General features: G+C 41.3%; 1 protein-coding gene and 1 non-coding gene across 2 annotated transcripts; both read left to right on the top strand.

The window, feature by feature from the left end:
- Positions 1-385,586: 385,586 nt before the first annotated feature.
- LOC126355995 (glycine receptor subunit alpha-2-like) lies at positions 385,587-1,037,289 on the top strand. Its single transcript, XM_050006618.1, has 11 exons — positions 385,587-385,780; positions 482,748-482,837; positions 654,596-654,684; positions 686,253-686,320; positions 834,093-834,316; positions 948,094-948,176; positions 949,770-949,904; positions 958,541-958,732; positions 963,291-963,359; positions 1,011,865-1,012,091; positions 1,034,764-1,037,289. Exons 2-11 carry the CDS (start codon positions 482,773-482,775, stop codon positions 1,034,905-1,034,907), a joined length of 1,296 nt encoding a protein of 431 aa, XP_049862575.1. The 5' UTR covers positions 385,587-385,780; positions 482,748-482,772; the 3' UTR covers positions 1,034,908-1,037,289.
- On the top strand, positions 578,850-578,926 carry Trnas-cga (transfer RNA serine (anticodon CGA)). The gene has a single exon. It is a non-coding gene; the product is annotated as a tRNA-Ser (tRNA).
- Positions 1,037,290-1,153,433: the final 116,144 nt, after the last annotated feature.

Raw genomic sequence — 1,153,433 nt, 5'->3', positions numbered from 1 at the left:
CAGGTAACCGTCCATAATATTCACTATCACTAATCAGCCAGTTCATCAGAGTTTATCAGCAGAAATTAAACATTTCCAAGAGGCACTCATTATGTTGAACACGTGCAGGTAACAGTCCGTAATATTCACTATCACCAATCAGACAGATAATCAGAGTTCATCAGCATTAATTAAACATTTCCAAGCAGCACCCATCAATGTTGAACAGGTGCAATCATGAAGAACAGTTTGAATGAACACACAATTGCTTTTACAAAATTATAATCAATGCTCTTACACTAAACATAGATATTATAATAAACACACAAATGATATCAGATAATTGTAATATTAACTATTACAAACACACAAATCTCAGTAAACCTGTAATATTTATGGGTGTCAGAGTAAGCCACAACAGAAAAGTAAAATAATATTTAGGAGGTAGGTCAGTACAAATTATTTGGGATTAGGAAAGGAAACACACAAAACACACTCACTCATCTTTCATCCACATTTAAATACTACTATGTAATTGAATGGTGTTAACTGTGTAAATTCAATTCTGTCCAAATTTGATGTTCAATATGTGTATCAAGTAGTAGTGGTACAGTTTATTTCAGTCTATAATAGATAGCCAACATCATAGTTATCATGTCAAGACCAATGTTTACCAAGCCAACTTTTTCTTAACAACTGTCAGTGTGGCATGATATGCAAATACTTCTTTTCTCCAAAATAATTTATATATATATATATATATATATATATATATATATATATATATATGTGTATATTGCTTACTGATTTAACAAAGTGTGTGTGTGTAGACAATCTTACTTCCACTTGAGCGCTCTAGTCTGCCATCTTCATCCTCCTTGTTCCACATAAACCAAAAAAAAAATATGCTCCTCACTTACTCTACCTCTTATCCATCAAAACTCCAATAATCATCAACTTCACACAATCTAAATACCTCAATAATACCCCTTCAATACTTCGATACATATAAACCTTATCGCCAATATCATTTCACTTCCATGACAACTCTTTCCTCTAGTCATTCTCCTTGAACAAGTACAGATAAAATCATAGTGCAAACTTCAATTCATAATCCCATACAATTCGAAGACACAATGTCCACACACAACCTATGGGTTATCCATCTGACCCAAATCTTATAGTCATTATGAATTATAAACTACATATTGGTTACCTTGTCCGTCATTATATAAAGGAAATGCATACATGACCTCCAAAAGTCTTAATTTGAATAACTTTCAGTAAGTAAGTACAAGTACGGAGTGTGAATGATCGTAATATTTCACAGTGTGTACACCACTTCAAGGATCAGGGCAAAACAGAAGCAAACATGTGGAGTATTTCTTGTGTCAAGAGTCACTTGCTCACGAACAATGCAGTGCAATAACTGCCAATTATGTAAACCTAGTGTTTGTATGTCATGTCGTTAGCTTCCTCCATTTTAGCATAAATTTATACAACTTCTATAAAACCTCCAGCTCATGAGACTTACGTGAAGGTTCTTGTACCAATGTCGTTCGTAGAATTATAGCAGTTCATTTCCTTATCTTAAAATATACAGCACTGAGCGTAAGCAAAACATGCAATAGCGAGTAAATATACCAGTAGAGAAGAGAATGTTAACAAGTGTATGTAGCACAGTCCCTATAATGATTCTCTGCCAAGCGAACAATTTATAATTAATACCATAGTGTGACCCAAACTCCATGTTCGTACACCGCATATCAGCATTTCCATATACCAAATTAAAGAGTAGTTATGACAACAAAACAGAAATGTGTAAATATGCAATCCATACGCAAAGCAGCAAGTATATATCTTACATAATAAACAGGTTATGAGCATCATATCAACATAAGCAAATAAATGTTCATACGTAATCTTAATAAGTAAACATAAAGGCGGAAGCAGATAAATCACAAAGTATAACTTACATACATAACCATATCAACACAATTAATCAGGTGACAACTATAATTTAAATAAATAAGCACAGCAGGCACATAATTAAAAAATGTGACATCAGTGAAAAAGCATAGCAGACAAAGGATTCACATTACACACAAGTAACAACCCTGTTCATTAATAAAACATTGTCCAAATCAGAAAATGTACGCAAGCATGTCGCTTCACAAGTAAATTCATATTACATAAAATTTAGCACAAAGTATAAATCACATAATCGCGAGCAACAAATCACGTCTAAAGTACGCACCTAAGTGGAAATATGTTACCAGAAAAATTAACTCAATTAACAGTTACCTTTTTACTTTATTAGTTTCTTCTAAGAAATTACTTCTTCCTGAAATTTTAACGTCGGACACACAGAATTTACCTGAAGTTCTTAAATATTTTATACAACCGTATCCTGAAAAATTCTGAACCATAATAACATAATTCATCAAGTCACTATAGCTTTATAATGAATTTAATTGGAGAAATTAGACTGCGTATATGTTTACGGGTGTCAGTGCATTCGCACTGAGCGCTCGATCAGCTGTAGGTAGACGTGACGTAAGAAGTAATTGTTTGCGGTCAACGACTGCCTTGTGCGGCGCGCAGCCTTGACTGTTGCTTTGAGTATGTGCCGCCACCAGAACACGGCGCGGTATCCTTGTATTCTCAGCGTCTTTACGTATAACTATTAGTTTCTCAAAAGTATGTCATTCCACAAAAATTTTAACGTTCGATATATGTATGATGTATTCCCTTAGAGCGCCGTGATTGAAGAGTTTCTACTCCGACAGTGTTATCATGAATAATTTTGCGAACCCTATATGGACCGTTATAAAGCAGAAAAAATTTGCGACACAAGCCTTTTCCTTTGTGAGACGAACGATGAGACTTAATTAACACCTTTTGACCAACTGACAAGGCTTTTAAACGACCAGGACGTTTAGCTGATTTCTATCTTCTAGCAGCTGCAGATGCAAAATTTTGTAGAGCCAGATTGACAACTTCAGAATGCCGCAGTTTCCGTGAAAGCGGAAAAGGAACGATTTCAGAAATGCGATTTGTCGGAACTTTATTTTTTTAAAGTCAATATAGACGGTAAAGAAGTTGAATAATTAGGGAGTTCATTCAGAATTTTTTGAAAAATATGAAGATACTGATCCCACGTTCTGTGATTCTGATGACAATAAAGTCTACACAATTTATTGATTTCCTTCATCCATCTCTCTGAAGCGTCAGATTGAGGGTGAGAGAGTGAAATGAAAATTGGTTTAATCTTACGACGCCGTAGGGTACGAAGCCAAATTTTAGAGCGAAACTGTGATCCATTACCTGATATAACCTTTTCAACATGACCCACTTCTTTAAGAAAATGTTTGATGAAAACATTAGATAATGAACGAGCTGTTGCTTTTAAATGTGTAAAACACACCTATTTTGACGTCAATTCCACTGCTACCAAAATGTACCTAAAACCAATAGTTGAACGAACCACTGGACCGAACAAATCTACTGCAGCCATCTCCTTTAATTTCGCTGGAATGATAGGAAGCAACGGTGCTCTGTGTGAAATAGTTGGCGGCTTAGCCTTTTGACATAATTTGCATTTGGCAAGAACAGATCTAATACGTTTTTCCATATTACTGAAGTAGCAATTCTCTCGTAATTTATAAAAGCATTTTCTGGGACCAAAGTGTGCATAACTGAAATGTGTATACCAAATCAATTTATTAATCCGCTCATCAGGAATTCAAACTAACGAAACAGAGTTGTCGACAAATTTTCATTTAAAAAGAATATCATTGCGAACTACATTATACTGTCTAATGGCTACGCTTTCCTTTCTCTCCACTTCTCCTTAATGTCCTTCCAGATTGGATACTTGTTTTGCTCGTTATCGTTGTCCTGGAGCGAAGACGAACTAAAGTTTTCAAACGCAACACCTTGAATTGTTTTCTTTGCAGTCCTCCTCAGCACTTTGTTTCAAACCCATAGGTGCACGTGATAGAGCATCAGCAATAATATTTGAAGAACCCTGTATGTAAACAATACTAAAATCAAATTGATGTAATTACAGTGCCCATCGGGGGAATCTTCCATGTGTTAATTTTGTTGAGATAAGAAATTCCAGAGCTCGGTGATCGGTGTAAACTTTAGTATGTCTGCCATATAAAAATATGCGAAATTTTGTGATAGCCCCAACAACAGCCAAGGCCTCAAATTCAGTAATCGAATAATTCTTTTCTGATTTAGAGAGAACACGACTTCCAAATGCAATAGTCATCTGTTCCACAACGCCGTTTTCTTCTATCTCTTGAAATAAGTGTGCACCTAGGCCCCTGTATGATGAGTCCGTCGCCAAACAGATATCTTTAGATAAATCCGGATGTGAAAGAAGTGGAGCAGCAACTAAAGCATCACAAAGTTGTTCAAACTCTCATTCAGCTTCTTCATCCCAACACCAATTACAATTCTTTCCAGATAGTTCACATAAACCAGGTGTGGCCAAATTGTCCAATCTAATAAAGCGTCTAAGAAAATTACAGACACCAAGGAAACTACGAACATCACGTTTTGTGGTAGGTACAGCATAATTACGAATAGCGTCTAGTTTCTCTGGATCAGGAAGAATACCTTCTGTAGAAATAATATGACCAAGAAATTTCACCTGTGAACGACCAAATTCAGATTTTTCCAAGTTCACTGTAATGCCAACTCTTACAAAAATACGTAATAATGAATACAAAATTTTGTTGTGCTCATTCCAAGAACGTTTAGCAATAAGAATATCATCAACATATGAAGTAATATTGTCACGAAGATAAACAGATAATATTTCGTTTAAACTACGAGTGAATGCTGCTGAAGATACAGTAAGTCCAAACGGTAATTTCCGAAATAACTTTTGGATAAAATAGTCATATCAGGTTCATCTTTACCGACTCTCTAGATAGATTGATAGTTGAAGAATTGTTTTGACACATACAAAGAATAGTAAAAGAGTAGGCAGCGGTGCAGAAAACTAAAAGGGAAATAGCATCACTACACCTCGGTGCCCTGTGCACGCTACAGCACATATTCACTTAGTGTAACGAATCCCCTGATGACTTAAATAGCCGCAGATAAATTACAGTTTGTGACTTAGTGGACAATTTGGTGGAAGTGCGTACATAAATTGATCTAACCATGAACATGGATGTATGTCATTCTTAGAATTGCGAAAGATCTTAAATTTCCGAACAGTTAAAAAGTGTTTATACTCAAAGTTTTCGCCCCGTGCCAACAAAGAATTTCCGCGTCTGTCCCCGTCCCAATGTCGATTATTGTCAAGTTCGCGCGCCAGGCGCTCTCTTGTTGCTTCTCGTAAATGAAATAAATTATTTTCTTCAAAGGCCTCTGCTATCTGTGGTTCTAAATTTCTTCTGGTGTCTTTTTCTACGATTTCGCTTTCAATTTGTTTGACTTGCTTTCGTAATGCCTCAAATTCCCTTTTAACGCGTTCATTAAGTTTTTCCTGATTTTAAAAAGGTTTATTTATGTTCTGGTACTCTTCGGTTTCTGCAAATGGCAATGGAGCTGTATCATCTGAATCTCAGTCCCCATTTAAACTAAGACTTGTCAGTTTATCTGAAATCTCCTCAACTCTTTCCGATAAGTCACCTATTTTCTCTTTCTGTTTATTTACGTCTTCCGTAAGAGTCGCGTCTCTGGTTTCAGTATTGACATATTTAGTAGTTATCTGTTCATACTGTTGTGTTAGGGTATTTATTCTGTCATTCGGTACGGATTCCTCGATTCTCTCAAATACTTCTTCCTTAACGTGTGCAAGTTGTAAATTTAACTCTGAAACATTTTGTACTATCACGCGATCTCTTTCTTCCTTTACTCTATCCTGTTCCTTTTGTCTAATTTCTATTCAAATTAATCTGTTATTGTGAGCATTTCTTTCTTTAATTCATCTTTCATGTTTTTTAAACAGGCCTCTATTCGTGAGTCTAACCGTGTTTCCATTGTCTCCATCTCTGTTTTGATTGTTCCTATTTGTGAGTCTAACCGTGTTTCCATTGTTCTCATATCAGTTTCTAACCGCCCTGCCAAAGTTCCCATCTCTGTTTTTAATTCAGATCCTAACTGTGATCCCAAAGTTAATATTGCACTCATCAGCTGCTCCATAGTAACTGGTTCGAAATTCTTTTCACCCCTAACATTTCCCGCAAAACCAACTTCTTTCGTCATAGATGTAAGGCTATCTCTGTTTGATACTATTCCAGATTCTTCTGTCGTTAATCTTGTAATCTGAAAATTATTTGATTGTGAAGATATTTGAACTGGTTCCGGACTATTTTGCCGACTTAGTAAATAGTTTTCTGCTTCATTATTTATCATACTGTTCTCCAGTGTTGGCGAGTTCGCCATGTTAACATTTTCTTCATGCTCCCTATCCATCATTTTTGCCTTTTTCATCGATCGCGTAATCATTTCCAAAACATACAAAACTTGTCACTATAGGAAACTTACACACAATATGACACTATATCACCAACAGTACCATTCACACGAAATGCTTCCCGACAAACACGACTAACGAACAATTGAAATCATAATTGCACAAAATTGTCAAACCCCTATACAAGACATCAAAAATTAAATTCTGCAAACATACCATTAGAAGAATGACAAGACTACTACAAATGTTCAATTACCAAATCTACACATGCAATATAGACTACAATTACTAAACTACAAATTACTACTCCAATACTACTGTTTGCTATTTTTACTATCAAACGAATTCCAAGGGACGATCCGAAGCAGCGGTCGCCACGTGCATGGGGGCTTAATTAAATAAAATGCAAATAATTTTAATTTTAGTCACTGTTTGTCCGATTACGAAGTCTCGTAACCGGTTGGCCCTGACTAGTATTACTCCGCAATCTGACTGCATAGAATAACAACAAAGAATGAAAGGAAATTTCCGTTAACACAATTAATTAAGTCCCTAGCAACTATGAAAGCAACGAAACAACAAAGCACAAATATTACTGTTCTGTGTGTGGAAGTGTCATTCAACGTACACATATGGCTCGGTTCTTCCTCAATAAGACAAGATATTTTCAACACCATTTACACTGAAGTATTTAAAAAAAGACAGAAATACTACAATTGCATATAGAAACCAGAATTACAGTCTAATACAAGAACACGAGCCAGATGCTTTGTTGACTGAACCTGTGACCAAGAGGCATTGTTATTTAGGACATATGAAATAACAAATTTTACTTTACCTCCATATATATTGACGAAAAATACACTCTGATAATCACACCATCCCCAGTCGAACAACATATGGTGTCTTGCCCAACAGAACAACTGCACACGACATGCTCACAACTCGTACTCTATCGACATCGTCTCAACAAGCACTGATCACGGCTACCTCAGAACTACTACTGCCCACAGCAACCTCCGATCCACAACTGCCAGTGGAGGCGGCTGAATAATACTCTTTGGCGCAATTTCGGGTGCTGTGACTCGGTGTAGCCACCTTTCAAATGCTTTCTAGGAGAGGCAGAGGATCAAATTTGGCAATAATTCTTTATACACGTGAGTAAAATTTTAGGAAGATCGTGTTTCTGAAGAGCAATATTCAATTACTTACAATCGTGCAATACTATCTCCCAGTTCCAGGACATAAAGCTACTGTGGAGAGAGTATTTTCTTCAATGAATGATGCACAATGGACAGATGAAAAGAACAGGATGTCGTTAACTTTAGTCAATGTAATGTTTCAAATTCAGTATAATATGAAAAATATAAGTTGCATTGGCTTTCACAGACTCATTGAGTTACAGAAAGTTCCTTTTTTATGTTCAATGTTCTGAAGATATGACTAGTACAAAGCTTAGTGTTTATTAAATCTCAGCTGCAGCAACACATTTATGTATGTTTCTAGTTTGAGTTTAATGTCTTAAACAATAAGTTATGTAAATTATTTTTTCATTAATGAAAGCTCCTTTGCTGATGGCGTTAATGCTTGGACCATGTCCTTGGTTTTGGTTCTTGGATTATGGCAACCCCACCCATTGTAATTCTGAACTAGTGACTTAACATTGTTTACTCGCATGATTGTACTGAGTGAAATATTGTTATTGTTATGAATAACAGTAATAACACCCACTAATCATTCAAATGATCATAGCTGTAAAAACTGAAAAGTGAAGAATAATAAGATGTTTTCCAAAGCAATATATCTATATGAAGGAGCTTTATTCGCAGCAACTGGCTTCATGTCAGTACAAAGGCAACTGAAGGTCGTTACTGACGTGTAACTGTTAATTGCAAATAAAGTACTTTCATGCAGCTGTGTGGTTTTGGAAAACACCTCATCATATTTTTATTTTTTTATTGTTTATGATAACATGAGTAATTAATGAGTGCACAATATTCCATTGTTATTCATAATTATTCTGAGCTACGCAAAAAGATGTTTGTATTATTCTTAGTAATCGGCTACTTTGAAGGTCTTCAGTTGCCGCAGCGAATAAAGATACTACTGGTCAAGACATAAAAACGGGGTTATTTCGTAGGCACAACCATAACCGCTGCATCTCTTGACACTTTTGTGCAATATATTGTGAAAGTTACATGGTGCGTCTTCCACTATGACGGAGTTAACGACATACCTTACGCCATGACTTGAGATGCCAAGAAAGAGCGTGCGACCAGCACCTCTAATTGTGTCAAAGTCCTTCCTTGTAGTTAGAACTACTTGGTCGTGTTTCTTAGTGGTATACTTTTAGTTGTATAAAATTTTTACATTGTTGCACCTAAACTGTCATTTTTCTTTTATTGTGAAGAAAATTTTGGTCTGCAAGTCTATGGCTGCATCTCCTAACCCGAGGGCACATTCGTATTCAAACTGGATTATGTATTCGACTTGAAAGATGTCAACACGGTGATCTTTCGAGGCTTATAGAATGTGGCAGCTACACACACCTAAGAAAAATGTGCACCACCCCGGTTCCAGGACTCCTGAAGATAGACGTTGACCGTGGACATGTGTCACGGGTACAGTCCCTTTTACTGTTCAGAGATGTCACTAAACCCGCCCAAACATATAAACAACCACACATGAGCAGCGCCTATTAGACGGAGGGGATCCGACAGCCGATCACTTCCAGTACTTCTACCAGGAAGGAGGTAAATGACACGTGTAGTCTGCAGTTCAGCCACGCCTAGACGATAAATACCGCGGTTCGATCTTTTCCGCATTGTTACCTTCTGCCAGGAAGGGCTCTGAACAAGGGAGGTGTCCAGACGTCTCACAGTGAACGAAAGCCATGTTGTTCGGACATGGAGGATGTACAGAGAGACAGGAACTGTCGATGACATGCCTCTCTCAGATCGCCCAAGGGCTACTGCGGCAGTGGATGACCGCTACCTACGGTTATGCCTCGTAGGAAACCTGACAGCTACGCCACCATGTTGAATAATGCTTTTCGTGCAGGCACAGGACGTCGTGTTACGACTCAATCAATGCGCATTAGGCTGCATGTTGTGAAACTTCACTCCCGACGTCCATGGCGAGGTTCAGCACTGCACCAACGACACCATGCAGTGTGGTACACATGGGCCCAACAACATGCCGCACGGTCTGCTAAGGATTGGCATCACGTTCTCTTCACCGATGAGTGTCGTATATGCCTTCAACCAGACAATCGTCGGAGACGTGTTCATAGGCAACGCGGTCAGGCTGAACGCCTTAGATACACTGTCTAGCGAGTGTAGCAAGGTGGAGTTCTCCTGCTATTTTGGGGTGGCGTAACGCGGGGCTGACGTACGCCGCTGGTCATCGTGGAAGGTGATGTAACGGCTGTACGATGCGTGAATGCCATTCTCTGACAGATAGGGCAACCATATCGGCAGCATATTGGCGAGGAATTCGTCTTCATGGGCGACAAATCGCTCCCCCATTGCGCGCACCATCTTCATGATGAACTCAGTAATGAGACAAAGCAGCAGGCTCTGCCAGAAATATCGACTTTTAGACCATGTGACTAATAGTATATTTTAATACGACAGTACGCTATCTTAGGCAGTTTATAACACTTATAATTCCTGCTAAGGGCACTTTGAAGCTGAAATCATGATTGTGTATGCGTAAATGTAACAACATAAATAAACAACAATCTAGGGGCTGTACTAACTTTAAATAAATATATTATGTCTGTGGCCCCGCATTATGAAACACATCATGAAATAAGTTTTTGTCGACAAAGAACATGAAATCACTGCAGATGAGACACAGAGCTGGGTTTTCACCGGATCATGTCACGAACAGATTTTTTCTTTAAATTTCGACAGTGAACGGTCATGTAACAACTTATTTAGTCCAGAAACGCTTGTTGTCCATCTTTTCCTTCATGCAGTACTCGATCGTCCGATGTATAACGATTACTCTCCTACATACAGATAATAAGTAGATATTAACAAATTAAGAAGAAGTACTGTCAAAATCGAGTCACAAGCTTAAGATTTTTTGCGATAGGAAATACTGCTAACACAAATTGCCATTTTCAAGCCAGAGATAATCTTTGAGTCATTAAATAAACTAAGTTCATTAGAAAGTATGACGTGTTCCATTGTAAAAAAGGCATCAATTTTGAATGTACAAGATGGTGCATGGGTAAAGGAGTAAGTCAGTAACGTCTATATGCTATTTAACCGGATTTTAGGTATTACAGAGCTCTACTCGCCATAAAACTCTGTAACTGAAGAGTTAACAATATTCTCCAAATAATTCCGATTTAGTACATGGGACTTAAATGTGTACAACTCTTAATGTTTCCAGATGCTGCGCAAAACGCAGTCTCACATCTCAACAAGTAAAACGGTGTAAGAGGGTGAAAAGTGCCTCTTTCTACATGTGATTATAAATTCAGTTACTTAATTGAAACACCGATCGGGAAATATGTGTTTGTATGTACTCTGTCCTCCGCGTGCGGCGCACTACCTTACTTGATGAAACATGTCGGCTTCAGTGGTGGCAAGCCTAGGGAACTATCCTCGAAGTATCCCATGAACTGACTGCAACCACAGGTGACAAAGGTGCGACAATAGCATCAGCTTATTCATAATGCTCTAAACTTAACACTGACTAACTGTATGTTGGTACGCATTCGGAAAGTTCATTCATGAACGTATCAAATAGTGGGCCTTTAACTGGGTCTAATTTACCTCCGATGCTTTAATAACAGGTAGTAGCATCGTCGTCCGGGATAAAAACCACTGAATACTGGGGCTGGCAAGGTGTTCCGCTTATACAGGCACGATTGCGGTATCTGGCACCAATGAAAGACGACCGAAACGATGCGCTCTCGGAATTTGAGCAACAGCTTAATTCCGTCGTCGAACTATTGACGTCACGTCGCCCGAGGAGACGACTCCATGTTTGGAACTGAAGCTCCCGCCTACCTACAAGATCCACGCCTCCATCTTTGCTTTATTTCGATATCGAAACACCGCTCTGGCGCCCTACTAAGCTTCTACCTCCAGTACACGTCGAAATTGTTGCTGCTTATTATAATCTCAGCCATCTACTTTATGACGGAGTCCCAGTCAAGTGCAATTCTAGAGCCAGTGTTACATTGCGATTACATGTACAAAATTTCGATGCTCGCCTATCTACGTTTAAATACACAATACACTTGGACCACTTGTACGAAGTACATACGTTTTCGTCAGCAGAAGAGAATGTTTGGCGACATCTGTCAGCTGCAGCCACCTTTAGATAAGAAACCTCGCAGTGTGCACAAGAGTTGTCATGAATGGCTAATCCATTAGTAAGTATTTTCATAACTGTGTAGTTTTTTTAATGTAGCTCAGGAATAAAACACCCTTTTTACACATAACAGAGAAAGTACAGAATACAGCTTCCTGTTAATAAAGCTAGATGTCATAATCCTAGGTACTTGCCTACAAGTTTCCGAGTATTTCAAAGAGATCATGTGTGTATAATATGGTTACCGTGACACCATGTGTATCTTATTCTCTTGCCACATCCGATGGTATGATGCTGCAGACTAACGTTACAAAGTAATATTTACTACGTCAGGTAATGTAAGTAACATAATTCGTAAATTTATTATCAGAATATCATGAAATTCGCAATCTGCAATTTGCATGTTTTCTAGTGGGGAGAGAATACAGATATGCAATAAAGCGATCTTTTGAAATAGTAGAGCATTCTAACTGCTTCATGATTATTGTGCAAATAGAATGACTTCTAACGAGATAACAAGATGGGCACGTGTCGTCAGGTTGAATAAATTAACGCGGAGCAGACCATTGGGAGTTTTAAGTGAGATGTTGCCCACTGAAGGGCAACGAAATAAGTCAGGGAGTAATCTTGACATTGACGGAAGAGCAGCGATACGAACACAGTAGATTCTGATGGATCACTGAAAGCCAAAAAACGCAATTTGTAGATTATCAGTAGTTACCAGCTACTTACCATCAGTGACATGAGAATTGAATCGTTCACAAATAATAGGAATATTTCAGTAAAGGAAACCGATTATCTTTAAAACAAAACTCTAATGCAATTCGTTTCCAGATAATACGTGATATTAAATATACTGTGGGACACCACGAATGTTTTCAGATACTTCTTAGAGTGTTCGCCACCTTTAACGATACTACGAAACTTAAAACTACAGAATTAAATAAAGAGCAAATCTACGTAAATAGTTTCGTGAGAAGAAACAAAACTTTTCACACATTTCCACAGACGCTAAGTGAGCAACGTGCTTAACGTGCTTAGTGCGGAGTCACATTATTCGCGGAAATTAGCTTAACTCAAGTAATTATGCAAGAGAAACTGTCTAATTTTTTGGATGATTTTTCACGCGAAGTGCACTCTTTTTTCTCAATTAGCGCATTCCTGGCGGTGCTTACGGCAATGGAATTAAATTGCAGCTGCGGATGGTGCTGCTTTTGAAGTGAAATAGAGTTGACGTGATACTAATGCCTCTAGAGCAATATAGCGCTTACATCACGTTCCCCCTGCTACTGACTAAAGTAATTCAGTGCATGCTGTCAAGGCCGGTGTATGCTTTGAAGGCCGGCGGTTACTTCGTCTAGTACTTACAGTCTGAGAGACCGAAGTCAGTGTATATTGGAAACTCAAAATGGAAAATATTCATTCGCTTTGTCAAACGGAAGGGATACTTTTGCTTTGTACAAACTGACACGAAAGCATACACCACGAAATAAAACTGAAACTAACATATTAGGAACTTCCATAGGGAGCAATAGAAATTTGTAACCACTGTTAATTTTGAAAGTAATGAACAGGATCAAGTAAACTAATATATGGTTTCCGACCTTGTAACAAGTGCAATAATTGCAATAGAGAGTTATGTAGCCCGTCACATATAGTGAAGCATTTTGGGATCACATTATGAATGGTAGTGCCTTGTATGTAGCTCATTATGCACCTATAAATTTTGGAATTCATTGCAGAGTCTATGCTGTTGGCAGTGTTACATTTCCTGATGTTTCCCGCATATAGGAACGAAAAGTTAGTAAATATTTATTAAATTTACCGTGTAGTACGTAAGCAACATTAGGCGTCAAGTTGAAAATAATGCCTCTACGAGCATTACAACGCTTGTCATTGACGCTTTGTTCACCATATTCAACATTAGATTTACGGATTATGAAGATGCACAGTATACGCTCTAAACCAACAATGAATAAAAGGGTGTTCTATAAGTCTGTTGAAAAATTTAAAATAATTGGGTTTGTAACATGTTACAGAGAAATATGTCCATATTCAGAGTTAATCATGTGCTGTTCCTAGCGGGCCACAATGGCCGGGCGTTCTAGGCAATCCAGTCTGGAGCCGCATTGCTGCTACGGTCGCTGGTTCGAATCCTGCCTCGGGAATGGGTGTGTGTGATGTCCTAAGCTTAGTTAGGTTTAAGTAGTTCAAAGTTTACGGGACTGATGACCTCAGTTGTTAAGTCCCATAGTGCTTACAGCCATTTGAACCATTTTTTTGTGTGTTCCTAACAGATAAATGATGCCTGTGTAATGCTTGGGACGATCATAATCGCTTACAGACTAATGTACTGCAGTCACTAAAAGTTCATGCATGCACACCATACCACTACCACTATACATCTTTTCTACACACACTGAACGCCAGATTAGGCGGCTATGGGTAAATAATCACTCTTCGAACCAGCAAAGTTTTCCCCATTGCTAATAAAGCTGGTTACTGGGTCAAGAGAATTGCCTCGATCCGACGCATCCTTCCGAATTCCCTCCGAAAATTCTAGACCCCTAGTACTATAAACTCGATGCTTGTAAATGAAAAGTAGTGTTATAATGGAACCTAAATCCCTTACAGAAGATAGGAATGGTTTTTTCTTTTTACAGTTGACGTTTATTTGCGGCAAGCAATAAATCAATAATAAATACAAAATTGCAAGATAATAACATTTGATACTTCTTAATTAAAGCAGCAATTATGGCCTCGGAACAATTATAAGAACTACTCTCCCAAAACTTCAAAGACAAATAGCCGCATAGGGCTCTTAAAGGGGTTTAAAAAATTTTATTCCAGTACTAATCGGAGTAGCATTTGAAAGGAACATCTGCAGCTGCAATTACTAGTTACCAAATCACAAAGCCAAATATTCAATTTTCAGGAGAGACCAACTATGATAGTTAAGTGCCAACTCTTATTATCCTGCGATATTTTATATTACATTCATAGAACGATACAATACGGATGTAATGACATAATAATTAGAAAAACGACTCAAAGATTGACCAGTAAAGAAAGTAAGCTCAGAGTTTCCAAATATTAGCACAGTAAATACAGGCTGAGATAATGTGATTAAAAAATCTGAAGACTAATCGTGGATTAGCTAATATTTCCCTTTTCAAGACAGACGTAGACTATTTTGATGAAAATATTAACATAAGAGCTTGTACATAAGAGCAAAAGATAAACAAACTGAAGAAGTACGGTGCTAGCGCGAACAGCTCCCTTAATGTAATGTCAGGAAGCCACAAACATTCTACAAACCACCATGCTGGTGAGTAAGAGCCACAGGTCCCTGTGGCCAATCACCGCCTTACACAGAGCACTCATGACTCAAAACTAAGAGTTGTTAACAAAAATGCATCACGTGAAACACGAGCTAAAAGGTACCAGTACAGAAAATGTAATTCACCCATGAATTCATAAACTAATGGCATAAAACCTCCAAACGTGCCATAATAATCAAACGGTAACGTCATTTAAAACTGCGCAATAGCAAACACCGCTTACTAAGACGAAACGGTAAAACGATGCCGTAATAATCGTCTCCCCGAGTCCATGTTAACTGAATAGGGTGAAATCATTAAACTGATGAAGTAATTTCTAATAGAGAAACGGTGAGTAAGTCATCAAAGTTAAACAGTCAGAAACTTGTTGGTGCCAAACTGAAATTGCTATGAGAAACAGAAGCTTACTAAATTCCCAGCATTTAAAAGTAAGGCTCTCTTCTAAAACACAGTTTTAACAGAACACATTAATTCGACAAATTTCGTTAAAATAATTAAAATATCAAGTAACAAATCCTAGAAAAATCCCAAGACAATGAAAACAACCGCATAATAAACCGGATTTACCACAGATCGTATGAGCAACGTAACGGCTCTAAATAGAAAATTTCATTAAACGCTAGGGTAACAACAAACAGCCTGAAGACTCTCAGGAAACTAACATAGATTTGAGAGTCTCCAGGTTTAAGGTACTAGACAACTTGTGGCGTGAACAATTGACAGTGAGGCAAAACTTCAAGTATCACCTACAATGGCAGGCAGCTACTGTCAATACATGCGGTAAAAGTACTAATTCTTAAACAACTCAGACAGACCAAATGTGGTTCACAATAATGATAACGGGTGAAATATGTTTTGAGATCCACAAACCGAGAGTCACAGAGGTGGGCATATCACAGCGTGTGAGATATCAACCGAACTCCAGCATCCAAAAGCGCACAATGGAAGCTTTGATGCGATCACTAACAGAACACTTGCAACTAATCAGTCACCCATAAATAAGGCTAACGACCCACACAGCTGATGGACCGACCCCTGTCCGTTTTGGCCTCTTGGCACGTATCCACACACTCTTCTTCAGACATGCTGCGGCATGTTTTGAAGACTCCGTGCCAGCGATAATTCTCAGGAAGCTAAGGGTAATTCATGCCACCTAGTGGGCAAATGGAGGGGGAAGAAAAGATGACACTAAGTTACCGAGGCTCGGTATCCCTCAGTCAAACTGAAGGAACCCCGTCTTTTTCTCTTTTAACAAGGGGGAAGCTAACCAACCTTCTTCACCTGGCTACGATGAACTTAAATATTTTACTAGTAGTGAGATTATGAAGCGTTTCATTAACTGGGCTGACAACCCTAAGAAAATAAAAAGGCCAGACCAATAGCAGAGCAAATTTCCTTGTAATTCCACTATACTCTCCGCCATCCACAATGAAATTGCGCAGCAAGAACATATGCCCTACAATGTCTCGGAAATATTGCCTACGCTGATTGTAGCGTCTCACTTGACGACAATGGGTTAACTCAGTTTTCTTCCTCGCCCTGTCCCAATTCTGTTTAATGACTTCAGAGGAAAAACACACAGGCAAGAAACCATTTATACTCCACAAGGTGGACAGAGGAAAATTAAGAAGGTATGCAAATGTTAGTGCCTCCAGAACAGCTCTAGAGGTCTCGTGCTGTGCAAGGATTAAAGGCGAAATTGATCCAAGATAGTGAAGTATCCCATTTGGTCTCAGCCTCAGCATGGTAAGTGATGAAGATGACCTTCAAACAAGAGCGTCAGGCAGCCCACACCAAGGAAATACGTTAGTTCAGTGGCTTGAAGTGCGTTATACCGTAGCTACTGCACTAGGAAGCAACCAGACAAGCCGGTGAAAACCAGCGACCATAACCAATGTAAAACGATTTCCCCCCTTAGTGCATGGAAGGAAGCCCACATAACCAATAAATAATTTATCCATGGGACCCTGCTCCCTTTCGGACTGTGGAAGACCTTTACGTGAGTTGGTGCTGGGTTTACTCACTTCACACGGTTCACAGTCGCCTACTAGATAACGGATATCCTTGTATAAAGAAGGCCAGATAAGGCGATTGCCACCTTAGTCAGGTTCTTATAAAGGTCCAAGTGTTCACCCAACAATGAACTACGAAAATGATACAAAATAGATGGCACAAGGTTAGCTTCGTCCGATCTACCAACTTCACGATAGCATTATTCCCTTTCTTAATGAATAGATGGTTACCAGTTTGCAAGCCAACAAAAGCTTTTCGGTTTTTCATTGGTCCTAGACAAGGATCCTGATCATGCTTGTCCTGAGGTCGGTAAATACCTGAGGTATCTCATTTAAGACACTAAAAACAGGAGAACCGCCGAATAAACAACATCCCACCAGTTCCATAGTCTCTTCACCATAAATGCATCTAAGCACATCAGCAACCTGGTTGTCGGTGCTTTAATATGACGCTCCTTGAAACGGAAGGTAGCTATACGGACATCTCAACTTACAGTCCTACCGGTCTTCCTAGGACGCGGCAAAACTCAGCGCTAGCCGTGGTTGCCTTTCTCTCAATCAAATTCTCAGTGCTCGAGATAAAATTTGAAATTTCCCAAGACCAAATAAGACAGCGAAGGCCTCACACTCGTACACCGAGTATTTAAACTCACGTCTTACTAACCTCCTGGAGGGGAAAACTAAAGGATGCCAATCACCCGAATCTTCCTGCGGCAATACCGGCGTTGGAAGCATCAGTCCGACCTATGAACCTCTTCCAAAAGTCCTAAATGGCCAGTACAGGAGAGTTAGTGAGAACAGGCTTTATAGCTTCAAATGCGGATTGCTTACTCTCTGCACAAACAAAATATTCTCCTTTTCTTTAAGAAAACGAGGGGGTAGCAAAATTAGGAGTGAACGTAGTAAAGTGATTGCCCATACCGATGACTCTAGTCACCCCTTTCTTATTCTTGGGAGGAGTGAACTGTTTTGAATGGGATGTACTCGCTTGATCAATCCTGATACTATCCCTGGAAATAAGGTAACCCAAAAAATGAATATGTTGCCTGACGGGAGTAACATTAAATGGTTTAATCATTAGTCCTGCAAAAAGGAGCCCCGTCAGTGCCTGCTCAAGATGAGAAAGGTGTTCATGGAAGGAGCTACTGTAAGTAACAACATCAAGGTAATTATGTACATAGACGAACTTAGGATCCTAAAACGTGATCTAACAGTCGTGAAGGTACAGGAGCCCCGGTAGTCGAACCAAATGATACCCAATTAAATTCATAGATGTCAGAATCCGCTTAAAATGTGGTCACCTGCTTGGATTCCTCGTTCAGTGGTGTCTAGTAGTAGGCTTATTTTAAATCAAAAACCGAAAAAAAAATCGAGCACAGGCAAACCAAGTGAAACAGTTAGATCAGACAATGGAATTGACTCCAAAACTGCTTTCTTATTAAGGACTGGCCTATAATCCTCGCCCTGTCCCTTAGATACGAGGAATATGGGTGAAGCATACGGAGAAGTTGACAGTCTAATAACTCCATTCCGCAGAATGTCGCCAGTTCTCTACCTCTATACTCTCGTCATAGGAGGCGAAAGATGATAAGGAGCTTGATGCATCAGAATATCATCTACCAAATGGAATCCGTTTTGAAACTTCTCTGTTACATCCAGTTAAACTGTAAGTACGGTAAGAAGCTCGTCTAGGACACCAGTTAACTGTGTAGCCTGACTATCATCAAGGTGACCTAAGTTCGAATTCCAACTGACCTAAGATTGAGACATTATTGTTATTAATGACATGACAATATTCTGAGATCGACAAAATTTGCAGAAAAAGGTATTGCTAGCAAAGACTAGAACCAGATCTGTGTGTTTAATGACATCAAACCCAGTAATAACTTGGAGGACTAATATTTAACTGTAATGAGTTTACAGGCCAATAAAAATTGCGGATACATATGCTGCCCTGCACCTCACCTAACAGAGGCAGCTCTTGTCTGTTGGCGACACGGCGTCTCTGGAAGGAGGGGCTGACAGAACACAACTCACACAATCTGCGACACTCGGGATAGCTAGTCAAGTAAGGAAACTGAACTTCCAGAGTCCAGAAGCTAGAAAACGGATTCTTGGTTGACACGAACACAAAGGTATGGAAGAGCCGGCTTACCAAAGTCACAAATACATGCACAAGAAGCGGGAGGCTTGCTGACAAAAGTTTTACCCAATGCTTCGTTGCGTCAGCTGTTAGGTCTTGACTCACGTCAAACCGGACACTCACGCACCAGTTGGTTATGTGCCCCACGCCGAAAACAACGTTCACCAACTAATGAATTGAAATGTGACTGATAAACTACCCTCTGAAATAAAACAAACAGACAGAAAGCCCCTATCCTGCTCCCACTGTTCATTCGCAAATTTATGCGCGTCAATTCAAACAAGTAATTCATTTAACTTAGAAAAGATGGTAGATTTGTGGACAAATGCAAAGAGCGAACGATCCTCCGTTCTCATGCCTTCCAAAATATTCGAGAGAATAAGTCGCTCAGTAACGTTCACGTTCAAGGCGGAAACAGCCACACGAACCCGGTCAGTATATTGGCTTACTGTCTCATTTGATATTGGCACCTGCCAATAGTGCGCACTCTCAAACTCGTTACGAATGCGTGGTTGTAACTTACTTTCTATCATGTGTACCTGATCTCGAAGAACTTCAGGCAACACATTGCTCAACAATCCTTTTAACAGTGGACAGAACAAGGAAAGTACCACAGAATTCGAAACTATCAATGCACTGGCTTCGATCTCAAAGCAGACAGGAAACCACAACACTTCCCGAACCTGATTTCATGATCGACAGAACACTCGCAAACCGCACTGAGCAAACACGTAATCGGATAGGGCACTTGGCAAAATAATCAGAGACCGACCTAACACTGCCTAGCGTCTTTATATATCACAAATCCTGTGACAGACAGAGCTAAATTACGTTCTTCACTATATACAGCACTATGGAACTTAGAACTACTTAAACCTAAGTAACCGAATGACATCATGCATATCCATGACCGAAGCAGGATTCAAAACTGAGACCGTACAGTCCAGTCCAAATCTATAAATCTTTCACCTTAACAAATAACTGTCGAACCATGAAAATTAACTGACAACAGTTACGGTCTAGTACGATTTTCTATTACATGCATGGAATGAATAAAGTACGTGAGCGATGGGAAAATATTTAGGAAAAACATCTCAAACTTTGACCACTAGAGAAAGTGAGCTCAGAGTTTCCAAATATTAGCACAGCAAGTACAGGCTGAAATAATATGATTAAGATGATCTGATAATTAATCATGAGATAATATAACCCTTCTCAGGATAGACGTGGAGTATTTGGCGCAAAATATAGAAATAAGAGCTTGTAAATAACAGCGTAGGCTAAACAGACTTCTCTTAAGAAACACGCTTATAGGGCGAACAGCTCCACTGACGTAATGTCGGGCAGCCACAAACACTCCCGAGAAACACCATGCCTATGAATAAAATCAACAGGTCCCTGCGCCCAAGCGCCGCCCCACACAGCAGATCTGTTACTCGTAAAACTAAGAGCTGTTAACAATAACTAATCAGGTGAAACATGAGTTAAGTTAAAAAATGTAATTCACCCATGTGTTAACAATTTAATGGTGTAAAACATTCAAGTCTGCCATTATAAACAAAGAGTAACTGTACTAAATATAGCAGAGAGCAAACATTGTTTAGTCACATGAAACGGTAAAATGATGGAGTAATAAACGTCTCCCATAAAGCAACTTAACCGAATAGCTTGAAATAAATCTCAGGAAGTTACTTCAAACAGAAAAACAGTTAATAAGTCACCTTGGGCTATACAGCCAGAGACTTGTTTGCTCCAAACTGAAATTTCTTTGAGAGACAGAAGCTTATTTCTAGGAAGTGCTACTAAATTGCTGGCATATACAAGGAATCCTATCTTCCATGGGCCTTCGATATCACGACGATCTAAAACAGAGTTTGAATGGCATACATTTGTTCGACAAATTTCCTTAAAAGAATCAGAAGATTAAATACAATAGACAAGAAAATATCCCAAAGCGTTAAAAACAATCGCTTAAAACTAGAGTTACAACGGAGCTTACGACAAATTTATCGGCAGTATATACCAATTTCACCAAACACTAGTGTAACAATAAAAGGCCTGGTGGTACACAGGAAAATAACACTGACTTGAAAGCGAAGAAATTTCAGGTACCATACAACTTGTGCCCTAAATAACTAACAGTAAGGTAAAACTTCAAGTATCACATACAGCAACAACCAGCCACATTTACACGTGCGGAACAAGAAGTAACCATTAAATGAATCAGACTCAAACCACTTATGGTTAACAGTAATTACAGCAGACGAAAATGATTTTGAGATCCATAAAGCGAGGGTCACAGAGGAGGCATAGCACAGCGCAGGCGATATCAGCTAGTGTTACACAAGAAGTGTTATTGCGAAATTTCAGCTCAGTGCTAAACGCCAGCATCCAAAAGCGCGCAGTGTTTACATAAGAGAAGAAAATTCATCTGTAGCACAGCGAATGACGTGGTGAAATCTTCGATGCAGCCACTAACGGTACATTCGCAACTAAAGAGTCTCCTACGAATAGAGCCAACGACGGGCCGACCGCTTTCCGTGCTGACCTCTCACCACGTACCCAGACACCCCCCAACTCCCCATACTCCGGCATGGTTTCAAGACCCAGGGCCAGCGACAACTCACAGGAAGCTAAGGATAATTCATACCATCTACCGGGGAGCCAGGAAATGAAAGGGGAGGAACAGATGAAATGACACCTCCACCGCTCAGGAACGCTTACTAGTGACATCACGTCCTAGAGATTGGTGAAGAAACCAGGGACATTTCCACGATAGCTGCTCTGATATTACGACTTCAGAATGTACTTGACGAAGCAGTATCAAGACAGCTCAGCACAGTGACTTGTTACGCCAAACCACAAGCCCATTCGACGACAACCAACTGAATAGACGGGTACGTCTATCTGTACAGTGAGCCCATTTTTTTTTAGTTCCATTGGTAATCGAGCCCGAATTCATTACTGTGATCTACACAGTCACTGTAGCTGTTCTGTTGACGCTTTAACGGCTTATCATTATCAGTTCTTTACACTACTCCTATCGCTTTTTCATGTATTCTGCTGCCATTTCTTATTTTTTCACTAACCAACGTACTGCCACGGTCACCTCATATTAAAGCAAATCGCCTCACGCTCTCTGACGCAGAAAGCGCCAAGAGCAGTTATAATTTATAGCGCTTGAAAGCGGGACAGAGAAAGATTTATTAACACACCCATTGTGAATGAGGTACGTCACTTGAAAGAAGCAATCACAGTTGATAAAAATGCTTATAGATGACTGCAGGATTTATTGTGTACTCTAACACGCACTGACAACAAAATCCACAAAATTCTCGACGACGTTGATTACGCTGCTCACGCATCGAAATGTGACGCAAAACGCGCTATTTTACGCATGTTACGTGGAGTTATTGAACGCAGTTTTCCGAAATTCCTTCACCAGGGAAGACGAATGGAATATTCTAGAACTTGAAACACGAACATCTGCTAACATGAGTTTCTTAGAAGTAGATACCTTAGGGGTTGCAAAGCAACTCAAATCGCTTGATACGGGAAAGTCTTCAGGTCCAGACTGTACACCGATTAGGTTCCTTTCAGATTACGCTGATACAATAGCTCCCTACTGAGCACTGACATACAACCGCTCTCTCACCGATAGATCTGTACCTACAGATTGGAAAATTGCGCAGGTCGCACGAGTGTTTAAGAAGGGTAGTAGGGGTAATCCATCTAACTACAGACCTATATCATTGACGTCGGTTTGTAGTAGGGTTTTGGAGCATATACTGTATTCAAACATTATGAATCACCTCAAAGGGAACGATCTATTGACACGTAATGAGCATGGCTTCAGAAAACATCGCTCTTGTGCAACGCAGCTAGCTCTTTATTAGCACGAAGTAATGGCCGCTATCGACAGGGGATCTCAAGTTGATTCCGTATTTCTAGATTTCCGGAAAGCTTCTGACACCGTTCCTCACATTCGTCTTCTAATCAAGCTGCGGTCCTATGGGGTATCGTATCAGTTGTGCGACTTTATTCGTGATTTCCTGTCAGGAAGGTCGCAGGTTCGTAGTAATAGCAAATCATCGAGTAAAACTGAAGTGACATCAGGTGTTGCCCAGTGAAGCGTCATGGGACCTCTGGTGTTCGTGATCTATGTAAATGACCTGGGTGACAATCTGAGCAGTTCTCCTAGGTTGTTCGCAGATGATGCTGTAATTTACCGTCTAGTAAGGTCATCCGAAGACCAGTATCTGTTGCAAAGCGATTTAGAAAAGATGGTTGTATGTTGTGTCAGGTGGTAGTTGACGTTAAATAACGAAAAGTGTGAGGTGATTCACATGAGTTCCAAAAGAAATCCGTTGGAATTCGATTACTCGATAAACAGTACAGTTCTCAAGACTGTCAATTCAACTAAGTACCTGGGTGTTAAAATTATGAACATCTTCAGTTGGAAGGACCACATAGATAATATAGTGGGGAAGGCGAGCCAAAGGTTGTGTTTCATTGGCAGGACACTGCAACAAGTCCACTAAAGAGACAGCTTACACTACACTCGTTCGTCTTCTGTTATAATATTTCTGCGCGGTGTGGGATCCTTACCAGCTGGGATTGATGGAGGACATCGAAAGGGTGCAAAAAAGGGCAGCTCGTTTTGTATTATCACGTAATAGGGGAGAGTGTGTGGCAGATATGATACGCGAGTGTGGATGGAAGTCATTACAGCAAAGACGTTTTTCGTCGCGGCGAGACCTTTTTACGAAATTTCAGTCAGCAACTTTCTCTTCCGAATGCGAAAATATTTTGTTGAGCCCAACCTACATACGGAGGAATGATCGTCAAAATAAAATAGGAGAAATCAGAGCTCGAACAGAAAGGTTTAGGTGTTCGTTTTTCCCGCGCGCTGTTCGGGAGTGGAATAGTAGAGAGATAGTATAATTTTGGTTCGATGAACCCTCTGCCAAGCACTTAAATGTGAACTGCAGAGCAGTCATGTAGATGTAGAAGTAAAAAGAAACCTGATGAATAAGGCTCACACATCCGTTAATGATATATAACCTGCTGCAAATCGTCATGTCAGCTGTATTTGTGCGTGGCTGATTAGATGTGGAGCCAAAGCATTTAGTTGATAGTATCGCTATGTTAAGGATCAAAGAGAATTCACACTCACGCAGTTGGCGACAAAACTGAATTATACAAGCTCAGTTGGATTACTTCGTATCTATTAACCCATCCGGTCTCCGAATCCGGAATCACTTAATCTATATTTATAGGTTGCAGTCACGCCCTCGGCGAAGAAGTAGATGCTTATAATAGTGTAGTAGCGACAAACATTCTCAGAATGTATCGTCACGATATCTGCCAACGCTGGTTATTCATATCAAGCAAACCGGTTTTTCAGAAGGTGACGTGATTAATGCAGTTGATGGAATTCATAGGTTCAAAAACAGACGCAGCGCTTACTGGGCAGAAAATATGCGATGACAACACAACGTCGACTTCAACTTCCGCGGTTCCTGCATCTGGTGTCTGTGCTGATCAGATACATGCATTACGTTAAGGGAAAAAGCTTCAGTCCATGACGCATTTTGCGGGATGAGTGGTAGGTACTTTGTACTAATTATCGAAAACCACATCATAAGTCAAATGCATCGAAGGTCTAAGAACTGTAGCACTGAGAAACATTTAATAAAATAGACACAATTACTACAAGCTTAAGATTTTTGCAGGCGGCTTAGTTGTGCATCGAATGACTAACAGGACTAAGTAAACTTGCATGATATGTGCTGCACAACGGAAGCTAAACATCTTTTGTAAGAAACTCTTTGACACAATATCTAAAACCTACCTGCCTCCGACCATAGGTAACATAGTGTTTGCAAGTTCGATTCTGATATTAGCTCCTCCCGACTGCGCAGACTTATCAGTTTCCAAATTAGAGGAGTATGGCCTAATTATACGACTCCGGACAGCGAGTATGAAGGTGAATACTGCTCCGAGCCACAACCCAGATTTCCAAAATGTATTAAGAATATGGTACAAGATCGCATGCTGCACATAGTTGTAGTTGGTCCATGGACAAATTCCCCAGAAGACACGCCCACCGAGCATTTAATTGGGAGTGTTCCTGACTGGAAGATTGCAACCAACAGTCTGCGTGAAAAAGATGGGAGCGTGTCGGGGATGTGATACGTTACAAGGCTCAAAGCATATAAAGGATTTTAAACAAAAAGTTCTTATTATAACTCCACCCAGTAAGTGGGAACGAAGGCTTAATTAAATAAAATGCAAGTAATTTTAGTTTTTAGTCGCTGTTTGTCCGGTTACGCAGTCTCGTAACCGGTGGGCCCTGAATAATATTAGTTCGCAATCTGACTGCATAGAATAACTACAAAGAATGAAAGGAAATTTCAGTTAACATAATTAAGTCCCCAGCAACTCTAAGAGCTACGAAACAAGAAAGCATAAGTGTAGCTGTTCTGTGTGTGGAAGTGTGATTCAACGTACACATCTGGCACGGTTCTTCTTCAATTCGACAAGATGCTTTAAACGCCATTTACAATGAAGTAATTAAAAAAAACAGAAATACTATGATTGCACATAGAAACCAGAATTACAAAGAACACGAGCCAGATGCTTTGTTGACTGAACCTGTGACCAAGAGGCATTGTTACTTAGGACAAATAAAAAAAAAATTATTTACCTTCATATATATTTACGAAAATTATACACTTTGATCATTACAACATCCCTAATCGAATAACATATGATGTCTTGCCCAATAGAACAACTGCAGACGACATGCTCAAAACCAGTACTCTATCAACATCGTCTCAACAAGCACTGATCACGGCTACCTCAGAACTACTACTGCCCACAGCAACCTCCGATCCACAACTGGCAGTGGAAGCGGCGGAATAATACTCTTTGGCGCAATCTCTGGCGCTGCGACTCAGTGTAGCCACCTTTCATATGCCCCTCCTCCACGGGCTAGAATTTGATGGTATTTTTGCCAGCATTGGTGGTGAAAACCCACAAAATTAGTCCAAAAAAATACCGACAAAAATAATACATGATATTAATAAGTATCTATCACATAACTAAATAAATTTTGGCTTTGCACTGACCCTTAAATAACCTAATATATAGCCGGCTGCGGTGGTCTAGCGGTTCTAGGCGCTCAGTCCGGAACCGCGCGACTGCTACGATCGCAGTTTCGAATCCTGCCTCGGGCAAGGATGTGTGTGATGTCCTTAGGTTGGTTAGGTTTAAGTAGTTCTAAGTTCTAGGGGACTGATGACCACATATGTTAAGTCCCATAGTGCTCAGAGCCATTTTGAACCTAATATATAAAATATAGTAAGGAATACAACTTCTTGCATACATGTGATTTTACACGCTAGTTTACACATGTATAATTCAATCAATGGTACCAGCAATGACGAACAGGTGTAGGTAAGAGTCTCATAAAATTTCATACACAGTAAATACACAAAAAATCAGTTTATACAAATATTCACATAAAATGATTTGAATAGTTCAATAAACAAGTAGAGTAGTTGACAGTTCCAGCAGTGGCACTGAGCTATGGTCAACAGGTGCAAATAGCAGTCTCATAACATTTCATAAGCAGTATTTAAACAGCTATAACAATGGCACCCAGAAATGGCGAGCAGACGCTGACAACATCAAGTGACATTATGTCAGTAGCAGCAGTTCCATCAGTGGCACCCAGCAATGTTGAACAGGTGCAGACACCAACAAGCGACATTATCTCAGTAGAAGCAGTTCCATTAGTGACACCCAACAATGTTGAACAGGTGCAGACACCAACAAGTGACATTATCTCAGTAGAAGCAGTTCCATCAGTTTCACCCAGCAATGTTGAACAGGCGCAGACACCAACAAGTGACATCATTTCAGTAGAAGCAGTTCCATCTGTGACACCCAGTAATGTAGAGCAGGTGCACACAGCAACAAGTTGTATTATCTCAGTAGAAGCAGTTTCATCAGTGGCACCCAGCAATTTTGAGTAGGTGCAGACAGCAACAATTAACGTTATCTCAGCAGAAGCAGTTCCATCAGTTTCACCCAGCAATGTTGAACAGGAGCAGGCACCAACAAGTGACATCATCTCAGTAGAAGAAGTTCCATCAGTGGCACCCAGCAATGTTGAGCAGGTAACCACAGCAACAATTAATATTATATCAGTAGAAGCAGTTCCATTAGTGGCACCCAGCAATTTTGAGTAGGTGCAGACAGCAACAATTAACGTTATCTCAGTAGAAGCAGTTCCATCAGTTTCACCCAGCAATGTTGAATAGGTGCAGGCACCAACAAGTGACATCATTTCAGTAGAAGCACTTCCATCACTTTCACCCAGCAATGTTGAACAGGTGCAGACAGCAAGAAGTGACATCATTTCAGTAAAAGCAGTTCCATCTGTGGCACCCAGCAATGTTGAACAGGTGCAGACTACAACAAGGGACGTCATTTCAGTTGAAGCAGTTCCATTACTGTCACCCAGTAATGTTGAGTTGGTGCAGACACCCACATGTGACATCATTTCAGTAGAAGCACTTCCATCAGTTTCACCCAGCAATGTTGAACAGGTGCAGACAGCAAGAAGTGACATCATTTCAGTAGAAGCAGTTCCATCTGTGGCACCCAGCAATGTTGAACAGGTGCAGACAACAACAAGTGACGTCATTTCAGTTGAAGCAGTTCCATTACTGTCACCCAGTAATGTTGAGTTGGTGCAGACACCCACATGTGACATCATTTCAGTAGAAGCAGTTTCATCAGTGGCACCCAGCAATGGTGAGCAGGTGCAGACACCAACAAGTGACATCATCTCAGTAGAAGCAGTCCATCAGTGGCACCCAGCAATGTTGAGCAGGTGCTGACAGCAACAAGTTGCATTATCTCAGTAGAAGCAGTTCCATCAGATTCGCCCAGCAATGTTGACAGGTGCAGACACCAACAAGTGATATCATTCCAGTAGAAGCAGTCCATCAGTGTCACCCAGTAATGTTGAGCAGGTGCAGACAGCAACAATTAACATTGTTTCAGTAGAAGCAGTTCATCAGTGGCACCCAGCAATGTTGAACAAGTGGAGGTAACAGTCCATAATATTTACTATTACTAATTAGACACTTCGTCAGAGTTCATCAGCACAAATTAAACATTTCCAAGTGGCACCCATCAATGTTGAACAAGTGCAGGTAACAGTCCATAATATTTACTATTACTAATTAGACAGTTCATCAGAGTTCATTAGCACAAATTAAACATTTCCAAGTGGCACCCACTATTGTTAATACATGTACGCACAAACAACAGTTTGAATGCACACACAATTTCTTTTACAAAAGTATCATTAATGCTCTTACACAAAACGTAGAAATTATAATATACTACAAATGGTATTAGATAATTTTCATATTAACTATTACAAATACACAAGTATCAGTAAACCTATAATATTAATGGGTGACAGTGCAAGCCACAACAAACAAGTAAAATAATATTTATTAGATAGGTCGGTACCAATCATATGGGATTAGGAAAGGAAAACACACAAAACACACTCACTCATCTCTCATCCACATTTAAGTATTAGTGTGTAATTAAATAGTGTTAACTGTGTAAATGCAAATCTGTCAAAATTTGATGTTCAACATGTGTATCAAGTAGTAGTGGTACAGTGAATAACAGTCAATAATAGTTAGTCAACGTCATAGTGACCATGTCAAGACCTATGTTTGACAAGCCAACTTTTTGTGAACAACTGTCAGTGTGCCATGATATGCAAATACTTCCTTTCTCCAAAACAAAGTATACACTGCTTACTGATTTAACAAAGTGTGTGTGTGTAGACAATCTTCTAGTCTTCTAGTCTGCCATCTTCATCCTCCTTTTCCATATAAACCAACAAAAAAAATATGCTCCTCACTTACTTTACCTCTTATCCACCAGAACTACAAAAATCATCAGTATCACATAATCATAATACTTCAATAATACCTCTTACGTCGGTACATATAAACCCTATCATCAATATTATTTACCTTACCTCTCGTCCACCAAAACTCCAATAATCATCAACTTCACACAATCTCAATACCTCAATAATACCTCTTCAATACGTCGATACATATAAACCTTATCGCCAATATCATTTCACTTCCATAACAACTCTTTCCTCTAATCAGTCTCCTCGAACAAGTACAGGTAAAATCCTAGTGCAAACTTCAATTAATTATCACATACAATCCGAAGACACAATGTCCACACACAACCTCTGTGTAATCCATCTGACCCACATCTTCTTCTCTATATGAATTATAAAATACATTATGGTCACCTTGTCCATCATTAAATAAAAGAAATGCATACGTGACCTCTAACAGCCATTAGTTTCAATAATTTTCCGTAAGTAAGTACGAGTACGGAGTGTGAATGATCGTAATATTTCACAGTGTGTACACCACTTCAAGAATCATGGCAAGACAGAAGCAAACATGTGGAGTATTTCTTGTGTCAAGTGTCACTTGCTATTTCAATTGCTCACGAAGAATGAAGTGTAATAACTGTCAATGGTCTAAACCTAGTGTTGGTACGTCATGTCGTTAGCTTCCTTCCTGTTAGCATAAATTTATAGAGCTTCCATAAAACCTCCAGCTCATGTGACTTCAATGTAGTTTCTTGTACCAATGTCATTCGTAGAATTATAGCAGTTCATTTTCTTATCTTAAAATATAAGGCACTGAGCGTCAGCAAAACATGCAATAGCGAGTAAATTTGCCAGTAGAGAACAAAATGTTAACAAATAGATGTAGCACGATTCCTATAACGAGGCTCTGCCAAGCGAACAATCTATAATTAATACCATAGTGTGACCTAAACTCCATGCTCGTAGACCGTATATCAGCATTTCTATATGCCAAATGAAAGAGTAGTTATGACAACAAAACAGAAATGTGTAAATATGCAATCCATACGCAAAGCAGCAAATATATATCTTACATAATAAACAGGTCATTAGCGTCATATCAGCATACGCAAATAAATGTTCATATGTGTTCTTAATAAGCAAACATGAAGGCAAAAGCAGATAAATCACAAAGTATATCTTACATACATAACCATATCAGCACAATTAATCAGGTGACAATTATAATTTAAATAAATAAGCACAGCAGGCACATAATAAAAAAATGTGACATCAGTGAAAAAGCATAGCAGCCAAGGGATGCACATTATACACAAGTAACAACCCTGTTTACGGCTGTCAGTGGATTCGCACTGAGCACTGGATCAGCTGTAGGTATACGTGGCGTAAGAAGTAATTGTTTGCGGTCAACGACTGCCTTGTGCGGCGCGCAGACTTGACTGTTGCTTTGAGTATGTGCCGCCGCCAGAACACTGCGCGGTATCCTGGTATTCTCTGCGTGTTTACGTATAACTGTTAGTTTCTCAAAAGTATGTCATTCCACAAAAATTTTAACGTCCGATATATAATGTATTCCCTTAGAGCGCCGTGATTTAAGAGTTTCTACTTCGACAGAGTTATCATGAATAATTTTGCGAACCCTATATGGACCGTTATAAAGCAGAAAAAATTTGCGACACAAGCCTTGTCGCTTGTGAGACTAACGATGAGACTTAAATAACAGCTTATGACCGACTGACAAGGTTTTTAAACGACCAGGACGTTTAGCTGATTTCTCTCTTCTAGCAGCCGCAGATGCAACATTTTGTAGAGCCTGATTGACAACTTCAGAATGCCGCAGGTTCCGTGAAGGCGGAAAAGGAACGATTTCAGAAATGCGATTTGTCGGTGCTTTGTTTTTAATATCATTATAGGCGGTAAAGAAGTTGACTCATTAGGGAGTTCATTCAGAATATTTTGGAAAATATGAAGATACTGATCCCACGTTCTATGATTCTGATGACAATAAAGTCGACACAATTTATTGATTTCCTTCCTCCATCTCTCTGAAACGTTAGATTCAGGGTGAAAAAGTGAAATGAAAATTGGTTTTATCTTACGACGCCGTAGGGTACGAAGCCAAATTTTAGAGCGAAACTGTGATCCATTATCTGATATAACCTTACCATCATGTCTCACTTCCTTAAGAAAATGTTTGATGAAAGCATTAGATACTGAACGAGCTGTTGCTTTGCGTAAAGGTGTAAAACACACATATTTTGATGTCAATTCCACTGCTACCAAAATGTACGCGAAACCATTAGTAGAACGAACCACTGGACCGAACAAATCGACTGCAGCCATGTCCTTTAATTTCGCTGGAATGATAGGAAACAACAGTGCTCTGTGAGAACTAGTAGTGAGCTTAGCCTTCTGACATAATTTGCATTTGGCAAGAACAGATCGAATACGTTTTTCCATGTTACTGAAGTAGCAAGTTTCTCGTAATTTATGAAAGTATTTTCTGGGACCAAAGTGTGCATAACAAAAATGTGTATACCAAATCAATTTATTAACCCACTCATCAGAAATGGAAACTAACCAGAGTTGTCAACCGATTTTCGTTTAAAAAGAATATCATTGCGAACTAAATAATACTGTCTAATCGCTACGCTTTCCTTTCTCCTCCACTTCTCCTTAATGTCCTTCCCGATTGGATCCTTGTTTTGCTCCATAGCGATATCCTGGAGCGAAGACGAAGTAAAATTTTCAAATGCAACACCTTCAATATACATCAAACAACAGTTGCTTTCTTTGCAGTTCTCCTCAGCACTTTGTTTCAAACCTATAGGTGCATGTGATACAGCATCAGCAGTAATATTTAAAGAACCCTGTATGTAAACAATACTAAAATCAAATTCCTGTAGACACAGCGCCCATCGTGACAATCTTCCATGTGTTAATTTTGCTGACATAAGAAATTCCAGAGCTCGATGATCGGTGTAAACCTTAGTATGTCTGCCATACAAAAAGATGCTAAATTTTGTGAAAGCCCAAACAACAGCCAAGGCTTCAAGTTCCGTATTCGAATAATTCAATTCTGATTTAGAGAGAACACGACTTCCAAATTCAATAGTTTTCTGTACTACAACGCCGTTTTCTTCTATCTCTTGAAATAAGTGTGCACCTAGGCCCTTGTATGATGAGTCCGGCGCCAAACAAAAATCTTTAGATAAATCCGCATGTGAAAGAAGTGGAGCAGCAACTAAAGCATCACGAAGTTGATCAAATTCTGATTGAGCTTCCTCATCCCAACACCAATAGAACAGTTCACATAAACGAGGTGTGACCTAATCGTCGAATCTTACAAAATCGTCTAAGAAAATTACAGGCACCAAGGAAACTACGAACATCACGTTTTGTGGTAGGAACAGCATAATTACGAATAGCGTTTAGTTTCTCTGGATCAACAAGAATATCTTCTGTAGAAATAATGTGACCATGAAATTTCACCGGAGAACGACCAAATTCAGATTTCTTCAAGTTCACTGTAATGCCAACGCTTGCAAAAATACGTAATAATGAATCCAAAAATTTGTTGTGCTTACTCCAAGAACGTTTAGCAATAAGAATATCGTCAACATATGAAGTAATATTTTCACGAAGACAAACAGGTAAAATTTCATTTAAACTACGAATGAATGCTGCTGTAGATACAGTAAGTCCAAACGGTAATTTCCGAAATTGATAACAGTTACCAAAGACTAAAAAGGCAGTGTACTTTCTACAATCAGGGTGAAGTTCTATTTGCCAAAAAGTTGCGCGCATATCAATCGTGCATAAAACTTTAATTCCATGGAAATGTTGAAGAGGTTCATCTAAATTTTGTGGATGGTCAGTTTCACCAATGATGATATTATTTATCAGTCGGGAGTGCAGAACCAAACGAATTGACTTATCCTTTTTAAGAACGACGTGCAATGGGCTAGTATAAGGACTGACTGCTGGCTCAATAATGACTTGATCTAACATGTATTGAAGTTCACTCTTAACCTTGTCTCTGTAAGCCAAAGGAATAGCGTACGTTTTTCCTCGAAATGGTGTGTGTTCTTTTACTTTAAATAATAATTGTAAGCCTTGTATAGTTCTTGTGTGATGACTAAATACTGTAGCATGTGAAGTCAAAATTTGGTGCAATTCTTCTCTTGCAACGTTATCTGGGACTTCAACTTTCTTAACCTTTTCATTAATTAACTCTTAGCTATAAATTATATCATCCATCGCGTCTCTGTGTCTATTGTCGTTGTCATGAATGAACACATTCTCATCATAATGCTCAGCGATAACATCACAAGTAAGAAACCTTAAATGTTTTGTGTCTGATTCAGATATCTTTGAACACTAGAAAAATTTCAAACATCTCGGCATTCCGGCAACAGTCATTTCACACTTCAAAATTGCCTTATGTGTGTTAAGAATCTACATACCTAATATAATTTGTATATTGAATAACGGAAAAATAATAAAATTAGCAGAAAATTCATATCCTTGACATATTAAATTTAAGTTGGTCTGTTGTTTAACTTCCACATTTTTTCCATATATAGCTACTCGAATTGTAGTTTTAGAAACAGGTAACACAGGACAAGCAATAGTTCTAACACATATACGAAAAACTGATTCACTAATAACATTCAATGGGCTCCCAGAACTTAAAACTGCAGTGAACTTATTCTTACCCACACATACTTCAATAACAGGATGTATAAATGCGTCTACATTGTTTTCCTTTTCGTCTCGTAAAATGTCTCTCATGTCTTCCAGGCGTACGTAGTCTAAAGTCATAGTGTTATTGCTTTCTGAACCGTCTATATTGCTCCCAGAAGCCGAAGCTACAAGTCATTGTCGATTGTTTGCGTCACGTCTTTGATTATTCGCGTCATTTCGCGGATCAATTTCTACGATTTTCACTTGTCTCTCTGAATTTCTGTCACGCGGAGGATTCCAGTTAGATCCCTCCTGTCTGTTAGATGTAAATTCTTGGTTGTGTCTGTCTGCATGACTACTTCTTGTGTAATTTCGACTGTCACTTCTAAAATTTTTTGTTATATCTACTGCCCTGGTTATTTCAGTAGTAAGAATTTCTATTATTGTATGAATAATTTCTGTCTTGATGATACCGGTTACTGTTTCCGTATAATTGATCATTCTGGTAGGAATTTCCGTTATTATAATTGTCTGTGTAATTTCTGTTAGAACGTCTGTTTTTGGCATAAGGCTGGTATCTATTATCCTGTCTGTTTCGTCTGTCCTTCTCAAAATTACCCATATAACGTCCGTTCCGATCATCATCGCTTCTCTCCGAAAATCTTTTGTGATTATCGTTACTGGAAAAATTACAAGAAGTCCCGTCGTCGTTGTCATACTCAAGTTTTTGTAGCAAAGTCTTAAAAGTCTCAATGCCGTCTTTACATCTTCCGGCTAAAGCAATTTGTCTTATCGATTGTGGCAGCTTAGTTAAGCAAATGCGAATTAATTCAGTCGGGCTATAAGGGTTGGAAAGGAACTGATCCTTTCGAATCATATCTTGAAAGTATTCTGCCGGCGTGCGGAACTCAGACTGTTTAAAATTACGCTGCATAATAAGACTATGTTTGACTCAGTCCTGCGTGTTTTCGGACCAATATGCCGATAGAAATGCATGATAAAAATCAATTAATTTATTACAATCTCTAATAAGTGCGCGAATGCGCGTCGCCGGTTCGTTTTCTACACTCCTGGAAATGGAAAAAAGAACACATTGACACCGGTGTGTCAGACCCACCATACTTGCTCCGGACACTGCGAGAGGGCTGTACAAGCAATGATCACACGCACGGCACAGCGGACACACCAGGAACCACGGTGTTGGCCGTCGAATGGCGCTAGCTGCGTAGCATTTGTGCACCGCCGCCGTCAGTGTCAGCCAGTTTGCCGTGTCATACGGAGCTCCATCGCAGTCTTTAACACTGGTAGCATGCCGCGACAGCGTCGACGTGAACCGTATGTGCAGTTGACCGACTTTGAGCGAGGGCGTATAGTGGGCATGCGGGAGGCCGGGTGGACGTACCGCCGAATTGCTCAACACGTGGGGCGTGAGGTCTCCACAGTACATCGATGTTGTCGCCAGTGGTCGGCGGAAGGTGCACGTGCCCGTCGACCTGGGACCAGACCGCAGCGACGCACGGATGCACGCCAAGACCGAAGGATCCTACGCAGTGCCGTAGGGGACCGCACCGCCACTTCCCAGCAAATTAGGGACACTGTTGCTCCTGGGGTATCGGCGAGGACCATTCGCAACCGTCTCCATGAACCTGGGCTACGGTCCCGCACACCGTTAGGCCGTCTTCTGCTCACGCCCCAACATCGTGCAGCCCGCCTCCAGTGGTGTCGCGACAGGCGTGAATGGAGGGACGAATGGAGACGTGTCGTCTTCAGCGATGAGAGTCGCTTCTGCCTTGGTGCCAATGATGGTCGTATGCGTGTTTGGCGCCGTGCACGTGAGCGCCACAATCAGGACTGCATACGACCGAGGCACACAGGGCCAACACCCGGCATCATGGTGTGGGGAGCGATCTCCTACACTGACCGTACACCTCTGGTGATCGTCGAGGGGACTCTGAATAGTGCACGGTACATCCAAACCGTCATCGAACCCATCGTTCTACCATTCCTAGACCGGCAAGGGAACTTGCTGTTCCAACAGGACAATGCACGTCCGCATGTATCCCGTGCCACCCAACGTGCTCTAGAAGGTGTAAGTCAACTACCCTGGCCAGCAAGATCTCCGGATCTGTCGCCCATTGAGCATGTTTGGGACTGGATGAAGCGTCGTCTCACGCGGTCTGCACGTCCAGCACGAACGCTGGTCCAACTGAGGCGCCAGGTGGAAATGGCATGGCAAGCCGTTCCACAGGACTACATCCAGCATCTCTACGATCGTCTCCATGGGAGAATAGCAGCCTGCATTGCTGCGAAAGGTGGATATACACTGTACTAGTGCCGACATTGTGCATGCTCCGTTGCCTGTGTCTATGTGCCTGTGGTTCTGTCAGTGTGATCACGTGATGTATCTGACCCCAGGAATGTGTCAATAAAGTTTCCCCTTCCTGGGACAATGAATTCACGGTGTTCTTATTTCAATTTCCAGGAGTGTAAATATCCACACATAAATCCCAGTTTGTGATATAGTGGCCAATTTGGTGGAAGTGCGTACATAAATTGATCTAACCATGAACATGGATGTATGTCATTCTTAGGGTTGCGAAAGATCCTAAATTTCCGAACAGTTAAGAAGTGTTTATAGTCAAAGTTTTCTCCTCGTGGCGACAAAGACCTGCCGCGTCTGTCCCAGTCCGAATGTCGATTATTGTCAAGTTCGCGCGCCTGCCGCTCTCTTGTTGCATCTCGTAAATGAAATAAATTATTTTCTTCAAAGCCCTCTGCTATCTGTGATCCTAAATTTCTTCTGCTGTCTTTTCCTACGATTTCGCTTTCAATTTGTTTGACTTGCTTTCGTAACACCTCAAATTCCCTTTTAACGCGTTCATTAAATTTCCCTGATTTACGTCATGTTTATTTATGTTCTAGTACTCTTCTGTTTCTGCAAATGGCAATGGAGTTGAATCATCTGAATCTCTGTCCCCATTTAAACTAAGATTAGTCAATTTATCTGAAATCTCCTCAACTCTTTCCGATAAGTTCCCTATTTGTTCTTTCTGTTTATTTTTCGTCTTCCGTAACTGTCGCGACTCGGGTTTCAGTATTGACACATTTAGTAGTTAACTGTTCATACTGTGCAAATTTTTCTTCCTTATCGTGTGCACGTTGTAAATTTAACTCTGAAAATTTTTGTACTATCACGCTATCTCTTTCTTCCTGTTCTCTATCCTGTTCGTTTTGTCTGATTTCTATTGAAATTAATCTATTGTTGTGAGCATTCAAAATCGGTTGTACTTCTTCTCTAATTTATTTCTTTAATTCATCTTTCATGGTTTTGAAACATGTCCCTATTCGTGAGTTTAACAGTGTTTCCATTGTTCCCATATCAGTTTCAATTGTTCCTATTTGTGATCCCACAGTTTTTAATTCAGATCCCAAATTTAATATTGCACTCATCAACTGCTAAATATTAACTGGTTTGAAACTCTTTTCACCCCTAACATTTCCTGCAAAATCCACTTCTTTCGTCATAGCTGTAAAGCTATCTGTGTTCGATACTATTCCAGAATCTTCTATCGTTAATATCGAATTCTGAAAATTTTTTCATTGTGAAAATTTTTGAACTGGTTCCGGACTATTCTCCCGACTTATTAAATTGTTTTCTGCTTCATTATCTCCTGTGTTGGCGAGTTCGCGATGTTAACATTTTCTTCATTCTCCCTATTCATCATTTTTGCCTTCTTCATCGATCGCATAATCATTTACAAAACATACAAAACTCGTCGCAATACGAAAATTACACAGAATATACCAACAATACCATTCACACGAAATGCTTCCCGACAAACACGCCTAACGAACAATTAAAATCTTCATAGTTGCACAAAATTGTCAAATCCGTATACAAAACATCAAAAATTAAATTCTGCCAAAATACAGTTAAATGAATGACAAGACAACTACAAATGTTCAGTTACCAAATCTACACGTGCAATAAAGACTACAATTACTAAACTACAAATTACTACAACAACACTGCTGTCTGCTATTTTTATTATCAAGAGAATTCCAAGGGACGATATGAAGCAGCGGTCGCCACGTGCATGGGGGCTTAATTAAATAAAATACAAATAATTTTAGTTTTTAGTCGCTGCTTGTCCTGTTACGCAGTCTTGTAACCGGTTGGCCCTGAATAATATTAGTACGGAATCTGACTTCATAGAATAACAACAAAGAATGAAACGAAATGTCAGTTAACATAATTATTTAATTAAGTCCCCAGCAACTATAAAAGCTACGAAACAAAAAAGCATAACTGTAGCGGTTCTGTGTGTGGAAGTGTGATTCAACGTACACATCTGGCACGGTTCTTCCTCAATACGACAACATGCTTTAAACGCCATTTACTATGAAGTAATTAAAAAAACCAGAAATACTATGATTGCACATAGAAACCATAATTACAAAGAACACGAGCCAGATGCTTTGTTGACTGAACCTGCGACCAAGAGGCATTGTTATTTAGGACATCTAAAATAAAAAAAATTTCTTTGCCTTCATATATATTGACTAAAAACACACTTTGATCATTACAACATCAGCAATCGAATAACAAATGGTGTCTTGCCCAACAGAACAACTGCACACGACATGCACACAACTAGTACTCTATCGACAACGTCTCAACAAGCACTGATCACGCCTAGCTCAGAACTACTACTGCCCACAGCAACTTCTCAAAAAGCTCTGCCAGTGGTGGCGGCTGAATAATACTCTTTGGCGCAATCTCTGGCGTTGTGACTAGGTGTAGCCACCTTTCAAAGTATAAAAAATACTGGTAAGGAATAAGATCTTGAAGTATAGATCCGTTGTGCTAATAATATTTACTTTAAGTCACGTAATGAAAATAAAATGTATTAGAATAGTCTTATCCCACAAATATCCAACTCGAATAGGAATCCAGGAAAGGACAATACAGGTCCACAATATTACTTACCCTCAAATGCATAACTTGAACAAGCGGAGTGGTGCACCCAACTGTTTGTGCTGAATGAGAAAGGCGATTACACCTTTCCTGTTTTGCAGTTTTGCCTCTAACTGTCAAGTACAAGGCACCAGAAACAATGTCCAAAATGAGATTAAAATGAAAAATTTCCAACAAAGATTTCTTGGATGTACATGTTCGCCTTTGTTCCTCAGATTACTGATTTGCATAATTATGAATTTGATTACCTTTAGAAAAAACTCTTACGTTTATCACAATGAACAATGATGAGATCAAAATTCTTCTAATTGATAGAGGCCAATCCGAAAGCCAAAACGTTGAGGAGAAGTGCAATACTGTACAGTCGAAACATTTCATAGCAGTTTAATGAAATAATTGCATGACACTCACCCAAAAGAGCTTCTAGTAAATCCTTAAAGCTACAGTTACAACGACGAGTATATTTAAGATATTACAAATGTGTGTGCCTCATAGCTTACATGAAAAACAAACGAAGAGACATCTATCGCCTATTGACAGTACATGTGCCAACGTAATGAAAATGGATGAAGTAAAACAAGCACTGATCAAGTTATAATAAGACATAATTTTACGCAGCTGACAGCTACACAAAACAATCAACCAGCATATCTAATGATCCGGTGCCTACAAGCACATCACAATGGCTCTTGAACATGTATATGACTAACTGGGCGCAGAATCCATATGATATCGTACACATTCAACCCACTAAAGATGAAGATTCTAAGTAGTGCCTGCAACATAATAAACTTCATTAATACATTTCCTCCCACATAGTTTCCGTATCACTTGACTTGAAGAACGTAGAGAAAAGCAGAAAATCAAATGAAGTAGATTTTATTAGGGAATTTTTGATAAATAACGACGACAGATCAACAAACATTGCAGGGGTCGTAACAAATGGTCTTAGGTACCATGAAATGGAATAGAAGAAAATAAACATATCGCATAAAGATGAATTCTACGTCCTAGGTGTGATCACACGAACACCAACTTTGTGCAACAACTCCTAGATGGTAATTCCTGCGCGTTATGTATTATTAACAAACATTACAACCTAAACATGTTCGACGCTCCAACAGCTCAAGTACCAGCGCGGCGGCACCCTTAGAATAAGAAAGGCAGCCACGCAGTAAGGTGCTACGAAGTGACGTTATGGCATAAGCTCGTCTGACCCGGGAATATCGCAAGTACCAGCTTGGCGTCGCCCTGACAAAGAAAATTACAGTCGCCCACTAGTGTACAATTTTTTCGTAGACATTAAACAACAGAACAACATAATAAGAGAAAGACACATACATGCTGCACACGAAACAACACACCTACCACAAGGTATTATGGTCATTGGCGTGGCTCATTTTACAGGAGATTTAATCATAGAAATTAAAAAGAAACTGCTTCCATCTAAAATGGCCAGATTGCATATATCGCACGTATCAAAGAAACCGGAAAGCAAGAAAAAGGCAGAAACCCTCATATGATACCAAAGCCGACGTTCACCATTAACATTTGCATCATTTTGGAAATCCGTGTTGCAGTGAGAACAGCAAGGATGTAAGTGCTAGGGCAGTCAGAGACAGTACACTGTCATCAACGAGCACTAGGCCAGTCCACCACCTCCTCCATATAAAAACTCGGCCGTGATATTCAAGTATTTTGTTACTCCCAGCTACAGTGCCACGTTCCCTTCTCTGTGTGTCACAGGGTCCCGCAATGCCAAGGACGCCACTTCTCTGTCTGCAAAACTGCTTGGCGTGGAAAGGCTACCTCAGCGACCCATGCAATGTAGTGCAGTGTACAGCTGCGGTGTTTGACGATATCAGGATAAGCCAGCAGCAAACTCAGCGGCATTAATCCCTGTCACCTGAGCGCTGCTCACTGGGAGCCGCATGGTGGACACTTGCATGCTTCTTTTGCTTCATGGTTAAGTTCGCGGGTCCAAATCCACATGTTGTCTCCTGCAGGCATAGGAAAACACTCGACAGGAGACGTCCACAAAAAGTAATAGCATATTGTGCTGTATATGAATGCGTAACTTTCTTCATGTCTACTCTCTACAGAAGTACGGTCTTGCTTCCTTTTTGGGTGAGTGTCCGGTTGGAAGTGCACTGGTACTGGCGTCCTGGAAGCAAATGAAACAGCACGATATTTAATGACCGAAAAGATTGTACAATTACATCATTATATAAGAGAATTATTCAAATGGGTATTCGTTCTTTGAAATACCATTTATAGAATGTGATTTCATTTTGTGCGATGTACCTGTTTGATCCGTGTTGATAATATACTCCTTGTCAAAGGTGGGTATTAAATTTCGAGTTTGTAGCAGGAAAGAATCTGCAACAGGCAAGATTTCTTCCAATGGCACTGATTCCTTTCATGATACGAATTTTGTTACTTTCCGTTGACGAATTCTCGCCACCCATCGGCTAGAAGCTTTAAATTCAAAGTTTTCATATTATGCGGCCGGTGCGAAAGCGCATTGTTGCTGATTTCGAGTGGTAACTTGCTGGTAATTGTGCCTAACTTCGAAAAAAGCCCAGGAATATTTCGCTGTGTATCTGTCAAATACCGATCCACCCTTTTTAATTTCGTATTCCCATTGTGATAAATAATCTTTTTTTTAAAAAACAAAAAAAACGAAATCTTTTACTTTTCAGCGCCTGCAGACTACGCCGGGGATGAGCTTTCGTAATGTTGAGGCATTGTATTTCGTATTCTAGCGGAATATACGTAAGCTCTTCGGATTTTTCCCTGGGGGTTCATACTCGCCCGAAGAATCGTCCATTGTATCTTCTTCCAATTCTACATCTTCACCACCTTCAATCTCGTGAAATAACTCTTCTTCAACCACGATAGCGTTTTCACTCAAGAAATATATCACAGTGTTGTACAACTTCTGTGCCATCAGTATAGCTTCGTGTGGAATTGACGGCGAACCCTCGTAAATCGTTTTCATCCAGCAGTGCATTGAAATGAGTAACTGCATCTTTAATCAGTCACTTAGATTTCTCGCTGTATAGAGAATCGTCGGTGATATCTTCTACAAGTCCGTCAGAACTCGCGATGTGTTCACTTCGAAGCATTGTAACCAGAAAACGTAAGCAACAGAAAAAGTTTCACACACGTGTACTCGTTACAAGCGCGCAAAAGCAGCTGCTCTGTTTGCAGTCCAGGGAGCGCGGATGCGCGGCTATCCCTTCTTTCTCCAAGTTTGTCAAATGACCCTTTGTGGGGACCTTCGTGTATAGCGGTCTCAAGAAACTGTAGTCGATCGTGTACCTGTACTAGTCGGATACAAGCCGTATGCTCCTTTTCGACGGATGTTATGTATAATATACATGATAGAATTGAAATATTGTCAGTATACAATACGCATATTTGAAGGAAATAATTTGGTTTGAAAAGTTGAAAATATTAAAACAACAAAAGTTTTCAATTTGAACCTCATTCTATTTTTTTCATAATGAAAAGTAAATAGATACTGTGAAAATAGGAAGCACGGATTGTTACCAATATCGCATCGGCCACCGCGCCATTCGATTCAGTGAGCGGACGCATGGGTATTATATACTGTAGGACTGAAAGTTTCGGTGAATTTTTCTCGCGAATGGCTGACCATCTGGCCGTATGGCTGGGGCATTGTAACACTATGGGGTCCCACTCCGAACTTCATTTACCAACCCGGCACTCCCCTTGTTAGACATTAAAAATGACCACTGGCCGGCCGCCACAGAGACTAAGTTCGAGTTGTTCACTTAAGGTGGCCAATACCCTTCATTTACCAACCCTGGCACTCCCCTAGTTAGACATTAAAAATGACTACTGGCCGGCCGCCACAGAGACTAAGTTCGAGTCGTTCACTTAAGGTGGCCAATACAACCGACCGCCTCTGACAACTGTAAGTCCGGCCATTTACACAATATGGCGACACTGTTAGATGCGGAAGTGTCAGGAGAAAGTGTTGTCTACTTCCGAGATGTCTTTGAGTTGGGTGCGCTCGTGGTCTAGTGGTAACCGTTGTGAGCTCTAAAGATCCAGGCACGGTGGTGCAGCGTGTTCAGTCAGAGGACCGATTGTCCTTTGTAATAAAAAAAACTGATTCAAGGAATCAACGATCGACTTGAACGGATGTCATGTGAAGTCCGGACAAAACAAATCAAACAATACCGAAAAAAATTAAAAAGATACAACATAAAAATTAAAAAGCTGTAGTCGCGTGTTCGCGTCCAACTGTGTGTGTGTGTGTGTGTGTTTTGTCATTATTTGGCCCTCGTCTAAAGTTATGAATCTGATTGAACATCGAAGACAATGGACTTCACATTCTATCCACCATTAACAACAAATACTTCAAGAACAATTCCGCAGGACAGCTCGTGACTGCGTCGCGACCACAACAGATTACGCTAGAGTATTTCCTCTCGCTGCAGCGGCTACCGGCCACCGAACAGACGCCACCCGCAACCTGTAGTCGTGCGACGCTGTCAGTGTGTGTAACAACTGCCATTCTCGAATTTTAAGTTATAGTTATCATCTTGTTGCTTACCACTGGATTTTGCATACTTGAAAATCATGAACTACGGTTAAGCGTTGTAAAATTGGGTCGCAAGTGGAAAAAGGTATAACATCTGCCACACAATATTTACTTTTGGTATAACAGAGTGGTGAACGCAGAGGAGGCAGCTCGTAAGATTAGAACTGTGTGTGGAGTGAGGGCTTTTGGGAAAAATACACCAGAAAAAGTTATTATTGTTTCAATAAAGATCGTTCTGGCGTGAATGATTTTCCGCATAAAGAAAGTCTCGACTTTTGATATAAATGATGCATTACCATTTAAGCATCATGTGACATTTACATTTAACAGAAAAGATCCAGAAGTGTGGTGTAGGTGTACTGCATGCACTATTCCCAAACAACAAAAATCAACTGAGTGACTATTATATCAGTTTTGCTTGAACGTCATCAGGTCGCTCGTTGAGCATTCCTACGCAATACTGTTACTGGTGATGAGCTATGATGCCTGTATCTTCCTAAGAAGAAATGAAAGGCTGAGCCTTACCAAAAGACGTAAACTCGAGCAAAGAGTAGTGTGAACACAATATTTTCCATAGGATAGCTCCAAATGTGTGTTTTGCACTACGAATTTTTCCCCAAGGGTTTGTCCATCAGAGCTACCACTTGGTGAGACACCTTTTGGTCGCAGTGTAAGAAAATCGACCTACAAGACTATATCACGTCCGGCACTAAAATGCACAGTGAAAGTACCAGAAATAGAAGAGGGTCGGTAAAGAGCAGTCAAAAAAAAGAGCACAGTTAAAACAATTTTTGTAACGTCAGGGTATAAAGCGGCTGATCAATTCTTTTCATTAAATCGCATATGTCGCGTTTCTGCTTCAGTTAAACCCGATAAGCGTAAGTATGTTTAATTACAGGTTCTGGCTGAATGTACAAAAAAATTGGAGAGGCGAAAACGACCGCAGTTCTCAGTGTCAGTTGAATGTAACTTGCTGGCACAGCATGAGCGCTTGTGTTTACCTTTGGCTGGCGGCGGCAGTGGCTGTTGTCGGCGCGGGTTGTCAACATGAGAATCTATTCTAAATTCCTCTCGACTGTTAAACACTAGTCGGATAAATTTCCTACGTTTTCCGTGAAGCCGAGACGCCTAGTTATTCCCTAGCTACTTTCATTGGCATGGTACACACTAATTGACTGGAATAGCATGTACGTTGTTACCCTCCAATCGCTTGAATGCGTTATCTGTCAGTGTTCAGTGGGATTCTCCATACTAGGAGACTTTGCAGTTTAACTGCTTACGAGTTGAGACAAGCCTGTGAAGAAGTATTCACATAATACCTCTCGAATTCGTCTCAGCGTTGCGCGAGTCGCCTTGCTCAAACATTCGACGATTTTCTGCAAAATGCCTATAGCAAAGCTGGTGGTCAGGTGTCCTCTTTCTGGCCAATCACAGCTTTGTACTTATTAGAGCTCAACCCACTAGGGTTTTGGAGCCTATCAAAGGCATCGTTTCTGTCGTAGGCCACAGTTTAGATCCTATTATGTAATATTGAGATAAATGGCTTTTTCTTTGATGCGAGTTTAACGTAGGTGGCTTCAGCGAGTCTTCAGTGATATGAGTTGGGTTTCTCTGGACGCATATTTTGCATCTCCCTCCGTATTACCATATAAAGGCTTTCCGAATGGTCGTCATTAAAAGTAGGGACAAGGGCTGCTTTGGCCAGCGACCTAAGCAGTGCCCGCTGCATCTCATTTCGTCTGCTAGGTCTCCTGATGTGAGATTTCAGCCACACAGGGCAGCCATGCCATCATAAAATTCTCCTTCCCTGAGAACTGTATCTCGTTGCTCAGGTCGGGATAATTACTTGCAAGCAATTACTAGAGTGAGAGTTAGAGGTTTATATTCACTAAATGATGGCTTATTTATTAGATATATGTATTAATAAAATTCGTTCAACTTCTTGTAATTATTTCATGTGGCATATCGATTTATCTGTTATTGTCTCACGAGTTGGTTGGAAGGTTTGGTATTTGTACTTGTTAGCTATTCCCGTATGTTGTTCCGTTGGGTATCTTCCTCTTGAAGCTGACTGATATTTTCATAAATTTTCACATAATAGGGCCTACATTTACCATCGCCTATACATCATCGTTTATTCTTTTATATCATACGTCTTATCCATATACCCCTCAACTTGCATATCGATTTCTTTCTTATACATTAAAGATCAATTGTTTATTACCGTCCTGAACCTGCTCCTGTTATCGGTCATTTGTGAGGGAACTAGACCGACCGATGGTCGAATACTGACTGCGGAGGTTGGGCGCAGCCATTCCAGTCAGAAGTGTCTACAATGTTTACAAAGTGGTCGGTATTTTGCCGTTTTCTATTCTGAGCGTAATCAGAGGCGCGGTCTCGCTGATTGTTGCTAATGCCGCTCTCATAGCCGTTGTTTTCATAATTGTTATTTATGCGTAGGTATTCATTCCCGTTCCTATCTCTTTGTTGTCTATTATCGCCAGGACGGCGCTAATTATTCAAACCAATACGATTATTTCTTGATGACGAGCCAGGGTACCCTGAATTGTAATTTCTATTATTTGTCTCTTGGAAACCTTTACTTTGACGAATTCCGTATCCTCCATTACTGTTACACCCCTGCGGTGTATGAATACCAGTTGCATTGTGGATTGCCGTACTGATTTCTCCTCTTACTCCTCTTGTTCTTGCCGTTACCGTGGTCACGATTATCAAGTCCTGTATTTTTCGGTGGACTCCGTTTTTTTATGTTAAATTTACGACCGTGTGAAAGAATTCCACACCGCGTGAAGTATTCTAGGTCATACGTTGGAACAGTTAACGAATGTTATGCCGCGAACTACTCTTTAATATTCTAGAAACATCGACATCTGATGTCAGATTGCTCCAGTATCTCCTCTTGTTCATAAACAATGATGTGTGTTCTCTAGGATTCTTGTGAGAAGACTGTGATTTTTCTATGTATTATTAGAACCGCGCCTATCGTGTCTGGTGATAACCTAGGCATTACACCATGAGACTGTGGCACTGTCCTGCGGCTTTTTGGTGGTGGCACTGCTGCGAATGGTGACACTGGCACAAATGTTTCGTTGTTTTCAAACTGTTGTTCTTCACTTTTGTAATACTCTGACTTTTAAGAATCAACGATTCTGTGACTTATTGTCTAGTATAGCTTTTCTGTTTTTATCAGCTACGGAAGGCGGTTCGTTAGATCTGTCTATTTTATTGATACGTTTAGAACTCTTTTCATATATCTATTCATTTTACCGTGAATTTTATGTTCTCTTCATTTATGATCTCTTCAACCGCATCAGCATAAGATTTTTTTTCCGATGACGCACTTTTCACCAGGGGTTGAATAGCTATCAAACACGATGGCCTCAGCTATCTCATTTAATCATTTTATATCCTTATAGTGGCGGTTGAGCCCGGTTTTCAAAAAGGTTTGTCCAAAAGTCATGTATACTAAGAGTTGCGTGAGTTTTTGTACGTCTTCCGGTAGATTTTCGCACGCATACTTCATTTCAGATACGAATGTTTGAATTCTTACCACTTGTGCTAAGCATTCATGAGCGCGTTGTTAACTACTGTGCACCGTTCTAAGTTCCTTAACTTCACCTGCACTTTGACCTTGATCTTCACTCATATTAGAAAGATTTTTTTTTACTTAATTGTACATATTAGTAAATATTATATCTTATTAATTGGTTGCATCTGGGCAGCTGTGTGTTCAAGTTACTACGCGAATTTTCGAAGTCGTTCGAAAGTGTCGTGATCTTTTGGTCTAAGATACTGAGACTTCATTCTAAATTGCCAATACCAAACGACAGGTTTTTGATTTTTGTAACCAAATCTGTAAGAAACTCTTATTCATTTGTATTCTGTAAGTATTCTTCTATGGCTCATAAGGGCGAATAATGATTGTGTATAGGCGTCTAATACGAGTATGTGTGTATCCGTTCCCTTCACGCACTATGGAAGCCGAATAATTTCCTAAGCCTGTTGCATTGTTTCTACTTAAATTATTTGGAAAAGAGACCTTCAGTGTTTATGACTGTGAATTAGCCCTTCGACTGTTACCTATGTGACATAATTTGATCTAACCTTCTGCCCATTCACTGCAGTTGAGTTCAGCTGTATATTGTTTTTGACTGTGATATTAGCATGCTATTGCGATGTATTGCCGTTTTCATTACCTAATGCATTAGATTCTGATACAGTATTTTCGTAATCACTGCTTTAAGTATTAATTTTCACGTTGATGCTTGACTTCATTTTTACTGAGAATTAAAGGTACACACTGTAACTGAATTGTTGAAATATAGCAGAAACTCAATAGTTGTGAAAACTTTCACTCGTTCGCGATAAAATGCCCTCTCATTATATCATTGTTATGTGTATAGAAATCGTTTACTAGTGCAACGGAAAATCAACTCTACCACAAATATTGCTCCCTGCGACAAGGCTTTAAGCAATTAAGGATCAGGATGTTGTGGCTAAACCGCTTTTGCATGCCGTGATTAGTGGAATATTCCTGATCTTAGCTTTGGCTGACGAACTCCTGTTTACGTTCCGTAACGATAACTTACTTGTCTCTGGCAAAAATTTTCTTCAGTTTCCTGAATTTAAATCAGTTGTTACTGGTAGCATTCTCCTTTTCCCATTGTATCCTCACTGTTGAATACGTGAAATACAGGCAGAATACAATTAGTATTTCAACAGTCACAGTTACAATCACTTTACTTTTTCCCACCGATCCGAAGATCGCGGCATCAGGTCTGTGTTCGATAGCCAGTGTATTCTGTTCTATTATTTGTAACTTTCTGGATAACAGATTAGAGTTTTTCAATTGGAAATGCGTTCTGACTCGTAACTATGAAGTCTTGAATGGAAGTTAATGAAACGCTTTTACCTCCGGTTGACGAACAGACATTATCAAACATAACGGAAGTAAAATTTCTAGGAAATTCAGTAGTAAATTTTCTTAATTGTCTTTTCTTAGCAGTGCAAAACTTTACCTCTTCATTCAGTTGCGATGGTAGTCTGGAATACAGTCGCGTAGAAGCATCTAATTGTTGACTGTGTCGCGTAACAAAAATTGAAAATTTGTGGTAATGTCTTATGGGACCAAAGTGCTGAGCTAATCGGTCCAGAAGCTTGCACACAGCTTAACCGAACTGAAACTAACTTACGCGAAGGGCAACACATACACTTATGCCCGAGGGAGGACTCGTACCTCCGACGGGGGGAACCGCTGCCTAATAAAAGAAACTCATATTGCTATACGGTAAGATGAGCTGTTTCAAGTAAAGAGACACTGTAATTTATTTCACGCTATTTATATCAACCCAAAAGCCAATATTATTAAGAAAACTCTTACAATAGGAAGAGCAATAATTTTATTGTTCGCATCCTCTGTTCATCAATACACACCACAGGCTTCTCTCTTTTCTCCGAGTTAAAAAAAACAGTCACGTCACAGAGCCACCTCTCTCATCTAAAGGCATCTCTGCTGCAGTACGTTGCTTCTTTTTTGATGTTACGTGTACCTCTTTGGAAGCATCTAGCAAGTGCAATTACATAAATTAACAGTACACAATTCTGGTCAAAGTTGCCGATGGTACCAGTCATGTGTGCACGATATGTTCTTTCTTAGGTGCACTTGTGTGTGTTTTCCTCGCTGAAAAAGTCTTTGACCGAAAACTGTGATGTGTAACAGTCTTTTCGTTGTGCCTGTCTACAACTCAGCGGGACACCTTTAAGGTGACTAACAATCTACCGTTTCCTAATATCGTTGATATTCCAACCTGGAGCGTCCATTGTTTTATAAAATAACAAAGAGAGGAGCAAGATAAACGTCCTTAACAAAACATAACTGTTTGTAAGAAACTATTGTTCTGAGACTGAGAGAGACATTGGGGGAGCAGTTGTTTGGGTAACTTATTTGTGAAGTGATATTGTGCACTGCAGATCTCAATAAAGAGTTTGGAACTCTAGACTTCTTGTGTTACGGAAGGGAGTTACATCTACATCATACTCCGCAAGCCACCTAATGGTGTGTGGTGAAGGGTACATTCGGTAACACTGTCTGATGCCTCCAACCCTGTTTCACTCGCGAATAGTGCGTCGAATGAATGGTTGACGGTGAATCTCTGTATTGGCTCTAATTCCTCGAATTTCCTCCTCGTGGTCAGTACGCGAGATGTATGAGGGGGGAAGTAATATGTTGTCAGGCTGCTCCTGAAAAGCGTTCTTCCGAAATTCAAATAGTAAATTTTTCCGTGATTTGTAAGGCCTCTCTTGTAAAGTCTGCCAGTGGAGTTTCTTTAGCATCTCCACAACGCTCTATCGCCAGCTAAACGCTCCTGTGACGAAACGCGCCGCTCTTCGTTGGATCTTCTCCATCTCCCCTATAAGTCCCAGATAGATTATCAAGAATGAAGAATCGGGATAAAAAGCACCTTATAAGCTACTTCTTTCGTGGATAAGTTACATTTTCTTAAGATTCTTCCGATGAATCTGAGTTTGGTGTCAGCATTTCCCACGATTTTTTCATATGGCCATTCCACTTAAGGTCGCTCTGGGCAGTTACGCCCGGATATTTTACGGCAGATGCTGTCTCCAGCTGTTTCTACATCAATAGTGCAGTGTACAGTGGTGTATTTCTTTTCCTACGTATGTGCAATGTGTTACATTTATTTACTTTCAGGGCAAACTGCCAGAGCCTGCACCATTCATCAGCTCTCTGCAGGTCGTTCTGAAAATTCTTACTATCATCTGGCGTTGTTACTTTGGTATAGACAACTGCATCATCTGTGAATAGCCTTATAGAGCACCCGACGCTTTCTACAAGAGCATTTATACTGGAAGCTGCAACGGTCCTATCACACTTCCCTGTGGTACTCCGGATATTAACTTTACATCTGTCGATTTAGTTCCGTTAAGAACGACGTTTTCAGTTCTGTCTGCAAGAAAGTCTTGAATCCACTCGCAAGTCTGCTCCGATACTCCGTTAGCTCGAATTTTTTCGTTAAACGGCAATGCAGGACGGTGTCAAATGCCTTACTGAAATCAAGGCACACGGCATCAACCTGAGCGCCGTTGGCCACTGTGGTGTGGATCTCAAGGAGGAACAGAGCAAGTTACAAAATGAAAATACTGGAAATGAACTGAACATACATGTCCTCACAGAATGGACTTGGAAGTAGGCCTATGGAAAACTTTCAGCACAGAATGGGTCATTATCAAAACTTTCTACTTAACCCAAAATTAATTAAGCTGTCAATGTGTTGTGTTCAACTTGTACTTGAAGGAATTTGTTGTTTTAGGTAACTCATGATCAGAGGGTTGGCAAGATAATTTCGCCCTCAAAACTATACATGGTAGTCACAAACAAGCCTCTTTATCACCGACATCGGAAAGAATATGCAGCTAGTATATTTCGAAAGCAAAGGCAATACCCTTTATATTTTAGAAGAAGTCGAGATTTGCCGTACTCTAAAATGATTCCCTGATTCTATCTTTAATACGCCGACAGATCTGCAACAGAAGTGTCTTTCGGAAAATATGGACGGTCTAAAGACGTAACCATTTCATTATAGCCCACTTCTTTATTATCACAAGCATTTAGTTGGCCAGACTAGTCCTTTGCTTTTATTCACTAATATCTATTGCAGTTGTGAAAACGGGAAATTGTGATACCACTCGGGATTTATCAATATTTTGCATTGTAACTAGCCACTTTCAGTATTTTATAAATTGTGTTTCTAAAATAGAGAATTTATATTATCACTCAAATTTTACTAGTATGTTGCATTTTAACTATACACTTTTAGTCTTTTTAGTAATGGGACTCAATCACCTTACAAGTTTTTTAAGTAGTTTAGCGCAAGTTCAGCCACCCCACACTCGTCACGCCCTTTATAGCGACAGGTTTTGTTACCAGCGCCTCTGGCGCCACCTCTAAGCTTCTTGCTCGCAGCACAGCCGTCAGCACTGCCTTGCTTGATGCCGCTCGTCCACGTTTCTGCTTGTGGCACGGTAAGGCTCTCCTCGTATAGTGGGTTCATACTTTGATATCGTCTCGAAGCATTACTAGCTTACAGCTTGCCTTGAGCCGCTTAGGTTTTATCTGCACTTTATTTTACAGGTTCTGCTACTCCCTTCGATTTAAGCAAATACTACCACTCTTAGCGTGTTGTTTGTTTACAAGCCGGCCGGTGGGCCGAGCGGTTCTAGGAGCTTTAGTCAGGAACCGTGCGACCGCTCGGCATGGATGTGTGATGTCCTTAGGTTAGTTAGGTTTAAGTAGTTCTAGGGGACTGGTGACCTCAGATGTTAAGTCCCATGGTGCTCGGACTGTTTTGTTTGTTTACAACATGAAGCGAATGATGAGGAGTGGCTCTTAGGCAGTTATCTTTCGGCGAAGACCTATTCAAGAGAATCTTTGTACTTTTCAAACACAGCTCTATAATACTAATTTTTACATCTCCTTTGTTCATTACCCCTCTTGTTAAAGATTCTTTGTAGAAGAATTTTTCCTTACTTGTACAGATAACCTGACGATGCGTCTTCTAGTGGCGCGAAATCGGATAAAAAGTTTTCTACAGCTAATGGGCATTATTTCGTTCAAAAAGGTCACAGGCCCATGAGCTTGCAAGGGTGCTGCATAATAGATTGTGCTGACATACAACTCTTAGGGAGGAAATGCGATGCTTTGAGCCATTTCAAATTTAGTTACCACTTAAGTTAGCCAGTTAGCCCGTGGCGCGAACAGATTCAAGCCGCCCGTCAGAGACGTTGTCGACAAATGTGTGCTTCCTTTGGTTTCCTTAATTCGAACAAGCATGTAGTACAAATATTGGACGCGAAACGTTAGTAAGAATCGAACTCCACCCAAAGGCAGAGCAGTCTCGTACGCTACTTTCTTAGCTACAGGAACAACGGTCGCAAATCGTATCTGGCGGGCCGCTTGTAATTGCGCTCCTTGATTGGGTTACTTCAGTGTTAATTAAGTAGGAGACGGCGCAGTGTATAGAATATTTTTCTTAAACAATCACTTTTCACCACAGCCTACTCTGCGAGACCTTTACAACTGTTTCATACCACCCTGCATAGTTCCTTGTGAGCCATACAACAAAATTACTTTTTTTTCGTCAGGGAATACACAGACATTTATAAGGAACATCCTGCAAAAAAGATTATGCAGCAAGCTTCTTGTGACGTTGTCGGATGGTATTTTCATTAAAACTATGCTGACTTTCTTAATCTTCGGATTCTTTCCAAAAACCAAGTGAACAAATCAAACGAAGCCTTTCTTTAAATGAGCAGAGTCGATTTCCATTCCAATAACTTATTTACCCTCCAACACGCAGTGCACATGTATCGCAGTACAGGTTTTTGGCATTAAATTTTCACCGACCAATTTAATCGTGGATGCAAACTCAATGAGTGCTACAACAGGAAACGAAGAAGAAGAATCACATAGGGACAACAGAGATACTGTACCGCTGCAGGAGTATGACCTACCAAGCATGGAAGAGGTAAGAGTCATCATAAAACTGCTGAAGAGGGGGAGGCACCAGGAATAGAGGCATACTTGTAGAGACGCTGAAGGAGGGAAGAGCTACTCTACTTGCGAGACTATACGAACTAATCGGCTTAATCTGGAAGAAGGAAAGTATTCCAGAAGAAAGGAAGGGTTCTGTCATCTGCCCTATACTAAAAGGGGGAGACCCAATGAGATGTAATAACTGTGGAGGAATCACACTACTATGTACAACTTACAAGATGTTGAGAATGTTGTTACTGAAGCGACCAACACCACACATCGAGAAAGTTCTGGGATTCCAACAAGCAGGTTTCAGAAAGCGAAAGTCGTGTGTAGACCATATACATACAATACGGCAATTGCTAGCAAAGAGCTGGTAATTCCGCAGAAAAGTTCACTGCCTTTTTGTGGACATCCGAAAAGTATACGATAGTGTGAATAGCCAAGCAATATGGCAAGAACTGGAAAGGACTCAAGTTCCTTGAAAACTCATAAAACCGACACATATATGCACCCAGGAGACAACATACATAGTGAAAGTAAATCGAAACATATCAAAGAAGTTCAAGGTGAGGACTGGAGTGCGACAAGGACACGGCCTCTCCTTTTTTCTGTTTAACCGGATACTGGAGACAGCACTGAGAGAAGTAGCAAGCCTAGAAACAGGAATACAGCTGGGGAGATAGATCAGCACCTTGGCCCTTGGGGATCATGTAGTTTTAATAGCAGAGAAAGAGCAAGACCTTGTTCAGATTACAATAACATTAATGAAAGAGGCAATGAGCACAGGTGTGAAGTTGAATATGGACAAGACAAAATATCTCGTAGTTTGCAGAGAAAATGATGACAGACCCTTGAAGGTGGAGGCCAAAGTCTCTGAATGGGTAAAAGACTTTAAATAACTTGAGGCCATACAAGAATCATAAAAGAAGGCTGTATACATGGAAGAAGCCTGGAGATACTGACAGGTTTCAGATAGATTATATAATGGTACGACAGAGATTTAGGAACCAGATTTTAAATTGTAAGACATTTCCAGGGGCAGATGTGGACGCTGACCACAATCTGTTGGTTATGACCTGTACATTAAAACTCAAGAAAATGCAAAAAGGTGGGAATTTAAGGAGATGGTACCTGGATAAACTAAAGGAACCAGAGGTTGCACGGAGTTTCAAGAAGAGCATAAGGGAGCAATTGACAGGAATGGGGGAAAGAAATACAATAGAAGAAGAATGGGTAGCTTTGCGGGATGAAGTAGTGAAGACAGCAGAGGATCAAGTAGGTAAAAAGACGAGGGCTAGTAAAAATCCCTGGGTAACAGAAGAAATATTGAATTTAATTGATGAAAGGAGAAAATATAAAAATGCAGTAAATGAAGCAGGCAAAAAGGAATACAAACGTCTCAAAAATGAGATCGACAGGAAGTGCAAAATGGCTAAGCAGAGATGGCTAGAGGACAAATGCCAGGATGTAGAGGCTTATCTCACTAGGGGTAAGATACATACTGCCTACAGGAAAATTAAAGAGACCTTTGGAGAAAAGAGGACCACTTGTATGAATATTAAGAGCTCAGATGGAAACCCAGTTCTAAGCAAAGAACGGAAAGCAGAAAGGTGGAAGGAGTATATAGAGGGTCTATACAAGGGCGATGTACTTGAGGACAATATTATGGAAATGGAAGAGGATGTAGATGAAGATGAAATGGGAGATACGATACTGCGTGAAGAGTTTGACAGAGCACTGAAAGACCTGAGTCGAAACAAGGCCCCAGGAGTAGACAACATTCCATTGGAACTACTGACGGCCTTGGGAGAGCCAGTCCTGACAAAACTCTACCATCTGGTGAGCAAGATGTATGAGACAGGCGAAATACCCTCAGACTTCTAGAAGAATATAATAATTCCAATACCAAAGAAAGCAGGTGTTGACAGATGTGAAAATTATTGAAAAATCAGTTTAATAAGTCACAGCTGCAAAATACTAACGCGAATTCTTTACAGACGAATGGAAAAACTAGTAGAAGCCGACCTCGGGGATGATCAGTTTGGATTCCGTAGAAATGTGGGAACACGTGAGGCAATACTGACTCTACGACTTATCTAAAAAGCTACATTAAGGAAGGGGAAACCTACGTTTCTAGCACTTGTAGACTTAGAGAAAGCTTTTGACAATATTGACTGGAATCCTCTCTTTCAAATTCTGAAGGTGTCAGGGTTAAAATACAGGGAGCGAAAGGCTATTTACAATTTGTACAGAAACCAGATGGCAGTTATAAGAATCGAGGGACATGAAAGGGAAGCAGTGGTTGTTAAGGGAGTGAGACAGGGCTGTAGTCTCTCCCTGATGTTATTCAATGTGTATATTGAGCAAGCAGTGAAGGAAAAATATTCGGAGTAGGTATTAAAGTCCATGGAGAAGAAATAAAAACTTTGAGGTTCGCCGATGACATCGTAATTCTGTCAGAGACAGCAAAGGACTTGGAAGAGCAGTTGAACGGAATGGATAGTGTCTTCAAAAGAGGATATAAGATGAACATCAACAAAAGCAAAAGGAGGATAATGGAATGTAGTCGAATTAAGTCGAGTGATGCTGAGGGAATTAGATTAGGAAGTGAGACACTTAAAGTAGTAAAGGAGTTTTGTTATTTGGGGAGCAAAATAACTGATGATGGTCGAAGCAGAGAGAATATAAAATGTAGACTGGCAATGGCAAGGAAAGCGTTTCTGAAGAAGAGAAATTTGTTAACATCGAGTATAGGTTTAAGTGTCAGGAAGTCATTTCTGAAAGTATTTGTATGGAGTGTAGCCATGTATGGAAGTGAATCATGGACGATAAATAGTTTGGACAAGAAGAGAATAGGAGCTTTCGAAATGTGGTGCTACAGAAGAATGCTGAAGATTAGATGGGTAGATCACATAAGTAATGAGGAAGTATTGAATCGGATTGGAGAGAAGAGAAGTTTGTGGCACAACTTGACCAGAAGAAGGGATCGGTTGGTAGGACATGTTCTGAGGCATCAAGGGATCACCATTTTCCTATTGGAGGGCAGCGTGGAGGGTAAAAATCGTAGAGGGAGACCAAGAGATGACTACACTAAGCAGATTCAGAAGGATGTAGGTTGCAGCAGGTACTGGGAGATGAAGAAGCTTGCACAGGATAGAGTAGCATGGAGAGCTGCATCAAACCAGTCTCAGGACTGAAGACCACAACAACAACATACTCAATGAAAGGAACGCGGTAGATCATTAAACTACGTCACGAATCCAAGCAGGAAATAGATCATGGTTTGCTCTGGAAAAGCTATTAAAGTCTTTCTATCGATAATCTCAAAGACCAAGATCTACAAGAAAATAATACAGCCTGTGTGCTTATATGGAGCAGAGACCTGGGCCATCACCCAGAAGATGGAAAGAAAACCCCTCACATTTGATAAAGGCATCTTGAGACAGATTTTGGGGCCAGTGAAGGAGGGAGATAAATGGAGAAAAAGATGTAAAAAAAACTGAGAATGGCAGGAGCTATAAAAGTCGATTGATATCGCAGCAGTGATCAAAGAAAGAAGACTGAAGTGGTATGGACACGTAATGCGTCGAGAAGACCAGATCGTCAGGCAGGTAGTGGATGAAGATGTTAGAGGCAAAGGGCCACGGGGAAGACGACGACTCCGATGGACTGATCAGGTCAGAGAGGATATGAGTATGCTGGGACTGTCTGAAGAAGAATACATGGACCGAGGACGCTGGAGGAGGCTGATTGGTGAGGTCAAAGACCAACTGCGGTTTTCATGGCCAACGCAGTAAGTAAGTAAGTATGTAAGCTATCATGGCATGAAACATAATGAAATAGTATTATTAACTACAATGTTATCCGTTAGATGCCTGTGTGCACGGCGACCGTTGAACATTCGGATTTAAAGGACAACAATCAGTCGGAAAAAATCGTAGTTTATTGGCAGATTTATATGTAGACTGTAGCACAGTCATCATCGCTACATTCTCAGCAGTGTCAGATATGTAAGAACGTGTCAGAGCATATAGTTGTGACAGATGAACACTGGACTCTGTAGGATACTAAACAAACTAAGCCAGTGTTTACTCAGTTTTGTTTCTGCCATGTAGAGTCTCGTGTAGTAAGTCACCAGTCAATGCGATAGCATTCTAGTACCTGTACGAGCATGATGGTTCTGATAATGCAGCGATGATAACGACGTTGTAGTCGAAATCTCGATCTGCTGTAAATTACAGACTTGAAGCGGCTGACTACTTTCCATAAAGTAAGGTATTATTAGTTATATGAATAGTGCGATTTTAGTGTAACTGTTCGGGGAAACCGGCGTACTGTTAGACATATTGGATGCAAGGAGTTTTGTATGAGTAAACGCTTAATATAAGAATTCAGGAAGCAGAGAGAGAGTTTTTTTTTCTTCAAGAGTAAACCGCCATTTGACGTAATGTTAATGTACCTAATTTCTGTACTATCTAGAGTCCGGCTTTTATGCCACTTCACGTACAATGCTAAAAATTCTTAGATCATTAACATGTTGTGTCCGTTGAGGAAATTCAGAGCAGGTAAACAAGACTAACGCAAGTGTTTGACATGTGACTGTAAAGGAAAAGAATGATCTATGAACGTTTAGGATTGATAATGACATAAAAGCCGAAATCTATGTATCCAGAAGATAAAAGCAGTAATGCAAACTCATATAATGGTTCACTATTTAAAAATTGTTGCATGGTTGTAGCTCAACACCATCGGAAACCTTTTTTCAGTGGGACTGATTTCGCGAAGGAAATGGTAAGGTGTCACGACAGGCGTTTAAACCACCGTTTCTGGAGCAGTGTCCTACTACCCTCTTTCATGGTGAAGCAATCGCCAACTGTTAGAACAATTTATAAAATTTTCTAAGTATTGTGGTTACACTACGTAAATACTTTGCACACGTCGCTGTAACTGTAATTTACAAACACTGCAAACATAGAAACGGTTTAGCATTTTCTTCTGTACACTGTTTATATGTTTAGAATCCTGGTTTGTGTTTCACTGTCGTTATTTGTGCTCATCAGCACTCTGCTGAGTCAACAGTTTCGTAATTAAAAGTCGAGTGACGAGTTCACTTGAAGTGTATCGTAAACTACGGTAGGGTTCACCATTGGCGCTCAAGTAAATGAATAAACACGAACTGAAACTTGCGAAGCGTTTTTCACTATAGGATTGCTGTCAACTGCTTCGGAATGATGGTCTATAATTCGACGATAATCATTCACTTCGTGTTGATTTTCAAGATGAATATTTACCCTGTAACCTCACACCTGTTCAGATTTCTGACGTATTAGGTGAGTTTAGAAAGGCACAGTATACTTTTCCACCCGTATCTATGGAGCAAACTGCAACCATAAAATTATCTGATAATCTTTGAGACTGGATTCGCAACTTGGAAACATTGTCCTTAAAGGAGTGAAATCCTCGTATTAAAAGTAATTTCGGGATTGTGGCAAACAATATACGAGGCGAAAAGTTCGATGATACTTCGTGACTTTTTATTGAATTCGCCTCCCTTGAGACGAAGATATTTTTGTAACCGGGTGTGCTTTATATCGTCGAAAATTGGCCCAACAAATCTACTGTTACTTCTGACGGGAACACTCAAATTTCAATTTTGCATCAGCTACGATATCAGATCAGGATACTTTGGGGACAGCTTACATTACCATGAGGAGATAACTGTGTTCACACCTTTTATATTAAAGATAGTGCTTGCTAGTTGTATACTACATCACGGTTGAAAATATACCATTTTAACATTCGGAAACTGTGAGCGTACTGCGGTAAAGATAAACGTGAAACGTCATAATGGTATAACATTACACATTGTAGACAGTACCCTCCACTTTTTTCGTTAGAAGGGCAGCTGATGGTTATAGACAAATCGGCAATGGATAGAACTAGTATTGATGCCTCTTTGGCATCAGTCTACACCAAAAGCACAAAGATAAGCTGGAGAAAGGTCTGTTTTATAAATATTTCCGTGGTTTAGTGAAATGGTTCATAATTTCCCCTTGTGCAAGTATACATGGTGATTACGTGACGATATTGCAGATACTCGTGGATGATGCAAAAGAGGAAATGCGTAAATTTCAATCAAGTAACCCTCCTTCGGAATTGAGTGCGTCGAAAGTATAAGTGAAAATCGTTCTCAATACGTGTGTGTGTGTGTGCAATATATAAATATTGGCTCTAAAATTAATTCTTTCATGTCTTTCAGAACAAGATATATGTTCCACAATAGCAAAGATTAACAAATGCTCATAACTCTTAAAGTCTGTATAGGTACGTATTTTAGAGCACACGTTTACGTAATATTTTTTCTTATTTTGGCCCATACCATGACCTAAGAATGTTGCATGCCACAAAATATTAACACCAACATTAACCGGTATTCCTTTGTCGGAGGTATCAGAACATTTTCGCTGCTAACATTTGACTCGGGAATTTCGGAAAATAGCCTCTTACGTCAAATTGACACATTTACCGTTCTCCATCATCCCTGAAAGTTTGTAGCATCATCACGGAATCATCTTGTTTAACTTTGGCATTTTGTATTGTTGGTTGCAATGTACTGTGAAGCCTTTTGGAACTCGCAGACATCCATCCACCACCTAATTCTCTTTCACACTTCGGTACACCCTGCTCCCAGAAATGGGCAGATATTGCGGTAAAGGGAAGGTCAATATTTTTCGAATTCACCGAGCAGTTGTCACTACCGATGGTGATTGTGTATCATCTATAGTCCAAGATTTGATAGATAAAATAAGTTTCTACGTTGCACAGTCCGTTAAATCTTGGCGCACGCCTCGGTCAACAACCACAATACACGGGTTAAACAGAACACCAGTACTTCAATCCAGCTAGATCTGCAACCCTCTGAAAGACAAATTTCCATACAGTGTTTGTCGTGGAAGTTACAGCCGGGTCTGATCATTAAGAGGGGATAACGCACCAAACACGTAACACTCTTGGTCGAAGGACGTGTCAGCCAGTAGTGTAAAGGTAACCGTCGCGCACCGTAGTTGAGAATCCGCGAGTTCGAATACATTCACTGCTACATTATGTTCGGTCAGAGATCTGGTTGGCCTCGGTAATAAAAAAAAAACTGAGTGGAGCGATCGACAAACTAACTTCAACGAATGTCATTTGACGTCTGCAACGACCAAACACAACGATCAGTATTGGACAAAAAAAAAAAAAAAAAGAACAAGGGGTAGCACCTTTCATCAGTAATCAAAACGTACTCGGTCTTCAGTTCTAAAACGCGTCACCGCTTAGGTTTTGAATGATAATCAGCACTGGCGGCCGAAGACGTCTCTCACAAACGTCACCCTCATTATGCCTGCGGCCTTTTAAAAGGGGGTGGAGGAGTGGACAGAGGTTCAGGGCGCTCTCTTGTCCCTGGGGTGGGAAGCTGCCCCTAAAGGCGGAAGAATCAGCAGTTATCAAAGACATGAGATGCAGAAGGCAATGGAATCCGCGGCATCAAAGACACAGGACGCGTAATCACAGGGCATGTGGCCAGTAATTAAAGTGTCATAATGATTTCTTAATTGTCAAAGTATTCTGGAACAGTCCCCCATTCGGATCTCTGGAGGTAACTGTCAAGTGACCATGAGAAAAAGACTGAACAACCAACGAAAGGATAACGTTCTACGAGTCAGGCCGGGGATTGTCTGAATCTTGAAAGTGGTAGGGAAGCCAAAAAAATCTGTAAAGGGAAATGCAAAGGCTCAATCTAGGTACATTAGGTGTCAGTGAACAGAAATGGAAACAAGACAAGGATTTCTGGTCAAATGAGTATAGGGTAGTATCAACAGCAGCAGCAAATAGTATAACAGGAATAGGATTCGTTGTGAATAGTTCAGTAACAGCGTTGTTCTTATCAGAATGACAGCAAACCAACACCTTCAACGTTAGTTCAGGTATACATGCCGACAAACTGAAGATGAAGAGATAGAGAAAATATATTAAGACATTGAAAGCGTAATACAGAATATAAAGAGACGTGGAAACTAATAGTTGTGAGGGTGTACTACATAGGGAGGGGAAGGAGTGCGAGAGAAGGTTACGGAAGAATATGTGCTTGGGACAAGGAATGAAACAGATGAAAGACAAATTGAGTTCTGAAATATATTTCAGCTACTAGGAGCAAGTACTCTCTTAAAGAAGCACAAGACGAGGATGTATACTGCGAAAAGACCAGGTGATACAGGACGATTTCAGTTCGATTACAACATGGTTAGGCAGAGATTACGAAATCAGATACTAGATTGTACACGTACCCAAGAGCAGATATACACTCATATCACGACTTAGTAGGCTGAAGTTCAACAGATTAATCAAGAAGAATCAATACAAAAAGAAGTGGGATACGGAAATACTAAGGAACGACGAGATATGCCTCACGTTCTCTAAGGCTATTGGTACAACAATAAGGTAAAGCTCGGTATGCTGTACAGTTGAGGACGAATGGACATCTCTAAAAAGGGCAATCACAGAAGTTGAAAAGAGAGAAATAGATGCAAAGAAGTTAAGTACGAAGAAATCAGAGGTAACAAAGAGATACTTCAGTTGACGGACAAAAGAAGAAAGTATAAAAATGTTAGGGGAAATTCTGGAACCGAGATATACAAATCGGAGAGAAATTAAATACATAGCAAATGCAGGAATGCTATGACGAAATGGCTATATGAAAAATTTAATGTGATTGAAAAAGAAATGATTGTCGGAATGACTGGCTCACCATATAGGAAAGTCAAAACAACCTGAGTGAAACAAAAAGCAAGGTTGGTAGTATTAAGAGTGCAACGGAATTCCACTGTTAAATTCGGAGGAGAGAGTGTACATATGGAAAGAGTACATTGAAGGTCTCTACGAAGGGCAAGATTTTTCTGATGTGATAGATGAACAAACAAGAGTCGATTTAGATGAGTTAGGGGATCAAAAATTATAATCAGAATTTAAGAGACCTTTCGAAGGTTTAAGAGCAAATTAGCGGAAGGAATAGATAATATTCCACCAGAATTTCTAAAATAGTTGGGGGAATTGGTAAGAGAACGACTGTTCACATTGGTGTGTGAAAAATATAAGTCGGGTGACATACCATTGGACTTTCAGAAAAACATCATCTGAACAATTCTGAAGACTGCAAGAGCTGGCAAGTGAAAGGATAATCGCACTAACAGCCTAATACCTGAAGCATCCAAGTTGCTGACAAGAATAATAGACAGAAAAATGGAAAAGGAAATTCTGGATGTGTTAGATGACGGTTAGGTTGGCTTAATAAAGGTAACGACAGAGGCTGTTCTGACGGGGGCTGTTGATGAAAGCAATACTAAGGAAAAATCAAGACACGTTCTTAGGAATTGTCGACCTGGAAAAAGGGTTAGACCATGTAAAATGGTACAAGAAGCTCGAAATTTTGAGAAAAATAGTGGTCTGGTATAAGGAGAGACGTGTAATATACAATATGTATAAGTGCCAAGAGAGGATAATTAAAGTTCTCGACCTAGAATGAAGTACTCGCAATAGAATGCATGTAAGACAGGGATGTAGTCTTCTGTCGCTACTGTTCAATTTGTACATCGAAGAAGTAATGACGGAATAAAAGAATGTTTCAGGATTATAATTAAAATTTAACGTGAAAGGATATAGATTATTAGATTCACTGATGACCTTGCAATCCTAACTGAAAGTGAAGAAGAATTACATGATCTGCTGAATTGAATTCGCAGTCTTTGAGTATAGATTATGGACTGAAGGTAAATCGAAGAAAGACCGAAGTTGTGACAAGCAGCAGAAATGAGAACAGCAAGAAACTACCTAGGCAGTAAAATAACCAATGACGGACGGTGCAAGGAGGAAATCAAAACCAGACTAGCATTGGCAAAATGGGGTATTCCTGGCCAAGGGTAGTTTGCTAGTATCCAACACAGTCCTTAATTTGAGGAAAAAACTTCTGAGAATGTACATTTTCAGCACAGCATTCATTTCAGACGTGGTGCTACACACCAAAGTTGAAAATTAGACGGATCGATAAGGTAAGAATTGAAGAGGTTCTGCGCAGAATCGGAGAGGAAACGAATGTATGGAAAACATTGGCAACGAGAAGGTACAGGATGATAGGACATCTGTTAACACATCAGGGAATAACTTCCAGGCTACCGCAGAGAGCTGTAGAAAAAGACAAATATTCTAATACATCCAGAAAATCACCGATGGCGTAGGTTGCAACTGTTACTCTGAGATGAAGCAGTTGGCACAAGGAAGAAATTCGGGGCGGGGAACTTCAAATCAGTTACATGACTGATGAAATTTGTGTGATAAGGAGTCAGCCGCTGTGGCCGAGCGGTTCTAGACGCTTCAGTCTGGAACCGCGCAACCGCTACGATCGCAGGTTCGAATCCTTCATCGGGCATGGGTATGTGTGATGTCCTATGGTTAGTTAGGTTTAAGTAGTTCTAAGTTCTAGGGGACTCAGATGTTAAGTCCTATAGTGCTCAGAGCCATTTGTACCAAATTTTTATGTGTGTGTGATAAGGTTCTATGGGACCAAACTGCTGAGGCCTTCGGTCCCTAGAAAACTGATGACTCAAAAATTAAGAAATAAAAAAGTCACTATTGATGATCCGAGAGGAGTGTTGGAATCTTCTTTCTGAGCTTTCAAGTTGATTTGGGCGTACAAGGCTATGTGGGACCGAGAGGCTCATACCTTGCTTGTAGCGCCTGTAGAGCTACAACGATAGTTCTGGGACAGTTCAAACCTGGTTGCACGAATCGATGTCCGAACTGCTGATTACATTACATATTTTAGGTTCTTTCGGTATTCCTTAAAGTCTGAGACGTTTGCAAAGTTCCTCCACATTAAATTCTTCGCAATATCCTTTCATTTGATGTTTACTCGGTCGGAGAGCCTGCGATTTCTTAGGCGACAGTTCCATGAGTGTTAATCATTTCACATCAGACATGATTTCAGTGTTAGTGGTGTTGCATATGAAGCAATGAACACTTTCGAAACCTTTTACAACGTTGCATAGTGACATTGGTTCAAATGGCTCTGAGCAATATGGGACTCAACTGCTGTGGTCATCAGTCCCCTAGACCTTAGAACTACTTAAACCTAACTAACCTAAGGACATCACACACACCCATGAACGAGGCAGGATTCGAACCTGCGACCGTAGCAGTCGCACGGTTCCGGACTGCGCGCCTAGAACCGCGAGACCACCGCGACCGGCCACGCATTGTGTGGCCACGATCTAGATCCGTATTGTATTTCCGACAGATTAGCACATTCTAATTGGAAATATGTTCACTTCAGTTCCACATTCGTGTCTCAGTACTGATTTAGGCCGATTTCCTGCCAGACTGAGGATTCGCTAAGAACTCCTTTGAGTGTGAGGTCACAAAAGGCCAAAGATTAAGGCATTCTACGCCCTGCGTATTGCCTGCTATGCAACTGCAATATTAATTGCTAATAGCAACAGGGGACGGGACTGAAGTTATCCAATGGTGAGCACAGCATCAGCCTACGGATCTACATCTACATCTACATGACTACTCTGCAATTCACATTTAAGTGCTTGGCAGAGGGTTCATCGAACCACAATCATACTATCTCTCTACTATTCCACTCCCGAACAGCGCGCGGGAAAAACGAATACATAAACCTTTCTGTTCGAGCTCTGATTTCTCTTATTTTATTTTGATGATCATTCCTACCTATGTAGGTTGGGCTCAACAAAATATTATCGCATTCGGAAGAGAAAGTAGGTGACTGAAATTTCGTAAAAAGGTCTCGCCGCGACGAAAAACGTCTCTGCTGTAATGACTTCCATCCCAACTCGTGTATCATATCTGCCACACTCTCTCCCCTATTACGTGATAATTCAAAACGAGCTGCCCTTTTTTGCACCCTTTGTCCTCCATCAGTCCAACCTGGTAAGGATCCCACACTGCGCAGCAATATTCTAACAGAGGACAAACGAGTGTAGTGTAAGCTGTCTCTTTAGTGGACTTGTTGCATCTTCTAAATGTCCTGCCAATGAAACGCAACCTTTGGCTCGCCTTCTCCACAATATTATCTATGTGGTCCTTCCAACTGAAGATGTTCATAATTTTAACACCCAGGTACTTAGTTGAATTGGCAGTCTTGAGAACTGTACTATTTATCGAGTAATCGAATTCCAACGGATTTCTTTTGGAACTCATGTGAATCACCTCACACTATTCGTTATTTAGCGTCAACTGCCACCTGACACAACATACAACAATCTTTTTTAAATCGCTTTGCAACTGATACTGGTCTTCGGATGACCTTACTAGACGGTAAATTACAGCATCATCTGCGAACAATCTAAGAGAAATGCTCAGATTGTCACCCAGTTCATTTATATAGATCAGGAACAGCAGAGGTCACAGGACGCTTCCCTGGGGAACACCTGATATCACTTCAGTTTTACTCGATGATTTGCCGTCTATTACTACGAACTGCGACCTTCCTGACAGAAAATCACGAATCCAGTCGCACAACTGAGACGATACCCCATAGCTCCGCAACTTGATTAGAAGTCGCTTGTGAGGAACGGTGTCAAAAGCTTTCCGGAAATCTAGAAATACGGAATCAACTTGAGATCCCCTGTCGATAGCGGCCATTACTTCGTGCGAATAAAGAGCTAGCTGTGTTGCACAAGAGCGATGTTTTCTGAAGCCATGCTGATTACGTGTCAACAGATCGTTCCCTTCGAGGTGATTCATAATGTTTGAATACAGTATATGCTCCAAAACCCTACTGCAAACCGATGTCAATGATATAGGTCTGTAGTTAGATGGATTACTCCTACTACCCTTCTTAAGCACTGGTGCGATTTGCGCAATTTTCCAATCTGTAGGTACAGATTTATCGGTGAGCGAACGGTTGTATATGAGTGCTAAGTAGGGAGATATAGTATCAGCGTAATCTGAAAGGAACCTAATCGGTATACATTCTGGACCTGAAGACTTGCCCGTATCAAGCGATTTGAGTTGTTTCGCAACCCCTAAGGTATCTACTTCTAAGAAACTCATGCTAGCAGATGTTCGTGTTTCAAATTCTGGAATATTCCATTCGTCTTCCCTGGTGAAGGAATTTCGGAAAACTGCGTTCAATAACTCCGCTTTAGCGACACAGTTGTCGGTACAGTACCATCGGCACTGCGTAGCGAAGGTATTGACTGCGTCTTGCCGCTTGCGTACTTTACATACGACCAGAATTTCTTCGGATTTTCTACCAAATTTCGAGACAATGTTTCGTTTAAAGGCATCTCGCATCGAAGTCCGTGCCAAATTTCCCGCGTCTGTAAATTTTAGCCCATCTTCGGGATTTCGCGTTCTTCTGAACTTCGCATGCTTTTTCCGTTGCCTCTGCAACAGCGTTCGGACCTTTTTTGTGTACCACGGGGGATCCGGTCCATCTCTTACCAATTTATGAGGTATGAATCTCTCAATTGCTGTTGCTACTATATCTCTGAATTTGAGCCACATCTCGTCTACATTTGCATAGTCAGTTCGGAAGGAATGGAAATTGTCTTTTAGGAAGGCTTCTAGTGACACCTTATCCGCTTTTTTAAATAAAATTATTTTGCGTTTGTTTCTGATGGATTTGGAAGAAACTGTATGGATCCTAGCTACAACGACCTTGTGATCACTAATCCCTGTATCAGTCATGATGCTCTCTATCAGCTCTGGATTGTTTGTGGCTAAGTGGTCAAGTGTGTTTTCGCAACCATTTACATTTCGCGTGGGTTCGTGGACTAACTGTACAGAAAAAATTTCGGAGAAAGCATTTAGGTCAATCTCGGAAGATGTTTTCTGCCTACCACCGGTTTTGAACAGCTTAGTGGACGAGTAATTAATGGCAATGCTACAGTGCTAGTGGTGTTGATAAAAAGCAGATCAATGGCATCGAGGTACACAGCAAATAATGCATTATATCTACAGCAATAGTTGCCGAAGTTGGCATTTCGTCAGAAAGAAAACCAAGGAATTTCGCAGAGTGAGAAAGAAGTGGCAGATCAAACCTTAGTGTTTCTGGAACTTGTGTCAGTAGAGTGAGGGGCGTCCTATACGCTTGACTGTGGAGACAACGTGCATGAGGAGTACGACGATAACGGTACGTGCTTAACAAGTGAAAGAGATATTGAAACATGTGTCAACACATGTAGTTCATTATCCTAGTCCGACAGGGACCTACGAATCCCGTCTCGAGCAGTAGAGGACAACCGTTGCCCAAGTAGCTGGTACTAAATATAATTCCGAACATGGATGGTCATCGGCAGCATAGTAAAAAAACAAGTACGAAAAAATTAGGAATAGGTCCGCTGCGATATAATTGTTTATGGCATAAGAAAAACCACGGATATTCAAGGGAGAACAAGGTTAACTTGTTACAAAAACAGATATTTGTTTGTTTCAAGGGTGTTTGATACGATTTACAGCATATGAATGGTAGTGACCTACTACTTTATGCACATCAGACTGCATACGACATATATTACACTCATTTCAAGGGAAAGAGCCCATGGTTACATAACTTGAAACAGTGCTACAGAATTGCAAGAAGCAAGGTAACGAAATTTCGAATAAAATATCAACTGCACGGTGCACAGCAAACTACGGAATCTGACTGAAAATCGTTCAGTAAGGAACATTTTCCTCATCTCCGAACAACTGGAATTTGAAGAGGAAATGCATATGAAAGGAACTCTAGAATTCATATGCTCGAAGAGGGTTAAAATCATTACCTTAACCCATCTGTACCCAGTTTGCGGTCCTATAAAACGATCAAGTGCAAACCTCCTTGCAATACCTTCTCTCCATCTTTAAAATTCTCCTGCAATGCAATGCCAATTTCCTGGAACTCATAACACACACTGAAACTCTTGGCCTCCATGAACTAGAGCAACAAGCAAAACGCTATCTCAAAAAACTCTCCACCTTGCATACTTCCTATTCCGGTCTTGGAGTAATACTGTCCACTGCCTCTACAACAATCCCGTATCTCCCCGCCCCCTCGCTCCCCCCTCCCCCAGGCCCCTCATAGCTGACAAATACTGTCTCACAGGCCTACTGCATTTAACCATCCAAAACTCACACCACCACATAGAATCCTAAACCTAAACAGACCGGAAACACAGTCACGAAACTTTATTCCAAAAGCCTTAGTCCCACACCAACATCAACATTTCCCAAAGGCTTCACCTTCTGCTCCACGTCCAAATTAGTCATGTAGGATTAGGTAAAGTCCTTGTCTCCTTCTCCCAGTCCCTACAGTGGAAACTGTTTTTCACCACCACCCTACCAATCACACTCAACCAAAGACCAGTCCTGAAAGCTACCTGATTCAGTCCTATTCTCCATTCAATCATGATCCAACCACACTGCCCCAAATCACTTCCAGTTACCATTCCAGAATCTCTCAATCTCGATCCTTATGTCACCATCATTCCCCAAATCAACATGCGAACTAATCTTACATCCACAGAAGGAACCAAGCCCACAATCTAAAAACTCACTCTGACCTTTTACTCCTAACTGCAGATAATGACTCGACCACTGTTGTTTTCAAACGCTAGTATTACCTGGCAGAAGAACTCCATCACCTGCCAGATACATCCACCTGCAAACCCTGCCACGAGGACTCTATTCCAGAAATCCAGAAGGCTCTCCAGTCCCTCCCCTAATGCTTAGGCCCATCACAGAACCTCTCCCAGGAGTCCATCTCTCTCTTCACCCCTATCATTCGCAGCATTCCTACCTTCTACATGCTTTCTGAAACTCAGGACACCCCATTGTGGCTGGCTGCTGTGGCCAGAACAAGAGAATATTTGCTCTTATAGACCAACACCTTCAGCCTATTTCCCACAAACTGTCCACATGTGTAAAAGATACCAGCCATTTCCTCCCCATGACACTCCACAGTTCCACAGTTCCTATTGCTTTACCACTTAGTGCCTCCTTGTCACTAGTGATACGAGCTCCCTTTATACTGACATTCTTAATGCTCATTGCCTTACTGCTATTGAACAGTATCTTTCCCAAAGCCTGATAGATCCCAATCCAACAACCTCCTTTCTAGTCGCCATGGCCAACTACAATCTCACCCACAATTACTGTTTCTTTGAAGGGAATACGTCTCGGATATGAGTATGGGTAGCCACATGGTCATTCAACCAGTTATTCTAGGCCAGCCTCTTTGTGGGCCATCTAGAGGAATCCTTCCAAAACATCCAGAATCCTAATTTCCTTACCAGGTTCAGATTCCTTAATGTCACGTTCAAGATCTGGATCAAGGGTGAGGACACCATATCCACATGCCTCCAGAACCTCAACACCTTACAACCCCCCACCCACCCCTTCCATTCGCTTCACCTGGTCCTACTCAACCCAACAAGCCAACTTTCTAGACATTGTCTTTCACTTCAAACACGGTTAAATCAGTAGGTCTGTCTTTATCAAACATACCAACCACAAGCAATACCTCCACATTGACAGCTGCTGCCCATTCCATACTGACAATTTCCTTCCATACAGCCTAGTACCCTTGGGTGACACATCTGTAGTGACAGGCAGTCCCTCTTGAAATATACTGAGGGTCTCACTGAGGCCTTTACAGACTGTAATTACTAGCCCAACCTCCCAACCATTTACAAAAACAAATCTTCCATGCTTCATTCTTGCAGTCACCCATCACCTCCCAAAACTTCACCATCCAGCCACAGAGCAGTATTCCCTCTTAACTGTGTCGTCCAAAACTGGAGCAACATTCTCCACTTGTGCTTTGACTACCTCTCGCTGTGCTCTGAAACAGGAAATTTCCTGCTCATTATCCTTCCCACTCCCCTCCCACAGCGGTATTCTGCCGTCCACTGAACCTACACAATATACTCATCTATCCCTACGCAACGCCTGCTCCCCACCCTTGCCTCATGAATCATATCACTGTAATAGATCCAGATGTAAGACCTGTCCCATACTCCCTCTGACCACCACCTATTCCAACCCAGTCACAGACATCACCTATCCCATCGAAGGCAGTTATAGCTGTGAAACGAGTTCTATGATCTACAAGCTACGCTGGAACTAATGTGCTGCATTCCACACGGGCGTAACGCCCAACAAGCTGCCTGTCCACATGAATGACTACAAACAAACTGTGGCCAAGAAAGAACTGGACCACCGTGTTGCTGAGCGTGCAGCCCAATATTACTTCTTCATTTCAATGACTGCTTCACAGACTGTGCCATATGGACCCTTCCCCACAACGCCAGCTTTTATGAATTGCACCGGTGGGAACTCTCTATGCAATACATCATACATTCCCGTAAATCTCCTGGCCTCAGCTTTCGTTAGTCCTTGTCCTCATCCACCTAGCACATTCCCTGTTCCCATTCCAGCACTACAACGCAGCTCTCTGTCACACCAACCCACCCAGTCGTTTTACTTCTCTCCTTTTCCATTACTCCTCCCTTCTTCTGTTCCCTGCTGTCCATCTCAGTTTCCGACTGCACCCAGCTGCCCCACTCTCGCTCTACTTCGTCCTGCATAATCCCCAACCTTCTCCTTGTCCCTACCCGGCTGCCTGCTACATCACGTGTTGCAGCTGCTCACAGTCTGGCTTCAGCTGCTATGAAGCGTGAACTGTGGTCATGCCTTAGAGCAGCGTTTGTGTAAAAGTGTGTGTGTCTGTGTGTTTGTGCGTGTGTGTGTCTACTGTCTAATTTTGACAGTCTTTTTGTTCTGCCAATCTGCGGCGACACCATGTCCGGTATATGGTGAGTAGGAACTATCCTTTTCATAATACCGCTAGGAATTATGAACGATGGCTTTCCTGTCTATTCCGGTTGTGTTCCAGACGTCGAACACGCTAATGCATGGTTTGCAGCATATGAAAAGTAGTGGTTTGATGCGTAAAGGATAAATTTTATTTTCTCACAGTAGCAGGAATTGCAGTTGTACTCAGTATTAGAATCATAGCATGCAATAGCCAAGTCGAATGAAAGCAACGATTGACATAAAAACGAAAAGAGATAACTGGGATGAATATAAACATGACTGTACTTGACAGTGAAGAGACCAATGAGTATATCCGCTGTTGGTCTAAAGAAGGAGCAGTTCTCTCATACTACTGATTTTCATGTCATGCAGTATATCATGGGTTTTGAAAATGATCATCCATTTACCACCATTTGATATAATTGGATCACGCGTACTACAATGAGTGGAATGAATGGTGCAAGCTTGCTACTCTCTCGGTTTTCAATCACATTGCTTATCGATGGTTTTTTTTAATTGTATGCATCAGCTTAGAAGTCGATAAGTGAGTCTAACACGAAACAGGTAAACAAGCTGCCATATAGACTAATTCCAAAAAAACCTAATAACTAATCTAATTCCCTGTAGGTGTCATATAATACCACGGCTGTGGTTGAGTGAACAAAGAAGTTATGAAACAATGGTAAACATGTCAGATTTATCTCGTAATAGTGACGTTAGCTGGGTATGGTTCCTAGACGTCAGGCAGCGCCAGGAAAATAGTTTGCAATAATTCATGCTCTTTATTGTTACCCCTTTTTGCCGCAGAGTACTACGTTAGTCTGCTACTCATCACTGTGATGGCTATGTTGTATTTCGTAAAGCACAATACCCATGCTAGCCTGAAACTGGTACAGCTACAGTCTGCTGTGGAATGTTTCACTTTTATTATCAAATATGTATGGGGCATTACAATATGTTAATTATCATATAAATGTAGTATAATCAAGACGAGTGTTGTGTACATAGAAATAGTTACCTGAACTGATATGTTTCTTTACTTGTGCGAACAATGAGTTCCCATTGCATACTGTCTTGTTATTCACTGTAGTATTATAACGTCCTCAGCGTACTACAAGCTATGTAACAGTATATACCGCTTGGTTACAGCGCTTCAATTCCTCATCGACAGCTGACCATGGACACATTGTTACTAAGGCTCCAGACGTGGAGGTATCCATAGATAAGCATTATGCAACTGAAGACATGCAGGTTTATCTATGCCTTAGATTGTGAAAGAATGTGGAGTGGCTATAGGGGGCCTGTCATGCACCATTCACCGCCAGAAAACAGAAGGTAGCAATGATGACCTACTACGACCAGGACGACCTCGCGAAAAATTGGGAGGGAGTGGGGGTTATGACAAATCCAGGAGAATTACTAGTAAGAGAAATAGAATGGAAACACAAGCACATAATCTCACTCATTGGGTAAAAATTAAACAGAAAAATATATGTGCTGCTACAGTGAAAAAAGAAATGATTTGTGGCAGCTAGAAAGAACGTGTGGTAGCAAGAAACCCTTCTAAAGCCCTTACATATAAATAAAAGACTGGAATAGGCTAGAAAACGTAGTGAAGGAGTACATGAAAAGCGAAAGAAAACGTCGTTACTCACAGATTCGAAACATTTGGTTACAGAAGAGGGACATCTGTTCGTCGATTTGAAGGAGAAAAGGTGGTCCATCAGTGCATTATCCCTGCAGTTACGCACATAGTAGTTCTGTTACAGTGTGCGCGTGTTTAGCAGGAGATAGCTTTGACTACGTTGTGAAAATTGAACGGTGCATCAGCCAGAAGCACTAGCATCGCATACTTCAGTATCATGCAGCATCAAATTCAATGCGCTTGACAGAGAAAGGGTGCCTTTATTGAAGGATATGAAACCAAAACATCTGTCGGCGTTCTGTGAGAAGTACATTCCATTAATGGAAGAGCCTAAGATACTGAAAGATGTGTGTGACTGTCCGATAGCTCTGTATAATGTTACTGTGATGCATGAAATGTATTCACTCCTTTAAATATGAATAGGCATCACCTATGTAGGGGAATGACGACAGTTAAAATGAGTGTCGGAGCGGGAATCGAACCCGCTTGACACGGGTGGTCACCGTAAACGGCTTTCGCTGTCTGTGCACTACTCACTGCGAGACCCCAAGTGTGATGTACACATATTATGTACATTATTACATGTCAGGGACCGCTATAGTTCAAAGTCACTGCCTGCTGTCGGCGGATAAATAGCTCTCTTCATTAGTATGTTCAGCAGTACCTGGCCGCTTTCATCATAGGGATAATTTTGGTGATGGATTAAACTGTTTTATTTATATATGGTACTAGATTTCTTCTTTTTTGGGGTTAAATAAAGCACTTAAGAAAACTTTAGATCAATGTATTTATTATTGGATGGTCGTAGTTAATTGTGTTTTTCACATATTCACATATTCACCACAAAGATATTTGACAGCTGTGCTGGAGGTATAGGCCAGTCAGTGTACCCAAATTCATGCTGATTGTGACCACTAACAATTTTTCCATTTCTCCCCCTGAGTTGTACTAATTAGTAGGTAATCCTTTCATACAAGCCCCTACTTTCATTACCACAGAAGTTAAACGACAATCAGGAAAGCCTTCAACGTATACCTGTTTTATAGCATTGTACACTGATAAATCATGACGGCTCCACGTGATAACAGGAGACTTGATATACGCAGAAACCCACGAAGATACTGACTGCTGTACGAGACCCACGAATAAATGTGTGTGTAGGAACGTCCTTGTAATGGAAGAAGAAGAATGATAGCTTAATAGCAGTCTGCATCGCCGAAGTCAGTGATCGTTAAAACCTCAAAATAGCATTATGATCCCGTTACATACGTCTCTCTAGTCCCCAGTGAACTATCAATTTCAAACACGAGAAAAATATTAAATCCAAAGCTATTTTGTGTTGTAACAAAAGGGAACAGCTACAAGTATCAAATAATTCAAAATCATGTGGTGCATGAACGCTGATCACGTCGATTTATAGCAATGTCTCACACTGAAACTTACTAAATGAGCTTTCCATATTTAATACAAATGACACTGCCAGTTTTGCCAGTTTCTTTGCAGATATCTTGAGATATTATGATGGCTTCAAATTCAAAGCACATATTATCTACTAAACTCTGCAGGAAGTGTATTATTTTATTTCTAAACTCTTTTATTTATGTAGAGTGTTTAAATTTTTCATATTCGCTAAGGTATTATTTTTGTACTGTAACGAACAACCCGCAGTAGTTGACGTAAAAGTTTTCCTTCTACTCTGTGAAAGAAGTCTTAAGACACATAATGCTAGATTCTCTTTCAACGAATTCGATTGTCTGGAGCAAAATAAGCAATAACTGAAGGCGAAATTCCGATGATTAATTCATTCCGTGGAAGTCCTTAAGGCATCTGAAATAAAATGGTATGCATTAGGTATGAGAACCAATGTTAAAAAGTTTATTTTTTTCTAGCAGGATTTTCCACAAGTAGGGTAAATTAAGTATGTGAAAAATGGCTGCTAGATTTTCGTTCGCAGTTGTCGATACACTCTTTCTAACATCTGGAACGTCCAATGGCTTTTCGGTAAACAGGAGGACCAACGTGCAGGAAATATTTTATGGCGAAAAAAAACATTGTGAGTGCGGATATTGGTTTAACTTGTATAACTAGAAAATGAGGTCACAGCGTGCGGAAAGAGGATTAACTGACAACCGAATTCCGCAGGGTTCCGAAGCTGGTGAGCAAACAGTGCCATATGTAACTGCCGTATTAAAAGTTGGTTTAAAGTTAACATTGGCTGTAGATTCCGAATTGAAAACTGAATTTCACAGTGAAAGCAAGGTGGCGCACTATAAAGTAATAGAACTCCACTTATGTACCAAGCTTTAATTCAATGTTATCGATTTAACGAAAGCCTAATTGTTCACCTGGAAGTGGACAGCAGCTGTTAGTATTACACCAGCAAATGAGTTTCTACACTAATTGATTTGTTCATTTAATTATCATGATCACGTTAGTGCCGTGAGATTTTTTATTATTCTAGGCGCCTAACAGGTTATGTCGTTCGAACACATGCTTTTAGGTGAAAAATTTTTGCAGCACATTAGTATGTATAAATGTTCATGGAATATAATTGTATACACACAAGTTTCGAAACTGTATTTCTAACCGTACATGTACTGGAAGATAAAAGGCAAATATTAACGATCAACTAACTGAGGAAAGAGAGAACGTGTTGACATATGTCATACATTTCGGGTAACAAAATTGTGTCTTAGAAATTTTGAGCGAGATATACAGAATTTTCCTTACTTCAAGAGGTAAGATAATAGTTGACTTTTGAAACTGGGGACATTTTTAGTTTTTCAGTTGTTACGGTGTAAGTCATTCAGTTGTGACCTCATCCGACACAGACAATGCCGTCACCTATGCAGGCACACGGACAACGCCGTTACGGATGCTGTCACGGTGCTTCACCAGTCGCATTGTCGAACCGATACAGGACTGCTGCGCTGTCGTTCTGTCACATCCATGCAGTTTGTCTGCGGCAGCGCTCCAGGAGGCAGAGGCAGTATTCTTCAACCACTCATGAGTCATTCACCAGTGAGTCATTCTACAACGACTAGCTTTTCGGAACTGTTCGAAGACTGGACACTGAGTCAAGTTGCACTTGTTTGTGTGCTCTGTCGACGAATTTGTTGTTCTATGATTATAAGTGTCAGTGTATGAATGAGTTTCAGTCAATATTTTAATAGAGCTTGGTTGGCTGATCACCACTTCACATTCCGTATTCGGGGAAGCTACCAACAGAAAGACTTGACGCAATATTTCTAGTAATATAAAGAAATTGCCACACTTCATCACACTAATTATCAGTTATCTCCTTAAAATAGGACATCATTTGCAGATTTTCGCCATTCTTGAGATTTTTTGGGGTTTTGGTATTCAAGAATGGGCTTCACTACACCGAATTCAGTATGTAGCATTACTGAGTTGTATCTTACCCGTAAAAGCTAAGAAGTTTCGATCGTATTCGTTTCTTTCGATCATAATGTTGAATTCTAGGGAACAGTTACGTTCGCCAAAGGCATATCAACTTTTGCTTTTATTTGTGTGTGTGTGTCTGAGTGCGTGCATGATGCACTTTATTAGGCTGTAGAAATCACAGAAACAGGGGGTATTAGACATTTAAATGGAAGCATGCGCGGCGCTGGATGACCCTGTTGCTAGGGCATCCTTCTTATTTGCACAATAACGTTACTTAAATGTTACCATATTTTATCAATAAAAAAAGTTCTACGTTTTACCAAATCTCACGAACGCTCTCCTGTCCAAAATATGTGTAAATTCAGCGTAGTATTTAACGTTTTATCAATAAATGTATTTCTTTTCATTTCTGTAAGAAAGACAAGCAAGACTTCAGGTCAGGATATATCCTTCGTTCCTAATTGAGTTATTCAGTTACTCCCTTTGAAATATTGGTTCACATTAATGAAAAAAATGCGAATCAGATTATAGGCATCAGATTACAGTCATCAGAACTCACACACATCAGCGTGGCCCATAAACTCCTGTGAATAAATGAACAACACAGCGATACAGCAGTGTGTCGTTTTTTCTGTCCTCTTTGAGCAGAGGTATTGAACTATCGCAGACAAATAGGGTCCTGTGCTACGTAAGAGGTACACAGATGCCCCGACGGGATGCCAGAGCATAACTTCTTCAATTCAACTCCATGCTGTAACATGAGTCTAGAGAGTAGACTGGACTTTGAAGTCACGCGCGGTTACAGACTGTATGTGAGCATACAGTTCGCAGTTGTGTCGCGTACAAAAGCAGAAAACGGTAGTGCATTGGAGGAGCTTTCAGTACTACTCAGGTGACTCCTGTGAAAAGGTGTCCGACATGATAACGGCCACAAGGTGGAATTAACTGACTTTGAACGCGAAATGGTAGTTGGAGATAGACGTATGGAATATTCCATTCCGGAAGTCGTTTGGAAATTCAATATTCCGCTATCGAAAGTGTCAAGAGTGTGCCGAGAACACTAAATTTAAGGCATTACCTCTCACCAAGGACAATGCAGTAGTCGATGCCTTCACGTTACGACTGAGAGCAACGTTATTTGCTTAGAGTTGACAGTGCTAACAGACAAGGAACACTATGGAATGAAAGCATAAATCAATGTGGGGCAATGTTGCGAAATTTGGCGGTAATGGGTGAACCGTGAATTTATTTTCAAAACTTTTCTTAAGAATTTGCTTTATTTACTAGCGATTCATCAAGAACATTAACACATTTAATCACATTATGTGAGCGTGGTAGTAGTGGCCTGTGGATAACTGACGAAAACAAAACAAATTTATTTCAACAATGGAAATTTTATTCCTGTAGGAGGGAGGGAAATGGTACAAAATACTAACATTAAAAGATTAACTTGCCACCGAAGGTGCCACTTGATTAAAAAAAAAGTCTTACGGTGGAAGGGTGGCAACTATATATACTAAAATCGCGATTTAAATAAAAACCCATGAAATGCAGTCTTACATAAAATATTCAAGGTTGGCCAAACAAGCTCTACATTACACATATACCGCCTCTCAAGATAATAGGCAAGATAAAAACATATTTCAGGAATTCGGCCGTTACACTTCAGCAATAAATTCGTTAACACACTGAATCCGACGAAGAGACGCAGCTATTAACGTACGGCAGACCGACGGACAGACATACAGACACTAACTGCCTAACAAATGCGGACGGGAGACAAATGAGCAAGCTAGGGACGAGAGACTGACCAAGAAAACAAGTAGAATGTAACAAGTCAATGAAACAACATACTGTAAGTAGGCTGTCTGGATTTTTACGTTGGTAATGCAACGTAGCGCTCTATATGAAAATCACTGACTGTGCTCTGTGAGGCCTGTGGCTGGTTTGCATTGTTGGAATACTTGAAATTGTAGTGTTGGGCAGCTGGATGTGAACAGCGCGTAGCGTTGGGCAGTTGGAGGTGAGCCGCGAGCAGTGGTGAATGTGGGGAGAGAGATGGAGGAATTTTGAGAGCGGATGATCTGGACGTGAGTCCATCAAAGAGAGTAAATTTGTATGACTGGATGTCGTGAACTGATATATATGATGACTTTTGAATGTTATTAAGGTAAATACTGCGGTGTCACCGCCAGACACCGCACTTGCTACGTTTGCTAGGTTTAAATCGGCCGCGGTCCGTTAGTATACGTCGGACCCGCGTGTGGCCATTATCAGTGATTGCAGACCGAGCGCCGCCACACGGCAGGTCTAGTCTAGAGAGACTCCCTAGCACTTGCTCCAGTTGTACAGCAGACTTTGCTAGCGATGGTTCACTGTCTACATACGCTGTCATTTGCTGAGACGACAGTTTAGCATAGCCTTCATCTACGTTATTTGCTACCACCTAGCAAGGCGCCATATTCAGTTACTATTCTGAACAGATAATATTGTGAATCAGGTACCGTCAAGAGCAACGTTCATCATTAATGGATTAAAGTTAAGTATCCGACTAATTACGTCCGCTTTCTGAATTCTAATTCCTTGTCATGTTCCAGACCTCACATCAGTATAGTCTTTCCTTCCTGACGCCAGCCTGCGTGGGTTAAAAGCGTGCATTTCGGCCTCCACTAGTAACACGGTGTTGGCTCTTCTGCCAACACAACAAATACATTGTTTGTTCTCTATCAAAATCATTCTTTTGCTAAGTATGCCTATAAGTAGTTAGACTTCTTTATTTAGCTGGCAGTATTGGCGCTCTCTGTATTGCAGTAGTTCGAGTAACCAAGATTTTTGAGAGGTAAGTGATTCATGAAAGGTATAGGTAATTGTTAGTAGGGCCTTTCTTTTGTAGGGATTATTGAAAGTCAGGTTGCGTTGCGCTAAAAATATTGTGTGTCAGTTTAGTGATGATCAGAGTAAGTAAAGAGAGAAATGTCTGAGTACGTTCAGTTTCGCTCAGCTGTTTGAAAATCAAATAACGTAAGGGGTTTATCAGCACAATCATTCATAAATTATTTTCAGGGGATGTTGCAATATCACGAATCACTTAACGTCTAAAAAACTGCTATGTCTGGTGAAGGCCTGACGCAACACCCACAAAACGTTCTCCCGTACCATTTACTGCCAGCCGCTTCAACGGACGCAGGAACGCTACCCGATCTCCCATCTCACGGCGTCGCAGCTCGCACCGGGCAGACCGATGTCGTGGGTTGACTCCTGTTGTTCTCGTGTCGGCCGAAAAGCCACTACCCCTCGCTATACGGAGCGGCCCACTGGACTTACGTGGCGACCTCAAATGCGCCGACGCTCAAGACGAACAAGCCATATTATGTCTCTGTGCGCGATCGACCAAACAATCGATCCCATGACCATTGCCCGAACAAATTCGAGCAGACAGGCGGCCTAACACATACTAGCACTCCGCCCCACACTGACCCGGCTGACTAACTGACAAGACTCGCCCCCTTGCGAGCTCATAGCGCCCCTTAAATGCACTTGAGCAGGCTACCTTTTTCCCTTTCCCACCAGAGGGAGACACCAAAGCTGCGATTGCCACAGCAGTACCACCACCAGCAACGGAGGACGACTGCTTCACACTATGCGCTGCGGCGCGCTCTTCAAAACAGGAAATTTTACCATGGCTCAAACGGGGTATGGCAGCAGATCACTGAGCTGAGTGTCTTTCCTAATTGCACGACGTCGCCTGCAGTGTCTATCGTGGGCTCATGACCGTATTGGTTAGACCCTAGACTAGTGGAAAACAATGGCCTTGTCAGATGAGTCCTTCTTTCAGTCGGTAAGAGTTGATGGTACGTTTCGAGTGTGGCGCAGACACAAAGAAGCCATGGAAACAAGTTGTCAGGAAGGTACTGTGCAAACTGGTGGTGGCTCCATAATGGTGTGGGATGTGTTTACATGGAATTAACAGGGTGAACTGAACGGATCATTGATTTGAAGTGGCTATGTTCGGCTACTTGGAGACCATCAGCAGCCATTGAGAGACTTCATAATGCCAAATAACAATGGAATTTTTATGGATGACAGTGTCCAACACCGCCAGGCCAGAGTTGGTGGCGATTAGTCTGAAGAACTTCCTGGACGATTCGAGCTATTCAATTCATGCCACGACGAGTTGTAGCACTACGCCGGGTAAAATGAAATCCGACGCGATATTGTATATTATCCCATGACTTCTGTCTTCTCCGTGTACGCAAATGAGGGAAAACCAAGTTTATGATGGCCAGACAGGGAACTGAACACTGATAATCCCGAATGCGAATCCAGTATCTAAACTAGTACCCACTCTACACCTCCTAGACGTGCAGATGCCTTGCATGGATATACATGAGCTCCTATAGAGATTCGCCATAGATCTGATAACGTTGTTACTTACTGAAACCAATCATCCGAGTATATTTTAGTGATTTAGGGGATATCCTTACGATCACTACAATGTGTTTCTCTGTGGATTAATGGCCATTTTTAGGTCATAATAATCTGGGGCATAAGTTGCAATATCTGCCACGTGATTTCTTTAACGCTGTAACAAAACTAACAAAAACGTGTAAAATGTATCCACTGTTTAAAAGTCCATAACTGGCAAATCAATTGACGGAGTTGTCTCATCTTTGGTAGTGTTATAGTTTGTAGTTCCGGCAGTCGCCACACAAGCATTGCAGTGCATTGTTTTGTTTTGTCAGATGACTGTTGCCAGATAATGTTTTGTTCTTAGTTGCACCTACTTACTCGAGTTAACTTGGCTGGCGCAAGGCTTACATTCGATGAAAGGAAGTCAGTTTTGAAGTGGTATTTTAAGTACGAAAACATTAATGAGGTTGAACGGCAATGGCGAAATGAGTATCAAACAGAGCCACCGACACGTTTAACTATTCGTCGCATTCGACACAAAATTTGAAGCCGAACGCGGTGTTAAAGATGTACAGAAACAACGATCTGGACGACCTGTAACAGTAACAAGTCCAGCTAACTCCCGTTCTGTTTTACAACAATTTACTCGCTCACCACAGAAGTCTGTGAGACAGTGTGCCCGTGAAACTGGAGTTAGTTGCTCAGGTGTTCGGCAAATTTGGAAGAGAGCAAAGTGAAAGTGCTACATCCCACGACTGCTACACGCAATGAACGAGGACGAGCCAGATCGTAGAAAGGAGTACTGCGTTTGGTTTACTAACATGGTGCGCCACGGTGAAGAGTTTGCACAGACAATTGTGTGGACTGATGAGACACAGTTCAAACTCAATGGTACAGTAAATCGCCACAATTTCATCTACTAGGCTTCCGAAAATCCGAGCGTCCATGTAGACAAAGCTGTGAATTTGCAGGAGTAAATGTGTGGTGTGGGTTGTCTTACCAGTGCTTCATTGGGCCATTCTTCTTTGACGACACAGTTACCGGTGAGGTATGGACACGGAAGAGTTTACTTCCAACAAGATGGTGCCACAGCCCGCTACCAAAATCGTGTTATGGCGTATCTCGACGAAAATCTATCGGGAAGATATCCGTAGAGGTGTTGTGGAGTATCCACCACGTTCTCCAGACCTACCCCTCTGGACCTTTACCTGTGGGGAACACTAAAGGACGTCGTTCATCGGTAAAAGTCACGCACGTTGGATGAACTTCGAAAATCCATCGTACATTCATGTGCAAATGTCCAACTGAACACGTTGCAGTCAGTAGTTCGTGCTGCAGTTTTACGGCATCGGTTGTCGGTGGATGTTAATGGTGACCATTTCGAGCACCTACAGTGATATCTTCAGGTTGGAGTTTAAGCTATACTTTCACCAAACATGACACATCTCCGTCAATTAGTTTGCAAGTTATGGGCTTTTAAATAGTGGATACATTTTTTTGGACCGCTCTATATTTACGCAGTCCAAATTTGGTAAATTACTTGCTGGTCTTTACCTGTATAGGTATCCAGAATATTAGACATGAAGCCACTGTTGCAAAGACTTTTGCCTATTTTACTGCATCGATGTCAGTTTTGAAACTCAAAAATTAGGGGCCGGTGAAAAATTGTGTTGTCGCATTTTCAGAGTAGTTACAAATTTCTTAATTGATAACACGCAGCGTTGTAAAATATTTCCATGACATTAGTAGTAGAAGATACTGGTACATCTAGTGCGATTTCTCCGCATTCAGATGCTGTGGCAGATACTGACGTTTGTTTCCAGCACTGCAATAATATATCTCTACAAAAGACAAGGTTTAGATGCTCTTGTTTCTTCTCCAGATTTATATGGCCTCCGATCCCTTCGTCTCCTGTCATAAAGAAACTAGAAAAAGACACAGACAATGAGGTTTGTCTCCTATCTAACCTTACATGTCAACAGAAGTAGGATACGAGATACTGGCAGAAGTAAACTGTGAGAACGGGGCCTGAGTTGTGCTTGGGTAGCTCAGTTGGTAGAGCCTTTGCCCGCGAAGTGCAATGGTCCCGAGTTCGAGTCTCGGTCCGGCACACAGTTTTTTTCTGCCAGGAAGTTTCAGAAGTAAGGTAATTTTTATAATAAGCCATAGTGATAGAAAAATAAATATATAAATATAAACAATAATTTTCTTAATTTATGTTGAGGCCCAGTATTACTCTACCTGTTTCATGAAACGCTCCTTCCAATCTCGCCGTTTCAGTCGCAAATTTCTGATAAGTGTGCTCCGGCACACTGGAATGATTGTCTTGTTTCCGTATGAAGCAGTGTTTCGCTTCTGTTTTTCGGCGAACGGTTTCGGCTCTATCATGTTGAACATTTTACGATAAATGCATATTGTTTCTCCTTGGTTATGTGTTCGTAGAAGGTTTTGTTGAAGGCACGAACGTCAGCTTCAGTTAAGCCTTTGTACGGAAAAGCGTTTGGCTTAGATTCATGATCGAGTTTCGGCATCGCAGGTGGTTACGGACATACTTGAAAAAAATTAAAATATCGAAATCACTTTATACAACAAGAGAAAGATGGTGAATCGGCTTGTCGGGTGTATAGGTTACTAGCTTAACTTTTTTTTAATCGCCTGTCTTCCTTCATGTGGTTATCGAGGCTTTTTCCATGCCCCAGGTGGGCTATGTTGTGTTACAGTTCCATCTAGCTGTCAACATGCTCAGAAACCACAACTACAGCTCGCAAAAGACTGACTAGTGCTTCCTCAAACACCCTAGAGGCGAGGTAGCGACATTGGTATGACACGGTGCTAAGAATTATGGTTGATGAATACGTACTACACGTTTTAAAAGGGATGATATGCAGTAGTTATTTTCACATTGAAGGATCCGAAACTCATAGCAATATTCAAAACCTTATATTACAGCAGCTGGTTGACTTAGGCTAGTTTGCTTTTCTGCAAGTGGTAGAGTTTGATACCAATAACCAAATGGCATACGTAACTCAATATGACCGAAACTCCCACGTGCCAAGTTTTGAAACATACCAAGGTTAATATAGGGAGTATTTGGGAACCAGTGCTTTATCAAATATGTCCTGTAACAGGTGTACTACACTGGACGGGTCGTTGACTATTGAATATCAGAAAATACATAGTAATGTTCTTAGTAAGAGTAGTGACAAAGATCGAGGAATTCTACCAAATTCATGGACTGAAACAAAGAGATAGAGAGAAAGAGAAAGAGAGAGGTGGATGGAGAGTTGCGTAGATAGGTGAGGAGAGGTGATGGCAGAACCGAGAGTCATCATCAGAGCTAGTCATAGGCTGAGAGAAAGTTTGGGACTAATGGGCGCGGAAGTGCTGATGCCTGCGCCGTAGGGACGCTGTACTGAAGGGCAGCAGTGCCACAGACGGCTAATGATACAGGGGACAGGGATTGCTGAGTTCAAGGAGCGAATATTGGGGGATTGCGGGGGGCGGGGGGGGGGGGGGGGGTCGATAGCAGGGCGAGTGGTAGGTTACGTCATGTAGGGGGATCATGGTCGGGTAAGTTGTTGCGGATTGGGAGTTTATGGATACGGAGCAGGGGTTGGAGGCACAGATGGCGATGAGGCAGTGGGAATGTGGAGCTGGGGCACCAATCAGGGCGGCAAGATGGCAGAGGGACACAAGCAAAGTGACAGATCCACAGCCACAGAGAAGTCTCAAAAATTTCCAATGTAAGCTACAAGAATAATTACGGTTTTCTAGCCCGATTAAAGATGAAAAAATGTGTACAACATTTCTCTCAGTGAAAAGAGCTGCTGAAAACGGTATAAGGCGAGTAGGTTTCGTTTTCAATAAGAATGTGGAGGACAGAGAGAGCTACTGTGAACAGATCCTCACACCATTCTTCATTAGATGTCTTTTCTAGTTTCATTTTGCGATTATCAGAGTACCCGAATGTAGAATCGGAGCACTCTCCGTAATTTACCATTGGAGAGAAAAACGCGAGCAATAAAAATATACACTGTTCAGTTACCCACTGAAGGCGTTTGTATAAACCACTTCCGATTTTGTTGTTTGATATTGCTTAAATATCCCGTCTAGTGTTAGTGTCTTCGACCAGCCGTCAAAACGACTTGAGTTCCAGGTTTGATCCCAAACACTACTTAAATTTTGAATAAAAATCGTCATCAATGGCTACCGAAGGGTTCTGGCATAAGAACTCATCTTCGTCATCCATACGGCCTTGTGAAAATGGTGGAGGAAGGACAGAGGCTCATATCACCCACTTGCGCTTTGGGTGGGAGACGGCCTCGCAAGGGTGAAAGAACAACAATGATTAATGACTTGAGGATACAGAAGGCAATGGAGAGCACTGCATTAATGACACATAATGTGTGTCTAAAGGAAATGTGTCTGTAGTTGATAAAACTTTCAATATGATCTGCCAATTGGTAAAATATTCCGGTTTAGTCCCACATTCAGATCTTTGGAAATGGACTGTAAGGGTGAAAGTGACCATGAGGACGAAATGGAATAACCAACAACGGGACAATAATATTCATCGGGTAGGAGTGTGGAATTCCAGATGTCTTAGTGTACTGGGAAAGCTAGACTAGAAAATTTGAAAAGGGAAATGCAAAGGTTCAGTCTACATACATGGGGGGCGAGGAAGGGGAAGGGGAAGGAAGGAGGGGGGAGGTTGGGGAGGGGACTGTGAAGTGAAATGGAAAGAAGGTAAGGATTTCTTGTTAGACGAATATAGAGTAACATTAACAACAAGAGTAAGCTACTGTGACTACTTAACTCCTCACACCACTCTTCATGACATGTCTTTATTATCTAGTTTACTTTGGCAACTTTTAGGATAACGGTCACAATGATGGGAGCCTAACATAAAGATCATGTTTCGTTACAAAAATATTCTGACCATTGGCCTAGCATGAGGAATACCGGTTACAAAAACAGAAGTTATTTAATTACAGAAAGAAAATTGTCATACTGAAATAATAACAGCAAAATTCAAAAGAGTCTTGATTTATTTTTCCCATTACACAAAATCTTCCATAACGATGTCTACGTTCATCCAGGTTTGTAAGTAATGTTTGTTTAACATTCACACCGTAGTAACCATTGCTACGTTGCGTTTCATCACTAATGAAACAGGTAATTACTGATCACAGGAATCTTTACATTTACGTTCTATTCTCAACATGTTTCCCCACGACCGTTCTTGATTATCAGACACGCCACTGTATCTACCAAAATTTTTTCAATTATTGCCTCGCTCCTTTCCGCGAAATAAGGAAAACACTTTCTTCTACAAAACGACGTAACCCTTAACTATCAATGACACTTTCTAGTACATTTTTCACCGCATGAAACATATTTTCCGTTGCAATGACGGACAGCCATCAGCTGTATAATGGAATGACGGAGGTGAAAATTAGGATATCTAGGATTTCTCGCAATAAGCGAGCAGTCGAATTAACAGCTTTGGCTTTCGAATCATCGTTCTATACCAGGATTCGAAACATTATTTCCCGCTCCTGCCATACGCAACGGGTCGCCCTGATCGCTTCGCACTGCATTGTTCTTCTGTACAACACAGGACTGCAATCTTGTATCCCTTGAATGTCATTTGCTTCCTAAAGAAAAAAGCTCGAGGCCTTTATAATTTCACTCTGTACAGTGCCTTATTATATGCAAAAACCGAAAATAGAATCCAATTATTACTCTCCGATTGCTCTATGCAGTATCGCAACGTCTCTGTTGAAGTTCGATATGACCTGTCTAACACTGAATTGGTCTGAAAGTGGTTGTAGCATCGCCCTTCCCTTCTATCGACAATGTTAGAAGTATATGACCGTGTAAGCATACTGGAATAAAATTTTCAAAAGGCTGTCGTTCCGAAGATTCAATATAAATTCGATAAATGAGGGGGAGATTAACAACAGGATGCCATATATGACAACTTATTCGGCATACTTAATTACTGTAAAATTTTATTATCGCTGTTCGAAAGGTTTCTGCTATCATTTACGTACTGTGCCAACGAGAAGGGATACCACGTGGATCGGAACACAGTGGTAAGAGTTAATGAAATAATTATAGCTAAAATAAATACGGTCGCCAGCCCAATTGGGCAAAATTTCTGATCTGTAGGTGAAATAATAAGCCGAACACTCAATTACTCGAACACGCGCGGCAACAGAGGGCTGTACGCACGTTAGCAAAATTTGCACTCGAAATATTATTAAGTGATAGAGCTGAAATTTTGAAAACATACAATATAACACTTACATTAATGGTTACTTATTGTTGTAAGTGACAATGGCGCTACATCACAATAACGTCTACTATTTTCGTATGAATTATGAAAATGGCAAAAAATTATTAAAAGAAAGTCAATTGACTTCTGGACAGGGAAGTAGAAATTGATAATTACTGTATCAAAAGGTAATTATTATACTTTAGCATGACTGCAAGTCAAAATGTCAACCACAACTTTACTAACAACAAATTACAGTAATCACTGATGTTTGCACTCACTCATTAATTCTAGTTAGTGCTTTTGTTCATAGTGCCACGAATCATTTTAATTTTATTAGTTGACTTACTATTTGCAACAATTGGATCGCCTCTGATTAAAGTTCAAATTCAAAGTTAGTGAGACTGAAGTTAATGAATGCTTTAAGTTCAAATCTTTAGTCTCACACAATCATTTAGTTTATAAGCAAAATTAACTGGCACTGCGATTTTCATTTTTCATAAACGGTACTCGGATTATTGTTGACAATAGGACAGGACGGGAACCTACTTGGTGAATTATTTTAGGAGAACCACTGGTAAACAGTTTTGATTAATCTATGGTAATTATTCGCTCTCAAAACACCACAATGCTGAGTAACGCCGTTAAAAAACTAGTTTACAATAAGCGGTGATGCAACACGGTTACTTCGGTCCATTCTCGCCGTGAGGAAGTTGCTGACGACGATACTGCTTCTGGCTCATTTCCATGACAACTAGCGAGCACGGGGGCTATTGGCAATGATATTGGTGTGGCGGGTTCTTGATGTTGCTGCAAGCCAATATTTACTCCGCCCACGCTCATCACTTGCCACGTGCCGCTAAACAATCACTCCTCCAGCACAGTGCACGCCATCCATGCGTCCGCACTTCACCAAGTCTCACACCAGAGTTCTCTCTCTGTGTAGCGCGCGCTCTGACGTTAACATTCTAGTGCGTCCGCAAACACCGCTAATCCAACGATACTTATTCGTTTACAAAAACCTAACGTTTGCCTAACATTCCCTCAGTTATTACTCAGCGATATTTACATAATATACATAAATGATTATACAGCAAAATAAACATATTACTTCCTACATTGTTTACATATAAATTTACACAAAGATAAAAGCAAGTATATAGACAATAATAAATGGTCAAAGAGCACATCGGCATGAAAGTGTTACATGTGCCCCACATTTCATGAGGCTTTCCTAACAAGGACAGGTTCAGGAAATGTCCAAATACAACCTGTACTGCAGATGTGCAATGAAGTTCGTGAGTCTCTGTGTTGGTGTAATTGTTTGTGTAAATTACTTAATACAACATTACATTATTATTTACTGAAACAAAATCTTTCAGATATAAATACAGTACATTACTTATAAATGACAGTAATTAATTTTTTCAGTCTTAAAAAATAAGCTTTGTACAATTAATGAGCAAAAACATCATCATTAGTATTATAATTCATTTTACAAATTACAGGGGAAACAAGAAAATCATTATTTACAGCAATGAATAAAAATTACATGAAAAACGCATCGTATTTCATTCTAACATAGTACTGTGCTTGCAGCACGTAGCTCCAATAGCAGGTTACCAAATTTGTAAACAGTCTCATACAGGTGAAAAGCACGCAGAAAATTCCAGAGAGGAGATGCAATAAACATATCGCTCAAAGGCCAAGGGTACAGCCATGCCGCGGCGCTTGACATGAGCCGCCAGTGGCCCAGACCAATACCAGCATTGTTGCGTGCCCCACGTGGCACTTCACATCTCGTGTTTGTTTATGCGGTGCCACTGCACGAAGTGTCCGATCACATTCCATTTCAAATATCACTCCCGAGTAATATGAAATGAGTCTCTCACACAATATCACAGCGAAATACACACTTTATATATATATATATATATATATATATATATATATATATATATATATATATATATATATATATATATACACTAAACCTCTAACAAACCTACTACAAAGTTTATTTACAAAGTTACTGAAATATTCTCTGGTTCGTGCAGTCAAAATTCGTTGCTTTCGTTTTGAACCAACGTAAAATACACCAAATCAACATCAACGCTCAGTACAAATAATAGAAACAGTTACTAAAATTACATTTGAACATTGCATATTCTTTTAATTATTTCGTGGCTGATACAGATTTAGGTCTACCACTTCACGGACACCTAATGTCTTGCCTGAATTTGGATAGGCTAAACGGTAAGCGTTAGTATGAGGAGCGCTAATAACTCTGTAAGGCCCGTTATAGACAAATTTAAACTTGGAGATCTCAATATCAATGTCGCTTGACTTCTCGTGCGTTTTAGATAACATGAGGTCACCAACCTTAAACTTCACAAATCGCGCATTTTCATCATGGTGACATATTTGTGCTTCTGCTTCCTTTCTCATCATTTCACATAACTGTTCCTTCTTTAAGCTCACATCAATATCAAATCGTGGGGGAAAGTCAATGATCGCTTCAACCAAACTTTTGGATTTTTTATTCAACACTGTTTCCTCTGGCGTAAAGCCTCTGGATTCATCGAGTTCATAATGGTTTCGAATTCTCCCACATACCTGCCCCAAGCGTTATGATTATGGTAGCAATAGGTCCAGCACAATCTCCCTATCTCACGCATGTATCCTTTACTTGGATTACCGGCAGTGTAATATGCCAAAATGTGTACTACCTCTACTCTTTGGTTTCTCAGTCCTTCAGTCCATATTTTTGAAGTAAATTGTGCACCATTGTCGGAAAGAACGGCTTTCCTTAGCCCGATTCGCACCAAATATTCGTCGGCAAGTTTGCTGTAAACTGCCTCTGCTGTCGCTTTCTTGATGGGTTAAAGTTTTATATACGTGGAAAAAGTTTTCAATACTACAAATGTATATGCAAAGTTGCCTATAGTCCTTGACAGCTGTCCGTGGAGATCCACACATACCATTTCCAAGAATTCATTAGGCCTTATACTTAGAATGGGACCTCTATAGATGCTGTTCGGTACTTTAACCTTTTGACAGCGATCACAGGTTCTTACTCTCTCTCTGTCACTTTCTTCAGTCTATTGTTGAAGTGGACAGCCTCCGCGATCTTTTCTGCACACTTCTTAGGCCCGCAATGGCCGTAAACAAGGTGGTAATAATCAACAAGTTCCGTAATATACTTCTCTGCCCAACATAAACGGCAGTCTTCTGTGTCAATATCCTTGCGTAAATACAATACGCCATTGTAAATTTTGTAATATTTTCTCAATTTCTCTCCTACCTCGGATTTCTCATCGTACTTAGTTTTTAGAGACTTCAAACACTCATCATCGTTCTGATGGCGGCTCATGTTCCTACAGAAACCTTCAATCTTTCTACGCCCTTCTACTTCATTAAGTATAGTAACTATAGTATGCCGTCCGTGTCGTCTTCCACAGTTTGTGCTTCAGATTCCGATAGACGAGCCAGAGCATCAGCTGTGCAGTTGTCAGTCCACTTTACATAACATATCTCGTAATGGAATTGTTGTAAGAACACTGACCACCTGGTAAGTCGTTCATGCGACAGTCGACATTCCTTTAAATATGTCAGTGCCTTACGGTCGGTTAATCACTACTATTGGCAATGATTTTAGCGTGGCGGCTTCTTGATGTTGCTGCAGCTAATGCTTACACCACCCACGCTCATGACCTGCCACGTGCCGCTAAACAATCAGTCTTCCAGGGCAGTGCACGCCATCCATGCGTCCGCACTTCACCAAGTCTCACACCAGAGTTCTCTCTCTGTGTAGCGCGCGCTCTGACGTAACATCCTCCCGCGTCCACAGACGCCGCTACTCCAACATTACCTCAGCGATTACTCAGTAATGCTCACACAATATCCATAACTGATTATACAGCAAAATAAGCAAGTTAAGTCATACATCGTGTATATATAAATTTACATAAAAATAAAGGAAGCCGGCCGTGGTGCCCGAGCAGTTCTAGGCGCTACAGTTTGGAACCGCGTGACCGCTACCGTCGCAGATTCAAATCCTGCCTTGGGCCTGGTTATATGTGATGTCTTTAGGTTATTTAGGTTTAAGAAGTTTAGGGGACTAATGACCACAGATATTAAGTTCCATAGTGCTCAGAGCCCTTTGAACCATTTTTTGATAAAAGCAAGTATATATACAATAAAAAATGGTCAAAGAGCACATCGGAATAAAAGTGTTACATGGTTGCCGGTATACTATATCCTCTCAGTAGGCAATAATTTGTACACTCTTCTTATGATTTCGCTCATGAGAATCTTTCCTTGTCACTGAAGATTACTGATTATTTTCTGTAAGTCAGCATAACTTTCGCATGTAGGACCATAGCTACTTTGGCAGCATCTCCCCAACCACTGGCTTCAGCCACTATAAAGTAGGTCATGGCATCCTATATCGTAAGGATATTCTTGTACCTCGGTCCTTTTCTTTCAATGAACGCACTGTACCAATATCACACCTTTCGGGAATGTGTTTAGGCGTCTTTGTAATAACTAAAGAAATCTTTATAAATTTCTTTGTGAAGAAATTTTTTTGACAGCTCTCGAATTTCTGAGTATATTTTCCTATATCCTGCTTATTCGCTCATATGTTCTTATTTCACCCAGGTGTCCCCCAGTGTTTTACTGCCGATTTTTCATTTTCACTCATTTTTTTCCGCCAATCTCGACTCAGCATTATTTCGTTTCTGGATATATTCTTCAATATCCTCGTTACTCCTTCCACATTTCCAAATGTAATCTGCTATATTAACATCGGCTCTGCTATCTCAGGTTCTGTGTTCTTGGCGCTCACGCCTGCTGCAGGCTCGCCTGCGTCTACAGCCCTGCGGGCGGTCTCTGCCTGCCTGTCGGTCCCTCACCCGTGCTACGGTTTTCTCTTGAGTCGCATCTTCACCTGATCTACTGTTGCCTTCCGGTTGTGTCGGTGTGACTTTTTCCTTTTTGACAATCTAGTGTATGATCTCATAGTCCTATTAATCCAGCTTCAGTGTAAACGTCGCCTGTCTATGTGATGGGTCTGATATACTACCTGCCTACGTTAGCAGGTTGTGGTCAGTAGGAAGCCGGCCGGAATGGCCGAGCGGTTCTAGGTGGTACAGTCTGAAACCGCGCGACCGCTAAGGTCGCAGGTTCGAATCCTGCCTCGGGCATGGATGTATGTGATGTCCTTAGGTTAGTTAGGTTTAAGTATTTCTAAGTTCTAGGGGACTGATGACCTCAGAAGTAAAGTACCATAGTTCTCAGAGCCATTTGAACCAATTAGTACGAATGAGGAGCTTAATGCCAAATAAATACGGTTTAAGGTAGTTTACTGCCCAAGAAATGACTAACATCTCCGTTTCAGTTGTAGCGTATCCTTTTCCGCCTTACTGAGAACCCTTGAGACGTGTGTGACAAATACATCGCTTCCGACTCTTCCCTCACTCAGAGATTCTCCCATAGACGACTCATTAGCGTCCGTGGTGATGATGGAGTCCGTTTTCAATGTCCGGATATTACAATATTAGTAGGCTAATCAGCCTGTGCTTTACATGCAGAAAAGCGTTTTCCAGATCAACACCCGAGTTTTAACATACTTCTTTCTCTAACAATTCATACAGCGTCTTCGCTATTTTGCTGAAGTTGATAATAAAGAAACTGTAGCACCCTATATCGCCTAGATCGGCCTGCAGTTGCTTTGTTGTTTTGATGTTTCGATATTCCTTTGCTATTCTGATCTTCTCTGGATCTGGCCCTAAGCCCTCCACGGGCACGACGTGGCTCAAATACATACTGCTTTTTCCAAAATTCTCCCCTATCTGGCTGTAGGTTCAGACCATGAGGCCTAAGTGTTCAAATACTTCCTACAGCCAGACATTGTGTTCCTCTAAGGAGGAGCGAAATATCACCACCTAATCCAAGTAGATGAACAACTATACACCTTGTAATACTATCATAACGGATTTCATTAATCTCTGAAATTTACTGGGACTCGTTTTAAGGTCCATGGGCATTTGTTTGTACTCAAGATGCCGGCATATCGTACTTAAAGCCGTATTTTCTCGACCCTGATGGGAGTAATAAAACCTAGTGTCAGCCTTCCGCTAAATCGAGGTTCGAGAAGTTCTTTGTCTTTCCTAGACTATCCTTGGCAAGAGACAAACTGAAATTTGTGGGTCTCAGTCAGTGATCTATAGTCCAACCACCACTTTGCTTTTCATTGGCATTGATCCTCTGCGGAATCGTAATCAATGGTAGGTTCGTACTACGTTTGCTTGGTTCTATGATGTCAGCCTCAAATACAGTTTCTCTCTCGATCGATTGTGCTTGTGCTTGTGCTTGCGATATTCGGTAGTGTCACAAACATATCACCCTGACCTTTTTTCCTCCAGCAACCGTTTCATTTAATATCAGTATAATACCTGTCCTGGAAAATGGAAAATATCGTTGTACATGGTGCTTAGCTCTGCAATGACTGATATCTGTTACATGAACAAATGACTCACGCTGATACTCTCTTTTAGTATACTGTTTCTCGCTTTCTATTGCGGCTTTTCTTTACTATTAGAACTCCCCTGAGTGATTCCTTCAGTGCCTGTCATACCAACCTATCTTCATCTGTAGTTTTCGTCACACTTGTTAGACACTCTCACTATTCTATTATTACTAATACCTCGGACAGTTAAACGCCCATGGTGATCTCAAGTATTAGAAAGATAGTCTCTCATTCCTTTCGCCTCTATTTTTATGCGGCACATCCATTCCCTCTTGGTGTCCTATTTCTTTAGCCATTATTTCCTTTTGATAGTGACTTTTTCTGTTGTTTCCGGCGATCCCTGTTGCTTCTCTCTGTTATGTATAGTTTTCATTCTGTCGCTACTCGCTCTCGCCTTTCTACATGTTCCTTGCTTCACTCTCAAGTCTTTCTCGAAAGAGCCTTCAGTTTCCTTTGAATGAACTGTGTAGCGCGCAAAATTTCAGTTCGTCTTCATTTCCCTGTTCGCCTTCCGCTCCGCGTCTGGCCTTTTTCTGAACATGCCTTCTTTTTCCTGTACCTGCAAAACAACGTCAGTAAATTCCCAACCTCTAATACCTAATCTCGCTGTACACATTTTCATCCTTTCCCAGTCTTCCGATTATATAATTAATTACGACTCTATTAATCGTTGAAGAAGACTGGATCCTAACAGTCCATCAAACGGAAGAGTCACATCTTCCTCAGTTAGGTACAAGAATTTCCTCTGTTGCATTCCGCTTCCTGTCCATAATCTCAAGGCAAAGGTATTAGTGATTCTCCGAATTCTAATACGCTCAGCCGGCTTATAAATTGCACCGTCTCTCCAACTTCTCGGAACTGGGCTGTCTACGCCACTGCATTCACGAAAACTCACAAGCGCTTATTAGTGCCTCCCTGGCGCCCCATATTAATAAATTCATTTCCGTTCTTGCAGTCTACTGTTAAAATTACCCCATTCAAGACGCAAGGCGGCTGCTTTCTTATGTTCTTGCTTAGTTTTACTGGATTTTACTTTTCTTATGCACTTTCTGAGCAGGGCATGCGCTCTCTGGGCTGTTTGTTGAATAATGGTCGGTCCACTTGCATATATACACGTTATGGTCTTCATTTTAGCAAATTGGCCACTACAACTTTGGCAGTTGCGCAGCGAGTAACTACCTACACGCGATACATCCGTTTTCATGCCAGTTTCGGATACAACCGGCCCTACTTTCCTTATTATTTCATTTGTGGCACATTCTCGTTCTCTCTGAGCTGGCTAACGGCACGTGAAGCACATCGAGGCCTCCTTATTGTTCATAGGAACACCGCCTCGAGTCATGATACGTCGGGTCGAGGTTATATCATTGTCTCCTCCGTCACAACGCTTTCTGTAGCCTCTGCTAACATTAGCTGCTCTCTGGGAGCAAGCATTATGGCCTTTTCTGTTGTCATCTGAAATCCCTTGCATAAACGCAGCATTATTTCATGTGAGTACTGTAAGTAGGCTGTTTAGGTTTTCTTATTGGTAACGCCGCTTAGCGCTCGGTATGAAAAATCACTGGCTGTGCTATGCGCAGTCTGTGTTTAGTTTGCATTGTTGTCTGCCATTGTAGTGTTGAGCAGCGGCAGCTGGATGCTAACAGCGCGTAGCGTTGTGCAGTTGGAGGTGAGCCGCCATTAGTGGTGGACGTGGGGAGAGAGATGGCGGAGTTTTGAAATTTGTAAGAATTGGTCTCATGAACTGAAATATATATTATGACTATAAAGGTAAATACATTGTTTGTTCCCTATTAAAATCTTTCATTTGCTAACTGTGCCTATCAGTAGTTAGTGACTTCCGTAGTTTGAATCTTTTATTTAGCTGGCAGTAGTGGTGCTTGCTGTATTGCAGTAGTTCGAGTAACGAAGATTTTTTGTGAGGGAAGTGATCTGTGAAAGGTATAGGTTAATGTCAGTCAGGGCCATTCTTTTGTAGGGATTATTGAAAGTCAGATTGCGTTGCGCTAAAAACTATTGTGTTTCACTTTAAGCACAGTCTTGTAATAATTTTTCTAAGGGGACGTTTCAGTATAAGGCTGCGTTCTAATTCCGATTCCGTGTGGTACCTCTAATAGTTTTCTGGAGTGGTGCTGCATTGTATCCAGCATTGAGCCTCACTGTGCTACGCATTACCCACTATACAATGCATTCCCTACGTTCCTGCCGACTTGCAAAATTCTGACATGAATATAAACCTAGTATGTTTTGCTAGCATTCTTTTGTACAAATGTGACATGCACGTCTTACAAAGTGCTCATTAGGTCTCTGACTAAAAGCTTGTTACTTGCTAAGCCAACCATTACATTTTTATCAATTTTAACGCAGCCTCATGCTACTTTGGGTCGATAAGTACAAATGCGATGTCAAGCAACTCATCTAGATTAATATTAGGGCGATCGAACGATTGTGCTACGAATTTTTGCGCATATAATAGAATGGCAATTTGTTTACGGGGTGACTCTTTCACATCTGTGCCTGTACTTGAAACATTATCTCCATTCCGTACAAGCCTACTATGGTTTTTATTTTTCATTTTCTTAACTCACAGTGGGAATTGTTACTGTTGCTGTGGCCTGTTTGCTACAATGCGTTATCTTCGTTCCTCGCACTGCTGTCCATCATCGCCGCTGCTTCTGCTCATGCTTGCCTACCGCCACCTCTCGCCGCCAACCGCGACCTCTTCCCTCTGTGTGCGCTGCCGTCGTTGGTACCTGCCCTCGTGTAGCCTGTGACCCGTGCCGTCGTTGGCCGCCTTCCAGGATATGGCCGCCTTGGCCTGCGTACCAGTACTGGTTATTCCAGTAGTATGAAGATGGTGAGGTTGCATACACCAAGAAGCGTAGGAGGCTTTGAGGGAGACCCGCACCGCTGTACTAGTATAATTGGGTTCTAAATGGTGTTCCGACATTTTGCTTAGTGTCGGGCTGAGTAGTTTAGATTGCCAAAAAAAAGGCAACCTATACCGGCAGCTCGAGTGCGACAACAATCGCAGACTACTCCATGACAATCAACACCCGACACTATAACAGGCTGTGGTGTCATGTGTTGCCCCAGCGAATGGCCTAGATGCTTGGGGGCATGGAGACTCAGGAAGACCATCCACTTAGATAACGCAGAGATGGCTAATTGAATGTTTTAATGAATTATGGGACTGGGTCGGGAAAACGCAAAAGTTGAACTACATCAACCTGTAATGTTCGTTTCAGCAGAAGTTGAATGAATGATTCGATGAAATTACAGTATTCATGACTATAAAGTTCCATGGACGGAGTTACGGTGCTAAGTATGCACACCAGCAGAGCCACAGCAAAATATTACAAGTCTAGACCCCATGACTGGCCTACATGGAGGACGTCTGTCTGTCGCAAAAATTACTTTTTTTGTGTCTGGTGCCCCCGTCTTTCTATTATTACGCTATCTACATACCGTTTCCACGTTGGCAATACGAGCCACCTCCCTGTTATGCAATGTCTAACTACATACGGTCACCGCTAATGCTCTTCAATCCCTAGCAGCTATGACGTGAGTTCACAGGAGCTCCACGACTTCCTGTTATGCATAACCATGACCTGTGTGGTGTAACATTTTATCATATAGGACGAATGTTTATGCGTAATGCGACAAGTGATTTGTATAACTGAAAGGCTCCTTACCTCTGCGTGAGACAGATTATCTCTGAATTTTGATATAAAACCTTTGTGGATAGAATGTGGAGCACTACCTGTACAGTGGACTTACTTACTTCGGATTTAGAATTGCGGAGAGTATGATCGCAGTGCAACTATAATTAGCAGCACTGTTATAAGCTGCCACTTAAATATGAAATGAAATTAGATGAATTGTGATAACATTTCATCTCATACAAGAGGATGATATATACAGGAATGAAGCTACGAAAAACGCTGATGGAAAATTATAATTTCATGAAGGAAAAGGTGCCTTCAATTCCTTGGTTATATTATCTTCTTGTTTGTGGCTGGGGACATTGTTTGGTGTGCCGTAGTTCGTAGGGAACTTTGCATCATGGTAGAGCCTCTGGGCTAGCATCACACTATAAGTTGTGTGACCCATACCAGAAGTATGCGTTCCATAGCGTTTTACATATTTTCAATGGCCAGCCAACGTCCTTCTTTTCTCTAATCAAATTTCCAAAAATATTTTCAGTATTTTCACAGTGTCTTAGTTTCCCACGATAAAAAGCCTCACAACTCATAAAGTCTTGTTTTTCAAAACATTTTCAGTTGTTTTGACATGTTGCACATACTGTGATACCTGCAGATGAATGTTTTGACATGTTGCACATACTGTGATACCTGCAGATGAAGGTTCAGCGGTTGTCTCCATTTGTCAGGTCCATGTAAACAAAGAACCTTCCTTTCTGCAGTTTTCTGGTTTCATGGAGTCCAGGAGCATGTGTCTTCCAGACATACGAATGGGCACGACACACAGAACTGAGCGTTGGACGCTTAATGTGGCGTACCCAGTTGATTTGAAGCCCTGTATGTTAGCAGTAGGACTACTACCAGCTGTCATCAGTTGTTCTACTGATGAATTCTGGTTACAAGTCTAAATGAAATCATACGTTTCTCTCACCTCCTCACTGCTTCTTTTGTCCTTCCCCCACATTCAATCTGCTACTGATCTCTTGCGCAACGCGTGACAAGGAAACATATCAAAAATATTATTAAATTGTATCCTCAATTGACATCGTACAGAAAGTGTTAGGTGGGTGAGGAGGACATTGAAACCATAGAATATTTATTATTAATGGTGTAACCGCTATAGAATACGTGGACATACACTATCATGGCTAAGTAACGGTCATCAGTCAGCTCGCACGATTTTATCCGAACTCCTTTTATTTGGCTATGTTATCAGTCCACCTCAATGCACACAGCACAACGTGTTCATCAAATTGTGTAGAGGCACAAGTTGCCTGCTGAAATAGGGAATGGAAGCCAAGTGAGTACGCCACTTACCTCACTTCCATTACATTTTCTACAGATATAAGATAAACATTAATTGCAGAATGAGGCTTAATGAGCTTCATACCCTGTTTTTAAACAATAACGACATTCTGGAGTAGCAAACGTGAGGGACCTTACGTTTACTAAATTTCATTCATAAGAACTCGTCTAAAATTAGAAGGTGCAGAAGTCACAGCTCCGGGAGGAGGTACAATGATCATAGATGATATCATTTCTGAAGTATATGAAACATCCTCTACTGCACGTTGTAGGTTCCGAATTGTTCCAAGCAGCGTAGCAGTTGATTATTTAAGTCGGTGGTGAGAAGACGGAAATTAAAAAAGGGGTCCCTCGTTTATAAATCAATACTCTAATTTGACAATAAGCTTTGTTTGCAATGTCTTCATTAAGACTTGATTCTTAGAAAAATACAGAAAGAGAAAGACCGATGAACGGAAGTTACCCGAACCTTGACAAAGTCTGATGGTAATTCTCCAATTACCGCAACTTAGTCGTCATACGCAGTTTGTCGAATCAGGAAGTGTATGATAGTGTTGTGGAGAGAAGTCATCTATTTGATGTTTTTGGTTATTATAGAAGTAAACAGTGCTATTAAGCACTGCCTTGTCTCTCTTCAGACAACGGTAGCAGCTCAGAGATCAGTATAGTTCTCTAGGAGACACAAATCAGGATATTTCCGACAGCAGAGTCGCCACACTTACATGTATAGTAATATATAGGGTGGTCCATTGATAGTGACTAGGCCAAATATCTCATGAAATAAGCATCAAACGAAAAAATTACAAAGAACGAAACTCGTCTAGCTTGAAGGAGGAAACCAGATGGTGCTATGGTTGGCCCGCTAGATGGCGCTGCCATAGGTAAAACGGGAATCAATTGCGTTTTTTAAAATAGGAACCCCCATCTTTAGTTACATATTCGTGTAGTACGTAAAAAAATACGAGCGGTTTTTGCTGGACCACTTTTTTCGCCTTATGATAGACGGCGCTGTAATAATCACAAACGTACAAGCACGTGGTATCACGTAACATTCCGCCAGTGCGGACGGTATTTGCTTCGTGATACATTACCCGTGTTAAAATTGACCGTTTACCAATTGCCGAAAAGGAGGATATCGTCTTGATGTATGGCTATTGTGATCAAAATGCCTAACGAGCGTGTGCTCTGTATGCTGCTCGGTATCATCGAGGACATCATCCAACTGTCCTGACCGTTCACCGGATAGTTATGTTAATTAACGAAGCAGGAATTGTTCAGCGACGTGCGAACCGTCAGCCACGATCTGCAACAAATGATGGTGCCCAAGTAGGTGTTTAGCTGCTGTCACGGCTAATCCACAAATCAGTAGCAGACAAATTGCGCGAAAATCGGGAATCTCAAGAACGTTGGTGATGCTAATGCTGCATCAGGTTGATTGCACCCCTTACCATGTTTCTATGCACAAAGAATTGGATGACGATGACTTTGAGCGTCGTGTACAGTTCTGCCACTGGGCACAAGAAAAATTACGGGTCGATGACAGATTCCTTGCACGCGTTCTATTTAGCGACGAGCATCATTGATCAACAGCGGTAACGTAAACAGGCGTTAATATGCCCTATTGGGGAACGAAAATCCACGATGGCTGCGACAAGTGGATCATCAGCGACCATAGCGTGTTAATATATGGTGTGGCATTATGGGAGGAAGGATAATTGGCCCCCATTTTATCGATGGTAATCTATATGGTGCAATGTATGCTGATTTCCTACGTAATGTTCTACTGATGTTACTACAAGATGTTTCACTGCATGACAGAAAGGCGATGTACTTCCAACATGATGGATGTCCGGCACATACCTCACATACGGTTGAAGCGGTATTGAATAGCATATTTAATGACAGGTGAATCTGCCGTCCCGGGATTTCTTTCTGTTGGGAAAGCTGAAGGATATTTGCTATCCTGATATACCGACAACGCCTGACAACAAGCGTCAGCACATTGTCAATGCTTGTGCGAACAAATTCGGAAGGCGAACTACTCGCTGATGAATGCATTGAGGTTGTCGGACATAATTTTGAGCATTTATCGCATTTGTTGGTGTTTACAGGTAATCACGCTGTAACAGCATGCGTGCTCAGAAATGATAAGTTCACAAAGGTACATGTATCACACTGGAACAACCGAAAATCACGCTGTAATAGCATGCGTGCCCAGAAATGATAAGTTCACAAAGGTACATGTATCACATTGGAACAACCGAAATAAAATGTTCAAACGTTCTTACGTTCTGTATTTTAATTTAAAAAACCTACCTGTTACCAACTGTTCCTCTAAAATAGTGAGCCATATGTTTGTGACTATTACAGCGCCATCTATCACAAAGCGAAAAGAGTAGTCCAACTAAAACATTCACATTTATTTACGTACTACACGAATATGTAATAAAAATGGGGGTTGCTATTGAAAAAAAAACCCAGTTGAATCCGTTTGACCTATGGCAGCGCCATATAGCGGGCCGAGCATAGCGACATCTGGTATTCCCCTTCAAGCTAGGTACGTTTCGTTCTTTGTAGTTTATTCATTTGACGCTTATTTCGTGAGATATTTGGCCCGGACACGATGAATTAACTACCCTGTATATGAATGTAGACAACTCACAGGAATTTCCGTGCTGATGTACCTTACACAGAAACTCTTGCGGGACTCAGCCAAAACCTACAAGCAAGAGATTAATGGGCAGTGGACGCGACCCCCTCTCACAAGTTTAGAATTCAGGTCGTATGGGAAGCATGTTCAGATGGCAGAATCGGTTAGGGTGACCATAAATAGACATATCCGCGTTCGATTGTTGGTCCAGTGTAAGTTTCCATTTGTCACCGTTGAATTATTTAAGTGTCCACATGCGGCCGATGTCTTAATGTCTCTTAAGATCTTTTCTCTCTCTCTCTCTCTCTCTCTCTCTCTCTCTCTCTCTCTCTCTCTCTCTCCATCTCTCTCTCTCTCTCCATCTCTCTCTCTCTCTCACTCTCTCTCACACACACACATATGTATATATAAAGAAGATCCGACAGAACAGATATCACATAATCTATATCGAACTGACGTATTTCATGATGCAATGTGTCAATGCTTACAGTCATGTTTAAGTGACAGAAAGCAAAGAATCATTTACAGGGCCAGCCTCGGCGTGAAACACTTCACGCACGTGGCGAGCGGGATCCGCAGGCTACTCAAGGCCAGGCCTGTCAGTCGGCTAAGGTCGGTCCCTTTCGGAAGTACCTGAAACAGCCCAAAATTTAATTTACCATTGCGGTGAAACATTTCTCGGTCAGCAATAGTCTCTGAGTTCGGCAGAATCGTGTGTCAATGTTGTTTAATCTTCGCTATTTCTTCGTGATAAGAAGGACGTTCACAGGTCCAGTGGCTGTTTGAACAACAGGGACCGTCGTCGCAATACTTCAAAACTAATGGGAATGGGAAAGATAAAAAAAGGGGGATGAGAATTCTCAATTCGCATAAGCAGGATATTTCCTATGAAAAGATATCACAATACCTTGCAGAAGGAATTCAAAGATTTAGTTGAAAACGATAAGCCAAGAAATTACAGTAATCGACAGAAGGGATTCCGTACGTCACAGAGCACTTTACGCTTATTCCATTGTCACTTGTTACGGTTTTCGATGGAACTGAAGAGTATTTGCTTAAGTCAAGAAACACGCCTGGCGATTTTTCGATTGAAAATTAGCTATTGCTCAGTTTATGAAGGAGGAAGTAGTTGAGGAACTAACATGCAGAATGGAGTGCAGGCCTCGCATTTTAAATGGACTTAATAGCACACTGCCCACCGTAAGACATTGCAAGTTATCATTTTTCCGATTTGACGGGAATGCATTTGAGAAGAAAAGCGCGTTGAGGAAGGAACACACTCCGGCAAAGACAGTCTATTTCCCTAAGCTGAAGAAATATCCCGCAGTGTGAAGAAGTCATTGTTGCCTTGAAAGAATTATGAAACCTTGTAATCAAGTTAAGCAGGATTCGGATACGACTGTGGAAGGGACCGTAATCAATTACTATTGGTTCCCTTTTGCAATTACACATATTTATTTTTAAAAAAAAAATCATTCCAGACTCAGAAATAAGTAAAGATATCACACGTTATTAACGAAAGAATAAACAACTGTGAAATTAAAAGTGCTTTGTGCGTTACAACTTACCAAATGAGCAAAAAATACAGCCACAGCAAATAATGTTTTAAAAACGTTCCCGATTAGAATTTTAAGGCAAGTAACCAAAGACATGGCTGAAGGCCTTTAACTCCAAGAACCGCAATTATAAAAAAATTTTACAACCACACTGTAAAAGAACACTACAATAGCAAAGGTTAATTTAAAAAGACACGCAACTGATCACCCAATAGTTGAAACAAAATGGTGGTAAACTTAGTAGCATAAACAGTTAAACAAGCTGTAACGCAAAGAATGGCAATTATATCAAGAATTTTAGAAGCCTACAAAAAACAGTAAATACAATAATAAAACATAAGGGCTAGTCACAGAAGGTGCACCAGGAACCGACCTCTGAGTAGGTTTGGCCAAAAACACTTTCGTGAGAGATGAGAGACAGCCAGGAGTTGCATTCACTTCATAAGATGGTAACCCAGACTACTGGCAGTCTAACGAATGACTTATGATAATCTTGCTGAGGCTACCCGACGTCCAATAAACCAAATGCAAAAATTTAAAATACGCCAAAGCTGGAACCGGTGATCTGGATTGCCTACGCAGAATACTTTGCTTAGAGAACTCGGGACAATAGAGAAATGACGACCACCGGAGTAAAAGAATCACCAACCAACCTAAATCAAGAAAGCTGTCAAAACTATACGCCTCACCGGACAGCAGCGGCATGGTGAGGAAACGTACACTAACACCCAGCGTAGGTAACTGTTGCATTAGCGGCCACTAGGCAGGAAAAATACCGCTGGTTGAACTTAACAATTAGTAACCAACTGTTCGTAATAAATAGTAATTAGAAGTCCAGGAAAGCTACTAAGATCAGCCTTGCCCAGGCCCTCCACTCGCTGCTCTCCGCCTCAGCAACATTACGAGCAGCAACACGAATCCAAGTCACTGGAGAATAGCTAGATATTACAGTGATGGAGGTTTATCTACCTGAATGCAAATGCACTAAACTTAAATCTTGCAGGATGCGGTTTACGATGAGGCTGTGCACCCTCGTGACCACAGGCCTTCGATCCGGCAGTCCATGTGCGTCACCAGCTATCTCGGCGTGTTCTCGTTCTGCATGGATCTGGCTCCTCGTGAGTCCCTAACCGAAGTCCACATTGACTCGATCCGGAATAACCACAACGTCGCCCCAAAGACAGGGTCTTAACTACTTCATATCGACAACCGCCGCTGCTGCCACTGGCAAGTGTTGCATGTCCAGGGAACGTTTGTGAAAACGTAGTGGCGCCATTCAGCACGAGAAGAAGACAAACAACAGCAACCATATCAACTAAACGTTACGGTCTGGCCTCCAACAAAGAGCACCAAAATGAGCCGCAGCATGACTCAAAATATCATAAAAGAGAAACCCGGTGGCCGGGAGTTAGGAGATCCTGCTAGCGGCTTCATTTGATTAAGAGATTTAGAGGGATCTAGTATTGCTTACTGGTACGGTTGTCCCTAACCAGAATATTTGTTGTTGTTGTTGTTGTCTTCAGTCCTGAGACTGGTTTGATGCAGCTCTCCATGCTACTCTATCCTGTGCAAGCTGCTTCATCTCCCAGTACCTACTGCAACCTACATCCTTCTGAATCTGCTTAGTGTACTCATCTCTCGGTCTCCCTCTACAATTTTTACCCTCCACGCTGCCCTCCAACGCTAAATTTGTGATCCCTTGATGCCTTAAAACATGTCCTACCAACCGATCCCTTCTTCTAGTCAAGTTGTGCCACAAACTTCTTTTCTCCCCAATCATATTCAATACCTCCTCATTAGTTACGTGATCTATCCACATTTTCTTCAGTATTCTTCTGTAGCACCACATTTCGAAAGCTTCTATTCTCTTCTTGTCCAAACTAGTTATCGTCCATGTTTCACTTCCATACATGGCTACACTCCAAACAAATACTTTCAGAAATGATTTCCTGATACATAAATCTATATTCGATGTTAACAAATTTGTCTTCTTCAGAAACGCTTTCCTTCCCATTGCCAGTCTGCATTTTATATCCTCTCTACTTCGACCATCATCAGTTATTTTACTTCCTAAATAGCAAAACTCCTTTACTACTTGAAGTGTCTCATTTCCTAATCTAATTCCCTCAGCATCACCCGATTTAATTTGACTACATTCCATTATCCTCGTTTTGCTTTTGTTGATGTTCATCTTATATCCTCCTTTCAAGACACTATCCATTCCATTCAACTGCTCTTCCAAGTCCTTTGCCGTCTCTGACAGAATTACAATGTCATCGGCGAACGTCAAAGTTTTTACTTCGTCTCCATGAATTTTAATACCTACTCCAAATTTTTCTTTCGTTTCCTTTACTGCTTGCTCAATATACAGATTGAATAACATCCGGGAGAGGCTACAACCCTGTCTCACTCCTTTCCCAACCACTGCTTCCCTTTCATGCCCCTCGACTCTTATGACTGCCATCTGGTTTCTGTACAAATTGTAAATAGCCTTTCGCTCCCTGTATTTTACCCCTGCCACCTTTAGATTTTGAAAAAGAGTATTCCAGTCAACATTGTCAAAAGCTTTCTCTAAGTCTACAAATGCTAGAAACGTAGGTTTGCCTTTTCTTAATCTTTCTTCTAAGATAAGTCGTAAGGTCAGTATTGCCTCACGTGTTCCAACATTTCGATGGAATCCAAACTGATCCTCCCCGAGGTCCGCATCTACCAGTTTTTCCATTCGTCTGTAAAGAATTCGCGTTAGTATTTTGCAGCTGTGACTTATTAAACTGATAGTTCGGTAATTTTCACATCTGTCAGCACCTGCCTTCTTTGGGATTGGAATTATTATATTCTTCTTGAAGTCTGAGGGTATTTCGCCTGTCTCATACATCTTGCTCACCAGCTGGTAGAGTTTTGACATGACTGGTTCTCCCAAGGCCGTCAGTCGTTCTAATGGAATGTTGTCTTGTTTCGACTCAGGTCTTTCAGTGCTCTGTCAAACTCTTCACGCAGTATCGTATCTCCCATTTCGTCTTCATCTACATCCTCTTCCATTTCCATAATATTGTCCTCAAGTACATCACCCTTGTATAAACCTTCAATATACTCCTTCCACCTTTCTGCCTTCCCTTCTTTGCTTAGAACTGGGTTGCCATCTGAGCTCTTGATATTCATACACGTGGTTCTCTTCTCTCCAAAGGTCTCTTTAATTTTCCTGTAGGCAGTATCTATCTTACCCCTAGTGAGATAAGCTTCTACATCCTTACATTTGTCCTCTAGCCATCCCTGTTTAGCCATTTTGCACTTCCTGTTGATCTCATTTTTTAGACGTTTGTATTCCTTTTTGCCTGCTTCATTTACTGCATTCTTATATTTTCTCCTTTCATCAATTAAATTCAATATTTCTTCTGTTACCCAAGGATTTCTAGCAGCCCTCATCTTTTTACCTACTTTATCCTCTGCTGCCTTCACTACTTCATCCCTCAGAGCTACCCATTCTTCTTCTACTGTATTTCTTTCCCCTATTCCTGTCAATTGTTCCCTTATGCACTCCCTGAAACTCTGTACAACCTCTGGTTCTTTCAGTTTATCCAGGTCCCATGTCCTTAATTTCCCACATTTATGCAGTTTCTTTAGTTTTAATCTACAGGTCATAACCAATAGATTGTGGTCCGAGTCCACATCTGCCCCTGGAAATGTCTTACAACTTAAAACCTGGTTCCTAAATCTCTGTCTTACCATTATATAATCTATCTGATACCTTTTAGTATCTCCAGGGTTCTTCCACGTATACAACCTTCTTTCATGATTCTTAAACCAGAATATTTACTGGGCCTAAAGTCCGCATAGTCGTACGCACCCAGAATGGGGAGTAAACTTGCCCACGTTGCCAATATGCACCTGCCTCTGGGTAACATTATGGACATACACATCTCCCTGCTAACCTCTTAAGCCTCGCGGATTACGGTTATAACGACCAGCTTGTTTCTTGTGATCCTGAGAATATTGCGCCTCGCACGATTCCACTTTTCCTTGACGACCTGAGGGGTGTTCTCCACAGGCATTAGAGCTTGATTCCCCATAAGTTCAAAATGGGGGAATTAACAGGTTAAACAAACATGAAAGAAACCGGAGTAGCCTTCAAAGCCTCATAGCTGGCGGTATTGAAGGCAAAACTAAGCCAACGGAGACTATAATCCGACTTACTGTGAGACTTCTGGGGATAGGTAATCAGTGCGGATTTAAGGTTATAGTTGATCCCTGCGGATAATACGGAGTCGTAGCTACATGCTTAACACCGCTTTGAAAAGAGAAAGCCCTGAACGGTGCCGAAAGACCGGTGCATTATCAGTAACGGTTTGCTTACTTGGTTCAAAAACACTAAATACGTTAATTAAATGCGTAATGGCGTTGCCAGCAGTCACTAGGAAGAAGCCAGATGAAACTGGAAAACCGCTCGATAATACGTAATACATACGGTTGGCCTCTTTTGGTGCGAGGTAAGGGCCCCACACACTCAAGATGGAGTTTCTCTATGGAGCAATACTCACCCTCAGAGCTAAGGAACCCGTGTTGCAGAGCTTTATTCAGTTTGGCAATACGACAAAACTGAAACCGAGAAACCATTTCTCTAGCGTTTCGGTCAATAGGTGTCCCTGAATCTTCTGCAAGGACTTTTGGGCTACAAAATGCTCGTCAATCAACGAGTTACGAAAATAAGGGAAAACCGGGCTTATTATGGTGCTTGGTAGACAGATCTTAACCTCCTTGGTACGGCCCACCCTCTTACACAAAATGACTTTCCTGATATTGTATTCAACCGAAAGGAGTTTCTTAACCGGTTCCCAAGTGCGGTCGAGATCCTGATGGTCGGCAATGTCACTAAACAAATGAGGAATACTGCCTAACATGACATAACTAAAATTTTCATCCTCACTTATTCGATGTTCAGTAAACATATGGCTGAGGACGTCCTTGAGAGCATCCTCAGTGCCTCTAATGTTCTTAAACTTGAACTGAAGCGCAGAAATGTGTACCATCCACCTCGCGATATGGCCAGTTTCACGCTGCTTAAGGTTTGATTGTCAGTCTCTAGTTGAAATACTCTATGTTCGAGACAAAACCAGTACTTATCCAGAGCAAACAAGACAGCCAATGCCTCACATTCGTAAACAGAATATTTAAGCTCGGCGCTGGGTAATCGGCGAGACACGTATGCAATGGCTGTCTTTGACCTTCGCACTCCTGGCGGAGGACTGCCCAAATTCTCGCATTATATGAGTCGGTTTGGACAGTAAATTTATTATTAAAATCAGGCTCTCCGAGAAGGGGAGGATTGGCTATAGCCACCTTAATGTGCTCAAACGTTGCCTTATTAACAGGCCCTCATTCAAAACGCACCCCTTTCTTTACGGCGCAGTTCTTTTAGAGGAGTCGCCAACTGTGCAAAATTAGGGACAAAGCGCCTAAAATAATTCGCCATCCCTATGAACTTGGTATCCCTCGCTTATCAGTGGGTGGCGGAAGGACTGTCAAGACCTTAGTCCGCTCCTGATCGATTCAAATACTCTCGCCTGATACTAGGTGAGCTAAGAAGGATATCTGCTGCCTGGATGATGCCACCTTATTGGGTATAACAGTCAAACTTACCCGCTGCAACATAACAAATTCTTGCTGTATATGTTCCAAATGCTCTTCAAGCGAACGACTATAAATTACCAAATCGTCCAGGTAATTGTAAACACAGACTAATTTCAAGTCTCCAAGAATATTATCCAGCAAACGAGTAAGGACGGCTGCGCAAGTAGCCAAACCAAAGAGGACCCTAGTAAATACAAACAAATTCCAATCAGTACAAAACGCTATAATGTGTTCAGGTTCTTTGGGTAAGGCAATCTGGTAGCAGGCTTGATTGAGATGGAACACGGTAAACCAATTACCCCCAGCAAAACAAGTAAAAGAGTTACGAAGATCAGTTAAGAACCAATTCGAGGACAATCTTCTTATTTATGTGACGGTAGTCAACCACAGGCCGGAAGTCCCGCCCCTGATCCTTAGGGACGAGGAATACAGGGGAGGCATAAGCAGATTTAGAAGGCCTAATAACTCATTGCTCAAGGATTCTGGAGCCTTAGTATCTTCATCTTTGGCGGCGAGAGGCGATATGGGGACTGCCTGACGGGAATATGATCAGACAGATGAGTATGGTAGTCAAGAACATTAGTAACCCCGAGTCTGTCACAGAGAAGCTCGGGACACATCCCCAACAAACCACTTTCTTCAGAGGCCTGTTTTGAAGAAAGACGGGTGTGATCAAACATTACCCTTAGCATCAACAGTCTACACTCCTGTATCTCGATGCATCTTATGTTTAGTACAACCTTAGAACCCAAATTTCCGACCAGAAGCGAACATAAGAACAAAGGTGTACCCTGAATAATGGCAACAGCCTTGCCGCAGTGGATACACCAGTTCCCGTCCGATGACCGAAGTTAAGCGCTTTTGGGCTTGGCAGACATTTAGATGGTTGACCATTCAGGCCGCCATGTGCCCTTGCCATTCTTTGGAGTACACTCACCCTCATGATGCCAATTGAGGAGCTACTCGACCCCGAATAGTAGCGGCTCCGGTCAAAGAATACCATCAACATGACCGGGGAGCGGTGTGCCGCCGCACGGGATTAGCCGAGCGGTCTAGAGAGCTACAGTCATGGACTGCGGGGCTGATCCCGGCGGAGGTTCGAATTCTACCCCACGCATGGGTGTGTGTGTTTCACCTTAGGATAATTTATGTTAAGTAGTGTGTAAGCTTAGGGACTGATAACCTTAGTAGTTAAGTCCCATCAGATTTCACACACATTTGAACATTTTTGAGCGGTGTGCCGACCACACGCCTCTCCTATCCGCATTCTCATTTGAGGATGATACGGTGGTCGGATGGTCCCGACGGGCCACTTGTGTCCAGAAAACGGAATGCTTTTACCCTGAATAATCCAAGAGAAGACCAGTTTTACCAATAAAATCACATGTCAAAATTAAATCGACCGGCAGCTCCTTAACCAAGGCCAAAGACAAGGGCCACGAGAAATCCCCAACCGAGATATTCCCTCGGACCAACCATGCAGATGCAACACCTGCCCATTGGTAACCCAACCAACCTCTCCGCACTGAAGAAGGGACCAGCCTAAGTCTCGCAAGATGACCAAAGTGAAGAAACCATTCCGAGCTCAAAAATGAAAAGGAGCTACCAGAGTCCAAAAGGTCACAGATAGGTTTACCACCTACTTGAGAAGAAATATAAGGCAGTGGGCATGATGATCGAGTAGCGACACGGGCACACGAGTGTTTAAAGGCTAGACCTCGGGGTGGCTGCCGAATGGGGCGTCATTTATTGACTCTGGATGTCAGCAGCTGAGCGCAAGTATGAACTTAATTCCATGTTCTAATGCACCTAAAACAGTGCTGTGATCCCCGTTAGCAGATTCAGCTGATGTTGGTAATCCAGAGTCCCCCATGATGACGCCCACAGGCTGAACCTTAACCTCACAGTGTCTACCGTTCGAGAGCGGCAACGCGGATATCGCTACAACAGCGGCACGAAGTTCTCCCCAAATGGAGGGATAACCACAAAAAACAAAATGACACTTATGAGCCGCTCGCATTTCCCTCAGGATAATTGAAACTAACACCCATTCGGGCTTGTCGACTAACAAGGCCAAACAGGCCATCTTAACACTTTCCACATATTGATGCTACTCCTCCCTATCCTATTACATCTGCCAAATATAGCGACACTCGAGCTGTTTACGAACTCCCATGATCAATCTTTCGCTAATCACAGGCTCCCTCAACTGCTGCAATGAAAACTCTTCTGCCATAGCTCTGGATATTCAGGCCCTCAATTCGCCTATAGATAAAGGATACAATAGAGGCAAAAGTAACTGAAGCGAAACACTAAACGCATCAGCGTGTTGCTCAAGGCGAACCAACAAATATATCAACCTTTCAATTTGCTCGAGTCGGTCTACAGCTAATTCTGTGATGTCTCGAAACAGATACCCCAGGGGATTAGACAATTTAGCAAACGTCCCGACTAACCCCCTCAGAGGACATAAGGGCGTTATTCCTGGTCTAGCTAGCGCACCCCCTGGAAGATGACAAATCCTACTCCCCAGTCCTCTCCCCTTGAAGCTCTAAACATGTGAACTTAAAATGCAATTCGTTAACGAAGGACTCAAATTCAGCAGTTGATTCCTTATCACAGTCCTCTAATTTTAATGCTCTTAAGTCAGAAATCCGGTAGGGCAAATGTATCAACTGTGCCTGCACATTGTCTGATCTGTCTGCCACTAGGTTGAGTGCTCTCTAAAATGCCAATATTGTCTTCGAGACTCCTAACAGCTTTAAACATTAATTCAATGGTTGCCTTCTCTCACCCACAACATCCGGCGTGGCGTCAACCAGCTGAAGAACGGCTGCTAAATGGGGAACACTACCGTCAACAGGCTGGCGTCTTATTGCTAGCTCATAAATGAGATGGTCCTTCCTCAATAGGCGGAACCTGGGGCACTGCCTGACTGCCATTTCAGAGTTGATCACCTAAAACAGAATGACACACCAAAGGCAGATATCGTAAAATAGTAACACAGTTTACGAAATCTACCAACAGTAACTGAAATTGCGATATTACAGTAGTAACCATGCTCTGCTACCAGGTGAAACCTGGTAGTCAAGAAAGGCAGGATTCAGTTATTAATGTTGACGGGGCCGGAATCAGTTACTATTGGTTCCCAATTGCTATTACACACATTTATGTTAAAAGCTAATTCTAGACACAGCAACAAATAAAAATATCACACGTTATTAATGAAAGAATAAACAACTTTCTAATTAATAGTGGTTTGTGCGTTACAATCTACCAAGTGAGATAAAATATAGACACAGAAAATAATGTATTAAAAACACACCATTGTGATCCCAATTAGAATTGTAAAGCAAGTCAACAAAGTCTTTGTTGAAGGCATTTACGGCCAAGGACGGCTATTATAAAAAAAATTTAACAAACACACTGTAAAACAGCAATACAATAGTAAAGATTAATGTAAAAAGGCACGCAACTGCTCGCCAAACGAGTGAGACAGAATGATGGTAAACTTGGTAGCAAACCATTGAAACATTCTGAAACGCCAAGAATGGCAATGATATAAAAATTATATAAACATACAATAAAACAGTAAATACAATAATGAAACATGAGGACCAGTCACAAACGGTGCACCAGGTATCAATCTCTGAGTAGGTCTGGCAAAAAACACTTTCGTGAGAGATGAGATAGACAGCCAACAGTTGCATTCTGTTCACAAGATGGTAACCCAGACTAGTGGCTGTCTAACGAATGACTAACGATAATCTTGCTGAGGCTACCTGACGTCCAATAAACCAAATGCAAAATTGAAAAAATACGCCAAAGCTGGGACCGGTGATCTGGACTCCCTCCGCAGAATACTTTGCTTAGAGAGCCCGGGACAAAAAAGGAATCACTACCACCAGAGTAGAAGAATCGCTAACCAACCTAAATCAAGAGAGCTGTCAGAACTGCGCGCCTCACCGGACAGCAGCGGCATGGCGAGGAAACGTACACTAACATCCAGCGTAGGTAACTGCGGCATTAGCGGCCACTAGGCAGGAAAAATACCGCTGGTTGAACTTAACAATTAGAAACAAACTGTTCGTAAGAAATAGTAATTAGAAGTCCAGGAAAGCTACTAAGATCAGCCTTACCCAGGCCCTCCACTCGCTGCACTTCGCCTCAGCAACATTACGAGCAGAAACACGAATCCAAGTCACTGGAGAATTGCTAGATATCACAATGATGGAGGTTTATCTACCTGAATCCAAATACACTAAACTTAAATCTTGAAGGATCCGGTTTGCGAATAGGTCGTGCAGTCTCGTGACCACAGGCCTTCGATCCGGCAGTCCATGTGCGTCACCAGCTATCTCGGCGTGTTCTCGTACTGATGGACTTGGCTCCTCGTGAGTCCCCAACCGAAGTCCACACTGACGTGACCCGCAATAACCACGACGTCGCCCCAAAGATAGGGCCTTAGTTACTACATATCGATGACCGCTCTTGCAGCCACTGGCGGACACGCAACACTTGCGAAACCAAATGGTGCCAGTCAACATGAGAAGAAGACAAACAACCTCAACCAAGTCAGCTAAACGATACGTTGTGGCTTCCAAAAAGGACGGAAACCTACGAAAAGTAACAATGCGAGCCGCAACATGGCTCAAATTATAAGGATACCGTATAAAGATTTTGAGGACACTTCCAGCTTTACATCTGTTTCCAAGTTGTTTTCGAGACCGTTTGACATTTCAGTCGAAATGGCCCCTGTGCATAAGCAGTTCCAACTGAGTGACGTTCTAGGTAATTAAGGTTTAACAACAAATCTTTATGTGTAAAATCTGCTCATTAATTAGCATTTTTTCCTTCATTAGTGCTATATAGAATAATTTCCTCTTGCAGTCACATTCATACAAATTATGCTTTGGAGCATCGTAATAAATTTTCTCTCGATAAAAAGTGTTAAGAAGAAATATTCTCAGTTTGAAGATAATGCTAGCACTGGTAATTATAACAAAGGGGAACAAGAGTAACCTTAGCTATTCACAACTTCACGTAATTCTTGTAGTCACACGACTATTTGTAGAATTTTCACAATGAAAAGTGTTTTGAAAACAAGTGGAAATCACCTTATCTTAAGATCTTCTTCAAAATGAATATTAATAAATGATTAGATTGTATCTGCTGTGCTCGAAAAACGTTAATTCAAATTTATTCTAGAATGAAATGGAAAGGAAACTATAAATATGCAAGTATTAGGAATTCAGGTACATTTCAAGAAGAAAATATGTATTATTCATAATTCTGCTACTACAATGCCATTATGGCAAACTTTCGCAAATAAACCACACAGGAAACGCCAATAACTAAATAACTCTGTAAGAGAAGCAATCTTTGCTAGGACTGATAACGATTTTTAAAATGTCAGTATCCATTTTCTCTTGCGTCGAAGCTATACATTTAAGTGAAGAACCTGAATGAAACATCATGTTGTATATTGGCTTGCGTTCAGGTGTCTGCACAAAGTTCTTTGACAATATAAGGTCATTAACTTCTGCTTCCTGTAAATCTTTACAGAGACTGAGGAAAATGATGAAATAGGCAAACACTTTTGACTCCTACTTGTGTACTAAAAATACAAATAACCACTGCTGGGAAATTTGTGGAACAGCTTTGGTAATATTTTTTGGTCCATAATGAATAAACCGAGATAGTTATCGTCTGCAGCTATTGAAATGCATATAAACAACTTTTCTTATGAATTCTCTTTATTGTGCTAATAATTTCACAGTGCTATATGTTTCGGTATGACGCGACTCAATTTTCAGTTACTTGCCATCGCTCTGTGGTGTATGTTTCTACAACATGAAGTTTATTTATTTTTAGACGTCTGGCAATGGCCGACTGTGTAATGAATGTCAGAAACTGGTGTTTACTTAGTTTTATGTAACTGAAACTTAAGTTTAATCCACTCGTACTCTGCCACCCGTGTGTCAGAGAGTCAACCAACTCAATTCGTAGGAAAAAAAGGTCAATCAAACTGGATCAGAGCGAAGTTAAGTCTCAGCACAAAAACGTGCTTTTTTACGTCTGTTCCCTTCACAGACTAGCGTTTTTATGCTTAATGAACATATTCATCTATTTCATGTATGTTTTTTACGAAAATATTTTCCTTGTATTTGCAGTTGCACGTTTTTCAGGATTTCAGAAAAATACCAAAATTTTTTGGATCTCAACTTCGCTGTAGGCAGTATCCCCAACGTAAATGAAAGTTGGGCCCAATGAATGTTGGTTACGTTCCCGTGATGTTATGACCCTAGAGGACAGTTGCGTTTTATGCCATAGCAGTTTCATCAAACACAGTGATTGCTTATGAATATTTTATTCACCTATGAGCAGCTGCTTGTTGTTGGACTTGTATTATTATGAATACTTTATTCACCTACCAGTTGGTGCTTGCTGCTGGACTTGCTTTACTTTCCTTCACCCAGTTATCAGTTCTTCTTCCAACTCTCCTTTAAAAAAAAATTCTATATGGTATTTTCAGCAATAAGTAGCATTAGTTGATTTTGAATGTAATTTACAATGTTTATAGTAAAAATGCTCTTTGCTGAAGGATTGTTGAGAGCAATTCAAGATTCGGTGAATTACGAGAAATTTTCATTACGTTTTAGTATTTGTGGTAAGACAAAAGTAATGATTACTAAAATTCATTGAAGAGTTTTTGTTTGTCAAATTTCAATACAACGATTACCTGTTTGTAATAAGTGGTTCAGGATATTTATCTCCTAATTTAAGGCCACGTACAACCGTTGGTGTAGTCAGCATATACAAATTCATATACATAACAAGACGCTGCTAAGTTAGACACAAAATTGTGTTATATGCGCAGAATAACACCATAAGAAGTCATCGCTGGGTTCTCTAACTAGGAAACGTGTTTTACATTTCACTTTTCCCTTGGGAAATTATCTAAGATACGCTAATGATTATTAATAATCACTGTATTTTGGCTGAGTTGATATATCGTTTACACAAGATATACTTGCATAGTGAACCATGATTGAATAACATTCTAATGTTCGCTATTATTGGCGTAAACTGCAGGAAGAAAATCACCCACACCTGCAAAAACTTAGACGCAAAGGATTTTAATATTTTTAATTACTTTGTCAACGACGTTTAATAAGGACTGTGTAGACATATACATATGCTGGAACTTAATTGTCTCTATGATACACTCTTCTGGCTTCTATAAGGCTGTAACTGCTTTTACATTCTATTCAGAATCGGTCTGTAGAATTCTACAAGATGTAGTGCATATAAAGCTACATAATAATTTGAATATAGTTTTTATTCTAAAGTATTTAGAGACCAACGACAATGAGAGACAGATTGAGAGAGGAACACAGTGATAGGTTCAGAAATGATAGACCGGAATGATAATAAGAAATGATTCGAGAATGATTATTGTTAACTGAAGTAACTATTCACGTATATAATATCTTGTAGGAGGTTGTGTATTTTCTTTACATTCAGATTGTTTGGCCCCTGATGCATGCATAAATCGGTTATTTTTCATGCACAATGAAGTGACACTATTCTGTGCTTTCCATTTTAAATTCCAGTTACATTATTTCATAGAGACACAGATACTCTGTTACAAAACTGGAGGAATACACTGTAGTGTAAAAATTTCCATTGCCTCGGTATATAGATGTGCTTTATCATACGTGACGATAAATGACAAATTCTCATTTTATTGGGCATGTAATGATCTAAATCAAATAAATAAACTAAAACCAAAGTAATAAGGTAAAAGTACATGATAAAACTCATACTATTGGCAATACCCATACAAAAAGAAAATGAGGAAAATGTTCGGTATTACAGAAACATTCGTATGTTGTTTGTAATTAATTACATTATGTAGGTCATGCTAGTAAATTGTGCATTATGGCTCTTCCATGTTAACCTCCTACGACCCAGAAAGTATTATGGATACAACTGATACCCAAAGAAGAAAGCGTTGATAAAGTTTTGCCATACATATTCAGGAACGTATTAAATAAAGAGACAGTGCAAACAGTCTTGAAAGCCAATTCTGAGTAACTGAAAGTACTAAAACATTACTATATAATAGCTCAATATTTCTGCGGGCTTCCCACCACAATCTTACAGCAAATGATGAGGTGCCAGATGATCAGTTCCTAATACCATTCTTAATATCGAGTTGTTCTATGTATGTAATGTGACATTCCAGAACATATTCAGCTAAAAAAAATTGTGTGCAATGTTTAGCAAAATTTCACAGCTTTCTCATAGCAGTGCGTCTGATTTCAACGACATCAGAGGACATCTGTAATGGAAAACTCTTTAAATTTGCAAACAGATATCATAGGATCTGGAATTTTCTTAACATTAGTTAGTTGCCAGTACACAATATAGATCATTATTGGTAGCTATTACGACTCCTTTTCTTTATTCAGAGTGTAGCAACTATCTTGACAAAAATAGGGCGTCGTTCTTCCTCTCTACCCATTTATGTCTTTCAAGTGCAGATCCCCCATTTGGTACAATACTAGAAAGAATGTGAAAATAAATGCCGAGTGATATGAAAAGTATAGAACACATAAAGCAATATATACACTGAGAGAAGCAACAAGTAGAAATTACTGGCACCAGGAACTTTATGTACTAACGTAATTCAAATGGAGAGTAGTACCTAGTGATGTGAATTCAGCAGTTAAACTTCGCGCGTAGCAGATAAGATTGTAAATAGAATATCTTATGCTCGCTGCATTGGTGCTTTTATTAACTGCATGGGTAAAAAACGTAAAATAAAAAAAAACAAGCGTAGGACTGGAGGCTGTAAACAAGGAACTGGTCAGGGGCGATGAAACGTTGGTAATACATCGTGATGACAAATCAGGCTTCGACACGTCGTTGTTTCTGTGGAAGGTGAATGTCGTGGGCCTGAAGATGGCTGCACACATGTGGCCACTTATTTCTACACATAACTCTGGAAAAAAATCTCTTTTCCTCCATGTCGAATTTCCTATAGCAGGCACATCCAGGTGGTACAGATCAAATTATTGAAGGACCATGAGAGGAGGAAAAAAGAAATCTGTGGTGGAGGGGGGTCGGGGTGGGGGAGTGTTTATGAGCTAGGGTAGAACATCAACGAATTTCTGCTGGTCACCTCTCCTGATCACAGAATCTTCACTCAGTAGATACAGGTCAGTGGGTTCAGCAAAGGTTACGCATTACTGGTATAAGCAGTAATAGGTAGCCACGTGACACATTAGGCAGTGGCGATGGGGGCTGTTAGGCTGATGTCAGACTGCGGCAGTGGCAGCGGCGCCTCCCTACCTTGCGCCATCACAGAAAACCGTCCTCGGTATCCTCCCAATAAAGGAGAAATCCATGGATGTCAGCCTATGAGCCTTATGAAAGAACGGTCCTAAATGGTTCAAATGACTCTGAGCACTATGGCACTTAACTTTAAACGTCCACTCAGAAAAATTATACATGACTGTGCTTAAATTGAAACACAATATTTTTTAGCGCAACGCAATCTGACTTCCAAAGATCCCTACGAAAGAATGGCCCTGACTAACATTAACCTATACATTTCACAAATCACCTACCTCACAAAAATCTTCGTTACTCAAGCTACTGCAATACAGCGAGCGCCACTACAGCCAGCTAAATAAAATATTCAAACTACTGAAGGCACTAACTACTGATAGGCATAGTTAGCAAATGAAAGATTTTAATACAGAACAAACAATGTATTTACCTTAATAGTCACAATATATATAGCAGTCATGACTTCCAGTCTTACAAATATCAAAACTCCGCCATCTCTCTCCCCACGTCCACCCCTGCTGGCGGCTCACCTCCAACTGAGCAACGCTACGCGCTGCTAACAGCCTACTGCCCAACGCTACAATGACGAGTATTACAACAATGCCAACGAGCCACAGTCTGCACACAGCACAGCCAGTGATTTTCATACGGAGCGCTATGTGGCGTTGCCAATAAGAAAACCTAAACAGCCTACTTACATAGCCCCAACGCTCCCCACAAAAAATTTTACAAATTGTTTTGGCCAGTGTCCAATACAGATTTGAAAAATTTTTTCATTATTACAATAACAAAGATATGAAATGCACACACTTATTGATACAATGTTGGTCAAAAGCTAAAATTTTCTCACAGTCCATAAAGACAGTCCTGATCATTCATCACAGTAAAACTGCAGTGTTTTTCTTTTCTCAAAGTCTGAGTATTAAAAGAAAATGCACACGGAAGTAATGGATTTCCATGGAGTCCTGAAGAAGTAGTGTTGTCCTTCCAACGGAAAGACAGTGCTGACTCTTGACATGCAGACAGGTAATGGGCCACAACAGAGCAAACCCACAGCAGAGTCATTAAAGTTTTGAAGAATACTGGTAGGTAAGTCACCACAGAGCAGACGCACTGTAGTCCTGAAGAGATTATGGTATTGGTGGGCCACCAGAGGTGCAGACCCACTGCAGTCCTTGTAGAGAGGACCAGCATCCATCTGTTACTACTGTGCAGGTGCTCAATTACCATCGAAGAGTCTTGCAAAGAATATAGCAAGCCCATCAACCACGACTTCTGCATGCACAAAGTTTTGGAATTGTCCTTAGAACCAGCAATGCTGTTAACCAGTCCCTTGCTCACTTATCAACTCACGTGCAAACACTAACAGTCCCTACTTCTCACATATTGTCCATATACTATGACCAACAGAAACGTGGGCAGTGATGTGTAATTTACAAGTTACTTAACTTGATGAATTGGTGTCAATTACAATTTTGTAACATGAGAATACAATAACAAAGGTACAAAATATATCATTAAAGAACATAATAGTACAGATAACATTTGCAGTAATACAGGCTATACAAAAGAATCGAAATAACATATACATCAGTGTTACAGGAATTATGACATGAGTACATACATCAAAGATCAGAATAACTTTTGAAACATCAACTTCACACATGAGCATTAGAACAAAACAGAATAAATAATGTTTAAACATCTTTACAAAGTAAATAGCATGTTATTGATGCAAATTATATTTGAGGATAACAGTATTTCTCATCATAGTGAATGTAGCTTAGTATTATAAGAGAAAAAATTCTATGAAACAGTACACAGAGACAGGAAGAAAACAAATGCACAATGGTACACAAACACATAGTGGGATACACAAAAGGAAAGGACAGGGTTTGTTTTCAGGGTAACATTTGGTACTGCAGTCCAACCCAAAACTTTATTCCATAGATCGTCCCTCTTATTTCAACATTTGCTCCATCAAAAAAAAAAAAAAAAAAAAAAAAAAAAATCCTATCTAAGCAAGCTTTCTGTATTCTGTTCACATCCTCTTTCAAAAATAGTTTTTCTCCACTATACACTACTTTTTTGGCCAAACCATTTTCTTATAGCTTCTCAATGCTTTTCTTCCAATTCATCATAGTTAGTTTCTTATGTAGTCTACCCCCTCTTAAGCTAACTTAAGCCTACTGAGCTCAGATGCTAAACTAAGGGACGACGCAATGCAGCAGCACAAAACAATTAACAAAAACAGTAATGACAAAAAAATGCAAATTGGCAGAAAAAAGGCAGCAATATAGGACTTAGCAAATGCAACATTACAACTAATATGAAGCAATGAGCAGCAACAAGAAAAGTAAATCAGTAGTAAAACTGGCTTAACAGACTAATACAAAGTGAAATTCAGTAATACTATGCCTGGCAAACAGCAGCAACAAATGCTATAAATTATATCTGAACATGACAAAGCTCAAGCAGAAATAATAGTACACTAAAGACAACAATGCAGATAAGGGAAATGTATATTCACATCTTAATGTCTATAAATTAAAGTGGTGCACCACAAAAGCTAATTATATAAAAAATTACCAAGTAGTTGAAAAGAAAATTAAGTATGGAGTGACTGTTATTAATCTCTTCTTATTGTTATTTCCTTTCGAAGTGCTCCTTTTTCGAAGAATGTGGATCATAAAATTATTATTTAACCGATCTGTTGACAGAAAGTTTTCACATTAAAAATGTATGTAATTTTATTTTATAAAACCAATGCTGTAACACAGCGGGAAAACAGATATCAAATGAAATAAGCAATTATGCAAAGTAAAGAATAAAAACATCATTCAATAGCTATGTGGCATTTCATAAGTCAGTGGAAGTTCTCTCAACTCTCGTAGACAGACACTTGTCATAATCAGGTGTGCAGATGTCAGAATGTTTCCAAGTAATGAGCGTGTCGTATTTGCGGTGCTTTCTACAAAGGAATGTCAATAGCGAGGATAATGGCCTCTTTTTTATCCCCACCTGTGCCTCTGAAAGGCACACACTAATGGCTTGTTTCCAGGTGGCTGTCGCCCAGCTGGGCGCCCACGACGCATTACGTGCAGCTGGTCACTTAACTTTCTTACCGAAATATTTACGACACCAGTTTCCGCTACAGTGGCAGTCTCATGTAAAAAAATTCACAGGTCAAGAACTTGCGTTACACATCTGTAGAAACAAAATCCTATTGATATAACAGTGTCCAAAAAATTTTCGTCAGCATTGTAATACATTCACGCATTTAGATACATTTCATAGCTCTTAAAGTACGATTCTTGGTTTCGAACAACCTTTTTCACAAACCAGAGTCCCTAACCACTACTCATTATTCCTTACCTTATTACACATATACATATTCGTCGACACTTCTTCAATATTTCATCATAACAGATATGTAGCATAACCAAATAACTCATATAGCATCAGCTTAAACATACCTCAGCAACATAATTCACATCGTCGTCATAATAATAACATCACAACACCTCAGTCAAATCTCAAAAACGTTATAGCTCTCTGCAATTATTTCAAAACCTAAAAAAAATTCTCTGCTCATGTCAAAAGTGTCATTACCTAAAACGTACTTTAAAAATCATGATCTCGTACCAAATACATCATTCAAAGCTCTCATAGTATCACAATGGTTCTGAAAAAATATGAACATTTCACAAAGTACAGACAAAATACAATTTCATAAGTGTGAAGTTATCCAACCATATAATTACGTAAACATCTGTCACTGATGTAGTAAAATAAATATTTGTCTCTCTCAGTTAAATGATCACATAGCTGTGTAATTCTGTGTTAGAGAAATGTGGTACCGATGTGTAAAGTTGTATAAGCAAATACCATATTAGCTAGGGCTCCTTGCTTGTGCTTGCCAAACACATGGTACACAAGGTAAGCATGTACCCCCCTGAGGATTATTGTAATTATATCCTCAGGTGTTGCCGATTACAGCAATGGAATGAAATGTATCACAGAAAACCTTTGTATCAATGTACTTCAAATATCTTTAAAAATAAATGTTTTAAGTACAAAATTAATCACTCAAATACGTTTACTGTAGCGCTAAACTGTGCGTTTTGTTGTAAGATAATCTCTGTGGAAGTGTCGTAGTTATCGTCCTCCGAAAGCTAAGTTCTGCAGAAGTCAATGTACTTACCTCATGATAAAAGTGAAATGCTTTACGTATAGATATCGTACTTACTACGCTTATTGCCGTGATGAAGTAAGTACTGTACTGTAACGTATTGTTGTGCTACAGAAAAGGCTGTCTCATTGTAGCTATACCATAAAGTTACTACTAAAACATGTTTTCCTTTCCAGAAGAATTCAGAAAAACTGTGCAGATATAAAACAGGTACACCGCAAAAGCACAACGTAAATTGTGTCACACATTAGTAGCGTCGTGATATAATCATGTAGCTATCAAAGAAACCAAATGCTAAGTCATCTTTAATCTCACAGAAAGTACTTCAAATAAAGAATGTCTTTTCAAGTAAACCAAAATGTAGCATTAAAATTTCATTAGCGGTGCTGGTAAATGTTCTAAGTATGTGAGCCTTATAGTCGTTACGTAATCGTGCAACTAAGAAGCAAGAATGTACACACACAATAACACTGTGTCGTCTATTCACAATGACAATGCATTCGTAATTTCTGTTTAAATAAGTTCTCTTGGTTCTTGACAGGATATTTAACTTCAAAACATTGTTGCATGTAAACAGTTTCTCAGTGTGACAAATTGTACTAGTAGCGTGAAGTGAAAATTTTATGGCAAAGACTAAGTTAAAAAGCAGATTATCTCTCAACAAACGGTTTTACATGTGAAATGTGGTGCAATCGTTTACTCTTCCTAGTACGCAGAGTTTCAGTTTCAACGCAATTATCATGTGGTATACGTCGGTAAAGAATAGTGGAATTCTTCTCAAGGTTAGCGTCTATATTATTTTTCTGTGAGCCAGCCGGCGCACGCGGCTGCCTGCGGTGCGAGTCATTGTCTGTTTCTTTGTTGGCGCGCGTCGTTATTGGGATTAGGAGACCTAACTTCTACAAATTCACCTTGTCGAGAGGGCCCTGTCCTGTAGGAATCCCGCCAGTTCTGATGCAATTCAGGTCTGTCATTTAGTCGGTAGTTTACATAGTTTCTTGTTTGTCGGTCATGTGGTGGTGAATTTATCCCGGAATTATCACTGCACTGTGGACCGTTGCGTCTGAAGTCATTGTGTCTCCCGTGATAATAATAGTTCTGGTTGCCATATTGTCTGTATCTATGATTGTCTCTGTCATATTCATTACTACAGAAATGCGATCTTTCTCTGTAACTATTATTACTCTTCCAGTGGTTGTCATATGGGAGGTGTCTATTTTGGTCACGATTTGTGTTGTGAGGATATTCTTGTCGTCTCCAGTTATTATTTCGTTCATCCCGAAATTGCAACGGATGTGATCAGTAATTGTTGTGTTTCTGTTTTCGCGTTCCGCAATTGTCAATGTCAATTTCTAGTTCTTGTAACAGTCCCTCAAAAGCTTCAATGTCGTCTTTGCATCTTCCTGCTAAAACAATCTGTCGTAAATGTTCAGGTAATTTGCTTAAGCAAATGCAGGTGAGTTCTGAGGGGCTGTATGGGTTTGAAAGGTACTGATTCTTATGTAACATGTCATCAAAATATTTGACAAGACTGGAAAATTCAGATTGTTCAAAGTGTTTCATCATCATGATGCCATGTTTTACTCGCTCTTGTGTAGCTTGAGACCAATATGCTGAGAGGAAGGCATGATAAAATTCTCCTTCGCTGTAACAATCGTGAATGACCGATCGCATTCTTACAGCTGGTTCATTCTCCAAGGAGCCACACATAAATTCTAATATGTGCTCTAATGACCAGTTGGGAGGAAAACAATTATAGAATTGATGGAGTCACACTTGTGGATGAATGTCGTTGCCAGAATTCTTAAATATTTTGAATTTACGTGCAGTAATGAACAGGTTGTAGTCAAAATCATCGTGTCGGCGGGTAGCATATCGGTCATCGGTACGTCGTGTCGGCGGTTCCATCTCGAAATTCGGTGTACGTTGCCAATTTCTTTCATAATTTCCGAAATGCCCTGTGTTATTATTTTGTGGCTTTTCCGTATTTCTAAGCCCCTCTTCCCGTGTTGGAGCGTGAGTGTCCTCTGAAATACGTAATTCTTGTATTAACTGTGTCAGCTGATCTTGCACATCCTGGATTTCTCTTTGGTGTTGTGTATTAATTTGATTCTGATTTTGTTTGAATTTCCTAATTTGTTCGCACTCTTCTGTATCATTCAGATCATCATCTACCTTTGCAGATAAGTTAATGAACTGATCCGAAAGTTCGGCTACTTTCTCCGATAGTGTACTTATTTCCACAGTGTGTTTTCCTGAACCGAATTTCAGAGTGTCCACTTGTGTTGAAATCGTGTCTACTGTGTCCTTTAAGTTTTCCTGAGTTCTTGCAAGTTGCGTAACTGAATCGGTGGATGCAACTGAGTCCATTTTAGCTTGCAAGGTGTCGTGATTTTCACGAACAATAGTTTGCAGTTCTTTTGTGGTTGCTTCATGATTCTGTAATGCATTTTCATGCCGGAAAAAAATAGGTTGAAAATGCTCACAAATTTGTGTTTTTACCTCATTACAGATTTTTTGGCATTTCGATTCAATGTTATGTAAATTAATAGTTAAATCTTCACGTGTTTGTTCAAGTGTGGTGTCTAACGTTTGAAGCTTTTGCTGTGTTTGTCTCTGATTTTGTTCCATTTGTTGCATTAATTGCAATAATAATGTATTAGTGTCTGGAATCTGTTCCTCTATGCTTTTCGGCAGTGCATTTGCACCGGCAACATTCACATTTTGACAAGCAGAAAATGTGTCTTGACTTATGCGAGAAAACGGTGAGGACGCAAAACCTGAATGCACAGTATTTGCAAGATTGTGTCCTGTCATTTCGGATTCCTGACGAGAGCTGTTGCCGACCGATCGATCGATAATGCTTCCCTGTTCACTAACTGTTTCACTGCCTACACCATTATTTGCAGCCCGCTCCATTTCCCTATACACTATTACCAAATTACTACTTTGAACATTAGTGAATTCATTACATGGTGGCGCTAACACACTGCTTTTGCCTTCACTGTCATTTCTCAGTTTACTTTATAGCCTAGTATTACGTTTTTCACACGCCATTATTCTCACAATATTCCACACGATAACACAGAAAAGCACAATTTGAAGAGCCAAAACAAGAGAACACATTAACATAGCACTGAAAATAACATTTAGTTAATTGCAAGCGCAGCTGCGAAATACTTGGTGCAAATCTACATGCATGCCACAACTGTTTTATTGTAGAACAATGAAAGACTACAACTACAAAGGAGATTCTCTCTACAATTAAGCGCTAACAATAAACAAAATCTACACTAATTACACAAACTACAAGACAAAATCAGAAGATTCCAGTGAGGTATCCTGGAGGTATCCTTGGCTAAGGGTCGAGAAATGAAACGTCCCCTTAGAAAAATTATACAGGACTGGGCTTAAACTGCCACACAATATTTTTTAGCGCAACGCAATCTGACTTCCAAAAATCCCTACGAAAGAATGGCCCTGACTAACATTAACCTATACGTTTCACAAATCACTTACCTCACAAAAATCTTCGTTACTCAAGCTACTGCAATAGAGCGAGCGCCACTACTGCCAGCTAAATAAAAGATTCAAACTACTGAAGGCGCTAACTACTGATAGGTATAGTTAGCAAATGAAAGATTTTAATACAGAAAAAACAATGTATTTACCTTAATAGTCATAATATATATAACAGTTCATGACATCCAGTCTTACAAATTTCAAAACTCCGCCATCTCTCTCCCCACGTCCACCACTGCTGGCGGCTCACCTCCAACTGAGCAACGCTACGCGCTGCTAACAGCCAACTGCCCAACGCTACAATGGCGAGTATTACAACAATGCCAACCATCCACAGACTGCACACAGCACAGCCAGTGATTTTCATACGGAGCGCTACGTGGCGTTACCAATAAGAAAACCTAAACAGCCTACTTACAAACTTCTGAGGCCATAAGTCCCCTAGAACTTAGAACTGCTTAAACCTAACTAACCCAAGGACATCACACACATCCATACCCGAGACAGGATTCGAACCTGCGACCGTAGCGGTCTCGCGGATCTAGACTGTAGCACCTAGAACCGCTCGCCCACTCCGGACGGCGCGTCCTAAATAGGAAGACTGCAGAAGCTGAAGTCAACTGAGTTGTTCGCCTTCCGCTGTAGTGGGTACAGAAAATGGGGTGTGCATCTAAGAGTTGGCGCGCCATGCTGAGAGATGCATCGAGGACTTCGTCTATATGTGCGACATGAGCGCTAAACTGCTCTCTACACATGCCGCTTGGAGGTCCTAACCACTCTCTCGGTCTCTGAACGGGATTACTGGTGGAATGGCAGGTCGACTGAATGATTCCTTCGTTCGCAAATCTTTTAATGAGTTAGAGCTCTATACGAAATGCTGAGGACTAGAGTGTATGGCTCTAGGAGTGGTACTTCGTAGCTGGTGGTCGTAAAATTAAAGAGGAAAGCATTAAGACACTGAATCATATTCAGCTAATCTACTTCCATTTCTATCATGCAATCTACACATGACTGGCGACATCACTAGATGTTGTCGAAAACTGGATGGAGTGCTCGCAGACAGGAACATCAAATCTACGTTGATATAATGCATAAAACTCTTCATCTACCTACTTATCCTCCCGTCTTCGTACAGCAATGAAGTCATTTCTGGAAAGAGCTACCAACAAAACATTACATGGTAGGAAGCTATAATGCTGTGTATCTCTGAGTCTCACTTAGTGAAATAGAGAAAGAATACGAGCATCTCAGTCGGGTGGCAGAACTTCGGTAGAGTGCTTTAGAATCTCTTTCCAGCTATGTGTACGATGTGCATTGCCTAAAGAGCACTGAGAGGAAAGGACTATTTAGTAATGCTATAGTCACTAAATTGATGTGAATATCCATAATTGAGCCATGCATGGCTTATGTTCATTCCATTAATTTTTTGTCACCTTCTAACACGGTAGTGCTAACTCGTTTTCTGATTCAATTTACTGGTGTCACAAACATCCTGACTTACTTGCCCGTGAGTGGCAACAGCAGCGCGTATCGATAAGCGCACTGTCGTACCATGTCTGGAGCGACTGATAGTATTTCCGGGTCGTTATGTGTAGGGTAGTAAATGAGTGGGAGACGCACCAGCAGTGCAGTCGCGACGGAGCAGCAGTCGCGCACGGATTAGCAGTCCAGTCGGTCGGTTGGCATGGAGCAACAAGCAGGCCCCCGTCCCGAGGAGTCAGACTGAAGACTCTGGCTTTGTGCACGTACGGTTGGAGTGTGAGGTGCTGCTTGCCAGTGCTACGATGTAGATCGCCCACTGGTCTTGGACATGAAAGTTGAATCCTCACTTAACTTACTATCGAACATCAACTGTTTACATTTCTTCGTTTCATCCTGGTTGTCGCTTTTTGGAGACTCCCGCGAGCAACAATGTGTGTGAGTAATAATTTCTCCGTGTACATGCCGCGTCAATTCATGATAAAACTCCAAGCTTTCGACCACTACCTCCATGGTCGTCGTCAGGGCTAAAACAGACTGTTCTGAACTAGCGAGGTTCCCACTTTTATATGCAAAGGACGGCTTCTGATTGGCTGGAATACGTCATAGCAACAGCGATATGGCGCGTAGTGAAGTGGTGACCTCTACTTCCATAGATGTAGTTACTATCCCGCGTTGCTTGCAGCTCCATCCCTTGAATCAGGAGGTTTAGTGCGAGAAGTTTTTCTCTGCCATTTTTCTTTATCTATTGCACACTTACAAGTGTTGCTAAGTGCACAGCCGTTGTCTCTGTTAAAGTTACTATCGCTAAGTCAAATTTCGACTTCTTCCCGGATCACAGAGTCCCAGTAATTCGACGTGTGTGCTATTACCCTGGTTTCTTCAAACAAAATCTTATGCTTGTTAAGCAGGCTATATTCAGCCACCGCTGATTTTTACAAATACCTGTATTTCAGGTGGCGTTGGTGCTCGATGCAGCGGTCGGCAACGGTTCTTATAGACTGGCCCACGTAATTCTTGCAGCATTCGCAAGGAATAGTATAAATTCCCGGCAACCTTAAGCCGAGACTATCTTTGACTGGTCTCAACATTTCCTTAATTTTCCTAAGTGGTCGGAAAACTGGTTTTATTCCTTGCCTCTTCTGGACTCTGGCTATCTTGCTCGATGTAGCACCGCAAAAAGGAAGCCGCGCTATGTGTTGGTCCTCTTCTTGTATGTGGCCGGCATCGTGGCTTACTTTCTTGGACAATACTGATTTAATTTCACCGGCAGAATAACCATTCCTCTTGAAAACAGTCGTCAAATTGTTAATCTCGTGACCGAGGTGGTCTTTCTCGGAAATAGTCCTGGCTCTGTGTACTAAAGTATTAAGCATAGCTCTCTTCTGAGACGGATGATGGAAGCTATGGCTATGCAGATATAAGTCTGTATGGGTGAGCTTCCTGTACACAGAATGGCCCAGTCGTCCATCCAGCTTTCGCTCCACCAACACATCTAAAGAAGGTAACTTCCCTTCCTTCTCTACCTCCAATGTAAATTTTACGTTTGGATGTACACCATTCAAATGTTCGACGAACTGCTGCAGCGTGTCGCTGCCGTGTGGACAGATTAAAAAAGTATCGTCGACGTATCTGTAGAAGCATGAAGGGCGGAGGTGGGCACTGCTCAGTGATCGTTCTTCAAAGTCCTCCACGAAAAAATTCACTATTGCTGGTGACAGTGGCGAACCCATGGCTGTTCCATCCGTCATTTCATAATAATTTGCACTGTATGAAAAGTAAGTGGTCGTCAAGGTATGCCGGAACAACTTCAAAATTTCTGAGGGAAAATTAGCAGCCAACAGTTGTGAAGTGTAGTTCACAGGTACTTTGGTGAACAGAGAAACCACGTCGAGGCTGACCATGATATCACTGGGGCCTATCTTACTCTGTTTTATGATATCAACAAACATTTTTGAATTCTTAATATGATGTGGGCAGTGACCAACTATAGTCGCCAACAATTTAGTTAAGTGCTCTGCAAGCTTTTAAGTAGAAGAGCCAATAGTGCTAACAATCGGTCTCAACAGGACGTTCTCCTTATGAACCTTTGGCAAAACCGTACAGTCTTGATGGCCTAGGTGCTCGCGGCCCTAAATTCTTCACCAGTTCGTCGGAGAGCCCAGAGTTTTTTAGTAGCTCCCTTGTCTTCCTCCTGAGCGCTGATGTGGGATCCTGTCTGAGAATCCGGTATGTGCTGTCCTCCAGTAATAATCCAACTTTCTTGTGGTAATCTGTAGCATTGAGGATTAAAGTGGCGTTCCCTTGTCAGCAGGTAAAACAACTAGATCTTCATCCTTCTGCAACATTTTCAGTCCTTGTCTCTCCTCTCTGCTGATGTTTGCCTTAGGCGGCTTGGATGTCGCTAAAATCTGGCTAGTTGCAAGCCTTACGTCATCCTCTGCTTCTTGAGGAAGATGACGAACAGCTTATTCCACTCCACTAATAATCTCAACCACCGGTAACTTACGTGGAGCTGGGGCAAAGTTCAATCCTTTACTGAGAGCCGAGATAGTAGCTTCATCAAGTTCCTTCTCAGCTAAGCTGATAACAATGCGGTGAATGCCGTTGGACCCAGTAGTTCCTTGATCACGGTTAAGCCCCTCAAATTTACCGGCCTGTTTCGCCGTAGTCCTGCTTAAATTGGCTTGTTGGTGTGCCGCCAAAGTCATATCCATCCATTCCCAGTCCAATGGTGAGAGGACTCCGGCCAGAAATAAATGGCAACTAAATAACAGACGAGCGTTCATGTCTAGTTCATACCCGGTATGAAATGGAATGGGTGGAAGAGGCAAGGAATAAAACCAGTTTTCCGACCACCTAGGAAAATTAAGGAAATGTTGAGATCAGTCAAAGATAGTCTCGGCTTAAGACTTCCGGGAATTTATACTATTCCTTGCGAATGCGGCAAGAACAGTTGCCAACCGCTGCGTCGAGCACCAACGCCACCTGAAATCCAGGTATTTGGAAAAATCAGCGGTGGCTGTTTTTTTTTCTTTTCTTTATTGTTATTTTAAAACCTGTACAACAGCGAGGATGTCAGCAGCGTTCTATGCTGCTCTTCAGCCAGAGGATACCCAATGAGGAAATACAGAATGATTACACATAGGTTACAGAAGGGTGGGCAAGAAAACAATTGACACAGAAAGACAAACACGGAGCCGTTCACATTCAACGATAATCCGCACTTGAAACTGTTGACACGGCGCACAAACACTGAATACGGCGATGGCACAGGTGAACACTGAACACTAAACACGACGGCACACACGAGACACTGATGCTGGTGATCTCCGGCGCGCGAAAGTCCACGTAGCGTGTGCGAGTCCGGGGAACCTGACAAGAGGGGAAGAAGTGCGGGAGGAGGGGTGGAGAGGGTGGAGAGGGGAGAACAAAGACGCCAATGGTTGAGGAGATGGGAGGAGGAGTAGAGGGACAGGGGAGGGGAAGCCCAAGGGAGGAGTGGGGAGAAAGGGAGGAGGGAGGGATGGTGCCCAAAGGAACAGACACAATAAGAAGGAAGGAGGATCAAACGTGGTAGGAGTGCTATATGGAGAGGAGGAGGACATCATCAGGGAGGGGGAGCTGGCCGAAGCCACCTTGGGAGAGGGTAAGGAGGATGGAGAGATGGAGACCAGGTGGGATGTGGGAATACAGGCGCGGCAGCGGGTGGGGGCGAGAGAGGATGGGCAACACAAGCAGGTGAGGAGGATCGAGTTTGCAGGAGGTATACAGGATCTGTATCCTCTCTTGGAAAAGGAGGAGGTGGGGGATGGAGCGAGATCATACAGGATCCACGTGGGGGAGAGGAGACAGATGCGATAGGTGAGGCAGAGAGCATGGCATTCAAGGATTTGGAGGAATTTGTAAAAGGTAGGGGGGGAGGAGATCCAGTTCGGGTGGGCATAACAAAGGATAGGGCGGATGAGGGATTTATAGGTGTGGAGTACGGTGGAGAGGTCCAGACCCCTCGTATGGCCGGAAAGGAGCTTGAGGAGATGGAGTCAGGAGCGTGTCTCGGATTGTCCAGAGATGGGGGCTCCAGGAGAGTCGACGGTCGAGGGTGACGCCAAGGCACTTGAGCGTGGGGGTGAGGGCGATAGGACGGCCATAGATGGTGAGATAGAAACCAAGGAGGCGGAAGGAAGGGGTGGTTTTGCCTACAATGATCGTCTGGGTTTTGGAGGGATTGACTTTGAGCAACCACTGGTTGCACCAAGTGGTGAACCGGTCAAGATGTGATTGGAGAAGGTTTTGGGAGCGCTGCAGGGTGGGAAAAATGGCAAGGAAGGCCAATTGGAGAAGGTGGACGGGAGTTGACGGCTGCGGCATGTCCGCCGTATAGAAAAGGTACAGAAGGGGAGATAGGACGGACCCTTGGGGCACACTGGCGGAGGGAAAAAAAGTGTAGGAATCCGTGTTATGGATAGTGACGTAGGAAGGACGGCGGGAGAGAAAGGAGCCGATCAGACATACGTAATTAATGGGAAGGATGAAGGTTTGGAGCCTGAAGAGGAGACCGGAATGCCATACGCGGTCATAAGCACGTTCGAGGTCCAGGGAAAGAAGATGGCAGAGCGACGGGAATTAAGCTGTTCGGAAAGGAGATGAGTGAGGTAATGGAGAACGTCGTCGGAAGAGAAGGATGGCTGAAAGCCACACTTTGTAATCGGAAGGAGGCGGTGCTGGCGGAGATGCTGGTGGATGCGGTGGGTGAGGATAGATTCCAAAACATTGTCAACACCGAGGTAAGGCTGATAGGACAGTAGGAGGAGATGGTGGATGGCGGTTTACCAGGTTTAAGGAACATCATGATATGGGGTTTTTTCCACAGGTTGGGGTAGTAACCGGTGGACAGGAATACATTGTTGAGCCTGGCCAGGGTGGAGAGGAAAGAGATAGGACCTACACGAAAGTGACGGTAGGTGACCAGGAGCGGTGTTGCGTTTGGTGCAGAGTGTAGCAATGAGATCGTGTGTAGTGATAGGGGCATTGAGTTCTGTGTGTGCAATTTTCTCTAAGTACTGGAAACCAGATGCGAGGGGAGGGACAGAGGTGTCAGGTCGATCACAGACATCCAGGAAGAGGGAATAATCCAACTGGGGATCGTCGGAGAGGTAGGAGGCAAAGTGTTTGGTCTTACTAAGGGTGTCAGGGAACAGCTTATCATCATGGAAAAGAGGATAGTATGGGGAGGGTGTAGTTCCAGTAAGGCAACAGAAGGCTGACCAGAACTTGGATGAGTTGATAGGTAGGGTAGCATTTAAACGGGTGCATGTCTGTCGCCAGTCCCGGCGTTTCTTCGCCGTGAGCAAATTACGAATGTGTCACTGGAGTTGCTGGTGGCGTCGTAGTGTGTCCGGGTCACGCGTGCGGAGGAAGGCACGGTAGAGACGACGGGATTCACAGAGGAGAAGGATGGCCTGTGGGGGTAAGGTCGGATGGTGGGGGTGGATGGCGACAGTAGGGACGTGGGCCTCCACAGCCTCAGACAAGGTCTGCTGGACAAAGGAGGCGGCATGGGTTACATCATCAGGGTGGAGGCAGGTGAAGGGGTGGCTATTGACCTGGGTGGAGAGGGTATCCCGGTAGGCATTCCAGTTGGCACGGCAATAGTCATGGACATACTTTGGGGAAGGTCATTACGAGGATCGGGGTGGGTGCGACGACAGTCAGAAACGGTGAGGAGAGGTCGCTACCAAAGGGCTCCAGGACATCCATCGTTATGCGGCCAAGGAGGTTAGGGGAGGAAAGGATAACATCGGGAGTGGAGTTGGATTCGGGACGGGTGTGCTGGGGGATGGGGATTAGGTCCCCTTGAAGGGAGGAGAGGAACCAATGCTACCGCCGTAACTGGGCGTCGGAACGACTATGCATGTTGAGGTCGGCGGCGATCACGTAGGAGGAGAAGGTACGGTCAATGTGGGAGAGGAAGTCGAAGTGAATACAGACGTTAGGGCGGACATAGATGGTGGCGAAGGGCAGGGAAGAAGAGACTAAGGATCAGGTGTTCGGTGGGGTCGGGAAAGAAAGGTTGAAGCCGAACTGGGATCTGGCGGTGATGACCAATGGCAACTCCGCCACTCACAATCAGGAGGGGATTATTGGAGCGGTGAAGGAGATAGGGTGACGTGTGGACGGTGTAGTGGGGTTGGGAGAAAGTTTCATTGAGAAACGGTGGGTGACAAGGGTGTGCAGGAGGAGGTTCTTGTTGGCAGGAAGGGAGCGGATGTTGTTGAAAAGGATTCGGTGCTGTCATGCCATGACAGGGATTTAGACAAGGGTGTCAAGACGGGAGAAAGAGAAATGGGCCTGGTTGTTGGAGTAGATGGCATACATTTTTAAGGGGAATATGGAACGGGCGGCGAGAGACACCTGTTGGAGGGTGTGAGGGCGCTGGAAAGGGTGGACATTTTGTAGGACAGTGGTGAGAAACCTGATGATGTCGTCAGCGGGGGGGGGGGGGGGCGAAGGGAATTGCCAGGAGAAGTGGGGGCGTCCAGAGGACAGACAGGTACAGTGAGTTCAGGAGTGGTCGAAGGGGGTCAGGCTTTACACTTTTGGGATTAGATGCGATTGTGGGAGATTGCAGGAGGGAGGCGATTGTAGGTTAGGGCACTCCCGGAGGAAGTGCCCTTTTCTACAATGCGGGCAGGTGGGGGCCTCACGGCACTTAGCTGTTGTGTGTGCGTTATAGCGCAGACACCTCTGGCAGGGTCTGAGGATGGGAATGGGAGAGGTCGACCTTATAGCACTGGTTGAAGAGGAGCTCACCCTCCTTCAAGAGACAGTCAATGGAGGTAGTGTCTTCAGAGAAAACCCGCATAAGGCAGGTGGGGCCAGCCGAGTTGAAAATGTGGCGGACCGCCCACACCTACAGTGTGGGATGCGCCTTGACCTTCGCCAACACTTCCTCCTCCGTGATCGACTGACTGAGCTGAGTGATCACAGCGGTGAGGGTCAGAAGGCGATGCGAGTGTTGGGGTTTGTGGGTGGGAGATGGAGATGGAGCAAGGGTGAGGGAAGCGTTGGGGCCAAAACGGGTGATGGGGAGGTGTGAGATGATGTCAGTATGGAGGGTAGGGCTGGGGGAGAAGATGAGAACGGAATCACGTCTGGGAGTGAGGAGAGAGATGGGGGCACCAGGGACCTGTTGACGGGGGAGGAGGGAGAGATTCCAGGCCTCGAGAAGGGAAGGATCCTGATTGGAGAGGAGGTATTTGTATAAAGAGGGGGGGAGAAGGAGGAGGAGGAGGAGGAGGAGGAGGAGGAGGAGGAGGAGGAGGTGGAGGGAGCAAAGCCAGGCAGGGAGATAACCATGGCATTCTAGGATGGGGAAGGAGGATCGGGCGGGGCCTTTTTGGGAGCGGAGAAGGTGGTGGTGCCACTGGGGCTTTTAACGATGGCAGAAGGATGGGTGGTGATATGAGGGACGGGAGCTATAGGGAGGTGCGGGAACGAGCTGGCCCCAGCTTGGACGCAGCAGACAGCGCCGGAAATGGTGACGGTGAAGGTGACGGCGACGGTGACGGCGACGGTGGTGGCGGTGGTGGCGAAGGCGATGGGGAGAGGTGGGCATGGCCAGTGGCCCGACGGGCCACCACCCGAGCTGGAGCTGCAGTGACAGGCTAGGGGTGTGGGGGGAAAGGATCAGACAGAGAGGAGCTGGAGGAAGAATCTGGAGAGGGGGCGACAAAGAGCGAAGGCGAAGGGAGAGTGAGAAGAGGAGCGGTGGCTGAACATAGCCTGCTTAACAAGCATAAGATTTTATTTGAAGAAACCATAGTAATAGCCCACACATCGAAATACTGGGACTCTGTGATCCGGGAAGCAGTCGAAATTAGACTTAGCGATAATAACTTTAACAGAGACAACGGCTATGCACTTAGCAACACTTGGAAGAGGGCACTGGATAAAGAAAAATCGCAGAGAAAAACTTCTCGCACTTTACCTCTTGATTCAAGGGATGGCGCTGCAAGCAATGCGGGATAGTAACTGCATCTATGGGTGTAGAGGGCACCACTTCACTACGCGCCATATCGCTGTTGCTATGACGTATTCCAACCAATCAGAAGCCGTCCTTTGCATATAAAAGTGGGAACCTCGCTAGTTCACGGCAGCCAATTTTAGCTCTGACGACGACCATGGAGATAGTGGTCGAAAGCTTGGAGTTCTATCCTGAATTGACGCTGCTTGTACACCGATAGATTTTTACTGAAGAAATACGTCGTGAAAGAGTTCGTAGCCAACAATGTGTGTATATTAATTTGACTAAGATTCCAGCTGTCTTCCTGTGAAATTTAACTTCATTTATTACCTGTTACGGAAGTTTTCCAGCAGTATCTTCTGCCTTGTGGCCGTTGACGTTTCGGTTACCAGCCCTGGTCATTGAAAATTTTAGGCCGTGTATTTTCCTCGTCATGTTATTGCGGTCCAGCGCAGCGTAAGTTCGAGAGATGAGGTGTTACTGGTCCATATTATGTGTGTCGTGTATTGAAATCTTGTAGTCGTTTTGCTGCTTGGGTGGAGCGGAACTGATTTGCTGGGTTGGTCGGTAGGCTGCCTGTCGGTTAGTTTCCCTCCAGATGAAGAAGACGTGGGACAGGCTGCCTGTCTCACCTCAACGGGCGTTAGTGTTATAATCCCAGGTCGACCCTTGGAAACTTCTCAGCGCCGTTCCTTGTGTGTTATTTAAAAATTTCCCTGTTCGGATTTTAGTTATTTGGTTGTTGTGTGGCTTTGAGCCGAGTAACAGTATCTCTTAAATTAATGTCCTTGTCTTGCCCTTAAGACATGAGATTGCTGTTCTTTATTTTATATGATATGTTTTCAGATACGGCCTTCTGCTCTTTAAAATTGAAACTCTTTTTCTAGGTATTATTTAAATTATTTGTTGGTGAGCGGCCTTCGCCTGAGTTTTAAGATCTCTTAAATTAATATTCTTCTCTTGCCCTTAAGGCATAAGATTGTTATGTTTTCAATGGGTCCTGAAACTCCTCTTATTGCTTAATATGCGACCTCCAGCCTAATTCCATTAAAATTAAATTGTTAAGGCCTTCAGCCGATTACATTGAAGATTTATAAAATATTCTTGGGTGAAACCTCCAGAAGAAACTTGTATTTCAATTTTGCTTAAGCAGAGTGTCTTGCATTTTGAATGTGGCCTTCAGCCGATCTAAAGTTAATCAAAGGAGGTCCATTAAAGTTTTCAGTGTTTTGCATCCTTGTTAGAATATTGTGTGTTGATAAATAAAGTTTTTATGTTGAGCGCAACTTACAGGAACTCATTTTGTCCCCTTTCCAAAACCTAATCCGCACCGCCCTGCTATCCCGGGCTTTTCACTGGTAGCAGAGCATGGTTACGTTTGTACTTGCCATTCCAGTTGCAGTCAGTTTCACCCTTGTATCTGTTGTGTGGCACCTTACTCTGTTGGTGGTTGATTGTTTCAGGTGTATTCTAATGGCGGTCAGACAGTGTCCAGGGATCGGCCTGCTCTGGAACGACCATCTAGTTTACGAATTGGCAATAAGGCGCCAACCTATTGAGGACAGTGTTCCGGATTTATTGGCTCGTTTGCGCGCTGCCGTTCTGCGTCCGGTTGACGTCACGCCAGCGGTGGTGGGCGAGAGGGGAGCGGTCACTGAATTTTGTTTGAGGCTGTTAGAGGCCTTCAGGACACTATTTGTGTTTTGGAAGAAACCCAACCTAGTGACAGTCATCTGGATAGGGTGCGGGAGCAGTTGACGCGTTTAACTAATCGGATAGCAGATTGGGGCCTGTAAGCCTTGGAAGGTCATTATAAAAAACTAGCAGTTCAATTGGGAGCTTTGATTAGGGCATTACAGTTTAAGCTTACGTGTTTAGAGTTGGATGTTAAGAGGACTCATGAGTAGGACTTGCTGTATCAGGGACAGTGCAAGAGCCTGCCTGGAGGTGGTACTGTTATATCCTCGGTAAAGTTAGACGCAATATTTGCCAAGTTGCCTAATCCTCTGACGTATTTCTTCAGAGATGTTTCTGAATTAGTTACGGAGTGTCTTGAACAGATCGAGAAATTATTGTGGTTGTTGGTTCGCCTTGAACAACAAGCGAATGCCTTTCACGCTCCACAACAAGCAATTTTGTCTCTGTTGTACCCGCTGGCGAGAGGTGAGCAGCTGAACCTCCTCTCGCGAGCCATGGCAGAAGGGTTCTCCTTACAGCAATTGAGGGAGCTCTTGATTAGGTAGAGGTTGACCACCGGAGTTCGAAAGTAGCTTGAGTGTCATTACATTAGGGAAGTTCAGCGCGATAAGGAGCATTTACATCAACATGTCGATAGAGTTCAGATGCCCTACTTCGCCTTGTTGAAAAAGAATTGGTGTCCATTGTTCTTAGGGGAATGCGCGCAGTGTATAAGTAACATTCTGTCTTCCATTAGCAGCCTTTAACCTGGGAAGAGCTCCGTAACGCGGTTGTAGAAGTGTCGGAATTGACAGTTGGGAACAATGTACGGCACGATGCTAACGGGCAGACCGGCAGTGCTGGTTTCCAAGTCTCTACATCTTCTGAAGTCATTAGAAGGAAACCCCGGCGTTGTTACACGTGCTGCAGTACGGTTCATTTGGTGCGCTTTTGCGTTCAGTCTCGTGCACCTAGAGCCAATAAATGGCTCCGGGCTTGGCAGCAACCTCGGGATCGAGCATTTAGACCCTGGCGTACCAGTGTTGTCAGTCCTTCATCACAGCACTTGCCTTACGTTGGTTCTCGAGTAGGTATCGAACCGATTTGTGCTTTTTTGGATTCTGGTAGCTCCTTTTCATTATTTAGTTTCGAGTGCTTTTTGGAATTTGGGCATCTTAAGAAACATCGATTGGTTTCTTCTCTGGTGCAGAGATATCGAGTGACCAATGGCCAAGTGTTGCCTTTACACGGTATGGTCTGAGGGAGTGTTTCGTTGGTTTTTTTTTCCTGACCTATGTCGTTAGCTTTGGTTAAGGAACTGCCGGTTGTTCTAATTTTGGGGTTTGATTTCATCTATAAGACCGGATTAGTCTAGGATTATTCTGAGCACACCTTTTTCTTTAAGTTTGCCCCTGTAGATTAATTTGGTTTTTGTGAATGCGCTAAACGTATTGTCCATCGGAATGTCCGCGCATTCGCCGTTGAGGCAGTGGCTAATGAGTTTGATCTTACCGATCTTACGCCGCATGAGGCTTTTCAATCATGGGATATGTTACACTGTTTTCCTCAGCGTCTTAGTGACAACTTGGGGTAGCTTAATGTTCTTAATTATCATATCCCTCTATCTGTCGATATCCCGGTCAGGCCGTCCCCATATCGCCTCTCACCCCAAGAGATGAAGATACTCAAAGCTAAAATTTCGCAGTTGCTCCAACAAGGCCTTCTACATCTACTTAATCTTCCCCCATATTTCTTGTTCCTAAGGATCAGGGGTGCGATTTTAGTCCTGTGGTTGACTACCGCCGTTTGAGAGCTAAGGCTGTCCTCCAATCGATGCCCCTGCCTGATCTGTATAATTCATTCACTTGGTTTGCCGGCTCTAATTGATTTACTGTTCTTGATTTGAACCAAACGTACTATCGTTTCCATTACCTGAAGAGTGTAAACATGTTACTGCATTGTGTACTGATTGGAATTGGTTTGAGTTTAACAGAGTTCACTTTGGTCTAGCGACATGTACGGCTGTTCTCACTCGTTTGCTGGATAATATTATTGGCGACTTGAAGTTAGTTTGTGTGTATAATTATCTGGACGACTTAGTTACCTATAGCCGTTCATTTCAGGACAATTTGGATCATAGCCAGCAATTTCTTTAGAGATTATGGGGTCCCGTGTTGACTATTAAACCTAGTAACATGATATTAGTCAGGCAGCAGGTCTCTTTCTTATGTCACATAGTGTCGGGTCAGAGTATTCGAATCGACCAAGAGCGCACTAAGGCCTTATCCGCTTTGCCTCCGCCTACTGACAAGAGCGGAATTGCTAGCTTCACAGGCATGGTTAACTCTTTTAGGCGTTTTGTCCCAAATTTTTCTCAGCTGGCGGCATCCGTGAACTAACTGCGCCGGAAGGGCGTGCGTTTTGAATTGGGACCTGGCCAGGAGGCTGCGGTCGAGCTCATTGAGACAACCATATCCACTCCTCAGGTTCTCGGAGTACCAGACTGTAATAAAAGGTATATAGTCCAAACTGCACCACCAAATGCTGGTACTTCAGCTGTTCTCCTCCAGGAGTTCGATGGGCATAGGCAGCCATTAGTCTACGCGTCTCGTCGGTTAACTAGTGCCGCAGTTAAGCACTCTTGTGTACGAGTGCGAGACGTTGGCCGTTTTGTTCGCATTGGAGAAGTACCGCTTCTACATTGAACATTGGGTTTTTTAGCTAGAAACCGAGAGTCAGGTGTTGAGCTGGGTGTTGGCTGTGCCGCGTAAAACTGGCCGCATTGCCGGGTGGGAGGTACGTATTTCGACTTTTCAATATGAAGTTAAACACGTGACAGGCTCTGAAAATGCGGATGTTCTTAGCCGGATATTCGCCGAATGGTCTCCTAGTGAATAAACCCGGGAGAGAGAGAGGGGACAGTCTTCATTGTATTGTGTTGGGTGACATTCCCCTTTTGTTCGATGATGACGCTCAGCATCAGAACAAGGTTCCTATTTGGGGCCTCATTAAGAAACGCCTGTTGGCGGGAGAGTTGTCGCGTGAGTATGTTGTTAAGAGTGGTATTCTCTGTAAGAGGGTAGGGGGTACTAAGGAGTGCTAGATCAGTTTGCCAGTGGCCTTGGCGCGCCCGATCTTTCGTTACTTTCATGATTCGTTGGTGAGTGGGCATTTGGGAACATATTAGACTCTCCAAAAAATCAAGAAGCATTTAATTTGCCCTCCCCCCCATGGACCGGTATGTGAGAGAGATGGTATCCAAATGTTGCTTGTGTAATGTAGCTAAACACAAGAATGCTCTTCAACAGGCTTTGTTGAGTACTGGGTGTCAATCCTCCCCTATCCACAAATTTTATAATGTCGCAAAAAAAAAAAAAAAAAACGGAGTAACAGAGGCGCCGTAGCGTAAGCGGTTATGATTCTAGACTGTTACTTGGACGGTCGTAAGTTCGAAACTTCCCGAACTGTAAAATTTTAATATCTATACTCGATTCGAGTACATTCGAGAAGTATCCACAAATGACAGAATCATTGCACTGGAATGCTCTGTAGCTGTATACACAGAGTGGTCCATTTATCGTGACCGGTCCAAATATCTCACGAAATAAGCGTCAAACGAAAAAACTACTGTGAACGAAACTTGTCTAGCTTGAAGGGGGAAGCGGCGCTATGGTTGGGCCGCTATGTGGCGCTGCGATAGGTCAAACGGATATCAGTTGACTTTTCTTAAATAGGAGCCGCCATTTTTTTACGTTTTGGTGTAGTACGTAAAGAAATACGAATCTTTTAGCTGGACCACATTTTTCGCCTTGTTATAGATGACGCTGTAATAGTTACAAACATATGGTTCACAATTTTAGACTGACATTTGGTAACAGGTAGGTTCTTTAAATTAAAATATAGAACGTAGGTACGTTTGAACATTTGATTTCGGTTGTTCCAATGTGATGTATGTACCTATGTGAACTTGTCACTTCTGAGAACGCATGCTGTTACAGCGTGATTACCTGTAAATACCACATTAATGCAATAACTGCTCAAAATGATGTCCGTCAACCACAATGTATTTGGCAATACGTGTAACGACATTCCTCTCAGCAGCGAGCAGTTCGCCTTCCGCAATGTTCGCACAAGCAGTGACAGTGCGCTGGCGCATCAGAAAAAAATCCGGGGACGTCAGATCAGGTGAACGTGCGGGCCGTGGTGTGGTGCTCCGACGACCAATCCACCTGTCATAAAATGTGCTATTCAATACCGCTTCAACCGCACTCGAGTTATGTGCCGGACATGCATCATGTTCGACGTACGTCGCCATTCTGTCATGCAGTGAAACATCTTGTAGTAATATCGGTAGAACATTACAGAGGAAATCAACATGCTTTGAACCATTTAGATTACCATCCGTAAAATGGGAGCCAATTATCCTTCCTTCCATAATGCCGCACTATACATTAACCTGCCATGGTCGCAGCCATCGTGGATTTTTCGTTTCCCAACAGCGCATATTACGCCGGTTTACGTTACCGCTGTTGGTGAATGACGCCTCGTCGCTAAATAGAACGCCTGCAAAAAATTCGTCATCGTCCAGTAATTTCTCTTGTGCCCAGTGGCAGAACTGTACACGACGTTCAAAGTCGTCGCCATGCAATTCCTGGTACATAGAAATATGGTACAGGTTCGATTTTGATGTAGCATTCGCAACATCGACGTTTTTGAGATGCCCGATTCTCGCGCAATTTGTCTGCTACTAATGTGCGGATTAGCCGCGACAGCAGCTAAAAGAACTACTTGGGCATCAACATTTGTTGCAGGTCGTCGCTGACGTTTCACATGTGGCTGAACACTTCCTGTTTTCTTAAATAACGTAACTATCCGGCGAACGGTCCGGACACTTGGATGATGTCGTCCAGGATACCCAGTAGCATACATAACGCGCGCCCGTTGGGCAGTTTGATCACATAGCCATATAACACAATCTCTCGTCCTTCATTTCCCTTTAAAACTGTAAAGCTGTCGAGACCCAGGCGAAGTTACGTTCCTACAGTGCCGCATGAGGAATCTGTTTGGGCAGCAAGGAAGACCGATGTCTGGATTACCCGGGGTAACCAAACAGTATGTTTCCACTGCGGACGACCGGGACATGTGGTGCGCTATTATCGAGAAAGGCGGCGGATACTTTATGACGCCCGCGCCAGAAGGCAGCAGACCGATCGTAGCCGACGCGAACTCCGGGAAGACGAAGATGAACAAGAGGGTGTGGCTGCAGGACGACGTAGGCATCGACGCAAGCTAGCCGTTGGAGAGGACGCTCCCCAGCACGTCCATCAGGGTCTCCATTGCCGTTTATTTATTTTACTCAATCATGATTTCGATTTTATAGCCATTCTCAAGTGCTTCTTGTTAAAATGTATCCGACTTGTTTGTGACATATCATAGAAGACACATATTTCTTATCTGTCAGACAATTTCTCTTATTACAGGTCACGAGCACATATCGAAGATACATAAGATGGCTGACAATGTACACAGTGAAAAACAGTAAACACATAGCACGGCGTTTCTAACAGCTAATATATTCCTGTGATGGGCATGTTAAATACGCCATACCGTACGGTAACGTCTTTTCACTGTAGACATTGTCAGCATATTGCGTATCTTCGTTATGTACTCGTACCCTATAACACGATAATTGATTTCAAAGATTTAAAATATGTTTCCCCAACAATGAAACGTCAGAGATAGGTCAGACGTATTTTAACATTTGATCACGCACATAAAAATGACTATAAAGCATTATTTAAGTTTCTGTAAAATAAATGAACAACTGGAAATCAAATGGTGGAAATCACTCTCAAACAATCTATATGGCTGTGGTCCCTCACGATGGAAAGACCGTTATCATTTTTTATGAAATATAAAATGACACAAAACTATCTAACAAGATGGGCACCCGCACATCAATAGTACTATTTACAAATTAAATATGTACCAGGGAAAAAGTATATTATTTCTGACACGCTTGTTGGATTACGGGAAAATCTAGGACAAGTAATCAATTCAAATGGAATCATGAAACAAATTTGTATGAACTACGCTGCCAGAAAAAAAAAATTGAAGCACCCAGAAGTAGAGGAGGAAACGAATTGATGCTGGTGCTTGATATCCTGGATATCCGCAGCGGTACCGCATATGTTATATCAGGGATCGAGCTGGGGATCTTGTTGGCGAGGAAAGTGCCTAAACATCGGCATGCAGACAGTGTTTTATAGTCCAGATCTCGCAGTGCCATACCAAAGTCAGCAATTGAAGTCAATACGATAGTAGTCAGCGAAGACTTGCTGCAGTCTACACCGACAACGGGAGGCGCTAGCAGAGGCACGTCCTCGCTCCCAGGGCCACTAGACGATCGCCGATATAGAGCCGAGCGTGGAATCAGTCAGCTGAATTCGTGACCTCCGAGCTAGTATAAAACGTCACCTAGTTTAGGACACATTTGTTAATCAAGTCTTAGAATGAACTATATTTCAGAACTTCAAAAGAGGTGTTTCGTAAATGTGTGCATCACGTGCTGCTTCATTATTGACAAAGAGCTGTAAATATCCAGTACACTGCTGTGGCACTGGTTTATATAAAGTTAAGAAAATATTTTTGTCATAGTATTTTATATTTTCCTGTTCCACCCCACCATCTCCCAGAGCACCTACAGTTACACTGGACGACTGCAGTTCCGTCAGATCACATGAGACATTTACACAGACATGTACTATGCGTGGACGAGCATTGTCGTGTTGAGAAACGACACCACCATACTTCTGGATAAGAGAGAACATACGAGGATGCAGAATGTTTCTGAAATGTAGTGCCATCCGAGTTCCCTCAGTGACTACCAGCTGTGACCTGAAGTCATACCCAATGGCATCCCACACCATGATGCCAGGAGCAACACCATGTGCCTTTAAAAAACTCTGGAAGAATGGGCTTCCTCCCTGGGTCATGGTAAATCTTGCTGACGATGTTTATCTGTAACAGTGTAGAACCTCGAAACATGGAACACAGATCGATGCTATTCATCAGCGATCGATGCTTCCCATTCATGGCACTACTCAACATTCAGCCATGTGTGTTGCAGTGTTAATGCAGCCTATACATAGGATGGTATTTGTATAGTCCGACTCATCCTAGCTCTTACTAGTCCCTGATCAATATCGCACAATGAGACAGAATGTTGCAGTCTTTTTAATTTTTTTTTTACTTGTACCCAAATGGCAGGTGCAGTGAGACGACACTGCAAAGTTCTTTGTGCACATTATAGTAACACGTAGTCGATTTGAAACCGGACGACGAATATGAATATGCCAATTCTCACACTCCGTACAACAGTGTGCCGCGATCACATCCAGGCGTCACACAAAACTTCATACTGCACATTTAGATCAGCTGGCCAAATGGAGACCAGAAATGAGGCATCTATATTAGATACTGATAATGTGTTGGGCGTTAATAAAGCCGTTTCAGAGGAGCACGTGGCAACTTCTTTACTGTGATCACTCTTCATCTGAAGATGTTCACGCATCTTGGTACCAAACCTGGCATGATAACAACACTAAACAGGAACAACACAAATACATCTGCCGGGCATTTTACCTGTGACAGAGATATACAACTCTTATAACTTACATACTAGCCAAGGTCGTTTACGATTTTGAAGTTATCATGAAATTCGACCATCTCCTCAGTGATTCATTTTCTTTGTTGTGATGTGTACATGAAGACTGTAGCGGGTGAGAAAGACATTAAGAATGTGTTAAGGTATGTTAACGTTGAAAAGGATGGAGATGAGATCAAGGAATTAGAGAACTGTGGAGATCCCATAGATTTTAAAAACCTCACAGGTTACTGTAAGTATCAGGTTGTATTGTACTAGAGGGAGCACATCAGGTAATGTCACTGGACGTTGTGTGTACTCGTTACTGTAGTGGATGACATAGTCATATATATGCACTTCAGCTACGTGCATGTCGGACACAAAACAAGGTTCGTTCAGTAAGCAACAGCACATGATTTAGATTGACATGGATAGTATGGTACTTAAAACACCGAGAAACAAAACCCAGCTAAACAGTGCCAGGAAGTTTTGTATCACGTGACATATGACAAACAAGGAGAGTTAATAGCATTAAATCTTTCCGGTCCGCTACTGGACACTAAATGAAAATGTTAGTAATTACTTGTTGTCTTGATGTTTTTTTAGAAATATGTCAATTTCTATACACTTCTGAATGCTAGCAGTAAGATAATGTTCTTGAAATTCACGGAGTATTATTTGTACGTGCTGTTAAGCGAGCCACTGTCTTAACAGACAATGCCTCACAGTTACTATTGCGTGAATGGAAAATATTTTTGGAAGAAAATAATGTCAAACCAACTGTAACTTCTGCTTCTCTTCCCCGATATAGCCGGAGGGATCATTCAATTGGGATCTCTTTGAACATGTAGGCCACACTGTGGAAAATATAATCGGAACTGGGCTGAAAAATTACATCATTTCGAAAATGTAATTAGAACATAGGCCAATGTAGTACTGCTACCTGCCATGTAATGTGTTATTTGGAAAGAAACCATGCAGTATTTCTACACTTCAGCTTTAGTTTCCGCCTATAAGGGAACTCACGCAAGAAAAACTTCATCAAACAGAATTGGATGCTACGAAACACGTAACTGCAAAATGCAAGTGTAGCCCATTACATACGCAGTCGGTCATTTGGTGATGGTTAAGTCACATACTAAGTCATCTAAAGGAAATGAGGAAATACGACAATTTCATTGTTGTAAATTTAGTCTGTTTCCGACTAGAGAAAGAGTCCATCCGAATTTCGTTTGAGTGGAATATATTGTAATCGGCAACGAATGTGGAGCTTAACACGTGGAGAATGTTGTACCCTATTGTCGTCATGGAAAAACGAATAAAATAAATACACTGCTGGAAATGGAAAAAAGAACACATTGACACCGGTGTGTCAGACCCACCCTACATACTCCGGACACTGCGAGAGGGCTGTACAAGCAATGATCACACGCACGGCACAGCGGACACACCAGGAACCGCGGTGTTGGCCGTCGAATGGCGCTAGCTGCGCAGCATTTTTGCACCGCCGCTGTCAGTGTCAGCCAGTTTGCCGTGGCATACGGAGCTCCACTGGTAGCATGCCTCGACAGCGTGGGCGTGAACCGTATGTGCAGTTGACGGACTTTGAGCGAGGGCGTATGGTGGGCATGCGGGAGGCCGGGTGGACGTACCGCCGAATTGCTCAACACGTGGGGCGTGAGGTCTCCACAGTACATCGATGTTGTCGCCAGTGGTCGGCGGAAGATGCACGTGCCCGTCGACCTGGGACCGGACCGCAGCGACGCACGGATGCATGCCAAGACCGTAGGATCCTAGGCAGTGCCGTAGGGGACCCCACCGCCATTTCCCAGCAAATTAGGGACACTGTTGCTCCTGGGGTATCGGCGAGGACCATTCGCAACCGTCTCCATGAAGCTGGGCTATGGTCCCGCTCACCGTTAGGCCGTCTTCCGCTCACGCCCCAACATCGTGCAGCCCGCCTCCAGTGGTGTCGCCACAGGCGTGAATGGAGGGACGAATGGAGAACTGTCGTCTTCAGCGATGAGAGTCGCTTCTGCCTTGGTGCCAATGATAGTCGTATGTGTGTTTGGCGCTGTGCAGGTGAGCGCCACAATCAGGACTGCATACGACCGAGGCACACAGGGCCAACACCCGGCGTCATGGTGTGGGAAGCCATCTCCTACACTGGCTGTACACCTCTGGTGATCGTCGAGGGGACACTGAATAGTGCATGGTACATCCAAACCGTCATCGAACCCATCGTTCTACCATTCCTAGACCGGCAAGGGAACTTGCTGTTCCAACAGGACAATGCACGTCCGCATGTATCCCGTGCCACCCAACGTGCTCTAGAAGGTGTAAGTCAACTACCCTGGCCAGCAAGATCTCCGGATCTGTCCCCCATTGAGCATGTTTGGGACTGGATGAAGCCTCGTCTCACGCGGTGTGCACGTCCAGCACGAACGCTGGTCCAACTGAGGCATCAGGTGGAAATGGCATGGCAAGCCGTTCCACAGGACTACATCCAGCATCTCTACGATCGTCTGTCGTCTTCAGCGATGAGAGTCGCTTATGCCTTGGTGCCAATGATAGTCGTATGTGTGTTTGGCGCTGTGCAGGTGAGCGCCACAATCAGGACTGCATACGACCGAGGCACACAGGGCCAACACCCGGCGTCATGGTGTGGGAAGCCATCTCCTACGCTGGCTGTACACCTCTGGTGATCGTCGAGGGGACACTGAATAGTGCATGGTACATCCAAACCGTCATCGAACCCATCGTTCTACCATTCCTAGACTGGCAAGGGAACTTGCTGTTCCAACAGGACAATGCACGTCCGCATGTATCCCGTGCCACCCAACGTGCTCTAGAAGGTGTAAGTCAACTACCTTGGCCAGCAAGATCTCCGGATCTGTCCCCCATTGAGCATGTTTGGGACTGGATGAAGCCTCGTCTCACGCGGTGTGCACGTCCAGCACGAACGCTGGTCCAACTGAGGCATCAGGTGGAAATGGCATGGTAAGCCGTTCCACAGGACTACATCCAGCATCTCTACGATCGTCTCCATGGGAGAATAGCAGCCTGCATTGCTGCGAAAGGTGAATATACACTGTACTAGTGCCGACATTGTGCATGCTCTGTTGCCTGTGTCTATGTGCCTGTGGTTGTGTCAGTGTGATCATGTGATGTATCTGACCCCAGAAATGTATCAATAAAGTTTCCCCTTCCTGGGACAATGAATTCACGGTGTTCTTATTTCAATTTCCAGGAGTGTATTGCATACGTTCAACAACTTCCTAGGTACCTGTAGCGTATTTTACGTTCTTTTCTATACGGACAACGGTTTAGTAAGCTGGCATTCAGCAGCTGTTTCACGGCAGGCTGCTGCACTCAACTCGCTCGACCTCCTTGCGGAAAATATTTTCCGCCGGGACTCACACCTTGCTCCCATTCACGATGGCAAAACTCAGCAGTGGTTAAGAAAGAGAAGACCAACATTTATGCCCCAGCCGAACGATTCGCCCCACGTACTTCACCCCTTTGCTGGAGCAAGTTTCGCAGTTAAAAGTTGCTGCCGCGTCCCCTCTGTATGTCAAACTTGGAGGGAAATTGTAGTGCTACTCCAGTCCCCTGCTACTCTAATTCTCTTATCCCCAGTCATACACGAGATTTATTAGTGACATATATACGACATCTTGGTGCAAAACAACGAAAATATATGTGAGTTTCTAAATGGAGAGCTTAGGGTTACGTTTCTCGGTGCTTGGAGCTTGTGCTTCGTATGACGTTGTAATCCGTAATATATTGTCTGTATTGATTGTATTTTTGTATGTTCTTTTACGTATTTCATGTGCACATGTTCTTTGAAAATGTAATAACTTTAGGAAATACCGGGTGGTCAGAGACAGTTCGAAATTTTCGTAAAGGTGACGCAGGTTAGTTTGCGCTGAGTACTTCTTAAGTAAAAAATTCGATACGCAGCGCCTTTTTCGTGTTACGTGGCACTGAAGTTAGACAATCAGGCCGTTGTGCGCACAAATACGAAGTTTCCGCCACGTGTGGTTACTGTCACGTGTTCTCATAGCATAAATGATAGCAAATGCGACCGCTCAGCCTTTTTGATGACGCTGATGAATTGGATCACTCTACGATCCATCCCAAGAGAAAATTTACTTTCAGTTACTGCTTTAGCACACCCGGCCAGAGAGCAGTGAATGTTAAAGTACCTCTTTCGGGTCGGGGCGGTATCCTGGTATTCAATGGAACCACCCTTGCGGCTTAACGCTCGTCCATTCGAATGTAGACTGGTGGTGCGGCATGCGGCCTTGTTTAACAACGAGGATCGGTGTGCCGGTACCTGCAGGTTGGTTTTAGATGTTTCTCACATCTTGCTAGGTGCGCATCTGGCTGCTACCCAACTCCCATCTCAGTTACACGATTCTCAAACATTCCGAGAACTTAGCTTACTTCCACATGAGTAACACTACACACAGACAATGTGGGTAGAGATATTGGGAATTGAGGAGGAGGATGGGATAATGTGGTGGCGACAGGTGGGGCATCCTGCCATGCCCTAACTAACCACGCCAAATCCGTTAAAATCTATGCCAAGAATGTGCTGGTGCGGGACGAAAGTACAATAGAGAAGAGCAAAGAAGTCAAACCGCTCACATTTTCAGTTGCACACCACACTGCTTAGACTTAGGTTTAGTGCACAATATATCAGTTATAAGCACGACACAGTTTTAATGTTAAATTAAATATATTGTAATTTTGGCTTTTTCCTTGAAAAATTGCACGTTTTTGGTCGTAGCTTTGCTCTAGCCCCTTTACCATAAGTTTTTCATTTACATAAGGAATCCAAAAACAAAATTTTTACACACCTTTGTGTGCAGTATTCTACAAGGGTCGGTCGCAGACACTCAGTATGAATAAATATTCGGAAAAACGCCGGGAAATGTATTGAATTTTATAGTAGCGTGTCAGAAGAATAGTGAATAATGAATAGTAAATAGGGAACGTCGTCCACGAGTGAAGCAAAACGAAAGTTGACGGTTGATTCGGTTCTTATGAAATGAATTTGCTACTATAATTCCATAATATATTTCTACAAATGATAAAATACACTAAGAATACAAAAAAAATGGTTCAAATTGCTCTGAGCACTATGGGACTTAACATCTGTGGTCATCAGTCCCCTAGAACTACTTAAACCTAACTAACCTAAGGACATCACACACATCTATGACCGAGGCAGGATTCGAACCTGCGACCGTAGCAACTAAGAATATATCTCAAACCATTGTGCCTAGTGAAATGCATCGAGCTGATCATCAAATAATTCTAATGACGATGTAATCCATCATCAACAAGGAGAGGACTTATTATCAGTGTAGCGGGCAACAAAGAGGAACCTGGCGCAGGTGACATATCTCTATTGCCTCTCCACATCTAGTGATCAGCAGTTAAATGTAATCACACTAAGCATCATTAGGTAGAAACAGCAACAAAGTATACACTCTTGTTTCACCTGACCACCTCGGATACTTATAATACCTTGTTTTGCTGTGTTGTGTATGGATTTCACAACACACATTTCCAAATGCAAGACTGTTGTTCGACGTGGAAAATATATTCAAAGCACACCTGTCAATACGTACGTGATATATAGGAAAGTGGCCCAGAAACTAATACATTGAAATTTCTTTTCAACAATTCGTTATTCAACACATTGAGACTTACACTCACGAAATAATGGTATTTTATCTACACATTCTATTTTTCCACCTAACCTCCATCCCGTACCATGGCCTTCCTCCAGCCCAAAACGAGGGCATGTATACCTTGTCAGTACCAATTGTTGTCCTGATTGTGGAGCCAGTGCTTGGCTGTCTGAATCACCTCCTCATCGTGTTCAAAATGTCTTCCACGAATGGCATCCTTTAATAGTCCAAACAAGTGGAAGACCAAGGGCGTTAGATCAAGTGTGTTATGTGTGACAGCCATGGATGGCCTCCTCGACCGTTGCAAATCAAGGAGCTCGGTCGAACCACACTCCTACGACCTTCCACTCCATGCCCAGCGACTGACTGTACTTCTTCCGACAGCAAATGCCCCACAGACTTTGCATAATCGAAAGTTGTCGCGCTCACACAGGAGACTTCGTATAATACATACGTAACGTTTCACCTACAAAGCATTGTTGTCGGCTGAGAAAAAAAATGTGGTGCATTATCATATGAGCAACAATATTTGAACTTACCTCTGAAAAATATCTTGACTAAAAACACTTTTGAGCAGTGAGAGACCACTACACACTCATTCCTTTAGCTTTATGTGGTGCTTCGACAGCCGGAAGAACCGTGGTAACCACATACTTGGTGAGAAAGTCACAAATTTTATGACTATGAGTCTTATGTCGGCCTTTAAGCGACCCACTACTGTTTATTTCCTTTTCCTAGCCTATTCTCAACTCTTAATGTCAGAGCAGCACTTTTATTCAACAACTGCAGTTATTTGTTGGATATATTCATATCTCTGTCTTCCCCTATAGTTTTCAAGATCTATAGGTCCTTCAAGTAGCGTACAGAATGTTCCTTGATGTTTTAACACATGTCCTGTGTGGAATAAGGCATCCACGTCGTACACACAGCATGCTGTTGTTCTTTTTCAGTTTCTGGCGTTCCCGCTTGGTTTTTATACGTAGTTGATATAACCCCTCTCCCTCTTGTTTACTCCTATTGCTCTCAGAACATCGAACATTCTGCACCATTTTTCGAACGATTTCTTCAGGTAGACGTGTCTCGATTTTTCTAAAACCTTGTATCCATTATGAAGCGCTACGTCACAACCGGCTCTTCAGTTCTTTTGGATTTCCGGTAGCCACACTGGTTGTCATTTAACAAATATCAAATTTCATTACCATTCTCCTGTACATTATTTTTATCAACTTTTTAAATGCATGAGCTGTTAATGTGATTGTGCGATAGTACGGTGGTGTATCTTAGATGTCCTAGATTCTACAAAGTAACTATAATAGCTTTTTGTTACAGCTACCTTAACGATTATAGTCATTGTGAAGGAGTGTTACGTACCCTTTCTACTTTATTTGAACACAAGTCTATCAAAGCTCTGTTAAAGCCTACTACGGGATTCACTACATTTTCCAGATCGACACCAATTTCCTTTTTTGTAACATCATCCGCACTATCGATAAGATATTCAGAGTACTCTTTAACACACGTCCTCTCCCTCCTCTGCATTTAACAGTGAAGTTACAACTTCACTCATCATGTCGTTGCCTTTTTTTAATGTCATGGATGGCTGTTTTTACTCTACTGTATTTCGACGACCTTCTCTTTTTCGATATCTTCGTGTTTTTTTCCTGTAGTTACATCGCTTTCGATTCATTGGTCCTCTCATTTATTTCATTCCTACACTAATTGCAGTACATTGTTGATTTCTGACATTCGATGAATATTTTTGTACTTCTTGCTTAAGTCTATCTGTCATCTGAAATATTAGTTCCGGTATCTAAGGTTAATTCCTAGTTACCTATCGTTTTCTTAGAGCTGTGTCTTGCTCTTCAATTGAACTGCCAAGTGTGGTATTCATTATCGCAGAACTTATCTTCGGTTACACGTAAATGACGGGTCAGCCGATTACACACAAGCACTGCCAGACGTTACCCACACAAGTAGCATTTTTCTTTTTAGGATGCAACTAGGCAGCATTACATTCTAAACTCTGCTCAACATTAACTTCTGTCAGATTCTGGTAACAACTGTTTCAACGACCTCACAGCAGGTACACCTCGCTGAACTACCTTCATGACAAGATTCTCTTTAAATAGAAGTGCATGGGGGAACTGTATATTTTGTATGTGGCTACCAATCACATTGACAGCTCCAAACTGAAAAATAAGTCGCCTTTCCAAGATGGCAACAATTACTAAGGTGGGCCAATATTCACGCGTTCGACACTGCCAAGACACTCTGTGGCCAGTGTCCTACCAAAGACCATCCTCTCTCGCACGATTACACATTCAACTAAAATTGGCGTTTGAGGAACGTATAACGTATGATCTCTCGTGATACGCCATTGAAAAACTCCCGAATACCACAGGTCGAAATACCAACGCAACCTTACATGATATCAAAATGAACGTATCAAATCTTATCTGACATTCTATCTTACAAATCAGAGAAGTTCTGTTCAAACAGTATGGCTCCCAGTGGATCAAATGGCGCTAATGGATGGAAAAGAAAGCTTATTTGTGAGTAGCAAAGCAAAAGGAAAACCTCTTTTCTCCTTTTTCAAGTGGCCTTCGTAAAGCAGTATCAAGGAGTACAGTGACAGCTTGAGTCTCATACTTTTGCCTAGGTGATATGAACATTAATGTCAGTAACGTGAGACAATGTGATGTGACGGTATCGTCAATAACTCTTACGTAAGACATATTGTATTTTGGCGCAAGTAATTATTTGCATTTTTTAGTAAGAGTGATACACAAAGCTCCCAAAGACTTACAATAAATTAATTCAGTTCCCTATTCTCCCAGAGGTCTTCTCAATGAAGATTGGGTAGCTGATGCAGGCTCAGAACATCGTCCTTCCCTTCGTATAGGAAACTGAATTGAAACAGGCTAAATTATCAGCATTTACTTTTGGCATAGGGGAAGAACGATATGGAAACAACTACAATACAAACGTCGACTGTGTGTATACAGCAAATGTCATCTAAATATGAAAAAGGGTTATGATGATCTCTCAATTGGCAAATTATTCTGGATTAATATACGATTCTGATCAGCGAGAGGGAACGGTCCATCGACAGGCTACTATGTGAAAAATATTAATAATATTATGAGTGACATTCTGCGAGTCGTTTAGTGGAGTTTAAAAAGTTGTAATGTGATAAAGTGGCTACTAGTCTAGAAACGAAAATCGAATACAGCAGTAATAGGGATTTGTGAAGCAACTACTGACGAGTATTGAGAGTAGCAGAAAATAGGATAACGGGCGTGGAACTAGTTTTGAATTAGCTATTACGGCTAATAGTGAGTTATTGTAAACAGTTCAGCGATAGTAATAGTCTCGTCATAACCAAAATAAAACCAACTATACTTTACCTGTACAGACCGATGTTACACGTAGGTGCTGACGAGATACAACAATAGCGTAAATTAGAGTGTGAGGGCAGATGAAAATCTACTGTCTGTGGGAGGAATAGTCTGCATACGGAATAGAAAAAGAAATCGAATTAATATGGCGGTCATAGGGTATCCAGTGTCAGAGTTAGAGTTTGAGAGACTTTTCGATGATTTTAAATTTTCAGAAAGTCTATAGTGAAAAAAGGATGATATATAATGTGTAAAAACCAATAAGGAACAATACGAATTGAGTTACAAGCACTGGGATTACGATTATGAGGGATGTAATGATGAGATGAAGTCTATCTTCTTCAGTATTCAACAACCATATGGAAGACGCACTGAAGACTATGCTACAAACATTCGGAAGTGGGATTAAAATCAGAGTGATATGGTATCATTAATAAGACTCTATAACGAAGTAGGTAGTGTAGAAACATTTCTAAGGACATGCGGAAGAGAAATAACGATAAATCGTTGAAAGTAACACATTTTAATTTCCGTATGAGGGGTTAACATTTGTTAATTGCTTACCATATTTACATTCCAGGTTACAAATGTTCATCAGAGTGACAACCATCTACATCCACGAGAGCCTAGAACAGCATTAGAGATAGCTCAGCTACTGCTCCAAACATCTCATGTGGAATGTAGGCTATTTCCCACGTTATGTACGTCTTCAAACTCCGAAGTGTGTTAGCGTCCCGTTAACAAACATTGTACTTCCCATGACCCCGCAGACATAGATCACTGGAGTTTAAATCTGGTGGCCACGCAGCTAGAGCGATCAATATTAACGAGAGAAATTTGAGATGTGAGATTGTAAAACACAAGAGATGTGAGGTTGGAAGAGACAAGAAATTTTTGCAAGGTTAACTTGTCTCCATGATTAACATTCAGGGCTTCAAAAGAAATACACAGTTTAAAGATTAATACAGAAATACATGTTTATGCAACAGTATACAGTTAATTCTAGATTCTGTTTGGCTTTATGAGTAGGATTAAAACACCTCGGGTCTGTAGTTACAAATTGGAATGCTGTTCCACACTGGAGGAGTAAGTCCAGAATAACGGTCGTTACTCAAAGCTACAGAGCTTTGCTGGTGAGAACCCAAATTCACTCTCTACAGTAATAACTTGCCCGAAGAATAAGAATTACAATCAGCTCTTAAGTCACACGTAAAGAAAGGTGCTTATCAGTCTTCTTCTGTCCCTCAATCGTTGGCTGTATAGTAAATACTGGCAACTCAGAGTACACCAACCAATGCAGTAAAAGTAAGGAAGATGCCGATTCTGAAGATGCAATCTCGTAAACACAAAATGCAGAGGGAAGTGGCAATTCAGACATGGTAGGCACGCTTTCCACATCCATCCGTAAAATGGTGAACCGGACCAAAGTCCTCGATGAGTAGCCGCCGTTACTATGAAGATCAGCAGTCAACCCCTGAGGAGGCATGCAGGCGCTTAAATCTACGCAGCGTGCGGTAACGCTCCCTCTCGCGAGCCGTTGGTGCACCCTTCTCTAGGAAACTATGGCCAGAGAGTTTTAATAGTCGGCAGTAATAGATTCCAACGTACGCACGGCTGAATTGGCTACCCTCCCCCCTTAAAATGAAACACGGGAGGGTGGAAAATATTGATAACTGTGTAGTCTGTAGTTCAGCATACTAATTGTTAGGCCCAATCTTGTGCGAGCTTTTTGTGCCCTAACGTTTTTCTTGATGGATCGATCGTAGTTAAGGTGGCTTACAGAATTTTACAGCATCTTATGGACCAACAAAACCATGAACCTTTTTGCTAATAATTTCTGACTATCCCTTCGATGAGCCCAGAAGGTTTTTAAAACAACCACGTCTTTGACTTTTAGCGTGATGGAACACTACGCCCTGACATACTTTGCAGTTTGTCTGTAGAGAACCAAGTGAATACAGTTGTTTGCAGCTTGCCAGTTTCCTTTAGTGACGTGAGGGTCAGTATCATTGGGAAGGAGATCATTTGCCTACTATAGATTGGATATAGATGAACTGATAGAATAGTTAAGAATCAACGCAACGGATGCTGTTCTTTAAGTTTCATGAACGACAGACTGAAATTAAAATTAAGCCAGCTATTGGGATGGTCCCCCTTTGACTAAGATTGAGAGGGAAATGTAATAGAGACCGATTACCGATGGTGTTTAGGTCGTACAGCATAGATGGCTGTAGGTAATAATGTGTGGACGTGATATGAGAACCTGCATTACTAAAATAAAATTTCTTACATTCCGTGACAAAGAGACGGCACGTTACTACTGATCAGAAGTTTGGAAGCCAGATAAAGAGAAAATATTTTCGCCAGATGCTGGACTCAAACGTCGATTGTCATTGCTTTACTCCGAACCAACCAAACAAAACGAGTAAATGTGTCAGCCACAACAAAGATAATCTTGTTACTGGTTTTTGGTATGGAAAAAACGCCGGAGATAAATGACAAAAAGCTTATCGATAGAACTCCCTTCCCCGTTCGAATACAAGAAGTCTCCACTTATATTTGAATTAGGTTTGGCTGAAACTGATCATGCTCAAAATAAAATTTAAGTTTTTCAAGACCGAACAGGACAGCCAAATCTTAAAACTTGTGTGCTAAATACAGAATTGAATATCTGGAGAGTATAAGGCCCATCAGACATAGGCCACCGGCTAGCGTTCATCATCACACTCCTGAAGTGACATCGCAGCGATTCAGGATTGAGATGCGTCAGTCTCATCTTCACACTCTAAATCAGGAGTACCCAAGACAGTAGCGATTCTTAAAGCCACGGCCAAGGCATCAAAGGCAGCAGACAAACATTGAATCAGCAGGGAGATTTGACGAGAGCATAAATAGACTGTAACGCATACACAACTCTCATACTTTGCCTGCCTCCACAAGCCGTTCACAGGCTACAGCCACTACACGCTGTATTTTTTAAGCCGGTTTTCCCTTATTGCAACAAACCTGCTGACACCATGGCCTCGCACAAACCCTGACAGCAATGTTAATCAGACAGTTGTTGCTTAGCTGTTGGGAAAGTCACTTAGCAAGGCTGGGACCGCACAAAACGCTAACAGTGAGTTTTCCAAAACTAGAATCCTGCCACTGGATCCACACATTTTTTAAGGATTTGTACTTCATGGTGACTGAATCCTATCCAGATTCAGAAACTAGGAGTGAAAAACACAAAATGACTTGACTAACAAGTGAAGAACTCCAGGAGCATCAACACAAAGTAATGGGAAAAGTGCACCCCTGAATCATTAACCACACAAAATAAATCTGTAGTACGCGAGTGCCACAGACCCAAACGATATTTTTTCGTGACAGCTGCAACTCTTGATTAGTAGCTATGCCTGAAACTGTTTAGTTTATGTCCAAAAGTAACCTAACGTTATAGATCATGTGTATGTACTACGGGTTACCATTCGTTTGCAAATGGTTTAAAAATTAAAATATATATTTGTCATACTAAATATCCCATGCTAATCAGTGAATGAAGTAGGACATGAAATCACCAGTAATCGTACCTAGTACTGTCGGCGATTTACTGGCGATTTACTGCACAGTCACTTGCAGAATGTATGGGACGAAATGACCCTCTCGATGTTTCTTATGGACATTTTCTTAGAAGTTTTGAATGAGGTATCCCGTGTCTTCGTTGGCTCCTTTCGTAATAATAACATTTCTTTTCACAACATTGAGGTGATCATGTCAGTCTTATTTCATGGCTTTGTCACTAAACAGACGTCACAGAAAAGTAAATTAAGTTCTGCGGACATGGGTACAACCTAGCTTAAGAGACTCTGGCTGATTCACACATGCGCCAGATTGCTACTAATGTTGGAGACAAGGAGGTACACCGCCAAATTCCTGAGGTTCTTAGGCGTTTGAAACCGTATATGGCGCGTCACTGCACATAAATTTGAGATAACCGTATTTGATATTTTGAACAGAAGTGTAAGAGAATATTTCTGAATTTGTCACCTACTGCTGTACACTCACAGACAGGCTGAATGTACTGGGAAAAGGTGTATGTGTGACGCCTGAAAGTTGTCTTTGGTACTGTAAGTTTTGGTGACTGCGTCTTACAGTCCATTTTAGTATTTTGGAAAAATATCGACAGAGACAAAGTTACTTGGGGTAACATAACTAAATGATCAAAAGTAAATTATTTCTCTGTAACAAGGAGCCGTGGTCATAGGTCCTTATACCACAGATTCTTATGCAGATATCAATCTGCCGCATCTGGAATAATGTAGCGTGGATTTGTGTTCTCTGTACATATAGATATTTGTGTAATCATCCAATTGGAAGCCACCATAACTAATTAGCTGTAGGACTGACAGACGATCATTGCCTGTTCAATAAAGTTACTAAGGAAGAAATCTTCTTACAAACGGTTGACAACTCTACATGCTTCTGAATAGGGTTTTCGTGAAATGTGTGTTGTCGATTTAATAAGGTGAAACATATTCTCGTAACAATGTCAAGCTTACAAATTACTCTGCTCCTAACAATCTTAACCAATTGATAATTTTCATCTTCTTGTAAGAGACATAGAGAACCTACGTTGTTTATGCCACTATTAGCGCTTATTGACGTGATTCATTGAGGAGGCACTGTATAGGTTCTAAGAATACATTTTTCCACGTTTTCTACTATTGGGACATCACTCATATAAAACGAAACCATACTGTGATTGTATTACAAATGCCAAATAAAAATGTCTCGAGCTAAGTTTGTACTAGTGGTGTTTCATAGCTCTTCGTTTTAGTGTAATAAACACAAATCTTCATTGGATCAAGTTGAATATTTGTACAGATACAGTAATGATAACCGTAAAATGGTATTTCCTTCAGAAATTGGACTTACCAATGTTTACGTATCTACTGACTTAACACATATTTCTTTCCCAGTTCTGCAGAGCCGATTACAGATTTTTAGCCCTTATACAGACAGCAACATGATACCAGTTCTATATTCTGCAAAATGGAAAACAGACAATTTAGTTAAAAAACCAAATGAAATTACCATTTCTTCTCGGCAGTTCCAGTTTCATATCAATAAAAGCACATAACAGCTTCCTGCATACGGGACATTATTAAATATTTGGTCCGACGCCAGTCGATAATTAATTCTACCCAATCGTCACCGCTGCCTTCCAGTAATAAATTCCCTTGTCGAAAGGCAGTGACCAACTGTTCTCACCCACATGGGACACATCTCGTTTCCGCTGATTGTGAATAAATCGAAAATTCCATTGCTTTTAAGTGATTGGGAGTGCAAGGCGCTATATTTCTGTTGTCACAACACAACAGCAGCAGTCGTACGCAGGAAACGGCGGCACACATCTGCCGCAAAAACGTGACCAAGCACATTGCGTACACATCGTACAGCGTTTTGAATGGGTCGCGATATGTGTTTGCTAGCGTGACTATGAATTCAGGACATACACTGTACGGCCGGAAGAGAGCTAGTACTAGTTATGATTCCAAAGTAACAATGAAAATTAAGTTTTTTACCGCTGGTACCCTGTTCTGTGATGAAAGTCGTGCTCAATAAACTAGTCTAGTGCGTTTTCCGGCTATGGCTCAGCGTATACATGCACGCGTAAGTAATGTGTAACAGCTCGTTGATGATAAACTTTTTCGGTTCCCTTGTTTTTATTACTTCTCTGGTATATAAACGTGCATGGACACTTTACTGGGAAAGAATGAAGGTTGTCCGTTAGGACACATTACAGACAATTATCTACGAGTCGAAAGGGTTAGGTTCATATGCATCATTTAGTGTATAATTATGCTTTACAATGCGGAACTTCGACGTAGGTGGCAGAGTGCGTAAACAACTGGTCTGTTATTCGGTATAAGATTCCTGTCCGGCACAGCAGATTCATTTTGAACAGTGTCCGATTGTCTGACCTTGTAAATAATCTATTTAAAGACCGGATCGTGTCAACAGCTGGGCACTTCCCCGCCTGTATCTCCATGCATTGTGGTCTTCTGTATTTATGCAATCTGTAAGAACTGTAACAGGGGTTGTAAGAGTTAATTGGTTATGTCCGGCCTACGGTTATCTGTTCCGGATTCGTGGCACATTTGAGGAAGCGTGAATCCATAGTTTCTGGTTACATGAAGATTCGCTAATTCCGTCATTTATTCATAGACAAAGAATGTTGGTCCCCAACCATGCTGCACGTTTAAAGTCACGATTTAATAAATACAAACTGCCGATGTGGCTTCTAGGGTACGAAATCGATTGTTAAATAAACTATTAGCAATAGCAGCCTAGTGGATACTTTTCAAGACATCTACTTATTGTTGCGGTTGTCCCTAACACAAGATAGTGTGTAAATGCAATTTCAGTTTACCCTTGGTGACTCGCTTGCGGTTTTAACCACATGAGTGGACATTTTCTCGAGTGTCATTACCCAACCCTGGTTTGTTGTTCGTCTCAAGTCACCTCTTCATCGACGTGGTGCTAAACTCTGCCCTTCCTCTTTTTCCTTGTAAACATAGCTTGCAGGAGTTATAATATTGCGAGCTTCTGATCAAACATGAAACTCCTTTGTAATTTAAGTTAGACCAGACCCTCATATTGTCAGGTCACTATATGTATGTTTTCCTTCGTGGTACTATGTCTGTGACATATGATGATGAGAGGAGGAAGAGGTTGGAATATAGAGCCACAGCAGAGCCTACTATTCATAACAGCACGAACGTGGCTGCCTTCTTGACTCTGTACATGGGAACCTATATTTTAAATGTGACGAAATACGCAATTTTTTTGAGATTAGAGTCATAATATTTGCCAGGGCACTTGGGATAAAAGGGGCATCTTTTGACACTACACACTGACACGTCCAAAAAGGCGAGAAGCTTCTATATATTTTAGTTTTGTCTTTACGAGTATATTATCGTTGGAATTAAGTGACCTTACGGTAAGTCTAATTTACTGCCCCGTCGAGATGTAGATGTTGAAATGTGAACGACTAAGCCATGTGGAATAATGGTAGGGGTTGTCGAGTGGGTATGTCTACATTTTTTTTCGGTCATTAGTCTTCTGACGGGTTTTACGCGGCCCACCACGAATTCCTCTCCTGTGTTAGACTCTTCACCTCAGAGTTGCATTCCCAACGTACGTCTTCAATTATTTTCTGGATTACTCCAGTCTCTGTCTTCCTCTACAGTTTTTCCCCTCTACAGCTTCCTCTGGTACCATGGAAGTCATTTCGTGATATCTTAACAGACGTCTTATCATACTGTCCCTTCTCCTTGACAGTGTTTGCCATATATTCGTTTCGTCTCCGATTCAGCGCAGCATCTCCTACTTCCTTACCTTATAAGTCCACCTTATTTTCAACATCCGCCCGTAGCACCACGTCTCAAACGGTTCGATTCTCATCTTTTACAATTTTCTAACAGTCCATGTTTCACTACCATACAATGCTGTACTCCAGACTTCCATTCACAGAAATTTCTTCCTAATATTAAGGCCGATGTTTGGTATTAGTAGACTTCTCTTGGCCTTGAAAGCCGTTTTTGCCAGTGCTAGTCTTCGTTGCTTCGTCCGTTATTCGTTATGTTACAACCTAGGTAGTAGAATTCCTTTACTCTATCTACCTCGTGACGTGATGTTAAGTTTCTCGCTGTTATCATTTTTGCTACTTCTCATTTCTTTCGTCTCTTTTCGATTCACTCTCCATCCAAATTCTGAACTCATTAGATTGTTCATTCCATTCACTGTATCATGTAATTCTTCCCTTTCACTCAGGATAGGGAAAATTGGTTGTTTTAATAATCAGGGATTTGGTGATTCTTTTAAAATTAGAATTACTTTCATATGGGGTTGTACCTACAGCTGCTCAAGTCAAGTCACCTGCAGCTGACCTGTAGTTTTTGAGTTTCTGTGAAATAAATTAATGACTTTGAGTCTCATTGTGTAAATCTTCTCTGTACTTTTCTTAAACTCTGTTGATGACAAGTTAGAGATTAAATCATTATTTGTTTCAGTGTCTAATTCAGAATACCAGTTGCAAAATTTCTCTGCCTTAAAGTTGTGTTATTGCTTAATTTTTAAGATGACTGTGCTACTTTTTTCTTCTTTCGCCTCATGCAGAGTATCCACAGCAGCAAACACCGGATTAAATAAAGTTGATTCCTACGGATCTATGTTAAGTGATACTGTAATAAATGTCCACAGTACAGGGATATAAGCTAAGAATACGTGCTGTATTAATGTAGTAAAATAGAACTTGTATTATTACAATTATACTATAATTATTGTGTGTCAATGTTGCTCTTAGGTTTCTATTCAACTTTTTGGCACCAGGAAGTAAAAATGTTTTCATCAGAAATGTGCCCTCCCCTGACACTTTACCAGAAAAAGCTGCAACCTTAGCAAACATTACATATTCTATTGTAGAATGTAAAATAGTTAGGAAACTAATATTGACCCAGATAAAAGAGGGCTGTTTACCTTATTCTTCCAAGAGAGCATTTCATCTATAAGAAATATACAATAATATGAAGACAGATACAGTGGTATCAAGATTTATTATTGTCTGTATAAAGTGTTTAGTGTATACATTGCTGTCTATGTAAACGATGAATTTTTTTTTTGGGGGGGGGGGGGGGGAGTGGTGTGCTGAGCACTGGTGTTGGCATATTTTCACTAAGATTTAAATGAATCTTCTGGGACAGGATACTTTAAGCAAATAACGTGTTTTGGCATGTGTAGTAAATACTGTCTATTAACAAGAAGTGAGCAGCAAGATTGTTGTGTAAAGCAGATAACCACACATCGTGCAGAATGCTGTTTATGGATCTTACAATTTTTACTCCCCAGTATCTGCACTCATTAATGATTTTTCTTACTGATATAGAAAGTTTTATCTGAGCTGTGATTTACTTAACACAAAACACGGCAATCAAAATCATTTTCATGTGCACTTTGTATTCTTGCTCAATGTACCAAGCAGAGTAATGGATGCTGCCAAGGTATGGTATTCAGCAAACTTCCATCTAACATCAACCAAGAAATTGAGAATTTCTGCTAGTTAAACAGAAAACCATACATAAACTAACCACTCTTTTCTTTTCTTGAAGATCTAATGTGAATACGTTTTTTAAAAAATGAGTATTTGGTTGATACGAATGTGTGTTGTAAAGGAATATTTTAAAAGCCCTCATGAACATAAATTAAGGATAATGCTGACACCTCGTGAAACAACGTTCTGGTGGGAGGTTTGCGGGTTTAAATCACCTCGGGGTATGACCATGCGGTGCATTTGTCCTGCGGTTGTCGTATGGTGGCGCTGGCAGCAGCCGACATACGCAGAGGTGTGTTGGTGCATGTGAGAGTACGATGCAGCGAGTAAGTGTGCAGACTTTTTCAGACGTGCTAATAGTGAATGTGTGTTAAAATGGCTCAAAGAACACATATTGATGACGTTATGAGGGGGAGAATACTAGGGCTCGTCAAACACAGCAGGTTGTAGCACAGGCTATCCATGTACCACAAAGTGTGAACTCAAGATTATGGTAACGATTCTAGCAGACAGGAAACATGTCCAGGTGCTACAGTACGGGACGTCAACAGTGTACAACACCACAAGAAGACCTATATCTCACCATCAGCACTCGCAGATGGCCACGGAATACTGCAGGTAGCCTTGCTTGGAATCTTGGCTCTGAGCACTATGCGACTTAACTTCTGAGGTCATCAGTTGCCTAGAACTTGGAACTAATAAAACCTAGCTACCCAAAGGATATCAAACACATCCATGCCCGAGGCAGGATTCGAATTTGCGACCGTAGCGGTCGCTCGGTTCCAGACTATAGCGCCTAGAGCCGCACGGCCACTCAGGCCGGTGCTCAGAACCTTACCTCAGCCACTGGAGAGCCCGTAAAGCCTAGTGTCAAGAACACGGTACATGGTCATTGGAACAGTGGTCCCAAGCTATGTTCACGGACGAGTCCATGGTATAGTCTGCACAGTGATTCTCGTTAGGTTTTCATCTGGCGTAAACTAGGAACCAGATACCAACTCCTTAATGTCTTAAATGTTGCTAGATATAAATGATTGGAAATAAATGTGCACCGGTGGTCTTTAAAAGACAGAATTCAACTGAGATTGTACCTTTAAAAACATTCCTCTCATCACGTTACGTAATACCAATTTCTTATTTTCTGATGTATGAAGCCTATTTATTTCGGACGATTTACATGAAATATTTTAATGGGAGACATATGTCAGTGTTGTGTGCGGGTAGTATTTCGTTACGAAATGTTCCCTTTGCTAGAGAAAAGTACTTCCATCTTAAGTATTAGTTGTGTAAAATCTGATAAATGATATGCATTTCAGTGCCACTCACACGACTTTACAGACAACATTTCTACACAGCATCAAGTGGAGATTTCCTTAGCAGAGTGACAAATCTTAGCAGGGATAATAATTTTTGAGGTCAAACGAATTGTGTCGCTGACAATAGGTAACTGGTTTTATATGTATGATCTACCTGAAGTATCACTTATAACTACACTCCTGGAAATTGAAATAAGAACACCGTGAATTCATTGTCCCAGGAAGGGGAAACTTTATTGACACATTCCTGGGGTCAGATACATCACATGATCATACTGACAGAACCACAGGCACATAGACACAGGCAACAGAGCATGCACAATGTCGGCACCAGTACAGTGTATATCCACCTTTCGCAGCAATGCAGGCTGCTATTCTCCCATGGAGACGATCGTAGAGATGCTGGATGTAGTCCTGTGGAACGGCTTGCCATGCCATTTCCACCTGGCGCCTCAGTTGGAGCAGCGTTCGTGCTGGACGTGCAGACCGCGTGAGACGACGCTTCCTCCAGTCCCAAACATGCTCAATGGGGGACAGATCCGGAGATCTTGCTGGCCAGGGTAGTTGACTTACACCTTCTAGAGCACGTTGGGTGTCACGGGATACATGAGGACGTGCATTGTCCTGTTGGAACAGCAAGTTCCCATGCCGGTCTAGGAATGGTAGAACGATGGGTTCGATGCCGGTTTGGATGTACCGTGCAATATTCAGTGTCCCCTCGACGATCACCAGAGGTGTACGGCCAGTGTAGGAGATCGCTCCCCACACCATGATGCCGGGTGTTGGCCCTGTGTGCCTCAGTCGTATGCAGTCCTGATTGTGGCGCTCACCTGCACGGCGCCAAACACGCATACGACCATCATTGGCATCAAGGCAGAAGCGACTCTCATCGCTGAAGACGACACGTCTCCATTCGTCCCTCCATTCACGCCTGTCGCGACACCACTGGCGGCGGGCTGCACGATGTTGGGGCGTGAGCGGAGACGGCCTAACGGTGTGCGGGACCGTAGCTCAGCTTCATGGAGACGGTTGCGAATGGTCCTGGCCGATACCCCAGGAGCAACAGTGTCCCTAATTTGCTGGGAAGTGGCGGTGCGGTCCCCTACGGCACTGCGTAGGATCCTACTGTCTTGGCGTGCATCCGTGCGTCGCTGCGGTCCGGTCCCAGGTCGACGGGCACGTGCACCTTCCGCCAACCACTGGCGACAACATCGATGTACTGTGGAGACCTCACGCCCCACGTGTTGAGCAATTCGGCGGTACGCCCACCCGGCCTCCCTCATGCCCACTATACGCCCTCGCTCAAAGTCCGTCAACTGCACATACGGTTCACGTCCACGCTGTCGCGGCATGCTACCAGTGTTAAAGACTGCGATGGAGCTCCGTATGCCACGGCAAACTGGCTGACACTGACGGCGGCGGTGCACAAATGCTGCGCAGCTAGCGCCATTCGACGGCCAACACCGCGGTTCCTGGTGTGTCCGCTGTGCCGTGAGTGTGATCATTGCTTGTACAGCCCTCTCGCAGTGTCCGGAGCAAGTATGGTGGGTCTGACACACCGGTGTCAATGTGTTCTTTTTTCCATATCCAGGAGTGTAATTAAAGTCACAAAATACTATAAACCGGTTCTGCCATATGCTCCACCTACAATGTAAGTTGGTTATACAGATCAGATTTAGTGCTTGGTGTTAACAGCATAATTAATGACTTTCATACACTGAAGCGGCAAAGCAACTGGTATCGTCATGCGTATTCAAATGCAGAGACAGGTAAACAGTCAGACTACGGCGCAGCGTTCGGCAACGTCTGCATAAGATAAGAAGTGTCTGGCGCAGTTGTCAAATGGATTGCTGCTGCTACAATGGCAGGTTAGCAGGTTTTAAGTGCGTTTAAACGTGGTGTTATAGTCGGCGCACGAGCGATGGGACATAGTCTGTCGGAGGTAACGATGAAGTGGGGATTATCCCGTACGACCATTTTAAGAGCTTACGGCGCATATCAGGAATCCTGCAAAACATGAAATCTCCGACTTCGCTGCGGCCGCTAAAAGATCCTGCAAGAACGGGACCAACAACTACTGAAGAGAATCAACGGGACAGAAGTGCAGCACTTTCGCACATTGCTGTATGTTGTAACGCTGTTCCATCAACAAGAGTCAGCGTGCAAACCATTCAGCGAAACAGGACCCTGCATGACAGTCGACTGTTCGAGCTGGTGTGAGGCTCTATCATGGTGTGGGGCGTGTGCAGTTGGAATGATATTGGAACCCCTGATAGTCTAGATACGACTTTGACAGGTGACATGTATGTAAGCATCCTGTGTGATCACCGACATCCATTCATGTCCATTTTGCATTCCGACGGACTACGGCAATCCCAGCACGACAATGCGACACCCGACACTTCCAGATTTGTTGCAGAGTGGCTGCAGGAACACTCTTTTGAGTTTAACTCTTCCCCCGGCCACCAAAATCCCAGACATGAACATTATGGAGCATATCTGGGATGCGTTAAAGCATGGTATTCAGAAGATATCTCCATCCCCTCTTACTCTCACGAATTTATGGACAGCCCAGCAGGACTCATGGTTTCAATTCAATCCAGTATTACTCCAGGCATTGGTCGAGTCCATGCCACATCGTGTTGTGGCACATCTGTCTGCTCACTGGACCCCTGCACGATAATAGACCGCTCTACCAGTGTTTTTAGCTCTTCAGTGTATATGGCAAGAGAAGTAATTTTTGTCATTACACATTTCAAAAACGGATAAAAATCTAACAAGGGAATGGTGCAATAAGACATGTGGAAACCTGTTCTGAAATTTGTACGCAGGAAGAAGAAAACTAAAGAAACGCACTGTCCATTATTCAGCTTCTAAGAGGCACTGAATGTATTAAAAAAAAAAAAGAGCTGACAATTGCCAGATTCGTAGAGCGGCAGGCGGCAGTAGAAATGTTCACCCCTACTGGAGCTGTAGCAACTGCGGATGCGCATTAGGCACGGTGAGAGAGCGCCCGCGCGCCCACAAACACACACACACACACACACACAAAATCGACGCCGGCGGTACATTTGTAAACAGGAAACGCGATACAACGCAATCGCAATTTTTTAAAGGTCGTTTCAGTTTACCGTTTGTTGACAGTTTCTCTGACACTACAGTACGCAGTTACTATTCTCGTGAATTAGCCACTAAATTGACATCTACTACAAATTATCAGTTGCTTTTTAATGTGTTGGTAAGTATTGACAATACAGATAAAGTTCAATTAATATTTATTGTGATTTCGTAAAGCATGCCTGAAACTAGTACCTATTTTTTCTTTCGGTTTCGACAGTAATGAGGAATCCAGTTAACGTTCTCAATTTAGCAATGATGAAATATGAAGAACGTAGTTTCCAGCCTAAATCAGCTACTTCTCCTGAGGACGCACATATGTGTCATTTTCTAGTAAATTTCTTTGACATTCATTCGAATGATATTGTCATTTTGTTTGAAATTGTGGATACGTTAGAAGAAATACGAAATAACTGAGACGACGTCAGTTGTGCGAGTAGCGGTTCGGGAAAAGGATACATTCCAAGTTTTAAACAAATACGTACTGCAGTAGCTTTCAGCGACAACGAAAACCAATATGGCGGCCACTGAGTGACGCGCGTTTCTTCGGCTCGCGAGTTTTTCCGCTCATTGAAGGTGTTACAGAGAAGTGCGGCAGTCCACAACGTGTGCATCAGACTAAACAAGTGTTACTTGCCGTGGTGTATTGTTCTCCGTTGATTACCACAAGTGATAAGTGAGTGAAGAATGGGAAGAGCACGAGTAAGCGGCAGCAGGCGAGGCTACAGGGGTGTAGGCAGCGCGGGCGCCCGGTCTCCGGCGGCAGGTGAGGCCCCGCTTCCCGACATCGGGGAGCTCGTCCGGTCCCAGGTGAGTGCGGCGCTGCACAGCAAAGACACGCTAGACGTAATCGTCCAATACATCACGGACTCCGTGACGGCCGCGGTCATGGACAAACTACAAGAGTCTGTCGGGCGCAACAGCACCGAAATCCAGTCTCTTAGAAAGTCCTTGGCCGCACAAGAGAAAAAAGCCGCCGACCTAGAGGCTAAACTGTCTGCTGCCACCGATGAAATTGAGCAGTATCAGTGAAGGAACAGCTTGCGCTTGTTCGGGGTAGCTGAAAACGATCCCGAAAACACCGACGACCTGGCCATTAGCCTCGTGCGTGAGAAACTTGGCGTGCAGATCGACGTGGCCGATATTGACAGAAGCCACCGTGTTGGGCGCAGGATACCAGGTGCCATGTAACCGAGGCCCATAATAATTAAATTTGTGTCTTACCGGAAAAGAGCTGAAGTGTTTGCTCAGAAAAGAAAACTCGCCAAGAGTGGGGTTACCCTGAGGGAAGATCTGACGCGCGAAAGACTAAAAGTTTTGAACGCTGCGATCACACAGTTTGGCCTTCAAAATGTATGGACCCAGGATGGCAGGATCGTAATCAAGACGGAAGGAGGGAGGAAAACGGTGACAAACATGTTCGAACTGAAAGACTGAGCGAAATCTCGCGAGACACAAAGTCTCATATTGTAATCTGTCTAATATAAGTTAATTTTTTTATTCTTTCTTTTCATTTTTTTTAGCTTAAATACTGCTCCGTTATTTCTATAAGTACCATAAGTACTCTATTTAAAATCAGTCAATTGTTTCACAAAAATATTGTTTCTTTATTTGTCTATTATAAGTGCTCATGTATATTCATATTGTCAGTCAAATGGGAATTAACATCCTCCATTAACAGGAATCTCCTTACAACCGCCTTTCTATATCTGTTATTTCCATCTTCGCCACTACCACTACTACTACTGCTATCTTTTTCGTAACTACTACTGCCACTTTCCATCTTTCTTTTCACTCCCTTCTTCGATACTTCCAGCGTGTTTTTCACCTTTAGTCCACAGACGCTTGAGTCAGTCACGACCTTGGACAAACCTGTAAATATGTCTTGCCCCGCGAAATCCAGCTTTTGTCCCTCTTCCGGCCAGCAGGTAAACGGAGCGCGCTCGGTCCTACAGGCGGCCACAATGGGACGGACCGGTTCCGGCGGCGGGCTCTTTGTGGCCCACGCGAACGCGCAGTCGCTAACGGCTCACTTCGACGAGTTCTGTGACCTGTTCTGCCAATCGCTGTTCCACATTATCCTCGTCTCTGAAACTTGGTTGAAACCAAACATTTCTTCCGACGCTATCCGAATCGCTGGTTACTCTCTCCTAAGGGCAGATCGTGAAACACGATGTGGGGGTGGTGTGGGTGCCTATGTTCGCTCTGATCTGACACCTACTGTGCTATGCACATCGGATGCAAAGGGTGAAGGAGAAGCAGAGTTCTTGTTTTTCGAAATAAATACATCAAATCAGAAACTGCTAATTGGAGTAATCTATAAACCTCCAAACGTCGGTGCCATGTCCTCCTTTCAGTCTGCCCTGTCCTCACTCGTGACACAGTATGAACACATAATCATTATGGGCGACACAAACATCGACTTACAGTTAAAATCTCCCTCTGCCGAAAAACTAAGGCGACTGTTCCACTCCAATGATATGAGTTTAACACCGCTGGACCCAACTCATCACACGCCACACAGCCACACAATCATAGATATAATAGCAACAAAGCGACCAGATAAAATAATCCGCGCCAATCAGACATCCGCTCCGGGACTCTCTGCTCATGACGTGATATTTTTAAATTACTCAATGCATACTACCAAAGAAAAATCTCACCTGGTAACCTACAGAAACTTAAAAAATGTTAACCATGACGCTCTTCAAAAGGATTGCTCAGACATCCCTTGGCATGATATAAACGATGAACCGACTTTAGACGAAAAAATTCGGCAATTACGTCGCAAAATTATTGCACTGTGTGATAAACATGCTCCTCAACGCACTGTTAAGGTAAAGAGAGCTCCCGCTCCGTGGCTCACCACTGCATTACGTCAGTTAATGAATAAACGTGATGCTGCACATAGGGCCTTCAAGCGTAACCCAACTCCCGAGGCGTACGAAGCTTATAGGAAACTCCGAAACAGAACCAAGCAAAGCGTGAGGAATGCCAAAATCAGACATGCCCGCTCTGTCGTATGCGGCATATCAAAACCTGCTGCACTGTGGAAAAAGCTGCGCGGTTTCGGTATAGGGAAGCGAAGATCTGACGCTGTTTATCAAGCGTCTGCAGAAGAATTAAACTATTTCTTCTCAACAGCTGCAAACTGCCACGCAGCGACAAATTACCAGCCCCAAGATATCAATCTCTCGAGAGACAAGTTTTTCCTAAAACATGTCACTACCGGCACAGTACACAAGGCAATTATGAGAATCTCTTCCGAGGCAGTAGGAAATGATGGAGTGAGCATTGGCATGATTAAGAACGTCGTAGACACTATTATTCCAGTTATCACAGACATCTTCAACCTGTCTCTTGTCAGTAGTACATATCCTACTGAGTGGAAGCAAAGTTTAATTAGGCCTATACCCAAGACTGACAACCCTAAGTCGCCAGGTGACTACAGGCCGATCAGCATACTACCTGCAATTTCTAAAGCCCTAGAGCACATCGTCCATGAACAACTGACGGATTACCTCAAAACTCATAACATCCATGACGAATATCAGTCAGGCTTTCGAAAGCACCATAGTACAGCAACCGCATTAATCAAAGTAACTGATGACATTAAACATGCTATGGACAGACGTGAAGCTACTATCCTAACACTGCTTGACTTTAGCAAGGCTTTTGACACAGTTGACTTCGATATATTACTAATTAAAATGAAACAGCTGAATTTCTCAAACAGCGCAATACAATGGTTCGACAGCTACCTCAAAAACAGAAGTCAACAAGTCATTTGTGGGTCGGAAAAGTCATCATGGAAAAGCGTGCGCTCTGGAGTTCCCCAAGGCTCCGTCCTTGGTCCACTACTCTTCTCACTGTACATTAATGATATTTCTTCAGTGATTCACTCCTGCAACTACCATCTTTATGCCGACGACATCCAACTGTACATAAGTGGAAGCCCCAAAAACATTGCTGGCGTAGTAGCGAGTATGAACGCAGATCTTTGTTCTGTTTCTCGATGGGCACAGAACCTAGGTCTGAAACTAAACCCCCAAGAAATCCCAGGTCATACTTATATCTCATCCAAAGTTAATCAGCCGGTACTTTCGCGAAACAGTCCCTAAAATACTCCTCAATGGTACCCAACTACCATACCAAAAAACAGTAAAAGACCTTGGAATAATCTTAGATGAACACCTAAACTGGGAAGAACAAACAGTCACAGCTTGCCGGAAATCGCTCTCCTCCCTACATGCAATTCAAAAGTTTAGAAAAATATTTCCAACCCATGTTAAACAAAAATTAGTCCAAACACTAGTCTTGCCTAATCGTTACTACTGCGATGTAGTTCAACACGGCACAAATAGTGAAAATTCTGGATGCCTCGAGCTAGTGATGAATGCTTGCGTTAGATACGTGTGCAATATTCGGTTGTATGATCATATCAGTCCTTCATACTCCCAGCTAGGTTGGATACGCCCACATACGGCACGCGATCTCCTCACGATGTGCTTACTTCATCGATTTCTTAGCCACTGGTGCCCCCAATACTTATCTTCTCACATTAAACACCTATCATCATTCCACAATCGCAACACCTGATCGGATACGTCTATCGTCTTGGCTGTACCTTTACATAACACAAAATCTTTCTCCGTGTCATTCTCCATCTCAGCCATACGACTATGGAACGCGCTCCCCTGTTATCTGCGTCTTATTCAGAACTACTCAACATTCAAGAGGGAACTCAAAGCTTACATATTAGGGACGGTATAACCACCATTCTTGTGCCCCTCCCATCTCTTTCTTTCTCCTCTCCATCACAGCTTCAAATTTTACCGTTCTATTTCTCTTCCTCTAACCTATCTACCTCTTATATATCTCTTTCACCCCATTCTATCGTCTTATGTCTCTGCTCGATGAGAATAACTCACAAGCTGCAAGAACATAACGAGAAAATTCCCAACTAACAATGGGACTGACATTCAGAAAAGAAAAGTATGTTTACTTTCATATTATTATTATTATATATTATTATTATTACTATTATTATTATTATTATTATTGATTGATTGTTATAATTATTTTTTATTGTTATAATTATCATTGTACTACTGTTATAATATCTATTTTTTTCTTTAACATCAATACTGCATAATAGGCTATATGTCCTTAATGTTAAGTAGAAACTGTAACTCGTTCAACCTGAGTATGCCTGGTTAGGTGTAAGAGAGGGCCTGAAGGCCCTAATCTTGCCAGGTAAAATAAATGCATAAATAAATAAATAAATAAATAAATAAATAAATAAATAAAAGGCAGTGGAATACCGGTTAAACGAAGGTGGGAAAAAACACTTGAACTTACACAGTGTGCAAAAGGGTTTTCGTTTCGTAAAATCGGAGCATGGACTGTAAAAATGGAAGAATGAGTTACGTGCATGAAGTAAGGAATATGCGTCAAACAGAAACCCGTAATCATCAGAATGAAAAACTGGTCTAAAGATACAGAACTGTTCGTGAGAAGCTATGCACCGTTACCTATGAAAATGTACGAGACTGGGCCCCTCGCATTGCATCTAACGTGAACGTTGCTAATTTCCAGGCTTCGTCAACCAGGCTACGCACGTTCAAGAAATCGTACAGAATAGGAATTTGTAAAATTATCAAGTTTATGTCACGTAAACCTTCAGAGCAGTTGCCAATGATAGACAATGCTATAGAGAAATTCATAGCTGACGTAAAAACGAAACTTGCTGTTATCCACGCAACTGTTGTTTAGAGCGCTGGTCAGTCAGGTTTCGTGAAAGAACTACGTGCACACCGCACTTTATCATTTCGGGCTGAAAAAGAGACGGAGTATGTTGCCCAATCAATGAATGCAATGACACATTTGTATACGATAATACCAGTCATACGTACGAGTTGTTTACTGTTTCCGCAGCTATATATCTGTCTTCAAGAATCGCAAGGCAAATCAGGACCAAAAATAAAAATTTGACTATTTAGTTGCAAAAATCTCGCAACCGTCGTGTCAAAATCTGGGTAAAATTGGAAAGAATAATTTTCAACATTTCGTTCGAAACGTTTTCCTACCAGCTGCAGAAACTTGGTCATTGCTTTTGTTGGATTCATGGTCTGAACATAGCGACGCCTCTCTTTTTGTGGAGGACGACAAAAATCTGTAGATGTAACGTGGCTTCAGCCTGGAACTACTAGTATTATTCATCCTCTCGTTAAAAAATTTTTTCGACAATGGAAAACATATTTCAGGAAAGTATCAGAAACATAATTTCCGACACCAGTCTCTCATTTCAGGTTTATCAGCGGAACAGCATTCTTAAGCTCCAGTCATTTGCGCATTACCAGTTTCCTTTGCCTTTACGAATTTCATCAAGTATGCGGCGCAATATGCAGAACGACGGCCGGGACCACTTCTGACTCCGTCCTATTTCTGTCTAAATAAAACTAGTGGTTACTACGAAGTGCCTTACTGCATCAATTTTTCTTTTGTCCAGGAGCCCAGTGCAAGAAAAATGTTTGGTTTTGTCGTTCAATAGGCACTTCGCATTTTTCTGACGACTAGAGGGAATAAATAAAGAAATGTTTCGCTGATAGTAAAATGCACAACATTCAACCATTATTTTAAGGAATGACCTACAGGAATTATTATAAAACGTAATACTGCAAGACACATTTCATTTGAACAAACTACAAGTCCTCATTGATGGACGTCGTCTGTGACATCAAACACTGCATTAATTTATTTTCTCTGCTTGTCACTTTTATCACAATTACATGTGCAAGAATTAAACTGTCGTTAAGAAGTGAATCAAAAAAAAATTTCTGTAGTTTAAGCCAGGTTTTCACCAGCAAACAAGCTAACAAGCACTAGCAAAAGAGAATTCTTTCTTGTGTACGCAGTAGGCCTCTTGCTGGTCTTTCAACTGAATGCCATTGCAGCTTTTACCTGTCACTAACCTTCCCCAGTTGCCTAATCGGAAAATTGAAAACTAGAGTTTAACGTGGAGCCCGACCCACAGGTCTTTCATGGGCTCTCCAGTACGTGTGAGAAATGAATCCTTCGTTAATCATAGAGAAAATTCTGTGGTCTGAATGGCATTTGATCCGGCCTTCTCTGAACCACGAAGCGTGCTTGGCCAATGGACCATTTTTGTTTTAGGAAAAATAAAAGAACGTGATCATTAGATCATACATGCGTTGTAGAAACGCTAGCTGTGTCATCTCTTGAGATGATGCTTGACGTCGGCAATTAGTGTTCTGCTTAAAAATTTCCCCTCAATGGTGATGAGAAACCAGTAAAATATGGCACGCGACACACAAGGAAAATTTTGTAACAATGCTAAGGAATGACGGAGATGCAGTTCCGTGCAAAATGCACGATCTCCATGCATGTCACGCTTCCACACCAATTCAGACGCTTAATTTCTTCTTTCCCTGCGCCATTTTGTATACTCCATTAAGAACAGTGCGCTCGCCATGCAAGGCAATCCTCACTGAATAGCGAAGTTTCGCATTGTTTCTATAACAAGAGAGAGTTGTATCATGCACGCCGAATATTAGTTCCAAACCTATAAAGTAATAACACAACGTTCATAGACAATGTTCGATATCTCGTCTTCTCTTTCATTCCCTCTTGTGTAAACGATTCTACACGTACACAAGAGAATGTTAGTAAAATTTCTGCAAATGCTCATTCGAAAGTATTTGCTTCCATTCGCTACACTTGTAAACGAAGTTTTATGTGCTTAAAATTGGTGTCTGTGAACTCCGGATAATTCCGCTACCCGGTGTTGCGCTACAGATTCTCTGAGTCGCGCGGTAGACGAGCAGGTCTAAACAAACTGCTGTTTCTGTAACTTCAATATTTTTTTTTAGAAAATACTTGCAGTGACTCTTAGCAGCTAAAATTTTGGCAGTGAATTTCTATCGTTGTCTTCCTCCCATGTAAAAAAATTTCAGAGTAAGAAAGAAAAATGGCTCAGAGCATTATGGGGCTTAACACCTATGGTCATCACTCCCCTAGAACTTAGAACTACTTAAAGCTAACTAACCTAAGGAGATCACACAACACCCAGTCATCACAAGGCAGAGAGAATACCTGAGCCCTCGGGAATCGAACCTGGAAACCCAGGCGCGGGAAGCGAGAATGCTACCGCACGACCACGAGCTGCTGACTTCAGAGTAATATTCGATATGTTTTATTGGACCGTTCATGTCTCAGTTGTGAAAGGGAACTGTTCAAAATCCTTGCAGACGTGTTTCATGAGTCGGAAGCTAGCATGGATATTGGTTGGTTGGTTGTTTCAGGGAAGGAGACCAGACAGCGAGGTCATCGGTCTGATCGGGTTAGGGAAGGACGGGGAGAGAAGTCGGCCGTGCCCTTTGAAAGGAACCATTAAGGCATTTGACTGGAGAGATTTAGGGAAATCACGTAAAACCTAAATTAGTATGGCCGGACGTGGGTTTGAACCGTAGTCCACCCGAATGCGAGTCCAGGGTCTAACCACTGCGCCACCTCGCTCGGTGGATATTTGTCCTTGGATGTAAAACTTGGTAAATGTCTGAGATTATCAGATGACTTATTGTTAATATCTAGCTCACTACACAAGTATAATTAATATATTACGCTACCTATCTTGATATCGATGCCTTATCTGTACTTGATTAAGCAAAATTTAGAAAAGATATACGCTTATTTTGTGTAAATACCTGACATTATGCATATAAACAAATTTCCATTCTTACAAAAGCATACTAAAGCATTTCAGACAGGCCTATTCTTGTGGAGTCATCAGAAAACTAAAGTTACATGTGAAATTGTTATTTTGTCTTCCACTCCTGTGGAAGCGCTAAACTATAAGAATTCACAGCGCAATACAAAGAAGAAAAAAAGGTATTCACTATGGAACAATGATTCAGTCGCTTTTTGGGAACAAGTATTAACGCGTTTCAACTTGACCACATGTAAAAACGATAACCGTTGCTTTATTAGTAGGAATTTCGGAGAAGCTGTGTTTACTGCACTAGTACATGTGTAACAGTAGTACTAAGGTTCACTGATTTGTCAAAATCAATGCTTCATTTAAGCTATAAATGAGAAAACTTTAAATTTTAGCTCCAATTCCTACAGTGCGTAATGACAGGAACTCTTTTTCTGCCCCAAGTCACGTGACTTTGATGTTGGTTTAAAGCCTAAGTAAAGTGATAGGGACATTCGCGGTCTATATTGTGTATGGAGATAAAAAAATAAGAGAGGCTGCATTACGTCACGAACTTGAAGGCGATGTCCGCCATCTTCACTAGTCCAATACATTAGGATCACTCCATTCATACTTCCATAGTTCACTGCGGTGACACTTCCCCATTACGCCACTCTCACTGTGTCGTATTGCTAGAGCAAATACTGATCCAAGAACAGAAAAACTTTCGAAATTGTCTTCCTCACACTATGTTACCAACGTACGCTCTATAATTTTCAGTATTTAAAGCAGTAGTTGCGCGCACGCGACAGAAATACTGAACAAGAAGCACTTGTAAATAGTAGTCTGCTGATATTTCGGGCTACTTAAAACAATCCTCACATTCTGGTTTCAGAACAACGTACAGTTTAAGTCTGTAGTGCCATTTCCCGTCTTTTATTACCTCCAGGGCCAGCTTCCCATGTCCCAAACTCCTCTCGCAATTAATTATTATTCATTGTTCACATTTCCTCCCCCCTTCGAAAAGATATGGGTTAGATCAGCTGGAGACCGCGGTCATGTGTGTTTATGTGTCTTAGTTTTGTGTGTAGGATGATTGAATTTGTATGTATGTTTTGCTTCCTTCCTGAAAAAGGTTTTGGTTGAAAATTAATGCAAACACTCTTTTCGTCCTGCCTGCCTTGTGCTCGGCGTGTGAGTAGAAATCTGTTTGACAGTATCTCCATGACGTTAGTTGCAAATAATGCAGTGCACTTCATCAGGAACCATGATGTAAAATTACAATTCCGGAAGAATAAATTACATTCGTTACACAAAATTAAGGTTGTTTGTAGCGCAAACAGGGGTTCACAATGCTGCAACCTAAAGTTTTTATCCCTTTTCAATTGATATAACATGCCCGACACAGAGAAATGTAAAATTAAGTACTAAACTGAAGAGTTTGTCTTTGACAACTCATATTTTACAGAAGATTATATACTAATGTAATGTGTAAATAATTATGGGTAGGAGTTACTGACTGACACATGTCTGTCTTTAATTAAAAAATATAAAAACTTATAATTAATCAGCATGGAGGGATATTTACATAAAGAAATTGATGTTAATACATAATGATTCGTTCCATATCTTTATGATTTATCGTGCAAATGATACATGAACATGAAACTAACAAACTAAATCACTAACTATTGGTACATCACAAAGCATGGTATAGGGTTGTTGTTGTTGCTGTGGTCTTCAGTTCTGAGACTGGTTTGATGCAGCTCTCGATGCTACTCTATCCTGTGCAAGCTTCTTCATCTCCCAGTACCTACTGCAACCTACATCCTTCTGAATCTGCTTAGTGTATTCATCTCTTGGGCTCCCTCTACGATTTTTACCCTCCACGCTGCGCTCAAATACTAAATTGGTGATCCCTTGATGCCTTAGAACATGTCCTACCAACCGATCCCTTCTTCTGCTGAAGTTGTGCCACGAACATCTCTTCTCCACAACCCTATTCAATACTTCCTCATTACTTATTTGATCTACCCATCTAATCTTCAACATTCTTCTGTAGCACCACATTTCGAAAGCTTCTATTTTCTTCTTGTCCAAACTATTTATCTCCCATGTTTCACTTCCATACATGGCTACACTCTGCACAAATACTTCCAGAAACGATTTTCTGACACTTAAATCTACACTCGATGTTAACAAATTTCTCTTCTTCAGAAAAGTTTTCCTTGCCATTGCCAGTCTACATGTTATATCCTCTCTACTTCGACCATCAGCAGTTAGTTTGCTCCCCAAATAGCAAAACTCCTTGACTACTTTTAAGTGTCTCATTTCCTAATCTAATTCCCTCAGCATCACTCGACTTAATTCGACTACATTACATTATCCTCGTTTTGATTTTGTTGATGTTCATCTTAAATCCTCCTTTCAACTGCTGTTCCAAGTCCTTTGCTGTCTCTGACAGAATTACAATGTCATCGGCGAACCTCAAAGTTTTTATTTCTTATCCATGATTGTAATATCTACTCCGAATTTTTCTTTTGTTTCCTTCAATGCTTGCTCAATATACAGATTGAATAACATCGGGGAGAGACTACAAACCTGTCTCACTCCCTTCCCAACCACTGCCTACCTTTCTTATCCCTCGACTCTTATAACTCCCATCTGGTTTCTGTACAAATTGTAAATAGCCTTTCACTCCTTGTATTTTCCCCCTGCCACCTTCAGATTTTGAAAGAGGGTATTCCAGACAACATTGTCAAAAGCTTTCTCTAAGTCTAAGAATGTTAGAAACATAGGTTTGCCCTTACCTAATCTAGCTTCTAACATAAGTCGTAGGGTCAGTATTGCCTCACATGGTCCAACATTTCTACGGAATCCAAACTGTTCTTCCCCGAGGAGGGCTTCCACTAGTTTTTCCATTCGTCTGTAAAGAATTCGCGTTAGTATTTTGCAGCTGTGACTTATTAAACTGATAGTTCGGTAATTTTCACATCTGTCAACACCTGCTTTCTTTGGGATTGGAATTATTATATTCTTCTTGAAGTCTGAGGGTATTTCGCCTGTTTCATACATCTTGCTCACTAGATGGTAGAGTTTCGTCAGGACTAGCGCTCCCAAGGCCGTTAGTAGTTCCAATGGAATGTTGTCTACTCCGGGGTCCTTCTTTCGACTCAGGTCTTTCAGTGTTCTGTCAAACTCTTCATGCAGTATCGTATCTCCCATTTCATCTTCATCTGCATCCTCTTTCATTTCCATAAAGTTGTCTTCAAGTACATCGCCCTTGTATAGGCCCTCTATATACTCCTCCCACTTTTCTGCTTTCACTTCTTTGCTGTGATCTAGGTTTTCATCTGAGCTCATGATGTTCATACAAGTGGTTCTCCTAGCTCCAAAGGTTTCTTTAATTTTCCTGTAGGCAGCATCTATCCTACCCCTAGTGAGATAAGCTTCTACATCCTTACTTTTGTCCTCTAGCCAAGCCGGCTTAGCCATTTTGCACTTCCTGTCGATCTCATTTTTGAGACGTTTGTATTCCTTTTTGCCTGCTTCATTTACTGCATTTTTATATTTTCTTCTTTCATCAGTTAAATTCAATATTTCTTCTGTTACCCAAGGATTTCTACTAGCCCTCGTTTTTTTACCTACTTGATCCTCTGCTGTCTTCACTACTTCATGCCTCAAAGTTACCTATTCTTCTACTGTATTTCTTTCCCCCATTCCTGTCAATTGTTCCCTTATGCTCTCCCTGAAACTCTCTACAACCTCTGGTTCTTTCAGTTTATCCAGGTCCCATCTCCTTAAATTCCCACCTTTTTGCAGATTCTTCAGTTTTAATCTATAGGTCATAACCAATAGATTGTAGTCAGAGTCCACATCTGCCCATGGAAATGTCTTAAAATTTAAAACATGGTTCCTAAATCTCTGTCTTACCATTATATAATTTATCTGAAACCTGTCAGTATCTCCAGGCTTCTTCTATATATACAGCCTTCTTTTATGATTCTTGAACCCAGTGTAAGCTACGATTAAGTTGTGCTCTGTGCAAAATTCTACCAGGCGGCTTCCTCTTTCATTTCTTAGCCCCAATCCATATTCACCTACTACGTTTCATTCTCTCCGTTTTCCTACTACCGAATTCCAGACACCCATGACAATTAAATTTTCGTCACCCTTTACTATGTGAATAATTTCTTTTATTTCATCATACTCTTCTTCAATTCCTTCGTCTTCGGCAGAGCTAGTTGGTATATAAACTTGTACTACTGTAGTAGGTGTGGGCTTCGTATCTATCTTGGCCGCAATAATGCGTTCACTATGCTGTTTGTAGTAGCTTACCCACATTCCTATTTTCCTATTCATTATTAAACCTACTCCTGCATTACCCGTATTTGATTTTGTGTTTATAATCCTGTAGTCACCTGACAAGAAGTCTTGTTCCTCCTGCCACCGAACTTCAAAAATTACCACTATATCTAACTTTAACCTATCCATTTCCCTTTTTAAATTTTCTAACCTACCTGCCCGATTAAGGGATCTGACATTCCACGCTCCGATCCGTAGAACGCCAGTTTTCTTTCTCCTGATAACGAAATCCTCTTGAGTAGTCCACGCCCGGAGATCCGAATGAGGGACTTTAATCATACAATAAAGCTGCATGCCCTCTTGAGAAATTACGGCCGTAGTTTCCCCTAGCTTTAAGCCGTTCGCAGTACCAGCACAGCAAGGCCGTTTTGGTTATTGTTACCAGGCCAGATCAGTCAATCATCCAGAGTGTTGCCCTAGCAAGTACTGAAAAGGCTGCTGCCCCTCTTCAGGAACCACACGTTTGTCTGGCCTCTCAACAGATACCCCTCCATTGTGGTTTCACCTACGGTACGGCTATCTGTATCGCTGAGGCACGCAAGTCTCCCCACCAACGGCAAGGTGAAATGACATTCAAAAGTAAAAATCAAGCAGATGATCAAAGTGGCCTACATTTCAGTTGTGCTATGTTTTGTTGTTCCTGCAAAACTGGCAGAGTTACTGGCGAGAAATATTCCGGAAAAGAAGCAAATTGGCTAATGCGGGAAAGGTAGATCTATACCTTAAACAGGTTACGCTATCGTTACTAAAGGTTACTTACATACACGTCAAACAGAAATATCCATTTTAAGGGGTCATAAGCATTTTGGACCGTTGTATTCATCACATTTACACCATTCCACAATGATGGAAGATGTTTAAAAAATTAGATCTTTATTTACCCTGTAAATCGTTATTATTGGCCACAATGAATGACACATAGATAAGACTTCAAACTAAGAAGCTATGTATGCAACAGTGAAACTATTACACCCACAATCTAATGGAACAAGAACTCTATTCTGCCTGGAGGTATAAATCTATGCAATTCCCTATCTTTGATATTTCATTATTTGTTCAGTTTGTTGACATGCACAAGGTACGACAGCATGCACTGCATCTTTCCTCATTGCACACCTTTACATGTTTACAAAGAACGCACAGGTAAATTCTTTGGCAACGTGAACATTATAAATGTTGTGCATACGAGTTGAAATCTGAAAATGTGACCAACAAGAAGCAGTACCAGTAGCCAAACAAGGATTGGCTTCGGAGTTGGAGTGGAATAAGCAATAATAAAATGTAGCCTGCTAATATTTTCGGATACTTAAAATGGCGGCAGGCCCCGCCTACTCTGGCTTCAAAACAACCTACAATATAAGTTCACAGTGCCATCTCTCTTCTTTTGTTACCTCCATTTTCAGACTGCGGTTCAACCTTGTTGTTATACGTGAGCAATCGGGTTTTGGTTTAGTAGAAGTAAGAAGCAGATTATGGATAATTTTGGATGTTCTTCTTCTTCTTCTGCCCCTTTAGAGCCCTTCAGGATCACGTGGGGCTTGTTTTAGACATCTTGTTTCTTACCAACGTGTGTGCATTTACTATTTCATAGGTTTTGTTTCCTGTTTTCATTGTCTGACATGCTCTTCCATGCAGTGATACTATCCAGTTATCTACAATTTGCTACAAAGGCTGAGCCAAAGATAAAAGGTTGCTCTGGCCACAACACCGCGTTTCCATTTGTGAATTACATATCCCACTGATTCCATCGTGCTTTCGTCCCTGACTCCTCTTTCCTGTAGTGCCAATATGCCAATCCCAAGTTACATAATACTTTCAAGAACTTGTTTTAGCTTGCCCATATTCACCATTGTCTGTATGCTTATGGTTTCCATTTTAAAAGTATGTTTCAGTCTGATTTTGCGTCCGTGATTTAGATTGGATTTTGAGGTACTGGTGGGTTCGCAGTTTTATTTCTCACATGATGCAGGCTCCCCAGAATCCGATAGCCTGCTTACGCTGACCTTCATCAGCGAGAGGCATTAGCCCCCTTGGGTATATTTGTAATTACCACATGGTTCATTCCTTCCTCACAAGCCAAAGTTTTAACTTTGGCTACCGCATTTGCAGTAGCATGGTTACAACTGAGCTGGTTAGAACCAGAGACTCTAATCAGGCCGCCGCACTGCGATCAGACGCCTTTTATGCCCGACCCACTGGAGCACAGAAGCCACTGTGTTGTAAGAAGGGTCATCCACCTTGATGACCTTAGGATTCGCCAAATCTTCTTCTGAAAGGAGTGGCCAGCTTCTTCCGCCTCTCAAGCCTTTGCCCTTTTCACACTACAATTTTGATTAAGAATCATATGAAAAAAGTATGGGCTTAGGATAGGATAGAGGATATCGATAGCTCATTGTGGGACACACTTTGTCTGTCTCTACTCCTTTGGCTTGTCCGGCTTGGGTGAGCCTTCTGGTAGCTACGCTACAGCCAGCATAGCCCTCCGGATCCTGAGCATGCTAAACTTCTCGCCCGCACGTTAAGGCGGTGTCCCCTTACGAGGAATTTTGCAAAGTATGTTACGGAATAATATAATGTTTATTGGTGGGGGGGGGGGGGATTTGTTTTACCACTGGTACGATTAAATTCTTTGTGAAAAATGGATTACTTGTCATGATGTAGATTGTTTAATTTGCGGCAGCGGTTTGATACTGCAGCATTCTTGGTTCTTCAGACATCGAGATCAGGAATCTCTTTGCTTCTCATTTTTGTGTTATGATTTATCATTGTGTGAGAAGCAAAATTAAATTCTGGAATTTTGGTGAAAGAAAGATTGTAAATTCAATTTCTGTAATCGTTAAAATATAGTTACATGATGTCAAAGAACGTTTAACTATTACCGAAGTTTCATTAAGTGGTATTGTGTCAAATATTATGAGATTGCTACTGAGTTCCCATAATCCAGCTTCATTGTCCATATCGCAAGAGTGAATTAATTTCAGTTTATTGGGAACCCCTATCAAAAATTGTGAACCAAGGTTGATAGCATGTTTTTGAAGTATCTAAGTAGGTAGAACATGCAGCCTTGTATGGAGACGCACTGGAGCATGGCGTTATCAAGTGCGACTCAGGTAAGTCATACAGTGTAGAGAATAGATTCTAACTTTAATTAAATTTAATGGAAACCAACGTTAGTCTCAAAGCAATCTTTTTTTTTATCAAAGTTTACAGTACGATTTTGTGATGGAAGTACTTCCTTAAATACTCGCAGTTTGATTTCTCACTGTGTTCTCTCAGTTGTATTTGTCACCAACAGTAGGCGTTAAGTGGCCTAACCATTTAGATTCACTTTCAGTCACCAAACTAAATCAAAAGAGATTCATTTAATGACGTTACTTCTACGTTCGGGCATCGGAGAAGTTTCTGTGATTTTTTACAAAGTTGTCAGGCAAAAGTTTCTGTGATATTTTACGAAGTTGTCAGGTAAACTTTTCTGCTCTCGATTGCTTATTACTTGTAGTACATTTATGCTGCTGCGCGCTTTACTAATGATCGATTTTTTTCTTAAATCTTATTATGATAATTTCCGAAAATACCCTTAGATATTTTTTTAAATATTTTTCTTTGCTGTTGTAATTACCGTGCTACGCATCACAGTTAACAGTAAGTCCCGCAGTAATCGTTCTTAGACAGTCGATATGCAAAATTCCTGTAACAACAATATTTAGCTTCTGACGAGTCATTTATTAATGCTATAGAGGTCAGTCCAGGCACAACAGTGGTTGACATAAATGATCCCGTCTCAGACAGTAAGGTTACAAGGAATATGTGCACTAAACAGAGCTTATACAGGGTGGTCGGCAACTGACGTTACAGACTTCTAGGACTTGTAGACGGGAGTGAATAGATTGTATTTTGAATAGGAACCCATGTCCGGAAACGTCATCCAGTGAGACTACAGAGCTTCAAAGTTACAGGCTCGGGTGTCTGTAAATGTACATATATACGGGATGATTCCGTGATGATGTTACAGACATTCTATGATGATGGAGAACGATAAATGCATTAATTTGAAGTGAGGATCCCACTACTGGAAGCGAAAGAGTCGAAAGTTATAAACGAAAACAGTTCTGATACATCTGACAGTTGAATACATGTACTGGCTCTACTGTTGCGAAGAGTGTAGGGTTGGTAACTTCCAGTGGTGGTAGTGTGTTAGAAAATGAGAAAAAATGTATAATAAACGTGGGCTCTGAAATGCGTACCTTAACAGCTATGAACACTGGCTCAGTACAGAAGAAGTGTTTCACGTTAGCGAAGATGGTCATAGCTCCTATAACTTTGAGGCTCTGTAGTCTCGTTGGATGACGTTCCCGGACATGGTTTCCTATCCAAAATACGATGTACTCACTCCCCTCTACAAGTCCTAGAAGACTATAAGGGTAATTTCCGATCTCTTGAAAGAAAACGAAAAGAAAGCTATAATACAATCTGAAGAATGTAAAGCGAGGTGTCAAAAGAAAAGTAGGCAAAATTTCTATTAGATTAAAGGAAATTACAAAATCATAGACACAGTTAGAGCGTCGGTTTTCTCAGAGAGTGACTGAGGTTGGTGCAAAATTTAAAAAAAAAGTTACAGATACGTAGCGAAAAGAGGAAGCTTCACTCTTAGAAAAAATTAACACAGTAGTTCCTTGTGCCACTGTCTCAAAGTAGTACGCAGATCACAAAAGCATTCGGAACAATTGGAGAATTTGGAAACAGAAAGAAATAAAATTGACTCAAGTGCAGAGAAGAGTTTGAAACACTGAAAACATAGATCGATGAAATTTCAAAGTTGAAGAAATCTAAGAAAATACAGTCACTCAGTAGACACACAACGAATACAGTCTAGATAAGCAGAAGGAGTTCAGTCCATGGAGCGTTTTAAGGAAGGGCAGATGACGGTAAACAGGCAGCATAAACAAGAAATAAATAGGTTACGCACTCATCCAGCTGACACTGAAAAGATTTTGACGCAAGAACAAGAGACACGTGAGTGTAGTGACAGCTACCACGGTCAAGAAGATCTCGTGCAAGAACAACATTTTGGCATACTTAGACGCAAAGGGACTTCCAGAATGAACATGAACATTCACAGAGGACTGTAATGACTTAATAAGACACGAAGGATTTGACTACCTCGGTTAGGAAGTATAAAGTTATTCGCAATTGTATCAATTATTTACATCCCTTAGAGTGGTTCCAACAGTTTAGTTTTTCAGAATGAGATTTTCACTTTGCAGCGGAGTGTGCGCTGATTTGAAACTTTCTGGCAGATTAAAACTGTGTGTCGGACCGAGACTCGAACTCGGGACCTTTGCCAAAGGTCCCGAGTTCGACTCTCGGTTCGGCACGCAGTTTTAATCTGCCAGGAAATTTCAGTATAACTTTTCTTTACCACGAGGTTTGTCAGTGACATGCTAGTTAGCATTTATTTGCAGTATTTTTGGAGGTGAAACTGCTATGCGGATGACTCCCATAGTAAGACAATACTTTTCTTTAAAAAAATTCAAAATGAATTTCTTGCAACATACTGGTCAGAGACAACAGAACGTAGTATCAAGAACAAACTTATCACTTTTCCAAACATGTAAAATTCGCCAACTGCAACCTTGACGCAGTTTTTCGAGCACTTGGTATCACAGAACCAATGTATGACAGGATTGTTTAGTAAAATTTGCTTTCATCCTGCTTTGTCTTTATAGCCTCCCAAGACCTTTGTTACTTTGCTGATAGAAGGTCAGAGAGAAAATATCTGGGCATTCCGTGTCGTTTTAAAAATACTTAAGAGTCAACAATCCGACTATATTTAAAAAGCAGCAACTTTTATCAGGACAATCGCAGTTACATTAACAATAGGAATAGGGGAACTTTCAAATCATTCAGTGACAACAGAGACAGAAGATACAGGAACAAACAACAGTACCTAGACCAGTATCAGAGACGTAACAGTTGCAATAGAACATCACAGTATGACCAGCAACAAAATCCGAAACTTTATCACAACAACAAGCACTTTCGACGTTCAAGAGGCAACTTGAACAATCGTCCAAAGCAATATAGCAATTTTGCACACAGTTTCATACATCATCCCGGTTCCCAGAACTCCTGAAGATAGACGTTGACTGTGGATATTGTATCACAGACACGGTCTCTTTGACTGTTTAGAGATGTCACTAAACCCGCCCAAACATGTAAACTACCTTTTGTGAGCAGCGCCTATTACACGGTGTGGGTCCCACAGCCGATCAGTTCTAGTCATACCACCAGGAAGGAGGTACACGGCTCGAGTTATCTGTAGTTCAACCATGCCTAGACGGTCAATATCACGTTTCGATTGCGTCCGCATTTTTACTCTCTGCCCGGAAGGGCTCTTAACAATGGAAGAGTTCAGGTGACTCGGAATGAACCAAAGCGATGTTGTTCGGTCTTGGAGGAGATATAGAGAGACAGGAGCTGTCGACAACATGTCTCGTCTGGCCACCCAAGGGTTACTACGGCAGTGGATGACCGCTACCTACGGACTATGGCTCGGAGAAAACCTCACAGCAATGCCACCATGTTAAATAATACTTTTCGTGCAGCCAAAGGACGTCGTATTATGACTAAAACTGTACGCAATAGGTTGCATGGTGCGCAACTTCACTCCTGGCGTCCATAAGGAGGTCAATTTTTCAACCAAGACACCATGCAGCACGGTACAGATGAGCCCAACAACATGTCAAATGGACCGTTCAGGATTGGAATCATGTTCTCTTCACCGATGAGTGTCGCATATGTCTTCAACCAAACAATTGTAGGAGATATGTTTGGAGGCAACGCGGTCGGGTTGAAGCCTTAGACACACTGTACTGCGAGTGCAGCAAGGTGAAGATTCCGTGCTGTTTTGGGGTGGAATTATGTGGTGCCGAAGTCCGCAGTAACGGCTGTACCATACGTGAATGTCATCTTGCGACGGATAGTGCAACCATGTCGGTAGTATATTGACGAGGCACTCGACTTCATGAAGGACAATTCGCACCCCCATCGTTCACATCTTGCGAATGACTTTTTCAGGATATCGACATCGCTCGACTAGAGTGGCCAGCATGTTCTCAAGACATGATCCCTATCGAACATGCATGGGATAGATTGAGGAGAGCTGTTAATGACGACGTGATCCACCAACGACTCTACGCTAAATCGCCGTTGACACAGTAAATAAATTATGCACACTCTACTTCACAAAAGGTATATTCAAATCTTTCTCAACACTATAAATTCCTTACCTAAAGATTCAATTTTACTCTTTCCAAATTTGTGACAGAAAGATAGGTTACCACCTGAGAAAATCTGAGAAATACTTAAAACATAATAAAGTCACTGAAAAACATAAAACAAGCACTGAAGGTGAAACGTCCCCTTAGAATAATTATACAAGACTGTGCTTAAACTGACACACAATATATATATATATATATATATATATATATATATATATATATATATATATATTTGCGAAACGAATTCTGACTTTCAGTAATTCCTACAAGAGAATGGGCCTGACTAACATTACCCTATACGTTTCACAAATCGTTACCTCACAAAAATCTTGGTTACTCGAACTACTGCAATACAGCGACCGCCACTACTGCCAGCTAAATAAAAGATTAAAACTACGGAAGGCACTAACTACTGATAGGCATAGTTAGCGAATGAAAGATTTTAATAGAGAACAAACAATGTATTTATCTTAATAGTCATAATATATATTTCAGTTGATGACATCCACTCTTACAAATTTCAAAACTCCGCCATCTCTCTCCCCACATCCACCACTGCTGGCGGCTCACCTCCAACTGCACAACGCTACGCGCTGTTCACATCCATCTGCCCAACGCTACAATGGAGAGTATTACAACAATGCCAACCAGCACAGCACAGCACAGCCAGTGGTCTTCATACAGAGCGCTACGTGGCGTTACCAATAAAAAACCTAAACAGCCTACTTAATAGCCACCATGCTCCCGACAAGAAATTTTACAAATTGTTTTGGGCAGTGGCCAATACAGATTTGAAAATATTTTCATAATTATAATAACAAAGAAATTAAATGCACACACTTATCGATACAATGTTGGTCAAAAGCTAACATTTTCGCACAGTCCATAAAGACAGTCCTGATCGTTCATCACAGTAAAATAGCAGGGCGTATAGTGGACATGCGGGAGGCCGGGTGGACGTACCGCCGAATTGCTCAACACGTGGGGCGTGAGGTCTCCACAGTACATCGAAGTTGTCGCCAGTGGTCGGCGGAAGGTGCACGTGCCCGTCGACCTGGGACCGGACCGCAGTGACGCACAGATGCACGCCAAGACCGTAGGATCCTACGCAGTGCCGTAGGGGACCACACCGCCACTTCCCAGCAAATTAGGGACACTGTCGCTTCTGCCTTCGTGCCAATGATGGTCGTATGCGTGTTTGGCGCCGTGCAGGTGAGCGCCATAATCAGGACTGCATACGACCAAGGCACACAGGGCCAACACCCGGCATCATGGTGTGGAGAGCGATCTCCTACACTGGCCGTACACCTCTGGTGATCGTCGAGGGGACACTGAATAGTGCACGGTACATCCAAACCGTCATCGAACCCAACGTTCTACCATTCCTAGACCGGCAAGGGAACTTGCTGTTCCAACAGGACAATGCACGTCCGCATGTATCCCGTGCCACCCAACGTGCTCTAGAAGGTGTAAGTCAACTACCCTGGTCAGAAAGATCTCCAGATCTGTCCCCCATTGAGCATGTTTGGGACTGGATGAAGCATCGTCTCAGGCGGTCTGCACGTTCAGCACGAACACTGGTCCAACTGAGGCGCCAGGTGGAAATGGCATGGCAAGCCGTTCCACAGGACTACATCCAGCATCTCTACGATCGTCTCCATGGGAGAACAGCAGCCTGCATTGCTGCGAAAGGTGGATATACACTGTCCTAGTGCCGACACTGTGCATGCTCTGTTGCCTGTGTCTATATGCCTGTGGTTCTGTCAGTGTGATCATGTGATGTATCTGACCCCAGGAATGTGTCAATAAAGTTTCCCCTTCCTGGGACAATGAATTCACGGTGTTCTTATTTCAATTTCCAGGAGTGTAGATCTGTTGACAGAAAGTGTTCACATTAGCAAATGCATATAATTTTATTTTATAAAACCAATGGTGCAACACAGCTGGAAACCAGATATCAAATGAAATAAGCAACTATGAAAGGCAAAGTATAAAAATATCATTCAATAGTCATGTGACATTTCATAAGTTAGTACAAATTCTCTCAACTCTCGTAGAAAGACGCTTGTCATTATCAGGTGCGCAGATGTAAGAAAGTATCTTTCCAAGTAATGAACGTGTCGTTTTTGCGACGCTTTCTACAAAGGAATGTCAATAGCTAGGATAATGGTCTCTTTTTTTCTGTGCCTCTGAAAGGCACACACTAATGTCTTGTTTCCAGGTGGCTGTCGCGCAGCTGGGTGCCCACGACGCATTACGTGCAGGTGGTCACTTAACTGTCTTACCGAAATATTTACGACACCAGTTTCCACTACAGTGGCAGTCTCATATAAAAAATTTCACAGGGCAAGAATTTGCGTTACACATCTGTAGAAACAAAATCGTATTGATATAATAGTGTCCAAAAAATTTTCGTCGGCATTGTAATACATTCAGGCATTTACATACATTTCATAACCCTTAGAGTACGATTCTTGTTTTCCAACAACATTTTTCACAAACCAGAGTCCCTAACCACTACTCATTATTCCTTACCTTACTCGTCGACACCTCTTCAATATTTCATCATAACAGAAATGTAGCATAATCAGATAACTCGTATAGCTTCAGCTTATTGATCATAAACATACCGCAATAGCATAATACACGTAGTCATCGTAATAATAACATCATAACACCTCAGTCAACTCTCAAAATAGTCGTAGCTTCGTGCAATAATTTCAAAACCTAAAAAAGTTCACTGCTCATGTCAAAAGTGTCATCTGCCTCAAACGTATTTTCAAAATCATCATCCCATACCAAATACATCATTCAAAGTTCTCATAGTATCACAATGGTTCCGAAAACATATGAACATTTCACAAAGTACAGACAAAACACAATTTCATAAGTTTGAAGTTATCTAACCATGTAATTAGTTAAACATCTGTCACTGATGTAGTAAAATAAATATATGTCTCTCTCAGTTAAATGATCAGATATCTGTGTAATTCTGTGTTAGAGAAATATGGTACCGATGTGTAAAGTTGTATAAGCAAATACCATATTAGCTAGGGCTCCATGCGCTTGCCATACACATGGTACACAAAGTAGGCGTGTACCCCCCTGAGGATTAATGTAATTGTACCCTCAGGTGTTACAGATTACAGGAATGGAGTAAAATGTATCATGGAAAACTTTCTTTGTAATTCGAAAATCTTGAAAAATAAATGGTTCAAGTACCAAATTAATCACTCAAATGTGTGTCCTGTAGCGATAAATGTTCGTCTTCCTGTAAGATAATCTCTGTGGAAGTGTCGTAGTTATCGTCCTCCGAAATATAAGTTCTGCAGAAGTCAATGTACTTACCTCATGATAAACAAAAGTGAAATGTTTGCGTATAGATATCGTAGTTATTACGTACCTTACCCTGATCAAGAAAGTACTATAATGTAACGTATTGTTGTGCTATGGAAAAGGCTGTCTCATTGTAGCTACACCACAAAAGTTACTAGTAAAACATGTTTTACTTTCCAGAATAATTCAGAATAACTGTGCAGATATAAAACAGATACACCGCAAAAACAACATTGTAAATCGTCACTCATTAGTAGCGTCGTGATAAAATCGTGTGGTTGTCACATAAACTAACCACTGTGTAATCTGGTATCCCACAGAAAGTACTTTGAATCCAGAATGTATCTTCAAGTAAACCAAAACGTGGCATTAAAATCTCATTAGCAGTACCAGCATATGTGCTAAGTATGTAAGCAACTAATAAGCAAGAATATACAAATACAACACTTTGTCGTCTGTTCACTATAACAATGTATTCGTAATTTCTGTTTAAAAGTGTTCCCTAGGTTTTAGACTGGATAGTTAACTTCAAAACATTGTTGAATGTTAACGGTTTCTAAGTCTGACCAAGCATTCCACCACTGCTGGCGGCTCACCTCCAACTGCACAACACTACGCGCTGTTCACATCCATCTGCCCAACGCTACAATGGAGAGTATTACAACAATGCCAGCCAGCGACAGACTGTACACAGCACAGCCAGTGATCTTCATACAGAGCGGTACGTGGCGTTACCAATACAAAAACCTAAACAGCCTACTTACATAGGAGAGAAATAGCTATAGAAGGGGAGATGCAACACTGAGGACATCAGGGTGGGTCAAAAGGTGTTCCTTCTTTCTTGTCAATTATCATGCAAATCGAAAACCATGTTTCCTCTTACTATGTAGTGTAAAATTTCATATTTGCCAAATAGAGCACCCAAATGCGACTGATGTCGAAACATGGCTCAAAAGGAAACTGAGTTGTTCACAACACTTTTCCTACGTACAACGTTTTGTAAAGCAGTTATTTGGACATTACTTTTCTCCTAGTTGTTACACATTTGTTAGTATACTCATATTGTAGTACAAGTGATCTTATGTTTGACTAATGTATTACTTTAAATATGTAGAAGTTCAGTCATAAGCCTTTTCTTCCTATATAAGTGTAGATCGTAATTTTGTTTTTCTAACTTATAGAGAACAGGTTGACCATTTCTCTGTATTCCGTTGATTGTATGTATTTTTAATATAATGTGTTTTGCTGTTACAGATATAAATTACACTGTCACTGATAATGAAGCTGTCTAGTGGTGTGTGCCGTAGAAATAGTCGGGCAAAACTATATTGCAGAAAAAGAAGCAGTAACTTACAGTCAAATATAAATGCGTAATAACACAAAACCATGAGTGCTCGTTGGTAACATTGGGTACTGTGTAAAGTGATGGACCTTGTCTTACAAGCTGACACACTGATATATGTAACATTTGGACAGAATTTAGCTACTGGTGTATAGGATGCAGTTGTGAAACATCTGGAGAAGTTTTGGTTGTATTTTACATATTTTGTTACTAATTGGCCGAGTTTTCTTATTTTCAGCACAGAGCACAGAATATCATAACATAGAGTAAGAACCATGAGTAGAATGTCATGTGATCTTCTTTTGAGTAATATACAGAATGTGACAGAAGAAGTTATCAGTTTATGGTGGTTACTGGTTGAAAGGTAGCAGTTGGTGTATTATGAATTATGTATTTGAGGAGATACATTTTAATATTTCCATAGATATGTAACGACGTAGGGAGTGTTAGGGACTACTTGATGATCTGATTGTAATGGACACTTTCAGATTTTGTGGCTGAATAATATTTGTCTGGGGTACGAGACTTCTCATGCATTGAGACGAGGTGTATGCAAAATTTGCTACTTAATGTCTCGAACATTGTCACAGAACTTTTTGACCTGTAAGCATTTTCTATGCGGGTAGGGATCATTATGAGATATGACACGTCTGTTCAGTTGCTTTGTTTGACAACTGTTTAGTTTTGATTTTCCTAACAACTAGAACTTTCTGGCTTAACAGCTTAAGGATTTTTTTTTATTTTTCCAGCTTACCTTAACAGATTGATAAGTGTTTACTAATCATTCAACACAACTTTTGTTTACCTTATTTAGTTATAGCCCTAAGCCATTTTTCTGGTGTCACTTTTTCTTTCTAGCATTTGAGGCCTGCTAAGCATTTGCTTTAGAAGACAATGATTAATTAGTACATGCGTAGAATTAGCTGCAGTGACTGTATTTTACTTCCGTTTGGTTTGTGATCGACTGATGACTGACGATTTAATGTGATTAAAGTCTTTTGGCGTACAACAACCATCTTGTGCACAAAACTTTACACCCTTCCTTCATCCATTTTCCTTCTGGTGGATACTCTAGGTAGAAATTTTTGTATTAGGTAGTATTATCTTTTGTGGTAACTGAACACTGTAAGTAAGAAAGCTTTAAATAACCTCTTGCTTTTGTAATTATATTCTGGTAGACATTTGTACGATAAAGTTATGAATTTTATTTTGAATTCGTGTCATTTGTGCGTAAATGTTTTATCCATGTTTTGTTAACCAGAATAATGTATAACGCTGATGTAAACAATTTCTTTTATGTCACTATGGAACTTTTATAGTAATTGGTCAGCGTTGACTACATATTGTGTACTGATCTTGAATGCCATCACCGAACTCATTCTTTTATGGGATCTTGTACATTGTTTAAATAAATACATGGTAACACATAGACACATTTCAGTTTTTATTCTCACTTGCGTATTTACTAATTTGTAAATAAGCTTATCTACGACTTTTTAGCTGAGTCACAACGTTCTTGGGAACATTTAACAATACTCCTCTGCGCCGTGAGACAATCATGCCACGAAAGGAATATTTTTACAACAACGGTATGTTAGGTCACTTCAGTACGATTTGTATAATTATTTCACATACATCTGGCGAATTAACGCTACGTTTCCGCCTTACTGTGAAACTTTACAGTCCTCTCGGCACAGGCATTGGGTCTGAGTTGTCAGTGGAATATTTATGGAACAATGTCGCATTCTCCGTGTTTGCTCTTATCATTCTGTCAGGTAAATCAAAATAATGATTTAAGTCATACAGTCCTTATACACTTCGACGAAACATGTTTACTTCAAGACACAATCCGACGAGTTTTCTTTAGTGGTGTACAGGCTAGATTCAAGTTGACGATGCTTTTCAGTTCTTCATCTTTGTGACACAATAAATTTTTTAAGAGTGGAAAGTAAACCAAACAACAAACTACCATGAATGATGTTGCTGCATTTTTTTTTCTTAACGGTGCTTTCAGCACGCTGATGTTTATGGGACTGTTAGGCGCCTGTTGATAACGATTTAAATCGATCGACCACGAACTGGTTGTGCACCTGTGAACAACGTGTTTTTAACAGTATATCGAGGGCTATTTGGGCAACGGTTTAAGACAACTAAATACAGTTTTAAATATTTAAGTACTGTGACTTACGTTATGTTTTTATGCTATAAAGGGTATGATTTCTTTATTTCTATTTGTATTTTGTCTTTTAACTTCCTTAGCGGATTTTGCAGTCCAGACTTTGTTAATTATAAATTTCATCGTGAAAAACCTGGCTGGAGAGGCTGAGGGATAGTGAATGCCCTGTATATAAATTATCTTAGGAATTGTTCTTGTTTTGGATGTGTGAAATTGTATTCGTGAGGTTTGAATTTCCTAGATATGCGCATGGAGCCTCGGCAGAGAAGCTGCGCTACCACCGAGATGAGTTAGAGGTGATATTTTTTCTGCAAAGATATGTGCTAGATTTGTCTGTTGAGCGCAATGAAAGGAGTGGAGTCAGACAGTCGTGCTTCGGTGTTGGTTGTGAAATATCGATTTTTGGTTTAGTAGCAGAAAGCAACAAACAGCGGCGAATTTTTGGAATTTCACTATGGAGTAATCGATAGTAGTTTGTAGAGGGAAAACAAATTTACTTTCAAATTGGTACAATTATATTCTTTGTCGACAATGGATTACATGCAGAGATGAAGTTGGTTTTATTTGCAGTAGCAGTTTGATACTGCTGCATTGTTTCGTCAGACATCCAGATCAGGAATCATTTTGCTTTACATGTTTTGTTACGATTTATCAATATGTAAGAAATATATTTAAGATTTTGACACTAGAATTTTGTTGGAGAAAAGGTAATATGTGCGAAGTTCAGTTTTGGTAATTCTTGGAATATAGTTACTTGATGTCACAGAAAACGTAATTATCATTGAAGTTTCATTAAATGTTACGAACTCAAATGTCGTCAGATTGCTACTGAGTTCACATGACACAGAGTCATCGTCCATATCCAAAGGATCAATAAATTTTCAATTTATTTCATACCACTATCAAAACGGATGAACCAAGAATGATAGCAATGTTTTCAGAAAATACATTGCACCTTTGCGTATCTCAGTAGTTTTATTACGCAGCTGTGTTATCGAGACTCGTTATAGCTACGAGAGTAGATTTTTGCCCGCCTTTATCCACTGCGACTCAGGAGTGTATATAAAGGTTCTTCTTTTCGTTAAATTTCACACGAAAAACTTTGCTTTCATAGCAATCAGTTTATCATGGAAGTTAGTAGTCAGATCTTGTGATGAGACAAAGTTTCAGGCAATGCATCATTTTCCTAAAATTCTCGCAGTCACATTAATGTAAGCATTCTCGCAGACGAATTTTCTCACCAACTGTAGCGTTACGCAAGCTGTCAGCTTTAAGTTTCGGCATGTTAACCATTCAGTTCTGGAAGCCTGAAGCTTAACATCTAATAGACAGTTTAACATCAAAAACAAAACCAACACTACTGATGGTAATTTTGAAATTTTACAAGATGTATTTTCCTCTTATGTGTGTGGGTGTATTTGTTTTAATAATATTAATTAAAAAAGTAAATAAATGAAAACTTACACCCATTCACCTGCCCCCCTCCCCTTGCGCCCCTCCCCCATCACCCACACCCACACACACTCACAATGTCAGATACAACCCTCAAAGTTTAAAAATTTCCGCCCACATGACTTTTCAAATTCAGTATCCACTACCTTCTATTCTTAGCTCGTAAATAGCCCACATTTCACGGTTCAGTACTAGCTACCTTCATTTCGCAGCTTGTAAACAGTGAAAGTTAAACAGTGCAGTTTGTCAATGCGAAGATTATGAGGAAAGAATAGAAAATTAGTGAAATATGTTGCACACACGGTAATAAACGCACAAACACTAATACACAACCTTTTACATAGAACTAATTAACGTTATGCATAACCACAACATCCCCGGTTGTAAAATTCTGAGGTTCATAACTTTTACTACATTACGTTCAATATGGTTGCAAACTATGAAAGGAAATTAACTTTAATGCAAAACAGAAAATAATAGCATATAGTAATAAGAAATTTGCAAATACTGACCCAAATTTCGAATTCACTGGTATGTTGTAATTAAACTATCCCTACTTGAGATGGTCTTCAAGAAAAGCAATTTATCGGAGAACAATGGAAGTTCGATGTATTATGTTTGAGAAAATTCAGAAGGGAAATAAAATTAACCATTGAAAGAAATGTATCTTAATTTTCACATGAGGGAGTGACATTTGTTAATTGCGTAACATGTTAACGTTACAGGTCACAAACGTTGCTCATTGTAACGACCATCAGCATCAATGAAAGCGTGTTGCTGTCACAACACTTTTGGACCATGGAATGTTCAGCTGTCGTGACACAGCTTGCACAGAGATTGAATATCGCACATTACTTCCAGCATTCTCAGTCATGCCAACAGTAATATCTCCTGCAATTTGTGGCGTAATCAGTCTCTTCTAGGGCCAAGTTCCGAATTATGTGGTAATTCGAACTTCTCAAGCACGTTCTTCAAACTCAGTGTAGAAAGAGGACCTCTTGGCATTCCTTTCATGCATCACTACTCGCGAATAGGAGCAGCATTGCTGCTGTTGTTTTCATAACACTGTTTTACGAGTAAACCCAAGTTTACCAGGTCCAGACAATGAGGACTGTCTGCAACTGTAATGCACACAGACGCTTGTGTTTCATTCACACGTCGCCATAGCTGGACCGGTACCTAACGGCAATGAAAGGCTTTAATACTACCAACAACGCAAATCCAGCTGTGCACAGTGTGAACAACATTCCCACAAATTTCGACGACCACACGATGAATAGTCTTCTATGTTCTAACAATGCCACCATTTGCAAAGTAGGATAGAAATCAGATTAATAGTGTTTCCCGCTCAGCATATGTTCACTTTATCGGGCAACAACAACGTTATTGACTCTGGATGGTATCCTCAGAATGGAAATAAGGAAGTCACTGTAAAAACGTCATTAGTTTTGGCACTTATCTTGAATGGATTCCCACGTAGATTTCGTCGAAGTTGTTATGGATCATCTTGTTGATTCTAGGGTGATTCCACTTTGACTGCTAGAAGGCATATATCTCTATTTTAGTAATATTTGAAGACCAAACAAATGCGATTTTCAGGAAATTCTTGATGATCAAATAATCCCAGATCGCAACAATGGTATGGTAGGAATATTTTTTGACTTGGTGTTGAGGATCCACATTTTTATTAAACTTCTCCTAAATTCACATATAATTATTCTTCATTGTCACGTCATCAACAAAACAGTTTTGTATTAATCTTCATATATTTACTTTCCAGTTTAACCAAACACAAATCTAGACTGTTCTTTTACAAAGCAAAATAACAACTTACCTTCTGCAAAATGAAACAAAGACTGCTCTGTGCACATTCGCGTCAAAACGGTTACAAGTAAGTTAAAGATTATAACATTTTCACAGAAATGAATACACACAAGAACCATATAACTGTAATATATCGATACATCGCAGTACCTATTCATTAATAAAACCAAATATGAGTATCGTCGCAAAAATATTTCTGTTCCTTCGCGGAAAAGTAGTACGATGTTACTGGTATCGAGAACTGGGGTTGGAGTGCAGTAATGGTCACGTAAATAAAGAACCGTTACAATGGACACTGGCCCAGGTAGCGATAGTTTAATTATAACACTCTTGTGTGTGTCTACGAGTAGCAAATAGCAGTTTTCTGATGTTTAATAGAAAGAAAATAGATGATTTAGATACTTAAGCAACACATGTTTGGATAATAGGAGTAAACAGAATATTGTGTTTAGCTCAAGGCTGATCGTTATCAAACATAGACTCAAGACGCTTTTGTTAGCCATGCGGTCCACAGAGGCGGTTCAACCACATACAGGCCTGCCCACACAGAATGCGATCTGCCCGTGCGGAAAGTGACCATGAGTCGCGGTGGGCGGCCCACGTCCTTGAAATGCGTGTTGTTGCATCGTGTCAGTCACACAGAGGGCGAGCTTAACGCCGCGACGATCGGTAAGCCACCTCGCATGTCTCAAAATACATTTCTCCGGCGCAGTCGATGGCTGTGAGCGTCTGCAAGGCACATTTTGTGTCCTGTTCGTAAACTGAGCTGTGCCAGCGGCGGTGGGAGGCCGATCTGTCGTATCGGTGAGCATGCGGTACACTAAGTGGAAATCATGCAGATAGTTGAACTTATCGAACAGGTGGGGAAGTACAACTTCTTTTAAGACACAAGCCATGCAGATTACAATATTTTTTGGAAGTAGGCTGGAGCATGAAAAGATATAGCAACCGAACTGGTTCAAAATGGTAAACACTTCAGCAAAAAATATAATTTTCACATATGCAACATGTTGTATAAAATGAGATTAAGTACGAATAACTACCGTAAATTAGTTTTTATCAGTTCTTAAAACGTCTGAAAGCTATTACAGCAAGTGTGTAAGGAAGCATGTGATTAAACGAAAAGTAAAACGTAGAAAAACGAACTTCGTACAAGCCAAATATGTGTCTCATCAAACTAAAAATATCTAGTGGTGTTTCTCATGCCAAAACGAATTCCTACCATGCTTGTTTCTAACGCTTAAAACCGAAGAAGTTATTCCGCCAACTTGTTTGACAACGAATAATACACTCCTGGAAATGGAAAAAAGAACACATTGACACCGGTGTGTCAGACCCACCATACGTGCTCCGGAGACTGCGAGAGGGCTGTACAAGCAATGATCACACGCACGGCACAGCGGACACACCAGGAACCGCGGTGTTGGCCGTCGAATGGCGCTAGCTGCGCAGCATTTGTGCACCGCCGCCGTCAGTGTCAGCCAGTTTGCCGTGCCATACGGAGCTCCATCGCAGTCTTTAACACTGGTAGCATGCCGCGACAGCGTGGACGTGAACCGTATGTGCAGTTGACGGACTTTGAGCGAAGGCGTATAGTGGGCATGCGGGAGGCCGGGTGGACGTACCGCCGAATTGCTCAACACGTGGGGCATGAGGTCTCCACAGTACATCGATGTTGTCGCCAGTGGTCGGCGGAAGGTGCACGTGCCCGTCGACCTGGGACCGGACCGCAGCGACGCACGGATGCACGCCAAGACCGTAGGATCCTAGGCAGTGCCGTAGGGGACCGCACCGCCACTTCCCAGCAAATTAGGGACACTGTTACTCCGGGGGTATCGGCGAGGACCATTCGCAGCCGTCTCCATGAAGCTGGGCTACGGTCCCGCACACCGTTAGGCCGTCTTCCGCTCACGCCCCAACATCGTGCAGCCCGCCTCCAGTGGTGTCGCGACAGGCGTGAATGGAGGGACGAATGGAGACGTGTCGTCTTCAGCGATGAAGGTCCCTTCTGCCTTGGTGCCAATGATGGTGGTAAGCGTGTTTGGCGCCGTGCAGGTGAGCGCCATAATCAGGACTGCATACGACCGAGGCACACAGGGCCAACACCCGGCATCATGGTGTGGGGAGCGATCTCCTACACTGGCCGTACACCTCTGGTGATCGTCGAGGGAACCCTGAATAGTGCACGGTACATCCAAACCGTCATCGAACCCATCGTTCTACCATTCCTAGACCAGCAAGGGAACTTGCTGTTCCAACAGGACAATGCACGTCCGCATGTATCCCGTGCCACCCAACGAGCTGTAGAAGGTGTAAGTCAACTACCCTGGCCAGCAAGATCTCCGGATCTGTCCCCCATTGAGCATGTTTGGGACTGGAAGAAGCGTCGTCTCACGCGGTCTGCACGTCCAGCACGAACGCTGGTCCAACTGAGGGGCCAGGTGGAAATGGCATGGCAAGCCGTTCCACATGACTACATCCAGCATCACTACGATCGTTTCCATGGGAGAATAGCAGCCTGCATTGCTGCGAAAGATGGATATACACTGTACTAGTGCCGACATTGTGCATGCTCTGTTGCCTGTGTCTATGTGCCTGTGGTTCTGTCAGTGTGATCATGTGATGTACCTGACCCCAGGAATGTGTCAATAAAGTTTCCTCTACCTGGGACAATGAATTCACGGTGTTCTTATTTCAATTTCCAGGAGTGTAAATTTTTAATTATGGGCATGTAAACGGCCAAACGCTTAAAGAATTCCTGGAAATGTATGATTGTCGTGATTTCCGAAAACTCTTATACCTGCAATCGGGTAAGGTACCGAGAATCTGCAGACAAATGTTCCACGAACGAAGGACAGCCTTGGAAAGCCTAAGTGAATCATCTACAAATAATGATATAAATATCGTTATTCAATAATACAATGAGTTATAATATGCCAAGTTGTAGAATGACAGTTTTCAGAGGACACAGGACACATAAATTGAAAGGGCATATATTACATATAATGAATACCATTTTTCCGCATGCACAAGGAATCTTTCGTTTCAAGGGAGAAACAAAGCTCTTGGACGCCTTGAAAAGTTTCTCTTTCTTCTCACACTCTGGATGCCAACAATGGGTACCGCATCTTCATAAATATCGGGACTGACAGCAAGGTTTGTACGAAAGGATGAATTTTAATAGCATCTTCTCTAGAGGCAATTTTTTGTTCATTTCCGCTTAAATATGAGCAAATATGAAGACAGTTGACTCAGTTTCTAACTTGTCTATAGAAATAAATGTCACATTAAATTTGTTATAACAATAAAAACTATTAAGCTGCAAAATAACATTGCAAACTGAATAAAAGTAACAGGTACACTTACCAAATCTTTATATTACCTTCCAATTGTAATGATTATGAAATAATATAGCTAGAGCCGAAAAAATATAAATTAAGAAGTGAAAGAGATGAGTGGAACTCGCCACCATTTCAGTGTTTAGTGTCACAACACACCTGTACATCATCTACGCAAAATTTGTCTTGTGAGTTTCTTGAAATCGTGTAAGTAGTACGCCTTGCTACTTACACGTTATGTTGCCCTAATTGACTACGGAGAGGGTACAAAGTTTGAATCAAATGCATGGTACGAACGTTGTGGCCTCCCCTGTCTATATAGTATTCATTCCATGTTTCGTCTCAGTGTTCTTCACTGCCACAGAGGGTAGGAAATGATCAGCTAATAGTAACATAGATATCCTTTCACCCTGAACTATAATTCCACATTTGAACGTTTCATGCCTGTTTGAGGCGTATTATGTTCTTCTCTGATGCAGATTCAGTGTACGCGTATACGCGCAGTGGAGTAATGGAGCTACGTGCTGCGTAGGAGCCGAGCGCCTATGTTCCCGAAAGTCCGCTAAAAGCTTCTCGTGAGCGAGTCGGGCACGTTGTGGCCGCCACAGTGTAGTGCCGAGGCTCTTCGTATTTAACTTCGTTTTAAGTTCTTTATTTTCCCAGCGCCAGTTACAGGAAGAGTTGGAATATGAAGTGGCAGTAGGAGGAAGTAATGGGCGACAGGTAGTGGACAACTGGATAACTCGGTTTTCGTAGCTACGCTACTGGGAAGTGGAGATGGCCCACGTATCTACGAACATCCTTTCTTGTCTTCCCATCTCGCTGGCCAGCCCTTAAAGCCTTCAGCTGTTAGGCATATACTCGGACAAAGACTGAGAGGTGTAAGACAATGTTTTGCATTAAGATGCAACCTTTCCGCATTCCGAAAACCCACCGAGCCGTATCGATTATTAACTGTAGTCAGTGAATAATCAATTTCTTCAACGAGAGTTCTCATCCTCTCCCTTAATCTTTTCGCAGATGAAAATATTATGTTTCAGCCGTACTCTTCGTACAGGAAAAAGAATTTCTACGCTTCTTACAGGCGTCCGATTTAAACGGAACAGACACAATTATTGGTTGTAAGCTGATAACATGCAGGAAGTTCCAGTTTTAACGGGTATTTGACACATCGCAAGTGATTCTCCAATCGAGGGTCGCCGCGGGAGGCCAAAACAAGGTTTTCTTATATAGTCCAAATTATAGCAAGACTCAGAGAGAATGAATCTCAACATCAGCACGCTAAAATGGCAAATGAATTCGTACAGGATAATCAATATGTACGTATTGTCACCGCGATGAACATTTGCTTTCTCAGAAGGTGTACCGTTCGCTACCGACAGTATTACGTGGCTTCAAATATGTTTCTGTTTCCAAAAGAATAACTGGTTTTAATACTGAATAGGAGCTTCCAATCTGAAAGACATAGGCGTTTGCTTAAAAAAATAAAATGAAATAAGTGTGTATATACCATACCTATTACGTCCAGATAATGCAACAACTGGAACCAGCATATTGATTGCAAGTAACACATTGATAACTCTAGAGATAGTGCGTCTTGCCTCTGAGCTTATTCCTACGGCGTTTGGGGTAAGTCAACCAGTGGAACAGGCAACTGAAAATTACTTTATTACTGAGACCTAATAACAGAAATTATAAAATAAAGGAATTGGTTCTGCGACCTTTCGTTTACCACAGCAAAAGTAGCAAGGGTTGTATCTCAATCGATATACCAAGTACTGATTTAGTTCCTTGATGCTGTCGAACACAAAATATAGCTATAGTTTAAGCAGGCATATTGTTAATCTTCTCGAAAAAAGGACAAATTTTTTTAAATGTTTAATTGGTAAATTTATGTGTGTACCGTAAATAAGATTATTCATTAACCACACTACTAAGAATTAAGGCAGAGAAGCACTCTCGAACTCCTATTGTTAAATCTATGCATCAAAACAGTAATTACGTAAATAAAACAATAGTTCAGGACAGGGGTATGGCATTGCTACCCTCAGTGAAAGTGAACAAGAGTTACAGGATCTGTTGAATGGAATGAACAGGCTAATAAATACAGGATACGGATTCAGAATACACTTTGAAAAGACAAAAGTAATGAGTAGTATGGCAAGAAGTACTAGCTGATCGTAATATTGTGCATTGGGTGAGCATTATAAACCAGAGAAATAACGGACTTCCATGACAAGGATGTAGTTTTGTATTTGACACCGTTTATATCTGTTTCATTTCAGTATAACATGAATATTATATTATGACTTATTTATTTTCCTTTGTAATATATTTTTCTGTGAGGTATATCTGTCGATAATAGTTGTTTACTGCCACAAATATCGTTTCCACAATTTTTTTATGTTTTTAGCTGAAATTCTGCTCAGATAAGATCACAAGTTGTGCGTAATGTCTTAGCGTTAAAAATAACGGGAGCTGACGCTAGTAATAGACGTCGTGCGATGTTTTGAAGCCATATTAGCCGCCCTACAATATTAACACATTATTTTTTGCAACGAGATTCTTTACGACTGCCCTTAGTTCATAATTTTCGTTGTTTAAATAGTAAATATTACAGTGCTTATGCTAATAAGACAGTTAAATAACGTATTTCTAATGTTTCTCTTGTCTTAAATTCATATTTTATCCAGTTCTAAAATGCATCTACCCTATTAAATGAAATTTTCTCTTTGTTTATACAATTCGAATAACTAAGAAGAACAGTGTGTGACGTGAAAACGATGCTTTCGTAATAAATTAAAATCCTCTTTTACTGTATTTGCATCGATGGCTCATGAAGCTAGAACTCTAAAAATAAGGAATGTTTTCCTACTGGTACTGGTTCTTACTCGTTACATCGTCAACGTACAAAACAGTTGCACAACATCTCTGCGTTAATGTTTTGAATAAACTTATCTTTCGTTTCCTTGTTAACCCACAAACGTGTGCAGTGAGTAAAGAAGTAAGCAAGGCATGCTATAATTGCTTGTGGATACGACACGAAATGATATTGCAGTGCCTGTGTTATCCCGAATTACGATGTATTGTTCCCCAGGACATGCTTGCATCACCAAAGGAATAGGCATTGCGGCGACTACAGCCGTCACGACGTACGTGAAATGTATTTGCAGTTGCGAATAAAGACTAGCATCGAGCTGTATAATGGAATGACGACAAATAAAATTCGTATAAGACTGGAAACAAGCGTACAGGTCAGAAGAAATTGGCACTACGGCGATTACACCCGTCTGAAATACATGAAATGTATTCGTACTTGCGGAAATGGAATACCGTCAGCTGTGTAATGGATAAAGTTGTGCCAAATCGGAATGGATACCGGATTTCTCGCTTATCGTGAGCGATTGCCGTATCATTTGGGTATCCATGCACGACTCATGGTCAGACTCAAACTTCCATATGTGGTCAACCCCGTGTCTACAACATTATATCCATTACGAGTACTCCCGTACAGGGGAGACATTTGACTTGAAAGTTGCTTGCTCCGTGACGGCGGATAAATATTACACATCAGTGCCTGTGTTGTTCCAAATTACGATATAATATTCCTTAGGACATGTTTGCATACTTTTGATACTTGGGCTATGAACTGCTCTATTTAAAAAGTAGCTCGAGAGAGTCATAGGGTCGAACCCCGCACTGCTACATTGATGCGGTACAGCTAAATCGAGGTAAACATTAACCTGTAGCTGTGATCCTGCAGGCAAATACTCTACACACTCGCTAGAATTGCGATTTAAGAAATACACAGGTATACGGAGTAAGTATAAAATGAATAATTTAATAACAAAGACAGTATTATTACGTCCCTAATTGATGTAGAAGACTGAGAATTAGTATAATTCTTATTCAAGAAAGGCTACCTCAAATGAACGGGATGTGGTACTATGATATTGAGTAAAAATACCTAAAGGAAATACCACTCAGTCAAGTTACATTGAGAGCGTTAGGCAAATGGTAGAAAAATTTCCCAGACTAAATAGTTATCAAAATATGCGAAATTAACTCCATTTCACAACTGATGAAATATTCACCAGCTTCAACCTGTTCAGAGTTCAACATATAATTCACTAATTGACACACATGATACAAACAACAGTAACTCTTGCTCTGTCGATCCTCACATCTATAAGACAGCCGTAAAAATCACAGTAGTGAACATTCAGATATATCGAAATATAAAGTCCCTTCAGAAGTTAAAGTATACTGGCAGTCGTTCACGCCCACAATCCATTACCTGCATGACAAACTCATGCACATTACTGCAGGCAGATCTGACTTCTTCCAGCGCAAATGTGAAAGTATCCACATCGTTCCCTTGCGCTCTTCACTTTGGAGGACCTGTCTCCATTTGACACCTATAGTGTTGTGCTACTGTCAGCTTTTCCATTGGCCGAAGACCATTCCCACCAAGAATACATAATTCAGAAGCTATACAGATATGATTTGACAAACGTGAGCGTTTTCCCACTCTAAACTAATATATTACACCTATATTTAAATAAAGAAATGTTATAAACGTTCTCTCACACTATCATAATTTAGAGTAATTACAAATAAAGTTTTGTCCACAAATAAAGAAGCCAGTAGTCATGTGCAAATGCGCTCATGATTATTGACAGTAAATCAGCATGGCACAATTAAATAATTATTAATGTCTTATTGACAGAAGTGTCTTGGTGTACTCTTTTCAACAGTGTGTCCACCATCACACTCTGAATTAGAGAAGTTTATAATATCAGCTGCAATCAAATATTTAAGAAAATTGCACAAGCATGACAATATAAATGTAGTGATGCTGTGAATGTGGCGAATACGATATTCTGACAAACATTTGTTTAGTAATAAAGATATAAAATATGTAAAAAAACATGAACTACAACAGATACAGATACATAGATTACATCAATGAAGGATATAGTGCAATGCTAGCATTCAGGATATCGGACGTCGAAATCACATGAAGCGTCTAAACTTGTTAATTCAGAGATTCATTGTGAAAATCGTTCGTCAATGTAATCAATTAGCATGCGTTATTTTAAAGATATTTAAAGTAAGGTTATATCGTTGGATTTGCCTCATTTTTCTGGGATCACCGTTGTATCCAAATCAACATTAATACTTGACTGTAAATTATTATAGACTGTCAGAGAGCTGTAAGGAGCCGTCTTTCAATTAGCCTCCCTTTGCTGGCAGCATAGTCAGCACACTTAAGCGATGGATGCAACGTCTCATTTCCCTCATTTCCCCATACTGAGATTTTAACTGCATCAGGTCCTTCGCTAGCGCATGTGGCTCGCCTGGAGCATCCACAGCAGCGCGCAAGAGTGATGTCCAACCTGGAGCCGCAAAGCTTCCCAAGAATTTCACCTTATCTTGAACCACATTAGCTCGCCAACATTTGCGTAACGTTACAATGTCAACCAAAAATTATTTTTGAAATACCGAAGCAACAGTTCTGAAAGCAGGTAACCCACTATACACAGCTCGAACTTGTAGCTTACGAATTTTCTTGCTTTGAAATATACCGCTGAATTGTCATTCAATATGTGGGCAATAATAGCAAAACTAGATAAATTGATTTTTGGAAGAATGTTCCGGCAATTTGCAGTTCAATAAATGTTGCCTGTAGGTTCTTCTGATACTACTAATGAGCATTCTAACTAATAATTCTGTAACAGCCAGTGCAAAAGACGAAATTGTGAATAAAGACATGGTCTCAACAGCGTAGATCTTTCCAAATGGGTAGTTTGCTTCAAGAAGTATCTAAGTAACTTTTTTTTTAGTAATGATAGCGTCAACTCAGTAACATGTACATCATACTTAAACTGCTGTTTGCCGGGCGCGGTGGTCTAGCGGTTCTAGGCGCGCAGTCAGGAACCGCCTGACTGCTGCGTCGCAGGTTCGAATCCTGCCTCGGGCATGGATGTGTGTGATGTCCTTAGGTTAGTTAGGTTTAAGTAGTTCTAAGTTCTAGGGGACTTATGACCACAGATGTTGAGTCCCATAGTGCTCAGAGCCATTTGAACCATTTTAAACTGCTGTTTCACATACATTTTAATAAACATTTAATAAACAGCATATGCTTCACACTTAGCTTTCATCCTAAATTATAATGAATTTTTTCTCAAGAGTAGCCTGTCTGTTTCATTTCCCAAATATTTTCTGTCTGGATCTCTTTACATCAGTCTTTCAGCAAGAACGAAAGTGAACACCATTCAATAAACGAAAAATAACACGAGGATGTCATTGACATATTTCAGGTTGGTTTGCTTCACCTCATGCACCACACACTGAAATAAGTTGAAACCCGAACACTCCATTCATACACAATGAATGTTAATTACTGAATATTCGGTCGCCGTTAAGTATTATTAATGAGGGTCGAGCTAGTTTGTATCCAGAATCCATGTGGCTTCTTCCCCCAGCTTAGCTCAAACGTCGTCTTCTTACACACTGCAGATAAAGAAGCTGAAAATTAACTCCACTTTCTCATTCAGTGCACAACATACACTCCTGGAAATGGAAAAAAGAACACATTGACACCGGTGTGTCAGACCCACCATACTTACTCCAGACACTGCGAGAGGGCTGTACAAGCAATGATCACACGCACGGCACAGCGGACACACCAGGAACCGCGGTGTTGGCCGTCGAATGGCGCTAGCTGCGCAGCATTTGTGCACCGCCGCCGTCAGTGTCAGCCAGTTTGCCGTGGCATACGGAGCTCCATCGCAGTCTTTAACACTGGTAGCATGCCGCGACAGCGTGGACGTGAACCGTATGTGCAGCTGACGGACTTTGAGCGAGGTCATATAGTGGGCATGCGGGAGGCCGGGTGGACGTACCGCCGAATTGCTCAACACGTGGGGCGTGAAGTCTCCACAGTACATCGATGTGGTCGCCAGTGGTCGGCGGAAGGTGCACGTGCCCGTCGACCTGGGACCTGACCGCAGCGACTTACGGATGCACGCCAAGACTGTAGGATCCTAGGCAGTGCCGTAGGGGACCGCACCGCCACTTCCCAGCAAATTAGGGACACTGTTGCTCCTGGGGTATCGGCGAGGACCATTCGCAACCGTCTCCATGAAGCTGGGCTACGGTCCCGCACACCGTTAGGCCGTCTTCCGCTCACGCCCCAACATCGTGCAGCCCGCCTCCAGTGGTGTCGCGACAGGCGTGAATGGAGGGACGAATGGAGACGTGTCGTCTTCAGCGATGAGAGTCGCTTCTGCCTTGGTGCCAATGATGGTCGTATGCGTGTTTGGCGCCGTGCAGGTGAGCGCCACAATCAGGACTACATACGACCGAGGCACACAGGGCCAACAAACTGCATCATGGTGTGGAGAGCGATCTCCTGCACTGGCCGTACACCTCTGGTGATCGTCGAGGGGACACTGAATAGTGCACGGTATATCCAAACCGTCATCGAACCCATCGTTCTACCATTCCTAGACCGGCAAGGGAACTTGCTGTTCCTACAGAACAATGCACGTCCCCATGTATCCCGTGCCACCCAACGTGCTGTAGAAGGTGTAAGTCAACTACCCTGGCCAGCAAGATCTCCGGATCTGTCCCCCATTGAGCATGTTTGGGACTGGATGAAGCGTCGTCTCACGCGGTCTGCACGTCCAGCACGAACGCTGGTCCAACTGAGGCGCCAGGTGGAAATGGCATGGCAAGCTGTTCCACAGGACTACATCCAGCATCTTTACGATCGTCTCCATGGGAGAATAGCAGCCTGCATTGCTGCGAAAGGTGGATATACACTGTACTAGTGCCGACATTGTGCATGCTCTGTTGCCTGTGTCTATGTGCCTGTGGTTCTGTCAGTGTGATCATGTGATGTATCTGACCCCAGGAATGTGTCAATAAACTTTCCCCCTCCTGGGAAAATGAATTCACGGTGTTCTTATTTCAATTTCCAGGAGTGTAAATAAGAAGTGAGATTCATTTCACCCTCTTATATTATCTAATACAAGGTAAATGGGGACAGCTGACCACACATATACTGCCTCCCTGTGCTACTTATATAACAGATCTAATACTCAACTTTATAATTAAAAGATGCAATACATCTATTATCTTGAAGATTTCGAGATCTTAGATTTTATTGACCTCTTTCTTGAGCATTTTCCGCTCCGTGGAACACCTGTCTTTACCACAGCAGGTAGGGGTCGTCTGACTGCTTCTCACTTCTGTACAGTCACTGGATCGTTTGCGCCCAACAGTGGGGTGCTCACGACTTATCGACAACTATCAGACAGAATATATGTATCTAAGGATACATATATATCTCTCATTCAAGGAATGCAATATATCGCTACATATCCTTCCACCAAGAAAAAACATGTCCTGACCATATACTCAACTTTAATTATTATACAAGTTTAAATAAACAGACACAATAGCTCAGCTATCAGTTTCCGTTTCACTTTAAGTTGATCAGTGCAGCATGTATTTCTTCGTGTTTTGTTTTACCATTAACACATGGTTCATTCTAAGTTGTCAGGAAAATCTCTCTCTTTCTTGGAGAAGGTAAATATTACTTTTAATTCTAGGATCAAACGTCAAATCACTCTAAAATTACCTTCTGTCCACAGAAAAGTGCAAATTACTTATCTTTAATAAATTTATTTATTGTGTCTGCTGGAAGGGCTCCTTTATCATTGGTCTGTACCCATGTGCTAATAATAATGTTCGTTAACATTTCTCAACATTGCCCTTCCTGGGATTAAGCAGTGTTTCCTCTAACTCTGTACCCTCTCTATCGTGATGTACGTCCCTTCCCACACAGTGGTTGTGGACCTCTCCTCCTTGGCTCCACTCGAACTGCCCTTCTATGAGGCAACATACCCATTAACTCCCATAAAGTGCACCACATACCTTTTCCTATTTTTTGAGAACTCCAATACTCCTCACTTGTGTTTTTCTTTTATATACCTCTACAACTTCCACAAACAAACTCCGGTTTTCTCAAGATAATTGTACTGCCTAACTGTTCTTCCTATCAAGACTCTCTGGCAAAAACCTTTTCCTTCTACATGTTAGCCTGTCACTCTTACTTTCGGCTTATTCCGACTCCTGACCCCTTTATTCCTCCCCTCCAAGAAGATACAAGACTAATACTTAAAAAACTATTTTTGTTCATATTATGTTTCCCATATCTGCATGCGATCGTATGTATGATTGTACACTGGTTGCAAGTGTATGTATGTTTATGAAAGTTTGTGTTAGTGTTTGTGTGTAAGTGTAAGTGGTGTGAGTATGTGTGTGTGTGTGTGTGTGTGTGTGTGTGTGCGTGTGTGTGTGTGTGACTTCTAATGTCTGCAAATGCTACACCTCCCCAATAAATGAAAAAAAACCAACCCACAACGCAATCATTAAAGCTCGAAGTTAAAGAAATTACCTGATTCACATTGTCCAGAGTAAAAAGACACGCTTGAATGTGTTTTCAGGATGATGCTCTGTTGTTTAAATCTCATTTTTGTCAAGGATGTCGATCGTTTTCCATACCTGCAGTTGTTTGAGATGATTGAATGGTTGTACAATCGTACCTCCTTTATCTTTGTCATTATTATTATTAAATGTTTGTGTTTGCGAGTTTCTTAAGTTGTGTCGATATTGTTTCGGCTTCCCTCCCGGGTAATGGGTCACTTGCGAATAATTTACTTCTCGTTTCTTTTGATAATTTAGGTTAAACTTACTGTTTTCATGACTCTTACCTTCCAGATTTGGACTATTCATTTCACTGTTCTTGGTATTTAGATTTTCCACAACTGATCACAACTCTTTTACAATAGCTTGTTGTTGGTACAAATTTCTTTACGTAAATAATGGGGTAGCAGTCTCACTAATATTTTAGCTAAATGAACATCGTCCATTGCGTTGTCTAAATACTTATGTCATGTTAAATGCCACTCAATATACTTTTTGAAACTTCCCTAGGAGCTATTTGTAGTGGTGTGGGTGGAGTAACTCTAAAGAAAATTTTTTATTATCGTTTGAGAACACGATTTACTAATTTTCTCGTGAATAACCTTTCGTGAAGTAAATTCTTACGAATGAGCATTGCCCCACTCAGCGGCATCTGCTACTAGACAACGTAATGAAAGGTGTATTCTCCAAGAATTCTCCCATTTTTGAGTTAAAGATTTCGAAAAAACATGTAAGAAGTATGTTGGCTGTACATCTGCTTCAGGTTTAAGATTTAGGAAATCCTTGAAACAGTTTCATGCCACTGCCTAGTTGTTGTCCTAATAACGTATTTGCATTTAAATATTCCCTCTGCACTGACATTCTGTGATTTCTTGTCTTTTTTTAGCTAGCTCATTCCACAATCGTATAAATTCATTATGTGAATGAAATATTTCATCTCTTGAACGCTGTATACTATATAAAGTTCGCGCACTCAAATTTTATCTAGAAATTGATTGTTTTTCCTCCGATCCCGTAGAGAAATGATGTGAAAAAAACTAAATCTCCGATCTCGCTCCTTTGCTCTGAAAGTTAAACACGATTTTCTCGTATCTGATTGTGACCCTTTAAAAGTTTACACTTATTTACTCGAAATTCTAGCAAACTCTCTGTATCAGTATGAATTTTCCGAAATCTGTTCTTGAATTTAGTTTTTAAAAACATTTTATGATCTAGTGTATTCGCTTAACACTCCTCCAAATGCTCAAGTTTCTCCTCAAACTGAGATAATCGGTCACTATTTCTATATGGCTGTATGTTATTATTAATCATTTGAAATTTATTTTGTATCTTCTTATGATTTTCCTCATTAAGAGTTTGCATCTGTTTATTAAATTCGTCGAATTTTTCCATAATTATTTCTAAATCCTTTTCTTCTGACTTGGTCATATTTCTTACAATAACGGGCAGAAACAAATATTTTACATCCCGCCTCAGTACCCACATCGCCTACATTGATATTTTTAATTTAAAAATTAATTTTATTCTATTCTTGACTTATTGTATCACTTTCAACATAAACAATTTTTTGAACTGGTCGCAAGCACAGCTCACCGTTAACTTTGTACTGTGGCTGCCGACGGCCTGCGCGTCTACTGCTATTCGGTCACGACTGCGTGCTGTACATGTGCTGTGTGCGGTCTGCAGTCTGTGGGCGACTGCGTGCTGCCGACCAACAGCGTGTTGGCTGCAGTGTACCGACGACTGCGTGTGCGCTGCTATCTTCTGACCACTGATTGTACATTGCGTGCTGTCGTTGGGTCAATATTGGATCGTATCCCCCCCCCCCCCCCCCATCAGAATTCTTCTTCCTTTTTAACTCAATTTTATTATTCGTTTCTGATTTAGTATGACATCTGTACCATATAGAACGTCTTCTTGTTTAGTCCCGTTGCATTTAGTATCCCGTTTTATTTCCTTCTCGCTTTCCTAAGAAATTTTCTTCAGATCTGTCTTTTTCCTTGCACTTGATCTGTCTTTTAGCTGCTAAGGTCGTCACGTGAAGTGTTTCTAGGCGGTTTGCACTCCTTGGTTGGTTAGTATATTTCACTTCATGCAACAAACTAAGATGCCACCTGAATATTTCTTTTATATACGTTGAACTTTGCTTACTGAATATTCGGTCGCAGTTAAGTACTATTAATCAGTTCCAGTTTAGTCTGTGCCCTGACTCCGTGTGCCTTCTTCCTCCAAGTTGGCCAAAATTTTTCCTCCTTACGGGCTGCAGACAAAGCTGCTGAAAATAAACTTCTGCTTCACGTTCACTCCACCACATAAATAAGAAGTGTGATTTATACATCTTCTTACATCATCTTCAAAATTACAGTTCAGTACATGACAAATGAGGACAACTACCAACTGGCACACAGCCTCTAGGTATCGCGTGCATAACAGGTATGATATTCAAACTGATAATTAAGATTTACGATACATTTATTATCTATGACATTCCGCGTACTTAGATTTCATGCAGGACTTTCTTCCACACCACCCGCTGGACGGAACTCCTATTACCACTTGAACAGGTGGGGTCGTCGGACTAGTAACCATTTCAGTACAGTCACTGGATCGTTAGCTTAGGTATCAGCGGTTAGAGTTTAAAACACCTCCTTACAAGGTTCTGCTTACACTTATCGACTATTGTCAGTCTCGAACATTTTCTCTGACATATGTTTTCATGGACATGATACCTTTCGTTCGAATAACGGCATGTAGTACTACGTATGCAACTACAGAACTTATTTATTTACACATCCCTGGTACAGGAGGTGAAATTCGATAAAATAAACTTGTCACATACAATCATGAACGTAAGTGTGCTTAGAAAGGAGTATCTTAGGTAGGGGGTGATATTTTGTACCGTTTACAGGCACTAGATCTGGATCGATAAGATAATACGAATGAGAAAAGGTTTAATGAACTGATGTCCGGAAATGCATGGTTTACGTCCTACATACATTTTATTCAGTCACACTTTTCTACAGAGATTGCGGTCTAGGCACAGTTCTAGCAGTTATGGTTTTTCTCCTGGACGGTGGTAGTGTTCCTCACACGTCATTCCGTACGCGCTCACCTGACATAGTAACTGGTAATGTTGTTTTCGATTATTTTCTCTAACTGACTCACCTTGTAGTGGATGTGACACAGTGCTGTACACTATGGTTACGTATACGAATTGAGAGCTTGCCGACATGATGCTCATTTACGGAAAGGCAAATTGCACCGGCCGTCGGGCAGTAATGTTGTATCAGCAGACCTATCCCCTAGGATAACAACCACAGCATTCAGTGTTTGCAACAATGTCTCGCTGTTCGTCTGGGACAGGGCTGTCTCAGGAAGGATGTACCCGAAATAATCGGACATCAGATCTGGATGCAACGTCATTAACACTGTGGAAGGTGACCACCCTGTCAGTACCAGAGAGATGGTGTGCCAGTCGTATGTGGAACAGTATGCAGAAACCACACGTTATGGTGACAGAGAATCATCAGCATCCGTGCAGCCACAATGTGTAGGTCAGATAATTGGCGACCATATTGTGGGACCAGTTTTCCCTCCACGTCACCTACGATGCCGGGACTAATGGTGTTTCTTGCGGGCGACTTTCCTCCCCTGCTGGAAGAAGTGCCATTAATGATTCGAAAGGTTATTTGGCTACGTGTTGGTACTCCAGTTCACTTCGCCGTTAACGTCAGGACGCATCTCAGTTGCGTCTTCCCTGGTCGATGGATCGGACGAGGGGGTCCAGTTGCATGGCCTGCTCATTTACTTGATCTCAATCCGTGCGATTTCTGCTTAGGGGGTCATCCCAAAAGTATCGTGTATGCAGAACCCGTTCCAGATGTGGAGACACTGGTGCAGCATATTCAGGCTCCTTTGGAAACTGTTCGGATACATGTTGGCCGATGTGACCGTGTGAAACAGAACATGCCACTGCGAGTACACGAATGCGATGAGGCACATGGAAAACATTCTCTACATGTGCTGTAACTGTGGCTGCATGGTACAGCGCGTATTGCACCATAGTCTCTGCAACTACATATGACTGAATAAAAGTCTCTAGCATGGAAACAATGCATTTCCGGACGTAAGTTTATTAGAACTCATTTGATCCGTATCCTCTCATCGATCTATCCCCAAAGTTTGCATCGATTGGAAAAAAATCACCGTTTATAAGAAGGGTGCACATAGTCTAGGTCCAACAAAATTATAAATTTAGTTCATAATGCCGTCTTATAGACGAATGAAAACACTATAATGTGGAAGTCTCTTTTTTAAAAAAAACTATCTGTGTGGTCTAAAATCTGTATTGAGATGTTGATGTACTTAAAAAATCGACCCACGTCCACTCGGTGCGGAGGAAGATCCATTACCTACTTACAACTATTTTCTTCGCTTGTATCCTTCAACTTACTGTGCTATAGCGTCATGTTACTGGCTGTGGAGCAATCTTTGCCAATCACTTGCACATTGTAAACAACGTTCTTAATGTTACATTGTTTAATAATCAAGCAAAGAACGTCTCCTGTGTCCCTTTATACTTCCAAAGTACGCTGGGAAATCAGTTTTCATCGGTAAGCTGAGCTGTAACACTCATGTGCATGAAGTTGTTTCTTAAGTGAAATAAAGGCATCATCAATTTCCGCGAGTGAAAATGAACATCCCAGTCCTGTGTAGAATACAACTACAAGGACAGAAACGTACTAAAGTCTATTTATGATACTTCAAAAAGATTATGGGTATGTGCTAATTTTTAGGGTTACATGTGAAGATTATGACAGCTTACGATTGAGATGTTTCCAGAATGTTACATTTATAGGATGAAAAAGTTTACTGAAACTGAGTGTCATTTTTAACATTTCTATAAGGTGCGTAACAATTGAGATGGAGTAATACAACATGTTCAGCTATACCCACCAGCATTTTTGTTATTGTATGGAATTACCAACAGACGTCTTATTATTGTTAAAAATGTGTTGACTACTATAGGAAGAGTACTTGTGAAGAGCAGAGGAAAACAGAACAGGAAAAAACAATTAAATGAGAAATCTTTTCTAAAGCGCACCAACATACACGTAGACTGAGAAGCCACAGATGAAGTTGCAGCATTCATGATAGCAATCTGTTATATTTATCAGAATATTTTAATATTGGGAAGTTGTATTCAGAGAAATATCCTCCAAAACCTGTGATGTACGAACAATATCGACTTCTTTTGGGTCTCACTACAACATAAGTTTCAGATACGTCAGAAATGACACATGTTGTTTGTGTGTTAAATTTGTAGCTAACTTTTCTAAATTCAATTTCCAGACAAAGAATGAGGAAGATATAAATCAGATACTAGTTTAGAATAAGTAGGAAAACATCTAACGACTTCAAATAAAATACATAAGAAAAAAGCAGATAAGTTTTACAAGATTAAATGTTGAGTACGTTTGAAGTTAGAGTATTAGTTATTGAGAAAGGAATCTGTTTGGGTTACCAGAAGAATCTTGCTCTTTCTATATTTGAACTAATGAAACGTATTACAGCAGATAGCTATCATTTTAAACATTAAATTTAAAGGACACAAACTGTCATTTTATAGTGAGAAACTTACACGACACTAAACAATCTAAACACCAAAAAGGCATTGTTTGGGTCAACTAACATGGCGTACGTGGGCTTCAAGTTTTTAATGCCAAGACAAAACTCTTCATTTGCCTTTTAAATCGCAGTGCTAACTGACTGCATCCCTGCACTTTGTTTCTTTCCCTTCACTAGTTGCAACACGTACTATCTGTATATTAATATGTTTACTCTTGAACTGTTTTTTAGGAGTTTCGTTAATCTTAATTTTAATTTCTTGTAACTACCCGTCTTCATTCTTTAGGAATTAAAATCGTATAGTTGGGGGACAATTTTACTTGTTCTTTAAATGGGAGTTAGAAGTTCTTTATTTTACTCAAATGCGCTGAAGCTTCAGTTGGATTTGCTCATACATAATGGGTGAACGATAGGGGGCAAGTGCCAGAAGAATCTATGACACAGTAAAGTGATTTAATATTCACATCTTCCCCTCTCCCTCCCACAAAAAAAAAAAAAAAAAAAAAAAAAAAAAATAGAAAACGAAAACGAAAACTTTACATGATGCGTTGGGCAATTGCCACTGGGAAAAGGGAATGTATTGATATCGCTACAACGTGCCTGCGTGGCCACGGTTTATTGTCTCCAGAATGATCTTGGCCATTTACGTGCAATCAACATTTAATGACCAATAAGCAGTATCTTTCCGAAATTCTCCAGTGGCTGTTCATGATCAGATATCGCAAATTGAAAAACTGCTGTTCAAAGCGAAATTACAGTCCACTGTATTACAATATTAACGCACCACACACTACTCTCGAAGTGTTGCAGCAAGTCACCACCACAAATAGAGTGCATCATAGATTTCGGGCTTGCAGCAGGTCGTCGTAAAGTTCTTCGCACGATGTTTCGGCTGGAAAAACTGCCAGCCATCTTCAGGTGACGTTCTCCGTTCCGTCTTATATAGTGCGCTGATAGTACTGCTGCGCATGCGTTGTAGTCACGGAGACAGAAGGACCACACCGCCCAGCAACGGCGCCCTCGCTGTTGGAACTGCGAAACTCAGGTGCCGTCGGTATTGTCGCTGGCCGCAGGTATCGATGTCTTCTGGCGTCTTCGTCTCGAGAAAATTTCTGTGATGGCGGGATTCCATGCAATATTCAATTGGTAACCATTGTCCCGGTTCATTAAATTTCCAGCAATGCGTATTTCAAGGGATTCTTTAATAGTGGAGTCCCAAAAAGTTGTTGCTGTGGCCAAAATCGAAGTTTTGTCGTACTCCATTGAATGTTCGTTAGAAATACATTGTTCTGCAACTGCAGATTTACTGGGTTGCAGTAGACGAGTGCAACGTTGATGTTCTGTACAACGCTCTTCCACAGTACGTGTTGTCTGTCCTATATAGGCCACACCACATTGACACGGTATTTTGTAAATTCCCGCCTTCCGCAGTAACAGATCATCCTGCACCGAACCCAGCAAATCTGAAATCTTAGAAGACGGTGTCGCCATGGGCAGCCCTCTGTCCCCTCTGGTGGCTAACCTTTTCATGGAGGATTTTGAGGAGAGAGCACTTGAATCAGCGGTTTGTAAGCCAACAGTTTTTGGAGGTACCTCGATGATACTTTCATAGTCTGGCCCCACGGAGAAGAAAAGTTAATGAAGTTTTTTCATCATCTTAACTCCATCCATCAGAATATTCGATTTACCATGGAACTAGAGGAAGACGTTGTCCTTCCATTCCTGGATGTTCTGGTTAAACGGAAGAGTGACGGCTCGTCGGGACATTCTGTTTACCGTAAGCCGACTCAAACTGATTTGTACCTGCATTCTTCCAGTTGCCATCACCCATCCCAAATCATGAGTGTACTTAAAACCCTTGTGCACAGGGCACACACGGTGTCGGATGCAGAGAATTAGCCTAAGGAATTTGTACATTTAAGAACGGTGTTCAGGGATAATGGTTACTCGACCTGGCAAATTAACAGAGCCTTCTCAACTAGAGCCAGGAACCGGGAAGTGGATAAAGAAGAGAGTGCGCCAGCCAAGTCTCTAGCATTTCTTCTAAGATTTCAGATTAGCTGGGTTCGGTGAAGGATGATCTGTTGCTGCGGAAGGCGGGAATTTACAAAATACCGTGTCAATGTGGTGTGGCCTATATAGGACAGACAACACATACTGTGGAAGAGCGTTGTACAGAACGTCAACGTTGCACTCTACTGCAACCCAGTAAATCTGCAGTTGCGGAACATTGTATTTCTAATGAACATTCAATGGAGTACAACAAAACTTCGATTTTGGCCACAGCAACAACTTTTTGGGACTCCCTTGAAATACACATTGCTGGAAATTTAATGAACCGGAACAGTGGTTACCAATTGAATAATGCATGGAATCCCGTAATCACAGAGATTTTCTCAAGACGCCAGAAGACATCGATACCTGCGGCCAGCGACAATACCGACGGCACCTGAGTTTCGCAGTTCCAACAGCGAGGGCGCCGTTGCTGGGCGGTGTGGTCCTTCTGTCTCCGTGACTACAACGCATGCGCAGCAGTACTATCAGCGCACTATATAAGACGGAACGGAGAACGTCTTCGTCAGTCTTCGTTCGGCTCACCTGAAGATGGCTGGCAGTTGTCCAGCCGAAACATCGTGCGAAGAAGATTACAACGACCGGCTGCAAGCACGAAATCTATTTGAACAATTGATTCGCCCGGAAAAATTCAATTTTTACAGAGTGCATCATAAACATGTATTGTAATAACTAAGTCGGAGTTTGCTACGTCGCAACACTAGTTAGATTTTAAAGATTGTCAGAACGTGCCCTCAGAATCAATTAGGACTCCTCAATAAATAGTTGGATAGTGGTTCCCCCCTCAGTTCTCACAATGAAATTATTTTACCTCGAGTGAAATATTTAATCAGACTCATTGTTATTACATAGTAAGGCATCCTTCATTATTACTTCAATTATTCACAGAGTGAACCACTGTCTAGTATTCTACAAGCAGAAGCTAGTAGAACTAATAAATCAAGTATCCAGTAAACCACTAAGTTACTGAACACTGCTATTACTTCACGTTCCGCTATTTCGCTGTGAATATTCGTCCTATAGTTCGTAATTGTCAGCATCTATGCCCAGTTCACCTCAGTGTTTCACTGATGACTCTCCCCATAAACCACACAGTGTAGACTGACCCTAAAATCAATGGTAAACCATTATGGAATCATTTAGACAACACGTTTAAGTAGTTATTTCAGATTGCAGCCGTTCTTCATCTGGTGGTCCGCTCTTGTAATTTACTCTTTGCCGCTCTAACTGCCAATGCTTTCCACCGCCAACACGAGTAGTACCTTTGCTGCTCTAAATCGGAAATCCAGATATGGCATCTGGATTTGTATCCTACGACATTTGTTCAAATACGGTCTGTAATAAGCCTATCATAATAAGAGATAAATATTTCCCCGCCATGGTAGCCGAGAGCGCTAATCCCCTGCTTCATGGACTCGGGTAGGCGTGCTGGCCCCTTATCGAATCCACCCGGTGGATTGACGAAGAGAGTCGGTATGCAAGCCAGCCTGGATGTGGTTTTCTGGTGGTTTCCCAGATCAGACTAGATGAATACTGGGCTAGTCTCCACGTTCCACATTTGAAAACGTTCGCTCCATTCCATGGCCTGTACTAGATGCAGACAGCTGGGGTACACTGATTTCGTCCCAGGGGTTTCCAGATGGCGTCAGGAAGGGCATCCCGCCACCCTCTGCAACTAACGCTGCCAAATCAATAGAACACGCCGACCCTGCGTGAGGCGGGACAAAGGGCCCAAGAAAGAAACAAAAAATAGATGGATATTTAAGACATTTCCTCAGAATTCTATTGCAAATATGAAAAATCTACCATCACCACAAGTAAAATAAAACACACCTTACACCCAATACAGTCTACTTACTATGATGAATTGAAAATGAAATTAGAGAAACGATGAAACATCATTCGTGATACATCAAGGAAGATGACATTCGAACATGCTGATCTAACTATTGTTTCCTGCTGCTACAAACAGATGAGTATTTCCTTACATGGAAAGATCATCCAGTCTCCATCACTTCGGCGGCAAAGGTTTTCGAAATCAACAGCAGGTGCTTCAGTCGATAAGTGTATGAAAAATTACGGGCAGGGGAAAGCCTGCACCCAAGAAACAAATAGGCAACCATTCAATTAATTTCAGAATATTGTCCCAGTATTACTAAAAAAGATACACCTCCAAAGCCTGCGGCAACAACCAATTCACGAAACTGAATTATCAGTGGTGATTGCCTGTACTCTGCAGAAAAATGAAGTTGTGTAAAAAAGAATACAAGTGATACTTATACATATTCGTTACAGCCCCTCGAAAGTTCTTATTGAACATAAGGGACATAAAACTACTCCGATAAAGGTCGGTAGACGTTAGTTGGACATGAGAGTAAGGGCGTCGTGTGCGGTTGGCTTCAAAAATCGTCTTCAACTACTTCTGTCTGGCCGTAGCTGAGCGAGGAGCCAGGGAACTCAACAAGCAGTAATCTAATACAGCTTGTCGCAATGCTACTCCGGTTAAACTATGCTTATGTGGATCCAAGGTGACGAAGAAAAGTTCATTCTGTAAGCTAAGAAGGCAGCTGACCTCTGCACTAATCTTCACGACTGATCAACATCAAGCGTACTAGAGGAGACACTGCGTAACAATTGGCTGGAAAGCATGCTTCCGCTAGTTTTATTACCGACCATACAGGGGAGCCAGCGCTGATCTGCAGTTTGGCGGATTTGTCTTCCATGCTCTTAGGTTGGCTATTCCACGGTGTAGCCAATTCGAGAATGCCGAGAGAAGAATGTTTTCTTTCACGACAGTGTAGCTACGGAAAAAATTAGAATCAAATGGATTTTTTATTTTATTTTTAAAGACCCATGTCATCCTGTGATATTTATAATAACTTACCTTGCAGGTATCAGATATTTATTTTGACCCTGTCATCTAAACGTCCAACATTTTCGTGATTCATTGGTGACTCTAGAATGTCGAGTAATCCTGATTTCTGAGGAGAAATGCGCATATTAATTGCATCAACCCACTTGTTGCTGTTGTTGTGGTCTCCCGTCCTTGGCCTGGTTGATTGACTTCTCCACGTTACCCTATCCTGCCCGATCCCCTTCATCTCTGAATAACTGCTGCAGCCTAAATCTTTCTGTAGCTGCTTACTGTATTTATTTCTTGGTCTCCCTCTACGAGTTCTACCTCCCCCCCCCCCCCATATTTTGATTAAGTACTAAACTCATGATCCCTTGAAGTCTCAGAATGTGTACTATGAACCGACGTCTCCTTTCGGTGAAGTTGTGCCACAAATTTCTTATCTCTCCAATTTTATTTACTACTAACTCAGCAGTAACGCGATCGACCCATCTAATGTTCAACATTCTTCTGTACCACCACATTTCGAAACCTTTAATTCTCTTTTTGCGTAAACTGTTTGTCCCCCGTCTTTAACTTCAATACACGGCTACAATATGAACAAATATCTTCAGATTAGACTTTCTGACACTTAAATCTATATTCCATGTTAACCACTTTCTCTTCTATACAAATGCATTTGCTGCCACTGGCAGTGTACATTTTATATCCTTTCTACTTCGACAATCATCATTCATTTTCATGCCAAAATAGAAATACTCATCTACTACGTTAAAGGTTGTCCGCTGCTCGTGATCTCGCGGTAGCGTTCTCGCTTCCTGAGCACGGGGTCCTGGGTTCGATTCGCCGCGGGGTAAGGGATTTTTCCTGCCTCGAGATGACTGGGTGTTGTTGTGACGTCTTCATCATCATCACTCATCCCCATCACGGTCGGAGGAAGGCAGTGGCGAACCACCTCCACCACGACCTTGCCTAGCAAAGTGGTACGGGTCTCCTGTATTGTACCCCTACGCTCTGTCAAGACGCATATGAACTCATTTCCAGTTCCATACTTTATGTGTTACTTTCCCTACTGTTATTCCCTTGGCAACACCTGATTTAATTTGGAATCATTCCTTTAGCCTTGGTCTGCTTTGGTTGATTTTCATCTTATATCCTCCCTACAAGAGTCCGTTCATTCTGCTCAACTGCTCTATCAAGACCTTTGCGGTCTCTGGCAAAACTACAGTGTCGTCGGAAAACCTCAAGCTTGTTATTTCTTCTCCCTGAACTTTAACTCCTATTTCAAATTTTTCTTCAGTGTACATGTCGAATAACATCGGGCACAGCCAGCAACCACATCTCCCTCCCCCCCCCCCCCCCTCAGCCATTGCTTCTTGTTCATGCTCCCTGACTTCTAAGGATTAAGGAATGAAAGAGGAAACCGCCTGGTAGAATTTTTCACAGAGCATAACTTAATCATAGCTAACACTTAGTTCAGGAATAATGAAAGGAGGTTGTATGCATGGAAGAACCCTGGAGGTACTATGTAAGTAGGCTGCTTAGGTTTTTTTTAATTCTTAACGCCACGTAGCGCACTGTATGAAAATCACTGGCTGTGGTGTGTGCAGTCTGTGGGGGGTTTGCATTGTTGTTTACTATTGTAGTGTTTGGCAGCTGGATGTTAACAGCGCGTAGCGTTGCGCAGTTGGAGGTGAGCCACCAGCAGTGGTGGATGTGGGGAGAGGGATGGCGGAGTTTTGAGAGCGCATGATCTGGTCGTGTGTCCAGCAGACACAGTAAACTATTAAGATAAATGCATTGTTTGTTCTCTATCAAAATCTTTCATTTGCAAAGTAGGCCTATAAGTAGTTAGTGCGTTCAGTAGTTTGAATCTTTTATTTAGCTGGCAATAGTGGCGCTCACTGTATTGCAGTAATTTGAGTAACGAAGATTTTTGTGAGGGAAGTGATTCATGAAAGGTATAGGTTATTGTTAGCAAGGGCCATTCTTTTGTAGGGATTATTAAAAGTCAGATTGCGTTGCGCTAAAAATATTGTGTGTCAGTTTAGTATTGATCAGAATAGGCAAAGAACGAAATGTCTGCGTACGTTCAGTTCTGCTCAGCTGTTTGAAAATCAAATGATGTAAGAGGTTTGTCAGCAAAATTATTCATAAATTTTTCTAAGGGGACGTTTCATATGTCGCCGCATAGCCGAGGGTACCTCACTTAAATCTTCTGATCTTTTCTTGTAATTCCTGTAATTAGTGTAGCTATTGTTTATTGCTAGAGCGTTATTATAGAGATAATTTCCTTTGTACATGCAGTTTTTCATTGTTGTACAGGTAACAGTTCTGGCATGCATGTAGATTTGCACCAAGTATTTCGCAGCTGCGCTTGCAATTAACGAGATATTATTTTCAATGCTATGTTAATGTGTTTTTCTTATTTCAAAATGTGCTTTTCTGTGTTGTCGTGTGAAATATTGTGACAATAATGGCGTGTGAAAACGCAATACTAGACTCCAAAGTAATCTGAGAAATGGCAGTGAAGACGAAAGCAGTGCGTTAGCGCCACTGTGTAGATGATTAACTAATGTTCAAAGTAGTAATTTGGTAATTGCGCTTAGGGAAATGAGTGGGCTGCGAATAATGGTGTAGACAGCGAAGCAATTAGTGAACAGGGAAGCATTATCGATCGATCGGTCGGCAACAGCTCGCCTCAGGGATCTCAAATGACAGGACACAATATCGCTAATACTGTAGATTGAGGTTTTGGGTCCTCACCGTTTTCTCAGATACGTCAAGACACATTTTCTGCTTGTCAAAATGTGAATTTTGACGGTGCAAATGCACTGCCGAAAAGCACTGAGGAACATGTTTCAGACACCAGTGCATTGTTATTACAATTAATACAACAAACGAGACAAAATCTTCAAAAGTTAGACTCATTGGAACAAACGCTTTAACAAACACGTGAAGGTTTAACTGCTGAGTTACTTAAATTCGAATCTAAATGTCAAAAAGTCTGTAATGACGTAAAAACACAAATTTGTGAGCATTTTCAACCTATTTTTCACGTCATGAAAATGCATTACAGAATCATTAAGCAGCCATAAAAGAACTGTAAACTATTCTTCATGAAAATCACGACACCTCGCAAGCTAAAATTGACTCAGTTGCATCTACCGATTCGGTAATGCAACTTGCAAAGACTCAGGAAAACTTAAAGGACACAGTAGATACGGTTTCAACACAAATGGACACTCTGAGGAAATTTGTTCACTATCGAAGAAAGGAGCCGAACTTTCGGATCAGTTCACTAACTGACCGACAAAGGTTGATGATGATCTGAATGACACAAGACCCATAGCTTTCACTTACACAGAAGAGTATGAACAAATTAGAAAATTCAAACAAAATCAAAATCAAATCAATACACAGTACAATAGAGAAATCCAGGAAGTACAAGATCAGTTGACGCAGGTAATACAAGAATTACATATTTCAGAGGACACTCGCACTCCAATACGGGAAGAGGGACATAGAAATAGGGAACAGCCACAAAATAATAACACGAGGCACTTCCGAAATTATGAATGAAATTGGCAAGGTACACCGAATTTTGAGATGGAACCGCCGAAACGAAGTAACAATGACCGATGTGCGAATCGCCGACATGATGATTGTGACTGTAAGATGTTCAAAACATTTAAGAATTCTGGCAACGACATTCATCCGCAAGCAAGACTCCATCAATTCTCTCATTGTTTTCCTCCCAACTGGTCATTGGAGCACAGGTTAAAATTTATGTGTGGCTACTTAGAGAAAGAACCAGCTGTAAGAATCCGATCGGTCATTCACGATTGTCACAGTGAAGGACAATTTTATAATACCTTCCTCTCAGCATATTGGTCTCAAGCTACACAAGACCGAGTAAAACATATCATCATTATGATGAAACATTTCGAACAATCTGAATTTTCCAGTGTATGAAATATTTTCAAGACATGTTGCACAAGAATCAGTTCCTGTTAAACCCATACAGCCTCTCGGAACTCATCTGCATTTGATTAATCAAATTGCCTGAACATTTACGACACATTATTTTGGCGGGACGTTGCGAAGAAGACATTGAAGCTTTTCAGGGATTCTTACAAGAATTGGAAATTGACACTGACAATCGCGGGACGAGAAAACAGGAACACAACAATTACAGGTCACATCCGTCACAATTCCGCGAGGAAAGAAATAATAAATGGACACGACAAGTCTATTCTTACAACGTAAATCATGACCAAAGCAGACACCACCCGTATGACAACCGTTGGCAGAGTAGTAATAATTACCGATAAAGATCGCATTTCCGTAGTAATGAATATGACAGAGATAACCATAGAAACAGACAAAATGGGAACCAAAACAATTATTATCAAGGGAGACAGAATAACTTCAGACGGAACAGTTCAGCGCGCAGGCACGATTCCGAGAGAAATTCTCCACCACGTGACCAACAAAAGAGATACTATAGCATCTACCGACATGACGACAGACGATATAACCGTAACGACAGACCTGAACTCCATCAAAACTGGCGGGATTCAGACAGGTCAGGGCCCTCTCGACGAGGATAATTTGTAGAAGTTAGATCTCGAAATCCCAGCAACGACGCGCAACAAAAAAGAGACAGACAATGACTCGCACCGCACGCAGCCACGTGCGCCATCTGGCTCAGAGATAAATAACATAGACGCTAACCTTGAAAAGAAATTCAGCGTTCTTTACCGACATATACCACGTGATAATAGCGTTCAAGTTGATTTGCTGCGTACTAGGAAGAGTAAAGGATTGCACCACATTTCACATTGCTATAAAATTTTTCACATCACGTTTCTAGTACTCTTTGTCACACTTAGAAACTGTTAACACGCAACTATGTTTTAAAATTAACTATCCAGTCTAGAACTTAGGGAACATATTTAGACAGTAATTACGAATGCATTGTTATAGTGAACAGATGACAAAGTGTTGTTGTGTGTGTACATTCTTGGTTCTTAGGTGCACGATTACGTAACGATTATAACGCTCACATTCTTGGAACATGTAGCGGTACTGCTAGTGAGATTTTAATGCAACATTTTGGTTTACTTGAATATATGTTATGGATTTAAAGTGCTTTCTCAGAGATATCAGATGACACAGTGGTTAGTTTATTTGACAGCCATACGATTATATCACGACGCTACTTATGTGTGAGAGAATTTACATTGTTGCTTTTTCGGTGTATCTGTTTTATATCTGCACAGTTTTTCTGAAATCTTCTCTAAACGAAAACATGTTTTAGTAGTAACTGTTTGAAAACCGAATAATGTAAGAGGTTTATCAGCACAGTACTTCATTAACTTTTCTAAAGGGACATTTCAACTAGGAGGATTCAGATAGATTATATAATGGTATGACAGAGATTTAGGAACCAAATATTAAGTTGTAAGACATTTCCAGGGGCAAATGTGGACTGTGACCACAATCTATTGTTTATGAACTGTAGATCAAAACGGAAGAAACTAAAAAAAGGTTGGAATTTAAGATGATGGGACCTTGAAAAACTGACTAAACCAGAGGTTGTACAGAGTTTCAGGGAGACCATAAGGGAACAATTGACAGGAATGGGGGAAAGAAAGAGAGTAGAAGATGAATGGGTAGCTCTGAGGGATGAAGTAGGGAAGGCAGCAAAGGATCAAGTAGGTAAAAAGACGAAGGCTAGTAGAAATCCTTGGGCAACAGATGAAATATTGAATTTAATGGATGAAAGTAGAAAATATAAAATGCAGTGAATGAAGGAGGCAAAAAGGAACACAAACGTCTCAAAAATGAGATCGACAGGAAGTGCAAAAAGGCTAAGCAGTCATGGCTAGAGGACAAATGTAAGGATGTAGAGGCTTATCTCACTATGGGTAAGATAGATACAGCCTACAAGAAAATTAAAGAGACCTGTGGAGAAAACAGAGTCACTTGTATGAATACCAAGAGCTCAGATGGAACCTAAGTTCTAAGCAAAGAAGGGAAAGCAGAAAGGTGGAAGGTGTATATAGAGGGTCTATACAAGGGCGATGTACTTGAGGACAATAGTATGGAAATGAAAGAGGATGTAGATGAAGATGAAATGGGAGATACGATGCTGCGTCAAGAGTTTGACAGTGCACTGAAAGACCTGAGTCGAAACAAAGCCCCAGGAGTAGACAACATTCCATTAGAACTACTGACGGCCTTGGGAGAGCCAGTCCTTACAAAAATCTACCATCTCCTGAGCAAGATATATGAGACAGGCGAAATACCCTCAGACTTCAAGAAGAATATAATAATCCCAATCCCAAAGAAAGCAGGTGTTGACAGAAGTGAAAATTACCGAACTATCGGTTTAATAAGTCGGAGCTGCAAAATACTAACACGATTTCTTTACAGGCAAATGGAAATACTGGTAGAAGCCGACCTCGGGTTAGATCAGTTTGGATTCCGTCGAAATGTTGGAACACGTGAGGCAATACTGACACTACGACTTATCTTACAAGAAAGATTAAGGAAAAGCAAACCTACGTTTCTAGCATTTGTAGACTTAGAGAAAGGTTTTGACAATGTTGACTGGAGTAATCTCTTTCAAATTCTGAAGGCGGTAAGGGTAAAATACAGGGAACAAAAGACTATTTAGAATTTGTACAGAAACCAGATGGCAGTTATAAGAGTAGAGGGTTATGAAAGGGAGTGAGACAGTGTTTTAGCCTCTCCACGAAGCTATTCAATCTGTATGTTGAGCAAGCAGTAAAGGAAACAAAAGAAAAGTTTGGAATAGGTATTAAAATCAGTGGACAAGAAATGAAAACTTTGAGGTTCGCCGATGACATTGTGATTCTGTCAGAGACAGGAAAAGACTTGGAAGAGCAGTTGAACGGAATGGACAGTGTCTTGAAAGGAGAGTATAAGATGAACATCAACAAAAGCAAAACAAGAATAATGGAATCTAATCGAATTAAGGCGGGTGATTCTGAGGGAATTACATTAGGAAATGAGACACTTAACGTATTAAAGGAGTTTTGCTACTTGGGGAGAAAATAACTGACGATGTTCGAAGTACAGAGGATATAAAATGTAGACTGGCAATGGCAAGGAAATCGTTTCAGAAGAAGAGAAATTTGTTAACATCGAGTATAGATTTAAGTGTCAGGAAGTCGTTTCTGAAAGTATTTTTAAGGAGTGTAGTCTTGTATGGAAGTGATACATGGACGATAAATAGTTTGGACAAGAATAGAATACAAGCTTTCGAAACGTGGTGCTACAGAAGAATGCTGAAGATTAAATGGGTGGAACACATAACTAATGAGGAGGTATTGAATAGAATTGGGGAAAAGAGGAGTTTGTGGCACAACTTGACCAGAAGAGGGGATCGGTTGGTAGGTCATGTTCTTAGGCATCAAGGAATCACCAATTTAGCCCTGGAGGCAGCGTTGAGGGTGAAATCGTAGAGGGAGACCAAGAGATGAATACACTAAGCAGATTCAGAAGGATGTAGGCTGCAGTAGGTTTTAGGAGATGAAGAAGCTTGCACAGGATAGAGTAGCATGGAGAGCTGCATCAAACCAGTCTCAGGACTGAAGACCACAACAGCAACAAAGGACATTCTTATTTCACTGGTGTTTCTGTTAAGCAGCAGAATCTTTAGAACATGTGAAATGCAATACTAAAACAGAAAATGCAAAAAAAAAGCTTATCTCAATTAGTGGAGGCTCTATTGTAGGTAAAGCCAGTTTAACAAACACACTATTGATAGTGAACATACATTTACGTAATATCAGTCTCAGTATGCCTAGTTAGGTGTAAGAGAGGGCCTGAAGACCCTAATCTTTCCAGGTAAAATAAATGCATAAATAAATAAATAAAATAAATAACATAGAGTACTACAGAATATACTTGATTTAAATGAATAAGAAAGTCTCAAAACCTCTCAGAAATAGCGAAAATGAGTAAGAAGATGAAATGTAGTGAGAGGCGAACCTGCAAAACATTACTCGTCGGTCTACTTCTGAGTCTCTGTTTATTATTCTACACTGAACTTCCAAAATTTGCAATCTTGTCTGCGGATGTTACCATGTTCTGAATCCTTCAATAGCTGAAATGTTATTAACTAACACTAGATAATAACAGATCGTACCAACAAAACGTGTTTTTCATACGTCTTCAATGCTCCTTGCCTAGAAACGGCATACTTTCAAGATACACAAGTTAAAATTTGTAAATTATTTAGGCACCAATAAGAAGTTTCCTGTCAATCCAACACAATGCGTCGTATCAATAAACGTCGTGTTTTCCCGACGTCGGTTTTGTTGTGCTTTGAAACGGGATAGATAGAATGTCCAGATGATCCATTCGCAAACTTAGAGGCATTCTAGAGGAGAGTGGGTACATAATACTTTGTATAGGAGCCCATGTCTCGAAACGTATCGTTTCCGTGCTAGAGTCGTTTGAAATCATGTTTGCTAGGTTGGTTTGCAACAGCGTAGTCATGATGGGGAGTGCTTTCGTCGGATTGGCTGATGTCATTTGACGGCCATCCCACCTCTCTCAACGGGATAGAGTCTCCTTCACGTGTCTATGATCGTTAGAGGTGGTATAATATGTTGGAGGTGGGATAGATGTAGTTGTTGACAGTCCACAACATAACAGGCGGTTTTGGGAGCAATATTCACTGCATGTGCATTTGCTCATGTACTCGTTCACGGGTTTTCTTCAGTATCGTGTAGTAGGGCCTCTTCTAATTCGGGTGTGTGGCGTATCCCTGCAACATCAGGTCGCGCTTGCTGACGGTGCGTAATTGTGGCGAATGGGCATGCGATCGTGCACAACGATCTTTATAAAACCGACGTGCAGTTCTTTCATTACCACGAGATTCACCATGCAGAAGGATCATGTCGGCGTATTCTGCAAACGTGTACTTAACTGTGTAGCTCTAACACTCGCAGACAGCTGAATGAAACTCGAACCAGGTCAGAGAGGTTGGATAGACGTCAAATGTCATCAGCCACTGAGACGTAAGCACCGCCTACCGTGACTACTCTGTTGCAAACCTAACTAGCATTCATGCTTTCATACGGCTGTAGCGATGGCTCGTATGTCAATTATACTGATGCTCATAAATTAATGATAATGCTGATGCATTATGAAACAATGGTTTGGTGGGCGGTTTGCGGGTTTAAATCACCTCGGTGTGTGACCATGCGGTGAATTTGACCTGCTGTCGTGGCACGGTGGCGCTGGAAGCAGTCCACATACGCAGAAGTGTGTTGGTGCATGTCAAAGTACGGTGCAGCAAGGAAGTGTGCAGACATTTTCAGACGTGTTAGTGGTGACCGTGTGTTCAAAATGGCTCAAAGAACACATACTGATGATGTTACGAGAGGTGGAATACTAAGGCGACTGGTAGCTGGTCAAACACAGCAGGTCGTAGCATGGGCCCTCAGTGTGCCACAAACTGTAATTTCAAGGCCATTGCAACGATACCATACCAGCAAACAGGAAACGTGTCCAGGCGCTACAGTACGGGACGTCCACAGTGTACAACACCACAAGAAGACCGATATCTCACCATCAGTGCCCCCAGACGGCACAGAGTACTGCAGGTTGCCTTGTTTGAGACCATACCGAAGCCACTAGAACAGTTGTCTCGAGACACAAACTCTACAGACAAATGAACAGACGTGGTTTATTCACCCGGAGACCTGCAAGCTGCATTCCACTGACCCTAGTGCACAGGAGACCACGTAAGGAATGGTGTCAAGAACACAGTACATGGTCACTGGAACAGTGATGCCAGCTTATGTTCACGGATGAGTCTATGTATGGTGTGAACAGTGATTCTCGCAGGGTTTTCATCTGGCGTGAACCAGGAACCAGGTACCAACCCCTTAATGGCCTTGAAAGGGACCTGTATGGAGGTCATGGTTTGATGCTGTAGGGTGGGATTATGATTCATGTACGTACACCCCAGCATGTCTTTCACAGAGGAACTGTAACAGGTGTATGGGAACGTCATTTTCCACCAGAATGTCTGCCTTTTCAGGGGTGCAGTGGGTCCTACTTTCCTCCTGATGGATGATAACGCACGGCCCCACCGAGCTGCCATCGTGGAGAAGTACCGTGAAACAGAAGATACCAGGCGAATGGAGTGGCGTGCCTGTTCTCCAGACCTAAACCCCATCGAGCACGATTCGGATGCTCTCCGTCGACGTATCGCTGCACGTCTTCAAACCCATTGCACACTTCAGGAGCTCCGACATGCACTGGTGCAAGAATGGGAGGCTGTATTCCAGAAGCTGCTCGACCACTTGATCCAGAGTATGCCAATCCGTTGTGCCGCCTTTGTACATGTGCATGGTGATCATATTACATATTGATGGCGGGGTACATGAGCAGGAAATAGTGTCGTTTTGTAGCACATGTAGACGGTTTATTCAATTTATCACCAATATCATGGACTTACAGATCTGTTTCATGTGTGTTCCATGTGTGCCTATTCTACTAGCGCCAGTTTTGTGTAGTGTCACGTTGTGTTGCACCACATTCTAGATTTATCCTTAATTTATGAGCATGAGAGTGGATGGCGTTCTTTCTTCTCCTTCGTCTGCCCTTAGATACAGTTGCAGAATATCTGTTATGCTCGATATTGCTCTAAACTTCCTGCAAGACTCCCCTAAACAAGCCTTTTACACTTTGACATCAGAAACTCGGCACGCTCAACATTAAAGCTGGAATGTATGGCCCGTGTGCTGATGACTTAACTGTTGTTAAACAGGAGGGGATTGGCATTGTTGCTGGATATCCAGCTGCATCCTCCTGTATTCCGTAGTTAGGCTCCTGAGAAGGAGCAGAGGAGTAAATCAGTAGCAGGAAGGCATGAATCGTGCAGTTCACGGACACGGTGTTTTGGTATGGTATCGACTAACGGCGGCGGAGTGGAACAGTGCTGGCTCAGCTCGCTTCTTTAGTAGTGATGTCGGTGTTTATTGGAGTACATAGGCAACGCGACCTCTTGTACCGACCAGTCAACGTCAGCGACTATTTGATCAGATTGTTAAACATAATCTTCAAGTGCATCAACATTCTACCAATAAATTTCAATACATTCCCGAAACTGACAAAGTTAGTGATCCATATGATTACGCAAACCTTATTTTTCAATACCTAGTCCTACGTAACACAACTGAATATACCGAGTAAGACTATAGTCACATAACATTTTATTATACAACATATTTACAGATCATTAATTGTATACACGAGGATGAGTCAAATGAGAAGCTAAAATGTTTTTTGCAATATTATTTATTGTGCAGAAGTGGTAAAAAGCTGTATGACTGTTCAACATAATCTCCACCATGCTCAATGCAAGTCCTCCAGCGCTTACAATGTGTATAAATTCCTTTAGAAAAAATAATCTTTTGGTAGTCCGCGCAACCACTCATGCACCTTGTGGCGTACCTCTTCATCAGAATGGAACTTTTTTCATCCCACTTCGTCTTTCAGTGGTCCAAATATATGTAAATCACTTGCGGCAACGTCTGGTGAGTATGATGGATGGGGAAGACACTCATAATGCACGTCTGTTGTACAGCCAGTGTGGGGCCTTGCATTGTGGTGTAGCAAAAGGACACCTGCTCACAGCAATCCACGTCGCTCTGATTTGTTTGCAGGCCGCAGATGATTTGTTAGGAAATCTGTGTATGATGCACTGGTGACAGTGGTCCCTCTAGGCATGTAATGCTCCAAAATGACGTTTTTCGTCCCAAAAGAGAGTCTGCATAACCTTCCCTGCTGATGGTTGTGTTAGAAACTTCTCTGGCTTTGGTGATGAGGAATGGCGGCATTCCTTGCTCGCTCTCTTCGTTTCCGGGTGGTGGAAGTGAACCCAGGTTTCGTCCCCAATAACGATTGTGGCAAGGAAGCCATTACCTTCTCGTTCAAATCGCCGAAGAAGTTCTCTCATTTCAGGGTTCGGCTGCCGTGTCACTCATCTTGCAGACACTTCATGAAACTGGAGCACATCATGCACAACGTGGTGTGCTGACCCATTACTAATCTTTAAACATGTTGCAATGTCATTCAGTGTCACTCGGCGGTTTTCCTTCACTATGACTTCAACTGCTACAGTGTTCTGTGGAGTCACAACTCGTTGTGCCTGACCTAGACGAGGAGCATCTTCCACTGAAGTCACACCATTTGCGAACTTCCTACTCCAATCGTAGACTTGCGGCTGTGATGAACATGCATCACCGTACTGAACCTTCATTCGTCGATGAATTTCAATAATTTTCAGACCTTCACTACGCAAAAACCGAATAACAGAACGCTGTTCTTCTCTGGTGCAAGTCGCAAGTGGGGCGGCCATCTTTATACTGATACTGCGACGGTCTGTGTGCATCTGCACTATGCTGCCTCCTACAGGCCATTCTGCACGCTGTATGTAGCACGCCTTCCAACTTACAGGATAACGGCGCGAAATTTCGAATTGATGGTACAAATTTAAGGATTTCATTTGACTCGCCCTCGTGCAATTGTATGTTGAATAACATCTTATATTTTGTTTAAAGGAACATACGTCTTTCTAATGCCTCGAATTTTTGTCTCATCCGCTTTTTCAGTTACTTTGATTACTTTATTATTCCAGACGCAGTCCTCACTGTACTGCGAACAAGTGCCACCAAGAGTTTGTAACCCTGATACTTCAATAATTCAGAGTGTCCGCGTGCGAATAACAGCACTGTCGTTTGGCTGTCAGTACTCCACTGGTGTGCGCTGAGTTCATGTTGAAGCACGCCGATAAGATTAGGTCTGAAATGAGCAAAATAGGAGGTTGATTAAAACAGAGCCGACTACATACGAGAGTGTATTTCATGCCTTACAAAGCACAACACCACCATCGTTTATTGCCAGGCTAGATGTGGTTATTGCAGACGCTTTCATTTTCACAGTTTAACCAGTTTTTGAATGTTAAGTTCTGAAAGCAACTTTACAAATGATTGATTTGAAAGTGCTTTCAGTTAAGCAGAGTCACGGCCAATTTCCTACACTTGAGGAACTCAGTATCTTCCTGTACACCTGCGACAGTGGCAGAACTAATACTCAGGACAGCATTTACCACACCAACATTGTTCGCAGTGACTTGTACCCAACAATCCAAGGCATTACGTATCCGCAAGTGCAGTTCAGCGATGAGCCCTTCCAGTGGTTAGTCATGTATCCGAAGTTTGTGGTGGAGCTGCTACCTTTTTAAATAAGAGGCCCCCAGCACACCTCTAGGTTCCATGACAAATAACAGTGATAAACTATATATTGTTTGTTTATACTAGGTCTCTAGATTAACACAGTGTTGTAGTTGTGTTCTCTTGTGGAGATGACGTAATGTAACGTTATTACATAGTGGATGCCACGACCTGCTACTCTAAGGCGATTCTACATTAATGTTTCATCGACTGCATAATTAGATTGAGATATGCAGCTTGTACAAATTTATGTCGATATGTCCTACCCGTTGGTGACCGTAAGCTAAAAAAATATTGATCATCCTGCGATCGGAAGATGTCTAGCGCTTTTAATCGTAACATATAACCAATGACAATAAAAATTGCTATTTAGGAGAATAGAAGATTTTTTTATGGATCCAACTGATGTAAACAGCAGTTATGTGTCTGGTTTGATGAGATATGCTAGGAATTCCTCTCCTGTGCTAACGTCTTCATCTCAGAGTATCACTTATACCATAAGCCATCAATTGTTTGATGGATGTATTCCAGTCTCTCTCTACCCCTACTGTTTTTACCGTCTACAGCTTCATTTAGTGCCATGGTGGTTATCCATGATATCTTAAGACATGTCCTATCATTCTGTCCCATTTTCTCGTCAATTATTTTTTACATCTTTCAGTCTTCTCCGATTCTGCTGGCAACCTCCGGTAACTCTTCAATTCCTTTCCCTACAACAACTTTCCAGTTTCCGGTGAGTATTAGATTTTCATATCCCTTTACATACTGAGTTACAAGCTGAGTATCCTCATATACTTCCTCTGTCATTTCGGCTTGTGCTTGTGACATCGGCATGTGTACCTGAAGTATATTTGTTTGTGTTGGTTTGCTGTTGAATCTGATGAGAACAACCCTATCACTAAAAATTTTCACAGTAACTCACTCTGTCCTATATTCCTCTTCACAAAGAACGAACTTTCGTTATTCCATTTTCTGCTGCTGCTGATATTGCTCTATAATCGACTGACCAGAAAACCTTATGTCATTCCGCCAGACTTCACTGACCCTCACTATATCTTGATTGACCCTTGAATTTCGTCTTTCAGATTTTCCAGATGTTCTAGCTTTCCTGCTAAGTTCAAACTTCTGACATTCAATGTCCCGACTCGAACAACGTTATCCTTTCGTCAGTTATTCCAACTCTTTCTCGTGGTTACCTCCCCATTGGCAGCTCTCTCCCAGATATCGTAATGTAAGCTAATGTTTTTCTGAGGGAGAGGGCTTCATAACAACATTTTTTTCAATTACAGGCCACATGTCCTGGTAATACACAATATTTGTTAGTAATGCAGCGGCTTCCATTGCCTTCTTCATCCTTATTTTGTTGATCATTGCTGATGCTCCCACCAGTTTGGGGCAGTTCCCCACCCAAAGACAAGAGAGACCCTGATTATCATTCCACTCTCCACCTCCTTTGACAAGTCTGTAGGGAGAACTACGGAGACTTATTATGCCACAAGCTTTCGATCGCCATTATGATTTTTATAAGGAAAGACTGGACGTTTTGGTTATTACTCAAAGACGCCACTCATAGACGATGAGTGAGGAATTAGGTAGATATGGCCCAACATTAGGGTGGAGAAACTCTGCCGCAATATAGTTAGGGAGCTACGGTATGCTGAAAGTCATTATAAAGGCTAGTGGCCTCTAAGCTTCTCCGTCAATACTTTTCAGAAAATTCTGAACGCCAATGAGACTTCCGCTTCTCCATTCCTGTTACAGTTCTTAGGCATCTATATCTACAGTGTCCCAAAACGTTGCCTTTAAAACAGTTAAGCCCAGAGGACAGCTCGTTGTTGATAGAATATTCTCCAAAAAGTCTGGCACTTAGCAACTTGTTTATTTGTGTATCTTTCAGTATGTCTCTCAGGAGTGTTTCGTTGCGGTGCCTCTTGCTAGACTTAAGTTTCCCAGCATGTCTGTCTAGAAAGACACTTTTTCATATGAACCTTCTGCACATTCAACAACAATAAATACATTATCTAATGAAAGGATGTGATATGGTATTCTCATTTCTTTTTCTTACATTCTAGATGTCTCTTAGGAGTTTGGATGTTAATACTGCCCAACGGACTAGCTAGCCACTTCGAGTAAATTTAAAGGAATTGGGCTTCATCTAAGGGCCACGACCAGCTACGGAAGTAAACGCCTACCTCGTCAGAGATGCGTTTGTCTGGATAAGCTTTAAAAAAATGATGTTCGGCAGGTTGCCAAAGGTTGTCGGCTGACGACTGTTCCGTTCCATTAGCCATCCTTGTCGTCGATTCGCGGCACACCTTGAGATTGGGACTCTTTTTATAGAGGTTTTTACCATCTTCGTGCCAAGGCAGTTAAGTTAAGATCCCTGTCCCCTGTGGCATACAAAGTTTTGTCACCACGTAGCATGTTGGTCTTTGGAGCGTGCCCATGTTCTGCTGTTGCAGAGGAGTGGGGTTTATACCACTCTTACTGCAAAAGAGTAGCAATTTCAGCTATTACTGATGGAGATAAATATCAGTCACGCACTCTTGTCTTTGAATAGACTAGAAAGACTCAACGATTTTGAGTTCTGCTGGCTGTGGTGGCCAGGGTTGATGCGACAATTCAGTCTCGTGTTCACAAAACCAGTACTGAATGATGCGAGCTGTGTAAAAATGGCCCTGCCGTCTTGGCTCACAGCATAACCGTTGTGGAACAAACACTGCACCATGGCATGAACCTAATAAGCCGTAATTGTCACATGATCCTTGGCAGTAATGCGCCTTTGCAGAGCACCCATAGGACCCATGAAATACGTTGATACAGCTCCTTAAATCATTGCCGAATCTGTGCCATGCTTCACACTTAGTACGTAAATTCGGCCAGACAACAATACTTATCTTGCCAAATGACATGCTCTCATTGTTCCACCGTCCAGGTTTTATGGTTTCGGTTTCATGTTTTAATGATATGGGTGTTTGTGTCAATGATGAGCCGTTTTGGAATATTAGCTCGCCCTGTATTTCCCTGCATCAGGAGCTACCGTCGTGTTGTTTCTGGTGCTGACAGATTTCGCGAATGCGACATTCTCTTTCGATGTATCTTTCGCTGATGTCGTCTGGCTTTTCTTAACACTCCCCTTCAGTGAAGATCTGTCATAATGACTGTGCCGTGTCGTGTATCGACCTATAGCGCCAGTTTTCGTATGCATTTATCTTGTCCTAGAGGGCGCATCTAGGAGGTCTCTGGCGAACTCGCTCTCTCTTTCTCTCTCCCACCCCCATCCCCCCTCTCTCTCTTTTGCAGACACTCCACCGAGGAGGCAGGTGGTGTCTGGGAAGAAACCTCGTGGGGCGTGCGGTGCATTTCGCTGTTCGGTGTTGGTTGTGCTTTCAACAGCAGCCATGTTGACCGCGTTCCGCCATAGTTAGTGGTATCGCGGCAAGAGGGTCCTTTCCCACCGTGGTCTAAGGTCTGGTGCTGCAAACTGCCGTCTGTTCCCGAGTTATACTCCAAGTGCTGCTGCGGAGCCGCAGGATTCATGTTTAAGTCGCTCCTTTAACACCAAGTGAGGAGCTTGTAGCTGTTGCTTACATTTAACAGAGAAGCAGCTTTATTGTAACTGTAGTTACGACAAGTTACAGCAGCAGAGTGTCTTCCGAGGAGCACTGAGTGGGGTATTTTCGTTAACTAATGGACCTCTGAGAGAAGCCGATACCCGGTAGTTATCAACTATAAATCATTTGATTTGTTTTTCCCTTGGTAAAACTTCCTTCTAATAACATGCTTCATCGCGTTGGTGCTTTGGTGAGACAAACGAATAAAGGCATGCAATCTGACAATCAGTAAATTTTGCCGTTTTGAACAGCATAAAGCTTGATCTGACTTTTAACGGGCCATCTGCGTTATTACAGCCAGCCGTATGGAGCTGGTGCAGCCCAGGCTCTCTTAATTTTAGTGTAATTCTCTATTTAAGACCGGCAGTGCTGCCCTTAAAACAAAAAAAAGTAATTATACTTCCTGTAAATTAAGAAAAATTATTATAACTTATTGTAGCTCTCTGCTATTTCATCTGAAACCAAGATTTTTTTTCTTGTACTTTATTATATTGTGAAACTTAATTGTGTTCCAAGAAGGAGTGCAGCTAATCCTAAAATATAATCCCCATGGAATGAGATTCATGCATTAGCGGTCACGCTATTTTGTGCATATTAATTTTATTGTGTTTTTCTTAGAATCAGTTAATTTGGGCTATTGGTGTATGTTTTAGAATCAGTTAATTTGGGCTACTGGGTGACGTTCCTGTTGAGTGTCATGGATCTACAACTCGATGTAAACCACTTGCAGCATCAAAAGGTGGCACCGAATGTTTTCTAAAAACTGCATCTTCAAATTTCTTATTGCAGTTCTTGTATACGCTAAAGTTTCATCTTCATGTCTCTTATTAGGAGTTCAGTTGGGTGTAACTGTGAGTTTTTGAACATTATTGCATATACTGCTGAAAATTTTTAAGAGTTTTCTGATTTTACTTGAAGCCTCTACCCTTAAGATTATTTAATTTTTCTCACAGATGCTCTATGCTCATTGATGTAAGGAATATTTGGTAAGTTTCACCATATCCATATCAATGCCTTGCAGTACTTTCAATTTATAGATCGGTAACTGAAGCCTTTGGTCTTGGGGGCCAAACTTTTTAGTATGTTGAGCTATGTGAAATTTTGTAATCTTAGTATATTGTATGCATTAACGAATGATATTCTACCATCTTTTGCTCAGGCCTTCCTTGTTTCACGTTATAAAGGCGTACTGTGGCGTCTCAATTTCTCAGTACCCACTTTCATGCATATTGTTAGTTAGCAGATGATGTTTTGTTGCTTCCCCCGCATGCGCTATAAATCTTCGCAATGGTGCCTTTAGAAACAGCAAACACTTCCGCCGTGGAAGCACCCACTGTACGAGAACCAACAATTTGGCAACATTCGAATTAACAGGTCTCCAACATAGAACACTTACAACTACACAGAACTCTTTGCCAACGGCTGGCACTTGCAACATACGGAAGGGAATGTACGTCGCCGTCCGTTGTCAGATACCAGTTTGTAACCTGTAGGATTGGCTATAATTGGCATTTACGGTGAAGCACGCATTTGTCGAATGTGTTTCCACATTGTTGACCAAGTCCTGTATAAGAGTGAAGCAGAGGTACAGGAATCAAGTAATACCTAGTCCCGGATATCCCGGTGAAAATTTGTATAATGACCATACCCATATTGCCGCAAATTGCAATAACATACTTAAGAAACATCAGCTGAAATTACAAAAGAAATGGACAATACATAAAGTGAAAGATACAGAGGTTGTGCAGTAATTAAGGCATGCAAGAATTGAATCAGACAGAAAAGAAACGTTTTGGGAACTTGCCACGTCAATAATAACAAATGGAGCTATTGTCGCATTAGGAATAAGAAAGTTAGAACCTGAAAAGCCTTGGATGACTGCATAAATATAGCATCTCGCTGAGAGAAACGAACAGACTAAAAAATAATAGAAATGAAACCTTGATCGATGTAAATCAATAAGAAACAAGATAACAACAATGTGCCCTTCGAAGAAAGAAGAGTATATGGGAGAAATCATTAAAGATATAGATGATTTTAAACGCAGGAAACGGTGTGAACCTTACTCCAGTAAGAAACTGTTTCAACACAAGAAGAGAATCAAGAGTAACACAGAGATAAAAGTGGCATGTAGCTATTAGACGAAGGACATGAGAGTTGCAGACAGACAGATAATATTGAAAACTTGAACAGTGGTACTGGATCTGGAAGTTTAAATGAAAATATCGAAAATGGAGAACTAAGTAACTAATTTTGTTCGTGAGTCCATTGGTAACAACTTGCAATGTCATTCAATTCATTTACGCTGGTGTTATTTTAAGTTAAAGTTAAACAAAAGTTTCCTTAATATAGAAAAAACAACGTCTAAAAGCAAAAGCAAAGAAAACCAGGGAATTTAAAAACAAAATAATGGGCAATACGCGCTTCCAAACTAAACGTGTCCCTCTTCAGGTGCCAATTTATGCAGTGCACGACATTTTAAAGCCAATACAACATACAAGGTGTTCGGAATACCCCGATACAAATTTCTAAGTCTTGTAAAGAGGAGTGAGTAGGTAACATTTTGAGATGTAACCCATGCCCGGAAATTTACCGTTTCGTGCTAAAACTATCTGAAAATATGTTTGTAACGTGACTACTTTTACAAGTAACTGACGAGGCGTCACGCAGGAGATCGCTTGTTTTACTGCTCCACTTGTTAATAGCCACACAAGTTGCCCGTGAACTGATTAACGGGTTCTCTGAACTTCCAGTTAGGTAGTGTGGTGTCTCTATGGAGCACCACAGTCGCTCCTGCTGAGATGATGGTACCCTTTCTCGAGGTGGTGGCGAAAACGCTGTGCGATGGAGTCGGGCCTTGTAGGGAACAATCTTGATGAAGGCAACGAGAAGCTTTTCTAATACTGTGAGCTTCGCCATACAGATGGATCAAGCCGATGTTTCCTGGAAACGTGTACTCACTCATGTTGCTTTAACACCCGAACTAGGTAGAAGAAGTAGGATGGACGTCAAACGGCATAAGCCGATCTAACGAAACCACATCCCCCCTTCCCTAGAAACACTACCCCCTTACATTCTCATAGCGAACATGTTTTCAAACGGCTGTAGACAGAAACGTTGTTTCTGGACATGGGTTCCTTCCCTCTACAAGTCCTACAAGTTTATAATGGGATTTTCCGAACACACAGTATATAAAACTTCACTAAAGTGCTGCATTTACATATTCAATTAAAATGAAGCACAATATCTCAAATTGCCCTTTAGTGCAGCAATAGCATATTCGATAAATTGATTAGGAACTGCAGCGGAAATAAATGTAGATCGTAAATATTTCTTTGTAGAAGCAAATAATGTCTTTCGACCACGGTTATTAATATAAGATAAAAAAATTATTTTTTCACAATAAAAGAACATATTAATTTGCCCATTTTCAATCACAAAAGTTCAAGGTCGTTACCAGGGTGCCTAATTCGTGGCAGGTGTACTTAAATGAGAGCTGTAGTGCATTTTACCATTATGCCATCAGGCTGCTATCGGCACAGGGAAAAGTGTGTTGCGGTCTGTTAACGGCGTCTCCTAGCTACGTGAAGGAAACGGACGGGCATGCTGTCGACGGCTGGTCTCTTTTTCTTGTGGGATAGTGGTGCGAGTTCGGTATGCAGTGCATGTCTCTGGTTGCTAGCGGCGTTGGATGTCCGAGGGAGACGTCTACCAGAAAATACCTCTTATGCCGTCTCGACCGCAAGTGTTCCTCCAAGGCGACGTCTTTGCACTCTCCAGAGCTTTGTTCATGAGTGTTGCTAAAAATTCGATTGGTTGGCTCACAATCCTCTTTTGATCAATAACGTTATTGTTCACTAATATTATTAAACAATTTTGTACTATCTAATGTTTTAAAGTTCTCAAGGTTACAAGGAAGGACCACACGTAGTCCTCATTGCGGACAGAATTCCTTCACTGGGCAACCTCCACGTCAAAGAGTAGACATTCTGTGTCCAGAACATTCCTCACCTCAAGAACAAGCTATAAATTCTGAGTACATACAAAAGTCAAAGTACCGAACTGGAAATTAATGGTAGCACGAAAGAAGCAAAAGTAAAAAGAGTAGTAAGAAAGGCGTGTCCTCCATGACCTTACTTATTTAATAGGTTGGTCTAGGAGGCAATAAGAACAATGAAAGAAATGACGGCAGGAATCAGAGTATTGGTACTGAAATTCACAGCGTGAGGCCTGTCGATGACGCAGCAATAGTGACAGACTCAGAGAAAGATCAAAATGAAATTCTTAAGGTTTTAAATCAAGATATAACAACATAGAAACAAAAAATACATAACCAAATATGGTTGTAGACAAGAGAGGAGGTAGAGGTATCACAGACATAAAAACAGGCAATTATCAATTTTCAGTATTTCAGTAGCATCGGGGAGGAAACTACAGATGTCTCAAGGAAATCAAGAGAACGACAGCACAGCATTTTCAAATAAGAAGAAACTTGTAAGGAACAAGCACATCGGCTTTGACACCAATTAAGGATTCGTGTAGACCACTGGGTGGAGGGCCATGACGTGTGGATGAGGAACCAGAACGTTAACAAAACCGGAGAGAGATCGCCTCGAAGCTGCGGGAATTTTGTTCAGGGGGAGTATTACAAGAACTAGCTCGACTGACAAAAATGCGAATCAGATGGCTTTGAAAGAAATTGGAGAAATGAAAGAACAATTGTAAGCTATAGGCCACCGGAAAGCAAAAGTCTTGAACACTTACCTGGACACAACATTTTTCTGTGAACCATTATCGCAGTGAAGATCATTGGGAGCAAAACGAAGCAACGACTGACAACGTTGTATTTAAAAAATATCATCACGTGAGACAGGATGTCCTCAGTTCGTGGAGACGAAGGGGGCTGAAGAAGAGAACATGCTGTGGCGGCAGGGACTAGACTTAACGTGTTGAAAGTAGAGGAAGAAGAAATCCAGCTGGCTCTGTCTTCTCATCTGCTGTTGCGTGGTGTTCCTCAGTTAAACGTTCTTGCAGTTCGTCTCATAAAATACGCGTGGATTTTTTTCTAGCTTGTCCTAAGAGCCTACAAATGAGTGGAATATCTCGATGGTAGCAGAGATCACCTAAATGTCTTACTTTCGACAGACTTTCCTGTCATCTCCAAGTCTTCAAAGATGTTTGTTACACATCTTATTCATTGCGAGTTATAACATTAACTGTGTTGCCAGATTAGTGGGTAAAATGTAGTGCATCCCACAAAGTTTTGTCACAAATATAACATTTACAATTGAAATGCACCTTGTGCACATGGTTATGTCATTCCTGAAAAACCTTTTTACAGGGTGGACAAAAACTGTGTCACGAAACATTACCCTGGACAGCCGATGCCAGTAGGAACCAAAATTACTAGAGTTGTGTAGCTGGACTATGCGCAGTTTTTAAACTGGGTAATTTGGCGCCACGCGCTCCAATCAACCGTGAGATTGCCCTGTTGCTGTTTGTCGGTTGACGGGCAGCGCTATTGTTGTCGGTTCACACATACAATCGTCCCTCGCCCCGTCACTGCCCCAACGTGATACGCACACGTGTAGAATAGATCTTGCTGTTTGTCTCCTCCTTACGTCTGAGGCATTCACAAATAAGCTTAGATTTGGAGCACCTACACGTCACCTGCAGGTTAGTCGTACAGTAAGCATGGTGGCACAGTATTCGTTTGACGAACAACGACACATTGCTTTTGTTTATGTTCTAGTCGACAGTAATGCGCAAGAATCTCGACGGTTGTATAAGGAACAGTACCCAGTCGTTGGGGATTTTCTCTGCCCGGGGAATGGGTGTTTGTTTTGTCCTCATCATTTCATTATCATCACCATTCGTGAGAGTGGCTAGATTGGACTGCGAAAAAATTGAATTGTGTAAAAATGATGACCGCGAAATTGATATTAACTTGAATGTCGTAAAAATTAACTCAATTAATTGCGAGGGAAGAAACAATTGGAACAAGCACGAATGCCGGTTTCCAGGCGACACTACAAAAATTAATAGAGCCTTAGGAACGTAGTGAAACAGGACAGACAGCGTGCATTATATAAGCCTGTGTGATAAATAGTAGTTCCATTAGGAACAGAATCTTGTTCAACTTTGAGGACGAACCAGTAGTAGAAGCACAGAAACCATCCTCATACCTGGGGAAGGTAGGACGTAAGGAATAAACCATAGGTAGGCAAATAGCGACAAAAGAGCCATTCTTCAACAAAAGAGCTCTAACAGCATTGAATAGTGACACTGAGTAAAGGAACTACTCCATGACATTTTAATCTGAAAAGAATACGGCAGTGAATAAAAATGTGAGCAATGGAAAACGTAAAAACAATTAACTGCTAGCACTTTAAAAGTGATATTATGCAAAGAAATTGATAGGAGAAGAAAGTAGTAGTTGCTTGATGCAGTGCTGTACAAGAACGTCAAATATTACATTTTTACAGCCGAAAAGATAAGAAGTGAAGAACTGTAGAGGACTATAGAAGTGTACTGCAGAGAGATGGATCTGTCACGTCCTCCGGACTAGTTAACGTGTCGCTGAACAGTGTAGTAAAGGTACACATTAATAAGAGCAGAACTAAGAAAAACAAATCATAGATGTTCTTAAGAATGTATGTCAATGTGAAAAGATTAGCACAAGATAGAAAGACATGGAGAATATCACGAATGTAAGAATGTTTGGATGCAATAATTTTGCAGGATGAATAATATAGTACGTAAGAGTGGCTCTTAATTCCATTTAAGTTCCAGATATCAATAAACTAGTAAGAAATAACATATAACGGAGTACTGATACACAGGCTCTGTCACAGGAAAGTACTACTGTGTACTTTCTGACCTTTATTATATACCTAATTAGCATACGACAAATATTCTACTACATACTCTGCCAGAATTGTTGGAACATGTTCCACTGAACGTCCAACGGCGAATGTGGTACCAACACGATGGCGCACCTGTTGACTTGGCATTTGGATGAATCCTTTGAGAGAACTGTGCAAAGGTGCTGCCCACTATGCAATACCTATCAAACATGCATATGTACAGCCAAAACCCGTAGTGTTGTCCCGCCTGGAACATCCACAACTTTGGCCACTACAGCTTTTGCCAATAAAGGCCGTAAAACTTCAAACTGACGTCTCTTTTAACTTGATGCCACAAATACGAGTACACAGAATTCGTTGCCATGACACACACACACACACACACACACACAAACACACACACACACACACACACACACACACACACACACACACATATATATATATATATATATATGGTAGTCCATTGATCGTGACCGGGTCAAATATCTCACGAAATAAGCGTCAAACGAAAAAACTACAAAGAACGAAACTTGTCTAGCTTGAAGGGGAAAAACCAGGGGGCTCTACGGTTGGCCCGCTAGATGGCGCTGCCACAGGTCAAACGGATATCAACTGCGTTTTTTTAAATAGGAACCCCCATTTTATTACATATTCGTCTAGTACGTAAAGAAGTATGAATGTGTTAGTTGTAACGCTTTTTTTGCTTTGTGATAGATGGCGCTGCAATAATCACAAACATGTGGCTCACAATTTTAGACAAACAGTTGATAAATGGTAGGTTTTTGAAATTAAAATATAGAACGTAGATACGTTTGAACATTTTATTTCGATTGTTCCAGAGTGACACATGTACCTTTGTGAACTTATCACTTCTGAGAACGCATGCTGTTACAGCCTGATTTCCAGTAAATACCACATTAATGCAATAATTGCTCACAATGATGTCCGTCAACCTCAGTGCATTTGGCAATACGTGTAAAAACATTCCTCTCAACAGCTAGTATTTCGTCTTCTGTAAAGTGCGCACATGCATTGACAATGCGCTGACGCATGTTGTCAGGCGTTGTCGGTGGATCACGATACCAAATATCTTTCAAATTTCTCCACAGAAAGAAATCCAGGGAAGTCAGATCTGGTGAACGTGCGGGCCATGGTATGGTGTTTCAATGACCAGTCCACCTGTCATAAAATATGCTATTCAATATCGCATCAACCGCTCGCGAGCTATGTGCTGGACATCTATCATGTTGGAAGTACATCGCCATTCTGTCATACAGTGAAACATCTTGTAGTAACATCGGTAGAACATTACGTATGAAATCAGCATACATTGCACCATTTAGATTGCCATCGATAAAATGGGGGAAAATTATCCTTCCTCCCATAATGCCAAACCATTCATTAAACCGCCAAGGTCGTTGATGTTCCACTTGTCGCAGCCATCGTGGATTTTCCATTGCCCAACAGGTTACCGCTGTTAGTGAATGACCCTTCGTCGCTAAATAGAACACTTGCAAAATATGTGTCATCGTCCCGTAATTTCACTTGTGCCTAGTGGCAGAACTTTACACGACGTTCAGAGCCGCCGCCATGCAAATCCTGGCGCATATAAATATGGTACAGGTGCAATCGTTATTGATGTAGCATTCTCAACACCGACGTTTTTGAGATTCCCGATTCTCGCGCAATTTGTCTGCTACTAATTTGCGGATTAGCCACGACAGCAGCTAAAACACCTACCTGGGCATCATCATTTGTTGCAGGTCGTGGTTGACGTTTCACATGTGGCTGAACACCTGTTTCCTTCAATAACGTAACTATCCGGCGAATGGGCCGGACACTTGGATGATGTCGTCCAGGATACCGAGCAGCATACATAGCCAAAGACCGTTAGGAATTTTGATCACAAGAGCCATACATCAAGACGACATCGTCCTTTTCAGCAATTGGTGAACGGTCAATTTTAACACGGGTAATGTATCTCGAGGCAAATACCGTCCCCACTGGTGGAATGTTACGTGATACCACGTACTTATACATTTGTGACTATTACAGCGCCATCTATCACACAGCGAAAAATGTGGTCCAATTAAAACGTTCATATTTCCTTACGTACTACACGAATGTGCAATAAAAAAACGCAATTGATTTCCGTTTTACCTATGGCAGCACCATCTAGCGGGCCAGCCACAGCGCCATCTGGTTTCCCCCTTTAAGCTAGACGAGTTTCATTCTTTGTAGTTTTTCCATTTGTTGCTTATTTCGTGAGATATTTGGTCGGGTCACTATTAGTGGACCACCCTGTGTATATATGTAATACGGGATGTATCAGGCGGAAACAGTTACAGTATGCATGTTTTCCTCCTACAGGATTGTACTGTTCTTCATATGTTATGCCTGAGCTCCCTCTCCCGCAACAGTAATTGGTAATGTTGCGTCGTGTTCATTTGGCTTGCAGACTTACCTTGGAGTGGATGTGATACAGCGTTGTACACAATGGTTCCAAATTCAAATCGAGAGCTTGCTGACACTGCGTTCACTTATGAAAAGGCATATGGCAACGGGACGGGCAAAAGCGTTGTATTTGGAGACCCATCCGCGTCAACGACAACCACAGCATCAAATGTTTGCATCAGTGTTTCAACTGGCTCTGAACACTATGGGACTTAGCATATAAGGTCATCAGACCCGTAGAACTTAGAACTACTTAAACCTAACTAACCTAAGGACAGCACACAACACCCAGTCATCACGAGGCAGAGAAAATCCCTGACCGCTCCGGGAATCGAACCCGGGAACCCGGGTGCGGGAAGCGAGAACGCTACCGCAAGACCGCGAGCTGCGGACGCAACAGTGTTTCGCCGGATGTCTGAGATAAGATCGTTTCAGGAAGAAGGAAATCATGAGCTCGAAATGTCCGGATATCGGACTTGGAGGAAAATGAGATTAACGCTGTGAAAGGCGACCGCAGTGTGAGTACCAGGTAGTTACCCTGCTAGTACAGCGTAGACCAGTCGGTCTTGTGGACATTCTCCATGACAACTGTTACCGTTATTACTTACAATATGTGCAGGGCTTACTAGCGACGAACTCTCATAGTAAGGAGTAATTTTGTCACCGGTTTCTTCAGTCATCAATCCTATTCACAGGTGAGACCTCCGTTATCTGGAGTAGTATCTTCAACGTTCATAACAATCATCTTTGGGATAGTGTGCAGAAACCCCATGGTATGATGACAGTGAATCATCAACATCTTTGCAGGCGGAATGTGTGGGCTGTGACAATTTGTGACCATATTTTGGGGTCAGTCTGCCAGTCACGTAACCTAAGTGGCTACAGGTATCGGAGTATCTTGGGGGCGACTTTGCCTCCCCTTCGAGAAGAAGTGCCCGTGATCATCCGAAGGGTTATGTGGCTGCTACATGGCGGTACTCCAAACCATTTCGCCGTTAATGTCCGGACACATCTCAATCTTGTCTTCCCCGATAGATAGATTGGGCGAGGGGGTCCAGTTGCATGGCCTGATCGTTCACTGGATCTCAATGGGGGCGTCTCAAAAGTATCTTGTGTGCAGAGTTCATTCCAGAGTTGTAGACATTGCAGCAGTGTATTCATGCGACCTTTGACACTGTTCTGATGAATCCTGGCCTATTTGAACGTGTGGGACAGAACATGCTACTGCGGTTTCACGCATTCCACGTTGAGCCACTTGGAAACAGTTTTCTACACGTACTGCAGCTGTCTGTGCGTGGTACAGCGCGTATTAGAACGCAGTCTCTGTAACAATGTATGACTGAATAAATGGTCTCTAGCATGGAAACCATGCATATATGGACTAAGTTCTTGAGACCTTTTCTGTTCCGAATACTCTCATCAATCAATTCCTGGAGTTTGTACGCGCTGGAAAACACCCATCAATATACAGGGTGTTACAAAATGATACGGCTAAACTTTCAGGAAACATTCCTCACTCACAATGAAAGAAACTATGTTATGTGGACATGTGTCCGGAAACGCTTACTTTCCATGTTAGAGTTCATTTTATTACTTCTCTTCAAATCACATTCATCATGGAATGGAAACACACAGCAACAGAACGTACCAGCGTGACGTCAAACACTTTATTTCCGGAAATGTTCAGAATGTCCTCCGTTAGCGAGGATACATGCATCCACCCTCCGTCATATGGAATCCCTAATGAACTGATGCAGCCCTGGAGAAAGGCGTATTGTATCACAGCCATCCACAATACGGGCACGAAGAGTCTGTGCATTTGGTACCGGGGTTGCGTTGACAAGAGCTTTCAAATGCCCCCATAAACAAAAGTCAAGAGGGTTGAGGTCAGGAGAGCGTGGAGGCCATGGAATTGGTCCGCCTCTACCAATCCATCGGTCACCGGATCTGTTGTTGAGAAGCGTACGAACACTTCCACTGAAATGTGCAGGAGCTCCAACGTGCATGATCCACATGTTGTGTCGTACTTGTAAAGGCACAATTTCTTGCAGCACAAGTAGAGTATCCCGTATGATAATAACGTGCTCCATTGAGCGTAGGTGGAAGAACATGCGGCCCAATCAAGACATCACCAACAATGCCTGCCCAAACGTTCACGGAAAATCTGTGTTGCTGACGTGATTGCACAATTGCGTGCAGATTCTCGACAGCCTACCCATGTTGATTGTGAAAATTTACAATTTGATCACGTTGGAATGAAGCCTCATCCGTAAAGAGAACATTTGCACTGAAATGAGGATTGACACATTGTTGGATGACCATTCTCAGAAGTGTACCCGTGGAGGCCAATCAGCTGCTGATAGTGCCTGCACACGCTGTAAATGGTACAGAAACAACTGGTTCTCCCGTAGAACTATCCATACAGAGACGTGGTCAACGTTACCTTGTATGACAGTAACCTCTCTGACGCTGACATTAGGGTTATCCTCAACTGAACGAAGAATTGTCTCGTCCATTGCAGATGTCCTTGTCGTTCGAAGTCTTCCCAAGTCGCGAGTCATAGGCTACATCTACATCTACATGACTACTCTGCAATTCACATTTAAGTGCTTGGCAGAGGGTTCATCGAACCACAATCATACTATCTCTCTACTATTCCACTCCCGAACAGCGAGCGGGAAAAATGAACACCTAAACCTTTCTGTTCGAGCTCTGATTTCTCTTATTTTATTTTGATGATCATTCCTACCTATGTAGGTTGGTCTCAACAAAATATTTTCGCATTCGGAAGAGAAAGTTGGTGACTGAAATTTCGTAAAAAGGTCTCGCCGCGACGAAAAACGTCTATGCTGTAATGACTTCCATCCCAACTCGTGTATCATATCTGCCACACTCTCTCTCCTATAACGTGATAATACAAAACGAGCTGCGCATTTTTGCACCGTTTCGATGTCCTCCGTCAATCCCACCTGGTAAGGATCCCACACCGCGCAGCAATATTCTAACAGAGGACGAACGAGTGTAGTGTAAGCTGTCTCTTTAGTGGACTTGTTGCATCTTCTAAGTGTCCTGCCAATGAAACGCAACGTTTGGCTCGCCTTCCCGACAATATTATCTATGTGGTCCTTCCAACTGAAGTTGTTCGTAATTTTAACACCCAGGTACTTAGTTGAATTGACAGCCTTGAGAATTGTCCTATTTATCGAGTAATCGAATTCCAACGGATTTCTTTTGGAACTCATGTGGATCATCTCACACTTTTCGTTATTTAGCGTCAACTGCCACCTGACACACCTTACAGCAATATTTTCTAAATCGCTTTGCAACTGATACTGGTCTTCGGATCACCTTACTAGACGGTAAATTACAGCATCATTTGCGAACAATCTAAGAGAACTGCTCAGATTGTCACCCAGGTCATTTATATAGATCAGGAACAGCAAAGGTCCCAGGACGCTTCCCTGGGGAACACCTGTTATCACTTCAGTTTTACCCGATGATTTGCCGTCTATTACTAAGAACTGCGACCTTCCTGACAGGAAATCACGAATCCAGTCGCACAACTGAGACGATACCCCATAGCTCCGCAGCTTGATTAGAAGTCGCTTGTGAGGAACGGTGTCAAAAGTTTTCCGGAAATCTAGAAATACGGAATCAACTTGAGATCCCCTGTCGATAGCGGCCATTACTTCGTGCGAATAAAGAGCTAGCTGCGTTGCACAAGAGCGATGTTTTCTGAAGCCACGCTGATTACGTGTCAATAGATCGTTCCCTTCGAGGTGATTCATAATGTTTGAATACAGTATATGCTCCAAAACCCTACTGCAAACCGACGTCAATGATATAGGTCTGTAGTTAAATGGATTACTCCTACTACCCTTCTTGAACACTGGTGCGACCTGCGCAATTTTCCAATCTGTAGGTACAGATCTATCGGTGAGCGAGCGGTTGTATATGAGTGCTAAGTAGGGAGCTATAGTATCAGCGTAATCTGAAAGGAACCTAATCGGTCTACAATCTGGACCTGAAGACTTGCCTGCATCAAGCGATTTGAGTTGCTTCGCAACCCCTAAGGTATCTACTTCTAAGAAACTCTTGCTAGCAGATGTTCGTGTTTCAAATTCTGGAATATTCCATTCGTCTTCCCTGGTGAAGGAATTTCGGAAAACTGCGTTCAATAACTCCGCTTTAGCGGCACAGTCGTCGATAACAGTACCATCGACACTGCGCAGCGAAGGTATTGATTGCGTCTTTCCGCTTGTGTACTTTACATACGACCAGAATTTCTTCGGATTTTCTACTAAATTTTGAGACAATGTTTCGTTGTGGAACCTATTAAAGGCATCTCGCATTGAAGTACGTGCCAAATTTCGCGCGTCTGTAAATATTAGCCCATCTTCGGGATTTCGCGTTCTTCTGAACTTCGCATGCTTTTTCCGTTGCCTCTGCAACAGCGTTCGGACCTTTTTTGTGTACCACGGGGGATCCGTTCCATCTTTTACCAATTTATGAGGTATGAATATCTGAATTGCTGTTGCTACTATATCTTTGAATTTGAGCCACATCTCGTCTACATTCGCATAGTCAGTTCGGAAATGTTCGGAAATGTTCCGTGCTCCCAAGGACGCCGATCAATTGCTTCGAACGTCTTCCTGTCGGGACACCTTCGTTCTGGAAATCTGTCTCGATAGATAAAAGCGTACAGCGCCACAGCTATTGCCCAGTGCTAACCCATACATGAATTGGTCATCTGCCAACTCCGCATTAGTAAACATTGCACTGACTGCAAAACCACGTTCGTGATGAATACTAACCTGTTGGTGCTACGTACTGATGTGCTTGATGCTAGTACTGTAGAGAAAAGAGTCGCATGTCAACACAAGCACCGAAGTCAACATTACCTTCCTTCAATTTGGCCAACTGGCGGTGAATCGAGGAAGTACAGTACATGCTGACGAAACTGAAATGATCTCTAACATGGAAATTAAGCGTTTCAGGACACATGTTCACACAACATCTTTTCTTTATTTGTGTATGAGAAATGTTTCCTGAAAGTTTGGCCGACCTTTTTGTAGCACCCAGTATACACAGAAGAGCCAAAGAAACTGGTACACTTCCTGATATCGCGTAGGGGCCACGCGAGCATGCATAAGTGCCGCAATACGAAGTGGCATGGACTCGATTAATGTGTGAAGTAGCGCTGGAGGGAACTGACATCATGATCCGGCAGGACTGTACATAAATCCGTAAGGGTAGTAGAGATCTCTTCTGAATAGCACGTGGCAAGGTATCCCAGATATGCTCAATAATGTTCATTTATAGGGAGTTTGGTGGCAAACTCTAGGCGCGCAGTCCGGAACCGTGCGACTGCTACAGTCGCAGGTTCGGATCCTGCCTTGGGCATGGAAGTGTGTGATGTCCTTAGTAAGTTAGGTTTCAGTAGTTCTTAGTTCTAGGGGACTAATGACCACAGCAGTTGATTCCCATAGTGCTCAGAGCCATTTGAACCATTTGGTGGCAAACGGGTTTAAACTCATAAGAGGGTTCCTGGAGCTATTCAGAACGTGTGAGGCGTTGCACTGACCTGCTGAAATTGCCCAAGTCCGTCGGAATGCGCAAGAGAAATGAATGGATGAAGGTGATCAGTCTATGTGCTTATGTACATGTCACGTGTCACAGTCGTATTTACACTCCTGGAAATGGAAAAAAGAACACATTGACACCGGTGTGTCAGACCCACCATACTTGCTCCGGACACTGCGAGAGTGCTGTACAAGCAATAATCACACGCACGGCACAGCGGACACACGAGGAACCGCGGTGTTGGCCGTCGAATGGCGCTAGCTGCGCAGCATTTGTGCACCGCCACCGTCAGTGTCAGCCAGTTTGCCGTGGCATACGGAGCTCCATCGCAGTCTTTGACAATGGTAGCATGCCGCGACAGCGTGGACGTGAACCGTATGTGCAGTTGACGGACTTTGAGCGAGGGCGTATAGTGGGCATGCGGGAGGCCGGGTGGGCGTACCGCCGAATTGCTCAACACGTGGGGCGTGAGGTCTCCACAGTACATTGATGTTGTCGCCAGTGGTCGGCGGAAGGTGCACGTGCCCGTCGACCTGGGACCGGACCGCAGCGACGCACGGATGCACGCCAAGACCGTAGGATCCTACGCAGTGCCGTAGGGGACCGCACCACCACTTCCCAGCAAATTAGGGACACTGTTGCTCCTAGGGTATCGGCGAGGACCATTCGCAACCGTCTCCATGAAGCTGGCCTACGGTCCCGCACACCGTTGGGCCGTCTTCCGCTCACTCCCCAACATCGTGCAGCCCGCCTCCAGTGGTGTCGCGACAGGCGTGAATGGAGGGACGAATGGAGACGTGTCGTCTTCAGCGATGAGAGTCGCTTCTGCCTTGGTGCCAATGATGGTCGTATGCGTGTTTGGCGCCGTGCAGGTGAGCGCCACAATCAGGACTGCATACGACCGAGGCACACAGGGCCAACACCCGGCATCATGGTGTGGGGAGCGATCTCCTACACTGGCCGCACACCTCTGGTGATCGTCGAGGGGCACTGAATAGTGCACGGTACATCCAAACCGTCATCGAACCCATCGTTCTACCATTCCTAGACCGGCAAGGGAACTTGCTGTTTCGACAGGACAATGCACGTCCGCATGTATCCCGTGCCACCCAACGTGCTCTAGAAGGTGTAAGTCAACTACCCTGGCCAGCAAGATCTCCGGATCTGTCCCCCATTGAGCATGTTTGGGACTGGATGAAGCGTCGTCTCACGCGGTCTGCACGACCAGCACGAACGCTGGTCCAACTGAGGCGCCAGGTGGAAATGGCATGGCAAGCCGTTCCACAGGACTACATCCAGCATCTCTACGATCGTCTCCATGGGAGAATAGCAGCCTGCATTGCTGCGAAAGGTGGATATACACTGTACTAGTGCCGACATTGTGCATGCTCTGTTGCCTGTGTCTATGTGCCTGTGGTTCTGTCAGTGTGATCATGTGATGTATCTGACCCCAGGAATGTGTCAATAAAGTTTCCCCTTCCTGGGACAATGAATTCACGGTGTTCTTATTTCAATTTCCAAGAGTGTAGTAGTTGTACCAGGCGTCCCACATCGCTTCAACTGCACATTTCCCACACCATGACACAGCCTCCAGAAGCTTGAAAAGTCCCCATCGATGATGTTCCGTTGACTGGTTCGCACTTGTTGATGGCCCAGCACTGAAATCGGCAATAATGTGAGGAAGGGTTGCACATCTGTCACGCTGAACGATTATCTTCAGTCGCCGATGGTCCCGTTTCTGTTGGGTCTTTTTCCGGTCAGAGATTTGATTGCCTACCGTATTCCTGATATTAACGGTACACTCGTGAAATGATCGTACGGGAAAATCCCCGCTTCATCGGTACCTAGTAGATGATTTGCCCTAACACCTGTGCGCCGACTATAATACAACGTTCAAACTCACTTAAATCTTGATAATTTTGCAACTGTAGCAGCAAATAACTGATCTAACAACTGCGTCAGACACTTGTTATCTTACATAGGCGTTTCCGACCGCAGCGCCGTTTTGCGCCTGTTTACGTATTTCTGCATGGAAATACGCTTGCATTTGGCGCTTCAGTGTATGTGTCTGAGGGTGTTCAAATGTCTCATAGCACTATGGGACTTAACTTATGAGGTCATCAGGCCCCTAGAACGTAGAACTACTTAAACCTAACCAACCTAAGGACATCACACACATCCATACCCGAGACAGGATTCGAACCTGCGACCGTAGCGGTCGCGCGGTTCTAGACTGTAGCGCCTAGAACCGCTCTCACACTCTGGCCAGCTGTCTGAGGGTGTGTTTGTGTATGTATGTGTTTGTGTGTGTGTGTGTGTGTGTGTATGTGTGTGTGTGTGTGTGTGTGTGTGTGTGTGTGTGTGTTTAGAGTTAACGTTGGAAGGATATCAATGAGCAGTGAAAATGAAGAAGAATTACTAGATCTGTTGAACGAGATGAACAGTCTAACGAGCACAGAATATGAATTGAGAGTAAATCGAAGAAAAGACGGAAGTAATGATAAGAAGGAGAAATGAGAATATCGACAAACTTAACATCAGAACTGGGGATCACGATACAGACGTAGTTATGAATTTCTCATACCTAAGCAGCAACATAAACCGTGATGCACGGAGCAAGGAGGAAACAAGAAGCAGACTTACACTGTGAAAAGTGCATTTCTTGGCAAAAGAAGTCTACTAGTATCAAACATACGCATTAACGTGAGGAATCATTTTCTGGGAGAGTACATTAGGAGCACAGCATTGTATGGTAGTGAAACATGGACTGTAGGAAAACCGGAACAGAGTAAAATCGACGGCGTTGGGAATGCGGAGCAATGTAAGATTTTTTAAAATTGGATAGAATGATATGGGAAGAAATGAGGAGGTTCTCCGCAGATTCGGCGAGGAACGAATAAATGGAAAACACCGAAAAAAAGGAAAAAGGTGATACGACACCTGTTAGACGCCAGGGAATAACTTCGTTGGTACTAAAGGGAGTTGTAGAGGGTGAAAACTGTGTAGGAGTACAGAGATTTGAATACATCCAGCAAATGGTTTAGAACGTGGGTTGTACGTTCTACCTTGAGATGTAAAGGTTGACACAGAAGAGCATTTCGTGGTGGACCGGATCAAACCTGTCAGAAGCGTGTAGTCTCGAAAATATAAACAAAAATATATACCTACATCCATACTTCGCAAGCCTCTTGGCGGTAAAAGGGATACTAGTGTGTACTTACCATTAATCCTATTACTAAGTCCTCTTCCTGTTGCATTCACGCATGAAGTGCGGGGAGAATGGCTGTTTAAATGTCTCGGGGCACGTTGTAATTAATCTAATCTCCTATTTGCTTTCCCAGCTCGGGAAGTACGTATTGATTTGTAGTATATTCCTGGAGGCATCATTTAAAGCACTTTCAGGAAATGTTACAAGGTAGCTTCCAGTAGATAGTTTCCGTCTATCTTCAAGAGACTGCCACCTAAGTTTCTTTAGAATTCCTGGGACTCCTAAGTGTCAAATAAGCCTGTGGTCTCTCGTGCTGACATCACTCATATACGCTACAATTCCCCTGTCAGTCCTGTTTGGTAAGATTCCCATACAACTGAACAATGTTCTGGGATGGCTCGGACCAGTGTTTTCTAAACAGTCTCTCTTGTAGAATGATTTCTTTTCCATACTACTCTATCAAAAGTTCGAAGTCTGTAACCCGGTTTTCCTAGGGTTAAAACTGTGCAATCATACCATTTAGTACCCGTACAAAGTGTTACATTGTGTTATTTGTATGAGTTGAGCAACTGTGACTCGCTGGTGGTATACTCATAGTATACTAGGCGTTTTAGTTTTGTCAGATGCGCAATTGTACTTTTCCGAACTTTTAAAGGAAACTCACATACTCTGTGCCATTTAGGAATTTTATCAACATCCGACTGAATATCGGTACACCTGTTTTTAAAACCGTAATCTTTACATGTCTCTGCATAATCTGCAAAAAATGGTGAGGTGAGTATTAATATCGTCGTAAGATAATTAACATATAACATGAACAGGAATGGTCCCATCACACGTCCCTGAAACACACCCGAAGCTGCTACTACTTTTGTCGATGGCTTCATCCTCGACAAGATTCCGTATCCTCCCCATTACGATATACTTAGTCCAGTTACAAATTACGCTTGAGGGAAAAATACGAACAAGGTTTCATATGGACGACGTATTCGGAGTCCATGGTGGTTGGCATGGGAGTCGTCATACTGATCGAGGTACCTCAGTACGTTTATATGTTATATGATTCTACAACAAATGGATGTTAAAGATACAATAGAGTGGTTTTGTGGATCAGTTGTACTACTCTTCTTGGAGACTGCTGTGACCGGTACGGTAGGGTCTGGAAAAAAGAGGTGCTATCTCAGTGGCAAATTCAGTACATAATCTCACGGAATCTGACATGGATGCCGACGAACCCTGGAGCTTTGCTCAATATTATTGATTTCAGCAGTTTCTGAAGACCACATACACTAATACGTATATCAGTAATTTTTGAAATGGCTTGAAAAATTAAATTAAAAATCCCCGACTTTCATTTGTAAAGACACATTTGGAAATCGAGTTCAGCGTTTTCCTAAACTCAGTTTCAGTCCTTTCGCGTTCTTTGACCTCTCACTTCGATTCCTAATAGCGCAACACATGGAGAGACATCCATGATTTGCCAGACTCATATAATGATTTCAAGATTACGTATCATGTCCATAAGTCTTACTTTTAGAATATATTTCAGGCCTCCAAGACAGCTTAAAACAATCTCAAATGTTCTCAAGCCATTACATTAAAGTGCCTGAAAAGAAGTGTTAACGTCCAGATCATTCTTCTGTATACTGAACCGGGAAACTAAGACGTAAGCAAATCAATACATATCTACAGAAATATAAATATTCCTAATTATTATACTGCTGTCCGTAATAGTGGCATTACTATATGCAAGCTTCATCGCTGCTCTATTACGGCTACGTAGCTCCTTCGTTCATTAATAATCTTAGAGGGCTTTGATTCTTTTGTCGTAAAAGTTTTACTGTAAAAATATCTCTGTGGTAGACCACCACATTCAGCATCCGCGTAGACTATTTTACAATTTCAGTAGGTCATAAAACGTCATGTAGGTGCGGTGGATTCCGTAACGCTTAACCTTACAGAAGGAACGGCTTTCCTATCATCGACCGTTTCTACATCGTCGAGTTACGGATCACCGGATGCGGAAGTGGCTTTACTCACATGACAAATATGTCCCTACTGCCAGACAAACAGCGGAATAGCAACAGAAATCATGAGCGAAATCAGAATGTAATGGAGCTGGTACTCAGGGACACCGGAAACGGCTACTATCAATAACCGCTGTCTGAAAACCAGTGTCGCTACACGCGGTTTCCAGTATGGATACGAAACTGTAGAAATAACTTCAGCTAAAATTATTTATACATGCATATCTTATATTCAAATAAGTACCAGTCTCGTAGAGTATTTATACTGTTCGTCATTAACATTTGACCTGACAGAACATTAAATTTTAGATTTGGTGTCAATTCTTTTGAATGTATGCGAAATATGAGTGAAATGTATTCAGACAAGGCATATAAGATGTCGTCTCACATGCGATTTTGAGGCATAACTCTTTTAAGATTCCTAAAGGTTATAATAAAAGAAAATTTTAATCTCACAGTACTATTACTGTCGAACATCGGCACATATAAATAGATTACACTCTATCAGAAAATACCAAAATGTTCATCACAATCAGTACATGAATGTTTGTTTGAAAGATACGATTTATTTATAGTCTAACCACAGTTTAGTGTCAGCAGAAATACACAGGTACTCGTAAGCGTTACATGGAAAAGAAATGCGCTGATGTCATTACAGGTTGTTGATATCAATGACGATTTGCAGCTGCCTGCTGCATGTCCTTCTACTTTATACGACTTCGGCTGGCTCGCTTAATTCATAATGAATGGTTATGAGGACTTCACACAGCCCTACCACCGAGCGGAAGAAACCTCAGACCAGACGGGAATCGAACCCACAATCCCGTGTTTGAGTCAGCAAAGTTAATCACGAGACCAAGAGCCGCTGGCATATCTCCTTTAATTGGTTACCAAATTATGAAGTAATTTATATTTTCATCTCAATAAGACATTATACACATTAAAATCTAAATCTACAGTTATTTAAGAACATATTAGAAGATACTTGATATGATTATCACAATTGTCGTTTCTGAATTGATGATATAAACATAAAATAAGGAAAACTAATCTGCGAAGGAATACTGGAGCCAATACATTAATGTTAAAAATACTTTATTTTTAATTAATAATTTTCCGACTAGTTGGCTGCGGCCTGCCACTGGTTCCTCACCCGTGCCAAACGTTTCATGTCAGGGCAGCAATTGCAACCTACGTTCTCAATGATTTGCTGGATGTGTTCCAGTCTTCCTCTACAGTTTTTACCCGCTAAAGCTTCCTCTGGTACCATGTAAATTATTCCTAGATGTCTTCACAGATGTCGTGGTATCTTGTTCCTCCTTCTTCACAGCGTTTTCCATATGTTCCTTTCGTCGCCGATTCTGTGTAGAACCTCTTCATTTCTCAGTAAGGAATTCTGCTATATCACCACGTCTTAAATGCATCAATTCTCTTCTGTTCAGGTTTCCTAACAGTAACTGTTTCACTTACACAAAATGCTGTGCTCCAAACGTACATTCTCAGGTATGGTATCCTAACATAAAGGCCTATGTTTTATACTAGTATACCTCTATTGGCCGGGAATGCCCTCTTCCGCAGCGGTAGTCTGCGTTTTACGTCCTCGTTGTTCCGTCAGCCATGAATTGTTTTTCTGGCCAGGCATCGGAATTTCTTACTTCGCGTTCTTAGGCTTGTGATCCAAAATTCAGATATTACATTTCTCTCCGTTCTCATTTCTGCTACTACATTACCTTATCCTTTCTTCGACGTACTTTCAGTCCACATTCTGTACTCATTAGACTGCTCATTCCATTCACCAGATCCTTTAATTTTTCTTCACATTCAGTGAGAACAACAATGTCATAATCAAATCTTATCATTGATATCCATTAGGCTTGAATATACAGCCCACCTCCACCCCCCTCCCCCAACTTAAACCTTTCTTTTACTTCCGTTAATGCTTCGTCGATGTACAGATTGAATAATGTGGGCAATAGACTACATCCCAGCCTTACCAGCCTTACACACTACGTTCTTGGTCTTCCAGTCTTATTGTTTCCTCTTGGTTCTTCTATATAACCTGTATTATCGGTCTCTCGCTTTGGCTCACCTCTATGTTCCTCACACTTTAGAACTTCTTGCACCACCTTTCTTTGCAGACCGCTTTTTTCAGGTTGACAAATCCTACAAACTTGTCGAAGTTTTTCAGGCTTGCTTCCATTATCAACCGCAACATCAGAAGTTTCTTCTGGTGGCTTTACCATTCCTACAGACAAAACGATAGAAATGTAACTATTCGTCAGTTTTCTTTCCTCTTCCATTGTACATCGTTCTTATCATCAACTTCCATGTATGATGTTTGACAATTTTCACGCATGTCGGCTCTTGCTGCATTGGGATTTGTGTGGATTCTGTTTTTGCGTAACACTGGTGGTATAGTGCCAGACTCTAATCACCAAATATACAGCCGTTTAGTTGCGAGCTTCCCCAGTGATTTTAGATGTTCCGTTGGAATTTTATTTATAATTCGTAGGCAGAAAAAATATTTCTCATTTCTGGTATTGATCGAGTCTTGCAGGAGATTTTCCTTGATTGTAATCAAATTCTGGTACTACAAACTCTCTCCCGAATATTTGTATATGGGACTCCTTAAGCGTTACAACAATTGCACGTAATAACCACTATGCGTTCGTGCTGTGGTGTGCATGACATTACTGTTGACTCCCATAGGTTTGAGTCGGAAGCTGATGTCGTGAGTATTATGCTGTATCTTAATTCTGTTCATTCACTGAGTTATCTGCAAGTAAGTCTGTTTGGAAGACGTTGCAGCAACACCGGTATTAATGTTGTTGGATTTAACGCTCAGCAGTAGTAAAACAGAGGTGATGGATGGTGTGATTTATGGTGCTCCTAATTTTACCGCGGAAAGAAATGCTAAGTATTCCCATCTTGTATGATGTCTTCTGGTAGCACAAATGCTAGCACACCATGAGAAGGAAAGAAGCAACGTATTAAGAGCACGCATTAGGTACAGAAGAGAAGCTTCTCAGAGAAGGCTAGGAACTTCAACTTTCCAGTAACATTCCAAAACTGACGATGCTAAGGTCTTTTGCCTTATTTTCCCCATTACATCGCGCGTATTTGCTGAATACAGCGGACAGGACACCAGCTCGTTTATGTTACCATCAAATCGCACTTTTGTACCAAATGACATTTTGTGTGCGTGAACATCAACAACCGGGTTCAACTTTGTTATCCCATTTTGACAGGAAAACCGATGGATAGTGGTATCACTTGTAGCACAACAGTACGTGCGACAGTTAGATTATCTAATTCAGATACTTTATAGAACAAAAGTTTTTGCATAATTAGATCTACTTGAGTCAACAATACTTAAACTAATGATACACACAAAGTGGAATAAGTGCACATATTATACCCTGTTTCCTCATTAGAACTTTTATGGTAGCCAAATTAGAAAACAGTGTACTCATGTGAAACATTCCCTTTGACCGAAAACGTCGGAAACTGGTTCTACACTCCTGGAAATGGAAAAAAGAACACATTGACACCGGTGTGTCAGACCCACCATACTTGCTCCGGACACTGCGAGAGGGCTGTACAAGCAATGATCACACGCACGGCACAGCGGACACACCAGGAACCGCGGTGGTGGCCGTCGAATGGCGCTAGATGCGCAGCATTTGTGCACCGCCGCCGTCAGTGTCACCCAGTTTGCCGTGGCATACGGGGCTCCATCGCAGTCTTTAACACTGGTAGCATTCCGCGACAGCGTGGACGTGAACCGTATGTGCAGTTGACGGACCTTGAGCGAGGGCGTATAGTGGGCATGCGGGAGGCCAGGTGGACGTACCGCCGAATTGCTCTACACGTGGGACGTGAGGTCTCCACAATACATCGATGTTGTCGCCAGTGGTCGGCGGAAGGTGCACCTGCCCGTCGACCTGGGACCGGACCGTAGCGACGCACGGATGCACGCCAAGACCGTAGGATCCTACGCAGTGCCGTAGGGGACCGCACCGCCACTTCCCAGCAAATTAGGGACACTGTTGCTCCTGGGGTATCGGCGAGGACCATTCGCAACCGTCTCCATGATGCTGGGCTACGGTCCCGCACACCGTTAAGCCGTCTTCCGCTCACGCCCCAACATCGTGCAGCCCGCCTCCAGTGGTGTCGCGACAGGCATGAATGGAGGGACGAATGGAGACCTGTCGTCTTCAGCGATGAGAGTCGCTTCTGCCTTGGTGCCAATGATGGTCGTATGCGTGTTTGGCGCCGTGCAGGTGAGCGCCACAATCAGGACTGCATACGACCGAGGCACACAGGGCCAACACCCGGCATCATGGTGTGGGGAGCGATCTCCTTCACTGGCCGCACACCTCTGGTGATCGTCGAGGGGACACTGAATAGTGCACGGTACATCCAAACCGTCATCGAACCCATCGTTGTACCATTCCTAGACCGGCAAAGGAACTTGCTGTTCCAACAGGACAATGCACGTCCGCATGTATCCCGTTCCACCCAACGTGCTCTAGAATGTGTAAGTCAACTACCCTGGCCAGCAAGATCTCCGAATCTGTTCCCCATCGAGCATGTTTGGGACTGGATGAAGCGTCGCCTCACGCGGTCTGCACGTCCAGCACGAACGCTGGTCCAACTGAGGCTCCAGGTGGAAATGCCATGGCAAGCCGTTCCACAGGACTACATCCAGCATCTCTACGATCGTCTCCATGGGAGAATAGCAGCCTGCATTGCTTCGTAAAGTGGATATACACTGTACTAGTGCCGACATTGTGCATGCTCTGTTGCCTGTGTCTATGTGCCTGTGGTTCTGTCAGTGTGATCATGTGATGTATCTGACCCCAGGAATGTGTCAATAAAGTTTCCCCTTCCTGGGACAATGAATTCACGGTGTTCTTATTTCAATTTCCAGGAGTGTATTTGGTGTTTTCTGATATCTGTACGTTGATAGATGTGATATTTACCAAAATCTTTTACTGTATTTTTTTCATCAGTGTTTCTATAAAAGCAACGCAAGTTACAGCATGTAGCAGCGTGGATTTAGCAGTGGCATCTAGAAACTCGGGAAGATTGTTAGTCTCCTGTGGAGTTAATACAGCACATTTATCCGTACAAACGCCCTTACAGTTCATCAGAAATGAGAGTTTCAGGTGTGTTGTGTTAAAGACTTTGATATTGCCTTGGTCTAATCTATTCTTGATGTGCTGTAAGCCTGCATACAAAACATTGCGGATAATATCTCACGTCATTTCTAGTCGATGTGTGTTGCTGTTCCACTTGCATATGGATCGATTGGAGAAAGAGTATGGTCCTCCGTCAAGTAACTTTAAGCGTGCAAGTGTAGTGAATCTGTGGGACCTGTACTCTGCAAGACGGTAAAAGTCAAGTTATGGTGCACATATCTTAAACTACTCTTCGACTGAGTACTCTAGTATTAGTTGGACAATTAAGTTATCGCTCCTGAATTCTGGTCAGTCTTAAATACAAGGTGCACTGTCTGCTGATCACAACACGCCTGGCTTGTTTAGATAAGTAAACGTCCCAGGCTCATTCTATCCTGCAACGTACTGGCCGATGGTTCAAAATGGTTCAAATGGCTCTAAGCACTATGGGACTTAACATCTGAGGTCATCAGTCCCCTAGATTTAGAACTACATAAACCTAACTAACTGAAGGACGTCACACACATCCATGTCCGAGGCAGGATTCGAGCCTGCGGCCGTATCAGCAGCGCGGTTCCAGACTGAAGCGCCTAGAATCTCTCGGGCACAGTGGCCGGCTGGCTGAAGGTCTTAAGTGTCGTGGCTTCTTGTCATTACATATTACTTGAAGACATATCAAACTGCCATCTTCTGCCATGGCACGTAGAGAGCGGTGTGGTGTAGGTGATGTCAGCCGGTGCCAAGACAGGACTCACGCTCGCCGGGGTATGGACGTAATGGTGTTTAAATAAAGATGCAGGACAATACCTCGTCCCTTTCCAAAACTACATGCGACAGTGACGCGTGTTTGACAACCAAACAGATTGCATCAGTGAGTTACTTAGTCTTAAAGTTTGCACGTGAGCTCTAAACTTTGACAGCCAGCAGACATGCCATAATTTTCAATTTGGGATAATGACTTTTCTCACAATTTGAGGTTACAGTAGGTGGTGTAAAGGCATAAATTGGTTAAACTGGAATGTCAGGCGGGTTGAGAGGCTTGTTGGAGCATGGCGCAGGTGAACTATGGATAAGAGAAGGGAGTCAGCATGGAGCAGAGGGACCTTTTCCTCCCGGCGTTTCTTTGAGATGCAAAAAGTGGATAAATTCAAATCTGGAGCCGGAGAAGCAATATGCCGTAATACGCCTCTGAGGGGCCAGTACTTCGTTATAAGGAGACGGACAGGTCTAGGCTGATTGTAATGTCATAGAGCCAATGCCAGTATTGGATTCTGACGTTATAGAGCTGCGCCGGTATATCCCTGGTCGCCATGTTCGATCACCATCCTGTATTTTTACTGTAGGGATCCCATCCCAATGTTCCAAGTCTTGGATTCCAACGGTGGGTGTGAGCCATCTTTTATCGCCACCTTAGATTCGGACTTCACAATCCAGTGGAAACGTCTCCTATCATTATATTTTGCGTAAAACGTACAATACCACGAGTAACGGTACTTGAGCCAGGTCTTTACGTGAGATGTGAATTGCTCACTTCATGGTATCCCCACTGTTGACGTATATTTTCGCAGGCCGCTGTGACCGAGCGTTTCTATGTGTTTCAGTCCCGAACCGCGCTGCTGCTACGGTCGCAGGTTCGAATCCAGCCTCGGGCATGGATGTGCGTGATGTCCTTGGATAAGATAGGTTTATATGGTTCTAAGTCTAGGGGACTGATGATCTCAGATGTTAAGTCCCATAGCGCTTAGAGCCATTTCTACCATTTTCTGTATATTTTCCCTGTCCTTTGATGAGTCTTACTTATTGTCATTCGTTTAACATTCAGCGCTTGAGAGTTGAATAATGCAAAATTTTGTGCTAAATTCTGATCCTGCCCTATCGCGTCCTACAACGTTTACATGGAAATGAGCACCCGTAATGACAAGTTATGTAAAGGATACCGCAATACGATCGATTTTATAGTGCGTTACGAACAGAATTCGAACGAAATCACTGATATCGTGCTAGGTTCATAACATTTATTTATTTTCCAGCCAAATTGTAGCAGTACAACGCGAAATTCACTTACCTTATCAGTCCACCTAATTTTCAACATTCGTCTAAAGCACCACATCTCAAATGCTTCGATTCTCTTCTGTTCCGGTTTTCCCATAGTCCACGTTTCACTACCATACAATGCTCTACTCCTGACGTACATCCTCCGAAATTTCTTCCTCAAATGAAGGCTGGTATTTCGTATTAGTAGACTTCTCTTGGCCAGAAATGCCTTTTTTGCCATAGCGAGTCTGCTTTTGATGTCCTCCTTGCTCCGTCCGTCATTGTTGAGGAATGACGGTTTTAATAGTTGTATGCTTATCACAGACCTATTAATCTCTACTGACCTTTGCTTGTTGTCATTTTCAGGTTCATTCTGAACCAAGAAAGCAATAGGCTCGGTTTCCTCAGCAGTTTCCGAATCTCGTTACAAACCCTTTTTTGCCCCGCTGTCTACAATTGTATGCATTAATGTCTGCCCTGTATTAGCTGCAATAGAATATTTTTCCTCAATTGGAACCACATGTACTCAATTTTTGAATATTCAGCCATTTCGACGTGCATATATGTTGCCACTGGTTGGGCGAAAATATTAAAATATCAACGACTTCAACAATTGAATCTAGCAGTTAAATTTTTACTTTTAATATCTGGTACCAGTCTCATTTTTTATTTTATGCGTTACGAACATGTTCTGTTTATCTTCAGACGTTTATACATACATACAGACAAATGTTACTTTAAAAATCAATCTTAAACTAGATTAATCAAGAACTCATTGCCCATTGTTTGTTACTGTAGCGGCTAGTGTGGATTTTGGGGGGGGGGGGGGGTTGGGAAGTGCATGGCTAGACATCGAAATCAGTGATGTCTTCTGCTGAATTTCTTCCTTGTGGTTGACTGTGTATTATATCACAGCCTGTATAGGATGCAGATAGATTTGCATCAGTTATATGTTACGAAAGTTGTGTGAAAGCCTTTCATATGACGGTTGATCACTTGCGATTTCGTCATCTTGCTGGTTCACTTGCATCACTGGTGTGATGGTGGAGCCGTTGATTGATATTACACAATTGTACATAATATTTTGTCACTGATTGCCAATTTAGTCCATTGCAGGGATTACTTGGACCTTATGCACTCAACATAAGATGGCAGTTTGTAACATGTGAGTCTGTATCGATTACCGAAGTTTTCTATCGATATACTTGGTACTGACAGATTAGTAGTCAATTATTTACAGCGACATATCTAGAATCTATTGAGTTAGAACTGGCTTAAGACTGTTACAGTAGTAATGAAAGTGAAGCAGCAAGTTGATGAAATTGTAAGTGATCAACTGTCATATAAAAGAGATTCACACAATATTCGTAACACACAACTGATGCAAATCTATCTATATCCTTTACAGGCTATGATACCATACATAGTCAACCATAAGGAAGGAAACCAACAGACGACATCACCGATTTTGATTTATAGCCATACAATGCCCCCCTCCTGCCCCACAAATGCCAGACCAGCCGCTACAGTAACAAACAATGAACAAAGAGTTGTAGATTAATCTAGTTTAATACTCTTTCTTTTTAAATAACATTTCTCTGTATATATGTATGTATGTATAAATGCCTGAAGAAGAACAGAACATATTCGAAACGAATAGTATTATGTTAAATTTAACATAAAATAAATAGTGTCTCGTAGCAGAAACTAGAAATTAATAATTATCCCACACAGTCACGGTTTTCCAAACATAGCCATTATGGCTGAAATAATTATGATTCATCAGCCAATTTGTAAACATATCTCATACATATAGAAACATTACATTAAAGTTACTTAAAACATGCCTTGTTATAAGGTTTAAGAAAACCTGTCTATACAAAAACATAGTACCTAAATATGTGACCATTGAGACTAACTGTAAATCTGTCGCAGCAAAATGTGCTAAGGCTAGAGGTGAGAAGTTCTGCCTAAGATATGAAGTAAAACAGTTATATAAAAAGAAGGAGGACAACTGATTAGCTTACAGCACCTGTCTGGAAATTTATTAGCACATCCAGCACAGATCCCATTACTCCTCCTTGGAAACATAATAAAAAACACATACAATAAAATAAATAACACACATCAAAAGAAGCTTGACAATTTAAGAAATAGAAACAAGCCGCCTATAGATAAATATGTAAAGTATATGTAAAGATTAGATGGGTAGATCACATAACTAATGAGGGAGTATTGAATAGGATTGGTGAGATGAGAAGTTTGTGGCACAACTTGACAAGAAGAAGGGATCGGTTGGTTGGACATGTTCTGAGGGATCAAGGGATCACCAATTTAGCATTCGAGGGCAGCGTGGAGGGTAAAAATCGTAGAGAGAGACCAAGAGATGTCTACACCAAGCAGATCACTGATCAAAGTTTCTGCAGACAACACTCTGTAGGGTTCAGATGGTTGCGGAGCACGTCGTTGATGGCATCAGAAGGACGAAGGATAATCGAGTGAAGGCGGTGTTGAGCAGATGTTCCAGAAGTGACCCACAAAATCGATGTGAAGGCGTTGACAAGGCACTGATGGATTCGTACAGCTGAAGAACTGCTGCTTGTGCACTGCCAGGTTCTGTGCACTCCGAGACACTGTCCAGTCATGGGTTCAATGTCTCGATCCATGTCGGTCCAAGAGCTTTTCTGACGGGCGTGTTGCTTAGTTCTAACTACACCCCAATGTCCTTCACGAAGCAACTGAAAAATTCTTCGGCGCTAAGACTGAGGGATGATGACGCTCGTCAGATCATTCTCCGTGTGCAAGAGGCAGACCCTCTAGCTACTTGCCAAGATGTGGCGGATGCCGAAAAAGCGGCGAATGGCGATCTGACGAATAGAAGATCTCGAAGAATCTTACCCATCCCGAACACGGCGAGGACGCAATCCTTGGCTGACTATTGAGCAAGAAGTTTGGTGTCAAGTGGAAATGCCTGAAGGGCTGCCTGATCTGCATCTTCAACTTGCAAACACCCGGAATCCAAGGAATCAAAGGCTGCATTCTTTCCTGCAGGCAGCCTGGAGAGAGTGACCGATGTTTGATGTTTCACAGTAGCCTGAAATATAATATCATACTCATAACTCGATAACAGGGTAGTCCATCTGTTGAGTTGAACAAAAATGTCAACGGCTTGTGGTCGGTGACTACGTAGAGCTTTCGACCGTACAAGTATTGATAAAATTTAGTCATTCCACATAGGAACGCTAAGGCCTCTGAGAATAGTTACGTTTGGTAGTCGTGAGGTCGATAGATGCGAACGCAGTGGGACGTTCACACCAACTCGGTCGAAAAAATCGCACTTATGCCATAAGAACTTGCATCAGTTGGAAAGAAAAGATGCAGAAGCCACCCATCGGAGAGAAGAGCTCGTTTAAGGTGCTGAAATGCCTGATCGCACTCTGTAGTCCACTGGAGCGGTACTCCTTTACGGCGAAGCCAATGGAGCAAAGCGGCGACTTGGAGGGTATCCAGCAGAAACTTGATGTAGTAAGACAGTCTGCCCATAACTACCTGGAGTTCACAAACGTTAGTAGGTGCAGCAAGACACTGGACGGCTTTCAAATGAAGATGACGGGATGGATACCCTGTCTATTTATTACACGTCCGAAATGCTTCAAGAGCAAAGAGCGTACTCTGGCTTCTTTTGGAACCTAAACCAAAGTCAGTCAAGACCTGCAATAACTGTTGTAGGTTTGATATTTGTTCCTCAGGAGTTCTACCAGACACAACGATGTTATCCAAAGTGTTTGATAAGGACGGAACCTAGCATACGGAAGACGTTGAAACTGCGTCCTGATAACCGTGTACTGTATGGAAGCGTCATCCAGCGGTAGCTGAAGTTACGATTCAGTGAGACCATCTTTGGAAGAATACCTTCCTGCATTCAAGCAGACTACCAAATAGTGAGTTAGAAGGACTGGGAGTGAATCAACAACTGTCTGCGGATTAAGCCTTGCCTTGAAGTCAGCACGAAGCGTGAACTTTCCAGTGTATTCTTTTATCACTATCACTAGTGATGCCAACGGAGATGTAGAAATAGTCCTAATGACGTCAGTGTTCTGTCGCCTAGGCAATTCAGCCACAACGGCGTGTCTGAGCGTTAGGGTACCGACCGGGCTGTGTGAAACTTAAGCTCCGCATCATGTTTAAGAGTGGTAAGGGCTTCGAACCCCTTAGCTTTACCTTGTTCCTCTTGGAAAATGTCGGAGTAGTTGTCACCACAAAGTTTTGCAATCATTGAGTCGTCACAACCACAACCAAGAGGGTCGGAGGCAGCGGGTTGGAGTCCAGGACCTGCGAAGTCAGCTTGGTGGAAGATAAGTTTCGATATTACTTTCGGTGTAACTATCGAGTGATGCGTGGTGGCTTGTGGCACAATAGGCGTACACTGGGCAACCGAATCCGCCTGTGAAAGTTCCAGTCCAGTTACCGACAACGCACAGATTTCGTTAGTTAGGCCTGGGAACCACTGAATTCACCTGATAAAGACTGGTAGAGACAGAATCGATGTCCATACGCTTCCGTGTGCTAATGGGCATACTGTATTGACAGTCAATTGAAATAGTACACCTTTTTCCGCCCGTAAAACATGTAGCGTAACGGAATCGAGAGTCCTTTGTTTGATGTTGGATGCCAAATTGCTTGCAAGAGTTATTACTGTCAGTACGGGACTTAAAGGAAAACCCGGCGCTAAGTGTTTACAGCATTGACACACACTCTGCGTGACTGTCAACAATGTTTAGCACGTCCTGGAGGGAATGATGTTGTTGCCGTAAGATGGCTGCAAATATTCTAGAATCCGACAAGTTCTGCACTGTCGCGTCTCGCAACGCTTGAGAATTGTCATTTTTAGAGCAGTCACAAATCGACACTCTCGTAACAATCCTTTTAGATCCGTGACCCACTGACAAGTCGACTGATCTGAGAGATTAATTAAATGAAAACTTTGAACCGTGCAACTGCTACTAACACTTGTTTTCATAATAACTTTCTAGCAATGAGAGGATGCAGTCCATCGACAATTGTTCAGGACGGTAGTCAGAACTGAGTTTCAGGCAAAGGTCATAGGTATAGGTGCCTACAAAGGATAAGAAAAACCTTTTATGTATCTCTTGTGTTGCGGTACAGATGCTGAGATGTACCTCCAGCTGGTGTTTATAAACGTCTAATTTCTCTTGCTGTGGGTCAGACTGGCGGAATGGAGATATGACTGGAACTGGTAGTACAGGTAGCGTTCGCAGTTGCTACTGTTGGTGCAGCTCAGTATTCAGTGCTACACATTGATTTGATACCGCAATAAACTGTTTGCCTTTTTTACCCAGCAAATTAAAAACTTCATAATGGAACGGCAGAAAAAGGATATTGTTGTTCTAACATTTCAACAACTCTTTTGCGACGACTCTCACTAAATATACTAGCATGAAAACGAAGAACATGTGGTCAAAATACACAAGCGAAAGCAGAGACCACAAAACAGGACCTAAGAGCAGTACACTGTACTGAGAACGGAATATATAGATCCCACACAGCTAAAAAAAAAAAAAAAAAAAAAAAAAAAAAAAAAAAAAAAAAAAAAAAACCAACTCCATTCAGACACACGGAAACACTAAACACTATCAAGTCGTTGACAGATGAAAAAAAAAAAATCAAAATCTCGGAACTCATTGCCAGAGGACCGATTAGAAGCCTGTAAAATCTGTTGTGCCCCAAACACAAACCTAATGGAACGAACGACTTAATTACATTGGCGCGCGGGATTAGCCAAGCGGTCTCAGGCGCTGCAGTCATGGACTGTGCGGCTGGTACCGGAGGAGGTTCGAGTCCTCCCTCGGGCATGTGTGTCTGGGTTTGTTGTTAGGATAATTTAGTTTAAGTTGTATGTAAGCTTACGGACTGATGGCCTCAGCACTTAAGTCACGTAAGATTTCACACACATTTGAACATTTTTGAACTTAATTTCTGCTTAGAAGATTTATTCTGAAAACTTAACTGAGCGTAAAAACTCGTGTCGAGGTCCATAGCCAAAGTTCATGTCCCGTAAACACTATGACAGTAACAGCGTCGTGACTGAGAGAGACCCGCTCCATACTCCAGGAAGCCCACCAGACGACTCCCCTTCCGTGTCGCGACGACGCAACTTAGTCACATGGGGCTGCATCCCGATTGCCTCCGTCGACTCCAGCGGTATGACGGTTGCATCTCGTGTGGCACCTCCACTGTCAGCACTAGGAAGTACGCCGTACTGCTGCCACTGGAGGTTGGCACACAGTGTTCTAGAGGGCGATGCCCGCGTCTTACGTGAGCCGACCGCGCTCTATGAACGCACAACACAACAAATTGTACTCTCGCTGTATCGTATTATGTTGCTGTTTATAATGCCCTATCCTCACCCAAGGAGAAATCCTCATCACCTTCCAGTTTCACTTTACTGGCATCCAGTATATCCGGATTTAGCTTTCGCATTCGCTATTCAGATTTATTTGCCTCACTACCGTATTCATTCGTATGGCACTTCAAGCTCCGACTTATAGAAGGTTACTCTTTTGTTGATTATTCAAGCTCTCTTGTTCTAGTCACCTCCCCCTTGGTGGTACCCTCCCAGAGGGCTGAATGGGGATCTAATATTTAGTCCACAATGTTTTGCGAATGGACAGATAATCATGACATTTTTTTTTCAATTACAGGTCGCATGTCATGTTGAGACGTATTATGTGTCTTCGTTGTAGGAGTAACCATACTTTCTAAAGGGGTAAGTTTTAGAAATCAGCTGCTGATCTCCTTATTCTAGTATTATGAGGAATGATTATGATTACGTAAATGAAAATGTAATAGTCTCTTAACTAATATTGTTTTATCTGTCCTCAGCAAATGTAGTTTTATATAACGAAATAATAAATTTAATTTATTTACCAATTATTGGCATTCAGTGCTCTTCTTCAGAAGGTTAGACCTACCGCGAGTGTCAATATTAAGAGTGATACAGAAAAATTTAATGGTCATGGTGTTTATAGTATCTGTACAAAAGTGGTGTAAAGAAGACTCTCGCCACTGGGATAATTTTTCAGCAGCATTATAAAATATAAGTTGTTCTACTTTCTTCCACATACGGACACCATCCTGTAATGCTTCCATATTCTTACTCATGTGCAAAACGTTTTGTCTATAACAGCTGTTTCATATCAGTAACACTCTGTAATCTTCAGGGTCTTCCACAAGTTGTGAACATTCCGGTATATCTTAAGGTAACTGAGATGAAGCATCTGCTACTACGCTGTCTTTTCCACAGACATGAACTATTCCATAATTGTATTCCTGTAAAAACACATCCCAGTGAGCCAGGCACGAGTCGTACAGTTTACCTGTTGATGATTAAAACTCGAATGATCACAGAAAATTTTAAAATGTTTCCTATAAATATAGTAGTTAAATTTTTAACTGCCCAGACTGTAGCTAGAGTTTCGAAGTCTGTGGTGAAATAAGCAGATTCCAGCCCATGAACTGTACAACCAGCAAAATGTTTTACACAAAAATCATGTTTACCATTTTCCTCTTAAAAATGAAACAGCAAGCAAGGACCCCCTTCCCCCGCCAACCTAAAGAAGAAAGAGTCAGTGACTACACTGAAAAGAAGAAACCGCCAGTGACAATAGACAAATCTTTTGACATGTGAGAGCGACGAAAAATTTCATACTTGTATAAAGTAAGTTTGAGTACATGGGTCCTCTTGACAGTTCGTTGATCAAAACCATTATGCATTTTCTTTAATACACTTAATAATGCTTCACTATTTACAGATTGAACAGACACAGTGTCTAAATTCGAACTTAATCCCAGAATTGCTTTAATCTATTTTTTAGTTTTTGGAATTGGAAAACACTTTATAGCACTAATCTTGACTGTATTTGGTTTTGTATCTGTAGAAGAAATTTCATGGCAAATAAACTAGATTTTGTTTTTTCCAAACTGTGGCTTCTGTAAATTTGTGTGAATCTGGGATTTGGAAACATCAGTAATGTTCCCTGTAGTAACTCAATACAATCTTCGCAAATGGGAGCAGCTATTAATAAGTCTCTACATATAAGGTTACCATGTCTATCAGGTCAGTCCGTAACATATTGTACCATGCTGTGGTAAAGATGCCTGAACTTACAATTAACCCAAAAGTAAGACACGAAATGGATAGCTTCTGTGCAAGTATGTAGTATGAATATTCTGTAAATTCTTCCAGGAGAGGCACTTGCCACAATAATGTTTCACTCGGTATTTGTAAGGTAGATAATCACATGGGGTTTGATAGTTTTTCATCTAGATTCTCTGGCACAGTACTCACTGGCACAATTATTTCGTTATTAGCCTGCACGTAAAGAACAAGGTAGACATCTCCCCAATCTTTTGTTACTGCTATAATAAGACTGCAATAAGGTGACTGTGGTGGTTTCATAATTTTCCATTCTAACATGTCGTATTATTTTGGTAACCTCCTCACGTTTTGCTTATGGATGAGGTGGGAATTTTTGCAATTCGTCTTGTGTGAAATTACTTTCATATGAGATTGAAAAGAGCATCTGATAAATGGCTTCTTAAAAAAGACATGTATATACCTCAACCAATTATTCCTTAATTCAGCCTGATATTTAGAGTTAATAGTTGAAGATGTAATTAATAATAAACACATATTTACATTAAAGAAAGCACCTCTGCCACTAACCAGTAAGCACACTGGGTGGTTTATCTTCGAGCATTTCAACGAACTGTGGACAATCTACCACTCTATTCTATACAACATACACTGTCAATTCTTAGATGCAAATTGAAGGAAAGGTAGTAATGGATAGATCCTCTTGCATGTGCTCCATGAAAATGATGCTTTTGGCAAGATAAAGAAAGAGGATAAAGAAACTTCAGTCTAGCTCGCAGGAAAAATGGTGCTGATTGTTATGAAGGAAATTACGCCAAATACAAATTTGTGAACAGAGAGATCATGCAGTGATGAAAACCCACTCAAAATTATCTCATTATCAATGTAGGAACTGCAAATGGCAATTATTTTGCATTTGTCCTTCTAAAATGATTAGAACACAATCTAATCATGATCCCAACACATATCGACACTAATTACCAATTTTATCTGTCTTTCACCAATATTTGGAAACGTATAGGCATTTAGTTGTATATCAGTAGTTAACTTACAATAGCTGCGGAAAATCTTGATACAATATTATCCTTAAAATCTACACCAATTGGGAGGATTTTCTGTCAGTAGTACTATTTGTACTTGAGTATTTATTGTATCCAGACAATGTCGATGTTTAGTACAGAAAATATGCAACACCTACGAAAATATTTGTTTGCTTTAGAAGGACCGATGACTGGGCATTATCTTGGATGTGTCTCATAATGCCTCATTATAGATTACATATGGAAATTATAGCTAATACAGACACAAAGCTAGAAGACATTCTTAGTATTAATCTGTATCTTATACGGAGTATAAACTGTGGTAATGAAGACTGCCTGCTATAATATGCCCCTATGCCCCAAGGTCAATGTATATGTTCATTATTTGCATACAGAATTTAAATCACACTTAGTATTTTAGTAGAATAACTCTTGATTGTACTTGATGTGTCATCAAAATATAAAAAGGGTGTCATAGGTTTGTAAACCTATACCTCATATTGTGCAGATAATTTATTTAATGTCTTTTCACAGTATTGGGTATATAGCCACAAGATGACATTTTAAGCTGTATGTATGACTGTTTTGAAAAGCTGAATTTTAACTTGGTACTTCGTGGATAGCGAGTAAACACTTTGCTTCAGTTTGAGCTTACAGCTGCACGGGATTAGCCGAGCAGTCTAAGGCGCTGCAGTCACGTACTGTGGATCTGGTCCCGGCGGAAGTTCGAGTCCTCCCTATGGAATGGGTGTGTGTGTTTGTCCTTACGATAATTTAGGTTAAATAGTTGAGTAAGCTTAGGGACTCATGACATTAGCAGTTAAGTCCCATAAGATTTCACACACATTTGAACATTTTTGCGCTTGCACAATGCCAATCCTGTGTGCAGACTAAAATTTCGTGCACAAATTTGAATGCAAAATAAACTAAGTGTATGATCGCCTTAAATAAGTAAATAACGTAGTCCTGGCCTAAATGAATGGTAGGTTACTAAGGGAAAGCGGCACATTAGTACTTCGCACCATAGTCGCAAGGAACTATAATATTTTATGGGAACTTATTTCTTATATTTAATTATGAATTCTTTTTCAGCAGGTGTATGTGTACTGTAGTGGTGTCAGACGCCGCATGTGTCAGGATGACCAAATGTAGTGGGAAGAGGTAGAAGGCACCATATTAAAACTTGGCGCGAATTTTCCAAATGGTTTATTGTTTCCAACTACAGTGTCCTCGTTCCCCTTGGTCTCTGTCACAGGTCCCTGCAATGCTGAGGAAACACCCCAGCAGCCCATGCAACGTAATATTGTGTCGTGCTGGCCTTTTACACCAATGGAGATGCGGCGGTGTCGTTAGGTTGCGCTGCAGTCGACTCAGCAGTCTGCGTCCCTGTCATCTCGGCTCCTCTCGGTGTGAGCTGCAGGTGGCCAGCTGCGTCTTCTCCGCCAGAGTGGCTGAGATTGCGGCGACAACGAGCGCCCACGATCTGGGATCCGAATCTGTGGCCCCTGCCCTGGGATGCCTCAGGCGGGTGTGGGAAGCCAGGACGACTGCCCACAGTAATGAGCCATGGTGTAGCACGCCACTGGTTGGATACGAACTCCGTGTCGGCCTCAGAGGGTCGAGCCAGCGACCCGCTGTGGACTCGAACGCTGGTGCACCATCTGCTGCTGTGTGTAGCTATTGGTGCGACACGCTCCGCGCCGAGGGGTGCTGCTACACTTGAATGAATCTCGTTAGAAAACGGCACCTATTTATACTCTGCTGTGTGCCTCTTTTTTGCTAACTTGCCACTTCACATCATCTACACATAACACTTAGGCTGCCCAGTGGCCCTCTTCTACCTGTGACTTGCACCATGAAAACTGCAGAGTGTAATTTCTCTGGTAGTTCTACATGCATGTGGTCTCTATTTGCCTTCACAACTGCTGGTATGTGCAACTCACTGCAATCTGACCCACACCTGACAGTAACGTGTGTTCAGAATATCTCTCAAAACTAACTTTCCGTATCCTAAACGGTGGTGCCGCAACATTATTCCTCTCCTTGGAAAGACCTGCTCCCTGGGTCGACCCTCACTAGCTCTTAACTCGTTTGGGTCGGCAACTATGACATATTTCCTTACTGTTAGAAAACTTAAATGTGGTCTAGTGCCCCTTAAAACCATTACATGTAACAGAACTTAAAATTTTCTTACTGGACGACTACTGCTTGATCAACCCCTTACCTGCTTGTCTCAACCCCTCGGTATCCAATCCACTGGGACTTTCGCTACCCTTAGTTATCTTGTGGAATTAGCTATCCGCCTGATCAGAAAGAACACCACACATAACAAAGTGAATGTTGCGATGGCACTTTTCACAGAGGTGCTCAAAATGATCGTTATTTGCCATTGCCTTTCCCTATACTGAGCAACATGTTGAAAAAGTTATTCGGCTGATATGTGCCTCTTTTGATCTAAAATTAACTGGTTTACGGATCTCAACAGACCTGGCTCTATGATTGATTTAACAAGGTTAGATTCTGCCTTGGCAATAACTCTGAAGTGGCTTCTGGCCAGTGCAGCTGTGGCTGCTCAACATTCCTGAAATTGATCCTGGCAGGTGGAAGGTTGGTTCTATTATGTTACACATAGTTACATTGATTAAAATTCCGCTCCCCTCGAGCTTTATACGTTTCGCCTGCAAATACTCCCTGCTCAAAGAACTTGCTACTACTACCAAATTCTCGTAGGTGGAGAAGATATAATGCATCCTGAGCCATTGCAAGCTCAAATTTGGTTCCACGATGTTCCTAGGACAGTCTATTCTTTCCCCTGTGGCTAAAAATAGCTGCACTAAACGTGTGTTCACATTGGTACTTACCACCCTGGCTACACCTAGTGTTACTTTCCTCTATGGCAGCTTTGTAATTCCTCCCTTGCCATCTTGGCGTACCGGTTTCTAGTTGCCGAGATCAGCAATACCTCTCTAGTTTTCACTTCCATGAACTTGATTAATGCTATCACTTCACTGGATATGGGTACCGTGTAACAGTGAAACCTCTCTTTCTTCCTCATAACCGGGAATTGGACCAAAATACACACTCATGCGCGGTCGGTTGTTGCCATAGCTGTTGAAACATGGTAGAAAAACGGCATATTTTGTTCACTGGGTTCCATTATTAAATATAAGCCTTGACTGTAGTTCCTTCTGCGCCTTGCACAACCCCCGTAAATATTGGTCCGGCGGTAACACATCTGGCCTTGCAATGCGTGATTCAGCGCTTCTTGCAGATTGGTTATTACTCCCTGCACATCCCACACATTGTCAGTTACTCCTTTCGAAACTCTGGTTAACGTCACCCTGCTATCTAGTACTTCCAGATGCCCCTGTGGGGTACCGAGATTACGATTTATTACGTCTTCCGATGTCTTGACGTAATCCACTATGTTCCCTGGTGATGCACATAGGAACCGTGTGTTATTCAGGAGGTCCCCTTTCAATGTTCCTATCTAAGATGCATGTCAAGCTTCTGTTGCCCTACTCTCCTCTGCGAGTTGCTTCACCGCTTCCACCGTGTTGTTTAGTTCTTTAAAATTTTTCCCCCTGCGTTCAGCTCTCCTCGTTTCCATCTTACCCGTGGCACTGCTTCCTCCATCCGTCCTACCTTCCTCGGTAGCGTGTTATAAGCCTCATAAAATTTCTTATACTTCCCTGTAACTTCCTTCAACATTCCATTGCCGTCTGGACAACGCCTAAAGTCTTCGAACACTTCCTGAAGCCTCCTTACTTCATTCCGCATTTCCCTTACATTCCATACAAACCTTAATTCCCACTGGTGACTCGACACCACCACGTTTCCCTGGATTGTATACCGCACACTCCCATCCAGGTGCTGCACCGTAAGGCTTCCAGCCCGATGATGAAAGCATGAATCACCACCACCGCCCTCCTTTTCAGTGACCTGAGGACAGGGATCACCATCACCCTTCCTCCCTCTTAAAAGGAATGCTGTCCGCAGCAGGCTGTAATCCCAAATACATACAACACATGAAAATGTAATGCCTAATTAATTTATGCAAACCTAATGATACATAAAAAGAAAACAAAAAAATTCTAATACTCTACTACATTCTGAATAGCAAAGCATACGCTAATTCATGCTATACTCTATTTTCCTGAATTTCCCTGCGCTGATGACCTCTCTTCACCCTCCTTTTCTTCCACTTTCCTTCCTGTGACACGCCTGAAATCACATCCTGGCAACCCTTAAATGGCTGCAACCACCCAATGTGTACTATCGTCGTTCTATTTGGCGGATGAAGCTTAACATGAATGGGAGATGTGATTTCAACAACTTGGTATAGCCCTTGATACCCCGTGAGGAATTCTTCGTTTTTATTTTCGCGTATAGGGGCTGGATAGCATTACCCATTGCCCCAATCTATACTGCGATAGAATTTCTTTTCGCTTTACTGCATGTTCCTGCCTTTCCAAAGCCTTCGTATTCGCCTTTTGTACCCGTTTCCAAACATCCCGAATTGTCTTTGCAAACTGACGTACAGAGTCACCCGTCTTTCCTTTCTGTACCATCACCAAATCAAACGGTGACGGCATTTATAGCACACACACTACCTCATATGGAGACAAACCGGTATATCAATGGACTTATGCATTGTATGCGCGTGCAGTATGCTTCAAATACTCGTCACACTGACGGTGATGAATATTCACATACAAACTCTGTATCTTGCCAGTTGTTCTGTGTACCCGAACTGTCCTTCCGCTGGCCTATGGATGCAATGCGCTCGTCCTCCACTTGTTTAAGTCCAACAGTTTACACAGCTCCTTCATTAAATCCGACATGAAGTTGGTCCCTTGGTAAGTAATTATTGTCTCTGGTACACAAAACTTCAAAATCCAGTTGTTTACTAATGCTTGCGCAACCATTGCTGCCTGTTGATTTGGCGTACCCACCACCCCCACGTACCTCGAAAAATTGTCTATTAATGTCAGAACGAATCTGTTCCACGATGGTGTTCGCCTGAAAGGTCCTAAGATATCGGTACCCAGCAAAGATACTGCACATGTTGCTTCCGGTAATGATTGTACCTGCATCTGTTTCCGACTTAAATCTGCTCCCTGCGCATATGGTAACCAATTCTTGACATACTGATCCACATCAACTTACCTACCTCCCCACAAATATTTCTTTACCACACTCCTATTCGTCGCTCTACACCTTCCAAGACCCGATAAAACGTGATCATGTGCTTCCTTTAAAACCTCATCCCTCCCCTTCGCTGGCACCACTACCCTTGGCCCTAACTTCGTTTCCCTGCACAGAAAACCGTCGTACACATTAGACTATGGCTGTATCCGATACAGTTTACAATCGTTGTTCACGTCCCGTAATTCTTGGCATTGCGCTTGTTCATAACCTATGACTTCTAATTTCGCCACCTTCCTACCAAGAGCACCCGCATTACCATGCTTCTTCCCAGGCTTGTGAACCAAATCGTTGGCGAACTCACTAAGCCTCACAGCTCATCGAGCAAGTCTAGTGAACGGATATTTCAACCCCAAGAACCACTTCAGCGCAGCATGATCTGTTACTACCCGAAATCTTCTCCCATATAAATTATATTTAACAATTTGTTTCCATAGAGTACGCTAAACATCTCTCTCACTGTTGTTGAGTAATACATCCCTGCTGCATTCAGTTGTCTAGACGTATAGGCCACAGGATGTTTTTCCCACCATTTCCCTGACTAAGAACAGTCACTAATGCTTGATTCGATGCATCGCATTCAAAACATTCATGGTGATGTCTGTTTGTTCTATATCGTGTCTCCCTACCAGTTTCGCGCAACGACGCTCTGAGCGTATTCTTTTAGGGATTTGACTAGTTTGTACGTGGGACCTGTTGCTGGTAAGGAGACGCTAGACCACACATGACATGTAGAATTAAGAAGAGTTCAGTGAGATATAACCAAATACTTAATGATCTCAGCGTCAGCTCCACTGCACTCCCTGTAAAAGAATCTCAATACTAACTAAATTTAGTGGAAGGGGTTGAAGGCTTTCCTATTTTTAGTTAGCTGGTAAAATAACGCAGAAAAAGCAGTTAGTTTACTATTGGAAATTTTATTCTACTCACAAAACATCGTTTATAAATTGCACTATTGATAAAAGGAAATGTTTTAATACAGGATGGTAAAAACCAACTGCGTTCAACAAAAATGTGAACGAATATTCCCTGAATGGATTTTCAAGTTCTACAATGGATCGAAGGATGACCTATGCCATATCATGTCTATAATCTAGGTTTCATATAAGTTTCACAAAAGAGAAAACTATCAAAATGGTCTACAGTGACCCTCGATTATCTTTAATTACTCATCTAACTTGTCGTAAATTATAGTGGCTCATGTGGCTTTTCAATACCTATATAACAGAAAAATCATATCGTTTCAGATTTTTACTTCAAGTGGCAAATGTAAACACCATGAGCTTTAATTGACGATCGACACTAGTATTACGCAAAACGGGGGTGTAACAGATGAGACTTCTGCAGTTGTGAGTGAAGCTTTATGCGCTGTTATGCGGCATCGCGTGCGTTCATTCCCTTGTTGGTGTTCGTCAGGTAGCGGCGGCCGGGCAGCAGTCATCCAGCTCGCCGTCTCGGAACTAACTCTCCTAACTTCTCTTTACTACAATTTACCGAAGTTGGTTTAAAAAAAACTATCTGGCTGTGTTTTCATCTGACCAATCAGGAACTCAATGTTAACCTTAAGCTCCGCCTACAAAAATTCTGTCTATCCAATGAGAAACGTTATACTTTTCGTGGTGGGGCAATGTTTTTAAAGTTTGCAACGTAACAGAGATGCGAAAAAGTCTCACGCTAAAACCAGCAGCTGGTGTGGTCCTTTTAGCGTTATCGTGAGGTCTATACTGTTCTTCTGGAGGGCTCTATCTTTTAACATGGGCTGGGGGGTGGTCCTAATGTAACAGACAGGCGAAAAAGTCTCACGCTAAAACATGCGGGTGGTAGTGGCCCTTTTGTGTTATCGTAAGATCCATACAATTTTTCTGAAGGGCTCTAGATTTTATGATGGGCTGGGGGGTGTTCCTTGACGTTACAGAGACGCGAAAAAGTCTCACGCTAAAATGTGAGGGTGGTAGTCTTAGATGTAGGCTGGCGACGTGGGTGTCCAGTCCGTCTCTTATCATAGGTCCTTCTAGCTTAACACGCTTCTGCTCTCAGCTTCTGTTCTCGTTTCTCCCCTCGGAACTGCGTCGGTCTCACGGTAGGAAGGTAGACAGGCATTTAGGAATTCTTGTGTTAGTCTGTGGTATTCCATTTGCTCACTCGTTACTTGTATTACTTTGGTTAATTTAATGTCACGATTTATTCGGACCTATGTGACATACTACTAGATTTGCTTATTATGTCAGGGTTTTCATGGAAGGTGTTGGATTTGCCTGACACCTTACATTTCACCACCCTTCGAACTTAATTTTTGCACTGAATTTAGGCAATGATTGAATAGTTGTCTAAGACAGTCAAATATTTTCTAATTTATCTCCATTTCGTTGCGTACTGTTCAGCCACGTTATTCTGTTCTGTGCTATTTTGTATTACTAATTTACATTCTTATATTCCTCCACATTATAATTAAAAAAGACAAGAGAAGAATATTTTTATGCTATTATTAATTTTTAATTATTTTCTTTCTTTATTTAAGTGTAAAGTTTGTTTTTTTAAGAAGTTTGTTATCTAAAGTCAGGAATCTTTCACATCGATTTTCTTATAAATATTGTTTTTATAAATGTTGTAATTAAGTAAAATCTATTCCTATCACATTTTCTAAACATCGTGTACAACTAAAATATTTATGTTTCCAGACATTCATTTCAACATTGTTACACTAACAAATAAGAATTATTTCCAAGAATTGCTTTGACAAAGAAATATACATACACAAGTATTGAGATATTATCCTAATAAATGGTACAAATGTTAAAAAAAGGAAAACATCCAACAAGATAATTTTTTATTCTTTGCTTTTATAAGGAGAAAATAAGTAAAATATAGTTATTCTTTTATTTTTATGAGGAGAAAATTAGTGGTATATTGTGTCTTTGTAAACTGTCCATTTCAGAACTAATGACTTATTTTTATCGATAGTCTATTTTTTTACTTAAGTCCATAGTCAATGACTGTTATTTTGGTAGTTTATTAGCTGTCTGGTGTGCTTAACTTATTTAGTTTTTCACACGTTTCCTTTGCACAATTCCTACATCACATAATTTGATTTCACACATTCACATAATCCTATGAATGTTCAAGCATGAGGTTGGCGAATGTTTTTACACGAACATGATGGACTTGAGCGAGATGGATGTGGGCAAGTATTTGATGTATATCTTCGTTCGTCGTTCCTTGTTCGCTTTGCAAGTGTGTGTTGCTGTTGTAGAGGTCCCATAATGGAATGGAGCTGTGAGTGAAGAATCTCGTGGTTTCCTGGCTTTGTATGCGTGAAAGTTATCTATATGTGTGGCTGAAAGCGGTCGTTTTTCGTTGTCATACTTCGCAGACGACTAGTTTATAATAGGATAGGGATTGGGGAAGGTATGTCGTCTATTCTTCACCCATCTTCTTTCTTGGTCTCAATCTTGCGAATCTTCAACTTCTGTTCTTCCTGCTTTTTCTGTGCTTCTTACTTGCTTCTTGGTTCTTCTCTGGGCAGGATATGGAAATATTTATTCATAATTAGTCGCTTTCATTTTCTCCTCCTAGTAACAATTTGATAAATTGTATGGGCGTGTCATTTTTACTTTGTGGAAGTTCTTCTTCAGTTTCGTGCATTAGCATGCTGTTTAATAGCAGTAGTGTGACTTTTACACATATTTTTTGCCAGCGGTGGCTTGCCCAAGCGGTCTTCTCGTCGGGCCGTTTTTTGCTCGCTCCGCTGAGTCGGGGGCAGCCCAGGGTTTACGAGACGCAAAAGTCTGGTGTCTGCTTGTCTGTCCGTGCACCCTTCTGACGTTCAACGTCCCGTCGTTCGCCTCCCGTCGCTACAGGGCTCCAGCACCCTATGGTTCCTCTTGGCAGATATACAGCAGCCCATTTCAGCTACAAGGGCCTACTGTTGGTCTCGCTGTCCTCGTGTCTTGCTAATTACATCCTTTTCTTTCTTGATACTTCTCACGTTGTAACTTGTCGGTCGTTGCATCTCTTCCTTGCTGAATTTTTTACAATGGTTCATACAAAAAGGTTTATTTACAATCATCTAACATATATCTAGTACCTACTTGTTTTATGCCTTCTTAAAAAGCTTTACAAATTTCGGCGCCCTTTCCATGTTACAATTCTAAGATATTTGGAGTCTTAATGTCTACTCAAGAGTCCTCAAATAATTTTTTTTATTTTTGTGTAGTGTCGTGGTGTATAGCATTTTAGTATTTCATGCTGTTAGACTATCTATGCTTTATCCCTTCACCTGAATCTATGGTACTATTGGAGTTATTATTGAAACTACTTTCTTTTTCCCACCTTCCTATCTCTTCATACTTCTTTCTCCTGACGATCTTATCTGCAACATAATCGTGAAATATTGTGCTGATTATTTACCAGCAATAAAATTAATCTTCAAACTTGTACTGAAAGTGTTTAATACTGCCAGCCTTAGGTAAAAGTACCTCTGCTTTATCTCGTAAAATACCCTCTAATTCTCTTTTACTGTGTTCCGAAATACCTTGAACTTCTTGCTATTTTTAGTCGATTTCTTTATGAACTTCTAACATAGCTAACACTTGGCTTAAGAATCATAAAAGAAGGCTGTATACATGGATGAACCCTGGAGATACTAAAAGGTATCAGATAGATTGTATAATGGTAAGACAGAGATTTAGGAACCGGGTTTTAAATTGTAAGACATTTACAGGGGCAGATGTGGATTCTGACCACAATCTATTGGTTATGACCTGTAGATTAAAACTGAAGAAATTGCAAAAAGGTGGGAATTTAAGGAGATGCGACCTAGATAAACTGAAAGAACCAGAGGTTGTACAGAGTTCCAGGGAGAGCATAAGGGAACAATTGTTAGGAATGGGGGGAAGAAATACAGCAGAAGAAGAATGGGTAGCTTTGAGGGATGAAGTAGTGAAGGCAGCAGAGGATCAAGTAGGTAAAAAGACGAGGGCTGGTAGAAATCCTTGGGTAACAGAAGAAATATTGAATTTAATTGTGAAAGGAGAAAATATAAAAATGCAGTAAATGAAGCAGGCAAAAAGGAATACAAACGTCTCAAAAATGAGATCGACAGGAAGTGCAAAATGGCTAAGCAGGGATGGCTGGAGGAAAAATGTAAGGATGTAAAGGCTTATGTTACTAGGGGTAAGATAGATACTGCCTACAGGAAAATTAAAGAGACCTTTGGAGATAAGAGAACCATTTGTATGAACATCAACAGCTCAGATGGAAACTTGGTTCTAAGCAAAGAAGGGAAAGCAGAAAGGTGGAAGGAGTATATAGAGGGTCTATATCAGGGCGATGTACTTGAAGACAATATTATGGAAAAGGAAGAGGGTGTAGATGAAGATGAAATTGGAGATATGATACTGCGTGAAGAGTTTGACAGAGCACTGAAAGACCTGAGTCGCAACAAAGCTCCGGGTGTAGACAACATTCCATTAGAACTACTGACAGCCTTGGGAGAGCCAGTCCGGACAAAACTCTACCACCTGGTGAGCAAGATGTATGAGACAAGCGAAATACCCTCAGATTTCAAGAAGAATACAGTATTTCCAATCCCAAAGAAAGAAGGTGTAGACAGATGAGAAAATTACCGAACAATCAGTTTAATAAGCCATAGCTGCAAAATACTAACATGAATTCTTTAAAGACGAATAGAAATACTAGTATAAGCCGACATCGGGGAAGATCAGTTCTGATTCCGTAGAAATACTGGAACACATGAGGCAATACTGACCTTACGACTTATCTTAAAAGAAAGGTTAAGAAAGGCAAACCTACGTTTCTAGTATTTGTAGACTTAGAGAAAGCTTTTGACAATGTTGACTGGAATAGTCTCTTTCAAATTCTAAAGTTGGCAGGGGTAAAATACAGGGAGCGAAAGGCTATTTACAATTTGTATAGAAACCAGATGGCAGTTATAAGAGTCGAAAGACATGAAAGGGAAGCAGTGGTTGGGAAGGGAGTAAGACAGGGTTGTAGCCTCTCCCCGATTTTATTGAATCTGTATATTGAGCAAACAGTAAAGGAAACAAAAGAAAAATTCGGAGTAGGTATTAAAATCTATGGAGAAGAAATAAAAACTTTGAGGTTCGCCAATGACATTGTAATTCTGTCAGAGACAGCAAGGGACTTGGAAGAGCAGTTGAATGGAATGGACAGTGTCTTGAGAGGAGTATACAGTATGAACATTAACAAAAGCAAAACGAGGATAATGGAATGTAGTCGAATTAAGTTGGGTGATGCTGAGGGAATTAGATAAGGAAATGAGACACTTAAAGTAGTAAAGGAGTTTTGCTATTTGGGGAGCAAAATAACTGATGATGTTCAAAGTAGAGAGGATATAAAATGTAGACTGGCAATGGCAAGGAAAGCGTTTCTGAAGAAGAGAAATTTGTTAACATCGAGTATAGATTTAAGTGTCAGGAAGTCTTTTCTGAAAGTATTTGTATGGACTGTAGCCATGTATGGAAGTGAAACATGGACGATAAATAGTTTGGACAGGAAGAGAATAGAAGCTTTCGAAATGTGGTGCTACAGTAGAATGCTGAAGATTAGATGGGTAGATTACATAACTAATGAGGAAGTATTGAATAGGATTGGGGAGAAGAGACGTTTGTGGTACAGCTTGACAAGAAGAAGGGATCGGTTGATAGGACATGTTCTGAGGCATCACGGGATCACCAATTTAATATTGGAGGGCAGCGTGGAGGGTACAAATCGTAGAGGGAGACCAAGAGATGAATACACTAAGCAGATTCAGAAGGATGTAGGTTGCAGTAGGTACTGGGAGATGAAGAAGCTAGCACAGGATAGAGTAGCATGGAGACCTGCATCAAACAAGTCTCAGGACTGAAGACCACATCAATAACAACAACATGAGTTGAGGCGATTCCCTCATTTGTGCATACCATTCTAATTCTTCATCCTCTTTGTCTCACGTCATTCTTAATTGTTTGTTTATAACTGGTATTTCTTCTAATTTTAGCTTTTGCTCAAAGAGAAATGTGACATTCCCGAATGTTTCGCTACCTTTCCCCATATCTATTTTCGCTCGTCTCTAATTTAAAAAGTCTGCACCTATAATCAAATCTACAGTTAGTTTAGGTATAATCACGAAGTTGGCTACGATCTTTTGACCTTGGCGCGAAAGAGTTAACCATGTTTGGCTCGTAACTTCCGCAGCATTGTTTCTAATAGGACCTCTTACTTTAATCTTACGTGTGTTTTCAGAACTGGCAATTACTCATTGGCATTACACTGCATGATTCAATTTTCTGAGGTCTCAGTCAGTTCACTTCCGCTATCAATTACAATGTTGACTGGGATATGCTTTACCATGGCCTTCACAATTGGTTGAATTTGAAAGGGTTGGTTCTGTTCTTCTTCTTGCATCAACGAATCCTGCACTGAATCATACATGAGTCTTTTTAGGAATTTCCGTTGTGAATTCGAACTTTCTGTAGGATAAGCTTCGACTGCTACTTCTCTCTCTTTTATTTCCTCTTCTCTATTTCTTCCTTCATTTACGCTTTCTTCAACATCCTCTACTTTTTCCTTATCCTCGTCTATCTTCTCCTTCTTCATCGCTACTTCCACATAATCGCATCTAAATGCACTAATTATCGCTTCATAGTTTCCTTCATTACATACGTTGGGTCGTGTGCCCACTCGTAACTTATTTTCAACTTCTGTCGACTGCGCATTATTCTCATTGAATTCGCTTTCCCTGGTTTCCATCTCAAATAGCTCTGCAATACTCATTACTTCGTCCTTTCCTCCTACATTCGTTGTGCATGCCTCTGGTAATTCATTTTCCTCGTCGGTATTCTCCCAATTAATTTCGTCCCAACACGATATTGTTATTTTCTTGTCTTCTTTTTCATCTGGTCCCTGCGGATTTGTTTCTTCCTTCTTCTCTTCTCGTGATAAGATTTTTACTTCTCTGTTCAAGGTGCTGCAATTGTCCTGGGTCGGTGCGTCATTCTCTTTGGCATCGGCACTTAACTGTCAATTCGAACGTTTATCGGGGTTTCGTGGTCTTACCTCGCCCTCTTCTATCTGTATTCGCTTTTATTGTTGAGCTTGTTGATAGTGGTTTCTTTCTTGATAATTTGTCGGTCTATTGGTTCTCCAGTACCCGATCCGGTTGTCGTTATTCCCTTTGTAATAGTTGTTGCCGTTCCTGGGTGAATTATAGTTATTGCCATATTCTCTTCTAAATCCATAACCGGTTCTTTGTTGAAATCTATTGTGGTTTCTTGGTGCGAAGTTATCACGTGGTTCGTAATTATTGTTTCTTCGTACTGTGTCTTGTGGATTCCACTGCTTTTGCTTTCGTTTTCACGTGCACTTCGTCTTTTTCTTGCGTCATCTTCCGAAGATATGAACTCTACTTCCCTTAGAATACCTGTAAATGCTTGCCTCCGCGACCTATTAATGATTTCTAGTATTTCAATGGTAGCTTCATCGCGCATAATGTAATCAACTCTCCGTCAATGTATGGTACATCTAAGCATTGATTTTTCTTTGCCATTACTTCGAAAAATTTCACGGGACTCTTCTCTCCTGAATTTCCAAAATATGGGCTCTGCAATAATTCGTACTTCACTCTGTTGTGTGCTTCGCTGGACCAATATCGTGAGAGAAACTTCTCTCTGAAATCTTCATACGATCTGCATGTCGCTGCAACATTTTGCATGATTTCTGCGACTGTTCCTGACATGTGTGCACATATAAAGTCTAATTTGTGTGCTAGCGTCCAGTGTTCTGGTAATCCTACTCAGAATTGGTCAATAAAAGTTCGTGTGTAATGAGTTTCCTTCTCGAAAGTGCTGAAATTTTCTGACTGTGAGAAAATGATCGTTGTCGTACTTCGTCATAGTTCCATATGAATTTCGCGATTCTTGCCACTTTTATTTCTGATCATTTCTCCCGTCGTTCTTTCCGGTTGTGGTAGATCCATTGGATATTGTCCACTGTAACTTTCGCCTACCTTTTCGTAGTATCGTTGGAGTGGTACGCAATAATTTTCTTCCATCGGTTGTGAACGTGTAGATGAATGCATTGCACTGTACTCTTCGCGACCTGGCTTTCCATTTTCACGTATGTTACTTTCCACCTGTGATTGGAATCGGAAATGCGTAATATCTTCGTCAATTGCTTGTTTTTCCGGTGCTGTTACAGACTCTGTGCTTGTTCGATCCTGTTCACTACGCTCTTCAATGGTTTGCAACAACTCTATTCACAATTTCTGAAATTGTCGCTTCGTTTGCGCTTCTATTTTGACCCTGCGGTTATCAAACCTTTTCTGCACTGCTTTTGTGATACGGTTGTGTAACACACTGTTTTCAACAATGTCACGCGCTGTACCTGCTGCTTGTCTAGTAATTACGTTTATCTGATTCTTTAGTTTCTTGACTTCTCCCTGGGTGTTGTTACGTGATGTTTTGATCTCGTCCTGAGTGTCATTACGCAATGTTTGTAAGTCCACTTGTCAATGTCTGTTCTCAATTGATTTTGACCTGTTATTAAGTGTCCTATCACTTCTCGGGATTCTTTTGCCTATTCTTTAATATGACTTAGGTGTAACTGAATTTTTTTTGTTTTGTTCTTTGATCTCGCGCATTTGTTTCGTGGTTTCTGCATTCTGAATTTGAATTTGGTTCGCTATGTCTTTATTTTGCCTTGTCATGGTTTCCGTAATTTCTTGTAATAATTCTGCCAGATTGGTGGGTCCTATTGCGTTTTCTTCCGACGTCCTACGCTCTGTGTTTTCGCCCAAGTGTTGGTTCGCAACCGATTGCATTGAACTGTGCTGTGACACGTTTCTGCTCGCATTCCTTGTACTTTGCGATGAGGGAGCTCTGATTACATGTACTACGGGTTCATAGTATTCAAGACGCAAGGTAGAATCATCATCGACTGTGTCACTACTTTTCTGCTCCTCTGTAGTATGCTGACTTACGTTTCTATGCCTTGACATATATTATCCTCGTTATGGTGTGTTATCTGTCCTATTTCTCGCGATACTGCATCGTCTGTTGCACTGTCCTCTTTTCTCTGTCTATTTTCATGCTGGGCCTCTACCTCAATACGGTCAAGGTCTCGATCTGCCACTGCTAATCTTTCCGAATACCTTATTTTCTGTTTTAAAAGCAATTCACGCGCCCTATTTCGCGTCAACATGCGCTCATACGATCTCACGCGTTTCATAAACTTTCTGTTCACACGACTTGACAAACCTTTCACTTACATGTTGGGTCAGAACCAACTTGTCAACGATGTATCCGCCACCTGTGCTTGCATTGGAGAGAAAACTTAATTCTAACAATATTAAAATTCATAACTTAATTATGCTATTGCCTCTGGTACAATGTCTAACTATTTGTTGAATAGTTTCTTGCTACCTATCGCTGCTGCTACTGTTTTCGACTATGTATAACTTTAGAAAAAGAATTACTACGAAAATTTTTCAGCAGGATATTTTTCTGACCGAGTAGGCATGTGTTCGACCTTCAATTATTGTATTTTACCATCCTGGCTGGGTCACCATTTTCTAAACATTCATGGTGGTGTCTTTTTGTTCTATATCGTGTCTCCCTACCACTTTCACGCAACGACACTCTGAGCGTATTTTTAGCGAATTGACTAGTTTGAACCTGGGACCTGTCGCTGGTAAGGAGACGCCAGACCACACATGACATGTAGAATTAAGAAGAGTTCAGTGAGACTAGCGATGATATAACCAAATACTTAATGATCTCAGCGTCAGCTCCACTGTACTCCCTGTAAAAGAATCCTAATACTAACTAAATTTAGTGGAAGGGGTTCTAGGCTTTCCTATTTTTAGTTAGCTGGTAAAATACCGTCGAAAAAGCAGTTAACTTTACTATTGGAAATTTTATTCTACTCACAAAACATCGTTTATAAATTGCACTATTGATAAAAGGAAATGTTCTAATACAGGATGGTAAAAACCAACTGCGTTCAACAAAAATGTGAACGAATGTTCCCTGAATGGGTTTCCAAGTTCTACAATCGATCAAAGGATGACCTACGCCATATCACATCTACAATCTAGGTTTAAATTAAGTTTCACAAAAGAGAAAACTATCTAAATGGTGTACAGGGACCCTCAATTATCTTCAATTACTTACCTAACTTGTCGTAAATTACAGTGGCTGATATGGCTTCTCAATTACTATATAACAGAAAAATCATCGCGTTTCAGATTTTCACTTCAAGTGGCAAATGTAAACACCACGAGCTTTAAATGACGATCGACACTAGTACTACGCAAAAAGGGGGTGTAGCAGATGAGACTTCTGCAGTTCTGAGTGAAGCATTATGCGCTGTTATGCGGTATCGCGTGCGTTCATTACCTTGTTGGTGTTCGTCAGGTATCGGCGGCCGGCGCAGCAGCCATCCAGCTCGCCGTCTCGGAACTAACTTACTTCTCCTTACTACCATTTACCGAAGTTGGTTTAAAAAAAAAATATCTGGCTGTGTTTTCATCTGACCAATCACGGTCTCAATGTTAACCTTAAGCTCCATCTACAAAAATTCTGTCTATCCAATGAGAAACGTTATACTTTTCGTGGTGGGGCAATGTTTTTAAAGTTTGCAACGTAACAGAGATGCGAAAAAGTCTCACGCTAAAACCTTCAGCTGGTGTGGTCCTTTTAGCGTTATCGTGAGATCTATACTGTTCTTCTGGAGGGCTCTATCTTTTAACATGGGCTGGGGGGTGGTCCTAATGTAACAGACACGCGAAAAACCCTCACACTAAAACATGCAGGTGGTAGTGGCCCTTTTTGTGTTATCGTAAGATCTATACTGTTTTTCTGGAGGGCTCTAGCTTTTAAGATGGGCTGGGGGGTGTTCCTTGATGTAACAGAGGCACGAAGAAAGTCTGACGCTAAAACGTGCGGGTGGTAGTCTTAGAGGTTAGCTGGCGACGTGGGTGTCCAGTCCGTCCCTTATCGTAGGGGCTTCTAGCTTAACACGCTTCTGCTCTCGGCTTCTGTTCTCGTTTCTCCCCTCAGAACTGCATCGGTCTCACGGTGGGAAGGTGCGACATGCATTTAGGCATTCTTGTATTCGTCTGTGGTATTCTATTTGCTCACTCGTTACTTGTATTACTTTGGTTAATTTAATGTCACGATTTATTCGGAGCTATGTGACATACTACTAGATTTCCTTATTATGTCAGGGTTTTCATGGAAGTTGTTGGATTTGCCTGACACCTTACAGCATGCTAGTATAAAATCCTTTTCAAAATCTGGAAACACAAGAACCGGACCTGATGTTAACACGTCTTTCAGTTTGTCAAACGCTTTCTGACACTCTTACGACTACTCAAAGTTCACACCCTTCCCTAGCAAAAGCGTCAATGTTTGCTATAAATCTGCAAAACCCTTCACGAACTTTCGATAGAAATCGCATATTCCGATCAATGACTGCACTTCCTTAACTGTTTTCAGTTCCCAAAAATCCCTTACTGCCTGTACCAACCTCGGATCTGTTAGCTCTCCGCCCTTCCTGATAATACGACCCAAATATTTAACCTCCTCTCATGTAAAATGACACTTCTCCAGGCTCAACGTCAAACGAGCTGCTTTTAACCTCATAAAGACTACTCGTGACCGCTGTTTACGTCGCTCCATACTACTTGAAAACATTTAAATGCCATTCAAATAGACCAGACACTTCCGCCGTTTCAGACCCCTCGAGACACTGTCTAACAACCCCTAAAAGGTCGCCAGTGCGATTTTCAAACCGAATGGCATTCTAATCGCTTCTAGCTTTAGAGAAGGCAGTTTTTGGACGATCCTCTGGACCCACCTCTAACTGATGTTAACCACTTGTCAAATCCATCGTCTAAAAGCACTGACACTGTCCTAAGTGATCCAAAGTTTCCGATATGTTTGGAATGGGGTATGCGTCCGTTACTCTCTTATTATTGAGATATGAGAAGGCGCAACAGAACCTGTATTTATTAGTTCCGTCTGTAGATTTTTAGACACAACGACAACGTCCGCTCACTAGCAACTATTACTGTGCTCTGTAATACCGTCCGCAAGCTGCTGATCAATGAAATCGTCCACAAGCGGCTGAAAATACCTCGGTATTCTCTAGGGATACGGTAAACAGGTGCTTAATTTCCTGTTGGTATCCTATGCTAAAGTAATGGAGTTTCTGGTAACGGTCCACGTGGAGAACACAGATCCTTAAATTCCTACAATACTTCTTCCATATGCTCTCTTTCTTTGATCGCTTGCCTACCTCTCGAACACCTGTCTTCGACACCAGGCACTTCCAGATTTGCTACTAAGACTCCTTTCCTCAGATTCGCGTATACAGCGCTAGAATTATCCACGTTCACAGGAACTACTGGCCCGTCGTTTCCCTCCTGCACGCGAACTACACTACGTTTCACAAAACAACAATGTGAACACAAAATTTCATTATTCTACAATGGTTCAATAACACATACCGTACCCACATGTAAATTCGACTACACACTTACCCAAAGCGACTTCCCAATCTCACTAGACACACACTCATGCGAGTTAAGCGTTAATGCTGATTTACGCCCTTCAGTTGGTTGATACATTACGTTGAACGCCCTTCGTGACAGCTCTGCTTTGACAACCGTTTCCCCTAACTGGAATAACATTCCACCAAGTTCCACAGTTCGCTGATCAAAGTCAATTTTGGCATCATGTTGATGCATGAAATCTACTCCTAGGATCATGTCATAGTCCTCGCTTACCCATGGTATGTATTAAATCGGACTTCCTCTATTCGAAAGTCAACTGTCACCGACCACAAAGGCGTGACCTCCTTATCCCCCACTCCACGCAGCTTATAACGTGATGGGTCTAGCTTCCATCGTCGCATTGTATTCTTAATAACCACTTACACTTGCGCCAATGGATCCTACCACTGAACATTCCACCTGTGCATATGTATTCGTAGCACTGAAATTAAACGGGAGCTCCGTTAGGTGGGTCTTGGGCCCCCTCTGTCTTTTAACGATTGTCCACTTCTCCTATCTCCACTTCTCCCTCCACCACGCTGCTGATTTCCACCCCTTCTTCTATTCCTCAGTGACTTTGTACATTGCTTCTGCACATGTAAGGTATGAAAACACATATAAAATTTTATATCTGCTGTAAACACTGTTAACCTCTCTTGTATCCCTGTTGCCACATCGATTTCCTCACATTGAACTGCCAGCAAAATGGCCGAATACAAATCTTTCCGAGCCCCTTCACGCACTTTCCGTGACGTAAACGCCCGTAACCCTCTCAAAAATACGGCAAGTGCCCTTTGCTCGGCCTCCTGCTACAGAACACTATTTGCTTCATCGCTCTGACCCAAGTCGTAAGTATACTCATTAATTTCCCTTATCCTGTCCGCAAATTTCTCCATCGACTCATCCTACTTGTTTGACTTTGTACTTAACCCGTCTCTCAAGTGCTGTGCGCTATTCTGTTTTCTTTGTAGCTTTGTAAAAGCCCTTCCTTTAACAATTAAACTTTCCTGCCTTCCTTAAGGCATCTGAGCACTTTACATAAGTTTTCGCTTCACCCATTAATCTACTCTTGGCTATATGTAACAACTGCTCATCAGACCAACCATTCATCACCGCAGAAACTCCAAGCCCTCACAAATGAACGCACATCCTGAGATGCCTAACCAGAAAACGGAATAATCAAACTCGCAGCAGCTGTATTAATCTCCTGCACCCTAGACAACAACGACTGATCCATTGCGCTTCTCAACCGCGTATTATTAGCTGTCAACTGTGCTATCTTTTCCATCAAAATCCGCACCGCTTTTAGTTCCGACTCACCTTGCGTCCTTGACTCTTACATTGTGTTGCTTTGTTCCCAGTTAGTCCCAAAACACAACATTTAAGTACAAGAACAACCTGACTTCCTACACCTCAGTATCATCATACTGGGTAACATCATACTCAAACCAACACAAAAGTAATTAAATGTCACGAGAAAAATAAACCTTACTCGCGCAAATACACTAACATTTACTCTGACAGAAAAATAATATGCCTAGGCAAAACATCTAAAATGTGGCTTGCCAGGAGCAATAATCTATGAAACAAAGGAAAGATAAGAAAATGTCCAATACTCAAAAGAAAACAGGTAAAAACACACCACATCTTGTGACCATAATACAGGTGGTGGTCTCAAATGTCTTACTGGACGGACGACGTCCGCTATTCTGACACCAAATGTAATAGCTGCTTCCTGGCGGTGGCATATTAAAACTTGGCGAGATCTTTCCAAATGACTTATTGTCTCCAACTACAGTGCCCTCGTTTCCCTTGGTCTCTGTCACAGGGGCCCGCAATAATGAGGAGGCTCCCCAGCAGCCCATGCAACATATTGCTGTGTCGTGCTGGCCTTTAACACCAGTAGAGTTGCGGCGGCGTCATCAGGATGCGCCGCAGTCGACTCAGCAGTCTGCGTCCTTGCCATCTCGGCTCCTCTCGGTGTGAGTCGCAGGTGTCCAGCTGCGTCCTTCTCCGACAGCGTGGCTCTGAGATTGCGGCTACAACGAGCTCCCACGATCTGGCATCTGTTGCCCCCATCCTGGGATGCCTCCGGCGTGTGTTGCAAGCCAGGACGACTGCCCTCAGTAATGAGTCATGGAGTAGCCCCCCCACTGGTTGGATACGAACTCCGTGTCGGCCTCAGAGGGTCGAAACAGCGACCCACCAGGGACTCGAATGCTGTTTCCCCACCTGCTGCTGTGTGTAGGTGGTGGTGAGACACGCTCCGCATCGTGGGATGCTGCCACACTAGAATGAATCTCTTTAGAAAACGGCACTTATTTATACTCTGCTGTGCCCATCTGTTCTGCTAACTCGCCACTTCAAATCTTGTACGCATAACGCTTAGGTTTTGAAAATGTTTTGGAATTGCGTGAAACTATAAGGCACTTGGAAGCAAATTACTGTGCTAGAATGTGTAGAAGAAGACAACCATGGTTAGTACGCGAACAGTAACATTGTACAAAATCACACCTAACTTAGTCGAGATGCGAAACTGTTTTCACGCTTGTGGTGCTGTGTGGCAAATTATTATCCCCTCCGAACGTCACATGAGAGCCAATGTTAGCGTGCTCACTAAGCAGCCGTATTGGTCAATTCACGATCACACGGCTTTGGCGTGGAGTAATCGGCAATACCATCTGTTCCAGCTAAAAGTGAAAAAAAATCTACATGAAATATTGTGTGCTCGATCATTATTGACTTACACTGCACAGAAAATTTAGGTGAAACAATGCCAAACGCAGACACTTTCTCGGTGTTGTGGACACTGATTCCATAAGACTGCCATTAACCACAGCAGCTGTCTCAAGGCAGTTTAAATTGTAGAGTATTGGACAACAAGTAATGCTTTATAGATGAAATACTGGAAGTCCTCGCCCCAAGCCAACCATGGATCCACTATTGCTGTTTTAATCAGTCTTCGTTATCACTGTATGCATTTGAAAGGTGACTTGTGTGTTAACAAAGTTATTCCTTTGACTGCAACGAAAGAAAGTCGTGCATTACGTACTTCCAAATTCTTTGTACAACTCTTGCATGTAATCTGATTAATATGGAACACCTGATATCTCTTTGAGATGCCAACTACGTTGACGCTACCTACCTGCTGTAATGTTCAATCTCACTGTCTGTATCCTGGGCATGATGAGCCCTGGTACAGCCGACCACTGTGACCTCCATCCTATCCTACCTCTCCTAATTCCTCATATCCTACCACGCTGTTTAGCGCCCGAATATCTCAAACCACACACATACACTCCTCATATCCAGTGCTATAAAATATGAACTGAAACCATTTTCTCGTCGCACGAACACAGTCTGTTGTACAACTGAAAGTTATACTGTGCTACCTGCATCAGTAAAGGAATTAAAAATGGAACCAAATATCTAAAGACCTATACATCTCCAACTACATTGATTTGGTGAAACATAAATGTAGCAGTGATAATAATAAAGTGTGCACACCGAAAATATTAAGACATTTGCAGTATGCCACTTGTCCTATGAATATCTTTCGTCAAACTAACTTGTCATGAATAATATCCCAAAGTCACATCATCTGTACTACGACTCGAAAGGAATTTTAAAGGGAGATAAATTATTTTTCAGATGACCTGTAATCTTTATAATCATGTAACGTCTTATATTCTATAGGTCCTGTCTCAGTTTCTCTTAAGTTTTCCGTTGAATGCAACCAAACCATGGGGGTATGGGTTGGGTGTGGGGGCAAACTAACTTAATTAAATGTTCGTGAGGATAGAACTAGGTCTAGACTTCAGAAGTAACTCTGGCAGTAGAATATAGTAAAAGGAAAGACGAAGGTTTACATTTCCTGTTTAAGAAATCGATTATGCAGGAGAATCGTACAAGCATACCGTCCTTTAACCATCACATAGACTCTCATGTGAACGATACAGTAAGAGGCATCCCTGGCAGAGAGAGACAACTGAAAGAATTGAAAACAAATAAGTCGCCAGGTGCGGATGTAATCTCAGTTCATTTTCACAAAGAGTACTCTACGGCACTGGCTCCATACTCATCCAGCGTAATGTCCCTAGCAACAGGATAAAAGAGCAGGTGACTCCTGTATATGTAGAGGATAAGAGAGTGGACACGCAAAATTTTTGTTCTTTTTGTGGTCTTCAGTCCAAAGGCTGGTTTTTTGCAGCTCTCCATGCTACTCTATCCTGTGCAAGCCTCTTCATGTCCGAGTAACTTTTTCAACCTACATCCTTCTGAATCTGCTTAGTGTATCAATCACTTGGTCTCCCTCTACAATTTTGTCCCTCCACGTTTACCTCCATTACTGAATTGGTGATCCCTTGATGTCTCAGAAAGTGTCCTACCAAGAGAACCCTTCTTTTAATCAAGCTGGGCCACAAATTTCTCTTCTCCTCGGTTCTATTCAATACCTCTTTATTCATTACTTGATCTACCTGCCTAATCTTCAGCATTCTTCTGTAGTACCACATTTCAAAAGCTTCTATTCTCTTCTTGTCTAAACTGTTTATCGTCCATGCTTTACATCCATACATACACTCCATTTAGATACTTGGAGAAGTTCTTACACTTAAATCTTCAGAAACGTTTTCCTTGCCATCACCTGTCTACATTTTATGTCCTCTCTACTTCGACCATCCTCAGCTATTTTGTTCCCCAAATAGCAAAACTCATCTACTACTTTACGTTTCTTTCTGAATCGGATTTCCTCGCATCAGCGGACTATTACAGGCGAAAAACGTTAATTTCGTTTTTTCTCTATTTTGAACAGATTCACAGTTTCTTGAGATCGTAAAGCTCCTGTTCTTGAATAAGCAAGATTTTAAAAGCCACCAATTATACTATGTGGACTATGGATGAAGAGCAAAAGGTACATCCCATATTTGTCTGTTCAAGAAGGTACTATCATGTGGAACAGATTTCCAGTAATGTGACTGCCTTGAAGATTTCGTGAGCAACAGAACCCATTACAGCGAATGTTCATCAGAGAGATCATCAGGAGTGTCCCGGAGGATTATGACATGATCGATGTTATTTTCTTTGTACATAAATAATCTATTGTTGTTTGCTCATGATGCTTTGGCGTACAGAAAGATAGCACCGTTTAATTGCTATACGAGGATCCAAGATGACATAGACAAAATTTCTAGTTGTTGTGATGAATGGCAGCTAGGTCTAAACGTAGAAAAATGTAAATTAATGGGAATGAGTAGGAAAAATAGTCCCTTAATCTTCGAATAAGGAATTAATAGTGTTGTACTTGATACAGTCATCATTTGACTATCTGGTGAATTCATAGGAACGAGCAGTTCAGTACTGTGGCAATGATGACAAATGGTCGGCTTCAACTTATTGGCAGAATTTTCGGAAACTATAGTTCACCTGTGTTACTCTAGGGCGACCTATTCTTGACTACAGTTTGTCATACGCACCAAGTCGAATTAAAAGGAAACATCGTAGAAATCTTGTGGCGGCTGTTAGATTTGTTATGGGTGGTTGCAAAAGAAAAGCAAGTATCACGTAGATGCTTTTGTAATTCAAATATGTACCGCTGGAGGAAAACGACATTCTTCTCCAGGGACAATACAGAGAAACGTTTTAGGGAACTGTCATCTAAAGCAGATTTCAGAACGACTATACTGCCATCAAAGTAGCAGGGTTGAACCTTTAATAGCGGCCAATATTTATTTACATCTCTTAAAAAGTATGTATGTGTTTCAGAGTTCTACTGACCTTCAAAGTAGTCACCAGCATTGTGCATAACACGTTGCCAGCGATGTGGAAGTTGTAGGGTACGGTTAGCAGTGCCAGTTGTGTTGCCAGACGAATTTGTCGCAGTTCTGAAGCGTATGCCATGAAGTGTTTCCTTCAGTTTAGAAATCGAATTGAACTTACGAGGGCTTAAGTCGAGGAGTGCAGTATATGGTATAGCACTTAGCAGCCCCATCAGTCAATCAAAGCAGTAAAAGCTAGCACTGTTCTTGCTTGAACATTGTCCTGCAAAATGATGGCCACATTCTGCATAAAGTGTAATCACTTCTGTCTCTGAGCTGGTCCTAGTTTCTGTTCCAAAAATGAACCACATGTAGTTCATTGTTCTAATGGGTCCCGCTCCCAAATAGTATTCCTTTCAAAGGGGATAGTGAGGACAATGAAGCTCTGCATGATCTCATATTACTATTGGCCAATCGCTGAAATGTCCTTGTCTTCAAATGTTAGCGACGGCTTCTCTGGTATCTCATGGCCAAGATCCAGCATTCATATACGTCGTGAGCACCTGGTTTTGGAGGTGATTAACTGTTTAATGCGATACATGGACATCTCTGTTTCTTTAGTGAAGCCCTGTGATTGAAATTTGTTGCAGGTTCTCGCCTATAGTTTTTCGTAGCTTTCGCTAGCGGCTGTCATTTTAGTCTATGTTCTTAATGTGCATCAGAATACCTGGTAATTGGAACATGCCCCACTTATTTGTAGGACAACTGTAAACAGGCTCCTCTTTTCCCAAGTTTTAACTCCATTGTCACCTAGCTACTCGTAAATAAAGATTATTTAAAATCGTAACCTTGCTTCATAGTGATGGCTTAAGCGTTGAAACGGTTGTAAAATTGCCTTGCTCACATCCATTATCTTAGATTACAGGAATGTCTAGCTCAGATGTTATCTAAATCTTAAATTCCGTCGAATGTTTAAAGTGTCATTTAAATGGCGGTATTTCTGGTCCTTGTTTCACAAATAGGCAAAACAATTGCTAATAGTTTCACGAGCACCTCTGGGGAAAAACTTAAATATTTTAAACATTTAAGAACCTGCCAAATATTTAACGGTGGCATGACAGTTCTGTGCCTGCTGCAGTTTTCTGTAATTTAATCGGTTATTGTTCTGTATATTATTTGATGACATTGAGGAAAGTGTGGTTGAATGTCAGTATTTGCTATACTTAACACCCTACTACTCGCAGATCTATATCTTCTGCTGTCTCATACAGCATTCACTGCATCTACCGGTATTGATACACAATATGATATAGGTACTGAAAATGATGACCCCCACATTAGTTGGCAATTAAAGTAGATACCAAATGGTTTAGAATCAACCTGCACACAGATACAGACTTGTCTGGCAATGGAGTATGTCCATTGCTCAATTGAAAACCTTTTCACATGCATCATTTAGCCATGTTTAATCCAGCCTAGATAAATGGAATGGAAGCTTATACAAATGTCATTTTCTTACCGAAGGGCTTGAAAGCAAACATAGTCCATTTATCGTCGACATACAGAGTGCAAAATAAAGGATTTAAAATTTGCAACATGCATAAAGCAATTTGTCACTATAATGGCAATATGTAAATTGTTATTGGTAGTAAGTGGGCCCCTTGAGCACAATAGGAGAGAATTTAATGATCACACCAGCACACACACAAAAATAAATATAGAAATTATATCTATAAAAATTGACTCACATAATGAAGGCAGATCATAAATTTTTCAGGAATTATGATAATTAGTAATATCTAGTTAAAAATTCCTTTTACCATTTAATCTGGCAATTTAAACTGTTTGTGACTCAAAGAAAGAAATTAAAGTTTTTGGAATTTTTAGGCTTTCCTCTTCTAGCTCTAGTGAATATTCTAGTTCATATTTTGTGACAGGAACACAAATTTCTGTAGATTCTACTACAGTTTTACCTGCATTTGGAAGTGCATCTTTCATTTCAATTCTGTCACCGTATTTATCAACCCATCTCAGAGTAGCATCTCCAGAACTTGAACTTCATGTAAAAACCAATGCTAAATCTCCATCACACATCACTCCTTCATAATATCTGAAAAATCCACCAAACAAATCAAGTAGAAAAAAGTATTTCATTTTTCTTACATTTTACCTTACTATTATTAAGGATACGACCTTTCAGACCTGCAGTTCATTCATTTAAATGGAATAATTTTAGGAACATCATGCAAGTTCTTCATTTACTTTAATAATTTGATTATAAAATCCTGTCACACTCCCACTACTATCTTCTTTTATATCCCTGTATAATTTTACACTACTTGCAATAACAGATATACTTAAAATATCAACTTCTGTAATGTAAATATTAGGATTGTTTGAATGAAAAAATTTATCAAACTTTTAAAATTATACTGACCTATAGGAAATTATATGTTTTCTCCATTGCAATATGGTTTATTATTTTTCGATGTAATGTCAAAGAAGTTTTATAAAATCCAATCAGTGTAACACATACAGGTACAGTTAACATCTTTTGGAGAACAGATGACTTATCAATTAACTAAATTAATCTAACCATTAACTACTAAAATTCTTAATTGAAATATCAGTAATTGTGACCTCAAATTTAAAATTCGTGAAAAAAATTGAAAAAACAAACATCATAAACTTTTATGAAATTCTATTCCATGTGGAGTGATAGGACCAAGTGATTGTTGAAAATTGACACTACTGATTTACTATCATAGTGTATCCCCAGAATGGATGAACTGGAATAAAATTAATCATTTGTATGTTTCTTCAAAGAGTATAGACCAATCTAAATATCGAGAATTTATAAAAAAAGATGATAAAAATTGAGGGAAAAATTGATAACCGTTATTGAAAATAACGATGACATTATTCTATTACAGGAGTGTCTAGATAATTCAGTAGCAGTTTTGGCTCACGAGATTCTCGAAAATTGGAATATAGGTAGAGAATAGTTTACTAGAGGAAGACATAAAGAATACACTGTTTCTATTTATGTCCAACATATTCAAGAATACTTGTACTGCTATTTAGACATCGCCTAATTTTTTTTAACATTTACAGACAACATGACAATAACTATTGTCATTAGTATGCTGGAGCTGCTTTAAAGTTTGGTGACTTTAAAGAAATATTTACTAAATGTTGAAATAACATTAAATTCGGTTTTATAACAACTATGATACTGAGTGAAGGTATGTTCAGAAATTAAATTAAAAATTTCATAACGATAGGATTTGTTTAGTTAATGTTCTCTTCTATAAAAAATGTTTGCAAGATATGACCCAGAAGTTGTTAAAACTGCCTGACATAATAGAAGAGTAAAAGAACATTTAAAAAAGGAATTTAAAAACAGGACATGAAAAACTTAAAAGAGATCAACCATTTGTTTATTCAGTTTAATGAGGAAAACAAAGAATTGAAGGATTAGGTGATAATGTGTTAGAATCCATTGAAAAAATTTGGGAAGTTGATAAACAAATGGCTCCTAATTCACATTATGAATTAGAAGAATTCAGTGATATACCACCAATGAAATAATATGAAAATACACAGTGTGACTAAACTTTAAGCAAATCAGAACTACAAGGTTTATAAATGAAATATGAAGAATACAGAAGAACTTTCAGTTTTTGGATTAAGACCTATTGGTACAATCGAGTCTGTTGGTAAATCCCTGGTAGAATTCAATGGTGATAAATGAAAACTAGGTGATAGGTCATGTAAGGTATAGGTGGATTAATGAATCTTTTAACTAAAAAGCAAATAACTATGGAAGACTTGAATACGTTATTTAGCTCTAAACTAACAAATTAAGCAGATACAGTGTACCATTTGAGAGCATTGTTTTTTTTCTAAATCTAAATAAAATCAAATCAAGTAGGGTATGAATTAACAACAGATTTAGACTCAAGTATAGATGAGAAAACAGTTGAAACTTTTATTTCAAATATTCAGAGAAATCACTAGAACATGTCTCAATGAATGGTGTCCATCAATTAATCGGTAGATTAGTATAAATTTGTAGGGAGGAAGTAGGCAGAAATAAGAATAACAATATGGAAATGAGAGAATAATGAAAATTTTGATAAATAAATTTGTTAATTTTATTATCAACAATAGAAAAGAAATTCCATATTTGTCCAGTATTTTGAATAATATTCCTTTAACAATTTGGAATATTAAAAAGCAAAACGCATTAATGGGAGCTTAGTCAACTGCAGATTTTGCACATAATCGAAACAGTGCTACCACATGCTCATTTTCTGCACACTTCTCCTTAATAGCATCCATCTTTAAATAGAGGCTTTTGCTTCTTCTTTTATGTACCATGAGTTCCGCTACAGTCACTGCTTTGCGGTATCATTCAATGATGGACTCTTAATATTCACTGAAAGTGACTCACAAGAGCAGCAAGTATCGATTTGCGGCCGCCCAAAGCGTAAGTTAAAACGCTCATTGAAAACCTTAAATAAATGCTATATGACACCCTGCTATGAGGATATAACTTCATGAACAGTTGGTACATACATTTTACAGATAATTCAGGATTTAAGTAATACGTTTCTTTGCTTGAATAAGGTGAGATTTTCGTAGGGAATGTTTTAAAATGCTCCTCAATTATCGATAGGACTTCCTGTGATGTTGCATTGGTTGAAGCAGTACATCCGCTACTGTCACATAGGCGAACATTATTTTTCACACAGTTACAAATTCGTCGGACACGTTCACTTGTCATGCCAAAAAGGCTACAAAATGTCTTTTAGTACACTTCAACCCACCCATCATCTCCTGTTACCAAGTGATATCGATAATTTAGTTCTCTTCGGGGGTCTTCTGTGTACCACAACTTCTTTTCCGATCAGGCCTGCAAGGTAACCATCTTGTGTATACTTTCTCTCAAAATCGAGAAATTTAGTCAATACATCTATCTGTTCATGTTCAGAAATCCGCTTGAAATTCAGTTTCTTACATCTGAAACTTATTAACACATAATACCAATGTAGGGAAATGTATAAGAGATGAAAAAAAATTCTTTACCTAAAACCAATTATTTTTATTGATAGAGTAAATTATCCATATGATATTTACGTACCATGAAACTTACAACAGACGGGAATCACTGAGAAGTAAAAAATACACAGGCAAGAGATTAATTCACATAGCCTTTCAACTTACCCACAGTCAGGTCCTATTTTTACAGCATTAATTTCACTTCTACTGTTATTCATGTAACCAATTCCCTTCGTTCTGGCTGCTTTTATATTTCTTTTATGTATATTTCCGGCTGCGCACCTCTCTTATTCGACAATGCGTGTAGATAACCCAAAGAAACGTGTTCTATAAACAAAACTAAACAACAATGTGTATGCAGCTGCTACAACAATGCACACAGGTAACAAGATCACAGGCATCACATGTGCTGCCATCTGCATGGATTCTATTCACTACATGAAACAAGATCTGTGTATGTTCGTTTGGTGCTGCCATCTGTCATTTCTTGCAATAATAATGTAACTCCTGGACTCATGTTGTTATGGCAAAGAACACGAAAAACTATATGCCGGTAAAAGCATTAATATTTGTAGGACATGTGTGATTTTGGCATAGATGCTACATTTTAGTATCCTGAAGCCTTCTCTGCATATATCTAATTTTTGCCAAAAGGTGGACATGTATTGTTTTTACAATTACTGATTCATTTTGATGTCACTATCAGTGTTAAATCTTTCTTAGGATTGACATATTTGTATGATAAACGTAATAAAGCATATAAAACCAAGGACAAACATAAATGCAATATAGAGAGAAAAATCTGTGTACTATGCAGTGGTCTAGAACAGGAAACTCGAAAATAAGATTTTGTTTCAAAACTACAGTAGACATTGTCATATTGAAGAATGCCTAAGATATCACCAACAAGTCTTTCATATAGATTATAAATGTAGAGGATGTAAAAAGATTTTTTGAGAACTATAATAAAGAACATAAATGTGGTTTTGAACTTTGCAGAAAATGTAATAAAACAATAAAAATAGAAAATCATAGATTTTACACCAATAGAAATTGCAAAAATGGGGAATTTGTGAAAGAAAATTTGGTGAGAATTTTATAGTCCAAGTTGTCCAAATTGTAATAAAGGTGGTTGTTATATTAATGGAGAATTCGAATATTACTGTGTACCTCAGTGCTGGAAATGTGCAAAAATAGTTGCTTTGAATGGGTTTGAGTGCATTGTACCTGTGCAATAAGATACAAATGATTTCATTTATGAAACTCCGAAAGGAACATGTATACATATTCCGAATCTCATAATAGTTCATAATTTTAAAGGAAGTGCTGTTTATAAATTTAAGACGAATTATGAATTCTGTAGATAGGTGATACCTGGAACAAATAAGTATTATGCGTTCTTACCTTTCTGTGCTAAAGGACAGAATTCACAGTTGATTTTGAACAAATGTGTAGAACACAGGAACTAATCTGATGTTACTGGGGGTGAAACAATTAGGTTTAAAAATTATAGATGGCTGTAATTTTGTACAAGGTACCTTATACTGTTTCAAAAAGATTTGATTTGAAAGAAATGATGCAAAGCTGTTTTCCCCATTTACTCAATATACTGGAAACTGAAAATTACATAGGACCAGTTCCAGATACTCGATATTACTGTGTTGACACTCTGAAATCGAAAGATACAGAAGCATTTCCCAAATGCAATAGCTTCACAGTTAAAGAAAATAATGTATTACATATGACAGAAGAAAGAAATTAATACAGTAATACTGTTGTAGGTATATTTCGAAGAGGTTGTTTGGAATTAAGGAACCAATTTCTAGAGATAGCCGATACTGATCCATTGTGTTACTTAACAATTGCAGGTGTTTTTGGCTGTTTACATATCTATGCAATCGCTGTATTGGATAAATACTAAAAAGATCAGTCCCAATGTCACCTCATTATGTAGCAGCCACTTACATAAGATCTAAACGAATGCTACTTTCACAACACTATATTTACATTACTTATTTCATTAGAATAACACAAAATCTCATGAGGGTAACTATCAGCAACAGTTAATACTTAACCTGTCATTTTTCTAAATAAGTGTTGAAAAGATCACGCTCTATCATATTGTTCTTACTTCTCAGCCACCAAGTGCGACATATTAAATGATGCTTACTAGCACAACTAGCAACAACAAAGTGCATTTGGTAAATAAAGTTCATGTTATATCTATTGTCAAGTAACAAATAATTAAGTTAAGACAGGTCCCAACACAACAAAATATGCAATACTTCCTATAACGTACTTTACATAGCAATATCAGTTTTGTAATTGAATTTAGCCCATGAGGCGTAAACTGTCACTGTTATGTGCTATAGTAATTTTAAACATCTAGAACGTCACAGACATGAGAATAATTAAGGATTGTAATTGTACATAGTTTTACTCATAATAATTTCATGTTACTACTTAGTTCTACACAACATTAATATTACAAAAAATGTCGTCAAAACTGTAAACTTCAGGCACAGCTCATAAAGGGCGCCTTATGCAAAACCGATGTGTACTGTGAAAGCAACATATAATTTTACGACAGTAATGTTTGAACTGTTTAAGCATTCACTTGAGCTTGAACAACTGCTACAATTCCACACTGGTATGTAATGTTGAAATTAAAAGCTAATGATGTGATGGACTTATAACTTTGGTTAATCACATTTTAATATATATTCTTGTATTTATTTAGCATTGATGATGACCTCACACAGGTGGAAATCTGATTTGCATTTTGACTATAAATGGCATATTAAAGCAACTTCATTCTACGACTGATTGCTGCTCTACCTAACCCAAAGAGAAAATTACAGTAAAGAATCCATTGGCAGGTTAAACAGTTTGAACAATCACAATATATCACATGCCCTCCATGGTGGAGAAATAAATAGAGCTGGGGCAAAAGTATATGGATTTGATAAAGAAACTTATACTTTTTGTGAATACCGCAGTTGCTTTTGGCATGGATGTAAGAGATGTCTTAAAAGAAAAATAATGAAACAATGTATCACCTTTATCAAAAGACTTTAACAGGAAGTGCAGAAATATTATGTATGGGGTATAATTTAATAGAGGTATGGAAATGTGATTAGCCAAACTCTCCATAGTATAAGAAGCTTAAAAACTTAAAACAATTACTAGAAGTTGAAGAACCATTGAATCCAGAGATGCTTTCTATGTTGGTCGAATAAATGCAAAAAAAAAAAAAAAAAAATGAAGAGTGAAGGCACATGATGTCAGTACAAATTAAAATATATTGAAGTAAGTAGTCCTTATCCTACTGTGCAATCTTATGATTCTTATCCTATAAAATATGGATTGACCAATATATTAATCTAGACATTAGTATGGTTCAAAAATATGTAGATTAGTGCCACCTAAACGGTTGTATCGTTGAGTTTTACGTTTCTGTGGCAAATCTGCTCAAGAAAAAATTGATAAATGCAATCACTAGACAGGAACGATTTTTGATTGGAACTTCGATGAGTGATGAAGTGAAGAAAGTTGTAGAAAACGAATATAAATTATTACATCTCTGTGAAGTAAGGGATTTTAGAAACAAAAACTATATATGATTTAAAAATTATGTGAAAGATTTTATAGACATAAAATTAGAAACCACTCCATGTGATTTTGAAACCAGTGAAAAGTATATCAAAATAGTTATAGAGAAATTAGATACAAATTTAGATCCTAAAAGAATAATGGAAAATCCAGGAAAACGAGTTGTTGCTAAGATATGTCTTAATTCTTTATGGAGGAAACTAGGGCAAAGGCAACATGTGTGTCAAACAGAATATGTGATAGATTTACAGCAATTTTACAAGGTACTGTAGGATGCTCAATTAGGTAGTGTATATATGAATTTTATCAATGACAGTGTGGTTCAGGTGAAGTTCAATTTCAAAGACTATTATGTGGAAAATAATGCACACACAAATATTCTTATAGCTGCATTCACTATATCAAAGATTGTACGATATGTTAGATAAGACAAGAGAATTGGTAATATATTATTATACATATATTATATTATATATTAATAACTGGAAATTCTGTGGAAAAAGGTTGTATGCTAGGCGAATAGACAGATGGATTAGGACATAACTGGTTTACAGATTGAACTGCGACTGGCCCACAAACTTGTAATAAATAGAAAGCTGACAGATACAGAGGTGAAAGGAAAGGTGTTCATATTTAATTATAATAATATCCAAAATTTGAATGGCAAATCCTTGATGGGATTAATCAAGAGTGAAGTGAATGAAAAGATACAATTAGCTGAAATTCAGTTCACTTGAGATATTGATACTAAAAATCTAGTCAACAGACAGGTTAAGAAAGAAATCTCATTTTAGTGTGAAAAAGGAGTAATTATAGCTAATTATGACACATTGCATTATGGATATTAAAAACGATTTATTATGCTACATCTTCTAATGTAAGAATAAAGTGAATACCATATTTCTTGTACCAATGTTATAAATTTATTAGCTGGTCCCTACCTTTTAAACCTGTGATTATTGTCTTTAAAACCTGTAATTATTATAGTGAATAGGCTTTAACGTAATTTTGTATTAATTTTGTTACATTATTTACTTGTAAATTATAATTTGCTACTTTTTTGCAGAGAAAAAGAGAATCTGAGTCTTGTATCTCTCCCATAATTCTATGTCAGTCTCATCGTAATTATTAAATCTCATTTTGTATTCTTATTTATAAATTTGTTTTAATATATTAATACTGCAATATCATTGTGACTTCATAAATGTTTAATAATTGAAGTTAGTTTAAAATGTTCTTTTCAGATATTACATTGAACTTATTTATCTTTTGGTTTATTATTTTTATCAGTGAAATGTCAAATTTATATTCATCCCACATATCAGTCACAATAATACACATTAAAAAAATTTAAAAATAATGATAACGAATTTCACGATCTTCAGTTCATTACTTTAATGATTAAATTTTTTAATTTATTTCTGTGCATGGGTGGGTATGATCATTAAATTATCTCCTAGTATGCCCTAGGGGCATACTTATTACTGTTATGATACTCTCAGATGTACAGAGAGGTAACAAAAGTCATGCAAGAGCGATATACAAATATACAGATAGCAGTAGTACCATATACACTAGGTATAAAAGGGCACTGCATTGGCCAAACTGTCAACTGTGCTCAGGGACTTATTTGAAAAGATTTACGTGATTATGGCGACATGACCGGATTTAACACAGTTGGATGCTGAATGGCAGTTGGAGCTGGAAGGGTAGGACATTACATTTCGGAGATTGATAGGAAATTTAATATTCAAAGATCTATAGTGTCAAGAAAGTGACGAGGATACCACATTTCAAACATTACCTCTCATCATAGACAATGGAGTGGTCGATGGTATTCACGTAACGACCGAGAGCAGCGTTGTTTGCTTAGAGCAGCCGCTGATAACAGTCAGCAACATCGCAGATAACCTGAAAAATTAATGTGGGACGTATTTCTAACAGTGTCGCGAAATCTGGTTTTAATGGACAATGGCAGCACACGACCAACAATATTGCTTTTGCTGAAATCATGGCATCGCTGGCAGCGCCCCATGTGGGCTCGTGATCATATTGCCTTGAAAATCTTGGTCCTGTCAGATGAATCCAAATTTCAGTTGGTAAGAGATAATGGCAGGTTTTGTGTGTGGCGAAATTACAGCTAAGATATTTCCCTGTTGTTGTATATGGCTTATGTCGACGATATGCTTCTTTTCTTTCTGCTGCGCAAGACGGACTCTCCTTAATCCACGAATATACTGGCGGTCGGCTGATATCTAGAAGCACCATCTTCTGCAGAACAGAAAGTGATTCTGCTTCATATGATCCCTAAAGAAAGTATTTCTTCTTTGCCTAGATTTCGCGTTATGTAAGCACGAACTTTATAGTATATTCTCTTTATTTAGATCAAGCAGCGTCATCTGCACCGTCTTCTGCAGAATGGAACGTGATTTGGCTTCATGTGATCCCTAAAGACATTATTTCTTCTGTGCCCAAACTACGTGTTATGTAAGGACAAACTTTATGCTATATTCGCTTTATTTAGATCAAGCAACTTTCTTAATTTTCCATTTGTTCGATGGCTTATGAACTGTGATAGTAATCTGGTTAGTGTTAAAATAATAATTACTTAATAGTCAGCTTGCATTGAGTAAGGAACAGTTTTCCATCTAAAAGTGAAGTGATATTTCCTCAACACAAGGTCAAATTGATCATTGAGTCTCACATTCCTAGCATTGGAAGTAATGTCGTGGGTACATCATCTAATAAGATGAGAATTACCTGGTCTATAAACTCGACAACCCCGTCTCTTACCGTATCATTTACTTCGCAGACGCCTATTCTATGATGTGCCTTAAGGTGCTTGTAACTTACAGCACGTCTATGTAGTTGTGAACGAGAAGTGCGAAATTGGTGGCTGCTAAAGTGCTGCTGCAGAACTGTGATCTCCAGCGGGACACAGCACTGTAACATGGGAAAGCAGTGCAAACCACCAGCCACAACAGCGTGCACTAATTGAAGCTGTTGCAAGGGCCTCGCTACGATATCGTAGCAAACAACTTGTCTAGTTTTGTCTCTGACCTCTTGCTGAAGGGAGTTCCTCACTACAGCACAAAACAATCATGATGGTTTAAATGGCTCTGAGCACTATGGGACTCAACTGCCGTGGTAATTAGTCCCCTAGAACTTAGAACTACTTAAACCTAACTAACCTAAAGACATCACACACATCCATGCCCGAGGCAGGATTCGAACCTGCGACCGTAGCAGTCGCACAGTTCCGGACTGCGCGCCTAGAACCGCGAGACAACCACGGCCGGCAATCATGATGGCATGTGAGGAAGTTAAGTAACCCAATCTGCCACCCTATTACTCGCTGTCGTCATCCCAATGTTGTCACTAATTTTGAGATATAAACCTCTAGCGTATGTACAGACGACCTTTGCAGATGGGAAATGACTAGGAGATTGTAGTAGCCATGGTGATAATATTAAAAACTTGCTGAAGCAAAATCGAAGACCATTTTCATGCCTTTCCGTATTTCACATAAATTCCAGATTTAGTACACAAAGGGTTAAACTCCTGACTAGACACAGAGCTTTCAGTGAATACTCATAACCCCAAAAGCCGTAACGCATATTTTTTTATGGGAACTATAAGTGTGTGGAGATATAGTAGAAATTGTACACAAGTCTGTTTTGCAAGAAAGTAACACTTCTAAGTACCGTCAAATTACTACAGCGACAGAGACGTAACAGAAAAATGAAAGGTACAGATTGACAGAGCGTTATGAATTCAATGTTAAAAAAGGATTCACAATTAATTATTTAAACGTGCTTGTTTCCATGTATGTTATTTTACCTTGCCAATCCTTCGTATCTGCTTTGTAAGACTTGTATGAAACGGGAAACTCAAGCTTTTACAGAATAAAGAATCATTTGCGTATTTCCTACCACTGTGCACAGATAATGAAGTGGTGGTAGGTAAAGCTATCATTTTCCATCAAATATGCTTTGGCTGTTAAAACTTTGGTTACTTTCCTGACATGTCTTGGGCCGTAACACTGCTGGAATACTGAGTAAGTGAAATCATTGCACTGTTAAAGTTTGATAAAGTCCATTGCCCATCTTCTTGGCAACTGGGTTACATTTGTATCCATTCGTCTGCCTCAGTGTTTGGGTACACTACAACTGCTTCGATGAAGATATTTGCTGGTTGTACACTGTAACAATGTTAAAATTACATGAATATTAAAGAAAGGGGCATATAACTCAAAATAGATCATGGAAAGAAAAGCTATAAAGGCAGACATAACGAGTGTAGAGATATTCTGAAACTGTTATAGATATGTAGCTAATTATTTATTTCAGTCGTTGTTAGAATGAAATAGAGGCACCTATACTAAATGGCATGTGTGACTGATGTAAGTAATTAGCTTAAACCAATTTTGAGAAACTCAGAAAACATTTATTGAATCACGAAGGCTTCAATAAATTCAACTGACTTTTGAAACTTTGAAAGTCATCAAGGGCTGGCAGTCTAATGATCATTCCCAATGGAGATGTCTTGATTTAAACGAAGCAGCCATTATGTTCAATATTTCTCATCAAAAAGCAGCTACATATGAAATCATTAATGCCTCTGACACCTGGTGCCATCTGGAGGTCACCAACTGTTATTAGCCTGGCATAGTGGCAACTGAAGTGATAATGAAGTTTTTTTAATATGTCAGCCCAATCTATGAACTGGGTTACGGGAGACCAAACTTATTTTCAGGGAGGCTTTGGTCTATTACTCAAAAGATCCCTACATTTTTCTAAGTTGCTGTATATGGTAGAACTAAAATAATGACCATTTATATGCTGGTAATTTCTATGTTTCGCTATTTCCTTACATGGTTTTACTGATAAACAACTTTAGGATTTCATCTACCTAACTTATATTTTTCACAATGCTTAGTATCAAAATCGCGGGATATGTCTTAACATACCATGAAGAGATGTTTGGACATTATCTCATACACAGCGAGTCGCGGAAGAAAGGTAAACGCTTTGAGGTTTGATAGTATAAGTGATTCTGGAGAAAAATCTGTTGTATGGACATATGTCCTAAAGAAGAAAATGAAGGCGATAGTAAATCACACATTAAGATCTATTTTTTTTCAGTGGATCCAGAATGATCCTCCTCCTCCATATTAATATTAGCAAATAGAAGGAACACTTTTTTTAGGACTAATAAACATATTGATCTCAAATTTGGACTACATGTTAAGTGAATATTTCACTACACAGAGGTAATGCCATGTTAAGAAATATTTATTGGTTTTTGTTTTACAATTTTTTTAAACAGATGCTTATTTTTTATCCAAAATTTAGCTCTTTCTCTTCTAAAACTCTGAATTATACAATTTTTTTACAATTTACTATAAAAACGAAGGAAACGTAATAAACAATGTTGTGAATAAATTTCAATGATGTACTGTTAGCACTTTTTGAGAAAATGTTCCTCAATGATAAAGATTTGAATGTTACGGGAAATGGCTTCTAAAGTTTTTTAATACATTCCTGTCCCATATGATGGATTATCTGCAACCTCTTCTTTTCCCAGTGTTAGTTTCCTTTTCACTCGTCTTTTCTTCCCTTTTCATGAATGCTGTAGGGTTTTGTCTCTTCTTCCTGCACCCATTAGTCTTTCTTCATCAATTAGGAGCATTGTGGAAATGGTGTTGTGTCCTGGTTGGAAACCTGAACGTTTCAGCATATAACATTTGATAATATTTTGCAACAGCATCACACACTCCAAAATGCAATATTTTTATCTGTACAAACACTCTTTTTGGAATCCTAATCCAAATTAAATTATTTACACTTCAATTTGGATTTTGTGTTTTCCCATGTAAACACTTTCCCAATAAACTTGTCTGTGATAAATCCCTGAATATGGGCTTAATTATATGAATTACAGCATTTGGCTAATTGCGTTTAGTGGCATATTCCTTCATGATTGGTATTTACACCATGAGTCATCAAGTGAGGGGCACAGTGCATGTTGTGGGTGCACGTTTGTTGATGTAGTATGAAAAAATAATGAGTACACTGCTCTACTCATATGCTCAATGCTTCTCGTATTTTGCCTAATTGCACACCCATAAGACCTCTGCAATTTATCAATTGCTTCATCTGTCAATCTTCTTCTTCCTACAAAGGTCTTACCATTACTAAGCTTCTGGGATCGTAAAGTCAGTTTTAGGTTGTGGAAGCGAGCCCCCATACACTTCTGCACATGTCCAATGCACTCCTGTTTTTTAATGTTTTCATTGCCATAAGGTTAGAGTTCCTCTACAGCTTTATATCTCTTAGAATACCATCTCCTAGATAGTTAGTGCATCATACATTGTACCACTCCTGTGATCTGGGAAAAATTGCTTCCACACCCTCTACTTTCATCGCTCCACTTGTGCCATGAAAATTTGTGTCACCACTTTTACTGTGTCTGTGCTTGGTATTGCCCTTACATCTACAATGCTTTGAGAGAATAGCAACATCAATTACTTTGCAACTGTCTCCACAGGTAGCTGTCACAACCCTATTTAGAGATTTATAACCTCTACATTGCCTTGATCCATCTAAAGTAATAGTCAGATCTTTACAATTCCCATTATCTGTCACAACTTCTTCAACTCCTCTCTTCATTGTTGCTTGAGCAATATTTTCAGTAGAAGATCCCACAAATTCATTATAAAATCCAATCTTGGTTGGTTCATAATTCCACATAACATTGTCCCTGCAGCACTGGCCTTGCCAATGCAATGCAAGCCATACACTAGCCTAACATTATATCATACACCATCTTTCCACTAGTACCACTACGAGGAATACTGTTAGAATTACAAAACAAAACTTCTGCAGCACATTTGTTACACTTCAATAACATTTTACATGCCATACTAATGTGTGGACTTATTTCCAATTCCAGTCCTCTTTCTTGGCTAACTTGGCATAATAGGTTATGTTTCAAAATATTAGAGAGCAAGGAAATATTAATTATATAATTCGCATCATTACTATCACTTCCTTAATTTTCAAATTTTTCTTTGCTGTCACAAAGATTCTTCCTGGACGATGATTTATCACATTCATTTTGAGTAGTCAGAGAAGCAGTCTGAGCAGCATGTCCCTTCGAAACAACAAAGATTTCTTCTTCCACTCATTGTGCCTTTTCTTAAACACTCGACTGCTGAAATGGGGAATATTGATACCTACAAACCAAATACGTGAAACAGGTACCAGCAAAATTCGTCAAATATGCAAAATTTAACAGCTAAACAACACAAAGCAAACCCCACAACACACATGGTATAGCGTATATGTTTATTGATATGAACAGTCACTTGTCACAGAGATAGAACCATAAAACGTTGGAAAACAAAACACTGTCTAATTCCGCAAAAATACCCTGCTTCCTGCCAGCGAGTGGTACCATCAAATATGACACACCAAGATGCTACAACTGTATACATGGCGCGTCATCTTTTCAGCGTTAAAAAAGAAAACACACTTAGAATTCACTTAGAAGGATGAACCTTGATTTATATTATTCAGAAAACTCCAAATAATTGTATAATGAAGAAACCAAAAAAACGTTAATTTTGTCATATTCATCGTTACGACTAACCTTAACTGCATACATTTTCTCACAGGAGATGTTCAAAAAGTCCACCTTCAATTGCAATGCATTTTGCAGGCCTTGGAGAAAGCTGTTGTGTCTCTCATTTGAGCTCATTCAGAGGTCTCTTTACTTCAGGACACACTTGTCAATTCTAGCGAGAAGAACCCCATTGTGTCCACTGTGCACTTGGAGACTTCACTCTTAAGTGAACCCCACAAACAGTAACATGATGCAGTAAGACCAAGGGACATTAGGGGTTAAGAAATTACTTTACAGTTACAGATCCTATTGAAAAACTAATAGACAAATATCATGTCTTCTTACTCCGCATATGTGATGACCTGTGTCATTTCAATGCCCTGACCCATACTGTTTTGACATTATGTATCAGCACTTTAGTACACAGGTGCAACCACTGCAGGAACAGCAGGCCTAAGGCGTATCAGCACTTTTGGATTTATAACTTGACAGCTCTGAAAGGGTCATAGATATGGTCAAAAATATGTTTCTCCAGGCCCTAGCGTATTGGCTAACCTGCATGGTACTTGTGTGAGAATAATATTGGCCTTACAAATCAATCTACTTTGCATACCAGGATACATGTGAGGTGCAACAAACGGTTGTGCAGACCCCATTATGTAGTTTGCCCTGCATTATAGGTGTGTTGTGTAGTAATAGTATCATCATGCTTTGCTGGGGCAAATAAATTATTTTTAAACCCCTTCATCTGTAGCCAACCCTGAAAGGTGGGAATATTGTGGGAGTAGTAATTGCCAGCTTTGTTGAACAATATAGCAGATGCTACACCTGCCAATGTGATGGCTTCAGATATGGTGTGATGGATAAAAGAAGGGATCGACAGATTGAGGGTCAGGAGGAAATGGACGGATGGGAGCAGAAGGAGAAATGCATGAGATGGATGGGGGGAAGGTGGAGAAGGAAGAGGGATGGTGGAGATGGGAAGAGGCAGGGGAGAAAGTTATGATCAGATACAGGGTGGGGAGATATGATCAGAGAGTGGGTGGAGGATATAGAGTAAGAGAGTGGAAGGAGGACAAGAAGAGATTCAGAGAATGAGGAAGAGGGGGAAAATACTGATGGAAGGAGTTGCGTTCAATGCAAGTGTCAAATCCACATGTGGGCAAAATCACAGGGAAACTGCTAGATATAAAATTCATGGTTGTGACCTTATATGTTGTTAACCCTTACCCATGCACCCTCTATGTAATGTATCCTCCATCAATAAAAAGAGATATTTAAAACTCATTCCACCCTCTTTCACATTTTCTGTTTTGTTACATGGACTGAACACCCACAGCAGATCGTGGGTGAGACACTTACAAATAGTATTTCATAAATTCACTAAGGAAATCGCACTCCATAAGAGCAGGCGACTGTCACATAAACTGACAAAAGAATTTTCATTTGTAGTGGTTTACATAAGTCACCCGTTGTCACTCCATTTTTCAGCAGCTAGAACTAAATGACATTGCAGTAGATAATTATTTCACTGTTGATACTGTCAGATCGTAGTTGTCACTATTTATTTCTTCCACTTTTCTAATTAATCCCTTTGCTGCTCCTACATTCATTACCAACTACAGACATAATGCTAGAGTATAGCACACTGTGAAGTGTTGTGGTTTGGCCTCCATGTTACAGTGGAAAAGACGAGTAGCCATTGTGCTCCATGTATGCTAATCCACCACTCACCACTGACAGCCATTGGGTGAAGCTAGGTGTCAAATATGTACAGCTCCTTTGGGTTTGCATCCCAAATGTGTTCAGCTGGACTGAGGGCAGGTGAATTAGTAGGATTCATAAGAACCCTAGAGCTATTAAGATGCAATGAAAGAGTCATGGCGCTTTACTGAGGTTCATGTCTCCTGCGTGTGCTTTAGATGATGAAATGGGCGCTATCATACGGTAACTTCCTGTTTGTTCCACAATAAGGAGCAGTGGCAGACATAGCTCAATCATTATTTCATCTCATGTGACTATTAACTGATGCAAGAGATTACATCTCCCATCTAGCTGACACTGAACTATTGTCAGGTGTTTTCCATCAAATGAAACACCCCCTACCTTTGGGTTCCAGCAGATACCTTAAAACATCAGTCCATGTAATCATTTTCAACACTACCTTTCCCAACTTATCACAATAGACTTTTTCGTAATGCATCTATACAGAATGTGGGTTTATGAGTTAATGTCACTGTACACTGAGACACATACTGTGTATGTTTTGAAGTGTAACTGATTTTCATCACACTCGAAAACGCTACAGAATTTAGAAGAGCAAAGCCATGCACTAGCAATAATGAGTTATCTCTATGTTCTGACAGTAAATTAGAGCATGTAGAGTGTGAAGTAATAAAAGACTTCTACTGGTCACAAATATAATTATGAAATTGAGAGATTCGCTGTGGGAGATGTATGGCAATGTTACTCGAACCAGGAACATGGAACCTCTTTCAATGGAGTGTTTTACAAAGGCAATATTTTAACATGTGAAGAAGGTGTACGAAATTAAGAATTAATAGAAGGTAGGGGAAAGAAAGGTGTCCTATTCAGAATGTGATAGGCTTTATACTATCCGAGAATGGTGAGGGATTTGAAACACTCCCTAATTAACCCACCATTATTATCCAGTTGATTATCGCCCATAACTTTAAAATAGTTTGAGGGTGTGCAACTGATAAAACCTGTTCGGTTAATATTTGCATGGGAGATGTTTCGTATCTAATACAACAAAGATAACTCGGTGACATACAGTTGTTAAACAACTGTAAATGCGGTCAGTTGTTCTAATGAAATCCGCCCTAGTCGTTTGGCAGCCAACAACTTACTTGCTCAGTCTTACCACTGACTACTCTCTAGTGCACTGGGAGCTCAACAATCGATAGTACCGACTGCCACCTGTGAAAGGCAAAGATTTATTGTTCTTAGTATGTAAGGGGCGGTTAACCCTTTATAGCCCCCTCCCCCCTTACACCCACTGCCGAAAAGAACTTCTTTGGAACCCAAGGTGGAATAGAATGTAGACAGAGTTCACAGTGACAGAAAGACAGTAAACATATACATTCACACACATCAAAATTTACTAGTTGGATAGGAAATCCTCTGACTCTAGTAGTAAACTGCCTCCTGAAAACCGATTCCATCTAATTTACAAACTATCCTAATGACACAACTCAAAAATTGTAATTTTTTACAACAATACTAGGAGATATAGATTGTAAAAAAACTTCTCTGCACCGCAATTGATCAATTATAAAATGAAGGAGCCTATTGAATCATAAAATAAGAAAACAATGCTCATTTCAGTTTGTGTCAGCGAGGTTTTCCGTTTATAACACTACCAAAATCGTACTACATTAGCGTCACACATCACAGGAAATAACAGACTAATACCTGCATAACCTAATACATCAGTGGTCAAAAACTTAGTATCTAACAAATAATACTTAATGCAATTGAAGGTAAATGACAATAATTAACTCGCTGCTCAATAATACAAAATATATGAATCAGTGTGGTCATTGTAAGATCAATCTCTAGTAAAATGTCGTACTCAGCTGTCACAAATTGTGTTTCCTGGTTTAGAGTATCTGTTGCTAACACAGTTTTCAGGATGGTCCATATCTAGGTCATATTAATACATACTACAATATTCTAAATACTGATATTTCTCACAGTATAATGGATAACTATATCCTAGTTCCTATACATAGTTCATCCCTTAAATACGGTTATGTCTGTTATCATAAAAACGTGCAATCCAGAATAGATACAAATATAGTAACTAAAAGACAACTGGCACATGAACACCAGGTCTTATGACCATTATTCTCCAAATAAAAATAATAAGGAAAAATCATCCATACATACATATGTGTATGGCTAGATAGGACCTACTTCATAGTCCTGATTTCCTCTTTCCTTGGGTTGCTCTGATCTTCACACAAATATTATCTCTTTATATTTTCAACATGCTCCTTGCCATGCATTCGACTCGTTTGAGGATATTGCAGCTCCACAGTATGGGGGTATTCGACCTTGATAATTCTATATAGTCCCTTGAGTAAATGGTTGAATTTATGGATTTAAGAATCTGCCTTCTTCGACTTATCAAGCACTTTCACGAACACTAGGTCTCCTACACTGTAGATTATTGGTTTCACCAATTTATCTTGTCTTTGCTGTCTGCTTATCGCCTTCTCCCTCATGTTCATTTCTGGTTGTTCCTGTTTCCTCGCCCAAGTTAGGTTACGTTCTTGTGGATATTCCACCATCTCACAAAAACACTCTCAGATTCCTGATTAAGTAATATTTCACAGGGTGCAAAACGTGTTGGCTCAAATACTTCTAGGTATTCCTTTCAAGTACCATGTTTCTTGTGAAATAGGTCCGTGGCAAATGATTTAACTCCTTCATCATCCTTTCAGCTAGGTTTGAGGCAAGTCTGTTTCTATAGATAGTGATCTGTTCTATTTTATACTTATTCAACATTTCCGTCTTAGTATCAGACTTTGTATCCATTACCACTCAGGATCTGTTTCAGTTTACAGACATTGCTGAAGTAATCTTTTAAAAACTTATTAATTATAGACTTTCTGGTCGCTTTATTTATTGGATAAATTTCACAAATTTCGATACTAGTTCTTCTGGAACTAGAACAGGTCCACTGCCATGATGCCGCTAACTGATTCTGGTATGACCAGATGCAGGTAATCTTTATGATGAACTGTAGTAATTTTAGTTTTATGATAGGTATCCCAAGTCCTCTTCAGCTTGAGTATACGCCTTCCCATGTAGTTGAAGATGCAGTCCTATTTCAGTTTCCCAAGTCGTTTCTTAGGTCCATAATGGGCTTTGCTGTAATGTGTGCACCAGGTTATATTGTGTATTAAATGCTTTGGTAGACATAATCTCCAGCTCTCTTCATCCTCTTTTATTTTCCTTTGCAGTATTCCATGGTGGATATAAAAGTATGTCCTAATCTTTTCTTCACCAGCACATCTATACTTTCTCTTGATTAATTTCAGTTTTTAATCCTGGTTCTGCTCACTACATATGTTCCTCAAGAATCTCTTCACAAAATCTTAATGCTGTACTGCCTTCACTAAATTTATCCGAATTTCTCATCCTTCTGCTCAACTCACAGCTGTTCCCCAAGAAACGAGTGGCAGCCTTGATAACACAGTGGGTATGGTATGTCATTTAACAGTCTTGTATATCACTGCAAAGTCATAATCTTGCAACGCCAATGCCCATCTTATCAACTGGTTGTGTGTGAGTTCACTTGTAGTTAAGAATGTAAAGGCTTTGTGGTCCATGACCACTATTACATATCATTCTGCTACATAATAAAGAAATCACTTAAAACCCCACACAATAGCCAGTGCATCTTTCTCTCTAACACTATATCTCTTTTCCTATGCATTCAGCTTCTCTACCAGAGGAATTGGTCTTTATCATTTCTTTATCTCCTCCTTTCTCTATCTGGTACAAATGTATACCTAGTCCATAATCTGAGCTATCCATTCCCAAATAAAGGAGTCCAGAGAAATCAGGATGGCATAATATATCTGCATCACACAATGTTACTTTAATACCTTGAAATTCTTCTTGACATTTGTCACTCCAGTGCCAGGTCATTTTGGATTTAGGAAGTGCGCTCATGGCCGCAGTGGTCTCGCGGTTCTAGGCGCGCAGTCCGGAACCGTGTGACTGCTACAGTTGAGGTTCGAATCCTGCCTGAGGCATGGATGTGTGTGTTGTCCTTAGGTTAGTCAGGTTTAAATAGTTCTAAGTTCTAGGGGACTAATGACCACAGCAGTTGAGTCCCATAGTGCTCAGAGCCATTTTTTGAAAGTGCTCTCAGTTTGGGATCAGAGAGTACAGGTTCCTTCAGAAGATTTCGATAGAACTTGCATATGCTCAAGAATACTCCCAGTTACCTTTTGTTATGAGGAACAGGAAATTGTGTAATTGTTTCGAGCTTACTTGAGTCAGGATAAATATCTACTTCGGTAATTATAAAGGCCAAGATTTTGAGATATACCAAATTCTGACTTATCCTAGTCTGCAGTCATCCCAGCTTCCTCAAATGTCTGTCTGCAAGACTCTCTCGAGTTTCTCTAAATGTTCTTCCCAAGACTCAAATGTCATTAGTGTAGCATCTGCATAAAGAAATCTTTTCCAATGCTTTAATGAATTCCATGACAAACACGTTAAGCCCAAATGGCAATATTATAAAATGGTAATATCTGCCAGCATAAGTGAAGGCGATATGCTGATGTGACTCAGTGGTCAGATGTATTTGCCAGTTCCTGGTGGTGAGGTCAGTGCTACAATCTTTACCCCCTGAAGCATTTCTATCTTTCTACCTTGTGTCACTCTGCTTCAATTATTTTATTTACCATATGTGCATCTGAAGGTTTTATCATCTTCCCATCTTTCTTCTCTACCACAAATAATGTACTATTATACTGGCTCTTGGTTCTCTAAAAAAACCCAAGGTCAACCATTCTTTGTATTTCCTCTTCTACCTCTTACCTTTTGCCTGAGGAATGGAGTACTGTTCAACACTGAAAGGCTTGTATTGCTTAATTTTCAATTTACATTCTGCTTCTTTCATGATCCCTGGCTGCTGAGAGAAGACTTTGCTGTGCTTATGTATGATCTCCCCTAACCTCTTCCGAATCTCTTCATCCAAAATGTGTCATGTCTCCTAGTTTCTTGCCTGTAGCATCTCCACTATACTGATGGCCTTGCGCTTATCCCTTGTAGAATATCAGTACTTGCTCATCATATGCCTGTTCTTTGTAGGCCTTTCCTAACGACATAAATTCACCTATCAGAACTCTTCTTCCTCTTCTGACTTCTTACTTTCTAGCAAGATCAATTCTTCCCATTCTCCCTCATGTCTTTTCACGCTCACATGCCTTTATCAAAATTCATGATTTATTCTCCTTCGTTCATCCAGTCAGTTGACAAAATATCTGCCATGTTAAGACGTGGTACGACCAAAAATATTGCTTCATATTGTCTGCCCTCTAATTGCTTATTCCTTAATTGGATTATTTTTCACATGTACAGCATTTACAACTGTGGTACCATTTACAGGAAAACTAGGTAAGAGGCGTTGGTATTTAGTATCTGTTCATATAGTCTTTGAGATATAGCATATGCTTCACTCTTGGTGGCTACTAGGTTGAGATATAGCATACGCTTCCCTCTTGGTGGCAACAAGGGCATCAACATCTAATCCATACAACTTTATCCTGACTACAGGTAACCTTGATTCTTTGGAACTCTGTTCTTTTTGCCTCATGAGGTCTTTTCTCTGATCTCCATCATCTGCCTAATCAGATTTATATGGGTCCTCCTTTGTCTCTCTCCCATCCTGACCTCATCAGGTGCACGTTTTACTTTACTAACTCTTTTCCTCCTGATCTTGGACCTCACCATTTATTTGCCTGCCACTTTCTCTCGCTCACTGCTCTCCTGGAATATGCCTTCTCTCTCCTCACAGTCTTTCCCCACCTCCCTTCTTATTTTCTTGTTCTTATACTGTTATCCAAATCTTCTCAAGGACAGTGTCAATCCTTTCTTGGATTATTGGTCTGGTTTCCTCGAATTTCTGATTGGTGGTTCTGATTTCTTTATTGGTGGCTTCAGTTTTAGCTTAAATATTTCTTGGGATATTTTTTTGTCTTCCTTGATTTAATGCCTGGTTTCCCCCAATTTCTGATTGGTGGGAACAAACATTGCATCAGTCTTTTCTAATATCGCCAATAGTTTATCCTGCTGTCTGCCCTCTACAATGTTTGATTTACTACTCCTGGGTTTGATTGGTGTCTCGAGATAATTGGTGGAATGTGGTAATAGGCTTTTTATTGACAGTACACAGTCAATAATTCATAAATCATCTGTATCCTCCGGTCTTCCTCTCAGTTTCTACCTCTGGAATCCCCTGCTTGCTTTCAGTAGACGTATGTGGTTATCTATATTATAAACCAGCAATACTGTAAATTAATCCTTGGGTCACCTTAACACTCTGGACCACCTGAAAATTTAAACAAAATAATGGCAGCAGTACATCAACAAGCTCAAAACAGAAACAACAGCTATTTGCACTGGCTATAAAAAAATCTCATTGACTTACCTGAACTAAAAACCAAGTTCATCACCTCATACCAAAAAATAAAAAACCAAATAACATAACCAAATAACATTACAAAACTTGTAACCAACAGTTAATGCTGTAAAATGATTCTATAAAATCTATTCGCTATTGCCTTGCTGGTGAAAACCAAAAGAAAAAAATATATGCATTCATAGACTCACAATTGTATAGCCAGAAAATTCCGAACTGGAAGGAAAAATCATCATACAATTTTTGTAGCATTACGTGACTAAAGTTTGTTATATGCTCTGCAGATAGTGCAGTATAAATTATTATTTCAAAAGCAGGCTGTCTTCACTCACTGCACGACGCAAATGGTCGCCACGGAATTCGATGTTGGCTGAGTGCCATGTTTACCAGCAGCTGGTCGCACTAGTAGTCACATCGCCGCCGCTGCTGTTGGTGATACTGGATCGTTCCATGCAGCGACTGTTGGCCGACACGTCGTTGTTGCTGTCTGCCCAGTGCAGTGCGTGTAGATGTGGTCATCAAAGTTCACTGATCAGGAGCCAGATGGGGATGCAGACAGGACACTTCCAAGCTTCGCCACGAGATGTCAGACTCGACAGCATGTTAGTCGCTACTCAATTTAGCTTGTATATACTGTCGAAACTATCACCTGGCTGGAACTAGTGCTGTGTATTACTTTCTGAATGATGTTCGTTGATGCCGCTGATGGGCTCGTTTTCGTGACACCACTCAACAGTAACACAGCCACTCGCATTATCGCCTGTATAATAGTTTATAGATCCACATCAATTTACACGATTTTAAGACAGTTTAAAGCCAGTTTAGTACGTAACGTCACGGTACTACACTTCTCTGATATGCTTGGAATGGATATACGGTCGGTTATGTAGTGATAGTGTCTACCCACGTCTCTCGTTGATATTCACTTTCCACTGTTTTTCGCGCGAATTTCCCTTCCACAGGTTTTTTTGCAGTATAACTGTCGTCTGGTACTGCCAGTTACTTCAGTTACGTTCTATTAATTACATTGTGTTATCCTACAAATTTGCAATTACGTCATAAAGCACTGTCTAAAGTTTCTGACACTGGTTTTCACAATGAAAACCTTTATAGAGTACTCTTTATCGAAGATTCTTCTTCACGCAATATTTCAATTGTTCTTGCATATGTAAACTAATGTGATGTTTTCGTTACCACTTGAACTTTTGCTTATTGTCTTAACAATGACAATGTTCTGTCGTTATAAGCATGATTAAACCATTTATTTTTATTCTTCTTCTTTTATCGTCTGTGCGAAAACTATACAATATCTTCTCATGGTCGCCACGATGAAACACTCCCTACTATACCGACCGTTATTGACTAGTGGACTATAGCTTAACAGTTTAAAATACTTTACTGTGAGCAACTGATAAAAGAGATTAGTTAATATTTGCATGGGACTCGTTTCGAATCAAATGTGTCAAAGCAAGTGGGTAGTAATAATCAATACATACTTTGTGGTTAATGTTCTGTATCTTTTGTCTAGACAGCACAAATGTGGTAGTTACTTCCTTTGTCTGACAAATTAAAAACGTTTAACTAATTATTGGTGGCCTATTAATGTCGTCACACGCCAATGTCCTACATGTGGGATTGAATACACAATCCTAACTCAATCCAAATAATGGGTGTCCAGCACAGTTGTCGCTTAGTCTAGGTGTAAAAATGAAGACTTAAATACATTAGACAAATCTCTCAATTAACGCCATTTACGTATTTGCTGGAGGTCAGACCCACGGCTTTGAGTAACACATACAGCCGTTAAACTACTGTAGCCAGCCGGTATGGCTTAGCGGTTTTACGCGCTTCAGTCTGGAACTGCGCGACCGCTACACTCGCAGGTTCGAATCCTGCCTTGGGCATTGATGTGTGTGATGTCCTTAGGTCAGTTAGCATTAAGTAGTACTAAGTTCTAGGGGACTGATGGCCTCATATGTTAAGTCCCATAGTGCTCAGAGAATTTTGATCAATTAGAAACAATTGCAAATATGGCCGGCAGTCCTGCCGAAACCCGCCCTGCTCGCTTAGCGGCCAAAAACGTACTTGCTAGGAGTCTCAACACTGCCTACTGTCTGGCGCACTGAGCGCTCGACTATCGACAGTACCAACTGCGACCTGTGTGAGGCAAAGATATGTTGTTCTCAATACGGAAGGGGCGGTTGACCCCTTACAAGTTGTGTGGTAAGAAACAGGCTATAGAATGTGTGAAACAGTTTATTCATATGTAGGATAGGAGACTGTTATTCAACAACAAATGCACACAGCGTAATATAAGGAAAAGGATATTATCAGCCCTAAGTTTTTGCCTGGCAGAGATTTCTTATGCTTCTCAAAGCGATTTTCTGAAGATACAGTTGGGTATATAAAAGGCGAATACATATAAAAATGTAAAAGTAGCAAATGATCAGTGTTTGGTTCTAAATTCTTCACCCTTCCCCTAATTAAGAACAATATCATGATTCTAGTAGTACTGTACAAAGCTAATTGAAATAGTATGACCAGACAAATGTAATTAAGTCGAAGGACGGAGACAGACTGTAACTTACATGAAGGATTGTGGAAACATATACTTCATGGATGTAAAGCATGTCTTAAGAAATCATCTTTCGGCCAAAATGGGAGTACTGTTTGCCTGTTGGGAACTCATAACAAGCTTGGTTACCTAAAGATACGGGAAACATGTTAATGAGACCTACTCGACCCATCGTAGGTAACCGTATGCTATTCTAGTAAAGCTGTTACGTTTCATAATTTAATAAATACATGTATCTAATTATTTATATTATTTGTAGCCGTAAAGTAATAGTTATCACTTTAATGAAAGTGTGATGTGGTGCTAGTACTTCTCTATGCTCTCTGCGTTCAATACGACACATGACTCTTTCAGTACAACACATGACTTTGTCACAAGAATGTGTCTGTAGGAGTATGCAATTCGGATGTTCAGAAAACGTTGCACCTCAAAAATGACCTTGTTATCAGTTTGCCAATGATTGTCACTCAGTAGTTTCGTCATCTCAGCAAAGAGTAAGAAACCACTGGATGTCACGTCATGAGAATACGGGAGTTGGGTAAAGTTTGCTAACAAGCAGAAGCTGATTACGTATGTGACTGTGTGCAGTTTGGCAAAGGCTGTGGCGTTGTCATGGAGTGAAAGCACCTACTTTGACAGTTTCTTATGAAGCTCCATCTATGTAATCTCCCGTAACCCCTTCCTGACGCTTCTATAAAGTTTTGCTTTGTTTGTTTGCCCGTTACGATCATAATTTATAATAACCACTCCATGGTAATACTAAAAAACTACACTCTTCATATCTTTCCCCAATAGCCGTTCGTTCCTTGCGTATATCGATAATTAGATCCATATATTCCCATTGCTTGTGGTTCGGTAATAACTACCATTATTTCAGCCTCTCAAATTGTGGTGTGAAGCGAATCGTTTTCACACATTACGTAATTTCTTTAAAAATTCAAGGCCGTACTGATAAATAATGCCTCCAAGTTTCTGAAGTGAAAATTTTTGAAGCTTTATAAGTAAAATATACATTAATAAAATTCTACATATTTTCTCCACATGTCTACATATTAGCACCCCAAGCTGCTAGAGGGCTCCGAGTTCTAGGATACAACATGGCTGTGTGTAACGTAACCACGTCGGTACGTGAGAAACAGCGTGTTGTGATCGTGTTCGTCTACAAATAGAGCACACCCTCCTACAGCATGACAACCCCACCTGAATCATTAGTACTGCAACATCTCCAACAATCGGACGCCTTGGCTTCACTGTCATTCTCATCGACCATCTTCGATAAACTCCTGAGTTAGCACCATCCAATTTTCATCTGTCCCAAAATACATAAGGGACACCTTCAAAGTCTTCACATCGACAGTGATGAAGCGGCGCAAGCAGAGGTTGTGGATTTGTCAACAAAGTCAAGCTCTCAAGAGTGACAATATCAACAAATTAGTGGGGGAAACGTGTTCGTCGCCAGGGTGACTATGTTGGGAAATAAATATGCAGACATGAAGAGCAAAAGATATAGAGTATTAATAACGTTGTGTTCTTTAAAATACGAGTTTGCACATAACAATTAAGAAGGATTACTTTTGAACAATCTCTCGTCAGAAAGAGTTAATAAACCGAATTTACGTTTGGTCACTGTCCAATATATGTGGCACTGTAATCGCACAGAGCAGCACGAAAAGCAATTTTTCATTCAAAATGTAACGCATGCCATCTGCCGCTATCCCTTTTGTATAGGGTCATTCACAGATCTTGAAGCATCGTCAATAGCCTAATTACGCAGGTGGTTATAGTTCTACAATGTCCTTCACTTGGATCTCATCCAGATGTTACTTCCGCCTTCCACTTCACAACTGGCGAGAGGGAAAGAGCAGAATCCTCACATGATTTCCCACCATTGGATGAATTTTACTTGGTAATGAACTGTCGAATAAAATGAATTGTGACTGCACAGTAGCGTAGTGTATTCATTTCAAACGTAAGCGCCTTTAACGCCTATTTTAGAAAGTCGTATCAGAAATATACTTACCAAAGTTTACATGTTTACTTCATTGAGTTTCATATACAAATATTTCAAATGGTATTTTGATACAAACAGTGTCTCAGTGAGGCGTCGAGCGCCCTCCACGTTGTTCTCGCGTTGCATGCAGTAAGAGACGGAGCTCAGGCGGGTGAGGAATGCGCACAGCTGCCGGGGAGTGAGTGGTGTCGCGGCAGGGCGAGTCAGCAGCCGCCGCGCCTCCGTCGCCAGGCACGTTCCAGCAGTTGCCGCGAGCCAGACAAAAAGAGATGGCGGGGGTGATCGATAGCGTACGCAGCGGGCGCCGCGAAGGTGTGGCGTTAATGAGGAACCGCCGTGATGTGTGCACCACAGTGGAGGCAGCAGGTCAGTTATGTGCCAGATCTGTAGCAGCTGCCTCACTCCTTAAAGCATCGATCTGGTTGCTAGAAACTGCATTCTTCGTGTGAAACTAGCTCCGCCATGTACCGCAAACAATCAAGAGTGTTGAAGTGCACCAACGGTAAAGCATTTGACACGCTTAACCAGTTATAGTCTTCATAAACCTGTCGTAAAATGCGTAGTACTGACTGTTTCCACTGCTCCAAGTTAATGGATTCGCCCAGTAAACTTTGTTGCTGGAGAGTTTGAATCGTATCCGAATCTAAGGTTGGTCCACACTCCTAGCACCGTATGTAAGTGATTATCAAAGAACTAAATAAATATTCTTTCATAGCTCGAGTGCTGACCAGATTTCCTGTTGGAGAAATTAATTCACTACAAACTTGAAAGCACCGTCATAGATTGTTAATACAGATTCGGATGACAGTTATCTCTCTAGTACTAGGTAGAATATACGCAACTATAAAAATATCTGAAAAGTGCCGCGCGGGATTAGCTGAGCGGTCTATGGTTCTAGAGTCACAGACTGTGCGGCTGGTCCTGGAGGAGGTTCGGGTCCTCCCTCGGGCATGGGTGTTTGTGTTTGTACTTAGGATAAATTACGTTAAGTAGTGTGTAAGCTTAGAGACCGATGACCTTAGCAGTTGAGTCCCATAAGATTTCACACACATTTGAACATCTGAAAAATCCTGAATACACTATACATTCTACATTTTAAGTGTATATGGCCTAAGCCGTTGTTGTCATATTGCAATCAGTGAAAGGGTGCTACCTTTCCACCCAGTTTCTTGTGAAGTAGTATGACATTAAAGTTAAATACCATCAAGATAAATACGAAGCACTAAATTCCTCATTTAAAAGTCTGTTAGCGCATGACGATACTGTTAATTACCACAGTACTCATTGACCCCGGCACACATTCAGACAATTTCTACAGCGCACACTCGCACAGTAATTGTCCATGTGTACCATGGACAATATTTCTTTCTACTGAAGTAAACTCCGATTCAAAGAACCAATTGAGACTGCTTAATGCGAGTTAGCCACCAGGTCTTTACAGATTTCGTGTTAGCTTCTACATTTATTACACAGCTCAGATAGAGAATCTCTTGAATGGGAATGACCTCAAGCCATACCACCGTACATAACGGGAAGCCTTATGTACGTGAGAGCCAGCTTCGTTAACATATCATATGTTGGAGTCAATAAAACCTTGTCAGCCGCTAAAGTCTGTCTTCATAGATTTTCGAAAGGCATTCAACAATGAACGATTTCATCCACTTATAAACCACACTTTGGCCTATGATAGCATCTGTGGCCACAAACAAAATGAGACTAGGTGCCGGGAACTTGTTCAACCACTGTTTAAAGTCTGAATAAAAATAATTTGCGATACATGTCGAGTACTTGTGATGGATGAGGTCATCCTTCTTTTGCCAGCGGTCTTATCAAAGAGGGTAGAGCAGTACACTGAGTTTCGGTATACGCTCCTGTACTTAGGGTGGGAAACTGCCACTAAAAACGGAAGAAACAGCAACGATCGACGGCATGAGCGTGCAAGGCAATTTGAGCCATTGTACTGAAGACACTCAGTGTGTATTCACTGGTTATGTAGTCTGTTTTTGGAAAAAGAAAACTACTATTACGATGTAACCATTGGCCAAAGATTCCGGTGTAGGATCCCAATCGGATCTCAGTGAGGGGAATACCAAGAGGACGGTGAACGTGAGACAAAGACTTAATAACATTCTGCGAGTCGAATGCCAAAAGCCTGTATCAAGCATGGAAAATAGATAAATCTGAGAATCAAAGATTCAGTCTACATGTAAAGTGTGTTACTGAAGTAACATGGAAATACGGTAACAATTTCAGATTTTATGAGTAAATGGGAATATCAAACGGCAGGATATACAAGTAGCTATATGACAGTGGTACACATTGTGATTAGGAAGTTAGAACACATAGTGAGTTAATCTCATACAAATCCATGCAAAGGGAACAACAGTGTAGACATACAACGACGCCATAACCGAAAGACAAAGAGCTGGATAAGGTCTATATGGCCTCTGAACACGTGATACGACATGCAGAGGGAGACGAAAAACTAATAATCAGGGGAAACTGAAACGTTGTAGCAGGGAAATGAATTGCTTCTAAATATTAATGATCTGTATCTCCTGACGATGTCCTTGGTGGGCGCTCGTTTATTTGCGACAGTGTAGGAGTTTGCTTGCAACCGCTGCGGATGACTGGCGGCGGCTGAAAGACAGGGCGCAGCGGCTCGTCAGGGAGGCAGTCGGTATCGAGCATTGGGCTGTGAGTGGCGCGGCGGTTGGTTCGGCAGTAATGTTCTGTGAGACACCCTGGCATCTCTGTGACAGCGGAACTGGTATCTGGATGGGGCCTTGGAGCACACTTGGTTGTCTGCGCCCGCCGTATCCAATCCGGAAAAGAGGAGAAGTTGCTGCCTTACTGCGCTGCTCGAATCGATACTGAATAATTAAGCTGCTCGCAGTCTAAGTGTCCTGCCTTGGGAGCAGTGTGCGGTTGTGTGAGCAGGCTTTCTAAGCGGCTTGTGCTGTCGTAACCGGCCTTGCACAATGACCTTGTGATCTCTTGACTGATTTTCCATTAAGAGAAGGTTTCTGCTCATTCCAGTAGTACTAGTAACCGTAGTTAGCCCATCATATGAAAATTGGTAGTAGGAGAAAGGGGTTTATTGATTTTCATTGACACCAAGCGGTGGGATTCGGGACTTGGTGTTCAGTTGTAAATTCTTTTATGCAAATTTGTTTAATCTATAGTATCAGAAGAGTTTTTAGAAGTAAGTTGGTGCCTAGTTGTAAAATGTTTCTTTCCCTGCTTCTTCATTTGGACTCATTGAGTTGGAGATGAAAACAAGGAAATGATTGTGTGAGGAATTTCCTTTATTATTACTTGTCATGCATACATATTTCAGAACGAATTGATGGATAAATTGGGTGACCAATAGTAATACTTGTCGCTGTTAACTGATACGTTAGTGCTAATAATTATCTGAAACTATTTTTATAACATTGAGCAACAACTGCATCTAGCTAACAAGTAGTAGAGCAAAGGAGAGGAGAAATATTTATGTTGTTGTTTAATTGCTTTTAAAGTTGTTTTTCTTCCTTTTAAAGAAAGGAGGGGATAAATTAAAGAGTGCAGCCTCTTGTAAGGTTGTTACCTTGTCGCTCTATTTAATTCTGATTTAACTGTTGCAAGTTCATCAATTTGGATAGTAGTCAGTGTTTATGCGGACAGCAATGGAGCTTGTTTTTTAATTAAAAATTGAAAAGTGTATTCTCAATTGGAATCAGTGTTTCTTCTCCTGCAGCTTTTGTGGCCGGCTTTCCTACCTACCAGTTATCTCTGAAGAGGACAATAACCGAAATAGGACACACAAATACAAGATGAAGTAACGTATCTGAGAAAAAATGAAAAAGAAACAGTCGTCGGGATGAACGCTCCACTCTAATTAGACGAAAGTCACAATAATATTTTCTGAAAATTGATAGAAAGGCGTCCATAGGCAAAGTGCAATAGGAATTCACCAATAAATGGAGAGGAAATGTCACATACATAATGGAGTTAATTGATGGAATGCGAGAGAGTAAGGAGCTGTTTCATGGCGTGATAAATGAAAAGATGGAAGTTAATGTAAAAGATAGTTGGACCTAGCACAGCAGTCAGGTTTTAATAGAGCTTAGAGAGACTAGAGAACAAACATGGCGGAATATCTAAAACCACTGGAGGAAATGGCCACAAGATGATTATTCAAGTTTGTTTATAGATTCTGAGTCAGGAGACATATCACAAAATTTTTAGAGAAATTTCATCAACGTTGACATGACGGCATTTCAAATTTTACCTTTATTTTTATGATTTCGCTTTAACATTGCCATGAAATGTTTAAGAACAATTTGTTGTTGCTTATGCGGCGAACAGGAACGTCGCTTCAGCTAAGGTTGTTTCTTCCAGCTGAACGTGATCTAGCAGATCTGGCAACAAAATTCTGAGTGTTGACCCGTCCTCAGTAGCCAACAGGTAGCGTGTTAGAGAAATTACGTGTTGATTTTCGTCGAAGCGCGACGCCTCCAGTCAGAAGCTCTTTCCTACTGGCTCTCGGATGGCAGTTACGTCAAATCTCAGCTAATCTCCTCATTTCTCGGACTTGGTTCCAACACAAAAAGTGACATCTTTTCCTGACCATGTTCATTCACTGGCTAACAGTCTCCCTGGCCGACTGGCGTGCTCCCAAATGTATTACGCCTAAAGGCGATAGTACGTTATATTTTAATTAACATTTTTATTTCATGAAGACGCGTTGCGTCATCCACATCGTTGACAGTCCTTACCAATGCTCTCTCTGCATCTGTAAACATACTATCCTAAATAGCAAAAGCAGACAAGTGTGAAAACAACCGAATAATCGGCTTAATGTCGCATCCATCAAAGTAGGTGACAAAAATTATACACAGAAAAATGTAAAAGAAAATTTAAGGACTCTTAGATGATCATTGTTTTGTGTTCAGGGAAGGTAAAGGCATTACAGAATCAGTTCTCACATTGTACTTAACGATGGAAGCAAGACTCAAGAAAATGAAGGGGACTTCATGGAACATATCGACTTAAAAAAGGTTTCAATAATGGTAAGGTGGTACAAAACAATTGAAAGTCTCAAATGAATAAGCCGTTAGAAAACGAATTGTAGTATACAATATGTACAAAAACACAGGGGGGAAAATGAATTTGCAAGAAAAGGTTTCAGTGTTTTGCCAGTACATCTGAGAAGTTATGACGGAGATAAAAGTCTTGTTGAGAAGTGGAATTAATATTGAGAGCAAAAGTAAATCGATGTTAAGATTCACACGTCACATTTTTATCCTCTTAAATTTAAGGGAAATTACAGAACCGGTACTGGAATGAACAGAATAATGGAGTACACAGTTATATATAAATGTGGCATAGACACTGGGAAAACAGGGTACGAAAAGGCACGAAGCGTTTAAAAGGCGGTGCTTTAGAAGAATGTGCAAAATAGATAGTCTGTTAAGATTAGAAATGAAGAGTTTATACACAGAGTCCGCGAGGAAGGAAACCTATGAAGACCACTGAGAAGAAGACCTTGTGGTAATACATATGTTAAGACATCATTGAACAACTTTCACTGTACTAGATGGTGATTTAGATTGAGATGAAGAGGTTCGAACTAGAGAGGAAATCATGGGGCACTGCATCAAGCATTTACAAGACTACTGATCGTCTTGAACCCTCTAAATAAAACCATTCATCTCAAGGAATCGAGAGTCCGATAATTTTTGTTTAAAATATACCATCGCGGTATTGCACTCAACAAAATGTCGTCCATTATCAATAAGGATTTCTGATTCAGATTTACACCTATTGAAAATGTAAATATCGTATGTTATTGTTGGTTTGTATTTCCCAAGCAGTGGGTCCAGACACCCAGAGGAAAGGGTATTTTTCCTCCTCGCTCAGTGGATCCTTTCATATATGAAATATGAGAGTTTTGTCGTATGTACATTTGTAGAGTCTAATGGATGACTTATGGTGCCGAGCTATTTTAGTGTTGTATAACTCGAAATAACACTATGAGAGTAGGGAGGGAGTGTAATCTGGTGCCGGCGCACGCCCTATGCATCTGGCGTAGCACCACGGGATTAACGTCATCTTCCGACCGATGGAGCATCATCAACAGTGTCACATGCTGTCATGAAACAAGCACTACGTCATTGTGAGAGATACAGAGGCTAGTGAGTGTGCCCGGACTTACCCCAGTTCACTACTACTATCGTCACGTCACCATAACATGCCCATGTGTAGCATACAAGATATTGCACCACAATCTAAGAACGAAATTGAAAATTGAAATAACTTTTCCAAACTGTTTCAATGAATGCTTCAATATATCAAGGTTAAAATTGTGAAGTCTAAGAATGATCTAAAGAAAATATTTAGGTAAATATATTGTTTTAAGAAAAAATAAGTATCGCTAAATAATAAGGCTACAAAGCTAAAAATTGCTCAAAACATGCAGATATATGCGAAACTCAAAAGCGAAAAGTCGCAGCCTGATCAGAGCAACATTTTGGTGAATATCGACGTTTTTACGAAAATTTTAAGGTGCTAAGTATTAGATTCATAAAGATAAAAATTCGTATGTAGCATCAATTTGATATAAAAAATTTACTATGTGACTCCATTAAGCTACCTCCATTACTTATCAACTTACTTACAAAAACTAAATTTGGGACGAAAACCTCCCTATTTACAACAAATTAAGTATGATATGAACGTGTTACAAAAAGTTCTAACTACAGCACACTATTTCACTCATCCAATAATAGAGCTTTACCAAGTTTCAAGACTCCAGTGTAAATAACAATCACTACAAGGAATTTAACAAAAGCAGTTCAGTAGTCATGTTCTACTGTCGGTTTTATTTTTAAAAAAATCTAGCTATAAAGTTTAAATACAGTCGAGCTCAACGTTTTTCAATAACTAAAGCCAACATTGTTCCATTCATATGAAAATTAAGGCGATTTTAAAAGACAGAGATTAAATTATTTCGTGTCAAGAAAGATTCCATGCATATGCTGCTACCTGCACCTAGTGAGGTTGGTTGCAGATGTTCTGTTGCCACTGTATATAAATACAGCCAGTGAGTCAGTAGGGAGAGACACTTTGCACCGACATCCCAATCTATCCGCGTCAGTCAAATGCCAGCATACGCTGTGCCTCGGATGACGTTGGAGGCAGGTTGTTACAAAAGTGTTTTTGGTGAAAGTAGGAAGTGACCTAATTTGATGGAAGTAACTGTTTGTGTGCCGCCTGAAATAATGACAAAACCGTTTGCAAATGGTGACATTATTTTCCACATTTATGCCGATCTATGAACTTTAGGTCATTACAAGTCAGGGCGATAGACTATTTTACTTGGAACTTCCAGCATAGGTCTCCTCAGAACTATTAATAAGCCTGTTTCCGATACGGATATTATAATTATCACTAGAGATATTATTATGTATTTTGCATATGAACATTTAATGAATATATAATCAGTAACAATGACAGAGATAGCTTCTTGATCGTGTTGAGTAAATGAGCATGTGGGAACATTTTCTAGCAGTGAGCACAACAAGGAATGTGGATTAGCAAACTGGAAATTATAGTCAGGCCCCACAACGCCTTCCCTTCGCGAGACACTGCCTGGACGCTTTGTAATGGCTGGTGATCTGGAGTCTCACACAAACACATCTCCTCGCCTTACAATAGAAATACAGGGATATTATTCGCCAATAGAATTCGAATCGACTCACCTCCTAATCGTTCGTTACCGCACAGAAATGAGTAATCGATCTCACCTTCGGTGGCGGGTTGCGAACATCTAAATATTCTGTAACAATGGGAATAGACAAGCATTGCGTTTTCCCCTCTCCCTACTTTTATAAAGTGTGCTGGAAACCAGTTTGGTTTCTTATGGTTCTGAGATGTTACAGGAAAGCCCATTTGTTTCTAACTATTCTCTACCCTCACTATGCTGTTCTGATACATGTTAAATAGGATCCATTGTCAATAGTCTTTAACTTGAAACTCTACATTTAGCAAATTATCTATTAAGTGAAATGTTATATATATATATATATATATATATATATATATATATATATATAAAACATTTCACTTAATAGATAATTTGCTAAATGTAGAGTTTCAAGTTCGAATCCTGCCTCGGGAATGGGTGTGTGTGATGTCCCTAAGTTCTAGGGGACTGATGACCTCAGAAGTAAAGTCCCATAGTGCTCAGAGCCATTGAACCATATAAATATATTTTTGTACAGGTAATAGTACCATACTGTCAAAACAGATACTGAAAATTCCATAGATAACCCGGAATTTAATAGAAATTATATCATAAGAGGGAACTCAAAACTTACATATTAGGGACGGTATAGCCACCATTCTTGTGCCCCTCCCATCTCTTACTTTCTCCTCTCCATCACAACTTCGAATTTTACCGTTCTATTTCTCTTCCTCTAACCTATCTACCTCTTATATATCTCTTTCACCCCATTCTATCGTCTTATGTCTCTGCTCGATGAGAATAACTCACAAGCTGGAAGAACATAACGAGAAAATTCCCAACTAACAATGGGACTGACATTCAGAAAAGAAAAGTATGTTTACTTTCATATACATAGTCATTATTGTTATAATTATCATTGTACTACTGTTATAATATCGATTTTTTTCTTTAACATCAATACTGCATAATAGGCTATATGTCCTTAATGTTAAGTAGAAACTGTAACTCGTTCAATCTGAGTATGCCTGGTTAGGTGTAAGAGAGGGCATGAAGGCCTAAACTTGCCAGGTAAAATAAATGCATAAATAAATAAATAAATAAATAAGTGCGTTATATTATTTTTTTCATTTTGTTGGTGTGTCCGGTAATATCTCTATGTTTTTTTCTGTTTTTCACGCAATTTCTTCGGTGAAGAAAATTCTTTGTTTCATTGCACGAATGAAACGTGAATAAATTCTTTTAGGATAACCCTAGAAAACGTGCTTGGATCTCCATCCTAAGTGATTTAAAATAAAGAATTGTGAAATTTAGGGAGAAGGCCTTATTCCTCGTGTAAGCATTCAATATAGGTACTGTAATAATGCAGGAAATATCGGTTAGTTTGTTTCATTTGCATGTAAGGTTATCCGATATAGTGGCCATTGTCGTGTTAAGGACAGAGAGCGAAAACTAATAACGTACTGTTATAAAGTTTATGGTTCGCTCCGAGCGTCTAACACCACACAAAATCTAAATCCGAATGTTGTGTACCAATAAGACAGCAAACTCCCGTATCTTTCCGGCGAATCCATAAATGTTATCTTGCTGTCTGTCAGGAATTATACATTCAGTTATTAATTTTGGCTTTTAAAGCTTATAATACAGAGATATTTTCGTTAGAGAGAACTTCGTTATGAAGAATAAGTTTAAAGAATATTTTCACCAGTACTACTCATAATTTAAAAGGTCGAAACCAACAATTTCCTCCTTCATGAAGATGTAAGCTAATACTAGCTGCTTGTTGACTGTTGTTTCGTCATTGGCGTTTCCAGTTGTAGTATATCCACTCTGATACTTAGATTTTGATTAACGAGTGTTACATCCAGTGGATGAAAATCATTTAGCCGGTATTACGTCAAATCTGCAGGACATGCCTTGTCATGAACGATTTATAATCGGAAAAACTGTTGTAACATCTCATAAGCTGTGTTATCACTAACACAACAGTAGAGATTTGCAATATTTTTTTTCATGTACGCTTCATCATAACATCGGTAAATACACTAACTGGTTCACTAACTTCCTGTAACGTGCCGTAACCGTGGCACTAATAGTTAACGTTGGGCAAAGTCAAATAATCATACCATATGACGCTATGAACTTACTGTTCTATTAATCGACAGACATTAGTGTGTAATGGAATATGTTGCCGACAGGTTAAAAACAATAGTACCGCTGTAAAATCGGAGCTGCGTTAGTACACGAATGGCTTTTCCGAATCTTCCAAACATAATCGAGTGAAGGACTCGAGAGTCTACCACATTTGAAGCAAATTCTATGCACGTCAATGTTTTATGGAGACTTTGAATAGCAATCTGAAGAAGAGTAGCAGAATGTTATTGAGTGCCTGAGGCTATGTTAATGGAGAGTACTTTTTGTCATATGTGTAATTTACCTCATCTATACCAACACGTTTTAAGGGTCTTTTGTTTCTTAGTAAAGTTTAATATTTGAGAATACAATAACTGTGGACTTCCCAAACTGGTCAAAAATTTTTGAAATTTGTGTTTCTAATGGGACCAAATTGAAGAGGTCATCGGTCCCTAGGCTTACACACTACTTAATCGAACTTAAACTAACCTATGCTAAGGTCGACACACGCACCCATGTCCGAGGGAGGATTCGAACCTCCGACGGGAGGAGCCGCTCGGACCATGACAAGACGCCCTAGACCGCAAGTCAAACTGGATATGGCTGATGTGAGATAGTCTAAAATGTGTCTGTTCTTAAGATATCTTGTGAATTGGCAGGGCTTGAGTGGAGCATTAAGTGGCGATTTCCCATCTGTTGATGTGGTTAAACTCTCTAGTTGAAAAGAATTTTAATAATCATGAGCAGGGCGTTTTCATTAGATCACTCGTAGATTGTTTGTATAAGCGTTTTATGGTTTAGCAACATTTTTGTTGTTGAAAATGTTAAGAAAATTGTGAATGAAACTCATCAACAGCGGAATAAATAGCAACAGACAACGCTTCTTCTGTCGTTTAATATTATGAACAGATTGGCAGAGGTGTCTTGTGGTGAATACGATGCATACCTTTATACCACGTATACGAAGACATACAATTGCATGAGCGACAGTCGATTTCATTTACTACATATTCTTCTCCTATGCCATTCGGAATTATTCCTCTGAGGGTCGTCCTTGGTAAACATACTAGTCGCCTGTTGTATCTGTTGACAGTGTTAATTGTGGTGGAGGCGTCAATGGCTGTTTCCAAAGTCCGTTGTGTCTTCGTACGCAGATTCACAAGGAGGCGCGGAAAAATACGTTTTGCTCCGTTGATGGTTTAGCATATGTGCCATTTGCATATGTAGCGCCTCCTGTTGATCTTGTGGAGAATGACAGAGATTCTGAAGTCAGCCAAGGACTCGCTAGTGGCCAGCCTTGAGCCACTACATTTGTCTGATTTTGGAGCTGCGCGATTTCAAACACGTTTCTAGTCGGCATAATCTCTGCCAAATTCCGCATTCCTGTCCTCTGCCCCCCCCCCCCCCCCCACCCAACAACCTTACGTATCATTGCCGTGTAGTGTGGGTGTGGGCGATGACGTGGGAAGGCCCGCACTGTGCTTTGGTCGAAATGATGTAGGTGAACAGGTGGCTATCGCAGAAAATGCTGTCCAGCCCTCTTCCTGTTATTCGTTTTCCGAATTTGCGTGAACATGTGCCCAAAAATTAGAAATAGGAATAGGACTAAGATCCACAATAACAGTAGACTGTGGCACTGATGATGATGATGACGCTGGTGGAGATGATAGCTCGAGGTTGATGAAGGATATCGCTGATGGTGGCAACAGATGTGGCGTCGACGGTTGCGAAGGCTGCTGCGTAGGCTAGCAGGGATCGGGTTCCGTGGACAAGTCTTCAGCGGAGTCTTGCAACTGTATCTCCCGTATCGTCAATGGCACCCTATTGGTAGCTGGCTGAGTTTCTAGCAGTTCCGCTGAATAATGAAATCCCACGGAGGATCAATGTATTCAGGTGTTTCAAGTCGATTTCGGTGCCATCTAGACGTGCCTATTTCGCTTTAAATTGTCAGCTTCAAGTTCCGTACCTTGCTGTAACCCGATAGAAAACGTTGCTGTATTTGCGAAATTTCTCTCTGAAATTTGTCTCTCAAGTAGCGATTTGAGGCGCTAACGGTATCGGCAATGCGATCACCATTATCAGCCAGCAAAGATGGCTTCTGCCTCAGAATGGCAAGTGCATGAAGAGTGTTCTACAAATACCAAGGTGAGAGCGGAATCAGGAAAGCCCAGTTAGTAATAAGGTTCATTATTCTGCAAGGTTTGCATAGAGGGGTTGAGCGTAGCGTCTTGGCTGCGTGTGTGGTCATCAAGGCAGCGGCTGCTACGTCAATGGGACTCCCTGTTCCGTGGCGCTCTCTTGGCAGTGCCTGTTTAGGCAAAGCAAAGGGGCTGCCGCAGCCAAAGTCCGTGGCAGAAGCGACGACTGTCATGAGATAAGCTAAGAACCTCTGGCAAGCAGTAATCGTTCGCCACAGCGGCCGAGTGAAGCAAGCCGTCGTCGCCGATGCCCTTTACCGGACCCAGGACCCTTAGTGTCGCCTAGTGCCGGGCGAAGACACTGTAGACGAGGTCTTGCCGTCGTGGCACCGGGTCGAAACCTGGTACTTTCAGGTACAGCAGCGGCTCGTAGACCGGAGCTAGCTGATGACACTGCTACGAAAAGTTAAAATTGGTTGGCCCCATATTGGACTGTCAGCGGTAGTCTTCAGTGTTACGGTGTCAACATCCGTGCAGAGGTGGCTACAACCGTTCCGTCATATTACCGGAGGTAAGCAACCTTCGGGGGTGGACAGTACCCGGATGGATGACCATCTATGTTCGCCGCTCGCTGTTTAAGTGTTCCACGTTGGCCTTACACTAGAAGAGACAGGATGGGCGTTGGCGTGAGTCCAGTATCACCAGTCTTAGAGCCAAATGTCCCGGATTCAATTCAAATCCTCTTCGCTATATGCCTTGAAGTGAGGGGCGCTGTTTTGGTGATATATCCGTCGGATTTGGATGTTAAGGTCGGCGGCCGTTGGTGCAGTTAGAGAGCAATAGGCCATGTGCTGGCCCTCTACCGTCTGTCATTTACAACGTGAAGATGACCCTACACACACACACACACACACACACACACACACACACACACACACACACACACACACACACTCACACAAACACACACACATGCGTAACCGTTAGCGACACTTAATAGTTAAACTTACGCACGCAAGTCTCATAGTTCGTGAAGGAAACATACCTACGTGTGCGAAAGATAGGGAAAACCTTTTCAGTTATGCTGCTGAACCTGCCCTTCGGGGTCTCCCAGCCATTCAGCCCATACGACTTTACTTTACTTTACTTCAGTGTTACGGCGTCGGCTGTAATCACTAGTCCGGGAAGCAGTCTCAGTACATGTGCTGCTAAGAGCTGTTTCTCAGTCCAGATACATAGTGACAGGATCCTGCATCCGGTTACGTAGGTGACACCGCAAATGCAGTGTTGTTCCAAGACATGTGGAAATCCAGTCCGCCCCCAAAGCAGACTCGCAGTATTTTGGCACTCAACAGCACGATTTCATAGACAGCACGCGTCTGAATGTGATGTGACGACTGGACTACAGTTGCTACTGCGGCCGAGTGTACTGGTTTTGGCTGTTATAGAGAATGGCTTGAATAATAACGAATGTTAATTTGAAGAGATGATGTCAAATAGTTATGAAGCAGATGATTTTTCTGTTTCCCTGAAAATGGTTACGTTTGTCATTCACCTACATGTACGCAGTTGCCCCGACAGTGGCTGGCACCGAACAATTGCTCGTATTTCAGAGGCTCAGTTGACAGTTAACATAATGGATAGCACAACAGAGGGAAGTTACAAACAAGAAAAAATGCTTCTGTTCCGGTAAAATATTTTATATTTTTCCTACAGTAACACACAATAAATTGGTGAGGTATCCTGAAATTGTCTAGGTCTCTGTGTTCTCCGTTACTACATTTTCATTTCCCAGGGTGCAGCAAGCGGAACTAAGGCATTTTTCGCCGAGCGCTTGCGTTCGATGTTTACTCGAACACAGCTCCGGTAAGACGATGTGCGTATTATTCATGGAGGCATCGGTATACTTCTACGTTTTCCAGAGACGTACGGAAGCCAGTTATATTGCTGTGCTAAACTACATTGCTTTCTATATGAGCTTAATGCGATTGCCGGGCTCTTGTTCTCATCCAATATGAAGGTTGATTATTGAAAGACTTCTTGAGACCAATATTATTATTTGATTATCTCTTTGTATGTTGCATATTCTAAAAGATAGCATTGGAAGCGACTTAATTTATAGCTTTTATTGCAAATCACGTCCGATCATGTAAGAGAGTCATTTCAGAAACCCATAGAAACGACGATACGACCTTCGTCCACAGGCGCTGAAATTAAAAACTGCAACATAACATACAAAGTGAAATAAAAGTTTTACTAACAAACTGTCTCTTTCAGAGCCAAATATTTGGTAGCTGGTGAATCCTAACAATAGCTCTATATTTCTGTTTCGGTTGCTATTTTTCATTAGACAGAATTTGGAGCACAAAAATTAACGGTACCGAATCCAGTTCCTGGAGTGACTCTTATACGCTAGGATGAGATGTGATTTGTAACTTACAGTATTATATTGCACACTCAGTCTAGCGTGAATAGATCGAAGAGCGGTACAGTCAACTGAGGTCAACTGAGACAGATTTTCAGAAACAGAACTTAAAATAAGCTTTGACACAATAAAAGCGGAAGCAGAATTCCAAGTTTGAAACAGACGTTAATTCTAAAGTCAAAAAAATATATTCGTCGTGGCGGAAATGTTCGATGCACTTGGCAAGGCAGTCACAGCCCGTTTCACAAGAGCATTACAATGTCGATAACTCTGAATGTACTATATATTTGTTCATTTCATGGAAATTCCTCTGTCATGTCGACTGCATGTTATCATCTTCGTTTCATTAAGATCTTTGTTTGTCGTGCTGTGCCGTTTTCTCTCTTCGCGACAAATGCATAGTTTTATTTGCGTCTCATTCAGCCAACTGCTCTGGCGAAGTTTCTAGAATTTGCAAGTCCTCCCCTTATCTCACCAATGCCCCCTCCCCCCTCCCCCCCAAGAGTGTTGTTTCCTGCACCGCAACGACGTCTGTTAATTGCAGAACTTTATCTATAGCCTCCTGTACTGCAGAGATGTGCTTCTACTTTGTGGACCAAATTGTATCCCCTTAGTGCACTCTCGACTCTACGCAGGACACAGATATCATGCTGGCCATTCTACTAGTTCTCATTTGTAACACTTTACTCACAGTTAAAATGATGTTCACATGAGAAACTACACATAGCATTAAAATATTCGGTGTATAATGACGGTGAATGTCCTGTATGACCCTCATCAGGTTTCGGAAAACATTGCAGTTCCACATTAACACAATAGGGGACGAAAGTGAAGTACGAAGAAAACAGAGAAATTTTCGATTAAGTGGCATAAAACAAAGTGGTTATAAAGGAAAACTGAGCAAGGATCACAAACAATGTTCAATAAGATTAGAAAATTGAAACCGATATGACTCGTTTCTTAAACATAAATGCACGACAGCAAAAACCAGAGGCTCGATAAAATCACACTTGGGAAACTTATTAGTTATTTCATATGCCGATAGAGCGCTTTTACAGAACTGAGGCAGTTTTGCAGGCATTTTAGAGGCGGCAGGTCTGTTTTGCAATCCGTTTCTGAACTCACCGAGACTGTATAAGATCTCTGAGGTGATTCGTTCAAGGTCTTTCGTCAACAGTGTGCCGTCGTCGGACAGCAAGTCAGCGCCGGATTTTGGGATGGAGTACGTTGTGCTGTTAGAGGCAATTGGTAACCCCAATCTCGGATGGTTGTTATTTGGGCATCTTTTGAATGACGGCGAGAAACATTAAGATCATTGTCATAATTGAATTCCTCTTTCGTCAGTATAGCTTTCTTTATGTGCTGCCCATATTCTAAATTCGTCTATGGAATGAATTATTGTAATTTAACACATTTCGGAGAGCTAAAGATTGCTTTAGAGTTTTCGAACAATTTGTCATCGAAAATGTATTTAAAGATAATGAAGCTTTCAGGAGGTTTAGATTGTGAACTGACCCATATACTCCGGTTGTTCACTTAAGTAATTCGTGGACAACTGTGGAGTAGTTGAAGCTTCATTAATGAACCCTAAAGTTAAACACACTGGCCCAAAAATTCTTAGTCGCGGCAGTCAGCTTTCTTATTCCCCAGAATCCCAGGATGCCCCCTAGTTTGCACAAATGACAAAACAGTGTCGTTTCTTTGTACGTCTCATACAGCCGCAGTTGTTTTGTCTGTTTAATAGGAAAATCTTTTGCAATTATCATATGATGTCCGTGTTTGCACCGCGGGGAGAGAGTCAGTTACTTTTACCGTGTCGACAGCTGTGAGGGTTATACTACATATTGTTATCCTTCCTTGGCTGTGAAACCGTTCTCGTAATTTGTCGCCGATTTCCGTAAGTAAAATAATCCATTGTTTGTACATGGAACAGCTCCATATACACAGCTGACGGGGTCATCGTATTTGAACGTGTCTCTATATACGAAATGATTCCGTGATGGTGTTATGAACTTGCAGGGTAGATGTAGAAAGACAAATGAATGAGTTTCAGGCCAGGGAGCCTTGTAGGAAAGCAACTGAGTATAAAGTTCCAAGAAAAACCCTTTCTTAACCTTTGACTCTGGAAAACAAGTAACAGCACTATGTTTCTAAAACTGAAAGGATGGCAACTTTGAGAGATGGTAGTATGAACCAAAACAAAACAAAAATCTTTAGAGAACATGGGCTCTAAGTTGCGGGTGTTACGGGTAATGGGAAGACTTTCAGTAGAAGAGATGTTATTCATAGCATAGAAGATGGGAAAAAGCTCATAACTCGTACGGTATGCATTTTACAGCCAATGTTCACTAGGCAGTTCTCTTTGTTCCGGGTCACACTGCCACCTCTGAAAGTTGCCTACCCTACAGTCTCAGCAACAACACTGTAGGTACAAGATTTCAACTGTCTGAGGTACTTGAACGGTTTTCATTTATAACTTTCGAACTGGCTGTTTCTGGTCCAGGGTCCCTTACCTAACATTCATACATTTACGATCCCCCATCGTCCGCAAACATTTATAACAACATTACGGAATCACAATATATACCCGCATGGCACTTATCCACTATTGGAGAAGGATCTCTAAATTGTAGCTATTATTTACAAGGTTCTTAGAATAGTCCGTTAGCCGTGCCAGCTGCTATACGTACTGCGTGCTGGGAGACACTTTGACTGTTACGAAGCAACGATTATGTATGTGGTGTCACAGACGGTGCGTGTGTCTAGCTCCGTGCATTTTACATACGTACGGAGCTCTCGAAGGTGAGTCTTAGTCTGGCAACTGAAGCGCCGTCTCCTCACCGAGTAGACAAGCCGAGTGGGCGTCTTAAAAGGTGTGCGAGGTCGGCGTCGGTTCCTGCGTGTGTGTCCTGACACAAGATTAAGTGGGCAGCTGTACATTGGACGAAAGAGTCGCCTGGCCGCGGGTGGCGCCAGAGGCGTGAGATCCAAGTGGTCACTTCCGACAGCACCTGTTAAATTCAAAGAACTAAAATTGCTGAGCACATTTCAGAACATTGCCCGTAGCCGTGAGCTTGTGCCACGAAGCTTAGTTTAACATATATTCCAATCAGTTCTGTACTGTTTTCCAGACTTTGTTCCTTGTTAGTTTGTACTAGGTATTTGCTATAGTTCCTGACACACGTGAATAGAGTGTTTTTTGTTTTGCTTTTTGTTTTATATTGAGTGGTGTGAGTTTACGATCATTGAGCTTTCATTTAAATATATGGCCGAAAGAGCCAGCCTACAGGAATTGTGAGACGAACCGTGTCCTCCAGGAACGTTTGCCAGGAAGGGCGCAGAATCACCACGAGATGGGGAAATTCACAGGCGTCTGTTGCCTATTGAGGACTAAGCGCTGCAGTATGCTAGTGAGACAGATGAGAACCAACATCATAGGGAAACCCAGTAGAAGGATTCTGTGGGCGAGGAGACGTAGCCGTGTTAAATATAGCGTACCTAAGATCGGCCATAAAGGGAAACATTTATGAAAATTATTTAATTCTGTAGTAATGCCGGGAATCAAGCCACAAAAATTTTAATCTGCCATCATCCATAAATTTTCATAATGTTCCCAATAAAACTTGAATATTGATTATAAGGTGAGATTGTGGATCTCACTAAAGGCGTGCACGAGATAGCCCCTGCAGTCGCACGATCCTCCGTGCCCTCGGTAACTCAGATGGACAGAGCGTTTACCATGTAAGCAGGAGGTCCCGGGTTCGTGTCCCGGTCGGAGCACACATTTTCACCTGTCCCCGTTTGAAATACATCAACACCCGTCGGAAGCCGAGGGTATTAATATAATTATAAACTCATAATGGTTTAGGATTTACTGTTAAATTGAAATGAACGAGTTTTGTAACAAAGACCTGAATGCTTAAATCTAAAAGCTTTGGTCGATCTTAACGATCGACATTTCATTTAGATGAGCTTCATTATAATGACAAACGTAAATATCAACTCTGTAAATGTATTTGTTAAAAAGATATAGTATATTTAAATTATCGGTATTTTCATTTAAGCATCAGATCATCATTTCCGCCACACAAAACACATTGAACGATGACAGCATGACACCTTAGTGAATCGTTATGAAACAGGATATTTCTTGTGTAGTTTAGTGCAGAATAGTTACTTTTGTTCATTATTTATCAGGAAGCACATTGGTGCAAGGCTACTGGCCGTGAAATTCAAAGTTAAGAAAGAAATTGTATTGGTTTTATGTAAGAGAATTTAACGTTAATTATGTAATCGGTATTATTGTTACTTTATTTAGAACATGAAAGAAATCAAGTTTTGATTATTTAAAGATGTTAAAACTTAAATAATATATAATAAGCTGTAGCCAATCAGATGGACGGCTTCAGAAAAGGAAACTGCCCTAGTCAGGTGAGCGATATTCGACCTAGACACCAAAGAGTACAGTTGGGCCTGAGACACCGATTGGCGCGAAAGCGGACAGTCAGTCTTCAGCCAGCTAGGAAGTGAAACGACTTATAAAATGTCGCGTTGTGTAGTATCGTGTTACTTAGTCTCTGAGCGGCGAGCAGCCGCGAGCCTGGTGTGAATACTAACCTTTCGCCTCATAGTTAACGGGGTGGAGTATCAAACTTGTATTTCACGATGATATTGTGAATGATCGAACTGTGTGAACTGGATACGCGCCCGAGTGTAACAGTAACACTCAATAACACAATTTTCGCTGATACTTTGGTTTCTGAATAAACATTATTGTAACCAAATCACAAATGTGTAGACTACAACACCTATGGGCAGTTAATTTAGTTCCCGATACTGTCACTACTCTAACTGTTTCTTATGTTAACTTTGTGTTTCATAAACTTGCCACCAGCCAGACAATTTAATCAAAGGTGTTGTATGACTTAAAGCAGTTTGTCACCAGTTTTGTGCCTGTCGATATGAAGTGCTTTATCAGACAGAGTTAAGTTTTCTTCCCTTCGAATAACCTCAAATTAGAAAGCACTTGGGGGACTATTTTTCAATGCCGCCAAATTCCCAAACATTTTCAATTTCAGTTTTCAACGACAGTCCTCTCTGGTGTTTCCTAGTGGCTATAGGCTATTTGCCTATTTCGGCAACCTTGTTTCGTACACCGATTGGACCACTGTCGTTCGTGACTATGACGTAACAGATTTCTCGGCACCTGGTTTCCCGGGTTCGATTCCCGGCGGGGTCAGGGATTTTCTCTGCCTCGCGATGGCTGGGTGTTTTTTGATGTCCTTAGGGTAGTTAGGTTTAAGTAGTTCTAAGTTCTAGGGGACTGATGACCATAGAAGTTAAGTCCCATAGTGCTCAGAGCCATTTCTCGGCAGTAGCAGCAGTAGTCACACACGCATTTCGTGGACAACAGCGTTTCAGAAGCTATCGCTTTTGGAGTATAGCCTCTTATTCAACAAGAAACTGAACTGATACTCTTCTCCATGGATAAGGTGGAACTGTCAAACCACGTGTTCTTTCGTAAAGATTTTGTCTTGCAACATAGTGCAATTGCAGAGGAAAATCAGTAACGGCATCTTTCTTGCGAAGTTTCACGGAGCTGAGTCCACGACATTCCACAAATTTCCGGCTATTTTGGTTCGTAAGCAATCCGTAGTGCTAACAAAATATCAAACAACTTTCCACTCTCCATTACCAAGGAATTAGATTTCGCTTTGTGAGCCTATCGACACTTGAAATTGGATCGCTTTCACTCATTACTTATCACAACCGAAAAGCACAAACTACACTTCTGGAAAAGGAAAAAAGAACACATTGACACCGGTGTGTAAGACCCACCATACTTGCTCCGGACACTGCGAGACGGCTGTACAAGCAATGATCACACGCACGGCATAGCGGACACACCAGGAACCGCGGTGTTGGCCGTCGAATGGCGCTAGCTGCGCAGCATTTGTGCACCGCCGCTGTCAGTGTCAGCCAGTTTGCCGTGCCATACGGAGCTCCATCGCAGTCTTTAACACTGGTAGCATGCCGCGACAGCGTGGACGTGAACCGTATGTGCAGTTGACGGACTTTGAGCGAGGGCGTATAGTGGGCATGCGGGAGGCCGGGTGGGCGATCCGCCGAATTGCTCAACACGTGGGACGTGAGGTCTCCACAGTACATCGATGTTGTCGCCAGTGGTCAGCGGAAGGTGCACGTGCCCGTCGACCTGGGACCGGACCGCAGCGACGCACGGATTCACGCCAAGAGCGTAGGATCCTACGCAGTGCCGTAGGGGACCGCACCGCCACTTCCCAGCAAATTAGGGACACTGTTGCCCCTGGGGTATCGGCGAGGACCATTCGCAACCGTCTCCATGAAGCTTGGCTCCGGTCCCGCACACCGTTAGGCCGTCTTCCGCTCACGCTCCAACATCGTGCAGCCCACCTCCAGTGGTGTCGCGACAGGCGTGAATGGAGGGACGAATGAAGACGTGTCGTCTTCAGCGATGAGAGTCGCTTCTGGCTTGGTGCCAATGATGGTCGTATGCGTGTTTGGCGCCGTGCAGGTGAGCGCCACAATCAGGACTGCATACGACCGAGGCACACAGGGCCAACACCCGGCATCATGGTTTGGGGAGCGATCTCCTACACCGGCCGTACACCTCTGGTGATCGTCGAGGGGACACTGAATACTGCACGGTACATCCAAACCGTCATCGAACCCATCGTTCTACCATTCCTAGACCGGCAAAGGAACTTGCTGTTCCAACAGGACAATGCACGTCCGCATGTATCCCGTGCCAGCCAACGAGCTCTAGAAGGTGTAAGTCAACTACCCTGGCCAGCAAGATCTCCGGATCTGTCCCCCATTGAGCATGTTTGGGACTGGATGAAGCGTCGTCTCACGCGGTCTGCACGTCCAGCACTAACGCTGGTCCCACTGAGGCGCCAGGTGGAAATGGCATGGCAAGCCGTTCCACAGGACTACATCCAGTATCTCTACGATCGTCTCCATGGGAGAATAGCAGCCTGCATTGCTGCGAAAGGTGGATATACACTGTACTAGTGCCGACATTGTGCATGCTCTGTTGCCTGTGTCTATGTGCCTGTGGTTCTGTCAGTGTGATCATGTGATTTATCTGACCCCAGGAATGTGTCAATAAAGTTTCCCCTTCCTGGGACAATGAATTCACGGTGTTCTTATTTCAATTTCCAGGTGTGTATGTTCCCTTGGCAATGCTTTAAACATTTACCATAATTATCACTACCTGATACGTGTCATCGACATAAGGTCCCAAGCTCTGTCACTATTATCGTTAGGGACCCACGAGTTGGACTGACAATCACTGTTGGTAATTACCGAGATTAAAGTCTGATCTTACTTAGTTAGCTCGTCTGGTTTCTACTCTATAATGTGATTGACTGTAATTCGTCTTGATGACACTTTACATCCCTTAATTCTATCTGATTCGACCTAGCTGTGTTAGGCTTGTGTCAGATTGGTAGTTGTTGGTAAGCTATTCAAGAGTTAACAGCTATTGATGTCACATAAAGGCATTATCCATTTTAACTTGTTTTGCCTCTTATTTGTGGAGGTTAAGTTAATTACTAGTGTCTTGACATGTTAGAAATATATTTCTGGAGGCAGAAATGTAATGTGTAACTTACAAAATTTTAAACAATCTTTCACTTTTGTCAGCTAGTTATTGTTTGTGTGTGTCAAATGTGTTTCATTTTTGTGTTTCCGAAGCACCGGTGACTGTTTTATTTGGCCAAACCCTGCCGAACGGTATATAAATTACTCTGATCTTGTGCCGGATTGGGTCTAACCAATATTCAGGTGACTGTAAAGTAATTATTGGACATCTGCTGTCATTTATGATACTCTGTACCCATTTGCCTGTTTTGTATCTTGTCTTCCTGATAGCAGCGCGAGCCGATTAAAATAAAATTGACTACCCGGCGCAAGAACCAAACAGCTCCAGAATATAATAATTTTTAGTAGACACAAAAAGCCTCATAAGAGGATTGCATATTGATAACGTAAGAGTTATCTAAGTCCACTAGCTAAGGTCAATAGTAACATACATATTGAAACTGAAATGATGTGGGTTGTGTCAGTGGTATTCTCTCAGTTGAGTCACACAATTGCTGGACCTGTCTTGTTTCATGCCTGGGTAAAATATATTTGGAATGGAGAATACAAAAACTTATACTAATTAACTGAGTAATCAGTGTAAGTTATTTTATTATTATAAGAAGAAATACAGTGAGGGCAAAAATTTTTACAGTGAAACACATTTATATACTAAAAGCAAATTTCTCATTATTTAGTAACAACATCATCACCATGTGCATCATCACTTCAAGTTGAAAATACCTGGTTGTAGAACCACAAACAGTCAGTTGGAACCTACTTCGAAGCAACATTTTTAACATCCTTTGACTTATTTGCATTGACTTTTAAGACAGTTGGATGTAGGACACTTCATGTACATTGTAAGGAAAGAGTAGGTTCAGCTTTCTCCAAAACGAAGCCAGACCTCACCATCGTACTCGGACTGACACTACGCTATATTCCATTTCTGTTGTACTGAACGTATCTATAGTTCGACAATGTGAAGTTTGCACGTTTACAATGACTGAAACTTGTTCTCAAGAAGATTCTGATGCGAGCTGCATAGTCCTAAACATTGGTCGTATTGCATCATGGACAGTGAACCTGCGACCCACAATCTGCACCAGTGCACGATAATCTTTCGGTTAATACAGGGTTTTTCTTATAAATGAAGTCACTGAAATATCTCTAAAACTACACATTAGATAAGAAAAGTTGTAATTCCAATTTGTCTGTCTAGGATGGGGACATCAAATGATACTACACTCGACCCACCACCCCATCTCATGAGTGGGCGGCGAGGGGAAAATTTCAAATTTTGTATGGGAGCACCAGTTATTTATTGCAGAACACGATTCTACAGCCAAACCTACATACGTTTTGTTTGAAGCATTTTCTCCTTTTCACCACTGATGGCGGTGTAATCAGAGGAATGGAAACAGTCGTATTTTACGACATGCTACTCAATGGCCCTTGAATATCCAATGGCACGTGGGAACCCACTTCCATGATGCGATGGTGGAATAGGCCAGTATCGTAACTTCTGATTGGGAATCCCGTTCGCAAATTTGCATTCCTCAGACATATCGAAGATGGGAATATACGACGCGTCACTCTACTCGTAGCTCGAGGCGAAAGCTACTCTACTTTTACAATCAAAGTAAGTGTTCAAATGTAGCACGGCTATCATCATCATCATCATCATCATCATCATCATCATCATCATTGATTATGCCTTTCAGCATTCATTCTGGAGCATAGCCCCCCTTATATAATTCCTCCATGATCCCATATTCAGTGCTACTAACATTTGTGCCTCTTCTGATGTTAAACCTATTACTTCAAAATCATTCTTAACCGAATCCAGGTACCTTCTCCTTGGTCTGCCCCGACTCTTCCTACCCTCTACTGCTGAACCCATGAGTCTCTTGGGTAACGTTGCTTCTCCCATACGTGTAACATGACCCCACCATCTAAGCCTGTTCGCCCTGACTGCTACATCTATAGAGTTCATTCCCAGTTTTTCTTTGATTTCCTCATTGTGGACACCCTCCTGCCATTGTTCCCATCTACTATTACCTGCAGTCATCCTAGCTACTTTCATATCCGTAACCTCAACCTTGTTGATAAGGTAACCTGAATCCACCCAGCTTTCGCTCCCATACAACGAAGTTGGTCGAAAGATTGAACGGTGCACAGATAACTTATGTCTTGGTACTGACTTCCTTCTTGCAGAAAAGAGTAGATCGTAGCTGAGCGCTCACTGCATTAGCTTTGCTACGCCTCGCTTTCAGTTCTTTCACTATGTTGCCATCCTGTGAGAATATGCATACTAAGTACTTGAAACCGTCCACCTGTCCTAACTTCGTTCCTCCTATTTGGCGCTCAATCAGTTTATATTTCTTTCCCACTGACATTACCTTCGTTTTGGAGATTCTAATCTTCATACCATAGTCCTTACATTTCTGATCTAGCTCTGAAATATTACTTTGCAAACTTTCAACTGAATCTGCCATCACAACTAAGTCATCCGCATATGCAAGACTGATTATTTTGTGTTCATATATCTTAATCTCACCTAGCCAGTCTATTGTTTTCAACGTATGATCCATAAATAATATGAACAAGAGTGGAGACAGGTTGCAGCCTTGCATTTTCCCGGAAACTACTCTGAACCATGAACTCAATTTACCGTTAACTCTAACTGCTGTCTGACTATCCATGTAAAGACCTTTAATTTCTTGCAAAAGTTTGCCTCCTATTCCACGATCTCGCAGAACAGACAATAACTTCCTCCTAGGAACCCGGTCATATGCCTTTTCTAGATCTATAAAGCATAGATACAATTCCCTGTTCCACTCATAACACTTCTCCATTATTTGCCGTAAGCTAAGGATCTGGTCCTGACAACCTCTAAGAGGCCTAAACCCACACTGATTTTCATCCAATTGTTCCTCAACTAATACTCGCACTTTCCTTTCAACAATACCTGAGAAGATTTTACCCACAACACTGATTAAAGAGATACCTCTGTAGTTGTTACAATATTTTGTTTCCATGTTTAAAGATTGGTGTGATTACTAGTTTTGTCCAGTCTGATGGAACCTGTCCCGACTCTCAAGCCATTTCAATTATCCTGTGTAGCCATTTAAGACCTGACATTCCATTGTATGTGATGAGTTCTGACTTAATTTGATCCACCCCAGCTGCTTTATTGCACTCCAATCTATTGACCATTTTCTCCACGTCCTCAAATGTGATCCTATTTCCATTATCATTCCTGTCCCATTCTACCTCGAAATCTGAAACATTACTGATCGCATTTTTACCTAGCACGGCTATCTTTAAAACATTTTGTGACCTTCTTTTCAAATGCCCATAAAAAGGCCAGAAGCACACACGTTTCTGGTGCGACCGTCTACGTCTACAAGGCCTGTTGTCACTTTTTGGTAGATCTTATCTTTTAAAAATACCAAGGAAAGAAATTAAGAGCCGTTAAATCTAGTGACACTGTGTAATACCTCCTCCGCTTCAAATGCGTAATGCGCTGGACAGCCGTAATGCTGAAACGACTTACGTTGTTGGACGTCCGTGGCAAAATCCTGCAGTAGTACTGCTAGTTCGTGTTCCTAAGGCGTTCGACATGTGCGTCCATTCAACATGACGTCGACAAAATGCGAACCAATGAGTTTGTTCCCCATAATGCCACACCATACGTTAACCGACCAAGGAAGTTGATGGTCAACTTGATGTAACCAGTGAGGACTGTCTACACTCCAGTAACGCATGTTATTCCGGTAAACACTATTATGGTTTGTGAATATAGATATATCGGGAAAAAGAACGTGGGGGGTCGTCTGCATTTGTTGACTTGCCCATTCACAAAACACTACCCGATTACGGAAATCGGCGCCATGAAGCTGTTTTTGCAGTGACACATGGTGTTAATGATACTTATGACCATTCATTATTGTTACAAAACTCCCTACGTACGTACCGAAATCGTGGTGTAACTGCCAGGGGCTGATTCGTTGATTGTGGTGTAGTTTTACTAGTACAGCTTTTTTAGTAGCTTATCCTGTAACAAGTGTACTTCGATATCTTTTGCTGGTCTGTACGCTGTCTTCAGACAAAAAGGCGTTGAAACCTTGAAAAAGAACGATCGAAAACGAATCTCTGGTTACGCTCGGCCTACAGTGCTACAGTAGCCTCAATATTTCTCCTACATCGTACGTACATCAGGAATATTTCCATTTTTTCATGTGTGGTTGTAACATGCATTGTCCATTTATTGGTCTGTTATCCAAATGACGAATAGGTGTGAAGGCAATAAACACTGCGCAAGTATTATAGTGCTTTGGGCCGTTGCCTGTTACGCGTCTGCAGTAGGCCTGGGCTCCAGTCGCATTGTACTGCCCGTTACGGTGCGCCGTAGTTCGCCACACGGCTACGGTGGCGCTTTGGGTGGTGCACTGTTCGACATGCCTGAGGAATACAACACCGAGAAAGGCGTTTCCAATTAGAAGTTATGAAATACTGGCGGGTCCTATCTTCGCGGCATGGAGGTGGGGTCCCATGTGCTACTGTATATTCAATGGCCATTGAATAGCATGTCGTAAATTATGGTTGTATATCCATATCTATTCCACCTATTACAGCGCCATCAGTGGCGAAACGAAGAAAATGCATCATACAAAACGTACATAGATTTTTCCGTAGAATAGTTATCTGCAATAAGAAAACGGGTAATTCACTGAAGATTTCAAAGTTACCCCCGCCACCCACGAAAGGAATGGGGCTGTAGGTCGAGTATGGTAATATAGGCTATACGGATTCAAAACCGACAAATCGGAATTATAACTTTTGTTGATGTTATGTGCAGATTAAGAGATATTTCAATGTCTCCAGTTAAAATGAGCACCCTGTATATTCCACCTCGCTTTCGCATTTCCTTCTCAGTTACACCAAACTGTGGTCGCAGGGGAGATAGCTGTGTCCAGGCTCTGGACACCGGTGTATCATTTTCTTAAATGCTCCAGTTTCTTTGGCACCCGTGTATACAGGAAAGTCAAAATACAGAGTTCCTTATTCTGCCTCGAACTATTATCCGAGAACAGTTACAAGGCTGTGAAGTCATGAGTCATCTCTCTCCGTATGACATGATTAAGCATGGTACTCACCTCATTTTGATCCCTCCTATCAACAGATTCATCGTAAATATAATGGACTGATTTGCCTATCATTCCATATTGCATGCAATTTGCAAAACATATCTCCACTCGGTAGCACTAGGCGTAGCAAATTTTGCTCAAACTCAAAAGAGAGAACTTCACCAATGTTTCCATTTCCCTTAGACTGCTTTGTTTTCTCTTGAAGATCTTGCTAAATTTCCTCACTTCTCCGCGTGTGCAGCTCTTGTTCAGTCTTCATTATTATTCCGTATTCTACACGAAACTCAACCGAAGTGGCGTCAACGAAAAAGATTTGCAACTCAGCTGTCGAACTTCCGCAGATGGAGACACCTGGTCATCAGTGCAATACGATCATTTTATTTTGATAAATTTAATAGCGTTTCTTCTAATTTCTTTCACTAGTGCTATAAGAACATGAACTATAGAAGTTCGCAAGAAACAGACACGGGAAATTACAAATGTTACGCATTTATTTGAGAAGCCAAATATATTTTATTGAAGTCTGCTGCACTTCGAAGAGCACGGGTACACGGTAGTATTTTCAAACAGTGTTACCAAGTCTCTGTTAAAAATACTCGGAACATTTTACCAATCATTAATTCCTCAACGACAGATATCCACTCCGTTTTGATGGAGTCATTTGAGAACTTCTGTGTCAATGTCATCATCGTTGGAATCTTTTTTCCCCATATGTTCTTCAGCCCACTGAAAAGCTGTAAATCGCAAGTAGCAAGATCTGGATTTCCTGGTCAGCATCTCCCACTTCAGTGCTACCTTCGTCAAGCTTTAGGCACAAATTCGATATGACCGGCCACGACTTTGCGTTTGCTACATGTGCTGCAAGAATTTCACAAAGAATCTGTGTGCAGTTTAGCCCTCGCCCACTTGAAGCGTAGTGTCCCGTATATTATTACTTTTTAGTGTATGTCACTCGCGCATAGCAATACATTCGCTTGACAGAAGCCCAAAGCCTATCTGGTGTTAGGATCCCAGAAGCACAGTGTTGCTGCGGCCCTGGTGTTTGATGGCAATGGCCCTGATAGTGACTGATGGCTAGTTGTTGCGGTGTTAATGTGTATATCCGCTGTTATAACTGGTCTTTCTGTTGCCGGGTGGCGTCTTATGAATAGGCGTAGTGGATGGATACCTGCTTAGCATGCGGTGCACACGGGAACAGCGATGCAAAGTAGCATCAGTTAGTGACACCCATGGAGTCACAAGCGATGCTGGTGCCGATAAATGTACTGTTCAGCTCTGTAAAGTCCGGCAGATGCTAACTTGTAAACAGACTGATGAGTATCGTTTATCGTTTCGTTGCAGTGTTGGTATACAATCCCATGACATCACTTCCTGTGAGCACCCTTTCCAGCACACACAGTAATGTAGTGAGAAAACAGGCGTGATCTCGGTAGCCTGCATTTCACATGGTAACACTGTAACTGATAAGCAGTAGGTTATCACAAGCAATTTTAAGCCACCTAACGATCCTATGACACGTGGTGTCTTGTAACATATCCAGTGTCAGCTTACAGACTTGGGCCAGTTGGTGCCACCACTCTCTCTCGTTTGGAAACCAGCTGGAATTGATCAAGTTGAACCAGGAGAAAGGTCCACACAATTTTGACAATTGTACGAAATGCATTCAAGGTCATGACGTAAATCTGTAGTGCTCAGTTGACAAAATTGTGGGAAAACTCTCTCAGCTAGTGGAAGCGCAATAAAATGGAGAAATGAGTATCAAGCACCATTTTGTCCCCCCTTATCAACTTTTAGAACTCCGTCACTTTGTGTAGGGTCCTTTGTTCAATGTCTGTTCATCAAGAGGAGAGGTTTAGGTCTCTTTTAAGCAATAAATCTGCAGTGGCAGCATTTGGAGATAATAACAATGATATAACAGATTAACTTTGAGGTTCATTGGAGGATGTAATTACAGTGACATAACGAATTAATTTTATGGTTCATTGTTAAGAATTTATTTTCCTGGCATACAATTTCTACAACAACTTTTTGTTGCATATTTACAAATTTACATGTTTTTGATGACATATCTCATAGTGTTTCCTGAAAGCTATTTTTTCTTTATGTACAATAATTTGCAAAGATAACATTTTGAAGTTTCTTTGCTGATGTATTTAGACTGCAGTTTTTTCGTACACACACTGAGTGTCTCTCCTGAGTCGGCCACAGCCTTTTTTATGTTGCTTTGTCATATAACTACGTTATATGCTCAAAAAATACTGTTCATTACATTTACCATGCGATGCCTAACGTCGATGAAAAGAGGTGGTTTGGTCCCCATTAAAAGAAGACACTATTTAAACTGGGATTTTACGTGGCCTTCCCAGAGAGTAGTCCCAAATTAGCTGGTTTATTTGTTTACAACATGCTCCATTATAGCTTTTTGTAATATTTCATGTGCGTATTGTGTGTGTGTGTGTGTGTGTGTGTGTGTGTGTGTGTGTGTGTGTGTGTGTGTTTGTGTGTGTAGTGTAGTGTAGTGTAATGCAGTGCAGTGAAATATTTGTGTTTTATGATTATGATGAAAGAAGGGAAGGTGTGAAGCCAAGTGCCAGGACGTAGTCTGCTTCTTGCGTAAGGAGGCCGCCAAGCTTACCGCCACCATCTGACAGACGGATAACCGTCAACAATGTCACATGCTAGCACTTTATGAGACATTGCTGTGAGTGAACCAGAACATTGGCCCAAAGTCCGGCGATCAGAAAATTTACACTACCACTTCATCGTTCTTTGCCGAACAAATACTCGCATTGAAAATTTGTTTCATCACAAGGATCTGAACTGCCTAACACCGGGTCGAGCGCCGCCGCACAATCGCTCGATAGATACATAATTTCTTAACTTTTTGTCTTTTTTAAATTTTTTTATTAGTGAGAAGGCATTTTAACAACTTAAATATCATAAAACCTGTCAACATGAAATAAACTTATTGTGTTCTATACAATTCCGAATTACTTCACGCAGTCATCTTCCTTCACAAAAGTGAACTGAAAACGTCTAAGAACAAATAACGTAATAGAAATTTCTATTGTTGTATTGCTTAAAAAATGACCACATGGGCAAAGAAAATCAGAATAAAGACGAAAAACAATTCCTGCACGCCAATCCACACGCGCTTCCCATCTGTGGACAACGTTCGTCACGTTGGCCGAGGAGGGTGTGTCTCCCAAAATTGTCTAGTGTGATATTATTTTTGTATCGATATATTTTTATATATTTTGTATATTAATATTGACAGTAAAACAGGAAGCATAACCAACAATCCAGCGGCGTCAACACCGCCCTGACCCATGCTGACTTTTACAATGAAGTATACTAGGGTGAGTCAAATGAAAACATTAAATATTTTTTAAACATTATTTATTGTGCAAAACTGTTACAAAGCTGTATCACTTTTCAACATAATCTCCCCCGCGCTCAATTCAACTCCTCTTGCGCTTACAAAGCCCATAAATTCCTTTGCAAAAAAATTCTTTTGGTAGTCCGCGTAACTACTCACACACCGCGTGGCGTCACTCTTCATCAGAACGAACTTCTTTCCTCCCATAGCGTCTTTGAATGGTCCACACATATGGAAATCATTTGGCGCAAGGTCTGGTGAGTATGGTGGATGAGGAAGACACTCAAAATGCAGGTCTGTGATTGTTGCAACTGTTGTACCGGCAGTGTTGGGCATTGCATTGTGAAGTTGCAAAAGGACACCTGCTGACAGCAAACCAGGTCTCTCTGATTTGATTGCAGGCCGCATATGATTTTTTTACGATATCTGTGTATGATGAACTGGTGACAGTGGCAAGTAATGCTCCAAAATGACGCCTTTTTCGTCCCAAAAGAGAGTCAGCATAACCTTCCCTGCTGATAGTTCTGTTCGCAACTTCCTCTGTTTTGGTGAGGAGGTATGGCGCCATTTCTTGCTCACTCTCGTCGTTTCCGGTTGGTGGAAATGAACCCATGTTTCATCCCAGTAACGGTTCTTGCAAGGAAGCCATCATCTTCTCGTTTAAAGCGACGAAGAAGTTCTTCACAAGCATCAACACGTCGTTCTCTCATTTCAGGAGTCAGCTGCTATGGCACCCATCTTGCAGACACTTTGCGAAATTGGAGCATATTATGCACAACGTGCTGTGTTGACCCATGACAAATCTGTAAAAATGCTGCAATGTCATTCAGTGTCACCCGACAGTTTTTCTTCTCTATGGCTTAAACTGATGCAGTGTTCTGTGGAGTCACAATTTGTGTGCCTGACCTAGACGAGGAGCATCTTCCACTGAGGTCAAACGATTTGCCAACTTCCTACTAAATTAGTAGACCTGCTGCTGTGACAAACGTGCATCACCGTACTGAACCTTCATACGTCCATGAATTTCAGTAGGTTTCACACCTTCATTAGCCAAAAACCGAATAACAGAAACCTGTTCTTCCCTGGTGAAAGTCGCAAGTGAGGCGGCCATCTTTATACTGACACTGTGACGGTAGGTGTACATCTGCACTATGCTGCCACCTACAGGCCATTCTGCACGTTGTTTGTAGCACGCTTACCAACTTACAGGATAATAGAATGAAATTTAGATTTCTTATTACAAATTTTCGTACTATATGAGTATACACAAGAATCACTCGGCAACGGCGAATGTAACTTAGAAATTTATAAATGATAAATCGCAATTAAATAAAAGCGGCAGGTAGCATCTTAACGACTTTAAGTGATGAGTACGATAGCAGAAGTACCTTCAAGAATGCGCTTTATTACTGTAAAACATTTATTGGTGTCAATTAAATTAAATTAAATTAAATAGAAGTTGAATAATAGGGGAACAATATATTCCTACTTTACATAATTAGTTGCGAACAACAACATAGCTTGTGAGATGTTCACTTCTAAACCCAAACTCCAGAAGCGACGGAAGTCTCACAAGTGGACAAGTCGACACTATGAAATGTTTCTATCTCCCTTGACCACATGAAAACTGCTCCACTCTCCAAGTCTTTCCCGCGACTGTGCCTCGGTCACGCCGTACCGTCCTGGACTCTCTGCCCAGCACCTTCTGTTCCCACCCCCCCCCTTCCCCTTCCTGTGCATCTCACCTTCGCTCCACACTGTTCAGAACTCCCTTTTGACAAGCGCTGTTACTGGCCTGAGCGCTCCAGCCATGTCTACAAACCAATGCACACTCACAAACATAATGAAACACATTCGAAATACTGGATTTACATTTAAATGACTTGAAATTAAATAAATATTCCTATGCCTGGACCATAAACACGCTACAACACACATTATTAAATACATAAACAAATTAAATATACATATATCAAAGGTATAGAAACAAAAGGTAGGCCTCAGCCTATTGTCTCTGTGCTTTCTAAACCACAGTAAACAAATGACCAATTTCTTCATGAATAGTATAAATCGGACATTAACAAAGACACAACTGAATAAATATATTTATAACCATTCTGACATTGTTTTTTCGTGTAACTGTGGAGTACTAATGGCCTGACGCGATCGATAGTAATTGGCCACTTGGACCTCCAATAGCTCATGTACTATTCAAGTTACATGCCTGTAATTTACACCAATTTATGTTTGCACTTATAACTTTCTAAAGACATGTCGATCGACAAAATCGGATAAACAGCTTAGATTTTGGAAATTCGTTGCTGGGTGTTACTTGCATAATTTATCATCACATACTAAACTTTAAACTAATAAGGATACTGAAATCCTGATTACATCATCAGAACCATCATGCAAATAACGGTAAGTGATATGTTTCTTTTTTATGTATCATGATGCATCTGGCTACTATTAATTTGTATACAAACTGTGAAATGGCTGTCATTAAGGTTTCACTAATTCCACCATCTTTGGTACTCCCGGCATGTCTCTTCACTCAACACAGCGTCACCATGGAATTGCTTCCCAGCCACGCAGTCCCTACACCCCAGCTAACGGTTGGCAGCATGCGGTCAGCCTGCAACGCGGCCTGTGTGGTCACGCCATCTCCGAACTTAGAATATTCTGAAGGTGCCATAATTCGCCCGTTATCTCATACACCTTAATTTATTAACATTCTGGCTTGCCAGAATATTCAGAAGTCGCACCCTTCAGTTCATACAAGTACATATAAAACTTATTTCAGAGAACAGAATTTAATTATTAAAATGCAAGGCCAATAATGTTTATGAATATTTTGTATTGGTGTTGGAGCAGCATGAGCTTCGAAATAAACTAAGACAAACACAAATTATGAACTAAACGGCATATTAAATAAATGCCTGCATTTCAGTTATGCATAAAAAAGTTTTGGATAATAAATAAACCCAGCGTTAAGTCACCTTCTTACACTAAATTTTCTGTAGCGCTACAAATGCCCACAAGGATTTTAGCAAGAAGTGCTGATCAAGACACATCAGTGTTTTGACCAAGTGCTTCGCAGAAATGGTGTCTTTTCTTCTGAATTCCGAGATCCATCATTTATCGTGACAAATCTGTCTACAACGAAAACCAAAAGTAGAAACCCATCAAAAAACCACCTCCCGAAACCCAACCACCAACCTCGCTAAAGATTCCCTCCTGTTGAAAACGATACTTTAGGAAAAAAGTCCCACGGCAAACGACTGAATCACAGTAAGCTCAAATTCCCACAAGTTCTATTTCATTGACTTTAATAAATCCTTCTTACCTCCACCCCCCGCTCCCCCAAAATTCATCCACATACAATTACAATTTTAATACCCTTCAACTTGACACCAAATTTCGTTGCCACACTCTCATACAAAGCTTAAATCAATACATATTTTACTTAAATCCACGAGGTCACTGGCCTCCACTCAACCTCAGTGCAACTTCCCTCTCTTGCTCATGTACAGTGAGACAATAAATTAACAAATTACTGATGAATCCCGAGGTATAACATATAAATTATCAATCCAAAATTACTATCACTAATTACAGATTAGAACAGTTTTCACTTCTGCCCTTTCCCTATAAACCCTTAGCAATTTTAAACTTCTCTCGTTTCCACAAATGCGGCAGCAACGACTATAAAGTTCTACCATGCCAACGCCAATTACTCCCACTAGAATCACTTACCTCTTTCATATATCATTTTGTACAAACTTCATTACTGAAACTATCACCATCCACACTATTTACTTCAGTCCACTCTAAATTTTCTGTTAGTTCTTCCACACCTTCCGTCGATTCACTACCCACAGCACGCATAAATTTACTGTTTTTTCCCCTCCATAATATCGATACTTGCAGCTTCTATAAAGTTACACATCAATTCACTGTTGAACACTTTATCTTCCTGAAGTACTACTTCGTTGCCTAAGCAATCAAGTCCATAAATATTAATCTCAACAACCTTATCTGCTGATACACCATTTAAATCACTACATAAATTCATCTCAGAAACATTACTTTCCTCCGTCAACAAATTAAATGTACTTGAATCGTACAAAACTTTATCCTCCACCACTACATTACACAAATTGCTGTAAAATTTTGGGTCTTCCAGACTTGCTACATTCCGCTGTGATCGGACAAAAATCAGCACACACTGCCAGTTCTACACACTTGTCATCCAGATTAACCCCCGATCCTATTTTACGTACATTCTCACATTCACCCACTGACAAAAGTTTTACACTACTGGCTATTAAAACTGCAACATCAAGATGAAATACAGATGATAAACAGGTACTCATTGGACAAATATATTATACTAGAACTGACATGAGATTACATTTTCTCGCAATTTGGGTACATAGATCCTGAGAAATCAGTACCCAGAACCACCACATCTGGCAATAATAACGGCCTTGATACGTCTGGGCATTGGGTCAAACAGAGCTTGAATGGGATGTAGAGGTACAACTGCCCATGCAGCTTCAACGCGATACCACAGTTCATCAAGAGTAGTGACTGGCGTATTGTGACGAGCCAGTTGCTCGGCCACCATTGACCAGACGTTTTCAATTGGTGAGAGATCAGGAGCATGTGTTGGCCAGGGCAGCAATCGAACATTTTCTGTATCCAGAAAACCTGCAACATGTGGTTGTGTATTATCCTGCTGAAAAGTAGGGTTTTACCAGGAGCGAATGAAGGGTAGAGCCTTCGGTCGTAATATATCGAAATGTAACGTCCACTGTTGAAAGTGCCGTCAATGCGAACAAGATGTGACCAAGACGTGTAACCAATGGCAGCCCATACGAACACGCCTGGTGATACGCCAGTATGGTGATGACGAATACACGCTTCCAATGTGCGTTCACCGCGATGTCATCAAACACGCATGCGATCATCATGATGCTGTAAGCAAAACCTGGATTCATCAAAAAAAATTACGTTTAGCAATTCTAGCACCCAGGTTCGTCGTGAGAACACAATCGCAGGCGCTCCTGTCTGTGGTGCAGCATCACGGCTAACCGCAGCCATGGTCTCCGAGCTGATAGTCCATGCTACTCCAAACGTCGTCCAACTGTTCGTGCAGATGGTTGTTGCCTTGCAAAGGGACACATCTGCTGACTCAGGGATCGACACGTGGAAGCACCATCCGATACAGCCATGCGGATAACATGCCTGTCATCTCGACTGCTAGGGATACGAGGACGCTGGGATCCAGCACGGCGTTCCGTATAACCCTCCTGAACCCACCGATTCCATATTCTGCGAAAACTCATTGGATCTCTACAAACGCGAGCAGCAATGTCGCGGTGCGATAAACCGCAATCGCGATAAGCTACAATCCGACCTTTATGAAAGTGATGGAACGCATTTCTATCCTGAGACGAGGCACGACAGCAACGGTTCACCAGGCAACGCAGGTCAACTGCTGAGTATGAGAAATCGGCTGAAAACATTCCTCATGTCAGCACGTTGTAGGTGTCGACACCGGCTCCAACCTTGTATGAATGCTCTGAAAAGTTAATAATTTGCATATCACAGCATCTTCTTCCTGTCGGTTAAATTTCGCGTCAGTAGCACGTCATCTTCGTGGTGTAGCAATTTTTATGGCCAGTAGTTTAAATCCACCCATTTATCAATAAGTTTCTTTTTGCCTTCATTTGTGACTAGAAACGCGTAAATTCCTTCCTCCGAATTATCAATACCAGTAGTTTTATCATCATTTCATAAATTAACATTACTCTGTTACTTTAAACAGAAATCACCTATCTCTGCCGATATATTTTTACGTCCAACTGCTGGCGAGACCAATGCTAATCCTCCGTTAGTAACATTTCCGCCGAAACACAATCAGCTTCACTTGCAACTGGCAAGACCAAAGCTACGCCCGCTTTTCGCTGACTCAAAAATACTTGCTACTACAACATTGTCCTTACTGCAGTGGCTACTGTTTGCTAATACCTCTTCAGAACTTTCCACACAATTTGCCTTCACAAAATTCATTTTCTCTTTAATTTATTTTTGAACACTGAATCTTTCCATTCATCGCCATTCACACACTCATTCATTACACTTTCATAACCTATATCATTCCCCGCACACTTATTCACACTACTTTCACTGCGCGCGAATTTCACCCGTAAAATCTGTGTTCTTTACTCGGATCCCATTCACAGAATTTATCACTCCTGTTCGTTCTCCAACCATTCTGCTCATTCCAGCTACTATCACTTTGAGAATTCCTTTGATTTCTATCACGATTATTATTTTGGTGGTGATTATTTGGATTCCTATTTTTGTAACTATCACCTGGTTTGTTCTGAGGTTTGTACCTTAAAGCCCTCTCTAATTTCTCTACACAGTCTAGAAAGCCATCCGCAAAATCACATGGACTATGGACCAAATCCAGCTGAAATTCTTTCAGAAATCAGCTTTTTAACCTGGTGATTTCCGTTAAAACCCCCAAGGGCTTTTCACATGAATAGGCTTGCCAAGTTCGGCCTTGTAAAAACCTCTCATCGTCCCATTACCGTACCTGTAACTCGGACCGTTTAAGAATTCATTTTGGATCCGCGTCTGTTTTGCGTACCTCAAAAATTATTTAAAAAAAAAACGCTTTTCATACTCTTCGCACAATTCGCACGAACCACATTTAAAATTTGCCCTAGACTGAGGGTCTCCCTCCAAATGCAATTTAACGTATTATATTTTCGCTTTGTTCGACACACCGTGAACAAAAGTGTCTCTACATGCAGCCTAGAACTTTACTGGGTGATATGTTCCGTCATCTCTCCAACATTTCACAAATCCGGTATTTGCCCGAGGGATATTTATAACCGGCGTTGTCTGTTGGGACGCTAATGAATTTAAATCATTTTTTATCTGTTGCATTTGTTTTTTAAATTCATTTTGACTATTGATGCTGCGCTTTATCTTATCTTTAAATTTGCCCACTTCTTTTTGCCCTTCACCTACAAGATTGGCAATGCCACTAATTGCTAAATTTATATCGCTTTTATGAGCAACTTGCGCTGCTATACAGAGGCTTAACTTGCCCTCATGTTACGTCCGTATTTTATCCATTTTTTCCAAAAGATTTTTTTCCATCGGTTTTAGATTTCACTATTACATCTTCATCTGTAATTTTCTCCATATCCACTTGGACATATTTTAATTTATCATCAATTGCTTTTCAAGGTTACCTATAATGTTTTCAACTTCCTCTTTCATAGCAGAACCGATTTTACTTCGCAATGTACCCGTATCAGACAAAATTGTATATGTATCTGTATGAACTGTACAGATATTGTTTGAAATTGTGTTCATATTATTTCCCACGGTACTGATACTATTTCCCAATCCCAGGATCATTTGCATTAACCGAGACATCATATCTCCCCACATTCATTCCCCTTACCTGAATTCCTACTAGCTACACTGTCGCACTCTAATTGCAGACTTACCGGCTCACTTCCGTTTTCAGAACTTCATATACTAGGTGGCTATCTTATATCCGTGAGATCTATAAGTGGAACTTTAACTTCATAGTTAAACACTATCTCACTACATGCACAGGCGCTTATCTGATCTGAGATGGTTCCCTCTGCCATAGTGGTGCCATCGGTTGAATTGGAAGTCTACATTAAATACTGCCCTGGGGTTCCCGAAGGTATTGCTGTGGACCTGCGTCCGCCACTGAAGAAGTCACTTGATGTAACTGTACGAGGTTACTGCGTGTTGCTGCCGTCTCTGATACCACTGTCCGTTAAAATCGTTAACTGCTACCACTCGCTGCACAAACTTATTTAGACACTGAGCCCCACGCTAATTGCCTTTACCATGACAGATCAGGTCCTCTATCGATAGCATGTCTTAGTTGTAAAAATTACTGTTTAATTTCAGTATTTTCAGACACCCATTTGCGGAAAAAACCGATCTCACACTGTCTTTTGTGAGAGGTTCAGTCTACAGATATCTGTACTGGTATTGCAAAGGCGTTTCCACATCGCATTGTATGCTGAATAACAGAGAGTAACAGGCTGCACGGGATTAGCGGAGCGGTCTGACGTGCTGCAGTCATGGACTGTGCGGCTGGTCCTGGCGGAGGTTCGAGTCCTCCCTCGGTCATAGGTGTGTGTGTTTGTCCTTAGGATAATTGAGGTTAAGTAGTGTGTAAACTTAGGGACTGATGACCATAGCAGTTAAGTCCCATAAGATTTTCACACACAATTGAACTTTTTTTTCAGCAGAGGAATTACCACTCTGCAGGACATAAATCCCGGACGAGAGCCCACTAGCGAGCTTTCAAATGAAATATGGTGTGGTGGCCCTCAACTACACACCTTCCTACTAAAAGCTGAAATTTTTAGAGTTTTTTCAGGTTTCACTGTCTAGGGGCTGGGATATGTAATTGCCGCATTACAAGCCAAATGCTGCTCAGTCTACAGTTTACAATATGATCATACACATGAATCGAATGGTCAGAGGATTCTATCACTCTGCAATGGCGAAAGAAACGTAGAAATTTATAAATGAGACATCGCAATTAAATATAATCTGCACTTTTTAACGACATTAAATAATGAGCACGACAGCAGAAGCATATTTAAGAATACCCTTTATTACTGTAAAATACTTATTGGTGTCCATGGTCCAGCAATTAAATAAAATTTAATTTGAATAGCAGAGGAACAATAGATTCAAATGGTTCAAATGGCTCAGAGCCATTTGAACCATTAGAACTACTTAAACTTAACTAACCTAAGGACATCACACAACACCCAGTCTTGAAGAGAGAAACAATAGATTCCTACTTCACATAATTAGTTATGAACAACTACAAAGCTCACAAGACATTCACTTCTAAACCCATACTACGTCTTCACTGCAGAAGCCACTTAAGTCTCACAAGTGCACATGTCAACACTACGATATGTTTCGATCTCCCGCGAACACACGCAAACTGCTCCACTATCCAAGTCTTTCCAGCGACTGTCCGTCGGTCTTGCGTACTTTCCAGGACTCTCCGTACAGAACCTCCTGTGTCCTGTGCCATCCTCTCTAGAAAACCCGTGTCCTCTGCATCTCTCCTTGGCGCCGCAGAGAGCTGTGATGGGCTAGAGTGCTCCCGCCATGTCTTGAAGCCAACGCAGACTGACAAACATAATGAAACACATGCGAGATACTGGATTTACATTTAAATAACTTGAAATTATATAAATATTCTTACGCCTTGACCTTAAACACGCACTAAGAAAGAGGATTAAACAGATAAAAAAATAAACAAATATCAAAGGAATAGAAACAAAAGGTAGACCGTAGCCTATTGTCTCTCTTCTTTCTGAAATACAGTAAATAATTGACCAATTTCACCATGAATAGTATATATTTGACATAAACAAAGACACAGATGAATAAATATATTTATAAGCATGCTGATACCGTTTCTTCGTATAACTGTGGAGTACTTATGGCCTAAGGCGATCGATAGTAATTGGCCACTTGGACCTCCATTAACTTGTGTACTATTCAAATTACATGCCTGCAAGTTACACCAATTTAGGTTTACACTAATAGCTTTCTGAATACATGTCAATAGAGAAAATCGCATGAACCGCTTAGATTCCTGAAATTCGTTCTGGGTGTTACTTGTATAATTTATCGTCAGATACTAAACATTAAACTAATAAATATACTGAAATGTGATTACACCATCAGAATCATCGTGCAAATAATTATCACGCACATGTTTCTTTTCGAGGTATCATGATTTATCTGGCTACTATTAATTTCTATACGAACTGCGAAATGGCTGCCATTGAGACTTTATAATGTCCATCATCTTCGGAACTTACGGCGTGTCTCCTTCATTGACACAGCGTCACCATGGAATTGCCAGCCACACAGTCCCTAGAAGCCGGCTAACGATCGGCACCATGCGGTCGGCCTGCCAAGCGGCCCGCTTGGCCCCACCAACTCCGGACTTAGAAGATTTTCAGGGTGCCACCACTCGTCCGTTACGTCACAGTTTGCGTAAGTAACTGCAAATTATGTGTGCTTGTAATTACTGTGTATACTTGTGTGTTTTGTGTGTGTGTTTTGTGTTTTGGGGTCCTTTGAGTTCAGAAAGGAATGGCTGAAATGTAAATACTATATGTAGAAATAAAATTTAATAATGTCTATGGATTGAAAACGGGCAACATAGCATTTAAGCTCCTCCCTTCTTTACTGTGTTTAGCGTAAAAAAAGGCGGCCGGGGTGGCCAAGCGGTTGTAGGCGCTTCAGTCTGGACCCGCGCGGCCGCTACGGTCGATGATTCGAACCCTGCCTCGGGCATGGATGTATGTGAAGTCCTTAGGTTAGTTAGGTTTAAGTAGTTCTAAGTTCTAGGGGACTGATGACCTCAGACGATTAGTCCCGTAGCATTCCTTGTCCAGTATGGTGTTTCCTGCTACGTTAAATATTCTAAATCCCGTCCTTGTTTCTTCCACCCACCACGTGCGGTTCTTTAATGTGGAAATGAAGTCAAACTTGTTCTTCTTAGGCTATTGTTATTCATTCGGCACATATGAAAATATAATATTAATGTCCTGTTCCTTATTGTGTTCGCGATTGCTTCTGTGTTACCATATAGATCTTCATTTTTCCTCTTCATAAAGTTGTTATCTTCGTGATTTGTGGCCCTAAAATTAGTCTGAGTGTTTTCCTTTCTTTTTTACCAGTTCATCTTGTTCAACTCTCATATTCAGCGTCAGGCATTTGGATCCGTAAAGTGCTTCCGATTTAATTAATGTTGCGTATTGCTTAAGTATTGTCTGGAATGACGTGGATATTTTATTATATCGATTAGGGACGAGTTTGTATGCTAATTACATTTTCTTCGTTCTTTTTTTACTTGTGGTGTTATCTAACAAATCTGATTGTCTCCATTCTCCCGAATACGTAAACTCGTCAGCTAGTTTGAATTTTCCATATTGTATTTGCATGCATGTTTTTCTGTTCATTGTATTCCATTTTTTCATATGGTATTAGTGATATTGTTTTAATTGCAGTTTTGTTAAGTGTTTCTATCGTTGCCTTGGTATCTGTCTTTTCCTTAGAAATTACTGGAACATCATCAGCAAAAGCGAGACATTTCTCCTCAAATATTCCTCTCCATTGTCGAATTGATTCTCTTGTAAGTCTATATCCCACTCCCTCATGACCTGGTCTCAGAGCCGATTGGCGAGAAGTGGAGAGAGCTCATCACCCTGCCGAACACCAGTATTACCTCTCAAGGGTTCAGAAACCTCTAGAAATTTAATTTCTGAAGTTGTCTCTGTGAGCGTCTTTCGACTAGTTGTCTAGTGATTTTGTCGATATCTGCGTCTTCCAGTGTCAGGAGAACTGTCTATCTACAGAAATGTATGATTAGATTAGATTAGATTAATACTTGTTCCATAGATCATGAATACGACACTTCGTAATGATGTGGAACGTGTCAGGTTAATAAAAGATGTCTGTACAAGGTATTGCATTACACAAAATATTGCATGACACTAATGTTTAAGCTAGTTTTTTTTCTTAATTTATATCTAAAAATTCAGCCAGTGAGTAGAAGGCGTTGTCATCTAGAAATTCTTTTAATTTATTTTTAAATGTTGGTTGACTATCTGTCAGGCTTTTGATGCTGTTTGGTAGGTGACCAAAGACTTTTGTGGCAGCATAATTTACCCCTTTCTGTGCCAAAGTCAGAATTAACCCTGCATAGTGAAGATCATCCTTTCTCCTGGTGTTATAGCTATGCACACTGCTGTTACTTTTGTACTGGGTAGGATTATTAATAACAAATTTCATAAGTGAATACATATACTGTGAGGTTACTGTGAGGATCCCTAGATCCTTAAATAGATGTCTGCAGGATGAATGTGGGTGGGCTCCAGCAATTATTCTGATTACACGTTTTTGAGCAATAAATACTTTCCTACTCAACGATGAATTACCCCAGAATATGATGCCATACGAAAGCAGTGAATGAAAGTAGGCACAGTAAGCTAATTTACTGAGATTCTTTTCACCAAAATTAGCAGTAACCCTAATAACATACGTAGCTGAACTCAGACGTTTCAGTAGACCATCAATGTGTTGCTTCCAGTTTAACCTCTCATCAATGGCCACACCTAAAAGTTTTGAAACTTCTATCTTAGTACAGACTTCTGTTCAAAGTCTATATTTATTACTGGAGTTGTGCCATTTACTATATGGAACTGTATATAGTGTTTTATCGGAATTTAATGAGAGTCCGTTTGCTGAGAACCACTTAATAATTTTGTGAAAGACATCATTTACAATTACATCACTTAGTTCTTGGTTTTTGGATGTTATCACAATACTTGTATCATCCACAAGAAGAACTAACTTTGTATCTTCATCAATGTGGAATGGTAAGTCATTAATATATACCAAGAACAGTAAAGGACCTAAGACAGAACCCTGTGAGACCCCGTACTTGATAGCCCACAGTTCGAGGAATCAGCTGTTGTTTTAACATTACATGAATCACTTATTTCAACTTTCAGCATTCTTCCAATTAAGTATGAATTAAACCATAATGATTTAGCTTATCTAAAACAATTCCATGATTTACACAATCAAAGGCTTTTGAGAGATGACAAAAAATACCAGTGGGTGATGTCCGGTTATTCGGAGCATTTAATATATGATCAGTGAAAGCGTATATGGCATTTTCTGTTCAAAAGCCTTTCTGAAAACCAAACTGATATTTTGTTAGTACTTTATTTTTACAAATATGGGAGGCTACTCTTGAATACAATACTTTGTCAAAAATTTTTGATACAGCTGTCAGCAGAGAGATTGGCGATAGTTGTTGACATGTGTTGCATTCCCCTTTTTATGCAATGGTTTTACAATGGCACATTTCAGTCTATCGGGGACATCCCCCTGCTCCAAAGAGCTATTAAATACGTTGCTGAGAATCCCACTTATCTGTGGGGAACAAGCTTTAAGTATCTTGCTGGAAATGCCATCAATTCCGTGAGAGCTTTTACTTTTCAGTGAGTTTATTATTTTACTGATCTCAGAGGGAGTGCTTGGTGGAAATACAGTTGTTTCAAACTGCACAGGTATGGCCTCTTCTATTAGAAGCTTTGCCTCTTCTAGTGAAGATCTAGATCCTATTTTCTCCACAACATTTAAAAAACGATTATTGAAAATATTTTCAATTTCTGATTTTTTGTTAGTACACTTGTCATTCAGTTTTATGGCACTAAAGTCTTCCTGTGCTCTTGGTTACCCTGTTTTTGAAATCTTAGAACGTAACTACTATGTTAAGGTTCCGCATTGTTCAGATCCTGAGGATAGTTTTCAAGTTAAAAATTTTCTCTGGGCACAATTTTTTTTTTTTTGAATGCTGCTTGGTAGCCGCCAGTTCGTAAAAAAGCAAAAAAAAAATATTGTAAAAGCTTCATTGCCAAAAAAGTCGCTTGTTTATTAAGAACCCTGATGATAATTTGTTACATCATTTTTATTAACTGCTAGTCCTGTAGCTATTTAAATATTCTTTAGCGGAAATGAATCTCTCCCCATTACACTCAAAAGTTGAACATCCAGTGAGTTACTTATTAAATATGATACATGTGGGGAGGAGTGGATGCCTGTATATAATAGGGCTATTTTATTGTATTCCCATTGGCTGAGAGGGATTTTCTGTATATTTTATGCCGTATGACCTCTGTAGATCTCTGAAACGACCTTCAATGTCAATTTCCCTAAGATGAATGGTTTCCCGAGGGAGAGAGAGGCGGGGTACCAAGTCACCCAATAGTGCAACCTGACATCAGATGTGATGAGATCCTAATCTGGTCCATATCTGGCAGTGAGCACCTACTGCTTATCAGTTACTGTGCTACCATATCATAAGCCCGTACAGGTAAATCGAATGTGGACTACTGGGGTCCTTCAACGTTTCCCAATGCATGCCAATGAGTTTCGGAAATGATCATCACTGAAAGTGATTCGTCTCCTGATGTTTACCTCTCTTCATACTGGTACTGCCGTCCTGCTCAGTTATTGTAGGCCATAGCAGAGAGAGAGCTATGGTTAATGTTGCCTACATGTACGTCTTTCAAGTTCAAGTTAATTTTGCAATAAAAAGCTACAAACAATCAAAATAAAATAAGAATGCTCATTCATTTGATTACTGTTTTGTTACTTATATGCTATCAAATACCAATGCAATTCGTAGTTTTGTAATGTATAATTCAACATATTGTAGCATCGAACTAATAGCGCAGCAAATGTCGCCATCAGGCAGAAATAAATTTTCGTGTTGTTGAAAGAAAAAGTATGGAGTATGAACAGAATGCGTTGATGGCAGCAGTTACTGAAAAGACAGAAACCACAGACAATGTAGTAATTAACTAACTTATTAACACAGCCCCAAGGTCTCAAAATTACAAGTCCTCTTCCATACTACTGTCCCCTCCAAACTATTGATGGGTTTTCGTAGAAATGCAAGCCGATTTGGAAAAGGAACGAAGACGTTTTCGCTGTGAGACAAAGAGAATTTTCACAGTAAAAGCAGTATGTAAATAAAAGAATGTTACCAACCGCAAGTGTTCAACGGGAGCTGAATGCGCACCTGTCACACTCACACGGTGAATGCTAAAATCTCCTTTATCACAAGTGTAAATCAGACTAGCCTTGCAAAGAACCAGCGAAAATTGAGAATGCAGTGTAGGACTTTACGAGTAATTATGTATGATACCATGTAGTATGTTAAGGTCTACTATGTGCATCGTGATAAAACTGAATTTGAAAGCAATTCGCCCCAGTAAATGTAGCTTGTGACAAGATCTCAGTAAACGTACAGACAACGTGTTATACGTGGTCACGATTTTATAATAACTTACTGTTTCACAATTAAATAAGTTGCACTACTTGTATGAGAGAGCTGTGTGCATTGGTTCTGTGACGCAGTATGAGTATGCACTGTCTTCGTATGTCTAACCGGGATGTCAGATTTCATAACAGAACATGAAAATTATCTTCGACTATGTGAGCACTACTGCAGATATACGACACTACATTCGATGGCGTATTAGTCTCCAGGAAGCTGAAGGCTTATCATTCAAGCGTGAAAGCATAAAGGTAAAGAGGTGAAGCCATAAGAAAAGGTGAGACACCTGAGAATTACGGTTACAAAACTGCGATTAAGAGAAAGAGAATGTTCAAAACGAACTTCTTTATCACCGGATACCCATGTTCCGGCTAATGATGTCTCCGCGTTTAGCTGTGGGGTACTGTGGAGACGAACTATCGTCTTCCTGCTACCATCAGGAACTCCAGAAAAATTCTTAAAGGCTCTTTCCCACGAAAATGGTCCACAGCCGGAAGCTCACGGAGAGCATACCTGCCATTATTCAGTACATTTACCATCTCCCAGTAACAATATCCAAAGTTAATTATTACTTTGTTGTTAATTTAAGAATCGTAGCATTAAGTCTAAGGGACACTGTCTTAGACTGACTATTACGTAAGCGAATACTTACAGTTCGACAGTTCAACCTGAAAAATTTCTAGTTTTTTGCAAATAATGGCTTTGAATGTCGGAAGCCGGTTATTTTTCTTTCTGCGTTGCCCGCAACGATTTCCTACCCTGTGCAAATACCTTCAACCACATTCGACGCCCTCGGTTATTTTCCATCTACAAGGCGTGTAAAAGTCTTCTCACCAAACATAATAGAGGTAACGTCAAGGGAAGAATTCTTTTACAGAATAAATGTGAACATTTTATCTCTATCAGATGTTCTTCCCCATAGAGTGAGTTATTACCCATTGAAGTTTGATACAAAAACTTTGAAACACCCTGTATACTGAAATCTCTGGCTTCCCCAATCACTGGAATCTCTTAATTCCTCTACGAATCTCCAAACTTCGCCCGAACAGTCTTCTGAAGACCCAATGGTAGCGACCGATCGCAGTGTCTTCCTCAGCCGATAGGGGGCTTTGGATGCACGGCGTTCTCCTGGCCGTTGTCAGTTTTCGTCACTGGAGACGCTACTTGTCAGTCAAAGAGTTCCTCAGTTGGCCTGAGCAGGGGTGACTGCACTTCTCTAGCCAAGAGTGAACGGCAGAGCTGGACAGTCAACCTTCCAAATGATGGCCAAGCCTGACAACGGTTAGCTTCGGTTATATGACGGGAACCGGTGTTACCAACACCGCAAGGCCATGAAAAGGGTTCCAGAGATGACATGTATCCTGATATGTACTATAGTCTGAGTTTCTCAAAGTACTACATTCTTTGCACATTCTGTGAAGCACTTCATCTTGTCTGATCAGCAGAGCTACTTCCCAGCATCCTTTCTTAGTAGTACCTATCAAATGCTTCCATTATCTACTTTTACACTTTACCCTCAGTATATTATTCACACACTTTAAATCCCTTACTCCAGAGGTACATTTTCAGAACGTTCTAACATTCTTCCTCAAGTTAATAACAGTTTCACACTATCACACTTCTGTTAAAAGATTAGTGTTCTCTTTGTTTGTGCTAGAGTGTCTTTAAATCATTTATAAATTCCTTATTTTTTCCGTCTTTCGTAGATGAATTTCTACTAAAGGAATATGTAAAAAGTAGTGGGTAGGAACCGGAGACTCACATCTGTGTATCTAAAATGATCAGCATGTAACCAAGCTTCCAAAATAAATTGTGATGAGAATGTAAGTTAACTCATTCCACTTCGTCACGATTTACCGTGCAACTGATCCTGCGAACATAGAATCAACAAAATAAATTCTCTGTCTTCGATGGTAGCACCTGTTTTATTATGCTGTCTTCAGTTTCGATGTCAAGCTTTGTCACTAACCTTATTTCTCTTGATCCTCAATATTTTTGCCCTTATACTGTTTACTCTGAATCAGTATTCAGCAGACAGCTACTGTTAATGCAGCAACTTCTACTTCTATTAACGATAAATGCAATTATTGCCCGATTTCGCAGATGATGGCAATGCCATCAGTGACATCTGCTCGCCCACAATTTTTATATTCTCCCTTTATTTCTCATTTATTTCTTTCATTGCTTATTCAGCGCACAGTTTTAGCAATAGAAGAGATCAATTATATCCCAGCTGCACATCTTGACTGATCTGGGAACGTTTCTGTTGCTGTTACATCTCTAGTATTCTCTTTTGATTAGTGTAGAAGATGTTTATTTCTCTTATTTGGTACGGAATATACGTAATTTCAATTTCCCAAGGAATTCAAACATCTCGGATCCCTTTAGATTCTCGTAGCGGTTTTTTTTTTTTTTTTTTTTTTAGAAAATAGACCGACGGAAAAAATCACAACACGAAGAAGGTGTTTTGTGACATAAACGAAATTTGGTATTCGGGTTTCTGCATCTGAGACATGATTTATATTCAAATATCGCACCAGTTGCATAAGAGTGGCGCTAGTAGGGCAACTGTGAGGATGCAGATCAGTTTTGTTTTAACTACACGCTACAATGGTCATGAGCGTTAGTTACATTTGAGATAAGGCGTGGTGAGTTGATGTTCGCCAAGAATGCCTTTAAGGGGACATAGACGCCATCATCGTCATCTTACTGTGTTTGAACGAGAATCTTGATGTTCCTTCTGCGATACAGCAGAAAGACTTGGTAGAAATGTTGCCACTATAAGTGATTGGTGGCAGCGGTGATTACAAGAATCAGCAGTGGCAAGAAGACTGGGTTGCAGACGGTCATGTGGCATTACCGAGAAGGAAAAATATCGTTTTTGGCGTATGGCTCTGGTGCATCATACTGCATCTGCAGCAGCTATTTGGGCAAAAATTGGTACCACAGTGGCCCGGTAAACTGTTAGACGTTGGTTACGTCAAGAAGAGTTCCGAGGCAGACGACCTGCAGCGTGCATTCAACTGAACCCAAACAACCCTCATTTTCGACGTCAGGGGTGTCACCGGAGGGCAGGGTGGACGTCTGTTGTGTTTTCTCATGAAAGATGGTTCTGCCTCTGCGTCAGTAATGCCTGTGTGTTGGTTAGAAGGATGTCAATTAAGGCCCGGCACCAAACCTGTCTGCGGCCTAGACACACTAGACATATTCCTAGAGCTATGTTACAGGATGCAATTTCGTATGACAGCAGGAGTACTGACGTCGTTGTTCCATGTACACTGACTTAAAATTTGTACAACGGCCTGCTGATTCAACTTGCTGTGCCCCCATTGAGGGATACTTCCAGGGAGTGTTTCCCAACACGATAACATTCGCCCAAAAAGCTCTGTTGTAACCCGACAAGCTCTGCTGAGTGTCGACGTGGTGCATTGGCCTTCTCAATCACCAGATCTGTGTCAAATCGAGCTCGTATGGGACATTATCGGACGACAACTGCAACGTCATCAGCAACCAGTAATAATCGTCTCTGTATTGACCGAACAAGTGCAACAGGCATGGAACTTCATTCCACAAACTGACGTACACACCGGTACAACACAATTCAAGCACGCCAGTATTAGTGCATGCATCTTTCTGGTGGTTACACCCGGTTCTAATATACCAGCATTCCAAATTTTCCTATGGATAATTTCGTACGTACTTTCACCTGTGATCTTACAATGTTAATCACTTAAGACGTTGCCTAGTCAAATACATTCCCGAAATTCCATTACCCTACATTAATTATTTTTGATGTTGCGACCTTTTCCGCCAGTGTGTTCTGAAGGTGTTTCGTGGTTACGATTTCGCTACTTTAATTTCGTCTGTGATTGCTGATTATCCGTTTTAGACATGTAAAAAAACATAATCGGTTGACAGAGTGTGTAGACGTAGCACGATAGCATCTCAGATAAGCTAGACTGTTAGAAATGAAACTAGCACGGAATTATGGAAGTGAAAAATTGGTGATGCTGCAGGATAAGGGAATTAGAATTTTGTTTCCGTTTGACAGTTGTTAAACCATTCCATTGACTGTCGTTAGCTATGTTTGAAACTAGTATTTTATGATTATCTCAACCTGAGCACAATGCAGTTAATCCACTTGGAGTATAATTTCTTGTGTTGCCTCCAGCCCTATTATTATTCCTTATACCCTCACAGTTTTCACATTTACATTGTCATTAACCTTGTGGTAATTCGTGCAATGTTTGCCGTAGCCTGTTCAAAATTGATCGTACAATTTTTGTATTCTGTTTCTTAACCTTAACTCTACAGGCTTTTGTACTGGTTTTTACATGTAGGTTACGAACACTTTTCATTATAAAATCAATAACGCTATCAAGTGTATCATAGTATACATAACGTTTGTTGGCTCTCATTTCTTGCTACGTTGCACCATACAATGTACTATCGAAACAATCCATTTCCCTTTAATAGGGAACTGCCAATGCGATTGTGCAGAAATTCCCTGCATCGTTGTTGGTGAGTAGCGCGCCTCCCGGTGGGAGCGCCCAGCTGCGGTGTCCCCTGCGGTGTGCAGTGGCTGGCAACACTGTTACATTGTGTCCCTTCCGGCAGCAGCTCCGGTTGACCTGCATATATATACCTACACTTCACGTTTCGTACGTCAACAGGCCACTGTTAAGAGGGCCCCTAGCTGACATTCAAGTTCTGTTTTCATTTCTCACCTTTCAAGTAACAATTTTTCGCAGGCATGATCCCAGTAAACAAGCTAACAGCTGAAATACATGATCACCAATTTTTTTTTTACTATTTCGCCACAATTAAACGGTATCAGGTTGCTGAAGCGTGCTAATTTTAAGCATAAAGGGAGAAGTGCTTTGTGGTATCTCGATAATTAAGGAATGAGGGCTCCAAACTAGCGTAACGAAATGTCGGTCTACACACATCACTATAAGAACGAATTATGTCATTCATTTGTATATGAAGCATTTACTGGTTCCGGAAACGTGCATACATTTCCTCCCTTTATGTGCCTAATTAAATTTTATACACATAACTCTGGTGACGTAAGCCCTCCGCTTCGAAGATTTTCGAAATTCACCTACGGCTCGAAATGATGACAAGTATCATGAAGAGAGGCGTAATATGGGCGCAAATAGTTTTATCTAGCCGCGTGGGGTGGCCGTGCGGCTAGAGGCGTCATGCCACCGGATGTTCGAATCCTCCCTCGGGCATGGGTGTGTGTGTGTTGTTCTTAGCGTAAGGTAGTTTAAATAGTGTATACGTCTAGGGGCCGATAACGTCAGCAGTTGGCCCCCTAGGAATTAACACACATTTGAACATTTTTTAGTTTTATCTACCAGTTAAAATCTGTGAAACCCGTAGTAGAATGATTTAATCACTAGTAATTAGGTACATGTATCCGTTATCACCCTGCTGACTGTCGAGAAATGTTAAAAAGTTCAATCCCCCTAGCAAGGTAACGGTTGGTGTTTCCCTTTGTGATAGAACCGAGATCTCGTATTGGTGACCAACGATGTAATCTTCCAGACAGCGGTACCATAAATACCAATGAGTCTGATATCTCGACAACACCATCAGAAGTCTCAAAAACAATGTCCATAAACCGCTTAACACTCAGTTGTCTTAACGAACAATCGGTATTGGCAAAAATCAGTAGCATATTAGGAGTTTGTCATGAAATAATATGTTCACATAACAATTTGATCGGGGGTTTTGAACACTGTTAGGAAACATTTGCTGCTTTGTAGTGTCACGACTACCATTGATGGATTGATGGATTGGAGACTGGATTTACTTGAATGTTGTTTAAGATTGCCTCTAATGCCAAGTGATATTGCTCCGCACAACCATATGTTTGGTTTCTATTAATTTGCCCAAGTAAACAACCTCAATAAAATACCTTAATAGAATCCCCTGCAATGATTAAGTTTCCAGTAAAGAAGACGTAAATTTGTCAGATGACTGCTGCGGGCGCCGCTAACAAAAGAATTTATCTTAAAATGGCTCTGAGCACTATGGGACTTAACATCTATGGTCATCAGTCCCCTAGAACTTAGAACTACTAAACCTACCTAACCTAAGGACAGCATACAGCACCCAGCCATCACGAGGCAGAGAAAATACCAGACCCTACCGGGAATCGAGCCCGGGAACCCGGGCGTGGGAAGCGAGAACGCTACCGTACGACCACGAGATGCGGGCAATTTATCCTATAACGTTAGTCAAGGAGTAAACAGATACAGGTCAGTGCACCACTGAAAAGCTGCAAAGGAAGCTACATTATTGAGAAGTAAACTAGGAACACTTCCACATCAGCTGAGTTTGTAAAATAAACCAATGATCACTGACTTGAAAATAACCATCTGCTGATGGGATACGTGGCACCTCTCGTTCCATGGCCGTTTTCCCTCGCCTGTACCATGTGCTTCTCAGTTTCCCGAATGTTCCTCTGCCTAGAAAGCACTGCTGCGAGGCGGCTCAGACATTCTTTGCTATGTATACGCAACAGATTCTGCCCATGTTATTAGCAAAAGGAACTTCTCCCACTTGCTGCTGGTTCAGTAAGGCCCATATCGCGTCTTTTACATTCTAAATTAACGGTTTAGGAGGAATTTAAGGAAGTATGAAACTGGGCTGTTGCAGCACTTTCAGACATGTACATATCACGCCGAACAGACTTCGGAATGTCTCAAACGTTCTGCAAAGCCATTGATTAGCCTATAGGGTCGTTAACTGAATAGCGATGGTTTGTCACTTGTGTTGTAGAGCTGGGCCGTACAACCTTATATATTTATCTGTCTTTTTACCAATACGACCATGTAGTCTGTTAGTTGAGTCAGTTAGTTCATGGGATCTATTTAACAAATAATTGCCCACATCTTACAGGCGAAGACGACACAACATATAAAATCTTGGATAGTTAATTTCATATATTTTTTAATAGTGAAGTTGCAAACTGCATTGGTCAATAAATTTAATTAAATGCACCTGGTGGAAAGACTCCCAACAGCAGTTTCATCAGATTATATCAAGCTCCGATTACCACAGCTTAGTCTAACATACCTGACGAGCTTATGGTTCTTATACTTCCATACATCTTGCACTCACGATTCACAGCTTAACCCTGCAGTGGAAGCGCTGTAAAAAGGAGCATAAGTGGACTTTTTGATTATATTTGTACTCGTATGCCGTTGTCTCAGCTAAAGAAGAAAACATGGCACTTTGAAACTGATTTTATTTCATGTTTTGCACGTTTTTCATAACACTGTTTATTAAAAATGATCAACAAAAAGAAATTACAATTTTAACTAAAAGAACGTCATTGGCTACGACTCAGTTTAAAGAATCCGTATTTTGATAAGCAGTGATGTAATCACGCCCCATTTCATAATCATATCATGTGGCCTACTAGTGGTCGCAGATAGAGTGGTCCAGTGGCTCTGATACCTGACTTTGACCCAGGAGGCCCTGGTCGATTCCCGATTGTAGACGTAACACTATGACTGGGGAGTGAAGTGCTGGGCTTTGTGACTGAGACTCTCTTCTGCTAAGCAAACTTGTCCTAAATCCTTCTGTTTCAAATCTCACCAGCAAGCCATTTTCGGTCATCGAAATATGAAGAAAATTTCAACCAGCCGACGAGTCAGGACAAATCCTACACCAGACATCAGAATTTCACCCTGCTCGACCAGTGTTACGTCGATATCAGTGACGGAGCGATTGGGTTTACTGAGGGTGGAAGACAAATGCACAAGCGACTTACTTCTGAAACAAAGATCTGAATAACTATTGGGAGCTGTTGTACGTTTTACTTTCCTTCTCATTCAGCATAAAAACACATCTGGCAGGCTAAATTCATTTTTAAAACAGACCAAACAAAACATTCAATCGACTCACGATTTAAATGTCTCATAGGAAATTCATTCCGTGATCACAGATAATTGAGGACAGCAAGCAAATGTAATTGTGGTCTCAATGAATATTACATGTCAGTACTGATACTGCAGTTAATTTTGTTACCATACAGTTGTTAATTCGGGGACGCCAATTTGCGCAGACAGAACCACCTAGGAGTACTGAGTAAGTTATCAGAAAGTTGATGATTTGGCTACGCTACTTTGCGTGAACAGAACCACCTAGTGGATATCAGTAACAAACAGGTTAGATGGTAACCATAGGGTAAATTAACAAAGAGCATCAGTAGCAGAGTTGATAAATACATAAGAGAGATATTAAAAGTTACTCAGTTGGCAGTAGCGGGTGCTATGAATTGCTAAAAAAACGAGAGGCCGCTCACTACGATGCCCACATTGCTCGTTTGATGTTCACCAACACTAATGGCGCTTGTCACTTACTCCATCACGCAATAACCCTCTTACCTTTAGGCGGCTCTAACTGCAGTCTTCAAAGTTGTCAGTATACAGCGGGGAAACTTCTATGTAAACACACAGACTTTAGCCTGGTCAATGCTGACAATAGAATAGAAGCATATGATAGTATATTTGAATGTAATCTGCACAGTAACGCTGATTCACCGCTGGAACAATCAGAACCGCTTTAGCTATAGGCCTTTGCGTTTAACAGCTCGAAGCACCCACTGAGTAAATTAGATCACATGCCATAATAAACATATGTTGTTCTTCACAATCAATCTTCACTAGCCGGCCGCTGTGACCGAGCGGTTCTAAGCGCTTCAGTCCGGAAGGACACTGCTGCTGCGGTCGCAGGTTCGAATTCTGCCTCGGACATGGATGTGTGTAATGTCCTTAGGTTAGTTATGTTTAAGTAATTCTAAGTCTACAGGACTGATGACCTTAGATGTTAAGTCCCATAGTGCTTAGAGGCATTTGAAACTTAATACTTCACAGCAATCGAAAGGTAATGCCAAACATATATCCACACTACTCAAGCAAGCCACATATCAACGCAACGCATCAATGTAAACTATAAATGTATATATACGAGCACTGACGACAGCTAAGAAGATAAAGAGAAGCTCACAAAACACAGTGATTCAACACTCAATGCTCGCTCGGGCATACAATTCGTAAACCACACGTCCTTGGACGATGCCAATTTAATCCACAGTGGTACTGCTGGTGTTAATCATGAAAACAGCATTCAGTTAAAGTAGCTTAATTTTCCAAACAGTGCCACAAGCAAGGCTGACATTCTCCCAAATGGTTTGCAGAACTAGTTTCCCACAAATAAACGGACTGGACAAATCATGCTATCACAGTTGTGAATGAATATAAAATGTCAGTCATATTTCACAAACTCAACGATTTCACTACACAGTTGCCAGTACAAAACATCAGGCAGATATACTATTGATATATATAAGGTCTGTTGGTGATGTGGATTTAGAACCCACGAATTTTAAGACGTCTGGTCGTGTGTTTAGTACCTATATATCTTCCAGTTCAATGAAAACAGTGTCAAATACTCACGTGTTTTAATTTAGTAGATAATAATACGAATATAGGTCATGTACGATAATTCAGACTATCAAGTACATACATTATGTGATCAAAAGAATCCGAAGCTGAGTGAGAATGACTTACAAGTTCCTGCCGCCCTCCATAAGTAATACTGGAATTCAATAAAGTGTTTTCCCACCATTAGCCTTGATGAAAACATCGCAAGCATACGTTCAATCAGGTGCTGGAAGGTTTCTTGGGGAATGGCAGCCCATTCGTCACGGAGTGTTGGACTGAGGAGAGGTATCGATGTCGGTCTGTGAGGCAGGGCACGAAATCGGTGTTCCAAAACATCCCAAAGGTTTTCTATAGGATTCAGGTCAGGACTCTGTGCTTGCCAGTCCATTACAGGGATGTTATTGTTTTGTAACCACTCGGCCAGAGGCCGTGCATTAGGGAAGATGATCGATGGGGTTGAAAGATGCAATCGCCATCCTCGAACCTCTCTTCAACAGTGGCAAACAAGAAGGTGCTTAAAACATCAATTTTGGCCTGTGCTGTGGTAGTGCCACGGAAAACAACAACGGGTGCAAGAATACATGAATAACACGAGCACACCGAGCGAGGTGGCGCAGTGGTTAGCACACTGGACTCGCATTCGGGAGGACGACGGTTCAATCCCGCGTCCGGCCATCCTGATTTAGGTTTTCCGTGATTTCCCTAAATCGCTCCAGGCAAATGCCGGGATGGTTCCTTTGAAAGGGCACGGCCGACTTCCTTTCCCGTCCTTCCCTAAACCGATGAGACCGATGGCCTCGCTGTTTGGTCTCTTCCCCCAAAACAAACCAACACGAGCACACCTTAACATCACCGCTTCCTAAGTTTGCTCTTCACACTACACATGCAGGCAGATGACGTTCACCGATCATTCGCCATACCCACAGATTACCATCGGATCGCCAGACTGTGTACCTTGATTCGTCACTCCACGCAAAGTTTTTCCACTGTTCAATCGTCCAATGTTTACGCTCCTTACACCAAGCGAGGCGTTGTTTGGCATTTACCGGCGTGATGTGTTGCCTATGAGGAGCCGCTCGACCATGAGATCAAAGGTTTTTCACCTCCCGCCTAGCTGTCATAGTATCTGCAGTGGATACTGATGTAGTTTGGTATTTCTTTGTGATGGTCAGGATAGATGTCTGCCTATTATACACTACGACCCTCTTCAACTGTCGCTGGGCTCTGTCAGTCAACAGAGAAGATAGGCCACTTCACTATCAAATGGGATACAGGGGACCTAGGGATGTTTAGGAGTGCGGAAATCTCACGTACAGACACAAGTGACACCCAGTCACCTGACCACGCTCAAAGTCCGTGAGCTCCGAGGAGCTCCCGATTCTGCTCTCTCACGAAGTGTAATGACTACTGAGGTCGCTGATATGGAGCACCTGGCAGTAGGTGGCAGCACAATGCTCCTAATATGGAAAACGTATGTTTCTGGCTGTATCTGGGTACTTTTCATCACATAGTGTAGTTATGACCACTCTGTAACTTTATTAATGTCAGTCACTGTTTCTTTTCATTTACTTGCGTTTGTTTACCTATTCGCCTGAGTGGCTTAAAAACTGAACACCAGTTCTTTAATAGCACCTAAATGGCCATTTTTCCACTAAATAAAAAATATTTGTTCTTCCTCTAATCACGTTAATTTATGTTAGCATACATCTACTACTCAAAATATTACTGCCACCAGTGAAATCCTGTGCACACTCCATTGTCACCACTACAACTCGCTAATGAATGCACGTTTGCCAAACTATACCGATTGACGTGGTTGAGTTACGTTATACACATATGGAGATATCGCACATGGCTCTGAAATTCATCATAGTCAGCACTGGTTATCTGTAAAGTTAATTTATTCATAATTAAAGCCAATATCTTCTCAAGAATATTTAAACTTCTTAAAAATTAATATAACTCAGTTCAATAAGAAGACTTCATTAACCCACCAGAGAAAAGGGATTCGAGTTTAAAAGTTACCGCATAATATTACAACTTTTCCAATAGCGACAGGTGAAATATCTTTAATCGATTGAAGCATTGGCTGACAATCGATTCTAAACGTAAATAAATGTAATCTATTGCTTCTAAATAGGCGAAGAATTTCACCACCGACGACTACATAATTTGTGAACAATCACAGGAGACAGTAACTACCGCAGAATACCAACGAGTAACTATCCATAGCTACCTGAAGGAAAAGCAGATACCTCATTGCTATTCATAGAAACAACCATAAAGAAATGTTATTCATGGACGTAAGAAATGACTTAAAAAATAGTTTTTCGAGCAATTCTTGAGTATTACCAGTCTGTTATTATTAATAGATTGGATTAATAAAAGATATAGGGAAGGTCTAACAGGTAGCAGGGTGTTTCGTTACAGCATCATTAACACACAGCGAGCAATGGTCAACGAACTCCCTCACAAACGGAAAAAATGAGGCATCGGGCATTACGGAGAGGTTAGTTTTACATTTCCTACAGAGTGCCTTCCAGGAAACGAAATGATTTAAGGATTGGAGCTAATTAAGAGTTTTGCTGACCACGCGCCTGTTGCGAATGGAATAGGGATATCTGGAATAAACAGTAGCGTCAATAAATCCCTCGAACACACTCCGCATAGCAGCTTGCGGAGAATATATGTAGATGTAGTTTAAGATAAGTTCGAAGTCCCTGTAACTGTTTCCAGACACTTCAATCTCCTGATATCCATAATGTGACTTGCATTAAGTGCCCTGATGGATTTACGATAGTTATGTGTTTTATAAAAAAGGAACGGAAGGAAACAAATCTTTTCAGAAATAAGAAATATTGAAGTAATTGGAAGGAATAACTTGACAGATACAGGAGACAAGGTTTAAAGGATGTACTTGCTGCTAGCGCATGCGCCGTCGCGGTTAGTAATTTCATTGTAGCCGAACTCGGTGCACGTGGTGGTGGCAGAGGAGACGGAGGGCCACAGACGCCGTAGGGTGTGGGAGGCGCAGGCGCCGCGCGGCCGCCAGCTGCCACCTGCGCGGCTGCGTCTGGACAGCAGGCAGAGCACGGCAGCGGCGCTACGCGAGCCACCAGTCGCGCTCCGACGCTCGACGGTGGAGCACGGGGCTGCCTACATCCCAGGCGGCAGGCAGGCGCCACAGCGCCGCTACCCGTCACACGCTACCGGCCGCATCGCGGGCAAGGTGTTACACCGCTGCAGCCTCGTGGTGATTTCATTTCTTTCTGTAAGTGAACAAGGGAAAACTCAGTAACCTACAGTAGTGTTACGAAACTATTTATCCAACTATTCCATGAACTGTGGTTGGAAACGACTGAGCTCTTGTCTGTTGAGATTCTATTGACGACCTAGAAATTCTTTGAAAGCATGATACTGTTGGTGACGAATATCTGAAGAAGCTGAAGAAGCTAGTACGTCATGTTTACATGTCACATTAGCATGTTCACACTTATTTTTGTAAGGAATAGGATTTTTAATAGTGTGACTATTATCGCATATGATAGACATTAATTTTCTTCAGTTTATTGTTCATATTTAGAACACATTTGCTCTTTAGCTAGGCTATTTTGGAATTTACAATGTTACGTTCTTCCAGTTCCTTGCACTGCACAGAACATTGCATTTACCGCTGTTGTTGGTACCCATTGCTACCACTAGTTACTCATACATAATGTCTTAAACAAGACTGGTTGTACAGAATGATGCCAACTGCATACAAGCAGATTTCTCTCCATTTCGTAGAAAATACAATCTTCCATTTTCTAAATTAAAGAACAATAATGACGATCAGATGGAGGGAGTATGAAGTATGTGCTTGAGGAGAACAACACTAAGACAAGTTGTTATACTTCATTCTGTTACGTTATATTGTGTGTTACATTGGAGTCTATGTAATATTTACATACAAAGCATACTGGATATGAGACAGAACAATGTGTGTTGATTCTTTCAGCCTGATATGTATAAATATGCCATGTGGTATGATTAGAAAATTATCTTAGCTGTAGGGTTGAAAGGCTTCCATTACAAATGTACATAATGAACCAGAGCTGTAAGGTCACAGGAGACAAATTTTCTTAAAATTTTACGTTTGGTAATTCTTAATGCAAAAGTTTTGGCTTGATTATGAATGAATGCTGTCTCTAATTTCTGTGAAATCTGTATTGATATTCGCCGTGTATGTTGACGCACTGAATGTGTCATACCAAAATCGAACAGGTACAAAAGCCTAAAAATTTGTCAAAGAGATTGATTTTGTAGTTTCTCTTGTGGATATAGAATGGGGGAGGGAGGGGGGAGGTGCGACTGATTTTTTAGTTGTTCATGAAGTACGTTTTCATATCCTGAGGTGCTTGTTTAGCAGTATGTATAAACTTGTCAGTGGAAGCAAACCCAACGAAGCTGTTTCTTGGTTCAGATTTACACAAAGGTTATCATCATAATGGCACCTACATATGTAATATATAAAATGCTCAAAGAAGAATATCACATTGAAGATATCTAACACTAAGTATTAACAAGCATGACATTAGACAGAATTCGTTTATACGACTGTGTAACTATCCTGATATAGTAAAACACACAGTTTTAAATATTTATCTTATCACGAAGGTCTCTTACATTTGATGATCCTCAGATTTCAATTCTTGAAGTCAATAGCAGCAAAATGGACCAAAGCATCCAGTGTTAAATGAAAGACGTGTTAAGTTCTGTATGGGGCTCTTAGATACTCTGAAAATAATTTCAATCTCAGTACAGTGCTAAACAAACATGAAAGCCTTTCATCTGACAGTGATTCAGTTAACCAAACTAACCACATTTGTTACGGAAACTTACCAGAAAACGAATTTAATATGAATAACATCAGAAATTTGTAGACTCACGGCACTGAAGGTCAATCAATAGTATTTGTAAATTCGGATTATAGATTTACGATTCCTAAGTAGTAGATGATGATGGAAGTAAATTAAACATTCTTTACTCTCTGTATTGCACTGCAGTTATTTTGTGAGATTAATCTCGACTATAGTCATTAATTGTGCAAAATGATATTATTACCATATTTCTGAATTGAAAGTTTCAAGACCTGTTTCTCTGCATGTTGAGTTACTCACTATCTCACACACAGAAATCCATGACTTTAATGATTATTTGCTTATCTCCAATTGCATATAAAATGTGACGATATGAAGAAAGTAATGTGATGGATGGTTGCAAGTAACATAATATAACGAAAAACCAAACAAAGTATTGACACAATGTTAAAGTATCCCAGTTAACCAAAATCCCCCATGTGGAATAGAATGAAAGAAACACAGCTTCCTGTATACTAATTGGATTGTGAATGAACATTATGTAAATTTTATTTATTGATTCCTGGAGGTATCTCTTTGCATCATGTAGTAAAGTGAAATGATGCAGTTATATTTAAAATATTCAGTTACCCTGTTGTACACAAATGCTCAGTTCAGATGATTGACCGTGATCTTGCCATTAAATAACGCTGAAATTTATTAACTATATCTGCCACTCATGATGTATATTCAATTAATGTTCAATTATGGAACAAAACAGCCACTTACAAAGGCAATCACAAACTGTGTTATGTGATTCATCTCCATATTACACCCACCCTCATGCAAGATCTTAAATATCCGATGATCGTTACTTGTATAATTGAAGTACTCCATAAGATTTTAACATAATCGCAAAGATAATCTTGTGTCATTTTCGACATGAATAAATTTCTCTGGTATCTGGTATGTCTAATGCAATCCCTAAGTTTACTTTTATCTGAGATTGGTTATGAAACTTATTAAATGAATCATTTAAAATCCCCAACATTATCTTTGTCTAACGATACGTTGTCCTACTAATGTTCGGCTGGTGATGAAGATAAAGTGTGTCAGGCATGATCATACTTGTAGAATCATTATATCGTGGTACTTACAATGAAATGCATTTCTATTACTTTCTGATAGTTGATTACTCTTCCCTTGTACGTAATATAGGCATAGAATTTCATCCCCTTCATGTTTCATCGTCGATTTTCACCTAGTACATGTACCTCAGTTCCATAATCGTAGGACTTCTTTTATTAACATACAATATCGATTCGCTGGTTCTGACAGTAATGGACCTAAACCAAAACTCTCCAAGACCCATCTACGTGATCGCTTGTACTATCCACTGTTACTTCAATCTGTTCAGAACTAAAACTGGCATTTGAGAGATTGCACATAGATCTGTTCGTTAAGATTTGATAAAGATGCATTGTTTCATAACAACTACTTTACGAAATTAAATCTGAATATTCCCTATGTGATATAAGCCCTACAAGCACTTTTTATAACAACATGTTCTATGAAGAAATTGTATGTTTAACTACTTAGTGGCTTTTTTTCATTACAGTTCACATCTACTTTACTGTTCATAGTGAATATCTTAAAATTTGAGTTTTCAAAGTAACGTTTCCTAAACAATAAAGACAAGGCAAACGTTCTCAGTTACTGCAATATTCTCCATCTATATTATGATGGAAAAAAGAAAACTCACTGAAAATGACAACTGGAGATCGAAACTGCTCTAATTACTTCCTTTATCACTAAATTATACTGGCTGTGTGCAGGGAACTGTAATGTTACTTCATCGCTTATATCTTGTAATTCATGTTTCTGTTGTATCTGAGTATGGATTTTAGAAAATTTACTGTCACTCTCACCAGCTAAAGTAATAATCAGTTAATGACCATACCACTTCCTTAGTTGTTATTTTAAGTAGCTGATTCAAAACTCATTTTCGGTAAGATCCTCTGTGAAGAATAGACGTGATAATTTTTATTTAAGGCATCTGAACCTTTATTGGCACTCCTGTTGAAACAAATTTTTACTAGCTGTCATATTACTGAGAGGTGGTGTAATCTGTATTACACATGAATGTGAAGTAAATGTAGATGTGATTATAAAATATAATACTTTAAAAAGAAGGAAACAACAAAAACATCTTTCTTACAACACTAATATGAAAGCTGTTGATTGATTGTACAGATATTCCCAGCTTGGACACTGACATATGTACTTTCAGATCATATAGAATTTGGAGTTATAATGTAAGTGTAAATATTATCCTGCTAAAGCGCCTAAGTACTATTGAAAATGCATTGAAATATTCAGCTAACCTCATAACACACACAAACTGTTTTGATAGAGATTTTTTCAAGAAGCTTGTGTCCAAATAAAGATTCGCACATATCGGTGAATACTAGAAACACAGGAAGAGCGTTAACGATGAATGTCACAATGAAAATGTGGTTACCAGTTTGTCAGTTTGAATTCTCGTTTTGGTCATCAATTACTGTGGAAGAAAATACTCCATGAAATAATGACTCAAAATGATAAAGAAGTTTATAAATGATCCTTGATCTTGTAATACAACTTATTACGGCTAATCGCTCAGTTTCATTGCACACTTTACACTGTTCAATTTCAGCCAAAATCAGATGTACTAAAAATTTTAAATTTTAACACATTAATAACAGTATAGTAAACGAACAGTGAACGAGACGATGAACCACATATCAAGTGTTGTCATACACAATCGGATAAGATGAATGTGACTCTACCAGTCAGATGTTACGTCACTAAGGTATTGTGTTTGAAGAGGGCAAATACCAGCTTACTGTAAAACACATTTACCAACAAAGGTAGGTTATGTGCACTGTGGAATCATGAGCATCCATATTAGAAAAGTAATTCTTGCCATATTAAAAAATATACTGTCTACCTTTCGGTCAATACTCGCCTCCAAAAATCGTCATTTGTTGGCAAAGTTTCAAAAATTTGCAATTGTTTATCAGTAACCTACACCTTTCATTTATGTATCTTGTGACGAGACGCTAAGTATCAGGTGATGAACAACAATATATTGCACGTTATACATATTGCATGTTATATATAGATGTCAACAAACATTTGTAACAGTAGTGTACTACCGGTTTTAAGAGATCTGATATAGGCTAAAGCAGAAACTGATCGTGGGTGAAGTGGAATTGAGCACATCTAGACTCTGACAAACTTACAGAACCAGTATGTATATATCTATGTATATTTTCAAACGTGCACTAGAGAACTTAAGGTCATATCATTAGTACTATCCGCTGAAGCAATCAAATCTTATGTGTTACTGTCGTCACACATAATGTGCTAAGAGCTGTGACAAAGAAATGGTTTTTAAAGTTGTCTCAAATTGTACTCTCATGATCCAGCTTGAGGAGACCATATTTCATTTACATTACTTGATTAATACAACACATCACTGCCCATGTGATCAATGTCATCAACAAAACACAGATAAATATCCCGCCATTAATTACTAAATCGGTCATTGATCCCGAAGAACCGACTACAATTCAGAATAAAACCGGTCAATGTGAATCAAAAATGTGTGTAGTAACTTTGATTGTTATGCACTACTGATTCCTGTAAGAGGGACAGTCTCTTATGAATATGACTACTATGTATATGAAGATTTTTAACTGGTGATGTCTGTACCCCACAAGCACCAGCATCCAAAACACATCAGACCAGCATATGTACACAAACCTCATAATACCAAGGACACTGAAACACACATGGTGCAACACGTTAAAATGATCTAAATGAGGAAATAAATACAGATGACATAAAATCCAAAATATTCATCGCCAATAAGAGAAAGAGAAACTTTGTTATCATGGAATATTTTTAGCTTTCTTGCCATTACATGCCTGTTTAATTTTCAAACAGTTACCAAAATGTGATGTTCGTGATTGGTAGAAAGATATAATACCGTACAAGGAACTAGCTAAATATACTTCATATCAGATTTCTTGTGTACATTGAGGACAGCAAGTACTATTATTAATGTCTGTGGGTCTAAGGTTTTTTGTGAATTCATCCATTAAATTCTGTGGAAGCACAACACATTTCCGAAACACTTCCCGTTGCTTCACACAATGATGTGCATCTTAACTCTGCGAACTCTCAGATGACCTACCGAACGAAATGTAGAGGCAGTATGTAAATACTATCACTTTTAATTCTATTATCTCATTCACAGAACTAAGGTCTCACCTATAAAGATGTGTGACAAGTAGTAAAGAATAATGATATACAGATAAATATTTAATATAAAAAGTACTGAAACATGTATACCCAATAAACGAGCAATTTTCCAAGCAACTGTGAAAGTGTGATTTCTAAAAACACACTCACTTCGGTACTAAATCATGTCATAATTGGCAAAAAATTAATTTTAAATGCAGAGTCACAATCCTACTGGGTCAAATTTCATAGTGGTAAATTTAGCGTGAAATCCAATAGTGCGTCAGTGCCTTACATGTTACAGTTTACTGTACACTTGTAGATGGCAAAGGAAATGTTCTACATGTCGTCCTCGAATTTTGAGTCAATACCACACTCGTCTCTATAGTCACTTACGAATTCTTTAAAATACCTATGACGATCTCGTAATTCCTGACAATAACGCGGAGTTCGCTACACCATTTCTTCAACCGTATCAAGGACAGTGTTATTGACTTCACTTTTGAAGTGACAATATAAAAAGAAAAGCCTGAGGTCTGAGGCGAGGTTACCTTGGAGGCCGAGATACAGGTACAGCCTAACCTATCCATCCTGGACCACAAGTTTGTATTTGCTGTAGTCTTACATTAGCAGAGGAAGGTGCCGCTTCCCCATCATGCATCTACCATGTTCCTAAGCCTATGGTCACAGAGAATATTTGAGGCCCACTAGATTATTACTTAATCGACAAATTCGTTTTTGAAAACTTGCACTCGTAATGCCATATTCGTAATAACAGGAACTTTGCTGTCGACTCATTTTTGTAACCTTCTTTACTGGAATGTCTGTGAGTCTCCTACAGTATACTCTTTCATGTTTCAGGTTCCACTATAAATTATGACCAATTTTGTATTGATACTGATCAGCCTAAATATTATGACCACCGACCTACAATCAATATAAATCTGTCCAGCCGATAGTAATGTCACCTGGCGAGTAGTGACTGCTGGTCAGACACACGCACAGTGCATGCAGTATCAGTGAGCGTGCTGTCCATGTGTAGAAAGGGAAGGCGCACAATCTAACTGATTTTGACTGAGGACAGATTGTGATGGCCTGCAGGCCTGGAACGAGCATTTCGGAAACTGCACGACTTGTCGGGTGGTTGAGGAGTGCTGTGGTGTCTTCAACACGTAGCCAAACACACGGGAAATTATTTCCAGACGTCATTGGGTTGGGCGGCTACCGCTCATTACAGATGTCGGACTGTTAAAACAGGATATATGGTGAACTGTGGCGGCACTAACATCAGACTCTAATGATAGGCAGAATACAAGTGTGTGTGAACACATAGTGCAATGAACGCTTTTAACGGTGGGCCACCACAGCCGGTGACTCATGCATGTGACAATGTTAGCAGTATGACATCGGCAGCTACGGTCGCAGGTTCGAATCCTACTTCGGGCATAGATGTGTGTGATGTCCTTAGGTTAGTTAGGTTTTAGTAGTTCCAAGTTCTAGGGGACTGATGACCTCAGATGTTAAGTCCCATACTGCTCAGAGCTATTTGAATTTTTGAACCACTTCATGACGATCGTCTCTCGAGGTCTGTGGCACTTTTCAGGAAGAGAATGCCCCAAGTCACTTAGCAAGGTGTGTGATAGAGTGGTTCGAGTAACATAGTGGCGAGTTCCCATTGATGTGTTGGCCCCGATCTCGCTAGATTCAAGCCCAGTCGAATGCATCTGGGATATGATAGAACCTGGCGTCAGAGATCATGTTCTCCCTCCCTGGAAATTATAGGAATTAGGTGGCTTATGCGTGCAGATGGGGTGCCAACTGCATCCAGAGTCCTAACAAGACCCCATTGTTTTAATGCCAAGATGCGTCACTGCTGTTATCCATGCCAATTGGGGACATAATCACGATTAACCTTCAAAAATGCATTTGTAAACTACATTCCCAGTGTGAATATCTTATCTTCTGCTACTAGATGAGTATGCTCCTCACCTTAAGTCAGTTTGCTGTCAAATCATAACAGTTGCTAGTAAGCGAATGATAGTATATTTTATTGGTAATTGTGGCTCATTAATTAAGCGTTGGATCTGTTCTCTATTTCAAAGAAATTGATATTACCTTCAGTAAAGTGTACGTGTACCCAGTATTCTAGCGAAGCATAGGTCGCTACGTCCTCAGTGATTTTGCGCACTGATCGACACTGCCGCTTGCGAGAGCGGGGAGTCCCAAACCCAGATGAGCGCTGGGATTAAAACGGCGTTACAGCGGGCAACGATGCGCGGCCGAGGGCATTCAACCGTCACAACAAAGGGAGGGCGTTTTAAATTGCTTCGTTAGTTGTATGCACGCAGCCACTTCGCACTCCTAATTAAATATCAGAGTTTTTAAAGGCTCGTACCCTCATAGAATTGAAGGCTGTCGACGACTCTGGATAAGTACTATATATACTATTAAGTCAGTTTTGGTAAAGGTAAACTAAGAGGCTGGTTGGATTTCTTTTCGAACAATATAGACAAAACTAAACATTAATACATTAAACGTTAGAGAAGTCCTGAAATTTCCTCCTGGAAAATTAAAAACAAGCTTCCTAGAGGCTATATGTACTTTTGCTCAGCAAATGGTGTGTGACAAAAAGTTTCCATCATTAGCCCATTCCACTTTAGCTGCAATTTAAACTGTCCTTAACACAGTAAAGAAGGGAAAGGAAAAATTTATTCCATTACTAAGAGTTTATCCTCACTTCGAAACATCACCAAGTGAAGATATCCATCAGATTGTCATGTTACAGTGTCATGTATTGTCATGTTAGTTACAATGGTAAATTACTATGATGCTCCGTCCACATTTTTTTTCATTGGTTTCTCAGTAATATGGTCTTCCATTTAGTTACCCAAAAATCGTGAACTATAAATCCCATCGCGAAGGATTATGGAGAGAGGTGTACGTTAACTGTCAGAAGAAATCTCAGGATCCCCATGTAAATTATGCGACCAACACTACGATAAAATTGCGTAATTAGTTAACAGATTTATTTCTGCGTCTTATTTTTAACGCCCTAAAAGTTACAAAATTTTGTATTTTATTAGAGTTTCGCTTGGCTTGAGAAGCCACTGTTCTGCATCATAGACTAATCACGATAATACATATCCATGGTTAAATCATATTTTAAGGAGGAAAACAGATCGCTTTCAATATATCAGCCATTGTAATCGGCCCTGCGCCCAACTCTGCCACAATTCAGACATTACGCAGTTATTACTTACAGAATGTAGAGCTCTCGAACTTTTGCGGGCACCGGTCCTTTGCCGCTCGATCCGCGCCACTGCAGCCACGTAAAGCTAAAACGCTGAGTACTATACTTGGGAGTGTGTAAGACATTCATGAATTACTGTTTTCGCAAGGCTAACATGATTTGTTCATTTCGTCAAAAGGCGCTGTTTTTAACATATAGTTGTTGCTAGAGATGATTTGAACATTTTTGTAATGCGATACACAAATGCAGTATAGATGTATGTTACGAATGAGTTAGTCATTAAAGAAGCAGTGATGCGCTATTTAATTATTAACGTATCTGCTGTATTTTTCTCTTCATTTCGAAGGTGTCACTGTCAAACAGACGTAAAATTAGCAAATGTACTTTTTTCTCCAACATAATTTGTAGCTTTAAATTGTGAATCGAAAATCGTTAACGTCATATATAATTCTTCAGTTGCTTATGTTTACCCAGTCTCACTTGTTTTCATTTGACAACCTCGTATTCAATCGATATTGTTTTGAGAATATTCCCATTTCGATGTTTTGCAGATATACAACTGGATTCAGCTGCCCCTACCTGTGTGATTTATGCAACACAAAATGCCCTGAAAAAACCGCGTTTGATATTTTAATATTCTCTTACTCGCTACGAGCTAACAGAAAAAACTAGGAGTGTCATTTTATAGGAAATTTAATGTAGGGAGTATTTTCACTGTGATATGTTTTCGCTGGAGGCCGTAATTTTCGACTTAATGAAGGAAAACGCGTTTGAATATCACTTTTGTACGTTTCATTGAATAATTCGAAAACTACAGCGTCTAGCGAAAACGTATCTCAGTACAAACATTAACTGCATAATATCTCTTACAAATATATACTCCTTATATTTTCTTTGGAACAAAGATTTGCGCATAGTCAGGGAAAGAAGATGAAATTCGTCCTTGTTTTATTTGAAGACCCTCTGGCTTGCATAAACCCCACCTGTAGGAGGAGCAGAATTACGTTCTATATCTGCCGAATATCAATACGACAATACTGTTAAAACAATATCGAAAGAATACGGGATAGGCAAATGAAAACGGGAGAGACCACAAATATTAAGTAAACTGCTCATAGTTTCAAAAGTAATCATGATACCTGTTAATACTTTTATTTCACTGTGAGACAAGACGGCCAAGACCCTCATGGAGAAATGTTTGTGGTTTCCTACAATGCAGTGATTATGCCCAGGCGTGCATCTCTGCATCCGAATCAAATCAACAGCCGCTTACGTCTGTCTTCAGTGCTTCAAATTTATTGAAACCGCATGGGGAGAAATCCGAAGCGGCACACATGTTACCAATGCTGGTTGGGCCACGTTACAGAATTTCTCTAGGAAGCCTTTACACATCTTCCATACTGTCCATACCTCTCTCCATGCAATTTACATATATTTGGAACGCTGACGAACGATATTCGTGGTAATCGCTTTGCTTCGGATGAAGAGGTGCATGCCTGAGTGCGACCGTGGTTCCGCAGGCAACTGGAAACATTTTCATGGAGGCACTAACCGTCTTTGATCCCTGTGGGATGAATATATTGACAGTTATGGGTGCTATGTTTCATATAATAAACAGTTTACTTACATTTTTCCTTGTGTCTTGTTTTCATTTGCCGGGTTCTCATTATGACAGCGAGGTTCCTTATTACGCACTCATGACACTGTTTTGCATTTGGAGTAACATGTTGTCGAGCAAGGTTTTAATAGACTTTGGGCAGATGTCCCCATTTTTCGCGTCTTCTAAACCCCTAGAATAAGTAGTTCTGGTTCTAACCCCGCAGTACACTACTTCGCTCTCGGGCGTTAGGCGGTAGCAGTGGGGCAGGGCTACTGACAATCGGGTCACGTGAAACTTTAAATGTTGTCCTTCCAATAGGTCATAACTGCGTACTATGACATTATACTTCTAATTTTAGCTTGGAGGCAATTGCTGAGGGTGACCTCTTTCAAGTGCTCTTTTTCCTCCTTTAAGTATGAGGTCAACTTCAGGACTTTTTCTTGTCAGACACTGTTTTACCTACTAATCAATATAAACTCTCTAAGTAACTTCACTGATTTCAGAGAATTATACCCGCTGTCTACTTACAGGCAATATTGGAAACAATTAATGGTTATTTGTTTTCCTGAATTCAAATATTATAAGGAATCGCATAGAGAGTTAGTAAACAGATATCCGTGTAGTCCTGCATTAGTCGTTCAGACACATGAACTTTATTAAAAGCTATGGTTCGCCTAGTTCCCCGCTGTATTCTCATTCCGTAGTTCAGTTTCCTTGAAGCTTACAGATCGAAGTAGTATGCATTTTCCTCCGCTCGTCGGACAAGCCAATCAAGACGAATTATTTGAAGTATATAAAGAGAATAGAAGCTTTCGAAATGTGGTGCTACAGAAGAATGCTGAAGATTAGATGGGTAGATCACATAACTAATGAGGAAGTATTGAATAGGATCGGGGAGAAGAGAAGTTTGTGGCACAACTTGACCAGAAGAAGGGATCGGTTGGTAGGACATGTTCTGAAGCATCAAGGCATCACCAGTTTGGCATTGGAGGGCAACATTGAGGGTAAAAATCGTAGAGGGAGACTAAGAGATGACTACATTAAGCAGATTCAGAAGGATGTAGGTTGCAGTAGGTACTGGGAGATGAAGAAGCTTGCACAGGATAGAGTAGCATGGAGAGCTGCATCAAACTAGTCTCAGGACTGAAGACCTCAACAACAACAATAAAGAGCTTTGAAGCACCTTCCACTGACAGTGCTAACTTATTGATATCTACACTGCAATCAACCAGACAGTTATTATTACTGCTTATCAACTACGTACCTTTTTCTATACATTTTGTCAGTAACTCCATGCTAATGAGGGGCCTCTTAGCTAGTTAAAAAATATCTGTGATATGTTGTAGCCAGCATACTTGTGGGACAATAAAGACATTACTGATGCCAGTAAGCGAAGCGTCAGTTAAAAGAGATATAGAAATGGAATATTTGAGGAACCTTTAAAATCGGTGAAGTTAAAGAATATACGTTTGGTGCCCAGCTCTTCATCATGGGTACGCAGGTAAGTGGACACCGATAGGATGACGATGTTTCTTAAGGGAACCACTACTGGCTGTGAAATTACTAGAACATCTGAAGTTGTTACACTTGTGAACCACTAGTAGCGAAGGGTATATATAGTTCCTAGACCACTCTCCTATTTATTGAGGGTCTGTACTATTCATCATTCTGCAAATTCCCTGTCTGAAGCTCGACTAGTAAAGCTGTTAGTGACATAATATCTGTAATTTTAATACAGCTAATTTGTTTATCGTAAGTGACCTTAAGGAAGACCGTTGTTGCTTAATATTAGTTTTGTCCGAACTTCCACCTAATAGACGGTGAACGTGAAACTAATAGATATTTTAGGATCTACCAGTGCCTGCTGTTATAAAACAAAGTTGCGACTGAGCAGCCGTTATTTGAGGGTAAAACACTCTTTCATACTCTACTACAGCTTATATGTCATACATATTTGCCCTGTGAGCTATTAATGTACTCTAAAAGGCGTAAGTTCCCCCATCTTCATCGGTATTGCGCTCGTTAATGGGGTAGGTCCTCCTATTATTGCTTTATTTTGTCACTTTATTCGAATGTATATTATTTTATTTGATGATTAGTAAAATGATGTCCAAGCCTAATATAAACCTAAGCATGTTAAATGACGGTACAAATGTAGCTCACTCTCATGTTTCCTTACAATTCCCGTTAACTATTTTACTACATTTACCACGATTTGCTTTTTACTTTAGCGTGATTCACGTGAATCGTCCACCGTAGGTTACTAGCGTAATGGTGTGTCAGCACTAGTTTGGAAGTGTGAGTGCCAGGCCATCGGTGCCTAGGAATTACGATTACAGTTATGAACAATCCATATGACTTATTCAGTTATGAGTAAATTTCACCAACGACAGATTCATTTCCTATATGCTTTCCGACAATTTTTCACACAGTGTGTAAACATATCATCAGTATTTCCCCGGTTGTTCGTATCTACTTAGAAGGCGCCGAATAAAACAGCAGTTATAAATTTCTATGACCGATACTGCCAGAGTTTTTCTTCGGAGGGCGAGACTGGAAAGGGGTGCTCTCAGTGTCGTGAGCCCAATTAAAGAGCTACTTGAATGTGACGTTCCAGCTCCAGGTTACGTTAGCAGCCAAAGCCTGAGAGAGCGGTGCGCTCTACCCACGGCCCTCCATACAGCATCCATTGACACCACTGGCAGAGGAAGACACGGCGGTCGATCGGTGACGATGGGCTGGCCAAGGTCTGTGGACTGAATTCACGTTTACGTAGTGGTAAAAGAATTCAACCCTATGCAGATCCTCTGATACTTATCATAGGATCTCAAAGACTGTCTTACACTTTCACTCAACCTGAGTGACTTTCTAAAGCCTAAGACATCTACTGGAGTTTTATGCATTCCCAGTTAGTTCACAAAGAGACGTCAGAAGGTGTTAAAGTTTACATTAACAGTGTCAGTGACACTACTGAATTATTCGCTTTGTTATTCGTTCGTAACTGTCGGTCGAACGTGGCCCTGAGAACCATGTTGCAGTGTTCATGACACTACCTGAATTTGCATTTAATTTAAATTTTGAGGATTCGTATCACAAAGTGTAATAGCGTTGTTGGCGTATAATTGATAACGATACTGCAGAATTTGCATATTCATCACACAATCAACTGATTACCTCTTTTATTCAGTAACATCAGATAGAATGTTCCATAAATAATTGCAAACACTTGTAATGAATTACATCCTAGAACTGGAACCTTAGATAACATGTGGTAATGTGGGTTGCATGTACTCCTGAAGCTTTGCTCTCACTTGACAGTGATATGCTCCTTTCATCGATAGTAAAGAGGCAATTTGGACAATTACTATAATCTGTATCAGTATAATTCATTGCAGATTGACTTATTCGGTTCCTAACTACTCTAGCAAGGAGATTATAATGGTTCTTAGCTGTAGATGTAGACTTTAACTCTTGTCTTAAAAGCAGGACAGTTTCGTAATTTACGCCATATTAAGGCGAAGGCACGTCCTGACGTAATGAAGAATGGAAGTACATCCATGTTTACCTATTTATCTGCTTGGTCAGTGTCGTTGTTTGCTTTGGAGGCATGTCTGCCACAAATTAATAATGGGATAAAGAATGACTGGGCTCTCTGTGGAGTCAGAGAAAACTTGGAAAACACTGACAAGAAAAAGGGACAGGATAATAAGTCATCTGTTAACATATCAGAGAATATCTTCCACGGTAATGGAGACAGATGTAGAGGGAATCAATTGTAGAGGAAGACAGAGGTTGAACTACATGCAACAAATAAGTGAGGACGTTCGTTACCAGAGCTACTTTGAGATGTCGATATTGGTACAGGAGGCAAATTCTTGGCGGGCCTCGTCACACCATGTCAAAGACTGATGACGAATTTGAAAAACAATCTCCTTAAAAATCAAACAAATTATTTATTTCCTTTGATTCACTTAAATTTTGCTGATTGGACCAAGTGATATACATGTATCAGACAGTTTCATCCCTTGTGCTTTGGAGAAATTCAAGTGCTGAACCACTTAACTCAACGTTTTTTTCATCTCTTCTTGTCACTGAAACAGTTTTCTGTGCCCTGATACATTTCGTTATTTTGTAATACAAATATTTCATTCTATACGGTAGTTTAACGATTGACTGTATCTTAGTGACTGTCTCCACTGATTCTGTAGTTCTGTCGTGAAAAATAAATAGTCTCCCAGCTATTCGCTGATACACATTATTCATAAAATAGCTTAAATTAAGGCAGCTTTAAGTAGAGCATTGCAGCCGTCCCTCGTAGAATAATGTCAAGTATGAATTCAGTATTTTTTCCACACCAACCAGTGGGAAGTCGGTTTATGGCTATAAGAGTGAAGCAGTAAAGAAAATGTATGGCACAATGAGCAAAGTAATTAAACGCCGTCGCTCTACTTGACAAACGCACTTGCTTAATTCTACATAAAGTCACACAAAACAGTATAACGATGTAAAATACAGGAGACATCAAAACTTGAATTTGATGGCCGTCAGTAGGGATGTGTTTAGAAAAATGTTCTGCGACATAACGTAACCGACTTCATTTCTGTCGTGTGTTTCACACTACATAAGTTCTTTAAATTGTGATTTGAAGCAACAAAATGAAAATTTAAATTTAGCAGATTTAATTACTTTGGAAATAAGACATGAGACACTATTTCAAAAGAATAAATGTTGCTGATTCTCAGAACAATGATCAAAAGACGAATTACAGTCACACAATTTATAATGGAAAACTCTGATGATCACAGTGCTGTTTAATGTGTTAGTAGGTGGTCTGATATTTATTGCTGATATTCGATGGGGACATTGTTCCAAGCAGATAGCGTCTGTCACCACAGCCTACACGTACCTCTAAATGTATATAACTTATTAAATCCTCGACATCACTAAACTATTTGTATAGACAGTAATTGCGAACAGTTCCTGCAAAAAACTTGATGCAAGTATTTATATCTCTAGAAACCTTTACAGTAGTAATCAACAGAAAAGTTAAGACTGTGTAACACATATACCAATACATCTCTTGTGACTGTAGATGTTAACTATTAATGCGGGAAGGTTGTTATAGGGTTAAAACGCTGTGGTACAAGAAGCATTCGGCCAGATACTGCTCTATAACAGCGTAAATGTAGTGCCTCTTAACTATGTATATTATTTATTTTCTAGGACGGTAAAGTATCGGATATACAAATTGTGATATTGGTTGTACGTTAAGAAATAATATGGCAAATGACAAAAAGAAAGTAACAGAGATGACTAACGACAGACGTGAGAACATGTACTACGTAACAGTACTCTCAGTTACGTGTTAAATAGTTTCAAGAAGAAGTGGAACAAATTTGAGGACCAACCATATCTATAGTTACTACACTGAAAATTCATTAAGGGAGCATAATATTGGACACTGTTTTCACCAGACGCTTCCTGTTTCCATTCGTTCTTTAGTTTACTAAATATGCGATAGAAGATGAGGGTAAGGAGCATTATTTAGTAAAACGAATCTGCACAAAAAAATTGTTGGCTTAACGTCACAACAATAGAGCACTAAAAATCTATGTATAGTGTTACAATCGTACGATTACCTATATGGGATACAATAAGATGCAACTACATTCCTCTCTTACTGCACATAACACATTCGTGTTGCATTATACAGTCTACTGAGGGCAGTGGGAGCCTTACAGACGCGGAAGACCCATTTCAAAACACGGTCAGCTAAGTGGTTTAAGTACTGTATCCCTTTCCTCCACTAAATTATAGTAATCTTCTTACTGCTGAAAAAGTTCCTGTGTCAGCTTATTTTACCAAGTTCAAAGGTAGACGGAGTGCTGAGTTCAAAAGAAGAAATATTTGTTAGGAATACTGTTGCAGCTCCGAAATAAACCTGCAAGATCTTTAGCAAAGTATAAAATATTCCTCTAAATCATTCCGACATTAATACATCAAAGAAGCATAACCTACTTCTCATTAGAGTGAGGTTCTGAGACCTTTAATGAATTTCATTTTTTAATGTAGAGGTGGATGTTTCAATTACGTATTTGTTTAATTATAAGAGACTGTTGTCTTAAAATATCTTTATTAATGCAAGTAACTTAAATACTCCTCAGTGAAAACGAATTGCCTTATACGATGTATATTATTTCCAAATATTATATTTGAAATGGGTGAATCTCTGACGTAACTTAAGTAGTAGGGTTCTAGGAAGTGGGATTAGTAAGATGCTGAGCGAAAATAAAGTTATGGCCGAAGAAACTTATTTATTTACCACAGAACCACGTTTTTAATTAGCCACTTGTTGGTACCCAAATCTTGTCCACGTTTTCTCAAACAACAGTCTCTGTAATACAAATCAGCAGGTTGCTGACATTGGAAATAACACACACGTCTGTGACAGACAAAACAGATTTTAGCAATAGTAAATACTTACTTGACAGAGTTAAGAGTTGTAATTTGGTATATAAGTTAGTGAATCATCCAGGGGACGGGAATGTTATCCTTCTAATGCGTACAGCAGAATAAGAAATTATTTACTCCTTTTAACAGCAATATTTGTAACATGCGTTGACAGGTGTCCGAAACGTAGAATAACATACGTGCCTGTGAAGCAGAGTGAGACAACCATCAGCAGTTTTTATGAGTAACAGAATACCGGGCAACCGGAGTGCCTACAATACGTAAATTAGGTTATTACAGCAACGGCTCAATTTAGGCCGACCTCTCAGACAGTAGCTCGCCAAATTCCGAAACATACGCAGAGGGTTCAGATTAAATTTACACATGTGAATAGCAGACAATAGGCACACCCCCAACTACAACAGAAACATGCTGGCATACAGCTGAGTCCATTCGATCCCGTAGTACCAAAAATAAATTTTTTTTGCAAAAGGCTCTCAAAAATAGGGAATTGCACAAACTGAACAATTCATTTACAAACACATACGCCTTCTGAAACTGAGACCCTCTTAGTATTATATAAATATTTAATTCCGACAGCTTCTTATCTCCAGAATACTGATCCTCATAAATTCATTAGGTAAACGTAGCCAATAGAGCGAACCGAACCGTTTTATCATCAAGTAATAAACAGCATTCAGAAGTCCAAACAAAAAACGGAAGGGGAGGTTGTTTTTATGTTTTCTCACAGATCATAACGCCAACAAACAATCATGCTCACCGCTATTCCTGTAACAGACCAATGCAAATTATGCACGGAGTTTAAATCTACATCCATCTAAGAACGCAGCTAGAAAGCACCCCGAAGTACAATCCAGAATATGACCCATCACCACACAAGAAGGGCAGAGCTGGCACTCCCTAATAAGCGAAGGCTCAATCCAAAATGTGAACAACCCCCATACAGGCCTGATGAGTGAACACCACAGTTCTCTGGTACAAGCTGTAATACCAGGTGCAAGCCACGATAAAACGGGAGACACCATGAAATTAGTGAAACCCCAGCAAATAACGCATTCTTTATTTCCTTGCCAAGCCACGAAGGCGCTGCCGCTCGAGATGTCAAGCAAGCAATAGCTAATCACCGCCATACAATGAATTTACGGCTGCAAACTCATTCGACATGCCGCCACACACCTTGATATATCCCTCCTCCCTGCCTTTAAAGAAAACACCATGGGAGAGAAGGGGTGATGAGCACTAGCCCACTGAATTCAGCGGGTGATTTGCTGTTCAGTATCCCCATTACTAGACGTAATTTAGAGCTGACTTAAATTCGCCCTGAGGTGCCTCCTCATGGGTCGATCCTTGATAGGAAACTGACTGGCGATCTAACCCTGACGAGGTTGTATGGCCCCACAATGTGAGGGGGCACATTAGAAGTAACCTTCTGCCTGGCATTACAATAAGCCCCCCTCCACCCCCCCCCCCAAAAGAAACCATCACCCACCCTTAGGCAGGGTATTCCGGGCAGCCTCCTTCTGGTGGGCCAGGCGAATATTGTTCCTAGCACCTTCCCAGTTTCTCTTGATGACCTGTATTTAACGTCGTCATGAAGAGGAGCTTTTATTGGTCATAGATTTGATAGCAGCGAGTTAAACGGAATCAAAAACATCTTTCTTGCCGACATAGTCTTATGGGTTTCGTGCATAGCGGTGTTAAATGAGGAAATAGTCTCCCTGATGGACTGATCCCACTTGGTCAGAGGCTGTGAGTGAAAACAATCACTATTTACTTCATGTTACGATTAACTCGTTTTGTGAAAGATAACTGTGGGTAACAGGGATCGCTTGTGATATGAAAAGTACCACTGCTAACAGAAAATCTCCCAAAAGCGTCAGAGAACTTGAGAGCACCTTAGGTGCCGGAAATATCGAAATGATTTTGACCATACGCTGAATGGTAGCCCAGGTTGTCATGGATTTACACTGAATCAACCAAACAAAGCAAGTAAATGCGCCGTCCATCAACCGCATATAAGTGTGGGGTAGCAGCGCCAAATATTCAATAAACAGCTTCGCCACCTGATTGGAATTCAGCTTTACCATCTGGGTATTAGAACTAGGTCTAGCCATTTTACATTCTTCGCATTTGTTGACCAATTTCTTTACATCACCATTCAAAGTTGGCCAAGTTAAATGTTCTTTAATATACATAATGGTTTTGTAAACACCTAGGTTTTCCCTGCGTACAGACAGATTTAGGTATTTAAAAACTGCTGAAATGAGTTCTTTCTGGAGAGAAATCGTAATCTTCCTGTCGTAGTGGGTACGATAACTTATGACGCCTTCATTTATGGAATAATACGACACCTTGTACCAAATCTAAGCTGTTGTTTGACGACCTTCAATCGAACATTCTTGTCTTATTTTCTCCCGCGTAGCCAAACAGCAAGGTAATCTCTCCCATCAGAGCAGCAACATATAAAGGCTTATGGTAAACTTGCAGGGTTTCAACTACTTCAGTGTAGCTTTGGAGCATGCGATTGAAATCACCACCCACTTGATGGTCCAATACTCTGAAATGATTTACATCAAAACAGAAGACGGAAGTTTTAACAATCCAGAGGTTTATTCTAGTCATTACCCAAGTCCATATTCTGGTTATTCCCTTACAGCTGGAATCATTTGTGTTTATGATAGAATTTAAATTCCTCGTGTTCGAACGGACAGCCAACTCCGACAGGTCATACACTTCTTGACTTCGACGGGGACAGAGATCTCGAAACACATGTGGCCAGCTTCCACTCCCCTGTACATTCATGGAGTAACATGACCATTATCCCCGAATTACAAGCATTGATTTACAAGGTAAATTTGTGTTAGAAATCAGAAACACCCGAGAAAGGCACAGCAGCCAACAGTATATCAGTGTGTCCAACACCGATGAATGTCAGTCCTCTAAACCGAAACTTTAGATCTTGGTTCCACTGGCCAACACTATTTGTCCCATTACCAAAACCTCCCTCTCTCTGAGAGCTACATTTACTTTGGGAGTTTTGACAGTCATCCCTGCTGCTTTCCGTAAACGACGCAAAACTTGGCATACATTATAAAGTTATTTACAAATGTCTTGCAGAACATTAAAACGTCTAAATGATTGTAAATACATTTAAATTCTAGCACTGCTCCTTTCCACCCCAACACTGGATCCTGATAATATACCCGACAATACTGTTACTCCAGTACCTAACCCAAAAGAAAGACGACTACATTCAAACAAATTCCAGTCCACAGAAAATGCAGTGAGGAGCTTTGAACCGTCAGCTAACGGCACCTGATGATAGGCCTGACTAATATCAAGCATGGTGAAATATTTGGCTTCCGAAAGTTGGGTAAAATAGCTGTGGAGGCTAGCCAATGGCACCAATTCTAATAATTATTTCTGATTAAGGGAGCAGTAATTAACTATGGGGTAATGAATCTCATCATTAGGCCTTGGAACCAGAAAAAAGGAAAGACGCATGGCAACACTGTCGGCCTAACCACATCAGCCGCTAACAGGTGATCAAAGAGTTAATGCAACATCTTCATTTCAGAATGAGACAACCAATAACGGGTTTGGGGACACGGTTTTCATCTGTAAACTGACCTTTGTGCCCAGTCTTATTGGCGACTCCCAGATTATCAGTCAGTAGGAAAATCTTCCAAATGCTTCCGGAACTTAACGAGGGTCATTCTCACTCAAATGACTAACAATAAAAGGGGAACTTCTTCTTCGATTCCATCCACCTGTCAAATATAGATATATTATGAAGTAAATAGCTTGCATAAGGCTAAAGCCTATAAAGGAACTTTCAACTTGCATAACCTACAACACATCCCGTCCTCTTTTAAAAATGGCAACACCTCAATACGACAGTCGACGAACCCTTGACCACGATTATATTTGTCAGCCATGATATCGTGTAAATCGGCATACTAACACGGATATCATCCAACAACGACAACAACTCACCGTAAACCATACGACACTGGTAAGGTACGCTTTGTAAGAAAAGTAGCCTACAATATTGAAAATGGTTTGTACAATACTGATGATTTGAAATTGAAGGCATACTAGCTCATATGTTACATGACACAAGCAAAGAACAAATTTGCGTCGGATAGGCCTCTATCTTATCGCAGGCCTTAAGTGGTTCCTGGGACTTCCTACTATGAGCAGTCGCCTATGGCGTCAACTCGGTTTCACCGGGTCACGGGATGCTTCAGAGAGCCGCATTAAATTACCTCACTAATCGCATGGCAAAAATGTTTTATCAACTGTCAGTCGTTTGGACTTAATATTGGAGTGTGTGTCTTTTGCTGCAAAACGATCCGGTCTCAATTCCGAGAATCCACTACTTTCACCACTAAACGGGTTTTTTGTGCTAATTAATTTAATTCAGCGACGGTTTAAGTTTTACTAGTGCAGAGAATAAGCGACCGGTCTTCTGGAAGAATACCTTCTAGAATCTTGTTTACAGCTTCAATATCTTTAAAAATAGAATGAAGGGCCGACATGGCCATCCTGATATTGTCAACATTGAGGGCGAGTTGGTCACTGACATTGCGAATAGGATAGAAATGTCGGCTAGCCAACTCATTTATTATTGTACTCTATAAATTGTACCCTATCCAGTTTCTACGAAACTCAGCCAACAACATGCATTTATAATGACCACAGATACTATTTTGCTTAATCTACCATGGTTAAACGGGTAAAAACTTTGAAACACAACAGAATAAGCCATTCGCAGAACTTCAACTGGGATTTGAAAACGAGCAATGAACCACAAAATGTCTGTAATCTCACCTCTTGTGCCTATTGCTAACCTGCTGATGCTTTGTATAATGGGGAAAAGTGGGTTAAGTAATTTATTAAATAGCTTCCATTTTCATATAGTATTTCTATACCAGATTCCAAACCCCTCACAGTGAGTGGTTGGGTCAGGAAGAGAACTCTTTAGTTTATGCCACCCAGAAGTATCTTGCTAACTTAGCATACTTGTATCAACCAATCAATGGATGAATTATCCCACACATATTTAATGAGAGAGAGCTATTTCACGTCAGTATTTAATTCAATTGAATCCTTAATGTGTTTACCCAGGTAGTTAAAATGTACCTGAATCCAAGGATCTGTGGGCGCACAGCCCCATCGCTTTGAAATTGTTCGACAGTCGCCCCCCAACCCCCACCTCCCTTTCCCTGTACTATTATTTGGTTTCAACCTAACACTATAGTTTCTATAGTCTTCACCTTCAGGCTGAGGCACATTAATCACCAGCACTAGAGAGAAGTACTTAGGTATTTACAAAAAACTGCTGTTTATGCTAGCGTTTCCTATACTTATACTGAGATCGTTTCTATAGATTTTAAAACTACGACTCCTCGACAATGCACATGAGTTTTCAAATATTCAGTATTCGGCAGAAAGCAAACCACTGCACATGGTGTAGGCACCACCTACCTCGCCTGTGGTGTTAGGAGTGATGTTGATGTAGGAGTCCAGTGCAGTACACAGGAGTTGCTAACTCCACTGCATTTCCATGAATGGGTAACTCGCATGTACAAGTCATTCTGTAGCAGATCTTTGCTAGATATGGTGTCCCTAACAGGGATCGCCAGTCCACGGGTGATCCCAATATTCATAGGGTCCTGCAGCCCACCAGTTAAGCAGTATAGCTTGGCAAGAAGTAACCTACCGAACCAAGGGGTCAGAACCATGCCACAATCACAACCAGACACTGCTGCTATTGAACTGATAGGGATCCAGATTTTGGGAGTAGTATGGGGCTTTATGTCTAATGCATTTGCTGTTCTAAAACAGCAGTTCCTGTGAAACACTTCAGCAGGTACCTCTCACTGGATGTACTGTATAAGTCTGTGACAGGTAGAATATACTGTAGGATCAATAAATACCAAAACATGAAAGTGAAAGATTTAATAGTAGTAAAGTTACACATACAGTTGCGAAGTAGACAAGGGGAATGTTATGCCACTAATGTGTACAACATAAAAATGAAAAAGATATATCTTCCCTTTACCATCAATTCATGTAAAACCGATTAACTGGTTTCCAAAAATTATATACCACACAAGCCGTGATACCAAGTGGGGCTCTAGGCAACATTTTAAAAGTGAGGAGATATAGTTATGGAGCAGTGCATCGGCTTATATTGAGTCCTGTACTTGCAGAAATTCTTGGCCTAGAGTTGCTGAACTAACGTTTCTTCTGCACCTCGAGTGGTGGTGCCTCGGCAGCTTGGCAAGAGATTTAAGAGCACCTACAGGCTGATACGAGATCTGCTGCTATGGTTCTTTTCCTGGAGACTCTTGTTGTATCGTGACTTATAAGTGAAAGCCATGGTGTTCGCTCAACGCATCTGTAAGGTACATGTTGAAAACGAGGGCACAACAATCACCTACTGCGGGGTCGCAGCTCTGTCCTGCCTGTGCAGTGCCGGGTTGTATCCTGGAGTTGGACGTCGGGCACGTTCCATCTGCCCTGGCAGGTGGACATGGCCACATACACCGTCCATGATTCGCTTGGCCCCAAACAGGAACGACGATGGGCGTCATTTCTCGCGGGCAATTACTGGTCATGGTGCAGTCAGTTCTAAGTGACGTTTATTCAATACCTCGGTGTTGGGATTGTTGTACATGACTAACTCGACTCGGTATGAACATAAATACTGTGAAAACTATAGTCTGCAGCTGAAATGAAATCTTAGTGCAGAGGGGAAGCAGAAGTTAGTAAAGCTTTATGGAGTGATATTTATCGGAACGCGATACTTGTTTAATCTTAGGCTAGTTCATTCCTGTGTCCCGCCGATCTGCTGTTTTAATATAAAGTTTCTTTCATTTACGTGCATTCTCGTACTGCACTAACTGCACTACTTTTATTTCCAGATTCCAATTATTTGTTTAGCAGGCCACTAATATGGTCTTAATCTCCCACAGTCCTTAAAAAGTACTTAAGGATATTTAACTTTTAAATCAGCCGAGAACTGAGAATCCGTTTAGGCTCCGACAACAGGGTTCAATCTCTTAGAATAGTTTGAAACCTTCCTGTAGGTGACAGTTGTCAGTTACCGAAAGCGTCCGATAACTGATTGGAAATGTACTCCATACCAAGCTGAAACAGCACGTCAATGAACACCTTGTTGTAATACTCTGATGAGGTTAACACAATAAATTGTGATATGTAACTGGAGTGACTACCACAGTTCCATCAACTACAACTGAATGAAATTTTATAGCTCTAAGCATTAAAAGACTATGACATATCGAGTGTTTTGCCTGTATAGAAGGACTGCAATAGATTCGTCCAAACGAGTCTACACCTGGCACCGCATGTGACGGATGTGAATAGAGAAAACAATAGTGTAGGTCATCAAGGCTGTTCAATCAAACGCCCTGATTCCTGTTGACCGAAACCTGAATGAGTGAAATCAACTCTTGCTGCGGAATCTACTTCCGAATCATCACAGGAACACCGCGTGTCTGCATTACAGTCTCGACACACAGCGGATAGACATCACATAGGATGTCGGTGCACTGGCCGCCTTTCATCAATAGAAAAGAGGTCAGATCGCCACACGGAGGAACGCACTACTCATCACCGTCGCGCTCATACGTATTTTAGCCCGCTGAAGAGCAACTTTAAGGGCCACTGTGGCCGAAAGCTCGTCTCCAAACGTCCGTAACGTGCAGTTACCTTTGCAATGATCACTCGGCAAGTGGTAAAGATGAATCTGCATACACGACCATGGGCTGTTTGTGTCGCGTTTACAAACAGTTGTCACAGTGAGTGGCATTCGTATCTTGTCCCTGTTGGTTAGGATCTACATTTACAGCCAGTGTTCTTATTCCGTTTTATGTGGCTGCAAGCGGTAGAGACTTCCTTGTAGGTATGTTGCATGGACCGCTCTGTCATACCTACACTCTGGACAACGTCAGCTTCGGTTTGATCATGGGCACAACAAAACACGAGAGCTCCATTCTCCCGTACTGTCACGTCTCCATTTCGATTCACCTTTCTGCTATGGTTCCATACGACCGACGTAGGTATAAGCACTATTCAGCTGCCAAAACCTGCACATACATAACCGATTTAGGATAAAATCTGACTACCTCTCGTAGATTATTTGCAGGCATTGCTGTCATTTACCATCTTGTAAAGTCATCACATGATCAAAACGAGTTGTAAAACGACTTAGATAAGGTATCTGGATGACATAAAAAGTGACAATTGGAAATAGATAATGAAAAGTCTGAAGTAGTCCACATGAATAGGAAAACGAATCCGCTAATTTCACTTAGACGATGAATCAAACAAATCCGTAGGCAGTAAAGTCAACTAAATACTTGGTGACTACAGTTACAAATAACTTTAAATGGAACGATCACATAGATAATGTTGTATAGAAAGCAAACCAAAGACCGAGATTTACTGGCGGAACATTAGAAAATGTAACAGATCTACTAAAGAGATGCTTACACCGTCCTTTTCCTTCCTCTTCTGGAGTACAGCTGGGCGGTGAGGGATCCACATCAGATAGGACTGACACAGGACGTCGAAATAGTTCAAATAACACCAGCTCTTTTTGTACTGCCGAGAAACTGTGGAGGGAGTGTCATGGACATCATACGTGAATAGGAGTGGCAATGATTGTAACAAAGACTTTATTAATTCGTAGGGAGAAATAATAATCATAATAAAATAAGAGAAATCAAACCTAGTACAGAAAGAGTTGTGATCATTTTGCCCTCGCTCTATTGTAGATTGGAGCGATAGAAAAGTAACTTAAAAGTGGTTTCATGAACTCTCTGCCAGCCACATAAGGGTGAGTTGCAGAGTAATCGTGTAGATTTAAATGCAGATTATAGCCTTATATTAGTTCTACACCTACTACATCGTTCCAAAGGAGCCTTTTTAGGTGGTGACTAATATTTTATCTGAGAAGTTTGTGTGCTCGTAGACAGGGTGACGCGGACACCGTAGACCAAATATTGAAGGTTGCTTAGCGATATATTTCTGTAAGGGGCATCGTGGTCTATGTTGGCTCTTAACAGACTATTATAATTTCTGATTTGGTTTCTACGTGCAATGAGCATGTGCAGAGTATTTGAAGAAGGAGAAAAAGTCAGTTTCAGCTGCTCAGAAAACCTTTCATTGGTTCCCTTTTCTAGTTTCAACAGTTTAAACCATTACCTTCGGAAGGTGAATAGGCTGAAATCATTGTTAAGCCAACGTTAAAAATAAATATCGGGTGATAGTGACCTTTGTTATAGAACGAGTAAACAATGACATATCGTAAAAACCATGGACCTTGCTGTTGGTGGGGAGGCTTGCGTGCCTCAGTGATGCAGATAGCCGTAACGTAGGTGCAAGCACAATGGAGTGGTATCTGTTGAGAGCCTGGATTATTGATCTGGCCTCGTAACACTAAATAAAACGGCCTTACTGCGCTGTACAGCGAACGAATGAAAGCAAGGGGAAACCACAGCCGTAATTTTTCCCGAGGGCATGCAGCTGTACTGTATGGTTAAATGATGATGGCGTCGTCTTGGGTAAAATATTCCGGAGATAAAACAGTCCCCCATTCGGATCTCCGAGCCGAGCGGGGACTACTCAAGAGGACGTCGTTATTAGGAGAAAGAAAACGCGTTCTACGGATCTGAGCGTGGAATGTCAAATCCCTTAATCGGGCAGGTAGGTTAGGAAATGTAAACAAGGAAATGGATAGGTTAAACTTAGTTATAGTGAGAATTAGTGAAGTTCGTTGGCAGGATGAACAAGACTTCTGGTCAGGTGAATAGAGTGTTATAAATACGAAATAAATAGGGGTAATACAGTAGTAGGTTTCAAAATGAATAGGAAAATAGAAAAGCGGGTTAGCTACTACAGACAGCTTAGTGTACGCATTATTGTGGCCAAGACAGTTACGAAGCCCACGCCTACCACAGTAGTGCACGTTTATATGCCAACTATCCCCGCAAATGACCAACAGATTGATGAAATGTATGATGAGATAAAAGAAATTATTCAGATAGTGAAGGAAGACGAAAATTTAATAGTCATGGGTGACTGGAACTCGACAGTAGGAGAAACAAGAGAAGGAAACGAAGTATGTGAATATGGAATGGAGTTAAGGAATGAAAGAGGAAGCCGCCCGGTAGAATATTGCACAGAGCATGACTTAATCATCGCTAACACTTAGTTCAAGAATCATGAAAGAAGGTTGTATACATAGAAGAAGCCTGCAGATACTGGAAGGTCTCAGATAGATTATATAATGGAATGACAGAGATTCAGGAACCAGGTTTTAAATTGTAAGACATTTCCAGGGGCAGATGTGGACTCTGACCACAATCTATTGGCTATGAACTGTACATTAAAACTGAAGAAACTGCAAATAAGTGGGAACTGTGGAGATGGGACCTGGATAAACTGAAAGAACCAGAGGTTGTAGAGAGCTTCAGGGAGAACATTAGGGAACAACTGACAAGAATGGGGGAATGAAATACAGTACAAGATTAATGGGTAGCTTTGAGAGATGAAATAGTGAAGGTAGCAGAGGATGAAATAGGTAAAAAGATGAGGGCTAGTGGAAATCCTTGGGTAACAGAAGAGGTATTGAATTTAATTGACGAAAGGAGAAAACATAAAAATGCAGTAAATGAAGCGTGCAAAAAGGAATACAAACGTCTCAAAAATGAGATCGACTGGAAGTGCAAAATGGCTAAGCAGTTGTGGGTAGAGGACAAATGTAAGGATGTAGAGGCGCATTTCACTAGGGGTAAGACAGATATTGCCTACAGGAAAATTAAAGAGACCTTTGGAGAAAAGAGAACCACTTACATGAATATCAAGAACTCAGATGGGAACCCAGTTCTAAGCAAAGAAGAGAAAGCAGAAAGGTGGAAGTAGAATAAAGAGGGACTATTAAACAAGGGTGACGTTCTTGAGGACAATATTATAGGAATGGAAGAGAATTTAGATGGTGATGAAGTAGGAGATACGATACTGCGTGAATAGTTTGACAGAACTCTGAAAGACCTAAGTCGAAACAAGGCCACGGGAGTAGAAATCATTCCATTAGAACTACTGACAGCCTTGGGATAGCCATCTCTAACAAAACTCTACCATTTAGTGAGCAAGATGTATGAGACAGGCGAAATACCCTCAGGCTTCAAGAAGAATATAATAATTCCATTCTCAATTAAAACAGGTGTTGACAGATGTGAAAATTAACAAACTATCAGTTTAATAAGTCACGGCTGCAAAATACTAACGCGAATTCTTTACGTACGGATTGAAAGACTGGTAGAAGCCGACCTCGGAGAAGATCAATTTGGATTCCTTAGAAATAATGTTGGAACACTTAAGACAATACTGACCCTACGACTTATCTTACAAAACAGATTAAGGAAAGGCAAACCTACGTTTCTAGCATTTTCAGACTTAGGGAAAGCATTTGACAATGATGACTGGAATACTCTTTTTCAAATTCTGAAGGTGGCAGTGGTAAAATACAGGAAGCGAGAAGCTATTTCCAATTTCTACAGTAACCAGATGGCAGTAATAAGAGTTGAGGGGTATGAAAGGGAAGTAGTGGTTGGGAAGGGAGTGAGACAGGGTTGTACCCTATCCCCGATGTTATTCAATCTGTATATTGAGCAGGCTGTAAAGGAAACAAAAGAAATATACGGAGTAGGTATTAAAATTCATGGAGAAGAAGTAAAAATTTTGTGGTTCGCTGATGGCTTTGTAATTCTGTCAGAGACATCAAAGGACCTGGAAGAGCAGCTGAACGGAATGAACAGAGTCTTGAAAGGATTATATGTGATGAATATCAACAAAATCAAAACAAGAATAATGAAATGTAGTTGAATTATGTCGGTTGATGCTGCGGGAATTAGATTACGAAATGAGACGCTTAAAGTAGTAAATGGGTTTTGCTATTTGGGGAGCAAAATAAGTGATGATGGTCGAAGTAGAGAGGATATAAAATGTTGACTGCCAATGACAAGGAAAGCGTTCCTGAAGAAGAGACTTTTGTTAACATTGAGTATAGATTTAAGTGTCAGGAACTCGTTTCTGACGGTATTTGTATGGGGTGTAGCCATGTATGGAAGTGAAACGTGGACGATGAATAGTTTAGACAAGAGGAAAATAGAAGTTTTCGAAATGTGGTGCTACCGAAGAATACTGAGGATTAGATGGGAAGTCACGTAACTAATGAGGAAATATTAAATAGAATTGGAAAGATGAGAAATTTGTATCACAACTTGACTAGAGGATTCGATCGATTGGTAGGGCATAATCTGAGGCACCAAGGGACCACCAATTTGCTGTTGGAGGGCAGAGTGGAGGGTAAACATCGTAGAGCGGGACGAAGAGATGAATACACTAAACAGATTCAGAAGGATCTAGGTTGCAGTAGGTACTGGGAGATGAAGAAAGTTTCTAGGGATAGAGTAGCATGGAGAGCTGCATCAAACCAGGCTCTGGACTGAAGACCACAACAACAACATCGAAAAATACACGTGATATATCCAATGAGTAGCAAACAGGAAACTGTCAAGTCGCAATCGTACATGGTATTTAGGATTTGACAAGTGATCCTTTTCTATTCATCGCAAACATCACTTATATTTTCCGATTTGCCTCCGTTTATTAATCATGTAATATAGAACAATATCTTACGATTTTTATTTTTCGAGTTGTTTTACTAATGATTTGAGTTGATTCCAAATGTGAAGATGACGGTTTAAACTGTTGAATCTGATAAAATAAACCAAATAACGTGTCTTGTGTAGCTCACAACTCTGCTTTCACCTTACCCGTATCAGCATATCGTTTGATTCCGTGTCTCACTTTATCTCTGTGTCAGTTATCCATTGAAAACATGTATGTGGCAGTGAAAACGTGGACGGTATGCATTTTGTGCATCCATTCGCTCACAGTCCTTGTGTTTAACAACAATAACGGCAACTTTACTCTTCACCGTCGAGCTTGTATTCATTAGTGGTTAGGTTTGCCTTTTCGGAAATTTTAGGTGTATGTTAACAACGATACACAACATTGTGGATAACTTACCAAGGATCTGCTCTCGTGTATAGATCTGTGAAATCAATTGAAGAACACCACAGCAGTTTTGTTCAAATGATTTCTGAAAAGTTGGTTTCGATTAATGGACACTATCATGTCGTTGACCATTCTGCAGGATTCCGTTTGCTGTCATTGATCCATCGTCACAGGTACGAGAACCTGTCGAACATTTAGTACTACATGATATTAATAAGTAATATCTCATCTAGATTGTTCTTACTTTGCAGGGGAAGCTAGTTGACATTTGAAATCTTACGGCTGGTGAGCTACTTGCGATCCCTTGTTAATATCATTAAATTTTAAGTGGATGTCGGGGTTATCAGTTGCACTACAGTGGCTATTAGTTCGTCTAATGGGAAGTATCGACTGTTTCCCAAATCAAGGTACTGGCCAAAAGTCTGAATCACGTAAATGTACTGTGAAGAAATCCTGATCGAGAATAGAGAAGCGGATCTTCAACATCTCCTAAATACGACTACGTTCCTAATTATCACAACACTGAAACCTCACACGCAAACATAAGCAAGCTCTGTGTTATGAACTAGTCCCTTTCTGATAGCAAAAAAGCAAAGTCGACAGCAAGGTAGGGAGGGAGATAGGGAGAGAGGAAATAATATTAAATGCATGTTTAACACCATTCACATATCACTTTTTCTCTAGAATAACGGCAACTCGCATATTACGAAGCTTCTGATAACTGAAGGAATGTTTTAATTTGAGGCCATCACAACAGGACAGCGACTTCTTGCACTTCGGGGGTCATCCGAAATTTCCGAGCTGCAGCTTGGCGCGGCGAGTTTTCCGATACGCCATCCTCTTACTACTGGTTAAAATATTATGTGTGTTTATATTTCGAGAGTGCCTTTACAATATTGCTAGCTTTTCCCCGTATTACTTGCTCATACGTTGAGTAATCGAGATCCATCAACATAATACCTTTTCCTTTAATGACTGCAGTACTTACTAATAACGAAAGGTTACCACAGTACTGACAACAACAATAACCTGTAGTAGTTTACTGACTTATGGTAATGAGCAACGATTCATTAAACATGAATTTCTGGAGTGAGCTTCCATTTCATATTTATTAAGAGATGACGTCGCCGTACATTGCCGGGATGTGATTCGCAAAATGTTAGGGAAGGGAATCTATTGTAACAGCAAAGAGGTTCAAATTCCTCATTCAAACTAGAATGGTGTACCAAAGAAATGTTATTATCTTCATCGTACATAACCAGATCGCAATTACCCATGTTTACTGTCTGTACAGTTCATTAAAGTTATTTCCCGGTTCTATTAAAAAGTAAATGTAAATGATATTAGGTAATTTACGTCGATTCATCATTGAATACATAATTTTAAGACATTCAATACGTTAAGGCAATACGTCAAAATAGATAGCAAACAATTAGAAAGAGCGTCCAGAATTACAATATTTCATCAGATAAGTCAAATAATTCTGTGGTATTTTAAATGGAACACTTGTTTACATCACCTTTAAAAAGATGTGGTTTCTTATAATACAAGTCATGAATTTTTAAATTATTAGAACGTCACTCTATTGAAACTTGCAACCTACGATATATCGCAGTAAAATTATGTACCCCTTTGTTGAGTCTCAAAATAAAAATGGAAACGAGGCGGTGTATTTGAAATCGAATTACGTGACAAGGTATTTAAATTGAGATTTATGGTCAGAGCTAATGATGTTTGTATCGCACAAAGTTAACTGTTTATCTCAGGAATTCATCTCAGTGTCATAATAAATAACGTAATGCACTCTCACCCGATCAGTTTTTACCAAATCCACGATATACCTTGTTTACTACGTAGTGTCAGAGATGTAATATAGAAGATGTATTCTGGTTTAAATATGTGTAAACATATTTAATCTATATAGTCACTGGCAAGTCTGGGAACGTCTCTTTGAGATGATAATAAATATGTAAAAATTATTTACTGTTATGTATAAATAGTGCTGGTTTTCTGCGTATCAGATTCGTGCATACTGGTCTATAACACAATAATCGTTGGCGTCAGGCCTGTTCATGACTGGCTACTATTAAACCTCTGGACCACAGAAGCGCCGGCCGGTGTGGCCGTGCGTTTCTAGGCGCTTCAGTCTGGAACCGCGTGACCGCTACAGTCGTCGATTCGAATCCTGCCTCGGGCATCGATGTGTGTCTTGCCCTTAGGTTAGTTAGGTTTAAGTTGTTCTAAGTTCTAGGGGACTGATGACCACAGATGTTAAGTCCAATAGTGCTCAGAGCCATTTGAACCACAGAAGGACTTGCAAACGCCGTTACGTAAGTAGTAATTGGGATGTATTACGTATATAGTATAGTTCATTAGAAGAGATACTTTAACTTAATTAAATGGTCAAGTAGTTCAGCTGTCATTATTGTAGTTGTGGCGAAATACAATGTGACGCTGGCCGTGGTAGAGGTTGAGCTGCTTTAGAATTTCCGTATTCTGTTAACGGAATCTAAGTAAAACTTAAGTATTGTGTTGTAACGATGTTAGTAATTGCTTTTGAGAATGCAGAAACAATTCAGCCATCCTTCTTATGATACCGTGAAAGTGTCCTTAACTTATGAATTGACATTGGCCCCAAATCTCGATACGTTCTCCGATTAAACAGCTACGAATTCTGTCATGACTGTTTGCTGTAATTACTTGAAAATATAAAATATTAATATGATTAACGAACGATGTAGTGAACCGAAAATTCTCATCTATTGCATGACATGATGTGCAGATTACTAACGGCATTTCCCTTTTTTGGGATCCAGTAATTAAGTAACAACGGGGATCATGCAGTGAAATGAAACGGAAGAAGATTATGAGATTAAGGGTTAACATGTGAGTGAAACAGATAAATTAGTGGATTAAAACATGAAAGATTTGCTTTGATTAAAATACCTTCTACACAAATTACAAATTTCATAGATGATTTGACCGGGCGAAAACACAATTTAGATATTAAAACGAAGGAAAGGGTAATGAAACATCTCATCGTTCTTCGTAGAACGTCGCTTCTCTTTCTGGTAACACGGTGCGAGTTGGCAGCTCCCTCGGTTTCCCACGGTTTTACAGAAAGTCCCGGAACTCTCTTTTCGTTGACTGCTCGCTGTGAGGTGCTTAAGCGAAGCAGCGGTATCACAAAGTCAGGTGGCTGATGTAGGTCAAGGAAATTGCAACTCTCAATTCAGTGCTACGATCCCAAGTATTAGATGCAAATCATTCGTCTACTTAACAGGGAAATGGGAGAGAATAGATCATAAAGTGACAATGAACGCATGGGAGTAAGGAAGAGAATCAAAGCGACCACGTTAGCGATGGGAGGGTAAGTCTCCACGTCCTCTTATTCGCATTCTTTCTCATCAACTGTAATTCACTTCGTGTCACTCTCCTTAGCTCACAGACTCCTAGAATTGTCCTCCTCTTAGCGTTGTTACTGGTAGACTAAATCTGCAGTTCCAACCAATGACTAATCACAAATTTCGTGACCTCGCCTCCAGTGCAAGGAGGAGATTTTCTGTCTTGCGTGGACTGGTGTGTGACTTGAGAATTGGTGTTATTCTCACGTGCTCACTGTCGAGGCTCTTCCAAACACTGATCGCACGTTGATCCCATTTCTTTCCCATTCCTTGGTTGCTGTCAAAGCGGCCCCACAACCTTATTTGTAATCGGTATCTCTATGTGAGAGCTGGACATTCTTAAGCTTGTGCTTCTTCCGAAAATCTACTGGCGCTCGCGTCAAGCAACGTTCTTACCTTCTGTTAGACATCATTTTCAGGAGGCAGACCCTTGTTCTGCAGTTCTTTCGATTCACCCACACGGCTTAGTGAATTGTTGCCGCTTTTGAGTTTACCCTTCGTCTTAGTGCCAGCAGCAGTCCATGAAGTGTAGGCAAAATTTTTCACTTTTCAGGGACCACACTGATGCAGCAGGCCTGGAGTTTCACACATCTCCACGTGTGCATTTCTGATGTTTTTGATGTTGATGTTTTTGTGTAAGATTCTCTCTCAGTTTGTGGTAGAATCCACGAAATACCGGCACGTTCCTCGTTGTCCAACTGGCCCTTCCCAAAGTGTTTATTCTTAAGCGAGCTGAGGACACAAGCGAGCCTCCCAGGCATGACTGAAAAATACCCACATGTCGACATCGCTGGTGGTCAGTGTAGTAGTCTGACATCCCCCCCCTCCCCCCCCTGGCACTGGGTGGCATCCGAAGTTCCGTGGATGTGGGTATTTCAGTACCATCATCAATCGTTGCTTCATATCAGTTAAAATGCTGTATTCCCCATAAACCGCAAGTTTTTCACGTTGCGTATCAACTCAGATCAATCCTGGATACCAAAAATTTTTTTGATAATGTAATGTGGTCATAAAGAGTCACAGAATGGCTACATACAGCTAATTATTATTTGTGTACAGTGTGAAGCAGACGTAGTGAATGATCTCAGATGGAATGAGTTTTGCTCAAGTTTAATAAAACTGCTGGCTCTATGTCTGTTTATCAGCACTTGAGATTTTTTATGACTTTACGATTTTCTCACATTTTACTTAAGCGTAAGCTGTGCTCGAGAATTTTTATCACTTAACGATTTTCATGCATTTGACTTGAGGGCCCGGTGTGCTCTCTTCGATGTCAACCCATTGTAAAGCTATATTTCTTTTTACCAAGATAACAGTGAATTTGGAGGAGGTCAAATGTCTTTGAATGTATAGCAGCGGATCACCAGTACCCATCAATGCCTTACAGCAAACGGAGTCTTTCTATAATTCACGGCCAGGAGGCAGGAATTGGAAATATTTTCAGTTTAATTGACTAAAACCAAGCAGACGCCGTAAAAATTGTGAATATAGTCCCCGGGAGGGCCTAAATGTGAAATAGACGGCTTTCCAAAACCCTACTGAAGAGTTACTACATTACTGTGATGCTTAGTAAAGCAATTGTTGCTATACAAATTCCCTCGAATCCCCACTATCGCCATCCAACCTACCAATAGACCCATGATAGCGCTCAATTACTTTTAACCAAACGCCAGAAACTGGACGTGGGGGAAAATTGTTGACAATATCGATTGTATGGGAGCTGGCCACTTTCTCCAGCTAGGAAAATCAGACGTGTCAGACAAAAACACTAACTTCTTACCCATGTACCACTCTAACAGACTGCGAGATTGAACTATTGACGTCTACCTACCTCTCTAGTGCGTAAATATTCTCGAACTAACTCATTTTTTCTAACACTGCCGATAAAAGGGATGTAACTCTTATTTTCGACATAATCCTTTGCTGCTGTCATAAGTTTTTGTTTCACTAATTTTTAAATTTGATGCTTCGCTCCAAACAAGGCACATGGGTGTTCAGTGCAAAGCTTTCCTTATTTCGATGCAGGCAGACAGGACGAAGTGATACTCGGGGAATTAATCGTCCGTTCGGCTTAATGAAGCGTTAATAAATAATATTTAGAGTGTACCAGCTATCACCGTGCGACTTACTTTAAAGTTGTGGACTATAACGTTACGGTAGTAAACAGGAACTCTGAAACTGTAAACCACAGCTGTAACGGATTTGGTTAAAGAATAAGGATAATATTATGCTGAAGTTTTGGACTATTCCACAAAGAGCGGCACTAACACTGTGTATTTCTAATATATTGAAGCATGAAATCAGCAAATTAAGAAAATGTAAATGGTACCCCGTACTATTTCTTGTTCCGTAGACTGTATCGGACGTTTGAGTGGCACCAATTTATAACTCGGCTAATTTCCTGATAGCATCAGCTGTTTGACATACAGTCCATTATTCACTGTACTGGCTTTGTTTCACCCACAAAAGAGACAGTACATGTATTTTAATGACTGTAAAACCTGTAAATTCCAACACCAACATCATGCAGTTCTGTGTATAGGCCCTCAGACCACTTTCTCGAAGCAGTTCCCTGTTACACAAATGGTACTATTTTCAAAGGGAAACTACGTGGAACTAAGTAAGAAACTGTTTAAGGCATAAGATCATTTTTCAAAATTTTACTTTTACATTCCGAGATACAGGTTCCGCAAAATTTTAACGCGTATAATGATTCAGTCATGGGAACCTGAAGTGTAAATCTACATATTCTCCCCATCTATGTCTATGGAGTGGGTGGCAGAGAGTGGTTCTCGTTCTACCATAAATTATCTTTTCTCACAGTTGTATTCACGGAGGGAGCGCTGGAATAATGACTGTTCTAAAGCCCCTGCGGGAGCTGTAATTAGTCTGGCGTTGTTTTCGGGGTCTCTATGGGTGCAACACCTAGAGTTTACAGCATATTACTATATTCTTCACTTATTACTGCTTATTGAACATGTGTTCCCCTTTACAGGAGAGTTGGCGACTGCCAGTTCATGTATTTCACCTGCTCAGTAACACTCTCCGGTGGTTTAAATAAATCTCTGACCACTCAATCACCCTTTCAAATAATGGTTCAGATGAGTCTGAGCATTATGGGACTTAAGATCTGAGGTCATCAGTCCCCTAGAACTTAGAACTACTTAAACCTAACTAACCCTAAGGAAATTGTTAACGCTTTCGTGGACACTTGTTGACAAACTGCCTATTGGCTTCTGTCTCGGGTTTTCGGCCGACGTTCATCTAATGATTTTACTGACGTTTCGCCAGCACGAGTGGCTGGCATTGTCAAAGCTTCACCTTCCATTGCCGGTGAGAAAGCTCGGCTCCAGTTCACCACCTGCAATGGATGGTGAAGCTTTGACAATGCCAGCATCTCGTGCTGGCGAAACGTCAGTAAAATCATTAGATGAACGTCGACCGAAGAATCCGAGACAGATGCCAATAGGCAGTTTGTTAACTCTAGCAACAGTACACACAGCTATGTCCTAGACAGGATTCGAACCTGCGACAGTAGCAGTCGCGTGGTTCCGAACTGAAGCGCCTAGAACCGCTCGGCGACCGCCGTCCGCTAATCAGCCATTCTTTGAATTCTTAAAGTATCCTCTGTTAGTCATACATGGTAGAAATCCCAAGCGCTTGAGTAATATTCTATGTATGAGCCATATACTCATGTACATTTTCTTTACTTTACGTCTATGGTCACAAACGTCTATCATCAGACCATTTAGGACCGTTGACGTGAAGTAAAGGTAATTTATCTATTTTCGGTCACCGTCCAACATACTCATGTTTTAAAAATAATATCCTTGATGGACTAATTTTAATTTTGTAGTATCCAAGGACAAACACACACACTCATGCCCGAGGGAGGACTCTAACCTCCGGCGGGACCAGCCACACAGTCCATGACTGCAGCGGAATCTGTTCCAGAGTTAGGCACCGTAATACTGCTACGTGAGCATTTTGTACTCCTCAGGCTGCCATGAGACAGATCGAGTTGCTCCACACCAACCCCGCATCAGTGCTTCTCAGCCAAATGTGTCCCAATCCAGCCGAAAGTCGCTTGCACTGGACCACTGTCCCTTTCCACCCGACGTTACACGAGTCCAGTCTTGACGTCAGACTGGGCCTGAACTGTGACAACCGATCGCTCCAGGCTGCGCATCAGCTTCCGTCCTGGTTCTGACTCCAACCTGGGCACCGGCCAACTACAGCCGGCGGCCTCCATCGGCCGCACCCGGTAGTAGGCACTGTCGCGAGTCTGCTAGCACCCTGTAGCCTGATGCCCTCTGGTATCATACTGCGCTCAGCCCCGTGAGCCGTTCAGCTCACTCTAGCGAAAGATTACTTATCTTCTTAAAGCATTCTCTGGCTTCACTATCACGATGAAGCCGGCATTATCAGTCCCTGGGTTCACCCATATTCAGCGTCCTGACGGAGTGGTAGCCATCTGGCTATCATTGGGTGACTACATAGCAATCAGTTACCTGGACTCCTTCACACAGAATTGAGCTGATGCAATCATTTCAGCACAGATCATGAAAGAAGCACATAAATTAAAAGATGTGTACGGTTATACATAAATAAATTTTAATAACTATATTGTAATTACAGTTTATGTGGAACAATACAACTATACATAATAGTCATTAACATTGATACAACAACCCTACGCCATAGGAAGAGAACGGTTCAGTATAGAAATTCCTGCGTTGCTAACGCATCCAGTTTTCCACGATGTCCTGCAGTTCTTCGGCACAGATGAACGACCGATATTTCAGAGTTTGTTTTAAGGTACCGAGGATATGTGAGGCACAAGGCGAGATATCGCGGCTGTAATGAGAATGTTCCAGGCTCTGCCATCGAAATTTATGATTCAGCATCGAGGGTCTTCTAGGTCACATGTAGCTGTAGTTCATGGTGGTCATGATAGGATGGTAGCTCGATATCAAAAAAATATTCCAATATCACACACGAAATGATATGCCTTTAGTTATCAATGTGTGATGTTCGTCAACAAAAGAAGACAAATATGGAAAGAGGGCTAGTTTGAAATCCATTTCTCCATTCGGAAATGAATAGCAGATGCCAAGTCGATTTGACTGATTGCCAAACACAAACAGACGGGAATTTTAAATAAATTGTAGATTACCAAGCCCATGTCACAAAATTTATTCTTTTTCGTGAGTTAATATCAATGAGGTCTGAAGTAGTGGCTTATCATTTGAATAACGTATTCCTAACTGTAGCTGCACGTTCATTCTTCAGTCTAATAATGGTAGAGGATTTGTCACTAATGTTATAACTGAACTCGCAAATTTCTGGACAGAACCGAAAATTATGAATGGAAAACCAAGGCACAGCCAAAATCAGGGTCCTGTTGAACGTGCCTCCAAGACACTAAAAATATGACAAGTTAAAGGACTACAATTCGACGTAGTGATCGGAAGGATTAAGGCATGTGCAATTTATCAAAAATTTAGCTTACCACTCTGGCATAAAACAATCGCCTTACAAAGCATTATTCTGAATCGAAACAAGAGTAGGACTTTGCACTTCCTCGTTAGCTCAAGAAATCATAAATGATATTCAGGATAAAGATGACCTATAAAAGGCAATCGAAGATAGTAATACTGCACAGTTCGAAGACAGCGATGATGATAACATTGTCAAAATTGACACAAGCGACATTCAAAATGCTAAAAAAATTTTCACAGAAAATAAAAAAAAACTGAAAAATCCCATCCACCATCTGACATTGGAGAAAACGTAACCATGCCTATTGCAGATCTAGATAAAGGCAGAGGTGACCTTCGAAACATTATTGGAGTAATACTTCAAAGGACTGATGAGGGCCTCTACAAAAATGGCACCAAACATGGCGTACTTCAAAAACATTATTGCAGCTAAAATTTTATTAAAATTATCCATAATTTTTTGTAGCACACTATTTATAAACATTTGTTTTAAGTTCTTTTTTTATTTCTTTAGAACTTATTTCGACGTCTGCATCCAGAAGTTTTTAGATGTGGGAAATATTAAGCAGTATATTGAAATATTTCTAAGGACTGCAGCCAGAAAACATTCTGTTGGATCGGACAAGGCTTCGTGAAATGCAGTGGCATGAAAAACTGTACAAAAAACAAAAGCAATTGCAAGAAGAACAAGGTACTCTGCAATTCTAACTGCCACCAAAGTGAATCTTGCAAAAATAAGTATAGAAGAAAATTGGAGATAAGGTGATATCTGTGGATGGATATATGTAAGTTGACCTAGTGACAGATGTGAAATTACTTATATGTTAATAAAGAACTATAATGAATCAAAAAATGGTTCAAATAGCTTTGAGCACTATGGGACTCAACATCTAAGGTCATCAGTCACCTAGAACTTATAACTACTTAAACCTATCTAACCTAAGGATATCACACAGTTCCATGCTCGAGGCAGGATTCAAACCTGCGACCGTAGCGGTCACGGAGTTCCAAACCGAAGCGCCTAGAACCGCACGGCAACACCGGCCGGCTTAATGAATCATATTGGCTATTTTATTTCAATTCCTTTATTCGATATCACACAGTTCCATGCTCGAGGCAGGATTCAAACCTGCGAACGTAGCGGTCACGGAGTTCCAAACCGAAGCGCCTAGAACCGCACGGCAACACCGGCCGGCTTAATGAATCATATTGGCTATTTTATTTCAATTCCTTTATTCGATTTACTTTGAAAAACACAAATTGGGTGAAATTAGTTCAGACTAGGACGTAACAGCTTGTGTTCCCTGCCGCCGTTGGACCAGCAGCTGCCAGCAGAAAGTCGTATACTCCTAGCTCACTCATTTGTTACATAGTTTAATTCTTAATTTCTTTGCGTGTATTTGGTACGTGCATTGTTTAATTCATAAATTTCGGGCGTATTATAGTATTTGAGAGTTGTAGCATCGCGTTTTAGTACCTGAATAGTGCAAAATGGCGTAGTCTCCTTCCGCCGTCGAGCAGTGTGTCAGCAGTGCGCAAGTAGCAGCATTACTGCATTTACTAGGCAATCTTGTATTTCAATAACCGTTTAAATTTTGTGTCTATTTCTTTGTGCTCTCTGTAGATTAGTTCAGACGTTCTTTGCACAACAGTTTTTAGCAACGATAAGGACTGCAACTGCTGTATTCGGATGCAGGCTGAGTTGGCATCCCTTCGCTCCCAGCTTCAGGCAGTGTTGGCTTCAGTCACACAGCTTGAGGCTGTTGCCAATGGGAATCACTGTGGGGTTCCGGATGGGGTTTGTTGGGGACGGCCAGCTCGTCCCATGCATCCCCCTATCGGACTACGACTGTGGCTGCCCAGCATACTGCCCATATTGAGGCTGATCCCTCACCTGTGGTAGAGTGGGAGGTCGTCTCGATGTGTGGCAGGGGGCGAAAGACATTCCGGAGGGCTGAACGGAAGGCCTCTTCAGTTTGTCTGACGAACCGATTTCAGGCTCTGACTCAAGCTGATACTGATCTACGGCTGCTTGTGCTGTTCCAGAGTTTGCCCCTCAGTCTGCAAGAACCGGGCGGTCGCAGAGATTGAGCTTACTGGTAGTTGGGAGCTCCTACGTTAGGCGCGTAATGGGGCCCCTTAGGGATATGGCAGCAAGAGAGGGGACGAAAACCAATGTGCACCCCGTGCGCATACCGGGGGGAGTCACTCCAGATGTGGGAAGGGTCCTTCCGGATGCCATGAAGGGTACAGGGTGCACCCATCCGCAAGTGGTCGCTCATGTCGGAACCAATAATGTGTGTCGCTATGGATCGGAGGAAATCCTCTCTCACTTCCGGCGGCTATCTGATTTGGTGAAGACTGCCAGTCTCGCTAGCGGGATGAAAGCAGAGCTCACCATCTGCAACATCGTCGACAGGACTGACTGCGAACCTTTGGTACAGAGCCGAGTGGAGGGTCTGAATCAGAGGCTGAGACGGTTCTGCGACCGTATGGGCTGCAGATTCCTCGACTTGCGCCATAGGGTGGTGGGCTTTCGGGTTCCGCTGGATAGGTCAGGAGTCTACTACACGCAGCAAACGGCTACATGGGTAGCAGGGGTTGTGTGGCGTGGACTGGGTGGTTTTTTAGGTTAGATGGCCTCGGGCAGGTACAGAAAGGGCTACAGTGTCAAAGGGTGCGTTGCAAAGTCAGTACATGTGGGGACCAAGCAGCAATCGGTATTGTAATTGTAAACTGTCGAAGCTGCATTGGTAAAGTACCGTAACTTCAAGCGCTGATAGAAAGCACCCAAGCTGAAATCGTTATAGGTACAGAAAGCTGGCTGAAGCCAGAGATAAATTCTGCCGAAATGTTTACAAAGGCAAAGACGGTTTTTAGAAAGAATAGATAGCATGCAACCGGTGGTGGCGTGTTTGTCACTGTTAGTAGTAGTTTATCCTGTAGTGAAGTAGAAGTGGATAGTTCCTGTGAATTATTATGGGTGGAGGTTACACTTAACAACCGAGCTAGGTTAATAATTGGCTCCTTTTACCGACCTCCGGACTCAGCATCATTAATGGCAGAACAACAGAGAGATAATTTGGAACATATTTCACATAAATTTTCTCAGCATGTTATAGTCTTAGGGGGAGATTTCAATTTACCAGATATAGACGAGGACACTTAGATGTTTAGGACGGGTGGTAGGGACAGAGAATTGAGTGACATTATACTGAGTGCACTATCCGAAAATTACCTCGAGCAATTAAACAGAGAACAGACTCGTGGAGATAACATCTTGGACCTGCTGATAACAAACAGACCCGAACTTTTCGACTCTGTAAGTGCAGAACAGGGAATCAGTGATCATAAGTCTGCTGCTGCATCCCTGAATATGATAGTTAATAGGAATAAAAAAAAGGGAGGAAGATTTATCTGTTTAGCAAGAGTAATAGAAGGCAGGTTTCAAACTACCTAACAGATCAAAACGAAAGTTTCTTTTCCTACACTGACAATGCTGAGTGTTTATGGAAAAAGTTTAAGGCAATCGTAAAATGCCTTTTAGACAGGTACGTGCCGAGTAAAACTGTGAGGGACGGGAAAAATCCACCGTGGTTCAACAACAAAGTTAGGAAACTACTGCGAAAGCAAAGAGAGTTTCACTATAAGTTTAAACCCAGCCAAAACCTTTCAGACAAACAGAAGCTACACGATATCAAAGTTAGCGTAAGGAGGGCTATGCGTGAAGCGTTCAGTGAATTCGAAAGTACAATTCAGCAAAGAGAGTTTCACTATAAGTTTAAACCCAGCCAAAACCTTTCAGACAAACAGAAGCTACACGATATCAAAGTTAGCGTAAGGAGGGCTATGCGTGAAGCGTTCAGTGAATTCGAAAGTAAAATTCTATGTACCGACTTGACAGAAAATCCTAGGAAGTTCTAGTCTTACGTTAAATCAGTAAGTGGCTCGAAACAGCAAATCCAGACACTCCAGGATGATGGTGTCATTGAAACAGAGGATCACACGCGTAAAACTGAAATACTAAACACCTTTTTCCTAAGCTGTTTCACAGAGGAAGACCGCACTGCAGTTCCTTCTCTAAATCCTCGCACAAACTAAAAAATAGCTGACATCGTTATAAATGTGCAAGGAATAGAAAAGCAACTGAAATCACTCAACAGAGGAAAGTGCACTGGACCTGACGGAATGCCAATTCGATTCTACACAGAGTACGCGAAAGAACTTGCTCCCCTTCTACCAGCCATGTACCGCAAGTCTCTAGAGGAACGGATAGTTCCAAATGAATGGAAAAGAGCACAGGTAGTCCCAGTCTTCAGGAAGGGTCCTCGAGCAGATGCGCATAACTATAGACCTATATCTCTGACATCGATCTGTTTTATAATTTTAGAACATGTTTTTTGCTCGCGTATCATGTCCTTTTTGGAAACCCAGAATCTACTCTGTAGGATTCAACATGGATTCCGGAAACAACGATCGTGTGAGACCCAACTCGCTTTATTTGTTCATGAGACCCAGAAAATATTAGATACAGGCGCCCACGTAGATGCCATTTTCCTTGACTTTCGGAAGTCGTTCGATACAGTTCGGCACTGTCACCTGATAAACAAAGTAAGAGCCTACGGAATATCAGACTAGCTGTGTGGCTGGAATGAAGAGCTTTTAGCAAACAGAACACAGAATGTCGTTATTAATGGAGAGACGTCTACAGACGTTAAAGTGACCTCTGGCGTGCCACAGGGGAGTGGTATCGGACCATTGCTTTTCACAATATATATAAATGACCTAGTAGATAGTGTCGGAACTTCCATGCGGCTTTTCGCGGATGATGCTGTAGTATACAGAGAAGTTGCAGCATTAGAAAATTGTAGCGAAATGCAGGAAGATCTGCAGCGGATATCTACTTGGTGCAGGGAGTGGCAACTGACCTTAACACAGACCAATGTAATGTATTGCGCATACATAGAAAAAAGGATCCTTTATTGTATGATTATGTGATAGCGGAACAAACACTGGTAGCAATTACTTCTGTAAAATATCTGGGAGTATGCGTGCGGAACGATTTGAAGTGGAATGATCATATACAATTACTTGTTGGTAAGGCGGGTGCTAAGTTGAGACTCATTGCGAGAGTCCTTAAAAAATGTAGTCCATCAACAAAGGAGGTGGCTTACAAAACACTCGTTCGACCTGTACTTGAGTATTGCTCGTCAGTATGGGATCCGTATCAGATCGGGTTGACGGACGAGATAGAGAAGATCCAAAGAAGAGCCGCGCGTTTCGTCACAGGGTTATTTGGTAACCGTGATAGCGTTACGGAGACGTTTAGCAAACACAAGTGGCAGACTCTGCAAGAGAGGCACTCTGCATCGCGGTGTAGCTTGCTCGCTAGGTTTCGAGAGGCGGCGTTTCTCGATGAGGTATCCAATATATTGTTTCCCCCTACTTATACCTCCCGAGGGTATCACGAGTGTAAAATTAGAGATACCTCCCGAGGGTATCACGAGTGTAAAATTAGAGAGATTTGAGCGCTCATGGAGGCTTTCAGACAGTCGTTCTTCCCGCGAACCATTCGCGACTGGAACAGAAAAGGGAGGTAATGACAGCGGCACGTAAAGTGCCACCGCCACATACCGTTGGGTGGCTTGTGGAGTATAAATGTAGATGTAGATGTGGAACATCTTGTCCTAAAGCAGGTAAATTCTAACGAGGATAAACCGATTCGACCTAGGTTAAACTGTTTTGTCCTATGGACAACGGAATTTTAAAATGTAATCACCTTTCGGTCCATTGCATCCTTAATAAGTGGAAGTTCGATAAGAATGGGATTATATACGCCACTTTGACGAAGAGCAAATGCGTGTGCCTAATTTTAATGTTATAAGCGTACTTGTTATGATAATAATGAAGTATCATTGAAGAACACGTCAAATGAAACTAGCCAGACAACAAAACGATGTCGTACTCTTAATTTAAAATCTCATCGCAATCGCTGTAGTTCAGTTTAGTAAGTATCGTGAATAAGAATAGTATAAAGCAACTTCACGCAAAATAATGCATAATTATCTCAAATTCTAATGGCGAATAGAAAGGGTTTCAATGGAATTTCTACAGTGTTGACGTTTAAATTGTTATTACCTCTACATCTACATTTATACTCCGCAAGCCACCCAACGGTGTGTGGCGGAGGGCACTTTACGTGCCACTGTCATTACCTCTCTTTCCTGTTCCAGTCACGTATGGTTCGCGGGAAGAACGACTGTCTGAAAGCCTCCGTGCGCTCTCTAATCTCTCTAATTTTACATTCGTGATCTCCTCGGGAGGTATAAGTAGGGGGAAGCAATATATTCGATACCTCATCCAGAAACACACCCTCTCGAAACCTGGCGAGCAAGCTACATCGCGATGCAAAGCGCCATTCTTGCAGAGTTTGCCACTTGAGTTTGTTAAACATCTCCGTAACGCTATCACGGTTACCAAATAAACCTGTGGCGAAATGCGCCGCTCTTCTTTGGATCTTCTCTATCTCCTCCGTCAACCCGATCTGTTACGGATCCCACACTGTTGAGCAATACTGAAAGTATAGGTCGAACGAGTGTTTTGTAAGCCACCTCCTTTGTTGATGGACTACATTTTCTAAGGACTCTCCCAATGAATCTCAACCTGGTACCCGCCTTACCAACAATTAATTTTATATGATAATTTCACTTCAAATGTTTCCGCACGCATACTCTCAGATATTTTACAGAAGTAATTGCTACCAGTGTTTGTCCGCTACCATATAATCATACAATAAAAGATCCTTCTTTTTATGTATTCGCAATACATTACATTTGTCTATGTTAAGGGTCAGTTGCCAGTCCCTGCATCATGTGCCTATCCGCTGCACATCTTCCTGCATTTCGCTAAAACTATCTAATGCTGCAACTTTTCTGTACACTACGGCATCATGCGCGAAAAGCCGCATGGAACTTCCGACACTATCTACTAGGTCATTTATATACACTCCTGGAAATGGAAATAAGAACACCGTGAATCCATTGTCCCAGGAAGGGGAAACTTTATTGACACATTCCTGGGGTCAGATACATCACATGATCACACTGACAGAACCACAGGCACATAGACACAGGCCACAGAGCATGCACAATGTCGGCACTAGTACAGTGTATATCCACCTTTCGCAGCAATGCAGGCTGCTATTCTCCCATGGAGACGATCGTAGAGATGCTGGATGTAGTCCTGTGGAACGGCTTGCCATGCCATTTCCACCTGGCGCCTCAGTTGGACCAGCGTTCGTGCTGGACGTGCAGACCGCGTGAGACGACGCTTCATCCAGTCCCAAACATGCTCAATGGGGGACAGATCCGGAGATCTTGCTGGCCAGGCTAGTTGACTTACACCTGCTAGAGCACGTCGGGTGGCACGGGATACATGCGGACGTGCATTGTCCTGTTGGAACAGCAAGTTCCCTTGCCGGTCTAGGAATGGTAGAACGATGGGTTCGATGGCGGTTTGGATGTACCGTGCACTATTCAGTGTCCCCTCGACGATCACCAGAGGTGTACGGCCAGTGTAGGAGATCGCTCCCCACACCATGATGCTGGGTGTTGGCCCTGTGTGCCTCGGTCGTATGCAGTCCTGATTGTGGCGCTCACCTGCACGGCGCCAACCACGCATACGACCATCATTGGCACCAAGGCAGAAGCGACTCTCATCGCTGAAGACGACACGTCTCCATTCGTCCCTCCATTCACGCCTGTCGCGACACTACTGGAGGCGGGCTGCACGATGTTGGGGTGTGAGCGGAAGACGGCCTAACGGTGTGCGGGACCGTAGCCCAGCTTCATGGAGACGGTTGCGAATGGTCCTCGCCGATACCCCAGGAGCAACAGTGTCCCTAATTTGCTGGGAAGTGGCGGTGCGGTCCCCTATGGCACTGCGTAGGATCCTACGGTCTTGGCGTGCATCCGTGCGTCGCTGCGGTCCGGTGCCAGGTCGACGGGCACGTGCACCTTCCGCCGACCACTGGCGACAACATCGATGTACTGTGGAGACCTGACGCCCCACGGGTTTTGAGCAATTCGGTGGGACGTCCACCCGGCCTCCCGCATGCCCACTATACGCCCTCGCTCAAAGTCCGTCAACTGCACATACGGTTCACGTCCACGCTGTCGCGGAATGCTACCAGTGTTAAAGACTGCGATGGAGCTCCGTATGCCACGGCAAACTGGCTGACACTGACGGCGGCGGTGCACAAATGCTGCGCAGCTAGCGCCATTCGACGGCCAACACCGCGGTTCCTGGTGTGTCCGCTGTGCCGTGCGTGTGATCATTGCTTGTACAGCCCTCTCGCAGTGTCCGGAGCAAGTATGGTGGGTCTGACACACCGGTGTCAATGTGTTCTTTTTTCCATTTCCACGAGTGTATATTGTGAAAAGCAATGGTCTCATAACACTCCCCTGTGGCACACCATTGGTTACTTTAACGTCTGTAGACGTCTCTCCATTAATAACAACATGCTGTGTTCTGTTTGGTGAAATCTCTTCTATCCAGCCACACAGCTGATCAGGTATTCCGTAGGCTCTTACTTTGTTTATCAGGCGACAGTGCGGAACTGTATCGAACGCCTTCCGGAAGTCAAGAAAAATAGCATCTACCTGGGAACCTGTATCTAATACTTTCTGGGTCTCATGAACAAATAAAGCGAGTTGGGTCTCACACGATCGCTGTTTCCGGAATCCATGTTAATTCCTAGAGAGTGGATTGTGGGTTTCCAAAAACCACATGATACTCGAGCAAAAAACATGTTCTAAAATTCTACAACAGATCGACGTAAGAGATATAGGCTATAGTTTTGCCCATCTGCTCCACGACCCTTCTTGATGACTGGGACTACCTGTGCTCTTTTTCAATCATTTGGAATTTTCCGTTCCTCTAGAGACTTGCGGTACACGGCTGTTGGAAGGGGGGCAAGTTCTTTCGCGTACTCTGTGTAGAATCGCATTGGCATCCCGTCAGATCCAGTGGACTTTCCTCTGCTGAGTGATTCCAGTTGCTTTTCTATTCCTTGGACACTTATTTCGATGACAGCTATTTTTTCGTTTGTCGAGGATTTAGTGAAGGAACTGCAGTGCGGTCTTTCTCTGTGAAACAGCTTTGGAAAAAAGCTTTACGCATGTCATCCTCTGTTTGAATGCCATCATCATCCCGAGCTACTTACTGATTTAACGTAAGACCAGAACTTCCTAGGATTTTCTGTCAAGTCGGTACATATTAACTGCTAGTGAAAATACTTTGTGTACTCGCCACAACAACCGTGCACGTTAGCAGGCTCCCTTCGCGATTCCGAAAACGCGCTTGCCTCGGAGCGAATCTGTCTGATGGAGTAACGACGAGGGTAGATGCGCCACCCAGCTAGGATATGGTTTTGAGGTGGTTTTCCAAATCCGATTAGGTGAACACGGTATCGGTGCCCATATTCCGTCTCAGCTACATGATTCGAAAACTCTCTCTTACTTTTAATTGGGACAACACTAGGTTGTAATGGAAAATATTAAAGGCTTTACATTACCGAAGTATGCGATACCCTCCAAAATCAACCAGTTTAACAAGTATTTATAATTATAGAAAAATTGTTGTGTATGTTAACAATGATTGCATAACATGTCTCCATAAACAGTCAACCCATTAAATTATACTGAATAACAGACCCACACAAAAGTTAATATCACTTGATCACTGATACAGCAAATGTCATCATGTAAAAACACGAAGTTCATCTTAAATAATGAATATGAAGTACGAAAAATAGTGGCCAACTTAGGCATTTTGAATCTCCTTAAATTAAAATCACCCAGTGAAACCTACTTGTTCACTAGGAGCGTTTTCACTCAGTATTATCGTAATCAATCCTATTTTAGAAGGAAACCAATGTAATTATTAATAATTATTGTTATTTACTTATTTATGCAAATTAGAGGAGTCAATTGACAAACTTCTAAAAAACGACCTTTTTGTAACGAAGAATTATTCTGTCAAGTCAATAAATCTGTCTCTCATTTTAATAACATGTTATATATGTCACTGGATGTAAATTAATAACTTTTCTGCACAAATTATGATAACAGATGTACATGTGACTTATAGACTCTTTTTAGTAGTTTTTTGAGAATGTTATAAATACAAGCAGCAAGAAGGGTCGGGGGCGCAGTCAGAATGTCACTTTTGTAAATTGTGTACTATGTGTGTTATTGTTTGAGGTGGATAAACAATGCAAAGAACATGTAAAAGAAGTACTACTTTGTGTTGTGCCATTGTCTTTGGTGGGCAGTGGAATTAAGATGGCCACCAAAACAATAAATATTTGAAGCTTAAATATTTGTGGGTATCGTTCGTTATTTATCATCAAAAGCATATCAAAAATACGGGACTTCATCTTTTTACCCCTAGACAACCAGATTTAGAACCAGCATCAACATCGAGACACAGCAGCGATCCAGCAAGCAGCAGCGATTACTACAATGTATTTTAATGGTGCCAACCTAACATCAAGTGCTAACAAGCTCCATAAATGGAGTGAACTAGTGCGATTACAGCAAGTAGCAATATCTACGGGTAGGCGATCATTACAAGGTGCAGACTGATTCGATACACAATCCTATGCCGAAGAGAATGGTGGGAGGCTACGATTTGGGTGTGTGTGATGGGGAGGGGGGTAGGTGGGGGAAAAGAAAGATATCCTGCCGCCATCTACTACTACATGCCGAACCCGTGAAGATACAGGGGAAAAAGTAAGAAGACATTGTGAGTGCCTAAAATGGGGCTATAGGCGATATTGCTGCTTTTTGAATCAGCAATTTTAACAGTAAGTCATAATACCTCATTTCACATTTGAGTGACATCTGGAACGTCTCAGGAGTTGACAAATCATAAGATTACACTATTACGATATGGACTCTTTTATATCTACAAAATCTCATTGATCAAACTTGTTGGATACGATACAGGAAGTTGCTTTCTGTGAGAAAGGAAACCTAGGAAGAATCAGTTTCCCGTTGTCTTTATGTTATAGTATTGGTATTCCATACATAATGAAGTTTCCGCTTCATTGCTCGACGTGACATGCCTCGTACATGATATGAAGTGCTATGGACTTTCAGCCTACTGTACACTGCACATCTCTTTCCAGCTCTAACTCAGCTATCATTTTTCTAGTCAGTCCAGTAAGTTTCAGGGCTACATTAATAAAATGTAGGAAAATTGTGAAATTCATAATGCAAGTTTTCTGCTTAGTCCGGCTTATTTGAGTACAACGCCAGAACGTTCATACAACCAAGTGAAACTGCGAGAAAAATCATTCTTTGAGGCGTTGCTGAGCTCACGCTTCACATTCTCACATTCTTCTGCAAGGACGAAGCATCAGGGGCCCATTCGGCACTCTGTCGTTCTTTTATAGGTTCTTACTGATAACAGCAAGTCTTGTCAAGCATCATATTTTTTGTCAAAAATTGAACTGTTGGCACATTTTCATTTCAATCAAGTCGCACCAGTCATCGATGTATCAATGTTTTTTTTTTTTTTTTTTTTTTTTTTTTTCGGGAGTTAATGTGTGCGGGACGAATTTAGTATACACTTTTCTCTTCTTCAGACCATTCTACAAAATGTCTTGAATCTTTCATTTAGAGAAGTTCATTTCGTTAATCCACTGTCATTTATGACGCTACATCGTCGACGCACTACAGCCGGATGTTCAGCAGCGCTGGGTAGCCGCGCCGTCTTGGGCGTTTTGCCATGGTTCGCGCGGCTCCCCCCGTAGGCGATTAGAGTCTTCCTTCGGACATGGTTGTGTTTGCAGTTTTTAGTTTAAGTTAGCTTAGATTAAGTAGTGTGTAGGCCTAGGGACTGATGACCTCAGCAGTTGGGTCACATAGTAACTTACCACCACCAAAGGACGTCCACTCCCTAAGAGAGACTGCTTACATGTGACCAGTCGGTTGCACGTCAGTTTTCAAGCTTCCACCATAGTGGCTGTGTTGTAGTTATTTACACGCCAGGAGTAAAATAATTTTCGGAGCTTTCTGATCGGACGGTGTACGGTATCCTCATAAAAATATGAGGATGATCCACTATGCAAACAGCTCTCTCAATGCTAGGAGTCGCAGCTATGCCTCATCATGGCGCCAACGATGACCAGCCAAACATGTATTTCTACAGGTATTTCTAAGCTGTCCCGTATGAAAGAGATGCTGCCGCCTCATCCTTGCGGCACCCGAACTGGCACCTGCACGTGGTTCGGCAACTGAAGGCTGCGTCATCACTTCGAGGGGGCTGCCGGTGCACCCGGACTTCTTGGAAAGTGTGCGGTGGCGCCCTGTGCGGTCAAGTAGACAGGGGTTGCCGGGCGGTGCGTGCTGTGTGATTGAAAAATTTTTAGCACTGTAGTTATGAGGGATGTGTGTTTCATGATCGTATACTTTGCGCAATCGGAATAAAAAAAGGAAAGCGATCGATGTAATTACTTGTCACAAGACGTGCATTCTTCCCAACAGCTTAGTATGATGGGCAAGAGAAATCCAAGCACAGCAAACTGATTTTTTTATAAAATAACAATATACCCTTGAATTTCCCTTTGTGAGATCCTTCCTCTCCACTGCACAGCCGACAGTTTCCAGGTAGAGGACAGGAGGGTGAGAGAGGGGCGACTGGGGCGGGGATAGGGTAGCAGTGATAGATTTCCTGAAAATACTTTAAATAAATCAACTTTATTCCATAACTGAATCGAATCATCTAAATTGTTTAAATATACAATATTCCATACATTGTCTAAATAGTGTAAACAATATTCCATACACATTTATCGATTTATGGACAAATTCTTGAAGTAATCAAAATACTAGGTTCCAAACATTGCCATAAATAATTAAATAATATTATTTACATTGTCTAAATTGTTTAAAAAATATTCCATACACTGCGATCGCATTCCCTCAAAATTACCGATCAACTGAGTCTTTTTCCCACCAGTTTCTGCGTGTGAGGATGGGAGGGGAGGGCGTTTACCAGATGGGGAGAGGTTAATTAATTGACCAATGTAATTAAGTAGTCAATCAAATTGATGAGAGTCATAGGGGCTATTCCAGTAACTCCGACCTGAAAGTGTACCTGTAGCAGTGAAGGGGAATGGGGTCGGTTGGCGGTTTCCTGAGGTGAGAAAGAAGAGGGAGGAGGTGGTGCAATGATAGGTTATGGACCTGTCAATCAAAAGGAAGGACCCTTTTAGCAGAGGAATAGTTTAAGGATCTGTCAATCAAAGGGGACCAATAGGTTAATGACATGTCAATCCAAGGAGAAAAATAGGTTTACCCCTCAGTGCATACCTGCCCCTGATGTAACCCGAACTAACAAAACACGCTGGTGGTGGCTTTGTCCCACTACCTGTGTATTGTTTAGCAGTGCCTTCTTGTATTAAAGCATTATCCTCGGTGCCGTGAGATCATGTCAATTTAGCGTTGTGTATGTGAGGTGCCATCCAACAGAGAGCAGCGTGTGTTGGAAGTTTGAGTTCGTCAGAGAGCATGCAGTTGGGAGGTTTAAAAGTGCTATCTTTAATGCAGCTGTAAGCGGCTTGCCAGGTGCGGTGGGCCAAGATGTCACAGATACCGCAAGTTGTCATCCCTTTCCTGCAAATTACCGTCACCTGGCTGCACAATTTTTGTTTAGACTCATATATAAGCTGTCGAATCTTGTATGTGACTACGTTATTTTCATGAGTTATTTGAGAAGTAGGAGGCAACACATTTCACCAAAGATATAAGTTACAAGTTGTTAAATCACTAGACTGGTGTGGCCAGGTGCAATATGTCATGCATTGTTAAGCAAAATGTATGATAATATGTCTGATAATACGTGGAGTAGGTGAAGTTGACTTTCGCTGTCTGAAATTAAAAAAAGAGTCTCATCTGTAATAAAAAAAAAAAACATCGTGCAGCGTTTCAACCAAGAGACCAAAGAGACATAAACGAAATGCATTACATACACTCCTGGAAATGGAAAAAAGAACACATTGACACCCGTGTGTCAGACCCACCATACTTGCTCCGGACACTGCGAGAGGGCTGTACAAGCAATGATCACACGCACGGCACAGCGGACACACCAGGAACCGCGGTGTTGGCCGTCGAATGGCGCTAGCTGCGCAGCATTTGTGCACCGCCGCCGTCAGTGTCAACCAGTTTGCCGTGGAATACGGAGATCCATCGCAGTCTTTAACACTGGTAGCATGCCGCGACAGTGTGGACGTGAACCGTATGTGCAGTTGACGGACTTTGAGCGAGGGCGTATAGTGGGCATGCGGGAGGCCGGGTGGACGTACCGCCGAATTGCTCAACACGTGGGGCTTGAGGTCTCCACAGTACATCGATGTTGTCGCCAGTGGTCGGCGGAAGGTGCACGTGCCCGTCGACCTGGCACCGGACCGCAGCGACGCACGGATGCACGCCAAGACCATAGGATCCTACGCAGTGCCGTAGGGGACCGCACCGCCACTTCCCAGCAAATTAGGGACACTGTTGCTCCTGGGGTATCGGCGAGGACCATTCGCAACCGTCTCCATGAAGCTGGGCAACGGTCCCGCACACCGTTAGGCCGTCTTCCGCTCTCGCCCCAACATCGTGCAGCCCGCCTCCAGTAGTGTCGCGACAGGCGTGAATGGAGGGACGAATGGAGACGTGTCGTCTTCAGCGATGAGAGTCGCTTCTGCCTTGGTGCCAATGATGGTCGTATGCGTGGTTGGCGCCGTGCAGGTGAGCGCCACAATCAGGACTGCATACGACCGACGCACACAGGGCCAACACCCGACATCATGGTGTGGGGAGCGATCTCCTACACTGGCCGTACACCTCAGGTGATCGTCGAAGGGACACTGAATAGTACACGGTACATCCAAACCGTCATCGAACCCATCGTTCTACCATTCCTAGACCGGCAAGGGAACTTGCTGTTCCAACAGGACAATGCACGTCCGCATGTATCCCGTGCCACCCGACGTGCTCTAGAAGGTGTAAGTCAACTAGCCTGGCCAGCAAGATCTCCGGATCTGTCCCCCATTGAGCATATTTGGGACTGGATGAAGCGTCGTCTCACGCGGTCTGCACTTCCAGCACGAACGCTGGTCCAACTGAGGCGCCAGGTGGAAATGGCATGGCAAGCCGTTCCACAGGACTACATCCAGCATCTCTACGATCGTCTCCATGGGAGAATAGCAGCCTGCATTGCTGCGAAAGGAGGATATACACTGTACTAGTGCCGACATTGTGCATGCTCTGTTGCCTGTGTCTATGTGCCTGTGGTTCTGTCAGTGTGATCATGTGATGTATTTGACCCCAGGAATGTGTCAATAAAGTTTCCCCTTCCTCGGACAATGAATTCACGGTGTTCTTATTTCAATTTCCAGGAGTGTATTACTACATTACACTCCTCTCACTTCTTTCGTGTTGTGAACTCTAAAGATCATTTACGTAACTAATTCTCTTATTCGTCAATGATTGAGGTGGGTTTAAATTGCATATTCGAGTCAAATTATTCAATGTAATAATTGTTATTGCTTAAAGATACAGTACCCGTGCTTATGATTTCCTAATGAGTCAGGTCAACAATATGTAACAAAATACTATAATATAATGGCTGACAGTTCTTTTTATGTTGGTTTATTTCCCCAGTGGACCGTAGAGCAGCGTCAGAGATTTTTAAAGACCCACTCGTATAGCGCCTCTGGATCCTAACGTGTTCTATCAGAAATAGAGATCACGCGAAATTTCTGATATATACAAAATACATGATACAGGTTTAATTAGCTTACATGAAATATGCAGAGCAGTTCATTTTTGAGACAGGTTTAATTAGCATTAACATGATTTATGGCGAACAGTTCACTTTTCAGATATAAGAGGCAATTTTCAACCCATGGTGAGGTTGTGCACCGTTTGTTTCCCTTTTTACCTTCTGTCTGCAATGTGAGATAGCAAAAACAGGCCTTTCGTAATTGTTACTGCACAGCATTCTCATTTTCGTTGAAATAAATACTAACAACGCCGTCAGTAAACATGCGGCTTCAGACCTAAGATCTCTGAACATGCGAACATGGTTTACGAGTGATACGAGGGTTTCGGTGCCGATATAATAGTTTTATAAGTTGCGGAAGAAGTAGGTTTCATCGGAGCATAAAATTTTATGACAAAATGTATTACAGTTTCTGTAATATGCAGTGACCTTGAAATAAATTGGTGGTGTTAAAATACTGACACGGTCGGTTAGATATTAAATGTATTCAGAAGGAGATTTATAAAGCTTGTGTGCATAATTAAGTTCTCTGTAAAACGTGAACGTTTTACGTATGTGTACACATTGGGTGACAGTTGTCCTTAACATAAGAATTTTTGTTATGGCTACATACAATGGAAACATGTTCAGCTATAAAGTATCATTCTGTCTATTTTTTCCGTCATTCAGTCCGATGAGAAACGTAACGTTTGGCTAGCTATACGTGTCATATGAATAAAACTTAAATTTCACGGCAGTGCCTGTGAAATAATCCAGTAAGGAAGAACCCTTTCTGAGCTCAGCCATGGACTCTTGCTAACCATGTTATTTTAAAGTAATTGCGAGAGTAGATGTTACTGACAGAAGACGTTTGCGAAGTTTTACCCTTAGTCTACATGAACATCTTGCGAAGACTTACATATATAATTCTGTTCTTATTAAAATGAATTGTGTAAAAGGCTGAATACAAAAAACTGACATTTTGCATACTAAAATTGCTATTGTATTCTCTGTCACAAACTGTAAGAGTAAAAATATTCCACAGTCTACTACCAAACATTTCCTACAGTGCAAGTACGGGTACGTTTCCCAAAAAAGAAATTCTAGATGTACGGCTCATAATAAGAGAGTGAATAGATGCTGAAACAATTAGTCAAGACAGAGAATGGATTCTTCTGGTGTGCCATAGTAATCTCTAATTAATAAATGACTGAATAAACGAGGAATTTGATAAGATAACATGAACGGTTATCGAAATTATATAACATTGCATGCTGATACAGATTATTTGCTTGAAAACGTCAAAATATTATGCAAACTACTGTGCTCTTGCAGACAACTAATGAGTGGCGAAGAAAGAGTTTAATAGCCGTGGAATTTCATAGATTGTGAAACAAAAATATCACTTATTTGATGATTTCGCAATGTGATTAAATATTTATAATGTATGCGGAAAGTATCCAGTAGCCACCTGCCGGAAAACTGTAACAGAGGATTAGCAATACGGTCGGTATCGAATCACAGGTGCCTACTGCACGTGCACGCAACAGAGGGGGCCCCATCAGACTACCGCACGCTCCCTGCGTCAGGAAGCCGAACAAGGCATTCTCTGAGGAGCAGGTGCCAGCGGCCGAATCACGGGTCCGTGCTGCGAGCTGCGCTCCAAGTCCTGCTCTGGCTCGCAAGGTAGTCTGGCACGCCAACTATTCGGCCCGCGCCGCGCCACGCTGCTTCTGCGGTTATAGCAGAATTGCCTCAGTGCGCCGGCTCGCATCTGCCAGCCGCATGTAGGTCAAGTCTACTGTCCACCAGCGGCGACGTCGCCGCCGTATATCCTCGTCGCTTTTTAAAGCAGATGTGTTGGGCCCTCACAGTAAAATTTTCTAGTATTCGTGGGATATATATTCATTTCTGCATACTCGTTTTCACAGAGGGTTTACACGAATTTCATTAAATAATTACCCTTTTTTCTAGTGTTGCAGGCACGAAACTAGATCAGGTAAAAAACATATTGAAGGAAGAGGAAAATGCCAGCTAAATGTAACGATAAACACACCTTGCTTGGTTTAAGCTGCGTAGCATGCTTGTAATGAAAGAAACTGGTATAATGTCAAATTTTGATGGATACTGAAACAAATGACGACAATACCTATCCACCATAAGTTTATCATCATGCTGTGTCCAGTTTGTGCAATTAATGTGCTAGAGGTGCCAGATATGTTTGGAATGTAAGCTGTTACCGTACTACATCATTCAACACTCTTCTGCTAAAGTGAAGTTGAAACTGAGATTGGACTTCTTCAATGAAGTAGATAAGTAATAGCAACTACGTTAAATATTCAGTCAATAAATGAAAAACAGTAACTGTGGAAAGGATAATATATATGCTATATGGCACGTGTACGCAGATACGAGGTGTGCTCGAAAAGTAAGAGTATTTGTATTTTTATGAGAAAATATTCATTTATTCAACAATATACATGTCCTCTTCAGAGTAGTCCCCCTCGTATACAACACACTTGTGCCAACCCCGCTTCCAATCCTCTAAGCACTTCTCATAAGCTCTTTCTGGTACAGCGTTGAGTACATCCAATGATGCAGTTTTTATATCTCAGTCGTTGAAAATCTTCGTCCCTTCATAGGTTTCTTCAGTTATGGGAACAGGAAAAAGCTACAAGATCCCTTGCCAATTTGGATCGAAATTTGAGTTGTTAAATTTTTCTTCTTTCTTTCTTATGTGTTCTGTTTCTGCGATCAGGTTTTCTACGATTAGTGTGACAAGTTTGTGTTTATGTGGTGTTATGGCCCCTTTTCAAGTAGTTATTTTTCTTGTTTTGTTGCGTCTCTGTCAGTGGAACTGAAGTCTGTCAGGGAATTTGTGTTGGATCCCTACTCTGTCTTCTTTATCTTTTGCTGTGGCACAACAGTTAAGTTGACAAGCCTGTCATGGAACGTATGTTGGGTCCTTACTCTGTCTTCATCTGTTGCTGTGGCAGGTCTCATGAGGTGATTCAGCTTTTTGTTTTATATTTCTTTCTTTCTGTTCATTAATTCCCTCCGTACCCTACTTTCCAGCTCTCTCTTCCACATTCTTTCTCTCTCTTTCTATCTCTCTCTCCCTCTCTTTCACACACACACACACACACACACACACACACACACACACACATAGAGAGAGAGAGAGAGACAAACATAACAGTGCATACATTCTGCCCTCTCCCAGCAGCCACACCACTTAAGTTATGACGAAACATTAGATATTTGCATCACAACAAATACACGACCAACGATGAACAAGTGAGCTGTTACAACAACGTAACACCTCTCACTGAGTATGGAGTCAGAAATGCCTGCTCAGATCACTCTTCGCCACATTTTGTGAAAGTACGTGTGAGGTGAACCCGGGAGCAAAAGTTTTCGGAGAAAACTACGTGGAAACAGTGCAGTGAATAGCAGTTGATCGAGACATCAAGCAGAGCCACGCAACGAGACGAAACAATGTAAGCACATAACCTCTGCCCACGAAGCAGTCTTTCTCTAACTCAGTAATTTTCTTCATGGCTAGTTTGCAGATGATATGCTGCCGAAAAAAAGCAAAAGGGCACAAAAGCCGATGTATAATAATGTAGTGCATTTAGCGGTGTAATTTTAAAGTGAGCGAGTCAACAAAACAAAGCGAAACCCTCAAATTGTATTTCCTAGGCCTACAATAGACCTAACTTTATAAACTTGATACTGTACTTCACAAAAATAAAAATTTTACCCACAAAAGACGGCTTATAGATGTCGAAAGATGCCTGGGTAGCCGACCCCGTTGTCAGAGCGGTTCTAGTTGCTTCAGTCCGGAACCGCACGACTGCAACTGTCGAAGGTTCGAATCCTGCCTCGAGCATGGATGAGTGTGATATCTTTAAGTTAGTTAGGTTCAAGTAGTTCGAAGTCCCATAGTGCTCAGACCCATTTTTTTCTGGAGAAAAAGAAATAAACAATTAATTGTGTCTGCTTAAGGCTGATTTTCAAGAAAACCCAGTTTTCATTTTTGAATTTTAGAAAGTATAGCACCTACTTCCATTCTCTGTGTGACTTCAATATTACGATCTAAAATGCCTCATGCAAGTAATTTACACTTCTATGCCATCAAGAAATGAACACCCACGCACTCTGCAACTTTATAACTTGTAGGATCCTCATGAAATAGGACTTTCCCTCATTAGTAATGATTTAAGGAGTTTCTCAGACTAATCAAGTACTTCTATAGCGCTTCTTATTGCTAATATAGTATACACTGACAAAACATAAATTAAACATATTCAATAATAACCTTCGATAGATGTTGTTATTGTGGTCTTCAGTCCAGAGACTGGTTTGATGCAGCTTTCCAAGCTACTCTGTCCTGTGAAAGAGTCTTCCTCTCCCGGTACCTACTGCAACCTATATCCTTCTGAAACTGTTTAATGTTTACATCTCTTGGTCTCCCTCTATGATTTTTACCCTCCACGCTGCCCTCCAATACTAAATTGGTGATCACTTGACGCCTCAGAATATGCCCTACCAACCGATCCCTTCTTCTAGTCAAGTTGTTCCACAAATTTCTCTTCTCTCCAGTTCTATTCAATACATCCTCATTAGTTCGTGATCTACCAATCTAATTTTCAGAATTCTATTGTACCGCCACATCTCGAAAACTTCTGTTCTCTTCTTGTCTAAACTATTAATCGAGCACGTTTCACTTCCATACATGACTACCCTTTATACAAATACTTTCTGAAACGACTTTCTGACACTTAAATCTGTACTCGATGTTAACAAATTTTTGTTCTTCAGAAACGCTTTCCTTACCATTGAAAGTCTACATTTTATATCCTCTCTACTTCTACCATCATCAGTTATTTTGCTCCCCAAATAGCTACTTCAGGCGTCTCATTTCCTAATCTAATTCCAGCAGCATCACCCGAATTAATTTTACTACATTCCATTATTCTTGTTTTGCTTTTGTTGATGTTCATATTATATCCTCCTTTCAAAGCCCTGTCCATTCCGTTCAGCTGCTGTTCCAAGTGCCTTACTGTTTCTGACAGAATTACAATGTCATCGGCGAAACCAAAGTTTTTATTTCTTCTCCATGGACCTTTATTGCTACTCCAAACTTCTCTTTTGTTTCCTTTACTGCTTGCTCAATATACAGATTGAATAACATCGGGGAGAGGCTACAACCCAGTCTAACTCCCTTCCCAACCATTGCTTCCCTTTCATACCGCTCGACTCTTCCATCTGGTTTCTGTACTACTTGTAAATAGCCTTTCTCTCGCTGCATTTTACCCCTGACACCTTCATAATTTGTAGAGAGTATTCCAGTCAATATTTTCAAAAGCTTTTTCTAAGCATACAAATGCTAGAAACATAGGTTTGCCTTTCCTTAATCTAGTTCCTAGGATACGTCGTAGGGTCAGTATTTCCTCACGTGGTACAACATTTTACAGAATCCAAACTGATCATCCCTGAGGTCAGCATCTACCAGTTTTTCCATTCGTTTCCAAATAATTTCTGTTAGTATTTTACAGCAGTGGCTTATTTAACTGATAGTTCGGTAGCTTTCACATCTGTCAACACCTGCTTTCTTTGGGATTGATATTATTTTGTTCTTGAATTCTGAGGGTATTTCGGCTGTCTGATACATCTTGCTCACCAGATGTTTGATTTTTTGAGGCCTGGCTCTCCCAAGGCTGTCAGTAGTTCTAATGGAATGTTGTCTACTCCTGGGGCCTTGTTTCGACGTAGGTCTTTCAGTACTCTGTAAATCTCTTCACGAAGTATCATATCTCCCATTTCCTCTTCATCTACATTCTCTCCCATTTTAGTAATACTGCCCTCAAGAACATCGCCCTTGCATAGATGCTCCATATACTCCTTCCACCTTTCTCCTTTCCCTTCACTGCTTAGAACTGGGTTTCTATCTGAGCTCTTGATATTCATGCAAGTGGTTCTCTTTTCTCCAAAGGTCTGTTTAATTTTCCTGTAGTCAGTATGTCCTACAATTTAAAACCTGGTTCCTGAATTTCTGTCTTACCATTATATAATCTATCTGACACGTTCCAGCATCTCCATGCTTCTTCCATGAATACAACATTCCTTTATGATTCTTGAACTAAGTGTTAGCTGTGATTATGTGATGCTCTGTGCAAAATTCGATGAGACCGCTTCCTTTTTCATTTCTTCCCCCCAATCCATATTCTCTCACTACCTTTCCTTTTCTCCGTTTTCCTACTATCGAATTCCAGTCACCTATGACTGTTAAATTTTCGTCTAGCTTCATTATCTGAATAATTTCTTTTATCTCATCATACACTTAATCAATCTCCTTATCATCTGCGGAGCTATTTCGCAAATAAAGTTGTACTACTGTGGTAGGCGTGGACTTCGTATCTATCTTGGCCAAAATATTGCGTTCACTATGCTGTTTGTTGTAGTTTACCCACACTCCTATTTTCCTATTCATTATTATACCTACTCCTGCATTACCCTATTTGTTTTTTATTTTTAACCCTGTATTCACCTGACCAGAAGTCTTGTTCGTCCTGCCACCGAACTTCACTAATTCCCACTATATCTAACTTTAACCTATTCATTTCCCTGTTTAAATTTTCTAACCTACTTCGATAGATATTGTATTTGATTTGTTCTTATAATTTACTTGTAAAAATGCAATGCACTTTATTTTACTAGAACGTCATTTGGATCCAAGGTACCAATTATTCAATGAAAATATTATTTCACGCTATGTACTCTCATTTTATTTGACTTTCGTCTCTTGTCACAAGAGTGAACCATGTAACACATGTTTTTACACACAAGGGAACAATTTGACACATATAATTTCAGAACAATAGATGTACTATATAAGCTATACAAAGACTTACAGAACACATTCTGACAACAGAATTCAGCCTGATGACAGACTAAATTTAAACTAAATGAGACAAACTGATTTGGTGTGCATTCTTTTCTACATTTTAATTCATGTTTTTCCAGAATGTTCTAGAAATTTAAGATTATGAGGACACCCAAATTTTCTGTTACCCACAGTTTTGAATGGAATTACATTATTTCGTGCTGATGAAAATCTAGAAATAAAGTAATTTCGAAAATTATTTATATATGTAGTTAAGAAAATAAATTCAACAATTTCAAAACACAATTTGAGCAAATTTGTATTCATTTACATTTTATATCAAAATAAGTTTTTTGTGAAAAAGTGTGGTATTAAGATATAATTATGTTATTATGTAACTTAAATTTGGAAAAACCCATGTCCGTGTCGCATTATTTGTGAATGATGAATATAAAAGTCGCATAAAACTAAAAATAAAATTACTCTTTATGTAGATATATACTATATTTTGACTGTGGTTATTCTACAATGACATCTGTTCTTGTCATTGGTATTGTTGTTGTGGTCTTCACTCCAGAGATGGGTTGGATGTAGTTCCTCATGCTACTCTACACTGTGCAAGCTTCTTCATCTCCGAATAACTAATGCCACCTACATGCATCTGAATCTGCTAAGTGTATCCATCTCTTAGTCCCCCTACACGATTTTTACCCTCCATGCTTCCCTCTTATGGTAAATTGGTGACCCCTTGTTGTCTCAGTACATGTCCTACCAACTGACATCTTTTTCTAGTCAAGTTGTGCCACGAATTTCTCTTTCCCCAGTTCTATTCAGTACCTCCTCGTTAGTTACATGATGTGTCCATCTAATGTTCAGCATTCTTCTCTTTCACCACATTTCGAAAGCTCTTATTCTCTTCTTGTCTAAACTGTTTATAGACTATGATTCACTTCCATACAGCGTTACACTCCATACAAATACTTTCCGAAAACATTTCCCGAGCCTTAAATCTGTACTCAGTGTTAACAAATTTCTCTTCCTGACAAAAACTTTCCTTGCCGTAGCCCGTCTACATTGTGTATTCTTTCTACTTTGACCATTGTCAGCTACTTTGCTCCTGAAACAGCAAAACTCATTTACTACATTAAGTACCTCATTTCTTAATCTAATCCTCTCAGCATCATCTGATATAGTTCGACTACATTCCACTATCCTCGTTTTGCTTTTGTTGATGTTCAACTTTTAACCTCCTTTCAAGACGCTGTCCATTCCGTCCAGCTCCTCTTCAGGTCCTCTGCTGTCTCTGACTGAATTACAATATTGTCGGAAAACGTCAAAGTTTTTATTTCATCTCCATGGATTTTAATTCTTACGGCAAATTTTTCTTTTGTTTTCATTACTCCTTGCTCAATATTCGGATTGAATATTATCAAGGATAGACTAAAACCCTGCCTGACTCCCTTTTAAACATGAGCTTCCATTTGATACACCTCGACTCTTATAACTGCCATCTGGTTTCCATAAAACTTGTATATAGCCTTTCGATCCACGTACTTTACAGCAGCCAACTTCATATGTTTGAAGAGAGTATTCCAGTTAACATTGTAAAAAGGTTTCTCTAAGTCTACAAACGCTATAAACCTACGTTTGCCATTCTTAACTTGTCTTCTATGATACTTCGTAGGGCCAGTATCGCCTCGCGTGATTCTTCATTTCTCCGGAATCCTAATCATCATTCTGCAGTCCGGCTTCTACCAGTCTTCCCATACGTCTGTACAGAGTTCGTGTTAATATTTGGCAACCGTGAGTTATTAAACCGATAGTTCGGTAATTTTCATACCAGGCAACAGCTTCTTTTACATCTTGCTCACCAGATGGAAGAGTTTTGTCATGGCAGGCTCTCCCAAAGCTATCAGTAGGGCTAATGGAATGTTGCTTACTCACAGGGCCTTGTTGGGACTTAGGTGTTTAAGCGCTCCGTCTAATACTTCACGCAGTATCATATCTCTCACTTCATCTTCATTTGCGTCGTATTCAGTTTCCATAATATTACTCTCCAGTCTATCGCCCTTGTATAGACCCTCCATATTCTCGTTCCACCTCTCTGCTTTCCCTTCTTTGCTTAGAACTGATTTTCCATTTGAGCTCTTGATATTCATAAAGGGGGTTATCGTTTCTCCAAGGTCTCTTTAATGTTCCTGTATGCAGATCTATCTTACCCCTAGTGATATGTACTTCCACATCCTTACATTTGTCAGTTAGCCGTCCCTGCTCAGCCACTTTGAACTCTCTGTCGATCTCGTTTTTGAAACGTTTGTATTCCTTTTCGCGTGCTTCAATTACAGCATTTTGATATGTTCTTCTTTCATTAATTAAATTCAATATCCCTTCTGTCATCCAAGGAATTCAACTAGTTCCTGTCTTTTTACCACCTTGATCTTCTGTTGCCTTCACTATTTCATCCCTTGAAGCTACGCATTCTGCTTCTACTGTATTACTTTGCCCTGTACTACTCAATGGTTACCTAATGCTGTCTCTGAAACTCTCTACAACGTCTGGTTCTTTCAGTTTATCCAGGTCCCATCTCATTAAATTCTTACCTCTTTGCAGTTTCTTCAGTTTTAACATAAAGTTCTTAACCAATACAATGTGGGTACAGTCCTCATCTGCCCCTGGAAATGTATTACAATTTAAAACCTGGTTCCTAAGTCTCTGTCGTACCATTATACGCAGAAGCACCTTTAAAACTGGTGTAGGATTGTGTTTTCAAATTCAGAGATATTTTAAAATGCAGAATAAGGTGCTGCGGTTATCAACCCCTGTATGAGGCAACAAGTGTTTGGTGCAGGTGTTACATCTGTTACCGCTGCAACAGTGACACGTTATCACGATTTAAGTTAGTTTGAATGTGGTGTTATAGCCGGTGCACTAGCGATGGTACACACTATCTCCGAGGCAGCGACGCAGTAGGGGTTTTCCCGTACGAACATTTCACGAGTGTACCGGTAAAACCTTAGATCTCCGACTTTGCTGATGCCGGAAAAATACATATAAAAATTGTCAGTAAGTCTCCACTAAATCCAAACTATTACGAGTACCTTTCAATGAATGTAGGAATAAGAGATTTATAGTACACGTTCCTTTAGAAATTAATAATTCCCTACCTCCTTCACTCTTTTAACTTTAGCTCCTTAGTTGGTCATTGTAGCTTCGAACTGTTTTCCTGTTCTTTACATGTAGCATTATTTAAAATTACCCAGTTGTCATTTAGACCAACTCAGCTCCAATGTGAACGCGTAATCCACAGAAATTCCAGTCCTGCTGAAGGAGCTTTACACACCTACGGATATCAGTGCTGATTTGACGTTCCACATGGGGTTACGGTAGCATCCAGTTGTGCATCCAGACGCTAAATGGCTTTATTAGTTATTGTGGGGTACTTTTCTTGTGTCTGCTATTTTCAAAATATGTCCTTTCACTGTATTTGCCCAATCATCTATGTAATTTCTGTACTAGGTTAAACTTTCTACTACTCGACGCGTTTTGCAGTCCTAACGTGTTGTGATTTCAAATGTTGATCGTCCACTTACAAATGACAACTCCGCAGACAGTAATTTTTGCTGTTTACTATAGCGGGCTCGATCATGTAACCTAGCTCTATCGTATGGTTGGAGAAAAACAGTGTAATTTCATACGATAATGTGCCTCATACTTTTTTTACATATATGTGTACAAATATTCAATTCAGAGGCAGACTGCATATCAGAAATCCATTACGCTAAATAAAAATTTTGATGTAGACTTAATACAACATGTTTTTCAAGCTGTTGCTAAGAATATTCTCAACAGATGCTAGTGGAAGAATTTTGATAACCATTCCTTTACATTTCGGGATAAAAGTTAAGCAGTGCTTCGACTGGCATGTCTAGCGAATACAAATTACACTGAATGAAATTATAAAAAGTGTTTAACGCGCCACCTAAAGCAAGCACATTATCCAGATTTATGTATGATGTCTAGAATTAATGTTCAAGCGTGTAACTTGCTGATGATCCTAGTTGTTTAAATTAGGTTCCAAATCGGTATCACAATATTCCTATCATATTTCTCCTGCATCCGCTCCTTACCTTTGCTGTCTGTAGGCATGTGTCTCGCTTAACACACTCTGAGCTTTATTTTAATACTTCTGATAGCACTATGAAGTGTGAAAGTAAAGGCGGACGATCTCTGAATGTGTCTCCAGACTTGAGTAATGTATACTGTCGATCTGGGCAGTGGGCGATACAGGTCACTATTGTGGCGCGGGAAGTGCTGCGAGTGGTAATTTCCTGGGGTTCTGCGGGAGTAAATATTTGGCGACTTCCGTATTGTTCATTTATAAAACAACTCTGATAATCATAGCACACCGGCTTAAGTAACAATACGACTATGGTCATTAAGCTCATCTCCAGCAAACTAAATATGAACATTATAAATTGACATTCTTAACGGTAAACTTGACAGTCAGATAAAAGAAATATTGATATTGTAAATACATGTTGGTTTAAGAACAAAAGGAGAGAACAAAGTAATACAGGAAGCCTTCACATAATTCACTACACAGGCAGGACGAGAAGAATGACAAAAAAAGATTTGTTGGTACCAGCTAAAGAGACTGTTTCCTAAATTGAACATAAAATGATAGACTCCCGAATTCAACCAATAAATAAATCCAATTTCCCAAATAAAAGCTAAAATTACTTAGAATAATCAATTCAAACAGCTCAGAAAAAAGGCCTACACATTGCAGGACTATATGGATACATAGACCCGTTCAGCAAATGTAAAAAGCTAAGCCAAAAGAGTAATTATAAGAAAATTTAGCCAGTTAGACGTAGCTTAACAACAACTAACCAGTAAGACGTTGGGTCAAATTTAAATAGATCCTTCCACAACTGAAACCTATTTAAAGCAAGCACAACCGGACCTTGCAGTGATATCTCGATTAAGTACCTAGTTAACAGGAAAACATTGAAACTTGCAATTACTAGCACAGTTTAAACCTGAATCACCCCCAGACCACTGACGACTGCTCTAAAACTTTTCACATCGAGCCCCCAGGCAAGACATTCTTCTTTGGCACCGTCGTTGATGAGAACGTCCGACAGGTAGAAGTCATTTGTGTTCATCCAGAGAAGTCTTCACAACAGCCAAGATGACAGGTACTACTGTTTACTCCTGATATGGAACTGACGCCTGCGTGTTGGTAACATATAACCACTCAGCGCTAGGCCTTGTCTGTCTGTCCCGCTGCTGGCCATGGGAACTTACAGATTCAACCGCAAAAAACTGTAGTCTCTGTTGTTCTTTGGTAGATTTCTCCCTACTGCCTTTCCAAAGACTGACTGCTTCTTCCAGTCCCTAAAACCACCACCCGCGCCCCGTCCTCCATACATGCAGGACCAATATCACGCTTGACGTATCTTCTCGGGCATAAGCAACTGGACTCTTCGGCTTTGTTGCAGATCAGTCATCTGCCAACGGCGAGGCAACATTCACTGGCCAGTGATAGCTGCATAAGGAACCACTCGCTTATGTTGTCAGCTTGCTAACTGTGACTCATATCCGTAGGCATATCCTCTGAGACCAAGAAGTGCTGTTACTTGTTATTCAAATCCTAGAAATAGAACCTGCACGACGAAGGCCGTAATAGATGACAGCCTCTTCGTGGACCAACGCCACTCATTAAGGTGTTGTACCACTGCAAAATTGGTTCAAATGGCTCTGATCACTATGGGACTTAACATCTTAGGTCATCAGTCCCCTAGAACGTAGAACTACTTAAACCTAACTAACCTAAAGACATCACACACATCCATGCCCGAGGCAGGATTCGAACCTGTGACCGTAGCAGTCCCGCGGTTCCGGACTGAGCGCCTAGAACCGCGATACCACCGCGGCCGGCTATACCACTGCACCGGCTCCAAGTCGTGGCCACTTAATCTTCCGACACCAGGCCCTTTAAAGTGTCGCCCTCAGACGCTCGTCGCCTGGCGTTAGCGTCTTCTGCCGTAGCCGTAACACATCACCAGCTCTGTCTCCAAGTGCCGAGTGTGATCTGCCACTAAATCATGGCACAGCTGGAACCAGTTTTCCTATTTCTTTATCAGAATGGTCATTAAGCCTCTGCAGTAATCAATGGATGCTTTTGTATTGTCACTTTAATAAAATGAGGCCCATGGAATAACACTATAAGGCAGCCTAAATCATCATCGAAAACAACCAGTGTTTCATTCATGGGACTGAAATGCAACCAGAAGTTGGATAGAGTGTGCAACAACACCCACCCGACCAAATCACTTTTTATCCATTGCTCCATATTCCTGGTCTTATGACTTCGGCACCACATTTGTATAACAGATGAGTGATTTTGGATTTCGAGCTCGCCATGCAGTTCCCTGATAATGGAACACGCTTAGATCGTTTTGGTGCTGACAAGGTTCGAGGGCTCAACATTAAATTCTGCAGTGATTTTGTAGCTATCGCCCACTGGTTATTCGGCAAAATACCGTTCACTGACTCTTTGCCACGATAAATGAAAAAACAATTCCGTCCGAGCAGTAGATTCGCGGATGATGTTTTCCCGCTATACCTGTATGTGGTAAAAGTATTGGACACCGTGTCTCTTGAAATACCAAGCAAACCGACTACCTCGGTTATATAAGCACCCACCACACAAGCGTCAGCTATTTACCAACGTTTGAATGTACAGAACTCTAGCTTAATGCACTCACAACTACACAGAACACCGTTTTGATTACGGTTAACGTTTGCGACGTATTGAGGACATTGTACATGGGTCGTTTGTAGTAAAATACAATAGCGGAACCTGCAAGTTTGACTAGCACCTCCATTTTTGTTCAAGTATGCATTGCTCGCTGTGTCTCCACATATTCGTCCATCCATTGTACCTTCCGCGTGTAGAACTGTAATCAAATGCTTCCCTCACCACCACCACGCTTAGAAGAGTAACTCTCACTCAGATAACGTTGTCACATGACAGTCAATTCCCCTCGTTATTAGGATGACACTGACTTTTGCTTCTGACTCTTGATCGTACCCGATTAGCTGACAGGGAAACTCAGCGTGTCTTGATGCCTTATCGCGCTCAGTTCACTCCACATGAAGGTACAGACATCGAGACAACGTCATCTCCGACACTGTGAGCCGTCTTGGTGTGTTTAGTAATGGATTCTTCCACTCGCGGATGAACTGCGGCCTTACGTGGAGAAATGAAGTGGGTGTTACTTTTAGTTCCACGCTGACGAGGGAGCTCTAACATCACGGGATCATATACATACATCAAAAACATTTTTGCATCATCTCGGTTCCGAGAGTTCCGGAACCTGTACCTAAAACAGGAACAGAGGTCAACATAAACATCATTTCCGCCATTATTATTGCTCATGATAACCACACATTTCCTGCTGTACCACCATACAGCGAGACATTCAGAGTTGGTGGTTCAGATTGCTGTACACACCAGTAACTCTAATACCCAGTAGCACTTCCTCTTGCAGTGATGCATGCCTGTATTGGTCGTGGTATACTATCCACAAGTTCATCAAATCACTGTCGGCCCAGATTGTCCTCAATGGCGATTCCGCACAGATAACCCAGAGTGTTTTTTCAACCTATCCCCAGGCATGTTAGATGGAGTTCATGTCTGGAGAACATGCTAGCCACTCTAGTCGAGCGATGTCGTTATCCTGAAAGAAGGCATTCACAAGATGTGCACGATGGGGCCGCGCATTGTCCTCGATGAAGACGAATGCCTCGCCAATACATCACCGATATGGTTGCGCTATCTGTCGGATGATGGTATTCAAGTATCGAAGAGCCATTTCGTGCCTTCCATGACCACCAGCGGTGTACGTCGGTCCCACGTAATGCCACCCCGAAACAGCAGGGAACCTCCACCTTGCTGCACTCGCTGGACAGTCGTGTCTAAGGCGTGCAGCCAGACCGGGTTGCCTCCAAACACATCTCCGACGACTGTCTGGTTGAAGGTATATGCGACACTTGTCCGTGAAGAGAATGTGACTCCACTCCTGAGCGGTCCGTTCGGCATGCTGTTGGGCCCATCTATACCACGCTGCATGGTGTCGTGGTTGCAAAGATGGACCTCGCCATTGAAGTCGGGAGTGAAGTAGCGCATCATGAAGCGAAATGCACACAGTTTCAGTCGTAACACGACGTCCTGGAGCTGCACGAAATCCATTATTCAATTTGGTAGCGTTGCTGTCAGGGTTCCTCCCAGCCATAATCCGTAGGTAGCGGTCATCCACTGCAGTAGTAGCCCTTGGGTGGCCTGAGAGAGGCATTTCATCGACAGCTCCTGTTTAATGTGTGTACATTAACTGTCTTTAGTCCTAGATATCCAGTTGGCGATTGAGGGAGGCTTTCCTCTGTCACATGCGTGGTACAAACATCACGCCATGCAAACAGAATAGTGATGTCGTCTGGATTCCCTGATCTTTCTTCTAAACTTCTAGTTTTCTCCCGTGGTCCGCCTGTAGAAGCATTCTTTCCCTTTTCTCTCAGACAATATTAACTGCAGATCTATTGTTATTTACATCCTATGAAATCAGATCCTTAAATAAATTATCCTCCTTCTTCGTGCTCCATTTAATGACTACGTTTATTTCCGATAGCAGGTCGTTGCTGATGATAAGTAGCATCGAGCGACGGGTCATGCGTCACAATGGAGCTCACTTAAAATTCGCTTTGCCCGTCAATTGACGAGAACAAGACTTGTTTATCCTCCATGTCCGAACAACATCGCTTTGATTCACTCCGAGTGGCCAGGACTCTTCCCTTGCAGAGAGCATCTTCCTGGCACAAATTAACACTGCAGATGCGACGAACCACGGTATTGACCGCTTAGGCACGGTTAAATTACCGACAACACGAGCCGTGTGCCTAATGCCTGGTGGAATGACTGGAACTGATCGGCTATCGGAACCCCTCCGTCTAATAGGGCTGCTCATGCGTTCTTATTTTCATCTTCGGGCGGGCTTTCTGTCATCTCTGAATAGCCAAAGGGACTGTGTCTGTGAGACAATATCCACTGTCAATGTCTGTATTCAGGAGTTGTCAGAACCGGGTTGTTGCAAAATTTTTTTTAGTGTGTGTACGTTAACTGTCTTTGGTGCTTGATATCCTATTGGCGACTGAGGGAGGCTTTCCGCTGTCACATGCGTGGTACAAACATCACGCCATGCAAACGGAATATCGGTGTCGTCTGGATTCCCTGTTCTTTCTCCTAAACTTTTAGTTTTCTCCCGTGTTGCACCTGTAGAAGCGTTCTTTCCATTTTCCCTCATGACAATATTAACTGCAGATCTAGTATTATTTACATCCTATGAAATCGGATCCTTAAATAAATTATCCTCCGTCATCGTGATCCATTTAATGACTACATTTATTTCCGACAGCAGGTCGTTGCCGATGATACGTAGCATTGAGCTACAAGTCTTTCGTCACAATGGAGCTCACTTAAAATTCGCTGTGCTCGTCACTTGACGAGAACAAGACTTGTTTCTCCACGAGCTTCCTTATTTCCTTCAACCCGAGAGAAAGCGAGATCGTTTTAATGAGGGTCTCCGCTAATTTCCTGGCCTTCCCTACCAGTTCTACCACACGATGTGGCACAAAGGTTAGAACACTACACTCGCGTTTTTGAGGGTGGCGGTTCAAATCTACGTCCAGCCATAAAGATTTACATTTGCCATTTCTGCCAAACTGCTCTACGTAAATTCCGAAATTGTTCCTTTCAAAGGGCACAGCTCATTTCATTCCTCATTCTTGAAATAATACGTGCTTGTGCACTGTCTCTAATGACACTACATTCCTTCCTTTTGTCTACCAGTTGCGGTGAAAAACACTGTGGATTCGGCAGTTACCTCCAAAGCAGAACTCAGACGTGAAGGTAATTCTTCTACATACATTTCGATGAGTGCCACAAGTTCTGTAGTCAACACAATATTGCTCAAAATCAACATGTGCTTGTGATCACCAGTACCACATACTGAGTGTGTGACTGTCTCTCTGCATGAGGCTTCATCTGGGAAGTATCATTCCATTTCGCATACATTTCATTTAACTGACGTAGCTTCACCTTAGGCATCATCTGAAGCGATGGGAACGGTTGATTCCTTCTTCGCTTCTGGTTTCATGACTCACTGACATGATTAGCGCGGCGTCATTGACCCGGCGCTCCATTCCAGCTCTCATCTCGCGCTCTTTGTTCCCAAGGTCAATCCCAGCCTTGCCTAAGCACGTTATTGCTTCTCTCTCTCGTATTCTGACCTTGCTGAAATGTTTGATGGTTGCAATCAGTCTGACTTGCTTTTCTGTCACATCGTGACACCTCAAATTTCCTACGAATCGTCTTTCGATTACAATGCACGAGTGTGGGGATAAGTGAAAGCAAAGACCCTCGATAATCCTCATCCGTTATTTATCTTCCCACTAGCCCTCCTGAACAAATAAACTTGCGGCGTCTGTTGCCATCGACTGTCATGCTTGCGAAACATTCTGACACGACAAACATTCATTCTTGCAGTCGCCTATGCGGCCACTAAGCAGTCAGGAAATTCGTAAAGTATTTAATTGAGCTACTTTCACTGATGGAAGGATTGTACCGGCAGACTCCTACTGATTTTGTGTCTGACGTACCACTAGTAGGCCATCAGGCCACGTCTTTCGCACGTAAATACACAGTATACCTAGGTTTCTGTGGCACACCTTAGTAGGAATGCGCCGATTAACGCCGAACTTGTCCAGTACTATACTATCTTCTGGTAATGTTAGCCGGCCGCGGTGGTCTAGCGGTTCTAGGCGCGCAGTCCGGAACCGCGCGACTGCTACGGTCGCAGGTTCGAATCCTGCCACAGGCATGGCCGTGTGTGATGTCCTTAGGTTACTTAGGTTTAAGTAGTTTTAAGTTCTAGAGGACTGATGACCACAGCCGTTGAGTCCCATAGTGCTCAGAGCCATTTGAACCATTTGGTAATGTTAACTTTGTAGGTAAACATGTCGGCGGGACCTGTGTCCCACAGTTGTTTTCCACTCGGGCTGGAAACTGAAGATTTTCGTGGGTCGATATCCCAGATTGTATGTTGTCTTGTTGTTGTGCCTGAGTGGGTGACTCTTTATCCTGTGTCAGTGGAGGTGGAGATCTCCGTCATTTAAAACTGGGGTCCGCCTGCACGCACGCACCTTGAACCTTGCACCTTGCACATCACACAGTCTTTGACTGCTTCTGACAGGATTTCATCAGATTCTCACGTAAAATGATGCCACAGCACTGTGAAGTGGTCTTTCCTCTGGCGATTGCACGCCTTAACTGTCACTCTGCACTCGAGAAAGTTGCTTGGTTTCCTTTCCTAATCTCCACTTGTTGCTTTGTTGTCCTGTCGCTACTCTGTTCTGCTCATTGTTCCGCGGTGTTCGTCAACACTGCAAGTATCCAACACGCTTGGTTCACTTATTTCTCCTACAGGATGCACTGTGGAGCTACCATAACGTCTTCACTGGACCCTAGTTGGTTGCCCGACTTCATGTCGACTAATTTTCCTTAATGTCATTAGATTCGTAGAAGACACGCCACAGGTAGAGCAATGATGGAACGCCGATTACGACATTGGTTTGAATGGAACAGACATGCACCCGGACAACACAATAATGTAGAGGCAGAAATAAGAAAATAAGATAACAAATAAACACATGCAATTTTGAATACAGGAATATACTGGAGGGACAAAATATGTTCTGTACCTAGGCAGACACATCAAGCAAGCAGATGCACAGTAGCTACATCATTATCTATCACATGCAACGCATTCAACACAAATGAATCTGACAGTTTCACACAGACACGTGAACACCATCTGTTTGCCTAAGGCCAAGTATGAAATACTCGTCGTTTCCTACTATAATGCAATGATTTACTTAGTTAACTATAAGACATATCCTACACGAGACACTAAAATGTTATAAATAGGAAACGTTAGAGAATTACAGGGAAAAATTAATGAATGTCCTGTTTTCTGTGCACCAGGTTTAATCAAAGTGAATCAGAGCTAAAATCATCTGTCCACTGGATGTGAGTGAAACATCGGAGTGAGTGAGAGATGAACACAGCTATATCAAACCAATTTACTATATCTACAATAACAAAATGGATAAAAAATCACTAAATACAGCGTTTCAGGGTTCTTGGACTGGGTAAACATGGCATTATAACGAATTTGTGTGGACCTGGATTACCTATTAGATCTCCTCAGAGTCTTCACTTGGATATTGGCCATGCAGCGTGCGTCTTGGGCCGCTGTCTTGCCCATCATCGCTGAGAGATTGTAGTATGTGCCCCATGACTGAGAACTCTCCCTGATTGAATTTCCTGTTCCCTCTGTGCAAGCAGAGAGGACTAATTCCACGATTCACTGGTGAAGCCTGCATATCCAGAGGTTTCTCCGTTCAGTATGATTAGTCCTCTCGATGCGGCTGAATTAAAAAAAGCCGGCACCCAAGATATCAGATTTTGACCGAATGACTGTGGTCGTGGGTATGACTCGTTGCCAGCAACGTCCGTCGTTCACAACTGGGTAAATACTGGCAGCAGTATTGGAATCTGACTGCGAAAGCAGCATTAGATAGGACGAAAGTCTTGCTTCATAGAAGTTAACGAAGTAGAATGCTTGCGAGAATAAGCACTGGACTGGACTGAACTCCATCACAGACTAGAATTTGAATCAGTATAACATGGGGTAGACTGAAGTTATTTCGCATTCGTATTAGGAGTGAGGGCAACTGCAGGCAATGCCCTCATCTCCAAGTCTTAAGGTGAATCCCCAACGTTAAATAACTCAGAAGAATGACAACCTAGTTTCACTGATCACTGACTCTCTCCACTGAGGAAGTCCACCGAATGCGGTCAGCGAATCTCATCACCCAAAAGGAAAGTTCCTTACTCTTCGCCATCCAGGTTTCTGACCCAGTTCTTCCCCCCACAGCACTTCCACAGAGCTGAAACCTTCTGTCACATCTTATCAGTGCCAATCAACACATGATTCCTTTTGCAAAGTCGAACATTTTATGGCGTTTACTACAATAAAAACTGAAGAGTCATTAGAGAGCTTTTAATTGCATTGTATATACAATACTGGAACTTTGAACAGCTTCGTATTTAGATGAGTAAAATACGGTGCTTTGGTGGAGATATTTTGTGTATTCTGTACTGTCACCAACCCTTTGGTTGGAGCGCAGGGTAAAGATAAGGATTTGGAGATGGAGACTGACAACTTGTGTTGACGGGACTTGTAAATCCCTGCTGATCTGTATCGCCAAATCAGGGAATAATCGGTAGAGCTAATTAGCATTTAGGTTCGCCGGTTGGTGGTGGTGGCTGTGTGGGCTTTGCGACCGTGAGGTTGCCGACGACGTTGTAGGTGCCGCAGGTAGCGTGTGGCCTCCATCATAGCAGATTTGCACCTTCAATTCTCCAACCAGAGCCTCTTCGCACTTGATCTACGCCAGTCGTTCACTAGCAGCGGATGTGTTTTCTCCGTCAGTCACACAATGCCGTCGCTGACTATCTAATGTCCATTTGTTTCCGTAGACCTAATCTACTTGAGTTCTGTGCCCTGTGAGTAACAGAAATACATGCAACAACCAACAGGAAAGCTTGTCTTCTCAAAGATGGTCGCTGCTAATGGTTGTCCAGGAAACATGATGAATATATGAATTGGTTGCGCGTGAATTTCAAACTGAGTGAACTCTAGAACCGTTAAAAATTGCAAATACAGTGAAATCATGGATGAACAGTAATATTCTTGCCACCTGACGAAGCAGATGCGCTGATTAAAAAACAAATACGTAATTGCATGAAAAAGTTCACGAAGAAAAGACAGCAACTGGTTTCCAGTTTTTTTAAGCGGTATTTCAAAATTTCAAAGAAAAAATTCCAGATGTCGTCATAAATGTTACAAATAATGAGATCTCCAAGACTGCGTTGCGCACAGTGAGAAGGGAAACTACTGAGAAGTCCTAGGACGCTAGCACTACATTGGTGGATCACGTGGACGAAGATATTTTGAAACTGACTGACGGTCATTGTTTTCTTAAAATTGATGATTGATCTGTTCCTGAGGAAAGAATTATGGGGATTGTATTTGAAGAAACGGTGGCGATCCTGTATGTAAATGAAACTTTTCTTATGGATGAGACATCTGAGAGTTCTACGAAACAGCTGAAACAACTGTACACCATACACGTTGACATAGGAACCGTAAAGAATTTAAGATGATGTTTCCTGTTTTATTTGCTTTGCTTCTGGATGAAAGTCAAAAGAAGAAGTGCAGTGCTAGACTTTGAAATGGCTACAATTTATTCCAGGAAAACAGAGGTCCCCGAAATATCCCTTTCCGGTTGCTATTTTCACTTCAACCAGTGTTTATGCAGAGAAATCAAAGAACTGCGACCAGTGGAGAAGTACAGAGCTTGAGTAGAAGTCGGATTGTCTTACCATATGTGTGCTGCCGTCGTATATCTTACACTAAACAATGTTGATGAAGCATGCATGGTAGTAAACTATACGTTCAGTATACAGATGGAAAGGACAAGTTTACCAATTGAAGTGAGAAACGTTTTCAAGCAGGGGCATAGGACCACGAATGCTGTCGAAATACTACATAGGAAACTAAACTCTCCTTCCTCCAGAACAGGCATTGCTATGTCCAACGGTACCGAACGACCACGGTGTCACCTTCAGCCCAAAGGCGTCTCTGGATGCGGATATGGAGGGACATGTGGTTAGCATACGCTCTTCTGGTCTCAATAAAACAGCTCTTCAATTCGTCCCCACAATGGCTAAGAGCACCACGCTTGCAAACAGCGCTCGGCAAACATGGACCGTGACCCATCCGAATTCTAGCCTACACCCAAAGCACTTAACTTCAGTGATGTGATGGGAAAACGGTTTTTTCACGGCGGCACTGCCGTTCGCATAGGAAACACACCGGAATGTGTATTTCCTAATAAATGAGCTGAAGGAAGAATCAGAAAATCCTAGATCCGGAAAAAAGATGGTTCCATTGCCCTGTCTCCTCAGAAAAGAGTTATCGTGACACATTAAAAGACATTACATGAATACATAACTACTATGGTCATCATCAGAACTTGTTTGTATGTCTGGATTTCCTACGAAAAATGTGGTTGAGATATTAATATTTACAAAATAAGGTAAGAAGTTTATAATCATTTGCTGCAGTAATGTAATTGAAAGAAAGGTAGATAAAAATTTTCAACAAAAATTATTAAAGGTACGTCGTGCATAGACGGTAATGTGAAGGGCTGTTACTTTCACAAAACTTTCGGCAGGGCTGAGGTCGGAAACACCAAGTTGACGTCACGAATCGCAAAGCCCATGATCGGAAAGCCTACTATACCGTGGCGGCCGAAGAACATAATCTTTTACCATCCTTAACTATCTCCTGATGGGACAGCCTCACAAATATCGACTGTCACTAGGACGTGTGTTCTTTTTTCTTTAATTTTCTATAACGTGGTGCAATCTTTCTCTCTCGTGGCTCACATTGTCTCTGTATTAGTACGGACTTTTCAGACCTCTTCACAAGCTTCTTCTGAACAGATTCTTGTCCCAACGACCCACTTATCATTATCTTGTCATTTACATCACGTACTTAATAACTGATTTAAATTCTGTCTTCCCCCCAGTAGCTTCGGCTCCCCGGATGATACAACTTACAAATGTCCTTTCCTCGTTCAGAACGTCATCAGCTAATCTACTACCGAACTTTAGTTACACGTAAACTTTGTTCGTATTTCTCATTCTAAATTTAGGTATGTTCGACTAGGAAATGATTTGAACTTCTTGTGTAAAACCCAACGACGAAACCACTCTCATGTGACATATTCCTGCCTAGTAACGTGATTCGATGAAACTTGGAGCTCATTGTATTGTCATCCAGAAAAAAGAAATCATGGTCCAATGTATCACTTAAGAGAAGCAAATGCAGAAAGAGTACGACATCGCACTAACGCTGACCAGTAAGTTTACCGCGTTCAATGACTTACAAGTAGTTAGAATATTATGCCTGCTCACACATAATGCCTAGACCGTCAAAAGGATCATGTTCAACAACGTGCCTCGATTAATTACGCGTTCCCATGTCCCCTAATGTGAGGGTACATCCTACTTTGTCCAACATCACCGTTTTGATTCAAATCTTTCCAATTGCTCTAAGCACTGTGGGACTTAACATCGGAGGTCATGAGTCACCTAGACTTAGAACTACTTAAACCTAATTAACCTAAGGACATCACACACACCCATGCCCCAGGCAGGATTCGGACCTGCGACTGTAGCAGCAGCGCCGTTCCGGAATGAAACACCCAGAACCGCTCGGTCACAGCAGCCGGCACCGTTTTGGTTGTCATATGACAGGGTACGCCTTCCCCTTGTCCATCTTTTCAGCATTGCATTTGAACCTGACTACATTTTTACGGATGACAACGCTCGACCTCACCGATCGGCGTGGGTAGAAGAGCTATTGGAACGCACCTTGTGCCCAGCGTGGGAGCAAGTTTTAGATCATGCATAACCGTCTGTGGTGACGACACACCCTGTTGAGAGCTAATTCCAGCCCTCTCCATTGCCCATGGAATCATCATGAATCTCAGTGACAATACAGTATTTTTTGTCTGAATATAAGTGGTTTTCCTGTTACTCTCATTGCTTATTTCTTTGTTAACTTCTTTAACACAGTATAGCAGATCTTTCTATGTATCGTCCATGGATCATAGAGCTATGATACATGTCAGTGAAACACAATGCCGTAGTTACTTTTGTCCTTATGTTTTGCGCACCTGTGTTGTAGCAAAAAAGGTGTACGTCAGGCATTGCTAAAATTTAGAATGCAGCAGAATTAATAAGAGCAAAGTTAACTTGTTAAGCTATTTTTGTGTAGCTATATTTTGATAGGTGTTTAACACATAGATACTGTTATCATCTACATTTCTGAACACAACCTCTCACCAGCATCCGAACAACCACCCTTGTGCCATTGCAAGGTACACAGTAATACGTCCAATGCCTTCTACATTTGCTGTGTAACAACGGTTCAGGGGGTTTCTGTACGTCTCTGCTACACTATCCTGCTTTGCGTCTTGCCATATCTTTCAAATTATATCCTTCAAACTTCTCACCTCTTTCCTCATTTCCCATGTATTGAAAAACATCTGCATCCGTTGACAACTGGTAAGTGCATGACTGATAAACATCACTCAACTCTCGAACTGTTGATTCCGCATCTCTCTCACCCCACCCTTGATGATTAGATGAAGCACTGCCACATTGTGAGTCCTCTGGTCATTATCCTGGGTATTCATCAATCTGGAAACAAGTGCCTCTAATAAATACCCCTGCCCCTTCGAAAGACCTGACGTCTCCCAAAGCGGTTTCTTGAACCCAGGGATGCAGGGATGTAAAACACTAAGCAACAGTACTGTTTAACCTAACCTACGCTCTGCCCTCACTTGTTCAAAACAGCATAGTGCACATGTACACGTTACTTCCTCGACCTCAACCCATATGGTGTCCCATACCCAGGTGACACACAATCCTCGATCTCACACTTTTTCGTACTTCTTTTCTTCCTTCTCTTAGCACTCCATGCTGATACGTGTCTCATTGCATCCAGAGAGCCTCAAAATGGTCGTAGGCATCACAGGCGAACCGTCTTCGCACTAGGTGGCAACAGAATGTGGACAGTTACTTGTGACTTTGTTTCTGTCACTTGGTACCGCCCCTGATACCTTGTAATAATTCTTTTTTTAACTTTTGGGGTATCTGTGCATGATAAAATCACCCATTGTCCTATCTGATACTGCATCAAATTCCCCACACGTTTTCCTGCCTCTTCCTGAAGTTCCAGGTCTTGTGTTTGCTCCCTGTGCGCATTTCCATAATTCCTTGATGGTCTTTACAGATTGCCAATTGCATTCCCGCCCTGCCCAGTTTTCAGCTGGATTTTACTAAACATTGAAGGCAGCTTTCCTTCTTTCTTCTCATGAAACTGTTCAGTTCTAGTGAACGTGTTTTGTGCCTCTTTTGATCTAGTGAATTTTAGTGAGAATGCTTGAAATATTCAAATGTCAACACCACGAACGGACTACACTATCGGCTGTGACACACAAATACCTCTTAATATTATTCAGAACAGTAGCAGCTAAAAACTTGTGCGTTATACAGATTGTGCAACGACATGGAACCAAAGATGGGGTAAACCATGAAGAGCATAAGACACTCTTGATAGACCATTGACTTGTGAAAGTGTCGTTCAGAAATCATATTAATTTTTTATGATGACTTCAGTAACAGAATGTAATCACCAAACTATTCACTAAACATATAGGATTTCAAATACACGTCACAGAAATTATACTAGCTATTCCCACATTTTCTCTGTGGGAGGAATGTCACGTGTTGTCAGCACTTCATTCCTTATGTAGTTAAAAATCTGGAACATTTGGAAAATGTCCAGGAATACTAAAAAGTTATGCATAATGTATATCGAGTACTAAGTGTCTAAAAAACGGAGATGTATTTTGCAGCCCCTACATAATGAACTTCCTCAACCCTCTAGGTAATTATTCGTTAACTAATTTACTAATACCATTAAAACTTTCTCTTGTTTCCCTGTCATTACTGTTCATAACGTAGAATGATAAAATCTTACAGGTTTTTTTCCTTTATTATTATTAAACAAAAGCGTGATTTGATTTCGACCCTTTTATTCGAGACGCAATTAACGGCTGCGTTAATTTACTCAAAATATTCAGAAAAGAATTTGTAAATTACATTCCTTAATAAACACTGAAGGGAGGCGCAACTTAATTTTCTGCGAAGGGCCGTCTTGTGTAATTTATTTCTTGTCTTCGTCAGTTGGTGCCAAGGACGTTATCTTTTGTGTCCAACGCATCCAGTGAAGAGAGCAAATTCGTTAACATGCATTTAAGGTCATATAGTAAATTGCTTACCGCATTAAACTCATTACTTCATACGATGATTAATGATAACCTCAAAAGGTCTCAGTATAACAATCCGAATGTTACGAAATGTATATCTTCTTCTGATAACAGACTTTGATTAAGCATATGTCAGTGATGTACTATCATAGTCAAACGTATCCGAGGGATTGAATTGCGTTCTGCCTGAATTGGATGCAGCTCACATGACGTAATGTCTTTCAGGTCCTGTTACCATACGTTACGTAACTTATTGACATCAGGAGAGGACGTTTCTGTGCTTCACTAAATCGGCTTTGTTAAATTACCTTTTCATATAGATCTTCAGTATTTTACTATAATGATAACAAATCATAAAAACCACCAGTATGAACTCTTATGTTTTTCTTATATTACTTACTTAGTAGATTACTTTATCACTGTGATATGAGCGACTACGCTAGAGCTTAGCTTAGGACGACTTTCAGAATGGTGTGGAGCTATATTTTCTGAAGACAATCCTCAAATTTTTAAAATATTTTTGTGGTATAACATAGCAGTTCTGTATAAGACTGTTGTATGAAGCTATTAATGAACTTTTGCATAAGATTTGGTGTATAGCTTCATCTCTATTATAAGAACAAACTCACTGTAAATTTCTTGATGTATTTCGAAGGCGATATGCAAGATTACCTTCTGGTTTTACTTATTACAAAGTATTTTTTGTATATTGGGATTTAAATTGGGTCAGTTATTATTCTGCTTATACCACATGACACAAATTGAAGCTGCTGTAATTGTTGTAAACAACAACTTTTTCCCGTCTGTCTACGTACCAGTGGAGAAATTCTGTGACATATACTCCTGGGATTTGTTTGTATGGTAAGTCAATCAAATGGTATGTTGACTAGAGTGCATCTTTTCTCTAGGATAACGAATTGTTTTACTTATTGTTTTATGTAAATCAGTTCTAAACCAATAATTCTCTTCCATTTTAGAACTGAAGGTAGTTATTTGTACCTGATATCTGGCTGTGCAGGAATAACAGAAAACCAGTGGTATTACGGCTGATTGCAGCATTCGTATTCTTCCTTAATTTATCAACGGTCACTGAACACAACAGTTCCTTATCGAATCAAAGCTGGTTATGAGTAGCATTGTTTATAGGTCAGAAAACGGAGCTTTAACCGGAAAGAGGTTTAACATTTGATACATATAATTCGCTCTGGATTTAATAGAGGGGTGAAGGAATTTGTGCTCTGAATGTTATAAGTTCAATCGAAGAAATTACGTCAGAAAATAGGTATATCGCTTCATATAGTATCATTTTGACATGAAATATGCGTCAACCTCAAGAAGCTCAACGGCACTATCGCTGTCATATAAAGGGTAAATCGCTGGGCTTCTCCGAAAATGGAACATAGAGACAACACAGTCCGCGATTAACAATACAATGACGTTTCCTCAGACCTAGCGAGCAACTGTGGTACTCAGCCCACTCCCACTTTCTTCATGATGCGTAAGACAAGTACAATTTTTGGAACATTGTTTTAGGGCTACACTGCTTTCTTATATTTCTACCAGACAGGTAACTTACTATGAAAAACGAAAGTAGTTGCAGTTTCTGCCTGGAATGATCCCCGGGACTAAAATCACACGTGTGACAGTTAGATGACAAACCATAACTTAAATTAATACAGACTATTTAACTGAAATACGGAGAAAATATGAAGAGAATTTAGGAGGAAAAGAATTTGGCACGATACTTCTGTATTACACGAGGACTAACTCGCCTATCACATGGCTGAAAGACATGTCATACAATGTTGTCAGGTCCCAATTACGGAAAGAAGGAATACGTTTCCACTGCCGGCGTGCTTCTTGAGTCAGGTGACAATCCAGGAATAAAGCATGTGTTTCAAAAACACGTAGAAAACGACCACCAAATTAAAAGACTCCTGAAACATGACAGGTGTAAGAAAATGTCAACCGGAACACCACAAATGAATAAAATGGTAAATTACGTGGAGGATACTTCTCTTCATACCTGTCATTATTTTATTTTTGTTGTATTTTATAGATTGACCGAATGTTCACATAACAGTCATACAGGAGTAATTATTAAAATGCACCGCTACTTTGAAAGTAAATAGCAAAATATCTGAGTGCTTATTTTAATATTGAGTTCAAATACACCTAGTCCTTAAACAAAAAGTAAATAGGAGAAGCAGTCTGGAGTGTCGATTACCACAGCGACCCACGCTACGTCAAGGATGGTATACATGGGCAGACAGACCTGTAGTGTGTGGAGATTACTAAGAAAGCTGATGATTCATTAAATCAAAGTACCAAGATCTTTTAGGACCTCTTGTTGGCAGCCAGTTTGTAACTAAAACCTAACCTCTGTCGTAAAAAGGAATGGTCAGCAGGGTGTGAACAGAATCAACTTTTTTATATCCCACATACAACACAATTTCACCCCCTGTAGCTAAACACGGAAATACGCACTAAGCGTACACCTTCCTTTACAATATTTATTTTCTTCGAAGCTCATAGCTCTCTCATTTTCAAGACGCTTAACCTGCGTAACAGATTGTCACACCTCTTACACCACCACTACTAAGCCCCCCTCGTCCACCCCCCCGCCCCCCCCCCCCTCAACTCCATTGTGGATTTCTCATGAATTATGATGCCACACACAGAAACTGAAAGTTTTGTATTGTCTTTGCACTCGAAATTAGCTTGGCCGTTCCTTGTGGATCTCAAACGTCTGTCTTCTGAAGCTGATGTACAAGCGAACACAACTGCCATGTCCTGCATACCTTTGGGACCTAGATGGTAATGATGATGATAACGATGATGATGATTGATTTGTGTGGCGCTCAACTGCGCGATTATCAGCGCCCGTACAAATTACCGATCTTTTCTCAATCCAGTCTCGCCACTTCAGTGAATGATGGGGAAATGATGAGGAGAACACAAACACCCAGTCCCATGGTGGAAGAGACCTAGAGACTCTCTTCAACACTCGGCGAGACTTTTATCAATGGCACCCCATGCCATCACGCCGGGTGATACGCCAGTATCGCTTCCAATGTGTTTTCACCACGATGTCGCCAAACACGGATGTGACAATCATGGTGCTGTACACAAAACCTGGATTTATCCTAAAAAAGAAGTTTTGCCATTCGTGCATCTAGGTTCGTTGTTGAGTACACCATCGCCAGCGCTCCTGTCTGTGATGCAGCGTCAAGTGTAACCGCAACCATGGTCTCTGAGCTGATAGTCCATGCTGCTGAAAACGACGTCCATCTGTTCGTGCAGATGGTTGTTGCCTTGCAAAGGTCCCCATCTGTTGACTCAGGGATCGAGACGTGGCTGCACGATCCGTTACACCCATGCGGATAAGATGTCTGTCATCTCGACTGCTACTGATACGAAGCCGTTGGGATCCAGCACGGCGTTCCGTATAACCCTCCTGAACCCAGCGATTCCATATTCTACTGACACTCATTGGATCTCGACCAACGCGAGCAGCAATGTCGCTGTACTATAAACCGCAATCGCGATAGGCTACAATCCGACCTTTATCAAAGTCGGAAGTATGATGGTACGCATTTCTCCTTCTTACACGAGGCATCACAACAATGTTTCACTAGGCAACGCCGGTCAACTGGTGTTTGTGTATGAGAAATCGGTTGCAAACTTTCCTCATGTCAGCACATTGTAGGTGTCGCCACCGGCGCCAGCCTTGTGTGAATGCTCTAAAAATGTAACCATTTCCATATCACAGCATCTTCTGCCTGTCGGTTAAATTTAGCGTCTGTAGCACTTTTAATGGTCAGTAATGTATTATATAACAGAAAATCATCTTAGGCTACTGAGGACCTAGCATTCGTGGCTTTCTGGTACTGGAGGATCATTTACTCATTCTGTGCCTGGGTACCACTGTCCAACCTGAGTGTATCTGTCTTCACAGTTATAAATCACCAGAAATTATTATTGATCTGTACGTAGAGTGCCAACTTCCAGTGATAAGCTTTTCTGACTGAGGGTCCTCCTTTTAGTATGAAAATAATGTGAACAGCAAAGGTAATGGGGTGGTGTGGTTGACATACAATGCTTTCTTCTTTTCAGTTTGCAATAGAAAAAAGTAAAAATAAGCGGCATAAATTTTCTACGATAATAAAAACAATAGCAATAACAATATTATGGTAACATTGCAATAACAATTCCGTAATTGTGCAGACGTTTATTAAAATGCCTGTTAACGTATACAAAAAAAAATACGAACTCAGAGATTTTCTTCATGTTACGTCAATGAATTTCATTATGATCTTTTCCAGTTACATCAGAGAGGGAGGCAAAACCATGAATTTACATAAACCAATTCTCTACTGCTAAATGGCGCTATGGGAACAGTTAAATTCACATCAGCAGACGAACGCGGTGTCATTAAGCTAGAGATGTGTCGATGTCAGATACATTCTCTCACCGTTGTAGTACCAGTTAAGGCTGAAGCAATAGCAGATTCCCTGAAAGATGAGAAAATTTGTGACTTTTCAGGCTTCCTCGACGGTCTGTTGCAAATGAACTTCTCTGATTTGCCACTGGATCGTATTGAGTAAATCGCATAATATTTCATCGATGCATCTGTTCGACGTCTTCAGATGGTGGTAGTTGCTATTGTCACTGTTGTAAGGAATGCGTTGCTGCAGTGACAGCAGCAGCTACCACCATCTGTAGACGTTGAACAGATGCATCGATGAAATATTGCGTGATTTTCACAATACGATCTGCTGGTAAACCCGAGAAGTGTATTTGCTTGAGAAAATTTTTTGTAATTTAGTAGTAAAATGACCATCTTGCCATCTAAAACTTAAATTTTCTCATTGTCACATGTTACATAGCAATTATCGAGAATATTTCACCAAAATTTCGAGAAAATACCCAATTGGTTATGAAGGATGATTCAGCTCCAGTCATGAAAGTAAGTCGCCGATCACAGACTTTCCAAGGAAATGTGATTTTTCCAAGTATCTGCTTTTTCAACAGCAGGAACACATTTTTCTACGGCTCTTAAAATCTCACTCTAATGCTACGTACCCAAACCGTACTAGTACCCTGTGGTAGCTGAAACCAAATTCAGGTCGGTGTTATTCAACGCACATACTGAATTCATCACTGCACGTAGGTCTGGGTTGATACAAAGTCTTAATCCTACTCTAATTTAATATTATGAGCAATTTTGGGTTATGGTTTGTCACATAACTATCATATGCATTTTCTTTTCCAAGCCAGGTCATTTCACTCAGAACTTCAAATAATTCCTTTTTTTTATTGCTAATTATCTGTTTTAGCTATCAGTAACCCAAGGAGGGAGCTGTGGTCGTTCTAGGTTCCCGTCCCAGGAAAGAGCAACGTTTCATCTCTTACGTTACAGAGCAACAGCTATTGTGAATTTGCAATGTGGCTACTAACTCCTATTAAAAGGAAACTACTTAATGCAAGTTAACTCTTATCTAGCATGATTCTTGCGGTAACATACACCGCACACTCAGCACAGATATTCAAAGTTCTCCCACTTTCTGCACCCTCTATTAAACCAAAGAGAACCAGATGTCATAAATGCGAAAACTTTTTCTGTTTATAGTCGGCTTTGTAATCCATTAACAACACTTCTCATAATCAAATACGAAACGTCCAAGATATCGTAAGAACAATGCCAGAATTTCAGATAAAAATGACAATTGATAAATACACAATAAGTATCTTCGCCACTAACGTATCAACCAAACTCGGTTTTTCAGGTACATTTTTACGTGCAGTGGAAGGTTACGTACTTAGTATTTTCCACGTCTTGGGCTACGTAAGCACTGTTTACACGTTATTGTTACTGGGTAATGTACACAAAGCTTATCCATAATATTTTATTCTGAAAACCAAACCACAAAATTAAATAATCTTATTCTAGCCAACGTCAGTGTAAAAATGAGTGTTGTACACCTCAGAGTTAAGGCACAATCCGTCGAGATCACTTGGAATGAGACTGGCTATCGTCAGGCGACCGTAGCCCAGTCAAGCAGAAATTGTTGAGGTAAGGACACATTGCCCCGAGCTCTTTAACAGAAATGTTTTTCCAAAGTGTTTCTACTACTTGCGTATTCGAAAAAAACTAAATTACCTCCGAGCTACCAATACACTTTTACTATTAGCAGAAAGACAAGGTGTAATTTATTGAAGTATGGAAGAATCGGGTTGGGTAAAGAAAGATTTTCTTTTGTACTGTATGATGTTTACAACGAACACGTGGTTCAGCAGAGTAGTTACCAACACTTCCAGTCGAAACATCTGCGTTATATAGTGTTGGCAGTTTGTGTAGATGGCCGTTATGTGACTATAATTTCAGTGATCAAAGTCAAGTCAAACGTACGCATTGGCTAGTTGAGGTAACTGGTTAATGGCGATTCGATCGAACAAGACATGTATATGTTGAACAGACAGTAGTCCACTAAAGGGAGTCAGGGAACTAGAATTTTCAAAAAGTGTGGCACATGTGCGTTACGAAAAAATCATGACGCAGCCACATGCGGAGAATGGTGGTCTGGTGAGTTGACGCTAGAGTCGTATAAGTGAAGTCTGGGTTTGATGCCCACTTCAAGCCATGGATTTTAATAGGTAAAAACGCACTTAATTTACCGTTGTTGAGCAGAGTGATAAACGTATGTTGGAGCCATGGTTGAATTCAAATTAGATATGAAGGATTGCGGCAAAAGCGGAAGTTGCAGAAGTGGCCCGATGTGCAAAGTCTGTCACCAGCAACCTCCCTTAAACTAGCAGTTTTAGTTAATAAACCAAACGCCATATAAGGTCCCAAGGAACGCATTTCTGCGTTTATTTGAATTTTAAATGTAGAATGTATTGATTCTGATATAGTTCCATCAATTCGTCATTTGCTCGCGGCTTCGTTCTCCTGAAGGTCTCCACGCAATGTATTTATCTGGATTCCAAAACTGTAGTAGTTTTCCTCCTCCGCTGTATGTATACATTCATGTCTAATCGTACCCACTCGTTCGGGCTACTTTTATCTGTCGCACTCCGTACACGTCATTGTTTCGACGCCTGTCGCAAATAACTTTTCGTCATATTATTACATTTTCAAACAAACCACTACCAGCAGTTTAAGAGCTCCACAGTTAAAGTCTCACAGACGATACTTGAGGATATCAATGACCTGTCTGCAGGGAACTCATGGTCACGCTCTTTACAGTTCAAACATGGCACATTCCGCTAGAGATTAAATAAATCTAATGTAATGTCCATACGTGGCTAGAAAACAAGAGAGATAGGTGCCACGTGCAAATCACGTGAAAGCCTATATTATTCAATCGTCTAGTTATTTAAGTTTCAAGTATCTCGCAGTTGATGAAAAAAATGCAATATCGGATATTTGTGCTTAGGTAACAATCCAATTAGGTGCTAGGTTGAAATTCTCGTCGAGCACGAAGCTGTATTTTACATAATTTCAGGTTTTTTACTTGTGAACCAAGCTACACTTAGTACCTTCCTCGTTAGTTAACACTGACAAAAGTTACTCGACAGTTGTCCTAGATCATCATCCCAAAGGTTTTTGGAATATAATTTCTAGTAAAGGTTTACTAACTGATAGTAGTTAAAAATGAAGTGCATCACCTTTCCATAAGCCTAGTCAGCAATAAAATGAAGTCCTGGGCTCGTGTATCGGTCAGGTGCAATCGCCTTGCGTAGTTGCTTTGCCTACAGTTGCTGGGTTTGAATTCAGAGTTAGATGAAAGCAGTTCATCATGTCTTTTGAAGTTAAAACATATGCACAAATTGCTACCCATGACTAACTTAGATTTATACTGTCAGATAACCAGGACGATAAGTGATTTTCGAAATGCACGTAGAGGAACATGTTTTCATGAGTACGCTAATATTACTATTGATAGCTTTGGTCTAGATGATGAAAGACCGCTTGATGCTGCCAGTCAGTTTTTTTAACAGGATGCTCATTAACCAGCAAATACAAAGCAACTCGCTAAGCGAACGACGAGTAATTAATGTTTAGAAGTTCTTTTAGACAGCTAATTATCGTATAATTTACATTCAGACATTCTTGAAAAAACTCTCATTCGCAAAATGAATATAGTTTTGAGTAATAATTACGGAAAGATTTATTTGTTTTACTGATTTGCTGATTAGAGCCATCTGGCCTTCTCTGACATCGGAACAGTGTCTCACACATACAGTACATTTTTTACATAACAGTTGCCAAAGAAATAAAAACTTCAATGTGACAAAGAATATTAAAATGATAATAGTAACAATAATAATATCTATGACTATACTAACAATAATATTCGTGGTAGATATAAATAGAATTTAAGTTTATACAAAATTTATATTTTCCGACATAGTAAGTCCTGGAGGAGGGAAGTTTAAAGAGGCTGCTCAAGTGAGGATTATTGGTAAATAAATAAAATTTAATTGGAAATGAGGATGTACAAGGGTAATGAGTGCCACCATGGACAATAATAATCATTATTGTTGCTTTAGCACATATGTCATTAACAGTCTTTTGAAACTGGAGATAATATTCACTTCCTTAATATAATGCGGGAGGTTATTCCAGAAACTGGTTCCTTATACAGAGAAGGACTTCGAGAAAGTGGCTGAACGATGGAGTGAGGCAGTAAGAATTTTGACTTGATGCGAATGGAAGTTACTGGGATGTTGTTGAGACAAGAGCATTACGGTCGAGGAGAGATATGAGGGATAGTGTACGTTGATAAGCCAGTAGAGAAGACGAAATGTAATCAAAGATTCTAGCATCACAGTTCATCGAAAACATTCGTAATCAGTTCCAGTAACGTGAGTTTTCCTGACAAATATCTTGCAAGATATCATCGCTGTAGTCGTTAATTGGAAGCATAGGTGCTTATACAAGCTAATTTCTCTGGTAGACATGGAAGACCATTTTATATTTTTGTGTGGCCCATAGAGATGCTGGTGCCGTTTTTCACATTGAGTTATGTGCTCTTTTCCAGTATAGATTTTCATGTGTCATTGCTCTACGCTCTTTGCTGATGATGGAAAGTTGATATTTGTCCCATTTAGAGTTAAAGGTGGTTAAAATACTCGATATTTCCTCCTAATGAGCCAAGAGTGACAACCACTACCGTTTAGGTTTTGGGTGGGTTGTGTTTTAACCCTGTACCCAGCGCCTATTTTGATAGTGCACACTAATCAGTACTGAGATTATCGGTATCGGTCTTTTGGTTCGTTAGTCTTGCACTTACGTACAACTGAAGGTCATCAACGTAAATGCGATATGTGCAGTACGAGAACATTGATGACACATCACTGACATACAACGAAAAGAATATATTACCTACTACCGAATCGTGGGTGTCACTTGGTACCACCAGCCTTCAATGTGACTTTGTCGCGACTTTCTCGCACCGGACATGTCGCATTGAAGAAGAGATATCAGGTATCAGCGAAACCTTTGCACTGCAATTTGCGTGACATCTAAGCTGCTAAGTTTGGCAAATAAAATGTTAAAGTGCACAGTGTCAAATGCTTTGCTGAAGTCTAAGAAGCATGTGATAGTCTCCTCCTGTGTATTCATGGCAAGATTTAGGTCAACTGTTACCTTTATTAAAACAGGTGTGGTGATGTTTACGGAAAACTGATTGGTATTCGTGTAGGAAATTACTTGCAGTGAAATAGTTTGTCTGCTGGTCGTGGACTATATATTCCAAGGCAATGGACAATGCAGGAAGATTGCTGGTAGGTCCATAATCAGAGGATAATGTGGCATCATCCCTTTTAGGTAAGGGGCTTAACTATATCCGGTTTACATCCTTCAGGAAAAACATTTGTGGCTAAAGAGTAGAGGAAGATAAGTACTATAGTAAGCAGTAGTGGGTCGATGATAAGCTGCATCTCCTAGACTATGATGCCATCGTGTCCAGTAGATGCTGCTATGACACACATGATGGCTTTCTTGACGGGAGTGGAAGTGACACTCTTTGGACAGAATTTTTCGTGGCTACAGCCATTTATTCATATGAAGTACTCAATAAATCAAGTTTGTTAGTAAATCTATGAAGTATTTTATTTGTGTCCGTTAAGTCAATAGAAATAGAGACCCTGTTGCATGAGCAGATAAATTAATGCGTTTGAAGTGTCGGTACTTAGTCAACTATGATTTATATCTGGGATATTATAGAGAGAACGTCATGAATATTACGTCATGGGGAGACATAAAATATTAGTAATGTCCTGTATGACACAATAACGTCGCTTAAATATCTGGGCAAAGCGATATGAAATGGAACGAGAATGTGAGGATTGTGGTAGGAAAAACTACTGGTTGACTTCGGTTTATTGGGAGAATTCTAGGGAAACTGTGGTTCCCCTCTGAAGAAGATCGTATATAAGACGCTAGTGCTTCTTACTCTTGAATACTGCACTAGTGTTTGGGATACGTACCAAGGCGGATACAAGGAAGCTACCGAAGCAATTCAGAGGTGGGTTGATAGATTTGTTACCCAGTGTTCTGGGTGGCCTGTGCGTTGACGGTACTGCACATTGTAATACATTTTACCATTTTAATAGCAGAGTCACGTAACATATACTCAAAATGAATTCCAAACGTGTCACTAGGCACTCGTCATATGAATCTTGAACACACAGAATAGCCAAACCGCTTAATAACACCACCAAATTCCAGGTAAATTTGCGAGATGCCACACACTCGCCGCCAGAATTTGCGTGGTAAAGTTAGGGGCATTAGTTTTGTTAAATTCTATTGAAGTGTGATAACATTTTATAAACGTCACCTACTGATGAAATTTGAGTTTACAAGCGTTAAGGACCGTCTCATTTATAATAAGATGTTTCTCTGGATATGTAGTATCTGTTTCCATCACTTGTTTTTACCATAAAGGGCTCTGTTCTCTTTTGGTCACTACTGACAGCCATTACTTGAAGTCAAACGAGCCTACCGAAAGCGATCGTAGAAACGTCAAGAGAGCGACGTTCCGTGTGATTCCATATTCCTAGGTTTCTAGAAAGCTTTTAATACCGTTCCTCACAAGCGACTATTAATCAAATTGTGTGCATGTGGGGTATCGTATCAGTTGTGTGACTGGATTCGTGATTTCCTCTCAGAGAGGTCACAGTTCGTATTGATAGACGGTAAATCATCGAGTAGGACAGAAGTAATATCTGTCGTTCCACAAGGTAGTGTCATAGGCCCCCTTAGATTTTTTTCAGATGATCGTCTAGTAAAATCATCAGACGATCAATTCCAATTACAAAATTATCTAGAGAGAATTTCTGTATGGTGTGAAAAGTGGCAACTGTCAATAAACAAATAAAAGTGCGAGGTCATCCACATGGGTACTAAAAGAAATACGATAAATGTTAGGTATACGATAAATCGCACAAATCTAAGGGCTGTCAGTTTGACCAAATACCTAGCAATTACAATTACGAGCAACTTTAATTGGAAACACCATATAGATAATGTTGTGGGGAAGGTGAAACAGAGACTGTGCTTTGTCGGGAGAATACTTAGAAGATGCGACAAACCCACTAAAGAAACAGCCTACATTAAACTAATTCGTCCTCTGCTGGAATATTGCTGGGCGGTGAGGGATCCTTACCTGGTAGGACTAACTGAGGACATCGAAAAAGTGCAAAGAAGGGCAGCTCGTTTTGCGTTATCGCGCAATAGGTGCGAGAGTCTCTTTGATATGATACACGAGTTCGGGTGGCAGTCACCGAAACAAAGGCGGTTTTCTTTGCAGCGAGATCTAGTTACGAAATTTCAATCACCAACTACCTCTTCCGAAAGCGAAAATATTTTGGTGACACCCACCTACGTAGGGAGGAATGATCATCATAATAAAATAAGAGAAATCAGAGCTCGAACGGAAAGATTTAGGTGTTCCTTTTCCCCATGCTCGATTCGAGAGTGGCATGGTGGATAAGCAGTATGAAAAGGTTCGATTAACCCTCTGCCAGGCACTTAAGTGTGAATTGCAGAATAACCATGTAGACGTAGATGTAAATGTAGATGTAGAACTATTTGTTAATAAGGGGCATGTAGTTCAGATCTTTCTTATGGTGTTGAGAATGAGAGTACATTCTCTGATTTAACTGACATGTCTTCCAATGACACATATTTTATTGTATATTTTTATGTGCTTCCATAAGTTACAGTTACTCTACTTCTTTCAGAGATGTATACTGCTTACTAAGACTTGGTCAACCAGCCGAGAAGGTTTCAGATGTGAGGATGCCGACTACAATAAAACTGTTCGCAATTGTTCATATCCATGCTCGCACTGTCAACATGATCTCCTCATTATTGACGCATCTCGGATAGCGTAAACATATTCTTTTGGTCAGTCAAGTTAGTCTCTGATAGAGCCAAATTCGGAATCGATAGTGTGCTTTCAGCTTTTCGATTTTAAAGAACTGTACAAAACACTTCCTTCTGCCTCAGCAGTTAGACACTGACCATCAGTGTCGTTTAAGTTTCCATGTTATCAGTACACAAAATTATACAATGATATGGATATGTAAGGTGTTAATTAAAGGAAAACACAAACTAAACAAAAAAATACAGTCACTATATAGTCAACTGAAATCAAATTGAGGACGACTGAGCACGAAAACTGACTGCGAACAGCAAACTGACGAGGGTAAATGTGTGTAGAAGCATATCGTGATATATCAACTATGATTTAATTCGACATGAGATACGAAATTTCTTGCAATAGTGATACCACCCTTATAAACTGCATATAGCCACAAGCGTCCAATGTAGGAAAAATTTAAGAACTACTTGGTCCGTTATGAACATGGGGTAAAAGTTCTCCTTATTCGATCTGGTCTGGTGTAAGAGTCCTGACCGTAAAATCACAATATGGAGTAATTGGTGAACATTGCAGTTGACGAAGCCATCATGTTCAGTAGAATAAAACGAACATTCACAACAAAGGCACCCACATCGAAAGACATCCTGAGGATATTTTGAACGTCAGGCAGGTTATATTCATTCAGTTTCCGACGTAATATCCGATTTTGAGTAGTATTCGCCAGTACGACATGTCAGTGATGCTGTTGACATCTGCAGTACTACAAAAATTCAGGAGACGTCTCTAAAAACGGCTGCTGCTGGCGAAAATGTCTTGTTTCGGCTGACACTTTCAATTTCGTTTTTGTAGTGTGCAAGAGTGTGCAAGTGGACTCAGTCGGGTCGAGTGCTGCTGATCACGTGCTTCACGCTACACTCAGTGTCAACGGAAAGCGTAATTTGTTTCTAGTAAGAAACAAAATAGCTCTGAAAGCGGAACTTTATGTGCCCATTCTGTAGAGTGATATCACATTAACTGTTGTGCTGCCGTGGGGGTAGCCGGTGGGGTGCAGTGTGGGTTTCTTCATGGCCACCTTTTGAGAATATTATTATGTTTTGATGTACTTTATACTTTAAAATTTTGAAAAAAATATGTATTATTTTTAATGATTTTTACACCAGATATCATAAATGCTTTGAATTCTTCAGGAACAAGTTACCCAAAAATTAAACTCTTAGTAGTTAATATGATCTTTCGTAACACATGTAATTTTCATATTTTCAAGTTCAGGAATCTTCTCACTCATCAAACATACGTGCATACATCATTAGACAGTATGTTGTGGATGAATCTCGAGGACAATCAACGAAACCTGTTCTTTTAAAATAATTTTCGTAGTGGTCATAAAGTACCATCCTCACGCGTATACGCGTTATGGAAAATGCGTCGGTACTGAAAGGATTGTGCTAAAAGTCATTTACAGATTCTGGACCCTATGTATACATGTGTAGCTATTTAAAACTGATGTTGTTAATAAAAATAACAATCACTTGAGTGTAAACAGTACTCATCAGCAAAGACGCCTACCGCAAAACCAGGCTGATGACACAAGATGTCGAGCAGAAAATACCGCTGTTAAATATTACTGAAGTGACGGAAGAATCTTCCCCGATTGCCAATAGTTCAACAAATTGAATTCGACCGTATCAATCCTCTCATAACTTGACTGTTATTAATGAAGTCTCTATTTTAAAAATCTATTCTGGTCATAAAGTACCCTTCTTCTTTGTGTACATGTAGCAGAAAATGCGCTGATACTGCGAAGATTGAATCTAAAATATATTTCCTGATTGTGGATCCTACATATAGTTCGTTACTCATCCTGTTTAAAAAGGATGTTGTTATAAACAACAACAATTAAAGAAATAATATCCCACGTGGTAGTAGCACGACTGAGTAGAGCTGCTGTACGGAAGTAGCATTCAGTGTGGACAAAGGTGACAGACTAGAACGTCAAGTCCATCGACGAAGAGGTGTGTTTTACCGCTCAAGTTAATGCACATCTCTGAAAACAAATAAAATTTGTTTCTAGAGCCTCCCGTCGGGTAGACCGTTCGCTGGGTGCAGGTCTTTCGATTTGACGCCACTTCGGCCACTTGTGAGTCGGTGGGGATGAAATGATGATCATTAGGACAACACAACACCCAGAAACTGAGTGGAGAAAATCTCCGACCCAGACGGGAATCGAACCCGCGCCCTTAGGATTCACCTTCTGTCGTGCTGACCACTTTTTGCTTAAATCTCATTTTGTGCTATATTGTTAGTTGGATTTGTTCGTGGTGGACGTCCGATGACACCCGTTGAGGTTCTTTGTTGATCCGTTTACTCATTTTCTTATTACAGAGGATACATAACCCTCTGACCAAGCACGGTGAGCTACCATACCGGCTTGAAAATGTGTGCCCCGACCAGAACTCGAACCCGTGCCACTCAGCTACGGGGGCCTGATATCTCTGAACCTAATCTAGCAGTACACTAATTTTCGACCAGTTATCGTATAGGCACGTAATAGTCCGCTCTAAAAGCAATTATATTTGTAACAAACAAACCGACGCTTTCCGTCGACATTGAACAGACTTGACGACCAGTATTTGTTTGGGTCGACCTGTTTGTACTCACCGCAAGTGAAATTGCGCATTCCTGCCGAAATACAAGAGAGAAGACAATTAACTTGTTCTACAGACACCTGAGAACGTTTCGTAAATAAAAGGAAGCGAAACGTGTATGCACAAAGGCAAATAGCCTTTTTATTTACCTGTACAGGTGGACCACATCTCTAAAATGATAACAATAGTAGTGATAGTGGTAGTGTTAAAATTACACCTTATGCTGGAAGTATAGTGACGTATAGTCTCATTGTTCACACAGTGGCACTTGGGGCACATTCTCTTCACTTTCATTTTCCATCACCAAGCACACATCTCAACAACGGGGTTACGGGACTTGGGCGCCACTTTTGACAGACCTGGCAGCTATTTATGGGGATATTTTACTGCGCACTACGATACGTACTGAATCAATGCACAGCTTTCATGCAAGAGCACACAAGAGTTATTAAGAATAGCACATTGTTCCATCCACAGCAACGATTTCACCGTATCCATATCTGTTGTTTGCCATTTTCAAATATAGTTAATCATATCAGTAGTCAAATTCACTCACTATGACGTAGTAAGGTTATACTAGGAAGCCAATAACTCACAACCGGAAATGTCGAGACGTATAGTGTTTCCTTCTTGTCCATTCTATAGAACGCACGTTCAGTTCAAATATCCGTTTCTCATAGCAACTCTGTATGAAACAATAGTCTTGCCAAACTGTGGCACAATATTTTTAATATAACAATAAACCGTCAGAATGTTATTTACACTTGCTGTGAATTGCATGCAACTGAAGTCAACCGCATTTCGAATGTAAAGGAAACAACCAGAATAAGAGCCAAGGAAATACCAGGAAGGATGTAATGGAAATAACAGTGTCTTGCACTGTAGTGAGACAGATTATTGTGTAACTAGCTGCCTTAACGTTGTGTTTCAGGTTTCTCGGGGACCCTTTACTGACTATGAAGCGTCCGTACTTACCACTGCTATTGCTGGCTGCAACCACCACTGTCTTCGGCCCCGCTGTGTAAGTATTACTAATGAAAACAAGTATCTCTAGTTACAACCCGCTTTATTTTCCACTCTCCTTCCTGCTTACTGGTGCAGTTCGCAGCATAGAATGTTTTCACGTTATATATTTGTCTGTTCTGTTGAGGCTCTTTTCGACAAGTGGTGCGATTTCCCTAGAAAAAGGAACAGCAGCTGGTCACAAACGGTGCGCAGCCTCGAGCGTCAAAGCTCACATACGCTGCGCTTTGCTGTTTGCACTTCCATGACATCACTGATGAAACAGTCTCCAATATTTGGGAGATTCGCTGTGATGAATGTGCGTTGCGTACTACAGTTTAATACCCAAGTTACGTTTTGCAAGTTTACGTAATCATCCCTCGAGCTACGTATCTTACCAGAAGCCTATTAGAAAGTAAACTCGGATTTCGTAACCATTTCATTATTAGTATAGGCTCTGAGCACTATGGAACTTAACATGTAGGGTCATCAGTCCCCTAGAACTTAGAACTACTTAAACATAACTAATCTAAGGACATCACACTGCACCCAGCCATCACGAGGCAGAGAAAATCCCTGACCCCGCCGGGAATCGAACCCGGGAACCCGGGCGTGGGAAGCGAGAACGCTACCGCACGACCACGAAATGCGGGCATATTATTAGTATACTTGACCACTCGGGGCTTCAGGGGGAATACATTTTAGGGGTTTTGGCAACTGTAAAAGATCAATAATAAAGCAAGATAAGTAGTATTTTTGCAATATACTCACGAAAAGAAGAGAAGTTTACATCAAGGAAGTGAGTCTACTGCGGTGATAACGTAATTGCTTTACAACATGAATGCAACGATTTGTCTTCTGAATCCACCACGTTGCCACCGAAATGTAGCACTCACAAATAACAGGTCTCAGTAAACTTTTCCACTTTAAAACCATCACTACTATCGTAAACAGAATATCTATTTTGTTTGCGGTGCGGATGAAAAATGTCAGCGCCAAGGTTTCTCGGCAAACAGTGATCCATGTACTGTCCCGAAGGCATATGGCTGACGACACAGTTTATCTACAAACCGTCGTATGTAGAACTAGTTGACAAAAGTCACGGGACTCCTCCTAATATCGTGTCCGACCTCTTTTTGTTCGGCGTATTGCAGAAACCCGACGAGTCATGTACACAACAAACTTTTGGAAGTGCCAGACAGAACTATTGAGCCATGCTGCCTCTATAGTCGTCAGTATTTGCGAAAGTTTTGCCGGTGCAGGATTTGGAGCACGACCTGTCCATTCACTTATGTCCCATACGTATTCGATGAGTTTCGTGTCTGGAGATCTGAGTGGCCAAATCACTGTACACAATGTTCGTCCAACAAATCACGAACAGTTTTGGCACGGTGACATGGGGCACTTGTCAGACGTACCAATTCCATTGTTGTTTGTGAACATGAAGTCTAAGAATGGCACTACATGTTCTCAATGTAGCTGAGCATAACTACTTACCGTCAATGACCGGTTCGTTAGGACCATAGGACGAATTCAGCTCCCTGTTAACGTACAACACACCAGCTTGCACACTGCCTTGCTGACAACTTAGGTTCATGGTTTCGTGGCGTTTGCGCCACATTCTACCCTACCATCAGCTCTCAGTAACTGATATCGTGACTCATCTCACCAGGCCAGGCTTTTCGAGGTGGCTAGCGTCGAACCGATAAACTCACGAGCCTAGGCGAGGCGCTGCAGGCGATATGGTGCTGTTAGCAGAGGCACTCGCGTCAGTCGTCTGTTGCCATAGCCCCTTAAGGTCACATTTCGCCGCATTGTACTAAGGGATACGTTCCTCGTACGTCCCACATTGATTTCTGTAGATATCGTAGGCTGCGTTGGTTGTCTGTTAGAACTGACAACTCTACGCAAACGCAGCTGCTCTACTTGGTAAAGGGAAGACCTTCAGCCACTGAATTGTCCTTAGTCGCAGTTAATGCCTTAACTCTGATATTCGCGAAATACTCTTGACACTGTCGGTCTTGGAATATTGAAATTCGTAACGATTTTCCCAATGTAATTCCCACGCCGCTCCCTCCAGATACTATTTCCATTCGAAATCTCGCCGTGCTTATGTAATCTAGTCGGTAACTTTTCACGTGAATCACCTGAGTAAAATTAAGGGTGTGCCAATGCACTGCCCTTTTATACTTTGATTATGCGATACTGCCACTATCTGCTTATGTGCAGAGCGTTATCCCATGACTTCTTTACCTCAGTGTATCACGTCAATGTGTAGCAAGACCCTGGTAACACCACACTGTGTGGATCCGCTGTGGTTCCCACAACCATCAGACCGTGAATTACTCGTATCTTGGCACAACGGTCCTACAAATAGTTGGGTAACAGCAGCGTGCGTCACATTCAGGAACGTTCGTAACGATGTACGGGTATGGAGATTTGTTGTTATTGTGGTCTTGAGTCCTCAGACTGGTTTGATGCAGCTCTCCGTGCTAATCTATCCTGTGCAAGCCCCTTCATCTCCCAGTACCTACTGCAACCTACACCCTTCTGAATCTGCTTGGAGTATTCATCTCTTGGTCTCCCTCTACGATTTTTACCTTCTACGCTACCCTCCAATGCTAAATTTGTGATCCTTTGATGCCTCAAGACATGTCCTACCAACCGATCCCTTCTTCTAGTCAAGTTGTGCCACAAACTTCTCTTCTCCCCAATCCTATTCAATACCTCCTCATTAGTTACGTGATATACCCACCTAATCTTCAACATTCTTCTGTAGCACCACATTTCGAAAGCTTCTATTCTCTTCTTGTCCAAACTATTTATTGTCCATATTTCACTTCCATACATGGCTACACTCCATACAAATACTTTCAGGAACGACTTCCTGACATTTAAATCTATACTCGATGTTATCAAATTTCTCTTCTTCAGAAACACTTTCCTTGCCATTTACAGTCTACGTTTTATATCCTCTCTACTTCGACCATCAGCAGTTAGTTTGCTCCCCATATAGTTACTTCAAGCGTCTCATTTCCTAATCTAAATCCTGCAGCATCACACGATATAATTTGACTACATTCCATTATGCTTGTTTTGCTTTTGTTGATGTTCATATTATATCCCCCTTTCCAAGCACTGTCCATTGCGTTCAGCTGCAGTTCCAAGTAATTTGCTGTCTCTGACAGAATTACAATGTCATCGGCGAACCCAAAGTTTTTGTTTCTTCTCCATGGATTTTAATACCTACTCAAAATTTATCTTTTGTTTCCTTTACTACTTGCTCAATATACAGATTGAATAACATCGGGGACTGGCTACAACCCTGTCTCACTCCCTTCCCAACCACTGCTTCCCTTTCATGCACCTCGACTCTTATAACTGCCATCTGGTTTCTGTACAAATTATAAATATCCTTTCTCTCCCTGTATTTTACACCTGCCACCTTTAGAATTTGAAAGGGAGTATTCTAGTCAAAATTTTCAAAAGCTTTCTCTAAGTCTACAAATGCTAGAAACGTAGGTTTGCCTTTCCTTCATCTTTCTTATAAGATAAGTCGTAAGGTCAGTATTGCCTCACACGTTCTAACATTTATACGGAATCTAAACTGATCTTCCCCGAGGTCGGCTTCTACCACTTTTCCATTCGTCTGTAAATAATTCACGGTAGTATTTTGCATCTGTGACTTATTAAACTGATAATTCGGTAATTTTCACATCTGTCAAGACCTGCTCTCTTTGGGATTGGAATTATTATATTCTTCTTGAAGTCTGAGGGTATTTCGCCTTTGTCGTACATCTTCCTCAGCAGATGGTAATGTTTTGTCAGGACTGGCTCTCCCAAGGCCGTCAGTAGCTCTAATGGAATGTTGTGTACTCCTGGAGCCTTGTTTCGACTCAGGTGTTTCAGTGCTCTATCAAACTCTACACGCAGTATCGTATCTCCCGTTTCATCTTCATCTACATCCTCTTCTATTTCCATAATATTGTCCTCAAGTACATCGCCCTTGTATATCGCCTCTATATACTCCTTCCACCTTTCTGCTTTCCCCTCTTTGCTTAGAACTGAGTTTCCATGTGACCTCTTGATATTCATACAAGTGGCTCTCTTTTCTCCAAAGGTCTCTTCAATTTTTCTGTGGGCTCTATCTATCTCACCCCTAGTGAGATAAGCCTATACATCCCTACATTTGTCCTCTAGCCATGCCTGCTTAGCCATTTTGCACTTCCTGTCGATCTCATTTTTGAGACTCTTGTATTCCTTTTTGCCTGCTTCATTTACTGCATTTTTATATTTTCTCCTTTCATCAATTAAATTCAACATTTCTTCTGTTACCCAAGGATTTCTACTAGCCCTCGTCTTTTTACCTACTTGATCCTCTGCTGCCTTCACTACTTCATCCCTCAGAGCTACCCATTCTTCTTCTACTGTATTTCTTTCCCTCATTCCTGTCAATTGTTCTCTTACGGTGTCCCTGAAACTCTGTACAACCTCTGGTTTAGTTAGTTTATCCAGGTACCATCTCCTTAAATTCCCACCTTTTTGCAATTTCTTCAGTTTTAATCTACAGTTCATAACCAACAGATCGTGGTCAGAGTCCACATCTGCCCCAGGAAATGTTCTACAATTAAAACCTGGTTCCTAAATCTCTCTCTTATCATTATATAATCCATCTGATACCTTTTAGTATCTCCAGGATTCTTCTATGTATACAGCCTTCTTTTATGATTCTTGAACCAAGTGTTAGCTATGATTAAGTTACGCTCTGTGCAAAATTCTACCAGGCGTCTTCCTCTTTCATTTCTTAGCCCCATTCCATATTCACATACTATGTTTCCTTCTCTCCCTTTTCCTACTGTCGAGTTCCACTCACCCATGACTATTAAATTTTCGTCTCCCTTCACTACCTAAATAATTTCTTTTGTTTCAACATACATTTCTTCAATTTCTTCGTCATCTGCAGAGCTAGTCGGCATATGAACTTGTACTACTGTAGTTGGCATGGGCTTCGTGTCTATCTTGGCCACAATAATGCGTTCACTATGCTGTTTGTAGTAGCTTACCCGCACTCCAACTTTTTAAATCATTATTAAACCTACTCCTGCATTACCCCTATTTGATTTTGTATTTATAACCCTGTATTCACCTGACCAGAAGTCTTCTTCCTCCTGCCACCGAACTTCACTATTTCCCACTATATCTAACTTAAACCTATCCATTTCCCTTTTTAAATCTTCTAACCTACCTGCCCGATTAAGAGATCTGACATTCCACGCTCCGATCCGTAGAATGCCAGTTTTCTATCTCCTGATAACGGCGTCCTCTTGAGTAGTCCCCGCCCGGATATCCGAATGGGGGACTATTTCACCTCCGGAATATTTTACCCAAGAGGACGCCATCATCATTTAACCATACAGTAAAGCTGCATGCCCTCAGGAAAAATTAAGGCTGTAGTTTCCCCTTGCTTTCAGCCGTTCGTAGTATCATAATAGCAAGACCGTTTTGGTTAGTGTTACAAGGCCAGATCAGACAATCATCCAGACTGTTGCCCCTGCGACTACTGAAAAGGCTGCTGCCCCACTTCAGGAACCACACGTTTGTCTGGCCTCTCAACAGATACCCCTCCGTTGTGGTTGCACCTACGGTATGGCTATCTGTATCGTTGAGGCACGCAAGCCTCCCCACCAACGGCAAGGTCTAATGTTAATTGGGGGAAGTTGAGTTACTGTGACTTTATTTCAGGCTGCCCCCAGGACAACTGCATGCTTCTTAACTCCCACATTTTATAAATAATTATGTAGTCAGACAATCTTTCGGAGACAGCCTCCACCACGGACGTATTTCTGTAGTCCCCGGCAGACCATCGAACCTGCTACACCCATCTGGCTCTGCAGTTACGCCATTCTGACAGCAGGAAGAACGTCTACCACTCCTCCATAGCGATCATATCACACCAAACACTACAGTGCGTACTAAGAAGCAAATGTTGTCTACGAACATCGTGACAAACTCCGTTATAATCTACATGTTAGCAGAAATGCACCAAATAAATTTTGCATCGTTTTTTGAAAGCGTTGAGTCTATCATGAATGCCTTTGTTCTGTGCTAAAGTATTCAAAATAGTAATGAAACGATAACTTAGATCAGTTCTTCATGTCACTGAAATACATTTGTTTTCTTATTCTGGATAAAACAACTTCATCCATTTATTAAATTACGCATATAGGATGAATTTTGTTTTTGTATAGATAACTAACGTATTTCACTACACATCATAAACAAAGTATCGGAAGCTGTGATAACTTAATTTAGCAGGCCGGTTTGCGTTTTCTAGTACTTAGCAAACAATTTAAGAGTCATTACTAAAATTATGTTCTTTGGAGACAAATATAACGATTAAACGATTTCCTTAATGTAACAAAATGTGCCATTCCTAAACCTATAGCTCACGTTGACACATAATCAAATGTACATTCAAAGAGCTGACTGATCATAACAATTTAAATATACCAACTCAAACATAAGCACATTCAAATTCCATAACTAGATAGGAATTGATTTACGACATGCCCGACAGACAGACGCTAAGTACACAATATTGGATACAAAATTACACCTTTAATCACATGAAACATTAAAAATTCACACTGAGTTATTCTTTTACAATGGAAAGAAATTACACTCCTGGAAATTGAAATAAGAACACCGTGAATTCATTGTCCCAGGAAGGGGAAACTTTATTGACACATTCCTGGGGTCAGATACATCACATGATCACACTGACAGAACCACAGGCACATAGACACAGGCAACATAGTATGCACAATGTCGGCACTAGTACAGTGTATATCCTCCTTTCGCAGCAATGCAGGCTGCTATTCTCCCATGGAGACGATCGTAGAGATGCTGGATGTAGTCCTGTGGAACGGCTTGCCATGCCATTTCCACCTGGCGCCTCAGTTGGACCAGCGTTCGTGCTGGACGTGCAAACCGCGTGAGACGATGCTTCATCCAGGCCCAAACATGCTCAATGGGGGACAGATCCGGAGATCTTGCTGGCCAGGGTAGTTGACTTACACCTTCTAGAGCACGTTGGGTGGCACGGGATACATGCGGACGTGCATTGTCCTGTTGGAACAGCAAGTTCCCTTGCCGGTTTAGGAATGGTAGAACGATGGGTTCGATGACGGTTTGGATGTACCGTGCACTATTCAGTGTCCTCTCGACGATCACCACAGGTGTACGGCCAGTGTAGGAGATCGCTCCCCACACCATGATGCCGGGTGTTGGCCCTGTGAGCCTCGGTCATATGCAGTCCTGATTGTGGCGCTCACCTGCACGGCGCCAAACACGCATACACCGGTGTCAATGTGTTCTTTTTTCCATTTCCAAGAGTGTATTTTTCATGAATTATTTTGTAGTGTCGGATAAATGAGCAGTATATATTCCAGCCGTGCTCTTCTTGGACACGAAGAACATGTTCTATTGTATGCTGACACATCATTTCCTCTCTTTCTCAACGATCTTCAAAATACGTACACCTTTCGATGTGTTGTTGTTGTTGTTGTAGTTGTTGTTGTGGTCTTCAGTGAGAAGACGGGTTTGATGCAGCTCTCCATGCTACTCTATCCTGTACGAGTCTCTTCAGCTCCACATAACTACTTCAATCTACTTTCCTCTGGATCTGTTTAGTGTAGTCATCTCTTGATCTCCGACTACGATTTTTTACCCCCGCCCCCAAATTCTCTCCTGTACTATCTTGGTGATCCCTTGCTGTGTCTTATCAACCGATTCCTTCTTTTGATCAAGTTGTGGTACAAATTTCTTTTTTCCCCAACTCTTGATATAAGAAGATGTATAGTGTGCTTCCCACCAGTAGTAATTTCTTAAATGTTGTCGAATGTATTTACATATGACCGACTTACCTGTTCTACAATTGTAGTGAGAGAATATCAGTTTAGGTATTAAATGAACAGGAAGGGTAACGAGTAATATTTTTATTCACTTCATTCATTAACGGATTCATCATTATTTTTATTCTGTTTTAGTGTTTGAGACGTTGCAATAGTATCTTGACGTGTTTTCAGAGCTAGTGGTTTATAATTATGCCTCCCTAAATCGTCCCTCGTTCTTGCCTAGGACTTTTATTTCACTGAACCTACTGATCTTATCAAATTATAATTTCTAAAACTCATTTTTAACTTTTGTCGACATGCTCATGAACTTTCTCTTTTGTTAGGGTCTCCTCTAATCAGGATACCAGATACTGTTTGTTTGCAGGCCTATACAAAATAGGATCTGTAACATCTCTTCTGGTTGCCTTAGGGTAAACCAAATCACAAGCATCCTCGTTCTAGGAGGTGCAGATTGCAGTGCAGATCTAATGACGGTAATTTTCGTCAAGACACCTGGAGTCTCGCAGGAAAAGCAAAACCAGTAAAGCATCGATATGAAAGTTTCGACATACCTCGCAACATAAGGAGTCGAGGAGGCCGTTAGCTTAAGGAAAGTACTGAGTAACTAATATGATGAGACATTTTCCGAACTTGATTAATATGGAGTTAGTGCAATCAAATTTGAGGTACGATGGTTGAAGTTTCTTAATTATCTAAAGCGCGTAGTATACTGTTAAAAAAAACTGACGGCAAACGTAAAGAAAATAAAGCAATAGTATTCATTGTTGCACATAAGTCTTACAATGTCTGGAAATACTCAAGACAGGAAAAGAAAGGAGCGAAAGTGTTTTATCACTTGTACAATACAATATCGGTCAAGATTCAGAGCTACATATACACTACTGGCCATTAAAATTACTATACCAGGAAGAAATGCGGATGATAAACGGGTACTCATTAGACTAATATATTATACTAGAACTGACATGTGATTACATTTTCACGCAATTTGGGTGCCTAGATCCTGAGAAATCAGTATCCAGAACAACCACCTCTGGCCGTAATAACGGTCTTGATACGTCTGGGCATTGAGTCAAACAGAGCTTGGATGGCGTGTACAGGTATAGCTGCCCATGCAGCTTCAACACACCACAGTTCATCAAGAGTAGTGACTGGCTATTGTGACGAGCCAGTTGCTCGGCCACCATTGACCAGACGTTTTCAAATGGTGAGAGATCTCGAGAATGTGCTGCCAGGGCAGCAGTCGAACATTTTCTGTATCCAGAAAGGCCCGTACAGGACCTGCAACATGCGGTCATGCATTATCCTGCTGAAATCTAGGGTTTCATAGGGATCGAATGAAGGGTAGAGACACAGGTCGTAACACATATGATATGTAACGTCCACTGTACAAAGTGCCGTCAGGGCGAGCAAAAGGTGAGCGAGACGTGTAATCTATGGCACCCCATACCATCACGCCGGGTGATACGCCAGTATGGCGATGATGAATACACGCTTCCAATGAGCGCTCACCGCGATGTGGCCAAACACGAATGCGACCATCATGATGCTGTAAACAGAATCTGGATTCATCCGAAAAAATGACTTTTTGAAATTCGTGCACCCTGGTTCGTCGTTGAATACACCCTGTCTGTGATGCAGCGTAAAGGGTAACCGCAGCCATGGTCTCTGAGCTGACAGTCCATGCTGCTGCAAACGTCGTCGAACTGTTCGTGCCGATTGTTGTTGCCTTGCAGACGTCCCCATCTGTTGACTCAGGGATCGAGACGTGGCTGCACGATTCGCTACACCCATGCGGATAAGATGTCTGTCATCTCGACTGCTAGTGATACGAGGCCGTTGGGAACCAGCACGGCGTTAAGTATCACCCTCCTGAACCCAGCGATTCCATATTCTGCTGACACTCATTGGATCTGGACCAACGCGAGTAGCAATGTCGCTGTACTACACTCCTGGAAATTGAAATAAGAACACCGTGAATTCATTGTCCCAGGAAGGGGAAACTTTATTGACACATTCCTGGGGTCAGATACATCACATGATCACACTGACAGAACCACAGGCACATAAACACAGGCAACAGAGCATGCACAATGTCGGCACTAGTACAGTGTATATCCACATTTCGCAGCAATGCAGGCTGCTATTCTCCCATGGAGACAATCGTAGAGATGCTGGATGTAGTCCTGTGGAACGGCTTGCCATGCCATTTCCACCTGGCGCCTCAGTTGGACCAGCGTTCGTGCTGAACGTGCAGATCGCGTGAGACGACGCTTCATCCAGTCCCAAACATGCTCAATGGGGGACAGATCCGGAGATCTTGCTGGCCAGGGTAGTTGACTTACACATTCTAGAGCACGTTGGGTGGCACTGGATACATGCGGACGTGCATTGTCCTGTTGGAACAGCAAGTTCCCTTGTCGGTCTAGGAATGGTAGAACGATGGGTTCGATGCCGGTTTGGATGTACCGTGCACTATTCAGTGTCCCCTCGACGATCACCAGAGGTGTACGGCCAGTGTAGGAGATCGCTCCCCACACCATGATGCCGGGTGTTGGCCCTGTGTGCCTCGGTCATATGCAGTCCTGATTGTGGAGCTCACGTGCATGGCGCCAAACACGCATACGACCATCATTGGCACCAAGGCAGAAGCGACTCTCATCGCTGCAGACGACACGTCTCCATTCGTCCCTCCATTCACGCCTGTCGCGACGCCACTGGAGGCGGGCTGCACGATGTTGGGGCGTGAGCGGAAGACGGCCTAACGGTGTGCGGGACCGTAGCCCAGCTTCATGGAGATGGTTGCGAATGGTCCTCGCCGATACCCCAGGAGCAACAGTGTCCCTAATTTGCTGGGAAGTGGCGGTGCGGTCCCCTACGGCACTGCGTAGGATCCTACGGTCTTGGCGTGCATCCGTGCGTCGCTGCGGTCTGGTCCCAGGTCGACGGGCACGTGCACCTTCCGCCGACCACTGGCGACAACATCGATGTACGGTGGAGATCTCACGCCCCACGTGTTGAGCAATTCGGCGGTACGTCCACCCGGCCTCCCGCATGCCGACTATACGCCCTCGCTCAAAGTCCGTCAACTGCACATACGGTTCACGTCCACACTGTCGCGGCATGCTACCAGTGTTAAAGACTGCGATGGAGCTCCGTATGCCACGGCAAACTGGCTGACACTGACGGCGGCGCTGCACAAATGCTGCGCAGCTAGCGCCATTCGACGGCCAACACCGCGGTTCCTGGTGAGTCCGCTGTGCCGTGCGTGTGAGCATTGTTTGTACAGCCCTCTCGCAGTGTCCGGAGAAAGTATGGTGGGTCTGACACACCGGTGTCAATGTGTTCTTTTTTCCATTTCCAGGAGTGTTTTAGGAATAGAGTGTTTTGCCTATGAAAGAACGTTGTTACTGGTCTTAGCGTATAGGGAGGGACTAGAGATACTAAAACATCAGGTGTAGTACTTCTTCAGTTCTTGTTCTGTTAAAAGATATACTGATTCGAGAATTACGGTGGCAGAATTGTGCTATTTGGGGAGCAAAATAACTGATGATGGTCGAAGTAGAGAGGATATCAAATGTAGACTGGTTAAGGCAAGGAAAGAGTTTCTGAAGAAGAGAAATTTGTTAACATCGAGTATAGATTTGAGTGTCAGGAAGTCATTTCCGATAGTATTTGTATGGATTGTAGCCATGTATTTAAGTGAAAAATGGACGATAAATAGTTTGGACAAGAAGAGAATAGAAGCTTTCGAAATGTGGTGCTATAGAAGAATGCTGAAGATTAGATGGGTAGATCACATAACTAATGAGGAAGTATTGAATAGGATTGGGGAGAAGAGACGTTTGTGGCACAACCAGAAGAAGGGATTGGTTGGTAGGAGATGTTCTGAGGCATCAAGAGATCACCAATTTAGTATTGGAGGGCAGGTTGGAGGGTAAAAATCATAGAGGAAGACCAAGAAACTAAACACTTTCAGAAGGATGTAGGTTGAAATAGGTACTGGGAGATGAAGAAGGTTGCACAGGATAGAGTAGCATGGAGAGCTTCATCAAACCAGTCTCAGGACTGAAGACCACAACAACAGCGACAATTGTGCTGAAGACCGCTTAAGACTTCGGCCATGAGAGTAAGTAGTGACTGTCATTCAGTGTGATTGTCACTGGTGATCGACTTCTGATTCAATGCCTTGCTGCACCAATAGTCACAAGAAAGAAAAAAAAAGGTATGTTGTCGCCTAGACAATATCTCAGACTAAAGCAGGACTCCATGTAGTGAATCCTCTGATGGAGTTTTGATTAGTTGCTGTATTAATGATTCCGAGGGAAAGTAATCATGGCAGTTCCCCATTTGCTTAATAGTTAGAAATATCAAACATTCTTAAATAAATTACATAACCAGTATATCATCTTTTGCTCAAAAGTAGATAATTATTTTGAAAATAAAGGCAACTGGCGTTTGCTGTTATTAAAAGTCTTGCAGCTGGTACATGAAAACCTTCATTATTATAGGTCACAAATTCTGGACTAATTATACGACTTTAATTAATCTGCTTGACTGTAATTTTGTATATTTAGGTTTATTGCTCATAATAAAGAATATCGGTTAAGGACAGCCACATAAATGAAGTACTGCAATTTAGACGCTTAGAAAACTGAACACCTTCTTCCCATCGGTGATACAGATTTCCAGACACCCCGGTTAGTGATATGGAGGATATGCCTGAGACACATTTACTTCACACCAAGGTCTAGCCGCAGCCACAGATATGTCACATGAGCAGTCCGCTACGCCTGAATGCCTATAAAGACGTGGCTTAACACTGGTCAGTAAGTTCTTGCTATTATATGAAGCCTGGTCTACGCGTTTCATTTGTATTACGGTGATTAAACTAGACTGTTTTTCGATTCGGACTGCTTGGGAGAACCATTGCTATACTTTGGACATTGCTTCTGGGCAGGCGTGTTCCACCGTCATCGACCACATGAAGAGGTCTTTGTTCTGCCAGTCGCCGCCTGTGAGGGATCAAAAACTGTATTCTATCTAAGCATCGTAGGGCAGAAAAGGACATACCACCAGCATGACAATGAGCCGTTGCTACCAGCGCTTCAACGCACATACGTATTATAGTCCCGTTTGAGGGCTGAGAAGTTCTCTGCCTCCTAGTTTGTCATGGACGTACTGTTTAACTAACACAGATTGGGCCGTATTAACTTTGCGACTGGTCTGTTTTCTTTCGCCCGTTTCGTGGGAGGCTCCGACAACAGCAGGTGTGTCAGCGAGGCGCACTGATTTCTTTCTGATGTGAACTACCAACACATGTACAAAGACAGCGTACCAATAGGGACAAGAAAGGAGGCACGAAGGGCGCCAAAATAGAAAAAACAATCATCCATTTATTGCACCATTACACACATATATCATGATATATGGGACATTATAATTGCCACATTCCATGGATAAACAATATGTATCACAAAGGGCACACACAATGGAGTTTAATAAATTACAATGGCACATCAACTGCGCAATGACAAACTGTGTGCATAATTAAGGCCAAACAATTTTACCAAAGTATGAAATAAAACAATACTAGCATAAAATTAACTGATATGTCTTGAAGGAAATGTTTATGAGAAGATGGGTCCGCAAGAGAGGAGGCAACACAATACTTAACTCAAGTGCACCAAAACAAACAACGGACACCAGACCGCGCCAACAACGGACACGTAAGGCACACAACTACTCTCTCTGTTGCGGTTCCGCGCGTTTCACCCAAGTAATAGCTACCTCAAACATTTTAATACTTGGAACAGTACACCAGTGATCAGCAAATTAACAAAAAACAATAACATGACATAAAAACACAAGAATTTAAGAAAATCGCATCATATGACTATGAGCTTAAGGTCTTCCGATAATTAACAGATTAAATAACTCAGTACCCAAGCTGTAATTAACGCAACAAGAATTAAATGATTTAAGTGATAATGTTACTTTAAAATAAAATTCAGCAGAGGATCAAGAATTGCCCGATCAGTATTCCCCAGTGAAGCAGTTCACAGCGACTCGGTGTACTACCAGAATCACCGTGCAGTAAACCAAAATCGCACTAAGCCAAAACAAGGACCGACCTTTAAAATAACGAAACCTACTCCGGCCCGGACAACAGACCAAATCCCGGCAAATCCATAAGAAACCTCAGCCAACTTAATACCAAAACAACAAGTTATTAACACTATGCAAAACACAAAACCTCTAAGTCCAAAGGCTTCCGTTTAGTCGCGAAGGTGGCTCCGACCCGTCTGCTGAGGTGCCAAACGTAGTACTGAGTGCCGAATCAAGCTTAACCTTCGTTGACGGAAAGCGGAAGCACCGCAAGACAAAATAAACTCCAAACTAACTGCGCAAGGCAAACTCTAAGGAGTGCCACTCGAAGACTATGCACTTGAAGATCAAACATAAAGCACCCGGACTAACGTGCCGCTGAACGACGCACTTACATCACCAGCGTCTAGTAGAATACGGAGAGCAGCGCAGCCCATCGATATACATCCATGGGACGGTAAACGAGGATAGCAATACCAGCGACCGAGAGACAGGAGGACGAAATGACATCCCGCCGCACGTAGAAGGTACTTCAGACTCAGGCTCGACTAACTACAACAGGCGAGATTTTGCTCTCCTTGCGAATCAAGCTAAACGGCACATTACGCCGCTGTCCACACTATTTAACGTGAAATCACGGTCCGGTCTCCCCATCTGGCCCCACTCGGCGTCCAGACGCAAACAACCCCAGCCGAGCCGAACTGTTTCCATGCCAAGGCAGCTGCCTCTTCCTTCCTGACACGCCTCCAGCTAAGCCCCGGCCAGCGATCACACACGGAAACAACCGCCTAATGCCCAAGCGCCATCTGAGTGAAAACTCAGCACTAGGATCGATACGGACCTGGAAATAATGCGAGCACCGTAACACTTTCCTTTCTCTGAGAGGAATTGGCAGCCCTCCATTCCCGTTTTACTCAAAGAGAACTAATACCAAAATTCTAATCAACCATTCCAACGATCTTCTACTGTTGAATCAGATACTGACTTGGTAGACGAGAAACTGTGGCATCCTTGTATCCGTAGCATCTCCTCAATATTTCAGATATGGTTGACGAAACAATACACAAAAGCGCTCAGAGACCGATAATCACTGTTTAATTTAATTCTTTCTATCGATTTATTCTGATTCTTCGCATCAGCTTTTAAGATTATTAGTATGTCTCAACGAAATATGGGGCTGCTCGTTTGTCAGTGCAGCTGAACACAATTATATTACTCATAGATTATTTTGACAGTAAAACTATTCTCTCACATATTAGTCATAAAAAAACGAAACCAACCTTTCAAGCCTTTCGGTATTTTTCAGAGATCAGTTTTCCACACTGCATTGGCTTGGCGGATGAGAGAGTGACTCCCCCTACAAGGTAAAATGATCCAACATAGCTCGGTAAACGATCGATCTTACGATTTACATTACGTCACTTACCGCTTCTTTCACTACTGGAGACGAATTTCTGAAGAGGAAAATTCGATGACTCACCGTGAGGTGGCATCCGCTCCTAGGAACACGGTGTATAATTACGGATCCGAACAAACTTTACAGTGAATGTTATAGTACATATCGCACACGACTTGGAAATCTTATACGTTGTTTTAGAAGTTATTTGCCAACAAGTGATTGCAGTGTAAGGAGTGTTACACTGCGTCTACGAAACACACATTGTAAAAATAAAATCTAGGTAGGCTTCTTCCACTGGATAGTGAGAAAGCGTTCTACTTGATACTCTGATGGGACATGTGTATGACAGACCACATATGGTAGTAAACACAACGTTCACATGCTACACAAGTGTGAGGCATAATGTTTCTGCATTTAATTATTGTACTTCCTAATGTGAAAAAAAAAAATCATAAAGTTAAGCTACGAAATGAATAGTGGATAATGCCACAGGGCTTCTCATGCAGTGAACTGTTGTTACGCTACAGAGCAGGAATTTTCAGCCAGCACATATCACCTCCCATGTACGTCGTAGACTTTCAGTACTTGCATCACGGTGGGTTTATTAAATAATAATTGGTTTATTTGTGCTTCTGAGTAAAGTAACGAAGTGTCCCCTAGTAATAGTATCTAGTGGGCCGACGTGCATGTGTTGTTGCTATGGCTGCCAGGTCGTACTGCGCAATACATGTTCTTTTATTCAGTAACTGTTAGTTTGAAGATTTCTTTTGTCGATTGCAGATTGATTTTAACTGTTGCTTGTCTTTCGTAATTTTCATATCTGTGACAGTATTGAGAAATGTCAAATTTATGTACAAATTATTAAGTTCTAATCGTAAATAGTTCAAACGTACCATGCCGTTTAGAGCTGTATAGAAAAAAAAGGAAGTATGGCGACAGTGACACTAATTTTGCTTCTATACTAGAAATGTGGAACCACCAAAATGTGGAATTTATTTCAAAGCTCGACGGACTAAAAGCTTCCGACCAATAAAATGAAACGACATTTGGAGTCAAAACATGAGAATATTTTTCTCAAACTGAAACGAAATTACCAGAACTAAAAAAAAATTTATTTTACAGGCTAAGATTCCTACAAAGGCCCTTCTTTATTTTACAAAGTTGTCTACCGCGTAACGAAGACCAAGAAACCTGACACCGTAGTGCAAGACATCATTTTAGCAGCTGCTCTTCACAATATATCTACTGTGACTTGTGAGTCAGTTGCCAAGCATCCGGATGTGTGTCTTCGTCAGGCAACACTATAACTTGATGAATACTCGTTATTAACAAACAGTGAGTTGAAGTTCAAGTATATGTTGACTTTGCTGCTCAGTTCGATGAAGGTACAAACAACCACAATGCATGCATCCAATTTGTTAAGTGCAGTTTCTACAGAACAGAGCTCATGAAGACCTCTTGTCCTAAGGAATAACAAGTCTTGGAGCAAAAGCAAAAGACCTCTTTGAAATACAAGGCTCTTCTATGGAAGATAAGCTCTCATCCGTACAGTTCCCCTTGTTATCTGTACACACTATTTTATTCACCGAAAAGCACTGGCTTCAAAAAGCAAGGGCCCCGTCCTTAAAGACATCTCTCAGTGAGTGATATGAGTGGTAAACTTCCTTCGCTCATTTAAGTGGAATTGTTTTCAAGAAATTTTTGTTGGTATGGGGTTTGGCTTTAACTATGGAATGTGGAGAAAACTGTTTATGTACTCAGCAAACAACTTTATTCTTCTTAGCTCAAGAGAAACATTTGAATTCCGAAAAGTTTGTAGACTCCGACGTTGTTGGGAAGCTAGAGTATCTTTTCCACGTCCACTTGGAACTCAATTAAGTGAGTGTATCGTTTTAAGCTAATTCTTCAACTGTAGGACAAAATATGAGCCTCCATAAAGAATCTACTATTATGAATGAAAAAATGAGTGATGAAGACAGATTATTCTTTTCCCCGCCCTTAACCCGAAGTAAAAACCAGTTAATTTCAATTGAATGAAGAAATGTAATCTGTGTTTGAGAATCATTTAAATGAACTCAGTGATTAATTTCTAAAGTACTTTTTAGAAGAAGATAATCAACATATCAGAACTTCTACCAACACACTAAATAACAACCGTAGTTTACTGATACTTCTTCAGACTCCACATTAAAATATAAGTACGACTCCTCATCACTGCTTCAATTTCAGAGCTTGTTGGAGCAGGAGAATCGACAAGTAGGTAACAAGACCCTCTGGGTTACGACACCTTTTGCATCATAGTGCTTTTTTGATGTAGGGTTTTCAGTACTGGCAGTAATCAAAACGAAATATCGATCTCGAATGATTCTGGAAAAAGAGGTGCGACTCGCAGTTTCCATCCTTGTGCCGATAATTAAAGAACTGATGGTGAAGAAGCAAGCTCTACCTTCTCATTGCTTTCGCTACAGGCGTAAGATATACTAACATTAAATTTGATTAAAATGTGTTACGCCAACAGTTAATGAACAAATAACAACCCGTATTTCTTATTTAGAAACTTTAGTGCGTACACCCGTAGCTTCAAGTCGGATGTAGTGTGTGATAGGAGCAACATTTGTTTATGTAAACGTCACGCTCTGCCAGGCACTTTATTGTGAATAACAGAGTAATGACGTGGATGTAAATGAAGGGAGTCGGGGCCCAAAATGTTCGAAAAGAATTGCAGCAGAGTATGTGGTTGCGACTGACGGAGGCACGTTACTCGCCCAGAGGTCTATACGCGTCTACCACTTGAAGATTAGGAAAAAAAGCTTCAAATAAAAAGCGGCCTGATATTAAATTTCACTGTTGCTTTTGTGCACGTCATCCCCAGAAATCAAATCTTTAATTTGCATTTTACAGTGATAGTCATAATCACATTCCGTTTCGGGTCAGTATTATATGCAAATGTAACGTTCAGGGGCGAAGAGTGCGAGCAAATGTTTATCATCTTTGGCTTCACAAATGGAGAAGTTAGTAATCAAGGTGATACGAATTACAGTACATATTTTGACAAAGACAGTTCTATTACATCATTATCATACCTACAGAAAGTATTCCTAACAAGAAAAGTCTAAAATACGAGATCGGTAAACATGATGAAGATGTGAAGTACTTTTGCTCACTGGTTTGTGGACAAGTTGAGCATGAAGTGTGAATTGCTGGAATATGGGAGGAAAGTGGGTAAAAAATTTCCGGAAACAATTAATGATCAGCTGAATAAAGTCACGTAACATAAATATTACACCATATTTCCTCATTTGCGCCGGCAGAAATGTAACATGGCGTCACATGGTGCGCACTGAAGCTTGGTGCTTGTCGGCATCACGTACCGGGCTCTTGTCGGCAATGTTAATAGCACCTGGCGTTGTTATTGAGCTGGCTTGTTCGCATTTGTAATAACACCGTCATATGGAAGTTCTGTTTACTAAATATACTGTGTTCAGTATTTCTCGTATAGTGTGAAACGTATGCTAAAACAATGATCAATCAAATGCATAGTGGCACAGAAGTTTGATCACAAAGCTGAATTCGTAGAAATAAAATTAATGCAAGTAATAAAATATTTGTTTCATTGATGTCTGTAACAATGATAGAGCATAACATCAAACGAAAAGCAGAACTAGAATTGAGCTGTAGGAATGTAACTTTCACCCCAAATTAATTTATTACGTGATGCGGCACACTACACGTGGACATACAGAGGTAACGTGTTTCACTTACTTTATAACAACGATAGCATCAGTTCAACTCTAGATGCACATAAATAAATACGGAGTTCTGCAATAACATTTGTCAATAATTTCGCATCCACACAGATATAACAATGCCGTCTGCGCTCGGAAACATTGCAAAACAGTCTGCAAGCATTAGCTGTAAAAGCGAAAGCAGCCAAGCGTATGTGCTCGGGAATTTCAATGTTATACAATACTCAAACAGTAAACGACCCCCTAACGAAGAAATCAGAGCTAGTATACGCATTTATCAGGTAATGGTGCCATATAAGCATGAGACTGAGTTAGAACTCTGGTGAGTGACCGGCTTTTGGCAACATGTTCACTGTACCGTAGCACTTCGGCTCATATCTTGCATGCTGCTACGAGAGATATGTTTGTTTACAACCCGTACGTATTGCAGATTCGTGATCAACGATGACGTAGGACTCGACCACGAAAAATGACGACCATTTGTCAGCGTTGTAATAGCAGACCACTCAGTCTGTTGTGTTGGCTACATGCCCGAGATCTAAAATGTCCATTATCTGGCTTCGAGATGGACTGGACAGGTGGCACGGACGCATTCGGATAGTATCAGTTGCCTAGAAATAATAATAGATCAAGACTACAGAGAGGAAATGGCTGACATTGCATAGAAACCATAGAAGGTTCAGAATCCACTCAGAAGAGTGGAAATATATTAACACAGTATGAGTTCCTTCGTACGGTGGTGACGACATGCAGGTCAGATACTAATGGGATTTGTGGAAACTGAATGACTGCAAAGCTAAGAGAGATAGTGAGTAAAGATTAGATGTGATAACTGGAGACTTCATTCGATACATTATTCGGTCTACACTACTATAAGGTCCCGTCACATTAACCTGAGCACTGCATATGTTCGACGTCAACGTTGAATAACCACTCACATATGACAGTTGGAAGCAATAGCAGAGGAGGGCACGTAAAGACTGTGTAGGGGACGTGGAAAACAACATTGTCGTAGCAAGGGGCCAAGTTGAAGATCATTCCTTGAGTGATCTCGTCATTCTGTAAGGAACACTGGACCAACGTAAGTATGATATGCATCTATCCTTTGGTTCAAATGGCTCTGAGCACTATGGGACTTAACAGTTATCGTCATCAGTCCCCTAGAACTTAGAACTACTTAAACCTAACTAACCTAAGGACATCACACAACATCCAGTCATCACGAGTCAGAGAAAATCCCTGACCCCGCCGGGAATCGATCCTGAGAACCATGGCGTGGGAAGCGAGAACGCTACCACACGACTATGAGCTGCAGACATGGGACCATGTCAGCCGCTACGTGCAGTTTGTTTCTCTCCAGCACGGTGGCATCCGCCAGCAGAACAATGCAACGTGTCACAGTGAAAGTACGTGTCTCAAACAAAAAAAATGAGCTTACCATACTTCTCTGACTTTTTGCTTGTGACAGCAGCACACACAGTTAACAGGATGCAAAGTGGAATAGTTCTTTGGTTGACGGGAGTTTTTGGCACTTTATCAGTTGAGGAGTAGCAAGTAGTTCTTGGAGTGTGTTCAGTCGACTTCATACGGAAAGAAGGAATTATTTATTTGCTGAAGAAAGAACAATGTCATGAGCGTAAGGCGAGCAATGAGAGGAGCGTTCAATACTTTTGAAAGTAAGATGTCAGCTGACTTGATTAACAACCCTAAGAGATTTCGGTCGTATGTAAAATCAGTAAGTAAGTCAAAATCATCATCTGTTCCTTCTCTTAGCGACCAAACCGGCGCCGAAATGGAGGATCACAGAGAGAAGGATGAAATACTGAATTTGGTCTTCCGAAGTTGTTTCACCGCGGAAGAACATAACACTGTCCTTCCTTTGAATGGTCGTGCGAACTGTTGTGGCCCGTCAATGGTCGAACCCTGGACACCAGTTTGCAGAGCTGAAGCTGGGACCCACCGCGCCATATTTCGTCAGGAGGCCGATCAACTTCAGTAGCATCAAGGGGCAGTGCAGAGTGACACAGCGGTATTCGGAACTATTCCTTTATTCAGATAGTTTACATGACTCAAGGCGTCTCAAAACTCGTGACACCACTGCTGGGGTCATCAAGGCCGCCCGTCGAGGGAAGACAGCCACTCTCGCCCGGTCACCACCCGCCAAGGCATAGCGACAGGCGCCGCTATGCTGTCAGCGATTGCGGAGACTGTTACAGTCCTTGGACCCCGCCGCCCTCCGTCCCGTTTGACTTGATCAGTCCGCCCATGGGACGAAGGTGGTTGTACTGGTCGTAAGTGCCCCTCGGCCACTGCTGCTCCAAAGACAGCACCAGACTCGAACCCGAGCCCTCCTCGACGCCTTGCCGCAACTTACCGCCAGTGGTGCTTGCCGGATGGCAACACCTGCCGCCGTCCCTAACGCTGTTTCATCGCTGCTGCACCTCCTGCAGCGTACACGTTGCCTGGACCCCATATGCCAGGTGGGAAGTGAACGTGGTCCACCCTGGACCCACTGCACACTGCTGTCACTGCCCTCCTTCTGGAGACCATGCAATCTCCAAGTACCCAGCAGCCGTTCCGTCTCACCCTAACATGTACATAGGAACAAAGTACAGGTTTGCACAGAATATTTACAACATCGCTGTCAGACTGGCCCCTATAAGCGTAGACTAGCACAGGTCCTACCTGACTCTCGACTGACCTGGCACACACCCCAAGCTAAAAGTGCCTGACTATTTATACCGATTTTCCCCTCGCTTCTGACGTAGTGTCAGAGAGAGACAGAAAGTATGGCAGGGGTAGATTCCCATACGTCAGCCACTTACACACCGCCACTCCTGGCTCTGGCCTACTGCTTCGCCTCATTCATCGCAATAACTTAAAGCAACGCTGCAGTTCCCTGCCTCGCTGTTGCTCCACACCAGACAAATAGTACGTGCAATACGCTACTGCACCTCCGCGCCTTGTTTACCCTGCCTGGCCTACTGGCTGCCGACTATAACCAAACACTGCCAGCGGCCACAGACTTCATCGCCCAACCGCGCCTTTATTGAATTTTTTACAAAATTCCCCTTTCCTACGGCTAAGACTAATACTAGCGCAGCAGTAATTCTAAATGACAGATATTGAGATAATCGATCACGAAATAGAAAAGCAGCTACAATCGCTTATCACTGGAAAGGCTTCAGGACCAGATGGGATACCTAAAAGATTCTATAAAGATCATACGAAGCAACTTTCTCCCCTTCTAGCAGTAATTTTTCGTAGATCGCTTGAACAACGAAAGGTACCTAAAGACTGGAAAACAGCGCAGGTCATTCTCATTTCTAAGAAAGGCCATAAGACAAATCCACACAATTACAGACCTATATCGTTGACGTCAATCTGTTGTAGAATTATGGAACACGTTTTACGCTAAAAATTACGAAGTTATTGAGAAATAAACATCTCCTCTATAAAAATCATCATGGATTCCGCAAACTAAGATCCTGCAAAACTCATCTCGCTCTGTTCCTCCATGAGATCCACAACGCAGTTGACAACGGCGCTTAGGTTAAAGCCGTGTTCCTCGATTTCAGTAAGGCATTTGACACCGTCCCGCACTGTCGTTTTATAGAAAAGAAGAAAAAGAGCTTACGGAGTAACGTAGTAGACCGGCGATTGGATTGAAGACGTTCTCGCAGACAGAACTCAACATGTCGCTCTTAACGGAACTAAATCGCCAGATGTAAAGGTGATGTTTAGAGTATCACAGGGAAGTGTGATGGGACCGTTGCTCTTCACAGTATATATAAATGATCTAGTAGAAGGCTCTGGGTGCCCCTTGAGGCTACTCGCAGATGATGCTCTTGTTTATACCAAAGTAGCAACACCATAAGATAGTAAGAATTTGGAGAACGACCTGCAGAGATGTGATGAATGGTGCAGACTGTGGCAATTGACCCTTAACTTAAATAAATGTAACATATTTCGAATGCATAGGAAAAGAAGTAGACTTCTGTACAGCTACACTACTGATGACGAACAGCTGGAGACAGCGTCTGCCGTAAAATATCTAGGCGTAACTATCCCCAGCAACCTAAAGTGGAATTGCCATATAAAAAAGATAGTGAGGAAATCAGACACCAGACTGAGATTGATCAGAAGAATCAAAAGGAAATGTAACTCATCTACGAAAGAAGTGGCTTATAAAGCGCTTGTTCACCCCATTCCTGTGTACTGTTCATCTATCTAGGATCCCTACCAGGTAGATCTGATAGAGGAGCTACAGGAGTTCCAACGAAAAGCGGCGCGTTTTGTCACGGGATCGTTTAGCTGGCGAGAGAGCGTTACGGATATGCTAAACAAACTCCACTGGCAGACGTTACAAGAGAGGCGTTGTGCATCACGGAAAGATTTAGTATCGAAATTTCGGGACAGCACTTTTCAGGAGGGGTAAGACAACATATTACTTCCCAACAAATACATGTCACGTATTGACGACGAGGAGAAAATTCGAGAAATTAGAGCAAATACAGAGACTTATCATTCTTCCCACGCACTATTCGCGACTGGAACAGGGTTGTGGGGATAAGATAGTGGCACCGAAAGTACCCTCCGCCACCCACCATTAGGTGGCAAACAGAGTGTGATGTAGATATAGATGTAAATGAAGTACTGAATTTAATAGGAGCAGGGAGGCGCACCTATGGTTCTTGATAAATATAAAAGAGAGACAGAATGAAGAACCTGAATACCGCAAGAGGCCTGACTCACTCCTTGATTAGCCACGGACGCTACACCGTCGACTGGTAAGATAACAGATCCACGAGTTTTGCCAGTGGTGAAGAAAGAACCTCAGAACATGCTATCTGGGGATATCCTCTGAATGACGACGTAGCTGTTATTGATCTGCATCGACTGAAATGGAACGGAAGCTTAGTGTCAAGCAAAAACTGCATTGCAAAATAGAATAGCAGACACTGTACAAAATTGCTCACGCTGTCTGAAGATAGGACTGGGCAGCGCGTTATCTCATCAAATAACCCCGGCTACTGCAGTACGAGACGTTGCGACAGAAGATCGTGAAGCAACGCCGCGAAGGCAGCTGAGGTCTATAGCTGCTGCAGAAAAAGTGCCAACGCCATATCCGTAGCCTTCATAACAACAGCAGAAAGAAATTCAGACGTGGCGCGTGTTCGCCACTTGAGGAACCAAAACGGGGGCGACGTGGATCCGCGTGTGGCCGCGCTCAGCGCCAGAAACAGCGGTGCTCCCTCGGAAGTGGGGAATCCTTCCCTGTAGCCGCGGAGCCAACAAATAATGGAAGAGACACATACCAAACAATGCCCGCCAAGCACACAACGAACCCGCAGGGCCTGCCTATGGTCCCGAAAAATATTTAATGCACTGTGGAATGTCAGAGACAATAAGTGAAGTTATCATAACAGTAGTGGACGTGGATTTGGTAGTAGAAGTAGTGCTTTTATTCACTGTACAAGTACTTTTTGGATTATTATTATTAGTAATAAAAATACTTATAGTGATGAGAGGTAGTATTGTTTACGATAAACGCAAGTATTAACGTATTTTCTGTAATTTCTTAAAAATTAGTACAACCTGTGCTTACATTGCAGTAACAAGCTAATATGTAATAAATAAATAAACGTGTTACCGTACTCCCATGGCTACCAAACTCCCCAGACTCAAAAAAAAAAAATCGAGACTTTGTTGGACTCCCTCGATCGGTCTGGTTGCACCATGGAGGCTCATTCGAGAGACCTAGCGCAACTTACCCACTGCACTGGAGTCGGCATGGCTCTACGTCCCTGTCGGTATCAAACATCACTGACTCTCTTCCTGAGAGTCTCGCAGCGGTCCGCGTTATAGACTTTAGTTATTCAGGTTTTGGACAGTTGTTCACATTAATGTGACTAGAGAGCGTATAATTTAAAGACAATAGCAATACAAAGCTCTCCGTTCAGCGAGTGTAGTTTACCTTTCAAAATAATTCCCCCTTATAATCTCCTATGTTTCAAAATACCCTTAAGCCTTATTCTACCAATAACACGTCGGCTATATCCCCTTATATATCGCCAACACATGTTGCTCTTTCTACATATGCGGATTATGAAGGATCAGTATATACTTCGTTACGTTCTCCATTAAGCATGGTTGTTGGTTGTGGACTTGCAAGATATACACATGAAGAAAATTTGGCCAAACATATGTAAATTATATAGTTACTGTTGATTTTACGTTACACGCTCCGGAATAAGGATCTTACAAATCATCTGCTGTAATGTAATACAATCATTTGTTAATAATTGCAGAAAGTTCGCTCTAACCGATTTATTCCTATAGTTCAGCAACCATTAATCAAGTATCTCATAAATTTTATTGAGCATGGAATAATTTGTAAGTCCTTTGATTAGTATCGAATAGCTCAGTGAGGTTTGTCATGGCAACATGTGTGCCTTGTACGGCATTAAATTTAAATACAGCTTAGCGAACACCTAGAAGAAGCGATCCCACAAATAACTACTTTCATGGTAATACAAGGAATGAATTTCGCTTTTCACAACTAGGCGAACTCTAGGAGGAGGATAATCTTGTTGCAGCCCCTAATTCGCAAGCTCTGCAGTAGTAATGCGAACTTTGCCCCCACCGTTGCACGTGTATTATGAAACGGCACGTGAGGCAGTGCTGTCAGCCAGTCTGATCGGTATGTTCGGTTTTTCTCGAGAGCAGCGCGCCGTGCTGGTCAACGAATTTCGACTTGTTGTGTATCCCTCTAACACCTCTGTAATCAAAATGGTTCAAATGGCTCTAAGCACTATGGGACTTACCATCTGACGTCATAAGTCCACTAGAACTTAAAAATACTTAAACCTAACTAACATAAGAACATTACACACATCCATGCCCGAGGCAGGATTCGAACCTGCGACCGTAGTAGTCGCGCGGTTCCAGACTGAATTGTCTAGAACCGCTCGGCCACACGGCCGGCCCTCTGCAATCAAGACCACACCCTACACCGTGCGCTTTATTACACACATAGTATAAAGGGAACTTATTCTGCACTGTTGTGAAACAGACATGAAATAGGAATATCATGAAAGATAAGTTCCTGGGAAAGAAACAAACTGCGAGCTTATAATGTCGTATGATCCATTACATTCTAATGTGTTGGTTGTGTGTCTCAACTTTCAATAACAATGGCGCTACTTACATTATATTTCCTATCTCTAGCTTTCCTTATAAATTCTTTACGGATGAATCACATTTCTGAATTTTATTCCTGCATTTCTCCACTGTATCTTAGCTCATATTATAATAGATTTATTGCTTTCAGTATCTTTAGGCAGCCATTATGTAATTGTCCCAAAAACAAAATCGCGGAATTTTTTACTTCTTATGTTTGAATTTCAGCAATTCTGGATGCTTATTCGCCAAACACTGAAATTTTGTGTTTTGGTCACGCACGCGATGGCTTTCGAAATATTTCGTAATGTTGATATAAAAAGAAATTCTTATGAGATTTAAGAGAACTTTACATCGCCGGGAATGTAAACATTAGCATTTGGAGGGTAAAGAATTATACCTTGGGTAGAGCTGTTTCGAAGACGATCGCGAAAACGTCCAGAAATGATCAAAAACGACAGAGTCCATGAAAGACCTGCCTTTTGGAAACATCATTCATTGTTTATCAGCTGAAAAAACTGCAAGTATGTTATGGTAGTAAATTCTTTCAAGAATCCACAGTAAGAGATGGCACACTCGAAAACAAGCAGAAACATGTAACTGATCTGGCAGACTCTATAGAGACTGTAAGGTTCTCGTTAACTCATTGACGTAAGTTCCTAATTAGGTGTCAAGACATTTTGTTATTAATTAAAGGAGCTCGCTGCAACTTCCCAACTTTGCGTGGGAGTTCATTATCTGTGCACTATACGTAGGTGCGGAACCAGCCGCTACAGCGAACCAACCTCTTGAACCAGCGACCTTAGATACTGAGCTTGTTATCCAGCACTAGCCACCAGACGGGACACTGTAGAGGTGTGAGCACATGGATAGTGAACTTATATCACTTTTGGTCTATTGGTAGTTTTCAACGATGAACCTCCGCATTTAGTAATGCAATTGCTCTGTCTGGCCAGCATGGACCTTCCTGTTTTAAAGATAAACAACAAAATTTCCTCTGGTTTCAATACTGGCAAGACTGCATACACTTTTCATTACTAGCCAATGTAGTGCTTTGGTGCTGTGTTACACGCCAAAAGATTCGAGGCGAGGAAGGTACCGTCTTGAATAGGACGTCGCTATAGCTGTTGCGTATTCTGGCTTAATTTTTACTTTCCCGTATAAGAAACACGCCATCTTGCTTAAGGAGAGGGCGTAGTGTAGCAGTCGCTATTAGACCAAGATGTCCCTGCGCAAGTGAACATTGTTGTTGTGATCTTGACTTTCAAGGAGACTGAGCCTAATCTTCATCTCCGATTTTGCACAAATTTATGGTGTATGGAGGACTTGGCCACAAATGAAAGTGAGAGAAGAGGGAGCTGTAGATGTCAGATCGTTTGGGGAAGAATAGCGGTTATGGCGGGGGTCAGGTGAGCCGTCAGCCGTTTATGTTATATTACTTTCTATGCAGCTTTAGGCACCGTGGAAAGCGTACAGAGTGGTAATTCAAGGGGTGTCGTTTCGACTCCATGTACAGAAACGTCTTCTGATTTAAGTTTTTTCGTTACTCACATTGGACATAAACCTAAATAATGTTCGGTATATTATATTTATCAGGATTTTTCATAACAGATCTGAAAAGAAAAGGACGAGGAAGTTCTGAATTGGCAAATACAACCTCAAGGGGCGGAGATTTTAAGAAGTAAGCGCAAACCTTGTCTACAAAATTAGGTACTTACGTTGTTTTGCAGTTGTATGTGTACTGGTGCTGGAGTGACATTTATCGTAAAAGCAGGTAGCAAAGTAATTTTTCGGCATGCTGCACACGTTATACAAGCATTTTTTTTAAAGTTACAGGGTTGTTTTAAAATTTCTATAGAAAAACAAAACAGTTTACTTACACAAAAGTTTATCCCTGTTGCCGTTGTTTGGCAGCAAACCACATACACCACATCTCGCTAAATATTTGCGGAGGTATTTGCTGGTTAACAGTGGAATGTATTTTACTTACATGGACGTCTGAAGGAACAGACACTGTTGATGACACACAGATGTACGAAATACTTCAAAATTAATTCTCTGCCTGTGAATTAGTTTCGAGCAATGAATTTCGCCTCAGTCTTTCAGAATCTGATTTCCTTCTCTCACTAGATGAGGTAACAGCAGTTTTTAGCTGTTTCTTTACCTGATGATAAAAGTTTACCTCGCAGCGTTGAATTAGCAGAGTGAATTTAAGGGAATGCTACATTGGAAGTTTATTTCCAATCCCATATATTACTTTGGCTTTTGTTTTCAAGCATCTTATGAAAATATCAGTAAACGCAATATATTGAGCACTATTGCGGTTTATTCTGCTTGTAAGTAACGTAGGAATTCGAAACAAACAACAAAATAAGTTTGGACCCCATGAACCTCGAATTATTGTTCTGCGCGCTTTCCATTGCACCTGTAACGAACCTGATATAAAGGACTCTCGCCTCGACCGATCCGCTACATTAATGCTACTTTTTCTAAATGCTTGGTCATCTGCAACTTCTTCATCCGTCACTTTCATCTCTGACAAAGCCCTGCATACTTGGTGGAGGTATAAAATAACGGGACTTGATGCTGTCTTAAAGTAAGTACGCATGCGCCAATGATGAACGACCAATAACTGTAAAGACGTGAAGCCTTCTCAGCCGAATGCCGCATTTCTGCTGCCTGTAGACAGATCACTGTCGCCGTGGAATTAGTTAGTGTAAGAGCTGTTATTTTCTTACAAAAATAAATGTAATTATAGAGAAACGAAGTGTCTTGAAAAAGCACATGACAATTGGAAAATCTACCAATATATCATATATTTTCTGGAATATGTATATGGCGAAGACTGTTTATCGTGTACGCAATTTTCTGAGTGGTTCAATCGCTCCAAGAGGCCCCAAAAAATTTTGAAGGTCAGTCACGCTCGGGACTGCCTTCATCATCAAAAACAAATGAAAATATCGAAAAGTAGGTAATTTGATTCGAGCTGACAGTCGGTTGAGTGTTCGATCGGTTGCTGAAACTACAGGAACTGACTAAGACTGCATAAAGCATTTTACGTAACCAATTGGATACGCAAAAAGTGTCTGCGAAACTAGTGCTGCAAATTCTAATTATCGAAAGAAAGAAGCTTGAAAAAATATTGGTACTGACACTTTAAACACCAGTGAAAGTAACCCTAATTTCATGAAAAGAGTAATAATAACATACGATGAATCTGGGTTTGTCAATTATGATCCAGAAACTAAGTGCCAATCTACGCACTGAAGGGTGCGAAATCCACCACGAGTGACAAAAGGATTGGATAAGATAATCAAGTTTCAAAAAATGACTGTTTCTTCGATATTCATGGAGCTGTGTGTCCTCACTGCGATTCTTAAGGTTAAATTGTTAATCAGTATTAATACCTTGACGTCCTTCCTCAGCTCCATCATAAAATAAGAGAAAAAACGATCCGTATTGTGGAAGAACAAGTCACGGGTTCTGCATCAAGAAAATGCACCGGCTGACACGGCAATCCCAGTGTTAGCCAAGTCGCCTTATTGGCCTGACCTAGCACAATGTGGCTTATATATTCCCCAAGTTCATGCATGCAATATAACGAGCAATGTTTCAGTCCTTTGAAGCAGTGAAAGAAAAAGCGGCTCTCGTCACAAGGTGCCAACAGAGGAAGACATCCAGTAATGTTTCCAAGGAAGTAAAATATGCACAGAGCGTTGTATGAATAGAGGAGGGATGTATACTATGGGTGACAATAACTAAACACGTATGTGTTTTGAAACAAGATTTTTTTACAGTTAATGTCCCTTTATTTCTAGGCACACCTCGTACGAAATCTGCGGTGACATATTGGTGCGGTCCCCTTGCTGGAGGCCTATTTCATGCAGCTCCCGACTCTACTGCATCCAGCTATATATCGTATCTCCATATATACTAAACCTGCATTTATTAGTACCTGCTTAGTGAAGTCAAGCCTGGTCTCCCTGTACAATTTGTATCGCCCTCCACCACAACATAAAATCACACACTCACTCCCTCTCTCTCTCTCTCTCTCTCTCTCTCTCTCTCTCTCTCTCTCTCTCTCTCTCTCCCTGTTCCACATATTACCAAATTAACTATACTGTAAGGACTTTGAACTTGGCTTTCAACTAATCCCTTCCATCAGTCAAATACGAGCAGAAAATCTCTCTTCTCTACGATGCGATTAACATATTCTTCATTAGTTATTCTAACAACACATCTAAACATCAAAATTCTCCTGTAACACCAAATTTCAAGAGCATGTATTCTATTCTTGTCTTTTGCTATTTGTCGTCCATATTTCACTTCCTTATCGCGATACTCCTCAGACAAAAATTTCCGGAAGAGTTTTCCTTACACATTTCTTTAGTTTACCTACTTTTCTTTCTCATGATAGCTGTCCTTACTATTACAAGAGTGCTATCTTCATTTACTTCGCAACTAGATCGAAAAAAATTCCCTTCTACTTTCAAGGCCTCATTTCCTAATCTAGTTCTCGTAGTATCATCTGGATTTCATCTACATTCCGTAAATTTTGTTTGTGCTCATCGTTTAACGTATTTTCTAGATAATTTCAATCAGGTTCAATTGATTTTTCGACTCTTTTGCCGTCTCAAAATAGAAAAAAAGAAAAGAAACCCTGCATACTACCAGCAAACAGAAAGTTCAATTTCTTCCTCCTGAATACGAATTCCCTAATAGAAGTTTTTGTAGGTTCCGCTTATTTATTAATATACTTGTAGAGAAAATAACAAGGGGACCGACTCCAAGACCTTCGTACACCGTTCTGAATTACTATTTTTCTTTCATGCCTTTTGACTGCTGTAACTGTAATCTAGTTTCTGTACAAACGGAAGGTAACATTCGGCTCCCTGTATTTTATCCACGCTACCTACAGCACACTAGTTGGAGTCCCCAGTAGTTGTCTCTCCGAACATGCAATTGCATGTTCTATTTTAGCCAGATTGTGTGTAAGTAGAAACGACGATGTAACACTTCTTCCAGTAATTTTCGGGTTTGCAGCCGGATCCCATCAATATTCTGCCACAATATTTCGACCGAGAGACATCCGGCCATCCTCAGGTGAGTAGACGAAGCGTTGAAGGGACCTCATGTAGTCATGGTATTTATAGCAGATTCAACGCATACGAATTGTACTGGAGGTTTACGGCGCATGCGTTAAGAGGTGAAATGCGCGAGGCAGCCAAGTTGTGTGTGCTGCCCTCGGTGGTGAAGTAAGACCAGACTAATCGCTGAGTATCGACTGAGCGTGTTGATTCAGTTGTGACCGCATCATAGCAGAATTCGCTATCAAAAAATGGCTCTGAGCACTATGAGACTCAACTGCTGTGGTCATCAGTCCCCTAGAACTTAGAACTACTTAAACCTAACTAACCTAAGGACATCACGCACATCCATGCCCGAGGCAGGATTCGAACCTGCGACCGTAGCAGTCGCACGGTTCCGGACTGCTTGCCTAGAACCGCGAGACCACCGCGGCCGGCAATTCGCTATCAATACCATGAATGCATCAAGTCCTCTTCAGTACTCACCTGAGGATGGCCGGACGTCTCTGGTCCGAAATACCGTGGCGGAATGTTGATGGGATCCGGCTGCAAACCTGAAAATTACTGGAGAAGAAATGCGCCAGGAAAATTTTGATGTAACACTTAATTGACGACCGATAGCAGAAACTGTAGGAATACAAAACTTGAAGTAAAAGTGTGTTTTCTCTAATCGCTAGAAAAATTCCCTGTAAACATTAAAGGAATGCTGTAACATAACAGATCACAGCACAAGAAACTCAGCCTCTCTGGCAGGCGGTGCGTGAAATCTTTGACAGTTCGCGCGTACGCAGCAGCTGAGTCAATCTTTAGCTGACGGCGCTCGGTGAAATCGACGATAAATCGTCGCTACAGCAGCCCTGTCGGGGAAAGTGGAGCGTCCTGCAGAATGCGTGCCGGGAAATGCACTACTCATCCGGAACGAGTCGTGTGCGTCGTAGGTGCTAATGCCTGTGCTGGTGCAGGTAGCCGAGGTCGTGGCACCACACTCGGTCGCAACTCCTTGAAACATATGCAGGCTTGGATGGGTCAGTTGAGACGGTAGAGGGCGTGCCATTTACTGATACGTCCACAGAGCGCGCTCCTCTTTGTACGACTCTATTTTGACCTTTGTACGGTGGTTGAAGCGAGGGTTTGACGTCATTTGTACAAAGGATGACATGCATACATGTCTCCGCGTCTTGATTTACAAAGGTAGGTCGCGCGGGATTAGCCGAGCGGTCTAAGGGGGCTGGCTGCTGTCATGGACTGTGCGGCTGGTCCCTGCGGAGGTTCGAGTCCTCCCTCGGGCGTGGGTATGTGTTTTCGTCCTTACGATAATTTAGGTTAAGTAGCGTGTAAGCTTAGAGACTTATGACCTTAGCAGTTAAGTCCCATAATATTTCACACACATTTGAACATTTTTACAAAGGTGGAATATGTGCCACGTCGAGAAGCTTGGTAAGGGCGAGAACGGGAAATGTGTTCCCTAGGCTGACGAAATAAATCACTGTGTTCGTGGTCAGAGCGTTCGAAGGACCGCGTCTACAAATTTTGCAATCAACCACAGCGCTTCACCATAAATTAGCTCCGCTGACGATGAATCTAACTCGGCCTTGTGGATACTTCTTTGACCTAGTAGTATCATTATTATACATAAGTGCTGCCCTTACTGAACGGTGCCAGCGTTCTGCAATACCGTTACTGGCTGGGTGGTAGCTTGTTTTGTGGTGAACAGTGCCGCAGAGCTTAATTAGGTGAGCAGAGAGGTGAGATTCGAACTGACGGCTACAGCACGCTATGATGTTTAGCGTGCAATAAAATCAAGCAATCCAGCTAGAGACAGTGCAAAGACCAAGGTTTCTTTGGAATTGTTGTCTATTGGCTCATCTACTGGCCAGCAAGTAAATCGATCGACTATTGTCAGAATGTAACGTTGGCCATTAGATGGAGGAAGTGGGCCTACAACGACAGTTCGTACACGCGCAAATCATTTAGCTGCGTCTGACACGTCCCTCAGGGTAACGGCCTTATGGCGGGATACTTGGCTTTGCTGGCACTTGAGTTCTCGCTCGGCGTTTTTTTTTTTCGAATTCCTGGCCAAACAAATCGTTGTGGAATTAAACGGATTGTTAGTCTGACCCCAGGATGAGGCAAGTTTTGCACGCTGTCAAAGGCACATCTGCAGAATGTAGATGCCAAGAATGATCGACGTTTCCCTGTCGATAAGTCGCAATATAAATTGACATCTGCATCAGCAACATCAACAAGTTGTAAATCTAAGTCTGATTATGTATCCTAGAGGATTCTTGAGACCCTGGTCTGTCTCCTATGATTTGGCGATTCGCGTGAAATTGATAGTGTCTGAAATGATAATGCTATGGGAAATACAATATTCCACTACATTGCCAGTTCCAGAGACGTGTCTGATGTCTGCGATACACTGAACGATAAATACAAGTTAATTACTTCGCGAGACAAGCAGTTGTTGTTTTGCAAAAAGGCACAAGAGAAAGGCTCACGGCCTATATAAACAGCAAAGTTTTTAGCTTCTAGTTGTGGGCAAAGGACTTGAAGGGCTCGTAAATCGCCGGCCGGCGTGACCGAGCGGTTCTAGGCGCTACAGTCTGGAACCACGCGACCGCTACGGTTGCAGGCTCGAATCGTGCCTCTGTCATTGATGTGTGTGATGTCCTTAGGTTTGTTAGGTTTAAGTAGTTCTAAGTTATAGGGGACTGATGACCTCAGATGTTAAGTCCCATAGTGTGCAGAGTTGTTGCCTATCATACACACTCCACTTTTGCTGTGATGGAGACAGCTTACGCGGGAAAAAAAGCCAATGGGTACCATGCACCGGCGTAGAACAGCTGTAACGCTGCACCTATAGTTTTCTGGCTCATTTCCGCAATTTGTTCGAGAGATGCATTCAAGTCAAGATGTGTGAGGAATGTTACGTTCACCATGCTCTTCGAAAACAGAACTCATGATGTTCGTCCTCGGAATCACTTACGCGGCTCTTGCTTTTCGGACCAGTGAATGCTGCGGCCAACGGTCAGGTGTCGACGAAACAAGTTTAGCATGCCCAGGAAGCGGTGTAATGGCTTAGCAGTATTTGATCGAGCAATCTGCAGGGTGAAAAGTTTGGAAATTTGTAGTAAGACCTTATGGGACCCAACTGGTGCGCTCATTGGTTCCTAAACTTACACAGTACTTTATCTGACTTAAACTAACTTACGCTAAGGACAACACACACACCTATGCCCGATGGAGGCCTCGAACCTCCGACGGGAAGAGCCGCCGCGTCTGAAGGGTGGCTTCGACTTCTTCTGGTAATTTTAGAGAGTCGGCAGATGAAATGTAGTGTCCAGGAAAGTTAACCTATGTTTGACCACATACGGACTTAGCAGTGTTCAGAACCACACCATACTATACTAACCGCTTAAAAAATTCCGTTAAATGTTGCTCAGTGGAGGAATAAAAACCACAATATCAGTATTAAATTTTCACTCTGCAGCGGAGTGTGCGTTGATCTAAAACTTCCTGGCAGATTAAAACTGTGTGCCAGACCGAGACTCGAACTCGGGACCTTTGATTTTCGCTGGCAAGTGCTGTACCAAAACTTTTTTCTTTTTTTTTTTCGTTAATAGAGGGTGTATTTGTTCGGGGCTTAAGTCTGACGACGTTTGTTGAAGTTCATCGATGATCTATTAACTCAGTACTTTACTACAGAGGGCAGCTAACCCTCTGACCGAACACGCTGAGCCACCGTGCCGGCTGCCAACTGAGCTACCCAACTCACGATCCGTCCTCACAGCTTTACTTCAGCCAGTACCTCGCCTCCTATCTTCCAAACATCACAGATGCTCTTTTGTGAAACTTTCTTGACTAGCACTCCCGCAAGAAAGGATATTGTGGAGACATGGCTTTGCCACAACATGGAGGATGTTTCCAAAATGAAATGTTTACTCTGCAGCCGAGAGTGCGCTGATGTGAAACTCCCTGGCAGATTAAAGCTGGCTAAGTTGGTAGAGCACTTGCCTGCAAAAGGCAAATGTCTCGAGCTCGACTCTCGGTCCGTCACGCAGGTTTAATCTGCCAGGAAGTTTCATACCAGCACACACTCCGCTGCAGACTGAAAATTTCTTTCTGGAATCATCCCCCACGCTGTGGCAAAGCCATGTCTAAGCAATATCCTCCCTTCCAGGAGTGATAATTCGGAAAGTTACACAGAAGAACATAATTGAAGTTTGGAAGGTAGGAGACGGGGTACTGGAGGAAGTAAAGCTGTGAGGACGAGTCGTGGGTCGTGCATGGGTGCCTCAGTTGGCTACCGCCTGACGATACGCTACCGGCACAGAAGTATTGTATACGTCCTCGCTCCGCAGCTCTCTGGCGGAGTTGTTTACTTGACTTTGCCACCGTAGCGCGCTGCATTTCCTTCTAAAGAGAATGACTCACGTCCACAGAAAATCGACACTGAAGACGAGCTTCTCATCTGAATATGACCGACCAATAGTACTTGACATCGAACAGTTTATCAGAGATGAAGTCAAGATTGGTTGCAACGATCTTGTTGGCATCCACTTGTCTATAGTGAGCAATGTGGTACATGATAAATTGGTTACCGGTCTGGCACTGGTCGGGCATTAAGTGCTCGAGAGTCTCCACATGGGCGCCATGAACCACCCTTCTTAGGCACGAGGTGTAGCGAAGACGGCCATGGACTACGTAATGGGCGAGTGATGCCTTACATCAGCGTGGTTTCAAAATTAGCCTTCGCAATGACTAAGCAATGAGGAGCTAAACATCTGGGTTCACACGATATAGGAGACCATCAGTAGTCCCAGTATAATGTGTGGTACTGTGACGTGCCTCCTTAGGCGCACCATTCGCGCGCGTCAAGGCTGGAAACTTTTGCGTAGGCCCGCATACTTCCCGTCACCGTAGCCGATAGCACAATCTTGGTCGTGTGCACAGCTATGCTACGTCAGAAACCCGAAGCTGTAACGCCTATCATTCTTTTGACATTTAGCGCTTTCACCCCGCCTGGTAACAGATGGTAGACCTCCGAAATATCAGTTCCAATGATTCTGTCTCTGATATCCGCAATTTTAAAGTCCCATACGAAAACGATGACGCATCCAAGGTCTTGTTCTTTATGCTGTGTGCCTTACGTTGTCAGAGGAGAAGTGTTCACAGCAGACAGAGAACGAGGTTGCTAGCCGACTGCCGTCTTACAATGTACGTGGAAAAATGCACAAATCTTATCCCGTATCTAATAAATACTTACAGAATGACTTTCTGTCGATTATAAACAGGCGCTGCAACGGTGCTCAGCAATCGAATGATACTCCTGGCACTTTGGAAGGCTCAAAACGTGGTGCACTTGCGCGCCGTATCTCAAAATCAGCATTGATACCAGCAGAAGGAGTGTTTATCTGTCACAGAAGTCGTAGAGTTTGTGGAAGAACGGCTTCTTGACCATTTGCGATATTGGCTTCCGTTGCAAATTCTATCTTACCGAGATAACGACCCGCTGCTCTGATGAGCATGTTACCTTTGTTAGCGTTATGTTGCTACACGACGCTGTCACTGTGCTATTGGATCGAGCGCCATTGCATCCATTATCCTGTCAACCAAGTGAGCCACTGCGTCCAAGTGCACCTGTGTTTGTGATGCTACTATTGTCTTCACATGTGGTGGCAGGTAATTGCTCCATAACGCACATAGCAATCTGTCAGGTACTCTGCCAGTGTCGACTTTGCTTCTAAAGTTCTTAAGATACAGAGATGAGTTTCGATGGCTGATTTTCTCTTCCGTTGGAATTTACCTGATCCGATATTTTTGGCATTCAGAGACTAATTATCCACTTTGATTTTAATGGGAGGTTTGCTATCTTTGGCCCGAAAAGAAGTATGTTCTTTCAGACTTTTTTCTCGAAATACATTATAGATATGACTGTCAAATTTGGTCAAAATGTTTATTGATATTTCCTCTACAAACTGGAATTTTTTCGACCGATAATGTCAACGAGCAAAGGCGGAATGTGCCGTCGGAACGAAACAAAATTTCTATGTAGACCTCCACGCGCGGTATGTAACAGGCAGGCAGCTCGTCTGAAATCAAAAGTGAGTGACCGTTAGCGAAGAATATAAGATTCTTTAGGAGCTGTACCTCGCTTAAGTTATTTGGACCATAGGAAACAAAATGGCGGTTAATTGACAAAATATTTTTTACCGATTTTTGGAATCCGACCGTCAAGTAAAAATATTTATAGTTTATGGATCGGAATAAAAGTGTACAACTCCTAGACAATTTAGTTAGCTTCGTCGGAAACAAACAATCACTCCAATCGGCTCAGTAGATTTTAAGTTACCATACCGCGCGATAAAAAAAAGAAACGTCATTTCCACAAAAACGCATTTGAAGATTTTACTACATTTAAATGCAATATTATGCAAAGTACCTTCAATCTGCTATTCCCGGTCCACAACCTAGTCCTTCCTCTTCCTCCTAAAGGGCGTTCTTCTCGATCTGGGCCATCCTGCGCTGCTCCAGAGCCGCTCGTACGGCTGGTGACAAGCGGTTTTCGGCCGCTTGAGTCCGGTGTTCGTCCGAATGTTTGGCGAACTGCGTCAAATAGAGTCCCAGGGTGACGTCCATAGTTGTCATGGTCTTCAGAGTTGCTGAATACCCTTCGTTTCAGCTGATCACTACCAGGATAGACGCAATCTCCACAGTCTTCGTTCCAGAATGCAAATGCTTGGGGGCTAACTTCCAAACACATGCTTTCAATCTTTCATTTGAATTTTGTGTGTTTCCTCCCATGCACCGGTACAATGACTCATTCTGCGAAAGAAAAAAAAAAACTGGTGCTTGAGAAAGGTCGATTCAAGGCTGATGCATTTTTTCGTTCAACCACGAATAACAAACATTTCCGTTCCGTATTCGGAAACCGTTTCCAGTGGATTCTTAACACTTTTATGGATCTAAAAGTGCAGTTTAAAAAAAATCGATCTTTCGAACCAAAAGATAGTAAACCACCCCTTAACTTATTGTAGGAGATCGCGGTAGATGGTGCTGTTTTTAGTCTTCAGTCTGTGTAAGGATGGCGTAAATGGCGCACAACTGTTACAAAATCAGTAGAAGCTGTAGTAATTCCGTCATAATGAAAACGGGCTTCCACTTACACAAACAGCGTCGTGTTATGTGGCCAGAAGTTCGGTAAACGTACGGCAACTCCAGCGACAGATTTTACTGTCGCGTTTGGGAATAGTGTCACAGTTCACAAACTTTGACGCACACATGTAATGAAATACTCTTTTGTCACAGTGCAGGCTAAATCACAGGTCAAAAGTGTCGGAGCCTCTAGTTGTTACCTCTTTGAACATATAAATGCGTGTTCCACTTCAGTCAGATCGTGCACAATCAGAAATGAACAGGTACCACTTAACTGAGTAACTTCACAAGCCGAAGTGAGATAGCAGATACTTGAATAACAATGCTAACACCTTAGCAACAGAGTAATTCGAAGTAAAAACATACTTTCTTTAATCTCTAGAAAAAGTCTCTTTACCTCTGCAACAACAAACAGTGAAAGGACGCTCTACCATCACTGTACACAACACAAAAAACCGAGTGCCCTTGGTGGGTGGCAAGTGAAGTCTTTCGACAGCTCACGTGAGCACGGCAGTTGATGTCAGTCACAGCAGATGGCACTCGATGAAATCGTCGCTAAATACTCGTATTCGAGGTGATATTGTGAAAAGATTTCTATAAATTAACAGATGATGTCATTGTGGAAGTGGCTTTCTTTCAATCAATCTCCCAATGCAAGTGATAGATTCAGTATTGTGTGGCGCATTCATGAATTTCTGCGGATCCACCATTGATGTCTTCGACGTTTGCTTCTACAAATCTTTCTATTCATACAAAAATTATCCTCGTTTTTCTTTTGCTAAGACAACTTACGGTTTATTAATATTTATACCTGTCAGTAAGTGACTTTCTGGAATCGGAATAGTTCCATACTTTGTAATGTCAGAGGCACATTTATATAATTTACGATTCTGCAGAGACTTTGTTGTTAATACGAACGATGCAATGTTCCTAATGGAACTACCAGAAGTGTGTACAGGTACATACTGCGGTGCTGTGTCGACGACATATGGATGTTTCGGTTTGGCCGCGAGTCTTGCACGAATAGCCCAAGCGGTTAAAGCCATCACTCACGTAAAGCGGAGAGGTCAGGTTCGAGTCGATTGTTTTTCATTTTCGCAAATGCGAATACATTTCTTGTGTCCCATATTCCTTGAAAATGGGATAGAATTGTTTTGTAATGGTTGCTTCTCTTCAAACTCTTCACAATTCTAAGGAAATGTTGTCTACTTGTGTTCCTTGCATGCACTTTAGGTCTTCAGCGCTCTGCGAAATTAGTCTCTCAGTATCACGCCTCCCATCTGACCTTCATCTATGTCCTCTTCCATTTCCATTACTTTACCTTACATTAGGCTTACTTGTACGCAGATACTTCTTCCCGGTTTGAGGCGCCATGTCACTGACTGTTCGGCCACTCCCACCAGAGGCTCGAGTCATCCCTCGAGCATGGAAGTGTGTGTTGTTCTTAGCATAAGCTAGTTTATGTTAGTTTACGTATGTGTAAGTCTAGGGACCGACGACGTCAGCAATTTGGTCTCCTAGGAATTTACACACGTCTGAACATGTCTTCTGCCTTTAAGTTTAACGATCTTTTCTTAGTAAAAACTTGAAACTTGGGATACATATATTCATATAGTTTCTTCTAGTTATCCAAAGGATTATTTAAATCTTGTAAGGGTTCTACGCTAGGCCCCTACGGTCGTCTGGATTTTGCTGAACAGGGTGTAATGATTAGTATTTGTATATGCTCGGGAATGCCAAGAAATATTATCCATAACGACATGCTTATTGTTCGGGAACACACACTTTTCTTTCCAGGGCGCTGGCATCTCAGTCGGGCAGTGTTGTGCCATCAGCAGCTGCATGCACACGTCGCCTGGCAGTACTGCTGCTTAGTGGATGGTTCATGTGACGGCAGTGACAACACGGTCGGTCGCTCACCCCTCGGGTGTCGTAGGCGGAGCGGCCACTACTGGACGTCGATGGGAAACAACTCTGCGAGCTGATCTCCTAAGAGCTCCCTTTGACATCAAAGGCGTGCCCCCTGAGAGTATCCCTCCAGCCCAGTGTTAAGTAGTCGTTGCCATGCAGAGTTCCACCTTTGGCATCCACTTAGGAAATAGAGCCTACAGCATCAGTGTTGGTTGCAGTAACAGGCCTTGGCTTCCTTCATTTTGGTAGATCGCGAATAGTTTCTTCGACCTGCTGCTCAAGCTTCCAGTAGCCCAGAACGTTGATGGCGATCTCTCCAGTCCATCAATGATGACATGGTGTGCAGTGTCAGAATCTCTTCACCAAGACTAGCACGTCCAAATATGGCTGTATACGATTAGGCATGCTGAGAGGCCACTGACGTAGCCTCCCTTTTCACAGGACAGCTGCAATTGTGATCACTGGATTAAGGAGTAGTTTTAATTTTGGCCCTCTCTTGGCGCTCTGATGTTGTGGTGGTAGCAATGAGACCATGTGCATTGCCTTTCCCGTTGTGTCAGCTCTCCTATTGCCTTTAAACTTTCGTAAACTCGTATTTTAGCCTTAATTTCCTCCTGCCTTAGTGGCTTCATCATCCAACTCTGTTGCAGACTTCTTGTCACCGATAAAAGGAGATACAAATGTACGGATTTCCTAAGAAGAGAATTAGTGTCCTGAAGAAGACGCTAAGAAGTGTCCAAACTAGTTACTGAATGAGTAGTTTTAGGAAGATTTACGTCCGTTGGTATCCTTCTTCTACGAGCTACTGATCACAGTCTCACATCCACATCTGTAGGATGAGTCTACAAAAACCAAATACATCTTACTAAATGATGGGGCAAGCTTATGGACTTCTCAACAAGAAATTAATGGCCAGAAGATGAAGGGTCGAAACTGGTGGCTTGACTAATGATCCCAATTTTAGTGTGAGTTGCAGCTGTTGGTATCCCTTTTCTACGAGGTACATGGGCTGACTTTCCTGAAAATGTTTCTGTAATGTTAGCTGCTGTGGAGTCAACGAAAGGGTCCAGCACACTGAACATTTTGGTGTCGCTTGAATGATACTTGCTCGCTGGTGGCTTCTCATTCCTCCGCCCCTCTATGCAATGCCTCGTTGTACTGATATGGTGGGTTGCAATCACCAACTGTGAATGTGTATACTCCTTCAGAGCTTCGACTGTTTTATTCATGTGCCTGGCATTTGTCTTATCTTCATCTGCCGTTATACAAAGAAAGGTAACAGTACACAAGTGAGAACAAAACTGCACTAAATATTGAGCAATAGCACCAAATCTCCTACACTTTCCACATGTAGGTAACAGCCTGAACACATGGCAAGTCATTTCAGGAAAAATTTCAATATGGACGTCTGACTGGATACAGGTAAATTTCCATAGTATTAGCAAGGAACAAAGGAATAGTACCAACTATGGACAAATCTCAAGTCATCAACAGCCTTACCGACGGCACAGTTGTGAAAAGTTTGTCATTGGCTTCATATCTGCCAGTACTATTTGAATGGTAAAATAAATCTTCTATTATCGTCTCCCCTTGATTAGTTTCTCTTCCAGAAGGAGATTCACATATGTGAATGTGGCCAGTTCTTTTATAAGAATTTTGCGAATCACAAGTCCACCAAACATTCAAGCCTGGCTTTGGGGACATATATTGCATAAATCTTTTCTCTTCTTTGAAAGGAAAAAGCGGGTCTCCAACAGTGACACAATCAGTAGGCACATAGTTTTTTTCGAAGATTTGAGATTAGCATTGCAAGTATGCCAGGTATTGCAGCCGCTTTGACACTTTTCAAAAGCTCACACCCAGCGTTCACATTGTCAAATCTCATATCTCTGCTTATCTGAAAAAAAACCTGTTGGACAAGCTGGCACGATACAGTGCGAATGCGGTTATTTTCTACATTTCATTTGCGTATTCACTCTTACAGACTCTTAAGCAAGTTGTATTCAATGTGACAAGGTAGGCATGAAATACGTCACTTGTAAATGGCTTTAACACATCGCCTGCTGCTTCTCACTTGACATTATAATTTATGATTTCCTCATTTGTCTCCCTGTTGATTTTACTCACTATTATGTCACACATTTCATCTGTAAATATGCTCTTGAAAGTCTCTTGTAGAGAAAGAATTTTTGTTGCATATGTTGGACTAGACCAGCCCCACAAAATGTTACATTTGAACCACTATCGTGTCCCAAAAGATTCCTCATGTCATTCAGACATGTCAAGTAGAATGTCTGCAGAAAATACAATCCCTTCACAGTTTTCAATAACTGTGTCAATTTCATCACTACTGCTACCACTAGTTTCAGTTTCAACTTTAATATCACTACAAGCATTAATAGCACATCGAATATCGGAAGTATAAGCATCCTCCTTATTCTGAATCGATTCGTCTAAAGAATCTTCTTAAATGAGATGTGTAACTTCATCCTCTTCTGAACCAACAGTAGACGTTAACGTTTTAATAAATATTCTTTTGCTTCATAGCTTAATCTGCAGTATTTTGATTTATAGAGTTCTCATATATCACTCATGGATTATAGAGCTGAGGTCCATTGTAACAAAGATTATACAGTAATGAATAGTTCATGATGTTGTGCAACAATAGCCAGCAACAATGTATTTTTGTAATTATTTTGTGTACAACCCAATCAAAGTGTTGCCAACTGTGACTGTATGGCAATAAATTCTATGGGCAACCCCAGTAACCCGGTTATAGAGCAGAGTACAGTTTGGTGTGTGTGGACACGAGAGTTAGCGTGCTCTGGAGGTCCCTAAAGCTCAACATGGCCATTGCAAAAGACACAAGGAATAGACTGACAAATATTACTGGTGCACTACATCTCATTGTAGTGACCTGCAATGCGTAGCTGCTGGGCTTACAGCAGAGTGCAGAGATTATGTCCAGTGTTGCTCTAGACATATGGGTGTGGCACAAGGTGTGGACGTCTCTGCAGGTTGCGAGCACTTACTGACACTAGGCACTGTCTTCGCAGGACGCTAGCAGCACAGTCATGTAGGTGGTGTGCAGGCCCCATCAGGCACCTGATCACCTGGCAGTAAAGCTGCACGGAGAATAGCTCATGTAGCACCTTTTACGTCACATCCAGTCACAGTGTCGTAGCTGGCATGGTTTTCACTGTGCGGTAATGTACAGCATCTCTACGAGCTGAACTCCAAAGTGCTCTCATTGATTTAGAATATGTGCGCCTTGGATACTCGCTCTCCAGTTCATGGTGATGTGGTCATTTCCATGTAGAGTTCAACCTGTAACCAACAGGCTGACAGCATCAGTGCCGGCTGCAGGAACAGGGCAAGCAGCAACTGTGACTCCTCATGTGGGCAGATGGCGAAGGTCTCTTCACACCACTGGCCAAACGTCCAGTAGGGAAGCAGATTGATGGAGGTCTCTGCATCCCATCAGTAATGACCCAGTTGTGCATTGGCAGAGTCTCTCCTGTAAGACGTGAGGCCTCATAGATGATTGTAGACGATTAGGCGCGGTGAGAGTCGTCTGACATAGCCTGTCCCTTCTGGATGATATCTGCAGCTGAGATAGTTGATTAGGATGGCGTAGTATTCACAATGGTGCTTCCCGTGCACTTTTCTATGGTGGAGGTAGCAATGACATCACGCGTAATGTTCTTTTTTTCTTGTTCTCGCGTTTGCTAACCTCTCCTGTAAGGTTCAGAGTTTTGTATCATCGTTTAGCAGACGCTCATTTCCACTGCGTCAGATCTGAGTAGTTACTGTCGCATTGTCTTTGGGCTTTCTTTGACACTACTTAGTCAGCAGTTTGAGGGCACCTTTCAACATCTATGATGACAGGCGATTCGCCTCCTGTCATTGCCAGTGAAAAACCTCAACGAATTTCTAGTGTCTGCCGAGGTACTATCCTAGAACAACACATTTCTTATGGGTTCATGTGTTTTTCACATAGTTATGTATTCCTCCATAGCATTGCATATCTCATCAAGTCATTCCTGATTCTCATTTTTCAGTTGTTGTGAATCTCTTCATGTATCTCTCATCCTTCAGTAGCTGATATTTCTTATTTTTCCGTTTTGTATATAACACCGAATAACTCATGTGCTATTCATTGATCTATGTGAGTGCTAGTCAATTTTTATTATTTGTGTTTGTGCTTCTTTCACTATTTCGTCTCAAAGCTTCTTCTTTCAGCCAACCTGCTCTAAGATAGTTATCAATTGATATCCCCCATCTGTTTTTCTCCTGAGCATCCTCCTTCATTTTCTTATTATTTTTTCTTTACAACTTTCTCTTCCTCTCGCCCATTTTTCTTTCAGTTTTCCCTTTTAGATTCGCTGTAGTAAAAAATCCTAGGTAATGTGGGTTCCATCCAACAGTTTCCCTCTTCCATATCGTCTGTTCCAGTTTTCTCTTAGAATATGTGCTTCTTCATTAACTATGTTTGACTGACTTAGGATTGTAGTTACTTTTTTATGGAAGATGATTTTGGATCTTTGTTTAGGACCTTACTTTTTTCTTTTCTTCCTTCTTATTTAACATGGATTGGTAGTAAACAAATTTATACAGTGGTGACCATTAAAATTACTACACCACGAAGAAGACGTGCTACAGACGCGAAGTTTAACCGACAAGAAGAAGATGCTGTGATGTGCAAATGATTAGCTTTTCAGAGCATTGACACAAGTTTGGCTCCGGTGGCGACACATACAACGTGCTGACATGAGGAAAGTTTCCAAACGATTTCTCATACACAAACAGCAGTTACCCGGCGTTGCCTGGTGAAACGTTGTTGTGATGCTTAGTGTAAGGAGGAGATATGCGTACCATCACGTTTCCGACTTCGATAAAGGCCGAATTTTAGCCTATCGCAATTGCGGTTTATCGTATCGCGACATTGCTGTTCGCGTTGGTCGGGATACAATGACTGTTAGCAGAATATGGAATCGCTGGATTCAGGAGGGCAATAAGGGACGCCGTGCAGTATCCCAACCGCCTCGTATCACTAGCAGTCGAGATGACAGGCATCTTATCTGCATTGCTGTAACGGATCGTGCTGCCACTTGTCGATCCCTGAGTCAACAGATGGGGACGTTTGCAAAACAACAACCATCTGCATGAACAGTTCGACGACGTTTGCAGCAGCATGGACTATCAGCTCGGAGACCGTGGCTGCGGTTACCCTTGACGCTGCATCACAGACAGGAGCGCGTGCGGTGGTGTACTCATCGACGAACCTGTGTGCACGAATGGCAAAAGGAAATTTTTTCGGATGAATCTAGGTTCTGCTTACAGCATCATGATGGTCGCATCCGTGTTTGGCGACATCGCGGTGAACGCACATTGGAGGAGGCGTGTATTCGTCATCCTTTTCTGGTGTAGCACCCGGCGTGATGGTATGGGTTGCCATTGGTTACATGTCTCCGCCACCTCATGTTCGCGTTGATGGCACTTTGAATAGTGAACTTTACATTTCAGATGTGTTACGGCCCGTGGCTCTACCGTTCATTCGATCCCTACAAAACCCTACATTTCATCAGGATAATGCACGACCGCATGTTGCCGGTCCTGTCCGGACCATTCTGGATACGGAAAATGTTCGACTGGTGCCCTGGACACCACATTCTCCAGATTTCTCACCAATTGAAAACGTCTGGTCAGTGGTGGCCGAGCAAGTGGCTCGTCGCAATACGCCAGTCACTACTCTTGATGAACTGTGGCATCGTGTTGAAGCTGCATGGGAAACTGCACCTGTACACGCCATACGAACTCTTTTTGACTCAATGCCCAGGCGTATCAAGACCGTTATTACGGTCAGAGTTGGTTGTTCTGGGTACTGATTTCACAGGATCTATGACCCAAATTGCGTGAAAATGTAATCATATGCCAGTTCTAGTATAATATATTTGTCAAATGAATACCATTTTATCATCTGTATTTTTTATTGGTGTAGCTATTTTAATGGCCAGTAGTGTATATAAAAGTTTTTCGATGTGTTCCTTCTACAGTAGATTCTTTATTACAGGCTTACTTAAATATTTCAATGTATTGTCCAAACCTTTCATTTTTCCATTTTTCTAGCATCAATTAAATATTTCACTGATTTCATATCTATACTGGGTAAGCCAGTATAAAGTTAACTGTAAATAACATTTTCGATACTTGACACAATAATTCACTCTATATCTGTTAATGAATAGGTCAGTTTATACTAACTACACATTCCAATTTATGTATTGTATTAAATTTTTCAATAATAATCTTTTGTGACTTGACTGAAATCTCTTGTTTTACCCGGTGAGGTCTGCGATGTGCATTCATCTCGACGTCCCGATGCGGCTCCAAAGTATGATCGTTTGGGTTCTGCAGGTGATTCGCGCGGTTGCAAGAGTGGGACATAGAGAAAATGGGTAATCTACGTCATCTTTTGTCGTGCCGCCTCTTTGATGGCTAGGCATCACGGCTTTTTCATTATGTGGCTTATGTCGTCTCTTCTTTATAGCTTGCAACATGGTTGTATGTGTCGTGCTGCCTGTTCAGCGATTAACCAGCACAATGTTTTCATTATCTGGCCCATATTGCCCCTTCTTATAGTTTTCAACATGTCCATCGTAACAATGGATCATCTTACCCTCACATCGTATAGCTTCTTGCAAGATTAGGCCACACGACGTGTGATTTTAGTTTTTCGGTCTCTTCAATTTCCATTCGCCGATTCTTCGTCTCTACTGTTAAGCTTCCTATTGCGTTCTTCGAATTTGCTACAGCTGACTACCTTCTGTGGTAGGGTCTCCTTTTCCTTCAAAGTCTTCATCTGATCTATACCTATGTTGCTTGCAGACCTCGTTGTTATTCTTCACTGAACTGACAATCAAATTTCCGGTTGACATCAATGAACTGCACGTTTCTTGTATAAATTATTCGAGGGAATGGTTCTTGTTTGATCGTTCTCGCTACGCCCATAGATTGCAAAGCCAGCGAACTCCCACTGTCGACGCCCTCCGTCTTGATCTTGGTACGTCTCGTAGCTCTTAGTTTCCTTTGTGGTGCCGTGCAGCCAAATGAAGACTCGCTGCATCAGGTAACAGCTGCAATCCCTCAGGTTGTTTGGACTGCAATGTGTAACGTGTCTCCACACATTCTCCTGATGAGGAATATAGAAAAGACACAGCACATGTAGACATGACTTACATACATGAAATATAAAAATAACGTCGATTAATGTTACTCCCCCCCATGAACCATGGACCTTGCCGTTGGTGTGGAGGCTTGCGTGTCTCAACGATACAGATAGCCGTACCGTAGGTGCAACCACAACGGAGGGATGCCTGTTGAGAGGCCAGGCAAACTTGTGGATCCTGAAGAGGGGGAGCAGCCTTTTCAGTAACTGCAGGGACAACTGTCTGGATGATGGGGTGATTTGGCCTTGTAACACCAACCAAAATGGCCTTGCTGTTCTGGTACTGCGAACGGCAGAAAGCAAGGGGAAACTACAGCCGTAATTTTTCCCGAGGACATGTAGCTTTACTTTATGATTAAATGACGATGGCGTCCTCTTGGGTAAAATATTCTGGAGGGAAAGTAGTCCCCCATTCGGATCTCCGGGCGGAGATTACTCAAGAGGACGTTGTTATCAGGAGATTGAAATCGGGCGTTCTACAGATCGGATCGTGGATTGTCAGATACTTAATCGGGCCGGTAGGTTAGAAATTTTAAAAAGGGAAATGGGTAGGTTAAAATTAGATGTAGTGGGAACAAAAAGTTTGGTCAGGTGAACACAGGGTTATAAATACAAACTCAAACTCAAAAAAATAGGAGTACGGGTAAGTTACTACAAACAGCATAGTGAACGCATTATTGTGGCCACGATACACACGAAGGCCACGCCTACTACAGTAGTACAAGTTTATATGCCAACTAGCTCGGCAGATGACAAAGAAATTCATGAAATGTATGATGAGATAAAAGAAATTATTCAGGTAGTGAAGGGAGACGAATATTTAATAGTCATGGGTAACTGGAATTGAAGACTAGGAGAAGGGAGAGAAGGAAGCATAGTACGTGAATATGGATGGGGGCTAAGAAATTAAAGAGAAAGCCGCCTGGTAGAATTTTGCGCAGAGCATAACTTAATCATAGATAACGCTTGGTTTAAGAATCATGAAAGAGGGTTGTATACATGGAAGAATCCTGGAGATACTAAAAGGTATCAGATAGATTATATAATGGTAAGACAGAGATTTAGGAACCAAGTTTTAAATTGTAAGACGTTTCCAGGGGCAGATATTGACTCTGGCCACAATCTATTGGTTATGAACTGTAGATTAAAATTGAAGAAACTGCAAAAAGGTGGTAATTTAAGGAGATAGGACCTGGATAAACTGAAAGAATCAGAGGTTGTACAGACTTTCAGGGGGAGCATATGGGATCAATTGAGAGGAATGGGGGAAACAAATACAGTAGAAAAAGAATGGGTAGCTTTGAGGGATGAAATAGTGAAGGCAGCAGAGGATCAAGTAGGTAAACAGACGAGGGCTATTAGAAGAACTTGGGTAACAAAATAAATATTGAATTTAATTGTCCGCAGCTCGCGGTCGTGCGGTAGCGTTCTCGCTTCCCGCACTCGGGTTCCCGGGTTCGATTCCTGGCGGGGTCACGGATTTTCTCTGCCTCGTGATGACTGGGTGGTGTGTGATGCCCTATGTTAGTTAGGTTCTAAGTTCTAGGGTACTGATGACCATAGATGTTAAGTCACATAGTGCTCATAGCCATTTTGAATTTAACTGACGAACGGTGAAAATATAAAAATGCAGTAAATGAAGCAGGCATAATGGAATACAAAAGTCTCAAAAATGATATCGACAGGAAGTGCAAACTGGCTAAGCAGGCATGGCTAAAGAGCAAATGTAAGGATGTAGAGGCTTATCTCACTAGGGGTAAGTTAGATACTGCCTACATGAAAATTAGAGAGACGTTTGGAGAAAGGAGAACCACTTGCATGAATATCATGAGCTTTGATGGAAACCCAATTCTGAGCAAAGAAACGAAAGCAGAAAGGTGGAAGGAGTATATAGAGGGTTTATACAACGGCGATGTACTTGAGGACAGTATTATGGAAATGGAAGAGGATGTAGATGAAGATGAAATGGGAGATATGAAACTGCGTGAAGATATTGACAGAGCACTGAAAGACCTTAGTCGAAACAAGGCCCCCGGAGTAGACAACATTCCATTAGAACTACTGACAGCCTTGGGAGAGCCAGTCCTGACAAAACTCTACCAACTGGTGAGCAAGATGTGTGAGACAGGCGAAATGTCCTCAGACTTCAAGGAGAATATAATAATTCCAATCCCAAAGAAAGCATGTGTTTACAGATGTGAAAATTACCGAACTATCAGTTTAATAAGTCACGAATGGAAAAACTGACAAAAGCCGACCTCGGGGAAGATCAATTTCGATTCCATAGAAATGTTGGAACACGTGAGGCAATGCTGACCCTACGACTTACCTTAGAAGAAATCTTAAGGAAAGGCAAACCTACGTTTCTAGCATTTGTAGAGTTAGAGAAAGCTTTTGACAATGTTGATTGGAATACTCTCTTTGAAATTCTGCAGGTGGCTGAGGTAAAATACAGGGAGCGAAAGGCTATTTACAATTTGTACAGGAAGCAGATTGGCGTTATACGAGTTGAGTGGTACGAAAGGGAAGCAGTAGTTGGGAAGGGAGTGAGACAGGGTTGTAGCCTCTCCCTGATGTTATTCAATCTTTATATTGAGCAAGCAATAAAGGAAACAAAAGAAAAGTTCGGAGTAGGTATTAAAGTGCATGGAGAGGAAAAAAACCCTTAAGGTTCGCCGATGATGACATTGTAATTCTGTCAGACAGAGCAAAGGACTTGGAAGAGCAGTTGAATGGAATGGACAGTGCCTTGAAAGGAGGGTATAAGATGAATATCAACAAAAGCAAAACTATTATAATGGAATGTAGTCGAATTAAGTCAGGGGATTCTGAGGTAATTAGATTAGGAAATGAGACACTAAAAGTAGTAAAGGAGTTTTGCTATTTGGGGAGCTAAAAAACTGATGATGGTAAGAAAATTTGTTGACATGAGTATAGATTTAAATGTCAGGAAGTCGTTTCTGAAAGTGTTTGGAGTGTAGCCATGTATGGAAGTGAAATGTGGACAATAAATAGTTTCGACAAGAAGAGAATAGAAGTTTTCGAAATGTGGTGCTACAGAAGAATGCTGATGATTAGATGGGTAGATCACGTAACTAATGAGGAGGTATTGTACAGAAGTGGGGCGAAGAGGAGTCTGTGGCACAACTTGACTAGAAGAAAGATCGGTTGGTAGGACATGTTCTGAGGCATGAAGGGATCACCAATATAGTATTGGCGCGCTGCGTGGAGGGTACAAATAGTAGAGGGAGACCAAGAGATGAATACTCCATGCAGATTCAGAAGGATGTAGGTTGCAGTAGGTACTGGGAGATGAAGGAGCTTGCACAGGATAGAGTAGCATGGAGAGCTGCAGCAAACCAGTCTCAGGACTGGACTGAAGACCACAACTACACAACAATGTTACTCATAAAACTTTGGCCCCAGCATTCAATACCCTTTTTCACAACTTTGTAAAGAAACATACTCTTTTGTTCCGCCAGTTATCTTTATTAGCTAACAAGTAGCTTCCTCATACGCAGTGAAAATTATTCGGTCTGGTATGATGTAAACATGTTGCCATTTCTTGTTTAATCTCTTTAGAGCAGATGACTTAGGGTGTTTTCTTAGGAAGAAGTTATTGCATATGGTGTATGTCATACACGGTAAAGCTTTAAATCCACTCGTTAGATTAGGGCATGTTGTGTATTATCTCCGCTGTTGTATTCCTGGTGGATGAGTGCGACAAGTCACTGTGAATCCCTTCAAAGATCGACACGTACTCTACTCACACTGTTGTCTTGCAGCATAAGTCCGAATAAATCTGTTAAAGTCTCTGTTTATATATCCAATTGGCGACGCTTCTGAATGATATTGTGATATCAAAATATTCTTCATGATTTATTTTAACATGCGTTCCTCCCAAGACTTGTTTGCCAACGGAATGAAGTAAGAAGCTTTACAGTAAGTTTGATGTAGGTAGACAACCAGTTCATAAACATAACCCTTAATCACACCAGGCTATTGATCGAAGATTTCCAGATATTCCTTTAACAAGCTAGCTAATTAATTCTGCTGTACTTCATTTAAGTATTCATATTCGACTACCTTATTCTGGATGACGTGTTCAACTTCCGATGGGTTGTCTATCGGTAAAGCACGTAGTTCACAATCGTCAATTGCGTACGGTATGTTAGTACCTAAATATTTTAATCGTTATTCTCTGACATAATCTCTCGTGCCATTCCCACTTCCTCACCAGGTTGAAAATCACAATTCGCTCATCACTGGTTAGGGTAAATATCCATTTTAAGAGGTCAATTACTGCATTTTTGTCCTTCAGAAAATTTCAACCCAAGATGGTAGGATAAGATAGAGTAGAATCTAAGAAGAAGGTGCTTAATAGTATTTCCCCATGTGCAACCACTTCTCCCTGCTCTTGAGACCTCACAGGAACGGATTGAGCACTCAACGCACCTGACAGCGTATAATTAGGAACTGGCAACACAGGAAATCTTTGATTAATATTCAATAGTTTAAACAGACAAACGCTCAACACACTGAAAATCGCTCCATTATAGTGCAGGATATTTACGGGTTCGTTATTAATTAAAACTTCGACCATTTCCTGTGTTATTTCAGTAGTTTGTATTTACGGCGACTCGGATTTTCTACTAATCCTTCCCGAATGTCCATCCTATCGTTGTGTCCTAACAATCTTCCTTATATTGATGTTTCGCCTACCTCTTTACTATCAGCCGCTTGCGGAAGGCGTGAAGAGGCTAGCTCTGATTTGTTTATTCAGTTGTCCTGTCATTATTTCCTTCCTCTACAACTACCACTCGTGCTTCATGGTTCTAAGCCGCCCATTCACGGTCTTGATTAGACGGCCTGTTTTCAGTTTTATTTATCATCTGAGTAGCATGTATTGCTCTGACGTCTCTATTATGTTTGCAGACCTTGTCCACCAAACGGCCTATTGGTTACACCATTGGACGTTTCTCACGTTATCATTCTCGGGTTTCATATTATGATCGTTACACTTTCGCTTCTGTGTGTAGCTGAATGAACCGCTATTACTGTCGTTCGGTCTCTGTTCTTAATGCTTATTATTATTATTATTGTGCATAGCACCATGATTGTTATTGCCGTTACCCGGATGATGATCATGACAACTACACACTCTGTTTCCCGAATCGTCGCTATTACACTGATTATTATCATGGTAATTTCGATTAGTCCTGTTACCGTTACTAAATGGCGATTTTTGTAGCGATGGTTTTCATAGCAACAACTACCGTGTTGTATATTCTGCGGATTCGCGTTGTCTACATTGTGCAGTGAAGAGGGAAAGAAACTGGTACATCTGCCTAATATCGTGTAGGGCCCCCGTGAACACGCAGAAATGCCGCAACACGACGTTGTGTGAAGTAGTGCTAGACTCAATTCACACAATAAATACAGCAGAGCTGTCCTTAAATCCTTAAGAGTACGACGAGGTGGAGATCTCTTCTGAACAGCGCGATGCAAGGCATCCCAGATATGCTCAATGATGTTCATGTCTGGGGAGTTTGGAGGCCAGTGGAAGGGCTTAAAATCAGAGGAGAAGTCCTTCTGAAGCCATTCTGTATCTATTCTGGACGTTTGGGTTGTCGGATTGTTGTGAAGGAATTTCCCAAGTCCACCGGAATGCCCAATGGACATGAATAGATGCAGGTATTCAGACACGATGCTTACATACGTGCCACCTGTCAGAGTCGTATCTAGAAGTATCAGAGGCCCCACATCACCCCAACTGCACATGCCCCATACATTACAAGCCACCAATAGCCAGAACAGTCCTCTGCTCACATGCAGAGTCCATGGATTCATGAGTTTCTCTCGATACTCGTACACGTCCATTCGTCCGATACGTTTTGAAACGAGACTCGCCAGACCAGGCTACAAGTTTGAAGTCATCAACAGTCCAGGCACAGGCGAGGCGCAAAGCCTTGTGTCGTCCAAACACCAAAGGTTCACGAGTGCCCATATCGATGTTGTTTCGTTGAATGGTTCACAAGCTGACACTTGTTGATGGCCCAGTACTGAAATCTGCAGAAATTTGCAGAAGGGTTCCACTTCTGTCATGTAGAACAATTGTCTTCAGTCGTCGTTGGTTCTGTTCTTGCACGATCATTTTTCAGCAGCAGCGATGTCGGAAATTTGATGCTTTACCGGATTCCTGACGTTCACAGTACGCTGGGGAAATTGTCGCATGGGAAAATACCCATTTAATCGCTAAATCAGAGGTGCTGTGTCCCGTCACTCATGCGCCGTCTATAACACAACGCTCAAAATCACATCAATCTTGATAAGCTGCCATTGTAGCAGCAGTAACCGATCTGACAACTGCACCAGACCTTTGGTGTCTTGTACAGGCGTTACCGACCTCAGCGCTGTATTCTGCCTTTTTACATATCTCAGGATTTAAATACACAACGCATATCAGTTTCTTTGGCGGTTTAGTGTATGCCTGTTTTCCAAACGGCCTAGCGTCCTCTTGGGTTGCATCTAGTTAGTCTGTTAAAGGCAGAACTTGTTCAAAGTCATCATAGGGCATATTAATTAGTTTCTATGGCATGTGTGAATTGGTAATTTCCCTTTCAGAATTCCTAAAATATCCTTATGCTTGATGGGTTTCTCCCGAAATCTGGTTTTATGTATGTACCTTTCGAAGTACTATCCATTTTCCGAGTTGTAAAAATCTGAACTATAAATCTCGTTTCCAAGTCTATTCTGCTTACTATTCGACCAGCATTACGCAAATAATGGTTTTTCAAACTCACGGCTTGACGCACCAGTCTCAGTACCTCAGGTGCCCATAGATCTCAACCAACACGACTTATCTGAGATGGTCAAATTCTGCAGATTACTACCTATCAACACTAACACAACTACATATACCCAACACACAGATACTGTCGAGGCTACAATATCAATTCGACAACGCGACAAACTTGGGGTAGTCATCCACCAGCAGTTAGATTGTTTTTAATTGAAGCGTAATAAGCTATTATTCAAACTTTAATCTTAGATTATGACGGCAAGGTCTTAATGTCCATTAATTCGATACGTACTTGGGTTTTGTGTCTTTTATAACACCTCTGTGTGTGCTTTCCTCAGGCACGACATCTATCGCTTGCAGTTCTTTGTTGTAGTTCCTTCCTCTTACTCTGGGCGTAATTTCTCGAAGACAGCGAACATCTAACACGATGAAGTTTACGCGAATGGTTATTTCGTTCGTATACAGCCACTAAATAACTCACAAAATTACATGTGTAAACTGTATAATGTTTTTTGTTACTGTACCTTCGAGCTCCACGTTGGGCGCCTTTTGCGACGCCTTCTATTGGTTCCTATGGGCACTCCCATGATCAGCGAAGGTGTAATGTTCTTTTACTATTTGTCGATCAGTAAGTTGCAACTCAAACTATTACCATCAGGTAGCTGCGTTGCTCTGCAGATGCCGCCAAAGACGCTAAATAACAGTTACTAGGTGGCCAAACGTTTCAAAATGATTTCGTGGCTTTAATTTTTCGTATCAGATGTACACCGAATTAACTCCTTTAAAAGTCACAGGCTTCATTTAACACAGGATATTTTATATGATTCACACCGATGGCTAGTCATGCTTAGTCCGCTAATAAACGTTCAAACAGCATCTATAGTCGAAGTCAAAGAAATTTATTTTTATTTAGCCCGGTTACAAGTGAGGTTAAGTAATTCACGAAGTGGAGCATGAATATTCAGAAATGCAAGGTTTATAAGCTCGGACACTTAAACGTCTAACTCAAAGACTCGTAGACGCAAAAACTCACAGACGCTAGAGACCCGCAGATGCGAAAGACGTTCACAATACGTGCCTTGAGATTATATAATGGTTATGAAACAAAAGAGACGTTCGTTAGAAACTTTGAGTAAAGCCCCTTATTACTTTGAATGTAATACTCTATTTCATTGACTGCTATTATTCTTTTATTTAAATTTTCTGCTTTAAAAGGAGATATCGTGATTTTATATGAAATATGGGAATTGTTCATAGCCAGATGGAATAAATTTTAGTTTCAAAAAAGACCTGATATGAAACGAATTGTTGCGAGCTTGTCATGGACTGTGCGGCTAGTCCTGGCGGACGTTCGAGTCCTCCCTCGGGCATGGATGTGTGTGTTTCTCCTTAGGATAATTTAGGTTAAGTAGTGTGTAAGGTTAGGGACTGATGACTTTAGCAGTTAAGTCCCATAAGATTTCACACACATTTGAAGATTTGTTGTTACAAGTTTCGGCGTCCCACTTTCTCTGTACGACCTCCAATCGAAGTTATGAATCTTCTCAAATACTTGATTGAGTGAATCTGTTCCGATACCATTCCATCTAGTGATATATTAGTCGCGTCGACTTCTTTCCCGATACTCATCACACTGATCTTGCCAACGTTCAGTTTCTGTCCTAATATTCTCCATCATTACCTGGAGCTCTTGCTCCATTTCTGCTAATTGCTCATTTGATTGATTTTACTCTTTCTTCACCGCTTACAGCCTCTTATGAATTTTTCAACCCTTTATTTATTAACATTTCACCATATACAGCTTTAGTAACTAACTATTGCCACTAAGAACAACTCCGAAAGTGTGATAGGAGCTGAATGGTTTGTAGGACAAATGTTGCATGGGACAACAGGGGCCACAATATGACACTTGTTTTTTGTTGTTAGATGGGGTCGCTTCTGAAATATTAAGGTCAACTTTGTTTTTTAAATGGGATGCTATAGTTCAGTACTTATTTTCTGATAGCGACTATCAAGATGAATCCAATGAAGTGTAAGGGTAAGTTTTTTGAATGCCAATGAAGGTGAAAAAGGTGGCATGAACGTTCATATACAGAAGATGTTCAAAATAATGATCACTGGTATCAATGCTGTGCTGCAGTCTTCTTATCATGGATTGAGTGGTATCACATGGATTGAGGGATATCACATCGCCACTTATCGAAACACATGCTCTGGCAGTTATATCTCGTATATCCTGCAAATAGTAAATATCCGCCGAATATAGTGAAGTGACATGCAGCAACCCCCTCCCACACCTTTTCCGATGCACACCACGTGGTTTCATCTTCATCTGCTCGAACTACCACTTTCTGTCACGTATAGAGTTTCCTTGTCACCTTTCTGTCTTTCTCATCGACACCAGTATCTTTAAGAATCTTCAACAGCATACACTAGAAAATGTTCTCGAATCCTCTTTCCCATTCGACAAACCCAACATACATTTCTTTTTTCACTTCCTCAAACAAACCAACTGCATCTCTGAGCTCTCCTCCTTCTCAATATACTAACTGTTGATCTACATTGTCCTCTACTTTGATTTTCGTTCTCTCAGAAGTATTCTGTTCACGAACTTGATTAGATAGCGTATAAAAGTAATTGTCCTAAAGTCTTTACATTCACTGGCACTTCATTTCTTTGATAAGAGAACTGTTACGGTCCTATGGAGATCTTCAGGCCAGATAACAGTCTCACAAATTCTCTTGATTCTCGTTGTAGCGTCATTTCCTTTTGCCTTCCGTTCCTCTGATTGCGTCTGATCTCAGGCCATAGAGTTTTTCTCCTGGACTACTCCAGCACCAATTTTTCTATTATTCATGCCCAGTGATTTTCCTCACATTCTTGTTCATCCCCTAAGACTAATTCTACATGGTCATCAGTAGAATCGTATAGATCTTCTTATATGCCATTCACACACCTTTGTTTTCTTCAGTATTTATAGTTACCTTAGCCTACTTCATTAACACTGTTTTCTTGTGATATTTAGCGGTTCTTTCAGTATTATACACATTACAGCTCTAAATATCGCATCTATTTTTCCTTGCCTTTCCTACTGTTCTATTTCTTCACATTGCTTTCTCATATAATCTTCTCCTCAGTTCGTTGTTCATTTCTCTGTACTGTTATTTTCCTTCTTCTGACGAGTAATTAGTCCGGTTTCTTCGGTCATCCATTTTATCTGATACACTTGTGTGATCAATTTCTTTTTATTCTTACATTTATATTTTATCATGCCATGCAGTACTTGAGGCATGTGGTATGTATGGATGGCATAGTTCCATGTCAATGATGCATCAGTCGGCAAATTAACATTCCTAATAATGTCAGGGAGTTGCTGTAGTATTTAGGGAAGATCAGCTACTGTACAGAATTCAGTCTATAGGATGCTCAACTTTGTCGTCAGTGAATTTAATGACCATTTTAATGTGGCCAGTAAAAGACTGAGTCGTGTTTCTAGAAATTCGATAAATAAGTAACCTGCTATATTTCTTGAAATAGAAAGTACGATAAAAGTTCACAGACGTGACATCGCTTATTCGGCATTACCTAGCGTAAAAAATGCAAACATGTAGGTACAAGACTTAAAATTAATATTAGATATAAGACCATCGCTTTTTAGTAATTTACGATTACCTAGTAAACAAAACATTTGATGATTAGCTAGACAGAAGTGAAAAGATGTATCTAAAATTGCAAGTGCATGCAGTTATGCCAAGAGGCTTATTAAATTCAGAGAAATTTTTCTTGAGTAAAGGATGCTACATGTCATAAATATGTGGAAGCACCGAAATTATCAATATGATACTCTGGAACTATGTACTGCCTGATCTCTGACAGTGACTTCCAAACTGAGATGGAAATTTGTAAATAAACTGGTGCTTTACTGTTTCTGAGAATGTAAATATTTTGACGTGTGAGATGCAAGAAGCGGAAGCTTCGCGGACGAGGCGAAGCGAAACTCAATAACATGGCGATGTGTCTCTCGCGATCGCGTTTTTTCTACTTGACTGAACGCAAAATGCTTTCTCGATTCCTTGTGGCCGTTATCGGAATGCCCTGCAAAATGTTTCAGCGTTGGAATCCAAGTTCAAGACGTAGGATTCATACTAGGTCGTATGTTAGCTGCGTGAGAGGATAATTGAAGTGTTCACAAAAGAACGTCTCAGATCCCCGATTTCACGTCTCACAATTTCGGTATGTTTTTTATTTCAAATGTAAATATATTCATTTTTTCGATTGTGTACACCTTTGTTTTACGAGACGACCTATTACAGTACTTAGGGAGAAACTGCATTCTACTAACAGAGTTTCGGAGATGGTTCAGGGCTATCCTCTAACCATTTTGATGTTAATTACTAACGGTCTTCATTAGCTTCTTACAGAGCAATAGTTTGAATAAGATTTATCCTGGGTGTTACCTCATTTTATAACGTTTACTTGAAAATATCTTAACAACAGTGAAATATCTTGAAACGTATAATTATTAATTAACTTTTAATTTTGAGGGGTAGTAAAGAGCCCAGTTTGCGAGTACTTTCGTTACTCACACGAGACTATCTCAGACGCGTGAGTACTACGCCAAATTCAAAGATTCGTGAGCGTGTAAAACAATCGATAGAGAGTTGCTGTCACTCTACCGTTTACATGGTGATCGACATTTTGAACAGTAATGATAAGGAAAGAGATGTATTTTTTACGTGCTGCACTGTGCAGTGACAGAACTGATTGAAAACACAGTGATGAAAGTGTACTTCTTTCGTCTGAGAATGTCGCATTACTCTTTCCTTTTCTCTTTTTTGGCGGTGCTCGATTGGGTTATTATGTACCGCACGCTTTTTCATTGTTGCGATAGTACTTTCAGCGACAGAATTTCAAATGCGGTAACAAACCGAATAATTCATAATTAATTTATTACTCTGTAAGTAGCAACCTGAGACCAGATACCCTTCATATGTTAATGCTTGGAAAATATCTCTCAAGTGTCACTGAAATTTTATAGGTGGAGTTCGGGTTCACCCTTCTGTGCTCTTAACTTACAGCCAATCTCCACAAATCCATATCACTACATCAAATTGTTGATGTTGGCACGTAAAAAATTTTTCCAATCATTTATCAGAAGACACTAGAATTTATTTATTGACAACGGCATTATTGACATTACCCTACGACAGTGTTTGTTTTTTAACCGCGGAACTCGTTCAGAAGTTACGAATCAAAATAAGTCTAGACTTTTATGAATATTGAAAGTACCTAATGATGAAAAGTGGCACGGTTAGGTAATTCTTTCACGAGAGAATATCATTCATACTTTTCCTTTAACTGAATTCGTCAGGGGTCAGGGAGAGTGTCCCTATAATATAAACTTGTGTATTACAAGGCCTAAATTCGAGATTTACTAAGAATTTAATTGCATTCCCTTATACTATAGCCTACCACTTACTATTATCAATTCGTATTAAGAAATATCTACAAACTGCCATTGGAATTTGGCTGCGTACAAAGCGATGATCGCAAGAGATTCACGTGACACCTAACGGTGCTTGGCCGCAGGCTTTTTTCCGGAACAATCGAACTGACAGTACTGTTTAACAATGAATATATATCAAAAGAAAGAAAACCTCGAACTGACTATTACATACAACTGTACAGTGTGTAGTTCTCCAGGCAGAAGTATTATGGCAGTGATGTCGAAACATATGGTTTTCCAACTTCTACATAAAACAAGAGGTAGTGTGGAGAGCGGCCGAAGATGGAAAGTAAGTTTTGTGGTCAGTCAGCGTAACAATCAAATAGACTATTCTTAAAATGGTTGTGCTATTTGTTGCTAACTAATGTAATCAAATTTATCATGAGTGAATAAGAACTGAAATCTCTGTTCGTTCTTTCATATCCTCGGGAATTATATAATTGATCACTTCACCTCTTAATGAATTACTGACTATGTATGGCCCTTAGCATACCAGACTACAAACATAAATAGAAGTCTCTATTCCTTCTTTCCTTCAGTCTATATGTTAAAGGAATTTACAAGATAATAACTACATGGATTCCTTGAATCTGACGATAGGAACTATCATTAGATTTTGCCTTTTGGTCTACCATCACCAAAACCTCATATTCCGAATGTAGTTATAGCTCACTCATACTTACAGTGCATATATTTCCATCATCACAGTAGCTTACGGACGTAGGTCAATGTAAACTGATTGACTGGTATCAGATCGGTAGAAGTGGCTGCTGTCGTACAAAGCTGTGACACAAATATACACTAATGAGAGACATTATGTCAGGTTTGTGTTTCAATCTGGTACACACATTTCATCTGTGAGATAATTGCATCGCAATGAAAATAAAAATGAAGTAAGGAACTGTAAGCGGCCTTCTGCATCCAGTTAAAAAAAAATGAAACCTGCAACAATACGAAGGACTGTTTTAGTGTAGTCTAGTTGAAACAACCGAAAAACGTAACTAAGGAATCTGAAACGAATAAAACTAAACTAAAAACTAAACTCCTTCCGAATAGGCCTTAGAAGGCCTTGCGGTACCGACCAGCCGCCGTGTCATCGTTAGCCCACAGGCGTCACTCGATGCGAATATGGAGGGATATGTGGCCAGCACACCGTTCTCCCGGCCATAAGTCACTTTAAGTGACTGGAGCCGCTACTTATCAATCATGTAGCTCCTCGGTTTGCCTCGCAAGGGTTGAGTCCACCCCGTTTACCAACAACGCTCGACAAACCGGATGGTCACCCATCCAAGTGCTAGCTCAGCCCGTCAGCGCTTAACTTAGGTGATCTGACCGGAACCGCTGTTACCACTGCGACAAGGCCGTTGGTCGAAACTAATGGAATGCTGCTAAAATTTAGACAGTAACACAAAAGGGAAGAAACCGTCAGCTAGAAAGCGAGATGACGCAAGAAAGGTAAACTAACAAAAGGATATAGAGCGATCGAGCATATTAATATTCAAAAATTAACGCACTTGATGTATCGACTACCCCAACACAGTCTGCAAAGTATGAAACCCAACGGAAGTGCATCATAGAACACGGAAAAACCAACAACACAATCTCCGACAAATATATTGGTGCTCAACAGCGTTTTGATAGAGCGTTTAGTATGATAAAGTCACCAGCATGTAAGCAAACGTCTCTGACGTTGACGTAAAAGTGTACTAGTTGACCACAGTATTATTAGACCAGGGAGTTTGGGGCTTTAGTTGGCTAATCGAGAATTTGTATAGTGATATTTCATGGGGACACGCGGAAACACTTTGAAGCATAGGCAAAATGGCCTTAAAATCATTCACGGTGCGATGCGCTTTTCTTAGTCACGACAGTACTTATTTACTATAACGTCATCTCGTGTTTCCATTAACAGCGAGGCCAAGTGCAATAATATCGCACACTACTCCACCAAAATATTACTGCAGTAGGCCTCCCGTGGCCGTTATCGGAAACACACTGTGACGTTACAGTAAACAAGTACAGTGATGAATGAAGGAAACGCATTGCACTGTGAATACTTTCGGGGCAGTTGTTCATATAATATAAAATAGCTCAGTGTCACACCGTCAACTTTTTGAACTATTCTTTCTTCCTCTTCGGATAGGTCTGAAAGTTCTCTTTATTGTGGCAGCCGCGTTTCCATTCTTTCCTTCGATGAAGTTTCTTCTGTGGCCTACGGTACATTTTGTTTTTGTATACAACATTTGCGCTATGTAATAATTACAGACTTGCTACTACATTACAATTTTTTCTGTTATTCTTTCGTTGTTAGGTAGGAACCTAGTCTTCTGTAGCAACGTTTCGTGATGTACTGTGTAATTAATGCTTGTTTGTAATTACATTAGGTGATTTTATTAGTGCATATGTTCCATCCTGAAGTTGTACTTAGATGGTTTACGTATCCAACATTCGCAATTCCCTGTGTTTTCATGTGAATTTCGACTTAACACCTCACATCCGTTGACAGCTGTGTTTTCGTCTGGTTTATTTACTTTATGTGGGGTTGCCGACTATCGCTCCGTGTTTATCGTCCTTGTATCGATTCTGTTTAACAATACTTGTGTGTGTGTGTGTGTGTGTGTGTGTGTGTGTGTGTGTGTGTGTGTGTGCGTGTGTGTGTGCGTTTGTGTTTGTGTATGGTATAATGTTTGTTCTGGGTTCGTTATACATCTGCGTTTTCTATTATGATTGTTCATAATAATAATTTTCGTGTGCTGTTCCATGTCAGATGGTTCATGTCCATATTTCATTAGATATTTGGATATTCATATTTCCAGCTGTACACGAGTTCTTTATAAGAGTTTTTAAACTTTTTTAGAACTTCTTCCACTATGTTACCATGATGTTCTGAAACAAGTGATCGATTACTGGAGGTACAACAGTTTTTGAATATTGCCGAGCCCATGACTGACGAGAGTTACGTACGCGAGTAGAAATGGGAGCCACTGGGAAGCGATCTTGCTTTGAAGTTCTTTTCCGATGATCATTCTCATACAACGAGATGTAGAAGTATGGCGAGAACAAGGCTCTTACCGTGCAGCTCGGTGTCATATTGTTTCCAGCATTTTCAGATATCGAACATACCTATACTTGTGTTCAAATTTAACGATAATTTTACAATCAGGGAGTTAGCTTCCACTGCATCGGCTAGAAAATTGGGTTTCTATTAATCCGCCCTAATCGCAGACTTGTTCAGTACTTCGCACTATCACTTATTGAAACGCAGCTATAGATTTTTTTACATTAAGTTCTTTCTTCTGTGGTGGCCTGGCATTCCATATGTTTCACATGTGTGTTGTTGTAATTTTTCTTGTATCAATGACTTTGGTCTGAGTCGAAATAATTACCAATTGATCCGAAAACTCTAAAATTTATTCACATTCCCGTCTCACAGCTTAATCAGTGACTGAAGATCTAGTTACTTTTGTGGTATTGCATGCTTTTCACAAATTGCTTTTAACTTGGAAAGTGTAAACAATGATACGTTCTCTGTATTCAGCAGGAATACTAGTAAAAGCGAGGCACAGTTTCAATCAATATAAAGTCTTTTCGGAACTGCAACCACCACTGCATACTTTACCGGTCAGTGGGTAAGAGACGGCTTGAGGTTTCCGCGACTCCTTCTTCTTTCTCTTGTGCCATTGTCTCGCATAGGCGCGGGTTCGTAATCGTTATTAAGGGATATGGCACTGTCAGTCTAATGGGTGTCAGGATTCCCTTCCTGTCAGCACCCCGTTACTTCTCAGAACGGAATACGTGATCCCAACAGTCTGTACCGCATAATTCATGAGAAAGTGACTGAAAGATTTCTAAATATCAGCGAATTTCGTAACTAAATATACAGGGTGGTCCATTGATAGTGACCGGGCTAAATATCTAACGAAATAAGCAAAAAGAAAGTACAAATGTTTGTGAAATCTTATGGGACTTAACTGCGAAGGTCATCATTCCCTAAGCTTACACACTACTTAACCTAAATAATCCTAAGGACAAACACACGCACACACACACACACACACACACACACACACACACACACACATACACACATACATACCCGAGCTAGGACTCGAACCTCGGCCAACGAAATAAGCATCAAACGAAAAAACTACAAGGAACGAAACTCGTCTAGCTTGAAGGGGGAAACAAGATGGCGCTATGGTTGTCCCGCTAGATGACGCTGCCATAGGTCAATCAGATATCAGCTACGTTTTTTTAAAATGGGAACCCCCATTTTTTATTACATATTCGTGTAGTACGTAAAGAAATATGAATGTTTTAGTTGGAACACTTTATCCCTTTGTGATAAATGGCTCTGTAATAGTCGCAAACGTGTAAGCACGTGGTTTCACGTAACATTCAGCCAGTGCGGACGGTATTTGCTTTGTAATACATTACCCGTGTTAAAATGGACCGTCTACCAATTGCGGAAAAGATTGATATCGTGTTTATGTCTGGCTATTGTGATCAAAATGCCCATGGGTCGTGTGCTATGTATGCTGCTCGGTATCCTGGACGACATCATTCAAGTGTCCGAACCGTTAGCCGGATAGTTACATTGTTTAAGGAAACAGGAAGTGTTCAGCCACATGTGGAACGTCAACCATGACCTTCAACAAATGATCATGCCCAAGTAGGTCTTTTAGCTACTGTCGCGGCTAACCCGCAGATCAGTAGCAGACAAATTGCGCGAGAATCGGGAATCTCAAAAACGTCGGTGTTGAGAATGCGACATCGACATCGATTGCACCCATACCATATTTCTATGTACCAGGAATTGCAAGGCGACGACTTTGAACGTTGTGGACAGTTCTGCCACTGTGCACAAGAGAAATTACGGGACGATGAAAGGTTTTATTCACGCGTTCTATTTAGCGGAGAAGCGTCATTCACCAACAGCGGTAACGTAAATCGGCATTATATGCACTACTGGGCCACGGATGGCTGCGACAAGTGGAACATCAGCGAGCTTGGCGGATTGGTGTATGGTGCGGCATTATGGAAGTATAATTGGCCCCCATTTTATCGATGGCAATGTAAATGGTGCGATGTATACTGATTTCCTACGTAACGTTCTACCGATGTTACTACAAGGCGTTTCACTGCATGACAGAAAGTGGATGTCCGGCACATAGCTCGCGTGCGCTTGATGCGGTATTGGACAGGTGGATTGTTCGTAGAAGCACAATACCATGGCCCGCACGTTCAACGTATCTGACGTCTCGGGATTTCTTTCTGTGGGGAAAGTTGAAGGACATTTGCTAGCGTGATCCACCGACAACACATCAGCCCATTGTCAATCCATGTGCGAACATTACGGAAGGCGAACTACTCGCTGTTGGGAGGAATGTCGTTACATGCACTGCCAAATGCATTGAGGTTGACGGACATCATTTTCAGCATTTATTGCATTAATGTGGTATTTATAGGTAAATACGCTGTAACAACATGCGTTCTCAGAAATGATAAGCTCACAAAGGTACATGTATCACATTGAAACAACCGAAATGAAATGTTCAAATGTATCTACGTTCTGTATATTAATTTAAAGAACCTACCTGTTACCAACTGTTCGTCTAAAATTGTGAGTCATAAGTTTGTGACTATTACAGCGCCATCTATCTCAAAGCGAAAATAGTGGTCCAAATAAAATATTCATTTTTCTTTACTTACAACACGAATATGTAATAAAAAATGGGGATTATTTAAAAAAACGCAGTTATATTCGTTGTCCTATGAGAGCGCCATCTAGCGGGCCAACCATAGCTTCCTCCTTCAAGTTAGACAAGTTTCGTTATTTGTAGTTTTTTCGTTTCACGCTTATTTCGTGAGATATTAGGCCCGGTGACGATCAATGAAGAACATCACGCACATCAAAAAAAAAAAAAAAATGTTTGCAAAACGCCGGTTCCCAGAACTCCTGATGATAGACGTTTAGTATAGATAGTGCATCACGGACACAGTCCCTTTGACTGATCACAGATGTCACTCAACCCACCCAAAGCTGTTAACAACCATGCATGAGCAGCGCCTATTAGACGGAGGGGGACCGATTGCTGATCAGTTCCAATCATTCCACCAGGAAGGAGGTACATGGCTCGTGTTGTCTGCAGTTCAGCCTTGCCTAGCCGCGTCGGCATTGTTACTTTGTGCCGGGACAGGCTCTCAACAAGGGAAGTGTCTAGGCGTCTCGGAGTAAACCAAAGCGATGTTTCTTGGATATGGAGGAGATACAGAGAGACAGGAATTGTCGATGACATTCCTCGCTCAGGCCGCTCAAGGACTACTACTGCAGTGGATGAGCGCTACCTACGGATTATGGCTCAGAGAAATCCTGACAGCAACGCCACCATGTTGAATAAAGGTTTTCGTGCAGCAACAGCACGTCATGTTACGACTCAAACTGTGCGCAATAGGCTGCATGATGACAACTTCCTTCCCGATGTCCATGGCGAGATCTATCTTTGCAACCATGATACCATGCAGAGCAGTACAGATGGGCCCAACAACATGCCGAATGGACCGTTCAGGATTGGCATCACGTTCTCTTCATCGATGAGTGTCGCATATGCCTTCAACCAGAAAGCTGTCGGAGACGTGTTTAGAAGCAACTCAGTCAGGATGAACGCCTTACACACACTGAGCAGTGGATGCAGCAAGGTGTAAGTTCCCTGCTGTTTTAGGATGGCGTTATGTGGGGCCGACGTACGCGCTGGTGGTCATGGAATGTGCCGTAACGGCTGTATGACATGTGAATGCCATCCTCAGACCGATAGTGCAACCATATCGGCAGCATATTGGCAAGCAGTTCATCGTCATGGACAACATTTCGCGATCCCATCATGCACATCTTGTTAATGAATTCCTTCTCTAGATTGAAGAGGACTGTTTATGGACGACGTGACCACCAACCACTCAGAGGGATTTGTGCCGAATCGCCATTGTGGGACAAAATGCCGGACGGAGTGGCCGAGCCGTCCTAGGCGTTACAGTCTGGAACTGTGCAACCCCTACAATCGCAGGTTCGAATCCTGCCTCGGGGATGGATGTGTATGATGTCCTTAGTTTGGTTAGGTTTAAGTAGTTCTAAGTTCTAAGGGACTGATGACATCGTAAGTTAAGTCCCACAGTGCTCAGAGCCATTTGAACCATTTTTTTGTGTGACAATCTGGGCCAACAGTGCTAGATGAACTTGTGGATAGTATGCCACGACGCATACAGGCATGCGTCAATGCAAGAGGACGTGCTACTGGGTATTAGAGGTAGCGGTGTGTGCATCAATCTGAACCACCACCTTTGAAGGTCTGGCTGTATGGTGGTGCAACATGTAATGTGTTGTTTTCATGAGCAATAAAAAGGTAAAAAGGGCAGAAATGGTGTTTATGTTGATCTCTGTTAAAATTTTCTGTACAAGATATATATATATATATATATATATATATATATATATATATATATATATATATATATATATATATACCAGGTGAGTCACCTAACGTTGCTGGATATATTTCGTAAACCACACCAAATACTGACGAACCGATTCCACAGACCGAACATGAGGAGAGGGGCTAGTGTAATTGTTTAACAGAAGCCATACAAAAATGCACGGAAGTATGTTTTTAACACAAACCAACGTTTTTTTAAATGTAACCACGTTAGTTTTGTTAGCACATCTGAACATATAAACAAATACGTAATCAGTGCCGTTTGTTGCATTGTAAAATGTTAATTCCATCCAGCAGCATCTGCAGGGACATGTTTCGATGTCGACCGTGTTTACGACTGTGGCTGTAGTGCACTGTTGTGGTTTGGTCTAGCTATTGCAGTGTTCGCATGTAGCGCTTGCTGCTATTGTTATTCTGCATTCGTCTCCGCACGCAGACCAACTGTAGTACACCGTGTTACCAGACGTCTGTGAGAGTGTAGTGTTGTAGGGAGTGTTGTGGGGCGGCGGTTGGAAATACTTGTTATTGAATGTGGACTGTAATGTAGAAAAGATGCTTTTCCCGGCACATGCACCATATGTGTCGCGACGGGGGGAAATATTTTGTTATTAATGAAATGTTCCTATGATTTATTTAATTCTGTTGTTTGCCATTCTCAACACTGGCTCTAACTACAATATTGGCAACCAGAAAGTGATTAGCAAAACGTGAAGCCTGTAATTAGAATTCCTAGTGCCCACTTCATCTGAGAAATACACTTATAACTACAGCTTATAGCTCTGCGGAATTAGGAAATTGTCTGGGATCAAAAAAATTCACTCTAACATGTTCACTATATTCTGAAAGTCACAGACCAAAAAGAATCCACACAATCCAACTACCAGAGCAGTTCAGAGTCTAATGCGCTGATGCAACTATAACTGTTCCAATTAAATATTTAAGTGAATGCTTGCCTTAATTTGATGATAAGGTTCATCAAATGCCACGCTAAATGATTGTAGAATGTCTGTCCCGCGGAGGCACGTGAAAATACGACATACGTAAACTGAAGATAGATCCTTAAAGTCATCCCAGAATTAACACTTCACTTGAAGACGATTTCATGGTTGCGCATATCCCGAGCCACTTATTATGGCATCCGAGGCTGTTTATAGCAATGATACCGACGTGACGCGACTCCTGGCACAGATGGTGCGCTAATCAGGGTCTGGAGAGAACTGGGGCCTTTTTCTCGCGCAGCGTTATTATATATAAAACCGCGGTGCGGACGGCGAAGGGAACGCCTGATTAAATCCGCTCTCCCGACTAGCCACTGGGCTAAAAATGCACCGCTTCAAGTTATCGACTAAATCATTGCTTCCTTTGCTGATGGCCGATGAAGCTCTCAATTTAAATGTGCATTCAGCACACAGGTAAGTAATCATAATAAAAGTCGGACATGGCTTAGTCAAATATTATGAGCGAGAGAATTAATTTAATTACACTAAACGCAGTAGACGAGCTCTGAACTTGCCCTTTGGAGATACGCTATCGCAATAGTTTTATAGTTTTTCTGTTGAAACTTCCCACATCTTTATGATTATAGCGGATATCCCTTCTACGTAAATTTAAACATCCTAGCTTTATTTATTCACCAACTTAATCTATCTTTCTTCCTTGATTTTTAAGACAAAAACCAGAAAATCATGAATTTCAACTAAAATTTTAATTTGTGAGATCCAGAATACTGTTTCTACTAAATAATTATGCAAAAGGAATCTAAATATAAATTTTTAAGTTTCTAGCTCTTTTCTGTTGCGCCAATGATTTTTACAAAAAATGTCCAAATTTCGAAAATGGTTAAAGTTACTGAACTGATATTCAACACATATTGATTTAGTATTACTCCTGACATACTAGAAACGTTTCAGGTTATTTACTTGATTTTTAAAGTATTGCACAACATTTATGACGTCAGAGCTACTTACAGTGGACTGGCTGGCACACAATGGAAAGACTGATGTGAATTTTATACAGTGTGAGTTGATTTGTGTTAAAGAAGTACTTCCGTGCATTTTTGTTATGGTTTGTATTAACCAATTACACCAGCCCCTCTTCTCACGTTCGGTCTGTGGAATCGATTCGTCAGTATTTGATGTGGTTTACGAAATATATCCAACCGTAATGTTAGGTAACTCACCCTGTATATATGGTTCAGTTATATCCATCCATTTAGGGACACTGTTTTCACAAATCCCCTGGAAACACTTGCAGAGTGCGCAAGACATCGATCATGCTGAATCTAGTTGACAGACGTGTTTCGAGACAGATGTCCACTATGGAAAGGGGTAAAGTGCTTGCAGAAACGATGCGTATCACCTTCCGGTGAAAGTTCTCTGATGAAAATTAGCATATAGAATTTTGGTGCCAATGATGTCACACGCTACACTGACCGCCACTGTCGTTGATGAGAAACGACACGACGCCTTTGGGGATTTTTCACGGACCTGTAGTATATGTTGCGCAGAGTCACATGACAGTGTTATGTGAACAAAGTTTCAAAATGGTTCAAATGGCTCTGAGCACTATGGAACTCAACTGCTGTGGTCATAAGTCCCCTAGAACTTAGAAATACTTAAACCTAACTAACCTAAGGACATCACACACATCCATGCAGGAGGCAGGATTCGAACCTGCGACCGTAGCAGTCGCACGGTTCCGAACTGCGCGCCTAGAACCGCGAGACCACCGAGGCCGGCAACAAAGCTTCATTCGGAAATAAAGTGTTACCTAAGAAGTGAGGATAACGTGGGGTAACCACTGAAGGGCAAACGACAGCGTTCAGTGCAGGATACAAAGTCTTTTCCGCACAGCTGTTAGTCCAGGGAGATGAGATAAGGATGAAACGTATGCCTGTGCAGAAGTCTCCACACAGTCACACAGTACTACGGCTTATTGCGGAATTGCATGTAATCTGTCCTACACTACCACATGATTGGGCACTACAGCGGCGAGAACAGCATTTCCGCTGTCATTGTTAAATGCTGTATTTGTGCGCTGACGCTTCTGCGTACCCTGTTGCCTGTTTACATGAGTGTTGCACAGATATTGAAAATGACGCGACGTGAGTCACGCCGTCGATTTGAGTAGCGTTCAGCGAATACTGTTATAGTAGTGGTTGCATATCTGTGACATTAGCCGTAGATTAACATCATGTATAGGTTTTCATCGTAACCAAAGACCGGTGTATCCACACCAAAACAGGGACAGCACGGTAAGAAACGTACGTGAAATGTGTATTTTCCTGCTGGACACCGACAGTAGTACAACAGGCGATAGCAGAGTGTGCTTGTAAACTGAACAGTACAGGTGGAACGTCCAGTGATCTGTTCACACCAGGCCGCAGGACAATGTAGGCATCACTTGCCCTGCGCGTTACGGGAAAGACAGCGACACCGTTGCCATCCTATTAAAATCTACTATTTCCGAATGTATGTGATTCAGAACAGTGAAATTAAGTTCACAATCAGTAACTGTACCTGTAGTTCTAATTCCTGTGAGGTACTTAAAATTAACAGGTACTTAAAAAAAAACTAACTTTTGCTGACAGTGACGTTCATTGAAGTTTAAGGATTAAGCATTGCTGTCCATTTGTGCGCGCTTGACTTATGTGCATCCCTGACAAAACTGCATTTTTCACATTTTGTTTCCTTTAGAAAATATATGAGATGTCTGATTTAGGTTCTTTAGGTTCAAACAAATGGTTCAAGAGGCTCTGAGCACTATGGGACACAACCTCTGAGGTCATCAGTCCCCTAGAACTTAGAACCGCTTAAACCTAAATAACCTAAGGACATCACACACATCCATGCCCGAGGCAGTATTCGAACCTGCGACTGTATCGGTGGTCCGGTTCCAGACTGTAGCCCCTAGAACCGCTCGGCCACTCTGGCCCCGCTCTTTAGGTTCAACTTCTGTTCAAGCTACAAAACAAACCAAAATTATATGGACAATGTTTGCTACACTCATCTTCAAAAACATACTGTGCACAGAATACCGGCTAGAAAGATGGACGTTATGTGTAACTCTTCTATATTTAGAAACGCTTCATGTCTTAACTGAAGCCACCGTGATATAAAATTTGACAAAAGAACTTTGACTCTGAACATAAATCATATTATTGCACCAGGAATATTCGCAAATTACATGTTCTCACATTATCAGTCGATGAACACTGCCTTTCCCTGACTTTGGTGAGTGAGGGACCTTCTTCAAACATTTCCTCGTGATTACGCTTTTACAAGGCGGACATCGCATTAAGCATTTGTCAGCGAAATTCCACGTAAAACTCTGTAATTTTATCTGCAAGTGTAAGAAACATGTAACGGGGAAATGTCTCATAGCGTTGTTTGATGCTATGATAAGCGACGCGTAAAGACGCTGCACTAAATTGGCATATGCTGTTAGATATTCTTTGTTTCTGAAACGATACATACATCCAGGAAAAGGAACTGATGATCCTCGGGATGATAAGATATCACTTGCTTTAGTATGAGAAACACTGAATGTGTTTAATACATTAGCAAAATTAGCCGACATTTTCCTGTTTTACTGACGATCTCCTGCAGCGCAGTAATGATCTAAATTATACTCAGTGTCACCTCCACGACAAGAGTGGTACTGATCATCGTCTGGCTGTCTGTGCTCTTGAGAGGATTATCTACACATGACATCTCGACTGAATTTGCGCAGTAAAAACGAGAGACGATCGTGCACTGAATGCGCCATTTCCTTCTGGCGTCGGCTAATTTCTGACTGGCCCAATTTCAATTTCAGCAATGATCTTCCTTCTTAGGTATCTACCACTGAATGGGCTGTTTTGTTTTCCACACATTCGGAATGTTTTCAGACCTCGACTTTCCAGCATATATTTTCTTCTGTTCAATTTAATTGATTCCAACCTGTGTTCCAATCCCTGGATCGCTATGCCATTTTCCGTCGCCTTTTCCTTCATATGCATCCTCATCAACTGTAAGCACATTGCTTACAGTATCTAATAACTCTTTTTCCCCTGCTTCTTTAGCCTCCCGAAAGTCTTGTGTATTCTTATTCTCTAGTGCCCATACCTCCTTACAGTTTTTGACCTATTAATCTCCCATAGTATCATTTATCTTTCCCTCTCTTTATTCTCTTTCTATTTTTCCAAATTTTGCTTCACACATAGACATCAGTTCCTCCAAAAGTGTGTGCCTGAATTTTAGAACTTTGCACAAAGACTGCTTCTAACTAGAGCAGTTCTATTAATAGTTCTCTCATTATTTCCCTGTAATTTTTTATTTAATTCTTCTACATCCCTTTGTAAACTTTGTGTTAGCACTCTACCATTCCCTTATTTTCTTCTTTTCTATGTTTACTGCTCGCTTTCCATTGGAAACTGCAGATCCAGACTGTGAGAAATAAAATTCTGAAACGGAGGTGAATCAGAATCCACCGTACCTACTTTTTTCTTGCTGTACAACTGTTGTGGTCAGTTTTGGTACTACCGCTGTGGAATGGTATTAAGGTAAGCTTCGAATCATCAGAACGCTGTGGTTTCTCTGGGCCGACGGGACTACAGTAACTTTCCGGAGGGAACGGATGGCCACAGCTGGGAGGATGAAATTCAAGAAAATTTCTTATTAATAATCAAGCTAAAGCAGATACAGATAACTGCCCTCGCCTCTTGGAAGAAGCCTCAAGACGATCCACTTCGTCGTTGTATCGGTGCAGTGGGAGCAGGCATTTCTAAAGACCGCTCCGCTCACAGCGTTGGTAGGCACAACAGCTGAATGTGGTGCAGCATCCGTGCAGGCGAAAGCAACTGTTCTCCGTACAGCCGCCAACGATTTTAGGAAAAGCTTCCCCGTATGGAGAAATTTTTCCCAGGACCCAGCCTGGTGCTACTACAATGAAAGCTGTCTATAGCAGAATCTGAGACATATTTAGGAACGAAAAATCTCTCTGTATCTGTCAGTGGCTTGTTCCAAAAACTATGCAGGTCTGCTATGAAAACTCGCCAAGATATGTTATACACTTACACTTGGACTCTGTGGTAATTGTTGTCCATTGGTTTACGCTTATGACCACTTCTTTCAAAACCCACTAACTCTTTACGCTGTTCCATTGAGTCTCTAGGGAAAGCTACTCCATAAATCTCTCTGACAGTCCACGACATTCTGCAGCTCTACTAACCATCTCTTACGGTTAGTGTTTTGGAACTTCTGGAAGGCCAGCCGGTGTGGCCGAGTAGTTCTAGGCGCTTCAGTCTGGAATCGCGCGACCTCTACGGTCGCAGGTTCGAATCCTGCCTCGGGCATGGATGTGTGTGATGTCCTTAGGCTAGTTAGGTTTAAGGAGTTCTAAGTTCTAGGGGACTGAAGACCTCAGATGTTAAGTCCCATAATGCTCAGAGCCATTCGAACCACTTGAACTTCTGGAGGTTTTGTGTAATTACGTAATCTGTGTAACATACTTGTCCCACCGACCCGAAAATTACAGAGTTATATAGTCGATCATATCTTCTACATATTCTCAACAAATCCGTATCTTTCTTCATTTAAATGTTACTCATCAAAAATGTATTCACCATTTCCCATGTCATGCAAGTCCCAGTTCACTGATTATGCTCACTGTTGTGGCTAAATATCTGCTTATTAAGGTACAGTGACAGGAATTCGTCCAGAAGTACTTAGCCTAAAACATTTATAACAAGAAATAGTTACTACAGTCACCTTACTAATCACAATTCCTGGAATATCATCACTACTGACGTGTTTGATTACCCACTAGCTTTCTATCAGCTTCAACCTGTGTTGGCTTATTTCGAATCATTTTACACAATTAGCCACATGCGCTCTTTCAGCTTCTACCAATGCTAGCATCTTTCAACTCCTGTTACGCACATAGCACTTTCTCCTCATCGCACTTTTCCCTGCTAAGTATTGCCATTAAGACAGCTTTGATCTTTTACCCATGATGTTCCACGTTTGTTCCAGTACTGATGTTACTCAGACTCTCTACTGTCATACCTACCGACCTTCGAGGAGCCAGGAGCGGTATAGCGATGGCATCATGAACAATGACTCATCTCGCACACGTGCTGTATCTCAGCTCCAGGCTATGTCGTATTTAATCTGATGATGCTATAATAATTTCAATACGGGATTTTTGACTTCATGTAGTTACTGAAATTAAGGAATGGTCCAATTGACCGGATTTGATATAACCATGATGCAAGCAAGAACAAACGTGATTAAATGAAAGCACATCTACAATTCGAAACAGTTGGAGGTGTAAGACAATCACAACATAAAATCGGTAAACCGACTCAGTTTGATATGACTTCACTGCGACAAAGCCCATAAGGTTTGGTAAAGAAGAGGCTCAGGTACTGCGCTTCGTATTTCATCAAAAAGACATGACGTCCTGCCATCGAGTTAAATTATATTACTTGTAAAAATTCAGAGTGCTTGGGCTATCTGCACGCCACCGATCACTTAGTGAAATAAAATCCCATATAATTTTATGGACATGCCTTCACATTCCTGACTTCCCTCATCTCTCCTGCGGCACTGCAGGAAGCTTTTATCATGTTTCCTCTCCGCTGCAGTGTGAAATGGATTTTCCCACTGCCTTCTCACAGGAGCACAGAAGTTGGTGGACATGATACCCATCTGAAACTTGTATTCTCTAAATGTGCCTCCCTCAACGTTATAAGTACATCAACATCCCGTATCCCCACCCAAGTCTATTGCATAAGTAAGGGCGGCGCCTTCAACCAAGCAGGTGCTAGTATAAAATCCCAGTGTCCTAAAATTCTCTTTGCTCCCCCATCTTCAAGGAAAAGTAACCAAATCATACCCAGTCTTCCTATCAAGAACGTTTCCAGTCTCTCTCCCAATGGTTAAAAAACGCAACCTCTCGCTTCCAAAGACGTTTATTTGGAAACTAGCCGGAATATTATTTTTCCAAGTTGGTAAACCCATAGCAATTTAGTGACAATCTCGCTCTCTAGAGAAACGTTTCTGCACTATCCAATGTGAGTTTCAGCTGCACTGTCTTTTCTCTTAAAGTGTCATCTGTTCACCCTCTTAAGCTCGTATTTTTAGCACTAAGATAAGATAGAGGAAAACCCCTATATTCTTCAGGTTTCGGGTAAATAAACCCCTAGGCTTGGTGACAGACCTAGGGTGAAGTTGACATTTCAAAATTCAGCACTTTCACGAATCAGATAAGATCTCTTTTTTTCGACAAGTCTGACGCCATTCTTTCACGACCAGCATTTGGCCTGGGCCCAGCAAGCACAACGTGATATAGTTTCAGCTGAAAAGAGTACCAAATAAAGAAGAGCAAAGTCCCCGCACAGACGCTGGTTTCCCAGTATTGTGCATTCGTAAGGGCTCTGTGGCGTTGCCTGCCCACCTCTGACTCCGCAGGTCCTCCGGGTAGCTAGCGAGTCACCTCCTCGGCGCTGAGATAAAACAGTAGTGGTTGGGCGACCTCCTGCCGTCGTGATAGGCAACTTCACGATATTGTTTTGTACTGCGGTTGGAGTCGGAAATCTGAGATTGTGTTGTCTTTTAGGAATACATCCCTGACCCATGGAAGCCATCTATACCTTAGCACGATGGTTCGACCAAGACTAGGTAAAATTTTCCAGGCAAGTACCATACTACATCTACACTAAATATTCAGAGTCATTCAGTTTCATTGTATCGAGTGATGACTTGATCACTTCAGTTGTCTGTTCTGCTTATGTTGTTGTCGTCGTGGTCTTCAGTCCGTCTTTATCTCTCAGTACCTACTGCAACCTGCATCCTTCTGAGTCTCCTTAGCGTATTGATCTCTTAGTCTTCCTCCATGATTTTTACCTTCCACGCTGCCCTCCAACACTAAACTGGTGACCCCTTGATGCCTCAGAACATGTCATACAAACCGATGCCTACTTCTATCCAAGTTGTGCCCCGAATTCCTCTTCTCCCCAATTCTATTCAGTACCTCCTCATTAGTGACGTGATCTACCTATCTATTGTTCAGCATTCTTCTTTAGCACCACATTTTTAATGCTTCTTTTCTTAAGTATTTATCGATCATGTTCTACTTCCATACAAGGCTACACTCCATACAAATACCTCTAGAAAAGCACTGCAGACACTTAAATCTATACCCGATATTAACCAATTTCTCTTCTTCAGAGATGCTTTCCTTGCCATTGCCAATCTACATTTTATGTCCTCTCTACTTCGACCATCATCAGCTGTTTTCCTCCTCAGTAGAAAAACGTTTTTGCTATTTTAAGTGTCTCATTTCCTAATCTGATTCCCTCACCATCACCCGATTTAATTCGATTACGCTCCATTATCCTAGTTTTGCCTTTGTTGATGTTCATCTTATATCCTCCTTTCAAGACAATGTCCTTCCCTTTCAGTTGCTCTTCCAGGTCCTTTGCTGTCTCCGAGTGAATTACAATTCCACGGGCACAACTCAGAATTTTTAATTCTTATTCACGGATTTTAATTCCTACCAATAGTTTCTCTTTTGTTTCATTTATTGCTTGCTCAGTATATAGATTGAATAACATCGGAGATAAGCTACAAACGTATCTCATTCCCTTCCCAACCACTGCTTCCCTTTCATGCCCCTCGACTCTTCTAACGGCCATCTGGTTTCTGTAAAAATTGTAAATATCCTTTAGCACCCTGCATTTTAACCCTGCCACTTTAAAAGTTTATAAGTGAATATTCCACTCAACATTGTCAAAGACTTTCTCTAAGTCTACAAATGCTAGAAACGTAGGTTTGCCTTTCCTTAATCAATCTTAAAAGATAAGTCGTACGGTCAATATTGCTTCACGTGTTCCAACTTCTCCACGAAATCCAACCTGATCTTCCCAGACGTCGGCTTTTTCATTCGTCTGAAAAGAATTCGTGTTATTATTTTGGAGCCGTGACTTACTGAACCGACAGTTCGGTAATTTTCACACCTGTCAAGACCTGCTTTCTTTAGGATTGGAATTTTTATATTCTTCTTTAAGTCTGAGCGTGTTTCACCTGTCTCATACATCTTGCTCACGAGATGGTAGAGTTTTGTCAGAGCTGGCTCTCCCAAGGTTATCATTAGTTCTAATGAAATGTTGTCTACTCCCGGGGGCCTTATTTCGACTTAGGTCTTTCAGAGCTCTGTCAAATTCTTCACGCAGCATCATATCTCTCATTTCACCTTCACCTACGTTCTCTTTCATTTCTATAATATTGCCCTCAAGTACCTCGCCCTTGTATAGAGCATCTATATACTCATTCCACCTTCCTGGTTTCCTTTCGTTAGAACTGCATTGCCATTTCAGCTCTTCATGTTCATACAAGTGGTTCCCTTTCCTCCAAAGGTCTCTTTAACATTTCTGTAGCCAGAATCTATCTTACAGCTAGTGATATATGACTCTACATCCTTACATTTGTTCTCTACTCATACCTGAATACCAATTTTGCACTTCATGTCATTCTAATTTTTGTGACCTCTGTATTCCTTTTTGCATTTTTATGTTTTCTACTTTCATCACTTAATTTCAATATCTTTTACCCAAGGATTTCTACCAGCTCTCGTCTATTTACCTACTTGATCCTATTACGCATTCACTATTTAATTTTTCAAAGCTACCAATTCTTTTTCTACCGTATTACTTTCCCCCGATTTTGTCAATCATTCTCTAATTCTCTCTCTGAATCTCTCAAAAAACTCTGGTTCTTTCAGTTTATCCAGGTCCCATCTCCTTAAATTCCCACTTTTTTGCAGTTTCTTCAGTTTTAATTTACAGTTCTTAACCTACTGACTGTGGTCAGAGTCCACATCTGGCGTTCTAAAGCCTTACAATTTAAAACGTCGTTCCCTAAATCCCTGTTTTACCATTATATTATCCATCTTAAGTATTCCAGCATCTACAGGCTTCTTCCATGTATACAGACTTCTTTCATTATTCTTAAACCAAATATTAGCTATGATTTAGTTATTCTCTGCGCAAACTTCTGCCAGGTGACTTCCTCTTTCATTCTTTACCCCATTCCATATTCACCTACTACGTTTCCTTCTCTTTCTTTCCCTACTATCAAATTCCAGTCCCCCCTGATTGTTATATTTTCGCCTTCCTTCACTATGTGAATAATTTCTTTTATCTCAGCATACATTTCTTAAATCTCGTCGTCATCTGCTGAGCTAGCTGGCATCTCAATTACTTTGGCTGGTGTGCAGTTCGTGTCTATTTTGGCTACAATAGTGCGTTCACTATGCTGTTCGTGGTAGGTTACCACCGCTCCTACTTTTTTCTGAAATACAATTTAAAATTAATGTAGGGAAGCAAGGGACAAAAATTGCCATATTGACCGATGAGTAATTAATGATAATTAGAGTAGGACGTCAATGTGGCACCATAATGACGTTTTTCACAGTAAATAAATCGGAGACGCAATGAACTACTAAATTCCCAGTAATATTCTGTAAAAAGAATGTGAAATCACTCACTAAGCACACTCAACAAATTACAAGACAAAGATAACATTGTAATCAGTGAAATCTTTGGTCTGCAACAGAACGTCAAAAGAAGAGTAATGCAGTGTAACGTCTTCTAAAGAATGATTGTCAAATGGAGCAGCTTTAATATCCCTCAGTCTGATGTTCCTCATTGCGATTCTCTTGCTAAAAAGGTTTAGCACTTAAGAGAGAACAAAAACGAACAAACACGTGGACACAAATGGCATGTGATGGACAATGTAGACATAGATTAACAAGACCAAATAAAAGGAAAATACGAATGCATTAATCTCACGCTCTATGTCTGGACGCAAATTACGTTTAAGTAAACGGTCAGACGTCCTCACACCTCACATGCTGTACATGCCAGGACAACAGCGTTCGAGAACAAGAGAAATTATGTTCTTGAAACAAATTATCGTGGTTTACATTACATATAATGAAAAACAGAGCAAATTACATGACGCACAGACAATTCTATATAACGAGATGCCGTACGCTTCTTCGCATTCTATCCACATGAGGGACACAGAAGTTTCACTTTCTAGCAGTGAGTTAAATAAAAATGTCCTACAAATTATAAGAGAACATTCATCTCTCGTAAAAACCGCATGGAATCGTATCACATTCGTTACAGTTGGTGTGACAAAGGACTTTGTTATTCCTAGACCTCATGTGATTCGCTAAAGCTCACATTTCCAAAGACAATGTACTCTCAAACATCTTATGAGCGTAAAACGTATTTCCAAATTATTTACGTAACACGTTGCCGGAATTCGGCCACAGTAACGGTATATCAGTTCACACAAGACAACTTGGCTAGGAACGGTAAACAACCTCTGGGTACGCGGGTCACAAAGCATAAATAAACAGTAATTAAATACTGCAAGACAAAGCATTTACGTGATGAATAAGTAAGATACTGCCATCAAGAAAATATTCCACATGACAGTCCATGAATCAGTACACAAAAAATGACAAAACAGTTAATGTTAGAGAAGATATGTACTTACGAAAGCAAAGTAAAAGTAATTCTCTTTCTCCTAAACAAGCTTAGCATAGAATATCAAATATCACCCAAGTATTTCAGAGCCGCAACGGAGTGGCCTGTCTTCTACATAAAAGTGTGAGGATCGAGGTAAGTCTGTGTTCGCCATATGCGTGAAGTCCTGCACCTGAACAGGCCAAGGTTTACCATTTTTCTGTACCTGAACAGGCCAAGATGAACCATTTCTCTGTACCTGAACAGGTCAAGACAAGCCACTTCTCTGCGGTCACAGATCTTGCTCTCTTAGACCATCACTTGTCTTACTAACCCACCGTTAACTTCACATGTTTAACCAAAATAAAAGCGAGAGACCTAAAGCTACTTACGAGAACCGCAAATACCTCAACCCACTCGCCCATGCCAAATATGGCAAATATGGATGCGACGTGATGTCGCTATGAATACTAATACTTATCATAAAAGTCTAGCATTACGTAGGTATTGATTTAGGTTCTCGTTTCAGGACATTTACAACATACTACCTAATTCTATTTGCATTATGGTTTAGTAGCTCAGTTTTCAGTGTCCTGTTACAGAGCATACAGCTTAACAAGATTATGTTTCGAGACTGCATTTTCGAAACTGACACAAAAGTTGTTCAGTTCCCATGTGGACTCATCTGATTCAAATCCATGTTTCAAACACTTCAGGCTCTCAGTAACTCCTACAAACATGAATAAAGATTTGAAAGAGAACCAAGCTAATTATTCATAAGAATTGTGATACTTCAGTTCTCACATTTAGCCAGAAGATGAATTTGGTAACTATAAACTACTCAAATCGGCGTGATGCCCCCATTTTCCTTTTCTTAATTTATCCTCTGGAGGTAACGAAGAACAGCGATCCTCATTTGGGTGACGCTATCTGCATATCATGAATCTGTTGTATTAGATACCACAGTAATTTGTAACTAGCATATGAGCAAACATAATATCTTCAGAAATTGCTAACATCTCGGAAGTTACATATATCTTCATGTTCTTTTAGTTATACCACCATTTTCTACATATTTAAACCAGTTACAATGACTGATGCATAAATAATTGTCAATGTAGAGGCACAGTGGATGTAATGTGGAAGAGCTAATGGAAATGAAATTACTTAACATTTTTCGGAGTTTTTCTCGCATGTGGGAACATTTAGATATTTTCCGTGTGAGAGTACGTCGATCTACCTATTACTGAAATGTTCTGCATATTTAAATGCGAACGCTGAGTTGTGTGAAGAAAATTGTACATCCGTCAGAAATTTTGCCTAGGCGATGTTCATGGGAGGATTCCTGTTTTTACTCAACCAAAACGAAGAAGGTTAGTAAGAAATCACTTCTCATTTTTCGTGCCGTATTCATTACATTTCCGGAAATAGCTTGAGTCTATGAATAAGATCCTCTTAGGAAAATAGACAGATGAATGAACAATTTCCCTACGTTTGTTGAACGCCGCTACTTGGTTTTTTCCTTAAATCTCAAACAACGCTGTCACACTGCAGTAGAATCATGGATCTCTATACCACCTGCGTGTAGATCTCCTATCTCCAAGCACAGAACTTCGACGTGCCGGAACATTCTTGTCATCAGCACAGTCCACCACGTTCTAGTAGTTCTTCCTGATATAAAAGTAAGTATCCTGTGTTAGCACCTGGAGGTACACTCAATATTCTGCCGCTGTCAGGGGTGTCTTAGACACGTCTTCGCTGGTCATCGATGTTCAGTTCGAAGCAGGACTCTTCACTGAAGACAATTACTCTATTCCATTCGATGAGATTCCAGGTGCATTATATATCTGGAGATGCGCTGGAAAGTGATGGGATACCAATCTGGCAGTCGCCCACCACAAGACCGGGCAACAAGGAGTGGTCTGGCTGCCTTTCCAGTTCATAGCGGGACATCTTGGGGCAATCGACGATATTCCGCGTCCAGTTTTTTTGCCCTTCATAGCAAGCCAGCCTCGATTTACAATTCAGCAAGATAATGCTCTTCCGCACACGGTGAGGGTTTATACTGCTCGTGTTTGTGCTTGCCAAATTCTACTTTTGCCACCAAGGTCGCTGGATCTCACTCCAAAGTGGAGGTCATTTTCAGCATTGTGGGCTGGAGCCCTCTAACCAGCTCGGGAATGTAACGATCTAGCGGCTGTTGAACAGAATTTGTCGCGATATACTTCAGAAGGAGATCCAAAAAATTAGTCAGTGCCAAGCCGAATAACAGCATACATAAGAGCCAGAGGCACACCACTGAGCTTTTGATTCGCTTAGTTTGTGATTCAAATTCTCTTGAATGAATTATGCAGTTTTTCTTAAAATGTGACTGTAAATGTACATCTCGACATCAATCTCTCTCCCATCCGGATAATTCCTTCCTGATGCGTACTTTTTTTCCCTTACAGTTTCGAAGATTTGATGAGCTACACTAGTCTGTAGGTCTCACGCCCGCGATAAGCGACTGTTTCACGCCTATTACATGCTTCACCTCGAGCTGTTTCCGAGTAAAATTACAAACCCTTCAGTTACTGCCTTTAGTACCGCTGTGCGACATTGACAGTAGATCTCGTTTACAGATTTTCCGCACAGCTCGCATTTGTCATTATGTATGATAGGTTTCGGAACTGATTTCGTCACCAGCAGCTCTCACCCTTTGTTTACGTGCCGCATAATTTTTCTTTGTGCATGACACATACTACAATTCTTGCGAGAGTACTAAGTTCTGACAGCACTCTAAAAATATCAGCAGAAAAACTACGCATTCTGCAAATGATGAGTAGTCAACAGAGATCGAATATTAATCGATTCGTCACTGAGATCGGGGAATTATCAGTTGAAACACCTACCTCCCGATTTACACACTGCCAGGCTTTTTAACCGTTGTGCTGACGGACGAGCAAATACACTTCCTTTCCTGAGGAGGATTACAGTTCTGATAAAATCGTGTGCGAGGATTACACAGATAAAGCGCAGCGGGTGCCCTTCTCATCACGCCCGACGGTATCAAAGGAAACTCTGTGAATCGATGTCAATTTTAAACACGAATGATGTGGTCGCTCCATCCAACGTTCTTATTACATCAGTCGAATTACCTGAATTACAGTTCCTTAACGTAGATAACACTTCAGGAGACATGAAGAGCTGACCTATATCTTGTGAACAATTTGAAAGCTCAGTGGAGAGCAACCCCTCTTTATCTACTCTTAATGAGTATGTCTTTCTTTCTCGAAGGTGGAACCTAAGATGCTCGCCGATGGTGTCGCTATAGCTGTGTCTGCGTACTAGAATACGCAGAATATTCTTTGGGTACGTAAGGCGAAACTAATAAAGTCACTCAGAAGAAACATAATTGTTTGTAAGGGATTTAGCCTTTTCGTATCTCCGGAAAAATCCCAATTTAAAATTCCTAGAACGTAACCGAAGAACACAGCAATTAAAGTTATTGAAGAAAGACGTGAGTGGCTATGGAAGAGTCTTGGTTCCAGTGAACTGCTCGCCTTCACATAAGAAAGCTGTTGTCGCTGGATAATCCGCTAGGTAGACAGATTTTTCAAAGAGGAAGTTTTACAGTTAATGGAGGTTCTAACGAATCAGACGGAACTCTCATTTCTCATGCGATCCACGGAGAAGCACACCTGTAATCAAACAAGCTACCCTCTGCTTCGGCTCGTAATATACAATCTAACCAAACTTGCCTAACTGCAATAATAATGGGACGACGGATCTGTACTGCATGGTCTGCGGACAACTGGCTCATTTGGTTGATGACTGTCAAACGGCACTAGACGCACATAAGCGTCGCAAGATACTGGAGTCGTGCAAACACTGTTTCCTTAGCCTCAAGCAAGACCATACTTTTAAAAACTGCATAAATCAAGCGTTTCTGCCTCTCTGTAAGCCTGCCGCGGTGGTCTCGCGGTTCTAGGCGCGCAGTCCGGAGCCGTGCGACTGCTACGGTCGCAGGTTCGAATCCTGCCTCGGGCATGGATGTGTGTGATGTCCTTAGGTTAGTTAGGTTTAAGTAGTTTTAAGTTCTATGGGACTAATGACCACAGCAGTTGAGTCCCATAGTGCTCAGAGCCATTTGAACCATTTGAACCTCTCTGTAAACGGAATAATCTTATATCTATTTGTGATCGCAACATCTCCTAGAGCGCAAAAGAATTCCAGTTCGGAGGACAATGTGAACGCCTGACGCCCAAACTTCACATATCTGCAAAGAACACGTGTTTAAGTAGCGATACTCACAGGCGAGGAGAAACTAATGTGTTTCATTACGGACGCTGGTAGCCAATCAACTTTTGTTAACAGATCTTTGTTGACAGACTTACATTCGGGCCATTATGATCGACGCATTCGAGTCCCCGGCTGCCACACCTAAATCACGCAAACTCATCCGTCTCATTTTAGGAAGTAAACGGAATATTGAGCACATTAGTATCAACGCCTTTTATGGAGTTCATATCCCTTTAGCAGTCACCAGTCTGTACCACGAGAAGCACCAGTTATTCAGCACGGCTCTACCTTATCGCAGCCCAGTCATATGGACAAACATACGAAAGATCACATTGATCTGCTTACGGGAGCTTATCAATACTAGTAACTTGTTCATGACACACCGTCTATACGAATACTTCCGTCTCCAGCAGTAATGGCCTCGAAATTTGGTTAAATACGTAGCGGAAGTTGACCAGGTGTTTCAACAATGCAGAGTGGAGTTAACATAGTTAACCTCACGTCACAACAGCCAATGTATGACAATGTCAGGAGCTCCTGGTTTTTGGAACAGATAGCTATTACCTCTGAATAGAGGCGTTCAGTGAGTGCTAGACACTCCGCAATTTTGGAAGAGTTAGGCATATCTTATCCATCACGGAAAATGGGTAGTTCGTCTTGTACGTGAGTCAACATTCTTTCTTCGTAAACGGCTGAAACACTACAGTTTATTTTTCTGCACTGCAAAGGCTGTTACTAAAATACGACTAGCTAAGACAAGCTTACGACATTCATATGTTGAGTTAGCTTCATTGGCACATACAGGCACGTTTTATCTGCTACATCGGATACTCATGAAAATATTAAGAAGCAGCTACAAAATGGCTACTTGTTTTTGATGAATTCGGTCATGAAGAAGGCGCCCCATCGCTTAATCACGTTTGAGAAAACGATCCTTACTTTTTATCAGAAGTAACGATTCTGCCTACGACGATTCGCCATTATAGCTGATATCACTCTAGCTTACCATCATTTTGATCTTTACTTACTGGAATAACTGAGATCTCACGAGGTTCCTGTGGTATAAGTTCCCCGTAAATGAAACTTTGGGCTCAATTCAGACAGGACTACACGTTGCATTAAACGGCTTCCTTTCAGTCTTTCATGTACGTTCTGTCCTCTTCCTCACACGCACATAAATGTCAGTCTTTCCCAAGACAGCAGTCTTAATCTCAAGAATATGTACAAGGATGAAAAACTCTTTGCCATCGTCGAAGTGGGCACCAACCTTATTCAAATGCTGAAGTTCAACGAACAAGACATAAAAACGAAAGCTACAGTACTGGGTGTATTATGAGACACAACATACGATATGCTGTTTTACCTCAAATAGATACCATTGGCAAAACATTAGAGGTGTTAGTAGGGAAACGAAATTCGTTGAAAGTTACTACAGATTTCCGGAACCTCATCTACAGTAAAAGTCGTGTAGTGCCAATCAAGACAGTAAAAGTCTCATCTCTCGAAATGCTAGCATTCTTGAGAATGAGAATGTTGCACTATTTCTCCAAAGCTTAGAACTGCGAGATTGTTAATGCAACGCTTGGGCCGACTCCTCCATTTCGTATACTAACATAGGTACGAGCAGACCCCAATAACTGGAATCTGATTCACCTATGTGCGGCTTGGGGGGAGACTGTTGGGGAAGAATGGTACGTTCTCGGACAAAGCTCTCGGGTCGAGTACAAGTTTCTAACTGTTCTTGAAAGCACCGAAGCAGCACTTACCTCCAGACCTATCTTTCTACCTGATGACGAAGCACTCAGGCATTCACGTTTGCTGGCAGACAAGTGACTTAATCCTTTACCGAGTGCTATCGAGCCCTCAAAGTCAACTGTCGTAGTAAAAAATTCCAAACTCGAGCTGACCCTAAAAGGAAACATCTGGAAGCGGTGAAGCGAAGTTTTTTTGTGACACGGAGTAACTTTAATACTGTTCAAAACGTTAACAGAAACCAGAACAGCAACGTCAACATCCTTCTCGAAGTAGACATTTTGTCCCAACGTATGAGGCGTTAAATGACTTACGATTTGGCCGAGACCAAATTTATCCTACTGTTGTCCTCATTACTCCGGGTCGACGGAGGTTACTAGAGCACTTTGGCTGATTACGCAGCTGGAGGTTGTCCAGTGCGTGGAGGACATCGCGGTGCAATAAAATTAGGTATAATAATATTTTTGTATGACGAAGTGTGTTCTTTCCCTCTTCGGCATAAATAAATGTTCTTCTCGATGTAAAAGCAAGCGGCTCATCTTACGTACTTATTCGGAGCTATGCAGAATAATCTCTCCAAAATTATGTTTATAAACATAATATTTCTTTCAGTGACTGAGTATACTGTTGTAAAGCATTGCAATTTACATTTCCTAAAGTCGTTTAGAACAAGCTTTAAGACTATCTGAGATTTACATGCCGTGAAAGAAAGAGAGACATTTGGAGGAGATTGCACGTAGTTCATAAGGATTAATTTCGAAAGAATATTTGGAAAGAAATAAGGAAGGAAATATGGTATGAAAGTGTAACGTCTAAAACAACAAAAAATGTTCAAATTTGTGTGAAATCTTATGGGACTTAACTGTCAAGGTCATCAGTCCCTAACTTACTCATTACTTAACCTGAATTATCGTAAGGACAAACATACACACCCATGGCCGAGGGAGGACTCGAACCTCCGCGGGAACCAGCTACACGGTCCATGACTGCAGCGCCCAAGACGGCTCGGCTAATCCCGCGCGGCCCTCTAAAACAACGTTCTGTGTTTTTGTTAATGAAATACGGAGGCAAATGTATATGATGTTTCAGAGATTACTACATCACTTTGCAAAATATATATTAAGTGTGGGGTTTGGATGACAGAGTTTCTTAGTCACAGTAGAATGGATCTACGAACAAGAAGCAAAGAGAAAATATTGTCTCGCTCTTGCTCACTCTTATGTCACATGAGTAATCGAGGTTTGTGAATTTTTCAGCACCTGATCAAAGGTATCGAAACACCTACTAGTGAATACTATAAGGACGTTTCCACCCATCGCCTTTATGAGGGCTTGAACTTCGCTGCGGACAGTTTCAGTGATTTGACTGAATAGCTGCCGGAGAATGGCAGCCAATTATTCCTCAAAGGCCGATTCCAGAGAAAGTAATGATGATGTGCGTTGGCGTCTGCCGCTAATTCGACGTTCATCCCAAACCTTTTCCATTGAATTCATATATGGACTCTGGTCAGACCAGTCCATTTCAGAATTATTGTTATCCGTAAGCCATTACCTCACAGATGCTGATTCATAACAAGGTGCACTGTTACGCTGATAGACACCACCATCATATCCGACCCGCCCCTCCACTGTATCTACTAAGCAATGCTATAATATACGTTCATATTCTTCTACATATAACGTTTTCTTAGGCACAATAAGGGAACCAAACTCTGATAATGAAAGAAAACTCGCACCAAAACGTCACTGCGTATATAGTTCACCGCTGGCACAACACAAGATGACAGGTAGTGTTCTCTAGGCGTTTGCCAGACACAAACATCCCACTCGGAGGTCACAAGGTACAGCGTGATGCGTATTTCAGAATCACCATTTTCTCATTGACTTCCCAGTGGCGTCACCCATTACACCACCTCTTAGCATCGCTTATTTTTATTTATTTATTTATTTATGCATTTATTTTACTTGGCAAGATTAGGGCCTTCAGGCCCTCTCTTACACCTAACCAGGCATACTAAGATTGAACGAGTTACAGTTTCTACATAGTCTACGTGTTATGCAGTATTGATGTTAAAGAAAAAAATTAGCACTGAGAACAGAAATGTACGGCTTATGAGGGACTGCTCGACCACTGTACTCCATTCTTTATGATTCCATACGCACATCCTTGTGTTAGCTGCACTGCTAGTATAAATTTGGAACTGCAAGCTAGTCCCTCCGCAAACTGCATTCGGTGTTTTACAACCACCGTACTGCACGGTGGTACCTTTTCGTCAGTATAAGGGGTCTACCTGCTCTTTGTTAAACTGTAGTTGTTCCTCCGAAAGCTCACCTCATAGTCAGATAACCAAGCGACGACTTAGGCGTCCTTAGAAAGATTGAAATGTCTGTGATACATTTGTTCCGCATTACATGAGGGTGTCCAGATACATTTGATCAAAGAGGGTTCTTTGTTCCCAAGACAGTCAGAGGTCGCCTTCTAGGTAAAATGTCTTCTTTGGCTCCTCCATCATAGTGCGTGTGCCACTGTATTTTATTAAGACAGTCTGCCGTGTCATAGCTACATCTGTCTTAACAGTTGTGCACTATGACCTGAAGACAGTATTAGAAGCATGTATCTTACTGAGGAGCGCTGTACAAAGTAACATTATTCCGATACCAGCTGAATGAGTGATAGATAACATTGGGTAGCACAGTATATCCAAACTATTATTTTGCCTAGATGGCCTTCGAGTTGGTAAATGATCTGGATTGGAATTCGGATTGTGACCTACACGTTAATGAAAGCCAAGATATGAGAAATTCATTGTATTCACAGAATTGGTAATAGTGGTAACCGCTGCCTGATCATCAAGCATGTTATTAAGATGCCAGTCCGATTTAAACATATGGCCTGCCAACCATTGTGGCATGCATGACAGAGAGAACTTCCCACAGTAGGACGTTGTGCCTCTTCCCACACGCTGCGCGAGTGTTTGCTTAAATGCCTCTGAGAAAGTTGTAATTGGTCTAAAATTCACAGTTTCTGTTTGAGACAAATGCAGGGATGTTTAGTTTAATCATAAATAATGCTGGTTTTGAAAATATTGTAATTAAGTTTCCATGTTACATTTAACATCTGTCGTCAAGACTGTGAAAGTTCAGGTTTTTCAACAAATATGTGGTATACCTGTGAACGCTACTCTTTATACGCGGTCAATGTTCCATGCAGTCTTACTTGTTATGGTTCCCACAGACATGATCAATAGTAAATGGAGGGTCACATGGATGTTTTGTAAGCAATCTCAAACTGAATACATGTCCCCATAGTCTTGAAATTATTCAATGTCTCCTATCCGTTTTACATACTTGTGATCCTATGTCATCATGGTACTATGTATCACTACAAGATGTGGCACCTGGGTATTCGTGTGAATTCGCGGATTAAATTTCTCACTCGCTGGCATTGTAGTCACGGGATACTACTGTATGAATATTTCTCGTGAAGTGTATAGTATTACGTTAACGAATATTTTAAGCAGGTCGGAATTCTTTGTACTTTTTGGAAGCCTTACGAAGACTTAACATTTGTGCAACGTTCTTCAGAGTGTAATTCATTATAGACATTTAATAAAATACGACGAGGGTTGAATAAATAATTCAATACATTTTTATCGACGCCAATTTTGGTGGGAAAATTGCAAAATTTTTTGTGGGACACCGTGGAATATTCCCTTTAAGAACCTATAGTTTCGTGAGGTTCTAATAACACTCGGAGCTATACCTATCCTTTATAATAGTGTCTGTGATCAGAGAGCTGTCACTGAGAAAACAAGAGCATCCTAGATGTAAAAGGCGCTTGCTGAGTGTCTTTGGAGGCATGGCAGACAGCAAAAGCGAGGTAAATCGTTGGGTGAGGTGTCTGACATCATCGAACAAGAATTCGCGAATCTGTACGATCTCCCACGTGCCGGACGGCCATACGCGGCTGCGATTCGTGCAATGTTGGAATATGAGAACACTCTAATTTGAGATGATCGACGGAAACAATCAAACACTTCACTGCACAACTGGACGTCTCAGCTGATGAAGTTCAGACATACTCGTCCACTAGTTGGAAGGTGTGTCCACTGGGTTCGTCATTGCCTAACCGAAAACCATAAAGAGCAACATGGTACGATATGTGATTCATTTCTTGCGCTTTACTAGGATGATCGTGACAAATTTTAGTAGAACATCGTTAAAGGCAATGAAATATGGGTTCATTACTTCGAACCGGGAAGGAACTTCCATCAACGAAATGGGGACGCAGCACCTCTCCTCCGAAGGAAAAATTACAAAACTGTGTCCTCAGCCAGAAAGACGTGGCGTCGGAGACCAAGCTCATGGTGCAACAATCGTATCTGAAGTGTATTGTGCTACCCTTTGGAAATTTAAAGACCACCTTCAGCGTGTTCGTCGCCATAAATGTGCAAACGATCTTCTCCTTCTTCTACTCTACGGCAATGCAAGGCCACGTGCATATCTGGACACGCGAGAGAAGATCAGGAATTTCACTGGGCTGTCATTTCTTATCCAACCCTACAGCCCGGATCTTGCACCTTCCGACTTCCATGTGTTTGGCGCAATGAACGATGCATTATCCGGGAATCAGCACCTGCATGATGGGGAGGTTATTGATGCTGCTGGGCTTGGGCTCTGATGTCGCCCCACCCCCCTCCCGCGTACTTTGAGGGAACTGTTAACATTGACTGCCGTTCATTACTACACAAAATACTGCCGTACTGGTTCTCCCAGTAAGTTGGCGTAAGGCCCCCTCACTGAAAGGAGATTATGTTGAAAAACTGTGTTCTATAGCCAAAAGTGTCGGGAATAACATGGAGTATTGCATTCCTGTCTATAACCAATCTCCTTTCAGAAAAAAATTAGTTGTGCTACTTACTGAACACCACCTCGCACCTCCCCTCCCCCCCCCCCCCCCCCCCACGTACTTTGAGAGAACTGTTAACATTGCCTGCCAGCTCATTAACATACAAAATGAACAGAAAGGGTGCACACACTCCCATTGGAGACGCCTGAAATTACTTCTGTATCTGTCGACTTTCTGAATCTAGTCACAATATCTCTTTGTTAACCCGTATGATTATACTTACCTAGTCATTTTTGGGATGGTACTGAGTCAAATTCTTTTCGGAAATTTATAAATGCAGCATCAATGTGTCGTAAAGGAAAAAGTCTAGTGAGATATCACGTGATCACCTATTTTCGGAAACTATGCTAGCTCACGAGGAGTGAGAACTGCCAGTGTCCGTCTCCTACCTTCCAAACTTTACAGAAGCTCTTCTGCGAAACTTGCAGAACTAGCACTCCTGAAAGAAAGGATACTGACGAGACATGGCTTAGCCACAGCCTGGGGGATGTTTCCAGAATGAGATTTTCACTCTGCAGCGGAGTGGGCACTGATATGAAACTTCCTGACAGATTAAAACTGTTTGCCCGACCGAGACTCTAACTCGGGACCTTTGCCTTTCGCGGGCAAGTGCTCTACCAACTGAGCCACCGAAGCACGACTCACGCCCGGTACTCACAGCTTTACTTCTGCCAGTATCCGTCTCCTACCTTCCAAACTTTACAGAAGCTCTTCTGCGAAACTTGCAGAACTAGCACTCCTGAAAGAAAGTATACTGCGGAGACATGGCTTAGCCACAGCCTGGGGGATGTTTCCAGAATGAGATTTTCACTCTGCAGCGGAATGTGCGCTGATATGAAACTTCCTGGCATGTTGAAAAACTGTGTTCTATAGCCAAAAGTGTCGGTAATAACATGGAGTATTGCATTCCTGTGTATAACCAATCTCCTTTCAGAAAAAAATTAGTTGTGCTACTTACTGAACACCACCTCGCACCTCACCTCCCCCCCCCCCCCCCCCCACGTACTTTGAGAGAACTGTTAACATTGCCTGCCACCTCATTAACACACAAAATGAACAGAAAGGGTGCACACACTCCCGTTGGAGACGCCTGAAATTACTTCTGTATCTGTCGACATTCTGAATCTAGTCACAATATCTCTTTGTTAACCCGTATGATTATACTTACCTAGTAATTTTTGGGATGGTACTGAGTCAAATTCTTTTCGGAAATTTATAAATGCAGCATCAATGTGTCGTAAAGGAAAAAGTCTAGTGAGATATCACGTGATCACCTATTTTCGGAAACTATGCTAGCTCACGAGGAGTGAGAACTGCCAGTGTCCGTCTCCTACCTTCCAAACTTTACAGAAGCTCTTCTGCGAAACTTGCAGAACTAGCACTCCTGAAAGAAAGGATACTGACGAGACATGGCTTAGCCACAGCCTGGGGGATGTTTCCAGAATGAGATTTTCACTCTGCAGCGGAGTGGGCACTGATATGAAACTTCCTGACAGATTAAAACTGTTTGCCCGACCGAGACTCTAACTCGGGACCTTTGCCTTTCGCGGGCAAGTGCTCTACCAACTGAGCCACCGAAGCACGACTCACGCCCGGTACTCACAGCTTTACTTCTGCCAGTATCCGTCTCCTACCTTCCAAACTTTACAGAAGCTCTTCTGCGAAACTTGCAGAACTAGCACTCCTGAAAGAAAGTATACTGCGGAGACATGGCTTAGCCACAGCCTGGGGGATGTTTCCAGAATCAGATTTTCACTCTGCAGCGGAATGTGCGCTGATATGAAACTTCCTGGCATGTTGAAAAACTGTGTTCTATAGCCAAAAGTGTCGGTAATAACATGGAGTATTGCATTCCTGTGTATAACCAATCTCCTTTCAGAAAAAAATTAGTTGTGCTACTTACTGAACACCACCTCGCACCTCCCCTCCCCCCCCCCCCCCACGTACTTTGAGAGAACTGTTAACATTGCCTGCCACCTCATTAACACACAAAATGAACAGAAAGGGTGCACACACTCCCGTTGGAGACGCCTGAAATTACTTCTGTATCTGTCGACATTCTGAATCTAGTCACAATATCTCTTTGTTAACCCGTATGATTATACTTACCTAGTAATTTTTGGGATGGTACTGAGTCAAATTCTTTTCGGAAATTTATAAATGCAGCATCAATGTGTCGTAAAGGAAAAAGTCTAGTGAGATATCACGTGATCACCTATTTTCGGAAACTATGCTAGCTCACGACGAGATCGCCCCACTAGTGATATCTCGTTACATTTGACCCCATAACTGTATCAAAGAGTCTATGGCCGATGTATTTCCTGAAACTTATCTGATCATATCTTGTGTTTCTTCACTAATGAAACCAACGTTTAAGATAGGGAAATCCTAATTTTATGCTCTTCCTTGCTTGTTTCTCTTAGAATTCCGCTTTACTCTTTCGTGTGTGACAATACAATCTCCCATTACATCTTCACGGTATCACAGTCTTCAGTTACTCCAGAGTGAATTGTAAAGAAGACATACAAAATATAAGTAAAAGTCGACAAGCCATGGGACTCGACATACACTCACATCATAGCTAAGAAAAATAGTAATTAACATTCCAATTTATTAGAATATTACCCCACTGAAAATCTAATAACTATCTTATTCATAAACTGAGACCAACAGTTACCTGCCTTGCAGAATACTTGCCGAAACATAGTCTTTTATTATTCCCCGCTGACAAAATTGTTTCGAACATCCACATTCTATCCGTCACAGCACAAATGAGACACTTAGTTGACTGGAAAATTGGAGCCTGGGAGTTTCGGGAATCTCGACGTAGGGGGCGTAAGTTGGCGAGCAGGCAGCAACACAGGGCTAGCCCTGATTAGCGGCTACGGCGGTCTGAGCTGTTTCCCAGCCAGCGCCGCGAGGGGGTGTGGGTGTTGGGTGACGGGCCGGGCAGGGGGGGGGGGGGCGGAGATAATAGCCAGACGCCTCCCTCCCACCAGATGGCGGGCCGATGCGTGGCTCGGAGTACAGAGCTGGGCGCTCCCAAATCAGCTCCGCTCTCCCGGCAATTCTCGACGAATGCACCAACAGCTGAGGGAATGGAACCAAACGTAATTGCCTCAGCATGTCCAGTTGACATTTCTGTTCATCATACGGCAAAAAATAGACTTCAAATTCACATGTGAAATCATTACTGTAAGTATACAGAGATGTGTAATAAAGCCATTTAATTCACACCAAAATATAGCAGAAATGACGCTGAATATGTGACATATATTGCTCGTTAAGAGTAACTAAAATTTCAAACGAATAATAACAACGAAATATTGCATTCGGTATACGGGTACAAGTTGTCTCACACAATGAGTGGAATAATTTTGTTTGTGTGTGGTTATCATATAGCCGGTGTTATTAGGGCCATAGTGACACTAATGTGATTAAAAGCCGCGAGAGATTAGCCGAGCGGTCTGAGGCGCTGCAGTCATGGACTGTGCGGCTGGTTCCGGCGGAGGTTCGAGTCCTTCCTCGGGCATGTGTGTGTGTGTTTGTCCTTATGATAAATTAGGTTAAGTGGTGAGAAAGCGTAGGGACTGATGACCTTAGCAGTTAAGTCTCATGAGATTTCACTCACGTTTGAACATTTTTTTGTGATTAAAACCAGTAATAATATCACTACATCAGAAACAAATTCACTTTATTTCGTAGTTACTTATCCACAGATTCACTCAAATCCACCAACAAAGATATATGTAATCACGCAAATTAGCAACTTCACGTGATACTAAAATGTTCAACGTCTCATGAAACACAGGACACGTCAGCGGGATAAATAGGCTCTCCACTTTGGTAGATGATTTAAAATGTGGTTTGCTGGAAATCCTTGTGCGTCAATCACCATTTATATGAGACTCATACTTCCAGAATGGAAAGCCATGTTCATTTGGACTGTGCCTTATCTGAAGATGTTTGACAAGGACGCCGTCGTGCCTCCATGCATGGAAGTAGGTACGCAGTGAGCAAGCATTTAGTTTCACCAGTCATATGTTACTGCCAGCGTTTACAGCCACTTACTTTCCCACCAACAAACGTCCTTGAAATTAAGAGCATTTTGTTGGTTAGTGCAAATGGATAAACAGAAATACAGGGCTGTTTATATATTCGATGCTTCGACATTTTATTTTCAAACGGCAATAGATCCCAATTTAGTAAATGTTTACTATGAGTCTGTTCCTTCACTTTGAACGTTGAAGAGGTGGCTGCTGAATTCATTATTCTCTACTGGACTAGTGCCATGGACTCTGTGGTTGTCATTATAGCATAATATGGACTGAGAGGGCAAAGATCTGTCGGACGCCTCACGGCGCTACTTCGACGTTGTTAACACAATGCACATTTATTGCTCATGGGTACATTGTTGACTTCTTTGAGGTCGTCAGTAGCGAGAAGACTAGATGAAGCTCACAGAAGGCCATTGTGCACTGATGCTTGCGGAGACAGCTACGTCACTAAAGACTGCTGGCAAGATGCATTGCGGATGTTGCCTGTGTAGTCCTGGTACCCAGCATCAAGACTAGCGGGCTATCAGGGCGCTCAAATTGACGTAGATTGTTGCCCGTAAGGGCAAGGTAGTGCTAGTTCAGGAGTGCTAGTTCTGCAAGGTTCGCAGAAGAGTTTCTGTAAAGTTTGGAAGGTAGGAGACGGATACTGGCAGAAGTAAAGCTGTGAGTACCGGGCGTAAGTCGTGCTTCGGTAGCTCAGTTGGTAGAGCACTTGCCCGCGAAAGGCAAAGGTCCCGAGTTCGAGTCTCGGTCGGGCACACAGTTTTAATCTGCCAGGAAGTTTCATATCAGCGCACACTCCGCTGCAGAGTGAAAATCTCATTCTGGAAACATCCCCCAGGCTGTGGCTAAGCCATGTCTCCACAGTATCCTTTCTTTCAGGAGTGCTAGTTCTGCAAGTTTCGCAGAAGAGCTTCTGTAAAGTTTGGAAGGTAGGAGACGGACACTGGCAGAAGTAAAGCTGTGAGTACCGGTCGTGAATCGTGCTTCGGTAGCTCAGTTGGTAGAGCACTTGCCCGCGAAAGGCAAAGGTCCCGAGTTCGAGTCTCGGTCGGGCACGCAGTTTTAATCTGCCAGGAAGTTTCATATCAGCGCACACTCCGCTGCAGAGTGAAAATCTCATTCTGGAAATACGAAGATCAGCGCCGGCGTTGCGAACAGCAGTGCGTGTCCACTCTCAGTGGTAATCTTGCAGAATCACCTGGTAGAATACGTAGGAAGTGGCGAGATAATTGAAGGCAGATAACTGTGTTCGTCTATTGTAGCTTACTTTATTTTGATTATTGACTCTTGAGAATTATTATGTAATAATGTAACACATAATTGACTCTGCTATACAGTGCTGAAAGGCCTAAAAAAATTAGTCATATTTTTCTTGGTCTAACCTTGTGATTTACATATTCGGCGTCAAAAACTACTGACCGACACGTCACATTTTTAGATGGTAATTCGTTTCGTCTCAGGTGCTCACGAAAATATCATCAGTTGTCCCTGCTGCACTGCACAAGGGAGAAACTTCTTTGAAAAGTTCAGTTACAGCCGTAGGTTGGGGGCGGACAAAATTTCCTAGTGGTTTCCTCTGTCTCCTCTCGCCGTTGCTGTGGGCCACCGTAGAAGTACCGTTTTGTTGAGGAAACATAATGGCCAGTTCATTCTGCAGCTCAAACATAGATCACAATGGCGACTTGTCGATGCTGGTGAAGGTGTGATCGTAGTCGCTGCGCCAATATTTTGAGCCCATAGCTTTTGACACACTCATCGCACTTGAAACATTCGCTATTGCAAGTTATCTCCCACATTGCACAGAAGTGTTAAGGTTTTCTTCGTTCCCGAACCTAACATAATGACGAATAATATTTCTGGGTACGTGTGATACTATCTGTTCAGTGAACACTAACATCATTCCGGCAAACGCATCTGCTCATAACCGACTTCGAATTTAGATGCCGAAGTCACCAGTTACATCTTGTCATCCGGTCTCGGTTTCAAGCATCAGTCACAGTAACAGTACTGCTGGTGGCATTACAATAACTATATAGGCAGAAATTAACCTTACTGAAAACAAATTTTTGCAAAATATAATAAGTACACAGTGTAAAGAGAAAATGTCGTCCTTGGAGGTCGGCATGCGACTCCTCATTCAGATTCACAGAAAAAGTTTATCTAGCATCATCAGATAATTGAAAACACATGTGTGGCAACTAGGAGCTGACAACTCTCATATCGTGCAGTGCATCACGATGTACGGATGAACGTACACCACACCACTCCACCTTACCAAACGTCGTTGCTCATTGAGTAGACAGCCAGCTCGGTAGCTCAGTGTATTCGGTCAGAGGGTTAGCTGCCCTCCGTAGTGAAAAAAAAAAAAAATGAAACGAGCGAATGGAACAACGATGAACCGGAACGGGTGTATGGCTCTTTCCCGAAGGAGTGCAGGAATGATGAACAACTCAATACGCTTTTGCTGCTGAGTGCATCTGATAACCAAGCTGCTGCTGCTGCTGGTGCGTATACTGCACGGTACCGTCTAAAGTGCCAGCCCGACCGGAGTGGCCGAGCGGTTCTAGGCGCTACAGACTAGAACCGCGCGACAGATACGGTCGCAGGTTCGAATCCTGCCTCGGGCATGGATGTGTGTGATGTCCTTAGGTTAGTTAGGTTTAAGTAGTTCTAAGTTATAGCTGACTGATGACCTCAGAAGGTAAGTCCCATAGTGCTCAGAGCCACTTGAACCATTTTTTTACTAATCGTTGAAGTGTTACACGATAAAGAACTGCATCCATATCATTATACGTCAACGCAACACGAAGGCCAGTAGACCGCACACGGCGGGATCAGTTTTATGAATGGCTTTTGAACCAAGTGGGAGGTAACGAACATTTTGTAAATAAAGTGATATTGTAGCTTCAGTCGTGAAGGTATTTTCAACCTCCATAACTACCATTACTGGTCGGAACAAAACCGACATGTCCTCCGTGAATGTGGTTTTGAAGCACGCTTTGACATATACTTGGGGGCAGGAACCGTGAGAGGAATGCTATATGACCCTACTTGTTGCTGTACAAGTTCAATGGACCACTGTATCGTACGTTCCTTTGCAATGCTTTGCCTGACACATTACAAAACGTCCCACTTTGTCTTCGGAGTCAGCAATGGTTTGAGAATGATGGGACACCTCCGCACATTGGAATAAATGTGCGTAACTATTTAAATGAAGCGTTTCCAGGGAAATGGATTGGTTGTGAAGGTCCCATATTTTGGTCTCCCCTGACTCCGGAAACTAGATTTTTATCTGTGGAAACACTTAAAGTAACGTGTGGATGAACGTGACCTAATAGCTCGCGAGCATGTCGCTTCAGCATTGGTGAATGGAAGGGGGCTACGAAGGGTCGAGTAAAGTGTGATTCATTGAGTGCTGAGATGTTGGCCAATTTAAGATGGTGACTTTGAACTTCTTCTGTAAAGTGAACGTTGCTCGTACATTGTAAGTACAGGCTGTGTGAAGATAAGGCTGGATATCAAACCTATAGAAAGGAATTATTGTGAGTAGCATAATGTGCGATCTGTAGTAGCCCACCTATTGTGTTTCTTGTACCTCACTGGGTACGGGAGATGTTTTTGTTGGCTTTATTAGTATCATGGATGAAACAAACTGACTATTTATATCTATAAGAAGTTCACGTTAAATCACAATGTTTAAATAAATGTAACACTAACAAATATAAATACAGAAAATAGCGCATTTTAGAGGTGTCAGTTGTATAGAGATTGAAGCTTTAATTGTAAAAAAAAAAGTTTCGCTTGAACATGGGCGAGTCTGCAAGTCCATTTCACAAGGTCTTCCCTCATCCCACTGAGCTAAAGCACAGTGCGGAATTAAATGTCACGTTTTCTTGGCCACGCTGCTCGCAGTTCCAGTTCCTGTGTTGCCAAAGCCTGTTTCTTTGAAATGAAATTTATATTAAATCTATTTGCGGGACCAGATTTTTGTACGTAGATACAGTTTTGCCTTGAATTGGGATGAATAATAGCATCCCAAAGACCAACTACGGTATTTTTTCTTCACTCTATGTACCAGTTAGGATCTTGCTTATCATTTGCTTAAAGAACAATAAACATTACTTTAGGGAAGTGAGGTGATATGTTCGTGCCAGTCGGTTGCGCATTATAACAGGTCAAGGAAGAGCCTAGACAGAACTGCAGAAACAAACGATTTGTTTGATATTACTCATGCCTGATTTATTGATATATCATCGAAGATGGTCCATTTCCTCTGCAAGAAATGGCTTTTCACTGCTTGCTTAGTAGCAGGATATAAGAACAGAAATCGTTAAAAAGGACATTTAAAGGTGCACATCTTCAAGGGGCCAAACAACAGACACAGGACAAAAATGGGAGAATGGTAGTGTGGGACAACTAGTCACTATTATTGTCATTTTTCAAAAGTTGCAAGGGGTCGAGCATTTTGACGGCATAATTTACGTGGCAGGGCATACTTCGTGATCTAGGGTTTCCTCTCAATTTTTGAGGTGTATCTCGTGCGATGACTCATTATGGCTATCGTGTTTATCTCATTATTCTTCGTAAAAGTGTTAAGTCATTTTTATGATGATTATGTTGTGGACTCTTCAGTCTTCCAAGATAACAACATCCATATTTACATGGCTGTATACGAATGTTTCTGGTTTGAGGAGCACTCAGGAGGCTCACCGCACTTCTACTGGATATCTGAACCATAACAAGAAACTTTTAACATAACTGCTAAGGTTCAGTGACCGTGTCTGAATTGTTGCAACCCTTGTTAGCGGCTTGCCATCTCACAACTATTCATGACGTCGCCTATCCGGCTTATATCTTATTTAATATGTGACTTTTAAGTACTGCATGTTTTCCAGTCAGTACAAACTTAAATTAAAATGTATTATATACCTAATATGTTTTAGAACAGTTAGTCTAATTTTCAAGACGACGCTCATAGTAGCGTGGAAACCTGGTAAATATTGACTTAATATTTGTGACCGAGGGCTTATTTGTTGTAATATGAACCATATCATCTTACTCCCACAGATCATCGTTTGGGTGTATGTGGACCAAAGCGTCCATATACAATAAAGCAATCTGTGGTCTGTCCGAGATGAAATCGTCAGTGAGTGACTGTAGCTGCATATTAAATAACTGAGGGAATATGCGGACCATCTTTATCGCTGAAGTGATGCTATTTTGAAGGCTAAAGGTGGACCATGTGTGATATATCCTCGGACTGAGAAAGTTTTGGTCCAGTCGCCATATGTACCTGCATTATACAAAAACAGCTACTTTTTCTATAATTTCATGTCTAATTTATCCTGGCCTGGAAAATGAAGAAAATTATATCTCCACATGTGATGCATAATCATCCACTGAAACTAATGATGGTTCCCTCCTCGTTTATTGTAACACAACATCACACAGCAGTTTATTTTAGTGGTATCACTTCCAAAACGACAGCATTCTAATTTCCCTATTGGATACTTCATTGTCAATTAAATGATTCCAGCCATTCCAAATGTACTGAAAGTCTAGAGATATCATAGTACGAGGTACAGTGTGTCAAGGCGCTGATGACCTCGATGTTGAGCCCCCATAAGCCCCAACACACCACCACCACACACCACACCACATACGAAGTACCACTACATTCAATATGTAACACTTTGGTAAATATGAAAACTGTAGTATTAATAGATAATACATCTTTCTTTTTGCAACTGATTGTTCACGTGCATTGTTTTATCATTCTTTGCGTTGTGTTAAGGTTTTCTTTTCCTGTTGATTAACAAAAAAATTTTCGTTGCAGTTTATGTCGAAAAATCTACTACACTGAAAACCGTTGATGTACATTACACTGCATAAAATATCCACGCTTCTAAAATCTGTACTCGTTGTTAGTCAGAAAGTTTACCCACTTATCATTAAACACTTTAACTATACCAATTATTGCAATAGATTCACGGGACTGAAACGTTACTCCTGCCACAGATTATACAACTAGCGATACTCTAATGACTGAGACAACATAAATGGACATGGTTTTAGTTGATAAGTATGCACGATGTGAATTCACAACATACGACAATTACAGACTATAAATGTTGTAGTACCTAAGAAGACTTGAATAAATTCATACAGAAAGTCCATCATGCATTGTTATTGAATGTTGGGAACACTTCGAAAGATAATTGCTAAGTAGGAGGGCAGTTGTGATTCAGGATACAATCCTACCTCGAATGGACTCACTGGCTTTGAAAACAGTGCATAGTGTGTGGCGCTAAACCTGGTCATTGGTCCTGAACACATTACATACACATTCAACTTAAACCAACAACATGACATGGAATAGATCATAACATCACATCGCTCCTCTATCCTAAGCCTTTCATAACATATGTGAATAAGATAACATCAACTCCCCTGATCTCCCTTCCACTTGTTCAATCACAGTCCATTATTTTTACTAGCCAATAAAAACAAACATACCACAGAGCCGTCATCGTCTTGTATATGTCCCACTTTTCACCACTTTCAACTCAATTTTAAGCCACGACTCTCTCTTGGAAATAGGCCAATTACACACACACATATTTAGAAATCCCTGTCACACCTAGCATTCTACAAGCCATTGAATACTGAAGAATCATAAGCTATATCCCAGCATTTTCCTGGCCGTTAATATGAAAAACTCAGTCAGCATGTGATGAGTAAAGTTAGATCTTGGCACCGTAATTGATGCAAGGCAAGTTCAATATTTCAAGTTAAATATTTCCATATATAAATTGTCTGTATTACTTATTAAAATATACGTGGGCCTCTTATTGGCAGCACTAATCGTTATTAACGGTTAATTAGCAACTGTCGACAATACTTCTATCTTTATACACCACAGGGTGTGAGGGACAACGGAGCACCAAATTTATTATTTCCGTATCTAAATTTTCTGTATTATTGCTCCGTAACAATATATTACATATGTGAATAAGATAACATGCTAATCAGGCAAGTCAGTAAAATTTGTAAGTTTCTTTAGGCCTAAACTCTGCATGTGCAGAAACGTTCTACACAAGAAAATTGTAACTGATTTTATTGAGTATCTAATACAGCTTCCTATTGTTTACAACTTTTTAGTATTTCTCGACAAAACATAAATTTGGAGAAGGCTCCTACACTTACCAGTATCAACTGTAGTGGAAAATCTCTCATTAAAAGTTGACTGACGGTTCGTTCTTTTCATTTCCATGATCAACTATTAAATAATAACAAAATATGTTATATATTTAGCCGCAAACATTAAATTTTTCGACTTTATTACACCTAAGCATAATAAAACTGTCTCATTTTGTAGAGGCCTAGTAAGCTGTGTCACTTAAACGGCATGTTTTCGTAATACCCAAGTAAAACTTCAAAAAAGCAAGAGTTACAGTTAAACCAATGCGGTGGCTGCCTTTTTTGCTTCTGTGAAAGACAGAGATAGACAAGGTTCTCCAGAGAGAAAAGTTAGAACTCAGATCACAAACGAAAATCCCATCTTTGCATCAGAATAATATAGCACATTTGTACCAAACTAAGTTAAGAATTCTTCTATAACACAACAAAGCACACATAGTACTGGAGTTGTAACCTTGAGGTTAAGTGCCGCTGGCATCGACGGTAATTACGTCTTGATACTCCACTTAAAAAAAATAGATTGTCTGTATTATTTTTCTGTAATAGTAAAAGCACATGACTTACTTATTGCCACAATTAATCCATATTACAGGTTGATGCACTTATGGATATTTGTACCACTTACTACAGAAATAAAAAATTGTCTCTATTACTTACCAAAATAAGTTAAGAATTCTTGCATAACAGTACTAATAACTCTCAGGTTGCTTATTGACACTACTGCTCTAACTTACAGGCTTTGATACACTTGGTGATAACTGATTAGCTTTTTCTGTCACACAGTGGAAACTACGTGACGCTTCTGTAAATACTATACTGAGCAGCAGTTTTATTAAATGAATTTAGTACATATATGTGGTTGTTGTGCTTTCATCTGCCGACTTCAAACTACTATCGAAAGTCAGCCAAATATTATACTGACCCGTATCAGGGAAATAAATTTACCTTGGAGTACGAAATGTTTTTCGTTGCAGCTGGCAATCCTGACTTATGCAGCTGTAGTGGAATGTACGTAACACTGATTAAATACCACACTGAACGGTAGTTTTAATATATGCCTTAATAAACATTCATGTAGGTAGGAATGAGGATTGGTATGCTTTCAGCTACCCACTTTAATCTACCTTTCGAAGACAGCGAAACATTAGTGTGGCCCTGCGAGTGTATTAACATTATCTTACAGTACAAAACGCTTGCCATCTTATAAATTAACAACTCTCTTATTGTCTGATCCCTTGCTAAGTAAACATTCACATCTTGGCACAGTCATACATAATCATGGAGTAAATTCTGTTTATGCCTCCTTCATTTTCAACAACTGTCGATTTTTCTGGAAAAGCCCACAAGCTTTAGTATCGCCTTGGCGAAATATGCCGTGCTTGGAGACGGCGTCAGTTATTTTTAATATGAATGTAAAGATGCCTTCAAGTCTAATCATAATGTCACTTCAAGTAGCGCCTACCAAATTTAGGACAAGTCTGAACTCATCTTGAGTTGCATTACGTTCTTCTGGGTGTTCCTCACTGCACAATATTTCTAAAACGTAACTTCCTGTCTTTATCAGGTTCTACTTCTCCTGGTCGAGTGAAGTAGGTCGAATGCTTATACTTCTACCTTTACCCTCCACAGTGTGTTCTAGGCGCTCCGTTTCGTCTATTGCCAATAGAATAGTTCTGAAATGTTATGCCTTTAGTAGAGTGCAAGATAATCATCGGAGTTAAATTTGGTGGAGATTTTCATGAATTGTGACACTGTGTACCAACTAGGTGAAGCGTGGGGTCCTTCATTGGAGTTGCTAAAAACGCAAAGTTACACCAGCATTACTCTACAGAGGAAGTTGATATGGGGAATGAAGCCCAGGAAGAACACCAGGAGCACCATACCGAGAGCAGAACACCAGATCGTTGTAAGGCGCATCGATGCGAACGCGGGATGCCAGCTCGAGGCCAGGCACTCCAGGACTAAGACAGAACGTGTGAGGATGACTGTAGTGGTAACAGGGCGCACACGGAGCGCCTACAACAGACCATGGAACGGGAAGTCAATGGATATAAGTATTGGACCTGTTACAATCTACTAGCCATCTCAAATAACATCTGATGAAGCCAGTGACACAGGTGTTGCACCACTTCCCAACAAGTAGCCGTCTCAAATAACACCAGATAAAGGCTGTGAGACGCGTTGTCGGAATATTCTGGGTGGACGACCCTGACATAACACCCGACATCAACAGATCATTGGGAACGACTGAGGCACTACATGTCGGGACTCATCCAAGACCTTGCTGACTGAGATGAAGCCTACATTTCAGAACAATCCACGGACATCACTTACATGCAGCCTCTCTCCACAGCCTCTCCCCCCCCCCCCCCCCTTCATTGCATGCATCCTTGTTTACTAAGCAATGACTCATACAAGTTGACAATGACTCATACAAGTTGAGACTTGTTTGCATAGATGATGTCAAGTGTTTAGTACTGCAAAATAAAGTAAATTCACTACCACGAGTTCACCACAATGTGTTGCCATGTTTTTAAAGTACTTGAAGTGGAAAGTTTACTGCCTAGCAATCCGTGTTCCTTTCCTGCACTAAATTAAGATTTTAAAACAGAAACCCATTTTTTGTTTCATCGAAGTGTCATTTCCTTTCCACTGTGTGTCAAAATAAGCCAGCCAGCTGTCGCAAAGTTTACATTAACCTGTAAATTAGGACAGTGGTACCAATATTGGCCAGGAAACTGCACCTGAAAGGAGGACGAGTACGCAGTGATCAACAGTATGAGGATGAAGAAGGCAATGGAGACCACTGTGATAACGACGGGTAATGCGTATCCACAGGACATGTAGCCTGTAATTAAAAAAGAGCCCTCCCACTGGCAAAAGATTTCAGAATAGCCCCACATTCGGTTTTCCGGAAAAAAACTCTTAACGGGGTGTGTGTGGGGGCGGGATGGGGTGGGGGAGGGAAGTGGAGCTGTGACGAAAGATTGAATAATCAACAAAAGGATAACCTTCTGCGAATCAGGGGGTGGAATGGAAAATTGTGAACGTAGCATGGAAGCTATAAAATCTGAAAAGGGAAATGCTAAGGCTCAGTCTACACATAGTGGAGGTTAGTGAAGTGAAGTGAAAAAAAGATAAGCATTTCTGGTCAGACGAATAAATGATAATATTAACAGCAGCGGAAGATTCTGTAACGGGAGTAGGTTTCATTATGAATAGGAAGATAGGTCAGGGATTGAGTTACTGTAACCAATTCAGTGAAAGAGTTGTTCTCATCAGAACATACAGAAAATCAACGCCGACAGCAGTAATTCAGTTATACGACACAATATCTTAAGCAGAATATGAAGAGACTGCCAAAGCGTACGAGGACACTGAACGACTAACTCGTATGTAAAATTTAATGGTCACGGGGCACTGGAATACGGTTGCAGGAGAAACAATAGTACTTAGGCTAACGGGAGAATATGGACTTCATAGTAAGAATGAGAGAGAAGAAGGACAAGTTGAGTTCTGCACAATTTTCAGCCAGTAATAACGTATACTCTGTTAACGGATCACAGAGATATGCTTGGAAAAGGCCGACAGATACGGGAAGATTTCAATTACATTACATCATGGCCAGTCAGAAATTTCGAAGCCACACATGAAACTGTAAGGCGTACAAAGGAAGAGATACTGACTCAGATCACAATTTAGCAATGATTAAGACAAGTCAAGGACTATCAGTGCTCAAACAAGTGCTATGCGCATTCGGCTATCTGAGGTCATAGACACTGCGATAATGAACAGCTCAGTAGGCAGTTCAGTTGAAGAGGAATAGACATATCTAAAACGTCCAGACCTAAAAGCTGGAGAGAAAAACATAGGCATAAGGAAGGTAACAGCGAAGAAACCATGGCTAACAGTAGAAATATTCCATCTGTTCGAAAAACGAAAGGTGTGCAACAATGTTCACGGAAATTAGAGAATAGAGAAATATAAGTCACTGAGGAGTGAAATAAAAATGAAATGCGGGAACCTATAGGGAAAGTGCTATATGAAAAATGTGAAGAAATCGATAAAGAAATGATTGTCGAAAAGACCGACAAAGCATTTGGCAAAAGTGAAAACAACCTCGAGTGAAATTAAAAGCAAGGGCGTTTACGTTAAGAGTGCAATGGGAAATCCCCGTTAAATCGAAAGAGAGAGAGACCGTATAGGTGGAAAAAGGATCGTAACATTAAGAGAGCAATGCAGAGGAGAGAGAGGATGTGTGGAAAGAGTAAGTCGAGTGGCACTATGAGTGAGAGGAACTGTCTAATGATGTGATGGAAGGAGAAACAGGAGTCGACTGGAAAGAGATAGGACATCTAATATAGGAATCAGAGTTTTAAACAACCTTGGACGAATTGAGAGCAGGTGAAGGAGAAGGGGTAGATAATATTCCATCTGAATTTCGAAACCATTGGTAGATTTTAGTGCGCAGAATGAATGTAACTGGTAATTTAAAATCAGACTTTCGAAAGAGGATCATCCACACAATCCTGAAAAATTCAAGAGTCAACATTGAGAAATTATCTCGCAATCAGCTTAACAGTTCACGCCTCCAATCTGCTGGCAAGAGTGAAACACATAAGCATGGAAAAAAAATTGAGGATGTGTTAGATGATGATTATTTTGGCTTTATGAAAGGTAAGGGCACCATAGAGGGAGTAGAGGGAGTTCTGACGCTGCGGTTGATAATGGGGGCAAGACTGAAGGTACATCGAGACACATACATAGGATTTATTGATCTTGAAAAAGTGTTCCACAATTTATAATGGTGCAACATATTCCAAACTCTGATAAAAGGAGGGATAAAGTACAGGCAATGATGGATAATACAGAATATGTACAAGGTCCTGGAGGGGCTATATAAGTGAAAAACTAAGGCCAAAGTGCTCTGACTAAAGAGGACGTAAGACAAGAATTTAGTCTTTCGCCCCTACTGTCCAATCCATCCATGGAACAAGCAATGACGGGAATAAGGGCAAGTTTCAAGAATGGGATTAAAACTGAAGGTGCAAGGACATCAGTGATAAGATCCGCTGAAGACATTGCTATCCTCAGTGAAAATTAATAACTACAGGGTCTGTTGAATGGAATAATCAGTCTAATGAGTATACAATATGGATCGACAGTAAACCGAAAAAAGACAGAAGTAATGGGAAGTAGCTGAAATGAGAACAGAGAGATATTTTACATTGAAATAAGTGATCAAGAAGTTAGGAATTTTGATACCTAAATAGCACAGCAACTGACGATGGACAGAGCAAGGAGCAGAATAGCACTGTCAAAGAGGGCATCCTTGGTCAAAGGAAGTCCACTAATATGAAAGACAGTCCTTAATTTCAAGATGAAATTTATGAGCATTTACTTTCGGAGCAAATGGTATGGTAATGAGACTTGGGCTGTGGAAGAACAGGATCAGAAGAGAATAGAAGAATTTGGTAGATGTTGTTACAAAATAATGTTGAAATCTGACAAGACAAGAAATGAGGAGGTTCCCTGCAGAATCGGCAAGAAAAGGAACATGTGTAAAACAGTGACAAGAAGAAGGGGCAGGATGATAGAACATCTGTTAAGACATCAGGGATTTGCTCCCATGACACTAGAGACATGTGTAGTGGGAGGACAGAAGATCTAGGTTGTACGTGCTACCCTGATGAAAAGCTTAGGACAGAGGAGCGATTCGTGATCGCCACATGAAACCAGTCAGAAGACTGATGACTCAGGAAAAAACCGAGTGCGGTTAGTACTGTTATAGACATATCTTTTCGTATATTGATGAACAATGTAGACTATTTTAGATTTCTTTGAAAAGTGGCAGTAAGAGCAAACTATTGCTATCAGTAAGTGTGCCTTAACTTTTAAATTAGATCAGTAGTGCCAAAAACCGAGTAACGTCCTTTTAAAAGTAGCACTGACAATACTTCGATTCTTTACAGCGATGTATAAAGGTCAAACCTTGTCGATGCCATTTGCACGTTAATCTGCAAATTACATCAGTTATGTCATGTGTGCCGCAGGGGAGTGTCATGGGACCGTTGCTATTCACAGTATACATAAATGACCTGGTGGATGACATCGGAAGTTCAGTGAGGCTTTTTGCAGATGATGCTGTGGTGTATCGAGAGGTTGCAACAATGAAAACTTGTACTGAAATGCAGGAGGATCTGCAGCGAATTGACGCATGGTGCAGGGAATGGCAATTGACTCTCAATGTAAACAAGTGCAATGTGCTGCGAATACATAGAAAGATGTATCCCTTACCATTTAGCTACAAAATAGCAGGTCAGCAACTGGAAGCAGTTAATTCCATAAATTATCTGGGAGTACGCATTAGGAGTGATTTAAAATGGAATGAGCATATAAAGTTGATCGTCGGTAAAGCAGATGCCAGACTGAGTTTCATTGGAAGAATCCTAAGGAAATGCAATCCGAAAACAAAGGAAGTAGGTTACAGTACACTTGTTCGCCCACTGCTTGAATACTGCTCAACAGTGTGGGATCCGTACAAGATAGGTTTGATAGAAGTGATAGAGAAGACACAACGGAAAGCAGCGCGCTTCGTTACAGGATCATTTAGTAATCGCGAAAGCGTTACGGAGATGATAGATAAGCTCCAGTGGAAGACTCTGGAGGAGAGATGCTCAGTAGCTCGGTACGGGCTTTTGTTAAAGTTTCGAGAACATACCTCAACCGAAGAGTCAAGCAGTATATTGCTCCCTCCTACGTATACCTCGCGAAGCGACCATGAGGATAAAATCAGAGAGATTAGAGCCCACACAGAAGCATACCGACAATCCTTCTTTCCACGAACAATACGAGACTGTAATAGGAAGGAGAACCGACAGAGGTACTCAGGGTACCCTCCGCCACACACCGTCAGGTGGCTTGCGTAGTATGGATGTAGATGTAGTTGTTTTAATTGCGTATTATGAAAATATGCAGTTTAAGTGACACGCTCTGTTATCCCTCGGCAAAACACGCCAATTTTAGTGTAATTAATTGTCTTAAAGGGGAAATATGTTACGTCGGCGAATAGATATGCTACAGATGCTGTTATTATGTAGCACTTTACTATCGAAAGAGAAAGGAACTAGAACCCATAAGTTTTTGATAGATTTGACACCATAGTTTTTATCGGTAAATAAATGTTGCAGCCTAGCTTTAACGCTAGTTTTCGTAGATCAGTGGTAAATATCCTAAGGTGATGAACAGTAAAACCTATATTTGGTAGTCAATAATGTCATCTACATATTTCTTGTGGAAAAAATGATGCACTATCCTCTCTTCTCTGAAATGGTGCTTAGTCAGATGATGAAATTTCGTTTCTGTATCTCCAGTTACCTAGCCCCTAGACCTAATAGTAACTGTTTTTAACTGTTTGGCTTTACTGGTTGGCAAATAATATTTGTGGCTGGATGAGAGAAGAGTGGGAGAAGGCAAGAGGAAGGGACATGATTTAGGAGAGGGATGCGTTATGATGACGTTATTATTTCAAGCTCAGTCACAGGCGGTTAAGGATCAGTCATTACATGATGCATTCAAGGTCACTGATCAAGTTCAGAGTCACTGATTATGGAATGTGTCAAGATCAAGGACTGCGTTCAGAGTCAAATTGCATCCAGCATCAGCATTGTTCTCCTACTCTACCGAACTGTGGTAAAAATGTTCCCACCAGTTACAAATCAGTCTTGTTTGACAAGCGACTGTTCACATCACAGTTACATGTTTTGGAAGCAGTACTAACTGCTGGAATAGGTTTGTATACATGTGAGAAAGTGTTCGTAGTTTTTCTGAAACAGTACGTAAGTAATTGCTATGAGGAATAAGAATAACTTGGTCTCTAAGACGTTCCTGAGGAACTAACTGCCTTTTAGCTTGTGCAGTTTACGTGGGGGTACACACAGCTATGGTATAGGTTAGTAATGCCAATCTAGAATATTACCTGGCAGTTTGTTATCAAGGGGTGATGGTGCTAAAACTTATGAATATCACTGTACACATGTTGAATCACTGTCTTTCATTCACACACATTCGTATGAATATTTCACCTTAGTTTAATGCTGCCTGAAGTGACGTAATACTATGCGAGCCTCTGGCCCAACCTAGAGAAACCTGCATCTTAAAGCGGAGCTCACAGGTTCACACTGATTAAAGAAACGCAATGTCCAGTCAACAGTGAATTCGAGGGTCTGTGGTATGAAACTAACTATGAAGAATAGGGAAAAAATTGTTTGAGAAGTTATATGAAAAGGATTTGGGCAAAAATGAGTATTGTACAATGAGAAACATTTATTTTGAAAGAGGATATGAACAAAACAGTAGGGTTTAGGGACACTAGGCTTAGATAGGATTTTTTTGGCAGGAGCAGATGTTGAAATTACAGGGATGATCTATGGAATGAAGTTTTGGGTTGGAGTGCAGTACCAGACGTCTCACTGAAAACAAACCCTGTCCTTTCCATTTGTGTTATTCCGCTATGTGTTCCTGTAGATTTGTGTATGTGTGTTCTTCCCGTCTTTATATGTTTATCTGACAGGAGATATAATGTTGAATTTTTCTAATACTATATTATTTACTTTGTAAAGATATTTAGACATTATTTATTAATTGTGTTCTTTTTCCATGCTCGTGTAAAATTAATGTTTCGAAAACTATTGTCATTATTTTATTGATTTACTTACTTCATTATTCCTGTAACACTGATCTACATGTTTATTTCTATTCTTTTGTATTACTACAGATGTTATCTGCATAATTATGTTTTAATGATGTTTTCTGTACCTTTGTGATTGTATTCTAATGTTATAAAATTGTAACTGACACCAGTTCACCAAATTAAGTAACTTGTATGCATTCATTTCAGTGCACACTTTCGGTTGGTCATAGTATATACACAATATGTGAGAATTCGGAACTGTTAGTGACTGCACGTGTGTTAATAATTCAGCAAGGGGTAGGTTAACAGCATTTCTGGTTCTAAGAGCAATTCCAAAAACTTTGTGAGTGCACAAGTGGTGGTTTATGGACTTGCTACATTGTCCACAAGACTCTTTGATGGTGACTGTGCACCTGCACAGTCACAACGGATGGCTGTTAGCCATCTCTACAAGGATTGCAGTGGGTCTACACTTTTGATGACTCACCAATATCATAATCTCCACCAGGACTACAGTGGATCTGCTCTGTGATAACCTTCTTACCAATATTCTTAAAAACTTCGACTGACTCTGCTGTGAGTTTGCTCTGTTGTAACCCATTACCTGTCTTCATGTCAGAGTGAGCACTGCCTTTTCGTTGGAAGGACAACAATACTTCCTCAAGACTACATGGAAATCCCCTACTTCCGTGAGCATTTTCTTTTACTGCTCAGACTTGGAGTAAAAAAAACGACTGTAATTTTACTGTGATGAATGATCAATATTGTCTCTATGGACTGTGAGAAAATTTTAGCTTTTGACAAACATTGTATCAATAAGTGTGTGCATTTGATTTCTTTGTTTTTATAATTATGAAAAATTTCTTCAAATCTGTATTGGCCACTGGCCAAAAAATTTGTAAAATTTTTTGTGAGGAGCATGGGGGCTATGTAAGTAGGCTGTTTAGGTTTTTATATTGGTAACGTCACCAAGCGATCTGTATGAAAATCACTGGCTGTGCTGTGTGCGGTCTATGGCTGGTTGGCATTGTTGGAATATTCACCATTGTAGTGTTAGATTAGTACATTTGTAAGAATGGATGTCATGAACTAAATACATTGTTTTTTTTTCATCAAAATCTTTCATTTGGTGACCATGCCTATCAGTTGTTAGTGCCTTCAGTTGTTAGAATCTTTTATTTAGCTGTCTGTATTGGTACTAGCTGTATTGCAGTAGTTCGAGTAACAAAGATTTTTGTGAGGTAGGTGATTCGTGAAAGGTATAGATTAATGTTAGTCAGGGCCATTCTTTTGTAGGGATTATTGAAAGTCAGCTTGCGTTGCGCTAAAAATATTGTGTGTCAGTTTAGTGTTGATCAGCAAAGGTAATGGGCGAAATGTCTGAGTACGTTCAGTTCTGCTCAGCTGTTTGGAAATCAAATAACGTAACAGGTTTACCAGTACAGTAATTCATAAATTTTTGTAAGGGGACGTTTGACCTTTTCCGTTTCAATTATTTATTACTGAATAGGATTTCATTTTACTGTATCAGTCTTCACTAAAATTAGTGCATATGTGTTTGACTATGAATGTGAAACAACACTGATTGGACTGCATCTGTCATCACAGTACCACACGAAATAAATTAATGGTTAGTTTACCATATTATAATACACAGCTGCCTTTTACAGATTAAAGGCTCAACTTGGGTTTAGGAAATATTTAAATTTTAGTTTCGTTACACATACAAAGTTTAAACTTAAATCCAGGAATTGTTAACCACATGGGGCGAGTATTATATATACTTTGATAGTATGTGTGTTGGTTCTACATCCATCACACTGAAACCCCAGTGTGATGGATGTAGAAGCTCATGGAATACTTCTCAGTGTCGTGTCAGATATCATTTGCCCAGTGTAGTCCAGTAACTTGACCTTGCATAGACTCAATAAGTCTTTAGAAATCTCCTGCAGAAACATTGATCCATGCTGTCTCTATGGCCATCCATAACTGCGGAAGTGTTGTCGGTGCCGGATTCTTTGCTCGAACTGACTTCTAGATTACGTCATATAAATGTTCGAGGGATTCATGTCGGGCGATGTGGGTGGCCAGATCGCTCACCCAAAGTCTCCAGAATGTTTTTCAAAACAATCACGAATAATTAGGGCCCAGTGACACGGCACACTGTCGTCCATACAAATTACATCATTGTTTAGGAACATGACGTCCATGAATGACTTAAAATGGTCTAATAATAGATGAATATCCCGAGGACCCAGGCCAGTACATGTAAAGAAAGCCCGCATCATTATGGAGCCACCACAAGCTTGCACGGAGCCTTCATAACGATTTTGGTCCACAGATTCGTAGAATCTGCGCTATACTCGAACTCTATCATCAGCTCGACCAATTGAATTCGGGACTCATTTGACCAGGCCATGATTTTCCCGTTTTCTAGGGTTCAGCGGATATGGTCACGAGCCCTGGAGAGGTGCTGCAGGCGATGTCATGCTGTTAACAAAGGCACTCGTGTGGATTGTCTGCTTCCTTAACCCATTAACGCCAGATTTCGCAGCACATTCCTAACAGACACATTCGTCATACGTCTCACACTGATTTATACGGTTGTTTCTAGCAGTGCTGCTTGCCTGATGCATATCGCTTCTCTCGTATCATCTGACACTGGAGTTTGTTGAGCATCTCTGCAATGCTGTGGTGCCGTCTGTTCCGGCCGGTGACGGAAAGTGCCGTTCTTCGTTGGACATTCCCTATTAGTTCTATAAGTCCCACATGGTAAGGGTCCCTGACTGATATACAGTATTGAAGAATAGGTCGACCATGCGCCTTTTAAGCCTCTTCCTTCGTAGGTGAGCTACATTTCCTCAAGATGCTTGCTATGAATCTCAGTGTGGGTTGTGCTTTGCTTACTGTTTCTTTCATGTAGTCATTCTGCTAGAGATCGCTCTGTATTACTCCCCAATACTCTGCAGAAGATACGGTTTCTAGCAAATTTTAACCACTATTTTTCAGAGATACTGACAATCATACTCTTGTTTCCCACATCGCACTAGGTGCATGCCGTGCTGCTACCCAAGTCAAATCTCATTTACACGATTCGCAATCATTTAGATAATTTTCACGTAATGACACTACACGTAGCCCGTTGGGGTGCCCATATCCCATCCTGTGGGAGGGCTGTGGAAGAGGACGCGTGGGGAGGGGGGGGGGGAGGGGTCGATAGGGGGAGGGGATGGGGGCGATAACGTGATGGTGAAGAGAAAGGCATCCAGCCACGCCTTAAAGAACTATGCTAAATCCAATAATAGTGAAGCTGACCCTGTGCCGATGCGGAACAAACGTAGAAGAAAAAGAAAAATGCCTGGTCGTACGCACTACATCCTATAAAAAGAATTTTTAGATCACTAGCTTGTAATGCGGTGCACCCGGTGTGATTGGAAACTAAATTTGATGAATGTGCCTAAGCAGTTGGAGGATTAACTTTTCACCCTACTCTCTCATCAGTGTAGTGAAAATGGAATTAGCCATTTCATTGTGGCGCTAGAGCTCTTAATGACGTTAATAATGATGGCGATGATGTAACTGATAATATGTTGGTGATTAAGCACGACGGACCTTAATGATTAATGACGCATTACATTGTTGTATTTACAAATTAGCGGCTAGATAAAGGAGTGGGAACTGCTGACGTCTTTCGAAAATTAGTACTGAAATCGTGCCGAATCTGTCTCGTGTATGTTTACAAATATTGTTATGAACATGACGTATACAAATGAGGGCAAAGCAAAGCCTGTGGTAACCAGTTCCTACCACACATGTATGTAAGTTCTGTCATACCAAAGAATTCAGTACAAAATTTTAAAATTTGTCTTTAGAGGATTTCCACTGCACCAACTGACAAAACTATTTACAATGATAAGCCGAAACATCCGGCCACTTTCTGATCTGATAGCGGCGCGTGTTAGCACGTCGCTTCCGGGACTCGGACAAGCGCGCAGGCCCGGATCGAATCCACAAGTTCGATTAACGGTGAGTGTCGGTGTTTCAGCCGGGCAGGACGTGGGGTGACCGGGATGATAACCTCTCCTTGTCTCAGTCACATGATTGGCAAATATTTGGTAAAAATTTCGAGAAGTTCGATCCGTTCTCATGGGTAACAACATTAGCAGACTGTTGGAGTAGACAATTTCAGTCCCATAATGTAAAGGGATAGTGCGAGGAAGAGATTCCGGTCACCCTCTAACACCAACAATGCCAAATCCGATAATAGCAATGCAGACTCCGTGTAGTGGCGGAATAAAGCCAAATGAAAAAAGTAAGAGAAGCTGATTATGATCAGTACTAACCGCGAGACTGGTCTCCGCCTGCTGGCACGTCACGCTCGTGGGATTGTGGAATGAAATGTGTCAGAGACCAACCGTAAACCAACCAGAAAACGATTTCTGTCACCAGTTCCTCTCTTTTACCGCTCTCTTCACCTTAAAATAGCAAATGCCCCATACGTACTTAGTATTTTATTATATGTATTCCAATCTTTGTCATCCGTTGTACATTTTATCGTCTGTAGCCTCAACTAATTTCATGGAAGTGAGTTTCTGATGTCTTAATAAGTGTCCGGCTCTGGTCACTGCCTTCCGTATGTCTGTTTCCTCGCCTATTCCACAAGGGGCCTCGTCACTTCTGGTCCCATAATTCCACCTAATTTTCAACATTATTCTAGAACACGACATCTCAAATGCTTCGATTCTCTCCTTTCCGATTTCCATACACTCCATGGTCTTCCACCTTCCAGTAATGTGCATCAAACATAGATTATGAGAAATTTCTTCCTCCACGACGTACGGGTGGTTGGCAAATCTGACGACAGACACCATTCTGGTAAAGGCTTATGTATCTCGGAGCAATACTTCCGGAGGAGGGCTTAATTTAGCTGGAACGGTGTTCGGAAACCTCCTAGGGATTTTTTTTAGCTCACTAGGACACGCCGTCAACTGAGATTTAAAATAGCACACGTGTATTATATAGCAAAGCAACCACAATTTGCCGGCACCAGTGAAATTGACAATGGGTGAAAAACAAGAAGGTTTGGACAGGCGCTGAGGTGAGGTAATGTGTGTGTGTGTGTGTGTGTGTATATGTGTGTGAGTGTGTGTGTGTGTGTGTGTGTGTGTGTGTGTGTGTGTGTACAGTATACCGAAGATAGGTTGAGACTCGTTCGTAAGTGGTGATGGGTATACATAGGTAACCTTCGTGACGAATGCCTTTTGCTTACAACTGCCATTAACCTCAGAGATCTTGTAGAGTGGCGACGTCTCGTGTGAGAGAGAAGTAGATGATGAGACGCATGTATGAACATGAGCCTCTTTATAATGTGCTTTGGCGATCGCTTGTTTGTTTTTATTGCCATGAATATAAGAAACTATGTTTTAAAAGCCTGCATATCAGGGGAGTACATCGTAAAAAAATCACCTCATTGTAAGTCCTATCACAAGTTTTCAACATTCGAAACTTTAAACTTTTCGGTAACTCGGTGGGGGACCTGGGGGAGGGATGGCAGGAGGGACGGGGTCTCCGAGTACATTGCCGATAGTAGTTCTCCGCAAAACAAGACTACTACCTCTTTCCATGTCGATCCAAATACATCGTCAGTTACGATTGCAGTTGATACGAGATCACAGAACGGTGGATTAGTGTTGACAGATTAAGTGAATCACGTTCATTGTTACACCCACTCGAGGTCATGTCTGGACACTCTGGCATCCCGCCAAATGCCTGCTCGAAACATCCATCGCACCAAGAACGCAGGCCCGAAAGACTAATACTAGGCTCTGTTGTGCAGGATTCCACCTGTGATTTTATGAGAACTGTGAAGTCCAATACACTAAGGCGTTTGTTGACTACGTGGACGTTATTGTGCAGCACGTGAATGATTTCATCAATGATATGTTTTCCGACGGCCATGGCCTCTTGAAGCGGGATAACTCTCCTTACCACAATGGTGCCACAGTGGATAAGAATCATGATAGTGAGCTCGAGTTGGTGCTTGATCTCCAATTTGTCTAATCTGAATTCGATAGGGGCACAGCTGAGACGCTATCAGGCTCCACTTCTCCGGCAATAAACAGCCTTCGCGTAATTTGTGGGAGTTTTGGGTGTGTACTCTGCGTAGGCATCTGGTGCCAACCAAGGACTTGCCGAAACCTTGCCACTCAGAAAAGCTGTTGTATTATGTTCCAAAGGTATTCCAAAATATCATTAAGCATTTGTCAGCAGATTAGCCATGGTATTAGAATTAACAAATCGTCTTTTGAACACTCTGAAGTATAAAATAATTTATAATTCTTCCATAGAAGTAAGTAAACAAATAAATCATTGAATTGCCATAATGTTAATAGTTAAATTGTAATTAATAGCCTCACTACGAACTGTACCTTAGGTGCTTAGTCTGCGTCCTACAGGATATATATTTTGATGCTTCTGTCTGCCGCTCCATAATTAGCATTTCCCACACATTAATTGTTATTACTGAAATTATAAGGGAAATGGATAAAGTAAGTGTTACCTTGGAGGACGTATTCCATTTCATACGTACATATAATGTAATCATTTGAAAACAGACACGCAATACCTCAACCTTCTTCCGACACTCAGTACACTCAAATAGAAAAAAAAAAAAAAATTCGTAACCCTAAAAGAAGTGATAAACAGCGTGTTGTTAATGAGTCACAATACCATATTATACTGACAGAAAAAATCACAAAAACAAAAAATTATTAGTGTTTAGTAATGGAATTTCAGGAATACTTTCGTCTACGTAACATATTTAAGTGATTAAATTACAAGTTCATAGGTTAATATGGCGCGATACAAGACATTGCAAATGTGTAATGTTAGTTCATTAATAACCGATGACACCGTCAGAATGTTGAATGAAAGCATGCAGAATAGCTTGCATTGTGTTGTACAGGTGTCGCATATCAGTTTAGTCGAATGATACAGGAAATGATAAAGCTGGTTATGGTAGAAGCTGGAATTGTCGTCCGAAGATGTCCTGGAAGTGCTCGACAGGTCACAGGTCTGCTGATCGAGCTGACCAATACAACATGTAGATGCTCTGTAGAGCACGTCGGTTTAGAATAGCGGTATGTGGGCGACTGTTATCTTGTTGGATATCTCCAGTTGGATATCACCCACTGCAATGCTCTTTGTGAATGGCAGCACAACTGGACGAATCACTGGATTGCAATACAAATTTCCAGTCAGGGTGCCTGGTATAACCTAGAGAGTGACCTACTGTATACGAAATCGTACTCGAGACCTTAATTTCAGATACGTCCAGTGTGTCTAACACGGAAACAGGCTGGTTGTAGGTTCGAAACTGGCCTCCTTCTAACATCACATACATCCGTGCCCGAGGCAGGATTCAAACCTGCGACCGACCAGCAGCGTGGTTCCAAACTGAAGCGCCTAGAACCGCTCGGTCACAGCACCCGTTGAGATGACAATAGGCCTTCACCCTGCTCACCAGTAAACTCCAGCGTAACAACACTGAAGTAGCAAATGTCGGTGGTTTGGGGTCAATGGAATGCACTCTAGAGGGCGTCTGGCTCTGAGCTGTCCTTGAAGTAACTGTTTCGTAAGAGTTCGCCGTGTCACCGAGATGCCGAGATAAAGTGATGCATAATTTTACAAATGTAAAATATTGATTTTGTTGAGACTGATGTGACTAAGACGAATGCTTACGCGTGATTAAGAGTTTCGTTAGAAGACTTGAAGACACTGATGAGCCGGCCGGTGTGACTGAGCGGTTCTAAGCGCTTCAGTCTGGAACCGCGCTGCTGTGACGGTCGCTGGTTCGAATCCTGCCTCGGGCATGGATGTGTGTGATGTTCTTAGGTTAGTTAGGTTTAAGTAGTTCTAAGTTCTAGGGAACTGATGACCTCAGATGTTAAGTCCCATAGTGCTCAGAGCCATTTAAATTTCACACTGATGATGACAAACACGATGGATGTTTCAGCACACCATAATCAATTGAATTGTAGCTAAAGCCAAATAAATGATATGAACGATCGCCGAATCTGAATCAGAGAATTTTCTGATGATATTTGCGTTTCAACTGCCTTAAGTCATGAAGTTTTGTTGTTGATTTTGTGCGTATAAAACTAGTAACAGCAAAATTTGCTCTAAACTTGATGAATTGCCAGTAGAGTCACATGAGGAAGAAAGATATGTGTGTGTGATTGCCCATAGCTGCTCAGATCAGTGGAACGTTAGACAAATAAGAACTGGGACGGTTACTGAGCAGCGCGATGAACGACTTAGATACCGCTTTTATGATCGTACAACACCAACTGAATGTGAACGTCAGTGATACAAAGTTATTTTATTGCCGGAACTACGAGGAATTAAGTAAATGGCAGCTTATAAGTTTGTTGGATGGTAATGTAACAAAGTGCAGAGATATACAAACATCAATTTCATCTGCTTTTGCTTAAACCAGAGAAGCTATCTTCAGATATATGACTCTGTAGTGCGATTGTTTGCAGAAGACCTGTGAAAACAATTGTTTATCAGTGATGGACATGACATTGTCCAGCATACAGTTTAAGACATCGTATACCGACATATCTAATACGCTTCGCCAATGATTACACACTCTCTACGTCACAGGCCCGTGGTAAACAAAACACAACGAGCAATGCTATCTGAATTCCAAGGGTCCCCTCAGACTACTCCAGTCTTAAGAACGTAGTATAAGCAAGGTCAATAAACAGTGAATCCTAGAATTAGGAAGATGTCTGGCGCTTTGATGAGATGCAAATCGTTCCATAAATATGTATGAACAGTGTATCACTGTATATACACAGAAGAGCCTAGCAAACCGGCGAGAGACCAATTTATGCGAAATCCCCACTCTGAGGTTAGTGGATAAGAATACAACTGAACGTATAAATAAAAGTTGTTCCATTACGTCGTAACACGCTTCCCATGGTCACGAATAAATTATTTTAACCTGTGTTTAGTACATGCAGCTACGACAGAAGAGAAATTTTTTCAGTCTGACTTTTTAATAGAGGTAAACCCATTCGTACATTGAGTTTCCGTTAGATGTACCCAAGAGTCCATTATTTGTCTGTACATTTCACTAAAACACCTTGGACGAACACTCAATAAAAAAGCAGCTTGAATTCCTCAGTAACTAATTCTCAAAAGAAACTACACAATATACGAAAATTACTTACTGGTCACTATGGGACTAACAAACATGACCTCATCCAAAAATATTTGTCATTTGCGTCATTCTGAAGCAATCAATCAGTGCTGGCATCGTTTTATATCCTGCTTACGTGTCTGCTATATACAGGTTCATTATAATTAAGTTAAACTTATAAGCCGCTGTAGAAATCACACCACAGTAATATTATCGGAGACGGGGGAAAACGTATGACAGAAGAAAAACAAATAGTTCAAAGCGTAACAATAGATGCCACTGTAAACATCATAATTTAATGGTGGTCAGCTACAAAAGACAAATTAATCATACAACAATGGCTAACATGTAGGTTTCACGTTAAACAAACTATACTACTCAGTGTCCAAGGGTGTACAGATGTGATACTGTTAGCATCCACCACGGCAAGGTCATTTCACATCGGATGGGATAATCATTTTTTTAATTTTCTTGAGGCCAAACACCAAGCATCACTCACATGGGTTTTTAGTTATCTTGAGGCCAAAAACCACATCACAAACATCAATCAAAATGGAATCGGATTACTAATTTCCGTGTGACTGAAGCAAAATATGTTCAATATGCTGTCCACCATTTTCTGCGACAAGATGAAATCCAAAACTGATCGAAGTGTTTCCTGGGTCATTTTCAGAATGTGTTGCGCAATTCGTGCCTCGACTGCAGCTAAGTTTTCCATCGGAACTCTGAACACAACATTTTTCAAACAGCGCCACAGTCAAAAGTCTCATGGATTAATTTTAGATGATCCGTAAGGCCAGGCTGCAGGGAAATCTCGGCTAATAGTTCTAGCATTTCCTAAATGGCACTTCAGCAGCTGCTTAACGGGATTTGCAATGTGCGGAGGTGCGCCAGCTTGCATTAAAATTATCCCATCCACACATCTACGCTGTTGGAGAGAATGGCGGGGTTGAGCAAAAGACACTCATAGCGCTTACCGGTGACGGTACAGGAAACAGGACGGGAAGCACCTGTCTCTTCGAAGGAATATGGCCCTGTAATGAATGATGCCTAAACTTGGACCACACAGTGACCTTTTCAGGATGAAGTGGTACTGGCGACTTCCGTTTGGATGTTCAGTTGTCCATATTTCACAATTCTGTGTATCGACATATGCTATCAGATGGAAGTGGGCTTTGTCTGTTCACGAAATCATCCACGGCCAATCATCCACTTCCAAGTGCGCAATAAATTCTAAAGCAAAGGTCTCTTTTGCTGGTAGGTCAATGGTAGGTCAACAGGAAGCCACTCATGCACATAGGTAATTTTGAATAGACGGCAAAGAAGGATGTTTTGTTTGGTTTTACGCACCATGGTTCAAATGGCTCTGAGCACTATGGGACTTAACTTATGAGGTCATCAGTCCCCTAGAACTTAGAACTACTTAAACCTAACTAACCCAAGGACACCACACACATCCATGCCCTAGGCAGGATTCGAACCTGCGACCGTAGTAGTCGCGCGGTTCCAGACTATAGCGCCTAGAACCGCTCGGCCATGCCGGCCGACCTTTACGCACTACGCTCGCTGGTATGACTAACGTTCGGCCAAATCACCGCGCACTACACGTCTGCACACCATCACTCGTCTCCACATTCGCCGCTGTTGCCACTACTTCCCCTGGCGTCGAATCAATTCAAATTCAAATGTGTGTGAATTCCTAAGGGGCCGGAAGGCTTTGGTCATCGGTCCATAGACTTGCACACTTCTTAAACTAACTTACGCTGAGAACAACACACACACCCATGCCTGAGGTAGGATTCTAACCTCCGGCGGAAGGGACTGTGGAGTTCGCGACATGACGAAATAAACCGCGGGGCCACTCCGCGCGGCCTAATCATTTCTTTTCATCCCTCTACCATGTTTCACACCAAAAGAACCCGTCTTTTAGACTTTCCAAATCATTTTCTCCAAACCCACAGCAGTCATCGGACCAACGCCTTTTTTCAAACCCTTGAGTGTCCGGAACGTCTGCAGAGCGGCGAGTCCACAGTCATAATTCTTGTAGTACAGCTGTACAAGCAGAACGCGATGCTGCATTGAGACAGGCGTGGCGAATCTCGCAGACGCGAAAGGAGGAAAATCCTGGTATCCGGCGTTTTGTGCCAACTTCAATGGATCTTGCGCGTGCTAGGTGATTTCATTTTCATGTTCTAACATATACAGTGCAATCTATTCATAAATTTTCCAACTATTTTTTTCCTTCTGTCATACAGTTTCTCCCTCCTCCTATAAAACTGCGTTGCAATTTAACGTCATTCTGACCAATGGTGTTATTTCTGCAGCTCTTTGATAGTTTAATTTTAATCACCCTGTGCTTCCAGTCATTTTCCACTTCACACTGCCTAGTCACATTTGTTTTTAAAACGGATTATAAAATACCACATTCACCCAAATTCATAACATGCCTTAGCTTTCCCTACATTCCCCATTTCGTCCCAGTAGATCAATATGACTGGGAACCCAGTCTGCTGCCAAGCTAATATTATTGTATATAGAATTTCATTTAATTGGTAAGTCGGTATACCCCGGTACGAGGACAAAATCCTCCATGTAATACATACAGCACAATAGAAGTGCTTAACGTATGTTGAAGTTTGTATTGGTTTTCTTCTGCACTGAGCAAGAGCCTGAAAATAGAAACATCTAATTATAATACAGCGTTAATTATGATGTGTTAAACGGCATTCTATCGATGTCTATTAGGGAGCATTGTATCTCCAGCGGAGCTGAAAGACCAACTCTTCTAATAATAAATATGGCAACACGTGTGCCACGTATTAGTTATTTGTTTTTAGTCATGTGGTATGATCCTTGCAGAAAAATATAAAATTCTGAAGTTTGTCAGTGACATTGTAATTCTGTCAGAGACAGCAAAGGACCTGGAAGAGCAATTGAACAGCAGATTTTAATTGCTACCCGAAATTTTTTAATTTTTTCCTTTACTGTATGCTCATTAAACAGACTGAATGACATCGGCGATAGGTTAAAAAACTGTCTCACTACCCTCCAAACCAAGGCTTCCCTTTCATGCCCCTGGACTCTTGTAACTGTAACCTGATTTCTGTAGGAATTGTATAGTGACTTTCGCTCCTTGTATTTTACCCCTACCACCTTTATAATTTGAAAGAGAGTACTATAGTCAACGTTGTCAAAAGCTTTCTCTTATTCTATAAATGATAGAAACATAGGTTTGCCTTTCCTTAATCTCTAAGGTAAGTCGTAGGGCCAGTATTGCCTCATTTGTTCCAACATTTCTACGGAATCCAAACTAATCTTCCTAGAGGTCGGCTTCTACCAGTTTTTCCATTCGACTGTACAGAATTAGTGTTAGTATTTTGCAACCATGACTTACTAAACTAACAGTTAGGTAATTTTCACACTTGTCAACACCTGCTTTCTTTGAGGTTGTAATTATTATATTCTTCTTGAAGACTGAGGGTATTTCATTTGTTTCATACATCTTGCTCGTCAGGTGGTAGAATTCTGTCAGGGATGGCTCCTCCAAGGCTATCAGTAGTTCTACTGGAATGTTGTCTGCTTCCGAAGCCTTGTTTCGACTTAGGTCTTTCAGTGATCTGTCAAATTCCTCACGCAGTATCCTATCTCCAATTTCATATTCATATACTCCCTCTGCCATTTCCATAATACTGCCCTCATGTGCATCGCCCTTGTATACACCCTTTATACACTCCTTCCACCTTTTGGCTTCCCCACCTTTGCTTGGAACTGGTTTTACATCTGAGCTCTTCATATTCATAGAAGTGGTTCTATTTCCTCCAAAGGTCTCCTTAAGTTTCCTGTAGGCAGTATCTATTTTACCTCTAGTGATATATGCCTCTACAGCCTTACATTTATCCTCCAGCCTGCTTGATCCTCTGCTGCGTTCACTATTTCATCTCTCAAAGCTACCGATTCGTCTTCTCCGGTATTTCTTTCCCCCGTTCGTGTCAATCGTTACCTAATGGTCTCTCCTAAACTCTCTGCAACCTTTAGTTCCTTCAGTTTTTCTAGGCCGCATCATCTTAAATTCCTACCTTTTTGTAGTTTCTTCAGTTTTAGTCTACATTTCATAACCAATAAATTGTGGTCACAGTTCACTTTTGCCCCTGGAAATGTTCTTCAGTTTAAGACCTAGTTCCTATATCTCTGTCTTACCATTATATAATCTATCTGAAACCTTTCAGTGTCTCCAGGCCTCTTCCAAGCATACAACCTTTTTTTTATTCCTAAACAAATGGTTAAGTATGATTAAGTTATGCTCTGTGCAAAATTCTGCCAGGTAGTTTCCTCCTTCATTCCTTAACCCCATTACATATTCACCTACCATTTTTCCTTCTCTTCTTTTTCCTACTATCGAATTCCAGTCTCACCTGATTATTTCATTTTCATCTCCCCTTACTATCTGAATGATTTGTTTTATCTGATCATACATTTCTTAAATCTCTTCGTCATCTGCGGGGCTAGTTGACATATAAACTTGTACTACTATGGGAGGCGTGGGATTCATGTCCATTTTAGCTACAATAGTGCGTTCACTATGATGTTCGTAGTAGCTTACCAGTGATCCTATTTTTTTATTTCTTATTAAACCTACTCCAGCATTACCTCTATCGAATTTTGTATTAATAACCCTGTATTCACCTGACCAAAAGTCTTGTTCCTCCTGCCACCGAACTTCATCTATTTACACTGTATCTAACATTAAACTTTTCATTTCCCTTAGTACATTTTCTAACCTATGTGCCCAATTTAGGAATCTCACATTCCACGCTCCAATCCGTAGAACGCCAGTTTTGTTTCTCCTGACAACGACGTCCTCCTGGGTAGTCCCCGCCCGGAGATCAGAATGGGGGCCTATTTTACCTCCGGAATATTTTACCCAAAAGGACGCCATCATCATTTAACCACACAATAAAACTGCTAGCCCTCGGGAAACATTATGGCTGTAATTTCCCATAGCTTTCAGCCGTTCGCAGTACCAGCACAGCAAGACCGTTTTGGTTAATCTTACAAGGCCACTTCAGTTAATCACCCAAACCGTTGCCCCTGTAACTAGTGAAAAGGCTGCTGCCCCTCTTCAGAAACCACAATTTGTCTGTCGTCTCAAAAGATACCCCTCCGTTGTGGTTGCACCTACGGTGCGGCTATCTTTATCGCTGAGGCAACTAAGCCTTCTCACCTACGACACGGTCCATAGTTCATGGGGGAAGGTCCACTGATGTATCATTGTTTTATTAATAATATATTTGTTTGTTCGCAGGACGGTATTCAGTGGTTCGGAGGTAGTTACTTACGACATGGTGTATGTCGACATGTAAGGCCAGAGGAATAAAATACAAAGCATAAACAATGAGTACGTTAGGTTCCTGTTCATTTTATGACCTCTGCGTGCCACAAAGTATTGTTTGTCTGATCAATACACTTCGTGACAGTCGTTCTCTTCATTCCCAGCACGCTACGTTTTTGATATGCCCGTGTCTGGTATCACGCAAAACGTGACCAAGCATTCCGTGTCAGTGGACTGTTATTATTTAACCTCACACATGTACTGAATCTCATCAGAGCGGTCAATGTAACTGCCTCGCGTCGACGCATATTCGATCGTATGAAGAATCAAAAACCTTCTGGTAATGCGAGGACGGAGAAAGATATTCAGTGTCGTAGAACGAACTAACTCGTAGAATGCTTATCAGCTTTTGAATGCTGACACTGGTGGACTGGATGGTTGGGAGCCGACAGCAAAGCTCCTCCGGAAATTACTCCCTGTAACAATATATTGAGATGGAGACACACTCATATCTACACACAAACTCCGGAAGCCGCGCTATCGCGCATGGCGGTGGATATATTGTATCGCCGCTAGCGTTTTCCTTTCCTGTTCCACTCGCAAATAGAGGAAGGGAGATACGACTGTCTATATGCCTAAAAATGAGCCCTTATTTCTCTTATCTCGGTGGTCATTACACAACAAAGTGTACTTTGGGGGCAACACAATTGTTACGCAGTCAGTCTCAAATATTCAGTTAATTTGTCAAAGACATTATTCTCATAGCTTTGTTTCATAACTTGAATTTCATTTCTACTTCAGTGTCTAGACATATCCCTTAGAATTTTCCTTTTGGTTACTGAGATGAGACTTTACTACTGCTTGATGCTCCATATAAAAATATTAATGTCTGCATCATGTTCGACGGCGGCTGTTCACGCAGAAACTACTTCTTTTCGTAACTACCAGTCTATGGTGGCGTCAACCTCAGATAAATTTTACGCCGTATTCATTTCTTCAATATTACAACGTAGCTAGGAAAATTATCAATGAATTTTTTTGTAAATACTCCAACATGCAATTCGGTGAAGAACTTAGGAGGTTTATGCAACTCCTTCCCAGTGATTAACTTTCATCGTGGTACGAAAAGTGTTCACTCTAGAAATAAGCTGCAGCTCCTTCAGTTTAGGATAATAATGTTCCAAATACTCCTCACATTTAAGGCAAAACTGATATCTTAAAGTACCCAAGTCGAAAAACAAAAAAACAGTTTGCAGCTCTCAATACACAAAAAGTGCTATTGATCTGACAATATTATTGATGAACAATATTAAACTTAGGAAACTTGACTATAATCGTAGCACAGTTATACTATGAATTAATTATCATTGACATTGTTGTCGTTGTGATTTCAGTCATAAAACTGGTTTAATGCAGCTATTCATGATGCCTTCTCCTGTGTAAACCTGTTCGCCTCCAGATAACTATCCCTACTTACATTCATTTGAATCTGCATAGTCTAGTCTTCTCTTGGTCTCCCACTGCAATTTATACTCAATATTACGCCCCATGATGTGTCCTGTAAATCAACTTGTGCTACCAACTTCTTTTTCCCCAGGACTGGGTTCAGTAAGTTAAGAGAAGTTACTACATCTACCCATCTAATCTGAAACACTCTTCTACTAAACGTCATTTCGAAAGCTTTTTTTTTGTCTGAACTGCTTATCGTCCAAGTTTCCCTGCCCTACAAGACAACACCGCACAACTGTCTTCAGAAAAGACATCCCAACACTTTAATTTATAATTTTTGAAACATAGCTATTGGAAACATAACAAAAACAATGACGGCAGCATAAAATTATTTTATTCCAATGAAAGAGGCCCACGTTCACAGTTTCTCTTCATGATGTCCTAGACTAGTTCGTCCTCCATGCTACATGTCCAGCTGACAGCGAGGAGTAACGAGCTTTCGTGTCTCAACGATACAGATAGAAGTACTGCAGGTATAGCCACAACGGAGAGGTATCTGATAAGACGCCAGACATACGTGTTGTCCAGAAGAAGGGCAGCAGCCTTTATTGCAGTGGAGGGACAACATCCAGGATTACTGGCTAATCTGGCTTTGTAAAATCAACTAAAGCGGCCTTGTTGCGCTGATACTGCGAACGGCTTGAAGCAACGAGAGACTATAGGCGTAATTTTTTCCTAGAGCATGCAGCTCTACTGTATGTTTAAATAATGATGAAATCTTCTTGGGTAAAATATTCTGGAGGTAAAATAGTCCTTCATTCGGTTCTCCAGTCGGGGACTACTTAGGAGGATGTAGTCATCAGCGGAAAGGAAACTGGTGTTTAGCTGATAGGAGCGTGGAATGTTGGATACATTAATTGTGCAGGTACATTAGAAAATTTAAAACTGGGAGGTGTAAAGGCTGGAGATAAATTTGTGAGAATTAGAGAAATTCCGTGGCTGGAGGAAGACGACTTCTCGTTTGGTGAATATAGAGTTATAAATACAAATTCAAATATGGGTAATTCCAGAGTGTGTGTCGTAATGAATGAGAAAGTAGGAATGCGGTGAAGGTACAATGAACAGCGTAGAGAACAGTCACAAATCCTACACCTATCAACGTAGTACAAGTTTATATGCCAACTACGTCTGCAGATAATGAAGAGATTGAAGAAATGTGTGATTAGGTGAAGAAATTATTCAGATATCTAAGGAAGACGAAAGCTTAATTTTTATCAGAAAATGGAAATCGATTGTTGTAAAAGGAAGAGAACAAAATACTCCAGTTCAATATGGACTTGAGGAAAGTAGTGAAAGAGGCAGCTGACTGATAGAATTGTGTCCAGAACGTAATTTACTCATCACTAACACTTCATTTAAGAATCTTAAAATAAGTTTGTATAGATGGAAGAGACCTGCTGATATCTAAGGTTTCGGATTGGTTATATAATCGTAAGCAGAGATTTCGGAATTAGATTTTAAACTTTAGGGCATTCTTATGGGCAGATGTGGACTCTGATGGACAGTTTATTGATTACCAACTGCGGACTAAAAGTAAGTAAATTGAAAGAAGGTGGCAAACTACGGGTACGGGACGAGGACAACCTGAAGGAAACCGAGGTTATTGATAGTTTCACATGAAGCATTAGACAACGATTGGCTAGAATAGTGGTTAGGAAGACAGCAGAAGACGAATGAATAGATTTGAGAGGCGAAATAGCAGAAAAAGATATGAATCAAATAGGTAAAATGACAATGCCTAGCAGAAGTCCTTCAGTAGTGTAGAAGATAATTAATTTAACAGCTGAAAGGATGGAGCAGATGAAACACGCCAAGATACATATCTCTCCCCTACGCATGACAGAATTCGGATTTGCAGAGAGAACTTGAAATCCATATGGTATTAGCTACAAATGTTATTTTAGAATGGGTTACTGCACTCGTTCAGTACGGAAACTAATGATTTTGTATGAAATAAAACATAAGACATCTGTTGAGACTCTTGATTGAGTCCTGATAGATCTTGAAATGACGGTCTAGATTAAAAAAAAAAAAAATTTTAAGGGTCCTTCATAATCCAAATTCATATAACACTTAAGAAACAACTATGTATTTTGTACTCACTACCTTCAAAAATTAGTACCAATATTGAAAATTTATCTTAAGTTACAAAAATGTTTACTCACGCAACTAAATGTCCGTGTACCCTTCTAATTGAGGTTATATTTCGTCTTCTGTTCCTGCCGTTAATCCCATATAGGAGTTCGTGTAGCAACTTTAAACTGTATTTTATCACAGTTTTATCTACTACATGGATAGTTTTGTCTTCATTAGAATTCAGAGTGCTGTATATTTCACAGACTGACACCTTCTACTATCAAACAGCTTTGGTTCAGTAATTTATATGTAACATGGGAAATAAGCGGACGTACATGATACTACAGCCAAGCAAACGAGGATATTTATTTTAAACCTGTTGTTAAGACAATATTAATCTCAAGAATCTACATCGCTATTGGTAGCTTATAGTAATAAGAACACAAAATGGTTATGATTCTCCTACGAACAGTAACTTAGTTCCATAGTATAACCCATAAAACTAAAACATCACATGGATCACATGTGTTCTGGTATTGTCACATACTTCTAGGTTCTCGACTACTTTGCAATTCAACGTCGTGAGTAAAGAGTACAACTGATATTGAAATAACAAGGCACAGGAAGCAGAAAAGGACGAGTAGCTTTTATAACTGGAGAGCTATGGATGTAATGTAAGTTTAACGATTAAATTTATGACTTCATAAACCTGTATATACAGGAAAGGATTGCTACAAAATACCGCTGAATGATATATCGTTACGTAACGTAGATTTCTAATCATTTTTGATGAAGTAAACATTACCTGTTAGATAATTATGTAGGTTTCACCAATTTAATTGGTTCTCGAGCGTTGTCCGATGAAAGCCAATGAATAAAAGGCAGTTTTATTAGGACCGTATACACTTTACAACAAAGAGTTTTAATAAAAAATTGTGCAACTGCAGGTAACAGTTAGTATTAATATATCAGCACGTACAGCTGAGTTCTCGGTAAACGTATCTCCCAACCGATATATTACAGTATTGAACGATTCATATGATTCATATGAAAAATATTATATATAGGGAAACAGAAATGACATATTAAATAAGTTAGAAATAAATTTGTTCGAATGTTGTACTGTGTACTATGAAGCATATATTTGTGACATGTTGATAGATTCTGTGGGACCAAATAGGTAATTAGTTGATGTTGTTGTTGTGGTCTTCAGTCCTGAGACTGGTTTGATGCAGCTCTCCATGCCACTCTATCCTGTGCAAGCTTCTTCATCTCCCAGTACCTACTGCAACCTACATCCTTCTGAATCTGCTTAGTGTATTCATCTCTTGGTCTCCCTCTACGATTTTTACCCTCCGCGCTGCACTCCAGTACTAAATTTGTGATCCCTTGATGCCTCAGGACATGTCCTACCAACCGATCCCTTCTTCTTGTCAAGTTGTGCACAAACTTCTCTTCTCCATATCCTATTCAACACTTCCTCATTAGTTATGTGTTCTATCCATCTAATCTTCAGCATTCTTCTGTAGCACCACATTTCGAAAGCTTCTATTCTCTTCTTGTCCAAACTATTTCTTGTCCATGTTTCACTTCCATAAATGGCTACACTCCATACAAATACTTTCAGAAACGACTTCCTGACACTTAAATCTATACTGTATGTTAACCAGTTTCTCTCCTTCAGAAACGCTTTCATTACCATTGCCAGTCTCCATTTTATATCCTCTCTACTTCGACAATCATCAGTTATTTTGCTCCCCAACTAGAAAACTCCTTTACTACTTTAAGTGCCTCATTTCCTAATCTAATTCCCTCAGCATCACCCGACTTAGTTGGACTACATTCCATTATCCTCGTTTAGCTTTTGTTGATGTTCATCTTATACCCACCTTTCAAGACACTGTCCATTCCGTTCAACTGCTCTTCCACGTCCTTTGCTGTCTCTGACAGAATTACAATGTCATCGGCGAACCTCAAAGTTTTTATTTCTTCTCCCTGGATTTTAATACCTACTCCGAATATTTCTTTTGTTCCCTTTACTGCTTGCTCAATATACAGATTGAATAACATCGGGGAGAGGCTACAACCCGTCTTACTCCCTTCCCAACAACTGCTTCCCTTTCATGTCCCTCGATTTTTATAACTGCCATATGGTTTCTGTACAAATTGTAAATAGCCTTTCGCTCCCTGTATTTTACCCCTGCCACCTTTAGAATTTGAAAGAAAGTATTCCTGTTAACATTTTCAAAAGCTTTCTCTAAGTCTACAAATGCTAGAAACGTAGGTTTGCCTTTCCATAATCTTTCTTCTAAGATAAGTCGTAAGGTCAGTATTCCCTCAAGCGTTCCAACATTTCTACGGAAACCAAACTGATCTTCCCCAAGGTCGGCTTCTATTAGTTTTTCCATTCGTCTGTGAAGAACTCGTGTTAGTATTTTGCTGCTGTGGCTTATTACACTGATTGTTCGGTAATTTTCACATCTGTCAACACCTGTTTTCTTTGGGATTGGAATTATTATGTTCTTCTTGAAGTCTGAGGGTATTTCGCCTGTTTCATACATCTTGCTCACCAGATGGTAGAGTTTTGTCAAGACTGGCTCTCCCAAGGCTGTCAGAAGTTACAATGGAATGCTGTCTACTCCGGGGGCCTTGTTTTGACTCAGGTCTTTCAATGATCTGTCAAACTCTTCATGCAGTATCGCATCTCCCATCTCATCCTCATTCACATCCTCCTCCATTTCCATAATATTGTCCTCAAGTATATCGCCCTTGTATAAACCTTCTATATACTCCTTCCACCTTTCTGCTTTCCCTTCTCTGCTTAGAACTGGGTTTCCATCTGAGCTCTTGATGTTCATACAAGTGGTTCTCTAATCTCCAAAGGTCTCTTCAATTTTCCTGTAGGCAGTATCTATCTTACCCCTAGCGAGATAAGCCTCTACATCCTTACATTTGTCCTCTAGCCATGCCTGCTTAGACATTTTGCACTTCCTGTCGATCTCATTTTTGAGACGTTTCTATTCCTTTTTGCTTGCTTTCTTTACTGCATTTTTATATTTTCTCCTGTCATTAATGAAATTCAGTATTTCTTCTGTCACCCAAGGATTTCTACTAGCCCTCGTCTTTTTACCTGCTCGATCCTCTGCTGCCTTCACCACTTCATCCCTCATAGCTACCCATTCTTCTTCTACTGTATTTCTTTCCCACATTACTGTCAATTGTTCCCTTATGCTCTCCCTGAAATTCTGTACAACCTCTTGTTCTTTCAGTTTATCCAGGACCCACCTCCTTAAATTCCCACCTTTTTGCAGTTTCTTCAGTTTTAATCTACAGTTCATAACCAATTGATTGTGGTCAGAGTCCACATCTGCCCCTGGAAATGTCTTACAATTTAAAACTTGGTTCCTAAATCTCTGTCTTACCATTATATAATCTATCTGATACCTTTTAATATCTCCAGGGTTCTTACATGTATACAACCTTCTTTCATGATTCTGAAACCAAGTGTTAGCTATGATTAAGTTGTGCTCTGTGCAAAATTCTACCAGGCGGCTTCCTCTTTCATTTCTCTCCCCCAATCCATATTCACCTACTACGTTTCCTTCTCTCCCTTTTCCTGCTACCGAATTCCAGTCACCCATGACTATTAAATTTTCGTCACCCTTCACTATCTGAATAATTTCTTTTATTTCATCACACATTTCTTCAATTTCTTCGTCATCTGTAGAGCTAGTTGGCATATAAACCTGTACTACTGTGGTAGGTGTGGGCTTTGTATCTATCTTGGCCACAATAATGCGTTCACTACGCTGTTTGTAGTAGCTTACCCGCGTTCCTATTTTCCTATTCAGTATTAAACCTACTTCTGCATTACCCCTATTTGATTTTGTGTTTATAACCCTGTAGTCACCTGACCAGAAGTCTTGTTCTTCCTGCCACCGAACTTCACTAATTCCCACTATATCTAACTTTAACCTATCCGTTTCCCTTTTTAAATTTTCTAACCTACCTGCCCGATTGAGTGATCTTACATTCCACGCTCCGATCCGTAGAACTTCAGTTTTCTTTCTTCTGATAACGACATCCTCTTGAGTAGTCCCCACCCTTATATCCGAATGGGGGACTATTTTATCTCCGGAATATTTTACCGAAGAGGACGCCATCATCATTTAACCATACAGTAAACCTGCATGCCCTCAGGAAAAATTACGGCGGTAGTTTCCCCTTGCTTTCAGCCGTTTGCAGTACCAGCACAGCAAGGCCGTTTTTGTTATTGTTACAAAGCCAGATCAGTCAATCATCCAGACTGTTGCACCTGCAACTAGTGAAAAGGCTGCTGCCCCTGTTCAGGAACCAAAGGTTTGTCTGGCCTCCCAACAGATACCACTCCATTGTGGTTGCACCTACGGTACGGCTATCTCTATCGCTGAGGCACGCAAGCCTCCCTACCGTCGGCAAGGTCCATGGTTCATGGGGTGAGGAATTAGTTGATATGCATGTTCAAATTTGACACTGCATAGGACTAGAGAGCCTTGGTATAATATGGATAACTATGTGAAAATTGGAACCACTAGTTTTTGGGAAATTCTTTGTGTACTTGTGATTGTGTAGTGTTCTTTGGTACGATTTATAGCATTAAACAGTAATTATCCGCAGGATGTTTACTGCACAAAGTGCGGTAAAAATGTTGTTACAATGTCTGAAAGTGATGACCATTGAAAAAAATATTTAGTAAAATTAGTGCCAAATGTTAATTATTAAGTTTTGAATTCTGTTACAAGCCATTGTATTGAACTGCATAATTTTTAACTCGTAAAAGCTATATCTTGTTTAATTTGTGCAACTGCAGGTAAATAAATATGGTAGAATATTTCAGTGTATCAAACATTGCCACACATTTGTTCAAACAGTGGCATTTATGTTAGACACAGCTGAATGTGGTTGTTAGTATTTCAGTCGTGAGCCAGTTTCAGAAGACCACATTAATAATATGTTTAATTTTGTGACAAAACTGTTATTGGTCATTCTTCAGAGGTCGGAAATTAGCGTTGCAAAACAGGAGTTTTCCTCAACGCTGTTTTCATTTCTATTGGAAATCTTGCATAAGTTCTAACCCATGTCATTTAATACGAAGTTTGCATAACTTAAAAAACCATGCTCTAGATTTGAAGAGGTGCGTAGCTTAACGACACCAACACCTGCCATCACAAATAGCTGAAATCATATTGTTTTCTGAATAATACAAAGATGAGAGTTAAGGCACGACAATTTTGTTTTGTAGCCTATTTCATTGTAACTCTGGCCATACTGTACGAAAAGAAGCTTGAAATTTACTCGCTTATGGAATTGAGAAACTTAACGTGCAAATCGACGTGGCCGATATTGACAGAAGCCATCGTGTTGGGCGCAGGATACCAGGCGCCACGAAACCGAGGCCTATAATAATTAAATTGGCGTCTTACCGGAAAAGAGCTGAAGTGTTTGCTCAGAAAAGAAAACTCGCCAAGAGTGGGGTTACCCTGAGGGAAGATCTGACACGCGAAAGACTAAAAGTTTTGAACGCTGCGATCACACAGTTCGGCCTTCAAAATGTATGGACCCAGGACGGCAGGATCGTAGTCAAGACGGAAGGAGGGAGGAAAACGGTGACGAACATGTTCGAACTGAAAGACTGAGCGAAATCTCGCGAGACACAAAGTCTCATATTGTAATATGTCTAATATAAGTTAATTTTTATTCTTTCTTTTCATTTTTTTAGCTTAAATACTGCTCCGTTATTTCTATAAGTACCATAATTACTCTATTTAAAATCAGTCAATTGTTTCACAAAAATATTGTTTCTTTATTTGTCTATCATAAGTGCTCATGTATACTCATATTGTCAGTTAAATGGGAATTAACATTCTCCATTAACAGGAATCTCCTTACAACCGCCTTTCTATATCTGTTATTTTCATCTTCGCCACTACCGCTACTACTACTATTATCTTTTTCGTAACCACTACTGCCACTTTCCATCTTCCTTTTCGCTCCCTTCTCCGATATTTCCAGCGTGTTTTTCACCTTTAGTTCACAGACGCTTGAGTCAGTCACGACCTTGGACACCTGTAAACATGTCTTCCCCCGCGAAATCCAGCTTTTGTCCCTCTTCCGGCCAGCAGGTAATCGGAGCGCGCTCGGTCCTACAGGCGGCCACAATGGGACGGACCGGTTCAGGCGGCGGGCTCTTTATGGCCCACGCGAACGCGCAGTCGCTAACGGCTCACTTCGACGAGTTCTGTGACCTGTTCTGCCAATCGCTGTTCCACATTATCCTCGTCTCTGAAACTTGGTTGAAACTAAACATTTCTTCCGACGCTATCCGAATCGCTGGTTACTCTCTCCTAAGGGCAGATCGTGAAACACGACGCGGGGGTGGTGTGGGTGCCTATGTTCGCTCTGATCTGACACCTACTGTACTATGCACATCGGATGCAAAGGGCGAAGGAGAAGCAGAGTTCTTGTTTTTCGAAATAAATACATCAAATCAGAAACTGCTAATTGGAGTAATCTACAAACCTCCAAACGTCGGTGCCATGTCCTCCTTTCAGTCTGCCCTGTCCTCACTCGTGACACAGTATGAACACATAATCATTATGGGCGACACAAACATTGACTTACAGTTAAAATCTCCCTCTGCCGAAAAACTAAGGCGACTGTTCCACTCCAATGATATGAGTTCAACACCGCTGGACCCAACTCATCACAGGCTACACAGCCACACACTCATAGATATAATAGCAACAAAGCGACCAGATAAAATAATCCGCGCCAATCAGACATCCGCTTCGGGACTCTCTGCTCATGACGTGATATTCTTAAATTACTCAGTGCATACTACCAAAGAAAAATCTCACCTGGTAACCTACAGAAACTTAAAAAATGTTAACCATGACGCTCTTCAAAAGGATTGCTCAGACATCCCTTGGTATGATATAAGCAATGAACCGACTTTAGACGGAAAAATTCGGCAATTATGTAGCAAAATTATTGCACTGTATATTAATATGCTCCTCAATGCACTGTCAAGGTAAAGAGAGCTCCTGCTCCGTGGCTCACCACTGCATTACGCCAGTTAATGAATAAACGTGATGCTGCACACAGGGCCTTCAAGCGTAACCCAACTCCAGAGGCGTACGAAGCTTGTAGGAAACTCCGAAACAGAACGAAGCAAAGCGTGAGGAATGCTAAAATCAGACATGCCCGCTCTGTCGTATGCGGCATATCAAAACCTGCTGCACTGTGGAAAAAGCTGCGCAGTTTCGGTATAGGGAAGCGAAGATATGACGCTGTTTATCAAGCGTTTGCAGAAGAATTAAATTTCTTCTCAACAGCTGTAATCTGCCACGCAGCGACAAATTACCAGCCCCAAGATATCAATCTCTCGAGAGACAAGTTTTTCCTAAAACATGTCACTACTGGCACAGTACACAAGGCAATTATGAGAATCTCTTCCGAGGCAGTAGGAAATGATGGAGTGAGCATTGGCATGATTAAAAACGTCGTAGACACTATTATTCCAGTTATCACAGACATCTTCAACCTGTCTCTTGTCAGTAGTATATATCCTACTGAGTGGAAGCAAAGTTTAATCCAGCCTATACCCAAGACTGACAACCCTAAGTCGCCAGGTGGCTACAGGCCGATCAGCATACTACCTGCAATATCTAAAGCCCTAGAATACATCGTCCATGAACAGCTGACGGATTACCTCAAAACTCATAACATCCATGACGAATATCAGTCAGGCTTTAGAAAGCACCATAGTACAGCAACTGCACTAATCAAAGTAACTGATGACATTAAACATGCTATGGACAGACGTGAAGCTACTATCCTAACACTGCTTGACTTTGGCAAGGCTTTTGACAAAGTTGACTTCGATATATTACTAATTAAAATGAAACAGCTGAATTTCTCAATAAGCGCAATAAACTGGTTCGACAGCTACCTCAAAAACAGAAGTCAACAAGTCGTTCGTGGGTCGGAAAAGTCATCATGGAAAAGCGTGCACTCTGGAGTTCCCCAAGGCTCCGTCCTTGGTCCACTACTCTTCTCACTGTACATTAATGATATTTCTTCAGTGATTCACTCCTGCAGCTACCATCTATATGCTGACGACATCCAACTGTACATAAGTGCAAGCCCCAAAAACATTGCTGGCGCAGTAGCGAGTATGAACGCAGATCTTTGCTCTGTTTCTCGATGGGCACAGAACCTAGGTCTGAAACTAAACCCCAAGGAATCCCAGGTCACACTTATATCTCATCCAAAGTTAATCAGCCGGTACTTTCGCGAAACGGTCCCTAAAATACTCCTCAATGGTACCCAACTACCATACCAAAAAACAGTAAAAGACCTTGGAATAATCTTGGATGAACACCTAAACTGGGAAGAACAAACAGTCACAGCTTGCCGGAAATCGCTCTCCTCCCTACATGCAATTCAAAAATTTAGAAAAATATTTCCAACCCATGTTAAACAAAAATTAGTCAAAACACTAGTCTTGCCTAATCTTTACTACTGCGATGTAGTTCAACACGGCACAAATAGTGAAAATTCTAGATGCCTCGAGCTAGTGATGAATGCTTGCGTTAGATACGTGCGCAATATTCGGTTGTATGATCATATCAGTCCTTCATACTCCCAGCTAGGTTGGATACGCCCACATAAGGCACGCGATCTCCACACAATGTGCTTACTTCATCGATTTCTTAGCCACTGGTGCCCCCAATACTTATCTTCTCACATGAAACACCTATCATCATTCCACAATCGCAATACCAGACCGGATACGTCTATCATCTTGGCTGTACCTTTACATAACACAAAATCTTTCTCCGTGTCATTCTCCATCTCAGCCATACGACTATGGAACGCACTCCCTGTGATCTGCGTCTTATCCAGAACTACTCAAAATTCAAGAGGGAACTCAAAATTTACATATTAGGGACGGTATAACCACCATTGTTGTGCCCCTCCCATCTCTTTCTTTCTCCTCTCCATCACAGCTTCGAATTTTACCATTCTTTTTCTCTTCCTCTAACCTATCTACCTCTTATATATCTCTTTCACCCCATTCTATCGTCTTATGTCTCTGCTCGATGAGAATAACTCACAAACCGCAAGAATATAACGAGAAAATTCCCAACTAACAATGGGACTGACATTCACAAAAGAAAAGTATGTTTACTTTCATATACATAGTCACTATCATTATTATTATTAGTATTATCATTATTATTATCATTATTATTCTTGATTGTTATAATTATTTTTATTGTTATAATTATCATTGTACTACTGTTATAATCTCAATTTTTTTGTTTAACATCAATACTGCATAATACGTTAAATGTCCTTAGTGTTATTTAGAAACTGTAACTCGTTCAATCTGAGTATGCCTGGTTAGGTGTAAGAGAGGGCCTGAAGGCCCTAATCTTGCCAGGTAAAATAAATGCATTAATAAATAAATAAAATAAATAATGTGCGGTGCTATGCCTGTTATTCCAGTAAGCTTTTAACTTCAGATCGCCATGATGTTAACACGTGTAACGAAGCCACAGGCTCCACGTAACTAAATCAAAGCTTTTGAACGTAGACAGACGTCCGTGATGAACAAAGACCTTTTAAAGTAGATAGAATTTCTTGACCAATCTTAGTACTCTATGCATTGCATTGCCTTCATGTTTCACCAGTTATTCATTGCATTTTCATCTCCATATTTGTTTCTTTGCTATCCGTGTTTCCACAAATTAAACACTACGTTTGATAAATTTCGTAATTGTTGTACCTTTCCTGTCCTAGATAACCTTTAGCGAGATTCCACTACACGTCACATATCATTCATGACCAAATTGCTACAATCACAAATGACATCTCCATTAGGTCTGGACGATGACTATGTGGCAGTTTGGGACTGAAAGACCACAATAAAATTTCAAGTGAGAGTGAATTGTGTAAAAATTCTTGTCCGATATCACGTACTGAATTCAGTTAGTTGTAGACATCAGAGTCCTGAATCACGTCATTGAGTCTTTTCATCGGATTTGTAGCATTCGCTGCAAATATTTGCGATCATACGCAAGTCAGAGTTTCGTGTACGGAGTAGTATTATGTTGATTTGTAGTATTAAGTATTTATTGTCTCAAGTACAGTTAGAGTACTGTAGAATTCTAAAGAGGTTAAGGTAAAAATTACGGTTTTTCAGTATGTGCTGCAATTCTCTTCACAGCAGAAATAAAACTGCGTGTACCTTTCCCGTCATATGTTGACAGCATGTTACCTAGTTTTTGTTCAACGGGCTATTGTCACAAACGTGTGTCGGGTCGTTGTTCAGCTCGAATGAATGGAGCTTATGTGGAAAACTGGGCGCTGCAGAGGGATTTGAACAGGACAACAGTCAAACACACATAGAACAGAGGTTGGTTTATGTATCACAACAGCTGTGTTTATGGCTACGGATACTTTATGGTGAATGAGGCAGACTTCTAAACATGCTGCCAATCCCGACCACATTGGGGCCACGAACGCTTGTCGGAAATACGCTCGTGCACTACATCAGGCAAATACCCTTGTGTTTCATATGTGGTTGATAAAGGGAGGAATACATTTTCATCGAAACCGCTCACGGAAACGTCCAATATATTAGATGTCGTGCGTAACTTCTGCTCAAAGTATTAGACGCGCTGGAACGAAATTCAATAAACGTTTAAAAAATTAGTTCTATGCACGCCGTTGAACATCTGATTCTTCGCCTATATTTACAGATATAACTATGATGCGCACCGCACCTTACACCTTGTTGTAGAAGATAATAAGGTTACCATTGCATTTCTCTTCTTCCACTTCAATTACTGAATAATTTGGTGAATGGTGGGGAGGTATGATTTGGATCGATCAGCCACGGAACGATCTTAAATTTATCTGATTTTACCGTTATTGCCATTTCACAAGGTGTATGCTGGAGGAAGTAAAAAGGCTCTTCTCGTCAAAGAAAGAGAATTCTAGACTGATGAAAAATACCAAATAATAAAGAGTTCCACTTTAATTGGCTCCGGAATCAGTCGACTGGAGGCATAACAAAACTGATATTTCCGGTGACAGTTCGCCGGTCAAGTTATCAAGGAATTTCTTCATGCTGACGATAGAAAGAATTCAATTCTCTGGACCAGCTGTGGGCACTGTGCTTCCTGCGGTCAGTTACTGATTTCTTGTGATGGAATTCCGCATTTCTCTTGTACAACTGAGCCTCCTCATGGAGCCTTCTGCATTATCAACGAATTAATTTCAGTATCCCATTAACAGGAACGGACCATTAATACTCTGTTCAGCTACGTCACCCCGATGCGAATTGTGTGTGACGGTTTCAAACTACCGAGAAATCTAATCACACACATCGCCCGATACTCTCGAAGGTCTTCTTTTTTCAATTTGGCAGAGTACAACCATACTGATGATGTTTTAAAAGTCAATGAATGCGGCATCATTCATAGGAGCTTTCCCTATCTCCTGAAAGATGAGTACTAGTGGAGTTTTATACGATCGATCGTTGTGTGAATGTCTTTCATCGTTTTGGTAATATTACGCTGCTGTCATTGGAAAGATTAAATGTATGACCATCTTATTCATTTTCACAGGCCCGGTAGGGCGAATTAAGTATTTCGATCTTGTCTGAGGCATCTATCGTTTCGTTACTAATACGTAACTGTACAGTAGAGTTTCCAATATTTACTGACTTCAGGTAGGGCCGAAGCTCCTCATGACTTTGGTCAGATTTGTATGTGCCATATTAATTTCACTGAAAGCTTCTCACTTTGCTCATCATATGACAAATTCAGCTTCATGAAGCTTTTATTTTCAAAAGTCCTTTGTCTTTTACCTTCTTGATGAAACTGTCTTCGACTTCCTAGCTAGTTACTGTCACTGTGGTTGAATCCATGACTGTCGTCTCTGTTAGTAACGTGCATGTGAAACAAACTATACAACATTCATGAAGTTTATCCTATCCTTGTTGCTCGTAATTAACGATCTGTTGCATTTTTCGCTCGTCTTAAAAGTTACTTTTTAATACTGACTATGACTCATTTCAACTTTAATTGGTTCCATAATATATTTCTGATAACCTTCCCTCTCCTGGGTAAAGTGACGTATTCGATTCCGTTCGGTACTAGAAGAAGCTATAAATTACTTTTACTACTAGGTTCTTTAATTAATTGCTGATGGCACTTTCACGAATCCCTGTCCCTTGGACCTTTTTAACCGCATCATTGCCCCAGTATATAGGTGGCATACTGAAGGCCCCGCTGAGGCCAGGCATTATGTTATAACTTACGAGCAATTCTCTCTAAAACTTCGCTCCACTAATACTCCTAGAGGACAGGCATCTGTGACCATCAGCTACAGCCATAATAGATATTTGTGTAAAATGATCATGCCGTTTACTCATACCACTTAAATCCATTCATGAGAATTTGCCTGTACCAGACGTTACGCTGTAGTTCTTTCTTAACTGTACTTGTACAGCATAGGTTAAATAAAACTGCCCCGGATGACTGGATACGATTGTACGTGCATGTGTGGATATAACAACACCCAGTGACGTGCATACCACTTGTATGGCAGTCACGTGATCCACATCGTTTCAGAGTGTAGTGCAGCCTGTATCAGTGTCAATGGAAGAGTTATGAGAAGGCTATGGTACTGACAGTGGAGCAACGGGTGTTCGTTGGGGAAAGTTACGTAACAATAAACTCGCAGCAACAGTGTGGTCAGTTGTTTGCTGAGAGGTTTAATAGTGTCAAAGTACTAGCAAAGAGTGACATGCAACGCTTAGTCCAAAAATGGCATCAGAAAGGATCTGTTTTCAACAAGTCAAAAAAAAAAAAATCCGGAATGTGCTCGCACACTCGGACATGTGTCTGCAGTTCACCAGAAAAAGCTTCAGAGTCGTACTGAATCAAACCGACGCCGGTCGCACTCATTGAATTCTTTGAAACTATTTCTATTCATTTCACGTAATTTGGAAGAAAAACAGTAACATTATTCTTTAATATTTTCGTTGCTTCCTTGTCGTTATTCACATTCGTAGGCAGAAACGGGAATTCTCACTCACTGGACTGCGACAGACTCTCACACATGCGATTCGGATCTTTGTATTTGGAGACCTATAGCTTGTAGCAATGAGACGGCAACGAGAAAAAGAGTTGATGGAGTGCAGTTATTGGCATTAGACTTTGTATGAAATACATATGTTAAATACCAACTTTTCCCAGATACATTTGGTGTTAAAACTTTTGATGCTATTCATTATGATCTATACGTAAGATGATATACTTAAGGCGCCATCCCCGACTGCTATTCGTGAGGAAACTCTAAGTATCTCCACTGGCCTCTAGCTTCTTTCCATACCCTTACTATTCATAAAAAAGAGAACTCCGACATATAAAACTGCACGTAAGGTACCTGACACGAAAGCTGCCGAGATGCCGAAAGTAAGGCGTTGTACAAGACCACGCGGCAGATACATCAGAATTGAAGCCATCTGTAAGGATGGAGAGGTAAGAAATTTAGGCACGTAATGTGCTTCAGCAACAATCTGTGAAGAAAGGTCGTCCTGAATTTTGATAAGACGCTTTCCGTGTATTCCACAGCACATGTCTTGCAGAGTCTCGCTGAAGTTTCTGAAGGTTGTCGCGCAGTTACAGAGCGATGTCGTACGATGATGAAACACTACACCCGTACCCTGGAGTACGACGTAAGATCTCCATCCAACCATCCTGATTCTGGTTTTCTGGGTCTTAGATAAATCTCTTGAGACAAAGGTTGGGTGATTCCTTTAAAAGCTTTCGACGATTTCTGTCCACAGTCTGATCTTGTTTTCTATCTCTAAAGTAGTCTTAGCCGCCGGTGCGTAAAACCCTAACCTTCCTCTTTCTCTTCTATGTACAGACCTCCTTGATGAAAGAAAAGAAGAACAAAATCATTAGAATAGAATTTTGTACCAGAGATGATTAACTCCGTAATCAACGATGATGGATGCACACAACAGTGAAGTGTACGTCCTTGTACAGCATTTCGTATAATTATATGATATAAAGTTTCCCAAAATTCACTTAACCAGTTAATATTAGACTTAAATTATGATTTCAACAGCCGCTAGGCGTTAAGATGGTATGTCCTTGCGTTCCCCTCACCATTTAAAGGGGGAACTAAAGTTTCATAGGTATTCTGAACTATGGTACATCTTATCATCTTCATTTAAAGTAAATATTGACAGGGGGAAAGAAGTCAAGGAATAAATCCTAGGATCAACGTGGGTCTAGTCTCAAAATTTTGAATTTGGGTTACACTGTAAGATGTATATGACTTTCCAGACTTAGTTTGACCGATCACTACAAGGTATTTCATTCATGCACAAGTCAACACATAATTTATCTTTTCAAATGACGCGCTATTTTTCACTTAGTAATAACATCAGAAAAAAGCGTTCTACCGTTTCAAGATCTTTTGATTACGATAATTTTCTGCACTAATAACATCCTGTTGGAGCAATCTTCTCAAGAAAAATGCAGAATACTCGCGAGTTAATCTCAAAACATTAAATAATGAGAAAAATATAACAAAATTATCATGGATAGTAATTGAAGACTACGCAACAAGGAAGGGTCAGGTCCTTTTAAAAGATTCTTCCGGAGAGTAATTTTAAAGATTGAAAGCATACTGTTTCAGTGTTTATTGAAATATGATATTGTAGTTTATACAATGCAACTAATCACCATTCTGTAGTATAAAAATTGTAGTATTAAAAATAGTATTAAAAATTGGAACTTACGTGTCTATTTTCCGTTAACACTATTAAAAATTGGAATTTACGTGTCTATTTGTTAGAATGTGTATTTTTTCAGTTTCTTAGCGTATCTCTCAAATCAGACACTGCATGTCAGTATATAATGTGATTTTGAGACGAAATTTCACTACATAGCCTCCATGCAGCTTCCACGAAAAAATCCTATTGAACTGTGAGCCTAGTCATCTACCGTAGAGGGTATTCATGTGTAACTGGGATTTAGAAATTATCGGTTTTCTATTTTTATTTTGAGTGAAGTTGAGTAACTTATAATCGTCTATAAGTTAATACGGTAGTTTCGAGTTTCAAATTTTGCATCGTAAATACCTCTGTGTATGACTTCCAATAATCTTTTTCAGTCAATGGTTAGAACACGTATAAAGAAAGTAGATTTAGCAGAACACAAGTTCACTAAATAAATGTAAATCTCGGTTATTATACACCGCTGTGTTCATGTTTTACCTTTGTCTTAGACAGAACTCGTAATAATAAATAAGCTTGTTATTCACCGTCGAAAATGGATGTTCGTAGGGTACTCTATGGCCACTGCATGACAGAACATTTTCAGTTCCTGCAGATGACTACATGTTTCTTTGGCAGTGGGTAGCAGACCTGAATAATAGAGCAGGTGATCTATTCGCATGGTATCTCAACAGGTTTATTGTTACAAAACTGGAACTGCTGTTTCAGACAACTATATGCTCCAGTTTCATTAAATGTGAGTAAATTATTTAATAACTTACCTTCGTTAAAGGGTTGCAATAAAAAAAGGCAACTCTCCTCTAAAAGAAGCAGTGATAACTGATGTGACGCAAAGTGCATTTTGAACGACAAGGTGAGATGACTACATGTTTCTTTGGCAGTGGGTAGCAGACCTGAATAATTGAGCAGGTGATCTATTCGCATGGTATGTCAACAGGTTTATTGTTACAAAACTGGAACTGCTGTTTCAGACAACTATATGCTCTAGTTTAATTAAATGTGAGTAAATTCTTTAATAACTTACCTTCGTTAAAGGATTGCAACAAAAAAAGGCAACTCTCCTCTAACAGAAGCAGTGATAACTGATGTGACGCAAAGTGCATTTTAAACGACAAGGTGAGAGATAACCCATACATGATGCCAATCCATATTTATCTCATTAATACGTCTATATGGAAAAGGGCATTTTGTCGTTATATTCGTTGTACGAAATAATTCCACTTACGTATCATTGAGCCGTCAATTTTAACAACGCTAAAAATAGATAGTGGGTTACTTTAATTATGTCCATACTGTCCTTCTGAAGCACAGCTTTTTCTACGTCCCATAAGGTCATTGGTTTTGCTGCTTACCAGATACGATCGTCCTCTAACTAGGAATGTCACGCGAATCGATTCAAGACTTTTTAAAAGATAGAAAAGACACTTCAACATGAAAATAATAAAAAATTTTACCCCTGCATGATTCAGAGAGAATTTCTAATTTTTATCCACTGGTTCCAAAATCATAGTGACATAACCTTGCAGGAAAAGAATGTACATTATTTGAAGGTTTCTTCCCTATAGTTTCGGGATAAACATAAAATACTGAATTGCTGTCTGAGGGGCGATGTGTGTTTAATAGATAAAGAGAAAGCTGACACTTGTAATAGGCAATATTGGTACTGATGTGTGGACACGGAAGATTCCGTTGGAAATCCATTAACATCGATTCACTGTCTGCAAACTTCCCGCTTTGTGTCGTCGTCCTTTACGGCTCGAATCCAGCGGATTAACGACGACGGCCGGTGTGCTGGGCAGCCTGGATGTGGTTTTCAGGTGGTTTTCCACATCCTACTAGGTGAATAACGGGCTTGTTCCCACGTCCCGCCTCAGTTACACGACTCGCATACATATGAAACACATTCACCCTGTTTCACGGTTTACACTAGACTCAGACAGCTGGGGTACCCCACTATTGTCCTGGGAGGTATGAGGTGGCGGCAGGAAGGGCATCCGACCACCCCTTAAAAGTAACCATGCCAATTCCGTACTTAACCCTGCCGACCCTGCGCACAATGTGGGATAGAGGCAGTATCAAAAAAAGAAAGAATTTCATATTCACTTCTTCCTCTTAATATCATAATGGAACGACTTGTCTTTCTTTTCCATCTGATGTTTGTATGAGGTGTGCCTTCAGAGCTTCGAAATAAACAGTTTACTTATTGCAAGTAATGTAAGTAATGTATGTATGGGTTCGAGAGATACCGTAATAGATATTATAGTTTGTATTAAACATTTTTCAATAAATTTCGTGTGATAGGGAACAGGTAGTACTTGTTTCTGGAAAAGTGTGAAACACTTTCTTGAGACTTAGACCCTCAGGCAAATAAATTAATTTGTTTTATTTTGCTGTAATGAATGACATGATCTGAGTGCCGATGTTTCTGCTGAAAGCTTATGAGCATGGTATGTGTTCCTCTCCCTCGTCACCTGGGGAATTACCTTCATTTTTATGAATTCCTAACATCTTACAATATTTCCTTTGACATCCCTTGCAGTGATATAAAAGCCTTTTGACAAAGAAACAATTCTGTCATTGTATTATCTCTCATTATTCGTACCTTATCCTGAAGTGTATGATCACGCAAAGTAGCCACTGTCTGGCCTCTGGGAAGCCTTGGGCAATGAATATCATCACATTTTCAGACATAGTTGTCTCCAAAACTGAAACATTTATCGTAGTGTGCAATCAGCTCAAAGAAACCACTCTGGTAAAACATGGTTCCCTGCGAGTCAAGGAATTGTCACAAAACCTGCTCCGCCTCCGGACTGGTTTGGAACTGACCTCCTAAGAGTGCGGTTTCCAATGCAGGGAACAGGCGATGGATCAAGATCGGGACTGTTGACCGGGTCATCCAGTCTCTCCACATTCCAAAAAGACAAATGTGATCCTGTTTGAGCCTCGCTCTCTCTGGTTTTGCTTTGTCGGCCAAGAAAACAACACCACCACCAAAGATATCTGGTCTTTTGCATCAAATGATGAATCTGAGTTTGGTGAAGGCGTCGCAGTTATGTGCGGTATCTGCTGGAGAAACTCAAGGAGAACGCCAATTTTCGCCTCTAGAATACAGTGCTAGTATATTTTACTGCGGTGAGTGACTTCAAATTTTTAAATTGCAATGAAATCCAGACCATTAGCTGCTTACAGATGTTGATAAATATCAGCTTGGCCAGTTGAAAATATGTGTCCCGATGGGGACTCGAACCCACGCTCTCTTGCTCACACGGAAGATGCTCTCTCCGTCTCAGCCATCGAGAACACAGAGAACAGTGTGACTGCAGCGACTTGTCTCTGTGATGTTCCCCGTAAGACCCACATTTCCAACTTACTGTCCTACATTTGTGTACCTCTGCCCACTACACTCATTACTCGTGGCAGCCAATCTGCAGATTCCCATAAGAGTTTTGGCAATTTTAATGGATCCGCACTGAAAAAGAACGTTGGCCGGTAAGCCTTATCTATATGAAGATGGTATCTTTTCTTTCGGACATCCTCTGTGTCATCGACGGCTCACAGTTCAGTTCAAGCAGCGCTAAAGAGTGGACTTTGTGTACTGCTGCGCTGGACTACCATGTTTACATCGCCATTCTTGTGCTTCGCCGAGTGCTGTGCGTCCGTGCTCTTCCATATTCCATGGGATCAGATCGCTCCATCTGGTCGTTGGTTTTGGTTGCGTTCTTTGGGGAAGGAGTGCAGACAGCGAGGTCATCGGTCTCATCGGATTAGGGAAGGACGGGGAAGGAAGTCGGCCGTGCCCTTTCAAAGGAACCATCCCGGCATTTGCCTGGAGCGATTTAGGGAAATCACGGAAAACCTAAATCAGGATGGCCAGACGCGGGATTGAACCGTCGTCCTCCCGAATGCGCTTTCTGGTCGTGCTGCTGCTAATTGGAATTTTGGGTTGTTTAACCGCTATTCCATCGCTGAATTAACCATGGCTACAACCATCAGGAAGAGTACTCTGGTATTTGCTTTTGACAAGGAATCCCGTCCTGTTCAGCCGAAATCCCTGGAAGTAAATGACTGGATTACACAGCTAACTGGTCTCAATTCCGAAACCGTCCTTACCTGGCAACTGGATCAGCCAAAATACTGTGCTTTTGTCAAGTTGTTCAGTACTGCGAATGTTGGTAAAGTGTTACGAATGTAGCTCTATGAAGTAGAGTTTGTGCATAGAAATGGTTATAAAAGTAAGGTTTCCATCTGTAGAGCTGACGCTAATTACAAAACCGTTCGTGTCTTGAATCACCCCATTAAAACTGATAGTGATAAGATTAAGGAAGCTCTCCATAATTCGGGGCCGTTAAATCAATTGCAAATGAAAGATGATCGCCTCGCCTTATAACTGCGATGTTTCAGCGGGTTTCGCTGAGTAGAGATGGACTTAGGACAAATTTTCCGTCTCGCATAACTGTTTGTGGGTATAAGGCACAGATTGTTTACACAGGTCATGAAGCTACATGTCATATATATATATATATATATATATATATATATATATAAAGAAACCGGCAACTTCAGACATGTATGTCCGTGGCGAGCTGTTGTTCTTAATTTTATACAGCGTCAGAAACGTACCTTAAATTATTTGTTGCCAAAAATTAGTACGTAAAAACTGGTTTAGGGTGTTAACTCAGCAGGCCAAACTGATGTCTCCCTTCATGACAACAGTCAGTTTCCCCCTTTAACAACAAAGGGAAACCCTGTTACCACTACTCGTATAACTAAATGCAACCGAGAAAACGACCTCTTGAGACAACTGATCTTTGTTCAGAGGACGTGCTATCCTGTACAACTCACTCAGTTCGCAAGCGTAAAGAGTGCAATGAAGAGGCAGAGGAACCGGAAGGCAAAATGGGAATGGAAACTGACGAACAGAAATGTAATAAACATATAGGACCAGAAAACGAAGGTCACCGGCACGAATCCGCCCGGCGGATTTGTGTCGAGGTCCGGTGAACTGGCCAGTGGATGGTTTTTAGGCGGTTTTCCATCTGCCTCGCCGAATACGGGCTGGTTAACCTTATTCCGCCTCAGTTACACTATGTCGGCTATTGCTGCCCAAACAAATTCTCCACGTACGCATATACCACCATCACTCTACCCCGCCAACATAGAGATTACACTCGTCTGGTGTGAGACGTTCCCTGTGGATTCCACCGGGTGGCGAACCGCACAATAACCCAGGGTTCGGTGTAGGGCGGCGGAGGGGTGAAGTGGACTGCGATAGTCGTCGTAGGGTTGTAGACCACTGCGGCTGCGGCGGGGACGGAACCTCTGCGTCGTTTCTAGGTCCCCGGTTAATATACAATACATACAATACAGTATTAATTTGCAAGAAACAACAGGTGGACTGGCTGACTGCTAAGATCATCAGCTATCTGCTAGCAAATAAATTGAGGTAGAGTTTGGGAAACTGCCGCCTCTATTTGTTTCCCTCGATTAGGAAGTAAGTTTTGTTAATAAAGAACAACGAAGTGGTGCCCAACATGAAATCACAGCAACAACGCAGGGCAGGTACCAGCAGCAGAAATTGCGAAAGCGTCTGGCGCTGCTCCAGATGAGCCGCGAAGTAAAATAAAAACGCAACCAATTGTGACTGCAGCTCGTAACCAAGGGAAGGGAAAATCCCGAAAAGGGTACCCAAGCGCAAAGAATGTTCGTAACGACACGGTCCTGCACGAACCACTGGAGGAAAAATCAGAAAGTTTACAAGGAAATCAGTTTGTTAGCGCTACAAGAGATAACCCCAGAAGTAGAAAAAAACGTGTCAGTAACTAATAAATTGACTGGAGTGTTATTATATGTTAAGCCTTCCGAGAAAACTGTTAATAGCTTAAATGGGCCCTGAACCACCGGAAACTAAATTAGTTTATCAAAACAACTACATAGTGACAGCGCAATGACGCAATCTTATTCTTTCACGACGATAAACATCAATAAAATTACGCCTGGCCTGAAATTATCGGCACTCAAGGAAGTTTTGTACGATGATATTGCCCTGTTACAATAAGTTCTAATGCCGAATTTAGTAATTACCGGTTATGTCATTTACGTAAATGTGTCTCACGAAACAAGTGATGGAATAGCTGTTTTGGTGAGGGAAGGGACTCCAGTAAGAGAGGTGGAACGACTGGAATCCGGAAGGGGAATAGGACTAAATATCCATGATATGACTATCATCAACATGCATGCCACTTCAGGATGTTCTCACCGAGCTGACTGGGAACGTTTCTTCAAAGATGAACTGATATAGTTGTTAAGAAAAAATCCAAGACAGTTTTTACTTGTAGGTGATTTTAATTGTGTTTTAAATCGAAAGGATCAGTTACCTAATTTTAATTTCTTAAGTGAACTAAAACAACTAGTTACTGGTTTAGAATTAAAGGATATGTGGGAAATCAAATACACCTCCATTGTTGAGTTCACTTATGTCAAGGCTACATCTCGTAGCAGGATTGATAGATTATAGATTCTAGAAATCTTGAAACTTCCGTGACCAAAGTAGAAACCTTTCCTACGTACTTTCTGACTATTCAAGTGTCTTATCTTGCATAACCTGATTAAAGAAGTACGGACAATATGCCTGCGTGCTTGTATTAGATATGCCACAGCTATGAACTGCTGGTTAAAATGCAGATGCGAGGAAGGCTCTTATTCAATACAGTGCCCAGGGCGCAAGAGAAATGAAATGCACTGTAGAATGCGTTTTGAGAGATCTATATAATCAGGTCTCAGAAGGTTTCTCACTTCGGGTAGTCAAAGCCAAGTTACTTAATACCGAGGGAAATCAAATGGAAGGGCTGAAAATAAAATGGAAGGAAAATTCGGTGTCAGAAGAAGAAACTACTTTCTTGTATCATTTTTTGAGATATACGAAAAATGGAAGAAGAACTTTTATTGATGAAATTCGAACAAAAAACTGTACAATTCTCAGAAACCAGCAGGATATCATGGACCAGATTTTTTATTCAGACCTATAGTCTGTAAATCAAAGTAACGATGCGTCCTTGGAATAATTCCTTGGCAGCTTAGCCCCGCAGCTGGCAGAAGAAGACAAAGAAAATTTTCTCGAGGTAGTCAGTAAAGAGGACTCGGTGCGCCTCACCAACAAAAAATCCCCAGGACCGTACAGTCTGCCAGCAGAGTTTCACATCCTTTATTGGTCAATAGAGGGTGTGAAAATCACGGACATTGTAAATGAGATTATTCAGGGTAAAATGATGCCGGCTGAGTTTCAGGAGAGGAAAACTGGTCTTTGCCAAAAAATAATGGTAACAAAGATTTAAATAATTTTCGTCCAATTTCACTGTTGAATTCTGACTATAAATTAATAGCTAGAATAGTAAACAAGAGAATGTCTTACCTCACGCATAAAATTATTAGTAAACATCAGAACTGCACTCAAGGCAGAACCATTTTTCAAAATGTAGCAGAATTCAGGGATATCATTGCAATGACTTCTTAACAGACATGAAATATGCTTCATTCCTTTTTCAGATTTTTATAAACCCTTCAGTGTAGTAAATCATGACTGTCTTCTACAGGCATTGAAGAAAAAACGTTTTAACGATAGGCTCATACAGTTGATAAGGAACATAGGACCTGGAATAAATGCAAAAATAGCGGTGAACTGTCAACATTCCAGGCAGATGCAAGTGAAAAGAGGCGTTCCTCAAGGAAGTCGTCTGTCCATGTCACTCTTCACCATTTCACTGGAACCTTTCCTCCGACATGGCCATGCTAGATTAAAAGGCTTAACATTATCAGGAAATAAAACAGTTATCAGAGCCTATGCTGATGATATATAGGTGTCGTTAAAGGGAAATAACGAGGTAATCACCCTGGCAACAGTGACTGATAAGTACTGTGGAGCATCTGGAGCCAATGCAAAAGAAAAAAAGTAGGATGTTAAATGTCGGAAGTTTTGATAATATGTAAGTCGAGTAGGCAAAAGTAGTCCGAAAACATAAAACACCTTCGTTCACCCTGAGAGCACGCCTCGTGAAAACGACGGATTTAACTCGATATATGAACCAAGTTCAAAGAACGAAGTATACCAAAGCATGCATCCCTGCTAAAGCTTATTATACTTCCACTCTGTTTTCAATAATGACAATAATAGCGAGGAGAATAATGTCCAAAATCACAAACTTTTTGTGGAAAGGTGAAGTGTTCAGGGTACCTACTAAAGTAGTTACGTTAGATCCTTAAAACTGTGGACTAGGATTAACTGACATAACGGATAAGGCCTCTGCACTTTTTATCAAAAAGCAAGTCAGTTTAATAACAGACTCGCTAGAAAGCAAAACCAGCCAACTTTTCGAGATCATTAAAACTCGAAGCGTGCTTCCCCCGATTGGGGTGCAGAATATCAAGCGTCGTTTACAGCATGTGAGGGTTTTCTATGCTGAGTTCAGTTATGTAAGTGCCGAAATCAGACAGTCACGACACTTAATATTAAGAACCATAATCCGGGAACGAAAGAAAAGTAAAGTAAGGAAGAAAATAGAACGACAGTTTGCAAACACTGATTGGATAGAGAGTAGAAAAAGCATTAGTTATAATGGGCTCAAATCCAATACAAAAACGTCATGGTACAAGACAGTTAACAACATAGCACCAATGAAAGACTGTACGCTATCGTACTCTATGAAACAAATTTATGTCAACAATGCCTTCTAACTGACACAATAATTCATGGATACACTTGCAGCGGTCACATAAATAGTTGGAAATGGATCCGAGAGCAAATAGCTCTGGTTACGAATATATCCCTTGAGAGTACATCGCTGTCATTGATACACAGGCCTGAAGCACGCTATTTCTCAGAGGCAAAAGATAACACTGTATACTAGGGGCTGGGAAATTTTATTTACATCATTAATAGACAAGGATGCGACACCACCATAGAGATCAGGGTACACATGCTGTGTGAATACCACAAAATTAGAAGGTATTAGAATCAGGAGAAAAAGTTCAGTATTATGTTAAATTTATATTGAAAGAATGAGCATTGGTTGATACAAAAAAGAAGACCGTGTTAACAGTGGTGTAGTGTAGTTAACTTACGGATATTATTTAAATTTTTACTGTGCGTTTTTGGTGGGTGCTTTTTCTGTTTAAGAGAGTAGTTTTTGAAATTTTATAAGCTAATGTACAGAAGTTATGCGACAGTAAGATTGTGTGTCTAATAATGTCAAAACAAAAAACATTGAAGCTCCATTATTGGTTTACAGTATAAATATGAAAATTGGCAGTTTTTATGGAAATGACTTTATCGATTGGTTATAACCATACAATTGTATTTGATATAGTGTAACATTCAACGCCGGCCGGGGTGGCAAAGCGGTTCTAGGCGCTACAGTCTAGAGTCGCGCGACCGCTACGGCCGCAGGTTCGAATCCTGCCTCGGGCATGGATATGTATGATGTCCTTAGGTTAGTTAGGTTTAAGTAGTTCTAAGTTCTAGGGGACTGATGGCCTCAGAAGTTGAGTCTCATAGTGCTCAGGGCCATTTCAACCATTTTTTAACATTCAGTGGCTGGCAAATTGCCCTGTTCCTTTTTGCTCCGTGATGTGTAAGTCTGTTATCCTATGAAAGATCGGTTATATAGGTCTGATGGCGTCACATAATTAACATTCCATTAATGTCCAGAATGTGTAGCTGGAAGGCTAGTCAACTTTATAACATCTGTTTTCCACCATTCTCAAGTGTTTAAGAGGTTGTCTAATATGATTATGAAATTGTTTTTATATACGGTGGGCATAAATCTTCCATAATCTGTATAATTTTTGGTGACTTCCATACAGTTGTGTGAAACGCTCATAGCTAGTCTGAGTGAGCTGGAAGGTAAAGATAATTTTTTTCCCTTGACCTGTCTCTCACGGAGACAGTTTCCTTGTGTACAATAATATATTACAAATTACCCCCAAAACTTGCTGATATCCTTCATAAAGTGCTATTTATTGTTCTGTGAAGATTGGAGCACTTGTAAGTCAAAGTATAGTTTTTGATTTATTCATGTTTAAAGAAATTTTAATGTCCTTAAAAACTTTTCTTGATGTTCAAATTAATTCTTTCTGGTAATTTAGTCAGTAACACAATCTTCTGTTGTATTTCTTTAATGGCAGCATAATTGTTATGATCAAACTGTTTCTATGTAAATATTTTCATGTATAACATGTATGTGGAATGTGTAATATTGTTCCTCAAATAAATGTTTTAAAAAAAGTTGGATGAAGCGCCTGCCGTGAAAGCAGGAAGTAACTGGTTCGAGTCCCGGTCAAGGCACACAGTCTCAACTGTCCCCCGCGATATTTATCAACGCTGTAAACAGCTAATGGTCTGCATTTCGTAGCAATTCCACTTTTCGAGAGCTGGAAGATGTCAGATGAGACATGTTCCAAAGAAGACATACAATCTTCATACTTAAAATTAATTGATTCCTCGTCAGAAAGAAGAGATAACATCTTCGTACTTCAAATTAAGTAATTCAGTCGACCTTGGGTGCTGGGGTAAGTGTTGCACCCATGTCCTTCGCCTTTGATGATTCCGAACACAATCTCATTCCCGTCTTTCCCATACCGTTTCAAATGGCCGAGGCTGATTGCACTCTTTTGATACGATTTTAGGTACGTCGGTACACACACTTTGCGGTAACTTAACACACCATCGAAGGTGTGATGGGCCTTAGCATGGTCAATGCGTATCTACATCCACATCTGAATGGATACTCTGCAAGTCACACTTAAGTGCCTAGCAGAGGTTTCATCAAACCACCTTCACCATAATTATCTGGTATTCCCATCTCTAACAGCCAGCGGGAAAAACGAAGATCTACAAGTTCCTCTGCGAGCTCTGATTTCCCCTGTGTTATTATGGTGGTTTCTCCCTAGGTAGGTCGGTGCCGAAAACATTTTTTCGCATTCCTAAGAGATAGTTGGTAATTGAATTTTCGTGAGAAGATCCCGCTCCAACGAAAAACAACTTTGTTTTAATGATGTCCACATAAAATCCTGTGTCGTGTCAGTGCACTGTGCACTGTGCCTCATATTTCCGGATAATCCGGAACGTCCTGTCCTTCTTTGAACGTCCTAGATGTACTCCGTTAATCCTATCTGGTAAGGATCCCACACCACACAGCAGTATTCTAAATGGGAACGGGAAAGCGCAGTGTGTGCGGTCGCCTTAGGAGAACTGTAACAAATTCTAAGTATCCTGCCAATAAAACGAAGTCTTTGGTTAGCCGTCCTCACGACATTTTCTATGTGTTCTTTCCAATTTAAGTTATCGTAAGTGTAATTCCCAGTTATTTAATTGAGTTTTCGGCCTTAAACTTTGACTGATTTATTGTGTAATCGAAGTGCAATGGCTTCCTCTCAGTACTCATGTGATAATCTCACACCTTTCGTTATTTAGGTGGCAACGGTCTTGCGGCAGTGGATACACCGGTTCCCGTGAGATCACCGAAGTTAAACGCTGACGGGCGTGGCTAGCACTTGGATGGGTGACCATCCTGCCGCCATGTGCTGTTGCAATTTTTTAGGGTGCACTCAGCCTCGTGATGTCAATTGAGGAGCTACTCGACCGAGTAGTAGCGGCTCCAGTCAAAGAAAACCATCATAACGACCGGGAGAGCGGTGTGGTGACCACACGCCCCTCCTATCCGCATCCTCAACTTAGGTTGACACGGCGGTCGGATAGTCCCGATGGGCCACTTGTGGCCTGAAGATGGAGTGCTTTTTTTCGTTATTTAGGGTCAATTTCGAATTTTTTTACCACACAGATATCGTTTCTAAATAGTTTTGCGACTTGTTTTCATCTTCTGATGACTTAACTAGACGATAAACGACAGCATCATCTGCAAACAACCTAAGACGGCTCCTGAGCTCGTCTGCTAAATAGTTTATGTAGATAAAGAACCGCAGAGGGCCTATAATACTACCTTCGGGAATGCAACAAATCACTTCTGTTGCACGCAATAACTTTCCGTCCTCTCTGACAGGAAATCACGAAGCCATTCACATAACAAAGACGATATTCCATAAACATGCAATTTCAGTACAAGCCGCTTGTGCGGTACTGTGAGAAAATCCTTCTCAATATCTAGAAATATAGAATCAATTTGAAAACGTTTGCCAATAGCACTCTACACTTACTGTGTGCAAGGAGCTAGTTGTGTTTCTCAAGAACGATGTTTTCTAAATCAGTGTTGAGTGTGTTTCAGTAGACTGTTCTCTTCGAGGTAATTCATACGTCCAAAACCATGCTGCATATCGCCATTATCGATATGCGCCTGTAATTTATTGGATTACTCCTACTACCTTTCTTGAGTATTCGTGTAACCTGTGCAGCTTTCCAGTCTTTGGGTACGGATCTTTCGTCAAACGAGTGGTTGCGTATGAGAGTTAAGTAAGGAGCTATTGCATCAGCATAATTTGAAAAGGACGTAATTGGTATACAGTCAGGACCGGAAGACTTGCTTTTATTACCTGATATAAGTTGTTTCACTACTACGAGGATATCTACTTCTAAGCTAGTCATGTCAGCAGCTGTTTTTGACTAGAATTCTGGAATATTTACTTCGTCTTCTTTGCTGAAGTAATTACAGAAGGCTGTGTTTAGTAACTGTGCTTTAGCATCACTGTCGTCGAAAATACTTCCATTGCTGTTGTGCAGAGAAGGCATTGATTGTGGTTTGTTGCTAGCATATTTTACATACGACCCTAATCTCTTTGGGTTTTCTGCCATGTTTGAGACAAAGTTTCGATGTGGAAACTATTATAAGCCTCTGGCACTGAATTCGGCGCTAAATTTCGAATGGAGATATGGCATTCTTCCAAATTTGGCATATTTTTCTCGTTGTTTATGCAACATCGTTCTTACCCGTTTAGTTAATTTATTTGGTAAAAATCTCTCAATTGCTGTCCACATTGTTTCTTTGAATTGAAGCTACATCTGGTCTATGCTTACATTGTTAATGTGGAAGGTGTAGAGATTGTCTCTCAGGAAGGCGTCAAGCGCAATTTTATCTGATTCTTTGAACAGGTATATTTTTCATTTATTTTTGGAGGATTTGGGGTTTACAATGTGGATGCCACATGTGACACTGTTGTGTGCCTGTCCGTAATCACCACGTCCGGTGCTCTAGAAACGTTGTTTACTTTCCTGAACGTCCACTTCTACCCTCTTCCTCGCAATCCGTCTTCCTCCTCAGAAAGTGCAACACTAGCGATCAACCATTAGACGAGGCAGGCCCTCTACAGCTTACACGGCCTGTAGGCGTTAATGAATGTCGGACAAACTATTCCCAAGCGTCCAGTCATACGGTATAACAGCAAGCACTTCCACTGGTGACTACGTTATCAGTACACGTCCGTCTGCCATCTTCATGTACACTCGAAAGAACTTTGGCATCCCGGTCTCCTGCTGTTCTTTCGGCATCGGGACAAAGTAAGTCTTATGGGACATTGTTGCATAAAACGTTTGCACATTTCAATATTTTTAAGCCTAATTTCACCTCTACTTTCACCAAAGCCATATTTTGTGATAGACGCATGTAATACTGTTGATGATACGTCTGCTTGTAATAAATATATATTACAACAAACATATATTACAAATTAAAGTATTATCGACACTAGATACGTTTAAGTAGGCGTGAATTTATACTAAAATATATTTAAATATACGAAAGTTTGATGAGACTGTTTCGCATAAAGTACGTCACATATACAGGCACACACGTGTAACTCCTGAGAGCTCTTCATACTGTGAACGCACTGCAAGTAAGCATGGTGATAATTCGGGAGTTTGACTTTACTGGTTAGAAGAAGGATTTAGGCAGAATTTGTAACTGAACACATACTTTGTAAAATAATCAGGAGTATCGTCAACAGAATTAAGAATAAACTAGTAGAAGGATGGGTATACCGAGCATTTGCTTAGGGGTGGAGGGGCAAAAGTAAGAACACTATATCTTCATTTCAGTTGGTAACTAATTTTATTCAACAATAACCTGCGAGGGTTGTGACAAAATCTGGTTAAGATTTCAGTTTTAAATTTTTTTGTGCCTCTAGAACCATCTTTATATGTACATTCATCATACAGAGACCGAAAAGATATTTTTTCCGTGATTTTAGAACCAACCAAGTCTCGATTCTTCGTAACGTACTGAACGATCTTTCGAGGGTACATGTTATGTACCATTGCGCACGTAAGCGCCTGTTTACTGGCTGGGTTAAACAGTAGCTTTTCTTTAACCAGCGTAACAAATTCCTTTACTTCATTTCGCTCTGTGCCACATATTTTTTCGCTGCATATTGTGCCGCCGTTCGATACCACCAAAAAAAGCACATGAACTGTAATAACTACAAGAAGGTTCCATTTTTCTAAAAAAGTTCTGGTACAACATTTGAATCATTACGTGAAGGTGCAATGTAATCAATAAATATGCATGTAAATTATCCTCGTAAAAACGTTGCACTGCAGATATCATTAAAGAACCTAGATAGAGAATCATTAAATATCTTTTCCAGGACTCGCTGACACCCTATGCTGGAGGATTTGCAGGATATGTCTGGCGATTTGTTATTTGTGGTATTCTAAAATCAGTCACAAGATCGTCGGTGAAAGTCTCTGCTTCGGTTGTGAAATTCTCGTTTTCAACATCGACTTTATCACGATGTTTCCTCACCGTATCAGTTATTCTTCCGATATGATACACAAGACATGAAATTCTGTCTGACGCCTGCGATCAGTTTTATGTTAATAATTGACAACCAATGCTGTATAATCGCAATAAAGTCATGAGATGTTCAATTGACTCATATATTACATCACGTTACGCGTTTCGGGATTACACCCATCTTCAGACATCACAAACTTTAACTCCTTCCTAACCAACCAGGCGTACTGCCTTGACAAGTAAAAGAAAGTGTCGAATAACATACATGGTGAGCGTATACGCTCTGCTTCAGGACTGTTCGTGTCGCAGTCATATGTTATTCGACCATGATAGCATGTAGGTGTTACTAGGCTTCCACCCAACAACGTCTCCGTCGTTATTCGATTTTCCAGTGGGAACGAGATATTTTCTCGCAGTAAAAAGCAGCATTTGTATTATTCTGATATATAAGGTATATTACTGTAAAGTTTCAACAGAATCCGTACAGCACTCAGCCATGTTGGTAAGATTTCTCCTTTATAGTTTTAACACGATTAGGTATACTGTGGTCACAATACGTTATTTCGCGCAGAATTTTGAATTTTGTACGTTGACATATAATTCTTCTTACGAATTTTGCTAAATAAATATTTTTCAGCTTCGAGTTAGGGTGGAAGATGGGGAAAATGTCACATGTTACTCCATCGTGGCTGCGCCCTGAAGAAGAAGAGAATTTATAAATCCCACTCTTCAGAAAGATATTAAGTAAAGACCCAAATCAATTTTTACCATACCGAAAGCTTAATGCGCTTCATATACACAGACTTTTCAACGAATGCTAACCGGTAATATTTATATGTGCCATAACAGAAGTTTACACACACCCGAAGTATGTGTAATATTAACACACACTGAATATTTCACAATGACGAAATAAACCAAGCGATGTTCGGGAAACCAAACATGACAGAAATATTTTGGAACAGGTAATTAACAGATCTGATGTTGTTGGTATAAACACAATGATTCGCGAGCTTGATGCCAACAACGGTTCCTAAAGTCTTCAAAAATTAGCCACGGAGCTAAAGAACGTTTACGACTAGCTAGAGGAGGGAAACAGTCTCAAACAAATTATTTTCTAATCAAAACTATTTCTCTCGAAATTAGCTCTAAGTTCGAACAGAATGCCCAACACTGTCTTGTTACATTTTTCTTGCAGAGTGACAAAGAAAAGTAACGACTAGTTCTTATTTGGCCACGCGTGTAAAATAATGAGTAAACCAAAACAGCAGAATTTTCGGTTCAGTAATAGTTGAGGGAAAGACAGGGAAATGTAAGTGACAACTTACATATCTTTACAAACATATATGTGCCGTAAGAACTGTTTAACCTCAAGCTTTTGTAGCAAATAAAAATTTCTAAAACCCGAATTCTGCACTGAACAACTTCTCCTTCCATACCAGTTTCGAAAAAGAGACCTCTGCATCAGTTTTCGGAATAGTTTGAAATTGTCAAATGGTTAGTTTTAGGTAATTTACTAACTTTCGTTCCCATGTATTGTAAAAAAATCTCTGATGATGAGCACAAAATGCTCGAAATGCATAATAACATATTAAATGAAATGAAATGAATATAGTGTGACTGAAGACACAAAAAGATTAATAATTTACTCATAACTGTCAAGGTACCGATATTTAGTTTCTAAGGCCACAGTTAAAAACAGTTGTGTATCAGTCGTACAGAGAAACTTGAGACGTTAAGTTATGAAACAATTTGAAAAGTGATAAGCAAATTAAATAAATGGTGGAGGAATGAAGCTAAAAATTTCGCTTTTTGGGAGAATGATGATAAAGGATAGAGCATATCTGAGGGAGACTGCTTAGAACACCACTGAGCAAATAACTCTTTAGCGCAGCTAGAGCGTCTAGAATTGACAACATCATGCACTTAAGGAAAAAATTACATTAATACGATCTGTATAGCTTCCTGTTCTGCCCGACCATTCAGTTAGTAATTTAATGTTACAAATATGCTACTAGGAGATATATCTAAATTTTGTAATCAAGGCAAATGGCTTTTTGTCAAACACAATTAGAAAAATTTTAATAACACGTTTTAATGACGCGTTGTAATACGGATCTACCATCAACACTGTTCATATAGCAAACAACATATCAGAGGAATTAGCAGGCCTAAAACTCATGCAGTGAAGCAGTTTTATTTTGTGTCACTCTCGAGTGGGAGTGTTAAGGAAGGAACAAGCTGTGGCGTGAGGAGACATTGCCACAAGTTGTACACCTATTCAACGTCACATTTCATATTCGGCCTTCTCCTTCCACTGTCATACCACTACGGTTGTTAAACCGGGTTATTAAGAAACCTGGAATTTAATTATGACACGAGCAGTAGTTTTGATATACACTCCTGGAAATGGAAAAAAGACCACATTGACACCGGTGTGTCAGACCCACCATACTTGCTTCGGACACTGCGAGAGGGCTGTACAAGCAATGATCACACGCACGGCACAGCGGACACACCAGGAACCGCGGTGTTGGCCGTCAAATGGTGCTAGCTGCGAAGCATTTGTGCACCGCCGCCGTCAGTGTCAGCCAGTTTGCCGTGGCATACGGAGCTCCATCGCAGTCTTTAACACTGGTAGAATGCCGCGACAGCGTGGACGTGAACCGTATGTGCAGTTGATGGACATTGAGCGAGGGCGTATAGTGGGCATGCGGGAGGCCGGGTGGACGTACCGCCGAATTGCTCAACACGTGGGGCGTGAGGTCTCCACAGTACATCGATGTTGTCACCAGTGGTCGGCGGAAGGTGCACGTGCCCGTCGACCTGGGACGGGACCGCAGCGACGCACGGATCCACGCCAAGACCGTAGGATCCTACGCAGTGCCGTATGGGACCGCACCGCCACTTCCCAGCAAATTAGGGACACTGTTGCTTCTGGGTTATCGGCGAGGAGCATTCGCAACCGTCTCCATGAAGCTGGGCTACGGTCCCGCACACCGTTAGGCCGTCTTCCGCTCACGCCCTAATATCGTGCAACCCGCCTCCAGTGGTGTCGCGACAGGTGTGAATGGAGGGACGAATGGAGACGTGTCGTCTTCAGCAATGAGAGTCGCTTCTGCCTTGATGCCAATGATGGTCGTATGCGTATTTGGCGCCGTGCAGGTGAGCGCCACAATCAGGACTGCATACGACCGAGGCACACAGGGCCAACACCCAGAATCATGGTGTGGGGAGCGATCTCCTACACTGGCCGTACACCTCTGGTGATCGTCGAGAGGACACTGAACAGTGCACGGTACATCCAAACCGTCATCGAACCAATCGTTCTACCATTCCTAGACCGGCAAGGGAACTTGCTGTTCCAACAGGACAATGCACGTCCGCTTGTATCCCGTGCCACCCAACGTGCTCTAGAAGGTGTAAGTCAACTACCCTGGCCAGCAAGATCTCCGGATCTGTCCCCCATTGAGCATGTTTGGGACTGGATGAAGTGTCGTCTCACGCGGTCTGCACGTCCAGCACGAACGCTGGGCCAGCTGAGGCGCCAGGTGGAAATGGCATGGCAAGCCATTCCACAGGACTACATCCAGCATCTCTACGATCGTCTCCATGGGAGAATAGCAGCCTGCATTGCCGCGAAAGGTGGATATACACTGTACTAGTGCCGACATTGTGCATGCTCTGTTGCCTGTGTCTATGTGCCTGTGGTTCTGTCAGTGTGATCATGTGATGTATCTGACCCCAGGAATGTGTCAATAAAGTTTCCCCCTCCTGGGACAATGAATTCACGGTGTTCTTATTTCAATTTCCAGGAGTGTATTTCTTTATCGCTGAATTTTCAAACGTAAATTTAATACTCCGTCGCCATATCCATAGACATTACATAGCACTTGATGTCTACAAAAAATTGTTGCGTCAATGGCGTATTCAACTATGACTTTGATGGTTCTAAAATTATTGTACTTTCGGTTTATTTGCTTGCTGCTGTGTTTCAGTATGGGTAGTATTCATTAAAAATTTCCTGTAATGCAAGTCACATCCAGTTGTTGGACGGTAATATGAGTGACCCTGTAGACCTATCATAATTTTCAAGAACTTCTAGTCAACTAGGAATAATAATAATAATAATAATAATAATGATAATAATCATTACTATTATTTGTACATAGTTCAGAATGGAAATGTGACGTCTGGAAATCACAAGTCAGGAATGCAATATACAGGTAATATCGGCAACTACCTCTTCCGATTCCGGTAGTAGTGGCAGGTGACTCATCGCCTCGCCACAAAACACGGCCGTTAGCCAAGCAGAATGTCTCTGTTCGCTACACATTCTCATCTCGCTCAGAGGGCTATTGGTGTAATATTCCCCACTGTACAAACTTAACATTTTCATTTAAAGAAATTAACCTTTAACCATTATTAATTAGCTATCCAAATAACTTTTAACTTATGTGTCCTAAAGGATTTTATATTTAATTAAGGCAAAAAACTACTTAATCTTTTAAACAAAGCACGATGATGATCGGAGAGTCCTATTTACAATCAGAGTAGACCACTCCTTTATCATTGCCTACCTCAGTTGTAGTTTCTATGACTGGTTCCAATCAGTGTAGCAGCCGTACTGTACACTCGAAAATAAGTGGTTTTAAGGGGACGTCGACGTTATGGGGGCCAAAAGATTGGAATTCTTTATCAAATAAAAATGTATGATTCTTCTCGATCCTAAAAATACATGCTTTATACATCGTACCTCATCATTTTCCTGTTTAAATGCCTTTCTGAAGCAGATGCACATAGCTGTGAACAGAAAACATTGCCTCCTGTGTCTCGTTAAGTTATTTGGCCACGCTATTTCCATAGAACCTAGTTTGTGTAATATTCGTGAAGAACATGCCGACTTTAATTTGAGCAAGGATTTATTGCAATCGATCTTTCTACCACTACAATTAGATTCCTGGAGCTTACTTGTGTTTTTCGCGTGCGTTCGTGTCGTCAGATTGCTGTTAAATCTGTGTGTTTCAACCATTTTGCATCGTCAAATGCCTGAATGGAAGAACTTTAATTGCAATAGTAAATTTTACGATAATCAACACAAACATGTCTTGGAAATGATAAAAATGATGGCAATATTACGCTGCAGTTAGATAAAATTAGTCCAAAAAGTTATCTAGGCGCTGCTTCAAACGCTAGCTGAAACGTCTTATTTAAAATGAACAAGATGTTAATGTTGTAAACTGTGAAAGTAAGGGTTACATATTAATTATTAAGTGAAAGCTTTCCGAATTGCTTTTGTCTCTTGATAAATGTAAATACCGCAATAATGAAAAATACCTTAAGTTTAGAGAGAACATAAGTCAGAAAAGAGGCGTATGCAGCAAAATTGTTGTGGAATAGCAAGCGCATAAAGAGACGAAATGTACAACATCTCTAACATGCAAAAAATATAATGAAGTGAATATACGCCATTCTTATACCATAAGGTGTATTACAAACCTCCCACTGCCACCTGTCGGATTCTAGAGGTGTTATAAACGTTTCCATAATGCCCTAACGGAAGTCAGTGAACCATTTATGCAGAGGGTAGAGAATGTTTGTGAATTTACAGATACGTTTGCTGGATTGGGCGATTTCCGTCATCAGATAGTCCATACATGCCTGAAAGGAGTTGTCACAGTTACTTCTCTACGTACAGGAAGGTGATCGACTAGGGGTGTTTGACAAAACTCTTCCAAGTTTGTGGCAGTGAGGTACATCGACACAAATGTGGTATAAATTTTGAAGTTTTCACTGGTGGTATGGAAATCAAGAGCAGTCCCGATGTTAGTTTTCAGCTGCTAAATGTGATGTGCAATACACTCACTACCTTGGTGATGGTAACTAAGAACTTGAATAATGTTGAGGCTACTAAATAGTACGGTGAAAGTGAAATTTAATATTGAAATTTATAGAACGTGTGCAGAAGAGAACGAGGCCACACTTAGGACAATTTGCACAGATACGACAGGAAAAAACCTGTCTGATGCAAAGCAGTTGGTGGACAAAGCAGACTCGCCAAATCAGGAGTAGAACCTTTCATAGATTATTATGATCTATTCATTGAAAAAAACATCAAAAACGGTAGTGACATGAGAATAGCAATTTGTGTAACTGTGCTCCACGGAATATCCACTGATGAGCATCGACATGATGCCCTCTGTCATAAAGGGAACACATTATGGTTTAAGTATAATTTGTATCATGCGAATGGACAAAAACGAAAAGATGCAGATCCCATGCCAGAAACTGTTGTGTAGGAACTGAAGCCAAAATGCAGAGATTTTCATTTTTAAACTCCTAGAAAAATGTTTAGTTGGCAAAAGACAAAAGCGGAATGAAAGCTTCAGTAGTAGCATTTGGGAATGCTTGCCAAATACAGTTTTTGTTGGCATGTCAGCTTTTCGTATTGGCATGATAGACACCATAATATTATTTAATGATGGAGTAACAAGCAGATTGAAAACTATGAGCAGACTAGGCATAAAACTGCGTGCAACATGAGGAGTGGGCTGCCACTAGTGGCCATGCAACGTGTCGCTGGCACTGAAAAAGCTGCTGAAAGCACGAGAAAGGAGGCCAGAATAACAAAGAAAGTAAAGAAAGCAGTAGGAGAAGTAAACGACACTGGCTGAGCTAGATTATGGAGCAGTAATGTTTGGACATTTTATCATTGAGAAGAAAATGGCATTCAAACTTCAAACCATTAGTGTGTGTTTCCCATAAATAATATTTATGCCCATTTAATATCACTATCTCATGCAACATTAAAACTATAAAAGAAATTTTTTTTAATAATAATCTAGTTCTTTCCAACACAGTGAATCACATTATTCAACTATGTATCAAATATTTTAAGATGGAGCACATCATATATTCTTGAGTTAATAGGAGAAAAAATAGCTCTTTTAAAAAATAGACATAACAACTAACTGGTATATATTCTGTGTTCACATTTCAAAATGTTAATAATTCAAATAATTTTATTTCTTTACCTTTTATTTTAAATACCGAAAGTAAATACGAACCTAATTCACAACATAAGATAAAAATCAATATACACTCTACTGTGTATTCCTATGTTTTATTTTCTTTCACGTAGAGCACACAATACACGAATTATTTGGTTAATATTCCCTTCAAAACTCTGTTGAAATTTCTGAGTCACTAAATTTGAAAGCATAAGAAAAAAATCACATTCCATGACATCCAGGCCCCATTAACTCGTCTTATAATTGTCCCTCTGAAACTGGATTACATTTCTACAAAGATTCGGTCTTCACCAATGAGGGTGCAAATGAAGTTGATGATTTCTGAAGGAATACTGAATTTATTTTGATTTGAGTAATATCCGTTACATCTGAAGGACTTTAAATTATAGGCACAATGTGTCAATACTGCTCAGTAAATTGTGTAGCAAAATTTTCCGTTATTTAGTGGTTACTGCTTCTACTTTTGCAAATTAAGCCATTCGTAGACCCACCACCAAAGCTTAACACAACGGTTGTTTGCAATTAAAATGAAGTCAGCTATTAAAACAAATGCTTTGTGATTAAGTATATGAAGCTATGTTTGATAATAATTGTGACAGCAATTATCGCTCTGTAAACTCTTACAAAGTGTTTTCAAATTTTTTATGACCACAAGGTGGGTGTGAAAAGAATCTTTGGAGAATATTGTGAAACCTAAGGTACGTCCATTAGAAAAACGATTACACCATTTGAATCAAAATTAATGACTGTAAATCTCCACAATTCCAATTTACCTACAGTGGCATTAATGTTCTTGCCTTGTTTGCTTAAGAAGTTGTAGTGCTGTAGAGATAATTATGTTTTGTTTTTTCTTGTATCAGTACTGTTGGGAAAGATTACAACGAACCACCCTCGCTACTATGTATGCAGTTGCACCTACCAACATATCATTCTACATAAAGCAAGTGATATTCTGCATCCCTTGCCTCATAGATTTAAGAGACGACTTTTACTTCCGGATGAAATAGCAGCACCAAGTATTAGCGTATTAGACCCAAGTGTAGCACACACCTCAGAGTAAACATATGGTCACATGGCACGTACGCACCTATCACAAGCTTGACCGGTACTGTTCTTCCCTTTGCCTTTCCTTCCTCACTTCGACAATGTGGAGCTAAAGCCCAAACTAGGTCCCCGTGCTATCTCCATTTATACAAATATTTTATTCTCATAGTGTAGTAGTCCTGAGATATTTACAATAAGTTACAAAAAATTAACATACAATGTAATACCCATAATACTTCATTTATCCATTCTCGTTTAAATGGTAGGAAAGAATATTAAACAGCATCATATTCGGCTAGTCTATATTGACTCTTTAACATCAAACAAAAAATTTCCAAGTTTATTCTGACTTTAGATGTTAAGGGACGAAACAAATCACGAAACTTCTCTTGCTTACAAACTGGATAGCACAATTTGCAGTTGTGGATTTACGAATCACAGTTTCATTTATTACTGGCTTAGCCCCAACTGCTTTGCTCGCATAGACTGTAAGGCCTGCAGAGGTATTTTTCTTTTTACTTAATCAAATTTTTATGTTGTTCATGAACTGCAAAACCTTCTAAGCCTTTCAATCTAATTATGGCCATTTAAGCACAATATTTTCCGAATGAACTTCTGAGAAAAAAGCGATTCTGGTAACTGGAGTCCTAATTTACTGTCGCTAATGGCTTTTGCGTTCTTTTGGAGATATGTCCACAACAACTCTCACAACGTAACAAATATTTTCTTGTACTTAACTAAGAGTTGAATTACCAATTAGCATAAATGTAGCTGTAAAATTTTTTAATGTATCGAAATATTTTCTTACAAATTTCCATCCCCTGTTGCACGCACTTAAGGGTTGAATTTCCAGAACCACTTTGGGGGCTAACATCCCAAAAATGATCGGGCTTACATGCGGTTCCGCTTCGTTGAAGTGTCTTGGCTTAGACTCGTCTGGGGGTTGAACCACAAGTGTCGCATTACACGCCCTAAATTACACACGTGTGACCCTTTGGTTAAATTGTCTGGCTGATGGGAAGTTTGCAAAAGTGGTCCGATTTAGAGTTTGTGTTAAACTCGAGAGCATATCCATTTGACACAGTTCGATCGTTCAAAATCTCATCGCGAAATACAAGTTATCTATGCGAAAAGTTGGAGTTCGCATCAGGCTGCTTACCACTCGGAAACTAAGTACCGAGATACCACACAACGCGTAATTTTCTAAGTCGTATCACTATCTAGGTGCCTAAAGACCAACTGTCCTTTCTCGTGTCTCAATCCAAACTGTACCGTCTAGTGTCTCCATCTGAACTCCCTCTGCTCGACCCCAGCCTCGTTTCCTGCTCTCCGAATATCCTCGCTCAACTGACTAGGACAGTTCCCTTTCCTGAAGCCGACCATCTGATCGGCTTCGGCTTCTTCTACGTTATTTTACATTTTAACATACCGGTATTTAAATAATCAAAGCTTGGCCACTTTCATGTTCTAAATGAAGTAAAAATTAAATCCATTATATAATAAAAGTAAAATTCTTTTACATAAACCAAGACAATTTCCTTCTTAACATTGAATGTCACGGCCAATATCCTTGTACCAATGTGCTTTCTAATAAATAAATTACGAACAAAAGTAACTGTTATGCATTAATCTATACAACAAATATTATATTACCTAGTTATTCAATAAGGTGTCATGCTGTCACAGTTCAATGTGTTCTGTGTGGAGGAAATGATGATCTGATGCTTAACTGAAAATACTGATAATTTAAATTTACTATATCTTTTAAACAAATAAAATTACAGAGCTGATATGTACAACGTTTGCCGTTTTAATGATGCGCTTCTATATGAAATGTCGATCTTTAAAATCGACCAAAGCCTTCAGAATTTAGCATTTAGGTCTTTAGTCAGAAAACTTGTAAATTTCATTTTACCAGTAATTTCAAAACTGTTATTGATATGATCAGTAATCAAGTTTTATTGGAATCAACATGAAATTTTATGGAGGATGGCAGATTAAAATTATTGTGGCTTCATTCCCTGCACTGCTACAGAATTAGATAGTTCTCATAAATAATTCCATTTATGTCGATCTTAGGTGCTCCATATTTAACACTACTACGCCACCTGGGTTACAAACGGCTCCTACTAGGTTTCCCCATAACGTACGTTCTCGTCTGTCTCACTCGCACACTATAGCGCTTAGGCCTCAATAGACATAGACTCATGTGACTTTCCCCGTCTGGTGGTGAATCAGCGCCCTTTGTGGCACGCGATCTTGGACGACAGGGTTCGTTTCACAATTCCTGAAAGCGGACTCTTTCGGCCATGTATTTAAATAAGAGTAAAATGCTCGTTAACTCACAACTCAAAAACATGTTTTTTTTAAATTTCTAACCGTGAAGTCAGTTACCAGTTTTCATAGATGTAGCCTAAAAATCCTCTAGTAGTTCATTAGTAATTATTTACTTTCAACAATAATTTTCACCCACTGTTTTACCGCCTTAATGGCTGCATTCCCAAAAATCCTAAAACACCCATTTCTATATTGCGGACTGGGAAACCGAATACCATTTTTCATAGTTTTAGCTTCAACATTCCGTTAATAGCGACATATTTTCCTAAACCCTTTCACTCCCTATTTCAGACAATTCCTTTCCTAAGGGATGCCTAAAGCATAAGATCCATATCCTCTCCCAACTCCAAGTTTCTTTCCTTTGTGGTTTGATCTGACTGATGAGGAGTCCATGTACTAGTCTGACCCTATTTCACCACATTAGGGGCTAAATTTCCAAAAACAGTGAAACACGTATATTTTCTTTTGTAACTGAGAAAGCAAACATGAATTTTCAAAGATATAGCTTTAAAAATCCTTTCACAACCGAAAGTTTTCATAAAATGTTCCACCCCTATTTCAGCACCTTCGAGGATCGAATTTCCAAAAACAGTGAAACACTTGTTCGTTTATTTCTAATTGGGAAATCAAATATATTCATGTACTTACCTTTAAAAATGCTTTGATAATAGAATATTTCCTTATGAAAGTCATTAGCAAGCTCACCCCCTTAGTGGTTCAGTTTCCAGAAACATTGGAACACGCTTGTTTTTATTTGAGACTGATAACTCAAATACCAGTGTCCATAGACGTAGCTTTAAAAATACTTCAGTTGTTTTTTAATAAGGATTTCTATTCAAAAAAAGGTTTTGCACTCTACACCACCCTCACCCTCTATTTCACCCCCATGGGGTTAAATTTCTAAAAATGCTGAAACACGTATTTTTTTATTTGTGACCGAGAAACAAAATAATAATCTTTGTGGGTCTAACTTGAAAATTGTATTAAAAGCAACATTTTTCAAGAAACCAATTGATCCATTATTCACCCCCTTAAAGTTGGGATTTCGAAAAATCTCATCTTAAAAAACGCCCACAGTACAAAATACTCACATTTATCAAGTTTCAAGTTTCCATTCTAAGCGGTTTGGGGTGACTACAGATGAGTAAGTCAGTCAGGTCAGTCTCTCAGTTAGGACACTGCCTTATCTACATAAAAATTCAAAACTCATTTAGCCAAGTTTATTGCTGGTAATAATGTGCAGTTGTATAAGAATCTAAACTGGATTTGATACATTGTCATTTCAAGTAGCTTCAATAATTAACTAATAGGAATGCATGTACAACGTTGTCGCTCGCCAACTCAATATATCTGGAATTTAATGGTATTTAACGTTGCATCCAAAACCAGCTTGGGAAATAATAAAGGTACATCACGAGGTATGATAAATGATTATTGAATTTAATAGGCATATAGGTATGGAGATTCCGTTTTATACACATGGTATCCTTTTAATTTACAAAATTCGAAGTACAGAGTATCAATAATCCGTTTATGATGAATGTACAAGGTTTTGCTTCCGATTAAAAACACAAATAAGATAAGCCTCTCTCGCGTTTTCCCATAGTTATGCACTCGAAAATACTCTCCTGGAAATTGAAATAAGAACACCTTGAATTCATTGTCCCAGAAAGAGGAAACTTTATTGACACATTCCTGGGGTCAGATACATCACATGATCACATTGACAGAACCACAGGCACATAGACACAGGCAACAGAGCATGCACAATGTCGGCACTAGTACAGTGTATATCCACCTTTCGCAGCAATGCAGGCTGCTATTCTCCCATGGAGACGATCGTAGAGACGCATACGACCATCATTGGCACCAAGGCAGAAGCGACTCTCATTGCTGAAGACGACGCGTCTCCATTCGTCCCTCCATTCACGCCTGTCGCGACACCACTGGAGGCGGGCTGCACGATGTTGGGGTGTGAGCGGAAGACGGCCTAACGGTGTGCGGGACCGTAGCCCAGCTTCATGGAGACGGTTGCGAATGGTCCTCGCCGATACCCCAGGAGCAACAGTGTCCCTAATTTTCTGGGAAGTGGCGGTGCGGTCCCCTACGGCACTGCGTAGGATCCTACGGTCTTGGCGTGCATCCGTGCGTCGCTGCGGTCCGGTCCCAGGTCGACGGGCACGTGCATCTTCCGCCGACCACTGGCGACAACATCGATGTACTGCGGAGACCTCACGCCCCACGTGTTGAGCAATTCGGAGGTACGTCCACCCGGCCTCCCGCATGCCCACTATACGCCCTCGCTCAAAGTCCGTCAACTGCACATACGGTTCACCTCCACGCTGTCGCGGCATGCTACCAGTGTTAAAGACTGCGATGGAGCTCCGTATGCCACGGCAAACTGGTTGACACTGACGGCGGCGGTGCTCAAATGCTGCGCAGCTAGCGCCATTCGACGGCCAACACCGTGGTTCCTTGTGTGTCCGCTGTGCGGTGCGTGTGATCATTCCTTGTACAGCCCTCTCGCAGTGTCCGGAGCGAGTATGGTGGGTCTGACACACCGGTGTCAATGTGTTCTTTTTTCCATTTCCAGGAGTGTATATGTTTATCAAAAGTGTGTTCAGGATTTAAATTTGTTTCTCATTTGTTAGTCACAACTTTGCAGCTGTAATATTTAATGTCCCACTTCTTTTGTTGTTAGATTGTGCGCTAGAATGGACCAACTTCAGATCCTGGATGGACTTCTTACGAGTGCCTATGATCGTCGCGCCACCCCCACCAACCACCTAAGTGAGTAGTTTGAAAGTTCTAGAAGCCATTTTTATCTTATATTTCGAGATAAATCATGTCACTGTAGTAGAACCAACATTAAGAAGTTATTCCTCCAGTAGTAATCAATGATCCATTATATTTTCACGTGTAATGAGCAGTATAAAGCTCATTAATACAAATCTGTTTCTTTTGAAGTAAACTGTTGATGACGTGTAGCCATACAGAAGATTGTCCTCTAACACCATCATCTGCATCAGTTAATGTAACATTAATGTAACATGTGAAAGTCAGTAACCGCTACATTACCTTTCTCTGTTGCTTAGGAGAATCTTCAGCTTTTGCATTTTTCTTTTCGATAGAGTGACTAAATTCCTCAATATTGGATGATTCTGAAGTCCAACAAATCCCTCCCCCATCCTTAGGCATCCATGCTATGGAAAAATTTCCCTCAGTAGGATTTTCGTATTTCTAATCTCTACAACAATGCCAGTTAGTTTCATGTTGGTTGGTATTCTCGATATTCACAACAATCGGTTTACATTCAGAGGAAGTGATTGTTGATGTCAGTCTGGTGTTATTTATCTTGTAAACTTGCAGTGAGTTATTGCAGTTCCCTACAGTTCACACCCAGACTTAGAAATGACTAAAAGAATACGTGACTTGTCTTCAGGAAGAGTTCTGAATGAAATTTTAGGTGAAGATTCTGACTCGGGGAGTGAAAGTGAATATGAGGATGGTGTTATGGAGTATGATTCAGATCGGGAAAGTGATGTGGATGTTAGAGAAGATGAATCTAGCGCATCTTCAGGCAGTGACCTCAGGATGTTATTGTGGTCAAATGTGGAAAAGGTACATAACCACACAGCCGAGAATTCCTCGGAGGTCCTTTGCTAATATAGTAAGAGAGCAGGCAGGAGTAACTACAGCTGGTGTTTGCCATTCACCTGGAGATGCCTTGAAGTTACTTCTTACGCCCAACATCATGGATGTTATAGTAAAACATACAAATGAAGAGGCAATCAGGTGAACTGTTACTTTGACTAATGAGAAAGCATTTTATGCCTTTATAGACATCCTGATAATTATGGGGGCAAATAAGGACAATTCTGTCAGTGTACACGATCTTTGGTCAGACCTAATGGATCGGCCAGTTGACAAGGGTATTATGGCAAGAGAACGTTTCAAGGACCTTATTGCAATCATAAGGTTTGATGACAATAGTACCCGCCAGCTAAGATGGGAAGCAGACAAGTTCATAGCAATCCGTGATGTTTTCAACAAAGTCATTGATAGGTTTCCACTACTGTGTAAACCAGAGGTCCACCTCACCATTGATAAGATGCTGAGCTTGTTTCGATGACGCTGCCCCTTCAAAGTATTTGTGGAGGGTATACCGAGCAATTACGGCATCCTTATACTCATGATATCCGATGCAGTTGAGAGACACGTCTTGAATATGGAACCCTATGCAGGTAATGTTCAGAATTTGTCGAAAGAAGAACGGGTCCAGCAGCTGTCGCTAAACGTCTGGTAGCACCTGTGAAAAATACTGGTCGAAATATTACTACTGACCGATGCTACACATCGTTGAATTTGGCGGAAGAGTTATACCAAGACTACAAAGTTACTACCGTAGGAACTCTCCAGTCAAACATGAAGCATATTCTAGACATAATGAAGAACATGTCGAATCGAGAGCTATATTCATCAATGTTCTTGTACACAGACCCATCAAAAGGTGGGCGTCCAGTAACTTTGGAGTCCTACATAGCAAAAACGAAACCAAGTAAAACTTACTATTGTTGTTAACAATGCACCAAGATAAAGACACGGTCGGATGAGAGAAGAATAAAACCGAGATAAATGCATATTTTAATTCCACTAAAGGTGGAACTGATACCATTGGTCAAATGGCGCGTATGTACACCTGCAGGAGGGGAACAAAGAGAGGGACTCTGTCTGTATTTTACTCTCTAATCGACATTTGTGCTATCAATGCAACCACCATACTCTTCCGGCAACACCCAATATGGAATGAAAACAAACACAACAATCGGAAACTTTATCTTCTGCAAGCTGGGATAGATCTAGTGAAATTGCAGGTGGAAGAAAGAAATGCAAATGCAAGAGGGTTATCTAAACAAATTGTTCAATCAATGGAGGCTATTCTAAGAAAGAAAATCAAAGAAGTGATGACAGAAGCACCTCAGCCCCCTGCAGGGAAAGGTCGGTCCATATTTGTGTAACAGATGTTAAAACAAAGAAGCAGAAGTACAACAATCTAAGTAAACCAAAACAGTATTGTGGACAGTGTCATAAACATGTGTGCAACAAACATTCAGAAAAATTTTTGAAGTGTTTCTCTTGCCTTGAAGTTGAAGACTCAGAGTAGTCTATTGTATATGTACACATCTGTATTTTGTATAGTAATATGTCAATGTTTTATTCACTCAATCCGATATTTATACAATTAACAATATTTATAAACCGATGCCTTAGTTAAAATACATAAACCATTTTGAAAGTTGTAATTGTTCGTCAGTAAACCTATTTAATACCTGTGGGCTCGCCGAACACCCGCCCCCCGGCCCCCCTTAGGCATCCACGTTAGAGAGAGGGCTTGGGCGTCCTAGGGTTAACAACTATTTCTTAGTATTGTAGTAAAATATATTCAAATAATTCTTTTATAATTTTGAATTTATACTTAGGCTGCAGATGATCAGTTTTGTTAAGATTCGCAAAAAGTTTCGGTTACGAAGCCGAAATATTTATCTTACTTAACGTTTGTGCGTCATCTACAAGTTACCTACAAATCAAACGGTCTCTTTACCTGCAGTTGCTGACAACAGTGAAGTTTCTAGTGACCTAGGTGAAGCAGTTGATCAGTTTTGTTAAGATTCGCAAAAAGTTTCGGTTACGAAGCCGAAATATTTATCCTACTTAACGTTTGTGCGTCATCTACAAGTTACCTACAAATCAAACGGTCTCTTTACCTGCAGTTGTTGACGACACAGAAGTTTCTACTGACCTAGATGAAGCAGTCTCAGAAGTTCAAGTAGGATGACAGTTTTATTATCGCTATTTTAGGGAGGAGGTGGTGGCAAGAAGTTCATGATTGTCAGGTTACGCACCTTATAATGATTTACATCTCATACCTCTCTGTTCCGGAGTATTAATTGGGGACATGTGAGAATGCTGGTAGTGGTAATATATCTATATTACAGTAAAGTTAAGTGGAGTAGCCTTCCTGGTGTTATTAAACGCGACTTGAAATAAGTTCCGGCTTCACCAGGCTGTTCTTTACTGTATTGTTAAGATAGCAGATCCATGTAGGTAACGTCAAGACAAGTTGGAATTTGTGAGACCCGAGTTTCTCCCGACGTATATTACATTTAACTAACTAACCAGGTTACCCCCGTATAACTTCGTCGATAATCGCCATTATTTCGGCTAATGCACACCCTACAATTCTAAAGCACAACCGCAGCAAGTAATCGATGTGCAGGGGAATTTAACACTTCGGTTATCAGAGACACTTCGTGAAGATAACACATACATGCATTGTAAACTCTGGCGTCATCATAAACAAGAGATGACAGATGTCAGAGAATCTTCTTGTTGATTTATTCCGTAGGACGAACGGTGCCAAGAAAATGTTCTGCAGTGGCGGATTTGCTCGGCATTTGTGTGTGTGACGCTTATGTTCAGTATACCGGTCCTCCACAGCACTGATAGATGACATATCAGAACTGCAATGAATACGGTAGAAACCACCCTTACGCAAACGAAGATGGTCGTTTGTGGAACCTGATCCTTTACAGAACCTGATCTTAGATGGTTCACATCATAATATCGCAAAATACGATCAATACTGTTCGGAAAACTTCCTGCTAATGGAAAAGGCTGTAAATGTGGTGCTGTTAGCTACTGTCGCCATTCACACCGTGCAAAGTGGTCCACAGCACAAGGTACGTCTGATCAGTCCTGCGTTGTAGCCATAGTGTTGAAAGATGACTTCGAGATGGGCTAACTCATCTGGCAAACTCTCAGCGTCCGAGATGACATTTTCCCTGTAAACCTAAGTACAAAATACGTTGAGCCGCATGATGCTAACTATCAGCCTGCTCTTACAAGCCAGTTTCAGTGGCTTGCTATAAAAGGCATGTCCCAACAGATCATCATCTTTCTCCTTACCAACACATAACACTTCAGGGAACGGATAAAGTCATCCTATTGCGCCATCATCGTAAACCATTCGGGTTGGTTGAGGCCAAACAACAAAAGTATAGTCTGCATATCCGAAAGAAAGAAAAACTAACACACATGATTCGAAGCCGCCCACTCCAAGACAGTCCCTCGAAGTTGGTAATAACAGGTGACAAACTGACTTCAAATCCCATTCCCATTTGCTGCTCGTAGTACAGGCCGCTTAATAAAAAGTAAGTAGAAACAAAACATGTAGAAATTTTTTCGTTAATTCAGCCCCAAACCTAATCTCAATCAACTGTAATGAATCAGACAGAGGAGCTCGACTGAACAGAGACACTACGTCAAAACTTAAAAGAATATTAGTCATTAAAACACGATCCCACTAATCGATGTGAGAAATCAGCCGAATTCTTAATGTGGTGGTCACACCGATCTACTACAGTGCTCAACAGAGTAGCAAGGTGTTTTGCTACGCGATATGTCGAAACACCAGTGTTACAATGGAACGAAGAGCGGCCCCTTCCTTATAGACGTTAGGGGTGCCACACAAACCAGAGAAACAACGTAGTAAGAATTAAGACCTTTAATAGTCTGCTGAGGCAAGGAACGTTTCTTCAGGAGGCTGTTAGTTTTTCTCTCAAAACTTTTTTTGTGGTCAGCATCGATCCTGTAATATGCTGAGTCAGCATAAGATGTGATGAGAAGATCAGGATCCTTTTAAATTACGTAAAGGATGATCTTGTTGTGAGTTAACCGGACATCTACCATAGTCGTGGCAGTTCTGGAACGTCATATATTGGTCTGACTATCAGGAATAAGAAGGACCAGTATTATAAGCATAAACATCAAACAGACGAGCAAATCCGCAACACCAGAACATTATCTTTGCACCGGACATCCGATGAAATACAAGAACACGGAGATTCTAGCATGTACTTCCAGCTGTGGAGATAATGTTACCAATGAAGCTGTTGAAATTAAACTACTAATTAAACTTATAAATAGAGGCAGAGTTAAGGCTACTGATAACTTCTAACGTTCATCATCTTTAGTTTGTGAGGGCTATTAGAGTTTGTCCGAAAACCGGCGTCTTAAATTCCCTTATACAGCGTTTATTGCTGCAGTTATACCTTGAAATTGGCAGGGTGTTCCCCTGTGCCAATAATGACGCTTGTCGACGACGTACTCGACTGCATTCCCATAACTTATTTGAACAAGTTAAGATTATCTCCTACTGAAACCTGGAGACTAAACGCAATGGTCTACAATAGTTCCTACTGTCTTGTAGACAGCATTGATCCATCGCAAAATAGTTCTGCTCATACGAAACAGTGCAATTTTTGTTAATACCGAAGATTAATTGACTTAGAACGCATCCTATTGATAGGAAAAGCAAACATCTCCGGAAGGAGCACCATTATGTTACCGGTGAATCAAAGCAGGCATTTAATTTCTCGTCGATAAATGGCACTCGTTCATTACACTATGAAGCACGTATGTAAATATTATAAGCAGCTACTGTGCTGGTGTCGCCTAAGAAATTTCCATTTCTCGATAGGGTAATAATTCGCGTGGGGAGATACGTCACTTAAGGTAGCTGTAGCCCGCAAAATTATGTACTTCGGTCACAACTATTTACTAACGCCGTGCGATATAGGAAAGTTAATCCGGAGAGTGCTACTCTGCCGGTAGGACCATACTCGGCACGTAAATACAGGTCAGTGCGCGATATCGGAAATTGCTATCGGACTCTCTCTCTGTCTGTCTCTCTCCACCCCCCCTCTTACACACACACACACACACACACACACACACACACACACTCACGCACCCAACACCCACCCACCCACCCACCCACACACACACACACACACACACACACTCACACACACACAAGCGCGCATGCGTGCGCGCGTGCACGCATGCACTACCTCTATGTCTCGGCAACAAATCTCGATATTAAACTCTCATCCCAATCTGACACATAAAACTATTACGAAAGACTACTTCATGTGATAATCTTCATTAAGTGTCTCATTAGTTTGCAGTAGATGTTAAGTTGCATATATCTGTTACATTGTTTATTTATTTCGAATGAAAGATCTAATATCCACTATTTTTAACAGTGAATGTTACTGAGGAATTAAAACTCAGGATAATAGGTTATGAATGATAAGATTCAGTGATGACGTTGCTATCGCCGTTGTATGCGAAGAAGAATTACAGCATATTCCGGATGGAAAGAACAGTCTAATGAGTGTAGAATATGAAATGAGAGTAAACCGGAGAAAGACAAATTTAATGAGATGTAGCAGAAATGATAACTGGGAGACACTTAACAGGAATACTGATCACGAAGTTGACGAAATTAAAGATCTCTTTCTCCTTGGCAGCAAGATTAGCCGTGACGGGAGAAGCATTGAGAACATGCGAAGCAGACTAGCTAGCTCTGTCAAAGAGGTGCTCCCGGACAAGAGAAGTCTACCGGTACCATACAGTGGTCTAGATCTGAGAAGGAAATTTCTGAGAATATGCGTGGTCCTTAAACAATAACGCTTGCAAAAACAGAAGAGAAGGCTATTGAAGTATTTCAGATGTGGTATTACAGGAGAATGTTGAAAAGTGGGTGGACTACAAAGATAAGGTATGAGGAGGATCACCGCATAATCGGAGAAGAAAGGAACTTGCGGAAAACACTAAGAAGGTGAAGAGACAGAATGTTAAGATGTGTTAAGATATCAGGTAATAACCTCCATGGTACTAGAAAGAACTGTAGAGAGTGAAAACTGTTGGGTAACACATATATTTTAATACACCTAAAACCTGATTGAGAACGTAGATTGCAAGTTCTACTCTGAGACGAAGAGGTTTACACAGGAGAGGAAGTAGTAGTGAGTCACGCCAAATCAGTTGATTGATTGCATACAGAAATTACTGCCTTATTTGTCGAAGTAGTCTGTGTGACCCATGTTTATTCTAAGAGAGAATGTTATTTACAGGTGCCAGTGGATTCGCCCTCTTTTTAACCCGCCATATCATCTACTCAGAATAGTCGAGAACATTATTTTCTGATTATCGCTTTACTATCAAAACCAAGAATCATTTTGAAAGTTTAGTTTTACCATACATTCTGCATTAAAATATTTTTCATTGCTCTTTGCATCCTATTTTGCAAAGATATTAATTCCTTGCATGAGCTCGAAAGACCTTCTAATCACTCGTCTTGTCTATCTCTGTTTTATAAATTCACTAAGCATTCATAAAGAAACATTCACTCTTAACATAGTTTGGTGGCATAATCGTCATGTCATATCTACATAAAATTATTTATTCACTCACACCTAATTAACCATTTCTTAATATAAGGTATCAGTTAATTGCAATAACTATTTGACAGTAGAGGTCTATAGTGATCCAATTAGTTATCCAGAGGACATTGTACACGAAATCGTAAGTTTAATGTATTTTTGTTGCTGTTTTATTTAATTAATGTCTACTTTCGATCTGTGAGCCGATTTCATTGCTTGATTTCTAATACATGCCTTCTGTTGGAGGCTCTTATTACATCCTGGGACTACGTAGTTCATGTGTTCAAGCATTATTTTATCTTTGGTCGTATATTTTCCGGTGTTAGCTAGATAGGAGATAATAGTTGATTGTTAAAATTTTTTTTAGTGTATATATGAGATACCACCTACAGAAATTATAAGAAAATGAAAAATATAACAATGCTCTGGTGTCCCATCTTAGTACGTTGTACTGGTGCATAATGATATCTACATCTATGGAAGATTTTTGAATTCTCACGCCTCAAATGAATTTGTTCAACATTTTTCAAATTCTTCTGTTCGTTTCATGCATCAATGCTGTCTGATATTTGAAACTCATTGTATGCACTCCACATATTTCCTTTTAAAGTATCCAGTACTTATTGATAGTAATACGCTAGTAACTCCAGCAATTATACTGACCTTCATGAAAATAAAGCGAATGAAATATGAAGTAAAATTTAAATTCAGAGTCGTATTTACACGTGTTATACTAGTTACCATACTACTACTGCTTTGTGAGGTGTATATGTATCTGCTATTTCAGGATGATTCACAAAGTACGTCCTTGTACATACTGTTCCATAACATAGATCCTGTATCCATTTCAGATTAAAGTCCAAATAGCTGCAGGACAGTATTAATTATCATAATAACTTGCTGCCACTTAACTTAACTGCAGTCTTATTCTGACAATGACCACCTGAAGACCAAATCCACGTGAACAATAAAGCGAATTCTCATAGTTTAAAAATAAAATATTTCTTCGTTTATCACATCGATAAGGAACAAATACAAGTAAATTATGAAGACAGAGGTCGAGTGTATATTTAATTACATTAAGGTGAGGGAAATTGTCCACAAAGACGGAAATGCTCATTAAAAATTTAATTATCCTGAGAGTCTTTAACGTCAAAAAACGCCCCAATTACCAAAATGGCTCAGTATACTACATGTAAAATAAATAAGTGTAGTATAGTGCTTTTCTTGATTAATATACTTAAAGTTCTTATCCGATTGCCAGCCTTGCAATGATGCTACTCAGTTATGAAGTAATAAAGGTTTCTCGAGCTTGATAGTGTTAATATCTTACTTTAATGTATGTGTGAGTTCATTAAAGCTGAAACATTTTAGGGAAATTGTCCGCTAGATAATGTATTGATAAAGTGTTTTCTGTTTGGTTGGTCGGTTGGCTGGTTAGCTGATTTGAGGGAGGCGACCAAACAGCATGGCCTTCGCTCCCATCTGATTAGGGAGAGATGGTCAAGAAAGACGGCTGCGCGCTTTCATGATGGCCGGACTTGGTTTCGAACCGTCATCCTCCGGTATGCGAGTCCAGTGTGCTAACCACTGTGACAACGCAATGTTGCTTGTTAAAGAATATTGATGCTTTGTACAGACAACCAAGAGTGATTGTAAAACAACTTCATATCATCATTATTATCCATTTCCTCCTACCATCCCATTGTTTAGATGGCCACAATTCGTTTGGAACACCGTGGGTGCCACCAGTGGCATTACTCCTATTTTACTAGCTACAAGGTTTCCTGCCTCTTTCTTCCCCAAGGATTTTTAGGAGGAAGCACAGCATGAGTAGACAAAAACTATATGCACACACTATGAAATAATCTGTGACACATGTGAAGAAAACGGTTCCTGGTGATTTACTGCATGAAGTAAATTAATATTGTATAAATCCGAGGAACCCGTTTGACTTCCGGATACTTCAAAAGTAAACCTCCATATGAGAAGTTTCCCAACCCTATTAAAATTCAGATAATAAAATCCTTTGATAGTATAAAATAGTGAAACACTCTGAAGCTATTTTGATAAATAATGACACAGTACGATGTAATTTTGCTTACCAGTAATAGTTAAACCCAGATGAATTTGTATCTAAACATCAACGAATGCAAATATGACAAGTGTGGTACTTTGATAACTGTCAGATTCAAAGTTAACTCTAATACGCTGACTTGAACGAACGGCGAATCAGATCGTTCTTTGTAATGATTCGGTATAAATAACTTCAATGGCGGATACCTCTACTTACATGTCTGGCCCGTTCCACAGTACAACACATAAATTCTCCCGTCTAAACTACTGTATACGCACATCGAAGCACAGTCTTCCGAAAGACACAACGCATGCAACGACTAGTACAAATACAGTAAAAGCAAAAATAAATAAATGAAGGCAACAACTACTGTTAGTAGTGGAGTCAACAACCACTGATGGTGGACAGTCCTTGCAGTACACTACTTTCTTTTACAGAGAGAAACTTTTTAAGACATAGTCTGTTATTTAGCAGAAATAAATTAAAGTGGTTACAGTTGTGTTTCTCGAAGTGAGGAATGGTTCTGTTCTGTGTCCGCATGGTGTGGCAGCGGCGCTTGAAGCAATTTGAAGTTGCTCATACGAATCCTACAAGTTCATCCAGTCACGCCGTGACATTAATATATCCTCTTTTCCTTACATCCTGTTTCGGTTGGCGGTGGTAGTAAGTTGCGTAGGATCCATTTGTCGTAGGCTGCAACAATGTAACTGATCATGCAGCATCTCTGAAGGTCGTATTAGTTCAAATGCAACTTTCACACACGATCGTTTGGCACAGTCCACATGACGTGTTTAAACTAACATTCTGTTTGGTATAATTGGCCAATAGCGATTTTAGACAGACCATCTACAGTTAATATTCATGGTTCACGATAACACTGTTCCAGCGAAAACAGTCACTTACTTAAAATCACAGTTCACAGTTTCCACATTGGCTGTCAGTGTTTTAGCATATGTTATAAGGGTAGTATGACTATGTAAGTGAAGTTCCGTCACTTTCTAAAAGCCGCTTAAAACACCCACGGTTTGTACTCCTGCAATTACATTAGTACTTCAGATGTTATTCTAGCTTCGATTATTGAAGCACTTAAACACAACTACGTCCGTAACAACCGCTAGTGAACTCAGATGCCGCGTAGTGGATAAAGCTCCGTCCAATGTGAAGTTATCGTACAGTCTTGGTTGCAGCTTTTCTATTCCGTCAAACTACTTCTTCAGAGTGATATAAATACTGAAAAACACGGTCGGCAGCTAAAATAACAAATCGATTGACGTTATTCAGAAACTTCATCAAATCTGACCATTGCTATATTTTGGTTATTATTAAAACTTTTCCTCTTTTAATAATTTCTATCACTGAAGGCACAGGCTAATGCACATAGATAGCTGAATAATGACTGCTTTCAGAATAGCTCACACACACACACACACTTAGAAAGTTTTGCTCCATGAAAACAACGTCAGAACTTCAATAATGACTACTTACGTTTCTTAAGGTAAGATTAGAAACACTGACTCTGAAAACATGAATGATACGCAAGAAATATTTCACGATACTTTTGTAAGCATCTAAATGGTTGCAAAAAATTTTATTCTTGTTTTTTCTCAGATTTATTGAAATGGTTGCCATATGTAATTTCTGGGACAGAAGGTTCCAGTGACCAAGTTCACCCACTGGGTAGAATTTTTATTTACTTTTCGTACTTTCAGTGTAATGTACAGTACTCCACATGTACTTTAATTTCTGCACTTGAGTGATAATTTGAATTTACTTTGAAAGAAAACACTGAGTTGCGCAATAATGTTTCACACCAATGGATTCTCGGTTTCCTTCTCGTAAGTCTAGGAAAGGACACTTACTAGGAAAATTTTAGGTAAAATGAGTCGTTTTGCGTTTAATAAAACAATTAAATGATTATAGAATAAAATACACACAAACTTGTCAACACAGTCATATACAAAACTATGGATGGTAAATTTCAATATTGTCGTCGTGAACACAGTTGCTGGAGATTTAGGCGCTTTGAAATCACATACCGATTAGCAGCCACGGAGATTATTACTTGTCTTCGTGGCGTAGAATTATGCGACTTATACCAGCGAAATTACGAGTTTGGCTTTCCTGGGTATCTGTAATAAGTAATGGATGCCTTAGACCTTTCCCATCCAGGAACCAATACTCGTTGCAGACGTAATATTATATCTCCTTTAAAGCGTTGTAGACTTGTACCTTAGCACTTTCCCTTCACCCACCTCTTTTAAACAGTTACAGTTTTGCCTTGTTTAAGCAATAACGCGGGTTACGGTGCGCATTAGCTTTCGTCAGGTGCCTCCACAGTGTCTTGCGCCTGTTTTCCCTCGCTCCACCTCTCCCCTCTCCTACCTGCTTCCGTTAGCAGCAAAAAATAACCACCTCTTCCGTCCTACCAGAACGTCGGTACATCCTTACTGGTTTTCACCTATGTTTAACTTTAGCCCTGAGCTGGTGACTTAACTTTACAAACATTTATACATAGTTAAATAAAAAATAAATATTGTTACTTACATATCATGAACACTTGTTATTTACGAATAAACATTAAACTTCACATAATCAAATGTTATTGTCTTCTGACGACATTCTTATACACTACATGCTGTAAAAATCTCACTCTTTGATTCATTAGTGCAAAGTCTCTCGACTCTCAAAAAGTCGATAGTGTTACAACGTCATATATCGTAGTCAAGAAAATGAGCGGTATTAGATTCACAGTTTATGTAATGAAGCCTAATTCTAAATCGACGATAATACCGTGCGATCACGGGTGGATTGTCACTGCCAGAACCATCATTTAGGAAAAACCAACAGCGTTTGCTTAATACAACGTACGTGTAGAATACCCATCATAAAGTGAAATTTCAAACCGGTCTAACACAAGAAAGTCCGTTATTAATATCGCATTAAACGTACACCAGTACCACACACAGTACTTGCTTCCGTACCGCCACGCTCATGCACCATCCGCGACTGCCTGCCACACAACGTTCGACCCCACAACTAACGACAAATGTCTTGTTCCACAGTTCTTGCAAAACATCTGCAAAAGCATTCCGTTTCACACGATACATTAAGAAAACTATTTGAAAGATAAAAACAATCGAAATCTGTAGATTAGGAACTCGTATAGAAAATAGCACAGTAAACATAGTCATACGTACTTCATGTTCTACAGTGTACACCAAATCCGAAATATTCTACTTCATAAGAAATATCTCTATGGAGTACAAGGTAACAAAGAAAGGAAAAAAAGGTATATCTCTTAATTAGCAATGCATCACACACACAATTACCTTATTAGAATACAGGTGGAGTTTCAGACATGTGACTTACATATTATCCATCTATCTGTCATTTCAGTCATCTGTAAATAGTCCCAATTCATTTTTATATTTTACTTCATGGATTATTAACTTCATGGTTCGATAATATACACACTTGTCAGTACTTGCCTTCCTTGGAACTGCGACTAATATTTTCCTCTACAAGCCTGAAAGTATTTCGACCGTTGTGTACATCGTTTCATGTAGATGAAATAGCTCTCTCATGATTATGCTCTCCCAAATGGCTAGGTAATTCTGAGACAACGTCGTCTACTCCAGGTGCTCCAGTTTTCCAGTGTTCTGCCAAAATCTGCTCACTGTACTACTTCGTCATCCATTTCTTATTCCGTTTCTGTCATTGATTTCACGTTTCTTTCGATTATATAGCTCTACTAAATAGTCCTCATTTTAGCCACCCGTCTTTGATTAATAGTATCTTGCAGTATGAGCACTCGATATCCATAAAGCTGCTTATCTTTCCTATAACTATTTCCTTAATTTTCATATACATAAGATCCACCTTTCACAAAGGCCGAAAACAGCCGTCTGATACTATTTAGTGACTTACATATGATTATTACTTCTAAAGTCCGTCTGATTGAGAAACTAGGAATAGGACACTGATAATTAATCATTTTGGAAGGTGTACTTTCTCCCTAGGAACATGAGCTAATATCTAGCTCTGACCATGAGCGTCTGACGAATACCTGTTTATTCTCCCACAGTGTTCTATGACTGATTATCTAGGAAAATATGATCATTGCCCTGACACTACAACTACAGCCATTAATCCATCACTGTTTTAGATGAGTTGATTACTGCCGACTCCTTGATGTGTGATCGCTTTTTAATTATATAACAACTCCTTAGATACGAAATTAATCCTAAGCATCAAAATTATTATTTTAACTACGACCACTTTCCTCACATACATACGTGTACTACTCGAGTGATGGCTCTGACGCGAATAATTCACTCCTTCGCACCAGACGATCTCTAGACTCCAATCTCGTGATTCTACACCTACAGGGCATCGTCGCCAATGATGTTGCTGCGCTGTAGAAAAGAGACGTTCAGGTACATTGAATTTGTACTATATTTGTACGCTTACAATGCGTGTTGGGTTCTGCAGTTTTTCAACATACACTCGTCATTCTAATACTCCCATTTTGCTCTCTCTGTCTCGTTTCATAAACCACTATATTCCAATTCCACTGCCTCAATTGCTGCAGTTTTATAAAATAAATAAACACAGCTTATGTATTACGCTTTAGTATTCCAACTGCTACCTCCAAGGCATCATGAGGAGTGATCTAAAATCGTGGGACAGGTGATCATCATGTCACCATATCTCTCACCAGTTATTGCCAATAGATGGATGGTGATGATGCCGCTACTTGTTTACTGAAGTAGTTCCTCGTTCGACATCAAAAGGCTAAATGGACTTCGTCTCCTACCTACTTACCTAAAAAAAATAATCGAAGGGGATACTGGGAATCGAACCTAGTTACCATTTGCTCCTTAGTTTTCTGCGTTCGTCTAATTTCTTCAGCTTTAATGAGCAATTCATAGACAGTCAGTTTTGGTGTATATCTGTAACTTATCTTGAAAAAACATTTTGTTGTTTACAAACTGGTTTATATATCTGTACTACCATTACACAGAGTGAGTCATGTAGGACTTCATTCCCTTTCTACTTCTTGAACATTTCCAGGGATTGAAACAAGGTTTTCGGCAAATGATAGTACTCTGAAGAACATGTACTTAGAAATTTGATAAAGTGCCTTAACTCTTGTAAAGAGCGAGATATTTTAGTAATAATAATTTTTAAATGGAATGAGATACTTTTTAACTGCATCCGAGAACCCTAGGAGAGGCGAGTAAAGAGATATAATACTTGTGTATACTGGAGTTGAAACTCTTCGCGAAAGAATCCAAGAGCTGTACTAAAATTGGAAAGCAAATGTGGACAGAGTAAATTACTGCTGTGTAAACACTGCCAGTTAGAGCAGGTAGAGCTCTACTGCGAGGTTCCCTCGTTGCATACAGCACGACGGGCCTAGGTTACTAATATAAAACCTCCTTTGCTATACTACATGCATAAAGGACAGCTATGACTTTTGTACGTGGAACTACGATATATACTATCTTGTGGATCATCAGATGAGGATTAGGAATACCATTTCAGATGTATATACATTTCCATGTTTTGGAATTTTCCGTTTAAACCCTTCCCGTTGTAGCTAACTTGCCAAAGCCGAAATTGGAATGTTGGTCATTCATACTTCCACAGGTTGAACAGCCCTCTTCAAAGAAAAACAAAACTACTGTATTAACTTCCTCGGAATTAAAGAAAATTCGTGAATCGCCTGAATGTTTCTAAGAGTAAACGACCTGCTGCCGGACAAATGTGTATAAATACTATTCATAATTTTAATTTGATTCAATATACATTAAATAAACTAAACATTTTATTCCTATAACCTACGATATGCTACCCATAAAATAAATACTTTTCTTAACGAAAGAGAGTTTTACGCTTAAACGTATGCTCAAATTGCATACCATAGACTGTTAGGCATATCTGCAGTCACTTTTCGATAGACAGATGAACAGATTAAATTACAGTGTATGATGTGCCTTTGCATATTGTGGCGTTTCCACAACGTATATCATATGTCGTAGTAGGGCTTAGTGATGGATTGTATCTTTCAGTGACCCCCATACAAAGAAAGAAATCATGAGCGGTTAAGTCAAGAGACCTCACTAACAGCCTTAGTGCAGTAATCCGTTCTAAACAACGGTAGGAACCTTTCCATTCAGTGTTAGCGTTGCTACACGGGAAGAGCGAGGTGAACAGCCGCCGTGTTGGAAAATTTGTGGTAAGGTCCTGTGGGACCAAACTGCTGAGGTCAAATGTCCATAAACTTACAAACTACTTAATCTAACTTAAACTAACTTACACTAAGGACAAAACACATACCCATGCCTGAGTGGCAACTCGAACCTCCGACGGGGGGAAGAGCGTGGTCCGTGACAAGGCGCCTAGGCCGCTCGGCTACGCCGCGCACCGCAGTGTTGGAACCACGTACCTTGCCACTTATCCAGTGATACCTCTTCTAGAAGAACAGATAGGTTGTTCCTAAGAGAGTGTGAATACGTATCTCCATTTAACATTCGTGATGTGAAGTAAGCTCCCACAATGGACTTACCTATGATGCCACACTTTAGGTTGACGCTTCACGTTCGTCGTTATTGTACCTGTCGAGGCCACCGTGGGTTTTCATCTGCCCAGTAGCGCATGTTGCGTAAATTTGCATTACCGTGATTCGTAAACGTAGCTTCGTCTGAATAAACGTAGCGTAGCCTCCCAAATGATGCAGATCAAAGCAACGAAATTCAGTACAGATTTAGAAATCAAGTCCTCTGAGTGCCTGATATAGTGATAGGGGGGTGGAATTTATGTCGATGCCTGATGCGAATGACACGCCTCTGGCTGATTCCACATACCTTGGCAATACATCTCGTAACATCATTCGCCTTATGGAATCAGCATGTCTAATTTGTACTCACTGGTGTACACGTCTACAAGCAAGGAATTTTGAAGCAGAAATGACCTGCCTATAGACGAGACAGTCAGTGCTAATTCCACAATACAGACTAATAAACAGTCGAAAGCCGCGATTCAACGACGGAGCCTGGCAGGTGCGTGTTTACAGCGCAATAGCCGATTCCGGCCGACTTCCCTTTCAATTTCAATATACATATTTTTCGGATTCTTTTGCGAAGAGTTTTATCCTTATCATTAAGAAACATACGATGATAACCGACTTTCCTGGATTTTTCTGATAACGTCAGAAAAGTATATTACCATGTTTAAAAAGTTAAGCCTGATTCAGTATTTCAAGAGATACAAAGCTTAGCACTCTTTATCACATACCAAAGCATATTGCCTTTAGCATACTATTATTTTCCAAAAACCTTGTTTCGATATCTGGAACCGTTCACGACATAAAAGGAGTGCTACATCTTACGTGATTCATCCTGTGGAAACTGTGCTATAAGATCTGGTTTCTGTTGGTGTCCCGAAGCACACAACTTCATTTCAAGAGTCTCACACCAAGTGACTGCAATGATTAAATATTTCCTTGTGAAAAGTATTGCTAGGTGTATTATCCTTCCAATGATTTCCTCAGTCCACGTTCTACTGTTATTAATCCACTTTCACTAATGAATTCTATTCCCCCCCCCCCCCCCCCCGTAAGGAACGGATTAATTTCTTTTACTTTTTCATTTTTTTTTTCAAATCTCCCTATCATCACATATTCGTATCTGGTATAGGAGCGCATTCTGCCTTATGCCTCTTTTGACAATTATAAAGCGTTTACTAGGGTTTCATACCATTTCTGTTTTCATATTCATTTATTAGTCCTACTCCTGGGGTACTACGATTTCACTTTATGTTTATAAAATTTTATTCAGCAGACCAGAAATCCTGTTCTCGTCGCGAAGGCACTTCCCTAATTGCGAACACATTCACTTTCTCTACTGAATAATTTAACCTACCTAACCTATGATGAGAAGTATCATAACGAACTCCGACCAATAGGAACCCAGTTCATATCTTCGGAAGGAAGTAGCCCCAGAAGCTGTCTTCTCTTTCAGTTTGGTACTGTGTACTACTTTGCTTCCGAAGTATATTATCTAGGACGATGTCATTGCCATTAAATCATACAGTAGAGCTGCAAATAATTGAAAATTATAGAGACTGCAGTTTCGCCCTGTTTGCAGCCATGCCGTTGTGAGAACATCAGAATATTGGACTAGTCACCCCCCAGGAGGCAGCATCTTTATACCTGTAGCGATGCTGAGTCATAAGCTTGTTCTTGTATACAATATACAGGTGAATCCACTTATTAAGGGATAGATTTCGTGTAGTTACCAGTTGTTTGGGATGATGAGTGCTACGTTTTACCCACTGACGCCAATAATCACATATTTTCCATGAGGTTAAAATATACATCAACTGTTACACTCTGTAAACTACTGTCAAGTCCATGGCAGATGGTACGTCCCTTTCACCACGTGTTAGGAATTTTTCCTGTTCCATTTACATAAGGGGTGCAAGAAGGATGATTGTTAAAATGCCTCGTTGCGCACTGTAATTAACCTAATCTCGTACTTACTGTCGCTACGAGAGTGGTACATTGAAGTTTGTAGTTTTTTCCTAGAGCCATTTCTTGAAATATTTTAAGTAGGCTTCCTCAGGATAGTTTACGCCTTTCTTCAAGAGGCTGCCAGATCAGTTTCTTCACCATTCCTCTATCACTCTTCCGAAAATCCTTGTGACCATTTCCACCGCCCTTCTCCGAATACATTCACTGTCCCTTATTAGCTCTATCTGTTATGCACCCCAAATATGTACATCTACATACATACTACGCAATCCACCATACGGCGCGTGGCGGAGGGTACCTCGTACCACAACTAGTATCTTCTCTCCCTGTTTCACCCCCAAACAGAAAGAGGGAAAAATGACTGCCTATTTGCCTCCCTACGAGCCCTAATCTCTCTTACCTTATATTTGTGATCTTTCTGCCAAATATAAGTTGGCGGCAGTAATACTGTATTGCAGTCAGCCTTAAATCCTGGTTCTCTAAATTTCCTCGGTAGCGATTCACGAAAAGAATGCTTCCTTCCCTCTAGAGACTCCCAAACCGATTCCTGAAGCATTTCCGTAACACTCCCGTGATGATCAGACCTACCATTAACAACAAATCTAGCAGCCCGCCTCTGAACTGCTTCTGTATCCTCCTTCAATCCGACGTGATACGAATCCCAAACGCTCGAGCAGTGCACAAGAATACGTCGTATTAGTTTTTATAAGCGGTCTCCTTTACAGATGAACCACATCTTCCCAAAATTCTACCACTGAACCGAAGACGACTATCCGCTTTCCCCACAACTGCCATTACATGCTTGTTCCACTTCATATCGCTCTGCAATGTTACGCCCAAACATTTAATCGATGTGACTATGTCAAGCGATACACTAGTAATGGAGTATTAAAACATTACGGTATTCTTTTTCCTATTCATCTGCATTAATTTACATTTATCTGTATTTACAGTTAGCTGCCATTCTTTACACCAATTACAAATCCTGTCCAAGTCATCTTCTATCTTCCTACAGTCACTCAACGACGACACCTTCCCGTACACCACACCATCACCAGGAAACAGCCGCACATTGCTATCCACCCTATGGAAAAGATCATTTATGTAGATAGAAAACAACAGCGGACCTACTACAGTTCCCTGGAGCACCCCAGAAGATACCCTTACCTTCGATGAACACTCACCATCGAGGACAACGTACTGGGTTCTATTACTTAAGAGCACTAAATAAGTGATCATTATTCTAGGATAGATCGCATTAGTGACTTGTGGATGCTCTATTTTGTAGACTTTCTCTTTTTGTTTCATGCTAAACCAAAGCGTGCTATCTGCTTTCCCGCAACAGAGACCATGTGTTCGTTCCACTTTTTATCACTGCAAAGTGTTATACCAGACATATGTATGAAATGAATGATTCCAACTGTGACTCACTTATAAACAGTTATAACTAGTAGAACCTGGCGCGTTTGATATACAAACGACTTGAGTATCAGCTTACGCTTCTGGTGTCACATTACGCTTGACTCGAGAGTATCATGCTACAGCTGAGACAGTTCGGCGAGTTAATAGGCAAATTCACTCCTCAGCCGATTACCCCCAGGTCTGCTCAGGAATTTTTATGCGATAACTTCAAGGTCATTCCCTCTCTCTTCGCCAGACCTCCGTGTACTGTCAACTGTAGATGGCTCCACACACTAGCCATGCCCCCCTCCCACCTCTAGCCCCTTGCCCTCCCTAGCACCTACCCACCTGGACCATTTGGATACAAACACCCCTTCTCCTCCTCATCCCTCTTAACCAGTGCATGATTTTTGAGGTATATATGTCATGGTGAAAGCATCAGTGTCAGAGACCAGCCACGAAGAATAAAAGCCTCATAAAGTAGAATGAACCCCACAGTCTCATAAATGAAAGCTGTTGTACAGTTTTGATGTAATTTGTAGCAATTTTACCGATTTCTTCTGACACCCACATAATATGGTGAGATATGTGTAAATTGGACGTTAAGCAATTACAAGAGCACATTATTTAACAAAGATCATAGGTATCCCAAGTTTTAAAAATTCTGGAGTAACATTATGTAACAACATACACGCTCTTTACTAACATTAAATGTGAAGGAAATACCACATACATAAACGAATGAGATCTTGGTATATACCAAAAACGAGTGTGCTAGAATTTATGTGATACAATGTCACTGCAGACTCTGCAAAATCTTGGTAGATATTAATAGTATTTATGCTGTGGGAGATTTTGTCACGACATTACTGAATGATGTAGCAAAGTATGTGAGCTCTCTAGCCACAAGTTTGCTGGCTTCCTCGCACTTTCCGAGATCATGAAACAAAGGTGCTTGTAAATCTGGTATATTAGCACAGTGGAATATAGATATGTACAGATACAGAACCTACAGAACCGCTATGAACACACATCTATATTCTAAATGACTTGCCCCTGCAATTTCAATGTGTGCCATCACTATGGAGCTACTTAGGGAATGTATGCTGTAACAGGGTAACAAGTATGTCACTGCCCACGAAATTTACACTTTAAACAATTATAGCCATCACGACTTCCAAAACAAAACAATGATATACGCGAGGGATTATCCCAACACTATATGTCACCCTGAAGTCAAATAGCACCACCAGAGTCCATCACTGCCGCCACAATATATATATATATATATATATATATATATATATATATATATATATATATATATATATATATATACTCACACCTCAAATATTGCGGAAATGGACAGTGCTATTGATGTGCGGTTTTTACAGAATGGATTGGTGGTCTGGAGCTCGTATTGTTAGCCAGTCAACAGATTGTAATAATACTTTCAAAGTAAATTTTTGTCACTTTTTAAATGAAGCAATGCATACTGACATTAACAAATTTGATTGTCAGCGGTGTTTGTTGAAGAATGCTAATAGGAGTCGTTTACGAGGTATTGTATTTTGAGAAGTTCCCACACCTAAAGAAGAGCACATGTGCATGCACCAGTTATTTGGAGGCTAACCAGTAGCGAATCAACTGGCCACCACAGTGTATGTTCAAAATGACCACAGCCAGCGGCAATAAACGCTTCCAGTCTCGTAGCATCTCTGCGGAGACATCCGAGAATCCTGCGGTAATAGGTCATGGCATACCATGTGTTGATATTGCTGTGTTTTTGTAGGCATCGACTTTCAGCTTTTCCCACAGAAAAAAATTCACAGGCGACAAATCTGGGGAACAGGCTAGCCAAGGTACTGGTCCTCTGTGTCCAAACCACCGATTTGGAAACAATTTGTGAGGACATGCTGTAGTAATTCGTGCACTACGGGCTGGACAGCCATCATGTTGGTACCACAGGAAAAGTTTAGTCTATAGAGGAACATCTTTAGCGTCTGTGGAAAATGGTCTGTTAGGAGACTGCAATATATGTGCACACTCAGTGCCCCATCTGTGTAAAACAGGGCTATGATCTGATGGTTCACTATCCCACATCACGCGTTTACACTGCTTGGACGCTGATGTTCCACCTACCTAAGCCAACATACCTATAGTGCCAGTTTCGGCGCTTTACCTGGCCATCAATGGTAAATGTGCCTTCATAACTACACAATATACACGCTATATATGAAGCATCCTGTCTTAATGCCTATGTTCTGATGTTAACACGATTGTTATAATCGTTTCCATGCTTCTATTGATAAAGCGAGATGTAATAGGAATGGAACCTATGTCGATGAAGGACGCATAGAATAGTTGCCTGACTCATGCCACCTCCTGTTGCGATTGCATGGAACCTAACAGCCGGATCAGCTACAACAGCAGCAAGAACATTCATTGCCTCCTGTGTCAACGAACAACAAACTGCCTGTACGGGTAGATAAGGTTCCCAACGATAGATGCAAATTTTTCTTGATGCATTGTGTCTTCCAGTATGACGAGATACCACAGGGAATGCCAAGGAAACATTTGCCAGACCATACTACTGCCTTCTCTGGCCAGCAAACTTTCGACGATTGTTGTAGGGGATTTCTTTTCAGACGTTTCACGTTGTACGGCCATCTGTCATCTGAAAAGGCCACTTGTCGCCACTAAATGAATGTCCAGTTGCGGCACTGGCATTCAAACTCCACGTTTCGTCGCCCATGAACAGCAATCAGCATGGGTGCATGAACCTGACACTTGCTCCAGAGTCCCATATGCTGCGCCGTTCACTGAATGGTCGTTGAGGAGACACTACTGGTAGCACCTTGGTTCATCTCGCCTGTTGGTGGATTAACATTAGCACGTTTAGTCGTTTATAACACATCTCCTTAGCCGTCGTTCACCCTGTCATCTAAGGCCTGTGGAGCACCACAGCTGCCTCTGCAGCGGTTTCTGATAGCGCCACTTCTCCATGCACAGTATATTTAACCACAGCTGCACCTGAACAGTTTGCAAACATAGCCGTTTCGGAAATATTCCTACCCTTTGCCCAAAGCCAATGGTAATTTCCTTTTGGACGTCAGGTAAATCGCGGCATTTCCCTAGTAGGACAATGACTGCACTGCTTTTCCCGTCCCCCCGACTCGCTTTGTATAATATCCACTGCTAGTCCTGGCATTCTCCGTCTCTGAGTCGCTATTGCACGTTGACATCGAACATTAGCGGAGGTCACATTAATGTGATTTGACCGTGCATATTTCAACATAAATCTTTTTGTAATAACTGAATGTCTTGTCACGTACTGATAAACATGTTGAGTAAAACAAACTAATAAATCGAAATAAATTTTTATGTACGATCGCTATAGATATATTGTTTCAATTTGGTTATCGAGAGCATTATAATAAAAGACATGGTTCACACTCGTGTTCACGATTTTGCGTGCCACCCAGCTACCATTGCTAATTTCATGCAGTTTTCTTCAAAATTTTCGCAAAGCCATGGTAAAATCGAAGAGTGCGTTCATAAGTGGCCTAACAAAGCGTAAGGATAGAGTGATTAATATCAGAAAGCTGTTTCTCACAATCTAAAAAGAAATTCATAGAGAATTCCGAATGAGTACTCCCACTTATTCCAGTGGCTGCTTAATACTATTACCTTCCAGTAATGGAATGGACATCTTTATCTTCATATACACAAGCCACTTTCCGGCATGTGGCGGAGTACATCTGAAAACACTATCTGTCCTTCCTTCCCTGGTCTATCCGTGAAAGACTCTTGAGAAGAGTGAATTTCAGTAAACAACCAGGTTAGTTCCCATATCTCTAATCTGCTCGCTGTTGTCAGTTGTCGAGACAAATGTGAGAGGAGTAGTTTCTTGCCCGAGGAAAAACTCTCTCGAAATTTCAGCAGTAAACCTGTCTTTGATGCACAACGCCTCTCTTGAAGCGTCTGCTACTGGGGTCCGTAGAATACCTCGTCCTGACTAAACGATCCCGAAACGACACGTACAACTCTTTGTTGGGTCTAAGACGATGCTTTTTACTAAGCCAATTCGATAAGAGTCCCAGATTGATGAGCAGTACTCAAGAATCGGTCGAACAAGTGTTTCTTTCGTAATCTAATTACATTTCCTAAGTTTATTCCTATGAATCTCAGCTCGGTGTTTGCTTCTCTTACAATTTGTTTTATGTGGCCATTGTACTTTAGATTGATTTGGATGCTCAACAGCGGATATCTTCTACTTTTCCAAATCAAAACCATTCAGGGTCAACTGCTTGTCCCTGCTGTGTGAGTACTGTGTTGTTGTGGTGTGACCGTAATTCTGGCCGTCCTAGTTGACCGCATTTTTCCACATAGTATATCAGATGCTTCCTGTGACACGGTGGTAAATATGTGTACAGTTTAGATTATCCTTTATGTTGTTGAATACGGTAAGTTAAAACTCAGGCACCTTAACCCACTACTATTACGTGGTTACTCATGTTGAAGAAACGCAAAAGGTCTATCGAGTTTATTCCACCAACCGATGCATGGACTGCTGTTAACATTGTTGAGTCTCCTAACCCACTAAAACTCATCGTTTAAATTCACACATTAATAAAGAAGGCCAATAACAGATCCACGCCCTTTGCCGGCGAGATCTTGTTGCAAATTTATTTTTTAACCCCTCCCTTCTCACAAGCTACCTTGTTAAATCTCCTACGAATGTGCTGGCATACTTAGCTACGGATAGAGAGTGTACATAGCTATGTGTGATCGAGATTCACATGTGGACTCTATCCTTTTGTGGTTTTACTGTTTTCAGTTGAGTGTGTCCAGGCATGGCCCATCTGTCCGAAGACTTCAGGCAGTCAATAGCTATTTCCTACTCTCCAAAGCCAGTTCAATCACTCCTACACAACCTCGCTGAACTAGCAGTGGTAAGGGAAAGGATACAACGTTAAGGTCTTCGTACAACTAAAGGTCACACATAAATTTGTGATGTCTGGATGGTAGTGGTGAGCAGCTGGCAGATTGAGTTTCTGTATTAAGTTGTCTTTCGCTGATAGTCAGTTTGGATGATAAATGTAGTGTTCGGCTTCCTAACTCAGCACAGAATGTTATTCAATCACGTAACTTAGAAACATCTAAAGTAGATGATCCACAATATCCTTCTTTCCAGAAGCCCAATAGCGATGGGACACGAACGTCTACAAGAGCGTCTGACGGGATGATAAAGGAACTAGCATACTGAAGCTATTAGCCAAATTTATTTGAATGCGGGTAGCACGATCGATATTAGCAAGGTCTAGAAAAGTTGCAGTTCCGTGCGCAACCGTAGTTTGCCATGTTATCTGTCAATACTTGTGTAAGTGTCTATTTTTCCATAGCACTCTTTCAAAAGTGGAGCGACTCAGGAAAGCTGGATCTCCACGGAAGATGGGTATTGTTAGGAGCAGGTATGCACTCTGTAATCATTAATTTGAGCTGATTATGTTCTTCCATATGCAATGGGATGTACAATAAAAATTGTAGTTATTTCTACGCAGGTCATACACTCAGGAACCTTGAAAAGAGCAGTAAGGTGGAGAATCGGATCGAAATTAAATTTATTAAACACGTTCATACAAGTGAATGATTCTTTTGATCCGAACACGCAGACATGTAAACAAACTCAGTGAGCACAAGTAGCGAAATACAATGCATCACTAATAGCGTGTCGGACCAACTTTTGCTGTCATACGTGCCGCCATTCAGTTTGTTAGACGTCTGATGTTGTCCTAGGTCATACTATTCTACAAACCTTGAACAGCCAGCTCCAGATCGGGGTAACACGGTGATATCTGGATTTTCAGTTGGCCGCAAAAGTGTTCTGTGGGTGACTAAGTGCGGTAAACAGGCCACTCATGGGAGTGTTGGACCACGACGAAGAAAATCTTATACCGAGCGAGGTGGCGCAGTGATTAGTATACTGGACTCGCATTCGGGAGGACGACGGTTCAATCCCGCGTCCGGCCATCCTGATTTAGGTTTTCCGTGATTTCACTAAATCGCTCAAGGCTAATGCCGGGATGGTTCCTTCAAAAGGGCACGGCTGACTTCCTTCCCTAATCCGATGAGACCGATGACCTCGCTGTTTGGTCTCTTCCCCCTAAAACAACCCGCAACCCAAGAAAGTCTTGAGCAACTAGAGCGTTATGCACACGAGCATTATTTGCTGGTAGGACATGTAGCAAACGTCCCACATGGGGATGAGGAATGTGATAAATATAACGCTGGCTCCTTAAGGTTCCATGTACAACAGTTAGAGGTAACGGTTATCGTAGGCTATGGCCCAGTACAACATTACGCCGGATGTGCAGGCTGTGTGGCCCATGAGGACGTGTGTGGAACTGTACCGTTCAACAGACTGCCTTCTCACTCTTAAGTGGTTATTATCCGTCCTCAGACCGAATCGGGATCAATCACTAAACACCACGCTTTGACGGTCTGTGGCAGTCCATGTGAATCTGACCAGGCACCACTGTAAACCTAATCGCCTATGTTCTTGGTGTTAACTATACTACACGACCGGGGCGTCTGGATTGTAGAATCGCATCCTCAGGGTGACTGTAAATGGTTTTTGGAATAACTGGCACCCGTGAACAGTGAAGGACGTCTGATAGTTTGGAGCGCGACCCTTCGATCTTCTCTCGATGATTTGGGTCCTCTCAAAATGGATTAACTGTGAGAAATGTCGTCAAATGCGTCTACCTGACATTCTGCGCCTACCAGCATCATTCTCGAGCCGGAATGTGGAGGTAGCCTGTATGACTCGACAATTATGCATTGTTTAAACAGGGCTGCCTGCTCTAACGGAGCACCACGGCCAGATGTGTGCGCATTGGCAGTGTACTTCGATTATTTGCAAATCGATTATCACTGTACCTATCTGCAAGTTTCGCAGTTGTACCCTTCTTCCCTCTGGCTGCGCCATCTACAATGTCCTGAGTGTGTTTTGAGCGGTATGTCGGACATCTCTTTCACCGCGAGGGAATTGTTTACAGACAAATGTAGTTTGCACTCTAGTGAAAATTATTAGTCCAGCCAAATAATCAGTTATTACATATGCACTCATTCCACGCTGGAGACTTTCTCGCAGTTATGTAAGCCGGATTCGAGTTGAGGCCAACCCCACCGGTCCACACCGATTGCAAGGCACTGTTTATTTATTTTTTAATCTGTCGACATTATAATAATCAAATGGATGTAAGTCGAAGTCATAACGGTAACGAACAATCTACATCTACATCTACATGACTACTCTGCAATTCACATTTAAGTGCTTGGCAGAGGGTTCATCGAACCACAATCATACTATCTCTCTACTATTCCACTCCCGAACAGCGAGCGGGAAAAACGAACACCTAAACCTTTCTGTTCGAGCTCTGATTTCTCTTATTTTATTTTGATTATCATTCCTACCTATGTAGGTTGGGCTCAACAAAATATTTTCGCATTCGGAAGAGAAAGTTGGTGACTGAAATTTCGTAAAAAGGTCTCGCCGCGACGAAAAACGTCTATGCTTTAATGACTACCATCCCAACTCGTGTATCATATCTGCCACACTCTCTCCCTATAACGTGATAATACAAAACGAGCTGCCCTTTTTTGCACCCTTTCGATGTCCTCCGTCAATCCCATCTGGTAAGGATCCCACACCGCGCAGCAATATTCTAACAGAGGACGAACGCGTGTAGTGTAAGCTGTCTCTTTAGTGGACTTGTTGCATCTTCTAAGTGTCCTGCCAACGAAACGCAACCTTTTGGCTCGCCTTCCAGACAATATTATCTATGTGGTCCTTCCAACTGAAGTTGTTCGTAATTTTAACACCCAGGTACTTAGTTGAATTGACAGCCTTGAGAATTCTACTATTTATCGAGTAATCGAATTCCAACGGATTAATTTTGGAACTCATGTGGATCATCTCACACTTTTCGTTATTTATCGTCAACTGCCACCTGACACACCATACAGCAATCTTTTCTAAATCGCTTTGCAACTGATACTGGTCTTCGGATGACCTTACTAGACCGTAAATTACAGCATCATCTGCGAACAGTCTAAGAGAACTGCTCAGATTGTCACCCAGGTCATTTATATATATCAGGAACAGTAGTGGTCCCAGGACGCTTCCCTGGGGAACACCTGATATCACTTCAGTTTTACTCGATGATTTGCCGTCTATTACTACGAACTGCTACCTTCCTGATAGGAATTCACGAATCCAGTCGCACAACTGAGACGATACCCCATAGCTCCGCAGCTTGATTAGAAGTCGCTTATGAGGAACGGTGTCAAAAGCTTTCCGGAAATCTAGAAATACGGAATCAACTTGAGATCCCCTGTCGATAGCGGCCATTACTTCGTGCGAATAAAGAGCTAGCAGCGTTGCACAAGAGCGATGTTTTCTGAAGCCATGCTGATTACGTGTCAATAGATCGTTCCCTTTCGAGGTGATTCATAATGTTTGAATACAGTATATGCTCCAAAACCCTACTGCAAACCGACGTCAATGATATAGGTCTGTAGTTAAATAGATTACTCCTACTACCCTTCTTGAACACTGGTGCGACCTGCGCAATTTTCCAATCTGTAGGTACAGATCTATCGGTGAGCGAGCGGTTGTATATGAGTGCTAAGTAGGGAGCTATAGTATCAGCGTTATCTGAAAGGAACCTAATCGGTATACAATCTGGACCTGAAGACTTACCCGTATCAAGCGATTTGAGTTGCTTCGCAACCCCTAAGGTATCTACTTCTAAGAATATTTAAATCCACGTTAATCCCGAGTGACGACAACATACCTGTTTTCGTTGATCTCAACACACACGTTGCCAGCCATGGTTGCTTTCAATGTGGTGGCACCTTCTGCTTTGTGCCTTATGATTTTACATACTTTGAGCTATTCCACATTATTCATTGTAAACTATTATCCAACGGAGAAAAAATAAATCATAGTATTTTAATTATAGGTGAGAGTATCCTTTAAGGCACACCCTTTATGCTCTATCACGTTTGCTTCAGTAGACAGAGGACTCTATCACGATATAAACCGTTGAAAATGCCTTATTTCTCGCATCTTGTTCGAATAAGCATTTTTAGCCCAATGGATGACATGAAACGATTCATTCTATTACAGAGAAACCGTGGATCAGTCAGTCTCCGGAGCTCACGGAAATAAAACCTAAGTATTTTTGACAGAAAAGGAAATAAAATCCCATGCCTCTTGACAGAGCGTAGGGGAACGATGAGGGAGACCCGCACCGCAGTACTAGGTAAGGTCCTAACGGAGGTGGTTTGCCATTGCCTTCCTGTGACCGTAATGGGGATGAATGATGATGATGAAGACGACACAGCAATACACAGTCATCATCTCGGGGCAGGTGAGAATCCCAACAGCCCCCCCCCCCCCCCCCGGGAATCGAAGTCGGGACCGTCTACTCGGGAAGCAAGAACGCTACCGCGAGACAACAAGCTGTGGACTTTGACAGAAAGGGGCTGGTAATGTTGTGATCGAATAGGTTAATTATTTTTATAGCTAAGCGTTTTATTTTCAGAAAACAAGGAGAAGGAAGTTAGATAAGAGTTTTTAGCGTGAAATCGACATATAAAATAGAACTACTATTAGATAAGACTATTTAATGACAGCCTATATTTTACGGAAATGTAACTGTAATTAAAACTACCTGAGACCGACTTGCATATACCTTTTACTTACTTGCAAGTTGTAAGTAGCTTTCCTTTACAGATGCTGGGAAACAAGGCGGTTAAGTTTATCATTGAAACTCATGTCGGGAAAAGTAATGTTTTCCCGCACGCACGCAAAATACCACAACACACGTTCAGATCTCGAGCATTTTCAGGATCACTGGTTAAAGTATTACGAAGATCATTCACCGATCACCTGATGTCCCATACCCAGTGCCGGTTTGTTTACTTGAAACACAGGTCAGTTTGTGATCTGCTCAGCGAAGCCTGTACCTTCTGTTGTGCTTGTGGCCTTTATTCATACTATGCTAATGTTAAAATATTAATCATTCACTTTAGTAAAGAGTGCGTACATATCATTATTAGTGTGTAGCGGTTGACCATGGTGAATTACACGTTTACGGAATACGCCGACATGATGTTACTGTACGGCTAATCTGGGTGCAGCGGGAGGGCTGCTGGTTAGTTGCATGCGGAGGGTTTTCCGCACCTCCAGACAACCTCACACTCCCTCTTTGGTGCTGTGTTGCTGCGGGCCTCGGAGAAGGGTGCAATCACCAACAGCATGGTCGACTGTGTTGCCCTACGACGGCGGAGCACAACCGAGCTGCTCTCAATGCCGCTGAAGACGAAGCGACAACGGGTACCAGAAACATAGCAGGCAGACTGAATGTGAAGCTGCAAACTGTCTAGCGTATTCGGCATAGCAGCAGCTAACCCTGTACCACTCCCAGAATAGGGGAAGTGCAGCCACGAGCCCACTCCGAGGCGTGGTGTGGGAGAGCCCGCCCGACTTTTCAGCTGATCCTTTCTGCGCAAAAAAGCCAACTTCAGCTGTGAAAGTGTTCTCAAATTCCTTAAACGTGATGTGTGGGATGGGGTAAATCTACCTTCAGCACGCTTCGTGGGCTTCACGAAGAATACAGTCTGAACATTTGCTGGTTTGCTGATGACTTGTGATTAAATCTTCCGCAGCACGTGGTCGTGCGTTAGCGTTCTTGCTTCCCGCGCCTGGGTTCCCGGGTTCGATTCCCGGCGGGGTCAGGAATTTTCTCTGCCTCTTGGTGACTGGGTGTTGTGTGATGTCCTTAGGTTAGTTAGGTTTAAGTAGTTTTAAGATCTAGTTTACTGATGACCATCGATGTTAAGTCCCATAGTGCTCAGAGCCATTTGAACCATTTTGTGATTGAATCATATCTTCTTCCTCCATGTCTCACAGGTGCCACGTACTTGCTATTCTTTTACGGTCTACCGTTGTGTAGTAGGCTGTTGGAAGTTGTACCATTGTATGTGAGACAAAACGTGAAGTTCCAACATGATGGCGCAACACTTAAGATTTCAGGTGCGATCTGAGGTCATTTGGACCACTGGTTTGGTCAACAGTGGAAAGATCGTGGTGGCCAGACTACATGGCCTCACGTTCTTCCTACTTGAAACCGATAGTCTGCCACCATTGCAGTCATACAAAATCCTTGCTTTATGAGACCGCTATAGCGTCAGAACAAAACCTACTGGCTTGGCTATTTTTGTGGCAGGTTCTATAGGACCAGGGATTGGTGATCGTGTCTACCGGAACATCGTATGCATTTAAAGTATCTGTTTTGCCGTCAGATCTGGTCCTACATGCAAGTGGACACAGATAGCAGGGAGCAGGAGTGAGAGAAACGTCTGTAATTGTTTTTTGTGTGTAGTTTGTCCCGGTAAGACTACCTATACTAAACTAAGCCATTTTCGTCTCTACTACAAGCCCTCAGTATCTGTGAACGGAATTTGGTTACACCCTGTACACAGAGAATGAAGACACAGAGGGTCATGGGTACAAGTGCAGATGTATTGACATGTGATACCTCAATATGTACACACATTAGTGTGCTGCTTGGTTTTTTTTTCTCTGTGTTAACCAGTCTTCCCACAAACACATAAAATCATTTACTACCTGATGTTTTGTGCACAGTTATAACTGCACCACTAAGTGGACCATGCGTACGGAGTAGACAAAACGTTTTGCTTCCGTATGCCAACAGTTCCACACCGGAAATCCTTTCCAGGGAAAATAAGCATTAGTGGCTTGCTCTTACCACATGTACTTGGAGGCACTAACCAACCTCATAACATACTACTCCTGAGAGCTATAATTATTAGTCAGCAAGTGACCTTAATATTGATGTAATGTTGTTCAGTACACTGTCCCCAGTCAACAATAAAAATATCTGAATTTACACCTGTTGCACCTTGATAATAGAATATGACGTTCTGATATTGACTCATATGTTTCTCACATGTGTTGCAGACAACGCGACAACGGTGCACTGTGAGCTATATATTCGCAGCTTTGGATCCATCAGTCCCGTTACTATGGTAAGTACAGTGTGGCACTAGCTCCAGGAAATTTGATAATTACTGTCGAAGCAAACTTTAAGTATAAATTTATAATCTTCCAACAAGACCTTTCACGTAACTGTTTAAAAATTTGTGTAATGTGATAAAAGTTCCAGAGAACGCTAGTTTTCACTGCGGAAAATCTGTTGGTAATGAAAATTCTGGTGGCTAGGTGAACATTGCAGGTTACTTCACGTTTTCAATATGGCTAGCGCCCACCTCGTCTGTGGCTTTCCGGAAGTCAAATGCTCCCTCATTCATGAGTAAGGAAAACATCTTTCTTCGCTGATAATTAACACAGGTTCCTAGGCATGGAACTAGTGAACACCACCTGTGCTCTGTAACCATAAGGCCTAGGTAAGCTTTAGCGACCACCACTTGGTGCTGCGGTGGAATGCTGTGTGTCACAGGAGGCGGGGATCTGGGCCTAAGTAATAACAATAATTCCATACAGTTCTGTGACTTGTGCAAGTCTTTCAATTGGACACTAATTCGGTGACTTGGATGTCGATAACATATCTCCGTAGTCGTACTGGAGTAAGAGCATCTATAGTGTGACATGAAATCCGAACCATATGTGGTACTTGGCGAATTTTAACGTCACTGAAAGGTGAAAGCTAGGTTAGAAACAAACTGTTAAACCTGTGATCCGACCGGGATTTGACACAGAAAAAAAAAATCACAGTGGCATGATGTGCTACACGCTCTTGGGGGGAATGTTTATTCAGGCGGCACTGTCTATAGCGTCAAACCTGAAGGGTAGCCGCTGCACTCGAAATACATAAAGCATACCAAGTATGCTGCATGAAAATCGCCGATTATATTTCTTTGACCAAAGCTGTAGTATTCAGTGGTTATTCGGTTTCTCCACCCATCACAAGTATCTGTGAACAGGGAAAGTCAGAGATATTTGGGCATTCTAGCTGGATGATCCCGCTCACCGATGCGACAATGTGTGATAATACCTCGGCCCTGCAATTGTCCGGCAGAATACTCTGATGACTTGGATACGCGCCGCTGATAGCATGGTGAGTGGCCTTGGTTTTGCTTACGTTTATCGATTCGTATCGCTCCCTGGACAAATTGCCAGTGCTTGCGACGACTTCAGCAGCACTCAGGACTTTGCATTTGTGCAGCCTTTCACTTCGTGAACTCCACCATCATCGACCACAAGAACAAACTGTTACATTCCACGGGTATTTGTGTCATGGTCAGTGTGAGATATCATAATCTTTGTTCTGCCAATACCCAGTAGGATAGAATAAATTCTAATGATTATTCAGACGTAATAATCATTACTGGACCGATGGGACCACTAGATGACACTTTTGACGTCACAAAGTGGACAGCTCCCTAAGCAAACCCTACCGATCAAAAGCCTTTGTCATTAAAGGAGTAATTACTAATGAAGCATAGAGATTAAGGAGTCATTCAAGGAGATGGGAATTTCTGTATTTTGAAAGAACCAAAATATATTACTAACGAGTTCCTCGCCCAAGCTGTGAAAGTCCAGTGGATGATTACCGACCACCGTGACGTCCCCAGTCTTGCGGCACGATGTGGTTGAGGTGTGGAGTGGCATGTGATTTTGCAAAAGTAGCTCCTCAATGGCTACTGGTATTACGAGGTTGAATGCAATCGAACCTAAGTCTTCCGCATGGCAGCCATCTACGCTGGCTACCTAGCTAAATTCAATTAAGGTACTTGGAAACGTATCACATGATATTAAATGACAACAGGCAAAGAAACTGAGTTAGTAGATGAATACAAAAATGTATGGGACTTCTTTATTGTGGAAATACATAATTACCTTAAAGCAGCGAAAGTTACTCTCATTCTGCAGAATTATTAGGACTGATGTAACGACATAGCAAAAGTATTAGTCTGATGAAGAAGTAACATGCACTAGGAATATTACGATTCGGATCGGTATCAATCATAGAAATCCTCCTGCCTTGTAACTACGTCTAACTACCTTTTTCCTCCGTTTAAATATGTGACCATGAGTACTGGACACCACGATGTGTTTTAAGTCTCAGTAACATGCGCTAACAACGCTTTAATGTGTAGAGTAGATTTGGTATGACACCCAACAAAGATGCCATACGCTCATTATAACAATTCTGCATCAATTTACATGTTGATCTAACAACACGGAATAGAAGATCCACAATTTAAAAACTAAAAATCGAATGACATAGCGTCAGCTATAAGTTATACAAATAAATGCAGCTACCAAAATTAAATCTCTCCTATCAGGAATTAAGACACTTGTCCCCTAATTTAGCATGATCCGTGAAACGCCAACCCGGACAGAGTAAGCAAAAGCAACTCACGTGGTGTGCTCAAATGGTATCAATCAACCATCGAATTTCTCGATACAACCTTGAGGCACATTATTCTCTGACTCTTTCATGTAAGAGATCTCTATTGTTGACAACCTGCACTAAAATAGTCCTTTCCATAATGGTATATTAGAGGTACACACACATATAAAAAAACTTGTGCATCACTTCACACCGTACAAAAAACTGGTATATAGACCAACATAAACACCATATCCGCCCTTTTTAGTGCTCGTGAAAACCACACATTCCATATTGTACCACCATACAGCGAGATCTTCAGAGGCGGTGGTCCAGATTACTGTACACGTCGGTACCTCTTATACTCAGTAGCACGTTCTCTTGCGTTGATGCATGCCTGTATTCGTCGTGGCATACTTTCCACAAGTTCGTGAACGCCTCCCGCGAGACCCACATTCTCACCATGTATGTCCACACACTACATTCGTAGTGTCCCTACCCAACACGCTCATTACTCGTGGAAGATCTTCTTACCAAGTCCCATGTCCGAAAGAACAGACACGATATCCATATAAGTATATGTCGTCCATGAAGACGAATGCCTCGCCAATATGCTGCCGATATGGTAGCACTATCGGTCGGAGGACGCCATTCACTTACTGTGCAGCTGTTACAGCGCCTTCCATGAGCAGCTGTGACGCACGTGGGCACCACATAATGCAACCTCAGAACAGGAGGGAACCTCTACCACTGTGCACTCGCTGGACAGTTTGTCTAAGGCATTCAGCCTGACCGGGTTGCCTCCAATCACGTCTGCGACGACTATCTCGTGGAAGGCTTATGCAACACTCATCGCTGAAGAGAACGTGATGCCAACACTGAGTGGTCCATCCGAAATGTTGTTGGGCCCATCTGTACCTCGCTACATGTGCTGAGGGTTGCAAAGATGGACCCCGCCGTGGACGGCGGGAGTGAAGTTGCGCATCCTGCAGCCAATTGCACACAGTATGAGTCGTAATACGTCGTCCTGCGGCTTTACGAAAAGCATTATTCAACATGGTGGCTTTGCTACCGTGTTTCTACCAGCCTGGTAGCTGTCATCGACTGCCCTTGGATGGCCTGAGTGAGGCATGTCGTCGACAGTTCCTGTCTCTCTGTATCTAATCCATGTCCGACCATCAACACTTCGGTTCACTCCGAGACGCCAGGACACTTCCTTTGTTGAGAGCCCTTCCTGCCACAAAGTAACGATTCGGACGCGATCGAGTCACGATATTGACCGTCTAGGCATGATTGAACTACAGACAACACGAGCCGTGTACCTCCTCCCTTGTGGAATGACTGGAACTGATAGGCTGTCAGACCACTACCTTCTAATAGGCGCTGCTCATGCATGGTTGTTTACATCTTTGGGTGGGTTTAGTGACAACTCTGGACGGTCAAAGGGACTGTGTCTGTGATACAAAATGCACAGTCAACAACTATCTTCACGAGTTCTGAGAACCGGGGTTTTGCAAAACTTTTTTTGATGTACGTATTTTATGAAGATTTATTTGAAAGCTTTGAGCGGGAGTGTGGTGTTCCTTAAGATGATGTTTTATGTGTAACACTTTATTTTCATTAGCGTAATCAAAATAACACTGACGGCAAAGAGTAAAGTGCTACAAAATTAATGTGTGTGTGTATGTGTGCAACCCCGAGGTTGCCAGTGTCCTTACAAATATCTAAAGAAACGAATGTTAAGCAACTTAGATTCATAATTACTTTCGTCCATAATGGCTACGATCATGAACCGTGCCTGTGAGAGATAGTATTTTATTTGTAATTTTTACTTCTAGTCACCTTTTCATGTTTTTTTATGTTTTATCTAAGATAATATAACGCGTTTCGGACATGTCTTGTTCATCTTCAGGGTTTCATACACACAAGCATACATACAGAGAAATATTACTTAAAAATAAACTGACTTAAACAAGATTAACCTATACCTTTTTGTCCATTGTTTGTTACTGTAGTGGCTGGTGTGGCATTTGCCAGGTAGGGGGGCAGTGGACGGCCAGAAATTGATGTCAGTTGTCTCTTCTTCTGGCCAGGGTGGCCTTGCGGTTCTAGGTGCTACAGTCTGGAAGCGCGAGACGGCTAGGGTCGCAGGTTCGAATTCTGCCTCGGGCATGGATGTTTGTGATGTCCTTAGGTTAGTTAGGTTTTAGTAGTTCTAATTTCTAGGGGACTGATGACCTCAGAAGCTATGTCCCATTGTGTTGAGAGCTATTTGAACCATCTGAGTTATGGCCTCTGCTGGTTTTCATTGTGGCTGATAAATTATGATAGCACGTCCCGCATAGGATGCAGGTAGTTTTGCACCTGTTGAGTGGTTCGAAAATAGAGTGAAAGGCTTTCGTATGAGAGTTGATCAATTTAAGATTCATGGCCTTGTAGCTTCACTTGTTCACCGGTGTCATGGCGGGTCTGTTGACTAACATTACAGGATTGAACTTCGTATTTTGTCACTGTTTTCCGACGTAATTCATTGCACAAATTCTTTCGACACACATGTAAAAGTTATGCAGTTAACCCAAGAGTTAAGACTTGTACCATATCACTCAGTATCGATTATTGAGGTTTTAGAAAGCTTTGCAAATTTGCAGAAAGGACGTATGGGACCAAACTGGTGAGGTCATCGGTTCCTAAGCTTACACATTACTTAATATAACTTAAACTAACTTAAGCTAAGGAAGACACACACAACCATGCCCGAAGGAGGATTCGAACATCCGACAGGGTAAGCCGGGCGGACCGCGATTAAACGCGCTTGACTGCTCGGCTACCCGCGCGTCTATAGAGGTTTTGAATAAGTATTTGGTACTGACAGATTTGTAGTCGTTAATTTACATTGACACATCTTGAATCTATTGGGTAAAAACTGGCTTAAGACTGTTGAAGAATTTAGAGTTTCTGAATTCGGTTATCTCATTGAAAATGTTATCTCCATGTATTGTATTATGTATGAAAATTTCCATTTCTTCCAAGATATGCATTCCTTTATTTGTTCGTATTTTGTGTAAAATTTAGAGGTTGTCTTAGATTTTTCAAAGGGTGGCCTGTGCATTTAAAGTGAGTTACTACTGCTGATTTGTTACATTTATCAAGTTAATATCAGTCTAATGTTCTTTGAATCGAGGTCTGAAATTTCTGTTTGGCTGATATAATATTTATTACATTGACTGCAGGTAAATTAGTAAATTCCTTCAGGGATGTGACTATAATTTTACAATTCGTATTAAATCGGTGTATAAGTTCGCAGCGTCTATGTTTTGCATGATGGTATTCCGTTGGCTGTACGTTTATTTATCGATTGTCAATTTTCATGTGTAGTTAGCTTACTATTGTCATTTGGAGATAGTGAGTGGAGCTGCAGAAAGGTAAACACTGGGGTTCCAAGTGACGAAATCGCGACATAGCCTCATGTTTGAATTCAGTAGGTCGGTGTACATCAGTGGGTCAGTGTACAGCAGTGTACGTCGATAACGCCAGTGGATAGAGCCCAGTAAGAAAATGGTTTTCTCCTTTAAAGGAGCGTCGTTTTGACAGTATGACGCTCCACGTTCAAGAATACCTTCGGGGTTTGATGAGGGTCGTTTAAACGCATTAACCTGCAAAGATCCACACTTGTGAGTACTGCCAAATGTAATGAACTTCGATCATTTCACCGTCGTGCGCCATTTGCATGCAATGAGGAAGGTTCAAAACCGGGTAGATGATTACAACATGCTCTACCCAGATATCAGCGGGTAGCCAAGTGTGCGTCTCTGGCTGCTCCTCATCAATTGGCTCGCGAACAGCATCGACCATTCCTATACGGTGTTGTCCCTGGTGAGGAGAAATGGAATCTTTATAAGGAAAATGGAAGATCAGTTCAGCCCATTCAAAGCAGCAGCTCCCCATATAAAGATCTGCGAACACCTGGTGGAACAGCGACGGTGTGTGGTACAACGAATTGCTTCCCTGAGGTTTAACCATCCCTACTGGCATTTATTGTCAATAACTGAGACGTCTTGCAAACGCAGTCTAAGAACAGCTACTAGAAAGACTGCGTGAAGTGATGCTATTCCACGCTAACGCCCTCGAGCATTCTGCTAGGCTGACAAAAACATCATGCATGAGTCGTGTTGGGAAGTCATACTGCATCTACCTTACACCTGATCTTCCACTCTCAGACGTTCCCCTTTTCCAATTTCTCTTAAACAACCTTAAAGGAAGTTCCTTTCTGGATAAGAATGCGACCCGAACATGGCTCGACAAGTTCTTCACCTCAAAACTACTTAATTTCTACAGTCGCGGAATCGAAAATATTTCCCAGCACTGGTACACTGTTGTAAACAGTATAGGAGTATAGCTGTATATTACTCATGACAAGAGCCTCTGTTATATGTATCTCCTGCGTTTGTGAAACTTGTGAAAAAACGCTACGAACTTTTACAGTAATCTAATACATTTACGCACATCAAAAATATTTTCCTTCATCTCAGACGTGAGAGTTCCGGAACCTGTACAGAAAATTGGAATTGAGATCAACATAAACACCATTTCCATCCTTTTCTTTGCTCATGAAAACCTCACATCGCATGTTGTACCACCATACAGCGAGACCTTCAGAGGTGGTGGTCCAGATTGCACCACACATGTGATGCCAGACCTGAGCGGTCTATTCAGCATGTTGTTGGGCACTTCTGTTCCTCGCTGCATTGTGTCGTGGTTGCAAAGATGGACCTCGCCGTGGACGATGGGAGTGAGGTTGCCCAATATGCAGCCTATGGCACACAGTTTGAGTCGTATCACGACGTCCTGTGGCTGCAAAAGAAGCATTATTCTACATGGTTGCTGCTGTCAGGGTTCCTTCTAGACATCATCCGTAGGTATCGGTCGTCCACTGCAGTAGGAACCCTTGGGGGGCCTGAGCGAAGCATGTCATCGACAGTTCCTGTCTCTCTGTATCTCCTCCATGTCCGAACAACATCGCTTTCGTTCACTCCGAGACGCCTGGACGCTTCCCTTGTTGAGAGCCCTTCCTGGCACAAAGAAACAATGCGGACGCGATCTAATCACGATATTGACCGTCTAGGCATGATCGAACTACTGACAACACGAGCCCTGTACCTCCTTCCTGGTGGAATGACTGGATCTGATCGGCTGTCGAGCCCCTTCAATCTAATAGGCGCTGCTCGTGCTTAGTTGTTTACATCTTTGGGCGCGTTTGGTGACATCTCTGAACGGTCAAAGGGACTGTGTCTGTGATACAATATGCACAGTCAACATCTATCTTCAGGTTTGAGAGCTGGGGTGATGCAAAACATTTTTGATGTGTGTATTTTAACTTAGAAACAATGCAGCAAATCAGTTAAAAACATTGTTCAAGTAGAGCTTCTCACAAAGATCTATAATGCGGTACTCAGGTTTATGGGTATAATAATAATCAATATTTCGTCTTCAGTCACAGACAGTCCACGACTTAAAGCCTGTACTATCCGTGTTACCCATTACCTGTTGGGCAGGTGTGATTAAGTCAAGAAATGTAGGGCTGGTAGATGTTTCTAAGTTTAACAGTTAAAATTAACTGTGTGGAATTTAAATCTTTCCCTTTACTATATTTTACCGATTTCATAGCATTTAATTGTTATTTTTTGTTATTTTCGAATTATTCTGGTAGTATGAAGTATCTCCCAAGACTTGCGCTTGAAGTTGTGGTATTTTTGCTTGTTGTGTCAGTGATGTGAGCCATCAGGGTACCTACATTGTTTTCCTGTTTTTAGTACCCTGTCTTCACGACCTGATGTTCACAAATTTTGTGTAACCGATTAGTTCTGGCTCTGGGTTACGTGGACACCGCTATTATTAGAAATTGTTTGTATTATTAGTTTAAATTTACAGAATTTTTCCAATAATCCATTCGCTTTCTATCTAACTGTTATGCATGTCACTCAATTGCAGCCGCGCCTGGTATTGCGCATTCTAGGCGCATTGCCATGGCCTGCGCGGCTCTCCCCGACGGAGGTTAGAGTCCTCCCTCCAGCAGGGGTGCGTGTGTATTCCTTGACCTCAGCAGATGGGTCGCATAAGATCTTACCCCAATATTTTTACAAAAACTACATTACAATAAAGTAAGTTGCAGCTATGACTGTTATTCGATTGACAAAATAGATCCCTTGCAAGTCCTAATACAAGAAAAACCCAACGAAAACAACGTTTAGTTTTTTTCAGTCATCCTGAGTGAAATTAAGTGAACACATTGTTGTCTGGTACCGATATTCTAACAGCTTTCCAAATGAAATAAAGCTCTTGGAGCCAGTTTGATTTCTGTCACTGAAAGGGGACAACTCAATCCGCACTTTGTGTTCGCGTGAAGAAGACGAGGAAAGAATACACAAAGGTGACGTGAAGAAATTGCAACAAGAGAAACGTATGCTAAATCAGATTCAAAATCATGTTATGAGCGAGAGAAACTGGAACATGAAAATGATACAGAGACAGGCAGTGATGATAATGAGATAAGCTCTGGAAATAATTTCTGCTTGGGAAAAGACAAATCAGGAAAATTAATGAAGAACCCTCCTCCATGAAATATAATGAAATATGATTCTTTAAGTGTTCTCGGCGTACTCAATATCTTATGAGGTTTCGGGATTGCAGCCGGAAGATGTTGACTTCTTGCCACAGTATTTCGGTTGCAACCATCCAGCCATCTTCAAGTGAAGTTAAGTCACTCAATGGCGAACACTTATCGGTGATGACTGGGCTGTTGCCAGCTCAAATATTGTGGTAAGAAGTCAACATCATCAGGCTGCAATCCCATGGAAAATTAAATGAAATGACTCTTATTTCGTACCAGGTGTGAGAGATGGCGCAAGAATTGCTTAATCGATTTTAGAGTGTTTCATGTTATTTGTGGATAAAGATACGAAGGCGTGCTGAAAAGCAATGCCTCCGAATTTTTTATTCAATAAAACGAACATTATAAAGACTAGACCCATTTATTTTCCATGCCTGCATATTTAATTCTCGACATAGTTATTCTGGTGACAAATATAATTCTCTCAACGAAAGACCAGTCGTTGATGCCGTCGCTGTAGAACGTTTTACTTTGATGATGAATCCACAATCTCACCTCTACTTGCACTACTTCATCACTATCAAAGTTATATCCACGGTAGTGTCGTTTAACGTTTGGAAACAGGTGAATATCAGATAGAGCCAAATCGGGACTGGATTTAGCGTAGACGATAACACTGAACCCAAGGTGTCAGATTGTTGCAAATGTCACAGCGCTCGTGTGTGGATGACATTGAAACGCTGAAGGATAGGGTGCTCAATGCTTGGACGAAGTCTTCAGTTTCGTGATCTCAGTTTTCTGCGCTCAGAAACTTGACTACAGCACCATGCTTCTCTAGCACCGTCAGGGTTCGTAATACACGATGTCATATTACACTCTAGAATTTGGAGACCTCTAGCGGTAAAAGGTTGCCACTGGCGTCAGTGATGCGAGAATGTTGTCCGTGTAATATGAATGACACGTAATATGTCAACTGATATTGAGAACAGAATAAAATTTTTTTTGTAGCTGTTACTTTATAGCGCGTTCTCGCATGTTCAGTGAAATATGTGGACACAAGAAGATTTCGGGAACTTTTTACCGGGAATGAAACGACAAAGAGACATATATGATTGAAATTAAGGCTTTTGTTGGGCTACTTATTTTGGCCGATTTTTACGGCTCTGAATCTGTGAACCTCAGGGACTGTCGAACACAAAGCATTTTGAAATTGAGATACTTCACATTACTATAAGTTTGTATCGGCTTCTGTTCAGATGCACACGGTTTGATCTCATTCAAAGCTGGCAAAAGAGGAAGCAATTAGATGAAACTGTAGGGACTAGGGATATATTTGAACTACTCCAGGTGTTCAGAAACAACCACACAGTGGATAAAAGCTAGTTACTCTCACATGGGGGTTACTTTTTATAAGTATATACCGAGGAAGCCATCGAACTCTTGTCTCGGAATTCTAAGCTTCTGTGATGCCAGGACATGGTACGCCTATTGATGTATTGTCTGGGTATTCTAAGCTTCTGTGGTGCCAAGACATGGTACGCCCTTGCTGTGGAGGTATGGTTTGGGAAACAGCCAGATATGCGGTAAGATGTCGTGATTCGTTTCAGCAGGAGCCACAGTATAACAGCAAATAACTGGTTTTCTAGTTGCATCTTATCTAAGGAGTTGGTGAAGAAAAAACGTACTTTGCTTGGAGCTGTTGGTTAAAATAAAACGACTTCCTCCTGACTTTGTGAATGTGAAAAAACGTAAAGTAAACAGTAGCTTATTTGTATTTCGAACGGATTTTCCAGTAACGAACTGGACTAGTGAATGTAGGCCAATCCTGAAGATCCCTTGTTTCATCAAATGGGTTTTGTGGCTCTTACGTAACAAATATTTTGAATTCACGTTCAGGTCCCACCTCAGTATTGTTATGTATTTGGTGTAGCGGAGTTGGTGTTACTTCTATTCATGTATATTTCGATAATTCTCCCGTGAGGCAACCAACTTCAGGACTGAGCCAACTGTTAATATTGGGCCGCTAGTCGTTTATTCACTGCCTGAAACCACTGTCCCACTAGCTAGGATATTATTCCCTTTACTGCAGTATCGCAGGATTTTAAATAGCTGTATTTCTACGCGCTTTGTAGATATTTTCATGTACGTAAAACACAATATAGTGATATCTTAAAGAGAGGCGACATTTGCATCTAATTGTCGTTCGGAGGTGAACATTTGTCATGTACAATGAACAGATCTAATGTTGAGTCTAGGAAAGAAAGGTCCAAGAACACCTGCGATTTAGGGGTTCAAAACCGGCATATTGAACTGTTTTATAGACCATTCTTCTGGGTGGACCCACAGCATCACTAAATCTGAAGTCGGACGTTATTCTACGAAGCTGTACTTAAGACGTTTTATTTGCACTACTAGTATCAGGCACTGCCCATCTTCAGGTGCATCTACAGTGACATATGTGGATGCAACATTTTCCATTTCGGTTGCATGACACATGTTTTTCTAACCAAACGACAAAGATATATCGATACCTGTTACTATGGATAACCTTCAGAATGGACAGCACACAAAACTAGTAGCGGAAATAAAATATTTTAAACACAGCCTGTTGGAATAATGTGCTTCTTCTTATTGTGTTATTCACGGTTGCAAGTACAAGTTTTTCTAGTACTCCCAGATTAAAACAGGTTCCATCGACTCTTTCACCCAGTCGTAGAAACGAGTTGGAAAAACAGACGTAGTGAATTTAAGTAAACGTGGGCTATTATCCCTCTGTCTACAAAGCTATCATATGTTTTCGACTGTTCATCACCGGTATTTGTGCGGTTTCAGAAATAATGAACTGCTTTTTGTATAGGATTTGAATGGAACGAATAATTGCTTATTAATAGAATACTGAAAATTATTTAACAACCATTGTTCTCCTACATAGAGGAGTCTGCAGGGAAAGTTTACCGTACGTAGATTGCGCACACCGATGACCTATGTGCGCCAGTATTTTCTCCGGTAGCACGCTTTAGCTGGGCGCTTGTAATAATCCATATCAGACGGTATTAATGTCGGGGCTGCACCAGGTCGGGGGGTTGATTGTAGTGCTGACACTGTGTGGCGCCGCCTGCAATATTTGCTCGTTGGCATCGACCGGGAACGATATCCGTCGCACCTCGCGTGTGACACGATAGCCGGCCCGTCCGTCACCGTCAGTTGCGTGCAGACCCATGTAAAACGCAGGCCCGCTATTGCCACCTGCGCGCAAAAACGTCGACAAAATAGCTTTTGGCTGAGTGGGGAACAATCAGCAGCGCTGTGAAAAACAACTTGGCTTTTAATATCCCCACCGTCGGCCGTGCTTCGGGTACTCCCGGAGGATTAATGATGAAGATCGGTGTGCCGGCCAAACTACTGGGTGAATACCGGGCAGGTACCCATGTCCCGTCTCAGATACCTACTAAAAAATTTAGAAAATTATCCCGAACGTACACATAGAACTTATTCTAGGCAGATAGAGCTGGGGTGCGCTTATTCCACCCTGAGATGTGAAAAGGACACTTACGATCTTAGATGTTTCGTCTTCTTAAACACATTGTCAGCAGCAGCCACCACAGTTGTTCAAGCAGATTTGGTAAATTACATTTCTTAGTTCAAATATGGATAGTTACTACTATATAAGTGTAACCCAACGCGCTGCGTGACCTACATTATAAATAAACTATTAAGAATTACCACTACATATTGCAAGAAAAGAAATGGAGGGAAGGCTAGTGTTTCAATCTCCTTTAAAATCAAGATCATTAAGACTGAATACAGATTGAAACTGACAACTAATGTGGAAGAGAATTGGCATTGTCCCTTAATAAGTAACTTTCCCAGATATCACCTGCATCAATTTGGGAAACCAATGAACACCTAAATCCAGCTGGCCCGTTGCGAGTTTAAACATCGTTAAAGTTGAATGCGACAGCACTCTCTTCGTATATGACCGTCATCGTTTGGTACCTCAGTTTTCATCGTAATAAAACAAATCATCATTTTACTATGCTACATCAGTATGGGAACAATCATCCAAGTAGATGGATTCTAAGGTTATTAATGGATCCAAGCTATTTATCAACTAATTGGTTAGATTAAGTTCCTAAATCATAACTTCAAGTCTAATTCGTTTATGGCATCCACTACTACTGAAACGATTCACTGCCCTCTTTCTTGCGTTATGTATCCTCTGTTGTTTTCTACCCAAAACAACATCCCACCTAACCGTACTGCCGTATGTAGTCCTTATCACAAAATAATATCCCGCATGCTTAGTGACAGGCCACAAACGGAAACTAAATAATGGACGTCCACAGGGATCTGTTTTAGTCCCATTACTATTCAATTTATACATTAATGATTTACCAACCACAATGTCAACTAAATTCATCTATGCTGATGACATCGCACTGGTTGCACAGAGCAGTAATTTCGAAGATGGTGAACGAATTCTTACGGAGGATCTGGAGAAGATGTCAATGTTCCTTAAGACCTGGAGGTTGATCCCAAGCACATCAAAAACTGAAATCTCTTGTTTCCATCTATCGAATCGTGCTGAAAACTACAAACCAAGAGTTCTGCTCAATGGAGAAACGTTGTGGTACAATCCTTCCCCAAAATATCTCTGAATCACTGTAGATAGAACCCTTAGCTACAAAGAGCACATCACCAAGCATTCTCATAAGTTTGCTGCATACAGCCTGGGGAACCTCTGCTGACTCTCTGCGTTTAACTGGCATCAGTCTTGTGTACTCTGCTGCTCGCTACTGTGCACCTGTCTGGTTGGAAAGTGTACATGTGAAGACGGTAGACACAAAACTTAACGACACAATGCGCTGTATTACTGGTTCCATCAAATCAGTCCAGCCCGCATCTCGTGGTCGTGCGGTAGCGTTCTCGCTTCCCACGCCCGGGTTCCCGGGTTCGATTCCCGGCGGGGTCAGGGATTTTCTCTGCCTCGTGATGGCTGGGTGTTGTGTGCTGTCCTTAGGTTAGTTAGGTTTAAGTAGTTCTAAGTTCTAGGGGACTGATGACCATAGATGTTAAGTCCCATAGTGCTCAGAGCCATTTGAACCATTTTTGAAAATCAGTCCAATGCCGCTGGTTACCTGTACTGAGTCACATCCCTCCGCCTCACTTAAGGTGGAAACAAGCTCTACTGAGGGTGGCCAAGAAAATCTCTGCATCACCCTCTCTACTACTGCACCAGGAATTCTGTCATCTGCCACAGCAACGATTGCGATCAAGAAAACCAGCAAGTGTTACTGAAGGACAACTCATCGCGGATGGTTTTGATCTAAATGATAGCTGGAGGCATGAATGGATAATAAAAACATTGGGAACGAGAGCCCATCGCCTTGAACCCACAAAGAAGCCAAAATGTTTTGACCTACCGAGGAACCTCTGGTGCCGCCTCATCAGGTAAAGGACTGGACATGGTTGTTGTAGCTACTTCAGGTACAAATGGGGCTGGATCAGTTTACTAATCTGTGAATGTAATGAAGAAGAGCAGAGAACTGAATATGTAGTCCAACGCTGTCCACTTCATTCATACCCTGGAATTCCCGACGACTTGTTCACTCTCACACCCAGATTAATTAATTGGTTGAAAAACACGGACTTTGAGGTTTAATCTTGTCTTATATCATCTGTGCATTGTATAAAATCACTTGTCTTGTGTCCACTGTATATTGTATAAAATCACCATACGATTAAATAAATAAATCACAAAATAAGACTTTTTCTTTTCGGGACCTGTGTCATTTACAGTCATACAACCAATCGAAATAAATCAGTGGTTGGAACACTAGATTTGCCTTTGGGAGATCCGGCTTCAAACATCCGTTCGCCTCAACTAATTTAGGTTTCACGTCGTATCCTTAAACGCTCAAGCCAGATACTTCTCACGATTTGTATGAGATGATCATGGGTGATAGTCTTGACCATTCTTCCATTCCAGATCTTATCATCCGCATATAATCGACGCGTTGTCCTCTGTACGCGCAATCTCGCAGATTAGTGCACGTAGGTGCATAATGTTTTGTTGGTTCGTTGATTCGGGGAGGGGACCAGAGAGGTCATCGGTCCCGTCGGCTTGGGGAAGGATGGGGAAGGGAGTCGGCCCTATCCTTTCAAAGGAACCATCCCGCAATTTGCTTGAAGCGGTTTAGGAAATCACGAAAAACCTAAATCAGCAATACCGGACGCGGATCTGAATCGTCATCCTCCGGAATGCGAGTGCACTGTGCTAACAACTGCGCTACCTCGCTCGGTAGCGTATAATGAAAGAAAGTTTAAATCTTCCAAACCAACGGCTCCACATATCGCAGAAAGTAATACCGAACTGAGACCAGCTGAACAACAGAAGTTCAAAAAAAAAGTTCTAATGTGTGTGAAATCTTATGGGACTTAACTGCTAAGGTCATCAGTCCGTAAACGTACACACTACTTAACCTAAATTATCCTAAGGACAAACACACACACCCATGCCCGAGGGAGGACTCGAGCCTCCGCCTTGACCAGCCTCATAGTCCATCATTGCAGCACCTTAGACCGAGCAGAAGTTCAGTACTAGCATTTGAGGAATACTTAGGGATGTGGAGGGATATTGTTATGTCGTTCGCTACCGAATATGAAGAACTATCTGGCCAAGATAACCTGACGATTCAAGCGCTTGCTGCTGCCAACACCGTTGCCCTCACATTAAAGCTACTGGTGGGAGAGCAATCGAAAAGGGAAGGCAGCGTCCATTGCTTGCAACGGTGCTAGCACCATTACCATTGGCAATGTGTACAGTACCACTTAGTGTCTACGGGCAGCTTAACGTTGGCAGCGCTCAGAGACAAATGACTATCTTTCAACTAACACCGATTTTCGCAATCGTCAACTTACCGTCGTCAGTTCACGTCAGTCAGTTGTCAGATTATGGTACGTGCTTTATGTTCAAGAATTATGACGTTCTTGAACAACGAAAATCTTCTCTATAAAAACCAACACGAATTCATCAAACGGAGATCTTGCGAAACTCAGCTCGCTCAGTTTCTCCATGATTTGTAACAACGGTACTCAGATTGGTGTCATGTTTCTTGATTTCAGGAAGACATTTGAGACTGTTCGGCACTGTCGTTCAGTGAAAAGAAAAGAGATTATCAAGCACCGGATCGTATTTGCGTCTATATTCAGGTCCCCCTTGCAGATAGACGGCAACACGTCACTGTCAACGGAACAAATTCGACAAATGTAGAGATGATTTCCGAAGCACCACAAGGAAGTGTTATAGGATCATTACTCCCAAAAATGTAAATAAATAATCTAGTACAAGGCGTCAGAAGCTCTTTAAGACTGTCCAAATACAATGCGGTTGTCTGTAAGAAAGCAGCAACGCTTGTAGATAGTATCGAGTTGCTCAATGACTTATAGAGGATTGATCAAGGGTGCAGGCTTTGCCAGTGAACCCTGAACGTATGTAAATGCAACACAGTGTGCATACACAGTAAAGGAATCCAGTACCGTACAACTACACTATTGTTGAAAAAGAAAGAAATGTCTTACAAGGCGCTTTTTCGAACGATTCTTGAGTACTCTCCATCCATTTGGGACTATTACCAAATGGTACAGATAGAACACAGCGGGAAGATCGAAGGAAGAGCGGTGCGTTATTTTATCGGGATCGTTTAGCCTGCCCGAGAGCATTACAAGGATGCTCAACAAACTACAGTTGCAGAGGCTACAAGAGAGGCGTTATGCAACACAAACAGGTTTGCAATTGATGTTTAGAGGTACAGAGTACTTTTCATTAAGAGACTGACAACATAATACTTCCTCCCACACCCCTCGCACCAAGTGATGACGACGAGAAAAAGTTTGAGTAATTAGCACCTACTAATGTAGAGGAAGCCGACAATCATGCATCGCATGCGCCGTTAACGGGTAGAAAAGGCTAAGGAGGATCAGTTAGTCGTATCGGAAGTACCCTCCGCCACGCACCGTCATGAGGCTTTCTGGAGCATTGACGTACAAGTATAACTACACGAAGAAATAGGAGGTTTCATTGTCTTCCGATTAAAGATTATTTAGCATACCAATTATAAACCTCTAGTACTCTCGTCGTAAATCATAATGATAAGTTATATGGCTTTGCTTTACATCAAACTGTAGAGCAGTAAGGCTCACTTAAAAATATTTTCTTAGATTATCATAGCTAACTCATGATCTAAATTACAATATTACCACATTTCTAAATACATCAACTATTTCGTTCTTTAGTATAATCTGTTTCCCTCCTAAGGTGTTAGCCTTAAGGGTAAGTCGCGTTGAATATTCAACGGTCTAGGACACCTTCTGAATTCTAGCCTACTCTAAACCACTACCAGTATCTTTCTCGATACTACATCTACATCTACATCTACATCCATAATCCGCAAGCCAACTGACGGTGTTTGCACCATAAATTGCTTATAAAAATATGGTTCATATAATCTTAATCAGTGGTGATACTTAACTTATATATGGATTGTGGTACCATGCATCACAGTCGATGGTTACTCTGGCATTTCATGAAATAGCTGAACCACATTGCAACAGAAACAAACTTGTTTTAGGCAGTACGCGACAATGAGACAATTCAGCATTCAGAAACACAAAGGAAAGCTATTTTATGGACTTCAGTTAGGTAAATGGCATTTTATGGGCATTTTTTAACGGTTATACAACCATGAAATCGGCTAAGAAGACTTTTATGTTTATAAGGAAACTTATCTCAAATGTATTTTATCCAACCCCACATTTTAGCTTTTATGCTTAAAAGAATATCAAGTGTAAGTTATCGACAGCTAGAATCCTCGATATTTCTAACGGTGAAATCAAGAGCAAGAAAGTAATGCAAGCGAGTGATATATCTCGTGCGGAACGACGACGTGAGACCCCCATGTAGCATTTGAAACACCGCTGCTGTCCGGAACATAATCCAGCGAAAATTAGCAAGAAACATACTAACTCGACTGACATTTAGACTATCCATAATTTACAATACATGAAGTGCCTATCCTTCTGAAGTCGCCTTCTACAGCTCAGTCAGGCGTTGATTTTTCCAGGAGCGTGCACCCACCAGTTGATGGGAGTGCAAGCCTCTGAGAGGCAACCAAAGATCCTGTTAACGCCCATGTATTATCTCTGTTATTAGATGTTGCGTTAAGTAGTTTTCTGCTCACGAAAGCAACAATCACACCAAATATCCTGATTGAAGCCAGCGACATCAAATATCGCGTCTATCGTTCTATCCGTGCACTTAGTAGATCGTGGGTGTAGGACATTTGCACATTACCTAACAATTATTAGTGCAGATGTCCTGTTGTCATGCGATCTTCTTTTGGTATTGCTGTGATAAGCGATGGGAACAAGACGGACGGACACAGTGTGAGATAACAGGTTATCATGTGGTAATATTCCCTTCTAGGTGATGGATTAGCAAGAACAGTATATCTGTTCGTCTCACATCGTTATCCTTTGTGAAATAAACAGTTGAAAGGCGCAGAGCTGGGGAATAGGCATCCTGTTTGGCAATGAACATACATGTACCGTTATGTTTCTACTGCCTAACGATTACATTGGCACCAGGCAATACTACACCACCACAAACAGAACAACTAGCCTGAAAGACACACCGCTTATTGCATTATGACCATTAAAACTACATCTTGTTCAAGAATGATAATAATGGTTGAGGAAAGATTTTGGAATAGTTTTATTCCACCACAAGTTATGCCTGGTCATAAGCTTTCCATTTGTTTGTAACTTCTTTTGCCATCTAATGTTGAAGGGAAAGATGTGAGAAATTGTAAGTAGCTGCAGAACACATGATGGAGATCTAACATGACGTAACTGTGAAGCCGTACATCGTTTTGTTCATTATTTGAAACTCGTCTATTACCTACATTTGTCCAAATTTTTATCCATTTACGGATATCTATTTACGTAAGGTTCTTCAGAAACTAATACTTTTATCAGTAATGAAACGTCCTTCACCAAACCAGCTGGTCTGAAATTCAGTTAGACTTGCGAGAAACCAGCATCCTTACTGAGCTTGTAAGATGTAAAGGCTTTTTTAATATATCTAAGACAGCAGCACCTGTTTATTTCATTTTAAAGAAAAGGCTGACGATTAGCGTTGTTCGGACACCATTAATTTTGAAGAGGTTCGTACTTCGTGAGTAGTAGCCTACATGTATTTCTTTTTCCGTAGCAAGGATAAACATTCGGCTACCTTTGTAAGTCACGGTATTGAAATGAAAAGCAGAACATTACAAACCAACCAGTCGTGTGAAGCAGTTCTAATCTATATCGTGAAAGGTTTTCTTTTTCTGCTTGACTATTGCAGCCAAACCCGTACTTCAGTTCGCCTGCTGTAGTCAAATCTTTGTCAGCCCATCCTCCCTCCTCAATGTTCTTCTCACCATTATCAATGTAACGGTTAACGGATGCCTCAAGAAGTGATCTACCGACCTGCCCTTTGTATTTGGTATGTTGTCGCGCAAAGGACATTCTAGTTACATATGAGTGTCGCTAAACGCGTATTTTAGGCTCATAGCTACATTTTGTAGTTATGAACAATAGTCTATTCCTTATTATAAGAAATTTACCATATATTATGCGTTGAAAAACATAATCGTATTTATATCTGTAACTGGATATTTTGAAAGGTAACTGGAGGTTATGCACTTCCGGCAACTAAGAAATTCAATTGCCATATTGTTGTACAAAGCAGGTAGTTACTGTGCGAAAGAATAGTTTTTATCCGTGAAAGTAGCTTCTAATATTGTACATGTGTAACAACATATCTGGAAAATAGTTAAACCAAAGAATAAAAGGAAGTAACTGGTAATAAGAATATTTTCTGCTAATAAAAGTCAAATCACTTACAGCCTCATAGTGTAATGTGTATGGCGTTAATCTGCGAGACAAGGAGGGGAGCCAGATGCAATTCCAATGAACGCTGAGGATTAACGGCCGTGGGTAGGTGTACCAGCCAGTCTGAACTCTGGCCTCAGGTAGTTTCTCAAGCTCGTTTAGGCAAATGCTGTGGTGGTCCCCTCTGGGAATACATACTGGTCAATATAAGTTAACCAATGGACTAAAATCACCAGATAAAAAACAATATCGGCATTATAGATTTCCAATTGTTATTTCATTTGAGCAACCAGTTTCAGCTCTACAGTACGCCCTCTTCAAGCCCAGGAAGAATTTTATCTCTTGTCCAGTCAAAATAGGGGACAGCAGTTAGTGACTGGTATCCTTAGATGTCTACTTTACATAGCGATCCCTTGAATCATCAGTTGTCAACTAAAGTTTACGAGATTTGCAGGCAGACAAATGACGCATGGTTCATAACTTCCTTGGGTTAGCAGACGACTTAGACGTCAGGAAAAGCATCCAGCCGTCAGGTTCATTTAAGAATAACATTTTGCAAATCCCGAGGAAGCAGGCCCTGATGACGGGATACGCATTAGACACACACACACACACACACACACACACACACACACACACACGCATACAACAACTACACACCCATACACGCAGAGAGAGAGTATTACGCTACTACCGACCTAACCTACATAATAAGTAATTGAGTTAAAATTTTATGAATCTTCCTAATATCGGCTAAAAACCCACGTAGAAGGTTATGGATACGTTGTTTTTGGAATCGCTAAATATTGTGCTTTACAACATTATTATGAGACGCCACCCGTTTGAAGACAAAAAATTTGTATGTGAGGAGAAATTCAAAGACGTTAGGCCGTCTGAAGCTGAATAGGTCCCTGATCAATCCGAGGGAATCCGAAAGCCACATTCTGATGTCACATCACCGGATGGCGTCACCGTAGGGTCTCTCTGCTATCGGTAGTGCTGAATTTGTTCTTGGAGAATCTCCAGACAAAGCACGGAAATACGTTGTACATACTTTTCCAGATTTGTTGATAACACATTCGTTGTATGGCCACACGGGAAAGAGAGGTATGAGGGGTGTATCCAACATTCTACCCTCCTCCACTTGAGTATAAAATTCGCTGTAGAGCTGGAAGCGGAAGATACCAGCAAAGTATCCAGCAAAATCTGCGATGCTTTTGCTCGACGTAAAACGAAATGCGTTTTCCGTTGACTTTCGAAAACGGGTGTTCTATTGGTGAAAGTTGATTTGGGACTCCATAAACCAGATGTCTGCAGTATTCCGCGTATATGCCGTAGGGGAGCCTGCGCTGGCAGTCTAACAAAGATACCAGAAGAATGGGAGACACACCGAACTAGGATAACCAACACAATCTGCGATTGCAGAACACTACATACCCCCAGGAGACTCAGTGAGGTATGAACAGACGGATGTCGTAATAAAAGTCCTCACTCTTTAATTAAAATTATTAACAATTCCTTAGTTGGTTTACCAGCACCCAGAAGTATTTCATTTTGATGAAACTTCGGGTCCCTATTCATCTGACACGGGCGAGAGCGCCTTCAGTGCCCGACATGGACAGCAGGACCGCTCGTGGCGCCCAGCATTCGGTGATAGCCACGAAACCCACCTCCAACCATTCAGCCCAACACAGCAAGCGGCCTAGTACTGAAGGAAGGGCAGAATGCGACAATAATATAAAGTAGACGATATATAGCGCAGAACTTCATTCTGAGGGTATCACATAAGGACGGCGGCTAGATGCGCCGTCGGAATATCGTGTTTCCTGAACTGCTGCAGGCGGCTGAACGCTTGACATCAGTACGAGCAGCAAGAGTTAGAAAATCACTGTGAAAAATACTAACTAAACATTACCTCGAAATAAAGCCATTATATCTCATCAGATTTGTACTTCCTCCCAGAAACGTGATGGTCAAACTTACCACTCAGTATCAGCAGCGTTAAATAATTACTGCAACATAATATTTTTATCGGCCAATTTCGGTTAAAAACACGCGGAACTTTGATGCGAAACATCGTGGAATAGTCTCGCTTCAGTCGCTATACTTTGACGAAGTTCGGATGCTTAGCGGCGCTACACTTAGGCTTCCAAACGACGTCTGTAACGGAGCACTTTCCAAGAAGAGACCTCTCAGTGAATTTCTTTTCGTGGAAAGCCAGAGCATCACTGATATTCATAGGGGCTTGCAGATTGTCTACGGTGATCTGACAGTGAACAAAATCAGGGCGAGTTGTTTGGCGAGGCGTCTGACACCATCGCAAAAATCCGTGGAGTGGCGCCACACCACTTCGGCTGCGAAGACAAAGTTGAAAGCCGTACCCTCAGTCGGGAAAGTCATGGAAACGCTCTTCCTGGACAATGATGGGCTTATTCTGTTTGATCTCCTCCCTCATGGTGCAGTGATCAACTCGAGAGTGTACTGTGCTACTTTCAGGAAATCGAAGAAACAACTTTACCGTCTTCGTCGCCACAAAACTCCATATGAAATTTTCATTCTCCATGACAAAGCAAGGCGTCACATGACTCTGCGCACTCTAGAGGAGCTCACAAAACTTTCTGGACTGTTCTATCCCAACAACACTACAGCCCAGATCTCGCACCTTCGGACCTTCATGTGTTTTGCACAATGAAGGATGCACTCTACGCGAAGCAGTACGCGGATGATGGAGAGGCAATTGATGCACTAAGCTATTTGCTCCAATGTCGACCAGTTGAATGATACAATTTGGGCATGTAGACCTACTCATGAAGGTGGGGTAAGGCCATCACATTAAAAGTTTACGTTGAAAAATAGGGTTATGTAGCCAAATCCTCAATAAAACCAATTTGCTTTGAGAAAAAAATGTGTTGCATTACTTATTGAGCTCCTTTCGTTCTTGTATGAAAAAAAGCGCTACACATTTCACTTTGTTCGCAGTCCGCCTCCGTTAGTTGAGTTGTCAGCGCGACAGAATGTCAATCTTAAGGGCCCAGGCTCGATTCCCGGCTGCGTCGGAGATTTTCTCCGCTGGGCGTTGTGTTGTCCTAATTATCATCATCTCATCCCCATCGACGCGCAAGTCACCGAAGTGGCGAGAGATCGAAATACTTGCACCCGGCGAACGGTCTACCCGACGGGAAGCGCTAGTCACCCGATATTAGAATTACTTTGGACGGGTGTGGGCGTATAGTGCTTTGTAGTTGGAATCTTTTACGATATATTTTTGTGTTTGTCGATGGCTTTAATTCTCATTAGGTCAGGATTAACAATGTCTACTTCATGGCGAAAATATTTGCCACTTACTTACCTTTGTTTCTGTTGCATCACGTGGTATAATAAAGGCGGAGTTTACAGAGGTACCTTATATGGATTTATGTTAAGAAGAAAGACAAAATTTTGCGTTCCACACGGAACATTTAATAACTGACATGTTCGGGGATCACGATGTGACTGTCGCTTCATAATTTGTCTGTTTGTATCATAAATGAATCGGCTTTTATGTGTTTCTTTTAAAGTGAGTCTTCTATAATAAAATCGTGCACATTTTCTTAATGGACTTACAGTCGACTGTTACCTGTCAGTTAAGGAAGAAACCCTACTTCTGGGTATTATGATTTTGCCGGTACTTGCCTATGACACATAGCAATCAGACGTCCATAATATGGTGCCATTGCTGACATCGGTTATGTCGAAGCAACACTCATTAACAGCCTCCATTAGACTCTGTGACTGTCATGATCTTCCCAGCAGTAACATAGTCACAGTCTGTCTTTTGCGTTGTTTAATCATGTGCCATTACGTTCCAACGTAACAAATTTGTCTGTCAACATTTGCAGCAGTCCACACATTCTGTTTCTTATGTTAATAGCTAGAACGTGTATACTTTGAATCACCGTATGTTCTGTTTAGAGTATTTCCTTCGCATATCAGTTCGGTATAAATATACCACAATGGAGCACCATTAGCATGTTCAGCTGCAAATTGTAGTCCAACGAATTTCAACAGTTACATGTAGCCTTAATGTTAATTATGTGCTGCTACTTAACTTTACACAATTTTAATTTAATGCCTATATTTGACGTCATTATGAGACTGAACCACAGTAGAAAAGGTAACCCTACAAATGAGAGATACTTAAGAAGAAGTTTGCTCCTATTATAATGTTTTAAAGTATTTTTCCATAGCTGTCATAACGTGAGTAGCAAGTGTGTAGGCAGTTTTTAAATCGAATATGTTTTGTACTTTGTTATCAACAGAAAATTGAGCGGAAGCATAATAACCAATTTCGTAAGCGCATTGCTGAAAACTAGAAACTTTGACATGCTTGTAATAGGGTTAATGTGTATTTCATAAGGAATGTGAGGTATTTATGATTTTATTCTTGAAATTACGGGTGTGCTAATTGCCCAGAAAACTTGTAGAGACTGAAACAGTTGTTGTCAACTTCTAAATCTTTCGTCAAAGTGTGCGCTGGGTGTAATACCCGACTGTATAAGACAGAAATCTCTCAGAAGACAGACCTCCATTAGCAGAATCCCTCCAAAGGAACGTCGCATTATTGACGTTGCATTCCCTAGAGCCTCTTAGTGTCCGCGGAGCCAGCAAGTTTTCCCTTGAAAGCCTCTTACGCACTTTCCAGCAGACACGGCAGGGCCTCTTTTCCTTAAGTCCACAGTCATCCCCATCGCACGCTCGTTTTAGTGATCGACAGACTGCTCACAGTACGAAAAAAGTTATGAGGCGCACTGTAACTTGCATCCGACCCAATGCGGTGTAGAGTGACTCACAGCTCAAACTCAAGCACTATCTAAGAACATGAGTAACAGAACGTTTAAAGTCATAGTTCCTTGCAAACAAGTCTGCTCCTTCTTTAAATAGAATCCAAGGTGATTGTACAGAAGATATTATTAGCTTTGGACTAACTCGTTTGTTGTAGATAAGTCATGCTTTTATGCAACGACCTTTTTGTTTTTGCTTGTGTATGGATATTCAGTGACCATCACTGGCTGTTGTAGAACAGAAATGGCAGTCCAGTGGGCAAATGACTATGGCTAAAATGTCAAATCTATAAACGTAAAGAAAAAAAGGAAAATGTAGACAAACAGATATTAATAAATTGTATATGTGGATAACAAGAATTAGCATGTCATTAGTCAACTCTGTAGTTACTATTTTGGTCGTTTTGAATATTCCAGAAGAAGAGTTTAACAGGTCCTTCTCATGATTCATTACCTATATTTCGAATGGACTACGTCACATGCGCAACCGTATAACCTACATGTATCCGACTAAACCAGAGAGTAGGAAAAAAATTACGTACACGAGTGGCTCGCAACATATCAATCAGTGCAGTACTGCTACCTTCAAATGCGGTAACCTCTTGTGGGAATTGTGTCTCAATGATTACACGGGGTTCGCTAGCCTTTTAATAAGAATTACATAATGATGCAATAACGTCATGGTAGTACGCCACTAGCATTCCTGCACATTCGGTTAGACAATCAGCTAACTCTACAAGAATTTTTTACAACACAATGATCGAATGTTCGTAGATATTGCGTATATCTGCCTTTCCACCAATTCTTGTGAATTAGAAATTTTATTACTACTCCACACATCTCGATCACGCGCACACTTCTTTTACAGGACGACTGTTCCGAAAAGGCGCTAGACCTAGGTACTGTTGGTCAATCTATAAAGGCATAAACCGTCATTTAAGAATATTTTCCATGCAATTACGAATGCGAAAAAGAAAACCCTGACGTGTGTTCTGACGGACAGATTTCTCTCCGACCGAGTGAGGTGTCGCAGTGGTTAGCACACTGGACTCGCAATCGGTAGGACGACGGTTCAATCCCGCGTCCGGCCATCCTGATTTAGGTTTTACGTGATTTCCCTAAATCGCTCCAGGCAAATGCCGGGATGGTTCCTTTGAAAGGGCACGGCCGACTTCCTTCCCACTCCTTCCCTAATCCGATGAGACCGATGACCTCGCTGTTTGGTCTCTTCCCCCAAACAATCCAATTCAATCCAATTTCTCTCCGAAAGGAAGAAGGAGAGTATCGTTGGACAATAGTTTCTTATAAAAGTATGTGCCCCAACCCCTAGTTTCCCAAGTTGCGAGTAATTTCCTGACCGACAACGAACAAATCAATTTATCCTACATGAGACCTAACAACATCTGTCGTGAGGAGCTGAAATCGTATTCTTTACTTACGATGTACTCAGGGACATGTAGTATTGCTTGATATTCAAAAAGCGCGTGATCCAATAGTAAATCGACATATTATAAAGAAAAGTATGGGATATACACCGGGATAAGGAGTCAACTAAAGACGCGGATATAATATCTGGCATGCTCAAGGAACCTAGATTAACCTTTACTGTTTATGTGTAACATTATTGATCGACTTCTAGCAGTTGGTGCAGTTGATTATCAGGAAATAATATCTCTTTAAATTTAAGTATCATCCAGTTATATCTCGACAAAATATCAGCCAACAATGCTGATTGGCGACTAGCTGCCTTTGTAAAGAAGTTTCAGTTCTGAACTTCACGAAAACTAAGACTATAATGTGGGTATAACTGTGCTACAGGATTACGGTGCTACAACAGTGGCCACTGAAGCCTTAGAGGTGATACCGGGTAACAATTTATAGAGTTAAGAAGTTCAGTGGCAATGTAAATTGAGCTAAAGGCAAAGCAAATACCAAATTACCGTTTATAGGTGGGATACTGTGAAACAGGTCTTGTATTTGTCTCCAAATGTCACCACATACTACATATTTGTATTGTTCAACATCGATTATTGATTAGTGGACCAAATGAGATAGCATAAAAGTTGACGTCGAGTGTGTACATGATGGACGATATGTTTAGTCGGAAGCATGTTTCATTTGCTGGAATGTAACAGACATGTTTCACTGGTAGACAGAAGCTGTTTTCGTACGAGAAGTTGCTTAGATAACTTGAAAGATCGTCTTTCACAACAGGGACGAAAACATATATTACTCATGTTATTATGTATTTATCTTTTCCATGTCGTACGGATAAAATTAGCGTCGTAGGACTAGCACAGAAACCTGTAAGCAGTAATATCTGTCTCACTGCACGAAACCTGAAAATATGACACAGTAAAATACGATTTACCTTGAACTATTAGTGATTCGTTGTCTATTGACAGGAGAAGCCGTGACAGAACGAAATCATGGGGCAAAACGGTACTATAGATTGCTTTTGGCTGCAAAGTGATGCACTCCTGAAAAACTTAGAGGGACTAGTAGCCATTCGATGAGCATGACAACAAGTCGTAGTAGAATAGTTTGTATTTCATAGTTCTGCCAGTAACGTGTTTCCTCTTGTTTTTTGCGTACATATTGCGATGTTAGTGAAGCTTTATCTGCAAGGTAAGCGAAAACGCTTTATCTACTAATTTTCTCTTTCTTAAAAGTCCCAAAACACATGCTAACCTTTATAGTTTAGTGCCCCCTGACGGCGTTTGCTTTCCAAGGCGCTTTCTGAGTTTTGAACTGTATCTAATGTCAGAAGTTTGAGTAGAGAAGCTGGTCTAGAGAAAACACGGATGGGGCGCTGATAACTGTTTGGAAGAAGAAAATGGGACATAGGAGAGACAGTACTCAGTTCTACGTTTCTAAAAAAAAAAACCTGCACACGGCAATTCAGAGTGGACTTCAAACTGAGAGTTCTGAAATCGACAACACAAAGGACAATTTTTTCATATTTTCCAGAACAAACAAAAGTTAGAGCTTGCCCGTTATTTCAAAGACATACAAGGCAGACTGTTTGGATTGATAATAAAGGAGGTCACAGCTTTAGCTTTTAATTTGACAGAGAAAAGCAAGCTGAAACCACCACATCAAAAACGGACTGAAAATTGCTGGTGAAGACTGTATCACTCGGTTTCCGGACTTTAGTGTCAGAAAGCAGGAGCCTACGTTTGGTGATATAGCAATAGACTTCAGTAGTAGAGACATTTCCAGGTTTTTGAGCTTTGGGTAAGGGAAGGATGAAGCAGGCGTTGTCACGTCATCAGAGATGCGGATGCAACAAAAGCAGCAGTATAGGCGAAAATTTTATTGTAACAACCCTTTAGATTATCTAGAATGTTCTAAACAACTTTGTGAGAACAGTTACTTCAGTTGGTTCTACTGTTTCGTAACGTTTAACTGTTGGGTTCACTTGATGACAGCCATTGATCAATGAGCAATATTAGATGCTCAATTTGTTTTTAAATAATGGCACTTTCAAGTAAGCAACGCACTTTTATTCTTGAACATGTTGCCCGACAAGGTGATAAATACACAGATTTAGTATAACACGCATTTGCTGAAAACTTACAAGAAACAGCAGTACATCATGAGAATGCTGTTCGTCGACTTATTAAGAAATTTTGAAATGGGAGATCAGAACTTGTAGGTTATTTCTGACTCTGTGCAGCAGAGACCAACAACATCATTGCCCAACTTGGCACAAGAAAAAGTTATTGTGCCTGCAACCGAGAATAAGAGTTTTAAGCAGCCGTTGATATTTTTCACTAATAAAATGACAGCAGTGCAAGAACTAAAAGATGCGGATCAATAAACTCGAACCCCTTGCTGCAAGGCGTTCAGATCTTTTACTGAGAGGAAATCTTGATGTCACCTTCTGTATAGATCAGGCCTGATTTCGCCTCTCTGGTCATCTAAACACACAAAACACTTCACTATAGCCAACGGAGAATCCTCGCATAATTTTTTTAGTGTTGCTACAGCCATTTTACTATCCAGGTACGCGCATACCTTATTACTGGTTGGCAGTTTCATACAACAGCTGTGCTATAACGTCCAGAAATCAAAGGCTGCAATATATTTAGAAATTTTTGAGATGTTCTTACTTTTACAAATGACTTGCTTTCCTTTGCTGACAATGAACTGTATTTCACCAGTCTGATGTACTTTGACATATAAATAAGTTTTTGTATTTGAAAATATTACAGTGAAATAGCGGCAGTAAAAAAATTTAACTGATTGTGGCTTCATCCAAAATACTAATTATCCGTCCTCGTGGTGTTCTTGAAACGCTGCTGAACGATCAAAACGTTAGAGTGTGGGCAGGAATAGTCATACGGCTCATTACTGAAACTTAGTTTTTTGAAGTGGTAAATAATATTGTTTAATGATCCACGATTTCATTGTCCAGCTAAAGGGAGACGAAATTAGCTACTCACACTTTCAGTAAGATGGCGCTAATGCGCACACAGCTAACAAACTGTCTTCTTGAAGAGCTTTTTGTATAACGTGTCATATTAAAGAAATCTGTGGCTCACTTGCTCTCCGGACATTACTTCACCACATTTCCTTTTTCCCTTCGAGGGGCAGCAAAATCCATGAGGCAATGTAACCACCCACACACGCTTTGTGATTTAAAAAGTATAGTAACTGCAAGTGTGAGAAGTATATCTCAATCAGATCTAGAGAAAGTATTTTCCAATAAAGTTAACTTCCTTCATACTCGTGGCGTCACCCGTGGACGTCATTTCCAAAACATGTTGTAACTGCACATCAGTTTTCCGAATAGCACGTAAAACTAAGGATTCCTTCAGACATTTGTCGTGAAAGCTCAATAATGTTTATTCATACACCACGAAATTAATAGAAGAGATTTATCGTCTCGTTAGTCCCCACCCAGTAGCCGTGGGTGCAATTCCGTTTCACATAGAATAGCCAAAGTGTGCCACCAAAAATCTCATGCGCGATGTAGATTTTTTTTTCCATTGTAATAATTATTTTAGCAACACATGATTCTTATGTATGGGTGCAGTCGGCAGAGCAGTTTTGTATTCTTCTCAAAATTTTCGGGTGTGCCGCAGGATCCCGTCGACATTCTGCCACGATATTTCGGCCCAGAGACGGCCGGCTATCTTCAGATGAGTAGAAAATTACTGGAGACCCCAGCTATATTCACACAAGTTATGATGAATCAAGCACGTACGAAATGTGCTGGCGACTTTCGGCGCATACATCATTTGATGACATGTGCGGCACAATCGAGTTGTGTGTTCTGCTCTCAGTGGTTCAAGTCAGAGAGAGAGGATTTAATCACTGAGTATCGACTGAGCCATCGATTCCACTGACACTGGATGGTTTTAATTATAGGATTCTAATTTTTATCCAGCTGAAAGCCGTTGTCATGGTTTATAAGATTATTGGAAAAACGTATTTCCACCGATTCTTTGACAACTGACTGAATTTTAAAGACTGGAAACTGGAGCTTAAATATTTGTTTTGTTATATTACATTGAGTGTCCCGTAGAAATAAAATGCTGATTTTAACGGTTGCCGAAGACGTATGTACCTTTTTTATTAGTTGTAAGTCGTTTTCGACGGATCCAACCGGAGCAAGCTCTACCATGGTGGACGGAAGATACCCTTGATTCTATTTTTCCTAAGAAATTTTAGAAGACACATTCCCGGCACGTGAAAGAAACAAAGTTGATTTATAGTCGTCGTCAGTGTGCTCTGTGCGTTGTTTCTTGCTAGTATAGCTGTGCATGACCTTCCTTATTTAGCGTGAATTGCAACTACTCTCTTTAAAAATCTTTTCCAAGTGTTCTAATTCTGCGTGGAGATTTTCATCGTCCGATATTACGTGCGCCCGTTGTATTTAGGTAACAAGAACACGATGGATTTCTGCGGGGTGATTCTACGTGCGACAAAATCAAAAAGGAAGCGCAGCATATTACGAAATCTGCTCCTCTTCTGAAAGATAGTCCTCTACCTAAACAAGTTATCAAGAGTCTGAGATCACACAGTGCAGGACCATCAAGACTATATGGTCTCCCCAAGATTCACAAGGTTGGTGTCCCACTACGATGAAAAGTGAGTAATATGGCGCCTCGATCTATTCTACTGCAAAACATCTGACTTCTCTACTCAAACCGCATGTGGGTATGTGTTATCACCGTCTACGTAATTCTGTGGAATTTTTCAATCGCTTGAAAGCAGTTTATCTTACCAACTCAGATTTATTAATTACGTTTGATGTGGTCTCAAGTTTTACCAAAATGCCTTAAATTGACTCGTTACATCTAAACATATTTTCTCCTCAACCCCTTATTATTTAAGAAAGAATTGTTTGAACAAACAGGGGGCGTCACCATGGGGAGCCCTTTGTCCCCTGTTGTGGGAAATCATACTATGTAGGACTTTGAGGAGAAAGCACCTATGTATATTGCTTTAAAGCTTACGGTTGTCTGGCCTTATGAAGATGGTACTTTTGTTGCACGGGCTCTTGACAGACAAGTACTGAAGAAATTCCTTTCTCACTTAAATTCATTACAAGAGAACAACAAGTTTACGATGGAGATTGAGAAAGTTGGGACTTTACCCTTTCTAGACGTGTTAGTACGCTGTAAGAATGATGGGCCATTAGGACAGCCTGTGTACAGAAATGCACAGCTTTATTAACAAGAAGCAACGCGCTGAGGACACTCAGGCCGACTTTATATCAACTGTGTTCCTTCCATTTGCCTGGAATGTGTCTTCTAAAATAGGCAGATTGCTTAGGAAAAATAAAACCAACGTTATCTTTCTTCCACAGGTTAAGAGCTGGGCCCTGGTTGGATCCGTTAAAGACGAACTACAACTGAAAAAAGCGGGTGTTTAGAAAATTCATCTACATCTACATCTACATGACTACTCTGCAATTCACATTTAAGTGCTTGGCAGAGGGTTCATCGAGTAGTGCGGCGTATATAAGCGAGACGACTCGAACTGTGCAGGAGCGTTCTACAGAACACGAAAGATACAACCGTCTTCGTCAACCATTAAAATCCCCAGTAGCAGAACACAAATTTCCATGGGGCACTAAAACGGATAAAATATAACAAAAATTGGGGCTCCGTAGTCAGAGAATCGGTGGAAATACGTCTTACCGATAATCTTATAAATCGTGACAGCATCTTTCAACTGGATAAAAATTGGAATCCTATAATTTAAATTATCCAGTCTAAGTGGAATCGACGGGGTCATTCGATACTCATTGATTAGATCCTCTCCCACTTCCACCATCGAGGGCAGATCAAACATTTCAGCTGTACCGTGCATGTAAACACATGGCGCATGCGCCACAAGATGCCGGCATATTTTGTATGCGTAAGATTCAACATAAATAGCGTGACTGCACCTGCCATCTTCAGCAGATGTCTGTTCACCTGAGGATGGTCGATGTCTGGCCCGATAGATCGTGGCAGAATGTCGACGGTATCGGGCTGCACACCCGAAAATTATTAGATGAGGAAATACTCCAGGACAATTTCAGAAGTTACAGTTGTATATATCCTACATATTCAGGACGATAATCCATCAGGTCAGTATCCTGAACTGCCATTACGGACAGAACTAGGCTGTTGTTTGTACCCGATAGCAATACCACTGGAATTCTCCACTACGAGCTTCGAATGGACTCGCAACCCAATAAAACGTGAAACATCCCCTTAGAACAATTATACATAACTGTGCTTAAACTGACACACAATATTTTTAGCGCAACGTAATCTGATTTTCAAAAATCCCTACGAAGGAATGGGCCTGACTAACATTAACCTATACGTGTCACAAATCACTTACCTCACAAAAATCTTCGTTACTCAAGCTACTGCAATACAGCGAGCGCCACTACTGCCAGCTAAATAAAAGATTCAAACTACTGAAGGCACTAACTACTGATAGGCATAGTTAGCAAATGAAAGATTTTAATACAGAACAAACAATGTATTTACCTTAATAGTCATAATATATGTAGCAGTTCATGACATCCAGTCTTACAAATTTCAAAACTCCGCCATCTCTCTCCCCACGTCCACCACTGCTGGCGGCTCACCTCCAACTGCGCAACGCTACGCGCTGTTAGCATCCAGCTGCCGCTGCCCAACACTACAATGGCAGATAACAACGCAAACTAGCCACAGACTGCACACTGCACAGCCAGTGATTTTCATGCAGAGCACTACGTGGCGGTGGTGTTACCAATAAAAAAAACCTTAACATCCTACTTACATAGCCCCCATGCTCCCCACAAAAATTTACAAATTGTTTTGGGCAGTGGCCAATACAGATTTGAAAATTTTTTTCATAATTACAATAACAAAGAAATGAAATGCACACACTTATCGATACAATGTTGGTCAAAAGCTAAAATTTTCTCACAGTCCATATAGACAGTCCTGATCATTCATCACAGTAAAATAGTAGTGTTTTTCTCAAAGACTGAGCAATATAAGAAAATGCACACAGAAGTAGTGGATTTCCATGCAGTCTTGAAGAAGTAGAGTTGTCCTTCCAACGGAAAGACAGTGCTGACTCTTGACATGCAGACAGGTAATGGGCCACAACAGAGCAAACCCACAGGAGAGTCAGTCGAAGTTCTAAAGAATATTGGTAGGTAGGTCATCACAGAGTAGACCCATTGTAGTCCTGGTAGAGATTAGGGTATTGGTGGCCACCAGAGGTGCAGACCCACTGCAGTCCTTGTAGAAATAATGGTATTGGTGGGTCATCATAGGTGTAGACCCACTGTAGTCCTTGTAGAGATGGCCAGCAGCCATCTGTTTGACTGTGCAGGCGCACAATCACCATTGAAGAGTCTTGCGGATAATATAGCAAGTCCACAACCACCACTTGTGCACTCACAAAAATTGTTTTTGAAATGTCCTTAGAACCAGCAATGCTGTTATCCACTCCCTTAGTGAATTATTAATACGTGCAAACACTATCAGTCCCTACTTCTCACATATTGTCCATATACTATGACCAACAGAAACGTGTGCAGTGAAATGTAATTTACAAGTTACTTAATTTGATGAACTGGTGTCAATTACAATTTTATAACATAAGAATATAATAACAAAGGTACAAAATACATCTTTAAAAAACATAACAATACAGATAACATTTGCAGTAGTACAGGCTTTACAAATGAATCGAAATAGCAAATACATCAGTGTTACAAAAATTACGACATAAGTACATACATAAAGGATCAGAATAACTTTTGAGACATCAACTTCACACATGAGCATTAGAACAAAACAGAATAAATAATGTGTAAACATCTTTACAAAGTAAATAACATATTATTAATGCAAATTATATTTGAGGATAACAGTATTCCTCATCATAGTGAATGTAGCTTAGTATTAGAAAAATTCTGCAACATAAGTCGTATCAGATAAACATATAAAGACCGGTAGAACATAAATACCCAAGGGTACACAAACACATAGTGGGATAACAGAAGGAAAGGACAGGGTTTGTTTTCAGTGTAACATTTGGTACTGAAGTCCAACCCAAAACTTCATTCTGTAGATATTTCGTCATATCTCAACATTTGCTTCCACCAAAAATATTCTATCCAAGCATGCTTTCTGTATTTTGTTCACATCCTATTTCAAAAATAGTTTTTATCCACTGTACACTACTTTTTTTGGCCAAATCATTTCTTATAGCTTCTCAATGCATTTCTTCCAATTCATCACAACTTGTTCTCTTTTATAACCTACCCCATCTTAAGCTAACTTAAAGCTACTGAGCTCAGATGCTAAACTAAGGGACGAGGCAATGCAGCAGCACAAAACAATTAACATAAACAGCAATGACAAAAAAATGGCAATGGGCAAAGCAAGCTACAGTAAATCTAAATTACCAAGCAATGCAACATTACAACTGATATGAACCAATGTGCAGCAACAAGAAAAATAAATCAGTAGCAAAACTAGCTTAACAGAGTAATACAAAGTGAAATTTGGTAGCACTATGCCTGGCAAACAGCGGCAGCAAATACAATAACTTATATCTAAACAAGACAAGGCTCAAGCAGAAAAAATATTACACTAAAGACAACAATGCAGATAAGGGAAATGTATACTCATATCTTAATATCTATGTAATTAAAGTTGTGCACCACAAAAAACTAAATTTACAAAAGATATTACCAAGTAGTTGAAAAGAAAATTAAGTATGCATTAACTGTTATTAATCCCTTCTTATTGTTTTTTCCCTTCCAAGTGCTCCTTTTCCGAAGAACGTGGATCATAAAATGATTATTTAATAGATCTGTTGACAGAAAGTTTTTACATTAGCGGATGCATTTAATTTTATTTTATAAAACCAATGCTGTAACATAGCTGGAAAACAGATATCAAATGAAATAAGCAACTATGAAAAGCAAAGCATAAAAATATAATTCAATAGACATGTGACATTTCATAAGTTAGTAGAAATTCTGTCAACTCTCGTAGAAAGACGTTTGTTATAATCAGGTGTCAGATGTAAGTATCTTTCCAAGTAATGGGCGTGTCGTATTTGCGATGCTTTCTACAAAGGAATGTCAATAGCGAGGATAGTGCCCCCTTTTTTTAATGGCTTTCTGTTGTCAGACGACTACCTCTCAGTCGGGCGCCAAAACGCATTACGTCAAGGTCACTTACCTTTCTTACTGAAATATTTATGACAGGAGTTTCCGCTACAGTGAGAGTCTCATATAAAAATTTCACACGTCAAGAATTTGCGTTATTCATCTGTAGAAACAAAATTCTATTTATATAACAGTGTCCAAAAAATTTTCATCGGCATTGTAATACATTCACGCATTTACACACATTTCATAACTCTTAAAGTACGATTCTTTGTTTCCAACAACCTTTTTCACAAATCAGGGTCCTTAACCACTACTCATTTTTTCTTACCTTATTATACATATACATATTCGTTGACACTTCTTCCATATTTCATCATAAGAAATACGTAGCACAATCAAATTCCTCATATATGGTAGCATCATCTCATTGATCATAAACATACCTCAACAGCATAATACACATAGTCAACGTAATAATAACATCATAACACCTCAGTCAAATCTCAAAATCGTCGTAGCTTCCTCCAATAATTTCAAAACCTAAAAAATTTTCTGCTCATTTCAATTTTGTCATCTACCTCAAAGGTACTTTGAAAATCATGATCCCATACCAAATACATCATTCAAAGCTCTCATAGTATCACAATTGTTCCGAAAAAATATGAACATTTCACAAAGTACAGACAAAATACAATTTCATAAATGTGAAATTATCCTACTGTGTAATTGTGTAAACATGTGTCACTGACGTTGTTTGTTTCTCAGTTAAATGGCCAGATAGCTGTGTAATTTATGTGTTAGAGAAATATGGTACCGATGTGTAAAGTTGTATAAGCAAATACCATATTAGCTAGGGCACCTTGTGCTTGCCAGACACATGGTACACAAAGTAAGCGTGTACCCCCCTGAGGATTAATGTAATTATACCCTCAGGTGTTACAGATTACAGCAATGGAATGAAATGTATCAAGAAAAACTTTCTTTTTAATTCAACAATCTTGATAAATAAATGGTTTAAGTACCAAATTAATCACTCAAATGCTTGCCCTGTAATGCTAAACTGTGAGTCTTGTTGCAAGATAATTATGTGGAAGTGTCGTAGTTATCGTCCTCCGAAAGCGAAGTTCTACAGAAGTCAATGTACTTACCTCATGATAAACAAAAGTGAAATGCTTTGCGTATAGATATCGTAGTTACTACACTTATTGCCGTGATGAAGTAAGTACTGTACTGTAACGTATTGTTGTGCTACAGAAAAGGCTGTCTCATTGTAGCTATACCACAAAAGTTACTACTAAAACATGTTTTACTTTCCAGAATAATTCAGAAAAAATGTGCAGTTATAAAACACATACACCGCAAAAGCAACAATGTAAATCGTGTCACATATTAGTGGCGTCGTGATATAATCGTGTAGGTATCAGAGAAACCTTGCCTAACATCAAGTCATCTTTCATCTCACCGAATGTACTTCAAATAAAGAATGTATTTTCAAGTAAACCAAAATGTTGCATTAAAATGTCATTTAAAAAAACCTAAACATCCTACTTACAAACGAATCGTAAATCGAAATCACGACAATATCTACGCATGTAATAGGCTAACAAAACAAACAACAGCATAACGTCAGAAGAACCTATCATACTGAAATTTTTATGTTTTATTTACAATATGTATCCTCCATGTTCGACTGATCTTATTTAATATACTGAGGCATCATGTAGGCGAAGCCATCATATTAAGTCCTTATAAATAATTCACGTAACGGCATAATGCACTGACGGAAAAAAGTCACAGCACCAAAAAATAGTTAATGTAGGGTAATGAAATATAGGGAATACATTCGCCTCGGTAACATTGCGATGTCACAAGTTTATGAAAGCACGAAATTAGCCATTGGAAATGTGAAACGCCGGTACATTAATAACAGCTCTAATCACCAGAATGTTGAATCCTTACATGTAAACGTGCATGCATTGTGTTTTACAACTGCCGGATGTCACTTTGTGGTATGGAGTTCCATGACTTTGGCACTTGGTCAGTCAATAATTGGACGGTAAACACTGCTTGTGGATGACGCTGTAGTTGTAGAGCGATGATGTCCCATATAGGCTTAATTAGAGACAGATTTGGTGATCGAGCAAGACAAAGCCAGATATCCATACTCTGTACAGCACGTTTGCTACAAAAGTGGTATGCGGGCGAGCGTTATCCTGTTGGAAAACACCCCATTTTATGTTGTTCATGAATGTCAGCACGACAGGTCAGTCCGCCACATTAAAGCACAATTTTGTTCCGTGTGCTTGGGATAGCCACGAGAGTGCCCTGCCGTCACGCGAAATCACACTCCATGTAGTAACTCCAGGTGTAGATCAAGTGTGTCTAGCTCGCAGACAGCTTGTCTGGGGGTCCTCAATTGGCATACTTCGAACCAAAATACGACCACCCCTGGCAATAGGCAAAACCAACTTTTATCTGAAAACACAACAGACTTCCACCGTGCCCTCCAATGAGCTCTTTTTTGACACCACTGAAATTGCAAATAGCGGTGGTTTGGGATCAGTGGAACGCAAGCTACAGAGCATCTGTCTCAGAGCTGTCCTTGAAGTAACTGATTTTTAACAGTTCGTTGTGTCACTGGGGTGCAAACTGCTGCAGATGATGTACGATGCGCGAAAGCTATAAGCCGAAAATGGTCGCCGGTCTCCTCGATAGTGCGACGCGACCGTCCGAATCAGACATTTTCAGTCCTAAATTTATCTTGAACATTCCCGTATGACTTCTTGTTCCAAACTCTTCTGATAGTCTCATTTGTGTACATTCTCGTCACCCCTGCTACCAGCAATCGTGTAGAGTGTCCACATTCCCGCAAATTCTTTCTGCAATGTCGCAGAACCATCGTCCAGTTTGTCGTGGCCCTATTGCACGACGTCGTTCAAACTGAAGGTGGTGTTGATAGTGATTTCTTTAATGCTGTAAAGCCATTCTTGCCTAACATCAATTGACCACGTTCAATCTCGTAGTTAACTATGGCTCACAACTGTTACAGGGTGTAATTATGCAAAACTTATTTCGATCTACATAGCGGTGCTCCTAGCACAACTCTTATGGTACGAAATATGAAAAGACATCATCTTTCAGATGTAGAAATACGCCTGAAAAGGTGCCTGCATTGTTTCCCAATCGTCATTAATTTCTTCATTAACTGTAACAAGATCATCCAAGAACATTTCACCCCATCTTATAATTAATAGTGCAGTTATGAACTCAATGGAATAAGATCTAAACCCTATCTCTTCAACAGCGTGCCCTTGCTATACCAGGAAGCGTGACAGCAAAGAGTTCTATTGGCAGAAAACTTCGTAAACCTTATATATAACTAAGGCTTCTAGTGACATACACGCCATTCACGGGTCGTTTAAACAATAAAAGTTACTATGTCAAAATATCGCTTTACTGTAAATCGTTGGTGGACGGATTGCTACTTAAATGAATCTGATATTTGTCTGAGAAGTGTCGAAAATGAATTTTGATTAAGAGGAAGGAGTAACGCTTTTGTCATTATAAGAAGGAGTATTTATCAACTACAGAGACAGCCATGGAGTATATGACTAGTATAATGCAATACGTCCCCGGTTCGCCATACCCGTGAGTGATGGAAAATTAAGCACTTCGTATGAAGTCAGCGCGCGTCGAACCTGCTTTCCACGTGACCACACTCAATGAACGTCTAGTCTCCGCTATGTAAAACATTGAATTATCATTGATGGTTACAAATGCCTGGGACCTCATTCTGTTGCGCAGAAGAAAAAATAACAACTGTTTTTGTGGTTCCGATTAACGTACATTGAAGAGGTAGACAGTTCCCTTGTCATTTGTTTCTTGTGTTCCATTAGTAATCTCTCTTTTGCTCCTGCAGGCAGCTGTTATCTTATTTCCCGAGAGGATGAATTAAACAAGATGACTTTGTGCGACGAGATTGTTTCTGTTGCAACAGCAGACCTAATTTTAATGTGATTATTATTTAGCTTTAAGTTTATCATGTGATTTCTGTGCTTTTCTTGTAGATGATCTTCACTCTCCAAAGAAACTAATATCTTTGCGATAAGTAACATGCCTAGTCTCTGACTATGTCTCGCAATTTCTTATTCCCTTTAGCTTTGCCCTCCTTCATATAATGATTATTTTCCGTATGTCTTACGTAGAAGAGACAATGAGCACCCATCAAAGAATACTCTTCTCATTTCAGTCTACCGTTCGAGTAGCAGAAATCTCGGTACTGCTATTTCTACTCCACAAACACGCCACATAAATTGCTTTGTTTTATAATTTATATTTACAATTTTCATATTCCAAAATAGGGGTATCCAAGAGATGCTATCAGTAGCGTTATGAAGATCAAGAAACCCTTTGCAAGTGTGATTATTGCATCATTCATTTTCTCCAATACTCTTCTGCACGCAAATATTTTTTTCCTGCTCCTGCCTTTACAAAAAAAATAGATCTTTCGTGGCATGCGCCTCAGTGTTATGTTTGACCTTACAAAAGAAATTCCTATTCAGGTTTATTGATGCAAATGAGACAAGAGTTATTCTATGCTACTGATCACATCTGTTGACAGATTTTATCTTGGGTCATTTTATCAGTATGCAGTTTAAGCAGTGTGAGACTGCCACCAGTCTCATGAATATTAGTCTGAAACTTTTGCAGTGTATTTTGCACAGGTTAGTCCACACGGATCACGTAAGATAAAGCAAAGAACCATCTGGTGTGTAGGAAGAGGACAAAGACATGGGAACACCAAAAGCGCAACACATTGCCATTCCTAACACGCGGTTGTAAACGGTTTTGTTCTCTCTTCTGGACTGAAGCTGCTGTTACTTTTTAAAAATTTTACACACATTTATTTAATAATTCGCTTTATTGCGTGGGGAATCCATTACCGTCTTGGTTACCGTTTTAGTCCATGAACAACATACAACGTGCAAGTGGTAAAATGGATGTATAGGTATTTTAGACCCTACGGTAGTGTAATTCGTTTGAAGTTTCACTCTTATGAATCCTGACACACCTCATAAATATACGTCTCATATGAATTTATGTTACACTTTATTACATCGTAAGTGACGTTAGATTTTACTGTATTCTCTCAAAAAATTTTCATCTAACGTTTTAGTCGTTTCACTATCGGCAAAGGTACATAATACCTTCCTGAACCCCAATGTTGTGAAAAGCCAATGTTCAGTTGGACCATATATTGTATACGGCAGTTCTCTGTGAACCACGGTAGGTGAAACGTGCAGCAGTCGCGAGGCATGCCGGCTCACCGCAGGGAAAGCTTAAAGTTGTACTGCCCTGGCCTAGCCGGCATCCCCTCTGCCGAATAACTCCGCCAATTTCGGAGCCGAAGTTGTTCTCTCGCCCTCCCCTTTCTCGCTGTCTGACACACGAGCGCGCGCGCGCGCACACACACACACACACACACACACACACACACACACACACATCGCCTCTCACCTCTAGGGCCCTCAGTTCTACCTTTGTATCATCCAAAACTTTCTCGTTTCCAGTCCTCTTCTTTCTGTTCTGCACCATTCCTATTCTAATAATTAGTTCAGTCATACGAAACATAGCTTATGTTTGTGAAGGCAACGAAATGCACGAAACATTCTGTCCCTTATCACCAATTTCAGTAAGTCTAGTAGTTCAGTAAACTTTAAACGTAAACTAGTAATGCTTTAACCCACAGACGCCCTGAAGTGCGAAAGCAGAAAATGAGACGATCTAGCATATTTCCCAAACGGTAAACGTGGATGGAGAGATAGCGTCATAATTCCACTGTAATAACTTTAACGATCTATAGAAAGCCTATTAGAAAACCGATGAGTGAATCTGAAACTTATAATATCATATTTACTCACATCAGATCAATGTTCTTCCTCCAAAGTACAGGTCGTTAATCGACGCCTGTTTGGTGGCGTTCGACTCTGACGTGGCCGGTATGAGTCCCAGTGATTGGTAAACTTTCATCATCAATTTTAGGGTAGCAAAAGGAAGATAAGTGGAGACGTTCTGGATTAAAATGGAAAACTATTAGCAGTGCCTCAGGATATGATAGCTTGTCACCCTTGATTTTGATCCTTTAGTCGAACAGGGATGTCAAACGCAGAGCTCCATTTGGTGCTAGTCGTGACGAGTAGGTAGTGTGACGGCACCGCTTTACAATCTTCTTCTTCTCTCTCTCTCTCTCTGTCTCTCTCTCTCTCTCAAATAAAACACATATCACAGGGGAAACTTTACGTATCACGTCACGTTTTCTGGTCGGTATAATGCTGTAGTGAACAATTTTAGAATAAGGTGAGGAAATGTCCAGTAGAGACCACCGGAAGCAGTTTACTTCATTTACTACGATTTTCGTCGTTGTTTGACATGAGGTTTCATTTTATGCAATATCGGTATGTATTTCGCACTCCACGTTTGAGTGGTGTGTAATACATCAAAGAAATTTGGAAATTATATTTAATTCTTCAGTTACAGTGTTTGATGGAGTGAAATTCTGTATATTTTCAGAAATATTTATCTAGAATGTGGACGGCTAAGCCATTCTTCGTCGATTGTGCACCAACTTCGATCATGAAACAGGTCTTTTATCATGGTACATGTGATACCTGCAAATGAGCTCACATTTTTTTCTGTTTCAACAGTTTTATCTGCTTTCGGAATGGAAATTTGTGTTGATTTCGAATAGCTTATCTTTTAGCATCTATTTGGCTTATAACTGGCTTTTAACAGTATTTTCTCTTGATGTATTTACACTCGCTGATTTTTGGTGCGTGGTACAGTAATAATGTAACAGATAGACGATTAAATACTGTACTGAAAAGCTTCTAAATTTCAATAAAATATTTATTCATAGGGACGTGTTCATATTTTACCTTGGAATATATTCACATATTTGGAAAAACCGCAACTTTCTGGAGTAATTTTTGTAATTTCATAATAGGAAGGAGTTACATAAAAACTTAATGCTATCTTTTAGAAACGTAATAACGAAATACATTAAACTGCTAATCAGAGCCGGCCGAAGTGGCCGAGCGGATCTAGGCACTAAAGTCTGGAACCGCGCGACCGCTACGGTCGCAGGTTCGAGTCCTGCCTCGGGCATGGATGAGTATGATGTCCTTAGGTTAGTTAGGTTTAAGTAGTTCTAAGTTTTAGGGGACTGATGACTGATGACTTCAGAAGTCCCATAGTGCTCAGAGCCGTTTTACGGGTGTATTTTTTCTTTTTTTTTTATCAGAACTGGTTAGAGACGCAATAGGAAAAGCGTAACCAGATACAACACCCTTCCCTACTATTTAGTGTCAGTGTAAATTAAGTTGCCACTCTGGACGACTGCTGAGGACAGCAACCCTAAAGGCATTTCCAATGTACTCTCGTTCCCATCAGGCTTTGCTCCGAGCGTGAACTTATACCAAACGAACGGTACAGTCACCTAAAATCAACCGATGTTCTTCGGGCGTAATTCTCATTCGGCGTGTTGAAAGGAGACAGTCTACGATGAGAAACGTCTGCCAGATCTATTTCTGAACAAAGTTTGGTTCCTGTCTAACTCTGTGTCACGACATATACTATTGCTTCTCCCCATTCTTGTAGACGTAGATAGGGAGTCACAGAAATAACAGTAAGTTCAAGTCCAAGCTTTAATAATCAATAGGAAATCACAGGCACTATTTACGTTTATTTGTAGCAGATTTAGCGACTGCTTGCTGTACTAGTCATTTGCCTTTGTGGTACACTGTGTTGTTGCATTCTCCACCGTGTTTCTCCATCTACAGTAATGTAACGTGCTGGGATCGTCCTGTTCACAAACTGATCGAGGCAATGCTGCTCTGTCCTGTTCCACACTTGGAGAGTGGCTATCCTGATGTAACGGAGTGTGGGAGGAGGGTTCCCAGAACGGAAAACTGCTGCTTTCAACTGGTCTAAGCTAGCTCAATCGTGTTATAGTCAACAGATTACGAAGGTCATTCTATTCGATTGATTTCAATTTTCTCGAAGAAGGTATTAATGAGATAGACTCTTCATGTTTGCGAATTATCGTCTGAAATATGAATCCATCGCCGAAACAATAAAGCAATGCTGAACAGCAGGATGGGCGATCCTGCGCCGGTACTGAACAGCTCTCAAATTATGCTGCAAATCGAAAACAAACATCCATTTCTGTACATTATATCTCCCAAAGTAATGGCTGACGCATCTCTATGCTGAACGCATTCAGGCGAACCTGAGACGTGCAGTGGTGCCTCTTCGCCTACAGACTATTCTATGATCATTACCAAGATTTTGGCGAATACTTCACTCGTCTGTGAAGGGAGCCTGAGGCTCCATTCCAGGCGACACCTTGACCACCTTCTTCTCGCACCTTCGTGCAAGGAAATCTTTGTCGTTGTTCCTCATGGGACACAATCGGGTTGCTAAGGACAAAGCTAGGTAACTATGATGCTTTTGTCTGTTAGGACTTCGAATTTATCTTATTGAAAGTTAAACAAGGCGTGAACAGCAAATATGAACTATAGGAAATCATACTTTTGACTTGCATTGTATTTAATATAACACACCACAGTGCAGTATACGATTCTACCCCATACCTCGGGATAACCTTGCTCTGTGGGCTGCACTCGGGCAGTGTTATGTTTCCCGGCTGATACAAGGTAAATGCCGAAACTCATGCGAGTCACTTTTTTTCCACCACGTACAAACTCAAAGGCCAATTTAAGCACTCCGCTCGACAATCTGCTTTTCTCGTTGACGATTAGGTCTTTTTGCAAAGATGAGGTGATTCATTCTTATCTTCAAAAGAGCTGTTTGCTTCAGGCGATTTTTATTTTTAGTTGTCTAGATCCGGCGCCTATCAACAATTTTTAACCTGCTAGAAAGGCGCTTTTTTCCGTAGAGTTTATTTTTGTATCGAGATTACACGATCACCTCATGATTTTCTCTTCGCTTAGTTGATGACTGTCTCATAATAAGGAACTGGCTTGGTACTCTTTAAGTGATACAATGAATGAAGAGCGTGTTTGTATGTCAGCGACGTAACAGTGCGGAGGAAAGCAGTAACTGACTCTGTTGCCTTCTGGGAAACCCATATGTTTTCCGTCGTACATAATGGCGCTAATTCATCTTCACGACATGTATTTGAAACAAGCTGGAAAACTTCCGTCTCTTAACATCTAGATATGGTAGTTTCCAATGTTTTATCTCTAGCATAAACTAGTCCAAACAAATGGGCTCTTGGGTACAGAGCTGGAGCCCTGTCAAGTTGTTTGATAACTCAAGTCTTTATTTTCAGACCGTTGGTTGGTTGGTTGGTTTGGGGAAAGAGACCTGTCAGCGAGGTCATCGGTCTCATCGGATTAGGGAAGGACGTGGAAGGAAGTCGGCCGTGGCCCTTTCAAAGGAACCAGGCATTTGCCTGGAGCGATATAGGGAAATCACAGAAAACCTAAATCAGGATGGCCGGACGCGAGATTGAACCGTCGTCCTCCCGAATGCAAGTCCAATGTCTAACCACTGCGCCACCCCGCTCGGTTTTCAGACCGTAAAACATGCTAAATGGTCCATGAAACTGATCTCGAGCGGTTGTAACTTAATGGTGAAGTGGGGTGGGAAGCAAACAATCACAGCATCGTGTTTTCTAGCAAGTTCGGTTATCCCCATGATTCTCACTTATGGTGCAAGGTCCTGAAGCAGCTGGAAAGCTGATTCATTCTTGGATGGTTTTGGGTGACACATGAAGTAATGTAACAACTGGAGGAAACGGGGTACTAGCAGTAATGGGCAGCTCGGATAACTCACTAGTGGGTTAAGGATATCATGCAGAACAAAACAGGAATTACATCAAAGTGTTAGAAGTAGTCGCAATGAAGATACAGTAGCCCATTACAGACAGTACTGTAAAGTGCTTAAAAATGTTATTAGGAAGGCAAAGAGTATGTGTTATGCCTATAGAATAGCTAATTCACAGGATAAAATTAAAACCATATGGTCAGTTGTGAAGGACGCGTCTGGTCAGCGGCACAAGGTCGACGATATAAAGTCATTTGGCAATAAAAATATTTCTGATACTGATAAATCAAATATATGTACAGTATTTAACAATGTTAGCCCTGCATTTAGCCATATTTGCAATTTTTCCTTTAGGAATGGTCAGTTTCCTGAGCGGTTAAAGTACTCAGTAGTAGAGCCGCTTTATGAAAAGGGAGAAAGGGATCACATACATAATTTTTTACCTAATTCCATTCCACCAGTGTTTGCAGAAGTTATTGAAAAGGCTGTGGACGTAAGGATAGTTGATCATTTTATATCACACGATTTGCTATCAAATGTACAGTTCGGCTTTAGGAGTCGTTTAACAACTGACAATACTATATTCTCTTTTCTCTGTGAGGTACTGTATGGGATAAACAAAAGGTTTCGAACGATTAACATATTTTTTTATTTAACTAAGGAATTTATTTGTGCTGATCAAAAAATATTGCTCCAGACGTTGGACCATTTCGGAAAACGGGGAGTAGCTCATAATTGGTTCACCTCTTACTTTATCAACAGGCAGCAAAAAAGGTCAATATTCTCAATTTGGATAACGGCTGTGATGTGGGGTCTGAGTGGGGTTCTGTCAAGTGGGGCGGGAGGGAGCCCCAGGGATCAGTGTTGGGGCCACTCCTGGTCCTTATTCATATAAATTTTATGCCCTCTAGTATTATGGGTAATTCTAAAATATTTCGGTTTGCTGATGACACTACATTGGTACTGAAGGATTTTGTGTGCAACATTGGCTCAGTATCAAATAGTGCAGTACATGACCTAAGTTAATGGCTTGTAGAAAATAAACTAGCGCTAAATCACAGTAAGACTCTAGTCGGCAAGACTCAGCGGAGCAGCGCCTCTGAGGAAGTCCAGCGCAGTCCTGGACGAAACGTAAGGAGCAGAAAAAGTTCTTGGACCACGACCTCGCATCCCAGAAAGTATATCAACAGCCATGTAGTGGGAAGCCCACTTCAGGATCTTGTTCAATGATTTAATACTGCCATTTTTACTGTTCGTACGGTATAAGAACAGAGTGATCGTTTGACACGAAAATTAATCAACTTTGCTTATTTTCATTCGCTTATGTCGTAGGGTATCTTATTTTGGGGTAACTCTTCCTATTGTAAAAGGATATTTTAGGCACAGAAACGGGCTGTTCGGGCAACAAGTGGTGTGAGTTCACCAACCTCTTGCCGACCTTTTTTCCCTAGACTGGGTATTCTGACATTGGCCTCTCAATATGTACATTCCTTATTGTCGTTTCTTGTTACCAATATAAGTTTATTCCCAAGAATAAGTAGCTTTCACTCTGTGAAATCAAACCTACATGTGGATCAGACTTCCTTAACTCTTGTGCAAACAGGTTTGCACTATACCGCTGCATCCATTTTGAATAAGCTGCCACTCGAATTCTAAAATGTTAGCAGTAATCCACGCGCTTTCAAATCGAAACTGAAGAGTTTCCTCACGGGTTACTCCTTCTATTCTGTCGAAGACCTCGTTGAAAAATTAAGCTGATTCTTATTGTATTGCTTATATCGTTTCCTTAAGCTTATGGACTGACTTCTTTCAGGTTTTGAACATTTATTTTTATCTGTTATTACTTTTATTGCTACAGAAGAATATTACATAACTAATGAGGAGGTATTGAATAGAGTTGGGGAGAAGTGGAGTTTGTGGCACAACTTCACTAGAAGAAGGTATCGGTTGGTAGGACATGTTCTGAGGCATCAAGGGATCACCAATTTAGTACTAGATGGCAGATTGGAGGGTAAAAATCGTAGAGGGAGACCAAGAGATGAATACACTAAGCAGATTCAGAAGGATGTAGGCTGCAGCAGGTACTGGGAGATGAAGAAGCTTGCACAGGATAGAGTAGCATGGAGAGCTGCATCAAACCAGTCTGAGGACGGAAGACCACAACAACAACAACATTACTTTTATGTTGCGAATTCATGTACTGACCTGGGAGATTTGCTCCTCATCTTGGTCCTGCGTGGCTTAAAAAAAGGCACACATCAACGTGCAACAACAAATAACACGCTGCCATTGTTTTTGCAGTGCGCCATCTGAAGTTCCCAATGAATCCTGACTATAGGATAGACTAGTATGTGAAACAATGTAATGGCCTGCTGCAGAGAAACTAACTGCTGCTGATAGCGACTGCCCTTGGTGAAGCCTATCGCAAGTCACTCACCTGCCCCCTTCGCTTTAGGTTTATGACATTTAAATGCGACGTCGGTACAACTGTCAGTCCCGTTTCTAAATGTGGGGAAGTACTGCACACAAAAGTTGTTTGGGTAGCACAGTCCAGCCATTTTCTTTTCCCGGTTGAAACTGTGGTAAACATTATTCTATACCACCAACTGAAGCGTATTATGTATTTAACTAATAGTTAATAGTGTTGGCCCTGTTTTCAGTTAAAATTGTTTTATATGAGGTCCGCCAATTACGCAAAACATGGTTTTTTCTCAGTACGTTTCGGCACCAATGTGCCATCATCAGTATGTTTTCGTTTTTATTCATTCTGCAATGTGAACCGTTTTGTTAAATGATTATAAAATTACAGGCATCTTTAGTTCAAACAACAGATCGTTTCTTTTTGTAAATAGCTTTACATTTGGTGTGCATGAATTTTCTGGGTCACTTGTGTTTTAATTACTACAGGCAGCTTATCATCTGCAACCAGACTTCCAACAAAAAACTTTCCCATCATCATTTGGTTGCTGAACTGCTGAAAAAAATGTATACATGGGTAATCACAGAGTTCAAATGAGAGCTACAATCACAATATATGGTTGCAATGTCTAAAAATTGTATTTGTGTCCTCACATATTGTGAAAATAGCTGCATGTGCTGCCTGTCTAGTTTTCAGTAGTGGAAATGTAAGTAGGATTTAGTAGCTGCAGAGACTAGGCTTCCACTCAGGTGCATTCACACTGAAGGTACTCAGAAGCATTGATGAAGTGAAAATGGACAAACCTCAGGCAGTGGAAGAAAAAACTGTTAAAGTTGGCTACGCAGAGGACGCAGGGGAAGAGGTTACTCCAGGAAGACGAGGAAGAGACTATAGATTATGACTGTGACAGCATTAGACACTAGATATATGGCAATATTTTCAAAAATTGAAATAAATACTTTGAATTCGAATTGTTGTAAACTGACGTTTTGAGCTATAATGTACGTTTTCTCAGCAACTATGAAAGGTAACATCCTGAAATTTGGGATGGTTCTTAACAATTTCTAAAACTTCTGAGGAGCAATTTTCCGGTTTATTGTTTCTGTGAGATACGTTATTTAAAATTTGAGAAAAATAGAGCAGAATTTGGTAACACAAAACTGAAAAATGTATTTCAAAGCTCCTATGACCTTAAACAAGAGTCTGTTTCACACGTTTTATTAACTTCTTAAGCAAATTTAAACTGTTAAATTCAGTTTTATTTCTTGATTAGTTTTGAAGAAAAGGTACATTATAGAAACAATGGAAATTAAAAATACATGCCTTTATTAAATGTATGTCGGTGCCTGTTTTGTAACAAAAATTGTACAGAGTATCAAGCAATATGTTGTACACGATAGTCTCTAGTTCAACTATTTTAGCTGTAAAATTTTGTTCAAGTAGAAGTACACGAATCTCAATGTAGACAAGTGTAATATGAGGCGAATACATAGAAAGATAGGTCACTTATCATTTAGCTACAAAATAGCAGGTCAGCAACTGGAAGCAGTTAATTCCATAAATTATCTGGGAGTACGCATTAGGAGTGATTTAAAATGGAATGATCATATAAAGTTGATCGTCGGTAAAGCAGATGCTAGACTGAGATTCATTGGAAGAATCCTAAGGAAATGCAATCCGACAACAAAGGAAGTAGGTTACAGTAGCTTGTTCGCCCACTGCTTGAATAATGCTCAGCAGTGTGGGATCCGCACCAGATAGGGTTGATAGAAGAGATAGAGAAGATCCAACGGAGAGCAGCGCGCTTCGTTACAGGATCATTTAGTAATCGCGAAAGCGTTACGGAGATGACAGATAAACTCCAGTGGAAGACTCTGCAGGAGAGGCGCTCAGTAGCTCGGTACGGGCTTTTGTAAACGTTCCGAGAACATACCTTCACCGAGGAGTCCAGCAGTATATTGGTCCCTCCTATGTATATCTCGCGAAGAGACAATGAGGATAAAATCAGAGAGATTAGAGCCCACACAGAAGCATACCGACAATCCTTCTTTCCACGTACAATACGAGACTGGAATAGAAGGGAGAACCGATAGAGGTACTCAGGGTACCCTCCGCCACACACCGTCAGGTGGCTTGCGGAGTACGGATGTAGATGTAGATGTAGAAAAGGCATTTTTTTCCTACATTTTGCCTTAAATATCTACCTGTCTGCCGTTTTTTTGGCTTTAATCTGCACTTCATAACCAATAAATTATGGCCAGAGTCCACATCTGCCACTGCTTCCGAAATCTCTGTCTTATCATTACATAATCAATCTAAGACCTTCTGTTGTCTCCAGAACTATTCCAGCTATACAACCCTTTTTTATGACTCTTACACCAAGTGTTAGCTATGATAAAATTGTATTCTACTGTGTAAAATGTAGGTGGGAAATTTCAGAAGTATACACTTATTATATTGCATCTGAAGCATCGAAAGACATTTATTATTATTGCTGTTGTTGGTATATCATTTTTGTAATTTTTCGGAAGGTGACTTGAAAAGTATTTGTGACAAACTATTAATTTTCACCAGCATTTCCATCTTCAGCCAGTTTGAACACTTGGTAGTGTGGGCACTTTGAGTCAGCGTTCAACACGGGAGAATCTCTGTAGGTTCTTCCTTTTCTGGTGTTCCAGACCGTTCCGCCGCTGCTTCAGTTTGGTTCTGCCCCATCTGTTCAATAAATTTTCCCTTTCCTTTTCTACATAAAACCAGGCTCCTATAAAGTACTTATACTGACCATCGGCCTTCTCACCGAGCGACATGATCAGTCCATTGCCATTTCAAGGTATTCACTCTTTCCGTTAAATCACTGTTAATTGTTGTCCGTCTGTTATCAACTGCTTTCATTCTGTCTTTCTTTGTGTAGCACAACACTGATCTTGCCATTCCTCTTGGGTTAGTATAATTTTTTAACAACAGATTTCAGTGTTAATGTCTAACCGCTATAAGCTATTACTGACAGTATTAATTGGCCATCAACTGTTTTCTTCAGCTCTGCCATCGTCTTACAAGTGAAAACTGAAGCTAATGTTCTAGGCCTCTTTCACATTTACAAGTTGACGCATGCAGAGATATTCTCTGATGCTCAGCATTTGTGTACTTCTATCAGACGTATGTATTTCCAGCTAGTGTCCATTCATGCATCGTGACCTTCATTTTATCATATTTCATTCTGAGACGAACTTCCTTGCGGAGTAATGCAAGATCACTAACCAATATTTGAAGATCTTTTATGCTACACTAATGGTCATTAAAATTGCTACACCGCGAAAGTGATGTGCTACAGACGCGAAATTTAAGGTGGTGGTGGTGGTGGTGGTTAGTGTTTAACGTCCCGCCGACAACGAGGTCATTAGAGACGGAGCACAAGCTCGGGTTGGGGAAGGATTGAGAAGGAAATCGGCTGTGTCCTTTTAAAGGAACCATCCCGGCATTTGCCTGAAACGATTTTAGGGAAATCACGGAAAACCTTAATCAGGATGGCCGGAGACGGGATTGAACCGTCGTCCTCCCGAATGCAAGTCCAGTGTGCTAACCACTGCGCCACCTCGCTCGGTGGAAATTTAAGGTTAGCGCCGATGGATACACCTACAAAGTGCTGACATGTGGAAAATTTCCAACTGATTTCTCATGCACAAACAGAAGTTGACCGGCGTTACTTGGTGAAACATTGTTGTGATGCCGCGTGTAAGGAGGAGAAATGCGTACCATCACGATTCCGACTTTGATACAGGTCGGATTGTAGCCCATCGCGATTCTGGTTTATCGTATCGCGACATTGCTGTTCGCGTTGGTCGACTTCCAATGACTGTTAGCAGAATATGGAATCGATAAGTTCAGGAGGGTAACACGGAACGCCGTATCACTAGCAGCCGAGATGACAGTCATCTTATCAACATGGCTGTAACGGATTGTGCAGCCACGTCTCAATCCCTGAGTGAACAGATGGGTGTACTCAACAACGAACCTGGGTGCACGAATGACAAAACGTAATTTTTTGTGATGAATCCAGGTTCTGTATACAGCACAATGATGGTCGCATTCGTGTTTAGCGACATCGCGGTAGACGCATATTGGAAGCGTGTATTCGCCATCGCCATACTGGCGTATCACCGGGCGTGATGGTATGGAGTGCCATTGGTTACAAGTCTCGGTCCACTCTTGTTCGCATTGAAGGTACATTGGACATTACATTTCAAATGTGTTACTACCCGTGGCTCTAACCTTCATTCGAGCCCTGTGAAACCCTACATTTCAGCAGGATAATGCACGACCGCATGTTGCAGGTCCTGTACGGGCCTTTCTGGACACAGAAAACGTTCCACTGCTGCCCTGGCCAGCTCATTCTCAAGATCTCTCACCAATTGAAAACGTCTGGTCAATGGTGGCCGAGCAACTATTTCATCACAATACGCCAGTCACTACTCTCGATAAACTGTGGTATTGTGTTGAAGCTGCATGCGTAACTGTACCTGTACATGCCATCCAACCTGTGTTTGACTCAATGCCCAGGCGTATCAGGGCTGTTTTTATGGCCAGATGTGGTTGTTCTGGATACTGATTTCTCAGGATCTATGCACCCAAATTGCGTGAAAATGTAATCACACGTCGGTTCTAGTATAATATATTTGTCCAATTAATCCCCGTTTATTATCTGCATTTCTTCTTGTTTTTAATGGCCATTAATGTATTTGGAAACAGAACAACATCATCAGCAAACCTTAGGTCATTTAATCACTTTCCCAAAATTTCAATTCCCTTTGTGTGTTAATTCAATTAAGGCAATGCTTTCTCTAGCAGTGCCGAAAATACAGTAGTTTTGAAGGTACGCAATGTGGTCCATTGATAATGACCGGGCCCAATATCTCACGTAATAAGCATGAAACGAAAACACTACACCTACCGGCGAAGAAATATTCTGATGACTCATTCCACTTCAGTAAAAATCAGACCTTCAGTTTCCTTCATACACGTTAATGCTGGAAGTTGACCACTTCCTAAATATCATGTTATTAGAAGATTCAACCTGATGGTTCCTGATAGCTTGTCAATTGGGAATTTCGATGTCATATCTTTTTGAGATTTTACTCTTCATTGGTGTCAGTGACATGCCCTTTTCTAGGCCAAGTTCCATTCTAATGTCACTGGTCGAGTTTTTGACTACATACCTCACAAACCAATTTCAGTGTCAGATCTTCCATAGAGTTTCAGTCATCCAAGTGCAGAACGTGGAATATATTTTGGGAACTTATCGCTATTTGAGAGTTCAATTTGATTTCTGTAGATGGCCGTCAGTGGGATGAAGATGAAGATTAACAGCCGAATGAACAAGGAGTCTCATGGAATATCCCTCCGTTGATATGAATTGTCCCACAACTTAAATACTACAAATAGTTTCCGAAGACAAGCACTCTACTCCTTGTTTCAATAATGGTGTGAGTCTCTTAGGTAAAAGATCTTTGGGCCATAAATGGTGTACCATGAGAAAAGGTCCATATTCTGGGACATGACAAGAACGCTCATATAAAGTAAAAAATCTTCATATAGAACCAACGCTCTAATCCGAAATGTCTGGAAATATTTCAGACATTGAACACATGTAACGCACATTGCTATACTTTGTCTCTATTATTCAGTATTGTCAGGTTTACACACGCACACATCTAAAATAGTTAGTAAACACTGCAACATGCATTTCACACAGCATCTATTCAAAAACACGTATTTTAACATATTCAGATTTAAGTATTATCAATTCACTCGATTTGTGGTCTCTTCCCTGAATATGTTGTGTTGCCGGTCAGAATGCCTCAGCTCACGCCCTAATGATGACAGCACTAGCCATGAAGCCATCAAGCCTATCACCCAGCATATTTACCATTTCTTTTTATACCTCATAAATCATCCTACTCCATAAACAAAAAAATGGTGAAAATGTAATGCCGTTAAGTCTGGCATCTTGGTGGCTACTTAATAGCACTACCTCTACCAGTTCAGTTGTTAGGGTAAGTGTGGCTGAGATTTTTCCTCATACGTCTAGTAAAATGTGAAGGGTCTTCGTCACGCTGGAAATACACTGAAGTCGGTGTGGCCAAAGGAACGTCCTCAATGTGTTTAAGAAACGAATTTGTCAAAACATTCAAGTAATTCTGTCCCGTTATTTGCTCTTCTTAAATGACTGTACCTGTCAACATGTCACCGATAATGTCACACCAAAAAATGATCGAAAAACGAATTTGGAAATAAGAATCCATGTAGCGAATGAACTTTCCTGCGACTATCGACGATTATTACACGTGCATTTGATTCCGTTTGTGTAAACGTGATTCGATGGTGAATAGTGTTAATTGAAGCAAATGACGACTACCAAATTCAAGTCGTGTAGCATTGGCGCCAGTGCAAATATTGCAGACACTCTGTCAGTGCAATGCGTACGAGGTTTTTTCATTGGTGTTCGCCATACACTGTTTGTGGTACACTGCTACGTACAGAATACACCAGTCTGTGGGTAGTAAATGTGTTGCTTTTCTCGAAAAAGTTTTGGAACAAAAAGTTATATGAAAAATCATAAATTGGGAGAATATTTGCTTCAGACAATTTGTTGGAACCTGTTGCATATATATGTAACATATGCTTTTTACCGTAGACCATACGGAATATGTCGAAATGGAAACTTGAAGTATGGTGCGCGTGGCGAGTGACCTACGACACCCCATTCTACATTCTTCAAGGTCCCCTGACTCGATCTGTGACATGTTGTTTGGTGCTGACATGAATCAGAACGACTCTGTCATGTCTCTGAGCGCACTGCTCGCATTCCCTTTTCAGTGCGCTATTCAGATTCAGCGACTGTTGCAGCAGCTAATGGTCTACCACATCGACGATGACACATTTTTTCACTCACCTCAAAATCATTATCTTAGAATTGTCCAAACCAATCTCTGGACGTTTTTTTCCGAGAGAGCTGATTCTCCATATGCATCTATTACGAACGAACGATGATCTTCCTGACCAGATATCTTGAGATGAAAGCAGAAGAGTAACACTTCTAGCAAATTTTGTTCTCTGGATACAAAACCCTGCATATTCAAGCTTCTAAAAAGGTATGTTTTTGTCACTCCACTGGAAAGCTTCACACTTACCTGAAAGAGTAATGTTTCTGCTGTTGAATACATGTTGTGGTGCTATAGTTATACTGCACTTGAACAGCTACTGCCCATTGTTAATCAAGAGCGAGAAGTAACTCAGCCTCTCGATGATAAATTATAGGCTGCCAATGACGTTGTGTTTCTCGCAGAAACGGGAAGTGAGATGGAAGAGCAATTTAACCTAATGAATAATTCCTTGAAAAGAGCTCATAAGATGAATATGAGCAAAACTAAAACAAACTTAATTTAAATTCGTCTAATTACAGTTTATAGGGCAATTCTGAGGTAATTACGGAGGGCTTTCCATAAATAATGCAACAGAATATTTTCTGGAAGCAAGTTGGTTTTATTCAGGATTCCAATACTCCACACTGTTGCCCCACTCACTGGCTAAGAAACCCTATAATTAAACTTTGTCTCCGTTCGACACAATGCGATTACGGCACTTTATTGGGGGGTCTGTATGCTCACACGGTACCACTCTACTGGTGGACGTCGGGGCATACGTCTTGCTGCTCAGTGATGTCCTCATCATCGACGCACTGCATTCTGTGGAGAGCATCCTTTGTTGTGTCCAACAGATGGAAGTTGGAAGCTGCGACAGCTGAGCTGCAGGGTGGATGACGAAGAACAGTCCAATGAAGTTTCTCATGTGTTGCTCTCGGGTGCTAAGACTTGTTTGAGTCCAGTCGCACAGCGAGATGTTCAAACGTGATCCGTCGACATCCTAGAATTAGTGATCACACATTTCAACATGGGAAGAGTCAAAGCTGTGTGTGGCCGTCTAGTACACAGGACATTGGCCAGAATTGCACGACCTTGCTGCGATGATAAGAGACACATCGCTCAACGTCTCAGCGTGCTTCTGTTCACGGCCAGATCTCGGGTAGAGATCGTTCAACAGCCTTTGATTACCTACGATGCTCTGGTTTCACATCAGAAACTCAATGACAGCCATCTGCTTGCAACTCACCTCCGTTGCAGACGCCATTTTGAAGGCTTCAAAGAGCACCAAAACTCGTCGGAACTTCATGAAACTAAAGGGGCTAGCGAAAATTATTCCACGATGGCCCCACGACAAATTACGCCTTATTTTAACCGAAATCGGTCCAGGGAAAAAAGTGCTGAATTGCTTATTGTATGCCCCTCGCAGATTAGCAAACGAGACACTGGAAGTAGTAGACTAGGTTTTCTATTTAGGCTGATGATGGCCGAAGTAGAAAGACTATAAAATGTAGACTGACTACAAAAAGAAAAGTAATACTGAAAAGTGACATGTATTAACATCTAACACAAACTGAAGCATTGGGAGACCTTCCTGAACCTTTTCTCAGAGTGTAGCCTTATACGAAATTGAAACATAAACGATAAACACTTGAGACAAGAAAGGAAAAAATTGGTTTCCAAATGTGGCGCTAAAGAATACTACAGAAAAGTTAAGTTCAAATGCACATTTCCTGCAGCTAATGAGGAAGATGGCAGTAATCCCATTCCTTCTGATACTTTTACTATTGCAGTGTGGGAAAGATGGTTGATCTCTTCGTTTACTGGTATTTTCATAGTTGCGATGGCAGCATTGACAACTTTCACTGATGTAACCGGTTACTTTTGGATTATTTTTATTATTATTGTTATTGTTAATGTGGCTTACAATCATATAAGGTTCTATCGATGCACTGCACTCATTAATCATCAAAATTGTTACCTTGGTACTTTAGAGGCTGTTAATTTTTTGAAATGTATCTTTTGAGCAATATGAGTACAGTATGCCCTTATATGTCATTTTCTCTGAAATGTGTTCTGTAGGAACTTAGTTCCATCCATACTGTACTTGATAAATCACTTACATTGCCAACGGCCTTGCCGCAGTGGTAACACTGTTTCCCGTCAGATCACCAAAATTAAGCACTATCGGGCAAGGCTACACTTGGATGTGTGAGTGTCCAGTCTGCCGAGCGCTTAGCCCTTGTGTGGCAAATTGAGGAGCTAATTGAGTGAGAAGTAGCGGCTCCAGTGACGAAAACTGACAACGGCCTGGAATGCAGTGTGCTGATCTCATTCACTATATATCAGCATCCAGTCACGCCTGTAGGCTGAAGATGACATGGCGGTCAGTCAGTACAATTGTATCTCCCGAGACCTGTTCGGAGTGAATTTAGTCACTTACAATACCATTTATTCTTTCTTCCAATTAGTGTATAAGGCCTCTTGTTTCTTACATCTATAGTTGCTAATCCTCCAATGCCATTTTGAACACCTTTTAAATTCCTTAAACCTATCACTGTTATTTTATGACATTCTGTTAATTGTACATCTTCAACAGAAGTACGAAAGTTAGAAATCAATTGCGCTAAATGATCCTGAACACATATGCCGTCAGAGTAATTCGTTTCCGATCTGAAATAAGAACAACCAGAATACATTAACATTAAAAGTCATTAAGAAGAAAACAATAATACAGGTCTGGTTAGTTGGTTGGTCGGCCCCTCGGAATTATTTATCTGTAGAAACAGGGCCACCTTAAAGGGAACAAATTTTCACTTTTATCAGTGCCTTCTCTCCACCAAAATTTATCTTATTCATGTAAATAGGCCCGAGACTCGAATCATACTTCATATAGTCAAAACACAATATTAAGAATGTCATTACAACGGTTGTAGCCATCTCCCTCTAGCGATCCTTGCATTGTATCCTAGTCAACACATTAGACGCTAGAGAGGTATAGTTAGAGAAGGACGAATCTAACGGAGTGGAACTTAAATGCAGTGAACTACCGGAAATAATACACCGTGGAATAAACCCTAATCCAAGCCAGCGCAGCCTCAACTGTAGCGTGCTGCTCACCAGCGCTTAGCTGCTCAGCTCACGGGTCGTTGCTGTTTGCGTGGACTGTGAGCTAATTAGTGGCCAGCAAGACGCGCGTAACACTGTCTGGAGGGCCGCCCGTCCCATAATGAGGGGCTGCGGTGGCGTCAGCGGCCGTCCGCGCTTTCACAACCCGATGGCGCCGGCAGGTGGCGGCGGGTGGGCAGGGGCTGCACGGCAGTCCCGCGCTCCGTGTCGATACATTAGTATGCGAGGGGCGAGGCAGGCAACCAGCGCAGCACACGCATGAATACTACACCACTCGTGTCTGCTGTGTGTTCGTTGCCGACTCTCATTTTGCTGGCCTTCATCCCTTATGCATTTATTAATGCCACATGGAGCCTCTAGTTACCTGTGTAGTAGCATACATTTCATCACATGGATGATGTTATTATACGTCAGGTAAATGTTTAGTGAGGTGCTCTACTTCTGAGGCTTCATTCCTTAGCAATACCTGTACTACTTCACAAAAAAAATAAAGATATGAATCGATCAATTTATAGGTCTTTTGGAGCTAGTGTATGGTTACAAAATTACTATTTACTACAATTTTTATGTAGTAAGCATACTCCTTTGCGCGACACAGTGACCAACTAGTAACCCATTTTTCATCTATGTCAGCTTCAGGTAACGCAAATGGTATGACAACTGTTTTACTCTTCTTAGCAAGTGACTATCAAATGAGCTGAACATTGCATACTGTAGCTCATCAAAGTACAACTGAAAGTCGTGTGGGATTATTGTATTTCATTGGAACTGCTGGTACATAACGTTAAAGTAAATATTACTTGTTAAAAAAGAACCTAGTCTCCAAAAATTTCCTAATATTGTGTCACATGTTTGATAACTGATTCGAATTTGTTGTAGGCTGTACATTAATTTAATGTTCAATCAGCAAATCTTATCATATGTACCAATATTAATGAACATATTCAATACTTATTCTTGTGATTTCAATCCTGGCATATCTCTCACAGTACAAAGGTGGTGGGAGGGTACTTCATGCCTACCTTCTGAAAATATTGTTTCTAGGCGACTTTCACATTTTGAAATTTAGAAAAAATATTAACTGTTTTTACTGAATTTTTCTCTGAGTTCCCATACATGTAAAAATTTTAAGTTAAACTAAACCTGAAAGTCTAAGACTTAGCAGTAGATGTCATTTTCCTTATAAATATCATATTTATTGTTTTCACTTTCAGTACATTACTTACACACCAATATTTTTTTAGAAAGTTAGTCAAACTCAACATTTAAAAAGTTTTTGATGCAATCACAATGCAGTTTGTAATAGACGTCATTGTGTGTGCCTCGATATTTCTAAGAGGTTGTTACTACATGTCAACAATAGTTAACGAATTTTGCTTCTGTGTAGCTCTCCCCCTCCCCCTTTTTGGTAATGCGCGTTGTGGAAAATGCGTTGCCATTTGCCATGGTTAAAAAGTATTGGAAACACTGTGTTCATAACACAGTGTAGAGGTGAATTACTTTTTCTTTTTGCTGCATTGTATACAATACGTTCAAACAGTGTTCCTACATAGCTATAAAGCTTAACCACAGTATGGTTCCATTAAATAAGTTCCGTAATTGTCGAGTGTTCACATACTCCTTTCGCTACTCTCTATTGTTTGCTTAGATTATGGGTTATGTTATGGAAGGAAACACAAAGAACCACAATGATGCTTTCGTGGTATCTTTGTGTGAATAGAAATCTCAGGTTACATGTGCTCATAGCCACACTACCGTAACTAGCTCACTGACATTAAGTAAATAGAATGTAATTTACAATTTATATTAAGTGATGAGTTTGGAGGAATCCTGGTATGCAGTCTATCAGTTTTACTCAGTACTACAATAGATAAAAGACACGACTTACCTGAATTACGAAACAGGATCATCAGTAAATGTGAAGCTAAATTTTACAAAATTTATGAAACAACTGACTTTCTGCCCCCATATTTACGTCCGCAGGAGGTAAAGGTATATTTTGTATGGAGTAATATCATCATTATACATACTGTGGAAACGACGAAGTTTCATCATACCAGAGATGAAATTTTAGCAGACGAGCTGCAAATGTTACCCCTGAACTAAAGTGGAAGAATCCATTTTGTAACTTTGACACTTTGTGGTGTGTTCAGTGGACCTGGATCCCAGTCACTAACTATAGAATGTTTACATACGAAAGACAAATTTTGAAACCAGAAATGGATTGCTATCGATAGGCAACTGCTAATTATCTGTCAGTAGTAACATTTGCATGGGTGGACAGATGAATAGCAGCGTTCATAGAGGGTGGTTTTGTATATAATAATACTTTGTTCCAAATTACAACTTACTGCTCTCAGATACTTTTTCTGACTAAAGCTTGTGGAAGGATCAGAGATCCTAGAAAACGGGTTGTATAATCTTGAAAATATCTGCACCAAGAAAATCACAGAAAGCTATGAATATCCGTTAATGTTATTGAAACAAAGCTCGAGTGCCTTGAAGTTTCACCTGCTCACTTTATATTCACAAGTGTATCTAATATTTAGGTAAAAATTGATAAATTTTACTATGTTTTATAACAGACATTATCTGAATATTTATGGTACTGGAGAAACCTGGAATTTTTTGTGGCACAGGGGTTTCTTTCAAATAATTTTTTGTGTTTAATAACCAGTTAATAAATTAAAACTGCTTTTTACCTCACCCAAAAATTTTTCACTTGTCCCTTGACTGTAAATTTCTTTAGTTACTTTTGCTCCCATGTCAACGACTCAAGTCTTGATAATGTTTGAGGGTCCTACAAACGTCTGTTGTGAAGTAGTAATTATGAGGAATGGTTTTTAGTATCAGATTAACCAAATGCAGATTATGTTACTGAAATGATAAACCATGGTAGATATGTTAATGCCTCAATATATGAAATGGATGGTACTCATATTTTTCCTCTCTTAATTAAACTACTGTGCAGCAGACCAGATGGAGAATGTGTACGAAAATAATGTATCTAGAACAAAGCTTTTCAATATATTTATGTTTTAACTTCGCACTGTTGTTACTTGAATTGACTCAAGCAAAAAATTCAGAAATCGCAGCTATTGACAGGTAAGGTCTGTACATTCTCTATCGATGTGAAGACCTTAAAGAATTTTCAATCAAATATTTCTGCAATCATTTATAATAGTCTAATGGCCAGACTTTTTTCCGTTGTGTGTTTTGTTTTCTTTGTCATTTATTGTGGAATACGCCGTTATGCTAGCTAACAACTTATGAAAGCTTTAACATGTTAATGTAGCTGATTTTACCTAGCGTGACCAAACATTTTAATGCCTAAAGTGAAACTGTAATCAAAGGACACAAACTGGTGATATAGCTCTCTTCATGAAAATTTGGAAATATTATTAACCCACATGAAAATTATTTACGCACCTACCAATTAACTTTTCTGTAGGAAAATCTTCGACTCCTATCTTGTCATGACACATTATATTCTCGCAAAGGAATAAATTCATAATGCGAGCCCTGCACTTTGGTGTTAACCTCCCCAAGTTTTGTACCATCATCTGGTTGACAATAAGTGATGCGGACAACTTCTGCACCACGTATCACTGCAGGTTCACAAGACCACGGGAAATAGTGTCGGATGAAAATATATGAGAATATAGCTGGATTGATAGCAGGGAGATTAAATTATTTAAAAATGTTCTTGATAGAAAAGGTCACCAAATTAATTTAAAAAGCAGGTCAGAAATGAAAGTTTCTTTGACAGAAATTATCACACTTCCGTTGCTAACAGTCATTGTTACAAACATTCAACGATTACATTTACACTCTGTTGGGTTATGTGGTACGTCTGGTGGGAACGTTGAAAAGCAACTGAGCTTAAGACTATGCAACTTGTAAGTATTAAGTGGAGTAGTTAATTCTGCAATATGTACTAACTAAAGTAATAATCAAGCAAACAAGAAATATTGAAGAGTTGATCGGTTCAAGCAATGAAAACGCGTAGCAACAAAGAAATGAACTAGTTGTTGCAAATATAGAGCTAAGGCCCAAATTGAATTATATTAAAATGTTAGTAGACAGAAGAAGACTAAACTTGAAAAGATGGGAAACAGGGAATAAAAACTCTCTTTGCCAACTTTTGGCCAAAAGGGCTGAAAAAGGAAACATATCTTTGAAATAATTTATATTTCATAAAACTACCTCTTAATTTAAATAACCAGTCGTTTTATTTGCGTTTCTGTGACAATGTTCGTAATGAGAGCACAGTAAATGAAAGCAGGAAGTCCTATAACGTAATTTTCCAGAATGAATGATAAATACCCCAACCTCATTGTCGCTGTTGTGATCTGTTTGTATTGAGGAGGTGTTCATCTCTACTACCTTAGGGAAACTTGTGAAATGGGAATCGTTATGGGCAGATTAAATAACAGCTGCTCAAACCTGCAGCTACCATCTTATAACTAACGTGCCGTTACGCTCCAGGAACATTCATTCCGTTAGCATAATTTAACGTGGCTCCTTCCACTCTTTTTAGGAACCACAGTGCCACAACGTCATAGATTTAAGGCCGGTGTGTATTAGTCCATAACAGACACTGCAATCCCAGCGTGGACACCCACGATACCTTAATTAACCTTTTTAAAATTCGCGAGTATAAAAATAAATGCATCTGTGCTTCATCATTTAGATAAATATCTGGTAACATGTTACACTTTGAGTGGAATGCTGTAGTCAACCTTCTTATCATTGGGGCGATTGGCTATATGACATTATAAATTATCTACAAGCACATTCGTTTTATGCACCAGATTACCAAAGAACGACTTTGATATTAATTGCATCACCATTACTATTCACAGGGATCACTTTACTGACGAAATCACATTCCATCAAAATCCCAAGATCCTACTAAGATGTTAAGTGACCTAGCTGTATCTGCTGTTGAGGTGCTAAAAATAAAGTGAGTAATATATGTGACTAGTTATCACCTCTTTCGTAAGTACATATTGAATACTCTCTTCATGTCTCGCTCTCTCCGTCACACAGACAAACACACACACACACACACACACACACACACACACACACACACACACACACACACACACACAAACATACAAGAATGCACGCGCAAACCAACGTGCACGGATCTGCACTAGATACTTTGTGTACGGTAGCTCACTTTTACCTGGTGCTGTGGTGGCTCTCACGTTTTTCACATTCCTTGGCAATAATGTAATTATACCTGAAGCAAAAGTGTCAGTCTCTACATAGCAGCCTGTAGCCCTAAATGATAACATCACATATTGGTTTACTTAGTACCATGTACGACGTTACTACTACATCGGCATCCTTTGATTACTATTCATGCGCGTAAGAAGACAAAATTTTTCAAATAGTGTGTATTCTTCTACACACAATACTAAAAAGCGTCACTACTTCATCTAATGAAAACGGTAAAACATTACATGGCAAATAAAATCAAATAATACCTATAATTCAATTTCTAACGATTAGAATTTATTTTCAACTATATGGGTAGTTTTTCGTTTATTACGGCTTGTGTAGTTCTGAGATAACGACCAATGTGTACCATTCTCTGTTACCCATACCATAGCTACCACAAGCAACTGTAACGTTTTGTGCTAAGAGAACATAGGATGACATCTCGAAAGACTGAAGGCGTTAGTATTATGACGACTAATGATGCATATTCGTGCTGACAGGAGTTGGACGCAAAATGAACCATCAGCTCTGCCAAAAATAAAATCGTACATTAGGTTCACTAAACATAAAATACGCAAAAAGAATTTTCTTCCAAGCTATTTTGATAAGAACGGGATTTGTCAAGTTATGAGAGTGAAGAACTTTTGTGTTCTCCTGATTATGTAATGGGGCATAAGCTAGAAATGGACTGAAGTGCAGCATCTATGTTCTGTGCAATAAAGTAAGTAAATTCGAGATTGCTTGTTCAAGGAAACTCGATCTTACTTACACGGAGTATACTGAAATAAGATTTGGCTCTTTTCTATCGAACTAATGTAACCAAGTGCAAAGGGTTGTTACTGTACGTCTAAATGATAGGTAAGCCTAAAAGAAGTGGTAAATTATTTAAATGATAGAGTTCGGTATTCGAAAAAATATGCGGTGTTGAAAAATCAGTGCCCTGAATGATGTTATGGGTACATTAAGCGTAAAATAGTAACCGCTTTTTTACGAAAGCAAGCAACTCGTTGTCTAGTGGCTAGCGTTGCTACCTCTAGATCAAGGGGTCCCGAGTTCGATTTACGGCTGGGTTGGGGATTTTCTCTTCCTGGAGACTCGGTGTTTGTGTTGTCCTCGTCATTCCATCATCAGTCTTGACATTGGCTAGATTACACTGTGTACAGAATGGGAATGTGTACCGGCGATGATGACCGCGCAGTTCCGCGCCCCACAAACCAAACGTCATCAGTATCATCATTTTTTACGAAAGTGTAAGGGCCAGCACTAACTGTATATCAATATAATGATATGAATTCACCAAAAAACGAGGAAAAAGTTGTTTAAAGAGCTTAACAGGACCACGGTTCGGACGGAAGACCACGACAACATCCACTGAATGGCCACAACCATTAATAATGTGTTCAAAATGCCAAAGCAAGAAAAAGACAATTTTAACTACAAAATCCATGTTACGGTAGACATGCATGTATCATATGAAGATGGGATAAGAGGTACTTAACACGCATTGAAAGGTAATATATGAGGAGAACAACTGGATATAATCTTATTAACCATAATACAATGCACCAAAGGACAACTTACGTTAATAACTATAATACAGATGAAACTATCTCCCAAAATTTAGAGCGTAACGTTCTGAAAACTACAAAGTGTTGTACACTACTTAGAGCGGAAAAGCAGTTCATTGGATCACCCATACAAGAGTTACAGATTTTGATATACCATTAGACCGGTTACTGGAAAGGCTTATGAAAGTGACGAAAATATTTCATCATCGTTAGACATGCTTATGAAAGTGATGAAAATATTTCAGCATTGTTAGACATTCGACATTTACAAGTATACAATGGTTTTCATCTCGTTACTCTCTCTTGAGTTTCCCATATGTTACAGCCTTCACATAGTTATACATATCTCTGAACTCCGTCCTTGTTTTAAAACAACATTGACCCTCCTTCCATTAATCCGTCTTCTCAGTCAAACATAGCACTTGTGATTCGGAGCATAACTTCCACGGTCTACTTATCGAACATTCGAGCGACTACATGTTTTTCGCAACTGAATTCCCTGTTCATTTGTCTCAGTTACTTGTTTCTCTCTAGTCATTTCACTTATCCAGTAGCAGTACTGTCTCTTCCACACAAACAATTTTCTACATCCGCCTCCAAAAATATCGATGAAGAACATGTCTGCCATTAGTAGTCCTAGTCTCACCACCACAAATTAAAACTGGTTTCCAGATCTTCCTTTGAGGTTCTTTGTCTTGAAATTCTTACTTATTTTACCTAAGTTATTATTCGTTTAATTTTCATGATTTAAATGCTTTTAGGTTTTCAGTTATGTGAGATATTGCTTTTGAATAAAGTAAGAAAGAGTAATAACTTTAAAGGGACACATCTTCATATTCAAAATATCTGTACACTGGGCAGTTTGTTAACTTTTTACGAAGTAGCAAACCAAACGTAACCTTACTAGTTTTCTATGATTACTTTTCTAATATGGCAATTGATTATTTTACACCATATACTTCCGAAACTCCTTATTATTTTACTAAAATGTACTTAACAGACAATTTACTGTACCTCTTGTATTCTTTGTTGTCTGTACATGCAGTATACCTTAAGATATAACTGCAGGTTTATCCCTTCGACAAATGAAATATTTTTTCTATGAGTTTTCCTTGAACATTCCTAAAAGACACCACCTAGGGACTATTATTTCTTTTCTGTTAGCACTTACGAATACGGAATTAGAAAAAAATCATCTCATATATTCATATAGCTAACCCCAATGAAGAGGGGCTTCTGTAGAGTAACATAGTTACAGACTTAAGAGTATTCTTTTAATTTTCTAAATGCCCGTGGCAGATGGATGTTGTACAGTGGTGCTAGATACATAGTGCGGTGGCGACCAGTAACAAGTGCCTCGACCGTGCCATTAAGAGGGAACAAAGCAGGCAACGTCGGCAAATGAAGCGCCGCTTCGCGTGAGCGGGGTAGCGCGGCAGCTCCGGGAGACGAAATGAAACAACTGATGGTCCCATTTGGCGGACGTCTCTGTCCCACGGAGCGGACTAATAGGCTTAAGCAGCTTTCTTGCCGAATATTGCTCCATTCAGAGCCTGGCAGAATACCCAGGCGCAAGTTTAAAGCAGGAAGCGGCGGTATTCATTATCTTTGGGGCTCAATTGGCCCGACGACGTAGACAGTAGGACATATTAGAAAGCAAAACGCAGTTATTTATGCAGTATTGCTCATAATCTCCCTGCCATTGTTCATGCGTTTTAATACTTCATGGTAGGATGTATTCGGGTTTGTTTGGAATGAAGGTAATGACTCCGATTTTATAAGTGAAAACTCTTAAAATAAACATTGTTACCATTCACCCTTATTATTCTAGTCAACATACATTCAGATATATGCTGCTAGAGAGCTCCGAATCATGGAGATATGAAACGTAGCTATTTCGCTGGATGAAAATTTCTTCCGTAGATGGAGCACCGTCTCCTTAACCATCACAGTTGGTTTTACTGTTATCGTTCATCCTCCATTCAGTTCCGATTTGGCGGAATACCATTTCTATCTGTTTCCCAAATTTAGAGAACTATTTCTAGGTCTGCGCTTTGATAATGATTAAACGGTACAAGCAGAGGTGCGGTGGCGGCTCCGTCACCTAGCCAAACATTTTGCAGTGATGGTATCGACAAAATGAGCTCATTTTGCGAGAAATATGTTCGACGCCAGTGTGACTATTTTGAGAAATAAGTTCTTATTTATGAAGAATGAAGATGTACAGTATTAATAACTGTTGTTTTATTTAAAGTGCCTTAATTTTTGAACATAATAAATTCGCAGGCACTGGTTTTAAGCAAGCCATCGTATAACTGCACTTAAATCAGGCCATTTGTTTATAGAAAGTCATCGCTACTCGAAAGCAGGGCAATGTAACGGCATGCTACTCACACAATTTAGAATTCACACTAGATGTTATTTCCTAATGTCTTTATAGTAAGCTTAACCTCGCTTCACTTGTGTCCAGTACTCGTAATTGCCATTTTCATCCCCCCACCATAGTGTTATGTGTTTCCTGAACTATGTGTGTGTTATTGAGAGCTTCCAATGAAGAACGCGGTGTTTATCTCATTCATCGTGAACAATTCGTCCCCAGGTTGAGTCGTCGGCGTAATCAGAGACACAGGAACTCAGTAACATATTGTACTGAGCTGAGCTTTATGTAACAGCTCTAGATAAGACATTCCGTATGATCCCAAAGTATACAAAGCTGTACGAATCTCCTAAAATTGCTAAATAATTAGTTATCCAGTGAATAAATGATCAGAAACTGGAAGAATATAAGGGGGAGGGTCGCCACTGAGTTCCCAGAGCCCCACATGATCAGAACAAGGACTAGGATCCTACAGTGAAAGCGAATAAAGAAAATTACGTGTTCACAGGCGACATTATGCAGATCGTCCTATTCTCGTTGGCAATCGTACTTACGACCTACCTAAACGAGAGAAAAAATGCGTGCTACTTCCACATCAGACTCATGTCAAACACTTTGGTCAACATAATTACTAAAAATGGATTAGCTGTATCGTATCATCAATGCCATATACAACATTAACTTTATCATTTAACATAATCTGATTCATTTATTATTAATAATGTTCCTCTAAATCGAGAAAACGCTATACATCGTCAGATCCTGAGCCGCACTTCTGTAAAGAATGTAAGCAACCACCCGGGGATTCTGGACTCATGCCATATTACAAGGCATCAACCCAAGACGGCTATGAAGGGAGCTTCATCCATAGCTCTTCAAGGTTTCAGTTCTCTCTTTTGACTTATTGTTTTTTAACTAAATTTCCTGACGTTTCCGAGTAGTTTATTTCTCTTACGTTAAATAGTATCAGGTTGCACTTCCGTAAAGTTACATGATTTTGTAACGCTGTGGAAGTTAATAGTGTCACTAATGGGATACACAGTTTTCCATAGCATCGAAATGACAAATCGCAAAGTTTCTGCAATAACCAAATAAACAGTACATACTCTGCGAGAAAGTAACCCATCAGAAGAACTTGATTCGAATTGCGTTAGTACATATTTCGTGGTAGTCGGGGCCAGTTGCAGTATCTGTCATCCCCCTCCATGTTTTTCTGACTAAAACCGACAACGTGCACCTTAGTGCTGCCGTCAGATCTGACACCGCCCCAGAAGGGTTTCCGTTATGCTAGTCCTTCTCCATGATGTTCCCGTACCGGCTGTTACATTCCGCGAAATCGTTCTGTAACCTGAACAAGAGCTCATTTGCGAAGAGCCCAATCGTCTATTCGTCCATAGTTAAATTTATACTCCACTGAATCTGCTTCAAAGCGCTCGCACTGCTGGAATTCTGCAAACAGACCTACCCCTGTGTTCGTACGCTACGCCATTTCTCCGGATATTGCAACTGCTGAGGAACTGCAGGCTGACTATTGAGTATTTGTGAACTTCGTCATGGGGTAAAGGACAGCTGTCTTCACTGTTGTTCGACCTTGAACTGATGTGTCGAATACCATACCCCAAGTCTCGGAACCACAGCAAAAGCTTCTAAATGACTCAATGACTCTTTACTGCACATCCAGCACACTCGACACTGTAGACTGTCAACTGCTGCAAACAATTTGAGAAGACAACCGTACAAAAGCTGATTATAATGACGAATCACTTACGTACAATTTTACACTGTTTGCAATGAGTATTTACAACGTAGGCACGAACCAGATTGAGATATAAATTATTTATTGGGTTCTGTACCTCAGTCGCAAGAAACGGAAACATTATAGAATCACTTCGTCGTGCATATGTCTGCCGGTCAGTTAAGACTCCACTTTTTTTAGGCATCTTTAGTCGTATTAAGCTCAAATATATGTATATAACGTCTTTTTTTCCAGAAAGTTTGTAGTTGTTTGATAGTCAGCCAGCGTTTCAGCTCTGCATTCGTAATTCGATGTTGTTTATATTTCCTCTGTCAGAAAATAGTTCTTCCTAATTACGTTTCATTTTCGGAACATAGATAAGTAGCTTGTGCAGTATGACTGTGGTGACATTGACCCTTAAATACTTTTCTTCTTTTATTCCTGACCTGATGTTTTTTGTGATATTTTTATAAGTTACGAGTTGATGTTCAGTTTCTTCACTGTTTTTAGAGTGTACAATGTTGATGTGACAGTAAATAGCACTTATATCTAAATGTTTCTGGTATACAGTACAATACTGAACCATGGACTTTTCAGGTAATTCAGTAATTTTGGTGATGTGTATTATGTAGTAATGGGATGTCTTACAGAAATTCTATCACTAATACTTTTGTTTTATAATTCGTAGTCCGCCTGTGAATGTTTATATATGTAATTACTGACAATGTTTTGTAATGATATGTTATCAGCATTTATACTAGCAGATTTGGCATATTCATTAATATCTTTGGATAGAAATTTCCGATGTGGCCGTAGTCCAAAAATAATTTCTTCGTAATCTTGAAATGAAGCATTTTATATGGTCGACTATTTATTATTGTAGCAGCACCACCGTTTAGGATAGGGAAAGTTAGTTTTGTGTAATATTCTGAGCATAAGTTGCAGCGAGGTGTGGGCCTGATCGCGGTGAGTTACGTATACCAATAGTTGCAAGGTAGAATAGAGGCCACAGGACCATCAAATTGCTGAAAAAGTATATGTAGCGGTTTTGTATATCGCAAATCACAGGCAGAAGGGGCCCACTGGCCAAAGTAGCGTGTTATGAGTACTTAATTAGAAGTGGCGCATGTGGCAAAACAGAGGTTCAAAATGTTTCAAATGGCTCTGAGCACTATGGGACTTAACAGCTATGGTCATCAGTCCCCTAGAACTTAGAACTACTTAAACCTAACTAACGTAGGGACATCACACACATCCATGCCCGAGGCAGGATTCCATCCTGCGACCGTAGCAGTCGCGCGGTTCCGGACTGAGCGCCTAGAACCGCTATACCACCGCTGGCCGGCAAAACAGAGGTGCACAGCCACATATAAATAGATGCGGGTTTCTAACGAGATTGATTCAAGTGTGGCAGATCTTCTGGCTGGCGGGACACGTCACACCACCAGCTACACGCAGCAGCAGATGGAGCGCCACTGTTACAGTTAATGGCAGGTCGCTGATTCGACCCTCTGCAGCCGACGCGGGGTCCGTAGCTAACCAGCTGCGAGCCAATCCATGGCTCGCTACTGTGGGCAATCATCCTCCAACACACACCGGAGGCATCCCGAGGTGACGGCGGCAGATTTGGACTCCGGATCGTGGGCTCTTGTTGTCACCGCGATCCTACCCACGTCGGCGGGAAGCATCCAGGTGGCCGCCTGCGGCTCACACCGAATGTCATTGAGTTGGCAGGGACGCAGATGTATGAGTTAACTGCCGGCATCCTGGTGACGCCACAACTCTTCTGCCGTACAAGGCCAACTCACAGCAGTGCATGCACGGGTCGCTGAGGCAGCCATTTTGCACAAAGCTGTTTCGTAGACAGTGAAGTGGTGTCCTCAGCATTTCAGGACCCTGTGACACAGATTGAGAGGATTGGGGCACTGTAGTTGGAAACAATAAATCACTTGGAAAGCGCGGACGAGTCTTAATATGGTGCCCTCTACCTCTTCCCGCTATATTTAGTCATCTGGATACATTTGGTGGCAGAAGTTGCCACTACATTTTGTGTGAGAATAGTGGACGTCATCTGTCCAGTACAACATTTGTGCCTACTGCCCACATTACATTGACAAGATGTGGTGACTTTTGACCAGTTTCATTTTGAGTATTGAACGTTTTCTTGCCTTTTTGTGTTTTTGAGTATAGCTCGTGGCAGGCCATTTTAGATGTTTTGCGTTGGCATATTATATTTCTTTTGTTAGATTAAGTGTTAGTGTATTTGGGGCAGTAAGATTTTTTTCGTGCCATTTAATTACTTTTGTACTGGTTTGAGTATGATGTTACCGAGTATGATGATACTGATGTGTAGGTTGTTGAGTTATTATTGGAAGTTATTTTTGGGTCTAACTGCGATGAAAGCAACACAATGGCAGAGTCAGGAATGCGACGTGCATTGGAACCAGAAAAATGGTTCAAATGGCTCTGAGCACTATGGGACTTAACATCTATGGTCATCAGTCCCCTAGAACTTAGAACTACTTAAAACAAACTAACCTAAGGACATCACACTACACACAGTCATCACGAGGCAGAGAAAATCCCTGACCCCGCCGGGAATCGAACCCGGGAACCCGGGAGTTCGAAGCGAGAACGCTACCGCACGACCACGAGATGCGGACTATTGGAACCAGAAGCCGTACGGATTTTGTGGGAAAAAGTAGCACAACTGACAGCAGACAATACGCAGTTGAGAAATGAATTAACGTCTAGAAGTGAGAGGGAAACCACATCTGATTAGTCGTTGCCTATGGTGTAGGAGATTGATCCAGCTGCCCCGAGTTTCCGAGTTTTATTATTCCGTTTTCTGGCAAGGCATCTGAGGATGCGAGTTCGTTTTACGAGGACTTGGAGACTTCAGTGGTGATGAATAGCTGATTTGTTGAGCAGTTCTTACATGGAGGCAAGATTAGATTAACGGGTGGAATGAAAACATATGTAAGATGTTCTGAGACCTGAAGAAAGTCAGGAAAGTTTAAGCAGTTAAAGGAAGGGCTTTTACAAAGGTGCAAAAAACAGAATAGCGCTCGGTACCTTAAAGAGAGGTTAGGTACAATGTCAAAGAGACAGCGAGAGACGATGGAGAAATTTTTGGGCAGGATAAGGGAAATTAAAGAGTATACTTACGACTTGTTTCAGAGCAATGTGTTCTGTTGCCGGAGGGCGAGTAAACGTCACTTGATGTATTTGTGAGAGGGTTACCAGCGCAGATGTCACGGAAAGTGCCTAAAGGAACTCTGAAAGTTTAGTGTTCGGCCATTCAGCTGACAATTCAGTGTGAGGAAGTAGACGTGGCAACAGGGGTACACAAGGGGCAAACAGTGTTTATAGTGGGTGTGAAATGTTTTAAGTGTGGTCGTACGGGACATGTGCAGAGGCAATGTACCCAGTCACCAGGGAATGGAGGACGGGGTGGAAATAGACAGCAGGGAGGATGGTGAAGTGGAGACAGGAGAGGTGGACAATCGTTAAACGGCAAAGGGGGCCCAAGACCCACCTAATAGAGCTCCCGTTTAATTTCAATGCCACGAATACGTATGCAGAGGTGGAATGTTATGTGGTAGAATCCGTAGGAATTAAAAAATTTAAGATTTTGTTGTACACAACAGCGCAAGTGTCAGTAGCTACTAAAAATATAATGGGACGAAGGAAGGTAGACTCACCACGGTGTAGGTTGCGTGGAGTGGGGGATAAGGAGGTTACGCCTTTGGGGTCTGTGTCAGTTGACTTTCGAATAGAGAAAGTCCGACTTAATGCGAGCATGGAAGTAGTACATTTAAAATATGTGATTCCATAGATTACGCTAAGCATCTCCCTCTCTGGTCTCGAGTAATTCCTCTCTGCTGCATTCAACTGCCTAGACGCAAGGATACAGAATGTTCTTTCCCATCAATTTCCTTACTAAGAACACACTTTAACGCTTGTTTCGATGCATCGCATTCTCTTATAAGCGAGGGCTACGACATTATCCTAGGAGTAGGTTTCCTCCATCAACATCATGCCAAACTTGACCTTGGACAACGAACTGTGGAACTTGGCGGGATGTTATTTCAGCTAGGGGAAACTGTGGTCAAAGCAGAGCTGTCACGAGAGGCCTTCAACATAATGAACAAACTAGCTAAACCGAGTACATTAGCGTTAAGGCTTAATTCGCACGAGTGTGTGTCAGTGGTACCATGAAGTCGCTTTGGGTAAGTGTGGAGTTAAATCTGCCTGTAGGTATAGTATATGTTATTGAACCATTGGAGGATAATGAAGCTTTGGGTCTATTGGATTGTTTTGTGAAACGTAGTGTAGTATCCTTACAGGAGGGGAACGACGCGCAAGTAGTTCCCATGAACGTGGATAATTTTAGCGGATAGTATCTGCGGAAAGGAGTTTTAGTAGCAAATTTCGGTGTACCAGATGACGAAGACCGGTTTTCGAGGGGTAGGCGAAGCGATAAACCATTAACTGCCGATAGAACAGCATTGCATGACAAAATTCAGCATTTGAAAGGAGGAGAAAGAGAGCATACGGAAGAATTATTGTGGAAACAACAATTTGTTTTTTCCACAAGGGACGCTACCAGCAACTCCATTAGTTCAACACAGGATACCAAGAGGGAATGAAGCACATGTTTACTATAAACCATACGGAATACCGAGGTATTTTCAGCCGATTGTGGAGGATTTCATTGATCAGCAGCTTTCGGACGTTATTATAGAGCATAGTAATAGTTGCTGGGGAGCGGGCATTGTTGTTGTGCCTAAAAAAAATCTATGGATTGAACTAAGAAATACAGGTTCTGTTGTGACTACCAATATCTCAATAATAAGACTGTGACAGACGCATACCCGATTCCAAACATATCGGAGACTTTGAATCACTTAGGACTGTGTCAGTACATTGCTGCCATGGGTTTGACAAGTGGTTATCATCAGTTAGAGGTGGCTCTAGAGCGGGGCCGGCCAAACGCTGCACAGTGTGCAGACGTGCGAAAGTGCTGCACATGTGGGCACGTGTGCGACAGCGACATCTGTTATTAGACATGTGTCCTAAATGATCGGCGGCGGTTCCACTTCCTTGTTTATGTGGTACAAGCAATAGCGCAACATACCCAGTCTTATTTATCCCTGGTAACCGAAACCTGAACAGAGAAGTACTGAGAAATGGCAGGTTCTGTGAAAAAGAAAAGGACGGGAGTTCTATGTTCCCAGTCGTTTAAAAATGACTGGGAACTGCAATTCTTTTTTGTAGCCGTTGGTGAAAACTCACAATGTTTGCTGTGCCGCCGAATAATACGCGGCCAGCGTAAGTTTTCAATTGAAAGACACTACAATACATATCACAAAGACGAGTGTAGTGTACTCAACAGTGAAGAACGGTAAGCAAAATTAAATACCCTTAAGAAAATGGATGAGACACATCAACTCGATTATCATTTCTCATGACCAGTGATGAACATGTTTGGATTTATTCCTTTCATAATTAAGAATTATTGTTTACTAACTGTGCATTATTGCCTCATTCTGCTCCATGTTACATTATTATCAGGAAAGTTGGTCATTGAACTGATTGTTCCAATGTGTACTTATATTTACGGTTTTTTTTATGTGAGAAGGGCTACGCTCAGTTGAAATCGATCAAACATAACATTCATCCAATTGTCGGTTATTATGCAGATTTCAGGCGTAACTGATGAAACATATATAACAATAATTGTATTGAAATAATAGGTGATCATCGAAAGGTCTGCGGTTATCATTCCGTTCAGCGGTCAGCGAGACAGAAATTATGTGGGTGTAACTGAGGGCAGCGAGAATTAGTTATAGCAAACCTTGCATTAGTTTAATGTTATTTGAAATCATGAATAAGATTCGTTGGAAGTCGCTAAGTGCTCTCTTTCTTATATACAAGATCAAAAACATTACGCCTATTCACGTGCAGTTAGTGAAACTGCCTTAATGAAAACCCACGGTTGTTTAACTGTATTACTTCTCTTACTGGGTTAAATTACTAACATAAAAGTAGACGTCTCAATGAGTAGACTGTGACAGTATTTTAAATGTTTAATATGCGAAATGCCTTCCCGTGGTTCGCTTGAAAGCTGTGGAAAGAGCACTAGAATGCGCCGGTACAGAGTATCCCAGCAAGTGGATAAAGCGACATCTGTGTGTAGAAACATGCACTACATGAACGCTGATGGCTGCGGAGTGCACACTGTGAGCCGGGAGTTGCACATGTGCAGGAGCACCGCACGCGTGCAGAATCTCTGGCCGGCCCTGCTCTAGAGGATCGTCAAAAACTGCTTCCTCTACTCCTGGCCGCCATTACCAGTAGATTAGAATGCCATTCGGTTTGAAAAACGCTCCGTCAACTTTTCAGAGGTTGCTAGACAGTGTCTGGAGTGTTTTGTAACCACATCAGTGTCTTGTCTGTTTGGACGACATTATTGTTTTTCACGTAGTATGGAGCAACATAGACAGCGGTTAAGGGAAGTCTTTATGAGGTTAAGAATAGCTCGTTTGACGTTGAGCCTGTAGAAGTATCATTTTGCATTAGAAGAAGTAAAATATTTGGGTTTTGTTAGCAGTAAGGACGGAGTACGGACAGGTCCGAGGTTGGTGCAGGCTGCAAGGGATTTTCGGGAACCGAAAACTGTTAAGGAAATGCAGTCATTGATCGGAATTAGCTATTTCTATTGAAAGTTCGTGAAGGGGTTTGCATATTTAGCACAGCCATTGACTCGATTGTTACGGAAGGGTGTGAAATTTGAGTCTACAGAAGAGTGTCAGAAATCGTTTGACAATCTGGAAGAAGTGTTAACATCAAGTCCGGTTCTTGTGTTTCCTAACATTGAAAAGAAGTTTATACTAGCATGTGTTGCAATGAATCAAGCATGAGGGTGTGTTCCTAGTCAGGAAATTGATGGGAAGGAACATCCTGTAGCCTATGCATCTAGGAAGTTGAATGCAGCAGAGAAGACCTACTCAACAACAGAGAGGGAGATGCCTAACGTAATCTCTGGAATCAATTATTTTTAATGTATTTATGTGGGAGAAGATTTTGGATAGTGACAGGTCATGCTTCATTGAAGCAGTTGATGGTGTTGAGGGATCCGTCCACCGGACTTACTAGATGGGCTGTGAGGCTTTGTCAATTCGACTGTGAGATGGTGCACAAGCCTGGGAAGAAGCACGGGAATGAGGATGCACTAAGTAGGAAGGAGGCTAAAGTAAAAGTCATGGGTTATGACCTAGCAGTATGGCAAGAATTACAGAATGTGGACAACTATTGTAAATTTTATAGGACACAGCCACAGTTTAATATGTACGATGGCCTTCTGTGCAGGGACACGAAGTTCAGGCCAAGGGTATTAGTGACAGTGAAGTTGAGGGATGACGTTTTAAAGAAAGCACATGGAGGGTGTAAAGCAACGAATAGGAGAGTAGCGAAGAGGTATTTGTCGAGAGGTATGAAAGTAGATGTCGATCAATATGTCAAGAATCGTATGCAATGTGCACAGAGATTTGAGCCGAAAACACGTACAGTTACAACGATTGCCGGAAGCGACATGTTCATTCTATATACTGTGGCCTGATGTCTTAGGACCTTTTGGCGAACACTACTGCGGAACAGATTGGTTCTGACAATAATAGACCATTTTTCTAGGTATGTCGAGATGGTGGCTGTGCCAAATCAACAGACAGCAATGGTCGCACAAGCTTTAGTAAACAACTGGATTTTGAAGTTTGGTGTCCCGGAGACAACAACTACTGACCAAGGGACCAACTTCACGTCGGATTTAATGAAGGAACTGTGTAAATTGTTGAACGTAAAGAAGTTGAGGACGAGAGCGTTGCGTCCATAGGCCAACGGAAGGACAGAATGGGTGCACAGGGCAATCGGGAAGATGCTGAGTTTTCATGTGAATTCTCATCACTATCAATGGGAAGAGTATTTGAAGCATATTGTATGCGCATACAATGCAAAATTCCATGAAAATACCGGTTTGTCTCCATGTGGGGTAATGTAAGGGCCAAAAGTGCCCTCACCGCTCAATTTGGTTGAGCTACAGAAAGGAATAACTGGTGAATCTACACACCAATACGCAAGGATAATTTGGGATGTTTGGAAACGGGTACAAAAGGCGAATACAAACCCGTTGGAAATGCAGGAAGACGCAGTAAAGCGTCTACCGCAATACAGAGCGTGGCAATGGGTAATGCTGTCCAGACCCTATACGCAAAATGGGAAAAATGAAGAAGTTCCTCACGAGGTGTCAAGGGCCATACCAAGTTCTTGAAACCACGTCCCCTGTTAGTGTTAAGCTTCAGCTGCCAACTAGAACAACGATAGCACACATTGGGCGGTTATGGCCCTTTTAGGGTTGCCCAGGTGTGATTCTAGGCGTATCATAGGAAGGAAAGAGGAAGAAAGAGAAAGTGAAGAGAGTTACTAAGTACAGGGGAAATAATGAAGATAGAGTACAGCATGAGGTACCGTATGCTTTAAGATCGAGAAAATATTAGAGTATTGGTAGTTTCTTTTGTTTTCGTGTCATGCATCATTGGATTTGCGTAGAGTAATTAGGTATTGTATTTTCATATGTTGTATGTATTTTCGAATATAGACTGGTGCAGATAGCAGTCCTTTTGGAGAGGGAGGAAGGGTGATGGTGACCCCTGTCCTCAGGTCACTCAAAAGGGGAGTGTTGGGCAAGTTTGTAAAAGTAAAAACGGAGGTGGTATTGCTGATCTCGGCAGTTAACAGCCCGTATGTCGGAATGACAAGGGAGGAATTACAAAGCTGCCTTAGAGGGACGGTAACGGTGTGCAACCAGGATGGTAAGCACCAGTCTGGACACACGCTTGGCGCAGTTACTTTTAGACTGTGGGAAAAGAATAGACTGTCCAAGGGACATCGTGGAGCCAAAATTGAGCTTGCAATGTGTCAGGATGCATTGGATGTTCTACACCTACGAAACATTAATAGTAATAGCAAGTTGTTTTTAGTGCGGAGTATTTGCAGACGCGAAACGTATAGAGCTCGAGGGGAAGGGGAGCGGAATATTAATCAGTGGAACTAAGTGTAACATAATGGGACCAACACTCGACCTGACAGCGTCAGTTTCAGGAGTCATGCAGTTGAATGTTATGCAGCCACAGCTGTATTGGCCTGAAGCCACTTCAGAGTTTTTGCCAAGGTAGAATCTGACCGTCTTAAACCAACCTCTGAAGCCAGATCTGTAAACCAGTACATTTCAGAGCAAGAGGGGGGCTTAACAGCAGAACAGCGTGTGCAACATGTCGCTCAGTGTAGGGGAAGGCAATGGCAAATAACGATGATTTTGAGAACCTCTTTGCCAAATGTCATCGCAGCGTTAACTTTGTTATGTGTTGTTTTTTCTTTCTGATTAGGTGGAGAGCTAATTCCAGGAGAGAACCAATGGTAGTCCAAATCCCAGTGGATGGGATACAGAGCGCGTGAGTCGAGTATGTAAGGGGCTGATTGAGCAGTGGTCGTCCAGTAAGGGATTCTTACGTTTTGTTCCATGTAACAGTTTTAAGGGGCGCTGTACCTCGTTTCAGTTTTATGAGAGTAAGGAAATATGCCATAGGTGCCGACCTAAACAAATTAAGAGAAAGTAACCATCGACCTGGGGACTGGGTCTTCCCAAGAAGTGGAATATTGTAGCAGCACCACTTCTTAAGCTAGGGGAAGTTAGTATTCTTCAATAATCTGAGCACAAGTTACACCCAGGTGAGGGCTGCATTGCAGTGAGTTACGCACACCAACAGTTGAAAAACAGAACAGAGGTCACGGAGCTGTCAATTTGCTGAAAGAGTATACATAGCATTCTTTTGTCGCCACTACCTTAGCCACGCCGGCGAGAAGCATTCAGCTGGTCCCCTGTGGCTCACACAGAGTGGCACTCAGTTAGCAGGGATGCAGATGGTCGAGTCAACTGCCAGCATCCTGACGATGCTGCAACTCTGCTGCCATACAAGGCTGACACACAGCAGTCCGTTCACGGGTCGCTGAGGCAGCCATTGACCTTCAAGCCATTTCACAGACAGCGAAGTGCTGTCCTCAGCATTGTAGGACCCAGTGACACAGATTGAGAGGAACGGGGGCACTGTAGTTGGAAACAATATTCACTTGTAAAGCTGGGAAGAGTGTTAATGCGGTGCCTTCTACCTCTTCCCTCTTCATTTCGTCATCCTGATACATTCGGTGGCGTATACATTATATACAAGTCATATCCAACGCAAATGTATTCACTGTGGAGTGCGGGATATAATCCCCGAATGAAGGTTACAACGAGGAGAGAGGTCAATCAGCACTGGTTAGAGAGTTGCCTCTGACCAGCGTTGGCGAGTAGCGCTGTGCAGGCAGTGAGAGAGCAGTGTGGAGTGGGCTAGCAGGTGCCATGGCCGCGACGAGACAGTGTCTGGAGCCTGTGCGGGTGTCGACAGCTGGTCCACGCTTTGTTAAAGAAATCACACGAATCGGGGGTCGCTAACGTGGATGGAGAAGGCGAACAATGGTTTTCGACCACACTGGACAGGTATAGATACGTCAGCGATGGAAGTTTAGAGGCATTGTGGTCATTCAAGCATTGGGTTCCAGGTTTAAGTCTCCCTATACGAAGTGGTCATATTTAGAAGAGCGGTAGAGCTGTGTTGCGAACGTGATTGTGTTAGAAGTGTGACGGAATACTGAGAAAGCTATTGGCCCAAAGACGGCTGAGAAAGGTTTTTTTCATTTACACAGCCTCCAGTCCAATGTCGGTTTTCGGTACCACAAGCTAATTTGCATCTTGAAGTGTATTGTTAACTGTATCCTGCTGATACTGAAGACAGAAAGAAGAGGCATGAGTAATTTTGATAGGCGACCGTCCAATGGTAACTCTGATAATTATTTGTTCGCATGTTCTTGCAGTCAGCTTCACTGTGGAACAGTCTTCAACCAATAATAGTGTTTTTAATGAAACCTACTTTATTTGTGTACCCTTACTCAGTAACGATTTGCAAACTTAAAATATTTTGTAATTTAAAATGTAAGATTTTATTGTACTTTTCGGCAATTTGAGCACACGAAGTGTTAGTGGATATTATGAATAAATACTAACATTATTTCACTGATAGCTCAAGGCTTCACATCTGCTTCTCTCAAAACTTTCCAAAGGGTCTTGATCCTCAATATTGATTTTTAGAGTATTTTTATGTGTGTTTCTGATATATTATTCTGAAGTATGATTGTCAGATACACTGGTACAGCAAGGTGTGACTGTTCAGCTGATGTTGACCTTGTGTGTTGGAATATTCAGTGTCAGGGAAGCGATAGTTTCATGTAGATTTCAGAATTCAACTACTTCCAAATCTACATCTACATCTACATCCATACTCCGCAAGCCACCTGACGACGTGTGGTGGAGTGTACTTTGAGTACCTCTATCGGTTTTCCCTTCCATTCGAGTCTCGTATTGTTCGTGGAAAGAAAGATTGTCGGTATGCCTCTGTGTGGACTCTAATCTCTCTGATTTTATCCTCATGGGCTCTTCGCGAGCTAAACGTAGGAGGGGGAAATATATTGCTTGACTCCTCCGTGAAGGAATGTTCTCGAAACTTCAACAAAAGCCCGTAGCCAGCTACTGAGCGTCTCTCCAGCAGAGTCTTCCACTGGAGTTTACCTATCATCTCCGTAACGCTCTCGCGGTTACTAAATGATCATGAATCGAAGCGCGCTCTTCTCCGTTGGATCTTCTCTATCTCTTCTATCAGCCCTATCTGGTATGGATCCCACACTGCTGAGCAATATTCAAGGAGTGGGCGAACAAGTGTACTGTAACCTACTCCCTCTGTCTTCGGATTGCATTTCCTTAAGCTTTCTCCAATGAATCTTAGTGTGGAATCTGCTTTCACGACGATAAACTTTATATGATCACTCCATTTTAAATCACTTCTAATGTATACTCCCAGATAATTTATGGAATTAACTGCTTCCAGGTACTGACCTGCTATATTGTAGCTAAATGATAAAGGATCTACCTTTCTGTGTATTGGCAGCACATTACACTTGTCTACATTGAGATTCAATTGCCATTCCGTGCACCATGCGTCAATTCGTTGCAGATCCTCCTGCATTTCAGTGCAATTTCCCATTGTTGCAACCTCTCGATACACCGCAGCATCATCTGCAAAAAGCCTCAGTGAACCTCCGAATTCATCCACCAGGTCATTTATGTATATTGTGAATAGCAACGGTCCTATGACACTCCCCTGCGGCACACCTGAAATCACTCTTACTTCGGAATACTTCTGTCCATTGAGAATGACGTGCGTTCTGTTGTCTAGTAACTCCTCAATCCAACCACACAATTGGTCTGATAGTCCGTATGCTATTATTTTGTTCATTAAACGACTGTGGGGAACTGTATCGAACGGTCCACTTTTATCAGACGTGTGTCTTTACCTCTTTCAGTAAACACTAGACCTTTTTGAAGGGAAAGACTTGTCTGGTAACGTGATAGAAAAAGAAACAGGAGTCTATATAGAAGAGATGGGCAATCCTGTAATAGAATTAGAATTTAATACAGCATGGAAGACTTAGGTTCCAATAAGCCAGAAGTGTTAGGCAACATTCTTCGGGAATTTCTAAAATCGTTAAAACTCTGAAGACCGCAAGAGCCGATAAGTCAGAGAATTATCCCACAAACAGCTTCACAGCTCATGAATTCAAGATGCTGACTAGAGTAATACACTCCTGGAAATGGAAAAAAGAACACATTGACACCGGTGTGTCAGACCCACCATTCTTGCTCCGGACACTGCGACAGGGCTGTACAAGGAATGATCACACGCACGGCACAGCGGACACACCAGGAACCGCGGTGTTGGCCGTCGAATGGCGCTAGCTGCGCAGCATTTGTGCACCGCCGCCGTCAGTGTCAGCCAGTTTGCCGTGGCATACGGAGCTCCATCCCAGTCTTTAACACTGCTAGCATGCCGCGACAGCGTGGACGTGAACAGTATGTGCAGTTGACGGACTTTGAGCGAGGAAGTATAGTGTGCATGCGGGAGGCCAGGTGGACGTACCGCCGAATTGCTCAACACGTGGGGCGTGAGGTCTCCACAGTACATCGATGTTGTCGCCAGTGGTCGGCGGAAGGTGCACGTGCCCGTCGACCTGGGACCGGACCGCAGCAACGCACAGATGCACACCAAGACCGTAGGATCCTACGCAGTGCCGTAGGGGACCGCACCGCCACTTCCCAGCAAATTAGGGACACTGTTGCTCCTGGGGTATCGGCGAGGACCATTCGCAACCGTCTCCATGAAGCTGGGCTACGGTCCCGCACACCGTTAGGCCGTCCTCCGCTCACGCCCCAACATAGTGCAGCCCGCCTCCAGTGGTGTCGCGAAAGGCGTGAATGGAGGGACGAATGGAGACGTGTCGTCTTCAGCGATGAGAGTCGCTTCTGCCTTGGTGCCAATGATGGTCGTATGCGTGTTTGGCGCCGTGCAGGTGAGCGCCACAATAAGGACTGCATACGACCGAGGCACACAGGGCCAACACCCGGCATCATGGTGTGGGGAGCGATCTCCTACACCGGCCGTACACACTGAATAGTGCACGGTACATCCAAACCGTCATCGAACCCATCGTTCTACCATTCATAGACCGGCAAGGGAACTTGCTGTTCCAACAGGACAATGCACGTCCGCATGTATCCCGTGTTACCCAACGTGCTCTAGAAGGTGTAAGTCAACTACCCTGCCCAGCAAGATCTCCGGATCTGTCCCCCACTGAGTATGTTTGGGACTGGATGAAGCGTCGTCTCACGCGGTCTGCACGTCCAGCACGAAATCTGGTCCAACTGAGGCGCCAGGTGGAAATGGCATGGCAAGCCGTTCCACAGGACTACATCCAGCATCTCTACGATCATCTCCATGGGAGAATAGCAGCCTGCATTGCTGTGAAAGGTGGATATACACTGTACTAGAGCCGACATTGTGCATGTTCTGTTGCATGTGTCTATGTGCCTGTGGTTCTGTCAGTGTGATCATGTGATGTATGTGACCCCAGGAATGTGTCAATAAAGTTTCTCCTTCCTGGGACAATGAATTCACGGTGTTCTTATTTCAATTTCCAGGAGTGTAGACGGACGAACAGAAAAGAAAGTTGAGGAAGTGCTAGATGACGATCGGTTTCGATTTAGAAACGATAAAGGCACCAGATACACAACTGTGACATTGCTGGTGAAAATGGAAGCAAGACTAAAGACAAATCAGTTCACGTTCATAGGATTTGTCGCCCTAGGAAAAAGTGTTAAACAACATCAAATGATTCAAAATTTTCGAAATTATGAGGAAAATTGGAGCCAGGTGGAGAAAGAGGGGATAGTACAAAATATGTACAACAGCCAAAAGAGAACAATAGGAATGGAAGACCAAGAACGGACTTCCGGTTTATAAAGTGTGTAAGAGAGTTACGAAGTGTTTCGCCCTTACAGTTCAATCCATACATCTAAGAAGCAATGATAGAAATGAAACGGAAATTCAAGAGTGGGATTAAAATTCAAGCTGAAAGGATATCAATGATAATATTCGCCGATGACATTGCTCCGCTCAGTGCAAGTGAAGAAGAATTACATGATCTGATGAACGGATGAACAGTCTAATGGGTACAGAATATGGATCGACATTAAAACAAAGAAAGACCAACATAATTAGCAGAAATGAGAACAGCAAGGAACATAACATTAGGATTGTTTATGTGGGCGAAGGGAGCCAACAGTGAGGTCATAAGTCCAATCGCATTAGGGAAGGATGGGGAAGGATTTCAGAGGAGCTCTTTCCGGAATTTGCCTGCAGCCGTTTAGGGGAATCACGGGAAACCAAATCAGAATGAGCAGACGTGGATTTCTACCATCGTCCTCCTGAATGCGAGTCCAGTGTGCTAACCACTTCACCATCTCGCTCGGTCCGGATTGGTGATCACCTATCCGACTCACGTTGTAGGGCACTGATGACCTCAGATGTTAAGTCTCATGGTGCCCAGAGCCATTTGAACCACTTTTTCCTCCAAAAATAAACGAAATTGTACCTATTCAAACAGAAAAAGAACAGATAAAAAATCGCGTGACGCCTTTCTGAGAGTCAATCTCCACTCCTTCAAAATTAATAATTCATGTGTAGACCAGACGTGGCTTGAATTCAAAGAAATAATACCGGCAGCGATTGAGAGATTTATACCAAATAAATAAACAAACGACGGAGCTCATGCTCCTTGGTACACAAAACGACTCAGAAGACTGTTGCAGAAACAACGAAATAAACATGCGAAATTTAAACAGACGCAAAATCCTAAAGATTGGCTTTCTTTTACAGAAGCTCGAAATTTAGCGTGTACGTCAATGTAAGATGCTTATAACAGTTTCCACAACGAAACTTTGTCTCGAAACCTGGCAGAAAATCCAAAGAAATTCTCGTTGTATGTGAAGCATGTTAGCGACAAAAAACAATCAATGCGTTCTCTGCCCGTTAACGATGGAGATACTATCGAAGACAGTGCTGCCAATGCAGAGTTACTAAAGACAGCCTTCCGAAATGCTTTCACAAAAGAAAACAATCTAAATATTGCAGAATTCAATACAAGAACAGCTGGCAACATGAGTAACCAAGAAGTAAATATCCTCGGAGTAGTGAAGCAACTTAAACCACTTAATAAAAGCAAGTCTTCTGGACCACACTGTATATCAGTTAGGTTCCTTTCAGAGTATGCTGATGCATTAGCTCCATACTTAACAGTCACATACAACCGTTAGCTCGACGAAAGATGCGTACCTAAAGACTGGATATACTCTTACCTACAGGTACATATCATTATCGTCGATATGCATCAGGATTCTGGAACACATATTGTGTTCGAACATTATGAATTACCTCGAAGAAAACAGTCTATTGACACACAGTCAACATGGGTTTAGAAAACATCGTTTTCATGAAACACAACGAGCTCTTTATTCGCATTAAGTATTCAGTGGTATTCTCAAGGAATTTCAGATCGATTCCGTATTTCTGGATTTCCGGAAGGCTTTTGACACTGTACCTCAAAAGCGGCTTGTAGTGAAATTGTGTGCTTGTGGAATATGGTCTCAGTTAAGTGACTGGATTTTTGAATTCCTCTCAGAGAGGTCACAGTTGGTAGTAACTGACGGAAAGTGTTAGTGTAAAACAGAAGTGATTTCAGCCGTTCTCCAAGGCAGTTTTGTAGGCCTTCTGCTTTCCTTATCTATATAAACGATTTAGGAAACAATCTGAGTAGCTTTCTTAGGTTGTTTACAGATGACGCTGTCGTTTATCGACTAATAAAGTAATCAGAAGATCAAAACAAACTGTAAATCTATTTAGAAAAGCTATCTGAATGGTGCGAAATTTGGCAGTTGACCATAAGTAACGAATAGTGTGAGGTCATCCACATGAGTGCTAAAAGTAATTAGTTAAACGTCGGTTACACGATAAATCAGTCAAATCTAATCGCCATAAATTCAACTAAATGCTTAGCTATTACAATTACGAACTTCTTAAATTAGAAGGGACACGTTGAAAATGTTGTGCGGAAGGGTAACTAAGACTGCGTTTTATTTGCAGGACACTTAGAAGATGTAACAGATTTACTAAGAAGACTGCCTTCACAACGCTTGTGCGTCCTCGTTTAGAATACAGTTTTGTATTATAGGAAATGTCACAGGATTTGGGGTAGACATCATTAAAGGAAAGGTGTTTTTCGTTGCATATATATATATATATATATATATATATATATATATATATATATATATATATATATATTTTTTTTTTTGCTTCTCGTGAAGACAAACCAAAGAGATATGAGTTACGTGGTGGATTTTCCTAGTCTTCTTTTATGCACTACTACTGACTCCTCTCACTATCACTGTCTCCTTCTGTCTCTCTTTTACTTCTAATGTCTCATTAATTCCTTTCCATTGCTTCTGTCTCTTCTCTCTGTCAGTATCTCTCTTTCTCCTTGTCAGTTTCACAATAGACATTGTATCGTATTAGCACTGGCTCTCACACTCTTCCACTTTCTCCTTATCTTTATTGCTCTCCTACTGGCACCGTCTCATTCACTCTGTTCCTAGCACTGTAGTGTCACTGTCAACTATGTTCCACCGCCGCTATGTCCTTCTCTTTCTCTCACTCTGTCACTGTCTCCTTCGTTCTTTCTATAACACAACGGTCATGTACTATCGCGTAATATTTATTACTTTTTTGTGTCTTTCCTACTGCCACTGTCTCCCTCTCTGGCAGCACCAAAAAGCACGAATATGTTCACATGACAAATTTTCTGAAAAAATATTTAAAGGCGCTGAGGAAGGTACAATGGAGCAGCTGTAACCCCTCTTTTGGCACATAGACTTTAATGGACAGGAGGACATTAGCATTTTTTATATTCTGATAAGAGTATGTTTCCGCTAATTCACTTATTTTCCCTCGTACAGCAGCGCATGTCACTTGTATGAAGAGAACGTTACGGGTGAGTAAAATTTTGATAATTTACTTATGTGAAACTCAAATGAGGCAAATCGGGTTTTACACCTCAGAACGTATTTTCATAGACAGAAATTTTACATGTTCCACGGTACTACAACGTGTGGTATCAACAATCCTTCTGATGATAACTGATACTTTAGAGCGTATTTATTCGTGCTACGTCACTCCATAAACTACATTTCCGCCTCACACCGGTTGTTATGTACGTAGTTCACGTATACACGTGATGTAAATTTTGATATTTCTATCCAAGAAACGAGTAAAGATATAACGTATATCATCAAGGTGGTTCGTTGTTGGGATCTTAGCTGTATAACGTAAAAATTACAGCCTTTTGTTGTGCATAGCCGTCTTGCAATTGGGGCTTGGTTTTTAGGGTATTTCTTGATAACGGAAAACTAATTTTTGAAATGGGAAGAAGGCATTTATATTTAAATTCCTAAGAAATATATCGTTAAAATTTGAGGAGTTTGTGCGATTCGTTATTTAGATAACCGCTACTGATAGCGACGAAATGGTGAAAAGTGCTTTATTCGGATTTTCTCGTGACACACCAATAAACTTCATAAGCCTCTTCAAATGCACCGTAGACCACACCTAATACAAAAAAGAACCAACCGATCTGATCTATTTGCCTAAGATGGAGAAAGTATGTAATTTTTAAAAATTTACTCTATATTACACGACAATTACAATTAAGCGTTCTTTCTATATCTAATATGTTATGTTGGCAGAAGAGTAACACTGTGTTACTAGTGTAGGCCGAAATGCACGAGTTTTAGCTCACGCAGGATGGCGTGAGGGGGGAAGAACTATACTGACGTGAGGTGTGAAACATGGCAAGGAATTTTATTTCAGAAAGCGGACGTAATTAGTTTGATACGTAACTTTAATCCATTAATGATGAACATCGCTCTTGACGGTACATGATTCACAATATTATCGGTTCAGAATACGTTTTCAGAATACATCCCTAGTTACTGCATATGGCGCCTCGCTAGGTCTTAGCAAATGACGTAGCTGAAGGCTATGCTAAACTGTCGTCTCGGCAAATGAGAGCGTATGCAGACAGTGAACCTTCGCTAGGCTGTACAACTGGGGCGAGTGCTAGGGAGTCTACCTAGACCTGCCGTGTGGTGGCGCTCGGTCTGCAATCACTGATAGTGGCGACACGCGGGTCCGACGTGTAGTAACGGACCGCGGCCTATTTAAAGGCTACCGCCTAGCAATTGTGGTGTCTAGCGGTGACACCACATTCCTCCCCCCCCCCCCCCACCACCACCACCAAATCGGTGTACGGTTGTGGTGTAAGTCCTCCGCCCGCCGTGGGGCGGACCCCATGTAGACGCATGCGACAAGGTGGGGAACCTAACAACAGGCGAGGCTGTGTCACCAGCACCCTACCATTAGGACCGCGGGGAGCTAGGGAACGCCTAAAAACCTACTCCAGGGTGCGGTATATGCGTCCGTAGAGAGACAGGAGGGGCCGAAGGGTCGACCTCCATCGGGCCGGAGCACCCGACGGGCGAAGACGACATATAATCCGGAGCGCGCAAGAGTTCCATGCCGGAGGACAACTGATTACGGGGAGCGATCGGCGGCGCGTGACGCAGCGGGGCGCCGGGCGGCTGCAGCGGCGCGTCCACTGCGGGCGTCGACGGCGGGAGAACAGGTGGCGGCGGTGGCGGTGCGTCGCCATGGGGCAAAATGGAAGTCAGCGTCGGTAACACCTGGGGCTGAGGCGAGCCAGTAGATGGGCCCTGGGGCGCTGACCGGACGGCACCGACGCTGAAAGCAGACGGCGAGTGGCAGATCCCGTGCGACGACAGAGGTGGAGCTGATTGAGATGCCGGCGCACCTCACCAGAGGCCCCCAAAACCAGATACATATCGCGTCCGAGTCAGCGAAGAATGCGCCCTTCGAGCCAACGCCGTGAACCTCGATAGTGGCGATAGTAGGCAACATCGCCTGGGACAAAAGCAGGTGTCTGCCGCTGCACAGGAACCTGATGCGGCGGATGTAGCAAAAAGACATCAAGGTTCAATGATGGCGACCGTGGAGCAACTTAGCCGGCGAGCGACCACCTCGGGGTTGAGAGCGATACAAGGACACAAAGAGCAATAACGCGTCCTCCCGAGAATGCGACTCTTTCAATTTCAATATCTGTGACTTGAAAGTCCTGACTAATCGTTCAGCGGCACCGTTTGACTGTGGCGAAAACGGCGCGGACGTCAGATATTCAATACCATTGCCCTAGCAGAATCACTGAAATTCTGCGGACATGAATTGTGGGCCATTGTCGGAAAGAATTGTCTGTGGAAGACCTTCAATGCAAAAGATAGCAGATAACGCTTGGATGGTGGCAGACGATGTGGAAGATATCCGGACAACAAAAGAAAAATAACTGAATGAATCTATCACAACCAACCACCGAGCATTCCAGAATGGACCAGCAAAATCGATGTGTAAGCGTTGCCAAGGGAACGTGGCTTTTGGCCATGCAAAGAATTTCCGCGGTGGTGCTGACTGTTGTTCGGCACACACCATGCAAGAAGAGCACATATTCGTAATCGCGGCATCGACGAGCAAGTTGTTTCCTTCTGACTATACCTCAATGTCCTAAGTGTAGAAGTTTTAAGACAGAGGACTGTATCGAACGTGGGACTACGACCCTGGACTGATCATTATCAGAACGCAACAGCAAAACACCACGTAGAACAAAAAGTCTCTCCTGAGCAAAATATCCGCGAACCAACGGGTCCCCTATCCGTGACTTTGACAAGGGTCATTGCGTAGCAACAAAACGCAGAACGGTAGCGAGGACAGGGTTGGCACTTGTGGCTGTATCTACACGACGAAAATAAATCGGAAACGATTCGACCACGTCATCGGTTTCCGAATCAATGAACATGCAAGCAAGTTCGGAGGAATCGAATGCCCTATCCTCAGCAACAGGCAAACGGGACAACGCATCGGCGTTTCCGTGCTTAGCAGTGGACCGATACAAGATATCGTAGCGGTACTGCGAGAGGAAAATAGACCAGCGAATGAATTACTGCGCTGTACGTGGAGGTACAGGCTTATCGGATGAAAAGGCGATGTCAAAAGTTTGTGCTCTGTGATTATGGTAAAGTGATGACCATACAAGAAGTCATGAAACTTTGTAACACCAAATACGAGAGCCAATGGTTCTTTCTCGATCTGTGAATAAGTTCTTTGCGCAGACGAGAGCAATTTCGACGCAAAGGCAAAAGGGCGATCATGCGAGCCATTTATGTGCGCAAACACAGCACCGATCCCGAAATCTGATGCATCCACCATCAACAAAATGGGCTTCTGGGGATCGAATGGCGTAAGGCAGGTATTGGAAAGCAACGTCGATTTCAACCAGCGAAAGGCGCCTTCGTATTCCGTCGGTCCAGACGAACTGAACACCTCTACGGCGTAAGCGATGAAGCGGAGCTGAAATGGAAGAGGCATGCGGCACATATCTGTGTTAATGGTTGATTTTTCCCAGCACACTCTGTAGCTGCTTCAAATTCTGCGGCCAAGGCAAGTCTTGTATGGCAAGGAGGTGCGTGGGAGTCGGATGTATGCCTTGGGCATTGAGAGCATGTCCCAGGTATGGCAAGTCACTAGCAGAAAACACACATTTGTCCTTCCATAAGCGAAGACCATTTTATCGCAAGACCTGAAATAACGTTCTGAGATTGGCTAAATGTCCGTCTTCCGTCTTACCGGAGATCACAATATCGTCCAGATAATTTGCTGCAGTAGGGACCGACGCACAAACAGTTTGTAGATATTGCTGAAACAGTGCAGGGGCGGATGAACACCCGAATGGCAGTCGTTTGAATTGGTATAAACCAAGATGCGTGTTAACCACCAAAACGGGCTGGGATTCTTCGTCCACCGGTATTTGCAAGTACGCATCTACTCGGTCCTACTTCGAAAAATATTTGCCTGGGCACAGTTTGTCAAAAAGATCTTCTGGTCGGGGTAAAGGAAAAGTGGCAATCACAAGTTGTGTATTCACTGTTGTCTTGACGTCCACACAAAGTCTCTATTTTTCCCGAAGATTTTGGCAAAATAATGAGGGTGATGCCCAGAGATAAGACTGCACACATTCTATTACACCTTGTGATTACAAATCGTGTAATGTTTTTGCAACCTCATCACGCAATGCATGGGGAACATTGCACGTCCTGAAAAATTTCGGTTGCGCGTTTACTTTCAGTTCCATATGTGCTTTATAGTTCTTAGCGCAACCGAGGCTCGGTGCAAAAATGTCTGCAAATTCTTCACAGAGACGAGAAACACTGTCTGAAGGCACTGTCTGAAGGTTCACTGATAGGACCTGATTTGCTAAAGACAAGTTAAACAACTGAAAGAAATCGAAACCAAACAAGTTCACTGCAGAAGGAGAACGAATGACGTAAAATGACACAAGTTTTGTTTGTCCTTTGTATGTTGCAAGAAGGCTGCACTGTCGTAACACAGGGATCTCTTGACCTGAATAGCTAGTTAACGTAACAATTTCGGCACGCAAAGGAGGTGTGCACAGCAGTTTGTAGGTGTCTTGATTGATTAGTGAAACTGCAGCTCCTGTATCGAGCTGGAATGGTATCACTTTGCCATTAATTTCCAAGTCTACAAAAAGTGTATTTCCTGTTGAAGACAAGAGCGACTGTCTCGTGCAATGTGAACTGACACTGTTACAAAATCACTTGCGACTTGACGGGAGGTCCGGCGATGACGACGCACGATGTTTGTGGGACGAACACAGTCACCGTGTGAGAGAGAGTGGCACTGGGCGGAGTGGAATGAACATCAATTTCCATGGCCGAAGTTTCGCGAGCCTGAGTATCCTTGGTTCGATTCCGATTCCGGTGCGAATCAAGGGGCTGGAATGGTTTTGAGTTTCCGATCTGATCTTTTTCTGGCAAACACTCTGAACATGTCCTTCTTTATTACAATAAAAGCAAATAGCTTTGCGAGACGGGCAGTTCTCACGCGAATGTTTAGTAGCACACCGTGGGCATGGTTTGATCACTGCATTTGCTTGCCGGCGCGGCACACGTGGCTGAGAGCCTGGCGGCGGCGGCGCGGCCGGGTGCGAGGGCTGTTTACCGCTCCGTGCAGCTCGCCCGGTGGGCCGGTTAACCTGACACACTGCTGGCTAAGTTTAAAATGACTCCTGAGAAAAGTCAGGTGTGTCCTGCCGATCCAATATGTCCATTGTTGAAGGGAGAGATTGACTAGTTTCAAAATCTATTCTCTTATACGAACATCAGAAACGTTCTGTGCAACTGCATCACGTACCATAGTATCTGAATACGGGAGTCCACATTGACAATCAAAAGCACAATCCCTAGTAAGGCCTTGCAATGTTGCCACCCACTCCCTATTAGTCTGACCTTTTGTACGAAAGAAGGTATACCGTTTCACAACTACATTGACTGATTGTTTAAAATATGCATCGAATGCAGACAAAATTTCTTCGTAGAACAGAGTTGCGACGTCGGGGAAATAATTTGACTGTTACACGGTAGGTTAGCACACCAACGGACGACAAAAAAAAAAAAAGGCTGCCGCTCGTTACCTTGAATTCTGTAGGCGGCCAGATGGAATCCAAATTGGCGTGACCACTCCGTCCAGCTTTCCAGTGCAGAATCAAAAGATCGAAAAGTTGGTGCAACAGCGTGTTGTGGCTGCGTTAGCGGTGGAGCGGCGGCTGCCGCATCGTTTTCCACTGCACGTTGACCCTGGACGAGCTGTCCAAGGGCATCGAGTAATGCCTGCGTCTGCTGATTCTGTAAGCGATCAAATTCGGACAGTACATCTGGAGATTGTGGCGAAGCCATGACACAATGAAATCAGGGCATTATATATAAGAACACCGTTTTTCACTCGTCGCCAACGTTGTGTTGGGAGAAGAGCCAACACCATGTTACTAGCAGAGGCCGAAATGCAAGCGTTTCAGCTCACGCAGGCTGGCGTGAGGAGGATAGAACTATGCTGGTGTGAGGTCTGGAACATGACAAGGAATTAGAATTCAGAAAGCGGACGTAATTAGTTTGATACTTAACTTTAGTCCATTAGTCCATTAGTCGCTCTTGACGGTACATGATTCACAATATCATCTGTTCGGAATACATTCATAGTAACTGAATATGGCGCCTGGCTAGGTCGTAGCAAATGACGTAGCTGAAGGCTATGCTAAACTGTCGTCAGTGCAAATGAGAGCGTATGTAGACAGTGAACCATCGCTAGCAAAGTCGGCTGTACAACTGGGGCGAGTGCTAGGAAGTCTACCTAGACCTGCAGTGAGGCGGCCCTCGGTCTGCAAATACTGATAGTGGCGACACGTGGGTCTGACGTATACTAACGGACTACAGTCGATTTAAAGGCTACCACGTATCAAGTGTTGAATCTGGCGGTGACACCACAGAATACGAATGGTTCGTAGGCGAAAAGGTACTGAAAATACTTAGCCCTACCCTCTACAACCAAGAGAAACTAAGGTGGAACGTACTGGTGGCGCTTACTGCCGCATGCGCACTGACATGCCTATTTCTTAGCTGATGTAGTCTACATTTACCGATTCTTGTCGTGTTTTGTGAATAATATTTTCTCTCATATCAACGCAGCATACACACTAACCATCTCTGGAGCGGGCCTTTCGCGGAGTCAGTAAACCTGGTAGTTTCGCATTGTCGCTACTTGATAGCCCCCTGATAGCTTGCACTGTTACATGTTCTGGTGCCTACGAATTACGCACTCTGAAACTGAACCCTTGAACCAAGCTACGCAGTCCAAGGCAGAGCGGCGTCTCGGCAGCGCCTAACGCGAATGCGCCCCTGTGTCTGGCCAGCTCAGATCGGACGCTCCCTCTCAGCTGTCACAACACCATAGACCAGCTCAGAGCGGGCGCACCTCCTGTACGGTCAATGCAAGATGGGCGCCCAGCCGCGTCCATCTTTAAAGCTCCAGCATTTAGCCGCATATTACTGTTACCTTAGACTATGCACACACCAAACTGATGTCTGCTAACAGGAATCTGGATAGTCCTGGACACAGTTTTCCCTGAATACAGACTGAAATTCTCTTGGATCTGTTTCTAACATTCCTTTCAGATGTCTGTAGATAGTTTGTGTGTATATTTTCAGCTATGGCTTATTCAATACAAAATTCGTTATGTTGTCAATATTTATCCCATTTTTTGTTGGAATTCATTCATTTTTCTTGATTACTAATGATGTTTCTCCCTGTGTCTTATACAGCGTGACTCACATAATCCTTGCGTCGTGAAATTGCAAAAATGGAAAGTGCTATTGATGTGAAGTTTTCACAGAATCGATTGGTAACCAGGGCCAGGATTGTTAATAAATAAACAGATCGTATTAATACTTATAAATCAAGTATTTTGTGAAAACATACATTTTTTATTAATTGTAACAAGGCCTAATAACATAAACAAACTAATATTAGTATAAATTAGTATGTCAGTCGTGTTTAATGCAGGATTCTATTGCGAGTCATTTACGAGATACCATATTTTCAAATGTTTCCACACTGACACTTGTTCGTGTCCCTCAGCCTGCATAGCTGCTAGGTACTATGGTGTTAAATATACTCACACTGTACTTGTCTCTTCCTTGAGTGTATTGCGTCTTTCTAGTCAATTAGAGTGTAAGAGTCCAAGTAGTAGACATTGAGTGGGCGATGGGATTTACCTATGCTGAAAGAGCCGACATGATCTTGGTGTAAGGAGAGTGTAGGAAGAATGCAGTTCGTTCTTGTGTGGTGTGTGAGACGAGATATCCCAATAGATGTCATACGTATCGGTAATTTTTGATCAACCTCTCCACCCAGTTAATTGAATGTCGTAGTACAACACCTTGACAGAATGAAATAAGTAACGACATTAGAGAGAGGAAATTAGTGTCCCAGCTGGTAATGCCGGTGATGCCCACGGTAGCTCCCGCACGATCTCACGAATTAAGTTGCACGAGTCAGGCAAGTGTCCTACACAATCTCCATGGACATAGGTTCCACTCCTACCAAATCACTCTCCGTCAAGAGCTGCATGGGAACGAACTCGAGAATCGTGTTAATTTCTGCACATTGGCATTAAGGAACGATGCTTCTGATGTAACACGTGTCTTGGTTCAAATGGCTCTCAGCACTATGCGACTTAATTTCTGAGGTCATCAGTCGCCTAGAACTTAGAACTAATGAAACCTAACTAACCTAAGGACATCACACACATCGTTGCCCGAGTAAGGATTCGAACCTGCGACCGTCACGGTCGCTCGGTTCCAGACTGTTGCGCCTAGAACCGCACGGCCACTCCGTCCGGCTTCACGTGTCTTGTTCAGTGATAAAACCACATCTACAAGTCATGTCTAGGCAAACCGCCGACATATGCATTACTGTCCTTGACAATCCCCGTTGGCTTCGTTAGTGTAATGTCAGCGTCAGCGTTGAAAAAGTGTAAACGTGTGGTGTGAGCTAGTGACCAATAAGCCCATATGTTTGTTTTCTTAGACGGAACACTGAACGCCCACAATTATCGCAATCTCCTAACATACCATGTACCGAGGATGCTAGAAGACGTTTCTCTGCAGACTAGGAGGAATTTGCGGCACTAACAGAATGGATGTCCACTCCATAGTGCAAGAAGTACTACAACATGTTTTCACGAATACTTTTCAAATTATTGTTTTAGGCGCAGAGAACCTGCAACTTGGCCGGACCGTTCGCCCGCATTCAAGTGTGTGCAGTTTTTTTCTTTAGGGAAATCTGAAAGACTCTGCCTGTAAGAAATTACCACTCACACCCGATGATATACAAGGACATGTTACTGCAACCTGCTCGGACATATCCGCTGAAACAATAGGACTTGTGGAACCACAGTTCCATATCAGGCTATAATCGTGTACTGCCACTGCCGGTGGTCGTCTTGAGCACAACCTGTGATGGTCAGTTGTCTCGTTACTGGTCAGAATCCACACAAGTAATATATGTAATTGTGTTGTTCTTTAGTGTGTGCTACCAGAAGTGTTGTGCAAGTGTCGGTGTGGGATCTTTTCAGAGTAGTATATCGATAAACGACTAGCACTAAAATCCTGAACAAACACCACTGACAGTGTAATTTGCCCTACGTTTAGGTTGTTAATTCGAATTGGCATGAGTGTCTAAACTGATGTCCTATCATCCTGTCCCTTCTTATTGTCAGTGTTTCGCATATATACCTTTTCTCTCAGATTCTGCGCAGAACCCCGCCCTTCGTTACCTTATCAGTCCACCTAATTTTAATCATATGTCTGTCACACCACTTCTCAACTGCATCAATTCTCTTCTATTCCGGTTTACCCACAGTCCATGTTTCACTACCATGCAAAACTGGCTCCAAATGTACATCCCCAGAAATGTCTTTCTGATATTAAGGCCTATATTTGATACCAGTAGACTTGTCTTGTACAGGAATGCCCTTTTTTCTAGTGCTAGTCTGCTTTTGATATCCTCCTTGCACCGTACGTCCTGGGTTAGTTTGCTGCCTAGATAGCAGGATTCCTTAACTTCCTTTACTTCATGATCACCAACCCTGTTGTTAAGTTGCTCGCAGTTTTCATTTCTGATAGTTCTCATTACTTTCGTCTTTCTTCCATATCTTTTCAGTCAATGTTCTCTACTCATTAGCCTGCTCATTAGATTCACCATTCTTCTTCAATTACGCTGAGGATAGCAAAGTCATCGGCGAAACTTAACACTGACATCTTTTCACCTTGAAATTAAATCCAATCTAGAACATTTCTTTCATTTTCGTCATTGCTTCTTTGATGTATACGTAGATTTAGCAGTAGGGGCGAAATACTACACGTCGTACTCCCTTCTAAATCCGAGCACTTCGTTCTTGGTCGTCCATTCTTATTGCACACTTTCGGTTCTTGTTTAGAATTAATACTACCAGTCTTTTCCTATAGCTTTCCCCCATTCTGCTCACAATAACGAACATCTTGCTCGATTTGACATTGTCGAAGCCTTCTTCTGGGTGGGCAAATCCTATGGAAATATCCTGATTTTTCTATAGTCTTGTTTCCATTACCAACCGGAGCGTCAGAACTGCCTCTCTCTTTCCTTTACCGCCGGCCGCGGTGGTCTCGCGCTTCTAGGCGCGTAGTCCGGAACCGTGCGATTGCTCCGGTCGCAGGTTCGAATCCTGCCTCGGGCATGGATGTGTGTGATGTCCTTAGGATAGTTAGGTTTAAGTAGTTCTAAGTTCTAGGGGACTGATGACCACAGCAGTTGAGTCCCATAGTGCTCAGAGCCATTTGAACCATTTTTTTTCTTTCCTTTATCTTTCCTAACTATAAATTGATCATTACCTAACACAGTCTTAATTTTCTTTTCCATTACTTCGAATATTATTCTTGTCATCAACTTGGAAGCATGAGCTGTTAAACTAATTATGCGACAATTTTCACACTTGCCGCTCCTGCAGTCTTCATAATTTTTTATTTCTGTTTGCTCTTTGCTTTGTTATATAGGTATAGCCAGTCAGTCAATAATTTTCTTTATGTTTTCTCTCCCCTTCTTGAACCCCCCCCCCCCACCCCCATCTCCCAGAAATTTTACAGCTAATATAAGTAGTTTATCTACTTTATTAATACATAGGCTAATATTTGACTGTTAATTTTCCTTATCTCCCTCAGTTGATTTTCGTTTCCTCTCCCCTCCGTCCTCCTCCTTCCCCTTACCATCCCCCAGTTCTTCTATCCTCAGTCCCTGTTACCTTTTCTTTTATTTTACGTTCTCCTATGCCTATACTGTATCTTTAAACTGTCACTTTAAGGAAATGGTTTCATCCCCCCCCCCCCTTCGCTTCGTTGGTTATCCTTGTTTAAATTTGATTATTTTTCTAAATACTCATTTCAGTTGAACATACTTCACAGTTATTATTAATTTATTAATAAACGCTGAGCTTAGTTTGACTTTCCTTGTTTCTGTTCGTGTTTTACACCTAATACTACGATCTGATTCACAGACGTAAGTTGTTTACTTTCAATCAAAGGATACATTGTTCCTCTTCGGTTAATGCTTCAGTTGTTTTTAATCTTTAATAAGGCAGTATGTTTTCCGTGTACCACTTGACCAATTTTCGTCTGCTATTTTTAATGACTTTCGATGTTAATAAGTCTTCTGGTGACAGTTGATATGTACAATTATTGTACTGCTGCCAATTATATCGATTACAGTTAGGCTGCAACAGCAGCATGTTATCGGTTATGTCCGTGTCCAACATTCCTGCCATTTACACCTGTAGGTAAGAAGTTCATAGCCCTACACTAATTTGTCGGATTGTACAATCTCTATCGCCTTATATTTCCTTGTTTAGGCTCAGCTTGAAAATAGTCAATGACCGAAACTAGCAGCACTGTGCAAAATAGAAGACAGCTGTACGTTTTCAACAAGAATTTCAACGGTTTTTAGCAGCGGATTCTCCCCACCCACAAGCATATATAAACATCTGACCGTCGCAAATCAGAGGGAACGTGCAGGACAGCCATGGATCCACATGCTTGTCGATATTGTTGTGTGTGTACTGCAGCGTAGGTTGCTGCATTATCTCTCTATTCAAGGCAACTGGGTTCGCAATTCTCTCCCCACAACGGCCAGAATGCAGCCTCCATTTAACAGTCAGGTTAGTTTTACTGGAGAAGTACTGGACCCGTGAATCATTGCTTCTCATGACCTCCTACCAAGTCGTCTGAGGATACGATGGAGCAGATCTAACAGCCACAAACAGAAGAGTCACTCATCGCTGATCACCGCAGTATACCAACCAGCGTCTTTGTGAATCTTTGGCTCTGGATATGCGTATGTCTGCTGTTTGTGCTATGTTATTAGGGCTGAACAAAGTGTGGAAACTCGGGGACTCAGCTTCCAGTAATCCTTTTCTTACGGTTCGTGGTGACACTCTGCCTCTAACGTCTGCCCGAGTTACAGATATTTTATTCGTCAGATCCTGTCGAACAACCATTTGTCATGGAATCCTCCTGGAAGTGTACTGTCCGTTCTGCCACACTGTAGCCTCATCACCTCTCCTTCTACATACACTGTACTGCAGGTAGCTGTGTGTGCGATATGTGTGCGCTGCGCTAACAGGTTCGAAAGATGACGATTAGATACATCTGCACGTCCTCGCAGCATACTGTGTTAGAATCTATACTTGAAAAATTTCGATAGGTGTCACGTTCTCAGACCATTACTCATTTTCTGCTTATGCTCTTCTCATACTTATTACAAGCTCTGATAAGGTTGAAATGTATTGCACATATCCTACAGTGACGCAGATAGTGGTGTACTGGTTTGCTACTGTTCTGTCGAGATGTTCATTGCGTAACAGTTGCCATTTCCGAAAGTAAATATACGTGCTTTTGGGTATATGTTCATTCCTTCTGAAAAGGTAATTAATACTGTACAGGATAATCCAAGAGTCTTGATGGTACACAACATACTCGTAAAACTCTGTTCGCGTTCTGGCTTTGTTCCCAGTAGAAGAAATAACACGTTTAGCATCTGAAAGTTGACGATTCTTCAAAACATAAATCCTATTCTGTAAGTATACGTTGTACAACAGGGAGATAAAACATACTTTCGTTAGTAATAAATAAAATACAAATGTAATAATCATTAAAGAAACAGAAATATCATTGTATTTTCCGTAGGTTTCTAAATATTTGAGCAAGCAAGCAATTAGCTAGACAACAGATTTATTACCAGCAAAGGAGCGTACAGTTTGACAACGCAGTAAAGTAACTGGGTAACTGGCTGAAGCGTTCGGTACATCCTATTTTTAGAGCAATTTACTTCATTCTCACTGGCGTCACATCTGTCGGGATGTAAGCAATGGTTGAATTATTCGAACATTACAAGCAAATGGAGTATCTATATTTTTATCTTCATTTACTTACCTGTAGGACGAGGAATCTATTATGGATCTTATATGTATATACACACCAGTGAGTTAATATTATTGCGATAAGGAATTCATTATCTAATAATAATAATAATAATAATAATAATAATAAGGGATTTCAAACGGATATCCCATTTAAAAGGCGACGCCTACGACATTAACAACGTCCAAAATATGGCCATATTCAATTCATTGCACAATAATCTGAACTCTAGTTCTTGAGCCTGTGGATCTGATAGAGCACGCTATATTTTTTTATGTGTCTTATTGCCTAAAGACAAGGTGACATACCCCCGTTTTGCTATTTCAACAATTACACACAATGTTTTCTAAATTACCCTAAATAAATCACAGGTTCAGAGGGATAAATGACACGAAGAGATGTACATTTCGTTCTCGAAGTAACTGAAATCCGTAGTCATTTCCAGCAACAAGAAATCATAGCTTGCCTAACTGCAAAGAGCGGCAGATAAACTGTCTTCCTTCAAGAGCTTTAAACCTAGAGACAAATAGTTCAACGATTAAAGCATTACTTTTCGTAATAGGTGAAGAAGCTTTTTTTCTGCCGCACTGTCGGCTCCATCACAAATAAATCGCTTTATAGAAAGGCGATACCCACTGCTCGTTTTGTAGCTACATTTTTTATATTGCCATTATATTTTTTTAAAGAGTGTCAGCACACAGCTAGCGGTCACTCCTTGTTGAGGGACCAGCTGTCTGTGAATTGGACGACGGATACTGCTCGCTGGCCGCATCCCGGCTGAGCCCTTAGGGCGTGTGGTTTCGCGAACCTGCCGGCTAAGCCGCTACGTCAAACACAAGGGCCTTTTGATCCGGCCACCGGCACGCCGAGGTAGAGACGATAGCAAAAGCGTCATGACTTGAGAGCCAGCAAAAGGGGAGCAACTGATGTGGGCGGATCAAAGTGCCGGTAGCTCCTTGATAGCTACGAATTCGGAAGGGTGCAATTACAGTTTGTATGCAGTTCGTCAACTTAGGACTGCTTTTTTCAGGTCATGTATCTCCTTGCATAAACCAACATTTTACTGCATTATACAATCTGACGTAAATAATGCATAAAGCAGTTCCCGGTCCCCGGGTTCATTTCTCGGCCGGGTTGGTGATTTTCTCTACCCGGGTGTTTGTGTTGTCCTCATCACTTCATCATCATTGGTGAAAGTGGCTAGACTGGACTGTGTAGACATTTGGACTTTGTATAGCCACTGATGACCGTGCAGTTGAGCGTCCCACAAACCAAACATCATCATCATCTTCATCATTTCCTCAGTAGGCATCCAATCGTCATTTATTTATTAGTTCCAGAAATTATTTTTCACTTTGCGATCTCCAGAAGAAATGACAGAATATTAAGTATTCTGGAGATAGTATATCGAGATGTCATCAATTAATTTATTTTGAGATTTATGACACGACACGATAATTTCTTCCTTTCTTCCTTGCGTCCTTGTGGGACCAAATTTTACTATGTGTAATGAAGGGAAATATAGAACTGATTACCGGATCACGCAATAATGATTAAAACGTATCTTTTATAAAGTCAAACTAAAATAGAACAGAAAGTCCGAGCTCTTAGATGTGTTTTAAAGAACGTGGCTTTCTCTTAAATCCGAATAGCAATGTAACTTAGTTTTTTAGTTTGTAGACATATCGTGTCAAGGTACTTCAATGAATTAAGAAATTGCTGAAAGAGGGCTTCAGCAAAGTTAATATTCTTTCCTGTATTTACAAAACTAAATGAATAATACGATTGAAACTATAGATAAAAAGCAAATAAATAAAATGGCTTAAGTGAAAGATGAATCACTCATTAGCAGTGAGGAAAGCTTCAGCTTCATTCTCTGAACGATGAAACGGAATGCAAAATGTTTTACTTACGGATATTTTAGTGACAGTATCAGCTTAATGGTCGTAGGGACGTAACTTTCCACGATAGAGCTGAGGTGTTCGTGTGTATTAATATCTCTGGCGAATTTGTATGAACATATTTATGGTAGCAGAGAGTATTGTACCAAAGTGGGTACTTAAGTCTAGTGACTGTTTTAGAATAACATGAAGGAATAGGCTCTAGATACAGGAGCAATCGGTCTCCATCAGTTTTTGTAGCCTTTGTTGTCGTTAGACAAGAGGTTGTGCTTTCTGTTACATTTTTCAATATTTTCCGTTCTACACATTTAAGTGCTGTAAAATTTATTATACCTATTATTTTGCAACATATTGTTAATTCTTCAGGTGGAAAATTTTATGGGGAGTAGACTGCTATGTCCTTTTAGATTTATTTCTAAAACTTATCCACATTCAAGGGAAACATGGTCGTTCGTGCAGCATCTTCTACACTGCAAGAGAAGAAGAACTTTTACCATGCAACAGGTGACACCTGCAAAAGAAATAAATTTCTATAGCGTCTTAAAACTTTTACCTCTCTCTTAAAAGGAAATTTCTGTCAGTTTACAATACCTTCTCCTTCATAATCTGTTTAACATGTAACTAGTTTTGGTTACTACCTCTGCCTCATTTGACGGCACTTTCTTATTATTTATAAGCAGTAGGGTAATAATGTAACTGATTAATGTTTAAATACAGTACTGGCACCATTCCCTCAATTGCTACACTTTCAAATGCCACTAAAAGATTGGTTCCCGGGTAAATGACCGTGTTATCTTGGGACTTCTTGCCACAATTGGAAAAACTATTATTTTATGCACTAAATTTCGTAATTCCCAGAGAAAGGAAGCTGATCCCTTCATTTAACAATGGGATATGAGATTGCCTGGAGAAGGGAGTATAATAATGATATTAAAGTACAAGACTACAATACTCTTTGAAATTATTTTCTATGACAGACGTAGTCTCAAATTCGAAACGCATCTGATACTCATTAATATTAAAGTACTTTTTAACGTTGGATGCTTGAGAATTTCCTTATGGCCTAGTTATAGGAATGGCTCTCCGGCGAGAGTTCGAATGACGTTGTGACTCTTCCAGAATATTTCAGAGGCGCATCTGGGGGACATCTTCAGATGGGCTGAACACTCTGTTGAGCTGACGAATCGAGCTTCAGTTCTGGAAACTCTTAACTTCCATTTAACGATAAAGTTTTAACACATTGTATTTTACTTTCTCCTCGTAGTTTACTGTCAGAGGTTTATTTATGGCTCCCGTTATTTGTAGCAACTACTGAGCTGAAACTCAAACCCCATTTTTATTGCAGTTTAGTCAGATGACACAGATTTGGAGCCAACAGCAAATGTTTCCTGACTGACAGGGGAAAGATAGCTGCCACATCTGTCAGACGAAGAACGACAAGATTCGACACACGTGCGAAAGCTGTTGTTCATCTGTGCGCCGTCGTCCGGCACTCCACTTTTTTCAGAAGCGGCTTGCCGATACACGCTTCCGCATTGGCGTGAATCCTAATATTGCCTTCGTCTTCCAAATATATCTATCGCTTCCGAATCGTCATCCCTCGTATGACCAACAGCTCCTCTTTGTGGTCACGGTTATTTTCACAAGATCTGTGCTGAATCCCGTGCTGTGCTTTGCTAGTATGCCGTGCCTCTGTACAGCAGATTTTTCGGATCCCGAATTTCCACCGCTTCTTTCATACCGCAGTCCCAATAGGAAGACGCTGACAACGGAATTCTGGTATTTTGCAGTCTATATTGTGCCCCATGCTGAGCCAACGCTTCATCACAGCAGATATCTCAGGCTGGTATTCGTGGCAAAAAGCTTCCACGACGCGACAACTTTTTGTTAATGTAAGCCGTCCTGCGGCTACAGGGTGTTTTATAGACAGCAGGCTTTCTCAAACCTAGATGGTCTTTGTTGATCCTAGAAAAACTCTGAGTTTAGATGGAGGACGGAAGACGTATTTAACTACATGTTCCTCCAATAGTGTTAGTATTTTAGAAGAAAAAGTTCCCCACTTTCTTTCAGTTCCTCATTTTGTCTAGCATGTGCCAGGTGCTGAAACGGCACCTAACAGTTACTGCTAAGTAATTACTGTATCTCAAAGGTTCCGTACGCACAATACAGGTGCGACTTCGCCAGATATTTCTCGTACTTTAGGCTCTTGGGCAATGCATGGCTCTGTTTAAGAAGAATAGCTCGATGTAATCATAGGGTCGAGCCGCACATGTCTGCTATCATGCCCCGCAGCTAATTTGCTGTTAATAATATCCTGTAGCTGTGAACCTACAGTGAAACACTCTACGCGTTGGCTAAAATTGTGAATTCATAAAATACGTAGAATTACAAAATAAAATTTTAATGATTAATTTAATAACAAAGGTTCTTCTATAATATCTGTTATTGTTACAGACGAAAGAGAATTACGTTGAGTAGTATTCACTCAAGCAAGGACCTCTCAGATAAACGGGAATTGTCCCCACGATATTCACTTAAAAATGCAGACAGTGAATATCATTATCAAACATAGTTAAATTATACTGAGAGTGATACGAGAAAGGTTGCAAAATCCTCAAACTAAACAGTGAGCAAAGACTAGCAAATACTGAGTACATTTTGTGATCAAGATACACGAAAGATTGAACAGCTCAAAATAGTTCAGAGGTCAACATGATGGTTCGTAAATTAACGCACGCAATGCGAAGAATAGTCACTTATACGCTGTCTGTTCTCACTTAGAGTCCTGCCTTGGAGCACATTCAGACCTCTTGAAATATAAAGTCCCATAAGAAAATAATGTATGGTAGTGGCCGTTCATCGCCCTGAATCAAACTTCTTCACCATCGAATACCACTCGTTACGAGAGGCAGCATCAACATGAACCATGGGCCCTGACATTGGTGGGGAGGCTTACGTGCCTCAGCGGTACAGATAGCCTATCGCAAGTGCAATCACAACGGTGACCAGACAAACGTCTGGTTCCTGAAGAGGGACAGCAGCGTTTTTAGTAGTTGCAGGACAACAGTCGGGATGGTTTACTTACCTGGCATTGTAACATTAACCAAAACGGCCTTGCTGTCTTGCTACTTCGAACGGATGAAATCAAGAGGAAACTATCGCCACAAATTTTCAAGAGTGCGTGCAGCTTTACTGTATGGTTAAATGATGATGGCGTCCTCTATGGTAAAATATTCTGGAGGTAAATAGTCGCCCATTCGAATCTCCAGGCGTCGTCTACTCAGGAGGACGTCGTTATCAAGACAATGAAAACTGGCGTTCTACGGATCGCAGCGTGGAATGTTATGTCCCTTGATCTGGCAGGTAGGTTAGAAAATTCAAAAAAGGAAATGGATAGGTTATAGTTAGATATAGTGGGAATTAGTGACTTTCGGTCACAGGAGGAACAAGACTTCTGGTAAAGCGAACAAAGGGTTATAAATACAAATTCAGATAGAGGTAAGGCAGGAGTTGGTTTAACAATGAATAACAATATAGGAAAGTGGGTAAGCTACTAGGAACAGCATAGTGAAAGCATTATTGTAGCTATACAGACGGGAATCCCACTCCAAACACAGCACTACAAATTAAGTGCCAAGTAGCTCCGCAGATGACAAAGAAATGTAGGATGAGATGAAAGAAATTATTCAGGTACTGAAGCGAGACGAAAATTTAATAGTCATGGGGGACTGGAATTCGACAGTAGGAACAAGAAGAGAAGGAAAAGTATTGAGTAAATCTAAAATGGGAGTAAGGAATGAAAGGGGAAGCCGCCTGGTAGAATTTTGCACAGAGCGTAACTTAGTCATAGTTAACACTTGGCCTAAGAATCATGAAAGGAAGTTATATACGTTGAAGAAGCCTGGCAACACCGTAAGGATTCAGACAGATTACGTAATGGTAAGCTGACCCTAATCTGTTGGTTCTGAGCTGTAGATTAAAACTGAAGAAACAGCAAAAAGGTGGCAATTTAAGGAGATAGGACGTGGATAAACTGAAAGAACCAAAGGTTGTAGAGAGTTTCAGATAGAGCATTAGGGAACAATTGACAAATACAGGGGAAAGAAATACAAAAGAAAAAGAATGGGTACCTTTGAGAGATGAAATAGTGAAGGCAGAAGAGGATCAAGTAGGTAGAAAGACGAGAACTATTACAAATCCTTGGATAACAGAAGAAATAGTGAATTTAATGAATAAAAGCAGAAAATATAAAAATGCTGAAAATGAAACAGGCAACAAAGAGTACGTACGTCTTAAAAATCAGATCGACAAGAAGATCGACAATCAAAGATGGCTAGAGGACAAATGTAAGGATGTAGAGGCTTATATCACCTGGGGTAAGATAGATACTGCCTACAGGAAAACTAAAGAGACCGTTGGAGAAAAGAGAATCTCCTGTATGAATGCCAAGAACTAACATGTAAAACCAGTTCTAAGCAAAGAACGGAAAGCAGAAAGGTGGAAGGAGTATATACAGGGTTTATAGAAGGGCGATGTACTTGAGGGCAATATAATGGGAATGGAAGGGGACGTAATTGAAGATGAAATGGGAGATATGATACTGCGTGAACATTTTGACTGAGCAATGAGAGACCGAAGTCGACACAAGGTCTTGGGAGTAGAAAACATTCCGATAGAGCTACTGATAGCACTGGAAGAGCCATCCATGACAAAACTCTACCATTTTGAAAGGAAAAGGTTTGAAACATGCCAAATACCTTCAGACTTCAAGAAGAATATAATAATTCCAATCCCAAAGAAAGCAGGTACTCGCAGGTGTGAAAATCAGTTTAATAGGTCACGGATGTAAAATACTAACACGAATTCGTTACGGACGAATAGAAAAACTGGTAGAAGCCGACGTGGGGGAGATTAATTTGAATTCCGTAGAAATGTTGGAACACTTTAGGCAATACTGACTCTACGACTTACCTTAGAAGATAGATTAAGGAAAGGAAAATCTACGTTTGTAGCATTTATAGACATAGAGAAAGCTTTTCACAATGTGGACTAAAATACTCTGTTTCAGTATCTGAAGGTGACAGTAATGAAATACAGGGAGCTAAAGGATATTTACAATTTGTGCTGTAACCAGATGCCTCTGATAGGAGTTGAGGGGCATAAAAGGGAAATAGTGGTTAGGAAGGGAGTGACACAGTGTTGTAGCCTATCACAGAAGATATTAAATCTGTTTATTGAGCAAGCAGTAAAGGAAGAAAGAGAAAAATTTGGAGTAGGAATTAAAATTCATGGAGAACAAATAAAAAATTTGAGATTTGCTGATGACATTGTAATTCCGTCAGACATAGCAAAGGATCTGGAAGAGCAGTTGAACGGAATGGTCAGTGTCTTGAAACGAGTAAATAAGACGAACATCAACAAATGCAAAATGAGGATAATGGAATGTAGTCGAATTAAATCTGGTGATGCTGTGTGAATTAGATTAGCAAATGAGGTACTGAAAGTATTTGATGAGTTTTGCAATTTGTGGAGCAAAATAACTTATGATTGTCGAGGTAGAGATGATATAAAATGTAGACTGACAATGGCAAGGAAAGCGTTTCTGAAGAAGAGAAAATTTGTTAATATCGAGTGTAGATTTAAATGTCATTCAGCCTTTCTGAAACTATTTGTGTGGAGTGTAGCCCTATAGGGAAGTGATACATAGACGATAAATAGTTTAGACAAGAAGAGAATAGGAGCCTTCGAAATGTGGTGCTACAGAAGAATGCTGAAGATAAGACGGGTAAACCACGTAATTAATGAGGAGGTACTAAATAGAACTGAAGAGAAATTTGTGTTACAACTTGTCTAGAAGAAAGGGTCGGTTTATAGGACCTGTTCGGAGGCATCAAGGGATCACCAATTTAATACTGGAGGGTAGCGTGGAGGGTGAAAGTCGTAGAGGAATACCAAGAGATGAACACACTAAGCAGATCCAGAAGGATGTAGGTTGCAGTAGGCACTTGGAGATGAAGAAAGTTACACAGGATGGAGTAGCATGGAGAACTGCATCAAAGTATTCTCTGGACCGAAGACCACAACAACAACAACCAGAGGTAGGGCTATCTTTTTCCAGAACTCATGTAAAACTGTCCGAATTGCTTCCCTGAGCACGTCACTTGCTACAGTATATCTCCACTTGATTCCCACAGCGTTGAGCTACTGTCTGCTTCTCCATTGGGTGATGGCCATCCCCATCAAAAACATATTGTTCCTAACGCACTTTTATATATTAAACTAACGTATCACAAAAATATTTGAATAAAAAGGTATTATAAATATTCAGTCACAAAAAAAGGTTCAAATGGCTCTAAGCACTATGGGACTTAACATCTGAGGTCAGCAGTCCCCTAGACTTAGAACTACTTAAACCTAAAAAACGTAAGGACATCACACACATAAATGCCCGATGCAGGACTCGAACGTGCGACCGTAGCAGCCCCGTGGTTTCAGACTGAAGTGCCTAGAACTGTTCGACCACAGCGGCCGGCATATTCAGTCACACTCAGAACATCCACAATAAATATAATTTTAATTAATTACAAATAAATTGTTGTTCATAATAAATACGTCAGTGTTCTTTCGCAAGTATGGTCAATAAAATGACCACAAATTGCTGTTAAACGTTATTTAAACAATTCGTTGCCTCATTGACAGAAACTTCTTTTGGTTCTCTTTGAACTGCTGTGTCCCCTAACATATATGATTGACCACTTTAACATTACTTAAGTTTTCTGACAGCAATTGGACTCAGCATTTGAATAAAGTTACTGGCAAAATAATAAAGTATTCATTAAATAAAAACACAAGTATGGCAAAATATGAGCTAATTCTGTGCTCGTTTGCTGAGTAAATTTGGTGCATAAGGGGTTCTGACAAACATTTCCGTACTAAAATAATGTAAAAACGTAATAAACCAAGGAATAAAATAGATACAAATACGTAGCTTTGAATGATGATAGCTATCGTCCAATTCCATCATTGGAGATAACGTTTGTCAAAATATTATGAGTTCATGGAAAGTTGTTAATTCATGGGTTCACTGTGTTATTGTTTATTCATTGCGAATTATTAACATCTGTAGTTTTAAAAATATTAAAATATTGCTGTGTCTTTATATGCACCTCATTTTCGAAGACTGTTGATGTATTCAGATTTGCATTGATACTTGGCTGTGAGCTATTGCCGAAATTGAAACTGCTGTAATATAGCCGTCTTTTATATTTTATGACATTCAGTCATTTCTTGCAGCATGTCTTACACAAGGGCCATGCGAGTAACAGCGGTCCAAATTCCCAGTTTCGAGATTTTCCCCACTTCCGGCGACGCTGCTAGTCTTTGTACCTGGACTTGTTCATGACGGTCATGTAGCCCGAAGTACGAACCGCTATAGCACGCCCAAAGACCTGATACTGCTAGCGTCCAGCCGTACAATAAATACATCCTACCTCGTGGTAACAGTGTGCGGCCAATTAGCTAGCCCACGTTCACGAAACGTTGCAGTGTAAGGCACGGCGAATCTTCCGTTCGGAATACCCATTCTGCTAAGATAGGGTACAGATCTGGAGTAGCTCAGCGGATACGTTGTATCAGTGCAATACTGTTTGTGCTCTGTGTAGCAACGATCAAAGCACGACACTTCGTTGTGAAGAATGGAGACGGTGGGTGGTCAGTAAATATACGTCCGTATTTGTAGGCTACAGTAAACAATGTGACCTAAGGTATCCTACATGAACATGGTCAGGAATACTGCATTGACTGTCTTTGTCTCCACCATAAACTTTATGTTCGAATGGAGATAATTTAAATGTTGGAGATAAACATTCAGCAATCGAATGCAGTGGTGCCAAATAACATTGATGTGAACCATAATTAGTGGTGTCTCGATTTTCAGATTGTCATTTATACGGATTTACGATTTCCTGTACTGTTAACTATGAACAAATATCCTTGTACTATAGTCTATGCGTGCACGCACATGTGACTCTGGTACTATCCGACCCGGCAGCGAGCCAATTATGCTCCGTGCACTTCATTATTGTTTGAGTTAGACAGCTGCCAAACGCTCGCGTCTGTGCCTCAAAATGGCAAAGCGAAAGAGAGCTGTGTTACGGCTGAAAGATAAAAGAAACGTTACTTACTCATTAAACAAAAGCAGAAACTGGTTCCAAGTCAGCCGATCAGTAGGCGTACGCCAATTCAGTTTTCAAGTACGCCAGTAAACTTGACAGCAAAGACGGAAGTCAACATCGAAAAATGATGTAGAATGCGAAAAATGAACTTCTGGAAGAAATCCTGAGTTGTTGGTTTTTTTACAAATACCACCAACTTCGCAACCAATATCTTGCCCTTTACTCTGCGAAAAGCCATTAAGTTAAATATTAAAGATTGTAGGTGGTGATAATACATTTCTGACAAGTAACGGGTAGATGTTCAGATTAAATCTCGTCATGGACTTCGCGAACTATTAATGAAAGGTGAAAAAATATCATCTGATGTAGATACAGCAATTTTAAAGCTGGTTTTAATAAAGAATCAGACGAAAATTGTTGAGTTCACTTACAGCGCTGATAAAACCACATTAAACTGGATATCATTATCAGTCAAAAGCTTTAGGTTCTAGGCGACAGGAGTTCACCTCCAGGATATAAATCTAGCAAAGAGCGAGTAGCAGTATTGGTTTGCGTAAATCCTACCGTGACTCAAAAGATGCCTCTGCTTCTCCTCAGAAAATCCTAAGACTTCAGATCCTTAAAAATACCAAGGTCCCCAAAAAAACACATGGATGACGACGGAATATTCATTGACTGGTATGACAACACTTCTATCGCCGAAGTAAAAAAAAATACAAAACGAAATTGGTAACGCCATTCTTTTACTGGATTATGCGCCATCTCATATTTCGGTGACGCTGTTTGAGAGTGAAAATGGAATGTTCACATTATATCTATAAACGACGAAGAGCCTCCGTCCCCGCGGCAGCCGCAGTGGTCCACAACTCCATGACGACTACCGCAGTCCACTTCACCACTCCACCGCCCCACACCGAACAACTCTTTCAGGGTTATTGTGCGGTTAAGCCCCGGTGGAGCCCCCCAGGGAACGTTTCACACCAGACGAGTGTAAACCCTATGTTTGCGTGGTAGAGTAATGGTGGTCTAACTTGTTTATGCTGGAATCGCCGATGTAGCTTAGCTGAGGCGGAAGAAGTGGAACCAGCCCACATTTGCCGAGGCAAAGGGAAAACCGCCTAAAAACCATACACAAACTTGCCGGCTCACTGGACCTTGACTTAAGTTCGCCGAGTGGATTCGAGCCCGGGACCAGGAGCTCCTCCCCAATCCGGAAAGCCGTGCGTTAGACCACACGGCTAACAGGGCGGGCTAGTGTTTACATTACAATTGTTGCCTCCTACTGTGACATACTTACACAAAATGACCAGAAACTGAATTCCTTACATTAAAAAGACTTTATACCACACAAATTTTATGTGGGCTGTTGTGTATTGATGAAAATAACAAAGAAGTAGTTCTGTAATTTTAAAGGAATTGAATTTAAAAGAGTGTTTATTACATGTTAGGATATGAGTGAGCTTTCATCTAAAAAAAGGCTTTGAACAAAGCTTATAACAGAATAATAAATAGGGAGCACGAAAATTCTATAACCGATACGAATCATTCTCTTTAGGGGGATGTAAATGAGCTAGAGACAACACAAAAATATGCCAGGGAAGCTGGTATATGAAAGAGTGGCTCGCTTGCCACTTCAGTGATCAATGTTTTCAGCTCATGTCGGATGGCGAAATTGTTGAGAACATATTGCAGGTAAACGAACACCAGTAAATGTAATATTATGAAACAGAAGGAAACGTTGGTGTAGAAAACGATGCAAAACCTTCTCATGCGGAAGCATGTCAGGCTCTGGAAACAGTTTTCAAATTTCCCGAAAAACCGAGTTTGATGCCAGAAGTTTACTGCAACTTGAACCAAATTCGATATGTAGCAGCAACGAAGAGAAATAAATTGTATACGTCAAATGACATTTAGCAAAAGCATGCGACAATGTACCTAAAAGATAAGCATACTTGCGTTACATAGATTATCTGTTTAGCTTTAATAATAAAATAATCGCATTTCTTCATACTTTTAGTATCGGGATTTTCGATTATCCAAATGACTTACATCAAATAGTATGGTTAATCGAGAGTAAAGCGTATAAGGTTTCAACGCCGTCCACTGGAGGGCTTTTTCCCTGAAATACTAAAAAAATAGTCACGGTTAAAGTAGGCTCAGACATGGTAATTGGATGTCTCTATAGGCCCCCGGGCTCAGCAGCCGTTGTGGCTCAGCACCTGAAGAATAATTTGGAAAATATTTCGACTAGATTTCCCCACCATGTTATAGTTCTGGGTGGAGATTTTAATTTGCCGGATATAGACTGGGAGACTCAAACGTTCATAACGGGTGGCAGGGACGAAGAATCCAGTGAAATATTTTTAAGTGCTTTATCTGAAAACTACCTTGAGCAGTTAAACAGAAAACAGACTCGTGGCGATAACATATTAGACCTTCTGGTGACAAACAGACCCGAATTATTTGAATCAGTTAATGCAGAACTGGGAATCAGCGATCATAAAGCGGTTACTGCATCGATGATTTCAGCCGTAAATAGAAATATTAAAAAAGGTAGGAAGATTTTTCTGTTTAGCAAAAGTGACAAAAAGCAGATTACAGAGTACCTGACGGCTCAACACAAAAGTTTTGTCTCAAGTGCAGATAGTGTTGAGGATCAGTGGAGAAAGTTCAAAACCATCGTACAATATGCGTTAGATGAGTATGTGCCAAGCAAGATCGTAAGAGATGGGAAAGAGCCACCGTGGTACAACAACCGAGTTAGAAAACTGCTGCGTAAGCAAAGGGAACTTCACAGCAAACATAAACATAGCCAAAGCCTTCCAGACAAACAAAAATTACGCGAAGCGAAATGCAGTGTGAGGAGGGCTATGCGAGAGGTTTTCAATGAATTCGAAAGTAAAGTTCTATGTACTGACTTGGCAGAAAATCCTAAGAAATTTTGGTCCTACGTCAAAGCGGTAGGTGGATCAAAACAAAATGTCCAGACACTCTGTGACCAAATGGTACTGAAACAGCGGATGACAGACTAAAGGCCGAAATACTAAATGTCTTCTTCCAAAACTGTTTCACAGAGGAAGACTGCACTGTGCTTCCTTCTCTAGATTGTCGCACAGTTGACAAAATGGTAGATATCGAAGTAGACGACAGAGGGATAGAGAAACAATTAAAATCGCTCAAAAGAGGAAAGGCCGCTGGTCCTGATGGGATACCAGTTCGATTTTACACAGAGTACGCGAAGGAACTTGCCCCCCTTCTTGCAGCGGTGTACCGTAGGTCTCTAGAAGAGCGAAGCGTTCCAAAGGATTGGAAAAGGGCACAGGTCATCCCCGTTTTCAAGAAGGGACGTCGAACAGATGTGCAGAACTATAGACCTATATCTCTGACGTCGATCAGTTGTAGAATTTTGGAACACGTATTATGTTCGAGTATAGTGTATTTCCTGGAGACTAGAAATCTACTCTGTAGGAATCAGCATGGGTTTAAAAAAAGACGGTCGTGTAGAACCCAGCTCGCGCTATTCGTCCACTAGACTCAGAGGGCCTTAGACACGGGTTCACAGGTAGATGCCGTGTTTCTTGACTTCCGCAAGGCGTTTGACACAGTTCCCCACAGTCGTTTAATGAACATAGTAAGAGCATACGGACTATCAGATCAATTGTGTGATTGGATTGAGGAGTTCCTAGATAACAGAACGCACCATGTCATTCTCAATGGAGAGAAGTCTTCCGAAGTAAGAGTGATTTCAGGTGTGCCGCAGGGGAGTGACATAGGACCGTTGCTATTCACAATATACATAAATGACCTGGTGGATGACATCGGAAGTTCACTGAGGCTTTTTGCAGATGATGCTGTGGTGTATCGAGAGGTTGCAACAGTGGAAAATTGTACTGAAATGCAGAAGGATCTGCAGCGAATTGACGCATGGTGCACGGAATGGCAATTGAATCTCAATGTAGACAAGTGTAATCTGATGCGAATACATAGAAAGATAGGTCCCTTATCATTTAGCTACAAAATAGCAGGTCAGCAACTGGAAGCAGTTAATTCCATAAATTATCTGGCAGTACGGATTAGGAGTGATTTAAAATGGAATGATCATATAAAGCTGATCGTCGGTAAAGCAGATGCCAGACTGAGATTCATTGGAAGAATCCGAAGGAAATGCAATCCGACAACAAAGGAAGTAGGTTACAGTACGCTTGTTCACCCAACGCTTGAATACTGCTCAGCAGTGTGGGATCCGCACCAGGTAGGGTTGATAGAAGAGATAGAGAAGATCCAACGGAGAGCAGCGCGCTTCGTTACAGGATCATTTAGTAATTGCGAAAGCGTTACGGAGATGATAGATAAACTCCAGTGGAAGACTCTGCAGGAGAGACGCTCAGTAGCTCGGTACGGGCTTTTGTTAAAGTTCCGAGAACATACCTTCACCGAAGAGTCAAGCAGTATATTGCTCCTTCCTACTTATATCTCGCGAAGAGACCATGAGGATAAAATCAGAGAGATTAGAGCCCACACAGAAGCATACCGACAATCCTTCTTTCCACGTACAATACGAGACTGGAATAGAAGGGAGAACCGATAGAGGTACTCAGGGTACCCTCCGCCACACACCGTCACGTGGCATGCGGAGTATGGATGTAGATGTAGATTGTATGAAATATTGACCATTCAATAAAAACGATGTCGAGGTGAGCACACAAATGTACAGGTTTCTCTTTCAGCGTCCCGTGATTCCTGCAATGTTACTCTTGTGAAAAGTAAGGCCGCGCCATACCTCGCGAGAATATCTGATTGTGAAAGCTGTATGTGAGCCATTTATGTGTTTCGTGGTTTCGTGGATGGCCATTGTGAAACTTGACCTGACCTAATACGTCTTTTACCTTTGTTGCAGCAGTGCTTTCTGTCTATAGTTGTAATTTAAAATATAGTGTTAAAAAGGGTTATGGGTTAAGTTAGGAGAGCGTGGTGGGAATTATGATCAGAAATTGTTATAACTTGCCACTCTCTCCTTTTTTACTGCAATTAATTTTAAGGTGTGTGTCTATATGTGGGTTGATGTGTCCATATCCATACAAACTGCATTGCATTGTTCTGATTGTGTCTACATTAACACTAAGAATGTCTGTTCTGTGGTTCTAAGATTGGTTGGTTTTGTGACAACACATTTTTATTGGGTGCTATAATGTTAATAATTCGTCGATTTAGTACTATTAGCCTTTCTATTCAGAAAGAGTTTCTTCAGCTGAGTGTGACATATTGTTTGCACATTTTTATTGTATAATATCTATTTCCATGTATTAGGAGACTTTTTCAAATGTTTTATTTGCCTTGTATGGACAGTTTAAAGCATGGGAAAAAATGTATGCCTGCATCATCTTAACAGGCAGTGTACTTGTCGAGATTGTTAGCACAGATGGCACATAGTTATCGTAAATTGGTTGTTTTATTGAAAGTTTTATAAATTTTTCTTGCCTTGGGAGCATTTCATTCGAATTCTTATGTACTTATGTTAATCCTGATGGCAATAAACTTATGCAAAAATTATTATCTTCGTGAAGAGCAGCAGACATCAGGTCAAATAAACTAATTTCTTTTCTTAGGGCGTAACCTGGATTTTACTGCTAGTCTTCACATCCAACTCTTTGTTCACTCTATTTCCACCTCTAGCAGACTGTGTTTGCATGGGTGCTGAAAAAATAAATCTTTTAATAACTCATGATTTGTAAGTGTTTTGCCAAAATAAATTGTTTGTTTGTCAAATGCAAGGGTTTAGTTCTGAGTTGGTGTGGCAGGTAACGTTGTCACAAGCTGTGAATCAGAGAGAGGTAGAGGGGATACTATGAGTTAAAAAAGATGAAATTCACTATGAGCTGAAGTTTTGTAGTCAAGTGGCAGAAGGTAGTGTCGCTAAGTTATTTTGGAGCTCTCTGGCACACTGGGCTGCCCAATACACGTCACCACAACCAATGTGAGTGTAGTAGGTACCAGTGTGTGTTTTTTGTCCTATCTTATTCACCGAGTTCTTAGAGCCCATTTACCACTCAAGCGCTCAAATATACCAGCATCAATTTAAGATTAATTACCTGTGTATTCGCTGAGTTCTTAGAGCCCATTTACCACTCAAGCGCTCAAATATACCAGCATCAATTTAAGATTATTTACCTGTGTATTCGCCGAGTTCTTAGAGCCCATTTACCACTCAAGCGCTCAAATATACCAGCATCAATTTAAGATTATTTACCTGTGTATTCGCCGAGTTCTTAGAGCCCATTTACCACTCAAGCGCTCAAATATACCAGCATCAATTTAAGATTAATTACCTGTGTATTCGCCGAGTTCTTAGAGCCCATTTACCACTCAAGCGCTCAAATTTACCATCATCAATTTAAGATTAATTACCTGTGTATTCGCCGAGGTCTTAGAGCCCATTTACCACTCAAGCGCTCAAATTTACCAGCATCTATTTAATATTAATTACCTGTGTATTCGCCGAGTTTTTAGAGCCCATTTACCACTCAAGCGCTCAAATATAACAGCATCAATTTAAGATTAATTACCTGTGTATTCGCCGAGTTCTTAGAGCCCATTTACCACTCAAGCGCTCAAATATACCAGCATCAATTTAAGATTAATTACCTGTGTATTCGCCGAGTTCTTAGAGCCCATTTACCACTCAAGCGCTCAAATATACCAGCATCAATTTAAGATTAATTACCTGTGTATTCGCCGAGTTCTTAGAGCCCATTTACCACTCAAGCGCTCAAATATACCAGCATCAATTTGAGATTAAATACCTGTGTAATCGAGCTCAGTGGCTAATTTATGTCAATACGGAGCTGAAATATATTCCAGTAATTGACGAACTACAAAGTAAGGTAATGCGGCTTCAGGTCAGACTTAATGTTTTGAAATAGCTTGGCATATAATTTTTTGGGAACTGTAAACCTTACCGAGGTGTGGTCATAAATCAAGGGTTGGCTGAAAGGTTGTTGAGTAGTAGTGGTATAGAGGTATCTAAATAATTTAATAAATTACATAACCACATTTTATCCATGGTGGTAGTTTATCTATTGAAATGGACCAAGAAATTATCCATTCGATTAGAACATCATGTCAGTGAACTTTAAATATCTCAATCATTAATTCTTCAAGTAAGGTACCTATTAAATCAACGCAGTGTTAGTATGGTTGTTGCCAAGATTTTGCAGAATAGTGGAACATTACAAGATAATCATGAAAGGTTTCTTATGAACCAGCATTTGTTGTGGGTATAGGCTCAGAATAAGACACCTGTCCTATAAATGGAATTCCATGTCATATAAATGGAAGAATGGGATTGCAGATGGTCGACACTTGCAGAAAACAGATAACGAACAGCTGTAAATGCATGGAATAACTTTATTGTGCAACCAGTTTCGTTTCCTCATTGGCACCACCTCCAGGCCCCTACACGAAACAAGATAAGCCATTCAGTCGTTTGCTCTTAGTAAAGAAACCAATATATCAAACTGGTTTCGTAGATATCTTAGCAACAGACGTGGATACTTCACCCATCTAATAACAACGATCGTGGTGACCAAGGTCAAGAGTCCACTTTTGAAAATAATTTTCTTCTTAAAGAAGAGGGATGTGCCGTTAGACTGAATAGATATTTATATTGATGCAACAACCAACACATTCTGTTCGTGATTGCCCCATTCGACGTGAAAGATGTCAAAAGAACCAAAGCCACTGGCTTGAGCGTGGGAGGGCGGAGGAGGGTTGCCACTGGAAGGACGGAATAAACTATCAGCCAAGAGCTATTTCTAAGCAGCCTCTTCCACGTGGAAGGACAATAACCAGGAACACACGTTTACCTTATTGGATTTGGGGACCAGTGTTTCCATATTGCGTTGTGTGTGGTGCCGTAAGTACCGAAATATATGTACATTCTCTTTACTGGAGCTGGCTAGTCATCAGTGTCCGATCTTGATTGGAAATGAATTGCTTTTCGTCGGCCAAGAAAGTGGTAGTGTAAGTATTCAGGCTTTGTCTTATGCAGCTACTTTTGCCACAGCATGAGATTTGTCCACTGGTGTTTTGCTAGTTTGTGCCTTTAATATGTGGCTTATCTAGAGTCTTGATTATTCTGGCAAAGAGCTCTACTTTAAACTTCAGTCTGAAGATATTTATAGATTATGTATTACGCATAAGAAGCTAAAAATGTTCAAGGGAATTTGGTTGAAATCTATGTTGCTCATTTAAGGTATGTCAATATATACAGGGTTGTAAATTAATCGTGACCGGGTCAAATATCTCACGAAATAATCATCAACCAAAAAAACTACAAAGAACGAAACTCGTCTAGCTTGGATGGGGAAACCAGATCGCGCTATGGTTCGCCCGCTAGATGGCGATGCCATAGATCAAACAGATAACAACTGCTTTTTAACAATAGGAACACCCGTTTTTTATTACATATTCCTGTAGTACGTAGAGAAATATGAATGTTTTAGTTGGAACACTTTCTTCGCTTTGTGACAAATGGCGCTCTAGTTGTCACAAACATGTGGCTCACTATTTAGACGAACAGTTGGTAACAGGTAGGTTTTTTTTAAATTAAAATGCAGAACGTAGGCACGTTTGAACATTTTATGTCGGTTGTTCCAATGTGATACATGTACCTTTGTGAACTTAACATTTCTGAGAATGCATGTTGTTACAGCGTGATAACCTGTAAATACCACATTGATGCAATAAATGCTCAAAATGATGTCTGTCAACTTCAATGCATTTGGCAATAAGTGTAACGACATTCCTCTCAACAGTGAGTAGTTCGCCTTCCTGACACATGTTGTCAGGCGTTTTCGGTGGATCACGATAGCAAATATCCTTCAACTTTCCCCACAGAAAGAAATCCGGGGACGTCAGATACGGTGGACGTGCGGGCCATGGTATGGTGCTTCGACGACCAATCCACCTGTTGTGAAATATGCTTCAGCCGCACTCGAGCTAAGTGCCGGACATCCATCATGTTAGAAGTACATCGCTATTCTGACATGCAGTGAAACATCATGCAGTTAACATCGGTAGAACATTACGTAGGAAATCAGCACACGTGGGCAATATTTAGATTGCCGTCGATAAAATGGGATCCAATTATCCTTCCTCCCATAATGCCGCACCATATACATTAACCCGTGAAGGGCGCTGATGATCCACTTGTCGCAGCCATCTTGGATTTTCCGTTGCCAAATAGAGCATATTATGCCGCTTACGTTACCGCTGTTAGTGAACGACGCTTCGTGTCTAAATAAAACGCGTTCAAAATATCTGTCATCGTCCCGTAATTCCTCTTGTGCCCAATGGCAGAACTGTAAACGACGTTCAAAGTCGTCGACATGCAATTCCTCCTACATAGAAATATGGTACGGTTACAATCGATGTTCGTGTAGCATTCTCAACATCAACGTTTTTGAGATTTCCGATTCTCGCGCAATTTGTCTGCTACTGATGTGCGGATTAGCTGCGATAGGAGCCGAAACACCTACTTGGGCATCACCATTTGTTGCAGGTCGTGGTTTACGTTTCACATGTGGCGGAACACTTCCTTAAATTTCCTTAAATAAAATAACTATCCGGTGAACGGTCCGGACACTTGGATGATGCCGTCCAGGATACCAAGCAGCACACATAGCACACGCTCGTTGGGCATTTTCATATCAATAGCCGTACATCAACACGATATCGACCTTTTCCGCAATTGTTAAACGTTCAGTTTTAACACGGGTAACGTATCACGAAGAAAATACCGCCCGCACTGGCGGAATGTTGAGTGGTGCCACTTACTTATACGTTTGTGACTATTACAGAGCCATCTATCACAAAGCGAAAAAAAGTGGTCCAACTAAAACATTCTCCCGTTTTACGTGGTTTATACCCAGTAATGGGATGACAAAAGTAGTATCCATTCAACATCTGTCTAACATTTTTCTGTCTCTTTATGTGCTCCTAGGGTCTTAGTAAATAACCATCCGTTATTCTGTCTAGAGAGTGTAAAAATTTCTGCTTTGGAAATGCACTATCTCAAAGTACCAGAATTCCCTACTAGAAGTAGCCTTCCTTCTCAGAACGGATGAACAGTAGTCTTATATCCCACTCATTATTTCCCATGCTCAGTCTCAAGCTGAGTGGATTCAGTCCATAGATTGGATGAATTACGCAATTCATTCTGCTGTTAATGAAACTTCAGCTAGTGTAATGTCGGCTTACACTCCTAACTCACCGCCAGCCGCGGTGGTCTCGCGGTTCTAGGCGCGCCGTCTGGAACCGTGTGACTGCTACGGTCGCAGGTTCGAATCCTGCCTCGAGCGTGGATGTGTGTGGTGTCCTTAGGTTAGTTAGGTTGAAATAGTTCTAAGTTCTAGGGGACTGATGACCACAGCTTTTAAGTCCCACAGTGCTCAGAGCCATTTAAACCATTTTTCCTAATTCACCTGTATCAAACCTATGGTCTATAAATGATCTCCTTCCAGAACAGTTGGATACCCAGACCACCGAGAAAAACTGTAGGTGGGCAAATAACAAAAATTACAGGTCATACTGGATGGAGGCTGGAAGCTATAGTTGACGAAAGCGTACTGCCGTGTTGCACTTTGCATACGTCATCAGTGTTAACAATTTTGGCACCCCAAACTAGCGGGATAAGTTAATCTGTGGTAAAGTACTGAAAAATTATGTTGGACCCAACTTAGACTCTTGGTTAGATATGTGACCGTCAAAAAACCACTGGAAAAATACATTGTACTCGTAAGGCAGCGGGACATCACTTGGAAGTTCGTCCCATCCGATGATTTTGTTATTTGGGGGGGGGGGGGGGTTCTGTGCCATTTTTCGGCTCGTGAAACTACTGTCTATAATAGTCTCTCTATTCTTCGCACATTTTTACCTAGCAACCAGAGTTACGAGTCCTATCGTGTCACCCTTTCATATCGTGCAGAGTGTAACGACCGCTCAATTTAGGAGTGTTGCGTGTGTAACCCCGGCTCTGGGTTTATTTCTCGCTTGGTCTAACTGGCCACGCAACTGTTAACAACTGTGACTGAAGTGCTTCGATGAAGACATGGACATGTTTTTCTTTTTGTTGTATGTTAAGCCAGATATTATTTTCTGCCTTCTATCAGCTTGAGGCATACTGGTCAGTGCTTCCACCATCCGGCGTTTGGAGGAGGTACACTTGGTATACTGCTCCTGATGGGATCTCAGCCTCAACAAGATACAGCCTGAAGGATCGAGCTACTTTCTACTTCAGTTACTGCAACGCAAGTGGAGTACTAAGGAAAATTTAGTCTTCTGAGAACTATTGCAAAAAAAACGGTTACCGATTTCTTGCCTACCACATCAGAGTGACCTCTGTGTGTTTTGTGTCTGGTCAATGTAAGACTGGCATTAGCTAAATCTTCCTGTTGCGATGGAGTCTGGCTCTGGTTGTGCTTGCAGTTATAATTGTTATATCTCCATTAATTTTTAGGATTAAATTAAGACAGGTTTTCCTAGAATTATGAACAAAACTTATTATAATTTGGGGTCTCTCATTTCTTCCTGACACCGTTTTCAAGATTTATATCGTACCTCGATTCTTGATTATTCTGGCAAGGAGCTCTGTTTCAATTTTCAGCCTGTCATGATTTATAGGTGATGTAATCGTAATTGGACCCAAGAAGCTAATAATATTCAAGGCAATTTTGACGAATCGAATTTTATACACTTAAATGTACGTCTATGTATCCGCACACATGTACAATAGGTTATACTCTATTCTGATTCTCTAGGTATGAATTGCTATAACTGCCTCTAATGTGTTACTGTGTTGGCACTTTTTCTGACTACAGTTAGTTTGTAAAAAACTGGGAGTCTACAACATTAGTGATTCCTTTCTATAATATCATCTTTTTTGTTCAGAAATGGTTTCTTGTATTTGAGGTCAAATATTCTGATTTATGGATTTTCATGTTTTATTAGAGTTTTCCAATGTTTTAGTTGCTATGTGCGGACAGTTAAACGTGCACAAAAGTTGCTGTCACACACGCTAGCTGCTTATTGTAAATTGGGTTAAGTCTTAAAGATTGTTTTATAATTTTTCCACTTAATGTAAAACATCTGATTCTAATTCTTATAGACTTGTTTTAAGACTGACGGCAGTAAACTTGCGTAAAGTTATTGTTTTTGTAAAGAGTGGAACATTGTTCGTGACTAATAAAATAATTTCGGTTGCTTTGAGGTGATCAACATTCATTGGCAGTTTGCAGTCCCTGTTCGTCACTTACTACGCATCCAGTAAGTTCGTGCGTGAACTAATGAACGAAATAATCTCAGTGGAAGATACGCTGCTCACATTTTCCTATCAGAAGCGGGCAGATATTTTGCCAAGCAGCATGTCGGCGTCCCGGCGTTACTAACAACTGATTGATGTGGCAGCCTAACTATATGAATCGCAGGTAGTTTGTATAGCCCGGGAAGAAAGGTGTCTGTACTCAGTCGCCTGGCCGCAACATCGGACATCACGCTGTTCTTGAGGAGCTCTAAGGTTCTTGCCTACATTTTGTTAGTAGGGTCATTGTTTAAAAAGTGATGTACAGAGTCGCCCGATAGTTGGTCTATCTTGCTTATGCACATCTGACTGCAGAGGATGACAACACCGTTGCCTTTATTTGCTGCTGAGACCTCAGTAAGGCGCGAGGGATTAGCCGAGCGGTCAGGGCGCTGCAGTCATGGACTGTGCTGGTCCCAATGGAGGTTCGAGTCCTCCCTCGGGCATGTGTGTGAATTTGTCCTTAGGACAATTTAGGTTAAGTAGTGTGTAAGCTTAGGGATTGAGGACTTTAGCAGTTAGGTCCCATGAGATTTCACACATTTAAACAGATCTCAGTATCAGGATAATCCCCGTGGATACCAAAGCGCTGACCTCACTGCAGCTGATGGTTCCTTGGCGCTCGGGTCCGAGTCAGAGAACAGTTAATGTTCCTCCTGACTTTCTTGGCAGCGTACGTCGACAGTTTTAGGATTCCCTGTTCAACAAATCTATCCATGAATAGAACTGGCGGTGTACTCAGGTATGTGTATGTGTTCAGCCCCGTCTCCATGACTGAAACCGTCGCACCAGGCAGAGCTCTGTCAGGTAGGTTGTACACGGTCCATCTGCAAATTTCTTCCTAAACTTTTCTTTTTGTTGTATACGGTCTCTGAAATAATGAAGTTTTGCCATTTTGCGTATTTTGTAGTGTGGTCGCTTCCAATCCGAGAACGCCGAAGTAGCGCTATTAGTCCACGTCCAAGGAACACCTAATAATTTCAGTAAGTGGTGTCCCAGAGCTCATGGATTTAAAAAATGTCATACTACTGCCTTGAGCTATTGGTAAAATAGCTTACAGGTCTCAAACAACCATTTTCACTCATCGGGTTCATAAATTATATGGCTTTATGTAATGTAGTATATTTTACCTAACATATTGCTCTGAATGTTTTATGAGCCTTATGATGGTCAGGTGACTGAAATTGGTTGCATCAATAAAATATTTTGCAAGTTGCAGAATGCGGTATCACGATATGCTGAGTGTAGTGAATCCTCCCTGTCTCCAAAACGCTGCCACGTCGACTATTAATTCTGTTGACAGTGGCAAAGGTAAAACGACTTATGCAGCGCAGTTGACCTCTCTGGTAGGAAAGTGTGAGCACCACATCCCCACCTCATCAGTAACGTACGACTTACACCACACGATTTTGACTTGGTGTAACTTTTCACTCGAGTCCCATTGCCGGAATCACTGTTGTTCATAGCTGGAATCTGCAAGGGAAACTTCCTGTCATTATTCAGTAATCAATACTTTGAACAGACTGACGATGCAGCAATGGGTAATTGTTTATCACTCACTGTGCCTAATGTTGTTATGGAAGATGTAGAAGAGAGAGCACTCTAGGAGGAGGAATTAAAACCTACGCGCTTTTGTCGATATGTGGATGACCCCTCCGTAATGTATATAAATGTCCGAAAGAACAGATACCATCTTCATATAGTTAAGGCTAATCGGTCATTGACCTTCTTCTTCTGTGCTGGATGCACACGCATTGCCTGAAATCTTACAGGAATCGATAAGATTGGCTGCCGCGAGTTATGAGTGTAATTGGCAGAGGCACTACGAATGAAGTGTATGGACATTAAGTTCGGAATGTGGGTCTGACGGGGAGCGTGCATTCTCACTATCCTCTGTGCCCTCGGTGGCTCAGATGGATAGAGCACCTGCGATGTATGAAGGAGATCCCGGGTTCGAGTCCCGGTCGGGGCACACAATTTCAACTGTCCCCGTTGATGTTTATCAACGCCAGTGGACAGATTATGGTCTTGATTTAATTATCATGCCTTCGTAATCTGGTCCCACACCACTGCGTCGATGGATGAATTTCTACAACACACGGATTAACTTAATTCGAACATAAATTTACGATAGAGGAGGCGTCCGTTCCTGGGCCCCGTTGTGCGGAAAAAACCAGATTGCATTTGGTTTACTGTAACTTCCGTAAGCGTGCCTATATGGAATTACACTTTCTGGCCGCCAGCTGAACCGCAGAGCACGAGCCATATCGGGTTCAGATAACGCAACCAGTGAGCTGCGCAGAATCCGTTTCGTATTCTTACAGAATGAATACTACGAACGGGAGATTCGCCTTGCCTTACACCCGGCTCACATTACGGAAAGTGAGGAGTAGGAAGGCAGTAGAATTACAAGGAATGGTCATCTTGACATACGTCGGAATTGTAACAACGAATTTAAGGACATTACTGAGAAAACGTAAAGCTATATGCATCTTCTGTCGGATAACGAAACTTTGAACTGTTGTACGCTCAGTGAAAGACAATCTTGGTTTGATAAGACCTGAAGCAATTCCATGTAGCTACGGAACGTTATGTGTAGGACAAACAGCTGCAACGAAACTCGACGATACTCACTTGTGTACCATCTACAGAGACCGGTGATGGCCAAGAATTGTTTCAGTACGAGGCAAAATATTGACTACAGGAAAACCAAAATTCCCTCGTCGAGGTCTTTGTACTCGGACAACGTTATTAATTAAGCAGTGGGAATATGCTGCTCAGCAAATCTCGTGAACAGGGACACAAGTTAACCACATAGCACAGAATGCGTTGCAGCGTCAGCCATGTTAACACCACTGCGGCCACTACGTATAAGTACTGGCCATACTTGTAGTAGGGACGACGGTGACGCGGTGACACAGACATTCGGATGAGGGCAGCGGAGTTGGTCACACGCCAACGCGAACGCATGTGTCAGCGTGCGGTTCCCGAGAGAGCGCACTGCGGCGGCAGAAGGCAGTGCGAGCTACGAACGACAGGCTTTGCGCCTGTTTAATCGTGGGACACTTGTCGTAGCTGCCGGCCGGTGTGGCCGAGCGGTTCTAGGCGCTACAGTCTGGAACCGCGCGATCGCTACGGTCGCAGGTTCGAATCCTGCGTCGGGCATGGATGTCGGTGATGTCCTTAGGTTAGTTAGGTTTAAGTAATTCTAAGTTCTAGGGGACTGACCACCTCAGAAGTTAAGTCCCACAGTGCTCAGAGCCATTTCAACCATTTCAACTTGTAGCTGTCCTAGGTACCAATCAGGAAATCTTTGCAGTTGACCACCGAACGTCGAGCATACATGTCTGTGCGTTTTCTACTTAGAGCAACATAAATAAGACTTCATCTCAGCAGTGAGTTCGTTGCACCAGAAGATGTCAGGCATTTGTGACGATTAAATGTTATGGGAATCTCAAGATTTCCGACATGTCGTCCGAGAACCGTTCTACCATTTTAACACATTATGCCTTAAGGATATTATTTGTAAACCAAACATTAGTGTTATTTGGGATTACTGATACCTCATAGTTTAGAATACACATGACGAAATAGTATAAGAAACCTGGCGCTACTACGTGAAATTCTGACACAACTGTCAGTAAAAGACTATTCGAAAGAGCGTCTTCTACGAAGTAAAATTTAAAATTCAGTTTATACATAAAGTCTGGGAACACTTTCAACTATTTATTGCATAAGAAATAAAGATATCACAGCAGTCATAATATTACATTTTGAAGAGAAACTCTGAAAGTTTTTCCTGTTACAAACAGAAGATATGCGAACCATGAGTGACCCGGCAGACGGCAATACCGTAATCGAATCGCTGGCTGCGGCAGTCACTTCGCGTATTCTCTCTCAGAATTTGTTGTGCCAGCGGTAATCGGGCTCCCTCGTTGGTGTCGTCTTACCGTACTTGAATCTAAACATCCGTTGAATGGCTGTAGCACATTTGTTTTTGTTGAACTCCAACGCACAGAAAGCTCGGTCCACACCTGAACTCGTCGTTTTTGGAACTAGCGCAGACTATCGGCAAATTGCCGAACTGCATTGTGGCGGGATACATGAAAAAAAAAAAAAAAACTTTCCGGGTTTCTCTTCAAAATGACATATGTATGATATCTGTACACTGTTTGGTTCTTGTACAATAAATAATTGAAACTGTTCCCGGTCTTTATGTACACCCTGTATAATTATAGCCGGCTGCGTGGCCGAGCGGTTCTAGGCGCTACAGTCTGGAACCGCGCGACCGCTACGGTTGCAGGTTCGAATCCTGACATGGATGTGTGTGATGTCTTTAGGTTAGTTAGGTTTAAGTAGTTCTAAGTTCTAGGGGACTGATGACCATAGAAATTAAGTCCCATCATGTTCAGAGCCGTTTTTTTTTGTATAATTATAGAAGTGTTTGTCATTAAAAATAACATCAAGTGTTTGTCATTAAAAATAACATCAACCAATTTAACCTACAGCAACGAAGCGTCATCAGAATGCCACAGGAGCTGATAACGCACTCAACACGAAATCCCAATGGTCACCCACTGTCTGGTTTGAAACAGTAATGAACGCTCTGGGATTCTTCCGCTCATCCTCTATTAACGCTTCAACTATTGAATGCTATTGGGGTAGCTTATGGTGTGGGAAAAAGTGAATGTGAGTACATTGCGGTAACGGGATGCTTAGAACGTATTAATATGGGCAATCAACTTCAGTATTGCTTACTTAGTTGTAATAATATTTTCAGCATTCTCTTAATCTTACCTGCTTACGAAACTACGCTCATCGTGTCTAGTAATAAACATTAACATCCAGCAGTAGAACAGTGGCATCCCTAGGAGCGTTCTGTCTTTCTTAGCAAGGTTAGACGTAATGTGACACTGGTTTCACATTTTATACGTTGATGGAGACATCGAGGATTATTCCTACCAGAAAATGTGTACTTGACGAAGATGTTGTTCGTACTTCTCTTTCACATTTCCATGCTTTCTCTTTTAACTTCTGAAGAAACAGTCTAATTGGAATGCGGACATGCGGTGACCCTTCTTAACAGCTAATAGAGCAATGGCAAAGCTCTTGTTAATGGCGATACATTTTCTAACTAGAACGGAAAGGAAAGAGAAGAAAGTTGTCTGAGAAAGGCTAAATGGCACTACAATATAATTTTAGCAAGTACTATGATTTTAGAAAAATAACATCATATTTCGAAATGGTGAAGACAGTGTTTTCTATCAGCTTTCGGCAGTACAGACTGTAATCAATTTTTACACATTACAGAACCTACGCGGTCATGAAATCTATTGATGAATTTCGTTTGTTCTACTTATACATATTTGTATACGAAATGTTGAAATACATGACAGTATTACAGGATGAGATTCAACACATTTAGGAGAAAAGAAAAGGTCATATTAAGATTTGTCCAGAAAGGGATATTCATTGAGAAATTAGACAACGAAATCTGTTTCGTAGCACGTGAAAAACTCCAGTTTATTTCACAGTGATGCTTCCGGTTCACTGCCTCATAAGATGTTTTCGAAATCGCCGTCTTCTGCTTGTCGTCGCAGTGAAGTGCGAACTTGTTCAAAAATTACCAGAGTTGTACGTTTTCTTTGATTACCCGTTTGAATTCTTGCAAGAACAGATGTCTCATCCTCCATTGGTGTGGCAAACACCGAAGCCTTCATGTAGCCCAGAGGTACGAGTCCAACGGGCTTAAGTCACGGAGCGTGGGAGCTAAGCAACTGGTCCACCTTTACCTACACTGCGATTAGTATAATGGTGAGTCAGGTGCTGACGGACAGGAGCACTGAAATGGGGAGGTGTGCAGCCGCAGATGAAGCACATCTGTTGCAGGAGTTATAGTTAAAAATTTTCCAATACAAACATCCAAGACAAACTTATGCGCAAAAACTGTTTGTGTCTCAGATCATTCAGGCAGTGGGTAGGTACATGGAGACCTGTCAAGAGATCCTCGATAATCCCGGAACAATCGTTAACGGAGAAACTTTTTGACGGGCAGTTTCAACAGTTGGATGGGGATAGACGTACGCCCACTTATGCTGATTATGGAAATTTTTGATGTCGCCACGCGTGGATCGCTTCGTCCGTCCCTAACACTATTGCTGGAGGAGCAAGCCTGATACCAAATTGTTGAATAAAACACCGACGGAAAGTTAGTTTTGCAAGAAAATCCACAGGGGCCAGTGCGCGAATCCACTGTAGGCGGTATAGATTCAGCTGTATTTCACGGAGACGTCGGAAAACGGTGTTGAGGAACATCCAGCTGACGACTAAAGCTGAGTGATGACCTAAGGATTCTATCCTACAGCTCCAACAACAGCGTCCTCAGATGCTGGTCTGGTACGTCGTGGCCGTCCTTTTGTTCCAGGTGAAGGCTGAAACTATCATGCTCACAAAAGCGGTGATGGACTCTTGGAATGTCTTTCTGTCAGCTCACCGGTGGTCTGGTTATCGTTCACGGTACACCAACCTACATATGAAATGCAAGGATGCGTACTCAGCATTTCAATTCACCATTGGATGAAACAATACTTCCAGCAGAATCAGAACTCACAGTAACTTAAAACATTACAGGAGGACATAACTTGTACCTCGAGGAAGTCACACCATATGGCAGCAGCGGTGTACATGCTAACAGGATTACATCGTGTTCTCCGTCAGAACAAACTGCTGGTCCCGCCATGAAGTACAGTAATTCCAGTCCGGCCACTGAGCATAGTGTTCACTGTCACACCACAGTGTGGCCACACAGCACTGCAGGACCGCTAGGGCAAGTTCATATGTAGCGTTAGTAACCTACGTGGTAACCGACGTCCATGCCCGACATCTTAGTAAATTTCCCTTACCGGACCTTTGATCATAAGGCTTTTCTTATCCCTTACATGTGCTGAAGCTTACCATGAAAAACGTACTCTGAAATGCAGCCCTATATTTTTGGAACAACCTTTCCGATTCCTAAGATGTTTGCGAAATTTTTGAATGTCGCATATATTCGGATGTAGCTCTTGATGATTTAATTGATTTCACGTTGCCTTATTGAAGGTGTTTCAGATCTTCAGAGGAATAGGCATATACAGATACAATAATAAATGAATGTTGGAGTTTGTAACCTTGAATGTTTCGTTAACCTCACTATTTTATATGTCGCTGGACAGATATACCCAATTACTCCAGAGTGGATTCTAGGGCTACAAATCATCTATGGCGGCAACATAATCCTCAGTTCAGTACATTTAGGCCAACAATCAGCACGAAGTAAAATTAAGTAAAAGGAGCTTCGTAGGGTAACACATATACAAGTACCCGTGCTACTTTCATTTAAGTATTCCCCTTCAGTTCTATGTGCCATTGCAGTTCAATGTGCAGCTAATATGCCAGAAGGTTACTCACACAACCGAAACATTTTTTATAGAATGAGATAAATCAGGATGAGTGCTAGAAAATTTTTCTGGATAGCTGAACAGTTTTTCAGAAATTAATTTTTCGGAATTCTGATAACTGTTCGCTTTCCTTCTTTGTTGATATTTATTAATTTCACCTCATACTTCTCCCAGTACCGTGGCAGACTTTTTTGGGGTGGGGGCAAATATAGTCATCGCTATGAGAAGCTTAGGAATTTTATCCAATGAATTAAGATTCCATCCGGTAATTAAACAACGTTTTGGGAAGAAACAGACAAAACATATTTTTAAAAATGATTAAAATTTTTCTAGGGGGTATACTGCTTCATTATATAAAATATAAAATATCGTACTTTAGAATGCACAAACTATAAAACGAGCGTTACTGCCGTTTACAGCGGTCCTCCTTAAGGGCATAGATTCTATGTGCTCTAACGTGTAATTATTTAAAATATAAAATGTGTTGATAGACATTGCTTTTATGTTTTGAAATATTTCATATTTTATACAGTACTTCAAGATGCTTTTAATAAATTAAGATTGTTTAAGATATAACAACTATAAATACTTTAAAATATGTAAACTATAGATGTAGTTCTATACATTAAACTGTTTTATATTTTATATAGTGGTGCATTACATCATCCAGAAGATTTTTAGTCAATTTGACATTGGCTGTAGATGCATAAGCAGTTATGTATTTTTTTAAGAATTAAAGACTTAAATAACCGAAAGATGATCCAAATAAGAAAATGAGTGTCATGATTATAATCTTTGTAAATCTTATGCAGATCACATTACAAGATTCTTTTTGCTCTGCTGCTGAGGTAACGAACTGACTATCTGGATAATCTGCTTGTTTGCTTTCAGATCAGTTAATAACACATACGCTCTTTGCAGTAACTTTACAAGTTTCCCCAGGTAGCTGCATACTTCAAAATTTTTTTTCAAAAGATTTCTTATTCTGGGATGTGTTGTATCTTTATTGGATTCTTAGTCGTTAATCATTTATTGGTCTTACAGTCATACTCTAGGTGATGCTCAGTTAGTTGTAGAAGAGGAAGTCAGAGAAATAGAAGGTAAATTATAAAATACAAACAAAAGGGTTACACTTCTAGGACTGTCTGTGCTTTCTGCTTCAAGTTCCTGAAGAGTCATCTCTAAAGAGTCATTAGAGCTAAAAGCATAGTCCACTTCCTCCGTACAGCGTGAGTTAGTCTCTAGGGTAGAGCGAAGCACTTACAGTGAAATGGGGTAAGAAGCTGAAAGTTGTGTTACTAAAGCAGTTCCAGAAACAAGAATACATTTCGTGCCCTTATTACATAAAGGTATAATTTTTGAGCTCACTGCACTCGTTTTCCCATATTTTACACCATCAGAGAGCCGTTTGTGTGAGTTTTTCAAGAAAGGCAACACTCTGATTTCCTCTTTCTATCTGCTTTATTTGTCTTTCTCTCTCAACCTTTTTCTTTACTTGGTTTGCTCTTTAATGAGATGTCGTTTACGTTTCGGCGGCTTTGAAGTTCCTTGCAATTGCTCTTACCATATTTCGGAACCATAAATCGCCAGTTTTTGGATAATGTGTTATATGTAGTGTTTACATATCCCTGGACTCAGATAAATACTTTACCCTGGATTATTCGAAACTGATGTATTTAGAAATTATTTATCCATCGCCTCTTAAACGGGTAGGCTGCGTGAATGATAAAGCCAGAGAAACAAATTAGGTAAGACTCAGTCTTATCACTCAAGATAGGTGGTTGAATCTTCAGTGGCCAAATTGATGTTAATTGGAATAGTCTGAGCTTAATTTATTGCCTAACAGTAATAGGTACAAAGAACATCTCCACTTTTAAAACTGTAAAACGAATAGTTGTAGTGAAATATGTGGAAAAATTTCGTTTAGCTACGTTTTAGTTCAACCAATAGAAATACATAGAATCATGGCTTACGTTTTAGTTGGTCTTACTTTATAAAACCTCTTCTTCCAATACGATTTCAAGGAAACTCCTTCCACTTAACCGATATCTCGTCGTCAAGTTCTTACATCTTAAGTTCAATTGATTTAGAGATTCTGGTGATTTCTGTCCATGGTAGTCGGAACAGAACTTGTACCACTTCCACATGAAAAAATAACAAGGACTAAAAGAGGACATTCCTGTTCAAAAGTGCCTTGCACGATACTTTGAAACTCAGGAGATAGTGTAAGCGTGCATCGAAATATCCAGTCCCTCTAAACTTCTTCTAAATTTGTCATGTTAAATAAACACATGTTCGGTTTTATTCACAACGCATTTCCGTTTATTTAAACATAATTAATATGCCGACGGCGTTTTCACCAAACATATCACCCTTGCGAAAGTATAGGTCTAGACTGCTCAAAATAATTTCAAAATATTTAATGAGAATAATTTGAAAAATTATACACATGTTTATATTTCAACACTATTCGTTGAAATATAGTGTTTATTATTATTAGGAAAAGTTTGTCTAGCTACCACTACATCATTACTTTGGCAAAGGGAAGGCATTTTATGGTAAATAATTTGTTCGTTTATCTACTGCAGTTTTGCATGGCGCAGTAGTTCTCGTAATCCCACATACTCGACGAATTGGTTTGTAGATTATTTAATGAGTAAACACAGAAAATGTTACAATAAGGCCTGAATTCTGTAATGGTATTGCAGTTTTGCCTTCATTGCACGTAATGCAAGACAGTATTTGCATGTTGCGTTTTCTGAGGCAAGTAATGTTTTTGTAGTTACTTAATTTATCGTTACCCTGACGATTCTTCCACTGTTCACGGTTTCATTTGCAGCTAAATATAATACCCATTTATCTGCAATGTATTCCAGCGATGGGTAGAATCTCCCCGAAATCCTATTCGTAAAGGGGAAGGATTAAACCCAGCCTAACCTTAAACAGATTTAGCTAGGATGAAGCGACTAGATCAGATACAAGAACGTGATATGTGATTCCTGAGGGATATGCGACACATTGACATCATGTTACATGGGCATAGGTTGCCGGTAGCTTATACGCATTCTAGCTAGCTTCAAATAATACTCTTTGACACATTTTCAGCGATATGGTAGATATCTGACGATGTGAACACGACTATTGAAACTGTGATGGTCCACAGGGGCCAGTAACATTTGGATCAAGCTATTACCTTAGCCAGGAAAAAGTCACGTTTGTACATAATTTAGTACTGAGGCCGTAACTGAATGCTTCTGACTCACTATGTAGGATCAGAAAAAATTTTGTCAGTTAATAGGTGGATAAATTCTTACTGAAACGCATACGTCATCCATAATATGTTGTCGTAATAAGCGTCTTTTATATATAATTATCGACCCTGAACGTGTAGTAAACTAATGGCCACCATAAATGCTGCTTTTAATCTTCATATTACTCTGGTTCAAAACTAGTAACGTTGGCAACACAGTAAATGGTCAGGTGATAAATCGTTAAGAGTAAAACATTAAAAACATCTTCAAATCACACAAAATGAAAAATCCAGCACAAAAAATTCTATTAGCAGTCAATATCTGAATGATAGTCTTCGAGGCAATATGACCTTGTACGCAAGGCAAAAAACACCAGCCTCTTGCCGGCTGGAGTGTCCGAGCGCTTCTAGGCGCTACACTCTGGGACCGCGCGACCGCTACGATCGCGGCTTCGAATCCTGCCTCGGGCATGGAGGTGTGTGATGTCCTTAGGTTAGTTAGATTTAAGTAGTTCTACGTTCTAGGGGACTGATGACCTAAGCAAATAAGTCATATAGTGCTCAGAGCCATTTGAACCATTTTTGAACCAGCCTCTTCAGGGATCTTAGAATTTACGTCTGGTCAGTGCACAAAACATCTGTCTGTTGGTCTGCCTTATCCTCGAAGTTGTGATGAATGTTTTAGTCAGGTTAAACCAACGTCCTGAAACGAATTATTCACTTTAGTATTTTTGTATGTCCATCCCTTTCAACATCCGGGCTAACATACTTTCGTATACAACACGATATTTTCCCAAAATTCTAACCCTCATAATGGAGTTTTTCATATGCATCGACATTTCTTTGAATTTTTTCTGGATTAAATTGGGATCCCGTCCACTAATAGTGATACTTGCTTCTAATGGCACGAAGCGACAGCAGGTGATTAGAATATAATGTTTAGTATTCACTCTCTGTTGCAGATTATAATTTAGTAACGATCGGTTTCGGAATATAAGCATCCGTTATTCAGTTTGCTAAATGTACTGGTATTAGTCGGTAAACTCTAAAAGAAACTTACTTGCACCATTGAAGTGCTATAATGTTTAAATTAGCGATGATACTCCCGCTTGTACAGTTAACACTTCAATGGGGAACTTTTTGCTGGATATGTTAGCGGAAACTTTCATCAAGAGTTTACATGGCTTTTAGATATACTTTACATTTTATATTTGAATCTAAAATCGTAGCAGTCATAAAATGTCGGTTAAAATAGTTTATGAGACTATAAAAAGCAATCGCTATTGACCTGTCATCAATAAATTGTTACCGGCTTCTTGTATCCTCTATAACGGGTGTTCGTTGTACTTACGTATTCAAACTGAACGTTTACTGCAACCCGGAAGTACAACCTAGTCTTCCATCTTATTAGTTTCTTATGTAACATTCTGTCTTTAGTTCCTGGTCGCCTAAATATGACATTTCAGTGTTGTGGACTATGAAGGATGGAATAAAAATCACACATTTCGCGCTCATTATGTTCATTGAGTAGTGCCCAATGTTTACTCTTTCTGAAAGTAAACATTGCATCGAGTGATTTACACTCCTTTTGTTCTGTGTAAAGAGGGTTTTAACTATTCACATTCTTCCAAAGTCTTCTGCGTTCATCCACAGGTTTTTGAAGTTCATCTATTGGTTTTAGTATTCTCATTGTGCTCTATGTATCGCGGTTTAAAATGTCCCCCAATTTACCCAGTATTTACACTGATCATCCAGAACAATATGACCACCTGGCTAACAGTGAGTATGTCCACTGTTGCCATGGATAAGAGCGGTGGCGCATCTTGGCATGGAAGCAATGATGCCTTTGTAAGTCGCTGGAGGGTATTGACCTCATATCTGCCCACGCAGGTTACCTAACAACTTAGATTCTGGCCAGGGAGGTATCAAATCTTACGCCACATTCAATCACATCCCAAATGTGTTTCACACCGCTAAGATGGGGGGGGGGGGGGGCAGCATATGAACTGCAACTCACCACGGTGTTTCTCGAACTACTCCATCACACTCCAGTCCCTTTGACATGGCGTATTATCTCGCTGAAAACTGCTATTGGTGCATGGAACCGTTTTCGTCTTGAAGGTGTGTGCAATCAGTGGACGATACTCTTTGGCCGGTATGGTGCCTTGCAGGTGCTTCACTTGACCCAAGGGCACCCATGTGACTGTTCTCCAGCCGCCGCCAGCTTGTCTCCATCCCGCAGCACAGATGTCAAGGAGCTGTGCTCCGGGAAGAGGACGGATTCTTGCCTTCCCATCGCCACGATGAAGTACGTATGGGGATTCGTTAGACCATTCAACGGTCTGAAACTGCGACACGTCCAGTGCTGATGGTCACTTGCCCGTTTCAATGATAATTACCGACGTCGTGGTGTTAACATCGGCACGTGCATGCGTCGACGGCTGCGGATGCCCGTCGTTAGGAGTGTTCAAACACACTTATACCCTGCCCTGCATTGAAGTCTGCTTTTAGTTCCGTCGCAGTTCGCCGCCTGTCCTATGTTAGCAGTCTGCCCGGCCTACGACGTCCGACATCCATAATTAGGGGTGGAGAGGTGGCCGTCTAATCCCGTGACGTCTGGACGTGGACGCGTCTTGGTTTCGCCACATCCTGAAGACACACGACGCAGTATTCCTCTAACATCCATCAAGTCTTACAGTTTACCAGATGTTCGTGCCGAGCTTCCGTGCCGTCAAAATCTGCCCACGGTAAACTCTGACACGTCATGCTTCTTCCCCATTCTACACAGGGGAACATGCTCAGTGGTATTAAACGCACCGTGTGTGTGTCAGACTAGCAGCCATTCATCGCAAGGAGACGCTGCTGTCGCCTGGACGGGCTTACATCGATAGCAGGTTCTGGCTCATCAGTGTATCTCTATAAAGGTCTTGAATTATACAATATACACCTTTAGTTACCAAGGAAGATCATGCACGTTAGGCACCGGGTTACAGAAAGCTTAAAACAGAATTAATGACGATCTGTTTCCAGAAAAAAATAATTATTTAATACAGCGAATCACCGCACTTAATCATTAACGTTCTTAAATGGCAAATATGCTTAACACACTTTGTTGGAAACACTTTGAAACTCTTGCAAGCCAACTGCATAGATTGCCTCTACGCAAGAAGACCATATGTTTTACATCGCATGTATTACTTGGGCTTTGGGCGTTGTAGCAGCTATGGATGAGACTTCCTATGTAGGATAGGTTATTTTAGTGGATATATATTCTTAGCGACATTCCAGTGACATTCGTCTGGTCACTATTCAACAGTGACATCTCTAGTAAATTTGCTTTAATTTTCCTCAACAGTATTTAAATGCGATAGTTTCTGTAAACAAATGAAATGTTTCGCCCAATTTTGCTGAGGATAGAGCGCACGCAGTGTCCGCTGATATACGACCACCAAGAGAGGGTTCTGCAGAAGCGACAATTACAGGTGGCTCAGAAAATAGCTGTAATATTCAACTAAAATATCAACTACTGCTTCACACACCAGTTAAAACGGATTATGAAATTATTATTCCAATAAAAATATCCCAATACAAGTTTCTTGTTTTACTTTACATATATTCTGAAAGATATCGAAGGCGAACGAAACTTCAGTTTGTACTCACCGTTCTTGTTTTATTTATTTATTTATATTTTTAGTTATCTTATTCTGTATCGTCCTGGTGGAATATTTCGGAGGAGTCCATTAATATTGCTGCACTTTTCGGTAAGTAAATTTGATGTGTTTTATAAGGTTTCTCGGAGACGAAATTCAGATATCAGTTTACCCACGACGTAGCTTATGACCTTGAAGGCGGAAACGTTCGAGTGAACCCGAGGGCAGCAACCTGTGGGTAAATGTTCTCTTATCGCCCAAGATAACTCAGTGGCGATTGCTGGCCGCGACGGTCTTAAGTAAAGTCGCGTGGTTACACTCCGTTGCATGTTTAAGGTTGCACACCCACATCGCCTACTTTATCAGTGTAATATCCAGCGAAAACCATAAGTTGTATTGGATGGTGCGAAACGGCAAAGTTATCACAATAAAACTGGCAATTATGTAATATTTCCTGTCTAAACGGTGATTATTAAAAATGTACTGATTCATCGACTCGTATTTGAAATTATCTTTCTTCATTAACAAGAAAATAAACTCTGGAACGATTTGAGATATAATAAAAACGAAAAGCTTAACACATGAGAAACCGAATAAATAAATAAAATTAGCATAAAGTATCATTTGGTCACTTTGTGCCATAAAAATTTCAGAAAACATCTCAGTTAATAAACACACGGCCGGCCGGAGTGGCCGAGCTGTTCTAGGCGCTACATTCTGGAACCGCGTGATCACTGTGGTCGCAGGTTCGAATCCTGCTTTGGGCATGGATGTGTGTGCTGTCCTTAGGTTAGTTAGGTTTAAGTCGTTCTACGTTCTAGGGGACTGATGTCCTCAGAAGTTAAGTATCATAGCGCTCAGAGCCATTTGAACCATTTCTGAATAAACACGCAGAACAGTACGAACATATTGGCGTAAAAACTTTAAAACCCAACTACTCAGTTCTATTATTTCCAAACTTCTGACACATAATTACAGAAAAAGTTGTGTCATGGAAACTGCTTCTTGGGTTTGCTGGAAACATTGTTGACATCAATATATTTTTGCTTCATCATCTTAGTTCACTTACGATAATAACATAATACTGAGCAGTTGCATTAAGTCAGAACAGGACCATCCAGAATTCAGTGACGTCATGTAATTATTCGTGTTAGAGATACATTGCACAGGAAGTCACTACAAAGTTAATGTGGTTTTATAATCAATGTTCTGTTTCATCTGCACCTGTTAAGAACTAGGCAGCTAAGGTCAATCGCGCCAAGTACTTCCAAAGATATAAATAATGTGAGAACTTCCGAACGTATACCAATATGCGTCGGTGACTCACTATATATTTTGATTAAGAAATAATAATAAAGAACTTATTCGAAAATGAAGTTGACAGTAAAGTTTAGACCATTTTAATAATAGTAATTCGTATTGTGCGACCTACTGACACGTCACACCAGCAGTAAAACGAAAATCGAAGAAGTGAGCGGCATGTTGCTACGCTGCACGTGAAATAGAATATATGTGTGTTTAATCCTGATAAACGGTTATGGCCCGAGTTTTCTGGATGGAAGATGCATTTGTTTTACTTCTAAAGATGCAGAAGTCAATCCTGAAGCAGAAGTATTGTACGCCAGTCTGTTGGAGCATTTTGGAAATAATACAACAACTGCAGAAACAGATGTTATAGGGAAAACGTAACGTAGCACTTCAAGTAAATATGTACCAGGGAAAGTCTAGCAGCAGCTTCGGACGCTAATAAAAATTAACCAAATGGTGTTTACGCCAACCAATAACTGGAAAAATTCGTAAAACACAGTACATTTATTTCCTTGTACCAGTGTCTATATATTACACAATTGTACCCGAGATCGTTAAATATAGTATATTAATCACTGAATCATACATCAGCTGCTGAAATAATAAGATTTTAATTTCCTCAGTGATATTGAAGCACAGTGAAAGACTCATTTTCTTCCGTATGTATTTGTAAACATCCGACGGCATGTGACCGTCTGGCAAAGGGAATAAGGACGTCCAGGCCGAGGCGCACTCATCATTTCGGCGAGACGTCTCGCCCAGTGGTCCCACACTTGCTGCGCAACATGAGGTGGCGACCCATTCCGGGCGACCCTATCGAGCTAAGAGGTTCTCAGCCAAGCGTCTTTGTTGGGGTGCCTTTCTTTGTCGGCCCTCCGCCTAGCGACGCGGAAAGAGACGAACGCCGCATCGCCCCAGTTCACCAACGGCAGGAAGCCGTATGCGGCCGACGTCAAAAGAAACCTTCCTCACTCTTTCCTGGTCACTCTTCTGAGGATTCTTGCACTTTAGCAGTGGCGAGGAAAAGTGAGTTTAAATTTTGAAAGATTCATCACTAATGTGGCCACGATTGCTCGTTAATCTTATAGCTAATATGTCTCAAAAAGAAAACTGTCTCCTTATCAAAATAATGGTTATTTAATAGCGTGTCTAACCATTTTAGGGCATCATAAAATTATGTTGTATTTTGCGAATAAACATTAGTCGAAACGTGCGAGAGAGCGTAAACACACCAACACCAGCAAACTTAGAAGCTCAGAAAGAGGACCACGCTGATGTATTTAAGACCAATGCTCCTTCTCGCACCTTTTAACAAATGCTTATTTGTAGAATACTACAACTCTGATGGCACCTCAAACGGGTGAAACGCGATGTTAAATAATCATTATTCTGAAATCAAGACTTTTTTTTCAATTTGAAAAATTTGTATCAGTAGCAATACCAGCCACTCAACGGATTGGAAAAGATTTTGTGTTATCATCTTAAAGGGGATGCCTTGCATATGATCCATTGAGGCGGCTTTTTACTGTTGGTAATTGTTTAGTTCGGGCTTTACAAGTCAGTGGGTATAGCTTTAATCTGAATGGCTGAGGCTCATAAGCGAGTCACACCAAACAGTTTCTCAAGGAGACAGAAAACCCTGCGGCGTCAACTGTGGATTAATTAGCAACGAAGGGCATTGCTACGAGCAATTCCTAAGTACCTGAGACATACTGTGAACTTGAGGTGTAGGTACTTGGAACCACTATACATGGCCGCTATGGCGTATGAATTTCAATGCAGTGTTAAACCGAACTTCTCTGTCAACGTTTTCGAAGTTCATTAGAAATATTCTCTAAATATTTTGATGTATGGGAACTACGGTGTCTTGTGGCTCATTGCAGACAAATAACGTAATTGTCTTTTGTTTGGTTTCTTCTCCAATTATCTCTCTTTCTGCGAAAATATTTTCTCGACCATACAAATGCCTCTAATGTGCATTAACAATGTGTACAATACAGCACTGAGAGCAACCGTGCAGACCTCGATGTTGCCGCCGCTGCGAGAATTTCTCACCATAACGCTGCTGTACCACCCTTCAATTACATTCAATGAGCCCATACACGAGGTATATATGGGACAACTCTTTATCAGGAAACGTATGCATGATGCTGTGTATCACTGTTACATTACAACTAAAATTGTCGAAAGAATATGAGAGAGAATGGAGCAGTGTTCAATGAAAGGGGAAAGAGAAGAGCACTGTGGACATTACTGTTGTCAACAACAAATACCGCGAGTGATTCGAACGAGTTGGTTTCCAAACAAGGCGCAAAGCACACAGTGTCTACATTTACTTTGTTCTGCAATACAAATTGAAGTGGGAGTAAATACCGACACCAAATGCAATGGCTTTCTAAAGAGACATCGCAGAAGAGTTGTTTGTTATGCTAAACTATTCATAAAGCAATCCTAATAACCCTTTGTCATTTTGTTGGTGAAGTTCGCGAGCACTATTCATATGATGGTGAAGGATTGAAATTTGCTATCATTTATTAGATTCTAAAATCTTTCAACCTTCCATCATAATGTGAGCACGTTTGTCCATAGACCTAAAAGAGTTCCGTGAAATATCTCTTGTTCATTTTTAAAACTATTCATTATGACCATAATTTAATCGATACTTGTTGCAGTGTTTTAAAGTGTATTGTTCACAATAAGACAGCTGTTTTTCTTCCATGCTGTGCACCACTTCTTTGAGGCTCCGTAATTGTCTCCCATTGAGAGGGATAAGGTAAAAATTCTGCTGAACCTTCCTCTCTAACAATGCCATAGCGTGGCGCCCTCCGACGTAGCACTTGGCTTCAGCCACATTTGAAACAGCAAGGTGTCAACACATGCCTAAGGTTATAAGTTCATGTGGGATGTAATATGGGTTAATAATGTCACAGTGGCTCCAAATTTTACCACATGTTTCTTTTGAGGCCTTTGCAATGAAGATCAGTACAGCGATACCCAGGGTTGAAATGACGCGGTTTCCTAATGCGTGGCCGATTGAAACATTTGAGGTACACCATCTCTCAGAATCGACACCAAGAAGCCTCAGGAGGTAGCGTAAAGGGCGCCAATGAAACTACACCCTCCCTTGTGGTGTTGCTTCCCCACCTTTGGCGGTCTAAAACGACATTTCACACTGTGATGGACGACCCCGCTGAACGTGATCTGCCGGCCGCGGTGGCCGTGCGGTTCTGGCGCTGCAGTCCTGAACCGCGGGACTGCTACGGTCGCAGGTTCGAATCCTGCCTCGGGCATGGGTGTGTGTGATGTCCTTAGGTTAGTTAGGTTTAAGTAGTTCTAAGTTCTAGGGGACTTATGACCTAAGATGTTGAGTCCCATAGTGCTCAGAGCCATTTGAATTTTGAACGTGATCTAATCCCTTTAGAGTGTAGTGTGATAGCAATGTTTGCTCTGGTATACAGGGGAGAGCCACAAGGGAATTTCAAAACCATTCGGCGAAATTTGAACGTAATGTGAAGCTGCAAAGGGAATTAGTGCTTTTTCGCGCCATCCTGTGGCGGAATCACGTGTGGGTGCGACAATGACAAGTGTTTGAATAAAATGGCAGAGGGTCCCTCAATGACCTTACAATCCGACAACACCATAGGTATCCCCCAAAAGTCTTCGATGAGGTCTTCACAAATGTACCAGTCAGAAAACACATCACTCATTTATCTGAGTGTTAACTCGCGACTACTGTAGCTCCTAGGCAAGCAGTTCCAATTTAGACAAATGGTACCTCGCGATTGCTCTAGAACCTGAGTGCAAGCAAACCTTAGAGAGTTCTTAGATGGTGTTACCATCCGAAGGGTGTCAGTACTATCGAACATTGTCAAGAACGTTGACCTGTTGTTAAACGCAATGCGAAATGTCGTTTTCGAACCCGAAATTTTGGGAAATTAATTTCCCAAGCTATGCGACGGTTTCATTCACATTCGTTATGACATTTCTTGAGAGCTTCTCGTGTCGATTCTGAGCGACGGTGTGTCTGTAATGCTTTTCTCGGCCTTCCATAAGAAAACCTCGTTATTAAAAGCTGGATGTCTCGGTCTTGACGTCCACTTCAGATACATCAAGAAAAGGGGTGAAATGTGGCTAAGAAAGGTTCTGACGACCTTTCCATCTAGTGACACGTCCAGACGGTGCCGGGCAGAGTTGTGGTAGATTTTGGTGCCACTGTGATCTCATTAACTCTCCTTACACTTCCCATCGACTGAGCTGTGTCATTTCTGTAGCATGTTTTGACACCTTGCTGTCTGAAGCTTCGTCAAGCTCGAGGATGACGTTGCAGTAGGCCAAATTTTAGCATTATTACTGAGAAAAGTCGTAAGCACGAGCGAGCCAAATGTTAAACTTATGCCTCCCATTGGGAGACAGCTAGGGGGCTTCGAAAAAGTCGATATTTCGAGTTTTTAGTCAGGTGAGGCAGGAGTGCCGCGTATATACAAGAAAGTTTCATATCAGCGCACACTCCGCTGCAGAGTGAAAGTCTCATTCTGGAAACATCCGCTAGGCTGTGGCTAGGCCATGTCTCCGCAGTATCCTTTCTTTCAGGAGTGCTGGTTCTGCAACGATCGCAGGACAGCTTCTGTAAAGTTTGGAGGGTAGGAGACGAGATACTGGCAGAAGTAAAGCTGTGAGTACCGGGCGTGAGTCATGCTTCGGTAGCTGAAATGGAAGAGCACTTGCCCGCGAAAGCCAAAGGTCTCGAGTTCGAGTCTCGGTCGGGCACACGGTTTTAATCTGACAGGAAGTTTCAAATAATCGATCAGTAAATATGCTACACTTCACTATGATAGCATTCCTGTATAGTGAACCTACAACTAAATATTTCAAGTTTTTATACCGCCCACCAACCGATCTCGACGATCGGAACATCATTCTGTAGGTAAATAAGGGCGGAATTGTGAATGATTGAAGCTGATGACATATACAAGTTGCAGTTCCCTTGTGTGTCTAATAATTTGTGTGTCACACTGCTGCCTTGGTGGTACAACAATGATTTACATCACGATGATATGATTAGTATGATTAGAATAAGATCAGTCAACATTGGCTGCAAAACTAGAAGCCGTACCTGATCAGAAATCTTGACAGGAAATCTCAAGACCGATGTAATAATTACTGGAGTTCCTCTTAAAGTCACTGTAATACATATCATGATGACAGAAAAATAAATCGAAAGTTTTTTGTAAAATTTTTATATGACACATACCAAAGTTTCGAGCTGCGCTTCTTTGCATAGGCGGCATGATTCACATGTAGCTCCAACTGAATATTTGGCAAGGTACCGAAGAGCCATTACGAGAAAAGCTAAACCGACGGAAGCCACTTATAGCTAGGAACTCACAATAAAGACAAACGTGTGCATAACAAGCATCCTCCGAGCTGCTGGCGATGCCGGCAGAACTTTCTGCTAAAGTGGATGCTGATACATTTCGTGGTCTGGTAGGACATGATGTGACCTCCACCTATAATTTGAGCGGGTATGAGTGATTGATAGTAGCTTTATAAACGCAAACAACTACAGATATGAGTCGACACATCTTTATGTTGTTGATCACATTTTAAGAGAAATATTTACGGGGTGTCAGAGTTGGTAAACGTCGTTATCTACGTGCTGTGACTATCGTTGATTACTGGTTACGATAAAAGCAAGAGCACGACTGATAATATACGACAAATTCCTCCATACAATTCATCAGACGTAGGTGATGCATAGTAAAAGAAAAAAAAACTGTGGAACCACCTTATTTCTACGAGGGAAGATGATATGAGGGTAACTTTTTATACATGGTGTTTCTTTATTACCGATTAAAAATGTGCAGGTAATAGACTAATAACCCCCTACTGACAGCACTCTTCGTGACATCCAACTATGAACTATGTAGCACCATTACAAGGGTAAGCGACATACGTTGTTTTATCTTCTCATCAATATGGCGGTTGCATTGGTATGAAATTATGGAGAATACGTAGTTTTAAAATTTAAGGTACGAAAAGTCTTACGTATCCTTGTCAGTTTTTACAGAGGACTTCATTGTATATCAGATACAGAGGATACAAGAAGTTACCTAGATCATTTGGCTAGTTAAATAATCATAATATGTAGGACATTCTGCCCCTCCGTTTTATTCTCTTCGAGGACTTCGTAGTGCCCTTTCAGTAGCCAATTTATATAAGATTTTAGTATGTTACTTGGTGTATTACTACGTTAGAAATAACGTACTTTAGGGTGGTATGTTAGAGTTAAGCACACTAATCGTAGTAATGCAGCTGAGAACAGTTCCTGCTGCTGACATTCGCGGCATTTTCTGGGTGCTTCCGTTATTCTGGAAGGCATAATGCCCGTCTCGCAGTGTCTGCGCTCCAAAACGAGGTTATTCAGACTATCGATAGGTGGTCACATTAATGTGATTGGACAGTGTATGCCCATGCTGTTATTAACAAATTTAGGCCACTTTCATGACACTCAGTTTACAACAGTGAGACAAGCTAAACGTTGATTGGTGGACGTTTAAGTTAAAACTTTAACACGTTTTTTAGTCTGGTGACAATAAGTGTGTAGCACTAACTTGTGCCCTTCGTACTGCACGTCGGCAGAGGAAGCAACGATATGCAATGAACCAAAGGTTCCCACGGCAGAAGTACAACTGTCACACATAGCAATAGATGTAAACCTACAACAGAAGCTATAGTGAAATGAATCTCTCATTCTACCTTCGCGTTCAACAAAACGCCAACTCCTGTGTGTTGTTACTTGAGATTCCCGCTGACAATAAATTCCCACACACACACACACAGACACACATACACAAACACACAAACACACACACACACACACACACACACACACACACACACACACATTGTTATTTGCATACCTGTGAAACCATTGTAGGGTAACACCGAATTTCACGCATGGCCTGTGCATACCCAAAATATATAGTCACAGCAACAATATGCAAGGGTTACAAGTTTGTTGGCAAGACAATATCCATTACGAGTAGAAGAGCAATTTGAAATTCTATTTGATATCGTGCATTACGAAGAGGTGTGTTCTGAAGAAAAGAACGATGTGGGATGTCAAGTTTATTACAGTGAACTTGTTTCCATATCACTTTTGTATGCGAAAAATTAAGTATCTACACCGCAGCCATATGAAAATCATCTAATGTCGTACATTAGTGAAAGCGTTATTCTGAAAATCATCTTTATGAGGAAGTACAAGTTTTGTTAGATTGAAGTCTTAGATTCTTTACTTGAAACATAAGTAGCAGTGGTACACCAAATAATAAAAACACAAAAGTTTTAGAGGTGAGCATTAAATTCGCATCCGCTCTATTCTTCATTTGACCACCACTGTTTTTTAAGAAAAGAGGTCGGTTAATTTAACTAGGCGACTGGCTTTCCAACGAATTTACCAAGAAATCTGCATGTATAATGACAAATAGAAGTAACACTAAGCATCAAAACCTGCAGCGTTCACCTGTTGCGCTACTTTTCGCGATTCATCAGCAACTCCCAAAAAACTAAAAATTTAGAACGATCTGTACTGTCTTACTAATAAACACGCCTACTACCCATTCATATACCGTAACACCTGTTACGGAATCCAACTGAATATATGCTGCCTGACAAAAGAAGTGTAGTACCAGAGATTGGAAGGAGGGAGAGGAGAGGGACGAAGCAAGTTCTACGTCTTTAGAGGGTATGTAGTGCTATTTCACTGGTTACAAAATCGATTCAAATATACAAAGGACTTGGCAGTATGAGACAACTTATCAGAAGTTGCATCACCTCTGCTTAGAATGCTTGCACTGAAGGGAGTAATAAAGCCATTTTATCCTCTCCTTAGGCAAGCTCGCTTACAACTGTTGTAACTGGCGCTTTATGTCGTTAATACCTCCCACCTATAAAGCGAGTGACACAGAATGTTAGAGACAGTCTAATACTTGTTTTCGGATGATGGATGATTTTGTGAAGAGATTAAAATGTGCTGTATGAAAGACGGTACTCCTCCCTTGTAATGGTCACACTCGGTCGACGGGAACCTTGACGATGAGTACTTCTGCTCGCAGATTCCATTGCAGTACTCCATCGGGCCACCATCACATCCGAAAGAGCCACAATTTTGGATACTGTACGATTCCAGCATTCGACAAAATGGAGACGCACGATGAGGTCCCTTTCAATTTCAGTCAAGTGATGATAGCCGAGTCCCACAAAAATACACAGCATCTTCATGGCCCTTAAAGTGATCACACAACATCCGACGTTGTCCGAACCCTTATACACTATGTGATCAAATGTCTCCGGATACCCCCAAAAACATATTGTTTAATATTAGGTGCACTGTGCTGCCTCCTGCTGCCAGGTACTCCATATCAACGACCTCGGTAGCCATTAGACATCGTGAGTGAGCAGAATGGTGCGTTCCGCAGAACTGACTTAGAGCTTGGCAGGGTGATTGGTATCAGTTGTTTCATACGTCTGTACGCGAGATTTCCAAGTTCCTAAACTTCCCTAGGTCCACTGTTTCCGATATGATAGTGAATTGAAACCGTTAAGGGACACATGCAGAACATAAGCGTACAGGCCGACCTCGTTTGTTGACTGACAGAGACAGCCGACAGATGAAGAAGGTCATATTGTGTAATAGGCAGACATCTATCCAGACCATCACACATGAATTCCAAACTGCGTCAGGATCCACTGAAAGTGCTATGACAGTTAGATGAGTGGTGAGAAAACTTGGATATCATGGGCGAGCAGCTGCTCATAAGCTACACATCACGCCGGTAAATGCCAAACGACGCCCTGCTTGGTGTAAGGAGCGTAAACTTTGGCCGATTGAACAGTGGGACAACATGTGGAGTCAAGAATCACGGTACACAATGTGTCGATCCGATAGCAGGGTGTGGGTATGGTGAATATCCAGTGAACATTATCTGCCAGCGTGTGTAGTGCCAACAGTACAATTCGGAGACGGTGGTGTTATGGTGTTGTCATGTTTTTCATGGAGGAATCTTCCACCCCTTCTTGATTTGCATAGCACTATCACAGCACAGGCATACAATGATGTTTAAAGCACCTTCTTGCTTCCAACTGTTGAAGAGCAATTCGGGAATGGCGATCGTATCTTTCGACAAGATCGAGTACCTGTTCATAATGCACATCCTGTGGCGGAGTGGTTACACGACGATAACATCCCTGTAATGGACTGACCTGCACAGAGTCCTGACCTCAATGCTATAGAACACCTTTGAGATGCAACTTCCTGGATGATTAAAACTGTGTGCCGGACCGATACTCGAAACCGAGAACTTTGCCTTTCGCGGGCAAGTGCTCCACCATCTGAGCTACACAAGCACGACTCACGGCCCATCCTCACAGCTGCAATTCTGCAAGTACCTCGTCTCCTACCTTCCATACTTCACAGAAGCTCTTCTGCGAATCTTGCAGAAACATCCCCCAGGCTGTGGCCAAGACATGTCTCCGCAGTATTTCTTCTGGGAGTTCTAGTTCTGCAAGGGTGGCAGGAGAGCTTCTGTGAAGTTTGGATGGTTGGAGACGAGGTACTGGCAAAATTTAAGTTCTGAGGACGGGTCATGAGTCGTGCTTGGATAGCTCAGATTCTAGAGCACTTGCCCGCGAAAGGCAAACGTCCCGATTTCGAGTCTCGGTGCGGCACACAGTTTTAATCTGCCAGGAAGTTTCATATCAGCGCCCACTCCGCTGCAGAGTGAAAATATTATTCTGGAAACACATGTGGGATGTTTCGGAATACCGATTTCGTGCCAGTCCTCACCGACCGACATCGATACCTCTTCTCAGTGCAGCACTCCGTGAAGAATGGGTTGCCATTCCCCAAGAAAACCTTCCAGCACCTGATTGAACGTATGCCTGCGACAATGGAAGCTGAGATCAAGGCTAAGGGTAGACCAACGTCCTACTTAATTCCAGCATTACAGATGGAGGGCGCCACGAACTTTTTGAGTCATTTCCAGCCCGGTGTTCGGATACTTTTGATCACATAGTCTATATCCAGCCAGGTCTGTAACAGTAGTAAGAACGAACAACGCTAATGCACTCAGGTCACCTTTGATTCTATAACAAAGGATTGCTAGTTTCATCATTTACATACACGCCAATTACAGAGAGTGCGTGTAAGAAGTCACACTGACATCCGACCATGTCTTCTGAGTACTCCATTTTTTTTCATATAGATAAGGCATTTTGGATTAGGAGTATGAGAATCTAAGTTCTTCATTAACATACGTTACGAACACTGAAACGCTTATCTCTTTAAGAAGACCAACATTTCGAGTGAAATGAATTTGATAACCTGCCAACAAATCACTGTATCATAAAAATTCATTTGTTTCACAGATAATAATAATCAACCGTGTTTGTTGTCTACTATTAATTGTACTTTAGTATGAATGTCCATGAGTTCATAAGTTTTTATCATTTCCTAATAAGTGGTCACTGTCTGCCGCCTTTGTTCAAATTTTCTTTTGTGGTATTCCCGCAGGACTACGAGGTAGACCTGTATCTGCGGCAGAAGTGGCAAGACTCGCGACTGCGGCACTCCAACATCACGGAGCCTCTAGATCTTAATGACCCCAACCTGGTGAAAGCGATCTGGAAACCAGAGGTGTACTTTCCAAATGCCAAACATGCTGAATTCCAGTTTGTGACGGTACCCAACGTGCTGGTACGCATCCATCCAGACGGAGAAATCCTTTACATGCTGAGGTGAGTAACAGAAACCATATATAGAATGTCTCAGAATAATTTATTAGTTTTTAAGGTGTCAGTGCCAACTACATCCGTTTCCCAGTGACTTACAGCGCTTCGCTAGTATTCTATAGATAGGAACAGACAAATACGATCTGTGAAAGGCAACGTGGTGTGCAATATTGTTTCTGTTGTGGGACTTTTCGGTAGTGCATTCTGACGGTATCCAGCGTTACTGTATTCGATGTTTCGCAACTGAAATTTGGGTATAAATTATGTTGATACCATTGTCTCCCGATACAGTGATCTTCGTCAGAGGCTTTTAGAGTCCCACAGTTGCGTGTGGACCTCAAAAGGTGACAATATAAATGGTCTTCCTGAACATCAGATGTTTCTGTTAGTCCATAAGTTGGATCGTACGTGTCCAATTTCTTTAATGCTAATGGTGTTCACCATAAATTTGTATCATTGTTATCTGCTTCGTAACACAGAAGAGCTTTTGTGTGCATAAAATAAGAGGTTCTAGGTCTAACTAATGCTGGTGCATACGTAAGAAGCATACTACAGTTTACCATTTCCCAGTGCACTTGACAAAATGTAGACCACTGAAACAGAACAGAACAGTACGAAACATAAGAACAGTTTTCGCAGTGGAAGCAATGCTTTTCCGTTTAGCTTCATCATACAACGAAATTCCAACGTTAGTATTTTTCGAAGATCGGCACAACCATTTTATCTTAAGTAGATGCTACCTGGAGGTATATCACCCACGTTTGTAACACAGTTTCAGAATGGATCGTAAGCATTTTAGACTTCCCCAGTTAAAACTACCATTTAACCTTATTTTAGCAAATAAAACATGACGAAGGACCGATAACAAAACAAATACCTAGAATGATACGTTTTGTAATCTGGAAGTCCCAGATTTTCACAGAGCCAAAAGCACTGCATTGTATGCAGCTCCCTGGGAGATAGATGAGTTGTTGTTTCCACGCCTTGGATTACTTCTACTCCCATTTAAGATACAGTTTTAATAATTTAACTTGTATTTTCCAGATACAAAAATTATACCACACCCAGCGTAGCCATCTTCAACGTGGCATGGAGGTGTTGTTTCAACATCACACTCATCGCAAGTGGTCAGCCACTAGAATTCTTATAACTGTACTGCCACTGGTTTTTCTTGCTTCAGTACTGTGTCTGAAGCCCAAGGGCCAGTTCCATAACCTAGCGCCTTTCGGCTTCTGTTTATCAGATTCAGCTGGTACTGCCACGTATGTATATTATGTTGATTCTCATTGCATCTTGGATAATTGTATAGCTCTCTCACATCGCCCCATATTCAAATACTGACTTCATCCTCTCCTTCTCGTAAACTGTGCCAGTTATTCAACAGTCATACTGCATAAAGACGTTCCGACATAGCTATATACTATGTTGTCTGCACATGACTAAATTTGTAAATCAGAAAACGTATGGGAAAACTCACTCATTCCATAATCCCAGCAACATTATTTCGTGTTAACAGTGTCGTACACATATTTCCGTAGCACTTTGCGGAATACCGGTAATGGTAAGTGAACTCTAGAAATTCGTTTTCTGATATTTCGTATGAAGAACTCTCATTGTCTCAGCGGGAACCACTGACTGTTTCTTTCTGTAGAAATTTGAGCTCGCACGACATGTAGCTGAAACATCAATCACGGAAATTCATTGTAAATACACTCCTGGAAATGGAAAAAAGAACACATTGACACCGGTGAGTCAGACCCACCATACTTGCTCCGGACACTGCGAGAGGGCTGTACAAGCAATGATCACACGCACGGCACAGTGGACACACCAGGAACCGCGGTGTTGGCCGTCGAATGGCGCTAGCTGCGCAGCATTTGTGCACCGCCATCGTCAGTGTCAGCCAGTTTGCCGTGGCATACGGAGCTCCATCGCAGTCTTTAACACTGGTAGCATGCCGCGACAGCGTGGATGAGAACCGTATGTGCAGTTGACGGACTTCGAGCTAGGGCGTATAGTGGGCATGCGGGAGGCCAGGTGGACGTACCGCCGAATTGCTCAACACATGGGGCGTGAGGTCTCCACAGTACATCGATGTTGTCGCCAGTGGTCGGCGGAAGGTGCACGTGCCCGTCGATCTGGGACCGGACCGCAGCGACGCACGGATGCACGCCAAGACCGTAGGGTCCTACGCAGTGCCGTAGGGGACCGCACCACCACTTCCCAGCAAATTAGGGACACCGTTGCTCCTGGGCTATCGCCGAGGACCATTCGCAACCGTCTCCATGAAGCTGGGCTACGGTCCCGCACACCGTTAGGCCGTCTTCCGCTCACGCCCCAACATCGTGCAGCCCGCCTCCAGTGGTGTCGCGACAGGCGTGAATGGAGACACGAATGGAGACATGTCGTCTTCAGCGATGAGAGTCGCTTCTGCCTTCGTGCCAATGATGGTCGTATGCGTGTTTGGCGCCATGCAGGTGAGCGCCACAATCAGGACTGTATACGACCGAGGCACACAGGGCCAACACCCGGCATCATGGTGTGGGGAGCGATCACCTACACTGGCCGTACACCTCTGGTGATCGTCGAGGGGACACTGAATAGTGCACGGTACATCCAAACCGTCATCGAACCCATCGTTCTACCATTCCTAGACCGGCACGGGAACTTGCTGTTCCAACAGGACAATGCACGTCCGCATGTATCCAGTGCCACCCAACGTGCTGTAGAAGGTGTAAGTCAACTACCCTGGCCAGCAAGATCTCCGGATCTGTCCCCCATTGAGCATGTTTGGGACTGGATGAAGCGTCGTCTCACGAGGTCTGCACGTCCAGCACGAACGCTGGTCCAACTGAGGCGCCAGGTGGAAATGGCATGGCAAGCCGTTCCACAGGACTACATCCAGCATCTCTACGATCGTCTCCATGGGAGAATAGCAGCCTGCATTGCTGCGAAAGGTGGATATACACTGTACTAGTGCCGACATTGTGCATGCTCTGTTGCCTGTGTCTATGTGCCTGTGGTTCTGTCAGTGTGATCATGTGATGTATCTGACCTCAGGAATGTGTCAATAAAGTTTCCCCTTCCTGCGAAAATGAATTCACGGTGTTCTTATTTCAATTTCCAGGAGTGTATGTTACAGAAAACGTATTTGATACAATTACACCACATTCCAAGCTTTTAAAACTTGTCGAGTAAGTTGCTGGAGGTCATTTGATAAGAACACCCTATGAAATAACTCACAGGGCAGATAGATGTAAAATGCAAGTTCGCAATGACTGTGAGTCACATGCGATCGTGCCTGTAAACTTTTGGACGCTCTCAAAATGGCAAGCACGAGATCTCAAAACAAATGTTCCTTTGGGGGCGAGTATGAGTCATATGAGATGGGCTGCTTGCTGCTTGCTGAATTTATAAAGACCGTTAACGTCGTCCGTGGTCTGAAAGCTCAGCTCACGGTTTGTAGCATAGCCACCAGCATCGAAGCGTCGATTGAGACCCTTTAGTTAGAAACTGGCGTATAAGCTTAATCCAGAAGTTTCATCCATTCGGTGACGATCGCAGATGATTTTTTGAAAATCGATTTTGATTTGACAATTTTAGAGCTTCCTCGTTATATCTCAAATGTAGTACGTACTGGAAGGAGCTTAGCAGATAGCAGAGTACGTATGGCGTGTAGAAGAGAGCGTTTCCTATTTGTTTTCTTTTTTTTAAAAAAAGAAAAAAAGAACAGTGGCCCTGTCTACATTAGTTTGGTGGAGTACTCCAGAAAGTCACCTTGAGATTTTAAGGGGCAGAATAAACAACACTGCAGGTTATAAACAGAAAATTTTTGATTAATACCACGAGTATATGAAGGGCTTATTTCAATAGTGGTACATGCCGTTTTTGTTCATTTTGAGATACAGAGTCCTAAAGTTAAATGAGCGCTGAAAAATCTGCAGATGAGATACCAGAAAAATTCAAGCATATGGCTTCTTACTAGAGATAAACCTTTCATTCTGTTTGTTTGTGTTATTAATTTCAGACGCACTATAGGCAGAAAAGTGAACGCAATGGACTTGTACCACTAATGAAATAAGCTCTTCATATAACTCCTGAAGTACTCAGGATAATATCCTAGAATAACTCCTCTATTAATGGTAACGACGCACGTGAAATACTTCGAACAGATCGGTAACTGTGAGCGAAAGACAACAACAGCCAAAACACAAATATTCTGAATGGAACCTCTCTATTTCATAATTTTATGATTTTAGTTTATATTAACATTGGATCTGCGTTATAGTGTTTTAACTCTCTGCGTATTATACTTAATAAAATAGAGATTGAGGAACAGAACAGCATTTGCCGAAACGAGTGTCGGAGAAACGTAAAACCGTACTCAGGCTGGGCGCTGTATCTGAAAATTGAGCATCCCGTAGTACCAAGCAGCACGGTAAAAGATATGCGAAAAGGCCTGCGTTTAGATTCAGTATGCACCAGAAATGTAGTAACATTCTTCTACGTCATATTTATTACACCAAAATGTTCTACGTATGTCTCTAATGGCAGTATATCTTTTTAGTGAGTATCGTTTCAGTGAAATGCTGTCGTGAAACAGCTCGACTAATCCACAATTACTTTACACAGGAAACGTTTCCTTTTCCTTCATTTTCGGTGTATGTTTCTTGTTCTTGCTTCTATTTCTGTGATTCATATGGGTAGATCTCGATAAGGTTCAGCACAATTTTTAGGTGGTTTGAGTGCAACGAACGTATTACCGTTGAGGAACTCTTTTTCACAGAACTCGTATCAAAGCGACTTTCTCTTCGAGGACGATCGACAAGCAAATATAAAGTTTTGTCAGAATGCCATTATGGACTATCAGTGATAACTGACACCAAATCTTCTCATCTAAATGACTTGATCTCTTGAACACTACGAATCACCCAAAATTATCTGCTAAGGTGCGTTTAAATTATTTAATAAAGTAATTCTGATATTACCTCCCGCTATGGTGTGAATATGGTACAGGATTCGGAACCTTATCTCCATGCCTGCTACTGATTTTCAGCCTAGGAACAGTATCTCGTTTTAGTATGTTCGTTAGACGGAAACTTAGCTCCTCTTTTTTCAGAATCCTCATTTACCCAGCTCTCGGAAAAACGCGTACAGAAAAATTCTTCACATTACATAGATAAATTTTAGCGGTTCGAAGTGCATCTCAACAAAAATTAAAGAAGTAAGGTAAAATAATTTACTTCCGTTTTACACACTTTTCATTGCCAGTTTCATTAGAAATTCATTATTTCCCAGAAATATAACAAGCAAAACAACGGTTAATCTACGGCACATTCACGAGGCTGAAACTACTGCTACTACCAGATAGAATGAGATTTTCACTCTGCAGCGGAATGTACGCTGATATGAAACTTCGTGAAAGATTGAAACTGTGTGCGGGACCGAGACACGAACTCGGGACCTTTGCCTTTTGCGGGAAAGTGCTCTACCAACTGAGCTACCCAAGCACGACTGACGCCCCGTCCTCGCCGCTTTACTTCTGCCATCATCTCGTCTCCTACCTTCCAAACTTTACAGAAGCTCTCCTAGAAACATCCCCTAGGCTGTGGCTACGTCATGTCTCCGCAATATCCTTTCTTTCAGGAGTGCTAGTTCTGTAGGGTGCGCAGGAGAAGTTCTGTAAAGTTTGGATGGTAGGAGACGAGATACTGGCAGAAGTAAAGCTGTGGGGACGGTGCATGAGTCGTGCTTGGGTAGCTCAGTTGGTAGAGCACTTGCCCGCGAAAGGCAAAGGTCCCGAGTTCGAGTCTCGGTCCGGCACACAGTTTTAATCTGCCAGGAAGTTACTACCAGATATATTGGCCACAATCAGATACAGTGGCAGAAAAATCCCAACTCATGCTGTCTTTCAAATTGCGTCACACCACATGGTGACGAGTGACCTAATCTTCAATGGGATAGCAGAATACACGGAGTAACACTTGTGAAAGTCACAGTAAGGTAAATTACATCCACTGTTGCAGACTCGCAAGCTGTTAGCATATTATATTACTTTAGAAACAGACATTACGTAAATAACTCATAGTTTAGTTTACCTTAGTTACGCAACCATCGACACGACAGTTGATTGGATCACTATCATCTCCCCTATGAGAAAAACTGTTGCAAGTAAATCGACCTTGCCACTCTCCGACCAATTAACCAAAAAAATAAATCAGTGATAAGTAATTGTGGAAGGTTCTAAACAAATTAAATACTATTCAGAATCGACATATTCAAACTACGAAAAGTTACTATAACAACATATTTTTTTTTAATTTATCATTAGTTACAATGACGACACGGTATCCCTTGTTACATTCATATCATGTTGAACTTCTAGTGAATTGACTGAATCTGCTCAAAACTAAGAGAAAAGAACTGATATACCTCTTTTGTGGTTTGATAGTAACATTCCTCGCCCTACGACAGGTAATCAATAGCTTAAATAACGATAGTAACCACGCTGCAACTTTACAAATCCACTCTTAATATTAACGTAGAAAAAATGAAAATAATTCAGTCTCAAATCATTGGCAACGTGTGTGCTGTGTGATAGTTTTTGAACTTTCCAGCATATTAACATCGTATGAAGATAACGACCATCCATGCCCTAAAATGTTTGTGGAAAAACAGAATAATCTTTATGGTGAATTATTAACTGATTAAAAACCTATTTCGCTGTTTCCTCTTTGTTTCCAGTGTACTATATGATGACTTTATTTATTAAACAATCTCATTTTTATTAATCATTTCAAATTTCTCCCCATTTTATTCATGCGCAATTGAGAAAAACGGCAGAAGCGCATCGCGGTTGTGTTGTGAAGGTTTCTTCCAAATAATGTAAAATTAATGGCCTAGTTCAAAAATGGTTCAAATGGCTATGAGCACTACGGGACTTAAAATCTGAGGTCATCAGTCCCATAGAACGTAGAACTACTTAAATATAACTAGCCAAAGGACATCACACACATCCATGCCCGAGGCAGGATTCGAACCTGCGACCGTAGCGGTAGCGCGGTTCCAGACTGTAGTGCCTAGAACCCTCGGCCACACCGGCCGGCAATGACCTAGTTCTGCAATTTCACAGTTTTACGTTAAGTGTTCTTAATATCTCTCGGAAACGTTAGATGTACAAAATGTAGATTGAAATTTGTTCAGTTTTGAATTAAATTTTGAGGATTCTGAAAGCAAAGTTTTTTGGGAACACGACGTCGGATATGGGATCGCTAATGTGTTAATATCAGCAAAATTGTTACAAACTGTAGATTAAAAGGTTTAAGTGTTTCATAAAACTTCCGTTATTAAACAGACACAAACACGTAAACGAACGTGCTGTACGAGATGGTAACGTGTCATTAGGTCATACAGACGGGGACGGATGGGGAAGGAAATGCCGCTTGCCCTTTCAAGAGAATCATTTGAGCACTTGGCTTTAACGATTTGCGGAGTTCACGGAAAAGCTAAATTTGGATGACCGGACAGGGATTTGCGCCGCCATTGTCCCTTAGGCGGCTCTAATATTTCACCACTGCACCACCTCGCTCTGTGTTGTGTTGGAAAGATGGAAAAAAGGGAAGGTACAGCTTCATAAAAAAAATTACAACAATGTGCCTGTTACATGTGGTTAGCTGAATGTTAGCTTAAAAATGATACTTCAGCAAATGACACTATGAGGGTTATCCGGAAAGTAAGGAACGATAGGTCGCGAAATGGAAAGCACAGCGAATATCCGTTTTGCACAAGTGAGTTGCGCTGCGTCTCTAGATGCCCGTCAATCGCATTACGTCGTTCTTTTTAGTTCTGAGCATACAGGGAGCACATAAAGATACCTAGAATAATAGCGTCTCCCGCCAAGTACGAAGTACTGGTGGGAAATTTCGCCTGAAGCTACGCAGCCAACATTACATAACTGTTTTGCGTTTTCTTCTTCAAGACAATGTCCGCCGCATTCTGCAGGAGCAATGAAGATGATCCTGCATAGTTTTCAGCTGGAAATGTTTGACTACTCACAAGACAGCCCGTAATTGTCTCTCTCTGAGTTTCATCTCAGACAGTCAGCTGTAGGCTAGCCTAGAGAATTGGTGGAAAGCCCTACCGGCTGCCCACTAAACGAGGGTATTGGAAAGTTGGTACAACGCTACGACAAACATCTAAGTCGGATCGATGACTATGGAGATAACTAACTGGAAGTTGTAGCTAACTGTTGCAACTAAAAGAATTTTGAATTTCACTGTGGTTTCTATTTTCTCAGTCTATCGTTCCTGACTTTCCGAACAGACCTCGTATATGGTTCCAGAGACGTTTTCTAGTCTCAAAACAGAATCATGCATTTTCTTTTTAATCGTTAGTCTTCTGAGTGGTTTTATGCGGCTAGCCAAGAATCCACTCTCCTGTGACAAACTCTTCATCTTAGAGTAGTGCTGGCAACCTACGTCCTCAACTATTTGCTGCATGTATTATATATTCCGATCACTGTCTTCCTCTACAGCTCCCTGTAGTACCATGGAAGTCATGTGCTCATGTGTTAACAGACGCGCTATCATCCTCCCCCTTCTCCCTGTCAGTGTTCTCCATATATTCCTTACCTCTCCTATTCGGCGTAGAACCATCTTATCCCTTACCTTATAAGTCCACCCAATTTTTAACATTCATGTGTAGCACCACATCTCAAATGCTTCGTTCCTCTTCTGTTCCGGTTTCCCCACCGTCCATGTTCCACTACCTTACAATACTGTGCTCCAAACGCACATGCTCAGAAATTTCTATTTCAAATTCAACTTCTGTTTGCCAGGAGTGCTCTTTTTGCAAGTGCTATTCTGCTTTTGATGCCCTCCTTGGTCCGTCCGTCATTCGTTATTTTACAGGCCAGGTAGCGGAACTACTTAATTCCACCAACTTCGTGATAATAAATACTGATGGTAAGTTTCTCGCTGCTCTCATTTCTACTTATTCTTATTACTTTCGTCTTCCTTGGATTTACTCTCAATCCCAATTCTGAACTCGTTAGGCAGTTCACTCCATTAAGTATATCATATAATTCCTCTTCAGTTTCACTCAGGATGGCAATGTCATCAAAGAATCGTGTCATAGATATTTTTCGCCTTCCAGTGTTCAATCCTTTTATTTCCATCATTGCCTCTTCGACTTGCAGACTGAACATTAGGGGAGAAAGCCTAGAACCTTGTATTACACAATTTTTTTGTCCGAGCATTTCGTTCTTGGTCTACCGCTCTTATTATTCCGTCCTGGCTCTGGTACATGTTGTATAATACACGTCTCACCCTACTGCTTAGCGCTATGTTTCTGAGAATTTCCAACATCTTGCACGATTTTACACTGTCGAATGCTTTTTCCAGGTCGACAAATACTACGAACGTCTTTTTATTTTCTTTATACTTGCTTCCATTATCCATTGCAACGTCAGATTTGCCTCTCTGGTACGTTTCGTTAAGCCAAAACGATCATCATCTAACACATTCACAGTTTTCTTTTCCATTCTTCTCTATACTATTCTTGTAAGCAACTTGGATGCACATGCTGTTGAGCTGATTATGCGATAATTTTCGCAATTATCAGCTCTAGCAATCTTCGCAAATGTGTGGATGATATTTTTCCGGAAGTCAGATGGCACACCACCAGATCCATAAAATCTTCATGTGCTTCAAGTGGCTCTAAGCACTATGAGACTTAACATCTGATGTAATAAGTCCCCTAGACTTATAACTATGTAAACCTAACTAACCTAAGGACATCACACACCTCCATGCCCGTGGCAGAATTCGAACCTGCGACCGTAACAGCCGCGTGATTCCAGTTTGAAGCGCCCAGAACCGCTCGACCACAGCGGCCGGTTCATACATTCTGCAGACCAACGTGAGTAGTCGTTTTCTTACCGATTCCCCCAGTTATTTTGGAAGATCGGCTGGAATGTTACCTGCCTGTACAGCCTTATTTGATCTTAAGTTCTCCAAAGTTCTTTTAAATTCTGATTCTAGTTCTGGATCCACTACTCCTTCTAAATGGAATCCTGTTTCTTCTTCTACCGTATCAGACAAATCTTCTGAATCATAGAGGCCTACAATGTACTTTTTCCACCTGTCCGCTCTCTCCTCTGCATTTAGGAGTGGAATTCCCGTTGCATTCTTAGCGTTACCACTCTTGGTTTCTGTACCACCGAAGGTTGTTTTGACTTTCCTGAATTCTCGGTCTGTCCTTCCGAAAATCAATCCTTTTTATGTTTCTTTACATTTTTCATGCAGCCATTTCGTCTTAGCTCCCCTGCAAATCCTACCTATTTCATCGCTCAGTGACTTGTATTTCTGTATTCCTGAATTTCCTTGTACACATTTCTAATTTCTTCTTTCATCGATTAATGGAGGTATTTCTTCTGTTGCCCATGGTTTACTTGCAGCTATGTTCTTTGCATCTATGTTTTACTTTCCAACATTGTGATTGCTCTTTTTACAGATGTCCATTTCTCTTCCACTCTACTGCCTACTGTGCTATTCCTTAATGCTGTGACCATAGTTTTAGAGAGCTTCAAGCGCAACTCATCATTTCCGCATCCAACTTCTTTGCATATAGGTTCTTCCTGGCTAGTCTCTTGAGCTTTAGAGTACTCTTCATCACTCCTATATTCTGATCTGAGACTGTATCTGCTCCTGGGTACGCCTTACAGTCCAGTATCAGATTTTGGAATCTCTGCCTGACCACGATGTAATCTAACTGAAATTTTCCTGTATCACCATGTCTTTTCCCAGTATAATAGAGTACTCACTTTTACTAGCTGAAATTTGTTACAGAACTCAATTAGTTTTTCTCGTCTCTAATTCCCTGTCCCAAGTCTATATTCTCCTGTAACCTTTTCTTCTGCTTCTTCCCCCAACAACTTCTATACAGTCCCCATGATTATTAGAGTTTTATCTTCTTATTGCCCTTTCAATATCTTCATATACTTTCTCTATCTCTTCATCTCCAGCTTGCGACTTTGGCGTTTATACCTGAACTATCTTTGTGGATGTTGGTTTGCTGTAGAATCTGATCAGAACAAACTTATCACTGAACTGGTCACAGTAACGCACTCTCTGCCCTGCCTCCCAGTTCACAAGAATTCCTACTCCCGTTGTACCATTTTCGACTGCTGTTGATATTACTCTGCACTCATGTAACCGAAAATTTTTGTTCTCTTTCCATTTCACTTCACCGACCCCTAATGTAAGTAGCCGAATCCTTTGTATTTCTCTTTTTCGGATTCTTCGTTCCCTACCAAGTTCAAGCTTCTGGAATTCCACGTCCCGACTCGTGGAACGTTATTCTGTCATTGATTATTTACGCTTTTTCCCGTGGTCGTCTCCGCCTTGGCACTCCACTCCCAGAGTCCGCGTGTAGATATATAGTAGAAGAAGGATACGCCCCCTACTCTGTAGGGCACACAATGTCCAACCTAATAGTTTAGGTAGTGGACTGGATAGTTCACAGAATTTTACAATGCTTAACACACATGGTTCGTCGGCGGGTAAAGTAGAGAGGAAGTCCCCATTGAAATTTATTGCTGCCCTCTCGTTTGAATGTAAAACACGTTTTATAAAGTGTGATGGAATATTCACAGCTATCTTATACAGGTAGCTCTTATAACAGCATCACGACGGATAACTTTTCTTGGATAAAATGATAAGTCGTTAGTGACTCTGTATTTAAAATAACGTAGGTAAAGGAAGGACCGTATCAAAAATGGAAGACTACTCGAAAACCTAAAAGCTGGAGTTGTTCGTGGCTATTTATTCTCCAAGTAGTATCGGACATCTTCTCAAGGTCGTAAAAGATAACAATGATGTGGGATAAGCGAAGGAATAGCAGTTGCATAGCTGCCTACAGCAGAGTCAGGTCATCGCTGAAGGCAATTGAAGGCTGCCAGTATCGTGAGATCCACATAAGACAGTGAGTGATCATGCTCCCGACGCAGCTGGTGAGGGAAATACTACCGTTACTATCATTTACAGGTTTGTGGAAAGAGATCAGAAAACTTCTTTCCAAGAATCGGTACACTGTTCTGTTTCCAAAAAAAAATTAAAAAGAACCAGGAGGATTCTTTCGACATTTTCACTGATACGTCACAAAAAGTTTTAGCAAATGCTATCTTGACTTCGTTACGTACCATGTTCCACACATAGAGAGGAAGTAAACCCCCATAATTAGAAACGGCAGTCGTAAACGATGGTTGGTAGCCCGGAGATCAACAACAGCTGCTTAATATCGCTCGACATTGACAGAAAGTAGTGTCGCATATGGCGGTTATCTGAGTTCCTAAAAAACAGAGCTGTCTTGTGAGCGAATATAGAATTTTGCCAAAGTTTTTTCCAGTGTGCATCAAGGCATGGAAAGCCATGCCTATGCACCGTGTCGCAATGGAGACGATAAATGTTACTGTTCCCGTCGTCAGTTGTTATGATGACAGATGGACAATGCTAAATGGAAAAATGTATTGCAGGTTCGGTAGTGTAGTCGGTAAGGAGCTAGCTGCATAGTCTGTATCTGCCACGACTGAAATAATAATTAGTCGTTGGTAAAAAATATTATGTATTGTAGTTAACTTGTGTTACAGGCTTCTTCATATTCGGCATACATATCACTACAAACAGATAGGCAGAGAGGCATTACCATGACATGCTTGACGAACCGCCTTGTTAGAGGTTGCTTCCTATCAGCAGAAGGCTATGCTACATTCTCAGTTGAAGTCCCGAGCAGGAGTGGACGAGAGCCGGCTAGGTATTTCTCACAAGCTGCGGGGCGGCGCTAGCGGTGCTAGTCGCGACTCGCGGGTCCAGCGATATCTATTACGGACCGCGGTCGATATCTGCAATCCCTAACAAGCGTGGTATCGAACGCTGATTCCACTTCCGCAAATCTGCGAACGGCCGTTGAATATGGCTTACGAGTGTCGGGTGGAGGACTCCATGCTAACGCAGATGAGGAGTTGTGGAGTCTGACCACAGGCACCCTACCATTCGGACCGAGGGGGGACACGAAACGCCTTGAAACCTGCTCCAGCGTACACGTCAACATGAGGTGTCTTCGCTTCAACAACAGTGGGAGGAGACGACGGGTCGACCTTTATTGGGTCGGGGCATCTGACCGGCTACATTGACTGGAAACCAGTAAGTGCAGACTGTTCTACGGCGGTGGACGGCGTTGTAACCGGAACGTCACTGTTCCCTATCCATTTGAAGGCACCTGGTCCATATGGACTGATGGTGGCACTGCAGGTGACTCCGGCCCGAGACATGGCGTCCGCGCTGGCACGTCGTCGCGTGGCGATGGCGAAGCTACGGGCGCTGGCCATTAGGGGCGAGGAGAGCAAGGAAGAGGTCGCAGCGGGGCAGCCCCGTCGGCGCCGTCACTGGAAACATAGGGCAAGCGTAAGAAACCCCACGACTAAAGAGGCACATCTTATTCTGATGCCTGTGCACCTCAACACATGGACTTGATATGACAAACATAGCGCGGGCAAGATGGCGAAGAATGCGCCCTTTCAACCACCGGCGATTGACGGGGAATTGACTAAAATAGGCAATACCATCTGGAAAGAATTTGTGAGTCTGCCGTAGCTAAGAAACGCGGTATGAAGCGTGGAAAAAATTCATCAGAGTTCGCTGAGGACGACCATGCGATAATTCAACCTTCGAAGCTCCGTCGCGGGACTGAGATCGGTGCGAAGATAAAATCAACAAAAGAGCGTCCTCGCGAGAATGAAAGTCGTGCACTCTAGACATTTGCGACTTAAACTTCCGAAAAAAAAATTTCGTTTGCTCCTTTTCATTGAAGTTTAAATTCAGAATACCATTATACTCACAAGTGAGTTCGAACTCTACACACACACATTGAGGTCCATTGTCGGTGACAATGAAGTGTGGTAATCCGTCTATCCAAGAGAGGCTTTGATGGTAGCAGACGATGTCGTTGATGACATGCGAACAGAAAATGGAAAACCGCTAAAATAATCAACAAGAATTACCATGATGCGTCCCAAAAAGGACCAGCGAAATGTAAATGCACGCGATTCCATGGCAAAGTTGCCTTAGGCCAAGAGGAAACTTCCTGCGGTGGTGCGGATTGGTTTTCGGCACACACAGGACAAGAAGAACAAATCTTGTTTATGTCAGCATCAATTCCAAACCAGGTACAGTGACGGCGAGCTAACTGTTTTGTCCGCACTATACCTCAATGACCTTGGTGAGGAAGTCGTAGCACAGCTGACTGCAACGAACGTGGAACAGTAACACGAGACTCATCGTTCTCCGTGCGGAGCAAGAGTACACAATGTTGTACGAAAAGTAGTTGTCGGTGCACAAAAGAACGAGGAAGCGACGGATCTTCAATCTGATTGTTAGACAAAGGTCATTGCGCAGTGACCTAACGCTAAACAACACTTAATACTGGATCGTTAGCTGCTGCTGCGGCTATGAGACGAACGTCAACAGGAAAACTTTCTACAACATCATTTTGCACATCGATGAACATACAAGCACGTTCGGAAGAGGCGAACAGCTTGTCTTCAGCTGTTGGTAATCGGAATAACGTATCGACGTTACCGTGCTGGGCCATAGGCCAATACAAGATGTCGTAACGTTGCTGCGACAATAATAGTGACCAACGAATGAATTTTTGAGCCGTACGCGGAGGCATGGGCTTTGACGGGTGAAACAAAGAACGTCGGTGATAACTGTAAACCTGAGACCATTTAAGAAGTCGTGGAATTTTGTAACTCCAAAAATCAAAGCGAAAGCTTCCTCCTTGATCTGCGAGTAGTTACGCTGCGCGGAGGAGATTAGCTTCGATGCAAATGCTTACGGGTGATAGCGCTAACCAAATTTGTGAGCAAGAACAGCTCCGATTCCTAAATCAGAAACGTCAACCATTAGGACAGGAGGTTTTGCAGGATCGAAGGCCGTAAGACATGTGCTAGATAACAATGCAGATTTAAGCTGCTGAAAGTCACGATCGCATTCAGGCGACCAATTGAACGGAACGTTCTTTCGACACAATGGATGTAATGGTTCTGCAAGAGATGATGCGTTAGGCAAAAACTTGCGATAATAGTTGAGCTTGCCTAGAACTGATTGCAATTCTTTAGCCATCTTGGGTGCTGGTAGCTCTGATATTGCTCTTAAATGATCCGGGCTTGGATGGAGGCCTTGACAGTTTATCTCATGTCCCAAGTAGAATAACTGTTCGCAAAAAATGTACACTTGTTCTTATTGAGTCTATGTCCATTTTCACGGTTCACTTCAAACAACTGTCTCAAATTTTGCAAATGTTCTTGCCGCGTAGAACCGGAATCTACGATGTAATTACACACTGAAGGAATCGATGAACAAAGGGTCTGTAAATAATGCTGAAATAGTGCCGGTGCAGAGGCACATCCGAACAGAAGCCTTTTAAATTTGTTGAGACCTAAATGCGTATTCACGACTAGAATCTTCTTTGATTTTTCATCCACACTATTCTGAAGACAGGCATTTGGCAAATCTAACTTAGAAAAATATTTCCTTCGACGCAATTTGTCAAACAGGTCTTCTGGACGTGGCAAAGGCAATGTTGCAACAACAAGTTGAGGATTAACGGTGGCTTTAAAATCGATGCACAGTCGGAGATTGCCTGATGGTTTACGCAATGGAGGTGAACCCAGCAATTCGCTAGTTTTATGATTAATTAGTGAAACAGTGTCCAACTGAAAAGGAATCTTATGATTCCGAATGTGCAAGTCGACAAATATTTTGTTCTACCGACGGTGGGAAATGTCATTCTGAGAAGCAGTGTTCACTGACAAATGTTGACGGGCAGATCGGGCGTGACGGGACTTCTTTCGTCGTCCTGCACTAGCGTCACATGCAAAATTGTCACAATCGGGGAAAGTCACAGGTAATGCAGGCGAATTTACAACATTTATTTCCATTGCATGTGGCCCGTTGTGATAGGAGGTCTTATTACGGGAACCGTTCTGGCAGAAGCTACTTTGGCCGGAAACATGATACTGGTTTTCAGAGATCTGTCTTTTTAAGCACACTGCCTGGACATGTCCAGCTTTGTTGCACAATTGACACACAGCCTTGTGCAATGGGCGATTCTGGCGCGAATACTTGGAATTACACTGTGGGCATGAATGCAATGCGGGCGGCTGCTGCCGGCGCTTAACAGGTGTCCGTTTGCTGGAAGTGAATTGGGCCAGCGTGCGCCGAGCAGCGACGTGGAGATGTGATGCTCGCAAAGCTGGCTTGCTAACCTCACAGACAGTGGATGGCGATTCGAAAGAATTTGAAGCACATTCCAAAGTGTCCTGTCTGTCCAAAATGTCCAACACATGATCTAAAGTGGGGTTGAATAATTTAAAAATTTGCTATCTAATGCGTGTGTCTGACACCTTTTGCGCAATAACGTATCGGACCATGATGTCAGAATATGATATTCCACAGGAACATGAAAATTCACAGTCGCGAGTGAGGCCTTGCAAAATTACTACCCACTCACGGTAATTCTGCTGAGGTGCACGTTTTGTGCAGAAAAATGTGTACCTTTTGCCACAATGTTCATATTCTCCTTGTATTAATCGGTCAATCCTTTAACAAGTTCTTCGTTACTGTGCTGTTCTGGCGAACTTGTCGGTAGTAGTTTGAGAAGAACGCAGTACGGGGCCACGCTAACACAAGATAAAACTGCATGCAGCCTTGTTTTACCTTGAACGTTGTATGCAGCCAGATGGTGTGAAAATTGGGCCTGCCACTCCTGTCAGCTCTCTACGCTGGCGTCGAAGGCGCGAAACGACGGTGCTGTGGCCTGCTGTACGGTCGGCTCCTGTGAAGCCGGTACATGTGGCGCAGTTTGTTGTCCCTGGACGAGCCGGTCCAAGGCGTGCCGTAGTGTGGTGGACTACTGATTCTCCAATCGTAACAGTTCTTCCAGAACAGTTTGTTCCTTCGGATTTGCCATCACAAATAAATGAAAGAATCACAATCGGGAGTATGAAAGAATTCCATGCACACACCATTCATGCAAATCAGAGAGTATGGGTGCCGCAGCCTGGTACATAGTATATAAATACTACAAACACAAATGAAATAAACGTCTTCTGTGATGTATCGATGAATTATCTATGCCGTCACTGCTCAGCTTTCGTAAAAGACTGGATCCCATCCTCGTCGGTATTTGTTACGATTCTCGTCGTCACTTGTTATGACGACAGGTGGCCGTTTCTAAATATAAACATATATTGCAAATTTTGCAGTGAAGTCGGTAAGGAGCTGGCTGCATAGTCTGTATCTGCAACGACTAAAATAACTCTAGTCTTTGGTAAAATGTAATATATATTGTACTTAACTTGTGTTGGAGCCTTCTTCAGATATTGCCTACACATAATTACGTACAGAAAGATAGAGACGCATTTCGTATGCCATACTTGACTAACCGCCTTGTTAGAGGTTGCTTCAAAAATGGTTCAAATGGCACTGAGCACCATGGGACTTAACATCTGACGTCATCACTCCCCTAGAACTTAGAAGTACTTAAACCTAAATAACCTAAGGCATCACAAACATCCACGCCCGATGCAGGATTCGAACCTGCGACCGTAGCGGTCGCGCGGTTCCAGACTGAAGCACCTAGAACCGCTCGGGTGGCCACCCCGGCCGGCAGAGGTTGCTTCCTATTAGCTGAAGACTATGCTACATTCATAGTAGACGTCCCGAGCAAGAGGAGGCGAGAGCTCGGTAGATACTTGTCACAAGTCGTGGAGTGGCGCTACTCGCGACTCGCGGGTCCAGTGATATCTATTACGGACGGCAACCCCTAACATGTGTTGTATCGTACGTTGATACCACAAGAAACAAGCTGAAATGAAAAGACACTAGGAAGATATTGCCTCACCTCATGTGAGTGACAGGCCGAAATCTTAATTTCAGCAACATGAGCTGTATGGGGAGAATACATTACGTCATTCCAACAGCAGAACTTAATTTCGCTTGAGTGAGTAAAAGCTTCACATGAACACCTTTGATTCTCCACATGTGGTGGGAATATCAACAAACTAAAGCCGTGAAAACCATTCTTGCGAAACAGAGCGCAGGTGAACACCTCTGAAGAGCCTGGCAAAGTGGACCACCATTGGTCGTCACCGGCGTGACAGCGTCATTGCATCAAATAAACAGTAATAACCTTGAAACTTTTACTTTGCAGTACACTAGCTGTGAGGGCGAATATATTATGCGTTTATACTATTCGCGAAGATGAGTTCTACCTGTAAGACTGCTACCTGTTTGGTTCATTGCACTCAGTCACTGTGAGCTGCCAACTCCACAACTACTGATAAGAAGACTTGGAGACTTCTTTCCCCGGCTTTCTGAGCTGTACTGATGGTGTGTAACACACGTTCCACCTGTAGTAGTAACCAGTGCTGTCTGACTTGTACCTGTAAGTAGTCATCGACATCCTGGGCCTTCCTTGATGCATGGGGCTAAGCTGTTGTTCATCTGCATAGCACGCAGAGATGCTCTAATATTACCAGATCACGCCTCTTCCAAGTCTACAAAAATGCTCTGATAGTACGCAGTCTCCGTCCTGGTCAGGAACGGTAGTTGTGCAGGCTATGAAGGCAGCCAACGAAGAATGCCGCCCATGCGACGCTGTGATTACGTGAGCCAAACGCTGTAGGGCCACATCATCCACAAGTCACTGGAACAGCTTCAGAACGTTCCAGCGTCTGGCACTGCTGTGATGCTCGTACTGGCGATGACAAATACAGGAATATGTGACCGTAAACTTTAAAGTAATAAAATATAGTTCCGCTAATGTTATATCATCAGCGCCCAGCGCGCTGATCGGCCTGATCCAGTGCACTACCTGATATCAGCAGGGGTCTTAACCCAGGCCCCTAAAAAAGGGTGAAAATATCCACCATAGTCTGAGCCACGTTTCCATTTTTCTTCTGGATACTACCTCCCTTTCTTAAAGTAGTAATTGGGCACCACTGTTTGTAGATCATCGGCTGCTTCCCACAGAGTAGTGAGTGCGAGAGTAGTTGACTGAATGATTGCTGGCACAAAACTACGATGTCCCAATGCATTTTCGTAAATAAAGTTCTGTTGCTAAGAAAGTAATCTACAACTGAGTTGGTGGTAGAAGCGCCACATAACACGTGGTGCACGTTAAAATTTCCTCAATGGAGAAAAGACCGAGGGTACTGTATGGGACGTTTGGTAACAGTCTCGTAGTCAACTGTCGCAGGGCGAAAAGTGTGATGCACCATCTACATACATAATCCACCTCTAGCTCTCACCCCACTGTGCTTTTTATGTTAAAATTATAACCTCTTGCATAGAGGTGTCAGAGAGCTGAAAACGTGTTTCATGCAAATACGGCCACAAAGGTCTTCTCAAACCTAGGAGTCTGAGCTGCTTCACATGTGTTTTGAACCCATTGCGTTCCACCGCAAATTTGGAACGATCTAGATGTTTAGCGTTATCACTTTCGTTGCTCTTTTCCCCTGTCGAGATGGGAATGTTGCTAGAGAAGAGGACTTGGTTGAGAGGCCCATTCATTCTCTCCGACAAATTTCGTTGTACGTAGCATCTGCAGATTGCTGTGCATCAAAATCGCCTCAAAAGATGAGTGCAGCATCACATCATTGCTTTTGGGTATTTCATTTCACAAGGCCATTCTTTTTCAGTGAGGAGAGTCATGATTTGAGCTTTGTTAATATACTGCTCAAATTTGGGCATTTTTCCTTTTTGGACGGATTAGGGCCTTGTGGAAATCTTTTGTCAGTGGCATTTTCTGGCTTCGTTGGGGAAATTATGGCTTTATGACAACTCGAATATTTTAAAGGTATATGCATGTTCTAGCGCTTGTGAGAGCGTCAGTTGGCAGAAAAAAATTAAAGAATAGTATTTCAGACATATGCACTGCAGCAAATGAATCTTCAAATGCAGGAGGTTCCTGCACTAATGTACATACACTGATCAGTGAAAACATTACGACCACCACGACGGTGGATGCCGTCTGGTGGCGTTGAGGACACGTGACGTGGTAACAAAAGTATTTACGCGGAGCAGACACAGACAGGAATCAAGGAAGAGTGAGTCTCTGTGGTGTAAGTGTATTACCGTTTCCGTTTCATTCCTTGTGGGAAGTCTATGCGATAAACTATGTGTACACCTTGCAATGCATACTTTGTAGCAGTGCAGGAACACTACATATTTCGAGTTCGATGCATGGATTCATTAAATATTTAAAGTTGATCGGAAGTGGTACTTAATGTGATCAGATTTAAACCAGAAAGAGTTTTTGTTTTTGAGGTTTCAGAGAATGGAAATGAATTGCTAACGCCAGTGTCAGAAAATCTCTACAGATAAATGCTATTGCAAAAATTTGGAAGAGAGGAAGTATATTAATCAACATGTTCACTTCGCAAACAACGTACTGACATGTTAGACTTATATGACGAACAAAGTTCAAAATCGTATCGTTGACAGTCGGTTTAAATCTGTTCCGAAACTATTTTACAGAGAAGTACTTTGGCATTTGCAAGGTAGACATCTGTGATATTAACATAATTTACTAACTCGAAATTGCACAAAGATTTATGTGTAAAGGCATTCCTCAGATTTCGTGTAGGGAATTTTTACTAGCAGTTTGCAACTCCATTAATTAAAATGGAATATGAAGAGGTCGTGTGCAGCTGCTTTGTGTCAAATTGGAACTGCCATCTCATATAGCACGATCATCGCAACACATAAGAAAACCACTGAACTAACAACACACTGACGGTATAACAGCCATTGCGATAGTGCCTGAGCCTCAAAGCTCAACATTACACACACAAACAGGTGTTACTTTTGTGAAGAACGCCGTTGAGACATTAAATTTACTTTCTAACTGTCTCGTCTTACAGTGGGTTATATCGTATGAGTCATCGATGTGACATACGAATGCCATGTGAATTTAGCGAGGTAATACCGGGCTACACCCGGAAGTAAATGCACTATCACATTGTTGATAAATGTTTGCTACGACGCTGCCTATTCTCAGCTCTCTCACGAGGCAGCTCTTCAGCGAAATGCTTGTCGTGATTGTCCGATACGGTTCTTCACAGGGGAGACGCGCGCGCACGTTTGGTTTCTGAGGTCGCCTTGTGGTCTATGTATACATTTGAGGCATTCAGTTATCATGAATTCAGAATGATAGAAGTGTCAGCTTCCTGTGTGGGAAAGGCTGTCAACAACTGACATTATATCATTTCAACTTAGGAAATCAAAACGGACGATTCAGTGTTTCTCATTCAGCATAAAGCATCTAAAATAATTTTCTGTAACGTTCATAATCTTCTCAAACTACAGACGAAGTAAAAATACGTCTTAAGCTTATTTCAATAGAATATAATGTAACATATCAAACGATCTGCACCTCGATGTCGAATGTGTCCATGTGCAATCTTTTGCCGCATACATACAGAATGTCACGATTACTACGAGAATGAAGAAATATGTTGGTAGGGATGGAAGCAAAAAGAGACACAGTCAACCAATATTCGATTCCTCAGGGTATTCATTTCATTTGGGATTTAAGGAGAGGTAAAGTGAGATATTACTATCGTTAACACGAAAGATATGTCGGACATATGTATAACGAGGAAGTCTGCGTCTTCATACGTTTCCTCCTTGAAATCCGTATGCTCTCTTCTATACTAAATAGCCTGACCATTGATTCCACAATGTTACCCTCTTGTTTGACCACTAAATGATCAATAGATTCCAAATGCATGTCTCTGCAAGAAAGTAGTTATTTAAACCCTTTCTTGGCATATCTTTGCTTGTAAATCTTGAAGCAGAGCACTCGCCTCCCCCCCCCCCCCCCCCCCCTCCCCTCTCGAGAGTTAAGTCTCAAAACTAAACCGTTTTTTTTATCCAGTGCATAATTTATTCATACTGCATCAGCACAAAACTGTGAAACAAAGTCTTCCATTTACAGCTGCAACATTTTAACCAGCAGCTGACCCATGTGTGATACACGGTCATGGTTTGAAATTAGGAGTTCTCTGCTACTGTGGCAAAGTTCGTACTACTATATTTTGATCCTGCAGCACCAGTTTTTTCTGGTAACAGTGTGTTAAATCAACAAGAGTACTTGCAGAGTTGTGCCAGCCTATCCTTCCTCCAATTGTCAACTATATGTATCTCACTTCTCCTGTAGCGTTAACCACGAGGTGCCGAAGTAAAGGAGTGTGTTCTGCATGACGTAACATTCGGTATTCCCATCTTTCATAGCCACTCTTCATGTGCATCGATACCAAATAGGTATTTGAAAACTATTGCGAGTGAGAGAATGACAATAATAATCGTAATAAGAACATGCAAATAATGAGTGGTTTATTGCAATGCAGAACGAGAATGGCTGTGAAAATAAAAATCTATAAAAATTGGTTGATCGTTCAGTTGGCACAATGCAAATATCTTCTTAGCATTTTATTACTGAATTTAGTTCCGAATGTTTGGAGAGAAAAAGGAAAATTCGGTACTTCTCGCTAGAGTAATATAATGTGTTCCGTAGAACACGACTCAGGCAGGTCCCCAAGTAGCTACCAAGGCACTGCTGCATTCTGACCCTGACATTGCTCTGATGATGGTTAATACAGATAGTTCCGACTCTGAAATACAAAGCTTATTGCAGGTTAGTTCCTTGGATCTTAATATAAAATTTGCGATGTGAAGTCTATCCCGATTACTCGTAAATATAAAAAGACAATATTACAGGAATTGAGCATGGTCCCTTTTCCACTTCCTCTTGTCCTCCCGTTATAGCCCCTTTGCTGGTATTCTTTCACCAGCGTCTAGCTGTTCTTGCCAGTACTCCATACTTGACACGGCCACTCGCAGCATGTGGCGTGACGCGCAGTTTGCCCAGTCACATGGTGTTTGTGTTGACGAAACAGGAACGCTGCTTCAGCCACTGTGATGTAGAAATAGCAGTCGGTCTTGACCAACATCACGTCACTCGACTACCCAAAAACTGATTCCCATTCTCAAATCCAATGAAACTAGTGAAATCTGTGTTACCCAACTTTTTAACATCACAAATCACCCTTCCCATACGTTACCAGACTCGAAAGCATTCATGAAATGAGTTTTTCGAAAAGCATAAATGAAGTCTGCATCTTGTGATGTAAAACATGGGCATTGTTACTGCCCACAGTGTTGTATTCCAGGACTTGCTGCCAGCAGGCCCTTCTTCAGAAGTGGTCTTTTGTATTTTCGAATCGATGCTCATATGATTTGATGTTCTACATCAAGTCAGAGCTTTATGGTTGTCTAACTTGCGGTGTGACTAACACACGATATAACGCTTTAGGAAATCTCTAAGGTAGGAATCAATGAGAAAAGTTCAAAAACATTTCAGTGCGTCATCAAGGAATGGACTGTAATTAAAATTAGTGATGGACGCAAACGAAACGCTACCTAACGTGACCAAGTATTCTATCAATTACACGTTGGAAATAGTTCCCATATGAGTACATTAATGTTTTTGTGTCAAGATCACATTCTGGTCTATCAGGAACTAAATGCGACGGAGACTGGTCTAACTTCAAGGCACTACATTAAACTCTCCCCATCCTCGTTATGGTCAACTTGCTCCTCTTAATATTATTTTCTTTTATTCGGTCTGGAGTGTGCTGCAAATTGAAAGGCTCGTTCAACTGTTCTGAGCGCTTTTATAAGCACAGTTTCCTGATTGCATCGCGGTAAACAGTACATGTAGATGTTATTTCTCTTTCCTTGGTTTATAGCCTTTGATAAAAGGGTAATGAGCAGTAGTAAAGTTAAGTAAGGCTAATCAGAGGAAATGAGACGATGGTAGTCGCAGGCGTGGTTTCCCATGTGGACAGCAGAATAACTGCTGCAGCAGGAGTAAAAAGGATATGAAATTTTGTCTGCAAATAGAAACATTAGCTTTATTGAAAACGAAAATCTGCTACATTCTAAAATTAATTCAAATATCAATGTGTATACTCCGAAAGAATTTCTCTCATTTCCTGCTGTTATTTGATGATGTAGCTAATAGTCGGTAAGCATGAACAGTGGTAATAAATGGGCTTTAAACATCATACGAGTCACAGACGTGGGAATATTACTCAGAGGGTTAACAATTAGGTGTTCTGCTCTTTTTAGACATGTAGGCATACAGCCATATCTGTCATTCGGATTGCATTGTATCCCCATCCGTTCGTGAAGAATTCCTGCTGAGAAAACGGAATCTTCTTGCCACTAACATACTCAAGGACTCACGACGTCGTACGCATTATTTGGCAATTTTGTTGGTATGAGAATGGTTTGCGGCTGTGGGACTGTATTTCATCTGCTACATTCATTCAATATTTTCTTTTCATGTCGATCAAATATTGTGAATAATTACCACAGAAGGAGTGGTTCTGAGTTAGGATACGTACTTCAGTTCAAAATGGTCGCTTCATCCAAGAGGTGGCCCTACTCTCATGTTTCACGTTGCGAGCTGTATACGTTAGCAACCATTATGGTACGTGCAGTATTTGCTACTGTGAGAACAAGGCACTGCCACAGTAAAGTGATCAATTTACATAACTATAGATATTTTTTCATTAGTTCCTGTTTTTATGCAAAATCTTTATCTTATCAATCCTTCCTCTACTGCTCTTTTTTAAGTTCTAGTGCGTAAGGGACCAATCTGCTACAGTCATCAGTCCCTAGACATAGGAACTACTTACACTAACTACCTTATTCTATGGACAACACACATTTCCATGCCCCGGGGAGGACTAGAAGCTCCGGCGGAAGCGGCCGCGAAATCTGTGACACGGTGCCCCAGCCAGCGCGGCCACTCCGAGCGGCAACTGATATTCAAAAGGTCACATCTGCGAGACTATTCCAAACCCTCCGATTCATATGTGTTCTGGAAACCTCTCTGGATTTGCGACAGCAGTATTCTGTGCGAATACCAATTTACATCAACAACAAAACAAGACTAACCTCCGGAAGAGAATAGAATTAACGGTCAGTGACACGAATTTGTGTTGTTTTAGACCACGTGACCGCTACGGTCGCAGATTCGAATCCTGCCTCGGGCATGGAAGCGTGTGCTGTCCTTAGGTTAACTAGGTTTAAGTAGTTCTATGTTCTAGGGGACTGATGACCTTAGAAGTTGAGTCCCATAGTGCTCAGGGCCATTTTTTGTGTTGTTTACATCATCTTGGTGTCAAACAAGAAGGTAACAGTTACTGAAGCAATAAACGAGGTTATTATTGATGTATTCAGTATGGCAGCTATGAAAACGTATGAAAATACACATTAGCGCATTTTCCCCTTGGTTCCTTTCTTCTTCAGTAATCTATTGCATTCATTGTGAATCCGGCAAATAATTTCGATGTGTTCGACTATTATCCATAATAATCCTGAAATTCTAGTCATGTATAAAAAATTTCACTGAAGCTGATCAGTCTAAGTACACAATTCATTCGTAGAATTCAGAGGTGGAATGTGCTATGGGGTTTGCGTGTGGCAGCGCAACACCGCTAGTTCTGACACAAACAGGCTGTAGATAGCAGTGAGGCCTTTCTGATCTGTCCTATGATTTCTTCATATTGCCACTGTCTTTGGAACTTGGCACACTGATCGAAAGTGTTGGACACGACTGCTCAACCTACTTTTATGGATTTTTATTTTCACAGCCATTCTCGTTCTGCATTGCAATAAACTTCACTCATTATTTGCTTGTTATCATTACGATTATTATTATCATACTCTCACTCGCACTATTTAGTATCGATGCACATGAAGAGTGGTTATGAAAGATGGGAATACTGAATGTTACGTCATGCAGAATACACTCCTTTACTTCGGCACCTCGTGGTCAACGCTACAGGAGAAGTGAGATACATAAAGTTGACAATGGGAGAAAGGATAGGCTCGTACAACTCTGCAACTACTCCTGCTGATTGAACACAGTGTTACCAAAAAAACTTGTGCTGCGGGATCGGAAATGTAGTAGGGACTTTGACACAGTAGCAGAGAGCTGCTAATTTCAGACCATGACCGTTGATCACACTTGGGTAAGCTGCTGTTTAGAGTGTTGCAACTGTAAATGGAAGACTCTGATAGTTTTGTGCTGAAGCTGTCTGAGCAAATTATGCCATTGTATAGTAAACAGTTTAGGTTTGAGACCTAACCATCGAGGGGGGGGGGGGGTTAGACACAGTGGTCTGCTTCATGAATTACATGCTAAAAAAACACACAGGAAGGGTTCAAATAATTACTTTATTGCAAAGACATGCATTTGGAATCTATTGATCATTTAGTGGCCAAACAAGAGGGTAACATTGTGGAATCAATGATCAGGCTATTTAGTATAGGATAGAGCATACGGATTTCAAGGAGGAAACGTATGAAGACGCAGACTTCCTCGTTATACATATGTGCGACATGTCTTTCGTGTTAACGATAGTAATATCCCACTTTACCTCTTCTTAAATCCCTAATGAAATGAATACCCTGAGGAATCGAATATTGGTTGACTGTGTCTCTTTTTGCTTCCACCCCTACCAACATATCTGTTCATTGTCGTGGTAATCGTGACATTCTGTATGTATGCTGCAAAAGATTGCACATGGACACATTCGACATCGAGGTGCAGATCGTTTGATATCTTAAATTATATTCAATTCAAATACGCCTAATATGTATTTTTACTTCGTCTGTAGTTTGAGAAGATTATGAACGTTACCGAAAATTATTTTAGATGCTTTATGCTCAATGAGAAACACTGAATTATTCTTTGTCGTTTCCTACGTTGAAATGCTATAATGACAGTTGTCAACAGTCTTTTCCCACGCCGGAAGCTGAAACTTCTATCATTCTGAATTAATGATAACTGAATGCCCCAAATGTATACATAGACCACAAGACGACCTCAGAAACTATTCGGAGAGAACGCCACATAAAAACCAAACGTTCGCGCGCGTCTCCCCTGTGAAGAACCGCATCGGACAATCACGACAAGCATTTCGCTGAAGAGCTGCCTCCTAAGAGAGCTGAGAATAGGCAACGTCGTAGAAAATATTTGTCAACACTGTGATAGTGCATTTACTTCCGGGTGTAGCCCGGCATTACCGCGCTAAATTCACATGGCATTAGTATGTCACATCGAAGACTCATACGATATAACCCACTGTAAGACGAGACCCTTAGAAAGTAAATTTAATGTCTTGACTCCATGAACGGCGTTCTTCACTAAAGTAACACCTGTTTGTGTGATTAATGTTGCGCTTTGAGGCTCAGGCACTATCGCAATGACTACAGTCCGCCTTTTACCGCCAGTATGTTGTTAGCTCAGTGGCCGTGCTATGTGATATGGCAGTTCCAATTTGGCATAAAGCCTCTGAACACGACCTATTTATAATCCATTTTAATTAATGGAGTTGCAAACTGCTAGAAAAAATTCCTTATACGCAATCTGAGGAATTCCTTTATACACAAATATTTGTGCAACTTCGAATTGCAAGGGAAAAGGGAACCGCCCCAACGCACCCCCCCCCCCCCCCCCCCCCCCTCAGATTTAGTTATAAGTTGGCACAGGGGATAGGCCTTGAAGAACTGAACACAGATCAATCGAGAACACAGGAAGAAGTTGTACGGAACTATGAAAAAACAAGCAAAATATACAAACTGAGTAGTCCACTTGCAAAACAGGCAACATCAAGGAGAGTGTGAGATCAGGAGCGCTGTGTTTCCGATGTTAGTGTGAGCAGCTGCGGGACGATCGTTGCTTCGTTCAAGTCTTCCCTCGAGTCAGAATTTTAATTTTTTATTTTCAGACAACTGTTATCTGTCCGTCCGTCCGTAACTGCGCCTAAACAAACATCGAAACACACGACGTCAGTCGACTAGAGCGCAAAAACTTTAAAAACTTATGTTTTGACAGAGCACAGGGAAAACTGGGCGACTGTCAAACTGTTGCATTCATTTGTTGCAGTTTATGTGACAAATTCCTATGTTTTCATCACTTTTTTGGGAGTGATTATCACATCCACAAGAAAACCTAAATCGGGGAAGGTAGACAAATCTTTTTACCCATTCGCCAAGTGTACAAGTTAGGTGGGTCGACAAAATATTCCTGTCATGTGACGCCCATCCGTCACCAGTGTTGTATAGAACATATCAGACGTGTTTTCCTGTGGAGGAATCGGTTGACCTATGATCTTGCCACCAAATGTTTCCGGTTCCCATTGGAGAGGTACGTCATTGAGTCTACTAATCGCACGGTTTTGCGGTGCGTTCGCAAAACACAGACACTAAACTTATTACACTGATCAGAGACGTCAATGAACGATCGGACAGATCATGACTTTGCAAAAATATATAAAGTAAAGTTTTCATTGGAGGGCAGGCTTAAACTAAGGATCTCTCGTTCCGCAGCTGCTCACATTAACCACCGGACCGCGGTGCTGCTAAGCTCAGACTCTCCTTGATGTTGCTTATCATTCGCATGGGCTATTCAGTTTTTATATTTTGCTTATTGTTTTCATAGTTCCACAGAACTTCTTCCTGTTTTCTTGATCGATCTGAGTTCAGTTTCTCAAGGCCTATCCACTGTGCTACCATATAACTAAATCTGAGGGGGTGCGATGGGGAGGTTCCCTTGCTAGTAAGTTATGATAATATCACGGATGTCTGCTTTGCAAATGCCAAGGTGCTTCACTGTGAACTACTTTCGGAAACGATACGAATTTGAGCTTCGTTCGTCATATAGGTCTAACATATCAGGAGGTTGTTTATGAAGTGAACATGTTGATCAATATACTTTCTCTCCTCTATATTTTTACAATAGAATTTAACTGTAGAGTTTTCATGAAACCAGAGTTAGCAGTTCCTTTCCGTTCTCTGAAACCTCATAAACGATATCTTTTTCTGGTTTAAATCTGAGGACCTTAACTATTACTTTCGTCCCAGTCTATAAAATTAGTTTCAGGCCATACTTAGCTCTTGCCGATTAATGTAATACAGTAATATCCGTTGCTTTCGAGTGTGAATGGAAATCGTAGAAATTTTCTGTGGAGCTACATTTAATAATAATAAGGCGTTTAAATTATCGAAAGCGATGAGCGGTAGCAGACGCTTTCGATACAGAACGGGGAAGTGCAGCGCCGCTGCTGTCGCCACGGTCGCTGCCGGTAGCCAGCAAGTGGATCCCGGAGCTTTACCGCATACAGCGTCCAGAGGAGGACAGTCTACCAGAAATCTGCCGCAAAATGTTTACTGTAAAGATTTTGCCATCGATGTGTCACAATGTGAAATAGATTGAATCTGCGCTATCATTAAATTCGCGTGTTCACCATTCAGACAGAAGAGGCTATAAAAATGTTTTTTCAGCTGGTCTCGATCCAGAGATATCATTGATGGAATGAACACGAGCTACCCCTAGACCATGGGCGTAAACAGGCTCTGTTTTCTCTAACATCGGACAAGACTTTCTCCAGGAAGATTCGTAGTCTACAGTGTTGCCAGATTGTGCAGATAGCCGGACTTAGAGCGTTAGCGAGTTGGTCAGTTTATTTGTCCCATGTCGTGATGGGCGCCCACTTAGCCTCTGCAACGGCCGGCCGCCGGTCGAGTTTTATATCAAAGAGTGTACATGTCGTACTGTCGTGAGCATCCACAGAATGAGGCAGAAGGAAGAGAAACTACCATTAAACGCTTAATAGTTGGACGTACACGACTGTTTTCGGAACGTGGAGCTCGGAGGCCTGTCTCCTCTGGAAAAGTGAGATACATGATGGTGTGGAGCTTCTCTGCCAAAAAAGAACAATGCTGGTGCACGCTCATGCGCTCTGCAGCAGACCACCCCAACGTGTTCATATGTTGACCCGTCGATATCGTCAATTAAGATTCCTGTGGGTAACTAACTATCAGGATCTGTCGATCAATGGGAATCTGGAGAATCACAATTTTGCTACACCACATAGCTGGTTGTCTCCACAAACGCCGTCATCGAGGTGAACGGCAGCTCAAAACGAGCAGCGAGCAACGGACGCAGGTTGGTGGTAGTGGTATTATGCTAAGGGAGACCGTCTCCTGCCCTTGCATTGTCTTCCCCAACGGCGATATTATCTTTCAGCAGTATAATCCTCCGTGTCTCGGAGCCAGAACATTGCTAGAGTTGTTTGAAGAGCGTAGTAATGAACTCATGTCGATGTCTCGGCGACCAAAGTTCTATGGACCCTATGTGGGTCACTATCAGGCGCCTTCATCGCGTACGCCAATGAGCGGCCCGTTATTTACGCAAATTACATGATCTGTGCGTAGACATCTAGAGCCACATGCCTCCACAAACCTATCAAGAAACTGTCGGAAACCTAATTCGCCGAATCAGTGATATACTTCGTCCCAAAGACGGACAAACATGCAATTATTTATGTGTCAAAATTTTATGCTCCTCCGTGAATTTTTGCTTTCAAACGTGGTACTGTCCTCGTGCCTTTGATTGTAATAACCTTCACTCATCCAAAAATGTTAGAAAATTACGGCTTCAAACCGGGCGGTTGCCTTTGCAGTTCACGGAGGACACAGGAGCTGCTCATGTTTTTACATGGCTCTGAGCACAATGCGACCTAACTTTTGAGGTCATCAGTCGCGTAGAACTTAGAACTAATTAAACCTAACTAACCTAAGGACATCACACACATCCATGCCCGAGGCAGGATTCGAACCTGCGACCGTAGCAGCAGCGCGGTTCCGGACTGACGCGCCTAGAACCGCTCGGCCACTTCGGCCAGCTGTTTGTACATCTTTATGGGCAGACAGGCCACATTTATCGCAATTCACCGATCAGTTTCTTACTGTAGAAGCTAAGGAATGAGGAGACTTTCCAAACAACTGTCAATAAAAGGTACATATGTTAAAGACCGACACGAGTAAGGGATCGGATGACAGAGCATGTGTCAAGGCATCAGTGAATAACCCCCATGATGCTAGAAGCAACATAAAATGTTAGGGGAGACTGAAATTTGAATACCGCAATCAGTAACTGAGGACGTAAGGTGCTAGTACTACTCTGAGGTGGAGAGATTAACGAAGGATAGGAACTCGTGGTGGGCCGCATTGGGCCAGGCAGCAGACTGATGTTAGAAAAAAAAGAACAGTCGATATAACGAGCATCACCATCAGCGTTACAACAAGTCAAGATGTTTTGATTCCATGATAGCGATTTGAAGCTATTTCATAAAGGTGGGTCGCTTATTAGATAACCTCCAGTTACTTAACTTTGTACTGCTATATTTTTTTCAAATGTTTACTTTCATATCAGACCTGCAGACGTGTTGCCTTGCGTCTAGCACAGGTAGCTCACATTTTCTGCCTACCGATATATTAAAAATAAGGAACTAGAGCTGCACTGATAGCATGCGCACAAAAGGGTCTCAAGTTTCGTATTGACTAGGGTGCACTACTCGTGAAGTCAAGGTTATTTGGCCTGCAGCCTCCTCGCCGGATACTCCTGCCGCCTTCGTGACGGTTCCCGCTCGTCGGTCACTTGACACTGGTAGAGCCCGCAGCTTCTCCACTGCAGCCCACGGCGGTCCCAGCGGGCGCCACGCCGCAGGCCGCTCTGCACGCGTGCTCCGCCTCGGCCGGGCCCGGCGCGGCGCTCCGCAGCCCGGCGTGTGCTTATTGCGCGGCGCTGCGAGTATTTCTGGCGCCCATTGTTCTCAGGCGGCGCTCCAGGGCGGCCGCGTCATTCATTTCCTTTCGTCTCGGTTTCGCTGACAAGAGCATTCTCGAGGGCGTCGATATTTCCTCTGTTCTTGTACGACTCTCTTTCGGCATTATGTGGACGCCATCAGCCGTCACCAAAACTGCTTCCCCTCCACCAAATTGCCTCTGGTGCTACTCGACTGGAGCTACGGAGCGGAACACTTCCTTTTTCAAGGATTCCGTGACGTAATTAGCTGTTCTTTCATGAATGTGAGTGCAGCAATATGTGTTACGGAGTGGCTTAGTTTGACCAGTTAACCACTAGACGTGACGTTATTCGCTACTCGGTGTATTAGTGAGGATCTACTGATTGCATGAAGTCAAACTTAATGGAGGGAAGAAAGTTTTGGATTCAGGACGTGTGTATCAGACATCCCTCAAAATAGAACGACAGTCCTTAAACATGTGACTGAATTTTAGCAGTCGTATTACGCTAATGTCCAGTGCCTGAAGTTTCCAACTCTCAAAATACTGCAGTGCTGCACTTATCTCTACATACAGCATTCAGACTTCTTGTGACACAACTACGTCTTAAGTAGCGACCTCCGTCCTAATTTTAGTCCTCCTTTCGCGAGCCCTATCTCGATTGCTATATTTTGAAAAGTGATTAAACAAATGCGTGCTAAATAAAATGTATATTTTCGAGATCGCTCAAGTACTTATTGTAATTTATCCCTCAAACACAATAAAGACAATAAAGTGATTTTTTCAGTATTAATTGTTATTCAGATGGAACACAACACATTGATGCCGGGAGGAGTGTAATAATTTCATGGTATAAAAGATTTATTGTCTTAATGTTAAAAATGAAAACCTGCTGCGACGGATAAAAACTTTCACTATAAATTTGATATTCTGATGAAAGTCAGGCCCATACATCGTCGTTGGAGAGCGGAAAGGACCGAAATTTTATTAAATCATGATGTATTGAACCTCCCACAGATCATGGACATTACCGCCGTTGGGGTGGCTTGCATGCCTTAGCGATATGGATAGCCATACTACAGGTGCAACCACAACGGTGGGGTATCTGTTGAGAGTCCTGACGAAAGTAGGGTTCCTGAAGAGGTGCAGCAGCCTTTTCAGTACTTTCAGGCACAATGCCGTGGACAACTGACTGATATAGCCCTAAAGCATTAACCAAAATGGCCTTGCTGTGGTAGTAATGAAAATGACTGAAAGCAAGCGGAACTACAGCCATAATTACTTCCGAGTGCATGCAATTCTACTTTACGGTTAAATGATGATGGCATCCTCTTGAGTAAAACATTCCATAGATAGAATATTGCCCTATTCGGAACTCCGGTAGGAACTACTCAGGAGCAAGTCGTCATGACGAGAAACGAAACTGGTGTTCCACAGATCGGAGCGTGGAATGTTAGATCTCATGATCGGACAGATAGATTAGAAAATTTAAAAAGGGAGATGGGTAAGTGAAGTTATACGTATCGGTAATTAGTGAACTTCGGTGGCAGATGGAGTACGACCTCTGGTCAGGTGAATACATGGTTATAAATACAAACTCAAGTGTCGCTATTGGAGGACTAGGTTTAATAATGAATACGAAAATAGGAAATGGGTAAGCTACTACTTCCCGCATAAGAAGTCGGCCTCATTCTGCCAACGGCCTTGTCAAAGAGGGCAGAGGAGCGGATAGAGGTTCAGGGCACTCTCTTGTCCTAGGGGTGGGAAATTGCACCTAAAGGCGGAAGAATCAGCGACATGAGGATGCAGAAGGCAATGGAAACCACTGCATTAAAGACACGTAACGTGTATCCACAGGACATGTGGCCTGTAGTTGAAGAAGTGTCATGATGATCTCTCCATTGGCAAAAGATTCCGGAATAGTCCCCCATTCGGATCTCCGGGAGGGGACTGCCAAAGGGGAGGTTACCATGAGAAAAAGATTGAATAATCAACGAAAGGATAATATTCTATGAGTTGGGGCGTGGAATGTCAGAAGCTTGAACGTAGTAGGGAAACTAGAAAATCTGAAAAGGGAAGTGCAAAGGCTCAATCTAGATACAGTAGGGGTCATTGAAGTGAAGTGGAAGGAAGACAAGGATTTCTGGTCAGATGAGTATCGGGTAATATCAACAGCAGCAGAAAATGGTATTACAGGTGTAGGAATCGTCATGAATAGAAAGGTAGGGCAGAGGGTGTGTTATTGAGAACAGTTCAGTGACCGGGTTGTTCTAATCAGAATCGACAGCAGTCCAACACCGACAACGATAGTTGAGGTATACATGCCGACGTCGCAAGCTGAAGATGAACAGACAGAGAAAGTGTACGAGGATATTGAAAGGGTAATGCAGTATGTAAAGGAGGACGAAAATCTAATAGTCATGGGCGACTGGAATGCAGTTGTAGGGGAAGGAGTAGAAGAAAACGTTACAGGAGAATATGGGCTTGGGACAAGGAATGAAAGAGGAGAAAGACTAATTGAGTTTTGTAACAAGTTTCAGCTAGTAATAGCGAATACCCTGTTCAAGAATCACAAGAGGAGTAGGTATACTTGGAAAAGGCCGGGAGATACGGGAAGATTTCTATTAGATTACATCATGGTCAGACAGAGATGCCGAAATGAGATACTGGATAGTAATGCGTACCCAGGAACAGATATAGATAAAGATCACAATATAGTAGTGATGAAGAGTAGGCTGGAGCTCAAGACATTAGGCAGGAAGAATCAATACGCAAAGAAGTAGGATACGGAAGTTCTAAGGAATGACGAGATACGTTTGAAGTTCTCTAACGCTATAGATACAGCAATAAGGAATAGCGCAGTAGGCAGAACAGTTGAAGAGGAATGGGCATCTCTGAAAAGGGCCATCACAGAAGTTGGGAAGGAAAACATAGGTACGAAGAAGGTAGCTGCGAAGAAACCATGAGTAACAGAAGAAATACTTCAGTTGATTGATGAAAGGAGGAAGTACAAACATGTTCCGGGAATATCAGGAATACAGAAATAAACGTCGCTGAAGAATGAAATAAATAGGAAGTGCAGGGAAGCTAAGACGAAATGGCTGCAGGAAAAATGTGAAGACATCGAAAAAGATATGATTGTCGGAAGGACAGACTCAGCATACAGGAAAGTCAAAACAACCTTTGGTGACATTAAAAGCAACGGAGGCAACATTAAGAGTGCAACGGGAATTCCACTCTTAAATGCAGAGGAGAGAGCAGATAGGTGGAAAGAATACATTGAAAGCCTGTATGAGGGTGAAGATTTGTCTGATGTGATAGAAGAAGATACAGGAGTCGATTTAGAAGAGATTGGGGATCCAGTAGTAGAACCGGAATTTAAAAGAGCTTTGGAGGACTTACGGTCAAATAAGGCAGAAGGGATAGATAACATTCCATCAGAATTTCTAAAATCATTAGGGGAAGTAGCAACAAAACGACTATTCACGTTGGTGTGTAGAATATATGAGTCTGGCGACATACCATCTGACTTTCGGAAAAGCATCATCCACACAATTCCGAAGACGGCAAGAGCTGACAAATGCGAGAATTATCGCACAATCAGCTTAACAGCTCATGCATCGAAGCTGCTTACAAGAATAATATACAGAAGAATGGAAAAGAAAATTGATAATGCGCTAGGTGACGATCAGTTTGGCTTTAGGAAAAGTAAAGGCACAAAAGAGGCAATTCTGACGTTACGGCTAATAATAAAAGCAAGGGTAAAGAAAAATCAAGAGACGTTCATAGGATTTGTCGACCTGGAAAAAGCGTTCGACAATATAAAATGGTGCAAGCTGTTCGAGATTCTGAAAAAAGTACGGGTATGCTATAGGGAGAGACGGGTCATATACAATATGTACAACAACCAAGAGTGAATAATAAGGGAGGACCATCAAGAACGAAGTGCTCGTATTAAGAAGGGAGTAAGACAAGGCTGTAGCCTTTCGCCCCTACTCTTCAATCTGTACAGCGAGGAAGCAAAGATGGAAATAAAAGAAAAGCTCAGGAGTGGAATTAAAATACAAGGTGAAAGGATATCAATGATACGATTCGCTGATGACATTGCTATCCTGAGTGAAAATGAAGAAGAATTAAATGATCTGCTTAACGGAATGAACAGTCTAATGAGTACACAGTATGGTTTGAGAGTAAATCGGAGACAGACGAAGGTAATGAGAAGTAGTAGAAATGAGAACAGCGAGAAACTTAACATCATGATTGAGGGTCACGAAGTCAATGAAGATAAAGAATTCTGCTACCTAGGCAGTAAAAGAACCAATGACGAACGGAGCAAGGAGGACATCAAAAGCAGATTCGCTATGGCAAAAGCCGGCCGCGGTGGTCTCGCGGTTCTAGGCGCGCAGTCCGGAACCGTGCGACTGCTACGGTCGCAGGTTCGAATCCTGCCTCAGCTCCGCTGATGATGTACAGATTGACGAACTGTATGATGATATGAAAGAAATTATTGAGATAGTTAGGACGAAATTTTAATTCTGATTTGGAACTGGAATTCAATAACAGGAAAAGGAAGAGAAGGAAAAACAGTAGGTGACTATGGACTGGGGTAAAGGAACTTCAGAGGAAACCGCTAGGCAGAATTTTACACAGAGCGTAATTTATTCATCGCTAACACATAAAAGGAGGCTGTGTTTGTGGAAGAGACCTGGAGACACCGGAATGCTTCAGACTTATTATATAATAGTAAGACAGAGATTTAGGAACGAGATTTTAAATTGTAAGTAGTTTCTAGAGATAGACGTGGACTCTGACGAGAGTTAACTGGTAATGATCTTTGTATTTAAACTGAAGAAATTGGAGAAAAGTAGGAAATGAGCAGATGGGACCTGAATAATTTGTCAGAACCATATACTAAGATGGTTCAGATGGCTCTGAGCTCTGTGGCACTTAACTGCTGAAATCATCAGTCCCCTAGAACTTCGAACTACTTAAACCCTAACTACCCTAAGGACATCACACATATCAATGCCCGAGGCAGGATTCGAACCTGCGACCGTAGCGGTCGAGGAGTTCCAGACTATAGCGTCTAGAACCGCTCGTCCAACCCCGCCGGCGAACCAGCTGCTGCTGAAAGTTTCAGAGACATCATTAGAAAACGGTTGACTCAAATAGGGGAAAGGAATACGCTAGGAGACACATGGGTAGCGTTAACAGATGAAATAGTGAAGGCACCAGAGGATCAAATGTGTAAAAATACGATGCATAGTAGAAATCCTTGGATAACACAAGACATATTGAATTTAATTAATGAAAAGGGAATATCTAAAAAATACAGCTAAAGAAGGACACACAAACGTTTAAAATATCGTATTCTCCGGCTGTGGTGGCCGAGCAGTTCTAGGCGCTTCAGTCCGGAACCGCGCGACTGCTACGGTCGCAGGTTCGAATCCTGCCTCAAGTATGGATGTGTGTGATGTACTTGGGTTAGTTAGGTTTAAGTAGTTCTAAGTTCTAGGAGACTGATGACCTCTGATGTTAAGTCTCATTGTGCTCAGAACCATTTGAACCATATCATATTCAAAGAAACTGCAAAATGGCTAAGTAGGAACGACTCGAGGACAAATCCAAGGATTTAGAAGCATATTTCCCTAGAGGTAAGATACATAATACCTACAGGAAAATTACAGAGGCTTTTGGGGAAAGGAGGAGCAGCTGTATGAATATCGAGAGCTCAGATGGAAAACCGGTCTTAAGCAAAGAGGGGAAAGCTTAAACGTGGAAGGATTGTATAAGGGGTCTGTACAAGGGAAATGAACTTGAACGCAGTGATACAGAAAAGAAAGTGGACGTAGATGAAGATGAGATGGGAGATATGATACTGAGAGAGGAATTTCAGAGATCTCTGAAAGATCTAAGACAAAACAAGACACCATGGGTAGTTCCATTAGAGTTAAAGATACTCTTGGAAGAGCCGGCCATGAAAAAAACTTTTCTCTCTGGTGTGCAAGACGTACGAGACAGGTGAAACGCCTTCAGACATCAAGAATAATGCAGTAATCCCAATTCCCAAGAAAGCGGTAGGTGGCATGTGTGAAAATTAGCGAACTATCAGTTAAATAAGTCCGTTCCAAAATGCTAACATGAATTCTTTATGTAAGAATGAAAAAAAAAAAAAACTGGTAGAATCCGACCTCGCGAAACATCAGTTTTGACTCCGGAGAAATGTAGAAACATGCGAGACAATACCGAATCTACGACTTATCTTAGAATGTAGGTTAAGGAAAGACAAAGCTACATATCTAACATTTGGAGACTTAGAGGAAGCTCTTTAGAGAGTTTTCTGGAATAATCTGAAATTGTGAAAGTAGCACGGGTAAAAAGAGAGATCTGAGGGCTATTTGCATCTTGTACAGAAACCATACGGCAGTTACAAGTCAAGGTGCATGAAACTGTTGGTTGAGACAGGATTCTTGACTGTCACCAATGTAATTCAATCTGTACACTGAACAAGCTGTAAGGGAAACCAAAGAAAAATTAGGAGTCTGGTTTGAAGTTCACGGAGAAGAAATAAAGAGTTTGAGGTTTGCCGATGATCTTGTAATTCAGTCAGAGACAGCAAAGGGCTTGGAACAGCAGTTGAACGTAATGGACAATGTCTTGAAAGGGGGATGTAAGATGAAAATCTACAAAAGCAAACCTAGGGTAACGGAATGTAGTTCGATTAAACCAGATGATGCTGAGGGAATTAGATTAGGAAACGATACGTTTAAAGCAGTAGATGAGTTTTTCTATTTGGGCAGCAAAATAATTGATGACGGTATATTAGAGAAGATATAAAATGTAGACTAGCAACGGTAAGAAAAGGATTTCTGAAGAAGAGACGTTTGTTAACATCCAATACAGATTTAACTGTTAAGAAGTCTTTTCTGAAAGTATTTGTCTGGAGTGTATCCAGATATGGAAGGGAAATTTGGAAAATAAACGTTTTATACGAAAGGAAAATAGAAGCTTTCAACATATTGTCTACTGAAGAACGTTGAAGATTAGATGGGTCAATCACGGAACATATGAGGAGGTACTGAGCAGAATAGGAGAGACAAGAAATTTGTGTCACGACTTGGCTATAATAAGGGATCGTTTAGTAACACACATTCTTAGACACCAAGGCAACACCATTTGAGTACTGAAGGGAGGTGTGTTGGGTAATAATTGTATAGGGAGACGAAGAGATGAATACAGTAATCGTATTGAGAAGGATGTAGTTTTCAATAATTACCCGGAGATAAAGAAGCTTGCACAGGACAGAGTAGTCTGGAGAGCTGCACAATGTATTAAATGATTTGCATGACAAATATGTTGGTAATCAGACTTCGTGAAACCATAGTTATTCTGCAAGTTCGACTTATGAAAGACGCAACTGTACATTCGATAGCGCGCTGATACCGCTCGATTACACGTTACCAAACTGTCTTTTTCTAAGGACTTAATTAGCTGGTACATAGGAAGACAAACTTTGTCAGTGAATGAGAACATGGATATACTCATTTGCGCTCATTATTAAAATAAAATTAAAGACAGTAAAGTGTACAGAACCTTCCAGAATGGCTGACTGGCTACAAACGAAGAAGAAGACTTAAATCATTCTTTATTTTTTACAGAAAATACGAGAAACGGACTTCGAACTTAGATGTGTTGAGCCGCAAAGGCGCAAAATTATCCGATCGCTGACATTATGAACAACGTATCTCGTGTAGTAAATATTTCATCAGCAAAAGTAATTAAACCTTGCTGCGACCCCATCTAGACCCGAGGGTAATACATACTCAGAGTAGCCACGGAATAAAACGAAGAATTTTGCCTCTGAAAGAAGGAAACAATAATAAATATACCAGCTACAGAACAAAGTTTCTCTTCAACTTGGGTTGTCTAGGTGAGTTACTTAGCGATACAAAATTGTTATACACTGGGAGATTCTGGGGAATGTCACATAATTTGAGATGTGATTCTACGTGTGAAAGTAAATTCAGAAAGTCCTACACACGTGTCCGATTTTAGATCGCTACGGAACTTTATCGGGTTGAAGACTACACACTTCCATTCCCGATTATGAAACCAGGCTTGAATGTTTCTTACCAAAATGCTGTGTAAGTGCTGCGGTGGACAGAATAATGGTGGGACAAATGACGAATCCACCCTACAAGAGGTGTTTGAAAAGTTCCCCGCCTATCTCAATGCACTTGTCAACGCGTTGTATGGCGTGCAGATTGAACATCATCTCGGCGGGCTGTAAATTGGGAACAGCGTTGGTGATGTTAGCGACAAGTTCTTCACGTGTATCCGCATTCATAGTGTGCACATTCGCCTTCAACCAACCACATAAATAATAGTATAATGGGGTTAGGTGGGTGATGTGGAAGGCCATTTAATGATTCCGTCACAGCCAATCCACAGTCGAAGAAATGTATTATTCAGATACTGGGTAACTTGCTTGGTTTGGTGAATCAGTGATCCATAATGTTGAAGGGACATTTACCGTCATTGCTCTATTGTCATGTCTTCCAAAAGTGCATGCAAGGCTTTACATATCCCGCGCTGTCATGCTATTTGGAACACAGACTCTGTCACCATATTATGTCATACCATGCCAGACCTTCTCTGGGAACCTAACTTAGAATCTTGTTTCCGAGTGGCATATGGATTCTCCATCGACCAAATATCGTGTAGGTATAGCGTCATCTGTATAGAAAGTGTACTGCGCAACGTCTCTGTGTATAGCCAACGATTCCCAAAATTGTCTCCTTACTGAGTGATATGGAAGTAGATGTTGTACGAGCTGTACATGGAATGGGTACAAGCCGTCGGAATGTAACGTACGCCACACTCGCTTTTGTGGAATATCGAGCTGACGGCTACTGTCCGTGTACTGGTGGTGGGTCTCCGTCGTACGATATCAGTAATGTCTCCCCTTTCCTTAGCTCACTAGACCGCCTCACGTTCTTATGTTAAATGTACATTGGGTAGTGGTCCAGATTCTCATAGTGTTTGGAAACCCTGCGAAACTTCCTGTCACGCGGGGTTCATCGATCAGGGAAACATCTCTGATATTCTGTCACAGCCACATAGTCACGACATTACATTGCACATACACAAACGAAAAATCAGCGTGTTCTGCACGGATGAACGTGGCACATTTTTATTTACGTCTACTATGGACCTGCTCAATTAAATAACACTGAAGCACGATCCGCGCACGGCCTCATGACTGCTCACTGATCCAAACCCCGATTCCACACTGGGTATGCTTGCATCTGTTACTTCAGTGCCATGTCACAGTGCTGACATTCGTTGGAGAGCTTCCACAGCTCTTGCAAGATGAATCAGTCACCTGACCCACCAGTGTTCTGTCCACCACAGAGCCTACACGGAATTTTGATATGTAATATTCAGCCCAGTCTTCATATTCATCCTTTAATGTGTGTTGTCGTCAACTTGCTTCAGGTCTACAACAATCGAAAATAGGACACATGTTCAAAGGACTTCTGCTGCTGATTTTCACATACGGAATCTTTTCACAAATTATGTGACATATTTCCTGAATCGCCCTGTATCTGCTGCTAAAGAAGAATAAACATACAACACACTTACTATCTGTTGTCTAATTTTATACAGGTTCACGTAAATCCGGAAAAGTACTCTCGTACATGTAACATGTAATGATGTTACAGACAGCAGACAAAGACTTGAAAATATGTCTTATCTCGAGCTTCAATGTGTTTCAGTTTAGCGTCAGTTTGTCCAGTTATGAGGTAGTATCATTGCATAGTTTTTCTAATCATTTACTCGTGCCACAGTTCTCATATTCCGCCACCCTCTCTGTCTCTCCATAAATTGCACACACCCACCCGCCCACCCACCCACTCACCCACCCAGGCACACACACACCACACACACACACACACACACACACACACACACATACACACACATACATCAATAGTTCGTATTTCAAACATCCTCACTCCATTCTGCACCCATTCCTATTCAATTGCGTTGCATATATAATGAACTAGCTGACTAGTACGATAACATGTTAAACACGAAAATGTAATCAGATTGAAAAAAACTGTTGAATAAACTCCACCCTGCTTATAAGTACGAATGAGATGTAACTGAAAAATGTGAAAGCGACACATACGATGAAATGTTTGTAGTTTTGTGAGATTTTCATACACGATTACATATACCGATTCCCAGTTCAGAAATTAATTTTGGATGACTGGCAATGCTGTAGATAAACTTTTTGTGTTTAATGCTGTGGTTTCCATTACCTCCTGCGTCATCATGTTGTTTGTCGTTGTTGGTCCTTCGGCCTTTGCAAAGTGTTGCTGGTACAGGAATGCCTCCTGTTTCTAAAAGCGCCTAGCGATAGTCTATGTTACTAATATCGCGACCGGTTACATTTGATCACCTACCGCAAGATCTTTGTGATGGGCCGGTGGGACCAACAATAAGATATCTAGTTGCTTGTTTATAGTCTTTCCGAGGCATTAAAAAAGAAAATTACATTCTTCCGCTATTCGCAAAGTCATTCTCAATACTACATTATGCCGACCGGGGCGGCCGAGCGGTTCTAGGCACTATAGTCTAGAACCGCGCCACCGCTACGGTCGCAGGTTCGAATCCTGCTTCGAGCATGGATGTGTGTGATGTCCTTAGGTTAGTTAGGTTTAGCAAGTTCTCAGTTCTAGGGGACTGATGACCTCAGAAGTTAAGACCCATAGTGCTCAGAGCCATTTGAACCATTTTTACTACATTATCTTAATACGAGGAAGGTTTCCTCAACATTTGTGACGAGATGACGCAGTATGATGTAAGTGGCTTCGTCTTCACAAATTGCCTTGTTAGGATTTACAGAACATGCCCATCTCAGTCCCCGCACAGTAGAGGGACTATATATTACTCGTGACTTTTGGAATTCAAATAGCAAACAGCCTCCTCTTTCATAACTTGCCAGTCTGCGAAGCCGTACCTCGTACTGCGGTACTGGTGTTTACATCGATGTCATCCATCGTAATCTGTGCAGTTTCTGTTGTACTAACATAAGACTTCCATAATTTAGCGAAGTTTTCGTACGCCAGGTTCCAGCTCACGCTCAAATTCTCCAATTAGCTTCAATTACATAGCTTGTTTTGTGGAAAGGTAGGTGGAATTCAGAGACTGATACCACAGTGTCCTTTTACTGTCTTTACTGTCTTTTAGGTTAGAAGGCCTCGGGAAAGTGCGGGATGGGCTGCAATGTCAAAGGGTGCTTGGCAATTACAGGACGTGCTTGGATCAAGGAACAGTCGGAATTATAGTTGTAAATTGTTGTAGTTGCGCTGGAAAAGTCCCTGAGCTTCAAGCGCTAATAGAAAGCACAGAAGCTGATATCGTTATAGGTACAGAAAGCTGGCTAAAGCCTGAAATAAGTTCTGCAGAAATTTTTACGAAGTCTCAGACGGTGTTCAGGAAAGATAGATTAGGCAGAATTGGTGGTGGAGTGTTGGTGTCTGTCAGTAGTGGTTTATCTTGTAGTGAAGTCGAAGTAGATACTCTGTGCGAATTGGTGTGGGTGGAGGTTATACTTAACAGCCGAATTAAGTTAATAATTGGCTCCTTCTACCGACCCCCAGACTCCGATGATACAGTTGCGGAACAGTTCAGAGAAAGTTTGAGTCTCGTAACAAATAAATACCCCACTCATACGGTTATAGTTGGTGGGGACTTCAACCTACCCTCGGTATGTTGGCAAAAATACTTGTTCAAAACCGGTGGTAGGCACAAAACGTCTTCCGAGATTGTCCTAAATGCATTCTCCGAAAATTATTTAGAGCAGTTAGTCCACGAACCCACGCGAATTGTAAATGGTTGCGAAAACACACTTGACCTCTTGGCCACAAACAATCCAGAGCTGATAGAGAGCATCATGACTGATACAGGGATTAGTGATCACAAGGTCATTGTAGCTAGGCTCAATACCATTTCTTCCAAATCCATCAGAAACAAACGCAAAATAATTTTATTTAAAAAAGCGGATAAAGTACCACTAGAAGCCTTCCTAAAAGACAATTTCCATTCCTTCCGAACTGACTATGCGAATGTAGACGAGATGTGCCTCAAATTCAAAGATATAGTAGCAACAGCAATTGAGATATTCATACCTCATAAATTGGTAAGAGATGGAACGGATCCCCCGTGGTACACAAAAAAGGTCCGAACGCTGTTGCAGAGGCAACGGAAAAAGCATGCGAAGTTCAGAAGAACGCGAAATCCTGAAGATGGGCTAAAATTTACAGACGCGCGAAATTTGGCACGTAATTCGATGCGAGATGCCTTTAATAGGTTCCACAACGAAACATTGTCTCGAAATTTGGTAGAAAATCCGAAGAAATTCTGGTCGTATGTAAAGTACACAAGCGGCAAGACGCAGTCAATACCTTCGCTGCGCAGTGCCGATGGTACTGTTATCGACGACTGCGCCGCTAAAGCGGAGTTATTGAACGCAGTTTTCCGAAATTCCTTCACCAGGGAAGACGAATGGAATATTCCAGAATTTGAAACACGAACATCTGCTAGCATGAGTTTCTTAGAAGTAGATACCTTAGGGGTTGCGAAGCAACTCAAATCGCTTGATACGGGCAAGTCTTCAGGTCCAGATTGTATACCGATTAGGTTCCTTTCAGATTACGCTGATACTATAGCTCCCTACTTAGCACTCATATACAACCGCTCGCTCACCGATAGATCTGTACCTACAGATTGGAAAATTGCGCAGGTCGCACCAGTGTTCAAGAAGGGTAGTAGGAGTAATCCATTTAACTACAGACCTATATCATTGACGTCGGTTTGCAGTAGGGTTTTGGAGCATATACTGTATTCAAACATTATGAATCACCTCGAAGGGAACGATCTATTGACACGTAATCAGCATGGCTTCAGAAAACATCGCTCTTGTGCAACGCAGCTAGCTCTTTATTCGCACGAAGTAATGGCCGCTATCGACAGGGGATCTCAAGTTGATTCCGTATTTCTAGATTTCCGGAAAGCTTTTGACACCGTTCCTCACAAGCGACTTCTAATCAAGCTGCGGAGCTATGGTGTATCGTCTCAGTTGTGCGACTGGATTCGTGATTTCCTGTCAGGAAGGTCGCAGTTCGTAGTAATAGACGGCAAATCATCGAGTAAAACTGAAGTGATATCAGGTGTTCCCCAGGGAAGCGTCCTGGGACCTCTACTGTTCCTGATCTATATAAATGACCTGGGTGACAATCTGAGCAGTTCTCTTAGGTTGTTCGCAGATGATGCTGTAATTTACCGTCTAGTAAGGTCATCCGAAGACCAGTATCAGCTGCAAAGCGATTTAGAAAAGATTGCTGTATGGTGTGTCAGGTGGCAGTTGACGCTAAATAACGAAAAGTGTGAGATGATCCACATGAGTTCCAAAAGAAATCCGTTGGAATTCGATTACTCGATAAATAGTACAATTCTCAAGGCTGTCAATTCAACTAAGTACCTGGGTGTTAAAATTACAAACAACTTCAGTTGGAAGGACCACATAGATAATATTGTCGGGAAGGCGAGCCAAAGGTTGCGTTTCATTGGCAGGACACTTAGAAGATGCAACAAGTCCACTAAAGAGACAGCTTACACTACACTCGTTCGTCCTCTGTTAGAATATTGCTGCGCGGTGTGGAATCCTTACCAGGTGGGATTGACGGAGGACATCGAGAGGGTGCAAAGAAGGGCAGCTCGTTTTGTATTTTCGCGTTATAGGGGAGAGAGTGTGGCAGATATGATACACGAGTTGGGATGGAAGTCATTACAGCATAGACGTTTTTCGTCGCGGCGAGACCTTTTTACGAAATTTCAGTCACCAACTTTCTCTTCCGAATGCGAAAATATTTTGTTGAGCCCAACCTACATAGGTAGGAATGATCATCAAAATAAAATAAGAGAAATCAGAGCTCGAACAGAAAGGTTTAGGTGTTCGTTTTTCCCGCTCGCTGTTCGGGAGTGGAATAGTAGAGAGATAGTATGATTGTGGTTCGATGAACCCTCTGCCAAGCACTTAAATGTGAATTGCTGAGTAGTCATGTAGATGTAGATGTAGATGTAGATACAACGACACCTTACACTCACCGACAGAGATGTTGCGAGGTTCGTAGGAAAGGAAAGAAAACCAGATGTTAACGTCCCAGTTACGACGAGCCTGTTAAAATCAAAACACAAGCTCTGACAATCCGATAAAGGAAATACACTGTATCATTCCAAATGAGTCATCCCGTCATTGCCTCTAGGGGTAGAGGAGCTGTCTGAGGCGTCTTGCCACGACTCGCTCGGCTGCACCCGTCGGAGGTTCAAGTCCTCCCTTGGACATGAATGCGTGTGTTATTCTTAGCGTCAGTTAGTTTAAGTTAGATTAAGTAGTTTGTAATGCTTGGAACTTAGCACAAATTTCCAATTTCCATCCCGCCATTCGACTATATGCGATTCCATTGTCTTACGCTCGGTTGAAAGTTATGACTAGGTGATCTATACCTCAGCCTACACAAAGGCGTATTCTCATTATTAATTGCAGAACGGCGCTTATTCTTCTAACAAGAGACAATCTGTCTCCTTATCTTTCCTGAAGACCATGGAGTCGCTATACTGGCAGCGATGGCGAATGCGCTAAGAAAGTCCCTATGCATCCTGAAAGGTATCCTCACATTCAGCCACAACCAAGAGGTGTACGGTGTCCAGTTTCCCCTTGTTGAGTGCGTATCTGAACTTTCTTCTTTCGAGTAGAGGTATATCTGGTAGCTGTATCCATGTTTTAAATGCATGACTGGGTTGCCGATCATTAACCACTGCCCGCTGCGCCACCTTCTTCGCGAGGTGCACCATAGTGCCAACATCTCGCAAGTTGTTGTTGAAAGAGAATGATGAGCTTTGGGGTGTTTGGTTTATGAAAATGACGATGCCACTTTAGCGTCTACATCTACGTTACGGTGGGTGGTTGAGGGTGTTACTGATCACTATCATTTCCAGCATCCCTGTTCCGCTCCTCGTTGCATTTCCTTACCTCTTTCTCCTATTAATATTAACCGATGTCTGATACTCAAGAATCGGACGAAACAGTGTTCAGTAAAGCACTTCTTTTGCGTATGAATTAATTTTCTTTTAGATTCAGCATCTCAGCCTCAAAAACCACTTTTCCTAAAAGTAGCTTTGCGATTTTTTCACTTTCGGTCGCTGCAGATGGTTACTCACGGCTGTTAGTGTTGCCGTTGATTATTAACAATAGCAAAATGAAACAGAAATGGAAGGTTTCGACTATATAGGAGCACTTCGTTATATTTAAATAACCTAAGATCCCACTATCAACCCTTCGTCAACTGTCAAACGTCTTTAGTTTTCCTGCATTTCATAACAGTCTTCTAGTATAGAATTCTCCATGTAGATAACACTATCGCCAATGAATAGCCTCACGTAGCTTCGTATCTTATTCACTTTATCATTAATATGCGTTGTAAACAATGACGGTTCTACAATACTCCTATCGGGTTCACCCGAAATTACAATTTATGTATGTTAGCTTTGTCCCATCTAGAAATAAGGTTTTTTATTCTGTAAGAAAGTATTAAATCCAGTCAGATATCTGGTACGAAAATTTGCAGTCTCTTAGTTTGTTCATTAAACTGCAGTGGGGAATGTATCGAATGCCTTCCGAAAAAGAGGAACCAGATGTTAACGTTGTCTGCGACCATCTTGATCTCATGGAAGAATAAGTCTAATTTCGCAGGGTAATTGTTGAATCTGTATTAAATTTTATTGAGGAAGATTTCTGACCACACAAAAGTCGTAATACGTGTCAGTAAAATATATTCCATAAGTCTGCAGCTGACTGAGGTCATGGATATAGGCCTATAGTTATGTACAAAGTCTCCTTAATTACAGTTTCAGTTTAAAGAAACAAAAAGCTTTAGAATGGGAACCACTGGTGAGAATACCAAATTTTAGCCTCATTTTATTGACGCAGGGCAAATGTCATAAAACCCGAAAAAAATTACCAACTGTGAGCATCTTAACGTAAATAAAACCGGGTGCAAGTGACACATGAAATGCATTACGACGGCTTTGGTTTGAGTAACACATTAATCCATCTATATTGTACAATGTGGACGAAAGCACAAGTTCTGCAGCGAAAAACTATTTCAATGTTAGTTACGTATGCCCATTCACTACAGTAAGATCGTAAAACATCGGATGAGAAAAATCGGTTTTTAATTGTCCTGAGGTGGAAAACAGCAACAAAGCTGACATCGGTTTTTCGTTGTCATGGGGAAAACACAGCAGGAAAACCGAAATGACATCGGTTCCGTATTGTCGTGAGGCTAGCATAAAACGTATGTGAATAATATGCTGTTCACGTTTGACGTCATTCTGAACCGTTTTTCTCTTTGAACATTATTTTGAAACTGGAACTTTGATTATGAACATCCTGAGCAACAGTCTTACCATCCTTTCTGAAAACTAGAGTAACGTTTTTTCGGTCTATTGGTATCAACGCTGAGCTACAAGAAAGAAGGTTTCTTTCTAATGCCCTTAACAGAAACTCACTTGAGTTCTTTTCCGAGAGTGGCGTTTCAGATCATTCTCTGTTTAAAGCAGATAACTTACTATAACCCATTTGTCCTCAGAAAAAGAAAGGAAAAGAATATGTGTACTACGATAAATTCCAGATTCCTACATGTAGAGCACTCCTGACCTGCTTACTGCTGACAATGACTCTACAAATTTATACGCTTGATTATCAGAGCTTCCCACGGCACTACACTGGTCCAGCACTGGCCAGGACAGCTAGTACGTGGTGCCTACCAGTCGACTCTACTGCACTCTTTTGCACATGTGTGGGTCATGGATAAGCCCTACCGGCGTGCACTCGGCCAGTCAGTAAGCTCGTGTACTTTAGGGCCTGCTGTCTCGCTTCTGTTGTTTTCCGACACCTTCCTCCTTTGCCTGTGAATGCCCCGATGCGTATGGGGGAAGGGGCAGACAGACGGGCGCTAGATCTCGAGGCCACAGAAGCCGAGCCACTTGCACAGACGTCCACTACAGTTTGCAGGCTACTGCAGTCAGTTATTTCGACAGCCGCGCGGGATTAGCCGAGCGGTCTTAGGCGCTGCAGTTCGAATCCTCCATCGGGCATGGGTGTGTGTGTTTGTCCTTAGAATAATTTGGGAAATAGTGTGTAAGCTTAGGAACTGAGGACCTTAGCAGTTAAGTCCCATAAGATTCCACACACATTTGAACACATTTTATTTCGACACACTCTGCCAGAGCCGCTTCCACATCTCGGTGTAGACATGGCACCTAACCTACTTAGTGCACGCTGGCCATATAAGCGTCTCCATTAACCGCTTAACATTGGAGCTTGCAATCATTAAACCTCTGGGCTTTTTCCCGCAGGGCAATCCGAAAATACATCTACAAACGAGGGATCCAGTGGTGACATAGATGGACTATCAGCATTGTGGACATATTCTTGCCTGTCACTGCAGCGTAAGCGAACAGCTAGGCTGACAGTTTCCATATCTATGTCTTGCCCAGCGGTGTATGAACTCCCTCCTGTGTGGGGACAAACCAGCAGATGTTTCCCATTGAAACATAGATTTCAGCAGCACGATGTTTGTCACAGATTTCGCTCCTGGTGCCCCAAAGCCACTGCGGCTTACGGCAACGGTATGAAGCCTGTCGCTGGAAACTAATGCATGGTTAGCTGATTTAGAACTTCGATTAACTACCCATTTGTCCTGCGTCGACACAGAACAGCCACGGTCCTCCTCCCTTCACCGTTTTCTGTTGCTTAAACCTACATGCAATTACGAGCCAGACACCTAACTAAACCTAGAAAAGAGCAGTAAATATATGATAAACACGACTTGATAGTCGCGTAAGAAAACGATTATACTAATGGCTGTATATGTAACATGTAGTTACTGCTGGAGGTAGTTCTTTCCTGTGTGGCTGTAGTATGCCGGCCGAAGTGGCCGAGCTGTTCTAGGCGTTACAGTCTGGAACCTCGCGACTGCTACGGTCGCAGGTTCGAATCCTTACTCGGGCATGGATGCGTATGATGTCCTTAGGCTAGTTAGGTTTAAGTAGTTCTAAGTTCTAGGGAACTGATGACCTCAGCAGTTAAGTCCCATAGTGCTCAGAGCCATTTTAACCATTTTGACTGTAGTGAATTGGCCGCTAACTTCAATAAGGTGATCGTTTCTGTAGATGCTAAAATCTCTTTGTGTAGGCTTGCCAGTCCATTCAGAACGGCCGTCGCGGAATTAGCGTGCATCGGTCTCTCTTGCTCCATGTGTCATTATTCCTCCGCACGAAGCTTAAATCCACATTAAGTGAGGCACTTTAGAGGTGAGACTTCCCTCTGTCTTTTCCTTTCTGCCACCAAAGTTCGGCAATTCATACGAGAATTTTCTTGCTTTATTTACTCTGAACTCCATATTATCTACTAACAAAAGATTCTCTGAAGTGTCGGATACATGTTCAGTCCAATTGTTTCAGTCTAGCATTTCTGGGCCAGCGAGTTTAATTTGTCCTTTGGTTGTTATATTCAACTGACAACTAGTTCCACATACTTAGACTTATTTCTATTTTTCGCCTATGCGGGGCCGGCCGCAGTGGTCGAGCGGTTTTAAGCACTTAAATCTGGAACCGAGCGCCTGATACAGTCGCAGGTTAGAATCGTGCCTAGGGCATGTATGTGTGTTATGTCCTTAGGTTAGTTAGGTTCAAGTAGTTCTAAGTCTAGGAGACTGATGACCTCAGACGTTATGTCCCATAGTGCTTGCAGCCACTTGAACCATTTGAGCCAATGCGGGAGACGTGGCACTATTTAGTTTATTCATATGTGTTTCCTTAAGACCCGGTAGTCGCAGTCGAACAGAGTGGTGTCAACAAATGCCGTGTCCCACGCCGATGTCCATTGTCCTACCATTATTACAAGTTCTCTGTCCCTTCCATTTTATGCCATAATTTTGACATTTAAAACACTTTACCGTATTCAACACACAGGGTCACGTCATGAAGAAGACATCACCGTTAACGTATCTGTTTTGCGAACAGAGACTGTTGAAGGTGACTATAGAAGCGGCTGCTTTCAGCTGGTCTGCATGTAATAACTTTAGTGTGACTCGAATGTTTATAACATCTTCTTCTTCCCTTTCATCTCTTATCTTTTCTGTATGCAACCTTACTAAATCTCTGCATGAGGCAACAGCCCTGCTGAGGAGGCACTGTGAAGATTTGTAAATACTATTCGGAAAACATTTTCTCCTTTTGGCAATGGCTTGCTTGCAGAGATGTAGACGTTTCCACAAGAATCTTTCGATTTCTAAGCCACTTTCACAGTCAAACAGATCCTGCGATGTATCGGGAAGCTCTTTTCGCAGTTATTATTTGAGTTCTTTAAATGATCCGTCAACAAGTTTCAGTAGAATGAAAACATGAGTTGAGGCACTATATGTTCTGTGACAGATCGGTTATTTATTCAACACTGTCGTTCTTGGAAGACTATTTTCGAAATTGAATATTATCAGCTGTCTGGTGGTACACACGTTTCGTTTCTACTGTAGGTAATTTGTGATGGTAACAAGAGTTATCTCCAAATCAGAGAGATACAGTATACAGGGTGTTACAATAAGGTACGGCCAAACTTTCAGGAAACGTTCCTCACACACAAATAAAGAAAAGATGCTATGTGGGCATGTGTCCGGAAACGCTTAGTTTCCATGTTAGAGCTCATTTTAGTTTCGTCAGTATGTACTGTACTTCCTCGATTCAGCGCCAGTTGGCCCAATTGAAGGAAGGTAATGTTGACTTCAGTGCTTGGGTTGACATGCAACTCATTGATCTACAGTACTAGCATCAAGCACATCAGTACGTAGCATCAACAGGTTAGTGTTCATCACGAACGTGGTTTTGCAGTCAGTGCACTGTTTACAAATGCGGAGTTGACAGATGTCCATTTGATGTATGGATTAGCACGGGGCAATAGCAGTGGCGCGGTACGTTTCTATCGAGACGGATTTCCAGAACGAATGTGTCCCGACAGGAAGGCGTTCTAAACAATTGATCGGCGTCATAGGGAGCACGGAACATTCCAGTCTATGACTCGCGACTGGGGAAGACCTAGAAAGACGTTTCGTCAGTATGTACTGTACTTCCTCAATTCACCGCCAGTTCGCCCAATTGAAGGAAGGTAATGTTGACTTCAGTGCTTGTGTTGACATGCAACTCATTGATCTACAGTACTAGCATCAAGCACATCAGTACGTAGCATCAACAGATTAGTGTTCATCACGAACGTGGTTTTGCAGTCAGTGCAATGTTTACAAATACGGAGTTGGCAGATGTCCATTTGATGTATGGATTAGCACTGGGCAATAGCAGTGGCGCGGTACGTTTGTATCGAGACAGATTTCCAGAACGAATGTGTCCCGACAGGAAGGCGTTCTAAACAATTGATCGGCGTCTTAGGGAGCACGGAACATTCCAGTCAAGACCTAGAACGACGAAGACACCTGCAATGGACGAGGCAATTCTTCGTGCAGTTGACGATAACCCTAATGTCAGCGTCGGAGAAGTTGCTGCAGTACAAGGTAACGTTGACAACGTCACTGTATGGAGAGTGCTACGGGAGAACCATTTGTTTCTGTGCCATGTACATCGTGTGCAGGCACTATCAGCAGCTGATTGGCCTCCACGGTACACTTCTGCGAATGGTTCATCCAACAATGTGTCAATCTTCATTTCAGTGGAAAAGTTCTCTTTACGGGTGAGGCTTCATTCCAACGTGATATAATTGTAAATTTTCGCATTCAGCATGTGTGGACTGACGAGAATCCGCACGCAATTATGCAATCACGTCATCAGCACAGATTTTCTGTGAACGTTTGGGCAGGCGTTGTTGGTGATGTCTTGTTTGGGCCCCATGTTCTTCCACCTAAGCTCAATGGAGCACGTAATCATGATTTCATACGGGCTACTCTACCTGTGGTGCTAGAACATGTGCCTTTACAAGTACGACACAACATGTGATTCATGCACGTTTGAGCTCTTGCACATTTCAGTCCAAGTGTTCGTACGCTTCTCAACAACAGATTCGGTGACCAAAGGATTGGTAGAGGCGGACCAATTCCATTACCTTCACGCTCTCCTGACCTCCTGCATTTGAAAGCTCTTGTCTACGCAACCCCGGTACCAAATGTAGAGACTCTTTGTGCTCGTATTGTGGACGGCTGTAGAGGTAGATTGCTACTAAAATGACTGATTCACTTAGATCATTCTCCAGGGCTGCATCAGCACATCAGGGATTCCATGCAACGGAGGGTGGATGCATGTATCCTCGCTAACGGAGGACATTTTGAACATTTCCTGTAACAAAGGGTTTGTAGTCACGGTGGTATGTTCTGTTGCTGTGTGTTTCCATTCCATGATTAATGTGACTGGAAGAGAAGTAATAAAATGAGTTCTAACATGGAAAGGAAGCGTATCCGGACACATGTCCACATAACATATTTTCTTTGTTTGTGTGTGAGGAATGTTCCCTTAAAGTTTGGCCGTACCTTTTTGTAATGCCCTGTATATACAGTTCGAACTATACAGAGCTTCCCGCAGTCACAAATGTCTTGTACAATTGATTCCCAGCTTATGCCTCAGACGTTATTGCTGACGACTGCGTCTTGTGCGGCACCTTCAGGTTTCCACATTCTGGCGTACAACGTTCCACTTTTCCGCCATAATATCTCTAATGAAGTGTGTGCGGTGTTTACAGTTGAATGGTACTGTCGGCGCTCACCAGCCATCTCAGCGATCACTTGTGAGTCAAAAAAGTAGCAAGTGTTGAATACTGAACGCCACAGATGCAGCCAGCGGTAACCTCCTCATTTGTTGTACCTATTTTGGCCTAACAACCTGCGCTACCGTTCAACATTAATATCTAAGTGAATCACTCATTTTAGAAGCAATGTACCTCTACATTTTGTGTAAAATAAGATATTTGTGTCCAGTCCATCTTTAAGGATTGCCGTAGCGTTCTGTACAGAAACGACGTACTTTCCCACTACTTGCATTTTTGTTAGTTATACAGCCAACGTAGCTGCTGGAATTCTGGTTTTACCAATCTGAAAGCGGTATCAATGTTGATTCTGTTGGCAGTTTTGTATGATCTGGGGTATGTCATTGCTGAAGAGGTCATCGTCTTTTAGAGAGAACTGAGGATTCTTGATCTTGGTTATCTTATGTGATTACAAGGTTGATAGCAAAACAATTCCGGAAAGAAAAACAGGCGAGAAATCGAAATGTAACAAAACATGTTTTGCTAGTGTTGACATATTTCAACAGACAACTTTGTTAGATGAATGTAATAATTTCAAGAGCAAAGAAGAATAGGATATATACGCTTGCAAGGTCTCATCGCCTGTAGCAAAGTACAAAAACCTTTTCAGTCTAAAAATGTGTCGGTCGTTAAGCGTTCTCACAGCCTTAAGCACTTCATCATATTCAATGATGAAACGAAAGAGGCCTGCCAGAGTGCATCTACAGCTTTCCATGGTCTTAAGGGTGAGTGTATTCTTCGTCTCCTAAGAGAACTGTTGGTAGCCGGTAAGTCTTCAGCTGATTTAAGAGGAAAACAACCCACATGAAATTCAAAGCCTGCCGAAATTAAGATCCTCATTCATCAAGGTATTGAGTCTTTAGCAAGAAAATTGACTCACTATTCCTCCGAGGAGAAAAATTACCTTGATGTAAAGTTAAATGTGAAAATCATGTTTCAGATGTTTAAGGGGAAACATCCTGACGTAGACATTACGTATCAGAAGTAAGCTAATTAATTCAAAGACCATTTTCACTTCAGTTGTAGAAGACCTCTGGTAGATATGTCATGTACATGCGAAGTTCTGGAATAGAAACTGAAGTCTCCATTCCTTAACGAGAAGGCAAAGAATGTTGTGAAGCATTATTTAAGGATCCACAAAAGAAGGGATAAAAAGCTTTACAACACACTTCAAGCTTCAACAAATCTGTGCAATGAAAGCTATGATCCGGTAGTTATAACGTTTGATTACATGCAGAATATTTCGCTGCGTAATATTCAGGGGTAGGAGTTGTTTTGTCTTTGACTGTTAATCCTCAACGGGTTTGAAATTCGTAACGCAAAATCAGGAGAAGGTCAGTTTCACCTCAATGATTAAACCCAGTGTAACAAAGCACCAAATGAAGTAACTTCTTGTCATTAGCATTACACAGATAATTCAATTCCGAAGGATGTAAAGGAACAGCATCTCTTTAGTGAGACCTGTGTTTGTTGTAACAGAAATCACATTTTAGTAAGGTTTTCAATGGCTCTTGTACAAACAAATTTAAAAAAATCCAGCATTTCTTTCCCCTGGGAATGATTGTGATTTTGGTGTTGTTAAGAGGCTTTTGTCAAAAGAAGTATGTCAGATAACAGACTCACTGAGAAGTTTGTGGTTACTATGGTAGGCATAAAAGTTATAATGTACTTCAAGTAGGGGTGACCTTCTCTGCATAAGAAAACAGTAAATGCACTGCAAAATGAAGATCTTTCAAGAGAAAAGAGTATTGCATTCAGGATATGAACACTGAGGCATTTCAAGTCTCATCTGGGCATCCAGTGGCAGTACTTGCACCACCGTCCATCAACACAGCAGTGGACATACATTGATCCTTTGGATTGCTGGAAAGCGAAATGTTCGTTTATCGCAGACTAGGGCATACAACAGATAGTTGTCAATCACTGAAGCTAAATATGCTGACTGTCGAAGATCTTGCAGTGTGTTCCTGGAGAATATCAGCAATTTTATCTTGAAATTCTGGACAATCACGAACAATCTGAAGTAACTGTTTTGCATTTACATTGTTAAACCATAACATTATAAAGTTATTTTTGTTTCATAATTTTGAAAAATGTAAGATGACTCAAATTAATGTTAATGTTAAAATAAATATATTTCTAATGTCATACATGTGTGTAAGTTAGCTGCAGAAATCAGTTTTGACGTGTTTCATAGCTTCTGAAGGTGACATTTTTATTAAGACGGATACAGTAGCAGGTTTCGGTGACAAATGTTCACAAGAGTTTAAGTTAATTTAAAAAAATAACGTAACTCCTATAACTTTGATCACTTTTGCCTGGGTCTACTAGGACCTGGAGATCATGTTGTACGTTAAATAACTCACATAACTATACTTTTTAAAAAGGACGAAGCAAGTTCTTATATTTGTTCAACTTTCTTTAAAAATAGTTCCTTTTTTTATTTCGCAGAAAATATTGATTTATGGATTTACGCTGTTTCCAAGATGACCAACTCACGTATCGTTCTTTATTATTAGAGGCAAAGTTAGTACAGTATAACATAAAATTGAAACAATACAATCCTAACGAGTCACCCATCCCGTTCCAGGTTTGGTGGCCCTTTGAAACGGACGAGAATCTGAAATCTGTGCTTACAGTACTATTAAGAACGTTCTCCACAATCTCATAAGAGTGGATCAGATGTGAAAATGGATTAAGGAATGGCAGGGTTATCATAACAATACTTAAATAAGAATCGACTACATGCCGAATCAAATTTTGATAAAAACAACAAATATCTTAAAAACGAATGTCACACAACTGAACAAGTTAAAAAGGCACTGAAGTAGTGGGCCAGAGTAGGTGGATACGAGAAATTTGTTGGTGCACCAAGATAAAACGCAACATCCATAAAGAATAGTCACATGAATATGTAATCAGTAGGGCCTGGACTTTAATGACCTAAGACAGTGATATATTCAAGCATTAATGATCCAAAACTTAAGAAATGAAATATAAATTTATAGAAGTTTATTTACACCATTCTTGTTCATTTTTGTACAGCATGTAATAGAAAAATTCTCTCTCAATCAATTGTAAATATAGTATACACTTTCTGCGGTGTTTGACACTAACTAGATCTTGATTTGAAATTTCTGCATGTGTCGGAAAAAAAAACCACCAAGTACAGTGAAAAAAATAATACCTATCCACTCAAAAGAACCATGATTTTGCTACTGTGCACCACTTCTTTAAAGTAATCCACATTAATTAACGCGTCCTCTCAATATTCGATCTCTACAGAGCTGCACTACATCACTACACTTTCTCGTTTTCCACTTCCAAAGATCCACGGTTGTCGCTAATGATAGTTTGTAACTTCAAAGGCTCCTGTCTGCATCACAGGACGTCATAGAAATTTATTTGTAGGTGGCGAGGTCACTTCAAGCAATCTTTGTTTAACTTTCTTCATCGTTATGGCATTCCCAGAAACACTATTAGTAATTCCACATATCGTAGAATGTCGAAGATTCCGCTGGAGAACACTTGACTATTTGTTGTTTACTTTGTCAGCCACCTGACCACAAAGTCGATCCAAGTTACTCTACACATATTGTACAATATCCTGTTGAGTACAAGACGCTTTTAGTCATGTGGAGGTTTTTAATGGCGCTGAAAGGTTGGCGCTGATACATGTCACGTGGCTTGGCAAAGTATTTGTAAAGATCTCTTTCACATCTTTAATAGCATGTTAATTCATCACCTTCAATTTCGCAAAATGTTGTGTTTAGTTTGGTGCAGACGCTGCAGTAAAAGTCAGTAACATAAAACCCAGAACCTCGTGGTGTAAAAACAGACTGAGAGGGCAGGGATGGTGAAGGTGCTTGTTCCTTGAATTTCAGCACCCGTAGCGGAACTTTGACATAGATCTTCTTGCCACATGGAACTAATTTGTCCCCATCAGGGTATTTTCATAACACATAACCTGGAACTCTGTGAAATGCATGCGCAATGCAAGACATGTATGCCATACTGAGGTAGAGAATCTGAAGCCCCTTGGTTGCTCTAGAGTTGTTTGGAGGACCAAAAGCAGCAAAACTTTTTCTCTCACACTAGCCAGCCATAACGCCTTCGTAGACTTGGCAAACAAAATGGGAGTTGTCAAGTGGTACACGCTCTCGAGGGTTTCACACATTAGGAGGAAAATTTTGCAAGTCCCGTCAACATTTAGAACACCAACAAAATTCGCAATGACGGTGGTTTCATCTGTAGAGCTCTCCGTTAGAAACACTAATTCGTGTTTTGTCGATCACCTCCTCGTGGCTCACGGATGAATAGCTCTTTGTCAATGTAGATTCATCTGGAAGTGGATGTGTTGTTTACTTCTCCAAGAACTGTCTCAAACGTGGATTCTTCAGTTTTTCCAATAGTGTGTTGCAAGGCACCATCATATCACCCGAACCATTGAAGAAAGATTTCACAATTAAACATGGACCTGCCTGCTCAAATAACCGCGTTTACCTGCTGTCATTTTGAGTACTTCTCTTCACACAACAGCTGTGTATGGTGGTATTACGGTGTTGTAGCACAATAAAGAGCTTTTTTGCCACTAACTTCAAATAATTTACAAATTAATATTTCCCCTTTAGTGCAGAAAATCACTAACAAAGCCTCACAACTTCACGCTGTTGGAGCACTTTACTTTTGGCAAGTTGAACCAGACTGAATTTGTCTTCAAATATAATAGCGCTCCCTATGGTTGCCGTAATATCTATCTGAAAAACAGCGACATTTATATTATAGTAGCTAAACATTGACGTAACATCGAAAGTAGAAAGCGGGACATTTATCTTACGCTTCAAGAAAGTGAGAGCCGCGAGCAAATTTTCCCTTTTAGTTGGGAGGCTGCGAACAGCTGGTGCGATCTACTCACGCTTGGAGAGAAGTGGCTAGCACGAGCAGGTCCTCTGCCTAGTCATCTCAAGCAACAGCAGTCCTACATTCACTGAGCCACGCTGTGTTCGAGGGGGAAGAACAACCCGCTGTTGCGGCTGTGGCTATATTTAAAAAAATATGACAGAAGAGGGAAAGAAATTTGAGGGGTCACTTCATGACTGCCACAACACTGTACAGGATGTATCTGTTTAAAAGATTCAGTGCCAAGGTACATTTGCACATTCACTGTTTTGCCGACCAACTCCACTCGGAAGTAATCAAATTCACGATGCAAGTACTTTAAATTAAATTAAATTAAAACTAGTAAGCCTAAGTGTATTTTTCCAATCCTTTTCCAGCAACCAATAGACACCTAGCTAATCAGACAAACAAAACCATACTAATTCCACTATGACTGTCTAAGAAAGGTGCAGAACGGTTCCTGTTGTTGCAGTAGAACCCAATTTACAAGTGTCACTATTCCTTCATTGTCAGATTTGTCACGCTTCCACTCTCGTTCGTTCATGTCACCGGGCCCGCCCACACGGTAGATGGTCAGCGCTGCAGCTTGCGATCACTTTATTACATATCAGTTCGTCGTGTGTAATGCTAGCAGCAGGGGATTCGCTTTACAGCTGGTAACGCAGCTGCGGAGCCGAAGAATTGCCCGTCACGAGATCGTCTGAACGTTGTGATTTGACTCAGTGTATTCAAAACCGCTTCGGGTAACTGCATCCGGCTCCCATTTTTTCCGCGCCAAGGACCGAAAGATACTTTCAACTGATAATTTAAAATTTAATATTACGTATAACTCATATAACAAAACCGCAGGAAGAACATTATAATATCAATACTAGTGACAACATAAGAAATTACCGAACTACATAAACATCTTTGTAATATTAGGCATAAAATTAAATAGTTAAGTATGATAAAATGCAATGTTTTGATTATATGTAACTAAGGAATTTACACTTTAATTTTTGTGCTCTTGTCTGTCTATTGTATTTATCGAATTTCTGAACTTAGGAGAAAAGATTCTGCCGGTCAATGACGTAAAACTAAAAGTCAGAGAAGCTCACTTCATAATTAGACATGGGTGTTAGTATTGTCTCCGATGTTGGTATTTGTAATTTGTTTCGTTCCTCAGTCACCTGGACATTCATAAGAGAGGATACTCTTTCCGCATTAGCATTGTGCCCTGGAACACTAAAGATGATTTAGCACAAATTTAGTAATTGTGCATGATGCTTTAAGCGTCACACTGTTTAGGATATTTATCCATTTCTCCTGACATGATTTACTAGACCAGTTACCACTATTCTTGCTGACTTCTGATACAGTGAACTGTTTGAGGAAATAAAACTGGTCGAACAGTGTGCTCTCGTCTACTGATAACCCTTTATCTTGGAAGCGTTACTGTCCTTGTCACTTCCTTGCAAACATCTATTTCAAAATGTAAAGTTCCTTCAAGGTCGTTCATCATCTTTTTTAAAATAATCCGGACATGTTTCGTAAAGTTGTTTAATATCAGTATGACATTTCTGAATATCCCTATCTTATGCCACCTCTATTATCTGCAAGTTACATCCCACATAGTGGTAAAAAGTTTTTCACTTTACGCCGTCCGATCGTTCTCACAATATTGTCCAAAATCGCAGCTACTTCTATAATAATGCTGTCTGTCTTTTAGAGTTTAAGTATTTGTCTCTGAGACACAGTCTCCTGTTGGTGCAAAAATTTGGGATAGGGAGCAGATTCTGGAACAGAGTTGTCAGAAATGTATGTACTTTTTCTTCTGAGAGGAAGTATGACTTAAAAGCTCGGAGCAATCTCATTACTTCTATAAGAAAGGTAAAAAGGAATCTATAGATTAAAATAACACAATACCTGGATCTAAAAGGAGACAGTCATAAAGCTTGGAGACTTCTGAAACATATAAGTAATTAACCCTCTACGACCTCTGTACTTCACAACATCACACCCAATGAAATAGCACATCAGTTACTGCTGAACGGGAAGGCAAGCCACAAATCTCAAAACATCATTGAGCATGAAAGAATTAAATAAGGGGGTTAATAAAAGTAAGATTGCATAATAAACTGACTTAGATGATGTGTAAACAGAAAAAGCTAAGCACTTTGGCATAACAACAAAGAAATAAATTGTGTAATTCTTTAATAATTGTGTGAGGAGATGTCAAATACCGAAGATATTACGGAATAAGCGAGTGATTGTTTTGCCAAAACCTGATAAACACTCCAAACGATTTTAGGCCAATTTCATTACTGTGTCATCCATACAAACTGCTGGAAAGAATGACCTTAAACCGCCTCCCACATGTAGTTCACTCACTGTTAATACCTCAACAAGCTGGTAAAAGGTGCACTAGACAACTGCAGAATCTTATGCAGTTCATAGGAGATGGGTTTGAAGCCTGTAACTTCAAGGGGTGGTATTTGTCGACTTATCAGCAGCCTAAGACACTTTCAACTACTAGTTACTGCTACTCAAAACATACAATATAACTCAGGCTTTTCGGCTAATTAGGTTCATCACAGCAATTCTGCAAAACTGCAGACTCTTCGTTGGCTTTCAAGGACAGCGCAATCGATGGAGACTACAGAAAAACGATCTTGCCCAAGGAAGCATATTGGTTAAAATCCTATTCGACATGTATACAGACCTGCAGCCACCAGTACCACGAATTGTTTGTATGCTAATGACCTTGTTCTTGCCACTCAGAGCTTAGATTTTGAATCACGGCCGAATACCTTTACCGATGCACTTCAAGATCTCTCTAGATACTATAGCATAAACCAGCTTAAACCAAACCACTCAAGACTTAAGTCTGGGCTTTTCATTTGAGAAATAGAGGAGCTGCTCGTAAGTCGATGATAGAAAGGAGTTGAGTTATAGTACTGCTACACTCCAGAATACTTAGAAGTGACGCTAATTTCTTACTTTCAAGAGATACTGCATGAATTGTAAGTTGGAAGTTTCCACAAGGAACACTCTGTTAAATTCCTCCATAAATCATCCAAACCTCTACTCTTGCATATGCCTATTCTGCAGCAGAGTACGCTTGTCCTGTTTGATTTAATTCATCTAGTGACAAACAATTAGATGTAGCCCTCTACGACACCTGCAGAACTACAACCGGTTGTTTGAAATCTTCTCCTGTCGAACAGAATTACCACCTTGCAGGAACATCACCAGCTCAAATACTAAGAGATATTGCGACGAATAAGGAACGAAAGAAAGTGGAACAAGGATAAACGTATCTCCTGTATGGGCATAAACCGCATTCACAGCGATTAAAGTGATGGAAGAGTTTCCTCAGAACATCAAAGTTATTTACCACCATCGCTCAAAATCACAGAGTGCTACTTTGGAGGGATAGGACATCCAGTCCCTCTGGTTGGAAAACAGTTTCTGAAACTCTGCCTCCACGACATGACGAGGAAACGGCTGAGATCAGGACTGGGTTGATCAAGATTTTATCTTAAACTGACACACAATATTTTTAGCGCAACGGAATCTGACATTCAAAAATCCCTACGAAAGAATGGCCATGACTATCATTAACCTATACGTTTCACAAATCACTTACTTCACAAAAATCTTCGTTACTCAAGCTACTGCAATACAGCGAGCGCCACTACTGCCAGCTAAATAAAAGATTCAAACTACTGAAGGCACTAACTACTGATAGGCATAGTTAGCAAATGAAAGATTTTAATAGAGAACAAACAATGTATTTACCATAATAGTCATAATATATATATCAGTTCATGACATCAATTCTAACAAATTTCAAAACTCCGCCATCTCTCTCCCCACGTCCACCACTGCTGGCGGCTCATCTCCAACTGCGCAACGCTACGCGCTGTTAGCATCTAGCTGCCGCTGCCCAACACTACAATTGCAGACAACAATGCAAACTAAGCACAGACTGCACACAGCACAGCCAGGATTTTTCATACCGAGCGCTATGTGGCGTTACCAATAAGAAAACCTAAACAGCCTACTTACAACAAATTAACCGCGATGCGACGCAGACACAGAAACGGCGACTCAGGCTGCTGCATTGCTTAAACTGGGCTGAGATAAGGGAAAATAACGCAAACCCCAAAGCGTTATTGAGCAGTAAAAGTACTTAAGTGACTAAGTCAGCTGCGATGATAAAACTGTCCTTATCTAGCTTAACAGTTGGCGTTTAAAGATACACTCCTGGAAATTGAAATAAGAACACCGTGAATTCATTGTCCCAGGAAGGGGAAACTTTATTGACACATTCCTGGGGTCAGATACATCACATGATCACACTGACAGAACCACAGGCACATCGACAAAGGCAACAGAGCATGCACAATGTAGGCACTAGCACCGTGTATATCCACCTTTCGCAACAATGCAGGCTGCTATTCTCCCATGGAGACGATCGTAGAGATGCTGGATGTAGTCCTGTGGAACGGCTTGCCATGCCATTTCCACCTGTCGCCTCTGCTGGACCAGCGTTCGTGCTGGACGTGCAGACCGCGTGAGACGACGCTTCATCCAGTCCCAAACATGCTCAATGGGGAACAGATCCGGAGATCTTGCTGGCCAGGGTAGTTGACTTACACCTTCTAGAGTACGTTGGGTGGATCGGGATACATGCGGACGTGCATTGTCCTGTTGGATCAGCAAGTTCCCTTGCCGGTCTAGGAATGGTAGAACGATGGGTTCGATGACGGTTTGGATGTACCCTGCAGTATTCAGTGTCCCCTCGACGATCACCAGAGGTGTACGGCCAGTGTATGAGATCACTCCCCACACCATGATGCCGGGTGTTGGCCCTGTGTGCCTCGGTCGTATGCAGTCCTGATTGTGGCGCTCACCTGCACGGCGCCAAACACGCATACGACCATCATTGGCACCAAGGCAGAAGCGAGTCTCATCGCTGAAGACGACACGTCTCCATTTGTCCCTCCATTCACGCCTGTCGCGACACCACTGGAGGCGGGCTGCACGATGTTGGGGCGTGAACGGAAGACGGCCTAACGGTGTGCGGGACCGTAGCCCAGCTTCATGGAGACGGTTGCGAATGGTCCTCACCGATACCCCAAGAGCAACAGTGTCCCTAATTTGCTGGGAAGTTGCGGTGCGGTCCCCTACGGCACTGCGTAGGATCCTACGGTCTTGGCGTGCATCCGTGCGGTGCTGCGGTCCGGTCCCAGGTCGACGGGCACGTGCACCTTCCGCCGACCACTGGCGACAACATCGATGTACTGTGGAGACCTCACGCCCCACGTGTTGAGCAATTTGGCGGTACGTCCACCCGGCCTCCCGCATGCCCACTATACGCCCTCGCTCAAAGTCCGTCAACTGCACATACGGTTCACGTCCACGCTGTCGCGGCATGCTACCAGTGTTAAAGACTGCGATGGAGCTCCGTATGCCACGGTAAACTGGCTGACACTGACGGCGGCGGTGCACAAATGCTGCGCAGCTAGCGCCATTCGACGGCGAACACCGCGGTTCCCGGTGTGTCCGCTGTGCCGTGCGTGTGATCATTGCTTGTACAGCCCTCTCGCAGTGTCCGGAGCAAGTATGGTGGGTCTGACACACCGGTGTCAATGTGTTCTTTTTTCCATTTCCAGAAGTGTAGATTCTCCTAAGAATTTGAACAATATTAGACATTATGAGAATATTTGTCTGGAATCCGAAATCCGGGACAAAGAGCTGGCCCGAAAGCTTATTTTCCGTACACGGTTTCTGTAATAGGAGACCACCAACTTATTTTAGGTTACATGGAGCGCCAACCAACGGTAAATTTTGCTTGTGTTCCAATCGGCCACAAATCAAGTCATATGTGTTATTTTGAGTGATTGTGTTATCAGTGTATGATCAGTTTAAAAGTGCTTAATGACATTATAACTAAAAACGTATAGGAAGAAGAATGTGTGAAGTGATCTATTTTTCTCTGGGAAAACGTGCAACAAGCAACAGTTATAAAACGTGTACAATGAAACATGAAGTCTGAACTTGAATGTACAGGCTGTCCAAAATTATTATTCACTCTTTGCTTTAATAACTGAATAACGTATTTTTGTCAATCACGAAAAGTTTCAAAAACAGAAAGAAAAACAGTCGCGTAAGTGTTGGCTCTGGTATGATTCTCAAAACTTCCAAGACGCACTCTTAAGTTGGAGAGCATATTGTTACTTACAGACGACATTTACCCCCTGCACACAAAATGGTTGATTCTGAATGACTCTTTCACAATTTGGACTGCGCACCCCGAGGAGTTTTTAAACAAGTAAACAAGTGTAGATAGTACACAGTATTATAAAGGAAACTGCTATAAATTTATTTGAAGAAACAAAAGTTATCCTAATCAATTAGTGAAATATAAATTCAGACACAACTTGATTTATGGTTACAGAGCAAAATATTCCCTTAAGCGTGGAACTTGTACCATTTATTTGCAATTTTTAAAATGTAAACCATATAAATCTATAGTACAAGGCCTTATAAGGTGACAGACAAATAGGAAAAGGCCTATAGAAGGATACTTGTTACGATTATTTAATAAAAGAAAAATCTAAGGGCAATTTTTGGGCATGCTTCGTGATACTAGGATTAATTTGAAACCGGGACTCTCCAGGAAATCCGGGACATCTCGCAATCCTAGTGTGATTACGCGCACAATGACTATTAAATCGGAAACCGCCTTCTTTGGCTTCAAGAACATTTTGGAGGATCCCCACGAGAACGCTTACGTCGGCGCACTGTGTTACGCTGATTGTCGGCTGCAGTTCTCATAAATAAAGCTGTGAAGTTAGTGTTGTCTTTACATGTGACACTACCTCCTGAAAAATTGTGATGTCAACAATATTTTCAGCTTTCCATTTCTATCCCCGTAAAGATACGGCAAATGTATTCATTTTTGGAAAAACATTGGTACAAATATGACTGTGGCAAAATTGGCCGATATATGATCCATTACTAAAATAAGGTGTAAATATTACTTTGTATGCAAAATAAAGAGACATTAAATTGTTGTAAAATTCATCCTAAAGCTAAGGAGAAAAACTGACTTGTCATTAAAAACGTGGCCGTCCTAAGTAGAGGACTCAAACAAATGGGAGAATTAACGTAATTGAGGACGAGGTAGAGAGATACTGTGTGGCAGTAGAACGTGACAGATTCCCTAAAAGGCGTAGGAAATCGTCAGTGTTTTGGATGAAAGGGTAATGAAAAGTTTCCATCCAGCTAATGGATGATTTGACTGCTGCTAGTAGCGAGTAACAAGATCATTAGCTATGTCTAAGACTAGCCGGCTATCGAATGTCGTTTTCCCAGTGCCTACAGTACTCAAACTGGCTTCATACGGAGCCTGATAGGTAAAGTCCCATCGTCTGGTAAGTGACTTTGCCATCGGAAACACGTCTTAAGAACGGAAGAGGTTGGGTCCAAGGGAGACAGAGCTCTCGCTGTTGTGGTTATTTAAAACATCGGATATCGAAGAAAACAGCTGATAGCACTGATGAATTTTAATAGCCAATTTACTATTTTCATCTCCACAATTTTAGGCATTCTGCTCTGACGTGTAGTTTACCACGCGCACGCCTCTTCTAGCTGCCAGAGATCGCTTCTGTAACACCTACCTTATGTATTCATGTGCAAGGAATTGGTTTGATACCACAGATGTCTGGTTCCATTCGATGGAAAACGACATCCCAATGACTTAAAATTAATTGGAACTATAGCTATCAAGTATTATGGACAAACCTCGATACTGAGGCCTCATTACTGTCTATGTGGTCTCTCTCTTGTGTGCACTCACAACTTACACAGAAACCCCTAATTTAATTATGGTCAAAAGATACTACTCCGTATAGGAATTTCATTGCTAGCTTCAATGGCTCGTTAATATCAGACTAATTTGATGTGTTAATAAAATTTGCACCACCTCCCTTAACCCTCCAGGAGAGCATGTGTAGCTTACCACATGTAACCTATCTAAATAAAAAGTAAAAATATTTGGAAATTCCTTCGGCAGTACTACGAGAAAAAAGCTACATTGCCTAACTTGGAAAAATACTGATGTTGTTATTCTGCGTGATCTTTGCCTTGCTGAATAATGGAAGTGAAAATAACTCTCTGTCATTAGTTAACTATGATAATAAGAATTTTATGTGAATTGGTCTTTGCTATTCCTTTGAATTGTATTCAACGTGTGCTGTGTCGCCCTATATAAAAGTCTGACTTGGTATATTACCGATGAATTGAGCAGATTCTTGTTTTCAGAAACTGAAGCTGCGGTCGGTCTACCAAACTTTCACTCAAGCATCAGCTTTAGAATTATTGTGGCGTACACTACTTAGAAAAATATCTTCTGTTTAAAAATGAACAACTCACGTGACTCTGCGTGCTTCAATGAAAGACGTGGTAGAAATATTAAATTTTCAGCTAATAATTAAAATTCGCACAATACACATACTTAACATGGCAACAAGGTCTCGGAAGTGGATGAAGAGTGACGGACGGGGTCTTATAAAGATAAACGGCTCACACATCAAGGTGCGACATCAGGCAGAGATAGGATACAGAATGGGACACAGAATAATCAATCATTGTCTTTTGTACATTATATTACACATAATATAGGCACGACTACGAACATAACGTAATAGTTTATTTGGGTTATTGTTATTGTTTAATAAATTACAATGTTATCTTAGACACTTTGCCAATACCTTGAACACTTTACAATTTTTATTTTATATACTTAATTTTAAAGAAAAACAGCTTAAAACACCGAAAGAGTTGACGATGTTGAAAGTAGCACAACACGTCATATCAAAAGTTTATTTTCAAGAGGTTCTAAAAAACACTAGCCGTCGTGTGAAAATTAACTGTCCTAAAGCCAATAGAGTCGGTCACGACCACTAGGACGAGAGGAAAGGTACCTTCATAGTCATGCTGAAGAAAACCTTCTTTCTGCAGGTACCGAAAAACTAGTCTTGCTTCTATTATAACATACAGCACAAGCGCCTAAGGGCAGTCAACAGTGATATTTTACGTATCATACATTGTGGGCTTCAACATACTATCGCACGATCCGTTTAGTTGCAGTTCTTGTAATTGTGGTTGTATTCGAGAGCTATTATCTCTTACAGGTAGTGTCCATCTACAACCAAAAACTTCCCTTCTTGAAGAAACCTGTTCCTGTGGGTCCAAGAAATGCATCACTCATTCTGACAAGAGTTCAGCACAAAGGTTTCGGTTATAGTATTCTCTTCTTCGCGGTCGCGCGTATCAGGTTGAACTTCTGCCTCCTGTGAGTCTGAAAATGCAATACCGTAGGAAACGCTGCAAGAGATCCAACAAGTCGCTCACGATCGCGGCTTATTTTCGGCTGTGAATAGAGGTTCGCGGTAGCAGGCGTACGATAAGCGCGCCCGGCTCCGTATCTGATCCGCAGCGCCGGCCGCGACGCGGAGCGGAGGGGGCAGCCCAGGGAGGATTATGGCTTCTCTGACGTCACCCTAAAAACACGTGTCCCGGCAGAAAACTGCTCTATGGTCCGCAATCAGAACTTGGTCTCGAACCTTCTCGTTAGTGATAATGTTTCTGCGTGATACAAAGTAATTATTAAAGGGTACCCATTACGTGAAAACAACCGCAGAGCAAAAATTTCTGTTTTGTTTGTTTTGCTCTACGGTCCGCACTCAGAACTTGGTCTCCGACTTTCTCCTTAGTGATAACATTTCTGCGTGATACAAAGTAATTATTAAATGGTACCCATTACGTGAAAATAACCGCAGAGCAATAATTTCTGTTTTGTTTGTTTTTATTTCTTTAAATCTTATGGGACTTAACTGCTAAGGTCATCAGTCCCTAAGCTTACACACTACTTAACCTAAAAGAATCTAACGACAAACACACACACCCATGCCCGAGGGAGGACTCGAATCTCCGCCGGGACCAGCAACACAGTCCATGACTGCACCGCCTTTGAAATATTTTATGTGATTAGCTGAAACGTTTCATAAAGTTTCATAAACTGTACAATCAAAGCACCCGTCCCTGGGTCTCAAAGCTGGAGACGTGGTAGAAATATTACATTTTCAGCTAATAATTAAAATACGCATAATACACATACATAAAAGGCAACATGGTTCGGAAGTGGATGAAGAGTGACCGACGGCATGGGGGATGTGGAGGGTACGGATGTGAATGAAAGCCGGTTCAGCTCATACTTGGACAGTAAGTTAGGGGAAATAGAGAGTATTCTTAATATAACCAGTCTAAAAATTATAGGAAAATGTTTTTCAGTAGCTTGGGTGACATCATTGAAGTCTACAGTGACGATAAAGCATCGATTAATCAATGCACCAACTAATCTTGTAATAATACTTAATAGCCTAGACAAGTACTCTTTCGTCAGAGCGCAATGGCCGGTGAAATTCACGTTTTGTAACTACCTGAATCTCGGTACACACTCTACAAACAACCGTACGATGCTGGGCAGAGGTTACCTTCTGCCACTAGTAGTCATTTCTGTTCCTGTCCCACTCACAAAGCGAGCAAGCGAGAAATGGCTATCTGTTGTAGTTGTTGTTGTCCTCAGTCCTGAGAGTGGTTTGATGCAGCTCTCCATGCTACTCTATCCTGTGCAAGCTTCTTCATCTCCCAGTACCTACTGCAACCTACATCCTTCTGAATCTGCTTAGTGTACTCATCTCTCGGTCTCCCTCTACGATTTTTACCCTCCACGGTGCCCTCCTATGCTAAAATTTGTGATCCCTTGATGCCTCAAAACATGTCCTACCAACCGATCCCTTCTGCTAGTCAAGTTGTGCCACAGACGTCTCTTCTCCCCAATCCTATTCAATACCTCCTCATTAGTTACGTGATCTATCCACCTTATCTTCAGTATTCTTCTGTAGCACCACATTTCGAAAGCTTCTATTCTCTTCTTGTCCAAACTAATTATCGTCCATGTTTCACTTCCATACATGGCTACACTCCAAACAAATACTTTCAGAAACGACTTCCTGATACATAAATCTATATTCGATATTAAGAAATTTCTCTTCTTCAGAAACGCTTTCCTTGCCATTGCCAGTCTACATTTTATATATTCTCTACTTCGACCATCATCAGTTATTTTACTTCCTAAATAGAAAAACTCCTTTACTACTTTAAGTGTCTAATCTAATTCCCTCAGCATCACCCGATTTAATTTGACTACATTCCATTATCCTCGTTTTGCTTTTGTTGATGTTCGTCTTATATCCTCCTTTCAAGACACTGTCCATTCCGTTCAACTGCTCTTCCAAGTCCTTTGCCGTCTCTGAGAGACAGAATTACAATGTCATCGGTGAACCTCAAAGTTTTACTTCTTCTCCATGAATTTTAATACCTACTCCAAATTTTTCTTTTGTTTCCTTTACTGCTTGCTCAATATACAGATTGAATAACATCGGGGAGAGCCTACAACCCTGTCTCACTCCTTTCCCAACCACTGCTTCCCTTTCATGCCCCTCGACTCTTATGACTGACATCTGGTTTCAGTACAAATTGTAAATAGCCTTTCGCTCCCTGTATTTTACCCCTGCCACCTTTAGAATTTGAAAAAGAGTGTTCCAGTCAACATTGTCAAAAGCTTTCTCTAAGTCTACAAATGCTAGAAACGTAGGTTTGCCTTTCCTTAATCTTTCTTCTAAGATAAGTCGTAAGGTCAGTATTGCCTCACGTGTTCCAACATTCCTACGGAATCCAATCTGATCCTCCCCGAGGTCCGCATCTACCAGTTTTTCCATTCGTCTGTAAAGAATTCGCGTTAGTATTTTGCAGCTGTGACTTATTAAACTGATAGTTCGGTAGTTTTCACATCTGTCAGCACCTGCTTTCTTTGGGATTCGAATTATTATATTCTTCTTGAAGTCTGAGGGTATTTCGCCTGTCTCATACATCTTGCTCACCAGCTGGTAGAGTTTTGTCATGACTGGCTCTCCCAAGGCCGTCAGTAGTGCTAATGGAATGTTGTCTACTCCGGGGGCCTTGTTTCGACTCAGGTCTTTCAGTGCTCTGTCAAACTCTACACGCAGTATCGTATCCCCCATTTCGTCTTCATCTATATCCTTTTCCATTTCCATAATATTGTCGTCAAGTACATCGCTCTTGTATAAACCTTCTATATACTCCTTCCACCTTTCTGCCTTCCCTTCTTTGCTTAGAACTGGGATGCCATCTGAGCTCTTGTTATTCATAAACGTGGTTCTCTTCTCTCCAAAGGTCTCCTTAATTTTCCTGTAGGCAGTATCTATCTTACCCCTAGTGAGATAAGCTTCTACATCCTTACATTTGTCCTCTAACCATCCCTGCTTAGCCATTTTGCACTTCCTGTCGATCTCATTTTTGAGACGTTTGTATTCCATTATGCCTGCTTCATTTACTGCATTTTTATATTTTCTCCTTTCATCAATTAAATTCAATATTTCTTCTGTTACCCAAGGATTTCTAGCAGCACTCGTCTTTTTACCTACTTTATCCTCTGCTGCCTTCACTACTTCATCCCTCAGAGCTACCCATTCTTCTTCTACTGTATTTCTTTCCCCCATTCCTGTCAATTGTTCCCTTATGCTCTCCCTGAAACTCTGTACAACCTCTGGTTCTTTCAGTTTATCCAGGTCATATCTCCTTAATTTCCCATATTTTTGCAGTTTCTTCAGTTTTAATCTACAGGTCATAACCAATAGATTGTGGTCAGAGTCCACATCTGCCCCTGGAAATGTCTTACAACTTAAAACCTGGTACCTAAATCTCTGTCTTACCATTATATAATCTATCTGATACCTTTTAGTATCTCCAGGGTTCTTCCATGTATACAACCTTCTTTCATGATTCTTAAACCAAGTGTTAGCTATGATTAAGTTGTGCTCTGTGCAAAATTCTACTAGGCGGCTTCCTCTTTCATTTCATAGCCCCACTCCATATTCACCTACTATGTTTCCTCTCTCCCTTTTCCTACACTCGAATTCCAGTCATCCATTACTATTAAATTTTCGTCTCCCTTCACTATCTGAATAATTTCTTTTATTTAATCGTACATTTCTTCAATTTCTTCGTCATCTGCAGAGCTAGTTGGCATATAAACTTGTACCGCTGTAGTAGGTGTGGGCTTCGTATCTATCTTGGCCACAATAATGCGTTCACTATGCTGTTTGTAGTAGCTTACCCGCATTCCTACTTTCCTATTCATTATTAATCCTACTCCTGCATTACCCCTCTTTGATTTTGTGTTTATAACCCTGTAGTCACTTGACCAGAAGTCTTGTTCCTCCTGCCACCGAACTTCACTAATTCCCACTATATCTAACTTTAACCTATCCATTTCCCTTTTTAAATTTTCTAACCTACCTGCCCGATTAAGGGATCTGACATTCCACGCTCCAATCTGTAGAACGCCAGTTTTCTTTCTCCTGATAACGACATCCCCTTGAGTAGTCCCCGCCCGGAGATCCGAATGGGGGACTATTTTACCTCCGGAATATTTTACCCAAGAGGACGCCATCATCATTTAATCATACAGTAAAGCTGCATGTCCTCGGGAAAAGTTACGGCTGTAGTTTCCCCTTGCTTTCAGCCGTTCGCAGTACCAGCACAGCAAGGCCGTTTTGGTTAATGTTGCAAGGCCAGATCAGTCAATCGTCCAGACTGTTGCCCCTGCAACTACTGAAAAGGCTGCTGCCCCTCTTCAGGAACCACACGTTTGTCTGGCCTCTCAACAGATACCCCTCCGTTGTGGTTGCACCTACGGTACGGCCATCTGTATCGCTGAGGCACGCAAGCCTCCCCACCAACGGCAAGGTCAATGGTTCATGAGGGGGGGGGGGGGAATGGCTATCTATATGGCTCCATCTCTGTTGTCTTCTTGATACTTACGCGAAATGTACGTTGGCAACGCTAGAATTTTCTGCAGTCTGCTTCAAAAACCGGTATTCTATTTTTTTCTCTTTTCGTGAAACGAGCGTTGACTTCTAACCAGGGGTTCTTATTTGAGTTCAAGAATCATTTCCGGAATACTCGCGTGCCGATCGAACTTACCGGTAAGAAAACTAGCAGTACCCCTGTTAACTCCTTTGACGTCTCACTGTTATTTGGTTTGGGATGGAGGTTGGAAGTCCCTATCTAACGAACAGTACTCAAGAATGGATCGCACTAGTGGCCATATACGGTCTCCCTACAGATGAACCGCACCCTCCCTAAATTCCTCCCATAAACCGAAATCGACCATTCGCTGTCCCTACTAGGTTCTTTCCTTGGTCATACCATTTCTTTTCGCTTCTATAACGTTACGCTTAGATTTTTAACCGATGTGACTGTGTCAAGCAGGAATTTGTTAATGCTGTATTTAAACATTAACGAATTGTTTTTGCTATCAATCTGCACAACTTACATTTTCCTACATTCAGAGCAAACTGACATTCATCAACCAACTAGAAATTTTCTTAAATCATTATATATCCTAGTGAAGTCATACAACGCCACCTACCTAAGGATAAAAAGGGGACAAAGTCAGGTCACTCAACAAGTAAATAAAAAAAAATGTTATACGCTTTTGTTCGGCGGCAGAGATATTGTAGAGTCGCACAGACATTGCCTCCGAGTAAAAGAGTGGGCATTCGAGTATATCGGTGTCTGGGACTAGATGGGTTGGTCAGATCGCAAATATCAATATTGGTTGCATAAAAAGCTCAAATTATGTCATGAGGTAGATTACATGAAAAGGTCAGGCGGTAATTAATTATTGAACGTTGTATATCAAAGCAAGTGTTCTTACTGTTCGGAGCAGAAGTGAAGTAACTGATTAGAATTTATATGAATTACGTACCTGTAGGAGAATAATAGAAATTGATACTGTTACCGGCGAAACAATCGCGATCTATTAAATGGTGACTCCTCCCGAATACAAAATTTTCGGTCAGGATTGCGGAAGTATAGGCGTTCCAGACACAAATAAGTGCATTACAACAAATAAACTAAATATATATACATCGTGTTGTTATTTATAACAGATCCTAATCATGTATAATTTAGTAACTATTAACTGCAGATACGTTGCGAACAATTAACAGACGTTGTATTTCTGTATCGGACATAACCTGTTGTAAGTCGTCTCCTACGAAAATCCGGTCATTGAACACGCAAATAAAAAATTATGTACGTAAAATTCAAAAAGGGGAGAACACAAGCTCTCATCATTAGTGAATTGACCGAATGTAGCATTCATACTCCAGGAAAATTTTATCCCAAGCTGAGCAAGTACAAGATTACCAATGATACTGCAGGAAAATCTTAACCCAGGCTGTGCAATACAAGATTAACTTGGGAAAAAGGAAATTTTCAGTCATATTCTTTGTTTGTGAACAAACATAGGCAGAGTCTCAACTTGTATGTGAATCCAATATTCTGCCAAACCGCTGATTATGAACGAAGTTCTTGACTTTATAGTTAAAAAAACAGGAATATTGTTTCATACATCTGTTACTCGAAGTTTTTCCAACAGCATAAATTTTTCTCAATTAGTACGGTCCAGATGTAACATTGTAATTTCATGGTTTCTTCCATTTTTGTTTTATTTGAGATTCATATTATTTCACTTATATAATTATCATAGTGTTTGTGCTTAGAATAGGCATATTGCAATATAGAGACACAGTGACACACGAAAAATAGTTGTAAATGTCAAAATGGGGTTGTGGAAGTCTGGAAAGTATACCTCTGTCCAATTAAATTGAACTGATTCAGTAGCAGGTGCCCCACATTTCTTTACACGAATATGACTAGCTAATGAGATTCGGACATAACCTTTGAATGTAATTACGTAAGAATTCAATTCTTTGACAACATATTACTACTAACTTACATAATGATTCAATCCATGGGAAACAGTTCTTTACCAACGTATTTAACTTTACCGCTGTCGTAAATGCATAGAAGGTGAAGGTTAGGCCAACTGTTTCTGCCAAATTAGTCACCTTCATTTGAGAATTTAAAAGGTGCGGAGATGGCTTAGCAGCCAGACATACAGGTATTAAAGCATTTCTTTCTTGATACTCGAAGACACATTTCACATGTTTAACAAAATTAATTGGCTATTCGTAAGTGCTTGGTACTGCATATTTGATTTCTTTTGACTCATAGTTTGTACTCTTTTAGAACTTTTCCTCGAAATTAAGTCAGCAAAACAACATAAGTGAAGGAATTCGATGAAAATAGAACAAACTTATAATTAAATCTACGGAAAAACTTTTTTATCTGTTTACCAGACATTAAAGAGTAGGTGATTTATTAAAAGCATTACGTTGAAGACTCTGTTTCGTCGTTTAGATGATAGAATATTGTAATAGTAGACCTAACGGAAATTTCAGACAAGCATCAGTCGTAAATACAATCAAGTTACAATAGGAAAAGTACTGGCCAATCAACATTTTAAGTTTCGCCGTCAAAAGAAAGGAAAGAAGGCACATCTTCAGCGACGTTAGAAAAAAGCACTTACTTAGATAATATTATAGGTGAGAGATGGCGACACACAATCGGATATAAGAGAGCATATTTTTATACACTGTACAATCGAGCCCTCAAGTGAGACAAATTTTATCGCGAGTTAGGGGCTCGAAAACAATGAAATTACGAATAAATCAATACACTGAAATGAACACCTTTAGCTGCATACAGGCATATGTCAACGGGGAAAGTTGAACATAGGTGCCCCGAATGGGACTCGAACCCGGGATCTCAAGCTTTCATGGAAGACGTTCTATCCAAACGCTGTATGCAGTTTTTAAATTGAATTCATAGCCGAGAATCGAACCTGGGTCCTTAGGATTGACATTCTGTCACGCTGACCACTTTTATTCAATTTTTTTTGGGAGTAGCGGAACGGTGGAGGCTCCGGGGTCAGGGTGGACATAGGTCGAAACCCGAGGCCTGGTCACAGTGTCCCCCTTACAACCACCGAGCCTATGGGGCATAGGGAAGTGGGAGACACAGGAATCAACAGAAGTGAAAGGTGTTGTTTATCTATTAGCATTGTTTTTTGTAATATTCACTATTTTTTGAAATTATGTGGGCACATTGAGGACAGGAAAAAATATATACACTCCTGGAAATGGAAAAAAGAACACATTGACACCGGTGTGTCAGACCCACCATACTTGCTCCGGACACTGCGGGAGGGCTGTACAAGCAATGATCACACGCACGGCACAGCGGACACACCAGGAACCGCGGTGTTGGCCGTCGAATGGCGCTAGCTGCGCAGCATATGTGCACCGCCGCCGTCAGTGTCAGCCAGTTTGCCGTGGCATACGGAGCTCCATCGCAGTCTTTAACACTGGTAGCATGCCGCGACAGCGTGGACGTGAACCGTAGGTGGAGTTGACGAACTTTGAGCGAGGGCGTATAGTGGGCATGCGGGAGGCCGGGTGGACGTACCGCCGAATTGCTCAACACGTGGGGCGTGAGGTCTCCACAGTACATCGATGTTGTCGCCAGTGGTCGGCGGAAGGTGCACGTGCCCGTCGACCTGGGACCGGACCGCAGCGACGCACAGATGCACGCGAAGACCGTAGGATCCTACGCAGTGCCGTATGGGACCGCACCGCCACTTCCCAGCAAATTAGGGACGCTGTTGCTCCTGGGCTATCGGCGAGGACCATTCGCAACCGTCTCCATGAAGCTGGGCTACGGTTCCGCACACAGTTAGGCCATCTTCCGCTCACGCCCCACCATCGTGCAGCCCGCCTCCAGTCGTGTCGCGACAGGCGTGAATGGAGAGACAAATGGAGACGTGTCGTCTTCAGCGATGAGAGTCGCTGCTGCCTTGGTGCCAATGATGGTCGTATGCGTGTTCCGCGCCGTGCAGGTGGGCGCCACAATCAAGATTTCATACGACCGAGGCACACAGGGCCAACACCCGGCATCATGGTGTGGGGAGCGATCTCCTACACTGGCAGTACACCTTTGGTGATCGTCGAGGGACACTGAATACTGCACGGTACATCCAAACCGTCATCGAACCCATCGTTCTACCATTCCTAGACCGGCAAGGGAAATTGCTGTTCCAACAGGACAATGCACGTCCGCATGTATCCCGTGCCACCCAACGTGCTCTAGAAGGTGTAAGTCAACTATCCTGGCCAGCAAGATCTCCGGATCTGTCCCCCATTGAGCATGTTTGGGACTGGATGAAGCGTCGTCTCACGCGGTCTGCACGTCCAGCACGAACGCTGGTCCAACTGAGGCGCCAGGTGGAAATGGCATGGCAAGCCGTTCCACAGGACTACATCCAGCATCTCTACGATCGTCTCCATGGGAGAATAGCAGCCTGCATTGTTGCGAAAGGTGGATATACACGGTGCTAGTGCCTACATTGTGCATGCTCTGTTGCCTTTGTCGATGTGCCTGTGGTTCTGTCAGTGTGATCATGTGATGTATCTGACCCAAGGAATGTGTCAATAAAGTTTCCCCTTCCTGGGACAATGAATTCACGGTGTGATTATTTCAATTTCCAGGAGTGTAAATGCTAGGTAAAGAAAAAGGGAAAGAAAAAAGAAATAAAATCCGTGCAATCTATGACGCGCTCTCCCATCCACGGAGGACAGATGTAGTATCGATCACATGTGGCTTAAACTCAGACACCTCCGGTGGGAGAGGGGTAGGTGCCCTCTACTCCTGGAAACCTCCCCCCCTCCCAAACTTAGTGGAGGTCTAACAACGACCCCTCGAAGGTAGAAGGTATTTAGCAAATAATGTTCGATATCGTGGCGTGTTTTCGAGAGCAGAATGGGCTGTTTGTAAATAAGTCCAGAAGTCGAGGAGGGATTTAGGTCCCTCATGAAAGAGAAAAGTGACCACCCACCCTTTGACCCACGTAATAGCATGACATTTGGCGGGCGGGAAAATGTTTGTCCTCTGGGTAAAGAAACATTCGAGGTTCGATTGCGTCTTGTGGTAATCAGAGATGACAGGCAATTATTTGCTGCACGAAGAGCCGCACATTTTGCGATGAGGCGCTTGTGAGACGGTGGTCATCAGTGTCTCGTTGCTGGCAAAGGAGACAAAGAGGGGAATCTGACAAGCCAGTGTTGTGCAGTCGCTGTTTCGTGGCAAATTTCCTGTTGACTAAGTGATACCTCAGAGCCTGGACGTTCGTAGGGAGGAAGGGCTGGTGGACGGTAGCCCACATTATAGACCACTGGATGGAGGGATGTTTGGTCTCCATCACATTCCGGGGAACACGGCGCAGTAGCAGGTTGTAAAAATCCTTAATCCAGGGTGGGCGCGTATCTAGGAGACTAGTATGTATGTAACTGTAGTCGACGAAATAGGTCGAAATATGAGATAAATGAGGCATGATATGGCCGACAGACACCAGTGGTGAGGTGGAAGCAGGCAGGAGAATCTGAAGCAAGATCCATGTTAGACATGTTGTTCGTCCAGTCCACTGTCTTCTCATGGTACTCATATACAAGGCTGCAGCTCGCATACGGACACTGACGAGTCTGAGGCCCCCATCCTGTGGGGGCAGGGTAAGTGTCTCATAACAGACTTTAAACATAGAACCATCAGTGAGATAATAGCCAAAAGCCACCTGAAGGTTGCGCCCAATTGCAGTCGCCAGAGGGAAAACTAAAAAAAAAACCTAATTTCCAAAATCTTAATAATTATACAATTTTAACCCACTACCTGATATGATTAGTGGGCCAGATATTTGTACAATGATTAGAATTGCACTTAAATCCTAAGTTATATTTCAGTGACTAATTATTAAAGTATTAAAGTAAGCTGCAGGATAATTGCAATGGACGAAACTAGTTGATTTTATACGGATTACTTAATGAACCTATCTATTAACTAGTTACTACTGCCTGAAGTGTTACAGGTGTGTCAGTCAATTATAAACGTACTTGTAAAGCCTTGCTCTTTGAGTTAAACCCAATGAGCATGCCCCTAACACTGGGTAGGCCAAGATGTTAGTCGCTGCAGGTTTCTGATAACTAAGTCCTACAACTAATTCTACCGTAAAGTCATGTCCAAAAATGGTTCAAATGGCTCTGAGCACTGTGGGACTTAACTTCTGAGGTCATCAGTCGCCTAGAACTTACAGCTACTTACCTTAAGGACACCACACAAATCCATGCCCAAGGCAGGATTTGAACCTGCGACCGTAGCGGTCGCCCAGCTCCAGACTGTAGCGCCTAAGACTGCTCGGCCACCCCGGCTGGCAAAGTCAAGTTCGGTGCTTGTCCTTGATCGGTAGTGTTGCACCCACTCCCCCTAGTCCCGAACGCGGAGGATTCTCGACTGTGGAAGTCGGCCTGTCCACGCTCAGGAGGTATGGGAATAGTGTACCAGACTCAGTAGGTGTTGAGTATCTCTCAAGTTCTTGTTAGTTTAAGTCTCTCTTTTGGTGATGACACGTTTGCCAGTTTGTTGATAGTCTGAAAAGTGTCGTGTTGTCTGAGTAAGCTGTATGTGTTATGGTGAGGCAGTCGGTCACGTAACGTTGAAGCTACATCATTGAAAAGGGGGCATTCGAAAAAAAAAACATATATGGAGTATCATTCTGAACACCAGTCACACACAGGTGTGTCCTTCTTCCCAAATCGACATAGATATGTCAAGTAGGGTCCATGACCTGTGACAAAATGGAATAGTTCCAGGGTTGGTTCGAAGTACTTCATTCCCATCCGTTCCCTAATACCTGGAAGAAAATCAGAAGCACTACGACCGGTTTCTTCAGCTTCCCAGGAATCTAGCCATAACTGGTCTCCTCTTTGTCTGTTCTCAACCCTATTTCCAGTCCTGATGCCTAATATCTCCTCTGTTTTCTCTACGTCTCCTTTCTTGGTCCAGTACCATGCGGCCTGTTCACGAATTTTGATGTCCAGGGGACAGAGCCCCAATACGACTAACAGGCCTCCTCCCAGTGTTGTCCTGTATGCCCCCACTGATCTCACTATCATATTCCTCTGGACTCATCTCACTGTAATGGCAGGCACAACCCTCGTTAGTCTGTGTGCCCAGTCTCCCGAGCCGTAACCCACTATTGATGTAAGTTTGCTGTTGTGATGAGATGTGGTGGGAGATGAAATCCTTTATGTCCAATGGAAATGAGGTTATTGAGTACTTGAAGGGCTCTCTGGGTTACAGTGTCAATGTCCTTCCCAAAGAACGACCTTTCATCAATGATGATTCCAAGGTAGCGAGTCTGTAGTCGCCAGAGAACTGGTGAGCCCTCAATCCTCAATGTTGGAATTCGAATTAACTGACCTTTCAACAGAAGGTAGGTAGACTTGCCTTGAGAAATTTTCATCTTCGTACTTTGGCACCAAATTTGCTATATCTCTATAGCTTGAGCTCTATATCTTTCGGCTACGGCCACCGACCAGTAGGAGGAGGTCATCTGCGTAGGTAATCACCTCTTGCACTACATCGCTTTGCTGTAGTTTGTCCAGTAATGGCTCCATATGGTGGTCTCAGAACTGGGAACCCAGGACGGAGGCCTGGGGACATCCCTTAGTAATAGGTTTTCCCACTCTTAAGCTAGGGGATGATAGCCAGACCTCCCAATCCTTGCAATAGCTCCTCAGACACCCATATAGTGGCCCTGGACACTCTTTCTCCTGTAAACAGCAGAAGAGCGAAGGCCACCACAGATTGTCAAAGGCGCTACTTATATCCACCACGATGCCGACAACGTACTTGTATGGGATAGAGCCACAGACCTTGGCCGCCAGGGCGATTGCATCAGATGCCGACCGCCCAGGCCTGAAGCTGAAGTGCCTGCTGCTCATCCTGCACAGCACTCGGTGTGCAGCCTGTCTGTCAACCAGTAGTCTTTCTAAGATCTTCCCAAGCAGATCGAGCAAGCAAATTGGTCTGTAAGATTTGGTTTATGCTGGGTCTTTATCGGGTCCCTTCTTGATAATTACCACATCAGCAGTTTTTTCAAATCCGTGGGAACTTTCTCTATCTAAGGCACTCATTAAAGAGGTGAGTTAGTATCGCAACTAACTATCTGGTGGGCGGGGGGGGGGGGGGGGGGGCAGGAATTGCACCACTTCCGCTTCCGCCACAATGCCCTCTGGCCCGGGAGCTTTTTCTGTCATTAGAGATCTTACATGGGCAGCCACCTCCTCAGAAGAGGAGGGGTAGACTGCCGTTGCATTGTCACATTCATTATGGTCATCATTACGCAGCAGTTGTTGTTCCATGGTTTCCCCATCCGCAGTGTCATCAGGCAACAGGGACCGGAGAAGAACCTCAGCAGTCTCCTGCAAAGACTCCATCATCCCACCCTCGTGCCTAACGGTCAACAGCTCCATGGGAGAGCTGATTTTCTCTCGGATTAACTTGTAGGATACACCCCATGGGTCCATGGCCAGTTGATTTAAGACAAAGTGTTCCCAATTCCTAGATATTACTTCGCACCGTTTTTTTTTTTTGTTTTTTTTTTAATCTGTCTTTAGCTTCTTGGTACCGCTGCAACCACCTTTGTCTCTCCAGCCAGATGACACTGTGCTGGTAGTACCTCCTGGGCCTTCTGACAGACCGGCGCATATCCTCCAGTTCGGCTGACCATGACGAAGAGGCCGCCATGGCCTTCCTCCTAGTAGGTACGGCTGCTTTCACCGCTCGAGTTATCACTCTCACCAGTTCCTCAGCTCTTTTGTCCACGTCAATGTCCTGGTGTCTGTCACCCTCTGGCAATGTAGAAATGTCGCACTCCCTTGCTAGTCGTTCCCAGTCGGCTCTTTTGAAATTATATTTCACCTGCCACCCCATGGCCCAGCGGCTCTCTTTGTCTCCTACGGTAAAGGTTATCAGATTATGGTCACTAGTAGTGGCGTTCTCTTCTACCTCCCATCGTTGAATAAGGTTGACTGCATTGGGCGTGACCAAGGTCACATCAGTGTTTGTACCTTGACCTCCTCCCGCCACGTAGGTCGGAGTTTCCTGGATTGTAGGCCACGACTAGTTGCAAAGGCATAATGACCTTTCCTGCCTTCTTTCCATTCGGGTCCCTGGTGTCGCCGTTCCATACGGGGCATTTTGCATTAATATGGGCAGTTATTATTACTCTTCGCCCCTGCAACGCCGTGATCACTGTAACCAAATGTCCCAGGTGTCTCTCGATAACGTCCCCTTACTGAAAGTACATGTTGATACATATAATCACACCCGCTGGAGATTGAAACTCCACGACGTTGCAGTGGCAAGTTTTAAATTGTGACGAGTTGGACTCGTTACGGGACCCTGCGTCAACGCGGCCGAACCACTAATCATACTCTCCCCAGAATCCCTTGCGCGCGAGCGGGATAACGTTCCACTGCGATGCTCAGGCCCTAGAGCTGACGGCAGAGTCGACCAGCCTTTAGCAGTCCGCTACAAGGCCTACCGGATGGCAGCAATTAACACCAACAACATCCGTTCGAGGTTTTAAATCCGCCTTATGTAGGAGATGATCTGGGCTTCTGATACTGATTTCGCCATTCTGCAGGAAGTTCACGTATCTAGTCTCATGGATATCAATGGCGAGCGCGAGTGATCCTATTGGCCGCGGAGTGGCCATCTACGTCCGCTACGGTACTTCCGCGACCGACGTCGATTTCCTTCCATGAGCTTGGAGCAAAGCACTCATTGCCATGGGGACATGAATCATTAATGTCTACGCTCCCTTTGGCACTGACTGACGACCTGAAAGGGCCCAGTTTTATTCCGAGGAAATCGCACCCCCTCCTTCTCCCCCCCCCCCCACCAGCTCTTAGGGAGATATGACCACCGCCCTCTACAAGGTGATCTTAACTGCTTTCTGCACTCCAAAGATCAGATTCTACACTACACTACATGCCAGGAACTAAGTACTGTGGTGCGGGACCTACTGCTTCATGATACCTGGCAAGTTCAACACTGGGACCATTCTGGTCATACCTTTCTTACTAGTCATTCCGCAAGCCGACTAGACAGGATATATGCCTCACAAACTCTTACATCTGCGATAATGGGCGCTGAACGCTGGCCACTGGCCTTTTCCGACCATGCGCTTACATCTGTACGGTCGTCCTACCACCGCAATCTGTATGGCGTAGACGTGCACCACTGAAACTAAATACTTCTCATCTGCATGACCTGGCACGTCGCCAACAAGTCACTGAGACGTTGACAGTCTGCGAAAGGCGCCTTCCCCGCTATCGCTTGACATTGACATGGTGGAAGGACTACGCTAAAACAGCGATCTGGAGGACATTGATGAGATACGGGAAGGACATGGCCGACTGGCATCGCAACACTGTTCACTTCTATTATGCGATTCTTTGAGATCTGCACACTCATCCGCCAACCCCAGACATCCAGTTAGAGCGGCAAAGAACTAAGGCGAAGATAATTGCCCTGGTACGCCGGAAATTGCAAGGGGTGATGATGCGGAAGCGGCGCCTCGATCACGCGGGTTTATAAATTCCATCCATGCATCATATAGTGTCCGACGAACGACGGCGTCGTCGTTGGATCATCTACACTCTGACCACGCCTCATGGCACGCAGGTGACCAATGAAAATGGCATCGTCCACGAATTCGGGTAACACTACGGTCGTACTCATAGTGAAGAAGATGCTGATACTGAAACAGACGACTTCATTTTGCACTTCATAGTGCGTGGTGTACTGTCGCTTGTGATATATCCATGAATTAGATCTACGTCCGCATGGGGCGTCGGGGCAGGCACACCTGTGGATGCCTCCGTGCTCATAACGTCTTCGTCAGCAGTAGCGGCTTCTGGGACGTCGTGCTGGCCGACGGTTGCGTCATCCTTAACTTGCAACGTCTCTTCTTGGCCGGAAACGGTGCGGCATCTTCTCTTGCGAAGTTTCGGATAACGTTGTTTCCTTGTGCGACCCTCCGTGTCTGACGACGGAAGGCAGTCGCGTCGCTCGGGAAGAAGACGACGGAAGGCTGTCGCGTCGCTCGGGAAGAAAGGCCGCCGTAGGAACGATGAGCGAGTCGATCTCCATCGTGTTGCCGAGGGTAGGGTCAGCGTCAGATTTCGTCGGCATCGTAGGAACGGCGTCGATTGCCGGCCGACGAGGTGGCGGGCTGTCTGAGGCGCTCTCCGTCGGTGTCTAGTCAAGTTCGTTGGTGGCGTCGTTTGTGGCGCCCGGACGGCGTTGCGAAGCGGCAGGAGAAGCTAGAGCAACGGTGTAGGTCACCGGTAGCACCGTAGGTTGCGACGTAGGTGGTCCTTCGACTGTTGGAATCTGCGTAATAAGCCGTTGTAGGCATTCGGATCTAAGGTGGCCTTCTTTACCACACCCGGAACAGGTCCGATGCTGGCCGTCGTTTATAATTATTGCACGGCATCCGCCGATCTGTAAGTAGGACGGGACGTGGCTACGGATATCAATGGTGACCTGTCAGACCCCGTTTAGGACAGGATACGTCTGAAGCTGTGGCCACTTCTCCGCAGTGTGGCCATGAAGTGTACCGTATGGTGCCGTGACGACCTCCTCAGCAGGAAGTTCGAATGGCAATTCGAAAATGCGTACCTAAGCCGGCATGGTCGACAGTTACCGCCCCCTTACTGTCATCAGTATGACAGAAGCGGGAGTCCCTGTCTGATCTTCCATGTTTGGTCTCACGTAGGAAGCGTTCGCAAGCCGGGTCGTTAATGATTTAACATAGATCGTGCTGCTCACGATCTACAAAAGTATGCCGATAATATAGATCCCCGGTATCTTCACTTCCTCTCGCAGAAAAGGGTCCACCTCGAGTGCTTTGGGTCGGGCATAAGCGCTGCATCAAGTAAATCGGAGTGTAGCCGTGGATTTTATACGGTAAGCCGGCACTTAAGCAAGGGCCGTCAGAATGTAAACAAGGCAAGCTCGTGCTCCGCACGCGGTAAACAAGGACGCGTCCGCTCTTATGCCTTGCCGAAGGCAGACTGTTGCTTAGACAGTATTATAGGCGAGAGACTGCGTCACACAATCGACTATAAGAGAGAATATTTTTACGTAATGCACAAAAGTGCCCTCAAGGGAGAGAAGTTCCATCGCGGATTAGGGCCTAGAAAACAAAGAAATTACTATTAAATCAATACAATGAAATGAATACACTTAGCTGTATAGTGGCGTTGATATATACCAACGGGGACTTTTGAAAATATGTGCCCCGACTGGAACTCGAACCCGGGATCACTTGCTTACATGACAGACGCTCTATCCATATTTTTTTCTTAAAAAAAAAGAAAACCATCTCATTTTCTTCGCTTTCGTTCGTTGCAGCTGCTCGGGGCGGATGTCTCAAGACACGCGTTTCAGTTCGTCGTTGATCCATTAACTCAGTTTTTCTTATTGCAGAGTGCAGCTACCCCTCTGACCGAACACGCTGAGCTACCGTGGCGGCTCACACAACAGCCACTGCCTGAGCAGAGAAAATCTCCGACGGAGCCGGGAATCGAACCCGGGCCCTAAGGATTCACATTCTGTAGCGCTGACCACTTTTTTTTATATATATGTCTCATTTTGTTTCCTTTTGTTCGTTGCATCTGCTCGGGGCGGACGTCGTAAAACATCCATTTGAGTTCGTTGTTGATCGATTAGCTCAGTTTTTTTTATTACAGAGCAGTGCTGACCCTCTGACCGAACACGCTGAGCTACCGTGCTGGCATCTACCGGTGTCGGACATCTGAGCCATCGAGGAAACAGAGGATAGTGAGATTGCAGGGACTGGTCTCTGGCACGCCTCCTGTGAGACCCACATTCCCAACTTGTGCCGCACTAGATTCGTAGTGCCCCTGCCCATTACACACATTACTCGCGGCTATACAGATTCCCTTAAGAGTTCGGGCAATGTGTGTGCATCCGCACAGAAGATGCTCAAATGGCCGGTGGGACTTAACTATATATATATGATATATGAAGATGATATCTGTTCTTTCGGATACGTCATATATACAGTGAATCTATGTAGGACACAAAAACGTCACGCGCGTGATTAAACAAAATTACTAAGCAAACGATGAGCTGAGAAGGTAAATTTAAGAGTAAAAATGTCACTTTCAAATACAAAGGGAGAGTGTCAGAAAGAACAGTTAATTTTTTTCTTGGTAATGAAGACGCAACATGTAAGAATGACGATCAAATTGCAGGCAGATTTAGGCACAAACCTAACATAGCAAAAAAGGAGCCTGGTACTAATTCTAGGATGTATAAAAGCAATTGTGCAGAGAATAATAAATATTATATATGAGAAACTGGTTGAAATTATAATAGCTATTCTAAATAAATGTGGGCACATAGTAGGACGGCATTTCATGTGCACATAAAAACCTGTAAACATGCATTCCGTGACATAGGAGAACGTATGGAGATACTACACAGAGCTAGAAAACCTTTTTATATGAATATGCTACAAGAACTTGAGAATTACTCCCACTGGCTAACAATCCCAAGAGGACTGTTGTATTAACAAGTTGATGTTGCCCATAATTTTGTTATACGATTTTTAAGGTATTTTGAGTTTTCCAAGAGTCTGCTGCGCTTCACACGACGTATGAAACATCAGTGTGGCGCTAATTTGAGAACATAAGAGTTTTCTAACGGTTTCCCTTTAAAAGATAATGTTTTTTTAATATATGGCATTCTATACAATGGTTTATGTTTAAAGTAGTGTACTGTTGGAAACAAATAGTTTCTTTACTATGTTTTTAAAACTGTTACCACATGTACAGTGTAGTCATTAATACTGTAGACATTTTACATCAATCAGGCTTTCTCTAAATTGTAATATATAACTACTATAAGCAATTGTGTACTAGACGACATTTGTATTGTTATTACACTGAACCCTTTTTTTATTGAAAGTAAATACTTGTAGGCTGTTAGACGGCGTCATGTTCTACATTTGTTCCTTCTACACGGTCGACGTTTTGACCCCTGTCTTCTTCGGGTTCAGCTAACCGTGGGCACCAGAAGAAGGCATGGAGACTGAGTAATTAACGAATGATGCTTTTCGAGATTTATGATTTATCGACGTTTTGAAAAAGCGTTAGCAAATATCAGGCACGCCAGAATAACATGCGACCGTCAAAACGCTACAAAACATACGACACACACCTATGTCAGTCCTTTCATTGTAAGACCTGAAAGTGGAAGAAAAAACCAAGATTACAGCTAACATTATGCACAGGAGATAACTTCAATGTGCTGTCATGCGATACTGCTGGCTTACACTGCTTTGGGAAGTACAAACCACATCCAATCATGACAGCCGGCCGCGGTGGTCTAGTGGTTCTAGGCGCGCAGTCCGGAACCGCGGGACTGCTACGGTCGCAGGTTCGAATCCTGCCTCGGGCATGGATGTGTGTATAGTCCTTAGGTTAGTTAGGTTTAAGTAGTTCTAAGTTCTAAGGGACTGATGACCATAGTGCTCAAAGCCATTTGAACCAATCATGACATAGCATTGATGTTTGTATCTCAAGTGCCAGTTTGACTCTGAACATACATTCATTTAAATTAGTACGCATAAACAGAAGAAGGCATCCACCTCCGTTCGACTACGGTAATGGTGAAGAATCCCTGGAAACAGTAACTACAGTAAGAGACCTAAGACTATCATTCCAAGGTTTCTAACGTGATGTTGTTGTTGTGGTCTTCAGTCCTGAGACTGGTTTGATGCAGCTCTCCATGCTACTCCCACCTGCGCTTGCTTCTTCATCTTCCAGTACCTAATGTAATCTACATCCTTCTGAATCTCTTTAGTGTATTCATCTCTTGGTCTCTCTCTACGATTTGTACCCATCGCGCTGCCCTCCTATACTAAATGTGTGATCCCTTGATGCCTTACAATATGTCCTACCAACGGATCCCTTCTTCTAGTCAAGTTTAGCCACAAATTTCTCTACTCCCCAATTTTACTTAATACCTCCTCATTAGTTACGTGATCTACCCATCGAATCTTCAGCATTCTTCTGTAGCACCACAATTCGAAACCTTCTATTCTCTTTTTGTCTAATCTATTTATCGTCCACGTTTCACTTCCATACAAGGCTGCGCTCTATACAAATACTTTCAGAAATGACTTCTTGACATTTAAATCTGTACTCGATGTTAACTAACTCCTCTTCTTCAAAAACGCTTTCCTTGCCATTGCCAATCTATATTTTATGTCGTCTCTACTTCGACCATCATCAGTTATTTTGCTCCCCAAACAGCAAAACTCATTTACTACTTTAAGTGTCTCATTTCTTACTCTAATACCCTAAGCATCACCCGATTTCATTCGACTACATTCCATTATCCTCGTTTTGCTTTTGTTGATGTTCATCATTATATATCCTCCTTTCAAGACACTGTTCATACCGTTCAGCTGCTCTTCCAGGGCCTTTGCTGTCTCTGACAAAATTACAAGGTCATCGGCGAACGTTAAAGTTTTTATTTATTCTCCATGGATTTTAATTCCTACTCCGAATTATTCTCTTGTTTCCTTTACTGCTTGACCAATATACAGATTGAATAACATCGGGGATAAGCTACAACTCTGTGTCACTCCCTTCCCAAGCACTGCTTCCTTATCATGCCCCTTGACTCTTATAACGGCCATCTGGTTTCTGTACAAATTGTAAATAGCTTTCGCTCCCTGTATTTTACCCCTGCCACCATCATAACTTGAAAGTGAGTATTAAAGTCAAGCTCTCGCTAAGTCTGCAGTTGCTAGAAACATTGATTTGCCTTCCTTTAGTCTACTTTCTAAGATAAGTCATAGGCTCAATATTGTCTCATGTGTTCCAACATTTCTACGGAGTGCAAACTGATCTTCCCCGATGTCGGCTTCTACTAGTTTTTTCATTCGCCTGTAAAGAACTCGTGTTATTATTATGCAGCCGTGGCTTATTAAACTGATAGTTCAGTAATTTTCACATCTGTCAACACCTGTTTTCTTTGGGATTGGAATTATTATATTCTTCTTGAAGACAGGGTATTTCGCTGTCTGATATATCTTGCTCACCAGATGGTACAGTTTTGTCAGGGCTGACTCTCCCAAGGCTGTCGGTAATTCTAATGGAATGATGTCTACTCCCGGAGACTTGATTCGACTTAGGTCGTTCAGTGCTCTGTCAAACTCTTCGCGAAGTATCATATCTCCCATTTCATATTCATCTACGTCCTCTTCCATTTCCATAATATTGTCCTCAAGACTATCGCCCTTGTGTACACTCTGTATATACTCCTTCCACTTTTCTGCCTTCCCTTCTTTGCTCAGTACTGGGATTCCATCTGAGCTCTTGATATTCATGTGAGTGGTTCTCTTTTCTCCAAAAGCCTCTTTAATGTTTTTGTAGGCAGTATCTATCTTACCCCTAGTGATGTACGCCTCTGCATCCTTACATTTGTCCTCTAGCCATCCCTGCTTAGCCATTTTGCATTTCCTGCCACCTGTTTTCTGAGCCGTTTGTATTTCTTTTCACGTTTCATTTACTGGATTTTTGTATGGTCTTCTTTCATCCATTAAATTCAGTATAAATTCTGTTACCCAAGGATTTCTATTACTACTCGTGTTTATACCTACTTGATCCTCTGCCGCCTTCACTATTTCATCTCTCAAAGCTAACCACTCTTCTTCAACTGTATTTCTTTCCCTCATTCTTGTCAATCGCTCCCTAATGCTCGCCCTGAATCTCTCTACAACCTCTGGTTCTGTCAGCTTATCCGGGTCCCACTTCCTTAAATTCCCACCTTTTTGGTTAATGTTGCAAGGCCAGATCAGTCAATCATCCAGACTGTTGCCCCTGCAACTACTGAAAAGGCTGCTGCCCCTCTTCAGGATCCCCACGTTTGTCTGGCCTCTCAACAGATACCCCTCCGTTGGGGTTGCACCTACGATACGGCTATCTGTATCACTGACGCACGAAAGCCTCCCCACCAACTGCAAGGTCCGTGGTTCATGTATGTGTGTGTGCGGGTGGGTGGGTGGGGGGGGGGGGGAAGGGTTCTAACGTGATATGGCAACATAAAAGAACACGCAGAGAAAGCAGAGTACAGGTTGAGATTAACTGCACGAATGTCAAGTAGATGTAATTCACCGCCGAAGAAAGTACCTTATAAAACACTTGTTTGGCCTAGCAGTTTGTGTTAGTAGAAGAGACAGAGACGATCCAGCAATAAGCGGCACTCTCCACGGTGTCGTCATATCCACGAGTGAGTGTTGCAGAGATGAACTGCAATCTCCAGTGGCAAGTGAACTAGAGAGACGTTGTGCATGACACAGAGATATTATATTGATGTTCTGAGACAGTGCGTTCCACGATAAAACATTTCCTCCTCTGACACGAATCTAGCAAACACATAGGGTCAAGAAAATCAAAAAAATCAGAGATAACACTAAAGGATCTTCGTCAGTCATTCGAGAAGGCGTTTCTTAAGATTTTGAGACAAATGAAAGTAGTATGGGGCCAAGTAGGGTTTGTCTATCGGAGGATCTACCACAGTGGATCCGAGACAAGTGGACTGTTGCACATGACGCACCAGCGTTCGATTGTGGTCCGGCACTGTCTTGCTGAAGGACGAGCTCTTCAAATTCATGCTTTAAGTTTTTCCTTTTTTGAGTCGTCAGTCATAATGACTGGTTTGATACGGCCTGCCACATATATCTCTGTGCCAATCTCTTCATATTTCGTCTCAGAGTAGCACCTGCAACGAACATCTACAATTATTTTCCTGATGTATTCCTATCTCTGTTTTTCTCTACATATTTTACCCTCTATAGCTCACTCTAGTACCACATAGTTATTCTTTGAGGTCTTAGCAGATGTCCTACGATCTTGTCCCTTCTTCTTGCACACAGTACTTGCTTTCGGGAGGTCGGCGTCACTAACCGGCGTCCGGCCATCCTGACTGAAGTTTCCCCAAATCACTTAGGGCAAATCCCTCCCTACTCCCAGCTCATCTCCATCTATAATGACCTTGTTGTCTACGGAATGTTAAACACCAGTCTCCTTCTATTCCTTTCCTCGGCAATTCCACCGCAGAGTACCTTCTCACTCCTTTCCTTATCACTCTGCCTAATTTTCAATGTTCTTCTGCGGCAGCACATCGCAAAAAACTCGATTCTCCTTTTATCCCGTTGTTCCACATTTCATGTTTTACTACTGTAACATTCTGTGCGCCAAATGCACATTCTCAGAACTTTCTTTCTCAAATGAAGGCTTATGTTTCATACGAGTAGACTTCTCTTGTCAAGGAATGACTTTCTTCCCTGTGCTGGTCTGCTTTTCGTGTCTTTTCTCCATCCGTCATTGGTTATTACGCTGCCTAGGTATCACACTTTCTTAACTTCATCTACTTCGTAATCACTAACCCTGATGTTAGGTTTCTCACTGTTCTCATTTCTCCTATTTCTCATTAATTTCGTCTTTCTTGCGATATAGTCTCAGTGCATGCTCTATATTCACCTGACTGTTCATTACATTCAGCAAATGCTAGAATCCTCCTTCGCTTTCTCTGAGGATACCAGCGAATGTTATCATTGATATCCGTTCAACCTGATGTTTTTTAATTCCACTCTTGAACATTTCTTTTATTTCCGTCACTACTTCTTTGATGTATAGATTGAATTGTAGGGGCGAAAGCCTATGTGTCACTCTAACCCTCTCTTTAATCCAAGCACTTCCCACTTGATGTTCAATTCTTAATTGCCGGCCGCGGTGGTCTAGCGGTTCTAGGCGCTCAGTCCGGAACCGAGGGACTTCTACGGTCGCAGGTTCGAATCCTGCCTCGGGCATGCATGTGTGTGCTGTCCTTAGGTTAGTTAGGTTTAAGTAGTTCTAAGTTCTAGGGGACTGATGACCACAGCTGGTAAGTCCCATAGTACTCAGAGCCATTTGGACCATTTGAACCATTCTTAATGGTTTCAACTCGCCTCTTGTCCGTATTGTGTATTACTTTTCTCTCTATATAACTTGTCCCTATTCTGCACAGAATTTTGAACATCTTACACCATTTGACATTGTAGAAGGCTTCTGCCACGTTGACAAATCCTATGAAAGTTTCTTGATTTTCCTTAAGATTGCATCCATTATCAACCTTCGTTTTCTTTTCCATTCTTCTTCATATTATTCTTGTCGGGAACTTGGACGCATGGACTGATAAGCCGATCCTTTGATAATTCCGACACTTGTCGGCTCTTTCAACCTTCGAAATTGTGTGAATGATATTTTTCAGAATCTCTGATATTCGATCCCCCCCCAACGATATTCTAAAATCCAATTGCATATAGTCTATCCCTTCCGCCTTATTCGATCGTAATTCTTCCAAAGCCCTTTCAAATTCCGATTCCAATACTATATCCTATCTCTTTTGTATCGACTCCTGTTTCTTCATCCCTCTCATAGAGGTCATCATTGCGCTCCTTCCACCTATCTGCTCTCTCCTCTGCATTTAGCAGTGGAATTCCCATGGCATTCTTAATGGTACCACCGTTGTTTACAATTTCAACAAAAATTGTTTTGACATTTCTGTAAGCTACGTCAGTCTATCCGACTATAATTTCTTTTCGATTTCTTCACACTTTCCATGCAGCCATTTCGGCTTAGCACCATTGTACTTTCTGTTTATTCCATTCCTTGCTTCCTTTCATCGATCAACTGAATTATTTCTTCTTTCACCCATGGTTTCTTCGCAGTTACTTTAGTTATCGCTATGGTTTTCTTCCCAACTTCTGCCAATGCCCTTTCTAAGGATGACCACACCTCATCAACTGAACTGCCTTCTGAGCTATTCCTTATAGCAGTATCTATAGCTTCAGTGAACTTCAAGTATGTCTCGTTATTCCTTAGTACTTCCGTATGCCACTTCTTTGCCCATTATTCTTCCTGAAAGCTCTCTCAAACTTTAGACTCAGCTAACCATTTGGTAGTGATGAAGTTAGAGAGAGCTTTCAGGAAGAATAATAGGCAAAGAAGTGGCATACGGAAGTACTAAGGAATGACGAGACATACTTGAAGTTCACTGAAGCTATAGATACTGCTATAAGGAATAGCTCAGAAGGCAGTTCAGTTGATGAGGTGTGGTCATCCTTAGAAAGGGCATTGGCAGAAGTTGGGATGAAAAATATATGGATAGAGTTCGAACCAAACAACAACAGAACTGATACAATATACGGAATGAAACAAAGATGTTCTTAAATGTCATTAATAAAATGTGAGATATTTGGTAAGAGAAGCAAATGAAGAAAAGGTAACTTTAAAGAAGCCCTCATATCACCAGTGAAGGAGGAACGTAGCACCGCAATTAATATTGATGGTAAATAATGTTTCTGTTTCACCTACGCTTTGTGTGTGCACTCTGGTGATTGTGTGTGCCCCAGATGCTAAGAACAAAAGTTTTCAGTCAACTGCATTTCAAAGTGTAGCCTTTCAGTGCACATAGCCTTCCTTAGCACTTGACTTGGTCTTGTAAATACGTTAACTGATGACATTAAAAGTGTGGGCCGACAGGTAACAATCATTTGGTGACTACTTAGTTAAGCCGTCATGGAAAGAACCTTCAATTGTCTGTTCGTATTTTCCACCTACTTTTCCATATACAAGAAACTCAAAACTATTTTTTCATTCAGGCTTAAAGTGAGGGAGAACATACTGACCATAAATAGCGGTCTGCTAGTTCACGTTATCCATATGGTCACTGAAAGAAAATGTTCCTATTTGCTATTTACTCAGCGGGACCAGGAAATATAGCTATAAATTAAAGTTTTCAGTTTTAACTGATTGACATATTCTGTAAAAGTTCACATGCACAAAATATGTTTTATAGATTGTAACTAATATCCCTAGCAGAAACAGCACTATCAACAGTTCAGAGGCGACCTATATGGGAAGTAGCAAACAAAATTGTCTCTTGCCCTGACTTTTAATCACCAAACGTCAACAGGTGACCTTCAAAATGGAAAATAATCAAGCTATTTGCCACGCAGTTTTGTCAGCATTACGAGTTACAAACAAACAGTTACATCCTTGCAATGTAAGTGATATAGGACGGTGTACAGTCTCACGGATTTATTCCTACTTTTACCGGATACGCATTCAGCTCAGGCATCATCTGAGGTACAAAACAAAGCCGGTGTTTGAGTGACGCAGCCAGTTTGATATATAAGTGCAAAGTGTGTCACACCACTGCCTCTCTAGCTGTATTTAAATAGGGGCGCTGCACACCGCCGAACGGAACATTCAGCATCAATTGCGGGCGTATGTAGTAGTATCCAAATAACTCCTTTCTGGGGCATTCATTAACTGTTAACTCTGTGGGTTATTATTTTTCTTAATTTATGTATAAATAGAGTTACGTTTGTTTTACATACTGAAAAAGTCTTACCTTGACTGCTTTAAAGCTTTGCCCGTTACAATTTTAAGAATGGAACCGAAAGGTGGACATCTCCTCTCAACTACATCTATAAGGTTTCTTGTAACCATTGTCATTTCCGATTCACTCTTCCAAACCTTGGACAGCTGTGTTATGTCTTGAACGCCACCAGATGTCGGTTTTAGTAAATAGCTTGAAAACTGGTAGAGGTAGCTAACTGGTGTAACATATTTGACGTTTTTGCACCATACTGAGGCTACATACGAATTTTCATCTTTCTGTTTCACATATTTAGTGGAATCAAGTTTTCATGAAAACGCCGATGGTAACCAAAGTCTGACGTATCTACGGCTTGTAACTTTTGTGACATACATTTGCATATTCTCACCAGCCTTTAGCTTTCTAGTATTATTATTTGGTGCCAATTGTTTTTCAAGATCTCGTATTTTACCAAAAACATTCATTTGATCATTTTAAGACTTTACAATATCATCATTAATATAATTAAGCATACACTGACGAAGTTTGGAAAGCTGTTTTAGTTTCTTTTAATTTCACTCTTAAATTATAGTGCAGCCTTTGTACGTTAAGCACGGGAGCGTTCTCATGACGCCATGCTGGCAGTAATTAACTGTGGTAAGGCCCGACACGCTCGCTCGCCTCTGTACCTCTTACAATGATACAACGCTTGTTTCACCTCATGCTACGAGGGTCGGTCAAAAAGTAATGCCTCCCATTTTTTCTACTTAAAAAAATTAAGTTAAGTGAAAAATTTGAATTTGTCGCCATTCCTCAAACCTTCTTCTGCAATCCACTGCAGTAGTAACTTTCTGTGTCAACAGGGGGCAGCACAGCAGAAGTTTGTAAGATGGCCGACATCGATGTTCGTTTGAGACAGCGTTGTGTGATTGAATTCTTGAATGTAGAAGGTGAAACGCCCATACGCATTCATGAAAGACTGAAGAAGGTGTATGGTGTTGTGACAGTGGATGTCAGCACTGTTAGACGATGAGTTCGTCGTTGTAAGGAAGCTGAAGGGCAAACACCGTTGACTGACGAAAAGCGGAGCGGCAGGCCGGTGAGTGCAGTGACTCCACACAACATTCAGCAAGTTGATGACATCATTCCTGGTGACCGTCGGGTGACTGCAGATGAAGTGTGTCGCATTATTTCTCTTAGTAAAGGCAGTGTGATCACGATTATTAAACAATTGGGGTACTCAAAAGTTTGTGCACGGTGGGTTCCAAGAATGTTAACCGATCAGAATAAAGAGGCAAGGAAAACAATAGCCTCCCAACACTTGCAGCGCTTCCGTTTGGAGGGAGATGAGTTTCTGAAAAAAATTGTGACCGGGGACGAAACATGGGTGCATTTCTTTGAACCCGAATCAAAGAGACAGTCAATGGAGTGGCGTCACACAAGCTCGCCGAGGAAGAAAACATTCAAAACTTTGCGATCGGCAGGGAAAGTTATGGCAACAGTTTTCTGGGATACAGAGGGTGTGATTCTGGTTGATTTTTTGGAGCAGGGATGCACAATAAATTCTGTTCAATACGTCACAACCCTCAAAAAATTTAAAGTACGTCTTCAGCGAGTTCGCCCAACAAAATCAATGGCAGATGTTCTTCTTTTGCATGACAATGCAAGACCACACACCAGTCGTCACACCTCTGACGAGATTGTCAAAATTGGATGGGAAGTTTTGCCTCATCCACCATGCAGCCCTGACCTGACACCATCAGACTTCCATCTGTTCGGGCCACTAAAAGAAGCTCACCGTGGGATTCATTTTGAAGATGAGGAGGCCGTGAAAACATCCGTGCGTCAATGGCTTAGGAAGCAGAGCTGTGATTTTTACCGTGCTGGGATACATGCCCTTGTTCAAAGATGGACCAAAACTGTAGAGATGGGCGGAGATTACATTGAAAAATGACAAAATGATCCTCAATGTTGTGGTTTTCAACCTATGTAATTGCATTTAAATTTCCTGACAATTAAATGTAGAAAAAAAATAGGAGGCATTACTTTTTGACTTACCCTCGTATTTGCCTCTAGAGCAGATAAAAAGGAACACCAGTCAAATCTGAAGTAGGTTTGAAAATCAGTTACAATAACACAAAAAATTGTAGGAATGTAGGAAAAATACAATCAGAACAGGGTCACAGAACCAGCTAGTGGGTCTTCATATTAGGTCAAATGAACGTAATGATCAAACGCAAAGAAAAAGAAACAGCAAGATGAGAGAAAATGGCTTGGAAAGTTTTTCACAGACTGCGCTTCCGTTGTGTTCGTAAACAAAGGTTTAAAATCAGTGTATGATACTCATTTATACGGAATGCAAACGTTCCGTGGTCGTTTAACGTTGAAATAATTGTAAAACTGCCTCGATATTAGAGAATAAGCAAGAGTACCTGATTTCATAGAAAAATTCGGAGGAAGTTATTATGCTGCGTTGGACATAATATGTTGTTTGATGATATTGGTCATCGATGTCGATAGAGCGGGTAAATATTGTGAATATGTCGAGAGAAGACAACTTCAATCTGAAGCGTGTCACAGAGATTAGGAGAATAACTAGTGACATATCAGAACATCTCAGACATCCAATGTGAAATAGCAATCTGACTGTAAGTTTATGTCCAAAGAGTACTGCAGTTTTAACTAGCAAACTTGTACTTCGTTACGACACAACAGGCACAAAATGTAACGACCTCACATAACACTACAGGAGAAGCACGTCTGCATTTTACGACGCTGTGGCTTTGTGTCCCGACGCCAGGGATCGGAGCTGGAGCCATTACCTAGGAACCATTTCGGCCTTACTTTCCGTCATCCTGTCTCTTTGCCGTTAACGAGATGTTTTCTCGGCTAGAACTTCCTCTCACCCCTCCTGGGGCTTGCATGTGTGACTTAGGAAGTGACTGCTGATCGGTAGTGGAGGTTATACCGTTACATCTTGCTATTAAATGTTTCGGCGTGGAAAAATGGGGCGGTGTTACGGCACGTTAAGGTCACGTATAAAATCTCCAGTATTAGAGATATTGTCTCGTACTTCCGGCGTCATCGATTAAGAGATATTGTCTCGTACTTCTGGTTCCTGGGCGGTGAAATTCTACATTAAAGGTAGTTAGCACAAAACCCAGGGTAAACAAATTTTTCGTTGTTATACTTAGCAGGGTAGGTGAACAAAATTCGTACAGTCCATCTTTTGTCCATCGGACTGTGTTACATTATAGTGTATTGAACTGCATTCTAATAATCGCTGGATTCATGTGAAATTACAGATGGTTAGGATTTGTGATGCTTACAGTCAACGTTATTAACACCATTGCTCTTTTGATAGCGATCAGTCAGTCGGGTATGAACATCAAGCTTCACATCAGATTCTTTCATTTTACTACAAAGCTAGGCACCAACTCCATGTGCAACTACTGGTTGCTTGGGAATATCAAATAAGTAATGTTTCTTTCCAAACCAACTGGAAAACTGGTTGACAAGGGAAAGAATATGAGGCTGTTGATCCTGATTGAGCTGCGAAACACTAATTTTTACACCCACAATCTTCCGTTCGTCGAAGATTTAAACCGTAAAATACAGGATATTTTTATAAAACTGCTTTAAAATTAATATCATTAGTGGTTAAGCTCTTTTTTGTCAAATGAATTATGCGAATAGGATGGATATCCGTAGGTACAGACAAAAACCTCATTTCAATTACTGAAAAATTTGATGATTTATTATCTAGCCGTTATTTAAGCAATTAATATAGTTTAGCACTGATTGATAGCGTTGTTGGATGTATACCAAAGGGGTATGGTGCCAAATGCGGTGCAATTCGAAAGTTAGATTGTCGAATTCCCAAGGGGCTAGGAGGATACTGCCCATTATGTCCCAGACGTTTGCCGGCCGATGTGGCCGTGCGGTTCTATGTGCTACAGTCTGGAAACGCGCCACCACTACGGTCGCAGGTTCGAATCCTGCCTCGGGCATGGATGTGTGCGGTGCCCTTAGGTTAGTTTGGTTTATGTAGTTCTAAGTTCTAGGACACTGATGACCTCCGATGTTAAGTCCTATAGTGCTCAGAGCCATCTGAACCGTTTGCACCAAACGTTCTCGCCTGGCCAGGACTGGATTTGAGAGACACCATGACAAACAGTAGAAACTCTCCATGTGTGGGTGGACATTGTCTTCCTGAAATGTAAGGCCAGAATCGGTTGGTATGAAGGGAAACAAAAAGGACGAAGAACACCTTCGACGTACCTCTTTGCTGTAAGGGTGCCCCAGATGACAACCAAACACAAGGTTCCTGTTATGAAAACGTGTGGTACGCCAGGCCATCATTGCTGGATGTCGGGTGACAGTCAGGTTGGTAACCCATCTTGTCCAGAGCGTCTCCTGACACGTCTTCCGCCTGGAATCTCATTCACTGGAATAAAATTGTCTTCAGTGATGAGACGCACTTCGAACTGAGTCCCAGTGACCAGTGAAGACATGTCTCTAAACGCCCCGGCAGCGGTGGTACACCAACCTGACTGTTGCCCACCATACGGTCCGACAAACACTAGTGGTGGTCTGGTTTCCATTTCTTTTCATGGCAGGAACCCTTTGGTTGTCATCCGCAACACCCTTCCAACACTGCGGTACGTTGATGGATTCCACGGCCCGTACGGTTGCCATTCATATCAAGCCACCTGGCGCTACAGTTCAGTAACATAACTCCCGTCTCCATACGATGAGAGTTCCTACTGCCTGTCTTCGTATTTGCAAAATCTTAACTTGGTCAGCGGGATCCCCGGTTCTCTCCCCAACTGAGAAAGCTTGGGGCATTATGGGCAGGGCCCATCAGGCAGATCGATATTTTGACGATTTAACTCGCCAACTGATCAGAATGTGACACATTATCCCTCAGGAAGACATATAACGACATTGTCAATCAATGCCATGCCGAATAACTACTTGAATAAGACCCGAAGGTGGACCAACTACTCCCTCGACCGTAGATCCATACCAGACTGGAAAGTTGCGCAGGCATGACCATATGAAAGAAGAGTAATAGGAAAAATCAACTAAACTACAGGTCCATATCATTATCGTCGATATGCATCTTTATTCTGGAACATATATTGTGTTCGAACATCATGAATTACCTCGAGGTAAACTGTCTACTGACGTATAGTCAGTACGGATTTGGAAAACTTCTAGCTCTTTACACACATGAAGCATTCCGTGCTGTCGACAAAGGATCCAGTTTGATTCCACATTCGTAGATTTCCAGAAGGCCTTTTTCACCGTACCTCACAAGAGGCTTGTAATCAATTTGCTCACTTGTGGAATATCATCTCAGATACACAGCAGAATTCCTAGTTTCCTGTTAGAGAGGTCAAAGTTTGTAGTAATTGACGGAAATTCATCGAATAAACCAGAAGTGATTTCTGGCTCACCCCATAGTATTGTTATACGCTCTCTATTGATATCTATAGACATGATTTCGGAGAAAAACTGAGCAGATGTCTTAAGTTTCTTGCAGATGATGCTGTTGTTTATTTTCTAGTAAAGTAGTCAGAAGATCAAAACCAACAGCTAAACGATTTCGGTAAGATATCCGCATTGTGCAAAAATTAGCAAATGACCTTAAAAAGTGAAAAGTGTTAAGTCATCCACGTGAGTGCTAAAACGAATCCGTTAAACTTAGGTTGCATTACAAGTCAATCAAATCTTATGGCAGTAAATTCAAGTATATTCTAGGAATTACAATGACGAAAAACATAAAAGCGAAAGAGCACATAGTAAATGTTGTGGGGAAGGTTAACCGAAGACTGCGTTTTATTGGCAGAACAGTTAGCATATGCAACGGATTTACTAAAGAGAGTGCCTACAATAAACTTGGTTTGTCTTCTTTTGCTCTACAGCTGAGCGGTGTGGGACCCTTGCCAGGTAGAGTTAACGGAGTATTCTCATAAACTGCAAAGAAGAGTAGCACGTTTTGTATTATCGAGAAGGAGGGGAGAAGTTTCACTTACACAATACAGCATTTGGGTTGGAAATCATTAAAACAAATCCGTTTATCGTTACAGTGGACCTCCTCACGAAATTTCGATCACCAACTTTTTCATCCGAATGGGAAAACATTTTGTTAAGGCTGAGTTACATAGGGAGAAACAATCACCACAATAAAGTAAAGGCAATCAGAGCTCGCACGCAAAGATATAGGTGTTCGTTTCTTACGCGCGCTGCTTTAGTGCGGAATAATATGGAATTAATGTGAAGTGCTTTGATGAACGACCTTCCGGGCACTTAAGTTTCATTTCCCGAGTACCCACATAGATGTAGGTATTGACTTTGCAAACTAACAACCCTAAGATAATCGGACCCACATGCGGCTCTCCTTCGTCGAAATGTCTTGGCTCAGACTCGTCTAGGGGTTGAACCCCACTTGTCGCATTATACGCCCTAAATTAGACCTTTTTGACCCTTTGGTTAAATTGTCTGACTGATGGCAAGTTTGCGAAATTGTATGAAACATACAATAACAGTAATAATAATATCGGTGACTAAATCAACGACCCCATAAATGATGTCGGCCACACACCTGCGATTTGGATAGAGTAATGTTAATCCAGAAAGGAAACTGGTAGCGAAAGTGGTCTTATTTAGAGTTACAGTTACACTCGACCACATATGCATTTGACATAGTTCGATCATTAACAAGCTCATCACGAAATACATGTCTAGTACTCCACCTCGTTATCTACGCGAAACGTTAGAGTTAACACCACGCGCGCGGTACCATACAACGCGAAAATTTCTAAGTCGTTTTACTTCCTAAAGACCGACTGCCCGCTTTCCAAACTGCGCCAGCACCGTCACTCTGTCCGTCTCCGGCCGCGTCTTCCTCGTGCAGAACTTCGTCGCTCAACTGATTAGCGCAGTTCCCTTCCCTGAAGCCGAACATCTGATTGGCTACAGCTTAATCTACAATATTTTACATTTTAACATATTTAAATAATCAAAGCTTGACCACTTTCACGTTCTAAATAACGTAACAATAATATTCATTGCATAATAAACGTTAAATTCTTGTACATAAACCAGTACTATTTCCTTCTTAACTTTGAATGTCACGACCATTAGCCTCGCACCAGTGTGCTATCTGGTAAATAAATAAATAACAAAAGTAACTAATGATGTGCTTTTATATGAAATGTCGATCGTTAAGATCGACCAAAGCGTTCAGATTTTAGCATTCAGGTTTTTGTTACAAAACTTGATCATTTCAATTTCACAGTAAATACTAAAGTATTACAGACATGATCAGTATTCAAGTTTTATTGGTATCACCTTGAAAATTTAAGAAATGTGTTAGATTAAAATTACTTTGGTTTCATTCCCTGAGCTACTACGGCATTAACTAGTTTTCATAAATGTTGCCCTTTATGACCGACTTTAGGGCCTCCATACGTAACACTGCTACGCCTCCCTGGGCACAAAGAGGTTATACAGGGTTTCCCTACGACGTGGGTTCTCGTGTGTCTCACTCACACACTACAGAGCTGAGGTCTGATCAGCCTGGCCTCATTCAGCACAAAATACGCCTGTGAATATCCCGATCTCGTGGCGAATCTGCGTTCTTTGTGGCACACGGTCCTGAATGACAGGATTCGTTTCACAGTTCCTGGAAGGCTGTCGCTTACGGCCAAATACTTCAATGAGAGCGAAATACTCGTTAACTCACGACTTACCCAACTGTTCAGCTCTTTTTCTTGAACAAATCATCCAGTCATTCTCAAATCCTAATCATCAGCTTTTCTGTATATATAAATGATTCTACCAATAAGCTTCACTTTCGGATAGTTCACTCGTCATGCACCCTTTTTTTGCCTTCGAGTGTATACACGAAAGGTTATCTCCAAGTTTGACAAAATACATTATCTGCTCTAGCTCTTCGACAAAAGACGTTGCTGTATCCATCCATTACAATCAGTGCATCCCCCTTTCATTCATGGTTAACAACCATATTAAGTTCCCATAATTGTTTATCAAATGTTCGAACATTTCTCAGTAAGTAACCACCCACGAACGCGTTTATATTTCGAAGCAAGTTTGGGCAAAGAACTCGAGAATACTTTTCGTTTTCGAGCCGCCAAATATTCCCATATGTCGTTTACGTACCAGGCATATTCAGACAGCATCCATACTTTTCGTACCTCTCGGTGCAGGTGCTGGCGTGTGTGGAAGGAACGGAGTGATACGCTGCATAGTCCACGCTCAAGTCTTTCCTCTTTGTCGATGCAGAAGCGCTATCAGTAGTTAAATCTTCTGAACCGCCTAATCGGTTTGGCGTATTACTACGTGACACTGCGTATGAACTGAAAGTATGACAGATGTGTGGGAAAGCTGTTAATATGTTACTATGATATAATGCATGATTGTAGTGCCATAGTTCCACGAGGTCCCATTTTTGTCGAAGGTGTTTTATTTGCAGAAAAAACAATATTCTCTGTATTACTCATGCTACTCCCAAAAGATTTTTACAATATGGTTTCTTCATACTGAGAATATATTTCTGAAAATTTTGAGTAGCAAGTATAATTTCTCTTTCGTCGTTTGTACCTTGTGTCAATTTACCTTCACTATGTCTTCTAAATGACATGCTGCTCAATATGTAAACAAAAATTTGACAACTGTAGTTCTCTTGATAGCAAGTCTGTATGTTAGGTTTCCGTTTACAGTTAACTTTGCAATGTACAAACAGCGCCAGTTACACACAATATTGCTAATAGTAATAACAACAGTAATAATAACTGTAATATCTGAAGCAATAATCATAGATATTGCACTAGTACTTGTCTTATTAACATTTGTACCCACAATACTACAATATCGTCTAATGGGATTTTCAGCAGAAAGGTATGGCAGCAGTACTGAAATAATAGGATAACATTACAAAACTCAACCTTATTGTTTTACTGGCTCTAGCTGTTTTTTTTTTTTACTTTTTAACTAACTCGCATGACAAAGAACAACTGGGAGTTAGTTCAGGCTACAGATATAGATTAAAAATTATCAAATATAGAGAGCAATAATTTGTTTCTCTTGAAGGGTTTTCATAATACACACAGATGTATTTCCAAGTTTGTGTTACATCATTGAGAACTCGTCTTGTACCTAAATAGTTAGCACCCGCAGGCACTATTTTCTACAGTGTGGAAATTTAATGATTGTAGCACATGTATCATGGGAAAATGAGCCATTAATATAAAAAATTCTGCTCTCGTTTCGACATTAGTACATCTGCAAATGTACCACACATGTATTCATAATGATCCATGTATGGGTATAGGCAATGTGGTCAAGCATCGTAATAGAAACAGCACCAATAAGTCAATAATGTACAGGATGCATTTATGTAACGACCATGACAGGATAATAAAGTGGAAAAGCATTCCTACAGATACCATAGAATAAATTGAACATTATATACAATCTGACAGCCAATTGATTATCACATTAATGACAGCTAAATTATGTCTTTAAAGTGAAAAACAACTAGTACAGTGTCTAGAACTGACACACATGCATTCAGAAATGGATTAAGGGAGATAAATTCTATCAGTTGTCAAACGGTGTCACGAGAACAAAGCAGAATCATGACCCATTAGTTAAATGAGTCTCAGAATGAACACAATTACAATTACCAATGCAAATATCAAAATGGCTCTGAGAAATATGCGACCTAACTTGTGAGGTCATCAGTCACCTAGAACGTAGAGATAAATAAACCTAACTAACCTAAGGACATCAAACACATCCATGCCCGAGAAGGATTCGAACCTGCGAACGTAGCGGTCGCGCGGTTCCAGACTGCAGTGCCTAGAAGTGCACGGCCACTCCGGCCGGCATGCAAATATCGATCAAGGACAAGAAGAGGAGGAAACGGCAGAGGATGCCAAAATGAAGACAAAAAATTACATCAAACGGAGACTACTACGTGGAAGAGCGGATGGAGAGTGAGTTTAGACCAAAAATAGATCGGATTTATATGGGAAACAATTAAGAGTTCCGGATACAGTCCAATTAGGCAAAACAGCTATCGAGTAAACAACTATTCACTTTGAATTACAGGCTGTAAAACAAGACAAAAATACCGACTTAGATGTAAAATTTTTACCTTCTTCTGAAATTGTTGCCTTTGAAACACCATCGATGCTTTCACAGCACCTATATCGAAATGGCTAAAAATGGGAGAGACCATTTCATGTCTTCCGGGGACATGTTGCAGTCCCAGTACTCAAAGAAACAGTGAAAGAAAAAATCCTAACAGATATAGTATAAGACCAATAGACAGCTAAGTCACATGTAAGATGTCAGGCAAATCCAACACCTTCCATGAAAACCCTGACATAATAAGCAAATCTAGTTGTATGTCACATAGCTCCGAATAAATCGTGACATTAAATTAACCAAAGTAATACGAGTAACGAGTGAGCAAATGGAATAGCACAGACTAACACAAGAATACCTAAATGCATGTCGTACCTTCCCACCGAGAGACCGACGCAGATCTGAGGGGAGAAACGAGGACAGAAGCCGGGAGCAGAACCGTGTTAAGCTAGATAGCCCTACGATAAGGGACGGACTGGACACCCACGTTGCTAGCCTTCCCCTAAGACTACCACCCGCACGTTTTAGCGTAAGACTTTTTCGCGTCTCAGGTACGTCAAGGACCACCCCCCAGCCCATGTTAAAAGATAGAGCCCTCCAGAAGAACAGTATAGATCTTACGATAACGCTAAAAGGACCACACCAGCTGCAGTTTTTAGCGTGAGACTTTTTAGCGTCTCTGTTACGTTGCAAACTTTAAAAACATTGCCCCACCACGACAAGTATAACGTTTCTCATTGGATAGACAGAATCTTTGTTGGCGGAGCTTAAGGTTAACATTGAGACCCTGATTGGTCAGATGGAAACAGAGCCAGATAGCTTTTTTAAATCTACTTCGGTAAATTGTGGTAAGGAGAAGTTAGGAGGGTTAGTTCCGAGACGGCGAGCTGGATGGCTGCTGCGCCAGCCGCTGCCCCCCTGACGAACACCGACAAGGTAATGAACGCACATGATGCCGCATAGCAGCGCATAAGGCTTCACTCAGAACTGCGAAAGTCTCATCTGTTACACCCCATTTTTCGCGTAATACTAGTGTCGATCGTTAATTAAAACTCATGGTGTTCACATTTGCCACTTGAAGTAAAGATCTGAAACGCGATGATTTTTCTATTTTATAGTTATTGAGAAGCCACATCAGCCACAGTAATTTACGACAGGTTAGATAAGTAATTGAAGATAATTGAGGGTCACTGTAGACCATTTTGATAGTTTTCTCTTTTGTGAAACTTAAACCTAGATTATAGATGTGATATGGTATAGATCATCCTTCGATCGATTGTAGAACTTGGAAAATCACTCAGGGAATATTCGTTCACATTTTTGTTGAACGCAGTTGGTTTTACCATCCTGTATTGAAACATTTCCTTTTATCAATATTGCAATTTATAAACGATGTTTTGTGAGTAGAATAAAATTATCAATGGAAAACTTAACTGCATTCTCTTCGTTATTTTACCAGCTAACTAAGAATAGGAAAGCCTTGAACCCTTTCCACTATATTTAGTTAGTATTAAGATTCTTTTACAGGGAGTGCAGTGGAGCTGACGCTGAGATAATTTAGTATTTGGTTATATCATTGCTAGTCTCACTGAACTCTTCTGAATTCTACATGTCATGTGTGGTCTGGCGTCTCCTTACCAGCAACAGATCCCAGGTTCAAACTAGTCAATTCCCTAAAAAACACGCTCAGAGCGTCGTTGCGCGAAAGTGGTAGGGAGACACGATATAAAACAGACACTACCATGAATGTTTAGACACAGTTCTAGTGGTACCAGAACATTAGCATTTGAAATTTTTTATAGAGTCTCCAATGTGTCAATGCTGAGAACAGAATGTCTTATTACTACATAACTCGTAAAGTAGATTTGTAGACGATCAGTCATTAAATGACCCATAGCTGATAAACACATTAAAAATTAAAGCCTTTTGGGATTTGACGCCACTGTGTTAAAATGCCTTCGGATCCAATAGAAGACGATGGTATTGTCTGGAAAAATAAATGCATACAGAGCTCTCAAAAACTTCCGGATGGCCAGCAGTAATCTGGACCACGCCGCTGGAGTACATTGTTGTCACGAGGATGAGGATAGTGCTATCACATTCGCCAGCAGAATGCTGAATAAGTGAGAACGACAGAACACCGCCACATGGCGATGGATTCAGGTTTCTGGCAGGGAACTGGAAAATTTCCATACTATTTAGTTAAAAGGCATTCGAAAGTTATAACTTGTGAAATACCTTATTCTTAGTATAGAACAGCAAACTGTATCGCCCTTGGTTGACTAGATGCACATTGGCTTCAAAAGACTACGATGAAACTGAAATGCTCTTTCACATGCCTTATCTCGCTTATCTACAGAATTTCACGCTATTGCCGCAGTGAACCCTGAAGACACCTGTACAGTTTGAAGGCGAAGTTTAACATCTAATAAGAACATTAGACGTGATCAGAATGAAGGTCAGGAATTAAAAAAGTATGAAAATATGTTTTGGATGAACAACTGACAGAAAGTAGCCGAAGTATTGATTGCACCACAACGGTATATCGCACCATAGATAACATTTGCTTCTGATGACCCAGTATTGCAAAGTTCATATCACATAACATAAAGATAGAGACGTATTCAGGCAACACAACCGAACAACGAACACTTCAGAGGCGTCAAATGTGTAGTTCCTTTTCTACTTTTTTGTAATACAAAGAAAAGGTGCAAGCTGTTATGTTTCTGCGAAATATGTACAAAACCCGTGTATCCGATTATGTAGGAAATGCAAAGGCTATTGTAGCTATCGACATACAGGAAAAACTAATAAAAACTTACGTCTATATACAGTAAGTTCTTTCAACTTAGGAGGGATAACAGCAAAGTAGCTGCATTGAGAACTGATTATCAAAGATCAGTCTGCCATCCCAAACATATCTAGAGCGACAGTGAACAGCAGATCGTATACAGAACATCGAACGACATGTTATGACGCCATCGTATACACTGAAGAGCCAATGAAACTGGTACATCTCATTAATATCGTGTAGGGCCCACACAAGCAAGCCGAAGTGCGGCAACACTACAAGGCATGGACTCGACTGATGTCTGAAGTAGTGCTGGAGGGAATTGACACCATGAATTCTGCAGGGCCATCCATAAATCCGTAAGAGTAGGAAGGGGTGGATATCCCTTCTGAAAAGCACGTTGCAAGGCATCCTTGATATGCCCAATAATGTTCATATCTGGGGAGTCTGGTAGGTAGCGGAAGTGTTTAAACTCATAAGAGTGTTCCTGGAGCCACTCTGTATCAATTCTGGACGTGAGGGGTGTCGCGTTGTCCTGCTGTAATTTCCCAAGTCCGTCGGAATGCACAATGGTCATGAATGGATGGAAGTGATCAGACAGGAATCTTGCGTATGTGACAATTGTCTCAGTCGTTTGTATACGTATACGTCCCATATCACTGCACACGCCCCACACCATTACAGAGACTCCAGCAGCTTCAACAGTCCACTGCTGACATGCTGGGTCCATGGATTCGTATCCATACCCGTACACGTCCATCCACTCGATAAAATTTTAAACGAGACTGGTCTGACTAGGCACCATGTTTAGAGACAACAAAAGTCCAACGACGGTGGTGACGGACCCATACGAGGCGTACAACTTTGTCGAATGCAGTCATCTAAGGTACATGAGTGGGCCTTCGGCTCCGAAAGCCTATATCGACGATGTTTCCTTGAACAGTTCACACGCTGACACTTGTTGGTGGCCAAGCACTGAAATCAGCAGCAATTTTCTGAAGGTTTGCACTTCGGTCATTTTGAAAGACTCTCTTCAGCCGTCGTTGGTCCCGTTCGAGCAGGATCTTTATCCGGATGCTGGGATGTAAGAGATTTGATGTTTTACAGGATTCCTGATATTCGCAGGACACTCGTGAAATGGTCGTACGGGAAAATCCTCACTTCATCACTGTCTAGGGGATACTGTGTCCCATCGCTCATGCGCCGACTATAACACCACGTTCAAATTCACTTAAATCTTGATAACTTGCCCTTGTAGCAGCAGCAAACGATGTAACTACTGCATCTGACATTTGTCTTATGTGGGCGTTGCCGACTGCAGCGCTGTATTCTGCCAGTTTACATATCTCTTTATTTGAATACAGATGCCTACACCAGTTTCTTTCCAACTTGAGTGTAAAGGAAATTATGGTAGCCTAGTACAGATGTAAATCTTATCCAGCTTAAAATATAATAAATGAGATCAATCAGATGTGTCGTGTCTACTACCACAAACACCAAAAAAGTGGAGAGACTTTTTAATGACTTCACGACTGTTATAAATAAGCTACCTAGTGCGGCACAAGGACTCGTGCCAAGTGAAATAATTTTCGACCATCATTCTAGCAATAATTTACTAGGAATGATTAAAGAAATCCCTCGACAGGAAATGAATTGTTGCATCAAAATATAGAAGGTTAAGTAACAATAGAAGCAAATGCTTTACAGAGTCACTAGAGCTCTGACAAATCATTACGACTGATACATTACAATGCTGCTAAGTTAATGATGATCACAACGCATACACTGTCATCCAGGGAAAGAGGACATATCAAGAAATTCCATTCTAAATACTGAGGATCCATTCCGTATCAATGCTCGGAAAAGACCAAACACAGGCAGCCTAGAAAAGATTTACACAAAACAGTAATAACGCAAACACCATGTTTGAGACATTAGTTCTTTTTACGGACTTGACAATATGAACGCACATGGAGAAAATGAAGTTACTCGAAATTTGTCTCCTTTCAGCAACGATAAGTGTTGTTGTTTAGTGAAAGTCGAGGGAAGAGTGGAATGCTATCTGGGAGAATACTTCTGGGTATTCAAAGAAATTTTTGATAATAAGTACACAAGTTTGGAATTCCTGGACTTGTTATTGTAACTTACTATGAATTTGTTTAGCTTCGTCGGTGATAATAATGTTGGTAATGTCAGAAACTGCATGCACACTACATTGTGGTAATTTCCAGATAACTGCTGCGTGATGTAACTGCGAATGGACAGCCGATAAATCAATCAGGCACTGAATACAATTCGAAAACCGAGAATATAAACATCAAAACTACTTACAATGTCATCAATAAATTGACTCTGTAACCAGACCGCTAATGATTACACAATTAAACCATATATATTTGAATGAATTTTGGTGTGTGAATTAGTGCTTACTACTTCTACAATAAAGATGTAATAAAACTTTCTATATATGCGAGCTTTGTGATGGCCAAAAGAGTGACATTAATAGAGCAAATGCAGAAGCATAAATCCAATGTTAATGAATAAAAAGATATTCTGTAATTATGAAATAAAAGAGGTTCAGATGAAAAAAATACTCTTCGATGCTCTGCATCAGTTCTGAAATGTAATTCAAATTTGACTGGTTACATCAATGGAAAAATTAAATTGTTCTGGGTGCTACAATATCCTATAATAGCTAGAAACCAATGGCAAAATACAGTCGGAAAAGCTTTGTTAGGGGCCTTTTAAAAAATTCAAGTTCCAGATCAACAATGTACAATACAACAATGGACAGCGCCCTTTTGATACGCGTGACGTGTCTCAGACAGAACAGCTATGGTGGCCTAACGATGTTACTCATATGACAGACTCGCCCACAGCAGTTCGTGCTATACGCAGGATATCAGTCGCTCAGGCAGGAATGTCAGGGTCTCAATGCAAATCCTATCTTATACGTTTCGCTGACGTCTGTATGTGGGTCTCTGGTCCAGAAGCAGCTTTCGAATAATCCGCTTCCGACTCTCTGTCAAGCCAAGGCTCGCTCCACAAATGAGCCACGTAGACAGTCAGCTTATCACACTGCCTATAGTAAGCAAAATTCATTTGCTGCACTAAAGATAGAGTCAGGTATTGCAGTCAAGTTTTCACGTGATAGCGCTGACAATACGCAAACTGTAAGTCCTCTAATTGCATGGCTGGTACTACATCTAACATCAAATATACATTAAAGAATTAGATATTTAGCTTGAAAAAATATATCAGCCACTTAATTATACGAAATGTTCTCCAAAGCTCACTCAGCAGTTAGTAAATGCACTGCTTAAACGATACTAACATGGGAATATTTTTGTTAAAAGATGTACGACATTTTCAAAAGTAACTTGAAAAATCATAGTTACAGTTTTAGATAAATACGAAAAAACTGGCCATGATTCCTCTACTGCGCTAATTATTATAAGCTCTTGTTGTCCATTTCTCCTTAAAATGTGCACCGACTATGATATATAGTCGCACTTAGCTCGATCCAACATGTTTTTACTGACAGAGGTAATAGCTTTGTTAATTACGGACTTACAACCATCGTAGTGTTTGACAACTGTCTGTAGCCACAGCCATTGTTACAGATTCGTAAAAACGAAATGTGGGGGAATGAAATTTTAAAAAATAAAGGAAGGCTAGATCTACATATCTGGCTGTAATTGATGACAGATTTGCAACTTTATCGTTTCTTTGACGCATAAATACATTATCATCCATTTCAATTCATGAAAATGTTTTGGAATTTCACGATACTTGTATTTACTCAATATATAACTCAGATTAATTAACTATTTATATCCTGCACTATTTTCTAGTGATATAAATTTTACATTTGTTGCTTTTATCTTCTTTGTTACGTTGATAAACAAGTATGTAAAACAGGAAGACAATTTTTACCTGTCTAATTTTAATATAATATAGTATGCAATTTAGGGAACGCTACGCATTGTTTAGAGCGAAACGTACATGTATATGAAATGGCCACATATTTTTGTGCTGAAATAAACCAGTTGAAAAAACTCCTAAAGAAACAGAGACTACTGCGTAATTCATGTAATATAAAGTAGAGGGCTTTAGATAAAGATATGATGAATGTAATGCGTTTGGCTGTTGACAGAGCAGATCGTGACGCTTTAGGAGATCACCGTAGCAGAATATTGTCAAAAAATGTATCACAAGACCCAAAGAAATTCTGCCTATATGTAAAGACTGTTAGTGGCCACAGAATTTTGTCCAGTCACTCACAGAAGGGTCAGAAACTGAAATTGAAGGCAGCAAAGGAAAATCACAAATGCTTGATTTCAATTTTAAATGTTCCTTTCATAAGATAATCCAGAAGTATTGCCCCATTAATTCTCATACCACTCAAACGATGAGCGAAATAAATGTCAGTGTCAGTGCAGTGACGTCGAGAAACAGCCGATATCGTCAAAATTTTTTTTTAAAAAAGCTCCGGCTCTATCAAATGGCACAATGAATATTCGGATGGGTTAGAACCTCTTTTAAGTATAATCCACCAAACATCTCTCAAACAAAAAACCACTCCTAGTATTAGAAAGAAAGCATTGGTCCCAAAACGTCTACAAGAAAGGTTGCAGAAGTGCTCAACAAAACTACCTTCCAGCATCCTAGACATTCATTTGTTGTAGAATCTTAGAACTCGTTGTGAGCTCAAATGAAAGGTATCTCAAATAGAATGACCTCCTCCATGTGTACTAATTGGGTTTCCGACTACATGTATCACGTGAAACACAGTTCTCACTTTTCACACTTTACAGCCTCAAAGCCATGGACCAAGGCAGATATGTGTGCAGTATTCCACGAGTTTCCAAAAGTATTTTAATCGGCATCATGTCTATGCTTCATTTGAAAACTCGTACGGGCTATCAAGCGTAATTTGTGATCTGATTGACGATTATTTTGATAGGGAGGACGTAGCAAGTTACGTTGGATGGAGAGTCGTTGAGAGATGTAGTGACAAAGATCAGTCTGCCGCAGGGAAGTGTTAGGACTTTTTGCGGTTTGTGCCTTATAGTATTAACCTTGTGCACAATGTTAAAATAACCTCCGACTTCATGCAGCCGATGCAGTTTCGATAATGATGTAATTTCTGAATGAAATTGTGTAAATATTCAGTCAAACTTTGATAAGATCTTAAGGGTATAAAAAATTGGCAGTTTGCTTCAGATGTTCAGAAATGTAGACTAGGGCTCTTCTCGAAAGGAGAAGACACACATTTAGAATGGGTCACCTGATACGTACATCTGTCTGTTTTGTTATGAAATGGAATGTTCATACAGTCTAAGAAGTAGGTAAAGCAGGTGGCATATTGCGATTCATTTTTAGATTACTAGGCAAATACAGTCTGTTTAAAAATTAATCGTACGATCCTTCCTAGAAAATTGGCCAAGAGTGGGATCCATATGGAATTGCACTAACAGAGGACAATGAAATATGAAGAGAAGTGTAGGGAGGTCTTGTTCGACACGTGAGAGAGTGCCATAAAACTGCTGAAAAAGAGGGCTGGCATCTTGTTAAAGACAGATGCGAACTATCCAGTCAAAACCTACTCAAGAAGTTTCTAGATTCAGTTTTAATGGTGAATCTGGGAGCAAATTACAGCCCTCTGCCTATCGTTCCCATATGGGTCTCGAAGACTGGAGACCTAGTACAGACTGCACAGAGGCATTTAAGCAATCGATCTTCCCACCATCCACGCATGAATGAAACAGGAGAAAGCCCTGATGACTGGTAAAATTGGGCGTCCCCTCTGCCATGCATTTGTTTTTGCAGGGGCAGGTGTAGATACACAGTGAAATATAATTTTCATCATTCTGTAAAAGACGGTGTATTTGAAAACTAGCTCACTTTCAAGTTAACAGAGTCTCAGCAGAAACTAGATGGGCCTTATTTGGATCACAGCCAAGATCTGTCACATTAAGGCCATGAGAATTTTATCAATACATTTGTAACATCTGGCAGGAGCACTGTTTATGTCAAAAATCTCGATCACAATTTCATCAACTCGCTCTACTTTTCGTATAACACAAGGAACATAATTTACTAAATTATTCAGCAGTTTTAGTCGCTCGCTGGACTATTACACAGGCAGAAAAAGTTAATGCCATCCAAACTAAAGAAAATAGTTCTCATCAAGATATATTAGCATTCATCTGCCATGATTTTACCTGTCGATCGCAGTCTACACAAATATGGTTCAATACGCTTTCGAATTACCGCACCTATTGTCACTGAAGGGTCCCAGAATACTCTTGACCCTCTGCACATAGTGCAATGCAGTTCGTACTAATTCGAGGGGTCATAACTTTTTTTATTCGATACCATCCAAAATGCTGCTTCACATCTGTGACTCCTTGATGTGCTTCAACATATTTGTATTCAGGGATTAGTGGATACATATAGTGTTTTGAGCTCGTGTGATTTTCTGCCTGTATCTCTGGTTCTTTTTGTATACATCACTGTAATTATTGTACCTTTGCTCGTGATGTACACGAAATATAAAGTAAAATATTCTTGCATGTGTGCATACAACCCTTGTATCATCCTTAATTTATTGAGTGTACTGTTGCAGAAAAAAGAGTTTTGTTTCCTGTTTAATAGCACTTTTATTACTAAATGTCTTTAACAAGAATAATTGTATGTAATTAAAAGTGATATGTCATACTTTAAATGTATTATTTCATTAAACAATTGGTACAAGCTTATCATATTGTTTCAGATTGAAGTTAACATTTTCCTGCATGATGGATCTCTCAAAGTTTCCACTAGACAGCCAAGTGTGCACGATGGAAGTTGCTAGCTGTAAGTACTATTCATGAGAGGAAATGTTGATGTAAGGGCATTAAGGTTCTTCCATTATTTTAAAAATATTCTTAGTAGTGTTCATGTACAAGAGACTCTGATTGTCACAAATAACACTGGCAAAAAGTAAACAAAAACCTATCATTACTGTACAATAATATAAACTAATTCTAAGTATATGTTGTTATCAACATACAGCATCTAAGGAAAACATACGATCCTTCAGTTTCTCCAGGCATAATAATTGACCAGTCACTTGATGTGTATACTGCCGGTTCATAGTATCAAGCTTGCACAATACTTATCTGAGTCCAATTCAAGCACAAATGCAGAAATACTGGGAATGCGTCGTTAGTCAGACCATCCGCACTCTTAGTAACCTTTTCATGGTTAAATTGGTTTGCATGCATTTGAGAAGTAAAACATCAAAAACTGCCTTCCTTCGTGATAGATTTTAAACAGTCACTACCAAACAAATTGTAAGCTGATCAATTTGGTAAAATGGGACATAAGTCCCAGGAACCTAACTAAATCCATGTATATGAGCCTAGGATTTTCAGAGATAATTTTTTTAATTTCAGGATTAGTTTATCACAACGGAAATTATGGAGAAAAGTATAACAAATCAGCACCGAAATACATTTATTCTCCTGGCAATGGAAGAAATGAAATATCGCACGCAAGTTTTCAACGTAGTATTTGAATATGACTTTGACATATAACATACCAATGTTTTTAACATTCTGCTAACTTTTATGGGGAATATAAATTCCACTACAAACAAATTAAGTACAAAGCAGCATAATCACTGAAGTGTATATGGATTTTCCAAAAGAATGTCACAGATGTTTAATCAAAAACAGCTACTTCAGATATTCTTGGAATGTGGAAGGTAGTGATTTGATGTATTACTCATGAAGCAGACACACTATGCATTCTTTAAACACACAGCAGCAAAATTGATAACAGTGAACTATCTATCCATCCAGTGGAACGTACTATTTTTCTCCAGGTTCAGAAAGCATATCGCTAGGCGCTATCACTAAACAGATCTGATATAGATGTCTCAAAGTTCAAAACAGCGTGTTATTTAGTGGACGCACGTATACCATCAGCTACGAAAGGGTTACTGGGACTGCGGCTATTTTCTCAGCATGTCATGACAATAAGCACTAGGTGTAATGATTAGAAAGGTTACTACGGCGGGCGTCGCCAGCCACAGTCTCCGACACGGTCAGAGCTTTGGCTGCTAACAGGTGCCCTCGGGTGCGGACTGCGTACCGAGGGACCAAAAGGCGCTGGCCATGTAAGTCGGCCGTATGTCCTCAGGACGTCAGTGTGTCAGCGCACCTATCTCGACAAGTCTTATCGACGAAGGCTATGAACCAGCAATACACTCCTGGATCGTTCCACAAACAAATACATAGTTTCAGTTTGTTCAATTACTTGTAACAAGTGTGGGATCGTATTTATATGAAATGCACTCAGTTACTTATATTTGTTCACTCCATTATCGTTATGTTAAGTTTAATGTAAATAAAAACAAATCATCTGCCACTGTTGCCGGCACAACACAAAATTTTCACTTTGCAGTTTCCAAAACCATAGAGGAGCTCAGCCTTGAATGGAAGACCCTAAATCCAGTAATCATGGGGAAAGGATTACGTATGCCGCAGTTCGAGATTGTGAAGATTGCAGCGTCCGATTGTCAGGAATCCTTTCAAATAGGTGAGTTGGGGTAGAACGAAAAATGAGTTACTTCGTACTCTAATACACCTAATAATAATAACCGACATTGAGATGTCGCTGAAACTTTTACAACGTTTGGATAATGCAAATGACAACCCCCTTTGGCACTTTTTATTTGTGAACTGATTTACTCTTTCGGCAATCATTCATGTCGATACATTCTGTTAATTAAATAATCTCAAGTTTTCTTTTTGTCTTTCATTAAATACTCATACAAAACACCTAGAGATAATGAATTAGCATTGGCTGTAGAAACTTTACCATAAAAAGTTCTCATTATAAAGGAAACCTCTGCGGGCAATTGCACCTTCACCTAGACAAATACGTAATAAATTGATAACAGAACAGAACAAGAAAAACATTGGCTCACGAACCAAATCACACAGGCACACTACATGTTCATACATTTCATCGTAATGCTCAAGGGGTTTAGACTCTGTAAAAAATTTTGTACCTATAATTTCTCTTTATTAATTGGTATTGTTGGTTCTCTCCGAAGACTAGTTTCATCAAGCACTCGCCCCTAGAATATCCTATCCAAGACTTTTCACCTCTGTACAACTCTTGCAACCAACATGCACTGCATCTTGGTTCCTGTAGACATGTGTTGTTTTCATTCTACAACTGCTATCTTTCACACTGTTCTCCATAACTAAATTGAACATCCCTTGTTGCCTCAGATATGTGTTCAGTTATCCGATTCCTTCTTTATCTCAGGTGGTTCCTTAAATTTAAGTTCTCCTCAGTTTGACTCGGTACCTCTTAATTTGTTATAAGATCTACCCAATCTACTTTGAAAAACTTACGTTATGTTCCAGTCTCTGTTGTGTATAGCTGTACTATCACTTGGTACAAGGCTACACTCCAGACAAATACTTTCAGAAAGCACGCCTACAAAATTAAATTAGATGTGAAATATTTACTTCATCAGATAAGTCTTCTTTCTGTATCTTTTCTATCGCGATTGTTGTCCGTTATTCCTCTGAAAGAAGAGAAAACTCATTTACTACTATTACTCCCTCGTTTTCTAATATTATTAACTCTGCATCGTCTGATGTAATTACAGTTCGGTACATTGCCTTCCTTTTACTTCTGCTGATCTTACACCATCTTTCCATGAACCAACCTATTTCAATTGATCTTCGAGCCCTTCGACTTCTCTGACATAATTATTGTCAGCAGTAAACTTTAAATTTTTTTTCACTGAATAATAATTTCTTTTCCAAATACGTCTTTGCTTTGTTTTACTGCTTCCTCGATGTACACATTAAAAATTATTCCATCATTTCACATCTTTTTACTCTCATAACTGCATTCTGTTTTCTGTATAAGTTGTAGAGAACCTTACCCTCTGTGTGTTTTATGCCTCCTATCACTGAATTGTATAAAAAATTTACTTTAATCGACCCTGATGAAAGCTAACTCTAAGTGTACAGTTTCTTGTAATTTAGGTTTGGCTTTCTTCAGAGTTTATTCAAAGTGGTTATGTAACTATTCCTTACTTTGATGTTCGATTTCTCCAGAACCTAAACTGATCTCTTCTGACTTCCACTAGTCTTTCCATTTCTCCGTATTATCCCAGTGCACTCAAGAAGTAGAATCATTTCATAGTTACTTGTCGCCGTACTGTAGTGTACAAAGTTTGTACTGAAAAGCAGCGGCTTGCACCAAGTTCGTTTGACGACTGCTTCCTTTCATATTTCTTTTTTCTTGATCTTTGGCCCATATCTTCAAAGGGTCGGCTCGGCATGTTAATTTATGGATTTGCCAATGTTAATTGTAGAGTGTGGCCTGTAACCCCTTTCATCTCCGCTACTGAATCGATACAGAAATTGATACATATAACGAAAGAATACTCTTGTGATATGTAATAGCAAATGTAAATCTCAGGGAACACATAATAACATTACAAACCAGCGAATAACAGCTGAATGTAAAATAAACCCTCAATGAAAAGAATATAGACCTGAACATTTTACTTCAACCGTGAAAGGAGATCATTGTCATCCATGCATAAAGAACTAGAAGGTACGAACAGACAAATTAAAAGTTAGAACTCATTAAAAATTTCTTATATGAAGAGGTGTAAGTGTCGTAGTGTCATATGTAGCGTGTATTTCATAACAAGGAGCCTTTTTACGAATATCAGAACCAAAACATGACAAATACAGCTAGAACATCAGTACATACGAAAGAACGTACGTCACATGCTATATGCAGTGAATATGATATGCTAACAAAGTGAATGTGTACAGAAAACATAATAACATTTCATCATATATCGTGTAGCAGTTAGACTGAACACAACTATCACACAGAAGAGGCAAAAAAATATACAGTTTCAGAACATAAATAAATATGGCAATGTAATATGATAAAGTCTGCCAAATATACGGAACTGTCTTTTAAGTAGATGTAACTACTAAATAGGTGATATTTTAAATTTTCAGAAGCTTACAGGAATATTCTGGTATTTATATAACATGATTCTATTTAAAGAAAAGGATGTATTAAGACAGATGCTTGACAATTTTGATCGATTCTACAATCATATGGATTGTGCCTACATTCTAGCATTGAGTGTGACGAAATTTATACAATGGACCATAAATACTACTAAATTCAGAAAAGGTGATTCAAGGACCAACTATCAGACTAAAGGAGAGGAGAGGGGGGATAAAATTAAGAAGGAGGATGACGAGGTGGAAAGAAAACTTACAGATAACAAAATATCTCAGAAAATATAAAACTCTGAATATGAGTGCATAAACGATAGAGGATTTCCGTTCACAAATGAATACGGTTATATCTTATGGAAGATATAATGGAAATAAGCCTAAAACTTGGCACACAAATGGATGTTATAAAGTTCTGAGAATTTTAAATATACAATGCGTAAATTAAATTAGATGTAAAAATCTAGTTCATCTATTTACAAAAACCATGTAAAGTTATGCATGATGGAACTATACCATGAAATGAATATAATGTACAAATGTAATGAAACAAGGTACAACAATAAATGTGTTGTGGTGCTGAAGTGTATAAGCCAAGGGTACTACTACCCTTACACGTTTATATAAATGGTGCATCACATGAGAACTTAATGCTACATTAATATAAAGTAGCCAAAATAGTTTAGATTAAAGTGGCGATGGGCCATGACAATTGTGGGAATAAGTATAAAACATCGAAGAAGTTTTCTAAGAAATTATTTTTCTTTTTCTTTATTATTATTATTATTATTATTATTGTTAACAGAAAAACCAATGACAGGAAATGCGTTCAAATCGAAACTTCCTTTTGGCCATTTTTCCTGCAGACAGCTGCCGATGCAGAAAGGCAGTATACTCGTATATCTCAACAAGGATTTTGAATAGTTCCCTCCATTTAAACAGATATAGCGTTTTATATTTTGATCTATGGAAATTGTAACGGAACTCATTATTTGTGTTGTGCCGTCAGTATCCATTATTCTCTGTCGCTGCATCAAGTGTGCCGAGTGAGCTGCGGGGCTTCTAAACTGTTTTTAGCTATCCACTGCTCATGAAATGTTCGACATCTACTAATCCTTTGTGATGTCCTACCCGTTCTCTGATATACATGGGATTATAATCGTCGGCATTTTACCTACGTTCACGAACCTTCTGTGACATCCGTAATATCTATAATGTGCTAAGAAACGATAGCGTTATGAGGGAGTTCAATCCTGCGAAATATTGGCTATAGGGATTTAGGGTGACATACTTTGCCGACATAGTTCCTGACACCTAACAATGAGGCGCTTTCAAGTACATTTTATAGATATTGTTTCACTTTCATTTCGCTACATCTCTTTGTACAACAGGCTGCCTGAAGATAGTGCAGTTTGTATTAAAAATTGTTAATTTCGCTAATCCGTTAACCTCGGTAGGTATGGGGGTTGCTGAACATCATTGTCTGTAGTAGCTGTTACCTACAGCCTGATGACTGTGCGAGCCCTCAAGCACTCTTTGTAAAGTTCTTAATGAAAGTTGACAGAAATAATGGCGGTGAGTGTGGAAGCTATATCTCTTAATCACGCAGGGCGCTGAGTGCAGGTAAAAACCTTGAACAACACAGTGGACCAAATACAGCGCTGCAGTTTTAAATGCTATAATCATTGAGGTTAGCAATAGCTAAAGAAAGATCACTGTAAACCCGAAATTTTTCATCATATGCGAATGCAAGAAGCTCAGCGTTCAGGACATAGCTAAGCAAGTAGTAGGTGGCCATTGGCATACATCCTAAGGTTCTCTTAGAGATTTTTTAGGAGGTAAGAGAATGAAACCATGAATTTCCCCATGGTCAGGAACCATTGTTGAAATAATGATTAAAGCAACACAGCTACTCTTGGCCTTTCAGGCAAATGCTTAATGAGAAATCCAAATTAGAAAAGGAGTGTCATTTACGTAAAATGTTGCTCGAATTGTTACTGGAAGATATCAGCAGCTGACAGCTTCAGCGCGAGTCACAGAGAGAGACACGGAGAGAGAGAGAGAGAGAGAGAGAGAGAGAGAGAGAGACAGGTAGGTAGAGGGATGATGTCTCTGTAAGTGAGGGAGAGTCGAGGAGAGAAATGGCATAGAAACGAAGCCCATTCTCAACCTATCTGACTATTTGCTACCATTAGCCCGTAGACGGGGATACTATTACAACAGATACGACTGAACCACATGAAACTTCATTTTCTCCCGACGTGAATGGTCAAATAAATTACGGGAATGCAGCCGGATGACGTCCTCGACAACGCCGATATTACTACAGGTGCGCACTCCGTCATTTCCAAGGCTCAAGGCAGGAATGCTACGAGAGAGCGCCGAGCAAAGCTATTTAAAGCATCAGGTTGCAGGGAATATGCAGAGACACAACACAGAAGCCGAAAAAGCTGGCGCCACCGTACTACTAAAGATTACCAACATTATAAGTTATTTACAGAGAACAGTAATTACCAGTGGCTGAGCAAGCAGGGTGAATTCTTGTCCTTCTGTTGTTTCACCAGGGAGAAAGCAGGCTTCTAAACAGAATTTAGACAAACGCCTCCGTCTTTATTGATAAAGTGATTTGCTAATTCTCTCTCAACTACATATTTAATAACCAATTGATAACATCAGCATTTCGTTCGAATGTCTCTGATATTTTATTAAGTTTTGATGTGATCTTTATCTTCACTCGCGTTACTCTGACTGATTCGTTACATCCAAGTGTTGATTTAACGAAGCTACAGCGGGTGGACGAATATATAAAAACACCCAAACACAGCAGATCACCATGCCTGATACACCAAGAGTTCTTATTATGGGGCATTCGCAAGTGTATATGTCCATTTTGTAAAATGAAGGAACCACGAACAGTTGTTTAATCTAAATTCCTTCATTGTGTACACCATCGGTTTAGGAAGACTTTACGGAAGACCTTAAAGCTTCATCATTTGGTGTAAAAAATTAAATCACCTAACCATCTGAGGTCATCCTCACTCCATGTAGTCATGGTTCCATGACAGTTGTGACAATTGGGGAAAGATGCTGTCAGTGTGCCAGATCTGACGATAAAACGTCGAGTTATGAAAGTTACGAAATGAACGACATGAACATGTCTCAAGATGGCAATATAGCCCAAATCGATCGTTCACAATAAAACTCTAAACTACTATTGCAGCAATTTGTATTTTATTACCTGTGGGTTCATTACATTGTAAACGTTCTTGACTAAAATTCTAAACTATTTATTGCACATTACGTGGTGAATGAATTTCGTTTTGTCGTAGTTCTTCGTACCAATTAGACGCTATAGTCAACGGATAAGAAAGCTGGCTTTAGCCTTTTAGTCTACGTTTTATATTGTGAGCGTCGCTTATATGAAGCGTACAAAGAATCAGCCAGTACATTACCGAGTTCGTCGGCACGGAATGATACTGAAATTCGGATTCTCCAATACCTGTGTTTTCGCGTTTGCTTTCGGTACACTTCATGTTCTAGTGTGTCATTCGATGTTCCATATAATGCGGCGTCTATGAATAGAATTGTTCTGTACTTTGAGCCTGAAGTGAATCCTCTTGCGCAGATTGTCCAAGCTTTAGATAAATATGTGTAGCTGTTTCACTTTGTGGGGCGTGTAATCCACATGTTATCCACTATCTGAATTGGCAGTACGGCCGTCACGCTGTCGACTGGTGTCTCAAATACAAGGCTACAACTTGCCTGTAGGTAAGTTAATCCCATTTGTTATAAGCCTTAGGAGATGATTTTCCTTGTATATTTTCGTCACTCCACGAATTCTGTATGAAACTTGTGTTCTGCGCATGAGTCACGTGGCAGTGTACCAGAGTTTTTGAAACTATCTCAGCTTTGCGTTCGTCCTTAGGTCTTCGTAGCTGAGTTCATTTAATGTTTTTCATTTTGTGCTCCTGCTGCGGCATGAACGAGATGGATGTAGCTTTAATTTAGACTTTTTACATTATCATAACTCGTTTCCTCTTCTGTAATAGCAGCATTTACAAATTCTAATGTTTTACTTCGGTGGAGTAGAAAGTAGTAAAATTTGAACTATATCCCACTTAATCGTCTCACGTCATGCGTTCTGATACAGCGAAAAATGGACGTCGCACAACGTCACTGGAACCGACTACTCACCTATATGACTTACGACATGCATATCCTTATTACTGATTTTCAAACATGCGCACTTTGAAAAATGGGTATATCTCATAAAATTACTTCACAATTTCGAATCAGGTTCATAAGTTATCGATTTGTGCACCAGTCCATTGTCAGTGTCCCACAACTGCAATGCACGACAGGGTGCTCAACCATCTCGGTGTGTGACGGTGAAATTGAATAATCGTGGCAGAATAATTTGTAAGTGTAATCATAGTAGGCATTGGGAGAGATAGCTGTGCACGGACGCTGTACAAGGCAGTACTGAGCTTTGTTTAATTCGTGCCCCCAGACAGAGTGGCCGCTGACGTGCGGCAGAGCTACCCAGTTGCCGCCTGCCGCAAAAGGAAAGCGCACTGCTATGGTAGCTGCGGTCGACCGGTGCGACGTGCGATTTATCAGTGTATGGTCGTCTCCATGCCCTAAATAAGATGCTGTGTCCTAACAGTTTAACGTTGACGGAAACAACTTATTTCCCTTTGGAATATGAAAGTTTGTGGTACATCTTCTATCTCTAAGTAAAGAAACACATCTGAAGTTTGGAGAGTGCATGTATAATGTTTCTGTGTGAAAGGCTTAACCAACGCCTAGAGAAATGTTTTGAGTGTGTGATGGAGCTATTCACATCCACTCAGTGAGAGAATTCAATAATCCAATAACCCACAAGATGTAATTTGTACGGAGGTAATTTTTCGTATTTATATCGAATTCTAAGTCGCCAGATGCTCACATTTACTATTTAACTGCACAGTCCTCTACTCTGTAACTAAGAACGATGAATTTCCTCTCAAGTATGTTAAGATATGGCACCATCTCTGTATTGGTTGGCACTACTGTATAAAAGCTAGTCTACAGATCTCTGACAGACTCGTTTCGGGAGAACAAAAGAGAGCGACAATCGTCTTGCAGCAGGTTCTTCTGAGTTTTAAAAAACAAAACTGCATAATTCCTGTAGAACTTGTTTATCAGTTGGCGATTCTTTCGTCGTGCACTCGTGATTTTTTTTTTAAGTATGAAGAAATTGATAAAAGTATTTGTACCCAGTAACAGGTCACGAGCTTCTATTATGAGTAAGAGCATTATAATAAATTTGGAGACGTTGAAAATAAATACGTTACCAAAAATGTCCTGAAAAGGAGAACTAATTTATAAGTAACGTTGGTGTTAACAAAGTCAGTATAACTCATCATTCTATGAAGGAAAAAGAAAGCCATTTTAATATCCAAACTAGTACTACTAGGAGATTTTATCAACAAGTCACAAGAGCTAATCATAATGCTATATTTCAGACTCAGTGATGTGCATCTGCACTTATCTCATTGAAAAATGCGGAAACGCTTCACTCTTTTCGAACTGTTATATTGGGGCAGTAACGTGATTGGCAAAAATATGTATTGCTGTTTTATGAACGTCTTCTTCATTTTCGCATACATAACATCTACTGTAAGCGAAATACTTGATGATGTTTATAAGGTAAGCAACTACTGGTAGACTGCAGAAAAATGTTGGAAGCAATAAAACAATAATTGTTATGTCACTGTTACGACTCTGTCCCACCTGAGGAAAGAGTGTAACTATTTCTGGAATAATTAGGAATATTATTTCTGGAATAATTAGGCTTTTGGGGTAGCTTCCTATGTGCAAAGTTTCTGAGTATTGTTGTTCTCATGGCGATATAGTGTGTGTGTCTGTATGTGTGTGTGTGTGTGTGTGTGTAAGAGAGAGAGAGAGGGAGAATGAGAAACAGATAGAGAGAGGGAGAGAGAGAGAGAGAGGGAGAGAGATAGAGATGGAGACGGAGAGGGAGACTATTTTATTTGGGATCCTGTGGACCCGATAATGACTTCCTTATTTACTATAATACTTGCAGACTGGCGAATCACAGAAACATGTGTGACGGTAAAGTTGTTATGTCGTGAGTTGTGTGTCCGCCCTGCGCAGGCAACTACAGCTGTCTGGTGGCGGAGTTCCACCTGTCGCGGTCGGTGGGCTACCACCTGGTGCAGAGCTACCTGCCCACCATGCTCATCGTCGTCATCTCGTGGGTCTCCTTCTGGATGGACGTGGACTCCGTGCCGGGCCGCACCACGCTTGGCGTCACCACGCTGCTCGCCGTCTCCTCGCAGTCCTCGGGTAACTACAAGGGGCTCACTCGCTCCTTACATGGAGCTAACTCTACTGTGCATTTTAATAGGGCGCTAGCAGTGTCTTGCACCTCTATAATCTGATTAAGTTTCGCCTGGTTTGACAACTCCTGCAGCATTTCTCACCAGTCGCTAAGCATTTTCAGTCGAAACTCTGAATCTTATAAGTTAATAACTTTACTCTCTTTTTATTTTTTTAATATTTTCCAATCTATATCAAACTGTTATGCCCAAATATATATGACAATATATGAATTCTCAACTCATGTACGAATGTCCAAGAGCAGTACGGAGCTTGCACGTAAACCCATAGCCAAACACTCTTTTAATAACTATTGAGAAGTCTTCAGAGAGAAATCACGCTACTGCCTCCCGTGTCTGCCTGCAGAGAGACTGTTCTTAATTAGGCTCTCTGGTACTTACATCTTCTCCAGGTAGACGACTTTAGTCGTCTGCGCCTGTCTCTCGAGCTCGTTAGTTCATGCTCCTGCGCAGACAGTATTTCGCTGTCTGCCTCAGGCTGCCTTGTAACTAGCGTCTTTCCTCCGCTTCTCGCTATTCTTCTGCTTTCGTCCTGAAATATCGCTTTTCGTTTCGAAAATCTTTTAATATTTGCCACTCACCCTGTTGTCACCTATCATATGGTATAAGTACATCCACCTGCGAGGGTCCTATTGTAAACTCTAACCTGAAGTAATAACAAACAAAATTTCCATTTCGTTATGGCTTTCAGTAGCCCCTGTTGCAGTTTTTTCTACCCGCACAATGCATCATACGTTCTTCGACGTAAATGTTCAAACATTTTTTTTCACCCCCAAAATTCTCCTCAATTTTACATCCATTTCCTACGCAGATTTTCCTGGACGTCTTATTACGTGTAGTGAATTATGGGACATGTACAAACACCAGTTATTAATTTCTGTGTCGGGCGGCAGTATTGTGAATATTGCAGTTATCGCAGTTACAAACATCAACGAAAAGTTTCGAAGTCTTGCGTTTCCTAAGAAAACGTAGGAGATGAGCTGGATAGGTGACCGTATTAAATTACATCGTGATAAGATGCCAGCAAACACCCTGAGGCAGACGTTTCTACCAATACCGAAGATGTAATAGGAGAAGTAGAAAAAATATTCAGTTACCCATTTTTGAGAGCTGGGGACAATAATAACAAAACAGAAGTACACGAAATTAGACAGTCCTGAGTTCATAAATAGAGAACTCTTCAAAACCATAGGACGTTCACTCAAACTGCGCTTTTTTTCACTTACCAGACACCTGCTGGCGTACAATTAGGTTACCGGCTACATGGTGAACAGCACCTGTTTCTTCTATAGTAAAGAAAGACGAAAGAAGTAAACCTATATACGACAGAGCTGTTACGAAACGTACAAACTGTACGGTGGTGTATAAACACCCGGTTCAAGCCATTAGCAGAGCCACTCTTGCAAGAAGAAGAGAATGATTTTCGAAACGGGAGAGTTTCCATTGACAATGTTTTTACCATGCAACAGTTAATACAGAAAACAAATCAATAACATTTTGTGACCTATATTTCATTTGTAGACGTAGAGAAGGAGGCTTTCTATGAGGAAGACAGGCATGAACTTCGGAATACCGTGGCTAAGCGGCGCTTCCCTCAACACATAATAGTGTGTACGGAAAGCTTATATAAGGGCACCTACTACAACCTCAATTTATCTGATTACAGTGGCGCAAATATAGTTATTAATGCGAAAGTAAGACAAGGCTGTGTATAATTACGCATGCGTTTTAACATTTTTGTGGATTATGTCGTACACAGATAGAAAAAGTAGGTGCCACCTGGAATTATGTTAGAAAGGACCATTCAAAATATGCTAGCACACGCTGAAGATGTACCGGTTATGCGACATACAGAACGTAATTATCAAAGAGCGATTTATTTAATACTTAAGGTTAGTGAGGGATTTAACTTCAAAACATCTATCTCAACATCAATAACCATTGAATTCCTGCGCATACAACCAGTAAGATGACTTGGACGACAGAATTTTAAAAGAGGGTGAACTTTTTAGTTATTTAGTCTGGAATATCGCCACTCTTACGATAGAGATATAAACAATTTGTAAGATGTCAATAATGTGCGAAACTGTTGGAACAACACTGAATACAGCGCGGATGGAAACACAGCAGAAGCTGTGGAAGATGATACAAGTGGCGGCTATTTTATATGGCAGTGAAACGTGGATATTAAGGCAGAAAGACGTAGCCTTAAACAAGCCACAAAAATTAAATTCCTTAGAGCACAACTAAAGCACACACCCCTAGATAAATTGAGACGTCCGAATAAAGAATCTTTTACAAATATTTCCAATACGGGATAAACTACACGATTGGAGAAACAAATGGGAAGAGCATTTAGAAACAATGGACAATTTATGAATTCAGAAGGAAACTTTGACAACGATTGTGATGGTGATGTTTATTGATGATGGATTATGATGACCTTGTCTGGCTGCTAGCATCATATGTGGACGCATGACAAAATACAGCGGTCAGGTATATGTGTATTACAGAGAATTAATAGATAACTCTGTGCATGCAATTTTATCAATACTTGCTCCGTGCTGGATTAAGTCACGGCCCTGGGGGTTTAGTGAAACCTACAACTCGGAGTGTCATATACGTTTCTACCTACTTACTCTGAAGCTCCAAAGAAATTGGTGTAGACATGTTTATTCAAATACAGTGAATTACAAGCAGGCAGAATACGACGCTGCGTCGGCAACGCCTATATAAAACAGTGTCTGGTGCAGTTGTTAGATCGGGTATGGCTGTTACTCTGGCAGTTTATCAAGACTTATGTGAGTTTGAATGTCACATAGTCAGCGAATAAGGGATGGAACAAAGCTTCTCAGAGGCAGCAATAAAGTGGGGATTTTCCCATACGGCCATTTCACGAGTGTACCTTGAATATCAGGAATCCGGTAAAACATAAAATCTCCGACATCGATGTGGCCGGAAAAGGAACGGGACCAACGACGAGTGAAGGGAATCGTCCAACGTGACAGAATTCCAACTCTCCCCTCAAATTACTGCACATTTATATGCTGGGCAATCAAAAAGTTTCAGCGTGCGAACCATTCAACGACCCATCATCGGTATGGAATTTCGGAGCCGAAGGCTCACTCGTGTACCCGTGGTGACTGCACGACACAAAGCTTTACTCCTCGTCTCGGCCCGTCGATACCGACAGTGGGCGGTTGATGACTGGTAACATGTTGCCTGATCGAACGAGTCTCGTTTCCAATTATATCGAGAGGATGTACGTGCTCGGGCATGGAGACAGCTTCGTCAACACATGGACCCTGCATGTCAACATGGGACTGTTAAAACTGATGGAGGCTCTGTATTGGTGTAGGGCGTGCGCAACTAGAGTGATATGGGACCCCCGATACCTATAGAAACGCCTCTGACAGCTTACACGTACGTCCCTTGTGCATTCCGATGGACTTGGGCAATTCGAGCAGGACAATGCGACACCCCATACGTCCAAAATTGCTACAGAGTGACTCCAGGAACACTGTACTGAGTTTAAACGCATCTGCTAGCCACCAGACTTCCCAGACATTACTGAGCATATCTGGGATGCCTTACAGCGTGCTTTTCAGAAGAGATATCCACTACCCCCAACTCTTATGTGTTTATGGACAGCCCTGCTGGATTCATGGTGTCAGTTCCCTCCAGCACTGCTTCAGACGTTACTCGAGTCCATGCTACGCAGTGTTTAGGCACTTCTGCGTGCTTGTTTGGGGTATTATTACACTATATTAGGCAAATGTATCAGTTTCTTTGGCTCTTCAGTATATCTTCAGTAGCAAATGATGACATGATTCTGATTTAATACCGGTATCGTGTTCCTCAGATCCCTTGTTATTTAAAAATGAAAGCTACCACACGGGAAACCAATTTTCCCGATCTTCCAGCCAAGTCAAAACGTTAAATATATACGAGTTTTCAGAAGAGTGCTCCTTATTATCAAATGATGACTTTCATTTGCTTGCTGCCTCTGCCTTTATACGGCTGTGTTACCATGTAGACGAAATGAAAATATTACACTATTTGGCACTAGACAAGGCACATGTGACAATAGCACTGCATTATGAGAGATGAAACTGCAAGCTTAAGGCAGTCACCACTTACCAATGTCACAGGAGAACGCTTCAAAATATGAATATCTGATCACTCCAAGCGGCTGGAATTTCGAGAAAATGTTACTGATTTACATCGCCAGTAGATCAGGTATTCGTACAGAAGTCTATACGGTTTCCATTTTCTGAGGGAGACACTCCTGCTGGTTGCTGATATGATCCATCGTGAAGGAGAATGCACCATTCTTTATATTCGATCCTCTGATTATAGAAATTTGACCTTCTGCATATTTGTTGAGAGGCTTTACTTGTGGTCCAGTGCCCTATTGTGTAGTGCTGGGGTACACTGATGTTTTGCAGCCGGCGGTCGGGTGTGTGGTCCAGCTCCGCTAGAGCAGTGCTCTCGGCATGTTGTAGGCATCCAGAGCGGGCTGCCGCAGGTCAGCTACGTGAAGGCCATCGACGTCTGGATGGGCACCTGCACCGGTGAGTGGCCGAGGCCGCGCTGCCGCGCCCCCGCGGCGCCCTTCCGCACACCTCCTCATGCTTGCACCAGCCAACACCAGAACCACTGCGGGACGCCACAGCCAAGGTCGTAGTTGCACATGCCATGCACTGCACAGCTCAGCCTCGCGCCGGGCAGGCTGATGAGATATAGCGGTATTCCTCCCATACACTGTTCAATGACGTTACTATGTAAAGTTAAAAGGTATTGGCTGCCTTGGTTAACTTGCACGCTACATTTTATAACTGATTCCTTATACTGAAATAAAGTTTTCGACAAACGGTAATATTCAGATGGGCAAGTTCTTTGAGTATTCACTTCTTTCTTTTCTGAAAAGCAACAGCAATTCCTTAAAGAACACGTGCATCTGAAAAAATCATATGGTATTCCTCAGATTTTCAACACATTCCAGATCTTACTGGAAAATATCTTATGAACTCGGGGTATGATCTGAAACGGAAGATGAAATGTAACGTGTGCAATTGTCTCATCTGTAATATGACGCCACACATAAGAAAGAGCTGTGTCAGCTCATTCACGACCCGTTACCTCCTTGCCACACTGCTTGTGGCACTAATGTGCTTAAGTGTTAGAATTAGCATGATGTGACGATTATATGGTGTACCTACAATCAAAAAGGGCAGTGTTAATATTCCTAACCGATGTGAATATTTACAATCGAATACATTTTAGAATAAGAATAAAATAAAAAGAATTGTAAATATATGTAGAATTTACCTAAGAAGTTGCACCCGCAACCTGTATTATTTACTCAGTACCACATATCAGATACTGTGTTTCACAGTTGCTCAAATGGCTCTAAGCACTATGGGACCTAACATCTGGGGTCATCAGTCCCCTAGACTTAGAACGACTCAAACCTAACTAACCTAAGGACATCACACACATCCATGCCCGAGGCTGGATTCGAACCTGCGGTCGTAACCGCAGCGCGTTTCCGGACTGAAGCGCCTAGAATCGCTCAGCCACAGCGACTGGCTTTCACAGTTGCAGTCATTATTTTAAACTGGCATATGTTGGAGTTAAAAACACTAAATATAAACGGCATGCTCTAGTAAAATTGTTAAATGTGGCGAGGGGGTTGAAAACGTACAAAGAAGGCAATCCAGGGGAGAGGATCATGTAGTAGATGGGATGCTATGGCTTTAAAAACAGAGGGTCATCTACTAAAATTACAAAATGTCTGTTACGTAATAAACCTACACAAGGCCACATGGACATGCTTCCGATCAACTCCTTTATACAGTGCGAGTTGTCAATGCCCAAGACACACAGATCGCCATTTGGTATTGACGTGCTCTAAAACAAATGATTATCTATCATTGTTCTGTTTCACTACCTTTGATAACTAACGCATGGAAAATTTGCCATCAAATTGTTATTACCACGATTGTCATAATACCTGGGAACGTAGACTTTGTCGGTAAATTTTCGATGTTGAAGTCTTCCCGGGTTATCAGGTGAGGCAAGGCGACATACTCCGGCAACGTTTCGACACATTTCTTACTTGTCATCTTCAGGCGTGTCTTACTCTTGCCCAGTTAATATCTTTACAGTCTCTGGACTGTAAGCTTCTCTGTCTCGTCTGCAGAGGCTGGACCAACAGCACAATTCTGGAAGGGGTGTTGCGCATGGTGGTAGGGGCAGTCGCGGCCGGTAGTGTTGGTGGGAGCGTGTTGGAGGGTCCTGGAGTCGTGTCCTGTTGCTGTCCGTCCATTCTACTTGCTGCCTTTGCAGCTAGCGCAACGCCAGGACCCTGAAAGGCCAGGAACCTCCAACACGCTGACATCTGCTCCCGATATCCCCCTCCTCCCCCCCCCCCCCCCAATGCGACGTAGCACCGTCCGCGATTCTCCCTGCCACCTTTCACGACACCCCATGCGGAAGCACGCCGTTGGTCTAACCGTTGCAGAGGAGCCTACAGTCCAGCGTCTATAAAGACACGTACCGGATATGAACCTGAAACTTCTCCTAATGATGATAGTTAGGAAACTTGTAGTAATGCTGCATAACGACCCCTTGACTCGGCTGACAACGCAAAAAGACTTCATCATCGAAATATGCCCGCACTCCCATATAGCTATCCTGTATGGAATGCTACAGGAATTTCGAATGAAGAAGGCCAGTTTGCGTAGGCGACTGGCTTTCTGACAGTGTTCTCCGAACGAAGACGTGATGCCTCTGATTGCTCACCTGTGGTGTCCTATCACAACGAAGAGCACAACACGCATTGCACAGCGTGCTATTTCGACACTGGTGCTGGGGCACATACGCATCACAAGGTTTTAACTAAATAAAATCGGAAGAACTCTCCTCTCCTGCCATCTACGACTGCCAGTGAGTCAATTGCACTGCATATGGGATTGGGGTAGGTGGTGACACTCCGCTTCCAATGAAATCTGCAAGTGCAAAGCTACCTTGAAACAACACAAAAAGTTGCACCGACTTCTGATGACATGCATGCGAAGTATAGACACCAAGGATTCGAGGACCATGATGAATTTGACTGTAAAAGAGCTTGACGAGACGATAACGTCCGTGCTGTCAACAGGATTAAATGTTTTACCTAAACGATAGGTCACCAGCAGCGTGGAGCATGTCATTCAGTGGCTTCCCTCCGAGACCGACGAAGAGGCAAGTAGGGAGACCTGCGTGGCTATTGACAAACAAAAAAATAATGATAACAGACATGTCCACGGCAGAACGCGTAGACGAAGATACAATCGTCCTAGCAGCTGACAAAGTAAATGCGACGGTGTAGCTACGAAGAGTTGAGTACTCGTAGAAGATTGAGATGCTGTTGTAAGACCCAACTTACAATCCAGTAGAGATAGATCCTATACCAGCTGTGGCTAGGAAGACCGTCTCACTCCTAGACCTCTCAAAAATTGACAAGGATGTCGTCAGAGGGCTCTGTCCCATGGATACACAAGAAGGTAGTTTCACTACGTCCAACAGTGAACACGATAAATTCACCAATACATGAAATAGTGAAACATGTGAAGCGGTTACTAAAAATTCTCGTGGGTTGTTGCACGTACCATGTCAAAAACCCAGTTTGTGAAGGTGCTTTGGGGGGATACATCTGGATAATTGTGATCTCCTAGTCAGTTTCGATGTCAGGTCTCTCTTCACACGGGTACCGCTAGAGGACTCCTTTATATTACTACGTAGCCACTTTGACGAAGACAATATTGACCTGTTCCTCCTTGCGCTCACTACCATGTACTCCAGTTTGGTGGACAGTTCTACCAGCAGTTGGACGGAGTCGCTAGATCCCCTATTGCGCCAGGCACTGCAAAACTACATATGGAACATTTCGAACGAACGACTCTCAGAACCACGCGTCTCAAACCAACGCGTGGACTTCACACATGTGGTGTGGCCACTGGGAATCGAAAACTTGCATGAATTTCTTGACCATCTTAACAGCGTACATGGCAATACAAAGCTCACCATGGAAGTAAAAGAAAACATATGCCTGCCTGTCCTCAGTATCATGGTAAAGACTAAAACTGATGGCACGCTGCCCTATAGAAAAAAAAGACACACATGGTCCTCTATCTACATAGCCAATAGCTGCCACCATACAGCAAATCTTTGCTCACCACTCTGTCGCACAGAGCATGAGAAATATGCCACAAGAGGAGTCACCCCCCGAGTTTCAGCATTGCAGAGAAACCTTTCGCAAGAACGGTTACTCGGAGACACAAATAAGACCCTCTCCAGCCGAGCACGAAGTAAACGGAAGAAGATGCAGAGGAAGACATAAAACGTCTGGAAATCGTTTCGGCTCATCGGATAAAATCAAAAATATGCTTGGCTAGATGAAAGAAAAACTGCTTCTACGGACATCTAGAGTCTTCAAAGTTGCGAATGTAGCAAGCAGTATATCGGCCAGACGTAACTACGTATTTCGCAGCTCCAGTCAGGACATGTGAGGCGCCTTAGCCTCGGCCAGACGGAGAAATTCGCAGTGGCAGACCACAGCCTCTGTGGGCTCACTCATTCTGAATAAGATAATTTTATGAATATCGAAACCTATGACAAGCACTAAATAAACCTTTCGTTGGAACTGGTTGGCTAATACCTTTTAATTTCTTTAGGCATTTTCTTGTTTGTTTGGCTGTCTTGAATGATAGCTTGCAATAGCGTAGCAAGAATTTTTCGTTTTCCATTGCCTTTCCTGATATTCTAATCTATAAAATCAATGGTGCCATTGAGTTTCACTTCACGTGTAAACTTGATTTTATCGTGTGTGTCATTGAACTTAAAGATCATTAATAACTTCATAGTTATGTTTGACCAACGAAAGTGCATCGTTATCGTACGTGTAGCAAGCCACTCCATCTTTTCTGTTTAATTGCGATTTTCAATGAAAAGCTTGTTTTCAGGGTTGTTGATAAAATATCAGCCAGCAGAACAGAATTGGAGATCCCCATGCCTGAAGTTAGTGGTCTAGAGATCGTTGCTCGACTCATAACACGTAGGTTGCGATTGGTTGTACTGCTCTGTAAACAAAAGGTTCACTGGACGAGTGCATATTACCCAATTTTGTCTCTTCTGTTGTACAATTTGGGTTATTTTTTCATATCTTAATTAGTTATTCTTGCATATTTTCTTTTATCTTCTTAACACTGAGCAGTATCTGCAATCTATACTTTCGGGACAAATTTAAATTTTAATTACGACTGACTGCTGATCCCTGCCCCTTTTCTGAAATGTACTACAGTTTCCATGGTCACGTGTTTCAATGGAATCAAAGTTCTGTAACTATAAATAGTGTTAGACTCACTAGTGACTACTTACATCATGAAGGAAGAGTAGGTGACTGTCCTAGCTATGGTTTCGATGCTACAACCTCCTATTAAACCTAATTCTGATCATGACATCCTTACGTTGACAATATATTTCCGCTGTCAGTATGCAGTTATTATTTTCCCGCAGTTAAGTATGATTCAGTAGCTAGAGTTTATATTAATTTCAGTCAGCTGATGTGCAGAAAAATTTACGGTTGCTACGTCAATTTCTCCTACGATGTGTCCCTCATTTTTTTAAATAAAACCAAACGAATACAAAGTTCTACTCTGTTATAATCTGCGATGCATTTTTAGTTGTTACTGGATGTATTAAAAATTAAAATGAGGCTCTTATTTTGAGATATTTGATTTGCTATAACATTAACTAATTCTGGCAACCTCGATTCAGTACTAGACAGAGTTGTCATAGATGACTGCTTTGAGAACATAGATCTAAATCACTTCAGAATATTTAGAAAGATTCCACAGTAGCATCAGCGATAAGAAGCTAAATTGTGTCTATCAATTCTGAGTCGAACATAGAAGAAAAACTACGGATAAATCAACATTATCATTTGTATGTGATGTATTTGGAAGTAGAATACGTTGAAAATCCACAGTAACTGTGTATTCAGGTCCGCAATTTTATTTCACCATCATCATATATGGTTCCTATTTTTTGTCGATAATACCACTCTTAACTGATTAATTTGTGATGTAAAATAATTTTGTTAATTTTGATTAAGTGTATGTATTGTTCCACGAAAATATCGTTCCAGGAACTTAACCCAGACTTTCGTGGTCGTTATAAAATGCCATTCGTTTATGAGGTAATACCGCAAGAGATTAGAGTCTGTTTTATGGTGCAATGTTTATAATACCTAATTGATATTTCAAACGTTCATAGGAGATGGTTTTCGGTTACTTCTAGTCTAAGCTAATAGCTATAATTTTACGAACCTCACACCCATCGCACTTGATAGCTTCCAATATAGACAGTGCTGCCTAGAATATAGCTTATCTTGGCAGCTTAAGGTTTCTTAATTCCTTCCACGACGCTGTGCGAACATTCTTATTGAATGTTTTTCGTACACTTTTAACTTTTTGTAGACGTTCCTCGAGCATAACGACACATGTTTGCGCAAGCCAGAAAGGGGACCGGAAGATGTCGCTGTTTTTGAAAACGTGCAATGACCGATAATAATTAATGGTCCACTCAAAATTTATTGTACTGTTTGATACGGCCCGCCACTATCTTTCCTGTGTTGATTTTGTGATCCTTTCTTTCACGACGTGAAAAATTATGTCTTCATCCTTAATGTAAGAGCATATGTACCTATGTCTCGTGAAACTGAATAAAATTTATAATCCAGTCATCAAGGTTCTCTGTTTGCAAGCTCTCCACTGTTTATAATACTCGGAATAGGACAATGGAATAGTCCTTTCGTGTGTTTTGAAAGGCTATCCCTGTACTTTGTCAGGAGTGTGTCTAATCCATCCACACTAACCTGCAGTTACCTATGATACGTTCATCTGTCCAAAGTACTTCATACGGTTGTGAGTGTTGACTCCCTTACAATAAGGTACACCCCTCAAGCTTCTGATAGTGCCAATTTCCGCCATTATCTTTATGTTAACGATACCAGCTCAATAAACCGAAAATACACAAACCACAATAACCAATAATATGGTCTTTCCCCTATTTCTCATTACTAGTCCATTAATTTTAAAGATTCTCTTGGTACAATGTTTACATCGTAAGATTTTCCATGTAGTATGGCTGTAGATTATGCTTATTTACAAATCAACAAAGTTTGCTAGTACAAGGAATAGTTTTTTAAATGCGTCACTATTTGTAATAATTTCACGTGTAAATATTCCGCAGATCTTAATATCTAAATTTATTGTGTAATGTATTCAGATGAAGAACTATATAGTGTGCAACTATTATATTTCTGCATGGTGTATTGTTATGTGACTGTTTGTTCCAAAAATATCATATTACTAATACACAGATAAAAAGAAGTTTTGCATGACCCCGGTTCCAAGAAGTCCTGAAGATAGGCGTTGACTGTGGATATTTTATCACAGACAGAGTCCCTGTTCAGAGATATCACTAACCGCGCCCAAAGATGTTAACATCCAGGTATGAGCAGCGCCTATTACACGGAAGGGTTCTGACAGCCGATCAGTTCCAGTCACTCCATCAGGAAGGAGGTACACGGCTCGTGTTATCTGTAGTTCAACCATGCCTAGACGGTCACTACCGCGGTTCTATCGCGTCCTCATTGTTACTTTGTGCCAGTAAGGGCACTGAACAAGGGCAGTGTTCATGCGTCTCGGAGTGAATCAAAGCGATGTTGTTCGGACATGGAGGAGATACAGAGAGACAGGAACTGTCGATGACTTGCCTCGCTCTGGCCTCTCAAGTGATACTACTGCAGGGGATGACCGCTACCGATCGGATTATAGGTCGGAGGAACCCTGACATCAATGCCACCATGTTGAATAATGGTTTTCGTGGTGCCACAGGGCGTAGTGTTAACCCTCAAGCTGTGGGCAATAGGCTGCGTGATGGGCAACTTCACTCCCGATTTTGTAAGCATGTATCGAGTAGCACTGATATCGATTATGGTAATACCGCTATGATCGCTTCTTTGTTTTTTCGCTCCAGAATGAAGAGGGAGTTACGAGGTGGCTTTCTAACCGTGTGGGTGGTGTGAAGATGTTAAGGAATCAGGCTAAGAGAACAAGTACATTTAGTAACTATAAACGTGTCTGATGCTGTGTACCTCACGAGATTTAATCAGCGGTTCGCGAAGTCGTAAACCACGAGAACAATCGCGAGAGCATGATTAGATGCCCGCGAGCATCTCATCCGCGCCGGTAAATGAAACTTGGGTTACCTTTATTGCCACGAACGCCGCATCTGGATTGCACTGTTGGATAATGTATTGTGGCGTAGTGTTACTGTATGTATCAGTGTATCAACGTATTTGTTATTTTGTGAAGAGTGTAACAGTGCAGCCATCTGTAGCGCAAGTGTTCAAAATACGCCAATGTATTATACTAGGCTAAAACTTGAATTTTGAAGATTGGCACTCCTTTGTTCCCTTTGTTAGTTATCTTTTATTGCAGCAATACTCAAGCTGCTGTTCCTAGACTGCAAGGGAAGAAGTGAATGACGATTGGATTTACGAGGTGAGTGGGTACAATTGGAAAACTCAGATGGAACTATAACCCCATACTCCCCAATTCGCTTACGACATCCAAGGCGAGGTCCATCTTTGCAAACGAGACACCATGCAGCGCGGTGCAGATGGGCCCAACAACACCCCAAATGACCCCTCTGGATTGCCATCACGTTCTCTTCACCGATGAGTGTCACATCTGCCTTCAACCTGACAATCGTCGGAGACGTGTTTGTGGGCAAGCTTGTCAGGCTGAACGTCTGTTCACTGTTTTCACCACTTGGACTTGGAGAGAGGAGTAACATATTGTGAACTGAAATGCCTACGCTAGTTGGCCAGAGAGGATTAGGCTGTGGAAAGGGGCCAAAATGAGGTTGCTGTCAGTTGCACTCAACATATAGACATTATTTGTCCCCACACAATTTAACACAACAATGCAAAACACTCAAAGTAGTAATGGATCTTCTTTGATTCACTTTAGATCGGCTGAAGGCCACACTCAAAATCCAAGATGCAAGACCTAAGTATGAAATTTACATAGAAGGCTCTTTTGGAGGAGTCAACCAAAAGTATTTTCTAAATCTTCCATCTAAATAGGCTGAAGGCCGTAGCACTTTTAATGTAACTCCGTTGGAGGCTGCATATTAAGCCATGAGAAGTGTTTCAATCCAACAGCATAAGGCCTAATTTTAAAACAAATGAAGCAAATTCTGCCGAAGGCCCCATACAGAAATGTGACGACCATATGACTTAAGAACATTAATTTAAGAGTTATTAAAACTCGGCTGAATGCCACACATCAACACAATAATTTAACAGTTTAAGGCCTCTAAAGATCTTATGCAAATTCGGCTGAGGGCCTCTACCAGAACAACAATCTCATCCCTTAAGGGCAAGACAAGAACATTAATTCAAGATACATAAAACTCGGCTGAAGGCCACACATCAACCAAATAACTAAAACTCAAACAGGGAAGTTACTATGTAACAGACACGGAACGGCGCTCAGAAGTCCAACGATCGCCCTGGAATTGTATCAGTAGCGTCCGTTTAGGCGAGACAGGAAGCCTGACCACCAATCTCTTAATCGGAAGGCAACCCAACCGACAGACAGCCGACCGACCAATCAACCAAATCATTTCCGCTCCGCGCAACCAGCAAAACAACCACAAGATTTCAATACGACACACCCAATATTGGCGCCCACAACGACCAACAACACCTCAGCTGTTGAACTAAACGAAGAATTGTAAACAGTTGAGGCTCGATAGTAAATTAAGTGAGGCTCAATTTCTATGTCCAAGATCGGTGGGTGACAAACTTTGTAGCACTCGCAAGCAGTACCTCACACTCCAGCCACGCGTGCACACTTCCAGTGGTTCCAGCCTGACTCTGCGTGACGGGGGCTTCTTGGTGGTGATGGTTAGTGTTTAACGTCCCGTCGACAACGAGGTCATTAGAGACGGAGCGCAAGCTCGGGTTAGGCAAGGATTGGGAAGGAAATCGGCCGTGCCCTTTCGAAGGAACCATCCCGGCATTTGCCTGAAACGATTTAGGGAAATCACGGAAAACCTAAATCAGGATGGCCGGAGACGGGATTGAACCGTCATCGTCCCGAAGGCGAGTCCAGTGTGCTAACCACTGCGCCAGCTCGCTCGGTGGGGGCTTCTTGCTGCTCCACGCCAGCCGATCGACGGGACTGCTGGCCCGTCCGCGACTGCTGCTCCGTCGTGACTGACCTGCTGGTGCCACTCCAACTCACTGATTTCTTTGGGACGGACGATTTCCCGGAGATACTGGCTCGGACCCAACCACGCAGAGCAACACAACCGAAATCCCTGCACAGGAAGGAACCGACCCAAATACATGTGGAGGAGACGAACGACCGAATGACCAACCAACAGTTGTCCCGCTGGTAATGGCTGTGAGGAGCTCACTGGGGCTCTGTGCCCGTGTGCGCTGGTGCTGTGTCCGGACTCAACTCTCGACAGACGACGACCCGGAAATACTATTTGTCGCTCGAGAGATGGTACGACAGTGCACTTATGCATACGCTCTGCTACTGCCACTCACAGGCAAGTAAGGCAGGAAGTTGATGACTCCAAGTAAATGAAATAAGGAAGCGAGGCGGCAGTCCCGTAATAGAAGATGACAAACAATACGTGGCATGAACATGAGCCGTGCACGGATCATGAACAAGAAGTATAAAGCTGTGTTTCCTTGGAATGCCTCGTATGTCTTGGATAGTATCTAGAAAACGTAACAGGACCTCACATTTTCAAACATCTTCGTAAGTGCCGAGTGTCGCCGAACGTTGTTTTCACAACAACTAAACGTTTATGCAACGTAGGATCTGCCAAGATTTGCTTTCGTAATTAAAGTGCAAATTAATGGGAGGAACCAATATCCCAGTTCATGGCCACGGGAAGAATTTGAAAGAGAGTGAGACTGCTTTCTTCAGCATGAGATTGTCGGAAGAGCATTAGTGATTAAGTGCCTAAAGCAAAACGCTGGCAAGGTTACCAGTATCTTTTAAGAAATCTTTTAACCGTTCTGCACTCAGACAACCCAATCCAAATCAATGTCAACAAAGTAAACAGTTCAGGAATAAAAATACGAGTCTTCTTTTATAAGAATCAGTAAGTACAAGACCACTTCAACTCTAGGATTGTTCCCTACCAGCAGCCTCCACCATCAGACTACTTTTTTAATGGTCTTTATCGTCACCAGGGAACACGAGTAGACGATGTGAGGGATTTATAATGATTTTCGACTGACTTGAACTAAGCTGCATGTGTAAGTCATTGGTGCACTGCCAATGAGTGATTCTGCAGCTGCTTCAGCTTCCATCTCCAGACTGGTGTGTTGAGACTGAGGCGGTACAGTAACATGATCCTTGGGGGCAGAAATGTCATTTTTGTTGAATTCCATTAACTTCAACGTTCACTCCTAGGGCTTGTTTTTAGATTCGTAAGACCAACGTCCTTCCAACTCCAGCCGCAGATGCAACACATTTCTTCCTCTATCACTAATATCACGACAATCGTATCATAACTTCACAAATGTAATTCTTTCATTTTGATACATGATTATTAGTGTCTTGCACCAGTCAGATGTGACGCAGTTTCATTTTAGAAGTGTTATTGGTTGTCACATTATTTGTGAGTCACTTTAACGTAACAAATGGAAGTAGCTGGACTCTTGTTGCACTTAGTTTTCATTGAATTCCTAATTACGTATTTTGGATGGTATCTCATTAATTTATCTCAGGTAAGAAGGCCAATAGCCCATATTTAGACTACCTAACCAACGACGACTTGCAGCATGAATGTGCATAGAATTTAGTAACAATTTTGTCCTATGTGTTATGTGACGTCTCGTTCCCAATAACATTCACGGCTGATGCGGCGACTGTCTCATATAATAATTACATGCTTATTTGATACCACTTGACCAATCTTTGTATTCTAGGCTGTGAATTTACCCATAATTTTACCAGTCCCTCCACCTCTGCATAGTCGTGGAACGAAATTTCATAGCGGTTTTTTTACTGTAAAAATCCTCGTAGTTTTATATAGCCGATGAAAATTGCCTAAAATACTCTTCTCTCTCCACATCAGTGTCAGATTTGCAATATAGCACAGGGTTTTTCCCTGGGATCACAATAGATGTAGGTCACCTGTGCTATGTACATAGCCTAAAATCGAACGTGTAAGATTCCAAGGCGGACACTCAGTTAAAAATTCAAGGTGGCCGACTATAGTACAGACATCTGATGTCAAATTTCAAGCCAATGATCCATGTCAGTGAAGATGTCAGAACCTAAGATGTCTATCCATGGTGGCTGACGTTATTTCAGAGCAGCTTGCAACGATACTAGTCCAAACCAGTAGTGCCCCTTTTAATAGTTCAGTTTCCCACCTCCATCATTAATCTGCTAGTCATCAGAAGATTTCGGCATTTACACTGGATAGGTCATCCTGAAAGGACAGTTATTTTGTAGCAGTAATAGAGGTCCGCCACTTATAGACAGGAAGAAACGGACTTGAAATGTATTCGCATTTGTGAATATGAACCATTTTGATCTAAATAGTGGAATGACTAGAACCCAAGTTTACCAATTTAAGCGAGCGCTTGCCTTAACTGCTTTGCCTATCAGAGCATGTCTCATGAATATACCGAAACTTCCATATGTCGTCCTTCATGTGTCGTACCTATGCTCGTACAGTCCATTAATGATGTTCGCTTTCAGGGGAGACACTTTATTTGCATGTCACACACCTGGTATCGACCGACAAATGAGTAATTGCATTGCCGGTGTAGCGAAGAAGCACGATGCAGCGTTGCTCCGGACAGGCATGCAAGTCAGAAAGAACATGGCATCGTACTTCTTCACAAGACGGACACTGCAATTTGGTATTCGAAAAAAAATAGCTCGCACAGTCTAATGTAAGTATTGACCCTTTCCTCTCTCTCAGCGTTTATTATTAATTACTGGGTATGTGTGCAGGGTGGCAACCACTGAACTACTTGAAATCATGATAACTTCTGAACGGGCGTTATTAGGACGTTCAGACTGCACGGCTGGCCGCGGAGCATGATGGGAACTACTATGCCCATGCATGGTTTCGCTGAAAGAAGAAGCACACATTCAAATGGATGGGTTCGTCAATAAGCAGAATTCACGCTTTTCGGGAGCTGACAATACGCATTTTGCCATCGTCCAGTCACGGAATAATCAGTGCGATATTCCTTGATAGCACGGTGACTACCCAACGCTGCATGAAGGTTTTGGAAGATGGTTTCATCCTCATTATCCAGAGAGGCGTTGCCTTCGAAAAGATATAGTTCACTCAAGGCTGAGCTCGCCCCATCGAAGGAGGAGAGTGTTTGATGTCCTGGACGAGCATTTGAGGACCGCATTCGGGCACTGTGGTACCCAGAGGCCACTGGCACCGTCATAGATTGGCCGCCATATTCTCCAGTTAGGAACACGTGTAATAACGTTCTTAGGGGGCTACATTAAAGAAAAAGTGTACAAAAATAACCCCAGCACCATTGCTGAGCTGAAAACATTCATTAGGAGGTCATCGACCGTGGCGATGTCCCGACACTTCAGCGGGTGATGTAGAATTTCGCTATTCGTTTGCGCCATATCATCTGTAATGTCGAACATGTACAACTTACATCCGAATGTCTGTAGTGACTTCTACATGTTAAATAAAGTGTGTGCGCGCTGTAGTTTGTAACTAACTTACGTTTTTTCACATGGTTTAATAATTGTCACCCTGCATGGGTAACCATGGTTTTTTTACTTATTTTTTTTCCGTGAGCACAGTAGCACCCAAAGCACTTGTGCGTTAATCATCTCGGCGTTCCGAAAGACAACCTCACACAGCACCTGATATATCAGAGCAGGATATACAGTTACGACTCCGAGTTCATTGTTTTGACCAATTATATAATACATTTTAAAAGCAGCCAAGATGTCTTTTTCCTTACCCGAGTATATGGACAGTCACCCCTTTTTCATTCAGAGATGAATTTTTATCTGCTTCATTTAACAATTAAGGTTACTTTTAATATATTTTTTAATTATAGTGTAAGACAGTTTATATGGAACTTGCGGTTGTAGCATTTATTTCAAAAATCTAACCTGAAGTGAAGTCTAGTATTTTTTATTATTTTTCTGTTTTTTCTTTGTGATCCCCAGTTTGATTACTTCCCACAAAAAAAGTGAGCTGCGCATCATGATACCTGCTCAGTGAAATGATGAAGAAGCTGTGTCTTCCCGACAAAAGTAGTAGAATGGCATTAGATCGTATTTATGTATTCTATCAAAAAATACTATTCACACATACGTACTTAACGAAATAATTGGTTACATTCAGATTAACTGGACTAATGGAAAATGGAAAACGAACACCATTAATTCGTCGCCCCATCACAGGGGATATTTTATTGGCAGTTTCTCGGGGATGCATACAACACATATCAAACACATAGAGCGTTACCCACGTGAGTACGACAACAGAGCGTTCACAATGTCAGCGCCAGTACCGTGTGTATCCTTCGTTTGCAGCAATGCAGGCTGCAGTTCTCCCACGGAGAGTGTAGTCTTGTGGAATTGCCGGCATGTAATTTCCACCTGGTGCCTCAGTTGTGCCAGAGTTCGAGCCCGAAGTGAAAACAGCGCGAGGTGACGTTTCGCCCGGTTACAAATATTTTCAATTGAGGACAGATTCATATTTCGTGCTGGCCAGGGTAGTTGACGTACACCTTCAAGAGCACGTTGTGTGGCACTGGATACATGTGGACGAACATTGTCCTGATGGAAAAGGACATCACCTTGCCGGTCTATGAACAGTAGATTGACGGGTTTGATGATTTGAATGTACCGTGCACTGTGCAATGTTCCCTCGACGATCACCAGAGGAGTACGGCTGGTGTAGGATATTGCTCCCCACACCATGACGCCGACTGTTGGCCCTTTGTTATTCTGTCGTATATACTCCTAATTCTGGTGCTCAGCCACGCGGGGTAGCCGAGCGGTCAGGGGCGCCTTACCACAGTTCGCGCGGCTGCCCCCTTTGGAGGTTCTCTCTCGGGCATGGATGTGCGACACTTCTCCATTCATCGTTCCATAAACGTCTATTGAGATATCACTGGGGGTGGGCTGAACAATGTTGGGGCTTGAGCTGAAAATGCCCTAACGGTACGCGGAACCGTAGCCCCGCCTCATGGAGACGTTTGCGAGTGGTTCTCGCTGATACCTCTGGAGCAACGGTCTCTCTAAGTTGCTGTGAAGTGACGGTGCGGCTCGGTACGGCACTTAGTAGGGTGCGACGGTCTTGACGTGCATCTGTGCTTCGCCGCTGTCCAGACCCAGGTCGACGGCCACGTGCATCCTCTGCCGACCACTGGCGACAACATCGATGCACTGTGGAGACCTCACACCCCATGTGGGTCGAAATTCTGCGGTACGTCCACATGGCCACTCGCAGGATCACTATACGCCCTCTCTCAAACTCCGTCAATTGCACAAACTGTATACGTACACACTCTGGCGGCAAGACAACAATGTTGCAGACACACAACGAGCTCCGTATCCCACGGCAAAGTGGCTGCCACTGCCTCTGGCGGTGAGTAGTGGCCGAGCAGCCAGCAACGTTCCACGGCCGATAACACGGTTCCTAGTACTGCTGTGTCAACGTTAATACACTCCTGGAAATTGAAATAAGAACACAGTGAATTCATTGTCCCAGGAAGGGGAAACCTTATTGACACATTCCTGGGGTCAGATACATCACATGATCACACTGACAGAACCACAGGCACATAGACACAGGCAACAGAGCATGCACAATGTCGGCACTAGTACAGTGTATATCCACCTTTTGCAGCAATGCAGGCTGCTATTCTCCCATGAAGACGATCGTAGAGATGCTGGATGTAGTCCTGTGGAACGGCTTGCCATGCCATTTCCACCTGGCGCCTCAGTTGGACCAGCGTTCGTGCTGGACGTGCAGACCGCGTAAGACGACGCTTCATCCAGTCCCAAACATGCTCAATGGGGGACAGATCCGGAGATCTTGCTGGCCAGGGTAGTTGACTTACACCTTCTAGAGCACGATGGGTGGCACGGGATACATGCGGACTTGCATTGTCCTGTTGGAACAGCAAGTTCCCGTGCCGGTCTAGGAATGGTAGAACGATGGGTTCGATGACGGTTTGGATGTACCGTGCACTATTCAGTGTGCCCTCGACGATCACCAGAGGTGTACGGCCAGTGTAGGAGTTCGCTCCCCACACCATGATGCCGGGTGTTGGCCCTGTGTGCCTCAGTCGTATGCAGTCCTGATTGTGGGGCTCACCTGCTCGGCGCCAAACGCGCATACGACCATCATTGGCCCCAAGGCAGAAGCGACTCTCATCGCTGAAGACGACACGTCTCCATTCGTCCCTCCATTCACGCCTGTCGCGACACCACTGGAGGCGGGCTGCACGATGTTGGGGCGTAAGCGGAAGACGGCCTAACGGTGTGCGGGACCGTAGCCCAGCTTCATGGAGACGGTTGCGAATGGTCCTCGCCGATACTCCAGGAACAACAGTGTCCCTAATTTGCTGGGAAGTGGCGGTGCGGTCCCCTACGGCACTGCGTAGGATCCTACGGTCTTGGCGTGCATCCGTGCGTCGCTGCAGTCCAGTCCCAGGTCGACGGGCAGGTGCACCTTCCGCCGACCACTGGCGACAACATCGATGTACTGTGGAGACCTCACGCCTCACGTGTTAATTCGGCGGTTCGTCCACCCGGCCTCCCGCATGCCCACTATACGCCCTCGCTCAAAGTCCGTCAACTGCACATACGGTTCACGTCCACGCTGTCGCGGCATGCTACCAGTGTTAAAGACTGCGATGGAGCTCCGTATGCCACGGCAAACTGGCTGACACTGACGGCGGCGGTGCACAAATGCTGCGCAGCTAGCGCCATTCGACGGCCAACACCGCGGTTCCTGGTGTGTCCGCTGTGCCGTGCGTGTGATCATTGCCTGTACAGCCCTCTCGCAGTGTCCGGAGCAAGTATGGTGGGTCTGACACACCGGTGTCAATGTGTTCTTTTTTCCATTTCCAGGAGTGTAGTCCATCTTATACGCCTACAATTTAGTAAGCGTGTTTGACAACTATGGCAACAAAATCACATTTTACTTTAAGCACACTTAATACACCATCATGTCCCTTGTTTACCCAGGAACGTTATGGGAATACTTACACACAACTGAAGTATATATAAGCTTCCATCCCTCTCACAATTTTCAATTATTTATTAGGGTTTTCAGTAACTCTACGTTCAGGCTGACGGGATCGATTCGCAAAAATCAAACTTCAGGCAAGGAATGACCATTGCACGTATGACGCGCTACGGAATTTATCCATCATCAGATATCCAGGAACGATTGCTGCACGTAGATACGGCGTTCAAAATTATATGTGGAACAAACGTACGTAATGAGCAAATATTCGTAATGTTTGTTTTACGTACAGCCTTAAATGCCATATCTGAGTGCATACACCGCTCCTGGATATCTGATAATGGGTACATTCCGAAAAAAAGGCATAGGACTTTTACCAGTGCTATCCACCCATCCTGAATGCAGAAATACTGATTGTTATAATAATGATTACCTGCGTCTTACATCATTTTATGTCACATTTATGTCATTTATCACAGTTTTTCGTGAGACGGATAGGATAATTTACTCTAGATTAGTATTTAGGTGTAGGGCAGTGATGATATCTTTATTTTCATGTAACTGAGAATAATACGACATACGGAACTCATAACGCATTTCATAACTGTTTAAAGGTCCTGTTATTTTATTAGAAAGAGACTGTTGAATCACATTAACAACAATTTCTGGGATGTGGTCGATTCCTACATGAATCGTTATGTACATTTGTCTGTTGGTTCTGCTTAACTATTCAGCGTAGTGATTGTTTCCGTTATTGATGCAGAACATTAAGACGGCTGAACAGGAGACAGGAACCATAAACGATTTTTCAGTTTTCGTAAAACACCACAAGTTCTGTCGCTATCGACGGTCTGATATACACTACAAAAGTTTGAAAGAATTCCGACTTCTGAAGCGGCACAGTATGATGCATTAGCTTACGTACTGCAAGGAATATATGAACAGAACAAACTGCAGTATCTTCTTGTGGTCGTAATTCAACTTCATTACTGAACATAAACACTTTAAATACATAAATCCCCTTCATGCGTCCATCTAGCATCATAGATTCTCTTGCAGCACGGAATGATAGTCCATGAGACGGTTCTTCGAGAAGAGAGTTTACAGTTAATTGAAAATCTAGCAGTATATTGTCTCATTCGTTTTACACCTGAAAGGTAGATAAATACAAGGGACCTGTCAAAACACATGCACCTATAAAAATTGTCGTAGTTTGTGGTGTTGTGAAAGAAACTATTGATTTAAATAAAAAGCCACTCTAGGCACGCCTCACTGGTAAATTATCCTTGCCATTTTCTGTAGCCAGTTAAATGACCAAAATATATGTGACATAATCATCACTGAACTGGAAGTGAATGTTGTTTTATTTTCAAATACATTTGTGCTTATATTTTATATTTTGACTACGTTAATACATGATTAATGAGTTGTTGAATTTCATATTCGTTCCACTTTTCTCTGTCAATGGCTGCCTGTGGTTGCTCAGACTTTTTCATTCTCCAACAAGCGATGATTGATACCATGTGTGATCAACCCTTGAGAACCGTCTGAGCTGATGACTGGCCAAAAACTAGTTATCTTCTCGACAGTAAGGATCTTCAAAACAGTGATGTGTATTATGTCGAGAAGGTTTTTGAAAAAGGTATGCTCCTTCATTTTCAAGGTTTCGACAATCACCGAATACATTTATGCATTTTCTCACCCGTTGCTTATAATAAGCTTCTAATTTAGGCACATAATTTCTCGGTTCCCGTGTCAGAGTTCGTGATTTGACCAAGTAAATCTTCGCTCTTGAGACCTGAGTTTTTCTGGAAGAAACAAAACATTTATCTTGTGGTAAAGTTCATACGTAATTTTTTCTGATTTTTCGATGCAGAATTTATACAAAAATATCTGTCTGTAGTCGGAACATAATTTCTACATCTGGCTTCACTTTATGGACTGAAATAACTAATACGTAATTTTCTCTATTGTAATAAATAGCAAAATAATCATTCGATAATTACTATGCAATATATCAATAATAAAATTCAGTTATACTGTGGAATTTAACGAGCCCACTACGTTCGTGTATTCTGGAGGTCATGAGCTGCTGCACACTGCTAAACTAACATGTTGACCTTTTAATAGTGATGCCCAACAGCTGGCAGTAATTGAGTATGATGGAATCATTGAATATTCACAAATATGCACGTCACGTTTCCATTGGGAAAAAATACTTGTGTTAGAGTTAAGAAAGAGTAAAATTTAATGTATACAACTGTAGCCATAGGATTTGAAATGGTTGACTTTCCACATAGATAGTATGACACTTTCATCTGTAGTTAATTTACACATACGCATATTGTCAAATGTTGACTTAACAAATGAAAGTTTACTTTTATTCATTATACGTTGTTAAAGCAAACACGATTGTGTATTATTTTCTGTAAATGAATGGAAAACTAAGACATTGTACTTGCTATGATTTCGTGCTTCACTTTCAAGTGAATGACGGCAGTGGTGGTCCACGAGAGGCTATAAATAGGCTCCGTAATCTGTACTTCCGTTCAACCCGTTCTGGCTTCTGTCTACCTGTCTTGCGATCACTGGCTCTTCACGTCGTCTGACTAATGTGATACGCACCAAGAGCTCATTCAGTTATGGTTGCAATCAGTAAATTTACCATGCACAGGTAATAACCGTGTGCATTTGATACCTTCTGTAAATGTATCTACAATCCATGAAGCAAACGCAATTATACAAAAAAGGAAGGTTAACAAAAACAAATGAATTGCTGCCAGAAAGGAACCACTACTGGTGAACTAATCCCCGAAGATGAAGAGATTGCCTGTCTCTAGTGTGCACCACAAATCAAGCCACAGCTAAGTGGTTTCAGAGAGGTAATGATCACCACTACTTATCAACTCACCACAAGTGATAAAAATGTATAAATACAGGCAGAGCACCAGATAGCGGCTGCTAAGTGACAATAGAAATCGAGTATGTTCCACATAGTGTTAAAGTGTAATTTTTTGAGATGGAGTGGGACGATGTATATTGCATGAAGATATATACACTGAGAGTCTGATAACAGAGTTTGACCCATCTCATTTTTATCCACACTTCTACGACTGTGGCAACGATGTTTCCGTCATCGACAAGCAGAGAGCTCCAATACAAAAGGTAATATCCGGAGATTCAATGCAGTGCATTTATTCACATAATTCAAGTGTTGTGAACTTCCATTATCTGTTCGTTTCATTGTGGACTGAAATAAAAAATCTGAGTGCGAAAACTGCATATGAAGACGCTATTTGATGATGTGAGCCACATATGTGAACGTAGCGTACATGGGGAACTAGAACATTGTATAAGTGCGTGTGTTTTTTCACTACTGACGTCTTCTATTAGTACTTATATAGATATTCCCATGAACTAAATTTATAGAAGGAATGTTGCTCCTATTGCTTTGAATTCATTGCGGGGTAAGTTTCAGGCATAAAGGGAGCAGTTCTATCGAAAGTATTGATGTGGTGTCGGTGTGGAAAAAAGTAATTACAATATTTTAAACACGTGGATCTACTCTCCAATGGTTAAAATTTACAACACTGTATAATAATAATGTATGGGAATTGTATCAAGATATATACAATAATAAATAATATTTTTACAGGTTGCAAACGTTTTAGTCCTACTTAAATTTTTCCTGTAAGACTTAATAGTACATTTGTTGGAGAGGGGGACTTACCAGTTCATATACGCCTTAATGCATACACTGGACACCAAGTTACAATATAAGTGCAAGATGACACCACTTACAGATAAATTTACACAATCAGTAATAAATTACTGTCTCTCTCTATACTGACTTTCTTTGTACAAAATATCAGGATGTTGAATAACACAAATAAAAAAATTTAAAAAATTGTACATTCGTGATGGGGAGCCACACAGAAAAAAAATTGTATTTTTACTGAGAACAGAAAGTCGAGCATTTACATGGTGTCCCACCTAAACTTTTTACTGCCAGTATCTCTGGAACCACAATAGATATTGGCAAGTGCCTTTCACGGCTATGAATGTGAGGCAGAGGTTCATGAATGTTAATGCTATGAGACATACTAAACCCTGTCCAGATATTGGTTTCAACGGACACCCGATATAACTCCATACTCAGTCAATAACACGAGAAATTACAATAATAATGGCTTTGGTTACATCGCAATAGGTCAATTACATCCCAAGATACGAGAACGCGAAAGTAATGCATGAAATAACCAAAATGTGCAGCGGTTGCACTTCCCTCGATGCAAGAGTGATCCACAAGTTGTTCGTAACCGCGATGTGATTTACGCACTGAGATGCGAAAAACGCTGCACTTTCCTATTGTTATGTACACTGTTAGTACGTGGCCTGGGAAACATACGGATGATCATTCACCTACAATTTAAACAAGGAACGGTGTAATCGTACGTGCTATATTGAACATTTCGACAGTACTACAACGGATATAACGGTATCGAAATACCGACAACCACAGGCCAGAGTAAACAAAATTAATAGCTGTCAGAGGGTCACACAGAGGGATACATACTATTTGTAAGAATTTGTACATCAGTTACACAATTGTCCATGTCACCTACAGTACGTGTCACTGAACATCTTTAATGACTGCGACAAAGTTCAACTGTGGTATTTGGTGCTATCCATACATAAATATGCAGTAGTATCAACAAAAAACAAACATACATCTTCTCCGTAATACACGTGTATCGTACGCCGGTGTGCACTCAGATTTATCACAGCCGAAACGTTACAACATATGTTCGAAGAGACCGCCATTTTCTTGGCAACATCGCTATGCATACTCCATCAAAGATCCACTCAGGGTTTTCAGAGTTTGTGGAGTTATTGCAGCACATGCAGCATTAATACCTGCTTTCATGTTGGCCATTGTTGTTGTGACCTTCTGATACACCATATCTTCCATGTGTGCCCAGAGAATAAAGTCCATGGAATTAGGTCCGGTGACCGAGCGGGAAATACCTGCAACGGACTCTCCCGTCCAATCCATCGATGGTGGAATTGTTGGTTTACCGCCTGTTTTGCCACCATGGCATTACGCACATGGCATCCAGCTTGTTGATAAAACATAATTTGACTCATATGAATGGGTAGGTCTTCCGTCAGACGAGGTAAGATACATCTTAGGAAACACTCGTACTTTCACCTATTCGAAGGGCTATCAGTCAAATACGGCCCACTGATTGGTGTCCTACAACACCAAGCCATACACTGACACTCCACTGACATTGATGTTCAACCGGGTGGGTTTTCTGGAGACCAGTAATTAGTATCGCGTCAGTTGACCTTCCTACGGTTTGTATAGGTGGCCTCATCAGAAAACAGTATCTTTTGCATAAAGTAAGGGCCTTGCTTCAGAACCCCTGACTGTATTCCAGGCGAAAAAATTGGAAGTTTGTGGTACGTTCCGGTGGCACCCAACTGCTGAGGTCATTGGTCCCTAGAATTAAACACTACTTACTCTAAGAGAAACTAACATACGCTAAGGACTACACACACACGCACAAGGGAGGACTCGAACATCCAACGGGGGAGCCGAGCGAACCGTGCAAAGCACCCCATACACAGCAACTAGCCCGTGCGGCAATTCCAGGCGATTTTGAATGCGTTGCCATAGAGGCCTTGGTGTAGAGCTTCATGATGTGGGTGGTATGTATGCCGGTGCAGAATACGCATCACGCTTATTCGAGGGATTCCCATCTGTCTCTCCACTTTACAAATACCTACATGATGGACGCCAGATACCTCTGCTGCTCCATGCGTTCCGCATCTGCTCCTTATCTCCGTTCGTGGTGACAATCGTCCTGTCGCGTGAAGACTTCTAACAATATACATCAAGGTAGAGCGGGTCGGATGATGTCTATGGTCCCGCTGGGCATACACGTGTGCCGCACGTGTGTCATTTAGTGTACATTCGGCATACACTAATATTATGTCAACCATTTCCTCATTTTTGAATACCATGCCAAATGTCTAGAACGGATGGACAGGTACATTAATACCATGATTACAACAGTGATCCTATTAAAGTGTACAATACTCAGGTGCCATGTACGTGTACGTACTTCAGCACAAAAGAACCTGCTTCGCAGTGAGCCGTTCCTACACATAGTGCCAATTGCAGCTCCTTCCTGTACGCAACTGGAGATGCGAAGGGTAATGGGGCGGCGTACACCGGCCGGTACAGTTCCGTAATCTGTAAGTAGATAAACACAACACGCACTAGGGACCCAGTTATGTACTTTGTGGCAGGAATCCCTACTATTTCTTTCAGCCCTTTTGATAACAGTGAAATTAAGAATACGTAGTCTATCACATCACCATTAGGAGCATCGTAAGGATCACGCTTCCATCGCGGAAAGTGGAATAGCGGCGCGTTTCGTTCATTTCTCGCCACTACTTAGCATTCTACTTTCTCGAGATGTAAGTGATTTAATTGCGATGCAATCAATGCATTTAGGTCCACGGCTCGTAGTCTTGCGGTAGCGTTCTCGCTTCCCACGCGCGGGGTCCCGGGTTCGATTCCCGAAGGGGTCAGGAATTTTCTCTGTCTCGAGATGACGGTGTTGTGTGTCTTTCATCATCGTTTCATCCTCATTCGCCGTAGCTGCGTTAAAGAAGTTGTGGAACGGCGGCCGAACCTCCCCGCGAGGGATCTCCTGGCCACCAATGCCATACGCTCTCATCAATGCCTTTATTATTGTAATTTCTAATGTTACTGATTGCCTATGGAATAATATGGGATATCCATTAAAAAAAGGAAGAAAATTAGGTTCTATTGAAACCAATATTTACGCACGGTTTAGAAAGTCCTCTAGTATTTACTTTCGTGAGGCCCTGCCATACATCCATGTTTGTGCATTTTTGTGTGTGTGTGTATGTGTGTGTGTGTGTGTGTGTGTGTGTGTGTGTGTGTGTGTGTATGTGTGTGTGTGTGTGTGTGTCTTGTATAAGTTCAAGTTCTATTCAACAGAGGAAGATATTGCGAAGATATTTCTACTTTCACTCACTAGATGGTAGAACAGTTCACACCTTTTGTTCTCATACAATGAGGCTGTAGTCTTTTTCATCTGTGACACAACACAAATCCACAATAAAATAGCACTTGCAAAGAAGAGGTTATTTCCATGCATAACCGAAAAAGAACATTCCGAGACAGTAATGGCTAGTTCCGAAGAAGATTATTCGTCAGTGGAAGCAGTTATTGTCCCTCTGATGAATGTTCATCCGAAAATGACATGGTAAGTAGAAAATACTTTTTTAAGCATTTAAAACATTGAGGTTTAAGACTGTATCAGAGTAAAATATTATAACGTCATTATTATTATACACTCACTAATTAAAATGCATATGTGCAAATCATGAACAAATTACACTTCTGAAATCAATTATTGCATTATTGGTAATACATTTAATATATTAAGGATATTTGTGCAATGTATTAATGCATGTTGCATGTTTAAAGTGTCTTTCGTCTTTATTATTCTGAATACTTTGATTGGCTTAGGATGCTAACGAATCTGAAAGGCCTCTAGAAGGAATGTGATGGCAGAAAAAGAAGAAATATGTGCAATTGGAAAAGGAAATATGTAAACGTCATAGAAATTGTGTCAGAGAGTAAATATCAGATAAAACAGGACAACCTGTTGATGCTAAAATTTGTGGTCCTGGATGTAAATAGAAAAACAAGTGTTGGAGCAAAACTTTAGAATGTGTAGATCAGATGTTCCATTCCTTTTGGGATAATGGGGATTTCAATTGCCAAAATAATAACCTTCTGATTAATATTGAGATGAAACATGTACAAAGGAGGTCACTATGATTAATGAATGAAATAAATTTTTTATATCATGTACTTTTTTATAAATAAAATAGTATTCTTTAGATTAATATATATTACTTCTTAAAGTACCCAAATAAAAGGAAAATTCCAGTATCGCAGCGAATGGTTGCCTTTTTGTACCAGGTTAAAGTTAATGGTTGTAATATTTTGCTATTCAGAGAAGCATTTTTAAGTGAGCACGGGCTTCAGAACAATTAAGAACGTCTTAAGAACTTACGAAATACTTCTCCAATAGACAGGAAAGGTGTTTAACAATTTAATTAATATTGTATCTTACAAAAATCATGATTTTGTTCTATTCTGCTTATTTATCAAGCGTTTCCTTTTAAGTATCATATTCAATCATAAATTCACTTAATTTCTCTTACCAGGGCATTTACCTTTGAAATTATTTTTATTCTTTTTCTTTGTCTCCAGAAAATTTCACCATAAGTGGTTCAACATTTCAGAACCTTATAAATAATATACCTAAGCATGGCAGTCATTAAAGCCGCTCACAGAATCCTAATAAAGTGTGCTTCGACTATGACATGTCGATCTCTTTATTATACCAAGAAAACTATTTGAAATATTGTGAAGAAAATAATGTTCCACAAAATAAAAGTTTCCAAATTTAGATATATTTTTAACGACAATTTTAATATTGGTTTTCAAACTGCTTCGTTCAGACATATGTCATGTATGTGATGAATTTAAAATTCAAATAACAAAAGACTGACCAACTCTGAATTAATAATCAGAAGATTAAAAATTGAAAGGGGCCTACATCATGCCAAAGCACCTGCTGGGCAAAATATCATTACACAGCTTTACATTCATATAAAAAAGGGCCACAATTCCCTTAACGAACTTAGTGGTAATGACCACAAAGATTTTACAACGTTAATCGGCACGACTTACATCACCAGCTAACACTGTTTCTTAGTCTTCACTGTATTTGTTATCAATTATCATAGTTTTAGTAATTTGTTGATTTTTTTCTGTCCCATCATATCAATTATCGTAAACCAACTAATTTCGACACAAGACTGACTGAGTTCGCAAAAAATTGCTTGAAGTCAACTAAAATGAACTGATTTCGAGAAAAAATTTTATTTCGTATGAGGACGATGGATTAGCAGTATAGAACATTGAATTATTGAAATTCCTCAGGTGGTGTTGTCCTACAGTCACAATATTTCGGCAAACCAACTTCCCACCATCTTCTCGCGTCCCTAGAGTCTGATAAATCTCTGAATGCATGCCGACATTTCATAATCTTTACTCCCCTCCAACTGGCTCTGTCTTGCTTCGTGCGGTCCGCGGTCGGTGGTGGGGGAAACAGCTCCAGAAAATCCGACCGGGCCAAGACGACCTCATGGTGAACTTTGACGTGGTATCACTCTTCACTAGGGTGCCTCTAAGAGACTCCATAAGACTTGTAAGGGAAAAAATTCGGATCAGAGGTAACAAATGTTTTCGATTCCGTGCTTACGTCAACTTACTTTCTGTTCGAGGGGAGAGAACCACTAACAAACACATGGCTTAGTTTCGGGCTGTCCGCTATCACCAGCGCTGCCTTATATACTCTACGAGGACTTTGACCTTAGATAAGAACTTAGAGTTTTAGCGGTGGCCAGCGGAACGTTATCCCGGACGCGCACACTAGGAGCTCTAGGTGTGCGCGTCGCCGCTACCCGCACAACAGTCTACAAAACCATAGAAAACATTGAACTTACAACAACAAAAATCGCATTCCAGTGAAGAGTGTTGCAGCCTACGCGATCGTCGATGGACCTTATGTATTTCTTGGATGTTCTCTTAATTTTAGTTTGGATATAAACGACACTTTCTCACATGGAAATTGATGGTTCACCGTTGCCATAGTAAGAGGTGGTAGCGGAGTGTCTAGTGAACCTGGTCTTGAAAGTTTTAATGATAGACATGTAATTGCCTATCGTACCTATTATATGTTTGAAACTGGTAGTAAAGGTTTTGGTATGTCAGCCTATGTTTACGGAGGCTTTTGAAGAAGAAGCTCTCGAGTCGGCAGTCTAGAAGGCCTCTTGCTTTTTTCGATATGTAGACAACACATTTGTTAGCTGGTGGCCTTCAAGACCTTAAAATTAGAGTGATTCCAGCGCCCACGGAGGCTTTCAGACAGTCGTTCTTCCCGCGCACCATACGCGACGGGAACAGAAAAGGGAGGTAATGACAGTGGCACGTAAAGTGCCCTCCGCCACACACCGTTGAGTGGCTTGCGGAGTATAAATGTAGAATGTAAGTAGATGTAGAAGACTTTCTGCGGCATCTGAACTCGCTGCACCAGAATATCAAGTTCACAATGGAGGTACAAGAAAACGACTAACTCCAGTTCTAGATGTGCTAATCAAACGAAGACCGGATGGCACACTAGGACACAGTGTCAACCGCAAGTCGACCCATACAGATTGGTACCTGCATCCATCCAGTTGCCATGCTCCTTCACAGCGATGGGGTATCCTGAGCACACTGGTGCACAGAGCACCAGAAATCTCGGACCGTGGTAACCTAAAACCTGAGTTACAGCACTTCCGCACGAACGGTTACAACAACCGCCAAGTGAAACGAGCCTTAAAACGGACGAAGCCTAGACCGCAGACTTCCGAGGACGAAGACAACCGGCGGTGAAGGAGATTATACCATACGTCGGGAACACATCGGCAAAGATCGGCCGAATACTCCGAAAATACAACCTCAAATTCGTGTTTCGTCCTCCATCCAAAACGAAGACGTTATCAGGATCAGTTAAAGACGACTTTGGCCTACGCAGTTTAGGGAGTTTACCACATACCTTGCCAATGCTGGAAAATGTATGTACATCAGAACTTCCGGGCTGTACAGGAGAGATGCAGTGAACATAAACGCCACACAGACAACGTGCAGCCTACCAAGTCTGCCATGGCGGAGCAGTGCATCTCAGATGGACATGACAGAGATGTTACAGCAATCGCACACATGTATCCTCGAAGAAGCAGTGGAGATTTGGCTGCATGACGAGCTAAAAAATAAAGGCAGCGATTTCCAGTTAAGCAAGGAATGGGATCCAGTTAAGCAGGGACACGTGAAGCAGGAGGCGCATTGTAACCACGCACGAGGCCGTGGCCGCGGAAGGCCTGCTGTCCACGATCTGTCGCGGGATGTCGCCCTTCCCCCACAACCCGGCGCCGCGCTTTCACCCACCACCGGTCGCGGATTGCACGAACACGCCAAGATGGAGGCTGCGGGAGGAGGTAAAGATTATATAAAGTCCGCATCCATCAGAGATCACTCAGACTCCAGAAACGCCGGAATATGGCAAGAACTCGGGTTGCCGAAATATCGCGCCTGTTGGACGACGCCACGCGGTGGAATATGTGAGAAATTTTCAAGATTTCCATACGCAGGGAAAACCTCAGATCACACAATATTGAAATACATATTAGAATGCATATTGCTGGTATGTACTAGCAAGTATGTATCACAACACTCAAATGCATATTCGAATGATACTATTGAAAGAGAGGGAGAAGCACTCAGCGGTAACCATATTGTATACAGGGTAATTCCGTGATGATCTTGCAGAGAGGATAAAAAAGGGTGAATGTTCATTTTGAAATAAGGAATACTGGTGCTGGAACGACCAAGACAAAAATTATAAGAGCAAATTTTTCTGTTATCTATGACAGTGGACTACGTGTTCCTGTATGTTAAGAATTTAGTGTAGACAAATTTCAGAGATCGAATATGGACCAGTGCAAGAATAAAGTATGTAATAAACAAGGACTCAAAACGCATCCCGCAAGAACTACTAGCATTTGTTCATTTTCGTTTCTGTCAAACACGTCGCTTCTGATGCTAGCTGTTTGGTTTTCATATTTTTGAGAAAGGTCGCATTAACCAAAGAAAAAGTGTCCAGCAAATATGAGCTCTAAAATGGGTACGTTAATAGCGAAGAGCACTTGTCCGTCCTTGCTATTGTGAAACACATCCCTTTTGCTCAACATGTGCCCATAGCTATAAGATATGCATTTCAGAGCCTATATTTTTGGACGTTTTTCCTTATCTTGGTCCACAATAACTTGTCCAAAATTAAGCGAACCAAATTGCTTGCAGTAGAAGAGGTACACTGAAGGATCACAGAAACTGGTACACCTACCTAATATCGTGTAGGCACGCAGAAGCACACAGAAGTGCCGCAACATGACGTGGCATGGACCACGGACTCGAGTAACGTATGAAGTAGTGCTGGAGGGAACTGGCACCATGGATCCTGCCGGGTTGTCCATAAATCCGTAAGAGTACGTGGGGGTGGACATCTCTTCGGAACAGCACGTTGCAAGGAATCCTACACATGCTCAATAATGTTTATGTCTGGGGAGTTTGGAGGCAGTTGGAACGGTTTTAACTCAGAAGAGTGTTCCTGAAACCACTCTGGCAATTATGGACGTGTAGGGTGTTGTATTGTCCTGTTGGATTTGCCCAAGTCCGCCGGAATGAACATCGGATATGAATGGATGCAGGTGATCAGACAGGATTGTTACATACGTGTCACCTGTCACAGTCGTATCTGGACGTATCAGCGGTTCCCACATGACTCCAACTGCACACGTTCCACACCATTACATAGCCTCCACCAGCTTTAACAGTCCCCTGCTGACATTCAGAGTCCATGGACCCAGGGGGTTGTCTTCCCACCCGTCAAATCCATCTGCTCGATACCACTTGAAACGAGACTCGTCTCACCAGGCAACACGTTTCCAGTCATCAACAGTCCACTGTCGGTGTTGACGAGCCCATGCGAGGCGTAAAGCTTTGTGTCGTGCTATCATCAAAGGTACACGAGTTGGCCTTCGGCTCCGAATGCCCATATTGACGATGTTTCGTTGAATGGTTCGCACGCTGACACTTGTTGATGGGCAAACATTGAAATCTGCAGTAGTTTTCTGAAGGGTTGCCTTCTGAACCATTCCCTTCAGCCGTCGTTGGACCCGTCGTAGTAGGATCTTTCTCCGGTCGCAGCGATGTCGTACATTTGATGTTTCACTGGGTTCCTGATACCTGATATCCAGGGTACACTCGTGAATTGCACTCATCGGATAATCTCATGGCTACATCGTAGACTCTGTGTCCTATCCTTCGTACCCCGAGTATTGCACCACGTTCAAACTCATTTAAGTCTTGATAACCTGCAATTGTAGCAGCAGTAACCGATCTAACAACTGCACCAGACGCTTGCTGTCTTATATAGACGTAGCAACCGCTTTGCCAAATTTTGCCTGTTTATTTCTATTTGAATATGCATTCCTATTCCAGTTTTTTTGGCACGTCATGTGTATGTTTCAAGAGTATCGTTGATGAACATGGGATCATAGCTCTTAAGGTATGCATTTAAGTGTCTTTCTTTATTAGATTCATTTCCTTGTTTCGGTCTATACCAGAACCTGTGGAAGTTGTCTTTAACAAAAATAGTACTAGTACATGAATTCCACTGTCATGGATTAGGCCTGTCAGAAGGGCTTTCGGTTATGAATTTCGACTTGGTTGTTTCCGGACCAGAGTTGCTTACTTCAAAAGATACATGTTCCCCATTCCATAATTCCTGTAAATTTGTAACATCATAACGAAATCATCATGTCTGTTAGAGAGGGCACGCAGCAACACAACATCCACTTACTAGAATGAGGGGCAGAGTGTGTGTCTTTAGTTCAATAGTTGCAACGTATGTTGTTGTTGTTGCGGTCTTCCGTCTGAAGACTGGTTTGATACAGCCCTCCATGCTAGTCTGTCCTGTGCAAGCCTTTCATGTCCGGGACTGCAGACCTTCTGAAACTGCTTACTGCCTTTAGTCTTTAGCTTCCCTGTACGATTTTTATCCCCCACATTTCCCTCCGATAAGAAACTGGTCATCCCTTGATGCATCTGAATGTGTCCTAACAATCGATCCCTTCTTCTTGTCATGTTATGCCACAAATTTCTTTTCCCATCAATAACGTTATCTACCAACCTAATCTTCTGCTTTCTTCTGTGCCACCACATTTCAAACGTTTCTATTCTGTTTTTGTCATCTATGTTTCTCTTCATAAATGATTACACTCCATACACATACTTTCTGGAAAGACTACCTAACCCTTAAACCAGTATTCGATATGAAGAAATATCTTTTCTTCAGAAACACTTCTCTTGCCATTGTCAGCTTAGATTTCTTACCCTTTTTACTTTGGCCATCATCAGTTATTCCGCTACCCAAACAACAAAGCTCTTCTAATACTGTGTCTCATTTCATAATCCAATTACCTCAGCATCACCTGATTTAAGTCGACTACATTGCGTTATCTTTGTTTTCTTTTATTGATGATAATCTTAAATCCTCCTTTCAAGACACTGCCCACTCCATTCAACTCCTCTTCCATTTCCATTGCTGCAACGTGACAGAATAATAATGTTATCGACAAACATCGAAGTTTTTACTTTTTCCACCTTAACTATAATTAAGTCTCCTAATTTTCCTTTTATTTCATTTACTATTTGCTCAACCTACAAGAGTGATTAAATCTGCCGATAGGCTACAAAATTCCCTCACTCCCTACTCAATCACTGCTTCCGTTTTAGACGCTTTGAGCTTTAACAACTGTCGTCTGGTTACTTTAAAAGTTATAAATAGCCTTTCGCTACGTTGATTTTACCCCTACTACTTTCATAATTCGAAACTACATTCAACACAGTCATAAGCTTTATCTAAGTCCGCAAATGTAATAAACTTATGTTTGCGTTTTGTTAACCTATCTTCTGAGATAGGTCACAGGATCAGTATCGCCTCGGATGTTCCCACATTTCTCTGGAATCACAAAAGACTTTACTCGAGATTGGCTTCTACCAGTTCTCCCATTTCTCTATAAAGAATTCGTGGAAATATTTTGCAGTCATGACTTATTAAACTGATAGTTCGGTAATATTTTAACCTGTAATCATTTGATTTTCTTGTTACTAGAATTACTACATCCTTCTTGATCTCTCAGGGATTTTCGCTTGTCTTTTACATCTTGTACGCCAGTTTGATGACTTTTGTCATGACTGGCTCAGCCAAGGTTGTCAATAGAACTGCCGAAAATCGTCTATTTCTGGTGCCTTGTTTCGGATTAAGTCTTTCAGTCTTCTGTCAAATTGTTCTCGCTGTATCATATCTCCTGTCTCAATTTCATCTACGTCCTCTTATATTTCTAAAATACTGCCTTCAATTTGATTTTCCTTATATAGATCTTTTATATACTCAATCCATATGTCAGCTTTCCCTTGTTTATTTAAGACTTATTTTCCATCTTCTGGGCTCTTGATAATCATACATCTGCCATCTGCCACTCGTTTCTCCAAGCGCCTCTGCAATTTTCCTGTAGACGGTGTCTATGTTTCCCCTAATGAATTATGCTTCTACATCCTTACGATTGTCCTACAGCCCTTCTTACTTAGCCACTTCGCACTTACTGTCAATCTCAGTTTTTAGATGTTTGTATTTCCTTTCATCTGCTTCATTTGCTGAGTTTTTATGTTTTCTCCTTTCATCAGTTACATTTATTGTCTCCTCGTTAGCCAATGATTTCTATTAGGCCTGGTCTTCTTACCCATTTGATCCTCTACATCCTTCACTATTTAATCTCTCTACTGTATTTTAATTCCTGCTCTAGTCGATAGTTTCCTAAGGCTCCCCTGAAATTCTCAACAGCCTCTGGTTGTTTCAATATACCCAGTTCCCGTTTGCTTCATTCCCTCCTTTTTTGCAATTTCTTTAGCTTTAATCTACATTTCGTAAGGAATAACGGGAAGGCAGAGTCAATATCTCTTCCTGGAATCGTCTTAGAATTTAAAATCTGATTTCGAAATCTCTGTCTTACCATTGTATACTGGGTCTGAAATCTTACGGTATCATCCACGTATTCGTAAACCAAGTATTAGCTGCGGTTAAATTATCCTCTGTGCATAATTCTATCAGTCAGATACTTCTTTCAGTCATTTTCTCCTCTTCTTTTTCCTACTATCAAATTCCAGTCCCCCATCAAAATTAAACTTTCGTTTTCTTTAACTATGAAAAATTTCTTTAATGTTATCATATATTTCTCCAGTCTCTTCATCATCTGCGGAGCAAGTTGTCATACAAACTTGTGCTACTGAGGTAGGTGTTGGCTACGATAATGCATTCACTAAGCTTTTCATAGTAATTTACCCGCATTCTTATTTTCTTATTCATTATCAAACTCACACCGGCATTACCCCTATGTGACCTGTTTTTTATATCTCTGTATTCACCTGACCGGAAGTGTGGTTCCTCCTGCTACCACACCCTGTCGAATCCCTTTTAAAAAATTGCTAGAACAGACATAATGTCTGAAAAGATAGCCGCAATCAGGGATTTTACAATGTTACTGATAATCCTCCTAGATTGCAAACTTTTTATTCATATGACCGGTTTAGGTTCATCTAGAACCATCTTCAGATCTGATATTTCGGTTACGGGAGTAACCCGTCCAAGTTGCTGGATTTGGACGTGTTACTCCTGTAACCGAAATATCAGATCTGAAGATGGTTCTAGATGAACCGAAACCGGTCATATGAATAAAAATTTTGCAGTCAAGATGGATTGTAAGTAGTATCCCTTTTAAGATGTTCTAAATTTGGGTTGATGTTACTAGGTCACCTTCAATCATAAAGACTGTTGTCCCTGTAGCTACTGAAAAGGCTGCTGTCCCTCTTCAGGAAACACACGTTTTTCTGGCCTCTCATTAGATATCCCCCCCCCCCCCCCCCCGTCATCTTTGTCATAGAACCTGTAGGAACCTGTAGTACGCCTATCAGTATCGCTGAGACACGCAACCCACCACATCACACCTACCGCAAGGCCCGTGCTTCCAGAAGGTGGACTTTTAGCCTATAGAGAATACAAGCACATCTGCAGTCACCAAAATGTGGAGCTAGAATCCTTTGATGGCTAGTCGTTAGATATTAAGCAGCGCCAAGACAAACGCACTGTTACTGGATTCCTTTATACTGGTATCGACTGCAGTGGAAAGTCGAAAGATTAGGAAGAAATTCATGATCCATGGGTTGACAATACTCTTTGGTTTTCCAAGAATCTGCATTGATTCTTGTGAAGGGTAATTATGTTTTTGATAAAATACGTAAGAACAAAGACTCAATATTTATGTCAAAGATACAATTAACATCAAACCTCCATCAAATATTCAGAAACTTGGCACATTATTTATCCCAAAAACATCAGCAAAACACCATGTGACTTTAAAGATTCTCAACAATGACTGTCTGCGCAAAATTTGCCTTCAGGAAGAGATTACAGTACCTGTCCTTGCACTTCGCTGCTTGCGATAAACGTTCACCTCCACTTCCCACGTGTGCTGTTTGTTGGAACAATATTTTAGCCAGGAAACGACGTTTTTGGCGAAATAAATTCAATAATATCTAGTGTTTGTGAGATACAAAACGTTTAATTGCATTATTGTCATTTGTAGCGAGTAATACTTCGATAGATAAATAAATTTTTGAGTCAACTGCATATTATACAGCAATTTGCTGCAGTACTTAAACTGGTAGTGTGTGAGAAAGACTTCATATACACGTATTTTTTCATACACTGTATCTACAGGACGAAATAATTACTCAGGAGCGAGGTGAAGCTACGAAGCTTCCTGGCATATTAAAACTGTGTACCGGAACGAGACTCGAACACGGGACCCTTGCCTTTTGTAGGCAAGCGCTCAAAGATCTGAGCTGCCCAGTCTCGACTCACGACTCGTCCTCACAGCTTTAATTCCACGTACTACCTCCTCTCCTACTTTCCAAACTTCCCAGAAGCTCTCCGGCAGGTCTACAGTTCTGCAAATTATGCAGGAGAGCATCTAAGGAGTTCTGAAGGTAGAAGACGCTGTACTGGCGAAGCTGAATTTGTGAGGACTAGTCGTGAGTCGCGCTTGTGTAGCGCTGATAACAGCGCATTTAACCGTAAAAGGCAAAGCTCCTAGTTCGAGTCTCGGCCCGGCACATAGTTTTAATCTGAGGAAAAGTTTCTATTTTTAAGCAGTTTTAATAAATATTTTTCATTTAATTAAATGTAAAAAATAAGTCCTTAATGTTAATATTCCCTCCCCCCATGAATCATGGGCCTTGGCGTTGGTGGGAATGCTTGAGTGCATCAGTGATACAGATACCTGCACTGTAGGGGCAACCCCAACGGAGGGATATTTGTTGAGAGACAAGACAAACATGTGGATCCTGAAGAGTAGCAACAGCCTTTTCAGTAGTTGTGGGAGTAACAGTCTGGATGATAGACTGACTTGGCCTTGTAACATCAAGCTAAACTGCCTTGCTGTGCTGGTACTGGGAACGGCTGAAATCAACGAGAAACTACTGTCGTGATTGTTCTCTGCGTTATGTTGCTTTTCTGTATGGTTAAATGATGATGGCATCCTCCTGGGTAAAATATTCCGGAGGTAAAATAGTCCCCCATTCTATATCTGGGTGGGGTCTACTCAGGAGGACGTCGTTATCAGCAGAAACAAAAATTGGGGTTTCACAGAACAGAGTGGCGAATGTCAGATCCTTAATCAGGCAGGTATGTTAGAAAATCTGAAAATGGAAATGGCACGATAAAGTTAGATCGATAGGAATTAGCGAATTTCGGTGGCTGGAGGAACAAGACTTCTGGTCAGGTGAATACAGGGTTACAAATACATAATCAAATACGGTTAATGCGTGTGTAGGTTTAATAATGAGTGAAAAAATATGAATGCGTATGAGCTACTATGAACAGCATAGCGAACGAATTAGTGTAACCAACATAGACACGAAGCCCACACACACCACATAAGAAGAACTTTATATACCAACTCTCTCTGCAGATGAGAAGGAGACTGAGGAAATGTATGATGAGATAAAAGAAATTATGCAGATGGTTAACAGAGCCGCAAAATTTAATAGTCATGGAGGACTGGAATTCGATAGCAGCAAAAGGAAGAGAAGAAAGAGTACTAGGGGGAATAAGGACCGGGGGAAAGAAATGGTAGAGGAAACAATATGTTAGAATTTTGCACAGAGTGTAATTGAATCGCAGTTAACACCTGGTTTAAAAATCGTGAAAGAACCTTGTATACGTGTAAGAGACCTGCAGAAACCGGAAGTTTCAGATTGATTACATAATAGTTAAACAGTGCTTTACGAACCAGATTTTTAACTGGAACTCATTTTCAGGGGCAGATGTGGACTCTGACACAATTTATTGTTTATGAACTGTCGAAACTGCGAAAAGGCAGAAATTTAAGAAGATGGGACCTGGATAAACTGAAAGAACCAGAGGTTGTAGAGGGTTTCAGAGAAAGCATTACGGAACGATAAACAATAACAGGGGAAATGAATACAACAGAAGGAGAATTGGTAAGTTTGAGGGATGAAATAGTGAAGGCAGCAGAGGACGACTTGTAGCATAAATCCTTGGGTAACACAAGAGATAATGAATTCAATCGCGGAAAGAAGAAAATATGAAAATGCGATAAATGAAGCAGGCGAAATGCAATAGAAACGTCTCAAAAACTGAGGTCGACAGGAAATCCAAATGACAAAGCAGGAATGGCTAGAGGACAAATGTAAGGATTCAGAAGCATATATGATTAGAAGTAAGATTGATACTGCCTACAGGAAAATTAAATAGACCTTTGGTGAAAAGAGAGCCACGTGTATGAATATCAAGAGCTGAGATGGAAAGCCGTCCTAAGCCAAGAAGGAAAAGCGAAAAGGCGGAAACAGTATATAGAGGGGCTATACAAAGGAGAGGAACGAGCGAAAGGTGATAACAGAGATATGACACTGTGTGAAGTATCTGATAACGCACTGAAAGACTTATGTCGAAACAAGGCCCCGGGAGTAGACTCCATTCCCTTAGAGCTACTGATAGCCTTTGGGCAGCCAGCCATGACAAAACTCTTCCATCTGGACAGCAAAATGTATGGGATCGCCGAAATACCTTCAGACTTGAATTAGAATGCGGTAATCCAAATTCCACAGAAAGCACGTGCTGAAAGGTGTGAAAATCATCGAACTATCAGTTTAATAAGTAACGTCTACAAGATACTCACACTAATCCTTTACAGAAGAATGGAAAAACTGGTTGTAACCGACCTTGGGGAAGATCAGTTTGGATTATGGAGAAACGCAGGAACACGCGAGGCAATACTAGTCATACGACATCTCGTATTTGATAGGTTAAGGACAGGCAAATATATGTTTACAGCATTTGCCGACGTAGAGAAAGTTTTTGTCAATGTTGACTGGCTTGCTCTCTTTCACATCCTAATACAATTAAAATAAAATACGGGGTAAATTTCAGGGAGCAAATGTTATATACAATTTGTACAGAAATGAGATGACAGCTATAGTAGTCAAGTTGCGGGGAAAGTAAGCAACGGTTGAGAATGGAGTGAGACAGAGTTCTAAACTATCTCTGGCATTATCCAATTTGTATACTGAGCAAGCAGTAAAGGTAACAAAAGATACATTTGGAGTAGGAGTTGAAATCCATGGAGAAGAAATAAAAACTTTGTGATTTGGTGATGACATTGTAATTGTGTCACAGACACCAAAGGATTTGGAAGAGAAGTTCAATGGAGTGGGCACTGTCTCTAAAGGAGGATATAAGATGAACATCAACAGAAGAAAAACTAAGATAATGATGTGCGGTCGACTTAAAGCAGGTGATTCTGAGGAGATTATATTAGAAAATGAGACACTTAAATTAATAAACGAGTTTTTGGGAAGAAACATAATTGATGATGGTCGAAGTAGTGAGTATAAAATATGCAGACTGGCAATGTCAAGGAAGCGTTCCGGTAGAAAAGAAATTTGTTAACATCGAGTTTGGATTCAAGTGTCAGGAAGTCTTTGTGAAATTGTTTATATGAAGTGTAGATATTTATGGAAGTGAAACATAGACGATAAACGGTTTAGACAATAGAAGAATAGATGCTTTAGAAATTTGGTGCAACGGGAGAATGCTGAATCATTAAATGGGTAGGAAATTCGATAGGAAAAAGCGAGAAGAAAATATATTCGTCATTAGGATTCGATTGCGGTTGTGGGTGTAGTTACCTTTTATATTCTACTATGTGAATTGATGTTAGTCAAGAATGGCTCTAAGTCGAAAAAGACGAGAGCACGGATTCCCACTTGCTTTGAACAAACCTCTTCGTAATACATCAGTTTGAACGAGGTAGTGTAATAGGGCTACGAGAGTGCGGATATTCCTCCTTCGATATTGCAGAAGGACTTCGCAAGAATGTAGCTACTATCAGGACTGCTGGCAGCGGTGATCAAGAGAATGTACTGTAGCATAAAGACCGGGCTACAGAGGGCCAAGAGGCACTACCGAGAGTGAAGACCGTCTTAATTGGCTTATGGACCTGTCGTGTACTGAATCTGCAGCAGCAGTGTGAGCAGCTGTTGGCACCCCAGTGACACAACGATCTGTTTCAAATCGGTTACTTGAAGAATAGGTCAGAGCCCGTCGCCCTGTAATGTGCATTCCACTGATCCCCCACCATCGCCATTTCCGACTTCGGTGGTGTCAAGCAAGAACTCTTTGGAGTGCAGATTGGAGGTCCGTTATGTTTGCCGATGACAGTTGGTTCTGCCTCGCTGCCAGCGATGGCAACGTGTTGGTTAGAAGGAAGCCAGCACCTGTACAACCAACCTGTCAGCTTCAGAGACACAGTGGACGTACACCTGTAATTATTGTATGGGGGCGATTTCGTATAGCAGCAGGACTATTCTCGTGGCTATCCCATGCACTCTGACTACATATTTGTACGTCAGTCTGCTGTCGAGCTGCCGTTCATGAACAGCATTCCAGGGGGTGTTTTTCAACATACCGATGTTGTAAGCCAACATACTTTACAGAATGTTGGAATGTTTCCTTGGCCATCTCGATCACCAGAACTCTCTCCCGTCCAGCGCTTGTCGACATCATCGGACAACTCCTAAGTCATCCACAAACATCATTTTCGTCCCCGTAATGATCGACCAAACGCGGAGCTCCATCCCACAAACTGACGTGTGGCTCCTGTACAATACAATACATGCCCGTTTTCAAGCTTCCATTCAACATTCTGGCGGTTACACTATTTATTAACCTACGACCATTTGTTACCTCCTATTTATTATCTTGCGCTTAGATTAACCTCTGGTCTTGCAATGTTAATCAGTTAAGTAAGTCACCTAGACAAATGTATTACCATAATTTCGTTTCTCTACATTAATTAGTTTTCGGGTTTGAGATTTATTTTCTTTTAGCGTACAGTGATAAGTCAGAATATTATGACCACTGACATACTATCGAGGTTTACCTGTCCAGACGAGAGCTGCGTCTCCTGGAAAGGAATGACTGCGTCAGACACACGCACGTTGTAAGCAGTATCAGTGACAGTGCTGTCCGTATTAAAATGTGAAAGGCGCTCGATCTGAGTTAGACCGAGAGCAGAGTGTGATGTCTCGGACGCTCGGCATGAGCATTTCGGAAACTGCACTACTTTTAGAGTGCCAGAGGAGTCCTGTGGTGAGTGTCTTCAACACGTGGCGAATCCAAGATGGACGCGTGTCCAGACTTCATGGGGTTGTGGGATTGCGCGGCTACCCCTCGTTTCACATGTCGGACTTGGTAGGCTGGGCAGACTGGTACAACAGGACAGGCCGCGAACTGTGACGGATCTAACATAAGACAGAAATTCTGGCTAGAGTATAAGGGTGTCTGAACACATAGTGCACCGAACACTCCTCACGATGGTCCTCCGCAGAGGACGACCCATCATGCGCCAATGTCAGCACCACGACACCGGCAACTACGAGTGGGATGGGCACATGACCATCGGCAGTGGACATCGGCGCTGTGATAGACCGTTTCATGGTTTCATCAATCCCGATACCTTCTTATTAGACCCATAGGAATGCGCAAATCCGTCATCTTCCACGGGAACAGCTCCTTGAGTCCCGTACTGCAGAACGTAGACAAGCTGATGGAGACTTAGTCATGCATTAGTGGATCTCGTCCAAGGGACCGTGACGGCCAAGGTGTTTTAGACCATGTACACGTCTTCATAACGACCATATTTCCGGCGGCAGCTGTATTTTTCAAAAAGACTCGCATTCGTGGTCTAGAGGGATAGTTTCTTTGATTAGTAATAAAAAACATCTTCGTTATTGGCTTCGAAAGTCGTCAGTCTAGGTCCAGTAGAGATCAGTGACGGGAAATGGAAAGGAGACAAGGGTTTCTGATCAGATGAGTATAGGGTAATACCAACATCAATAGAAAACGGTGTTACTGTGAACAGTTCAGTGATAGGGTGGTTCTTATCAGAATCGACAGAAAACAAACAACGATTACGACAGTTCAGGTATAAATGTCGAGATGGCACGCTGCAGATGAAGATATAGAGTACGTACAGGAGGATATTGAAAGATTAATACAGTGCATAAACATAGATGAAAATCTAGTAGTCATTGAAGCTGGAATACAGTTGATGATAAGGAGTGGGGAAACGTTTACAGGAGAATATGAACTTTGGACAAGGAATGAGAGAAAAGAATGACTAATTGAGCTCCGCTATAAATTTCAGCTAGTAACAGCGAAAGCTTGCTCAAGACCAACAAGAGCACGAGCTGTAATTAGGGAAGGTGAGCCAGAGGTGCCGAAATCAGATACTGGATTATAAGGCGTACCCAAGAGAAGATGCAGCCTCAGATCACAATGCAGTAGTGATGACGAGTAGGCTGAAGTTTGAGAGATTAGTAAGGAAGAATCAATATTCAGAGAAGAAGGACACAGAAGTACTAAGGAATGGCGAGATACGCTTGAAGTTCTCTAAGGCTAGAGATACAGCAATAACGAATAACTCAGTAGGCAGATCAATTAAAGAGAAATGGAAATCTCTAAAGAGGATAATCGCAGTTGGAAAGGAAAACATAGCTACAAATAAGGCAATTACGAAGATATCGTGGGTATCAGAAGAAATACATCGGTTGATCGATGAAAAAAGAAGTCCAAAAATAATCAGGGAAATTCACGAATACAGAAAACATGTCACTGAGGAATGAAATAAACAAGAAGTATATGGAAGCTAAGGCAAAATGGCTTCATGAAAAATGTGAAGAAATCGAAAAAGAAATTATTGTCGTAATGACTGTCTCAGCATATAGGAAAGTCAAAACAATTTCGGTGAAATTAAAAGCATTAAGAGAGCAATGACAATTTCCCTGTTGAGTGCAGAGGAGAGAGCAAATAGGTGCAAAGAGTACGTAGAAAGCCCCTATGAGAGGGAATTCTTGTGCTGATGTGACAGAAGAACAAACGGGAGTTGATTTAGAAGAGATAGGGCTGCAGTACTAGAATCAGAATTTAAGAGAATTTTGGAGGACATAAGATCAAATAAGGCAGAAAGGATAGATAACACTCCGTCAGGATTTCTAAAATCGTTGCCGGAAGTGGCAGCATAACGACTATTCATGTTGGTGTGTAAAATGAATGAGTCTGGTGACATACCCTTTGACTTTCGGAAAAATATCACCGACGCAATTCCGAAGACTGCAAGAGCTAACAAGTGCGAGAGCAAGCACACAATCAGCTAAACAGCGTCTGCATCCAAGTTGCGTACAAGAATAAGCAGAGCAAATGAAGAAAAATGAGGATGTGTTAAATTTTGGTCAGTTTGGCTTTAGGAAAGGTGAAGGCATCGGAGAGGCAATTTTGACGTTGCGATTGATAATGGAAGAAAGACTGAAGAAAAATCAAGACACGTTCATAGGATCTATCGACCTGAAGAAAGCGATTGACAATGTAAAGTGGTTGAAGATACTCTAAGTTCTGATAAAAAAAAGGGTAAGCTATAGGGAAAGACAGGTAATATACAACATGGACAAGAGACAATACAGAGTAATAAGTGTGGACGACCACGAACGAAGTGCTTGGATTAAAAAGAATGTAGGACAGAGATGTAGTCTTTCGTCCCTACTGTTCAATCTGTACATCGAAGAAGCTATGAGGGAAATAAAAGGAAGGTTCAGGGGTGGAACTAAAATTAAATGTGAAAAGATATCGGTCATACGATTGGCTGATAACATTGCTGTACTGAGTGAAAGTGAAGAATAACTACAGGGTCCGTTGAATGGAATGAAAAGTCTAACGAATAAAAATTATGGGTTGAGAGTAAATCGAAGAAAGTAATGATAAGTAGCAGAAATGAGAACAGCGAAAAACTCTGGATTGATGATCACGCAGCAAAATAACCAATGACAGACGGAGCAAGGCAGATATGAAAAGCATACTAGCACTGGGAGACAGGACATTCCTGCCAAGAGAAGCCTTCTAACATCACACATAGGACTGAATATGAGGAAGAAATATCTGAGAACCTACGTTTGGGTCACAGCATTGTACATGGACTGTTGGAAAACCGGAACAGAAAGGAGTCGAAGGGTTTGAGATGTGGTGTTACTGACAAATATTGAAGGAGAGGTGGACTGATATGGTAAGGAAAGAGGATGTTCTGTGTAGGATCGGTGAGGAAAGGAATATGACAAGGAAGGGACAGGAAGATAGATATTTGTCAAGACATCAGGGAGTGATCTTCATTGGACTAGAGAGAGCTGCAGAGGCAAAAACTGTAGAGGAAGTCTGTGATTTGAATACATTCCGCAAATAATTGAGGACGTAGTTTGTAAGAGCTACTCTGAGATGAAGAGTTTGGCGCAGGAGAGGAATTCGTGGTGGCCGCATCAAACCAGTCATAAGACTGATGACTTAAAAAGAAAAGAAAGCACCATGTCACATAGCCAATAGTGTGATGGAGTGTTTCGAGGAACACAGTGGCGGGTTACAATTGATGTGGTGCCCCTCCTTCCCCCCCCCCCCCCTCCTGCTACTCGCCAACTCTGAACCCGTTCGAACGCGATCGGAATGTTATTGAACGTGTCGTCAGAGCCCATTACCCCCGTTCCTGGAATTAACGGAACCAGGTAATTTGTGTGTGTAGATTTGATGTCATCTCCCTCCAGCGACCTACCAAGACCTCAGTTTATCCATGACACGACACGCTATCGCTGTTATCCGTGCCAAAAATGGACATAGCCAGATTAGGTAGGTGCTCAAAATGTTGTGGCGAATCAGTGTCTGCGTGGGTAAAAGACCATCGAAGAAGATATTGGCTAGAAATACGTTTGGGTAGCCCTATTTGAATTGATAACGTACGAAAATGGTTAATAAGATTCAGTGGAGTTGTTAAAGTTGTTATATGTTTAAAAACAACACAAATAAGAAACAAAAACAGAAATTCATCACACACGCCAAGATCAAGCCTGTTATTTAAAATGTGAATATTTGGTCGGCCTGCGGTAATGTTGCGATACTCATGGTTAGTTTTCGTAGGTTTTTCGTTTAATTATACTTTGTACTACTTTATTGGAAATACATGTATTCACAAATTTAGTTAACCGCTTAAAAGTACATACCGGTCGCTTCAGAGAGCTGTTAACGGTGTACAACTGGTACCAGCCTCCTACGCAAGACTTAAAAGCTGACATATGTCATGGCAGAGAGGTTGTGAGTTTGTGACATCTGTTTTATACTATCAAAGTGACAGGATGACTACTTTCAACGAGCAGACGAGACAGAATAGCAGAAAGGAGTTCTTGTATCGGGACGTATTCGTGATCATACTTTGAATAAAGTTGCCCGATTTGTTGGTGTGTAAGTGCGGATTGTCTACCGTGGAGGAATTATGTACCACTCGCAGCCTACTCACGCGGCTTAGAAAAGGAAGTAGTAAGACTGTCCTAATTGACAGGGATCGGGGGAAGACATCACGCCTTTTGAGCAAAAATCGATTTAAACGCGAAAAGAGTTGCCACTGTCAACGAATACGGACCTATCTCAATAAATTTATCAGCTAACAATACAAAGGGATCTCTGTGAAATACATATTTGATACCTAGCGAACGTCATTCAGCACATCGGCAAATAAACATGTACGTCTACATTGGCCCTGCCGCGCGGGATAGCTGCGCGGTCAGTGCGCCTTGCCACGGTTCGTGCGGCTCACCCCGTCGGAAGTTCGAGTCCTCCTTCTGGCGTGTGTGTGTGTGTGTGTTGTCCTTAACGTAAATTAGTTTCAGTTAGTAGTGTGTAAGCCTAGGGACCGATGAACTCAGAAGTTTGGTCTCAAAGGAATGTATCACAACTTTCCAGCTGACATTGAGCCTAACAGTACATAATCTTTAGTGTTTTGTGCGGTCCGACGATTCGTAGTTTTGTCCTACGGCCCAGTGAGAGATTTACACACCACCATAGTGCGAGGCACAATTACGTTTTTCTGTTTCTCAAAGACAAAGTAACATGATGAGTGTTATCACTCCTTGTGCACTGTTGTAATTACTGAGTTATTTACAGCAAAGAAAATTTTAAATATTAGGACTGGTATGTTTTCTGAAAAGTTACTTTTAACTCTGAAAAAAGAACACGCGTGGGTGCGCGCGCTAGATGATGGAAGGAGTTCAGCCACTGAACGTGTCCTTAACAGCAAGGAGGACTCGTAAGAGAAGCTCACGTGAGAATGCGAGGCCTACCTTAAGAGCGTGCGACTTCTCGCAATCGTGACACTTGTGTGTTGCAGCGGGCAGAGAAGAAAACTGTAACAACAGTTTATCCCATTGCACTATATCAACGAGTTTTCTCAGAATTCGGATGTGGAGCAATCCTGCGCCATTTCTGACGTCATCCAAACTCTTCACAAGATTATGATGTCCTACAATGCCAGCACCATAAAACTGTGAGAATGGTGATTATAGTTATCGGTAATTAAAATCATAAATATGAGCGGCTCTTTGAAACACACTGGTTTTTCCAGAATGTAGTGTTTTGTTTCAGCGTAGGTATAGCGCGGTAGACACCATTAGTGACTTATGTTATTTTGTCTGTGAAAGGTTACTGATTCCTAGTTTCCTATTGGCGTGATCGAGTATCACAAACATGCAACAGAATTTAATGATATGAAATTTTGTTTCTTCGAAAAATTCATAAGTATATCTACATTTCATAACAACCTGCGTCCTATATAAAACGTCTACAGCATAGTATTTCTTTATTTCAAAGTCATTACTTTATATTATTTGAATACTCAAAGAAATTGCATTATTTATTTTTCATTGTGTGTTAATTGCTTGGCAAGGAGGATTTCAGCATTGTTTCAACTACAGATATTTCATTATGACTTTCTTTCGTTTGAAAGAATTAATGTTCAGATCTGAGTAACTAATTTAAAATTAAATTTGTTAAGATAACTGTTAGTACACTTGTACATCTTGTGTTCAAGTTCTTTTCGATGTTACCGTAATTACAGTTTTATCTTATTAAAAACTTCTGTTACGATATTTGAGCAGGGTGATTGACACATTTTAAAGTCAATATTCCAACCTGCAGTTTGTTAATTAAGGCCTTAGGAGACTCTGCGTTATTTTGTGACTTTTTTGGAGACTATAACTTGACCTCACTCACTATCGTACCATGAATGCGAATGAGAATGTTTATTGTAACGTTTTCGGTGACCACGTGTTAACCTTTGTCCAAAAATTTCATGGTGCATATGCTATGGACACTCCATTCTACCAATATGAGAAATAGATAAATTGCAATACCGTGTCAATATTGAACCAGAGACGAAAACGTTGTTGCCGTATACCACTGGATAATCATAATTGAAAGGACAGGAAATAGCTGGGGCATTAGTCACATCAGAAGAAAGGCGGTGATAAAATTGACGAAAAGCATTGCTATATAGGAATTGTGGCACAGAGATGAGGAAATTCTTGAACACTGTGCAAAAGTTCACAAAAATGTGTGAATTTCGGGCTTGTGAACAGTTAAGACTACTACTGATGTAGTACTTCGACTTTGTAGCAGATCACAGTGACGTTGTAGGGTGATTAACATGCGAGCAAGTAGGCAAAACCGGATGGTCGCTCGTTGTGCAGTCAGGAGGAGGTAAGGGATTAGGACCATGTTCATTTATCGGAAGTAATCGTACGCCATTCCTGGGCTGTTTCGTTCCCAGTACAGGATGAACCTGAGCGCAGACTTTTAACCAACAACCCCAGGTAGGCTCCCATAAGTCCGTTGAAGTGAGCCATCAGTTCATTCCCAGCTGGAAGGAACTAGTTCTGCTCGCAGCTGCATCAAGACTAAGTGCAGCCCATAGTCCCACAGGTAGCCGGCGCTATTTCAAGTAGTAGTTTAGGCTGGATGGCCCACAACAGGTCAGTGACTGACGGGGAGTAATTCTCACTGCTGGCTGCGGTCTATGACAGATACTGCATAGCTCAGTTAGTGGTATTTGTCGCGGCTCGACCTGTCTCTGTAATGAGAGGACATCAATTTTGATCACTTAGACAACAGAAGCTGTGCCACATTAGACCTAGAAACTGCGTAATCCAGGTCACCACTGTGACGGTCAGGCTCCAGTGCTATGTTCTGTTGACGATGCTACAGTCACGCAAAAGGCAGCGGGACCTGGCACGTTGCACCCTAACTCATTTCAGTGCCGGAGTGAAACGTTCACCACGTCAAGTCAGCTTTTTTACAGTCTCTGGTAGGGCATAAGGTGATAGCCTTCTTGTCTCCTACCCGCAGGTTACGGACACCAGTTTGGGAAATAGTGGTTCACCACTTCAGGTCAGCTCCTTTACAGCCTCTGGTAGAGCAAAAGGTGACTGTCTTCTTGTCACTTAGCCGCAAGTTACGGACACCAGTTTGGGAAATAGTGGAGCAACGATGTGGAGGTAGTGTCTGTATTCTAAGCACTGACTAACATTAGATGCAAATTTTTGCATATTTCGCGAGATATACATTATTTATAGGCATAAATAGTAGTCATCATACAAAATAGGAAAATTACCTGCAAATGTTATTTTACGTATTACCATACGTGAATACCATATCTAGGCACGCCTGAGAAAAGAGACATTCTGTCAAGTATAGAGGTCAAGTATAAAGGTTCGAGAAGATGGGATCTATCGTGGTCAAAGAAAAAGTTGTCTGTTGCTTTATTGTCGATACGGGCCATAACAAGAAAAAAAAAAATTTTCTTATGTCAGACACAGTCACAATGAAACACAACTAAGAAGATAAACATGTTGTCACTTGATAAGCCCAGACACAAAAGTGACCCTTGCGAATGAATTTATTGGAGGCACCGCAGTTTCTTTTCACTGCCACCTTGAAAAAAATACACTGTTTATAAACCAATAGTCCCTTCTCGGAACTGGAAAGATTTTTGAATGCGGTTAGGAATAAATACTTCCTATCAAACTGATGAGATGAGAATGTGGGATATAATCCCATTTCGTCACAGCTGTCTCTATGGTTCCCGGTAAGGTCACCGGTGGGACGGGGCGACTGCAAACCGCTCGTTTTAGCAATACCCCTGCATCCTCAGTGCAGATGAAACTTGGAGAATATGGAATGCATTCAGTATCAATGATTCCATGTACGACTATGAAGGCGTTCACAAGACTTTGATGGTGTAGGCGTGAATCCTGATACACACAAGTTCACCATCTGGAGAAAGGATGTTGTTCCTAAGGCACACCATTTATCCTCCCTCGTAGGAGCAAAGTAGGGGCTTGCGGTCGTACATGATTTAACCCCAAAACATGACTAAACCGTCTAGATAAGGGAGGCAGCCTGCGATATAGAGTAAGCGTTAAACTTTGTCATATAGAGTAAGCCGTAAACTTTGTCTTTGTTTCCTTCTCATGCGAACATTTCTATTGCCAGGGTAAAGCCTGATACGGCTCTTAGCAAAAAGACCACACTAGTCGACAAAAAGCGATTTACAGCGAGTGCGACACGAATCCCTCTCCCAGTCCGATTTAGAGGAGGAGCCTTCAGAGGTCTCCTGACACTAACCCTTGCTTGTTGTTGACACCTTCATTCCTGTAGCTGTTTAGAAACGCTACCGTAAACGTGTCACATTGTGTTGAGTATCTCTCCTTGCAGTTTTATGCAGATGTCGGCCTTTCACAAAAGTTGATTTTCTTCTGTGGCCACTTTTTTTATGATCCTTGTTCCTTCCGCTAGAAACTTGTTACAGACTTAGAGACATCAGTTTGATTCCCGGCACCATTAGACCGTCTATACGGAGCGTCTAACTGTAAGTTCTTCTTGTCCGAGCCGTTGTAGCCGAGCGGTTCTAGGAGCTTCAGCCGGAACCGCGCTGCTGCTACGGTCACAGTATCGAATCCTGCCTCGGGCATGGGTGTGTGTACTGTCCTTAGGTTAGTTAGGTTTAAGTAGCTGTAAGTCGAGGGGACTGATGACCTCAGATGTTAAGTCCCAGAGTGCTTAGAGCCTTCTTCTTGTCTGAACCATCCTGAGCAACACAACTCTCGCAATGAAACACGGTATAAGTACTGCAACGTTTACTGCTGACTGGAACCTGAATCATGAATGTTTCTTCATTCAACCGGTTGTTGTATTTGCACACGCAACATCGCTTTTACAGTATTCTGCTAAACCCAGTTGATAGGTGATAGCCACTGATGGGAACACATCTACTACTGTTCATCCCCTGAGCTTCAGGTGTTTCGTTTTATTACATATCCATCAAAGTTGCACCTTAATGAATGTAATACGTTCTCTCTGATACAAATCTGGAAAATGAAAAATAAGTTCGCAGCTAGAAGTCATAATGGCAAACACACTACAGGGTGCCTGTGAATGTTTTCAGCGTTCGTGTTCTGCGCGCTGCTGGAGTTCACCATCGTGAACTACATGTGGCGCAAGTCGTCAGACCCGCTGCTGGCGGCCGTCGGGATGTCTGCGGACGCCGTGACGACCAATGGCAAGGCGGCCGCTGCCGGGGCTGGGGCTGGGACGACGGCGGCCACGCCCCCGGAGGCAGCCGCCGGGGCCGGCGCCGAGGCTGCTGTCGCAAGGACGCCCACGCAGGCCGTGGTCAGTGGCCGCTCTCTCCTGCCGCGTTGTTCTCTTGTGGAGATGATGAGTAACACTTTTCAGTTAACACTACGCCACCAATAATCGCCTTCATATTGAACAAGTGGCTGGGTTGGACGTGCGTATGTTTTAGAAGATTTCGGTAACCTTATCGACACTAGACTTTCTGTGTTAGAAAACGCATATAATAGAATATAAAATATGCAAATTGTTTTCAACTGTGTCCCACAGATGCCTATATGCATTTAGAAACTGGAGAGCGATAGAGAGAACAATTATTCTTCTCAGTAGAGCAAGGTTCGATGCAGATAACCACCACAAATAAACAGTGAGTTTATCAAAACTAGACATGATTGTCCCAATGGGAATTCCGCGATCGTTCATTAAATACAATATGGCGTTTCAGTCTTCGATCTCTATTCTTTATTTTGAATTACCTGTTTCGGGCTAGTTGCCCATCTTCAGATCATATATTGTAGTTACAGAGTAACTTGTCCATACAGAACACTCGGTTCGCTGTCATCAGCGAGCGCCGCAGCAACTCGGCCGCCGTGTGCGCCGGCCACCTCCCACGAGGTGGCTGGACTTTAAACTGCAAGCGCTGCTGCAGGCTATTACGGACACACAACACCGTGATTCCAATACAACATTAATTTATTTCTCTCCAAGGAACGTACATCATGGAATATAATACATTAATTCAAGGGTAATCAATATTTCCAGAGAGTCTATAATTACAAATACCCTCCCGCATCACCCTCCGCACCCTGGTCAACTTCTAGAGGAATGACCAGTTGAAAGGGACGTGAGATTATGGATCCTTCTGAAGTTCGTAAGGTTACAGTTCGTATTTTCCCATCTCTTCCTTCATAAAGATCTTCTATCCGCGCCTTCCTCGACATGTGTCGTGGACGAACATCCGCTTGTAGAAGAAGAACGACATCGCCCAGTTGGAGTCTTCCTGAACCTAGCCTTGGCTCATGAGTTTCATGGAAGATTTTGAGCAGGATCAGATATTCTTTCTTCCACCTGTTCCAGAAGTGTTCTACCATCTTCTGCAGCCGTTGAAATTCCTTGGACACGTCCTTTCTAACTGGTGATTCGGGACCAGTAGGTAGTGTTGTAAGTCGATCACCTACAAGGAAATATGCGGGCGTCCGTGGCTCAGATTCCTCTCCCCCTTGCGTAATTGGTCTAGAGTTTGGTGCTGCTTCTATGCTGACCAGGATTGTGTCGAGACCTTCTTCGACCAACTGTGACTGTCCTAAAAGTTTTCTCAGGCAGCGTTTGGCAGCTCCCAGCATCCGTTCCCAGAATCCTCCACACCAAGGCGGGTGTGGGGCGACGAATTTGCTGTGCGAGGTACTTGTGCGTCTTGCTTGCCATGAGAGACTGCCAGAGCTCCTTCAGCTCTATGTGCGTGGCATGGAATGTAGCAGCGCTATTAGTATAAATTGTGCTGGGCACTCATCGTCTTCCGACAAACCTTTGTAGAGCTTGAAGAAATCTGTCAGTTGACATATCTGAGCATAGTTCCAGGTGTATGGCTCGTGTTGTTGCGCATGTGAATAGAGAAATATACGCTTTCTTCGTAATATGTCCTTGTCTGACATATAATGGACCAGCAAAGTCAATACCTGTCACTGTAAATGGTTTCAGTGGTGAGACTCGTTCAGCTGGTAATGGAGCCTCAGTTTGTTGAACATGAGCCTTCACCATCTTACAAGGCAGGCAACGGTGTAGAACATGTTCAAATGCCTGTCGAGCTCCAAGGAGTCAGAATTCTGTTCTCAGTTCAGATAACACTATGTTTACTCGAATGTGATGCAAACGAATGTGAGTCTGCTGGATCAGTAAACGTGTGAAATGATGATGTCCTTCAAGAAGAATATGGTGGCATTGATCTCTGGGTAATGCTGCAAACTGCAGCCGTCCTCCTAGACGAATAAGATCATTATCCAAGAATAGGTTGTAACGAACTATCTGAGAATTACGTGGTAGAGGCATGTTGTTGTATAGTGCATGCAGTTCGAGCGCAAAATGTTGTTGTTGAACAACTTGAATCCAGTAAGTGCGCGCTTCGCCGAAATCTGATGCTGTTAGTTCTCCAGACGTTCAGTTTTTTTTTTTCAATAAGTGCCGTTTAAAGCGATGTACCCATACTGTAACTCTTAACAACTTGAAGTAGCTACTGTACCTCGTAGCTGTTAAAATAGGGATCGTTGTTTGTACCTTGAAGACTTGGTCTGTTAATATCTTCTTTTCTGGCAGGGACTGCTCTTCCGTCTGTAAAATTCGAGGCCACTGTGTTCTGTTCTTTGCTAACCAAGCAGGTCCATGGAACCATACAGAAGCATGGTGAAGAGTATCTGCTGTGATACCCCTGGAGGTTAGATCAATTGGATTTTCGTCGTTAGGGCACTGCCTACACTGTGACGGATTCGTTAGTCGTTGTATTTCCGTAACACGGTTTAACACAAAGGTTTTCCATTGATTAGGGTCATGTTGTATCCATCCTAAGGCTACAGTTGAGTCACTCCACAATGTTGCACGACTTGCATTATAGCTCGTGGCCTTACAGAAATAATGAAATAGTCGTGATCCAAGAAGTGTCGCTAGAAGTTCCTGCCGTGGAAGAGTTATTTTTTTGATGTGAGCTAGTCGGTTTTTACTGCAAACTAAATGGACTGATACTATCCAGAATGAGATTTTCACTCTGCAGCGGAGTGTGCGCTGATATGAAACTTCCTGGCAGATTAAAACTGTGTGCCCGACCGAGACTCGAACTCGGGACCTTTGCGTTTCGCGGGGAAGTGCTCTACCAACTGAGCAACCGAAGCACGACTCACATCCGGTACTCACAGCTTTACTTCTGCCAGTATCCGTCTCCTACCTTCCAAACTTTACAGAAGCTCTTCTGCGAACCTTGCAGAACTAGCACTCCTGAAAGAAAGGATATTGCGGAGACATGGCTTAGCCACAGCCTGGGGGATGTTTCCAGAATGAGATTTTCACTCTGCAGCGGAGTGTGCGCTGATATGAGCAATTGCCCGCGAAAGGCAAAGGTCCCGAGTTCGAGTCTCGGTCGGGCACACAGTTTTAATCTGCCAGGAAGTTTCGGACTGATACTATATTTGTTGTGGTGCACCGTACATAAAGAACTGCTCCGTAGGCCTTTTCTGATGCGTCGCAGAAGACATGGATTTCTGGCACAGTGTTTTCAGATACACCAACTCATGGGGGCATTTTTATGTGTGAACATGATGGCAATGTTGATATCCACATTCGCCAGCGTTTGCTAAGATCAAGGGGTGAGAGCTCATCTCACTCAATTCCTCTTGACCAATTTTTTTTTTTAATTATTTTTGCAGTGAGGGACACAGGCGACAACAAACCCAGTGGGTCATAGAATCTAACAGTGTTTCGTAGCACTTCTCGCTTAATGGCAGGACGATTTATAACATTTTCCGTAAGACTGTTGTGAACAACACTGAGCCTATCAGTCTGTGTGTTCCAGTGGATTCCCAGTACCACCGTATCTGTAGTGTTTATGACATCTTCTGATTGCTATATTCCAATCAGTTGGCCTGAATTTGTGGCCCACTTTGCCATTGGTAGACTGATACGTCCCATGAGTGATGTAAGCTCATAATATAATTACGGCATTGTCATTTTTAGCACCTGCTACAAAATCATCCATGCACATATCATCTTCAACAAGTAAAGCAGCTAGCGGAAAATTCGTTTTATGCTTACAGGAAGTTCTTACAGCGTGGCTGCAAAAGGAAACGGACTGCAGCTAAGTCCGAAAGGTAGCCGGATGAAGCAGTATGTAATCCTTTCGTCAGTTGTAATATAGTTTCCCTGTTGATCCACGATTACTTCGTACCTAAAAAAAAAAAAAGAAAAAAAAAAAAAAAAAAAAAACTCGTGGGATCTCTACCTTTCCTGTGAAGAACTAACTGTAGTAGTGCTTGTTTGATATCGGCAACTAAGGCTACTTGATGTAGACGATATCTTAGTAACATTGAAAGAATGTCACGAAGTAAATTAGGACCTGTTTCTAAAAAGTCATTCAAGGAACGTGCATTCTGGTCGTGCGACGAACCATCAAATACAGTCCCCCATTTGATGACACCTAACATTTCTTTCTTTACTGCATGATGTGGCAGATAAAATGTGTCACGCAATTTCTGTCCAGAGGGGGTCACTTCCACATGTTACTTCTTGATGTGTTCTATCATTTGCGCCTCGTAAATTTGTTTCAGTTTCTTGTCCTTCGTAAATTTTTTCTCCAGTGAAGCAAAACTTTTCTTTGCTTGCTGAAGGTTATTAGATAACATAAAGTTAGGTTTTCTGGTGAAAGACACCACTCTTCTTTTGTCTTCGATGGAGTAGGGTTTTGAGAAATCTTGCAATAACGCCAATTCCTTCAGATTCAGAGTTGTTGTTTCATCATCTGTGATTCCCATTGTTTCTAAATTCCAGAAACGTAGTAAAATATCGTCTGTTGTTGTCGCTGTCTCTAAACTGATGTACACTCCTGGAAATGGAAAAAAGAACACATTGACACCGGTGTGTCAGACCCACCATACTTGCTCCGGACACTGCGAGAGGGCTGTACAAGCAAGGATCACACGCACGGCACAGCGGACACACCAGGAACCGCGGTGTTGGCCGTCGAATGGCGCTAGCTCCGCAGCATTTGTGCACCGCCGCCGTCAGTGTCAGCCAGTTTGCCGTGGCATACGGAGCTCCATCGCAGTCTTTAACACTGGTAGCATGCCGCGACAGCGTGCACGTGAACCGTATGTGCAGTTGACGGACTTTGAGCGAGGGCGTATAGTGGGCATGCGGGAGGCCGGGTGGACGTACCGCCGAATTGCTCAACACGTGGGGTGTGAGGTCTCCACAGTACATCGATGTTGTCGCCAGTGGTCGGCGGAAGGTGCACGTGCCCGTCGACCTGGGACCGGACCGCAGCGACGCAAGGATGCACGCCAAGACCGTAGGATCCTCCGCAGTGCCGTAGGGGACCGCACCGCCACTTCTCAGCAAATTAGGCATACTGTTGCTCCTGGGGTATCGGCGAGGACCATTCGCAACCGTCTCCATGAAGCTGGGCTACGGTCCCGCACACCGTTAGGACGTCTTCCGCTCACGCCCCAACATCATGCAGCCCGCCTCCAGTGGTGTCGCGACAGGCGTGAATGGAGGGACGAATGGAGACGTGTCGTCTTCAGCGATGAGAGTCGCTGCTGCCTTGGTGCCAATGATGGTCGTATGCGTGTTTGGCGCCGTGCAGGTGAGCGCCACAATCAGGACTGCATACGACCGAGGCACACAGGGCCAACACCCGGCATCATGGTGTGGGGAGCGATCTCCTACACTGGCCGTACACCTCTGGTGATCGTCGAGGGGACACTGAATAGTGCACGGTATATCCAAACCGTCATCGAACCCATCGTTCTGCCATTCCTAGACCGACAAGGGAACTTGCTGTTCCAACAGGACAATGCACGTCCGCATGTATCCCGTGCCACCCAACGTGCTCTAGAAGGTGTAAGTCAACTACCCTGGCCAGCAAGATCTCCGGATCTGTCCCCCATTGAGCATGTTTGGGACTGGATGAAGCGTCGTCTCACGCGGTCTGCACGTCCAGCACGAACGCTGGTCCAACTGTGGCGCCAGGTGGAAATGGCATGGCAAGCCGTTCAACAGGACTACATACAGCATCTCTACGATCGTCTCCATCGGAGAATAGCAGCCTGCATTGCTGCGAAAGGTGGATATACACTGTACTAGTGCCGACATTGTACATGCCCTGTTGCCTGTGTCTATGTGCCTGTGGTTCTGTCAGTGTGATATCTGACCCCAGGAATGTGTCATTAAAGATTCCCCTTCCTGGGACAATGAATTCACGGTGTTCTTATTTCAATTTCCAGGAGTGTAGTTTGCCGTCACAAGGTTAGCTGTGGTGCTTGATTTGCCTCCACTAAGAATCCAACCTAGAATGGAAGGTACCAGAACAACTAATGACGTTGGTCGAATCGGAGAGGAATCTTTAACGATTTTCCAACAGTAATCTGCTCCGATAAGAATCTCGATGGGAAGATCTTCTGTACCATCCCTTACGTCCGCAAACTGAAATCCCAGTGTGCGTAAAAGTTTTCTTAAATCAGAAAGCACAGATTGGTAAGCGGAAAATGGGTATGTGCTTTCAAAAGCAGTCGTAGACATCTTGTAATCAGTTCCTGTACCCTGTAGTGTGAATTCTACTACTCTACGATGCGTTGAAGTTGCGGATGGCATTTGAAAGGCATTGAAAGATAGATCAAGATGTTCTATAGTTCTTAAACCTAGCTCATCAGTCATGAACTTGGAAATGAAGCTTGACTGACTACCGCTATCGAGAACGCAGCGAGTAAGTTTGCTTAATCCTGCGAGTCCACTGACCCAAACTCGAGCTGTCTGAAGAGAGGTAAAACCTGCTGAACTTACGTCGATTCTCCCTACACTGTAGAGCTAATTTGCTGAGAAGATAAAGACGAGGCAGCAATATCAGTACAAATAGCTTTGTGATTACTTTTCTTGCACTTAGAACACGATACCTTGCCCTTTCTAGCATTATGACCTCGGTTTAGACATATAAAACAGCGATTATCTTGCGCTAGTTTATCGATACGTTGTTGGCTGTCAGTTACTATGTTGCAGTCATGGGCCCAATGACAGCGAGCTTCGCAAAATTCGCAATATGGTTGTACGGGTACTTCTCGTTTAAGCTTACGAGGATTTTTCGCTTGCTTTGAATTTATGTGAAGCGCTGAAGCAGTGGACGTGAAGCTAGGAGATGACTGATATTCCGTATGAATCTTTTGTGCAGTGAGAGCACCACTAACTTCTGCTTCCAAAATGTTAAGTAGTTTCAGTACGTCTCCTTCCGCTACTTCGGTTCTTCTAGCATGAATGACCCATTTATGGCACATTTCAGCGGGAAATGCACGCAGAATTTTCAGAGTGAGAATTTTACCGTATGCCACGACGTCTTCTCCTAAGGCACGCAGTGCCTGAATACGACGGTTACATTCCAGGAGTGTACTGTTCATCGTTTCAGGTGTCGCTGACTGTACAGGCTTTAGCGCATCCAAATAATCGAAGTGCGCCTGTATAATGCGATTGCTGTCCCCGTATCTATTCAATAAAATTTTCTTTGTTTCTTCATACGTGTTACCAGTTATACGTATTCCATCTACTAGCAACTTCGATTCGCCTGACAGATACCCTCGTAGGAAAACATGTTTGTTTACTGTACAAAGGGATGGATCTTTACCAATGGTTGATTCAAATTGTTCCCAGAGGCGGGACCACATTTCGACATCTCCACAAAATGACTCAAGCTTAGCTGCTGGTAGCTTGACAGAGTGGAATACAGTTGGCTGTGTGAGCACTGGTGGTGACGTGATATTTATCTGCGACGTTGTGGCGGAAAGCTTGTAATCAATTGCTTTTGTAGCCTTCTGTATAGCGCGTTTGACTTTGTCTATATATTCCTCACAGCTCAGCACGTCTTCATTGTATTCATCGTCAGAGAGAAAATAGTGAATAGCGTCATCTAATGGAACGAGCTTCTCTAGAGTTTCTTGAAGACGTTCCTTGTAATGTTCAAAATCATCAAACGGGCTTTTTGTGGTAAGAGCATCAACAGCCGCACAAAACCGCGTAGCATTAGCCCTCTCCCTAGCCCGCATTCTTTTGAAGTTTGCTAACTGTATCTCTGAGTCGTCCTGCATTATGTCTTATTAAAGACGGCTTTTGTAAGTTTGTTTACGTGTGCGCTTGTGAATAGCTTAAACGTTTAACAAACAGCGTATGCGCATACGTAAGTAAACGAAAACCTTTTAACAAAACTAACTACTCTGAGTGCAAGTTTCAGGCTTGCAATACAAGGCCACAAAAAATGTTTTGAAGCAACCAGTCCATGCGATCATATTATTTTGGAACGGACTTAGCTTGTGATGCAGTCCGACATCGTCTCTTGTTTCCTACAGCGTGAAGTAAGCAGTTAATTGTTGAAATCACGCAGGAAATCGCAATTTCTTCCCCGGTTTCGGTACCAAAATATTACGGGCACACAACACCGTGATTCCAATACAACATTAATTTATTTCTCTCGAAGGAACGTACATCATGGAATATAAAACACTAATTCAAGGATAATCAATATTTCCAGAGGGTCTATAATTACAAATATCAACCCGCAACACAGCGAAACAAAAACAGAGAAGCCTTGAGGAGGCGTCACCGAAATCCCACTACGAATGTTTAATTGACTATCGATATTTTAATCGATATTCACTGGATTGGTAATTATCTTACATTTTCGGTTATGTTTAGCAGTTGTGTCAAGACGAAAGTTTTCAGTTGAGTGGTGCTTTGTTTCTTTTAAACTTTTCTTCTGACTCTTACGGAACAGTGTCTTATTTACTTTGCCAATATAGTATCGTTCTTTTATTAAATTTTACACCTTTTATTTGGATTTTAACTACGAATTTTATTTCCACAAATTTTATGAGAGGTGATACTTTATTGTCAGATACCTATTTTGCCAACTGAAGTAATTTTAATCAACGACAACGCATAATTTGTTTTAACTACTACATTTACGACACTGATTACCCATGTGTCTTAGCATCGGTATTCTCTACTGGTCTCAGTTATTTTTGATATTGTACATATTAATTACAGCAATAACATTTACTGTGTCCATAGATTTATAGATTTTGATGTCGATAACTTCATCAGAATACTGTTGTGGTAAGTATGGCAGCTACGCATGGCCGTTAATCATATTTTTCTTGTGTATGACTACGCATGTAGTAGATTTCGTTTCAGCTAACTGAACTTAGTTGGTTGTATCACTGTTTTTCTATTTGTAACAGATCTGAAGACAACAAATAGCAAAAACCGGTAATTGTGAATTGTACAGATTATGTGATCAAGATAGGCCTCTACAAATAAACTGGTTACGACATTGTAGGATGTACATGTGGCTGTGTCGTACAACTTACATTATTAGAACAGATTTGTTCATGGACAGTAGGCCTAATTTATTTTTGAACTACCAGCGTATCTGCAGTCATCTGAGGCATAGATCCAAAAGGTGTACAAAATGAAATAATATGCCTAAAGAAAGTACCAAAATAACTTTATTGTTAAATTAAACCAACAAATTACTGTAAAATCAAAATATAACATTAACTTAATGGCGATTTGTTCAACCCCAACCATCCTCCCTGCCGTGCTGTCCACCGACAAGAGCAGCTAACCGTTGCTTTCCAAGCCCCCTGTTGGGTGTAGTTCATTGGTCGCACGCACTGACACACTCCACGCATTGTAAACTGACTCTTCTTTGGCATAGTGGCGGCAACGTTGAGGGAACGCTATTCGTGAAGCCTTTCCAACTCTTCGACGACAGATCTGAGCTTATTCTGTGTGCGTGGAGCATTTCTGCGACGTCACACTGAAAGAGCCGGCTGGCCTCCATCCTACTCAACCGGGTACTTGACGACAAATAGTGGAGTGGTCTCGATTGGGTTGATACATGGAATAATGAGTGCCTTGATACTGCTGCATAGCTCTCAGGCTGTCCTGGTCAGTGCTTGGAAACATCTGAAATTCCCCTATTACACTGGCCCAAAACGTACGTAACCTATCTTCTTTCTGAACAAATGTGTCTCCATGTCTGAACAGTGCATTGGTATATGGCTACATCTTCGCCCTTATACCATGTTATCAGGTGTGAAACAAAAGTTGAATTTGTCGATGAAGGAGTCCTTAAAGTTCCATCCCAGAGTTCACTTGCTCGCCTCCTCGTCCCACTCACTGTACTGTACATAATGGACGACTCCTGTCACATCTTTAGTGTAGGCACAGTTTCGTAGTATGTGTGTTGACATAGCTTTTACACGTTTCTCCATGAGTCAGCGTGCAGATTGGTTGTACTTATCTCGCAAGACGTACGGGTAACAATTTCTGGACGCCAGCTGTCAGATAGTGTTTCTGACTGCGGGCGACCACTACTAGTCACATTTTCAGTGTTTTTTGTCTCACAACGGCGGGTAAATGTTCCGATGATATGGCTGCGGTCTATAGCAAATCGACGGCAAACTTGCATTTCTGTGAAGTCTTCCTACCCCTGTAGAGATAAAGTGCACAATTTCCAAATTTCAAATGACACATTAAGGCTTACTGACAAACGTGAATAGTGTTGAGAACCTGTAGTTTCCACATAACGATCGGAGCTTAGATGCAGTCAATTGAACTAGATGGTATCGAAATTACTTCCACATATACTAAAAAGGTGCTTCTACGGAACTGTACCCAGTGGTGAAAACAGCATTGAGGAAAGGGTTTCTATTGGAAGATACTCAAAATTGCCAAGTTTTGAGTATGATTCAAAAAAGATTTTTGAGTCGAGGGTATTGAGTACAGTAGATATGTACTGGCGATACGAGTACACAGTGGAAGAGAAACGACTTGATCGTTGTACTCAAAAACTGGATGAGCTTAACAATTTCTGCAGTCAGTAGATTTGTTTCCTCTAAGGGATTAGAGAACGCTAGGAATTTTACTGGGTGAGAGTTATTGAAGTACACGAAATGAACTCGTCGTAACTTCTGTGTTAGGACGTTCAAACTGCACTGTGGGCTGCGGGGCCTGGTGGAATTAGTAATAGCATGCGCAAGCGCCTTGTTTTTGCCGGAGACTTTCTTTTGGATGGGTTCATCAATAACTTTTGGAGCACTGAGAATCCACATTTCGAGGTCAAGAAGTATCTTCACCCTGGTCGGATCATCTGAACAGGAGCAAGATAGTTTGAGACCTCTAACTTTTGCCCAAGATAAAATTTGTAAGAAGAAATAGCTCATTATTTACATGACAAACTCCTCCCTTCCTTTACGCCATGGCAACCCCATGTTGCCGGCCTTCTCTGTAGGTTTGTTCTAAACAGCACACAATTTTTGGAGTCTGCAGACAATCTAGAAGGCTGCATACATTTCCCTCCACGTCCGAGTTTTCATCAAGCGACCAATTCTAATACAGGAAGACGACTTCTTGGAGCTGGCAACGGTCGGGGGCAGACTGGGACATTTCTGCGAGGCGTCGCCGCTGCGGGCTGGGGACGACCGCGATGAGGTCTCCTACGTCTTCAGCGACGACACTGCCGGCCGAGCGCGAGTGTACTGCGTGAGGTTTAAAGCTGATATCACTCTTCATTTCAAACACAGCCGTCAGCACGTTCTAGCACAGTACACGAGCACAGCCAGTAAACAACATTGGCACTCCTAGCCTACAACTAACACAGTATGTATAATTTATTGTATGCACCGACTTAAAATTTATTTGTCACGATGAATTCGCAAGCTAGTATAAAATTTTCGTTAGGGCACAATAAATTCTATGTGAAATTGCATAACACTAAAGTTATGTTATAGAGTTATTTTCAAGTGTCTGGAGATTGTGTTACCTCACAACAAGTGACTACTGAAGTAAACATTACGTAGGGTTCTCATGGACTATCTTTGGTACAGTTATTCTGAAACATTGTAATTATGTGGTCTTTGGTGTACAGTACACGAAATTGTTTTATCAGTTACTATTAGTCAATACCGTTGTCCATATTTGAACTCTGCATAAAATGAATGTAGCTGTGACAAGAGAAAAAGCAAAAATCCTATCAATTACAAATTTCCCACCATCTAAGTGCTTTAGGTGAGGGGAGAAAATAAATACTTCATTGGCTTCAATACTTTTAAAATAAATCGCCTCAAAAATCATTCTTGAGTTGCTGATTACCACGTAGCTTTAACATGCAGGAACTATACGAATAAGAATGTCTGTGATCTAGAAACACTCCTGTGGTTAGCTTGTTCCTCGAATAAGTTCTTTGAATTTATTGGACTATGTAGGTAAGGAATAAATAAGAAAGCCCGTTTTTTCCACTGTCAGATGCTGAAGAAACGTTCTTCTCTTTAAAGATACAGCACGGATGTGACAGGCCTTTCAAGTGCCTGAGGAAAAAACTTAGCTGCAAGATTTTTTGCATATGTGAATTGCTCTTGCTCACAGAGTGAACACGTTTCTACGGTATTGTTGATGGTTGCATTCGTAGATGATTTTAATAGCCGAATAGTTATTATATAAATACCTGATGTTATGATTATTAATGTCTCAGACAGCAGCCCCATATATCAGTAGTGAAGCAGTTTTTCCGATAACCAAGAATACCTCTCTTCCCATTATCCAATTTTTGAGTGAAAGCTACATGTGAATGCGTGCATGATACCAACTTAAGAAAAAAAAATGTACGATCAAGAGTTGCTGGTAGGCGTTCTCAATTGCAACACGAGTGCCTAATCTTACAGCAGATATTCTGACAGCTGCTGGATCACGGTAGCTGCTGCATCAAGTATCCCATGTACCTGCAATGCCAACTTGTGCTTGCATCTGCAATGTGAACATAATCTTAAACATTAAGATAGCTAATAGTAATGGGAACTCATTTCTCCTAACTTTTCTAACTAAACTAAAAGTTACTTCTTGTCGGGAACAGTGTCAAATACTCTCATTAAGGCAATGAAGTAGTACTGGGGATGAGTGGGATTCTAAAGGCTATTCATTCATTAATATTTAGTCCCTGGAAAATTCTGAGAATAATTTATTTACTTCTCCATATTTTTTTCTGATGAAGCTTGTGCTCCGTATGTGTCAAACACGATGTAGGCCAGGCCAAATATATTTGTGTTTCTTTTTTCATCACAGATAATCAAAAGAGAAACCCTTAACTGTATCTGGATTAATCAGGTACTAAGTCAAAAGCCTCTCATATTAAGATCATCATATGGTCTCCCATAACAAATAAAACTGATGGTATAATAGTCCCATTCTAAGTGCGAGTAGCAAATAGGGAAACAATCTCTAGTGTTCTTTCTGTACCCCACATATTAATTTGCACAAATCTGGAAACATTTAAGGCTGCACATCTAGTTTTTTTATAAATTTATCAAGGGTTTGTTTTCAAGGCCTGTCCATATCCCTGAAAAGTGATGTAGAGATGTATAGGCCGAATTAATCAACCAGGAAACTTGTGTAATAATTACAGTTAGTGGAAAGCGGTCAAACTCGTTAGTGCATTACCGCACTTTACATTATTCCATATCCGAGTCAACAGTTTTATTGGCTATTATTGAAATACAGTCTGTTATTATCTGGGACTTCTACCACAAGTCTATCAGATGAAACTGTATTAGTCGCCATTTATAAAATTTTAACTGACTTTCGTAACAGCCACGAATACCGGTAACATGTCACTATCCTCAAATCTTAATAAAGTAGAATGTATGTGCAGCCTCTTCATCATACTGGGAGCAACTAAAAATGTACAGACGATACAAACACACACGCAGTTAGCTGTCTTAAAAATATCAGTAAAAAAAGGTATCTTAACAAAAGGAGCAACTTCCGTGATAATTGTGAATTACGAGGGGAACCGTTGAAACTATGGAAGTTGAGAGGGTATGCTCTAGTTCAAACTATGCGGAATTTTCATTTTTATTCTATTAACCGTACGTGGTAATGATCTCAGGCTGAGGAGCAACGGTCGATCGAACAAAGATTTGGAACAACTTCATTTAGCCCTGAATTACATTTCATTACGATTCTCCCAATTAATCTCAGCATGACACCTGCTATCCGTAAAGGACGTTTCCGTTTTTGGAGGCAAGCAACCGCAAACCTTTGACTTAGAACTGAGTTTCACAACATTGTCGACAGCACAAACTATGATCATTTGTACATAATATCGAACAAGCATTAAACTTCTTCCATAATTCTATAATAAGACTATAATCATATGCACCTGTGTGTGTCACTTTCTTGAAAACAGGGATAATCTACGTGTGTTCCCAGTCGTTTGTAAAACCTCGTTTCTCCATCGGCCTACGATGAACTACTACAAGAAGGGAGCAAGTTATTTTGCGTAGCCCGTATGACCAAGACAGCAGCAATGGCTTAGTAATACTGCAGCATTCCAGTTAAAATAATCTAATCTACTTTTATACATGGTAGATTGTAAACCTTCGAGAAATTATATATACCTAGCTACTGTTAGTTGCTGAACTGATAAGATATACTGAAATATTTGTGATCCATTAGAAATATCTAATGTGTGTGGACATTTTGGCCATATCATTCAATTATTTTAGCACATTTTTCAATAATGTTATATTATTCAATATTCATAACAACAATTTTATTGGCCAGTACCGTGGAAATATACACCGAGGCAAAAAAAAATTCATGAAAACGTAGTGCTACTACAGATACGGATAACGTCCCCATTACACCTTTCACGCCTTCAGCACTACTTGCAGCTCGTAAGTGACAGCTTACCTTACTGAAGACTTTCTCAGCAGCAGAGCCTTAACAGATTTTTGTATTGTAAAGGTATGAACTGGCTTTTTCTCCTTCTCTGAAACCCCTGGAGGTGGCTAAAGCTATTTCCTACGTTGTTACTGGACCACATCACTGTAGCGTTGCCTACTAAGCAATATTTTCGTACAATTTGTTATCACTTAGTTGATTGAGCAATCCAACAATTTGCAATGAACATGTGGATATTGATATCACTCACATGTGGAAGTTCTACAAATCTTGAAGTTGGTTACGACTAAAGAACAAAGAAAATTCTTTCTGCACAGGGAGTGAGTGTTGGAGAGAGATCCTGATATTTGGAGATATTGTATTTCCACAAACACAAAGAATTATATATTCTGGATGGGAATTTGACCTTTGAAACCCATATTACACGAAGCGCTGCATATATCCAAGAGTTAAACAGCGGTTCATCACTGTATACAGGGTGTTAAGCGCGTAAGCGCAGATATTTTTATTGGTGACTGAGGAGAGTGTACTGAACAATACTACACGTTTTTAAGTTAGTTAGTGCCGCTAAGTACATGATGCAAGAGCAAGCCGTTAATGCGTATTTTCAATTGTGCAGCAGATCCGGTGTTGAAACTTAGATGCATGGCTGCAAAACGGGGGGGGGTTCTTTTATTGACAGGCGTAGGGTACTTACTACTGCCGTTAGTACCGTGTAAAAAACATCAGGTAGTAAATTACATGAGATGTTTGCGGGAAGATTATAAAACTAGGAGAAAAAAACAGCTAACACCCTGAAGCGGATACGTAATAAGATACTAATGGTCATAATATCTGCACTGATACCTCTTAACACCCTGAATAATGACTATAAGAGGTTTTTTGTGCAACAGACCCGTGTAATCGCCTTGTAAAGACGACTCCAATACACTGTAGGGCCACTACAACTGTAAAGGGCACATCTGTTTCTGTAAAGTTCGAAATTTTCAGATGCTCCTAGCCTGATTTCCTGGCTTTTTATATGTCATCCGCAATACATTTGGGAGCGGTGACATATATTCTACCCGTAAATTACACATCAAAGTTTTAAATCTGTCAATCGTACTCTTTATAGCTTATGTCCCTGAACGGAGGCAGCTGACACAGTAATTAACACATTGAGCTCTTTTCCGGAGACTACAAGTTTAACATCTGCGTAGGGTGGTCCAAATTTAGATTGCCCAAGCCGAATTCTTCTCCCATCCCTGTCCCGTCGGAGCATATTCTCCATCTGTAAGAGCTCATTGATGAGAAGCTCAATTTTAAACTTCTTTTCCCGGCCCTGTAATATTCACTACTGGCCATTACAATTACTACACCAAGAAGAAATGAAGATGATAAACGGGTATTAATGGATAAAAATATTCTACTACAACTGACATATAATTACATTTTCAATCAATTTGGGTGGACAGATTCCGAGAAATCAGTATCCAGAACAACCACTTTTGGCCGTAATAACGGCCTTGATACGTCTGGGCATTGTGCCAAACAGAGCTTGGATGGCGTGTACAGGTACAGCTGCCCATGCAGCTTCAACATGAAACCACAGTTCATCAAGAGAAGTGACTGGTGTATTGTGACGAACCAGTTGCTTGGCCGCCATTGACCATACGTTTCCAATTAGTGAGAGATCTAGAGAATGTGCTGGCCAGGGCAGCAGTCGAACATTTTCTGTTTCCAGGAAGGCCCGTACAGGACCTGCAACATGCGGTCGTGCTTTATCCTGTTGAACTGTAGGGTTTCGCAGGGATCGAATAAAGGGTAGAGCCACGGGTCGTAACACACCTGAAATGTAACGTCCAATGTTCACAGTGCCGTCAATGCGAACTAGAGGTGACCGAGACGTATAACAATTGGCACCCCATACCATTACGCAGGGCGATACGCCAGTATGGCGATGACGAATACACGCTTCCAACGTGCGTTCACCGCGATGTCGCCAAATGCGGATGCGACCATCATGATGCTGTAAACAGAACCTGGATTCATCCGAAAAAATGACAGTTTGGCTTTCGTGCACCCAGGTTCGTCGTTGAGTACACAATCGCAGACGCTCGTGTCTGTGATGCAGCGTCAAGCGTAACCGCAGCCATGGTCTCCGAGCTGATAGTACATGCTGCTGCAAACGTCGTCGAACTGTTGGTGCAGATGGTTGTTGTCTTGCAAACGTCCCCATCTGTTGACTCAGGAATCGAGACGTGGTTGCACGACCCGTTACAGCCATGCGGATAAGATACCTGTCATCTCGACTACTAGTGATACGAGGCCGTTGGGATCCAGCACGGCGTTCCATATTACCCTCCTGAACCCACGGATTCCATATTCTGCTAACAGTGATTGGATCTCGACCAACGCGAGCAGCTATGTCGCGATACGATAACGCGCAATCGCGATAGCCTACAATCCGACCTTCATCAAAGTCGGAAACTTGATGGTACGCATTTCTCCTCCTCACACGAGGCATCACAACAACGTTTCACCAGGCAACGCCGGTCAACTGCTGTTTGTGTATGAGAAATCCTTTGGAAACTTTCCCCATGTCAGCACGTTATAGGTGTCACCACAGGCACCAACCTTGTGTGAATGCTCTGAAAAGCTAATCATTTGCATATTACAGCATCTTCTTCCTGTCGGTTATATGTCGTGTCTGTAGCACGTCATCATCGTGGTGTGGCAATTTTAATGGCCAATAGTGTGGGTCTATGCTCTGCTAGTACCCACATTCTGTTTATTCTGCCTTTCCGACACGATTACTTAACTGATGAGCGACTGTGCGAGTGAGTCCCTTCTTGTCATGTACTGCTACTTAACAGTATAGGGATCTCTTTTTAAAGCAAATTACTAGCTATTTTCATACCAATTAATAATATCTGCATTACCTATGCTTGCTTCATTGCAGTTTGCTTTTCTTTTATCACTAAGAAACTGATATTTACGGTAACATCATTTATTTTACTCCTTGCTACATATAGCTTTCAGCTGCCTCGTCTTGAGCATCATTTTAAACGCCGATTCAATGACACTTCATTGTCGGATAGGCACTAAAACTGAACTAAAAAATGGACAGCATTATTACAACTGAATATAATACACTCCTGGAAATGGGAAAAAGAACACATTGACACCGTTGTGTCAGACCCACCGTACTTGCTCCGGACACTGCGAGAGGGCTGTACAAGCAATGATCACACGCACGGCACAGCGGACACACCAGGAACCGCGGTGTTGGGCGTCGAATGGCGCTAGCTGCGCAGCATTTGTGCACCGCCGCCGTCAGTGACAGCCAGTTTGCCGTGGCATACGGAGCTCCATCGCAGTCTTTAACACTGGTAGCATGCTGCGAGAGCGTGGACGTGAACCGTATGTGCAGTTGACGGACTTTGAGCGAGGGCGTATAGTGGGCATGCGGGAGGTCGGGTGGACGTACCGCCGAATTGCTCAACACGTGGGGCGTGAGGTCTCCACAGTACATCGATGTTGTCGCCAGTGGTCGGCGGAAGGTGCATATGCCCGTCGACCTGGGACCGGACCGCAGCGACGCACGGATGCACGCCAAGACCGTAGCATCCTACGCGGTGCCGTAGAGGACCGCACCGCCACTTCCGAGCAAATTAGGGACACTGTTGCTCCTGGGGTATCGGCGAGGACCATTCGCAACCGTCTCCATGAAGCTGGGCTACGGTCCCGCACACCGTTAGGCCGTCTTCCGCTCACGCCCCAACATCGTGCAGTCCGCCTCCAGTGGTGTCGTGACAGGCGTGAATGGAGGGACGAATGGAGACGTGTCGTCTTCAGCGATGAGAGTCGCTTCTGCCTTGGTGCCAATGATGGTCGTATGCGTGTTCCGCGCCGTGCAGGTGGGTGCCACAATCAAGACTTCATACGACCGAGGCACACAAGGCCAACACCCGGCATCATGGTGTGGGGAGCGATCTCCTACACTGGCAGTACACCTTTGGTGATCGTCGAGGGGACACTGAATACTGCACGGTACATCCAAACCGTCATCGAACCCATCGTTCTACCATTCCTAGACCGGCAAGGGAACTTGCTGTTCCAACAGGACAATGCACGTCCGCATGTATCCCGTGCCACCCAACGTGCTCTAGAAGGTGTAAGTCAACTACCCTGGCCAGCAAGATCTCCGGATCTGTCCCCCATTGAGCGTGTTTGGGACTGGATGAAGCGCCGTCTCACGTGGTCTGCACGTCCAGCACGAACGGTGGTCCAACTGAGGCGCCAGGTGGAAATGGTATGGCAAGCCGTTCCACAGGACTACATCCAGCATCTCTACGATCGTCTCCATGGGAGAATAGCAGCCTGCATTGCTGCGAAAGGTGGATATACACTGTACTAGTGCCGACATTGTGCATGCTCTGTTGCCTGTGTCTATGTGCCTGTGGTTCTGTCAGTGTGATCATGTGATGTATCTGACCCCAGGAATGTGTCAATAAAGTTTCCCCTTCCTGGGACAATGAATTCACGGTGTTCTTATTTCAATTTCCAGGAGTGTATTTATGCTATCGTTGCGAACAGAAGTTTTTTTTGTGAAAATTTCCTCTACTCAGCGGAATGTTTTGAAATGATATAAATACTTTAGTCAGGTCTGTTAAGACCTTACACAATATATGAATAAAATATGTTGCTATTCATTAACGCTGCTAATGCTCAAAAGTTATGAAACACTAATGTCTTCCTGACTTCCAAATAATTTGAAGTTAACTTTAAAGCTGTTAACGCAATTACGGCGATTAATTTACACATAATGTATCATAGTTTTACCGAGAATTTGTATATACGTAAAGGAGAGCAATTGTAACACTCATAATGGTTCCACTATCGTTTTTGCAGCTGTGTGTCACATGTCACATGTATATTAAACATACACCTGTTTTATTTTCTGTTGACAGTATTATAACAAACAGCGAGATATGCAGGTGAGATTTATCTTATGAAGAATACAATATCTGCCCAAGAACAAAAATTAAGGTTCAAAAGCTTTTCAGGACTGAAAAATTCCCACATATATTCTTGCACTACACTCGCGTTTAGAGCGGATGAATCTTAACTGTTACAAACCGACTCTCAATTCGTGTCATTTTAAAATGTTATGTCCTTTCACCAAATTACGGCTACGTTATACATGTTAAGCATAGCTGATATGCAATTTCCTTTCTGTGTTATTCACTAAGAATAGGGAATTTTTTCTTATTTAGAACGTGTATCTTTTTCTAGTCTCTGTGCAGTAAGTTGTTCAAAAATTTGGCTTTCCAAATCCTCAGCAAATTTAAGTCCCAGTAAGCGAAATGACACAGAAAATACCCCATCATCGGATAGTTCTTATATTTCAGCCAACAGATCTAATGCTAGGTCATTTCAGATCCATCAATAAGCCATTATTTTTGTATCCTGCTTTTACTGCATGATCGTAATGCTGGTGGCGCTTTCAGAGCAGTAAAACAGCTTCAAACTGGTTCATGGCATACATTAACCGAATACAGTATTTTTATGCTTGTTTATGTACACAAAGATTGCAAAATTCCTGTTTGTAGCTACTTTTTAAAAATTTGTATTTAAATTTAAATCTCCTGCTACCACACGTACTTCTTGCCTTTATTTTTCTTCAGTAGCTACCATCACACTCACATAAAACTAAAACTGGACTCCTCCAGAACAGGCCATGAAGGCCCAACACTAAGGACCGGCCGCCGTGTCATCTTCAGCCCACAGCCGCCACTGGAAGCGTATATGGAGGGGCATGCGACCAGCACACCGCTCTCCCGGCCATATGTCAGTTTACGAGACCGAAGCCGCTACTTCTCAATCAAGTAGCTCCTCAGTTTGCCTCACAAGGGCTGAGTGCACCCCGCTTGCCAACAGCGCTCAGCAGACCGTATGGTCTCCCATCCAAGTGCTAGCCCAGCCCGACAGCGCTTAAATTCGGCGATCTGACGGGAACAAATGTTAGCACTGCAACAATGCCGTTAGAACCACACCCTCAAGGCTACGAAAAATTATAAGCAATCGAAGTGATAGACACAAAGAGCTGTTTGCCTGTGCACCCAAGAAACGTTGAATGATCTCCTTCCGACAGTGATTCGGAGGACATTTTTATATGTTATCTGAAATGTAAATGAGCCATTATCAATGTGAAATCATTCGATAACAACTTCTATATCTTCCAGTTTGTTTACTTTTATTCTGTTACTTCTTTTAATTAAAACAGTGTTCACAGCAAACTGCTCAAATACACATTGGTTTTGTCTCCCTGTGCATCTGTGTGCATCGCCTGACGAGGGCAGTTGTTTGTGTGTAGGTGTTTGTATTTCAGCATATCTAATATACAAGTAGCAGATTCAACCGAAAATTGAACATACATGTTATATCAGTTGATGTACTCTTTGGGTAAGACACTATTTGCGCCCGTAGAGGCTGGTGTGAATAGGACATTAGAGAATCACGGGAAGTAATCAACCAAAATTATACTCTTAGCTTATTGGTAAAAGTTGGAGGCTGTTTGTGTGGCATATGAGAGAACTCAGAGACTGCAGGTACAAGTACTGCTGTTAAACCTTTCGTTTACCGGGTCGTTGAATTATTAATAACTGTCCACAAATGTAAATTCGATTTCAGTCTAAATGAGGGAAGGTAACTCTGTAGAAACATCTTTACATATCTAGGTGGGACAGAAACAGTTTTTCCTCATTTATAGTTTTTGAGAGATTGGTGTCAATAGTTGTGTGCAACTCTGTAGATAACAATGAAACATTTCTTACTAGCTAATGACATATTCGTCTATACTCTAAAGATAGCATCCATATCCCCTAAGTTTCCATAGTTTTCAAAAGTATCAACTTCCTACACTTTCACAACGTTCGGAACTTGGAGTGACACCATATCAGTGGAGATAGTTCAAAAGTGATGAGAGATTACTTCTCTCATAACGTTACCCTGCTGGAGACCGGATAATGTTTAGTGCAAATTAATCAATGCTAGTGTTTCCCCAAACTATCTGATCAAAAGCATCCGGACAACACTACGTAATGGGGAATTGGACGCTACACATCAAGAGAGGAGATCTCTAAAGCGTAAAGGAAGGCGAGAAGTACTCTGTTACCTGTAGGGACGCAGTAACAGCAAAATGTGTCGGTCAGGAGATGACACTGATTTCTAAGCGTGGATGTCACTTGAGTATTAATTCCACCAGGGACATTTCTACCCTGCTAAAGCTGCCCAAATTAGGATAGTCGAGCATTGTGGATGGTTATTATGAAAAATCGCACGAAATCAGCGGAAGGATCCACTCGTGAGTTTTACAACAGCCCAACCAGCATTATGACTTGCGTACAAAGTGAAAAAGAATAGTGTACAATGATCGAGTAGCTCCATAATGCGCACATTTCCGTAGTGAGTGTTAAGCGATGCTTGAGAGCGATGCAACTATACAGTCATTTGTAGTGAACAATAACGTTGTACCCTGTGCCACTTGGGAAGGTTTGGGTGTGGTGAAAGCCTGGAGAACATTACGTGACTTCATGTATAGTTTCAACAGTTGAGTGCAATCTAGGTGTTGTGAGGGTATGGCTGCGGTTTTCGATGATAGAATGCAGTCCCTTAATTGCTCTTTAGAAAACGCTAAATGCAGAAAAATATAAACATATTTTACAGCACTGCATACTTCGCGCAGCAGAGGAAGAGTTCGGAGCCTGTGACTGAGTCAGTACGAAAAAGTACGCTGTCGTAGAGTAGCATCTGTGCGCCCATGATCTGTGGACAATTACATATGTGAGAATTACTTTCCTACCCCAAGGATCGGTCTAAATGAAATGGAAAACCTTAGGATCCGATGGACCGTCAACTTCGCTCCAAGCGCAGTGTCCACCATTACTGCTTTGTTTGGTTTCGGCTCTTCAAGAAGAATGGTGTTCCATTCCCTCATAGACGCCCCGATACCGCATTTAAAGTCTACCCAGCAGTATTCAAGCCATTACTCAATATTACTGTATAGTAATACTTTTGATCAGATAGTGTATGTATTTGGTGAAAAAGTGTTGCTCCTTGAAACTTTGGTAGTGCTATGGCCATATTAATATTTCTGGAGGTTTTCAAGGTGGTTTTCGTGCGGTGTTCACTCTGTTGCGGCCCACGTCCCAACATATACACAAAGAGAAACCTGCTGTGTCCGCAGAAGGGTGGCTGCCCGCCGGCGATCGCCGCCTTCCCGCGACACAAACTGCGGGCCCGTCGCATCGACGAACTGTCGCGGCTCTGCTTCCCACTGGCCTTCGCCTGCTTCAATCTGCTGTACTGGGCCTACTACCTAGTGTGGTAAGCACCCTGCTCTACTGGGCCCACCATCTCATCCGGTGAGCCGCCTGCTCCACTCGCCTGCTATCTGGTCTGGTGAGCAACGTGCTCTACTGGGCCGATTACGTGGTCGGGTGAGCAGCCTACCCTACTGAGAGTATTACCTGACCTGATAAGTGTGACGGCTGCAGGTTGCCGGAAACCACGAGAGATTACGTGAGGCAGTCCAGAGGGACACCAAGATCTTCACCTGTTACTCTTTCATCGTGTGAAAAGAGCGAGAACATCGATCGTTTGGCAGTTATTACTACGTTACATAAAAACTTCTTCTGCATTGAATCCCACTGATGAGAACGAACTATAAATCTCAATAACAACGGCAGAGTTTTGTTTTACTATGTGGAACTTGATATACCCCTTGTGTAGCGTCCATAGCGTTGATAAAATAGTGACATCTCCATGACTTTTAAGAATGTGACAAAGAGAAACTTGAAATCTTGTTGTTGCTCCATGTAACCCCGATGAATGATAAGAAATCACTACTCTTCCTGTAGGAACAGGTAGGAACTTTGCTTAGATGCAGTAATTGCAGAGTAAATTTTTCATTCCTGAGCAGAGCGTAAGTGGTCATGAAACTTACTGACAGATCCAAACAAAATCGGAATTCGAGCAATAGCCCATATTTTTCTCGGGAAATATTTGTAGAGATTGAAATGTAAGCGAACCATACTAGCGTATGGGATGTTTGAGTTCTGTCATGACTTATGTCTTGATAGCTCAGTTTTTTAGACCGATACTCAAAACTAACAACCACTTTCCTAGTTCAGCATGGTATGCTAAAGAGGTCACGTGCGCTCTGAGGTGCATACTGCCTGTCACAGCAAAAGAGAAATACCATACGTCGAAACACTGTACCAATGAATCGGTGCCATGAAACTTGACCAACTTTCGAATAACTGTACCTGCATAACGTAAATCTTCAACGAAGAAATTTAATAGAATACCTAATGTAGGTCGTTATCAGTCGGTTCGTTTTTTTACATCAACCTTACCCTGTGTTCAGTACAAATGTTTGCACATTGCAAAGATTTTATTTTAATTTCATGTAATAAAAAACTGAACGAATGTGTGTTAACATATGCAAGACACTTAAATGTATGTAAAGTTTATCTCAGTAGCTGTCATGATATCCTAATTTTTCACTCTTCCCGTTCAGAAAACTAATGTTTATTATTTCTGTTGCCAGCACCGACAGTTATTTAGTTATCGCCTGCCGTTCATTAATATTTCGTAGACTATAAATAGTAATAAGCAAATGCTTCACCAAAAAACAAATCAATATTTTTATTGTGTACATATTTGTCATCTAACATACAACTCACTGATGAAAAGAACAATACGTCTCTACTGTAACCTCTGGCTGAGTATTTGTCATCTGTCTTACCACTGATTCTATTTTTGTGTGTACACTCACGTCCCAAAAAAAAACTATTTTTAACAGACATAAGGAATGTATATATTTTCATTTCGTAAATATTTTGGGCACAAATTACAGTCAAATCACTATGGGACGTCTCCTTTGTCAAATAAAATAACTATTACCATATTTAAAGAACTTTTTATGTTTAACATGCCTGTGGTTTCTGAGCACAGACTACTTTACTTATCCGACTGTACATTTTTCTGATGAAATCTTCATCCGATTTCATAGGTATGTACCCACCTACGTTTTCCCCTACTGAGACAAATATCAGTAAGATTGTGTGCTACGTTTGAACACCGAACCCATCACGATTTGAATTTTACTTGGTTGGCTAAATTTTTATGACCCAGTCTAATATGTTTTTAAGGAGGCCGAAAGTGGATATTACAGTAGCACTGTTACACAAATTTTGCCACTCATTTAATGACAGAAATAATAGTGATGTAAACATAATACATCTATCTGCATTGTATCATCTGGGTTCCAAGTTCAGCTCTTTAATAAGTCAGAGAGAAAAAATCCTGACTGTTCTTAATTTATATAGCAGGCCTTCATAAGAAAAAGGAAATTTGAATTTTGCAATAGAGGTAAAATGTTTGGTTTTCTTTCAACACAGTAAATCTCCTAGTAACATATGTATATATTGTCCTCATCCATTGTCTACAAACCTTTTCTACAGATGTAGCATTTACCCATTTGTATTTCGGGAGATATGAATATGTTTTATTAAAAATGCGCAGATATTCTTGATGTCATCTCTATCAAAATAATGTTCTCCTTTTCTACTCATTTCGATAATATGTGAATTCTAATCATATTCACTAAGATCTCTTTGTCTATGAATTCTATGACTAATATAACTTCAGTTTTTGATGCAATATCTGTACCAGTGTAAAAGGAATAATAAATTAAACTATCATGTCAGGTAGAGATTATTTATTTAGACATAAATGAACGTCCTTTCTGATGTATTCCATCGTTTCACTGCACTCACCCTGTAAAGTTTGATGTGGTTTGATTGTTTAGGCTCATATGCACAAATATAGGGTTTTATGCTGCCCATGCGCTCAAGGCAGCCAACAAAGATAACAGCTTCAGTTTAAAAGCTAATAATTGCTGTCTTCTTGATATTAAATTCATAAAAGTCACTGACCTGCTTATTTTAGAGATAGTATGAATTTAGCACTATTATTAGCTCAAAACACATGTGAAACATAAAATGACACACACAATAAACAGCTGACGAAAGTCATTTGTTTTATCTGAGTAGCTCAAGAATTTTTCACATCCCTTTTCAACAGCTTTCAAAAGTCACTGACCATTTACACCACTTGAATGTAAGATGGCTACAACAGTGTAAGCAGCAAGTATGGCTGACTTACGTATTTTACGTTAGAGCTTCAGCACACAGTTTACTGCAGTAGGTAGTGGAAAAGGGCCTGTCAGTCTTCTCAAGCCAGGGAAGAATCTGCTTGAATAATTCAACAACAGAGACGCAACATGAGATCTGAACCTAGGTCAGACTCAAAAGATTTCACAGTGTTGGTACATTATGTTAGCAGTAGTGAGAATTAAAATATCAGTAACTGTAACATAAAAAACATATCTTTATAACTACAGCTGTGATAGCGATTCATCTACAAATTGTGGGTGTTTGAAGCAAGCCCTTATTAAATTTTCTTACCTTAAATTTATTTTTACTTATTACATACTATAAATAATGGATTCTTAAAGAAATATTTTCTTACACACTGCATGTATTTACTATGCACTGCTGCCTAATTATAAACCTAATATTAAACCTTAACAGTAGATGAGGCCTCACCCCAGTGGATAGGTAGCAATAACCAACTGTAACATGATACATTACTTGAATATCTGTTCGACCATGGCTGCTCTGTATGTGTGACACCCGTTTTCTTAAATTGATTTTCAACACAAGTTAATGTGAATTTTTGAAATTAGGTTTTTCCAAACAGAATATTTATAAAAAGAATTTGAGAGGATAACGTGTTTAGGAGATATTTTCAAAAATACAAATAACATTGTTATGTACTGTGACTGAAACAAAAGAATAGCTAGCACTGATGCGTTGTCATGATTTCTAAGTCTGTACTGAACAGGCAGCTCCAAGATATGACTCAGTTCAGCAAAAATTTAAGTACTTGAGCACATACTAATCAGTGAAAGCGAAATTACATAGGAAATTACCAGCGTATTAGAATGAACGTTTTAATTTCGATTAGTAATCGCCGGCCGGAGTAGCCGATCGGTTCTATGCGCTACAATCTGGAACGGCGCGACCGCTACGTTCGCAGGTTCGAATCCTGCCTCGGGCATGGATGTGTGTGATGTCCATAGGTTAGTAACGTTTAAGTAGTTCTAAGTTCTAGTGGACTGATGACCTCAGAAGTTGGGTCCCATAGTGCTCAGAGCCACTTGATTAGTATTGCTATGTTATTTAGAATCCTATACCTCAGAGTTTTATCATGTTCAATTTGCAGCAGTGCTGCAATAAACAAACGCTTCTGCGCCAAATCAAAAGTGATATCGCTCTGACAACCGGCAGTCTCTATCTAGAGCACAACAGGAAGTTCAACTTTCTCCCTTAACTCCTTAATTACGGGCCACAAGTTCAAAGGATCTCGAAGTTAGATATTTGCAGGAAATGAAAATATTTAGATACTACTGGAATGTCACACATTTACAATACATAAAGTTGACACGATTAATGACGGAATAATATCGTTACACTTCCATTCCAATATATGTTGTGGTCAATGTAAGCATGAGTAGATTGTTGCATGAGAAACGAAAGCCTCTTTGGTGCCTTTAATCACAGGACAAGCGCAAACTCTTACTCGAACCAATAATTAATCAACAGCATCTGTAAAAAGTATTTTTTTTCCTTTGCACCAGCTTTAAGGAATTTGGTTTTTGCAAAGTATGAAAAATAAGTGAACCACTTGTGTAACACAGATTTATTGAATAAGGCTTATTCCACAATAATGGAATTATCTTCTTCAGGAGAAGAATTTGATGCATATTGTGTTGAAATGCTACGTTAGAATAAATTAGTAATATACCCCCCAAAAAACGACGAATTTTACTCGTGATGTTCACATTCAGTTATATTATGACCATGGCCTGTTATTACTTTACTTGTGAACTGCAAAGCAAACTGCTTCATTATTTTCCACACAAAATATAACAAGTGTCACAATCTCCTTTGAATATAACAATTTTCTAACCAGAAAAGCAGGTCAAAGGGTTTCATAAACCTATGTTACGCATCTAGTTGGCCAATTCGTCATCCTTTCCAAAATCGTCACATTACATCAGCTGTTTAAGGCCACAGTCAAGATTTAATTAAAGTAGATTTCAACAAAAACAAGGAAAATTAATGATTACAAAACATGAATAGTAAGGTTCGACGTGTGCGAGTAAACGTAGTTGTGGACCAATAATATCAGACAGTGCAAAAATATTAATGAAGTCTTTATAAGCTCAGCAATTAGCTCTTCATACTGCAGTCTAAAGTCTAGTCTAGTAGGGAGAAGCCATGTTCCAGTAGAGCGATTGAGGATGATGGACTGGTCTTCTCTCGACGAATGATGTGTCAGTGGAGCCACCGGTTGGCGCTATCAAGTATAAAGGTAATGTTAACTCTGTGTGATGAAACCAGGTGAGTTACCGAGCTTCCCACCTATCTTGACACGATAACTTGGACGTCTTCTATGGGATGGGTTACGTTGTTATCTTCAATTTCAACTTACTTTACCTAATAAAGAAATTTCCGTAACTTGAATTGTGTTAACTAACAGTAAACAACTTGCTGAACCGTGAACACCAGTTATGATCTGCAAACAGCCACAGTCATATACGCATAACTCATTTCAGAGATTAGTTCCATCATCACGATAGCCATTGAAAACACTGAATATCTTCGAACTTACAACTATATTTCTGACAACGATTAATGTTAGTATTTTGCAGCCGTGACTTATTAAATTGATTGTCCGGTGATTTTCACACCTGTCAGCACCTGCTTTCTTTCGAAATGGGATTATCGTATTCTTCTTGAAGTCTGAAGGTATTTCGCCCATATCACAGAACTTGCTCGCCAGATCAAAGAGTTTTGTCATAGCACGCTCTGCAAACGCTATCAGTAGCCCTAACGGAATGGTGTCTACTCCCGGGGCTTTGTGTCGACTTAAGTCTTTCAGTGCGTTATCAAATTTTTCACGCAGTGTAATATCTCCCTTAACAACTTCCTCTACGCCTTCTTCCATTTCCATAACATTGCCCGCAAGTATGTCTCCACTGCATAGTCCCTCTGTATACTCCTTCCACCTTTCTGCTTTCCCTCCTTAGCTTAGGACTGGTTTTCCATCTGAGCACTTGATATTCATACAGGTGGTCCTCGTTTCTCCAAAGGTCTCCTTCATTTTCCTGTAGGTGATATACGCTTCTACATCCCAGCACTTGTCCTCTAGCCATTCCTGCTCACCATGTTGCACCTCCTGTCGATCTCGTTTTCTGTTTTTCGCCTAATTCATTAGCTGCACTTTTATATTCTTTCTATTCATAACTTAAATTCAAAATCTCTTGTGTTACCCAAGGTTTTCTGCTAGCCCTGATATTTTTACCTACTTGATCCTCTGTTGCCTTCACTTTATCATCTCTCAGAGCTACTCATTCTTCTTCTACATTATTCTTTCCACTGTTCCTGTCAGTTGTTCCCTAATGCTCCGTCTCGAACTCTCTTCAATCTCTGGTTCTTTTAGGTTACTTAGGTCCCATCTCCTTAAATTTCTAAGTTTTTGCAGTTTTATTAGTTTTAATCAGCCGTGCGTAAACAATAAATTGTGTTCAGAGTCCACAATTGCCCCTCGAAATGACTTACAATTTAAAACCTGTTTCCTAACTCTGCATCTTAGAATTATATAATCAACCTGAAACCGTCCCGTGGCTCCAGGTCTCTTCCAGGTATAAAACATTCTTTCATGATTCTTGAACTACGTGTTAATTGATTAAGTACAGCAGATTGAAGCAGGCGAAGGCTAGCTTGATTAAGTTAAGCTGTGTGCAAAATTCTACCAGGTGGCTTCCTGTTTCATTCGTTACCCCTAGTTATATTCGCCTACGGCTTTTCCTTCTCTTTCTTTTCTTACTAATGAATTCCACTACCTCTTGACTATCAAATTTTCAACTACCTTAACTAACTGAATAATTTCTTTTATCTCATCGTACATTTCTTCAAACTCTTTCTCACCTGTGGAGCTAGTTGGCATATAAACTTCTGCTACTGTGGTAGACGTGGGCTTCGTCTCTATCTTGGCTAGAATAATGCGTTCATTATGCTGTTCGTAGTAGCTTATACGTGTTCCCGTGATCCTGTTTTTTATTCATTATTAAACCTACTCCTGCATTACCCAATTTGATTTTGTATTTATAACCCTGTATTCTGGTGACCTGAAGTCCTGCTCCTCCTGCTATCGAATTTCAGTAATTCTCACTATATCTAACTTTAAACTATCCGTTTCCCTTTTTAAAATTTCTAATCTACCAGCCCGATTAAAGGACCTCACGTTCCACTCTCCGATCTGTAGAACGGCAGTTTTGTTTCTCCTGATAACGACGTCCTCCTGAGTGATCCCCGCCCGGAGATCCGAATGGGGTCTATTTTACCTTCGGAATATCTTACCCGATAGGAACAATAATACAACAACAATACAGCTGAGCTGCACCCCCTCGGAAAGTATTACGGCTGTAGTTTCTGCTAGCGTTCCGTCATTCTCAGCACCAACACAGCAAGGCAGTTTTGGTTGTTGTTAGAAGGCCAGTTCAATAAATCATCGAGATTGTGGCCCCTAAAATTGCTGAAAAGGCTGCTACCGCTTTTCAGGAACCTACGTTTGTCTGGTCTCTAAAAAGATACCCCTCCGTTGTGGTTGCACCCACAGTAGTGTTTATCTGTATAGCTGAGGCACCCAAGTGTCCCCACGAACTGTAAGGTCCATTGTACATGGGGGCTCCTATTAATTACAGACTATAAACACTTTTACATAATTTCGTATCCACTCCCTTTCCTCTACACTTCTTCCACACACCTAATTCACTCCCTCCCATAAATTTTGGCACCAAAACTATGATGAAGCTGAATAAATATGATTCAAACAAACAGAAGCTTGTAAAAGATATTATGCCTAGTAAAAACAGAAAGGGCTGAGATGTTTCGTTTTACCTGTCTGAGTAACTCGTTTTATACACTTGAGAAAAGAATAGCTAGTTTAACAGAATTCATCTCGCAGCTCCTGCAAATACTAACAGAGGAAAACATGGAAATAGACTAAGTTTTCTGAGAATTTCACGGCTTTTCCAAATACTTTTGCAAGGCGTTTTGGGTTTAATCACCAAAGTAACCTACATTTTTCGGATTAAAGCCACTTTACGGGTGCAGTTAGTTTTCTAACCAGAAAAAGTTATATTAATGCACATAGTCGTGTTTCGTTAACATACAGAGAAAGAAATCCACTCACCCTACAAACCGAAATAAAAGTACGCAATTATCGTAAGTAGAGTAGCATTCACAAAGGTAAAGCATGATCCCATAACATTAATAAACAAATAAAAATGACTTGTGTAAGCCAGGGAAGACAGTCGTGATGCCGACTGTTTCAACATGAACTAGACAGTACGGCAGATAGAAGTGTATTGAAAAGCAAAGTAGGACCATTCATTAGTTATCTTTTCTGCAATAGAGTTCTCTCACGTAAATATGTCTTTCTGGGCATGTTTAGTAATTGACAAAAATGAAATAAGTGAAAATACAGAAGATGACGAGACGTGTTTCCAATCTGCTGTCGCATGTCGTTATGAGATTATAGTTCGCTAAGTGCGATAGCTAGACAATGCAGAATGATGACAGGAGGGCCGGCCGCGGTGGTCTCGCGGTTCTAGGAGCGCAGTCCGGAACCGTGCGACTGCTACGGTCGCAGGTTCGAATCCTGCCTCGGGCATGGATGTGTGTGATGTCCTTAGGTTATTCAGGTTTAAGTAGTTCTAAGTTCTAGGGGACTAATGACCACAGCAGTTGAGTCACATAGTGCTGAGAGCCATTTGAACCATTTGATGACAGGAATTTGAGTATATACTCCAGAGCTAGAAATGGAAGATTATTTAGAGATCCTGTAACCATCTGCAAATACATTATGACGAAGAGTCCAATGAGCGGCACCTCGGTGCAAATTAATCTAAGCACTACGGGATTTAACATCTGAGGTCATCTGTCCCCTAGACTTAGAACTACACACACCCATGCCCGAGGCAGGATTCGAACTTGCTACCGTAGCAGCAGCGTGGTTTCGTACTGAAGCTCCTAGAACCTCTCGGCCACAGTGGCCGGCAGCGTTGTGCAATTTAGCTGCTTTTGTTACACAGAGTAGGGCTCCACGACTCAGGTAAACCATGATACACATTAATTCCATTTTATAGGTTATGCAGTAAGACACGTACCTCACTTTTAATGATCTGAAGGTTTTAGACAGTTGCTTTTTACGGAGACAAAAAATCATCAAAGTCTCGCTCGGGCACACAGTTTTAATCTGCCAGGAAGTTTCATATCAGCGCACACTCCTCTGCAGAGTGAAAATCTCATTCAGGAAAGTCTAAATAGCTCACCTTCTCATATTACATGGTTAATTAGTGCTGTACCATTTGGATATAAAAATGAATAATTTACCTTCTGAAATTCAAGTAGTTACATTATCGACAGCCTTAAATATAGCGTTTTCTATCTGTCAAGAAAAAATGTCAACCCATACTTCGTTTATATATTTACTACTCTCCTTCCACACAATCAATATAGGATGATACATTTCTTAGAAAAGTAATCAAGCAATGGTTATGTATAAGGAAAAAGTCTTCTAATTAAAGCCTTCACACATTTGTGTGGTGTGCCACTAGGTACTTTCTTCTTTATGAAAGAAAATTGAAGCACTCAAACAAATTCAATGCAGCTAACGCAGAAGTCGCTCACAAGACACATATTTATTACATGACAACATATAATTCTTAAAATGCGTCTGTGACTTAATTTGAAGGGCTAATTTCAATAGCGGTACAAGTCCATTTTTGTTCATTTTGAGATACAGAGTCCTAAAGTTAAATGAGCGCAGAAAAATCTGCAGTTGAGATACCAGAAATATTCAACCATATGGCTTCTTGCTAGGGATGACCCTTTCTTTCTGTTGGTTTGTATCATTAATTTCAGAAGCATTATGAACAGAAAAGTGGAGGTAACGGACTTTTACCACTATTGAAATAAGCCCTTCATTTGTTCCCTTTTATCGTTTACCGGTGTATAGCAGATGGGTTACAACTGAGTTTAAGGCCAGGCGGGGTGGCCGAGCGGTCCTAGGCGCGACAGTCTGGAACAACGAGACCGCTACGTTTGCAGATTCGAATCCTGCCTCGGGCATGGATGTTTATGATGTCCTTAGGTTAGTTAGGTTTAAGTAGTTCTAAGTTCTAGGGGACTGATAAACTCAGAGGTTAAGTCCCATAGTGCTCAGAGCCATTGAGCTATTTTGAATAACTGAGTGTGTACGTACTGGGGTAAATCGTTAGATAAGAGCCGTATGAAGATGTAAGGTATCGTATGATAGCATTACTACGAAGTTTCGGTAATACCTTTTCTTCCAGCTTGAACGATTATAGGAAAACTAGCTATCATAATGAAATAAACATCAGTAGGTATTTAAGTTACATATTATGCCGCTAATTAATGGTTTATTACGCAACCAACATGCTTACTACTAGTTTGTCAATCACTTTGAGTATAGGGCGATGTGAAATTGCAGTACGGCTTGCAAGTCAGGTGACAACGTTTACTGGCAGAGGTGTAGAACGGCTCTGAGATTGCCGAGGTCCCTAGCAAGCAGATTAGAATATCGGACCGCTTGGCCAGTCCTTTGATGGTGAAGCGCATTGCATCTGCACTCGCATACTAACGGGATATTCCCTAGGTACGCTCCGAAACACTTTGATGTATTACTCTGGCGACGTGAAGGGCTACGCATGAGCCAAGTAGAGATCGCCACGGGTCGGTATAGGAGACAGTATTTTGCTTGACTGCCTTTGCGCGGAAGCCTCTAGCAAACGGGATGACTTCAGGGGAATTTCTGAAATGAGAGTACGTGTAGCTGTTATAAGACACAAGGAGTAAACAACAAGTGCAATTTTGAAATTTAGTATAAGCTGTCCTCTTACTTCAAAACTATCCGCCACCCAGCTAAACAAAATACTGTCTCGTCAGAACAATATTTACTAACGATTTTAAAAAAAAGTGAAATACTTGTTCATAAATACCAGCTCTCTCATTTACTTGATAATATGCTCAGAAAACCACACTCAAGTACATCTTTATTGGGGAAAATGGACAGCAGCGTACAGCATACCTTATCGCCCGATAACGGTACAAACGCAACTTGGCACAAATTTCACGAGACACAAGAAACGTTGAGGAGGTCATCCTAATCCCCGACCTCAAGAACTGCCCCCAAATGACATGGACAATAGTTGGTGCTGGGTCAAAGTTAACGTCAGGTGCTCCATGACGGAAGAGAATGGGGAAGGTGCAAGAACCAGGATGAGTATTCTTCAAACCATTAAGAGAGAATAAGGGAGCTATTGTGTTGCACAATAAATAGTTGAGAACGCTTCAGGTGCTGTGGCTGAACCTCCGTCTCAATCATCTGTCCTTGCACGCGAGCTTCATCCTATGGAAGGAACAAGCAGAAGAGAAGGTACTATGCTGGGATATGTGTATCACCTGTAAATTGTTGTGACAGTCTACACCGGTATCTCTCATCAAGGCACTGCTGCTAATGGTAGTTCATTCTGGTGTTCTATATGACTTGAAAAGTCCAGTGTGTTCCTATATCACTTGAAAAGTCCAGTGTGTCGTCCAATTCCGTGACGAGATAGCTTATGGATTGTCAAACGAGGAAATGTATTCATCACACGTCTATCCCATCCCGCGCACCGCTGCTACGCAGGCAGACAGCAGGAAGAGAGGACATACACCAATCACATGATACGCCGCAATACTTTGTCGATAAAAGTTACAGAAGGGCTCTCCAACGTAAATGCTACCTCTAATCTATGATATTTCTATGAATGGATATTGCAGTTTTGTGTACTAGGTTCAGATTTCATACCGTGGATGCCTTTCATTCAAATTTTGCCAACATAGCGGTATGTTCAATAATACATCTCCAAAAATAATTAGGGGAAAAGGCATCGTGACAGCTTACATAGCCATATGAAGTGTGGATTATTTAGACGAACAATACAATATACTCTATATACTGGGGCCCCAGACTGCGTAACTCATCAGTTCGTGATTGGAAGCAGTAGGTGTGTACATGGTTAACCAGTGAATCTGCTAGTAGAGTTTATGTTGAGCAGCCAGGAGCAACGTACACTATTAGAGATATTAATTTCGTAGCACATTTTCCGATATTTTTTGTGTTTGCACTGTGCTTAACATAAATAATGGCGAAGGACATGAAAACATCCAACTACCACACATCCAACACACTTAATATTTCACAAATATCACAAACAGTAAGAGGAATCTGAGCAATTACGGCCAGATAACATCTATAAAATTCCGTATGAACAAATTTGAGAGCTGTACATATCAGGAAAAATTGTAATCGAAAGAGTGTCTCGTGTCATGGTAAAGTGATGAACTTAAGTGTTAGACGTAGCATAAAGAGAATTTGGAAGTTCCGTGATATGTGACTGCGGATGGAGGACAATGCGAGATTATTTTATAGATGGATGGTTAATGTAGAAAAACAGATAATTTGCACTGATTTTATTTTTCTGCAAGCGGTAGCGGAGTAGTTGTTTTACTATAAAGATGTCATGGCGTTTGATAATATCTACGTGTTGGTATCCAAGTTGTATTGTCAGTCATGTGTTCATTATTCTAACTTGTTTCCTCCTACAATCATTAGTTACATGTACTTCATTTAAAAGATCAAAGCGTGGAATTATGTAAGTTAGGTGCTCTATATAAAAGTGAGAAAAGGTTATTGTACATGATAGTACGGGACATTTCTGTTGTATTAAAGGTACTTAGTATAACTGCGTAATACTGTGTTATTCATTTTTAAGTGCTTCATGTACTTCTTCCTACTATCTTTTGAAAGATTTGGCAAGACCTGCATTGTGACGACTTGCAGTAATACGTGGACAGTGAGTCATATTTTTGTAAAGTGGACAAAAGTTTAATTTGCTGATACAACCTGATCAATAAAATTAAGCAGTTTGCCGCGCTGTGGTTTATTCTAGGTACACGCAGTTTACTAGTTCACATTCCGCTGCGTGCAGACACAGTAGACCTGACATATGCACTTCTTCCTACTATCTTTTGAAAGATTTGGCAAGACCTGCATTGTGATGACTTGCAGTAATACGTGGACAGTGAATCATATTTTTGTAAAGTGGAGAAAAGTTTAATTTGCTGATACAACCTGATCAATAAAATTAAGCGTTTGCCGCGCTGTGGTTTATTCTAGGTACACGTAGTTTACTAGTTCACATTCCGCTGCGTGCAGACACAGTAGACCTGACATATCCTTTGCCAAGGTAAGAAACAGTTGTAGAGCCCAAACGAACCTTTCGAGACAAAATTCGGAACAGTACTCATTAGCAAATATAAATTTTAATTCAGTAGATGGGTTTCTCTAACGAATTTTTTTGTTAGGCAACAGTTGGCCATTCTGTGTGACTGTCTTATGAAAAAAAATCATTCATTCTCATTTATAGATACTATCATGCAGTTTACAATCATACGCACACAGAAAGAATTTTGCACAGTTCTTTTCGCGTTTAAAAATAGGGTAGCAAAGTTGTTTATAGATCAGACACTAAATGTAATTTTAAAGTAGTGGCCTTCACATTACTAGGAAGAGGTTTTGTCACAGATGCTTTCCACTGAACAAGTTTTAGTTTATTGCTTTCGAATTAAAGGGTCATCCTTGTAAACCAGTACCCACAAATAAACTCACGAGCTAGATGATTATGACTGCTGAATGCCGAGTGGTCGAGTGGTAGAACTGTGGATTTTTGGGCACCTTAACGGATAAGGAAAGTTTAGGGTCTATAAGCAGAGCAGAGATGAATGAAGCATCATTTTATTGATGATACACTCCTCATACACGGAAGTCCACGGTCATAAGCGAATCTGACTGTTAAGCAAAGACAGACGGGAACGAGCATCTCCGAAGCGACGATGCTTGTCGGCTGTTCCCTGTAGCAAATATTTGTGTAAAATAGTTGGGAGATGGTGAAACCACGTTTAGGTAACAAGGTGTTGATCGTCCATGAATCATCGCAAAATATAGAGGTCTGAGGCTTGCCCGCTTTTTAAAGCAGGCAGGTAGCTATCCGTGCCAGGTATAGCGACAGAATACAAGCCTGGTCTAGGCACAAAATCTTCGAAGCACATCATTTCAGAGCACAGAGTGCACATGGGGCATTGTAGGAGATGACACATGCATTCGGTGAAGCTTCAAATTAAACAAGTAAGCAGACCTGCTCACTTTCACAACAACAAGAACATTTATTTATATCAAAGAGAAGCTAGTCATACAAAGATAATGTAATACATAAACCTCCGGCGCTGAAACATTTTCCACATCATGGACAACTGCCAACGCTGTAACCAGTTCGATTGGTCTGGTAAGTTCTCATCGCTCTACAGCAGTAAGAATAATCGTAAAATAAACTTCTTCCGTTGGTAGTGGTTGTCAGATGATTCACCTGACGAAGACGAGATAAAATGGATCCAAGGACGAGATGTAAGTGACGTTTGTCGTCTGCACAAGGACCCATTGTGATGAACAGGTTCCACACAGTGCGTTTAATGACCAGAACAGCAGGTAAGATGCCACAAAGTAATTTGGTTACCTCTCAAAGGTGCAAGTAGGTAGTCCATCCTAATCGGGTTTATGTAACAGATGTACAAACTAATCAGAAACACAAAATCGAGGAGCTACATAAGTTCCACTGAAAGGAAAAATTCTGTCAAAAGGCAAGTAATCTTATACATTAATAAGAATGACAGGAACTAACTTAAATACATCAAATGGACTCGCTCTTAGATTACTTCTCTGGAGCATAGTTTAGCGTCCATTGCACTACAACTTAAATTACCATTTATAGCTTTCACAAAGCAGATGAGGTCAACAGCAATCTTGTAAAGTTACTGACGACAACATGCACCGAGAAAATCTCTATACTGGGCTAATTTTCCTCTATGTTTACTGTACAATTCAAGTTCATAATAGAGCGCACGCAGTACTTCATGTCGACAATAAAGTTTTGCTGGGAGCAGACGGGATTATTGGTTACTCCACACAGAAGCAATGTTGCCGTTACAAGTTCACCACAGATATTTAGTGAGCGCTATTGCATATAAAACATTCTCTCCACATTCAGAGAAGTATATAATCCTCCACGCAGCAATACAAGCGAGAAAACAGTTTGACGAACTCGATTCAGGTAAGAGAAAAACACTTTACAAAGCTTTTGTTGGTGTAACAGTCCGATTAAAATTCTCTCTCTCTCTCTCTCTCTCTCTGAGTACTATGGGACTTAACTTCTTACTTCATCATTATAAAATTATCTAGGCAGCGAAGAATTTAGTTTTGTATGGAAACGTGTCTAATTCTTTTTATCCTTCTGAGAATTCAAGTACAGTAATTTCAAGTCAGATAACACCAAAGTAATTCTACCAAACCACCAAAGGCAGTAGAAATTTGGAAATTACTTGTTCAAGGCATGACTCTGTATATTGACCATGTGGAATACTACACCACGCAATATTCAGTGCCTTAGCTTACAGTACATACAACATACACACTGACATTAAGAATGACTTCTTGCCTTGTGACTTCTAGCTACTATTTACACATATAAATTCCAGTCAGTTACTCTGAGAGCCAGCTATGGTAGTGCTCATCATCAGATGTGTGGAATTATTATGGCAAAGGCTTCTTAATCACTGCACTAGTGTTCTAAGTTACTCGTATGCAACAAACGTTCAAGTACAAATAGTACTGCTGCTAGAAGTTTCTCCCATTCCATGTGGATTCTGTGTTTAAATATGGTTCAAAGATTTTTTCCTAATTGAACAACTACTCTTATACAGGCTGATTATAATTAAAGATAAACTCCCTAAACGCTGTAGAAGTAACACCACTGATCAGAATGACGTGAAATTGCAAAGGAATACTATCGGAGAAGAAAGAAAACGTATAGCAGAAGAAAAAAAATAGTGTGAAAACTGATCAAGATACGACACTGTATGTGTCAGAATAAATAAATGAAAGCACGACCCATTGAAGGTGGTATAAACACGCGGGGTACACCGATTTTTCCTCCTTTCGCGTTTGTGACGTTCGCCATGACTGTCTCAATGCAGGATCACGCTCTGCTTGTAAAGCTGTATTACAAGAATAATGACTGTGCACACGTCGCTCTGCACGAGGTCCGGACAGTGAAGGGTTTGAAAAAAATACGTTGATGCGATGACAGTCGTGGGTCTGGAGAAAATGATTCGGAAACTCGAAATGACGGATTCTTTTTGTGTGCAACCTGGTAGAGGGAGGAAATGAATTTATTCGACCTCAGAGGAAGCAGTGGTCACGGAAGTGGAGGAGGAGACGAGTGGCGGTGTGCAAACGTGTACTGCACGGAGAATTGGCCGAACATTGGACATACCAGTGGACACGGTGCGTAAAATCCTACGAAATGTCCTTCTTTCCTATTCATTCAAGACACTCATTTCCACCAGTTGCTTCCTGTTATTCTGCCAGGAAGAGAGATCATTGCTTTAGAATTTCTTGCTTGCATGAAAGTGGACAGTGATTGGCTGTGGAAGATTTTGTGGACAGACGAAGCCCACTTCCATCTGACACGATATTTCAATACACAGAATTGTCGGATATGGGCAACGGAAAATCCACACGCAAATCAAACCAGTACCCCTTCATCCTGAAAAGGTCACTGAGTGATGCGGGTTTACGGCATAATTAATCACAGGGCCACACGTTTCCGAAGAGACAGGTGCTTCCCGTCCTGTTACCTGTACCCTCACTGGTAAGCGCTATGAGCGTATTTTGTGCAACTACGTCATTCCAGCTCTCTAACAGCTTAGATGTGTGGATGGTATCACTTTTATGCAATATGGCGCACGTCTGCACATTGCAAATCCAGTTAAAAAGCTGCTGAATCGAGAATTATCAGCCACCAATTCCCTACAGTCTGGCCGCTGTGATCACCTGATCTTAATCCGTGTGCCTTCTGGCTGTGGGGCTATCTGAAAGACGTTGTGTTCAGTGTTCCGACTGCAACCTTAGCAGCACTGAAGCCACGCATTGCCCAACCCATTCTGAACGTGACCTCGGAAACACTTAGAAAAGTTGTGGAACATGCTGTTTCTCGATATCAACTTCTTGCAGAAAACGGTGGACAGCATATTGAATACGTTTTGCGCCAGTCGCACGGATATTAATAATCCGATCCGATTTTGATTGATGCTGTTTATGCAGTTTTTTGCCTCAGGACAGTTAAAAACGGATGTGATTGATGCTTTTTATGCGACTTTTGGCCTCAGGACAATTAAAAACCGATTTTTTTTCCACCCGATGTGATATTACCTTGCCGTGGTGGATGGGCTTTCGTAACTAACAGTATCACACATTTACATCCGTGCACACTGAGTAGTACAATTTTGTTCAACCTCGGACGTACACCTAAAGCATTGTTGTATAATTCTTTTGTCATGTGTAGTCGACTACTATTAAATTATGAAGCTTACAGCGCCATCTACTGCTACATTTTGTAACTATTTGTCGTTCTTCTGTTATACGTGTTCCCCCTTTTCCGATAACATTCAGTTGCAAATTTGACGTCATTCGGAACAGTTGTGTTATTTCTGCATCGATTTGACAGTTTAATTATAATCCCATGTACATTTAACTGTAATGAAATTACAAACAGTAGTGAAGTGTGAGTAAAAATAATCATTTGTGTAAATATTTATTAAAATCACAATATGGATATAGCCTCTTTACTTTGTTGGTTCTAGGGTAGGCTAACAAGTAGCCTATCTCACGGCGAATTATGATTATTTTTTAAGTATCGGTATAAAGCAATTAGATATTTACGGTACTTATATTGAAGAAGCGAATATTTTGCGTATGTTCTGAAAAGTACACTTTCCTACCTGTTACATTTGTATGTAGCCTGACTGCTTACAATAGCAAACCTTTCTCATGCGTGCATGTTCTGTAATCGTGACTAAAGCTGACCTTATTGTATATTCCAAAAAGCATTTCTCACTTGGAAGCGATTGAAGACGGTGTATCCATTCATTTCCTTTGTTTATTCTTTGTAAAGTCAGCTGGTGTATGCTGTGTGAATAGAGTGGCAGACCATCTACTGTTTACTCGTATAGTCCATGATATTTGTTGAATGAGGGAAATGAATCTGTTAAACTCAAGAAAAATTCTCTCCATGTAGTTTCTTTTTGGATAAACTTTCGATATTAAAATTCCCTTAATTTTATGTTCTCTATTTCCGTCTAGCGAAATTTGATGTACTGACAGAAAGTAAGGCAGCAGTCATTTAGAATTCTTTTGATAACCGTAGTTGGGATAATAAATTTTGAGGCATATAATCTGAAATATTAGGGAAAACTATGAGACTGGTAGAAAAATATGACCCCACCTCTCGTTGTAGCGAGATGATTTGCAGTGGTCGGGTTGGTAGTTTAGAGTGCTGTTGTGTGTGACAATACTTGTTCTAAGAGTTTATTTTCTGATATACGGTATAAAATTTAACGTCATTAGTACAGGAAAGCCAGGTTTCGTACTGTGCTACAAAAATAAACAGGAAATCATTTAAATTTCGTTATTAGGTAACATGAAGTACAAGTTAATGGAATGACACAACCGTTTTTAAGCAAGGCTCGAATAAGAAGGGAATGTCAGTTCAATTGGTTTGACAAAAAATATTCAAAATGTCTTTCATATATAGTGAATAAATGAAGCTGATTTTCTGAGGCTTAATTTTATCTCTAATATAGAAATATCAACTTCAGTAAGGGTGGCTACTTAAACAAAAATATCTTGCTACAATAATACATGCCGCTTCCTTTCAGAAGATTAGTATACAACCAAAGAGAAAGAAAGTCACTCGAAGATATTATAATACGTAGTTCCATAGCACCGCGGAACCCTAACTGTTCATAGGTTGACCCATGCGATGTTACTGGACACGGAATAACTGAGCTTGGACAGTGGGTTAATGGAAACTAGTCGTATGGTCGGGTGAATCAGGTTCCTCGTTATGTCAGGTCGGTGTTCGTGTCCAGACACACCATTGTTCAACCGAGCTGCCGAGGAAACATGCAACATGGCGATGACGGAGACCGATAGGCGCAGTATTATGCTGCAAGAGACATTCTTGTGCGCAACCACGGGACCTGTGGAAGTAATCGAACACCCAACAAATCTAGAGTGTGTCTACATTAGTGCAGACCACCTGCATGCCTTCAGTCTTGACCCCTTCTCCAATTCAGATAATATCTTCCAGATGGACCACTGTCCATGTGATATAGCTCAAATCATCGTGCTATAGGTCTTTGAGGGGTACGACAGTGAACTCACACTGAAGTCTTGGCCAGTAAATTCGCCTTATCTTAATCTGATGGAATACATTTGAAAAACTTAGGACGCCCAGCTCTGCGGTCACTAACTTACGGCAGAACCTGCATCACTATACCTCGTGCCACCTACCTCCGCAAACGTAACTTGGACCTGTGAAGCAATGCCACGCCGAATCACTGCCTTTTTGCTTTATGAAGGTAGACCAGCATCCTATTATGCAAGTGATTTCAATGTTTGGTCATAAAAGTACCTTAACACTTAACTGTCAGCGTCGTGGCTAATAGTTTTTATCATAAAATCCGCTGCATATGTACATCTTCAGCTATAAGGTCTTCATCTGAACTGGGCTGTTTGGCCGAAGACTAAGTTTCTCAACGAAATACTACATGGCACTTCTCAGTGATTACTTTTGTCTGAATTAAAGCTGTAACATCCAAGTAATGGCTAAATAAAATCCTAATCTCACGATTGTACGAACCCATTTACAAGAATACAAAGAGTTTGGTCTGGTGGGTGCATCGAAGTATCTGTATTTTAATAGGACTCCATCCTATATGAACAGAGTTAACTGGAGGGTTGGCCATGCTGTTCTTAAGGCACACATTCCTAACGTTATTAGAGCAAATACTTCTAATTCAACTAACGCATATGAGGTGAGCACAGTTATCAGTTTCTTTATACATAGATAAAGTTGAACAAATGGCATGTTCTCACGAACCCATGGTCTGGTGGTAGCGTCATTAACTAATAATTAAAACGTTCTGGGTTCGAGTTTCAACGTAATCAGTGCTTAAATTTAAAAAAAAAGTCGTCAGCAACGGCAGCAGGCCAGCAGAAATCTTCCAACATAAAAATCCACCCTTGTTCTGCCAGAAGCCACTCTCGTTCTGCCAATGGCCTTGTCAATGAGGGTGGTGGAGTGGACAAAGATTTATGACATTCTGTTGCCCCTGGGGCGGGAACGTGCCCTTAAAACTCTCAAGAATCAGCATGGCTATGCAGCAGACAATGGAAACCATTGCATTTAAGTGACGTAAAATGTATCCGCAGGATATGTGGCCAGAAATTTAAAAAGTGTCATGGCGATATTTCCATCGGCAAAGGACTCTGAATTAGTCACTCATTCAGAACTACGGGGAGGGAATGCCAAGGAGGAATCCATAATGTACAAAACATCGAATAACCGACGAAAGTGAAACATTCTAGGAATTGAACCGTTTTATACCAGAAGCAGAAACGTGGTGGGTGAAGTGAAATGGACAGAAGGTAAGGATTACTGGTCAGATATAGACATAGAGTCGTATCACCTGCAGCTGCAGCAGAAGCAGCAGCAGCAGCAGAGAACGGTGAAATGTTAGTAGGATTCGTTACGAAATGGTACTTAGATCAGAGAGTGAGTTCAGTAATAGGATGTTTCTCATCAGAACTGATACCAAACAGACGCCAACAACAGCAGTATAGGTATATTATGGAGAGTTGTAATGTGCTTGTAGTGAAGCAACAGAAGAGAGTTATAGAGAATATAGGCTTCCTATTAGAAATGGGAGAGATGACAGACTAATTGGGTTCTGCAGTATACGACAATTAGTAATACTGAGTATTCTGTTCAAGAATCACAAGAGGATGAACTATATTTGGGAAACGTCTAGACACATGAGAACATTCCAGGTGGATCATATATTGATCAGACAGAGACTTAAAAATCAGATATGATTTGCAAGGGATAGGTCTACACAAAAGCAGAAATAGACTCATATAACACTTACGTAATGATCGAGAGTAGACTGAAGTGAAAGAGAGTGGTCCAGAAGGATATGTGGGGTACTGAAGTACAGAAGAATGACGAGACAAGTTTCAAGTTTTCTACAGGGAAGGATACTGCGATAATGGCTACCACTGTAGGTACTTCAGATGAAGAGCAGTGGACAACTATAAAAGGAGCAATTAAAGACGATGGACAGGCAATATAACACAAAACATTTAGCTGCGAAGGAACCATTACTAACAAAAGAAACCCCATCAACTGGTTGACAAAAGGAGGGAGCACAAAAATGTTGACGGAAAGAACAGGAATAAAGAAAAACAATTAGGAAAGAAATTAATATGACGTGCACTAAAGCCAAAATGAATTCCTGTAGGAAAAACGTGAATAAATCGAAACAGAAAAGATCGTCAGAAGAACTGGCTCAACATATAGAAATGTCAAAACAAATTTCGGTGAAATTAAAAGTAAAGCTGGCAATATTGTGAGTGCAACGGGAATTCGAATCCTGAATGCAGAGGTGACAGTGGATGAGTGGAAATAAAAGTACAGTGTAGGCATCTATGAGGGCAAGTCATCTGATGATGTAATAGAAAAACTAATTGGAGTCGATATGGAGGAGAATGAGAGTAATAATTTGAAAGAACTTTCGAAGTTTTGATATCATATAAGGCAAGAGGGATAGATAACATTCTGTCGGAATTTCTAAAATCACTTTGGGGAGTAACAACCAAATTAGTATTCAGGTTTGTCTGTGAGATACCGTAAACCCAGGTATTTCTTCCGCTATGTGGACGGCCCTTTTATGATTTGGCAGCATGGCAGGCAGGCACTGGAGGAGTTTATGGACCACCTAAACGGCATACATGAGAATATCACCTTCATAATGGAAGCAGAAGAGAATGGATGTATTCCATTTCCGGACCTACTGATCAGGCAGAAAGCGGATCGCACGCTGGGCCATTCAGTATATAGAAAGTAGACGCACACAGACCTGTAACTTGATGCAACCAGCTGCCACCATTCGGCCCAACGCCAGTCAGTACTGACCAACTTCGTGCATAGGGCGCGCGTCATTTGTGACAAAGAAAGCCTCTCAGACAAATTACACCACCTAAGAGAGGTATTTCGGAAAAATGGCTACAAACAAACACAGATTGTTAGAGCCTTGAAGGGGAGACAGGATGACAAATTTCAGGAAGAGGAAGAGGAAGTTACAACAGTCTCGTCTTTCTTTCATATTTGGGGCGCATATCAGCCACAATCTGGAGGCTGATGAGAAAATCAAACATCAATACCGTCTTCCGACCACCGCCGAAGACGAAAGAGCTGCTGGGCTCAGCTACAGACCCACTCAAACTCAACACACCTGGTATATACAGCATTGCCTGCGAATGTGGTGTACAGTACATTGGACAAATGCAGGGCTGTATTTCGAAAAGGTGCGACGAACACACCAGGCATGTCCGCTTTGGACATTACCTCTCTATCTACGTTATTCCGTGGTTTATTAAGTTTTCAAATTTATACTGATCTTTTGATCACCCGGTATATTTTCTGTGGGAATGTATGAATGTGTCTCCCTAGTAAGTAAGATGGGGCTTTTCTGAAGTTAACCACTGGCCTAGCTTGGATAAGCGGTTTGTGGACCTTTGGCAGACTTGTTAACAATGGAGGTTTAGGGTTCTTTTGTGTCATTCTTTTTGTCTGGTTCCGTGTTAAGGTGTGTGTGATGTTCTTTAAGAGAACCTTTACGTTTCTTTTGTATCAGAGCCCCTAGAGCTCTAAAGAGCGAGAGCACACATTCGACTTTGGCAGAACATCTAAGGAACAAAAACCATAACTCCACTAATATCGAAAACGATCTGCACATTCTGAAAAACAGCAACAGTCTATACCCACAACCACCAATTGCAGAACAATACTACATACAAAGGGTTATAGTCGAAGGGAAAAATGTAATAGACGAAAACACAACACTTTGCAACAACACACTCTTTACCGCTCTGAGAGAACTGACCAATGACACAGAACAGAAAGGACACACATGCAAAAGAACGACTTCCCCATCACAGTCAGAGACATAAATAAGGAACAGAAGTCGGCTTAATTCACGCTACAGTTATCATAGTCTTTCTCGCCATATGCGATACACCTCTCGCGACACACGCGAACAGCAAGATGGCGTAATATTCGTGTTCATAAACAAAGTGCGGAGATTTGGTTTTTATGTGTATAGATTCAGCTACGTGCCGTCCAACGAACGTGAGTACACGAAGACCTAGGTAACAGATCAGTACACACCAAATAACTGAATTCCACAACACTACCGCAACCCCAAGTGTATATTGCAGACATACGAAGATCAGCTTTTAGTATTTTGTTTACTAACAGCCGGTCACGCAGTTGCAGATGACATGAAGTTCACTGAGTAAAAAGGACCACAAAATAAAAAGCACACAGAAAATATGTTGCAAACAGCGACAATAACTCTCAAAATCATGCTCTAACATCCAATAAATAAGGTAGTATGGGAGTATCCATATATATTTCAAACAACAGATAGTGAAAATGTAATAATGTGCCTCTGTTTTTGTATAGACGTGCTATTTTCTGCATGTTTTACATTAAAAAACCAACTGAATACGGTCATACCTGTCGCCGAAACTAGTTTTCAGAAATAAAAGAAATAAACGAGTGACAAGGTTTTTTTCATCAAGGTGGACTCACTTTCTGAGAGTGTTGTTTTTCTATGCAAACACCTACCAGATTGAAGAGTTTGAAGATAAAATTGTTGAGAACACTGAAATGTCGACAGGGATTGGTACGTAGAAATTTGTGTGTCTACATATAAAAGACTACTGTACGATGCCTACAAAAACTTACACCATCGTACGTTAGGGAAATATCTTACTCAGAGAACTAGAGAATTCTAGTCCTACGAAAAGCGACTTAGCGAATCGGATGCTTCTATATAGTCATTTGTAGACTATTCTGGTTTGTGAGAATCATATATTCTCACACATCACAGTTCTTGAAAGTCATTGCGACGTTTGGTGATTGACGAATCCTTCTGATTCAATGCGGATTTCATATTACGCTAATGCAAGTACCACTGGTTTAGTCGAGTCCAGTATTCCTGAGTAACAGGTGCCAGCTGACAATGTGTTCAGTAGTAGTGATAGGTTGCTTGGCCCGAGCCCTTAGTGTGGCGGTCGATGGCTGCTAGACAGGCAGTGGAGTTCAGATGTTGTGTATGCCGACGTTGGTCGGACGTACTCGTGAATTTTCTGTCGGTATAATTATTCACGCCGAGTTTACCTTGCTTTTAAGGTATCAGTGTGGAAATAATAATTTCATATAGGGGCTAGTGGAATATTTCTAACACTGAGTGTACTTAAAGCTGTTTGGAATGAGTAATGAGTTCGGTAATAAATAGTATAGTTTGCGATCCTTGGAAAATCATTGTTCTTAGTCTACCCCCTCATTATCCGCTCCCTCAAAAAATCAGAACATCAAATAACTGTACCGTTAACTACTAGGAGTGGATGTAGACTCTATCGCCATAATGTAGCACATGTAGCGATCGTGTTGTTTGGTGTAATAGTAGAAGTTTGCACATTGGAGGTGAGGTATTAAGTTTCGCGATGAGTAAATCATTCACGCTGGAGGATCGTACAGCCATAAAACTGTGCGACTGACAAAAAAAAACTTGCATACAGACGACGTAGAAATAGGCATTCCTGGCATTGAGAAGAAAGTGAATCGGTTACAGATAAATACGTCGCTCATCTGTGGAATCCCAAATCGGTTTTACAGAGACTATTCCGCAACATTGGCTCTGCACTTCTCTTGCATTTATCCTGAATCCCAGACCAACAGAAAATCACAGGCTAAAGGAGCAAAGTGTAATTGACTCTTTTGTGAAAGAAAAATAGATACGCATATTTATAGACTAATGTACTCAACGTTGATTTACTGCAGAATTTCGTCGAGAGAGAAGTATTTCTACCGACAAACTAACACAGATTTAGAAGTCTTTGCGCCTGCGCAACTCAGCTTTCCCTTTCCTCACATAATATTTTGGAACCATGGAACAAGGATAACAGGCAAATGTTGTATTCATAGACTTACAGGAGACGTCTGTCGCAGTGACACAGCGCAGGCTGTTGACGAAAGTCGGAAGTAAGGAACAAGATCCCAAATATATGAGTGGCTTGAGGACTTTTTAAGTAATACAACCCAGTACAGTATTCTCGACGGTAATTGTTCATACGAGACAAAGTTATCACTCAGCGGTCCTCTGCAAAATGTGACAGGACTATTCTTGCTCAAATGGTTCAAAAGGCCCTAAGCACTACGGGACTTAGCATCTGAGATCATCAGTCCCCTAGACTTAGAACTACTTAAACCTAACTAACGTAAGGACACCACACACATCCACGCCCGAGACAGGATTCGAACATGCGACTTTAGCAGCCGCGCGGTTCCGGACTGAAGCGCCTAGAACCGCTCGGTCACAGGCGGCCGACGACTATTATTGTTCTCTATTTACATAATCGACCGGACGGATAGTTTCAGCAGTATTCGGAGAGTATTTGGTGATGACACTATAGCGTATGCAAATGTATCGTCGTAGGAGTATAAAGGATGACTTAGAATTGTTGTTTGTTGTGGTCAATGGCAGCTTACTCTAAGTGTAAGTAAAGTAAGCTAATGGAGATGATTAGGAGAAACAGTCGTATAAAATCCAAATGCAGCGTTAGGGGTGTGTCACACCAATTTAACATCTAGGCGTAGTGTCACTGAGCGACATGAAATGGAATGAGCTCATAAAGTCGATTGGAGGGGAGGCAAATGGTGGACTCCGGTTTATTGAGAGAATTCTAGAAATTTGTAGCTCATCTACAAAGGGGCCAGTGTACACAACACTTGCGCGATCCATTGTAGAGTAATGCTCTAGAGTTTAAGATCCCCACCAGGTCGGAGTAGAAGAATACATGGAAGTAATTCAGAACTCTGCTGCTAAATTTGTTACCGGTAGGTTCAATAAAAACGTGCGTGTTTTGGAAATGTATGGGAATACAAAGAAAGCGTTTTTGTCTTGAAATGCTGCCCAGAAAGACCAGATATACGTCTTTTACGAAAAGCTGACACAACATACATCACGCGTAAGTCCCATGATGACAACATAAGAGATATCACGGCTCGTGCAGAAGCACACACAACGTCGTTCATTTGAGAGTATAAGAGGAAAGCCATGTACCGAATGGTGATTTGCGGTGTATACACTTTGATATAGAAGTAGATGTGAACATAACAGTGGGAGAAATGAAGAGTTCTCTCTTGAAGCGAAATTACACAGGTAGATAGAAGACAAAAGGCAAAAGATGTGAGAAATAAATTGGTACTGGAGAAACAACTTCCTGAAGTGAAAGACCTCTACTGGTATCACATGTCGACAGTGAATTGAGGGAGATGCTTTTGGAAATGTCTATCTGCAGCAACTGAACTGTGTTCCTTCGGAAGCCTACAGGGAAAAAAATGGAAGGATTTTATTTGAACTATCAGAGAAAATGTATAATGAAATGAGGTAGTACTAAAACGAATACTTCTGAACGGTAATCTGCATAAGATCTAAGGGGTACTACCGTCAATAGCAGTATGAAGTAGTCAGTTGAACTACTTACGCGCAACAGTAGAATTCTTGAGGTTGAAAATGAGCCCGATTTTCTCGGCAGCTAGTATTATCTTCCGTTCAACAACTTGCAAGCTCTACCGTTGACGTACTTTCATGCGAGGTTTAGGGCAGACATTGTTCAGGTTTCACGTCGTATACAATCGATCACAAGAAAAATATATGAAGAATTTGGAAAAGATAAAAGATGTAAGTGTAAGTTTTCCGTCGTATTTTAGAGCAATAATTTATGATTAGTCAGTTCATTCGCGGACGGTATGGATAATTTCACAGGAAACCAGTGGGCGTAGCAGTAACGTCATTCGTGGTGGCGCAAGTTTATGGACTATATTTTTATTCGAAAAGTTATTAATGCTGCAGTGAACTGTTATATCGTGACAGATTAATTTGGAAAAAGGATTCAACAATGTCAGTCTTCAAGGTGATAGTCTGTCTAAAACTAATTCCTAATATGAGCATTGTTAGATCTAGCTATAGTCAGGAAATGCGTTACTTACATAGTCAATAAACGAAGTATATGATGTGTACTGTTACCCTTTCAAACCAGATTTTCAAACATAAAAATGAAGAAATTTAATGTCTGTGAAGAAAATAGATGTCTTTTCGTTTTGGGTGACATGGGTAATTTTCATCCGAAGCGTGTTCTGTGTATTAACAATCCTTAGCCCATGTCCGATCGCCGCAAAGAGAACTGTTTCAGTTAAGCAGAAGAACATAGCGGGAGGGAGCTCACAAGGACACATACGTAAAAAAGGGTCAGACTAGCAGGATGTTTGCCATGAGTAGCTGATCGGGCACTAGAAGAATCAGTACACGGGGAAAACAGTAAGGCAGTCAAAAATTAGAAAAACTGATATAAAGGGCGTCTGGCGCAATGACTTCGTGGATACAAAAGGGTTGTATGGAAGTTAATACGACACCGAATAAAAGGGGACTAAGGAAATATCATCCCTGTAAAGAAAGACTTTATCATGCAGTCCAAACAGAACGCAAAAATTGATAAATAACATTAACGTCAAGATTCTGTAAATAAGAACATTACTCACAAACTAGATATGTCTATCATTTGCACTACTAAAGTATTAATTAATATGATAATGCCACTTTTCTTCCTATTCGGAATGGTAACATCTATCGTCTAGGAATGACGCAAAGGGACGAAACTTGGCACAAAATTCGCAAACTATTAGATAATCGAAAAGGTTCTTATGTATGTTGACCGTTTCAATCCGCCTTTACTTCACTGCTTACAAATATTCGAATGAAACGTTTACTTCAATGCGAATGGCCGTAGGTTTGCATTATGACGCATAATATCCGATGTGTCTATGAAACAATAAGCTTTTAGTTCCAGGTCCGCCTGTAACACCAGTATCGATTGTAAGTATGTTACACTACGCTACTGTGTGTATGTAGCTATGAAGTGGTTGTTCTTTACTATTGAAGGTCACTGAATTGTCAGAGGAAAGGTTAAAGTTGGTAATGTAAGTATTGAAAAAAAAGGATATTTAAAAATTATGAAATTTTATAATATATGTCTGCTCATAAGAGAGAAATTGTACTTGAAATGCTGGTTCATGCTTAGGAAATTTGGTTGTGTAGTATAAATGATGTAGGGAACCCCGTCCGATGCGGAAGTGGCTTGCGGCTCGGTAAAAGTCGGTTTTGGCGGACAATCTGGGCGGCTAATGGATGAGCAGGGTACGCATTCAGTGGCTAGCCACTATGCGATTAACATCGAGGGTGCCTAGTGAAGCATTTGGATGCTAATCTATGTTGGAAACTTGTCTCGGATGTGGATTCGGCTGTCGGATGATGCTCTTGGTATTACGGAATTGCTCTAAAACGAAAAAAAATACGTCTCCTAGAAGAATTTGTAAAGAGCATTCGACTTCAAGAGCGTGGCACCAGTTAGCCGCAACATTGCTTGGCACCACTATTGCGCCACGGCTCCGCCAACTTCAGGGACCAACACGGACCAGTATATTTGAATGTGTGTTTGCAATAATAAATGAAGTAGTATAAACTCGTGTTTTGACACCCGAATTTTATTCAGATCATGAACCGATGCAGGACCATTTCCTAAATGTGCAGAAAACCGAGCCGGCCCGAGTGGCCGAGCGGTTCTAGGCGCTACAGTCTGGAACCGCACGCCCGCAACGACCGCAGGTTCGTAACCAGCCTCGGGCATGGATGTGTGAGATTTCCTTAGGTTAGTTAGGTTTAAGTAGTTCCAAGTTCTAGGGGACTGATGACCACAGAAGTTAAGTTCCACAGTGCTCAGAGCCATTTCAACCAGAGAACCGGGAACGTGCCCGTCGACCTGGGACCGGACCGCAGCGACGCACAGATGAACGCCAAGACCGTAGGATCCTACGCAGTGCCGTAGGGGACCGCACCGCCACTTCCCAGCAAATTAGGGACACTGGTGCTCCTGGGGTATCGGCGAGGACCATTCGCTACCGTCTCCATGAAGCTGGGCTACGGTCCCGTACACCGTTAGGCAGTCTTCCGCTCACGCCCCAACATCGTGCAGCCCACCTCCAGTGGTGTCGCGACAGGCGTGAATGGAGGGACGAATGGAGACGTGTGGTCTTCAGCGATGAATAGTGCACGGTACATCCAAACCGTCATCGAACCCATCATTCTACCATTCCTAGACCGGCAAGGGAACTTGCTGTTCCAACAGGGCAATGCACGTCCGCATGTATCCCGTGCCACCCAAAGTGCTCTAGAAGGTGTAAGTCAACTACCTTGGCCAGCAAGATCTCCGGATCTGTCCCCCATTGAGCATGTTTGGGACTGGATGAAGCGTCGTCTCACGCGGTCTGCACGTCCAGCACAAACGCTGGTCCAACTGAGGCGCCAGGTGGAAATGGCATGGCAAGCCGTTCCACAGGACTACATCCAGCATCTCTACGATCGTCTCCATGGGAGAATAGCAGCCTGCATTGCTGCGAAAGGTGGATATACACTGTACTAGTGCCGAAATTATGCATGCTCTGTTGCCTGTGTCTATGTGCCTGTGGTTCTGTCAGTGTGATCATGTGATGTATCTGACCCCAGGAATGTGTCAATAAAGTTTCCCCTTCTTGGGACAATGAATTCACGGTATTCTTATTTCAATTGCCAGGAGTGTATTTGAAAAGTAGTTTAGCCTTGATTGCTACACTACTGGCCATCAAAACTGCTGCACGACGAAGATGATGTGCTACAAACACGAAATTTAAGCGACAAGAAGATGATCCTGTGATTCGCAAATGATTAGCTTTTCAGAGCATTCACACAATGTTGGCGCCAGTGGCAACATCTACAACGTGCTAACATGAGGAAAGCCTGAAACCGATTTCTCATACACAAGCAGCAGTCGACTGGCGTTGCCTGGTGAAACGCTGTTGTGATGCTTTGTGTAAGGAGGAGAAATGCGTACCATCACGTTTCCGACTTCGATAAAGGTCGGATTGTAGCCTATCACCAGTTGCGGTTTATCGTAGCGCGACTTTGCTGCTCGCATTGGTCGAGATCCAATGACTGTTAGCAGAGTTTGGAATCGGTGGGTTCAGGAGGGTAATACGGAACGCGATGCTGGATCCCAAGGTCTCGTGTTACTAGCAGTCGAGATGACAGGCATGTCTGTAACGTATCGATCCCTGAGACAACAGATGGGGACGTTTGCCAGACAACAACCATCTGCACGAACAGTTCGGCGACGTTTACAGCAGCATGGACTATCAGCTCGGAGACCATGTCTGCGGTTACCCATGACGCTGCATCACAGACAGGAACGCCTGCGATGGTGTACTCAATGACGAACCTGGGTGGACGAATGGCAAAACGTCACTTTTTCGGACGAATCCAGGTTCTGTTTACAGCATCATTAGGGTCGCATCCGTGTTTAGCGACATCGCGTTGTATGCATATTGGAAGCGTGTATTCGTCATCGCCATACTGCCGTATCATCCGGCGTGATGGCATGGGGTGCCTCTTCTTACATGTGTCGGTCGCCTCTTGTTCGCACTGACGGCACTTTGAATAGTGGACGTTACATTTCGGATGTGTCACCACCCGTTTCTCTACTATTTCGACCCTACGGAACCCTACATTTCAGCACGATAATGCACTACTGCATGTTGCAGGTCCTGTATGGGCCTTTCTGTATACAGAAAATGTTTGACTGCTGCCCTGGCCAGCACATTCTCCATATTTCTCACCAATTGAAAACGTCTGGTCAATGGTGGCCGAGCAACTGGCTCGTCTCAATATGCCATTTATTACTCTTGAGGAACTGTGACCGGCCGGTGTGGCCGTGCGGTTCTAGGCTTTTCAGTCTGGAATCGCGTGACCGCTACGGTCGCAAGTTCGAATCCTTCCTCGGTCATGGATGTGTGTGATGTCCTTAGGTTAGTTAGTTTTAAGTAGTTCTAAGTTCTAGGGGACTGATGACAACAGATGTTAAGTCACATAGTGCTCAGAGCCACTTGAACCATTTTTTTTATTTTTTTTTATGAACTGTTGTATCGTGTTGAAACTGAATGGGCAGCTGTACCTGTACACGCCGTCCTAGCTCGGTTTGACTCAATGCCCTGGCGTATCAAGGTCGTTATTACGGCCAGAGGTGATTGTTCTGGGCACTGATTTTTCAGGATCAATGCACTCAAATTGCGTGAAAATGTAATCCCGTGTCAGTTCTGGTATGATATATTTGTTCAATGAATACCAATTTGTCATGTGCATTTCTTCTTGGTGTAGCAATTTTAAAGGCCAGTAGAGTATCATGAATGATTTTCTTGAAATTATTCGAGTACAGTGTTGTGTAATTTGCTTTGATAGATGAAAATTTAAACTATTCCGAGTAGTACTATTAATTAATTATGATACAATTGAACTTATCTGCTAAAATTATCGTAGAGTTTCCCTAAAGGGACAGTATCAGTTAAGGGTCCCCCATCATATTATTCTCATACCAAATAGATATTTTGAATATTATCTTTACAATAGAAATCAGATATTTCCATATTAATGAGAATACAAAAAGCGTATAATTGGTATATTTTAAGTTTGTTTGTAATATTTCTAGGCCACTTAATTCAGAAAACTTTCCATACCCAAATTTAGTACAGTGTCCAATGCAGTTTCATCTTCATATTGTGTTATGTAATTCTTGTGATTACAACTATTACTATCAGTCGGGCAATATCTTCCTTTCTTTGGTTACTAGCTGATGTATTAATAGTAACTATCGCTACCCACAACTTAGCTCGTCCTGTATTCGTGTGTATTGAATACACTATTCAGAGGGAGTGTTAATGAATGTTACTTTAGCTATTCATGTTCAGTTTTCTTGAACATAATGTTTCAAGTTATTATGCCTAATTAAGGCTGGCCGTCGTTTGTTATTTTCTTCGTATGCACTTTTCTACTTTCATTACCTCCAAATTAGAGCCTGTTAAGTTTTATATTAATTGCCAGTTGTACTGAATTACTGACCGACACACTTTATTCATAAGGAAAACAGAAGGTCAAAACATCAAAATTCCTCTCAGAGGGTAACGCTAGCTTGCAAGAGAGCGTTATAATTGGCCTCAAGCTTGCAATATCGTGTTATAAGCCCAGTCTACAGTTTTAAAAGAAAGGGAGACCCAGAAGTAATGGCCTGATTCAGATTTGAAGAATGTGTCATAAAAAAGTGGTTACGTCCGCAGACAGCTGCACTAAATGTCGGTAGGACCATTACCGTGCAGAAACTTAAACAATTACGGGTCTGGTCCGACTAATATGCAAAATTCCACCGTGGCCTTATGATGGAAGACGATTCCTGAAGTAATCCATGGTCACCATAAATGGCCGATGGTCATGTGACAATTCCCGTTCCAAATACAAAGCGATTCTGTTAACAATAGCGTAACCTCGTTCGGTTTATACCTCGTCACAGGCATCAGTGAAAACGTTTGCAGTGAAAGAGAAAAGGAGAAGGCGGAAGGGGGGGGGGGGGGGTGTGGCAAGGCTCTAAGACGTCCATTTTTGACACCAATGATTGGTCAGTTTAGAGATGTATCATAACATAAGAATTATACTTCATAGGTGGATTACAAAGCTTATAATATGCCAGAGAATTGATGGTTATTTACTCAATATATGATCAAATATTCTGCATTACGGTTTGCAGGGCAAAGGGGCGGAACAAAGTGCCTTCTCGTGCCCCCCTATGGATGCATATGTCCCTTGTGTACACTGCTGGCTTGTTTAAACCCTTCTACGTAGAAGTAATGCTACAAAGGTTTAGCTGTTATTTTGAAAAGAAAATCATTGTCATTCCTTTTAAAATGTGAAGAAAATTATAAACCTTTTCACAAGTTACTTTTTTTACTGATCGAGTGCATTCTAAATGACAGTTAATTTTATAGAAAATGCTGGTCAAAAGGTACATTTTACAGGTAGTTTTAAATATATTCGTTTTACTGATTTCTTTCACTTTCCTAAACAGTCTATGGAGCAATTTAAACTCCTGCTGGAAATGCTGTTTAAGGTATTTCATTTATTCTTCCGAGTTTAATTTCACTCTGAGTCTCGTTGCAGGATTATGGATTTTACTATCAAGATTTTTTTAAGTGTATCAATAAATTCTGAATTAAAATTTAGTCAGTAAAGCGACATAAAGTAGCGAAAAGTCAAAGCAAGTCCTGTGTTGTAAAAGAGCGCATTTTCAGCACATGGTACAGTTGCCAATGGTTGGTCATTATCTGCTACATATTGCTTCTTGCAGGATATCACGCTACAGTAACAAGTGGGAAAAGACGATAGAAAACTGACATAAGCATTTACGAGTGGGTATCTAGAAACGTAATTAGAAAACAACATCGGATATATGGCGTCACGTCCCAATTTGAACACTGCGTTGATTCTTCGGCAGAACACTCCTAGATATACGAATCTGCTAGGAAATGGACAGACGTCACCGCTTATGTTTCCGTCTACTAAAAGCTAAAAACGTCTCAGACTACAATGAGCACTTTAAGGCCACTGAAGCCGTGCAGATTTACTAAATGCAGCGGTTTTCGACTATTCTCGCTTTAGCATTTTAACAGACAATAATGGTAATTTCAGAAACTAACATGGGACCTACGAAGTACGTTGCGCTGGTGGTTGGGCGGGGGGCGGGGGCTGCGGCATTGCAAAGGTTCAGTTTTGAGCCCTCCATTGGACACTACAACTGATGTTGACTTTCAGCCTGACAACAATATAAATAACTGCTACAGTACGATTTCAGATTTTAGAGTGCAGGTTTGACCTTTACTTGGGTGTCGCTACGTGCTGTATTTCAGACAGCAAATACAAAACTAAATACGGCATAAAATATACTAGACGTGCAATGTGGGACGGATACCACCGGGTGCTCGACCAGAACGGTCGAATGATATGCTACTCCTCAAACCGCCAAAAACATTTTTGGTTGGTAGCTCGTTCGCCAATGTTTCGAACAGACTTCCAAAAAATATCGCAGTACGCTTTGCAAGTCAGACTCCAAGTTAAAAGTTTTAAAGATAGGCTGACCACATACAGTTTTGTAGCCCAAATCATTGCTTTATCGTAATGTATTTAATATCTTGCTAAAATTCCTTTCAGACCAACGTCTCCCTCACAACCTCAGTATTTGTGGGTCGTGCATTTCTGTGTTTGGTGCATCCTGGAAAATAACAGACTCTTTGTGTATTTTTGGAAAGAGTGTTGTTTATTTACCTACTTCATTGTTATCCCGTCAGTATAGAACCCACTAACACTGGACACACTGTCAGTGTTTTCTTGAAATCCCTGCAACATTTTTGGGGCTCTAGGTTTGAAATACGTTCCGGCTATCTCATCATTTATATTTCACCGATGCTTGTTTACCGACAGGCATCATTACGGTACCACTTTTATCTAAATATGCACAAAGAGGCAAAGGAATGTGTGTGCAAAAGCCATTATTTGTTTCGCTGCAAACCGGAATATTTTTCGGATTGTTTCACGCAAACGGCGTTGAACGTGTAAGTAATGTTCCCAACTATCTATCGAAGTTGTGGCAGCAACTCATGGTGGACTATATAGTTTAAACTGCGGAACACATTGAGGATAACATTCATATTACTACACTTGACAAACTTTACTTGCCGTAGTGTTAGAGACTGCCTACACTAGGACGGTTAAGCCTTAGTTTCGATGTTACGTACACTTGACAGCAGAAAAAGTGGGTCACTGCCAAATACAACCATCATAACATAGCTGTGTTTCAGGTCCTCTAAACACCAAAAGCCCATGGGGTACAGTCGTTTGATTACACACAATGTGTCTTCATGGCAGTCAGTCTAAGCGTCAACTAATATCGTCATACAAAACATATTAGAAAACACGTTCTTAGCGATGAGACATCCCATAACATAAACTAATCTTAATTACAAAAAGTGACATTCCAAAAGATCTGAGAAAACGGATTATTTCACTTATACTGTACAGTAATCCTTAATCAAAATTAAATACTTGAGACAATATATGAAGCAGTACGGCAATTGGAAAAAAACTTTTTCGCTCTCTAACAGGTTCTCGATCCACATGCTGAAGGTCTCTCAACGGCGTGTGGCTCTGGAAACTGGATATTGGACGAACCAGTAAAAAAATCGCTATTAACGGCAACAAGCACTCTACGGAAATCTCAACATTAACAGCGAATCACCATTAATATCATTGTTCTCGTAACACATCAACAGCTACGTGTTCTCAAATTTGAACTTTAAATGACATGACCAACGTCGTCCCTGTGCATGTGGATTCAAACCCAGCACCTATAGCCATTGCTAACTAAGTTAAGCTTTGTTTGTGTCTTATTGCGACCCGATCACTAGGCATAAAGAGACTTGAAGTATAGTCATTTGCACCAGTACCAGTTATAAATTCAGATCCTGAAAATAAATGACGAAAATATTTGTACTGAACTGGGAATCCTGTCATAACAGTTATCTTCCTGGGAACTACCCCCAACGATGTTTAATATGGTGTCATTCACAAGGAACAAGCTATGCTCATGTTTAAAATTGAAATGCCATCATATAAAGCTTGTGACAGGGATGCAAACCCAGCATCTAATCGGATTGTTAACGAAGTACGTAAAATCAGAATATAAATATCAAATGTTTTCACCAATAGCGAGATGTTGGAACCTTAAATGACGATTGAATTATTTTTGCCTGACTGGGATTCGAACCCAGCATCTAGCGCCGTCGTTTTCTAGCCAGGAATGGAAGATAAATAGCTATTGTTGGTTCACAAGTAGCGAGATGTGCGCATGTTTGACTAGACATTAGACGAAGGAAAGTTCTGTGCTGAATGAAATTCAAACCCCGCACACGTGGTCATGGAGACACTTTAACTATCAAATTCTTTTCCAATAATAGCTAGGAGTGGAATGTTTGTACTTTCAATGATGTGATGGAAAATACTTTGCTGGCTAGAAGTTGAATCCACAACATATCGTCGTTGGTGATCTCAACGAACACAATGTCAAACCCAAATCCGTTTCCTCCAGTAGGATGGCGAGGAATGTTTGAACTTGATAAGACGTCAGGAAACTTTCGATCTTATTATGTAATAGAAAGCTCATCATGTGGCTGTGAGTTGAAACGAACACGTTACAGCTGACAACGCACGAAGAGACGTTGAAAATGGAACTATTTTTCAGTAGTAGTTCGGAGTGCACATGCTAGTGCTTGCAATGAAATAATGAATATTTTGTGCTGATCAGGATTCGAAACCAGATAGGTGCCTTTCGACGAGGCCCAGAAGAGTTTGCAATCTTGGGAAACACAGTGAAATCGAATTCGAATCCCAGCCCAGCACCACAATTTTCAACGTCTCAGTTTCAAATAAAGTAAGAGCCTTGTGAACTTACGAGGCTATTGGTTCATTAAATGAAATACGTTTTCTAGTTTACGACGGCTTGCTGGTGACAGAGTCTCTGCCTTCCGGGGTTTCTCCATCAGTCACAGCCCAAACGAATGCCGCTCTGCCCCAGTTGGCAGCGAAGGGATGTTATCTTTACTGCGGATATTGAACTACGCAAATTACTGGCGCTCTGCACTTGGCGTTACTAGGGGTGAAGGAGAGTTTCTTGTGTGTGTTGAAAATCTATTCCTGACGTGAGATGTGAATCTTCACGTTTTACACATCAATACAAGATTAATCCACCAGACCACAGAACCCCATGCCAAGCACAGTTCGTTTTATCTTAGGACCGAGAGATAAGCAAGGACTTTTTCAGAACGAAGAATGGGTTATAGCGAAGGGGAGATCAAAGAATACGGTTTCATAGTTATTGAGAGGAATAATAGAGAGTAAAGACATCAGCGATTCAAAGAGAAAATGTAGCGTCAATGGAAACCGCTCGATTTGTTTATAAACTTTAGGGGGAATCGAATAGAAGGGCACTTGCGGCGATACTGTCAGGGGGAGATAGAGAGAGTGTGAGGGAGAATAGAGGAGATATTAACAACGAGTAAACATAATATTGAATCGTTTGCGTATTGTGTTGAGGATGGAGGATGTATTCATGGATGGAGGGGAATAGAAAGATGTATTTGAAATAGCAAAAACTACTGTGACAGAGTCCATCCACGCTAATTAGTTTGTAAGTATCTACACATGGTATAAATGAAATCAGAATAGAATATTTAACAAACTGTATATTCAAAGGAAACCCACTTGAATTAAAAAGACAACTCAAAGGAAAACTAACCCATATTGTATCATTTCTGTTGCCACGCGATCTTCCACTAATTCCCAATAAGGAAAAATGACGAAAAAGAAGACATAAAAAATCTTTTGAAGGTCTCTAATATTTTATCCACAATCCTTCATCATTTTGTACCTTTATCATGCGTCTTGGCGTATAATGTATAAGCCGTCGGACTAACAGCCTGAAGAAGCAACTTCCTCCCAGGCTTCCAGGACGCAGTCCCAAAGAGCGTCTGCAGTAGTTGGTTGGTTGCGTAGCCAGTTCTCTGTTAATTTATTTTATTTATTTATTTAACCTGATCAGATTAGGGCCTTCAGGCCCTCTCTTACATCGGACCAGTGTTCCACACTTGCAGCATTTCACACATCAGAGTTACATCATGACAATAGTTTAAATGAGAATGTTAGCTTACTCTAGTGACAATATGAATAAAGAGTAGTGACTAAGACCTAATTAAGTAAATGCGGCAGTATTTTTACAACAGGTGCAATACATACAGATAATGATAAAAGCAATAATAAAATGTAATGATAAACATGACTAAGACTTAATAAATTAAATGCTGGCAGTATTTTTACAGCAGGTGCTACACATACAGATTATGATAAAAGCAATAATAAGCAATAATAATAACAGTAAAAAAAATCAAGTTCTGGCGACCTCAGCCCACATGTTCATATCAGCCGCCCGTGGCGGCCAGTCCATGACGCTGACGCCAATCGTGGAGAGCCGCTGCTGAACAAACGCAGACTTGTGAACCAGCACAGTATGCAACATTTACATGGCAATGCACAATTTGGTAGCTCGTCCCCGACTCGTAGCTCGTCCCCGACTGACTCTTGTTCCACCTTTTTTACCTATGCCAACCACAATTTGCGCGCGCTACACAGTTCTGTTCCCGTGGGGAACCACTACTCCTTTTACATACAAACTAACTAAGAACCCTAAGTGAGGATCAGCAGTTTACATAACAGTAACCAAATACATTAAATAAAACAGAATACTTGCACATATTGACATTGCTACAAAAAATTATTCACACAAAATCACAATTATATACAGTAAGTTTTGTTTCCTCCAAATGGGACAAAGAATTTAAATGACAGAAACACTACTTTGCATAGAACCAAACCATGACGTCAAAGTTTGTACAAAGAAAGGAGTATACAATTTTGTGTCATCTATTCACTCAAACACATTTACAGAAGCTTAACGATGCTATATTAAATGAAACAAAAGCAAAATAAATCCATACAGCATGAGAGCTGTGGTGTTACACATGCCCCATGTTTCGTTGAAGTTTCCCGACAGGGATACTTCAAGGAAACATCCATAACACCTAAGTGGTGTTTGCTACAAAAAAAAATTATACCATGCAACTTCAGTTGGGAGAGAAAAATAATACATATTACAAACATACAATATATACATGAAAAAATTTCATACATTTCTACCAAAACATTTTCAAAAATAAGACATTTACAGTAATGACATGCCCACAATGGTTTAAGAAGACTAATTTTCATCATTACACAAGATATCTTTAAACTTGTTCATTTCATACACATACACATAGAGTTCAAATAAAAGATAAACAGTACACAAAAGAAGCTGCGTATTAGTAGAATAGATATAGCCTTCAAATAAATAAAAAAAATTCATATGTAGAATGGCACAAAACATTTTAAAATAACAAAGCAGAAAATTGTCTTTCAATATTTTTAAAGGAGGTAAATATTCATAGACACACAATCATGTTAATGATCATAGTACATTTTACAAGGTTCAGGAATTAATGAAATATTGAAAATTTCAGTTTGCATCCACATATGAGCCAATATTTTGCACAAAACACCTATGAGAACCTTTTCCAACTGACTACATAAATACAAAAGTTACTTTTCAAGGTTTTTTTCAAAATAATTAACTTTAAAGCTGTTATTCATTAATAGCACTCCAATATATTTGTTGCACATAAACACACTAACCTATTCAGAACCTATCTTTAATCATCACTGCTGTATTTTTAAAGCAAGAGAGTCCAAAACTTTAAGTTACATAAGAATACCAACTCTTAAAACATCGACAACTGTTTGAACAAGATTCCATTTAATACTTTTCTCACTGCCTTCAATAAGAATAGTCAGTCTATAACACATTGCTCAAAAAACCTAACTTACTTCACTGCTTGCCTCAGCATAAGCTGTCCATGTTAGTCATACTGCCCATTATTGGTTTGGCAGTCTTTGTATGTAAACATTTAGGCACAAAAACACAATTTAGATAAAGAACACTAAAAGAAACACTTTTAAATTAATACACTGCCCCATCCTCTAGGTTAGGCAGTTCATGATCACTCATCAACTCCTTGCCCCACATTGGCAAGTCCTTTGGGTACTGCTCACATAGCAGTTTAGGTAGTCCTCAGCTTTAGGACCACAGCATTCTTGTTGTTTTGTCTTGTTTTGCTGCCCGACAACATATTCTAGAGCAGTTTATTGTCTTCATCTGAAAGTTTTTCATCATTATGTCACATCTTTGGTAAAATTTGCATTACTGGTATAAAACATAAATCCTGCAACTTTGAAACAGTAATTACACACAGGTAAGATTAATTTTTTCTTTACACCATGACAAAATCAAGCAATATACACATCATTAATAGAGTAAATACAAATGTCATATTCAGGATCAAGTTAGGATAAAATATTTTTACTACTCATTTGTCATTGCTTTTTCACACAGTTAGGTCATTACATACATCTAGATCAGGACAATAATTTTATATCCTATTTCAAGTGATTTCTGCCACATTTTTGTGGCACAAGACATATACATCTCATTTCTATCTTACACACATCAGTCAGGTTTATCTTGACAGTTTTTAACACACAAAGTTTTCCACCATCATAGTTATCCCTATTTTCAAAAGAAACATTTACATTCAGTCATATAAGAGTATTCATTTACTTAGTTTTCAGTATTCTTACCTTTTCTCATTAATATTTCTCTTTCCAATTACTTTTTCATTACTTTTTTCCTTTACAATGTTCACAATACTTTCATTCATATTGGTCATTTTCTCGTGTGCCCAATTTAATTATTCATTTACTTGTCCACAAACAAAACACAGTACCTTAAATTATTTCTACACTATTCAGTTTATTCTGATAGAGAAGACGGAAAGAAGATAGTAAAAGTTCTGAATGATGAAGAGGAAGGTTGGCAGCACGAAAAGAAATGGAAGTAGTGCTGGCAACGACTCGGGTACCTAGTGCTCGTCAGACACTTGACAATGCAAAGAGTACATGTCCCCTGAGGGTTCCACTTTTCATTTATCATTGGTTTCTGTGGACATACAACATCAGGTCAACTATGTTTCTAACACCTCTCTAACACCTCTCTAGGTGTTCCTTGACCTAGGGTACACAAGAAAATAAGCATTTGCATGTGGAGTTCCTTGCACTTCAAAGGGCCCGATGTAAATGTATTTGAATTTAGAATTTCATTATTAATTTCACTAGATTTTTCATGGGTTTTCACTAAAACATAATCTCCAAGCTTAAATTCAGTTGTTTTGAGGTTATTATCATGCCTTTTAGATCTAGCGACCATTTTCTCTTTCATTCTTTTCTTAACTAACTCTTTTTTCTCATGCAGGTTAATTCCTACAATAGGTGGGAACTGCAAGATCTCTTCAATAACACTTTTACTTTTACGGTCCAACAGAAATTCTTCAGGGGTAAAACCGGTGGTTTTATGGTATAAAGTGTTCATAGTCTTTTCAAAGTCACTTACAAATCTGCCCCGTGCTTTATGGTTATGGTGACAGTAGGTTTCGACAGGGTTGCTAGCCGGGTGGTAAGCTGAAATATATTTAACTTAAACATTATGTTGCTTCATACCTTCCTTCCAGATTTCTGAGATAAACTGTGGTCCATTGTCAGACAAAACTGCTTTAGATCTACCGATGCTGTTAAAATACTCAATCATCTTACTAAAGACTGCTTTAGCAGTGGCTTTCCTCATTGGATATAATTTAATAAATTTGGAGAACACTTCCAACACTACAACAATGTAAGACCAATTCCCTGAGGATTTAGGTAAAGAGCCATACAAATCCACTGACAATAATTCTAATGTATCCTCGGGTACTGTATACTGCATAAAACCTTGATTTACTCTATTTTTTACTTTTGCCCTCTGACATACTTCACAAGATCTTATTCTCTCAGCAATTTTCTTAGCAGCACCTCCATTAATCACAACCACATCAGTCAACTTTTCAATACACTTCTTGGGACCACAATGCCCTAAGGTAAGATGAAAATAATCAATCACTTCAGTCTCAAATTGCCTAGGCCAACACACCTTCCATTCTTCAGTGCTGGTATCCTTTCTCCTATATAAAATTCCATTAAATATCTTGTAAAATCTACTGATTTTGGGTAATTAGGGTTACTAAAATTAACTTTCACTGACTTTCATATTTCATCCTCATTCTGGTGGAACCTCATGCTTTTACAAATTTGCTCAATTCTTTTCCTACCTGGAACCTCCTTAATATATCTTACATGAAGTCTACCATCTTCATTACATTCCCTTGGTAAGTTGTTCATACCCTCAGGCAATTGTGATAAGGGATCAGCTACATAATTGTCACTACCTTTAATATACAATATCTCATAATCAAACTGTTGTAAGTAGACGGCCCATCGACTCAACCTGTCGGTAAACAGTTGACAGTTTCTCAAAAAGGTTAATGCTTTTTGGTCTGTATGAATAATAGTTTTATTTCCCCATAAATAATTCGTAAATTTCTTTAATCCCCAAATGATTGCTAAAGCCTCTTTCTCTGAAATAGTATAGTTTTTCTCATATTTAGTTAAAGTTCTACTAGCAAAAGCAATGGTCTTATGTCCTGTTTTCCCAGATTCTGTGTTTTCCTGAAATATTTCAACACCAATACCATAAGCACTACTGTCTGTAATCATGTGGAATGGCTCACTTAAAACTGGATGATGTAAAATTTTTTCCCTTACTAACTCAGTTTTTAAATTTTCAAAATCTTTCTGACCTTCAGATGTCCAAACATATACACTATTTTTCTTCAACATGCTATTCAAATGTGGGATGTTGAAAGCTTGCCCTTTCGCACATTTGCGGTAAAACCCACAAAAACCTAAAAACGCTTTCACCTGTTTCTTGTTCTTTGGAGGAGGGCACTGTTCAATAGCATTAAGCTTTTCTGCGTCCTTGCCAATCCCAGATGTGGTTATTATGTGTCCTAAAAATTTAATTTCTTGTCTCACAAATTCACACTTTTTTAACTTTAAAGTCGTGCCCTCTGCTTGCAGAGCAATTAGGGTTTTGTTCAATAGGTCACAATGTTCTTCCCAATGTTCTTATCAGTAGCAATCAATAGGTTATCCACATATACAGTCAACCTGGCACAAAATTCTTTTCCTAACACAGAATCAAAAGCCCTAATAAAAATAGAAACAGAGGTATTTAAACCAAATGGTACAACTTTGTATTGGTAACACTTTCCTGCAAACAGAAAAGCTGTATATTTCCTAGAATCTTTGTGTAATGGGATTTGCCAATATCCAGCAGTGAGGTCTAAACTAGTCAGGTATTTTACATTATGGAACTTTTGCAATAAATCGTATAAATTTTCAGGTTTGTATACTTCTCTCCTGACAATTTTATTCAGTGTCCGTGCATCAATGACTACTCTTACGCCTCCATCCTTCTTATTGACTATAATAAGTGGACTATTGTATTCACTATTGCTTCTCTCTATTACCACCCATTCCAACATTTTATCAATTTCAGCTTGTACTGCTTCTTTCTTAGCTATAGGTATTGGATATGGTCTGACAAAGAATGGTTCCTGTTCCAGGATATCCATACAGTATTCGAAGTTATTTACGACACCTGGTTTATCAGAGAGCACATCCTTATTATTATTCAAGATATTAAATACATCATCTTTCTGTTCACATGAGATTTCTTGGATAATATCAACAATTTCCCTTAAACTGTCAGTTTTTTGATCATCCTGCAGTGAACCTCTCACATGGTATATTTCATATAGTTCAGATAAACCATCGTTTTCAGATTCTATTTTTAACAAAATGGGTTCTACATTAACATCATGGAACTGGTTGTCACCCTCAAATTTAATTTCTGTTGTTTTGGTTCCCCTGTTAATCTTCACAGTTCCACTACCACAATCTAAAATTACTTTTTCCTTGTCTAGCCAATCAATACCTAGAATCATTTCAGCACTTAGTTCAGGGACCACTAAAAAATCATGTTCAAATTTTTGGCTTCCTATTTCAAAGTCCAACAATACTTGTTTTTCAATGGGCTTGCTGGACCTACCAGTAACTCCTATAATTTTTACTCCACTCACAGACATTATTACTAGTCCTGGGTTACATGAAATACGATCAAAGAAAGATTCTGAAATGGCAATGATTTGTGACCCAGTGTCTAAAAGCACTTGCAGTTCAGTGTTATAAACATGTGCAGGTATTATAGTTTGCTTAATAATTTTGTGCTCCTTTTCCTCCTGTTCTTCCCACAACAGATCCTGATCAACCATAATGTCTTTCCAGGAAATATTACCTACTGATTTCTGTTGTCTATCAGGTGGCTTTTTGGGTTTGTTGACCTCTACATCTTTACAGATCTTCAACAGTTCACGTTCTACTATATTTATATCTGGACGTTCTTTAGGTTACTGTAAATCTATTTCTTTCATTTCATTAAGCAGAGCTTGCCCTAATATAATGTCATCTGGAGCCTCTTTCTGTTTTGTTTCGGTTACGCATTCCGGATTTTGTTTTTCGAAAAGATGTCATTAACTTTTTCGTAACCTCTTGCAGTAAAGGTATAAGTATGTTTGTCTATCTCCGAACCTCATCCGTATCTAAATCGGTCGTCTCTCCTTCGTCTGAGCTATCACTAGGTTCTATTTCGTTATCAGATTCGAGTAGGAAAGCAACTTTTAAACAGTGAGGCAGATTATCACTAGATGTTTCAGCCACTTCGTTTTTAGACTCATTTTCTACACACTGCACATCGTTTGGAGACTCAGGCACTTCTGTTGTATCACTTTGATCGATTTCAGCATTAACTTCATACTTAGTATAATCGTCATATACTTCGATAACCTTCATTTCATTTTCCCCTTTGTTATCATTCTCAGGTAATCGTGCGAAATTCCTACTAGGCCCTTCAGCATTAAAATCATTAAACACTTTTCCATTAACAATAATTTCATCTGCACTGCTTATAAAGTCTTGTTTACTAACGTTCTCCTTTACATAACTTTCATCTATTGTTAATTGTGCACACGTCTTTTGCGTTTCATATTCTACCTCCCTTTCCTCTTTATTCATCATAATCTCTCCCACATCTACGTTTTTTACCTCATACACACCATTAACAGTACAAATATTCTCCTTTTCCTCGCCTTTTCTGGCTCCCTTTCATTCTTTAATGTGCCTTTTCGCACGATTTCGATATCTAGTTATCTTTATCATATGACATATTAACTTCGTTTTCAGTTTTGCATTCGTCTGTTACTGAAACCGGCCAACGGAAGTGTCCGATCCCGCCTCTTCTGTTTCCCTCTTCGGCAGCCATCTTGTTCTGACGTCTGCCATTTGTGTTTGCTGTCAAGTGCAATGTACGGTGCTCTAGCAAGCGCTGGCCCGAGCACGAACGGTCACGTGACTTCGCACTGGGAACGCCACTATATATCACTCCGCGCCCGTCTTCCGTAGGCGCGCCCTTAACCTTCCTGCCCCGTATTTTACATCTTCCCTTCTCGAAAGTATGATTTTACATCTTTTCTTTGGGCCCAAAACCGGTTTCCGCGTGAATCCGGCCCGTAACACACGCGGTTTTCAGTTTTCCATTTCGTCTGTATTTTGCAAATTCCGCGCCATGTATTCTCTGCCGCGCGTTCTGTAATCTCCCTTGCCTCTCGCACGACCTCTTTGAATCGAGTTTACACGATATCTATTGTTTTCAGGTCGTTCGTTTTGGTCATTGCTTTCGCGCGAATAATTGTTATTATTACGAGGACGAGATTTGCGATTTCTTCTCCAGTGATCTTCATCCTCTATCATTTCCAAGAACGCAGAAAAATTTTTGTGAGTACTCCCAACATATCGTTTAGAATCCTCAGGCAGTTTCTGCCAAAGAACCCAAACGATCTCGGCTTCAGTCCTCCTAGCCTTCAGATGTATCAACTTCCTGTACCATGATTTGCAAATCTCTTTCATGGTTTGCCTACCTCTGACATCATACAGCCTGGCCATTAGAAACTCACGACACAACTGGTCTTGTTTTTGTTCCCACCAGTATTCGTCAATGAATTTTTGCTTAAAGTTTTCAAAAGAATCTGGTCATTATCCAGATTCAGCCCCCACCTTTTTGCTTCTCCCGTTAAGGCACTGATTACCACATTAATTTTTTCCTGGTCAGATAAATATTCAGGAAAATTTCTTTCGCAATTCTTTACTAAATCAAGGGGGTGCCATCCGTTATGCCTCTTTGCAGGGTCGAATTTTTCCTCGCCCTCTAAGATTTTACTGAAAGGCATTTTTTCAGTAAAATGTGTAGGTCCTGATTGTATTTTTCTTTCCAAGTCATACATTTTGCCTTGGATTTGTGAAGTGTTATGTTCACACTTCTTTTCGCAAGTAACAATCTGTTTGGTTAATTCTCTACTTGTTTCTGTTACAGATTGTTTAATTTGTATAAATTCCGCATTACATTCTGTTCGTATTTCGGATTTGATACCGAATACCTTTTCATCCACTTTAGTACAGACTAAGGGTTCTATTTGATCTTGAATTTTAATTACTTCAGTGTCAAATCTTTCGTTAATGTCATCAATTTGTCCTTGTACATTGGCAATATTGCCATTGATGACAGTAATTTAGCTTTTAATAGTTTTGATTTCATTGCTCACTGTTCCTACCCTTAAGTTAACTTCTTCTATTTGTTTACTAAGTCTGGTACCCTGAATTTCGATTTGTGCATTAATATTGTCACTGTGTGCTGCAATTTGTGCCTTAATATTGTCACTTATATTGTCATTTTGTGGTGCAATCTGTGCCTTAATATTGTCATTTTGCGCTGCAAATTGCGCAGACAGTATTCTAATTAAATCAGTCAGATCTGGTACCTTTTCACTTTTCGTTTCTACAGCATTTTCGTGTTCGAGCCCTACTTACCTCTCAGTTTCTGGTGATTCGAACATATCCCGCGATTCATTAACATAGCCACAGTCTTCCACAACACTGCTCATATTGTCTTGCTTAGTACGAGCGATATTCATAGCTTCTATCTGTTTATTGACAGCGGCGTGGTACCGTACGTAATTTAACTCGCGCGTAATGCCATCTGTTGGTGTGCTGTCTGAACTGCTCTCGATTGCCTTCTGTTCTCGCGTGTCTAGATGAATTTCTAATTTCCTGTCCATTATAGTTGCTATTAAGTATTGATACCTTTTACTTCCAATTTAAACTGAACTTTCACTATCCGTTCTGTCAAATAATGTACAGGTTCGTGCCGGTGGACGTTTTATGTTCACTCTATGTTTGTAAAATGCTAACTACTTATAATTTTTTCCATCTGTAGGTGCAATCTCAACAACATCCTGTCACGCAGCGCCACGTATAACGCTTCCGTCTGCTACCGCTGTACCATAACCTTAAAGCTGGAAGCAGGTTGTGTGATAAAACTATTTTATTAAAGCAATTATAGTACAACGCAACACAGCAGTGTTACCCTCTGAGAGGAATTTTGTTGTGTTGACCGTGTTGTACCTAACGGAGGTGGCTTATTGGAAGTGAAAGTCAGAATTACGGAAATATTTGAACAGTAACAAACAAAATTTTGCCTATCTGCACTGTTTAACAGGTAAAGAAAACGGTCGCCAGCCTAACTAGGCAAGAGAATGATTAACATTCTCGTTCAAGAAAATAGTTATTAGTAACTTCAATGGATAAACACAACCTATTCTTTGTCACACGCGAGTACAGTGAACTCTTGACACATACATATGTGTACGGTAAGATTGAAACTAACAGTTAAAGCAGCACAAACTATTTGCAAAATTATAACAGATACCGAAACACACTGTTACTGTCAGGGCTTACACAAACTGAATGGTCTTTATAACGTTATTATTACTGTTAACTGCAGAATCATTAATTGGATATAGGTTAAGTCTCTCTCAGTTAAATACGTTACTATTTCAAATGAAAGTTAATTTGAATCCACTTACAGGTCGATCCTCACTATCATTTGACAAAAGAAATTAAGGTTTTCCTAATTAGTGGTCTTCCCGTTACTTGTTACCAAGCATTAACCCAATAGACAAACTGTGGATTATTAATAAGCACTTCTAATACACAGGAGAGACAAAAACTTAGCAAACTTGAGTATATAACGTTCCACACTGCAGTTTTGCACTTTTACTACATTGAGACACAAATTTAACATATATGTAAGATACTGACTCACCTTCTGCGATTTACAACAGGCAGTAATGTGATCATTTACTAAGGAAAACTTTATAAGCCTCAGTCTTCAGAACTTTTAATTTGAAGCTGGCAACAACACATTAATAAGCAGTTGTAATAGAAAAATTATTTTCTGCAAGCATCAGTTACTTTAGTTCACTTTCTTGCTACTTTAACTTTCTTTTTACTATGTTCAAGAAACATCAATTAGCAAAACACACGGCTTTAATGTTCTTTCAGTAAGGACACTCGGAAATCACTTTAGTTCAAACGGAGAGGAACCTGAGAGGTGTTATGATAAGGAGAAAAATCAAGGTAGGTATATAAATGCAGTTATAAATTACCTCATATTTGAGTACACTAACACATCCATTTAGCTGATCCTTCACTGTACCTTATTATAGCACTCCTTTACAGTGATTGCGCAATGTGGTGGCGATTGCATGTCGGTAGATGGAATTGCAGGTAGAATTGCTGGACTCTGTCATTTCTTGGTGGCGATGATAGATACAAATTCCAGAATAGTTCCAGCTATTTATCCATCCATCCGAGGCATTGGAAAGTAGTAGAAAAACCCTCTCTCGGAACCAGCACAGTATGCAACATTTTCATGGCAGTACACAATTTGGTAGCTCGTCTCCGACTCGTAGCTCGTCCCCGACTGACTCTTGTTCCAACTTTTCTGCCTATGCCAACCACAATTTGCGCGCGCTACGCAGTTCCGTTCCCGAGGGGAACCGCTACTCCTTTTACATACAAACTAACTAAGAACCCTAAGTGAGGATCAGCAGTTTACATAACAGTAACCAAATACATTAAATAAAACAGAATATTTGCACATATTGACATTGCTACAAAAAATTATTCACTCAAAATCACAATTATCTGCAGTAAGTTTTGTTCCCTCCAAATGGGACAAAGAATTTAAATTACAGATACACTACTTTGCATAGAACCAAACCATGACATCAAAGTTTGTACAAAGAAAGGACTATACAATTTTGTGTCATCTATTCACTCAAACACATTTACTGAAGCTTAATGATGTAATATTAAATGAAACAAAAGCAAAATAAATCCATACAGCAAAAGAGCTGTGGTGTTACATGGTCTTAAATTACTGACATCGTTTCACTGTGGCTGGACGCGACACCGCCTCTGCTCCACACGCTTTCGAAATAATGTGGTGAATCTGTGTTCATTTGAGACATTTGCCCCACAAGAATCGTGCTGTTCGGCGGACGTCAACATTGGAGATAGTTTTCAGTTATCGCCCCACTTCACCCGTACACTGAGGTGCTTCAGTTTTCAACGGAGCTGTCTCCGCAGGAGGCGAGGAGCATGTAATCTCTTCTGATAATGCGCCACTGCTGTTGGACAAAGATCATAATGTGAGGTGAGTTGTGAAAATTACTTGCTGAAGTCCTTACCGAGGAACTGAAAGGAAACCAAGGTACAATAACTACGTGGAAAATGTGAAGTAGTCGGAAAAACGGTCGTCTGAAGCATTAAGTCGGCATGCAGAAGGAAAAACTTCCCGTTTAATTAAATGCAAGAGCTTCAAAATTATGACTGGAATTGTAATTCCAGTGTGAAACGCAGAAGAGGGAGCAAATGGGAAGAAAGAGTACACTGAAGGCGTCTACGAATGCGAGTTGTCTGATGACGTGATACAAGAGGAAATTCTTTAGGTTTTCAGTATTAGATTCAGAGGATAGCAGTGCTTTGGAAGGCCTGTGAACGAATAAGCGGTGAAGCATAGATAACATTCTTTCGGGGTTTCTAAAATCATAGGAGGAAGTAGGAGACTGGTAGACAATTCACATCCAGTAAGACTTTTGGAAAAAATCTGAAGATCGTAAAGGCAGATAAAGGCGAAGAATGTAACACAGTCAGCTTAATACACATGCATCCGATTTGCTGACAAGAGAGACATACGTGAGACCTGAAAATAAAGTTGGGGATCTGTTGGATGACGATCAATGTAACGTTCAGAATGGTAAAGAACCCCAGAGGCCCTTCTGATGCTGCGGTTGCTAATGGGAGAAAGACTTAAGAGAAATAAAGATACATTCTTAGCGTATCTCGACCAGGAAATAATATTCGGCAGTGGAAAACGATGCAACATATTCGAAATAATGACAAAAGTAAGAATAAACCGTCGAGAAAGAAAGGTACTACGCAACATGTACAAGAACCAGGATGGAATAAGAAGAATTGCTTGAATTAAAAAGGGTTCAAGACAAGGATGTAGTCTTTCGCTCCCACGGTTCAATATATATATCGAAGGAGTATTAAATTAGAGAATATAAAGGTTCAAGGCTGGTATTAAAATTCAGGGTGAAAGGAAATCAATAATTCGCTGGTGATGCTGCTATTTTCACAGAAAGTGAAGGGGGAATGGTACCCTGAGTACAGAATACGGATTGAGAGTAAACCGGAAAATTAGATCCCTTATCATTTAGCTACAATATAGCAGGTCAGCAACTGGAAGCAATTAACTCCATAAATTACGCATTAGGAGTGATTTAAAATGGAATGATCATATGAAGTTGATCGTTGGTAAGGCAGATGCCAGACTGAGATTCATTAGAAGAATCCTAAGGAAAGTCAATCCGAAAACAAACGAAGTAGGTTACAGTACGCTTGTTCGCCCACTGCTTGAATGCTGCTCAGCAGTGTGGGATCCGCACCAGGTAGGGTTGATAGAAGAGATAGAGAAGATCCAACGGAGAGCAGCGCGCTTCGTTACAGGATAATTTAGTAATCGCGAAAGCGTTACGGAGATGATAAACTCAAGTGGAAGACTCTGCAGGAGAGACACTCAGTAGCTTGGTACGGGCTTTTCTTGAAGTTTCGAGAACATACCTTCACCGAAGAGTGAAGCAGTATATTGATCCCTCCTACATATATCTCGCGAAGAGACCATGAGGATAAAATCAGAGAGATTAGAACCCACACAGAAACATACAGACAATCCTTCTTTCCACGAACAATACGAGACTGGAATAGAAGGGAGACCCGATAGAGGTACTCAAGGTACCCTCCACCACACACCGTCAGGTGGCTTATGGAGTAAGGATGTAGATGTAGATGTAGATGTAAATGTAATTATAAATGGCAGAAAAGGGAATGGCGAAAAACGCAACATTAAAATCGGTGATCACAAAGTAGACAAAGTCAAAGAATTCTGCTGCCGCTAGAGTCAAAGGACCCGAATGGCCGAAGCAAGGAGAAAATATAAAGTAGAGTAGCACAGGTAAAGAAGACTTTCTTGGGTAAAAGAAGTCTACTACTAACAAACATTTGTGGAAGAAATTTCTGAAAATGTCCGTTTGCAGCACACCGTTGTATGGTAGTGAATCAAGGGCCGTGAGGCAACAGGAAAAGAAGAGAATAGAGACGTTTTAGATTTGGTGTTACAGAAGGAAGTTAAAAGTTTTGTGGAATGAGAAGATAAGATAAGATGAAGTTCTTTGCTGAATAGGAGAAAAAAGGAACATACGGAAAACACTGGCCCAAAGATGGGACCGGATCATAGGACACATGTTATAAGAGATCGGGAAATAGCTGCCATGATTCTGGAGGGCGCATATAAAGAAAGGGCAGAAGCTTGGAATGTGTGTGTGTGGGGCCAGGGGGGGGGGGGGGGGTAGTCATGGATGAGATGGGACAGGAGCTATATAGGGCAAAAGCTTGGGGTCTGGGGGGTAGGGTGTTTGGATGAGATTGATGAGATTGGACAGGTTGGAATACACCCAACAAATATTTAGAACTTGCGTAGCAAGTGCTACTGTTAAATAAAATTCTTATTTGTACACTTTGTGTTTGCGGTGGTGCCAAGCGATGCCTTAAGTCTCTAACCTGTTAATACCAGCGCTATAAATATCTGAGGATTCTCGCGATTAATCATTCAAACTGATCAAATAAATCAATGTTTTTGCGACCTGTGGCAGATTAAGTGCCAATGTGAAAGCACTCATACATCCATACATACACCAGTATTCGCCTTGTAGTCACTCGGTTTGATTGTATCTGTTGCATGCTACACTGCGGGATGTATACTTCTAGATCAAGGATTACTCTGTTTCTGAGACTTAGTCGTACTTTCCTGAAAAATAAGTGTAAAAATTCGAAAGAGCGAAGTACATGAATTGAATAAAATGAAGTGGTTGAAACATTTAACATCTAATTAACGATTCGGAAATGTATTCCTCCCCGCGGCACACAAATTTTCTCTGTGCAATGGGGAAGAATGAGTTGAGACAACGCACGTTAGCTAATTTACAGTGCAGGTGCTGGGAGGCAGATGTGACCAGTCAATTAGTCGTCTAATCGGAAGAGTTAAGCCATGCAATCCCTCCCGTTCCTACCGGCGATCCGTCGTCATTCTTTGTCCTAATTAAATGGACCGGGAACTTGATGCGTTAAATGCATTGAGTCTTTTAAGTAGACTGATGCTGCTACCTCTTCTCGTCACATCAGATCCCCACTGACGCTCTGAAAAGTACCTGTGTTGAAAACCGAGACACATTACGCCGTTAGACGCACATAGCAATCTAACGTGGTTCACTGCAGCAGCTCACTTCAAATGGACAGTTTACGCCCCACATGTACTGATATAACAATTTTTCTGAAGCATGCGGCAGTATAGAACGTACTCAATGATAAATGTCGATGCGTTGGCCCATTCCCGTCACGACCTCCATAAAACATCTATGTGTGCGATCTTTGAAGTTGCTTTGTATCCATTTGGTACACGTATTTGAATATCGCAGTGCCCTCTTCTATGGTACCTATATATGAGGGCTGGAACTTAAATAGTGGCAACTACTTATTCAAAATCGATACAACAGTGGCAACTATTTATTCACAACCGATACAAAAGAGTTATATGTTTGTACTTGTTACTGTCCTTCAAAGTAGACACCAGCGTTGTGTAGAACCCGTTGTCAGCGATGTGGAAGGCGTAGTATACTCGTAGCAGAGCCTGTTCTGTTGATAGTGCGAATGGAGCGGTCTACTGCCTGTCGAATCTCTGGAACAGTTCTGAAGCGAACGCCACGAAATGGTTCTTTTATATTTCGAATCAAATCAAAGTCACAAGGACTTAAGTCCGGGGAATATGGTCGATGGTACAGTAGTTCCCAGTCCCATCGACCGAACAGAACAGCCGTGCATTGTCATGCAAAATGGTGGGTGGGTTGCGCAGAAAGCATCGCCGCCTCTTTCGCAAAGCCGGTCGCAGGTGATGCTCCGAAAACGAACAGCTTTGCGAAAGAAGCGGCGATACTTACTGTGCAACCCACCCATCATTTTGCACGAAAATGAGCGGGAGCATACAGAGCAAGCTGTGGCTGCTCTGTTTGGCCGATGGAACTAGGAAGTTCTGTACCATCCACCATACTCCCCGGACTTACGCCCTTGTGACTTTGATTCTGAAGATGAGGAACCACTTCGTGGCATTCGCTTCAGAACTGTTCCAGGGATTCGACAGACAGTAGAGTGCTCCACTGGCACCATTAACAGAACAGGCTCTGCTATCAGTATACTACGCTCTCCACATCTTTGGTAACGGGCTGTACACAACGCTGGTGACTACTTTGAAGGACAGTAACAGGTGCAAGCAAGTAAATCTTTTGTATCGGTTTTGAATAAATAGTTTCCACAATAGCCGTTAACAGTCCGCGAGTGATAAACAACTCTGAGCATTCTTCTAATAATTTCTCCCTCTCCCCACGGTCAATTCCTTTTTCCGAAAAATGACTAAATCGACAGACCCCCCCGGCTCCCAGTATTCTTTCCTAAATGCCCCATCCTAATGTTACTCTCCCAAAATTGGTACCCTAGTGAACAGAAATTTCCCAAGCTACTAAACACTGCCAGGCTTCCACCAACGGCTGTACAAACAATAAACTACGGCGAATGAAACGCTGTGCCTCGTCCAGTCCTTCAGTTTCCATCACGGCGCTCAAGTATACAAAGTGTTAACTGGAGTGTCTGTCCTATGTCCATGGTCTTTCTTGCATCTCTTGGTATTACAACGCACAAGTGGAGTCTAAGGTTCGTGTAACGCAGTTTAGGTGGCCTTATGTGTGCCTGGCATTCATTAAGTTCTTTCAGCAGTAGGACCGAGATGGAAAAACTCACAATCCTGCTCCATAATTATTTGCGTGGTATTCAGTCAGAAAATGTAGTCCAAGTGCGACATCGTAGCTTACGCCTACGCTTGGGAGGAATGCTATGAAAGTGTGCAAGACTTTAACCCCACTCAGATTGCAAACAATGTACCGAAAAGTGAATACTACCCCAGCCCACATCACTCAACCTGCTCTGAGGCGGTTTCAGATTCTTTACATTAAATACATCCTGACTGTAATCGGATACTGTCCATCCCTTATCCAGCACAAATTTGCTCATCCTTGCTCCTAGAAAGACTCTTAAATATTAGTCTTCCACTGCTTCCACATAAAGGAGCCTCGCGATAATATGAACTGACAATACTGCGTAGTGGCTTCAATATCCCCTCTCTTGTTCGGGTATGAGATCAAGCCTGCGAACATCACGCACATGTTGGAGCATCCCAGCGTTAGCGTTTCGGGGTGTCCATTCTGTTTACACCTCTTGTATTGCGACTTATTGCAATGAAGTTGAATATGGCCCATCTGGTAACATCTGCTACACACGGTCTCAGTATTTAAATACAGTTTACTCTTCCTAGACCTAGATTCTCCAGTTATCTCGCAAATGTGGCTCTGGCTGTAACAAATTCATTAAATTTTGAGGAATTTCAATATGTACTTGACGCGACATCTCAGTAGGCTAATCTCGCGGATCGCATCTAATGTTCTTGGCACTGCCTCCTCCTGAATAGAACTGTGTTATGTTCTTGTCATATGTCAGTCTTTATGTTTCAATATTTATCTTCCTTATATAGTCCACGAAACTCTCCACGAAGTGTCAATGTCTCTCAGTTACCCATTATGCCGTTCTCAATAGCATCTAGGTGTCTTCTTTCTTCATTAATGTTCCACTAGTCTTTACTGTAAACCCTGAGATGGTTGGTCATTTAGCAACTTTTTGTGACACATCACATATCATGTATCAATGCGGGCCAGTTTCAGTCGAGTCATACTTAACAACTGCTCGTCATTCGAAGCCCCCTAATATGGCAGCCGTATAAAGATTATAAAAAAATTAATGTCCTCCCCAAACTAAGCTGAGTATAGAGTCAATAATGAGGCGGTGATTGCATCCAGCCCAGTTGCGGATATGTTAGGAATCGACTGTTCCCTTCCTTCCTTAGTTTGTGTAAATTCCTACTTAAATCCCTACTATCAGTCTGCATCTGAGCTCACTGAAAAAAGTGATGATTCGTTTCCTTAATTGACATCTGGTCTCATAACGACATTTTGCTTATCTTTTACTACAAAAAGCATGATATGTACCCCTAAAAAGAAAAAAAAAATAGACAGGTAATGATCATACAGATCCATCCGGGAAAAAAGTTACGTGCACATTTACTTACAATGCCACTGCTGTATTACTACGGCCAGTTATTCTAATCTCCCAATATAACTTATTACACAATTGTAAACTTGTGGGCAAGTAGGGGTTCTTCGGTGGATGCGTTGCGTTGGTAGAGAGGACATAGTGAGCCAGAGGCGACGAAAGTTTATTGACTTCTAGGTTGGAAAGGCGTAAGACAGAGTATCTGTAGAAGGGAGGCAGTATGAGAGGTCAGCCACTCAGACGTCGATGGCGGATGAGGTGGCGCCGATGTCACCACTTCCGATAATGCGGTAATGGAGCTACCATATTAGCTGTGTATCGTTGGGTCCCGTTAAAGTCAGAAGGCACGCTTTTGCTCTCGCACCTGCGGTCGGTACGGCCCGGTGTGCAATTCCAGCGACGGGCAGCGGTGCCATAGAGTCAGACCCGGGAGGGATGACGTAGTGACAAATGTGGAAGTAACACACCTCGATGGCTCAGAGCCGAAAGGATGTTAACTTAAACCAGTCCATCCAGGCAGATGCAGGACGCAACCAGAAGATGCTGACGAGGTGAAAAATAGACTCTGGTGACCTCAGACTGGAAATACAACACTGCGGATGCCGATTTTAACCCTGACTGTGTCGACATGCCCAGCCTGGCCGGACAGCCAGTTTCTACACAAAACAGCTCTTGTTTAGACTGAGGTAACATACGGTGCCTGCCAAGTACCGTCGAAATGTCTGGGAAGCTCAAAAGTGTCTGTTCAAAGGCCGAAATGTCGAGAATCAATATACCAATCAGTCAAAATCACCGTTAGTATCGAGGCAAGCAACCAACCGATGCACCAGGTTGAAGATACACATTTGGTAAGACACCATGCCCTGCCGCGTGAAGAAGTCCGTAAGTACCTGCTGCACACGCTCGTCCCACCCGCCACCGAAAGAAATCGTCAACTCTTCACGGCCTTTTCATGGGATTGAAGGCATGATACTTGCATGGGGGGGGGGGGGGGGGGAGATCAAAACTAAGGGCAGCTGCTCGTATTTATCTAACTTCAGTTGAATGTTGTGGCCTTCCAGATCGTTGGCGTCTTGTGCCGAACCTGAATCGGCAGATTACTTTACACACCATTCCACAACAGTGAATTTCGACAGACATGCTACCCCACACACATTCTCCATTTTCCAGTGGATATCTACCAGTGTTTGTCCTCCAGCAGTCAAGAAAAGAATAACAGCATGTTGGTCCTCTTTGGACGCTTTTGGTAATAACGTCGCCATAATTAGCATTTGCACATTTAATGCACACAGATCGGAAGGCACCCAAGCAACACTAACGTATTGGCTACTGCCCATGCTTATATACACACATCAGAGTCGCGCTGTCTTGCGTATATGCTACAGCAAGTCCTCTATTTTATAGCCTCTTGTAAAAGAATCTGACTACATGGCATAACATTACAAGTATTAGGATTCGCTCTTTGCTATGAAGTATTACCTTAACATCCTATTGGACTACAATGTTCGATACAATTTATAAAAGTCGATGTACTGTGACATCCGAAAGAATCCGAACGATCTGAATTGAGTTTCGCCTGCTTTCTACGCAGTTCAGTTAACGCATCTCTCTGGCCGGTCCTCTGATCTCTTTGCAGTACTGACTGAACAGAATCGATACCGCAAGAGATCACTAAACTGTTAGTCCAGATGCGAATAAACTCCACGACTCAGCGAATAGGAAACGCGTTTTAGAGATGAGACAGTCCTTAAGTCTTATAGACTCAATTTTATTACGTGAAACGACATTTCAAAATTCCTACCACACACATAAGAATTTGAGATAACTCCGTCACGTAAGTCATTACATCAAACTTTAGGTAAAATTAATTATTTTTATGGACAAGAGATATTGAGAGAATGTCGATGCTAATGCAGTTCTATCTAGAATGGAGTTATTTTTGCTCTTTAAGAGTTTTCCCAAGACCTCATATGAGTGATTTTCATAACTTGATGTAGAACCAATCAGTTATAAGCAACTCGATTTACTGTAGCAGAGGAAACCTCAAAATTAATATTGTGTCACCAGTAATTTCCATGCTTAGTCGTAAGTACACTTATTTGTGCATATGACTGAACTTTAAACTATGCAGCGATCTTTCTTGTTCTAGATAGTGATTGAAATCAAGCACCTATAGCCGTTGTAACTAAGCAAGTCTTTCTTGCCTGACCTGGACTCGATCACAGCAACGTTCCTAATTGGTGACTAGACGTAAAGAGTCATGAAATATCGAAGTTATCACCAGTATCAGTTAACAAATATAAACCTGAAAATTTTTTTGCACTGTCGAGACATTTTTCTCGCTGTTAGGACCATGGATAACTTTTAATATAATTTCAAATTATAAGCTTTGCACGTATTTAAAACGAAGTACCATGACGGGAAATTGTGTGAGGTATACTCAAACCCAGCATGCAATCAGATTTTTAATTAAGTAAAACCAGACGTTAGATACCGAATTTTTTTTATCTGCAGAGAGATATTCCAATCTTAAATGAGGCTACATGTTTTCTTCCCTGATCGATAATCGCAGCCGACTCCTACCACCGCTGTTTTCTATCCACGAATTGTTTGCTCACCAGAATTGATGTGTGACCGTGTTTGAATAGAATTGACGGCACCCATAATTACTGTCGACAACACATGAAGAGGTATTAAAAATGAAAATTATTTATCACTAGTAATTCGGTATGCGCATGCTAGGGCTTGAAATGAGACCATTAAAACTTTTGTGCTGCACCAGTATTTGAACCCACATACTTGTCTTTCGGGAAGACCTAAAGGAGTTTGCAATCTTGGGGTAAACTACGATATGATCGAAATACGAAAGACGAGATCCGAATTCGAATCGCGGTTCAGCACCAAATTTTTCAACGTCTCAAATTCCAATAAACTACGAACCGTAGGACTTAAAGTGACCATTGGCACATAAAATAGAATGATGTTTCTAGTGTAAGGACGCTTACTGGTGACACCGTTTCTGTTTGTCGAGACTTCCATCTCTGCTATGGTGCAACCAAATCCAGCTTTTCCCCAGTTGTTAACGAAAGGATATGATGTTTATAATGCGGATTCTGAACTACGACGCAACATGATGTTCTTCACTTGGCACTGTTAGACGAGAAGAAGATAGTGTTTATATAAAATACATGACAGAAGTGGGACTCGAAAACACACTAAGAAACTACGATCAGTCAAAGGGACCATTAAAGCCCACATTTGCTACATCTATTGTTGCTTAGTACGATGCGCTTAGCTTAGAATTAGGCACGGTTAAAAAAAGTACGGTTCTCGATTGACTGTTTAATTATCAGCAGCTTTAACACACGGAAATTACTTTTGTCTCCTGTTAGTGGGATATAATGACGCCTTTAGCTATAACAACGTCGATTCGAAGCCGTTAATTCAAGAAGTATTTTAGATCGGGAGATACCGATAGTATGACTTAACTAAGTACTTCGCTGAACACGGCCATTACCGACATTAATTGTCAAGTCCCGCAACTGTCACACACTTGCTTCATGGAAGCATTTAATGCTTTTGGACATTTGTAGAAACATATCCCAAAAACAGGTGAAACTTTGGTTCGCAGCAAATGGTTGTGGCGTTCTGTGGTAAGGTGACCGCAGCAAATAGTTATTTACTTCTACGTCTGGAGAATACTTTCCAAATTAGTATCGAACGTCTCCAACTCTTTGTAGATTACAGTAAAACAAAAATAAATTTTGAAGACGTAATTTCATAACAGGAATTCCGTTGCGTGACTTCATTTACTTGCTTTTATCAAACACGCCTTTAAATGCTAAAACAGGTGGTAGACACTTTCAAGCCCACAGGATGTTAGTATCTTCCGCTAAATGTCACGACCATACTCTCCAGATGACACCACCAACATACCTATTTCAAGTAGTGCAAGGAAGAAAATAATGACAAAGATGAACTGTTTTCCGTTACAATAAACTCATTCTGCGTAGTCAAACTTCACATTTTCGTGAATATACTCTAACTGTAGTATCCTAGTCAATAACGTAGAAAAATATATCAACGTTTCAAATCCCACATTCGACTCATAGGCCTTACACTTAGTCATCAACCGGAAACTCTAACACCAGTTTCAGTAAACAAATGTAGCTAAGACAGTTTAACACTGCTCTTCCTCTGCGGGAAATACGCAGCTGACTTATTGTGCTCTATAAATATACTACAAGAGTAATTTCTTGTGTAAACAACACAAACGAACTACAGATTTTGATAGCTCCGAGATTTCCAGTTCTGTATAGCCCTGACCTAATCTGGCTCTATGGCATTTGAAATACAAGTTCCAGGAGGTCCTTCGCCGAGATTAGTTTTCTTCTCAGGTAGCTTTCTCCCTTCTACTCAGAAATCGCTTCACAATCTGATCTTTAATTCTGTTAATATTTCTTTTAAGGGACTCGTAGGTTAAGGAAATTAGTTCAAGCTTAAAACATCTTCAGCAACAACGTTCTAAAAATTACTGAATAAGAAAAGCTTATTATCCAGGTAGCAAGAGGTATAAAAAGAATCTGCAAAGTACAGGCTAGGTCGATCTTACAGTCTAATACACTGTATTATAGTTTGCCGAAGAGGTATCACACGTTGTGTTTCTGTAGCTGAGGAAGTCATTAGCCGAAACGGAGATGAACGTCTACGGTATGATTAAGCAGCAACGTTCACAGATTTACCGATGAAGAAAATGCTGTCATCCTGAAAAAAAATTTAAAAATAGTATGCACCGCCTGAGCCATGTCGTTCTCGTCAGATATCACTTAATTATTGATGTTTTGATGAATTAACCTCAGTTGCACAAATGTTCTGGTCTTTTCCAGGTTTCGACTAAATTAATGTAGCCTTCTTCAGAAGCATAAAATTACTATAAAATGCCAGAGTAAGGCATAGTCAACATTAAAATTAAAATCTATAGCTATGTGGTACCATGTCGAATTAATAATTGTTTGCCTAAGAGTTATCACATATTGTGGTCTTTTACTTGTGGAAATCGTTAGATGAAAACGAGTTTAACTTATAATGGTATGGTACTACTAAAAATACAAACCGAAAGCTCAGTTCATCCCAAAACTGAGATGTGTTTTTAATAGGCAAATCTGGTGACACTATTTGTCCTCAAATTCTTAGAGTGAAACCTCCAAGCCATGTGCACAAATGTTTACAATATTACGAGTACCTCGAACGTTACAACTTACGTATCCTCCTAAACTAACGATATTCTTTCTTTACAACGAATTCGAAGTCTTAGAAGCGGCAGAATTCGAACCTGATAAGCAGAGATTAAAAACTCACCGCGTTACCTACTGGACTCTTGTCGCACATGTATGAAGCACTGTTACAGGCTTCTGTTGTGTAATATGTCAGGTAACACAGTTTAATAATATGCGATAGCCGGAGCAACAGGTCAAGCATCACAACGTAAGTGTATATTTTACAATTAATCTCTGAAAACGGTGTCATTATTATCATTACGTGTGACGTTTAGAGAGATTGAATATATTTATTCGATACTCTAAACAATATTGGAAAGTAGCTACTTTATTAAATCTTCTTCAACTCCTACAACCGGGAATAAATTTGACTACTTAGGCGAAGGAAGGGCCCTACAACTTAGATCTCATTTCGTTTTCCCCTGCCTTGTCAGTAGGCCCACGCCCGAGAAATGTCACAGCTCAAGTAATTCTATGAATGTCGCATTCTCGCACTTACTGAAGATGGAAAATATATCAAATCCACTTTCCGTTTCCTAGCATACAGATAATGTACGATACATCTCTAGGCGAAACGGATGGCGGACTAAAACCACATCAAGCGTCGTCATGGCCCTGGAAGTTCACGGACAACTGCCGAGGTTCGATAAAATAGTATATTCCACTGCAGTGATGAAGACCCTTTGAGGACTACACTGAAATCAGGAACATACACCAGATAAATGTGAGCAGGTCGACCATTCGTCGTCGTTGTCATCGTCGTCTTAACGTGAAAGGAGGGTACAGACGAAAACAGCGTTTAAGAAAATGTTCAAGTAGCAATATAAGGCTGGCGGATTAAACGTAGCAGTGGTGAACTGAAGGAAACCGTTTCGTGCTGGTGTCGACTGAGGTAAGTTTCTCAGTCTCGCGCTGCGAGTGTCGGTCTTACTCCCCCCTCAGGACACGGCATTGGGAACTCGTTAATTTACAGTCGAGAATGTGTATTCTACTGCACCAAATACTTCAGTCTATGTATATCATCCTAGAGCGAGATTCAACAACAAATATGTCCGTCAGAGGCAAAGGTACGTCCGAACTGCTGTCCCAGTTTGTGGAGAACAGTCAGTAAATGATTGCGGTGTTCTGTGGTCGTCACTGTACGTTTCCTAGTTCTCACTACCGTGAAAAACTGGAGAACGTAATGCTTCCTTCTGTTAGAGAGTTTCGAGAAGTGGAATAATCTTCCAACATGACTGTTCTCCCGTCCACAAAGCAAACTGTCTGAAACACTGGTTTCAGATGAACAGAGATGTCGAGCTGCTGTACTGCCCTCCGAAAGCTGTCGACAGCAGCCCCACATATCGGCTGCAACGGAGAAAATAAACGTCCTCAACTTTTGTAGTCCTGTCTTCCTCGGTTGCGTGTAATATTACGGTATATTCATAATGTTTCCTTTTTGGACCGTCTGACTACAATTAAATGAAACACAATTTTCGTCCTACATTCTTTTCGCCTTACTCTCTGCAAGGCATCTTCAGTGGCCTGGTATATGTACATACTTTTACTGTTTAATTGGTTTGTTTATAAATAAATAAATCTTCTGCTACCAGTCACGATTTTTCTTTATTTTACTATTCGCACGACGCGTTTCCAATTTTCAAGAGCGTTTTTTTGTGTGTATGAAGCCATTTCTTTTGTTGTTGTCGGTGTGTGTGAGTCTACTTCACTTTGTTGACTTTTACTGTAATACATAAGAAACATGCGATTTTTTTAGTTGGGTATCAACTCTTTTTTAGAGGTTAGTGGCAAAAATTTAGAAGATTTTGTACTTACTGCTTTCTAATGGTCAATTTGTGTAGAGTCTCACACACACTTACGTCACACACAAGTTGTTGTACACTTTACACATCGAAAATATCTTACATAAACAAAACAGCTACAAAGATCTTCTTGCAGGTAGTCCATAGAGATAACATTATTGGTCTTCCACAGATTATGATATGCTTTTGTACAGAGGTTATTTATCTTAACAATTTGGCTTATGAATTACTTATACTGATTTTACAATTGTGCTTGTTTATATGTTTTTTTATTTAAGTATATTATCGAAACATCTGAACAAATTCACTGATTCACTTTCAAGTTTTTCATTTCGTATTTTATCTTCATATTTTCTGTAATCTCGGGTTCTTCAAGCAAATCCATTTTATGTCCTTTATTTAGTCGGTGGAGTCATTTGACATTTTGCTCTATTTTTCCAAATGGGTGTTCTGTATTATGAATGTGTGTTGCTACTGCTAATGTAGTGTGTTTGTTGTGTGTGTACGCTCTAATGTGCTCTGTGTACCTGGTGTTGCTATTTCGGCCTGTTTGTCATATGTAGAACTTGGAGCATTCGTGGCATGCTACCTTGTCTGTTCCAGAGTCTGAATATGGATCATGATTACACTTTATATTATGTATTAGCTTTTTCTGTAGTTTATTAAATGTAGAAAACCCAATTTTTACTCTGTGATTTTTGAAAATATTTGCAATCTTCTGTGATACATTGCCTATGTATGGAATGCTAGATATACATTTGTTTTTCTCTTTTTCTTGTGTGGTGCAGTTTGTACCTGGGTTTTTCTTCACTTTGTCAACCATGAAAGCATTGTAACCATTGGCAACTGCAATATTTGACACTGTGTTTATTTCTTGTTGTGTATTTTCTTGGTTCTATGGTATTTTTGTTACTTTCGAAAGCAATTTTTGAAGTATCTGTGACCTGTTTATGCGTGCATTGGAAATTTTTGGTAACGTCTTGTGGGACGAAGCTGCTGAAATCATCAGGTTCCTAAGCTTACGCACTACTTTATCTGATTTAAATAAACTTACGCTAAGGACAACACACACACCCATGCCCGAGGGATGACTCAAACCCCCGACGGAGGGAAGCACACGGACCGTGACAAGACGCTTAGACCCCGAGGTTGTGTGAGTGTGTGTGTGTGAACTGTGCATGACGAATACATATATTACATAGATTAAACAGGATCCCACTCGACAAGAGAAACTATGAAAAGGAAATGAGCACAATCATACAAATAGCTAGGATCAATGGGTATGACACCCATGTAGTACACAGGCTCAAGCAAAATATAAAAGCACAAATACAAAATAAACACAACAGTTCCAGAATATAACACGACTTACAAACTTCAAACTCATTCAACGGACACACACAATGACAACATCACACAGCTAGGAACCAGATGAAACACTATGAGTCATACACAGAAATTAACACGCACAAATTCTGGGGATCAGGAATATATTAACTTGAATGTCGAAGTTGTGATGGAGTATACATAGGCATGACCTGCAGGAATTTTAAAACATGGTACAAAAACATATCAACTGCTGGAAGTAAGAACAAACCACTCCAAATTGCAGAACATGTAAAATACAATAACCACCATCCTACAAACAAGGAACCTGAAGTTAAAATAATGAGAATAAACAACCATGCAAATACCTTATACAAATGTAAGAAAATTTCCACTTTCAGAAAGCCACCGCTGATAACAAACACGTGGTAAATGAGCAAACACACATCTGCACAGGCTCTCTCCCACACTTAATAAAAGAAGTTAAAATATAAAAAAGTGGTCACTCCCACACAAACAGTCACTAAAAAAGTAAGAAGCATGCCAAAATAAATATATATCACACCAAAACACACACACACATTAAAATTTATACACAAACATGCACACACAAACAGTTCACAGATACTTCAAAAATTACTCTCGAAAGTTGACAGTAACATTCGATTTTTGGCAAGAACATCCGACAGTCGGCAACACAAACTAAAACACTGCATCAAAGCAAAGTGTTTAGTTCCTAGTGCTGTGAACTGTAGCAATGACAACACGAGGAAAGGCACCAAAAGAGAAATCGTCCATACAACATAAAAGTAGAATTCAAAATATTACTACATCATAGCAAAAAACAAAGCGACCGGAACTGTTTATAGCCTATAGGTGCATGGCTCCAAAATGTAAACTAAGTAGTAAAAATATGGACATATTCCAGGCCACTGAATATGCCTTGCAGAGGATAAAGGCGAAACGCACATGGCACGAAAATTGTGTTTCATTCAGTGGTAGTCAGATGGTCCTAAAATTCAAAACTATCAATAAACCTTCACAGAGAAAATTATAAATTGTAGAAGACCAGCATCGACAACCAACCTGCGATGTCCGAAGCAGTTCATAAAGCGTGATGAGAATTGTCACCGAATAACACTAGGCCTGCAATGTTGCTTCCGTGGTTTTTTCTCGAAGTTCCGGGCTTTATTGTGAAAAATTATGATTCATAGCATTGCCCCATCGCTGGCCACTACATCCTCCCTCTTTCGGATAGCATACGAATCCCATGATGGAAGAACTGGGCGTCTTTTGTGGGGATACATGAATCGATTTAATTTTGCCCTTGTTCGTAAGGTCGGAAGTGCTGGACACAGCCAGACTGTATGCCACTGAGAGAAAAAGGTGATATAGAGCAACGTATGGAGCATGCAGCGAAGGGGATAGGACTTCTAGTTTCAACGTTTCCATGTATATTTTGACGGGTTTTGCCACATGGGATCGAGCAATGACCTGCTGCAATATGACCTTTACGTGTCTATTGGGGCCGCTTGTGTTTCAGTACTGTGCTCGACAGCATCAATTGCGTCCGATAATAATGTCCTGTCACTGTCTTTGTCTGTTTCAGTAGTTACGAAAATGTTCTGTGTTCCCCTGTCATGCCGGTTTTCAACATCAAAATTATCGTACTTAAGACATTGAAAATATTCTCTGGACGTTCTTCGACTAACAGCTCCCTCACCATTGGTCTTACCCAGCATTTTAAGAGCCACGGCCATGTTAAAGCAGAAAATTAAAACTTCCCGCAAATGGCGAGAAATGGGTACTTACGTTGACGTACTTAATCGAGAATAACCTTATGATGCAATCAAAAATCGACTAATATCGTTATGGCATTATGTTTACACATGCCTAAGCTTATTGTATTACATCTATTACCAACCATCTGAACCGCACATTCCGCTATTACAGTCAATTGCAAAATGCCGGAAGCAAAGTTGTACACTCCTGGAAATTGAAATAAGAACACCGTGAATTCATTTTCCCAGGAAGGGGAAACTTTATTGACACATTCCTGGGATCAGATACATCACATGATCACACTGACAGAACCACAGGCACATAGACACAGGCAACAGAGCATGCACAATGTCGGCACTAGTACAGTGTATATCCACCTTCCGCAGCAATGCAGGCTGCTATTCTCCCATGGAGACGATCGTAGAGATGCTGGATGTAGTCCTGTGGAACGGCTTGCCATGCCATTTCCACCTGGCGCCTCAGTTGGACCAGCGTTCGTGCTGGACGTGCAGACCGCGTGAGACGACGCTTCATCCAGTCCCAAACATGCTCAATGGGGGACAGATCCGGAGATCTTGCTGGTCAGGGTAGTTGACTTACACCTTCTAGAGCACGCTGGGTGGCACGGGATACATGCGGACGTCCATTGTGCTGTTGGAACAGCAAGTTTCCTTGCCGGTCTAGGAATGGTAGAACGATGGGTTCGATGACGGTTTGGATGTACCGTGCACTATTCAGTGTCCCCTCGACGATCACCAGAGGTGTACGACCAGTGTAGGAGATCGCTCCCCACACCATGATGCCGGGTGTTGACCCTGTGTGCCTCGGTCGTATGCAGTCCTGATTGTGGCGCTCACCTGCACAGCGCCAAACACGCATACGACCATCATTGGCACCAAGGCAGAAGCGACTCTCATCGCTGAAGACGACACGTCTCCGTTCGTCCCTCAATTCACGCCTGTCGCGACACCACTGGAGGCGGGCTGCACGATGTTGCGGCGTGAGCGGAAGACGGCCTAACGGTGTGCGGGACCGTAGCCCAGCTTCATGGAGACGGTTGCGAATGGTCCTCGCCGATACCCCAGGAGCAACAGTGTCCCTAATTTGCTGGGAAATGGCGGTGTGGTCCCCTACGGCACTGCGTAGGATCCTACGGTCTTGGCGTGCATCCATGCGTCGCTGCGGTCCGGTCCGGTCCCAGGTTGACGGGCACGTGCACCTTCCGGCGACCACTGGCGACAACATCGATGTACTGTGGAGACCTCACGCCCCACGTGTTGAGCAATTCGGCGGTACGTCCACCCGGCCTCCCGCATGCCCACTAGACGCTCTCGCTCAAAGTCCGTCAACTGCACATACGGTTCACGTCCACGCTGTCGCGGCATGCTACCAGTGTTAAAGACTGCGATGGAGCTCCGTATGCCACGGCAAACTGTCTGACACTGACGGCGGCGGTGCACAAATGCTGCGCAGCTAGCGCCATTCGACGGCCAACACCGCGGTTCCTGGTGTGTCCGCTGTGCCGTGCGTGTGATCATTGCTTGTACAGCCTTCTCGCAGTGTCCGGAGCAAGTATGGTAGGTCTGACACACCGGTGTCAATGTGTTCTTTTTTCCATTTCCAGGAGTGTATAAATAATAGATTCATCCAGGAACTTACTGCCTCGGTTCCCCAGCAGGTAAACGAAGTTGTAAACGAGGATGCCAAGTAGACACGTCACTGAATTATTATGTGGTTAGGGGGAAAATTTTGCTGATGAGAAATGAGTGATTGTTTTCCTTCGAAGAAGAGTAAATTTCTTTGTCTCACCTCCAGGTTTTTTCAATTTCTTCTTCAAATTTTTTTATGGCGACTGAGACTAACATGAAACTAATTTTCTTTTCACATGGTGCATGACAATAGTAATGGAAGCATCGAAAATAAAGTATTTATTTTTGTTAATTTATTTTTCTTCTGTGCTATCCAGATTTCAGCTTTTATTCCATCATCAAATACAATGGTAAAAGCTGCAACATGCAAATTGTAAGACACAGAGTAAAGAAGTAGAAAGTTTTTAGAAAATATTAGATTCACGCCGACTCAGAATTACGTGGTATTCACTTACTTGTTGGACCATTATCAAGTCATATCTGTTAAAGTAGTCCAAAGCAAGTAAACGAGGCTAACACTAAGGTGCTTTAAAGAGATAATTTTCTAAGAATGTAGACTCCAGAATCATTGATAAATTTGGAAGTATTACAGATATATGCTTACAAGTGTTAGGTACCGTGTGACAGCGTGTGATTACCTTCGGAGGCAGCATTTGCAGTCATCATTATTGCTTTTATGTATAAGGCAGATCGTTAATGACATGAAGTGAACATTCTTTATGCAGCATGAAGAAACAGAATCCTGTAAGGAAGGAACGAAATAAAATACAGACGCAAATGAATGTAGTAATGTAAAAAGTGCTAAATATAACGATATGAGTTAATAAACGGCGGAGGGGGGGGGGGGGTGAAGTTAGGAGGTAGAAATACAGGGAGAAAAATAAAATTAGATATTATTATATAAAGGCTTTTGTCATTGGCATGGTGAATACTTAGGTTATGCAAATATTTTATCCTTTGACACCTGTTATAATTTCATGTTGACAAGAGCCATTACTAGTGGGCATTTAATCTGACGTACGCTGAATGTAATCTGGCTGCTGTCTTAAGCCATGGCTTGTGATGTTACCGGTTTTTATTTCAGTTTTACTTATAACAAGAGTCGCTCAGCTACAGCAAATGTAACTTTTAGAAACATCGAAACCTAGGTTAAGGGGTAAATAAATATTTAGTTTGCAACTGGTTGGCTGATGGTTTCAACTCTTCAGCTTTATACGGTTGCTGATTCGCAGCCATGTTTACGATTTTTAAATACAGCCCGTTTGTAAGTCTAGAATGAGTAATATTGAAAGGTGGGACTTAGGGTAAGAAGGAAAGGTTGTGGATGGGACCTAATGAATTACCGTTGTTTGCACAGAAAACACATACACTATATTTTTAAAAAATTCACAACAATAATTTTTAAAAGATTTTACTACACTGACGGCTGAAAGCTTTGTTAGAAGAATTTCAAGTTATTGTCGGCTGAAGGCCACAGGCAAAGTTACACACAATCAACGGCTGTAGGCCTAATTAAGAAGGATCAAAATTATTCATTGGCTGAAGGCCAGAAACAATTTCAAAAATAAACATCGGCTGAAGGCGTGAATTACCAATAACATGGACAATTACACGATAGAAATACCAAAGACCCTTTTAACAATCTTAATGACTCTAACAAGTTATAGTGACGGCTGAAGACCTTATCAAGACAGATCTGAAACTGTTTGTCGGCTGAAGGCCACAAGAAATGTTACAAACGATTAATGCCTGAAAGCCGGATTAAGAAAGGATTCAAAATTATTGGGGACTGAAGGTTACAAGCAATTTTCAGAATACTCGACGCCTGAAGGCCTGAATTACAGGTAAGGAAGGCAGTTGCATGTTAAAATACTAAAACCTTGTTAAAACAATCTTAACGAACTGTAATAGGCTATAGTGACATCTGTAAGCCTTATTAAGCGAAAATTGAAAATAATTTGTCGGCTGAAGGTCACAAGCAGTGTTAAAAACAATTAACGGCTGAGGGCCGGAATTAGAAACGGGGAAGGCAATAACATGTTACAATATTAGGTAAAATTTCAAACAATTACGACAACTTATCCAAATAAGATGGAGTAAACCACAGGCAGTGCTCCCTAAAAGAAAGGTGAATACAGCTGTGTAAGCGGTGAGACAGGTAGCCAAGAGTTGTGCTCACGGAACAGGATGGCAACTCGCACTTGTGGTAGTTTAAGCGCCGACCGACCGACTAACCAATCCGTCTAACGTCCGATCACTGATACAACGATGGACTATTTTTAGGCAAGAGCGAAGAGACGGACAGCACCACGTCTTCAGAAACACACACAATGCCGAAGGAAACAGTAGGACCAAGGTAGACCTCCTAATAACATATACACAGTACAGGATGTCGAACTACAGGCCGTGTCGGACAGCTTCAACACGACCGGGAAAGGTACGCTGCCGGAAAAGTACGCTAACCTCCAGGCCAGGTAACTGGGGCGTTAGGCGCCACAAGACAGAAAATGCCGCTGGTTGCACTTCACTAATAAGAATAATACTAAATCCAAACTAACATCGAGGAGTAGAAGGCGGTAATAGCTTCCACCAACCTAACAAACTCCACTTTTTGCGGTTGGTCTCACCCACCCTGGGAGCAGCAATACGCAAACAACAGCGAATCTCAAACAGTCGAGGTTTCAGTACTGGACACGGTTCACTCAGATTCAACTGTCCTGGGTTCTTCGGTCGTCGGCTACAACCCCTCGGTCCGACAGTGCCTGCACGCCGCAAGTGGTCCCGGCCTGCCCACCCACTGCGGACCTCCTCGCTGCTCCGTCCGAAGCAGAACTGCCTGACACATACCACGACCCGGAATACTAGCCGTGGCACCAATGATGGTACGACAGAACTTTCTATCGATAATGGCTGCTGCTGCCACTGGCGGACAAACATTAGTAGCAACTCAGTGGCACCACTAACTCAAGAATGAATCGAGACACTACTATCGCTATTACACGACGTCAGGTTATGAACAGCAAGAATGCGAGACGCACACGGCTCAAATTCCTTATTAATTCGTGCTGATATAGCTACCGTCATGTTACAGACACGTTATGTTTTATTAAAATCGACTTTCATCATAAAGATGTCACGATAATTTTATTCTCTTTGAATTATAACAGTGCACATTTTCATAGCGTTACCCATTCTTTGCTTGAAGATAACACTAAACATAGAGAAAAATTAATCATGAACAGTAAATTCTCTCTCATTATCAAAAATGATCTGAAAACGCTCAGGTGGTTTACGGAATCCGCACCTGTAGAAACTTGTTGGATCCCAGTTAAATACATCGTCAAACCAGGTTTCGTGTGAATTTTCATCCAGAGAGAAATATTCTTTACTGTTTTTCGATAACGAGCATGAGAGGTAAATGTCTGTGGGTATATGATCAGAAGAATAAGTATCTGCAGGACGACTGTTCAAACACCTGGACAGCTTTGTTAGTGAAATAGACGGAGTGCGTTATGGCGTATTACCAACACGTGATGAAGTTTTTTAGGTCATTTTTCTTACACTGGGACTGATACTCTCTCTAGCAGAGGTTTTCGTAATGCACAACACTTTCTCTCTAGCGGAGGTTTTTTTGCACAACACTATTTTTGAACACTGGACTCGCATTCGGGAGGACGACTGTTCAATCCCGTCTCCGGCCATCCTCATTTAGGTTTTCCGTGATTTCCCTAAATCGCTTCAGGCAAATGCCGGGATGGTTCCTTTGAAAGGGCACGGCCGATTTCCTTCCCAATCCTTCCCTAACCCGAGCTTGCGCTCCGTCTCTAATGACCTCGTTGTCGACGGGACGTTAAACACTAACCACCACTACCACTATATTTGAGCCACGAGAGGCACAATATGTTCACACTACCCTTTGTTCGAGTATATGTCTTTTGTTACGGCTCAGCCCTTCATTCTTCTTAAGAAGTTAACTTAAAGATACCATAACTAGTCACCACCAGGAATACTGAATTGAATTTCTCAATGAGCCAACTGACGACCATCAATCAAAAATGCATATTAGTAGTCACCCATTTGACTATCGTTGTTTTAAACTGAAGCACGCAGTACTACCGCTCCTCACTTCTGAACCTTGTATACTAAGTGAAAATGTCTCACAACGCTTAAATGGTCACACTTCATCACGTATGTCTGTCATCGAGGCTCCCTGAATGTGCAACACCATTCATGCCACAAAGCGGTTCTAGGCGCTTCAGTCTGGAACCGCGCGACCTCTACCGTCGCAGGTTCGAATCCTGCTTTGGGCATGGATTTGTGTGATGGCCTTAGGTTACTTATGTTTAAGTAGTTCAAAGTTCTAGGGGACTGATGACCTCAGATGTTAAGTCTCATAGTGCTCAGAGCCATATGAACCATGCCACAACACTCCTTTTTGAGGAAAAAAACTTTTTGTCACGTGTTTTCCGCAAAATCGCTCGCACCACACATAGTACAATGGATAATATCGGCCTCTGATGTCTTTAAGTCTTTACTGAAGCCAAAGCGAACAACATGCCGCAAATGATAGACTTTCCCCTCTTCCAACTATCTTGTGTGTCACTTTGGAGACGTTCGTAAGTTTCAGACATGCAAAATCTAAATCGTATCTGGGAGATAAATACGAGAACTTTAAACAAGAAAATCACAGCTGATAAATACACGTTCATCTGGCTCTAAGCACTATGGCTCTGAGCACTATGGGACTTAACATCTGAGGTCATTAGTCCTGTAGACTTAGAACTACTTAAACCTAACGAACCTAAGGACATCACATACGTCCATGCCCAAGGCAGGATTCAAACCTGCGACAGTAGCAGCCTCGCGGTTCCGGGCTGAACCGCCTAGAAGCGCTCGGCCACCACGGCCGGCCACGTTCACCTGATGACAGTCGTGTGACATTGGGGGACATGTGTCTGGTGGCCTGTAGCTACTGTGGGTAACGGAAACCCTCGAACATAAACGGTCCTGGGCGTGGCACAGCAGAAATGTTTTCGGAACCGTCTACTATTATAAGAGGAGTAGAAAATGAAATGAATTAGGTTTGAGGTTCTATCAGGCTGAGAATATAAGTAGATAAATGAAATGCAATTTTAGAAACTAGGGAATGGAATAGTCTTAACATGCGACTATACGTTCACGAGCACAAAGCTTACCACTCGACCACGAGAAAAGTATTTTTGTAACAGCTCAAGAAGATTGACAGACCTTCTTACACTTCCACATCCTACGGTGTTGCCAGATCGTGCACGTGACCTGACTTAGAATTCTGAGAGCTGCACGGAAATATTGACCTTCTTAAGCGTGTGCACCAGTGGTCCTGGGATCGCGTTATTGCCTTGTCAGCAAAACATCCTAGGTCCCTGGTTCGAAACCCGCCATCGCTTGGATTTTTATTAAAATAAGTATTGCGGACCGAAGACTACTGGCATAAAAAGTCACCGTCATTCTGCCAACGGCCCTGTCAAAGAGGGCTGAGGAGCGGATAGAGCTTCAGGACACAATCTTGTCCCTGGAGATTAAAACTGCCCTGAAAGCGGAAGAATGTGCAACGATCAACGGCATGAGGATGAGGAAAGATAAGGAAACGGAAGCGTTAAAGACATATAATGTGTTTCCACAGGGCATATTGCCTGCAACTGGAAAAGTTCAAATGGTTCAAATGGCTCTGAGCACTATGGGACTTAACATCTGAGGTCATCAGTCTCCTAGAACCTAGAACTACTTAAACCTAACTAACCTAAGGACATCACACACATCCATGCCCGAGGCAGGATTCGAACCTGCGACTGTAGCAATAGCGCGGTTCCGGTCTGCAGCGCCTAGAACCGCGTGGCCACCGCGGTCGGCAACTGGAAAAGTGTCATGATGATCTCTCAATGGGGAAAGAAACAGGAATAGTCCCCCATTTGGGTCTCCAGGTGTGGAGTGCCAAGAGGGAAGTTACCATGAGAAAAAGAAGAACCAACAAAAGGATAACGTCCTACTCGCCGGGGCGTGGAATATCAGAAGCTTGATTTGCCAGGGAAACTAAAAGTTTGAAAAGCGAAATGCAAAGGACCGAACTAGATATGGTAGGGATCAGTGAAGCGAAATGGAAAGAAGACAAGAATTACTGTTCAGTTGATTATAGGGTAATATCAACTGCAGCAGAAAATAATATAATGAGCGTAGGATTAATTATGAATAGGAAGGTAGGACAGAGAGTGCTGTCGGTTCTTATCAGAATCGACAGCAATCCTACACGGACAAAAATCGTTCAGGCATATATGCCGATGTCACAAGCTGACAATGAAGAGATGGAGGAAGTATATGAGGACACTGAAAGAATAATACAGGGAGATGAAAATCTAACAGTCATAGTGACTGGAATGCAGTTGTAGTGGAAGGAGTAGAAGAAAAGGTTATAGGTGAATATGGGCTTGGTACAAGTAATGAAAGAGGTCAAAGACTAGTTGAAGTCTGTGATAAATTTCAGATGCCAGTAGCGAATACTCTGTTCAAGAATCGTAAGAAGGGGATGTGTACTGGGAAAAGGCCGCGTGATACGGAAAGATTTCAGTTAGGATACGTCATGGACAAGCAGAGATTCCGAAATCAAATAATGGATTGTCAGGTGTACTCATGAGCAGATATAGACTTAGATCACAGTTTAGAAGCTAATAAGCGAGACTAGTTAGGAAGAATGAACACGCAGAGAAGTGGGATACAGAAATAATAAGGAATGACGAGATACGCCTTAAGTTCACGAAATTATTGAAGACTGTAGATAAAGCAATCAGGAATAGCTCAGTAGGCAGTACAGTTGAAGCGGAATGGACATCTCTAAACAGGACAATGACAGAAAATGTAAAGATAAAAATAGGTACAAAGGAAGTAACTGTGAAGAAACCATGGGTAACAGAAGAAATAATCAATGAAAGAAGGAAGTACAAAAATGTTCAGGGAAATTCATGAATACAGTAGTATAAGTCGCTTAGGAATGAAATAAACAGGATTGCAGGGAAGCAAAGACGAAATGGGTGCACGAAAAATGTGAGGAAATGATTGTCGGAAGGGGTGACGCAGCATATAGGAAGGTCAAGAGAACCTTTGGTGAAATTAAAAGCAAGGGTGGTAACATTAAGAGTTCAACGGGAATTAAACAGTCAAATGCATAGGAAAGAGCGAATAGGTGGAAAGAGTACATCAAAAGCCTCTATGAGAGGGAAGACTTGTCAGAAGTGATAGAAGAAGAACCCCACGGAGTCGATTTAGAAGACATAGGGGATCCAGTATTAGAAACATAATTTAAGAAAACTTTGCTGTGCTTAATATCAAATAAGACACAACGAATAGACAACATTCCAGCAGAATTTGTAAAATTATGGGGGGAAATGGCAACAAAACGATTATTGACGTTGATGGGTAGAATGTATGAATCTCCTGAGTTACCATCTGACATTCGGAAAAATATCATCCACATAATTCCGAAGATAGCAAGAGCTAACAAGTGCGAGAATTATCGCACAATCAGCTTAACAGCCCATGCATCCAAGCTGTTGACAAAAATAATATACAGAAGAACAGAAAAGAAAATTCGGATGCGTTAGATGTCGATGAGTTTAGCTTTAGCAAAGGTAAAGGCACCAGAGAGGCAATTTTGGCGTTGTGGATGATAATGAGAGCAAGAGTAAAGAGAAATATAGACCCATCAACAGGATTCGTCGCCTTGGAAAATGTGATCGACAACGTAAATTGGCCCAAGATGTTCGAAATTCTGAGAAAAATAGGGGTAAGCTATACGGAGAGACGGGTAACATACAATACGTACATGACTAAAGAGGGAATAGTAACAGTGGACGACCCAGAACTAAGTGATTGAATAAAAGGGGTATAAGAAAGGGATGTATACCTTCACACTTACTATTTAATCTGTACATCTAAGAAGCAATGATGAGAATAAAAGAAAGGTTCAAGACTGGAACTAAAAATCAAGGTGAAAGGATATCAACGATACGATTCGCTAATGACGCTGCTATCCTCATTGAAAGTGAAGAAGAATTACATGACCTGCTGAACGGAATGAACAGCCTGAAGAGTACATATTATGGACTGAGAGTAAATCGAAGGAACGTAATGAGAACTAGGAGAAACGAGAACAGCGAGAAACTTAACATCAGGAATAATGATCACTTAGTAGACGAAATTAAGGAATTCTGCCACCTAGGCAGCCAAATAACTAACGACGCACAGAGCAAGGTGGATATCAAAAGAAGACTAGCACTTACATAAAGGGGATTCCTGTCCAAGTGAAGCCTACTGTTAACAAACATAGGCCTTACTTTGAGGAATAAATTTCTGAGAATTACGTTTGGAGCATAGCATTGTATGGTAGTGAAACATGGAGTGTGGAAAACTAGAACAGGAGGGAATCAAAGCATTTGAGGTAGGTTGCTACCGACAAGTTTTGAAAATTAAGTGATCTGGAAAGGAAAGGAATGAGAAGGTTGTGCGGCTGAATCGGAGAGGAAAGGAATATGTGGAAAACACTGGCAAGGAGAAGGGATGGGATAATAGGACATCTGTTACGACGTCCGGGAATGACTTTCATGGTACTAGAGGGAGCCGTAAAGGGCCAAAAATGTAGCGGAAGACAGACGTTGGAATGCTTCCTGCAAATACACGACTGGCCATTAAAATTTCTACACCAAGAAGAAATGCAGATGATAAACAGGTATTCATTGGACAGATATATTATTCCTGAAGTGACATGTGATTACATTTTCAGGCAGTTTTGGTGCACAGATCCTTAAGGAATCAGTATCCAGAACAATCACCTCTGGCCAAAATAACGGCCTTGATACGCCTGGGCATTGAGTCAAACAGAGCTTGGATGACGTGTACAGGTACAGTTCCCATGAAGCTTCAGTACGATACCACAGTTCATCAAGAGTAATGACTGGCGTATTATGACGGGCCAGTTGCTCGGCCACCATTGACCAGACGTTTTCAATTGGTGAGAGATCTGGAGAATGTGCTGGCCAGGGCAGCAGTCGAACATTTTCTGTATCCAGAAAGGCCCGTACGGGACCTGCAACATGCGGTCGTGCATTCTCATGCTGAAATATAGGGTTTCACAGGGATTGAATGAAGGGTAGAGCCACGGGTCGTAGTACATCTGAAATGTAACGTCCAGTGTTCAAAAGGCTGTCAATTCGAACAAGAGGTGACCGCGACGTGTAACCAATGCACCCCATACCATCAGGCCAGGTGATACGCCAGTATGGCGATGACGAATACACACTTCCCATGGCCGGCTGCGATGGCCTTAGCAGTTCTAGGCGCTTCATTCCGGAACCGCGTGGCTGCTACGGTCGCAGGTTCAAATCCTGCCCTGGGCATGGATGTGTGTGATGTCCTTAGGTTAGTTAAGTTTAAGTAGTTCTACGTTCTAGGGGACTGATGACGTCAGATGTTAAGCCCCATAGTGCTCAGAGCCAGCCACACTTCCAATGTGGGTTCACGCGATGTCGACAAACACGGATGCGACCATCATGATGCTGTAAACAGAACCTGGATTCATCCGAAAAAATGACGTTTTGCCATTCGTGCACCCAGGTTCGTCGTTGAGTACACCATCGCAGGCACTACTATCTGTGATGCAGCGTCACGAGTAACCGCAGCCATGGTCTCCGAGCTGATAGTCCATGCTGCTGCAAACGTCGTCGAACTGTTCGTTGCAGATGGTTGTTGTCTTGCAAACGTCCCCATCTGTTGACTCAGGGATCGAGACGTTGCTGTACGATCCGTTACAGCCATGCGGATAAGGTGCCTGTCATCTCAACTACTAGTGATACGAGGCCGTTGGGATCCAGCACCCCGTTCCGTATTACCCTCCTGAACCCACCGATTCCATATTCTGCTAACAGTCATTGAATCTTGACTAACGCAAGCAGCAATGTCGCGTTACGATAAACCACAATCGCGATAGGCTAAAATCTGCCCTTTATCAAAGTCGGAAACGTGATGGTACGCATTTCTCCTTCTTACACGAGGCATCACAAGAACGTTTCACCAGGCAACGCCGGCCAACTGCTGTTTGTGCATGAGAAATCGCTTGGAAACTTTCCTCATGTCAGCACGTTGTAGGTGCCGCCACCGGCGCCAACCTTGTGTGAATGCTCTGAAAAGCTAACCATTTGCATATCACAACATCTTCCTCCTGTCGGTTAAATTTCGCGTTTGTAGTACACCATTGTCGTGGTGTAGCAATTTTATTGGCCAGTGGTATAATTGAGAACGTAGATTGCTTGTGCTACTCTTGGATGAAGAGGTTGGCATAGGAGAGGAATTGGTGGCTTCATGTCTACGGCAGCCAGCAGGCGCCCATGTTTTATATCTAATGTAGTACTTTATTGTTATCTCGATGAAATACTCTGAATGGCTTCCATTTAAGATGTGACACTTAGTAAATAAAGTTCATTGATTCGATTCCCTCTAACATCACCTGCTCAGTGATCAACATTACAAAACACTGACATAAGGAAAAGTGTATATCAAGGGAGTGTCATGTTGGCTTAGCGTTAACACGCTCGATTTCGAGTACGCTGTTTGATAAACATGTGGGTTCTTATCTCGCATTAAAAATACCGCGGTCTGGAAGTGTTTTCTTTTTCGTTTTATTTATCTGCAGAATGAATTTCAGTGATTAAATCATGAGACAGCTCTCATCATAAACCAACTCACAACTTCCCTTCAATATAATGTAGGTATGAGGAGAAATGTCCGTTTAGGATATAATGCGTTATCTCTCAAGAAAGGTACAGAAAGTCTCAAAGAGACCATTACTGACAGTAATTTGTTTGCTGCTTGTCATTTAGGAAATGATCTTACGAGACAATTTTTACGGAAGTAGAGAACATAATGAGGTAAATATGAATGTGAAATATGAATGTAATAGAAGAATTTTTGTACGTCTTTCTTTCTGTATTTGCATTAGATGAGACATTTTCCTCATAAATATAAATTTTGACTACTATGTGATATACCTGAATCAATTTACAACTGCGACAAACAGTTTTCCTTCATTGACTCAAACTTTCACTGTGAGGTAGGAAAGTGAGTAAGCCAACTGCACTTTCTGATACATTTCAATCATGGTGATAGAATACGTGCTTCAGAGGTTCTCAAGCCATTTTCTAGACGCTCAGTTGACACATGAGAACTGCGACATCTCTGTGTGTTAGCCTCTATTATGTCCTCACAGTCTCCCACACAAGGCATCAATCGATATCAGAACTGGTAAAACCTAGCAGAATACCTACTGTATGGCCCAGTTGGCTTACGTTCTTCGTAACTCCGTTGGTGGAACTGAAAGTCAGATGGGCAATCTGCATTTCCGTCGATGACGCACTGCGCCACTTTCACTCGGTATATCACATCTTTTTCATGGAAGAAGTGTGACTTCACAGAGCATATCCTACTGTAACATTACAAGATAGCTGTAACAGAACTTGAATAGAGTAAAGTTATCATTAAAAACGCACGCCGCGTGATTTGGTCGGTGATAATAATCGTAACATGCTTTTGAATACCATTAAAATATAACGGCGATACCTGTTTAGTGTTATTGGAAATAATATGTAGTACATTAATGAGTAAGGTAGCCGATCCTATAAGAAGAGGTAAAATTGGGCATATTAAGGTTTTTGCTTTATATCGACTAAGCCGATAATACGGCGCCTGTTTTCTACGTTTACTCTTAGAGAGGAAAAAAAAAAAAAAAAAAAAAAAAAAAAAAAAAAAAAAAAAAAAAAAAAAGTAAAAAAGTGCTAATGGTGCGTTGTGAAAAATATATGGACGAATTATAAACAGCAACAGTGCATAATCAGACTAACAAATGGACATTCAGTTACGAGAAATAGCGGATAATGAAATGTGGTCACTCAAGTGAGTACACCTACAGGGCGGTCAATTCCGGGATAAGTCTATTCGCATCTCACTAGAGACGCGGTATTGAGACCGATTTTTTAATATTATTATTATATCGCGGAGAGCTGTATCATTATCACTGACTGTTGGTGTCAAGCAACCAAAACTGTTACTCAAAGGGTTTCGGTGAATGAGTGGTGAATGCGAAATGAAACTGTTAACGAAGTTATGTTAAATAAAACAGAAGAGACAAGACAGTTTGGTCGTATCTGTTATTATTCCATAAACTGTAACATTTCTTCTCGTTGTACGAAGCCTTTATAGACGATCGTTTCGAGTTAAGTTTTGGGGACCTGGTCAAGAAGGGACAGTTCGTAGATCATAACTACTGAAGCTTTTCTGGAATCAGGTGCTACCGTTGTGTGTTGTCAATGGCTTAAGGACATCATATCTCATGCTCTAAGATCACGCGCCTTTCCTGTTGGTATAACGGTGCCTCACGGTAACAACGACAACGCCGACGCCGAATGAAGAAACGGTAGAAGTGGCGCCACAACGTGCGGCTCGATCGAGGAGGATTGCTGCATCGAGTCGAGTGTCATCCGGATTCACGAACCCTAGAATTGGAAAATATTGTAGCTGCCAGTGAGTCAGTCCAATGAAAGAGGTATTCTTCAATAATCGCTAAAAGTGAGCGATACTACCAGGTATGATTCAAATAACTGAATAATTATTTAAAAAAAGGAACTTGAGACTTGTGATTTTCGTAGATATATATTTATAAATACACTGTGAAAATAGGTGTATGTCTTGGTAGTGAATAAGCATGTCAAAACGAATAAAAAGAATACACGATAATGTGCAGTTGAGTAGAGTAATGAGTAAAGAGAGAGAGTAAAGTGAAGAGGATATGGATGATGCATCCCATGAGCTCAATGTGGGACAGGAGACATGTACAGATAATAGTACAGTTATTGATTTAGAGCCGTTAGGATATTCAAATACAATGACAAGTAAGGTAAGCAGCGTGGGAGCACATAAAGATCTTGAGGTTTCGGAAGTAGATCAGCAAGTTGATCCACAAAATGGAAATATTAATCAAAAAATGTTTGATATGCTGGTATCAATAAATACTCAAATGGGTGTAATGAATGGAAGGCTTGGTTCACTAGAAAAAGGTAATAAGCAATTAAAAGAGGACAATCAAAAGTTAAATGAAAAATTTGAGGCCAAATTTGGTTCATTAGATGTTAAAATGGATTCTTTGGAAAGCAAAGTGAACACTTTTGATTATAAACTGGAAAATACTAAGAAAGAGTTAAAGGCGGACTGGGAGACTCAATTAAATACGAAATTTGGAGAGCTAGATGTAGAGTTTTCTAACACCTTAGAAAGGCAATATAATAATTTAATGGGAAAACTTCATGACGTAGAAAAGAAATATGAGGTAGTTTCGAAGAGTTATGATGGCATGTCCAATAGGATGGTTAAGTGTGAAAGCAGCTGTTTCAATATTAGCTTACAGATAGAAGAGCTTTCGAAACAAATAGTCGAGTTTGAGTCCGATGCTCGTAAGGGGATTGACAAGTACACTCCTGGAAATTGAAATAAGAACACCGTGAATTCATTGTCCCAGGAAGGGGAAACTTTATTGACACATTCCTGGGGTCAGATTCATCACATGATCACACTGACAGAACCACAGGCACATAGACACAGGTAACAGAGCATGCACAATGTCGGCACTAGTACAGTGTATATCCACCTTTCGCACCAATGCAGGCTGCTATTCTCCCATGGAGACGATCGTAGAGATGCTGGATGTAGTCCTGTGGAACGACTTGCCATGTCATTTCCACCTGGCGCCTCAGTTGGACCAGCGTTCGTGCTGGACGTACAGACCGCGTGAGACGACGCTTCATCCAGTCCCAAACATGCTCAATGGGGGACAGATCCGGAGATCTTGCTGGCCAGGGTAGTTCACTTACACCTTCTAGAGCACGTTGGGTGGCACGGGATACATGCGGACGTGCATTGTCCTGTTGGAACAGCAAGTTCCCTTGCCGGTCTAGGAATGGTAGAACGATGGCTTCGATTACGGTTTGGATGTACTGTGCACTATTCAGTGTCCCCTCGACGATCACCAGAGGTGTACGGCCAGTGTAGGAGATCGCTCCCCACACCATGATGCCGGGTGTTGGCCCTGTGTGCCTTGGCCGTATGCAGTCCTGATTGTGGCGCTCACCTGCACGGTGCCAAACACGCATACGACCATCATTGGCACCAAGGCAGAAGCGACTCTCATCGCTGAAGACGACACGTCTCCATTCGTCCCTCCATTCACGTCTGTCGCGACACCACTGGAGGCGGGCTGCACGATGTTGGGGCGTGAGCGGAAGACGGCCTAACGGTGTGCGGGACCGCAGCCCAGCTTCATGGAGGCGGTTGAGAATGGTCCTCGCCGATACCCCAGGAGCAACAGTGTCCCTAATTTGCTGGGAAGTGGCGGTGCGGTCCCCTACGGCACTGTGTAGGATCCTACGGTCTTGGCGTGCATCCATGCGTCGCTGCGGTCCGGTCCCAGGTCGAAGGGTACGTGCACCTTCCGCCGACCACTGGCGACAACATCGATGTACTGTGGAGACCTCACGCCCCACGTGTTGAGCAATTCGGCGGTACGTCCACCCGGCCTCCCGCATGCCCACTATACGCCCTCGCTCAAAGTCCGTCAACTGCACATACGGTTCACGTCCACGCTGTCGCGGCATGCTACCAGTGTTAAAGACTGCGATGGAGCTCCGTATGCCACGGCAAACTGTCTGACACTGACGGCGGCGGTGCACAAATGCTGCGCAGCTGGCGCCATTCGACGGCCAACACCGCGGTTCCTGGTGTGTCCGCTGTGCCGTGCGTGTGATCATTGCTTGTACAGCCCTCTCGCAGTGTCCGGAGCAAGTATGGTGGGTCTGACACACCGGTGTCAATGTGTTCTTTTTTCCATTTCCAGGAGTGTATTTAGTAGATAAAACTAAAAGATCTATCTGAATGGATAGAAATAAAAGGAAATGAAATTATAGACAAGGTTAAGACTACTATTGGATCCCAGCCAAATGAAAATACTAATGAGCACCTAAGTATAAATGATGAATTAATTAAGCTCTTCACTAGCGAAATTCAGAAAATAAAAGACAAAATAGTTGATGAGTTACCTAAATGGCGAAAGGAAACGAATCATAATTTTGCGGAGTTAGAAAGAAAGTCATCACAAAATTTGTTGACAGAGGACGAACGTTCGGAGAATAGGTCGAAAAACAACCGAACCTGTCATATTAAGAAGTACAATTGTGGTGAAAATTTTCATTGGAAAGTTGATGATTCGGTTGGTAAAGATGATGATTCTTTTGGTCAGCTAGGATGTTTGTCTTCTTTAAAGGTGGAGAACAGCATTTTTAAAAGTAGCCAATTCCCAACATTTTCCACTGAAAATAACAACCTGCATCCGAAAACCCTTATCAATAATTTCAAAAGAATATTTCCATGTAGCTGGTCAGAACACGACCGACTTCAATTTATAGTATCCAAAATTACCGGAGAAGCCGCATTATGGGCCGCCGAAGTAAGTGAAAGTTGCCATACTTGCGCTAAGTTTGAACAACATTTTTGGCTAAATACTGGTCGTCGAGCAAACAAGAGAAATTAAGAAAAGAGGTTTACCAACCTGAGTATTTTAACAGTAAAAGGAGTACTATAAGGCAATATTTTGGAAAGTACATAAATAAGACACGTTATTTGGGTGATCCAATTTCTCACAAGGAAGTGATCAGAATTTTCAAGGGAAGGTTGCCCATAAATATACGTGAAAAGTTAATAGATGTTCCTGACCACGATGTAGAGCAATTCTTGTCGGTGATTCACTCTATAGATATGATTATGGAAGATACAATACAAATGAGTAGTAATCAAATGTCGACTCACACTCCTAGTAACACGAATAATTATAATCATAATTTAACCTTGTTGTTGTTGTGGTCTTCAGTCCTGAGACTGGTTTGATGCAGCTCTCCATGCTACTCTATCCTGTGCAAGCTTCTTCATCTCCCAGTACCTACTGCAACCTACATCCTTCTGAATCTGATTAGTATATTCATCTCTTGGTCTCCCCCTACGATTTTTACCCTCCACGCTGCCCTCTAATGCTAAATTTCTGATCCCTTGATGCCTCAAAATATGTCCTAAAAACCGGTCCCTTCTTTTTGTCAAGTTGTGCCACAAAGTCCTCTTCTCCCCAATTCTATTCAATACCTCCTCATTAGTTATATGATCTACCCATCTAATCTACAGCATTCTTCTGTAGCACCACATTTCGAAAGCTTCTATTTTCTTCTTGTCCAAACTAGTTATCATCCATGTTTCACTTCCATACAAGGCTACACTCCATACAAATACTTTCATAAACGACTTCCTGACACTTAAATCTATACTCCATGTTAATAAATTTCTCTTCTTCAGAAACGATTTCCTTGCCATTTCCAGTCTGCATTTTATATCCTCTCTACTTCGACCATCATCCGTTATTTTACTCCCTAAATAGCAAAACTCCTTTACTACTTTAAGTGTCTCATTTCCTAATCTAATTCCCTCGGCATCACCCGACTTAATTCGACTACATTCCATTATCCTCGTTTTGCTTTTGTTGATATCCATTTTATATCCTCCTTACAAGACACTGTCCATTCCGTTCAACAGCTCTTCCTTGTCCTTTGCTGTGTCTTACAGAATTACAATGTCATCGGCGAACCTCAAAGTTTTTATTTCTTCTCCATGAATTTTAATACCTACTCCGAATTTTTCATTTGTTTCCTTTACTGCTTGTTCAACATACATCGGGGAGAGGCTACAACCCTGTCTCACTCCCCAACCACTGCTTCCCTTTCATGCCCCTCGAGTCTTATAACTGCCGTCTGGTTTCTGTACAGATTGTAAACAGCCTTACGTTCCCTGTATTTTACCCCTGCCACCTTCAGAATTTGAAAGAGAGCATTCCAGTTAACATTGTCAAAAGCTTTCTCTATGTCTACAAATGCTAGAAACGTAGGTTTGCCTTTTCTTAATCTTTCTTCTAAGATAAGTCGTAAGGTTAGCATTGCCTCACGTGTTCCAACATTTCTACGGAATCCAAACTGATCCTTTCCAAGGTCCGCTTCTACCAGTTCTTTCATTCGTCTGTAAAGAATTCGCGTTAGTATTTTGCAGCTGTGACTTATTAAACTGATAGTTCGGTAATTTTCACATCTGTCAACACCTGCTTTCTTTAAGATTGGAATTATTATATTCTTCCTGAAGTCTGAGGGTATTTCGCCGGTCTCATACATCTTACTCACCAGATGGTAGAGTTTTGTCATGACTGGCTCTCCCAAGGCCATCAGTAGTTCTAATGGAATGTTGTCTACTCCGGGGGCCTTGTTTCGACTCAGGTCTTTCAGTGTCCGGTGAAACTCTTCACGCACTATCTTATCTCCCATTTCGTCTTGATCTACATCCTCTTCCATTTCCATAATATTATCCTCAAGTACATCGCCCATGTATAGACCCTCTATATACTCCTTCCACCTTTCCGCCTTCCCTTCTTTGCTTAGATTTGGGTTTCTGTCTGAGCCCATGATATTCATACAAGTGGTTCTCTTCTCTCCAAAGGTCTCTTTAATTTTCCTGTAGACAGTATGTATCTTACCCCTAGTGAGATAAGCCTCAACATCTTTTCATTTGTCCTCCAGCCATCCCTGCTTAGCCATTTTGCACTTCCTGGCGATCTCATTTTTGAGACGTTTGTATTCCTTTTTGCCTGCTTCGTTTAATGCGTTTTTATATTTTCTCCTTTCATCAATTAAATTCAATATTTCTTCCGTTACACAAGGATTTCTATTAGCCCTCGTCTTTTTACCAACTTGATCGTCTGCTGCCTTCACTACTTCATCCCTCAAAGCTACACATTCTTCTTCTACTGTATTTCTTTCTCCCATTCCTGTCAATTGTTCCCTTACGCTCTACCTGAAACACTCTACAACCTCTGGTGCTTTCAGTCAATCCAGGTCCCATCTCCTTAATTTAGCACATTTTTGTGGTTTCTTCTGTTTTAATCTAAGTTCATAACCAATAGATTGTGGTCAGAGTCCACATCTGCCCCAGGAAATGTCTTACAATTTAAAACTTGATTCCTAAATCTCTCTCTTACCATTATGTAATCTATCTGATACCTTTTAGTATCTCCAGGATTCTTCCATGTATACAACCTTCTTTTATGATTCTTGAACCAAGTATTAGCTATGATTAAGTTATGCTCTGTGCAAAATTCTACCAGACGACTTCCTCTTTCATTTCATCCCCCCAATCCATATTCACCCACTTTGATTCCTTCTCTCCCTTTTCCTACTGACGAATTCCAGTCACCCATAACTATTAAATTTTCGTCTCCCTTCACTACCTGAATAATTTCTTTTATCTCATCATACATTTTATCAATTTCTTCATTGTCTGCAGAGCTAGGTGGCATATAAACTTGTACTATTGTAGTAGGTGTGGGCTTCGTATCTATCTTGGCCACAATAATGCGTTCACTATGCTGTTCGTAGTAGCTTACCCGCATTCCTATTTTCCTATTCATTATTAAACCTACTCCTGCATTACCCATCTTTGATTTTGTGTTTATAACCCAGTATTCACCTGACCAGAAGTCTTATTCCTCCTGCCACCGAACTTCACTAATTCCCACTATATCTAACTTTAACTTATCCATTTCCCTTTTTTAAATTTTCTAACCTACCTGCCCGATTAAGGGATCTGACATTCCACGCTCCGATCCGTAGAACGCCAGTTTTCTTTCTCCTGATAATGACGTCCTCTTGAGTAGTCCCCGCCCTGAGATACGAATGGGGGACTATTTTACCTCCGGAATATTTTACCCAAGAGGACGCCATCATCATTTAATCATACAGTAAAGCTGCATGCCCTCGGGAGAAATTACGGCTGTAGTTTCCCCTTGATTTCAGCCGTTCGCAGTACCAGCACAGCAAGGCCGTTTTGGTTAATGTTACAAGGCCAGATCAGTCAATCATCCAGACTGTTGCCCTTGCAACTACTGAAAAGGCTGCTGCCCCTTTTCCGGAAGCACACGTTTGCCTGGCCTCTCAACAGATACCCCTCCGTTGTGGTTGCACCTACGGTACGGCCATCTATATCGCTGAGGCACGCAAGCTTCCCCACCAACGGCAAGGTCCATGGTTCATACGGGGGGGGGGGGGGGGGGAGGGGTAGGGGGGGGGGACTTTAACGTATGATAATAATAATAATAATTCCGAAAACCAGGTCAAACCCGCATTAAAGGAGCGTGGACAATCTTCGTCCTATGGTTGTAATAAAAACAATGATTATATTAAATATAGAAGAGATACTTACTGTGCTAGAGGTAAACCTCGATATGGTGACGCGAATGTGCATAGTAGTAATATTAATAAGAGTAACAGATACCCAAGTGATGAACCCAATTGTATTCGACCTTGGGAAGATAATTCGAAGCATAATGTTCATCGACAGGATGGAACAAATGCCTCGAGTCCTCATCCAGCACAAGGAGTTATACCAATGGGCGAAGGAGCCTCCAATGTGCGACGGGGTGAATACCAGAACTCGGATCGTACTGTACGGATTGTAGAAGTTCATGAACCCCCACCGATGACTCAACGAGATGGATTAAACTAATACCAGTCACCAAATGCCTTCCTAGGATGACTGGAAAGGAGAAGGAAGGCAGGTATCAATTTGAACTGAGAGTATTAAGGTACAACAATGATCAGGATATAAGGAATGAATTAATTGAAGAAAAACCAGAAGTTTCTAATAAATTCGGAAAAATTTTACAGGCAATAATGCCAACAAGTATAAATAATGTTGATTTTGTAATATTAATTGACACTGGAGCGACTATTAGTGTCATGTCGCTGGACTGTTTAAAACAGATAAGCCGAGGGGTAAAAATTCCCACTTTTCCTATCACTGGATGTACCGTGTCTGGCGCGTTCAGCGGAAAAATGCAAAAAGTTGTGAAACAGGTACGTGTCGACGTTCCAGTACAGGGGCCTTAAATAGAAAGTACATTCCTGGTTGTTCGTAAAATGACAGTACCATGTATCTGGGGTTTGGATTTTTTATGTGAGACCGGTGCAATCATTAATTTAGAGAAAGGTGAATGTATATTTAATTCCAATGGTAATGTTTTGACAGCCACCGTGAGAAAGGGCCGAGTAATTCCAAATCAATTGTGTATGAATCTAATGGTAAAATATGCCAGTATTAGTGATGAAAATGTGTATGATATCTGCCTTATTGAGTGTTATGAAGAAATGATGGATAAAATGTCATTGCAGGAAAAGGTGTTAGAATCAGAATATTTATCTGTTATCCAAAGGGACGAACTGTACTACTTATTGGAAGCATATCAGTCGATTTTTAGTAAACGTCCGGGTATAATAAAAGACACTGAATATCATATAAAGACATATGCACATAAACCATTTTGTCGTACTTCCTATTCTATCCCATGGACAAAGATAGAAGTAGTCAAAAAGGAAATCAATAAAATGTTGGAATGGGGTATTATTGAGCCCTCAGATTCCGAATATTGTAACCCTCTTGTGGCGGTAATTAAACCCAATGGTGATATCAGATTGGTATTGGATGCCAGAGAGATCAATAAGATCATTATACCTGTACAAACGCGACCGGAGAACCTAGAAGAGTTAGTACAAAAGTTTTATGGTGCCCGCTTCTTAACTTCTTTGGATATGCGTAGTTCATATTGGCAAACCAGAATATCTAAAGAATCTCGAAAATATACTGCATTTGTTTTTCTAGGCCGAAGTTACCAGTTTACCGTCATGCCATTTGTGTTGAAAATAAGCGGTGGTGTTTTTATATCGGCATTAGATACTGTACTGGGCAGAGACCTTTTGAATGAAGTTACTTCGTAATTCCGTTGGTGGAACTGAAAGTCAGAAGGGCTATCTACATTTCCGTCGATGACGCACTGCGCCACTTTCAGTCGGTATATCACATCTTTTTCATGGAAGAGGTGTGACTTCACAGAGCATATCCTACCTTTCCATAATTATACCGCCTGTGTGTGATATAGTTGCATATTGGTTAGGACTACTAGTTTCTACGCATTAGGTACGGGATTCGAATCCTGTAGCTTACATGAATTTTAATTCATTGTAAGAATTGTTAGTTAAGGAGTATAACGATAATTATTAAGAATGCATAATTTTAAAGAACTGATAAGTATATAAGTGAGGAGGTAGTGGACTCAAACGTAGGCCTACGTCTACACCGCTGGTGATGCAACACTTTCTCTCTTGATGTTCTGTGACTTCTGCGTGGCCTTATCAGAAAATATCTCCTTCGTTCTTTAGTCGCTGTTGGCGTCCAGCTTGCAGATAAATAAAGATAACAGAAAATAATACGCTTTCCTCGACGTAAATGAACTAAATACTTTCATCGGCATTAACATCATACTCCATGTGGCAAAAACGTCAGTCTCGTGTTTGTCGCTGTCTTTTTGATCAACGGTTGTAAAATAATTTAAAATCAAAATTCTGTTTAAGAGCAGCAAATAATGAAATGGACAGCCTAGTTTTTACATATGATCAGCTCCTCTTTAAAAGAGAATATTAATAACTAGAGCGAAAACTAAAGTTGTTTCGTCATAGACAAAACTTTCTTTTTAACAATAGAACAAACCAGTTTCATGCCCAGTTTCAGTACTCTACAATTGAATTTTGCCACCGGGTAGTAGAAGCTACAAATTCTGGTGTACTCTTCCCATGCGTCATGAACAGCGCTGGTTGGTTGTCGGTGCTGGTCTTCTACACCTCATAATTTTCTCCATTTCTGCACGTACGTGCCTTGTGGGACTGCGGTCTGCACCTCTGGGAAGGCATCCTAGCAGCTCGACATCTCTCTTCATGTCAAACCAGTGTTTATTCAGTTCGGTCTATGGACAGAAGAACGGTCACGCTGGAAGATTACGTCACACCCAGTAATAACAATGACACCGTTTTCAGAGATTAAATGTGGAATCTACATTTGCGTTGCGATGCTTGACATGTTGCTCCGGCAATCGTATATTAGTAAACTGTGTTACCTGACGTATTATGCCACAGATGTCTGTAGCAGCGCCTCGTAAAAATTCGAGAAGAGTGGAGTAGGTAAAGCAGTGAGTTTGCAGTCTCTTGCTATCAGGTTAGAACTCTGCTGCTTCTATGAATTTGAATTTTTTGTGTTCGAAGAATTGCTAGTTTAGGAGGAAACGTGACCTGTAATATTCGAGGTACTCGTAGTATTGTAACCTTTTGTGCACATGGTTTCTGGTGGTCATTGGAGGAACGAGAGGACAAACGGTCTCCCCTGGCTCCCTATTATAAACGCATCTAAGTTTTAGGGTGAACTCAGCCTTTGATTGTTAGTCGTTTGGTATTTTTAGCAGTAGACGTTAATCTCTGTTTCAACTAATTATTTCCACAGCTACATGAATACCACAAGGGATGCCTCTTAGGCAAACTATAATACAGTGATATTAGACGGTAAGATCAACCTAGCCTGTACGGTGCAGACTGTTTTTAAACTTTCTCCTACCTGGTTAGTTAGCTTTTCTTATTCGGTAAATTTGTGAAAGTTGCTGCTGAAAATATTTTAGGCTTAAACTAAATTGCTTCACCCACGAGTACCTTGAAAGAAATATTAACAGCACTAAATAGCATTTTGTGAAGCGATTACGGGCCGCATTTCACTGGTTAGGAGAGAGAAAGCTAACTGAGCAGTAAACTAATCCCTCGGAAGGAAAGGAGGAACGAAATGGTATCTCTTACGCTGGAAGGACATTTTCCGTATGTCAGTGATTACAAAATCAAGTGAATCAAAGAATAAAGTTGACAGTACAAGCGCACTATCAATATCAGTATGAGGTTGCAGTGCGTGGGGCCTGAAATCACGCACATTAGTTTGGGTCAGGAATGTGCTGATCTAGACGCTACAGCTCTATTTTGTCCTGCAAATCTTATGCATTGCTTGCACAGGGATGTACTGTAGCATTATAGCTGCAGGACCCAGTAAATCAACTGCCTATTTTTCGATGAGAAATAGCAGTAGTAAACAGTCGCAACTACACCTGTTTAGTGACACTGACGTTCCACAGAGTGTATGGGTTGTGAATCGTTTGTCCGTATTGCAACAATGATACACCTGTCTACATTGTTGAATAGGATGCTACAGTTAGAGTAATACCGCGAAAATGTGAAGTTGGATCACGTAGAATGCGTTCATTGGAGCGGAGAACAGTTGATCTTCGGCAATATTTTCTTCCTTGCACTACTTGATTAATGCAATATCTGCCATGTCATCTGGAGAGAATGATTGTGACATTTAACAGAAGACATCAACAACCTCTGGCATTGAAAGGGGTGTTTAGCACATGTTTCATCAATTTACAAAAGTCGTTGCTCAGCTCAATTAAATGAACTTGTGCAACGCAATTTCTGTTATGAAGTAACGTCTTCATCGATTAATTTAGTTTTACCTTAATATACGAATAATTCGAGATGTCTGATATTAACCTGAAAAGTATTCTGTTAATTTGGAAAGAGCTAACTAACTACTTCTTATTATCTACTTGCCACAAAACGCAGTGATCATTTGCTGCGAACGAAAGATTGACCTATTTTTGGGTATCTGTTTCTAAAAATTACCAACAGCATTAAATGCTTCCTTGAAGCGCGCGTATAGCGGCAGCGGAAAGAAGAAGTTAATAGCGATAATGCCAGTGATAGTCGAAATTTTTTGTTATTTCGTACTCTGGAATGGTATTTTTCGATCAAAGTTATTTTTTGAGGTAGTGAAATTTTCTAAATGAATTCGAATCGATGCTATGATGGCGTAAAGCTTTTTCCTATTCCACTGAAATGAGACAATGACAATTATTTGATGATTGCTGACAATGAACAAATCAACAGAGAACTGAGCTTTTTCCCCGTGTAATTCACAAGCTAAGTGCACCATATATTTGGGCATCATCACGAAAGTTGCGTATGTGGCCTTTAGTGATACTAATTTATTAGTTTCCAGGTGTGGGTTTGATTCATATTTCTGTTATATATTTAAAACAAACACAGAACAGATCTCATTCTCATCTAGTACTGACAAGTGAAGGCCATCAGGTTGCACCATAACAAAGAATTCGCATTCCTCTTCGTTATAAACTGGGTCATGGCTGGCTTAAGTTGCCCCATCGCAGAGGCGGATGTCGAGGCAAACAGAAACTGTGTCGCCAATGAGCTTCGTTACACTAGAAAATTTTATTTAATGAACCAGTGTTCCCTTTAGTTCATAGGAGATTTAGCAACTGGCAAAAAAAAGAAAGAAAGACAAAAGTCGATATCTAACGTCTGATGTTACTTAGTTAACAGTCTGGTTATGTGCTGGGTTTGAGTCCCCATGACAAAAATCTACATCCTGGCACTTCGCTTTAAACTCGTTCATAGTTTGTTACGGAATCATATTAAATGATTTTCGTGATTAATTAACACGGAGATGAGGTTCTGGACAGGGCTCCAGGCAGGACACAAATATTTTCAAGTTCAGGTTTATAACTGCTACTGATGAAAACTTCGATGTTTCACAACTCTTTACACATCGCCACCAGTGACGAACGCTGCTGTGATCGAGCCAGGGTCGGCCATGAAAGCTTTGCAGAGTTACAGTGCCTGTAAGTGCTTCGTTTCAGTCGAGATCGAGAAAGCAGGGGTTCGTCCCGTTTTAAAATTCACAAGTATAGACAAATAACTGCTCAGTCATGAGTACAGAGAAATTAGTGGCGGTGCGATGTTAATTTTAACGTGTCCGTAAAGGACTTGCCACTGTTAATTACCTTGGTTTTTAATTTTTTAGTTTAATATCCAGTGTACGAAAAACCACTTCCATCAGAAACGACGTTTTACAGGTATACGAAAACCTTTCGAAGAGACAAATTAATTAGAAGTATCAGAGAGCTTTACGAATCCAGATTGTCTCTAAATATCTTGTTCATAAATTCCGGCCGGAGCGGCCGAGCGGTTCTAGGCGCTTCAGTCTGGCACCGCGAGACCGCTACGGTAGCAGATTCGAGTACTAACTCGGGAATGGATGTGTGTGATGTCCTTAGGTTACTTAGGTTTAAGTAGCTCTAAGTTATAGGGGACCGATGACCTCAGATGTTATGTCCCATAGTGCTCAGAGCCATTTGAACCATTTTTGTTCATAAAAATATTTCATTTTGCCTAAAGATTGTTGGAAGCACTTACGCAACGGAGTTAACTAAGTTCTATTGAGTGTGGTGGTGATTCCGAAATGTCACTTACTGTAATAATATTGAGTTCTTAAGCATTAAGAACTGTTTCATCTCTAACGTTGGGTTTCCATGTATTTGAAACATTGTGATGCTGACTTACATCTGGACTGATTACCCGAAAAAATACATATTCTCAAGCAATCTCTTGTAGTATCTATTTTGTATAGTGGAATGACTGTACTGCAAAGAGAGGATCGTCAAGGCAGCAAGGCAGCTACTTTAAGTGGGCTACATGCAAATCTGACGTAAAGCTACTCAGGTCGGTCGGACACTTTTGTGTACGATAGTACGTTTGTATGAACGCACATATATCTGTATGTATATGTATTTAAGTCTTCTAAACCACTGGTGCGATTTATTTCAACGAAATGTTGTTCGCTGACCATTTACTGTCTAAATATAATCACCGAAGGAAATAGAAAGGGGGGGGGGGGTGGAGGGGAAGAACAACCCACCTATGAAAATGGAGGGGTTGGGAGTGAAATAGCAGTGCAGCATACGACGCAAGGCTATCCATGTTTTAGTTAGCCGGTATTTGAGTCGCAATGAACCTTACATAAAATTTCGGTTCTCTCCAAAACTTTTTCTTCCTGACGACAGAGACAAGCTGATGAACGTTTGTCGCTTACTACATTTTCAAACTTGATGCAGTGAAACTGTCACATGAAACATGACGCTTTAATTTATTACGTGTGTACTACTAACAGTATTTGTGTACTTTTCAGACAATATTCTCATGTAACACTGAATGTTCCAAACAAGTTGTATGACACTTAGGTCTGGAGGAACGACGTCGTAAACACTGAATACATGAAGTACTATCCCATCATGCAAGATGTTTAAAGCTGTTTCTCCATTGCTATTAATTCTAACTGCAACACTTTTCACACACAGTTTCCATATTTTCCACTGAGTGTAACTACAAAAATATTTATCGCTGTACGATGTAAACTTCATGCACATACGAAGAAAAATTCTGAGATTCCCCATAAGCTGTCACATCATGCAAGACATTCTATTTTAACACTACTTTGCTAAAACATTTATCAGGTGGTATCCACACATGCCGCAGACTGTACTTACAACAATATCATTTTTGAGCACACGGTTAAGGAGATATGACCTTACAAATACTGACATGCTTTAGATATTGTCGCATCACGGATGACGTTTTTATTCATTACAACCTTACTACCACCAACTGTACTCAGAACATGCTTCGCAGACAGTAGGTGCATGTACCACTACTATACGCACGAGTAAAATTATATCATTGTACAGACCGTAGTTCAGGAGGTGCGTGAAAATCATACAGCAGGGTGAAATCTGCTAGAGATGCAGGTGAAACATTCAGAAAAAGGCTCAAAACATGTTAATTACGAGGGTCATTCAATAATTAGAGAAATTGGTCTGGAGGAAAAACTGGTAGAAGGGCAAGTTTGGTATTTTTATGGCTTTAAGTTGGCATCACTGGGAGTAGCCCTGATCAACAGATGTATCAACATTGTTTTGTTTATAACCTCAAAAATACATTTCAAGATGCCAGGTCCGACTGAAATGTCCGCATTAGTTGAACAACGTTCTGTTATTTGTTTTTTACTTACTGAAGGTGAGAAACCAGTGAATATATACCGTATAATGACTAAAGTTCATGGTGAAATTTGAATGAATCGTGCAAACTTTTACAAGTCGGTAGAGCAGTTCAAAAACGGTCGCGATTCAGTGACTGACGAATACCATTCTGGCCGAGCATTTTCAGCTTCAACTCCTTCATTTAAGAGTCGAAATGATGACGTTATTCGTGCCGACCGCCGTCTGAATGTGGAAATGATAGTTGATAAGGTTCAAGTTGGTACTAGTACAGTTCATAACTTTATCTGTAACAAGCTGAAGTACCGCAAAACATGTGCAAGGTGAGTCCCAAAGGAGTTGAAACGGCTACACAAGATTACAAGGTTGAGAGTTTGCACAGAGATAAAGAAACGTTATGAAAGAGAAGGCGAGCACTTCCTCCAAAAATTTTAACTTTTGATGAAACTTGATTTTTATTATGAGCCATAATCAAAAAGAAAAAGCATAGAGTGGAAACACACCAACTCATCTGTCAATAAAAAATTTTAAAACCCAAGCAACAGCAGGGATGGTCATGTTGCGGCTGTTTTTGCGATTATCTCGAAGAGCAGCGTACGATGAACAGCCAATAGTACTCGGATTTGTTTTTAAACAAGATGAAGCCAGTCCTGAGAGAGAGAGAGACGTCGTGGATCTCAGAGGAGAAGTGTGATTATCCAGCGAGATAACACACGTCCTGATACTGCTCAACTAACCCGTGAAACCATCGACAAAATAGGCTGGGAAGTACTGCCTCATCCCTCTCACAGTCCTGATTTAACACCTAGTGATTTCCATTTGTTTGATACTTTGCGTAGGAATAGGTTCCATGACAACGAGGACGTGAAACAGTTTGTGGGAAATTGGTTCAAACATCAGGATAAAGAGTTCTGTGCCGTCAGAATAAAAAAACTTATAACCAGTTCGAACAAGTGCAAATATGTTCAGTTCTTTTTTAAGTAGAAAAATTACTATTTTTCGGCAGCCCAATTTGTCTCTTTAATTACTGAATGACGCTCGACTATGTGAAATGCGGGAGGAAGAAGATGGCAGACACAATGGGGAGGAAGTAATGGAGAGGAAATGAAAGAGAGGGAGATGGCCAATAAGGGGGGAAAGGGGACACAGACAGAAAGTGAGGAAGCAGGGGGTGCGTAGACAGAAAGGCAGAAGAGGGCAGACATGAAGTTACTAACATATATTGCTGAAAAAATTCAGAACTTCTTGAGACTGTTACTTCGATTTTATTGTTTGACAGCATCCAAAAAACACAATCAAATTAGCAATCACACAAAAACTCACTAAATAATTCCAGAAAATAACACGAAGTAGTCAAACACAAAAACTAAGAATAATCAAGGAACGAAAGGAGCTCCGTGTGCAGTCATACTCAGCTGCGTTGGAACGTCTCTACTTTCAGCGCGACCACTCGAAATCGCTGTCATTCGCCACACAGCCTCCCTGCTGAAAGTGCGGAGCAACCGTGAGTTATGGGTACTTGAAGCGTACCCGCCTACCTGCTCGTGTGTGTCTGTGCGGTACTTGCGAGGGCGATGTCTTCTGACTGGACGGTGGAGGCACAAGAGAAACTGTTCCCTCCAATATGCTCGATACTGGCTTGTTTGCTGGGTGAAGTTTTTCGTTACTGTCAGCTGGAATATAAGCTGGCTTCACTATTTCTATTTACACCACTGTTAACTTCCCACTGTAGGCGATTTCCATCGTATGCGTGTTGCGGCGCAAAACTTAGTAATGGCCCGAAAACGGTTACTGCAATGGTGGTTTGACGATATCTGATCTCCACATAATATGCGTACAAGTGCTCAAGTTTTTGTGCATGAAAGTTGGTAGATGTCCATGCCTAGAGCCTAGAATTATGCTCAGACGCGACACTTGTTGTCGTAACTGCACTATGGACGTAGGTGGTGTATCAAGTACTCCAGTCGTAGGACTCCTGTCTTCAACTAAGTCCGCTGGGACGTGGATGTTCTGGCCATACACCATTTCTGCGGTAGATGTGCCTATGTCAGGTTTGTAAGAAGTGCGCTAACTAAGAAATACCAAAGGTAGAGCCTGTGTCCATTTATACTCATGAGACATAAGAGTAGTTCTTGAAGTCCGATGCCATCTTTCAACAATACCGTTACTCTTGGGATGGTAACTGGAAGTTTTGTGGTGGTTCATTCCACACAGTTTGGCTAACTGTTTAAATTAAATTGACTGAAACTCTCTCCCTCTATCCGTGGTTATATGTACAGGCCATCAAAAACGCGCTATCCACACGCCCATGAAGGTCCTTGCTGTCGTTTCTGCTGAAATATCCGCTATCGGAACGGCTTCAGCCCAACGGATATATCGATCAATTACCTGAAAAAGGTAGCGAAAACCATCTGAAGTCGGTAATCGTCCTACCAAGTCAAGATGGACAACTGTCAGGTAAAATCCCTAACGGAGGATGGGCGTGACGACCCTCTTTGCTTCTTTGGCAGGCCAAACATTCTTGCGCCCTTCTCCTGCATTATTTGTTTAACCAAGGCCATGCGACGCGTTCTCTCATCAGGCGGACAGTGCACCTGATGCGAGGATGGGCCAGATCGTGAACACTATGAAATGTTCGTCTGAGGTAGTCTGTTGGCAGAAATGGGCGCATTCTAACTGTAGAGACGTCGCACCAAACTTTGAGACTCTAGTTCGGTAATCTAATTTGGACTAGATGGAGACCCGTATTCCCGTTCAAGAGGAAATCCTTCTCTTGTGCCACTGCCAACTCGCGATAATCAGTGGATTGAGATATGCCATTTATTCGAGAAAGATAATCTGCCGCAAATTGTCTGCCGCTGCTATATGCCGTATGTCGGTTGTGAATTGAGCTATGAATTCAACCTGTCTGTGTTGCCTCGGAGAGCTGTATTTGTCTCGCTGTTTGAAAACAAACGTTAAGGGCATATGATCTCTGAAAACAGTGAAGTCTTAGGCCTCTACTGACGTTCTGAAACATGTGATTGCCTCAAAAACCGCCTGCCACTCATGACCATATGCACTCCAGTTTCTTTGCTGCACGTTTAAATTATTGGAAAAAAATCCAAAGCCTGCCACGCAAAAGTAACATATTGTTGCAGGACTGAACCTATGCTGCCTGAGTTGCATCGACAACAGTTGCCAAAGGTGCGGTCGGATCAGGGTGTGCTACAAGCGTTGCGTCAACTTCACTTTGTTTCATTGCCTCGAACGAGTGTTGCATTTCCATAGACCACTGAATTTTGCGCTTACCTTACGCGTTGGTACCTGCGAGTGCTGCTGTCAACGGCTCCTGTTTCTCCGCTGTCCCTGGGAAGTGCCGCCTGTTGAAATTTACCATTCCTAGAAATCTTCGTAATTCTTTGTATGTGGTCCGGATGGTACTTGCTGCAACGCTTGCACCATCTCCGTCGTTGGAGTAATTCCCGCTGCGGCAACTAAATACCCAAAAAAGTCATATGGTTTTGTCCTAGAATTAACTTCTTGCAATTAATGGTAACATCATAATCACTGAGACGTTGAAAAAGCTGTGTCATATGATCTTTATGCTCTAGAGGTCGTCAATGTAAGAGAAACAAAAATGCAGGCCACGCAAAACCTCGTTGATAAACCCTTGCCATGTCTGGACTGCATTTTTAAGTCCAAAAGGCATATAAATGTGTTCGAAAAGACCAAAGGGGGTAGTCTTTGGGACGTCTTCTGCCGCCACTGGAATTTGCATATAAGCTCTCGCACAATGGACTGCACTGAACACATGTGATCCCGCTGGCAAATTTTTAAACTCCTGTAAATTCGGAACCGGGTACTTATGTGTTATTTTCCTTGCGTTTAGTGCCCTGATATCGCCACAAGGTCTCCCTGTTTTATTTTTTTTCTTGGGAACTAAATGCAACGGCGAAGCCTACGGACTGTTAGACGGACTGATCATGTTTTCCTTCAAAAATTCCTCAAATTCTTGTTTTGCTATTACTAGGCGGTCATTTGGTAATTTCCGTGGCCGTCAGGACACTGGTGAAGCTGATGTGGTTTTGATGAAATGTTGCTTATTATGTTTCACGTCTTTCTTCTCGTATTGTGCTGTAACAATCTGGGGAACGTGTTGAAATAGCTGCTCATTTGTGACGAATGATTGTCCACCTGTTTCATGGTATACGTAAGGTGCCTAGCTGCCTCTTGTACTGCAACCGGAAGTATTGTCGATTAGAAAGCCATTCCTGCCATCAGGCAGCAAGCTGAAATACGCGAGGAAGTCTGCTCCTATTATTGGCTCTGCTAAATCGGCTACAATAAACTGCCACTGATATCTCTTCCCCAGTACGCAATCTAACGGCAGAATTATTTCACCAAACGTCTTAATCACCCAGTTGTTTGCTGCAGAAAACTGTAACGGCATGGGCTTCTCACGAAATCGTAACATCTTGTGCAGATATATTGAAGTATTCGACCCTGTTTCTATGAAAAACTTGCAACGCCAATGTTTGTTTGTGACAAAGAGTCTGTGAAAGAATTAATTGATTTGTTGGCGCTGTAAATAACTCCCGCAGCCGGTCGCGCCTATTGCCGGCCGCTCGAGAAGTCTGGGTAATTGCACGGTGGTGAGCATGCTGTTGCACGTGCACCAAAACGCTCGTGATACCAACAAAATTGACGTCGATGTGGGCTAGGGCTGTTGCTTCTAGCTGGTGATTGAGAAAACGTTTTCTGTCGTCTCTGAATTTTTTTCTCTTTGTCGTTAGCTTCCGTCTGCTCATGCTGCACTATTAACGTCTCTACTTAGCGTGACAGTTGTTGCACTGCATTTGAAAACTTTTGCAACTCGTCCTGTATATCTATATGGTATTTCCGCTGTGTTGCTGCGTCCACCTCTTTTGGCGCTGCTTACGATGTCGTGAAAGTTCTGTGATTGGAGGTAGGGGACGTCAAATTGTTTCCTGGACTCGGTCAGCCATCGCTGCCAGCTTATCTAGATTCGATTCCATGGGTGAATGTACCATGGTTTGCACCGATAGAGGTAGGCAACTTGTCCACAGCACTCACAGCATAGAATCTGGCATTTCCGTGTCCGCTGCGGGGCTTCTCAGCCGTCGGAGACTTTGCGAAGGCGTCTTGTCTCTTCTTCATGCTGCAATAAATATATGATTTTTTGCTCAACCGACTTGAAAACCCGTTGTACTGACGCTGACTGCAGGTGTTCGTAACAGTTTTTAGATTATGGGCTAACAATAATATATTCCACCATAAATGCGTAGTTTCGGTCCAACTGGCTCACCACATAGGCGAACTTTGTTTTCTCGTTTATTATTCCACTATACACGAAATTTGCTTCTGCCTGTGCAAACCAAATTTTCGGCTTCTGTTGCCAAAACGGCCATAAACGTAGAGCCAACCGCGAGGTTAAACCTGTTTCTGATTCGCCGCTGTTACGAAACGGCGCAGATGAATTTTCAATTGCTTTCGTCTTTCTGCCGTCCAATTTCTGTACTTAATCTATTGGTCACTTTTCCTTATGAGCTCATTTTCGCGTTCGTAATGTCGGAGTCACCACTGAAGTTGTTAATATATTTTGCTGAAATAATTCAGAACTTCTTGAGAGTGTTACTTGGCTTTTATTGTTTGACTGCATCCACAAAACGCAATCAAATTAGCAATTACATAAAAACACACAAAATAATTCCAGAAAACAACAAGAAGTAGCCAAATACAAAAACTTACAATAATCAATAATCAAACAACCAAAGGAGTTCCGTGAGCAGTCATACTCGGCTGCGTTCCAACGTCTCTGCTTTTAGCGCGACCACTCGAAATCACTGTCGTTCGCCACAGGCAGACACAGACACATGGCAGCGGAGATACAGCGGGGCAAGGGGGGGGGGGGGGGGTGTACAGGCAGGGGACAGAGGGATGGACAGACAGAGGAGTAGGAGAGGGTGGACACACAGAGTGCCAAGAGGGGGAGGACAGATGAGGGCAGAACAGGTTTGACAAACACAGAGGCAGGAGGGATGGACAGACAGAGGGGCAGGAGGGATGGATAGACAGAGGAGTGCAGAAGCGGATGGACAGAGAGAGTTGCAGGAGGCGATGGACAAAGATCAGCACAAGTACAGAGTGGGGCAGCAGGAGATGGACACAGAATAGGGGTGGAAGAGGTGGACAGTGGGAGGGTTTATGGAGGTGGGCGAAGAAGTGTAATTCTACAGTTTAGGTTTAAATTTTTAATTTCTTTGTCTGAAACATGCTGCTGTTATACAGTTCATCATGATCCTTTACCCAGTGCAAATATTTTCATCTCCGAGTAACTACTGCAGCCCACGTTGATTCGATCCTTTGTCTCACTCTACTATTTTTTCATGACACACTTCCCTCCATTACTAATTTTGTGGTTCCTTGATGTATCAGAATGTGTCATATCAACCGATTTATTTATTCATGTTACATTGCACTTTCTTTTAATGACCTTACTCAGTACATCCCTTTTAGGTACGCCACCTATCTACCAAATGTCAAGCATTATTCTATAACCATTCAAAGGCACCTATTCTCTTCTTGCTGTCCATCTATCACTTCCTTACAAACTATGTCTCAGACAAATGCCTTCAGAAATAATTTCCGGCCTTAACACTTCAACTTATAATAGATGTTGACAGATGCCTGATTTTCATAAAAGCTTTTCTTCGTATTGCCACTCTGCTTCTGTAACTTCTCAATTGTTTTTGCCATCGCCATATTTTTTGCTGTCCAAATGGCAAAACTCTTAGACTGCTTTTAAATTCTCCTTTCCTGGCCTAATTCTCTCAGGATCACCTAATTTAACTGCAATACCCTTGTTTTGTTATTTTCTACACATTCATGTTATGTTCTTTCTAGACTGTTCATTCCATTAAACTGCTTTTCAAAGTCCTTTGCTCCTTCAGACAGAATTACGCCACTGGGAAGCCTCATAGCTTTTATTTATTTTTCCTGATCTTTGCTTCCTTAATCAATTTTTTTTCGATGTTCAATAAATTTGTTATGATTCCTAAGTAACAAGCGATGTTCATTAAGTTTCCCAGCCCATCCTCTAGGAGGTGATTGTTGGTGTTATTTACCGCAGTGTACGTCTCTGTTAACCGTATCAAAGAATTGTAATTATAAGTAAACACTGTAATCTACTTTATGTTGGTAATCCGTCAGAAGTAAGGCACACTGATAACTTTTGGTGAGTATGTCAGTGTCGCCAAAAGATGTAACAATGCAGGAAGACCATTACGGAGTGCTTTTCAACAAGAAAGTTGTATACTTTTCCGATTAGAAAAAAAAAAGTGATTGGCGGCGCAGTTTGCAGCCTCTTAAAACTAAGGAAATTTACGCTGTTAAAAACCGCTGTAGCATTAGGACACTGGTCGCCTTCAAAAGACTTTTGCATTGTTCTTATGAACACAGGTTATTGCATTATAGCATCCCTTCGTCTAATTGAAAGATTCTGTCTTTTATGGAAGAGATTCCTGAACAGATTAGCATCACATCCGTAACCTATCCATACGCTATGGATAAGTCTTCAACTAAGGACATTGGCATATATTCATCGAAAACGTATCTCGTTAAATTTAGATGAAATTACAAGAACCTTCATTAGCTGCAGATTACCTTACATTTGCATACCGTAAGGCTTTTAGAGGCCTCGAGAACTAATTTAAGAGAATTTCCTTCCAAACATGAACTGGTTTTGAAAACGACTTTGGTGTGCAGTCCAAGAGACTTCCACACTCGTACAATATTTATACCGCATTCCCGCCAAAGGCAAGAGATCGTTCTCACGTCCCATCCAAGCTTTCCCTAGTGCTGGAGCTAGCCTTAAGCCCATCGTGAGGTGTGGGGTGGGGCTTGGGTGGGCGGGGGAGGGCAAGTTGCGCCATAGTCCCAGCGTGCGGTCGCGTGGCATGCTGCTGCGCTGCTCAGAATTATCGTTAAGTTTTTTTCGCCTTTCGTTTTCGCTCTCCTGAGCCCTGTGGGTGATGCAGTGGCGCTAAAGATGAAAGGAGCAAGCGGACGTCTTTAATTAACTTCTGGAAAATAAAGTGCGTCTGGGGCCCAACCGGCTCCATTGGCGCTACGTCATAGCGCACTGGTCCTCTTGGCGTCTCGCAAGCTTTTTTCTTTACTCTATTTTTTCCCTCGCGTTTATCTCCAGTAGCAGTTGTTCACGGTAGCCACACGTTCATGTGATGCTTATGTTTCGAAATAAAAACGTATTCTTAACAGAATGACAAGTATCAACCGATCTCTGCTGTAAAAGGAGGTAGCCCTTCTGTAACAAGTTTCTTTGGTTATTTATACACACCAAATACAAATAAACTGCAATTAGTCGGGTGCCGTCTGGTCAAGGAGAAAGCCTGTAAACGGCACAATAGCCCCAGATGTAGACCCCGAGCATCATACCCCAGCCGCAAAGAAACAAGCAAAGTAATAGTGTAATTACAACACGCATAGCAAAGCTCTTTTAGACTATTCACGAGCAAAACAATAAACCGTTGGATCGCCTCGGGATAGTATTAGTGTTAGAATAATTCAACCATTATTTACACCTCGACAAGTATGAAGTACACTTCTAAACGCTATTGCAACATTTGAGGTGTAACGTATAGCTAAAAATAGTCGCCATGCAATTACAAATTCAGGCGTGACGAAATTCAGAAACTATTAAGGCATTAGGCATAGAAGGTATTAAAACTAAACAAACAAATGTTAAAGTAGGCCACAATAATCCTCAGAAGCTTCAAGGACGCAAGGATGAACCCTTGGCCTGCTCCAATGATACCAAACCTAAAGCAAATGTACTCGTAACTGTGGGCACAGCAAAAATCAAAAATTATTGAGAAAACGTAGAAAGTAGTAAAACCACATTGACCAATGTAAAATTAGCCTTCATAAAATAGCCCGGAGACACCAAGCTCCTTCAGCGTCAACATGAACGGTTGTGGGAGAGCAATATAGCACTTCATCTTTAATCTTTAAGAAATAGCTTTTGCAACAGTTCAACTAGAAACACAGCCGACGTTAAAACATTGGGAGTATTAAACATAATCTACTATTGGCGGTTTTGCAAGATAACTGTGACACGTTAAAACACAGGTTATGCTACTGAGCATAAATAGAGGGGTTGCCACATGTTAGAGTGGACCTTTCTTCTTAATCCAACATAGTTGTCAGATAAGATCCCAGGTACAACGCAGCCCAGCCCGCTAAGCCTCCAAATCAAAGCGCAAGTCACTGCCATTAGACGTTAACTTAAAAAAGGGCGTCCACGGTTTCCTTAAGGATAACAAACTCTAATTGGCCAATCAATTTCTGTACGGGAGATAGCTATGCATGTGTTGGTGGTTCGTTCAGTAAAGAGCCAATCGATTACCGTTCGGTCGTATGAATACTAACTTTAAACCAGGCGGGAAAGCAGGCACCAAGCTACTCCGACGCATCAAGCTGCCTACGACAACGACGGGTTTTTCGAAAATTCTCACAAATGTTACCATAGGTGTTGGAGTAATGGCGGCAGGGAACTCAATGAAGATATGGGTATGATGCAGTCTGAAACAACACTACTTCCACCAAGCATGCCGCGACAACAGACACACCACTCTGTCCCGCAAGGCTGGCTCTTAGCATACCAATGCAAAAACGCCTGCGCCGGAAACACTGGCCACGCCTGCCAAGGAAACAAGTACATTGGCCGTTGCACGTCTGCTTACGCCGACCACTCAGCTAGGACCTCCGTCACCAACGGGAACCTGCCGCCACCGTCAAGCAGTTCGCCAGACAGTTATCCTCTCATGCGCAGAGACAGTGTACAACTTATCAGGCTCGAGGAGTCGATTGCGCCACACAGCTCAGTCTTTATCCTGAAGCGAGGGGCTGACGTTATTGTCTATCTTGCGGACATCAGTTACCACACAATAAAATCCAGTTCGACTGCACACTCTGTATTCCAGATGGAGAACTTCATGCTACTATATGTCAGTCGCAGACAGAAGACTTTCGAAATTCTGAAGCAAGACAACCCTTTCAGTATCTGCTGAAATTTGCCAGTACATTGTGCTAACCTCTGCATAACTCCGCTCTATAAGCTGCAAGTGAGGCAATCAGAATCACAGCGTAGTTTGCTGTTAAAAATTCAGACAACTTACATTCCTAGAGGAGTACGAAAATATTGCTTCCTTATACGTATATAACGGTAAAACGCCATGGGCGTAAAACTGGAAGCATCGGAGTGAAGACGAAGAATTAATAACAATCCTTCTTCCCGCGAACCGTCCGCGACTGCAACACAAGGTAAGGTGAATTTCGAAGTGCTGTTATAGACGTTAACTTACTGTGTGGTATGGTCGTACCACTCCAAACGACAATACAATACTACAGAGTACAATACTGTTGGTTCTCTGAATTGTTTTTCACATACATGCATGTGGATATTAACTTCATAATTATTCCAATTTATTACTACTTTATTAATTGAGACGTTACCCTAATACCAACCATCGGAACCACACCACACCTTATAAACTGCTTCTCAGATTAAAGCCTAATGTCTTATCTAGGAATATCGTTTAATACTTATTCTGATATTTAAAGCTAATGATCAAAATAATATTACATTTGCAAGCATTAGTCAAAATGTGGATACAAAGATCACAGAAGATATTATCGCTTAATTATGTCACAAAAATTTTGTTGATTATGTCCATATTGTTCTCTTTATTATGTAGTAACTATCATTGGGTCAATAAAAGCTTATTCATTTCCCATGGATTCGTATTCCTCCATTTAGTACTGTTAAGAATCGTGCAATCATTGTTTTGCTGAGGCTATGACACCAATGAAATGAACTTGTATATAAACGGCTGTACTTCTAATGGATTTCTGTAATGCGTTCACCTATACTGCTGTGTGTAACAGTGCAAAGCCCTATTTTTCGCTGGCTGATTTGTAGGCACCGGTTAATGAATTTGTTGCCTGTCATTTTAAATCATTTAACCAATGTGACATAACAAAGGACACTTTTTCTAGCGTTAGCGTCCGTCTGTGCTAATCTGTTTTGCGTACAGAGGGAAGCTCGTTACGAACAATGAACCTTTGTGCGTTTGAGTGGCTTCGGTGCGTCGGTGATATAGACTGGAGAGTGGCTGTGGCGATGCCAGAAATATTCAGTTTTTCACACCTTTCACATGTCAATATCACATAGTTCACACGTATTCTTAAATAAAAGCGATACTTGCCACTAAATGTATGTCGCTATCCGCACCGAGAGGCAGCTACGTTCGATGGATGTAGGTATGGTAAATTGCTATACGTATTGTGTTTCAAATATTATAGTTTTTTGAAATTTTGTGTCGAGGATTGTTTTGAATTAAGAGGTTCACTTTAAATACGACTTTGTGTGGAGGATTGTTTTGAATTAAGAGGTTCACTTTAAATACGACTTTTCAGCATATTCATCTTGATTATAACTTTCATATGACTGAAAAATTATTTGTTAAAAAGGAAATCGTGATACTGTTAATAAAGTTGTTCTTGCTTAAAGGATTACTCCAGAGTTTATCTGGGTTTCTTGTTCTTTTAAATCTTTATTTTAATTAACTTATAGCATAAAAAGGTGCTGTTAATATTTCATGGTAAATGAAATATAGTAATTTTGGTAGGTTTTGTTGTATACCAAGGAAAGAGCAGTAATTTTTAAAATTATAAAAAATTGTTGGAGTCCTTGTTGTGTGTCTGTTCTTTTTCCTATTCAGCCACTGCCAATAGTGTTTGGTCCCAGTATCGCCTCTATCATCAGCCAAAATTTATAAGGCATCGTGTGAAAAACGAACCGAATTTGGTCCTATGTTAAGTTATATTTCAATAAATACTGCTGATTAGCTTGGAGAAAATTCTTTTCCTGTTGAACTTTTATAAGCATTCTGAGTTCGAGTATGCTCTATTATTCCGAAAGTACATACACATACAGGATAATAGAATACAATTCTGGACAGCCGTTTGCTGGCCATTTTTGTAAAGTGTGACAGGCTGAATGAAAGTATTTATGATGAAATCGAACAAAGCACGTAACACTTCGAAGATGTGAAAGTGGCGGTATTGTATTAAAACATGCAAAAAAAAATTGATAATCTTTTGCCCATTCATAACTCGCGGTCGATAACACCAATGACTTTTTTCCGATGCACTCACCGGTTTTCAGAAGTTCACGTCCTTGTCGTTATTATTGCAGACAGTTGACAGGTTAGAAGTGTGGCTCGTATCTCCATCCTCGGATTCGTTCTATCTGTTTGTCGCTGTTTATATCGTGTGCTTTCTTTCTTCTTATGTATTAATGTTTAACGTCCCGTCGACAACTAGGTCATTAGAGACGAAGCACAAGCTCCAATTGTGGAAGGATGAGGAAGGAAATCGACCGTGCCCTTTAAAAGAGTCCATCCTGGTATTCGCCTGAAGCGACTTAGTATATCACGGGAATCTTAAATGAGGATGGCTGATCCTTGTCTCAACAGTTATCCTTCTGAATGGGAGTTCAGTGTTCTAACAACTGCGCCACTTCACGCTGTCCTGACGGAGTAATTACGCAGTATTTACCTCCGTACCGCTATGCCTCCTACTACTACACGTTTCTCTAGCTATAAATCGATGAATAGGGGGTGGGGGAACTTACACCTTGTTGGTCCAGGGGAGATGGGGAGGGATAAGGGGGTGTCCCCAGGGGGAGAGTTGTTGGAAGGTGACCTTCCATTAACTTCGCCTGTTTGCTTGAGTAGTAACTAGATACTACAGATGTCTTACAGGTTCCTAGCCGGCCAGAGGCAGAGCGGTTCTACGGGCTACAGTCTAAAACCGAGCGACCGATACGGTCGCAGGTTCGAATCCTGCCTCGGGCATGGATGTGTGTGATGTCCTTAGGTTAGTTAGGTTTAAGTAGTTCTAAGTTCTAGGGGACTGATGACCACAGAAGTTAAGTTCCATAGTGCTCAGAGCAATTTGAACCATTTTTTTAATTACCCCATTGTCCTATCAGTGACAATAATATAAAATACGATGGTTCCCCAGAAATTAATGCACCGCACTTTTTTCTGAGCCTAAAATAATGCCACGAATGGGGAATGTGTGTGTTATTTGAAGTCTCCTGAGCGAGTGCGCCAAGTTTTGGTCATTTCCGAAAGAGCGCGTAGCTACAGGAATGTTAAAAATGGCGTCTGTATGTGATATACGTTACAAACAACGTACCGTCATTGAATTTCTCAGCCGGCCCTGGTGGTCTCGCGGTTCTAGGCGCGCAGTCCGGAACCGTGCGACTGCTACGGTCGCAGGTTCGAATCCTGCATCGGGCATGGATGTGTGTGATGTCCTTAGGTTAGTTAGGTTTAAGTAGTTCTAAGTTCTAGGGGACTAATGACCACAGCAGTTGAGTCCCATAGTGCTCAGAGCCATTTGAACCAATTGAATTTCTCATTGCGGAGAAATAAACTTTGGGAATATTCATAAACGCTTGTGCAAAGTCTGTGGAGCATCTGCTGTCGGCAGAAGTACAGTTACTCCCTGGGCACGGAGGGTGGTCATCAGTAGGCGGTTCGATGGAGCTCCACGATTTGCAGCCGTCTGGACACCGTCCACAGTTGTCACATCTGACCTAGCCCCACGGATTTCGATCTGTTTGGCCATTAAGGGATGCCATCCGCGGAAGACATTTTGGGAAGTATGAGGGGGTGATTCACAAAGTGAAGCACTGGCTTAGCCATCAGGACAAGGACAGGTACCGACAGCGCATACATGCCTCTACTTTCGGGCTGTGGGAAGGCCATAGAACGGGGTGAAGATTACGTGGAAAAATACGATGTTTCGATAAAATACACTTCAATGACGCCACAGTGTATTCTGTTCAGTCCCCGTGCCACAGTGTATTGTGTTCAGTCCCCGTAAATATTGAGCGTAACAGCAGTAAGTGGAGTTATTTTTTATGTGGTGCTTTAATATGTACACACACCTCTGTGTTGGCTGCTTTTTCCCTGCACCGAACAGTCTTCCCACAAACATCTCACAAACTATACGGCCTGATGCTTCTGCATGGTTGTACCTGGGCCGCGAAGTGGAGTTTTCCTGTTAGTATACACCGACTGTTTTTCGTCCACGAGTCTAACCTCCGTCAATCGACCTGCTGCCCAGAGAAAAATGATCTTTAAGGCTTGTTCTTGCCACATGCGAGTTGAGGTAATATTGAACCCAAAAACATGATAATCCTATTAGCTATTATTATTGCTCTGCAAATAAAGTAAATACTGAGGTAATGTTGTTCAGTACGCTATCCTCAGTCACCAATAAAAATATCTACACTTACACCAGCTACACCCTGTATCAGCAGAAATTCTTTTATAAAGCACTTTGACAATGCAGTGTTAATCTGTGGCACGGCTTCGTTACTATTAATTAATGGCGTTATTGCTTATTCGGCAGAGTACCACAATTTTTTTTAAAAATTGTCTCATAAGGTGGAAGGCTCCAACATACTCATTATAAAGCATGACTTTTTTTAAAAAAAAAATCAGTTCTTGCGAGTTATTAGATGTTTTGCGTTTCAAATTATGCAGTTTCCTTCAAACGAGGGCAAGAGGGGCGCAATGCGTTTCATCCTTCTTTTTTCCACGAACATATCTACGTTCAGCTGCAGTTCACACAGTGCGTTTAAGCTAGGTATCCAATATCAGTCTGTGACCAGCAAGAGCTGCTATTTCGTGCTACAGGGTTGTGGAGCACAATTTTTCTTCTACAATGCACGAAAGTGTCCATACAACCTGAACCGCGTTCGGTCTGATTTGTATGCAACCTATATAATATAACTATTTTTCAAATTCTGTGTCTCTTGACTGTATAGTCGTTCGACTACACAAAACGGCGACTTCAAGAGACCACTTGAGAAAACTGCTTTGTATGGCTACCAATCCCGGTGGTAATTAATACTGTGATAATAAAAATATCAGAGAACACGTTATTAGAAACGATACCGTCTTTAACGCTCTTAAACTCACATTTATTACAATAAACGGTGTTGAAAGCTGCAAGAGTCGGCTTCAAATTAAATGACGAAAATATTTTTACTGTACTGGGATCTGGGACCCCAATCAAGCCACTGTGAGCATTGTCACCGTTGACTAATCACGAGAGATCTTAAATAAGATTTGAATCACAAGTAACAAAATGTTTAAATTTGAAGTTACATGGTGTAAAGTTTTATGTTGGGCAGGTATTCGAGCCCATCATCTAATCGGATTTTTAACTACGTACATTCAAATATTAGAAGTCGAGATGTTTCACTAACAGCAGGACGCTTGAATCTGAAATGACTAGAAGAAAATGTTACGCATTTCCATTATTCTAAACCACATCAAATCGTCTTTGTTTTCCAGCCAAGAACAGACGTAACATACGAGTTCATTTCAAACGTAGAGCGATTTGTACAGTTCTGAACTGGAGATAACGTGACGAAAACTTATGTGCTGACTGGGAGTCGAACCCTGCGCATGTCATCGCTGTTGACTACACATGAACAGGTTTAGTCGCGCGGGGTAGCCGCGTGGTCTTGGGAGCGTTGTCAGCGACCGCGCGGCTTGCCCAGTAGGAGGTTCGAGTCCTCTTTCGGGCATGGGTGTGCATGTTGTCCTTAACGTAAGTCAGTTTAAGTTAGATTAAGTTGTGCGTAAGCTTAGGGATCGAAGACCTCTGCAGTTTGGTCCCATAAGACCTTACCACAAATTTCGAAAACATATAAATGTTTACTATCATACGCATTTTCGCCAGGAACCAGATGTGGCATGTTTCAGCACTGAATGATATGATGAAAACTCTATATCTGACTGGTGTCGAAACCGGAACCAATCGTTATTCTTGATAACGCACGAAGCGACGTCAAGAGTCCTATTTCATTTCCAGCTAGAGTTCTGTGTGCATGCTCTGCAACTTGAAGTGCCACGATCAAAATTTTTGTGCCGAACCAGGACAGTAATGCAGAAACATTTCTTTGTTGGAGACCTTGAGGAAAATGTGGCATTAAATAGCGCTTCTGAGAACAAATGAATTTAATATTCATTTGATATCAGTATGACATCGCTATGTTTCTGTACTTATGTCATTTCCTATTCCACATGTTTTCATAGCAAGTGTAGTTTTAGACACAGAATGTAAGGATCACTTACACCAGATAAAGGGTTCAATGGACCCATTGCTAAGAGACCATAACGTGATTCTCTGCTGTCAAAATGAAACTTTTACCACCAAAGCGATCCGACAGCGGCAGTTAATGCAACTCAAATCCACGTTATAACAGTACTACTCTTCCAGTTTTCCCTTGTTGTACGGTGATCGTGTCATTTGGTTTTTGTATGTCGTCGATATACACAGCAGAGAGAGAGAGAGAGAGAGAGAGAGAGAGAGAGAGAGAGAGAGAGAGAGAGCAAGTTACGTTACTGTTAAACTATCTTTGGACTTGTCCTGGCACAATCTTTACCACTACACAATCGGACACATTCTAAGTTGAGGTGTGGTAGTTGATGGACTTATTCAGTAGCGCTGTACTTACTTGTGATTATACCTGAGAGAAGAAGAATACTGTAATGAACAGAAAGGATGAATGATACTAGAAAGTAAGGAGTACATAAATTTTGAATCATGTTACATATTGAAGAGAAAAGAGTAACGTAAAACTGCAGCATTTCGCAGCTGTGAATGATTATTGTTAGCTTGTTAACTTGCTTAGATCAGAGAGAAAGACCACCCCACTTACCTGAGTCATGCATTAAAAATTTAAATCGATTAAGCTGCTTTATGTTTATACAAATTCTCTGTTAACACTGTACAAACTTTAAATCATTGTTCACTATGTTAAACATAGTATTGTTCAGACCTATGTTATTTGGGAAAATCACATGAAGTATTACTAGGTCTTCTTAAATATATACTTTTTTTCTAAAATCGTTGTCTTGGAATATCATTTCGTAGGAATAATTAGTCTCCCCACTCCACTGTTCATCAATACGCATTACCACTTCAACAGTTTGAATACGTGTGTGGAAAGACAAATCTAGCTTACCGGCTACCTGATTGCTGTTTGCTGTTGTGATTTTGAGAAATATGCAACGATGTTGTCAAGACGCGAGGTATGTAGAAAATTTGATTAGGGCCAGGTAATTGTTTCATTTCAGTAACGCACTTAATATAAGACAAGTTGCATTCAGATCAGTTTCTGTTCAGTTCTAATTAGGCTCTGTTTAGTCAAAGATAAGCATACGAGTTAAGTTGCATAACAATTTATGAAGACATAGTTTTCGTGTTACATAGAATGTTGTGGAGTGGTGGATAAAGTTAAGCTAAATTTCAGAGAGGTATTAATATTGTAGCGAGGCTACAAATGTCGGTTCCTTTTGCAATACCTAGTCATATAGTGTTGGATTTCTCGAAAGCAAACATATAACTGTGCTAATTTTATTAATGTTGCACTTCCTTTTTAGACTATTAATTTAAAATTCTTTGTTCAATTTGTGAAATTTTGTATCACGTGAAAATTATCGATTACTTTGTCGCTTAAGCAGTTTGCATAATAGCTCACGTTGTGTATGAATTTATTTCATTGTTGAGTATTTGCATTCACTGTGATAGACTTTCGTTTGTTTGGTCATTGTAATTTTTTCTTCAAGAAGTATTGTTTCACCATGTCTGACACAGTCGAAAACGATATGAAAGTTCGGCATAGCAGAAGACAACGTAGGGTGTTTCAAAATAACAATTCGGTAAGGGCGAGGTAAACCATTTCGAGCGAATAACAAATACTAATAGTTTACATGAGACTGCAGGAAATGCGAGAATCCATAATTATTAACCTGAAACAAAAACAGAACAAACGATGGGTAATGAACACGTGAATTGTGAAGCTGAGTCGGTAGGCAATAAGTCCCCACAGTCTACAGAAAGGCAACTGAAATCGCTACAGTCATGCAAAACTTTACAACTGGTAACAGACACATCAGAATTATGTTCTGGTCAGTGTCTTTTGAAAAAACACAAGACACATCACCTTCAGAACAAACTTTCTAGAATGAATTCGCCAGATGCTTAAAGAAACAAAAGATGAAAAGAGTAAGAAAATCGACAAAACACAAGATGTAATGAGCAAGGAAATCGACGAAACACAGGAGGAGAACAGGAAAACACGTGATCTTGAAACAGAATACGAAAACTTGAAAACGAGTCAGCGTAATGACAAAGACGAATCAACACTGTAGTTCCGAGTGCGATAGTTACAGTGATGACAGAATAGAACGAACACATTAACACTACGGTAAAGTAAATTAGTGAACAGGTGGAAACTATGATATTAAATTATGAAAAACAAAAAGAACAATCAAAGAATAAGTTGATTACCTAAGACGAAAATGGCATACTTGTCAACGAGTGTAGACAGCGATTCAAATAATACAGTGCCATCACAATTTTCAGACACATAAGACTATCACTCATTAATAAATTTTAAAGACAACCAAGACAAAATTAATCAAGGAAATAAGCCTTCCAGGAAAACAATCAATGGAGAGGTCGAGCTTATTGAAAGGATGCTTAACCGCGATGACGAAAAGGACAAATTTGAACGTGAATATTCGTATTTAGAAAACTTAGGCAACTATACAAATTTATGACGTTAAGATGATTTGCCATGAAAACAGTACCACACATCCAGATATGGCGATGAAACGCCTATGTGGTGCAACAGAGAGCATTCTGGTTTCGCTTACAAACACTTTTCTACGGTACAGAAATTCAAAGTTTTCAGGAATTACCATAGTAAAATTCACCTCAAGCTTGATCAATTGCTATATTCTTTACCTCCAAATTGGCCATTTGTACACAAATTAGAATTTATCTGTGATTATTTGGGAAATGAACTTTCGCCAAGAATGTGCTCAATAGTGAAAAGATTGCCAAAGTGTAAATGATTTCTGTAGAGCATTTTTGTCCGCCAAATGGTTGCAGGTCACACAGCATCGAGTAGAACATAGCATTATAATACTACAAAACTTCCAACAGTCTGGCGTCTCGAGCCCGGTAGAGTACTTCGGAGTCATAGTACGCAGAAATCAATCCTTATCAAACCCATAGATTCAGTCGGAGCTAATTCGCATTAGTTTAACAAAGTTACCTTCAAATTTCAGACACCTAATTTTGGCAGGCTAATGTTAAAATAACTTATAATCGTTTCATACATTACTCCAGGAGTTGGCATTGGACTGTGACAGCTGTTTAACAAAATGACACAATAACAATCGCAGGAGGAAATATGATACGCATTACGCTTTTATACCGCGTGAAACCAAGAACTATAGACACTCTCATAGAAAAAACAATAACAGAAACAATTACAGGCGGGATAACCGACATGTCCCACATGACGCACAATTCTCGAATTTGAACAATGATTAGTTTGATAGAAGTAATTTCCGGAGCTCTGACTATGACCACAAAAACAGGCACCTCAGGAATTTCAGTAATGGAAATAGACGTAATCATAATTACCATAACAACAAATATAATCAACGACAATGCGCTAACTCAAATAGTAATTATACAAATTCTCTTGTCTATCATGAGGTAGATCGAAACCGAAAACATATGGCACAACAGTTATGCAAATAGCAACCAACACACTGAAAACCAACGCAGTCACAGTAAACAGTACCATAATTCACGGTGGCAAAATTCTGGAAGGGGAAGCCCAGCGCGACAGATAGAATTACTTGAAGTCAGATCACTAATTACAGGACAAGGAAGCAATACAAGACAGTGACTAGCTACTCCGACAGCAAGCAATTTTGTGGTTCACTAAAAACATACCGCTCCCGAAACTTTAAACTTAATGCTTTTTTGGAGACATTAGGGACATTTTACCGGAAGAGACTGACGACAAAGGAAATTCTGTAGTACGTCCAACAATAAACATTTCAGTATTCAACAGCGCTCTTTCAACTCTCCTTGATTCTGGTATTATTTCTGTGCTCAGTGACAATGCATAACACAAATGTATGACAACAACAGATAGTTCCCCTTTATCTTTACATAAAATTATAATACTAGGAGCGTTTTCTGGAAAAGTATTGGCATGAAGCATCAAATATGTAAATGCTAGAAATTTTCGATGATTTTCTTGATTGTTCATCTCTTGTCCACTGAAATAGACATTTACCAAGCTGTTTTGAATTTCACTGACGCCGAAGTAGGAATGAAAGTGGAAGGAAAGTCAATTTCATTAACATTTCAAGACTGGATCTCGAAACAAAGATGATGTAAATTGTTTAGGATTTTTGACAAATAGTGTATCACAAATTCCATCCGAGAACTTTTGTAATCACACAAGTTGTGCTTACACCTTTTACGATGAAATGGACCAGAAAATCGATATACACAGTCTGATTCAGGAAGAGGTGGACAGAAAAGACCAATGCACAGAAACTGACACGGAGGATCTTGATAGTCTGGGCACACACTCCATCGTGCCGGAACCATTAAGGTTTTCAGTATAGATTCCAGGTCAAAGGGCACAATAACTCTGCTTTAAATCATACATTATTCCAGCTTGATACAGAGAAAAAGTTAGGTCAGAAATTAAGTCCCTGCTAGAACAGGGAATCATAGTACTCCCAGTAGGTTTATATAACATCCAATTACATATTGCGAAGAACAAATATTGCTCGATTAAACACATATTAGATTCTGGACAGATTAACACCGTTATTTCAACAGAAATAGATAGAGCACAAACTTGACTTCAGTTGGGCCCGTTAGGACATTTTGTTAGACCACTCAGTTGATTCTCATACATTTTTGTTGCTAATGAATTTACTTTAAAATTCCACCCATTCACTCCTTTACGAAAAGTTACTCCTCAAACAGTATCCAGAGTCTCAGTCATTAATTTTCTACAAGATGTTGGTCACACTGATAAAGTAATTTCCGTCTACAGCCTACAATTTCGCTTAAATATTTGGTTACACATGATGAATTCACTAAATTAGTCCTGTTTGCATTTCGCTCTCTAGGCCTCAGTCCTTCACAACGAATTATGCGAGAAATTAACAAGCTGTACAGAATATATTGTCATCGTCATCACCAGACTTGGAACAAACACATTCACAAATTCCAAGAGATTCTCAGTGATTTACCACACGATTCTACATTGTTATCTCTGTTACTTGTACTCAAAATCAACAAACACCATACTGTATTAGGGAATTAGTATCATTTCTAGCTTTAAAAAAATTACGAACTAAGAAAGCAGTAGATAAACAACATCAGAAAGGCTGCAGAAAGAAGAAAGAAATCACAGCAAGGACAAGTAAACAACAAAACGCGGCGGGTTAAACAGAAATTTTTTGTTAAGTCTCGCCCTTTATCTTGTAATAGTAAGCATCTTAGTCACAAATTATTTCATGTATATAATGGACCTCTTAGGATTCGTAGAATTGCACACAACAATATTGTGGAAATTAAAACAATTTAGACATACAAGAGCAAAGGACGCATCATATGTCGCTTATCAAACTATATACAGAATAATTCTAACAATTCTATCTGATAAATTGATACCCAGATGATAAAACTACTTGTCACCTGTTCCTAAAATATAGCTTACGTTAGAGAGCACAGCAGCAGCTAGCGATAAACTACGCTATTTCCCTGCATACCAGAGCAACTTCCTTCGCACAGAAGGCAACTTTTGATAAGAATTGGGCGACTGTCACCAAGCATGCAACTTCATTTATGGCGTAACAACTCGATGCGATTTCCTGCCACAACGCGTAAGATAAATAGAGTGCTATGAACATCAAAATTCCATCTATGAACTTAATGAAAATAAATAATTTCTAGTGAAATGAAAATTGACAGTATTTTTAAACCAGTTCTGAGAGGTTACACAGGTTAACAGCAATGACTTGTTCACTTGAGAAATATTTTTGGCTGTGCACAGGGACGATAATACACAGACATTTAACACTTTCTACACTTTTGCCAGGTTATATAGACTGTCAGGGTAGTAGACGTGTTGCCTGAAAAGAAGACTGGTAGGTGTTTTGATGTCAGACGTTTTTGAGCATCTTTTGTGAGGTAGTGACCCTGTGTTTACTGATCAGTAATGTATGTGATTATAGCTATGAAGCGTTGTTCACATGGAAAGAAGTGGACGAAAATAGAGCAGGAAATTGCTATTTTCAGTGTATATTGAGATGAAAACAGCGAATATGGTTAATGTTGTGATAGGCTACTGAGATTTATGTTCGTTTGGTACATGAGATGAGAGTTACGGGATTTATTATGCATACTTTAATAGAATGTGGCAATGATTGTGGTGATAAATGAAGAGAAAGAGTGAGTGGGTAATGGTCAGGGCATAGGGGCACTGTTTGTTGTTATAGTCATTTCATATGCCATGTGGGAGCATTTCGTGTTTGTAAGTGTAAAATTTTAGTTTTTGAAAACATGTGGTTGGGTGGCTGGAGTGAATGAAGGTAATGTTACTTGAGACAACACAGTTACTTTTTGATGTGGAGTTAATAATTATCTGGTGTAAATTATTCAGCCTTTTCCAAAACATACAGTTTCATTTTTTTCATCAGAGCAACGGAACACATAACAGCTACACTTTATAATAATTTGAGAAGTGTTTATTTCTGTCCCCATTTGATGAGATGTGGCTCAGCAATAACTGCTACTCCGTAATGTGACACACTCTTTTAGCATGTGGTACCTCTTTGAACTTTTTGCGAGTTTCTTTTTGGGAGTGTCTGTTTCCTTTATATACTCATGAATGACATAAACACGAAAATTTAATTCCTACTGTCTTCTGTAGAACTAATCTGCCTTTTATTTGTGTAACAGATAAACTTTACATATTTATGAATCGATGTCATAATTGTTTAGGGGTTGGGGAATTTTAAATTTTCGGGAAGTGAAGATGAAATTCATTCCTCGAGAGGGCAGCAATGTGTAATAAGTGTAAGTATTATAAATGATATGTTATGTACATTTCAGCTTTACTCCTGTTCCCATGGCATAAAATAAGATTCTTTTATATACATATTTTGCTACGAAAATGTGTGACTGCGGACTGTCTTCGTGTATTTAGATGTAATGTAATATAATAAATTGCATTGCTTTTTTAACGGATTTTCAGGTTGTATTTGCCTTTTTCACTGATGTCATTTATTGAGATTCCTCATAAAGCCTGTTCTCTGTGTAAATAGTTACTATAGGATGCAGTGCCATTAGTTATAGTAATTACGTTAAGTATAGCACTTACGGAGTTTTCATAAGTAACCTAAGATGTGTAAGAAATCATTAAATATGTTTAAGGTGGGAACAAAGAGAAAAACGTAACAAAGTGGAAAGAAATAGTTAAAAAGATGAATATCAGAAATCATTAGGTAGGGAAAATATGAGAAATTGTTAGGTAGGGCAATTATGCGAAAACATTAGATAGGGCAAAGATGAGAAAAGGTTAGGCAGGGCAACAGAGCGAACTAATATCAAATTATGAGAATATATGAAAATGTAACAGAAAGATTGAAAGAATACGGTAAACAGTAGTATTTGTTGAAAGTTTGATCAAATTGTATTCAAAATAATTAAAAGTTGCATGAACTAAATGATGAAATATAACTAGGTAGCTTGCTGATTACTCACCATATTAGGTATAATTATAGACCAACGCTGGCTAACTCCAGAAAGAATTCTTTGATGTGAACCTTGGTTACTACCTAGTCAATGTTTTCCTAATTATATACCTGTGTTCTCCTTATCTGTGTGCATGAGAGAGAGAGAGAGAGAGAGAGAACCACTAACCTTATGTACCTCTTTCTACCTTACTCTCTATAATTTTGTGTATTTCCCTGATGTTGTCCACACAAACATATTTAATTGAAATGATTTAGAATCTTCTGTAGAGTCATTCTCTCCAGATACTACAATCGTTTATTATCATGCCTATTACTGTACACAGTTTCATATGATTTACTTGCCTGATTTTTGTGTAATCCATCACTTTAAAACAATGATGCTATTGTTTTCTTAGTTTTTTGTAGACTTAGAAATCTGTTGTTACCATTACACTACATGTGCATCACATAT

The sequence above is a fragment of the Schistocerca gregaria genome, chromosome 3 (genome assembly GCF_023897955.1).
Source record: "Schistocerca gregaria isolate iqSchGreg1 chromosome 3, iqSchGreg1.2, whole genome shotgun sequence".
Taxonomy (NCBI): Eukaryota; Metazoa; Arthropoda; class Insecta; order Orthoptera; family Acrididae; genus Schistocerca; species Schistocerca gregaria.
The sequence above is the reverse complement of the archived record's forward strand: the minus strand, read 5'-3'. Positions and strand labels throughout refer to the sequence as shown.

What these genes read in the sequence shown, in the direction of transcription:
- LOC126355995 (XM_050006618.1), top strand. Translation starts at nt 482,773, where the DNA reads ATGAAGCGTCCGTACTTACCACTGCTATTGCTGGCTGCAACCACCACT. An exon ending in CACCCCCACCAACCACCTAA is followed by an intron (nt 654,685 to 686,252) that starts GTGAGTAGTTTG and finishes CATGTGTTGCAG; the next exon opens with ACAACGCGACAACGGTGCAC. An exon ending in GGACGCCCACGCAGGCCGTG is followed by an intron (nt 1,012,092 to 1,034,763) that starts GTCAGTGGCCGC and finishes CTGTGTCCGCAG; the next exon opens with AAGGGTGGCTGCCCGCCGGC.